This window comes from Mustela nivalis (genome assembly GCF_964662115.1).
Source record: "Mustela nivalis genome assembly, chromosome: 3".
Taxonomy (NCBI): Eukaryota; Metazoa; Chordata; class Mammalia; order Carnivora; family Mustelidae; genus Mustela; species Mustela nivalis.
The window spans coordinates 51,615,399-52,768,831 of record NC_139022.1 but is presented as its reverse complement, the minus strand read 5'-3'; the positions used below and the strand labels follow the sequence as shown (position 1 = coordinate 52,768,831).

Here is a 1,153,433-nt window from a genome sequence, read left to right as displayed (position 1 = left end):
GGTGCCGTCTTATTCTGTGTAACCTAGAGATGAAAGAGTTATCAAGGACACTGATGGTCATTGCCGCATCGATGAAATCCTCATGAATTCAAAAATTGTGGCAATAATCTCTTTCATGGAAATAGATCTAAGGCGTTGTCAAGCAGATGGCATCTGATTTCCTCCTAAATGAAGAAGGCTTGTAAAATACTGTAAGGGCTCCAACGCAGGAGTAGAAACTAGTAGCAATGATCTTACTCCCTTGGTGACCTTCTGGGACTTGGAGGCAGACACAGAATGGGGCAGACACGCTGCTTGTCACTTTCTCATACACTGGATCACTTAGAGCCCATAGCCACCTAATAGAATCGCATTTTTTTCTTTAATTTAAAATGGATGTGGAGCGGCTGGGTGGCTCATTTGGTTAAGACTTGGACTCTTGGTTTTGGCTCAGGTCATGATCTGAGGATCCTGGGATCCGGAGCCCTGTGATGGGCTTCACACTCCATGTGGAGTCTGCTTCTCTGCCTCTTTCTCCTCCCTCTGCATCTCCTCACCCCACCCCTGCCCTATCCACACTTGTGTGCACATTCTTTCTCTGAAATAAACAAATAAATATTTTTTAAAATAAAATGGGTGGAGCTTACACACAAAAAGGTTAAGTGACTTGCTCAAGATCACCAAGTCAACAAATGTCTTTGCAAGGTTCTCACTCAAAACAAAAACAGAAACAAAGAAAAATATCCAAGAAGGAAGAGGCACTTGCCCTAATGCTTCAGACATACACACATACCCCTTCTATAAAATCAACACGTTATCAGGGTTCAAAGTCTGATTACCAGCCCATTCTTCCTACCTGCATACACTTTTTAGGCCATGTGCTGTCCTATTCTGATCTTGCCGTTCTTTCTGTTACTATTCAAGGCTTTCCTAAATGTTGATGTGAACCCAATTTTCTCTTTAGTTGTTCCGCAAAGCTGACTCCTGGCAGTGACTACTAGGTGTGTATGTGTTTTTCATTCTTTTTAACCTTCCCTTCCTTCAGCTTTGCCTTTTCCTTATAAGCACTGCTCCCCCATGCTGATGCAACTAAGTACTGTTAATGAAAATCCAGGAACCCAGCTGACCTGGTCTAATAAATTCTGTATTGTCACACTGTCTTGCTTACAGCAAAGCAACATAACTACTCCTCCCTGACCACAGACGGCTCTCAGATCAATACCTCAGGTCTTGACCCCTCATCCTCTTTCTCATGACGTATTTTGTGCTGTCAACAAAATAACTCTCCTTGGTGACCTGCCAAGATCTAAAACTAATTATGACAAAATTGAACCAGCTTCCTTTCCCTCAAACCCTTGTATCATTTCAGCTTGTCTGCTATAGTCAAGGGGCATTCTTACCCACCTGGGCACCAGGTACAGAACTGTGGAACCCTCTTCAGTCCCTCTTCTCTCACCTGTTCCCAAGGTCCAGCACAAGTTCAACTGGTTCATTCTTGAAAATTTGGAGTTCATGTGTTCACATCTCCACCTCTTTATTTCTCTAGCTAAATGACAACCACCAGCATTAATTCTGGGACCCTACAGACAAACAGATTCTCCTGATCTCAACTACCCATCACACAGGAACAACTGATATTTCTGCATACTAAAATCTTCAACTTGATCAGGAGACCCTTTATTATCTGCTGCTTCACACCTGCTTCAGCCTCAACTCTTATCCCACTTGCCTTCTCATTCACTATCTTTTTTCTTCCTTTCATATCCCCTAACTTGACAGCTCTTTCCACCTCAGAGCCTTTGAACATTCTGTCACTTTTTCTGGATGTTCTTTATCCCACACTAGCCAATACCTCCTGAGCTTCCACCAGCCTCCATTCTCATTAGGCTTCCTTATAACACCCTATACTTCTCTTTCATTGCCCTTAATATGGTTTGTAAGTACTTAGTTCTGAATGAATGAATACTCCCTATTGTGTTTCCAAGTAAAGAGAAGAACTTTTGCAGAAGATCAGAGTAGAGAAAGATGATGGCCCCTTTGTGGCACTGGAAAGAATCCAGTGTAACTGAGATAAGAGAGTGAGAAGTAGCATGGCACTAAGTGAGGGTGAAGAGGCGTGTGAAGCCATTTGTGGAGCAACCTTGTAAGTCCATGCTAAGAAGTTTGGTTATTAACCTACTAATTATGGAAATTATAGAAATGGAAAGTCAGAGAAGAGTCTTAAGCAGAAGAAAAATATGATCAGACTTGGCATTTATAGATCCCTCTGGATAAAAGGTAAAAAATAAACTGTAGGGGACAAAGTAATTACATAAAGACATATTTGGGGGATTTTGCAGGTGGCTTGAATTAGAAACATGGCTATGAGCGTGAAGAAAAATAGATAGTTAAAGGAAGTATTTCTGCATTAAAATTGATAGACTTTACCCACTGATAAGAGAAGTGAGGGAGTAGGTGGTCAAGAATGAGTCATAAATTTATTCCTTAAGCCAACAGTTGGATAGTAATGCCACTCACTGAGAGAGGCTGTATGGAAGAGGACCAAGGAGGAGGCTACTGATGAGTTTCATTTAAAATAGATTGCATTTAGGAGTCTTATCGAGAAGCCAAATATATACGTCAGTAGGCAGTTGGATCTACTGGGTTATAAATGCAAATTTGGGGATATTCAATATATAAGAAGTGCTTGAAATCATGATATAGCCTTAAGATGTAGAAAGGGTATAAAATGAAAAGAGATTGCCTACGACATTCTCCTTGCTTGTGTTGCCCAAAACAATTTTTCTGCCAAGCCTTATCCCTTCAAAACATTCAAACCCTAATTCAAAACTCACATTTTCCATGAAGCCTTCCCAGATTCACATTGCCTTTATCCTATCCTTCTAATAACACTCATTACTCTTGAAAAAGTTATCATTGGCTACATATATGTTTATGGGACTCTCTTCAGGCTAGTGTTATTTTGCAAGCTCCCAGAGGACAGGCTTCCTTGTTTCTTCTTTCATTAAATATATGCCTTACTCATTCAATTGATAGTCTTGATAAGCCAACCCTATACCTGCTACTAATATATACCTATTTGGGTTTTGTAAATTTTGAGCTTCTTATTATCACAGAGCAATTTTAGTAATTTATGTAAATATTTTTGTTTTGGCCAAGTTATGTATGTAACTAAAGCATGTGATTTAGTCAAAATAGAGGGTTGGAATTATAGCTAGCCAACACATTGACCAAAGAAGAATATGAAAGCAAAAAATGCTATTGTAACATAAAGCCAGCCAACATCTTTTAGTACCGTTTTCAGTTCCATTCCATTGATATGGTTAGGTGATTTGAGGTGTCATTTACAACCCGTCTCTGATCCCACACAATTTGGCCTACGCAGATAGTTTCCTGTCCATTTAGGCTTTTCTAAGAATTGACAGCTGTCAAAAAGCATTATCAACAAAGTGATGTTGAACACTCTCATTAGTTGGTTTCTAGAACAGTGCCCACTGATGGCTTGGCAGAAAGAGGATTCTGGGGTCTCTGATGGCAGCCTATTGGGCCAATCTTCCACTGAAGCCATTGAATTCCAGTTTATTTTCTCCAACTTCCCCAGAGCTGGGTTGTCAGAGATAGCAGAAGAAAGGACAGGTACCTCTAAAACATTTTCATAGATTTTCACATCACCCACATTAAGTCGATTAAAATCCTTTCTGACTGGCACATAGCAGGTTTCCAAAAAATATTTCTTGAGTGGTTCAAAAAATAAAATTAATGTGAATTAATTACAAAATACGTGTTTAGGCAATGCATTATGTGTTTAGGCCTTTTTTTTTTTCCCCACCACCAGGATATTTTTTCATCAGGATGCCAAAGATGAGGGAACCAAAATTCCACAAAGTTGATTCATCCACTCAAATCACACTGCTAGTAAGTAACAAAATGAGAATTTGAACACTAACCAAATTTTTTTTTCCATATATGATTTTGGGTTGGCAAGGTGAGGTTATTTGTTGCTTCAACCATTAGGAAAGTATACTGAGTAAGTGATCATCAGTGGTTGGAAAAGTAGAAGACTCTCACGCTCTCATCTTTGAGCGATATAGCATTGATCAGTGCAACAACAGATCATATAAGAAGGGTCTTTGGCAACCCACGTTATAATAAAGACACAATATCTCTAAGTTCCTTTCCCTGAACAGAACAGATGATGTTCCATACAAATATATATGAAGCTATTTGGTTGAATAAAACTGTACAATCAGCCCAGATCACTGAATCAGATTTCAATTTTTCATCTGTTTCAAGTGAGTCACATCCTACAGATTCAGGGTCAACCTTTTGTGTGTGCATAGTAAGCAATTTCATATCCTAGATTGGCTTTAAGAAAATTGCCCTAAAAATATCCTCCCCTTCTACTATTAGTGCTCAGGTATTCTTTCAAATAAAAGTATCTCCTAAGAGTAACTATTACATTAAGTTTCTAACCAATTAAAATGAATGGGTTTTTCAAGTGACTTCCTATGGGTTATAGAAGAGACATAGCAGCATCCACCATGTGGATTATGGTGTCTTAGAAAACAGGTTAGGCCCATTTTGAAGTACCACTCTCTACTGAGTACTAGTGCTGTAGATTTTGCAGGTTACTTACTCTCTGTGAGCCTTTGCTTTCTCACTTGTATAATTAGCAAAAATACTGACATTAGATTCTTGTAAGTCTTAAGTAGCAATTATCATTGTTTCATTACAATTTATGGCTAAATCTATTTAAACTTCCCTCTGTGCACAAGGAAAAATGGAACCCATTTCATAATAATATTTGATGCATTCATTTTAGGGAAGAAAAATCCGTAAAAGTAGGAATCACTGGTATAAAAACATAAAGAAAAATGTAGACATGCCTTCGTCTCAGCAAATAAGTAGTAATTTTTTGTGTGTGGTGATGATAATGAGTATTACAATACAGTGGTGTATATTCTGAATTGGTAGTGTCAGTATTTTACTCATATAACATTTCTAATGACTTTAATGCTGTGACCATCCTCATACTAAAAGGTTGCTGAAAATTTCAAAATGTATCTTCCAGAATGTACAAACCTGTAGTTTCTTCTTTAGATTCTTCACCACTGCATTCGTTTCCTAGGGTTGCCGTAACAAATTACTCTAAAAAGGATGGCTTCAAACAACAGACATTTATTCTCTCACAGTTCTGGAGGCCAGAAGTCCAAAGTCAAGGAAAGGGTCAGCAGGGCCATGCTCCCTGAGGAGGTTCTAGGGGAGAATCCTTCCGTGCCTCTCCCAGTTTCTGGTGGTTGTCAGCGTTCCTGCGACTGTCACTGCATCACTCCAGTCTCTGCCTCCATTTTCACATGGACGTTTCCTCTGGGTGTCTGTGTCTTCTCTTCTGTCTCTTACCAGGACACTTGTCATTGGATTTAGGATCCACTTAGAGAACCCAGCATGATCTCATCTTAAGAATCTCAATTACATTGCAAGAATCCTTTTTCCAATAAAGCCACATTTGTAAGTTCTGGAAATCAGGACATGGACATTCCTCTTTAGGGGCTGCCAGTCTCCCCATTTAACCAAAAACAAATTATATTATAATCTTGTAATTTTGATGATAATAAATGATAAAAACTGAGCTCAGTGGCTTAAGCCTCTGCCTTGGGCTCAGGTCATGATCTCAGGGTCCTGGGATCGAGCCCCGCATCGGGCTCTCTGCTCAGCAGGGAGCCTGATTCCCTCTCTCTCTCTGCCTGCCTTCTGCCTACTTGTGACCTCTCTTTGTCAAATAGAGAAATAAAATCATAAAAAAAAAAAAAAACTAGCCCCTTTTACCTGTTAGTTAAGTCTGTGTTCATTATTTCATCTATTTAATACTGAACAAATGCCTTCTTCGTACAGTATTTTAACCAATAAATGTACCACCGTGAATCAAGCAGCCATGGTCCATGCTGCCTTCCTGGGAGTTACAGACTAGTATGAGGGACATTCAATAAACAAATCTACACACAGCATACTATAGCCATTTAAATGAGAAGAATAAGGTACTATGTGAAGGTTAGCTGTAGGTAGAGTATCCAGGGAAAACTGCTCTTAGTGGAAGATTTAAACTAAGACTTTGGAATTTGAATTACATGCATGCCAAGAATTAGGGAGCAAGGGAACTTGCAGAATAAACAACTTATACAAAAACCTTCAGGCAATAACGAGTGAGGCAGTTTCCAAGAACTAAGACAGCAGTGTTGGAGAGTGAATGAGTCAGTTTAGGAAGAAAGCAAGAGATGTGTTCAGAAGGGTAGACAGGGACCAGAGCGTGCATAGCCTTGTAGACAGTACTAAGGAATCAATTTTTATTCTTAGATAAATTAGAAAATTTGGAGATTTCTTAAGTAGGAACTTGGATTCTTAAAGATGACTTGGTTTGCCAGGTGGAAAACTGGACAGAACAAGAGTGCTATAGTACAGACTAGAAGCTGTGGGGGCTTGGACCAGGGCAGTAGCAGAGGATGAGAAGAGGAAGTAGATTGGAGCACCACTTAAAAATTGAAATACAAAATTGGAAGGGGAGGTGAACCATGAGAGACTATGGACTCTGAAAAACAATCTGAAGGGTTTGAAGTGGCGGGGGGGTGGGAGATTGAGGTACCAGGTGGTGGTTATTATAGAGGGCACGGAGTGCATGGAGCACTGGGTGTGGTGAAAAAATAATGAATACTGTTATGCTGAAAATAAATAAATTTAATTTTAAAAAATTGAAATACATAGAACCTGGTGAAGGATTTGATATAGTAATAAGGGAGAAAACTATCAACTGTAGGTACCTGGCTTGTATAGGTGGAAAAAAGCTAAGAGAATTTAGTGAGATGGGAAAGGCTACAAAAAAGCATAAGATTAGGGAGTAAGGAGTCATTTATTTAGAAATTCGTATACATGCATTTAGTGTGATGGTTAATTTTATGTGTCAGTTTGGCTAGGTTTATAGTGCCCCAATATTTGATCACCACCAGTCTAGATGTTGCTATGAAGGTGTTTTGGGGGGTGGGAGAGATGAAAATGGCATATTAACATTTATTTGATTAATGAGATTGAATATTTTAATACATTTATTATCCTTTTTTATTGTTTAGTGTTTTGCCTGTTGGTTATTGGATAATGTATCTATTAGAGTATTCCTTTTCTTTTTTATATTCATTATTTATTTATTTAATTCCAGTATACTTGACATATAGTGTTATATTAGTTTCAGTTTTACAATATAGTGATTCAACAATTCTGTCTGTTACACAGTGTTCATCACAATAAGCATACTCTGTTAAAAAAATTTTATTTATTTATTTATTTGAGAGAGAGAGCAAGAGTGGGATGGGTAGAGGGAGAGCGAGAAAGAATCTCTCCCTGATGTGGGGCTTGATCTCATGACCCGGAGATCATGACCTGAGCCAAAATCAAGAGTTGGACACTTAACTAACTGTGCCAACTGGATGCCCCACGGTAAGTGTGTTCCCAATCCCCTTTACCTATTTTGCCCATCCCCCACGTGCCTCCCCTCAGTTTGTTCTCTGTACTTAATAGTTTGGTTCTTGGTTTGTCTGTCCCTCTTTCTTTCTTTGCTCATTTGTTCTGTTTCTTAAATTCCACTTATGAGTGAAGTCATGTAGTATTTGCCTTTCTCTGACTAACTTATTTCCTTAGCATTGTACTCTAGATCCATCCATGTTGCAGATGTCAAGATTTCCTTTTTTATGGCTGAGTAAATATATAATATATGTGTGTGTGTGTATATACACACACACACACACACACATATATATATATATGCCATTCTGCTTTATCCATTCGTCTGTGGACCTTGGGGGGCTTCCATAATTTGGCTCTTGTAAATAATGCTGCAGTAAACATAGGGGAGGGGCTCCTGGGTGGCGCAGTTGATTAAGCGCCTTCCTTCAGCTGGGGTCATGATCTCAGGGTCCTGGGATCAAGCCCCACATCAGGCGCTCTGCTTTGTGGATATTCTGCTTCTCCCTCTGTACTCTCTCTGTCTCCCTCTTGCTCAAATAAGTAAATAAATCAAATCTTTAGAAATAGTTTCTATAAATAAACAGAGAGGAGCATATATTTTTCAAATTAGTGTTTTTGTGTTGTTTGGGTAAATACCCAGTAGTAGAATTACTAGATGATATGGTAGTTCTATTCTATTTTTGAGGAACTTTCATACTGTGGCCGTACCAGTTTGCATTCCCACCAACAACGGTGCATAAGGGCTCCTTTTTTCCACATACTCAACAACACTTGTTTCTTGAATTTTTTTATTTTAGCCATTCCGATAGGTGTGAGGTTACGGTACTGCATTATAATTTTGATTTGCATTTTCCTGATGATGAGTGATGTTGAGCATTTGTTCATGGGTCTGTCAATCATCTATCTATATGTCTTCTTGGGAGAAATATCTGTCCATATCTTCTGCCCATTTTTTAATTGGCTTATTTGGTTTTGGGATGTTGAGCTGTATTAGTTCTTTATATATTTTGGATACTAAACCATTACTGGATATGTTCTTTGCAAATATCTTCTCCCATTCAGTAGATTGCTTTTTAGTTTTGTTGTTTCCTTTGTTGAGCAGAAGCTTTTTATTTTGATATAGTCCCAATACTTTATTTTTGCTTTTGTTTTCCTTGCCTCAGGAGATATCTAGAAAAATGTTGGTACTGCTACTATCAGAGAAATTACTGCCTATGCCCTTTTCTAGGAATTTTATAGTTTAAGATTTCACATTTAGGTCCTAAGTCCATTTTGTGTTTACTTTTGTGTGTGGTGTAAGAAAGTGGTTTAGTTTCTTACTTTTGAATGTAGCTGACCAGTTTTCCCAACACCATTTGTTAAAAAGATTGTCCCCACCCCTCATCGAGTATACTTGCTTCCTTTCATGAAAGATGAATTGACCATTATAATCTTGGGTTTATTTCTGGGCTCTCTATTCTGTTCTGTTGATCTATGTGTCTGTTTTTATGCTGGTATCATACTGTTTTGATTATTACAGATTTGAAGTATACCTTGAAGTCTAGAATTGTGAATACTCCAGTTTTGTTTTTCATTTTCAGAACTGCTTTGGCTATTCAGGTTTTTTTAGTGATTCCATACAAATTTTAAGATTGCTCTAGTTCTGTGAAAAATACTGTTGGTGTTTTGATAAGAATTGCATTAAATCGGGACGCCTGGGTGGCTCAGTTGGTTAAGCAGCTGCCTTCGGCTCAGGTCATGATCCCGGCGTCCTGGGATCGAGTCCCACATCAGGCTCCTTGCCCCGCGGGGAGCCTGCTTCTCCCTCTCCCTCCGTCTCTGCCTTCCACTCTGTCTGCCTGTGCTCGCTCTCGCTCTCTCTCTGACATATAAATAAATAAAATCTTTAAAAAAAAAAAAAAAAAAAGAATTGCATTAAATCTATAGATTGTTTTGTGTAGTATGAACATTTTATCAATATTTGTTCTTCCAATTCATGAGCATGGAATATCTTTCCATTTGTTTGCATCATCTTTAGTTTCTTTCATCAGTGCTTTGTAGTTTTCAGAGGACAGGTCTTTCAAATCCTTGGTTAAGTTTATTCCTAAGTATTTTATTATTTCAGGTGCAATTGTAAATAGGATTTTTTAAATTATTTTTTACTACTTCATTATTAGTATATAGAAATGTAACAAATTTCTGTATTTTGATTTTGTATACTGTGACCTTACTGAATTCATTTATCAGTTCTAGGAGTTTTGAGTGGAGTCTTCAGGGTTTGCTGTAATAAAGTATCATCATCTGCAAATAGTGAAAGTTTTACTTCCTCCTTACAAATTTGGATGCCTGTTATTTCTTTTTCTTGTCTGAGTGCTGTGGTTAGGAATTTCAATATTATGTTGAATAAAAGTGGTGAAAATGGATATCCTTTTCTTATTCCTGATCTTAGAGGGAAAGCTCTCAGTTTTTCAGCATTGACTGTGCTGTTAGCTGTGGGTTTTCATATGTGGCCTTTATTATATTGAGGTATGTTTCCTCTAAACCTACTTTGTGGAGGGTTTTCATCATGAATGGATATTATATTTTGTCAAATGCTTTTTTTTACATCTATTGAAATGATCATATGGTTTTATCCTTTCTCTTATTGACGTGATATATCACATTGATTGATTTGTGAATATTAAACCACCCTTGCATTTCAGGAATAAATCCCACATGATTGTGGTGGATGATTTTTTTAATGTATTGTTGGATTTTTTTGTTGTTGCTAATATTTTGTTGAGGACTTTTACATCTATTTTCATCAGAGATATTGGCCTGTGTTTCTTTTTCTTTGGTGTCTTAATCTGTTTTTCATATTAGGATAATGCTGACTTCATAGAATAAATTTGGAAGCTTTCCTTCCTCTCCTATTTCTTAGAATAATTTGGGAATAATGGTATTAACTCTTCATATGTTTTGTAAAATTCACCTGTGAAGCCGTCTCGTCCTGGACTTCTGTTTGTTGGGATTTTTCTGATTACTGATCTAATTTCATTGCTGGTAATGGTCTTTTCAGATTTCTATTTCTTCCGGATTCAATTTTGGGAGGTTACATATTTCTCAGAATTTATCCATTTCTTCTACATCATCCAATTTCTTGTCATATAATTTTTCATAACATTCTCTTATAATCCTTTGTTATTTCTGTGATGTCAATTGTTATTTCTCCTGTTTTGTTTCTGATTTGTTTATTTGAGTCCTCTCTCTCTCTCCCTCTCTCTATTTCTCTCCGTCCTTCTTTCCCTCTTTTATTTATGAGTCTGGCTAAAGTTTTATCAACTTTGTTGATATTTTCAAAGAACTGGCTTCTGGTTTCATTGATCTGGTTTTGTTTGTTTGTTTGTTTTGCTTTGTTTTGGTTTTTTGTTTTGTATTGTTTTTAGTTTCTAATTCATTTATTTCTGCTCTAATCTTTATTATTTTCTTCCTTCTATTAGTTTTGCATTCTGCTTGTTCCTCTTTTTCTAGCTCTTTTAGGTGTAAGGTCACGTTATTTATTTGAGATTTTTCTTGCTTCTTGAAGTAGGCCTGTATTGCTATAACCTTTCCTCTTAGAATAGTTTTTGCTACATCCTGAAGATATTGGACCATTGTGTTTTCATTTTCGTTTTTCTCCATGTGTGTTTGGATTTCCTCTTTGATTTCTTGGTTGAGCCATTCATTATTTAGTAGCATGTTATTTAACCTCCATGTATTTATATTCTTTCCAGATTTTTTTTCTTGTGGTTCATTTCTAATTTCACAGAGTTATGGTTGGAAAAGATGCATGGCATGACTTCATTGATTTTTAATTTGTTGACACTTGTTTTGTGGCCTAAAGTGTGATCTGTTCTGGAGAATGTTCCATATGCACTTGAAAAGAATTTGTACTCTGTTAATTCAGGATGGGATGTTCTGAATATTTCTGTTAGATCCATTTGGTTCAATGTATCATTCAAAGCCCTTGTTTCTTTGCTAATTTTCTCTTTAGATGATCTATCCATTGATGTAAGTGGGGTGTTAAAGTTCTCTACTATTATTGTATTGCTATTGATTATCTTCTTTAAGTTGTCATTAGTTGTTTTATGTATTTCAGTGCTCCCATGTCAGATGCATAAATATTTAAAATTGTTGTATCTTCATGTTGGATTTTTTCCTTTATGATTATGTAGTGTCTTTCTTTGTCTTTATTGTTGTCTTTGTCTTTATTGTTGTCTTTATTTTAAGGTCTATTTTGTCCAATATAAGTATTGCTGCCCTGGCTTTCTTTTCACTTCCATTCACATGATAAATTCTTTTCCACCCCTTGACTTTCAATCTGCTTGTGTCTTTTGATATGAAATGAGTCTCTTGTAGGAAGTATATAGATGGGTCTTGCTTTTTTATCCATTCTGTCATCCTCTGTCTTTTGATTGGAGCACTTAGTCCATTTACATTCAAAGTAATTATTTATAGGTATATACTTATTGCTACTTTGTTACTTGTTTTTTGGTTGCTTTTGCAGTTCTTCTTTGTTCCTTCTCTTGCTCACTTCTCTCACTGTTTGCTCAGTTTCTTTAGTGATATACTTGTATTCATTTCTCTTTATTTTTTCCATATCTATTACTGGTTTTTGATTCATGGTAGGATGTGATAGGTTTATACACAACATCTTATGCATATAGTAGTCCATGTTAAGTTGATGGTTACTTAAGTATCAACCCATTCTTCATTCCTCTCCCCCTCCACGTTTTAGGTGTATGGTGCCATACCTCACATCCTTTTCATTTGTGAGTCCCTTAACTGATTTTTATAGATATTCTTAATTTTTACCTCTTTTGTACTCCTGCTTTTCTCATGGCTGCTTATGGGCTTTTCTTTCCATTTCAAGAGTCCCTTTTAACATTTCTTATAGGGCTCATTTATGGTCATGAATTCCTTTACTTTTGTTTGTCTGGGAAACTCTTTTTCTCTCCTTCTATTCTGAATGATAGTCTTATTGTAAAGAGTATTCTTGGTTGCAAGAGTTTTTCCTTCAGCACTTTGAACATATCATGCCACTGTCTCTGGCCTTCAAGTTTCTGCTGAAAAATCAGCTGTTAGCTTGTTTCTCTTATATGTAACTGTTGTTTTTGGTTTTGGTTTTGGTGGTGTTGGGTTTTTTTGTTTTGTTTTTTTGGTTTTTTCCTTTTTCTGCTTTTAAAATTCTCTCTTTATCACTACTTTTTGCCATTTTAATTACTATGTGTCTTGATGTGTACCTCCTTTGGTTGATTTTGTTGAGAGCTTTCTGTGCATCCTGGACCTGGTTATCTGTTTCCTTCCCCAAATTCAGTAAGCTTTCAAGCTATTAATTCTATAAGTAAATTTTCTGCCTCCTTTTCCCTTTTTTTCCTTCTGACATCTCTATAATGCAAATGTCATTATCCTTCATGGTATCAATGAGATCCCTAAGTCAATCTTTATTTTTCGTTTCTTTTTTTCTCACCTTCAACTTGATTGCTTTCCATTACTCTGTCCTCCAGGTCACTGATCCACTCCTCTGCTTCCTCTAGTCTACTATTTATTCCATTTAGTTTATTTTTAATTTCATTTATTGAATTTTTGATGCCTATTTATTGATTCTTTGTTTTATGTTTTCTATCTCTTTGTTAAGGGTCTCACTGAGGTCCTCCACTCTTTTCTAAAGTCCAGTGTCTTTATGACCATTACTTTAAATTTTCTATCATGCATATTATTTACATCCATTTTATTTAGGTTTCTTGCTGTGATTTGTCCTGCTTTTTTTTTTTTTTTTTTTTTTCATTTGGGAAATATTCTTCTGTCTCCTCATTTTATCTAACTCTCTGTGTTTCTGTGTGTTAGGAAAGTCAGATATATCTCCTGCTTTTGAAAGTAGTGGCCTTATGAAGAAGAGATGCTGTAGTGCCCTGCAGTACAATGTCCCCTGTTCACCAGAATCTGGTGTTTCAGGTGTATCTCCTATGTGTGTTACATATGCCGTGCTGATGTGGCTGAGCTGCTTTTGCCTTCAGTCCAGTTGTCTGAAATGGCTCTCTTTGCCTGTTAGGGGCAGGGCTTGGTCCCTGTGTTATTAGTATGCCAGTCTGGGGCTGCTTTGAGCTTGAGTTGAGTCAGACCAGGCATTTGCTAGAGATGCAGGAACAACATACTGGAGGGTGCTTTCCCTATGTTGTCCCCTAAGAGGCTTTTTTGGTAGGTTGGGCATGCAGTCAAACCCAGATGTCTGTCCCCAAGTCCACTGCTAGGGCTGCAGTCAGACTGGTGTGTGTGTGGTTATCTTCTCCTTTCCCTGGGGCAGGAGTCACTTTGGAGTGATGCTGGGCCCTATCAGATTGCTAGACTTGTCTCACCAATAAGAAATTTTCAGAATTATTCCCTTTGTATATCTCATTTCATTTAAAGCTTATAATAACTCTATAAAATGGGCATTATAAGCCTCAATTTACAGATGTGAATTGAGATCAGAAGTTAATTATTTTGCCTAAAGCCACACAGGTTGTATTCGGATCTCAGAATGACTGACTCCAAAGCCAACTGTCTTACTCATTGTGGTATTATTTTATTTTTCTTTAGCTTTGGATTATTTTATCATGAGTTTTAAGCCCAATTCTAACTTTGTAAGTAAAAGACTTGACAAATAGTTAAGTAAAACAGTAAAATGTTTTTGGAAACCAAATTCTTTTTTTTTTTTTTTAATTTATTCGACAGGGAGAGAGAGAGATCTCAAGTAGGCAGAGAGGTAGGCAGAGAGAGAGGGAGAAGCAGGCTCCCCGCTGAGCAGAGAGCCCGGGGCTCAATTCCAGGACTCTGAAATCATGACCCAAGCCAAAGGCAGAGAGGCTCAACCCACTAAGCCACCCAGGCCCCCCTGGAAACCAAATTCTTAACACATACAAATAGCCTAAGTTACTTTAATGCCATTTGACACCATAATTCCCCTTCTAAAATGTACCCTAAGGAAATAAACAGAGGGAAAGATAAAGATGCTTTGCAAAGGAATGGCCCTTACCAGATTAGTCATAATCTTGGAATCCTGGAATAACCGAAATATCCAAAAGTATGTAAATGGTTAAATAAATTACTATGTATTCACCTAATGTTTATTATGTAGTCATTGAAAAATCATAAATTTAAAAATACTTTAAAACATTAGAAAATGCTTTAATTATTAGGTTAAAAAAATGTACTCATGCACTTAATAATAATATGCTGTAAGAAGTGTATTTGTATATGTGCATGTAAAGAGGATTTGTAGAAAATATACCCAATATTAAGAGTGTTTACCTCTATGTTGTAAAATTGTGGGTAATTTTTATTTTCTTCCTCATATTTTCAAGTACTCTTCAGATTTTTCTGCAATGAATATATATTACTTTGCACTAAGAAAAAAAAAAACTCTTTTGTTTTAATTTTAATAAACGCTGAATTTCAAAATCCAGGAGCTAAAACTGTAATACTACTATTCTCTAGCAAACTAAGTCTTTTAATATGCTAGTTTCAGCTAGCATTTATATTTTTATTAAAAATTTTAATGAGTTTAAAAATACCAATCTTCTAGAGAGTTTTAAGAATTAATGTTTATATTGTGCTTTGGGATCATTGGATAAAAGCTGCTATATACTGGAATGTATTATTATAGTTATTAAAGTAAATTGAAGGCAAAGCATGTAATAAAAATTTCCCTGTGCAAAAAATCTGAGGTCCATATATGGTTCCATGGTGCTTAGATCACATTTAACTGTAAAAGTACCAAGATTAACATGAAAATATTTTTGCTGTAGTCTAGAATCAACAATGAATATGTACTGTGTAGAATTCGGTATTTAATTATATATCATATAGCCTAGTGTATTTTGAAATTATAGACCACAAAATTTTCTATCACATATTAGGTGCCAGAATTACAAAAATGAAAATGTTTTTTATTTCAGAGAACTCACACAGTTAGTTTCACTTGGTAACAGTAATGTTAAGGACATACTGATGGAAATGGAATTTTTAAATCTCAAACCACCATCAAACCTTCCAGGTGTATAATCATATTTTCAGTCATTTCCTAGTTATTCACATTAGAAGTAAGTAAGAGAGCTCATCTGTCAATCAGGTTCTCAGATCTGACTTACAATAATCATGAGATACAAGTAGGGCGAAAAAGGAGGATATCCATAGAGACTCTGTCTATCTAAATAATAGAAAGAATCAGAAAGAGAAGAAAAGATAATCATGTTTCATGGTGATGGAAAGTGGGTTTCAAATTTACGATGTAGGATGTTCAATAACAACTTCAGGGTAGCAAGAGAACTAGAGAATTTAGGAAAGACTTTTTAGAAATGTAATTAAGGAATTCTTTTTGATGTACTGGAATTCATTTTTAGTTGTACTTGTTGACTTTATTTGGAATATGATTCTCTATGGAAATTGTGCCACTTGAGGCTCCAAGATTCATTTGGGTTACAAAGGAATGCAATTGACTAAAAAAGAGATGAGTGATAAGCTTAACCACTCTAATCAAATGTATATATTAAAGATGTTTCCCTTTTGTTACATAAGTCAAAGGAAAGTAGCCCCATGTTTTAAGAGGTTAATTCTAATATTAGTTTAGAAAATCATTTTGGGGGGCTGCTGGATGGCTCAGTCAGTTAAGCATCTGCCCTGCAGCAGGCTCCCCGGTCAGTGGGAGTCTGCTTTTTCTTCTGCCCCTCCCCCACTCATGCTCTCAATCTCTCACTCAAATAAATAAATAAATCTTTTTTTTTAATTTAAAAAAAAAAGAAAACCTCTTTTTACAAATTAAGTTATTAGAATTAGTCGACCTTGGTAAAATACCTATGAAATTATACAGCCTTTTTTCACATGTGAACTGTTCTTTAATATGTAAAAAACCCTAAGTAATGCATTTTTTTCAATGTTTTTCAATTGACTAAATGGCAGTTGACATTTTTTTCATTAGTAAAACAATGTAAATTATATATAAGCCAGAAGCCAATTTCAAAAAATTAAGTGTCTTATTAAATGATGTGGTTAAGACAGTTCTAAACTTTAGTGCATTAGAATCATCTGGACAGTTTATTACAAGTATAGATTTCCAGCATTCAGTACAGCTGTGAAGATTCTGATTTAAAAGGTCTGATGTGGAACCCAATCATCTGACCAAGTGATTCTGAAGCAGAATATTTGAACATCATAGATGGAGAAGCACTGAATTAAGTTGTAATTCCAAATAACTGGAGAAACTTCATGCTGTACAAAACCATGTATGGTATTTTTAGCATTTTTTTGCATACATAATAACCTAAAAATATCACTGATTGCAAATAATATTTTAAATCCACATACACAATTTCAGAACCACGTAAAATTTCCCTGCAAACTTTGGTCAGTTCATTCTTAAACTTGGTTGTGCATTTTTTTTTTAAGATTTTTATTTATTTATTTGACAGGCAGAGATCACAAGTAGGCAGAGAGGCAGGCAGAGAGAGAGGAAGGGAAGCAAGCTTCCCGCTGAGCAGAGAGCCCAATGCCGGCTAGATCCCAGGACTCTGGGATCATGACCTGTGCTGAAGGCAGAGGCTTTAACCCACTGAGCTACCCAGGTGTCCCTGGTTGTGCATTTTTAACTTCGGAAACCAATGTCCATGTAGACTATTTTTATAGCACAAATTTACTACAGTAAACTATTGGCGTAGTGTTGAATAATAAAACTGAGGCTATTAAAAAAAGTAGTTACTTACATTAGAAAAATTGAAACATTATCCTCTGCCTTTTCAACCTTTCTCACTGGTTTTGTCCATTTGCATAAAAAGCAAAACGGAAATTGATTTAAGTATCCTATGAATCTGAGTAATGGACCCTTGAGTCTGAGTAAGAAAATCTAATTTTCCTTGACATCTTTTTCTTCTAATTTGTCTGGGTAATTTCTTTGACTCTCCAATTTACATAACCTAAATATAAAAATTATAGTTATCATTGACTAGACCTGTTACAAAAAAATAATATCAGAATCATAAAGTTCTATCAGAAAAGTTAACTACAACTCATCTATAAATGCATCAAAACAGTTCAGCTGGAATTCCAAAATTCAGATCTTGAAGCACTTAATAAGCATTTTTATAGAAAAGCATTGAATAGGTTGCTCTTTTGTTAATGGGTCCAAATGTTTGGTCATATTTCATTTGGAAAACATAAATATCAAGCTCTGAATACCTCCCAGACTGGAATCTGATTTTATTCACTGCTGTATCTCAGTGCCTAGAATGGTTCTGACAAGTAGAAAGATCTCAATATATATTTGTAACAGAGTGTACATTATTGGTAAATTTTTATAGATCAAGGTCAAAGACTGCACTGTTTGAGAGAGTTAAGTAGATCCATTCTTCTATGTACAAGAAGGTGCCTGTCAGTGGTTTTGAATATAAGGTGGTTAAATCATGTCAGGATGTTATGTAATGTTTATAATCATCAGAGTAATTCCAAGTATGGTTTTATTCACTTACATTTTTCCTTTCATTGTTCAGGTAAACTGGAGCAGGTTGACAACAATTTGAAGTCTTTGCATCACAATAAACTCTCAGCAATTTAGCAGTCATATATATCAATATCTGAACTAGCCCCTTTGTGGATTATTCACAGAGGATATAATAAGCTTTATGTTCTACTGACTTAGTCTACATATAACCTCTGTGGGATTTTAGATCATTTCTCTCTCTTCCTCCTAGGGTCAGACATTGCATAAAACCATGGAAGCCAAAACACATCATTATCTTCCAATATGCTCCTTAAGAAAGATGTGAGTCAGACCATGGACGAGTTTAGAAAGAGATAAGGTGAGCTCCAGATGTTGTGAATCAGTCAGAACCAATCTAGCATCTCTCTTGTGCATGGAGTCCATGTAACAGGAAAGACTTTGGCAAATGATAAAACAGCATGGGAAGCTGGGGAATTTTTCAAATCAGATATTCAGAATGTGTTTTCATCATTTGAATGGAAATGGTATAACTCCCAGCACATCAAACACCTGGATTAAATAGAGTACAGAAAAACAGAGCAAAACAAAATATAAATTATTTGCAATTTACCATTCTCGCATTATCCTTGTCAGTGTTCCCCCCCATTAGCATAAATAATTCAAACTTTCCAAAATGATTTGTGACCCAGTTGTTCAAATTGTATAATAAGTGACTACATTATGCAATGTTTTAAAACTAAGCTATGCTTAAAATTTTTAAATTGCACTACTCTGTATTTAGATAACTGGACATACATTTGGAAGAACACTATTGGATTCAAGTTAATCTTCTATGTTTATTGGTAATCATATTGGTTCGGTAAGATACCTAAATATGCTTCTAACCACAGACTATCAAATGGTTACACTTGCATTTGCAGTGAATGTTTGTTGTCAACAATTTTTATTTTTCTCTTTAAAAAATTAGTTTGGGAACGTCTTTATAACAGTACTATTAAGTCATGCATTGACAATTCTCTGCCATAATCCAAAATTACAAAAATGATATATAAAATGTAATATGAGAAAGATAAAAAATATATATAGCTAAGCTCAAAATAAGGCAATCATTTTTATGGATTGAAGCACAAAGAAGTCGATGGCATAGGAATGGCACTCATGGTCGATTTGTTGAGAAACAGGCAACAACAACCAGGGCTTTGGTACCCACAGAATAATGGAACTAAATCCATTTGGATGTGGGGGTTGAAGCCTGTCTCTTTGCTTGAAAACAAGGCCAATGTGGGTTTCCATGCCTACGAAAGGAAGCTGAAAAGAGCTGAAATTTAATATTTTCTGAGGTTACAGCTGATATAAAATATCATGCCTGTTCTGGGCTGAGTGTTCTCCCAAAATTCATGTGTTGAAGGCCCTAATCCCCTGTACCCTACACTATGTTTAGAGATTGGGTCTTTAAAGGTAATTGGGTTTAAATGAGATCATAATATACCATGACTGTCATCTTTATAAGAAGAGGAGATTAGGACACAGATACAGTCACAGAGGGAAGACCATGTAAAAACATTTCGCCATCTACAAGTCAAGAGGAGAGGCCTTCTGAAGAAACCAACCCTGCTGACAACTTGATTTTGGAATTCTAGCCTCCAGAACTGTGAAGAAATAAATTTCTGTTGTTTAAACAACCTAACCTGCAGTTCTTTTTTGTGGCAGCCCTAGCAAACTAATCCAATGTCTGTGGATGCAGAATGATGCAAAAGCAGCCTCACAGTCCGGCTCCAAGTCAAGCTGTCCATTAGTCAGCCATTGAATCTGTATTACCACAACACGGTATGGACCTGGGTTCTTAGCTGGAGGAAACTGTTCCTAGGAAGCTGGTTGGATACAACCAAAAAATCACTAGACAGGATAGGGATGTCCAGAGAGAAGAGGGTGGGGTGGGGGATGAGAATCCCATTCAAGATGAGCCTGCACATCAGATTTGCAAAACACATAATAAAAAATAATACAAAAAAATGAGACCAACCAAATCACCAATTGGAAGGTGAATTTACTCAATCCCAAATTAAAATAATAGAGCAATCTAAAAATAATTTTTAATTAGGAATGTCTTGGAAACCTTAAAGATGTAAGGAACAGTCTCCTTAATAAAAAAAAGTTATGAAAATGCACAAATGGATATAAAAAGCAGAAGTTCCTAGAAATAAAAATTGTAGTTATTAAAGTAAGAAATTCAGTGGTGTTGTGCTCTGTACTATGAAGTTTAAAAAAAAAAAAAAATTACAAGATATTATTGAGGAATTCACCCAGAATGTGGTAAAGCAAGAAAAAGAGCAGTTAATTTCTGGGGAGCATAAATTGAAAATCTAAACATCATCTGATAGAAATTCCATAGGATAAGAATAGAGAATGTAGTGGAGAAGTAGCATGAAAAGATAGAATAACTGAGACTTTTTCTAAATTAAATCAATCTGGAATCCATTAAAAGCATCAGTCTTAAAAGTTGAAATTATTAGATTTTCTTTCCAAGGACAAAATGCAAGATTTCATGCTTTTTTCAGTGTGGACCTTAAAGACCTTAAAATGTGGAAGCTAAAGTCTATAAAAAGGTATGTACCTTAGGATCTACACTAGTATCAAATAATCATACCTTGGTAAGTAGGAGTTTCCCCTGAAGAACATGGATATACTCACCCTGTCTGTCACCCTGTGTAATGGTAAATCCTAGGGCAGAAAATAGGGCTGGAGGAAGAAGGACTTATTCCTGTTTGGGATTTAGATTACAAAGAATAGAGGCTTAAGAATATTAGTGATGGCAGCAGCAAAAACCTACTTTGTGAATAAAGGCTCCATCTTCAAGGGGTAATATCTAAGTTCTAAGCCCACTAGTATCTTGAACATTATTGAATCTGTATTCTCACCCTAACAACAAAGGGCATGTCAAGAGTAGGCATACCAGGTATCTAATGCTAGAAGCTCTTATGAGTGCCTTATAATATTCTCCTACTTGAAATGAAGTGGCAGGCCCATAGTGGTTGGGTTCTAGTGTTTTCTGCCTAAGGGTAACGTGATACCCATCTTTTTTGCTGAAGGTGCCGTCTGAGTCTTAGTGATTTGGCCAAGATTGGCCATGATCATGAAGGCCTAAAGATATGGGGTGTATTGGTTTTTTAGGGCTGCCATAACCAAGTGCTAAACACTGGGTGGCTTAAACAACAGAAATTTATTTCTTCACAGTTCTGGTGGCTGGAAGTCCAATATGAAGGTGTTAGCAGCATTCATTTCTTCTGGGGCCTCTCTTCTTGAGAGAGATGGCTGTCTTCTCTCTTTGTCTTCACATGGTCTTTGTGTACATCTGTGTCCCAGTCTCCTCTTCTTCTTTTTTCTTTTTTAAATATTTTATTTATTTATTTGACAGACAGAGATCACAAGCAGGCAGAGAGGCAGGCAGAGAGAGAAGAGGAGAAGCAGGCTTCCTACTGAGCAGAGAGCCTGATGTAGGGCTCAACCCCAGGACCCTGGGATTATGACCTAAGCCAAAGGCAGAGGCTTTAACCCACTGAGCCACCCAGGCACCCCCCAGTCTCCTCTTCTTATGTAAGAAAACCAGTCATTGGTTTAGGGTCCACCCGTACAACCTTATTTTACCTTAATTACCACTTCAATGGCCCTTTCTCCAAATATAATTACATTCTGAGGTATTGAGGGTTAGGCCTTCAGCATACAAATTTGGGCACATGCAATCCAGTGTTATGAACTGGGTTTATCTTCAAATATCAGAATCACCCAAGATGAGGTTCAAGCAATAGACAACAGAAATTTTTGTGGTGACAACAGCAAGGAGCTACTGGAGGAGGCAAGCAGAAACAAAGACAGGGCTGTCCAAAATCCAGCCGCCACAGAGACCTGACCCCATGAGTGCATCAAGCTCATTTGGAGGAGTCCTGAGTTACAAGCTTGCTTAAGCTGCTCCTTAGAAAAATTTGGGAAGAAAGTTACTGGATTCTAGACTTTCTGGTTAACTTGAACAAATGAAGGCTCAATTTGGACACCAAAGAAAATGTGACTTGTTTTTATCTCTAGGTGGGTAAGCAAAGCATACAGATCATCATTTCAGAATATGAATAAAACTTTTATTGCTAAAGAAGAAAAAAGTAAGGGGCAGAGAAGCTGAAGCGGCAGCTAAGAAGAATGGAGTTTAAGGGGCACCTGGGTGGCTCAGTGGGTTAAAGCCTCTGCTTTCAGCTCAGGTCATGATCCCAGGGTCCTGGGGTTGAGCCCTACATCAGGCTCTCTGCTCAGCAGGGAGCCTGCTTCCACCTCTCTTTCTCTCTCTCTCTCTCTGCCTACTTGTGACCTCTGCCTGTCAAATACATAAATAAAATCTTAAAAAAAAAAAAAGAAGAAGAAGAAGCATGGAATTTAAGAGACATGGCCCCACTGTCTACTGAAAGATGCTGCTTAGCAGATTCTACAGCAGGTTCTGCTTGGGTCTGAGGGTAACCTACTAAGTTATTAAATATGTGAGAGGAATGTTAAAAACCTGTATTTGCTTTAGTGTAATTCCTACAGCATATTTTCAAAACTCCACGTAACTTTTAGAATTTAAAAGTAAATTTAAGCAAAAGGAACATGGAGAAGATCTATATATGGGTCTTAACTCTTAGATAAATTTAACCACTGGAAGACTACCATTGCTCACAGAGCTTCTCCCTTGATAACTAATCAATACCCTTAAGCCAAGTGTACAAAGGCAGCCAATGAAGAAGAGGCTCAAACTTTTTGTTTATTTTTTCCTTCAGGAAATACCAATAAATATACAATAGCAAATGAGAGAGATGAGGTCCCTAGTCTCACAGTATTTCTGTTTGTGCCAAGTAAGAATAAACTAAGGAAGGTTTAATAGAAGGCTAAGTTACAAAATCATGGGCAGAATGAAGGGAAGCTAGAAGGAATAGAGCAGATTTCTGGGTTCAGTAATATGCAACTATTATTAGATCTTCATAGATCTCAAAGAGTAGGTAAAGGGAAAGACAATAGAACCAAGAACTAGAGTGCCTGATAGAACCACCTTGACAGAAGCTGTGACTTTTAGTCAAGGAGTGCAGTCAGCATAAGGGGATGATCAGAAATAGAACCAGAGGAATAAAAACTCCCACTTTCTCTTCTTCCTCCCTGTGTTTCCTCTGTTGGGACACCCCATTTACCAAATCCAACCTGAGGCCAGATTCCACTCATGGAATCCATGTAGGTCAGTGTCCAAGTCTAAGAGCAGGGTAGACCAGTGGAGACTTGATCTGGTGGGGGAATAGAAGATGTCTGGCCTGGCATCCGTATCTCTGCATTCCATCGACTTCAGTCCAGTGCAAAGAGGAGCTCACCGCCTTTTACATACACCATGTTGGACCCCGCCCCAATAAATGTCCTTTCCAAATATTTGATGTTTTATAGTAATGGCAAAGAACTTCACTCTCAAGGAATTTGGACACTCATAAATGAGATCAACACTTACAAATTTCAAAGCACTTGCTTAAAGTACTCCCAAAGGGTCTCTTAAGAGAGGCTGGGAGTTCTTTCTGGCAGGGATTGGTAATAATAACAGCTTAGTCAAAGGTGGCTCCCCATAGCCTGTGTCTGAATAAGAAGACTTGAGAAACCTAGATTTTGAGTTAAAATTTAGGCTCCCATTAGAAAAGAAACCTTTAAAAATTATAAAGGCCAGTAAAATGAACCAATGTAAAATTTTTTGTGTCACTTCTCCTAATATCTGAAGAAAACACAAGATTCCCTTCACTACCATCCTTCTTCCTTATCACTCCAACACTTTCTGCCCTTGTTTAGAGAAAATTACTGAATATTTTTAAGGTGTGCCCATTCTTTCCCTTTGTTTATTTTACATGTCTTGAATACCCTTTTATCCATGAGTCTCAAAGTATTTCATAAACATTAATTTTCCTAACAAATATGTGAGGTTCAAGTATAATTATCTCTTTCCTCCCAATTGTTTAAATATAAGAAACACAGAAATGATAAGAAACCACACCCCTGGTCTCAGAGCAAATCTATTGCAGAATGGAATTCTATTTCCCTCGTCACTAGCAATCTTTCCAGTTCTTATACCACTGAAAAGAATACGTCAGTGTTTTACTTTTCATTACCCTACCCCAATAATTGAGGATCCTCTTAAGGAAACTAATGATTGTAGAGTGTGTAACATGAGTCAGACACTGTGTTTTCAATCAGCGATTCCCAAACTTCACTGCACATTCCAAGCATCTGGGAAGCTTTAAAAAGTCCTGATGCTCAAGCCACACCCCGTGCCAATTAATCCAAAACTTTGGAGGTAGAGCCCAGATGTCATTGTTTTTTTCAACTTCCTGGATGATTAAAATGTGCTCTCAAATTCAAGAACCAGTGCTTGAAATCTTTACCGCCTAAAGTGTGGTATGCAGACCAACTGTATCAACGTCATCTAGGAGCTTCTTGGACATGCAGAATTGCATGTGCCATCCCAGGCCTACTGAAACAATATTCATTTTACCACGCCCCAGGTGGTTAACATGCATGCCCAAGTTTGGAGAACACTGTTTTAAATAACCAAATAAACAAAAGAGGTCAGTGGCACTATCTTCATTTTATAAATGAAAAAGCATGCTTAGAAAGGTCAAGTAATATGCACAGATTCTGACACAGGACTGATTAACTTAAAAATTATATTTTTCACCACACCAGTTTAAACTGGAGGAGGATAGTCACAGACTTTCAAAAAAGTCACTGAAAACATTGAAACCTCATCCAAGAATTAACAAAAAAGGTTTTTTTTTTATTTGGGTTTTTTTTTTGTTTGGTTGGTTGTTTTTTGGTTTTCTTTTGTTTTTTGTTTTTTGTTGTTTTTTTTTTTTTTTGCTTGCATTTTGAAGGATTTGTCATCCCAGAAGCTCTCCATGCAAATCTACAGAACCAAGGACCACAGGTTGTAAATACCACCACTCCTTTGCATTCCCTACCCCACAGCTCCATGACCTATATGATAAGGATATTTAATTTCTATTCAGTGTAAAAAGAGATCTATAAAGAATACAAGCTATATCTTAGATGGGTAATCACACACACACACACACACACACACTCTCTCTCTCTCTCTCTCTCTCTCTGGGAATTTAACAACCAAGAGTCCTTTTGAAAGGCACATTGACAGAGAGTAACATTGTACATGGTCTCTTCCACACACCTGTTAGCAGTTGAACCTAATTGTTCAGCATCTGGTACTGATTTGGGATTCTTTCACTCTATCTCATTATTCCTTTTCCATAATTTTTTCTGGTTTGGAACTGCTGCTGTTTCTGCACGATGTATATATTTTTAAAACTAAAAAGACATATTTTGAAAGAACTCTGGAGAAAGACATAAAGTTACTTCTTTATAATCCATTTTGCAGTCAAATCTATTTAAACTGACAGTGGTGATTATTAGGTGTGGAAAATCTAAGGGTAAGAAAAAATTTAACTAGTTGGCTATCCTTCATTTTCTACTATCTCTTCCTTACATTTAGGTAGTTTGGCTAAATTCATAAATACCTGATTTGCAGATATTTATGGATTAGAATTACAAGGAATATTGTCATGAGTAAAAAAAGATGCCTTTTCTGGGTTGTAAACCCTTTGAAACAGAAGTACATGTAATATTATGTACATATTATATTAGTTAGATTGCATCTCTAAAGCAAAATGCCCTTGATGGAACATTAGATAAAACAAGACATTTTCAGAAGAAATGAGAGGGAGATGATAAAGTCAAGAGATTTAAAATATATAACATTAAAAAAAAAGTAATGGTTACATATAAAAAAACATACAAACACACATTAAATCACAGATCAAGGATCATTTAAGAGTGTTTATTAACAACTCCAATATGGCTTTTCTTGAGTGTGCTTATACAACATCAAGATCAATGGCTACTTTGAAACCAAAATACCATCTGAGATTGGGCTGTTGGAGGCAAAACACAGACCAAAGCATTAAATAACATGAATCACATCTTGATTATAACATAAACTGGGATTTTTAAATTATTTAAAATCTATAGAGAAAGGAAAATAAGCTATTCAATAATTTTAAAATTCTTAAAAGCAGATAATGAATGAACTTGGTTCTTTAATAAACCTGGAAAATACAGTATATTCTCCTAATTATTGTGACTTGGAAAAAAAAAGTACTAACTCTTTGAGGCCACATAGTTCAACAGAACATGTATTTAGAATAAATACCTCAGGGGTACCTGCATGGCTCAGGTGGTTGAGTGTCTGACTTTGGATTTTGGCCCATGTCATGATCTGAGGGTCATGGAATCGAGCCCCATGTTGGGCTGTGTGCTTAGAGTGGAGTCTATTTGAGATTCTTTCTCCTCCTCCTCTGCCCCTGCCCCCCTTGTGCACTCTCTCTCTCTCTCTCTCCCGCCCTCAATAAATAAATAAAATCTTTAATATACACACCTCAAAACCTGAATATGACAATGGAATTAAAAATCAGGTTTGTGTTCATCTTCATCTAAATGAATTTTCATATTTGAGGATGACAAGCGACTTAATAATGAAGCAATCTTATTTATCATGCAGAACGTTCAAAGAGAGCTATAAAGTAGGGCATTCATAAAAAAATATTTTGAAATGACAGATTTCTTTTTTTTTTAATATTAACATATGTATCACTTGCTTCAGGGGTACAGGTCTGTGAAACCTCAGTCTTAACACAATTCACAGCACTCACCATAGCACATACCCTCTCCAGTGTCCATAACCCAATCACCCTATCCCTCTCCCTGCAATCCTCAGTTTGTTTTCTGAGATTAAGAGTCTTCCTCCCCAGTCCCATCTTGTTTCATTTTATTCCCCTCCCTTCCCCCCACAGTTCCCTGCCCTGCCTTTCAAATTTCTCATATCAGAGAGTGCATAGGATAATTGGCTTTCTCTGATTGATTTATTTCATTTAGCATAATACCCTCTAGTTCCATCCATGTCATTGCAAATGACAAGATTTCATTTTTTGATGGCTGCATAGTTTTTCATTATAAATATATACCACCTCTTCTTTATCCATTCATCTGTTGATAGGCATCTAGGTTCTTTCCATAGTTTTGACTATTGTGGACATTGCTGCTATAAACATTCGGGTGCATGTGCCCCTTCAGATCACTACATTTGTATCTTTAGGGTAAATACCTGGTAGTGCAATTGCTGGGTCATAGGGCAGCTCTATTTTCAGCTTCTTGAGAACCCCCACACTGTTTTCCAGAGTAGCTGCACCAGCTTGCATTCCCACCAACAGTGTAGGAGGGTTCCTCTTATTCTGCATCCTGTCCAACATCTGTCATTTCCTGACTTGTTAATTTTAGCCATTCTGTTAGGTGTGAGGTGGTATCTCACTGTATTTTTTATTTTTATTTCCCTGATGCCTAGTGATGTTGAGCATTTTTTCATGTGTCTGTTGGCCATTTGGATGTCTTCTTTGCAGAAATGTCTGTTCAAGTCTTCTGCCCATTTCTTGGTTGGATTATTTGTTGAGTTTGATAAGTTCTTTATAGATTTTGGATACTAATCCTTTATCTGATATGGAAATGACTTAGATTTCTTAAAGCAGTTCATCATAAACTTCACTAGATATTCAGTGCTGTGATCACAAACTTTTATAGCACAGACTCACACTTACTTCCACTGATACAGACTTCTTCCTTCCTCCAGACGTCTTAATTAGTCATGCTGCCATGATACATTTTTCCAGTTTCTCCATGCCTGAAATGTTTCCCAGTACCATTTTTTTAATCTCCTCACTCTTCACCAAATGATTCATGTTCCTCTGAACTCTGATATTCAGAGTACCACTCGGGCTGATGACAAAGATTATGGGTCAATGGCATTGAAAGTTGTTGGAAAATATTTGAACCAGCTGTCCTTAAATCTCTAGTTGTAGTGTATACTTCTCCAACAATAAGAGCATGTGTGTCACTAGAGGTGTTATGTTTAACCAAAATGAGAATATTCATTTTGTGGATGACAGTGTGCTTTTTGTCATGATGGCAACATATATACCATGTTCTTTTGCACACAAATTTAGAATATGTGGAGGTCTATGTGTATTATAATAGACAACTTGCATGAATATTTGTAACCCTAAGTGTAATAGTAAGAATTGCATTAATTTGCATCAGTGTTGGTGGAGTCAGGTTTGGATTTACCGATTAGCATTCTTATAAATCTCACTAATAGATATAATAGAGGTTCCCCTTAGCAATGTCCCTTCAAGTAATTCTGCAACTATAGCAATAGAAAGCATTAAAGTGTCTTGAGACAATTTTCCTTTAAAATAGTATCTCTGTGGCTAGCCAGATATTTATTGTAATACTGTGTTTTATGTCTTTATCTTTCTTAATGCAGAATTAGCAATGATATTGGCTTCAGAAGGGAATTATTGTATAGAAAGAATGGCCAAATGATGAAGAAAGAACATATTTACTCACTCTTATTAAGGTGAGTGGCATATTTATAGTGAATTAACAGAATAAATACATGCTACCTTAAAGATTATGATCTACCAAAGAATTAGATAAATGTTAACATTAAATTTACAATCAAAGTTGTATATTTGGCTGCCTCGAGCAGTTGCTAGCTTGGAGCATATATTTTGAAAGACTGATTGAAAACAGAAGGCTGATGACACAAACTATAAATCTGAATCCATACTTCCTTCATTTATAAGTTGTATCACATTCTCCTCCCATATCAAACATTTGAGTGATGACAAACCTGACCCCAACAAAGAGACAGTGAAGTGTAGTGGAAAGAGCCTGGGTCAAACTAGATTCTAGTCCTGCCTCGGCCACCATCTAGCTGCATGACCTTGGACAGGAAACTTAGCTTTGGAGGCATTCTGTATCCTCGGTGTAAAATGACTCTGGTAGGACATGATCTTGCCAGTCCTTTCCAGCTCTGTCCTTCAAAGCATAAGCATCTTTGTAAAGCCTTAAGAGAAAAGAACAAGGCCACAGGAAATCTACACCCCTTCTCACCTGGTGTGTTAAAGTAAAGATCATATATGAGGCAATTTGGCAGAATTTTTTGAAATGTAAAATGTATGGAGGAGTGCAAGACAATGAAAGATGAAGGCAGAGGTGATATTCCATAGCTAATTATCTCTACCCATCAGTTTTAAGTCTTTGCCCCTTCTAATCTGGCTCTTTTTTCTGTATGTTATTTATCTTTCATTTATTGACCCACACTCAGAGTCTCAACCTCAACCCAAAGGAGGACACCTTTTTAACATTATAAAGTTTCAAGGGGCAGCACGTGATATTTGTAATTCCTCAACCTGTTGGTTGATAAAATACACTTAATCAACATTTAACCAACGTTCTTTGAGTACCCAGGGACTTGATGGAGTATAAAAACAGAATCATGGAGCCTACATTCTGGTGGGGAAAGACATGTAATAAAATAATCACACAGGCAGAAGTAAAATTCAAGATGATAAAGAGACAATGAATTTAGGAACTTTTACATGGGTTTGTATTTTATTAATCACAACAGCTCCTACATTTACGGAATAGTAGCATATATATGTAAAAGGATATCATTTGTTCAGGCCATACATGGTGTATTACTGCAGGCCCTTTCCAATAAAACTTCTGCCCCAGGTTAGGAGTTTCTACATTGTATGACCATTCTGTGTCATGCTAAAATTTAAGCTGATTGAGGACAAAGATCTTGCTTATTTATTATATATTTGCCAATACGTGTATTAAAGTAAACAACTGTTTGCTCTTACCTCAGACAACCCTCAGGTTTATTTCTCACTTCTGTTATCTTCACAATGCTGAATGCTGATCAGAAGCAGGGTGGAGTGGGATAGAAAATGTGTTACAGAGGTCAAGCTGACAGAGTCTCCTCCATCTTGTACTCTCTGAGATACATACCCTCTAAAATTTCCACACAAGGGCACACAATAGGAGGATGCATTCCAACTTAACTACCTCGGGCCAGAACTGTATCACCATGTGATGTAATTATTCCATGGCAACTTCCCAACCACACTGGCCTGTATCTCCAGCACCCACCATGGTGGCCAGTCAGCGAATTTTCATTGAATGAACCAACGGAACGTGAAAAAGCATGTTCTTTGCAATCCAGCATTACAAAGGGATTTTTGTCCTTTCTACTATGATACAACAGATTCCACAGCTCTGGAAAAAAAAAAAAAAAATGTTTAGTATCAGCCACCACCTGGAAAGATGGCAAACACAATTCAGAACCTCATATCAGTTGTCTACAAAGTGTTCCCATGACTGTCTGGGAATGGGAGATGACTGGTGGCAGTCGGTGGCTGCCGCATCATCATGTGCATTGGACTGAGCCTCGCTAACAAACATCAGTCTTCTTTTCGGTTTTTGAAGGGGTAAGAGAAGCCCGCTCTTTCCACCAGCACTGAGTGTATCTCTTGCCAGTTTCAAAGGCGGGATAACAGAAGTCCCTTCAGTAGAGTAAACTATGAATGCAGACTCCCAACACACACAAAAGGAGGAAGCTTTAATTTCTTTGATAGAAATACTCCATTTTCTGGCGAAAATTCTGGAGTTTTGGAATAAAACGGCCTTATATTTCTAAAGGTCTCTGAGTTTTCAAAGCACTTTTATATTAGTTATCTTATTGATCCTCAGAACACCACCAGGTCATGGAACGATACGAGTTTCATCCATACTTGAGAGGTCAGGAGAGTTTCCGCCAGGTTAGGTGGCCCGCCCATGTCAGAGAGCCATGAAGAGCTAGAGTGAGGGAGAGCACCTCAACTTCCTCTGACTTCACACCAGTGCTCTTTCAACATCACAATTTTTATCTTCAAATGGATGAAGATCCTTTTGACCCTGGGTTGTGGTTTGGGCACAGTCGCTTCCACCTTTGCAATTACTGTCAAACTTTGTTATTGTCTCCAATGCTTGCTACTTAAAATGACCACAGACAGCTAAATCCTAAGAGAGCAGTTAATAAGGAGAGTGCTGAGAAAAGACCTCTCTGTCTTTCCACATTCCCTCCAGTGAAGTCAAGAGCAATTTCAGATAGTCCTCTCACACTATGATACTAAGCTACCTGCAAAATAATTAAATAACTAAACAACCTGATCCGAGTTCTCAGGGAGAATTAACATTTTGGCAGTTTCCTTCTAAATCTCAATTTTCCCAACCTCTTCCCCACCTTGTTCTGAGAATGACCTGAATTCCCACTATTTTTTTTTTTTTTTACAAACACTCAAACTTAACCTGTCCCTCGGTGTACCAAAACATTTACATACAAAAACAAGAAATCTGTAATTCAGTAGAGTATAAAAACAGAAACAGTAAACACATGGAATTCTCCTTATCCTACCTAAAATGACACTCTGTATCTAATAGAACTACAATATTTTGTTTTAACTTCTTCAGTTTTTAGGAAAAGAACTTAAAATGTGTAAATGATTAACAGAAAGTAACCATTTGTGGTTTGCATTTAAATCAGGCTGTTTATGTGAAATGGTTGTATACCAGCTCAGTGACTAGCTAATATAGGTGTTCAATAAATATTTGGTGAACGATTGTGGACATAAATGATGCAATGCCCTGTAAGTACACATTGTCTTTGTTATGCTAGATGACTTTCTGTAGAGAATTAAAGAAGAGAATTATAAAGCACGGATTCAGAATTAGGCCTTTGAAGACAAAGATTCTGGTCATTAGTACTAAATAATGAAATGACTTGGGGTGAGTTTCTTAACAATAGAATGAGTATGGATAAGAATTTAGATCATCTCTAAGGTTACTTCTAATGCTAGTCTTTCCTAATTCGAGACTGAAAAACTATCAGTCAGAGAAAAATATCACTCTCATCAGAAAATAAATATGGAATAAAAAGTAATCTCAGACAAGGTCTCAGCTTTCTAAATTTAAACATGCCCGCGGGTGGTGGGGGAGGCAGGGTCTTAAGAATTACAGAGTCTAATTGAAGACAATAAGGACTTCTCAGAGTCTTACAGAGATTGCTTTTAGCACATCTGTAACAGAGTTTATAAAAAGATTGTAGTAGTAGATGGCATCAGAAGTGGGCTCTGAGGAAAAAGAAAGGGTGCTGAGGAAAGGTAAGGTTTCTCCTTCTTTTTCTTTTTCTAACAAAAAAAAATGAGGGAAAGGAAAAAGTTATTATGAGCTCCTCTGAAATCCCAGAACTTAGGGGAATGACTAATATAAGCCACTAAGAATACAAAAGAGAAGAAATTTAGAGCAAACAGAAATCATGGAAAAAGAATCCAACACTGCGCTGAAGAAACTGGCAGCTAGAACAAGAGCTTCAACCAAACACCAGAGGGCTAGGTCTAGGATCCAAATACGAAAGGACTGTGCTCTGCCAAAGGCCACAAAGAAGATGATGAAGGTTCCTCGGCCTTGGAGGGAGGAGAGGAACAATATGAACAGATTTCTAACAGGACCCCTGGCTATGAGAGTCAGTACCTCAAAGCACAGAGAGTGAGTAATAACCTCCTGGAAGGGACTAAACTGTAAGCGAGCACCAAGTGAGGGAGCTTCATCTGCCTCAGACCCTATAATCCTGATAGTCCAGAACTTTCATCCTGTGTCATACAACACTTGAAACAACCATGCAGCTGTATGTGTGAGAATTCTGTGGGCAGATGTACCACAGGGGAAAGAAGAACTTCTCCTTCTTCTGAAAAGAGAACTTTCTTTCTCCTGAAAGAACCTCTCCTTCTTCCTCCTCCCCCTCCACAGCCCCTCCCCTTTCTCAGTTTCCTCAGGGAAGACAGAGAAAATTTCATGGATACAAAGGCTAAAGACCACTCAGGCCTGCCAAGAAGTCCCTTGCTTTCCCTCTGGGGTAGGTGTTGCTCTAGCTCCTAAAGTTGCCTGTGAAGAAAAGCACAGATCCCACCTGAACCCCCATTCTGCACCCATTATATGTAGGGCTAGGTTTTTTAGGGATAAAAAGATAAGCAAGATGTAGGTCCAAGGAGAGATAACAGGGTCTCCTCTATGTGAGTCTGGAAGGGTCAGATCCATTGAAAACACATTTGCTGTGCTGTGGTACAATTTGTGGGCATCTGTGGTTGGGGAGGCCTTGAAAAAAAAAATAAAGTAAGACGTAAGTACTATATGGCTTCCAGTCCAGTTGGGAAAATAAAACAATGAATAGCTAAGACAAAGTAGAATAAACATGCGCCCTATGTGAGGTTGAAATAAAGACCTAGTGCAGGAAGAGTAAAGATCACTTCCAGTGTGACTGGAAGGGTGGGGTCAAAAGGAAAGTCATCAGAATTGAGCTTGGAAGGAGGGTCTGCAACCATCCTCTTGTAAGTTATACTCTTCTCTTGCCTGGGAACCCTAAATATGCCCAACTTTTGTTCCCAATGCCTCCTATCAATTTTCTTCTTAGGCAGATAGGATGACCTTTTAAAATGCAAGCCTCGGGCACCTGGGTGGCTCAGTGGGTTAAGCCGCTGCCTTCGGCTCAGGTCATGATCTCAGGGTCCTGGGATTGAGTCCCGAATCTGGCACTCTGCTCAGCAGGGAGCCTGCTTCCCCCTCTCTCTCTCTGCCTGCCTCTTTGCCTACTTGTGACCCCCTTCTGTCAAATAAATGAATAAAATCTTAAAAAAATAAAATAAAATAAAATAAAATGCAAGCCTCATGCCACTCTGCTGTTTTCAAACTCTCTAATTATACTTAGCATATAGTTCAAGGTTCTTACCTTGGCTTACAAAGCTTCACCAGTCTGGCCTCTGTCTACCTCTGGGGCCTCATTTTAAACCCCTGTTCCTAGTGAGGTCTTTGTCAGCATTGCTGGTCTTTATTCATTACTTCCCATTTACCTTACTCCCGTCTGCTTTAGGGCATTTACATTTTCCATTTCCTAAGCCTGGAATCATCTCTCTCTCCTTCCTTGCTTAGTTAACTCCTGCACCATCCCCCACCCAGCTCCTCACGTTCCTCTCCTGACATACTCCTCTCTCTCCCATGTCAGGAACTCTCACTAAGTATTCCCGTGGCACACTATGTTTTTCCTTCATAGCGTTTATAATGGTTGACAAATCCGTGTTTATTTGTGGAATTATTCATTGACAGCCAATACCCCCATATACTTTAAGCTCCATGAGAGTAGAAACTATGGCTTTTTTTAATCACTGTTGTATCCACATCACCTAGCTCAGGGCAGGCATAAAGTAGGTGCTTATTATCCTCTCCTTGAATGAATTAATGGACATTAGAGATAATCATCCAGCCCCCTTTTAGAAGAGAGAACTGAGGCTCAGAAAGGCAGATTTGTTCAAAGTCCCAAGTTGCTGAACCAGAAGTACTCTTGTATCCAGACTCTCATTCCATAGTTCTCATCTAATTCTATCACATGGCCCCGAAGCTTGTGCAAGGGCCAAGTCACAGCCTCCAATTTTATTCCTGGGACAAAAGGTGATTGAGAAGAAAGACAAAAGGAATTATTCATTGGGTCATATGAGCAGTTGAACATAAGTGAGAAATTGAGAAATGAAAGACTGAAACTCAAAAGAAAAATGGGTGAGTGGGTGGTGTGGTTAATGTACTGACACACAGATGAGAGATTGATCTGGTTGACCAGCTTGAGATGTCTACACGTATAGGCACAGGGCATGAGGTTCCACAAAGACAGTACATATACCTGGCCAACACCTAATTAAGAAAAAGAACTTTCAGGAGAACATGTGGGTGTGCTGGAAAGTACAACAGGACCAAGTTTTATTCAGTTGATTTTGGATTATGAATTCTTCCCGAGGGATGAGGGAGTGGTGGTAGGGAGAAAAAGGAACAAGGTGGAAAATAGGCAATCTGTTGATGTTGTCATATTTGAGGAATTGTACTTAATAAATAATGAGGATGCTGTTGAATTGAAAAATGCCAAGTCTAAAGAAAAATAACAATGGAAGAATTGGGAGCCAAAGAAATAGCTTATGTCTGATGAAGTGATGGGGGCTGAAGATGAGAGAGGGGCTCCACGCTGGCACCACACCCTTCTGTTCAGCCAGATCACATCTTGGCCATAATCCTTCCTTTCAACCAGTGCCAGTCACAAGGAGGAGGTGTGAACCTGGGGCCAAGGCTGAAGCACAGGTTCATGAGCCACAAAGAGTAAGGCTGCCTCAGCCTCAGCAAAGAAGGCAAGTGCTCTTTCATATTTCTGCTGAAAGAAGTACAATGTTTTAACTCAAAACTGGAGGGTTATTAGTTTCCCAACCAAAAGAAAGAGTCTCCAATGTGGGATTCCACAGAGCAAGGCTGCTTTTGAACTCCCCAGCCCTCCACATCTGTAGCCGTTTCCATTCTTCAGGCGTTGCCAACTTCTGCGTTAAAGACCGATATCTGCATGGACACACGGGTTCTGGCAGCCTCTGTTCAGTGCAACAGGCTGGGGGAAGCAGAGTCAGCAGGGAGAGGGGCATGAGAGTCTTTGTGCGTGGCTCTAAATCTCCATCTATAGAACAACTCCAGATTGCATAAATTTAACGTGCAGGCTCTAAGTGCATTCAGCCTCCCCTTGTGAAAATGCCTCAGACGTACATAAAGCAGAATTAAATAACAGGAATCAAAAATAATAATAAAGTTCTGTGGGATTCGGCAATGTTACTTTCAGATTTTAGAGGAGTAATGATACGTTCTTAAGTTAATTTTTATGCAGAGAAGAATCAGTGTGGTGAAGTAGAAAGAGTACAGACTTGGACTTATACGTAGTTTTGAATCCTGGCTGGGTAACCATAAGGAAATTGTTCGACCTCTCTGAGGCTGAGTTTTCCCAGTTTTCCTGCTGTAAAAGGAGAATCACAGCATTCCTTTGGAAATGTTTGGAAGGATCAGAGATAGTATCTGGAAGCATAGACGCAAAGCCGGTATGTAACAGCCATTAAATGGCAGCTACATTTACACAGAACCGTGAAAGGAAACAAGGCAGTGTTTTTCAGATCACTGATTTTAACAAATCATTAATGAGACTATAAAACTTAGTAAAAATCAACTCAGAACAGGTATGCTGAGTTGGTCACTGGAAAGCCGTTCTTCATATGGTTTCAGATTCCATTTACCAGCTATTTCCCCAATAGCTCTTCATTGATACAGGGGCCCCGAGGCGAGGTTCCATACCCTTAAAAATTCAGGAGGTTGACTCTGGTATGATTTTAGTCATAGCAAAGTCAAGGACTCCCAAGTTCTTGCCTCTTCTACCACAACTTTGCTTTCTTTGCTCGCTTGCTTGCACTTACAATTGCTTAAAAATCTGCCGTAGAAGAGGAATATATTTAGCTTAAGGCTTCAAATCCTGTTTAAGTACCAACACTTACATATTATTAGCTATTGCTTCTCTGAGGAGGAGTCCCCAGACTTCACCTCACTGCTAAGTGCCAGCCACACAGCTTCAGCTTCCCAAAAGATAAATCATTCCAGCCCATTCTGTAGGTTTTTCACCTTGAGCAACTAATGGGATATTATAAAGTGCCTAGGAAGTACACACTTGTACATGGGTAGTGTACACACTGCAGTGTTTCTTTATTAAAGATGGCAGTGCCTTTGCTCCAGTCACAGATTTTCTCATTTTTCAGGAACACACAGTGACCACCCCTCTTTGTGATTCTCCCCACCATCCTCCAATGTAGAACGCCCCCCCCAGCTTTTTTTTTTTTTTACATTTTTATTTATTTATTTGACAGAGATCACAAGTAGGCAGAGAGTCAGGCAGAGAGAGAGGAAGGGAAGCAGGCTCCCCGCTGAGCAGAGAACCCGATGTGGGACTCGATCCCAGGACCTTGAAATCATGACCCGAGCCAAAGGCAGAGGCTTAACCCACTGAGCCACCCAGGTGCCCCCCTGCCCCCAGCTTTATTGAAAACTAATTGACAAATAAAACTGTATGTATTTAAAGTGTACAAAATGGTGATTTGGTATGTGTATACATTGTGAAACGTTGACCACAGTCAACATATTCATCACCTCACATAGTTATCATTCGTGTGTGTATGTGCATGTGCAGAGACGCATGTGATGAGAATGCTTATGAACTACTCTCCTAGCAAATTTCACGTATCCCGTACAGTGTTATTAACCATAGTCACCAGGCTGTACATCAGATCTCCTGAATTTATTCATCTTGTAAACGCAGGTTTAGAAAGCCTTTTTTAAATCCTCTCTCCACCTCCGTTTCCAAGCCTGAAGCAAGTCAGCTTAGCTGTTACATCTGCCTTGGAGACTTCACAGCCATCCTACCCTCAATGACATTTACTTCCTGTGAACTTATTCAAAAGGATTTCTTGAATAACTACAGTGTTCTAGGTCAGCCCACAGTGTTCCCTGGCTGCCACTCTTCCGTGACAGGTAATCATCTGCTTTGGAACACTAATGTCATTACTTTAGTCACTGAAATGGTCACTGTATCTCTTAGAGTCATTAGATAGATTGTCATCATTAGATTTTAAATAAACTGCTGTTCTTCATAATCCCAGCATCATTCAGTGTGGAAAAGAAAAAGAAGATCCTTATTAAAAAGAAGAGCCGATGAACTTCTGCAAGATACTATTTGAAAAAGACACTATTTACTCTTTTGGGCAAATAATAATGGTGCATACTTATTCAATCGGGTTTTCCCTAAGCAGGTGAAAGACCCAGAACCATGGTGGTTGTTGCCAGTTCTCACTCTGATATAGCCAGTGCTAGTTCCTATCTTCTCATCTCCTCAGCCACATGAGGCTCACATTTGTCAGAGATATGCCAAGTTCCTTTCACCTGAGAAATTTTGACTTTTTTTTCTCTACTCTTGCAGGTAATTTAAAGTATATATGCCCCCTACTTATTATTCTGACCTAGAGGTTTTGTGTTACAATTTGAGACTATATATATCATACATATGAATAATAAATAAACAAAAGCTTCTCCATGTAGACAGAGGGGAAACTTGCCTAAGAATGACCGTGAGGTGAACAACACAGACCTACAAGCAACAGGGTTTTGGTATCACAAAGAGAAACAAAATCTGTAAAAGAGGCTCATATAAACATTTTCACATGCTTACGGAGATGAACCAAGAGCCAATTTGCCTCCTCTTCTTTTAAAAAAAAAAAAAAAAGGAGTTTATGAAAAAGGGAGTTGTTTATAGTCATTTAAAACTCCATATCATAAAACAGGATAAGGAATGTCTCAACAGTGTAGATAAAAGTCATTTGGAGAGAGAACACTCCCTTTAAACCAAGGAATGTATGCCGATTAGATGAGGGAGGTGAAAGAGAGAGGTACAACACCTATTATTAATAATAATAAAATGACTTTGAACTTCTCCAGCCCTTTCATCTGGGAATTTCAATTTGCTTATATTAACTAATTAAATCTCACTTCTACTTTATCACCCTTTGTAAGAGAATAAGCCTAACACTTAGAATTCCTCCTTTCTCTTGTAGTTATAAGTACTTTGCCATCATTCATTTGTTGTTCAAGGCTACAACCTACTGAATAAGCTAGTGTAATTATTCCCTCTTATACAGGTGGGGAAACAGAGACAAAAACACAACATCTTGCCAAGACCACACAGTGAGACAGTTGCAGAGCCGTGAAGCCAACTAATACTTGAATCCAGGGCTCCTGGTGGAAAAACTTTATCAGTCCATTTCCCTCACTCTTCCTCCTAAAGAGCTATCGTCGCACATGGATAACCTTAGCAAAGGAACCTCAGAAGTTTTAAAAATCAACCGAAGAAGTAGCCGAATCGTGTAAAATCTTCCAAATACTCTAGCTCGGAGAGACTCAAGAAACTCTAACGAATAAGCCACAATAGAAGGAGAAAAAGAGGATGCGGGCACCATTCATGGTTTTTCCAAAAATGCACCCCGCTCTCAGAATGGAGACCTGAAAGAGATAAACACCACCACCTAACTTGTACCTGACATATACGTTGATGTTATTTGGTCCCAACTCAGATTGCCTTCTCTCCCCACCTACCAAGTACGGGGGAAGGGACTAGCAATATTTTAAATGTATTAGGTTTCGGCTCCTCCCTGAAGTCTCAGTGACAGCATCAGTGACAACTCTTGGAGAGCGAGGAGCATTTTTAGCCCCTTAGAATCTACTCATTGGAAGTTAGTGAACTTCGGAAGAATAACTGCTTTAAATATCATATTTTAAAATTCAAATATTACACGAAAAAAAGCAAATACTTTATCAGGCATTCGTGGTCACTTGACCTTTTCCAAACCTAGAATGTTAGCCTTATTAAAATCCACAGCTTTTCTGCCTCTCTCATCTAACCCCTGGATGAGGATTTTATTTAACTTTAGAGGCAAAAGAAGTATTTTATTTCCTTTGTGAACTTTCCAAGTGCCTTTTGCCCAAGGCAATGAGCAAGGCGCAAATTTAAGAAGTGGTGAAACAAAGTGGCTTGGCTGCTCCCGTCAAAAAATAAAAATCAACAATACATCTAGCCGTGGAGATAAAGACCCTCAGAACTTGCATTCTGTATATGAAGCAGGGTCAGATTAGGCCAGGCCAGGCCATCACTCCCAGTGGTAATAATTGCTAGGGAGGCATCACGTCACATGGAACCAGGTGGGGCCCCTTGCCTCCCCCATCCAAGTTCCCCAAAGCCAGATGGTGCACTTGGGCCACAGTCTTCAGGCTATCTATAGAAACACAAATATAAATAAATCACCCCTTGGTGACTAATCTCGAAGTTCAGGCAGCATACAAATGGGATGGCCGGCAGCACACACTGAACTGCACATTTCTCGGCAGAATACTTGTACCACTCATAACTCATTAACTCATACTTGTCTTAATTTACATATTAACAGAAGTACTAACCTAGGAGCCTCTGGTTTTCTATAAAGTAGGATATGTTCACTCTTCCAATAGCCCACCCTGCAAAACATCAACGATAAAAGACATTCTCCTCCGGATTTTAGAGTTCTGCACAAATATTGTCAGCTTTGCCAGTGATAAAGCCATGATTTCCCCTTCTTAAAAAAAAACAAAAACAAAAACAAAAAAACTGAGAAAAATAACAGTTCAAAATATGACAAGCACACCGCAGGAAGAGTCAGAGCAAGCAGGTTGTAGAAATAAAATTGTTCAGAACTTTGAATTAAGTATCCTTGAAGCATTTAAAACACACACACACACACACTTCCAAATCCAAAGATACACAAAAGGTTCTTTTAAAGAGATATAAACTGGCAAGGGACTGCCTGAGAGAAACACTGCTTTCACACCACTAGCAAAAGTCCTTCACTGGATGCAGAACAGCTAAACTGCGAGTTCAGGGGAGAAACCAGCTCTTTAAATCCTAGTGAGAGGTTAGAAGGCCTTTGCCTGTTGGCTTAGTTTTAAATCTGCCAAACTGGCCTGGGGGGCCTGCTCATTCTTTCTTAATACAAGTCTTCATTCAAAAGCAAAATCGGACCTTACTGTCCCTTGCAATTACATTTCAGTGGCTTAAGCTGGGTGTTTGTGTTTTTTCTAGGTGATTAATAGCGCTCACATTTAAATGGTCACAGTCATCCTCTACAGTCATTAACACCCCATTAAGATGGATGAGAAGAACTTCACACCTTTTGTTTCGGTCTGCTGGGCCATGGACTTAACAAAACAGCCAGGCACTGATTTAGGGAGGGAAGATTATCTGCACAAACAGACAGGCTAAAACTTCCTTTAAAAACAAACAAAATTTTTAGAAGCCCTTCTAAAACTTCATTTTTTGAAATACTCTTCAAATGTCATTGTAAGAATACTAAACCCGGAGTTTCCCTGTACCTGAACTTACACATATATTTGGCATGGTTCCTCAGTAATGTTTACAGAGCTCTGGATTTCTTCTCTACTGTTTCCTTTGCTCTAAGCCTGTAATTATGATTGAGAGCCTTCTGTTTCTAAGGAAAAGCAGTAGTAACATGAATATCTAGTTACCTTTGAGGGAAAATACTTTAGTGGAAGTTCATGCATGACAATCTAAACACTGGCTTGCTTTCTCCCAAATGGTAGTAAAACCTCATGTTTTTGCAAAATTCAAGTAAGGGATGTTTCTATTTAAAGAGAAAATGAAGAAAAAGTTGAGAGCGAGATGCTGCCTGAGACTGTTTAAGCAGTGGAGTGGCCAGTGATAGTGTTTTTCATTTCTCCTCAAAAAGCATTGCCTCAAGAGAGTCCTGTGTGATCACAGCAGTAAACTTCGTAGCGAAACCACTTGTTTATAAACTTGCAAAACCCTGTACTTCATCTTTTTGAGTTGAAGTTCTCCCAGGCAGAGCAAGTCACACTCATCTTATAAAATCAACCCACACTTAGCTGCAAGGGTTGTTCTTATGTGGACGAGAAACTGTCAGGCAATCCACATGGTATCGCCATTGCTATCATTTGACCTCATAGTCAAGAGAGCGACTTTACTGACTCAATGTTCTTTGCTGCTATCATCTTTGTTATTATTATCTTCCACTGAAACAGTTTCCTTTCAAATCATACAGTGAAGTGTAAGTTTTTAATAATGGGAACGTGTATGTCTTTTTTTTTTTTTTTAAAGATTTTATTTATTTACTTGACAAAGATCACAAGTAGGCAGAGAGAGAGGAAGGAAAGCAGGCTCGCCTCTGAGCAGAGAGCCCGATGTGGGGCTTGATCTCAGGGCCCTGAGATCATGACCTGATCCGAAGGCAGAGGCTTAACCCACTGAGTCACCCAGGTGCCCCGGGAACGTGTATGTCTTAACCCAGTCATACCAAAGTTAAGAATCTACAACATCTCACATCTTGTGTACTTGCATGTGCGCACACACATGCATAATCTGATATTCTTTATCATACTTTCATATATTATAAGGAAAGTCTTTCTCCAAGAGCACTTGTAGCAACCCACCTCCAACATTCTGACAAGTTAACTACACCTAATTTTGATAGAAGGCAAAACTTCCTCCCTCTAGCTATTTGTAGATCCCAGTAGTTTTAAAAATTACTAGACCCATATTCATCCCACTTCTAAAATTACCAAGTTAATGATTTTCTCTCTTCACTCTTACTGTATTTGAAGGACTGCTTCGTTGCTAGCAGGAGCCAGTCCCTCTACTAGTATTTTAAAACCTCCCACCCCTTCACCCTCTCTAGGATTTAATACTCCTTTCACTACGTCCTCACTTTCTTCCTTTCTGTTGGCTCCTTCTCATTAGCATGCAAGCACGCTCCAGTTCTGCTTGTGTTTAAAAAAGAAAATTCTCCAAGGACCCCCATTTCCCCTCTACCTGTCGCTCCATTTCTTTGCTCCAGTGTACGATTTTTTTTTTCTGAGAGGAATTCTCACATTCTTATCTCCCATTTATCCCTAGACATTTGTTTTCTGTCCCCACCACTGCACAGATATTGTTATCACAACTACCAGCAACAAGCTCCACATTGTTAATTCTATGAACACTTTTCTGACTTCATCTTAATTGAGTTCTCAGTAGCATTTAATCTGGTTGTCTGTTTCTGTTCCTGAAACATGCTCCCTGCTCTCCACTCTGTAGTGGTTTTCTTCATACCTCCTTGACCAGTCCTTAGACTCCTTTCGTGGTTCCTGGACATTTAGTTGACTTTGGATTTTAGAACACTCTAGAGCTTGGCTTTGTGGTTTTTTGGGTTTTGTTTTTTTTTTTTTTTTTGTCATCTTCTGTTGGGAGCAATAGATAATAATTATGAGGTGAACCAGGGAAGTTGTCCAGGAGAAATGAACCATTCTGTTCATTTTCCATCTTCTTTGCCTGGGGAGCCAGCCAAGGAAGCGAAGACAGCTTAGTGGGGCAGGAAAGAAACCTATAGAGTATGGTATTTAGAAAGCGGAAGTGACCAGCAGTGCTAAATGCAACCAGAAGTTAAGTGAAATGAGGAGTGAAATATATCCACTGGATTTTTTGACAGTAAGGTTATTAATGACCTTAGAGAAAACCAGTTCATTGGACATGGAGATAAAAGCCAGCCGAAAGTAGACTGAGCTATATGAGTGGTATAGGAGCTGAGAAAGAGAGAGGAGAGACAACTATTAGACAGCTAAGTACAAACATACTTTAAAGTTCCTTAGAATAAGTAGTGTGATTTATACGTGTATATAAGTTAACTTTAATCAGACCCCCCAGTGGGAGGTTAGTTAGCACTTAGAAGAATTCACAGTGGAAATTTATTTTACTTTTTTCTATAGTTTCTCTGTTTTCCAGTGCTCAAAATGGAGAAGGTCATTTAATCAGTTTATCTGGTAATTAGATCACTGCCTCCTAGAAAAAAGTATGATGTCCATTACCATATATATTCATCTGTAAAAGGGCATAGTCACTTCTGCTGCCACACCCTACTTTCCAGGGGGGGGGGGGTTGGGAGAGGGTCAATATGAAGAGTATAAATTAATTTCTTTCTTTTTTGCTTTTCTTTTCTTACTGTATTTTCTTAAGCAAAGTAATTTGGGAACAGGGACTGCTTGCATTTATCTGGTTTTGAATTTGTTTCAATCCAGCTTTGGGGTTTTTGTTTGTTTTGCAGCTGTCATTCTAGCTTCTATTATATTCCATTTCAAAACCAACATTTTAAATCATTATCTTTTCGATGACAGTCATATGGGAAAGCACCTGCTATAAATTGCTGGAGAACAAAATTTTTAGTTTCTATACCAACTACTTTTTTTTTTTTTTTAACTTTAAATGGTTTTTGTCTTAACTTTTCAGTCTGTATGAATCTCTAAAACACCAGTGTTTGACAGGGAGGTTATATGCAAAACGCAAAGGTTAGAAAGTACGTGAATTATCCATACATATGGTCTGGGGCTTGGGTATTACTGAGACTTGGAAATCTGGAGTATTTCATCTTGATTATAAAGCCCTGTGGAATGCTTCGGGTGTCTCTCCACATGGTGAAAGAGATGGGAGAAAACTGGCAGAGGTTCTCCCTTCCCACCCAGTTTAACTGATTGAGACAGGGCAATTTTGTTGGAAAAGTCTGCTGGCAATCTGTAGGTCTCAGCTTGCTCCTCTATGCCTTGCTGAGAGAAAGAGCTGTTGGAAGAGAATCAAGGCATGAAACTTTTGCTGCTCTAGTTTAAAGCTTATGAAAGCAAATGATCTCCAGGGCACTAATCCTTTCACCTTGGTAAACATGCAACAAATCTACACAAAAAGAAAGCCGAAAGACATCCCGTTTCTCCTCCTGCAGCAACTCAGACACTACCTGTAGGCTCGAGACTGCTAATAGGTGTCTCATGAGTCTCCACAGGAGAAGAAACATCCGAAGAAGACAAAAAAGACAGAAGTTGGAGGGTAAAAAAAATTCACAAATTCCCGTAAAACCCAAAGTTACTCTGACAAGAAGCCTTGTGTTATTCCTTTGTCTTTACCGTACAGATAAAGACGGTTTGACAGAAATCAACATGGGTTGCTAATAGTCATTTTGCTTTATTTTTAAACTCACAACAGGATGTCAGGTTTTGTGTTGTCTCACTTTTTAATCAACCCCATTCTTTCCTGTTTACTGGCACAAACTCCCTCAGCAACTTGCTGTGTCAGGGAGTGACTTTGAGAGGCAATCTATTAAACTCAAACTGAAAGATTTTTTCCCCTGTAGATCTGTTTACCAATTTTAATTATTGATTGAAAATTGTTTGCAGTGGATAAAAATACATGCCGAAGGTAGGGAATGAAAACATAAACACACACCCAAACCTAAAGATCTTTTTTTTTTTTTTCCCGAGTCATTTTAAAATACTGGAATGGTTTGTCAGTGTATTTGAGGACATTTGGCACTCCGCACCAGTGCTTTCATCTCCGGAAATCTAATATCAGGTCAAACTAGAGGTTTTATCAAGCCCTTATTGGAGCATGAAAAATAGCATTTGATATATAGTCCCCGGAGAAAATGGTGAGGCAACTTGGCACCAAATTACAGGAAAACTCCAATTATGGATGTTGTACTAAGATTTTAATCAATAAAACTGTGACTTTTCCTCACCAGGGACACCTCACTGGGTGAGCTTCCTTTACAAACCAGGCTTCTGGGCAGTAGGGGAAGGGAATGGGAAGGCGGTGAGAGGGTCACTCGTTATCTAATCCCATCATCTTTAAAGAAAGTACAAGAAATTCACTGTGGGAATAAAGCTAGAGAGCCATCAGAATAAAACTGCCCTTCCTGAGCTATGGCGAATGAAGACCTTCCTTCCAACTCAGGATTAAGATTTCACCAGAGTAAAATAGGGTTTTATGTTTTACTTTTCATCCTCTTCCCTCCAGTGTAATGATGAGAAATCCTTTGGAAACTTCAGCTATCACCCACTAGAAACCATTAGCAGGGGTTTGGCAATGACCAGGGATTTTCTGCCATCTACAAATGAGACAAATGTTACTAGAGGACTGAATTTTTCCCCTCGCTTCCCCAGAGACAGATTGGGACACTGGGAGCCCCAGCTTAAGAATGTAATGTAGTCTTGACAGGTTGTCATTTCAAAGTCATGGGAAGAGATCTTTGCATTACCAGAAGGGAAGAAGGTTGGAGGAGGAAGATGGAATCTGAGATCAGGCCAAACATTAAGAATAGAGGGTAGGATTTTCTGATCGAGTGACTCAGGATGGACATATGGACATGTAAAGGACTTGGGCTACCAAGGGACCTAAAGAAAATGAGATCACAAACATTGATACAAGATGACCTCCTTGAAGGACTATGGGAACTATTATACAGCAGCTTCAAATTTTCCCCTACTATGTTGTTGCTACTTTTAGTTTTTATTTTTCTTGTTGTTTGTGTTGTTAATCACTATACAGTACATCATTAGTTTTTGATGTATTGTTCCATGATTCATTGTTTGGGTATAACACCCAGTGCTCCATGCAATCCATGCCCTCCTTAATACCCATCACCAGGCTCACCCATCCCCCACCCCCTCCCTTCTAAAACCCTCAGTTTGTTTCCTGGAGTCTATAGTCTCTCATGGTTTGTCTCCCACTCCGATTTTTCCTCCTTCATTTTTCCCTTCCTTCTCCTAATGTCCTCAATGCTATTTCTTATGTTCCATAAGTAAGTGAAACCATGTGGTAATTGACTTTCTCTGTTTGACTTATTTCACTTAGCATAATCTCCTCCAGTGCCATCCTATTGGTGCAAAAATTGGGTATTCATCCCTTCTGATGGCTGAGTAATATTCTGTTATGTATATGGACCACATCTTCTTTATCCATTCATTTATTGAAGGGCATCTTTGCTCTTTCCACATTTTGGCTCTTGTGAACATTGCTGCTATGAACACTGGGGTGCATAGGTCCTTCTTTTCACTACATCTTTATCTTTGGGGTAAATACCCAGTAGTGCAATTGCTAGGGCATAGGGTAGCTCTATTTTTAATTTTTTTAGGAACCTCCACACTGTTTTCCAATGTGGCTGCACCGATTTGCATTTCCACCAACAGTATAAGAGGACTCCCCTTTCTCCACAACTTCTCCATTTGCTGTTTCTTGCCTTGTCAATTTTTGCCATTCTAACTGGTGTAAGGTGGTATCTCAGTGTGGTTTTGCTTTGAATTTCCCTGATGGCTAATGATGATGCACACTTTTTCATGTGTCTGTTAGCCATTTTTATGTCTTCTTTGAAGAAGTGTTTGCTCATGCCTTCTGCCCATTTTTTGACTTGACTATGTGTTTTTGGGTGTTGAGTTTGGGAAGTTCTTTATAGATCTTGGGTATCAGTCCTTTGTCTATAGTGTCATTTGCAAATATCTTCTCTCATTCTATGGGTTGCCTCTTTGTTTTGTTGACTGTTTCCTTTGCCGTGTTGCTGCTTTTACTTAATTCAGTCTGTCTTTAACATTGGTCACCTCTACTCCTAGTACAGCACTGGTGTGGAATATGAAGGTATGGACAGTGAAGGGATGTGCGGCCTTTCCACAGCCAGACTCTTAGCAAAGAGTAAGGTGTCTGGGGTCTGATTAGTAAGAGTAAGTCACTATGGGGTCTGATTCTAGCAGTTCAAGAGGGTAACCACAACAAAGGAAGTTTTGGTCCATAGAGGAAAGAGAAGTGACAGAGAGGGCCTTTTGGTGCTGAGGAAGACAAAGAAGCCTAAGACAAAAACCATTCTCTTTCCCATTACATGGAAAATTGTGACCCATGAAAGAGAATGGAGGAGAGGTAGATACTTGGATTGCGTACACTATATCTTCTCTGGTTACCTAAAAATCAGAGCTTTCTTCACTGTAACATTTGACAGCATCTTCAAGTTATTTAGTTTCTAGGCAAAATGTTCAGGCAGAAGGCTTCCTAAAACAGTAGTTATCAACCAGTGGTATACGGACCACCAGGTGGAACCCAGAAGGAAGTCTAGAGTTAAACAATACTTCTCCAACCAAGACCTTGATATTACTTACATTCCCTTTCTCTACTCATTCATTTCACAAATATTTATTTATAATGAGACTAGAATGTAGCAAGTTAAATTTTTTGGAATATTTGTGGTTTTCTTCTGAACTCCTGTGACTTTCCCCCTAGTCAGCCAGAGGCAAGCACATAGCCTTGAGGAGAAGTCAATTTTGGATATTTGTTTTTAATTTCTAAAACAGTCTCTAGAGGCTCAGAAGGGAGGGCCTGAGGGAAGTGAATAAGTTCAAGCCATAAAAATAGAACAGGTAAAAGAATAAAAGAATAGAGAAACAGGCAAGATGGAGGTTGAGGGAGGAGAAGCCTAGAGGCCCCAGAAAGGAAGAGGTCCCCATGGACTGTAGAGAGATGTTTTGGCCAGTGCCAGGGACCTCATGGAAACCTGAAGCCCACCTCTCAGGATTCTGGGAACACAGAACAAAAGGTGAGAGGAAGAATTATATGGAATATTCTTTGTGATGTGGTGAAGTGAGGACCTTCATTCAGCACATGCCTGAGCATCCCCATGAACCTTCTGCAAAGGAACCCATCACTCCGCCTCTTCCTAAGCTCATCTGAGCTGACTCGCCTAAACTACCCTCCTCTCTCATTTTTGTTTTTTTAAGATTTTATTTATTTGAGAGAGAGACAGTGAGAGAGAGCATGAGCAAGGAGAAGGCCAGAGGGAGAAGCAGACTCCCCATGGAGCTGGGAGCCCGATGCGGGACTCAATCCCAGGACTCCGGGATCATGACCTGAGCCGAAGGCAGTCGTCCAACCAACTGAGCCACCCAGGCGTCCCCTCTCCTCTCTTTTTGCACAAATCCCAAGCAAGCATAAGCCCTCAACACAGAAATAAAGTGGCCTACAGCCAGACAGCAGTGTTGGCTTCCAAGCATAGAGGGAGACCAAGGAACAAGATGACGGTGGCAGGAGACTCATTACAACCTCACTATGCCTTGAGCTGGTGGGACCAAAAGATCATTAGATGCAGTTATGGCTCTCAAGTAGATGTAAAAGGTCGAAAGGGAAACCAGGGAAGTGGGGGAGGACAATAAATAGATAACTACAAAGAGCAGAAGGAATGTTGTGTTAGCTGTGGGAACATAGAGGAGAATCTCCTCTACCAGAATTGTTGCTTCAGCTGAGTTTTAAACAATTAATAGAATTTAACTACAGGGGAGGTGTATTAGTTTCCTATTGGTACTGTATAAAATGACAGCAAATTTTGTGGGTTAAAATAACAAAAATGTATTACTTTATAATCTGGGGGAAGAAATCTGAAATGGGTCTCCCTAGGCTAAAATCAAGACAGAGCTGTGTCAGCAGAGCTTTGCTGCTTCTGGGGGCCCTAAGAGGAAATCCGTTTCTTGCTTCTAGAAGCTACAGAATTCCTTGGTCCACAGCCTTCTTGTCAATGACCTCACTCTGACCTCTGTTTCCTTCATCACCTTATCCTCTCTGACTCTCCCTCCAGTAAGGAACCTTGTCATTACAGTGGTCCCTTTTGGGTAATCCAGGCTACTCTTTGCATCTCAAAATCCTTGGCTTAATCACATCTGCAAAGTCCATTTTGTCATTTAAGTAACATATTCACAGGTTGCAGGAACCAGGATGAGGATTTGTTTGGAGAACTATTCTCCTGCCTTTCAAGAGAGGTTCCAGGCAAAGGTAATAGCCAAAGAAGAGCCCAGAGGGCACAGAGAAAAGTGTGAGTGAGATCCCATGCTTATCAGGCTAAAACAAATGGGAACAAGGCAGGAGTAAAGAGAGAGGATTCAGTGGGACAGGCAGAGAGTAGGTGAGAAAAGGCTTTGTATGCCATTTAAGGAACTGGAATTTATGAGGACAGCAGCAAGTAGTCATTTGTGAATTTTAAACAGGGGCATAACATCATCAGATTTCCCTTCTAGAAAAGTCATTCTAGTTAAAGTAATACAATTTATTTAAAAACAAAACAAAACACAAACAGGGAAGCTGTGAAGTTGAAGGCAAGGAAACAAAATATTCTCATGAGCCAGGTAAAATTGATTATAACCTGAACTAAGGCTGTATATATAAAGAGGGATGGCAAGTTCAAAAGAAATCACAGTGTGCCTATCCACAGGGTTTGGTGATTGAAACTAATGTGGAAGTGAATAGAGTCAAAGATGATAGCCAAGTTTTTGTCTCATGTGACTGCATATATTGAGATCTTCTTTTAGTGCTTTTTGCTGAGTTTGAAAATGAGGGGAGATGGATCAGACTTAGATGATGCATTTCATTTTGACCCCAATACTCTGATCCTTCATTTCTGCCTTTCAGCTTTCCTCACTCACCTATATAAAGCCCAATTATTGAGATGATTGGAATGCCCAATAGTCTCCCAAATCCAAAGTGCTACTTATATATTATTTTGGCTTCAAACAGTATTATACTTCAAACGGTATTTTTTTTAATCTTATTTCTTCAGATGCTATAAACTATCCTGGGAAAATATGCCTTGTTTGGAATTGATATAATTGATTTTTGGTGTACCACCAAGATTTCCACTTCAAGACTTAGGCTCTTACCCCTCCAGCTATCTGGAGTGTTGCTTGAAGAACTCACAGCTTAGCCCAACTTGTGGAATTGCCCTAAACTGAAGGATACTGCCTTACCTAAGCTTTATGTTCTCTCCACAGTTGCAGTCTGCACCCAATGACTCGTCCACACAAGAATACAAAGGTCCAGACTCTGGCTTCAATCTGATATTCAATATCTATCTAACAAGTTATACTAGCTTTCCAGCTCCCTGTAGAGTCTACTAAAGACTCTCTTGCAACTGAGTCAAAAGTTCAACTCTTCCTGCTGCCCTACCCTATTTTCCATAACTCCTTAGAGGACATCCAGCACTATTGCAACAAAGTCTCTCCCTCATCTCACATCTATGACTGCTTGGGAAGTAGGGTGTCCATTTAGGAGGAAATGGAGGAAAATATCATGGATGGTTCAACTTATTATGTAGAGGCAAACCAAAAATAATCCATTACTTCACTTTATTTTTTTTTAAGATTTTATTTATTTATTTGACAGACAGAGATCACAAGTAGGCAGAGAGGCAGGCAGAGAGAGAGAGAGAGAGGGAAGCAGGCTTCCTGCGGAGCAGGGAGCCCGATGCGGGGCTCGATCCCAGGACCCTGAGATCATGACCCGAGCCAAAGGCAGCGGCTTAACCCACTGAGCCACCCAGGCGCCCCCATTACTTCACTTTAGAGTGGCCCTCATCATCGAGGAGATTCTCACCAATGGAGCTACTCATCCACTTTGTGGGAAAAAATGAAGTGGCCTGAGGCAAGTATATTACCCAAAGTAGCACATGCCTTGACTGGTTGATCAGGAAGGTGGAAGGAAAAAGACTGAGAGATAGGGACAATGAGGCAAAGAGATACGTGGATATAGGAGTGGGCACAAAGTCTGAAGATCTTTGTATCATGTGTTAATGCCCACCAGAGATGACCCATTCCAGAAGAGGAATTGATCAATGAAGTAGAGAAGATGACTTGAGTAGCAGATACTACACAGCCTATGTTATCAGCCACCCCAAAGCTGGAACAATATTTGCATAACTATTTGTAGAGTAGCCATATTGGCAAGGATGGAGGATATGGTGGTCCAAAAAGCATGGACTGCCCACTCACTAAGGCTTATTTAATAACTCTGCCCTGGAGTGGACAATCTGCTGCTAATAAAGAACAAAATCAAGCCCCCCTATGGCATCCACCCTTAGAGAAATAAAACATCACGTGATGGCAAGTCAATTACATTGGACCTCTTCCATCCTGGAACAGGTGGTATAATACAGTTAATTCCAGGATGGAAGAGGTCCAGTGTAATAGCCTTGCCACCAAAAAATATTTTGTTTTCCCAAGGGACTGTATCATATCAAGAGTTCAGTATTGGTCTCATTGCTGACAGCAGTTAATCTTGCCTGGAATTGATCGAAGTAGAATGCTTCCTATAAGTAGAGATAGCAAGATTCCTACCATATTTTAAGCCACTGTCAGTCACTCTGGGCTACTTGAGGCAGGTGACCAGCAAGCAAGGAAAGGAACCACATTCCTCAAAGAGTGGTTAATTTGGAAATAAATAGACAAGTATATTAGCTATGACCCCAGAAGGGCATTGTGACCTCTCTAGAGTTAAGGCCTGAGTCAATCCATCAGGTATACCACCTAGATTAGCAGAGGTGCCTGCTAAACTAAGAGAAATCTAGAAGGGATGGTAGAGAAGGGAGATGATACTGGTTGCAGCCCCAAGGCTATGGTGCTGGCTATAGCTTATCTTACACCTCTTACTGTAGTACGTTTCTGAGGAAAAGAGATCAACTGGAATCCTAGAGGAGTCATTGCCAAATAGGGTGTACCTCTTATGCAAGGCAAATGGATCTGAGTAGCCAAGTGGCGGACTCTAGCACCCCCTTCACAACGGACGCACTCATTTCCCAGCTGTTGCTTGTATTGTCTGATGACAGCCCACAATGAGTCCCTCTTCAGGGATTGTACTCAGCTGCAGGAAGCTGCTTCATCCAAGGTCACACCCACACTAACCAACTAGTCAATGAGCAGGTACAAAATCCAGGACTCCTTGCCTTCATCCAACACATCTCAAAAGAGTCATCTCAGCTTGAGAGTGCCACGTGAGTTTGGCTAAGGGCTCTAGTACAACTACATTGCAATTCAACTTCTCCCTCTACACAATCCAGCCTCACTCTTCCCATTAAAAGTGTCATTCCCCAGACCACTCCCAATAAACCTCTGCACACAAATCTCGATTGCAGAATCAGCTTCCCATTGAACCTGAATTATAATAATTGGCTTCTTTGTTGGTTTGGGGAACAGTTCAATCTATTAAAAACTCTTCTGTACATTTTTTAGCACTATATAAATGAAAGTTCTGGTATCCCTAGTTACATAAGTTTGAATACCTCGTACTTTTGGTATTGTAAACAAGACCAGGTTACTGAGCCTTGGGATTCATTTAGAAGAAGTCTAAAGCTGCTTATACAGTAACAAAATATAATACATCTGCAAGAACTCCAAAGAACGTGGTATATTCTGTCTGGATCACAACCTAACATGTTTTAGAAAGATCTTATTGTGTATTGTATGCTCTTGTGAATATTTGCCAGAATAGAATCTGTTGTATTTTTGCCCGGTTTTCTTTAGTTATTTTGGATTCAGTGCTCGGAATACCCTTTAGTCTGCAGACAATAGCTCAAATACCATTATTACAGAAAGAAATCTTGTCTTCTATAATTTCCTATTACTATGTTACAAACATTTCTTAAAATATATCTTTAAGTGGCACCTGGGTGGCTTAGTCGGTTAAGCAGCTGCCTTCAGCTCAAGTCATGATCCCAGGGTCCTGGGATCGAGTCCCACATTGGACTCCCTGCTCAGCGGAGAGCCTGCTTCTCCCTCTCCCTCTGCCTGCCTCTCTGCCTACTTGTGCTCTCTAGCTCTCTGTCAAATAAATAAATACAATCTTTAAATAAAATCTTATCTTTAAAATGTGCCTTACCATATAATGCCCCAATATAGAGGACCATAATCCTCATTGAACTATTATTAAAGACAAGAATTCAGAGATCAGACATGATGGTTTTCCAGGATCAACTTGCTAGATAATTCTGAGTCTCAATAACCTTAGCTTCTTCATTTCAAACATCCTATATTTTCAAAGGTGACATAAAACTAACATTTTTATGTTATCAGTTTGCTTCATATTGTTTTTGTGACTAATGGGATCTCTATTTAGAGGTGTCAAGGGCTTTTCTCAAGACTCTCATGGTCAAAACAGAAGACTTGACTTCTCCCTGCTGCCAAAAAAAGTTACTCTTTCCCAATCTCAGAAAATAGCATCAACCCATATTGTCAATTAAGTCAATTGTATTTGATTCTTTTTTCCCTACTCCAGAGACAGTCCATAAGCACGTTCTGACACCTCTACCTCCAAAACATCTTGAATCTGTCCAGGGTTACCTGTCATCACTTTTGCTCTCACCTTTGTCGAACTACCATCATCTTTATCATCCAGTAACCTCTAAACTAGTCTCCCACCTCCATTCCTGACCCGTTTAAGACAGACAGAACTATCAAAAAAAAAATGTTTTTCAACGTAAAGCAAAACACACAGTGATTCTGTTAATTCCCCCAATGTTCCCCACTGATCACAGAATAAAATAAACTCTTTCCCAGGGCCTACAAGCCACTCTGCCATCACTACCCCTCCTACCACCCTGAGCTCATATCATATCATGTCTTCCTCTGTCTCTAGCTCCAGACTCCTCAACTATAGGTGTCATTGTAACGGTTGTTTAAATTTACCAATTTCCTTTCCACCTTGGAACTTCTGCTCTGTTTTCTTCCTGCAGTGCTCGGTTACATGTTGCTTGCCACATCTCATCTTCAGGATCTCAGCTCAACGTAACCTTCTCAGAGGTTTCCTCAATCAAAGTAGACTGCTCTTCTTCCCAGAGACTTGTTGACAGGTTATCCTGTTTTAGGGTTTGTGACCTTATCACTATCTTTTACTTTAATTTTATAATTAATGTTTCTCCTTTACTATTTCATCAAAACAGGGACCTTATCTGACTTTCTGAATATTTTTACCACACTTAGTACTTGGCACTCCATAGATATTTGCTGAATGAATGTACAAATGGTAGGAATAAATAATAATATATACTTTATATTTTTATATATTTATGCATATGTTTATATGTATGGATATGCATTTCTGTATAACTATATATATTTTTAGTTATATATAATATAATATATCTAACATTTTTTTTAAAGATTTTATTTATTTATTTGACAGAGAGAAATCACAAGTAGATGGAGAGGCAGGCAGAGAGAGAGGAAGGGAAGCAGGCTCCCTTTTGAGCAGAGAGCCCAATGCGGGACTCGATCCCAGGACCCTGAGATCATGACCTGAGCCGAAGGCAGCGGCTTAACCCACTGAGCCACCCAGGTGCCCTACATTTTTAATACGAAGTCATATATATTTTATAAGTAGCTATACATAAATATATTAAGTATATTATTATACTATATATTCATATTATTAGGTATCTATATGTGTTATATATTCATAACACATATTTTGTAAATAGATATATAGAGATTTAATGCATTATATTTTTAAAATAACATTCAGGGCACCTGGGTGGCTCAGTGGGTTAAGCCGCTGCCTTCGGCTCAGGTGATGATCTCAGGGTCCTGGGATCGAGGCCCGCATTGGGCTCTCTGCTCAGCGGGGAGCCTGCTTCCCTCTCTCTCTCTCTCTGCCTGCCTCTCCATCTACTTGTGATTTCTCTCTGTCAAGTAAATAAATAAAATCTTTAAAAAAAAATAAAAAATAAAATAAAATAACATTCATAGATAGATAGATATCTCAGTATGTAGGGCAAGCAGTTTTAATCTCAGAGAGAGCATGAGCTTTAGACCTAATAGAATATGCATTAAATTAAAGGTATATCCATCAAAAGTACAAAATATATACTTCTGTGTTATTTTCTTGTAATGGCAAGGGGCTATGCTCCAAACCATATTTTCCAAATTCTAAGACAAATGTATTTTCTCATATTTTAAGTTTCTATACATATTATAATCTATGGGATTGCTTAATGAAATAAGGTTTCTTTTACTCCCAATATTAAAGTAATGGTGTACCTTTTCATCATTCATATCTTAAAATTGAGGGAATAAGACAAAGAATTCAATGAATATTGTTGGCTTGAATGTAAGACTGAAGCCCCTACTTTTTAAACAATTGTCCACACACATGGGACAAATAACCAGAATCATGGTAGAGTCAGTGATCACAGAACAGCCTTCTCTTCTTTTTTTTTTTTTTTTATGACTGTATTTATTTATTCGGCAGAGAGAAAGCGAGACAGTGAGAGAGGGAACACAAGCAGGGGGGTGTGAGAGGGAGAAGCAGGCTTCCTGCCAAGCAGGGAGCCCGATGTGGGGCTTGATCCCAGGACCCTGAGATCATGACCTGAGCCAAAGGCAGACGCCCAACAACTGAGCCACCCAGGCGCCCAGAACAGCCTTCTCTTGTGTTGATCTAACTAATTCTGACAGGAAGACAGGGAACTGAACCTTCTGACTATGATCTCATTAACACCAAGCTCCAACCAACCAATTTAAATGATAGCTGGATCAGAAAGCGAAAAATAAATGTGAATGCAGCTTCAGTATTACAAATGAAACCTTACTAAATTGTAAAGAAAATTAAGACTGTCAAATAGTAGTTGTTTCTTCTGTGAATGTTTGCCATAACCTTATGAATTTCTCTGAGATTTTGCATATATACATCATGTATTTTTTTTAAGTGAGAGAAACCAATGGTACTTAATTTTCATATTTAGACAATGTTAACCCCTAAGAAGTGTAGACTGAATTCACATTCACATCTTTTCTGCTGCTTTTAGTCAGGTGAAGAACATTTATTTAAGCAGTGAGATTTAATAATTTCTTATGGTCCTCTTACCTGTGATCTGAGCATACTTCGGCCCCTAAAAAATAAAGTACTTTGATATACTGGGAAAAAATCAGAAATGGCATTCTTTATTTCTCTTATGCCCATCATTCTGAGTGGTCAGTAGGAAACAGGAACAGGTTAAGCCCTTCAGATGAATGTAGAATAGAAACAAACTCCATGATGTATCACTCTTAACAACACATACATTCCCCATACCTTAGGATAGGAACTGGGTTTTGCCTTGCATACTTATTCTTGATTGGCATCATCATCCTGAAACACTGGTTTAAGAGGACTAGCTAATGTCCAGCCAGGCTAAGGAAGAAGGAGTACTGTCATCAATTAACGAATTATGACTATTCAACAATTTACAAATTGTGACTATTTACAGAAACTATAGTCACCAGAACTGGGAAATTCCACACATAAGTAAACCCAATATTTAACCGTGGTGTTATGTGCTTCAGATGTGGAGGAAGTGATAAAGAAAATTAGAAAACCTTACTCTCTAATTCCTATGGTTAACATAATTCAAAAAAAGGATACTTTTAACATTTTTCTCAGTTTTTGAGAGCCAACCATGAGCCACATATTGTTTTAGGCGCTAAGGATTGGTCAATATGCAAAACAGTAAAATCCAGCTCTTATGGAGCTTATATTCTAATGAAAAAATAAAAAATAAAACTATGAAATTTTTATAGTGTTCATTATATTCTGTTCTAAGTGAATTTTTTAACTTACTAGCTCATTTAGTTTTCACAAGAACACTACAAAATGAATGCTATTGTTTCCTAAAGTCATTGAACAATTAGGTGGTAGAACTGGGCTTCTTTCTTTATTTTTAGATTTTATTTATTTACTTGTCAGAGAGAGAGAAAGCACAAGCAGGGGGAGCGGCAGGCAGAAAGACAGAGGTAGAAGCAGGCTCCCCCGCTGAGCAGGGAACCCGATGTTGGGCTTCATCCCAGGATCCTGCGATCAAGACCGGAGCTGAAGACAGACACTGAACAGAGCCATCCTGGCATTCCAGAGAATGAAATCTTGCCCTTTCTTTATTATTTTTTTAAAAGATTTTTTATTTATTTGTTAGAGAGAGAACACAAGCAAGGGAGTGGCGGGCAGAGAGTAGAACTGAGTTTCTAACACAAGTTTTCTAATTCCAGAGCCTGCATATTAACCACTACTCTGTGTTGCCTCCTCTACACTACACTGCTTCTCATTCCTTTAGCTACTTGGCTACAGTGGTGAATAAGCCAGAAGAATTTCCTGTAGTCACATAACTCACATTCTGGTGGAGGGAGACAGACCAAAAACAAATAATGAAATTATTCCTGATAGTGATTAGAGCTATCGGTAAGCCAGAGCGCCGGAAAGAAGGGCAATATCATATAGTACAATCAGGAAGTAGCTCTCTGAGGAGATAAGAATGGAACGATAGCATTGCATGGAAGATATTTGAACAGAGGGAGCAACAAGTGCAAAGGTCCTGAGGCAAGGGATCCACTTAGCGAATCTTTGTAAGGCCAGTGTGCCAGATGCAGAGTGAGAAGAGGGATGAACCAACTGAGATCAGATTAGAGAGAAAGGCCATGGCCAAATCATAGAGAGCCTTGTAGATCATAATAAGGATGAGGAGACGAGGATTTTATTCTCAGAGCAATGAGAAGCTACTAGGGGGTTTAAACCCACAGTTACAAGATCATTTAGGTTTTTTAAAGATTCTAGGTAAAACAAAAAAGGAAACAGAGAAATCTCTAATCCGTGATATTTGGCAATTGTCTTAATTTGCTCATTAATTAATTTTCATTTTCTAATGATTGCATCTTCTAAAATAAGCTTAAAAGTGGGTGGGTTGTTATCATCCTATCCACACATTTTCCGGCATATGCTCATTAGCAGAAATGCTCCACCATGGAACTTAAGAGCAGTTCCTGTAAGTCCTAAGAAGAATTATAAACAGAACCAGTTCCAAAAGTGGAGGCAGAAAAAAATGAGGAAGGACAAAACTACATCACATTTAATACCAAGGCAGTCTTTAAAGAAGCATGAGGATCTGAAAGCCACCTGGTTTTCTCCCAGGCGCCCTTTCCTATGTTGTGACCACTGTCATTGTCCTGAGGTTTTTAGTTTCTGGTCTTCAACTGAAGTGCTGAAATGACATTTCACTAGCTCTTTGTTAAGGTGATACTGGGGAGAGTCAAGAACCAGAAGAACACGGACACCAGCCAATCAGAATAGGTACTGCCCCCGGCACTTGAGAGGCCCTCTGCTCTGCCAGTAATTGCCTCGACTTGCTGTATCCTGGAGAGGACTAGGTAGGGCTCTTGGGTCTAGGGGAAGATGGCCAGGGGTTGTTGGTGAGGAAGGCTACTCAGGACAATGGCTGCTTATCAACCGATACAGAAGTAATTTAATATCTTAACAGCTTCTATGGCCATACTGATACTGCCGTCTGAATTGCCCACTCTGTCAAGCCCTGGGTAACTTAACATTAACAGCATTCTGAAATGGGTGTGTCCAGCAGAAACAGGCAGGAGCTGGTTTCACATAAAGTTATGTCAGTTCTCCCCTTCTAATACTTGCGCTATTCACGCAAGAACAATCGAATGTATTGGCTGGAAAATTCCCCTCACTGTGAGAGAACAAACTGACTCCCACAATACATTTTTGCTTGAGTAGCTAGCTGGGCCAAACCAGCTCTGCTAGGAAAACACCACCCACCTCAGTCTGGTCAGCCTTGAACCAGACTGTTGTCCTCATGCAGACACCAAGTCATATAGTACAATAGAGGATAGTTTGCCAGTGAATGTTAGTGGGTTGGCCAATAATTAAGCAATAAAGGCATTGTATCTGGCATCCTCACAGTTGTTATTCTTGAAGACTAAGCAACACACATCTACCTTGGATGTTATATAAGAACATTTCTTTCTTTCAAGGAGTTTTATAAAAACCTATACCCCAATTTGAAATAATCAGTAACAAAATTTCTGATAACAGTCAAAAACATCTCTACATCTTTAAAATCCTTAAACCATGTAACTTGTCAAGTGTCCTTAAGTGATTATAATTCATATAAATGATCATATAGAAATACAGTGGAATATTTAGCTCTGTAGAACACAAAGTAAACTATTATATTAGTAGATGATTCTCTTGGTTTTGGATGTATTTTTGCTGGAAGTGCCTCATAGATCAATGCAATATCTAGCTTTGTGATTTCTTCAAATATATTTCAATATGTTGCTAGTGTTTTTTCCTTGCAGGGAAGAACTAGGAAAACCAGTTACGTTGGCCTAATTTTAAGGTTCCTCTGTAACATTTTTCCAGCTATCTAATATTTTTACATTAAGGCTTCTTTTTCCTAAAATAAAAGTAATATTGTAAAACCCCTTTGTTTTTAGAATAGTGTGGGAAATTTGGCACTGTATACTCTTCCCTTGTATTCGTTATATTTTATGTAAATGTAATTGTAGTCACTTTTTTAAATTATAGTTTATAAAGTCTTTAGTCACCAAAGTGAGTTTCTATAAAGATTGTAGTCACAAAAATATATGTCTACAGCTTTTGTTTTTATTTAAATCATAGTTATTCCTTTTTATCTGTCAAACCCAGTTTTTAATTCAGTCTAAATGTCTGCTTCCTATTACATTAACACTAAAACACAAATTTAAGGATGAAAACATGTTAAAAGATCAAAGCCAATTTTAGTGTTTAAACCACTTGAAAATAGATTTTAAACATTTCTATTTATCATATTAAAATGAAAAGAACAATTAACAAACTTTAGTTGCTTCTAAGATAGGAAGCAGCCATCTAAATTAGCCTTTCAGTTCTGTGACTAGCTTGAATCCATATTTTTCAATAAAAAAGAATAAAGGTAGTCATAGAACTACTCATTACTTCATCTAAACAACCGAAGCACTAGCTTAGCTACCTTAGCAGAGTTGTATTTGTAATCAATGTACATCGTCTTCTTATACTTACCCAGGATTAAATCTGTGCTTCCATTCTTTTTGGTTTTTTTTTAAGATTTTATTCTTTATTTGTCAGAGAGAGAATGAGCACAAGCACAGGGAGCGGCAAGCAGAGGGAAAGGGAGAAGCAGACTCCCTGCTGAGCAGGGAGCCTGATGCGGGACTCGATCCCAGGACCCTGGGATCATGACCTGAGCTGAAGGCAGATGCTTGACCGACTGAGACACCCAGTCATCCGTCTGTGCTTCCATTCTATAAAATTTTCTTATAATTAGTTCAAGTCCTAGTTATAGCAAGGGCGTTTTAGACAACTGTTTAAAATGTATTGGCCTCCAATGGATGTTTAGCACTTGCTTTGCCAACATCCAGCCTCCCTTCTTCAACAACCCTAAAATTTCATCTGGGCTTCCACCCTATCTTTGGTCTCAGTCTTTAAATCACTGTAAGTCATTCAGCACATCATCCATTCCTGGTCACAGTGATAGGTTGAAGGATAGGATGTGACCAAAAGTACTCTACCAACTTCGCTGCAAAAAGTACTCTGCAACTTCGCTCTCGTGTGGGAACTGCCTGATCGAGTTCTTCTTCTGCTGGGTTTATCCCGAAATGACAAAGACTCTGGAATCCGTGCAGCTCTTTGGCCACAGCAAGAACTGAGAAAGAAGGCAGCAGAGAAGAGGTAAAGCTAAGAGAGGGAGAGAAACCATGGACATTATTTGGGCACTAAATTCAGTCATTTCCCTTTTCTTAAGCTGGTTTCAATTGAATTAATGTCTCACTTAAAATAGAAAATGACCTACCTGACACATAGCTGTTTAAATCATTTCACATTATTGACTAATCAAATGACTATTAACCCTTAAGCTCAACAAGATTCACAAATTAAGGGTGAGATTCCAAGAGTACAAAAAAATTTTTTTGACAGTTTGAATAAAAAATCCATTGTTTCGAAAGCTGATGGCCTTCGGCTCACAACCAACACACGAAGGTTATTTCTTCTCCCATTGCACTCTTCCGTTTGGCTGAGCCAGACCATAGTGCGAAAACCCACAAAAATGATTGGTGGCGTACCTAAGCTTAGCCTTAGCTGGGCCCACAATATTCCTGTCATTTTTTAAAGCAGTCTTTTATTATGGTGTCTTAATCACTCACCACAGTGTCTGTTTTCAACATTTTTTAAAAAACTCTCCTCAAGTCACCACTACACCTCCCTCTTTGTCCAATCCTATGTGAATTTTTTCAGGTTCCATTCTCCACTCCCCACCACCTATATATCTCCAAACTCCATAGCTACCTATATAGACTGTGTGTGTGTTTGTATGTACGTGTGTGTGGGTAGATAGGCTATGTTATATATATAAACTAACATCCTGTTCTTCTGGAACCAATTTCATTGTCTTCTAAGTAGTATATGTTCCAAGCACTTACTGGGGAGAGCTGAATGCCAGAGTTTATGGTAATCATCATCCTCAATTTACATTTATTGGGTGTTTACTACATAACAAGCACTATCCTAGTTGCTTCACGTTGATTTATTAATTTGTGTAATCTTCTTAACAACCTGGGAAGTAAATACTACCATCCTCATTTTACAGACAAGTAAACAGAGACCCTGAGAGATCCAGATCACACCTTAGTAGATCATAGAGCTGAAATTCTGTCCAAATCAGCCTCACTCTGGTCCTTTGCTCATAACTGCTATGTCATAGTGCCTCTTAAAGGCTCCATGAAGACACTGTCCAAAAATAAATTCTTACATTTGTATATATAACATTATAGTGGATAAATGACTCTTATATTAAAATGCCCTATTAAATTAATGGTTAAGTTACTATTATTCTTGTTTTACAAATGCAGAAAAAATTCAAAGATTAATGGGCTTATTTACCAAGGTCATTAAACTAATGAGTGGTGAATCCACATCTCCTTCCACGCAAAGAAAATTTAGATCAGAAAATCATTTTCCCATAGGCTCTTTCTGTGGGGATAAATGTTTGAAACTTTGATGCAAATAGCTGGTGAAACTAATTCTCTGTAACTTTATACCACAAATGGCATCCTCTGGGCTAACTGAGGGACATCAGCATTAATGATCAATTAATATCATTATTATTTTCTTTTTTTTATTTTTCAAATTGGTACTGAAATTCTGTCCTTCCTTAAACACACTTTGATTTTCAAAATCATTGCTGCTGAGTCGGACTCCATAACCGGGTAGGTGAGAATATGAGGAGATTACAGCACAGTGAAGTGAAGATAAAAGGGGGATTTCACCAACTCTTTAACTCACCTCTGTCTTTTCTTATTCAAGTCACAGGTAATAGAGAAATAAACCCAGGCTTGGCTTTTTCTTTTTCTTTTTTTTTTTTTTTTTTCCTTCTTCTTCTTTCTTTCTTTATTTTTTTTAAAACAAGGTCTGGCTTTACATGACTCTTGATTCTGTAAAGATTCACACCCTCACCAAAAAAGCAAAACAAAGTACCCCTTTTTATGGATTGAGTTCTGTCCCCCAAAGAGATATGTGGAAGCCCTAACCCCAGGACCTTAGAATATGACCTATCTGGAAGTAGAATGGTTGCAGATGTAATTAGTCAGGTTAAGATGAGGTTATAGTGGAGTAGGGTGGGCCCTTACTCTAATACCACTGCTATTCTTATAAGAAGAGGAAGAGGAAGATGACTATGTGAAAACCAAAGCAGAGATTAGACCGATGTAGCCAAGCAAAGGAACACCTGGGCCTCTAATGAGTGAGAAGAGGCAAGGTAGGATCTTCCCTGGAGACCTTGGAGACTGTAGAGAGCATAGCCCTACCATCACCTTGACGATGGACTTTAGCTTCCAGAACTGTGAAAGAACAAATCTCTGTTGTTTAAAACCACCCACTTTGTGGTACTTCATTATGGAAGCCCTAGGAACATAGCACACTTTTTTTTTCCTTCACTTTCCTCCTTCTATTTCCATATTCAAAAAATTTCCAGAGTATGTAAATACATATGTAATAAATACATAAGATGTATTATATAACATGTTAAGATATTTATTCATAAATATTTAATAAAACACAGTGTAAGATTTCAAGAAGCAGCTTTGGATTCAGGCATAGAGAAAAACAATGAAAATTTGGAGAAATGGTTATTTATAATTTCACTTTTGACAAAGAATTAACAGAAGCATAAATGTCCATTTAAATTCACACAACTGGGGGTGCCTGGGTGGCTCAGTCAGTTAAGCATCTGCCCTCAGCTCAAGTCATGATCTCAGGGGCTTGGGATTGAGCCCCTCACTGGGAAAATTCCTGCTCAGCGGAGAGCCTGCTTCTCTCTCTCCCTCTGCCATTAACCCCACTTGTGCTCTGGCTCTACCTCTGTGTCAAATAAATAAAAGTCTTTGAAAACATGTTTTTAATTAAAAATAAATAAATTCACACAACTATCTGCACATTTTATGTAGTTGATAGAAGCCAATGACAGTATTCAAGACAGAGTCCTAGATAAATCAGTTTAATGACTTTGAAAGACCACACTTTTTCCCTTATAACTATTTCTACTTTATTCCTGCTGGGGTTTTTTTTCCCTGGAAAATTAGATTCCTTCAGAAGAGCCAACCTTTTTTTTTTTTTTTTTAAAGTTTTATCTATCTATTTTAGAGAAAGAGAGAGAGAGCATGAGCAGGAGGGGTAGAGGGAGAGGAAGAGAAATTCCCAGGCAGACCTCTGTGCTGAACGCGGAGCCGAATGTGGAGCTTGATCTCAGAACCTGAGATCACGACCTGAGCAGAAACCAAGAGTGGAACACTTAATGAGCAGTGCCACCCAGGTGCCCCAGAATAGCCATCTTTTACAAATAGACACTCTATGCATTCGTGATTTCAACTGATTGATCCGTTGAACAGTGCCCTTTGAGCTCTAAGTCAGACTGATTTCTAGCATCATGATTCAGCTTCCAGTATCTTGACCCCCGCCCCTGTAGCTTACCCATCTTTCTTCAGCATGTGGGACAAACAACCCGAGCTTGATATGATCATTAGACGCTGAATGTATATGAGAGACATATGAGCATCATAGCGAGCAGTTGTCTAATTGGAAATTGGTCTACAAGAGTGCTGCATCCTGGCCTCACTGCTTTGATTTTTTTACCTACACAATAGGGAGAGCTATTCAATGAATTAACTGTATTCCCTCCTGCTAGAGCAAACAAGATGCCAAACATCCTTCTTTATGTTAGCCAAACAGTTGAATTTTCTCTGTCGATAAAACAAATAAAGGCCTTAAGCATTGGATTCATCAGTTCATAAAAATCAAAAGGGGCCACTTGGTCTCATTTACATCAAAATTGGTAACATCTGGTAGGCATCCTCTAACGTTTTAAAGACATTTTCAAATAATACCATTCAACAGATTTAGGTATGTTATGTGTATTTTGCAGCTAACTCTTGCTGGCAAGGTTATCAAAATGTAGTTCTGCTTAGAAACTGGACTTTCCACAGGTAGAATAAACATTTTCTGGGTAATTCAAATCCATCATGCTCTGTGATTACATTAGCTAGGCAAATAGCAAGATTGGAAAATATATTGGCCCTACCTTCGAGCATTGTAGCTGCCCATGACTCTGCTAAAGCACACAGTGCTTTCTGAGTGGATGAAAGTGTAAGCTGGACTCTAATAACAGAACAATTGTGCCTCACTCCCATCTATGGGTTTCTGGTTCAGAATTGTATCCTGAAATTGACTATGATCCAGCACTTACTAACGGCCTGCTTAAAGCATCTGAAATTTGAGAGAGACTGCCCAGGGGATTTGAAAGCACTTCCTTTTCTAGATTCCTCCAGCTCTATGCCTGTATTAAGCCAGATCTTCAACAAGTAGAATACTTATACTTTATTACCTGAGCCCCCTTAGGAATGCCTTCATTGAGTAATGGCTTAATATCATATCCTCAGCCTTCAAAAAGGACTGATTCCAGAAGGGTCAGTTTGAACAATGTTTCTGTAAGATGAAGCTAGAGTTGAGGACATTGTTTACTTTATTATTAAAGTTTCCATACAAGGACCCACATAAAAACTTCTCTTTGAATTTACACCCTGAAATAAGTTTTTTTCCCATAGACTAATGTACACCCTTGCTTGTGGATTAGGCAATGAGAGTTAGATAATGAACTTATTTCCCTCTTGCCTTACGTACCAAAAAATTTCAAATCAGTTCAGTACAGTGACCAACTAAAGAATTTGCTTATCTACTATGCCTAGTGACATAGTACCTCTGTTCCTTTCTACATTTGTTTTATATAGCTGTTTATATTTGTCTTATCACATGTTGTGATTCTATTTTACAAAGGTCTTCAGAATATTTTGGATATAGGATGGTAATCAATCTTAAAAACTAGAATGCCTCTCTCTCTATTTTTTTCCTTTAAAAAGGAGTTCAGAAGATCCTCCGGGGGACTACAAGTAATAGTCTCCCTGAAAGTACAGTGATAATGGAAGAACAAAAATTATCACACCACTGTATTATACAGCCAAGTAGCAATGATAACACTCAGTACTATGCCCTTTTTTCTTTAATCTACTTTTTTGGTCTTGGTAATTCCCAGTATACAAAATTCAAAAAGAAACTGAAGATAAATTCATGCTTTTTGCTCCCTTCCACAGAGCATTAATAGCTTTTGGAATTGAAATTGTTTTATTAATTTGATTAGGTTGAAGGAAAATCCAAGGCTTTTATGAATAATTCAAGTTTCTGTCAGATCCTAGAAAGCTTTATGGAAAGTACTGTTATACCTCAAAAATGCCCTCACAGTAGACCATACATTTAATTTTCAATAACATTGATTTATAGTTTTATAAAGAAAAATAATAAATATAATGAATTACCTCCATATTTCCTGATCTCAGTCACTATAAAATAACTGCTGTAGTTTTACATTTCCAGTGTGAAATATTAAATGCATAAATCAAAACAAAATTATTTTTCATCTTAGAGAGAGAGACTGGTTCCTGAGACTGGCAAATTCATTTTATTTTAAAATTAATGTTTTAAGAAAAAAATCTTCATTGAATCCCTACCAGCTTTAAAATGGAAAAAAAAAAAACAAAAGATCTTACAATTTACTCTTTCGCCTATGATATCTTCTACCACAGGCACCGTGTGTAAAAAATCACTGAAGTCCCTAAAACTCCAAAATTATCAGAAGCCACATTATACTTCCTTACGTGAATCATTTTCCTTTCCCACTTCCTTTCTCAGGGCTTTTCCTTTTTCCACAATTGTTTTACCTCAAGTTGCCACCCAGAGATAAGCGTCATGCACAATTCCCTAATGCCGCCAGCCTGGCATTTCTGTAATTCACATACTCCTTTATGGCTACTACTAAGTCATCATGTAATGAGAAGAATCATATCAAATAAGAACAATTCAAGAGAGATGCAGATTTTCCAACATCAGAAACAGATGCATCTACTTTTACATGGTCTCAACATTATCCCCTAAATTTCATTGCGAACAAGAAACAGTATTTTGCATCCTTGATTAAAAAGAGTAAATCTAATTAAAAGAATTCATTTTCACATTTAAATACCTCTCAGCTTTTGTGAGTGTTCAACATTCAACCACAAGAAGCGTTCAGAAGGAGTGATGAAGGCTGAATACTAAAGAGTGCCAAAGCCTTGAATAAATGGCCAACTCTGAACTAATAGTCCGAGAAGAAAAATTAAATCACCTAAGAACCAGGATATCAGAAACCTGGAAACAGCATAAGTGAAATATTGTCTCTAAGTCTCGGTTTACATGCTAAGAACAGATGCATTGAAATCAACTTTGTTTTTTTAAGTTTATCTATGGACTTGCAAGATTCCTAGAACCGTCATATACATTTTTTGGTCAATTATGGATACAGTTCACTCATTGATTATAAAACCATGTAAGCTTATAGACAAATCTTCTCATTTAAAAAAAAATTCTCTTTGTCATGTGGCTAAATACAAAATAACTTCTATGAGAAGAGAATTAATGTGAATGAGACAAGAAATCAATACCTTTATTTTAATCTTTACAATAACTCAGTATAGCTTTAATGTGGTGTGTTTTCTGGGGAAGTTTCATAAAGAATCTCTGGAGTCTTGAAATAACTGTCTGGCAAAGATCTGAACAAGCTTCTCTAAAAATAACAATGGGCTGTGGACTTCATAAACATTTTTAGAAATTAAATAGCTGCTAACTTGTTCCATATGGAAGCAAATTCACAGAGTCCAACATGTTGCTCATTGAGATCATCAGAACACATATACCAAAGGAAGAGGCAAAGTTGTGCAGCCGTTCATGAAAAGCCAGAGGAAACAGATGATCCTGAAACCTCTTAAAAAAACAAAAAATGAAAAGCAAAGGGCTCTGAAAACCACATGATACTCTTGCCCTAAGACTCCCTAGGGTTTCTTAGGGCAGGCAACCTTTGAAGATCTCCAAATAGTTATTATTACGCATTAAATAAGGACACTAAACAAAACTGCTAAAAAAAAAAAAATTTGAGGCCATAGTCATAAGAGCTACACCATACATGAATTTAAATGTCTTTATTCAGATGGAAAGGATCGTATCTCATAAATGTTCTTCTGTAACATGCTGAAAACCTGAAGGGTAGAGATTTAGAGATACTGACAACTCCATCGGTTGCCTACAGAGTTGTTCAGAAGGCCCCATTTGTCTTTTGACTCTGAATTCTAAGTAGACCCGAGTACTCTTCCCAAACCCTCTTTCTGCTTTTATTTGTTTATTGTTTCGTTTTGTTGTTTTGCATGCTCCTCATATAGTAAGAGAGAATGAGGAGGCAGGAAAGGCCCCGGCACACGCTCCCATCTGTTGGTCTGTTTACCAGTGTTTCAGCGCCGGCTCATGTTCGCCGCGGGTTTATTCGCCCCAGCGTTATGTGAGTAAATTGGGAAAATTGGTTTCCTCTGGTAAAAAACACTTACACTTCAAAGTATTTTCCCTACATTCGTACTCCTAATTTTCCCTTTTTGATCTTTACATCTGTTGTCGTACAGATCCAAAAGCCCCAAGATCCTGACTTCCCCTCCAACCATCCCGAACACATGGTTAGTATTTAGCATCCAGAACTTCATTTTCGTTTTTTTACTACTTATAATTTGGAATGAAACTATCACATGAAATGAAATTCAAAGAAAAGATAATATCAAATATGTCTTTAAGACTAAATTTATTCAGGGTTTTATATTCAAATCAAATTGGTTTTTCTATATAAAAGAGGGGTTAAATTTCTGGGGCTGTTGCCTTGGAGAAAAGTAATAGGAAAAATCCATAGGAAAGAAATTTAGGAAGTCTGGTGCAGCTGATTGCATTCACACTGGGGAAACACAGCAGGGCTGTGATATTATTACCTATACGATCGCTATAGCATTTTTGTTCCTGGATACCAGCAGAAGAATAGGAAATACGTCTGAAGAGAAGGGATAAGATAAATATGTAAACCTTTGTTATGAAGATTGAAATTACCCAGAAATTAAAATTTGCTATGAGTTAGTGTGTGGCCGTTTAGCTCAGCAACAAAAAGCTTGAACTATTTTGATCTGATGGTATGGAAATCAAGTGGTTAGTCTTTCATGGGGTGCAGGGTTGAGACAACTTCTCAATGTTTGTTCCTCAATTTCAAGACCATTTTGTAATAGAATCGATGGCCACAACACTGTGGAAGTATGTAATTTGAAGAGAGCCTTCTGTGTCTTAAAATATTTCCCCAACGACTATTGGCACCTGGAATTTTGTCATTAAAGGTGGATTTTATATAAGAGCCTTGTAAAAGTGTTTACTCAGGGGCGCCTGGGTGGCCGTGGGTTAAAGCCTCTGCCTTCAGCTCAGGTCATGATCTCAGGGTCCTGGGATCAAGCCCCATATCGGACTCTCTGCTCAGCAGAGAGCCTGCTTCCCCTCCTCTCTCTCTGCCTGCCTCTCTGCCTGCTTGTGATCTCTGTCTGACAAATAAATAAATAAAATCTTTAGAAAAAAAAAAAAGTGTTTACTTGTAGGAGGTGATATAGAATATATACAAATTCTTCTTGGTTTTTATTATTTTATTTTGAACCACGTGAATGTATTACCATATATTACTTGTTAAAAATAACATTTTTAAATTAAAAAAAAAAAAAGATCTTCTTGAAACTGTGAAAGTCCTCTGGAAGTTCCACTTGAAATGTAAATGCTTCTGGGGAAAAAAGGCACATGTTTGCAAGAAATAGTTGGTTGTGAGCTGGGGATGTGAAGAATCCTTGACCCAGAATGATCCTTCCCTATCTTTGACTTCTTCACTTCCTTGCAGAGCTTGCCCAGCCGGTCTGATTCATCAGAGCAACCCTGGCTAGCTATACTTAGGACTAAGGATGTCATAAACAGCACAGTTTTTAAAGTCAAAAACGAAGGATAGGCAGTGGGCAAAGAAGAAGACGAAGGGGTCACTGCAAGGAGAGGTAGAAAGTAAGCCACCTGCTCTACTCCACTACCTACAGCTGGCTCCATCTGGGTCCTCCTCGTGGATGTAGATACTATGGGCACACACACTCACACACACACACGCACACTCTCAAATACCACGTAAAGCGCTCTAGAATCCAGTGGAGAACCAAAGTCACTTCCAGGCAGAAATGTATTCTATTTTTAGCACCTTCTGGTCTCTTTCATAAGGAATCCCTCCCCTGCTATGTGTTCGCTGATCGCATCATGATCTAGCTGCCTTCTTCCCCATCGAAGCATGTTCGAAACAGGTCTTAGAATGAGAGAAGAATAAATACATTAATATGTATGTCTCTGAGTCTTCAGGAGTTATGCTAGCTCCTATTAAAAAAAAAAAAAAAAGCCCAATTCACAGTTGCTTAACAAAATAAAGGTTTATTGGTTGCTCACATCACAGTCCAAAAAAGCTGGGGAACTTCCTTAGGCAGATCTCCTCTGAGCAGTGGCTCTGGGATAGAAGTTCCTTCCATCTTTGTTAGGCTATCATCTTCTGTTTTCACCGAGGAAAGAGAGAACGTGGACAATGATAGGGGAGATTTTATGGTGGGGCTGAAAGTTGCACACATCATATTTGCCCACATTCCGTGGCCCCTAAATAACCTCAAGGGAGATTAAAAGTGTATTTTTCTTTTGTGCTTAGAGAACAGAACAGGATTGATGAGCGTCTAATCAGTCTGTTACACAGATTCCCTTTCTGTGTAATCAGATATCCATTTCGATCTTCCTCCCATAGTATCTTCTGGTCACCGCATTAAGTGCAGAATCCTGCATCTCTGGCAAGCACAGTCCTTTCCCCAAGGCTGGATATGACCAATCTAGTTGCTGCCACATATGAACTAAAACGACAAGTTCTCTGTTCCTGATATGCACATTCTGTATACAGTGACGGAACAGGGACAGGATCGCCGCAATAAACACTCCCTTTAGAAAGAGGGAGAACGGGAATCAGAGAGTAGTCCTCAGTGGTTCTTTCCAGTCCCAAAGTTCTGCTACACAGATGGGGCAATTCCTTAATTTGGCTTTGATTCTGTTCACTGGGAGAATTTCTTTGTCAGCTGATCTCCAAGGCCCTTGATTCCTTCTTTTGGGAAATCTATTCTTTCTCTTGTCCTTCTTGGGGACATCTGATGAGATGCTCCAGAGCATGGCCTCTTGGGAGACTATAGAACATTTAAAGCCTTGCCTGTTATTCATGGAAGTGGAAATCCGTCTTAATATGTGTTCCCTAAAAATAAGGATTAAGGTGCAAGTTCTTTATCTGAGAGGTGATCTCAAGAAGAACAAAAGACTAGTGGAATAGTAAGACATGGAAGGAAGGAAAGTTAGTAAAAGGAGCCTTTAGGAGTAGGTGGCCACTGGAGAGATTTTCATAGAGAAACTGGAGCTCAAAACCTCTAAGGACCCCCCAAGATTCTGTGGAACATGATTTCCATGAGAGGTGCAGAAACTCCTGCCTGTCATTGATTTAAGATTATTCCTGGGGCATTAATTCCGAAAAGTCTTGCAGACAACAAAGTCCCCCAGAGTAGAGCGATACAGGCGCAGCATATGTTGGCTGTGTCCTGGGATAGGCCAAGGAAAGAAGCTTGGTGCAATGACAGCATCTGCTTGCTACAGGTCCCAAGAGTTACTTAATATTCAGCAAAGGAGTTTTTTAGTGTAGATTCATTGTTTCTTTGGCAATACAATTCCCTCAACAACTTAATAGGCTTCCAATACATTTGCCATGAACAGGTAAATTTTTAACTTTCTTTCTGAAATACAGTTCCTCAATGGGCTTTGTTACTTTGCTTTCTCACCCTCGTTTCTCTCTCCTCCAAATGAATGATGGCTATCTTGGGGCTGTGTGCAACCCGGAGGATGAGGCCATCTTCCTTATCTGTAAACCACCAGCCACAGTTAGTTTGATAGCTAAGGGAGGTACACACTCTTAATCTGATCTGTGCACTAAATTGCTTAATTCAGCTAACAACTTTTTTTAAACCCAATTTTTCCTATTTAGGATTTAGAAGCAGCTTTTCCAACCAAACATTTCTGGACTCCATCTAATCCCTTTCATTTATGCTTATACATCAGACAGTTCTTTCCTGAGCCCACCTCTTTCGGTAGTAACTTGGAAATTACTGCCTGATCTAGCCAGCCCACACTAATGCTCTGATTTAGTTCAGTCATCAACCCTAGAGTTGCAGTCTGAGTTGGGACTCATTCTGACCTCCGATTTATTGACAGTTGTATAAATATTTTGCCACTGTGTCACCAGACAGCCTTCTTCCACCGCTTACCTATCCCATTACCAAGTCAATGCCTAGTTTGGCTTTTTAATGGCAGTACTTCACTTCTGATAGAAATGTCTCTATTAGGATAAACAAACGTAGCTGCTATAATGGGCAGCCTCAGAATCCCCAGGGCTTCACAGTGAGATGCACATTTGTCATCTGCACACGGTCTGATATGAATGGGAAGCTTCCTTGGTTGAGGTCTCAAGCTTCTTGTGGCTGCTCCATTTTGTAATGGCGCCTTCTTCAGTATAACCTTCTCAATCACCAAGGTAGGAAAGAGATCTTGGAAGACTGAGCAAAGTATTTTAGGTCCGGTCCTGAAAATGGTAGACATCCCTTCTACTGACATTACTTTGGTCCACATCTAACTGCAAGCAAGGTTGGAAATGGGGGTTTATATGACCCAGAAAAAAGAAATGGAGGTTTATCTAGCTATACTTCCGTACAACAGAGCAAGACTAACATTAAAAATAAGGAAATTAATATCTATCCGAAAAACTGCATATTGATTATAGACCAAATTTGGGGAATAAGAGATTCCCTGACATCCTCTCAGTTACCCCACCGTCATTTGGTTTCTTATTCAGTATTTAAGTCTGTTCCTTTATAAACTGTCTCTAGTCTCATGGGAAGTAAATAATCAAGAACTGAGCACAGATGCTCACTTATTTGGGTGACCTATCTTAAAGTGATGGCATATGTAGGTTATTTTTTTCTTCTGTTAATCTCCTAAAATGTGGAAACACTGCCAATATCCCTTAAACACAGACGTGGATAAGAGAATTTCTGTTTTTAACTTTCTTAAAACTGCTACTCAACTGGCTATAGTATTAAAAAACGTTGGAAAGCAAAGTAGCCACATGTTACATCACCTTTTCCCTCTTCCCTTTCTCCTGAAAAATTGCATTGGTCTTTCAGTGTCATTCTGCATGAAAAAGTATGAAGACTAAGAAAAAATAATAAAACATGGGGCCCAAAGAATAGAAACAAGCCAAGAGTCTAGCCGTGGTTTTAAGAACCACATAATGGGTGCATTTAACTTAAGTGAATTCAAGTATCCATACTCAAGATTCAGTTTTAAATACTACAAGATGCTGTAAAATTACATTTTGCATGTGTACTATTTTTATATACTATTTCTTTTCCATATATCATAAATATACCATGTAAGGTTGCATATATAAAACCATCTATATTATACCTCATGAGGGGTAGAAGGGATTTTTAAGGGCAGTTTTGACTCTAATTTTTACAAGTGTGGGCTTTAGAATCTAATGCCCTGGTAAAATACAATTCCACAGTAATCTCGTTTCTGCGCATGACCTGCCTCCTGACTCTGCCTCCCTGCACCTTGACCTTGTTACCTCTTTGCTGGTTCAACTTCCATCCTGATCCTGGGCGCATCTCTGACTTAGAAATAAACATCAGTTTTTGGACTAATCTTTTGTTTGATGATCTGTTTTGGGCACTGTGCAAAACGATTTGCCAGCAAAGACTTGAAATTTGTCAAGTGTTTTCCAAGCTAGTCATTTCCTACAGAATGACAAGATCTTGTCTAAAGCAGGCTTGTTGATGGTGCTGTATGCACGTCAGGTGTAGCCCCGGGACTCAAGCAATAGCAGAGATCAGTTCTGGCTCCTGCTGCTGGAAGAGAACCCACTCCCTAGCTGCAGCTGCGGGGGTCCTCGGCTGCTCTGCTCTTGTCCGTTTTGGTCCCCGCCGTACTTTTCGTACTTTTCCGGGCCCTCAGGACGCCTTACCATAAAACCTTCCTTTGCGAGAAGCAGCTTTCGTTTTCCACAGCAAGAATGCTCTCGAACACTGTTTTTCAGCTCCCAGTTCCAGATTTATCTGGGAGTCTGTCGGGTTTTCCCTTTTGAATCAAGAAAAACTCATGATAGTTATAAAAACAGTAGCTCCCACGTGCCGAGTGCTACTATGCGCCAGATACTACATTAAGAGCTTCATGCTTATCAACTCGTTTAATCATCACAACGACCCTGTGGGGGTACACACTGCTATTACTTCCATCTCCTGAAAGAGGACATCAAGGAAAAAGAAGTTCAGTGATTTGTCCAAGGACACAGTGCCTGGAATAGTAGAACTGGGGTTTGAACTCAAACATTCTGCTTCTGAGTCCATGCTATTGCACATTTCTGCCTTCATGGAAGAGCCTAGTTTTATCTGTTTGTTTGTAGTAGCCCTGGGATTCTGTTAGCTGTAACAAAAATAGAAGGAAATTAGCCTTTTACCTGAAAAAAAAAAAAAAAGAAAAAGAAAACCTCCCTTTCAAGATTGATACCTTCTGGATTTTTTAGACCTGAGTAAGTTCGAGGATGTTTTCACATTGATTAACTGAGGGTGATCACTTAGTCCTACATTATTATTTCAAAAATTACTTACAGCTATTTACTCTGGCAGAAAATCAGTAGGAGTTGTCATTATTTAAATCTTGCTGCTGAGGCACTACACTCATGGAGCTATTTCCTGAGTGGGTGCTCAATGAGGAAAGACAGATATTCGATCACCTGGACCCCAGAAAACAGAAGTGAAAAATGCAAAGTTGTGTTAAGACTAGGTCACAGTAGATAAGCAATTAGCGTTGGACATCTATCCCTGGAATTGGGCTGTGTCTATACAGTGGCAGAAAAAAAATCTGTGAATTTCCTCATTCAAATCAGTCAAAAATTCAAAGTATAAAGCTATAGGCAAATAATTTATTTAGTAGCACCTAGGAATAATATAGATAGATAGATGTGTGTATACATGTTTATTCACAAGGTTTTGTCACTGTTTATTTGGCTTTTTGAGAAATTAAAGAAACTTAGAGTATCATTTCTACAGGGGTGTCATGTGTTATCATTACATGTACGGGTACTTTCATGTCATTTGGTGGTAGAAGCACCTCACAGAAAAGGAATTTTGTAAAAAAAAAAAAAAAAAAGTGTCCAATTACGGAGAAAGTAAAATAAATACAGCACAAGGACAGTGAATTCAATTTAAGCTCTTACTCTTCAGGAGGCAATTATCAGAGTGTGCTCTATTTAGGCTCCTGGGTGCTTCTTCCTGTAAGCCTGCCTTTGGGACAGTATTTGAACTCCCACCAACAGGGTTCAAAGATAGGGGACAGTAGGCGGTTAGCTGTGTGATATAACCTGAAAGATATGACAGGTATGTTTGTGCTAAGCTATCTGCCCTCCCTATCACCCACACCCTCCCCATCATGAAATCTCTGCCACTTGCCGTACTTTTTCTGCCAGAGTCATGTCTGAAGATGGACTTAATTCATCCAAATGCATTACTTGTGAGGTATTAAATCTTAACTCAGCAATGGTTGCTTATACAGTGATCCAGCATTTACTTAGCAGACCAGATAACATGTTTCCTGGCAGAGCTCAAGGTTCTGAGGAAACGTGACACCAGGCAGGTTTGTTTGATAGGAAAGGGAGGGAAGAAGGAAGAAAGAGAGCAGTGGGAGCCATCCAGAACATGCAGTACTGAGCTTGGGCATTGCTAAGGGAAAGAACCGTCAGGATCTAGAGGGCAACTCCAAAAAGGGCCAACAGAAGGGTGCCACATAACTCAGCTAAGTGGGGGTGGGGAGAGCAGGGTTTTGCTCCTGTCTGCCGGACACTAGAGGAAGAAAGGAAAAAACATGGACAAAATATATGGTTTGTGACACTCGTTCAAAAGTGTTACTGGGAAAGAGACCAGAATATAATGATTAAAAACATTAAAATTCATTATCTTCAAGTCATCCACATTTTTACCTTCATGAATGTATTCGTTTCTTTAGGCTGCCATAACAAATTACCACAGCCTGGGTGAGTTAAAACAACAGAAATATATTCTCTCACAGTTCTGGAGGCCAGAAGTCTGAAATCAAGAGGCCAGTCAGACCAGCTCTGTCTAAGGCTCTAGAGGAGAATCTGTCTCATGCCTTTCTCTTATCTTTCGGTGTTGCTAGTCTTTGGATCAGGGCCCAGGTTAATTGAAGATGACCTCATCTTAATTACATCTCAAAGACCTTTCTGGCGTATAAGTTCACATTCACAGGTATCCAGGGTTAGGACTACAGCACATCTTTTGGGGGAACACAGTTCAACTCACAACAATGGTCTTTCCCCAAAAAGCAACCGTATTTAAGCATTGGCTGCCGTTTTCCCAAGTTCAGCCTTCCCACAGTTCAGATGGGATCCTTCACCAGAGGAGCAGTGGCCACTTCTCTCAAGAAGGAAAACTATCACTATCATTATGAGATTGAACAGCCCCTAGAAATTTAAGACCATATTCTTATTATGTTCTTCCATTTGGAGCTTTACTGGTGTCAGCACTTCCATAAAGTTTTCTGAGTTTCACCCTTGGCACTAATCCAGCACTTGAGCACAACAGTAAGGCGTTGGCACAGAGGCATAAAGGACCATTGTTAGGGTGAGGAGTGGCAGCCCGGGAATAAGGAAGAAAGAGAAGAGTTAATCTCAGAGACAAAGTAAATTGCACCCTAAATCAGTGATATCCATAATACCAAACAAAGGGAGGCTTAAAAGACAGGTTCTTGTTTTTAAACAAGAAAGACAGATAGGTTTTGAATCGACTGACAGCCTGGGGTAGCCACTGGATATCATTAACATATGAATAAAGTTTTGGTTCTTTAATTTTTCCCTTCTTTAATGTTTTCTGTACATATACCCGGATTGTAAATAATGCAAAGAAACTAATCAATAAATGAGTCTCGAGTAAATGAAACTCGGGTTATCCATGGCATCCACTGAAAATGGGCCAGTGTAGGTGGAGAGTACCACGCTGAGTGAAATGAGTCCGTCAGAGAAAGACAGATATGGAGGATTTCACTCAGGTGTGGAATTTAAAAAAACAAACAGGCAAAGGGGGGGGAAATGAAAGAGAGAGAAAGAGAAAGAGAAGTCAACAAACAGGATGTTAATTACAAACAAACTGATGCCTACCAGAGGGGAGGATAGTGGCAGGATCTTGAAATAGGTGATAGGGATTAAGGAGGGCGCTTGTGGTGACCTACAGAAGCGTTGAATCACTATGATGTACGCCTGAAGCTAATATACCACTGCATGTTAACTAACTGGAATTAAAATAAAAACTTAAAACGAAAGGAAAACATGGGTCGGCCATAATACACATCCACACTGACCACAATCAGCTAAGACAAATCAGTCTGCTGCCCCTTAATGTTAAAGATGTCTAGCCATAAATATTGGAAGTTTCAGAACAACACTCTCGAGTTAAATGGAGGTATTATTAAAATCAGAATTGTTTATTAACAATGCAGTTTCGTCACACCTAAATTAGAAAACCCTGAGAAACTTTAAAGGTCTTTAGGGTAAGAGGCGTCTCTCAACCGGTTTAAAATTGGATAGGAGAAAACTTTAAGATGTGAATCTACACATTAAATGATAATATTGTAAGAACTTAGGCTGATGCCCCAAATTTCAATAAAGCTGACCCTGATGATTTTTAATTTATGAACTCATTCAAGCTAGGCCACTGGGCATTGAGTCTAGAGCTCCTCTCTCTGACCTCCTTGCCAAAAGACCACAAAACTTGAGTACCTATTATGTGCCACACACTGTTGTATAAGCTGCTGATTCAAAAATAAACAAGGCAGAAAGTGTCCTGACTCTGTGAAGATTACATACTAGGGGGTGACCCCAACCAGTATGTCTCATCCCAGAAACAAGTGTCTGATTTGGTGTAAAGAGATTTGGGGGTTTTGGCTTTTTTCCTACTACATAAGTATTTTAATATAAGCTGCTTCTAGTAACTAGAAGTTCATTCTGGACTTGAACAAACTTTTATAGGCACCATAGAAATAAATGTAAAGATGTTACAATGTGTTCCATAAACTATATTGGAAGTCTTGAAAAATAATCTTATAAGGTCAAAAAGTTTGACATGCTTTCATTATTTGGTACCAAGAAAAAAAAAATTAGCAGTTTTTAAAGTGGAAAGAGTCACAAGCCATGAGACAGGCAGACCTGTGTTCTCAGCCTAGATGTCTTCTGTCTTCCCAAGTTCCCTCACTGGGCTTAAATTTCATCATCATGATATTGAGGGTTATTTTGATTCATCATTTTCGAAGACTTTATTCAGATATTCCTCAGAGAAGCTTTGCATTGTGCAAGTTTTTTTATTTAAAAACTTAGTTTTTAAACTAACTTTAAAACTGTTTTTTAAAAATACAGTAAAGCAAATAATACAGTCAAATAACATCTTATGCCAAATTTTAGCCTGTTGGAAACGACCTACCAACATGATAATTTATGCATGCAGGTTAACAGATGTTTGTACAGGCCTCATAATGAGCTCTGTGCATACATTTGAACTTCTTGAAATTGGATTATTGATAAAATAGGTTGTAGCTCTGACCTGGCTTCTCAATAAATTTGTTCCTTCCTATATGCACTTTATGAAAAAGGATTTGAGGAAATACCTACTGTAGCACAGGCTGTCTGTGTTCGGTCGATGCCCGCCCAGACCCATCCAGATCCATCTGGGGTACGTGTGATGTCCGCTCCAGCCACAGCATTAGAGTCAGTTAGGAAGTGATGAAGAAACACGACACATATCCTGTGATACCATAATGTAAGTAATCTTAACATTGTCTTTGTTTATTGCCTTCCTTTTTTGTTCATTATAAAGAATGCTAGTATGTTAGATATCGATAACAATCCAAATTTGTAAAGATAATTAACCATTGCCCCCACTTTCAAGTTTCAAGGTCAGTTTATGGAGGAAAATCCTGAGATTTCAAGGTGAGCTGTTAATATCGCTTACCATTTGCACCTATTTATTGGTGTGAGTCGGGATTTTCTTTTTAATATTGTGCAAGCAATGCAAAATACCAAAGTAAAACTGAAGATAGAGACTGTACCCATCATCTATAACCCAGAGTTCACATTTCTGCGATCATTAAAATAACATCATTTTTCTCTTAATTTGGCTTTATAGTAAGTAAATGTTACAAATATGAACTTTTACTATAATTTTTCAACCATAGCCCTGCTCTCACCTTTTATACATGTAAGGGGCTTTACATGATAATGAGTTAGAAAGAAATGATTCTTTTATGAAAAATGCTTTGTAGCTGTTCCAGTCCCAGGTTGTTGATTTTCAAGAAACAGAAACCTACTCAACCTAGCTCTGGGTAAATAGAAACAATTCTTGGAAAACGCAAGCAATTTCACTTTGCCTGTCCACAGTGTCCTTAGCATGGCATTGAAAGCCAGGCGTACGCCAGGCATACACTCTCACCTACGTCCCTCACTGATCTTGAATTCTGCCAGTTTCCTTCCTCACCCTGCTCCAATCATGCTGACTTTCTTGCTCCTCCCTGCCACCACCTTTGTTTGTGTCCTAACATTTTCTCTGCTCTCTCTGTGGAACTCCCTTTTTCTAGTTATCCTCGCCTATTTTCTCCCTGCCTCCAGCTGTCAAATGTCACCAAAGAAACTCAAAGCTTAGGAGTCGATAAAAACACCATCATCCTCCCATATCTGTCTGGGCCATTGTTTTTCAAAGTACATTTTTCTTCAAAGCAGTTTTAGTTCTTTCTCTTCATATATATATGTAGGTTTTCCTTCATTCTTTTCTTCCCTCCTTCCTGTCTTGCTCTCTCCCTTCTTTCCTTCATCTTTTAGTTCTCACTTCTAAATTATAAGCTGCCTGACAAATGTATGAGCTTTATCTGCTTACCACAATATCTGTAGAACCTAGAACAGTACAACACGGAGCCCCCAAAGAGGTTGCTCAATGATTATTTGTTAAATGAACACATAAGCAAGTGATTTGAATGGGTGACTAGATAAGCAGGACACTCAATCCAGTTATGGAAGGAGCGAAACTAGGAAGTCAGAAACTTAGATGGTTTCTTTCATCTCTTGTACAGTCCCATGTGGTCATCATCACTGGCTTTTTGTTCTTTCTGCTGCTGCTGCTGCTGTTGCTTCCTCTCTCTCTCTCTCCTTTTTTTTTTTCCCTTGATGTTCCTTCTCCAAACTTGCTTTTTCTGACTTTGAACATAGCTGAAAATTATCTCCAGACTCAACATCCCCTGCAGTTCAAGTGTTTGTTGTTCTCTTGTTATAATCCAATCTGTAGTGTATATACTCAAGTGACATAAAACATTTGCTCAGCTTAGCCTCTGGATTGATTCTATCTTTCTCTGGTCCCCAAAAGAGATACGAGGAGCTCAATATCACTTGGAACGAACATAGCCTTCTTTGTCTCCCACTTCAGCTGGTGCCGTCAAGGATATTGGTGGCAATTTAAAAGTAGAGCTTCAGGGCACCTGGGTGGCTCAGTTGGTTGAGCAACTGTCTTTGGCTCAGGTCATGATCCTGGAGTCTCAGGACTGAGTCCCACATCAGGGTCCCTGCCCCACAGGGAGTCTGCTTCTTCCCTCTCACGCTCTCTTTGTTTCTCTCTCTCAAATAAATAAAATCCTTAAAAAATAAATAAAAATAAATAAAAGTAGAGCTTCTGCCGGCCTGAATAGTGTCTGTTAAAACCAACAGCAACGATAAAACGTCAAAGGAGATTACTTCAAATAGTCCCACCTAACTTTAACCCCTTAATGTCACAGTAGGGAAGTGAAATAAATTATCTTTTAAGAAATGTATTGTTTTGTTTCCTTTTCCACTTACTTACTTCTTTAGGATCCTTTCCATTCCAAATTATCGAAGCCCTAATTCAATTGTGTTTAAGAAAAAAAAAAAAAAGATAAAGAAATCTACTCATATAATTGCATTAGAGTAAAAAAAAAAAAAAAAACTAGGAAAAAAAAGTAGAAAAAAAGTAAAAAAAAAGATAAAGAAATCTACTTATATAATTGCATTAGACAAAGGTATTCTGGATTTAAGCAAGAATGCTGCAGACAGAGCTTGGATGGTTTTACCCATGATTGTTTTGTTAGTAGCTTTGTCTTTGCTTTTGTTTTTCACTATTTAACAACTTGATGTTCTCTATGTTGGCTCCATTCTCATGGCTTCAAACTCCTTGCCCAAAGGCCCCCTGGCTACATCCTCATAAGTATTCCAAATATTCCTCAAAATCATAATGGACTGATTTAGGTCACATTTAATTCTAAGTGTTAAAGGAGTGTGATCTGTTGATTAGCTTAGGTTTGGGTCATATGCTCTACTGCTAGAAGTGAGAATGCTGTCAAAACTACCATGTTCCCTTGAGCTAAAATTGGGGGAGAAGAGGTTCTACCAATGTATAACCTGGATGCTAAGCAGCAAAACAACAGAATTTCACCATAGTTGACACAATACTCAATTTCGTTGGATGCCTGGAAATAATTTCATGCAAGACAACAAAATCTTTAATTTTCTGATTTTGCTCTTCCAACCTTACACGAACAGTTATTGACTATCAAAACCAAACCATTTTTTCAATGAGCTGGAGATAAAACATTATACACTTCATATTCATGCTTTAGCCTTTACTTTTGGCTGAATGACTAATTCTACCGATGAACCGTCAGTAAAACACGCACATGACCCTACTCTCTAGACATGTGCATCAGGAGGGAAAGTGAACATTTAATCAATTAATATTTGCTGGCTAATGCTTTGACATTTACAAAGACTGGGCACATCTGCATGAAACTCTAAAATAAAATTAGGAAAGTGATCGAGAATAAGACTTAATGAAAAGAAGCCAATTGAACCAAAAAAATAGATGCATTTCTTAACTATTATGAAATTTCAGATGACACTCACAGTCTCCCGGTTGTGTGAAAACTATCAGTTCATTCCCCCCACCACCAATCAAATAACTCCATTCCGTGGACTCAAGATTAAGTGACTGGGGCAATAGTTTAACGTTCAATAAATTGTCAAAGTATTTTGTGAAACTACTCCTAAACAGACAGAAAATTCCAACCCCAGCTTTTGTGCTATGACCGTTTTTAAAAGAGGCATCGGCCATTTTTATGTAGAGAGGAAATACGCTGTAGAGGTTGAAAGGTTGGGCTCTGGTGTCAGACTGCCTGGGCTCCAATTCTAAATCTGTACTTACTCGTCATGCCTTAATTTCCTCATCAGAAAAAAATGAAGATAATAATAGTAGCTGTTTCATAGGGTTGCTGTGAAGATTGAATGAGTCAATCTACATGAAGCTCTTAGAAGCTGCTGGCAAAAAGGTTGTGCCCAAAGGTTGTTAGCTATGATCTTTTTATTTTTTCCTTTCTCTGTCTCTGTCTCTGCTCCTCTCCCTCCCTTCCTCCCTCCCTTTGTCTCTCTCTGTCTTCATTTTTTCTTCACATCAAGAAGTGCTATTAAATTGTTTTATGAACACCTCACTTCTATACAATGCACACTGCAAACCGGCCCAGCCATAATTGAGATATAATCACCAAAGAGATGCCTTTGACAGAGATGGAGTAGCTGACAAGTTGCTAAACACAGTGTTAAATTGTTTGTTATTGTTGAGGAGTGGGAAGCTTCTCTTTTTAAAGACTCCCAAGTTTAAAGCCCATGTGATTAATATTCACAGCAGACAGACTAGTTTATATAGCCAGAGACACTGAGGTCAGCCTGGATAATGGAAGAGCGTGCTCATTCCTGAGCTTGTAGCGACATATCCTTACATCTCTGTGGAGCCCAGCCATCTCAGGCTTGTCAAGAAAAGGTGTGTCCATAAGGTTGTAAAGATTTGAACCTTACAAATGAGCATCGTGTAGTCACAAGCATCCGGATGAGTCATGGCCTACTTTATGGGTGTAGCTCATCTTCAAAGAAAGATTGAACTGACCATAAACATCAGATCATGGAACATAAGCTTTTCCAAAGGCTCCTCATAAAAAATACAATAAAAATAAATATAGCTATTGCCTAAAATTCAAAGTCTCACACAGATTTATTGTGAATTGGATGCATCATTGCTCATCTTCCCTTTTTGGATATCTATACCACGGAACTGAGTTTTTTAAATGTTGATAAAGCTCTTTGTGTTAATGTACATAATCAGTTATAGGAGACAACCTCAATGCAACATGAGACATGAGAGAATTTGAAAACATTTGCATTTTCATTATGTTTTTCAGTTTTCATCTGTCAGGAATCTTGTTGACATATGTCAGTTCTCAGCCCCTTAACATGTAATCTGACATGACCTCAATAATACCACACTTGAAGTGGCCAAAAATGCCAACTATCTCAAGATAAAAACAAAAATGTATTTATGTAACCTTCTGAGGGTTCTCAAATGTCACAGAAATTAGAAACTTTTTTTTCGCCAAACTTGCATTAGTGCCTTACATTTGCCTCCTTAGATGTTATCCTCAGCTCTCAGAGAAGAATACAGGTATATGGCAAAAATATCCGAAGTTCAAACATACATTTTTTTTTCATTGTGTAGCCCACCCTGAATTTTCTCAAACTAGACATGAAGACCATTTTCATGAGAAATCTAAATGCTGTTTTTGATAGCTGTCAGTAAATATGAAATCAATACATACTGTTTTAACGTACCTATTACTTCCCCAGCACCCTCTAGGTTCTGCAGGAAATCTAGAATAACTATGAGAGGCAATCTCTTCACCCCAGGAGCTTACATTTCTCCGGGAAGATTATACTATGTGCAAACAGCATCAGACATCATAAGGTAGGAGATAATTTAGTGGAGTTTTTCAGTATAAATTATTGTCAAGGTTTAAAGAAGAACAAGGACATAAGTCTGGTAAAATTCAGCAAAATTACATGGAGAAATGTCTTGAACTGAACTAACAGATTCAGAGGAAAGGTGAACAATGGATGAAGTCTCTTGACATGAGATGCCAGTAGGGTTATTTGAGAGGTTGGTCTAAATAACAGTAACATTTTCAAAAGATGAGTAAAGAATAGAGTCAATTCCTAGAAAAATCGTTAGGTTTCCTTGATTTAACAAAAGCTCAAGTCAGGAGTAACTCCAGGATTTCAAACATGGGTAACCTGGAGAAGACCTGTATGAAAGACATGGGGACTTAGAAAACAGAGCTCAAAGACAGAGAAGTTTCACTTAAAAGATATTACATCTGAAGGGTGCCTGGGTAGTACAGTTCGTTTGAGCATCAGACTTTTGGTTTTGTCTCTGGTTGTGATCTCAGGGTCATGAGATCAAGCCCGCCATCAGACTCTGTGCTCAGAGCAGAGAGTCTGCTTGTGTTTCTCTCTCCCTCTGTCCCTCCCACTTGTGTGCTCTCTCTCTCTCTCTCTAAAATAAGTAAATAGATCTTTAAAATAAATTTTTAAAATATATTACAGCTGAGATGACAGCAGGTATCTCATTGTTAATGTCTGGCACACAAAGGGAAGTGATACTGAGGAGAAAAGTTTGGGAGAGAGACCTGGGAATCATAAGGTGAAAATGATAATAAAAACTCTGTCTATGCAACTTACTCAGTAGTTTCCAATATCTTCCCCCATGCCCTGAACAATACTATAATAACTTCTTTTTCAATGAGATGCATCCGAGGCACCTGGGTGGCTCAGTGGGTTAAGCCTCTGCCTTTGGCTCAGGTCATGAGCTCAGGGTCCTGGGATCGAGCCCTGCATCGGGCTCTCTGCTCAGCAAGGAGCCTGCCTCCCCCCTCTCTCTCTGCCTGCCTCTCTGCCTACTTGTGTTCTCTGTCTGTCAAATAAATAAATAAATAAAATGAGATGCATCCTACCACTCTGAAATTATTTACATTTTGTCTACATCAAGAGTTATTTAACTAGGGAATTATAACCAATTGAGTCATATTTTTCCAAATATCCCTCTTGCCCATTACCCAAGGAGTTTTTCAGTATCATGCATTACATATGCCAGATTTTATGTTTTCTATGATGTCAGGCATGTTACTATCAGCTCATCTAGTGTGAGTCTGAAGCATTGATATTTTACATATGCTATTATTTCATGTAAGTATATTAAAGCCCAAGAACATTTCAGTGTTTTTAGTTTTTCTTATTCCCATTTTTTGAGTCTCAGCGGTTATGCTGAAGCCATTTTATAACATCCCTGTTATTAAAATCTAGAACGTATACCCCAAAAATATACAGAGAATTATTTACAACTACATTGTATTTTCCAATCCTGGCCCAGTTACTTGAACTTTCAGTAAGAATCAGAGATGGATGCCCTAGGTGGGTAAGAGCCAAGTAGGAGAATTTTGTGGATAGGAAGACACCATGGACATCATATGTGCAGACCATAAGTAAAGCATTTTGGCAAATAACATTTCTCCACATGCTTTATCATGAAATCTTGGACCTCTGGGTTGAAGGGTACCTTGGAGAGGCTCCAAGGCTCACATTTCTTAGGAGGGATTAGGCCTGGGGCAAATGGACGAGGATTCTCTCAGTGGAATATCTTTCCTGTGCTGTTCTGCTCCCACTTGGGACATAAATTTATGCTTTACATTGGAGTATTATGAAAAGGTAACATTCAAAAATTACCCCAAGGTCCTGATTACTAAGTTTGACCACTCTTTTCCCTAATGAAACTCTAAAGGATTATTAAAAAGAAAGAAATCACAAAAATAGGAACAGAATCACTAAGATTGTTGTTACCTTGTATAGCTGATACTCCTAGAAGGCCCTGGAAGGAACTCTGGCTACAACTGGATAAATGCAGGGCAGCTCTGTCGCTAACTAGCTGCAGGCATAGCCTCTCTAGAACTGTCTCCCTTCTGTTGAGCTAGATGCTCTTAAGTTCATATCTACCACCCACATTCTATAATTCCATGCATATTCTCAGATTGTCTCATGAAACCTGGCAAAAGGTTTAATGATGGAAGATTGCTGATTCACTTTACAGCCAAGGTTACAATTTGGCAATTTTTTGGTCATGTGAATTATTGTCAATTCTTTGATGATAACTTCTGAAACTTAAGAGAAGCTGCTATCCAAAGCACTATTTAACATTTGATTAATTCATAAGCATTGCATAATAATCCAGGAAAACAACGTGAACACTAATACTTCAGAGTGAGAAAAATAAACATAAGAAAAAACTAAGTGTGTCTATTAACCTACAGATGGCAATTTTGACCTATATGCAGCCCTAAGATGGAACTTATTGCATGTATTTTAATTTCACTTTTGGTGAGACAGTTTGCTTCAATATCCAAAACCATGTTGCTAACTATAGCTTGCAGGTTTCCAGGCTATTTGTTGGCATTTAGAAAAACAACAACAATAACAACAAACAAACAAACAAAAACCAAACTGGGGATATATTCAATTACCCAATTCCTAGAAGTTTTGTAACCAAAACCACTGGTTCTGTAATTGTTAAATAAGTCCCCTTCTCCCCTGTGTCTACTAATATATTCTAGGGAAAATTATAGAAACCAGGGATGGTAATCGTCACTAGAGGTTTTTGTTTATTCACTTCATTGCCTTGAAAACCAGATTGCCAAATTAGACCCTTGAAGTGTATTCTTACATGTATCAGAGCAAATAAACATTTGAAAATGAGATTCTGTGTTTCCCTTCCCTCAGTGGTTCCCAATGACAAGGGACCCATCTCCAGTCTTTGAACATTTCACATGTCTGCGGCACTTGCTGGGTAGCAGCTGAGTCTGCGAAAAGGGCCATGAGTCATAAGAGTAAGGGAAGCCCTGTGTCAGCACACGCCGAAAACAGCAGCAGCTGAATTCCTGTCCACACTGGTAGCAAGACAGACTACGCTGGAAAAGTGTTTTACCACACCCTGGTAGTTAGCCCTGCTAACTAAAGGTCAGCTTTTGCCTGCTCATTCTCTAAACAATAAGGCATGCCATGTCCAAAGAGCAGTTTCTCCCTTGGTAATTTCCCTGGGATTCTGGAATGTTTTGCACTACTTCCTCACCAGAACAGGTAGAAAGGCCACCAGCCCTGACCATCCTCTTGAGTTTTTAAGTTAGCTCAGGGGGTCTCTTTCCTCTTTCATACACTTTCCACAATTTTCTGACTGGTCTCTTCTCACTTGGAGCTTTTCAATTACTGCAACCCCTAATCTATCCACACCTTTCTAACTTAGGGAAGGATGGGTTTAAAAGGTGAGCATCTCTCCCAACAAAATCATTACTCTTCAATATTGAGCAAGAACCAATAAAGTAGAAGGCCCATTCAGGCTCAAAACCAATGTCTGACAAGGACAAGCTTGCTCCAGCTCAGCTTGGATGATGATAAACATGGATTTCAACATTTTAAACTCTCGGATCTGGAAAGCAACTCAGCTGAAATTTATATACAGTGTGCAGTGTGAAGCTTGGCTAAAAGCAAAGCGGCCCTTGAAAAAAGATAGACGATTTTAAACAAGGCTAATTTAAAAACCCAAATCAAAGATAAATCAGCTCTCCGAACTTAGAGAGACAGCCTCCAAAGCCGAGGTCCACACAGCCCACCCAGCAGAGGAAGGAGTCTTCCTCCCTCCCCGCCAACAACAGAGGCCTGGGCCGCGGGAGGATTCCTCTGCGAGCTCTCTCTGGATGGGGCGGGGCAGCTCCGGCCTGTGTGAAAGGCATTAATCACATTTGGTTCCTTGTACCTGAGAAAAAATAGCTATCCCTGGGATCTGATTTTTTGTGTTTCAAACTAGAGAAAGCTTTTATGATGTCTCTTGATGAAATATAACCACTCTCTCATTCTAAGCAGCCTCTAAATTCTTAAATGTGTGTAAATGGAAAACACGCTGTGGGTCTTTATTCCACTGAGCAGCAAGAAATAAATCAGAACTCCCCCCTTCTGACACCCCCACTCAGTCTCTCCCCTGATACCTCACAGATGTGCAGCGTTAGAGGGAAGAGCATAAATGCTTTATAAAATTAATATGTGGAAATTGCTTTATTTACCATAAATGCCTAGCCTGGGGCTTTCTCTACAGTGCCCAGTCAAGATATTAAGTAGGGTCCTTGCCTTCTGCGTACCACAAAGTCTGCCTTGGTTTCTGCCAGACAAGGGGGTCTCCATCCTCCACAGAGGAGAGGCAGGGGGTGGCAGTGTGGTGTTCACCGTCGAAGGCGAGGTGGTTGCAAGCGAGGGGTAAACGAAACATTTCAGCCGTGATGTATGAAATGTGTAAATCATTTGAGGATCCTGCTGGGTTCAACACCCTAAATAAATATATAAATAGCCATCGCTACCGTAATTGATAGTAAACTGGATGCCGTGGACTCAACCGATGAATATAAACGCTGGAACTTGCCTCCGCGGTTCATTCATATCTAAAAATACGTAGAAGATATACCACAGAGCTCATGAAAGGCTTTTAACTGATTTTAATCGCAGTCATTACATTAGAAAATGAGACTTCCCCTTGTAACAGAGATGAACTGGGAAGAAACAAAGGAGGAGAGGTAGCTAGTGCAGCGCCCCAGTGCCCTGCCAGGATTCCTGCTCATCATTCTTGCTTTCAGCAGTTAGCCAGCTCCTTTTGTCAGAGACTACCACCATCTAATGAAACAATTAGGGCTTGACAGTTTAAATATGCTATTGTGTTCTTTTCAAGCATAAGTGCCAGCCACGAAGACAAACTATACCCACCACCTTCCTATCAGCAGAGCCATTGTTATCCCAGATAGAATGCCCTAAAAATAAAATCCATTTTGTATGTGAAGCTTCATCAAGTCAGGTCATGTCTGCTCCTCAGGGCAGACTGCAGTGTACTAATTTCATTATGCTATTTTTAAATGTGGCCTCCTTGGATCTTTTAGTATGGCCTACATAGCTCAACAAGGCCCTCCGTTAATGTTCAGGGCTTCTTTGCTAATCACCTCTGCCCACCCTGCCCTCAAACCTAACTGCAACCACTTCCCCAGGCCTGTAGGGTTAACGAGAAATAGGCACACTTGTGATGGGTGTGCTCACACTTAGGTCAACATCACCCGCTGGGCCTTGTCCAACACATGAGCTATGAGACATTTGAATTGGTATCGGTGTCTTTAGTTCATTATTAAAGTTACTCCAACTTTAAAAAAAAAAAAAAAATTGGTTTCTAAGAGGTCATCGTAAGAGATTTTTGAATCTCTGTGTACCTATTTCTGTTTTGCCTCTTGTATCAAGTTTACGTTTCTCAGTTGTAAAATGAACACATTCGTAAATACACGAAAAGTATAGAAGAAGGAAAAATCATTGTTCATGACTCTTCTGGTTTCAACTCATAGAAACGCAACTCAAACTTGTTATACAAGAAAGAGATACATTGTTCGTGTAATCAGAGACGAAAGTGGCTTAAGGCACAACTGGATTCATTCTGGTTCAAATTAATTCCGTAAGGATGAGATTTCTTTCTCCCAGTCTCTCAGCTGTTTTTCCCTGTGTCAGCCTGTATCTCCAGAGGCACTGTTCTCCTGGTGGCCCATGACAGCCCCAGGCTTACATCTTAACAGATGAGAAATGCTGATGAGATGACATCTCCTCCTTCTCAACTGTTCTAGCCCAAGTCAAGAAATTAAGTCTCATTAACATGATTTGGTGTGTCCCCATCCCTGAACCTGTTAGCGTTCAGTATGGCTAGAGAAAACCTCTGATTCAGCAGACTTCTGTCATGTGCACACTCATAAAGTCAGAATTTTAGATCAGCCTCAGATAAACCATATGATCTAAGAAGGAGGGAGGAATGGTTCCCCAAAAGAATACTAGGTATACCATCCTGAGAAGGAGTAGACGCAGAAGAAATAATAACAGACATCTGTGATAGAGACCTGTGTCCTCACAACTTGAAATGAAAGTCACAGATACATATTTAATCCTTAGGAGATGGAAGGTCCAGAACTATTTTTGAAAATGTCAGTGAATTTGTGTGAATTGAAGTAGTAAAATATCTCCCACACAAAGACTCAGAAACTATCAGGAAACAACAGTGTGGTTAATAATGAGGAAATCTTACAGGATATAGAGAGAAAACCAAACATGATGTGAAGTCACTGGAGAATAACGTCTACAGATTTCAGTCTCATATTGCACACTCTCACGTTCAATATGGTGTCCCACTGTGACCTCCATTGTTTCTACTGAACAGCTAGTTATTAATCTTATTGGAGTTCTCTTGTACATGATGAGTAATTTTTTCTCTTACTGATTTTAAGATTTTTCTCTTTATATCTTTGACTTTTGACATTTTGGCTCTGATGTGTTTAGTTATGTACCTCTCTGTGTTTGTAATGGACTTTTCTGTGTTTGTACTACTTGGAGTTTGGAAAGCATAATGGCTGAGAACTTCCAAATTTGATGAAAAATATACTACATTCTAAGAAACTCAACAAATATGCTTTCTGTCAGTTTCTCTCTCTCCTCATTCTTTGGTGCTCCCTTTACACATAGTTGGTATATAAATGATGTTTCTTATGTCTATAAGGCTCTGTTTGCTTTTTTCCATTCTTTTTGCTCTGTGTTCTTCAGATTATATGCTCTGTATTGATCCCAGTTCAAGTTTACTGATTATTTCTTCTGCCAGCTCAAATCTACTTTTGAGTCCTTCTAGTGAATTATTTGTTTAATGTCCTTTTCCACTTTAGGATTTCCATTTGACTCTTTAAAAATTGTCAATCTCTTCATTGATGGTCTCTATTTAATAAGACATTGCCATCATACTTTACCTTAATTCTTTAGACATGGTTTACTTGTGTTCTTTGAACATATTTTTAATAATTCTTTGAAGTCTATCTCTACTAAGTCCAATATCTTGGCCCCTCAAAGGTGGTTGCTGTTGCCTGCTATTTTTCCTGTGTGTATGCATATGTCACACTTTTCTGTTACTCTGTACATCTTGTAATTTTTAGTGAAAACTGGATATTTTAGGTAATATATTGTAGCAACTCTGGATACTAATATCTCCCAGGAGGTAGGTGGTGGTGATTATTTGCTTGGTCATTTATTCATTCAGTGACTTGGTTGAACTAACTCTGTGAAATCTACTTCCCCTGTAATATACAGTCCCCGGTGTCTCTGCTCAGATTATTTTTCCCTTGTTTTTATCTTTTTCCTTAGCTTTCTACAGGTGGCTCTTGAGTCTGCTTCTTGGTCAAAGGTTGTTTTAAACCCCCATGGTCAGTTAGACCTTACCCCATACCACTGGATCTGTGTGTGGTTTGGAGACTGCTATCATAATTCAAGGCTTCTTTTTTTTCTCCACAATCACCCAGGGACTAGTAGCTTGGAAGGTCCCTCTCCACCTGCTCCTGAGATGGTGCAAGTATGGGGTACGCACACAGTCTTCCAAACTATGAGGGACACATGTGATTTCACCTTTAAGCCTGGCTTCCTAGGAGTTGTCCCGGGACCAGAGCAACCTGTTGTTCAGCCATTATTTGGTCAGAGGTTGTGCTTAATCCCCTTGTGCCAGGAGGGCTTCCACGCTGTGTTGATAGGTCTTTGTGCAGCTTGGGGAATGGTTTCAAATCAAGCCTCAACCTCTCCTTTGATGGCTTCTGAGTAAGTATGTGGCATATGGGCACAGCCGTTCTGACCCACAGAGCTGACTGTGATTCCAGGAAAGTTATTCTTGGCTCTTTCTTTGGTTTTCTCTGTAAAACTTCTGGCTGTTCCACTTCTTCTTGCCAGTATCATGGAGCTACCAAACCCTCTTAATTGTTCTGTACCAGTATCTCCATTGTTTTCAATAACACCCTTAGGCCTGGAATTCAGCAGGCTCTGTTCCAAATACAGCCTGTCCTGCCCATAGAGCTGTTTCCAGGCTGCCTCTCACCCTAGCAGAACCTCTACACTGTGGCACAGGAACTGGGAATGAGAGGCAGTGACCTGCCTCTCCCTGAGTGCCACCTTTACTCTACTGAGTGGGTGATGGAGCTGCTTACCAGGCTCCCCCACAACATGGAACCTCCATGCTGTTGGGGCAGGGGAATTTGGGGCCCAGTATTCTTGCCATACAGAGAGTGGAGCTCGTGAGCTATGAGTAACGGCCAGTAGTAGCTGGGCAGGCAGGACTTTCAGCCACACTTACCCTAAATAAAGGTTCCCTGCAGCACAGAGACTTACAGACTGCCCCTCACAAGGTGGAAACACAGCCCAAGACTGGGAGCTGGGGGATGAGGGAGCCGCCTCCTTTCCACTCCTACACATCTTTGTCTTCTTGGCCATACTACCCAGAGTAGAACTCCCAGGAAATTTTTAAACACAGAGCTGAGGGAAAAGAGGTGGAAGCCGTAATTCAAATGCCACGGAGCCCACTGTTCCTACTGAGATTTAGTAGATTTTCTTGAATAAATGTTTCTCCATTTGCTATATGCCCTTAAGATAATTTCCAGAACTTTGTAATGATTATTTTCTTTTTAAATAATTTTCATCAATTAAATGGTGGTTTTCCTAGAAAAATAGTCGACCAGTCTCCTCACTCTGCCATTCTGCTAAGTTCTCCTATACTCACATTTAACTACAGTTGCTGTTAGTTACAAATCCATGAGTCATAAGCCATTCAAGAGCTTAAAAAGTTATCTAGTCTATTCCTTCTGCCTTTGAGCAGGATAATACCTTAGCCAGCCCAGATAGATAAGAATCTATACTAGTTTTGAAAACCTCCGGAGGGGCGTGGAGGGGGGGGAGTGGGGTGGAAAAAACCTCACAGTCTTCCTTAATAACCTCAATCAGTGCTTAACAACCCTCCCTGCCAGGAATTCCTTTCTTGCATATAATCTAAAGCCCACGTGGTACAGTTTAAAGGTCTTTGCTCTTCATCTGTCCTGGAGGAGATAAAGAACAGCTGGTCACCACACAGCACACTTCCTCCTCAGGAGTTGCAGTCTCCAGCCTCCTTAAAAAAAATAAAAAAATTAAAAAATCCTTCTTTGGCCCTGTCATTGGTATAAATAATCTTAATACTTCCTCATACTATTTTTCAATCTGTGGACAACCTCTGTGCCCCCTTCTGAAATCTTTTCGTTCTTGCCATTATCCTCTAGAGACCGGAAATACTTCCAAAGTGAGGTCTGCGCTCACTCAATTCTCTTAGGAGCGTTTGTCAACTATGCAGATTGCCCTGCTCCACTCTAGACCCCGGTGAGTCCTAATCCAGGCTGTGGCTCTGGGAGTCAGCAGGCCCCTCACATTCCCCCGGAGATTCGGAGGCACTGAGGATTCCTTCTCCAGCTACATTGCGGCTTCTTCTCTGCTGTTGGATCACAGGTTGCAACTGTGTCTTTCGTGTCTGCACGAAAGAATCACGTGGGAGCTTTTTAAAAATCCTAATGCCTCAGCTGTACCCCAGTTGAATTAAACCAGCCCCTGGGAGCAGCACCTGGGCCAGCAGTCCTTTTAAAGCTTCCCAGGTGAATTCCAAGTGCAAACCAGGTAGGCAGTTTTACCAAGGTGAGGGCCGGCAGTGTTTGCATCCCAGCACCTACTAAGACAAAGCCTAATACAGAGAAGGTAGCTCTCGGTGTTGTGAAGATCAAGCTTTTTGTTACTGTTTGTCTTGGAGAAGAGTTATTTGAAGAGGAAGAGGACAAGACTTCTAGATGGGAACCGTACATTGACGGGAAACGCTGAGAGATGCCTCTGTGAAGACTGCAGCTAGCAGTTGTGAAGCCAGGAAATGGAGACAGTGAGTGCTAACATCTTCACAGTGAATGATGTTAAGACATTTCATGCTCCGCTTCTGAACACATTTGACCTATCCTGACTCTCCTTCCATCGTCCCACTGGGGGACGACTTGTGCGTTCTACTGGCACCACCAAGCAGTGTGTCACTTTAAGCCCACACCATAAGCCCCTTTCCTCCCACCTGAGGCTCCCCTAATGACCCAGAGATAAGGGATAAGGCAGGTCCCCTTGCCATTCACATCTGAGACCCCGAAGTATGAAAAAGTTAACATTCCAAGTGGCAAATCTTGATAGATAATCGTGTCCCCCTTTCTCCACAGCCTTCCAATCTCCATCATGTAATGAGCTGAAACAAAGGTTATAAGGCCCCTAAATGGTTCTGGAGATCCATCGTCAGACTTAACGTTGGCCAACTCAGTAATACTCCCTTGTATTTCTTCCCCTCCTACCCCGTTTCACTGCCCCCCATCCCTCATTCTTAATCCCAAGGCTCAAGGTCCCTCACAACAGTGGCAGATAAGGCCCAAAAGCCCTTTCCAAGGAACCCAAGTTAAGTAGATAGTATTGAGGTATGGCATTCGTTTTTATATCCTTACCTATAGGAATGCCTGCCACAAGTTTGGTGACCAATAAATATTAACTGACATGGGGCAAAAACTAGACAGAGGAAGGAATGCGCCAGAACTGTCCATCGTGAGAAAGTGTTGTGGTGAGAGCATAAACAAAAGATGGTGACTAAAATTTCCCCTGTGTTAGTTGTGAGGCCATAAATAAACCAGCAACCTTTTGGATATTCAACTTCTTTACTTTATAAAATGGAATTCTGAGTTGTAGCTCAACCTCATGAGAAAATAATGATGGTGGTTTCCTGAAAATGATAAAATGAAAGTGTTAAAGTTATTGCTTTGGTATAATAGGCTTATATGGTAGCTTGTTTCTCCCCTTCAGACATGAGGGCAGTTCCATATGTTAGCAATTAACACACATTAGAAAGAATTTTGAATAGCTGTTTGAGAATGAGATAACCATAATAAAGATGGTGAGTGATTATCTGAAATGCACAATTTCATTTCTGCTTCATGCTATATTTTTTAAAAATACACGATACAGGGCGCCTGGGTGGCTCAGTTGGTTGAGCGACTGCCTTCAGCTCAGGTCATGATCCCAGACTTCCAGGATCGAGTCCCGCATCGGGCTCCCAGCAACTTGGGGAGTCTGCTTCTCCCTCTGACCTTCTCCTCTCTCGTGCTTTCTCTCACTCATTCTCTCTCAAATAAATAAATAAAATCTTTGGGGGGAAAAAATACACAATACAGTACTATGAACTGTAGTCACTATGCTGTACAACCCCAGGATGTAGTAACTTTATAACTGGAAGTTTGTACCTTTTGACCGCCTTTGCCCTATAGCCCACCGTACACTCCCAATCCCTGTGTCTGGCAACCAGCAGGCCGGAGTGGGGTGGGGGAACGCACGCAGCATGGGCAATGGTGTTTGTGCATATGCACACATTTGTGTAGCCATGTGTGGCTTTTGTGTTTTATTTTGTTTGTTTGGTTTTTGTTTTTGTTTTTTTAGATTCCACATAAAAGTGAAATCCTATAGTATATGTCTTTCTGTGATAGACTTCACTTAGCTTAATGCCCAAAAGGTCCATCCATGTTGTCACAAAAGGCAGGATTTCCTTTTCTGTAGCAGAATATATTCCAATTCTATATGTATATATGACACTACTTTATCCACTCATCTAATATGGACAGTATGTTTTTGTATCTTGGCTATTATAAATAATGCTGCAGTGTAAATGGGAGTGTGGCTGTCTTTTTTGAATTAATGTTTTTATCTGTATAAGTACCCAGAACTGGAATTACTGAATCATACTGTTTTCTTCCATGCAGTTTTCCATAGTGGATGCACCAACTTGCATTCCTATCAATGGTACACAGAGTTCCCTTTTCTCTGAAGCCTCATCAACACTTATTCCTTGTCTTTTTGATAGTAGCTATTCTAACCTGTGTGAGGTGAGATCAAATTGTGGTTTTGATTTGCATTTCCCTGTTGGTTAATGATGTCAACAACCTTTTCATGTACTACCTGTTGGCCATCTTTGGAGAAAGGTCTATTCAGATCTGCTCTTTTCTTAATCCTATTATTGTGCTTTGCTATTGACTTTTATGAGATCATTATGTATTTTGGATCTTAACCCTTTATCAGATGCTGATTTGCAAATATTTTCTTCCATTCCATAGGTTGCCCTTTGATTTTGTTGGTTTTCCTGGCAGAAGATTTTTAATTTGAGGTAGTCCTACTTGTTTTTATTTTGTTGCTTTTGCTCTTGATGTCAAATCCAAGAAATGATTGCTTTAACAAATGCCAAGGGGCTTACTGCTTATGATTTTTTTCTAGGCATTTTATGGTTTTAGGTCTTATGTTGAAGTCTTTAATCTGTTTTGAGTTAGTTTTTGTGTATGGTGTAAGAAAGTTGTCCAGTTTCACCTTTTTTGTGGGGTGTCAGTCTTCCCATCACATTTGTGGACGAGATTGTCTTTTCATCAGGTATAGCCTTGGAACTCTATTATAAATTGACCATATATATATGGGTTTAATTCTAGGCTCTCTGTTGTTCCATTGATCATCGTGTCTGTTTTTAATGAAAATGTCATAGTATTTTGATTACTATAGCTTGGAAATATAGTTTGAAATCAGGAAGTGTGACACCTCTGGCTTTCTTCTTTTTGTCAAGATCCCTTTGATTATTCAGGATCTTCTGTGGTTTTAAACAAATAGTAAGATTGCTTGTTCTGTTCATATGCAAAAAAAAATTCCATTGGAATTTTGTATTTTTTTATTTAAATACTTTTATAGTGCCAAGACTCCTATTTTACACATACTGCTTTATTTAGTACATAATTATTATTTTCTTATTTCTTTTTTATTTTTATTTTATTTATTGAAAGCAAAAGAATGCACATGTATGTGGTGGGGAGAGTGAGAGAGAGAGCGAGAGTGAGTGAGCGAGAGAGAGAGAGATTGAAAGAGAGAAAGAGAATATGGAGTGGACTCTCAGTGAGCACAGGGCCCAACAAGGGGCTTGATCCCAGAATCCTGAGATCAGAACCTGAGCCGAAACCAAGACTTAGACAGTCAGCCCACTAAGCCACCCAGGTGCTCCTCTTCATTTTCTTAAAGAGGAAATGGGGACAGAAATATTCCATAGTTTTTCCAGATTCACAAAGTAGATAAACCAGGATTTGAAGCAAGTAGGCTGATTCCAGAGCCCTGAGCCTAAGCTCCACTGCCTCCCACTTTGCATCCTCAGTATTTCTCATTTTGTGATTTTTTTCTTCTTTCTCCTTGCACATTTAGACTCTCAGGACAAAACTTTAGACATGTTAAGATGAGTTCAGTAAAGCTTTTTCTTAATTTGTTTAAGCACTTTAACATTTATTGCTTCTTGGTTTTTGTTTTTTGAGTTTTTAAAATTTTATTGAAGGATGATTGATTTATAGTATTGACATATAATACTGTACTAGTGATTCACTATGTGCATTACAAAATGGTCACCACAATAAGTCTAGATACCATCTGTCACCATACAAAGTTGTAATAATATGACTGACTATATTCCCTATGTTGTACATGATATCCCTGTGCCTTACTTATTTTACAACTAGAAGATAGTAACTCTTAATCTGCTCCACATATTTTGTCTACCCTCTCCACCACATCCCACCCCAGCAACCAATCATTTTATTCTCTGTGTGTATGAGTCCATTTTATTTGTTCATTTGACATATTTTTTAGATTCTAATATAAGTAAAATCATACAGTATTTATCTTTGACCTATTTCACTTAGGATGACACCTTCTGAGTCTATCCATGGCAAGATCTCATTCTTTTTATGACTGAGTAATATTTCAGTATGGTGTGTGTACGTGCATGCCACATCTTCTTGATCCATTCATCTATTGATGAACAGTTAGGTGCTTCCATATCTTAGCTATTGTCAATATTACTACAATAAAGTGTTTTCATTCATTTCCTTCAGATAAATACCCAGAACTGGAATTGGTAGATCAGAAAGTAGTTCTATTTTTAACTTTTTTGAGAAAACTCCATAATGTTTTCCTTTCCTTTCTTTCTTTTCTTTTTTTTTTTTTTTTAAAGATTTTATTTATTTATTTGACAGAGCCAGAGAGTGCAAGCAGGGGGAATGGCAGAGGGAGAAGCAGGCTCCCCGCTGAGCAGGGAGCCTGATGTGGGGCTCAGTCGCAGTACCTGGGACCATGACCTGAGCGAAAGGCAGACACTTAACTGAGCCACCCAGATGTCCCTCCATAATGTTTTCCACCGTGGCTACACAAGCTTACATTCCAACCAAGAGTGCACATGGATTCCCTTTTTTCCACATTTTAGCCAACACTTATTATCTCTTTTTGGATTCTAGCCATTCTGATAGGTGTAAAGTGAAAGCTCATTTTGGTTTTGATTCACATTTCCTTAATGGTTGGTGATGTTGAGTATCTTTTCATACTGCTACTGTTGGCCATCCATGTCTTCTTTGGATTGTTTGTTTGTTTTTTTATATGGAGTTGTATTCTGTATACGTTTTAGGTAATAACTCCTTATTGGATATATATCATTTGCAAATATCTTCTGCAATTTAGTAGGTTGCCTTTTTGCTCATTGGTTTCCTTTGCTGTGTCAAAGCTTTTTAGTTTGCTGTAGTCCCATTTGTTTACTTTTGTTTTCATTGTCTTACATGAGGAGACATCCAAAAAAATGTTGCTAAGACCAATGTCATAGACCTTACTGCCTATATTTTCTTCTAGGAGTTTTGTTTTCATGTATTAAAATGAATCAAAGACTTAAATGTGAGTATGTTTTTGTACATGGTGTAAGTGATGCAGTTTCATTGTTTTGCATATTACCGTCCAGTTTTCCAAATACCATTTATTGAAGACTATCATTTTTCTATTGTATATTCTTGCCTCTTGCTTATAAGCACGAGTTTATTTCTAAGTTCTCTACTGTTTCACTGATGGATGTCCTTTTATGCCATTGATTACTAGTGGGATGTTAAAGTTACCTACTATTATTGTATTATTGCCAGTTTCTCCTTTTGTGTCTGTCAGTATTTGCTTTATATATATTTAAGTGTTTCCATGTTGAGTGCATAAATATTTATAAGTGTTGCATCTTCTCATTGGATTGGTCCCCTTATAATTATGTAATGTCCTTCTTTGTCTCTTATTACAGTCTTTGTTTTAAATTCTCTTTTGTCTGATAAAAGTATAGCTATCCCATCTTTTGACTTCCATTTTCATGGAATATCTTTTTCTATCCCTTCATTTTCAATCTGTAGGTTTTAGTTTTTAGGTGAGTCTCTTGTAGGCAGCATATAGAAGAGTCTTCCTTTTTTTAATCCATTTAGCTATCTTAGATCTTTTTTTTTTTTTAAGATTTTATTTATTTGACAGAGAGAGCGCGCACCAGTGGGGGTGGGGGGCGGGGGAATAGCAGGCAGAAGGAGATGGAGAAGCAAGCTCCCTGCCAAGTAGGGAGCCCAGTGCAGAGCTGGATCCCAGGGTTCTGCAATCATAACCTGAGCCAAAGGCAGATGCCTAACTGAGCCACCCAGTCTCCTGTATTTTACATCTTTTCATTAGAGCATTTTGTTGGTTAACATTTAAAGTAATTATTGGTATGTAGGTATTTATTGCCATTTTGTTAATTATTTCCAGACTGTTTTTGTAGTCCTTCTCTATTTCTTTCTTCTCTTGATCACTTCCCTTGCAATTCGAAGACATTCTTTAGTGTTATGTTTGGATATCTTTCCCTTTATTTTTGATGTATCTCCTATAGGTTTTGGATTTGTGGTTACCATGAGGCACATATATAAAAACTTATGTATAAGTAGTTTATTTTAAGGTGATGGTCACAAGTTCACACAAAAATCTAGTGTTTCAAAAAACACTAGATTTTTACTCCCCCCCCCCGAATTTAGGCATTTGATGTCATATTTTATATCTCTTTATTTTGTGTATTCCTTAGCTCATAACTGTAGATACAGTTGATTTTACTACTTTCATTTTTTGACCTTACTATTAGCTTTTTAAGTGGTTTTTCTACTACCTTTATCATATTTGCCTTTATCGGTGAGATAGTTTTCTTTCATGTATTTTCTTACTTCCAGTTATGAACTGTTCTGCTTAAAGAGTATTTCTTTAGTATTAATATTCTAAAGTCAGATCAGTGGTGATGAACTCCTTTGATGTTTTTTCCTTTTCATGTCTGGGTGTAAATCTTTATCTACCATTCAATTCTGAATAATAACCTTCTGGGAATTCTTGTTTGGAAATTTGGGGGTTTTGTTTTTGTTTTTGTTTTTCAACATAGATGTATTATGCCACTTTGTTCTGACCTGAAAATTTTCTGCTGAAAAATCAGTTGATAGTTTCATGGGAATTCCCTCATACAATTCTAATTGATTTTTCTCTTGCTGCTTTTAAGATTCCCTCTTTGTCTTTAGCTTGTGACAGTTTATTTAAAATTTGTCGTGGCCTGGATCTCTTTGGGTTCATTATACTTGGGATTCTTGGCTCTTGGATTTGGTGTCTGTTTTCTTCACCAGGCTAGGGAAGTTTTCAGCTATTATTTCTTCAAATGTTTTCTTCCCCTTTCCCTCTCTATTCTCTTTCAGGACTCCTGTAATTGAAATGTTTATATAATTGACTTGTCCCTATTGTCAGATTTTTAAACTCTTCCTGTTTTTCCTGTTCATTGTGAATGATTTCCAACATACTGTCCTCTGGGTTGCTGATATAATTCTGCATAATCTAATCTGAGGTTTATTCCTTCTACTGTGTTTTTCATTTGTATTCTTCTATTTTCTATCTCTTGGTTGATGTTTTCAGTGTGCTCATCTATTCATCCATGTCAGCATTTTTTTTGGCTATTGCTTTGAACTCTGATCAGATAGAGTGTTTACATATGTTTCATTCACTTCTTCTTTTAGGTTCTCTTGTTCTTTTGGTTGGAACATATTCCTCTCTCTCTTCATTTGCCTAGCTGTTTGTGTTTGTTTCTATATATTAGGTAGTTCAGCTATGTCTCCAGGTCTTCAGAGAGTGGTCTTATGTATGGGATGTCCTATGGAGCCCAGAATTGCAATCCCCTGTGACCACCAGAGCACAGGTGTTCCCTATGTGGGCTGTGTGCACTCTCCTATTGTGGCAGGGTCATGGGTGCTGCAGGTGCACTGATGGGTGGGGCTGTCTGTGAGCCCTGCCGTTGGATTTTTGGTAGGAATTATATTGAAACTGTAGATTGTTTTGGATACTTTAGAAATTTAGCAATATCATTTCTTCCAATCCATGAGCACAGAATATTTCTACATTTATTTGGGTCTTTTACAGTTTCTTCAGTCATTGTATTAGAGATTTTAGTGTACAAGTTCTTTAATGTACAAGTTTTTCACCTTTTTTTTTTAAATTTTTTAATTTTTATAAACATATATTTTTATCCCCAGGGGTACAGGTCTGTGAATCGCCAGGTTTACACACTTCACAGCACACACCAAAGCACATACCCTCCCCAATGTCCATAACCCCACCCCCCATCTTCCAACCCCGCTCCCCCCAGCAACCCTCAGTTTGTTTTGTGAGATTAAGACTCACTTATGGTTTGTCTCCCTCCCAATCCCATCTTGTTTCATTGATTCTTCTCCTACCCACTTAACCCCCCATGTAGCATCATCACTTCCTCATATCAGGGAGATCATATGATAGTTGTCTTTCTCTGCTTGACTTATTTCGCTAAGCGTGATACGCTCTAGTTCCATCCATGTTGTCGCAAATGGCAAGATTTCATTTCTTTTGATGGCTGCATAGTATTCCATTGTGTATATATACCACATCTTCTTGATCCATTCATCTGTTGATGGACATCTAGGTTCTTTCCATAGTTTGGCTATTGTGGACATTGCTGCTATAAACATTCAGATGCACATGCCCCTTCGGATCACTACGTTTGTATCTTTAGGGTAAATACCCAGTAGTGCAATTGCTGGGTCGTAGGGTATCTCTATTTTCAACATTTTGAGGAACCTCCATGCTGTTTTCCAGAGTGGTTGCACCAGCTTGCATTCCCACCAACAGTGTAGGAGGGTTCCCCTTTCTCCGCATCCTCGCCAGCATCTGTCATTTCCTGACTTGTTCATTTTAGCCATTCTGACTGGTGTGAGGTGATATCTCATTGTGGTTTTGATTTGTATTTCCCTGATGCTGAGTGATATGGAGCACTTTTTCATGTGTCTGTTGGCCATCTGTATGTCTTCTTTGCAGAAATGTCTGTTCATGTCCTCTGCCCATTTCTTGATTGGATTATTTGTTCTTTGGGCATTGAGTTTGCTAAGTTCTTTATAGATTTTGGACACTAGTCCTTTATCTGATATGTCATTTGCAAATATCTTCTCCCATTCTGTCAGTTGTCTTTTGATTTTGTTAACTGTTTCCTTTGCTGTGCAAAAGCTTTTGATCTTGATGAAATCCCTATAGTTCATTTTTGCCCTTGCTTCCCTTGCCTTTGGCAATGTTCCTAGGAAGGTGTTGCTGCGGCTGAGGTCAAAGAGGTTGCTGCCTGTGTTCTCCTCAAGGATTTGGATGGATTCCTTTCTCACATTGAAGTCCTTCATCCATTTTAAGTCTATTTTTGTGTGTGGTGTAAGGAAATGGTCCAGTTTCATTTTTCTGCATGTAGCTGTCCAATTTTCCCAACACCATTTATTGAAGAGGCTGTCTTTTCTCCATTGGACATTCTTTCCTGCTTTGTCAAAGATTAGTTGACCATAGAGTTGAGGGTCTATTTCTGGGCTCTCTATTCTGTTCCATTGATCTATGCGACTCTTTTTGTGCCAGTACCATGCTGTCTTGATGATGACAGCTTTGTAATAGAGCTTGAAGTCCGGAATTGTAATGCCACCAACGTTGGCTTTCTTTTTCAATATCCCTTTGGCTATGCGAGGTCTTTTCTGGTTCCATATAAATTTCAGAATTATTTGTTCCATTTCTTTGAAAAAGATGGATGGTACTTTGATAGGAATTGCATTAAATATGTAGATGGCTTTAGGTAGCATAGACATTTTCACAATATTTATTCTTCCAATCCAGGAGCATGGAACATTTTTCCATTTCTTTGTGTCTTCCTCAATTTCTTTCATGAGTACTTTATAGTTTTCTGAGTAAACATTCTGTGCCTCTATGGTTAGGTTTATTCCTAGGTATCTTATGGTTTTGGGTGCAATTGTAAATGGGATTGACTCCTTAATTTCTCTTTCTTCTGTCTTGTTGTTGGTGTAGAGAAATGCAACTGATTTCTGTGAGTTGATTTTATATCCTGACACTTTACTGAATTCCTGTACAAGTTCTAGCAGTTTTGGAGTGGAGTCTTTTGGGTGTTCCACATATAGTATCATATCTGCGAAGAGTGATAATTTGACTTCTTCTTTGCCGATTTGGATGCCTTTAATTTCCTTTTGTTGTCTGATTGCTGAGGCTAGGACTTCTAGTACTATGTTGAATAGCAGTGGTGGTAATGGACATCCTGCCGTGTTCCTCACCTTAGCAGAAAAGCTTTCAGTTTTTCTCCATTGAGAATGATATTTGCGGTGGGTATTTCATAGATAGCTTTGATGATATTGAGATATGTGCCCTCTATCCCTACACTTTGAAGAGTTTTGATCAGGAAGGGATGCTGTACTTTGTCAAATGCTTTTTCAGCATCTATTGAGAGTATCATATGGTTCTTGTTCTTTCTTTTATTGATGTGTTGTATCACATTGACTGATTTGTGGATGTTGAACCAACCTTGCAGCCCTGGTATAAATCCCATTTGGTCGTGGTGAATAATCCTTTTAATGTTCTGTTAAATCCTATTGGCTAGTATTTTGGTGAGAATTTTCGCATCTTGTGCATCAAGGATATTGGTCTATAGCTCTCTTTTTTGATGGGATCCTAGTCTGGTTTTGGGATCAAGGTGATGCTGGCTTCATAAAATGAGTTTGGAAGTTTTCCTTCCATTTCTATTTTTTGGAACAGTTTCAGGAGAATAGGAATTAGTTCTTCTTTAAATGTTTGGTAGAATTCCCCCGGGAAGCTGTCTGGCCCTGGGCTTTTGTTTGTTTGGAGATTTTTAATGACTGTTTCAATCTCCTTACTGGTTATGGGTCTGTTCAGGCTTTCTATTTCTTCCTGGTTCAGTCGTAGTAGTTTATATGTTTCTAGGAATGCATCCATTTCTTCCAGATTGTCAAATTTGTTGGCATAGAGTTGCTCATAGTATGTTCTTATAATAGTTTTTATTTCTTTGGTGTTAGTTGTGATCTCTCCTCTTTCATTCATGATTTTATTTATTTGGGTCCTTTCTCTTTTCTTTTTGATAAGTCGGGCCAGGGGTTTATCAATTTTATTAATTCTTTCAAAGAACCAGCTCCTAGTTTCGTTGATTTGTTCTATTGTTTTTTTGGTTTCTATTTCATTGATTTCTGCTCTGATCTTTATGATTTCTCTTCTCCTGCTGGGCTTAGGGTTTCTTTCTTGTTCTTTCTCCAGCTCCTTTAGGTGTAGGGTTAGGTTGTGTACCTGAGACCTTTCTTATTTCTTGAGAAAGGCTTGTACTGCTATATATTTTCCTCTCAGGACTGCCTTTGTTGGGTCCCACAGATTTTGAACCGTTGTATTTTCATTATCATTTGTTTCCATGATTTTTTTCAATTCTTCTTTAATTTTCTGGTTGACCCATTCATCCTTTAAAAGGATGCTGTTTAGTCTCTATGTATTTGGGTTCCTTCCAAAATTCCTTTTGTGGTTGAGTTCTAGCTTTAGAGCATTGTGGTCTGAAAATATGCAGGGAATGATCCCAATCTTTTGATACCGGTTGAGTCCTGCTTTAGGACCGAGGATGTGATCTATTCTGGAGAATGTTCCATGTGCACTAGAGAAGAATGTGTATTCTGTTGCTTTGGGATGAAATGTTCTGAATATATCTGTGATGTCCATCTGGTCCAGTGTGTCGTTTAAGGCCTTTATTTCCTTGCTGATCTTTTGCTTGGATGATCTGTCCATCTCAGTGAGGGGAGTGTTAAAGTCCCCTACTATTATTGTATTATTGTTGATGTGTTTCTTTGATTTTGTTATCAATTGGTTTATATAGTTGGCTGCTCCCACGTTGGGGGCATAGATATTTAAAATTGTTAGATCTTCTTGTTGGACAGACCCTTTGAGTATGATATAGTGTCCTTCCTCATCTCTTATTATAGTCTTTGGCTTAAAATCTAATTGATCTGATATAAGGATTGCCACTCCTGCTTTCTTCTGATGTCCATTAGCATGGTAGATTCTTTTCCACCCCCTCACTTTAAATCTGGAGGTGTCTTCGGGCTTAAAATGAGTTTCTTGGAGGCAACATATAGATGGGTTTTGTTTTTTTATCCATTCTGATAGCCTGTGTCTTTTGACAGGGGCATTTAGCCCATTCACATTCAGGGTAACTATTGAGAGATATGAATTTAGTGCCATTCTATTGCCTGTAAGGTGACTGTTACTGTATATGGTCTCTGTTCCTTTCTGATCTACCACTTGTAGGCTCTCTCTTTGCTTACAGGACCCCTTTCAATATTTCCTGTAGAGCTGGTTTGGTGTTTGCAAATTCTTTCAGTTTTTGTTTGTCCTGGAAGCTTTTAATCTCTCCTTCTATTTTCAATGATAGCCTAGCTGGATATAGTATTCTTGGCTGCATGTTTTTCTCGTTTAGTGCTCTGAAAATATCATGCCAGCTGTTTCTGACCTGCCAGGTCTCTGTGGATAAGTCAGCTGCCAATCTAATATTTTTACCATTGTATGTTACAGACTTCTTTTCCTGGGCTGCTTTCAGGATTTTCTCTTTCTCACTAAGACTTGTGAATTTTACTATTAGGTGACGGGGTGTGGGCCTATTCTTATTGATTTTGAGGGGCGTTCTCTGAACCTCCTGAATTTTGATGCTCGTTCCCTTTGCCATATTGGGGAAATTCTCCCCAATAATTCTCTCTAGTATACCTTCTGCTCCCCTCTCTCTTTCTTCTTCTTCTGGAATCCCAATTATTCTAATGTTGTTTCGTCTTATGGTGTCACTTATCTCTCGAATTCTCCCCTCGTGGTCCAGTAGCTGTTTGTCCCTCTTTTGCTCAGCTTCTTTATTCTCTGTCATTGGTCTTCTATATCACTAATTCTTTCTTCTGCCTCATTTATCCTAGCAGTGAGAGCCTCCATTTTTGATTGCACCTCATTAATAGCTTTTTTGATTTCAACTTGGTTAGATTTTAGTTCTTTTATTTCTCCAGAAAGGGCTTTTATATCTCCCGAGAGGGTTTCTCTAATATCTTCCATGCCTTTTTTGAGCCCGGCTAGGACCTTGAGAATTGTCATTCTGAACTCTAGATCTGACATATTACCAATGTCTGTATTGATTAGGTCCCTAGCCTTCGGTACTGCCTCTTGTTCTTTTTTTTGTGGTGAATTTTTCCGCCTTGTCATTTTGTCCAGATAAGAGTATATGAAGGAACAAGTAAAATACTAAAAGGGTGGCAACAACTCCAGGAAAATATGTTTTAACCAAATCAGAAGAGATCCCAAATCGTGAGGGGGGAGAAAGGGGATAAAAAGAGATTCAAAAAGGAAGAAAGAAAAAAAAAAGAAAGAAAAGAATTAAAAAGAAAGAAAACGAATAAAGAAAAATATAAAAAAGAAAAAATATATATATTAGATAAACTAGTTAAAAAACGTTAAAAAAGAAAAGGGTAAAAGTTAAAAAAAAAATTTTACCATTAGGCGAGAAAAAAGACAAAAAATGCAAAAGAAAAAAGTTAAATTAACTGCAAGACTTAAAAAAATCACAGGGAGAAAGCCATGAGTTTTGTGCTTTGCTTTCTCCTCCTCTGTAATTCTGCTGCTCTCCTTGGTATTGAGACCGCACTCCTTGGTAGGTGAACTTGGCCTCGGCTGGATTTCTTGTTGATCTTCTGAGGGAGGGGCCTGGTGTAGTGATTCTCAAGTGTCTTTGCCCCAAGCGGAATTGCACTGCCCTTACCAGGGGCCGGGGTTAGTAATCCGCTCAGGTTTGCTTTCAGGAGCTTTTGTTCCCTGAGCGCTTTCCGTAGAGTTCTGGTGGACGGGAATACAAATGGCGGCCTCCTGGTCTCCGGCCCAGAGGAACTGAGAGCCCGGGGCCCCACTCCTCACTGTGCCCTCAGAGAACAGCGCCCAGTTACTCCCCTCTGCCTGACCTCCGGCCCCGCTCCGAGCTCACCGAGCCTGCGACCGGTTCAAGGTCACCCCAAGCTGCGAGCTTACTGTCAGCTCTGTCTCTGTAGCCGGCTTTCCCGTTCCACTACCCGCAAGTTCTGCGACACTCAGACACCCCCGATCCTTCTGTGACCCTGCAGGACCTGAGGCCACACTGACCCTGGGTGGGCTTCACCTCGGTTTAGCCTCTGGATCGATGTCCCTCAACGGAACAGACTTTTAAAAGTCCTGATTTTGTGCTCCATTGCTCCGCCGCTTGCCGGGAGCCGGCCCCTCCCCCCGGGGTCTATCTTCCCGTCGCTTTGGATTCACTTCTCCGCCGGTCCTACCTTTCAGAAAGTGGTTGTTTTTCTGTTTCCAGAATTGCTGTTCTTCTTCTCTTCGATCTGCCGATGGATTTGCAGGTGTTTGCAATCTTTAGATAAGCTATCTAGCTGATCTCCTGCTAGCTGAAGTAGTCTCAGCCTGCTAGTTCTCCGCCATCTTGACTCCTCCTCAGTTTTTCACCTTCTTGATTAAATTTTCTATGCATTTTATTTCTGAGACAATTGTAAATGGTATTATTTTATTAATTTCTCATTTTGCTAGTTTATTATCAGTGTATAGACAAAACAGTTTTATCTATAGATGTATCCTGCAACATTACTGAACTGTGATTATTTTCAACAGTTTTTTGGTAGAGTCTTAATACAATGGCTTGTAAAAATAGGGATAGTTTTACTTCTTCTTTTCCAATTTAGGTGCTTTTTATTTTTTTACTTTCCTAATTGCTCTGTGTAGGACTTCCAGTACTATGTTCAATAAAAACAGCATGATTGGACATTCTAGTCTTTTTCCTGATTCTCAAGAAAAAGCATTCAGCTTTTCACCGAATATGATGTTATCTGTGGGCTTGTCACATTGGCCTTTATTATGTTGAAGTATGTTCCCTCCCTTATTGAGGGTCTTTGCTTACATGTATGTTAAATTTTGTCAAAGGCCTCTTCTACATCTATTGAGACAATCATATAATTTTTATCCTTCATTTTGTTAAAATGGTATATCACATTGATTCTTACACATGTTGAATCATCCCTGGTCTCTTGAATACCACTTAAATATGGTGTGTGATCCTTTTAATGTATTGCTGATTTTGATATGCTAATATTTTGTCAAGGATTTTTGCATCTATGTTTATCAGGGAGATTGTCCTGTAATTCTCTTTTCTTGCCTGGTTTTGGTATCAGAGTAATGCTGACCTCATGAATGAGTTTGGAAGTATTCCATCCTCTTCCACTTTTTTGGAAGAGTTGAAAAGTATTACTATTCTTTAAATTTTGGGCAGAATTCACCAGTAAGCCATCTGGTCTTAGACTTAAGTTTGTTGAAATGTTTTTGATTACTGATTCAATCTCCTCACTAGTATTGGTCCATTCAGAGGTTTTATTTCTTCATGATTCAGGATTACTACATTGTATGTTTCTAAGAATTTATACATCTTTTTCTAAGTTGTCCAATTTGTTGGGATATAATTATTCATAGTCGTCTCCTATGATCTTTTTGTATATCTGTAATATATCTTGTAACAGCTTCTCTTTTGTTTCTGATTTTTGAGGGTTTTTTTTTCCCCTTAGTAAGTCTAGCATATGGTTTGTCCATTTTGCTTATGTTTTCAAAAGACCACCTCTCTGTTTCATTGATCTCTTCTATTGTTCTTTTAGTCTCTACTTCTGCCTTAATCCTTATTTCTTTTTCTAGTTCATTAAAGTCAAAGGTAGGTTGTTTGAAATCTTGTTTCTTAATGCAGACATTTATATCGCTACGAACTTTCCTCTTAGAACTGATTTTGCAGCATCCCCTAAGTTTGAGTTGTTGTATTTTCATTTCATTTGAGTATGTTGTATTTTCATTTGTCTAAAGACATTTTTTATTTGTTTTGAGAACTTTTTTGAGAATTGTTTTGCCCTATTGGTTGGTCAGTAACACATTGCTAATCTCCACATATGTGTGAATTTTCCAGTTTGATCTTGTAGTGGATTTTAGTTTCATACCACCGTGGTTAGACAAGATGTTTGATAAGACTTTAATCTTAAATTTATTAATATTTAATGAATTTATAAATTTATTAAGACCACTTTGTGCCTGGGGTGCCTGGGTGGCTCAGTAAGTTAAATATTCGACTCTTGGTTTCAGCTCAGGTCATAATCTGTGGGCCCTGGCATCGAGCCCAACATTGGGCTCTGTGCTCACCATGGAGTCAGCTTATCCCTCTCTGTCCTGCTGTGGTCCTCCACCTGCTTGCTCACATGCTCTCTCTCTCTCCCTCAAATAAACAAAATCCTAAAATCTTAAAAAAAAAAAAAAAAAGATTGTTTTGTGCCCTAACTTATCTATCCTGGAGAACATTCCATATGTAATTGAAAAGCATGTGATGTTTTTGCTTTTAAGTGGAATGCTATGTGTATGTCTGTTAAGTTCATCTACTCTAAAGTAACATTTAAGGTCAGTGTTTTCCTACTGATTTCCTATCTGGATGATCTATCCATTGATGAAAGTGGGATGTTAAAGTCCCCTGCTGTTATTGTACTGATGGCTATTTCTCTCTAAATATCTCTATAATTTCTCTATAAATATCTGCTTTTTATATTTACATTGGGTGTGTATGTAATTACAGTGTTGATAAACAGGTCAGTCCAGCAATGGCCTTTGTTTTTTATTACAATTTTTACCCATTTTGTCTGATATAAATATATCTATCCAAGCTTTCTTTTGGTTCAGCATTGAATTGATGAACTATCTTTTTCCATCCCTTTACTTTCTGTCTGTATGTCCTTATATCTGATGTAATCTACTCTAGGTAGCATATGGTAGGGGTCTTATTTTTTATCCATTCAGCCAAACTATGTATATGATTGGAGGATTTAGTCCATTTACATTTAATTATTATATAGGTATGTACTTACTCGCATTTTGTTTTCTTCTTTGTTCTTTGTTCCTTTTCTTGTTCTCTTGTGATTGATTTTCTCTAGTGTTGTGTGTGGATTCCTTTGTTTTTTGTGTATGTACTATAGATTTTTGCTTTGTGGTTACCCTGCAATCTACATAAAACAACTTAAAACTGTCTCTTTTAAGTTAATAACTACTTAAGTCAGAAAACATTCTAGACGTGCCTGGATGGCTCAGTAGAACGGGCAGCCGACTTTGGCTCAGGTCCTGATCTCAGGGTCCTGAGATCAAGCTCTGTGTCTGGCTGCTCCCTCGGTGGGAAGTCTGCTTCTCCCTGTCCCAGCTTGTGCTCCCTCATATGCTGTCTCTCAAATATTTTTTTTAAAGAACAAATTCTAAAGCACTGCACTTTTATTCCATCCACCCTTGTTTTATGTTTTTGCTGTCCAATCTTTTTGTTTTTTCCCCCACTTTTATTGAGATATAATTGACATACAACAGTCTATAAGTTTAAGGTGTACAGAGTTATTATTTGACTCTTTTATTTACTGAAATAATTACCACAGTAAGTTTAGCTAACATTCATCATCTTTTAATGATACAAAAAAAAAATATTTTGTTTTGTTTTGGGTTTCCTTGTGATGAGAACTCCTGGCATATACTCTTCTAACAACTTTCAAATATACCATACAGCAGTATTAACTGTAGTTATCATGATGTACATTCTGTTCTTTGTATTTATTTGTCTTATAGTTAGTTTATACCTTTTACCATCTCTATCCATTTCCCCCTCTCCAACCCCCCACCTCTGATAACCACATATCTAATCTCTTTTTTCAATTACTTTTTAAAAAAATGCTATTTGAAATCCTACAGTATTTGTCTTTCTCTGACTTACTGGACTTAGCATAATGCCTTCAATATCCATCCAGTTTGTTGTAAATGACAGGATTTCCTTTTTATTGGCTATATTATATTCTATTGTAAGTGTGTACCACAAAATCTTTATCCATACATCTGATAGTAGGTATTTTGGCTGTTTCTGTATCTTGGCTCTTATAAATAGTGTAGCAATGAATGTGAGGTACACATATCTGTACAACTTGGTATTTTTATTTTCTTGAGAAAAATAAAAGTGGAATTGCTAGATCAGAGGGTAGTTATATTTTTAATTTTTTGAGCAACCTCCATACTATTTTCCATATGACTGTACCAGTTTACATCTTTACCAGGACTGCATAAGGGTCCCTTTACTCCACATTTACACCAATACTTATTATCTCTTATCTTTTTGAGGATAGCTATTCTAACAGGTGTGCAGTAATACCTTGTGTTTTCGATTTGCATTTTCCTGACAGTGATAATGAGCACCTTTTCATGTAATGGTTGAACATTTGTATGTCTACTTCGAAAAAAGTGTCTATTTAAATTCTCTGCTTGGGGTGCCTGGGTGGCTCAGTGGGTTAAAGCCTCTGCCTTTGGCTCAGGTCATGATCCCAGGGTCCTGGGACCGAGCCCTACATTGGACTCTCTGCTCAGCAGAGAGCCTGCTTCCCCCTTTCTCTCTGCCTGCCTCTCTGTTTGCTTGTGATCTCTGTCAAATAAATAAATAAAATATTTTTTAAAATAATAAATAAATAAATTCTCTGCTCATTTTTAAATCTGATTGTTGGGGTTTTTTGCTGCCTCGTTGTACGAATTCTTTATATATTTTGAATATTAACCTCTTATCAGATATGAATTGCAAATATTTTTCCCATTTGGTAGTTTGCCATGTTATCGATGGTTTTCTTTGCTGTGGAGTTTTTTTATTTGGTGTAAAGAAGTTTATTGCTAATAAGTTTCTCTAGGAGGTTTTAGGCATTGGATTGAAGTCTAATCCGTTTTAAATAAGTTTTTGTCTCTGGTGTAAGATAGTGGTCTTATTTCATCTTTGGCATGTGGCTGTCTAGTTTTCCCAGAACCATTTACTAAAAAGACTATGCTTTCCCCATTGTATATTCTTAGCTACCTTGTCATAAATTAATTGGCCATATATGTAGGTTTATTTCTGGGCTGTCTGTTCCACAACCAATGTATCTGTTTTTCATGCCAATACCATACCGTCTTACTATAGCTTTATAATATAATTTGAAATCAGGAAGCATGATGCCTCCAACTTTGTTCTTAAGATTGCTTTGAAGGGTGCCTGGCTGTAGAGCAATGTGACTCTCAGTAGAGCATGTGACTCTTGATCCTCAGGTTTTGAGTTCAAGTGTAAATCTTAATTAAAAAAAAAAAAAAAAAGATTGCTTTGAATTTTTGTGGTCTTCTGTGATTCTATACAAATTTTAGGATTATTCTCTGAAAAATGCTTTTGGAATCTTAATCTACAGATTCAGTGTAATTCTTACTGTTTTCAATTGTATGAACATACCAAAAATAGTCTTCCAATCTGTGAGACACAATATATTTTCATTTACTTGTGTCTTTTTTTCCACCAATGTCTTAAAGTCTTCAGTATACAGATCCTCTACCTCCTTGGCTAAATTTATTACTAGATATTTTGTTCTTTTTGATGCAAGATTGTGAATTTCCTTTGGTAGTTTGTTACTAGAGTATAAAAATGCAACAGATTTTTAATATTGGTTTTTGTATTCTGTAACTTCAGAATTAATTCTAGCAATGTGATATAGTCTGCACAGTTTCTTATATATAAACAATGTCATCTGTAAATCATGAGTCTTACTTTTCCAATTTATGTTTTTTGATGAGTTATTTCCAATTTTGAATATTGAACCTTATTAGGTACATGGTTTACAAATATTTTTCACCATTTTGTAGATTGTCTTCATTTTCTTGATCATTTGCTTTACCATGCATAAGTTTTTTACTCTGATGTATTCGACCTGTTTATTTTTTTTATTTTGTTTCTTGTGCTTTACATATCCTATCAAAAAGCCATTGCTAAAACCCATATAAGTTTATGGAGTTGGTTCATATGTTTTCTCTTAGGAGATTTTGTGGTGTCTGATCTTAAATTTAAATCTTAATCCATTTTGTCAATTTTTGTGAGTAATATAAGATAGAGGTGTAGTTTCATTCTTTTACATGTGAATATCAAATTTTCCCAGCACCATTTATTTGAGACTATCTTTTCTCCGTTGAATATTCTTGCCTTCCTTGTCAAATAACTAATTTATCTTATTTGCATGATTTTATTCCTGTATTGTCAATTCTGTTCCATTGGTATATGTGTCTGTTTTATGCTAATACCCTACTGTTTTTAATAGCTTTATAATACTGTTTAAAATAGCTTTATAATATAGCTTGATATCAGAAAGTGTGACATCTCTGCCTTCTTCTTCTTCCTCAGGATTTCTTTGGCTATTCAGAGTCTACATAAATGGTGTTTCTATTTCTGTTTCTATTTCTGTTAAAAAAAATGCCATTGGAATTTTCATTAGGACTGCATTGAATCTATAGATGGCTTTGAATACTGTGGACATTTTAACAAAATTAAGTCTTTCAATCCATGAGAGTAAGACACATTTTCATTTGTGTCTTCTTTAATTTCTTTTCTTAATGTCTTGTTTTTAGTGTAAAGATTATTTCACTTCAGTAAAGATACTCTTTTTTTTGAGAGAAGGTGAGAAAGAAAGGGCGGGGGAGGGGCAGAGGGAGAGGGAGAGAGAGAATTTTAAGCCCGCTCCATGCCCAGCATGGAGCTTGACATGGGGCTTGATCTCTTGACCCTGAGATCATGATCTGAGACAAAATTAAAGAGTCCAACATTTAACTGACTAAGCCACCCACATACCCCAAATATTCCTAAGTATTTTATTATTTGTGTTGCTATTGTAACTAAGATCATTTTCCTTACCTCTGTTTCTCCTATTCATGTTAGTGTATAAAAATGCTGCTGATTTTTGTGTGTCAATTTTGTGTCCTGCAATTTTATTTATTAGATCAAACAGGTTTTTTTGGTATAGTCTTTAGGATTTTCTGTATATATTATTTCAACTGCAAATAAAGCCAATTTTACTTCTTCCCTTCCAATTCTGATGCCTTTTATTTCTTTTTCCTTGCTCTGACTAGGACTTCCGGTGGTTGAAAAGGAGTAATGACAGTGGGCACTCATCTTATTTAAAGGAAGAAAAGTATTCAACTTCTCACTGTTGAGTGTGATGTTGGCTGTGGGTTTGTCATATGATGCACTTATTATTTTGAGGTATGTTCTTCTATGTCTAATTTGAGTGCTATCAAGGAGTGGTGAATTTTGTCTGTTTTTCTTGTATCTATTGAGATAATGTGATTTTTTTTTTCTTGCATCCTATTCACGTAATATGTCATTTTGATTTTGTAGATGTTGAAATATTCTTGCTTTCCAGGGATAAATCCCACTTCAACTTGGAGTGGGCTATTGAATTCAGTTTGCTACTATTTTATTGAGAATTTTTACATCTATACTCATCAGAGTTACTGGTCTGTAGTTTTCTTATAGTGTCCTTTACTGACTTTGGTATTACGGTAATGCTGGTCTCCTAAAATGAGTTTCAAAGTGCTCCCACCTCTTCTATGTTTTGGAAGAGTTTGATAAGAATTGGTATTCCTTAAATGTTTGGCAGAATTGACCAATAGGCCCTCTGGTCTTGAACTTTTGTTGAGAGGTTTTCTCTTACTGATTCAGTGTCCTTGTAGTATTCCATCAGTTCAGCTGTTTTATGTCTTCATGATTTAGTCTTGATTGGTTGCATGTTTCTAGAAATTTATCCATTTGTTCTGGATTGTCCAGTTTGTTGGCATAAAATTGTTCATAGTAGTCTCTTACAATCTTTTGTATTTCTGTGGGGATCAGTTGTAACATCTGTTTCATTTCTGAAACTGTTTTTCTCATGGTGAGTCTAGTATGGGTTTGTCAGTTTTGTTCATCTTTTCAAAAAAATAGCTCTTGTTTAAATTACCTTTTTTACTTTCTTTTTGGTTTCTTTCTTTCTTTTTCCATTCTGATCTTTGTTATTTTTTTCCTTCTATCTTTAGGTTATGTTTTTTTCTTACTCTAGCTCCTTGTGGGGTTAAGTTGCTTATTAGAGATCCTTCTTGTTTCTTGATGTATACACATTAACACAATGAATTTCCCTGGTAGGACTGCTTTTGCTGCTCCCCGTGCTTTGGTTTGTTTCCATTTTCATTGTCCAAGATAGTTCTTTATTTATCCTTTAATATCTTTGTTAATCCATTGATTTTTTTTTTTTTTCCCAGAAGAGTGTTGTTTAATTTCCATGTTCTTCTTGAGTTTTCCAGTTTTCTTTCCTGTATGGATTTCTAGTTTCATAGCACTGTGGTCAAAGAAGATACTTGATATGACTCCAGTATTCTTGAATTTGCTAACACAACATATGGTCTCTACTATAAAATATTTCATATGCACTTGAGAAGAATGTGTATTATGCTGTTGGAGGATAGAATGTTCTGTATATGTCTGTTAAATCCATTTGGCCTATGGGGTTATTCAAATCCACAGTTCCTTACTGTTTCTCTGTCTGCATGAACTGAGAATAGAGTTTAAAGTTCCCAATCATTATTGTATTTCTGATAATTTCTCCATATTGCTCTTTCATATTTTCTGTACACATTTAGATGCTCTAATGTTGTGTATATAAATACTTACAAATGTTGCATATTCTTGATGGATTGATCCCTTTATTATTATATAATGGCCTTTTTTGTCTCTTTTTACCATTTCTAGTTTAAAGTCTTTTTTTCTAACTACCCTTGCCTTTTTTTTTTTTTTTTTAACATTTGCTTGAGATATGTTTTTCTATCTTTCACTCACAGTCTGTAAGTCTCTTTGCGGCTAAAATGAATATCTCATAGGCAGCATATCTCTGGATTTTGTTTTTTAATCACTTCAGCCTTTCTATTTCTTTTGATTTAAAAACAATCCATTTATATAAAGTAATTATTGTTAATTACTGTCATTTTTTTTGTTTGTTTCTGGCTCTTTTGTGGATCCTTTGTTCTTATCCCATTGTCTTTTTGCATGTGTGTGTTTTGATGTCTTTTGGTATCAGTATGCTGACTTCTTATTTTTGTGTGTGTAATTACTACAGGTTTTTTCCCTTGTGGTTACCATGAAGCTTACACAAAATATCTTAAAAGTAAAACACCCTATTTTAAACAACTTAACTTTGATAACAGTTCTATACTTTACACTTCTACTCTTCTCCCCTTCATGTATTAGGTTAGTGATGTTACATGTTACACTTTTTTTTTTTTTTTAATATTGTGTGTCTAATATCAGATTGTGATATTTATGGCTATTTTCTGCTACATTTAGTTTTTATCTTTCAAACTGAAGTTATAAGGCAATTACACACCACCATTACTACATTACAGAATCTTAATTTGACTATGTATTTATCATTACCAGTGAGTTCTATGCTAACTTCTTATGTTTTTATGACTTTAGTTCTACTCAAAAAAATCCCTTTGAAAATGTGTGTAAGGGTGTAAAGCAGATCTAGTCTTAATGAACTCCCTCAGCTTTTCTTTGTTTGGTAATCTTTACCTTGCTTTCATTTCTGAATGATGGCTTTGCTGAGTTTAAAATTCTTGGTTAACAGTTGTTTCCTTTCAATATTTTGAATCTGTCTTCCCATTCTTTCCTAGTCTGAAGAGTTTCTGCTGAGAAATTTTTACTTTTATATGAGATGGGAGAGAGGGGTTCCCCATATTTAATTTCTCTTTTCCTTCTTTCAAAATTCTTTGAATTTGACAGTTTGTCATCTGCCTCAACGTAGTCCTATTTGGATCCAACCTATTTGGGGTCCTTTAAGCCTCATGGATCTGGAAAACCATTTTTCCCCCTCAGGCTTGGGACATCTTTAGCCATTATTGCTTTAAATATACTTTCTGTCTCTTTCTGTTTTTCTTCTTTTTTTGTAATTCCATAATATGTGTAGTATTTCTTTCTATTGTGTCCAGCAGTTCCCATCACGTTTCTTCACTCTTTTTTCATTATTTTTTCTTTTTGCTCTTTTGACTGAATACTCTTGGATGTCCTGTCTTCTAGGTCATTGATTCTTTCTTCTGCATGGTTGAATCTTTTTTGAAGCTCTGAGTTCTGCAGTTCAGTCATTGTATTTTTCAGCTCTACTATTTTTGGGTTGTTTTGTTTTGTTTTGATGGTTTCTAGTTCTTTGTTGGACTTCTCATATTCTTTATACATTACTAATTTCATTTTGTTATCTGTATGTTCTTGTTTATATGTTTATAAAACTTTTTAGAAGATTATTCTGAATTCTTTGCTTTTTAATATGTATTCATTAACAACTAGAACTATAGTTCTAACTATATAACCAAAACTATGTAACTATACTTATAGTTATTTTACTATTTTGTCTTTTAACCTTCATACTAGATTTATAAGAGATTAACCCACCACTTAATTTACTTCATTATTTATTCATTTATTTTAAAGACTTATTTATTTGACAGGGTGGGGGAACACAAGCAGGGAGAATGAGAGAGGAAGAAACTGGCCTCCTGCTGAGTAGGAAGCCCAATGTGGGCCTCAGTCCCAGGACCCAGGGATCATGACCTGAGCAGAAGGCAGAGGCTTAATGACTGAGCCAACCCGTGCCTCTAACCCACCACTTTAAAACATCAAATTATGCTGAATTTGACTATAAATTTACCATTACCAATGAGATGTATACTTTCACATATTTTCCTATTATTAATTACACCTTTTTGTTTCAGCTTTAGGAAGTCCCTTTATCATTTCTTGTAAGTCCTATCTGGGGGTGATGAACTCCTTTAACTTTTGCTTGTCTGCAAAACGTTTTTATCTCTTCTTCAAATAAAGGACAGCTTTGCCTGGTAGTGTATTCTTTGTTGACAGTTTTTTCTTGGAGTACTTTTCAAGCCAGAGGGGTGGCGTGATATATTCAAAGTTTCTGCTAAAAAATCTGTACATATTCTTATGTATGTCTCCTTCTATGTAACAAGTTTGTTTTCTCAATGCTCTTACTGTTCTCTCCTTGTCTTTAACTTTTGACACTATAGTCATAACATGTCCTGGTGTGAATTGCTAAATTCATCTTATTTGGAATTCTCTGGCTTCCTGGATCTGGATGTCTGCTTTGTTCCCCAGGTTAGGCAAATTTTCAGCCATTATTTCTCCAAATGTGTTTTCTGCCTCTTTCTTCCTTTCTTCTCTTTCTGGGAGAGGTGAGTTTTGGATTCTCCTTCATCAACATCTTGAGTCGACTCTTCCCCCAACTTTTCTTCTTAGGCAGATAGAAGAAGGGCTTAACAAAAAATATCAAGACATGAAACAGTTTCTCTTTATTCTTTTTAAAAATTTTTAAAAGGATTTATTTATTTGAGAGTGCATAGAGGAGGGGGCAGAGGAGGAGAGGGAGAAAGAATCTCAAGCAGACTCCCTGTTGAACACAGACCCTAACTCAGGGCTCAATCCCATGACCCTGAGATAACGATCTGAGGCAAAAATCACAAGTCAGATGCTTAACTAACTGCGTCACCCTGGGACCCTCTTGATTCTTTTTTAAATTACAATTTTAGGGGCACCTGGGTGACTCAGTGGGTTAAAGCCTCTGCCTTTGGTTCAATTCATGATGTCAGGGTCCTGGGATCGAGCCCTGCATTGGGCTCTCTGCTCAGCAAGGAGCCTGATTCCTCCTCTCTCTCTGCCTGCCTCTCTGCCTACTTGTGATCTCTGTCAATTACATTTAAAAAAAAAAACTTTAAAAAATAAATTACAATTTTAAAACTTTGGGTAATAAATTAAGCCTATAAATGGGACTGAATCTTTGTATTTGTACCTGGTAGCAATATTTGCTTGCCTGCTTTAGTTCATACCTACTACATGTCTATTGAACAAATGAATAACTAGGTTGAGTAATTATGCTATGATTTTTGCTGGCTGTTACAAAATGCTTTTTACAGTCAGGGGCCATTTCATTAAGTAGCAAAACGATGGGAACAAATTTGAGTCAGAAGGATGCAGAAGGGCATAACAGGCATGGCAGAAAACTCTGTGCAGTGTTACCAAAAATTTGGGACCCATATCCCTACTACAATTTAAGATGTTCCTAAGTGGTAGATAGACCTGACATTAAATAACTTTGAATGCCATATAAAGAAATGAATTTCCCTTACTAAGGTCTTTAAGCTTTTAGAAAAACAGATGAGACTGTTTGTCTCTTCCAGACTTGTCAATTTATCTCTCTTTCCTCTCCTTTTCTCTCTCCCTACCCCCTTTCTCTTCCTCCTTCCTATTTTCTTCCCTCCTCCTACTCATTTAACAAATAGTAAAGCTAGGGCTTAGAGCATTTGACAGAAGAACTGCCCAGCTAGAATTTACTAAAATTGGTTTAGTTTCATTATATTTACTTTTATAGTATCTCAAGACAAGTGGTAGTGATTTGTCCCTTTATAGTAGTGACATAAATTTTCCTTTAAAAAATATATCAAAAAATATATGTATCCAGATTTTTGTAACTAGACCATTTAAGGAAAAAATATGCCAATAATACAGATGGTATGTAGATTTTAAAAGTAAAAATATGAAAGTAGTCCAGGACTGAAGTTGAGAATTTTTATGTAGGCCTCAGCAGAGTGCCTATGCTCCCTTGTTCTCTGGCCTAGAAAGTAAATGAATGCAGTCTTCCTTATTTTCTATGGCTGTTTCAAATTTTAATATGAGTAGTAAGAGAAAAATACTTTATTTTTTTTTTTTTTTTTAGTCTTTACAAATACTTAAGTTTTCTTTTCAAGTCAGTCTTAGAGAAGTTTCAGTTAGAGCTTTATGGGATGCAGCTATTAAGGATAGCACCTCAGGGACAGCTGGGTGGCTCAGTCATTAAGTGTCTGCCTTTGGCTCAGGTCATGGTACCAGGGTCTGGGGATTGAGCCCATCATTGGCCTCCTTGCTCACTGGGGAGCCTGCTTCTCCCTCTCCCACTCCCCCTACCTATATTCCTCGCATACTCTCTGTCAAATAAACAAATAAAATCCTTAAAAAAAAAAAAAAAAAGCACCTCATTTATGTGCATCAGAGAAAATTCAGAATAGGAATGCATCTGGCACTCTAGGCTTAATTGAATGAGGATCTCCATCATATTCTCTAACCTACAAGATTGTGTTTATAATATATATATATACCTAAATACATGTTATCATTGTTCTATATCTTCGTCTTCTGATAGTTCATATACAGAGATGTACAGAGGCTAATAAAGAAGTATTAAGAAAAATTTTCAGAAGCTACAAGCTGCTATAGAAAAACATATTAGGGAAAGGGGATTAATTCAAATACATTTTTTCCAGGCCACTAATGAAATAACTGTGTGCAAAACACACATACAAAATATAAACTTGTATGCTAAATCATACATGTATTTATTTATTTTTTTAAAGATAAGCTTTTTAAAAAAAATTTTATTTATTTATTTGACAGAGATCACAAGTAGGCAGAGAGGCAAGCAGAGAAGGCAGGGGGAGCAGGCTACCTGCTGAGCAGAGAACCTGATGCAGGGCTTAATCCCAGGACCCTGGGATCACGACCTGAGCCCAAGGCAGAGGCTTTAACCCACTGAGCCACCCAGGTGCCCCATACATGTATTTATTTATTACCTTAGCCACTTTTTTGTTACTCTCCTTGTTTGAAATTTACATTATTCCTTATGTGTCATGTGTCTTCTGTCTGGTCATTTAAATATGCCAGATGTCCTTAAATAGACCAGAATACATGGCAAATATAGTTAGTCACATAGCAAAGAATTATATAAACAGATTTTTATAAAGTGATAAACTTTATCAGTAAATGTAGACAACTCTGTGAATAAAGAAGCAGTTTAGTCAGGGTTATGAAACACCTTAGAGTTGGCAAGATTAAAGGATAGATGGTTTATTTGGAAAACCAAAGACCTCTAAGAGTCTAAACAAAATAACAGAAAAACTGCCATCACTTAGAAGAGGATGAAGGATGAAGTAGTGAATGAAATATTTGGCCTGATCATTATAACCAGTTATCGATGGTGATCAAATTCACTGAATGAGTGTTGACATCATTTTTCTAATACAGATATAAACACAAGTTCTTATGAAACCATGAGGAGGAAGACCTACATTGAACCAGAATCGACTTGGATGTTTCTACCAGTGCTTTCCATAATCCTCTTTATGACAATTATTGTGGGATTAGCATTTTGAGTTTAAACCCCGATGGGATATAAACTGGAATCACTTATTTAAAATTACAGAATTGTGAAAAAGACCCTAGGAAGTAGTTTTTCTCATTAAGCCAAACCACATTTATACCAGCCTGGAGAGTCCGACAAAGGGCTGCCATGAAATCATAGAATGCAGGTGTGTCAACTAACAAGGTGCTTTTTTCCCATGTGTTTATGCAGCTCCATTTCGCAGCACCCAGTTAGACAAGTGTGGTGTAAGCTGGATTTCAGCCCTCATTTAGTCCTTCCCTTAGCCAGTAACGTGCACAGCTAACTATATGGAGAAGCCCTAAACAGAACCAAAGAATTTTGAACCAGTAAAGAAATACATATTCGTGTGCCTTTTTTTTTGACTGCTTGTTTGAATGTTCAACCACCAATTTTATCAAAAAAGTTTCTTCAGTAGTTAACCAACTACCTTAATAGTCACTTACCTCTTTATATATAATAAAAGACCCTCTCATTTTTTTTTTTTTTTTTTTTTTTTTTTTACGAGGAATCACTGCTGGTCTCTTGTGAAAAAGGGATGCCTTGTTATGGCAATAATCATTGAAATTTTCCTCAAGGAAAGCAATGATTTAGGACTTGAAATGATTTCATCATTGACCCAGTGGCTGGGGAGCGCAAAGCCTCAGATAAGAGCAGAGCTTATGTGGCAATTCAATTTCTATTAGGTGGAATTATACTGTAAGTCCAAAAGACAATAATGGGTAGATCCATTGAATTAACATCTATGACAATAAATATAATAAAAACATCTTTTAATGCAATTTGCTCTACCAACCCAGGATTCAAATGTGATTGATTTTAAACCTAAAAAAATCCTTAAAATTAGATTTTAAGATTAAATTCTACAGTTCCCTAAAAGTAAAATGGGGTAAATTATATTTAAAATATTTTGAACTGGTTTAGATGTCATTGAGCACTGGGTATATTTTTCTTTGTTCCAGATCATTAGGAGTCTCAAACTTTTTTTTCTTAAAAAGGGGAAAAAACAGAATCAGAAAAGGAGGTGACCTTTAATTTAAGAAGGCTAGAATTACCATATCTTGTGGTATATTAAACTTGCAAAAATGCAATGTCCTCATCTGGATGGCTTTGGGGAAACTAGTAATCTATAGATTTGACATTATTTGTATAAAATACATTAAAACAAAAAAATATATAAGCCAAATTGTTATTAAATTTGTGCAAATGCAGTCACTTAAATTTTAAGAGTCAAGCATTATTATGCAAATTGGAGCTAATTTTACAATATCTCTATCTAATTGTTTACAGTGCAGAAGAATTATGGCACTGTTAAGCAGGACAGGATGTTGTGTGAAAGAGTGTGTTTTTAATTTGAACCATTTTTACTTCCTGTGTGTGGGGTTTTGTTTTGTTTTGTTTTGTTTTGTCTTGTTGTTGTTGTTATTGTTGTTATAAATAGGAAGCCTGAAAAAAGGGATTTAGTATGGAGAAAGCCAGGGCAGATGTCTCCTACGTTGTATACTCCAGGACTTACCTAATTAGGATTTTCTATGTACTCTCCATGCAGAGATGGAGATGGGCTCTCTTCAGAGGTGCACAAGCTTCCTCTTTTCAGTCTTTATGAGATGTCAGATGTAACAGTCTACAAAGGCTCACGCCAAGAAATAGTTTTAAGAGATTTGTTTTGAGATGAAGGGCTACTTGAGTGTGCAGCATCCTAAGTGGTCCTAAGCTTCCAGCTGTGTTCCTTAGCAGGAGGGGTTACAGAAGGCTCCAATGTGACAGTACAGAATTACATCTAAAACAGCACTTAAGGAAAGGTTTAGGGAAGAAAGCAAGACCACTTTCCATCCAGTGGAGAAATCACATTGAATAAACAGTCTTAGCGAGAGGTCAGTGAATGCTGCCTCAAAGGAAAGACCCTTCAGCTTCTTAGATAAGCAAAAATCAGTGTCTGGGATTCATTTGTGGAGGGTATTCTGCTTCCTGTTTCCCTTACAAGCCCTATTTTACCCTTCTTATTACTCAGCGATTTCATATAAGCTAAACTGTCAGCATATGAGAAAGCTCTCTGCCAATGAGAGGACTTTTTTTTTTTCCCCCAAAAAGCCTTGCCAAGTTTATGAGCCAAGAAATAGCTGAATTATAATGGCTGGAACTTCAAAGAGAAAGAAGAGTGAAAGGTATTATAATAATTTTGTAAAAATTCCTGACTCTTAAAATCAGCAGGGGTGGATCGATATGAGAATAACATAGTAAATTTTATGGATGGAAAAGGAGGGGTCTTAATATCTGATGATAAGAAGGTGCCCCCAGGTGGAGCCTTCCTGCCTAGTTATTCTAGAGGGGAAAATATATCTAGTTATTTAGAGGGGGAAAAAATGTGACTGTAAAATTCAAGGGAGAAACATGTCAGATGAAGAGGATCGTGCTGCTTTCCTTTTGCTTAGCACGATTTGTCCTCCTGATGTGACCCACATTTTTTTGTTCTGGAATCTTCCAAAAATCTTAATTCATTGTCTCTTGATCACTCCATTTATATTAAAATGAGCCAAAGTATTAATTATCTTTTTAGTTGTTTATTCAGTGTGCTCTCCATGACATCTACAAGTGCCTTTTTTTCTACTCTGAAGACTTTTATCTCTACTTTTGCTCTCCTTTGCAAAACCTGCTATACAGAAATGACCTTCAGCTCAACAGTGTTTCCTCTCCCAGGGGACTTTGCTCTTCGAGAGAGATCAAAGCTTAAGACAAACAAGACTCATTGCCTTCTAAACTTAGACAGCAGTGAGTATTTTATTTCAGATCTCAATTAGGAATTGCATTTGACTGCTAGTAATAGAGATTAGGAATAGCAATGGCTTAAATAAGGGATTTTTCCCTCCCAGAAAGGAAGTCCAGTGATAGGCAGTCTGGTGCTTTGGGTGCCGCCTAGTCCACAGGTGACCTTTCCTGCCTCTTTATCCCGAAAGTATATCTTCCATCTTGAAGTTGACCTCATGGTCTAAGATGGGTGCTGTGTTGATTCCATATCCAGGCAGGAGGGAGTGCAGGGAGGGCGTGGAGCCATAAAGGAGTCTTCCGAAGTTCCCCTGAACAATCTTGCCTTACATCTTACCTACTGTAATGTTTAGCTTTGGAGTATCTCTGCCATAAATAAATACAAGGGTCTTAAAATTAGGAAACAAGGACAATATAATTATTTGAACTAGAAGTTTTTGCTATGCCACTTAAATGCAAACTTCTCGACAGTTACCTACCTACTTCAGTTATGTCCAAATGGAGTCCTCTTTTTTGGCCCAGTTCATCTCTCTCTCTCTCTTTTTCTCTATCTCTCCCCCCCCCCCCAAGTAGTCTCTCTACCCAGCACAGGGGCCCAGTGTGGGGCTTAAACTCCCGACCCGGAGATCAAGACCTGAGTTGACATCAAGAGTTGGACACCTACCTGTCTGAGCTACCCAGGCACCCCCATCTCCTTTTCAAAAGAACTGAATTGTAGTTAATCTATGGGATGAAATACATGATCTCATAATCAAGAATGTGGCTCATTCCTTATTCTGTTATACTGAGAATATTCAGTTGAGCATATGTATTGCTTATTAGTTGTTCATCATTAGGCAACCCTTAATTTTTCACAGTAATGGGATACTAGATTATCATGCATAACAACAAACAAAGGCAGCTGGAGAAATGCCCGAATTAAACACTAATTTTCAGAGTTAAAAAAAAATTTAAATTGTCAGTTGAATTTCACACATATGAAAGCAAATGAAGAAACCAAGCAACCAAATCTCCGATTCTGTGCTGGTAGACAAACCTACACATGGGAAAAAAATTAGTTTGTGAAAATTATAGGTGAAAAAGACAGGAAAATTTGTGTTGTTTAAAGGAAATTAACAGGGGTGCCTGGGTGGCTCAGTGGGTTAGGCCTCTGCCTTCGGCTCAGGTCATGATCTTGGGGTCTTGGGATCGAGCCCCACGTCGGACTCTCTGCACAGTGGCGAGCTTGCTTCCCCCTCTCTCTATGCCTGTTTCTCTGCCTACTTGTGATCTCTGTCTGTCGAATAAATAAAGAAAAATATCTTTAAAAAACAACAAAAAAGGAAATTAAACAAAAACAACAAAAAAGAAAAGTGTCTTAATATTTTAGTGTGCTGATGTGAATTCTGTAGCAGTTAAGGGATAAACAACTAAGGTAATATCTTTTAAGTTTCTCCCTTTTATTTTTCCTGTTTAGCAAAAACAAAACATGGTTAGAGAGGGGCCAAGTGATAAACTCCAAACAAAACCAGAGTCAAAGACTGCCAGGAAGAACATGAGTAATGATAATCCAAAGGAACAATGAAAAGGACTTACTCAAATCTTCTAAGTGTTTCATTAACAGCCACGAAACTCTTGGATTGGCCACAGAGTATTATCCCATCTTCCCCCTTATTCAGTTAAGACCTCTCCAGAAGTCAGCCAGTGACTTTGGCTCAACCCAGTTTGAGTCACCAGGGCCTTTTGGTAGAATCTGGGTCTGTGTTCACACACAGCTGGCTTCAAGTCCTGGCTTTACTCCTTAGGAGACTTTGGGCAAAGAACCCCAAATTTCTGGGTCTCAATTTCTTCACCTTTAAGGTGTTAGGAAGATGAGAGAGACAATGTGATGGAGAGGCTTGGCACATAGTTGTGGCTTGAAAATGAGTTAGGTGTTAGGGAGACAAGAGGAGAATCGGAGGCAATTTGGAGATGTAAAACAAAATCCTATGTTCTTGTGCCTTTTGTGGTTCCCTGGTGGAACATGATGGTCAATCAAACATATGCAATGATTGAAATTAGTTCTATGTACTATACATGAATTACCAACATGAATGATCAGTTTTGAGAGAATTTAGTTATCGTAAAATACAGTTAATACCACAGCTATAATGAGTATCAGGTTAAATTAAGCTACAATTGAAATAGGAGTTTCAGGGGTATAATCTAATGATTTGGTATTGAATGAAATGATCACCGTAAGTCTAATTAACATCCATCACCAAACATAGTTTTTTTCTTACAGTAAAAACTTTTAAGATCTATTAGCAACTTTCAAATACACAATACAGTATTATTAACTATAGTCACCATGCTATACATTATATCCTGGTTACTTATTTTAAAACTGAAAGTTTGCATATTTGGACCACCTTCACCCATTTCACCCACCCCAACCTCACCACCTCTAGCAACCATAAGTCTGTCCTTTGTATCCATGAATTAGGTAGGGGTTTGTTTTGTTTAGGCTTGGTTTTTTTTAGGTTCCGTACATGAGATCATAAGATAGTTGTCTTTGTCAGGCTTATTCCCCTTAGCATTTCCGATTCTTGTGGTCTCAAATGGCAAGATTACATTCTTCTTTATGACTAATATTCCATTGTATGTTTGTATGTATGTGTGCCTATGTGTGTGTATTTCTATATAAACCTCTTTGTCTATTCATCTATCAGTAAACATTTAGGTTGCTTCCACAATATAGCTATTGTAAATAATGTTATAGTGAACATAAGGGCACATAGATCTTTTCAAAATAATTGGTTTTCTTTAAACACCCATAAGAGGAATTGCTGGGTGATATGGTAGTTCTATTTTTCATTTTCTGAGGAATCTCCATACTGGTTTCCATAGTGATTACACCGATTTATCTTCAATCAGCAGTATAAGAGGGTTCCCTTTTCTCTGTATTTTTTTCCAGCACTTGTTATTTGTCTTTTTGGTACTGTCATTCTGATAAGTGTGTGGTAATATTTCATTGTGATTTTTAAATTGTTTTTATTTTTAATTTTTTAAAGATTTTTATTTATTTATTTGACACAGTGAGAGAGACAGCAAGAGAGGGAACACAAACAGGGGGAGCGGGAGATGGAGAACCAGGCATCCCACTGAGCAGGGAGTCCAATGCAGGGCTCAATCCCAGCACCTTGGGACCACGACCCAAGCTGAAGGCAGATGTTTAACGACTCAGCCACCCAGGCGCCCCTCAGCCTTATTTTTAAAAAGATTTTATTTATTTGAGAGAGAAAGATAATGAGCAGGCAGGGGGTGGAGGAGAGGGAGAAGGACAAGCAGACCCCACGCTGGATGCAGAGCCTGACATGGGGCTCAATCCCACAACTCTGAGATCATGACAGGAACCAAAGTCAGGAGTTGGACTCTTAACTGACTGAGTCACCCACGTGCCCTCATTGTAGTTTGGATTTGTATTTCTCTAAGGACCAATGATATGAGTCTTTTCATGTGCCCATTGACCATCTGAAGGTTGTCTTTGGAAAAAAGTCTATTAAGGTCCTTTGCTTATCTCCTTTTTTTTTTCTTTTTTTTACAGTGTAGCAGAGTTTTATACATTATACAGTACTCACCATGGTAAGTGTAGTTACTCTCTGTCACCGTACAGTGTTATTACAGTATCACTGACTATATTCCCTATGCTACACTTTTCATCCCAGTGATTTATTTATAACTGGAGGTTTGTATTTATGAATCTCCTTCGCCTATTTTGCCCATCACCCCACCTCTAGTAGCCACCAGTTTGTTTTCTGTATCTAAGAAGTTTTGTTTTGTTCCTGGTTGGTTGGTTGGTTTGCTTTGTTTGTTTGTTTGTCACTTGGTTGTTTCTGATTTTTAGATCTCGCATATAAATGAAATCATACGATATTTGTTGGTTTTTCTCAGTCTGACTCTGTTAAGCATGATTTTCTCAGTCTGTCCATGATGAAAATAGTGAAATTTCATTCTTCTTTTTGGCTGAGTGATATTTAGTGTGTGTGTGTGTGTATACACATGCCAAATCTTTACCTATTTATCTATCAATGGACACTTAGGTTGGTTCCATGTCTTGACTATTATAAATAATGCTGCAATAAACACAAGGGTGCATTTATCTTTTTGAACTGGTGTTTTTGTTTTCTTTGCATAAATACCCATCAGTGGAATTCACGTACACTTCCTATTTTTTTTTTAAGATTTTATTTATTTATTTGACAGACAGAGATCACAAGTAGGCAGAGAGGCAGGCAGAGAGAGAGGAAAGGAAGCAGGCTCCCTGCCAAGCAGAGAGCCTGACATGAGGCTCGATCCCAGGACCCTGGGATCATGACCTGAGCTGAAGGCAGAGGCTTTAACCCACTGAGCCACCAAGGTGCTCCACACTTTTTTTGTTTCTTTTTATAGATTTTATTTGTTTATTTGACAGACAGAGATTACAAGTAGACAGAGAGGCAGGCAGAGAGAGAGAGGGAAGCAGGCTCCCCGCTGAGCAGGGAGCCCGATGCCGGACTCGATCCCAGGACCCTGGGATCACGACCTGAGCCGAAGGCAGCGGCTTAACCCACTGAGCCACCCAGGTGCCCCCACTTCCCATTTTTAATTGAATTTTTTTATTTTGTTGGTGTTCAGCTATATGAGTACTTAGATATTTTGGATATTAATTTTTATCATATGTATCATGTGCAAATATCTTCTCCTATTCAGCAGTTTGCCTTTTTGTTTTATTAATGCTGTCCTTCACATGCAAAAGCTTTTTAATTTGACATAGTCCCAAGAGTTTATTTAGGTTTTTGTTTCCCTTGCTTGAAGTGGTCTAGAGAAATGTTGCTAGGTCCAATATCAAAGAGATTATTACTATATTGTCATTTAAGAGTTTTAGGGTTGAGATCTTAAACTTAGGTCTTTTATCTGTTTTCAGCTTATTTTTATGTATAGTGTAGGCCAGTGCTCTAGTTTCATTCTTTTCAATGTAGTTATCCAATTTTGCAGACATTATTTATTGAAGAGACTGTCTTTTTCACAATGTATATCCTTAACTCCTTTGTCATACATGAATTGACCATATAAGCATGGGTTTATTCCTGGTCTATGCTGTTCCATTGATCTGTGTTTATTTTGGTGCAAGTATACTGTTTTGATTATTATAGCTTTGGAGCATAGCTTGAAATCTGGAATTGTGATGTCTCCAGCTTTGTTTTTAACGTTTCTTTGGTTGGTGGCCCCTGGGTGGCTGAGTTGGTTAAGCATCTGCCTTTGGCCCAAGTCACAGTCCTTGGGTCCTGGGATCAAGCCCTGTGTTGGGCTTCCTGCTCAGCATGGAGTTTGCTTCTCCCTCTCTCTTCCTCTTCTTCCCTCTGCTCATGTTCTCTCTCTCTCTCTCAAATAAGTAAAATCTTAAAAAAGCAAAAACAAAAAACTCCTTTGCTGTTCAGGGTCATTTGTGGTTCCATACAAATTTTAGAACTATTTGTTCTAGCTCTGTGAAAAATGTTGTTGATATTTTGATAGAGAATGCATTGGGTCTGTAGATTGTTTTGGGTGATATGTACAGTTGAACAATATTAATCCAATCCATGAGCATGGTATATCTTTCCATTGGTTTGTGTCATCTTCAATTTCTTTCAGTGTCTTAGAGTTTTCAGAGTTCAGGTGTTTCACCTCCTTGGTTAAATTTATTTCTAGGTATTTAACTATTTTTTAAACTATTTTGATGCAATTCTAAGTGTCATTGTTCTTTTATTTATTTATTTATTTATTAACATATCATGTTTTAGCCCCAGGGGTACAGGTCTGTGAATCGCCAGGTTTATACACTTCACACCACTCACTGCAATTGTTCTTCTTAACTGCTTTTTTTTTTCTTTTAAGATTTTATTTATTTATTTGACAGAGATTACAAGTAGGAAGAGAGAGAGAAGGAAGCAGGCTCCCCACTAAGCAGAGAGCCTAATGCAGGGCTCAATCCCAGGACCCTGGGATCATGACCCGAGCTGAAGGCAGAGGCTTTAACCCACTGAGCCTCCCAGGCGCTCCTTAACTGCTCTTTCTGATAGCACATTATTATGTACAGAATTGCAACTGACTTTTGCATATTGATCTTTTATCCTGCAACCTGGCTGAATTTGCTTATTCTAACAGTTTTTTATGAACTCTTTTTTTTTAAGTTATAAAAAAAATTTTCATTTTTAAAAATTGTTTTCATTGTTCACAAACAATATTCATTGTTTATCAACCACACCCAGTGCTCCATGCCGTACATGCCCTCCTTAATACCCACCGCCAGGCTCACCCATCTCCCCACACCTTCCCCTCTAAAACCCTCAGTTTGTTTCTCAGAGTCCACAGTCTCTCATGGTTTGTCTTCCTCTCCAATTTCCCCCACTTCACTTTTCCTTTCCTTCCCCTAATGTCCTCCATGTTATTCCCTACGTTCCACAAGTGAGTGAAACCATATGATAATTGACTTTCTCTGCTTGACTTATTTCACTCAGCATAATCTCCTCTAGGCCCGTCCATGTTGATACAAAAGTTGGGTATTCATCCTTTCCAATGGAGGCATAATACTCCATTGTATATATGGACCATATCTTCTTTATCCATTCGTCTGTTGAAGGGCATCTCAGCTCTTTCCACAGTTTGACAATTGTGGACACTGCTGCTACGAACATTGGAGTACATATGGCTCTTCTTTTCACTGCATGTGTATCTTTGGGGTAAATACCCAGTAGTGTAATTGCTGAGTCATAGGGTAGCTCTATTTTTAATTTTTTGAGGAATCCCCACACTGTTTTCCAAAGTGGTTACCAACTTGCATTCCCACCAACAGTGTAAGAGGGTTCCCCTTTCTCCACATCCTCTCCAACACTTATTTCCTGTCCTGTTAATTTTTGCCATTCTAACTGGTATAAGGTGGTTTCTCAGTGTGGTTTTGATTTGAATTTCCTTGATGGCTAATGATAATAAACATTTTTTCATGTATCTGTTAGCCATTTGTATGTCTTCTTTGGAGAAGTGTCTGTTCATATCTTTTGCCCATTTTTTTACATGATTTCCTGGTTTTTGGGTGTTGAGTTTGAGGAGTTCCTTATAGATCTCAGATATCAGGTCTCTGTAGTGTCATTTGCAAATATCTTATCCCATTGCATGTGTTGCCTCTTAGTTTTATTGACTATTTCCTCGGCTGTGCAGAAGCTTTTGATCTTGACGAAGTCCCAAAAGTTCATTTTCGCTTTTGTTTCCTTTGTCTTTGGAGATGTGTCTTGAAGGAAGTTGCTGTGGCCACTGTTGAAGAGGTTATTGCCTATGTTCTTCTCCAGGATTTTTTATGCATTCCTGTCTCACGCTGAGGTCTTTCATCCATTTTGAGTTTATCTTTGTGTGTGGTGTAAGAGAATGGTCAAGTTTCATTCTTCTACACATAGTTGTCCAATTTTCCCAGCACCATTTATTGAAGAGACTATATTTTTTCCACTGTGTATTTTCTCCTGCTTTGTCGAAGATTATTTGACTATAGATTTGAGGGTCCATGTCTGGGCTCTCCACTCTGTTCCATTGGTCTATGTGTCTGTTCCATTGGTCTATGTGTCTGCTCTATTCATTGGTCTATGTGCCAGTATCACGCTGTCTCGGTATTACATTCTTTTCTTGGATTGACCCTTTTATCATTATGTAGTCATATTTATTTCTTATTATATTCTTTATCAAAAAGTCTAATTTGTGGGATGTTAATATAGCAGCCCCAGCTTTCTTTTGGGTTCAATGTTCATGAATTATCATTTTGCATTACTACATGTCCCTACATCTAAAGTGACTCTCTTGTAGGTGGAATATAAATGATCTTGTGTTGTTTTGTTTTTTTCCATTTAACCATGCTCTTTTGATTGGAGAATTTGGTCCATTTACATGAAAATTATTGATAGGTAATGGAGTTAATGCCATTTTTTAATTGCTTTCTGGTTGTTTTGCAATTACTCTGTTTTGGGGGGGGTATTTTTGATTTTTGGTTTTTGGTTTTTTGTGTGTGTTTTGGTAGGGTGGTGGCTTTTTTTGTTTTTGTTTGTTTTTGTTTTTGTGCTCTTGCTCTCCTTATGGTTTGGTGATTTTCTGTAGTGGTATGCTTAAATTCCTTTCTTTTTCTTTTGTGTATGTATTATGGGTTTTTGGCTTATGGTTACAATGAAACTTTCATGAAACAATTTATATTTATAACAGTGCATTTTAAATTGATAACTTAAGTTGGATTACATTCTAAAGCTCTACATTTTTAATTCCCCATGTTTTATGTTTTTGATAGCACATTTTATTTTTTATTGTGTATATTCCTTAACAAATTATTGCAGTTATATTTTTTTATTACTTTGTCTCTTAACCTTCCTACTAGCTTTGTAAGTGATTAATGCACCACCTTTACCACTGGATTATTCAGAATTTCACTATATATTTACCTTTACCAGTAATATTTATATTCTCACTTTGTTGACCAGTCTGGTGATAAGGAACTCCTTTAGTTTAGTTTAGTTTAGTTTTTTTTAAAGATTTTATTCATTTATTTGGCAGAGACACGGTGAACGAGGGAACACAAGCAGGGGGAGTGGGAGAGGGAGAAGCAGGCTTCCTGCTCTTCAGGGAGTCCAATGAGGGGCTCAATCCCAGCATCCTGGGGTGACAACCAAGCCAAAGATAGACACCCAATGACTGAGCCACACTGTTGCCCCAGGAACTCCTTTAATTTTTGTCAGAAAAACTCTTTCTCCTTCAAAAGAAGAACGACTTTGCTGGGTAGATTATCTTTGATTGGCATTTTTTTGTCTTTTAGTTCTTTGAATATATCTTGTCATTCTCTTCTTCCCTCCAAGTTTCTGCTGGGAAATGTGCCCTAGTTTTGTAGGTATTCCCTTATATGTAACAAGTTGTTTTTGATTCTTGCTGCTTTTAAGATTTGTGTCCTTGTCTGTAACTTTTGACAAGTTAGTTATAATGTGTCTTAATGTGAGTGTCTTGAGAACAATTTGGTATGTTTCTTCTTGGGAACTTTCTAGGCTTCCTAGATGTAGATGTCTGTTTCCTTTCCAAGTTTAGGGAGGTTTTTTATCATAATTTCTTCAACTAAGCTTTCTGCCCCTTTCTGTTTCTGGGACTCCTAAAATGTGAATATAGGTCTTTGATGTCATCTCATAGGCCCCTTCAGCTACCTTCATTCTTTTACAGTTTTTCTTTGGCTGCTGTAATTGGAGGTTTCACTGTCCTGTCCTTGAGTTCATTTTTCCATTTGTCTGCTTCAACTATTCTGCTGTTGAAGCCATCTATTGTATTTTTCAGTTTAGTTATTGTATTCCTCAGCTCTGTTACTTCTGTTTGATACTTCCTTCTATTCTCTATCCCTTAATCAAAATTCTGACCTCATCCATTATTCTCATGGGCTAAAGGTGAGCATCTTTATGTCTGTTATTTTGAACTAGTATCAGATAAATCACTTCACTTTGTTTTTACTTCTCTGAACTCTTAGTTGGTTCTTTTTAAAGACACATTCCTGTTGTTTCATTGTCCTTGACTCTTTGTGTTGGTTTCCTTGCATTAGATAAAACAGCCACCACTCAGTCTTGCATCAGTGGCCTGGTATAGGAGCTGAAACTTAGATTCAACCTTGCTGTAGTTCTTGCTTGTCTCTCAAAACTTTGATTGTCTAAGCAGCCTACTTTACATTTAGTGGCTCCCAGTAGTTGAGGGTGAGCCTGCACCTGTCCCAAAGGCAAGGATCTCAGTCAACACCTAGATTCAGGCTATGGGAAGCCAGACCCTGAGATCAGCTTTTAAAGCATGCAAAAATAACTCTTTTAGGGGAGGACTGAGAAATGAGCATTTCTGTCTGTTCCCTCTATACTGTTCCATGGGGTGATCACCAGCTAAGAATGGTTTCTTTGTTACTATTCCAATGAACTCATGAACATTAGGCCCACTGGCCAGGTGTTCAAGGGGATTTTGTGTAGTACACAAAAACCTGGGCACCATATATAAATGGGGCACCAGGTACATATACAATCTCCCTTCTGGGCATTACTGGTGTTCTGGAGCATGGCAGAGGGAGAAAACAGAGATAACACATATCTTCTGTGGTCTCTAGATAGGATTATGGTCAGCCTTTAGGTATGTGATAAACTAAAAGTTTCTCAGGACATAGCTATGAAGATAAGCTGAAGATAAGCTAATAGGACCTTTATTTTATTTATTTGACAGAGATAGAGCGAGAGCACAAGTAGACAGAGCAGTAGGGTGAGGGAAAAGCAGGCTCTCAGCTGACCAGGGAGCCTGACCTGGGGATCATGACCTGAGCCGAAGACAGATGCTTAACTGCCTGAGCCACCCAAGTGCCTCTAATAGGCCCTTTTAATAGAAGGACTGGGTACCTTGGTTTGTTGCCTCTGTGCTGCACCCTTGAGGTAGGAGCTAATAAGAACTTTATCCATTTCTTTATAGCCTTGTCGGACCTGCAAGGGTAAACCCTGCTGGCCCCCAAGCCAAGTGATCTAGAGGTGTCCCCTGGGTGAAAAGGTAAATATTAGGGTGCCAGATGAGGATACTGTTCCTTTCTAGGAAATACAGGCAACGTGGAGCAACACAGAGAGTGTGCAAAGATGGTACCTGCTGTCCTCTGTCTTTGGACGATATTTCAGTAGGTCCCTCACTGTGTGTTACATTAGATGTCTGACACCGAAGCTAATATGTTAAGAGGAGGAAATAAGCCTCTTTCACAGAAGGTCTGGATGCTATTCAGTCAGCCGCCTTTGCTCTTGTTCCTGAGGTGTGAGAGTCCACACATGCAAGTCCTTTCAGAACTATTTCTTGGGTCACTAGAGCCTTATGGGTTTCATGGACATGTTGGCTTTCAAAACTGCAGGTGGGGGGGGGGGGGTCCTGTCAGATGTAGGTTCTAAAAGTTAGCAAGCCAGATGTGCGCTTCAGAGCTTTGACATCTCAGGGAAAAGCTCAATGTCCCGTTCCCTTCTGATTTGGGGTCACAGCGTCCAGAGTGGGGTTTATGGTGAGGTTGTATTTCAGCCTTTCTTACCCACTTTGATATGGGTCTTATTTGCCCAAGGTGTAGGAGTCAATCAGCTTGTTTTTGGATTTTGTTTGCAGAGGAAATTGTTCAGTGTACACTTGTAGATTTAGTGCGTCCATCAGGATCCACCCATGTTGCCATCTTGAACCAGAATCTATATCATTTATCTATTTAGGATGGGTCATAGAGTATATTATCATGTACAACCTTGGGATGACCATGATTATAGGAAATTTTCATTGCACTGCCAAAATACACTGGTTAACAGAGAATTCTGGTTAGTAAGATGCCCTGGAATGGAAGTTTGCTATGTTCTACATGATCTGCCTCCTTGTGCCTTGCAAGTATCATTAACAAGTTTCTAGGCCAAGAGGTTTCCATTAGGCCACAAGTAATTTTGCACAGTACATAAAATGCACATCTTGAGCTGATGAAAATAAGTCAGATCCGTTCCATAGTAAACATTCCTAATTGCTAAATTTTCACACATTTTTCATTACTTGCTGTACTATAGATGTGAGAAACATTGCCATCTCTGGGTGTATCAGGAGTGACTATAAAGTGAGCCCGATGCGGGACTCGATCCCAGGACCCTGAGATCATGACCTGAGCCGAAGGCAGCGGCCTAACCCACTGAGCCACCCAGGCGCCCTAGAAGTTTTTTTAAACAAAGTTAGCAACATGGGCATTATAGCGAGGGCCTCCAGAGAACCATTTTGGAGCAAGAGACTCTAGTTTGGAGGGATAAATTCTGATGGGTGTCTTTTTATGAAGCTCTCATTTCTGTCATACCATCTGTTGAGACTTCCTGATTGTCTCAGGAACATTTTCCTCCATTTTTAGGGAGGATGAGAAGTGATAGAGACCAGAGTAGAATTTGGGAAAGTTACACATTGGCATCTCATGTTAAAGAAAAAAGGAAGGTAGAGAAAATAGGTGAAAACATACACTAAAAGGCCATAGAAGGAAGTAGTTACTATGTTCAGATATTTCAGAGGTATTATTTCATAGGTTCTTGTGAGTGACAGTTATTGAGCATTTACTATGAGCATATGGCCATGCTTATTCCTTGACATGCAATAACTTCTATAACTCTTCTAATAACTACATCTAAAGAAGATGTCCTTACTACTTCTTCATGCATGAAGAGGCAGAGGAATTTTTTTTCTTGTAAGCAAATGGCCTAGACCAGATTAAAACTTATATTTCTGATTCCAAAGTCAGTGATTTCTGCAATTGTACCAAGAATCTAATGGAAACCAGCATCTCACTAATGATTTTTAGGAAGATGGCAAGTTTGGACAGAGCTAAGATGCTCTCTTGGGAGATCAGAACAAACTGTTTGTCACACTGAGCTTATCTCATGTGATTTCAATTGATTCTACCAGGTGCTTGTATTTTGGACTTGGCCCATCTTGTGAGATTTCAAAGCAGATGCTAGAGATCAAGGGAATCACAATCAGGTTGAAACCAGCTTACCATTGTGGTGCTACATGGTAATGTTTTGTTTGATGAACTTTTTTTTTTTTTAAAGACTTATTTATTTGACAGGGAGTGTAAGCACAAGCAGGGGGAGTGGCAGGCAGAGGGAGAAGGAGAAGCAGGCTCCCCACTAAGCAAAGAGCCGGATGCAGGGCCAATCCCAGTACCCTGGAATCATGACATGAGCCAAAAGGCAGAGACTTAGTGCCCCTGGAACTTTGCTTTTAAAACCGCATAAACTTTTTCTACATAGGTTGTTAGTCCATGTCTGTTACTCCCATGACCTTAATACATCTATGCCATGATAGGCTACCATTAGGAATTACCTAAATTAAATGCCTGTCAACTAGAAATAATTAATTAACATAGACTAGCACTAATACTAGGGATTTTAGTGATCATTATTGCCTTGAGTTTTCCATTCTCCTCCCCCACCACCCCATTCCACACCTCCCTCTCCACTCTTCCTTTGAAAACAGATGAACAGAACAAGAAAGCAGGAAATCTTCCTTCTGCTAGACTTAGGACCACAAATAACCACACAAAGAGCTTGTTTTAATTGTCCAGTTTCCTTGAGGCTCTGTAATGGATGCTATTTCTGTGGATTTAGACATCAGGTCCTTGATGGTAGAACTCATGTCCAACTAAGCATTACACATAGCTCTTGACACAATGCAGTGATCTCCAACTGACCAATTGTAACCATGCTACACCTAGCAGAAGCAAAAGCTTGGCCCCAGTTTCTGCTCTTTGTCTTAACATTGTGATGATTTCTTTGGTCCTATCAGCAATTACTGGACAAGGTGGACAAGTATATTGTTGAGGCTCCTGGTCTGTTAGAATCAGATACATTGTAATTAGAATGTACCTACCTAGATCTCAGCTGTTGCTTGCAATTAACCTTTTTGTGTTGTCTGATCAAAAATAGAAGACTGTTAATTTTTCCCTGAGTGACTTGAGTTTTTGCTCTTAGTAAGGTAGCATGGGGAGGGATTTCCTTCGAAAGCTACTTCTTAGTCTCTTTTCTATTAGGGTTTCTTTTCTTTTCTCTCTTCTGCTTATTTCCTTTTAAGCCCTTCCTCTTCTAGCTCTGTTCCAGATCCCCTGGGGAGGCGATACAGGGTCTGTCTATGCTGTGGGAATCCAATTTCCAATGATTTTTTTGCTCTATGAAACACCTATCATCAGTTCCTCAGTTTTTAATATCTAGACAGATGTATGTACTCTATTAAGGGAGAAGTGCTGTGGAATGTGATGTGTGCCAAGACTAATCTTCTATTCCGTAGATGTTGGTACTCAGTTAGTCTTGGTTGACTGGGCAATTCCCATGTAGCTTTTGCTTAATGTCTGAGTAATTGGAGGGAGAAGGACTTTGGTCCATCTTTGTCCTTTTGTGACTTCCTCTTTTTGCACTTTGTTTGAGATTACGAGTGAGTGTGATTTTAGATGAGAAACACTTAACAGTGAGTCAGAGAGATGAAATTTCACTGAGATGCAGAACACAGGAAGAGAAAATGTGTGAAAAATCACGTTGATGGGGTTGTCTTGGTAGCTAGTAAAGCAGAGAAAGGAAATTCCCGCACAGCAGGCTTTAATAAAATTGGCAGGCAGGGATGTTGGACTGTGTGAGAAGACTGGTGAGGAATATAGAGATGGAGAGCAAGTAAAGCAATCATGGGGGCCTATCGGACGTTCTTTCTCTGCACCTAATTTACTCTTTAAATGAGTCTCCAGATAAGTATTGTTTCCCCATAAATTTGCATCAGTAGATTTAAAAGCAGGGCTGTGTACTTCCCAATACAGGGGTAAACCAAATATCAACGAGTATTATGGTTTGGTATTAAAGATTTCCAATCCCAGGGATAGTTTATGAGAAATGGACATTTAGTGTGTAGAAATTCAGATTCCCAAAGGAGCTAAAGAAGGGCATGGTCATCACTTAAGGAAGGGATTCATCATACAATTGTTTCAAAGATGCACACTTATAGAACACTGCCGAAGTGCTTTAAAAAGCATTTGATTTCATGTAACTTTTCTGGAATGTTTATGACATCAAGTAAACCTACTAGCAAGGTAAGCGTAGGGGTGCGTAGGGGGCTTGGCCAGTTAGTTTCAGGCTCGGGTCATGATCTCAGGGTTGTGAGATGGAGCCCCACTTCGGACTCTGTGCTCAGCGGGGAGTTTGCTTGTCCCTCTCCCTCTGCTCCTCCCCAAACTCATGCACGTGCAGGCACTTGCTCTCTGTCTCTCTTTGTCTCAAATAAAATCTTTAAAAAATAAAGTATGGAGGTACTATTTCCTTGTTGCCTGGGTCACGTTAAGGATCCACCATTTATGTATTTGTTTGGCTTATTTTGAATGTTGTCTTTCCCCCTACAAGTGTGTCAAATTCTTGTGAATGGGCCATTGTTTTGTTTTGTTTTTTCTTCCTTCAGAGAAACGCCATACATGCTTAGAACATTTTGTAGCCTATAATAGGTGCTCAGTAAATATTTACTGACTGAGTGAATGATCTTGGGAGATCAGGGAAAGTTTGCCTCACATGAGTACATCACCTAAGCCAAAGGTGGCAGCTAGCCCAGAACTCCTTGATCGAACCCCCCATTATGTCAGCGCTGTCCTTTGAGGCCCTGCCAGGGTTTTCACGGGGAAGGGTGATTTGCTGGCTGGGCAAGCCACAGGGAGACGAGATGCTGAGACATAGAGCGTCCCTACATGCCCGAGCCTGGCCGGCTCACATAGGGTTTTCTTGGCCTTCAACACACGAAATATTGGTGGGGATAACAACTTTAATGTTTACCATTTAGAAACCTCTGCTGAAGGCCCTCCTCAAACTGAGGTTGATAGCTGGTGAGATAGTCTGCAGCCTTCAGAGCCCGCCAGGCAACTTGAGCCTCCACCAACTGCTTTTTAACAAGTAACTGCAAATTCTGGAAAATGCAAAGCGGCAAATTCTGCTTGTGACACAAGGCTGAAATCAATGCCGCCATTAGAAGGGGAAGGTCTGCACCCCCTTTGCCTCCAGGGGAGCCCTACTTTGAGCTTAGGCACAAAGTAGGGATAAAATGCCTATTTTAGCTGATGCTATCTGTTAAAAGAAGGGAGGAAAACAAGCTAACCCTCACGCCCCTGCTTTGCTCTTGGTTCTGGTAGAGGGGGAGGAGAGGCCCTTTGGCTCCTGCTGTTCTCAGTGGGGTCCCTCCAAGAGCCGTTCTTGTATTAACCACTTCACTGTTTTGTCCCCATCTCGTTATCTGTTCTTGTTAGAATCTTTATTATTCATGGATGCAAGAAAAAAAAATCCCATCATTAAACCATCATAAATATTCATAACACTTTGCAATTGTGTGCATTTCATTTAGCCACTTGGCAAAACTTCTCTGAAGTACCAGAGTTTTAAGAAAATCTGGCTAATGAGTCCAGAGCCCAGGAAATGCAGGGTGGCTTTTCTACTTTATGTTGTTTGATTTTAACCTGAAAACAAACGTAAAGTATAAATAATAATTAAAAGAGATAAGCGGGGCAGGCGTTGCCTTGCCACGAAGAGCCACGCATTCCTGGGCTTTGTCTTGATTGTGCTTTTGTGTCAAGCGAAAGATAAGGGTAAACACTGTATTACAAGAGAGGGAATCATGAGGCTGCAATGCTAATGGTTTTATACAGGAGCCTACAAAGGCCAGATAAAGCCCCTGCTTTGGTTAACAGGGACCTCTCTTCTCCTGTTCTGTATAATTACTGACGTCAGGTTGGAGTTGCGATAAGCACTAAGCACGGCCCTTTTCTTGGACTTAGGATGGCAGGCGGCCGTCCCATTTTTAGTGTCTAAGGAAGAATTACAGACATCGCGCGCGCTCTCTCTCTCTCTCTTCTTCTAATCCAGTTTATCTAAACTGTGCACTCTCCACCAGTACGGAGAGCTTTTCACAGGAGTGAAAGAGAACCCAGCAAACTTGGGCCGCCGCGGCCAAGCGGAATTGGAATAATGTGCCTCCCTGCGGCCTCCGCTCCCATTCAGAGCGCACAGCGTTAAACCAGTGGGGGCATTTTTTTTGTTTTGTTTTGTTTTGGACCACAGATTCATGCCTTGAAACGTTGCTTGCCTGTCTTTTCAGCTTGAGGAGTGTCACCACTAAAAAAGGAATTTTTAAATGGTATGAGCTGGTAGAGAGAAAATACTTAGACCGATGCGTTCTGCGGCCCTGGCCGCCGCTTGCTTAGGACCCCTCTGTGCCTCTACTGCCGGGACTGGTGTTTGATAATGAGACGGCTTCCCTGCGTAAGGACTAACAGGTGCTGGAAAATACTGGTAAAGTTCGAGACTGCTCAGCAAGTCCCCCTTTCTCCAAGGAGCTTATGCCAAGTAGAAACAAGTGGCTGCAGATCCAACCATTAGACTAGCTGCTCCCCTACCTCACTTTGTTAGGAAATGTCACATGCTAATGGGGGAGCACTCCAGGTTCCCAAGCAGAGGGCCAATTAAGGAAAGTTTGCCTTGGTCCCTACTCCTGTGGAATTAGACTGAGTCCCGTTTTTCCTCTCTTGATCCTTGAGCTCATTTGTGGTGTGTGGCCTTCATCTCATTGTTGGTCGGCCCATCTCGAATACTCTCTAATTAGAGTCTTATTCTTGTAACTACTCCCTGGGCCCACTGATAGGGGATATCAGCAGGGAGAAGGGGTTCTACTCACCATTTATTTTATATTTGACGCTGTCAAGGAAAAAAAAAAGTCTGCGTCTTCGAGAAAATCAAGTGTGTCATTTTATATAATTCATGGTGTCAATTTAGATGTAGTGACCTTTGAAATATGGCAAATTTCTTCAGTAGTATAACATATTGATATTCAAAATCGGGTTTTTAAATTCTAGCAGTGTTAATTACTCCCTCTGTGCTTCCACTGCACTCTCTTCATAGCCCTCTTATCCCATCATATTTGTTTAATAGACGATTTTGCTTGCAAGGAACTTTGATTCACTCAGGCTAACTCAAATAATGAAGGCTTATTTTCAGGATGCCTATGCCAATAAAGGAGTCAGAATCTCATGAAAACCTTAAAACAGAAGCCGGTTAATGACCAGGCATTATAGTGACTGGAACCGGAAAGTGGTTCTGGGTTCCAGCAAACAGCTCTGTGGAACTGAGCAGGTACAAGTTGGGGCTTTGCTAGGAGAAATAGAACAAGAAGTTTTCTGTGTATCTGTTCCTTTTTTTGTTTATTCCCCCATCTCTTCTGACTCATTCTATTTATATTACCTCTCAAGAGAGACATGCTAATGTCCTGGGTAATTAGGAAACAGCAAGAGCAAAGATACTTCTTCTTGGCCACCACACCTGCAGGACACTGACGAGGCTGTGGATTGGCTGCCTTGAGTCAGGTGCCCAATCCCTGTCCAGTCAGCTGGGATCATGGATGTGATGGCGTGCTGTATTACGGGGCGACCAGGACTGCCTTTCTTCTTTCCCTTAAAAGGGACTGTATATGTGACAAGCTCCTGAACTACAACCCCATAATGACTGGGAGCTTTAACTGGGTGAAACCTGTCTCCTATTAAAAATGCCTATATTATTTAGCACAGGTTCTGACTTATGGTGGATGCTCCGTAAATTATAGCTAAAAGAATAGATGAATCTTGGGATGCCCGGGTGGCTCAGTTGGTTGAGTATCTGCCTTCAGCTCGGGTCATGATTCTGGGTTCCTAGGATCAAGTCCTGCATTGGGCTCCTTGCTGGCGGGGTGGGGGGCTACTTCTCCCCCTCTCTCTGCCCCTCCCTGCCACTTGTGCTCATTCTCTTTTTCTGATAAATGAATTTTGAGATTTTATTTATTTATCTATCTTTCTTTTAAAATCTTCTTTCCTCGGGCTGTGGGTGAAGTGAAGTAGCTTGGAATCTGCATGTGATTTGATATCATTTACTTGCCAACAGCAGGGAATTAGAAGGTTATATATTTGTTTGAAGGCATGGTATATCTTACTTTCCTTCTGTTGTTGGTAGATTTTTCCCCCCTTGATCTCTAAGAATCAAGCCATTGTGGTAGAGTCAGCAAGTCAGTGTTCTATGAGTCTGTCTTAGCTAGAGCTGCTATAACAAATACCATGGACTAGGTGGCTTATACAATAGAAATTTCTTTCTCACAGGTCTAAATCCCAGACTTCCTAGGCTCCAGGTTTCAGAATGGCCAGGTTCTAGTGAGATTTTTCTTCCTGGTTTACAGGTGGCCATCTTCTTGGTGTGTCCTCACACGGCAGAGAGTAGAGGTGTCTATGTCTCTTCTTGCCTCCCATCACAAAGACTCCATCCTTAGGACCGAATTACATCTCAGAGACCCTAACTCTAAATATCATCACTCTAGGGATTAGGGTTTTAACATAGGAATTTTGAAAGGCACCAACATGCAGTCCCTAATAAGGCTCTTGTCTTTTAAGATGAGAAACTAGCTGTGCCTCCAGGGCTAGTCTCTCTAGTCCTCCAGAATCACCTTTTCTAGGGCACTGTAGAATAAAACCACTAGTTTCCATGGAGAAAAGCTGTTTTTAAGAATATAGCTTAGTATTCTGCTTTCAGGTAGGTCTGGGACAATTTCTTGAGAGGGAATCCTGGCGATCTGTCCTCAGAATATGAACTCTTGGGGCACCTGGCTGGCTCAGTGGATTAAAGCCTCTGCCTTCGGCTCAGGTCATGGTCTCGGGGTCCTAGGATAGAGCCCCACATTGAGCTTTCTGCTCAGCAGGGAGCCTGCTTCGTCCCCCCATCTCTCTGCCTGCCTCTCTGCCTACTTGTGATCTCTGTCTGTCAAATAAATAAAATCTTTAAAAAATATATATATAAACTCTTTTCACTAAACTGTGAGTTCCTCAAGGTCATGGACAGACATCACAGATGTTGAGCATCTAGGGGAGGGAAGGAGAAATCTGTCCGGTCCCTCTCCTAGGGATTGCAGGCATAGTGCATGAGTGTTTCCGCGTAGATTTCCCAGTAGGATTGTTTCCGCGTGACAATAGCACCAAGATTCTGTAGCACCAGTAGGAAGTGCAGACATGCAGCACCAAGTACGGGATGATGGTGAACAAGAGCCTCTTCCTGCCTGGGCGTTTCTCTGATCACATAGTCATCATTCAGTTGTTCCTGCCTGTGTATCCATAAACCTGATCAGGGCAGAGAATAGACTTAGAAGCGGAGGAAATATTGTAGCGATTGGAAAACCAGTTTCCCTTTTACACATCTCCCACCAAAAAAGCAAATGTCAGTTCTTCGGACATAGGTTCTTGGTTCTTTACACATTGCTCGAGAGGAGAACTCTTTAGTACTTGGAGGGGCTTCTGAAGGACAGTACATACCTGTTGCATGTTGTAACTGGGTAGCCTGATAACAATTCCTTTTGCTTCTTTATCCACTGCCCTGTTAGCTTCCTTCCAGGGTTTGGGACATTTGTGGTCAGTTTCTCTGGAGATACAGCACTCACCCATGTTTCCTCCTCTTTGTGGAGCTGTCGGAGTTTAGACCAGAGCAGTGTGCTGTGTGAGCCTGCTGTGAACACCTTAGCAAAGGAGGTTGGTGTCCTCCCTAGACAGAGTAGATAATAAGTCTTGTGGGCAGGATCCATGATAAGAGGAGGAGAAAAAAAGCAGAACTAAGAGATGAGGACAGCCAAACGGATTCCAGCTGAAACTGATTCAGCTTGCTAATGAATCCACAAGCTAGTACTGAATTCCTGATACTCTCCTCATTTCTCAAATCAAGTTAAAAAATTGATTCCATGCCAGTTACAAGGGGCAGCGCTGTCACTTACCAGGGAGATTAACTTGCTTTGTTGAATACTGACAGGGACTAGAGAAGGGCAGGACCCACAGAGAATGCAGGGCACTCTGATTTGTGGTAACCTCAAAATCTGAAGTAGAAGTAAATGGAGGGGTTGTAATCTGCACCAGAGGCCAGCCTAAGGTAAACCTTCAGACGGGATTTAAGGAAGTTCCAAACTAACATGAATTTTTGTCATCTCTGTGGTTCCTTGTACCCAGGCTGGCCAGCCCTTGGAAGGTACAGATCCATGTGCTCTAGGGCTCAGAGACTGCGCACGCCCACTTAGCCATCTGTATTGATCAGGAAAGGTTGGGACCCAAACACTAGTGTAACCGGGCTCTTCCCGGTTCTCAAATATTGGGGAACTCTGTGGGAGGGAAAGTCAACTCAGTCGAGGAAGAGACACCAAGGATTCAGAATGCCGAGTGTTGCTGTCCACAGTGTAGACAGTTTTTTGTTGACAGATGGGGCTCTAGGAAATTGTCAACACTGTAGTCACATCTGTGAACACCACAGGGCCTGGCTGGCTGTCCCTTAGCTGGATTTCTATTCACTACCGCATTTCTGCCCTATGGCTTTAGAAATTAATCAGACTGATGTTTAAATGTATCTGAAGTGACCTTCAGTGTCCTTTCAAGTATCACACTGCTGAGCATAGACAATGCCAAGAAAAAAAAGTGCTGTGAATACATCACGTTACAAAGCATGTTTAAGAGTGTGAGTGTGTGGGGGGGGGCAGGGAAAACTGAGAGAACTGGCAATACAAAGTGTTCTTCTCTTAAATTCTGCCTGAGTTTTTAGGTGTGTTTATGTATGCACAGAAACTGGGGCACCCTGAGAAACTACAGAATTAAAGTTACATTTTATAATAAAAACAATGACACACAGACAAAAATTGGGGAAGTTGCCTAGTGCCCCTCTCCCAGCTGGTGTTGCGTTTGAAACTTAAGAAGGGGATAAATTCATCATTTGTTTTCCTGCAGCTGGAGCTCTTAATCACGTTCTTAGGAATGGAGAGGAACAGACTGGAGGCCTCTGTCCAAATCTGGGATCAACTTGACTACAGTTCTTTCCCTGGGCTACCTGCCTTAAGTTGCTTTCTTCTCTGTTTCTCCGGGGAAGAATGGTGACAATCCTCCTTTCCATTTAATTCTTCCCAAGCTTGTTGGAAAGAGCCATTAGTTTATGTTTTATTCTTTAGGCCTGTGAGGTCTTGGGATGAAATACTCTCAATAAACCACAAAGCCTATTACTATTTTAAGTACCTGCATCTTCCAGGAGAAGGAACACACTGGCTCCCTGCAGGAGAAATAAATGGAGTTAGCTTTCTGGCCGGCACACTGTCTTTAGGAAAAAATAAAAAAAGACACAGATCTTCTTGTTCTGTCTACTGCAGAAAACGTGTCCAGATCTGGTAAAGCAAAGCACGCTTTTCAGAGGAGTTACAAGTTCCACATTCTGTGCTACACAAATCGGTTTTTTCTTTGTTTATGTCTTGGTCCAAAAGAACAAGCTTTGAACATGAAAAGGAAAGGGGACTAGGGTGTTGATGAAATGCATTTTCTAGGATGGCTGTAGGAAGAGACATGTTCTTTCTCATTTTAGCGTCTTGTTTGATGGCTATGAAGGAAAGAAAGTGATGTTGGCTATCTCCATCTCAAATGTTCTGTGCCGTTTATAGGAACACCTGGTACTTCTGAACCAAACAGCAGGCAGAAATATTTTGTTCTATTTTCCCATTGTAATAACTCTAAGAGATTTTGTTTTGTTTTGGCCCTTCTCTTTGTGTCTTGTCAAGATTGACAAGCATCCATGTGTTACCAAGTGACATGAAGTTTTTGCTTGAATAATCATGTCTAAAATCCAGGATATTTCAGGGCACCTGGGTGACTCAGTGGGTTAAGCCTCTGCCTTCGGCTCAGGTCATGATCTCAGGGTCCTGGGATCGAGTCCCGCATCGGGCTCTCTGCTCTGCAGGGAGCCTCCTTCCCCCCCACCCCTCTGCCTGCCCTCTGCCTACTTGTGATCTCTGTCTGTCAAATAAATAAATAAAATCTTAAAAAAAAAATCCAGGATATTTCAAAACATGTCATTGACTCAGAGAGACCCCTGCTAGATTGGAGTCTTATGGATTAACTCTGATTGAGAGCATCAGTGGGATAGTACTTGGATCCCAAACTCTCAGGTCATCCCATGTCCCTACTCCAGCTCTGGCGCTGGCATCCTCATCCCCAGGGTGTTATGATATAGGTTGTGTTGCTTGAAAGGTTTCTTTAATGTTGCAGAAAACCGCACTGTTAGGAATTAAACTGAGCCGAAAAGCAGACCACCAGAAGAGGAACTGAAAGGAGGTGGGTGCACGGTCCTGTTGACTTTGCCTCAAGATGGGCTCTCACTAATACCATTGCTGGGTGGAAGATGGCAGAACTCACGGGACACTTGGAATGGAGCTGGGGATGGGTTTTAATAAAAAGTAGTGAAATTGTGTTTTATTCTCAGCATGTACGGAGGTCCTTGGGAGGAGAGTGTGATAGTCTTTGATGGCAATTGTCAAAAGAGTTGTTGCCCCCGGATGTACTGAACGGGAGGCCTTTAGGCCCTTCTCCTCTTCCGCTTACTTCTAAGAGGTGGTTCCAGAAATTATATGTGAGAAAGGCTCAGAAGCTATGTTCATTTTGGGAAGGAGAGGAAGGAAGAGGACTTGCTTAGAAGTAGAATTTGCAGGCCCCCTTTGTTTGCTCAGATGCTATTTTCCACCCCCTTTTTAAAAGAGTAGTTTGGTTAACCACCCTTCCCTCAAAGCAAAGGAACCCTGGGTGATGCCTTTTACCAATTCCGCGGTCAATGTGATTCTCTGCCTTTTTCTTCCTTCCTCCCTGCTTTCCTTCCTTCCCTTTCTTCCTTCCCTGCCCTTTTTCCCTTCCCTGCCTTCCTTCTCTCCCCTTCCTACTTTCTCTCCCTGTATCTCTTTCTTTTTTTACGCTTGCGCATTCATTTATCATCTGAATAAAAAAAGAAACAGTTTTTGCAAATTTCCTGCCCACAGAGTCTATCTGCAGTCACAACTCCATTTTAGTAGTCACACAGAGGGGCGCCTGGGTGGCCTCATTTGGTAGAACATAGGATTCTTGATCTTAGGATTGTGAGTTCGAGACCTACATTGGGTGTGGAGCTTACTTAAAAAAAAAATATTAAAAGAATAAAAAAGGCACACGTATGTATTTAACCAATGAATGATTGGACATAACATAGCAGAATGTGTCAAACTAAAAACTGATGGAGGATATTGGCCTGATTAATTATTTATAATCATTTTCTAAAGCACTTGTTTTCCAGAAGGACTGTGTAAAAATCATAATGTTTCACAACATTTTTGCCAATGCTTTCTTTTTTCTTGTCTGTCTGTCTTTCTTTCTTTCTTTTTAAGATTTTATTTATTTCTTTGGCAGAGAGAGAGACAGAGTAGGAACACAAGCAGGGGGAGTTGAAGAGGGAGAAGCAGGCTTCCCGCTGAGGAGGGAGCCTGAGACAAGAGGCAGGGCTCATCCCAGGACACTTAAGGACTGAGCCACCCAGGTGCCCCCTGAAGAATGCTTCTGTTATCAGAATATGGAAGTAGGTTTTGCAAACGATCACTAAGAAAATGTTTTGCCAACAATTCCTAAGAAAGTAGAACAATCAGTGAACCATCCGTCAGAATCACCTTGAAAATTTTTATGACACCTAGATTTTATACATTCCCACAGTAAGAGAGGTGATTCTAATCATTATCACTGAGATAAGAGATTTAAATACAAATAGGTTTCATTCACTCAAATTCACCCTATAATTTTTTTTTTTAATATAGCACCTCTGATGACTTAAGTATTCTAAATACTTTGTTGCCAAACAAGGTGTGGTTCCTGCAACACTGCTCATAGTCCCACCTCTGGTCCAGCCTGCTTTCCTGTTGGAATGCACAGCACTGTCTGTTGGGAAGTGGCCTCTAATTCAGGGATTCAGTGTCACTTTGAAGTTGTATTAGTCCCCAATGTTGCATATTCTATACTTTCTCTCTTTCCTCTAATTGGAGTATTCTGTAGCCTACCCTTTCGCCGAGGTCCTAGACATCTCAGTCTGGTGTAGATACAGTCTCGAGTTCAGGAGAGCACCTTGAGTGTTAAGGCAGAATCCGAAATTGTCATCTTTTCATCACTTCCCCTTCTCCTTTAGGGCACTAGGGTGATTTCCCTGTACTAGTATCTTCATAATTTGCTTCAGTGACACTTGTTGTCTTGTGTTTTCTCATTTCCACAGTTACCTGTTAGCTACCATGAAACCTTACTGTGTTCTTCACCACAGTAGTTTTTAACTCACCAAGTTTCCTGTCCCGTAAGAAGCTCCTAACCCCATTTTGACTATTTGTAAAGATGATTTGCTTTCACTCTAAGCTTCTTAATCTTAAAATCCCAATCCCCTCTTACTTATGCATAATATAAATGTTTGAATTTTAGATTTCCTCTATAAATAGCACTATGTTATGCTTACACATAATGTCTGCTTTTTATAAACTTTGAAAGTACAAATTGTAAACATTAACTTCATTCTGCACAGCACTGAGCACAATGTTGTGATCACTTAAATGCTTTTGATGATGAAGGTGAAGATGGTAATGACACGTAATGCTGTTCTGGTTTGAAAATAGCACAAAGGTAGTCCAGCACACCCCTTTTTTTTTCTTTCTTTCTTTCTCTTTTTTTTTGGAATATGAGTTGTTCCTCATTTGGTAAAGCTGTCACTCTTCATTAGCAAAAAAGGGTTACAGTAAGTTATAATTAGTGTTTAGTGCCCTGTCAAATAATTAAGTATAATAAAAAGCTTTCAATGAGTTTAATGTTAACATGGTATAATTAAAGCCACGTCTTGAAATGCATTAGGTGTCTATTATGTCAGATATTTGATGCTTTTCCCTTCTGCAGATGAGATTTTCAAATTGTGCTTAGAGTAATGTCATCATCAAAGACAAAAACTCACATGACTCAGATGCCAAATGGGCTTTGTGGTGCTCAGCAAGGGCAATATTCAGAAAACCAAATCGCTTGAATTTACCGATAGGGAAATGGAGTCCCAAAGATACTGTGTGACTTGCCCAAGGTTACACACTGTTAAGTCTTCCTTGAGAGTGAGCACTGACCTTCAGTGTTGTACTGAAGTGATTGTCATTATGGTCATTATTTCTCTCTGAAGTATGCGAGGTTTCTTGGAAAATGCTTATTTTGTCTTTGTCTTGATGGGGTGAAAAATTACACAAAGTAAAAACATGGTTTTGTACATAGTTCTTGGATTTAAGTGGTTTTAGGATGCCATAATGCCCATTTTAAGGCTCAAATACAAAGACAAGGTTTGAATCTCACTATTTTCTCATCAGAGTAACTGGAATGTGCCTAGATACTGGGCCATTTTCTAATCCTGCATTCTTGGAGCTTGTCTCAGGCCTTCTCTTGTACATATCATATTATCTTCTCTATCCACAGATTTGGAAAAATCAACAGAGTGTAAGTAGCCCCTAAAATAAAGGCGTCATTCAAGGAACAAAGAAGTAGAAGGAGGGCTCCAATTAAAATGATGAAAATCTTTAATTTTTATTTAGGTATACTTGTACGGACACGTGTATATACAAATACAGATTGTATGGGTTGGTTTGTGTGTGGGTTCTTTTTTTTTTTTTTTTTTTACATTTTTTTTTCTTAACGTTTATATAATGTCAGCATTTCAAAACAGCACTCGATGAGTAAGTGCAAAGGAACTGCAAAGCAGGGCAGTACAAGCACAAGACCACACGGAGCTGGACTTCACACCCAGACGCACACAACAATGAGTGGCTGCAATGGGGGTGTCAAGAGTAAGCATGGAAAGTGAATTTTGACTCATGGGTAACCTCCAACATGCCAGCATCTATTACTCTGTACAGACAATGGGAGCAAGCCCACTGTAGGGAGATTTATCTCACATCCGAGCAGCTCTTGGGCAAATGCATGGGAAAAACTCAGTGTTGCCAAACCAGAGACAGACCTGCCCATTCACGGTTCTGAGGGAAAATAAAACGTGGGAGGAAGGCAAAAAGACAAAAAAAAAAAAAAAAAAAAAACCAGTAAACATAATAAAGGGGGGGTGGTGGCGGTAGACAAACGGGGGTCTTGGTGGAGGTGGTTTTCAAAAGAAAAATGACTGACCAGAGCTCTGAAAGCAATGAATGGAGGGGAGTTTAAATGGTTTAATTAATTTGGGGGTAAACTCCTAAAAATGGCTGCTGCCGTTGCTAAGGCACCGGAGGAAAACAAAGTTCCTGAAAATCCACAGGTACTGTGCAACTCTTCCTTTCACAATGGCAGAGGGGAACTGCCCCCACTTAACCTTCCTAAATGGCCAGGCTTGAAACCTTTCCCATGCTTGGGCCACGCGTGATACTGGCATCTCTTCCTGAGGAAAAATGAAACGGTCTATGAAAACCACCACAGACAGAAAACCAAAACAAAGTACAGAACTCTGTTACCAAATTCCCTAACCCTTTTTAAACCAACATGCCAGGGGAGGAAAAAAAAAAAAAAAAAACACCACAGGGTTCCCAACATCAGACCTTGAAAACACTGAGGATAAAATATGGATCAAAAATTCATGTTGTTCCTGGTCCCAAGATGGTGGAGTCCTAACGACTGGGAGGGCGATGACCGCACATGAGTCCTGTGTGGAGCACTGCCTCAGCCACTTGTGACTCTTCTCAGCTACATATACAGTGGATGTTTCAAAGCCTCAATGCATGTTTTGTATCCTGAAAGACTATTGTTCTCACTTACAAAAGACATAAGAATCAAATTAATACTTTATTATCAAACACTATATACAACAGAGGTCGCTAATAATACAGAATTTAAAGAACGCAGTTTTGTGTTTTTTTTTTTTTTTTAATGTTTTACTTTTCTTTCCTCTGCCACCCAAGAAAGTACAGTACAAAACAATAGTCTAAACTAACACGAACTGTTACCTGGTCTATTAAAGGATACACGGTATCCACTAAACAGACAGATCCTTATTTCCCTGCTTCATGTTGCAAAGCCCTTGGCAACCAGGGGCAAAGGTTGCTGGGGTTTGACTTACTGGGGCTGAGAGGCAGCTCGGCCACCCTTCAGACTTTTGAGTTGTTGTTTTTAAATTAAAAGCTGCTACAAAATTGCATCGACATCCTCCGAAGCCCCTAGAGGGTTGTAACACCACCATAACAAGGCCACCAGCAATTTCTGGACAAGATGAAAACTGTCTGATACCCATCATTTTCTTGAAAACTCCGTGGCACGCGTTACCTACAATTACATCACTTAAAGGTAGAGAAGCACACTGTCTACTGGTGTGGATAGTCTTGCTTTTTTTTTTTTTTTTTAAACTTAATTTGTAGTGGCATAATGAAGTAAAGGGGTCTAATTTCACTGTGAAAAATGAAAGACAGTGGCAGAGAGGGCCATGAGTAATTATTTTATCATTTGTTAGAGACAAATGCTAGCAAAACCACAGAAGTCACCATTTCTAAAATGAAATTAGCACTGCTAATGTAGTTATGACTAACTGGAATCATTACAGGATCATTTGATTTCCTTGTGGTTATAGAACATGCAGTATTATTTTGGTTCTGACTATTGATCCATTTTAGCAGGTATCTTCCCCCCACCCCCACTCAAATCCCACCGGACCAACAAACCTGTAACTATTAATAAAACGAAGTATTACTGGATATTACTGAGAGTACTGAGCATATAAAGAGTTAAAGGAAAAAAGAATCCAATGCTGTGAACTTTTGTTTCAGTGAAATGGTGGCTGCCTTCTGTGACAAGACTCTGCCACTCCAGAGAAGTTCCTGATGTCTGGGAGAGCAGCACTGATTGTGTCTGGGAGGCTGGCAACCCCACTCCCATGGTTCCAAGTGTGAAGAGACCCGGCAGTAACATCCATTCCAAATGGATCAGGTAAGCCCAGATTACATTTCAACATGTGTACAACTCTCCAGGGTGCAAGTCCCTTTACAGCTGCCTTTCATTCACACATTTTTCTAATTCAGAACTAGTCACAATTCGTAGCAAATTCCCACTCATGAAGTCTGGCCAGAATACGACCCCTCTCTTTTTTCATATAGACATTAAAAAAACAAAAACAAAAACAAAAAAACTCCAACAAATATGTCTATTTTTAAAAAGACTAATTTTGCCGGAATGCTTCCAATTTTTTCATATATTACATAATCATTGGATTTATTTTTCGTTCTGTTCTGAAAGGCATGGCTTCTGTTGACATGTCGTGCACTAGTAAAAAGGCTAGATTTCTTTTCCGTTGGTCTGACTTCCCTGTCTAGGCTTTTGGAGTTCAAAGTTTGTGACAGCCTCACCAGTAGTAACCCCCAAGGCTTGTTCTTCCTGTAATCAACTGGAAATGGCCCTTGTTGGCCATGCTAAGACTCCTCAAACAGGGTCATCTTGCGTTTTTCTCCTTCTGCCCCACCCCCCACAATGAAACAAGATAGCCCCCTATATTTCTAAATGTATCAAGGGATACCACTTTTTTTCTCACAAGTTTAAATAGGACAAGCATATATACTCACTCTCAGCATAAAGTATATCTAAATAATGTATTTTCTATTCTAGTGGATTTTTTTAAAAAAATATTTTGTTAAAGTCTTTGGGACTCCATCTTGTTTATCTCCCACAGATAAACACATGTTCCCCCTATGCTTCAGGCTGTGTCAGAAAGGGAAAGAATATAAAATCAACACTTGAATTTTTTATTCCAAACTTTGGAATTTTTATTCCAAATTTCCCTTTAGCCCTCCCAAGTAGTGCTGACTGACTCTCCTGGTGACAGGGGTGTGTGTCGAGCCCCTGTAGTTGTGGAGTGTGGAGCAAAACATGGGTACTAGGGTGGGAGTCGGGGAAAGGCCACAGCACATTGGCGCTCCAGCAAAGCCAAATCACATCTCCTCTGGCCGCTGACCTCCTTTCCTTGGTACATATTGTCCCCCAGAGGAGTATCCAAAGCTATTCCATTATACACTCATCAACCCTGGCTTGTCAGCCTTGGGGAAGGTCACTTTATTCATAAAAATGCCTCTTTGAGTTTCTTTAAAAAAAAAACAAAAAACTGTAGCACCATGGTGATCTGTATTCCAAGGGAAAAAAAAAAAAAACCTGGTGTGCATTGCCCAGTCACCAAAAAAATTAGAGGCACTCACACATACACACCCCCACCAAACCTAGTTTTCTCTCTTTTCACCCTTGCTCTGTGCTAGCTAGCATTCCCGCACCCGACCTGTTTTCTAGGGGGAAAAAAAAGGCTTCTTTCGTGGAGCACAAGTTTTGCTGTCAAGAGTGCTTTAAGACAGTCATTGTAAAAAATAACCCTAAAAACCAAAACCAAAACAAAACAAAAAACCAGTGTCTCAACCTTTCAGAAGCCTGTTCATTTATATACTCCTAGAGGAAAGGGTATAATATTATATCTGTTCTTAATACCTCCCCTCTGGACTTGACATGGCGACACGATGCCCTGCACGATCATCTTACAGTCCTGAATGAGAAGGCATAAATATTGGATGGGAGAGTAAAACCCTCCCGGGCATTGCCATCACTAGCCGCATCTGCCGCTATTCTTCCTTGTCCGTATACCGCTGTCACAGTACGCTAACGGAGGTGGGCTCTTAGAGGAGAATGCACAGGCGCTGACGACCACTGGTGTCACTATGACAATTTGGCATTTTCATCTGGAGTCCATTTAATTTGGAAGGGATGAGAGAAGTCAAGGGCAAAGGCTGGGGGTTGGGGGCAGGGCAGGGGAGCAGCAACTACTTTAGCCCCTCCTGGCCCGGAGTTGTTGCTTAGAATTCAGGCTGAAAGAAAGAAAACAAAAATCTGACATCTGCCAAAAAAACCAATAACAAGTCCCTTCTTAGGATGAGCAGTTAGGTGGATCTCTGGTGTTCCAAGACCCTAATGCTTTTCTGTGACAGGTGACGGGAGGAGACTGTGCTATAACGTCAAAAGCATCGCCAGGAGGAACAGTAGGATTGCCAAAAGGCGGCTGGGTATCCTTGGTGTTTGTGCTGCGTTCTCACCGCGGGATGGCTCGGCTGACTCATGTACGGTGTCATCTGTTCAAATAGAAAGCACACATTCCAATGAGATTTCACATCCTTAATAACTCTCTTGCAGCAGCCTGCTGTTAACAGACCTCGCCACCCTCTGCAAAGTAGGGTAATGAACCTTGTGCCACCATTGACTTTCATGTCTGCATAATCACTCATTATTTACAGCAAACAAAGGAGAAGCAGAGAAAATTGGACTTTTTCGGCAATATTATTACATTCTTTAAAAACTGAGAGGAAAAATTGTACACATACCGTAGCCTTTGGTATGTGAACTACTTTGGTTTGCTAGCAAACACACCTTGCACGAAGCTGAGATAGCTGAATGTCTCTTGTCAACCCAGGATGCCATGGAGAAGCAAGTGACGTGGGGTGGGGGTGGGGGGTTTAGTTACATTGGCATGTTAGTGGTTGATCAGTGGTTCCTCTTTTCTCCTATTTCATAGGATTAGTATTGAATGCTATGTGGTTGGTTACCTACAAGAATTCTCAAGGAAGAAAAATTAAATGCCAAAACTGCATTACTTATTATTTATTTATTTGCCAGACCGCATTTTCAATTAACTATATGTAATGCCCGCTAGACCTACTAGTTTGCCTACAATTGGGAATCAATGATGGTGCTATGTCCATTACAAACCCTGTATCTCCAGGATTAAATTACTTGAACTTGACTCTTGTTACTTTTCTCAGGCTGAAGCTTGGCACATAAATTATCGGCATGGATGCAAATTTTCCTCTAAATAAAATGGATTAAGTGAGGTAAGCTTCTTTTATTTAGCTATAAAGTGTTCTACTAGGCTGCCTCTGACTCTGGATAGCCTTCCTGATCTGCATGATTAACAGGCTTAACTTGGAAACAGGAACTCCGCAGCAATTAGTACCCCAAGATAGATGAGAGGCTTGCCTACCAGCCAGGCTTTGCTCGAGCGTTGCCTGTCTTCTTCCTTCCTCCTGGCTTAACTTGTCCTTTCCGACTACATGTTCTCTGAACTACGTATTCTTGGGGCCCAGGAGTGGGGCTTGGTGGTAGATCAGGAGACCTTCCTGTAGAAGCCTGGAGACTGTCATCTTGTATTCACTAAACGTCCCATCAGAGAGTGGAGACAAGTGGGACTCGTGATGTTCCTCAGTTTTGTAGACCTCAAAGGATAATCCCTAAGTCTCCCTGCATGACCCACTGAGAACCCCTTCACAGACCGTTGGGTTCAAACTCATTTATATCTTCACACCAAACGTCACAATAAGGACACTTTCTTTTTCACTACGTATTGTCACACTCCCTATTCTTTGTCTGCAATTGACCACTTTTCAGGCACAGGGGCTGGCCCCTACTTCCAATATGCGCAGGTAGGCTGTTTCTGTTCTTGACCTCCGTTCCCAACACGAGCTGAACTATCTACTGCTCTATGTTAAGGCTTCTGCCCTGGAGGGCTCTTATCACTTGAGCCCATCCTCACGTAGAAGCTGCTGCCTTCCTGTGTCAGATTTGCTCTCCTCCCCTGGACCTGAGCTAACCTGCGTAGGGTGGCAGTTGTCTTAAAAAAACTAGAGAAGGTTAGGAAGCAAGAATGCAAAGTTAAACCGATGTAGAGGAGAAACTATAAAGCCCCCCCCCCCCCATGGTGCCAACTACTTGTGGACGCTTTCCTCTGTTCTTCTTCAGCCTGGCAAATGTATTACATCTGTAGTTAACAGGAATTAGACATAAATGCCCTGAATAGCCCTGAAATTAAAATCCTAATCACCTTAAGAGCATCGATACGTTGTCAATCAGGATATTAGAGCACTTCGGGTTTAATTTGTAAAAACCATAAACCCTGAGGCTTACAGATTTCATTTTGAAATACCATTTATATTTATACACCTGAAATTACACCAGCTCTTGGGTTCTTCTCCGTCTTATTTTTACTGCCAAATTACCCAACCCTCTTCCTTGTAAAGTCTAGACGTGTACTGATAAAAGGTACTCTAGTCATCAATAGGTACTCAGGTGAACTGGAGGGAGAGCTGCCCTCTCTGTCCTTCCAGGATGCTCAGCAAGGGCCAACCATTGCTCCTGGCAGCACAAGACAGGGTCAGTGACTTTGGAGGACACTGAAAGGAGGAAAGCTCTTGTTTTTCATACAAGTGAAGCATGAGGTTACATGTCCTTTTCAGTCTTGTAATCATGGATGATTTTGGGAAGTAACCCTTTTCTAAGCAACCAACCCGTAAATATCATTTTACCCTCAAAGGGGGAGATCTGTCCTACTAGGACCACACAGTTCTTCTCTGCTCTCTGTAACATGGTGGTCCTGGCTCAGGATTCTACCAAGCATCCTGTGATTCTAATAGGGCCTCAATGTTGGAAGATTCTACAGCCCCTGAGAAGCAAAATGAGAAACTGGCTGTCACTGGGTAGATCTGAGCAATTTCAGAATTCTAAGCAAATTCTGTTCCAGTGGAAAGGACATCTAACCACCAGAGACTTCCTTAGACTCCTGATGGTAAATGTGGCTTGAAGGAAGAAGATGTTCCTCCTCAGAAACCAAATCGAGTCTTGCCTCCTGCCTCCAGGATTCCACAGGCTGAGGGTTTCTATGGTTAACTGAGAGAACACTAGCGATATTTTGGAACATGTTATGTGGCATATGTCCGCCCTAAGATCATCCTGTATCCCTGATGATAGGAAACTGGCAGGCAGAGTGTGCAAGCAAACAAAAAAGACAAATACATTCCAAAGACAGGTGAGTTAGTACACATTGCCGAGAACATGCAGTGGAATCCTTTCAGGCTTTCCGGATTCATAAAGTCTAGCTCTGTACTCCACCGTCCACCACAGTGGTGTAAAGCCGCATGTCGGACTGGATTTTGTGAGGAATAAGACAAAGTACTCAAATTTATTATTGCCTTCCTAGCTCAACCCTGTCTTACTTTTTAAGTGAAGATGCTCCCAAGAAAGCCCTTAAATACACTCTTGACTGACGGGAGGAGGCTGTACGCCTCCAGATGTGCGCCAGCATTTCCACCCCCCAGCACGCACACACCACATTCTGTCGGACTGCCGCAAACTTCTGTCAGTTCTGTGTGCATCAATTTGGGAGCCATCAAGGACTTTAAATGCTCAGGGAAAAAGAGCCCATTTCCCCCAAAGACCGTGACCTATGCTCGCATTTATGAATGTATCTTAGTATCTTGCATTTTATCATTAATTGAATTCAAAGGTAAATTTTCCTAATGTCAGAATAGTCCTAAGTGTATCTCTTGATGACCAAGAAAAACATGCATTTTGTTGTTTCTAAACAGCCTCTTGTTTGCTTGATAGGCAATGGAATGTACCTGGAGAAAAGATTATTGGAAAGATATGCCCACATTCTACCACAACTTGCATTAAAAAATGGTAATTCAGGATAACATACATTTATAAAATGCCTAACTCTGTCTGGCATTCTACACATGACTTATTAACCTTTCCAATAGAGTGAGGTTTGCTTTATGAAGATCTGCGTGTCTACTATTGGTAAGAGAATCCTCCTTTTCTATTCACGTTGGAATGGGGGTTGAAAATTTTGAATATTAAACCTGGATCAGTCTCTACTACTGAAGAGGCCTGGGCAAGTCTCAGTTATCAAGGGGAGAGTGCAGACTCTGTGGTCCTTAGACGAGAGCCCATCTAACTCAAAGATCCTAGCATGGGTCAAGTCCTCAAGTTTGGGAGGAGTCTGGTACCTTGAAGAGCCCCAGGAATGCTTCCAGATTTTCAGGACTCCATTAAAGTATCTCCAGGTCAGCACTCATTCCTTGCAACTTTCTAAAGCAGCTAACTGATCCCTAGGGAGCCAAGAGGGCCTCTCAGAGCTTTATCGTACACACTTACCATTTGTGCTGGGGTAAGATGCCTGCCTTAGAAAAACAAGAATGCTTGGGGGAAAAAACCCAACTCTTCCTGTCAGTTACAGTGCGAAAGCTATTGTATGTCCTGAGGCACCGCATTTACTCAGGGTAAGTTTCCCTAAGGCTCACTGACTGTGTCCTAGTAACAATACTCAAAAGATAAAGTGGACTTCACAACCCTTTAATTTCTAGGGCCACAAAAAAGAGAAGTGCTGCTACAAATAGATTTTTAAAAAGTCTCTGTTCGCATAAGGTGGGGGGAGGGGGTCACATCTTTCTGTGAAGAAGAAATCATTTTAATTCAATGCATTAAGCTTTGAGATGGTAGCGGGAATTGGATAAGGGAACCAGTAAGATCTCAAGCAGGTAGGGCAAGAGAGGAAACCAGAGGAAGGTAGGTAGACAGAGGCATCAAGGTCCACAGTCCTCAGTGCACAGTGGATAGAGAACTCCTATTCCTCAAAATCCGTCTTGTTGAATTTATATCCAAATGGATAGCATAGCGGACCACTTCACCCACAGTACACTACAGTGTAAATGTTTCGACAAGTGCTTGTGTGGGTTTTAGGTTTCTTCAATGACAGGAAATTCTGGGTGTGTGGGACGTAGCAGTAGGAAAAAAAAAATTCTCCTCAATACTTTTTTTTTTTTGCCTCAGCAGTCAAGGATCACATTCAGCAGAACAGACTACTGATCCATTTGTGGGAGTAACAAGTGTGTGAACCTGTGGTGTCAGGCGACACGACTGTACTTCTCCAGACCAACTGCTATTGATATCAATAGCACAAGTAATATCTGAACTGTAATAAAGGTCTTTAGATCAGTTCAGTGATGCATGTAAACTGCCAGAGAAAATTAAAGATGTTGAATTAGCTGCCGTTTGGGGCAACAGTCTTACTTTTATCCACAGATTTGGACATAATATAAAAAGTTTTTAAGCATATACAGTAGGATTTTTTTCCCTGTCTTCTATGAAAACAGATCCGTTAATATTCACAGTGATCCACCAGCATGCTCAGAGGATATGGTAAAAAGTAGTGAGATTTAGCATTCTGATGGGGCTTCTATATTAGGATACTGCATTCTATCAAACCCATGTCCAAAAAAGAAAGATCATATTTTATCTAACATGCATTAGACAAAGATACTGGAGGAATGAGGGAGAATAGAAGTAAGATTAGCGTCGCTAGCAATGAGCAAAAGCAGAGCAACTCTTACATGCAAACATGCGGAGAGGAAGAAAGGAAAAAAAGTACGGAAGCACCAGAGAGAGATGCATTTGTTAAAAGAGAGTCTCTAAGCATACTAACCTGCTGGTTCTAATGAATTTTCTACTTTGTCGTTAACATCGAAAACACGATCATGAACACCTATAGTTTTCATACAGCTATCTATAACAAAAATAGAGATAACAGCCAAATATGTTAGTGAAGACACCCTTAAACTCCCACTTCTTTCTTTTTTTTTTTCTTTCTCTCTATTGTCTCCTTTAATTTATGTGGAGATTGTTTTACAATCAATGGCATGTATCTAAATGCCAATATTGTTCCCATTTGCTGTGCACGTACAACAGTCTAAGAAACAACAAGTTAGCAACTGCTGTGTACTTCAAAATAAAAGCATCATGAAGAATGATGAGAAAAAATATGATGAAAACGAAAACACGGATGCTGATATACAAAACAGGTACCACACAGGATTTAACAGTAAAAAAAGTTGTACCGCGGTGAACCAGACCACACGATCAAGCATGCGCAGTGAAGCCACCCTCTGAAGCTCATTCTAGTCAACTTACTTGTTGGTCTCACAAAGACTTTGAGCTTTAGACAGGACCTTCTGCCATTATCTGGGATTGCAGAGGCTGTGGAGGAGACAAAAAGAGAGAGAAAGGAGAGAGCAACAGCAGATTATTCTTCATTTTCAAATGCAAATGTTCTACAAGACATTCTTTGCTGAAGAACAGCAGCATACTCTTAATTTCTCCCAGAGGTTAAAACAAAAGCACCCTTCAGATTGACAGACACTGCTAGAACGGGCTCCTTTCCTATCCCCGGCTTTTCTTTTCAATGCAGTAAAACCTCACGCAAGAATGTTGGTATAATCTACAGAAAAATACTTGGGATTTTTATTTCAAAGGCTCTTCCATTCAACTTGATCTGTTATCAATTTTCTCGAAAATAAGAAGATAATGCTTGAGCCCTCCGGCTGTCAGAGAGCTCGCTACTCCCCGTCTCCTACAGGAAAAGGGGCCCAAGGTGAAAGTGCTGGCAAAAACCAGTAACAAATAGTTACAAGGCCAACTTAAACATGACCTATTTTTGCTGGGGAAAGCAAAGCTTTGTCTGTCCTGAAAGTCTGTCAGTGCTTTGCAGGTAATTCAATTAGAGGTTTTACTCAGAACTTGGCTCTGCGTTCTATATGACTAAACCGAGCCCAGCAACTTCCATCATGCTATTATAAGTACAATATGCTATTGAGAAAGCACTATGGTGCAATGGTACATTTATTTTTAAAAATTTGCCACAGAGAAGGATGGAAGTAATAAAGTAGGCTTACCAAAACATGACAACATGTTTCAAGTTATAATTCATTTGAGGAAGAAACTTTTCTTCTCTTCAAGATAATAAGACTGTAAACTTTCTCTGTGCTGGAAAGATTATCTCCCCTCAGTACACACAGCCTAACGTCAAAGGGATTTCGAAGGGCGGTATGACCCTTAATGATCTCATCCGTTTACTCACACTTTCTAGAAATGGCAAAAATGATAAAGGAGTGCTGCATACTTTCGTCCCCGTGTTTGCTTCAAGTGGTTTCTTCAGAAAATGCAGATGACAACAATGAAAACTCACATGGCTTACAGGGAGTTTGATGAGTCCCTCAGTGACCAAGACAGGACCCCTGTTTGGTGCACTTTCTCTCTCCTTTATTTTTATCTTTTATTAGTCCTCATGGGAGCCCAGACAATAAAAATGCTTATTTCTTAGGTGAGGGGATTGGAGATGCAAACTTCAAACTAATTTTACATGAATCTCCTCCGGAAACTCCACGATCCCAGTGCTGGGAAACTTACACATTCACAACCTAAAAGATATCAAGCTGTAAAGGATCCCAAGTCTCACTGCAACACCTGTTGCAACCCCTTAATTCTAAGACTAAAGTATACAGAAAAGAGGTTTTTGTCCCTCCCCTCCCCCTCTCCCCTCTGAAAAGCAGTTAAGAAGTGCTAACAGCTGGCTTTGCTGTAGGCTTTCATTAAATCAAAGTCGGGAAAACTCCCTCTACTGACATTTACAGTAACTAGTGTGTTATTTAGGGCACAATATTTGCACTCTGTGGTTTGATCCAGGAAATGGTGTCCTTCCTGTGGACCCCGACTGCAAATGTGCATGTCACAAACACAGTACACATAGGTGACTCCAATTCATTAGGAAAACCATGGCTCTTGAGATAGTTTATGTCTCATTATTCACAAGAGGTGGTGTGAAAAAGTGACACATGGATATTTACATTGCCATTCTGTGGATTTCTGAGCTGAGATGAGCTCCCTAGGAGCTTGAGCCTCGTGCATGAACTTGATTCGCCACATGCAAGAACGGATTGTACCAAAGATACTGCAAGATTACAGGAGGCTCACGGCAGCATCAAGAATTTAATTGTTTTAGTGGGGGAACTTCTTGGGAGTTTGCCCAGGTCTTTCAGATTTATATGCAGCAGAAATCCTGTAAATCCAGGTCACAAAAATCATTGTAGGGCACACTGGAATAAAATAGCGACAAATGGTAAGCTCTCTTTAGGAAAAACTGCATAGAGTTCTCTCACCAGCTCTAAGGGATGGACAGTTAGCCTCAGCTACAGGCTGCTTACATACTTCTGTAAATTAAGATAATAAAATACATGCATATATTTTATTTTACTTAAATAAACTATCTTCCCTGTCTAACTTCTCCATGACTTCTCCTCGCCTATCACCAGAAAAGCTGTAACAATAACATGACACTTTATACTGTGTGACTATTATACTCGAAATCTTAAAAAAACTGATGAACAAAAAATGAAAACAATCACTGTGAGTACACAGTGCAGATGACATTAAATCAGTCAACTCCACGACCTCTGGGCGAAATCAATTCTTAAGTGGGCAGCCTAGGCCAGGTCAGTATGACTTGGGTTCCTCATTTACTACCCTGAGAAACAGAAGTCAAGCCAAAAAGCATAAAAACTTTTCATGCAAGATTTTAGAAAGTTAGAGTCTGGCTTTGTTCCATGTATGTTCCAGGTTTCTTAACCCCAGACCTCCTGCATGACCAATGTGGGATGCCTTTATACTATGAACAGAATGCTGAGGATTACTAGTTAGTAGTATTTGTAGATATAAAGTAATCTTAAAAGGGCTTTACCAGTCACAAGTAAACAAAAAAGCAGTGGACTGAGCATTAAGAACACCAAATGACAAAGAAATTGAAAAATATAGCAGTGGTACAAGTGAAGTTACAAAGAAAATCCTCTCAGGATCAATTATGAGCAAAAAAAAGAAAAAAAGAAAGAAAGAAAAAAGAAAGAAAGAAAGAATGAGCCACTGATGGACACGAGGGAGTAGAAACTAAAAATATGCCTGGCTTGTCTCAGGAGTGTAGGTAATATTGATCCCTATAGTTCTAGAGCCACACCAGTTTATAAGACCAACATATCTTAGTTAAAACAAGTTTTATAATTTCTTATGCTATTTTCCTTAGAAAATTAATTACTAACCACTTTATCCATCCATTCAAAAGCTTTAAAATTCCTACTATGCGCCAGCTTCCTGGATAGGCACCAGGAATGCAAAAGTGTGTCATACGCACAGTCAGATGCACACGAGGGATCGCGGTGATAACCGAGGTCTATGTGAACTCCCAACAGGGCTTTGGACATGGACTTAGCTGGGTCCGGGAGGGGGAGGATGTCCCAGACATGTCTATCAGAGGGAATTTTATCGAGGCTTTACAGAGCCTGCAGAAGCAACTGGGACAAAAGAATTAGAACATTTCCTCTCTCGGTTCCCACACTGGAGCGTGAGCAACCAAAATGACGCGTGAACCTGCAACAGGTGAAGAAAACCTAGACTTGAACTCTTCCCATAAATATGCATGGATTTTCTAAGAGAAATTGTCAAATTAAAATGTGAAATGCAACTCCTGTCTTAGCCATTTGTCTCATAATCCAAATCCATTTCCCTTTATTCAGTTTACTGCTGAAAATGTACATTAGGAGTCCGGAAGCTGGGAGCAGGGGCACGGGACCATTAACACAAGTACAACCTCCCATTCCATGGTCTTAATAGCAACTTCATAAATCAAACCACAGGGTCCCTTCCCCCTAATGATCCACAAAGTACCAATCAAAACCTTACAACACATAATGAAATACAAGCTGAGGGCTCTCTGGTCTCTGTATTTAGAGTATCATGCTAATAAGGCCATGGGGGCTGCTTATCCTCACTCTGTTCCATGACCTCAGACAGGCGCCCCGACTCCAGCCATTCCTGAAAACCTCTTTCCTTGGTCTCCTGGGGCCCAGGTAAGCTCAGCTCAGCACTTACCAGCCAGTCTGATACATAAAGGGGACCACATTCCATACCCCCCAAATCAGTACTTCCATCAGCTATATTTAGGGTTGTGAATATCCATAATATTCACATCACAGTTCACTACAGGGTTATCAGTAGGATGTGGCAAGCAAATAAAGGCACCATGTTTTTGATAGGTAGCTTCTGACCTGCCTCCCATTACCCTCACTTGAGTGTGGGCTGGACCTAGTTTTTTGCTTCTAATGAGTAGCATACGGCCAATGTGACAGAAGGTCATTTCTGTGAGTAGGCTGCAAAAGACCGGGACTTCTTTCTTTCTTTTTAAAAAGATTTTATTTATTTATTTGTCACAAGTAGGCAGAGAGGCAGGCAGAGAGAGAGGAAGGGAAGCAGGCTCCCTGCTGAGCAGAGAGCCCGATATGGGGCTCGATCCCAGGACCCTGTGACCATGACCTGAGCCGTAGGCAGAGGCTTTAACCCACTGAGCCACCCAGGCGCCCTGGGACTGCTTTCTTGCTAGCGCTTGCTCTCTTGCCTTCTCTTTTGCTCATGGAGCAAGATGCTGTAGCGTGAAACTCTCAGTGCTGGGGGCTCATGGCAAGGGATGGAGGGAGACTTCCAGCCAACCGTAAGCAAGAGACTGGACTGGCTAACAATCTGGTGAGTAAACCAGAAACTGAATGTTTATCCTTTAAGAGATTGTCACTGTTGTGGGAGACTCAGACCCAGAAGACCCAGCTAAACTGCTCTTGGATCCCTGACCCACAGGAACTGTGAATGTTAAATGTCTTAGCCCCACATTCGGGGGTAATTTGTAATCCAACAGCTAAATAACACAATGCTGTACAAAAACACCTCTGTGCCACCAAAGGCTTCCCATGGCCAACGTGAGGCAGACCTAAGAACTAAGGCACTGGGGCATGCTCTCGGAAGGACTGCCAGGCCCTGGTTCCCACGGGGCAGCTCCTTCCTTGGTCCGCCACCATGTCTACACAACTGGATTGCTTGCCAGTTTATTTTTCAAGCTACTGTTCTAAGTCCACTTAAAACAGGGCTTGAAGAGAAGTAATTATAAACTGCTGTTGAAGAAATACTACAAGATGTATCTATTTGTTTTCACTCCTGCACTTGAAAACGGTTTTTCATTTTCCTTCCCATGCCACTTAGTTTGTTTTGGCTAATGCGGCCAACCTGGGCCGCTCTGTGCAATTATCACGATGTTTCACTTTAACTCCAAATTGCTGAGTGAACTTAAATGAGCTTTGATAGAAAATGTAAACTTAAATCGTAAGACAGAATGCCCTTCCTCTAACAGGTGACAGAGAATATTAAGGGGAGCTTTAAAACACGTGAAAGAAAAGGATTTTAATGATAAGTTAAAGCTTCTCTCCATATCAAAAAGCTTGTATCAATTATCTTATACCCAGGCTGTTACATTAAGTATGAATATTTTGAGGTTTTAAGCAACTCAAAAGTAACAAACGCCCTTCTTCATGAAGAACCAGAAGTTTAGCAGGTGGGGTGATACCATTGTATTTTTTCCTCCATATTTTTTTTTTTAAAGATTTTATTTATTTATTTGACAGAGAGAAATCACAAGTAGATGGAGAGGCAGGCAGAGAGAGAGAGAGGGAAGCAGGCTCCCTGCTGAGCAGAGAGCCCGATGCGGGACTCGATCCCAGGACCCTGAGATCATGACCTGAGCCGAAGGCAGCGGCTTAACCCACTGAGCCACCCAGGTGCCCTTTCCTCCATATTTTTAAGCCCAATACCGTACCCGCCAGTCAACCAACTTCAACATCTCCGCCTAACCTTATTCATCCCTATATCTTCATTCCAAAAGCCAAAATCCTTCTCCTTTACTGTGTCCCTTGCCAGTCTGGGTACTCTGATAAGTTTTATTTTTAAGAATAGTCATCCACTTTCTTCTTCCTTTTAAAGAAATGAGTGTGTGTGGGAGCATTAAAAATGCAGTTTGCCATTATGTTTGCCACAGGCAATATTTCTCAATTTGTGCAAGTCAAAGGAAAAGATAGGCTATTAGTTGTTAGCAGAGCCTAGTCTCTTCTCTGTAGGTTTTCATGTAGTTTAACACACAACACAGATACATGCAAATTAGACAGGCGACAGCAGATTTAAGTATTAATAATCCTTTCACAATAAATGCTCAAGAAGTAAAGCCCGTTTAAAGAAATGGTACTACTGAAAATGTCTTCTAGAACACAATGAACCAAAATCCATTTTGTATATGTGGGTGGAGGGTGGGGACAGAAGAAGTGGTGGGTATAGGATAGAGATTAACCAAAGCCATATGGACTGCTTAGAAAATGGTTACCAGACCTACAGGAAAAAGTCTTAAATTTTAGGCCTCTTGTTAGGAAAGAATACCCCAGCAACAGTTGGCAACTGGCTATCTGCCCTTTCTTAAGCAGCAGCACAACACCTAATTTTCATATTAAGAACAAAAACACGAGTTAGGATGGAATATATTTCACCACCCTACCTTTTGAGATTTAAAACTCACATGTTTGAATAACCTGCTCTTGGCCCCAGGTTTCTTTCTTCTTCTTCTTCTTCTTTTTTTTTTTTTTTTAAATTTAAGAATTTATTGATTTGACAGAGAGTGAGAGGAGAGAGAGCTCAAGCAGGGGGAGCAGCAGAGGGAGAGGGGGAAGCAGGCTCCCTGTTCAGCAGGGAACCCGATGTGGGACAGTCCCAGGACCCTGAGCCGAAGGCAGAGGCTTAAGGCACTGAGCCACCCAGGTGTCCCTTGACCCCAGGTTTCTTAAACTTCTGTCCTAAGATCAACCACAGGAGTGGCTATATATGCCCACACATTTCATCTTTCCCAGCCAGCCGTGTCTCAAGACTTAAATCACTGGCAGGTTAAGGTCAAAGTCCCAGATGTAACATTCGGAAAAGAGGCTACCCAGTAAAGGTAGAAGCCTTGAGGAAACTTAAGATATCATGTAAATATTAGATTCTTTTATTGGGCTCTGGGGATTTGCTATTAAAAAAAAAAAAATAGGGAAGGAAGAGGGGTGTTTCCCACCATATAATAAGCTCATGTACTCCATGAGCTAAAACTTGGGTTTCAACACCAGGGAACTGTAACAGGGACAAATAATTAGAGTAAAGTTCAGGGAGAGGGAAGTAAAATTAGTTCCAGCTGTGCAGCCTCAGACAAAAGAGAAAAATAGGAGGTACCACCCATCACACCCATTGCTCCCCCTCTTCAGGCTCTGTACCCCTCAGGCAAAATTCTCACTGCCAATGCTAACTTAAGTATTATTTAAATTCGAGGAGCTAAGCCTCAGTAGATCAATTATTTTTTCTGAGCAACCTCAAATAAATGGCTGAGGACAAGTTTCTTTCCACTGATATGTAGGAAAACAAATAGGACATTATCCTGCTTTTGTACACATTTATTTCAAGTGTGGGCAAATTCTTACTTGCTTTTTAAAGCTCAGGGATAATAAACTTGCTCCTACTGCTTTATTCAAGAAGGTATGGCTTGTCCCTTATACTTTGGTATCTATTAAGGCATGACCAAAAAATATCCTGGGTTTCAGAGAATGCTTTGAAAAACATCCTCTGTATAAGAACATTTTAAAAGTCTTTTTGCGAAAAAAATATGTCAACCTAAATTTATCTCCTGCCATTATGTGACTGGAACAATCCAGTCCACACAGGCACAGAAAGCAAGATAATATTTAGATAGCATTTTAAATGTTAACTGTATTTCCTTGGGTTTAGGGCTTTGTTAAGTTCCTTATTGGATATCTTACATTAAAAAAATAAATAAATAAACCAGTGAACAGTTAGGAAAAGTAAGCTTCCTGTTATAAACTGTGTTAGAATTATTTTTCTGAGACCCCGGCTTGCCTGAGGCCACACTATTGAAATGACTGTGCCCGGTCATTGAGGTCAAATTGTTCTTTCTCTCTTGTTTGTGATAATTTTGCCTGTTGTAACGGATAAGTGTAATGTAGAATAATAAGTATGATGCAGATACGCAGAATGGTTCACTTACAAAAACTCTTCTTCAGCTAGAAGCCATATAATAAAGGTAATAAAAAACCCAAAAACTCAGACAAAAGGTAGGATTCCTAGAATCCCAGAGAAGAGCTATTTATACTAGTCCTTCGCTACAGACTCCTTGTGCCACCTCTGTGGTCTGTTATTGGGGTGTCTGTTAACTCGTAAGCGGTGAAGGCCACAGATCCCTTTACTCATTCATACAGTATTAACAGCAAAAGTGCTGTTATCCTATAGCACTAAAAGAGCAAGACAGTCAATTACTTTTTTTTTTTAAAGATTTTATTTATTTATTTGTCAGACCAAGATCACTAGTAGGCAGAGAGACAGGCAGAGAGAGAGGAGGAAGCAGGCTCCCTGCCGAGTAGAGAGCCCAATGTGGGGCTCGATCCCAGGACCCTGGGATCATGACCTGAGCCGAAAGCAGAGGCTTTAACCTGCTGAGCCACCCAGGCGTCCCAAGACAGTCAATTACTATTAAACCATCGAGTTAATACAATTCACAGGGGCTCCTGGATACAAGCAATTATTTCTTCGAAGCTTTCATAACCACTATCATCCTTATCTTCCCTGGTGAGGGGCCTTGGAAGGGACAGGGTTTAGTGGTTTGAGTACATGCCCAACGATGATCTGAATCTTCTCACTGGTTCACCTACTCTGACGTCTGTGGTGCCTTTCAGTCAGCTGCTAAACCTACCTGAGCCTCTCTTTCCTTGCAGAAAAAAAATTAAGTCTGACGGTGGATTGTTGTATTGTACCTGGAAACTCAGGTGACAGATCCCTTCAGATCTGGAGTTATCACTTCACGTGTCTACACACTGACAGCATGAGCTCTGTCCTTCCTCCGCTCTGTGTGGCGGTCTCCCTTAGCGAGCTGACCCCAGTTCTGAGCACACATTTACAGGGAGAGGAGGGACGGGGTTATGGATGGCGGTGGTCAAGTTCTTCATCGTAAGGAAAGCCAGGGGGACAAGGGTGACCTTTTCTTCGTAGCCTAAATGAGAAAAACTGGATTCGACCACAGCTTTGCGGCGGACGTCGGGGGTGAAGGGGTTTGTGTTGAGGATGTGTGCATGTTGGCGGGGGGGGGGGGGGGTGAGAGTTCAGGGAATTAGAAGGGGCACTGGATGACCTGTTCCTTTTGAAAATCATGCTAAGATTCTGTGAGTTTTGCAGCATATTTGGGTAAATATCTATTTATGCATAGCAATGATTTTTCTTAGCCAATAGGCCCCATCTCCCAAAGTCCGCTATTTCTGGACCTAAGATTAAGTATCTGTGCAGGGTGTGTCTGTTTGGGTAGCAGGCCCCATGGAACCCTAAAGGCGTGTCGAAATTCATGTTCCCGCTTTAGAAAGCTAAGTTCGGGGCGCCTGCCTTAGCTCAGGTCATGATTCCTGCGTCCTGGGATCAAGCCCCTCATGTAGGGCTCCGTGCTTGGTGGGGGGGAGGCTGCTTCTTCCTCGACCTCTGCCTCTCCTCCCCCCGCTAGTGCTCTCTCATGTGCGTTCTAATAAATACAATCTTAAAAAAGAAAAAAAAAAAAAAAAAAAAGAAGCTAAATTCTACCAAAGAGGAAGTCTTTTTAGGTACCAGGACCGGACATTTCATTTCCCACCAGAAATGCTTTCCTCGATGTAGGTTTTAATGTTGACAGAGTGAATAAAATCAAAGTTAATGGATAGGGAGGATCCGAATTCTGGTTTGCTCTCCTCTCTCAGTGACAGGACCGGTTCCAGGAAAATTACTGGCTGTGCGCTGCAGGGCAGAACCCTGCAGACCCAGCGCAGCTGGTCCTTCACTGTCCGCCCCAACTTTTATTTCCTTCTTTAACTCTCCCCCTCTTCCCTGCTTTAATCCACATCAATAGCTAGTCCCAACAACATTCCCTCCCAGAACCTCCCTGTCTCCCTTTTCTCATGCCAGCTTTCCCCTGCCTTTCAAAACCCCAGCTGTCTTGGGCCACTTGAGCTCTTTTCCTGTTCTTCCAACACAAAAACCCCCTTTTGGGGTTCTGACATGGATCTGTTTCTATCAGGTAATAAAGAGCACGTCCCCCATCCTGTTTGGTCTTAAACGTTGCATCTCTGTCAGTGGAACTGAGGGTCCCCTGCAGACGGGAGCACTGCTGGGTTCTCAGTGCCCTGGAGTCCACTGCTTTGTTCAGAACATGTGTTCCATAAAGATTTGGAGAATGAGTCTGGAGGCAACAAAAACCTGTGGAGCCCATGACCAAACGTGAATGAAAACTCAGGATTAGAATAAACAACAAAATGGAGAAGAGGGGTTAAGAGAAAGCAAAGATCCCCTTTCTTGGAAGGTCCCTCCCTCCTCTCTGCTGGCTGTTTCCTATGGAACCATCTCGGAAACTGACCAAAGAGCCAGAACCTGGGGAGACACACAAAATTCAGATAGGTATTATTGCTATATCTGCAAGTGTGTGGTCCAAGAGATAAGATGCCAGTGAAAGGAATGTGGGCATCTTTAGAGCCAAAGAACTGCAGAATCTCATCAAATGATCCGTCTGGGTAGGAGCTGCAGTGCAGGCCTCACCAGGAAACAGGAAAGTAAGGGCAGAGCGATGCGAAAATCCAGTGACCTCAGCCTCCTTTAAGGTTAGAGAAGTGACAGACACGTCGTAATCAGAGGTGAAGACTGAAGCCACCCTGGCTGAAATCCTCTAGTCATTAAGAAGGCTTGGCAGGTTACGGTACCTCAAACACCAAATGAGAACATAATCCCAAAATTGTGTTAAGGGATATGGCTGTACTTTAGGCACAGCTGAGTTTAAAAACGAAGTATCTGCATTTTTTAAGAGCATCAAAATCATACATCTAGTATTTTTTTGTCTGTGAAAAAAGCACCTGAGAATGTGGAGCCTTAATGCTCTCAAACTGTATGACAGCTTTGGCCATTCGGAGCAACTGGTGAGACGTGGAATTCTAATTTAAAATATGTAATGGAACAACTGTTTTAGAGTTTTTGACTAAATGAGATCATACGTTTACATACAATTTTAAAACATCTACCAGAATTAAGACATAGGTTTCATTTTAAATTATGGTAAGAATTACTTAAATACTTGGGAAGGTTTGATAGTCAATTTAAGTACTTAAAAAGGAAAGACTTAATGTGCTGGCCACTGACTAATGTATAGAATTGCTGAGTCATTCTTATTGTATACCTGAACTAATACCTGAACTAATGTTCAAATATAATTACAAATGTTAATTGCATTTGAATTGAAAATAAAAAGCAAAGAGAGTATGTTACATCTTTAGTGGTTAAAGGAGTTTAATGAACCAAGTTTGTAAATGGAGTCAAATACTTAAATTTTCTAGTCTAGGCTACATTTGAAATTTAAAAGATTTTTAAAATTTGCTATTTAATAGGTCAAATATCAAATTTGAAATCCAAACTAACCCTTTAAGTAAGTACCTTTTCCTATGGACATTAACTATCCTCTGCAACCCAAAACTCACACTTGATACTTCCTTTTGGGCTGTGGGTCAAATGCTGCCTCTCAAGGGAGGCCTTCCATGATCACCCGACTGAAAGCTGTCTTCTCTATTTTTCTCTGTCACTGCATCTAGTTCCTTTTATAGGTCCTCGTGTAACTGGCAATTAGAGATTTGTTTGTTTCCTGGCATATCGTCTATCTTCCAATTAAACTGTAAGCTCCAGAAGCAATAACCTTTTTTTTTAATACACCATGGTGTTTCCAAAACCTAATACAGTGCTTGGTCCAAAGCAGGCACACAAAAAGCATTTTTGAAGGAATGAATAAGTGAATGAAGTAAAAACTGAATACGCCAGAAATACTCAGGTCCATAGTTACAAAGGGAACCAAGGTGTTCTAGAAACCCACGATCTTCACAGATTGATTAGCTATGTTTTTCACTATGTGAATATTACTTTTATATTCGCTCTTACTAAAACACAGAGCAATTTCAAAGCTAGGTGAAAACCTTGTCCACTTTATTGCCACAGCAAACTTTTTAAGAGATTTGTTTGCTATTTGATCTGCCAGTAATCCTAGTTTAGCAAGCAGATAATGTACAGATGGTACCAAGATGTATAATAAAATGTTTGATAAATTACAATGATAACTTTAACATAAAGTATATTAAATAAATCAGTGATGTATTTTTTTAGGAGCTTCTTGCATTTGAAGAGTACACAGAATGGAGAAAAGGATTACTATATTTCAAAATATGTTCCTGTTTCTTAAGGAATCTGTGAAGCTATCATATAAATACAAGAATTCTATCCACTAGCTATGATATTAATACCAGTGTGCTATTTAAGTTTTAAGGAATCATTTACATTTTGATGCTGACTCTACATGTCATATAAATAGGAAGGTTTTTTTTGTATAGCTTAGCATTTTGGGCAAAAAATTCATTCTATTTTTCTTCTGCTTAGTGGAAGGAAAATTATGTACTCTTGGGTCAACTTATCTTTTTAATCTAAGAGGTCTCCATTGAAATTGACTTTGAAGTTTGCTAATTACAAAACTCAACAGGGGTTTTTCCTTATTTGGTATAACTCATATTTCTATTCATTAACCCCAGTATTAAAAAGATTAGAAAATCTGAATAGAAACAACTTAAAAGTTTGAAGCATAGCCTCTCCCGGGTGATATTTTTAGATACTTTGAGTGCAAACTTCCCCTCATCCGATGATCTAATTACAAATCTTTTGTGGTTGTGGAATGGGAGGCTCTATTCATGTAATTCTGAGCCTCCTAACGACATAGTGCCGCAGGAAGGTGAGAAATCGGTCAATTTTTTCTCATTCCGTATATTGGGAAAATTTATGTCTCCCTGAGTTACGAGAAAATCGGGGTTCTGACGGGCAATCCTGCTAGCTGCTTTTCGTGGGGCCAAGCCACTGGGTTCAGATGCTTTCATTGTGGTGAAAAGATCATTACCAGGCGGCTCCGGGGAAGTTGGCCCTCCTGTAAGTGCGCTCCTTTGTTATGAATATGGAACAGATGGAGCCAAATCTATCTGCTCCGTAGGAACAAAAACACTTACAACCCAGCTCTCTCTATTAAAGACTCTACTTAGCTCCTTTATACCATTGGCTTTCTGTGCACTGCTGTGAGGTTTTGACTTTATAGAAAAAGGCACTTCATAAAAGCAACAGTTCTTACTCTTAAACCAAAGTGGCCTAAGAACTAAAGAAGATGAATACATGGTTTCACCCACAGGACTCCTTGGAGATATGCAGATATTCAATTAGGGGTGTGTGTGTGTGTGTGTGTGTGCGCGCGCGCGCGTGTGTGTGTGTGTGCGTGTGTGTGTGAGACTGTGTTCAGTTCTGGTAAATGTCTGCTATAAAACAACATGAAAATATAAAGGAGAATGATGAAGATATCACGTTTCTCATTACGAGGATGGCATCTAATTGCTCTAGCATAATAAAATGCCAGGATTTAATTTTGCATATATGACTGTAAGGCTAGCGAGGACTGTCTTGCACAAAAAATATGACTCTGCACAACAAAACCATGCGGGTAAACATAATTAGTAATTAGGACCACACTACAAAACAAAGGCTATATCTGATGCTTCCTCACCATGAAAAATAGTAATAATTACCTTCAGTATCAGGCCAATTTGCTTTTATCATCTGAAAGATGTAAACACTGCAGGTAGGTCCAATGCAGGTGCTTATTTATCATGCCGATGGGCTGAAACACAGCCAAGGGCCATACCTGCGAGGGGCTCTCACCAAGGCCTGTGTGTGTGTTGACAGGTGGGTGGGGAGGCTCGCGGGCTTCTGGGTGTGGGTGTGCACACCCAACTAGATGCGCACCTTCCCTTGACAGCAACAGGGGGAAAGGCGTGTCTGCCTTATTTCGTTACATTTATTATACTGATACATTTAGAGTCTGGCTGCCTCTTCCAAGATAATTGAAAAAAGAAATTCTGTGGCAGGAGGCTTTGATTCTGACTCAATCAAGTCTTCGGGCAAATTTCCTCCTGCCAGTGGAAGCACAGCTTGCCTGAAGTCGTAACCTTTGTTGGAGGAAAGGAACTGGCCTTGAAGCAGATCATGAAGCAGATGTTTTATGCCAAATCAGAGTCTGGGGATACGTAGGCTACTGCAAATAAAACTCTTCTTCTGTCTGTTCAATCATTTCAATTCCCTGCAGTGTGAAATATGAACTTGCCAACAAATGGCCAGCGTGCTGTGCCTCGCAGCAGGGGGGGAAAGTGCCACAGCTGTGCCAGAGACTGGAAAACTCAAGACGCGCATGACATGTTCATTAGTTGTGTACAGCTAGGGTCTGCGCCAGACCAGCTTCCAGAACCCAGACGCGGGGCAGGAGCTGGGACTGCCCAGCACACCAGAGGGTGGAAGACATGATTTCCACCAAAATGAGACACGCAACTTACACTGAGCCCTTGGATGACCCCAGAAGGTTAGTCCTGATAAGATACCAAAGGACACATCTTCTCTGGGTAGGAGCAGATTGAAAAACTAGGTCTGCTTGTGATCACAGCTTTTTTTCCCCCCTGATTTTATTAGCAGCCTGCTCTGTGAGCAATTATAAAAAGAAAGAAAGAAAGAAAGAAAGAATGAAATACACTTCAAGCCTCAAAGCAACTGTGGAAGATTGAAATGGCCCTGTGAAGAATTTATCAACAAGATATCTTGTCTTTATCAGAAAGATGGCATCGTGGAAACCGTCTGGCGTACTTGTTGGCGGCAAATATAATACTAGTTCCTTCTAGTATTCTGCACTGGCCTTCTAGTTCGTCCTACATTACAGGTTCCCAATAGTGAAACAGTTAATTTATCCAAATTAAAGTAAAATGAAAATGTTTCAGTTGGAGGTCCTCTGCAGCATATTGAACATGCATATTCACACATACCCTTATAGCTGTAATCCCAGATTATAAATATCCCATATTCAGTTCTATTGTGAGATTTTTCAAAGGTTATTCACATGCTTTCTAGTGCCACATTCTTTCAAGTTTTAATCATGAGTTCCTTAAATAGAAGTCATTTGCATCTGTAAACATTCCCTTGCAATAGTATTTAGCAGTATATTCTCTTTGTGCAGAGCTATTTTAAAAGGAAAATAACCTTAATATGGAATAACAATCAAGCACAGGCAGAAGAAGATAAATTAGAGGCTTGAGGAGCCTCTGTTACCCCTTTATGCAATTTCTGGAAAAAAAAAAAAAAGAAACAACTTTGAAGTTTCTCAATCTTAAAATAGCCCAGAATCCTAGTTTGTTTTGGATGATGGATTATAGGAGTACGACTCACATAATCCAAAGCATGACCTAAATCATAAGGACATTTTCAAGAGAAGAAATGAGTTTGAAATAATTTATTGTTTTGAAAAGAGGCCAAATAAGTACACATGGTTCAAGCTCAAAAATGATAGACCATTATCACAACTAATGGCCAAGTTCTCATTAGTTTAGCATTTCTAAATGAATGCTGTAGTCAATAAATCTGTCGCAGAATGGTTACAAATGATTGTTATAAGGGATTAATAACAAGACTTATATTTTTATTTTAGGATTCTTTTGGCACCAATTACCCTAGAATATTATTTCTCCATAATATTTCTTTTTCTCTATTTAACTTGACCAAATACAAAATAGAAACATGAAATTATTTCTTAATTGATATGGAGCTTAGTGGGAGGGAACTCCATTTCCCTGCATAATAATATGCATAATAATAATAATTTTATTATTATTATAGCTACAATTTTTCTACTATTTCTACACACCAGGCACTGTGCCAGGTTTATTAAATTTAATCCTCAGAACAGTTCTGCAAGGCAGAATTATTATTCTCATTTAAGAGATGAGGAAACTGAGGCTTACAGGGATCAGGCATTAGCCAATGACATACACAACTGGTGTATGGCACAGCAGATAGTCACATCCACGTCTTTCTAATGCCAGAACTATACAACCTCAGTTTATAGTATAAATCATACTCCTATTTATGGATGCCCTACTTCAAATATTTGTTGCATAATTTCCCAGAAGCTCTTAAAAGTCCTTCCAAAAAAGTCTGGGAGTAGGTTAAAACTTGGTAGAACTTGACTGTGTAATCTTAAGCATTTGCAAGAGGTTTTAGTAAGCAAACCAAGTGGGGTTTTGCTTGCAGAGACATGTCCTACCCACATTTCCCCATCAGGTGCGTGTCTAGAAAAAGCCTTTTAATATTATATTACTGTAACTGATGTACTACTCCTAAGTACCCATATGCACCACTGTAGGAGAAAACATGAAACAAAACATAGTAACCAAATGTTCCAGAAAGAAAACTGAGAAAATTGGCAGCATTCTTAGTACATACTCCCCTGCGAAAGGAGAGATTGCTCAGCCTGGCAGTGCTGTCTCTGACCTCCTGGTATCTCTTGGGATTTGGGTGGCTCCTGCCTGCTTCACCCCTGGCCCCCCTCTCCCATCATGGCCTGGTGGAGAAGCAAATTAGGTGACAATGTTGTGGCACATGAACCCAAATTAACACGGAAAGCAGAAAGTCCTCCTCTCCAAAACCCAACTGAGAGGGCTCCATCTGGGGGAAGGCCCTGCTGAGCCCCAAACCTCCTATTTATATATAGACAGAGTCAATGGCCTTTCTTGATGCCTCAGAAAAAAACCCAAATGCAGCAGAGTCACTAATTCTCACCCTAACTTCAATAAGGATAGGAATTCATTAGTAAGATACATGAAGGGTGACTTTGCATCTTTGTATCTTTTTCATTTTCTCTTGCAGTGTATGTATCTGGTCCACCAATGTCTACTCAACAGCATATGTAACATTTCCTGCACCATCTATTCCAAAAACTCTTCCCCTTTAGTGGACCACATCCAAAGGATCCCATCCAGCCAGAGAAACAAAAGACTCTGCTTCACCCCGGACAGGTGGATAAGAGCTCAGTGCGATTGTGGTAGAACTTAAGTCAGATCATGTTCCATCTCTGCTCAAAACTCTCCAACAGCTCCCATCACACTCTGAAATCCAGGATCATCCACGACCCTACCTCCCAAGCCATCGCACACGCTTCCACACTGTTACAGAGCTCTCCTGGGGTTCATCCTGCTCCTGCCATGCAGGCACACAACTCTGCTCTGCGTTTTCCTGTTCTCTCTACCTGGAACAGTGACACATGGCTTGTGTCCTCACTTCTTTCAGACCCCCTGCTCAAGTGTTAACTATTAGAAAGGGCTGTCCTGATCTACCTCTTTGTATCCCCTACCTACTTCTCTATATCACTCTATATTATGATTATATAGATGGATAAACCTTTTATATATATATATAACATATATATATTTATATATAAAATAGCAATTTCCCTATGCTTATATCCCCTATGCTCCTATTTTATTTTTCCATCATAGCATTGACCAACTACCTGATATATTTCAAATTTATTTGTTTGTTTATTCCCATCCCCAGCCCCTGGCTCCCCAGCAGAGTGTAGGTTCTATTAAAGCAAGGCTTTTGGCTCTTTATTTCTCTACTGTACACAGAGAATCCAAAACACATCTGGCCAGCACTCTAGCACTCAATAATATCTGTTGAATGAAGGCAGGAAAAGAAAGGATAAATGAATGAAAGACAAGGTCACCCCAAGAAAATGCTTGTTTGCTTACTGATCTGCCATAAATGCCCACAAAATCACAAGTTTAGGGGAGAAAAGGAAAATTAAAAAGCCAGTAACTGAGTAGGCATGTGAGTTTCCTGCAATGTAAGTAGGTCCTTAAGCCTGCTATAAATGTGAATGAGTGGCTTATTTTTCAAGATAGAGCGCCCCCCCCATTCAATTAAGATGCACTAAAACATATTTGTATAAAGCAAAATGATTTTAAAGTACTTTTGAAAAAGCTTCTACTAATAACCTGGTGCTTGTTTTCAAGGCATTCCTGTGAAGAGTAAAGGCGAATGACAGCAAAATATCAGCAAAGCATTCAGTCCAAGAAGGAGGTCAGGCTTTTTGGGTGGCCTTTATTTGGAGTAATGCTAAGCAGCTGCAGGCCTGATTAGCCTGAAAATGTAAAAGGGGGTAACTCTGGACCTAGAGACAAATCTCATCACCATCATCTATCACCAGCTGAACACTGAGCACTTTTGCCCCCTTATAACCAACCTGCAAGCTGACGTCACTGAATCACGAAACTCAAGGGCGTGAACCCTGCGAACAATCTAGTTCCGTCTCCTCATTTTACAAGTTTAAAAACCAGAACTTTAGCATTTCAGAGGCACCAAATAACCCATCAAGGTTTATCTTATGGGGGTGGCGGGGGGGTATGTGTCAGGGGGAAAGGATACTGAACAGGCTGATGTGGCCCAGGGACATTCATCACAAGAAAAGTGTTCACTCAAGCTACCATGGACAGAACTAGGGCAAAGAAATCATCCCCAAAGCTCCTCTTAAATACAAAGAACCAAATTATTAGCAATTAAATATTTAATGAATTTATAGTATAACTAGTTCTGCTAAAATTTATGAAATAGTTTAGTTGAACTTTTTATTTGCTGAACATATTCTTTAGAGAGCATGTAAAATCAATGTGTATAATACATTTATATCCTTTTTATAGAAAAGAGTATAATTTTACTATTTTAAATAACCGTGGAAGATTATGGCTACTGCATCTTTGCCATTGACATCGGGTTGGTCATAGTTATGATTTATTTTTTCTCAAATATATGGTCAGAGATACAGTCTCAATTAAGATATTACTCCTGGAGGAAAATGGGAGGCACTTTACAACCCTCGCTTTATGATTCTATTTCCAGAAAGCACAGTGGTGAAAAGTGGGAGCTGTCTATGATACTAATTTGAAAAACTAATGAAGTTATAGAACATTATTTCTCATAAGTAGCTACCAGCCCCTATTCTCTGCACAGTATAATATTGTGTACAACTCCATTGAAGGCCAGAGCTACTGCCACAGCCTGCCCTCAGCAATACAACACTTACATACCCCGCCCCCCCACCCCCTGCCGCCATATTAGTAAGGAAGAACTTTATAAAATTACCTCAATTCTCAGGCACTGAGGATTTCATTGCACTCCCCAAGAAATGTTCTTCCCACTCACCTAAAGCTCTCTTTTCCAAATTTCCAACTACTTTTGCTCCCCTCGCGACCAATTTGATTCTAAAAAGTATACATCAACTAGATTTTTAGAAATCAAATCATTTAAAACATGCTCTAGGGCTATTGAAAAGAATTCTGCTTCTGTAAATGGAATGATCACTCTGTAATTTATCTTTTGTAAAATCCTAATTTTCATATGTCGTGCTTGTTTAAAATGACATAGACCTGTTCAGATTTCCTCAAGGGAATAAAATCAACACCAATTATTTCTTTCTACCCCATTTCAGTTGCAAACTTCCTCTAGAATAGAGAGCAGAAATATAAAAATACTTGGCATTGTCTGCCTTGTCATTTTCTTTAAATATGCATAGATCAAAAATGCCATAAAGCAGGAATCCTCACTGTCAAAATTTTAGTGGTTTCTATTGGAATCCCCTGGATTCTCACAGAGGTAGGTGGGTCCGTCCTTTATCTAATTCCGCTTCCCTTCCTTGTGGTACTTTATTTACAATAAGAAAAAAGAGATACACAGTCTTTGCCTATAGGACCTTACATTTTATTTTTTTTTTTTTAAAGATTCTTAAGTAATCTCTACACCCAACGTGGGGCTCGAACTCACAACCCTGAGATCAAGGGCTATATGCTCCACCAACTGAGCCAGCCAGGTGTCCTGCGATCTTACATTTTATTTTATTTTTTATTTTATTATTTTTAAAATATTTTATTTATTTGACAGAGAGACCCAGCAAGAGAGGGAGCTCAAGCTGGGGGCATGAGAGAGGGAGAAGCAGGCTTCCCGCTGAGCAGGAAGCCCGATACAGGGCTCGATCCGAGGAACCTGGGACCATGACCTGAGCTGAAGGCAGATGCTTAACAACGGAGCCACCAGGAGCCCTGTGATCTTACCTTTTAGAGGGTATGATCCAAAATTTGAAAATTTTTTGAAGGAAGAACCAAGGAGTTTGATAGAAAGAAGCTAGAGACTCTGTATGGGATAGGGGCATTCCATCAATTGTGAACTAAAGGACCTAGCCCAGTGTGCCAAATTCTACATCGGTGCACAAAGACACTGAAAGCCTCCAAAGGGGCAGGTTCATTTTAGGCCTTTTGGCAGTTTGGACACACTTGCTGACCTGACGTACCAGACACAAAGCAGTTAAAAAGCATTTCTTGAATACCCATGCCATGTTCACCCTAGGAACTGTGTGTGTGTGTGTGTGTGTGTGTGTGTTGGGGGGAGGGTAGGGACTATGTCTCACTTGTTTTTAGAGGATTAGTGCAGGAAGCCCCTGTACAGCTTCATCCTTGAGTAGCTTCCAAAGATACCAGTCAACGTTTTGGGGACCCTTTGGGCCCAGCAGATGGAACTTAATGATTCCAAGCACCAGAGGGCACGTCCCACACAGGCCTGCTGGGCAGCAGAAGAACTCAGGAGGGTGCAGGGGGGACAATGTAGTGAAACCAGCCACGTAGGTGGCATGACCCCTTTTACAGAAGAGTAAGACGGCAGATGAAGAGATTATGACGTAATACTGGAAGTGCAGAGCTGCCTAATTATGAGCTGCAAAAACAGAACTAACAGCCCTCGGGACCAATGGCGAAGGCATATTCGGGAGTGCCTCCCTTCCTTTTGTCCCCATCTTAGTCACTTTCAGGGTTATTACTTACTTTTCATCGAGAGACTTGAGATAGGTTCGAGAACAGGTTTGTAAGTGGAATTATTTGAATGGGGAAACTGGTTCTAGAAGCCAACTAGTGAGATGGTACATTAAAGTGGGGTCAAGTTCAATACAATGAAGAACAGAAAAATAGCAGACCCCCAAGCAGCACAGGTGTATCTCAGGAAAAACAAAACCCACTGCAAACTGAACTTGGCCTCAGGCTGGTCTACTTCTTTATCAGATCTGATCAAGTGCTGCCTTCATGCTTTGGATCCACATTTAAAGTAAGACCTAAGAGGGGCACCTGGTGGCTCAGTCCTTGGGCGTTGGCCTTCAGCTCAGGTCACGATCCCAGGGTGCTAGGATCGAGCCCTGCGTCTGGCTCCCCACTCCACGGGAAGCCTGTTCTCCCTCTCCCCCTGCTTGTGTTCCATCTCTCGTTGTGTCTCTCTCTGTCAAATAAATAAAATCTTTTTAAAAAGTGACAAAAGTTATTTAAAACACACACACACACAAAACGACTTTCACGGGAACAGCCAGAACAGTTTAAGTGGCATGATTCACTACAAACATAAGAATCCTGGAAGGAAGAGAAAACTAGCTTGTGTTTTTTTGTTGCTCACCTTAATAGAGGATTAGATGCAAGAATACGGGTTCAACTATACAGAAAGCCTGATATGCTAGCTATAGAGAAAGGGCTTGATGATGAATGGGACTAAAATAGATTTTACATTTTTCGTGATTAGGAGAAGCACATACTTAGCGTATTTTAAAGCTGAATGGGATTTTATAAAGAATCTAACCTTCTTCCATGCAAGCCAGGTCCCTCCAGATGCTGCAAAGAAAAAGAGTGTCCTATGTCTAATAAGTTTGGTGAAGAAAAGAGATCATCTCTCTCTCTCTCTCTTTCTGGAGATCTGCAGTGCATGGCCGTACATTTAAGGGCCCAGGAAGTCTTGCCTTCCCTTCAAAAGAGGGGAAAAGAAGTGACTTTAGCCTAGCATTTGGCAAACTTAAACTTGATGACAGAAATTGTAACACCTTTAATTTCTTGTTCCTTGGGATCTCCAATCTAGGTCAACTCCGTCATTTTACATCTGAAGACAGACTCTGTTACCTGACTGATTTCATATCGGACTAGCACTGGACAGGGCCAGAATGGGGCTTAACTCATTCCACCGTGCATTTCTTATATCCTGCTGATGTTAATGAAAGAAAGCTGTAAATCTGCACGTAAGGATATTTCCCATCATCTGTCTGGAGTTTTTGCTTTTCGCACTGAAAGGAAGAAAAGCAACGGAATGTGAGGGAAATCTTAAGTGAAAAAGATGAGTCACATTCTCCAATTTGCTGGAACATAGTAAAGTATGCAAAAGTACTAGACAAAGATAAATTATTACTGCACAACAAATCAGAAATATAAATGTTAAACTGATGCTCTGCCCCTGTTGCACTTAAAGGATTTGCCACATAGATTTTCTATTATTTTGAACAATCCCACGTATTCCCTGTTCCCGTTTGTTCAACAATGAAATATATATACCCTTGTTTTGGCCAGTGGCCATTTTTGCCTAGTCAGCACCCATGCCTATCTTCTGGAGGCTAAAAACCAAACCACCACCACAAAAACTTGGACGAACTCCTCTTTCCTTATTTCATGTAGTCTTGGTGGGGTTGTCAGTCACGGTGCTCTTTATTCTTTTCCAAGCACAGCTATCTATGCCAATCAAATTCCTTCTCCCGGGAAGTGGAGTCCTTGAGGACAGTGATACAAGGAAGGGAGAAATGTTAAGAGCTGAGAAAGTGGAATGGCTGGGTCTTGACAGGGTGATTCTAATTATCCACTTGTTTCTAGGTTCTGGATCCCCAGCACTGCCTCTGTGACTGTTGATCCTCCCTCTGGTCTTCTGTTAAATGCATCAGTCTCTTCAGTAGGGAGAAAGTTCCTCTATTTTTGTTTAAGTTAGCTAGAACTGACAAATACTGTTTACAAGTTGGGAACCTTAGTGAATATGGTATCCATCTGTGGTGTACTTTGCAAATGGAGGAGGCATTACCAGTCATACTTACTATAAGGGTTACACAGTGTGTAATGAGTTATCCCTGAAAGAGAGAGGACATAAAAAAATTATAAGGGATATTAATGTAGGTGTGATAGGTAAAAATATGGTTACTAAAATACCTGAATTAAGTAGACATTTTTCTTGTTTTATCTATCAACAAGGTGCCAAAATTTAAAAAAAAAAGTACATACATATGGGTTTGGTGATACTAATCTAGGGCTGTGTATTGATTAATCTGTTTCTGATGGTGGAAAGAATCAGACCGTCTTGTGTCTTCACTGTGTAATTCTATCAGGGAAGTGACAAGCCTCGCTTTTCAGAGATGCCTTGAACTGAAGTGGAGTGTACAGTAAAATACAGATTTCCTCAAATGAATTGCCAAAACCATTAATCTTTATCTAAGGAGCCATAATAACAATTTGTTCTCAGTAGCCGGTGGGGGAGGGAGAGAAAATGTCTTCCAGAAAGCACTTTGGCAGTCAATCTGGTTGATAATAAAACTTGATGAAACATCTGTGATTAATATTAATTCTAATTCTCCCTTTAATGGATAATTGTGAAAAAGATGATTTATCCCATTTCATTTAGACTACAGCCGAGTTTTTCAATTTAGGAAAAGAACATTTTTCCATGTTTCTCAGGTATGAGACTCCACGGGGAAGAAAAACAGGTGCATAAAACCTGCCAGTGGCAATGGAGTTTTCCAGTTAGACCTGGAAAATACTCTGTGTGAGTTCGGCTGACCACTGGAGTCTTGGATGCGACCCACAGAATGGTTCTATAAGTGACAGACTATATTTCTGCCTCTCCACCACTGTAGAACATTCTAAATAAACCAAAGTGAACTGACAATATATTTTGATCCTATTTGATTCTGCAAAGGGAGAAAAATGCCCTTGTGAGTAAATGACAGTAAGCTATTTCTGACCACCAGTGTATTTCAAACTAGTTGATGATAGGAACTATTTCTGACACATGCAAATGTATAATTCAAAGTACCCATAAAAATTTGTCATGGAAGCTACCAATAATTTTGACAGAAACTAGGAAAGTAACTAATTGCCTTTCAAATATCAATATTAAGAATACCATTTATTAAACTAGCCCTCTAACTCATTTATAAATGGGAAACTTGAGGTACGGGCTGAAGCCCCCTGTCCAATTAACACACCTAGTAAATAATGAAGTCAAGACCCAGCTCTCCTCATTTTTACCCCCTCTGCTCCTTTATACTTGCTAATATTTAAAATGGAACCTGTTAAACAATGGTCTTGTTTTCTAGGAGTCAGGATATATTATATAGTTAAAAACATGACTGCTGTCTAACCCAATATGTAAGTAGTAAAAGAGTGGTTAATTATACATCACTGTTGACCTTTAATCATAACTGAATCACGGCTCCATTTAGATATACTCCTTTTTTCATCAGACTCTAACTAAACATTGGGGAGAAGAAAACAAACTAACAAGCACGAAAGATCACAGACAATAGGCAGCACCCACTTTTTCAACGTACCTTCCAAAACCCTGTGTCGCAGAATTAGAATGCTATAGGAACTTCTCACTATTCTTTCCTTTTCTCCCAAGTATACATTTTCCTTCCGAACTGTTGGTCCAAAATGAGTATTTCTTATTGCTCGATATTGTGCCTGTTCCCTATTTTTATGTGGCTTTCTGATTCTTATCTGCACTTTGCCACTTTGCAAAAGGAATTCATTTTATAACAAAAATTGTATAACAAAAATTTTTAAAAAATTGTATAAGAAGTACACAATGCCCAAAGGGTCACCTGGTTCTTGTTTGCATCAGCGAGGTAAAACTGAATCTTATTTATGAATGAAGCAAATGCAACTGTTTGTTCAGTGAGGCAGAAGGAAGAAGGACTGGTTATTACGACCATCGTGAATGTGCTGCCTCCCAGACTCTCCGTATCTATCTTAGTCTTTATTCTTCGACCAGCTTGATCTCTTTCCAACCAGAGCTCCCTGGGTTATAAAAACCCTCACACGACAAAGACTGCCTTTCCTCAACACCTTCACTCAAAGCTTCTCGTATCTACTTCTACGTGGTCTTAAATTTAGACCCCTCTACTCCCACTTTAAGCCAATGTTCCCAAAGTGTGGTATGAAGATCACAGCCAGGAGAAACTGCTGGAGAGCTTGTTAAAAATGAAGATCCCTACTGCAACCTCACAAAATTTAATGAATCAGACATTCTGGAAGTAGGTTCCAAGAAGTGAGATTTTTACCCCCCTGTGTCACTAAAATTAGGATAGTGTCTTCAGCCCTAAGACCTGAATTTCACTTTGCCCCTCAAGTCAGCATGTCACGTCTTTAATGTCTTCCGCCTAAAGCCATCCTCTCTCTTTTTTATGGATGGCGTCAATCTCTTAATTTACTTTATTTCTCTTTTTGCTGTTATTTTCATGGATATAGCTTGCTCACATTCAACTGTGAGGTCCTGGATGATTCAGAATACATCGAGTATTTTCTATTGTCCCTTTAAGGTGTCTGCTACTTTGGCCTGATGGCTAAACACAGCTCGGTAAGTACTGATGGGTTGACTGATGAGAAAATAATATATAATGCTGAAGTGTATCCTTCTGTAGCCAGTGTAGATTTTTCTGTAGCCACAAATTTAATGATGTACACGTACCAACAGCCCACGTAGAGTTAAATAAGCGGTGTTATATAGCATTTTTAAAATACAAATATTTCAAGAAATAGCTCAATAAATTTTCTAAAATGGTAAACACATCCTGCCAAAAGGTCAGAAATTCTGCTATTTGATTAAATTAATAATCCAGCAAATGTTACTGATGTAGCAATTCTACTTAATAAAAGCATTCATTACTAAAGCCTATGCAAAAAAAAAAAAAAAGCTGAAGAGACACAGAAGGAGATATGGAAACAATTGAAATTCAAGTAAAGGGTATTAATTTCTCTGAGATTAGAATAATTTCTCCATAAGTACTGGTCCTTTTTATGCAATAAGCTTCCAAACATTACTTGTCATAAACGAAAAAGAGCTAAAAGCACGAATGTTGGAGTCCAAACACCTTTGCTCTACTCTGGGCTCTACCACCCATGGGCAGTAAGCTACTTGGCCTGTCTGTGCCTCAGTTTCCTCATCGGTAAAACGAGAACAGTAACAGTGCCCAACATAGAGCTGTAATAACATATGGATGACTTGGTACCCATAAATGTGTGGAATGGGTAAGTGCTTACTATCGACCAGCTTGGATCCTATAACCAGCCAGCATCTAGCCCTAAGGTAAATTATTTCAAAGTATTTCTAGGATTAGGCCCAAATGAGTGTCCCCTTCAAAAATCTACTACTCCCCATTGCCTTCTAGAGAAGTTCTAAATTTCTCAGAATTAATGGCCTTCCCTAATCTGGCCCAATAGGTAGCTATCCACTGTTATTTTTCAAATGCTTTGCATTCCAGTCAGACTTGTCTTTCCATGGATTCCCAGAATCTGGCTGTTCTGATTTCCTTATCAGGAGAGGGGAGGCAGGTGAGCGGGAAGTCCACGGGAGTGGTATGAAGCTGGTGCTCTGGAGGGCTGCTGGGTGGTCTCCCCAACTCTGGCAGCCGCCCTCATGAGCCAGCCCCATCCACTTCCTGCCCGCCCCCACCCCCCGCCCCGGCTGTGTGAAATCCCGTGGATGCACACAGCTGCTGCAGTTCCTCCCCTTCGTTCTAAAGATGTCATAAATTCTCCACAGGGCCCTTCTCCTCGGGGAATCACTACCCCCTTTCCTCAAATACACAGAAATGTGTTAAAAACCCCAAATCTGTGAAAATGGTGGATTTTAAATGGTAACAACACTAACAGCCACTACGACTAGTAATGGGAATGGAAACGCTACTTGGCTGCTGCCATGCTGCTTACCAACAAGGGAGAGCGATCCCTATCATGTCCTAGTAACAAGCAGACATGTGGGGATGGTGGCTCACCAGGCTTTGCAGTATATTCACCGATGTCTCCACTGGGCTATTGATTCTGTTAATCAGATTTAAAGCTCTGAAAAATGACTCAGGGTACCAAAGAGACATATACTTTCAACAGTCCTGCTAATCATTAAATGTTTACATCACATTCAAAATCGGAAGAGTGAGTGACACATCATTTTAGCCTGTTTTCATGTTCTGACCCCACAAGCCAGTCAATAGTACTCCACTGTGTGAAGCTCAGGGGTAAGCGGACATGACACATCTCTCTGCAGGTACACGAGCCATTTTCAGAACTGGGTTTCCCCTAGGTTCCAGGGTGTAGGTAGGACTTAACATCAAGACTTTCTAAGATAGCTTGAAATCGATCTTATTTTAAATTTTTTTAAATTTATTTACTTCTTAAGATTTATTTCTTTATTGGAGAGAGAGAGAGAGAGTGTGTGTGTGTGTGTATACCCTCGAGCAGGGGGAGGGGCAGAAAGAGAATCTTCAAGCAGGTTCCTTGCTGAGCATGGAGCCTGAGGCAGGGCTCAGTCTCACCACCCATGAAATCCTGACCTGAGCCAAAACCAAGTCAGAAGCCCAACCAACTGAGCCACCGAGGCTCAGTTTTTAACTTCTTTTAAAATATTTATTATTGGGGTGCCTGCGTGGCTCAGTCAGGTGAGCCTCTGCCTTTGGCTCAGGTCATGATCCCAGGGTCCCAGGGTCAAGTCCCGCATCAGGCTCCCTCCATCCATCCCTCCCTCCTGAGCTTCTCCCTCTCCTCCTTGCCTGTGCTCTCTCTCTCTCTTAAATAAATAATCTTAAAAAAATGTTTATTATGAATTACATGAATAAAGAGCTTAGACTTGGAGTCAAAGTACGCAGGTCTGAATCCTGACTCCATTAATCTCAGAGAAGTTACGAAACAGCCTGTTTTCCCATCAATACATTGAGGATAATAATTGTACGTGCCTTACAGAGGAGGAGCCGACCAGGGAAAAAAAGTACAGTGCATGGCACATAGTAAAATTGCAATAAATGTGAAATCATTGTAATTAGGGTCATCAGAACTCATACCTGTCAGTCAAGGTATGAGTAAACCTCCAGCAAAAGGCTGCTCTTACAATGACAATTGATCTGAATTAAATTTCATTTAAATCACTGAAGTATTCACTATATGGTCTCAAAACTGACAGAACTGCCTATATATAAGCAAGACCTTTAAGCAATCTCTTAAAAGTTAAAAAACAAAACAAAACAAACCCGGCCTATTCATCTTTTTTGGTCTTTATTTTACTCTTCTTGTTTAGATTTGTTTCTTAAGAATTAGGTCCGGGGACACCTGGGTGGCTCAGCGGGTTAAGCCTCTGCCTTCAGCTCAGGTCATGATCTCAGAGTCCTGGGATCGAGCCCCGCATAGGACTCTCTGCTCAGCAGGGAGCCTGCTTCCCCCTCTCTCTCTGCCTGCCTCTCTGCCTACTTGTCAACTCTGTCTGTCAAATAAATAAATAAAATCTTTAAAAAAAAAAAAAAAGAATTATGTCTGAAATAAAGCAAAAAGTTTGATGTTCCAGGTTGAGGACCTCCTGAAACTGTTAAAGTAAAACATACATGGAAATTGCGTGGATTTGGATTTAGCCAGAGCCTGTGATAATGTATTAAGGAGAAAATTAACTCGAACAAATTTTTGTTAAAAAAAAAAAATTAGAAAAAACAAATTCACATTGGAAACCAGATACTAGAGCTAATAAAAACTAGTCAAGTTTAAATTAAAAGCAATATATATTCTCTATTAATGACTCAGAGACATTATTTGGTTTTAAAGATTAGGAGTGTAAAAGGGAGTGCTAACTATAAACTAAAAGTCACCTAACATTAACGTAGATCAAACTAGCTGGAAATACTGCACATCTCTGAAAATAGTAAAATGAAAAGACATTATCATTTCAATCTCTAACAATAATAGACTGGCTGGCTATTCTCCAATTTGTGATATTTCACTTCTGGGGCTCAGAATGAATTAATATTTTGTAAAGCTATAAATTTTAAAACCAAACCTGGATCTAGCACATATATTAAAGATCCTAATGTGAATCTTCTCCAAACTGCCTAAAAATATTCAATGGTAAAGGAAGCCTATTGTCGAAGTCCACACATTTCCCCTATTACACAGAGGTAACCCATATCCCCTAGAAACCATATTTCAAGCCCACAGGATACTCATGAACTAAAATAATGAATGATAATGCCTCGCTCCCTGCATTAATATTAAAGAAAAGAGAAAATAGAAAACTTTATAGCCACTATCAGCTCTCTGAACCATAAATCTCAAGTTTTGAGAATTGCTTCCCAAAAGGGTAGGGAGCAGGGATGAGCTGTGAGAGTACTGTGGAGCCTAGAGATATTTTTTTTTAGCAAGCCAGCAAAGCACTGACACAAATTTCTACATATCTCTGGCTGTGAAAAGTCTCATTTGTGGTGATTTATATTTCCTCATAAAGAACTCTGTAGATAATATAAGCCTGCTGTGAGGCTGTATGACAACTTTCAAACCAAGAGTTACACGACCATTCTGTTAAAATAGAGCAAGAGGAGATGAGTGGGAAAATCTGTAGAAATAGTATGTCTTCTGATGAAAGGCCAAAATCTGGCTCGTTCGGCAAGCACCATGTTCAGAGACTCACCTTTCACTCTGTGTGTGTGTGTGTGTGTGTGTGTGTGTGTATCTCTGGGATAATAGTCCAGTCATCCATACGAGAAAGTATAATTTTTTTTTTTTTTCCAAAAGATTGACTAAGCACGTTTGGTGCGTGCGTGCTTGTGTAATTTACAACAAATGACACTTAGACATCATCACACTGGAGTTCAGTTGCCTTAATAAGTTACTAAGGGAAACACAGAGAATAGCATGCTGACAACCCAAAGTCAATGAAGTATAAACACTGTTATTCCAAGTGTCACTGGCGTGTTATTTCCATTTCTCCTGGCATCTGCACTATGTAACACTGCACATACACGCGATGCAGCAGCTCATTAAACTGTTTTCAGTTAACTCTGCAACCAAATTAGTACATTACATGTTTATAAGGCTAAGAAATACTGCTTCCCTGTGAAATTACACAATCAGGTGCCTTATTTCTCTGGGAGATGTGGCTACTTTTGACATTTAGGGATGAAAAGCGAAACCAAAACAAAACAAAAACACACCCCAAAACACCCCACAACCAAAAACCCAATCCTTTCATTTATTTCATTTCAGCATTTAGTCTCAGCGTGGTAAAAGGAACCAAAAGGTGGCATAATTCCTTCCTCCCCTTTAGGAGGTCAGAACGCTACATGTTCCCTCAGTCTCATAATAGCATTTTAAATTCTTAAAAGGAGCCCAAATAAAAATGATTGTTTTTGAACTCCTTATCTGAGTGTCACAGCCTTTGAAAACTTCAAACAATGCAAATAGTACTTATGAGTCTTTAGTTTCATATGGCTTAGACCATGAATTTCCATCAAGCCTCAATTACTCAATAGCTTTTAAGCTCCCTTTGCGAACTTTAAGGCGGCTCCCAAAGTCAAAACCTATTAAGCGGGGATGTTTGTTCCAGTTTCCTTTTTCACAGACCTGGCATTCATTTCTCTGATTGTTTTGAACAGGACCTCATCCTTTAAGCAAGACATTCACGAGGGCATCCATTTCGTTTTTTAAAAATTCTCCCCACCTGACCAAATAAGACTGCCAACTTTTTAAAAATAACAAATTGCTTTAGAATATCCTACGCTCCGATTAATTGCCCCTCCACCTTTGGTTCTGCTCAGACTATCTGAAACGCGGGTCCAGCGTCCACACTCCAAGCATGCCTGAGCCAATGCCAGGCATTCTTGAGCAGAAGGTTAACAGGGTGCCTGGCAATAAACAACCATTTTTGTAAGAGAAACTTACAATTAGCATAGAAAAATATCCTGAAGTCTCAAAATATCCTCTTTTATGTTCTTTCTTTAACCTTCATTTAAGAGCCCTTAAAATCCATTCATGCTTTCCTAAAAGATGGCTAGGGACAATTTGAAACAGACACAATTCTCTAAACTCACTCTTTAAATAAAAAGGTGCGTTCTTAACAGGTTCACTAAAGACCGCTGAGGTACACAAAGGAAACAGAACAACTTTTCGGACAGAAGAAATCTGATGTAATCTAGACAAACTTCCAAAATCCAAATGGAGGAAGACTGTTCCATTGGATATTCAAAACAACCCAAAACTTCAACAAACAAACAAACAAAACAAATAAAAAACCTGAATACATTTGAGTGACTACGCTGATATACTCTGTACCTGAGCAATTACTCTTTGATGCTTGTCCCATAGTCTTTCTTTTCCACTTTGGCAAAGATTAAAATGTGTCCGTTTCCTCACACTTCCCATCAACTCTTTTCTCTATTGATATAAATATGCCTTGCTGAATACTATGTTCTGAGTCTACATATTTAAGAAATTACAGGAGGTGAATAATATTCGACCAGAGTCCCTCTGGAAATTCCAGTTATAAATCCCTTGAATCTCAGCTGAGATACATGCTAGAGCATTTAATGCTAAAATAAGATGCTAGCGATCAAAAACATTTTTTGATAATTAAACCAAAATGCGTGCATAGGTGTGCGCAAGTGTGCGCGCATGCGCGCACACACACACAGACATGGGAGCAAACACTAACTTGTTCATTTTAAGAAAGAACATAGTACTTATAGGTCACCTCCCCAGCAAGAGTAAAAGATTAAGATGAAAAAGATTACCTCCTGCTTTGATAAATGTGCTGTGTTGACACTCTTCTATTTCAATAAGAACCATTCAGAAAAGAGGCAGATTGGTGTGAACTGATAGGACCAAAAGAATTCTTAATGTACATTACTAAGATAAGCTGTTGAAAAACTGGACATGCACAGGGGAATGAAGACTTCCTTAGGCAGATGTAATCCTAGCATAACATTCCTTCAGAATATACGGTACAGACTTAAAATGTAAATCTTTACTAAGCATTTATGAAATTTTTTACTAAAAGTATCAACGAGGGCTATTCAAGGTGCCGTAACTTTTCAAAGGACACAGAAGTTTTGTTTTGTTTTGTTTTTATATTTTTGTTGTTCTTGTCAGAGAGAGAGAAAGAAAGAGCACAAGCAGGCAGAGTGACAGGCAGAGGCAGAGAGAAAAGCAGGCTCCCGGCTGAGCAAGGAGCCTGATGCAGGACTCCATCCTAGAACCCTGGGATCATGACCTGAGCTGAAGGCAGCTGCTTAACCCACTGAGCCACGCAGGCATCCCTTGTTGTTGCTTTTTAAGATTTTATTTACTTATTTGAGAGAGAGCATAAAAAAGCAAATAGAGGGAGAGAGAGAGAAAGAGAGAGAGAGAGAATGAGCAGGCAGAGGGGGAGGTACTCAAGGCTTGATCCCAGGACCCTGAGATCATGACCTAAGCTAAAGGCAGACGCTTAACTGACTGAGACACTCAGGCACCCCTCAAAGGGCACCCATGTTTTTGGATGTGAATTGCTGAAGTCATCTTTTTGATGGTCCAACTGGTCTTTTAATAAAAGTATTTATTTGAGCCTTGAACATAAGAAAGATTGTGACAATAGTCTATTATTATATATCCAATTTATAGATGAAGAAAGTAAGGCTCAGTGAGGCCATGTTACCAACAGTAACATGGCTATGAAGAGTATAAGAAAATTTGAGGGCAAGGCTGCATTCACCAGAGTCTTGCCTTTTTTCTTTTACAGCCGTATTTTACTCTCCGCTTTGATGTAGTGTATCCTCATTATATGATCAAAAAACATTAATAAGAAACCAGGCAATTGCAGTGGTGGGTACAGTAAAAGCTAGGGCTTCCAATTCATCTGCTTTTCTTAAACATCAGCATATAAGGAAAACAATTTAATTGCTTTTTGTTTACTATTATGGCATTTATTGATTCAATAAATATTTATTGGATACCCATTCTCGATGCTATTTTCTATTATTTTTCAATGAAAAGATACAGTTTTAAATCAATATTATGGTTAAGCAGATTCTCCACATTACGGAGAGCTTGCCTGATTTTAGAAACACTTCTATGAGAAACTACACTCTCCGTTCCAAACGACTCACCTGCAAACAAGCTTTTGGAACAGAACCAGCTGGCAAGTGAGGGGCTTTCTTTATGTTAGTATTCTCTGGATTTACTGAATATCCTTATATCTTTTAAAAGGATAGTTAATAACTGTATTATACAATCAAATGATTTTTGAAGCAGATCTTGGTCATTTCAGTAAGTCATCTCCTTAGAAGTCAGGTTACTTATTTTGTAAGTTTTAAGAATTGCACAGTGCATATGAAAAATGCCACATAGCTTAACACTGTAAACTTTTAATTAAAGCACATAAAGCAGAGATTTAGTAGTTAACCACATATATTCGAGTAGTTATATACTACGGAGTTAAGAATGATGCCCATAGTAACATAGACTGTCCTTATGATTTTATTTTTTCTTTTTAAAGATTTTATTTATTTATTTGACAGACAGAGATCACAAGTAAGCAGAGAGGCAGGCAGAGAGAGAGAGGAGGAAGCAGGCTCCCTGCTGAGTAGAGAGCCTGATGCGGAACTCGATCCCAGGACCCTGATATCAGGACCGGAACTGAAGGCAGAGGCTTAACCCACTGAGCCACCCAGGCGCCCCTATGATTTTCTTTTTAATTCTGAAAAATATGTATACTAAAAAGAGTGGAGCAGAAATCTTCAGCTCCCTGATTGTTTTTTCATTGATGTTTTCAAGATTCTAACTTCAAAGAAATGGACATTTCTTCAGCTCTGTACTTCTATAAGAGTGTCAATATTAATACTAAAACAACATGTGTATACAACTTTACTTGCCAGTGAGCTTAGGAAGAGTGTGTTCCCCAATAATCTCTCAGAAAGTCCCAAATTCTGTCTGAGTGCTAGGACTATAAACTTTTACTCTGAGTACCTTCTTTTGAAGAAAACCAACTATACCTTAGATGTGGCAAATGCTAGAAGATTTCTCTCTGCTTTTTTAGTATCAATTTCAGAAAATGACGTTTGTCTTCTTGATTGTCGGTTTCTCATTCCTAAATCAAGTGTGCAATCATGATTCAGTCTAGAGGCTGAATATTCACTGGATTTAAGAATTCCTCTGACCCAAAATCTGGGTCAGAAAGGTTATCGTATGTATTAAAAGGGTCACCCATCTGAGAAGATACAGTTGAAATATCGCTTGGAGATGAATGAGTATTCCTCAGAGAGCTGAAATTGCACACATGTTTTGTTTAAAATCTATCTTGCTACTATCTGAGTTGGGGTTTCTGGCAGAGTTTATAAAGTAATAGTCTCTAAAAAACAGAGCTCATTGTTTTTAACCTTTTTGTTAAAAAGAAAAAAACATAAGCAAAATATAAAATAAGGAATGTTTTCCCCTTTTAAGCACATGAGACTGAGGACTGTATCTCTTCACTTCCTGTTAGTTGTTGGCTCACTTAATTTCCTCTCAGATCGGCCACTTCTTATCTGTGTGAACTTTCCTCTAGTTACTTAACTGTGCGCCTCTGTTTCTTCTCCTATAAAATGGGACATCAGAACAGAACTTCCTCATACTGCTCTGAGAATTGCAGGGGTTTAGAACAGCGCTTGGAATCGAGTGCTGTGTAAATACCGGTGACCTCTACTTACTGAGCATCTACTACGTGCCAAACAATGTAGTACAGGGCATAGAGCAGGCAGGCCTGGGCAAAGCACCATAAAGCACCATAGTGTCAGGGGTGATGAGCGCTTGAAAGAAAATAAAGCAGGGTAAGAATGTTGAGAATCACAGACATATTATCTTTGTACAGGGAGATCAGAATGCCTGTGCGATAAAGACATTTTTTAGAGCCGACCTAAAGAAAGCAAGAGCAAGGGAAGTGGGTGCCTGGAACAATGAGAACCCCAGGCAGAGAGAGAATAAAGTGCCAAGGCCCTCTTGTGGAGTCTGGGGGTGGGCACTAGTCAGGAAGGAGGGCTGGGGGTGTTGCTGGAGGGGAGACAATAAAGGAGAGTGAGAGGACAAGGAGTCCAAGAGGCAAGCTGGAAATTGCAAGGGGATCCACCACGGAGGACCTTGTTGGCTAGATTAGAGACTCAGGATTTTGTCTTGCTCAGACAGGAAGTCACGGGAGGGCTCTGACAGGGCAGTGATCCGCGCAGCGGGGTGATACAGAAAGCCTGCTGCACTAGTCAAGACCACAGATGACAGTGACCGGATGGGGTGGCGGGGCTAGAATGAGTTCGGTCATGCTAAGATGCCTCTCCACTCTGCATTCGCCCTCAGCATACTCCTGTAACTGGCATTTATTGACCTCCTACTAAAGTAAGGTGTTGGGCCTAGACACTTTACCGGTGTTATTTCTTACCATGCCAAGCAGACCTTTAGCTAACACATAGTTAAGATTAGAATATTAAAGCTCCAAGAAATGTGAAAAACCATCTCTCGCAACTACGTCATTTTACAGTTGTGGAATTAGAAATCCAGAGAGATTAAATGATTTACCCAAGATCATACGGTTAGTGAGGCCAAGAGAAGGGGCCAGGCCACAATATTCCTTCCTTTATGAAAGGGGATTTTCAAAATCAGTGTCCGTGTTTTACGGACTCAGAAAAATAACTGGAAGCACTTTCTTTAAGGTATTTCTCTTTGCCTCTTCTGATTTAAAAAGAACAGCAGCAACACTTCTTTCGAACTTGTTCTCATTAGGTTAATATTTATGAGAATCATTTCTAAAATGAGTACTTTTGAAGTTTCTAAAATAACTCTTTGCCTTGGGAAGTCTATATAAATGATTATTGCCATAATCTATTGACTGGCAGTTCTGCAAATCTATCAACCAACTTTCTGTAATTATTTCAGTGTGCCAATCTCTTACCAAAATAACTTCTGTAGATTAAAAACAGTATTTGTCATATTCAAGAAGGGGCTCAGTCTGCCTGCACAGTATCAGTGATTGTAACAATATACTGCCCGTTCCCAAGGAAAGGAAGACATAGCACAGAGTCAGTCTCGGGAACAAATAAAGGATCTAGAACAGTGAAGGACGTTTGGTTTTGAGAGTAAAGAGGAAATTTCACGTATTTGCAGCTACGCTCTGTTCTCTTAACTTTGTATAACTCAAACACATTAAGAAGGAAATAAGCAGAACTGAGGATAAAGCAGAACTTGATAAGAACGTTCTAACTTGTGCCCTCCCTGAGGATGACGATGGGTGGATTTTCTGATACAAAATCCTCCCTTCTCCTTCCCCAAGGCCAAGTTGTGTATTTGAGTTTGGGTTCCCATCACTAGACTCAAGACCCTTCCTCTAGCACCCTAAAACAGGACCGCCAAAGGGCTAGAGTTTTCTCTTGGAAGTCTTGTTAGAGATTTTAAGCCCCCAAGGATCTGAAATACATCCCTGGTCTAGTTAAGCACATTTCATAAAACTGACTGGTGGGCGACTAGTCAAGCCTTGTTCCCCAGATCGGCAACAGAGCTTCGTGTAAGGTAATAAGTGTGAAAAGAGCCATTTCCCAGTCATCTTGTTCATTCCATGCATATTAGGAGAGAGGAAAATTCAACGGAGGGCCAATTCTCCCCTAAGAATCCTTTAGTTTAATTATGACCACAGTATATTAAGCGTCTGCAAGACTTCCACACTAGCTCTGCTGCTCTTGCTCTCAGCAGTGAAAGGAAGAGAGAAAACCCTTTCCCTACTAAAAAGACAGAGAAGGATGCTCTTGTGGTTCTAAACCATGGTTGAAAATTCAATTTAACTGACTACGAGGCCACTGTGCTTCTTATAAATGAACATCTCTTTGCTGCTAATTTTGTGCTATTTTACCTTTCATTAAAAAAAGTAATTCAGGTTAAACTCAGCTGAACAGCAAAAAGCTCTTGATATTTTGAAGCATTTTGGAACAATTACTTTGACAGGAGCCCTTGACAGTTAAATGACTCCGTTAAATGAATGTTATAGAAGACACATAATGATTTTTAGTGAAATATTGAATTTAACCACAAATGAGAAAAAACCAGTCATAAGCACTATGGGTATATTTGAATAATAACATCTTGCTTATGAACCTCAATGGATTCTATAATTTCTAATAATCATGCAATCAACTAGTTAGCTGTATGCTTCCTATCTCAGTGCTCTCAATTCGGTTTTGGTTTTTGCTTTTGTTGTTGTGTTTTATGCTGAAAAATCAATATGTAAATTGTGAAACTAGCAAGGATTTCCTCTTACATCAGTAGGGTATTTTAGAATTAGGCAATTAATGATTGCTGTCCCGCCACTAAAGCCTCCCTCTTTCCTTTTTCCCATTTGCTGAATGAGATTCTTTCACAGGGTAAAAAAATCAGGAAAAGGCAGGAGCCTGCTGCCGGAGAACGTGTGAAGTCAATGTATGTCAGTGTTTCCTCCATCCGTGGGACTCAATATTCCTTTTCTTATTTTATGGATCGAATGTGAGATGGTATCAAGACGCTTACGTGCTTTCTCATGACTAACGTCTAAAATATGTACTGAAATAATAAAACTGGTACTGTTCAATTTCCTTTTCAAATTCAATCTCAATATAAGTGGGAGTGCCCGTGTGATCGCAAAATCCGGCTTAATATAAAATTCTGCTTTCTGGAAGAGAGAAGCGAGATATCCTTGTAGACTTAAAACAAAACAAAACAAAACAAAAACGTAGGTTAGGAGTCAGTGGGGACATTCAGGGTGAGGAAATGAGTCAGAAAAAAAGGAATGTTCTTTATATGGCTTGTCCAGCAAGGAGGGGTGACAAGTCCATGCTAAGCATACCGGGTGGTATGGCTTGGACCGCTCCCCCTGTGCACAGCCAGACTTCCCGATTCTTTCCAGGAGGTGAGGTCCATGTACTCTTGTACCCACTGCTCCCTCCATTTACCTTCCTTTGGCCACTGCCGATTGATGTGCTTCTCCTCCCCACCATATGGTCACTCCTTGAGGACCAGAATGTCTTTGGATTTTGCATCCCCCAACTTTTCTGAGCCAGGAAAAGTTGTTCCATCAATGGACTTCTGAGCAAAGAAGGTTTAGCTCCTTCGGCTGATCGTGAAAATACTTGGAAAAGACCAGACAGTTTAAGTATTCGATCCCAGTGAAGGAGAAGTCCAGATATACAGCAGTAACTGTAACCATCCTAACTCCAAGTGTGGGCCACAGACCAGCAGCAAAAGCGTCCCACGGGAGCTTTGTAAATATGGAACCCCAGGCCCCACAGCAGACCACCTGAGTCAGATGTGCATAACGAGATCCCCAGGTGACTGACGCACAGTGAAGTTTGAGAAGCATTTACCTAGACTGTATGACTAGTAGGACGCCCGAAGCCGTGACGGTGTATGCCACGGACAGGAAACAAGACCACAGCGATATGATTAATACAGGGATCAGCTGAGAACGTTTTAGAGCTCTCTCAGGACAGAGTCACCGGTGGGGAACTCACTTATACCAGTTCCTCTGGAAGGCTTTCTAGATACTTCTTCACACGCTTGCCTGTTTAAAGACACAGCTGCTCTTAATAATGGTCTTTTCTCCTTGGTGCAAAGAGAGTATTTATCGTCAGCATGCTGACATTTGCAGGAGTTCTGGCTTTCTCCACTGCAAGTGTGGATGATTGAAAGGATATTGCTGACACCTGAATAAGAAATCCAATGACTCCAAGCTATGTAAATTTAATTATTTCCTTTAATTTTTTTTTTTTCCAGGAATCTCTTTTTCTTTTCCTCAGCTTTGGAGAAGTCCTAGCAATTTTCATTTAAAAGAAATACAAGTCAGCAGTGGTTCACTGAACAGGCTGACACGCAATTTCATAGGGGGAGAGGAGCTGTGTCTTTAATCTAATTTGTGCTCTCAATTCCCAGCTAATGTATCTAGGGATCGTGATGTATGCATTTACAAGGAGACATCTGTAATGCAGAGTCCAGCTCTCCGCAATTCTCTGAAACATGGGTAAAAAATTAGCCTGGGCGCTTGCAGCTGTCCTACAACCCAATAAATCTCTGTATACTCACAGATGTAGAAATATTCCCGGCCTGGCCTGAATTCAAATCCTAGGGAGAAGGGTGTGAAAAGCTGGAATTTTTCAGAGAACTTGAGCGGTCCGTTTGGAGAGTGGGGCCGGTTACATTCCCATCTCTTGAACCCTTTGGAAGTATGGTCACAGGCACTGTACCCATCAAAGTTCACCATGTAGAGGACATAACGCTCAGTCTTGTCTTCTGGGACCGAGTCCTCATAGTGAGGGCAGAAAACATCCAGGTAGTCATTGATACAGACGTCAATGTGGTAGTCACCTCTCTGGAATCTGTGGGAAGATGAAGAAAAAAATGAGATTATTTGCACAGAAAAGACTTCCTGCTCGGAATCATCAGTGGTAGAATAACTTTAATACTGCAGGTGCTAACAGATTTATCATAGTAAGTTTTTACTGCATCCCATTAGGATGTGGGACATGTTACCATTCCAACTCTCAGGAACAACAATTTTACAGAGGAATTCATTTACCTTTGTTTCAAAATACCCTAAACATGGGACTCCTCACATTCATTTTCAGTCATGAAGAGGCTGACTTGCTATGTTCCTCTCATTCTTAAGATCACATATATTGAGGCGAAGTTTTGGTATTTTGAAACAGCGTTTCATTTCATGAGTGTTTTTGAATAAATGAATAAGTCATTTAAAGAACAAATGAATGACTGAATTGGTCTTGCTATAATTGAGACCATTCTCAATTTCCTATGCAAATGCAGAGAAGCAGAGTCATAAAATTGAGAGAATTAGGATCATAAAATTTAAAGGTTGGAAAGAAAATTCCTAGAACACTTCCACGTTAGAGGGAAAAAAAAAAGCCTAAGGCACAATGATAAAGCAGCGAGTGACGGAGCTGGATCTGGAACGGTGACTTTGGGTCCTAGTCAGCTGTTTCCCTTAGTGAATCTGCTTAAGTCACAAACTCATTTTGGTAGATGTCTTTTGATGCCCCAGCCTTTTCTATATTAAGAAAATTAAAACCAGCTAAGTCCAATGAGCTCCTCCCCTCATTATTTTTTTTTTAAAGATTTTACTTATTCACTTGATAGAGAGAGACACGGTGAGAGCGGGAACACAGCAGGAAGAGAAGAAGAGGGAGAAGCAAGCTCCCCACTGAGCAGGGAGCCTGATGCGGGGCTCAATCTCAGGACCCTGGGATCATGACCTGAGACCAAGGCAGTAACTTCTGAGCCACGCGGAAGCATCCCCTCTCCTCATTTCTTTGTGCTCTAGGGCCAGACTGGACCACTTCCATCCTGAAATAGTTAAATTACACACACACACACACACACACACACACACACACACAAATATACACAAACACCACTGTTTGCATCACACTGTCTGCTTCAATTCCTAACCTCACAAAAGTTTTGCTTATTTGTGTTAACTAATGATACTCTCCCCTTCAGATGAACAGACTTCTCAGGAACTAATGATGTGTGAAACAGGAATTGTTATGTATACGATTTTCTAAAACCAGAACAGAAAACCTTACAAAACCCTCTTTTTTTTAGCTACGGAGGAAAGTCTCTGAGCACTCTGAAAGTTCATCATAAAACTGTTACTGCCAAAATACAAATGCCCATCAAGTCATCTAGTCTTCCAGTCAGCCGGTCTCAGTGTGAACACTTTCCAGGGGGGCAAGTGAGCTGGTTTATTCCAATTTGGGCCATCTCTAAATTTTAGCAAGTTTCTTCTCATATTGAGCACAAATCTGCTTCTGTGTGATTTCCACCCAGTGATCCTGCTCCGGCTGTCTGACATCACAAAGCACAAATCCAATTCCTCTTCCTTCCTCCCCTTTATGGACCAGACAGTCCGTAATAAATATGGAGTTGTCAACTACATCTCTGTATCCTCCTAGCTCCATACTTGAAAGTCCTGATTTTTTTTTTTTTTTTTTTTGTTATTTCTGCTCCCAGGCTTCTCACATTCTAGATTCTCAACTCTCCTCATGTCCTGTAGTTTCCCAGCATTCTCCTTAAAATGCAGCTCTCAGACACAACCAACCTCGCGGACAGGTCACTGTGACCCACGCCCAGCCCGGGAGACCTACTATAAGCTTCACTCTGGATGCTAGGTAGTCATCAACGAAGCTGAGATTCTTTTCTGAAACAGAACATGATACAAGTGGAAACTCCTCATGTTAGTCGGAAGAACTCAATTTAAGGATTGCTGTTGGTTGAGTGGGGGAATCAGAAGCCATTTGAGCGTCAGTTTCCTCAAATGTAAGTGGGAATGATAACAAGGATGTGCCTTGCTAACCTCACATGACTGCTTCAAGTCCCAGATGATGAAATGGATAAAAAGCCATGCAAGTATACAGCATTATTATCAGGATATATTAAAGCACATTAAAATTGGTAACTGACAAAATATTAACTGTACCACCACAGCAGTCAATGTAAACCACAACAATAAAAATAATCCCCATTTCCCTTTTTAAAATTTCCAAAGACAGGAAATCATATCAAAATCCTAAATTCTGTCCTCAACTATCAAATGCTCTGCAGAAACTTCATTTGATCAATGCTTTTAAAAAAAACAGCCTGCTGATTTACATAAGGAGAACAAGCAGAGATGACCAGGTCACTGTTCAGTTAGAGGATCTCAAAATGCATGAAATTTTTGAAAAAGATTTTATTTATTTGAGAGGGAGAGGGAGACAGAGAGAGAGATAGAGAGCAAGCGCACATGCAGGGGGAGCTGCAAGCAGAGGAGGAAGCAGGCTCCCCACTGAGCAGGGAGCCCCATGTGGGACTCAATCTCAGGATCCTGGGATCATGACTTAAGCCAAAGGCAGAGGCTTAACCAACTGAGCCACCCAGGTGCCCCAAAATGCATGAACATTAAAAAACAAAACAACAACAACCCCCCCCAAAACCATGGAAGTATTTATTTCTCTATATTTACAATGATCATGGAACTGGGTTTACTTTTTCTTCATTACCAGCAGACGATGATTTGTCAAGACGCAAGGAAAGCCTGTGTTGCTTTTAAAAGATTTCTGAACATCAAGGTAACATCACTGCCAAAGTACAAAGAAAAGACACTGCAACGTTCAGATAAAAGGGTGCTGGGGTATGAATCATCAGCACTCAGAGTAGCCTGACAGGTCTGGATGGGAGCCAGACAAGAACGGCCGCAGAAGGCAATGCCCAGATGCACTTTATATTATTATATTATTATTATAGATTTTAAAGACATTCAAGGGGGATGTTTTCCCTTTCTCTAAGTGTCACTCATTTTAGCTTCTACGTGCACTTGACACAGCCTAAAAGTGAAAAAAATAAATAAAGAAATAAAAAAGAATTAAAACTACCACTGTCCAGACCCATTCTGCTATTGCTCTAGTCTACAAATTGCCATTGTTTTTGATGCTTTGAACTGAGCTTCCTCTCTCCCACTTTTATCCCCATTAATACTGTGTAAGTTTATTTTTTTTAAAAATTTATTTATTTATTTATTTGACCGAGAGAGATCACAAGTAGGCAGAGAGGCAGGCAGAGAGAGAGGGGAGCAGGCTCCCTGCTGAGCAGAGAGACCGATGTGGGGCTCAATCCCAGGACCCTGGGATCATGACCTGAGCCGAAGGCAGCGGCTTAACCCACTGAGCCACCCAGGCGTCCCAATACTGTGTAAGTTTTAATAGAACAAGCCATGAGCTTGAAGACACCCTTTACATTGGGTTGACCCTATTCCTTTCTGATGACATTTTGCTTTGTGTGGGGTGTTAAATGAATCACCGTGGAGCCTACTTTGAACTTGTGATCACCCCAGTGATTAGTAATCCTGCCCCTCTATCCATATGACAAAGATGATGATTCACCACAGAATCATCTTAACCTGTTTGAGATCTTTCATTTGCACAAGTTGGTGTACTAATACGATTTTTAATACAATTTTAAAAATTTTAAATTTTTAAATATAAACATAAACACAATGACAAACTAGAACTCATAAAAGGCATTCCTGTGACATACTCAAGTATAATCCAAAGAAGAGTTTAGGGTCAGATATTCTAACATGACCCCATATCGTGCTCTTTGGCTACAGAGTAGTACTGAACCATTTTTTTCTGGCCCTACATGTATGTAGGCACACATGTATGGCTAATATAATTGAGTGTTTATTATGTTACATTCAGCACCTTGATTTAATCCCCATCACAGATCCTATGGAACAGACACTATCAGTACAGCCCTTTAAAATGAGGATTTCGAGGCTAATTAGCCAGGCAATGTGCCCAGTGTCACGGAGCTAGTAAAATGGGCGGGCAGAAGTCAAGGCCAAGCCTTCATAACTCAGAACTGAAGTTTTTTACTATTCTACTTCCTGAGAGATAAAATTGCTAAAGTCAAGTTCTTAGGTCTCTTCATCCCACAGAGGGACAATTCTAATTCTTGCTGCTACACACTCGTGCTGCATCTAGGATCTGCCATGGTATGGCTTTACCTACGTTGTCACGGAAATCCTCCTTTGGTAGTTACAAGTTAGTTTCATTTTCCCAGTGAGGAAATGACATTCAAAGACGTTATCATCCTCTGAGTTCATTTTTTCCCACAGGAAACCAGAAGCAGAGTTAGGATTTCAACCCGAGTCTTCTCTGATCCTGAAGCCAATTCTCTTGCCTCCTAAACGCTATGGTTCCAAAGGTTTTACCAATTGTTGTAGTTTCCCTCACCTGAAGGAGCCCTTTTAAGGCTTTTGGTGCCATTAGGTTACCTTATGTTTATACCGACCTTCTAGGAAAGGCAGGTGCAAGGTGTCCTGGCCCTGCTCCTTCCCCATGACACTGGCCTCAAACTCCTAAACTGAAGGGTGTGTCGACATCCAGGATAGGGCTCACACAGCAGGGTTAGCTCCCAACCCTGGCACAAGAGTCTGGTTTTTCGTGGACTCAAGTGCTGTTAGGCTCAGCAGCTGGGCCACAAAAGGATCTCCCCAACCCCGACCCCTCGACAAACGGCTTTCATGAGCTTTCGTTCCTAATCAAAGAGCAAGTTCAAATCTAGGAAGAATGATTCCACATGCCAATCTTTACAAAGGTCACAGGTGGCAAGGCTGGTGTTTTAAACACATTTGCAAATTTCTTGGACATTTTCTTGTAAAGGTCTCCCCCGGACTCCTTATCTTTAATTCCATCCATTGTATTTGTGGTGCTCTACCTCTCTGAAATCATCTCATGTTAAGAACTCGAGGAATTTCTGGCTGCACACCAACAAGCCAGCAATAATTACAGTACGATCTTTACTAAATTATCACAGTGGTTTACAGTGTAAAATCATGCGCCGTTGCCACACTTAGAAAAGTGATTGTGTTTGAGTAATATGATTACCGCCCTGTGTTCTCATTATACAAAAGTCTCAAATGCCAGGAAACATCCTGTATACATGAAAAGATGGTGCTCGCTCTCCACTGACTTGCACCGCTACGAGGGTCCAAGCTCCAACTAACATATAATAGTATCTATAACTCTGTGAACACATGAATACATTGTATACATTTACCAAAATCTGACAGTAGACTGGTTGAGAATCAATGTCATTTATATTATGGAATGGTCATCTTAGTTAATTAAGAGGAAGAAAACTCAGTATGGCAACTAGTTCTTTGTTACCAACTCAATTATCAAGCAAGAGTTATGCACTTTATGGTAGTTCTTAATACCCTAGAAGCTGCCTGGAAGGGTGGATAAAAAGCACATTTCAAGGCTGTTGACAGAGCGAAAGTAACAAACTGCCGTTGGGATTTGAATGAGAGGGTCTCTTTGCAGACATGCGTGTTTGTCTCAGTTTGCCTTCAGTGTTTACCTGAGGACATCCTGCGGCTAACTACAGTTTTGATTATACACTTAAAACTATTCTTACTATCTCTCTCCTTATCTGGCCTGTCTGCAGAAAATGATTTGTGACTTGAAATCAAATGAAATAAAGACCCAGATGAGGTAACCAGTCAACAATTTGCCTTTTCACTTTGTTATCAGTAGGGCCCCAGCTTTCTACCCAGATAGGGACAACACAAGGCTTCCTGACCAGTTAGCAAGGACCAGGAAGACTTCAGTCCATCTAAACCCAGTGACTTATTTTCAAACAGAAACAACGGACAGGCAGGACTCAAATACTCTAGTTCTTGGCCAACCTCAAGGAGAAGTTCTCAACGACCCTGGCCTTGGTTCCTTTTGGGTGTGGCAAGTAGATGTCACCTAGATTTTTCTGCCATTGGATGGCCCTTCATGTCATTGCCCTTACTTCTTCCTCAACCCCATATAGCCTTAGGCTGTGAATGCGGACGGCTGGGAAGACCAGCCCCAAAGGACACACAAGCAGGGGCCCTGGGTTCCAGGCGTTGGAAGAGCAGCATCACAGCCGTCCTTCCCTGAGTTCCTCTTTAGCCACTTCCTCCTGGGTTGCTGCTTCTCTCCTCCCTTCCTCATCTGCTAAAGCCAAAATGCATCTCATTTTAGGAGCTGGAAAAGGAAGGGTATGATGCCTATTTAAAACATTCTAAATTGGCCTTTAGCATATGTCGGTGGCACAGCAGAGAGCCTGCTTCCAGGGAAATGTGTACTGAGGTATTTTATCAAGCAGCTCCTGAGTGAAGTTTCCTCACTCCATAAATATAGAAACAGCATTAGTGAAAGAAGACAGAGTAGGTATGAGAGGTTAGGAAGCTGCGAGACACTTTTATCCCACTCTTTCATGTAGTGTTTTAAAGGATTCAGTAATGAAAATGTTATTTCTCATGAACTGGATAGTTGATTCTTACAGTTTAAATGTATTTTAATCTGTCAAAGAGGTGATTGTTTTAATATTCCTATTTGAACAGAACTACAATGTCACTTCTTTAATTACAAGGCAACTTAATATATTACATTCTGAAATTGAAATGTAAAAGAAGGATATGATTTATGGTCAAAGATTAAGCCAATTTATCAGCTTGGGGTTCCTCCCAAATTTTACATCTAGAGTGAATATATCTTGGCAGCCCTGTCTTCCGCTTCTACCATTATTGATTTAAAGGCTAATTTCAGAGTATGATGTCTCTTTTTAACCAGAAGAATTTCTCCTTTGTCCTGGAAGTCCTCCTGGGCCCACAACAGACCAGGGGTTTGGTCTGTAAATATGTTTCGGGAGGAGACAGGCAGGCCAGCAGTCTCTGTTGCAACACGTCCCTCCTCATCTCCTTCTGTTATTCTCTCAGCACAGAATGCAAGCCTTATGGTTTTCATATCCTAAGTCTGAAGATGCTCTTTTTATTTTGTTTTGTTTTCCTGCAGAGGTTAAAGCATGAAATATAAACAGCAAATCAAACAGGGTAGATAAAGAATAGCATCACTGGGGGCTGAAGCGAGATGTGTTTTGCTGTTTTTTAATGTCTTCCTTCTCTCATGGGCTGAAACATGTCTGTCTTCCAAATGTATTGGTAATTGACTTTCATTTTCAGCTCTGAGATAGAGTCCTGGACAGTTTCACCACGACCAGGCCGCTTGCTAAGGCTAAATGAGGGAAGTCTGAATGAAGTCTGATGACTGCAACCCATCATTTCGGGCAGTCCAATCCAACTCCTCTGGGCTCTAGAACATACCAATCACAGCTAAAGTTCCCACAGAAGTGAAGATTTACAAGTTAAAAAAAATACTCAAGGATGAATTTCAGAGGTGTTTCTTACCTTTATTTTTGCAGTCAAAACACTATATGTTCTAACACATACATTTTTATCCAATGAAGCACAAGATAGTTACAAAATATTTAGAACCCAGGGTTGCTGTTCTAGCCATGAATATCAATTCCAGTAAAGTTCTTATGCATGCATGTTTTGGTAATTACAAATTCTGCAGCGTAAGAGCTTTGCCTTGAATTCAGTAACCGTTGGTGATGGGAATAAGACGTAATCTACTTGGCCAGATATTTAGAATTCATTAGTGGTTTAGTACAGTAACCTGTCAACTTTTCTCTTTCCACGTGTGTAGATGTGTGAGCATGTGTTTTAAAAACAAACGGTCTAAAAATTTCACAATTAACACCAACTACGCATATCAAACAGATGGATTAAAAAGATCAGCAAGCTCTTGTTTTTTGCTTTCCTCTTATCAGTCACATCAGGCTGAATGACTTTGTAAAATTGGTATCTCCCAAGAGTAACACCTGTTTCAAATACAGGGCCCACAAAATCTTCTCTCCTCCAGTGTTTTAACTCATTTGGAGTTTGTTTTATTAGCTTGACTGAGGAGCTCCAAAGGAAACAAAGCATTAAATTGGCAGGGTCTAAACAAGACTTGCCTTCAGGAAGGGACTGGGAGCTTTGGGTGACAGTCTAATTGCTTCTAAGCCCCCAAAGCGGCCTCAGGCATGGAGTAAGAATGTGTCAACATCAACAGGCTAAATCAGCCAAAGAATTAACCAGGCGGAGTGTTACACACCCAACACAGTGCAGATCACTGTAATGGTTTTCAAAAAGGGAGTAAAATAAAATAAAGAATTGGCATCTGGCATCCAGTGTAAGAGGTCATGTCCACAGAGCAAAACAGGCTCTTTCCTGACTCCCGCTGCTCAGGAGCTTCCTGACAAAGCTGCCCTCACACCCCAAGTTCTCCGGAGTTCGACATCATGGCAAGCACACGGAACAGAGCACCTGCCGCCTACACACGGGTCCAAAAGCAGATGCAGGAAATCACCGAACAGGTTATCCAGCCACTGTCCTAGGAGAACAGGATTAAATAAACAGATTCTGTTCGGGGGAATGCAGGAGTCAATCAAACAAATAAGCCACCTGCCCAAACTGCTTACACACTTGGAGCCCTTTTGTATCCTACGGGGATGGAGTTAGCTGGTGGAATTTCAGGCCATTCCCAGTTTTAAGAGTAATAACGATAACCAAAGCGCTATCATAAATGTCGTTTCTCTTAACCGATTCAAGTAATGATTTAGTAGTTTTTAAATACTGGTAATGCAAACCCTGAAATAGACATTTATATTATGGCTTGATCGTAACTTCCTGGGCTTATTACCACCTGAGTCTGAAATCTGGCCCTGACTTCTCAGAAGTTGGCATGGGGTATCCGAAAACCTACATGGCGAGGAACTCATCTCTATTAGTTTATTGTTAAACAAACAAAAAACAAGCTGGTGAGAAGGAAAGGAAATAACAGCTTTCTTCTGTGTTCGATCTCCACACTACAAGGAGAAGCGTGTATTTGGTAATGCTAGGGCAAAACAATAATGATAATAGTGTTTCGCACAAAACTTTAGGATGCAGAGCAAACACTGTTGTCGCTCTGGTGCAAATTGGCACGTGAGAAGTAGTTACTTTTATTTGGTGCGTTTTAACCCTGTGAGCAGGTGGATACAAATATGAAGCCTGAAAAGAACCCAAGGTGAGAGAAAAGAGTTCCGAGGCCATTAGAAATGAGGTGGTGGGTCTGGTCGTCAAAGGCAGTGAATTCATTTGAGGTAAATGCATAGATTCGGAAGGAAAACTGGGGCTGTGCTGAGCAGATCACTGTAACAAAAATAATGATCATTGTCGTATTTTTATGCAGACCTTTTTAAATAGACTTTTCCTTGAAGACAATGCTGGTGTTTACTCATTCCCGTACCCCCAGCACAGAGCACAGCATTTGCACAACTTGATACGTGTCTGAAGAAGGAAACTGCTGCTGACGGACGTGACAGGCAATGCTTAAAAGCAGAACAACTGTGTAAGGTGCCCCACCATCCTTCTGTGTCCTGGGTCCCAGTATCCAGTTCTGAGAAGAGCTAAATAATATTCTAAACAAAGGCCAAGATCAGAAAACAAAATAATGGCCGCCCGCAAAAAGGAAAATTATAATCAGGACTGTTGTTCAAGCAATGCTAGAAAATTATGCCCAGCCGAGTAGACAACTTAAGCACCTAAGGCAGAATGAAAGTTTCTCTCTTGTCATTAAGTCCTCTATTCAATTACCATTTATCGGGGTAATTAAACACTGGAAAGTGATGCCAGGCTAATTGTTAGATTATGATAATTACATGTCTTTGCTATGCTACAGCTGATCAAAATAAGATGTGGTCCCGTGCACTTAGCTAAAGCTGCTCTGTAATCGTCAGACTTTCGTAGAGCGCTAGGCCATTTATTACTAATTCATTACAAATCAGGCGGAGAAGCTTATTATTTGTAATGCTTCTTTTCTCCCCCCACACACAGTCTCCTGGAACAAGCCTCCCAAAAGGTTAAGCACAAACTGTCGCCTCTCATTGGCCCGTTTCCATCCCAATTACACAGCTGAGCAGCATTAGGTGCCTCTGTTTGAGAGGGTTCATCAGCCTGCTTCACAAAATCCTGCAACCGCCCATCACATTGGCAGCAACATCCACCGCTCCCTTTCAGCCTCCGCCAACCACTGTTCTGCTCTGAGCTGTGTCCCAGCAACCACGAGCTGGCAGTCCAGACGGTGTTTTGGGTCTGAGGCTCCCTTCTGCTCGGGTCAGGCCTAGCCCAGGCTGGGATATGCCCAGGGTTTGGTCCAGCCAGCAGGAGGCACGGGGAGTACAGACTGCGCCCCCTCCTGCCGGGACGTCTGGTCTCTGCTCCTCAAGCCAGGGTCAGGAGAAGAGTCGGACCAGAGTCACCTCAAAGTGACCAAATGGGATCCTTGTAGGGGAAAAATGGGACCAATCCATTGTCTGGGGCTTCCCGGGGGGGTTAGAAAGCTGTCCTTCCGTCCCTCTACTAAACGCTCCGGGTCACCGTTAGAAGATGGGAAGGCAAACGGGATTTGAGATTTGAGATTTTCCCCCCTAGTACTTGGGCATGATTATTGACTGAATGTTTGTACCTCCTCCCACCTCCCACCGAAACTCGTAAGTCGAATCTCCAACCTCCAATGTGAGTGACTGTATTTGGAGATAGGGCCTTACCGGGGTAATTAAGGTTATATAAGGTCATAAGGTGGAGCCTTGACCCAATGGGATGATCGTCCTAAAACGAGTGCCTCCTCCCACCTCTCCTCTGCCTCCTTCCCTTTATGTGCCTCTGCAAGCCGGAAGGAGAGCTCTTACCAGAAACCGACCCTTCCAGACCTAGAGCTGAGACTTCCAGCCTCCAGAAGCACGAGAATAAATTTCTGCTGCCAACAACTGCCAACAAGTATCTGGTGTTCTGTTATGGCAGCCTGAGCAAATGAATATGGGTAGTTTAACATTTAATTACTGGAAAAGTTTGGGGTGGGGCGGTATTAAATTATATCATGGGCAGAGACTTCAGAAACAGACACACACGCAAAACTGATGTAGAACAAGGTAACCAGGGCAGGGAAGGGAGGGCACGGGAGAGGGGAGAGAGCAGAAGGGAGCCCGTGCTGGCGCCCCTCACGATACCCTGCGTGTGGGAGACACCCCGTACCCATCTGCCGTTCTGAGCAAATGGCTCGTCTGAGGGAGGAAGGCACCTTATTTTCCTAAGTAAGGATAGTTTCACCTCTTAAATTAACTCATGGCACCATGAAAACGACTGTATTATCACCCAGCAACGGTGTTATCTCACTGTTTCAGCAAGGTTTTCACCCAAAGATAGAATGAAGGGTGTTACAGAGAAGTCACAGGCTCTATTTTACCCTTCCTCGACCCTGAAAATTAAAACAGAATATGCCACCGCCTTTCAAAAATCATATTAAGTGCATTCTGGGGACAAAACAAACCACGAGGTACCTTTGTTAACACCAGAATACATAAAACTGTCATTTTATGCACACATTTACTGGTGGCCTGTGGCTTAAGACAGGGGAGCTGGGGGAACAAAGGTACTTCGGTTCATCACATAAAAATGGTTTTGCACTACTTAGTATTATTATTTCCTCCCACACTCATTAAAAGGATATTCATTCATACAGCTGGATCCTCTATTTACTTTTATAGCCTGGACCACAGAAAGATATATGCAAGAATAATGCAATCATAAAAAATAAGAAACTAATTGCTCTATCCCAAGGAAACATAAGGGGGAGAAAGAAATAAACAATTCACCATTTATTTCTCAGAAATAAATCTCGGCACTTTAGGGGATTCTCAAGAGCTATAATATCTCTGCCTACTTAAATGCTTGTCTATCTCAATGTCAGAGAATATAGTTGTTGTCTCTCCCCTTCCCCTTTCATTTTAATAAGCTCGCTTTCCAAATGTCTACCTTGGAAGAGAACTACAGTTCAAAGCAAACGCGCATGACCCTCCTCTTGAACTTTCAGAATGTTTGGTCCTGCTGTAATCTCTGAATCAGCCGCTCGCGGGGACTGTGAAGTTTCAGAGGGATGGTTAATGCCAAGACACAAAGATGATGAACTAAGAGGGTGATAACGGGCACTTCATGCTGGGTGACAACTCAGCATCGCAAGCCTTGCGAGGACAGGGTCACCACTGGCTTTCTTCAGCACTCTGCAGTACAATCCCAGATCCCCAAGTTCCTTTGACACGCACATTAACATTTTATTGCCCTTCAAACTGTTCAAGTCCAAAAGAGACAGAGAATGTTGAGTTGCGGGTAAGTTACAAACTCGGAGGGAGGAGGAGCGGGTCAGAGAAACAACAAAGCAGGTAGGAAACGCACAGGGGCTCAGAGATGAGCCTGGGACTCAGCCCAGAATCTGTATCTAGTGTGAGGACAAACGGCATGAGGTCTCGCTGCGTAGTCGATTTACAAATCGCAGGACGATTTCATTTATCCATGTTTTAATTCAACGGACACGCACCTACTCTGTGCATGCTAGATATTTAATTAAAATCAGAAGCCATTTTATGTTCTAAAAGGAGCTTCGATTTTTTTTTTTTCCCTTCCCATTCCACAAACACTCGTATACTTTCCAACCCTCTCAGTGGGAAGAAGGGGTGAAGGCAAACCGGGAATTCATGTTGGTACACTCCGCATTTGCTGTCTCAGAACACTCTGTAGCTGAGAAAAGATTGGTAACAGCTAAGACCCACCCAAGGATGGTTTAAGAATCCAGCCATTAAATGAAAAGCCTAAGTCTTGGTCACTGAAAGTGCTGGTTACTATGGTTTTGTGAATACAACTAGAGAAAGGAACATAAAACATACGCCGGCCAAGGGGGCAGCTTAGAAGCATAGTCTTCAAGGCTAATGGAAAGCGCCCCCGACTGTCACAGCTGTTCAGCCCATCCTGAAATTCGAGGTTGGAGGAAGCGGTATGGGGCTGGCTCTCAGGCTGCAGAAATGCCTTTTCCTTCTGCTAGCAGGGGCAGTGAGGCTATGGAGCACTGTGTATACCACACAATTGGGGGACGTCGTCTGAGGCTTACACACACCTCCACAGGGTTTTGAATCTTAAGAAGTTACCAAGGACTCTGAGCCACCGCAGGAAATGAACTGAAAATTAGGGATTATGGGGAAAATAAAAAAATTTCTTAAAAAAATTTTTTTTAGTTTAAATAACGAGTTTCTAGGATATAAGCTGAAGGAATAAACTTATGTATGCCTTGCAGCGCTTCCTAGTAGCATAGTAAACGTAGTTTTGTCTATTTTTTTTAAGTCAGGGTGGTGGCTTCAAGATATAATTGATATCTCAAAAGACACCAGGATGTTTGGAAGTATATGGAAACAAAATACTACCATTCTCTGTTAGACGATTACAATATTTAAAAATTTCTATCACATGAGAGGGAATTGTGTTGGTTCTAAGAACTAGAAAAATTTATAGGGAAACTCAAATTTAGACACATCACTCCTTTTTTTTCCCTAAATGGCATGTTGCAAGCCAGCATCCCCAAGCACTCACGGTATTAAAAAGTGGCATTCTCAGCACTGTATTTGCAACTAAATATTTATGTACACGATTGAATCTATGAACTCCTCTCACATAAAACTTTCTATAATTGGTTTTGACTCAACACCAACCATGATCAGGCTACGAGAGTCAAGAGAGACAAAATCTTAACTCACCACTCCTTAAAAACACCAAGTTTTTTGCCTTTGTATTCCTAGACACTACTCCTATTTACTAGGCTTAACCTATAGTAATCATGAATTCCTTAATTCACAGAGCGCGCATGATGTAGGCTTGTAAGGAGATGGCCTCTGGTTCTCCCTTGGCACACAACAGTCAAAGATAATTTCACAAGAACACTGCTTCTGCATCAAGATGATAGAGATACACACCAGTGGAAGGGACTTTGAGGCACCATCTCTTCTAGCTGTTTCCTTTCAGGACTGTTAATTATCCAGTCTCTTTTTTAAAAAATCTCCAGGGAGAGTTTGAGTCTTAAATAGCAGCTCTTCCTAGGACCTGTAGATGTCATTCAAAATTCAATGCATAAAGAAATTCTCTACTCTGGGGCACCCGGCTTTCCAGTGTTGATCAGAGCATTTTCCTCACCCCTACCTTGTAAGAAGATTTAAAAGAAAAATAGAGGAAATTTAGCTCAAGTTTGCCGAGGAAAGTCAAGCTGATTGTATTATTGACTGCCTACTGCATTAGTAATTTCCAACTGAATTACCAACTGTTTGCCCGCATTATATTGCTATTGTTCGATACCATTTTCATTGCCCTAATGAAACAAAGCTATATAATATAACCATAAAGTACTGATTACAGTTAACCATAATGGAAGAGAGCTAAGGAAAGACCTATTTTTAAAATATGCACAGAAAAAGATAAATGCTGATCCTCAACAGACTTTTTTTTTTTTTTTTTAAACTCTTTTTGGCTTTCTGGATTGAGATCAAAACAACACTGACAAATTAATTCTTCTTTCTTTTCCAACAATACAGATGGTATTTCCCCTAAAATAGAATTTCTAGAAGATTTCCCAAAGAGCGAAAGTTCTCTAGGTGCTAAAAAAAAAAAAAAAAAAAAAAAAAGTAACATCTTGAATTTTACACATATCTTAACAAGTACCTACTTCAAACCAGAGTATTCCCTAATATCACAAAAGAGGTTATCCAAATTTTCCCTGGAGTGCAGATTTTCTCCCCGTCTATAGGTGAGCTCTTCGGAGAAGTGCCATTCTGAAACCAGAAGGGTATTTTTATTCAGCCAGCAACACAGATGATTGGGGTGCAGTGCTGGGCTGAAGCTGCCCGAGTGAGATAGCAAATTCATGGCTGAGATTTCTGCCTTTTAGCAAAGGCACTGAAGGTTACTTGGCAGCCCCTTGCACACCCAGCTCCTTTCCCAAAGACAGAAACAGTAAACCAAGAGTTGGAGGCAACACGAAGAAATGGTAGAGAAAATTCTTGGATGTTGCTGATTATATTATGACTCCAAGCTGTAGTGTCAGACACTTGCTCCCTTCTGATATTTGTGCCAGAGCTACCAAACCCCATACCCCACCCCACCCTACCCCCCGGATGAAGTGTAACTGGTATAATGAGAAAGAGAGCTCACCATTGTCACTCCCTAAGGATTCCTTGACTCCAGCTGGTGACGGTGAATGGAGTTACTCTGTGGTGCTGTAGGGACAGATGATCTGTGACTGTCCAGGTCCCAGACACTCAGGCATTCCACATCTGATTAACCTTTCCCGCCATTTCTCTAGTGGATAGGGTGTAAACGTACACTGGAGTACATTGGAAATGCCTGCCTGTCAGTTTCTTTTTATTTAAGATTTTATTTATTTATTTGACAGAGATCACAAGCAGGCAGAGAAGCAGGCAGAGAGAGGAAGGGAAGCAGGCTCCCCGCTGAGCAGAGAGCCCGATGTGGGGCTCGATCCCAGGACCCTGGGATCATGACCTGAGCTGAAGGCCTCCTGAGCCACCCAGGCGCCCCAGCATGTCAGTTTCTTTACGACAAACCCCGGTCCCGGAACAGACCTTTGTACTTGTGCAACAATGAGCAACAGTGATGACAAGGCCATCCGTGTGGACACACCATGCTGAGTTCTACAGACCGTATTTGATACACTGATATGATTTCTGCAGTTCAGAGTAGCTACCTCAATGTTAAATTTACTTGCGTTTTCGAGTTCTGGCACAGCGGACAAAAAGGTAAAAACCAAGCCAAGGTGATATCTGCGAGACCTCTTTCAATAATGTGCATTGCTTGAAAGATGGAAGAGAACCTGCATTTATCTTTCCCTATTACAGAGCTAATTTATGCAAGTTCATTTGCCTTTTGCGTCTATCGATTGGATTCTTGTCTCATCCCCTGCATCGCTGACTAAACAATAATGCAAAGCCAGACAAAATTTGTACAGATTTTTATATGCTCTTACCTCTACAGCCTATTTAAAAGTTTGCATAAGCCAAACAGTGCAAGTGGAAATTACGGGCGACGTGAAAAAGTTTTTCACTTCCTCGCATCCAAAAGAGAGTTCCGCGACAATGAGAACACTCAGTGGTAGAACTTCTCTTTTCACTTTTAAGCAGTCATGTCTGAACATTTGAAAAGAATCCTGTGCTGTAGGCACGCTCAAGTTAAAATAGAAGCACAATTTGAGATTACAGATTATAAAACCAGTAAGCACAGCTGCTATATGCAGCGCAGGAATGGCTCTCCATATCCGTTTGTGGAAGACAGTCAAACCCCGAAGGAAAATAGCCTTTACTGCAAAAAACGAGCAAAAGGGCTAAATCCCAGGAGGAATGATTTTCAGACATAATCTGCCATCTATCTGCTCCCAGTCTCAAATAATGCTTTTATTTAGTGCTTCATTCTGGAGGGAAAAAAATCTATATATATATTTATATATATTTATATATATATATGTGTGTGTGTATGTATGTCCCTTACGGCATACTTTCCAATATTTTATTATTTAAATGCTTTCTGTTTCTGGGTTCAAGTCAACAAGTCTAATTTTAGTCTTGGGACTAATGATAAAATAGCTTATTTAAATATAAAGTGATCCAAAAGCTGTTGATAAGACAGGAAAGTACAAAAGTTGCCCTTACAAGATACGAGATTTTTAAAACCCGAAGAGTATTTTAATCCAACTTGTACAAAGCACTCATGTGCCCTACTGAAGGATTTCTAACTACTTCCTCTTGTTACCACTTCGCTAATTTACTCATGTCCGAAAAGGGAGAGAGAGAAGGGAAATGTGGAAGTCCAGGGAGAGTCTGCTCTCCTCCTCCTCTGGGGTGATTACTGGCCCGGTGTTCGACAATGGAGAAATCACAAGATGCTTCGACTCTGAACAGGGAAACTCTTCAGCTTATTGAGCATTCTAGAATTGCTCAGGCAGGGATATTTGACAGGGGCAGAGGGACACCTGGCAGGTGTGGAGTTCAGCCACCTAGACCTCTCTAAGGATGGTTGCAAATCGTACAAGATGTCCAGAAACACTAATAGGCATTCTCCGAACCACTTGGGAGGTGTCACTAATAAAAAGTGGAAATCAGAGTGGAAGGAAATTTTCATTTCTAATCCTCCTTGTGGCACCTGGCTTTTTCAGCACATATGGTTTGTAAAGTTTGCTAATGTCTGGTGGTTATCAAGGAAATCAGTGTTGATTAAAGATATTTCAACTTTATCTTCATTTTCCAGACGTTGCAGGTATCTATCTGATAACGGAGAAGAAACAACTATCTTACTGGTGTGGTAGGCAGCACAGGAAAGAAGTCAAGAGAAAGAGGATAGAGAGCCATCTGCCTACCTTCAGATCTGGGCTCTGTTACTACTGAATGTGCAACCTTGGCAAGCAACTTTACCTTTCTATGCCTCAGTTACCTCAACTGTAACATTGGAATAACAATGGACCTCATTCTTAGGACATTACATGAATAAATTATATGAGTAAACCAGGACGGAATGGGAAGCACTTAGTCCTTGACAAATAGTACAGGTAAGAGGAATATGGACAATTATATTATCTCCCTAACTAGTATTTTTTGACTAAAGACAAAGAGGTTTTCTACTTTGAACAATATCTTAAGAACCTCCAAACTCTTTAGAAATAAAAATTCTGATGATCATTGCAACACCTCAAGTAGGTGAAGTGTCGGCATAACAAATTTTCGTGGAAGTAATGAAAAGTGCCTTCTGAAATGTTTATAGAAATGGGGGAAGAGAATATGCTGGCTCTTTGGACAGGCTGCTTCAGAGTATGGAAACGCAGAGAAGGGGCTTTTCTAAGTGTGCTGGGGATATAAATACACTGAGTAAAGGTGGGCAGTTGCCTTTGTAGTATGAGTTCTGGGACACAAAAGCCACCTTTAAACAAAAATGCCTTCCCCAAAGTAAATTTCAGTTCTTAAATCTGTGCAAAGTATTCTTTTGCCTGGAAGGGAACTCATTCTTGCCAGCTAATGCATTAACATACTTTCATTTCCCTGACTCATTAATACTTGTCACCTAGCAGAGTTGAGACCCCTGAGAGATGAAGGCACATGATGGGTAAATTCTGACGAGAAAGAATAAGTGGTCTTCAGGGTCAGGAGAAGAGGCTTCAGGGAAGGGACCCCAGGCAGAACGACTGAAGCGCAAGGTGAGATCCTAGAGAAATACTTGAGAATTCCCAGTTCTGCTGAGGTTCAGCTCTACTGATGAAGTATCATCAAAATGCATTAGAATAAATGACATTTCTCCAGAAGGTCTATTTTAACTTAAATTTGGAAATTACACTTCACTTGAGCAATATGATATTAGACTGACCTTCCATCTTTTCTTAATTTGATTGACTTTTCACATATATATGCCCTGCTTCTTTTAGTTAATTAATTAATTCATCCAATGCATTGATTGCTTCCTGTAACTCAGGTGCTGTACTTGAAGTTAAAGAAACAAAAATGAACCAAGACAGAGTCCCAGGCTACAAAAACTGACAATCTAGCAGGGGAGACAGGCACACAAATAAATCACCACAATAAAATGCGTTCGAAGAGAAATTTTTACCAAATGCTATGGAAAATAGGAAACAGCAACAGACTCTGGAAGAGTTCAGGAAGACCTCATAAGGGAGCCAGGTCTTGGAAGATGAACAGAATTATCCCCAGAGAAGGGGAAGGAATGGGCTTTCCAGGCAAGGGTGATGGCTGAAAGCCAGAAGGCTTGAAAGCAAGGAGCTTGCTGAGAGGGCAAATGAGGCTGTGCAGGGAGGTGAAAACTTTATTTTGAGAATGGAGTTGGGCGGGCAAATGAGAACCAAAGAAGACTTCTAAGGTGTAGAACATAATTGGATTTGCACTTTTATTTATCTTATTTTTTATTTTTATTTTTTTTTTAAATCACTCATCTATGCGAAAGAGAGCGTGTACTGGGGGAGGGGCAAAGGGAGAGAATCCAAGCAGACTCCCTGCTGAGCCCAGAGGCTCAATCCCAGGTCCCATGAGATCATAACCTGAGTTAAAACCAAGAGTCAGATGCTCTCAACCAACTGAACCACCCAGGTGTCCCTGGATTTGTATTTTTTTTTTTAAGATTTTATTCATTTATTTGACAGACAGAGATCACAAGTAGGCAGAGAGGCCAGCAGAGAGAGAGAGGAGGAAGCAGGCTCCCCGTTGAGCAGAGAGTCCGATGCGGAGCTTGATCGCAGGACCCTGAGAGATCATAACCTGAGCCGAAGGCAGAGGCTTTAACCCACTGAGCCACCCAGACGCTCCTGGATTTGTATTTTTTTTTTTAATTTTATTTATTTACTTGAGAGAGAGATAGTGAGAGAGAGCATTAACGAGGAGAAGGTCAGAGAGAGAAGCAGACTCCCCATGGAGCTGGGAGCCTGATGCGGGACTCGATCCCAGGACTCCAGGATCATGACCTGAGCTGAAGGCAGTCGTCCAACCAACTGAGCCACCCAGGTGTCCCTGGATTTGTATTTTTAACTGATGATTTTCTTAGTTCTGGAGGAGACACACTGGGTGGGAAGAAAGCCTAGAGAGAGAAGATCACAAGGACTCTACTGCAACAGACCAGGAAGACATAGGCACAGAGAGGTCAGCCTGCCACTGAGGACTCTCTGTGACAACAAACTTCACCTACTCTCCCATTCAGCCACGATTTGCAGAGACTCTACTCTGCGCAAGGTACTTTGTGTGGAGGAAACTACAAAACAAGTCAGATACAAACCTCTTCACTCCAGCTTCTTATGACTGCCTCGACATGAAGAGCTTGAAGTAGGGCATTTGTGGGATTAAAAAAAATGTCACGAACAAGAGAAAAGTAACAGGCAGAAACATCAGAAGAGGGTTGAAAGCAGTTGTTAACTTTTGTTTGTTGCTTTGGCAATGCTTAGGTGTGACCAAATATGTTAGAAGTTAATGGAGAGGGGCGCCTGGGTGGCTCAGTGGGTTGAGCCTCTGCCTTCAGCTCAAGTCATGATCCTGGGGTCCTGGGATCAAGCCCCGCATCGGATTCTCTGCTCGGTGGGGAGCCTGCTTCCCCCTCTCTCTGAGTGCCTCTCTGCCTACTTGTGATCTCTCTCTCTGTAAAATAAATAATAGGTAAAGTCTTTAAAAAAAAAAAAAAAGTTAATGGAGAGCAGCCAGAAGAACAATGAATGCGAAGTTAAAAGATCTGGGTTTAAATATAGTCTTTGCTTTAAATATGGTGTGACTCGGGCAGGTTACTTAATCTCTTTGTACCTTCACAAGTGGAAAACTAGATGTCCTCAAGGTTCTACAATGCTATTTCAGAATGCAGAAGAGCTGGTATTCGAATTATTTCAGAAACTGAATGCCAAGACTTGGTAGAATGCTAAGATTTCACCCAATTCCACTCTAGGTTTCCATTCATTATACCATTTCAGTGGTGTGAGGAACAGCTTTAACTGCACACTCAAAACTGGTACAGCACGTCGCACCCAGGGACCCAAGGAGGTCATGATGATCGCGTATCCTGTGTCTAGTACGGAAAGTTGCGAAAGACAAGAATATGGCCAAAATCATGAAAAGGATTCCATTCTTCCTACACAGAAAGTGGCAGAACTTGAGATCATCTAGGTGGTAACAAATGATAAAACGTCCCCAATGAAAAAAGCTACAAGAGAGGCTACACTTACGGTTTATCATATGATTATTTTCCCTCCACACCTGCTTTCAACCCTACCAAGGGCCCAAGCTGCACAACAGGAAATGGCAAGCATCGTGACGAGAAAAATCAGTGAAGTCACCATTTAGAAATCCCCTCCACCAGGCATCTTCTGAACTGTTTCGTGGATTCTCATAACATCGAAAGTCCTTGAGGAACTCTCTGGGTTCCAACATCCCGGTTACAGGGATATAAATATATAACGTGCACTTCATCAAAATTGTTTTACACCTGTTCCCTCCTACTAAAAACGATAGAAAAAAAACATGCGTATTACCCTCTCTGGACAGATAAAACTTCTTCTCTTCCAAAGACTTTTGGAAGGTAATTAGGTGCCTTAAGTGCGGGGGTAATTTAAGATTTTGTCTCTCTCCAAAACTGTTGACAATATGTTAAGCAGATGGAGGTCATTTCTTTTATTTCTCTAACTTTCCCTTTTGGCTCTCTGATGAAGGATATGCTGACATAAATGTTTTGTTGTTATGCATGGTAGATAGACCTGCAGGTCCCAGAGGTGAGGCAAATCATGTCCTTTCAAATGATCTGTTATTTTTGGCAATAAATTTGGATTACCTATGACAGAAAGCCTTGAAATACTTTATAGGCCTCAACTTTAGTATGAGGAGGAAGGAGGGGGCTTACGAGAGAGAGGAAGAGATGTGCCAAACAGAAATGGTTTTTGGTCGTTTTGATTCACCAAAACAAAATGGCCCTCAGGCACGCTGGGACCTCTGCGTGTTTGAGTTTAGGATTCCGAAGGCAAAGTTCTTGGCTTCTCTAGATGACAGCAACGTCTTCACTTCCTGAAAACCTGTGCTATCAGCTTAATGGTGACTTGATTTAAATGAAGTCACAGGCCTTGGACTGGGAACTGCCTCCTGCCATTCTCCTGCTCGTCTTCTTCCTAAACTAGTTCTGCTGACTAAGTATTTTCCCCCTGATGTCTTTAAGCATGTTCAAAGTGGTAATTCATACATAATACTCATGACAGCCCATTGCTTGAAAGTCTTGCTCTGTAACTCAAATTTTTTTCGACTTTTGCTCCTTAAATTTTGCTTCTAATTGATAAAAGCATGAAAGACTGAGCCATTAGAGGGCTCAGGGTGAAAACAAGGGTAATGAATGTATGTGGTTCATCTACTAAATCCTCCAACAAAGTACTCATTATTTCACATGAACTGGACTCTGTTTTGTAGGACACACTGGGGATGTTTAGAATTCTAAAATTATATACTTTTGCTGAGGTCAACCAGAGACCATGCAAACCAACCCGGATAAGAGAGTTTTGCTTATATGTAGCAACTCCTAAGTAACATTTAAAAAGCCATGATGCTTTTTCATTTGTTACTTTTCTTAACGGCACAAAGGTAATCTGGAGGCTTTTCACTTTCTTTAGACAACTGCAGGAAACCCAGAGTGGTCTTGGCATTTGATCCCTCGGGGTTAATCCCTGGGGGAGTCAGAGAACTCTCTTCACAGTGTGTAGAGGACCACACTACTCTATCGCATAAAAGCTATAGATCTCACCAACATGGAAAACCTTAGATATAGTTTATTAGACTATTAAAAGTTTATGACATCACCTCTCTACTCTCTGGTGTTCATCAATAACCCCCCATTGATCTCTATAGGAATCTCAATGTAGCCTCTTGTACAGTAATACCTATGTGTTCAAACGTCAAAGACCCATTTACTTCACATGTGTAATTTGCCCACTTATTCCTGCTGAGATAATACTCCTGGTTTAATTGCCCATAGAGCAACTGGATAAATCAGCTACTTTGGTTTGTATTAGCTGTCTCTGCATATGTGTAAAACAAAAAAACCAAATCAAAACAAAGCAAAAAACAAAACAAAACAAAACAAAACAAAACCCACGCAAGATTGTTCAAGCTATAAACTGCAAAAATGAATCACAAGTAAATCCAGCAAGTACGTCTAAATTTTGCAAAATATAAAGAAAAAGGAACCTTAAAAATACATTCAGAGATATCAACTACTGTTTTGGAGGTGCAGAATAAATACATGAATATCATATTGCATATATATAATCAATGTTTATATTTGCAGATTTATTTACATAGGAAGAATGATGGTGAATGAATTAATGAATTCACTTATTCAAATTTCACTTATTTAAAATGAAAGCTTAAATGAATGAATAAATATAGGCATAAAGAAACTATATAAATTACCAAAGCCTGGATCCGTGTAAGAAATGCCAGACTCATGAAGCTGACATTTGCTTGTAAAAATTGCTTCAATTTTTGGGAATCCTCATTTTCATTTAATGATCAGAACTACGATGAAAGAAACATCTCTTCATATAAAACAAATTATCGTCTCCTTATATGTTAAACCCTTAAAGAATCATTTTCTCATTGATCATCCCTGTTAGTCATTACCTAAACATAAGAACTGGAAGGCATACACACGAGATAACGCATGAACACCCAGATATGCACACAAAGACCTAACTCAAAAACATAAAATTAATATTTTAATAAAACCTTAGTCTTTCAAATAGCCAAAAAAAGAATGCTTGCCTGATTTCCCTTTATTCTTTCTTAAAAAATTTACACGAATGTTGTATCCTTATATAAGAATAACAAGTTTCATAATTATTTTTTTTAAATGTTTTAAAAAATTTGTTTGAGAGAGAGAGAGAGAGCAGAGTGAGAGCTAGAGAGCAGGGACAAGCAGAGGGAGTGGCAGGGAGAGGGAGAAGCAGGTCATCCCCTGAGGAGGGAGCCCAAAGTGGGACTCGATCCAAGGACCCTGAGATAATGACCTGAGCCAAAGGCAGGTGCTTGATACACTGAGCCACCCGGGCACCCCAAGTCTCACAAAGTTTTAAAATAAATCTCTACTTCATCTTCTGGCTTCATTCTGAAGATGCTTTACTTCTAAATGATAATATAGCATTTTAAATGATATTGAAATAAATAGTATATATTCAACTATAAAATCTTGCAGCATAGTTGTATTCTGGACTGAGTTCTAAAACTGGCAGAATGCTCAATGAGAAAGATATGGAGGCTACTTTGGACATAGTAGATAATAAAAGAATTGCTAAGAGGTATTGTATTTTTGGGGGGTGATAGTGGACTCAGTTGGTAGAGCGTGCGACTCAATCTCAGGGTAGTAAGTTCAAACCCCACGTTGGGTGTGGAGATCACTTTAAAAAAAATTAAATGAAATCTTTTAAAGAAGAAAAAGACATGGCTCTTCTGATTAAAAAACTTCAAGAATCTAGTAAATTCAGACAATGACCAGGCTAATATAGTCAGCAAATCTTCAGAGAGCCTCAGTCATTCAGTTGGTTAAGCTTCTGTCTTAGGCTCAGGTCATGATCCCAAGGTCCTGGGATGGAGCCCCGTGTCTGCTTCCCACTAGACGCTCAGCAGGGAGTCTGCTTATCCCTCTATCTCTCCCCCCACCACTGCTCATGGTCCCTGTCTCTCTCTCAAATAAATAAATAAAATCTTTAAAAATAATATGAAAATGTATTATGCCAAATGGGTTTTATGTCATTCTTATTTAAGTTAAGGTTTAAAATCTGCTAGGCCTATTACAAGTGGGAGTCTGTCTTATGTACTGCATTGACATGCATTTTACATAGGATACAAACTCTATAAATTGAGTTCCACAAGTGCATAAGTACAGAAACAAATGGAAACCTATTTATAGGTAATTGATTTCATGATTTTTGGAGCTATTGACTAGGGGATTTTAAAATGGCACTAGCAATGAGGGCTGCCAAGTTTCCACTTTTGAAAATTTCAATACCTTGTGGTCTCAATTTAAAATAAACAAGAACTCACAAACTCAAACAATTCCAGAGATGAAAGGCAGACCCTAATGACAGCAGGTAGAGCAGAGCAGGTATTACTGAAAACCTGTTGATATGATTCAAGGGTCTTCAAGGCCATGTGATGCTAAGGGCCCCACACATGAAATCAGGTTAATTGTCTCCCCTGACTGGGACAGTTTTGATTAGAACTATAATCAGCTCTCAGCAGACTGTAGGCAAAAATGCCAGCTGAAGGGTGTGTGTGTGTGTGTGTGTGTGTGTGTGTGTGTGTGTGAGAGAGAGAGAGAGAGAGAGAGAGAGATGGGTGAACAGCTGAATGAAGGCGCAACACCATTAACCCACTCTTCAAACATTAAAGGGGTTCCAATATGAACAAAAGTAATCATTCCCTTCATAATTAGTGCAAACATTTTCCTTCTGTCACTTTGCAATTGCTTTTATACAAACTAAAGCAAATGCCAATATTCAGGCTTGTTAAATGTAAAAATGTATTCAGATTTTGCCACTGAAATTTTGAAGACTGAAAATTGAAGTCATACAATTCCATAACCCACTTTTAAGAGTTACTTTAAGACAGTTTGGGTTAACCTCAATGAAAAATTATTTTAAGATTTATAAATAGAACTTTTTCCTTCTCTGTTTCTACTTCTTTTATCTAAGTATTGATAAAAATATAGCTATATTTTTTAAATTAGACGAAGAATAGACATTTAGTCACCCAAAATGCCATGTTAAAATCAGTTCATCATTTGAAGCTTACTTTGGGATCTTCTGCTTCTTTCAATTTTAAATTAAAATGATTTCAGCCTCCCATTAGTCTTGTGCAAAGAATTTTGTACTTGGAATGGTAATCGACTCCAACTACTATTCTTATGTTAGAAATTTTTAAACCTCAAGATTTAGAAATAGAAAACTTCCAGAAGTTATTACACCCTTAAAAGTAAAAATTTAGAGAAATTTTGTAATATGCAAATACTAACATTTTCAGTGCCCGTAATAAATATAAGGTCATTTTGCTAGAATAAGAATATAAAATGTATTATGTATGTCTTTATTTGCTCACAAGTTTATCATGTTTAGTATCTTTAGAGATAGAATAGGGCAGACAACATTCCGGGGTTGGGGGCGGGGGAGATTGTATACCTGTTTGTAAATGTAATTTTTACTTTTTTAAACTCTCTTCACATTGCGGCTGTAAAAATGAGACAGTGTGAGAAAACTAGAGCGAGTAAGCAAGAAAGAGCTAAAACTAGATTAATTTAAGCTCAGCTGCATGGTCAGGGGTGGTTTTATCTTCAGTTAATTGCTCAAAGGCACGTGATAACATTAAATGCATATTTTCATCTACCTGGTGGTAGACAGAATCTCAAACCCTCAACCGGGAACTCCAAATGTAACTGTCAGTCAGCTGATGTCAAAACCGAATGTCTCTGCCGTGGCCTTACACATCTGGTCCCCGTCAGTGTCACAGGGGTTTGCAGGATGTGGTGCTGTGGCAGGCAAGATGATTTACATGCACAGACCCAAAGCTCTCAGAGCGCATTTAGAGGATGCGTTTCGTCTGGTGTACTTGCCATCAACAAATGATTGACTGAAATTAAACAAAACCTTATATCCTGAAACCTGAGCTGTCTCTGCTCCTCCCCTCGTTCAGATCACGAACACACTTAGCCAAGGAATTCACAAAAGACCCATGTCAACAGTCTATTAGTGAGACGGAAAAAAAAAATGCCCATTAAACACCTCCATGCTTTAGCCTCTGACCTCTGTAAGCTGGAACATTTTTAAAATTCTTTGTGGGATAAGGATTTACTAACCAACCACACTGGGAACTCAGGAGCAGGTGGCCTTCAAAGTGAACCAGCACTTTCCTTGAAAATCTTTAACGGAGAGGAGAATCGTCCTGCCACGTATGTAGCAGGTATTGCTTTTATCAAGTTTATTATTTAAAGTACTGCATCAGGTTAGGATGCAAAGTTCCTTACTCTCTGTCTTTAACCTCTCTGGAACAACACACAGGCTTGTAATGTAAGGCCCCCCAAATGCCTCAGTTTCTCTGTTGCTAAAGCTCGCAGTTGCCATGTGGTGATGGAGAGGGCTCTCCACTTTACTCAGCGTGAATTATTCCTTTTCACAAGCATCACAATCTGGAAAAGGAACACGCTGGTCCAGTTAGCATGAACATCAATTCCGAACAACTTTAACGCACAAACTATCCTGACCGGGTGCGGAAGGATTTTGGAATCCTTCCTGCCGAGAAATGCCATCTGTCGACTGGAAATGCTCCCCACTCTGCTATTGTTTGCCACTAACCCCACTTTAGTTTTGGTAGACATAATATAAAACGAGAGACGTGAACGGTCACTTCACCTTAGAGCCCTTAACTGAAAACGAATTAGGAACCCAGCGACCAGCTACAGGTCTCTAGTCCACACGAGGAGGCCGAGGAAGAGCTCTGGGGCGGGGAGTGTGCGGTTGGGCTCCTAACAGAAGGTGTCCATATTTACAACCTCAAGTTAATTTAACCTCCCCTAACTAGGGTGTGACATCTATTTTTATCCCAGGGCTCTAGGCCATTTCCCACATACTACTTCTCCAACATGCTGAAACTTGTTTAAGCAGTGAAGGAAGGAAGAAGGAAGGAAGCGGTGACTGTTCAGGTCACATCAGGGCAGGGCGCATCAGCTCCTGAAGAAGCCAGCTGTTCCTGCACTGTCATCTCTCCAAGTGGGCTTGTTTGAACAAAGCAGTGGGCCACAGTGCTTTCCGTCTAGGTAGAGAAGTAAAAAGCGGCATGTGTTGCAGCCAGTCCACAGAAGCAAAATCTTTTCAGATCTTGCAAAGCCTCCAGAGAGCTGAAAAATATTCCATTTTAAGACGAGTTGTTCTGACACCACACGCTGCTGCAAGTGTGCCAGGGGCCGGGCTCCTCACCTGTGGCAGGTGAACAAGCTACTCGTGTCCCAGCAAATCAGTCTGGTCTCACTGCTGCTCCAGACATGGGGGTGAAGGTGGGGGTGGGGGTAGGGGTGGAGGGGTGCTGATCCCTCAGGGTCCTCGCTTCCTCACGGCTCACCTTCTATCCACAAGAGCGCCTGTCGGCTCTAGCTTTCCCCAGGTCCGTGCCAGCCCAGCAAGAACTCTGGGGTTTGAAAATCCACTTCCTTTAAAACAAATGCTACCTGTGGCTCGCAGAGCTTCCTAAGAATCTGCATGACCCTGAATGGGCAGTGGCTCGGCCCTCGTATACTGTTTCCTTCACACTCACTGTGGATTTTCAGTTGGGGAGACCCCTCTCAGCAGGTCAAACACTCTGCACTCTTTCCCCTTTGTCCAGGGTCCACAGGGCCCACAGATTCACAGGCCCTCCAGTCAACCTACCAGTGAACAGGTGCAATGACCTATTCAAATGCCCCTCATTTTGTTCTACAACAGACAAATGTGGAAATTTTAAATTCCAAATGGAAAGAAACACATCTTTCATGACTTCCCCTTTTTGACTTTTATTGCTGACTTGTTGTGGTCTAGAGGCGTCTTCTCCCAAAGGAAGCTCATTTGCCACTTGATACTGTAGTCCATTGAGGTGACAAAAACAGCCAAATAGTCTTTAGAGATAAAGTTATTTTACTTGGCTTCTGACCCTATCAATTCCATATTTAACTTAAAATCCCAACAGTTAACTGCTCTAAAGAGTGTAGTCTATTAATTTAAAATAGCAACCAAAAAACCCATAGTGTTCTTCTGGAATATGTCACTCTTGAGCAACAACTATATTTACTTCATGTACATTAATTCATTTACTCCTTAGACAACTTTATAATGTAGCTGTTAACTCCCACTTTGCAGGTGCAGGAAAGGAGAGAAAGAGAGATTCTAGATTTTGTTTAAGGTCACTGTAAATAGTGGAGCTTGGATGCAAATCCCTTTCTCTCTTGCTCCGAGTCTCCTGCCGATCCCTCTAAACGATACTGTTTTCTACTATATTTTGGCCACATTCTATTTATTCTTGGGCTTGGCTGCAAAGCAGCCTACAGCTAAATTTAATGCTTCAAGAGAGTAAGATATTACCTTTGATATATTTTTTTCCCTCACTTCTTTACACTTTAAAAATTATTATTATTATTATTACAGTCTCATGTGATAAGCCTTCAGTTAGTTATTCAGAAGCCTTCACTAAATTTTCCCTACATTAGGCATTATGTTGAATATGAGGTAAAAAGATGAATAAAATAATTCCCTGTGCTCACAGAATTAATCCTAGTCAGGGTGACTTGAAATTATGTTCTGAAATATAAAGATGGGATCCCAAATAGATCCTTAGAGATAAGAAAAGCCTTCCTAGAGGGGCGCCTGGGTGGCTCAGTGGGTTAGAGCCTCTGCCTTCGGCTCAGGTCATGATCCCAGCGTCCTGGGATTGAGCCCCACGTTGGGCTCTCTGCTCAGTGGGGAGCCTGCTTCCCTTCCTCTCTCTCTGCCTGCCTCTCTGCCCACTTGTGTCTACTACTACTGTCTGTCCAATGGATAAATAAAATCTTAAAAAAAAAAAAAAAGAAAGAAAAGAAAAGCCTTCCTAGAGTCAAAGTTGGGACAGGAGTCATCTCGAGTTAGCAGAGGCAATCCGGGCAGGGTGGACAGCACGAGCACAGCAGAGGGCCCAGAGGGGAGAAAAAGGATGCCTGGAACACGGACTCCTTACACCTTTTGGGAAGCAGACAATAAACCATGGTGATAAATAAATACTTTATTATAGCAATTTTGTGATGCAGAAAACAGAGTGCTGGAAAACCTTAGTGCAGGTCAGGATCATGAATTATTTGCAGAAGTCATAAGAGAAACTAAGCACTGAACTCCCTTCTGCTTCAAAACCCCATTTAAAACATTTGTTAAAGTGACCGAGTCTCTCTGTGGAAGCATCTTAGGAAGTTTTGCTTTGTTTTGCCATTTCTGTGTTATAAGCAACAGAAACTTTTATCTTTCCTTCTACCTCATGGGAGAAAGCAACATAATTTTCATTTTTTCTTTGGAAATTTCAGGACATTATGGATATTCCAATACATTCCAGAGCTTCGTTTTCAGAAGTTTGCTTCTCATAGAAGCTCTCTAGGCATAAGTCTTGCTTTTTACCTTGAACTCAAAATACACTTTTTGGTAAATGCTCATCTGAAAAATCTTTGCTCTCTGACTTAGGAAGCATCTCTTTAAGAGCCTCAAGCTCTACCAGCTGAGTGGGCTGGGTACCCCTTGCATCTCTTTCTTTAAATTTACTTCTCAAATTAACAGTGTTTCATTTTAGGTCTTAACTATCCATTAAAACACATAGGATTTTGTTGATTTTATTTTATTTATTTTTTTGCTTATGCATAGGACACAAAAAACCAAAATGTTTCCGGGAACAACAAAAAAGTCTAGAACTACGGGCAAAGGGAAGGTTAAAGTGCAGAAGGCCTTGGGGTCACCCATCCTATTCCCAGTTTACAGCTACACATGTGACACCACCAGAGGTGGAGTCACTGGGGAAGACAACCAGGTTTATTAGCAACTGAGCTCAGAGTAAAGTGTCCTGGATGATGGTGCAGAAATAACTTCCTGGAGGACCGGGAGGGCTGAGGAGGTGAAGGCCCTGTGAGGTGGCTCTCCTCCTCCACAAAAAGATCATAGGTGCACTAGTGTGGGAGAAGAGTGGCCAGAATTGAGCTGTTAAGCAACGCCACAGGGCAGAGAACGTGCGGAGCTCCAAGTGTGACAGGGGAGTTGACCCACTTCCTCAGTGGGAGTGCCCCCCTGGCCTCTCACAGGAGGAGATGTGGGCTGACATGGCGGTCCCTTCTCCAGGGTCCAGGGTAGTGGCCCCCACCCTGCCGGCTGCTCCAACACGCCCCAGAGCCGGCGGGGCACCTGGGCTATGGGTGCTGCCAGGCATTTCCTATGCTTTCTTCTCCTATCTCACAAACTCAAACATCCGTCCTTAGGATTGTTTAGCTACTGAAAAGGTAACAAATCTGAGTACGGGTTTTAGCTTTTCTGGTTTCATGCTGCTTTTTGAATTAGGAAAGACGACTGTGCCCCACAGATGGCTACAAGAGCCAATAAAGAACTGCATGCAGGAATGGTCTGCTCTGTTAATCAGAAGACACAGAGACCCTTTCTGTCCCCTCCTTTAACAATCTGGATTAGAATTAAGGCAGAATGGTTTGTCAAGCTTTGTGAAGTATCTGCTTTTTGATTTTGCGGATGCCATCCTCGCATTGATGACAGAATTAAAAACAAAACAAAACAAAACAAACAAACCCACTCAAAATGAATGTTAAAAATGTACCCAGCACCATGGAGCAAAGGATTATGGGCCCCATCCATTTGGGCTCCTTGTCTTCTATTATTGCCTGCTGACTATGTCTGCTCATAAGGGACCGTGAACCATCCATGAGTGCAAAATGGATACAGCACAAATTGATTCGGTAACATCACACAGACATGTATGAATAATGAGGTTCAGTTGCAGTCTGTCACACAGCAAGCGTATCAGTGTAACTGATTTATCGAAACTTGACTGGATAAAGTCTCATTCTTGGGAGAAGGTATCAACTGTTTCTTTACCTTTTTGGTGAAAAAAAAATTTTTTTTTTGAGCCAACTCAGACCCTTTGTAATGTTAAATGTAGAAAAACCTGAAACTGGCACAGAACTGACCTACTTCCTTTCTCTTAACCAAAAAGAGAGGAGGAGGAGAAAGGGGAGGAGGAGGAGGAAGAGAAATGATACCAACATTACCAAAAAGCTTGAAGGCTCATAAGAGATGCTAATCAGGGGTGCCTGGGTGCTCAGTGGGTTGAGCCTCTGCTTTCTCGGGTCATGGTCTCAGGGTCCTGGGATAGAGCCCCACATAGAGCTCTCTGCTCAGCGGGGAACTGCTTCCCCCTCTCTCTCTGCCTGCCTCTCTGCCAACTTATGATCTCTCTCTCTATCAAATAAATAAATAAAATCTTAAAAAAAAAAAAGAGAGAGAGAGAGAGAGAGAGATGCTAATCAATTTCAGATTCCCTAAGGACAGCAGCCTCTTCAGCTCTATGGGTGTCTCGGACTGTTAGGAGAATATAGCTAAGTCATTAGAACAGGAGAAAATGAGCTTCCCATTAACCCCTCCTTTAGAAATATCCTAGGATATTCAGTGAGAAAAACAAAAAGATACTCTGCATTCATTCCCCATTTGTCATGCAAATACGGTGGGGATAGGTGTCAAAACCCCAAGGGAAGGAACAGTGACCACCTCAGGCACAAGTCCAGTATCTCAGAAAACTTTCCCGGTAATCCCCTGTGTTTTCAGGAGGGAAATTTCAACTTCCCACACCTGCCCATTTAAATGAAAGAGGCAGGAACCAGACTACCCGACTCTCAAGGTTTCTTCCAATGCCCAGGTTCCAGGAGACCTTGAAGTTTAAAAATAAAACCAAGATAGAACAAGGAACGTTAAGGTTTTCTGAAAAGAGAAAGAGACTGAATGTAAAAGCATGGGTTAAAATACCCATAATTACAACATGCAGCCCTATGCAATTGTCAGATGAAGCAAGGACAAAGTATAGAGATGTAGAGATTGAACTTGCCTCCAAGTAGAGAGAAAGCTATTCAATAGAATTCTTTAAGGGTACAAAGGTACCACTTAGCAAGTCACTGAGTTCAAGCCCCAAATAGCATCTTTGTGAAGCCAGTCGATACACCCCTAAAGAGAGGCCCTACGTGCTAGATATTAAATACAGAGAAAAAGACCCTTTCTACAAGTTGTAATCTAGGCAAGAGCGTGTGGGGGAGGAAGGTGAAGAGAGCTCCACAGAAAGGACCTGCAACACCTCACAGATGCAGCATGGCTTCCCCCTGACTGTTGTACAAGGACAACAAAGGATCCTGTTACTATCTCTTTAAACGCAACGTTCTTAAAAAAAATGTGGGGGAAATTAAGCAAATTCAGCAATAACTTGATTAACATATTTAGTCACGTTGGTTCATAAAAAAATCAATTATTTAATATAGGCATTAAGTTAAAAAAAATTTTTTTTTTTTTAAAAAGCATCTGTAATTTATTCACTTGGCCCTAGGGATATCTTTGGAATCAAAGACAGCTTAACTGAGTTCTGAAGTTCTCACCAAATACTTGTACACGTTTTCAAAGGGCCTTGAAAGCAGTTAGACACTTTCTGCTTCAGGCTACACATTAACTAAATTCCAATGTGCCCTGCACAGAGCAACCTCTTGATCAATTATTTCCTGCAACTCTTCAGAATGTTCTTTCTGCGGAGTGTGGTGGTTAGGACCTGGGCTCTGTGTAGAGATCCTGACGATGCCGGGACACACACGCATGCACTAACGGGCGCTCAGAAGCTCCCTGGTCCTGGGACACACGCAGGTGTTATTCTCACAGCAAAGAGTGAACAGTGAGAGAATTCAGAAGACACAAGGAGGACAGAGTGTGTGTGTGTGGGGGGGTAGGTTGCACAAAGAAAAAACCAGAGAGGGAGAAAGACAATGAAAGTAGAAAGTAGGAAAAAAAAAAAAAAAAAAGGAGCACCTTCCGTCTCTATCAACAATTTCTGGATTCGGATCATTATTTTTTGTTGAGAAATCAAGTGAACAAATGGGACAAATGCTATCCCGAGGACGTGCTATCACCATTTCAGATAGAAACTCTGTCCCACAACATACACGCACAATGCAAGAAGCCCCACATTCAAGGCCCCCAAGTGCGCACTATGAACCAGAACTAGAGCTTCACACACAGCTAGTATGTTCTTGAGTCAATAATTTAAGTGACTTAGTGAGTTTAAGTCATTAATTCAATGGAAACACCATCCCTACCCATCTGTGCAACAGTCAAAAAGCAAAGATGACACCTGGCAAAGCATAAAGTTGTGTCCTGCTGGGAGGGACAGAATTACCCCAAATGGCAGCTTCCTATCACTGAGAAGCTCGGCCACCTGTCCAATAAGCAACCAAGTTTGTGTCCCTCTTCCCCCTGCTCCCAAACCCATTGTCTGAATGGTTCATGCCTTCTTTGCACTAAGATTCGAAAGGTTCACGAACGTGAAGTTCGTTCACGGGCAGAAAGTCAAAACCCGTGCAAAGGCCTGTACTGGAGAGAAAACACAGCTGGCTGTAAGGCAGCGGGGTCGGATTCCAGTCCCTATTCTGTCAGTGATTTCCAGTGTGACCTTGCCCATGACCTACACTGTCCAGGGCTCCCTTTCCTTATCTCTGAAGAGAGGGTGCTGAAATGAGATGCGGGAGGGGGCAGTTGAGGGGCTCTAGTCCTACATTTTCTAATTCTAACGGAGCACACTTTTCATTTTGCTCCAAAATAAAATCATAATCTTTCTCAAATGAGTCTGAGAAAGTTTCGTTGGTCATTGCTCTAATTAATATATCACTTAATGAAAAAGCCTGTCATATCACTTAATGAAAAAGCAGATTACAAAAATAAAGTAATTTTGGTCATGTTAGCATACACACATACACCTGTTAGCATACACACATACACATTGAGCCCTAGCTAAGAAAAATCAATACCCTGGATGGTAATATTGGGAATAATTTATTTTTATCAGCATATTCAAAAAATGTGTGTGTGTGTGTGTGTATATATATGTTTTTAAAGATTTTATTTATTTATTTGACAGAAAGAGATCACAAGTAGGCAGAGCAGCAGGCAGAGAGCGAGGGGGAAGCAGGCTCCCTGCTGAGCAGAGAGGCCAAGGCGGAACTCGATCCCAAAACCCTCAGATTGTGACCTGAGCTGAAGGCAGAGGTTTAACCCAGGGAGCGACCCAGGTGCCCCTAAAAATGTATATTTCTAATTTTCTTCAATGATAGTACATTTCTCTTATAATTAGCAAAATGTTAGAATTAAAAAGCTAAGTTACCATGCCTAGCTATTTTTACTATATCTTCCAAGATTTTCCCAACACACACCTGTGACAGACAGGCCACGTATGTGTGAGTGTGTAAAATAAAGCACTGAGATTCAGTGAGGGGAACTGTGACACTTTGGAAAAAATACAAGCGACTTAAACATTTTAGAGGACAAAAAAAATTAAACTTTAAAACCTGGGAGAGGGCTTAGAAGAACTTGGATAATCAGCAGAGTGATAAACTCAGGATACCAAAAGAAAAAAAATAAATAAAAGCATTGCTCGAATTAATTTGGGGAAGCTCCAGCTCTAAGAATTCTCTTTTAATCAACTTACAATTCATTAATATTGGGCTTTTCTAGATCCTTTCATATGCTCCTGTATCTTTTCTTTCCATAAAATCGACACCACTTTGCTTCCCGTGAGGATGAGCAGGATTTGTTGATGCTGATTTCAAAGGCGCCCCTAAAAATGAGGCCACCCCTGGCCACCTGTAGCAAAGCCCCAAACTGTGAGCAGGCTGCGGGTACCACCAACCGCCTCCTACCTGGTCAAGGTTAACTCTGTAGTACAGCAGCAAGGGCAGTGGGTTGAAAGCATTAAGCAAATAATTTTAAAGCTCAGGAGAACCTTGAGTACGTTGCAATGACCATCTTTGAACCAGATGCAATGATTGCAGAGAGCGGACAATAGGAACTCCATCATGTTGAAATAGGAGTCAGGGCCTAACTTAGGCACACCTCCCTGACCTTCTCACCCTTGGAGACTCTGGCCGGCTTCAGTTCAGCCCCAGGGCCAGCTTACCAGCACCTTCGAAAGAAAGCCAAGAAGAGTCTCGGTCCACTCTTGTTTTTTGGGGATGTGTCTCAGCCTGTCCCTACACTCTTCATCACCCCTGCCACCACTCGGGCCCTAGGATGGAGTGGGATGCGAGCTGCCTCCCCCTCAGAAAAGACTAGATCAAGTCTGTGCTCTGGCAAAGGTGGGGGTAAAAACATGGAGGTGAGGCCGCTTCAAAATCTATTGTCTGTACGTCCTCAGGGGATGAGAGGGAGACATTCAGCACATAATTTTCCAGAGAAACAAAGTATCACAGGGGATTCTGGGCCCAGACACTCTCCTTCCCTGCTGCAACTCCTTTCTCTGGGGTGCTAAACAGTTTCATTTCCTGCCTGAGCTTTCTACAGTGAACTCGAATAACTCAGCCCTCTGCCATCCTGACAGTTTAGTTAAACCCACAGAGCAGAATGTTACAAATAGAATCCCAGGCAAGAGGGGAGTCGCCCATAGGCTCAAATTAACTACCAGTCCCCAAGTAGCTAACCTTCACTTATCACACAGAAAGAACTCTGAAGCAAAACCAAATCCATGAGCAAAATTCAACATACTAGGAAAGAGAAGAGGAGAAAATAAACACCTCAAGTCCATAGCTGCGGTTTCCAACTCTCCCTCCTGACTCCAGTCCTGACAGAGACTGTGTTCATAGCCATCCCTCTGCCTGGAGAGGTAAATCTGTTTTTAATGCAAAACTTCTTTCTCTCTCTTCTTCTTCTTCTTCTTTTTTTTTTTTTTTTTTTGTCCTTGAGACCAGCTCTGAGCTCACTGAGGAAGCAAGGCCTAAGGGTTTACACCTGTGACCCAAACTTTCCATTCTGTGTGAGATTTTTTTTTTTTAAAGAAAAACAGTTCAAGGCAAGTTTCTGAACCACTGCTTTTCCTTGGGCCAATGGTTCCAACAGCGACGGCAAAGCTTTTTTTTTTCCTTTTTCCCAAATGTGACCTAAATTATGACTTAAAATACACCAGAAGTCACCTTCACTTCCTTCCAAGTCCCTCCAAAGGCCATCTCTTCTTGCATATCTGGAAGGAGTGAACAGTTAAGCCTCTAGAAATAATGGTCAACAGTTACCTAAAATCACAACTCAAAGTCATTTCCTTCTGTTTCTTAGATATTGCTCTGTCAGAACATATGTAGAATACTAGGAGAACTGATATGGCCAGGGGTGCCTGGGTGGCTCGGTTGGTTGAGCATCCGACTCTTGATTTTGGCTCAGGTCACAATCCCAGGGTTGTGGGATGGAGCCCTGCATCAGGCTCTCCACTGTGCATGGAGCTTTGCTTGGGATTCTCTCTCTCTCCCTCCCCACCACCCTACCTCTCTATCTTAATTAAAAAAAAAATAATAAAGAATTAATATGGCCAGATGAATACTAAAAGTGAGTCGTGGGTGACTCCTACTAGAGTAGAACACCAGGTTCTCTTCTATTCCAAAGATATCACATAAAGATGCGGCTTTCCCTCATAAAGTGTGAGCCAATATGACAGTGAAGCCAGGATGGTGTTCATGAAATTATGGTAATTAGCTGATGGGAACTTAAGCCCAACACAAATGAAAATCAAATGAATAGGTAGCTAAATAATTAGCAGAGATTTTATTCCCAAGCGAATCCATCATAGTGGCATACATAAAAAAATGTAATGAACGATAATAAAGATCTCTTCTTTCCATCTCTGGCTGTTCCAGTTTGTTTGCACAAATGTTGCCTCATTTTAAATGTATTTTCATGGCGTCCATTAGTACATTGGGAAAAAGCGGGGGGGGGGGGGGGGCACTCCCAAAGCTATATACACAATCTCAGCCAAACAGAGCCCAAGATCTTCACGAAAAAAAATACGTGAAAGTGGAATGAGCCAGGTTTCATGACTGCTGGTGTCAGACTGTGCTGTGCTGTGTGCCCCTCAACCATCCTGCCTTCCTGCCAAGTACCCCCAGCAACGCTGGCAGGAAGGACTGCTCCCCCGCTGTCATCTCCAGCTTCCCTGACCAAGTCCGGAGAGCTAGGAGGCTAACTCACATCGAGTCACCAGCTTCTACGTGCAGGACTTCAACCCCAGGTATTTCTACTCCAAAGCACTTTTCGTGGCACCACGACAGTGCCTGAGGTATTTTGAAACGCCTCCCTTTGCTAAAAGAGTTCATCCTTGCACTACCCATGTTTCACTAGGACACCAAAATTCCACTGTGGATTCGGAGACAATGAACAGCTCATAAATTGTGTTAAGCCACAGTCTGTGTCAAAGGAGCAGGTATTAAATGCTGAGTCACTGCTATGCTTTGCAGAGATAATACTTTATCCTCCCCGTCCACATATTCTAGCCAGTCAGCTAGGCTTGGAGAAAAATAACTCAAGCGGAGCTGGGTATCAAAGCCAAAGAGATAGAAACCGTTTCTCCGTCCCAAAAATCCTTTCCCGCCTCCCACAGTAAGCCTCGGTGTCTGCCTATTTTCATGAATCATACACAGGAACACAGCTGATGTCACTGGGCCTAATTTGGGTGAATGGAATGCTACCCTTCCCAGCTGTGTTGCATCAGGAATATTCTTGCAAAATCAACGAAGAAAAATTTGCTTTGTGACACTCGCCTTTCCTAGTTTCTGTCACCGTCAGCGAAGTTAGGTCTCCGGCTCATATATACCACTCCTGGGATGTCTCCTAGAGGAGACAAGGCAAGCTCACAACCAACTACAGCGTGAGATCCATGTGGTTCTGCAAGCAAGAGGGGCAGGGCCATCGACATCTGGGGGCCGAGTATTAGGGAAGGGGCAGAAGTGTTGGCCCTTGAGGCTCGTCTTGTAAAACTGTGGCAGTCGGAACTGGGGGAAACAGACAAGACTTTCCCAGGCCAAGAAAGATACCTAAGAAGAAATTATAGCCCTACGTTCATTGTGAAGGGTGTATGTCTGTCTCCAGTCTTTCTTTTATTCTTGTACGGCCCGGATCTCTGGCCTGCGTCCTTCTTTGGTGGAGCCTTAGTCTTAATAAGGAAAACCAATCTTTAGAAGACTACTAAGAGGTTACAGAGCAATTTACATTTAAATAGGTAATTACGGAACAAAATCGAAATATAAATCTAAAGGAATGATGATAACGGTGGAATCTGAGACAACAGGACAAGTGAGGGGCCCTCTCAGCATCCATCAAATCTGATCACTTGAGGCAGTAGTTTCAAAGTGAATCATCTAGACCTCTAACAGTATTACGAGAACTACAGGTGATACAGAGATATAGCCTTAACAAACAATGAATCATGGAATAAGAAAATGATTCCCGTATGAACCGTCTTTCAAAGTAGTCAAGGAGAAAAATCTCCTTATGGTGCTAACAGACCTTTAACAACTCTCTCACGCTGGCTAATCTCTACTTTTGACAAAGAGAAAACAGGCCTGAGGAGTAGAGTTTCGTCTATTATGACAAGTAATAGTATCCATGGCAAAGGGATGTTTAGGAATATACAATTTCCACAGAAAGCTATCAGGTAAAAAAAGATCAGGGCATATTTAAAAATAGATATAGTAAATCCTGGCAATACACGTGCATAGCAAATGTTCTGCTCATAGTCTGTTCCTAAGGCGGCTTTATCTCTTGGCTTTATTGACCCGGAAGTAAAACCCAAGAGTGAGAACCAGTAGGAAAAGCCAGCACTGAGCATTAATGGCAGTGGGACCCAGAGGCAGGGTCTGGAGATGCCATCATATTGGCTTTGCCAGGCAGAGGCAGGGAAGAGAGCTGTGACTCACTGTCCAAAGTCCTTTCTTTGCACGGCACACCAGAAATCATCAGAAAAGTAACTAACCTATGTATGCACGCATACATCCTGACGTCAACTTCAGGCTTTCGGTTTTTTGCAGTAAATTCATAATCATGTTATAGTCACAGGAATGAAACATTTAAATCCAGATTTTGAGATGCAACACGGCATTTTGTTCCTTTTGTGACCTATTTATGCTTCATTTAATGCTCAACACCACTGACATCTTTGAAGAACTGATTACACGCAAAGCCATATAACTTTCTTTTTTAAAAGCAGCCTTATATAAAATGTGTTTTAAAACATGTGTAAAGAAATGCGAAATCACAATTTTTTAAAAGGGAAGAAATCTCGACTGTCCTTTGTTTTGTCAGAAAGAAAGTTTATCACCCAATAAAAAAGAAATTATACTTACAGCTTTAAATGGGCTAGGCGCACATTGTCAAAATGCACATATTTTGTGGAAAACAGTCTCCCTTAGGCAGGAAAAACAAAATTGCTTTTAATGACAGAACTTTTTAGATTGTACTTGGGAGGGAAGGGTGTTTGTGAGAAATAAAGCTAATGAGTCACAGAGCAAAGCAAAATGCACGGAGTCATTCCTCACTTGTCAGGGCATAACTTGATAAGAAATCAAGCCCTGCCAAGAGGAACGGGTAAAGGTCCATTCCGTCCTGTACCCCTGCCAGGTGACCTCCCTTAGAATGTGCTTTTGAAATCTTCCAGGTCTAAACAATCCCACCTGTAGAAATTAAGGAATGTGCCCCAAGGTGTGTGCTCAAACCTCACCAGTTCTGGTATTCCACCAGATTTAATGGTTCTTTTGGTTGAAATATACATTAAAGCTTCTGAAACTGAACTCTTCATTAATCCACCATATTTCGACATACATTCGTAGCCTACATTGGATACAATAATACCGAATTGAAAAGTAAAAAAAAAAAAAAAAATTAGGTCAAACAGGCTATTTGCCATCATACAAGCATTAGGAAATGTAGCTACTTAACTAAACGACATTTCTTTTTAAAGGAACAAGCCTGGGGTGCCTGGGTGGCTCAGTGGGTTAAGCCACTGCCTTCGGCTCGGGTCATGATCTCAGGGTCCTGGGATTGAGCCCCGAGTCAGGCTCTCTGCTCAGCAGGGAGCCTGCTTCCCCTCCTCTCTCTGCCTGTCTCTCTGCCTACTTTGTGATCTCTGTCAAATAAATAAATAAAATCTTAAAAAAAAAAAAAAAAGGAACAAGCCTGCAATGTTGTCAAACCAGTTCCTGTGCTGGTAAGAGTACAAAATTTAATTACTTATGGGGGGTGGCATTGAAGAGAATCAGGCTTCCAGGAACGCTTGGTGAAACTCAAACCACACTCCCTGTGCTCAGCAGGACCTACACTACACGATTTGTGGGTCCCAGGGCAAAATGAAACACGGGACCCCTTGTCCCAAAATTATGAAGAATTTTAAGAGGGCAGCAGTGTAACATGACGTCAAGCACCAGGCACCGTGGGACTCTGCAGGTCCAACACCCAGGCGGCTTGGGATTCTTCCTTCCAGGCCCTAAAAACGTTCTTTCCAAACCAGAGTCAGAGAGGTGCCCATCCTACGTTCAAATGAAAATACACCATCCAACGCCCCAAACGGTAGTTAACAGATTCGAAGATTGACATAATTCTGGTATTTCCTCTTTCTCTCAGGTCCCCCCCCCCCCCCTCCGCCCCGCTTCGAGCCTGAATAAAGACTTCTCAAAATATTTCCGTTTCCTGCTGCGGAGCGAAGCCAGGGAATCGCGTGGCTGTGAACAACAGGCAGTTCAGTGTATTGTAAAAGAAGATGTTAACAATCATCTGAAAGTCAAGGCCTGCAGCCCACCACTGTCTGCATGACCTTGTCACAGTGGCGTCTTTCTTTTCTTGTTAATGTGTCTTTCAACACGCAAACAGGATGTCAGCTATGAGAGAGAGCGGCTGCCCTTTTCCTCCCACGGACCCCAGAGTCGTTTCCATGCCACACAGGAATCCCCGGTACGTTCCAGGGATCGACTATGCAGGGCCGCTTACCCTCCAAAAGCAGCAGATGCATAATACCTTAAAAGCAAACCAACGCAGGCGCACGCAGACCCCAGAAAGAGAAGTCATTCTACAAATCCTGCCCCCGAATTCTAGCATCTTTTCTTGTTTCTCCATTTAGAAGCTTCAAATTATCCTCTCGGAGTTTAACAACTCTTTCTGGCAATGAAATATGAAGAGGTGATGATTTCCTCCAAATTAGGAGGACATTAACAATTAAGTGTTAATGCGAACACCGTTAACAGTAATGCAATTATAACTGTATTCCACAAAGGGCAATAGGAAATAATTACTCTGATTCTCAAGTGATAGTTCTAGGAGAATGAGATTCTCAGTCTAAAATTCATTAGGAGGGGCTCTGAAACTCAGAAGCGCACCTCCAGCTGGAGGAGCCTCTCCTTCCCGATAAGGATAACCCCATCGGTGCCAATGCAAGCTGTCGCTGTCTCTCTCTCTGTCTCTCTCTCTCTGGCCGTCTGCTTTTGTTCTTGAAAAAAATGGCTGTGGCAGGGGGCCTGGGACCACTAACTTGCTGCTCCTGGGGCTGCCCCACAGTCCCAGACAAGACTTATCTGAATAGCCAGGGATGCCCTTTGAAACCTCCCAGCTGGACCCAAAGCAAAGGACACCCAATCTTGGTTGTATGGCTTCTAAGGACGATGAAGTGTATCCCAGGAAATGACTAATCTCCAATTACCATATGCATGTCAGCATGGAGACTTGACCAGAGAGAGTGATATAAAAGCAGATAAACCATTAATGCCTGTCTCAGTCCTATTTGATTAAAATTGGAGAACTAAACAGAGAAGCTGATAGAATCAGTCAATTGCTAATGTCTTCTCCTAATGATGCATAGACGGAAGTTTAAAATGTGCCTCTCAATTCCGTAACAAACTTCGATTGTAGGAGTCCTTGCTTCCACAATCCATAAATCCTTCTCCGCATTCATCAAAGATTAACATTCCTAGTAATAGATAAAATGTATTTTTTGAAATTTCACTTTTCTATTCCCTACTTTCTGATGGGCTTGTCCACAAGAAGAATCACAAAATGAAATCGGGGGAAAGAGGTCCTATTTACTTATTTATTGGTCTCTTCCCTTCAACACAAGATCATCTGTCAACAAATCCTGAAGATTTACTCCCTCACTGTCTTGCTCAGAGCTATCAAGAGTCCATTCTAACAGGGAAGGTTCATGTAGACCTTGCTGTCACATGCGTGGACAGTGGAGAGGAGTTCTGTCCTCATCTCCCAGTTCATCAGGACTTCCCAGATGGAGAACCCCAACAACTCCCCATTCTGGAAAAGCCACTCTAACCCCTGCTTGGTCCTTCATAGGCTCCATGTGTGAGCACCTTTCCAACCTCAATTCCCAGGACCCCTTGTCATCCCGGTCTTCTTGCCTGACCTGCCGACTCCTACCTTCAGGCCTCTGTTGATTCTATCTTTACCTCCAATTCCCTCATTGTTCCCCTGGGCTTTTTCCAGTGGCTACACTCCTCTATAAAGCTTTCACCACCTTCAGAGTCCACAAAGAACTCTTCCTTTCCGAGAGCCAACAGGACTGAGAACGTTATTACACGGGAAACATGTATTTATAGAGATTATCATTTCTAAATCCGGGGCACGGTCCCAACTACACTTCACATTTCTTGGCATTGGTAAGAATCATGTCTCCATCTTCTCTTTATACTTCATTTTAGGCTATGTAGTCTACACGTTCATGCTGGGCACTGAGGACAGAAATTGCAGTCCTCCAAACTGAACAATTCAACCTGGATAACTGATAATGAACCACTTCTACTATTAGTCCACTTGCAAATTATTGGTAAGGTGAGGTCGTGTCTCTTAGTGGTGCCAGACCATGAATGGTCATGAATCAGGACAGCACACCTTCTATTAAAAGGTGCTGAAAAGATGTACTTAGTGAGTTTTGATATAAATGGTAACCAGTGAAAATAGAATTCAAAAAACCAAAGGATTCAGTATTTTCCTTCACAGCTTCTCATTATATCTATGGGGAATAATGAAGTCATTAATATTACATGAAAAGTCGTTTTTATATATAGAAGATTGCTCTATTGTTTCAACATTTAATAACTGACTTCTTTGTCAGGGTATTTTAGAAGTAACTGCTATAAGATATCCTTGCAGAAAGTCAAAATAAATAGCCCTAACTATAGGCTTATAAACAAAAGTTCTAGAAACTGTACAAAAAGTTATAGCTATTCACAGAAAACATACACACACGCACACACACACGACCAAACCATATACACAAAATATAAAATGATATTTAATAATTTATGACTCCAGAGAAACAAGAATAAATATAGATGTTGAAAGACATAAACACAAATCCCATCTTTACAGTGCTTGGGGCTAGTTTTCACCCATAGTAATTGGACATCTTGCAGATCTCAGAACTAGTCAACCCAGTTACTTCCAAACACTTATTTTATTATGTGTTTTATCACCATCTCACAATAGTCACTGAATGGTCTATGTTTGCAATGAGCTAAGACCATGTTTCTCTCAGCTACTATAAATAATACTATTAGTAGTATTAGTAATTTTAAAAACTGTAATCTTTTGAGTATTAAAACACTAGAAGCTGAAGATCCTTTGAGGTTTTTTTTTTTTTCCCCTCTCAGAACATAAAGGAGAGCATGAGACAATTTTTACGTTCCTGGTTCTCCATTAGCAACCATCAACACTGCACAGTTCTCACATTAAAAGCATGGGCACTTAAAGACCTTAGCCCCTCATAAACTCTACCCAAAGGATATGAGCAAGAAGCAAGCATCAGGTGAAGGGACAGTGCCTCCCAGGACAGGGGGATTTGTCAGACTGTGTAACAGGATCCCAGGGACCTGTCTCAATCAAGTTAATTAGAGACATCTGCAGCACAGAGATCAAGCCAGGCCAGCCCTGGCAGCTTATTTGCACCAAAAAGGTACAACTCACGTGGGAGGTAAGAGGGCTAGAATGACAAGCAGATAGCCATCAGTAACAGGAGCCGGCTCGGTCATCTGACCATGCCCACTGCTGAAATAAAGCTGATAGGACCAAGGGATGCAAATGTCGAGCTGATGAAAGGGCTGAAGGGCATTTAAATAAACCTTTGATATTCTTAGCCCCTGCAGGAATCTCAACACTGTAAACGGAGCCCCCTCCACCCCTACCCCCAGCACCTGCTTGAACTCTTTATTCACCTATGCATTACCTCGCAGGGCTGCTCGCATTCATTCCAAGGGCCCTGACCGCTGTTTTTTCTGCAAACAACTTTGCCCTCTTCCAAGATGCTGTTGCTGATGGAGGCGGATCTAGCTCAGGGACATGCTGTGTTTGAAGCTGTAGCCTTTGTAACGGCTGAAACTTTGAAACTTTGCTTCTAGAACTGACACTCTATGTATCTCAGATGCTGGTTTCAGAAAGCCCCACCATCCCGAACGCTACATTCCAGGCCTGTTTTTTAAGCAGTCTGGCCCCACTGAAGTTAGTAGTTTGAGTCTTTAAAGTATTTCCTTTAATCATCCTCTCTGTTGCTACCATTCTTAAACATTCACCAAAGTGGTAGCTGCCAACTTCTCACAGATTTCACCAGATTCCATTGATTCAGCTTTTCATACATACCCTGAGAAGAGCTAGGAGTCCTCACCTATGACAGGCTCTTTCCCCTTGGTAATACTAGGATGCAGTCTTGTGTTAATGTTAACGACACACAGCATATGAGAGAGGCTGAAAGAACTATGCCCACAGTCAAGAACTGTAGCTAAACAGACCCAATTCTCCAAGCTCCATAAATCTGAAAAGACCATTAGCTTAATCTTCTATAATTTGGTGTGGGATGGATATCATATCCCAACACACTCTTCCAGCTCCAGAACATGTTTTGATTCCATGTTCTAATTTATTAACAATATCTTCATTGGACTTTAACATCTACAGAGTCAACATACCACCATGAAGGCTTACACATGAATCTCCATATAACATTATAAACCATTGGCCTACGGACCAATTTCCGCTCTGCGTGTGGAAGTTCTGGCCAGCACAGGTTTCTTTCGAGTCATCAGAACCAATGTTTAGAAATCCAAAAATTTCATGTAAAAGTATGTATTTCTGCCTTCTTGTGAAAACTTAGATCTCACAGCATCGGTTCCATCTTCTTCATCCATGGAAATATTCTGCAAGAATGGGTGAGCAGTCACCCCTCTTAAGAGGGTCCCTAGTCTATGCTGCCCTTATGGTCCAGTTTAGACACAAGGGCTGTTGGTAGATCCGTGCCTCACTGCAGGAGCCAACCTTCTGCAGGAAGGCTGCATCCCCTGCAAGAAAAAAACCCTTTCTGTCACTTCTCAGAATCTGCCATGTAATCAATAATATTTTACAGACTGTCTTCTACTTTAAGAAATATTCACCAGCATAGAACAGCCGGCATAGAGTTTTCAAGGATCTCAGACAGTCTGAATTCCAATTTTGAATGTAAACATTCCCCAAAGGATCAGCAATCCTCGCCGAGTTTTCCTACAAGCATGACTAATACAATACAGGAAGGTGTTACCATGCAACCAACCGTCTTGGCACGGGCAGCGAGGAGTCCCCCGCTGCAATCCTCCCACTGATACGATACTGTCCCGGGATGGCTTTAACGTGTCGGCAGGCGCATCTCTAGGCCACCGACTGCTATAAGGTGCCAGGCCCTGTTGGTATCCAATGTTGGCTGACAGAGGGACCAGCGCTTTAATCTCATGAAATCTGTTCTGGTGAGTAAATTACAGACATTAGGCCCCTCAGCTCCAGCCAAGAGTCACTCACATCTTAAGACCGAGGGCAGACCATTCCCGAACGGTGCTAGCTGACCCGGCAGTGTGAGGGGACAAGGAGAAGCCATGCCGATCAAAGACAACGTAGTTGTGTGACTATTTAAAGCCACTGTAAGTGGAAGCACAAATAATGGCAACTCATAACTGTCCAGGCTACAAGCGTTCCAGGGCTATTAAATTTCCATAAAAAGCAAGGTCTGTTACAAGAATTCTGCCCCAATGTTAAGGCAGTGATTGCAAAGTGAAGCGACTTCCTGCTTCCATGCTATGACTATGAACTTCTGGGTGAAGATGTTTACTTGAGCGGGAAATGACCGCTAATAAGCTGTTGAAGGACATACCCTCAAGTGACAACCTGTAGCATTTGTATAACACATTCCCTGTCGAACAAAGGTGTCACAGTGGCACGGTGAACCAACAATCCTCTTCTCCTCCTGTAAGCTATCCAGTATTCAATGTTAATAATTAATTTGTCTCTGTGAATTAACACAGACGATCTTTTCCAACAGGTACTGGGGTAACCTCACCCCACTCTTGTGAGGTGGCTAATCATCTCATACACTCCACACTCACCCAGCTCGGTATCGCTGACGTTGGCCAGCTAAGTGTGAAACGGCAGATGGTTTGCAGGGCTCAGTAACGCCCTGTGAAAATTTGGCACAAGAGACAGGTTTTGGGGGAGGATGGTGGCTTATGTGAACTTTCCAAGAAACTCCAGAGAAACAAAATGCCACTCCTGGCTGTGTTAAAGAATTTGGTGAGGATCCTGGGAGACCAATTATCAAGAGATCTCTTTTGGCAGCACAATATTTTCAAGGGGTTTCAGAAGTTTTTTAATCTGCTGTGTTGCTAAAAGGGGAACAGAGCCTGAAAAGCCAGCATAATTTTTAGGGCTGCTCCAGGCTTATGGCAACAACACTACAACCTTGCCAAAGACTTTTTCATCTGAAGATAGATTTGTTTAGGTTATCCACAACCTTATTACGCATTGCTCACGAGAATATCCCACTTAACCACCCCAAAGTAAGAAAGCTCTCTGGATTCTTCTGCTTGAGATTATAGTACTTCTGAGTCTCCAAATGCCCAGGCTGAATGGTTTCTGAAGCAATGGATGTTGTTAATTAGTATCAACACTTCGCAGATACTTTAAAATGTCTAATGTCGAAATATTTTACAAGCGTGAATTTCAAACTGTGTGCGTGGTTTTCACAGCATGGCACCTGTCTGAAATGGTATAGTTTGAAAATCAATAAAACATGAGATGGAAGATATCAGGGTAGCTTGAGAGTTTTTAAGGAACGACACTCTTGAGAGCAAAACAGAGTACATAACTTAGAAGGAAAATATGTAAACCTTCCCAAGTCTCTATTTTCCTAGCTCTCACATGAAGGGATCCAGGGCTGTTTTACTGATAAACAAAGCCATCACTGGCTTGCTCAGGGTTTTAAAACAGGCCCCTCTATTCCTGCTGTTTCTCCCTCTGCTTTAGTTAACTGTAAAATAAATAAAAATGACCAGTTCAAGAAGAATAAGGAGAATATCTGAGTAGAATTTTTTGGAGGGGAAATACTTCATTACCTTTTCATCTAGTCCAATTTTTAGAATCTTCAGTGTCAGGATTTTTTTTTTTTTTTCTGCTCTAACTCCTTAAATAAATACTTTATTCTTAGTCCATTTAGCTGCTTTAAAAAATGTTTATTTTCTCTGTCTGTCTGTCTCTCTCTCTCTCTCTCTCTCACACACACACACACACACACACACGCTGACAAAGAAACATCCAAGCCATGTTGTTACCATGTAACAGAGGCATATTCTTTCCCTATTTATTATTATATCCTGAGTCCTTCACAAAATGATTTGATATAGTTCACAACTTAGAATCAGACCTAATGAAATTGTTAAGCCTTAGACAACTCAAAGATAAAAAGCCAAGTACAAAGAGGACGGCAAATTGTTTATAATAAAAAGGACTTTGAGTCATACGTTTGCTGGCTATTTCTTGAGCAAGTATTACCATGTGCTAGTGCTGCTGGCCTATGGAACAGGAGAAGCTGCGGCAACTGCACACAAAACCTAGCTGAGCTTCCAAGGGGGTGAAACAAGAGGAAACACGATGTATCACACAGTTTCAGAAGGGAGGTTTCTAGCTTCTCAATACAGTTTTTCTTGGTAAGAATGTTGGTAAGAAGAGCAAGTTAATGAATCGGTCAATACATATATGTCACTAAATGTAATAATAATATTAAAACGTAGGTATCTTTGTACCTATCTTAAGGCTTTCTCTTCCTCTAAAACAGATGAGATAATTTGGAATATTTTGAGCTAAGCGATCCACAGAGTAACATCTGGAGAAAACTTTATCTTTCTGGGCTGTCTACAGGTGCAAATCTATACCTAAAATTGCATGTGGGACTAAAACAGCAGAAAGGGCACATGCAGGAAAAGGTCTTTCTTTATTACTAGAAGTAATATTTTATACCTTTCTTTCTCGAGATAGTACTGCTCTAGAAAATGGCCTATATTCTATTTGTAATAGTCAAAGAATCTCTGGCAATTGCATTTCATACATCCCTTTGTTTTTTAGGTGTCTTTGGTGATATACATAATTTTTAAAAAAATGTCTCTATATAATCCTACTTTCTTTTGGGTGGACCTAATAGTAATAACCAAGCCATCAGATGAAAGGTGTCTCTTGGTGTGGCTTAACTATTTTCTACCTTAACTGTCTCCTTCTATCAGGATGGTTCTTATGTGACAAATGTAGGCCACAATATATGAATGGATTTTTTTTTTTTTAAATTTAGGTAAGGGTAAATGTCTCCAGATCTTTAATTATATAGTACTTTATTTGCTAAATTATGCAAATCAATACACCCTAAATCAAACACATACCTACTCGAAAGAGAGTTCCCCTTGGTTTTGAAATTCACTTTAACAACCTATCAATCATCAGCTGATATTTAAAGGTAGCATAACTGATTGGTAGCTGGGGGATTTCTGGCCACTTTTAGTGATAACCACTGCAACACAGGAGCAGGTTTTCAAGCCCTAGGAAGGATAAAGCCTGACAAGAAAAAAACCCTGACAGATATATAATGCCATGATAGAAATACTATTCGTTATCTCATACCTAATAATCCACATGTGCCTCATCACACAGCTGTTTGTTACACCCTGTTGCCAAAGAAATCTCCTTGCTTCTCTTCCTCATCTAGCAATTAATATGCACATCAAGCACAGTGGCCAGACACCCACAGAGAAAGAAGAGGCGGGCAGGGAAATCCACAGGCATAAAGACCTAGGCCAGTAATACTCTCAGCATCATTCAGGAATGTTTAGTTGCTTGCTCAAATTCATCATTAACAAAGGGCCCATTTCCCAAAGGTTTGCACTGTGTAATTAGCAGCAACAAACACTGCCCCTGCTCAGGTCAACCTATGGGATTAGTTACAAAGGTTTTGTAAATTTCAGAAGATATCTACACAGATGTCTGGGAAAAAACACACAAACACACAGAACAGCATAATGGATGCAGCCACAGCCATTAAGTAGTTTAGGATTTGTGAGACTCAGACAACCAATACATTTTATGGGGCAAGTCATAAAAGTCAGACAGGAAAAAATATACAGCATGAAAGTTGCAAACTTCTAGACAGCAAGTAAAAAATGCTGAAAAGTAGCAGGGGCAAAGGAATAAACATACCAACCAGAGCTCATCAGTCTTAATGAATAAGACAGGGTCACCTGAGTTTACTCCTGGAACCAATAGAAGTCCCTTAGTATTTAATTATTTTTGTAAAAGGACTGAACTTTCCTCTGCTCCCATTTACCGTTGCCATTAGATGGGTTCATACTTCATTAGTCTGCTTTCTAAAATGAAACTTTTTCATTTTATGTATGAAGTTTTATACTTCTCTAAGCCTGCTCCAAAAATATAATTAAGCAATGCTCACCTTTCACAAAGGTATACTTACCAAAAGAGATGCAAATACATGTTGACAATTTACATAGATGAGAAGGACTCAAATCATCATACTGTATACTTTAAATATCTTACAATTTTGCCAATTATGCTTCAAAAAGCTGAAAAATGCCTTAAATTAAAGGAAGTAATTTTAATTTCAATTAAAATAATTTGTAAGTGATGGGGTCTGAAATAACATTGTAAATAAAAGTTAAGGCTAATGACCTCATCTTAACAATGAATTAGTCTACTTTGTAGGGATTTGTCTATCCTTCGCAAATAGGACTGCTCATTTTTTATGACGGTTATTAGTATTTAAAACAGGTTGACGACTTTCAATTTAGAAGTCAAAACTATTGTCTTGGTTGCCAACAAAATTAATTAATAAAAAGCCTCTAACCCCAGGGTAAATATGTAAGCAAATGCATGGTAATGGATAATAAAAATAGCACTTCCTTCTACATCTGGTGCTAATTAAAATCCGATCAGAGTAATAATTGAGCAGTGCCCAGGCTACCCTTGATTTTTGTCAGATTTCAACTGTTCGACACAAATGCACTGACCTCAATAAATGAAAACATATTCAAAAAATCCTAAATTATAGCTATCCATATTCAGGAGAAAAAGTGATTCACTGTCACCACAGGGTTTAAAGGCTTCAGGAGACATAAGTTTTCTAGGGGGTCACTCACTGCCACTGTCGTTGATGAACTAGAAAGCCCCAGAATGTCCATGAGACTTCTCTACAGAGGTTTCCTCCACCAAATACATGACTCCCTATGGAGATCCCAATTATAGCAGAAAAATAATATTACCTAACCTGTCCTGGGTGAGTGTGTGCTGGACACTATGCCAAGAGCTTTAAAGGTACTATCTCAAATCTTCATAGCATCCTGAAGTCGGAAGATCATTACTGTCCCCATCTTACAGATAAGGAAAGGAAGTCTCAGATCATCTGATTCCAGAGTCCTCCTTCTTAGGTTGCATACTATCTTAAGTAATGGAAAAAAAAATGCATGCCAATTATTTTGAAACACAAGATAAAGGAAATATGGTTTCCATGGAACTGAACCTGATTTAATTCTACAGTGCGATGACTAAAACCTACAAGTGCTTCCTTATAACAGTCAGTTAAAAAGTTACTAGAAAATATGGAGTAATACATAGACTTCCACGTCCAAAGTGCCATACGGATATGCTTTCATAGACACACGGCTCTAGTGAAATTGGAAAAGCCAACACGATTCCTATTTTGGTTTGATTATTTAATGAAATGTACACTGATGCTCGAATTATTTTTCCATAAATCAACATATTTCTAGAACTGTCTGCATTTTTATCCGCTCAACATTCACTCTTTGTGTTTAAAATTAAATTCAATCCCATTTGTGTGAACCTACTTCTTGCCTTCTGAATGGTACAAAGATGTCTCAGAGATGCTTTGGTTCCTAAGGAGTTTAATGCCACGTATCACATTTCAACTACAATATATGGTACAATATAATAAAAGCTAGAATTTAATTTTTTTTTAAGATTTTATTTATCTATTTGAGATAGAGAGTGTGAGAGAGTGAGAATGAGCATGAGAAGTGGGAGGGCCAGAGGGGGACGCAGACTCCCTGCCGAGCAAGGAGCCCGATATGGGACTCGATCCCGGGACTCCAGGATCATGACCCGAGCCGAAGGCAGTTGCTTAACCAACTGAGCCACCCAGGAGTCCCTTTAATTTTTTTTTCAAATGTGGTGCTCCAGGCTATACATAAAGCAATATCCAAGGTACGGTGTGATGGATACTGAGACTAAGGGACACAGATTCTGCCCTCCAAAGCTTCTGAGTGGGAAAGAGCAGGTGTTTAGTAAACCTGTTATATGAATACCTGGTTCCCTTTGACAAAGAAGGGAAAAGCCCAACAAAGCCTTAACGGAGAGTTTCATAGGGACCTTGTCAGAAGAAGCCACAGTTAGAAGAGAACCCAGCTGCTGGGACTCTGGAAAGACTAGGTCTGAGTGGGAAGAGACAGAGGGTGGAAAAGGAAGTGAGACAAAGAAACAAGGGCCAGACTGAAAGGAGCTTTGGCCGCCATGAATCACAAACCATCCTGACTCTGTTGTGACAGGAGGTAATCTTATGCTTTTCAAAATATTCAGGTTTGTGACTGGGAAAGCAGTTCTGACAGCAGAGTCAGGGAAAGATACCTGGAGTAAGCAGTCCAGGGAAGACCAATTGCTGGTTTGCACGAAGACCTGCTGAGGTTTGAGAGACCATGAGGTAGCCCACCTCCTAGGCTGGGTGACTACTGGGAATTGAGCAGAGAGAACTTGGAAATGACTGAATTCAAAGGAGGTAAGCTGGTCCCAAAGGACAGAACCAAATGAGAAGTCAGTTGGGTAGACAAGAGAAGTAGGTGTGGTGAAAGACTTCTTGAGTCTGAGGAGCTGATGGGGGCCATCCTGGAGAGGCATACACGAATTCATTCAGTATGTATTTACTGAGCTCTTACTACATAGCAGTGCTGTTCTAGAGTCTAGGGATACAACCGTGAACAAAAGAGACCTAAGAGAGGTACCGCAGGCAACAGGGAGTCAGCAGTTCCTGCTGAGAGGCAAAACCAGGAATAAGGACTGAGAAGTGTCCATCTGTAAATAAGGAAACCCTGTGGCTTTCCTGGATTCAGAAGAGTTTCAAAGGGGGGAGAAGATAAGTGTGTTACACACTGAATGACAGAGCGAGGTGCAGGTGACAGCTTGGCTTAAGGAGAGCAGAGATCAATGGATCTGGTAATAAAGATGTTATCAGTTACTACGGAGACAGCCTTCTCCCCAGGGCTGGGCCAGAATCCAGTGAGGAAGACACAGGAGCAGCAAGTGTGCCTTTCAGAAGTTTGATGATAAAATAAAAAGAAAGAGGAGAGTATCTTTATGCATGGTTTTGCTAAAAAAAAAAAAAAAAAAAAAAAGAAAAAGAATACAACAAGCCCCACATGGAGTCACTTGTGCTAAGCCCACATCACCAAGCCAAGGCTTTCACCTAACCTAATTACAGTTTCAACCTCTCCCAGGAATGTGATCTTAAACCCATCCATCTGGAATTTCCAGGTCAGCACCAGTGAAGTAATCCATCTGATGAGACCCCTTCCATCCCCTGAAAAAAGATGAGGCGATGGGTTCCTTTCTTGTCCCTGCCCCCTTCCGCCTAGAAAGGTCTCCCATTTTGTTCAGTTCCTTTGACCTCCTTTCTATTGGCTAAAGGGCAATGCTGCCTGATTCATGAATCATTGAATAAAGCACATTTGATCTTTAAATTTAATCAGTTGAATTTTCGGATTTTACACCCGCTCCTCTGAGAATAGAGAGAAAGTACTGATTCCTTCAAAGAAACCCGGGAACACTTACGGGAGGAAGCAAGGATGCTCCCTGTTTGGGCGCAGGATACATGAGCAGAAAAAAGACGGAGAGAGTTCCAACAAAGTTCACCTACTTTCTTAATAACCTACTTCTAAGTCAAGATACATTTTTGAAAAAAAAAAAAAAGAGTAAAATGTGCCACATTAGAAAAAAAAAAGCTTCCGATTTTAGTCTACATTAAGTAAATATACTTCTCTGTTTTTTGGGCAATAACAACTTATTCCTGGCTGGTTTTCCACCCAGAAAACATGCGACTTTTTAGGACAAGAAAGCAGCAAATCTCTTGTTTGGACGATGGCATTTGAAGTTGAGCAGGGCAGGTGCCCCGCCCCGATTCTGGGTCCTCCTGGTCTGCTTTCAGAAAAGACCCAGCTCCTGGGAAACAAATTAAGGTTGCGTCCACAGAAGTGGGCCTAACCGCGGTGGGAGCGGCAGAACCCTGGGAGCCGCGGCGGGAATTCCTCTGGGCCTTGTCACGACATCATTTGCGTCATGTAGCCTGCGATGGCAGAAAATGAAGCTGGTATTTATACAGGGTATTAGAGGAGGACCCTCCCGCGCCGGGCTTAAGATGACAAAATGTCAGCCTCAATCATCTGACAGGCTTTGGTCTCCCTCTGTAACCTCTTTCTTTCTGGCTGCTCTTTTTTTATATACATATGACACTAACAGAAAAATAAATTGAAAAGAGCACTGAGGCAGAGTGTATTTCACGCACTGGTGCCAATGTTTCATATCTCATGAACCTCGGGAAAACAATTCGTAGAACTAATTAGTTTACAGTGTTTAAGCAGCTTGTTTCTCGTCTTTAATCTTCTTTATGTAATGCTGTGAACAAAGCCATATTATCTTCTGATTTTTTTATACAGTTTAACAAATATAATCTCCCTTTTCTTTCTAGAGATTACTTCATTTAGACATCAAATGATGTTGTTGTTGTTGTTGTTTCCTGGGGAGAAGGGACATAAATAAATGGACATCTATGCACATAGGTCTCAACGGTCTACCAGATCTACCCAAGCCTTAATCCTCTTTGTTGTCATGGAATCCACCTGGCTTAATTATATTTACAGTTTTCCACCACACCTCGTGGCATGCAGGTTTTTCCTGAACCCTGAACATCTTCCTGAATCCTGGCTGTAAGTCACATCCAGGCTGCTGTCTCTTTCTCAGGTCCTGGATGATGATGACAAGGCAATTTGTGCCTTGCCTGAAACGAAGCATCGGGTCCCTTCATGAACAGAGCCCCACTAAACCTCCCCTCAGGTATTTTTACGACCCACTGCAAGAACATGATTTAAGGGCCCTCCTGACCTAAAGCCAGTGAATGGAAATGGATACATGTGTGCACAAATTAGTTGGGGGCGGAAAAAATCAAGGAAGTACAGAAACCTTAACCTGGGAAAGTTTCCTCTTAAAATATGGCTCATCGAGGATGACTTTTAAGAGAAACTAAACCTTTCTGGGCTGTCCCCGTCTAGAAAGCTGTTTAAACACTAAGCTGCCGTGGCTATGATATATTAGTCAGAAACCAGGCAAGTGAAATTCAAATCCCCGGTGAAGGCTAGTGTTGAAATGATCATTCTTCTGGTAGGTGCTGCCCAACTGTGTGCCCGGCCCATCATCTGAAGCAGTGTTATTCTCTGAGAAAGACCCCCCCTTACAAGTGGCAGAAAACCACTCCAGATTTTACTTAGACATTTGAAGCTACATTATTCAAAAATGTTATAGTTTCGCTAAAACACAGTACTCAGTGCAAATTTTTATTTTGCTTGCCTGAGAACTCTTTACCGTCCCATGGTACCGATCTACCTTAAAGTTCACTCTGTCCTTAATTGTCAAGCAGATTCATGGTAACTCCTAATTAGTGCAAAACAGGAAACACAGCTGCGACTTTGCAACCGCTGAACACCTTTAGCATCTCTATCAAGCTGAGCTCAGGAGCTCTCTGTGCTCCCCCACCAAGGTTAATGGTTTTGAGTCTTCGGAGAATTATGGAGTAGGTGCCCATAGTGAGAGGGGATACCTGGTTTTCCAAACTATTGCTTCCACTAATCACCGAGTCAGCAGAAGAAGTTGCCAGGTTTTAGCAACAGTAACACGGGAGAAATTTCTTTCTCACTATGAGGCCTCCCAATCATGTTGAAAATCTGACTCAGAACTGATATGGAAGATTGAAATGAATCAACCCAATGCAACAGACGCCGTGTGTGTAGACTCACTGGTATGTGGAGGAGGGACTTGTCAAAAAGCTCAAGTAGCACCAGATGTTCTCTGGAGAATCCTTCTGAGTTTAAGATACGGGAGCCAATGACGCACACTATGTCACTGTGCCACGATTCTACTCTAAGACCGTTGACACTGGAAGTAAGACCACTAGGAAACCTATCTCCATCCCTTTCCTACTGTATGATCCCAGGCAATATGTAGTTGAATCTCGAACAAGGCAGGTCTGTACAGTATAGGTCCACTAGCACATGGATTTTTTTTTTCTCTGATACGGTACAGTCCTATCAATGTATCTTCTCTCCTTTTTGGTTTTCTTAGTATCATTTTCTTTTCTTCAGCTTACCTTATCATAAGAACATCGTATATATGACACATAACATACAAAATATGTGTTCATCTATTATTTTTGTTATTGGCAAGGCTTCCAGGCAATAGTAGCTATTAGTAAAGATTCTGAGGAGTCACCAGTTCTAGGTGGAGTTTTGGCTGTGTAGGGGGAGGGAGGTCGGCACCCCTAACCACAAGCTGTTCAAGGATCAACTGTAACCAAATAGGACAGTGGTAAAGATTAAAGATGGTGCGTCTAAAGCCCAAGGCAGGGCGCCTGGGTGGCTCAGCCAGTTAAGTGTCTACCTTCAGCTCAGGATAGGATCCTGGGGTCCTGGGATCGAGCCCCAAGCCCCGTGTGGGGCTCCCTGCTGCTCAGAAGGGAGCCTGCTTCTCCCTCTCCCTCTACTGCTCGAGCCCCCACTCATGTTGCTTCTCTTTCTCTCTCGCTCGCTCGCTCGCTCAAATAAATAAATACATAAAATCTTTAAAAAGAAATTTAAAAAATTCTAAAAAGCCCAGGGAAGCCAGGCAGGACACAAGGAAGGTGATGGGCTGTTACTGTCACGACAGTCAGGACTATTCTGCATTGGAGACATTGGTGTGTGGCAGTAACTGCAGTAATGGCCCAGCGGAGGTACAGACAGGAAAGGACAGATCTCTGAAAAATAAAGGTGCCGCGGAGAACGAAAAAGCAGCAAAACGGAAGATGTTGGAAAGAAAGGAACCAAAACTTCAGGAGGAACGGAATGACCAGGTAGGAGGAAAAAAAAAAAGGAAGGAGGGGTGGGAAATATGAGGAGGGTGTGAACTCCTAACCCTGTTTTTTCCCCTTGACCTTCCATTCAAATCCCACTTCTGCATTCCCACTTGGTCTGCACTTTGTGGCTGCTTTGGCCCAGCTTCACCTTGCCGACCTTCCCTCTCCCTAGGCAGAAAGGACTAGAGAAAAGAAGTTTCCCTCTCAGCCCTGAAGAATGAAAAACAGCCAAAGGCGAATTCAGTGTAGAAAAGAAAGCAGGAGACACACATGCTTCAGAGGAGCAAATTCTCAAGCAGACGTGGAGACAGCAAGTAACCCCATCCCCCGAGGTGTGGGGGTCCAATGTAAGTGTTTCACATTTGCAGGATGACACATCAACAGCCAGTCCTGTTACTACCGCATGAATCTCTTTTTTCCCCAGGCAGACAATGTCTGTGGTGGAACTGGTCCTTAAGAATGATCCGTCAGCTTTTTGTGTTGGGCCAGAAATAATTATTGCCCTACCCCTTCCCGTGGATTATGCTCAAAATCTATAGACCCTCACGTCGTCTGTCTTTATTCTATGGAGAACTAATCAGAAGTGAGGTGTGCTTCGCCAACTCTCACTTGTTTTAAAAGTCAGGCTTAGTAGGGAAGAGTCAAAAAGACTGACCAAGAAAGGATGAAATGTGCAGTCCTGGTAAGCAAACACTGTTTCAAATAAAGTGCTCTGTGGGTCTCGACCCCACCTTCTTCCTCACATGAATTCATTTTGCAATATTCCTTTTTCGAAGCAGGATCGCTGTGAGCTTATTTTCAACAGGGGATGGCAATTGATTTGCTTTCTATTGAACTGCGCCGACTGGATGCTGAACAGAGGATGGCATGTTTAGATGCCCTTAAAATTCCAGATTCACCTTTAAAAATGTGCCAAGGCAATGTCACATTTGGGGTAAACGTTGTGCACCTTTGGCTAGGCGGGGAATGAGAAATGAGGGTCCCACGGGTAAAATGACATGAAGGGCTTTAGAGGAAAACAGACTCCAACTGCTATTGATTCATTTAGTTCAAATCAAATTCCAATCATCTGATGGACGTGAAATCCCTAACATAAGGAAAAGCAAATTGGATGATTCCCGAGGGTTTGTAAAAAAGAGCACCTAGGCCCGAACAGAAAGAGTCACACCTGCCAAATTCAACCCAACGTTATTTTCATGAGCATCCACTTGGCTTCCTGGCTGGTCCTGCAGTGTCAGGACCCCTGGGGAAACAGGAAAAGTGAAAGATATAGAAGACCCAACTGTCTCCTTGAGAACTGACAAGGTTCAGGCAGTGAGAGAATGCAGACACACCTGTAGGAAATAACTAGATGATAATTCTAAGGAGAAGCACTATTACATGATAGAGAGTCTATCAGGTAATAGGCAGAAATCCCGAGGATATTAAAAAAGGCAAAAGATAGGGTGCCTGGGTGGCTCACTGGGTTAAAGCCTCTGCCTTCCGCTGGGTCATGGTCTCAGGGTCCTGGGATCAAGCCCCACATAGGGCCCTCTGCTCAGCAGGGAGCCTGCTTCCCTTCCTCTCTCTCTACCTACTTGTGATCTCCCTCTGTCAAATAAATAAATAAAATCTTTTTTTAAAAAAGGCAAAAGATAATAAATGATGGAGCAGTAGGGCTTTGCAGAGTTCACCCCTATCTATGTCCTTCTCCTTCGGAGCATCCTAGCACCTTCTCGAGCTGGGCAGAGCTGTGAGCCAGAGGGAGGCAAGAACACGGAGAACACCTCCGTGTTCTCCTGCCTGCAAGCATGTGTTGGGATGACAAGCCGCAGCCCTGAAGCAGCCTCCCTGAGGCTTGCGATCACGGACTCCCTGCACGGAGAACAGTTACCTGCAGTCAGAAAAAAACTTGGCACCTCCTCTGAGATCCCGGACCGTTCTGTGACCAAGGCGTAGGCTGTCCTGAGCTGAAGGATGTAGGGGTGCCGAGGCAGGGAGGATCCAGGGGAAGTGCTGCCGAAAAGGACTTTAGGATCTCCTTATTGCCTTTTCCCCGTTGGCTGGGAGTAGTCCAGCACTCTTTCCTGCCCCTCTCTCTCACTCAAACCCTCCACACTGCGGCCAGGGCGTCCTAAGACCCACATCCATTCGTATTGTGTTTGAAGTCCCAGGGCGATTTCCCGAACTCAAAAAATAAAGAACAGACTCCCTGGCACAGGAGGCAAGACCCACAATAATCTGGCTCCCCAGATTTTTGCCAATGCGGTTTTTTGGGCCACTAGCGGCCCTGCTCTATTCCTCCCACCAGCATCCTGATGGAGCCACACTGGGCATCGTCTCCATGTGCAACTTCCCACTGTTTCTGTCTGTAATGCTCTCCCCTCCCTCCCTCTCCTCCTTGGTGAGTGCCTAATCAACTCCTGGCAAGGTTCCCTTCCTCCGCCAGGGCTTCACCCCTTCTGTGTCCTCTCAGCACGGGCTGCATTCTGTTACAACGCGACACACCCGTTCCTTAAAAACTCTTCTTGTCTCCGTCTCCTCCCACTAGACGGTGTGTTGCCCTAGGCGGGGACTGATTTCATTTTTGTTTTCCCCAGAGCACAAAGCTTGGTAACTTACAAGCAGTTGGTATTTGCAGAAATAATGAGTGAGTAATGGAAGGAAGGGATATGGGAATGGATGTGCTCAGGACAGTATCAGGCAGAGGGCAGGCACAGAGGGGTCTGCTAGATAATAGTAAAACATAAATTTAAGTAGCTAGCTAGATGGTGTCCAATTAGGAAGACTGGGAATTTTTTTATTTGATTCAAAACGTGATAGGGAGTCATTATAACTTCTCCAACAGAGAAATGATGAAAATTCTGTCCAGCCTCGTAGTACCTTGTGCCTTGAGTGACAGCTATGTTTGTACCACTCTTATTCCCCCTTTGACTATAAAAGCTCCCTGAAAACAGGGGCTGTGCTTTAATCATATTTGTATCCCCTATAGCAACAAGCATAGTGTTTGTATAACAGGTGCCAACAAATATTTGTTGAATTTAATACTAGAAAAATTACTCCCTATGCTGGGAGGTTGGAGAAACCAGCCAGCAGGCTATTGTATTCTATACAAGAACAGACAGGAAATGGATTTAAAGGGGGCAGTGCCCACGGAAATGTGGAAACAGAAATCCAAGAGTTGAAAGTCCAATTGTCCAGTTTCAGGATCTCTAATATATAAATGGATGTTTTGAGCCTGGATTCCTGTAAAAAAAGAAATCGTGGTATATATTTGAAACACAAATGTTGGGAGGAAGATTTGTTTTTCCCCACAGAAAAGCTGAGTTCAGTTGCTGAAGCTGCAGCTTCTAAAGTGGCAGTGGGACAAACAAACAAAAAAAGTGCTATAGCTACAAGCAGCTAGAAATACTAATTGCTGTATGCAAATGTCACCACCCTTCTTGGGATATGGTTCAAGTTTTATTCGTCAATTGATTCATTCATTTGTTCATTCACTTAATATTTACAAGTTACTTACATTGTGCAAGGCCGTGTTGCTTCCAAGGCTTATTCAAAAGTCTATTTGGATTTACCGTCTGTTTCACACTGACCTTTTTTACTTACTCCCCAAAGGCAAGGATGAGGTGTGAGGTAAAAGAATGATGTGCCTATTTCTTCTTTTGTGTTTGGTTTCCCAACTATCCCTGGCTATTCACTATCAGACAAAACTTGCCAGAGCTGCTTGCAGAAACACTTTTTTGAAAGCTATGGCGGTCAACAGCTAGTCCTACAGGCATCTCATTATTTTATGAACCTCAAGTCAAAAATGGAAACCATTCAGAAGCCATATCTGGTTTCACTCACAAGCATATACATGCATGCACACCGATCTAGTGGCATTCTGTCCTTAAAAAACATATTGAGAGCGAAAAACAGACTATTTATCTTAAGAGACTGGCCAATAATTGAATCTGAGGGACTCAGGCTTCAATCTTCCAAAGAAGATAATGTACGGGGAATAAGATTTGAGGTATACATAACATATTATTAATAACTTAAACATTACTATTGTTACTCACACATTCAATATGTCAGTTCTTCTACAGTAAGCCTGTATATTGAACTATATGAAACTAAAGAGTTTACAGATTTGAATGTCACCTAGGTTGATCTGAAGAAAACAGCTGAGGCAGTATTACTCCAATGCAAACTAGAGCTTCTTTCATTGGATCCTGAAGTTTCTGAGCATTTCTTGGTTGATTTGACTCTTACCTTCCACTCACAAGATCCGATTTCAATATTTTCATTCCTCCAAACAAATAGAATCAGTTTTTCAAATAATTTGTTCAAATTATTTGTAACAAATATTTTTCAAATATTTGTTACAAATAATTGTAACCCGTGGTGGAGATCACACCTTCCCAGTGTAGATGTTTTTACCCATCCACTCACACTTTCAATTAAACAATTATTCTTTCTGTAAGAATTGCCTTACACTTTCTAAGATGGAATCACCACATCGAGCATTTCAAAGGAATCCAAGCATTTCCTGCACCATTACTCTGTGGCACTTAGATACCCTCACTGGTTTACCTCACCTGGGGCCTGGGGCTGGCCACAATCTATACTCTGGAGTCCAGCAGACGTGGGGGTTTTCAGGGGCTGGGGGGTGGGGGAAACCACAAACTGCTGACTCACATCTGTCAAGATACAGGTGAAGGAAGCTGATCCAGGTAAAAAAGTCTACACGGGCACACACATGGCCAGTACATTTCAGAGGATGCTCAGATTCATCTTTACTTGCTGGGCCACCATTCACTGAAGACATGAAACCTAGTGTGAATTCCAGTTACCCAAACTCTAAGGTGACATTATCTTAACCATTCTCTGGCAGTGTCATGTGACCTTTCAGAGATGCTATTCATTACACCTTTCAAAACAGAATGAGATTTCAGTGACCCTTTTACTCGCTGATCTCAAAACCCAGCTCCAAGGGAGCAAAAAGGACTATGTGCCTGCTTAAGGCTTAAAAAACACGTTTTACATTTATTCTCATTCATACCATATCTTGACATGATTTATGAATTAGGGAGCACAAGTGTTAACAGAATTCAGTTATCATATATTTAGGGCCTCTTGGCTTCGTCCCCATTGGGTATAGGACACATGCGGGGGCCTGTATGGTCTAGCCAAACTGCCTCCAGGATAGTGGTTAGAGGACAAGGCTCTTCCACTGGGCATATTAAAAACCATGAGGTGGCATGTGCTCCAAGCAACGGGACTGTTTAATTTGAGCATTTTCTCAATGGGAATGCAGAAGACTTCCATTAGTCTCCCCTTTCTCTAGGGGACCAGAATAAGGGAAGTCTGCAATTTTTTATGTCTTTATATATATAACCACAAAACCCATGAACAAAAGTTCCCACTTGAGAGAAGAACTAGACAGCTGGAGAACAGGGTTGGGAAAGAGACTTATTTTTCACTGTGTACCCTTTCATAGCTTTTTAATTTTATATCAGGTCATGTACTATGCACTCGAAAAACAAAAACAATTTAATTTTAAAGGAATAATAGAAACCAAGAACAACAACAAAAACCCTACAAAACTTTCCTAAACTATGTTTAAAGGAAAACACTCTGTCTTATAAAGTTGTACAAATGTTAAAAAAAATTTTTTTTAAAAACAAACTAATACAATATTCACAACTGATTTTGTAAAAATGCTTCAAAGACTTTTTACCTAAAATGCTGCACTTGGGTAGACACTATTAAGAAAGAGTCATATGTCATCCTTTTATTATGATTACTATTCAGCTAGAAAGATCATTACCTACTTCAGTAGTATAAAAGTAAGACGTTTAAAAAAAGAGATAATGTGTTTTAAAAGCAAAGCTTGTTATTTTTCCCTCGAAGGTATTCTTGAAGAATATTCAGCATTTCAAGCAAATACTTATTATTTCCTTTATCTATTGTGATCATCCTATTCTCTTCAGTATGACCCAAGAACCTTCATGAATGTGCTTTACCACATCATTCATTCTCATCCACTAGGATCCCATTAGAGGAAATAGCCACCTGTTTGTGGTCTTCCTAGGCAAAATTAGGCTGGTAAGTCAGGTCCCTCAGTTTCAACCTGAAAGAAAATTAGCCTGAGGCCCATTCTTGTGTTTGATTTTCAGCTGGAGAGCCAAAAAATGCTGAGAAATAATGAAGTCGAGATTTGAAGCCACCAACGAGGGAGAAGTAAATATATCCTATTTTTACTAATGCCCCCCCCCCCATCATTACTTTTATTTACTCATTTTCTGGAGCAGATGCCATAGTTTTGTCTTTATCTTTTACAACTAAACACTTTTTAGTAAACAGGAGACAAAAGACCAATAAAACCTTTGTGATCCCTCCTTTCCAGCCAACCCCTAAGGCCTATTTTATCTCCAGAGTTGTTATCTGAAGTGAATTACTGATAAAGAAAAATTAAAGGACTCGGAAGCTGCCCAGGAGAGGTAATGGCAGAGCGCTTCCCGCACCCTGCATCAGTTCCACCAAGCCCCACCAACACGCCTCACATTCTGACCAGCTTCACATTCTGACCAGCCGGTTGTGCCGGCAATCAAAGAAGTCACCCAAGGAGGATGGCTCCAAGGCCTGCATTCCTTTTCCAAGAAGAAAAACCAGGTAAATACCAAGACTCTGGGAAACCCCAAGTCATACTTAACACCGTACTCATTTGGATTTGCAAACTCCTACGTGGCAGGATCCTATTAACTTGTACTTTTCAGGGACCTTTGTGGGCAAAGACATCAGCGTTCATCATAACCTGCACAATCTCTGCGATGAGTTATTGGCCCTTGATTCCGACTCCCTTCCCCATAACTGCTATTATTTGCCTTCAGAATAATAGCAATAGTGTACGTGCAGGGAACCCAGGCTGAGTTCTAAGCGCTTTGCATGTATCAACTCGTTTGATTTTCACAACAATCCATGGACTTTGGATGATTATGATCTTCAGGTCGCAGATGAAGAAACTGAGGCACAGATACTTAAGTCAGGTCATGTGGCTAGTTGGTGCTGAGACCGAGATCCAGGCAGTTGGGCTCTAGAGTCTGCACTGTAAACACTATTTTGCAGAGTTTAATTCTCTTAAAATGACCAGAATATATATTGTAAAATTATATATTGTTTGTTAATTAAAAAAAAAAAAAATCTTTTTTTTTTTTTTGGTGTTGGACTCAGGCAAGAAACATCCATGGATTCCTTGCATATTAATATTATTCATTTTAGTAAGGATTTATTCAATCTCTAGAACACACAAAGTCTCGTGTCAGATATTTGAGAAGAATATTGAGCAGGCATGACAAACAACGTGTCATCAAGCGTTTAAATGCTTTGGTGCCTCCTCTCCTCTAAAAAGGGCATTAAAAGGGGCGCCTGGGTGGCTCAGTGGGCTAAAGCCTCTGCCTTAGGCTCAGGTCATGATCTCAGGGTCCTGGGATCGAGCCCCACATCAGGCTCTCTGCTCAGCAGGGAGCCTGTTTCCCCCTCTTTCTCTGCCTGCCTCTCTGCCTACTTGTGATCTCTCTCTGTCAAATAAATACATAAAATCTTTTTAAAAAAAGAAAGAAATATTAAAAAACACAGTTCTAGTCATTCTTGGAAGCCAGGTTCTTCTAATACACACAGCCTTTGGTAGAAAATGGCTCCCAGCCTGGTGTTAACTGATTGCTGGGTTAATTTAGGCAGGAGTGAATTCTAGAACACCCTGGCAGGTAGGCTCTGCATGTCGAAGGCAGAAGAAGAGTGCTGCCCTGAGGTGAGACCAGGAAGTCCATCTCCCCACTGGTTGCCCACACCTTTTCTTTCCTTCCTACAACCTCAACATATTCCCCCCAAAATTAATTTTAAAAACAAAACAAACCCAACTAACCCCACAGTTCTTTGCTACAGGTAATACGAGAGGGTCTGGTTCCTATCAGGTTTCTGAGAGGTAAGGCCTTGGTGAGTTTTTCCATTTTAGGCTGTTTGTATTTCAACAGAGGATGGTCATGTAACCATCCTCTTTAAGGGGCTGTAAAGTCCGGATCACAACCCTCCCTACACAACAGTTAGGCCCAACTCTGGTCTTTCTTCCTGCTTTCACAAAAACAGATATATAGCAGAAGAGACAAACACGCCTTTCTTGGAGAAATAGTGCCGACTCCTGCTCCCGACAACGGGTTGGGGCTTGCCAAGGAATAAAATGTACTTCAAGAAAAACGACAACTTCCTACCAATTCCTAGGGAGGAACGTGCTGGAAAAGAAATCTGGGTCAGCAAGCTACGACAAAAACCAAATTGGGGGGGTGGTGAGGGGTAGGACTTTGGCTTCTCCTTCATATCCCAGGCCATAATCTCTCCGGCTAAGATAAAATGGTTTTAGGAAACAATCAAGTAGACAGTCCACATGGTAGGCTTCCAAGAGAGTCATTTCACCTTCAGAGCCCTGGCTTTACGCTAAGCTTTGGGAGACAGCGTCTCCAGAACTCCTGTGGCATGGTTCACTGTATGCCCTCCTAACCAGCTCTCCCACAAACCCAAAGTGGGCACCTGCGGTTTTCTGTCAGCTCCCTAGGAGCGCTTTTATTTACTAACCCTTAGTAAGCTGGTTAGTAAGTTGCCTTGGGTGAGAGGGTATATAGGCTTATGTGACATCTATCATGGGGAAAGCATCAGTCTGGCAGTGTTTCAGTCTGTGGTAGAAGGCACGCGTTTATCCGAAAACTATTGACATTCATGCCGGCAAATAAATCAACACGCCCACATCTCCTAACTCATTTGCAGGAACAAGTACACATTCTGCTGAAATGGAGAAGTCAGGAGATGGTCAGAGGCAGAGGCCCTGGCAGGGAGAGGTATTTTAGAATGCTACTGGGCTGGCAGAAAGAAAATTCCTCCTTTTGGTAACCACATCTAGAAGGTGAAAGGACCCTCGCACATCACTGGTGAAAACAAGAGTCATGAAAAGACACACTGCCCGAACATAAAGTCTGCCCAAGCATCTTTGAACAGGTAGAAACTCTGAAATACGGCAGGCTCTAATTAAACGGGAATCTGTCCGGTCAATCCTTTGCATCAGCTGAGACTCTAAAGAAGGCACAGATGTAGGTCTGTTTGGTGTGTCTGTGTCTCCCTGGCTACCTGGGGAGCATTAGGAGATCTTAGCATCCTCTTCAATTGGACCCAGTTAAATGTGAGACTATAGGCCACCCGACTGGGCCCCACCACAGAATCTGCAGGGCAGGGGACAAATCAAAAAGGCCCCGTGTTCAAAAAGCAGGAAAGACTGCCATTAAGGGCACTAAAATATAAAGCGTATTTCTTTTTTCCACCGTCTGTTTCTCATGATGCTGTTGATTTGCGATTAAATGTTGTTCTAAATATAGAAAAATTAAAATACTGAATTACTAGCATGAATTTCTACCATTCATCTTTACATGGTGTAATGACAGTTTGAAACGTGAAACCTACAAGCATTTAATTTGTCCGTGGAATCATCAGATGTAGTTCACGGAAGCACACCTATTGTGTCCTCCCTACAGCAGTGCCAGCATCTCAGGAAGCTAACTCGGTTTTTACGATTTCATTCCTCGATGCATACATATTCCACCGACACGCTATGGAAATGGGCCGCTTCGATGACAGGCTTGCTTTGGAGACTCCCAGAACTCACATACATCACAGTCTGTGTTTATGGGGCAGTGCGAACGCTATAAGCAAACGGTGCCCCAGGAGGCGAATTTTTTTCATATACCCCTTCACGCATACCCATGCTCCCCTTAAAAAACGCTCAAAGATAAAACAAAGAATTCTGAGATGGCAACAAAAAAGCCTTAGTTAAGCCAAGCTGGGAGGCCTTCCGAACCCTGGGCCCTGTGTGAAGGACTGGTTTCCATGATGCCAGCCCGTGCACCTCAGACCCCCTGGCCGTTACTGTGATCACTGATAACGAGCCTTCCAAAGACCTGGATTTTGTGGCAACAAAAGAGACTGTGGTAGGGCTGCAGGGGACTCACTGTCCATGGCGATTACCCCATAAATTACCTGTTCATAACAGTTTCCCAGGGTTGCCTGCGTGCTTGGACCTATAATTATACAAGGCTGTCTTCCTGAAGGAGGCTCAGAATGTGGCCTAGCCGCTGGCCCAGGAAACAATCCAGATAATTATTTATAGCAGCCAAAGGAATCTGTGATTTCTCTTACTGAGAGCTCTTCTTTCCCATCGGAAACAGGGAAAGCACATACTTTGCCTTCTTCTCTTTGTCTTAATATGCCATCACCAATGACCAAGCACATCGGTTTTGATTATCATCTGACATCAGTAAGGACCCGAAAAGAGTATATAGGAAGATACTGAAGTAACAGAAGGCAAAGGGAGAGGAGTATCTTCACAAATGAGAGGAAAGTAAAACACAACCCAGATACTTCTGTCCCCCAAGAAAGACAACAAGAAAGCCACCCCTGACACAGGCACGACCATGAACACGCTTCCCCTCCCTTCCGGCCTCGCAACAGCAATGGGTTTTAAAGAGTCTGAATTAGGGAGCCGGGCTACATCAGCAGCCAACAGCTGGAATTCAGCAACTGTTGTTAATCCACCTTAATTGCTTATTATTCTATCAATTCTTGTTTGCGCTTTTGTTATTCAAAGTAATTTCCCCTATACACACAGCCAAGCATGGTTTTTGCAAGCTGTGGCCAAAGAACTCTTGTGTTACAATCCTAGCGCCGTTACTCTTCCGTTTTGAAACAAAAACATATGGACAGTGGATTAAACTTTAAAAAGAAGCAAAAACAACCACCACCCAAAGTTAGTGGTGATGCCCACAGATGGGCTATGGTGGGCCTATAGGTACACAGAGATGCAGGTATTAACCACCTCTAAGTAAGAACAAGGCTTCTTTTAGGGTTTTAATTAGAGTCACAGTTAGCATGGTTGCTATTTTCCCTAAACAATTCTTCCCCTCCTCGCTTTAGGGAAGGATTTTCACTCCGCCACTTTATTGCACTAGTGACTAAATGAGATCCCAGGGTTTCAAGAAGAAAAAAAATTACCAATATAAATGCATCAGGTGCAAATTACCAAGGTAAATAGGCCCATGGTGGCTGTAAAGCCGGCAACACCAACTGGAGTATGTGAGAGGGGCCAGCAAGAGAAAGCCCACGGTCACCGGCCCTGTTCTGTGGTGAGCTGCGCAAGTTTCCTCCCGCAGCCGGAGGAAGGAATCCACAGCACAAGGCAGTTGGTACTTGGCATTGACAATGTTCTCACTCAAGCTTCAGTTACAGCTTTTCTCTCTCACTCCTTTTAATTCTCCCCAATGTCACCGTTGGGCAGCATCTCTCAAGATGTCCCCATCCAAGGAGACCACTGCAATCGAGTCTCCATCTAGAAATTGATCCCTAGTCGTAATCTGTATTGTAGGGCTCTATCACCTGTAATGAGGCAAAACTAAGGCACATTTATTAGTAACCTCAATCTGGAGGCCACGAAGGATGATATGTTCTATCTTCCCTACTATTTATATGTTTATCCCCTAAAGAACGCATTTGTGGCTTTGCATTCTCCTCAGCATAGGGCTACAGTGCAAAGTCTTTCTTGTTCTCGAATGATTTCGCCACCATCGGCCCAGTCCCTCTGTAAGCGCAGTACGAAGCCGAGACCTATGACACACTTGTCTCGCCCACAGTGCCTCACAACTGACTGAACTGAATTCAGCTTCCTCCAGACAAGAAGAGACAAGGCTCTCTGTTAGTCCAGTCTTGTGCCTACTTGGCATGGTTGTCACAAGGTGTGGCTGTCTTATGCCCCTTACCTTCTTCTGGGTCTGTCCTGCACGCGTACTTGTTAGTCTTATTTATTTCCCTGTTTGTGCCACTGAATCACGTCCCTGAAAAATTAGGCTGTTCTGCCCTGACTGGAACATGAGACACTGCAGGCAACCAAGCATATGTTCAAATATGATAAAAGAGGTATATTATGAAAAAGGTCTTTAAGGGATATTTGCCTGCCCTTAAATCACCTCGACTCAGTTTCTTCACACGGCAAGAGCCTGAAAAATGTTTCTGGGGGTAAAAAAAAAAAAGTTTCCTAGGAATGTTTTGGCCAGGATTATTCATCCTGGAGCCTACAGGAAGAAACCTATAGACCAGTGGGAGAAGTCACTCTGGAGTCAGCTACAGGTTCCAACTCTTACTATTTATTCATACCTGATGTTGCCTTATTTTAATGCTTCCTGTTTCAGAGCCCGTGCCAGGTTAGGCAAGGAGGTATTTATGCACAATATAAACTAGCTTAAGAGGATTCTTACAAGCCTTCTTCGGCACACCCAACGAGTGTCATTTCCTAAAGACCACAGACCCTTAAAACAATTTATTTGTATAGGTTAAGCCTCATTCGCAGAACATGAATCCACTTGGAGATTCCTAAATGTGTTCTAAAAGTATTCCTTTGCTCATGCAGGATATTTCTTACTGTTTTCATAATATCAGCTCTAGTATCAGCAAAATGTAGCCTTTATCTATAAATTAAGCCTCTTACTCTATTTGTGTAACAATAGTTACGTGGTTTGGTGATGATCTGCATTTTAAATACATTATATCCTATTATATCAGAGATGACATGTAAATGCAAATATTATAGCTTATTAAATCAGCTTCACATTCATCAGTTCAGTTCAGTAGCAATGAATCAAATTGCCCTGATTAGCAAAGAAATTCCCAGAAACGATTTTTTTCTCTTTCAGGATTGGTGATTTTAATCCTTTAAAATATTTCAGTACTTTATTCCAGTACTTGTATATTCACTATTTGTTCAAAAAATTTTAAATTGTCATAATATTTTAATACAGTCACTATTTCCTAAGATTCAAGCTACATACTATAGACTACATTTCTGTTGTGGTATCTTAACCCACTCTTCGTTGGACCTGCAAGGATTTTCATAACATGAATTAAAGAATGCTGATTTTGTACATGAGAGACAGGAGTGGAAAGAAATTTCCCCACTTTAATTTATGGCATTAAAAAAAAAAAAAAAAGAAACCCATTATGTCAAAATGATAGGGCACAACTAGGTGAAAAAAGCAGTGGATTTAGTATCTTATGAGATTTTATGAAATTTAACCTCTTTTGGGAGACAATTCTGACCCCCACCCCTCCAGCACCCCAACCTTAGAAGCCAAACTCAATGAGAAATACCTCACAGGATGGTTTTCTAAGATGACCCTGGGCATCTCCTACTGAAGCCCATTAATGACGCCAACTTTGTGCTTAGCGTGCAGGGATCCCTCCCCTCCCCCAGCATAGGATCCTCTCCCTTCCCTGATCTCCTTGCAGTTTCCAAGCACCCTGGCAATCCGCTGCCTCCCTCCCTCACCTTCCTCCTCCGATCCTTTTGGAAAACGAGATGAAGCTAATTTATGTCCGTTTTATCCATTCCCCCTTATGCCTTGCTGCAACAGGAAGCTGCTGTCTCGGTGGTGTTGAGAGCAGTCTCCTCTTAGCCATGAGCTAACGATACCATCATCATTTAGAAGGAACCCTCATCACAGCGCAGTCAGCATCAAAACTGTTCCTCAACATTCTAAATTTATCTAGCACATCTTCCCCATCTGATGCAAATGAACCGGCAATAATTTCAGTGGGGAAGCAGAGCTTTAAAGAATTGTGAGCTTGACACCGAGGAGGTTTACGCATCGCATTACGGAGCACAGCACAGCTGTATCCTGTTGTTTGGTCTGCAGGGCTTCTGACAGCCCATGACTGTGGCGGCTGAAAAGCATGTACCCAGGGTTGATACACACACACACACACACACACACACACACACTCGGGGCGTGCAAAGGAGAATGTGGCCGTGCTTTAAGTGTATCAAACTATGACTTCTAAATTCCTTTCCATCAAATGCCAGTAGAAGCACTTGATAAATGGCCCCTAGGAGAGCACTTCTCATTGCCTCAGGACGGAATGACTCGCAGGCATAGGACACTCCATCAATATAGAGAGCGGGCAGATTGAAAGGCGGGAAGGACTATCCCTGAGACGGTGCATCTGCTTACTTACTAATAGCAGCGGGTTCCAATCCTCTTCCCATTCATCGCCTACAGAAACCACTCCTCCGAGAGGCAAGCCAGTCAACAGATGGTCTCTGGCTAAGGTGTAATCAGGAGCAGCTTGCTAAATTTACCCAAAACAAATAGAATTACAGGCTTTTGCCCGAGTCTGAAATTGAATTGAGAACTGGGGTGGTGGATAATGGAAACTAAAATGGAAGAGCTCAAAATGTGTCACATCATGTCGGGAAAGGGTCAGCGTGGGGAGAAGTCTCTGCTGCAAACTTCTGTTTCCTGCCGGGTCCCTCTAGTTCTGAAAACCTTGCCTACCACGCGGGATGGTTTGCCCTTACTATCACAGTGCCCGGAATCGGTGCCATCCTCACTAGCTAATGAAGTCGTCTGCTTTTATCAGATGTGTACTGAACAAAATTCCACCTGGTATTTTGAATGTGTTTCGTCCAGTTACAGAGCCTTCACTTTAGCAGCATTGTAAAATGGCAACAGTTTCAACCATTCCTGCCTCAGAAGATAAGGGTCTAAAGGGCTCTGGACAATCTTCATCTAAACACCGGTGCTCTTAAGCCTATCCCCCAAATTGCTCACTGTTTTGAATTATGCACCGCTCAGAATAGTGGCAATATAAAGCCTTAGAAAGTGCCTGGTGGAGGGGGGGAGGGGAAAGCATAAAATTTAGAGTAAAACATTTACTCTGTGTCTGGGTTTCACTACTCTACAGTAGGAACAGCGTCACCCACACATATCCCTCTAGAAGGACAGTGTAAAAGTAAATGAGCCAAAATATGTAAGGACAGTTAAGCTCTAAAGAAATAAGGTCTTAAAAGGTAAGGCCATTTTTAACTCAAACTATCACCAATCACTTTAAAACTAACCTCCTAATCATGGATAGTTATCACTGGAAAAACTTGTTTACCCTTTTAAAAAAAATCTAAAGATTTCAACAACAGCATGCATGAAACTATTTTTAAAACAATAATAAGACAATCTCCTCATTCTTCACGATTTAAAATGTCACATTATGGAAAATTTCATTTTCATACATCAGTCAGGCTAACATTTTCAAACATCAGTTATACGAGAAGTGTCTGAAGAGCTTTCTTGGTTAAGTATTTTTGTTGTAAGGAACTCTGTGCCATGCAGAAAAGGAATCCCAAAAGAAAGGTCTGCCTTGAGGCAGGATGAAAGTATTTGGGGAAGGGAACATTTTAAAAATTATCTGAATAAGAGCTTCATTCTTCAGGCTGGCATTACAGACTAATAACAGTAAAAGTATCTTTTAACATAATTGTTTTAAAAGGTGTCTGTTTTAAAAGGAACTAACTTTTCTGTTAAATGTATCCCATTAATGAATTTGACAAAATATGTCTCTGCTCTCAAGGAGGACATTTTTCTAGTGATATGTAATGAAAAACAAGGGGCTAGACCTTACCTTACTAAAAGATGTACCCTCCATATAGGGAGCTTTATCTGCTATCTTCTCATCTTTCATTGAGATAGAGAACAGATTATGGAAGTACTGACAATATACATGCTTATAGGAGTACACATTTTGAGCAGCAGAATAATCTAATGAACACAACAGGTAACGGTCTCTAATTACTACATAATCCTGGGCAACCATTTAACTGCTCTGTGATTCAGTTTGCCCATCTGTAAAATCAGGGGTACAGGTTCCCTACCTATCCCCCACGTGTCTGGTGAAAACCCAAGACAAAGTATTGAGGAAGCCTATTTAGACAGCAAATCTAAAAGTTCCGGCACATATCTGTGGAAGTACAATTATAATGATTCTCATTGTTATTCTAGTAGACTCTGAATTTTAATCTTTAGAAATAATTCTTACTAGTTTATTTTCAAATGTTTCAAAAATATAGCTATAACAGAAAGACCTACCTTGTAATCAGTAGTAAAATTATGGCTCTATAAAGATTGTCATATTTATTATTCAATTATTGCTCCAATAAGCTACTCTATGTATTTAAAAGTAGCTCTTTGTTTTCTGTATTTTTAATGCAATTTCTTCTGAAAAGCTACTGTGACATTAATCATAAAAGACAAGTCCTGTAAAGAGAAAGTACCTAACAAGGACTTGGCAATAATCTCAGTTTAAGGCAAAAATACTATGAATTTTAAAATGAGCGACCTGTTATATACTAAATAAATATTCATAGTTCATAATTTGTGAAGCAGTAGGCATTGTATATCTGTGAGGGGGAAAGAAACCACTCTTCATTGTACGAATGGCAATTTTAAAATAATACCAAGTGATTTAAGTTGAAATGACTTAAGAGAGGTTCATGGGATCCCCAGTTTATTAATTTCATATACATTTCGTTAAAGAAGAATCAGTCCCACACAAAAGACGGGCCTCTATAAGGTACAGTGTGTCCTGATCTCTATGCAACAAATCTGCAAACACGGCCTATGGCATGCTGTATCAGAAATCTAGGCAGCTGGAAATCGCAGCAGACAAGAAGTTTCAGGTCATTGATCTCAGAATTGAAAAACTTTCCCTAGTGAGCCAAAATGAATCCAGCACATATCACTGACACACACACACATCCCTCCCATGCACTTAGACAAGCAGCATAACACTGAGAGGTCACATCCCTGAGAGGTAGCACTAGAAAATGTAGCCTTCCCTAAAACACAAAGGGTATGAATGTAACTAATTGATTGGTGGCAACGTGCAATCATTCAGTAAATATTCACTGTATACCTTCTATGTACGTGGCACTGTAAGAATCAACGGTGAGAGATAGAACAGTAACAATTATTAAAAACTTTGTATTCTACAGTCTTGACTGATTTTAACTCACCTAAAACCCCCCTCACTCCCTCCTTTTACTCTTTTTCTGGTTTTCCCTAAAGTAAATTTCCATCAGCCTCATACTCCATTTGAGAAGGGAATGGAAGCACCCAATGACTGAACAACATGCTCGGGTTACGGGAGCTAAGTGGCAGAGCCAAGAAGGGCCCTAGACCGTCCCTGTCTGCACAGGCCATCACGACACCATGCCGCTGAGAAGGAGGACCAGGAAGAAGGTACAGGAAGCACCCCAGAATTCTAGCATTCATGCTTTATGAGCTGAGTTCCCATTGCCTTAAACGAGTCCCAGCTTAGAAATCACCAGCCCCATGAACCGTCTTTGACTTCCCTCAGGAACAGTGGTCTACCTGTTCTCTCAAGATACCCCGCACACATTCCAATTTTTGCACTTACCATAGCTATATTATAACTACTTGTTTACCTACATGCCTGTTTTATGTTTGGGGCCTGGCCTCGAATCCAGCATCCAACAGGGGAGTAAATAAAATATGAACCTGTCCTTAGAACACTGCAACTTAATAGGAGAAATGGTCCAAAATCTGCTGGAATAAATGTTTGTGTTTGTTAAAGGCAACATGTGATCTTGACAAATAAGAATAAGGGTTATTTCACCACAGGCTGCTAAATTATGGATTGGGGTGAAGACAGGGCTCGAAACGGATTCTATCTAGCCTTTAAGGAGAGGAATGATCCTGATAATTGGAGGAGAGGAGAGGCAGTCTGGGGGGCAGGAGAAGAGAGGCAAAGGCAGAGAGAAAGGATTGCCTGAGGCATGGCTGGATGGGATGGGCAGACCAATCTGCAATCAGAAATGACTGATTTGTGGGGGACTCCATGTAAGGACAAGTGAGGCAGGCAGGCTGAAGGGCCAGAATGAGCCCAAGCTAAGGAGCCTTAAATACATTCTTTGGGCACCTGAAGAGTTTCAAGCAAGGGGAGGACACGACCAGAAGAGCAAGGTGGAAAAAAACATTTTGAACTGACGGAAAGTTAAAGGTGAGAATGAGGAAAAATATGCACTATCTAGTTTAAGGGTGAAATCCACTGAGAAATTTTTCTTCAGTAAGAAAAAAAGGCAACTGAAACACTCACTACTTGCTGAAATATCCCACTTTTCTCCACCAAGCAAACTAACAGTTTTCAATGTAAGTAAAAATTCATTGAACATTTACTGCTATCTTAGGATCTTTTGTGCAAAGGATACAAAAAACAATGCCATCATCTTCAGGAATAAGAATCTCAATTTTTGAGAATGAACAGAATATGGAATACAAAAGACATTCATAAAAATCATCACAGGTTGTTTGTGCAAAGGTCAGCAAAGGAGAGCTATTATTCTTCTATAATATCATCTGTCAAAAGAAAAAATGCATTTGTTCAAAAACAAATTATACAATCACAATGGGAAAGGACATTAGAGTAACCTAATTCCACAACATTTTATGGATGATTAGATTGAGAGGACCAGAGAAGTTATGCAATCAAGCCTTAAGTCACACAGAAGGTTGCAGTATAATATGGATTATAAACTTAGTCTCCTAAACTGCTTTGCCTCTGCCATCTCTTAGAGCTCTAAATGTGACTACACTATAAAAAGAATTTCTAGTATATTTTGGCAGAAAACAAATTTTAACTCTTTAGTAATAGCTACATGAATTTTAAAAGTTTAAAAGAGTAGAACCAATGAAAATGGAACATTGATTCATTCTTTCATTCAGCAGCCTACCTTACAAACCTAGCTAGGCAATGTGGAGGTAGAGGAGGGTTCAGAAATAAGACAAGAGGCCAAAGCTAGCCCTACTTTCTGGAAGTTCACATCTCTACAGTCTGTTGTAAGTTTAAGACACACACCAGATTTGAAGCCTTATTATAAAAAATATAAAATATTTCATTGATATTTTTTATTTTGATTGATTGGTGAAATGATAATATTTTGAATATTCAGGTTAAATACAAAAATAATTTCATCCTCTTTTTGGCTTTAAGAAATTTAATCTAAGAGCGTGGTGGCTGGGTGGTTCAGCATCTGCCTTCGGCTCAGGTCATGAACCTAGGGTTCTAGGATTGAGCCCCGCATCAGGGTCCCTGCAAAAGGGGAGGCTGTTTCTTCCCTTCCCTCTGCCTGCCACTCCCCCTGCTTGTGCTCTCTCTCAAATAAATTAAAAAACTTTTAAAAAGTTGAACTATGAGAAAACTTAAAATTATATATGTAATTCATTCATATTGTATTTCTACCGGATGGGGCTGCACTGGAATAGGAGCGAGACAGACCAGGCTTTGGCATGCCTAGAAGTCCAGGAAAGGAGAGGAGATGGGATCTAACCAGTATAGGACAAGGATCGTAAAAGGAAAGAAAAAAAAAAAAGACTTGTCTTCAGGGCTTATGTTATCTCACAGGAAAAAATCTGGGGAGTTACCCATGAGAAAGGAATCTCTCCCATCATCTGTGGAACTTCACAGTAGAATGCCTTCGGCCAAATCAGACCTCCTCCCTCCTCCCACTGAACTAAGCGTGCACTTTATCTTTCTGTTCTCTGTGGAACCCTGAGCCAAGTGAAGTGCAGATGGCTGGCTTCTTAGAATATAACTGAAGAAAATGCCAGTCCTTATGTTCAAAAAGCATCCACCTTCAGTGACCACAGTTACCATGTGAACATCCTAGGTTCTCAGGCACAAGGTCACCAGATTACAGAAGCAGCTCTCTGGATATTTCAGTACTTTGTTGTGGGGACCCACACACACACACACACACACTATAGACATCACCGAGTTCAGTACACAGCACTGTTTCCATGCATGTCTCATGCTGCATAGTTTCTTTGGTTGCTTAGTATGTTTTTTCAATATAAGCCATCTATATTATGATAACCTCAAACACAAGAACTGCAGACAAAAGGTCCAGAATTGCTTCATGGTTCTCAAAGGGGTAAGTGCTGAAATATCAAGGTCAATTTTGCCATTTCTTTGTTTCTTTCTTTTATTTTTTTTTTTTAAGATTTTATTTATTTAGTTGACAGAGATCAGAAGTAGGCAGAGAGGCAGGCAGAGAGAGGGGGGAAGCAGGCTCCCCGCTGAGCAGAGAGCCCGATGCAGGACTCGATCCCAGGACCCTGGGACCTTGACCTGAGCTGAAGGCAGAGGCTTTAACCCACTGAGCCACCCAGGCGCCCCAAATTTTGCCATTTCTGATCATCTTTGGCCACTTAGAAACAGCAATAGTCTTAATTAGCAAATTCTTTTTTTTTTCCCCAAGATTTTATTATTTGTTTCCAAGAGGGAAAGAATCTTCGCACACAGTGGGGAGGGGCAGAGGGAGAGGAAGAAGCAGACTCCTTGTTGAGCTAGGAGCCCGACCTGTGACTCATCTCAGGACCCTGTGACCATGACCTGAACCAAAATAAGGAGTCTGATGCTTAACGGAGGACTGAGCAACCAGGTGTCCCTTAATTAGCAAATTCTTTTTTTTTTTAATTTAATTTAATTTTATTTATTTGACAGAGAGAAATCACAAGTAGATGGAGAGGCAGGCAGAGAGAGAGAGAGAGAGAGAAGCAGGCTCCCTGCTGAGCAGAGCCCCAATGCGGGACTCGATCCCAGGACCCTGAGATCATGACCTGAGCCGAAGGCAGCGGCTTAACCCACTAAGCCACCCAGGCGCCCGTAATTAGCAAATTCTTAAAATTTAGGTTTAATAAGCAAGGCAGAGCCAGTACTGTTTTCCAGCAGAAAATAGTATACAAAAAGCCAGTAATAGAAGTATGTGCAATGAAAAAAATCCTGTTTTTTATAATGAGAAAAAAGTTTTACACTTACTTTTACTTAAAGGTGTTTCAATATTTATTTTTAATAACTTAATTTGTTTTCTCATTTCTAGTATCATTAAGGAATTAGGCTTTCCACTACTTAAAACATTTCATTAAATCATTCATGTGTTTAGCTTTTGTAGTACTTCTTTATTGTATGTCATAATTATTCTCATACTTTCTCTCAATTAAATGGATAATTTGAGTATTGTAGTCTGAATTATCTAGGAGCAAACTTCAATTTTTTTAATTGTATTTGAACAAAGTGCTAGTCTTATAAATTTATTTGCTTTTCTCTTGAATTAATCAGAATTTGTGTCACTTACATAACAATGTGGACTAGCACGACATGTTAGTCTTTCATGAAATTTTGCTTATTTTTATATCCCTTTGAAACCTGAGCCTAGATTTCTTTCTATACCCCTTTCAGACTCTTTGATAACTACTAGTTCTTTTCAAAAGAATAAACATGGTGCCAACTTTTTTACATCCATTAAAAAAACACCCATATACATCAGTATGGCTATCAAATGATCTTAAAATGTATTTGAAAACACTGGAATGTGTCTTCACCAGGGCAGAAATTTTTGCCTCTTAGATTCTTTGCTACATCACTAGACCCTAGAAGAGCTCCTGACACACAGTAGATGCTCACTAAATACTTCTGTATTGAATGCCACATACTAGTCAAAATATAAATGGTTAATGACTGAATAATTTATGGTAATGGTGAGGCCATTAGTTATTAACAGTCTGCTACATGATCACCATTTCACTCCATGCTACAATGTGAACACTTTACATGGTAGCTATCAGGAATTATTAAATGTTAATGACAAGTAAGTGCTTAATAAGTTTTCTTGAATAAATGGATGAATAAATAAACTATAAAGACTGGGTCAGGGTTTAGAAAACTGAGTCACTGAGACATCCTGATTTCAAATCTGCATACTTATTTTAAAAAGGCGCAGAAGACCCGAATTACCCAAACTTCACATAAATGTCCCTGGACGCAAGCTTTAACATGGTGTCCCCAAAAAAGCTACAATCAGGTTTGCCAAAATGACATGTAAAGAGGAGAATGACAGGGGCGCCTGGGTGGCTCGGTGGGTTAAGCCGCTGCCTTCGGCTCGGGTCATGATCTCAGGGTCCTGGGATCGAGTCCTGCATTGGGGCTCTCTGCTCAGCAGGGAGCCTGCTTCCCTCTCTCTCTCTGCCTGCCTCTCCATCTACTTGTGATTTCTCTCTGTCAAAAAATACATAAAATCTTAAAAAAAAAAAAAAAGAGGAGAATGACAATGAACCATCCAGTCAGAAATTTTGTCAGGATCAGAAATCTCTTCTTGACCTAGAGTATTCTCACTAACCAAAAATGTTAAACTAATTGGCAAATTCAACTACGTGGGTTACATGGTCATCAGGACGATTGTATACTTATTTCAACGTAACTGCACGCTTAGTTATAATCCTCTCACTCAGTTTGGAAAAATGATGTTGATGTCAAGGATGTTTTGAACTCCTAAAGTAGATGGTTTAATCCATCTTGCAAAATACATCTGCTTTTGATACGTATTTTGCTGTAATGACTTCCTATGCTTGTCCATTTATAAGATGCTATAGCCTTTTATTGACAAGAAAGTACAAAATTCCTTTAATTTAAATTTATATCTGAATTAACCTTAACAGTCTGATGGCATAGCTCTGAATTCATCCTTACCACAACTGCCTACTTAACATCAAATCTGTCCATTAAAAACAAACTCACAAAAATACAGTTACCATCTATTGGTGCGTGCATATATTACCTTCTTCAAAAACCACCATCACCAAATGACTACAACGTGGCTCAGGAACATGTCATGGAGAGCTGTGGTTTTTTTCAAAGGGCAAAGAAGCAATCCGAGCCCTACCCACTCCCAACGCATCTTCCAACATTTTCCTTAGCTTACATCATTGGAAGACTTTACAAAATTTTCACTGGAAAAGACCCGCTTTTCCTTAAGCTCTTGTGCACAACACACCCAAAAGGTGCATTTTGGGGAAATGAAGAAAACGCCACGATGCTATCTATGGTGGTTGCAACACTGGTTTCGCTTCCTTTTGTAAGAAGTAGAAAGTCAAAGGAGATTTTGAATGGGGGGCAGATGTAAAAGGCATTTGGCAGAAAAGACATAAAGCAGCATTCAACAGGGAAGTCCCACCCCACTGAGTCTGTATAAACGCTCACTCCATCTCTGTTGTAGCTGGAGACAGCGGCTGTCAATCCATGCATGCTCTACAGTTCAAGAACCCCACGTAGCCTCCTCAGTAGGGCGTAAATTGCTCCAACAGTCTAGGTAGAAGCAACTGATTTGCAAGCTGAGTGGGGGAAGAACCTGGTTTATTCTTCACATACTCTGAAGTCAACGCTCTTCCCTGTTTTCTACCTTCTCTGGAAGCTTTTAAGGATCTTGCAGGCCCATCAAACAGAAAGCCACAGAAGGCACAAAGCTGAAATCCCTCACTTAGGTGAAGAAGTTGAGGACGTTGTGCAGATTCCTAAGGATGGCTCCATTAAAATCGAGCAGTGAGGTAGAGTTTTGTCAAAGCAACACAAGCATGGAGGTGTTTTCACTCAAGTGTGTACACAACCTTCACGCTAGGGGGACAGGTCCCTCTTATTGTAGTGACCGTCAAGAATGCTGTTCTGAATTCAAAGATAACCTTGCCAACCACTCTTTCTGAAGAGATCACTTAACCTCTTGTACAACTCAAATTGTTGATTCTGAACTACCTCCACATGGGAGGCTTACTAAGTAATATGAATAATTATGAAGCTTTGTGAAGACCTAAAATGGCTATAGGGAAAACCAATTGTGAATTTAGGTCTATGTTTTCTGGTCAAGAAGTCACCAAGTGAGGCTGTTTCCATGAAGGCTCTTCTTTGGGCGGTTTTTGCTGTGAGTGGCTCTGCCTCCTTGCTTTGTGGGCATTTTTGTTTTGTACACAGTAGCCAGGAGCCAAACCAGGACCTGAAGAGAGGACTGGAACCAGGGCTCAGGCTGGGGGCCCTCGCCCACCCAGGATGATGTGTGCTTTCTCTGCTTGTCTTAAGACCCTGTTTCTGGGACCCCTGGGAGGCTCAGTCAGTTACGTGTCTGCCTTCAGCTCAGGTCATGGTCCCGGGGTCCTGCTTCTCCCTCTCCCTGCTGCTCCCCCTGCTTGTTCTCTTGCTCTTTCTTTGTGTCAGATAAATAAATAAAATCTTTTTTTTTTTTTTTTTTTTTTTTTTTAAAGGCCCTGCTTTGTAGCATAATACTTCAACCACGAGCCAGGTCCAGCTGCTGTACTTAGGCACAAATACAAGTCAGAAGTTCCGGGCTGGAAAAGGGAGGAGGCTTTTTTCCAGAGAGGCAGCATAGTACCCTCCTGACCCAAGAGGAGAGAATGTAAAACTCGATCAAAATAAAATGCCTGTTGAGATTCACAAGGAAATGCTTACTTGGGAGCTCAATGAATAATAAAATCTGATGAGCATGTTGGTTCTGTGGGGTTCATTTCCAGGATGCTTTCATATCCTTCACTACCTAACTGCCCCCTTTCCCCCTGTAGAGCATTCCAAAAAACGTACTGTCCCATTGCAGAGATGGGGAAATTAGTCCAAAGTTCCCTATTGTCTAGCAAGTGGAAGCCAGATGTCAGAAGCCGTATGCCGGGCAGATGCTAGAGCTGCAAAATGAGAGCTACCTGAACAGCCCTGGAAGAAAAGGCAGTGTTCTAAAAATAGGACACTGACGCCCCACTGAAATCAACTGTTCATTTATTTATTTTACATGACGGGTGCTGTGGGGCACCCGTTTCTTGCAAGCCTACAAAACTCCACTCATGGATTCATAAGATGCTTCTACAGAGGCAAGGGGTACCTGTCCATTCAAAACAGACCTGCCAGCGAGAGACTGCGCTCCGTATTGTCTCCCTTTAATTCCAAACACTCAGAGGGAGGGACAGAAACGCTGGGTGGACGAGCAGAGAGGAGAGGGAGTAAGTGTCCCATGTAAGCTGATCTTTGAGGTACGGCAAGAGTAGAGGATGTTACAGAGCAGGCCTGGGTGAGTGTCGCACAGGTGCTGGCGCTGGAATTTGTTTCCTGAACATCTGTGCTCAACGCAAAAACAGCCAGGGCTGTTGGGGGGAGGAATAACAAGCCTCACACCGAAAACAACACAAGAGAACACATTCCTGGTTTGTGCTGTGTCTGTCGTGCTAAATGACATCCTCGTCCCCAAGCTTAGCTACTTCTCGTTACCTCATAAAACCCCAGGCCACCTTCCTTTCTCTCCTGGCACCAAGTCGTCAACACCCCTGATCTCTCAGGGCTAAAGAAAACAGCACTGAGACCAAGCCTCCCCACCACCCCCAGCAGGGGGACGTTTCCTTATTCGTCAGGACTGGAGACGAAATACAGATTGGAATATTCACTTGGGAATTCAACAGGGATCCATCATCAGGAAAGTTCCAAATAGACAGTCAGAAACACATTTGTGTGCTTTTCTGCTTCTCGAAGGAAGTGGAGAGAAAGCAAAGTTACTGTTTCATGAGAAGGGATTTCCCCTTTCTCGTGGTGGGCGGAGTTCCCACCGGCCCACCTGGCATGGGAAGCATTTGTGTAATGCCTGTGTTGAATCCAAACTTCTCCCCGACCTGCCTGAAGAGAGACATAAAAGGGGAGACTTCTTCTTCCATAAGAAAGGAACCATCCATGCAGTGGCCAGTGGTAACCCTAAAAAAGCAGGAATGTGTCAACTGTTTTTATTGACGAGTACAACAAAACAAAACAGAACACCCAAACCCATCATTCTTCACAAGGGGGAGAGAAATGCTCAGAGCCCTCCACCGGATCCTGCCTCATATGGAGTGAAAGCCCAAGTCTCCACAGTGGGGCCGGGAGGACCTGCCTGACCTGACTCTCCAAGTCCTCTCCTTTCCCACCTCTGGCAACCTCCTACCTCACCTTCCACCCCCCAACTGCCACCCCCACCCCCTTACTGCAGTCACGCCAGGAACAGGCTCTGGCCCCAGGGCATTTAATTACACCATTCCCTCGGCCTCTGAGTGTCTTTCCGCAGAAATCAGCATGACTGACTGGCTCCTGGCCTACTCTGAGACTCCCCAGATTCCACCTCAACAGAGGAAACTTTCCTGACCATGAAATCAAGATGGCTGTCCCCAGGGCCCTCACTTCGCAGCTGGGCACCCCACACACGTGCTTACTGCTGCACTCCCCACACTTGCCACGGTTCAAGAAGAGGTTGTTTTTGAACGGAAATTTTACTATTTCTTGAAAAGGGCATCTCCCCAAATGTGCTTCTACTTTCCACCTGAGAGCAAGATGTGGGCAGTAGCTTCCGAAGTGCTCTATTTTAATCTACTCAAGGTCTGCACTCCACAAATCAAATCAGAGAATTATAATATAGAACTCTGGGTACTTCCTAATCTCATAACCTGGTCCTACTGGTCCTCATGCCCCAAAGGTATCTATCCATCTATGAGATACATTGTATACAGGAAAACCCAAGACAGGGCAACTGAAAATCATTGCAAAGTAGTTTGAAAATGAGCAAAGCTGATTTCATTATGTAGCTTGTTATATCATCCATTTGTTGAATTACCCTTTATGTTGTGTTACTTATCCTTACGATTCAAATGACCTACAGTCCTAGACATTGTAGAGTCCTGTTTTTTTTAAGCGGTTAGAATATACAGGAATTAAGAGCTATACTTCTCAAAAGTCAAAAAAAGAAAAAGAAACAATGTCCAGCCTGTATCTACACAGTGCCCCCAAAACCTGTTGTTCTGCTAATCTGTTAATTTAACAAGTGTTTTAACTTTTAATATAAGAAATAATGCCTTCAGTTTATCACTTTCACATTGTTAACAGCTTTTGGCCTCTCAGACTGCCTGGTTGATCCAGTACCTACACAGTTGTAAAATGAAAGGATGTCGTAAACAGCATGAAACCTTGATCCAAACCCTTAATTATCTGGGAGGCTTAAGACGATGATGACAGTGATGATGACGATGATCCCCTCAATGGTAAGCTCCCGAGCTCCAGTACGACCTGCTAAACCTGGTGTGATGGCTATAAACCACAGCCTTTAGTAAAACTGGGACCCCTGCACACCCATGGACACCGCTTTAGAAGACATTTGAAAGAGGTCCGAAAATAATGAGATACTTTACCTATGTAAAAGTTCAGTATCTAGGAGCTCAAAAACATTTTGATCAGTGAAAGAAGTCAGACCCAAAACAACGTGTGTTGTGTGGTGTTCCATCAATATGAAATGTGCCAAAAAGTCGAGGAGGTAGAGACAGAACGGAGATCAGAGGTTGCCTGGGGCTACGGTGGGAGTGGGGGGAGGACTGTAAATAGGCACAAAGCTTCTTACCAGGATGATGGAAACATCATGAAGTCAGACTCCGGTGATTAGATTATATGACTGTAATATGCTAAAATATACTGAAAATATATACTAAAATATACTAAATATATTAATATTTATAGTATAATATTCACATAATAAATATATTTATATAATTATATCATTTATAAATAATAATTTGATTATATAATTTATAAATAACAATTTAATTATAAATTTATAATTTATATGATTTATAATATTTATATAATATTTATAGTATATTTAATATACTAAATATACTAAAATATACACATTTAAAACCCTTGAATTTTGTGGTATGTAAATTCATGCCAATAAAGCAGATTTAAGGAAAGAGAGGGGGCAGTCCCGTATCTATAAATGTTTATAATTTATAGTGTGGAGGGAGAGAGGAGAAGAACTGATGTGTCCATGGTACAAATCATGGCGTCTGTTCTTCTCCCCTGTCCCATGTACTCACGATGAGCCAGGAGAGGGTTTGAGAGCTGCTGGGCACAACACAGGTGCAAGCAGAACTCTGGGCCAGATGGCCCGAGTCCAGTCTGGGGAGAACACTCACTGTTTCCTTCTGTGACCTCAACCAGTCACTTGAAGGCACTCCCTATGCTTTCAGTTTCCTCATCAGTAACAAATAACAATAGCCCCTATACCTCACAGAGTTGTTGTAAACAGTTCAGTATCTCAAGACATTTAAAGCCTCAGCCACTTCCCACGTGTGTGCGACTGTCACTGTTTCCTTTCACCTCTTCCAGAGCGTGCTATAAATATTGTAGCTTTCTGTGTGTGCAAAGATGGGAGAAAAGTCGGCAGCCACTGCACACGAATCAGACCGAATCAGCTTCTATGCCGAGTCAAACTGTAAGTGGTACTATTACTCAATGGATGTGATCATCTGTGAGAAAGAAATTAAGGGGGTTGCATAAAAAGGTTTTTCTCAAAACTCAGGAGGTTGGAAGTCACTGAGAAACACATTCCTAAGGATATACCGAACTCACATTTTCATTATAGTCTAGGAAGGGTGAACACTATGGAAGTACTTTGTCTACTCAATTGTCAGGGTCAAAGTACAATTGGGTTGGGTTTATTGGTGTGTCTTTTAAGAATACTGTATTTTTCTCGTGTAATGAAGTGTACCCAGCAGGGATCGAAACTATATATACAGCAACAAAACACGATTAAAAGCTTTTTAATGAAGGCACTGTAAACAGCCTTTTTCTTCTCCTTTAGAATATTTCAAATACAAAATTAGCAAGCCCCAGAGACTGGAATTTCTGCTACAGGAGAGATGAAAGGTTAACTGTCTAAAAAGGAAAGACTATGTTTGACATATTCTATTTAGAAAATAAAAGAGTTCCCTAATAAAAGGAGAGCCCCACTTGATGCTCCTAATGCTCCTTCAGTGTTTGCATACACAACCCAGTAACTAGAAAGCCCCACTCCAAAAGAAAGAAAGAAAAAAAAAAAGGTGAATAAAAAGCCATTGCAGACATGGGTCCCTTATTTACCGGGCTTGCTGGAGGGCCCCGGAGGTCAGGGTGATTGACAGCATTCTGGTGTTGGTAGAAGGTTGATAATGCACACACATCTCTTGAGAGGAGAGCTCCAGAGTCCTGACCAAACCTGATAGAAGGGCAGCTACTACGGAGAACAATGTAACAGGCAAAACCTGGGGGACCAGTGGGCGGAAGGAGGCTCAAGGATTGCAAATGACATTCCCAGTCAATTAGTACCCATTGGGAAGCCGAGCTACACCATGCCAAAAAAAGAGAACTAAAAATTTCTGGGGCAAGGATCTTCCTTTGCCAAAGGCGAGGCACCCTGTAGCCATTTCCATTAGGTCCACTTCAGTAACCCCAACTCCCAAAAGCATCCTTGGGAGCTGCTGAAGCTCCAGACATTTCGGAAAAGCAACACTGGTTTCTCTAACGTTGTGGCAATGTTAATCTCATCAGGCCCGTCTGAAAGGCAAAAAAGCCACAGCCTTAAATCACAAAGCCAACTTTGTCTCCTTGTCATACTTGAATTCCTAGAAACCCAGTGAAAAGTACTTGCTCTATTTCCAGTTACTGAGAGGAATCATGTTAGTTATTCCCAAGGTCCTTACACTTGAAGATCCCAAATCTAGCACAAACACCCAGTCAGTTTCATTTGATATAATGATGTTGGGGATGTGTGGTTACAAGACTAAAACTATTTCCATGATACATTATTAAATTCGTTTAAGGACTGTGACTTTAGCCAAGGAAGAGGTCACTCTTTGAGGTAAACAAGGACAGCTGCCATCAGAAACCCGTGTTTGAGGTCACCTGGGTGGCTCAGTCAGTTAAGCATCTGCCTTCGGCTCAGGTCCCGATCCCAGCTTTCTGGGATGGAGCCCCACATGATGCTCCCTGCTCACTGGGGAGCCTGCTTCTCCCTCTACCCCTGCCTGCCACTCTGCTTGTACCCTCTGGCTCTATCTCTCTGTCAAATAAATAAGTAAAATCTTAAAAAATAAACTTGCGTTTTCTGGTCACTGTGTTAGATCTGTACTTATCAATGAGACCACCTTTCAGCTGCCGCCCACACAAATTTTTAACCATCAAAAAAATCTTCATTTTACCGAAGGTTGATAAGTAGAATCATGGTCCAACTGCTGATTCTGTTTCATAGGATATCAAGTGAAACTATGAGAGTGTATATGCTGGAATATAGATTTTCACAAAAATAGAAATTTTCCTTTTTGTGACTCTTTCACCTGAAAACTCAAGCCATTCCTTGAGGCAAAGGATAAAAATAATCTTGTCTTGACAAGGTCACACCAGATTTTTCCTAACTTAATCCTTTTGGAAAACTTTTCAATCTACTTCATCCTGTAAAAAGCTCTATTCAGAATTTCTATATGATATTAAAACAATAAACAGACATGCAGGGTGTCAAAGATCTAGGGGAAAAACACACAGAGGGTTTTAAAAAGGAGTGTTTTTGTTTCCAAATCCTGGGGGTACCAAGTGATATGTTCCCTTTAAAAAACACGCACTGCATTAAAATATAAAATTACACATCCCGCTGAATGCCATTAAATAAGCTACAAAGCAAGTATTCCAAAATCAACCTGAGTTAAAAAGAATTCAACTTGGCTTACGTGACTTTATTTGAGTATTTTCACTTAAAAAATAATCTGACCCAAAAAAGGGTTGTTTAAGCATTTTCCTTCTGAGACCCCCCCCAAAACTGAAGCCCCTTGAAGGAAAGCTTCCTTTCCCCTTTGAACTGGAGACAAAGCTCAATGACTCATTTTCCCATTCTCTCCTGATCTCTCATTCACTGCTTTGTTTCCCCGTCCTAAAAAGGGGGAAATGACTCTCCATTCATGGGCCACAAGGTCCACAGAGCCATTCGGGGGCTTGCGGGGACAGTGTGTCACCAGGACAACTGAAATAAACACGAAAGACAGATGTGAAGGCCGGAATTCTTCAAAGGCAAGAGGGTTTGACACTTCATAAATCACTGTGTCACTCTGGTCTAACAAAAGCTGTTCTCCTGTACTGTACTCCAGGCTTTCTCCTGCCAGACTTGCTGGTGGAGTCTGTTTGCATACCACATCTGGCTCGTCACTAAAAGCTTTATCCAGGCAGCAAATCGACGCATGCAAGAAAAGGGCAAGGCCTTTGATCCTAATGCAATAAAGCCGCCTTAATAACAAAGAACCTAAGGAACCAGTGACTTCAAAATATCAAAATACTCCACTGTCTCAGGTATGAAATGAAAATACTTTAAAACGGAACACATATTTTAAAAAAAAAAAAAGCCTAGACACACAGTACATTTGAGATGATAGTATTTTCAAGAGGACAGGTACAAAATACTGAGCATCTCTTGGTCCCTGTGTTGGGGCTGGTCCAATCAACTATTCTTTTACCTGGTAGGCAGATGAAAACTCCTACTGAGTTTTTTCAAAGACTCAATAAATGTTTGTCAGATTGAAGTGAATAATTCTGTCATCACAAGATTTTCCTCTGAACAGGTACCATACAAGAAAAGCTGGCCTTCAAACTATCATTAGCAAGTTTTGGGGAATGTGTGAGATCATGTTTCTGCCTGCTAAGTACCATTCAGGTGTGCCCAAAGCACGGTGAATTGATACTAATGACTACAGATCAAAATGTTTCTGCTGTTTCTCTTTAAAAAAATTCTCTTCACAGGGATAGCTCAGGGTAAGTAGTTACTCATATCCTGGTCATACAGTCATACACAATATTGCAAAGAATCCTATTGAATCAAGCACCCTTATTATCTATTTTCTAAGCTTCTACCCTCTTTTATTTCATCCATGAATATTAATTATCAGTTAAGTATAATACGATTTGAATCTAAGGGGAAATAGGAGTGCATGCCATTTTATCATTAGACCTAATATCGGTCTCTGCGCTCTTGTTCTGATAGAAGGGTGAGCCAGTCCCCCTCGCGCGGAATGCGTCTTTCAACAACTACGTTCCAGCACTGGTGCCCCATCTTTTCAAGAATGACAACCCCGACATGAAAGCAGTTGTGTTTCTTTGATCCCGGCACTAAAAAATGCAGAATGACAAAAACTACTCTCAGTGCGCTAACAGTTTTATACGAGATTGTACTTTGTTCATCCCAACAGCATACCTGTTTGCTTCAAGACGATGGTATGTCGTCTATCTTCAAGACACATATGCATATACTTCCCGGTCCACCATCACATTCTGTGGTACATGGGATGTGAAGACCCCTTGCAACATCCACTCATATGTCACTGAGGACTCTGCCCCTGCAAAGCCACACAAACCTGCTTCCTTTAGCTCTGTCTCATGTTTCTGATCTGAATTCAAATAGGACCAGCTCAGAATCATTGTCTCCTCTGACCACCCAAACCATGTTAGTAGCTTTCCTCCACCTCCTGTTCCCTACCACATCTTTGAGTTTTATTTCCTTTATTTCATATTCTTATCACGCCTATATCCAATTCTCTTGTTTGTTCAGTCATCGAAAGATTGTGTGTAGCCCTCCCCCTCCAGCCATCATCCAAACTGAAACTCCATGAGGGGAGGGAGGGACCCTACCTTGTTAGCAAGATAGTCCCAACACCTCTGCAGGACTCACTGAATTTAAGACCATTTATTTTCTAAGGATACAGATTCCAGAAGACAAAGAAAAGGGACAAAATGGCTTACTTTGCCAAGTAAATGTTACTAAGCTCCGTCAATGCCATTTCTTTTTTAAATCAACAATGGGAAATCTTTACACAGCCACAAAGATTGCCCCTTCCTTCATTTACTGATTGACTGATTGATTGATTGGCTTGTTCGTCTGTTGCTTCAGAAACAGTTCACATACCCCAGGCCCTCTGGAAGGGCAGCTGTCTTACGAACATCTAGAGTTAGGAAATGGCCATGTTATCCATCAGCTGAAAACTGGAAATGCGTCCTTCCTTTATTTTTTAGAAATAGTCTCAGATTGTCTATTTGTGTGTCTTCCATTTGTTTAAGTGCAAACCAATCTAAAATGTGTTTAAGACTCTTGCTGTCCCACTGCTTTGCAGAAGGCAAATAGCTCACAAAGTGCCTGGCTCTTTGTGCGAATACCTAAAAGGCTACATCACTCAAAAGCTCTGGTTCACAAGGGGGCCGGCAGGTGGAAAGCGAAAGAATTAGCAATGAGTTCGTGCCTCCCGCCTGCTAAGAAGCAATGAGGTGGCATAAACAGAGCATTATGGTTCCAGGCACAACATCAGTGTGACCGAGAGGTTCCATCATTAACAGAGAATACAGAGATCATATTTAGTACCCAAATTCGACAAGCTTGCTGTAATGCTCAGAAGGTTTAAGTGCACTTATCTGTCATCCCTTCACTCCATTTCTTTATTGAAATAAATCCCTTTCCAGTAACAAAGAGAGTTTCCTTCTCCTTATGCAGACGAGCAATGCATGGGTGCGTTCCCATTTGGTCGGGAGGGAAGAATGACAGGTAGCAGAAGCAGGCTGTGGATTACCACTTGCAATTAACGAGAGCAGATATATCTCCTTTCTTCCAATTCCTTTCACTCTTGTATTAAGAAATAATTAAATCGTGCAGCAACTTACAGTAACAGGTTGGTTTCTGAATATCTTTAAGGGGGCACAAACAGTGATTAAGAGCTGTTTTTAATGCTGGTGGTTTCAGTCTTGGTTTGGGTTCTTCAGTTTTGTAACTCATGCAGTTAATCAACCAAAATAATACTGCTTAACATCTTCCTGCCCATGCCAGCCAGACCTTAGTGTAGGTGAAGTCACTGAGCTGGGCACCCTCTAACTTAAAATTACTGTGAGTGAGTCTAACTGGAAGCTACCCACCTATGTTCCCGACGAACAAAATCCCTGAGCACAAAATTCACTGGCTGTAACCTAAAGGCCGTTCTTGGCATCAGCTGCTCCAGTAGGAACAATTACTCAGTAGGTGCGAAGGGATATTAATAATGGTAAAACACTTTTATGCCAGGTCAGATAGAGGCCCAGGGCCCAGGTGGAGTGAGTCACAGCCAAGCACAAAGCACTTCCAAACAGACAAGCGTCTAAGCATGTTAAAAATGCAACAACAGCTTAAGTACGGTAGGGGAGAACCAAAGGCCATTCTATATCACCTACACATCACCCACTCTTCACGTCATTAATGGAAACTTAACGACAACGCAGTTCTCACAGTCCTGACGATACACTGAAGCTAGAGGCGAACCTGGAAATTATTTGCTTCCCGAAAAGCCAAACCAGAATTCTGTATGTTGGGTAGAGTTGGCCTTCATAATCCGATCTGAGGAGCGGTAACTTCACTCGGCATCCCCTCAGCCCTACAGTGAACCAGCAGAAAACCCACGCGTGCAGAAGAGACTTCTGGGGGACCTATATCCATCTATACTGGCCTGTGCTGATGCCTTGGGACACCTTCCAGAACTCTCTGAACAGCTGCTCCGTACTCACAGGAGGTCACGCGGCCAAGTTCAACTGTCGTAAATTAATTCATATGAAGTAGTAGCTTATAAGCTCCCCGTGTTTGATTACATTCATCCCATGAATGTTGACGAGGCATGTATGTGTGTGTCCTACACGAACGGTGCTTTGAATTGTATTTATTAACCTTCGGGGAAGAAGAGCACAGTGTGAGGGAGGAAAGCACGAGGTTTGGAGTTGGAGATGCTCTGAAGGGATTTTCTTTTGCCTCCGGGAGCTCAGACAGAAAAGCTTAACCTCTCTCAGCCTCTGTTTCTTAGGTAAAAATGAAGAGAGTTACTTCACAATTTGAGAAGGTTATGATATTGGAAGATCAAGGAGGAAATGTGTGGGAGAAAGCACAGTTCTTGGCACGCAGTGGCTATAAGGGCAGAGGACACACAGTGGGTATGAACATGGTGTCTGTGGCACGTTCCATGGATGTCGCTTCATCTCCTTTTTCCCTATTCACATGGTAATGTGGATATTTCAGTTTCAAGGGCTTTTTAGGCCTCGCTTAAATTTGAAGCAATACTAAGTGCTCTGATTTTCCTAAAACCTATTACTAAATTTTCTCTCAACACTTTTGTTTCATTAGCAATCAAATTTATATTGCCCTGCAGAAAATGTTTATAACGGACAAGCAAAAAGACCAGAAACTGCCCCGAAAAGTCAATCAAAAGACACGATACTATACTGCTTATAAACCATCAATACAGGATCACAGAAAACAACAGAAAGTTATTATTTAGTTATCCAGGAAGTTAAGAGGATAAAGAATGTGTATCATCCCAGAATTATTCTAGAACCTAGATTCTCGATTTTAAGAGCAAGACATTGATTTTTTGCAATAACTGTAGATTTCACCCAGAAGACTCAAAGCCTCAGAAGAGAAGCCTGATCTTGGTGGTAGCTCCATGAGTCCACAGCCAGACTTCATGTTATCTCTTCATCAATTCACCTCAACCTAAGGCTTACACGGAAACAGTCTACCTGAAACCAGTGCTGGCCTTCACCGGGGATTTTTTTCTCACTCTGCCAGGACAAAGCAAACAGCCCAGACATGGCTGGATGTGAACATGTGTACCCTATGGCATGGGTTACTTTGCAATACTCCATAAGGCATAAGCTATATGAGTTCTGCCTTTCTAGAAATCATCTTTATGTGTGCTTTTAGAGTCAGTCATGGATTATAAATAGATTCTCTGATTAAATAGCTTCCCAAGTGAAAAGTGCACAGAGAATAATAGAGCAGGATTTATTTCTGAATGTGAAAGTACATTATTTTATTCTAACAACTAAATCAGTGGAGTCGCAAGTTATCCCAAGGAGATCAGGAAAGCAAATTCCTAAATAATAAGGTGTTATGGTAAAAAGAGGAATATGAGGATAAACTGTAAGTACAATGTGAAATTCTAGTTTCTTCAATTATAGTGGTGTAGCTTAGAGTGCCAAGAAAACACTGTCAAGCCATCAGAAAAGTCTACAAGTTATGACAAGTGGTTTAAAGTGAAAAGAAGGAGACTCTACCTATGCTGTTCTTTTAATATAATGAATATAGGTACCACATGTAGTTACACTGTTGATACAGAGTAGCCAACTATATTCACTAGAAAATACCAGCTTTCCATTTTATCTTCCTCTGGGTAAACTAGGAGAAAAGCTTTGGTGCTGAGAAAAATTATCTGTGCCTCTTTTCTCCCCTCCAAGTTTCTGGTCTAAAAAGATGGCCTTACATTTTGTCTAAGAACTAGAAAACCCAAATATCCCATGCTCTTGTGGTTGTTCAGATAAACTATATTTTCTTCTAAAAAGACTATTTAAGATTCTTCTACGTGTGTGTGCGCACGTGTCATGTGCATGGGGAGAGAACAGGAGGAGGAAAACGAGTAACAATTTCAGTATCCTTATATTGATAAAACTAAGTTACCTTTTCAGGGTATTGTCAAGTATGTGATCTTATTCCAGACGCACAACTACCGTCGGTGGTAGGTAGGGAGTTTTCATAATAACCTCATGGAACGGATGTGAAAACTAAGGTGGAGGAATGAGCAGGGTATAAAGAAGGTCAGTCAGGTAAGGACTGACAATGGCCCCATCAGTCAGCCAAGTAGGATTCCGTGCCTTCTCCGCCCCTACGGAACGTGAAAGACAATACAACTTTCACCCCCAGAAGTACATGTGTTCAGAACATTCTTCACAGGTGTTATTTCAGAAACCAGGAAATAAAAGAGCTTTCAGGAAACAAAGCCTGGTGGGTATAGATGGAATACAGGAAACAGTGTTGTCTTATCTCTAAATCGACAGGGAGTTGGTAATTTACAGAAAGGCCAGAGGGATTGTCGGCTTAGTCATCTGTGAGATGGGAACAGTGGGTACCCACCCCGTTCACCTCATACTGTGGCAAGCGACTGAGATGACACAGGAAAACACCCTTCTTCACTTACAGATCTCAATGTTGCAACTAAGCCAGAAACAGGACCTCTGGTCCTTATTCTGTGGACATCAGTTATTAAGCAAAAAATAACAATGGCTTTTACTAAGCTAGAGACATACAGCTTATTCATGATTAAGAACCAGGTCTGGGCATTTCTTTGTGTTTGTTTTATTGTTATCACAATCAACATCAATTTAATCTACTCAGAGCATCTCCTAAGTGCTCTTAAAAGTCCATGTTAAAAAAAAAAAAGGCAAAACTCAGAATTTAATAAGAATGGAAGGATGTAACTTGCGGGACCCCACTCTAACTATGACAGGGTTATGTGTGTAATACAGGTCTGAAGAGATGGTCTCCAAAACAAGGAACCCTCTAGCTAACCTCCATGAACCTCTATCCTTGGCTGCATTAATAGTTCATTAATTTTCTCTCTCCATCTCACAGCTGGAACAGTCTTCCTAAACACAACAATAAAAACCATCTGAAAATTAAGTGGTTAGCATTCCTCTCAATCATGTTATTATGGTCAAAAATGCTGCCAACAAACCTTAAGATTTTTGTTGTATCATCTACAGAAATTTAAGTTTAAAGGGATGATCTTATCATGTCCAATACATTGTTACAGATAGACGAATACGAGAGGTAATGTTTTAGGCTTTTCCAAGCGTGGATCATGACCTATTAGTGGGCAGCAGCTTTTTTTTTTTTTAAAGATTTTATTTATTTATCAGAGAGAGAGAGAAGGGGAGAGAGTGAGCACAGGCAGACAGAACGGCAGGCAGAGGCAGAGGGAGAAGCAGGCTTCCTGCTGAGCAAGGAGACCCATGTGGGACTCGATCCCAGGACGCTGGGATCATGACCCGAGCCGAAGGCGTCCCAGTGGGCAGTAGCTTTTTAAAAAACAGAACTGAATGGCAAACAGTCACACCAAATTTCAAGTGGATTAGGGGGTTTGATTTAACCCTATGTCTGGAAGGTAAGAGAATCAAAGTCTTTGTAAAAAGCCTCAATAACCACTACAGATAATGTATGGCATAAATGATCTCTACTACAGGAATGTTTTGTTCTTGGTCTGTTTTCCATTGGCCTGCAGCGGTTCTGAATGGCCTATGCCAAACAGTGAGGAATATGGGAACTTATGTTAAAAGCACATTAACATAAGCAATTTAACACAGACACCAAGGCAGAAGGAAAAAGCAAGAGAGACTGAGCGAGAGATGTGGGCTTGAATCCCGCTGATGCCACTTCCTAGCCGTCATGGCCTCAGGTAAGTCACTAAATGTCTCTCAGTCTGGTTCCCACACCTATCAAGGGGGCCACGACAATATCCACCTCATACTTTTAAGGATGAGAAATTCCGTGTGTGACTGTACCATGTTGGGACTGGCATGGCACACTGATAAAAGGCAGCTGGCCCCGGTGTTTGTTTACCAAGAGCTGTGCATGGCCTTCCTGGTAAAGAAGCGTCCAGGTGTATTATTTCCTTTTGCCTTATTTATATATTTTACTGGTATAGATGCTTTATAAAGAGAATTTTAAAATTAAATTTGTCAGTGAATCCAATTACAAAAGAGAACAGATTTATGATCAGACAAGATGCTCTAGGATGAAACTTAAAAAAAAAAAAAAAATCCTGCACTCAAGATTCAAAAAAGTCAGCTACTTATGAACCAAAAGGGAGGGGAGTTTCTACCTGAAGTCAAGTTCCAGTGACCTAGTCTGAGGGATTATGGTTAACTGCGAGTGCACCGTGACCCCGTGAGACGGGGCCGTGCCCTAACCTCTAGAGTCTGTATCAGGAGAAACGACCTGCACCTTAAACTTTGTATCAGCAGATCACTGCTACTGCAGGCCTTGGGAATGCCCCCTTGAGACCCTCTACCGACAAACGGAAGGGGCAGACAGGATGGTGGGTCTGCAGGAAGCATGGCAGGTGAGGAATGGCTGACAAAACCGGAGAGGTTTCGGCTGGAAGAGAGACAATGTCAGGAAGCAGGATCCCTTCTCTCCAGTCCCCGAAGGTAGAGAAGATCTCTTTCCGTGCCACTCTAGAGAACAAGAGGAGGGTAAAGAAGGGATAAGAATTACTCCGTGACTGCTGATGAGATCACAGCCATGTAGAGGCCAACTGCTGACCTGCTGAGGACCAGGAAGCACTTCCAAATGGGCAGGAGCTGTAGTTGAGGACATTTAATGTGCTTCCCCCCGGCCCCCCCATGCCCCAACCCTAAGCTTCTATTAGCCTTTGGACGTGATGTCCTTGTTCTAAATAGGCATCCTCTCCTTTCCTTTTTAATAAAGACATTATAAAAATAATAATGTAATGGGCAGGAATTCATTTACACTGCTTATGCTACAGAAATCTTGATTTAGTAGATATCCCTTCAGGTTACCATTTCTGCTGCTGGCTGCAAAATAATAAAGATGCTGACAGTTGTGAATTACTTTACTGAGTTCTACAAATTATCAACTCGAATGGTAAATAGGAGAGAAATAAAAGGTAAAGTAGGTGGCTAGGTCAACGAGGGTGAGGCCTGCCTTTTCCGCATAATTTAAGGCCTCCTGAAAATGATGGCTAAGAGAGGCCTCTTGCTGAGGAAGAAGAGAAAGCATATATGCCTCTAAGTTTCAGGACATAGAGGTTAATGGAAAATGGGAACGGCTTTGTTTTATGGGCCCTACTGAAGACGGATGACTGGGGAGATGGGCAGGAGGAATTATTTCTTATCTGGAAGAAGCTGAGGTTAAGAGATGAGGCAATGGCGTGTGAACGCTGCCCGGGACAATTATTCGTGGAGAGCTCTGACTAAAGGTGAACGGCCTGCTGGGAGAGGGGAGACATCAGATAGGTAAAGTCAGTCCTGCCCTGGGGCCACGACCTCATTAATAGTTAAACAACAGCACTGAAAATTAATGACCCACACCTGACTGCCCCGCGAAACGGCACTCCCCTTCACAACCGTCCGGAAATCCTCGCATGCACATTCCAGCAGGAAGTCTGGCCGCCATGGTTACGGCCATCCCTTTGGGAACTAGCTGGGTTAAATGAGTAAGTGGCAAGACAGATGAAGAAATAGCCTCCATCCGGCCTCCACGATGTAACAGGGGATAGAAGCAGCCTGGGAGTTTCTAAGAAGTGGGGATCGACCATATTGAAGTTATTTAGGAAGGAAAAACCATGAACGCTCCTCTGTCAGAATTGGACGTGTGGACGAATGGCGCTCATCTGAGTGAGGAAGGCTGGGCACCACAGTGACCTCCACCCCATCTGCCATATGGCTGTCTGACAAAAGCAATTCGTCAAGCTTCCTGGTTGCCAAATATGCTGGCTTCAAACTGCCAGGTTGGGGGAGGGGGGGTGGTTAGAACATTTTTAAAAGAGCAATTTAAAAACCCTCACAGTTTTTAAATCGGAAGACTTTTCTCCTCGCAAGATTACCAAAGGTGTTCAGGCCACCCTTAAAGTCTGAGGAAACAAAGACCATCCCCATCCCCACCCCCCAGTCTCCAGGTTGTCTTTCTGCTTTGTGCACAGATTTTTTGAAAATAGAGTACAATAAATTCTATGCACGACAGCTTACTGCAGCTAAAGAGTGAGCTCCTGAGATGCACCTTTTTATTTATTGGGGTTGGGGAAAGGAGGTGGTAATGTTTCCTGTATTGGATGCCTTATACTTTGCAGACCTTTGGGGACTCATCTCTGCTGAATTCTTTAACAGCTGAGATGACAGGGATGTCCATTACCCAAATGGACAGCACTCTCTATTGATCAGGGCTCCACTTAGCAATCTCATTTGTCATCCTATTGTCTCTCATCTTCACTGCTCTCGCTGTGAAGGGGGAATCTTTTCTCAGGTGTGAGAGAGTTAATCTACATTCTAGGCACAGCTGAGCAATTAAAACATATAATGAGCAGGACACTTTCGTGCGTCACCTACAGCGAAGCCTGAATTGGGCTTCTCCCTATCTCCTCCACACAGGCCAAAGGAAGTTAAAGAAGTAATCCACTCCTGGAAAAGCCCAAAAGAATAACGATAATGCTCTCCAAACCTTAGCTGTGTCAAGTGCTTGCTTTACCTCCATTTCTGCTTTCAGAAACTCATTTTAAGAGATAAAAACGAATATTACAGGAAGAAAGCCCAAATCCCAACAAAACAAAGGAAGGTCTACCTAATCTTGCCAGTTAATCATTTGGGGAAAGTCTTGCTCTGCATCTAATTAGATCTATGCAGTTAAACATCCATCAAGAATTCTCCTATATAGAAGATGTTTTATGTAGTTCTCATATGAGGGATTAAATTGGGCATGTGGAGAGCAAAGTTGATCCACTTAATGGACTCCCCCAAAATACACATCAGCATCTGTGTCACGGAGCTAGACAGCTTCTTTATCCTTTCACCAAAACGCAATAACAGAAATAATTAAACATCTCTCAAACCTGAACTGCACAGTCATTAGGCAACAGTCAAGGACTGGAACCGCCACGAGAGCCTGAACCGCACTTCACCCTGGCTTTTCTAGCCATTTCTATTCGGAAAGCTTTCCATGGCCGGATTTCCCCTGAGAACCATTTTATGATGCTATAAAGACTGTCAGCCAGAAGCAGGAGCTCCCCAACACCTGAGCCACACACAGAACTATCAAATAACATTTAATTGCTAGATGACACTCTGTGTCTGGGCTTGAATTCTGATCTCCAAATATTATCCATGCAACTGTCTGCGGAGATAAGGTTGTTGTGATAACAGCAGATAAAACCAATTAAACCTGGGAGCAGCAAATACTCCAAGATCTTGACTTTCCCCATAGAGTCTGAGGATACATAAACCCTAAGAGGTCCGATGCTATCTCCCTTATGTAGGAACATTACTTGAGGCCTCTTTCCTTTCGTGTACGTGGGTGAGGTTTCCGTGTAAACACATGAGCTAAGTGAGCGCAATACATGCAAATTGCATGAGCTATTAATTACTTTTACAGTCAGTCTTGGAAAGCAAATGATGATAAAGAATCTAAATCTAGCTCATTTTTTAATACAGAATACCAGTTGCGGTTTTGCTCATAGACTCAAGCATGTGATCATAAATACACTCAGCTCCATTTTCTCCTTTTCGCATTTCAGAGGCTTTCCTGCTTTTTCGCTGACAAGATTCTAACGTCTCTAGCTGTTTGTATACATATTATGTCTGCTTTGTGATATGTTTGCAGCGCCAAAGCCAAAACACCAGGAGGAAGTGCCAAACCTTAACCCCAAGTTACTTCTGGTAGACCGCAGATAAGGAAAACTGCGCTGAACTGGGGTGACGTGAACACTATATGTGAACTCCCCAGAAAGCTTATCAAAATCTGACAGCTAAACAGGACACTAGGAAACTTATCAACCAAATGATGTTCTGAAGGAAAACAAAATTGATAGAAAGGGGAGTGGTACAGCTTCAAAGGGAGTCTGATTACAGAAAGCGTGAATTTCTTTCATGAAAAATAAATAAATAAAAGTCTAATGGAAGTCTGTCACTAAGGAAAATATTCCATTTTCTTTGTAAAAATGACTTTCCATACTTTTTGCAAAAAAAAAAATCATCTACACTTCTCTATGTATGCTTTTCTGAGAGAAAGGGAAAAGTATTAGAACCTATTTCATTTAGCCGTCTTCTCATACCTGGGGTATAAATAAAGGACAATAATGTGCATTGTCCAAGAGAGGAGGTAACAGCAGAGCAGCCTTCAGTAGCAGTGGGCAGGTGGGCAGACTGAGGACTGCAGACTGAGAAACAAAAAATAAGGTTACATATACCAGTTGAATAATAACTACTTGTAGGTACAGGAGAAAAAGAGACTGGAGGCCTCATGACCACCCCCTGACAAACATCACCAGGGACACTTTACAAAGGAAGTGATTTACTAGTTGTGTCAGATGAAAAACAATACTGAGTAACTTTAATGTGATTGTCTTACAACGTAAGAGCCTGCTTCTGTGCCCTTCAAAAAACTATGATGGTTCTAAAAGAAAAACATAGAATAAATGGAGTCAAGACTAAAATAGGCTGGAAAGGGGTGCCTGGGTGGCTCAGTGGGTTAAAGCCTCTGCCTTCGGCTCAGGTCATGGTCCCAGGGTCCTGGGATCGAGGCCCACATCCGGCTCTCTGCTCAGCAGGGAGCCTGCTTCCTCCTCTCTCTCTGCCTGCCTCTCTGCCTACTTGTGATCTCTCCATCTGTCAAATAAATAAATAAAATCTTAAAAAAAAATAAAATAGGCTAGAAAATATACGTTATGTATTAGTAAAATTATTATAAAATTTGAATAGAAAAAGACTGATCTTCATGACACAGAAATACTGTATAGAAAAGAAAAACCAGACATTCTTAAATTCAGAATGAAATACAGAGTTCTCTCATACCAGCATAAATAATTTTCGCTAGCTGTAAGAACAAAATTCCAGATTTGGAAAAGTCATATGCAAAGAATGTAGTGTCCGGTCCATTCTCTTACTCAATGACAGTTATCTCTTGAAGTTTTGTTTTGGACCGAAGAGCTAGCAATTAATTTTAGTCCTAAAATTATCATTACTCACATTTAGTATTTATGGAACAGCCACTGTGTGCAAAGGGTAGAGCAAATGCTAACGTTGCTTCTTTTGCCAACTGCCAGAATTACTCACCTGATGTCTTGTCTAGCCTCCTTGTCTATCTGGGCAGTTCCTAATTCAACCTCAGAAGCCCTTCCTTGCTCTTTCAAGGCACACAGCACCCCATCTTCTCCTCAGACCCACAGCACCTTGTATCTTCCTCTTCTCACCCAACACTCGTCAACAGCAGAGACCACAAGTCTGCACAGTGAGCACACTGCACCCCATATGGAGGAGGTTTTCCCTGAGCTTCTAGTAAGACTCCAGTGACCCCTTAGAGTTGTCCCACTCCCCCTCTTCGATTCCTTTGCAATATCCATACTGCCAGAGAAGCAGCTAGTTTTTAATAAGACATTAAATGATAGTACGTAGAAATCTTCAATAACCTGTTCATTTCACACTGTTCACCTATGGCAACAAGGGGCTGATTCTCTACACGGAAAAGAAATCCTCATTTAATCGGGGTAAAGCCCAACTATCTGAATTTTAGGGCCACTCAGGTGATTCTAACATATAACGAGGGTATACCACAAGCCACTCAAATGTATCTTTATATTGCTTGTGGTCATGGCTCTTGTTAATAAAAATTATTCTGTATTTTAAACATTTATTCCAGGCACACCTAGGACACTGTCTATAAGCTATCATTTCTAATGGATGGTCAATGTAGCAATCTTGAAATGAAGACAGACAACGTGCCCAAATTCTTAAGTCAGAGAGTATTTCTTATTAAAAATATGTAAAACAGAAGCTCCAAAATCTTCCAATCAGCTTACTAATATGTGATCCAAAACAAAACAAATCAAGACAATCGTTCAGCATTAGATGCCAGGCAGGATTCCCAGTTTGGAGATACAGAGAACACAAAGCGTTCCCTCAAAGAACTTATATTCATTGAGGGGGATAAGAAATATACACACACACACACACACACACACACACACACACACACATATATATATTTTTAAGTTAACAGTTAACAACAGCAATGTTTTTTTCCCTTGGTATACTGGTTTACAATTTTAAAACATTTGCCCATCTTTAATCTTATTTAACACTTGTGATAATTTTGTGAGAGGTTATAATGACAAAGCTTAGGTTCAGAGAAGTAGAGTAACTCGTGCAGGTCACACAGTTCTTAGGTAACATAGCATGTAAACGAACCTTCTCAATGCTTCTCCTAAATCCAGGGACAAACATCATGCTAATTACTGATCTGTATGCAAAAGGATTAAACTCGGTCCTGAGACCTCGAAGGAGGCTGCGATCTAGCTATGGAAGGGAGCCAGACACACACATGATGAGAATATAATACACTGCAGTATTTGCAAACACTAAATAAATGATGGAGGAGAGTCAGCTGTTCTCTAGCATGGCAAAAAAGAAGCTGATTGTGATTAGAAGGAATGGAGAAGCCTTAAAAAAAAAAAAAAAGTGAACCCTGGGCTGAGTCTTAAAGAATGGGTCAAGTTAAATAAGCAGGAAAAGGGGAGGCAGAAGCTCTATAGAATAATGTGTCTCATTACAGTCAATTTTGAAAGTTCAAGCTAAAAATAATTCCACAAAGTATGCATCACCCATTTTCATTTAGCATATAATCTGAAGCCAAGAATATTTCACCACTAGAGCCAAGTTTACTCAATATAGGGGAGCACCTGGATTCTTCTCTCAGAGTTATCCATTCAAATCAATTTTCTTTGAAAAAAAAAAAAAGGAATGAATTAATCATTGAGGTATTTGCTGAGCCTCTACTATGTGCAAGGTAATATGCTTGCCCCTCGGAGGAATACAAAGCAGGTTTTAACCTCTAACAGTTTATAATCTTGTTGAGCACAGACACAAACATGTAGATGCTCAAATTAATGATCACATGACTAAAGAACCTAAGAATGGCTGAAGCAGTGAGCGCAATGACCTTGCAGAGCGAGGGGGTTTAGATGCTCTGGAAAGGGGCCAGCTAACTGCACAGGCTGAGGTGACAAGTATGGGATGAATAACACATATTCAGTAAACTCATCTGACAGACTGAGCAGGGTCTACTTTGAGTAGGAACTGTGGAAGGCAATGGAGATACAAAATCACCAGGGATGTAGAGCAGTATTACAAGATTCAAGAAACTAAATCATTACTCTATGTTGCGTTCGTAATTTTGTATTCCCTCAGTCCTGACTCAGCTGCTGTGACATCCTATGAACGTCTGAGTCTGGGTGGAGGGGTTGGGGGAAGAATGTGGTCCCTTTGAGACACTCAACTTTTCTCTTTTGTTACAGCTGCCTTGCTTGATATGGTTTCTGCAATTCCGGTTTATACAGTTAATTACGGCACACATTGGAACAAAAGCCTTTACCCCAACCTTCACAACCTTCACGGCATAGTACACAGAATTTATACTAGTAAACCAATGAAAAGGCAATCTTTTTTAAAATCCCGTTCCTGCCCAGAAAGATCATGACACACCGACATGTCCTTGAGAGCCTTCTGGAAGACACTGGGATCTTTGAATGTAACCCTGATCATTTTCCCAGAAAGATAATCATGCCTTCCATGCCTGGGCTGTTTTAAGGCCACATGTGCTAATTTAATTTATAGTGTTGAGAAGACCGAAGCCATTTTTGAGGGGAACAGAAAGTGAAAAGCTACTCCCAATTCTGTATCCACAAGGGATTCCCCCGCTCCTTTCAACCCGAGGGAAGGGAGAGCAATGGAGAACACGAACCTTGGTCTGATCGCTGGTAAGGTACTTAATCCAAGACCATCACTGGTGTGGAGACAGTGTTTGGAAGGGAAGTCAGATTTAAAGGAGGAAGAAGGAAATCACGGGATTCTGAAAGCTCTGAAAAGGATTCAAACCAATCCACATACCATGGGGGCAGGAAAGCGGGGTGGGGAGGGAGGGTTATCCCTGGAAGAAGCACTAGCACCAGAACAAGAGGTCATAACAAGCTTTGGGATGTGGCCTTTGAAATCACACCTTAGCCAAATGGCTTCTTGTTGCAGACAACACAGAAGGATTATTAAGGCGGACGTCTGCCTTTCACACAGAAATTCTCATCAGTTTTTCTTTAGCCATGGACTATTTGTTCTGGATGATTCTGGGAGGGTGAGGGAATGCTAACTCCTTAGACAGATGACCAGACAGGTGGACTCAAGGGACGAGAGGATCTATCCTGGAGGAGAGTGGGGGAGGGGCAAGAGTCAAAAAGCAGGTAAGAAAAACACAAAGGGCATGCTACTCGTTTAAGTTTTATGAACATACACAATTCTATCTATAACCAAAATACATCCTCAAGACAAAAGAAGCAAAAGGAGTCATTCTAATGAATAATCTAAAAGCCGATTGAGAATGCATGACAAAACCTGTTTATGTAAGTTTGCTACTATTAAAAAAACCTGTTTATTCTTTCACATATTAAAAAAAGGAAAAAAGACTTATTAAAATGATGTCACCGAAAAAAGTTGATTATCCACAATCTTTTTGCCTTAAGTTTATGAAAACATCATTGGAAAGAATATGAAACTTAAGAACTAATGCAAATGTAGAATACACAAGAAAATACTCCTCCTTAGGTAATCAATGATATGGAAAGTCAATTTTGCTACAAATTATCAAAGCAAGTGAAAGATCACTCAACACTTGCAGATGTTTTAGGACTATACACGTGTAAGAGCTTTATTAAAAGCAATTAGGCAATATACATTCAAAATCTTCAAATATTTATAGATTTTGACCGAGAAAGTCCAATTGCCAGAATCTATCCTAAGGAAAACACCAAAATATGACAAAAGACTTGTTTCAAAGTTGTAATAAAAAAAAAAAAAACTTTTATAAAGATTTCAATGACATGCAAAATATTTATAATTTAAGTGAGAAAAATTAAGACAGAATTATATGCCCAATATGATTACAACCATACAGAAAGAACAACAAAAATCAAATTTTTCATCATATGTTTATGGAAAAAAAAATGAACGTTAATGCACTGAAATACTAACAGCAGTAATCTATGGATTTTTATTTTACTTGTAACTTATTAGAATTTTACAAATAGGTTACAAACGATAAACATTATCATCAGGAAAAACTGTAATCAAAGTCCACAACTCCAAAAATAGCAATAAAAATCAAAGCTACTCCATGAACGATTTATGAAGGAATAACAAAAAAACTGGATCAGAGCAGATACAGTTAATTTTCTCTAATATAACACTGATGTGAAATGGTATTGATAATAGATTACAGAGAGAGGTCTAGGTTATTATGTCTCACTATTTGTTTACACACACATACATACAGAGTAAGGCAGGAAACCCCAAACTCAAGCCTAAAACTCTAATGAGGAAAAAATAATTTTCTAAGTAGCCAGAAGCCAACTCTATAGATTTTGTACTTGCAAAGTGAATAAGGAAAAAATAAGAGTTATCCTTTGGGAACCTGACTGAATTACACATCGGTAATTTTCATGGCTGACCTATGCAAACAGGCCAGCCAACATTTTAATTTTTCTATCTGTTCTACTGATACGTGCAGACCCCTAAATTATTTTTGTATTATACATGTTTGGTAAATAGACTGTACTTTCTTCTTTTAATTGGTGCTGTTATTGGATAGAGTGAGCACCCTTTAAAGTCACATGTTCTCAAGCAGATGAGACAGAAAAAAAATTTAACACTGAAAATTCTTCAGGAAAAATTAACTTTCCAAAAACATACTAACATTCTGTTAAAATCCGATTCCACCCAAACCTTCAATTTCCCATATGTTTAAGGAGCTGAACACACAATGGAGTCCACACTTTAAGGAAAAAAAAAATACTATCATACCAAGTCTTCTTATATCTTGCCTCAGTGAATAGTTCTTGGTATCATACGATTGCTTATAAAAAGTCAGGGTCTTGGGGCGCCTGGGTGGCTCAGAGGGCTAAAGCCTCTGCCTTCGGCTCAGGTCATGATTTTTTTTTAAAGATTTTATTTATTTAGATGACAGACAGAGATCACAAGTAGGCAGAGAGACAGGCAGAGAGAGGGAAGGAAGCAGGCTCCCTGCGCTGAGCAGAGAGCCTTGGGGGGGGGGGCGGTGCGGTGTGCAGGGCTCAATCTCAGAACCCTGGGATCTTGACCTGAGCCAAAGGCAGAGGCTTTAACCCTCTGAGGCACCCAGGCGCCCCCAAAAGTTATGGTCTTGAACAATAAATAAAACCCCCCAACTCCCTAAAATCTTAGAGAAAGAAAACTGCCAAAAAGAATGTAAAGTCAACTTTGATACATTATTTCTAGTCGTGTGGGCACGGTAAGAAACTTGCGTAGAAAGGGACTAGTACAGCTGGTGGCAAATTAGTAAAAGATGCTGATGAGAGAACATAGTTATTTAGGGTCTGTCCTTTGAAAATAAAAATGACGAACTCGGATTTTCAGTACAAGAAGCAGAGTTTGCTGCTTGCATTCAGGCTGCTCAGAACCTACTCATTTTGCTTTACTTTTTCTCTGTGTTACGGCAAAAGCATGGGTGGGTTAGGGTGGCAGATACGGAGGGCCACGCCTTTTCTGTTGGCAAATGTGACTAATGTGTGCATTGGAAGGAGGAAAAAGGCACTCACCTGGTTATCAGCTGGCCTGACTCACACCTCTTGGCATGTGGAACACCAAGTACCGAGAAACTCGAGTTGGTGTTTAGAGAGATGCCTATCAGCTTTCCCAACATCTAGACTCTGAATGCACTTCTAATCACTTGCAATCAATAGCAGTTCAGTTCTTGGAAGTATTTTTAATCACCAAAGAGGAAGTAAACGTGCTTGCCTCACAGCCCAACAGGTAGCATGTTTCAGACTTCATTGTTCCTATCCTGAATCGCTAAGTTCGGATGTTCAGAGGGCAGATGGATGGTTGCAAGTGAAAACAGAGGCAGTAACCTAACACCAGGGGTGTTTCACACTTTTGCTACACAGCCTGGTAGCCCTGAGAAGCCTGTGCACCCAAGAAATGGAAAAGGCCATTAGCAAGTACCCATGAGTCTCCTCCTAGCCCTTCCTGGCTGGGGCCATCCAGCCGTGTGCCACGATTTTGACACAAGAGATGCGCATTCCTGGAGCCTCACCTCTGGTAAAAGCCAAATTTACCTCTCAGTCTCAAAGAACAAAGTAGAACGGAAAAGAAGTTGAGGACTCCAGCTTTAAAAAAAAAAAAAAAAAAAGATTTTCAAAGCAACTTCTTCAAAGGCCCTTTTACGTTTATTTTAAGGAGACATTTGAATTTAAGTGACACTGTCAATCATTTCCTTTTTCAAATATGACAATGCTATTCTACCCCTAAGTCTTTCTCAGGGCTTGATGGAAATGAGGGGGAAGTTATTTTCTTACCTAGAAATTCACACAAAGAACATCTTGGCAGGGGCAAGTAATTCAAATGTTTTATTTTCAGTGTTCTTTTTAATACAGCTTTTTTTTTTTAACATTTACTTATGATTAAATAAACTTTTATAGAGAGAGCGTACAAAATTTTCTGAGGCTATCATCTGGGAATACAACAGACTCAAGGAAATGAAGGACATGGAGGTCAGAGAGCAACAAAGTGCTGAATTCTCCAAAGTATAGGTTTTTTTTTTTTCTTTATAATCTCCAACTTTTCAGAAGCCAATGAAGCCAAACTGCAAACTCCAACTATCATATCCTAAATAGTACCCCCGGTTACGCTATCACTTACGTATTTTAATATTTAATAGGCTTTTAAAATGCGATTAAAAATGCTTTACCATAGACGTACCCCATTCCTTTTGAAAATTAAAACAAAAATCAAAAGGTACAGAGAGCAGCTCTGGGTCCCACCCCATAAGGGGGAAGGAAGCCAGGGTACAGTCCCAGAGACTCTGAGTTCTGGGCAGTACAGGTATTTGAGAGAGAAGCAGCTTGTCAGGTGGGCCCTGGAGGGAAGCCCATTATAACTGTGGGGGTCCTGACATTTGGGGTAATCTAAACCTTGTTACTGTGTGAATCACTCCTGGTGGGAAGGAGATTTAGAATGGATGCCTCCTTACCCAAGCAATTAAAATCATTTAGGAAACAGAGAAAATGGGCAATAAGGATCTCCCTCCTAGAGAGCACTTGCTGGTGTTCAATCAGACAGTTTCAATGACAGCTCGACGGCAGAGATGCAGTGTTTGCTGAATAAGGCACCCGAATAAAGGCTGGGGCTCAGCCCCACAGAGATCTCTGAAATCGCTCTGATAGAGTCCTGCACAGAGCATCAGACAGCTATCACCTTAGGTCTATGGTGTCTCTGAGCACTAGGCAGAACGAGGACTGTTTCCCTAGGAATGAACTCTGGTGGGTATCAAACACACAGCCTGGTCATAGACCCCGAGCAAGCTGGTGCTCAGGCACTGTGTGCTGATAATGAAGACAAAACTCTGAACTCCAAATCACACAAAAGCAGCACTTGGAAAAAAGCAAGTAATAAATCTTTGTAAGCTCTAAAAATTATCTCCAGAGCCTCCACAAACAAGGTGAAATGTTAAGAGCAGCTCAGGGGCTGGTGCCACAGAACTGACCACTCCCTCCTCAGCACTTCTGGAATGTTCCTATTACAGCTCTTCCCCAAGTACCACATTTGTTAATTTATTTGCCATGCTTCCTGAGTGTCTTGAGAGCAGAGGATGTCTTTTTCACAGTTTACTTCCATTGTTCAGCACAATACACAGCACATTTATATTGCTAAATAGACGGTAAAAACAAACAAACAAACAAACAAACCAACCCCCCAAAACCCAAAGAACTTACTCAGGTATGTGATAAATCCTAAAAGGACTACCACCCCTGATTTTTCTTCAACTCCCAAAACATCTACACATCATTTTGGGTGTTACTGTCCACTTCTCCATTTCTGATGGGGTCTTTGAAGCCATATGAGTTGTAAAAATATCACCGAGGTCAAGCATAATGGACAAGTTCTAAACAGGGAATGACAAGTGAAAACACGTGTTTTCTTCTTTCATGCTAAAGCCCTGCCCAGGTCTCAGCTAACCAAGGAAGTCAAAGTCACACATTGAGTCTTTTAGTTTCCTTAATTCATCAAAGTCCCATCTTTCACAAACATCACTTGCCTGCCTCGGTATCAGTGCTCGGCCGAAGGCCTTCATGTTGGTTCAGTATTATAGGCTGTAAGCCAGATGCCTCCAGGGCTACGGGCCACGTTTCCAAGAACACATGCAGTATTTCTGATGGTCTTACACATTGGGTATATTGAGTACAAAATTGTTTTTCTACCAATTTGATGAAAAAGTAATCACCCAAAAGAAAATGTTCACAGAAGGACTACAGGAGTTAAACTGAGGCCACAGAAGCACAGGGAAAAGATGTCAGCTCTACCTGGGTTTGGGCCTGTCAGTCCTCACCCTGTCATGGGCTTCTACACTTGCATCCATTCATTAAGAAAGAGGATGGATTTTCTTTCCTGATGCCCTTGGAGGACGATGTGGCTCCTAGATGGTTAATCACTTCAGGCCAGGGTCAAGAACCTGCAGTTGGAAAGCCACATGGAGCTCCTCAGCAGCTTGTATTAGCCTCTTCAATCTGCTGGCATCAGACAGTAATTTTCAGCAGTACACAAGTGCTAAGGAGTTTTGTTGGCCAGAAGGCCCTTTGATGGCCCTGTAATCAACTCAGCTTCAACAGGCCTTTTGCACGAACCGAAAGCAAGTCAAACCTTCGGAAAGCCATTAGTTCCCTCCAAGTAAAACACTGTCTCTTGCCTCTCCTAATGCTGTCCTTGTGGAAATGACGTCCATGAACCAAAAGAAAATTTTGTTGGTAGCAGTTTGAAAACAGATCATATGACACTTCTGTAATCCTGACATTAGAGTTCTATGTTTAAGTGACGTCAAAAGTCAACGTTAAATAGCGTATTTAATGATCAGGAAATGAGAGAGAGAGAGAAAAAGAGAGCAGACCTTTGGAAAAATGGATTTTCGGTAGAATTAACTACACAGACTGAGGTTGTTTTCCATTTCCGTTAAGCTATCCCAAAGTGGCTAGGTTTTTAAACAAAAGCAAAAAGTAGGAAAAGACAGCTTTGCTTCTTGTCCCACAGTATATAGGAAAGAGCTAGTAGGCAACAGTCTCCAAAGATAACACAATTTGTAGGGGCCGCCCTCTAGCAGGAACGCTGCTGCTCGGCTCATCCTCGCGGATCAATCTGGTCGTCTCCAGCACATCTGCTCGTGCGCTGACAAATGATGAATCCCATCTCTGAATCCGTAAGCAGAAAGAGGCTGCCTGATAAACAACTATGAGCGGAAATGTATGCACCTTTCATAAGCAAGACAAATCACTCATTCTCACCAAACGCTTCCAACAGGAACACTAATTTTGTATTTATTTGCACGGCATATGTACTGCGTCCGAAGTGGTGCATTAAAAAAGATCTCAGGCAGCCAATTGCTTTGATTACATTTATTCATTGCAGTATTACAAGGGCTCCATGACAGAGCAATGAAATAGGAAGCTAGTGAAGACTGAAAACACACCTCATCAATGGCTCGTCAGGGTGGGAGACTTTTCTGGCGCAAAATATACATACACACACACACACGCACTCATCCCTGCTGCAGGGAATTTTTTTTTTTTAAACAAAATACTATAGTCATGCATCTTAAATGTGCCAGACGCCTTTCCTGTCAACCAGCAGTTATTTTTATTAATAACTCCAAGAACACATTGTGGAATCCTTTTTGTTTTCAGATCCGGTCATGTGACTCCTTTGGCACCAGGGAACACTGGGTAAATTGTCATACTCTAACATGCCAATGAATGGTCTCTTTCAAAGTCAAGTTAGTGATGAATTGATATTTGCTAAGGCCTAAGCAAGCACAGGGCACTATATATATACTCCTTCTATGCTATCTGCAATGATGGATGGAAGTAAGAGGTAGAGAAGAAGTCAGAGAGACAAGCTCAAACTGCCAACCAAGCAACTACAAGTAGATTGTTTTAATCAAGTCGCAAAAGAAATAGCTTTTTGTATTACTTACTGTGGCTTCATTCTCCTACTGTACACATAGATCATGGGTATACTGTACCACACTGGCCTGGCTTAAAACTGGAATGCAGAAAAAAAATGCAAGAGAAGATACGGCTTTCTTTAGGGCCCAAGAAGGCGGCTGTTTGGGCAAAGTATTTTCTCAGAGATGCCAGAACTGAAGATCTGACTTTCCAAAAGAGGCTCGAGATGGGTTTGCCATCATCCTTTAATAACGCTGCCTCTTCCCTAAAACAGAAATCCCTGGAACCAGGATACAGGGATGATGGGATCACACAGCATCCTCCAAGCCTTCTAACAACAAAGCGCCCATGGTCAGAGGTTTTCCACTTATAGTTTGAAATGTTAGGGCGAGATATGGACAGTGTTGAAGAAACAGAAGCCTACCTCATGAAACCAATGCACGTTGTGCAAATAAATACAGAATTAGTGTTTAACCTTGGCAGGACATTTTTGGTTGAAGTTAGCTGTAGAACATTAAAAAAGATATTAAATGGATTAGATATTCACATGAAGTCTCCTGTGATTTTTAGCCATTAAAAAAAAAGCATTTTTGATGATGTATACTAATTGTGAATGATTACAAGATGTGACTGTGTAATTGTGGGTTTTTTCCTCCAGAAATTTCATGGTAATATAATTTCGGTAGAATAGTTTGAAAGAATCCGCTATTAAAGTAAGGGCTTTGGCTTAGATGGAATCACTATTTTTTGAACAAACAAACAAAAATCATACTCTAAAACAGCATTCCATTTCAGAGAGAGTGGTTAATTATTTATGTAGTAGGCTACAAGTTCCTAAGACGGTCTCTCTAAAATTCTGCGATGGTTGTCTGAGTGGAGAGCCGCAAAAATCAAGCGGTCTAAACTTTTGATTTTACAACCAGGAAAATGAGGAATAGAAGCAAACTAACCTACCCAAGAAAACATAGCTCGCATAGCTGAAATCAGAGCCAAACTCAAACCTCAAAATGCAATTCATTATTTTAGTTGGGGCAAAAAGCTAGCCATGTTTTCTTTCCTCTTAATTCTTTGAAGTTTAGAACCAACAAACCTTATGAAACAATGGACTTCTAAAACAATCTCTCCTTTTCCCACACTTGGACTGTATGGGAAAACTGGATATCACATATGCGATGCTACCGTCAGCCATCAAAATATTTTTTCCTAGAATTTTGCTTCACACTTAACATGAGAGGATTATTATTTTCTCTTTTTTAAAAATATTTTATTTATTTACTTGACAGATATCACAAGCAGGCAGAGAGGCAGGCAGAGAGAGCGAGGGGGTGAAGCAGGCTCCCCGCTGAGCAGAGAGCCCCATGTGGGGCTCAATCCTGAGACCCTGGTACCATGACCCGAGCCAAAGGCAGAGGCTTCAACCCACTGAGCCACCCAGGCGCCCCGAGGATTATTATTTTCAAAAGGGCAACAATAAAAAATAAAGAAATATTTGGATATACCTTTAGATTTATTTATTTATTTATTTATTTATTTATTTATTATTTTTTTGTAGAGAGAATAAGTTTCTGAAAAGATGAACAGGTAAAACTTGACATTTGGGAAATACTTGCTTTGATTTCTGTTACACCATGGACTCCAAGACACGGTCACATAAATAAACTGGACGATGTGAGAGGGAGCAGGAAGGGTCTCTAGCAGAAGTAAAGACACCAGTGTTGACTGTCTGTTCAATCAGTCCTTTGTTTTAGGTCCAGATACGCAAAATGTGAGCCCGCCTGTCCATCTCCTCGTCTGGAAGAAGCAATCTTTCAGACGTGTGTGGGCTTTCATGGATTGTGGTGGTTAAACTAGTACTCCACCAAGTTCAACAGTGCAAAGTGGAATCAGCCAAAAAGTCCTTGAGAGAATGTGCTTCAGATAAGATAAAAGAAATCTCCAGGCCTGCAGTGGCTGATTTAAGTAAAAGGACATAATTATGTCATAAAATGACACTGAGTGGGAAAACATAACTTGCGCCTAAAGCTTTTTTTTTTTTTTTTTTTTTTTTTTTTGCAGGCTGGTTACTTTTCTATACAATAAACTCAAGGAGTGTAAAAACTTCATTCAAAGCTTGCCAAAAAACCATGTTTCCTAAAATAGTAATACTGATACCTTTTAAAGAAAAGAAAAAATTGAGCTCAAATGCTAATTGGTTCACATGATAGTTTCGGGGATGCTTTTTTTCTTTTTGATGAACAATTGACAATGGTCAAAAGGACGGAGGCTTTCAAATATAGAGGGACTTTAGCAATCTCCATGTGCCCGGTAATTAATCAGGAGAAAATTTCATGCCATAATCCTTCTACTAAGACAGAACAGGCAATTATTTCATTTGATCCTCAAAGTCTTTAAGACAAGGCCAGTCAAGAATTAACCCATATTTTATAGATGAGAACATGGATGGTCCCAGTTGCCAAACTCAGAGCTAATAAGTGGGAGCTTTCTGGGCTCCTAGAGCAGATGGAAAGTAAGAGATAAGCATCTAGTGTCTAAGAGTAAACTGAGGTTTTCATGAACAGATGGGCCTGGACTATCCTATTTCGTGCTCATCCACATTGAGCACCACTTCCTTTAGTGTCTTAGGCAAAATGAGATCTTTTCAGCCATCATCTAAAACATGATGGTTGCCAGGTTTCTCACGGTGGTAAGAGGAACAGGTGGTCCTGTAGAGCCCTTGCCACAGACTAAGGTGTGGCCAGCCTGAGCTCTGTTCTCCCCAGGCATGAGGAACATACAGCCGCCTTCCTAGGCCCCCCTAGACTGTCAAGATTCTCACCATGCACAGGGCTGCCCGCCCCAGGCCGAAACAGTGCCTTTCTCAAATGTAAATAGGGACTGGTTAATTCTTGTGGCATTCTGGAAATGGAAGCCAGTCCTTCGAAGGCATCTGTCGATCTTTCAAAGCTTTTTGACTTCTGTCTCTTACGCACATTCTTCAGATGGCAAGCTGCACTTGAGTAGGGGACTGCCTGTTGCAGGGTCTTCTTAGAGCAGACAAGACATTAGCAAAGAATACTCTACAGTGACTCTCTTCGCAGGCCAAGGGCTCTCACCCGGTTCCACTAAATGCAGAGATGTTTTTAGATGTGCTCTGATTACCGATGGGTACACAAAACTACTGGTCCCTACACGTGAACTCTTGTCAGTGAGCCTCTCAGAAATGTCAAATACCAATTTCACATAGAAATATTTAAGAAACTTCATTCAGAACGTTTATTTTAATATAGCTGAATTCAGGGATACTATGTTACCATTCATATAACCTAGGCATTTCTTCGCATATTGAGGGCAGTGTAAGGATTTGAACACAGGGAACAGGAGTTTATTCCTCGTTCATAGTGCTGTATAGGAGAGTGATGAATGTGTTTGCCATCGACGCTTGAGGCAAATTGGTTCTTCTGTCTGGGCGCCAAATTCTCCCTCCATTTCTCAAATAAGTAATAAAATCCACATACCTTGCAGGACCAGCCCCAGAGCTAAATGATAAAATGTATGGGATGTACCTTAATTGTAAGGCACTTACAATTTTTGTTCCATTTTCTATTTTGCAATAAAATGTATGCCTTTTATCAGACATTGATGCAAACAGAATACCCAACTTTTCCGGTCCCCCCCCCCCCAAACTATACAGCATCTTAAGGGAGACCGGTGTCAGCTAAAGCCACCTCAAATGTCATTAATAATCTGCAATGTGACTTCCACTGCGCAAGAATACTTCTGAGTCATACCAGTATTCTCTCATTCTAGGTGGAACACTATAGTATTCTACAGCAGTATCCCTGCAGGGTACAATGGGAAATAGAATCAGTCTCTGTAACTGTCAATTTAGCCATTTTAAAAGCTTTAGAATGTAAATATCAGATGTTACAGAATTAGAATCTGATAAAAGATGTCACTTAATCCAACAGTCGCCTACCATAGCAAGTACTTTAATAATATCATGTATACAGCCCTTGATAAGTGGCAGGCAAAGGCCCTAAGAGCTTTTTACTTGTATAATTATGTGTATGAACTCATTTCAGCCTTGGCCATCCTAGGACACTGGTATTATCATCATCTTTTTTCACATAAAGAGACAGATACAGAAGGTTAATTCACCAGTCCAAGGGTGTAGGAGATGGCACAGCAAGAATTCAAACCCAGGCCAACTGGCATTAGAGTCCCTGCTGTAGACCAGCACTCAGCCAGGTTTTTTTCCGAAGGGCCACAGAGTAAATACTTCTGGCTTTGTGGTACACACACGCTCTGCCACAAATAATCCATAAAGTGTGGTTTGCCAACGGCTGCTCCAAAGCACAACACTCCAGTGTTGGTAGATTTATGTGCAATCCGTTTGATTCCCACTACAGTCTTCAATAGTCATGACATGTTCTATTGTTTCCCTTTGGTCAGCAAGAAAACTGAAGCCCAATGTCGGTCTCCCTTAGAGCAGCTGCTGCTGTGGCCAACGAGAACAGAGACCACGTGCCTGGACTCTGGATTTAGGGACTCATCCTTACAAGGGCTCCTTCTATCTACTGTCCCAACTCCCTACAAATCTCCATATTCCTCTCCACCAGACAGACAGTCCATTCCTGAAACAGTTACCAAAGTGACCTCGATGATGGTCACATCACTCTTCTACACTGGGGATTCATTCTATCCATCTGTGGTCCCATCAGAAGGACGGGGGGGGGGGGTCTCTGAACATAATTATTTGAAAATTTCCTCACATTCTAATTTGAACACAACATGTAGTGATAAATCTAAGACACGGTTATTCTTTTAACTCTGAAAAGGAACTCAAAGCAAAATATGTAAGTTAAGGGAAAAAAAAAGAAGTCTGCTTGATTTCACAAAGCTGAAAGAATGCCTTATTACTCTCCCCCATGTCCAACACATTCAGCGAAAAGTGTACTTTCCTGACAATCTCTTTAAGTTTTTTTTTTTAATTTTTAATTGAAGTATAGTTGACATACAGTATTATATTAGTCAGGTGTGCAACATAATGATTAGACATTCACACACAGTACAAAATGCTCTCCACCATTATATAGTTATAATATATGGTAGTTACCAGCTGTCACCATACGAAGTTATTCCATTATGACTGATTTTTTTCATTGAAATCCAAACTTTTTTTTTTTATTAATATTACCAAGTATATCTATTATTTAAAAAAAAAAAAAAAGGGACTATTTTTACTCTGGCCCTGACAGAGATATGCAATTCTAGCCCTCTCTCTGTGGCCCAAACCCTGAGCAGTGTTTCCATGGTTTTGGGTAACTTCTGCTGGGAAAAATGAGAAAATGCCCAAGAGGCTTCCACTTCCCAGCTGCACAGTGCGTGACAGTAAGCAGATGTGTGAGGGGACAAAACTGCAGTGATGGTAAGGATACTAAGAGTGATTATAATAAATGTCAATATTAACTGACAGCTGATGACGAGGCAGGCATCGGTCTAGGCATGTGTTAAATCATTTGATCCGTAAGCAACCCAGAAGGGAAGCACTACTACCATCCCCATTTAAGAATAAGAAATGGAGGCGGAGAAAGTTTGGGTAACTCATGAGAGAAGAAAGCTGGGAGAGATCTGACTCAGAGTGCTGGCTCCTAGACCCAAGGTCACCCATTCTTACAGTTCCTTTGATGAAATACTAGCTAGGGTTTACTTAGAACTAGGCACCATTAAAAAGGCTGGCAGCTCAAGTTATAGCAGTCCAAAAATCATTCATATAAATGGGCTTCACACTATCCTGTAACTCTTTTCACAAAGCTTTCTATTTTACAAGGCCAAGGGAATGAAGATTTCAGAAACCCCAAAAAGAAAAGGATTTGCTTGCTCATTTGTGTTGTTTTTTATATTCCACTTACACGTGAAATCGTACAGTATTTGTCTATCTCTGTCTGGCTTATTTCATTTGGCGTAATACCCTCTAAGTCCATCCATGTTGTCACATACGACAAGAGCTCATTCTTTTTTATGACCGTGCCATACTACATACCCATATACAGCACATCATCTTTATCCATTCAGTTACGGATGGACACTCGGGTTGCCTTCCCTCTCTTGACCAGTGTTCTCTTTGGGTAAATACCCAGTAGGGGAATTACTGGATCATATGGTATTTCTATTTTTAGTAAGATATGTTTGGATGTGGTCCATGGGTACCAGGTATGACACATAACCGTCGATGGTATGCTGCAGGGAAAAAGACTAACCCCCAGGTCTTGGAAAAGTTGTTCAGGGTCTAGTTCCCGGCTCTACCTCGTGTAGCAACAATTTCTGTGAACTGTAACATGAGAGTGGTAGTAATTTCCTTCTGAGAGTTAGTCTGGGGTATAAAAGAGACAACGTGTGTGAGGGCACTTTATAAAGTATGAAAGGATGAAGAACCAGTTATTTTACTACTATGCTCTCCTCTCAGGAATTAAGTTTTAGATATAAATATCCCTCCAGAAGGGAAATCCATGAGGCAATACAAGTACTCCAAAAGAGAAGGAGTGGTGGGGGAAAGAAAAGAATCGCCACTGATCCAATTCAATTAAATACCCCAAAACTTAGGAGAGCTACTTGATCACTCTGTGGGCAGGCACAGCCCCTTCTGGGAAGGGGTGAGCACTAACTGCCAGCTCCATAATCCCCAGCGGCCCTTCTGGAGCCTCGGGAAAGAAGAGTACGTGAAACAGGAAGGGGAAAGATGGACGTCGGGAAAGATCTCATCCCTACTCACCAATGCCCTGCCACCTCCTGCTTCCTAAGCTTGATGACTCTCATTGATTCCAAAAGGTCAAGGTCATAGTAACCCGAGAGAAGGCAAACCCATTGATTAGATTTTATATCCCTAAAGGGAGAAACCATCTCCATTTCACATCTCCCCAAGGTATAGTAGTTTTAATGCTCAGAGGAGACCCTGACCTTGAAGAAAAGCTCTTGTTGGTCTAACACAGACTGCCTTCTCCAAGTGGCAGACAATTATCCAGCAGGACCCTATACATTAGGCCATTGCTATTAACATTAATTTATCTTCTTCGATATCTAAGAGAATTCTACAGAATTCACCAAATACATAACAGAGATGGGAAGTTATTTTTTATGGTTTTCCTTCTACTAAGTGAAGCATACTAAATACTAAATTTTTTTCTAAATTATATACACATTATAGTCATTCTGTGGGAGTAATTCTTTATAGCCAGTAAGAACGCATTTTAATGTTTTCGTAAAAAACAAACAAAAATCCTACACCTAAAAGGTTCTTCCACACATTATTATATTTTCTGTCCATCTTTGCAGGGTTTGTTAATGGCTATTCTATCTGGGATATGAAAATACCTCTTCTGATACTTTCTAAGTAAAACCTTAACCCTTAGAGTTCAGAAATAATTCCATTAAAAGGTAGAATGGTTTTATAATAAATTTCATATGCAGAATCAAGTGTTATTTCAAAGAAAGGCAAATTGCAATTGATGTCCAGAAAGCCAGCTGGTCACCCTATAATCTGTTACCATTGTTGAAAGTGGTACGGACAATAACCTCTCATTTACTGAGGCATCTTGGTTTCTCCCCTATATTTCAAGGTTAACAAATTACCAAAGGGAGAAATTAATTACTCCAGAATATAAACATGCATTTTTTTAAAAAGACTATTTATTTATTTGACAGAGAGACAGTGAGAGAGGGAACACAAGCAAGAGGAGGAGGAGAGGGAGAAGCAGGCTTCCCGCTGAGCAGGGAGCCCCATGTGGGCTCCCTCCCAGAATGCTAGGATCATGACCTGAGCCAAGGCAGTTGCTTAACAACTGAGCCACCCAGGCGCCCCTCAACAGTTGTATATTAAAGCATGCATCTCATTTGTATTAGAAAGAAAAAATAATTAAAGCTTTGAGCATCTTTTGAAGAACCCTCCCATTCTGATGTTCTAGTTCAATCTCATACTCAAAATTAAAGAAGTATGACTGCTGGCCATTCTTCTAAGTCACTGATACCAGAACAAAGAATGTTTGCATAATACACGTAAGATCCTAATAAAACAAAAACATACGAATATTAAGTAATTAGGAGGTTTCTCTATTTATCCTCACAAAAACAGTAAGTGGAGTAGGGAGTAACAATTACAAATCATTTCAGAGAAAAGGTGGTGGGAAGAAACTAAACTGACAGGCAAAGAAAAACATCGGGGATGTGCACAGTCCTCGATTTACCTAATCCTTTGATTATACCTCCCAATTATCACATGCCAAATAGTGCAAGATGAGTTTTAGTGCCAACAACCTGAGTGAGGCACTCGGATCCACATGTTGCAGAGAGGAAAATGGGAGTCTCAGAAAAATGACCTATCCTGGCCAAGGTCCAAGTGCTCCCCTTTGCCAGAGCCAAGATTCAAATGCCTCCCCCACACACCTTTGAAGGGACACTTGCCGTGAGATTCTGCAACAGCAGCTCCCATCAGCTGGGAGGTGGGGAGGTCAGCGTGCCGTCTGCCGCAGCTGTGCGTGTCTCTAGCTATGCTCTGGGCACCTGAGAAGGGCTCAGCTCAATCTGGTGCTGGGCCTCAGTCATTCTCTGTCACCTTGGCCCTCTCCTGGGTCCCCCGCCTCTTGTTCTACGCGGGACACGTTGTCTAACATATCCTGCCGAGACAGATGTACAGAGTAGAGCAGCTTAAAAAATAATGAGTCTTGGCAAACTCTTGGCTTATTAGCCCACACACCAGTTCAGGATGACTGGAATTCTCAAATCAGATTACCTGACAGGCAATTTCATTATCTTGCTCTGGTACACCTTCCGAACCTCGAGATATAGCCAGATACACATCACCCATTAATCTGTTTGGTGGGTCAGCGTGCAGCTTTGTAATTCTGTTTGTGCAGTTACCCATGTTCAAGGTTTTCTTAGTGTGCTTGTGTCTCTGGTTATATATGCCGTTCTGTATAGAGAAGGGGAGTGGAGATTTTCTCATATCTTCAACGAATTTAAAGTCATCCCCCCCCCCCAAGGCCATGGAGTCTTAAAGTCATCGATTTAAATTCCTGCCTGTTTTCTTCTCATCTAGTCGTCTTAAACCAAATGTTAAAACACCCTGCCATATAAGGTAAATGCTGACCACACAGGAGTTTAATTAACCTGTGACAGAAGAAAGGAATGCAAAGAATGGCTAAGAGCTTTGAGTTAGATGTGCGATACACACATTCTGTAACGGCAGTACAGACACCTCATCTGATCTTAGGACAACTCTTCACTAAATCTCCAACTGAAAATAATGGACAGGAACTTCTTTATAAGATACCAGCAGAGTACAAAGATCCATTTTTTTTATTTTTAGATTTTATTTATTTATTTGACAGACAGAGATCACAAGTAGGCAGAGAGGCAGAGAGAGAGAGAGAGGAGGAAGCAGGCTCCCTGCAGAGCAGAGAGCCCAACATGGGGCTCGATCCCAGGACCCTGGGATCATGACCTGAGCCGAAGGCAGAGGCTTTAACCCACTGAGCCACCCAGGTGCCCCCAAAGATCCATTTTAAAAAGAGATCAACAAGAGGTTCCTTTCCCGTCTTTCCTCATCTTCCATTCAGGAGGCTGGGAAGGAAGGAAAGCTTCATTTGGAGTAGAGGGTGAATGTTTCCGTTCCTGTTAAGCACCATGCCCCAGCTTACCAGTCAACCCTCCCCATAACCATCCAGGATTCCAGGATATCAAACGGCTTAGTCTTTGCTGCTGGGCATGCTTATTATGCCCTTTCTTTGCCACACCTTTACTCCCCACAAATACTCCCTCCTAAACCCCTACACCACTTACTGCCTATTTGGTAAATAAACCCAGTAGCCCCACTTTGGCCCACGTAGGTCACAAACTGCCCTTTTGGTGGATCAACATCTTGTGTCTGTCGAAACCTGGTGTTCATGGTGTCTTATCCACCCTGGTGTCTCCCACACCAACTAATAGTAACAAGGAGACTAAATCTCACCAGTATTTTCTATACACCAGGCACTGCATAAACTGGGTACATACTTCCTTTTCTTTTTTTTTTTTCTTTCTTCAAGATTTTATTTATTTATTTCACAGAGAGAGAGATCACAAGTAGGCAGAGAGGCAGGCAGAGAGAGAAGAGGAAGCAGGCTCCCCACTGAGTAGAGAGCCCGATGTGGGGCTCAATCCCAGGACCCCGAGATCATGACCTGAGCTGAAGGCAAAGGCTTTAACCCACTGAGCCACCCAGGCGCCCCCATACCTCCTTTCTTAATCATCATCTTAACCAAAAAAATCACACAAAACTCTGCGGTGTGACAGAGTGCAAAGTAAAATTCACAATTTCTGTCCTTCAGCCTAGAATTCTGTTCCCTTCCCCACAAGAGTCTCAAATTTCTCAAACCAGGTGGTCTGCTACAAGAGGCGGTCACCTGAACCAATGAACCAATGCTCTCATGAAGCCAGTTTGTCACTCCACATCCCACTGATGAAAAGCCACGGGAAGACGTTTTCATCAAAATTTTGATCTTATTCAAATCCATTCAGCACATCTCCTCTGCCCTAAATTATCCACTGTGTGGGAGGTGGGTCTCATTAAGGTGGTGACGCAGGAAGAAATTAAATGACTGCTTGAATCTAAACCTCAAGGTGCTGGTCTCAAATCCCCCTCGGTCACCACCTACCTCTCTCCTTCCTTTATCAAGCTCAGTATATCCGGTATCTTATGTTCCTTTGTGTGAGGATTTCCTTAATGTCCACCTTCCTGGTGAATTGTCAGTCACCTTAAGGAGAGCAGGCATGTTTGTTACCTGTCACGTTTTAGCCCTCAACCTTCGCACTGCGACGCATGTGAGGTAGGTGCCCAGTAAATGGTTGTGAGCCGAGAAGGGCTGGGAGAGGGAAGGATGAAGTTCAGGTGGCCGGCATCCTGGCATGAATCTGGACTAAGTGCTATTTCAAGAATTATGCAGCCCAGTGGCTAATGCTGAGGGCTGACGGGAATTCAGAAGCTGTGTTGCCTAGGGCAATAATGGTAAAAATGATTTCGCCTTCTCCTATCTGAATGATGGTATTTGTCAGCTGACACACACAGAAGTAAATGCAGTCCTGGTTAGCTGGGAAATTCTCCTATGTTCTGCCAGGACCTCTCTCTGCACGCGGCGGCTCTCCTCCGCGCTCTAGGGAGAAGGAAAGGAACCTCTTAATATCAAAGATTTTGCTTAATAAAATAATAAATGACCTTCCTCAGAGTTCCTTTAAAAAGAAAATAGTTTATATATTTAAGTTTTGCTACTTCTGGATGCATTTAGAAATGCTTTCACCTTTGAATAACTAAAATATTTGGCTTCATTTAATAATGATGTAGAAACAAGGCCATCGAGCAAGCCCAGTGGTTCCTAAGGCAGATTTCCAGTGAAAGAAGCTTGGATTCCAATATTTACTGAAACGTTAGATCAGTTGAAGGAGGAACTGAGTGTTGCTGGGGAAGCTGAGTGACCAAACATAAGGTGTTTCAAAGGGTGCCTGGCACATGGTAAATGGGAACACTTGCTATGATCATTATTTTGTGGTTCAAAAAAAAAATGTGAGCCCTAAAGAGAGTAAGTTGACTTGCCCAGGTTTACACTGCAAGACGCTATCTAAGATAAGGCTAATACTTAGGTCTCAACCCCACTCTGACTCCATCATACACGGATTATGCGGTTTAAAACAGACCTATCACCAGCCTCTTTTCCTTTTCCCTTTTTCTTTTGCATTTTACACTGAGCAAATAATTTCCTGGCTCTCAGGAAATTGTCATTTTTAAATGCTTACTCCCTGATTATATTCATTAAAGATTTCCAAATAGTCCTGAGTCTAGCAAAGTAGAAATCTTACCATGATTATGTTATTACAGAGCTGAGGGAAGAGAATGGATTTCTCTTCCAAAACTTCTGTGAGTCAATATAATTCCCATTATACTTTCTGTGCTGTTTTATTATCCCTCTCTCTTTATTAGAGGTTTAGATTTGAAGCTGCTCTAAGAAAAAGGATAGGAATGGAAAGAGATTTAAATTGCTCTTTGTCCATATTAAGGCCAAAGCTTTAGCAGATAAGGACAAAGGGAAGGTCAAGTCACAATGGTCATAGGCTGTGACCTAATTATGTCTTGACTAACTTACTTTTTGTCCTTTCATTAAAGAGAATCATCCCATTTAGACTCAGTTATTCTGCAACAATGAAAGCCATATATGTTTAAATGTATAGTTTTCCCTTGATGTAATTACTTTCTAAATGGGAAGTACTTACCGAGAAGAATCTGGGTTATGTCTAAAGGAAGAGAACACCACAAAATTTGTTGATGGGAGGTTTTTTCCTTGTCCATGTTCTGGTACTTTTATGTTTTAACAAAATATTGGGAGTAGCCATGTAGAGAATTCTGCAGCCACATGGGTACTTCCATGGCAGAATGGCAAGAAAAGACATTAGAGATCATCCTACGGTTGAAGGAGTTGACACAGACAAAGGCTGAGTGAATCACAGTGATCATGAATGGCCAAGGTTGGGTCAGATGCCCTAACTCCCCAAGCCATAGGCCGTCTCCCTGGCCCCCTTGGGGCCACTCACCCCTCCTGACACTCCCCACTTTAAGTCATGCTCTGTCCCATAGTCTCCAAAACCCTTCCTCACGGTGACTTCTGCTGTCCGAGAACTTATTTTCTGATCATTTATTGTGACTCTCTTTTTTTCTTTTTTAAGATTTTATTTATTTATTTGACAGACAGAGATCACAAGTAGGCAGAGAGGCAAGCAGAGAGAGAGGAGGAAGCGGGCTCCCTGCTGAGCAGAGAGCCCAATGTGGGGCTCGATCCCAGGACTCTGGGATCATGACCTGAGCCAAAGGCAGAGGCTTTAACCCACTGAGCCACCCAGGTGCCCTATTGTGACTCTTCTTAAATGGTCCAACTCACACGTGTGGGGTAGGCCTATAATGAGCACTGATTATTTCCTGATGGAAGAACACGACGGAATGAATGAGTAGCTCTTGACAATAAGGATGTTTGTATAGAGCCCTCTCTAAATGTTTCCTTCCAACCCCGCCACGTGATTTTTTCTCTCCCACAGTGTAATTTGGGACAGAAGGGTAACTTTTGAAATTTGATCAAGGACCAGATTACATTTGTTTAAGTTCACTTCACTACACAGTAAGTTCTAAGTAATACGCACAAATCCAAAGAATATTTGTATTTTCTCTGAAGGAAAATATGGTCTCAAATCAAGCTGTTCAAAGGTCATTCATTACATCTCTGAAAGGAATCTTCCTATAGACAGCCTGATGTCTGCAATGAACTTACAAAAGAAAATAGAAATGTACCATTCTGCAAAGATAAATATTGAAATTTACATTGATGTCTCTGGAAGAGCTATTATTCTTTAGGGAGTTTATTGGCTTAAAAAAAAAAAAACAGATACTTCTTTCTGAATGCTCCCCCCTTCCAAATCTGAGAACATGAATATACTTTGAAACAAGGATTGTGCATATATATTGCTTTGCTTAATATGTGTTCTGAAATTGACTAAAGGAACAGGCTCGCTGTGAGGATAATATATTCATATTGGATCCTATCTCAAACTTGTTACTGTAAAACACTTTGGTATTCTGAGTATTAGAGTAGTTATATAAAACTAGATACTCTATTTTCTCAAATGCTACAACACTGAAGATTCAAGTGTCTTATGCCGAAAGTTTATTTTTAAAAGATCGCTTTTATATTGCAAAAAGAATGAATTACTTTCGACTTCTAATTTTACATAACGCTTACCAGCCAATATATGAAAGATTTTCAACTTTTATTTAAATATAGTCATTGGCTGTGTTGTTAAAAATAACAGGCCAATAGAAGCTTCTCAAGTAATATCAAGTAGAGAGGGGCAGGGAGAAGAAATGGTTACTGGATTTCCCTAAACAAGATAACTAGTTAACTGATGAAATTTCCTCTTTTAGGTACTGTGTAGTCTCCACCATCGAGAGCAGGTGAATTTGGCTCTTTGTATAAAAACATGTGAAAAATACTCTGTTCTTAGGTTTTGGTTAATCAAATACTCATACTTTTACTATTACCCTCTTATCCTTCTTTCCACTCAACTATCTGAGCCTTTTCCCACCTGCTGTTTTGAAGGTAGCTCAACTTTTGGCTGACAAGTACAAGCCAAGCTATCTACTTTTCTCTCTTTTGGTTTCATATATGCTATGAACTACATGAGTGACATGGATGTGTGGCTTAATGCCCTTGAATACCAGATTCATCATCTGCTAAAATAGGTGCTGGATTAGAATTGGGCTCCTCTCCTTGCCCCGGTCCCCAACCACCGTCCTTTACAATACGTGGTGGTGTGGGGGGCAGCCCTCACCTTTGTTAACAGCTGCTTGCTTAGACAGCTTCTGGAATGAGAATCTTTTTTTTTTTTTTTTTAAAGATTTTTATTTATTCATTTGACAGAGATAGAGATCACAAGTAGGCAGAGAGGCAGGCAGAGAGAGAGAGGGAGAGGGAAGCAGGCTCCCTGCTGAGCAGACAGCCTGATGCGGAACTTGATCCCAGGACCCTGAGATCATGACCCGAGCCGGAGGCAGAGACTTTAACCCACTGAGCCACCCAGGCGCCCCTGGAATGAGAATCTTAAATGTGCAGAAGAGTTAGTCATTACTACGAGGCCTAACCCCCGGGTCTGCAGTTGTGAACAGGAGCGCTACCTCTGTCTCAGGTTTCTAGAGACAATGCTCTTCTTTCTAGCAATGGAGGGTAACTGCTTTAGACCCTATGAGGACTCAACTTCAGTTAACTCCTCCCCTGAAAAACAGGTGAAGCTTTAGATAGTAAACAGATGCAGTTCAAGGGACAGAATCCCTGTTCACTCTTCTAGGTTCCCTAAACTCCATTCCTTCTTGGCCAAATGACCCATTTAAGACCACTTGGACCTTCTCAGCACACTAGAAAACTCCAACCACCTGTTCGCCTGCAAGGTCTTCTCTGAATTACAACTCAAAGCCATGAATTTGGTTTTTAGAGTGTCATTAATAATAAACAGGCGTAAAATACACTTTACAAAACTCTGGCCTACATGGTTTCATTTATGTTAAGAACCATGTGACAAATACCTTTGGTTGTGAGAAAATGACAACTATATAAATGATCAGGTGTCTCTTTTCCCATAGCTACCGGGAAGTTAAAAGTCACCTTCGATGCTTAAATAGACATTCTGGATTCCTCCACTCGATTCCTCCTAAAATATTCTCATCGAACTTTCTGACCTCTTTTACAATCCTTATTTCAACGGACTTTAAAAAGATGCATCTGGGGTGACTGGGTGGCTCAGTGGGTTAAGCCGCTGCCTTCGGCTCAGGTCATGATCTCAGGGTCCTGGGATCGAGTCCCGCATCGGGCTCTCTGCTCAGCAGGGAGCCTGCTTCCCTCTCTCTCTCTGCCTGCCTCTCTGCCTACTTGTGATCTCTCTCTGTCAAATAAATAAATAAATAAAGCTTAAAAAAAAAATAAAATAAAAAAATAAAAAGATGCGTCTACTGCTTCAGGATACACTCGGAAGTAAGTGAAGAGACAGGAATATAGACTCATAGGCAAGCCAGTCCTCTCCCCAGGAGGCGCATGAGCGTCATGAGGCTCAGAACAGTGGCAAGGCCAAGAACCCAAGGCAGTACGAGCCACACAATGTCCCACCCAGGCCGGTGTATCTTGGCCCCCACGGCAGCTATGGCCAGGCCAGCGGTGAGGAAGGCTTCTCCATGTCAGGAAGTAGACCGTGGACTCACTGCTGAATTACATGAACCACGCCGGCCCTCGAGACCACGCTTCACCCAGCGAGCTCTCTTTCAGCTGAGCACCGTTTGTTTCTTGATCCCTTGACAAAATTAATGATGGAGTAATTCATTACTGACAAGGCAAAAAATTTTGCCACAATGTTTACAAGCTCTAATAAATTATGGATAATTTACCAAATTAATACCAGTGAAATGAGGTCCGCGTTTTTAGATTTTCATTTATCATTCCATCGAGTTCTTTCCTGCCACCCTCTCTCTGTGTCTCTATCTCTGCATGTGCGGGTGTGTCTCAGCATGTGTCTCTGTGTCTGCCTTTGTGTGTGTGTGTGTCTTTTTGTGTATGTCTGCGTGTGTGTGCGTGTCTCTGGCTGTGTGTGTATGTGTGTCTCTGTGTCTCTTGCTCTATGTGTATCTAAATGTCTGTCTCCTGCTGTATGTGTGTTGGGGGGGGGTCTCTGTGTGTATCATAGTGTATATGGGTTTGTGTGTGTGCGTGCACACATGTGTGTGTGGATTTCGTGTATGTCGCTGCATGTGTGTGTCACTGGGCATGCGTATCACCATGCATGTGGGTCTATCAGGATATAGTATAATTGGCGTGTTCTACTCTGGTGCCGTAGCTAATAAAATACGAAGTTGACTTAATGAACAGACTCTATAGGAAGCAAATGAGTATCTATATTCGAAAAAAGAAACATTTTCCAAACCCAAACATACTAGACCACAATGAGTACCAACCTCGGCCGAGTACAAACTGTGCAGAAGACTGACTCTTCCTTCAAGACATTTTTAATCTCATACAAGAAAGAAATAAAACTGAAAGAAGAGCTTCCCTTTGTGTTTTTTTTTTTTTTCCTGTTTTGGTTTGGAAAGAGTATACTGGTGTGTGACCTTATAGAGCTGAATTATTCTTAGCATCCAGATAATTTCTTGTGGTAATAATGGGAAATTATACTCATAATGTAATATTTATATTGGAAGAACCAGCATTAAATTACTGGGCTGAGTGTTTGAGTTGTAAAATGTGAGGGGAAAGGCTTCATTTTCAGTGGATTCACAAACCAACAAGAGAGTGGGGGGGATACGAAAATAATCTCCCTCTGGCTCTGCCACCGTGTGATGAGGTCATGAGACAGACGCAGACATGCTCATAAAGATGTACCCAACTCCGCGAAAAAAACAGATTCAAGGCCCTCTGGAGAGGCAGGGCTTCATGAACAGTTCGTTCTCTTTATGGCAAAATCTTTTAAAAAGTGATCTCTCTTATTTTCCATTTTTGATGAATTCCACACTAACACCTCGTCCCCAGCTTTCTGTCTGAAGTCAAGTCTGACTTTCTCCCAACACCCCCATCCCCAGCTCTACCCTTCAAACATGGACGTCACCACCTGCTCCTTTTGTGCCCCCACCTGGGGCAGATGCCTCCTCTTCCAAGTCCTGGGACACCTACTTTCCTCTCCTAAGAACCTGTGTCTATATTCACATGCCTCCATCTTGCACGACTGCAGCGGACTCCTTGGTTGGCTTTTCACATCCAGTCTCTCCCTACAAGATTACACTTTCTCAGGAGCAATTCTCAAAAACAGCAGGTCCTGCCCAGAAGTCAGCAGAGCTCCCCACCCCATTCCTGGTGCAAACAACCCTCAGTCTATTGTCTGAGCACTTCCTCAATGGGCCACTGTTTACCTCCACCGTGCTCTGGTCAGAGCATCTCAAGGGCTGTGTTCCCAAAGGATTACATCTCTGGAGGGGGGTGGGGGGTGGAGAGGGACACTTTGCAGGACCTGCTACTTCCCAGCCTTGAACAGCTGGGACTGTTTACCCAAGTGTCTTGCATAAAGCCCTCGAATATGCTCCAGGCAAACTGGCCTGACAAACTGTGGTTAAAGACCGACCTAGTCTTGTCTCTCTTGGTCTTGGCTCCTAACCTTCCCTCCATTCTGAATTTCAAAATCCTAATATTTCACACCCAACTCTACTAGGAAATCTTTCTTGACCTCCCTATCACATGAGGCTTCTTCTTACTTTGAATCCCAGCAGATGGTATTTGATGGTATTTAACAATATTAGTTCTGCTTTTAATGAATAATAGTCTGCTTGTCCTATTCCCATTATTCGGATATAAACTGTATTGCACTCCCCCAAGGAATACTGTAGGCACCCAGCGAATGTTTGTCAAAAGTCTTGCTATTGAAGCTGGTTAAAAACCACAGCTGAGATACTCTTATTTGATTCTCCATAACTAGTTTTCTGATCTGCTGCTTAGTCTGACTAAGTCTCCTTACAGTACCATTAGAATGACACAGGCAGGAACACCTGGGTGGCTCAGTCGGTCAAGCCTTCAGCTTGAAGCCCTGAGCCTTCAGCTCAGGTCATGATCGGGCTCCTTGCTCAGTGGGGAGGCTGCTTCTCTCTCCACCTTTGCCTGCCACTCTGCCTGCTTGTGCGCACGCGCATGCTCTCTCTCACGAATAAATAAAATCTTAAAAAAAAAAAAATAAGAATGACATAGGCAGGTCCCCGTAGGGCCTCTTGCCCTGATCCTCACCCTCTTCTAGTTTCCTCCAGGGTCCTTTTTCCAGTTTAGCATTATTAATGAGTTAAGGATACATAGTGGTAAGTATCTGGCACTCATTTCCTACCACCATCTGATCTAAGAATCAGATCTTGGGCTGGAGGAGTTCCAAAAATGTTTGCTATTAAGGACTAAACATAAAAAGTCCACACTTGCCACTCCTTGTCATCTTCCCAAGAAACCACACCCCCTACACCCTCCAGCATGTGTGCTTGGCCACATATGTGACCTTTTCAGGGATCTGGTGCTAGAAGATGGAAAACTTGAACTATTCTGGCCAAGGTGAAGACCAATAACACAGTATCAATCCAACAGAAAGCCACAAAGAAAGTCCACACTGGAACTAACTGGCAGCGACCAGGAAGTGTGATATAATACTCTCCCTTCCACTGAAAACTTTCTGTGGTTTCAGGGTGAGGACGAAGAGAATTAAAAAAAAAAATAAACATCATATGAAATTTAAACCACACCAGGAACAAAAAATATGGACTGAAAGACCACAAAGTAGTATTTTTATGGATAACTGTCAATTCTATCAAGACAGAGTCAGGAAAATGGTACATGTAGCTACGTTATGCGACTTAAAAGCCAAATTTTCATTTTGTTTTTACATTAATATTAGGACTTCTCCCATTTCATCTGTTTATGTTTACATAGATTATGTTAGTATCAAATCCAGATCTGGAGCATCTTGGCATAAATACTTGGTTAATTCTTATTAATAAGAATTTTGATTTTCCGTGTTTCTCTGGGAAATACCTGTGTGTATATATATTCAATCCAATCACATTACTACATTGCTACATTAGGTTTTCATCATTTGCACAAAAAAACCTGTTATATCTAATATGTAATTTATGCCCATCTAGACAAAAAGTATTTTTTCCCATTTACAGAAGCATTAGCTAAGTATATTGAACACAAAAGTACCACAAGGAAATTCTCCCTTTATCACATCCTTTTGTAAGTGTTAAAGGAGACGTCTTTTTTTTTTTAATATAATGTAATTGGCTAAATGATTAAAGTTCTGTATATCACACAACAGCTGAGTGACATTAGAAAGTAAGAGCAGAACCGGCCAACTTTCAACGCTAAGAGGAAGGGGGCAAAAAGGTTAATTTTACATGATACTGCATATTTTAATTTAACTGCTGTTTCATTGGGTGTCTAAAAACACTGTTTGGAAATATCCTTTTGTCATATGTACAGAAGGGCTTTGCTATTGTCCCTCAGGAAGGCTGGCAGCTGGCCCTGCACTTTGACCTCCAACCCTGCCTCGGCAAGGGGCTCATTGATACTCCCAGAAGCTTCCCTCAATGGAAGAAGATCATTTAAAAACGAAAACCCCACCTCAGGGCTGGTGGTCCTCCCACGACCACCCTCTGCTCCTGCCCCCCTAAGTGGGGGCAGGCAGGTCTAGTCAAGCCCAACAATCCCAGGGCCTTCATAAACTCACTATTTTTCATGTATATTTGATGGGTCCTTTCCCTCTTATTCAAAGCGGCTTTCACAGCCATGTTAGTGGGTGAGAGCCTTCTATTCTAGACTTCCATTTGATTAATTTGTGGCATTCATGCATCTAATTCTCTACACACAAAGGGAATGAACTAGCTTGGACTCTATCGACAAGCCATTTCTGCCAGGAAGGTTCAAACGTGAAGGAAAAGGCGAGGTCAGTGGAGATGGTTTCCAGCTTGCTAAAAGCAGCTTGGAATAAACACAATAAAATAGTTCAACTTAAAAACAAAACAAAACAAAAAGAGAGCTATACTGTCCAACGCTTTTGCCAATACCTAAATGCTACATTCCTTGTCAAGCCTACGTCCCCGTTCACAAGAGGGAGTGCCAGAAATTACTGCAGCTTTAAGGACAGCACATACGTACCAAAAAAGACTACCAGCTTCCTTTTGAATCCTATCAGTCCACTTTTTATCAACTATATGGGAAGCACAAGATGGTAAACACTACCTGCAGTATCGTTTCACTTTCAAGCTTTGGTTCTCTTCCTGTTAAGTTTACAAAAGTGTCAGAGTATTAAGGAAAAGAATACTTGGGTGCCTGGGTGGCTCAGTGGGTTAAAGCCTCTGCCTTTGGCTCAGGTCATGGTCTCAGGGTCCTGGGATCGAGCCCCGCATCGGGCTCTCTGCACAGTGGAGAGCTTGCTTCCCCTCCACTCTCTGCCTACTTCTCTGCCTACTTGTGACCTCTCTCCGTCGAATAAATAAAATCTTAAAAAAAAAAAAAGAAGAATATTGATCTAATTCCTTATTCCTGCTATGCAATAAAAACTTCCAAGTACATCCTTAAATGCAATCCTTTGTAATTCCCTTAATTAATGTTGGCTATTCCCTCAAGAATGATGGTAGCAAAAAGTTCAGTGTCCACAATAAACTTCTTACTCCAGTCTCCCTTTGTAAGTTCTCATTTGAATTTGATCAGTTAATACTTGCTTTAAAAAAAAAAGAAAGCCATTATTTAATGGTCACTTGAACTTTCAGAAAATGTTTAAAAGAACTTAAAACAAGACCCGTGTTATTTTAAGTAGGCAGGATGAGAAAGGGTTGTCTTATGTATATCACAACTTGCCATGTGTCTTTTAATAAAAAGCAGGACTCTGGTCATTCCATGATGTCACTGATATTCTGTACAAAAAAAGTCCCCACAGACCAAATTCCACTTCCTTTCTTTTATTGCCAAAGATGAAATAAATCTTTAAATTTCAGGGGAGAAAAAAAAATGTGTAATCAATGTTTTTTTTTTTTTTTTAAAGAATATACGGGGGGAACCTGCAGGGAATCATGAAAAAAGAAATACCAAACGTAACAACCCTGGCTTCCATTTCTGCCATTTTACGTCCATGACCTTGAGCTTACCCTGCTGCTCTAAGTGGAATGTAGGTGTTGTACATGGGTGCATACTCATACTCAGGCCCTAGGACCTGAACAGGTGTTCTGCCTATTCTGGAAAGATGAGAGAACACAATGCCAGGTAAAGAGAGTGTGAGACGTAGCACCCCACTCCTGTCCCAGGCTGGGATACCTTAAGCCAAGACACCCAAGGCTCTTAAGAGGCCAAAGGCTAGATACTTCCATAGAGCTCCAGCAGCATTCTCTTTGATCCCACAAGAGTAACAGAACCATTCACCTTAAAAGGCCAATAACCAGGCTCCAGGAAGAGCATGCGAAGGAAAACGTAGTTTGAGGTCTATGTGGAATTTCTAGGCTATACTGGTGGTACTGGGCACTGGAAGGGTGCATTCTTGGCAAAATAGCAAGAGGCTTGGAATGAAGCCTTGGAATGAAGAGTGTGTGTTTCCAACACTGATATTCAAGTTTGCATATATCCCTTTGCATATATATATGTACATACCCGCAATATAATCGATACATCCATCTTCCTACAGGGGAGGGGAAGAAAAGCGCAAGAGATAAAGAAGGAAGATGAAGATCACAGGGAGAGGACAGCCCATGGGAGAGCCAGGAAAGGGAACTGTGAGATGGCTGGGCTGGGGCAGAGCCTGTAAAGTCCCACAGAGGGGAGACACTGAGACCCACAGCAAAGGGGAAGGAATGTCCACAAGCAACGCTGCACGTATACAAAAACTAAATGGTGGAAAACAAAGGGAAGAAGGAAACCACAGGATACCCCACAGCTGCAGTCCTCAACCGCCTCAGTGGAGAGAGGCAATCACTCCTTCCATTGCCCAACCTCAAACTCCAGTCAGGAATGTGCCCAAGTGCCTCTGAGCCAGGTTGCCCTGGATGGAGAACACAGGAATTGTAACACGTGAGAGAATCCCAAACGCCAACATAAAGAAGATAGGAATTTGCAAGCTTGAGGTTTATGATGAAATCAACTACTTGAAACATGTTATTAAAACCTTGATATAAAGTGTATCTTTTCCACAAAATATAACTTCTGTTTTGTAAAACTGTTGCAAGCCCTATGTATTTTTGCAAATCTATCTTGGTTTCTAGATTCAGCCTCAGATCTGAGGACAACTGGTGCTGAGAGTCCTTACTCTCAGCAGGACAATGTCAGGATAGCCAAAAGTAGGACTTTGGTCACTCGTTTCTCCCATGCTGATTCTTTTCCACCTAGAGACCAAGTCCTTTCCCTCACAGTAAATATACCTGTATATATATATATACATACATACATATGCATATAGACACCCATGGTCTGCATGTGTTCCATAGCGGCAAACATCTGTGTGTGTGTGTGTGTGTTACATATATATATTTTATATATATAATTGAGTCTATGCTTAGCATCTTAACCCCAATATGGGCATACAGACACTTACGGTAGTGTTTATACTAGCCATAACAGAAGCCAACTCAAGTGAACTTAAGCAGAAATGCTGTTTCCTATAAGAAAATGGGACTCTCGCAAAAATTCTACTAGAAGTTTAGAGGGAAATGGGCCTAAACCTAAGACAGCAGCCACAGAAGCTTACAATTCTGGCCACTCCTGGACGTTGCTGCGCTGTTGGACTCAAGACTCCACTGCCACGCCTGCCCCCGATTAGCAGACACCGAAGGCTAGTGCCAAGGGAGGGAGCTCTCAGATGTCCACAATTCTCTGTGTCCTTCTCTCTGGACTCCGGGTCCCGGGCACAGACATCACATCGGCAAGGGAAGGCCGTCTGCTTGTACCGCTGGCTGCAGGAGATTCCGGGGAACAAGAATCTGGCTTTTGGAGCCTGCTGTACCTGAGGGGAACCCTCACTTCCTAAGAGTTGTCTCCAAGAGCGGATGTCCCAGACCTCGAGGAACTGCCCTCAGAGATGCTAGGCACTTCCAAACCCCGCCCCCCCCCCACAACCAAAACAAAGAGGTGACAGCTGTACTCTCAGAGACTTACACATTCTGAAGCAATTCATCACTACTGTTTTTCAAGGAAAAAGGGTGGTATTAAACTTATTAAGAGCAAGCATTGCCAACGACCTTTTTTTTTTTTTTTTATAAAGATTTTATTTATTTATTTGACAGAGAGAAATCACAAGTAGATGGAGAGGCAGGCAGAGAGAGAGAGAGGGAAGCAGGCTCCCTGCTGAGCAGAGAGCCCGATGCGGGACTTGATCCCAGGACCCTGAGATCATGACCTGAGCCGAAGGCAGCGGCTTAACCCACTGAGCCACCCAGGCGCCCCTGCCAACGACCTTTTTAAGCGAATACAGTTCTAGAGGAAATGGTCAGCTAGAGAAGGACAATGAACTATTAAATTCCCCTCCCTAACCAAGCATATACTAAATTTCACTTTGAATGTGAACATTAAAAGATCTCAGACAAGGAGAAAAATAGGCCAGAATTACCTGGATTCTTGCCCTACCTCCAGAAACTTGATGCAACACAACTGAGACCTATTTAGAAGCTGGTTGTATCTGTTTAACACAAACTCTGGGCAGAAAGCTACCTCCTGATGGTTAACGAAACTGTTTCCACTTTCTGAGAGGCAAGACCCATAAAGGAAGGACCTCTAATTTCTAGTAATTACCCTGGTACCTTAAAGTCGGTAATTACATGGAGAACTGTGCCCTGAACTGGCCTTCAGTTTGTTCCAAACCCAGTGCATGTAATTAGCCTTGATTAATATCCCACATTTCACATCAACAGAAACAGTGAATCCAAATGATCCCCATATTCTGCTGCCTCAGGAAACCTCACTGTTCAAATTCTGTGCCTTTATCAAGGGAACATGCTGAGCAAATGGGATCAAATGATGCCTTGGCACCTACCTTGGTCTAACTATTCAGAGGGAAGCAGCAATGCCTTTCATGTAATCATCTTAATCCCTTGTATCAACTAATTAATACACAGAGAAAGCTTTTACTTGCATGTGAGCAATTATAGCAAGTTCCTGGTCGGTGTCCAAATGGATTCACAATATAATTCATGAACAATGAGGCGCTCTGGGAAGGAGAGCTTCCAAAGATGACTTTTAAAATGAAAAGGGGTTGGGGGTACAGAAATGAAATGATTTTGTTAGGACTAGGAAGAGAAGACCAAAAAAAAAAAAAAAAAAAAAAAAAAAGATCAGTTTCTTTAAAAAAAAAAAAATTCAGTTTCAGAACCCTGTTTTACATACAACAGGTCAATATATGAGAACAAAGTAAGACCCAATAGATTGTAAGGAGGTTTGATTCTATGTCCTTAGACAGCAAGAATGTTATGGAGTTACTTAAAGAGGCTTGAAAACAAAGAAAACTTGGTGCCATTAAATAACTAGCTTCGGCTAAAAATAAGCCAAAATAGACTCACTGCACACAGACTTTTGAAAGGCAACCAGAATTTGATCTTGGTGATTTCACATTCCTCCCCGGGACGGGGGGAACTTACTGCATGGGCCTCCCATCCAGCCCCTCTCCTTCTCCGACCCCCTCCCCTCCAGTTCAAAAGACAGTACATCCGTATTTGCAGCAGCCTGAGAACTAATCCAAGAATTGGGAACAGGGGGTAGCAAGGTTGGGGGGCAATGAGCAAGCGAGTGGGGAAGACAGCTTAGGCGCCTGCACAAAGGGACATGGAAAGCATCAGCACCTGCTGTAGGGTTTCTGCTCCCTTGTCCTCCCCAGCCGGAGTGGGAATAGCTCCAGCGTTGGGGCAGCTTGTAATCCAACATGGGGCAGAGGGCACAGGAACCTAGTGGCTCAGGCATTCAAGAAAAGGCTCAGTCATGAAGCACCACATTGTGGTAACAAGCCCCGTGTGTATGCGCTGTGAACTTCCCCTGCACAGATGGCTTGCTATCTGGGGAAAGCATTACCCAGCATAGTCCAGTCAACAAGTACACTGAGCCCAGGATTCAAAACACAAAACACTTCCTCAAATCACCCCCGACCACCAGACTACGCAGAAGCTGCTCAAAATCTGCCAGGGTCCTTTTTTAAGACTAAATGCTAATCCCACAGGTTTGGGCTCTCTGAATTAAATACTGTACTGAGCCACCCTGGGAACCAGACGGTATCCTCCCGGCTACAAGGCTAAAGAATGAGCAATCACCAGCCCGTGGAATTTTCATGATGCCGTTTCCCCACCTTCCTGTTGCATACCCACTGGCAGGAACCAAAGGGCTGTCACCCTGATGGGCGAAAACAAAGCTCAGCTACTGCGTTATGAAACAGGTTTTTCCTTTCCCAGAGACATTCCTTTATGGCGAGGTCATGTAAAACAGCAAAATGCTCAATGAACACACTCGGTCCTGTTCCCTGCAGGTGACTGTGCCCTTCAACTTGACCTGAGATACAGGGAGAGGGAAAGAAAACCACTCTCCACTTTCTAAGTAAAAGGTGACCAGACAGCTGCGATAGCAAAGCACACAGCCTACTGTTAACAACAAAAAGAAATTGAAAACAGCGATGTGGACAGCACAGTTATACAGGTGTGGGCCAGGACCTGAGAGGGCAAAATAAAATGCTTCTGGGGTCGATTCCCGGGCCAAATTGACTAAAAAGGCCAGCCTGGCAGAGAACCTGATTTGAGTTGCTCTGGCGCAGAGAAACCTGTTCTTATCTGGCAAGGGCACCCCCTGCTGGCCGCTGCGCTGAACTCCGCCTCCTGGGCCGGCTCCAGACGGCCTGCCGATCACTTTGGAGGAGGCCAGGAAGGGGCAAAGAACTCAGTCTCTTGTAAGGCTCACAAAGGGAGCAAAAGGTCTCGTCATAGCACAGTCACTGCCCAAAGCCTCAATCTTTGTCCAGTCACGGTTCCGTGCAGTCAGATAAATTCCAAGCAGGCTGAAAAGAATGAATACAAACCTGATTGCCGTTTTGCATGTGAGAAGTTTAGAAAGTTGGGGGTGGGGGTGGAGGGACACAAAAGGGCCCATCAAAAGATTCTTCAGTCACTTGCATATACAGTTCTTTTTTCACTGGAGGAAATCTTGACTACCCTTTTAAAGGCAAGAGTTTATCATGACATTCTTAACGGTAATTATTTAAATCCTTGGCCCATGACACCACGGCGCTGGATTAAAATGAATTCAAACATTAAAGGCAGAATTCACTGCCAACAAAATATAAGACAAAAGTCAGTTTTGCATTCCCATCGTTTCTCTTTTACAGGATACGACCGTACACAGCGCAATGTTTACGTTCCTCCCACGTTTTTGCTTCCCTTTTCTTTTCCATTTCTTTTGTTGTTAGGCGCTTACAAAATCACCCTGATGATGTGTTCTATCAGCTCACAGTCCCCTAGAAAGGTTTCCCTCAAAATCAGAGCACCCAAGGTCTTCAGAAAATCCGACGTAACACAGGCTTCTGCGTAAGTTCATTTCCACTGTCATCAATTAGAGACGCTTCTTTAAGGAAAACTGCCAACACGTTCAGCTAGCCTCCATGGGCTAGGACAACCCAAGAGAAACCTGTTTCTAAAGGCCCAAGTGGGTCTCTCCCCTACTGGCACAAATGTCACACTTGAGAATCTTGAGCTCACGTTCTCTGCCCTCAGTCTCAGTGAGTTCACCAGCTCAGGCTGAACTTGGCTTCTCCCTGGGACCTCAATCTCATATCTGTTCCCAGCTCTCAACTTCAAACACAGGGGACAGGGAAGGCAAGGCATCTAAGCGTGAGCAGAGAAATATAATGGGCAAAACAAACATGCTTCATCTCCTTTGGGTCATTTGGTCTGGTTTTCATTTTCTGGTTTACATATGAAACCAGGGGGTTAAGAAGTACCAGTGCAATACAGGCCCCAAGGACAAATGCTCTCATTTCAGAATTTAGAAAGAAATTTCCCCAGGCTGGAAATCTCAGCGCTTGTTGCTTATGGAATCAACATTGTTGGAATTTTTAGGTTTCATTTCTTCACCTTCCTGATGCAAACAAATGACTGTCCAGGTAAAAAGAGAGCTGATAGTCATTCTTTTATTTGTTCAGTGCACACTTTATTGACTGATAGACAGGTTTGTGCCAAAATAGCCTATGTGGACAATATAAAATCCAACAGTGGCTTTTCTTCACCACTTATTTATTTATTTATTTCAAAAAGCTTGTACTCTAAATGTGGATCTGCAGGAATAACATGATTATTTGGGCTTCCATGCTGTGGTTTAGAGAGTTCAACCTTTACCTATAAAAGGTCTGAAAGTGAGCATGCGGGTCTATTTTTATTGATAAGACGGGAGAGCAGAACTGTTTTAGAATGAACAAAATCAATCCATACCAGTTTGGGGAATAAGCCTCTGCTTTGAATGGAGCTGTCAAGGTATTTGCAATCCGTCTGACCCTGTGTCCAAGGAGGCTGAAGGTTTCATAATCAAAACCTAAGGGATTTTTATTCACCACTCCAATAGCAGAAGCTTCATTAGACTTGGTATGATTTTAGCTGTTCTATTATACCCTAAAGCAAAAAAAAGCACACATCTATATTTATACTCACATGCACATGTGTACAAAATAATCTAGAAGAAAAACAGGAATCTCAGGCTCACGACTACTTTATTTCAGGTGTGGGGATAAGCATGATAGCTATCAACTGGCTTTCTTATTGAACTTAAGATATAGTCAAATTTTTCTTAATAAGTTCTAGTAGAAAAAAAATTGTCTGGAAAAAACTCTGAGGATTTTTTTATCACGGCATCAAATCTCACTAAATGCTAAGTGACGTGTAAGTATGAGGGAAAGTCCTTCACGACTTGAAGCTCTTGTTCTGGATACTGTCTTTTTCTCATATTGTAACAATACTAAGACCCCTCCCTTGCAAAAAAAGAAAAAATCGATAAATAAGCTCCGACCGATACCAAACCCCTTTAGATTAAGCTCAATATGCCATTAATATGAAAAGAATTTGACAGTTTACATAAGGGATGTGACCTGGTGCCAACAACCTCTGGCTTCTCCATTCTCCAGATGGTAGCAGATTAGTAGGCAGCCTTTATTCTCATAAGAAGATTTTTTTCCCCCCATGGAAAAACTATAAAGGCCAATTCTGTTCCAAACTTCAAGTCTCCTTCACAAATGTCTACTCAATTCTGGGCCTTCACTAATGCCTATTAAAAGAAGCCCTTGGGCTTGAAGCTGTGGAAGGAGGGGGGAAAGACTAAGGCAAACTTAACTCTAATGCCTGCCTTTAAAAGATCTATTGACAGAAGCAGTGGGGAGAGTTTGAACTAATGTTAACTTAAAGAAAAAGGCTGGGGAGATTCAATTGTGGATGTGAATGCTTGCTTGAGTTTGATCTTGACGGGGCTTAAGATAAGGGAGATAAAAACCTAAGCCTACTTACATATTAAAAAATGCAGTTGTGCTAAATTCACTACATACCACTGTTCTCAATTTGATTTATGCCCATCATCACCAAAGACGTTGAAGGACATCCCTGTCTAATATGGTAAAAAGCCACAGCAGAGGGCACTTGCTCTGCTTTGCTATGCTAACATGAAAAATCATTTCCTACAATGCATGATGTTCTTTCCCATTAATTCTTCAAATGCAACGAAGAATAAAAACAGAATTTTCCTTTGGTCCCGTGCTGGAGGTCTAAATATAACAAGTGTTTAATCAAAAAGATCCAAGGGGTGAAAACCAGCCCTTCATCTGTAAGAAATTCTTCCCCCGGCAGACAGGAAGAGATATTGAAGAATTAGGAAAAATAGCATACTTTATAAACAGACTGACCCCAGTAAAATGTTTAAGAACATTCGGCTGCATTTAAAATGCAGAAAGCTCACTAGATAACACCCCAGAAGGTCTGGCTTGTTCTGAAATCCCCTGGACACACACCGTATTTTTTGAAGGGATGAAAAAAAAAAAAAAACAAACAAAAAACGAACGAGAACAACAACAACAACAACACCCCACTGTGTTCCCAGGAACCTTTTGAACATATGCAGACTTTTTTTTTTACCCATTAGTTCATAAAATGTTAGAGATACTTTGTTAGGTAGAGTTTATTATGTCTATTAATATTTTCATAAGTTGGTGAAATGTGGTAAATTTTGCTGGATTTTTTTTTCCCCCATGCAGGTGAGTCATGATCTCTGAGATCCTGAAAACTATAAAACACTCTATTTTAGACCTACTTTGCACAATGCAAATAAGTAATACAGCACATGGTCCCTACCCTCAAGGACTTCGCAGCCCACCAGGAAAACCGAACCAAAGAAATTAAAAGTTGTAGTAAAAAGTCAACGTAACAGGGAAGGAGAGATCAAAAAGGAAAAAGACAGAGGTCTAGGATTCTGCCTATTTAGCATGACCTACTTCTACCAGTTTCCAAAATCATTTAGTTAAGAGAACATCAGCATTTGCCGATAGCAAATATACTTTGCGGTCTCCAGAAATAAAAGTTTTCGTGGAAATCTCCAAGGCAATAAAAAGAAGAGATTTATTTAATTTCTTTTCTGCGAACTGCCTCATTTCCTTAAGGAAGAAGTGCCAGCCAAACAGTAACTTAAATGATCCTGTTAAACACTCACCCAAGAATACCTGCCTAAAATGAGGACAGCCCAGAACTCATCTCAAACAGACATGTAGTTGTCCAAAGGCATTGCATGGTACAAAATGGGTTGTTTTCCAAGAATATTTTCTAGTCTCCTATTCTTACTACAGTACTCTTAACAGAATGTCCATTTCTACGGTTAGTATCATATTCTTTATGATACTGAGAAAAGTTACATCCAGTAAAGGAACTATCCCTCAGTCCAATAAGTGGGACCATCCCGGCAATCAGATAACAAGTTTAGGAAACGGCTTAAGGAAATGAGCTAATAACTTGACTGCACACAAGCAGATTATCTCTGATTGCTACAAAGAATGCTATTAGGGGGCACTATTTTTTCAAGTGATCATTTTTCCAGCCTGTTACAGAAAGGTTAATCTGCAGCCGTATTCATAAAATCAATTTTGAGTCATGCCAAATACCAAAGAATTACATTAAAAATACATCATCAGGAACTACATGGATATTTCTTTCAATTGTCCTAGAAAAGACTAATTAGATATTGCCCTGATCATAAGCTTACCCATGAAAATAAACAGGCTGTATAGATGACCCTATCAATGAACAATCGGTTTACCTATCAGGTTGGGGTAGAGTTGAGCAGTAGGAAAACAGAACAGTGGATTTCCTAACGGCTCTCATAAAGCTGTTCACCTCCAAGTTCTATGGCTCGCAAAGATGAGGGAAGATGACCAGAGAAATTGCCTTACTGTTATTTAATCCCCAGAACGCTAAGCCTCCCTCCTTCAGAATCTCAGGAGAACTGCCTGGATTGTACAGTACGTACATGGGATGAAACCCTTCCTCTGAAGCCCCATGTGATAGTTCCGTCCCAGGGCACTCAACTTCCTCACTCCATAGGTTCACATTCCAGGGTTATCTCTGGTCCAAAACCCAGAACCCTGTTTCAACCTGCCCGTCTATCTAAGCGTTAGTCAGAGAATTTTATCAGAATACAAGTATGTATATTTCACTCTTAGTTCAAACAGATCTAGTGGCCAGTTGCACCAGTTTTTTTCACCCTTGGCTAGCGGCCGATCACATTGTGAAATGGAAATGAGAGTACCTTTCACCTGCAAAATGACTAACATAAATGCCAATACAGATTCTCTCTGGCCCTGAGGGGGTTTTCAGAGGCACTCGGCCACCTGGTCACTCTGAAGCAAGTCAATTGTGAACGTAAAACTCAAACCTTGCTGGAGAAAGGAGCCTGGGAAAACGGGAAATCTGCCATTCCCAGATGAAGTCAGTTTCTCGGCTGGGCTGTTTTGTCTATGAGCAACATTTCGTAGTTCCTATGAAATCTAAATATCAGCTATTGCTGCGGGCCAAGAAAAGAGGAGCTACGTTCCCCCTTTCAGGGAGAGAAAACCCAGTGAAGTTTTAACGATAAGGGTTAGATCCAAATGGCACACCGCAACGGGGAATTTTAGGATGCCCCACTCCAGCTGGATTACATCCAACACCCACTTATCTGAGATGGAATTAGACCGAATGTCAAGAGGGAAGAATGGACTGGCTTACCCTTTCGTGTATCGGGAAGAGCTGGTCTTAGTGTTGGGCTGACATTTTAAGTATAAAAGGGTCTTATTGTAAACTCTGGACCCCCAGAAGGGCTGTTTCTAGAGAACTCTGAAAGGAGAGATTAGTTGGGAGAGCCTCAGCATCGGATTCCACCCTTCAATCACGTTAGACACAGAGCTTTAGCCACTTTTTCGCTTAAAGTCATGCATGTGGTCAAAAGTTTAATTATATCACCGGCTGCCTCGGCAAGCATATTGTCTGCCATCCGCAGGAGGGATAAAACCTTTTTGGAGTGCTGGGGTTCAGACATGGACGTGGAAGACTTCCCAAAATCTTGGGTTATGCCTGACAGTTGCTATTTCTTCCCTTAACTGATCAAAGAACGTAGCCTGGATCCTGATAAGATTATAAAAGGTCTCCCTCAAATTCTGAACTTTGGAGAGAGAGAATAGGGGCCTTACCCAAAAGGCTGTTTTTTTTAATGGACTGAGTCTAAACACAACCCAACTGGCATCTCTGATATAAGTGACTTGTTCTTTGCCAGCCCCTCATTCCTTCCTTCAGTCAACAAGAATTTATTAAATCCTTAGGTGTTGAGAAGATGCAAAAGAAACCCTCTCCCCAAGAGGTGTGCGATCCAAACCAGCCAAAACACCAAGTCATTAAACTCGTAAGGAGTCAAACTTGTTGTGCGCACAGACTGGGCACAAATCCATAGAGTCTGAAGTAACCGTGAGTTTCTTTCTGAACATTGAGAAATGCTGATTAGAATCAGTTTTTGGTTGTGGATTTGAGCGGTACCAGGCAAGAAGCTGCTGCTCTGGAAACCAGCTTCCAGTCCAGAGAGGACCCAGAGGGGTCCACACGAGGCCAAAACCAGCTGCCAGTTCTAATCAGTGGAGGGAAAAAAAAAAAGTGAGAAACTACTCCAGACCTTTCTATAAATAAGTTTCAGTATGCATACAAGTGGTCTGAAAATTCTAAGATATGTCCAATACCAGAAAAAAATACATGATAAATGGCATAAGCCAGACTAATCAGTCAAGAGCCATCCTTAGAAGCATTCATTGTTGAGAACATCTGTCCAGCTAATGCCAACGATGACAGATTTTCGTTCCCAGCAAATACACACACTCACCCATACACACTTGCGGAGCAGAATTCACATTTCAGGGCACGGGCAGAACAGCAACATGATCCACAAAAGAAAAAGCCATTGGCCTGAGGCTGAGAATCAACCTGTGATGCTATCAGCCGACTTATAATTGGGCACAGTAGGCCCGGTGCCTAGGGCCCACACCATGTTTTAATTTCTTCCAAAATAAAAGAAAAAAATGAATAAAATCCAGCTTTAATTATACTCAAATATACACTCTTTATACCAACACAGTCTTAAGACAGAATTTGTAATTTTTTTTTTTTTTTTTTTTTTTTTTTAAATGAAGGAACGGGCCCATGAAGACTTAAGTGTTTGGGCTCCATAAATCATACTGTGGCTCTGATCACAAGTGCCACTTTCTGGGAGCTTTCTGGATGTCGTGAACTCTACATAACCTCTCTACCCAACAATTCCCCCGATATTAACATCCTTGATATTTTATCTACGCGGATATTGCGCTGCAAAATGCTTCAGTAATCTTGACACAGAAGAAAGAGCATGCATTTTAGAGAACACAGCTGGATTGGAATTCCAGCTCCTCCATTAAGCAACTACAGATACTGAACAAGGTACAACCTTCCCCGGCTAAGAGAATTAGATAAAATGTATGCAAAGAGCCTGACACCGAATAAGTAATAAATAGTGGCTATTACCATAATCATTATTATTGCCCAAGGTTAAATAGCTAGTGGCTGAACCAGCATTCCAACTCAGGTCTACTGCTGAATTCTTTGTTTCTAGGCCACTGTGTCCTCTTAAGACCTGCACCATTTAAAAGACGCCCCCAAGAATGCTATACTATATGTGAGCTGGTCTTATTTAAAAAAAAAAAAAAAAAAAAAAAAAAGGAAAAGAAAAGAAAAAAGCAAAATACCATCCTTAAATAGAATCATTCTATGCAGAATAGAAAAAAATTTAAAAGTCACAAATAATAGTGGCAGTCTCCGCTGCCCCTCCTTAACAGAAATCAGAAATAGGACTTGGTAATTTCAGTTCAAGAAAAAAATGCAGCATAAATTAACTGTTCGGTTAAAGGGCTTTCACCCACCAAAGAGGCTGTGTGTGATTCATCCAGAACTTTCCACATGCTCTGCCTTAACCGCCGAGCTGTGCTTCTGACCTTTGTGTCGTTCAGCGATTTCACTTATTAGTCAATCCAACTCTCCCCGTTGTTACCGTATTTTAACTATAGAAGAGGTAGAATGTTTAATCAGCCACAACTCAGAATATTTATAATAAAACGCTTTACCCATAAATCTCTTAACAGTTTGCCGTTGTCCATAGCATTTCAAGGCTGATTTATAGGCCTTTGATGAGGATTTAACAATAACTCAGCCCCTTAGAAAGGTGTGTTAGAGGACTGCATAATCATACTTCTGAAGGTACTTGACAAGTCTATATAGCTACACAGAAATTACAATTTAAAGAGCGCCTTTCAGTTACCAACTGCCACTGGAATTGAAGACACTTAATTCTACAAGTTATATCTCTGACAAGACCACACGAACACCATGAGGAGTGCTCCATTTCCAGAGAAGTGTGATAATACACCAAATTCTGTATTTGAGTTTAAAAATTAAGGATATTTGCATGAGAGGAGGATCTATACCTTAGACTCATTTTCTTCTGCTATTTGTTTCCCTTGCAGGGATCTTCTGTTTCGTGATTAACTGAAATGATGAAAAATTGGAGTGAGCAACTGTGAGGCACGAAGGCAGACAGGATTCATACCCTTTCCCAGAAAAACAAGGGATAGAGAGACAGACAGACAAGCATACATATATTTTATAACATTCCACTAGCTTTGCACACCCAAAAGCATAGCTGTTTAGGTCAATTTGTTGCCTTCCAAAAAGTAGAAATTTTTCACCTTAAAATCAGTATGTTGGGAAAAAAAGAAAAAGAAAAAGAAAGTCTAGGGAATTTCCTAATCTCAGCATTGAGCTAGTATCTTGAGAATATTTTTACCGTAAATTTGTGCTCTGGGGTGAAACTGGAAAATGACTTCAAACAAGACATTTTTAAGATGGGTGTTTGTGTACAAAATAGATCTTATTACAGTTATAGCAAGATCCAGCTAAAATTGAGCAATTCAGGCTGTGAACAAGAGAGCCAGCCAGCCCATGTAACTCAGGCCCAGCTCCTTCCTCCCCAGCAGGCTCATCTGCCAAAATTCCATTAATCGCTTCCAGGACATCACATTTTTCACCTTGGAACAAATGAACGCAGGGTAAACCATCTCATAGAAAGTACTGAAAGGGACTTTAGAAATAATTTAGTCTACCTCTTTCCCCACCTGCTAAAGTTTCATTCCCCCTGTGATTTGATCCCCAGAGATATTTCATTATCCTGGTCCTTTACCCCTGAGACATACGAAGAAATAACACAGAGCAGCGGAGACACACTGTGCCTTTGGGGATGGTAACAGCCAAAAACAGTAAAACATTCCACTAGTCAAGAGCACCTTGAATATCTGATTAAGCTGCAGGACAGAATTATACTTCAGTTCCAACGAAAACTGTTTAAACTAAGTTCCAAAGCCATCCACATCGGTGACCCGGGGCCACAGGGGTGTCCACCACCAGGCTCAGGGCTGGGATTGAATTTCCCCAGACAGTTCACTACTGCAGACAATAACAGTTGCCACATTCAAGTTTCATATGTTCTAACACCCTGTGATTTAGACTCACGTTCCACTGGTACAGCTGCCTGCCTCCGTGTGTAAATAGGAGCAGAGAGTCAAGTTGAGGTCCCCAGCGCGTGGAAAAACAGATCCTTTTATATCTTAAGAGACAAACTTGTTGTCCCCGGGCCTCATGAGGACCAGGACTCTGGATCATTTCAGTGGCAGAAACATCTTCGCTCGATATTCAGAAAAGGATGTCGGTGGCGTGTGGTGGGTTCTCCTTAGATCACTTCTGTGTGTCAAGTGAAAGAGAATTGGCAATGGAAAGCAACTCAAATTGTAGCTCTTCGAAGAAAGGGAGAGCAAGATTCACTTTCTGCAGGTATCTGGACCACCCTGGTGGCCCTGAAGTCTCACGTGAAGTACGGGAAACATTTATCATTTACAAGTAGAAGAGGAGTGTGGAAAAGATACACCGAAGACTTCTGCAAAGATAGATGGTTGGTAGCTCTCAGAGTCCTAGTGTATCACGTACAGGTCCGTTCTCACTTTTTAATTAGTGTAGTGTTATCTGCCCGTTGACATGCTCAAGCAGCCACGGGGTACCCAGCCTGGCATAGAGCAGATATGGGTGGGTTGAAGAGGTATTCTAGAACCGGTAGTATTTATAAATCCTTCGACACATCTGCACAGGAATTTAAGTTCATCTGGGACTGGGACTATTTTGTTCACTCTAGTGTATGTAAAACAGAATGTTACAGAGAGTAAGTGACTTAATAAATGTTTGGAGAGCAGAATATGCGCCTTCTGAAGACTTCCAGGTATTACATACCTTTCATCAGGTTAGACAGTTAAGCCAAAAATGTTTTGGTGTTGCTCAACCTAGTAATTTTCCACTGAATTCTAGAACTATGGGCTCTAGAGTGTAGTATTTGGGAATATTTAAGTGACTCCCCATTATTGTTCAGATAGTTCTTTGAGCTCATTTTTAAATGTTTTTTTTTAATCTTCTTCTAGCCCCCAAGAATGGATAAATATGAAAGAAACCAAGCATGATTTCTAAGAAATTTACGAAGATCTGACACAAAAAACGTACAAGTGAAAATAAATGACCTCCTTCTCTTTTTCCTCTTTCTGCTGCTGTTTCTTCTCTTCTACTCTCTGCCCAGATCAATGTCAATAAATTCCACATTCCATCCCAAACAACAGATGAATAGAAGATTAGCTTTTCAAGGAAACAGCTGTAAATAACTATAATCTAGTTAGTAGGATTCCTTATGGCTTAAAGGTTAAAATAACAGGAATCCTAAGCTTCCCTGATCAAAAATTTTAATTCCCTCCCTACAGGAAAACAATGGGATACCTAAAGTTTAAAAAGAAAGTCATGTATATATCATTTATATATATGAACTAGTAATAAAGAACCAGGACAAATAAATTTAATCCTTTAAAACTCAGCTAAGCAAAAATCTAAGGGTCTCATAGCTAAATATTTTCTGAGGAAAAAGTGAGAAGCTAGCTTAAGGCGAATGAGTACTCCTTGTCCTAAGAGGGCCCCTCACTCCCAAAACATAGCAGCCTAAGAGAGTGTCCAAATAAATTTGGCTAAGTTCAAAAGAACTCAAAATGAAGTAGAAGTCATTAATTTGGCCCAAAACGCTGATTCATCTTAGGTACCTAAACAGGGAAATACGAAATATCAGGTTTTGATGGAACAATAATTTGGATATAAATATAATAATTGTGCACAACTATGTAGCAGGCATTGGCAAAGCGATGGGAATAGGAGGGATATAATTGCACATTAAAGAGTGAACTCGCTTCTTCAGATGTCTTTCCAATGAACGAGCGCTTTGATGGAAATGCTTGTTGCTTATGAAGAACAGGGAGGGCACGCTGTAGGATGGCCCCTTAAAAGCACCTATTCCCTGAAAGCCAGCATGGGTCATACCAGGGCTGGAAAGCAAAGGCAGAATGGATACAAGTGAGAAAAAGGAACTAAGTGGGACCTTGGCACTGCCACAGAAAATCAGTTTGTACCTTATTTGACAGACACAGAAACTGCCTGTTACCAACAATACCATATTTGGCAGAAGACAGCTCTTCTCTAATTAGAATGAAGTATGTCTTTTATTTGATGACTCAATAAGGCACAGATAAATTGGGTATTTGCATTCCTTTAACCACCCACTCTGGAAGATACAGCAAAGCAGGTGTGATAGATGCGGGTCAAATACAGAATGATCATTGGAGGACTACTGAGTTGCACACTTCATCTCTACCTCGGAAAAGATTTGAAGGCCCGATTCCAGAACAGAGACCACCACGGATCCAGGCAGCCTCAATGTCCATGAGGAGAAACACGTCTCTAGGGAATGACCACATGCAAACATTCCTGAAGGTTCTAATTAGTTCCCAGAGAATACTACAGAGTTCGAGGCTGCTCTGGGAATATTAAGGTTTTCCCCACAGAACCAATCAGGATCCCCTTAGGAAATCTACAAAACAGAACTCTGTCGTTGAGAGACCAATGAATGGGGCCATAAGCCAAGAACATGGCTGGAGTTGTTTTCTGCAGCAACCTCAAACTTTCGAAGTGACTGGAATCCAGGAGTCACCGTGTTCTCCTAAACACATGGCCTCTAAACACCAGGCAGTTGGGCTTACTGAAAATGAACCACTCCCTTTTTTGTTGTCCTTACGGCTAAGCTGGCTGTCTAGAATTCAGTCCTTTCAGGAAAAGGAGCACAGCCAAGGCACAGTCCGCGTGGCTGGCTGCACCATTTTCCCTGAGATTTATACATTCCTTAAATTATTTAAGAATTAGTAACCTCTAAATGCATTAACTGAAGATTTTTATTTCAAATAGAAGGAGTCTATTATCACCTTCTGAGCATTGCCAGTCTCTCCTCCTGTCGTGTGAAACTCAGCCATTTAATGGGCACAATTAAGGTCTGCTTTTTCTTTCCTTCCCAACTGAGAACATTTGCTAATACTTACTGCTGATAAGCAAATTATCAGTTTTCATAGTTGCTCTTGCTTGCTAGCTCCAGGACCCTATGTGAATTTCCCAGTATCTAATTGGTACTCAACATTTATGGAATGGATCAACCAAGTTACCACTAGAATCCTAGGAGGCTCCATATGAACCAATGTAAGGAGGAGTCTGACACGCTGGAGGCCCTCGGTGACTGCGGCAGAACACGGTTGGTATTGGTAATGGTGAGAAGGTGGTCAGAGGGCCCCTCGTAGCAGCAAGTCTTTTCTTATGCTACTGTGGGGGGAAAAAAGCAGATCAAATAAAGAGTTTTCTCTGATTTAGGAGGAAGTCATCCTCCAATGAATGTGGACAAAAACAGGATAGGATTTGAAGAAGAGCTTTACACAAGATCCACGGCAATAGGTAGTGGGTACAATTTCCTGCTTCTCACCTATCATATGAACTACTGAATGGAAATTCTAAGTTAACGTCAATAAAATATGGAAGTCAAGGACTCTCTGACAGGAACCCACGTGGCTGGCTCATTCCCACTGTGCCATACAGAGGGTAGAAATGGTTCTCCTCATACCCCTGATATCTTCCTGTTTCTTTCTTTTTTTGTTCTTTAATTTTATTTATTTATTTGAGTGAGAGAGAGCACAAGCGGGGGGGGGGCAGGTGGGCAGAGGGAGAGGGAGAAGCAGACTCCCCACTATGCAGGGAACCCAACACAGGGCTCGATCCTAAGAAGCTGGGATCATGACTTTGAGCCAAAGGCAGACACTTGACCGACTGAGCCACCCAGGTGCTCGTCTTCTCATTTCTAATAGCGGCAACAACCAGTTCAAGGTAAGTAGGAAAGCAGTTTGGGATCTGGAAATATGAATTCATCCAAAATGATGAACAGTAGTTTAGTCACCCAGTTAGGGTATGGATAAATTCTAAATAGTGTCAGAACATATGTAAAAATAAAAAAATCTGCAAAGAGCATCCTTTTTGTACCTGACAATTGCAAATACAAGACAGTTTCTTAATGAACCTGGGATGAATCGAACAATGGCCCCAGACCTGATACTACATCCACTACCCAAGACAGGTGAAAGAAACTACGAGGGGTGAGGGGGTGGGGGCACAGATTTTACTGAGTTAGTGAATCCTTTAAAATCAAATCAATTCCCCAAAAGTGAAAAAGATCATGCTCTTCTCCGTGAGAGAAGTTGAGACCATGCCCATAGCACAAACTAGCCCTAAATATTTCAGATCAATGGCTCCAAGTTAAGTCGCGTAAGAACATCTGGATAGTGATATATCAGTGAAAACTATTATATGGCATAAAATGAAATTACATTTTGGAGACAGTTTAGTTCACTGGTATGTTTAACGCTTTGGGTAGCATGGTAACGTAAAACTGCTTCAGTTTTCAGAAGACTCCCATGGAAAGCAGATCACTCAAAGAGAAAAATCAGACTGACATCAAAATCCCCATCAAACTAATGCTAGAGTGGGTAGAGGTTTTTTTTTTTTTTTTTTTTTAAATGTGACTTCTAATGCCATTGGACTGAAAAAGTATTATATTTCAGTGTTTCTCTTTGTTTCTGAATTTTTTTGGTTGACTCATGGAATTGCTCGAATTCAGGTATTTTTCTTTTATTCAATCATGCTTAATTAAGAATAGAGCCTGACTAAATAAAACTCACTACATAAAGATCTGCAATTATGGAAATAATCGCTCACAGTAATGGCTTTTAAAGGCACCTCATACCTAGAAATCAGGAAAAGCAAGTTAACCTTTCCTATAAAGAACTAAACAAAAGATGGTAAACAAATACATCTCCAGCCCTAATTAGGGCTATTGAGTAAAATGAAATAGCAGACCTCATAAATCCATCTTTAGAAAGAACAGCTAAAAGCCTAAGACTGAGGAAGGGCTTAGAACCATGAATAAATAGAATGTAAAAATGTAGGACACAGCGCTCTACCCCATGCTTCTAGACCCACGAGAATGTACCTAGTGTGCCTGTATTCCAGGCATTCCTAGAGTGTGGTTAATTGATGACTACTTTTGCTACCCCTCTCCCCCAAACAATTATTAACCATTAATGTATACATCTTAAATGTGTGGAGTGGTTTAAAGGTGGTTTTTCAATTTTACGATCCAGTTCCATGGATGGCCTTGTATTGATAGAACCGCACCAATCTTAAAGGAACACATCGACTATGTAAAGTGAAGCCTCTTGGTTCAAAGAGGGAACCAAGAGCATTCCTTACAAACTTAGGTATCTTAGGGGAAGAATTTATATTAAAAATTAGAGACAATTTTGTCTTTAGACGTTTTTAGCTGCAGAGTCTCTATTTTCGGAAAAATAATTTTAAGAGTTAACAACTGCCTTTTGGAGGCGACTAGGTGTAATCAGACATGGACATAGAAGGACTATTTCTTGCAGAACCAGATTATTTCCTGAAGAACATTTTCAGAGCTATATTGTCAATGTAGATTAAATGGATACACCACATCTCTTAAAGATCACATTTATTTTCACCCGGGTCTTACCAAAAGGTGGAAGGCAGGGGAAAATTAAGGGATGTGGCTTAATTTTCTAAGTAAAATCGTAACAGTATTCAATAGCCACATAAATGATTCACACGTTTGAAACAGACAAATGCTTGATAACATGCTTAACCAAATCATGCACTTGCTTCCTCTTCTCTGCCTGTCCTCATCTCCTCCTTTTGATGGAAAATTAGGGAAGTCGTCAAAGTAGAAGCCTCTTGGCCTCCAAAGAAACCTGAAAGTTATTTCAGGACTCTCAGAAGACTTCTTGACCTAGTTGTGTGCTGCGGGGGGATGTTGGGGGGTAAGGGGAGGGGAGAAAGGTAGCAGAAATAATCCGTAAGGTTTTTAGAGGTAAGGAAATCAAGTATCTACACTTGAAACTGTCTATTAGCAGCGTTTATGTTCTATACCACTCCGACAACGGCCATCTTTTTTCCCCTGGTCTTTGCCACTTACTGCTTTAAGATAGGAGAACTGTGCCTCTCTTTTGGGGCGGCCACGCTCTAACAACCAGAAAGACAATGTAGGCAGCAGGAGATGCTGAGAGAAGACAGTAAACTCATGACCACAGGCGTCGCGGTGCCAGGCATCAGGCTGCAGACCAACGCACGCAAGACCAAGTCAACAGAACTGGACAAACCACAAGGGCCACCTAACACCGGCAATGATGAAGTCCAACACTCCAGTGACCTTCCTCCTTGGTTCATGCAGGAACTCACTGAAAAATACGGGTTGGCAAGAAATTAGTCAAACAATTTCATGCCAATTCCCAAATCTGTCTGGGAAGAGTGTTCAAATTCTACTTGCTGCTTTTGTGGTCACAACGAGCCTTTAAAGCAACCCGATTTTTATTTTCATTAAAAACAAACCAGTGAAGGAGCCACCAGGCCTTCTGGCATGTTGCTCCCCAGCTAAAACAGGGAGTTGAATCCTGATCTTCTCAACTGTTCCCTCATGTCCTGGGAAAGAATCTCCTCATGATTTGTCTTTTCTTCAAAGGATGTTTGTCACCTATCTATCCTGGTCTCTCTGCACTGACACTAATCTGCCTTGAAATTGGCTGATTCCGCTCAAGCCATGTTTACAGGGGAGCGAGTTTCATCAGGCTGTCCTTGTTCATAGACCAGTTTATGCTCTATAGCAGAGAGATTATTAAAACCTATATATTACGTGCATACACTTGAAAATGACTCAATTTGGGGAAGGTAACTGTATCATATCTGCATTTCATTGCTTGGGTTGTAGAAAGAGGCCAGGTAGCATTACAATCCTGAATGGAAATGGTTTCCTAAATATATTATCCTCCTCAAGACACATCTAACAACTGTTAGTGCCCAGGAGACAAAGGCTAACGGGAAAAAAAATATGTGTAATAGGATGTAGAGAGAGATGGGAAGAGAGAGGGAAAAGCCTCATTTAAATTATCAAGCTGAGCATTAACCACAAGGAGAGAAAAACAAATGTTCTATGTTTTGCACAAACATCAATTACGTCTAGTAATTTAGCTGATTCCTCTCACTGAACAGGTGCTCTGGCTGCGGTGCAAAGTGAAAAGCCTGCACACCACTCTGGCTTCTCTGAAAGGTACCAAGGGTCCTCAACTTGCTCTGAGAAAGATTTCCAACAGTCCCTGGCACTGACATTAATGACAGTTTTCGCAAAGCCCCTAGCAAGTAGGTGGCGCGGGAAGGGTAAAACCTAGCCTCAAGACAGCCTCCAGACTTGCTGCTTCAAGAGGCTGCCAATGCGGGGCAGAGAGGGCACCCTCAAAGAATCATCTGCAGATGGTCAGGAGTTGGGGCACACATACCCCAATGAGATGTGTGTGACAAGGAGAGGCAGGACAAATGAACAGAGTCCACAGATAGCCACCAACTTTAAATATATGCAACAGATTTCACTTTCTCATAGACTAAGCCCAAACCTGCTTTAAGAACAAGGAGCTCTCATCTGAGTTCCATTCCCAGATCGCCTTCTACTCAGACTGTAAACAGCAAAGCGACAGAAAGACTTAGAACACGTAGGAGGGGGAAAGATATCATCAAGGGCCCTGCTAATTATATCCAAGTGAGTTAAGCAGCCTCAAAAAAATGAAAAACTATAAAAACATAGACACACACCGGTAAAGAGAATACTCTTTCCCATAGTAAATATTTTTAAATTGTGAAATGAAGCTGAACCACATGGAACTTCTTCAGCAAAGAGGTACAAAGCTACGTAAGTGGAACATATTCCAAATGGGACTTGAAATAAAAAGGAGGCCATAGGCTTGTTTCTTTTCTTTTTTTTTTTTTTTAAGATTATAAAATAACAAAGTCCAAAAGAGATCACCCTTTAACACTCTTTGTTTACTTTCTACCTAAGTAATTAATGTCGATTCCCAAAGAGTGGGGTTTCTTCCGGGAAAGAATTGGCTTAGGTACTAAGGCATCTGCTGGCTTGAACTTTACTCCTTGCAAAGTGACTTGGGTTCTTCCCTCTTTGCTTATAGTTCCTGATTCCTCAATTTCCCCTTTTATAAACTCTGCCAGAAAAGGAATTTCTTCAGTGCTCCTGCCTTCTTTTGATGATGAATTGCTCTATTTCCTTGTCTTACACAAATATATGACCGACCACTATTTATACAAAACCTGGGAATACAGCCATTCATCCTTCCAGACCTGGCTCTTTGGAGTTCACAGCTCTGCACACCCCAGGTTACACACGTCAGCATGGTAGTCTGCTCCAACAGAAGGGAGCTCCAGGTGAGGTGGCCCAGAAATGCTATAAGGATGTTAACTTGGGATCTCCTTGGAGACAGAGCTCTTGGAGAGAGAAATCAGGCTTCCATATCGTGTTTCCTCAGCTGTGCAAGAATGCCTTCTACTAACACAGTTAAGAGGATAAGTGTAAATGACTATGGAAACCTACAAAGACCTTCATAAAAAACGCTAAAAGCAACAGGCCCAACTCCTCTTCTTTTTGGACTGGTAGCCCCTTCCTAGAACTCTAAACTCTACCTACTAAACCACAACCTTAGGAGAATGACATTCTTGAAATGCTTCCAAAGAAGTTCATCCCAAGGGAGGAGAATTTATAGTTCTGTGTCAAACGTCAGTGATCGGAGATCTCCAGTCACTGGTCTGAGACAAGAACCTCACATGTTCCAAGGGCCAGAAGGCTGGGCCCTCCTCACGGCCACCACAACTGCTTTCTGAAATTGTTTTGAGAAATAATGTGACCAGAACTCGTTTAGATAGTCTTTTGGATAGTTTATGTGCCCATATTTATGAGCATTTTCCACACCAGTAATCACAGACGCTTGTAACCAGTTTGGTTCTTAATACAAAAATTTTAACAGTTGTGTGGGTGGGTCAAGAGGGGAGTGTCTGTGTGGAATGAATCTATCATTGTACATATTTTATTACCATCTGTTGTTTCAATGATTTTTAATTACGTAACATGCAATTCTCAGTGTTGAAATTATATCTAAAAGTAAGCTACCCTGTTCAAATAGTTTCCATGTGTTTGAGGTAGAATGAGGAGTAGGGACAGAGCTGCAAAGACCAGAGGTCACAAAAAGTCCTCAGCCTGCATACGTGCTTTACTTGGCTGGCACAGTTATGTTTTTTGTTTTTATTTTTGTTTTTGTTTTTGTTTTTAATTTGCGTTAAGACTTGAAAGTCAGTAGTGAATAACCTAAAAATCTAGATTACTAGTTTCCCATAAAAATATGGTAACATCTGGCAATACTGATTAATATTCATGCCCAGCCGCAGAGCTGAATAGCAGCTGCCCCTTGAGGCAGGGCCTGTCTTCTCCAGATGATGACAGTCCCCATTTCTTTCCACAGAACCCTATCTTCATCACTTCTTTGTATCACCCACTTGGCCTTTATTGGCATTTGAGTTTGAAACACCAGATCGAGATCAAGAAGTTTAACACATGGCAAGTGCTTAATAAAGATCTATTGAATGAACGAGTCAATGAAGAATTAAACTTTAAAAACAGCACCGTAGACCAGCCCAATATACATTCCAGTCTGTTTATCAAAGCAGTTCCTTTTTCCACTTTCAATGTGATGTCAGTATTAAAGTATATTTTCAAAGTGGTCTCCAACGATTAAAAAAGAGTTTCAATAGAAGAAACCTCAGTTCCACTGATGCTCAAACTCCAGTAAACCACAGCACAGATTCAGGACCCAGATTTGACCAAGAAGTCTACTGATGGATGCAAATACAGCCCTTGTTCCTGAGGAAAAGCTAAACCCAGCACTGCCTAGTTATTTGTAACACCGACAGGCTTTAAAGACTCTAGGGATCTCTCATTCTTTTCATCTGCAAAGCTGACCATACCCAAACCCATTTGCTGGTCTAGATGGAGGAGGAAATGAGGCAGACCGACCATATGATTTCTTTCAGATGGCTTTAAACTTCCTCCATGCAATTAAGGAAGCACCAGATCCCCGTCAGAACACGACTACTCAGGAGCTGCAGACACAGGCCCATCCAGAACAGGACCCCATTAGATGGAGAACTCCCCCCGACAAAGATAGGAAGAACCCCTCCAATGTGCAGGAGTCCGCATCGGTGAGCAGTACTCACTGGGGAGCTGTACACAGCAAGGGACGTGAACTGAAATCTGGGACTGTACCCGAACCAACACGCCACCTAACCTCCCCACCGAAATGACAAAACCAGGGGCGCTCTGCCGTTTTTTTCCGCGAACAAGGCCCAACTCAACAGCCATCGCAGAAAACACGAAAAAACCCTCGCTTCTTTGGATTCATTTTTCTGAGAAGCCCTGAGAAAACCTCAAGGAAGTACAATCTGTCAAATTTCATGTTTCACAAAAGCAGCGGCAAAAAATATTAAAAGGGATGGGAGAAACCAACCTGTGGAAGTTGGAGCATGCGATCTCTGTTCACGCTCCTAACTCCTTGTGTGATGCCACTGCTGTCCAAGGAAGTACGTTAGCACCTGTGTTGAAACAGCGCTGGGAGCGGTTGAGGGAACCCAGGGTTGGGAGAAGATACTCATCACTACAGCTACAGGGCCATTACCTGCATTCCGCGCTAGCAGTCGCCCATCCGGGACGGTGAAAACAAGGCCAGGCTGTTTCTAGGAGGCACTGCCTTCTGACCACAGGGCTGGACTTCTTCCTTGAGCCCTTCTGTGGCTGTGCATAAGGAGAACAAATCTGTCCTCTCTGGAAGGAGACAAGAGTTCCAGCCCACCTGTTTGATTACTCTCATTGTGTCAGTAACGCCAAGACCACGATGGGGAGACTGAGTGGCTTTTGACGTCAAGTCCAGCCTACCCCGTGGTTCTTCAGGCCTGCCCTGTTTCGTCAGTGATTTTTAAACCTCCACAGCAGAGGTTCTCAATTCTGGTGGCACATAAGAAACACCTGGGGAGGGGCCCTGAGTGGCTCAGTGGGTCCGAGCCTCTGCCTTCCGCTCAGGTCGTGATCTCGGGGTCCTGGGATCCAGCCCCTCGTCGAGCTCTCTGCTCCGTGGGGAGCCTGCTTCCTCCTCTCTCTCTGCCTGCCTCCCTGCCTGCTTGTGATCTCTCTCCCTCTCTCTGTCAAATAAATAAATAAAATTAAAAAAAATAATAATACAAACACCTGGGGAGCTTTTAAAACCACCAACACTCAGGCTTCACCCGACTCTAATTAAATCAGACTCTCTAAGGGTGGGGACCCAGGCCTGGCTCCCCTCTCCCCAAGGAGGTTCTCAATGTGCAGCTAGACTTGAGAACCACCGATCTTGGACGGCTAAAGTGAAGAAGGCAATAGAATCAGAAAGGAACTGCTAACTCAAAAGAAAAAGAGGAAAACATGGGGTGTTATTAGAAAAGGCCACCCTCGCCACCAAAGTTACAAATCTACCCTACCCTGGGTCTCCCAGGCCAGCTCAGATCAAATTCCTCTCCTGACCCAGCTCTCACCCTCTTTCCACCCGAAACTCCTCTTGTTCTTTATAATCCAGGTTCTTTTAACGTGGCTAAACTAGAATTCTCTCCTGCTTTGTGGAAAATACTTGCTTCTAAGAAAATGTCTATTTGATTAGTAAAAGAGGTAAAACAGAACAAAGTATGCACTGGTCTTCCCATTGCTTTTCCTTACTGGCTCTCTGAAAAATTAAATCTGAGATGGAAAAAAAGAAATCTTTTTTTTTTTTTTCCTCCTTTCAAATAGTTCTGTAAGCTTGGGTCTACTTGCCTCGTTGATACAACCTGCTTCGTCTATCTTGAATATTGGAACATCCATGATGGGTTTGGAAGACTGTGAGGTTTTTATCGGAGACCAGTGCAGAAGGTGAGGTGCACTGCTAAAGATTATGTGTGTGACACATTGGTAATTACCTTCTAAATAATGTTGTAATTGGATGAGTCATCAAAGCAACCCCAGGCTTATAATGAGGGGTAAAAAGAAGGGCTATTGGGTGGTGGTAGAGAAAGGCACGGGGCCAAGAGAGGGAAAGCAGGAAGGCAGGCGGGGAAGGAAGAGAGTTAAAAATGAGCACGGTCCCGGCAGGGTGTGACAGCAAGGGGTTTGGATATCTGTGCCAGCTGCTGTAATCACCACCATCCACAAGCCAAACCCTTCGACATAAGCTCAGAGATTCAACTTTTTACAAAAGTTAATTTTTTAAAGCAAAACCCAAGTTAATAAAATGTTCCAGTAATCCCCTATCATCAAATTTTACTCAATTTGCGGTATGGAACTTCATTTATTCATATTTTTAGCTACAAAGTCAGGGCCTGCTTTCTTCCAACCATTTTCTCATCCTTCCCCTCACACGGCGTTCCACAGACAAGCCCTGTGGCAGGCCTCAGCAAATGGCAGTCCCCATGCTAGGTTGTGGATGCTGAGGCACTTGGCTTGAAATTAGGAAAACAGAAAAGAATGGAATACGATTCATTATTCCCCAATACAGATGACATTTAGGCCTTTTCCACTGCTCATTTTCGTGACCTGGATACTAAAGGAGCCGTTCTGGCCAAAATGGCAGTGAGCGGGTGGGTCACTTCTCTTATTACTGGGCCTCATATCAGTTAGTTTCATTTTGTATAATTTGTGGCATATGGCTGGATGACAAGAAGAAAAAAAATGAAATCAAAGAAAATAGGGAGGAAGAAGGAAGTGGAGTCATTGGTCCCCTGTGTAGTAGCCAAGAAAGTACATTATAAAAACCAAGATTGAACCTTTGGTTTAAATTTTTTTTTTTACTTCGATTACACAGTTGGGTTGGTTTGTGAATATGGTAATAAGTATAACCTTTAGAGTCGAAGGCAGGAGGAGCAGATGGAACCTAATTAATAGTGAAAAATTGTTAATCTGTCTTCCTAAGAGAAAGTAAAGTCAGTCATACTTTACCAAGGAATTTCTCTGTACAGTTTAATAAAGGCACTCACTATATGACTGGGGCCTCATTATGAAATGACTGTGTTTAATAGAAGCCAGTCCCAAACCCCAGTAATTAACACCAACTACCCTATCATATAAAGCTTAAGAATACCATTAACACGAAGCCCAGTTGTTACATATCACACCATGTACTCTTTTTAAATCCATTATTCAATAAATATCCTTTTACAGAAAAAGCAGCAATAACTCACTTTTGGGGAAGCTGAGAAAAGGAGAGATAAACTTAATTTACTTAATTTACTCAAGTTTGTAATTTCTCAGAAATTATAAAACTTGATCACCTCTGGGTGGCCTCCCTCCAAAGCCACAAATAACAGCCACCCCACTTGGTGTCAACACCACAGCGAAGGGATTAAAAGCACAAGATTCTGAATTGGACAAACTGAGATTTCATCGCCAGCTTTGCTGCTGCTTCTGTGTGCAAGATAATTAAGCCTTCCAATCCTCCATTCTCTGATCTCTAAAATGAGGGTCAAATAAGTTCTTCAAAGTGTCTGGAACATGCATATTCAATAAATGATACCTATTGACAGAAAATGATAGGTAAACCTTAAAAAGTAAAAGTGGAAAAAAAGGCACTTGCATTGCTAGGTGGTGATCAACAAAAAGACCTCTATTCCTACCCAGTGATAATCAAAGGCTCCAAATATTTATTTTTCTTCAGTTGTCTAGGAAAAAAATACTTCTTGCTTTCTATCACTGCTTGTCAAAACAAGATAGAGAAATGAAATTCAAGGGTAAAAAGAAAAGCTACAATTTTATTTATAGCTATTGGGTTAGGATAAAATGTAAATTTTTTTAGTCAAAAGTGAAAACAAATGTCTTTCCTTTTTTATTAATTATCAATAATAACTGTGGTGATTTGGAAGAAAGCCCAACTGATCTTTGGCCTCAAAATGTTTGAAAGTTATTCAACTTGTAAATCTGACATTTCTTTATCTCCCAAGCAATAGGAGTCATATGGAATTAGCAGGCTTCGTCCATACTCCTCCAACATTTCTTGTCCAAAGTAGAAAGGGCAAAATACTAGGGATTCTATTTCTGTCACCACTGAGACTTTATTTTCTGGGAAAATCAACAAAAGTAAGTCCTAAAGTGAATTCTCACTGGCAATTCACTAAAAAGACAAAAAAGAAGAAGAAGAAAAAAAAAACAATCAAAAGCTGGATCAGGTAGATCAAAACCCTAGGACTTCAAGACCCAAGATCTAGGTCAGCTACTCATTTAACTGGGTGGCCTTGAATAAATTACTTAACTTCTCTGAGCTTATTTCCTCCCCTATAAATTGGGGTTAATAATACTTCTTTCAAGACAGGTGCAATGATTAAATGAGAGAAGTGAAACAGCCAGGCACACAAAAATTATTTTAGAAAACAGCTCATTGATTTAAATCTAATTTGATTTAATTTAAAAAAAAAAAATCACCAACCAAAAAAAAGAATGCACTGAGAGAAGAAAAAGCTACTATTTTAATCTTTTTAAAACTTAAAATTAACTATCAAAATGAAATTATATCACATACATACACACACACACACACACAACATAAGGTATACATGAGCAGGCAAAGGCAGATAATGTATGTAAGCCTCATCTTGGTCAAATTTGGTTTCTATCAAACAACCTAACAAATTCCAATGTAAGCTTCTACTCAGCCAACATTACTTGGAAATGGATTCATCTCCCGCAAAATTATTTCCTTCCACTGGCACTGACCCATCACCACAAACATCATCTAGTTTTTTCAGAGAACTGAATCGGTAGCTGGATACAAGAGCTGAGGAACATCTTGAAACACAGCCATATTGTATCACACAGAATATAGCTTGGAAAAATATTACTTTTCACAAACAAAAAACTTGGCTAGAGAAGAGGGGAAGAGAAGATTAAAACAAAATATCTCCAAGTTCGAAGTGTAGAAAAGGAATTGAAACAAAAAACACTGAGAATGAAGTGTACTCAAGCCTTGTGCATTGTTGCTGCTTCCAGGAGATGCATTTTGAATATAACAAGATGAATTTCAACAGACCATGAACCAGAGATTTTCAACATGATAAAGGGGAAACGATATATATTCAATTTTTACAACCACTGAGTGAGCAGAAAACCGAAAATTCTTCAGCTGCTGATAATGTGCTGATAGAAGTGCATCCCCCAACAGAATTCCTAATGAACTGCCAGCAAAATGGAGAAGTATTAAACAAACCGCAGAGAACAAATGATTGTTCGTGCTAACCCAGATCTCTAACAACTTCCACAGTCATTTTCCTATTTTTGAATGAGAAAATCATTACAGATCATTCAAATAATTTATTCAACCGTTTACGAGAACCCTTAAGAGTCCTCAAAGACGATAGGAATTCACAAAATAACATATGTAGGAGATAATGGAGAACATCCACCATTTCTACTGTTTAATGAACGCCTAGTGCACGTCGGACATCACGCGAGGTACTTCACAAGCCTCCTCACCACCCACCTCTCAGCAGCATGGAGGAGAGACACAGTGTTAGTTTACATTTTATAGCTGAGGAATCTGAGGATGTAAGGCATTTTCCTCACCTGGAATGCTGCCCAGGGTTCTGCATCATTTTTAACATCTTATCCACAATGACTGGCTCTGATACCAAATGGAGTGGGATAGTAAATATTCCAAAGGGATGGACGATAAACAAGAAATGGAATTCATCACTGAATGATGGAAATTAAATTCTGGGGAAAGACTAGTTTATGCTTTAAATATAGAAAAATCAAGATTCATAATGGACCACAGACTCTCTGTGTAAAACCAGATGTGATGGGAAATACAGGGGAAAAAAAAAAAGAAAGAAAGAAAAACCAGAGGGAAAAAGAAAACAGGAGTTTTTTGAGAAAGTTTGAGAGGTTTACAGTCAGAATTCAGAATCAGAATTATGAACCCTGTCTGACCACTCTACCAATGACATTAATGTGCTGCTCATCCAGTTAAATTCTCAACTCTTAAACTGCAATAGAATATTTTCAGTTTTTTCTTCTTTAAAGTAGTCAACAGTCTAATTAAAATGTTTTAATATTCCCTTGTATGGCAAAATACCACAAAGTTGAACTCCTTAAATACGTCTGAATATGGAATACTTCTGAATTATATTCAGTCTTTTAGCTCAATTCACAGAGTTAAAGATGCCCAAACAGGCCAGAATTAAGCCTCAAATGAAACCACAAGAAGTCTGGATTGGAGGCATCCTACAGTTCAAGACACTGCATCCCTAGTCAGAAAGTATTGTGGATATATTAAAGCAGATAAAAACATTGTGCTTACTCACTTTAACAGTGGCTTACAAGTTCTACAAGGAAACAGGCAAAGAAACAGGATAAAAATCAGTAGGTATATATTTGAAGTGATGTGTGTAGAAGGTTATTCACTACAGCACTATTTATATAGCAAAATACTGCAAATAGCCCAAGGGTCCATCACTAGGGAACACCTAAATAAACTATAGCACATCTACACAACAAAATGATATGAAGTTATAAAGAATAATGAAGAATTTTTCTTAGTACTGATATGGAAAGATCTCCAATTTAAAAAGCAAGGTACAGAACAGAGTATATAATATGCTCTGAATGTAAGATGCTTTGAGGAAGAATGTGGGGATTTTCAAAATAGATATTTGGATGTGCTTGTAGTATTTGTGCAAAAATAGAGTATGTGAAAAACTAATAAAAGAGATCCTCTTTAGGGGATAGTGGGGAACAAGGGAATGAAGACAGCAGTGGAAGGCAAGACTTTTCAATATATATCTTTTTTTTTTTTAGGTCATGTTGATTTTTGAACCTCCTGTATTAACTATTAAAAAGTAAAGTAAAATAGAAGTCCTATAGATAATTAGAAATTGATAATCAAACTATACTTCAATTAAAAAAAAATCTTAAGAAACTGATAGAAAAGTTCTGACAATCTGTAGCAATTGTAAATAGCACAGCAGCCTAGAAGGACTTATCAGATATTTAATGAAAAGTAGCTACCTATGGAGCACGGGATAAGACCTTGGAGATTTGGGGAGGACAGAAGGGTAATTGTCAATGCATGTTTCCAGGAAAAATCTTACTGTAGTGACTTTGCTATAAAGACTCCAGTGAGAGCTCTCATTCGTGGAAACTCATCTCCCAGGGTATGCAACTGCTCAATGGCACCTACCTCTAGGAACATATCTGCAAAAAACCTGAAAAGATCTGCTACCGTCCAAAGTAGCGGCTACCCTTCAGGACTCTCACCAATCTCCTGAATCCCTTCCAAATTCAGTAAAAAGAAATACAAAGTAGACAGACTCAAGAAATAATTACAAGACCCTGAATGACAGAAGAATTTGGATGCTGAAGTCCCCGGTCATCCCAATGATGAGTATGAGCGATCGGTGTCAGTCAGGGTTAATCACAGGCTACTTCCCAGAGGAAGTGAATTTGCGCCAAGGTTTGAAGGTGACAAAAGGGAAATGAACGCCAACTTGACAAGAGACGAATTGCAGTAAGATTTCACTGGGCTATGTGAAGAGACAGAACAGTGGCATGGAGCTGAGATGTGGGCAACCGTAATGGCATGCATTTAAGGGAAATGAATATAAATTACACTTGGAGGACGATCAGTGGGCTACAAGGTGTCAGTTACAGCAGAAGAAAAGGAAGTGCTGACTACTGATGACTATTCACTGAAGATTACAACCCCACATATTGTTGTAGCCCCCAGGCCAACAAAAACCTGAGGGAATCCGCTCAGTCACTAAAACATTTCCTTCTTCAAGTACAAACCTAAAGTACACTTACACTTGGTACTCCATCTCAAATCTGGCTCCTCCCATCCAAAGAGCTGGAGGCAATTCAGAGGAGAGATCTTCTGGTGATCAAGATTGGGAGAGGCCCGCCAAGACAGTCTGCAGGGATGCAAGCTGAGAAAATAGTGATCGAGTTCTTTCTTATTACCTTCGCATCTGGTAACTACGAGAAATTAAAGCAAGCAGTCTTGATAAAGGATGTGGCAAAGTTAGAGAACTCAGCATCCCTCGAGGAGGTTTGGGCTGAATCTGAAATTAACTTCTAAAAAGCTTTCGATTATTTTATGGGAAATACATTCACAATACATTATTCCTAGAAGGAAGGATCGTTTGTAGTATAATCCAAAGGAGGGAATCTTGGTCCACAAGCTTTTGGCCCTGGTGGCAAGCAAAAAACTCACAATGCAATCCTACCCACCTCTATCTCAGCTCTGAGGTCCAGTGGCAGGCTGGACAGAGGGGAAATCTCAAAGGGAAACAGCATAAACCCCAAAGCAGAGCATTAGCGCATCACAAAGTAAATCCCTACCAGTGTCTGCTCACCATTGCTTTGGGCCGCCCCATCTTTTCAGGACTGAAGAACAAAATGCTACTCTGAAAACAATCAAACCAAATGATCAAGTACACAAAAGTTCACATAGTTAGGAAACCCATTATCGTTTAATCTCAAGGCAACTGCAAAAGAACAAGGAAAGCTTCTGCCCTGATTCGGAGGATATGGTAGGGAGCATCTTTTTATTTAAAGAGGAGTCCATAAGACTTAACTATAGAAAAGATTGCCCACAACTGATAGGAAAAGCCTGTCCTAAGGGACGGTGCCTGAACCGTGCACTTCCTTAGTTGCTACACACTGTGCCAGGTACTCTAAGTCCTTTAACGGGACGGTTTCACGTCTTCTCCTTTTACTTTCGGTTAATAGCTTTATAGAAACAAGGAGAAAAAAAATACCGAGATAATGCGTGGGGCTACCCTGGAGTCCTGAGGCTGTGACCTCGTGGAGATAACTCACTGAAGTGATAAACCCTGCATGCCAAAACACTCATTAAACACATTCGATGTTTTCTCAAAAACCTATGTGTGTGGATAGAGTCATTCACAGCTTTCCGGGAACTAATTATTTTTCCCTTTCTAGCCTTAATGCATGTATTTAAATTTCCTTAATTTACTGAATACTTACAATGAGCATTACTCTGAATTTAACACTCCAGTTAATCTTGGGAAAGAGATGTGAGCTCAAAAGAAGCAACGAAGGAATGAGAATTTATGATCACTCAGGAAATGCGCACATTATTAACGGAATTCAAAGCAAAGACATATTCAATATGAGGAGACCTTTCAGTCTGTATTTAATACAGGAGTTAAATTTGGAAAATCGACAGACACTTGACTTAACTATCGAAAATCCGGCCTTTTCTTGAATGTTCATAATTCCAAATACTGTAGAAGGGCTAGTGGGCTGGATTGGGGGCTTCCTTACTTCTATGCCGGCCCGTTAATGTACGGCGGTGCACAGTCCTAATAAATCATCATTCCAAGAAAGAGAAAAGGCCATGAGACTGTCAGGCAAGGACAGAAATTGGAGACTTTTAGAAGGGAAAGTGGAATTGCTTCTTGTTTGGGGGGTCACAATTTAGTCGTGAAACCCAGAACATCAGAAACAAAACAAAGGAACATTTAAACTGAATGAACATGGCCATTACAAAGCTCATGTATTTACCCCTTCCGGGGTGGGGATATGACCAATAATCTGGCTTAATTATATGGTAATTCTTATCTGGTCATTCTTATCGTCAAACTGCTCCCAGATCATAAACCGAGAAAGGAAAGAAAAACCAACCTGGGATTCTGGAAGTAAGAACAAGCTCCTGGTAGTTAAAAGTGGCAGAGGAGAATAGAAATTATCAAAAGGGAGCAAAAAGAAAGAAAAAATTACTAATTAGAAGAGCACAGTGACCGGAGGCTGTGGGCTTTAGGGGTACAGAGCCCTCGACATTGGCAGGAGGCAAGAGAACCAGTCATCTGGGAAAAATCATTAGAAAGTCAGGCTAAACCTACAGACCTCAAAGGCTCCCAAGTGCATTCCAATACTACCAAAGAGTTCAATAACTGGTGTTCTTAATGAGGGTCCTGGTTCATTGAGAAAACTCACCATACTCTACCGGACCACGTCTGGTAATGACTGTGATATTTCAGAACCATTTGCAATGAGAGCAGTTGTAACCATTTCATTGTTTAAAGGATTAAGCAGATTTACGGAGAACTTCTCTTTCCCTAATACTCTAGATGAATCAGTTACTATAAGGAGGGTTGTCGTTCAGGTGTATCTAAGAGTCACTCCTCTTTTTTGGTGGAACCGCAACCCCCACCCACAACCACTCCAATTCCATTTTTAGCTTAGAAGGAAAAGACGACACAGAATTAATTATGATTCTTCAAGAAAACATCAAGGCAATTTTTATCCCTTATATCCACGTAACTTTACAGGCTTTCCGAAGCAACAGGATAAATCACTGCCTATGTTACATGAGGACTTTTACTTAACAGAGATTAATAGGCCAGACCTCGGAGAACAGCGCGCTCATTCTGCACCATACACAAACCAAAGGAAAGGTTCCGTGTCAGCCATTTACTTCCATAAAATGCAAGTTAGTCATATCAATTACTGCCATGACTCACCTACTAACTACTGGCCTCAACAACATCAAAAATATTAAATCACCAAATTTGTCATGAGTGTTTTCAGACACGTTCCCCAGGCTTGGTAAAAGGCAGAGCAATGTTAAAAGGGGAAGCCCACGATCGACCCCGTTCTTGTCGTCCTGCCACTCTGCCCATGCGGAGTTATGACTTAACGCTAGCAGGTGAAAACTGGGAGGCATGAAATTTCTTTTACAAGAGCAACCAAAATGATAGCAGAAATTTACTTCCTACGTCGAGTTTTACAGAGCTGCGGCATGGTTCCTGCTCACGGAACAAAGTGAGCTAATCTACTTTGCAAGAGACAATGACCTTTTAAAGGAAGCCGTGATAGGTTTATTCCTTCCTTTACAAAAAAGACTATCAGTTCTTTAGCAGAAACAGCAGGACAAGGTGATTCCATATGGACTAATTCAGGTACTCCTATTTCAAGGTGAAGTACACACATTTGTCTCATCTCGGAGGACGTGACCCAGTAGCTTTCTGCATATAGGCAATAAAAATTCAGATGATCAATAAATCTTGAGGAAGTCATTATTTGAGAGCTAAATATAAGAGAAGGACTGTTCTCCATCATTAACACTAACTTAAATTTTTTTTAAGAACTGAACTAATTTGGGGGCACCTGGGTGGCTCAGTGGGTTAAAGCCTCTGCCTTCAGCTCAGGTCATGATCCCAGAGTCCTGGGATCAAGCCCCGTATCCGGCTCTCTGCTCAGTGGGGAGCCTGCTTCCTCCTCTTTCTCTCTCTGCCTGCCTCTCTGCCTACTTGTGATCTCTCTCTCTCTGTCAAATAAATAAATAAAATCTTAAAAAAAAAACTAATTTTGTTTTTTAAAAGTCACAAGAAAAAAACCATTGGCTGTGTGAGTTTCATGTCTTACTTCTTAGCAGCCATAAGAAATAAACAGGAGCTGGAAGAGAGAAACAGAACACTAGTTTCAGTGAAGGAAATAACTTAATTCAGTATTCTGCCTGCCCTAGAAGCATCTGTTTTTGGCCTAACTGTATAAAAAAAAAAAAAATAGCATGGGAGAGAGAATGGAAACATGAATAAATTGCACACACACAAAATAATCTAGAACTTTAAAAAATGAATATAATAGTACAAGTTGAAACCCACTCCCCATGAAGACATGTTGGAACACAAATCTGTTTAAGTCTACACTCCTCACTCCCAGGCTTGTTAAAATAGAAGACGAACATAAGGGAACGAGTTGGGCATGTGTGCGAATTTTTTAAACACTCTAGATAATTCGGATATGTCATCCTAGGCCAAAACCACGTATCAACTCAAATGACAGAGGTCCACTCAGTGGCTCATAGTCTAATTTATTTGGCCAACTAATTTCATGGAGTGCTTAATTGGGGGATATTTTGGTAGGTCGACGGGTACCATCATGGGTTCAGACTTTGTTCTAAGTCTCTCCCAATCTACAGATGGGATCTCCTTCCCATTCATGGGCACCTTCAAACCAGCCACCCAATGAGAGTGAACCCAAAACTGGTAGAACTAGTGATTCTTTGTAACGTTTGCTTTTACTCAAAAGGGCAGCAGGGAAAGGGACAGCAGCCGCTCCACTGGGAGGAAAGTCATGTGGGACAAATTAGGTGCCGCTTCGAGATTTAAAAGCGAGGGGGAAAAACAGAGCTAACTAAAGACAGCTGCTAGGATGTGGTTTCTGTGTTTATATTCTTCTCCTTCTACCCTAAAGCCTCTTATGGGTATTAGGAAGGAAAAGCATGTGTATGACCCAACGGAGAGGATCAGCTCTCTTGACTGTACCCTGTCCAGAGGCTGGAGACCATAACTCAGTCTGTTACAGACAAAAGTTACCCGCCAGGAGAAGGAGGTAAATTGCTGTAAACCTTTATTTGATAATTTTTCAAAATCCTCTCTTATCTAAATACAGTAATACAGCAGAAAATTGCACTAGCAGATAGCAATCGTGATAACTAAGAGAAACCCTATAGGAGCAATAAACCTGAGCTAAGGAGAGATTTAGGGCGGACCTACCAGTCTGCAAACAGTACATCCTGTTGCTGTTGTGACCTTTGCAATGCCCACGCATTCCACCTTCAAATTCTCAGCCCCAGATTTCAATATGGCTCAGGGCCAGCACCTTTCTCCTTTCTTGGGTGCAAAAGTGGTTCTGTAGATCCATACATATTTCAAGAGGCTTTGACTTTCAGCTTTAACTGAGAATTAATGTCACATACTATTTAAAATAACACAAAGAATGTATTGTTCTTACAAGAACCTCCCTTTCCCCTGCCTGCCCTGACCTCTCTTCCCTTCAATATTGTCCTCAATAACGGGCTTTCTTCCCTCCTTGTAAAGCCAATATGGGCAACCGAGAGGAAGCAGGGGGAAGGGAAGTATTTCTATTTCTCTTGGCACTGAATGAAAAGGTCTTCTAGGGGATGGAGTATCACTCCCATTTTAATAAAACTCCCGTTTCCTATATAATATCACTCAGGTCACTTCAAGGCGAGAAGGTGATCAAAAACAGAGACAACAGCAGAAGACTACACTTGGGAGTAGTAAACAACACAGCCCACATGCTGCAAATCAACGCAGCATGACAAGCAAGCCCTCTGCCTGATACTTTAGCTACTCAAACACAGCAAATCTAACACTTTCATGTACCAGAGAAACAGCTATTGCAAATGTCTAATGCAACTAAGCCACAACACACTTAAAAAAATAAAAAATATCCTTTTACTTTCCCAAACTCCAGTGTTACTACCTATAACATAACGAACATCCATCAAAATGGACTTTTCTCTGGCTCCTAGGATTCACGTATACGTAAAGCTTTAATGCAGAATAAAGAACAGACTAACACAGCGTTGGTCTTAACTCTCAAAGTAGCTTTCTCTCCCCATTGGGTGAATGAGTAAATGAATCCACTTGATTCACAAAGGGAGACTTTGTGAATTCCTTCTTCCCTCCCTCTCATCCATCCATCTGTCCATCTTCCTGTTTGGTTTTGTTTTTAATTGCTTTGATGCTTCAAGGCCCCTGCTAGTCTACTCTTATCATAGATACACAAATCCATGTACAACACACACACACACACACACAGCTAGTAAGATGGTGTGGCAGAATTTTTTACCTGAATGGCATAGTGGCTATATAACTTTGGCAAGTTACATAGTATCTTCCAAACCTCAGTTTTCTTCTTCCATAAAATCAAGATGATAATTCCTGCATCATAGGGCTACCAAATAGTATCACTGCATAGCAATAGTAGGCACTCTAGAAATATTAGTTCTCACCTTTTTCCCTCCCTCCCAGGCACAGTGTACTTTAATGTCCTTTAAATATAGACTTTACAGATCAATGAATAAGAAATGGTTTCTTCTGGAGTTTGCTGAATGGTGGGGAAAGTCCTAAGCTTTTTCTTTCCATCATCAGTTTCTTATTTAAGTACTTCTTACCTCTTCTTCTGTATTCTCAGGGGATGGATATTTTTGTTTCTCTCATCTTTCTTAAAGGTGAATAAATCTAATATAACTATATTAATTCTAGAGATCAATTTGACCCCAAACCATGAATATAGTTTCCCTGTCACTAGCCCTGAGTTTTAAAGCTATATTTAAAATGTTAAAAATTTCCCACTGCATGAAAGTCAACATAAAGTTATGTCCTAAAAGAGATTATCCACCGGTTCAAAGGAAAACAGCTCTGAACCAGACCACTATGACTAATGGTATATTTTGACACATGAGGATAACGTATGGGAGAGGTCTACAATATTCTTCTACCTGCAGAAGGAAGGTTGCTCACACACACTTAAATACAACAGTGAGTGGGTTAACCTGCTATCTGCTAGGGATGGTATCACATGCATTTCTTCTCTGTCTCCAAACATGTGCAGTAGAGTCGGAGCCCAGTTTATCAATATCTTAAAAAAAAAAAAAAAAAAACTGTTTTAAGACAATACTGTCTATTTTATTTGCTGGCCATAATGTACAAATGTTTAAAAAAACGAATGATTTCTTCCCCCATGGATTTCAGGTTTTACTGACCTACAGTACAAACAATAAGAAAAAAATCTGGTGCTGCATTTTAAATCAATACTCATCCTGACAGAGACTATGATACTGGGTAGCTGAACTTTTATCTTTTCAGCTGAAAATTCAAAGTTTATCTTATTTTTCTTCACCTCTCTACAAAATTGGGGGCAGGGTAAGGACAAGAGCCAGGGTGAGGACACAGGAGAGAAGAAAGTGAAACACAAATAAATCTTCTCTGTCAAAAAAAGCGCCCCACCTTGCTTACCAGGAGGGGCCCACATCTATAAAACGACCTGGAGCAGACCTGCTCCAACCCTCAACGGGGACCCGTCTCCCTAACACTCCTCCACCTAGCCCCCCACCCAAGCTACCACCTTCACAATAAAAGGCAGAGAAGCTGTCAGAGCCTGTGGTCCAAGCCATCTCCAAGCCATCTGCTCACAAATTTCACTGAGTTTTTAAAAATGCAGCACCAGAAGAGGAAAACGGCTTCAGCAAAGCCGAAAAGAACTCAAACCCAGTTCTTGTCTGAAGAGGGCTGGCAACGCCCACCTCACCCAGGCCGCAGATAATTCTAAAGCAGGAGTTGTAATACAGAAATGTGGAACTTTCACTGAAACCAGGGCTTCAAACACTAAATGACCCAGCGGGGCCTCTAGGTGTCTTGGTTGCCACTTCCCAGTTCGGTCCCCAAAGCACTCGGCATTGCCTCACCGGTTCCGTGACTCACACTGTCGCCCCTCCCGAGCAACCATATTAGGAGGCTCAAACTAACCATTGATACAACAAGACAAAGCCAGATTCCCAGGCTGTGGCCCCCCCATTATACACAATTTTAAAATGTTAAGCCTCCTTCACGGTAGAAGTACACCGCTCAAACCCTAGGCTTCCCTCTCGCTCATGCAGACATACTTTTCAATTGTTAGGTCCCATGCATGCAGGTCTTTCTGCCTGACCCTTTCAGCACAGTATGCTCTTTGCCAAATGTTCTCTTTGTGCCCTGCATGTCACCGTGCCAGGAGGCCACGAGCTGTGGGGTCCCCGATTCCCAAGCGAGGGGTTCCCCGAAGCACGAGATGGAGGCTGTCAGGCCCAGCACTGCCTTTCCGCACACACAAAGCATAACACAGGGAGGCAACAACTACAGCCTCCCAGCTGGGCATTACCCGCCTTGCAGGGTGAGACACAGCCACGCCTCCACACGGTCTGGCCCAGCCCCGCACCGGGCAGCCACAGAGCCCGGCGGGGCCACAGCCTTTCTCTCCTCCTCCATGGCGCGAAGGATGGCCATGGGTAGGCCGCTCCGGGCGAGGCTGATTCCAGAAGCTCAACCAAGACTTCAGTTCCTGTCAACGTCCCAATACCCAGCACACTTCACTAGAAGGTGGAGGGCTCGAGGCTTTTTTAAATTAACCCTGACCAGCGCTTTCTAATTGCGCCATGCTCAGTAAATGAGCACTCCAAGTCTGCCGGGCTGCTTTCGGCACACGGTGCATCCTGAGGGTAGTGTTTCTTCCTGGGAAACGTGGATTTCATCCATCCCATAGACATCTATAATATGCAGCTACACTCATTTATAAAAGAAAGAAATCTCAAATAATCAAGTGGCTGTTAAATTAAGTAAGAAGGAAATTGGAAGGCGACCAACAAAAATTACACAGTGTAATTAAAAGGGTGTCCTCTCTAAATTTCTAATAAAATGCATTTGCTTGTCACTGTTTATGGCTGCACACGGTTTTTATGCCAGCATCCGGTATCACACAAAGAAACAAAAACAATGAAAATTTACTATCAATAATTTCCATTCGTTTCGGCAACAACCGAAATCTGTCATTACTAAAATTACCTATAAAACTAGTCATTAAAACTAACTGTCTGCCAGGCCAGCCCAGGCGGCCCTCCTCCTATTTTCCTGGGGCTTGGCCTCCTTTGATCTTTCTCCCCTGGTTATTAACATTAGTGGCAGGAGTAGCAGAGCCACGTCACCATGAGAAAAATAATTCCTAAGCGGGAGACAGCTTACAGCGCAGCCAGCGCCCCAGACGCTGATCCGTGCACGCAGAGGGAAGCAAAGTCACCCCGGGGCCCATCGGGGGCCCAGAGGCCACACCCCATGTCCACCATCCCACCAACAGCGCTGGGCAGAAGGCACGGATCCCCGTTAGAATTCTGTTCCCCCAAATTCACCTACTTCGCAAAGCCACAGGCCTCCAAACAGACAGCCTCCTGCCTTCCCCCCTAGCGCTCCTCCAGCCACGGGGCCCTGCCGGCCGACGATTAAAATGGGATGACTGAGCGGCGCCTCTTGAAAGGTCGCGATAACAAATCCAATTTACGATTCTCAAAGGGACAAAACCAAAAGGTGGGAGAGTCTGAATAAGTGAAAAATTGTATTATCATTTAATTTTATTCATCAACAAGATCACCTCTCCTTTAAGAAGCTAGGCTAGATAGCGATGTTCAATAGAATGGGAAGGGGGAAAACTGCAAGGGGTGGGAGGAATGGGGACAGGAGGGAATCCCACCTGTCCTTCAAAGTATAACCCTGAGTTAAATTCTCTTCTATTATTTCCGTCCTTAAAATAGTCAGATAGCAAGATGTTCAAAGAAACACAAAGCAGCATAGTAGAGCCGCCTTCTTTCAAAGGGCCGGGGCAGCGATTTGAAGAGTTATTCAGGTCACAGAGAAATTACACTTCTTTATGCATCTATAAAGAATTCAGAGTTTTCCATTTTTATTAGCATTATTATAATATTGAAGGTTTTCAGGCATATCATGAGAGGAGCATTTACAGAGAAACGCTGAGCAGACTGGCCTCACGCAGCACTCGCCTCCCTTTATGAGGCTCCACAGCCCGGCAGACATCTTGAAGAGCCTAATAAACACGTAGTACTTCAATTGCAAGATCTTGTTAATTTATATATCCTTATAACAAAACCCTTTGTGTGAAAGAGCAAATGAGTTATTTTTGTCAACCATTAAGACACAACACAATACTTGTCTTCATGAGCACAGATGACTTCGGGTCGTCCTGCCCTCAAAGAATTGTTGTGCGATCATTGTATCGTCACACACACACACTCACACACACACAGGTCTCTTTTTTCCACCCTTTCTTAAACATTGCTACTGAAAAAACTAGAATTTTCTCTTGATTCTTTTTCAATGCTTATGGTGTCCAAGTCCCACGTTTCTGACACAAATTCCATGAATACTGAGAAAAATGAACACAATCGTGTCACCAACTGCTCATTTTATTCCCATCTTTCCTGCCTTCTCCCCAGCCCTCTTTAGGGGAGCCCTCATCCTCCCCCGGCGGCACTGAGACATAGGCACATATTCAAAGGTGAAAAGACCAAAAAGGTCATACAGCAAGCAGAGAATATTCCAGCAACGCAGGTTTCGATCTTTGCTATTTCAGTGTTATTCCCGCTGAGCCTCGCGTGCCAAGAATACCGCCTGGCGCTGTTCAGAGACACTCATGATGACTCAATGGAGAATCAGGAGACCTGGGCACTTAACTATGCGCCTATTCCCAATGATATTCTGTCTCCACTCATTTCCATCCTCATAGAAACATGAAAGTGGGGCAATGACAGATATGAAGCCCAGCATGAACTGCCTGGCAGAACTCTGCCTAGCAACACAGCTTTATCACTCCACCACACAGAGAAGACCAGAGTCCACGGGCAGAAATAATGACATAAAAACCAAGCTGGAAATGCCATAGTTTAAGGAGATGCTACAAAAATTGTATCACAAAAAGGGAGTGTTTAAAATAGTTTTATATTCAATCGGTTAGTACAAATGAAACGTTAGCAGATATCTTAACCCACAATGAACCAAATGCTGTATCAGCATAGGCTTCTTGGCTATGTTAAATCATGCATTACCTACAAAAACCTAAGTGAGTACAAATTCCATAGAAGACAAAATTAAAAAACTTGCTCGACCTTTGACTTATGCTTGGCCCACAATGTAGGAAAAGAAGGTCCAGGTCATATCAATGATCGTTCAAATTTTGTATGTAAACATATTAGGGTTTTTTTTTCTTTCCTTCTTTCTCTCTCCCTTTTTCTTCCTTCCTTTTTCTTTCTTTCTTTCTTTCTTTCTTTCTTTCTCTGTTTTCTTTATTCTATTTCATTGACAGACACATCAAGGCTATTTCCTTGAGTTTGGTTGGTTGGTTGGCTTGCTTTAAGGACTCCAGGTTCTAATTGCAGATATGTAAATACAACAGCTCACAGTGCACGAGCTTACAACTTCCTTATTTTCTTCAAGGAGGATATGGGTTTGTGCTGCTGTAGTCACACTGATTTCCCAACTGGTTCCAAAGATAAATACTGGTGAGTGAGCGGGTCAGGGCTGGGCCAGGCATTTTTAGCCTCAGAAAGGAATTTAGCTAGCTAGTCGATTGTGGCCTGAATCCACATCCTTGACCTGATTAGTAACAAAAAGCACTTTAGCAGCAACCAAGGAATAAATGAACAGGCAAGGTGTAGGTATTTCAAATCACTTTTTTTTTTTAAGATTTTATTTATTTATTTGACACACAGAGACATCACAAGTAGGCAGAAAGGCAAGCAGAGAGAGGAGGGGAAGCAGGCTCCCTGCTCAGCAGAGAGCCTGATGCAGAACTCGATCCCAGGACCCCAAGATTATGACCTGAGCTGAAGGCAGAGGCTTAACCCACTGAGCCACCCAGGTGCCCCTCAAATCATTTTCTCTGCCAAATTTCATTTAAAGAAACTGAATGGGTAACTGCTTCTGTACTAGCTATGCAACGATTTTGACAACATAGTCATGTAACATTTAACGCAAGTTAGGAACTGGGGAGTTAGGGATGATTAACAGGCATCCTTCAAATATATCTACTATTCTCAGAGATTAACAAAGAATTTCAACATAAAATCTGCATTAAGATCACCATTCAATAGGGAACTTCAAGCTATTCTGTGTTATGGCATATGTTATATACAAGCACCTTCATGCAAATATCTCAGGTTATTAGATGACTAGAACTGTATTTCTCTTGATCGTTTCTGACGTTTCTTTGGAAGTAACTTTTATTGGTAAATACAAAACTCATTTAATTGCAGCTTCCATCCCATGTATAATGAGTGGTATTAGAATAGCTTAATGAGATTGTATACAATCAGGAAAATACATGAATCACTGAAGAATGTCTAATAAGGCCATCTTACTATATATATAGACTCTGGTCTCTTACAACCAGGAGAATCTGTATGTCATCAGAACCTGCATTCACCAATACCCCAAGCAAGCAAAAAAGTTGGCCAGGAACATGAAAATTCTCTTTTCAAAATAGACTTTGAAATATAATTAAAAATAAAATCAAATTTCATCTAAAAGATTTACCTTGAGTGGACCTGAAACCTACTTGGTGGCTATTGTAATTCTAATACACACAATTAGTATTAAAAAGTTATCAAGAGGAGCCTGCTCTTGGTTTCATCAGATCGATGCAAAGAGGAGCTCTCAGGGCAATACACAGAGAAGATCTGGAACAAAGCTGTGAGCAGCTCTCCAACAGAAAGGCCCTAGTTGGGATATTCCTGTCAGTCACTTTATTAATACAGGGGAAGCCTACTTAATGAACTGCTGGGAACAGAAGAGAGCCACTACGAGAATACATTTTCTGTTTACCAGAGAGTAAAATCGGCAATAAGATCCCAGAATCCTCTTAGAAGAATAAAAGTTAAAGAAAATAACTTTCCGGACATAGACACTCGGGGGCAAAACAGGGAGCAAAACAAACTGTCCAAATGAAATTTCAGAAAGACTCACTGCTTTGGCAGAAGACACCAAAATCTGCTCCATCATCTCCAGGGATAAAGTCACACAAAAAACGAAAGATCATTTTCCTACAAGACTTGAAACTCTATAACTTCAACCATTTTTCTTTTACAATAAAAAAAAAAAAAGATGAAGGTAAATAAACCCTTGGAAAAGCTGTGATTTTGTTCATCTTGTTAACTGAGTGATGTAAACTTGAATTATATCACTAAGTTTATTTGGTAGTTACTCATTTCTAAGCATCTCACACTAATAAAAATAAAATCTCAAGTGTTTTATAAAAATAACAGGCCTGGAAAAATTGCTGAGGGTATTTTCTAATATCATGTAAGTTTCTTTTATTTTCATGCCTTTGGGGTTGAAGAAATGGCATGCGAGTTATTAACTGTAATGTGGTCACTGTAATTACTACAACCAATTAAAATAAACAATCTTTAAGATGTTTCAGGAAGGAAGAAAACACTGCAAATCCATTATAAATTGGTGATTGGATGGCACAGAATGACCCTTGCTGTATGAACTTCTGTTCTCTCTCCATTTCTTCCTGACAGATCATGCTTCTGCAGTGAAATAAATTAAAAACAATTTTCACCTGATTGATAGCTTTTTAAACACAGTGCACCTTGAATGAAATCATTTACATCAAGTATTTCGAGAGTTACATTGCTAAGTTAAAAATCAAAGTAATGACCCCAATAAAAGATTCCTGAATCACGAAGCAATTTCAAATACATGAAAAGAGAATGAAAGGCATTATCCTCACTGGATGATAGAGTCCTGATTAAAATCTTCTGACAGGAAAGCAGGCCTTGTAGTCCTAACAACTCTTCCTTTCCACTAAGGTCATCACAAAAAAAAAAAAAAAAGATTATCGAATAAAGCCAATCAGAAAAGACCTCCAAATTTTTCAGGGTCTCCAATTCTTTAAGATTTCGAAGGCACCCTGATTGACAGTCGTGTAAAACATAAGGGTAATTAAACTGACATGAAAATCACTACCCTGCATAAATCCTAAAAGCAGTTTATCTAACCTTTTGATCCTTAGAGAACTCATAGTCCTCCTAGCACCTGTTCCTACTGGCCATCCAATGACCTTCATAAAAAGATTAACACCCAACTATCACACCCTGCATAGTTTACACACGTAATCCACATCCCCCACCGCCCCGTTGCTGCGCTAATTATGCAGATAACACTTCTTGCTGGAACAGATTCACAGCAACTTCAATCTCCTTCCTCGGCATGAGATAGCACTGGACAGGTCTTCCAGATGGAAGCTTTGCGATGTTCAGATAAAATAAAAATTTTATTTTCAAACTATAAAATATCGGATATTTAACAAATTAACGTGAAGTGGAGAGTGTTAAAATTTCAAGCAGTTTCACAAAATCAGATAATGTTTGAAAGAAGCGCAAATCCTATAGAAATTATGTACTGTAAAACCTGCCATCATTTTTCAAGTTGCCACTGAAATATACTGATTAAAAAAATAGTCTAGCCGTAAGTGGAAAACCTTACCTTTCACTGGCTTTCTCCTAGGAAGAAAGGTGTTCAGACCATTTATCATGTGTTCATTTATAATTCTGCCTTATTGTAAAGGCAACACACACACACACACACACATACAATCTTTTGAGTACCTGCAGCTGACTCTAGATAAGGATGTTTTCTGTAGTAAAGATCAATGGTTATTTTAGCTTTCAGGAAAGCCATGTAGATACATTCACGTCAGCTTCCTGTAAGATCCCTAATTGTGTGAATATCCTCTCTCAAAAATCCAGAAGCAGCTATTGAATATTTATGTGATACTAAAGCAAGAAAGGCACAAATCCCAGATACATAATCAACAAACCTCATTAGGAAGTTATACTATTATGAACAATATACTTAAATGTTCAAAAAACTCCCTAACAACTTTTTTTTTTAAAAAAGCGATACAAAAAACCAGAATAAAACCTTATGTGAAAAGACAGCTCAGCTTTCATTGCTGCTTTTTTTTCCCCCTACATGGGATTTTTCCTTTATCGTGTTCTGTTTTGAATGAAAACAAATTATTTAAGAGCCCCACTATTTTAACGTTGAAAAATACCTACGTGAACTGCCAAGAGAAAATTAGGTATCTACTGGATTTTCCTGGAAAAAAGCACTGAGAGAAATAGCCAAGTCTTGCTCCTAAAAAATATTACCACTAACCTCTCTTTCTTCCTCTTTCTTTTTTTTTTTTTTTTTTTTAATCTTGAAAATGACAAGGTAATCTCAAGTTTTAAGGGTCACCTGACTGGCTTGTCAGACTAACGTGGCTTATTAACTACACTCATCGTGGCGCCACTGGAGTCTTAGTTTTTACCATTTTGATATCCCCTCCAGGGTTTCAATCTTCCCTCTTGGAGCTCAATCATGCTCTGTGATGCTCTATTCCTACATGAGGATGCGAGAGAACTTCTATTTAAAAATACATTCGGGGGGGGGGGGTGTCAGGCACAACTGATTGAGAAGGCATTCCATGATGATCCCTATTTTCAGTAAAAATGTGCACTTATGGTTTTGGATTTAACACCCCTGCCTTTGCAGTCAGACAGTCATTTAGCTGGAGTCAATCAAGCGTGTGATTAGAAATAATAACTCACAAGCAATGAATTCAAAAAGATTAGATCTTTGCCGAAACGCACAAGTACAGCATGCCATTATGCATCCTTTCCTCTCTGGTTTCTAGAGAGCAGACTGAAAAAAAAAAAAAAAAAATCAACCCCCCAAATTGTCTTGCACTCTAAAAGCTGACTTCCCTTAAAATCCGACTAAAAACTCTTCCATCCTGTGATCAGTAACCTCAGTCTGTTGGAGATATAATCAGCATGGGGAGGAGGGGTGTCTCCATCTATCTTTTCTATGCCCCCCAAAGAGGCCGTAGGCGACATTTTACACCGAATAGGTCGGAAACTAGACACACCTTATCTTAGTTACAGAGAACAAGAAAGACAGAGCGTGGCTAAAGCTCCGAAGATGGTTAATATCCAAAAGAGCAAAAAATACTTTTCCATTTAAAAATCATTCTTCAAATTATCCGTCACTTCCAGATCAAGTATTTCACTTAAGTAAGGAGTTAGAGAAGTAATTAAAGAAACTATGTTTGGATTTAATAAGCATTATATTGAAACCCATAACCCAAGTTCAATCCAACCTTTCCACACAGCATCTTTGATCAAATCAAAGGATTTAATTTCACTAAGAAAGTTTGGAGAATTAAAGTGAATTATAAGATTTCATAATGTGATGTTTTATCTTTAATCACAGCGCATATAATTCATAGTCAACAGTGCTAATAATGGGTAGAATGATCCCAAAGGGAAAAAGATTGACAAAAATGATGAATCTTTTGCCTTAGACTATAATATAGAAGGGATGGGTAGGTTTGCCTTCCCAGCTATGCTTGGTTTAGGCTGTGGTACACTGACAACACTAACATAATTCATACAAATGAGGATGGCAGAGAGCAGCCTGGGATTTGACAAATTTCTGCAGATAATTCCCAAGGCTGAATAAACCACATGTGGGTAACTGGGAGCTAAAGCAGTGTAGGAGATTTAGATGAATAAAGTCCACAAACACCCTCTTAAAAAAAAAAATAAAAATAAAAAAGTGAAAAAGCTTGGAGGCTTCTGTGTATTTTTTTAAAACAGGGAAGAAAGAAAAGAGCCACGTTTCGGTTACAAATGGAAAGTATCTTGCCCATTAAGAAACAGCTGAACATGTTGATCAATCCCTGGTACCAATAATGGCTTCTTTACCTAAAGATCCACTCTATTCATTCCAAGTTGTGGTTCTAGAAAATACCACTAAGAAAACTTTTAGAGGCCGATTCTTTTTATTCAACAAACAAAATTTAAATTAAAAAAAATATATTAACTTGTATGAGTTTAGATATTTTGACTCTGAGCACAGCCAGACAATTTCATTCCTCTCCAGGAGCCAAATAAGGGATCAATCTCTATCCCTTTCCCTGATCTTAACATCCAAGGGTGGAAGGCACATCCTTGGTCCTGTGGAGGAATTTCTGACCCACTAGCAATGTCCTTTTATGGAAGGACCACCAAGAGCCACATCTAAAGGATTTTGCACACTGCATCTCTCCAGCTTTATACATGAGGAAAATTCACCCTAACTCAGCAGATACCACTACTGCCTATCCTACCATATCAATACATTTTAATCCACAAGAAAGTGACTCTCTCTCTCTTTTATTCTCTCTCTTTCTCTCTCTCTCTCATGCACACATACACACACAGAAAATACATTTGGCACAGGGTTCCCTATTCCTTCAAACATCAAGGTTAAGGTTCCATTTAAGAAATATTTGTTTAGGGGCGCCTGGGTGGCTCAGTGGGTTAAAGCCTCTGCCTTCGGCTCAGGTCATGGTCCCAGGGTCCCGGGATAGAGCCCTGCATCGCACTCTCTGCTCAGCGGGGAGCCTGCTTCCCTTCTTCTCTCTCTGACTGCCTCTCTGCCTGCTTGTGATCTCTGTCAAATAAATAAATAAAATCTTTAAAATATATAGATATATTTGTTCAGCACACCAGATGCCAGTCACTGCACCAGAAACTGGGAAAATGCTAAAAATCAGTAAAATGGGTTTTCTGCTTTGGGGAACTTTACCCCCTAATCAGAGAAGCCAGTTCCAGGTCATCTCCCAGCACCACAACTTGCCCAGCTGTGATCTGCCGCTCTGGACCTTATGAGGACAAGAGGCAAAGAAAGTAAAATGGAAAGAAAAAAACTCACTATAAAGGCAAATTTATCCCAAAGACAAGAACTTATGCATTTGTTCCTAAGTAAAGAAGAACTGAACACCACTGCTAAAATTAGTGCCATTCTTCTCTTCTACCATCTCTAGTAGGACTCTGAAACACGTAATGCAGGCGGGGCCCTAAAGAGCTCAGCTGGGGTTTGGAAAAATTCAAATAGAAGTGAAAACAAAATACAGTTGAATTTTCTGCCATAAAGAAAAACATCCATTTAACCTAAGTGTACATATTCAATATTTAGATTAAAAGTCATGCATTTCAAGAAAAAAATACGTATATATTCCCCTACCCACCCTACCCACAATCCTTCCTTCACTCATTAAACAGATTAGCTGACCTCCTACTCTATGCCAACCCCATTTTAGGTACAGTATCTTTATGTGCGTGAAATATATGCAATTCAAAGATTTCATATTTAATCCTGTCAGAAATTTTCCTCTGTCTCTTAAACAAGTAAAAACCACAGAAGGAAAACTTAAAGCTTTCAGTGCTAATTCAAATAAAATCTTGAAGTATTTCAGTTACTTCATATGGGTAAGAAAATGTGTGAGCATGAAATTCATTTTAAACAAAATTCATTATATGAACTTGTGACATTTTCATGCACTGGTTTTTTTTCCCTCCATTTCCAAACACTAATTGACAGCACTTGAACACCGTAATTCAGCTTCCGCACGTCATAAGATCCTGGGGACTCTAGCTATATTCCTCAGGCCAGTAGACTGACAAATCAAAAGATAAGAAGTACCTCTCAGCTTGAATCAACTGAAATGTGTCAGAAAATACATTTGGCATAATCTTCAGAAATGTCAAGTTTGGCGATGACAGGATAGGCACAGTCTTCCTGACAGTTTTAGCACACCAAAGTTTCAGAGTCCAAGTTAGAACCAAGAGGGAAAAAACACTTTTGTCTGCTCTTTTGGAGGAAACTACTACATGCAACAAGAGGAAATGTATGACATGCCACTTGAGTCTCTGACAAAAATGTTATAAAATGCCTGGCTGCCTAATTAATGAAACATACATCTTGGAAAATGCCCACTAAGATGAAAAGGATTAAGGTATCTTTTAGTATGGCTGCTTATGAAAACCATCCTACTGGCTCTTCACGATGGGCCCAGCTTCATTTCTCTCCAGATTCCCAACGTGACTTGCCAATTGGGTACTTTTACAAACGTGTGCCGAATGAGTGAGGGAACCAACAGCACGTAGCGACAATGTTAAGAAACCAAGACTGAGCTGAGTATATTACATGACATGCCTCTACTGGACCTTGCAGGTCCCCTTGCCTTGCCAGGCCTTTGCCTTGGCAAATAAAAATAAATTCTAAAAGGCAGATGAACACACACGCAGGCGAATTCTAATAGACATCAGGCTCCATTATGATTTCTTTTTTTTTTTTTTTAAGATTTATTTATTTATTTGACAGAGATCACAAGTAGGCAGAGAGGCAGACAGAGAGAGGAGGAAGCAGGCTTCCTGCTGAGCAGAGAGCCCTATGTGGGGCTCCATCCCAGGACCCTGGGACCATGACCTGAGCCGAAGGCAGAGGCTTTATCCCACTGAGCCACCCAGGCGCCCCTCCATTATGATTTCTACGTGAGCTGGACTTCCCTCTATCTTTCCTCGCCACCACCATCCCCGCCCCCCAAGATGCACACTTACAAAGTCATATTCTACCAATTGTTGATAAAAGAAGAACAACTTAATCAGTTCTACAGAAGGCACTGCACAGAGCCAAGACCCACGTTTCTACCTCTGGCTATAAAACTCTGACTCCTCCAATTTCCCATTTGTAAAAAGATCTCCAAAAGAAGTCAGCCTGGGGGCACTGCATGGCTGTGGCTGTCTGTAGGAGCACTGTACTCTGACAATCGCAAAGCCCTCTGAGCGTCTCAGATAGGAGGCGCAGAGTGCCTGATTCCCACACATCCCTTCCAAGTAATCTAACAACTCCAGGGCTGTCAACCTGAATCTGATTTTCATTTGTAAATGAAGTTGCACAAATCTGCAATGATAGAGAATATTGACAAAACCTTTACCACTTGGCATCTCTCGTTTTCTAAAAAACAAAAACAAGATTCCCTACTTGGGCAACTCCTAATCGGGCAGGCCATGTTTCATTTACTTTCACCACCAATTCGAAAGCAATCTGTCCATCCTGGCACTGTAAATTACCAAATACTCTAAAATTATTTATTGTAAGCTGATCATATATTTATATATTGATGAATGCTATCTATACACTGAAAAGTTAAAAATCATTTCCTTATTGCCCCTCTATACAATCTCCCAAATGAGAGAGATACCAAGTCAGATAAAAGATATCATAAAAATACACTTTTTTGACTTAATATGTGTCCTGTGTTTCCAGCATGGCTTCACAGTCTTTTTTCTTCTCAAAGGAGCAAAGTCAAATGTACTTTTCACTATACTGGGCAAACATAACATAATGTTACATAACACATCCCGGCAAGTCTCTTATTCCACTATATTCCAAGAGTTAGGTCTTTCAGAATAAATATTCTTCAGTAAATATTTATTGAGCATGAGCTATATGCCCACTACCATGCCTCATTAGGGAAACAGAGTAGGGGAAAACAGACATGGGAAGTCCCTACTATTAACATAGAGGCAAAAAAGAAAAGAAAAAGGCACGTAATTACAATATAAAATAATCAGAACAATAATAATTTTGTCTGTAAAACTTTAAGTGCATAGACATAAGAATAACTAGTACAGCCTGAGACCTAAAGAATAAATAAGAACCCAAAAAAAAAAAAAAAAAAGAAGAATAAATAAGAACCCAATAATGTGGAGAAGAGGAGTAAGAACATTCCAGATTTGGATCACCATGCTTGAAAGGGGATTAACATGAAGAGAAAGGAAAGTAACGTGGAATGTCTAGAAAATAGTGAGTAGGAGGGAATGGTAAAACATCGATACGAGAAGATGGGGTTAAAAGGGAAAGTCATTTTCCAGGAAATGTGGAGCAATCAAATGTTTTGGAGCAAAATAAAGATGCGATCCCCCATGTCCACCACAGCATTTTCTACAGTAGCCAAGACAGCGAACCAACCTAAGTGTCCACTGATGGATGAATGGATAAAGAAAATACGGTGTCCACATACAATGGGGTATTATTCAGCCACAAAACAAAACAAAACAAAACAAAAAAACACAGATCTTGCCATCTAGAACAACACAGATGGACCTAGAAGGCATTATGTTAAGTGAAATGAGTCAGAAAAAGATAAATACCATATGCTCTCATGTATATGAGGCTTCTTAAAAAAAAAAAAAAGCTCATGGATACCTGACAGTTGCGAGAGGCAGGGTGGGGGGTGAGCAAAAGGGGCACAGGGGTTCAAAAGTGCAGGCTTTCAGTAATAAGATAAAGAAGTCCTGGGAATGCAATGTGCAGCCTGCTGACTACAGTTAATGATATGGCAGTATATAATTGAAAGTTGCAAGACTAGAGATTTTTTTTTTAATTTATTTATTTGAAAGAGAGAGAGAGAGCGCATGCACACACAAGTGGGAGCAAGGGCAAAGGGAGAGCATCTTCAAGCAGACGCCCCCTGGAATGCAGAGCCTGAGGCAAGGCTGGTTCTCATGACCCATGAGATCTGGACCTGAATGGAAACTAAAAGTCAGACGTTTAACCAACAGAGCCACCCAAGCACCCTTAGAAGAATAGATTTTAAAAGTTCTCATCACAAGTAAGAGTTTTGAAACGATTTATGGTGATGGATGATAACCAGACTTACGATGGTGATTATTCTGCAATATATACAAATATTGAATCCTTATGTTGTACACCTGAAACTAATGTAATGTTACATGTCAGTTTTACTTCAGTTAAAAACATACACATACACACATGACAACAAAAAGGGAAGAAAGATGTATCAGATTCACGTTTTTGAAAGATAACCAGACAAGTTAAGCCAGATAGCCTGGCAAAAGATAACTTAAGCAGAAAAAAAAATCCAGCAGAAATGTCTTAGAGGGCAGGAATAAAGACAAGAGACATTAAGAGTCTACCTCAAGCGAGGTTCGGTATTGAACTAGCTTCTGCTTCCATCCCTCAAATCACTGGCAAATGTCCTTGCCCTAGGAAGCAGAGTTGGGCTACTCTCTCTCCAGGGGAGGTCACTCCCTCATCACGCTAGGGATGAGTGCCTGAATCAAGGTCAAAAGAAATATTAGTGCCCAAACTTACTACTTCAGTCTTCCCAACCAAAAGAACCCACCTACAACCATGTGGCCTGGCGAAGTCAGGAGTCAACAAAATGTAAAAACTGATTGTGTCTAGAAAGCCAAGGAACACGAAGGTTGAGAACATGTGTGTGGCCCAAACACATGGGCTGGCTGGGCTCCCCTGCCTGACCATGAGGGAGTGACTTCCCATTCTATTTTCTTATCTATCAAGTAGGAGTAACAACTAATTCACTGGAGTAACAACTAATTCACTGGTTTGTTATGAGAGTTAAATGAAGATTAAACTAAAAACACTGTAACGAGCATCATCCTCATTAAATTGGGGATAAGAAAGAGGAAGGAGAAGAGGATGTCACAGGTACTATTTGGGGAGATTTGAGTTGATCTTAATAGAAAAGAAAAAAACAAGGTAATGTGAGTTTGGTTTTCGATGAGCTGTTCTTCGAGGGAGGAGAAGTCTGGTATTGCAGACAGGGGAATTTAGATAGGAGATAATAACCTCCTCTTATACCCGATTTTCCCTTGATTTGATATTGTTTCCAGAATTTCTACTGAATCCCTTTATCTCCCAATTTTTAACTGAATGCATGGCTGCCTGAATAAGAACAAACAAAACCCTTCATCTTAGGCCAGCCCCCGCCCCCTTGCAGATAAATGATTAAGTAATGACCGATGTGACACAGCAGATGTATGCACACGGGACTTTTTAGAGACAGAGAACATGCTCCACTTCATTCTTTTTTCTGTCCTGATACCCAGAGGGTGACTCTGATGACCGGAGCTTTAACAGTCTTTGAGAACCATCACGACTGAAACTTACCGAGTATCTCCAGTATGGCACTGTGGTAAGCAAACCATTTCACATTCATTCTCTAATTCAATCCCTATAACAACAGTTGATATTCTCATTTAATTTTTCCTTCCTGGAAAACTGACGTGTATGGAGTTTGAGTGTATGGACTTAAGAGTCCCACAGGTTAGTAGTTAAGCCCAGCATTGACTAAATCAAGGCAGTTCTAACCAGTGCACAGTCCTGCTAGTATTCAAGCTCAGAACTTTCTAAACCCAAGATGGTTCTCCTAATCACCACATAGTAGTTCCTCTCCAGGTGTGTTTTACTCCCTTTCATTTCATCTAGGAGCACCAGGGAAAGTGCTAACGAGCAGTGAGATAATGGTAGAGGAAAGATGAGTAGGAGGAGGAAGCGGGGGAGGATACTGGTAATATTTAAGATCAGTCTCCTCTGAAGAACCAGTAGTTAACCTTACTTCTTGGGTTCTAAGATTTGTTCAACAATGAGCCTAACTTAAAATCACTTTCCTTTAGTCATTCCGTAAAGCTACTTAGTAAAGGTTTACACTTACTTTCATGTAAACTTCTCTCTGATCTAGATCCAGAACTGTACCAAGTTCAGATTAAATTCCAAAATATGAACAGAAGCACCGAATCCTCACCTATTTTCAGCTTCCTGGTTCAGAAGTATAAATAAATCATGTGAAATGCACAGAAAAACTCAACTCTTTCCCTCCTAACATTTAATGATAATTTATAGCCCTAGAACATTTGTAAATTTAACAGCCCATCAAAGTGTCTGAGAGCACACCAGTTCTAAGGACTCATTAAGTGACATTAAACATAACTTTCCATGAAGTACTGTACAGCCTGAATGGGTGGGCAGGCTGGTGAACAGCCACCACTACAATAATTTATCGTTTGTAATTTTGCCTTATTACTTGCAAAAACATTTGCTAAAGGGAGGGCAGTCACTTACAAAAAAAGTACTTCACTATTTTGTCAATGCTATAAATTACGAAGGCAGGGAAATCCTTTATGATCGTAAGGATGTGCTAATTCTTTCTCTAGCCACCCAAAAATGAAGTTTTCGGTAAAGTCTTACAGGATTTTAAAAATTCATTTTTTTTTTTTTAAATTTTACTTATTTATTTGGCAGACAGAGATGGAAAGTAGGCAGAGAGGCAGGCGGGGTGGGGGGGAGTAGGCTCCCCGCTGAGCAGAGAGACTGATGTGGAACTCGATCCCAGGACCCCGGGTCATGACCTGAGCTGAAGGCAGAGGCTTTAACCCACTGAGCCACCCAGGCGCCCCCAAAATTCATTTCTTTGAAGAGGGTTGTAAGGTTTCCAATGCATCTCCCCCCAATTTTAAAGAACATCAGTAAAATGAAACCAAAAACATGGAGTTTTTTTTTCCCCAGTATGCAAGTGGGAGACTCCTAACTTTATCCAACTCCCATCCTTAGAATGGAATTTCTTTTGCTCCAGAAATATCTAAAGAGATAAAGCCTGTAACAGGCCTTTATCCACTCTAACTGGATTTTACAATACCACAAACAGCTACCATAATTTTTTCAAGGCATTCATCTTACTTTTAATAAAATAGAACAACAAGAAGTGGGAATATTAACTAGAAGCTGACAGTGATCAGAGACTAAATAATAATGACAAAAGCTGGGTCAAAGTTTAGCATTGCCACTTGCGTTAAGAAACACCCTTTACATGTTTTCCTTAGAAGAACCCAACCAGATAACCAGGAACATTATGCAACTTTTATGTTTTCCATTTTTTCACTACTCTATGACTACAGGTTTAACAAAATTCAAAAGAGTTTTAACTATCAGTGCATTAAGCTTAATATAATAATTGTGATGATAGCATAATTTTTACCACTATAAAGTAGATCACTTATCTGGTTAAGCTTAGCTTAAAGAGGAGGTTTTTTTTTTTTTTTCCCCTTACCTTCTAGACACGTGGTCCCCAAGTCCCAACACAACTGTCTGTATTTCTTTGCCAAAGTCTGCCTATCAGTTTCATTAACTTGGTGGACTAAAAAATTCCCTCCACAAATTTCAACAACTTAGTGGTGAATTTCTGCAGCAGAAAGAGTTCTCCTGTATGAAAGTTAAGTCAGGAGATAATTTCAACTCAAAAGGGCCATCATTTTGAAAATGACCCCACCAAAGTCATGAATAATCTTACCTAACTCATTTATAGTGTTCCCAAACATACTGTGACATCTGTGAGATTCCCAGCGAAATTGGTGGCTGCTAAATGCAATGTATTAGTTATTTACCCTTCAAACTTCCTTTCGGAACATCACTACTTAAGGGGAAAAAATATAGCTTTCACAAAGATTATATTTTATACAGAAATATTCACTTGCCAACTACTGAATATAGTCCCAGACAAACAGTTCAGAGGTAATTACAGTGACTTTTATTGGGTTAATTTTAATGTTTCCATAAACTCTCTGTGCTTAGATCTAGAATGCACAAGGCTGGACCTCACACAATCCAAAATGGGAACATCTAAATACAGCCGACAGATTTATCAACTGAGAGAAGAAAAACTCTCACCAAAACAATTTCCAAACTTCCACTGCTTCAACTAATTTTAAAAATTCTACTTAGAGCTAACAAAGAAGGGAGCTATTTTTTTTTCTTTTCTCCCCTGAATAACCAGTTGACTCAATCAAGTGAATCTGGTTGGTTGTTCTGACCATAGGTAGTTTAGCTGACGTATACTCCAACTTGACAGGTGAGGTGTTTTGAGACTGTCTCATGCATTTCCATATCTAGCAACCACCAATAAGTGAGCATGATTGTGAAGCTCACAATTAGACAATTTCTTCCAACCTATACGTACAAAGCAGAACCAAGATAGGTGAAGAAAATAATCTACAGGGCAGCATGCCTTCTTCTTTTCCTGTCATTAACGCAAATTTATATAAACTACATAATGTGATAATTTGAAGCACTTTGTTCACATCTAAAATTATAATTTTAATTCCTTATTAATTGGTGTTAAGTAAGAATTACCAGATTATTCCAAAGCTAATATTCCATAATAGCAAGCAGACACAGGTTGAGCAGTCATCTAAAATTAGCTTATTCACTGTAAAATAAAGATTGAATGTTAAGGTATAAAATTATTCTAAATCCCCAAACACACCAGAACCAATTGTGAAATTAAATGTGACACTTTCCATAATTCAAACTACAGTACTTGATTTTCGTCTTTCTCCTCAGCTACCTCTAAATTAAATTAGTCTTATTGATTATAACTCAGAAATCCCTGCCTTGTTACCATGATTTTTAAATTTTAATAAAATGTACAATTCAGGTGTACATAGCTAAGTTGGTTTTCTTAAATTACAATATAGGAGATTAGGTATAGCCTCAATGAATATCTCAATACTACAGTTTACAAACACAGTGAAAGCCAATCCATGGTTAGCTTAAAACAATTGATAAATTCATACACCACAAGCCTGTTTTTGGTCTACCATGGCAGATGATCACTCATTATTGAAGTAAGATCTTATGAATTGATAGTAGTGTTACATAACTAAGCACTGGCTGCACAGCGGTACTAGAATGAAAAAGTAGTCCGAGTCCAATTTATATATGTTACTGTGCACAAATGATGGTTAGTAACTTTAGTAAAAGCAGAACCACCCAGTTAAAATTCACAGGCTATCCTAAAACAAAACAAAACAAAACAAAAAAAAACAAAAAAGCCAGGAGAGTACACAGTATATTTTCTGTGAATTTGCTAATGAGAAATCTATACCATGAACAGCAGCCTTGTTGCCCACCACCTCCCCCGACCCGCCAAAAGCACATATTGGGTGGCTGGTCCTGATAAAACATTTCTCTGGTGTTTACACACATAATCAACAGCCTCAAAGAACACATTTATTAAACTCAGACAGTTTCAGCATTACTTTCAGTGTACTGGGATTTGGATTTGGTTCTGATTTTTTAACTTCAAAGAAAAATATTTCTTAACAGCATTTCCTAGACAATCATAGTTGATGGACCCCTGAAGCCTGTTCTTTACTAAGAACAGAGAGGATCTGGTAGCCCCTTGCCTCACCTCCAAACCATTCCTCCTACCTCCCCAGGCAAAGCTGTGCACCCATTCTTAAGCCGTCCTTATTTATAAACAGTGCTGAGATGCCTCTCTTCATGGCTAATATTAGATTTTATATAGCATCATCAAATATGCTATAATGGTTCCTGTTAGGACATTAACTGTTGCTTTTTCCATCGAAGAATAGATGTGTACCCTCTTTCCAGTCTTTTTGTCATAGTAATATTTAGGTGACTTACTTCTAGCTTTTATTTTTTTTCTGTTTAACTTTGGTGAAATTAATATTAAAAGAGTCCTAAAGAGGGATATTAGAGTACCTGGATGAATTGATTTGAGCTCTCATCTCTCTTCTTCCAACTAATGGGGATGAGACATTCATTTTCTCCACATAGTTATAATAATAAATGTTATTAGCCCCTTTATCACCTGAGGAATAGTCACCAAGGGAATGTTTAGCATGCAAATGCCTGTATCAGAGCTACCTTCTGCCTCAACAGAATGCAAGCCAAGGCATCCTTAAATAGTGCCTGGTCATTTACAACAAACACCAAAACTAACTGAAGATGCCACATAAGATGAGAACACATTAGCAGCTAAAGAGCATTAAGCCATTGTTTCTGTGTCATAAGTCACCAATTCTCAGCTGTAAATACATTTATACATTTAGGTGTAATGTTTCATTTATCAAATCATGTATTTTACATTATGATGAATTTCAATTTCCATTACCACAATGATGTTTACACAAGCTGCAAACATTTGTTTTTACTACAGAAGAATTTAAGTCCTATTCATTAGCACTGCTCAATGTCAATTTATGAAATACATTTATATTCACCATTGAGCTATACAATACTTAGTTTCAAAATACATGTCATTACTCAATGAGAAGATATTACAGTAAAGCATCAAGATTAACTAGGCTAGATCTACAGTAATCCACCAGTCAAATAATAAAAATGAGTGCTTATTAATTTCTTACAATGTACCACACACGAAACTAAGCACTTCACATACATTAACTCAATGTCATCTGTAAAATAACACTGTGAGGTAAGCACTATTCTCATTCCTGTTTTACAGATAGGAAAAAATGATACACCAAGAAGTTAAAGAACTTGCCTAAGACTCGATTGCTAGTAAGTGGCAGATAATTAGTTCTAGAGTTCTAGAGCTTAAATTCTAAAATAAGCCAGCATGTCATGGTGGTTCTTAAGAAGTCTTATTACTAGAATCAAATGTTGTATATCACCAGCTCCAAGAAAACTTTGATTTTAAAAATATTCTAGTAGGCTTATTAAGTTATACACATTGTAATACTTGAGAAAGTTCATGTTAGGCATAGTCTCCAAAACGTACTACCATAAAAAATCAAACTCAAATCACCAAGTCACTCAAATAAATACTTTGTATAAATTCAGTACCTCTTGCTCCACTTTCCCAAATCCACTCATGATGAAAAGTTGTCACTAGGTATATACAATATTAAAACTATTTCTTTTTGTTTCCTACTTAGGCTACAAGCTATTCATGGTCTGGAAAAGCAGCTAATCTATACATTATTGAAAAATGCCATACCATATTGTACCCAGAGAACCTTTGATAAATACTAAATATTACACTGACAATGAGTAATGGCAACTGAAAACAAAATTGCAATGTAACTCAACGATAAAATATGATGCTAAAATAAAATGGATGTGAGTCCCATTCAAGCTGTCCCTTAATCTTTTGACGTCTGTGAAGAGAGAAGCCCTTACTTAGGACAAAGGAAGACAGTATTTTTGAGGTCTGGAAAAAATAATGACAACACTCCTGATTAATTATACAATACTGAAAAGTGAATCATGTAGGAAATATGTGCAGAAGGAAGGATGGACAAGCTATCTGATATAATTATTTTCTGATATATTTTCTGCGTATATAGAAGAAAGTGCAGAAGGGCTAGATTATCTAAAAATGTGGGTTGTAGGTCTTCCAAATGATTTTCTTCAAGTCTCCCTTATTTGCCTCTACTGAAGGGAACACAGGTGGAAAGGGAAGAGACATTTTCATTCTGGACCTCTGAACTATTTTTGTACTGCTTAAAAATTACTCTGTACAATTATTACCTATTGCTTTAATAAAAATAAAACTTGGGCTGTCAATCTATACTCAATAAAAAAGTGTGATATTTAGCTAATTCTATTACAGTTATTTCTGGAAATTAATAATTAGTAAATAATTCTAAATATTCTGCATCTAAAACAAGAGGCCAGAGGGAAAAGTACAAAATATATATATATATATATATATAATTTTTCTAAAGATTTATTTATTTATTTATTTGACAGAGAGAGATCATAAGCAGGTAGAGAAGAAGGCAGAGAGTGAGGAGGAAGCAGGCTCCCTGCTGAGCAGAGAGTCCAATGCGGGGCTCGATCCCAGGACCCTGAGATCATGACCTGAGCCGAAGGCAGTGGCCTAACCCACTGAGCCACCCAGGCACCCCCAAAAATATATTTTAAAAAATACATAAACGCTATACTTTCCATATGTATAGAGTATATGTAAGCATATACATGAATGCATGTACATAGCTATACATCTGTATGTGTATAAGTACACACATACATATAAATTTTGCCTATGGTAAAATTTTTAAGAGAGTGTAGTTGTAGACATGCAGCTCAGTTTTCCTGGACACCAAAAAATCACTATTTTATGTGAAAATGAAAGAACAATTCTTCCTATAAAATACCAATGAATATGAAATAAGTAATTCCTATCAAATGTTTACTTCGTACCTACTTTTTTATACAAGTGAAGTATAATTTGGTGATGCAGAGATGTACATTTTCTAATTAAAACTGAAGACAAATTTTTATTTACATCCTCTTAAATTATCTCTATAGCACAAAATATTTTAACTATCTTCAATTTAAGAATTGACACAAAGTATTAATTTTCCCCTAGATTTAAAAAAAAAAAAAGGGAGAGGAAAACTAGAGTCATCAGAAAAACTTTCAAAGCTTTAGCTAAGATCAGATTTCACAAAGTAATACGTTTGGATGTTTTGTGTTTATTTGAAATTTCTTTGTATCACTCAGATTTTCTTCCCTAGTTATAATGCGCTGGGGCCCTGTTCCTAAAGGAAGGGGAGGCATTGGCCCCACCACCCAGCCTTCCAGCCACCAGTGCCCAGCATGTGGCCCAAAGAAGGACAGACAGGGGGACGTGAAGCACAGCATGGTACCAACAACTGTCTGTCTCATTCGCTCAGGCCCATCTCTTCTCTCTCTTCTTTTCTTTCTCTCCTTTCAAGGGCCTTGTCTTTTTTCCCATCATCCTGTGGCTCTTCCTGTTTATTCCCGTCTTCCCTTCTCCTCTTGTTCTCATTAGTGAGAACGACTATTTTCACCACTTCCTCCTCCAATGTATTTTTTTTTCTCTCCTATAACGTATTTCCCATAGTTGCAAACCGTGCCCATCCACAAAAACCTTGGCATACTTGCAAAAATGCACAAAATTCAAAATTCTAATATTTGGGGGAAATTCCAGGAGGGAAAATACAGATACAGTACATGAGCAAAAATTAGCAAATATTGGATCTTTCCTCTCTTTTCATTACACTTCCAAGCCCCATCTTGTCAACTATCCACTCTTTCCCTCATTTTTTAAAAAGATTTTAGTTATTTATTTGATAGAGAGAGAGAGTGCGAGCGCACAAGCAGGGGAAGCGGCAAAGGAAAAGGAAGAAGCAGACTCCCCACTGAGCAAGGAGACTCCATCCCAGGACCCTGGGATCATGACCTGAGCCACCCAGGTGCCCCTCCCTCATTTTAAGCACATTATTCTGTATCTTCCTGTTTAGTCCTTCCTTTAGTGTCCTTTCTCCCTGCTCTTTTCTCTCATCATCTTTAATACCCTCATTGGAAAACATCCTTTCACGGTTAGCCAAGTGTTTCACACCCTTCCCCTTCCAATACACACAAAATTTCACCAAATTCTATCCAGAAAACACACTCCTTACCCATCCTTTCCCCCTCTCCTTAGCAAGCTATAGCAGAAAATCCAGAACATGTGTCTCAAATGAACACCCTCCTAGGACAGAAATAACACCACACATATCAAACTTTTTAGCCCACCATAGGAAATCTCCAATATGGGTGTTAAAGGCATCCGCTGAAAATATTTTCCAAGTCTATTCATGGATCCAAAAATATTTTATTTAAATTCAGTTTGAAAATTAACAAGTTAATTTGGCCAAGATTCCATTTTAGAATTCACCTCAAAGTTCAGTATTTTATGTCTCTTTCTTTGCCTTGAAATCTGCACTAAATTCATTCTTGTTACAAGTGCACTTTTAGAATATTTTCCATTTCTTGCTTTCCAATAAATGCACACTGAGGTACGGCAAGAAGGAAAAATCCTTTAACAGTCTCAATTAAATTTATTTTTTATGCAGGCTCTCTTTTTAAAGAATTTCTTCCTGCTTTCATTATTTGTAAGTCATTTGTTAATCTCGGTACCAAACAGGCCAAGACTTGAGGTCCTTTTCTGAAGGGAACTCCTCTTCCAAAAACATCATAAATGTGTTTTTCATGATGAATTACATGTAAACCAGCCAGCTCTACTCGGGAGCCAGGACCAACATGCAATTAGGCTGCACAAATCTGATGTGCTCTTTCCACCTTTCCTGTTCCTCTCTGCATGGAAAAAGCAAGAAAGGGAAAATTCCTGACCAGATGCCAAATGAGCCCCGAACTTGGGAGGTGTCTTGGGTGATGGGCAGCGGCCCCGCTCCCGCTCGGCCCAGCCGGTGCAGCCCCCGCGGCCTCTCGGCACTGCTGCGGCACATTACTTCCGCTTTTCTAACTTTTCCACTTCTGAGCACCATCAATTATGCACTAGAATAACAGAGGCCTGGCAAGGCAGTGTAACATAAAGGCCGATTATGATGATAAATAATTTAAACACCTGCGTGCCATGTTCCTTTCACCACTGACAGGAAGCCAGGGGCATGTGATGCACGCCAAAGATTCGAATGCACCAAATGACCAGTTTGGAGAGAGCAGACCGTTCACTCACCGTGAACCTTCCTGTCCACTGTCCGCTGGGAGGAAAGGGGCAAAATAAACACAGTGTTCACTATGGGACTCACACTTGCAAAAACTGATTAAGAATCAGAAAAGAGGGGCGTCTTGGGTGGCTCAGTGGGTTAAAGCCTCTCTCTGCCTTTGGCTCTGGTCATGATCCCAGGGTCCTGGGATGGAGCCCCGCATCGTGCTCTCTGATCAGCAGGGAGCCTGCTTGCTCCTCTCTCTCTCTCTCTCTGCCTTCTTGTGATCTCTGTCAAATAAATAAATTTGTAAAATCTTTTTTAAAAAAATCGGAAAAGACACAGATCCCAACAAATGACATGTGATGTTGGCACTAGACACAGCCCAGCAAGTTCGGGAAACAATACTGGAGATGTATGTGGCATCCTCCATCTTCCAGAGAAAGGCAAACAATGGCAAATACGAAGATTTTAAGAGAAAGGGCACACTGTTTTCATGTACAGTTACTCAAACTTGAATGAACTCAGACCTGGAGTGCTCTTTTTATACGTTTGATGATAAAGTACAGTTTGGGAGCTGGCAGGAAATTAACAGATGTAGAGATTCCTCATCTGACATCTTTTTTTAAAACTACCCTCACCATCTCTCAACTGTGATTCAGAAGCTCTTCAAGTATCCTTATTATCCTTCCTTATTCTATTTTTTAAATTGTAATTTGCTAATTCGCAGCGGAGAAGAAACTTTCATATGTTCAAAAACTGCAAAAGCAAACACGTTTCCTCTCCGCACTGCCTTTGGAAGCTAAAAACTCAGCAGTGTTGCCAGGATCTGAATGCCAAGAGGACACTGCTCCTTATCCACCACAGGCAAACAAAATTGTAAACTGGGTCTTGAACGGTGTACATCTAAACAGACAAAGCAAATTTCAGTCTGAAAAAAAAAAATCAGATAACTACAATATACTGCAATGTTTTCATGCTTAAAAGGGGTCAGAATAATCACAGTAGTCCATGCAAGAGTACAAGGGAAAGAATAAAACCAGGTTCCAGTGAGGATGTTGATAAATCACAAGCTAACCTTAAAATATATGAAATTCCGGAGAACAGCACTTAAACCATGTCAAATGATACTCAACTTTATTTTTGGAATGAGGCTCCCATTATCTAGAAATATTCCAAAATTAATCCTTGGTCTACATGAGAGCTAATATTATATTTCTAAATGCAAATTGATGAAAACTCTAGGGGGAAAAACCATTTTGAACTGTGGTTTCCAGAAGGCTTCAGGTTTAGTCATGTCAAATTAAAGGGGAGCAAAAGCTTCTTAAAATAACATTCTTCTTAAATCACATCCATATGATTTAGCAAATTGATATGGCCAAAGTCAATAAATCATGACGCAGAGCTTTTATTTTAATGTATGAATGCTTTTATTTTATTTTTTGCTTTGAGCCAACTCCTTATAATTTTTAGCCCAAAGTTGGATGTATATTCCTTGTCTAGGCAAAACAAGATATTGCTCACGTCATGGGTTCCTGCTTCTCAATGTCAACCCACCACCAGTGAAAAAAATTATCCCCCAAAGTTCAGCAGGGCATGGAGTTAGCTGCCTCTGGGGTTGTACCAACATGCAAGCCATTAACTGCCTTCCAGTGGGCAGTATTTGAATTTGTAGATTTTCACCACTTTTCACTGTGTAAGTGCTTCTTTTTTCTTAACCCCAGGGATTTCATTTGTGCTGACACATACCAAAGAAGCAATCTCCATGAAAGTATCCTTTTAAGGCAAGCATTTTGTGCACTCCTTAATGATGGGTGTTTAAGAGAAATGGTAATTATGATAGATTTTGAGCCTTAGGTAACAGACAGCCTCACAGTGAGAGGGTTCACTACATTTAAGACCAAACTCCTCATTAAGAAATGTAGATGTATCAATTCAGTCCTGTGCAGACACACTGACAGCGAAGTCCATGTTAGTAAAAGCCTTCATCCTTACGATGGACGGTCTCATGAGTGAGCCAACACTCCGCAAGGTCATGCTAGTCTGCCCAGATTGTGAGCGAATGAAACTTCCTGGGGACAATTAAACATAAGGGAAACTGGTTGAAAATATTATTAAAAACATCAATGCTTTAAATATCATTCCCCCTTTTCTTATTTTTTCTCCCTATGACTTTAAAACTTTTTTGCTTAACTATGTCATGTGAGCAGCCCCATTATATAATGTGCATGCTATGACTCTAAACATAGTTTCAAAAAAAAGCAATTCACATGGTCTTATCTAATACCAGTGATAAAAATACTACAGAAACACACTATACATACATGTGTATATACTTAGTATATGTGTTTCTAACCTAGATGATTCTCTCAAAATGCATTCCAGGCAAACACGACTGTTAAATGAAGTGGGGGGGGGGGGGCATGTATCCTTGAACCAGGATGTCACAAGCTCAATCCCTTTCCCACCCATGCATGGAAGTAAGTTTTCCTACCCAGCGTGCTTGCAAAGATGGCAAGCAGAATTTAATTTTTCATGGTGTCCAAAGTATAAAGCAGGTTCAAATTCCATACAAAGAAATGCTTCAAGGCGCCTGGGTGGCTCACTGGGTTAAAGCCTCTGCCTTCAGCTCAGGTCGTGATCTCAGGGTCCTGGGATCGAGTTCCGCATCGGGCTCTCTGCTCAACAGGGAGCCTGCTTCCTCCTCTCTCTCTCTCTGCCTGCCTCTCTGCCTATTTATGATCCCTCTCTCTCTCTCTCTGTCAAATTAATAAATAAAAAATTTTTAAAAAAAGAAATGCTTCATCACATCCTTTATAGATTAATAATCTAAAACTCTAAGTAACTTCAGAAAGCCAAGACAAGTTTCAACCAAATGACATGTTAAGTTTCATCCAGCACCCTCAGGCTGTTAATGAAATGGATGATCTGAAATAAGGGATTTACATATCAGTTTACTTCAAGAACCTTGTTTCGAGAAAAGTTTCTATATCAAATTACATTATTTACTACCGTTAAAATGACTTAGAAGCTTATCCAATTCTTGCTCCAGAGGATAAGGTCACGTTCTCTAATAGGGATGGCATAAGCCATGTATCTTGCAAAGCACACCACCTCTATTAGAAAACTTAAAAGCCAAACCCCATGAAGACTACGTAGCAGGGAAAGAGTGAAACATGGGCAAATATGGTCCATAATAATCTGCAGAGAAGTTTATAAGGTTCTGGCAGAGGAGAGGGCATCACGATACTGATACAGGGTAATAATCTATAAACCATCAAAAAAAGAACATGAAAAGTCTTTAGCATTTTATAAATATTTGAGAGCAAAGCAAGCATTTCTGGTTTAAATCAACCAGATTTTAAACTTTCTGGTTTTATAAGAACATCCTACCATAAATCTTTCTAAAATTTGCCTGCTTTTGTTTATTTTATTTCATTCAGGCCAGTAATGACCACGACAAATACCTAAATGCTGAACGAAGCAAAGATTCTATCCCCAAATTTTATGTGGGAGGCTTAAATTTCTTCTATAAAGCCAAGGGCAGTAAATAAGTTCATTATTGGTCACTTTCTTTTTGTTAAACCCAAACCAAAAAAATAAAATCTTTATGGTTCATAAGGGGAATCAAAAGTCTAGAAAAAACTAAAATTATTGCCATATTCTCTCCAATCCTTAATCCACCCCCCCCCATAAAAAAAACTTTCTGGTTAAAATAAGTCTTTTCGATCTGTAATATTTAGAATGACAAGAGAGGTCCTGTGACTCCATCCTGCTTCCAGCATCTGTCAAGAAAATCACAGACCTAACTCTCAATTCATGGGAGAATGCTAACAAGGGATGAATAATGCTTCGGAGGGAGAAAGCATATTATTAGAAAGGTTCAAGACCAAATATTCACAGCGCTGCAAACAAAGCGTTTTTTTGTTCTTGTTTGCTTTACAAGTATGAGTTACAGAATTAAAAAACACATATGTTATTTTTAGTGGACCATCCTCAAAATAGAAGCAAAATAGGAGACTATGTGATAGAGAATGAGATACATACGAATACACGTGTGTATGTAACCAGTTTAAGATTTTAAAAGTCCCGAAGGAGGGAAAAAACTAAGCTAAGAGCTTACTTTTTTAGGTCATGCTTGCATTTCAACAAATTTTAATCACAAGACTGCCATTATTAGCTCCAACTGTCCAATGTATACAACAAATCTTATCAAAGATACTCAGATGCACCAAACTGCAGGGCTACCGCGGAAGGACAGACCCTACACTGCAGGTGTTAAGAAGCCAGCCTTCAGTCGGAAAGGTGTTTCTTTGAAAGCACAACATGCTTCTCTGGGAATTCAACACTTTCGCACTTTGCTCAAGCCCATATATTCTCACGTACAGAACAGCATGTTTAAATAACATGCATAAATTGGGATTTTAAATATGGGATATAGTTTACACTTTCTAGAATATTGCCCCTTTGAAAATGGCAGGGGATGGGCAGCAGTATCTGCTTGGTGAGTTTAATAATAATCTGACATATAGCTGTTTAAATAAACAGTGGGAGCGGAGGCTGCCCGGGAACATAGGAAAAACTACAGTCTGTGGAACTGATCGCCGGAGCTCCTAATCCCAGTTCTGCACTTGCTGACCATGTAACCTCCACCAACAAACCTAATCTAAGTCTTTGTTTCCTCATCTGTAAAATGAAGATAGCAGTCATAGAACTGGCCTCGTGATCCGAATTATATGACTTAACGTATGCACACTGCTTGAAAAAGAGACTGATGCATCGTAAGAGCTGTGGAAATGTTTTTTTATTTCAAGATAGCCGTGCAAACTGTGAACATAGTTCAGGGCTCAGTGAAGGGCCCAATCCAGCACCCATACTAAGCCAGCAGCAACACTTTTTATTCTAAAGGCACAGGTTAATAAGAGCAAGCTTTACAGGTTATTAGTGCCTTTATAAATGGTGAACACATAAATAAATGAGCATCTCCCCTCACTTATTGATAATCAAGAAATGTATATGAAAACAAGGGCTCTTTCTTGTTTATTAAATGAGAGCCTTAAAAATGAGAGCCTTAAAAAAAACCCAGGTTCTGGTAAGAATATAATGAAACTATAAAGCAATCAGACATTATTACCAAGAATTATGCAATGTTTATATTGTTTGACCCAATAATTCTACTACTCTACCCGAGAGAAAAACCAAAACATGAGGAAAGCTTTAAGCCAAAAAATCTGTTTAAGTTATTTATATGTCATTTATATTATGCAAACCCAGGAACAATGAATATGTCTAATAATAAGAAATAATAATTGGGCATTTTTAGGTAGTAAGCAGGTTTGGAATATGCCACATGTAACTAGATTTCTCCATATTGACCTGTCCACGATTACTCATATACTAAAGGCACTGACTCAGACTTAATGTCATTTCTTTAATCCAGCATTTCCCAAACATACTAATAACCAACTGGGGGTGGGGGATAGTTAATACGTACTATTTCTCATTAAACTAGAGTGCCACGGAACAGGATAGAAAAATACTGGTTAAGTAAGTGATGGTTAATCTTCTTGATGAAAATTTATGCAGTCATTAACGAGGGTAGTTTTCAGTACTGTGCAAGCTGCTTCCAGCAATATGAGAAGATACTTATCATATAAGGTTAAGGGGAAAAGGTTTAGACTCAGTCAATTACTTAAAAGCCAAGCATATGAGAAAAGCTCAGATGGAGATATCCCACCACGAGCTGTGAATTATGTGTAAATATTTCTATTATGCGATGCTACTGCTCCACTGAAAACAACTTCATAATAAAAATAAAACCAATGTGAATCAGTGGTATCAAGTCCCATCTTCCTTCCTCCTGGTTCAGAAGTGTAGTTTGTTTGTTTATCTGGTTGTTACTTTAATAAGGCCTGAGGGGAGAATCCTTACTGAAAGTGACCTGTAACAAGAAAGTAGAAAACAAACAGAGCGATCATTCAGCTTCACCAGAGGAATACACGGAAGCAGCCAGCCCTGTCAATTTCAAAGAGGCTAATGAAACATTATCTGCAGGTGAGCGGACTGTCTCGCAGCATTACAACTCTAAGCTACAAATGATTTCCTAACCACAGAGGTAACCACTATCCAGGTACTTTGAAAGACAAATGAGAACGCCGCCACATGCAAGGTCAATCACAAACCTCCCAGACACCCTGGCTGTCCCTCATTCCCCAGAAGAAGATCTGCAGGAGCCGGTGGGCGCCCCTGAGTGAGCGATACCACAGTCACTTTCAAGTGTGCCTGGTGTACATACCTATTTACACTGATGTCTGTCTCCAGACATAAGATGTATGGAAACGAAAGCTCACACACACTTGGAATACTGTGACCTTCATTGTGTTGGAGAAAACGAATAAACAACTTCCAATCCTTGCCATTGTCTGAATGGGGTTAATACTGTTTCGGGCAATGGAACAAATCACGGCAGGCTACGAACTAAGGGGGTAGAAACAAAAACAAAACCAGCTAATCAAGGATGGACAGCTCACGTTTACCTATCTACTTTATTAATATGGCAACCCCCAGTGTTTACTGGGACCATGATTTTATTTGATGCAATACGTCCTATTCAGGGATTTTTTGTTTCCTTTTCTTTTTATGACCTAACGATGCATTTAATTTTTAATTAAATTTTATTTTAAAGTATAGAGTATGTATAAAAGCCAAAGCAAGTGTGCAGCATCTGTTCACTGCATCTGCACTCACTACCACAAAAATTAACCTTAATCTAAAGAGGCACAAATGGGTTTTTATGCCATCAGGAGGCTCAAGTATTTAAAAATCAATGACTGTCCACCCAGACAAAGAGCAGCTGTTTCTTAATATCGCAACTCCTCATTGAGCCCATGTTCAACCCCCAATGACTAGCCTAAAACTGCCCACACTCCTGCTTTCCCCAGCTGAAACTGACAAGAGAAGGACACTATCTAAAAGCCACGAATGGGACTGAATGTACACAAGACGAAGTGGACTGAGCCTAACCAGACGGCATTTTGAGACGCACCTTCTACTATCAGCACTCAATACTTTTAGTAAAAGTCCCAACACATCTTACTTCCTGTGTCCAGAAATCTACCTAAGGTGAAAAGTCACCCACCTGCATTAAAAAGCCCAAGGAATGGTGAGAGCAGACTGATTCCCAACCCTCTAAAACAGGGGTTTTCTCCCTAGAACCCATGGGAATTTAAGGACTGTCTCATAATCGAGCAGCTTTAACATTCTCTGAAAGGGATGTGCTTTTACTTTCCTGAATGTTATGGAGAAAGAAAATTAACATGTGCAAAATACAAACAGTAGACGAGGATGGGGGAGTGGCCACAGTAGTCCACGGCACACTGGGATTTCTAGGATTTCTAGAAATCCTTTCAAGGACCACTTTAAACCCAGAATTCCACAGAATAGAGTAGGAGGGAGAAAAATCTCAGAAATCATAGAAGACAGACCTGAGTTCTGTGACATCTAAAATGTCATTTTGCCTCCTACATAAAACAAAACACTAAATTAGACAATCTTGAAGAACCCATGTGACGCCATCTTTATACAGTTTTCCTGACTGGCTCTAAAAAGACACATAGTGGGATAAATGACTAGGTAATATAAAAAAAACTGGCTCTAAAAAGACACATATTGGGATAAATGACAAGGTAATATAAGAAAACTACTAAGCAGCTTTCAAGAAGAATTAAGGAACAACAACACATCTCTCTTCTAAAGCTGAGGCACTCCATACCACCTGATACCCCATAGGCTCAGTACTTTAAATCATGCCTAAGGAGAGCTAATGAATGAGGTCCTCTTGCCATCTTAGTGTCCCTCTACCCCTCACCACTCGGGTTGATAAGCCTTAGACTGTATGACTTGAATAGTCGCAACGATGGCTGGTCATAGACTCAAATCCTGCGATTTAAGGAACACGAGTCAAGTGCGTTGAGAAATCATGGGAAGTACCCTCTCCTGACTACACAGAAATCCATCCCTCCACTTTCTTCCCAGTCCTTCTTTCGGGGCCCACGACTCCCTACTGCAGTGATCTTCTGGGCCCCTTGCGTCCCGGGGTAACGCCGGGACACAACCATCTGGGCCCTGAAAGGGACCACAGTCCTTAGCCTGAATGGTGATTGTCTCCAGAAGCGTCTTTACTGCATTTCAAGCATCAGGGCTTATTAAAACCCCCGAAGGGAAGTAATCCCTGAATGCCACTAAAAGATCTCCAGCTGCTACCGTTTATGAAGTAGGCTTGACAAGAGAGGAGGGGAGGAAAAAAGGGAGGAACAGGAAGGCCGGGAAGAGAGATGAATTTAGACAAGGGCAAGTTATCCAAACAGAGCCCCCATCAGAAAAGAGTCATGTTTTATCAGCTTAAGCTTTCCTGCCTCCCTCCCCAAAGGTATTTCCACCCCCCCTCAACTCTCATTATTTCTTCTTTATAGCTGTCTGCTTGCTTTAAAAAATAATAATAGTAAAAGCAACACATGGCTAGACAAAGTCCCTAAATGTGTGAAAATTAGAAAGACGAGCTAGATGAATTACCTGGAAACAGGACTGAATACGCCTTCCCTAAAAATCTGGGGAGAAAATGTTTTTTTTTTTTTTTTTCATGGAAAAGCATTAGAGGAGCTCTCAGTATCTGTCTCTCCCTTCTTCATTCTTTTGAAAAGGTCTTTTCATCTCATTAAGTTAAGCTGATTAATAAAAATTCAGCAGTTTGTCCATGGATCCTTTAGAAGTGGTGATACAAGCTGAGAGGTGCAGGCGGAAGGTTTTTGTGCTGGAGACAATAAGGCGGATGACTTCTTAAATCCATCGTTGTCATCCTCCATTAGAGAGAAATGGTCACCTTGGCTCAGATTCGTCAGAAAAACATATTGCTACTTGTTATCTCCAAGTAACCTTCGGAAAAAGTTTAGTGCTTACTGATAAATAAAAGGAAAGAAAAAGAAACATTTAGGGGAAAAGTACAACGAGAATATTTTGCCTCGTTTCCAAAATTAATGAACGAAACACAGCCTGTAGAAAGGGTTCATTAAAGGGAAAAAGCGACATCATCCGAAATTTCACCTGTAAATAGAAACTTGTTTGCTATAAAGCAAAGCAAGCAGATAAATTTGGTTATTTTTCATGAATCACCGTTTATTTTGTCATTCAAAAATACTTTTGTTAATTACCTAGTGAGTACCTAACACAGAGCAGAGTCTCCAGAGTTCATAAATGAATTTCCTCAACATATTTTTCAAAATGGTTTACTTTTAAAGATGAAAAAAAAGTCAATTATATAACGTCATGACCTGCAAACGTTTTCAACTAGGCAAGCATGAGGTAAATTCATCCAGAAAAAAAACAACTATAAAATTATGAAATGTCTATTATGGGACAAGCTCCAGGCAAGGGGATGGAGAGATGAGTAAATCTCTTCCAGAAGACTTGAAGCATTCTCTTCACCACCTTTAACTTGCGTAACATTGAACTGTTTGTCTTTTATCCGAAGCATTTTCCCCAGCTGACTAAATTAAATTTATACTACCACTCACGAAGCTGTGTTTAAATGTCCCCGTAAATGGCATTCACAATTCACATGTTTATGATGCTACCAAATTTCTCTCAAATCTCTGTATACATGGGACCGTGTACTCTGCGCCATCTTAGCCAACCCGCCCACAGTACACCGGACCAAGTTTTATAGTCAGTCTGGTTCTATCATTAAATTTGCCCTAAAATACCAGGCTAAATAAATATTTCTGTCTGAATCTCACTTCAAAAGGATTTGGGGGAAAGTTTTTCTATTTTACTCAGATGATGTGGACATTGCACACACTTAGTCATCAAGTCTTTACAGCATAACCCCCAAATATCTCATAGTGTTGGGCACTTTTAGAGATGTAATTCTTGATTTGAAAACTACTAAAACAAATATAATAAGCACTATAAAGGCTCATCCTGCGTTTTGACCAAATCAGCGATTTAGCTGTTAATGTTTTCTCTACATAAATGTGGAGGATTCAGTACATTAAGAAAACCAAGCTCATCTGACCACACATGCTCTGCGGGCGAAAGCCTGTCCGCTGCTTAGCCATCATCAATCCATCTCCTCAGATATCTAGGAGGCTGAGACCAAAGAATCAGCTGAGAAAAACAAGGACTGAGGATCTATTTACACTTCTTCTACTGTGAAGAATAATCATAGGTTAGCCGTGGCTTACAATTACCAAGTAAAGAATGAATTAACCAAAACCAAGCTCCTTTTTGTGAAAGGAAAGATGAGCTAAATCTCAGCTGATACTACATGCTTACTGGCATCATCTCTCATATTTTAAAAATTCTACAAAGTGCCTACTGTGCGTTAAGCAGTGTGCTGACTGTAATAAACTGTAATAAACTCAGATTAACAGGGTGTGATGTTGACACCAAAGCCATTAGTGAGGTGACAGAGTTATTACCACAGGGTAACAGGGAGAGGACACTAAACATGCTGGTGCTAATTCTTCCTTTTACAAAATCTACTTGAGTTCCTAGGTCTCCCTGAAAACACAGACAGGAAGGGTCACACTCACTCACGTTGTGTATGTCATGTTGAAAGAGGCAGCTGTTGAGAGAACAGGAAAACCACTGCTTTTGATAAATAAAATATTTTCTTGGGGGGAGGGGGAATACCGTTACTGCCAGTGGGTACTGTTACTGAACATGGTTCTTAAGATGGAATTTCCTTGATTCCAAAATGTGAAAAAAAATCTCAGAGAAAAAGCTTCATCACGTAGGATTTGCAGTATATGTATAGATGTTGCCAATCAGTTCTCCAAGTTCCTCCAAACATCATTTTATTATATAAATTCCACTGAAATGGGGACTTTTGAATATTATTACAAGCACACTGTAGGCAGCTAATAAGTATGTTTAAGTTAAATATATATATGATAGTTATAATATGCATAATAAGAACTCATAATAGAAATTGGGTTTTTTCCCCAAAATGGGATCTTTGTTATATTATTATTCTGATAACAATGTGTTAAACACAAGGAAATAATATAGTAGACTAAGATAACTAAGATAAGATGATAAAATGCAGTTTATGTATGTAGTTAAATAAAATTATCTGTTTTGCATATTAACTAATACTGATGCATTTCTAACTTGGGCAATTCTGGACACTTAGGAACCCGACAAACTTTTCAGTGTAAATACACAGCTACTACAAATACGCTTTCTTCATCTCACAATTATGTCAGAGGTACGACTGTCCATAAGGCATTAATAGTCACTCAAAATTCATGAGAAGAAACATAGTTTAAAACCACAGTCCGAAAATTAGCAGTTATTGCAGTAAGCTTTTATTTTAAGAATGTGTTTCAATAAACCTTACTATATCGTTAACTAGGAATAAATATTAGCAAAATAAATCTACATTCTGATCATTGAAAATCAGAGACTTCAAAAGTATAGGCTGATTAAAAAAACCAGATTCTGAAAGTTAAACTTAGATTCTTAACTTTAGTCAGATTGCTCTTATTTGTGAACAAGGAAGTGAAAAACATTAAGTTCATGTCCAACAAATTACTAGATGCAGAAACACACTGGCAAACACACATCCCACTGTCAGTAATGGCAGCTGCTCACAGATCAATCTACTTGGATGAGAAAAAGACCTCACCTCTAAGAGGACACATCTTTGTGCTCTGTGATTGTGATGAGTCCACTGGAAACCCACAGTGCCACAGGAAATGGGGTGAATCCAGTCCAATCTACCCATGAAACTGATTAAGAATAATTTGACTAGAAACTGCTGAGAAAATAGACCCTGAAGTGGGTCAGGCGTTTCCAAATAAATGAGACAATTTTTTCTCTGTAAGCCGGTCTGTCCAATGCAAGGAGGGCACAGAACAGGTGAGTTAGGTCATAATTATTTATTACTATTTATTTACCTATCTCTACATTTACCATCATCTTGATGCAAATGCATTTAATAACTTACTTAAAAATTTAATTGATTTCCTGGCTGAATCATTCTTGCTTGTGTAGTGAACTGGCATCTTAAAACTCATTTTAAAGATTCAGCGTGTCTTGTCCATTTAGGTTTATGATAATGATAAAGTAATTTTTGAAATGTTCACTTCATATTACAGAGTGTATCATGATGATATTAATTTTAATAATCATATATAAAATAAATATACAGGGGCACCTGGGTGGCTCAGTACGTTAAGTGTCTGTCAGGGTCCTGGGATCGAGCCCTCTATCGGGCTCCCTGCTGAGCAGGGAGTCTGCTTCTCCTTCTCCCTCTGCCCCTCCCCTGACCATGCTCATGAGCAATCATTCTCTCTCTCAAATGAATAAATAAAATCTTTTAAAAAATAAATAAACAACATTAGATGAGCATTATCAAAAAAACAGGACTGTGACAGTGGAGTAGTATTTATATAACTTATGATAGAGGTTTATATTGTATAATTGTATGCTGGGTTCTAATAACTATACATTTACCCAATTTTCTAAAGTCTTCCCTATTCTGCTTCCTATCTTTTCCCAAAGACAAAGGAAAAACAAATGAAAACCAAAAAGTTTAAGTATATCCACTATGGTAAATCTTACAGCTGCGAAGTAAAAAAAAAAAAAAAAAACTTTTATACTATGTTACTATGTTCTTTCTCTTCTTATGAAACAGCTTTTTTTTTTTTAAACTCTTCTGAACTTTAGAACCAAACTAAATTGGGAATTTAATCAGATACATTTCAGTCAGATCTCTCTGTGTTAAATTTTAGCATTGGACTCATCCACTTGGATGAGAGTGGCTGTCTAGTTTGGATAGTTGGATACATGTCCTACATTATTTCTCTTACTGATTCACTGTAACTTCAGTGTGGTTTTCCAGATAAGTCCTTAAAATAATGTTTAGAAATAACCCAGAAAAAAAATATTTTAAAAATGTATTTTCAAAAAATGCTTTTAAAGTCATGTTTGAAGGTAAAAAAGCAAAATAATCTGTGTAGATACATATGTATTAGTTCCAGTGTGGTGATAAGAAATGGGGACAGGATGGGGAATAAATTACATATTTTAACTAAGGAATCTGGAGACCAAAATACATCCATGAGAAGCTGAAAATTACCTCCTAAAGGACAACAATCCTCTCGTTTCACAGATGAGGAAACTCAGCTTGACCAAGGTTAAGTAACTTGCCCAAGGTCAAATAGTTAAGTGGTGTCAAAGCCTTGACACATCTCAGATCTTCAGAATCAGAAGCTCTAGCCTAAGAGATCAACTAATTCAATCACCTTGTTATAAAGGTGAAAACCAGAGTCCCAGAGTATTTGGTGATTTGCTTAAGGTCAAACATCTAGTTGGTAGAAAAGAAAAAGTGACATACACACCACCTGACACCAGGCCTTGGTGGGTTTTGTTTTTTTGCTTTTTTGTTTAAGATACCACTTCATCAGTCAAACTGCCAAAATCAGAAAGGAGAATTTTCACACAATTAACATATGAGTTCACTTAGGTTACCAAAGCATTTGGCAATAGACAGGCAAGAAAATGAAATGAGTTAAGGAAACCTATGGGCAGACAGTATGTGTTATAGGTTAATATGCAAATGACTAATCCTCTAAATTAATTAATCAGAACACCAATAATAATGATAATAACACCTAGATTTCACCGAGGGAATATTATGAAGCAGGCATTTTATATATGTTTATATATGTTTACCTCCTCACTGAATCCCCACAAATTATACATCCTCTGTATTTTTATACAAGTGGGAACTGGGGATTAGAGAAAAGAGTTGGCATTTGAACCCAGGTCACCCCAACTCCAAATCAGTCAATGCGCTCTCCCTGATGTACTTCTGTATCATTATAAAATTCTTTGGTACATAAAAAGATAATGAAAAAATATAGAAATTCATTCAAAAACATTACTAGTTAACATTTTACTAATCACATACTCTGTGCCAGGCACCATCCTAATTTAACACCTCATTTAATCATCACAATAAGTCTATCAGATAAGTGCATTATTAGTCTCACTTACAGAGGAGGAAAAGGTTAAGAAACTTCCTCGGGACCTCGAAAGGCATGTAGCAAGTGGAGAAGCTGAGAACATACCCAGAACCCACCTCAGACTGAACCAGAACCATCAGGGGCCAGCTCTTGTGTATAGGGTTTCTGCAGGTACATCTAATCCTTGACCCCAAAAATCCTGTGATGAAGCAAGGGCAACAGAACACACACAAAGCTGCAGAAAGGATACACAAACTACACTATTTTCCACATACCAACATTATTCATACAAGCAACTAAGGTGGAAGAAGGGGTGACAGCTTGCACCACAGAGGCACAAAGGGTTGTACATGAGGGATGGATCATCTAACATGTCCAGGCACAGGTTTCAATTCAAAGAGACCCTGGTTAGTCTAACAAAGCAGATGTCCGTAATGGATAAGGTGCCCAAACTCTTTTTTTCCCCTGCATGTTGTTCTTCTGGAGATTAGGTGGGAATCTGATCCACCCACATCCCATCAGGAGACTTTTGTCTTTGAAACTAATCAGGAATAATTTACTGGCTGTTAAACTACAGGGCAAAAACTCCTGTGATGGAAGGAAGCAACAGGAAGGGAAAGGAGATTTGGGGGGTTGGGGGGATTTGGAACACAAAAGAACACAGAGTCAATTCAAGCATTCATATACTGCTCCCTATAGCTTAAAAAAACACTTCTTGCTGAAGATGTGTTTACTGCGGAAGTAGGCAAAGCTTCATTTAAAATTTTTAAGTAAACTTACATTGTTACTATGCAAACCAAAACTGACTGAAAGAGTAGAAATTTAGATTAAATATAGGCGAAAATATCTTGACCATATGATTGTTAAACTCTGAAAGTTTTATTCAAGGAATATTCAGAATTTCTTGTGAAATTCTTCAGAAATAGCTATCTCCCTTGGCCAGCCATCAGAAATCAAGTATACCTGAATGCTTGAGGAGGAGGGCCAGCTGGTGTGTGAACCGCCTAGCAGTCTGATGATTCTTACCATACAACACACACAGTATATACATGAGGCCTCACCATTAGTTCCAAAAACCCAGTCCACAAAACGTTTAACCTCTAGTTGTACCGATTACTGGTAATTGGTACTGGTGAGTGCAAAGTTGTGGTTTGCGACCTCTCAGGTCATTAAACGCTCAACAAGGAGGAATATAAGTGTGCATTTTTAACCCTCATTTCAGATCAGCATACATACAGTCAGTCCTCCATCATTTTCCTCCACTGCGCTTCCTTGGAAATTCTGCCCCAACATCACCTTTTAACATTTCGCGGAGTTCTGTCAGAAAAAGCATGTCACTCCACACAGCCTGCCTAAGTGGTCAGGGGCCACTGACTGGCCAAGTTTACAGCATGTAAAACTCAGTTTTCTCATCTGTAAACCAACGGTCATTATAATACCTCCCTAATAAACGCTGCTGTCAGGATTGAATAAATGATAATGAATGGGAAGTCTGTAATGGTATACAATAGATGCTCAATAAATGGAAATTATTCAGGAAGGCTTCCATTTCTAGAAGGGCACACAAGGGCTTCTGTGGCCGATAAAAGCAAAAATGAATTCCTCCTACTCACCTCTGAACAGCTACTAAGGTGATGCTTAGGGGATGTGGAAAATCTGATTCAAAGAACCATTTCAGGGTCCTCACAGGCTCTCAGAAGCTTGGGAAGACAGGTGGGCAGAGCACCAAATCCTGAACTTCCCTAAATATAGGCTGATGCTTGTTGGGTGGTTTCTCCTTTTTTTTTTTTCTTTTTGGTTTTACATAATAGGTTTCTACTAATGATTTTCATGACCCTTTTTTTTTTTTTTTTTGGTTAAAAATGAAGTTTGAAAACAACTGCTCAGTCCATAAATCAGTGAAATAATTCAAATTCAGTAGAGCACCCCCAAGTTCTGTCTGGAAATATTAAAACTGTCCTAGTTTTTACCACCTTACCATCTAACCACTTATAAAACAAGCCTAATTTGAAGAACATAAGCTTTTCCAGTATTCAGTACTATTTACAAAGCAATTAAAACGTGACTAAGATACACAACAGGGCAGAACAATTACAATACATCTGAGAACCCTGTTAACTCATCCACTATAAAGAACAATTCATCGGAACAACTCTACCCCTTGATATTAGAAACACAGCCTCACAGTGACACACAGCAACATGGTTAACCCACCTTCCTGCCTCAGACACTTTCACCAGATCCCTTTCCCTCTCAATAAACAACTTTCAGGGTCTCCCCCAAATCCATGCCCATGCTTATAACCAGCAGGTCTTCAATCCCAGTTGCTACGAATCTCTGTAATATTCTTCTATCGCTTCTCCCCATCTCTATTAAAATCAAAACTACCATGCAAAGACTAAATTATTTTTTTAGGAAGTAGTTCCTTTTGCCCCTGAACAGATGAGCTTTCTATGGGTCCACAGCATTCCATGCTTTATTGTGACGTTATTTGTTTTGTTGTTCATTATTAGTAGCCTGAGCGAAGCAGAACATTTTGATCACTGCCTTGACAACTAATGGATTTTTCTAATTGTCTTGGCATTTGCCTGCATGTGGTCTTTAGGACTGACATGTTCACATCAACTATCACAGAAGATCAGGCATTTAGGACGAAGGGGTGCTTACAGTATCAGTCAAAATGAATAACAATTCAAATACACTGCTGGTTTTACTGTATATTTATTAAAAATCACTTTGCAGTCAGGACACATGAGGATTTCTTTTTAAGGATGTTTACTTATCCAGTTAGTAAATGTACTGGGGTGGTTTTCACTAAAACATAAGTCAGCCAGCTGTTTGTTTGGGTTCTTGAATTGAATGGTAAAAATACAGGCAGCTTTTACTCAAAGTACTCCACGTTAAACAAGGGAATCTGTTCCATATTTAAATGATTTAATTTTCCTTTTTCAAAAAAAAAAGTAAAAAATTTTCACGTCATAAGAACATCCCCTCTTTGGAACTTTAGAACTTTCATTTCAGACGGCATATGGTTCTCCCTCACCCATCTGATACCCCGGGGATGCTGAAGCACTTAGGAGACCCAAGAGAGTGTGTAATCTGACATGACAGCTGAAGGAGGAAAGGCTGACAGAAGCCTCAGAACAGGTATCAGGGAGGGAAAAGGATTCTTCTGGAATCCAGGTTTACCCCCTCATCTTTCTTCCAAGTCCACCAGAATGTGACATTTCATTTGCCCTTGAGAAGACAGCATCACTGGCAGGAGGGTTTCACTCAGAGCTGGGATGATGGACCCACCAAGACAAAGAGCTTCACGTACTTTAAACTTCTCCGAAACAGACAAGGCAGAGAGTGTTTCTGCACTTCAGTCTCTCAGATTCTCTGTAACCCAGCATAAGCTCCTGCTGGCTTTGTAGTCGGCTTCCCTTTCCTCCATAGGGCGAGCATTTACGAGTTCAGCTGTGGGCCTGTTTAATTTCCCTCCGCAGCCTTTCTTCTCCTCCTAACACATGCGCACTTGAGCCTGGCTCTGGGGTGCTGACTAAGGAGGAACAATGGGAGGCTTTGAGCAGGCCTCAGCCCCAGACCCAGTCAATATTTACTTCAGTTTGGAGCCACCGTTTTAAAGCTCCTTCCAAGCAGAACTCAACAGTGGGGGGTCCCCGGAGGTTTCTAGATTTTACTTTAACACGGGGGGGAAAGGGGTAGTGCCGTGGGTAGAGACAGAGTAAATAGATTACTGTCCAAACCACTTTCTCAGAGAAAATAAGGGAGGCTGTTCCACAAAACAGGTTAAACTTTCAATACTAATTAGCAATTTATAACAAGAAAAACCAATCGTCTTCCAACACTGATTAACGCGGTCTTAAAACTCCATATCTGGCTGAAGTGCAAATCCACTTAATGTGACCCCTGTATATCTTGTGAGCAGGAGTCTGATCCTATCAACCACCCAAAGCTTGCCAATATTTGCCTACCCTGCCTGGAGTGGTTGTGCAAGGACCCGCGCAGGTTAGTCCATATTCCTTGACTGACTGCCAAACGAGATCTTTTGTATACTACCAATCCAAGTGTGTCCTAAAATGAAGTTGTGGTTCTCAACCGCTATGAACTACAAGTATACATTGGTAGGTACCATATGATATTTACATAGAATAAGTACATGTGTCTGCTATCTGGGCAATATTGGGAATGCTGGTTCTTGGCTTTGAAAACAGTAACTGAAAAAAAAAAAAAAAAAGTCAGTCTCCCCACGAGTGAGAGTGGCTAACTACAGAATGGCCGGTGGGAGATGGGTAGGAGGAGTGGCTATTTGTCTGTGATACTATATCACAATGGAGTTTGCCCGTGGATTTACACTGCCTTTTGTTGAGATAAATGTAGAGACACTCACTTAATTAAAAAAAGAATTATCTAACTGTAAACAGCTTTATATTTGCCTAGTCAACTTAATTAAAAAAAAAAATTCAATTGTAATAAAAGTAACCTAAAGTGATAGTAGGGACATTTTACTAAAATGATTAAGGCCATATAAAATCACTAAATTCCAGTTAGATACCTGAGGAAAGAAATTCATAGTTGTCTGCTCTAACCAATCATAATGCTCATTATTTCATTCAAATAAACAAGTCATCACCATCATCTATAGTCTAAGCATGTAAAATACACTGACATGATTTGGCATTTCACAAAAAGAATAAAGAGAATTCAAATCATCCCTCCTCCAAAAAAATATGAGGTAAAAGGTTAGGTATACTAGGATTGGCTTATTCAATTATGTTTGTCTGAACTCATCAAATGCACTGGAATAAGCTCAGCTCTAATCTTTGCTACATTACATACTGTATTAATAAAAAAACTAAATAATTAAAATGCAACTCAGTTCAATCATTTCAACATCTTAAGGAATTACTGGATTGCTATACACTCAAATGTGATCAATCAGCATGCTCTCGTGGAAAGACTAGACTGAGTCAGCCTAGCTGAGAGGAAGTCTCCGGCTGATATTTTTGAACCAGGATATAAGACTATAAGGAATTAGTTTTTCAATAATACGAAGTGTCAATAAGTAAGTCATCAAAATTTAAACTTCTTGAGTACCCTTTTGCCAAGAAAGGAAGCCTGGAACAGGAGAGGGATTGTAACCATTAATCATTTATCAGACACTGAATCCAAGTAACACAAAATTACAAAGTTTTACACTTGAAATAAACACATAGCAAGCTCATTCCCTTGATAAATCTTAACTTCCTATGTAGGGAGGACAAAAGAAATCCGCTTTTCTATAAAATGATCTGAGAGTAACAAAGGTCAGTCTAGCATTCTAGTGAGCACAGCAATTTTAAATATCAGAACACTGATCTTTAAAGGAAAATCAGTGTGCGCAGTTATCAGTGTTCTTTCAAGTAATTTCTTGTTCAATATCATCACTTTTATTTCTACTTGCCAAGTGCTGCCCTTAGCTGTCACTAAATTTCTGGGTACAGCACATAGGATCATTGATAATTTTCCTTATAAATTATTATTTTCTTGTTTAGGCATAAGTGAGGTTTATACCTTCAGGAGTAAAACAACATTACAAAATAATCGTGTAAGTATATGATTGCAATTTTAAAACAAGTAACAGGCACATTTGCTATTCTCCTAAATAACTATAAACATATGAAGTAAAACCTGTTTTGAATAACCACCAGACAATTCTACAGAAAAGTGGCCCTTTGACAGTAATGGGTTACTCAGGTTTCAATGCATTAAAATATGTGTTCCTTGACAAATTCTGTTTCCTTTCTCAGCTAGATGCTGTTATGATCTATTTATGTTCCTAACATCAATGCGTGTATAATTAATATGTACTAAGTTTAAAAGCAGTCGATAACAGGAGTTTTTTAAGCACAGAGGCGTCAAGAGGCTAAACCCTGTTCTTCTGGCAGCAGGATTCAGAAGAATCCAAGGATCCCAGGGACAGCCGGGCTGCCTGTAAGGAACAGCCCCAGACAGGAATTGATTTGTTTCAACAAGCTCCTCATTGGAAATACAAGCATTCTCCAAGAGGGTGTCGGTATTCATTAATTTCTCCTTTGAGATGGAGATATCTCATTATACCTGTGAAGTCCAAAGCAGAATATTAGGGTTTTAAAACTCAAGAAGAAGCAACATGGAAGAGACAGACAGGAGACGAAGGGGCACTAAAAATAAACTTGACCAACGTTAACAAAGGAGATCCAAAATTCCTTTCTGGGGTAAAAAGGGCCCGGTAGACTTGCCTCTCCCGTGTCATTATTTGCGCATTATTACCTCTGTAGAAATCAGAAGATAAAGCCTAAAACATAAAATACAACTCAACCTATCTTTAAAACGGTCAATTCTTCCCCGACGCGCTGAAATCAAGTTTTTATTTGTGTTTTCTATGCAGCATACAAGAATGCACAGAATTTAAAAGATGAACCAGGACAAAGTGAGCTGACCTCTTCAATCTCTACCTTTCATAACTCCATTTTCAAAGGCCCGTCACAGATGTACTTTCCTTTGAATTTTTACAAATCTGAGGGAGACATTATTTTTATTATGCCCATTTATTTATTACTAGGGTGAGGGAACCAAGGCTTAGTTAGCTTCATCCCTATGAATGGCATTCTGAACAGCCAACTAGAGCTGAAATTTAACCAGATCTAAAGTACAACCAACAAAATGTTTACAAAGACAACTAAAAAAAAAAAAAAAAAATCTATTCTTATGGTAGGTCTTTAAATATCTCACTCTGAGCTCTTGCCTATACACCACCACCCAAACCCATTTAAAGCTCTACTCACAACAGCCGCTATTATAAAACTCAAAAGAAAAAAAGTTTTTATTTTACGCAGCCAGAACAGTCTATAAATGTACATGTATCAGTGTTCCTAAGGACTTGATTACGACCTATTAATCTGATGACAAATCGCTGTTAATAACTTTGAGTTAAATAAAAACTATTTAATGTATTTATTTCCCCCTTTTTTCTTAAATGAAGGTCAACGCACAATAATTAGAACTAGTCAGCATCTTCTACTTCACCTGAGCACAGCGATGAGCACAAATCTTAGGTGGAGCCACTCATTTGGGAAAAAACCATTCTTTAGAGATATGCAAATGACTTTACATTTTAATCAATGAAGATATCCTGTTTCTAAATGTAATAATCTTCTAAGCACTTACTATACTTCACTTTTAGGAACCACATAAGTTCACACATAGTCACAGAAGATTCTCAAATTCCTGTATTGGTGAGAAGCATAAAACTAGAAACTAAGCAGATGCCATCTCAAAGTCATTATCTCAGAATGCTTACCTATAATACACCATGGGGAGCATAAGAATAAACCTACAAAAAAAAAAAAAAACGCAAACAGTAAAACCTTTATTTACTATTCTTACTAAGAATCATAGTTCTTATAAAATGCTACCCAGTGTTTTAATTAAATCCATTTTATCAAGGATTTAAAAATGAAAAGATTTGCTTCTGTTTGATAATTATAAAAAAGTTGGTAAAAACTGTTATAAAAATAAAAGGATACTTGATTTAAGAAGGCTCACCATCCTTTCCCTCTTTTTTTGTTTTGTTTTTATTAAAATATAGCTGATTTACAGTACAAACAGCTCCATCTTTCTTTTTATAATCATTCCAGAAAGGTAATTTTGGTTAAGTAAGTCAACTCAGTGATGCTTTCAAAGACTTTCAAGTTCACTTAGGAGATCAGGAATACTGTATTTATACACACAGAGTGAAGAACAGAAAGGGTAAGGAGGCAGAGTAATCTGAATTTAACTAGTTCCATCCTTTACTTCTTAATACAAGCATCCCATGATATTTGTTCTGCAAATCAAGTGATATATAGACTGTGAAAAAAAGTGGAAGCGTATTTACAGACTTTATATTACCTGGACTGTGGAGGAACAAAGATTTCCCACAAAGGACACTAGAATCAGAGAATTTTAAAGCAGGAATGAAAGTCTTTTATAACTCCATTGGAAGCGTAGGCTCCTGTAAGAGCCACTCACAACCAACCCAGCCAGTGGGAGCAGACACACTATTAGTCATCTTCTCTGCTATATGTAAAATGAACATTTTGGGTTCATTTAAGCATTCCAATTTCAAAGGGAAAGTGTTAAAAATCTGTTTCTAAGGTGTAATTCTGGCATTGCCACATAAAATACATCTGGGGAGGGTTTGCAAATAAATATCTTGAGACATTTATGACAGGACCCTCCTAAAACTTTTTGGACCAAGGCAATATTTTCACCCCAGTAGAATTTGTCTAAGTAAAACTTACAACAAAATCCCTAACCTATTACTTTGGTTCATGGCGGATTTTTAATGACGCATAAACCTCCATAGGAAAAGCTATTTTATCTGAAAGTTGGGGGAAGTGGCTAAAAATGAAGACTACTAGGTCTTAGGACAAATCACTTTCCCTTGTGCAAATACTAAGCCATTTTGGAAACTAAAGAACTGTACAGTAAGTTCTATATAGTAACTTCCTATATATAGGAAGTTCAGGGCAAATATAACCAAGAATCCTAGGTGAGGAGCCTGAAGTAATCTCTCTCCCCACTGACTTATCTGGAAACTTGCTGCCCAAACTGTGGTGCACAGGCCAATTGCCTCATATCACCTGGAGCTTGTTTGAGACGTGCACTCGCGGGGCTCTGCCCCAGATCCACTGAATTAAAATCTGTATTTCAGCAAGACCTCCAGAGGATCTGCATGCAATTAGACTGTGAGAAGCAGTGATCTAGAAATTGCTAACCGAATGCTTCATGCAGGAATGCTGTTTACACTGTTTACTGGGATATCTCTAGTACAAGAACAATACCCGGCCCACAGTGGACACTCAATAAATATTTGCTGAATAAATCCATATGTGAACATTTCTTATAGCACTATCTATTCTGTGTATAAAACTGTTGTAATTGCACAAAACTGCAAGTTCCCTCGGGGTACAGATGCTGTCTTTGTCTCTGAAGCTGCTGTGTGCCTACCAGTGCTTGTACATATCACTCAATTGATATTTTATCAATTATAACTTTTAGATATTCAATACAGGAATATATTACTATACTTAGATATTAGCTATAATAGTGCTTTAATGTGAAAACTTTGGAAAAGTAAGTTAAAATCAATATATAATTTCTAAATTCACCCATTTGGCTTTGGTTTTAAGTATACTACAGAGAATTCACCCAAGGAATCAAGAAAGTAATGGAAAACATTATACAGGGCCAAGTCCTAATTCCACATAGTACCAGAGAACAGGGATGGCACGGATGATTGAAATCCAAAATTGATTCCAAAACCTCATGTTATTCAATAGCCTCAAAGTCTTTTCTTACCAAATCTCACACCAAAGCTGCTCTAAGTTTCAGAGATATCATTTTTTAGTTTTATTTTCTTTCTCAAATCCACCTCCCAATCACATAGGCCCAGAAACAGCGAAATGGCCAAAGCCATCCAAAAGGAAAGACTGTGATAGAGAGATCTACATCATAAACAAACTAGGTAATTAGTTCTCAAATCACCAGATATCAACACAAAAATCTAGAATTAGGAAGTCACAATTTGTAAAAGAGGTACGTATTAAGAAATAATCAGACACATTAACGGCATCTACAGAGGTATCCATAACAAGCCCATTCCAAAGTAAAATTCAAAACAACGAGATATTCAGAGTCAAAATGACTGCTGGTTCTCTCAGTGCATATAATAAAGGGAGAGACCCTAAAGTAAGGACTCCTTCCTCAGTAAAGAATCTCTTTGTTTCTTATTAAGTAACTGAATCAGATGGTTTTTTATGCTTTTTTGTTTTGTTTCCAGGAACCCAGAGTTTCAAGTGAAGTCATCTGATACGTCTGACCCCATACGTATACATTCATATGGAATATCCTATATATTTATACATCCCCCTCCCAACACACACACTTTGTCATGTTTTTGTTTTCCCAAGAGTATAGTTGACAATGGTGATAGCTGAGTGTGTAATTAGTTTTCATTGTTCCCCTGACAGCTATAGTTCCATATAAGACCCTTCTCTTTTTATGTTGTAAATGCTATGGAAAAAATACAATAATAAGAGGCATTTAATTATGGGTCCAGCAACCATAGTGGGAATATTGCCAGAAGAGAAGGAAACCTCTGGGACAGCAAAAACATATATTTGCAGGGAAGGAAAAAAGGTTTGTTCTTCAGTTACAGTAATTCTCAAAATACTGATGACAAGCACATGATGGGAAAATTTTGAATTTTTCCCTGAGTCTCTATTGACAATAAAGTAGGTTTAAAATGCTCTATCAATACTAAAACCAAGAATACTACTGTATCTGTGCTAAAATATTAATAAGAATAAAGGCATTGTTTATTCATAAGGGAAATACTCTTTAGCTTTGTTTTGATATTATCAGTGAAGAGTACAAAGATTCAGTTTCAAATTTTACTTTTTGCTTTGCTTTTCACGGAATTAAATTAGCACTTGTGAAATCAAATATCTGGGTGCTCCACTCCCAGAGGCTTACTTTAATTTGTTTTATACAGTATTTAAAATAAAGCATCCCCCCGAGTTGCTGTCATGGCGGACACCAGATCTGTCACTGAGGTCCTTTCTCGCCTGATTAATTAGTAATTGGGAGACACATTTTGGCAGCTTTCATTTCCCTATTATTTTCTCTAGTTTGACACAAAACCCTGTCAGAAGCCCCACGATTTGAACTGTACCCCTCTTAGTGCTGGGTCACTAAATTTTAATAAATGGAGCCCCCACCAGAAAACTACCGAAATAGGCATAAAAGTTTATTGAAGCAGTAACAGTAAACAAATATATGAAAAAAACACTGAATGCCACAGTATCTAAAACATTAATGGTCTGTTTGAACCCAAGGGTTATTGGCAAGATTGCAGGACGGAAACTAAAAGAAAAGGCCTTTAATAAAACCAGTGCTTTCATCTGTCTTTAAAATATATATATTAGTTAAATAAAGCCGACAAACGCTTTGGTGCAGCAGAGCCATACATCTGAGCCTCCTCCATTATCCCAACCCGACGAATGAATTTATTGGGAGGCAAAGATTGATAGTGGCTACAGGAATACAGAACCCATCCAGAAGTCACAAAAGCTCTGTCTGAGCCAAACAAAGAAACATTTTTCATAAAAGGTAAGGTGAGGAACTTAAAAGTGAAGCTAAAAAGACTGATACTTCAGAGACCTGCAAACAGCTACAGAATCAGTTTCAGGTTCTCCATCTCAAAGTGTCAGTCACTTCAAAAAAGCATCTTGCTACTATGGTGGCTCAGGACACTTGTGTGCCTTGGCAGCGGCCATGCTGTGTGGGTCAGAGGTCACAGCTTCCACATTCCAACATCTGTCTGTATTTTCTTGCCCTGAAATAATAGAAGGGGAACGAGGCTCATTTGCTCCCACTTTGTTTAACCTAATTGTTAAACACAAAGGATCACTTCCCCATATTTAGAATTAGTCTTCCTTTTCTTTCCATTCCCATTTGTTTCCATAAAATTAAGTACAATAAAACACCTAACCAAGAGGTTAAGCCCCTCCCCTACATTATTAAATTTCGGTAAATGTGACAAAGTCGTATGTCCCGCAGGTGTCTGTGGAACACGCAACATCAAGTATCATGTCTACCACCATCAAAATCCAGATCACAATTTGCACTATAATTATCCAGCCAAAAGAGGCCATGCCTTGATTTTATTCAAGCCATAAAAGTGCATTTTAGTATGACAAAATACTTTCCTAAAATGCATTTTCACAATATGAAGCAAGAGCTAGTTGTTAGCTATGGCCTCTACATACATAAATAAGTCACTAATAAGACTCAGGATGGACCCTCTGACAGCTTAGAAGCAATAAGAAAAAGCAAAAGTATTTGTCAGTCCGTTTAAAACAAAAAGGTCACTTTGGACACTCAGTTATTCCAGTCCTCTCCATCAGCCAGTCAAAAAACAAAAAAATGGATGGATGATGGATATCAGAGGGAAGCTCTGCAGTACAAAAACTATCAACTCATACCTGGATTTCAATAAGGACTCTAGGAGATGTATGCCATTCCTTAAAACATGCATTTTATTTATCACCTTTGTATTGCATCAGCAATCACCCAGAATCCTACTTCTAATGAACTGAAGCAATCTGTGACATAAGTAGTTTTCAATCTGTGCCCAGTTTAATCAGGCTGACTGAGTCAGGTTACTTTGAAATTAATCTTAAGGAAGTTCTGTTTTTACTGCAGTTCATGGGAATAATGTTCCCAGGCATCATCAAACAGATGCAGTAGCAAGAAGTTTAGTATAAATTTTTGGTAAACTTTACTAGGCCACATGTTCTTCCAAATGGATCCAAAAATACAAAACGTGGTAGAAAATACAGCAGATTCAGTTGATATATTCTCATAATTTTTAATAACAAATATGAATTCATTGCCAGTATAATTTTCTCTATTTCCTATAAGAACCCACAAGAACGTTTTAGTAATGAGAGAACGAAAGCCTAGATTTCAGGGACAAAAAGGCTCTGATTTCATATAATGTTTCTGAAGGCACCCCAAATGTTTCATTTTTAAAGATACCTATACTTTTATCATCACCTCTGACTAGAGAGGTACCGTTGAGCGATTTGGGGGGAAAAATATTGGTTGACATAAAAAGGGCTGCTTAGAACAATCAAAAAAAGGAAATCAGGATTTGGTGTGTGTAAAGGGGGGTGACCATAGGAGCTATTAACATACTACTTTGAAATTAACAACGTATTATAAGCTACAAAAGAAAAATACGTATGTAAACATGGTATAGCCCAACATTTAACATTAAAATATGCCCAAGTTTAAAATATATTATTATTAATTAAAACATCCTTTTTTTTTCAACCAAATACAAGATGGCATTTTAATGAACTCACAAATAATTTGAGAGAGCTTTAAATATAGAGCCCTGCCTGAATTATTATAAAGTGGTTCAGTCCTTCCTATCGTCCATATTCATTTCCGGACCATTTTCATGAAAGAAATAAAATCGGTCTTAAAACAAGATGGCTGCTTCTAAAAAAAAAAAAAAAAAAACGCTGATTTAACAGAAAGCCAAAAACCTAGCTTTTCTAAATTGGGGAGAAAAACTTAGTCATCTTTCCCCCCCAATCTCCAAGCACGTCTTCACACATTTCCACACGGAAAACTATACATTACACTGTGCAGTTATTAAAAATTATGAATTTTTGAAAAAAGGTCTAATCTTTGTGTGCCAATAATATAATTGTCCAATACGTCAACCTACAGATATCACATGACCAAAATTCCCATGTCATAGCCGAATCATGATCATCACTCATGGAAAACAGGTCACTTGCAAGTAATAACAGGAATACTACTAATGTTCTCTGTATCTCTTAAAGAAAGCCATCATAAAATATCCAGTGATATCCTATTACAAACACAACAACTGTATTGGACTTTTTTTGAAGTAAACAGCCTAGGAACTTAACTGTCAGAGTCTCTCCTTGAATTGCACTTTGCTGACCTTCCCTGAAGCAAATGGCAGATTAATTCTATGACATACATTATAAATATTAAAAGCATTCCCCTACATTTTGAAATAATTTTAAAATAGGTTTTCTTAAAAATCACTCAAAACTATTTTTATTTCTCACTTGACTGGAAAATAAGACCTGACAGTAACATTTTCTTCAACCTGTCAACTGTCAATTGTATAAAGGATGTTTCTAAAGATGACAAAGGTTTATTTCTCCTTATTGAAAATGATAGAATTCTACCTGAATGAAAGCTCAGGTAACCTGTGACTGTGGTACACCACTATCTCTCAGCAACTAGCTACCTTAAGTAGGAGTTTTCACTATTTTAAAGTAATGTTTTTACTGAAATCTATGGCTGTTTGAAAACTATACTCAAAAGCCTCAAAACCAAGAGTTTATATCCACACCCATTTCACATTCCAAAATAGTGAACAGATTTCAGTAGTTTATAATAAATCTTTCCAAGTGGGACAAGGAGTAGAGATTATCAAGAATACTAAGATACAGGGAACTATTTCCATTTATAATCAAACTATGTGTAATAGTTATAGTAACAAAAAACCCACCTTACTTCTTTTGAATTTTAAACTAAGCAGTTCTATTGTTTTTGTGCCCTCTTGTTTACAACTGACTTAAGTTTAAAGACCTAAACGCAGACAGATTTAAGAGGAAATAGACCTCCTGGTTATGAGGAATATCCCATTCAGAAACACTGGAATTTCAAATTAATCACAAGAAACTTTTCTACAAAACAGGTCAGGATATAGGTTCAGAAGCAAACGAAAATATAAATCTAATAATATAAATCAGGCCCTTAAAAGAGACAGTAATTTATTGATGTTTAGCTGTCTAAGACCACCAGCATAAGACAAATCACTAAAAGTGAATATTAATACCTCATTTCTTATACTCCTCTTTGAGGTTTTTATACCTGAATATGAAGGTGTTATCCATCACAAATGATCAAAAGGCAATTTTTTCTCAGTTCGGAAGACTGATCATATCTGAATATCCTGGGTAAGTGGCCAGGGCCTTCCACAAGGTACTTAGGGACACACAGGCTTCCTTTCCAACATGAAGATTCTAATCAGATCTGCTATTTTACCACTTTGTATACTATTTCTAAAAAGAACATTGAGAATATGTTCCCAACCAGCAACATAGACTGGTTCCTTACAAAAAAATAAAATGTAACTTTTAAAATCCTCATTGCTACTGGAAGTAATTCAAAACAAATACAAAAATGAAAAGGGTTGAGTGGCATCTTTTTTAAAGCACTATTAAAGCAAATGATTTATAGTGAGGGAAAACCCACTAAACAATAGATAAATGCTGCCCACATGTAAAATTCTGTTCTTAACATTTTCTTAGTCTTGTTCCACTTTGTATTTTAATGTATTCTCTTCCTTAAAGGTACATTCTTTTAGCATATTCTTCTACCAAGCTTGCGGAAGGCCAGGACTCCTGAAGGACTAATTGTATTCATTCATTTTCTTGGCCCAGCATGAAGCTGGTAGCTTGCTTGGTTCATAGCAACAGGGGAGAAGAGAAGGCGCTCATCTTTATCTGTCCCTACCCAACAGGAAATCAGGCCAGTGGACAGAATGCAATGTAATGCCTTGCTCAGAAGGCATCTTGCAAGATTATATGGCAAGAAATTCACGAGGTTAATTTGCCCCCATATAACTAAGTGTTCCTTCCAAACCTGATCCTCAGCCTTCAAAGGTGGAAGCCTCTCGTGCTATTGATTATCAGCCAGAACACACATGGCAACAAGATATTCCTTCAGTGAACCTATAGTTTAGTTAATACCACTAAAACCAACTAACAGGGAGCCATGAACAACTGAAGGCTCTCTCTGATTCTTTTAATCACAGGGAGTTTATTGACCTTGGTCTCATGCTGGAAATGCCAAATTAGACTGTAGCCATGTGTACCTCAAATAGCACTGATGTTCTAATCACCTAAAAAAAAAAAAAAAAAAAAAAGACAGTTGACTATTTCTGAGAGCTTATTATGAATATATAATGCATAAAATGGATGGAACAAACATCTCAGTAATTCATTTTTCTTTTCAAACTTTTAGGGAAAAGTGGCCCAAAGCAAGAAGTGTTTTTCCCTTATAGCAATTTGTAAAGTAAAAAAAAAGGAAGTGGGGGGGTATGGGAGTGGGCAGGATTGACTTCAGGTCTCCAGCAAATGTATTAGGGTAAAAACAGGAGATATAAATCTCTGGCATACTGCTTTATTTTTATCCGGATGTCTACATAAATTCTGACATAAAGATCAAAATAATAAAATTACCTAATTATATCTAATGCATTACACTGAGGCTCAGAGTTGATAAAGTTAAAAAAAATTCTAAATAATGTTTTTTATTTGAGGAACTTTTAAGTTTCTACCATATAAGATATTATTTAAAACATTTAAAATTTCAAAGATAAATTTATACACATACAAGTTTGGTGATAAAATTAATTCCAAACCAGGTTTAACTTTCCATCTTTCCTCAAAAAAAATTCTTAGATTTAAATCAAACCGATTTCCTTTATTTGTCAGTGGAAAAGGCACAGAGCTAGAATACCAGTATATGCATAATAAAACATTGATGACTCTGATTTTAAAAATAAAACAAGTTTATTTTGAAAGGAAAAAATACCCAAGGAATTATGATCAAGGCAAAAAAAAAAAAAGTTACTGCCTCTCTCTTAGCCATATACACATGATCTGTAAGCCACAAAGGTTTGGGAGTACTGACCTAGAACTCATATCACTTTCACAACTCCAAGATTACATGTTAACAAAACTAAATGGTGTCAATTACCTGCTACTCTAACACGAAATGTTTAATTTACAAGTCCCTACAAGAGTTTTAAAAGTCCAAAAAAAACATATGATCATGTTAAAATTTAGTATATACTCTGGGTGAATTATAGAGACATTTTTTTTTTTCTCATCAGAACATAACACTTTAAATTGGTGATACTCAGAACCTAACAGAAGCAAAGCATTAAGTGAGAACCAATATTCTTAAAGTATGCTGGTGGTATTTGCCTCCGTATTATTTTACTATTCCACCCGTTAATGCCAACTAGTAGGAAACATGTCTAATTATCCCTATCATCATTTTGGCAGCTGGTCAAAAGGAACCAAGAACTTTTCAATATACACACAATATTTAAAAAAATATTCTCATTGGAAGCACCAAACCATTTATAGCACGCTTTAGATTATGAGGCATATTCTTATATTGAGTCATCTCTATCTTTATAAGTGTAGCTGCTATGGGAGAATGTAAATAAAGTTTTATTACAGAAAGTCTCTTTAAAAGTTATTCAAAAGCTTTTTACATTCTTTAAGAAATTAAAGACAAATAACTATATTCTCTTTGACTTAGATATTCATTACTCAAAGTTACTTAGTAATGTGCTGGTTCAGAATTCAGCCTAACATTGAAAGGATCACTCTATTACTATATTTAAGTGAAATCCAGACAACTTTCCAAATTTTTAAAATATGGAAGATGCATTTAGGCAAATGTTATCATATACTTCTATTCAGATTGATATTTCTCGGTTCCTATTTCAGAAATTTGTGCCAATTCAAAACATAAGCACATACCTAGGACGACAGATTCTATCTGATAGCGAATAAATTTAATATTTTTTCCTCTGTTAATCTAGATCTATGGATGCTAATGGTAGAGTCAGTAATGAAAACAATAAACTCCTAGGACTACACAAGTTACAATATAAGGTCTTTAAACCGTGGGATCAAGATATAATACTTAATTCTAATTATATTTAAACAATTTCAAATTCAACTCCATTAGTATAAACTAAAACATATTTACTTCATTTTGACACAGAATCCCTTATTAGGAGCTTAAGTGACCTTATCTTATCTAAGAAAAAAAAAACTTGATCTGTTTAAGTTGCAATGAAAGTTTTCAACTTTTTTCCAAAAGATTAAGTCTTCTGATCTTATTAGTTTAGCAAGTCCTAAAAAAAATAGGATTTATATAAAATCAGAAGGCATGGTTAGCTTACTTTACAAAATGATAATATTATTATTAAAAATAAAATGTAAAACATTGAATTTGTAAAACTTGAAAATTCTCTAAAATGTTTCTTCACTATCTTTTGAGATAAACTGTGTTTATTTCTAAACTAGTTATTTTGCATTGGCTGCTTTTAAATTACATACAAGCTGGGTTTTCTTAATACATCCCCCCCAAAAAATCTTATTCAACATTTCAGAGATAAATCTACCTACCAGTCCCCTACTTCTACAGTTATTTCTTAAAGTAAGTTTTACTGCGACAACATATGAAGATAAATGCACCCACAAACCCCTAAGAATACTAAAGTTAGAACTGAATCTCTTGGGAGAGGGGTACATTATCCTTTCTTCTAAACATAATCAAAATGATAATGATCAAATAAAAAGGTATTTCCACAAGCCTCGAATTAGAATACAGACTTGAGGATACCCTTGGTATTTTAAAATTCTACAGATTAACTTTGTCTGGGCAGGTTCAAAGCCACCATGGCACCCTGAGCAGAGTTTTCTACAGGCAGGGCAAATCTATTAAAAAACATGACCTGTGACAAAAATCAATGTGCTAATCTCAATCCAAACAACAGTATCAAAAGCATAAAACAGAGATAACCTAAGATAACATGTCCTCAAACTAACTCAGACTAGCTTGACAGGTTAAGAAGGAGGGGGGAGTGGGGTGTTGCTGACTCTTTCTGTTTTAACCTAGGATGACTGGAACACCCAAGTATCCAAGTAAATTAAAACTATGAGGAAAAGATCACACTGAGAAGTTTGGAATGGGAAGGAAAAGACGACTAAGCACAAAATGCCCCACATTCAACTAACCAGTTTCACTGTTGTTTTATTTAATAGGGCGCTAAACTTTAGAAACAGAAATTCTCTATTTCGTATATGCTGTTTAATAAAGCCCGGGGGGGGGAATAAAACCAACCAACATAATGAGCCTTGCTTTTAACACCATCACAACTGGAAAGCTTGCTCTATTTGTCTTGTCAGCTTTAATAAAAGGCATCTCCTCTAGCGGGATGGCTTCTCTTTCTTTTCCTAATAGTGGTAAGTGGCATGTCAAAGAAATAGCTTCCCAACCCACCACCCACCTTCAGAAGACAATTTTTTTTTTTTTTTTTAAACCAAACGTTCAGGGATGTCTCCAGTTTTGCCAGGCGGTGCAATTTAAGATTTGGGCTACCTGGGTGTAACCATCTGTCCTGGACTAGCAGGGCAGGGTTGGGGATGGAGGGGCAGGGAGACTTTCCTCTCTCAACCGGTCGACCGCTTGTGGGGAAATCTGCCCATCTTCATCTAGGCTGGCATTACTTCAAGAGGGGAATCCCTCCCAAGCTTGAATTCAGGGGGGACGGAGGGAGGCCGGTGGACACGGCCACCGGAGGTAGGAAGAACTGGAGGCGCCCGCCAGCCCCCTCTCTCCCATACACCCTGGACGCGCAGCCACCAACTATGCCCTCGGCCTCCCGCCTCTCTCCTCCCAACTTCCACTCCAGTCCAGAGAAAAACCTGGGATTTTAGGTATAATCGATGCTGTTTCCCTCTTAGGCAGGCACCAAAACCAGCTAGCATCTGGAAGCTGGCGGAGGTCCCAGAGTGGCAGAGCATTATGGGCCCAGCGGGGCCGACCGCTGCCCACAGGCGGGGGAGAAAGTAGGGCTCGGAGCTGCTCTGGATCCGGAGGGGTTCCGCAGACAAGCTGGACAACCCTCACTTCTCCCCACTTCCAGAATCCCTGAGCAAGGGACGCGTCTGCGGGTGGCCAGAGTCCAGCAGGAGCGCTAGGGCGGCCCCAGGCGCCCATCTCTAGCCTTCCGCGTACCCGGCGGGCTTCGGGGACGCCCACAAAACTGTTCCAGGTAATTGCGCGTGTTCCTCCGGCTTCACACCACCAGGCCGTGGACTAAGGGCTCCCACCTCCCGACTAGGCCAACTCCTGCAGCTCGCTCCGCACACATGACGTAACCCGGCATTAGATCAAACTTTCTGGCACCGTGAGCCCACGGGGGGCAAGGAGGTGGGAGAATCCTCTCCCCTGCCAGGCGCGCCGGGCCGAGACTGGGCCAGGGGCCGGATGATTGCCTCGCAGTTAAAAAGGAAAATAAGAGCCTAAAGCTTCCGCTTCCCAGCCCCCCTCGCTTCCCCCAGCCCGTGCACTCTGAACGCACCGAGAAAAGGGAAGAAAATTTAAAAAAAGAAAAAGAAAACTTTTGGGATGTTTGGCACGTTCTCCCTGCAGTCCCTGCGCACCCACGCTCCAGGCGGGAACTCTTGGTGGCGCGCACCCGGGACTCCCAGTGCCCAAGCGCTACGCTGGGATCGAGATGCTGGCCGGCTTGCCCGGTGAGGAAGCGGATAAGTCTCGACTCCCCAGCTCCCGCCTTTTCAGAGTCTCCCCGCGCTCCGCAGAGGCAGCGGATCTGGGCTGCCCCGGGGACTCCCAGGGACTCCCGGCCTCTCTGAGGCAGCTTAACAAAGAGAGGCGCGACAGGAGCGCTTCCCGTGGGCGCCTCGAAAGCCATCAGCGCCCTCACGACGCAGGCTCCGAGGGTGCGCGCCGCCGGCGGCTGGTGCGCGCTGGTCCCCGCCGCCACTGCCGCTCCTTCCGCAGGGTGCCGAGGCCCGAGTATCCCCGGCTCTCCGCTCCCCCTATTGCCTTACCTGGGGTTGCTGCTGTTCCAGTAGACGGCGTAGCGGTCGGCGACGGCCTTGGAGCCTGGGTCCTGGCTGAACACACACATCCAAAGCACCAGAAACACCAGCGTCAACATCTCCACGTGCAACATCACGCCTGGCCAGCGGCGGAGCCCCCGACAAGCCGCTCCCGGGAAAGAGCAGGGATCCGGAGGGAGGGAGGGAAGGGGAGAAAGAGAGCAGGAGCCAAATAAATATGAATAAATAAGAATGAAGAGTGGCGAGAAAAGAAAGAGGCGCACACCAAGCTGGGGAGGGGAAGGAGAACGAGAAGAGGAGACGGTGGGGGGGGAGGGGGCAAGACAAACTCGCACCCCCACTGGAGGGTTCAGAAGGAAAAAAGGAATCACAAGATGGAGAGAAGCATGCGTGTGTGGTGGCGGCGGCAAGGGCGGGGGAAGGGGTGCCAAGCTGTGTCTCGAACGGCGGCGGCAGGCCGGTCACCCCGGGAGAAGGAGGTGCGCACCGGGCCGGGCGGCGGCACCGCGGGTCGGGGCAGGCGGCGGCGCACGCTGCACAGTCACCGGGAGTTGCGCGCCGCGGCCGCGGGGAGACATACACTGGCCCGCCGGGCCCGGCTCAGCGTCAGCGCCGCTGGCTGCGCACGGCTCCGCCGCCGCCCAGGGCCCTCGCAGTGCGCCCCGCTTCGCTCCAAGTTACTTTAGCGGCCGGTGAGAAACTGCAGGAGGAGGTCTCCGTGTGGATGGAGGGCTTCGCGCCTGTGGCCCCGGAGTGTGAGGACCCCCTTCCCGCGCCTCCTCCGTGCCTTAACCGGGAGACCCCTGGAAATCTCGAAGGAGTCGTAGGTGCTGCGAGTTCGGGGCGGTGTGCCGAGAAGGGTGGGGATCCGGGGCCACAAACCCAGCCCCGCCGGCGTCCTGGAACTGCTTAAGCGGCAGCTCAGCGGGCGAGGAGCGGTCTTGCCTTGCGAACCTCAAAGAAAAGTTTGGCTCTTCGTGTCTTCCGGCAGGTCCCCCGGCGGAGTCGGACTGCGGCGGCCGGAGACGACACCCCGGGCGCTGTCGGAGCCTCGGGGATTTCTCGCGCGTGCTTTTCTTGGCCGGGTGTGGGTGCACCACAGTGAATGAAGAGCAGAGGTTACGAACCAGCCAGCGAGGCGGAGCTGGGATGCCCAAACCTGCAGGACGACGCCAACCCAACTGCTGGGCTGGAGAGCGAGAGGGAAAACAATCACTTTTAAATGAATCCCTCCAACTCCTGGACGGGCTGATGTCAGTCTCCGATCGCCTTTCGGGAGCAACACTGAGCCCCCCAGACGCGGTGCCAAGAGCCTTGGGTGCGCGCTCAGAAGTGTCCCTGCGACTCCAACGGGTCCGGCCCCAAGCCCGGCAACTTGTAGAGATGCATCAATCAGTTTGAAACGGGAAAAGAGGGGGGGAGAAAAGAAGGAGGAGGAGGAGAGCGAGCGAGAGAGCGCAGGAGCGAGTGGCACCTCCCGGATGACTACATCAGAAAACCTTCCTGATCCTCCTGCAGCTGCTCCTCTTTCCCTCCTTGGGCACAGCAGCAACAAGAGGTGAAAAGCACCAACCGAATCCTAAAGCCTTTGCCAGGCGGGAAAATAAACTTGAGTGCAGCGGCAGCAGCAGCAGCACGAGCAGCCCAGGAGGGATTGAAATGACTGGCGAGAAGTGGAAAGAGGTAAAAGTCAGTTTTGCGAAAGAGGTTAAAAAAAAGAGAGAGAGAGAGAGAGAAAATGCTTTATGGGAAAAATCTCCTCGGGCACGCCCCCTCGTTAATGACCTGCGTGTAAAGCCGACAGCAAAGGCGACCCAGCAGCAGCCGCCGCCGCCGCCGCACCGGAGCGCAAGGCCGCGCGCGTGAACGTGGACGTGGGCGGCGCGGGCCGCGGGGGGGGGGGGGCGCCGGGGCGTGTAGCGCAGGGCGCGGGGCAGGCGGGCGGCGCGAGCGCGGGTGTGAGCTCCGGACCTAGCAGGGGGAGGCGCCGCCAGCCCGCGCCCAGCCTGCGCTGCTGCCGCCGCGGCCCGGGTCATGTGGGCTGCTTTTTTTTTTTTTTTTTTTTTTTCCCCCTCCCCATGCCGTTTACTTGGAAAGCGGGGGGTGGGGTGGGTGGCTGGAGCAGCCAGTCAGTGAACGGCCTGCTGTTTGCTTACAGGTCGGGGTTTTTTCCTCTCTCTTCACTCCAACAGGATTGGTTTGTTCCACGAGAAAGAGGCGTTTTCTTAATCTCCTCCCTTCCCCACGCCTCCTACCCCCCCCCCTTCTCGGCCCCACCTTCCAGAAACCTGACTAATTGAATTACTGGGAGTGCCGAGGCGCCCTCTCCTCCGCCCGAACGCAGCAGCCGCACGTAACCCTTTGGATGCTGAATTCCGTCTGGGCTGAGGAGGGATTTGACATCTTTTTACCTGAGAGTGGGGTTTTTCAATTACGCAGGAACCGGTTCCCATCCTGCAGCCAGCAAGCCGAAATCTGTCTCCCAGGCCCTGCAGGTGACTTGAAGTCCCCGCAGACAGGCTGGCAGGGAGCCTCAATGAATACGTGTTCGTGTAAATCTCTGCGCTGTTCCCGACGCGCACTGCCCGGCGCTGGGTTATCTTGGAAACCTGAGCGTCTCTCATGCGCCTTTCAACTCTCCTCTTCCTACCAGGGACTTAGAAGGTGCATGAGCAGGAAGCAAGACGACTCTTTAAAGTGATGCTCCGAAACACATTTTTTTAATTGAGAAAATCACAGTGTAAAGTCATTACAATTCAGCGCGATCCTTCAGCAGGAAGGAAATGAATGCGGCCGAGGAGCCCGTAAGAAATACCTTACACCTTTTACATTTCAGCCAGCCGAGGCTGGTCGGCTGTCCACTCCCCCCAAAGGATAGATGCTTTCAACCAACCCGCTGCGGGAGGAATCGGAGGTCCGGGCAGGACTTCATTTATTCTTTGGAAAGGCCTCGCGTACCCGGACTTCTCGAGCGGGTTGCAGCGCCTTGGCCCCCGGCGGCCACGGAAGCACGATCGCCTGACAGCAAGACGGTCCGAGCGCCTTGGGACGCGTCTCGCGTCCTCCAGCGCCCGGGAAGCTAGCCAGGAGCCCGGCGCTGTGGGGCACCAACCCCTCTGGAGACTCGCCCTTGTGGAGCTCAGAGGGCTCGGGCCTTCATGATATTATTCTCTCCTGCCCTTTAGGGAGGTGGCTGCCCCGGGGGGAAGCGCTGATCCCAAGAAAGAAAGCGGTTTGGTTTTGCTCCCAAACCTTCCCGTTTCCCCTTTACTTATTAGCCCAATAAAATCAAATATCACGTTCTCCCTCCTGCGCTTTAACAGTTTTCTAGCTCAGACTTTTCCAGACGCTTCAGAATTGTTTGGAAGCGTCCAGACGCCCTCCAGTGGTGGGCCTGAAGTCCGCACTCAGCGGGGGTATTGCCTGCATCTCAGCCGGGATTGAGTTCGATGGAGAACCTGGGGTCAAGATCAATAAAGATTTGAGGGAAAGGGAACAGCTCACAAGGGCATGGGATTACCTGGACGTAATGAGCTCTTGCCTAAAAGTTGAGCTGTTCCTCAGTTACAGAAAAATTTCCTGCCTGAAGAGATCCTGAAATTGTCCTAGGAGAGTAACTTCTCTATTTGCGACTAGGTGTAAGTTGCAATCTGTGTAATTACGGACTCCATGACAGACCATCCCAACAAAGCAACCACCTTCCTAATTTAAAAAAAAAAAAAAAAAAGTAAATTCAGAATATTAACACAAATACTTGTCTACCATTTGTATAGTTCACAAAATTCCAGCAGTGAGAAAGTTGGAAAACTTAAGCCAGGGAACTAAAGGATAAGCAGTTATTTTTGAAACTAAATTTTTATTTAAAACTTGATTTACTTTCACCCCCTGATCTGTAATCTTGCTGATGTTCAAGTTCTTGGCCTATTCTAGGGTACATTTGTTTTTTTCCTTTGCAGGATGACGCATTTCTTCCCTCAGCCTTTCTGATAGTAGCTCTAATAAGTGCACAGATGACTGAGGCAGTTTTGCAAGAAATTATTCTGGACTCTTTTAAGGGACATGTATATCTTTAGGAAGAAGAGAATTCACACTCCTGTCTTGGGGGAAATGCTGATCCTCATCAAAAAGTCTTTTCAGTCAGGGAAATATCAGATATCAGGGAGTTAGCAAGCTGGCTTCCTGTGGCGTCAAAGCCAAAGGAATAAAGAAAAAGAAATTATATCCACTTATTTCCTATTTGAAACTCATACTCCAAATGTGAAAATTCAACATATCAAAAGAATATAGATGTCCTAACATTTTCAATATCTCTAATTCGCTTAAAGTCTAATTTGCTTAAAGTTGAATTTTAAGCAGAAAAAAAAATCATACATGGTGATCTTCCTTAAAATGAATCAGGGAGTTGGAATAAGACAGTAGAACTTGCAACTCTTTCAAAACATCATTCAAATGTCTATGTGAAATAATTTATAAACCTAAATCAAATGTGTCCTTCTGGGATGATACACCTAAGTAATGATTGATATTGGAGTAACTAAGCAATATGATAGATACATACTTAGCGAATTTCAAGAGGTATTATTAACCTTTCACCTCACTAGAGAATGTAACATTGTCTCTTCAGGAAAATATTTAAGTGATTTGAGTTTATGCAAATCAGCATTATATAAAATAACTATATTCTGATTACTCCAATGTCACGGAGTCAATGACCCTTAAGCTGGCCATTGTATAAACAGTGTTCTCCTAAGTATAGAATGAGGTTGGTGTCTGAAAGAAAGAAAACAGCAAGCTAAAAACAGGAGTAAAAAGGTAGGGAGTGTTCGAAGGTTCTGAGTTAACAGGATTTGTACAGAGCTGTGGGGAGCTGAGACCTGAGAAGTCCGGTAAGAATGGACTGTAGAAGGGCTTAACTGCTATCTACAAATGTTTGGGTTTAAAGGCAACCAAATGCACTGGTGGTTTTAAAACAAGTGGCAAGTAATAATTGTGCTGCCTCAACGTACAAATAGGGATGGGAGTACTTGTTTGTTTGTTTACTTACTTGTTCATTATTTTGGGGCCTGAACTATCTAGGTTGGTGTTCTAACCTTGGCTACAAATTAGAGTCACCTAGGGAGATTTTTCTTTTTTAATTTATGCATTTTTTAAAGATTTTATCTATTTGAGAGAGAGCATGAGGTGGGGAGGGGCAAAGGGAGAGAGAGAAGACGACTCCCTACGGAGCAGGACCTAGGGATCTTGACCTTGACCTTGATCTTGACCTTGACCAAGGCAGAGACACCCAGGTGCCCTACCTAGGGAGCTATTTTAAAAAGAACAATGCCAGGACCCCACTTCCTGTTTTGGTTTGTTAGGGGCAAAAACCTGGGATCTGTGATTTTTAGAAGCTCCCAGGGAATTCTAAGGAGCATAGAAAACTGAGAATCACTGATCCAGGTGATTTATTTTTACCTTAACTACTTCAATATTTCAGGCAAAAAAGAAAATCCTGTACTTATTTGTCTGAAATGTTTCAACTAACGGTCAAGACAAGAATGTTAATAATAGAGAATGGAACTTTAGGATCCTCTCTATTAAAATGAAGTGATGCTTTAAAAGTAGTTTTCAAATGGCACGAAAGGGCGCCTGGGTGGCTCAGTGGGTTAAGCCGCTGCCTTCGGCTCAGGTCATGATCTCAGGGTCCTGGGATCCAGTCCCGCATCAGGCTCTCTGCTCAGCGGGGAGCCTGCTTCTCTATCTCTCTCTCTCTGCCAGCCTCTCTACCTACCTGTGATCTCTCTCTGTCAAATGAATAAATAAAATCTTTAAAAAAAAAAAATGGCACGAAAAAGAATACCATCTCTGAGATGGGGTGGCAGGGGCAAAGCTCGCTTTCAAATATGGGTTAATCTCTTTTGGACTAGTTTAGACTTTATTTTTGCCTTAGCTGTCTCCGGTTGAAGTAGAGTTCTGCTGTGTCAAGCGTGCAGACAAAGAAATGAAACAAGCTCGTGAATCAAACCCCACCATCCAAAGACCAAGCACTTCTTGTTTAATACAGTAGTTAAATTAGAACTGATAGCCAGGAGAAATAATAAAGGAAATAAACTAAAGAACAAAGATCAAAGAAATAACAATTAGACACAAAACTTTCTAACAGATGACTAGCAAAATGGCATTTCATCTAATCCTGCAATTTATCTTCCTAGAACATTTAGAATTCATTCCAAAGCCCTAAGAAACCTAGGTTCTATCACCAAACTATTTAATAAAGCCTTTGCTCCTCCTCACCCTGTTTATATAACAGGTTTCTCAGAATCTTTAGAAATAACTATTTGCTAGCTTTCCTCTCCTTGGAGACCTAAGGAAATGCTCCTTTTCTATTTCTGATCTAGCTGTCTCTTCTGTGTGCAACCTAAAAGTAAAAAAAAAAAAAAAGAAAAACAAAGAAACTGTCTACTAAATAGAGTGTCACGTCTCTACCTTCTGTCTTGTGACCTTCAACTTCCATCACGATTTTTCCATTTTTGCTCATTCTTTCTTTACTTTCCGGGTGCTTCCTCAAGTTTGTTTCACAGCATCCATTCTCAGAAAGCCCGTGGATAAGTAGGAGATTTATAAGTTGCTGCAATATTCTGAAAAAGGCATTTTTTAAATGTTTTATTTATGAACTGTCTGTTGTTGTTTTGCCCATTGGAAAACAGTTTAAATAAGATCTACAGAGCAAACTTTTTAAACATAGAGAAACTTGGGCAGCTGTTTTGATAAACAACTAAACCATATAATTAGACATATATGAAAATATGTGTTACATTCCTGTGTACTACAAATGACTCTGTGCTTACAGGTAATTTAAAAAGAAGCAAATAAGAACTAGTTGATTCAACCAATTTCCACATCACTTTTCATTATCTAAACTTCATTCTATATACCACAGAGTTATATGACCGGTTTTCAGCTATAACACTGAAATTGGTAGGTGATTTTATCCCCCTAGGAAATTGTCATGTTGTCTTCACTACTTGAACTGAATGTACTTTTCACTGCTCTGTTTCTCCTCTTCAAGTTTTTAAATAAAAATCACCAAATAAAATATATCTGCATTTTGCAAATCTGATCCATCGACTAGCATAAAGTATACTGTCCTAAAATGTTCTTTGTGAATTACTAAATAACACGATGTTCTTTGCTTGTAAAGCATCTAACTCTTGTTTTCAGCTCAGGTCATGATCTCAGGGTCAGGCTCTGTGCTCAGCGGGGTATCTGCTTAAGGATTCTCTCTCTCTCTTTCTCTTCCTGTGTCCCTCCCCTCCCTCCTTGTGCTCCTTTGTGTGCACATGCAGGCTCACTGTCTGTCAAATAAATAAAATTTTTAAAAAAAGATTATACATGGAGATGAATGCATATTACCAAGAAAAGCTTGTACTTTTGTTTTATTACAATGGCAATTATAGACATCTACACTATAACTTTATTTATTTATTTATTTATTTGTTAAGATTTTATTTATTTGATTGAGAGAAAGAGAGAGCACCAGCAGGGGGAGAGGGAGAGGGAGAGAGGAAGACTCCTCATAGAGAAGGGAGCCCGACGTGGAGTTAGATTCCCAGGACCCTGAGATCATGACCTGAGCCAAAGGCAGACACTTAACTGACAGAGTCTCCCAGACACCCCCAATCAATTTTCACCTAAGACTTTCATCAACTTCTGGGAGAATTCTATTTTAAGACAAGTAAAAGATAAAACCCTTATTCAGTGAGCATGATTTCATGAAATAGGAAACATTGTTTCTAAGCCCCTTTTGAGCTTTGGCCTTACTTTTTCCACCCTGATCTAAACTGGCTAAGCAAAGCAAAGTGTAGAATTATGGCAAACTAAGAAAATCTTTCCTCAAATTATGTGACTTTTTTCAGATAAAAGTGGAGAGATTTGAGTCCTACTATTTGGGAATGTGCATTTTTCTTTGTAGTCACCTAATCATTGTCTTTGGGTTTTTTTCCCCGCATTTCTCTTGGCCACAGTAGAGATGATTTTTTTTTAATATGCTATTAATTTGGGGGGAGAATTGTCCTCTTAAAACAATTTTATAACTCTAAGACTTCCACATACTTTATGCCAACATTATAAATTTTATTTTGATGCTGTAAAGTTAGAGTTAAGGTATAATTTTTTAAAAGCAGTTCATCTTGTAGTTTGGGATGATAGTTATAAAGCTGGTCTCTATAGAAACCACTGTAACTTGTGATCTTAGAACACCAGATGATAATGCAGAGGATTACTGGCCAAAACTTCTTTTAAATGAGAACTATTTTACTGAAATAACCCTTCTGAAACTCAGGTGTGGAGAGAAAAGTGTGAGCTTAAGATGTCAGACTTCTAATCAGAAATGCTCACTCGCCATTTCTATTAGTCTACCCCTTTTTTTTTTTTTTTGGACATATGCTGTATATTAAATTAAGTAGGATTTATTGGTTCGGCTAGATTCTGAATTGCTCTTTTTTCCTGTGGATTAGGAGAGTGCGTTTCTTAGCTCTTTTCCTTGAAATCCACCAGGATCTTTTACGTGGACTATCTAGTATTCTGCACACTTCCAATGCTTAATAAATATTACATTACAATATTAGCATAATAATAAATCATCTTAAAGTACTACATGGGCTATTAAGTGAGATCCTATTCAGTTTGAGCCAAGACATCAAAAAGTTTTATTTTCTCTATACGCATACAAAGTAATTTTAAAACTCTCTTTCCATGAAATGTCCTTGCATTCATAAGATGTCTACATATTACAAAGTGAAGTGATGAAGTGTGATCTTCCCTTTATGTATTTCATTTGTTCAATTTATTCTGGGACCTGAATTTGCCATTTTAATAAGAAGAAATTTAAAACTGGGCAGACAAAAACAGATATAGCACCATTTGTCAAGTAAATGCCTTTTCCCAATGGCAACTGTGAAATCTTTGTATAAGATTACTAGGCCAACAGCTAGGTAGTGTTCCTTTCCATTAAGAAATTCTGCTTTGTCTGATTGGTGGTGTCACACATACCCAGACTAACAACCACCAAACACATGAAGATTTTCTCTGCAGTTAAACAAAAATGATGCCAAAAATACTCAATTAACCCAATCTCATCCTGTTTACTTTGAGAGAAGTTCTAGTTTGATACTGCCCTCAAAGCAAAAGATGAGAAGACCTTTCCTTCCAAAGGTATTGTTTAAATATGATACATTTTACCTACCTATCTGTAAAACAAATGGGATACAAATGATGCATCATTGGTGGTAGATAGCAAAATGGCCACTATCCTTACCCTGTTACAGCTTAACTTTGTAGTTCACCCTTCCCATCAATAGATGGAATCTGTTTTTCCACTTCTTGAACATGAGCAGCCCTTGTGACTTGTTCTAGCTAATCAAATGGACGAAATAATGTTATGCCCACTTTGATCCACGCCTCCAGAGGCCCCCAATCTTCCACTCTTCATCTAGGAACCCGGCCTAATGCCATGTGGACAAGCCAAAGCTAGCCTTCTGTTTGATAAGAGACCCATGGTTCCTCTAGCCCCATTGTCCTTACCAACCCCCAGAAACAGAGCTATCTAGCTGCCTGGCAGCTGTCAGCAGATATGTGAGGCTTTCCCAGCCTAGGCTAGAAGAACTGTACAGCTGAGCCCAGCCGAAACCACCAACTCACAGACTCATGCTCTGAATCATTGGTTCCCGTTTTAAGTCAAAAAATTGTGGCATGGTTTGTTATACAGAAATAGATAACAGCTATATCTTCATCTTCTTTTTAAATTCTTGGAAATAAAATTTTGAATGTTATTCAGCCCAAATACATGTTATTCTTTTACGACTTTGATTCCCATTACGGAGTTACTCAGCGTTACATCTCTAATTGGCAATCAGAATTTCCCAAATATTTCTAACAGGAATGTTTGTGTCCACTACTTTATAAACTTCAAGTGGAATTTTATTTTATTTTATCTCTTTTTTGTCACCAAAAACTTAAACACCAGACCCTAAATGAACACAATTAACATTCAGGCCCTTGAGATCCTCTTGGGATTTGGTCATTTGGTTAGAATAGCAAACCTGAGCAGATGATTTACCCAGAAGTAAATCATTCTTCTTCTAAGAACATGGTGCCCAGTAGGAAAAATGAAAAGGTAAAATCAGAGGAAGCTATGTTTAGCTTCATCTCAAATCTCCACATCACTCACGACTATTGATTTAACATCATGGCACCGCCATATTTCAGCGGGAGGTTCTGCCACAAGACAGAAGCTGTAGTGACCCTGTAAGGGTCATCTTGCTGTCAACTTCAAATTACAACATCTCTGCTTTTGGCTGACAGCCATGGCAGAACAAGGAAAGCACAGCTCTCTTTCTGTAGACAGAATAGTTGTGCTTCAAGGAAGCGAGATACAAAGCGAAATTTTATATATGGAGTCTTCTCTTCCTATAATTTCAAGTTCTAACTTGGAGGAGGGTTTTGTCAAAGTCCCTTACATGTGTTTCCTCTAAGTCTGGTGGCCAGCCTGGCTTTATAATGTGTGCCATCTAGCGTGGAGACCGCTCAGCTAGCCCAGAGCTGTCTTTTCAGTCTTCATTGTGTTTCTGTCCTCCACAGGAACTAAACCACTGACCCCGCTTCTTTCTTGAGACTTTCTTATCCTCTGCTGTTTGTTATTCCACATTTTCAGACTCCTCTTTTTTCTTCTCCATCTAGCTTCTTCTGGTTGTCGACTCAGAGTCACAGCCCCGTGCCAGGTACATAGTGAACCCTTCGTATTTAGGGAATGAATATCCATCCTTAGCAATCTCTTCTTTCTCCTTGTTTTCCTTAGCAATCTCTTCTTTCTCCCCTAACATCATCTTTAACAGTCCCTCACACTCCCACCTCTAAGGAGAGTCTCTTTGTGGAAGTCTCCCAAGCCTCCGCTTTAGGATTTATTGTTTTCCATCATCAGACCCACATCCCTAGCCTTCTCATTTACGTTTCTACATGACTCTACTCCCATACCTCCAAACCAGCAAGCTCCCAAAGTGCATCTGATCATTCCACACACACTGACACCCTTTCCTGGGGTGCTCTCTAGCATGACACGAATGGGATAAAGTCCTTCATCCGTTCTCAGATGAGAACTTCTAGCTGATGGACTTGGTAAAACAGAGGACTCAGTATTATGTTTAGAGATGCAAAAATTGGTTTCTGACTTTCTCATTCCTATACCCAGTTGGTTCTTAGCTGGTCTCAGCCATCCATTCTCACCCCTGTCCAATATCTGCTTCATTCTGTTGCTGGAGTGATCTATTCCAGAGGGAAAACAGACGTCACCCTCCACCACTTAAAGGCTTCACATGCCTTGCAAGGGAAAGATAAACTTCTCAACATGGCTATCAAGTCCTGCATAAACTGATCCCTACCTTCCTCTCTGACCTCAGCTCATAGAATCCTCCCCACACTCACTCACTCCAGCCACTCTGACCTTCCCCTGCGTTTTCCCTGTCTCTGGGTTTTTGCTTATGCTGCCCCTTTTGCCTGAAACATTTAGGCTCCCACATGTTTAACTTGTATTCATCCTTCAAATCTCAGCTCAGATGTCACTTCCTTGGGGAAATTTCTTTGGATCACACAGAACAGAGGAGAACTCTTCCAAATAAGCACATGGCACTAATAAGCACTAAATAAGCACATGAGCTCCTTTTCTTCGTACTGCCTTTGTCCTGATTTAAATTGTGTATCTGTGTGGCATTTTGTCTGCTTCCTCTTCTAGTCCAGTTGCTCAGGATCACCTCTTCCAAGCTTAGCATTCTGCACAGCACAGAGTAGACTCTCTGTTAATATGTATGGAATGAATGAATGAAAATACCATACTGGTACTTTACACTGTGTTTTCCCATGTGGTTTCTATGAGGAACCAGATTTCAGAGTTATACAAAGGCATTGGGGTAAGAGGGCAGAAGTCAAGTGCCTCTCATAGATTTGGAAATGAAAGATTTCCCTGGGAAGTTTTAAGCAGAGAAACTACACCCAACAAACCGCCATCAAAAATGTATGAAACCAAGCTTAAAGAAGACTTTGCAACCTAGAGCAAGACCTAACTTAAGGTCTCTCCATTTCTAAAGAAGAAAAGTACCAACCTCAAATTATACATGGCTCCCCGACCTGTCTCAGCACACCACCATTTAGCCCACACCGTGCCCTCCTTGTTCTGAGCCACCAAACTTAAAAGTTTGTCTCCTATGTAGCTTGACATTCATTCATTCATAAATTTATTAAGCATCTAATAATGAACTATGCCTTGAGGATACAGTGGTTAGCAAGACAGAGCTGGTCCCTCTCCTCATAGAGCTTAAAATACAGTCTTTTCAAGTGACAAGAAAGCAATCAAAGTGTTGGGTCCTAGAGCAGATGAATACCGCCTGTTTGCCTAACATTCTTTCTTTGGAGAATCTCTCCTTTCTCATCCTTCTGGTCCTGGTGAAGCTATCACTACCATGTAGCAGATAGCAGGTAGCAGATACTATACCCCCATCACTATTATGGGGTCAATCAAGCAATTAGGTTCTTGCTAGAGTTATAAATGAAGCTGGGATTGAGAAAGGTTCCTTTGGGGATTTTGAATTCTGTGGATACAGGTTCAGGGCTGACAGCAACCATCTTTCCTACTCAGGGAAATAGGATTCCCAAGCTTCAACAAATAAAAATATAGTGGCATCAATCTGGACATTTTTCTGAGAATCCAGGGTAGAGCAGAAACAGAGAGACCATCAGAAAGCCTCATGTAAAAGATGGAGTCTGTTCTCGGACAGTTGCTACTATCCTTAGGTACATTGTATTTACATTAGGTAAATTCTATAAGTCAGGATTTCAGGATTACTATTTACCTTCTTATTTTTAAGTATTTTTTTCTTTCCTTACTGCCGTCTGACTTTGAAGCCCAACACTGTACAGTTTCAGGCGGAGGAAATGGTCACGGAGGTACCTAATATCGATAAAGGATCCTTCTCCCAGGATTTTAGTTTTAGAAGCATCCACAAAACAAGAAGGGAGATTTGAAATATCATCCTTATTCCTTGATGTCATAAGTCAAAAAACAAGCCCTCTGCAGCCCTAGGGCAAGTTTGTTGGTGGTTCCTGTGCAGGTGAATTATGGCTTAAGGAACAACAAAAAATTGTGAATTACTAAATAACTTACATTGAAAAAAACAAGAAGGGAGAAAAGATGCATGAGCTTAGGGAAAGGATTTTATAATGTACCCCAGTCGACTCAATGATAAATGTACATAATTAATCATAGACACCATTTTGGCAAATGATATTTTTAAATGATAGAGGCAATTATCTGTACAATTACATATGCACAGGAATGCATTATTTTCTGACTTTCAACAAGCAGCTTACCTTACAGAATAAGTAAGGAAGAGTCTTACTCACCTAATTTAGCATCCTAATTTGTAACCTCAATTTAAAGAGGACATTTTTGGTGGTTAGAGGAGGTTCAGACGAGGAATATAATGATGGTAACGTCTTGGTTCCACTACTAATATCTTTGTGGGACTATTTAATCACTTAAGGTTTCAAACCACAAAATGCAAATTTTGTGCTCTCTCTCTCCTGCAATCTTTAAAGGAATACAAAATAATTTTCTAAATGCCTTTCCAATAAATGTTAAAACAAATTGAAAACCTTGTGAAAATGAAAGAATATTTGCCACTCTCTACTAAACCACTCTGTCTAGTGAAATCAGAGAGAAAATGTCAACAACTACCATAAGTGATGGTCTTTTTTCTAACTTGATAGAATAAACACAGACTCTGCTATTTCCTTAGCCTGATGGTCTTATCTTAAAAAGGCAGTATGGGATGGTGAAGGATTCAGTCTGGACTCAGACAAACGTAGTTACAAATCTGGCTCTGCAATTCACTATGATTGTAACCTTGAGAAAACTACTAAACATCACTAAGCCTCAATTTCTTTGTAAAAGCGAATCTGATCACTACAATCTCAATAAAATATGCGCTGGGCAGTACACGAGATAATGTGCATCTCGTAACTGGTCTAATGTCAGGGACTCAACACGTTATTAATGTTAAGTCCTCCCCCTCAATGAAGTTCCTTAGTATCTTATCCTTTTAAAATAAATCATAATGTCATCCTATCATTCACTCATTCTACCATGTATACTGAGTACTCTGCATACGTACTAGATTATCAGTAAATAAATAAAAGGCATTTGGGATATAAATAGGGCAAATGTGGATTATTCAGAAAATGGCTAAGAGTGATTGGTTAGTAATTTCTATCTCTAGCTTTGAAGATCTAAGACTGTGTTGTCCAGTACAATAACCATTAGCCACATGTGGCTATTGAGCACTTAAAATGTGCTATTTTAAGTTGAGATACATTAATATGTGAAACATACTCCAGATCTTGAAAGTTCAGTAAAAAGAAAAGAATGCAAAATATCTCATTGAAATTTTTTTGTATCGATTACCCATTGAAATGATGATATTTTGTATCTATTCGGTTATACAAAATACATGATTAAAATGAATTTTATCTGTTTCTCTTTCCTTTTTTAATGTAGCTACTAGGAAATTCAATTTTTGTTGCTCACATTTGTGGATAGCATTATGTTTTATATTGGGCAGCCCTGGTCTGAATATTTACAACAGGAAGGAAGGAAGGAAGAAATGAAGAAAGGGAGGGAGTGATGGTGAGCGGGAGGGACAGAGGAAAGAAGGAAGAAAGAAAAGAAAAAAATCTTCAAGAACCAGAAGATAATAAGCCTTAGGGGTACCTGGATGGCCCAGGCGGCTGAGCATCTGACTTGATTTCGGATCAGGTCATGATCTCAGGGTCCTGAGATGGAGCCCCCCAGGGGTGGGGGTGTCGGGGGTGGGGTGGGATTCTGCAGGCTCAACCCCGGAATCTGCTGGAGATTCTCTCTCCTTCTCCTTCCACTCCTCCCTTCGCTCCTGCTCTTGCTCTCTCTTAATCTGTCTCAAAGAAATAAATCTTTTGGGGCACCTGGGTGGCTCAGAGGGTTATGCCTTCAGCTCAGGTCATGATCTCAGGGTCCTGGGATGGAGCCCCACATCCAACTCTCTGCTCCTCTGCTCAGCAGGGAGCCTGCTTCCCCCCACCTCTCTCTCTGCCTGCCTCTCTGCCTACTGGTGATCTCTGTCAAATAAATAAATAAAATCGTTAAAAAAAATTTTTTTTTTTAAGATATAAGCCTTTAAAGATATTATAGTAGAAAAGTCCTTTTCATGCATAACACCAATGACAGAAAATCTAAGCGCCTGGGATTCTGTATTTAGAGCACAGTGCCTGGCACTTAGCAAATGCTCAGAGCCAGCTTGTATTATTTATAAGTTCAATGATTGCCTCTTTCATTTAGGCCACATACTAGGTGCTAGAGTTACAATGATAAACAAAATAATCCAGAGTAATGAGGTGTATGCAGACTAATATGAAATAGCAACAAGGAAAATGTTGCAAGCTTTTATATTTTGTATTTATGTTATTCTTATGGAACTGTAAGATATTATATTTTAATTTTCTTTCAAAGAATGTGTGCATACCTTCTTCCCACATCTGACCCTTATTAAAATAAGAAAAAATAATTTCTGTTTTGCTATTGTGAAAATTAACAGGAGTGGGATATTCAAAATCAGTTTTCATCCCTTTGGTGAAAATTTCATTTTTAATATACTGGAAATGTGTTCAGTAACAAAAATTAATTTCAAAGCATTCCACTGGCACGTATTTCTAGAGCCTACATATCATTCTTGCACAAAATGATTCCTGAATTCTTCCACAGTATTTCATGACACCTACCTATGGCTCTCCTGTAATTACGCTTGTATGTATGCATATATATATATATATATATATATATATATATATATATATATATTCATCTGCATACAAAGATATAGAGCAAATAAGTTCAATTTTGAGCAGTCCCAGCATTTTCCCCCTCTTCTTCCACCCCCAGGCTCTAAGAGGAAGGAGTCTGGCTGCTCAGACAGCTTCAGGCCTGGCCTTTTGTCGTGCTGATTAGAATCTGAGCTGAGCTGCAGCATTTACATCTTAAAGGAAAAGGAGCCCCAGCCCCAGAAACGGATCCCAGAAAGGAGGAGGAGAGAGAAGAAAAGGCTTCCAAGAGGGAGTTGGGAAGCAGAGTGAGGAGAGCGAGGGCGCGAGAAAGGAAATAGGGAACGGTTACCTTGGTGAGCCACGCTAGGTATTGAGATGTGAGATGAAATTGAAATCCTGGACTATTGATAAAGGATGCGGTACAGAGATTCTGAGAGCGAAGACAGAGGAAGGCGGACTGAAGCCTGGCTGAGGGTTATATAATCCCTCGGTGATTTTCTGAGAGGCTGAAATGAGGATTTAAAATGCTTTTCATTAATTCTTGCCTATCCGCTGGTGTTTCTACCGGCTGTGTCGCCACTGACACGATGGTGAGGGCAGTTCTGGGAAGTTAACTCAACAAAGAGGCCTAACTTAGATGGATCTGGTTCTAAAGCCCCAGCAGCCTACCGAAGCAGCCCAAACCAGGGCAGGAAAGGCCTCCCGGTTGGGAAATCCAAACGCTAAGGACAACCAATCACAAACAGCCAACCAGGCTTTAAGCTAGAGCCAATCAAAGAATTTCCTTTCTTTGCTTCTGCGAACTCTTTATAGGAGTCTTTTGCACGGGTTCCAAGCTCCTGCCACAGAGCGCTCCGAGCATTTTCTGGCTTGGTCCTGCCTCTCTCCCATCAATTTCTGCTCAAACGCTTCTAAAAAAATAAATAATAATAATAATAATGTGCCTCAGTTTACCTTTTAACAGCTCAAAGCAGGCCAGCTCCCTCTGGGCTCCATGAGTTACTTCACTGTCTGGACAGTGAATTCTGTGGGTCCCTCTGGGGCACAGCCACAACCATGGCACCTTTTAGCACCCTGACCCAACATCTGCTCCAGAAATACGGGTGAAATGAGAAATCTTTGTGGTCTGAGGGTAGATTGGATGTTGCCATCTCCAAACACTAAGTAGGCATGGCCACCAATGTAATAGATGTGTCTTTGTGGCTCTAGATAGTAATAAAGCACTAGCCCAAACATGACTTCCTCAGTCTTCAGCTGGGTGATGCCAAGAGCTGTCATACCCCCGGTTAAAGGGTTTTGTTCAGGTTTTGTTCCGTTTCATTTTTTAATATTCAATTGTTCGTGGCAAGAAATACATTCTCAGCTTAAATACACAAGCTCACTTTACTGCCACCCATACCTCCTCCAGCCCCAAAACTGGGTCTGGGGGGTGGGGGTGGGGAAGCAGGGAGGAAACTCGCTGCAGGGCGTGTTCACCATCTTGTCCACATAGACTAACACTGGGGAGAGGGAAGAGCAGGCTATGGTCACCTAGAAGCCTGGGAGAAACTGTCGAGTTCTGGTTAGCTTGCACACTGGGATCACCAGGCAGTTTAAAAACAAACAAACAAATAAACAAACAAAAAAAAAACAAACAATAACAACAACAACAACAAAACCTTTTTTAAGTCCCAATCCAGAATAAGTAAAAGTGAATTCCTGGGCATCTGTAATTTTTTTAAAGTCCTTAGGTGATTCCAAGGCTTGGTGAGAGACGAAGAAGCACTCTCTCCGTCCTCCTAACTGAGCTGGAGTCTCCACTCTCTGCATCATAACACAATAGGTTCAGTCTGAGGCCTCCAGGCCTCTAGGAGGTAGTCAGTAGCCTGGCGCCCTCAAGCTCAAGAGAGGTTCTTTACTTTGTCTTTAACTGGAGACCTGACGCACATTTGCTGGCCAGTCCCAGGTCCTGCCCGGATCTTGGAAAAATTACTAATAGTTTCTTCTTTCGTTCCTGGAAGAGTACAGATTTGGATGGTAAATGATATGGTCTCTCTACACATATTAAACAGGGAAAGCCCAGCTTAGCCTAGGGGAGTATTTTCTGAGATTCCTTCCAGCAACAATTTTAATATTCTTCTACTTTTTTCCTTTCTCAAACTTCTTTCTTTCTAGTCCTTTCTTCATTCTCTTGCATCAGATAAGGCTTAAACACCCTCCAAACAGTTCATTTCCTCATTCTCCTGCCTCCCCACCCCCATAACCCCAAGATTTTTTTCCCTTTGCCTTCACATTTGTAGACCACAGCTGGAGGCTGCAGCTTCAAGATTTTATCTTGTTTGTCTTATTCAGGGGCAGGGAGAGAAGGAAGTAACCTAAAGTTCTGTGTGGTCAGACCACCCCTTGCTTTGCTGCAGACCTTGGATGACTAGAAAAAAGGTCTATGAATCGCCACGTTCACAAAGAAATGGAGACTCACAGACACGTGGACCTCAAACTACTACAGATTAAGAACAAGGAGTTCCATGGGTCTTCTAGATTTGTCCAAATCACAGACTTTGCCCAGAGGAACACAGAGGCCAGAAACTACCATCTACATCTTCCCTATCCTGACCTTTCTTCTGGCTTGACCCCTCCCCTGTGGACCCTAATGCTGTATCTGACACTCCTGGTTTCTACTGGCTTTGCCTTTCCATCTACTTTTGCCTTGTATCATAATTCCAACACATGATCATCCTCCCTCCTTGAACTGACTCCTGGAGCTCTTCCTGGATTCCATTTCTAATTCTGGTGATTCCTCAAGAACGTAGGCCAGGACTGGAAACTACCACTTGGGGCAAAGATGATACGTGAGCCAATTCAGTGGCAGAGAGCCTCTGACGTGGCCATTGATTTTTCCTCCTGTTTACTACCTGACCTGCCTTCTTCTCACCAAAGCTCAGAAGATCTTTGTGCAGTGCTGTTTTGAGGAAGTGAATCTGTTTTCACTTTCCAGCGCAGTTCTTTTCCTGACCTCTCCCTCCTAGTGCATTCACTCACAGCTCAAGCTTTGCATTCCCCTCATCACCTTTCCTACCAACCTTCCAAATTGCCTCAGCTCTCCATCTTTCTTCAAATGAGTTGTTAAATTGGGTTATGAGCCAAAGATTGGGTTCTACTAACTACCAAACATATTTGCACTTGGAAAACTTGGTTGTAATGGAGCAGGGGTTGCAAATCCAAAGGCTGCTGAGGGCAGGATGGAAGTGCCTGAGTGAAGCAGGCTGGGGGGTAGGGGGATAGGTAGGCTGGCATGCATCCACCCGTGGCAAACGTGTCCAGCTCCTCTTGTCTTGCAGGGAACTGCTGCCATGGAGGAATACTGCTCCCAAATGCCAGATCTTTCCATTTTTCAAGAAAAAAAAAAAAGAGAGAGAGAGATATCCAGATTCTTGTGCCAAATCTATTACTTTTTTAAACATTGGCAAATAATTTTTAAAAATTTAAGCTCTCTCCTGACTCAACAAAATGCATCTGTGCCTAGGATCTGGTTCTCTGGCTGCTGGTTGCCTATGGCTTTTCTAGAGTATTCTCAGGTATTCTTATGCAGAATGTGATTTTAAGATGGAAAAATCGTCTGAGGCAACCCGACATGAAATCAAGGGGTGTGAAATTGAAAAGGATATCCTGGAAATCTATTGGTGCTGGTGTTTATACATAAAAACAACAGTAGAAACAATAGGAATTCCTATTAAGTGACAAATGGCCACTTAAGAACATCTTTTAATGAAAGGAGATTTTAAACATCCTGTAAGAGGTCCACTGTGCATGCTTTTGTGCCCGAACACTTCATTTTTCATAAACAAAAAGCCTCTAATTGTCTTCCATTTTAAAACATCTTCGTCAGCAAAGATATTAAGGAGGTAGTTAGAGGGGAAAATAATGACACTATAAAAGTCGGCAGTGGAATCCGTTAATCTCTTATCCCTTATGACAGTTTACATTTTGAGTGACAACTAAGGTTTTCTACTTTACAAACATGGTAGCTTTTTTTCTGAGCAAGGTAATAAAACACACACACACACACACACATTATTTTCCACTATTATTGGGCATTAACTTGAAAAAAATCAGGACCCAATGCCTTGCTATTCCAACAAATGCAATACTTTGAAATGCAAAAATGGCTGAATGACTAAACCTCTAGAGCAGGAACTCAGTACTACTGAGTTCTAGTGTCAGTTGCTCTCCTGACAGGGAAGGCTGTCCTGTGTACCCCAGACTGCTTAGCAGCATCCCTGGCCTCTCTCTACTAGAGGCCAGCAATACCCTCCCCAACCTCTGTTTGGAACAACTGGAAAGTTATCTCCAGACATTATCAAATCTCCTGGGGGCCAAATTTGCCCCTAGTTAAGAACCATTGCTCTGGAGGAAATTCTGTGTATCACAACTTGGATTTTGATGCTTCCAAAAAAGTCTTAAAATGACATTTCACACAAAGGAAAAGATATTGGAAAAAGCATCACTGCTGACTTCATTTAAGTCCTCAGGGCACTGTGGGGGCTGGGGAGGGAAGTCTTTGAGGTAAAAGCCATGAATCTGTACTGACAAGAAAGTGGCCATGGGTCGGGCGGGGGCGGGGCAGATGGGGTTGACCCTAGATGTGAAATTCCATTCCTTTCCTTGACAATGATGCATCAACACGCAGGAACCTGATAGAGATCTATCAGGCCAGGCAGCAACATCCGGTAGATTCCAAACTAAAGACGGGAAACTCCAGCCTTCCTCTGGCTAAGTCTGAGTTGAAATTTCAACATACTGAAAGATGGGTTGATACTGAATGGTTAGACATTTAATAGGGAATTCTTTTTTTTTCTTTTTTTTTTTTTTTGCTCTTTGTTTCCATTTTGGAAAGAAAACATTTTTCCAGAAAAACATGAAAGGTTATAATAGCGGTTTGAAATCAGTAACTTTCAATTTTTCTTTGTGGTTATGGAAGAAGTCGTCGATTCCATTTCTCAATAGAACCTCATAAACACAATAGGCCAAATGCCAGAACAGAAATTAAATGGCTATGTGATCCTCAAGGGAAGACATACTTTAACCATGAAGTATTCACACCAAACCTTGAGAACAGTACACGAAAGAGAATGAGCTAGACTATGTGGTGTTCACATTTGCTGTTTTGACAGCACTGTTTTTCAAAATAACTACAATTTTCAAAGAAAAGACTACTTAATTTTTACTGTATTGCTTTTCCATCTGGTAGGAACTATAAAGAATAAGTTCACTACGTTTTTGGTTGAGTTTGAGTTTATTTGTTTCAGCAGCTAAATATTTCAAAATGGTATCTTCTAGCCTTCTTTTTATATATATATTTTTTTAAAGATTTTATTTATTTATTTGACAGACAGAGATCACAAGTAGGCAGAGAAGCAGGCAGAGAAAGAGGAAGGGAAGCAGGCTGAGCAGAGAGCTCGATGCACGGCTCGATTCCAGGATCCTGGGATCATGACTGAGCCGAAGGCAGAGGCTTTAACCCACTGAGCCACCCAGACACCTCTCTTTTTATTTTTTTTTAACATAAAATCTGTGTTGATGATGCTGCAATGGTGGATACATGTCGTTTTGCTAAAACCTGTCAAAGGTACAATATGAAGAACGAATACAAATGTCAGCTATAGATTTCACCTAACAATAATGTATCAGTATTGACTCATCAATTGTAAAATATGTATCACACCAATGCAAGATGTTCATAATAGGGGAATCTGGGGAGGGCACATAGAGGTCTGTGGGTAGAGGGGTGTATATGGGAGCTTGCTGCTAGCTTTTCCTATAAAACTTAAACTGCTCTAAAAAAAAAATAAAGTCTATTAAATATTAAAAGTTTGTTTTGTAAATTTTATGATAAAAAGCCCAACAATGTTAAAATTTTTTAGGTGTCTTTTAACTAGGCCTTTTGAAAATTGATCCATGCCTTGTTTATTCACTGCTCGAAGATGATTGTTCAAAATGAAGTCGAGAGAGGACAAGGCTTTCTTCCCTGTCCAAGCCTGCCACACCACAGAGTGCTCTCATTCAAACTCGTGGAAAATACTCTTTAAGCATTGTGAATAGTGGGCCTCAAATTGCATTATATTTATGCATTTTCTTCATCTCAGCAATTTCATATGCTTTTATGTTTTCTTCTCACAAAATCACTTCTAAAGTAAAAGTCACTCAGAATGATTTATAATGCATTTCACATGATAGGCCAAATTTGTTTCTAATTAACAGCATATAATATTGGCTAGGGGAACTATAAATAATGATGAATCAGAGAGCTTTTTCTTGGACCTTATCTATGTAATAGCAAACAAGTTGTTGTGCTAAAATATAGAGTAAATATGTTCGCTCAGTGGCAATCTCTTTACGCTGTCATAACAACTAGTGGTCCCAGTTTTAATGGGAGATTTTTCAACATAGAAGCTTCTTGGACGGTTGTGAGAGGCTCTCCAGGCTAACTGCACCCTTACTAGTCATAGGAGGGCTCACATCAGAACTTCATAGTAGGTGCTTTGAGGGGAGAGGGCAATCTAAAGAAAGTTTTAAATGATCCTATATTCAGAAGATACATAGTCTGGTTGAAAGGCAAGAGCTTTCAGTTATGACAAACACTGACAGTTACTGATTTCAAGAATACATCCAACGCAGCTAAGGGTAAGGGCCACTGAACTCGAGAGTAAGCCAGGGCAAAAAGTGCCAAATATTTAGTGTTAGGAGGCACAGAACAAGGTAGCAAACTTGCGGGCTCTGGGGGCTCTGGACTTTTAAAAACCAGGGTTCTATTCCCCAGTGTGGACCCCCAGGGCATGACTTCATCTCTCTGGCTTTCAAATCCTGCATCTGCGGAGCAAAGCAAGGGGAGGCCAGGTCTTTCAAGAGCTAGATTCATGGCAGGTGTGTAATGAGTCTTGGTTTTATCATCATCGTTAGGAGAAGGGATAATGGTAACAATAGTTCAGGATCCTGAAGGAGGTGAATGTTTCCAAGAAGGTGAGACATAGCCCTGTGAAAAGGAAGGAGACTGAATTTCAGGGTAAAATCTTGTATTTCTGAAGCAGTAGGAAGGAATGAGTCACATTTCGAGGTAAGACTAAGAAAGGGAAATTCTTTGGGGGATTTATATGAAATAAAATCAATGCAGTGTTGACATCATTTGGGAAATAATATCTGAAGGTTCAGTGGAGGGGAGAGCAAAAGGTAGAAAGAGAATTGTTCAGGAGTCAGAGTACCTGTGTTCTAGACTAAGCTTCATCTTTAAGTCTTAATTCCTCTCCTGATAGCTCTGTGAGTCCAAGCAGAGCAAATCCTCTCCAGGACTTCCCGTCGTTCACCAGTGAAATTGGATGTGTGGTCTCTGAGGGTCACTCAAGACCTATGGCAAACAAGAGTTTAAGTTCTTGGGCATAAAAGTGGCATGATTAAACCAGGAAAACAGCTGCTTCTCAAGCTCTTTGCAGAATGTATTGGAATGGGAAACAGAGGAGGACTCAGAGAGACAGTTACATTTACAAAGCTATTCTCACAATAGGGCATCAGGAAGGACTGACTCTGTTACCTTGGTGCAGGAATGGATCTTAAGAGGCCCAAGAATTGGGAGAATGAGCATGACATGAAAATTACTGAAATCGAGAGATGGTAATTATTTGTAGAAGAAAAGGAACATAATAAGCTTATTTTTCAAAGAAGTTAAGTGTCAGGACATGGCAGGATATCATTAATATTGACTAATGAGCAATAAATTAGATTTAGTGATTTGATATAAGAATAGATTATATTACACATTTTAATTACCACTTTATCATTTTAAAGATTTTCTAAAAACTGATTATGAAATTCATGTAAGACCACAAAGGTCCAAAGATAGCTAAGACAAATTTGAAGAAAAAAAGTGAAACAGGGATTTGCTCCACTAGCTATCACAATCAATGTACCACTATATCAACTAAAATAATGTGGTGTTAGGGGAAGATCAACCTATCAATGAATGGAAAGAAAGCCAGACCTATCAGTGAATGAAAGCACCTAATCGTTTTTTTTTTTTAAAGATTTATTTATTTATTTATTTGAGAGAGAGGCAGTGAGAGAGAGCATGAGCAAGGAGAAGGTCAGAGGGAGAAGCAGACTCCCCGTGGAGCTAGGAGCCCGATGCGGGACTTGATCCCGGGACTCCGGGATCATGACCTGAGCCGAAAGCAGTTGTCCAACCAACTGAGCCACCCAGGCGTCCCGAAAGCACCTAATCTTATATCAGGCTTTGATGCATGCAGAGGTGACCATAAAAACCACCAGGCATTTGAAGTAGCTTCACCATCCATACGGAAAACAATATAATCAGAACCCTACCTCTCATACTTCCGAAAAAAATGTTCTAAATGAATTCCAGTGGTTTAAAGACATAAATGTGGACATAAAATAAATATCTTTTTATCATTTATAAAGAAGGAAGGAGTTCTTAAACCAAGCTTAGGAAGTAAAATCATAAAGGAAAAGATTGATTAATTTGACTGATCTAGTTGGTGAGATTTAAATTTGGAGAGCAACCTCATTGTATCTAGGAAAGCTGAAGATGCATGTGTCCTAGACGCAGAACCTCCAATTGTTGTTGTAAACTTTAAAGAAACTTGAATATTTGTACACAAGGAGATGTGCTATACAGTCAATTGTAGTGAAAGATTGGAAACAACATAAAGACATATTAGAGGAATGGCTAAAGTAAATAATGATGGGACTCCTGTACCTGTTAAATTTATTTAAACCTTTATCTATGTGCATTGATATGGATCAAACTTAAAAACAAAATATCGAATGAAAGAAGAAAGATCGATGTATAATACCATCATTTATGAACATTTTAAGAACTTACAAAAATACTATCTGTGGACCCACTATGGATTTATAATCAGAGAGTAAAAGTGTAGACAACAGGTGGGCAGAATAGATTCCTACTTCAGGATAGGAGTTATTCCAGTGAAAAACGAAGGGAAATAACACCAGGAAAGGGTTTAGATATACTTCAACTGTATGTGTTTACATTTATTTTTTTTAACAATAAAGAAAATCTGAGTGATGGGTAATGAATATTGTATTACTATTTATATTTTTTCAGTATGTTTGAAATATCAAAATAAAGAATTGGTGTTATTAAGATAAAGTGGGAAAATTGTTATCACTCTGTATTTTGAATATTACCTATATATAACTTTTTGGATGTTAACGAAGTACTGTTCTGACAATGTTTGGAAATTTTACTTCAGATTTTCAGAGTTCTGTTTTTCTCTTCTTTCATTTTTCTTCTCTTTCTTCTTCTTTTTTGTTTTTGTTTTGGTTTTGGTTTTGGTTTTGGTTTTAGTACTCCATTTCAGAAACTGTTGAATAAAAACTACCTGGGAAGCGAGATGCCCATAAAACACTGATACCTGATACACTATATCCCAAAAAGCATTCTTAGCTTATAAAGACACATTGCATGGCTCCACTTCAATTTTGACCATTAATTAAATGATCAGAGGCCACTGCCAGTTGAAAGTAGGAGAGGGTTAACAAAATTCAATTCACTAAAGCGTACTCTCCAATACATTTCAAACATGTATGTGCTGTGTAAAACGAGGTACACCTGTAAATTCCAAAGTGTAACTCAGGCTCCTGGGATTACAGACCCCTTTGATCTTGTCACAAATTGGCTCCTGGAAACCAGAAGGCCTCCTGGACTCAAGTCTCCAGGGACCTTACCCCTGAAGCATCTCAAAACAAATAAAGTGGCTGAGACAGATGCTGGACCCAGACAGAATGGCAACCATTCCACAAAATTAACCCCCAAACGATGTGAACAGACAATTCTCCCCCATGTAATTATGGCTTTTGTTATTTTTTCCCCCCATGAAAGCATTCTGTTGCTTTGGCTTTAATGCCACAGAGAGAGGCATTCAGCCTCGGCTGGCAATATTTCTGATCCATATTTCAATAGATTATCCTGAATTGGCCTCCTGGAAGCGTTTATGCTGACCCGTTTTGAAAACCTCTCTGTCAGCCCTCCCCCTTACCTGCTAACGCCCAGCTCTAATGGATGAAAGCAGAGAGTGATGATAATCACTGTCTGCCCAGCCCGAGTGCAGTGCCTGACTCTGCAAAACAGCCCGTCTGGAGGGGAGAGGAAAAAAAAGAAACAACCAACACGGAAGTAAGGAGTGTAATTCAATGAATACTTGGGAACCAAGTTTGAAGGTTTCTTTTTCCTTCTAAAAGAGGAGTAGGGATACCAGAAGCAGGATTATGAAAAAGAAAGAGTTAGTAAAAATAGGATCTTTGTGAATTAGAATAGCAAGGCCATTTCAAATTGAATTATACGGGATCATGGCAATTAGAATTGAAAAAGATCTCTCAGTCTTTCCCTGTCAAAGCATGATTACTCCCAATGGTATATTCTTCTAAGCTTAGTCTAGTCCAATTTTAAATGATTCAAGTGATGGAGGCTTCTTGGCTTCTCGTGGGATATCACTTCACAGTCTAAAATAGCTAACTACTACGGGAGTCTCCCTATGTATATTTTTTGCCTTCCTTCCACTATTCTATTTTGTATTTCCCCAATCCACCTTAAAATTACTTGAATTTAATTTTGAATGGGTCCAATCTACATTTAAATAATCAAACTCAGCTGAGTCTGGGACTTTTTGTCTAATGTCTGTCTGTCTTTCTCTCTCTCTCTTCCTTCCTTCCAACTCCTCCCACTTAAATATACGTGTATGTATACACACACACACACACACACACACACACACACAAACATACATACCTCATACATGTATGCACATATACACAATTAGAAAATATTACACAACTGCCATATGTTTATGAGAAAACTTAATAAAGATCCCTAGATTTTAGGTCACTAATTGATGAAACAATCATCAATTGTTTTTAACTGATAAAGGAGCAACAAACAATAAACCTAAATGTTATTTCACTTTGTGAATATTATACTTCTTGTGAATGAGTAAAATAATATGATCTTTCACTAGCCTGTTTACTATAGCTTATTCAGTGTAAATAATATGCATACACAATTTGGTACTAATGTCATAAATATGTTTATAGAAATTATTTTTTTCAAAGTTCTTTTGCACTCATTGAAACAATACTAACCCTTTTTTTTTTTTTTTTTTTTTTTTTTTGGTGGATGGACTCATTCTCACACTAAATTTGGTTTGAGCTTTGAGTAAGTTGTAGAGCCTGAGGGAACAGCTTGGGGTGTTCAAGGTTAATGGAGGTTGCTTAAGGGTATTTAAATTTGATCAAGGAATGTATATAGCTTTTCCTGTCCTTGTCAAAGAGCTTCCCTCAAGTGTTTTACACACCTGTCAATCAACCAACCAATATCCAATCAGGTAGGAAGACAGATACCCTGGAAAAAGGAGAAAATATTGTGAACAAATGATCTGAGTTTTCTTTAGAAAGACAGAATTCACCATTTTCATGGGCATGATTTGTTATGTCATCAATTCATAAAAATGTTTAAGCTGGAAGGAATCTTAGAGCTAGAAATCTTTGAACTAGAATCATCTACATGAGTGATTACACAGTCATGGCCTAAAAAATTATAAAGAGAGTCTTTGCAGCAATTTAAATTTTTAAATTTATAGTTGGGTGAATTTTAGTTATGTATGTGGATTGAACATGTTTTTACATCAAATTCCTCCACAGATCTTGTAAAGATTACAACAAACATATTTAAAAGAACAAAGAGAATGTGAAAGAAGACAGAGTAGCTACGGGGACAGGTCTACTCATTTTTTGGAAGATGAAAGCAATTGGAATCATAACTGAATGGGTTGAATAGAGAAAACTAATAATAGCTACTGACTGTTGAGCACTTATCATGTGCTAAGCATTATTATAAAAGCTTCATTTAATTTAATTCAGTTAACTCCCACAACACTGTAAGGTAAGTTGCATTATTCTCTCCATTTAAGAGGAGTGAGACATACCACTGAAATACTAGAAAGAAAAAATTTAGACCACTAGCTCCCTTTTACCATAGCAAGTGCAGTCAAATGCTCTACCATTTACCATAGCAAGTGAAAGGAGATTTTAAACACCCAAGTGGAACTGAAGATTGGAGGATTCTTAACAGCAGAAACTGAATGTCCTTGAAAAAATACAATAACTGACATCATAGTTTCCATTAAAAAGCCAGATAGACACCCAGTATCACACAGGGATGCCTAACTGTCTACAACTGCACCCAGGGACAGAGAACTCGTAGTCAGATCCTAAAGCATCACTCTTCACGTTTGCTTCTGTTGACCGCCTTATCTCTTGCTAATAGGTTGCTTTTCCCTTGATGTGTGTGTGTGTGTGTGTGTGATTTTTGACTGAATGTAGCACGGTATATGCAGGAGACCAATGAAGACTAAAGACAATTTTGTTTGAATACCCATAGGGGGAAAAAAAAATGAATCTTGACTCCTGCTTAACACCACACACACAAAATTAATTAAAGGTAGACCATAGACCCAAATATAAAATATTTAAGCTTTTAGAAGTGATAAGAAAATATATTCATGACTTTATAGTAGCAAAGATTTCTCTCTCTCTCTCTCTCTTTTTTTTTAAGATTTTATTTATTTATTTGACAGAGAGAGAGATGGAGATCACAAGTAGGCAGAGAGAAAGGGGGAAGCAGACTCTCTGCTAAGCAGAGAACCTGATGTGAGGCTTGATCCAGAACGCTGGGATCATGACCTGAGCCGAAGGCAGAGGCTTTTACCCACTGAATCACCCAAGCACCCCAGTAGCAAAGATTTCTTAAAAGACACAAAGGCCCTAATCCTAAAAGAATGGATATATTGGACTTTATTAAAACTAAGGAACTTGGTTCATCAAAAAACACCATGAAGAGAGTGAAAGATAAAGACACACACAGGAAGAATATATTTATAATGCAGATATCTGACAAAATACTTATGAGACCATGCAAAAAACTTCTTCATATAAATAAAAGACAACCTAAAGTAAAAATTAAGTGAAAACTTGAAAACAAACATCACAAAAGAGTACATCCAAATATCCAATAAGCATAGGGAAAAACACTCAACATCACCAGTCACCAATGACAATGGGAAATCACTGTAAAACCACCAAAATGGCTTAAATTAAAAAGACCAAATCAAGTTTTGGTGAGAATTATGAGCAATTTGAACTTACATGTTGTTAATTGACAAAAGTATACCTTGAGGCAACCACTTGGGAAAACCGCTTTTGCAGAACTTACTAAATCTAAATTCACACCTATTCTATGAGTCACCAATTCTACTCCTAGCTGTATACCTCAAAAAAGCGGGTTTTTATGTCTACCAAAATACATGTAAAAGAATATTCATAGATGGATGTATGGGTGGCTCTGGGGGGATTAAGTGTCTGCCTTCAGCTCAGGTCATGATTCCAGGATCCTAGGATCCAGCCCCACATCAGTGGGGAGCCTGCTTCTTCCTCTCCCTCGGCCTACTGCTACTACTACTACTACTGCTACTACTACTCCCTCTCCTGCTTGTGCGCTCTCTTTCTGTCAAATAAATAAATAAAATCTTAAAAAAAATTGAAAATTTATTCACAACTGCCTCAAATTGGAAACAAATACCCATTTTATGAGAAAATGATTAAAAAGGGTAGTACACTGATATGCTAGAACAGTAAACAGTTATTTAAAAGTTTGAAAAAAAGAATAAATTTCTGCTGTATGGAACAACATCGATAAATCTCACAGGCAATATTTTTAGTGAAAGGCAGATACAAAAACATATATATTACATGAGTCAATGTATATGAAGTCAAATATGGGCCGAGGTAGCTATGGTGTTAGTAGTTAGAATAGGGGCGGGAGGGAGAGTCTTATCTCTGGTACTGGAAGTGTTCTATACCATGACTGTGTGTTGGTCATGGGACTTCATGCACGTGTAGAAAGTCATCAGTCGGGGCACCTGGGTGGCTCAGTGGGTTAAAACCTCTGCCTTTGGCTTAGGTCACGATCCCAGGGTCCTGGGATCGAGCCTCACATTGGGCTCTCTGCTCAGTGGGGAGCCCGTTTCCCCCTCTCTCTCTGTCTGTCTCTATGTCTACTGTGATCTTTCTCTCTGTGTCAAGTAAATAAATAAAATCTTAAAAAAAAAAAAAAGAAAGTCATCAATCTGTACATCTAACATCAGTGTACATGACAGAATATACATTATTCTCAATGAAAAATTGTGAAAGTTTTAAAAAAGAGTGTCAGCTAGGATCATGACACATTTGAAGAAAATCTCTAAGAGAGAACAAAATGAAACAAAACAGACTATCATTTTCTCCAGAGAGTCAGGAGAATATACACATCTAGAAGTAGAAAGTGGGAATTAAAAACAAATCAAGCAAAAACAAACAAACAAACAAACAAACAAACAAAAAACACAAAGAACAGGGACCCAGAAATAGTCTCTGAGGGGAAAAAAAAATAGGTAAAATGTAAGAATTATATAGAAAATAAAGTTAAGGAAACTGTCTAGAAACCAGAATAAACAAATGGGAGATAGTCAATAAAAGTTAAAAGATGTTTAAATAGCTTAGTCACTCCAGGTCAGTGTGCTCATTGCAGGCCACAGTGGCCTGTGCCTTCCAGAATTTCAGTCGGAGCCTGGGAGGGACCTGGCATGTTCCGTAACAAGGCTGCTCAGTGACTGCAACACTGTTTTTTGTTTTGTTTTGTTTTGTTTTTTAAATGAGATTATTTATATCAACTCACCTTGGCAACAAGTATTTCCTCATGAAAAGTGATTGGTAACTATAATTTTTTGAAGAAAGTTGAGAAGACACATTAAAGACTTTATTTACTTATTTGAGAGAGGGAGCACGTGAAGGGCAGGGTCAGAGGGAGAAGCAGACTCCCTGCTGAGCGGAGAGCCTGATGCGATCCCAGGATCATGACCTGAGCAAAAGGCAGTCACTTAACCAACCGAGCCACCCAGGCATCCTGAGAAGACACATTAATTAACCTTTACTTAATTTTATTTGGTAGATGAAACTTGTCAAAACATGAAGTATGGGGCACCTGGGTGGCTCAGTGGGTTAAGCCGTTGCCTTCGGCTCAGGTCATGATCCCAGAGTCCTGGGATTGAGCCCGACATTAGGCTCTCTGCTCAGCAGGGAGCCTGCTTCCTCCTCTCTCTCTGCCTGCCTCTCTGCCTACTTGTGATCTCTCTCTGTCAAATAAATAAATAAATAAAATCTTAAAAAAAAAAAATGAAGTCTGTAGGAGAGGAAGAGGGTGTTGTATGTAAGCAATGAATCACTGACATCTCCTGAAGCCAGTCTTGCACTGTATGTTGACCCACTGGCATTTAACTAAAAATTTGAAGAAAAAGAAATTAGAGAGGGAGAGAATAATAGATATGGTCTCTAGTGGTTAAAATACAAAAACAAAACAGTAAGAGAGAGGTGGTAAGGAAGAGGCAGTCTTTTGTAAGTAAGAGACGGGTCTTTTAACATATCATACACTTCTTATCATTTATGCTTCTGTATTATCTACTTTAGAATACTATGTGTGATCACTGCAAAATAATTTCTGCTTTCCTGTTTCATTAGATAAATCATGTACATTGTAGAAAATTTGGGTAGTACTATAAGACACAAATAGAAAAATCAACCATGATTATTCCGCACAAAGATAATCACCATTGATATTTAGTTAAGAATTCTTAAACTCTCAAATCTTTCTCTCTCACCATAAATACATTTTGGGGAACAACATTGGGATCATACTGTATATACATGCTTGAACCTTTTTTTCCCATTTAGTAATGTATTGAAGTCATTTTTCTATATATATAATCATTTTTAATTCATAATATTTCATCATATGGCTGGTCCATGATTTATTTACCATTATCTTATTGTTGGACATTTATTTTGCTTCTATTTAAAAATATTATAAGTGCTATGAATTATGATAACATAAAACATTTGTACATTTTTAAGGCATCTGATTCTTATTGCCAAATTGCCTTTTAGAAATGTTATCTAAATTTACATTCACATTAGGCTCTGAGTGACATGTCTTTTTCAAGGAGCCCAAGCCAAATCTGGAAATGTTCATTTTTATAAAATCTTCAACAATGGAAAAGAAAAAAAATTAACATGGCTTTTTAAGTTTGAATTTCTATGATTATCATATTGTTGAACCTTTCTCCGTGAAATTATTGGCATTTTTGTTTTTTCTTTTTCTGAGTTGCCCATTCGTGAAGCTCTCCCCAAGTTTCAGTTGGGGTTTCCTTCTTTTTCTTATTAATGTGTAAGAGCTTTAATAAATTGAGGTTATTAAGACAAATCATGTCTAAATGCTTTTTCTCTTTTGTGTTGTTTCTCTTTGACAAATTGTGCATGTCTGCATGAAGGAACATTTGTGAACAGAAAGATTAAGTGGAGGAACAGGGCCAAAGGAATTGACAGAAAGCTTACACTATCATAATGTGGCTACATTTGAAAAACATAGCTGAAGATGGCATCAGGAAATCAAGACGGGGAGAAAGTCTGGAAGAAAACGATTCTTGTGGAGAAGTATTTTGGGGAGTTCCCCATATATTTGTATTACGTAAGCAGAGCATTAACAAGATAAAATCTCTCTCAAAAATCTACTCAGAAGTTAATTCTTTGAACCATGATAGAAATCTTTCTTTCGCAGAATGAATAAGTCTTTTGGCTAAACATGGATAAAAGCTTTCGCTCAATGTGGCATAATAACTCTAGGAGGCTCCCAGCAGCAAAAGTCTGCCTCGAAGTGTCTTATTACAATAAAATAAAATTTAACCTCTTAAAGTCAAGACATAAATCACTCACTTTTCTTTTCTTTCACACAATTTGTGAGTGTATTATCATAAATGCTACCTGTCGTAAGACTGATAGCTGTCAGTAGCTCAAAAATATGAATAAAATGGAAAACGCATTTGAATATGAAAACCATGCTAGCATTTTATAGAGAGGCGACAATAATAAGAGGTTATGGCAGACAAGAAAAATCCTCAGAATAGGGAAATCAAGAAAACTTTCTTCGAATTAAATAAGCTGCTAGATCAGTCTCACCAGAGTGGTGTTTCCACCAAACATAACAGTCAGTAAAATGCTCATTGGCCCTTTGTAGTTGGTAGCAATAGCAAATTGAATTCACCTTGTGAATTTTCATATTGAAAGTATGGATCAAGTTGTAGAACATAATTTCAAAACTGCACAATCTGAATTTACATTTCTTTCCAAATGATACCTGAAACCATCACTATTTCTCCAACAATGTAAAAACTAATCTCAACTGAATTTTAAAATACATTTAATCACTAACTAGGATGAATAAGCCCAGATGCGTTCTAAAAGATTCAGGTCAATATATTTCAGATAAAAGAAGTTTTATCCAAATTTCAGAACTCCATGTATATCTTTTTTGTATTTCCTGACTTAAGAAACAGTATTACATGCAACCATTTGGATTTATCTCAAGGGTATTATGCTGAGTGGGGGGAAAAAAGCCAATCTCAAAAGGTTACATTCTTTATGATTCTATTAATAGAACATCCTTGACATGACAAAATACAGAGATGGAGAAAGATTAGTGGTTGTCAGGGGACGGGGTGGAGGTGGGGTGTGACTAATAAAGGGATAGCATAAGGGAGTTTCTTTGTGTTGCTGGGATAGTTCTGTATCTTGATTGTGGTAGTAGTTACAGAAACCTTTACATGGAATAAAATTGCATAGAACAATACACACACACACACATAACTGCACATAAAAACTGGTGAAAACTAAACAACATCTAGAGTCTTGAAGAGTATTGTACACAGGTCAGTCTTCTGGTTTGGATATTGTACTATAGTTAGGTAAGATGTCCCCCCTGGGAGAAATTGGGTTCATGGGACTCTGTGTTTTTATTCTGCCATTTCCTGTGAGTCTAATTATTTAAAAATAAAAAGTGTTTTTTAAAAAATATGACCTACATTTTAACCTTATATGGGCAACTGTCAGAAAGGAAGCAAGTTAGAACTCTTAGCCGGCACATTATGTCAGAAAATTCATGAACTGATAGAGAATTCCGCAGGTTCTCTTTCAGTACCTACTTGTTCTTATTTCAAACACATTTCTTTTCTTTTCTTTTTTTTTTTTAAAGATTTTATTTATTTATTTGACCGAGAGAGCAAGAGAGCAAAAGCAGGCAGGGCAGCAGAGGGAGAGGCAGAAGCAGGCTCCCCACTGAGCAGGGAGCCCCATGAGGGGCTCGATCCCAGGACCCCAAGATCATGACCCAAGCCGAAGGCAGTTGTTTAACCAACCGAGCCATCCAGGTGTCCCAAACACATTTCTAATATACTTGGTCATCTGGTTTCCACAACTACAACAGATTTAATCAGCCATTCATTTATCCATTTATTTACGTTTATCCATTCACAATATCTTGTTGGTTGTACCAAGTAATGTGATACGCATGATGCTGTGATGAATTACATGATTTCTGTCCCCAAGGAGTTTAAGAGCAGTGCTTGGAGCAGTGATTTCCACACAGAGAGGGATGAAGGAATAGATATCAGAAAGTTACAGGCTTTTCAAAATACACACGATCCTATCCCAGAAATTCTTTTTTTTTTTTTTTTTTTTTTAAAGAGATCACAAGTAGGCAGAGAGGCAGGCAGAGAGAGAGAGGAGGAGGAGGAGGAAGCAGGCTCCCTGCTGAGCAGACAACCCAATGCGGGGCTCGATCCCATAACCCTGAGATCATGACCCGTGCTGAAGGCAGAGTCTTAACCCACTGAGCCACCGAGTTGCCCCTATCCCAGAAATTCTTACGTATCTCTTAAGAAGACATCATCCCACTTCCTAGAATAGGGGAAAGATGATAAATGGGAAAAAGAGAGGGGTGAAGATAGATAGGACCAGATCAGGAAGAGACTTATAGGTGGGAGCTTTGGATTTTATCTTTAAGACAAGGGGGTGTTGGGGTGCCTGGGTGGTTCAGTCAGTTAAGAATCTGCATTCAGCTCAGATCATGATCCCAGGGTCCTGGGATTGAGCTCCACATAGGATTCCCTGCTCAGTGGGAAGCCTGCTTCTCCCTCTCCCTCTGTTCCCTACTGCTGGTGCTCCTGTGCTCTCACTCTCTCTCTCTCTAAGAAGTAAATAAATAAAATATTTTTTTAAAAGACAAGGGGGTGTTATTAAAAGGTTTTAGGCAAGGAGGCGGGGTGAGTAATCAAATTTTGGATTTTTTTTTTTTCAAGACTACACAAGCTTCAGTGTGCAAGTTTAGGGGATAGATGACTAGTTAGGAAGCTCTTGCAATAATTTTGAAATGATTGACTAATGGCATGGGGATGAAAAAAAGTAGATAAACTTTCGAATTCATTAGGAGGATGAATCAACAGGACACGGTGAGCAATCATTGCTTGTGTCCACAGAAATGGAGGTAGCCAAAGATGAACCTAAAGTGAGTGGCTTCATGAGGATCTTGAAGCCAGGGGGATTGATTAAATGAATGGCATGCTCATATTACATTTAATGGTACAGTTCAGTAGAAATTGGACATATAGGCTGACGTTCAGGAGAAAGCTCTGGACTGGAGATATATCACTGGGAAGTCCACAGTCTGTGGGTCAGTGGTTGTCAACCCTGGTTTACACATTAGAATCACACGGAAGAGCTTCGAAGAAGACCAATGCTCAGACTCTACCTCAGGCTAAATAAAGCTCTGGGAATGAGGGGTACAAGCAGTGATTTAAAAAGAATGTACAACTGTCCCTGGGGATTTCTAATATGCAGTCACTGCTATAGATGGTAATTAAACCTACCAGGATGAATGAAATCACCCAATGACACGGTATGGTAGAACCTCTCAACCCTGGCTACATAGTAGAATCACCGGCAAAGCTCCAAAAATGATTAGTGTCTAGTTTTCCTCCCCAGAGAATCTGATTTAATTGGTCTGTGGTGCAGCCTGGGAATCAGGATTTGTAAAAAAAAATTCCCTGATGGTTATAATAATGATGAAGGTTGTCAACTGCTAATATACATACAAAAGAGGAAAGAGCCAAGGTCCAAACCTGTAGCTTTGGACTGAATTGTGTGCTCTCCCCAACCCATTCATTTGTTGAAGCCACATATTAAAGTCACACTCCAGTGTGACTGCATTTAAGGATAAGACCTAAAAGAAGGTAATCAAGGTTAAATGAGGCCAGAAGAGTGGGTCCTGATCCAAAGAACAGTGCCCTTATAAAAAGATAACACCACAAATAACACAGTGCTTGGGTCAGCACTCTTTTCATATACAATCTCTTAATCTCTCTCTCTCTCTTTCTCAATCACTCTCTTTTTCCACTCCCCAAAAGGTAGGCTTTTCAAATTTCTTGGATTTCTCCATGATGCGACCATAGAGCTTTTAGGCTGTGAATGTGCACTAGCTTTCAAGTAAGAGAAGAATGACTCAGAAGGCAATTCAGAGATCACATGGCTACCACTCCCACCACAGGCCCAGGGGTGAGGCTGCGGGCTTTCAGTGGACCTAGAAGGTGGGACATGTAGCCAAAGGGGATTATTCTTGACCCTGAACATCTAATGAGTGGAATTTGCCTTGCTAGGTTTGAGGTTTGCTTGGGACTCATCAGCTCGTTCTTCTTTCCTATTTCTTACTTGTGACAGAAGTGAGATCATAAGGTAAATCACTGGCCCCCCAAATAGAGAGACAGACAGGAAGATACAGAGAACCCCAACATATCAGAACAGAAATTCATGACCAGAAACCTCAACAGAACCAGTGCCAGAGTAGGAAAACCAGAACTGTGATTCACGAATTGCTGGAGGCTCAGTGTGGATAAGTCTGAGAGTTAAAAAATTCCAAGAGACCGATTCATAGGTTGTACAACACTTTTGTTTTGTATCTCAAGGAGTTTCACCAGGTCCTAATCGAGAATATCAGAGAAAAGTCCCTTTGTGCTTCTGGCAAGGAAAGGGGAAAGTAATCATTTTTAAATACAACAAAGCATTCTGTTATTCTCAATACAGCCTGCCCTCAAGAGAGACAGTTTTACTAGACCCTAACCTGCTAGGGTATTTTCAGAGCCCAACGTATCTAGGGGAAGGGAAAGTCTGACTCCTGCTCCATCTGGCTATCATGCCCCATGAAGGGGGGAAAGTGAGAGAGAAAGAGAGAGAAATACTGGCGAAGTACACAATCCAGAGAAACAGGCTTACTGAAGGTGAAGACCTAATCATAGGACTATAGAATGTTTCCCCTCCCCCATGCCTTACACTATATTATTAAAGGCTTATTTACTGCAGTTCCTTCCCCAGCACATCACGTCCACCGTTCAACAAAAAATTAGAAGTCATTTAAAAGACAAAAAAGCAAGTCTGAAGAGACTGAACAAGCATCGGAACCAGAGTAAGATAGCAAGAATGCTTAAATTATTGGAAAGGAATTTTTTAAAACTATGAATAACATGTTAACGGCTTTAATGAAAAAAGTAGATAATATGCAAAAAGAGATAGAGAATGTAAGCAAAGAGACAGAAATTCTAAGAAAGAATTTCTAAAATGCTAGAGATAAAAAAACAATGTATCACAAAGGGAGAATATCTTTAATAGGCTCATTAGTAGACTGGACATGGCTGAGGGAAGAATCTTTGCGTTTGAGGATATGAGAGTAGAAAGGTTTTGTATCTGAGAAGCAAAAACAAAAGAGACTGAAGACAATAAAACAGACTATCCAAGGTCTGTAGGACAACTAAAAAAGGCGTAAGATATACATATGGGACTATCAGAGGGAGAAGAAAGAGTAAAAGGAAAAGGAGCAATAATGACTAAGAATTTCCTCAAGTTAATGTCAGATACCAAATCACAGGTCCAGGAAACACAGAGATAGTGAGAAGGATAAATACAAACACGCCCTACACCTACAGATATAATAGTTAAACTAGAAAGTCAAAGGTAAAGAAAAAAATCTTGAAAGAAAGAGAGGAAAAAAACACCTTACTTGTAGAAGATCAAAGATAAGAATTATACCCAACTTCTCAAACCCTATGCAAACAAGAAGATAGTGGAGTAAAATATTAAGTGTTGAGATAGAAAAGAACACCCAACACCCTACAGAAATATCCTTCAAAACTGAAAGAGAGGTAAAGACTTTTTTCAGGAAACAAAAATTAAAGAATTTTTTTTGCCAGTAGTCCAGTCTTGCAAGATATGTTCAAAGAAGTTTTTCAGAGAGAGGAAAAATGATGTAGGTTGGACACTTGGATCTACCTAAAGAAAGGAAGAGCACTGGGGAAAGCATAAGTGAAAGTCAAATAGAAACTTTCATTTTTCTCATTCTTAATGGATCTAATAGATAACAGCTTATTCAAAATAATAATAGCAACAATGTTTGGGGATATATATGCATGTATCAGACTTAATTATGTATATATCATATGTGATTATGTATGCTTATGTATAAGTGAAATGAATGACAACAGTAAAACAAGAGAGTAGAGGGAGATATTAGGAATATTTTGTTATTATAGGGACTCATACAACCCATGAAACAGTACAGTTTTATTTAAAAGTATATTTGGATTAGTTGCAAATATGTATGTAAATTCTAGGGTAACCAGTAAACATTTTTTTTAAAAAGTATAATTGATCTGCTAAGAAAGGAAAGAAATATGGAATCATGTAGAATGCTCAATTAGAACCATAGAAGGCAGAAAAGATGTGGAAAACAAAAGTAGGCACAAAGAACAAAGACAACAAATAGAAAACAATAACAAACATGGTAGATATTACTCCAACCATGATCAATAATCACTTTGAACATCAGGGGTCTAAATACACTAACTAAAAGAAAAAGATTGCCAGAATGAATAAAAAATCTGACCCAGCTTTATGGTATATATATATATATATATATATATATATATATATATTTTTTTTTACAGAGAACCCACTTTAAATATAAAGACACATATGGATTAAAAGTAAAGGGATAGAGAGAGATATACACTAGTCAGAGGAAGGGGGAGTAGCTATATTAAAGTCAGACAGGACAGCCTGTAAGCAAGAGAAGTTATTAGGGATAAAGAGGGGTGCTATAATGACACTGGGAATAATACCTCCAACAAGACATAATAATTCTTAATGGGAATGAACAACAGAGCATCAAAATGCATGAGGTAAAAGTGAAAGAACTGTAAAGAGAAAGAGAGGAGTCCAGTATTTTAGCTGGAGACTAACACCATTCTGATAGAAATGAACAGATCGAGCAGGCAGAAAATCAGTAAGGATATGGTTGAAGTCAACAGCACCATCAATCAGCTGGCTATAATTGACATCTATAGACCACTTTATCCAACAACAGATGATTTCACATTTTTTTGCAAGTTCGCATGGAATATTCACTAAGATAAACCACATGCCGGGCCATAAACTACACCCTAACAATTTTAAAAGAAGAGAAATCATGTAACGTCTGCTCTCAGACCACAATGGAATTAAACTAGAAATCAGTAACAGAACGGTAATTGGAAAATTCAAGGGATTTGGAGATTAAACAACATATGTTACATAGACATCAAAGAAGAAATCTTGAGATAAATTTTAAAATATTTTTAACTAAATATAAATGAAGTATAAGTTATCAAAATTTGTGGGATACAATGAAAGCAGTGTTAAGGGGGAAATCTGGCATCAAATACATGTATTAGAAAGGAAGGTAGATTTGAACCCCACAACCTAAGTTCCCATCTTAGAAACTAGAAAACAGCAAATTAAATCCAAAGTAAGCAAAAGAAAAAAGAATTAGGACAGAAGTCAATGAAATTGAAAACTAAAAATTAGTAGAGAAAATCCACAAAGCCAAAAGCTGGTTCTTGAAAAGATATCAAAATGTATAAGCCTGTAACCATGCTAAGAGGAAAAGAGAGAAGACACAGATAACTAATACCTGAAATGAAAGAGGGGACATCATTATAGATCCTATGGATACTAGAAGGATAATTGGGAAATATTGTGAACAACTCTATGGTCATAAATTTGGCCACTCTATTTCTTGAAAGACACAATCTACCAAAACCAGTACAAACAGAAATAGACTATCTTTTAGATAATTAAGGAAATTGAAAAATTAACCTTTCAAAACAGAAGTCACCAGGATCAGATGCATTTGCTGGTAAATATACTAATTACTTATAATTTCTTCCAAAAGATAAAAATGGACAGAATACTTCCTAACTTATTCTATGAGGCTGGCATTATCCTAATACCAAAATCAGACAAAACTATTCCAAGAGAACTACAGACCAAACTCATGAATATAAATGTAAAAATCTTCAACAAAATACAAGAAAATCAAATTCAATAATGTATAAAAAGAATTATACACCATCCTCAAGTGGGATTAGCATACTAGTATATTAGTATACTAAGTTTCATCCAACATTCAAAAATCAATTGATATAATCATTACATCAACAGGTTAAAGAAGAAAAATCACAGGATCATACTAACAGATGCAGAAAAAAGCATTTGACAAAATCTAATACTCACACATGATAAAAATTCTCAGCAAACTAGGACTAGAGGGGGAACTTCTTCTACTTGGTAAGGAATATCATCTTAAAAATCTACAGCTAACATCATATTTAATGGTGTGAAACTCAAAGCTTTCCCACTAAGATCAGGAACAATTCAAAATAAAATAATGACATACAACTACACACAGAACAGCCAAAATCTGCAACATGGACAGCACCAAATGTTGACAAGGACATGGAAGCAATAGGAAATCACACTCATTGCTGGCAGGAATGCAAAATGGTACAGTCAGTTTGGAAGACAATTTGGTAGTTTCTTACGAAACTAAACATATTTTACCCGTATTACCCAGCAATTACTCTCCTTGGTATTTATCCAAATGAACTGAAAACTTATATTCATGCAAAAACTTGCATGTGAATGTTGATAGCAGCTTTCTTCAGAATCATCAAAACCTGGAAGCATTCATGATATCTGTCAGTAAGCGAAGGAATAAGTAAACTGTGATACATCCAGACAAGTGAATATTAATTATTCACAATAAAAAAAAAATAAGCTATCAACCCACAAGAAGACATGAATGGATCCTAAAAGTCTATTACTAAGTGAAAGATGCCAATCTGGAAAGGCGACCTACTATGTGTCTCAACGATGTGACTGACATTGTGAAAAAGGCAATAAAACCGTGGAGATCAGTAGTTCCAGGGGTTAAGGAGGAGGGAGGATTGAACTGGCCAAGAACAGAGGGTTTTGAGGGCAGTGAAATTACTCTGTATGGTACTACAATGGACCCAAGTCATAATACACTGTATGAATGTACATCACCAAGAATGAACCCTAATGTAAACTATAGGCTTTAGGTAGTACAGTGTAAGTGTCAGTGTAATTCCACCAACTCTGATGAATGTTTTACACTGGCAGAGTACTACAACAGTAGGGGCAGTCTTGTGGCGCGGGGCAGCACGCAGAATGTCTCCTGGAACTCTACTTTCTGCTCAGTTTGCTGTGAACCTAAAACTGCTCTAAAAAAATAAAGTTTATTAATTTAAAAAAGTAGTTTCAGAAAACATACCAATTTTTATACTCACATTTAGCTCTTCCCTACACATTGGACTAACTGTGAAAACTACAAAGAGACGGTTTTATTCAATTGCTTTTGGAATCACGAGGTCTCTTATTTTTTGAGCCTTGAGGCAATAGTTCTTTTCATAGCAGAAATATAAAGAAATTCTCTTCTTATGCTACTTGAGAGTTAATATACCCCCTCTTCCATTATAATTTAAAAGATTTCCATTTCATATTTTTATATAATCCTCCCTGATTTTTAGAGAGAAAAATATTTTATTAACTGTCTTAAAACTAGCTTCTTGTCATTTCTACTGAGGCTCTAAAAAGAATATATGCTAACAATTATTTTATTAATCTCTTCTATTTAGGCTATCATGAGTATAAAACTATATGTAATTTCACTTTAAAGCTAACAAAAAATACATTTTGTTTAGATTGGTTATATAATGAAATCTTTTTTCATGTGAATTTTTAAAAAAATTATCACAGAAGGAGTAATTCAAGTACCAGAAGAAAAACAAAGTATATGTTATCAGGTATATTTTCTGATTATCTTCAGGTGGTAATGTTTATGAAAAACTAGTCAATTTTTTTAAAAGAGTTCATCCCTGAGCAGATCTTTTGCTGTCATCTTGTCTGTGCCCCCTTCTACCCACACCTGCTTTATTCAGAGATCATGTTGCATAATGATATAATTATCTACTTTGGGAGCTTATTGATATGTTATGAGTGAACAATAATGGATCAGTCACTATGTATGATTATAACTTCTAAAAAATGTTATTAATAATATTTGGACAATAAACTCCATGGAGAATGAGTAGAAATCTATTTGCAAGATGTAGGGAGTCCTGAAAACTAGTGAGACAGACACATTTAAAAGGACTTCCCAGGCTCTCCAAGGCAGAATGATCCTACCAACTCACTGAGAATTTTTTCATGTGTGATTTTTTGAAAGTAACTCCCAATAAGTTTATAGAAATGACTATCCGATGTTTCAAGATTCATTCTTCACTAGAGAATATTTCCCTCATATCCAATTCACTGACCTTATTTCCAATTATTTCCAACCTCATTCTTTTCTGATTTTACTTAATTGTGTATCATCTAAAGAATTACCATAAATGGTCCTAATAACTGTCTTTTACTTATCTGCCATGATTTCCAACTACTCTTTTATGCATTACTCTCTTCTCTGGCTCTGTGGGATAATGAGCTCCATGCATTGACTCACCTGCTCAGGCCTCTTGAGGGACGGCTGAATGTCACCATGGTGATGGCGTACCAAGGCAAGGCCCCACTGGGAATGGGATAAGGCTCAAGGGCTGAGGCATATGTCTAGCAGTAGGAGTTGAAGACTTCTTAGTTGGGAGAGTAAGAGGTAGACAGAGGTATACAAAACTATATTCTGATGCTGACAGACTTTGGAAGCCAAATTAAAGGCACAATTTCAAGGACGTAAGTCTTAGATTTGCAACTTATCTCTCTATTCAAATGAAAGGGTGGTCAAAATTCAGTCCCCAGAAATATTGCTGTGTCATCCCTCTGTTAATGAGCCTGGAGGAGGGTGTGTGTGTCTGTAATACTCTCAAATAAACTAGACTTCACAATAGGTTCTGAGTCTTCTATTTGTAATTTGGGAGTAATTAGTGTTAGGGGGATAAATTATTAGCAACCTCGTTATATCAAAGTGGCCTAACATAAGACAAATAATGTAGCCATTTCTTCAAAGACTGATTTTAGATCAATATTATTAAGAGGTTGCCACAAATGCTGAAAATCTACAGAATTCTGCTTCATTAAGAGTCTATAATTAACGATGCAGTAACATTTCACACCTGGGGGCAGGCAGGTAGGAAAAAATTTATCTCAAAATCTTTAATACAGATTTAAATCTAGGTTTTTCATTACAAACTTAGAAAACAAAATTCTAAACAATGTATTTTCTAGAATGTCAAAGCTTTTCCAACAACGTTCTCAAATGACTGCAGAAGGTGGAAAGAAGAGTCGTTTTTTGAGCAAAACCAAGAAAAAAGAAAATCACTGGCTTGAAGATTTACTTATTTATTTATTAGAGTGAGTGCAGGGGCAAAGGGAGAGAGAGTCTTAGGCAGACTCTATCAGGGCTGAGGTGACTGCGGGCTCAATCTCATGACCCTGAGATCAGGACCTGAGCTGAAACCAAGAGTCCAGGGCACTTTTTTTGTTGTTGTTGTTTTTGAGAGTTGGGGGCTTAACTGACTGCACCACCCAGGTGCCCCAGGAGTCTCTGGATTAAAAAGCCCAAGAACAAGAAAGGATTTGAGGTTACACAATGTATTTTGAGTTTCAAAATACATGAAAAACAGACTGTGTAGGTAGTGTTTTGTAATTCTAACTTCAAGGATTTGGTGGGAGAACTGAAATTAACATTCTCTTTTTTAATGCTTCAAATGAAAACTGACCATTTACTAAGCACCCACAGAGTTCCAAGCATTGTGGAGAACATTAAAAGACTTGTTCATACTCTCTTAGAGCAAAATTGCCTATTTTCTTGCACACACTTTTGTATGGCATGGACATTATCGTTCCACTCATAAAGTGACCAGTTCTTCAAGACTTGGTCAAGAAACAAGTTTCTGATCTATAGAAGTAGATCATGAAGGAGGTTTCTCTGTCAACGGTTATACTTCATGTCGTTTCCCTCTGAAACCACCACCTCCACTTCCTCCTCTGAAACCTCCACTTCGATCTTCTCTTTCTACCTCTAAAGCCATCACCTCTGTCACCTCAGCCACCTCCTCCCTCTCCTCCTGCCACCTTCTCTTGGAGGTCACTTCCCACCTGGAGGTTGAGGTAAAAACCTCTGTGATGGTAGCAGTTTCTATGGGTCTATATAAGACTTCTGCAGTTTTTTAAAGGAAAATACCTTCATATTTGCTGACAATTTAATGGAAAAACAAACATCTCTAAGTTGTCCAAATATTTCGCTCACTTTGCTAATTTGTTCTTTGTTCTCTAAATAAACTGCAGCATTGGCGTTTTTGCCTGTAGTACATTTATAAACTATGTCATCTTCACAGGGATACAGGAACTCCCCTAATACAGCTACATGTTCTGGAGGTCCTTGGTCTTGGTCTCTGTTAAAGCCTCTGTGGCCACCTCCTTGTCAAAATCCTCCTCTGTGGCCACCATTGCCTCTGAAATTACCACCTCCATCTCGGAAATGGTAGTTGCTTGGTCACAAATGAAGCTGCTACGTTGATCAAAGCCTCCACTGACCTCCGCCTCAAAAAGGCCTCCTTGTTCTACCAGCCTCAACCCCCAGGTTAGTGCCTCTTCCCCCAGCAGGGAGCAAACTCTTTATGCCCATCCCCTTCTTTTTCTCCCTCCCTCCCCAAGTTGGGTCTAGTATGTTCAGATCCTCCTGCTCCCAACCTCAACTCACCAGGCTGAAACTAACATGCTTTTATATAAGAGAAACCTTATAACCCTGTGTCTTACATAGTTTCCTCCTCACTAATTGGTTCCAAGTGGGTCCCTTTCCATCTAGACCTTCAGTCACTGTTGTCTACCATGGTGCTAGGTATGATAACATTTTCTACATTTGGAACACAAATGTTTAGGGATTAGGGAAATTCAAGGATAGCTGTACTGGAATGTAATTTCCTTGAGAGCTAAAACAGGAGTTCTCAAACTGCAGCTGGCATCAGAATCATCTGGAGGGCTTATTAAAACATAGATTCCTGAACCTAACCCCAGAGTTTTTTGATTCAGTAGGTCTAGTGTGGGACCAAGAACTTGCCTTTCTCATAAGTTCCCAGGTGCTCCTCTGGGGAACCCAGGTTAAAGGTCACCATTCCAGACCAGTGATCTCAACCTGGCCACATGTTATTATCACCTGGAGAGGTTTTTAAACTCTTGATGCCCAGACCAATAACATCAGAATCTATGGCGGTCATGATGAGACTTCTGTATTTTTTAAAGCTCCCCAGCAGATTCCAAGGGGCAGGTGAGGTTAGAAAGCACTCTCAAATCTCATAGTGGTTCTTAGCCCAGATTATCTATTAGAATAATCAAGAAAAGGTTTTTTTTTTTTTTTAATTTTACTGAGGTATGATTTGACATACCATAAAAATGACCCTGCTAAAGTGCACAAGTCAGTGCTTCTTATCCACAAAGTTGCACAATCATCGCCACTATCTAATTACAGAACGCATTCATCACCATCTAGGGAGATTTTAAACAAGGTTCTGATACATGGGTTCTACTCTCAAGAGATTCTTATTTAACTGGTCTACCGGGTAAAGACATCAGTGTTTTTGTAAATTCCTCAGGTGATTCTATTGCCTAGCTAGGGATGGGAACCACAGTTCCTGAGTTTGGTTACAGACCTTCCAACACTGTTTAAGGAGTTAGTAGCTATTTGGGAATTTTCACTGACCCCATCAGGGATGTTGTAAATATAAAGGAACAAGCACACATTCTGTCTAAAGTCCTGCCTGTCCATTAAATGTGCCCAATCACAATGCAAGGGAAATATCATCCCTGATTTCTGGCTCTCAGAGCAGAAAGCTGGGTGGCCTTGCACAGACAGGCTGGGAGGTGATTCTGGTGCCACCAGTCCACTGCCTGCAGCGTTTCCTTGCAAGCCGAAGCCCAGTTTGAGAGACTGCAGGAGCCTCTGGGGGGCTCACTGGGCCCTCAAAATGACTCAGAGCTGCTAGTAAATTTTTAAATATTTGCTTCTGTATTTTTAAGAAGCCCATTTTGTAGAGTCCGTTGGTCTGACGCCGTTTCAGTGATGGCCTTTTGCTGAGTAAGGCGCAGAACCAGAATTTGAGTCTTGGGGCGTACAGTTGTCAATGTCAGACTCTGGTTAAAGCTTCTGAACTACAGTTTCCTCAATATTTGTAATATTTCCTTCCTCCCAGAGACATCCATGGTTGAGGAAAATAGTGTATTGGGCTCATTCACCTCTAGGGAATGAATTCAGTGAACAGAGCATGAGATTTTTATGTCACATGATCTGGATTCAATCCCTGGTTCTGGTTCTTTCCACTAACGTGACTTGGGCAAAATGGGAGTGCTTACAATCTATAAAAGAAGAAACCAATAATAATAATAATAACATCTAACTCACCTTTGATAATACCTTTACATATTTTTGTGAAAATCAAGTGGTATAGTTCCAAAAATGGTATAGTTCACATGAAAATGCTTTATATATTATGGCACCATAAAATGATTATGCTTTAGGATATAACTAGATGGATAGACATATGAAAGGAAGAGAGAATGCATAATTTATAAATTAAGTTGATTTCTTTTGATGTGTAGACAGTTTGAACCTTAGGACCTCAGGAGCAAAAGGCTACTTCCTCCATAGATCATTTAAAAGCAGCTATTGCCTGAATTCTGGATAATGAAACCTCATTTAAATGTCTTACGAAGGAGATCCCAAGTTGGTCTCTTTAAGTAGTTTTTTTCCCCCCACTTTCCCTTTTTTTGGGTCTTTGCCTATACAGAAAGACAAAGAGAGTTAATCATGCTCTTTAGTTCTTAGCATTTAATTGGTCCATGCAAGTCCCTTCCTTTCAATTTATTCTTTTCCTTCATCCTTATCTCTGTTCCCATTTCCTATCCTTTCATAGATCCCCATTCTTTTGTTTGCAATGTGGAAACTTCCTTTCTAATGTTATACCTTTGTTCATGTGTATATATGTGTAGCTGTAAAAATATTATTTGGTATGCATGAAATCATTTTTTAGAAATTTGCACAACTGTTATTTTACTATAAACCTCATTTATTTCACTTATTTTACTATGGTAAGAACATTTATATGAGATCGACCTTCTTAACAAATTAAGTGTTTAATACCATATTGTTAACTATAGGTACAGCATTGTACCTAGATCTCTAAAGTTTACTCATCTTGCTTAACTAAAACTTTATGCCTTTTGGTTAATAGCTCCCCATTTTTCTCTTCCCCCAGTCCCACAACCACCATTCTACTCTTTGATTCTGTGAATCTATTTTAGATATCTCATGTAAGTGGGATCATGCAACATTTGTCTATGACTGGCTTATTTCACTTTGCATAATGTCCTCCAGGTTCATCCATGTTGTCGCATATTGCAGAATCTTCTTTTTTTTTTAAAGGCTGGATAGTACTCCATTGTATGTATATGCCATTGTGAGATCCAGCCATGCTACTATATGAAGATCTAATTCATTTTCTTTTGGTTACTGCATTTTTTTCCTATCTTAGGCAAATGCTCTATCATACTCTTCCCCTAGTGAGGGACATGTAAGTTGCCTCCAACACTTAACACCAAGAACAATCATGCAGTGTCCTCCCTGCATCTCCTTGCATTCCCTATACCTCACTGTACCAGGAGTGGAGTTCCTGAATCACAAGGTATACACATACTTCGTATCACTCAATCCTGCCAAATTGTAATCCAAAATGATCACACCAGCTTAGGCTCCTACCTGGTTTGCAAGAGGGTTCCTATTTCTCCATATTTTTGCTAGTAGGTGATATATTCAATGCTTAAATTTTGTCAATATGAATAGTATCAACTGATAGCTCCTGATAGTCTTAACATTTTTTTTTAAAGATTTTATTTATTTATTTCACAGAAATCACAAGTAGGCAGAGAGGCAGGCAGAGAGAGAGAGAGGAGGAAGCAGGCTCCCTGCAGAGCAGAGAGCCCTATGTGGGGCTCGATCCCAGGACGCTGGGATCATGACCTGAGCCGAAGGCAGAGGCTTTAACCCACTGAGCCACCCAGGCGCCCTATTCTTAACCTTTTTTTTAAAGATGTTATTTATTTACCTGAGAGACAGAGATCACAAGTAGGCAGAGAGGCAGGCAGAGAGAGAGGAGGAAGCAGGCTTTCTGCTGAGCCGAGAGCCCGATGCGGGGCTTGATCCCAGGACACCAGGATCATGACCGGAGCTGAAGGCAAAGGGTTTAACTCACTGAGCCACCCAGGCGCCCCTTAATTAACATTTTTTATTATAAGTGAGATTAAACATCTCTTCAAATTTTTCCTGATTAGATTTTCAGTGAATTACCTATTCATACCTTCTACCCATTTTTCTGTTGGGTTGTCTTTTCCTTGTTGATTGTTAAAAATTCCTTATATATTCTAGAAACTAATGGTTTGTCTGTTAGAGATGTTGTAAAGATCTTTAGAATATGAGTCACTTTTTTTTTTTTTTTTTTTTAAGATTATTTGTTTGACAGAGAGAAACACAGTGAGAGAGGGAACACAAGCAGGGGGAGTGAGAGAGGGAGAAGCAGGTTTTCCACTGAGCAGGGAGCCTAATGCGGGGCTCAATCCCAGGACCCTGGGACCACAACCTGAGCCAAAGGCAGATGCTAAATGACTGACCCACCCAGGTGCCCCTATCAGTCACTTTTTAGTATTGTATATAGTATCCCCTATTCAATAGGAACTTTGAATTGTTTTGATATAGCCAAACTCCATCCTTAATTCTTTTCAGGGATTATACTTTGAGGGTCTAATTTTTTTTTTTTAAAGATTTCATTTATTTTTTGAGAGAGAGAGAGAGGAGAGATAGAGAATGAGAGCATGAGAGGGAAGAGGTCAGAGGGAGAAGCAGACTCCCCACCAAGCAGGGAGCCCAACGTGGGACTCGATCCCAGGATCCTCAAATCATGACCCGAACGAAGGCAGTGGTTTAACCAATGAGCCAACCAGGTGCCCCCTTCAGGGTCTATTTTAAAGCATCTTTTTCTACCCTAAGATCCCAAGGGTTCTCATACAGGGTCTGTTTCATAACTCTGTTATTTATTTGTCATTTTTCCTTTGACCAGAAGTATATTATTTTAATTATTATAGTTCTTCTTAATATCTATAGTATTTCTTAGTATCTGCTAAGGTCAAGCTCCTTATTTGTTCTTCTTTTTCAAAACTGTCTTAGTTGTTTAAGGCCCTTTATTGTTCCATAGTAATTTAAGAAGGAGTTTTATCTAGTTTTCCCAAAATATTCTGCTGAAATATTTATTGTAATTGCATTGAATTTGTAAATCAGTTAGTGGAAATCTATATCTTTAAATTATAAAATCATTTATATGTGTGAGTTTCCATTTCTTCTCTTCTTTTAAATTTAAAATTTTCTCTATAATGACCTTCCTTAGGCCAGCTCATAGTTTTTAGTATTTGAGTTATTGTAAGTAATATTTTATTTTCTAATTGATTATTGCTGGTATAAAACAATGCTATTTGTCTTTGTTTAATGATATTTTTATTTCTCAACCTTGCGGACCTTGAACTCTGTTATTAATTTTCATAATTTGTAACTTCTCTTATATTTTATATAAATTATTATTTAATCTACAAGCAATGGCAATTTTGTCTTCTCCCTTCCAAAATTTTTAAATTTATTCTCTGATTGTACTGGCCCAAACCTGAGTCCCATGTTGATTGTAGCTTTTGAAGAAATTAGCCTTGTCTACTTCCAGACCCAGTCATATTGTGGCACGAAATCTACTATCATATATTCTTGGTTAAGAATGTGGTAGGTTAAGGGGCGCCTGGGTGGCTCAGTCATTAAGCCTCCACATTCAGCTGAGGTCATGGACCCAGGGTCCTGGGATCAAACCCCACATTGGATTTCCCATTCAACAGGAAGCCTGCTTCTCCCTCTCCCACTCTGGCTGCTTGTGTTCCCTTTCTCACTGTGTCTTTCTCTGTCAAATAAATAAATAAAATCTTAAAAAAAAAAGAATGTAGTAGGTTTTAAAAAAATGTGTATATATATATATAGAGAGAGAGAGAGAGAGAGAAAGTAGGTTTTCCCACGAGCCTTTTTATATGCCTGTGGTAGGAAATGGGGAAGTGGCAGGACCTGGCTGAGAAGGAAATATATGAAGAGTCTTAATCATATTTAGAGTGCCAGGGACCCATACCAACAGCTGCGTCATTACGTAAAGATGCATTTTGGTTTTATATGTATTTGAATGGTTACCATAATCCAAATTATGTCCCCTTCCTTCTTTTCTCTCTATTCGTTTACACCTTAAAAGTGCTCCGGAAGAAAAAGTGTGATCTTTAAACACCCCCACACTCTTTCTCAGCATGTGCCTATTGGCTTTCCGGTCTCTCCTTCTCCCTATCCTCCTTGCCTACTTTACTAGGGAGCATAACATATCTCTCAGAGATAAACACCCATCCCTTCCTTTTTGGGAAGGGAAAAAACAGAATATCCAAATAACAAGTAGGAGCAGTAAAAGGGCCATCAGTGTTCCCATTGGTAATTTGAATCCTTTCTGCTTCCCTGATTCAGCACACTGGGGCAGATCATTAGATATTCAGACAGAAGTATTTGCAAAACTTTAGTTCCTTTGGCTCTATATGCTTCTTCCCTACCAGCCTAACCATGATTTGTTCAATATGACATCTGCCTCCATCACTGCTGTGTCCTATTTATGCAATCTAATGTAGCTTTATTTCCTTATTTATTTGTTTAGACAGCTGTATCGCATTGCCGGTCCATTTTGAAATTACACTTAACTAAGCTTCTAGTGTTACCCAGTTATTTGTATAATTAGTTTTTGGATCTAATTCAAAGAGTCTACATTTGTCCTTTTTAAAATGCCATTCTGATGCTCTAGCTTATGAAGAGTTTTAGAGACTTGTCTCTCTTATCCAACATTCTATCTAGTGCCCCAATCATCTTGTCATCTGTAGAATTTGATAGGAAGGCCATCGGTGTGCTCATCCAAACCTTTGATAAATATGTCAAAAAGGACAGGGCCAGGGAAGAACCCCGAGGCACACCAATATAAAATTTCCTTCAGGTTGACATGGAATTAGCATTCTTGGACATGACTCTTCAATTATTGATGAAGTCACCTGACTGTGCTTGCATCCATTCCACATTTCTGCATGTTATCCACAAGGATTTCCTGAGAAACACTGTCAGATTCCTTACTGAAATACTAACACACAGTGTGTGCAGCATTTCCTGGACCTACCTGATTAGTAAACCCATGTATTATTCAGTTCTGCCTCAGTTTCAAGTGCCAGAATTTCAATTTAGACTAGGTTAGGCAAAAGAGATCGTTTAGAGGTTCACCTCACTGTATATTCTATGCCATCAGAGCATTCGTTCTTTCTACCATCCATTGTGTTGGCTTCATTCTTATGCCATCTCTCCATTCCTGAAATCAAGATGGCTACCAGCAGCTAGAGAGTTTTTCTCCCAAAAGCTCCTCTGTCATCTGAGAACTAAGTCTCATTGTCTCTGACAGGATTATAAGCCCATCTCTAAACCAAACCCAGGGATGTGATCATCTCAGTGGCCAGTCCTGGGTCACTTGAAGCTGCTCCATCCAAATTACAGGAACTGAGAAAACCTCAAAGATGATGATGCTATCCAAGGAAGAATAAATGCATATCTCCTATATGTAAGAAAAATGTTTTACTTTCCAGGTTTTACTTTTCAGGTACCTCCTGATCATATTGTTCCAAAAAGTCATCTCCTGAACATACTGTTATCCACAGTTCAAGGATCATTCATATTTTATATATACATTAATATAAGCAGTTACTTTATTTATCTATAACTATATACATATGTATCTCTATATATAATTATTGTGCAGTTATAAGTGATGATCTACTTAGATAAACAATATATCATCAGAAGCTTATTTCTATAGGGCTGAGTAATAAGCGTTCTCCATTCTGCAGCTGGCCAACTGACTTCAACCCCACTCACCACAGAAGTCTGGGCAAGAGAGTCATCTACAGATGAGGGATGGGGATATCATGTATGCATTTTGTGGTGAGCTGTCCTGCTGTGAAGAGATGATTTCTTGGTCCTGATTCATTTGGATGGAAATTGTAATGCACGATCCAGAATATAGTGGTCTTAAAGCAAAACAAAATGCCAGGGTTGAAAGTTATAAGAATAGGAGCTATATTTTGGCTTTAATATAACTGTTAGAATCTATTATTAGATAGATCTACTATTAGATGGATTCTCTAAATGCACTTAATGGTCTAACTGTTTTTTCACCAAGGCACTGTTCTAGGCACTTAATTTTATATGTTCTGAGAACATTCAAATCCACAAAGAAGTCTCACTCACTTAGTACAAACCTGCTAAAGAGAAAATGCCATAGTGAACATCGGAGAAAATGTCCTTCGGAGATATGTTAAGGGCTGATTTTGGAGGAGAAAATTTTGGAAATTTTTGCATCATGGAGTTGATCTAGAATCATTTGTAATCAGACTCAATGGTTAAAGGAGGACATTTCAGGTCTGATTGCCTGATGAGAACAGTTTTCTCACGTCTATGCTGTCAGGACGCCACTTCTCCTGCCTAACTACCTTAAACAATACAGTATGGCCTTGGCCTGAATTGTATACCTCTATCATTTTGGGTAGCATCTGTCCTTTTCCTGTTCTTGCTTTATAGAATGCCCTACTTTTGTGTGAACTCGATGTTATACCAGAGTCCATACACAGACAGTAGCAGAATCATTATATCTTACTCTGAAAGGTAAGAAGGCAAGCAGCAGAGAAATATCAAGAGGATTGCCAGCTGTCAGGAATATATTACACTTTCACTGAATATACTACATGTGAAAATAAAAGCAAAAATTTGTTGGGAATTTCGCTAATATGCTATGCGCAGTAAGACATGAGGGACCACCCTCCGAGAATGGAAGGAAAATAGTGGATATTTCAAGAAACCCAGTGGAGAACAACAACAAGCCACTTTCTCTCGCTCTCTCTCTCTCTTTTTTTTTTTTTTTCTTTTGGACAAGCTAGAGCCAAGTGATATAATCATGGGAATGTTAGGACATCCTAGCACTTTCCAGACTGATCGATAACATTAAACATTGCACTTAAGTCTGACAAAATGAAACTAGCAAGAACATATCAATGATCACAAAGAATCTGATCATTATCACTCCTAGGATGTAAAGAACAACAACAAAATTGCAATTTATCTGAGTGTCTTGCCATTATAAAATAGGGCTGAGTCTTAATTTCCTTTCCCATTTTCACAATAAGAAAGTCAATCCAGTGCTCCAGGCACTATTACATCAAATATTGATATAGCGTCACTGTATAGTAGGTTTTCTTTCTAAGAAATTGATAAATTCTTAATGAAGAGTAGGGAGACGGAGCCCAACATGAATGGATAATTCGTTCAAATACAGTTGACTTTTGTCTTTAGAGTTGTTCTTTTTCCATATTACATAATGAATGCTTTTCTTTGGAATTTAAGTTTTCTGACACTAAAACATACATACTTAATAAATCTTTCTGGATTCTAAATGAACATTCTGGGAAAGTTTTCATTTGATACAAATAAAGATGAACAATAAAGTTCCAACTTAGCAAGGAACTTCCTTAAAATCTCTATTTTTAATGTGAGGCCAAACTATCAAGAGCTCCTCCTTAGGAATAAAAGAAAATATCTGGGTGGCTGTGTGGTACTGGTAAAGCTGCTTTCTGAACCCTTTGAGGCTATCAGTGCTCAGGTGAACGGGAGAAATGGAGATTTTAGAGTTCTGAACCTAACAGGGTCTTGAGATGTCCATCTGTAGCAGAGCTATACACAACCATCCAAATGCAAGCTTGTCCCTTGCAATTTAAAAAATCAGCTCCATGGGGGTGCCTGGGTCGCTGAGTGGGCTGGGGCCTTTCCCTTCAGCTTGGGTCGTGGTCTCGGAGTCCTGGGATCGGGCCCCGTGTCAGGCTCTCTGCTCGGCGAGAAGCCTGCTTCCCTCTCACTCTCTGCCTGCCTCTCTGCCTACTTGTGATCTCTGTCAAATAAATAAATAAACTCTTCAAAAAAAATTCAGCTCCATTCACTTCAGCTACACATGTTTCCACTGAATATTTTAGAATAGAAGTGTAATGAGAAAGCTAGAGACAGGAAAGGAGCAGAAGACACAATTCCTGTCCTCAAGAGGTGTATCACCTAGGAAATACTCAGAGCAAACACGAGAGCTAAATTGTCAAGCTCACCATGTGATATTTATCAAGCTAGACGAAGAGATTCCAAGTGGGTGGAGTTAAGGAAGGAAAATTTTTTTGGAGTTTGAATTGAACCATAAAGAAAATGACAGGATCGGGACGCCTGGGTGGCTCAGTTGGTTGGGCGGCTGTCTTCGGCTCAGGTCATGATCCCAGCGTCCTGGGATCGAGTCCCACATCGGGCTCCTTGCATGGCAGGGAGCCTGCTTCTCCCTCTACCTCTGCCTGCCACTCTGTCTGCCTGTGCTTGCTCTCGCTTCTCTCTCTATGACAAATAAATAAAATCTTTAAAAAAAAAAAAAAAAGAAAAGAAAATGACAGGGTCACATTTTGGCTTCAGCTAACATGCACTCACGTAACATCAGTGAAAGAGCCCTGATTCAGATACATAGTAGGAGCTGTCTTTGGATGAAGAAAAGCACTGGGGAATGCTCTCGAGAAGTTAAAAATATGTGCTTTCTGGAACAGGGTGTGTATTTTTCTAGAGATCCCACCAGAGGGCTGTTCAGAGGATGGCCACTGAGATGTTCCAAACAACTTCCAGATGACCTCTAACCAACTAATTAGCAACGGGAGGGCAGTCCAGAGTGTCCAACAGAAACAGCTGTGGAATGATGAAAAAGATCACTTGGAGAAACATATTGGAAAATTAGGCAACCCCCCAAAAGTGAAAACCTATATTGTATTTAGAAGAAGGAAAGTGAGTATCTTGAGAAATTCTGAAGGGTGTTTTGAAAGAACCACAATGTCAGGATTAAATTTTAAAGAATTAAAACAAATTAAGAAAGGTAGCTAGGAACAATTATACGCTAAGATTAACAAGCATTCCTACTGATCGGTGCCAGACATTCTGGGTGTATCTGAAGAGACATTCAATCCATGCTGTGAAGCAACTGAGTCTTGGATTGGCTTTATGGCTCCAGTTTTGGTATTGTGAATGCCTTTGCTTTTGAGCATTTTTTTTCTCCTGTATCCATCACTGCCTGATGGAAACTATAGCTCTATATTTTAGTTGCACTCATCCATGGAATTTCCTTAGTTACTCATCACTTCACATGTGTAGATTCCTTCAGTATTTAAACCTCCCTCTGGCTGACTCTTCGATCTCATCAGCATCAGGCTGGAGAGCAGGTGGTTGACAGTATGACTTTGGAGTTAGGCTGCTATCTCTACATCACAAGCCCATCATTTATCATTTGTGTTACCTTAGGCAACTTATACAAAGTCTCTGTCCGTCTCTGGATCCCTATCTGCAAAATGAAAGTAATCCAAACTATATTCATACATGAACATGACAGTGGTAATGTAAGCAACACTAAGCATAATACCTGGTCTACAGTAGGCTCGCTTAAGTATTTGCTATTATTACCATTAAAATAAAAATAATTGTATTGAGGTTAATTAACAGGGGCACCTGGGTGGCTTAATCAGTTATACCTCTGCCTTTGGTTGAGGTCATAATCCGAGGGTCCTGGGATCGAGCCCCACATTCGGCTCCCTGCCTCAGTTGGGAGCCTGCTTCTCCCTCGGCCTGCTGCTACCCACCCCCCACCCCGCCATTGTGCTTTCTTTTTTTCTGTCAAATAAATAAATAAATAAAAATCTTTAAAGTTAATTAATTTGGTGAAAAAGTGAATATTATTGTACCACAGCTATAGTTTCTTAATGTCATCATTAAACAGTTCCCTGCCTGATTGACTCAGTTGTGGTTAACAACACATGCCAGGTGAGCCTCCACATTGTTTTTGGTCTTTTCTAAGTATTTTACTTTATTATTATTTTTATGATTTTATTTTTTGAAACACACAGAGAGAGAAAGAGCACAAGCAGAGGGAGTGGCAGGTAGAGAGAGAAGGAGGCTCCGCACTGAGCACAGTCCAATGCAAGACTCCATCTCAGGACCTTGGGATCATGACCTGAGCTGAAGGCAGACACTTAACCAACTAAGTCACCCAGGCATCCCTTTTCTAACTCTTTTAAATGACAAGTGATTAAGATCCTGACCTGACTTTTGAAGACCTATCTGAGTTTGACCTTCATTTCTTCTGAACATTTATTGCTCAAAAACTGACATGGCCTTTGCCCTCATAGAACTTACAGTCTATGGAGTTGACATAATTAATTAAATAATCACTCAAATAAATGTAAAACTACCTTTCCTTAGGAGCACTTAACAAAGTTAACAGATGTTATTAAAAATGTGTTATGAGAGGTGTCTACCAAGATCAGAGGCGTCATGGGAAGGCTTCCTTAAAGAGAAAAGCAGAGGGAAATTGGCTATTTCTTTCACTGTTATGACTTGAGGACACAAAGTGTTCTATTTTGCCTTTGTGTTCTCCTGCTGCCTAAGAAACACAAAGTATATTTTTGTTGAGTGAATGAATGAGGCATGCAGATTTCAGAGCCTTGGATGCAGAATACTGGGTTGACTCTTGTTCTAAATTAGAACCCATTCTGAGCATGCTCTTACCAAGATCACAGGAAAACCCATTTCAGTAATTATTTTGCTGTTTCCCATTCCAGGATCACACCAGAATCTGGGAAGCTTACCTGGATCCTAAAAGAAAGGCATCCAATCTCTTATCTATTCCAGTCTGAAGATGCTGACCATTCTTATTTACTGAACCCATAACAGCCCCTTCAAGTCCTGTGACTCCTTGCTATTTTGGACACAGTGGCTTACAGGAATCTTTACTAAAACTGTGAACATGGTCTCACATCCTAGATAGACCCTAAAGCTACTGCCTTTTTCTTTTTTTTTTTTTTTTAAGATTTTATTTATTCATTTGACAGAGAGAGAGCAGAGGGGGAACCACAGAGGGAGAAGGAGACGTTCCCCACTGAGCGGGGAGCCAATGCAGGGCTTGATCTCAGGACCCTGGAATCAAGACCTGAGCCAAAGGCAGATGCTTAATGACTGAGCTACTTAGGTACCCTAAACCACTGCTTTTGAAGTCTTGCCTCCTATGGGGCCGTTGCCATGGGGGACACATTCTATTCTGTACCTCAGTAACCTTGGAGTCCTTTTCCAAATCTGAAGCAATCACCCTCTCTCTTTTAGCTACCTTCAGTCTTCAGGGAACTCAGGTTTTAAGGAAGTGCCTTATAGGTACCAGTTAATACAAATTTCCCTACTAAGGGAGAAGAGAGCCAAAGGCTGGACTGCCTTTTTGGAATGGGGAGGAAGAAGATGAGTGGGGTAACCTCTGCTAATTAATATCTCAAAGTGTTTTCCTGCCATACCTGGATATTTGGAATTTTCCTTATAGGCAACGTAGTGAAATGATTCTTCTGACAATGGGGTATGTGATGGTTTGGGGAGGAGAAGACATTATTGGAAAATCAGTTAGAAGTGTATTGCCAAAATCTAGACAGGATGTGAGAGACCTTAGTGGCGACAGTGGACATGGGAAGCAGAGCAGACGTTAGAGGCATGTAAAAGAGACTTTTAGGGGGATCTGGGAAGATGGCAGAGTAGAAGGATTCTAACCTCACTTTGTCCCATGCATACCCCTAGACAACAGCTACATTAGTGCAGCTAACCCAGAAAATAAACTGAAAACCGACAAAACAGACTCTCCACAGTTATTGGTAAAGAGGAGGCCACATTAAAAATAGTAGGAAGGACAAAGTCCCAGTTGGGAACCAAACTAACCCAAGAGACTAACGACAAATGGGAAGGACAGCACAAGCATAAAGGAGGGATAGGAGTAGACCCTATACCAGGCGCCCCAGACATGGGGGACCTGCACTGGGAAGCTGAATCCCCATAACATCTGGCTTTAAAAACCAGAGGAACTTAACTTTGTGAGAATTTACAGTCACTGGGGCTTAACAGCGGGAACGTTACAAATCAGCAGACTTAGGTCTGGGAGGGCTGGAGAGTGATAGGAAACATAGTCGTTGCCCTAAAAGAGCCAGCATAACAAACAACCCCTCTGAGATACAACATAGAAACAGCATTTTGAAAAGCACCTTGAGTATATGGGAAGGAGATTTATTTACTGATGTGCACTGGAGGAGCAGGGATCCTTGGGAGACATCTTCAAGAAGAGAGGGGCTGACAGGTGCCATTTTCTCCTTTCTACCCAGCCTAGATACCTGGACACGTGTGGGACAACACCAACCCTCTCAACATACCTTGCCAACACTTCATGCCCTGCCCCTGTGTTCTCCTGTAGATCTACCCCATCAAATCCACCCCATTTGGCAAGAATCCTTCCAAATGGGTGTCTGACATCTCTCATTCTTTAAGAAGCTCCTGCAGTGAACAGCCCCACTCCAAAGTGAACCTTGCCCTGGACAGAGGGAAAGATAAGCAAACACACCAGTTTGACTGCAGTCCCAGCGGTGGGCTAGGGGACAGACATCTGATCTGATTGCACACTCTGCCCACTAACAGAAGCCTCCCAGGGGGACAATGCAGAAAGAATGCCCTAGAGTTCTGTGTAATTACAGGCCTGGCAAACAGACTGAGGGCAGGCATCTGGTCTGACCCAACTACAAGCCCGTAGTGGCCCCAGACTGGCCCCTTAACAACACAGGATCCAAACCTTCCCCACAACAGGCAAAAAGAGTCATTGCAGCTGACTACCCTAAAGGCGAATGCGGTTCCATCACAATAGTAGGATGCATGAAGCACACATAGGAGACACCCTGAAACACCAGGTTTGGGTGAATAGGGGGGACACAGCACTGCAGTGCACTACAGGACCTCTTCTTCATAAGGCCACTACTTTTGAGATCAGGTGATATTGCTGAATTTCTAATACAAAGAATCAAACACAAATAGTTAGACAAAATGAGGAGATAGACAACTCCATCCCAAATGAAAGGACAAAATCACAGCAAAAGAGCTAAATGAAACAGAGATAAGCAATATGCATGATATAAGAATTCAAAGTAATGGTCATAAAGACACTGGACTTGATAAAAAGGTGGAGGATCTTAGTGAGACTTTCAACAAAGAAAATATAAAAAAGAACCTAGCAGAGGCACACTCAAAACTGAAGTTAAAAACCCACTAGAAGGAAGAAGAAGTAGACTAGAGGAAGCAGAAGAAGAGATTAGGGAGCTGGAGACAGAATAATGGAAAGCAACCAAGCTGAATGCAAAAGGATAAAGAATAATAAAAAAATGAGAATAGGTTCTTACACTTGACAGTGTAAAATCATTTGCATTACAGGGATTCCAGAAGGAGAAGAGAGAGAAAAGGGGGCAGAAAATTTATTTGAAGAAATAATAGATGAAAACTACTCTACTCTGGGGAAGGAAACAGATATCCAGGTTCGGGAGGCACAGAGAGTCCCCTCCCCCTGAGAAGCAGCCCACAAAAGTAGTGATAAAAAGAGAATTTAATTTTTTTCCTTATTTTTATTTAAATTCTAGTTAGTTAACATATACTATAATATTGGTTTCCAAAGAGAGAACTTTAAAATCAGCAAGAGAAAAGAAAATTGTTATAAACAAGGGACACCTCCCTAAGGCTATCAATTGATTTTTCAGCAGAAACTTTTGTGGGCCAGAAGAGAGTGACATGATATATTCAAAGTGCTAAAAGGGAAAACACCTGCTGCCAAGGATACTCTATCCAGCAAGGCTACCATTCAGAATAGAAAGAGACATAAATAGTTTCCCAGAAAAACAAAAGTTAAAGTTCATCACCACTAAACTAGGCTTACAAAAAGGGTTAAAGAGGGGCACGTAGGTGACTCGGTGTGTTAAGCGTCTGCCTTCGGCTCAGGTCATGATCCTAGGGTACTGGGATTGAGCCCCACATCAGGATTCCTGCTCAGCAGGGAGTCTGCTTCTCCCTCTCCCTCTGTCTCTCTCCCCCATCCTCCTGCTTGTGCTCTCCCTCTTGCTTGGCTTTCTCTCTTTTTCTCTCAAATAAATAAAATATTAAAAAAGACAAAAGAAAAGAAAAAAATAAGGGATTTTGTAAATGCAAACATAATTAAAGTAGCAGACTGGGGCACCTGGGTGGCTCAGTCATTAAACATCTGCCTTCAGCTCAGGTCATGATCCCAGGGTCCTGGAATGGAGCCCCGCATTGGGGTCTCTGCTAAGCGGGAAGCCTGCTTCTCCCTCTCCCACTCCCCCTGCTCATGTTCTCTCTCTTGCTATGTCTCTCTGTCTAATAAATACATAACATTTTTTTAAATAAATAAATAAATAAAAGTAGCAGATTAATCATTTATAAAAACCAGTACAGAGGTTAAAGCACAAAAGCAGTACAATTATACTTTACATTCTTTATTTTGTGAATCCCTTGACTTATTTTTACAAATATAAAGTATGATATTATATACATACAACATGGAGGGAGAAGTAAAAATTTAGTACTTTTAGATTAGTTTCGAACTTAAGTGACCATCAACGTAATATAGTCTATAATATGCATAGGATTTTATATATAAACCTAATTATGAACACAAATAAAAAACCTGTAATAGATATGCAAAAAAAAAAAAAGAGAGAGAAGGAAATCTGTGTATAACACTAATGAAAGGGAAGATAGCAAGAGAAAAAAGGAACAGAGAAGAGCTACAAAGACAAGCATAAAATAAGTAACAAAATGACAATAAATACATTCCATCGATAATTACTTTGAATATAAATGGACTAAATGCTCTAACCGAAAGACACAGGATGACTAATGGATACAAAAGCAAGATCCATCTTTGCTGCATATAAGTGACTCATTTCAGACCTAAAGACACATGCAGATTGGAAGTGAAGGGATGGAGAAATATTTATTATGCAAATGGAAGGAAAGAAAGCTGTGGTAACAATACTTATATCAGATAAAATAGACTTTAAAATAAAGACTGTAACAAGAGACAAAGAAGGGTACTACATAATCATAAAGGGAACAATTCAACAAAAAGATATAACAATTATAAATATTTATGCATCTAATATACACAGCATCTATTAGCAGACTTAAAAAGAGAAATTGATAGTAATACAGCAATAGTAGGGGATTTTCAATCCCACTTACAGCAATGGGTAGATCATCCATAGAGAAAATCAACAAGGCAACAGTAGCTTTGAATGAACATTAAACCAGATAGAGCTAACAGGAATATTCAGAACAATACATCTTAAAACAGTGGAATATATAGTCTTTTCAAGTGCACGTAGAATATTCTGCTGAAGAGATCACATGTTAGGCCACAAAACAAGTCTCAACAAATAAATCATATCATGCAACTTTTTCAACCAAAAGGTATGAATCTAGAAATCAATCACAGGAAAAAAGAAAAAAAACCTGGACAGGAAACAAATTCATGGAGGTTAAATAATATGTTACTAAATAATGAACGAGTAAACCAGGAAATCAAAGAGGAAATTTTAAAAGTTCATAGAGACAAATGAAAATTAAAACACAATAGTCTAAAACCTTTGGTATACAGCAAAAGCTATTCTCAGAATGAAGATTATAGTAATACAGGCCGACCTCATGAAGCAAGAAAAATCTCAAATAAACTACCTAAAATTAGCCTTTAAAGGAGCAAAGAAAAGAATGAACCCAAACATCAATAAAAAGAAAGAAATAGTAAGTTAGAGGAGAAATGAATGAAATGGAGACTTAAAAAAACCACAACAGATCAATGAAACCAGGAGCTACTTCTGGAATCCCTTGACTTATTTTTACAAATATAAAGTATGATATTATATACATACAACATGGAGGGAGGAGTAAAAATTTAGTACTTTTAGATTAGTTTCAAACTTAAGTGACCATCAACGTAATATAGTCTGCAATATGCATAGGATTTTATATATAAACCTAATTGTGAACACAAATAAAAAACCTGTAATAGATATGCAAAACAAAATAGATATGCAAAAAAAAGATCAGCAAAATTGATAAATATTTAGCCAGATTCATTAAAAAAGTGTGGACTCAAATAAATAAAATCAGGAGTAAAAGAGGAAAAATAACAATCAATACCACAGAAATACAAAGGATTATAAGAGAATAGTATACAAAATTATATGCCAACAAATTGGACAATGTCGAGGAAATGGATAAATTCCTAGAAACATCTTAACTTCCCAAGTCAGGAAGCAATAGAGAATTTGGACAGACAGATCACTAGCAATGAAATTGAATCAATAATCAAAAAATTCCCAACAGACAAAAGGTCAGGACTACGTAGCTTCACAGGTGAATTCCAAACTTTAAAAAGTCAATACCTATTCATCTCAAACTTTTCCAAAAAACAGAAGAGGAAAGAAAGTTTCCAAGTTCATTCTGTGAGGCAAGCAAAACTCTGATACCAAAACCAGACAAAGACAATACAAACAAACAAACAAAAAACTACAGGTCAGTATCTCTGAAGAACATAGGTGCAAAAATCCTCGGCAAAATAGTAGCAAACCAAATTCAACAATACATTTTAAAAAATTGGTCTAATATTCACAATCAATTGATGTAATACATCACATTGTAAAGAGAAAGGATAGGGGCTGCTGGGGGGCTCAGTAAGTTATATATCTGATTCTTGATTTTGGCTAAAGTCCTGATCTCAGGGTGAGATCAAGCCTTATGTAGACTCTGCACTGAATGTGGAGCTTGCTTAAGATTGTCTTTCTCCCTCTCCCTCTGCACCTCTCCCTACTCAGGCTGTGAGTGCATGCACTCTCTCTCTTTCAAAAAAAAAAAAAAAAAAGAAAGAAAGAAAGAAAGAAAAGAAAAAGAAAGAGAGAGAGAGAGAAAGGAAAAAAAGCATATGATCATTTCAATAGATGCAGAAAAACACTTGACAAAGTACAGTACCCATTCATGATAAAAGATCTCAAGAAAGTAGGTTTAAAGAAAATACAACTCAACACAATAAATGTCACATATGAAAAACTCACAGCTAAAATCATATTCAATGATTAAAAAAACTGAGAGAGTTTCCTCTAAGATCAAGAACAAGACAAGGATATTCATTCTCGGTGTGCCTGGGTGGCTCAGTGGGTTAAGCCTCTTGCCTTCAGCTCGGGTCATGATCTCAGGGTCCTGGGAATGAGCCCCACATCAGGCTCTCTGCTCAGCAGGGAGCCTGCTTCCCCCCACCTCTCTCTGCCTACTTGTGATCTCTGTCAAATAAATAAAGTTTTAAAAAAGATTTTATTTATTTATTTGACAGACAAAGATCACAAGTAGGCAGAGAGGCAGGCAGAGAGAGAGAGAGAGAGAGAGAGAAGGAAGCAGGCTCCCTGCTGAGCAGGAAAGCCTGATGTGGGGCTCAATCCCAGGACCCTGAGATCATGACCTGAGCAAAGGCAGAGGCTTTAACCCACTGAGCCACCAGGTGCCACTCTTTTTTTTTTTTTTTTTAAAGGATGTTCTGTCTCACCATTTTTATTCAATGTAACTGGAAGTCCTAGCTACAGCAACCAAACAAGAAAAAGAAATAAGATACATCCAAATTGGTAAGAAAGAAGTAAAACTTTTACTACTTACAGATGACATGAGACTATAAATAGAAAACCCTAAAGCTCCTCCAGAAAACATTAGAACAGATAAATGAGTTCACTAAATTTGCAAGATACAAAATTAATACACAGAAATCTGTTGCATTTTATACACTAATAATGAAGTAGCTGAAACAGAAATTAAGTAAACAGTATCATTTATAATTGTACCAAAATAATAAAATACCTAATAAACTTAACCAAGGAGGTGAAAGACCTATGCTCTAGAAACTATAAAACACTGATGAAAGGAATTGAAGATGGCACAAACACATGGAAAGATATTCCATGCTCATGGTGTGGGAGAGCCAATATTGTTAAAATGTCCATGCGACCCAAAGCAGTCTACAGATTTAAAGCAATCCCTATCAAAATGCCAGCAGCATTTTTCATAGAACTGTAATAACAATCCTAAAATTTGTGTGGAACCACAAAAGACCCCAGATAGCCAAAGGACTCTTGAAAATGAAGTATAAAACTAGAGGTGTCACAATCTCAGACTTCAAAATGTAGCACAAAGCTATAGTAAGGAACACAATATGGTACTGGCACAAAGAGACACAGACATCAGAGAAATAGATTAGAAAGCCCAGAAACAAACCCATGATTATATATTCAATTAATCCATGACAAAGAAGACAAGATATACAAGGGGAAAACAGCAGTCTCTTCAACAAATGGTATTGGGAAAATTGGACAAATACACGCAAAGGAAAGAAACTGGATCATTTTCCTAAACCATATACAAAAGTAAACTCAAAATAGATTAGAGACCTAAATTTGGGACCGGAAACCATAACATTTTCAAAAGAAAACATAGGCAGTAATTTCCTTGACACCAGCCATAGAAATATTTTTCTAGTTCTGTCTCCTCTGGCAAGGGAAACAAAAGCAAAATTCAAGTACTGGGAATGCACCAAAATAAAAAACCTTTTGCATAGTGAAGGAAACCACCAACAAAACATAAAGATAACTTAGTGAATGGAAGAATATATTTGCAAAAAATATAGTCAATAAAGTGTTAATGTCCAAACTATATAACAAACTGATAAATTCAACACCAAAAAACCCAAATAATCCTAAAAAATAGGCAGAGGGCCTGAATAGACATTTTTCCAAAGAAGACATGCAGATGGCCTCCAGACACCTGAAAAGATGCTCAACATCACTCTTCATCAAGGAAATGCAAATCAAAACTATAATGAGATATACCTCATGACAGCAGAATGGTTAAGATAAAAAACACGATAAATAACAAATGTTGACAAAGATGTAGAAAAAAGGAGCCATCATGTGCTGTTGTTGGGAATGTTAAGCTGGTGCAGCCACTGTGGAAAATAGTAGGGAGGTTCCTCAAAAAATTCAAAATAGAATGACCATATATCCAGTAATTACACTACTGGGTATTTACCCAAAGAAAAAGAAAAAACTGATTCAAAAAGATATACGCACCCCTATGTTTACTGCAGCATTATTTACAATAGTCAAGATAGGGAAGTAACCCAAGTTTCCATCAATAGATAAAGGTATAAAGAAGCGGTATACATACACGATGGAATATATTATTCAGCCATAAAACAGAATGAAATCTTGCAATTTGCAGCAATATGGATGGACCTACAGGGTATAATGCTAAGAGAAATAAGTTAGAGAAAGATGAATACCATATTTCACTAATATGTGGAATTTAAGAAACAAATGACGAGAAAGAGAAAAACAAAACCAGACCCTTAACTCTAGAGAACAAACTGATGGTTACTAGAGGAGAGGTGGGAGGGGGATGGGGGATATAGGTGATGGAGATTAAGGAGCACACTTACCTTCATGAACAGTGAGTAATGTATAGAATCACTGAATCACCCTATTGTACACCTGAAACTAACATAACACTTGATGTTAGTTATACTTGAATAAAAATAAAAGATTTAAAATAGAAGACTTCAGTAACTGATGCGATATAGACATTGTGTGGGAAGGAGGAGCCAAAGGCAAATTTGAGCTTCCAAGTCTCTGGTGAGGGAAAACATCGACTCAGATGGATGGGAAGGGGGCACAGGGAACACGATAGGGAAGTGTTAGCAACACAGCCATTGACAGAGGGATCTTCAACTAGATGATCAAGTTGTGCAGTTGAAGCTGTGAAAAAGTGCTAAGGAAGAAAACTTGGGGGTTCACCTGAAAAAGTAAAAATGTGAAAGTTGAAAAATGTGAAAAAGTTGAAAACGTGAAGATAAATGACAACTGAAAGAAAGTGAAAGGAAACCCAACTAGGTGGAGCATTTGGGTTGGATGGTGTTTGGGCACAGACAGCTGTAAATCCAAAGGAGGAAGAGAATCTCTTCAGAGTACTCTCCCAAATCTCCAGGGTCTAGTTGGGGTCTGTGAAACTAGAAGCTTCAGGGAGGGTAGAATAAGAATGGCCAACTCCTGAAGATTATTAGGAAACTGATATTAAAAAGTGATTAGAGGAGTTTTCTTGAATCTTTGTAAGAAAGACCCACTTAGTCATTTAGCGGGAGGACAAATAAGAAGTTGAGGAATAATAGGTGGTGAAGAAAAGGAGATAGGGTTTGTAGACCCACTCTTCAAGAAACTGGGCAATACGAGTATGGTGAAAAATATGACAATAACAAAAGGGCGTTGTAGAATAGAACAAAAGACTGTTTTCCCTTTCTATGTACCTTAAGAAAATTTGTTTTCTGAGGGCAGATGTACCAGATTGGTACTTTAAAGGAAATAACCAGATTTCTGTAACATGTGGCCATTTGTACATAGTCATAGCAAAGGTTGTTTGTCTAGATAATTTGGTTTGGGCTCTTTCATGACTCAGTCAATGTCCATTTTTGTGGCTTTCTGAAAGAGACATTCACCACCATGGCACAGTCAGCAAACAACAATGAATTCTTTATTCTCTGTTGCCATCACGGTCATCAACGTTGACCACTCCTGCCCAGTGGATGTCAGTTCTGCTGCAGAAAGAAAATGAGACATTGGAAAGGAAATGTGTACTTCAGACCCACACAGAGATCTGAAGGGCTGGATCTAGGCTTGTGCTCTTTTCAGAATTTGGATTAGAAAAAAGGCAGAGATGGAGTCTTGGAGAACAGCGCCTCTGGCATTATGACTCACTATTTGAGGATTTCATTAGGAAGTGAAGTAACATGTCCTTCAGTCAGTCATCAGGAAATCATGACTGCCTGCTTATTCCACCAAATCCTGCAGAACTTAGCTGGAGAGGGTGAGTCTGGGGGTGGAAACTTCGACACTGTAATGATTTCCTTACCTAAATCCAATCTTTTCTATTTCAAGTCGTGAAAACACATATTTTTAGATGGATTGATAGACATACACACATACAGAGTGTATGTATATTATCTTTTCATAAACATTTACCTGTCAATGTCTGTAACTTAGGGTGCCTTTAAATAAAATCTCAACTGAATTAACCTAAAATAAAATGTTCTCTGTACGAGTTCCCAAAAGAAGATGAACCCTAAGAAAGACTACTTAAATTCATTCCAGAGAAAATGGGGAATAAATGAGAATACCAGGAAGAGTTAGAGGGTTATTTTGATGAACTGATTTCTATATAATATAAAGGAAGATTAGAGCTCATAGGGTTCTGCATTTTAAAATAAATCACTGCATGGAAGCAGAGGAAATATTATGAAGAATTTTGCTCTGATGCCTGCTTAACACTTTCCTTCCTTTATAGAATTCAAAATTTCAGAAGGAAAGCACAATTTAGACAGTCCTTTTACTCATTCAGCAAAAAGGGCATTGAGGGCCTCCTGCGAGCCAGGCACAATGTTAGGCTCTTGGAGAAGATGGTGAACAAAAAGAGACCTTTCTCACTCACAGAACCGAGAGGCTAGAGGGGATGGGAGAGCAGTCACCAAATCATGGCACTGATGAATGTATAATTACAAACCGAGATAAGTGCTTTAAAAGAAAAGAACGGAGTCCTATAAAAAGTAAAGAACAAAGAAGTCCAGGTGGGGGTGCAGCAAGGGCTCTTTGAGCTGAGATCTAATGAGCAAAGTTGAGTTAAAGCTAACAGAGAAAGGGGGGGAGCCCTCAAGACGCAGGGAAGAGCATACCCAAAGGAGGACCCCACCCCCATGCTCAACCCCCACAGGGGCCTAGCCCAAGCAGCTCCTAGTTAAGGATTTGGTCTTTATTCCAAGAACAGTGGGACGCCATTCAGGGGTTTTCGGGGAGGTTGGCGACATGATCAGATTTGTGTTTTGAAAAGAACACTCTGGCTGCAATGCTGAAAACAAATTGGAAAGACATTGTCTAAAAGCCATTGTTTCACTGAGTAAATGCTAAGGCCTGCAGCTGTCACAATCACTTACCTGTGGTCAGCTGACCCCATGAATATTTTCCTGCACCCCTGTGGACATTTGGAAGCTATTTTAGATGGAGGATTAGGAATTTCTTGATCCTGGATTATTATATGATTATGTCAACATTTGGAAGAAAGGCACAACGCCTTTCTGTCTGCTGAGTTTTGACTATCATAACCATTTTTGTCTGGGATAGCACAGACAGGCCTATCAAACAAACTTCTGCATTTTGCAGTCAGGGGCAGTATCATGTCACCCTCTCTTCCTTCCACTTCTGTCACTGTACATGCTCCTGGTCTTTCCAGTTTCCCTCCTGAGCTTTGACTCTCCATGCGTCAAGGAACCACGTCATTCTCCTCCTGTCTCTGAGAAACCTAGACCGTCCGTTCAGTTACTTCAACAGGATGCCTGAGTGCACAGGGCAGAGAGAACAACAGCAAGAGCAGGGCAGAGCCTCGGATACCAGGCAGGATCCAGTCATCCTGACCAGTTTGTTGCTTTGTCTTAGAAAGGCCTGACTGCAAAGACCCATTTATCAAATTTCAACGAATGGGGACTAAAACCATGAGTGAGAAATGGCCCTCATTAGAACCTGAGTCACCCCAGGCTGCCTTGGGAGCAGTCCCGAAGTCTGAGGCAGTCTCAGCAGAAGTACATGGAGGGAAGCAGGGACAGGAAGCCAGGTGAGTCCTGATGACCCCACCCTGGCCATCACCATACCTGTGGCCAAAATGTTGCTGGAGAGCTGATATGCATAGCGTCCAGCCAAAACTACGCTCTGCCAGGTGTAAAACTCTTTGAGGTTCCCATCAGGTGTCCATCACCTGGTGTCACTAACCTGGCTTTAACTGTTATGTCTTCCTTACATGGAACCTAAGCACACTCTTCTCTTGACTTTCACTAACTTAAGCTAATTGTGGTGTCTGCCACCACACAGAAAGCTACTCCTTCCCTGACAGAATGGCCCGTTAGTACTCTAAGTGTGGCATTATGCTTCCTCAATCCTCTCCAGACTGAAGCTCCTTCTCTCCTTGCAAGGGTGCTTCTCTGGTAAGGTTTTTTAGGGTCCAGTTGTCCTAGCTGTATGTCACCGGATTTGCTAATGGTTTAAGAGATACCGTTTTAAAGACGTGTGTAAGTGATTGAACAAGCTTGCCTCAATTACGTTTATTCTTGTAACCATTTTTCTCAAACCAGTTCTTTTCCATCAGAATACAAAATCTGAAACAGACACCATAGCTTTTCTACTTCGGGAAAGAGTATTAGTTCCTTTGTTTGGGCACCATAAATCTAAGCGCTCTCGAACTCCAGTCTGATCTACCCCAGTTTAGTTAAAATTCCAAATACATGTCTAGAAGAGATTATCCCCTGTTCTTGCTCAGAACTAACTCAGTCTCTGAAGCGTGGAGATGATGGGCAGAGTACAATGGTCTCCTTTTCTGTGTCATAGCTCTTCCTTCTTCATGCTAGCTACTATTTCCAACCATTCCAGGGTTGCAGTGGGGGAGAAAATACCAGGGGAGAACTGGTCAGTGCAGTTAAGTCTGTTGATGACTTCCAGGCATAATGGATATGCAAAGCTTATTCTGTGGTACTTCCACATGTTCCTCTGAGATGCCCTGCTGGTGACATCTAAACTTCTCAAAAGTGTGGTCCAAAATGAGGAAGTTATTATCACCTGAGAACTTTTTAGAAATAACATTTTGGGGCCCCTCCATCCTAAGGAATCAGAAGTCCTAGGAGTATGGCACAGGAATCTATTTTAATAAAGCCCTCTGGGTGATTCTAAGGCAGGCTAAAGTTTGAGAAAGTGGTTTCTCTCCTCTGGCTGGCCACTTATAAGCTTTGTCATGCCCTAGGTTTCTGGGCACATTGCACCTCGAGTTCCGGGTTTTCCTGCTGAGGTGAGCCCACAAATCTCTATAGTCCAGGATACTACTCTTTCTCTACAGCTAGTGACAGTAAAGCTCTCTCCCAACATTATATATTCATCCCTACACCTAAACTGTCCATCTTAGACTCATGGGGAGATGATGTGAGTGTCTCTGTGTGCCAAGCTTTAAAAGATATGTGCTAGGCTCTCAAGGAGTTCTCTTGAAGCCTCCCTCCCTTGGCTTAATCTTTTATCTTCTGTTCAGGTGGGTGATGGGCTCCTGTTGACCAAACTGCATTTATGGTCTCCTAGCATGTCCCACAGAAGGGATTTAGCACATATCTTTAGGATACAGGAGAACTTGATGCCTCTTCTATTATTCATGTCTTTGAGGCCTGTTGCAAAAATCCAAGACAAGAGAAATATTTAATATCATTTGGACATGGCAACCAAAACTCAATCCAGTAGGATGGCTGGGCTTTACTCTCCCTGTTACTTTTAGCAATGCAGTCCATGTTCATATTGGCTACATCACATCAGTGATCTATAAGGGATATATGTCAATTACCTTAAATCATTTAACTTAGGCTCCTGTTAAGTCATGTCTTCCCAGTTTTTTTTCTTAGCTAGGTCTTCGTGTCTGTTTTAAAATAGATTTATGCTTCTCTTCCACATTTACCATGGTTATGTGCCTCTCTGTATTGCTAAGCTCATGGAACTTTCCAGACATTGCTTTGCCTCACATTCAAGCTATCTCTCCAACGATGCTACACACTTTGAGGTGACATAATCACTGTTCCAATGATCAGAATTAAGAAGAGATGACTAATTCCTTGGTCAGTTCCTCTATATATGAGAGACGAACTCATCATCAAAGCAAAAGAAGTATTTATCAGGTGTTTTGTTGTCATTGCATTAAATATCCTATAGATGTTGATTATGCAGAGGTGTTATTCATCCTTCCTGGCTAGGCACTCACTGCTGCTTGGCAATTGATTTCTTACATGTTTTGTAGAGATTGGAGATTACACCAGATCTTTACCCCCTAAAATCCAGTCACCATTTATTCCCATCATCCCCCCCCCAAAAGGGAATTCACCATCCATTTAACTAAAAGTATTAATGTTAGACAATACGAGTTCCCTCAACTTCCCTCTTCTTAACCTCAAAATCTCTCCATATTGATTCTTTTACTCTCTTTGTTGTTACCTCAGAAGATGTCCCTCTTATGCTTGCCAAGATCATGCCTTCATCTTTGTAACATTTTCTCGGCAGCTCTGAAACTTATATTTCTTTTGAGTCTATAATGTGTCTCTCGCTACTAGCCCTATGATATTAGTCAAAAAGTTTAAGTCTCACATCCTACAAACCAACTAACAAGAAAACATCCCTTGACCCTCAAGTCACCATCATGTCATTTTCCTTTGCTTCACTCCTGTCTAGTCTTTTTCTGCCATTCTCCTGATAACTTTCCACTCAAAGTTAGTCAGTGATATCCTAATCATTACATCCAAAGGCCTTTTCTTAGTTTTCATTTTCTTGGAACTGTAGCCTTTTCATATTACACTTTCTATTCCTGTCTCCTGGGCACATGATAAGTCCTCAATATATATCACTCCTATTAGCGTAATAGCGTCAGCTTCAAAACTGTTCTCCCTACTGATAATTTCTCTACTGATCATGTGTTCCATTGCCAGAATTATTTTCCTAAAGGAAACTGAACTTTGCTTAAATGTCTTAAATAATTTAGCTCCAGTATCCACTTCCTGCCTAATATTTCTCGACATACCAACTGAAGTGGACAACTCAAAATGGGGCCATTTCCTCTTTTCCAAAGAATATATTTCATTTCTTCGAGTTTTTGCTTATGCTGCTTTTTTACTTTGAACTTCTCTTCCTCCCAAGTTCTTTATGTCATAGTACTACTTATTCTTTAGGATCCATCACAAATGCTACCTCTGTGAAGCCTTGCGTGGTTCATTTAAATGATAACTTCTTTTCCCTCTAAATTTCCAGTTGACTGGCATCCCTCATGTTATACATTCAGATACATAAATACAAATAATTCCTAAATTTACAGAGCACAATCTCTTTCCAAAATGACTACATTTTTTCTACACAGGAAAAGCAATATAAAGCACCCCACCTTTCTTGTCTCACATTAGTTTAGACAAAACACCATCTGAGAACTGGGAAAACCATAATTTTCTTTAATGTTTTGCCTGCAATTTGTAAAACAACAGAAAATATTCCTGTGGACACGTTTAAAATTTTTCCCAGATGCCATAATTTTAGTACTGTATGGCAATGTCTTCATGACACCCACTGAACATCCAGATGCTGAAAGAGTCTGGAGGACCGGAACAAAAATGATTAGCAATTTTGGAAATAGGCTTTATGTGGAAGTAATTTATATATGAAGGAGGAGGAGGAGGAGGACAAAGAAAACGAGCAGGGCAAATTATCTGACTCAGAAAAGAAAAGGTAGGGGCAGGAAATGTTAGCAATTAGTTTCTGAGTGTCTGAAAAAACTATTATGTGAGTGACAGTGACAGCTGTTTCATGTTCCTACTCAGAGAAGAACAAATGCTTTGGGCTATTGCAACAGAGATTACAAAGACACATTAGGAAGATTATCCAAGACTCTAAAGTTGGGAAAATTGTGGGATATGATAGCATGTTGTCAAGGAAAGGAAGAAGAGACATCTTTTCATGGCTGGAAGAAAAGATACTGGAGATAAAGCTCATTTAGGGTTTTATTTCAATGAGGTCATACATATGGAAAAAGAAATAATTCTATATCACAGTATATGAAAAAGCTCTTTCATAAAATATGTTAGGGATCTAATCTATCCTCAGGGAAGGAAGAAAAGTTCTAAGAATATGACATTGTGGGTAGAGGCACTGTCTTCAAGATGATATTCTGCTTACTCTGATCACTCACTTCCTAGCTTTGTGACCCTGAAAAAGTTGTTCAACTGTTCTAAGAATCCATTTTCTCATCTGCAAAATGGGGATAACAGGTGTGCCTCCCTCACAGAGACATGAGCAGTCACTGAAATGATGTTCAATAAATGTTAATTTTTATTATTTTTTTTTAGATATGTAGAACCTTTTAGATATTATGTTAGGCATATTCCCAATCATCTTCTCTACAGAGCTATCATCCAAACCCCATATAAGATAGGATGATATGATGACTTTTCACCAGAGTTCTGTTCTTTAATTAAAAATGAAAGCCCTAGGTATCAAAGACCAGCCTGCTGAGTTTCCGTACCTTTCCCAACCACGAGACATTTCCCTGATGTCTGCAGCACGTCTTTGACGTTTGGGACAGAAGACCAATTTGCCTCCACCCCCACGTGGCTCCACCTGTCACATTATTATGTGATCTTTATAAAATTAAGCTGAGAATGTACCAACTTTTTTTCATTATGCTTTTAACCAAAGCCATTAAGCTTATGGATATGGTGTCTGTTTAATAAAATGAATGGATACAGGAAAAAAATCTTGTATTTAATTTCATATCTTCAAAAAGAATATTTATATCAACAAATGTATTAATGCTCAATTTGAGCTATAATGTATCTCTCATCACCTGATGAACTTGTGATAGAGGGTCTGTTTGTAGCTAGTGATTAATAGACAAAGTATATTTTCATTTTGGTCATTGTTTCTGTCTTCTTCTACCATTTACCTTCAGATAAAGCCATTTTCTCAAGGATCCCAGTATGTGAATTCTTTAACACTTCTCTGTGGATATCAGATGAAGACATCATCATTCCGATCTTGGCAGTAGTTATTGTATATCAATATAGACACCTGGTAAGATTCCAGTTCACCATTTGAGTGTCAGTTAAAAAGCATAGAATGCTACCTATGTGGTTGTATTAGAGTGTGTGTGTGTGTATACATGAATATTTTCTTTTTTAAGGAAAGTTTGGATTCTCAGGAATAGGGATAATAAGGCATATGTTCCACTCTTAGCAAAACAAAGAGTTCAGTACAAAGCATTATATACAGCTTAATATGAAAATATATTAATGACTATCTGTATGACAACAGTGAAATTAAAAAGTCTAAATGGTAGGATTGAGTTTATATGGCTGAGTCAGAAAGAGACATCATAATTGGAATTTCAGCAACATGTTTGGGTGATAGAAATCAGTGGGGCATGACAAGCTCTACTTTGAGTTATACATAAAGATAGCTGAGGACTGGAATGAGACATACATGATGTATAAAGGAATCCTTCGACACTATGAAAATAGTTTACCACTGTGAAGAGAAAAGGGGAAGGTTAAATTACTTTGGCTCTAAAACCCCATGTAATGCAAAAACCAATTGAACCAACTTTGTTTTCCAGATGTCTTCAGAACTGCATGATTGCCAAAGTTGGAGGAGTATCTGAAGATTTCAGGGTATGCATTATACTTTGCTACAGAAACAGCAGCCATAATGACAAATGTTTTAAATTACCCTCGGATGGACAAAGAAAATACTATTGCATAGATTTAGTAAAGCGTTCTTTTATAGAAGAAACCTAAAATGTCAGTCTTTGGAGAAGGAGGCATTGGAGTTTGAGCCCTAGCACCACCACTTACTCTGCTGGACCCTAAGAAAGTCTTTCAACTCCCTGAGCTTTAGGTTCCTCACCTTTAAAGTGAGCCCAGTAACAAGGCTGACTAAGTGGGGCTGATGTGAGGTTTAAATGAGATACAAATAAAGCTCTTAGCAAAGGTTTGGCGGCACAGGGTAAGGGCATAATGTCAGCTGTGATATTTAATGATGAAAGTGAAAATGATGAAAAAGGGGAGGAGGAAGAGAATGAATTAGAAAATCAGCAAGACCCAAATCTATATCCTTTTAAAAGAGACTCCTGAGATGGGAGTCCTGAGATGGGCACCTACGTGGTTCATTGGTTAAGCATCTGACTCTTGGTTTTGGTTCAGGTCATGATCTCATGGGTCGTGAGATGGAGCCCTATACTCCGTGGAAAGTCTGCTTGAGATTCTCTCCCTCTGCCCCTCTCTCTGCATGTGAGCTCTCTTACTCTAAAATTAATAAATCTTAAAAGAGAGAGAGAGACTCCTGGGAAACAGGTGGTTAAAAAAAATGGGAAAATCATCTTTTACTAAGGTAAAATATAGCACAGCATTTAGGTGCATTGCTTTACCGGTTCTTGTAGAAAAATAGTCACTGTAAAATGGGGCCACATGCATTTTGTCAGAATGGAAAGAGGAATTTTTTTTTTTTTTTTTTTACCTAAAATTAAGAATAAACCTTAATATAAAACTTCTGCCCTGGGGCGCCTGGCTGGCTCAGTGGGTTAAAGCCTCTGTTTTCCACTCAGGTCATGATCCTAGGGTCTTGGGATGGAGCCCCACGTTGGGCTCTCTGCTCAGCAGGGAGCCTGCTTCCTTCTCTCTCTCTGCCTACTTGTGATCTCTGTCAAATAAATAAATAAAATCTTAAAAAAAACCAAAACATTATAGCAGCAATGTCCACAATAGCCAAACTATGGAAAGAACCTAGATGTCCATCAACAGATGAATGGATCAAGAAGAGGTGGTATATATACACAATGGAATACTATGCAGCCATCAAAAGAAATGAAATCTTGCCATTTGCGACAACATGGATGGAACTAGAGCGTATCATGCTTAGCGAAATAAGTCAAGCAGAGAAAGACAACTATCATATGATCTCCCTGATATGAAGAAGTGGTGATGCAACATGGGGGCTTAAGTGGGTAGGAGAAGAATAAATGAAACAAGATGGGATTGGGAGGGAGACAAACCCTAAGTGACTCTTAATCTCACAAAACAAACTGAGGGTTGCTGGGGGGAGGGGGTTTGGGAGAAGGGGGTGGGATTATGGACATTGGGGAGGGTATGTGCTTTGGTGAGTGCTGTGAAGTGTGTAAACCTGGTGATTCACAGACCTGTAACCCTGGGGATAAAAATATATGTTTATAAAAAATAAAAAATCAATTAAAAAAAAAAAGAAAATCCAAAAAACAAAACAAAACAAAACACTTCTGCCCTTTGGCTAAAGCCCTATAGAGCTAAGAGTTTATTAAAGAATACAGTTTCTCCACTCTCTCTAGTCTGTAGGGATAGTGGAGATGGAGTGTAGCACATCAAAAGTTAAGACTCAATGAACAGGCTTTCTTGAAATTGACAAGCTGACCCTAAAATTCATATAGATATGTAAAAGACTTTGAATATTCAGAGCAATTTTGAAAAAGAAGAATAAAGTTGGAGGATTTACATTACCTGAGTTTAGTATTCTGGAAAGCTACAGTCATCAAGACAGTGTGATACTGGCATAAAAATTAACATAGCAATGGAACAGGATATAGGGCACAGTGATAGACTCTCACTTAGGTGGTCATTTGGTTTTCAACAAGATGCCAAAGTCATCCAATAGGAAAAGGAAATTCTTATCCTTTAAGAAATGGTATAATAAATAAAAGGAAATAAGTATCAATAAACTGGATATCCATTTGGAGAAAGGGTCAACCATGGCCCCTCCCTCATATTATACACATAAATTAATTCAAGATGGATACTAGTCCTAAACATAAAAGCTAATACCATAAAATTTTAGAAGATAAATTTTGAAACTGGGTGTGGTACATAAACAATGAATCTTGGAATACTGAAAAAATAAATTTAAAAAATTCCATTCAAAACATTTTTTTAAAAAGATAGGAGATTATCTTCATGACTTGAGGAGTAGGTTAATTTTTTTTTTAAAGACTTTATTTAGGAGCACCTGGGTGGCTTAGTGGGTTAAGCCTCTGCCTTCAGCTCAGGTCATGGTGTCAGGGTCCTGGAATCAAGCCCCAGATTGGGCTCTCTGCTCAGCAGGGAGCCTGCGGTTTCCCCTCTCTCTCTGCCTGCCTCTGTGCCTACCTGTGATCGTTCTCTCTCAAATAAATAAATAAATAATCTTTAAAAAAAAAAGACTTTATCTATTTATTTGACAGAGAGATAGCGGGAGAGGGAACACAAGCAGGGGGAGTGGGAGAGGGAGAAGCAGGCTTCCCACTGAGCAGGGAGCCTGACGTGGGGCCCAATCCCAGGACTCTGGGATCATGACCTGAGCCAAAGGCAGGTGCTTAACTGACTGAATCACTCAGGTTCCCCTAATTTTTTTTTTTTTTTTTTTAAGATTGGCCAAAAAAAAAAAAAAACTAACCATGAAATAAAAAAATTGATAAAGTCAATTTCATCAAATGAAAAGATTCTCTCATCAGAAGACACTGCTAGGAAAATGAATAAGTAAACTGAAGACTGGAGGAAAATATTTGCAAAGCATATATCTGGTGAAAGGCTGGTATCCAGGATATAAAGAACCTCTACAACTCAGTAACATAAAGTCAAATAACTCAATAAGGAGGAGGTTTGAAGACATTTTCCAAAAGAAGATACAGGAATGGCCAAAGTACATGAAAAAATGCTTAATATCAAGTCATCAGAAAAATGCAACTTAAAAATCTAATGAAGTGCCATTATATATCTACAAGGAAAGCTAAAACTGAAAAGACGGTACCAAAAGTTGACAAAGATGTAGAGTGATCAGAACTCTCAGATGGTCTTGTGGGAGGGAAAAAATGGTACAATCTAGAGTAGGTACAAGCTACTTTATGTCTATAGAAATTTTACTCCTAGATATTTACTCCAAGAAATTAAAGCATATGTCCACATGGGGTGCTTGGGTGGCTCAGTGGGTTAAAGCCTCAGGTCATGATCCCAGGGTCCTGGGATTGAACCCCGCATCAGGCTCTCTGCTTGGCAGGGAGCCTGCTTCCTCCTCACTTTCTCTGCCTGCCTCTCTGCCTACTTGTGATCTGTCTCTCTGACAAATAAGTAAATAAAATCTAAAAAAAATTAAGGAAAAAATAATAAAGCATGTGTCCACAAAGGCATCTATGATAATGTTCATAGATTTATTCATAATAGCTAAAAGCTGGAAGTAGGTCATCAGCAGAATACTATAGAAAAGAACTTTGCCCTATTTGTACAATGGAACACTACTAGGAATAAAAAGGGAGAAAACTAAGAGGTGCCAGGGTAGGTCAGTCATCTTAAATGTCCAACTCTTGATTTCAGCTCAGGTCATGATCTCAGGGTCAAGATTGAGTTCCACATTGGGCTCCATACTGGTCATAGAGCCTGCTTAAGATTCTCTCTCCCTCTCCCTCTGCATCCACACCACCCAGGCTCTCTCAGAAAAAAAAAAAAAAAAAAAAAAATCAAATGCTGAGGGAAAGAATCCTTACTCAAAGAAGCGACTTACAGAAATTTTAGAAAAGGCAGAACAAATATATGGTGGAAAATGTCAGGAAAGTGAGTGCTGAGCTAAGCAACAATATACTGGGAATGGGCATTTGGTGACTTTCTGCTTTGTTGATAATATTTTATATTGGGATAGGGGTTTGGGTTAAACAAGTACATGCATTTGTCAGAGAATGTTTATATAAAATTTGTGCATTTCATTATACATAAATTTTGCCTCAAATAAAATCCCTGTAAACAAATACTGAAACTCAGTATGCTAATGATATGAAACTAATGATATGCATGCTGAAATGTTTAGGGAGAAGTATACTGATGTTTGAACTGGCTTTGTAACACATCAACAAATAGGATGGATTGATAGATACCTTGAGGGATGGATAGATGGACTGTTATGTGATAAGCTAGGTATAGTAAAATACTAATGGCATAATCTAAGTGGAGGGTATGGGAGTATTTATCATAAAATTCTTTCAACTTTTCTGTAAGTTTGAACATTTTCTTAATAAAATGTGTGTGTGTGGGGGGGGGTTAAGGCTGAGTGGGTAGCTAAGACCCAGATGAGTGAGTTTGATCCTTCTTCTGTTGAATTATAAAATATGGAGCCGTGAAGGGTCTAAGCAAGGCAGTGCTATAACCAGATTGACATTTTAGAGAGATCTCTCTACCTAAAGTGAACAGGGTGAATTACAGGCATAGGAGTAGGAACTAATTTCAGTCTAAGAGACCTGTTAGGAAACTATTCCAGTGTCTTTGTGAGACATTTAACAAGGTAAGCTCTATAAAATGACAGTAGGTGACAGTTCGATACTGGGGGAGAGGGCAAGGAAGGAGTTCAAGATGGCTCCCAGGTTCCTGGTATTATTCACAGAGTGAATGACAGTGACAGCCTCTGAGAGAAAACAGAGACAAAGCAAAGGAGGGATTGAGTGCAGGGGGTGAGAAAAGATGTTTCATTCCGTATTAGACATGTTGACTTTGAGGTTCACTGTGGTTCTCTCAGGTGAAGTTGTCCAAGTGTCTTTAGTAATAAGGCTCTAGAGCTCAGAGAAGATGTCTAGGTTGAAGATACGGACTTTAAAATCATCAACTAAATGGTGGTAGTTGAAGCCATGCCTGTGAATGAGACTTTTCAGGGACAGAATATAAATGAGAGAGCCCTGAGGTTACGAATACTTTAGGGGGTGGCTGAGGAAGAGGATAAAGCAAATGAGGCCAAGGACGAAAAACGTAGAGAATTATGGTTCACTAAGCCATATGGTTCTCTGTGGTTCTCGAAAGTACAAATGACAAAATTCCTGTAGAGGAGCATACAAATAACTCTGTTATGGCTTATGGGGTAGGAAGGAGGCAGGTCAGGAAAAGTTTTCACTAAGAAATGTCATTTGAACAGAGTAAAGGGTGAGTAGGAGTTTTCCATGCAAACAAGGGAGATAAAAGAAAGGCAAAAGGAGCAATCTGATAGGCCAGAAGTCTGTTTGGAGACTGAACTGTGACATTTTCACCAAAAATGAGATTGCTGGGATATAGTTGTGGGGTTTGGGAGGATCAGCCTTTGTACTTCTGCCTGATTTAAACCAGTCGTTTTCAATTACTGTGCATCAGGAGTCCCCGATGTGCTTGTTAAAACCCAGATCGCAGGGTCCCGCTCCCTGAGTGTCTGATACAGTATGCGTATGTCGACCTGATCTGTATTTTTAGTAAGATCTCAGGTGATGTTGATGCTGCTGGGTCCATGACCACGCTCTGAGGATTATAGGGAAGAAGAGGTGCCACACAGTTTTTCGGAATCATCTTCTCAGGACATATCTTTCCAGTCAGAAGGGACTAGTTATACCAGGATAAGGGACAGTTCCCCCCACATAAGTCTTCAGAACCTTCTCAGAGTTTTGTTTGCTTTGTGGCTTGTTTTTGTTTTTGTATGTTTGTTTTAGACAGATCCTTCTTACCTCATCTTCAATTTATAGGAATTTGGGAAATTTTTGAGGCTGAGTTCTCTTCCACAAAATAGACTCATACTCATGTTAAGTCCCAGGGCCTCCTCTGTCCACATGGCCTGGGGATGCACATAAGAGGAAATGACTGCCGAGCACTTCTCCCCATCACTGGCCGCTCCACAGAACGAATGGCTGGAAGAGATTAGCAGACTGAGCCTACCTGATAACAATATTTGTTGGGGGTTTTGTACATCTTAAAGTACGCGGCTATCAATTCATCATTTTACCTTCCTGATAAGCCAGCACTGTTATTACTGGTAGATTAAAAAAAAAAAAAAAAAAAAGCCAAAAAACCAAACAAGCACGAAGAGATGATGATGTGTCAAAATCTCTACAATAGTTCCTGGTCTAGTGGTGACCCCATTGACACCACAAGCCTCTTTTAGAAAATGGTGACCGTTTTTAATTTCAAATTTATCTCTTCCACGGGTCTGCAACATATCAGCAACACCATCTAATGCAAAATTTCCAAAGTTGATCAGGAATTATATGTGGTCGCAGGGCCATGGCAGTAGACTGATGGATTTCAGCTACCCACCACCTGTGGGCTGGAGAGGTAGTGCAGGGGGACACAGGATTTCAGAACAACCCTAAAGAATTTCTCCTGTGTAACCTCTATTTCCACTTGCAACAGAATCGTGACTACTTCTGTATTCTAAAATGAAAATGTCTTTGTTTGGGCTTTAGCAAAAGCAGTGAAGCTCACTCCCCAAAATACTTCTTCCATTTTAATATCTTTAAAAACTGTCTGTAGATGATACATATATTACCATAGACTAATAAAAGTCAAGTGACCAAAAAGTGAACATTTTGAGTCATGGTAAGTTCAAGGGACACTCATCCAGTCTCTTATTCAATACTTACGAGTACTTCATAGGTCAGGCACTGTGCTAAGCACTACAAATATTGAGATTAATATTAATAAGCTATAGCCCCTATCTTCAAGGAGTTCATAATTTATTCCCATTGGTCAAAAATAAAAAATACACAAGATTAAGAACCACGAGGCAAAATGAAACTAAGCGAAGCCTTTCAATAGTGACTGAGAGTCTGCAATTCTATAATTTTTGGCATGGTATGGTCAGCAGCCGCAGTAGCAACAGCCCCGTGGACAAATTCAGTACAGACAAGAAACCAAAACCAAAACCCACACATAAAAACACTCAGCAGCCTAGAATCAGCCTTGAGGTTGTATAAACATGTTGCATTAAAGGCACTGAAGGTCACTACACTTTTGAAAAGTAAAGTGTAAGGGCAAGAAAGAGTAATCCCCGTGTGATGAAGTGGAGAAATGATTTCTTCAGGGGGAAAAAAAACCAAACCCAACCCAGAAATTCTATAAAATAAAATATAATGTAGGAAATAAAAACCTACCCGGCTCTAATTATAGTTATTGTAGCATTAAGTACATCTATTAAATTCAGATGGGATGGGGTGGATAAGCAGATGGTACAAAAGATAGATTGTTAAGAACCTGTAGTTAAGAAGCTGGGTGAAAAAGTCTCTTGCTGAAGATCAATTTCACAAAGAATATGATACAAAGCTGAGAATTCAAGAGATGAAGTTTCAACAAAAGAAGTTTAAGGTAAAACAAAAATTTCTCCTGCAATCATTTTTCGTAAAATGTTGATGGAGAATAAAATCTTCCAGGAAGTCATTACGTAGCACTTAAGACATGTAAGTGTTTCAACTCTCTGAAGCCAGATGGTATTCATTGTGGGGTCCCGGGAGGCCTTGCATGTGAATGGCCCCAGCATTGGTCAGGACATAAAATACAGCCTCAATGCTGTGTTCTTACCTAAACGTTGGGGTCTGCAGGGAGTTTGGTTTTTTGTTGTTTTTTTTTTTTTCTTGAATAAAGGTTTGAGAATTGGGTCCCATCATCTGTTGGCACAGAGGGATTATTTCTGGAAATTTCAAAGGTGTTTTGTCCTCAGGAGATACAAGAAACATAAAAACTCTGAGCCTCTTGAATTCTAAAACACTTGCTTCAAAGACTAATTGAACCAATATGCAGTTATAATCTTGATATATTCTGAAGCAAACAAATGAAATCAATACTTAATTTAAATTCTTTCTGTGGAAGTACAACAAAATAGGGAGAATATAACTAATCCAACATTACTTTCTAGAAGTGACTTCTATTTTTCTGTTTTTCCCCCAAATTTCCTGTTATGAATATGTATTATTTCTATAACCAGGAAATAACTATGATATGTTGCCAATATTAAAACATTTCTTAAAATATTTACCTTTAAGAGTATAATTAATCATGGTGGCTTTACCCAAAGAGATTTAGGATTAAGGAGGGCACATATTGCATGGAGCACTGGGTGTGGTGCATAAACAATGAATTTTGGAACACACACAAAAAATTAAATAAAATTAAAATTTTTTTTAAAAGAAAATTAAAAAAATAGATTTAGGATAGTCAAGCGTAATAAGAGTTAAGGTAACCTCTCTGGATTAAGACTCCAAATAGAGACTGTAAGATGGATGATCCAATGTACAGTATGAAATTGAGTAATCTAGCATTATTTTATACTAGAATAGAAAGAAATTATTAGAGCCTTTATTGAGCCATTTAAAACCTCAATGAATTCTGAGCAACTCTGCATTTTAACCTGTGTTAAGGAGGAAAAGGGACACTATGAAATTAATAACCAAAAAATTAGTAAAAATGTAAACTACATTACATACATAATTTGAAAACTACATATTGTAGTTAAGAAGCTGGATGAAAACGTCTGTTGCTGAAGATAAATTTCACAAAGAATATAATACACAATTGTTCTATCGATTGTTCTATCAATCTTTTATATGTATCTGAATTTCATTTAATTTTTGTGTGTGTGTGTCCCAAATTTCATTGTTTATGCGCCACACCCAGTGCTCCATGCAATACGTGCCTTCCTTAATCCTTAATCTTTTTGAGTAAAGCCACCACGATTAATTATACTCTTAAAGATAATTGTATTTTTCTCTACAAGTAAAAAAAAAAAGTATATACGTAATCTGAAGCTATCAAAAGCAAGGAGGTATTTGTTAATTACCTTCAAAAGAGTTTCCATTTATTTCCCTTGCTGAGCAATATCACACCTACCCATTGATTATTGCATTATGGGGCCAATGGCCAATTTATTTTGGTATCATTAGACATTGGGTAAGAATGAAAGAGGATACCTGGTCTGGAGACCATATATTTGAACATTTATGGGAGATCCTTATTTTTCTTGCAAGACTTTTTTCTTTAAAAGAAGCTCCTAGTCCTTGGTTGGGAAAGACCAGTATACTTTCCAGGGAGATGAAAGCTCTGTGTAAAATAACCTCTATTAAGTGTGAGATAACATCTGTCTCCAGGTCAAAGAGATGATACAGTGCTGCAGGACACTGGTTCCTTTTTGTTCCCATTGGATTAAGAAAAGTCAGACAGACATGTGGCTTCAAGTGACCGTCTGCACCTATCTTATACCCCAACATTTATCCATGGCCTAGTGTCAATCAACAGTCTGTAGGGCAGAAGCTCTTTCTATGGAACAATAATACTTCATTTTTAACTGATAACTGACAGCCTCCTTAAGAGCTATTTGCACACTGAAAACTTGGAACAATTAACCTTGGTTGGGGGGGGGGCACGGGAATATAAACAATTGTGATTAATGTCTTTGCCAGGGTCAAGGACTACTGTTCTATGGTGCTCATACTCTTAGTTAGTACATAAATTTTCTATTAATTTGCTGATCATGTATGAACTTGAGACAATATACATATTTAAAATTTATAGAAGTTGATTGTATAAAAAAACACTATCCTGTGACAGCTTTAATAGAATTAAAATGCCTAAACAGCCCTGGCAATACAATTCTTCCTTTGCATATCTGACTTCTGAAAAACACACATTCCCTTTGTAGTGTTCAAGCAAGTAGCCTTGAGCTGGAAGCAAGAGTGAAGGTCAAATAAGAAAGGAAATCTCAAATCAGATACATTTCATTTTGCACCAAGCATTTTCCATCACATTTACCTCTATCAAAAATCAGCCTATCTTTACCGTTTACTTTTTACCTGGAGTAAAAATTAGAGTTTACAAATTGTAAATAGAGGCGGGAAAGATAATTTAGCACACTGTTTTATCGCTGTCAACTCTGTGGTTTTCATAACCGAATCTCACATATTTCGAGAATGTCATTACTACTTTTCAGTGTTTATAGAGCAGAGGAGAGCCAAGCCCACCTCCACCAAAGGTCAGAGAGAGAAACCAAATGATCCAGCGAAGCCAGAATGTGACCTATCCGAAATTAAACCTGCTAAAAAAAGATCAATTGAGTCAGGATATCGGCCATAGTGGGAGGGAGGAAATGATGCACATTTAGAGCACAGTCCCATTGCCTGGGCCTTTTAATCTCTCTACCTACCCTGACCATGGCAAGCTTGATAACCGCTCTTTAGGACTGTGGCACAAATGCTCTCTCTCTCTTTAGCACTGTCAGTAATGCCAGGACAAGGTGAGGTCCTTGGGTAGTGATGCTAAGATGCACATCTGTTTTTTCCTCTGTACTTAGAGACAGAAAAAGGCAAGGGGAGTCTACTCTGGGTTTCAACATCTGTCCATATCCCGGTAGAAATTTCCAGCAGCTGAAGTCAATCAGTTTCTGGAAAGTGCTAAGCAGCCATACCAAGTGTTCCCAACTAACATTACCTCCGAATGTGCATGACCAGGCATATTTCAACGTGCTCTGCCAGGCGGTGTTAGTAATGCAAGCAATATGCAGCTCACTTTACTTGCTGACTGGCTTAAAAAGAGAAAATTAAATACATTTCTCATAAGGATATTTTGTGGAATTTTTCCACATCATTAAATAAAATGTAGCCCTGGTTTAGAGGCATTTCCTGAGAGAAAACATTTCTTAACCTAAACTAACTGAACTATGTGAAACAGTCCGCCTGTATACACCATCATATTTTTTTCCTGATTACATGTAATGGCTCTCCTATCATCCTGCAAGCTTACCCATATCATTGAATTGTTTCATGGCCATCTGAAAAAATTGACTGCAAACTTTTTAAAGTGGTTCTCGGGAAATGGGCGGTTATTCGATTTTCTCCTCAGAATTACAAAAGACTGGATGGTATCAGAGATGACATTTCTGAAATAATTAAGAAAAATAACGACACGCTTTCTTCAGCTAGGTACGTACTTCCTTCACAACTTCGACATAACAAGCTATAACATTCTTCCTTATGGCTAGAGTAAGGAAGATAAGCTCAAATGTGACAGAAAGTAGCAACTGCTATAAATAAGTAGAGAGTCAAATGAAAAGCTTTCTTGTTTACCATCAGGATGCATATTTTCACCTTCCTCCCAAGGAAGGGGTTGCACTTCCCTAGGGATGCTTAAATCCATTCAGAGTTTGGTTTTGCAGCGCCCCATTTAATTACCTCAGCTCCCCTGGGAAGTAAGTTGCCATTCCCAGCTTCCTAAGTTCATGGTTCCTGCATAGGGACCGAGGTGCTGTACAGGATTTGCATTTCTTTTTTATTTGCCATTGGAATAGCCACATGAGATGTTCTGATTTTTCAACAGACTCTCTCGGCCTCTCTCTCAGTCAGAAATTCTCTATTAAAAAGAAAGAAAAAGAAAGAAAAAATGAGCCTTACAAGAAGATACCACACATCTTCTGTTTAATCCCAGGAGCCCTCGAGCCAATTTGAAAGTCAACATCAGACAGAGAGGTAATGCTTTTTTGTTTTGTTTCAATCTGAACTCTCACAGTTGTTCAAATTGAATCAAGACGCAAGAGTTCCAAACTAAGTGGGGAGCTAAAATAAAACCGGGAGACATCCGCTTTACAAGGCTGTGTGGGAGAACTGCTGAGTACACCCTGAAAGAAACAGAAAGGGTGGGGGGGGTAGGCTTCCACGAGAGGCTGCAGCCACACCGCAATCCGCAAAGCAACGTGTAGGAAGGGAAGGTACATGCCTCCCGCAGCATAATCCACGTCCCTGTTATGCGGCTTCGTGAAATATTTCTGCACTGGGGTTTTGGAAAGAACTCTGTGAGAGAGATGCCCTCAGAAATAAAAACCAAGTCTGGTTCCAAGAATTTGAGTGATTCTTGTCCCTGTCTGGCAATGCACGCGTGCACACACGCACACACAGTAAATGTACCATAGGGACAAGGGTGCTGTGTCTAAAGAGAAAAATAGAACAACTTTCTCTTCGGGATGCTGGATCAAATTCCCAGTCTCCTAACTAGGTTAGGACTTAGTCCCTGCTCTGGGCATTGCCTTGTGGCGGAGAATAACCTCCTGCTCCACTCCTATTCCCTGAAAAAATAAAACCTTCGACAAGAAAGAATGTCCTATTGTTGGAACAGAATTATTCCTCCAGCTTCTAAAAGAGGAGGTATTTTTGGCATCTGGGAAGAGATTGTGTCCAGAGGGGCTTCTTAGTTTTACAGCTGGGTCCACTCAAACCAGTCCAACAAGCCAGCATTACAGAGAGGAGCCCAGCCAAACACAGGCACTTCAATCACGCTCAATTCACTTGGGTTTTGGTAAATGAAATAAAACCCCAAAGCTTGGCTTTTTATTTTTCTTAGGGCAAAGTCCATTTAGAATTGATATAATCGCTTGCTATGGTTACATATGCCACATTTATTTTTAAATAGCTCCACATCCCAAGGGCTCCTGATTTCCATCTACACGGCAGGTAGGAAGGCTGCAGGAAAATAATTTTCAACACAGTCTACATTTTACCAGGCTCAAGAAAAGCTCATCTGGAGACGCACACCTAGGCTGATAAGGAGCTGGGCTGCTCGACGAACGTACCTCACATTTTGTGTCCTGCAAAAAGGCCCCCAGCCAAAAGCATGGCCGGGGAACGGAAACCATCCTGTCACTTGCTGGCCAAGCCAAGCATTCTGTTGTGGGGCTGCAACTACCTAGACGAGGACGCCTTTGTCCTGCTCTGTGTAAATACGTCATCCACGTGTAACCCTCGCACACACAGTGTTGTGTCCTAAAACACCCGAGAGGCTAGTGTTGGCGCTGACTGAGAACACTCAGAAGAGTCAGGATCTGCTGGAGGAGGTTTCTCTGCTGGGGGAGGGCTCAGGTGCCAGACTTCTCAAGGCCCCGTCAGAAGCCCAAGTTGCTGACAAACTTTGGGATTCCACACGAGCTCTCCCAACTCTGTTTGCTCTACCTCCTGGCTAAACGGTACTTCGTGCTTCTCGTAAAGCAGTTTACCGTGTGTTGCTTAAGCTATCCGTATTTGACGCTTTCCTCTCTTCCTCCTCCATTCCTTGCAACAAGGGACTGGGTCATAGTCATCTTTGAATGCTGTCTTGCTAGTTAAGGTTTCATTGAATTGGGAGATGGCAAACTGTGGCCTGCAGACATGTCCAGCTGCTTGTGTATCATTAGACCAAAGCAGAATTTTACAAATGGCTAATTCAATTCAATGGTTTACGTAGATATTTACATTTGTGAATGGAGAGATTGCATATTAAAATTTGCATTTCTAGTTTCTTTGGCAAAATGGGCAGTGCTGGCAACATTGGGCTCTCTTTCTCTCATGGTAGCGTTAAGCCAGAACAGAAGAGCTACCGCCCCCTTCTCCCTTTTTTTTTTGACCTGGTATGTTCTCTAGGTCATGAGGTGAGCACGGTGCCCTATTCCTCCCTGTGCATTATCTGCCTTGCTCTTCTGGGCATGTGGTTTAGTTGAACAGGAGCCCATCGGAATAAATGATCCAGTAATCTCCCTTATATTCAATTACTGGACCCAGGGCTCTAGCACAGAGCCTGTCAACGGTCTTTCTTCCTGCCCATCCCCAGCAGATGACTTTCACATGTGCAACACACTCTCCAGGGTGCTGTCAGGGTTATTCTAGCTGTAACATTCTAGGAGATAGTTGCTATAGCCTGGAAAACTCTCTTCCTAGAAAAGGAAACCAAATCTTTTGCAAGCTTCAGAAAAGCTATTACGGGTAACAAATTTCTTGTGACATCTCACAACCGATCACGACACACCTGTGTGGAGTGAGCGTGCACTGAGAACAGATCCTGGAGCTGAAAAAGGGAAAGCATAAATGAGTTTGGAGAACTGTGTTTATAAAGCATGACAGAAAAGAAGCATCAACAAGACCTCCAAGTAAATAATTTTAGGTCAGGGTAAATACTAGGTTTACTAACTTCAATTCCATTTCCCACACATATACTTATGGCCGGGGCCAGCCCACTGCATGGGAGAAATTGGCAGCCACCTTCTTCTTGTGATTGGGCTGGTAAGGAATCTCTACTATTAGATTCATTTCTAGGATTTAGGTAAAGACAGGGTACCCTCTCCAGGAGACTCTTGAAGACAGAGGAAGCTAGCAGATTCCTTTGGGCCCTCTCCTAGAACTTGAATTACGATTGGTGTCTTAGATTAGTAGTTTGTATCAAGAGAGTGGCAGGAATCTTGGGTATGTTTCAAGAGGTGGGGGATTCTGGGAGCTCAGCGGCAGAAGGGAGGGAGAAGCAGGAGGTCGGAAGCACAGGGTGATTGAACCAGATGAAGGATTGACAGAGAGCCCCGGGCTGCTGGGAACCGATTTAGGGAAAGAGACCCAGGAGATGAGCTTTTGAGGAAGAAGAATGGAGTTGTGGAGAAATCCATGGGGGTTCATTACTCAGTCAATTCTCTCCAAAGTTGGCTTTCTTAGTTATTTTGAAATCCGCCAGTGCTATACCAGTTCATTTAAAGCATGGTTGATGGATCGCCTAAGAAGCCGGTGTTCGACTGTGGAATAAATGGAAAGTCAGAGGCTAGTCCCTAAAATAGAGTGTGGTTTTTGTCTTGATCACCAATCCGTTTTTCAGGATTTTTCATAGGGTGACTGGCATTTTTGCCTGAGAGCAAAAGATTTTTAGGGTGAAGTTTTGAAAGTGTGATGTTTCTAGGAATTAGACTGTTAACGGGCACAGTAAACAGATCAAGTAGTTCATTTTTCTTTGTAGACCGGATTCTTTACAAGTTGGCCTGAGCAATTTAGGAACCATCTATCGAGAATTAAGTATTTAATACTCTGCCAAAGCTTCTTCAAATTCAGAGGGGAAGATTTTTGAAAGAAAAAGAAGGGATTTCTGAGGCTTCTAAAAAGGTGGTATAGGCTAATGGTTTTGGTCGTAGCTCTTTAAAACTTTTTTTTAACCACCTCTCGGAGGGATTTGAATTTCAGCTGTCTGAGGCTAGCTAATTACTGAGGTAAAGTTAAAAGTTGTTCTGTGCTCAGGGTGAACAGGGGGAATAAAAGCAGTGAACCACAAAACCGTGTCAGGCAAGTTTACTTTTCATGGTCGTTGAATTAACGAAGGAACAAACCAGCTCTGGCCCATCTCTGTCTGTCTTCGCATCACCCTGGGCCTTCCTGTCACAAAGAGAGGGACAGTTGTCAGACCCAAACACCTTTTCCACAGGAGGGGAGCTGGCAACACAGAATGTCCCTGGGTTAGGAAAAAAGGTAGGAAATTTCTAAATCTCCCTCTCCACCCACTTGCTTAAAATGGGAAGGGGTGTCCTTCCATAGACACAAGGATGAGGAGTCAAGGGGCAGAAAACACAATGCCTGCCTTTTTCCCCCTTCTGTCTAAAAGGGGAGTGAGCAGAATGACTTGCAGGTGGCCCTATCTGCAGCAAGAAGGAATGCAAAGATTTTGGAAAAAAAGCTCTACTTTTTTTTCCCCCTAATTGCAAAAAAGAATGAGAAGAAAAAGCTAATAGTCGCTGCTAGAAAATACGCCTGAGAGAATGGCCTTTATCATCTCCTTTTGAAGTAGGGGCTGAGAGAGAGATGAAGCCAGGGAGAGAACCAGGAGGGCTGATGGGGCACGCAGAGCACTGTGGGTACCAGGACACAACGGATACCTGAGGGAGAAACTTTGCTGTAAAGTCATTTCAAACTTGCTCAGTGATTGAATAGAAAAAATTTACGTGGGCTCCTAATGGTATATCCCTGCTTCACTTCCAAACAAGAACGCAAGAGATGTTTATAAAGACCCCAGTCTCTGTTTGGGGATATCTAAATACATTCTGGTAATTAGCTTAACTTTGATCCAATGCAGTGCTTTTTCTAGGTAAAATAAATAAATCAGTGAAAAGTTCTGGAACGCTCTCCCTTTCAACATCTCCGCCCATTAATATCAATGGATATTGTTAAATTTGATGTTAGTTTGTAAAAATCTCAGGTCTGGCTGTCCTGCTGATACATAGTATTTAATATTTATTACTAAGAGTTTGAAATGAAAGACTGATTTATGAGCACAATGCCTATTTTTTTCCTCATCAAACAAAACATAAAAGAGTGTTCTATATAAGACTGGCCACACTTTGGTAGTATTCTTATTGGAAAATGCGTCTCGGTTTCTCACTTTATTGTTAGAAATGCTTAGTCATGTGGCACAGGAAATAAAGATTGAAGACAGAGTTCACCTTCCATACTAATGAATGAATTACATTCAACTCCTTTTGCCATTTTTATGTATCCTTCTTCCCTGAAACCCAGAAGGGAAAGAGTGAGATAAAATTGCCAGTTGGCTAAGAAGTATTATGGGTCAATATATATCAGGTATACAGTCTCCCCTTCTTGTTCCTACTTCATGGCATTCCCTCAATTGTTACTGTGGTCTGTGAAACAGGCTGGCCCATATTTAACTTGGAAATACAAAAGCAAGTATGATTCCTTTTATTGTAGGGGGAGAAACAGATATTTAAGTATTTGACAGGAACGTTGAATTTCACTAATACAGAGCATGGCTTCATTATACTAACAACTGATATCTTTTAAAGAAAGATTTTAGAATGCTATTTCAATTTGTATATGTATAATTATAAGAGTTTCTAGAACAATATTCTCCCATAAAATAACACTGGATCCAAAATAATAATCAAAATATACTTGAAGTAAGAAAATGTTCTTGTATCTTACCACTCAAAGGTAATCACAATAATCACAATTAACGTTGTGAACTATTCCCTTTTCAACCTTTTTCTATGCACATTAAATGCCATTATTCTAAAGTTGGGATCCTGCCATATACACAACATTATATTCTGATTTTTTTATTCAATATTAAACTCCTTCTCCCATGTCATATGTTATTTAAAAATACAATATATTCACTTCTTCTAAATGAAAATTACACCTTTACACGATGGGGAAAAAACATCAATTCACTGCAAACTGCGGTGTGATCAGATGGAATGCTTCTTCCCATGATAGAACTCAGTTTTGCTCCCCAGGGCTAAGTAACCATGTCAACAGTTTCCTGTAGACATCAGCTTTTAGTGACTGGACCACACTTTCTTACTAAATTATCATCACACGAAAGCAACAAGCAAAACATCTCAAGGAATTTTAGTTAATGAAAAAGAGAAGTTCCCATACTACACTTTTTAAGATGATACAAAGACCGATCCATTGTTAGTGTCAGTAGGATTGCTCTATGTGATTGTGCAGGCGAACAACCAAAAAATCTATAGAGGTAAGTGCACACCTCTCTGGAGAGTGTTGATACGGTCAACAAGTCAGGGCAACCAGTAACACCAGCCCCTGACAAAAAGACCATGGCATCCATGAGCAAGGCAAGATTTTGTCTTGGGTAGGATGCCACACCCCACATTTCTTCCCTGGCATGCTCCTGCATCTCAAAGGTCACCATCTCAGGAGCCTAGTGGCCAGGAGAGAGGAGTGTGAGTCCCTCACACTCACACTTCAAGGAGTCACTGAAGTGGGAAGGTGATAGAAGTGAAAAGGCAATGACGGGGGGAACCACAGTGAATGGGAATGAAAGGCACATGCTCTGCGGGGTTGTGCTCCTCAGTCTACTGTTTTATGGAAATGCAGCCTAGTGTTGTTACCTTTTGATTTCTCAATGAGGTATTTTGTTTAAAACCTAAATTTTCATATGCATGTGCCTGCTTTTTAAAGGTTGGCAATTTGTTAACAGATTTAATGACACTGGACTAATGAAACTTGCCTATAAGCTTCCTTAGAGGATGCTCTTATTTTTCTCTCATAAAAATCTCCTAGTAGAGGACAGACACCCATTGCTTTAACTCTACCTCCAAGCCCTGACACGCCCTCCACACCCCTTTCCATCCCAATGAGAAGTCTGTAAGACACAGCTGGTGCGTCACAGCACAAGTGTAAGCATACCCCAGGGCAGAAGATGAGCAGGACCTCAGGGCAAGGGCAGCATGAGGATAGTCTCAATTTTGCCATAGACAGAAAGTGGCATTTTGATCTCCTGATTCTGCTGCTGTGATAATACAAGGGGACCCCCAGAGCTATAGGGCTACGATAGTACCCATTGTCCCAGTGCCTGCCCTGTGCCTCCCTGCTGGAACGTTGGCTCCTTCGACAGGAGCACTCAGGCCAAAGCAGTTGTGGGTGAGAGATCTGAAAATGGTCTCATACTTCTTAAAAAATCCACTTAAGGAGCGCCTGGGTGGCTCAGTGGGTTAAGCCTCTGCCTTCGGCTCAGGTCATGAACCCAGGGTCCTGGGCTCTCTGCTCAGCAGGGAGCCTGCTTCCCCCTCCCTCTCTGCCTACTTGTGATCTCTCTCTCTCTGTGTCAAGTAAATAAATAAAATCTTAAAAAAAAAAAAAAAGAATCCACTTAAGATGGTCTAAAATTCCGCCCCCCCGACCCAATTCTAAAATATTCTTTCCAAAATCCATCCAACTCCCTTGGAGTTAGCAGATTTGCCTTTGAGTGTGCCTGCACTGAGTTTATTTAGTCACCTAAGAGGCAAAAGAAAGCAAATTCAATTTTACATAAGTAGTGAAAGAAAAATACCATCAGGAAGTTTGGGGGAAGCAATTGCAGATGTTTTCCACAAAGGAAATTTGAGAATGTGCTTTGTAAAAATGACAAAATGTTGCTAACCAGAGTCAACAAACCAGTCAGGAAGCTAATGGCCCATTAACACAGTGGTCACTTGGCTGGGAACGGTCACCATAAAGGGCATTGAAACACCGTGTAGACCTCAGGTCCTATCCTTAACACAAGCAGACATCAGTTTACTCAAAATGGTTTACAACTGATGTCCTTGTTCTTGTCCTACTTAAAGGGGTCCCTTACTGCCTAAATATTGAAACATAGAATCAAACAAACCTATCAATCTATTTTTTCTAGTAATTTGCATTTCAAATTGGTGAGATCTTTTAAAATATTCATGTTCTTTGACTTGGTAACACCACTATTCCAAGGAAACAATTCTAAACAATAGCAAAAATAGAAAACAAGTTAAATGTTCAGTAACAGTGGAATGGTTAAGTAAACCACAGTTTATAATCTCATTGCAATGTTTTACAACCATTGCAGTGATTATAAAGATTATGCAATAATGTAGAAAATCCTTATGCTAAAATGTAGTCAAAAAGGCAAGATGCAAAATTCTAAATAAGCGTGATTATGTATGATACAAGCCAGCCAGCCAGCCAGCTCCTCACCCCCCAAAAAGGCGGAAAAAATCCTTTGTAGAGGAAATACAGGATTCAAGAAAAATTTATTGAAAAGCTAAAAGTGGTTATATCTGAATGATAGTACTTTCCCTTCCACTTTTCTTAATTTTCTGCATTTCTTTGAATAAGCATATATTACTTTTATAATTTAAAAAAAAAGGTAAATGTTTAAAATGGGACTAGCCCTGATGCAGTAGAAAATGACAGCTAACACCAAAATGAAACAGCCTCTTCAACAAAGTGGATTTCAGGTTGTCATGAACAGGATTTTTTAAAGCAAAAGATTCATCTAATCAATGACGATCCAAAAGCACTTTGTCTGAGAAAGGAAAATAAATCCAACTGTTCCTCAAGTAACTGCCAACACGATGCACAGAATCAAGTTGATCATTCCAAGGATGGTCTACAACCCAAAGCAAGATATTTTCTAATTTTTTATTATCCTCTCAGCAAAAGCTTGTACGAGTGGCACAATCAGTCAGAGAATTAACCTTATTAATATCCAACTACAATATGAAGTCAGGGATTTCCATGGAAGCAGATTCCGAGGGTTGAATGAATTTGTAGTGTGAAGTGGAGTTTCCTTTCACTTCGTACCCCCTTCCCTCATAAATCTCTGCCCTTCAATTTCATCAAGTGATCCTTTGTTCTGACGTTCTGGGCAGGAAGTATGGAGGGAATTGATCAGTTTTCCTAACGCTTCTCGTGATTTTTGAATATGCACGTGTTTGAATACATCAAACACATCTGCTTCAAGACGGTCCATGCTAAATATTCTCAACATGTGTAATTCGTACATGTTTCCTCTTCTCTCCCCTTCATGCGATACCAGCTCACACACACACACATTAGAGGTTTCCCAGCCTGACTTTTAAAACGAAGGAAAACAAATTTGCAACAAGAATGTGCGAAGAAGTATGTCCAAATAACCACCAAGGGTGAAATAAATCAAACTCAGCAAAGCAAGAGGAGAGATGGGAAGGCAGAGTGGACTTGGGAAAAAGGAGAGAAATTTGGGCTGGAAATCCCATTGTGTGGTTTTTCAAAGGCTTTTCTGAGCTTTCTCTTTTCTATTATCACCTTACAAAAAGCCCATTGAGTAGAAGAGAATTACGGATATTTGTTTTAGGGTGTTTTGCTATCTTTTTTTCTAAAGTTCATGGAGAAAATTTTTAAAGAAGATATTTTATCATTCCCCTATTGTTTTTGCTTTATTCCTTTGTTGTGGCAAAAACACACAAAGTGAAAGCACAAAGCAGCCATTATTGTTGATGCCACATTGGCTTACTTTTTCATCTGGATTTCTTGGTGTCTGTGGCTCAGAAAAATGTACTGAGTGGTTGGCAGTTATTCCCAAGGCCCTTCCATAAGGATGTGTATGAATTAAGTTTGCAGGTTTAAGAATTAAGTTTGAAGTAGACCAAGTTCATATTATCTTTCCCCAGTCGCTACCTCTTCCCTTCCATTTGTCCAAATTAAATACTACATGCTCTGTCCCTGGCCTCTTTCCCAGTTTCCTTGGTTGTTTCTGAAAAGTGTTCAAACTTGCCATGGTTTATCCTTGATGGAACAGAATCACCAACCTTGAACATCTACAACAAGGCTTTAAATTTGGTTCTGAATGTAATCTGGGAGGAATTATTTTCTGTCCTCGGGCTTTAGTTGACTTAATTGAATCTGTTCCAAAAATAAGGATAACTGTACAGAGCTTATTAGAATAGAACTCCTAAGAAGTTAATTTGCACATCACTTATGGAGAACCACACGCAGTCCATCCTTCCATCAGCAACACTCAACTTGGTGAGGATGAACATCTTACCACTACCATGCTGCCTCACAGCCCCTGGTCCTTCCCTTTCCTGACTGCAATTCTATTCACAAAGAGACCTGGTCTTTACTCTATGGTTTCATATTTCCTTTAAAAGTCAGGAAAGAAATTATGGCGGACTTCATTATAATGTCTTAGTAAAGTCTGCCCATTCCTAAAAGCTGACTCTTGTTTCTCAGCTTCTCTCTTCCTCCATTTCCAATGGGACTTGAAAGTTTACTCTAGTTACCCAAGTAACAGTGGAAGTTTCTCATCATTTCCCACAGATTTCTCCGACCAGAGCATGTATCTCAGATAGCAATAGCTTGCAAATTTGAATAAACAATTTCACAAGAGTTCCAAGTGCCCACTAGACTTGGGGTTATCAGGAGGCGTGGAATGACCTCTAAAAGGTTAGGAAACTGGCACACCGGTGTTAAAATTAACCCAGTGTTAAGTGTTCTTTGATGAGTTATTTCTCAGTTAAAAAACAAACAAAAATAGGGTTCCATAGTTACTGTGTTAAGTACATTGTGCATTGTTTATTCAAATCTTGAAAGATTCCCTGGCCTCTGTGAACCTTTCATTTTCCCTTCCGGGTCTCTCCCCAAAGAGGGATCTTGCTATGTGTGACCCTAACAGCCACCCCAAATCTTTCCTGGTCTCAGCTCTTTAGTGATTCCACTGGCATCCAGCTCAAACACTCTGACACTTCCTTTTATAATGACATTGGACAGACCATCTCTTTGTGATTGTCCTAATGAAAATGGAATTCAACTAGCGCGTGCGTGTGCGTGCGCGCGCGCGCGCACACACACACAACACACACACACACACACACACATTCTTCTCTTGCTTCCAAACCCAAATGCTTTTACTTTCCTTTGATTTTCAGCGTGCCTCTTTGGGAGTAAAGAGCTACATTGTTTTAGGCAAGTTTCAGTGAATGGATCTTTTCCCTGCCTTATTTCTGCATTATGAACACACTCATGATAACAATTAATGAGAGGAAGGGTTTTTATGATAGCGTCTAGCATCCGGCTTTCAGCTCTTAAATTCTCTCTATATACTCATGGACCCTATTACCTCTGGGAGAGCTCTTATTAATCTCAGTGTCAGAGCTGTTTCAACAAATCTACTATAATAATGAAAAGTCATCTTATCACACTTTGCTCTCAGTAAATTTACCATTCTTTGATAAGGTTGCAAACAACTGGGAAGTAATTGATCTGTAATTAGTGTGGCAACTGCTGAAGAGAGTCTGCGCTGGGGTTTCATCATTTATCTGCCCAGCGCAGCGCATCCCTGCTCACGAACACTAAATTATTTAGCACTCCTTTCAAATACAAATGGTCTCAATGGGTTCTCCATTATTTTAAGAACTTTCTGAAGAGGAGGCTAACATTTAAAATTTGTGATTATCTGTCACCAGGGCAGGGCTTAAAGGGGTGGACCGGGAAAGGGATCATTTTTCACCCATGACTCGGCCGTGGAAGCCCCCTGCTCCATGAATGAAGAAGGACGCGAGCTCTTTGATCTGACCAAACTTGCCCAATTTATCTTTCACATGCACTGAAGCTTTTGATAAATGTCAATTTGACAATTAAATTCTTCAAGGGCCACAATATATCACCATCACAGTGTCTATTTTTGAGGGGCGGTCAGCCCTAACATCTTTCACCGCACTGCGGCTCGCAGAAGTCGGAGGGGAAACTGATGGCTCTGAGGCCGAGCTCTTTCCACACATGGTATTTTTATCTCTGGCTAAGTAAAAGAGCTGTGATCCTTTTTTCTTCCAGACAGGGTGCGAGGCCAGTGGCAGAGTTTAAGGTCTCTCTTGCTACCCACAGGGACTGTGTTCAAGGTCTGTTCTCTATCATCTCTTGGATAGTTCCGGCTCGAAATGAACGAAACCTCCCCCATCAGGTGCCCCTTTCTGACAGTCTGTTGCTATGTTCATCTCTCTATTTTTCTCCTCACCCAGGTATCTTCCTTTGTGTTTTGCAAGAGAGAATCTGAGGTGAGGCTGTCATTCTCCTGTGTCTCAGAGTTGGTAGGAGGAGTGGAAGTTGTGACTTTGGTTTGATGTTAAGACCCGGTTTATCCTTGGATTACAGAGGTCATGGCTGAAGTCCCAGCCTGGGGAGTGTAGCTGCAGGTCGGAGGGGTGGAGAAACTGATGAAGGTTTAAGGCCAGATTTCACCTTCAAGGCCATTCGGATCGTTTAGGGTACAGGAACAGGAAAGTTATATCATGACAAAGCGTGGATCTTTCTGTGCTTCGTTGAGAACGAAAATAGCTATCCGATCATGGAGAAGGATTGATCTCTGCCTTCTCAGGATTTACGTTCAAAAGCTCTTTTCCCCTTTGCTCTTTTTGCTCCATGAAGATTCAACCCTCTCTGGAAGAATCACAATTGTAACGTGACATTTTGAAATGTTTCACATGAAAGATTATTTCGAACTCCATGGTTACGGAGGAGTTTCTGAAGCACTGACAAAGGAGGATGCTTTGGACACAGCAACAATGCCTCTGTGATCACCTTTCAGGCTCTTCCATCATCATAGATCACGGTCGCCATGGCCCAGCACAGCCCCACCACCTAGGCGTTTGGCAGAGATGTGATGCTATCTTTTGACAAAACCGACATTTCAGGATGATTGTGAAGAAAACTAAAGCTCCCAGATCAGGTGGCTGACCTGCTGAAAATTCAGACATGAGATGCTGCTCTGATGTCTGCGTGATGTCTTTTCTCAAGGACTAAGGAGAATCACTATAATCCTTACTATCTCTAAGAAAAAGTGCAAAAAGAGCCAACTGACTGAGTGTCTGGAGGGCATCTGGCTGTTTCCAACACAGATTAATTTTTTGGATGGGCTATCATGCAGTATTGTCAATCAAACCCTCCTAGAATTGTAATGTGACATTAGCCCTCGATACAGCTGGAGTCATGAGGGCTGAAAGTGAGCTACTAAAAAAAAGAAAGAAGGAAAGAAAGAAGAAAATAAAGAAAGAAAGACCCCAAAATCTGAGGTCACTTCCCTGACCTTCAAAATGTTTGCAGTTTCTGACTTTCATAAAGGACTGAGACTAGCAACTATTTTATAGTTAGGGCTATAAGAGGATTTTGTCATGTGTCTAAAGTTATTTCGTAATGGCAGAACTGGGCACAATGACAGGGGGGAAAAAGTAATTTTGGTGAATGCTGTTTCAGTACAGTTCTAAGTAGCAGCAACAACTCCAGATAAAATTTACCAAGTCATCATTTAGCTTTTCTATGACAGCAATATGATATTGAGGTCTTTGCTCTGTCATACCTCTTAATTTAAGGTACAAACCTATACGTTTTTTTTTTTTCTCCAACTCTATCTTATTGGGTATCCTTAAAAAATAAAAAACAGTGGTTAGGTAAATCTCTATTTACTGATGGATAAACAATCGCCTATTTTAAGTATTGATATTCATACATTCCCATGTATCATGTATATTTTTCTAAGAGGTTGGCAAAGTCCTCTACAACAATATTGCAGGTGTAATGAACTTCTAAAATATCCTCTTCTGTATAAATTGGCTTCTGAAATATCACCACATGAATCATGCACATTAAACATACAGAAATCAGATTTAAAAATTAATCCATAAGTGAGAATTTCACCATTTATTCCAAAATAGCACTTTGTAAGATCTCCTGGTATCTGATGGTCTCTCGTGCTTCCAGAACTGCCCAGAGCTTGGTTCTTTGCACTGTCTTTTGATGTTTCACGTCAAGCATGTAGGATGGGCCCATGCCTAGCGTAGGTGGGGTCTGAGGCCAGAGCACAAACGTAGGCCAACGTATTATATATCTAAATATTGAAAAGTTACACATTATGTCTAAAAAGTTACACTAAAACCAGCACTCTTAATAAAACATCTGCTATTCTCTCCTGATAAATATATGTTCATAATAACAAATTGAGTAATATGTAAAAAGGCATAGTTTTTATAGGACTAAAATCTGCCAAGCATTTAAAAAGTGACATAATTCAGTTCCTTTTGCACATGTCTGGATGTTTTGTTGATTTGCTGCTGATGTTTGGATAAATAATAAAATAAGACATACATAATTCATGAATTATTATATATTTATCCCCTAAAATTTTGTTCTTGCCTTCCTTTCAGCAACATTATGTTGTTTTATTTATTTCTTAAAAATTTCATTTAGGTGAAATCCACATAACATAAAATTAACTATTTTAAAGCAAACAGTTCAGTGGCACTTTGTACGTTCATAACGTTGTGCAACTACCACTCCCATTTTGTTGCAGTGCATTTTTATGACGCCCCAAATGCACCCCACCAAGAACTTACTCCCCATTTCCCACTCCCCAAGCCTCTAGCAACCATGAACAAAAAATTTGACAAAAGATTTTCACATAACTTTTGTTCTATTACCAAGAATGATCTAAAGTATTAAATGTAAAAAGTAATAGAAATCAAATGGGAAATTTTAATACATTCTCAACAAAACCTTAAATTTAACATAAACATTCAGTTTTCATAGATTTCTCAAAGTTGGTTTTCTTCTACAATGTTAAAATTATATATTAAAATTCAAAATTAAAATATAAATTATAATTATGAATATAAGAGTTTTAAGAAAACTTTAAAAAATAGTGCTCACTTTAAAATTTTTCTGAAGTTCTGTTATTTTTACCAAAATTAAAATAGATACAATCCTAACATTCAACTTGAGTAGTAACATCAATTATTTAATATTCCAAAATGTTCCTCAGCTACCATATGAAACTGTTGCGAACACCAGGCTAAGTTGAGGGTACCTCCAGAACAGTGAATAAGGACATAACTAGAAGAAACAAAAATAGATACTTTCTAGCCAGTGGTGTACTGCTAAGCCAGCAGAGGGAGGGTGGGAAGTGCCCTGATGAGCAGTGTTTACCAATTTCTGAGGTGTAAATGCTCGCACAATAGCTAATTTCAGGCTATCAGTGATTTAAAGACTAGCTTGGAAAATTCCTGCCTTTTTAACAATTGGCTCTTGGTAGCAGGTATGAGCTAGCCCCACTATTTTGCAGTTCAGCACCTTGCAAAATGATACGTTATTATGCAGGAATGTGTAACATTCATGTTATCTGAGAGGAAGAACTTGTCTTTTCTTACAGCAAGGCATCCTCATTCTCGTCAACTGTCCCAGAACTCAGAAGCAGTCTCCATCCATTTCTTTATCATGATAAGTCTCTTTTTTGAGCATTTTGGCTCAATTTTCTCTAGTACACTGGATGCCCATTCAATTGATAGAGTTATACATGCTTTTATCATGGTGAAAAAATTGAACTAGATCATCAAATATTTATTTTTCCATTACTGAGTTTATGATTTTTGAATTTTAATTATTTGGCCGGTGGATTTCCCTTGTCTATCTCCTGTATCTATCTCTTCCTATGATTTTTCTTTCCAAATCCTTTTTAACTCTTCCAAAATTTCAAGTTTTTTTCAACCACATTACTAATTTATATTCTCTTATTGTCTTTTCTTCTTTGGAATCCTTCCAATTTTATTTTTATTTTTATGACAATTTTGGTTTTTCTTCTAATTCCTCTTTTAATTCTGCCAAGTATCTTTATCTCTCTGTTGGCTCATGTCTTTCGGTAGTTTTTACATTTCTGTATTGTGATCTCCCTGGAGGCAATTTTTTAATTAAAAATTAGAAAAATATTTTATAACCATATTCATATTCTCTATGGAAAATTATTTTGTGAATGTTTTTCATCTGTGGTGAATCAATTTGCCATTGCTATTGTAACAAAATACCATAGACTAGGTGGCTTAAATAATAGAAATTAATGCCTTACCATTCTAAAGTCTGATGTTCAAGATCAAGTTGTTGACAGTTTTGGTTTCTTCTGAAGCTTCCCTCCCTTCCTTGCACATGGCCTTTCCTCTGGTGGCCTTCTTTTTTTTTTTTTTAAGATTTTATTTATTTAATTGACAGAGAGAGAGATCACAAGTAGGCAGAGAGGCAGGCAGAGAGAGAGGAAGGGAAGCAGGCTTCCTGCTGAGCAGAGAGCCTGATGCAGGGCTCAATCCCAGGACCCCGAGATCATGACCTGAGCCAAAGGCAGAGGCTTTAACCCACTGAGCTACCCAGGCGCCCCTCCTCTGGTGTCTCTTACTTGTCTTACAAGGACGCCAGTCCTATTGGATTAGAGACCCCCAGCCATATTATCTGTTAACCTGAATTACTTCTTTATTTTTATTTTTAAAATTTGTTTCTTTATTTTTTTCCTCACCATAACACATTCCCTACCCAATGACCATCACCCAGCCACACCATCCCTCCGACCCCACTCCCTTCCAGCAACCATCTGTTTGTTTCCTGAAATTAAGAGTCTTTTATGGTTTTTCTCCCTCTCTGGTTTCATCTTGTTTCATTTTTCCCTCCCTTCCCCTATGATCCTCTGTCTTGTTTCTCAAATTCCTCATATCAGTGAGATCATATGGTAATTGTCTTTGTCTGATTGAATTATTTCTCTAAGTGTAATATGTTCTATCTCCATCCATGTCATTGCAAATGTCAAGAATTGGGGCTTTTTGATGGCTGCATAGTATTCCATTATATATATTATTCCATAATAATATATATAATAATAGTATTCCATTATTATGAAATATAGATATATAGATATATCACATCTTCTTTATTCATTCATCTGTTGATGGACATGTAGGCTCTTTCTATAGTTTGGTTATTGTGAACATTGTTGCTATAAACATTTGGGGCACATGCCCCTTCGGATGGCTACATTTGTATCTTTATGTTAACTACTCAGCAGTGCAATTGCTGGGTCATAGGGTAGTTCTATTTTCAACTTTTTGACTGCACCAGCTTGCATTCCCACCAACAGTGTGGGAGGGTTCCCCTTTCTCTGCATCCTCGCCAACACCTGTTGTTTCTTCACTTGTTAATTTTAACCATTCTGACTGGTGTGAGGTAGTATCTCACTGTGGTTTTAAGTTGTATTTCCCTGATGCCGAGTGATGTTGAGCACTTGTTCATGTGTATGTTGGCCATCTGGATGTCTTCTTTGCCAACATGTCTGTTCATGTCTTCTGCCCATTTCTTGATTGGATTATTTGTTCTTTGGGTGTTGAATGTGATACGTTCTTTACAGATTTGGATACTAGCCCTTTATCTGATATGTCATTGGCAAAGATCTTCTCCCATTCTGTCGGTTCTCTTTTGGTTTTGCTGACAATTTCCTTTGCTGTGCAAAAGCTTTTGATCTTGATAAAGTCCCATTAGTTCATTTTTGCCCTTGCTTCTCTTGTCTTTGGCGATGTTTCTAGGAAGAAGTTGATGCAACTGAGGTCGAAGAGGTTGCTGCCTGTGTTCTTCTCAAGGATTTTGATGGATTCCTGTCTCACATTGAGGTCTTTCATCCTTTTTGAGTCTATTTGGGATTTATTCCTGGGCCACAAGTTTGGTTCAACATCCAAAAATGTGATACAATACATTAATAAAAAAAAAATAACAAGAACCATATGATACTCTCAATAGATGCAGAAAAAGCATTTGACAAAGTACTGCATCCTTATTTATTTATTTATTTATTTATTTATTTATTTATTTATTATTAACATAGACTGTGTTATTAGCCCCAGGGGTACAGGTCTGCCAATTGCCAGGTTTACACACTTCATGGCACTCAACATAGCACATACCCTCCCCAAGGTACAGCATTCTTTCTTGATCAAAACACTTCACAGTGTAGGGACAAAGGATACATACCTCAATATCATAAAACCATCTTTGAAAAACCCACAGTGAATATCATTCTCAACAGGGAAAACCTGAGAGGTTTTCCTCTAAGGTCAGAAACATGGCAGGGATGTCCCCTATCACCACTGTTATTCAACATAGTACTAGAAGTCCTAGCCTCAGCAATCAGACAACAACAAGGAAAAAAAAAAAAGGCATCCAAATCAGCAAAGAAGAAGTCAAACTATTACTCTTTGCAGGTGATATGATACTTCATGTAGAAAACCCAAAAGACTCTACTCCAAAACTCTAGAACTCATACAGGCATTCAGTTAGGTGTCAGGATATAAAATCAATGCACAGAAATCAGGTGCATTTCTATCCACCAATAGCAAGAGAGAAGAAAGAGAAATTAAGGAGTAGATCCATTTACAGTTGCACCCAAAACCATAAGATACCTAAAAATAAATCTAACCAAAAAAGCAAAGAATCTATACTCAGACAATTATAGAGTACTCATGAAAGAAATTGAGGAAGACACAAAGAAATGGAAAAATGTCCCATGCTCATGGACTGAAGGAAAAAATATTTTGAAAATGTCTATGCTACCTCGAGCAATCTACACAGTTAATGCAATCCCTATCAAAATACCATCGACATTTTTCAAAGAAATAGAACAAATAACCCTAAAATTTATATGGAACCAGAAAAAGATCCAAAAAACCAGAGGAATGTTGAAAAAGAAAACCAAACTTGGCAGCATCACAATTCCAGACTTCAAGCTCTATTACAAAGCTGCCATCATCAAGACAGCATGGTACTGGCACAAAAACAGACACATAGATCAATGGAACAGAATAGAGAGCAGAGAAATGGACCCTCAACTCTATGGTCAACTAAGTTTAATTACTTCTTTAAAGACCCTATCTCCAAATACTGTCACATGGGGGGTTAGGGCTTCAACACAGGAATTTGGGAGAACATAATTCAGTCTGTTATGGCTGATGCTGCTATTTTCTGCCCTTTAAAAAAATATATATTTGGGGCGCCTGGGTGGTTCAGTAGGTGAAAGCCTCTGCCTTTGGCTCAGGGTTCTGGGATCGAGCCCTGCATCGGGCTCTCTACTCAGCAGAGAACCTGCTTTCCCCCTCTCTCTGCCTGCCTCTCTGCCTACTTGTGATCTCTGTCTGTCAAATAAATAAATACAACCTTAAAAAAATAATAATAATAATAAATAAATAAATAAAACAACGGATAAATAAATAAATAATAAAATAAAATAAGCTTTTTATATTGATGCTGGGCCTATTCTTGTTTCATTACTGAATGAGTTGGATTTTTCTGGATTAGCTATTGTAACCAAGAATATAATTTTTCTGGATTAGCTATTCCCTTGCATAACTTCTTCTTTTTTCTGTGAATCGAAACCAGCCCAGCAGAAAGCTGCACACTGCTCCCATCCATCATTCCAAACAAGGAATTTATAGCTTGTCCTTTTCTGGATGAGTTTTACTTTCAGAAAGTGTATCTAAAACTGAGGTATAATTTACACCCAATGAATGCACAAATCTTAAGTATTCAAGTTGAGGAGTTGACAACTTCTTAGACTTTATATCTTGTAACCCTTACCTCTGTCAGATTATGGGACATTTCCATCACGCCAGAAAGTTTCTTTGAGTTTCTCCCCTGTCAGTCACGACCCTCTCCTACCCCACTTTCTTGTACATCAACCACTGTTCTGATTTTTATCAGCACAGATTGGTTTTGCCAGCCCCATGATTTTGTATAAATGGAATCATCTGCTATATACTTTTTCCATATTTGGCACCTCTCACTCAGCATAAATTGTTTAAGATCCATTCACGGTCCTGGGTAGTAGTTTATTCTTTTCTTGAGAATTAGGGTTGAATACACCACAAGTTGCTTATGTATTATCTTCTTCTTCCTTTTTTAAAAAAATTTTTAAAAGATTTTATTTATTTATTTGACAGAGACAGAGAGATCACAAGTAGGCAGAGAGGCAAGTAGAGAGAGGCAGAAGCAGACCCCCCACTGAGCAGAAAGCCCGATGTGGGGCTCAATCCCAGGACCCTGAGATCATGATCTGAAACAAAGGCAGAGGCCTTACCCCACTGAGCCATCCAGGCACCCTAGGCATTCTCTTCTTAATGGACATTTGGGTCATACCTAGTTTTGACTATTATGACTAAAGCTGGCATGAAAACTCTTATAGAAAAATGTATTCGTTAAGTTGGAGTGGAATTCTGGGTCATATGTATTTTTAACTTTATAAAATAAAGTTTTATATAATTTTATATCCGCACAGGAAATATATGAGAATTCTAGCTGGCCCACACTCTCAATGATACTTAATGGTATCAAGTCATTTTCACTTCATTCATTTTAGTGGACTGTAGTGATATCTGTGGTGCAAATATGCATTTCTCTGATGGCTACTGATTTGAATAATATTTGGTGTACAAATTGACCAATCACATATCTTCCTTGGCAGAAGGTCCTTCACCCTTTATAGTAAAAAAGTCACCAAAGAGAAGTTCTGATAGGAGTGTCTTTGTTTAGGGCAGGGGTTCCAACCTTATGAATAGAGAGTGGTGCTTTGGGGCATGTGGAGTCAGTTCACCTATAGGCTGAGATCAATCATGTGGACAATCAATCAGTCAGTCATGCCTGTGCAATGAAGGCCCAGTCAAAACAATGGATCATAAATTTTAGATGAGCCAAATTGGCAGTAGTCTATGTATATTGTCAAATATCAATGCTGGAAGGGTAACACTGCAATACCCTTGATATCTTGGGGACAACAGAAACCTCACATTTGGAGCTGACCCAGACTCTGTCCTAGCAGGCTTTCTCTGATTTTTTTTTTTTTTCTGTAATGAATTGTAACCAAGAATATAATAGCTTTCAGTTAGTTCTGTGAGTACTTCCAGAGGATTACGCAGCATGAAGGTGGTTTTGGAAACCATCCCCCACCAAGCTTGAAACTGGTGTCAGAAGTGAGAGTGGTTGTGGAAGACTGTGTCCTTAGACCTTGCAGTTTAGCTAACTTTGAGTATGCCCATTTTTTATTGGATTATTTGGTATTTTGTTATTGAGTTAGAGATGTTCTTTACATATTCTGAATACAAGCACTTTGCCAGATATAACTAAAGCAAACATTTTCTCTCTGTGTGTGGTTTGTCTATTTTTTTAAGAGTTTGATTTGATGAGCAGAAATTTTGAATCAGAAGAAGTCTAATTCATTATTTTTTTTCTCTTACTGCTTTCTGTGTTCTGTCTATGAAATCTTTCCTTGTCCTGGTATCATCAAGATATTTTCTATGTTTTGTCTAAAAGCTTTATGCCCCTCATATGTATCCTAGAATTTGTTGATTATATCTGTCTCTTACCTTCTCCCTGAAAATGATGTTCACTGAAATTTTATTTCATTTACTTTTATTTTCATATGGATGAATGGGAGAAAATGCTGACATATACTCTGTTCATATCAGGAGTATACAGCAGTGTCATTTTAATTTAGAAAACCAATCCTAATAGTCCATTAATTTTGTATACTTGAAAGTTGTTCCATTACTAAAAGGCATGACTTTTTAGCTCTTTTGAAAGTAAATTTACTCTAGGAGATTATAGTATCAGCCCCATATAGGATGAGAGTATGATATTGAATGAAGCACTTTACTCCTTCTGAGAAGGATGAGATTAATGGTTTGTGCTTTTGACAACGGAAATGGGGAGACAGAGACCAAATGGCCCATGCTCAGATACCACCAGATAGTGTAGGGGTAAAGGAGGAGCAATGGAAGATATAGGACAAGTCCATGATCAAATTTCCAATGTAGATACTTCCTTTTTTCTTAAAAAATATTTAGAAAAATCTATAATTCCTATCTCTGTAATAAACCCCAAATTCCCTCCTATAGCCCTGGTGACTTTTAGAAATGCCAATCTGGTCCCATCAAAGTTGGATAGAATCCACTCTACACAGAAAAGAAATACTTGGAAAACACAATCTAGAGTAAGACTGGTAAACGGAAGTCATAAATATATACATGCTGCAGTCTAGCTCAACATACCACTAATGAAATGTAAAAGGGCTCAGAATTTCAGTCTTGAAATAGCTTAAGCGATGAGTTAGTAGGGTTAATGGAAAGTCTACGAAAGCAGATTTAGCTATTACTGAGCATTCCAGACGTAGTGGAGATCACATCGGAGTTTACTGCTGTGACCCTGTAATCTAACAGCATTGCTGGGAAACATCTTTCACATACAACTGGCACCTATATACATGGATATAAACATGAACAAAGATTATGTGTAAACATGCACATAGTTTTCCAGTTCACCATTTCTTATCTAATAATCTAGGTCAAGGATACTATCTATGGGGGCTAAGAGGAAGTATTTCTCTATTTAGTCTTAAATAATTTTTATTTATAAGACACATAGATCAATGGAACAGAATAGAAAGCCCAGAAATAGACCCTCAACTCTATGGTCAACTAATCTTCGACAAAGCAGGAAAGAATGTCCAATGGAAAAAAGACAGCCTCTTCAATAAATGGTGCTGGGAAAATTGGACAGCCACATGCAGAAAAATGAAATTGGACCATTTCCTTACACCACACACAAAAATAGACTCAAAATGAATAAAGGACCTCAATGTGCGAAAGGAATCCATCAAAATCCTTGAGGAGAACACAGGCAGCAACCTCTTTGACCTCAGCCGCAGCAACATCTTCCTAGGAACGTCGCCAAAGGCAAGGGAAGCAAGGGCAAAAATGAACTATTGGGATTTTATCAAGATCAAAAGCTTTTGCACAGCAAAGGAAACAGTTAACAAAACCAAAAGACAACTGACAGAATGGGAGCAGATAGTTGCAAACGACATATCAGATAAAGGACTAGTGTCCAAAATCTATAAAGAACTTAGCAAACTCAACACCCAAAGAACAAATAATCCAATCAAGAAATGGGCAGAGGACATGAACAGACATTTCTGCAAAGAAGACATCCAGATGGCCAACAGACACATGAAAAAGTGCTCCATATCACTCGGCATCAGGGAAATACAAATCAAAACCACAATGAGATATTATCTCACACCAGTCAGAATGGCTAAAATGAACAAGTCAGGAAATGACAGATGCTGGAGAGGATGCGGAGAAAGGGGAACCCTCCTACACTGTTGGTGGGAATGCAAGCTGGTGCAACCACTCTGGAAAACAGCATGGAGGTTCCTCAAAATGTTGAAAATAGAACTGCCCTACGACCCAGCAATTGCACTACTGGGTATTTACCCTAAAGATAACAAATGTAGTGATCCGAAGGCGCATGTGCACCCAAATGTTTATAGAAGCAATGTCCACAATAGCCAAACTATGGAAAGAACCTAGATGTCCATCAACAGATGAATGGATCAAGAAGAGGTGGTATATATACACAATGGAATACTATGCAGCCATCAAAAGAAATGAAATCTTGCCATTTGCGACAACATGGATCGAACTAGAGCGTATCATGCTTAGCGAAATAAGTCAAGCAGAGAAAGACAACTATCATATGATCTCCCTGATATGAGGACGTGGTGATCCAACATGGGGCCTTAAGGGGGTAGAAGAAGAATAAATGAAACAAGATGGGATTGGGAGGGAGACAAACCATAAGTGACTCAATCTAACAAAACAAACTGAGGGTTGCTGGGGGAAGGGGGGTTGGGAGAAGGGGGGTGGGGTTATGGACATTGGGGAGGGTATGTGCTTTGGTGAGTGCTGTGAAGTGTGTAAACCTGGGAATTCACAGATCTGTACCCCTGGGGATAAAAATATATTATATGTTTATAAAAAATAAAAAATTAATAAATAAAAAAATTTTATTTATGAAGATTAAATGAATTTTATGTAAATATATAATTTATAATTTTATATAAAAACATAAAAACAAATTTTTAAAAAAATTTTTCCTTTTGAACTTTCCATGGTTAAGGTGGCCTGTTTTAAAACTAGAAATGTTAGGAGCGCCTGGGTGGCTCAGTGGGTTAAGCCTCTGCCTTCGGCTTGGGTCATGGGATTGAGCCCTGCATCAGGCTCTCTGCTTGGCTGGGAGCCTGCTTCTCCCTCTCACCCTGTCTGCCTCTCTGCCTACTTGTGATATCTCTCTGTCAAATAAAAAAATTTTTCCAAAAATCTTAAAAAATAAAATAAAATAGTAAATAATTACTTTAAAAAAAATAAAAAGTAAAACTAGAAATGTTATCTGAGGTTTGTTTCCATTTGCGAGTGTTATGGTATTTAATTCAGACTCTGTATTACAACTCCCTCTTCCTAATAGGACAGTCTGAAAAATTGTTTAAATAGGAAACAGCCTGGAGTTGGCCCTCTTATGATGGCACTGTAGGTGTGTTGTATGATCTCCCTGAGTTTAGAAAGGCAGACTTAATTTTTGTCATTGACTATAAAATAGTCATTTTCTTTCACAGACATCTGCTGAAATCACTATGCCCAACAAAAGAACTTGCAATGGTTTCCTGCTAATGTAAGTTCGTAAAAAATATGAAGCATAACTCCTTGGAAAATAGAAAATGTTCGTTCTTTTTTCTCTGTTTCCCCAAAATGACAAGAGTATCAATGAACTGACAAATGCGCAAAGTACCAATTTTGTTTGAGGATTTCTCTATTTCAGAAATGCAGGTGCAGATTAATATGTCTTTAGATTTATATTTCAAGATGAAATTTTAACACTGCAATACCCTTGATATATAATAAAATATAAATAATATTCAGCTGTTATGTTCCATGCTGAAATTATCCTATCGATGCTCATCATTTATCATTTGCTTCTAACTATAGAAATCTATAACTCTTAAACCGACAAGTTCTAACTCTTTCATTTACTTTGAGACTGCAATTGTGGCAGGATTCATAAATTCATTTCTGCCTCAGTTCAGGGGCCATCTATAATCTCTATTTGACGTATTTTTAATCCCCTCCCTAATTTCAATAAAAAGGTCTTTAGAAATAAAACAAAATAAGTGCATTATATTCACATCCATTGATTGTCTTCCAGAACATTTACCTATTAAAGCTACCACATCATTTGAACTTTAATAGAACTGCATTCTGCAAACCGTGCTTCCCTTTAATCTTGTTTTGTGATGGAAAGGTCTTGTAGCAGTTTTTTCCAAAGTGTTTTCCTTAAAGTATTAGAGTCCTCGAGGTTACAATAGGTCTACGGCCAAAATAAAGGGAGGCATGATTTAATAAGCAAGTGTATTTGGAAAATTCTGGGTTAAAACAAGGTAAGGGGTTTCCATTGTTTATTACAGAATTCTCAGGTTTTGGATATGCTAACGTTATTGTGACTTCCCAAAAAGGCCATTACCTTTAATACTTCTCCCAAATATTGGAGACTGTAAAATCATTCAACAATATATTTTTAAAAAGATGAAAACAGATCTTATCAGGTTAATCTCCAAGTTCCCTTTCTGTTGAGATTCTAGAATCAATCTTAAACATGTGAAGAGAAGAATAACTAAATAAATTACAGAATACAGTTGAAATTGCACAATCATCAGAAATAATTCTTTGAGATCTTTTAACAGCCTGAGGACATGCTAATGATATGATAATGTTGAGTAAAGATAATACATAACTATAGAGAATTTGGCAATAGTACTACAAGTTACTGAAAATTAGAAAATTACTGAAAGGAAATCATAAAAAAATGGCTCATGATTTTATGACTAATTTTTTCTTCCTTGCATTTTCTTAAATTTCATTTTAAAGAAATAAACATGAATGGATTTTATAGTATGAAGAAAGTGACGACTGTATCCTTCACTTTTTTTTTTTAAGATTTTATTTATTTATTTGAGAGATAAGAGAAAGAGAGAGAGCACGCAAGCAGGGGGAGGGGCAGAGGGAGAAGAAGCAGCAGACTCCCCACTGAGCAGGGAGCCCTGATGCAGGACTTGATACCAGGACCCTGAGATCATAACCTGAGCTGAAGGCAGATACTTAACTGACTGAGTCACCCAAGTGCCCTCATTTTGTTTTTTTTACCAACATCAGCTAATTTTTCATCCAAACTATTTTAATTGACTCTAATGTCCTTTTACCTCCAATCAGTTCTTTATATCAGGAGTTAAAAAACAACGGCCAAGATTCACAGACCTGTACCCCTGGGGATAAAAATATATGTTTATAAAAAATAAAAAAATAAAACAACAAAAAAAAAAACAACGGCCAATAGGCCCTGTTGGGATGCTGTCCTTTTTTTTTTAATTAAGATTTTTATTTACTTGTTTTAGAAAGAGAGAGTGAGTGAGCAAGAGAGCAGGGGGTGGGGACTGAGGAAAAAGGAGAGAAAATCTCCAGCAGACTCCCTGCTGAGCCAGGAGCCTGACAGATGGTTTGACCCCATTACCCTGAGATCATGGCCCGAGCCAAAATCAAGAGTAGGACACTAAACCAACTGAGCCACCCAAGTGCCCCAAGGGATGCTGCCTTTTTTTGTAAATAAAGTATTGGAACATGTTCATGCCTACTTGTTTATATATTGTCTATGGTTGTTTTTGCTCTGTGATAACAAAGTTGAGTACTTGTGACTACAACTATCTAACCTGAAAGTCTAAAATATTTACTATGTCACAGGGCTGGGACTAGGGAGGCAAATGAAGCCATCAGAGGGCACTCACTCTCAGGAGAGAAGCACTCACTCTCAGGACAATTATGTGCTCAAAAATGTGTAGTACTGAGCCATCTGGTACATGCTTGCATCAGCTTGGGCCTGTGACGAAGAGATGCAATGGAAGATTTAATTATGCAAGAGATTTATTGGGGGAAATGCCTCTCCAGAGTAAAGGAAAGAAGGAGCAGGAACAGGTGTGTAGGGAGGTCCTCAGACCAATATGCAGGTCTGACCCTTTGACAGGAGAAAGCTCAATTAGGAGCAGCCTCAGAATATAGTACTGTTCTGTGAAAGTCTCAGCCTGGCCAACAGGGAGCCCAAGAGCAAGACTGACATAGAGGAGTTCCTCAGTGAGCAGGAATGACCAGAATCTAATACTCCTGCCTTAGCACAAACACCATGGTGGGTCCACAGGTGCCAAAGCTGGAGGCCATCAACTGAACATATGTCCATAGAAATTTATTTTGAAGAAACATCTGGTGATATCCATGGCCACCACAGGACTTATTAATATTTGCTTATATGAATGGAGGTGTGTGATGATCATTGTGATTTATCCCTACAAATAATTACATATTCTCCCTCTGTCCCCTCTTCCCCCCATCCCCACACTTCTGGCCTGGTAGAGATTGATTCCATTTTGGACTAAGGCAATCAGGGGTATGTCATCCCCAGTGCCATACTGACTGGTGCATGGATGGTTCAATCAGAATGAAGTTTAGAACTTTTCATCATTGGGTACAGTTAGTAGTAGGTTCTCCCTCCTTGGATGTAAAAAAGGAAGCCGGCACATTGGTTGCTGCTGGTGGGCCGTTCTAGTCAAGAATGTTTTCAGTGAAAAGCAACCAAAATAAGTGATTAAAGTTGTTTGCTATTATTAAAAACAACAACAAACAAACACAAAACGAGCACACCAGAGATAAGAGTTTGCTGGCTTATGTTAAATGGTTTTTAGACAACATCTCTATGATTCACTTGGCCTTGTTATTGCAGTACATCTATCCTCATGCATTTGTATTCAGCAGTAGGGGGCAGAGAGGACACAAAGCACCAAGCTTCTTTTCTCCTCACATGCCTTCCTCTCATCAGGATGAAAAAGGGTCATTCTCTAACACCCCTGAAACAAGGACTGGGTTACACACCTACCTATAAACCAGACCCAGAACCATGCTTCCTGAGATAAGGGGATCTCTATTACACACTAAACAAAAGTAGATTTCCACCTGGTGTAGAGGTATGAAGAGGTGGGAAATGGCCTTTGGAAGGCCATTTCAACCACTTGGTTACCTTGGAAGTACAGACAAGGATGAAGCTAACACGGAGAGAGCTGGGAAGACAAAGAGAAATGGAGCCCGAGCCCCCATCATATCACACTTAGGGTTCATTCTACCTCAGGAACTTTCTGTGATGTGAAACAATGAAACTAACTGAGGGTCGAGTAAGCCTGAATTGATTTTCTCTTTCCTGCAACTAAAAAATGCTAGTTGACTGAAGGGAAGAAAATATTCTTTGTCTTTAGAATTTTTAAGACAGTAGCAAAGTCAAGAATCAGCTGAGGGGGTCAGGTTGTGTTAGTTAAGATGTCTTCAGTTGTAAGTTACAAACAGACAAACAAAATCTCTAAGTCAAAGTGATGAAGTAACAATGGAATGAATTATTTTTATAAAAGAAAATCTAAAAGTAGGACAGAATCCAAGAATTTAGTGGTTCAGGAACATCATCAACAACTTAGAATCTTAACAAGCAATTGATTAGTAAAGAAATCAAAGGAGAAATTCAAATGATACCTTGAGATAAATGAAGAAGGATATACAACATTGCAAAATTTATGGGAGATAGCAAGAGCAATTCTAAGAGGAAGGTTCATAGCGATAAATGCCTACCATTAAAAAAAAATCTTAAACAACCTAACTTTATACCTCAAAAAACTCAAAAAAGAAAAATAAATGAAGCCCAGAGTTAGAAGGCAGAAAGTAACAAATATCAGAGTGGAAATAAATAAAATAGAAACCACAAAGACAATAGAAAAGATCAATGAAATGAAGAGCTGGTTCTTTGAAAAGATAAAATTGACAAACCTTTGGCTAGAGTCACAGGAAAGAAAAAAATAAAGGGCTCAGATAATACAATCAGAAATGAAAGAGAAGTTACTACTGATACCATAGAAATACAAAGGATTATAAGAGACTACTACGGACATTTTTATGCCAATAAATTGGACAACCTAGAGAAAAATAGACAAATTCCTAGAAACATACAACCCTCCAAGACTGAATCATGAAGAAACAGAAAATCTGAATAGACAATTTCTAGCAAAAAGATTAAACCAATAATGGGAAAAAAAAAAAAAAGTTCAGGACCAGATGGCTTCACTGATGAATTATGCAAAAAAAAAAAAAAAAAAAAAAAAAAAAAAATCAAAGAATCAATACCGATCCTTCTGAAACTCCTCCAGAAAATGCAATATTGGGAACACTTCCAAGTTCATTTTACAAGGCTAGCATTACCCTGAACCCAAAACAAGGACACCACCAGGAAAAAACTATACAAGCTAATAAAAACAGGCTTGATAAAAACAGATGTAGAAATCCTCAACAAGTTATTAGCAAACCAAATTCAACAGTACATTAAAATAATCATATAGCAAGATCAAGGGATTTATTTGAGGGATGCAAGGATTGTCCAATATCTACATTTACATTAACAAAGTAAAGGATAAAAATCATATGATCACCTCAACAGATATTGAAAAAAAATTTTGACAAAATTCAACATCCATTTACAATAAAAATTCTCAACAAATTGTGTATAGAGGTACCTCAACATAATAAAAACCATATATGACAAGCCCCTAGCTAACATCATACTAAGTGGCAAAAAGGTCAGGAACCAGACAAGGATGCTCACTTTCACCTTTTTTATTCAACATAGTATTAGAAGTCCTCCCCAAGACAATTAACCAAGAAAAAGAAATAAATTGCAAAGGAAGAATTAAAAGTTTCATTATTTACAGATGACATACTTAGAAAACCCAAGAGTTTCCACCAAAAAATTTTTTTTAAAAACCTATTAAAACTAATAAATAAATTTAATAAAATGTGAGATACAAAATCAGTACACTAAAATCAGTTGCATTTCTATGCACTAATAACAAACTATCAAAAGACAGAGAAAACAATTCCATTTACAATTGGATACAAAAATAATAAAATGTTAGGAATAAATTTAAGCAAGGAGGTAAAAGACCTATACACTTCAAATACTGAGACACTGATGAAAGAAATTGAAGACACAAATAAGTGGAAAGATATTCCATGCTCCTGAATTGGAAGAAATAATATTCTTAAAATGTCCATACTACCCAAAGCACCCTACAAATTCAATGGATTCCTATCAATATTCCAATGGCATTTTTCACAGAAATAAAACAGGCAGTCCTAAAATTTATATGGCACCACAACTGTTCCCTAATAGCCAAAGCAATTCTGAGAACCAAGAAAGCTGGAGGCTCATGATATACTCCCTGATTTCAAACCAGTAACCAAAACAGTATGGTCTTGATATAAAAAAAGAGATGAATGAACAAAACGGAGACCCCAGAAGTGAACCCACACATATATGGACTATTAATTTATGACACAGGAGCCAAGGGGAATATGTTTCTTTAATAAATGGTGTTGGGAAAATTTGATAGCCGCATGTAAAAGAATGAAAGAAATGTAAGGCACCATACGCAAAAATTAACTCAAAATGGATTAAAGACTTGCATGTAAGACCTGAAACCATAAAACTCCTAGAAAAAAATATCAGCAGTAAGTTCCTCGACTCATTGCTCTTGGCAATGAGTTTTTGAATCTAACTCCAAAAGCAGAGGCAACTAAAGGAAAAATAAACAGATGGGTCTACATCAAACTAACAAGCTTATGCACACAAAAGGAAACCACCAATGAAATGAAAAGACAACCTACTGAAATGGGAGAAAATATTTGTAAATCATTCATCTGATAAGGGGTTAACATCCAAAATATAAGGATTATTTATTTATTTGACACAGAGAGAGAGAGAGAGAGCGCGTGCGCACGAGAGGTAATACAAGCAGGGGAAGTGGGACAGGAAGTGGGAGAAGCAGGCTTCCCGCTGGTCAGAGAGCCTGATGCAGGGCTTGATCCCAGGACGCAGGGATCATGACCTAAGCCAAAGGCAGAGGCTTAATGACTGAGCCACCCAGGTGCCCCACCCATCCCCCCTTTAAAAAAGATTTTTCATTTATTTATTTGACAGAGAGAGAGAACACAAGCCAGGGAAGTGGGAGAGGGAGAAGTAGGCTTCCCGCCTGGCAGAGAACCTGATGAACATCAAAAATATACAAAGAACTCCTACAACTCAATGACAAAACGTGAACAATTCAATTTAAAAATGTCCAGAAGATCTGAATAGGCGTATTTTCAGTGAAGACATACAGATGGTCAGGAAAATGCAAATCAAAACCCTCATGAGATATCACTTCACAGCTCTTAAAATGGCTATTGTCAAAAAAACAAGAAATAACATGTGCTGGTGAAGATGTGGAGAAAAGGGAACTCTTGTGAAGTGTTGGTCAGAGTGTAAATTTGTATATTCATTATGGAAATTCCTCAAAAAACTAAAATAGAACTACCATATGATCCAGCAATTCCACTTCTGGGTATTCATCCAAAGAAGACTAAACACTAATTTGAAATATATATGCATCTCCTGTTTTGAATATTTTGTAGCATATTTTCAATAGCTAAGATATGGCAACAACCCAAACATCCATTGAGAGATGAGTGGATAAAAAAGATATATATATATATCTTTAATATATAAGATGGGAGTATGTGTATCAGCCATCAGATACATAGCCATAAAAAAGAATGAAATTCTGCCATTTGTGACAACATAGATAGACCTTGACAGCTTATGCTAGGTGAAATATGTCAGACAGAGAAAGACAATACTCATATGATAGCCTCACTTATAGGTAGACTTAAGAAACAGCAACCACGAACCCAGCTCATAAATACAGAGAACAGATTGGCAGTTGCTGGAGATAGAGTGTGGGAGATGGGAAAAATGAATGAAGGTGGTCAAAAGCTACAAATTTCCAGTTACAAAATAATTAAGATAATGGGGATATAGTGTACAGCATGACGATTACAGTTAATAATAATTTGTTACATATTTGAAAGTTGCTAGGAGTAACTTTCTGAAAAGTCCTTAGCTTAAGAAAAAAAAAACATCTTGGGGCACCTGGGTGGCTCAGTGGGTTAAGCCTCTGTCTTTGGCTCAGGTCATGATCTCAGGGTCCTCGGATCAAGTCCCACATCGGGCTCTCTGCTCAGCGGGGAGCCTGCTTCCCCCCTCTCTCTACCTGCTGCTCTGCCTACTTGTGATCTCTGTCTGTCAAATAAATAAATAAAATCTTAAAAAAAAAAAGGCAAAACGTCTTGTAACTGTGTGGTAACAGATGTTAACTAGAATTACTGTGGTGACCATTTTTGCACTATATATAAATATCCTATATATATAAATATCCTATAACTAATGCAATGCTATATATCAATTATATAAAGAAAGAAGGAGGAGGAGAAGTTCTTTCTCTCCCTCCCTCCGCCATGATGGCTGCCTTTAGCAATGGAGGCTACATCTCACCGTGAGAAAGAGCAGAGAACCCAGGTCTTTCTCTCTAGTTTGGTAGGATCAGTCTGGACCAAAACACAGAAAGCAAAGGACTGCGTAGAGGAACAGCAGGGAGGAGATTTAGGAATAGCTGAAATGTATATGTTCGTGCATCTACACACACATAGCTAGTGGCCTGTTTCTTCAGTTTGGAATAAATCTGGTCTCAAGTACTGCTTTCATCATCATAATTACATAAACTAATAACTGCTAAGTGTTTACCATATGCCAGGCACTCTTCCAAATATCTTTACATGCACTATCTCATTATCCTCACAACTGCAACAGCCCTTTGAGGCTGCTTTTATCATCCCTGCTCTACAGAGGAACCAACTGAAGCCACAGAAACATTAAGTAATTTGGATGAAGTCACACAGCTAGGAAGTGGCAGAACTGGTATTTGATTGCAGGCAATCTGGGACAGATTTCAGTCTCCAACACTCCTGGATTTGGATTCTTTCCCCTGTTATTTCCTAGCTGTGCAACTTTGGGCAAGTCACCTCACTTTTCTGAGCTTCAGGTTCCTACTCCATGCAATGGAGTATCATAGATATTCTCCTTACTGAGCTGGAGTTCCCCAAGACCCCCCTCAGATTCAATGATTCGAAGGACTCAGAATACAGAAAAGCTGTTTTACATATGGCTATAGCTTATTATGGTGAACAGATACACATTAAAATCAGGAAAAGGAGTGTAGGACATGTACAAGTTTCCAGTCATCCTCTCTCAGTGGAGTTTATAGACAATGCTTATTTCTCCCAGTAGTAATATGGGACAACCTGTACAGAGTATCGCCAACCAGGGAATCTTATCTAAGCCTTGGTGAAGGGTTTACCATTGGGAATTGGTAATGTGGGGCCTGGACTACCCCACCCCTCAAGTTCAAACTGATACGACATAGCCCCAGGCCCTTGCAATCCATCAGTTCATTAGCATAGACTATCTGGGGTGACCCAAGGACCCAGGTATACAAAGGGCCTCTTATCCAGCAGGATATTCCAAGGATTTAGAAGTTCTGTCCCAGGAGCCAGACAAGGACCAGTTTTTTTCTTTGGAATAGGAAGGGTGTGAACAACCCAGGCCTGCTGGTTAAGCCTTTCCTACCAAATCAGATTACATGAAATTTGTAACATTTCTTGAGTCGGTTTCTTGGGCCCATCTGGGGGTCCTCACTCAGCTCTCCCTCCTTTACCCCTATCCTCACAGCCAGAAAGCAGCATTTAGCAATTCAGGACTTGAGAGGATCCATCAAGTTTAAACTTGCTGATTACCCTTATTCAGAGATTAGTATTTGCTATTTCTGGGCCCATAATTATAAATCTCAATAAACTGCTGTAATTTAGAATTTTAGAACCCACACCTTTAAAAAGGAAGATTTCTCAAAAGCCAAAGCACTTATCGCAGAAAGAAATGCAAACGGTTTGGAGTTACACTGTATAATGAATACATCAAACACATCAGATTGGTTCCTTCTGAAGTCAGATGACCTCTTTTCATTTTATTCAGGAGTTTGTAGACAGATCCAGAGGTCTATTTTTCTGTTTGGACTTTATGTCAGTCATCTCAAAGATTTTTTGATCGCATACACCTTTCTAACATAACTTCTATCTAGCCCCTCTAACTTATGTGTACTAATTTATTTATAAATTATGTACACCTATACTACTTTGCTAATATAATGCATGTATGATAAGTTACACAATAGAAATCTTAAAAAGATGAAATTGAAAAGTAAATGTAAATAGAAGCTCTAATACTGTCTTTCCTTAATTGAGTGGATCATCTTGTGAATCACTTGGGTACACACCTTCTATGTGGGTATCATCATTCTCCACACTGAAACCATACCCCAATTCCTTAATATCACATTGCTGGTTAGCTTGGATCTCTCTGGGGTCCTCACTTCAACATTACCATAACAGCATTATATTATGGAGAATAGGGTTTGGCAAGGTAGAAGGAGTAATATGTATAAAATAGTGCATGGAATGCTCAGCTGTATGGCAAGGAGATGAGGGAGTGAAGACCATTTCTAGATGTTGGATTTATTGGACAAGGATAATCAGGCCGAGTCTGCAAAAGAAGGAGGCATATGGTTGGCTTTTGAGATGAATGGAATTGGGTTGGGAGGCAGAAGCATAAAGTGAGCAAAGACCTGGAGGGAGGGTCACTAATGTGACCAAAACTGGGGGGAATGTGAGACCAGCCCAACTGGAAGACCCAAGCAGGCCAACCTTGAAGCTTCTGACTGCCTCTGCCATTGTGGCCATTAAAGTGATTCAGTCTGGTTCCCTCCCTAACACTCAGGAGCTCCAGAGGCTGAAAGCTGTTTTCTCAGACCTCAAGGTAATGAAGTCCTGTCTTCTGTTCTCACAGGTCAGCTCCCTGCCACCTCCTTTCCCAAACTGTAGAGCCTCTGACTGGCTTTCAGCCACTTTTTCTCAAGCAGTCATCAATCACGGGCTTTCTCTAGTGGGATGAGGTTGGACAGGTGATAGGAGGGCAGTCTCCGTCAGGGCTAGGGCCTCCCTGCGATGGTAAGCATTTCCTATTTTCATGTTAAAAGTCCTGCCAGTAAGCCATGTGTTGTCTTGTGTTTTGTGCAGTTTTTATTCAAAAAGTCTGTAGTGGGCTGAGGTTGGAGTAAGACTCCACCAAGACACCAACTCTCTCAGTGAAGTTCACTTTGGATCATGCCTTGTGAATGTTCCCTCTCCCGAGAGTAGGTCCAAAGGAAGCTCACTGAGAAGAGAGCAGGGATGGTGGTGATGTGGCAGGAAGTAGGTGTTAATGGAGTTAAAAATTAATTGGCACATGTGTGGTAACAGGAAAAACGAAAGGAACAGATGCTGAGGAGAGGCCAGTTGCCAGCTCACAGGGATGAATTGCCTGTCTTTCTGCCGGGGCTCAAACCAAGCTCCTAGGAGAAATGGTTTTGCTACCTCAAGGTCTTAACGGAACATTAGTCAGGACTGTGGGGACTGAGCTTTTGCCAAGGAGATGTCATCCTCAACCAGATTTCAAAGAGGAAGTGCAAGCGTGGGGCTCTGCTCCTCGTACGCCGTTTCAGACCAGCCTCTTCCAGGCTTGTAGGCTCCCATAGCACCTTCACGGAGCAAAACTCAAGGAGCCTGTCGTTTTTCTCTCAGCGCCCATTGTGCATGGTCCTTGACACAGTCAAGAGCCACCGAATTTCTAGATTCAATCCAGCCACACAACAGGCATCAGGCAGCTCCTGTTACTCTTTACAGCATTACGATCTGTGAGGGCACTGGGACTTCTGTGGAGACAGGTTTCCAAGCATAATTCCATCCACTCATTAATTCGCAACAAAGACATAGTGAGTGTTTCGGCTGTACTTTATGCAAGCACTTGGCTATGAACTGGAGATCTGTGAACAAAACAAATACCCTTGCCCTTGTGGAGCTTATATGACAGTGGAAAATGATCATCAGGAAAACAATAGGCAGAACAAATAAGTTATACATTATGATGGAAAGGATGTACACGATAGATAAACAAGAAAAAGCAGAGTAAAGGGGATAGGGAGTGCTGGGGAGGAGTGAATGATAGTCCCAAATCAAGTGATCAGGGCAGGTTTCTACATTAAAGGGAGTATATGGACATTAGGAGGAGGAATATCTAAGTCAGTGGGAACAGCCAGCGCAAAGCCCGAAGTTGGAAGGTGCATAAACAGAAAGAGTGAGTGAGAGAGAGAGAGAGAAAGGTAAGAGTAGGAAATGAAGTCAGAGAAGAAGGGGGCCAGAACACCAAGGACATAGTGGGTGATAATAAGGCCTTTGGCTTTGGGCTTGGATGAAATGGGAACCACTGCAGTGTTTATAGCAGGGGAGAGACATGACCTGACATTTTCTGAACACATCTCTCTGCTTGCAGTAAATTGAGCTAAGGGACAATTAGAGACACATGGAGATGACTTAGGAGATTATTACTGTGACTCAAGCAAGAGATGATGGCAGCTTGGACCAAAGTAGGAAGAAGCAATTGGATTGTACATACAGTTTTGGGGGACTGTACTCTTCTTAAGTTATGCTTGAGTGTCTTGAGGTATAAGCTCCTGCATGGCCTTCTCCACATGCTAGTGATGTGCTCTAGCTTGAGTTTCCCAAACTTATTTTCCTGTAACACTTATTATGATCAATGTTGGGTAGTGGTGTTTTAATGTCTAAGCTTCAGGGAAAATATCAGCTACTGGCCATCCACCTATATCTGGTATAAAATGTTTTTTTTTTTAATTAATTTTTTATTTTTTAAAGATTTTTATTTATTTATTTGATAGACAGAGAGAGATCACAAGTAGGCAGAGAGGCAGGCAGAGAGAGAGGGGGAAGCAGGCTCCCCGCTGAGCAGAGAGCCCGATGTGGGGCTCGATCCCAGGACCCTGAGATCATGACCTTAGCTGAAAGCAGAGGCTTAAACCACTGAGCCACCCAGGCGCCCCAAAATGTTTTTGTTTTTTTAAATGGAGTTAGCATTCTAAGAATGAGAGATATGCATAAAATTTGAATTCCTAGCTTTACTTTAAAAATTGGAGTATCTGGCATTGCATTTTTCTCATGGCAATTATCAGCTAGATCCGAATAGCTATTCCCACTGTACCCTCCAATTCCCCCAAATCCCTCTGTGGTCCTTTTCACTGTTGACATTACATGCCTGGGCCATGTAGGCATTGGGGTTGTGAAACTGCTCTGGGCCAGAAGGAGTTTTGAGGACTGGGAAGGTCAGTGATGTAGAATAAGACCAGAGATGCTACTGGGCTGTTGGACTCTGGGTGGTGGGACATTTAAGCAGAGAAAGAATTTGAAAGCTCATTTGCCTACACATATATCCTCTTTGAATTTTTCTCTAAAAACATTTATCTCCCTCCCTGAGGCCCTGATGCTCATACAGTTGGTATGATGAGACAATGCAGACTTCTTCCGGCTGGTGACAAATACTACCTTCTCTCCCTCTCTCCTTTGTAAAGAGCCCAGTAGGTAGAAGGTGGGTTTCAAGTATAAGAACCCACACAGAGGGTGGCAGAGACCACAAACTCTAGACTTTAGGAAGAACATTGCTGTCTGTTGCTGTTGTATCTATCATTTTCTACCTTTTGTTGCCTTCTGACTAGTAAGATCTGGAGGGCCAACACAACTATGAGGCTTTAAGTGACTGACTTGATCCACAGACTTCAGGGCCAGGGCTCCATGGAGCCCTCTGTGGTCAAATTCCTTAGTCGTGAAATACATGCATTTGCTTAGTTTCCCTTGTGAACCTGGATTGTCTATAAGCAAATGGTCAATGAAATGGTGGCTAGAAGTTCTGGCCATCTCTCTGCATAAGAGATTAGTGGCCCTCAACTGAGAATATGGAGTCAATGAAAAGTATTTCAAAGGTTTTATTTCTTCACTTACTAGAAAAGGACAAGGAAAGACTCATTCTTCTTTCCTTCCCGTCTTGCTGTGGATCTTGAGGATGGAACAACAAGGTCTACCTTACCCGTTGTACAATACAGTGTTGAGCACACTACTGCATGACCCTTACCAAAATCAACCACACACTTGATGAGGCTTAAACAGCCTTCCAACAGTCTTTCATTTCACAACTAAAAGTGATATTTAACATGCAAACCATAGAAGCACCAGTCCTCTGGTAGGGCTGGTCCTATTACGGTCCCAGGTAGCACAGAGAAAGTAGAAGGTGGTAAGACAAAGAATCAAAGTGTGTTTACTGACCACCTTCAGCACAAAATTAGAACCAAACAGTATCTTGGTTCAGTCTGGAGTCAGGAGGAAATATTACAAAAGTTTTGTTTTTTGTTTTTGTTTTGTTTTGTTTTTGCATCTCCTTGACTTTTCCTAATTCCTACACTCCCATCACCATGGCAACCCACATTATAAAGGCAGAAGGAGCGACAGGTGAATCTTAGCTCCTTGACCTTCAGGCCTCTTTAAGTTTTATTCTATCTTTTTGAAGACCAGAAGTTACCTAATTTGTATGTTGCAAGGGAGAGGATTTATATGGAGGGATATGGGAAATAGCATAGAACTTCTAAATGGTTAGGTGGAAACAGCAAGAGAGCCATCACGTTCATGACTGGCCTCTCAAGGCTACTCCAGCAACAGAGGAGGATGTTAGGCCCCTAACTGAGAATGGTTGGGGCAGAGGACTAAAATGTTTATGCATGATCTAAGTTCACTATCAGCCCTGTTTGAAAGTTAGACCTTTTCACCATTGAAACTTACCTCTGCATGCTTAACTTACTGTTACTGATGAATAGCAATATCCAGGAGATGCTATGTACATGTTTAAAATTCTCACTAAGGTAGAAATGACTGACACTTTATCACTCCTGCAGAACAGAGTTTTAAATAGAGGAAGACCAAATCTAAGACCATAGATGAACATAATGGAGCTAAGCAAATCAACTAACTAGAAGTCAGTAGGCAATAGGTACAGAAAATGTTGGAGTCTATCAATTAAACAGTTTACTTTTAGATGTATGAATTAAACTTGGTCACAGAGTGTACTGGAGATGTAGTTTTAGGGTCCCTACCCTCACAAAAGTACTTATGTATGAATTTGGTAGGGTTTTAAATTTTAAAGCATGTCCTTAACTGTAGAGAACAGACTGATGGTTTCCAGAGGGTAGGTGGTTGGGGGGATGGGTGAAATAGGTGATAGGGATTAAGGAGGGCACTTGTGATGAGCACCAGGTGATGAATGGAATTGTACACTTGAAACTAATATAATGCTGTGTGTTAACTATACTGTTATACTGCTTTATAACTACAAGATAAAATTATGTAAAATAGATAAAAAATAATTATTTTAAAAATTATAAAAATGAAAAATATAAAAATTATTTTAAAATTATTAAAAATTATAGACTTTTAAAAATTCATATGGCTGTCCTGATTTGGGGTGAAATAAAGAGCTTAAGTGGGTTTCAGCCCTAAATCATCCCTGCTATGAGGCAGTGTGGTTCCCAGATGCCCTTAACAAGCTCTAATTTGAGCCAGGTGCTCAGGCCTGGTCAATTCCCTATACCTAAGTCCGAGCTATGGCCCAAGTGGCATGTCCAGTTTTCTGAGCCCAAAGAGACAGCAGTCAACACGTTATTTGCAAATGGTAACTAGTGTCCCTGGATGGGTCTGGCGCTGTCTCCCTGCTTTGTGTCACATTCATTACTGACCACAGCTCAAAGAACTAGGTTTTTTTTTTTTTTTTTTTGGCTCACTTGAAATCTGCAGAAGGATGTGGAGCTCAGGATGCAAGTAACAAAATGCACTTTGTACCCTTGTAAATGGCTTGAGCCCCTTAAATTCTTCATGTTCTAGTCACTGACATGAGGACAAAATATCCCAAAAAACAGAGATGTTCTGAGTCCTCCCAGAGTGATTCCTAAGGAAATCCTGCTGTCCTCAAACAATAGCGGCCAAACAGAGAAGCAGGAAAACAAGATCAGCCATCCCGGAAATCAAAAAGAAATTTGGGGGGGGGTCGTTAGGAGGGGTATGAAAGCAAACATATGGAAGAGTTTTCAGTTATGGAGGAAGGAAGTCAAACACAGGGGCCATTATTTCAATTTTCCTCAGTTTTTGACCTTAAGAAATGCCCAGGAAATACTTTATGCTAATTCTCTTTTCTTAAAAAGCTGAAAAATCTTTCAAAACTAGAAAGAAGTCAGTGTGGCTTACAACTGTTTTTTGTTTTTTGTTTTTGTTTTTTTTCCTTTTTTCCACACCCCTCAAATCAAACTGCATTTCTTCCATCCAGGAGTTTTGCTAGTTCAAAGCTGTTGTGTGAGTTACAATTTCACTAAGATAACCAGAAAATATTCACAAGGTAGAATTCACATGAAGTTAAATACTGCCTGGGACAATTTTATACAACACTGGATTCATTCACTTTTAAAAATCCTGGACACATAGAAGATACCTTCTATTAAGAAGAGCACTCTGGGCTTTTATTAATTTCCATGGTGCCTCTTGGCCTATTTTCACCTTTTTGTCAGTAGCATTCTCTGCAGAGAAGCAATTTAGCAGAGAAAAAATAAACAGACCAGAATTTAAAGAACTCTTTTATCTTCGTAAGCCTCACAAGGTTTCTGACTGATATTTCAATAAACACAGTCTAAAATTTTCATGGGGATAAACAACCTTTTGTAATATTTTTCTCACAAAAATTTTCATACTTTTCAGAAATTAATTAATATTCACAGCCATCAGTGTGAAAATTGTACGATTTCTATTATGAAGTCATTTTAATCACTCAAGATACATAAGCTGCTGAGCGTTTCTCGGATTGCAAGACAAGCCAATCAAAATAACAGAGAGCAAAAAATAATCTCAGGTAAACAGGCCCCAGCATCCTTTCATACAAAAGTGCAAATTTGTGAGTGTGTGTGTGGCTGCAGGGTCCATTTTAGAACAAGTCTTAATTCTCTCAAAATGTCACTTTGAAAGCACAGCAAGATTAAAGGTGAAAATCTGAGAAATTTTATCCTAGCTATAGCTCTACCTTTATGTTTAGTCATAGTGCCACCTTTTCATACACAGTGTTGCCTGGAAAAGAATTCTCCTAACAGAGTCTTGATCTCAATATTCATTTATTTAAATTAAAAGTGCACCTATTACTTATCCATTTATCAGGTCACAAAAATCAGTGCATAGTTCGCCACGATCAAGAAACAAACTAACAGGGCGCCTGGGTGGCTCAGTGGGTTAAGCCGCTGCCTTCGGCTCAGGTCATGATCTCAGAGTCCTGGGATCGAGTCCCGCATCGGGCTCTCTGCTCAGCGGAGAGCCTGCTTGCCTCTCTCTCTCTCTCTCTCTGCCTGCCTCTCCATCTACTTGTGATTTCTCTCTGTCAAATAAATAAATAAAATCTTAAAAAAAAAAAAAGAAACAAACTAACATTGTCTAAAGTGGTAAGGAGAATTGGGATACTCACAGGCCCCTGGTTATGAAATCCATTGTGCTTTCCCCAAATCCTTGTAGTGTCGGAGTAAATCCCACTAGAGGCTCTGGAAAAAACCCTGCCAATCCTAGGACCAGAGTCCATAAGGAGTGTGGGTCCGCCCGTGGGCCAGAGTGGGGGGGAGGGGAAGGACACGTGCTGGAAAATCCTCAGAAGTTCTGCCTCCTGTTACAGAATTGGATAACCGGGCCACACAGAGTCCGGGTTCCTACCAGGAAATGTGAGGCTGTACTGGAAGGCTCCTGCCCCCTTTCAACTTGACAGCGCACGGTCTGTCTGCCGAGTCTCATACCTCACCGGTCTCACTCACCTGTTACTTCCTCACACCTGCACGCATTTGAGTTGACTCTGGCCTTCGAGAATACATTACCCAATACCCTTTAGCTTGCAAAATTCCACTTGATCTTATGTGTCCTCTTCTCCTGCAAGCTCTCCCTACTCCTCTGAAGACGGGTCCAGTGTCTGGCCATAGAGTCCCGTACCTGTCTCAGTCACTGCGCTTTATAATGACTTTTTAATGTGTTTACCACCCCGAGGTTTGCACGTAGGACCTGCAGGAATATTAGGATAAGCATATTCCCCAAGCCAGGAAGAGATACACGATGAAATAGGTTAAGGGCCGTATTCACATGCAATTAAGGAGACCACAAAGGACTTGCTAGAGCAACTGACGTCCAAAATACTTTGCGAAGGCATTTGCGGGAAAGAGGAGGCACGGGGTATGTTCCAGATGGAAAGGACAGAAAATGGAGGGCATTCAGGGATCAGTGAGTTGCTAGGATGCTGGAAAGCGGGGGTGGGACTGTCCGTGCAGGTCTGAGAAGTGGGCACTCAGGCAACTAAATCATGAGAGCATTTTGGAGGACTTCGAGCAGCTGAGTGACATAATCAGTGCCTGACCACAGTGGTATGGTAGCAGAAATCAGAGGGGAGAGACACAATGTGAAAAACAAGCATTTGTTGAGTATGCCCAGACTGTGGTGTTTGCTTGATATCTATGATTTCATTTTATCCTCATGGCTCTATGAAGAGGTTGCTAGAATTCTTGTTTTAATGACGGAAGGGAGCGATCACAGTTGGTCAAATAAACAGCTAAGCTCTCTATCTCTGTGTCCTTGACATCTTGTGCAAGATGTCAAGTGTTCATTGCAGGAATGTAGACAAAGATGAACATGTGAATGAACAAATGAATCATAGATGGATGGAGCCCATGCTGAATCAGCTGGGGTATGCTAAGCCAATGTTCTTTACCTTACACTGAACAAAGAGGTTTCCATGGGCAGCAATGGGCTTAGCAAAAGTCTGAACTAAGCTCTGGTCTTAAGAGGAGATGGAGGAGTTGGTGAGCTAGAACCGCATAGCATCAGTGAAGTCCCTTCTAGAAAGACCAACCACCCTGATTTTCCTGGAACCAAGGGGTTTGGAGGTAACATGAAACTTTCAGTGATGTAATTGGGACTGGTGGTTTGCTTATAGGGATCCCAGAGGAAAGAGTGCTACATTACAAGGTGGGGAGGCAGAGGGGCCAGGAAACTTTAGAAAACAAGTAATGGACATAGGGGTCCACAAATGGACAGTGCGGGGGGGATTCTAAAGCAGTATTAGGCATCAGCATCCCTGAAAAGCTTGTTGAGACAGAGTGTTGGACACCACCCCAGAATTTTTTGACTCACTCAATGGTGTGAGGTGGAAGCCAAGAATTTGCATATATTTTTTTGAGAGAGAATGTGTGTGTGAGGGTGGGGGTGGGGGAGGCAGGTAGGGGCAGAGGGAGAGGGAGAGAGAGAATCTTAAGCAAGTTCCATACCCTGCACAGAGGGCAATGCCAGGCTTGATCTCAAGACCCTGAGATCATGACCTGAGCCAAAACGGTGAGTCAGACATTCTCCCAATGGAGCCACCCAGGCACCCAGGTACCCCAAGGATTTGCATTTCTAACCAGCGATGCTGCTGGAATCACAGTTTGATAGACACTGCTTTTCAGTGGTCAAAACTCTTCTGTAGGCCTCAGCTCATTTGTTCTTCCTGATGACCTTGTGGGGAGCTCTGGGACTGTTGGGAAGGTCTGAGGGTAAGTGATGGCTTGTGCACTTGTACCATCTTAGACCAGGGAATAAATAAAAATAGGAGTCAGATTAGACACTGCCTTGGAGTCCAGTCCCTGGGGATTTATCTGTATTTCCTTGCAAGACCAACCCTGATGCTCCAATACCAGATATACCCTTACGCCCCCAGGGAAACTTTATGTACAGTGAATGCTCTCTTCAAGTCCCAGCATTCACGAAGGCAGTCTCATCAAACTAGACAGAATCCTTAAAGTCCTGCCTTTTCCCACCCTCTGTAATGCATTGCTTACCCTGTGATCCTGAGCAAATGGTTTCTACCTCCCCGGAGTGCTCTTCTAGAAGCTGCCCTGTTCCAGTGTATACAGAGTTGCCTGGCTAGAGGAGAGGAGCTATTTATTTGTAACTAACAATTTCCCAAAAGCACCCCTAAGTCTTTGTCTGACAGTTTGTGGATTAAGCCAGAGGTTGCTTGCATTACCTTTTATGCCCAACTATTGAGGATGCCAGTTGGATATAGGCTACCAACTTTTACAAAAGAGATTAGAGGCAAAAAGCTTATTTGTATGTATTCTTTATAGTTTACAAAGTACTTGCACAGGCCATGTCTAGTTAATCCCTATAAAATTCCTCCAGGTATCCTCCACATTTTATAGATGAAGAGGATAAAGCGACATATCCTAGGGTTGTCAGCTAAGAAGCCATGGCATTGAGATCTCTTCTCTTCTACCCATTGTCCATCTGCCAATTGTAAAGGCAGGAAGTCAAAACAGCTGCATTCTTTCACATGGACATGATGTAACATACATTCTTTCAGATGAATGTCAAGCCTGTGAAATATTTAGATATTAGCCAGCCCTTCAATCTCATTATCTCCATAGCAAAAGCCCCCTTCTTTCATGTAGGTCTTTAACCACTTTCATATCATAAATTGCACCTATACCTATGTTCTCCAATTGCATGGTCAGACCCAGCAGATGGACATCTTGCCTTCTCGCCCGGCCCCGACAATGACACTGTGTCTGTAGCCGGAGCTCAGTGAGCACGTGCTGGATGAATATTTGCTGACTAGAACCTGAAAACCCGACCTTTGTGCATTTCTACAAACACCAGACAGAGTGAGACGGCTTTTAGTTTACTACTGCCACTGTCGCACGCATCCACAAACACAGTGATTTAATACAACACCGATGCCTTATCCTACAGTTCTGGAAGGTCTGAAGTTTGAAATGGATTTCATGAGGCTAAATCCAAGGCGCTGGCAGGATTGCCTTCCTTCTGGAGGCTCTAGAAAGAATCCCTTTCCTTGCTATTTGCAGCCACTGGAGCCTGCCTGCCATCCTTGTCCCGTGGCCTTCCTTCCATCTCCAAAGCCAGCAACAGGAGGGTCGAGTCCTCACACGGCATCACTCTGTCTTTCTCGGATGCTGCCCCCTTCCACTTGGAATGACCCTTGTGATCACATTGGGTCCACCTGGACAATCCACCATGAAATCAGCTGATTAACAATCTTAATTCCATCTGCAGCCTTAATTCCCCTTGGCCAAGTAGCCTAACAAATTCGCAGGTTTCAGATTCCATGTTGGGATGGAGACATTTTTTTTTTTTAAGATTTTTTATTTATTTATCAGAGAGAGAGAGAGGGGTAGAGAGCGAGCACAGGCAGAGGCAGAGGGAGAAGCAGGCTCCCTGCTGAGCAAGGAGCCCGATGTGGGACACGATCCCAGGACGCTGGGATCATGACCCGAGCCGAAGGCAGCTGCTTAACCAACTGAGCCACCCAGGCGTCCCAAGGGATAGAGACATTTTGAGAGGGAAAGTGGACCTTCTTCCGCCCGGCACGTGGAGGGAGCCAGAGAGTAAAAGGTGTCCAGAAATTGGTCAAATTCACACAAACATAACTCACTGAAAGCACCTGCTCGCCCTGGCCCCTGTCTGAGCATTGCTTCTAAGGCGCCTGTCTCTGTGCTAAGGGGCCAACGTATATTTTGCACATACATTTAATTCTTACAACCATCTTGTGATATTGGTAGGAGTCCCACTTTTAGATTAGGAAACAGAGGCAAAGAGAAATTATGGAACTTGCTTATGATTCATAGAAGCTCTCGGTATAAGCGTCCTGACACAACTCCACACCCAGCCTCCTGGGGTTCTCCTCAGCTCCGCACTGCGGGCCTCACATAGCCCTGCATTTTCACAGGCCCCCTTTCCATAACTCGCAGCCCAGATCCCGCTCAACTGTACAGGAGATAGGGTAAAAAGAGACCTGGCAAAACCCTCCGGCAGGTAACTCTTAAGGGATTTGTTTTCCCTCTTATTCTTGTTGTTCAAGGAGACAGATGATAATTAAAATGTCAGAGCCCTTCATGCTTCCCTGATCAAGATAACCACTTTACCACAGGTGATAGAAAGAAAAGGAGGAAAACGTCCGCTGTGGGGAGCGGAGGTGATGATTCTGAGAAGGGGGCAAAGCTGGGGAAATGGGAACCACAGTGAATGCTCCCGCTTGAGGTCTGCAGGGGGCTTCCCTCTCAGCCCGCCTCCCAAACTCCCATCCCCACCAGCCTGAAGAAAGCCAATTCCCAGCAGATCCACCCCACGGCTTGCTAATTCTATCCAATCTCTCCAATTCAGTTAATTCCCAGTTTCAGTAACAGAAGCAGCAGCTGTCAAGATCAGCAGCTGTGTTCTTTGTCTCTAGCTCTACCTCTCCGCCTTCTCTCTCCAAGTTAACTGAGTGGATCACACGCAACCTTAGAGGGGGGAAAAGGGAATACAGGTTCTGGATAATATGAGAGAAGAAAGGAGAAATGAACTGGCAGGAGCTTCAAAGGGTGGGGTCGGCTGGTCACAATAGAATTCTTCCCCAACTTCCAGGTCCCACAACCTCCTCAGTGCCCATGTGCTCTCCAGAACAATCAGTTCTCAAATTTACCATACCAAGGAAGCAGCTCTGGACATTCCAGTCTGTTGCAGACCAACGCATGGTTCCACTGCACCTGACCTGTGAGCAAGTTCACACCATGTGTGACTCGCCGAGCAAGGCAATGATGCCTGGACTGGCTTCTACCCTGCTCAAGAGACCATATGCTTGGATGATGTCAGGCCAATGTCAAGTGGCTATAAAGATTCCTCTCAGTTTCTGTCTTTATCTCACCAGTTAAGCCATGCTGTCCTAGAGCCTCATTAAGAAAGTGTGATCTGCTCAAAGACTGGTGAATTTCTGGAGGGAGTTTTAGGGAAAGGAAAGTGCCAGAACAAAGCTGGGAGACAATATGGCTAGAGTTCAATGAGTGAGGGGGAGAATTGAAAGAAGATGAGCTTCTGCACCTGAGAGAGGTAAGAGGTCACATTGGGTCCTGTAGGTTGTTGGAGGATTTTGAATTTTTTTTTTTTATACTCTGAGTGAAATGGTCTGTATTTTAGGAGTTTGAACAAAGGAGTGGCATGATCTAGCTTCAGCGTCAAGGGCAAGGCTAAAGGCGGGGAGCCGGGGTTAGCTGCTGCAATAATTCAAGCAGGCAGTGGTGAAGGCTCAGACCTGGGTGTCAAGGCTGGAGGACTGACAAGAAGCACAAAAGCAGACATATTTTGAAGATAGAGGATGGACAGAGTACCAGAGAATGACAGGAGCCAGGGATGGTGCCTTGGTTTTTAGCCCCCAAAACAGGAGGGATGGAGTTGCTGTCCCTGAGCTATGGAGGGCATTCCTGGATTTGGTGGGAGAGAATCAAGAGGGTAATTTTCAGCATGTTAGGACTGAAATATCCAATACCTCCAAAGAGATGAGAGATGCTGAATAGCAGCTGGATAGACAAGTCTGGGGATAAGCATGGGGAAGTGGAGGTAGGTAGGAAATAGAAATGAGGGAGTTATCAGTATCTCAAGCTGTGGGGCTCGGTGAGATCAGCAAGGGAGTAAACTTAGAGAAGAAGATACTCCAAAATTAAGAGATGAGGAAGAAGAGGAGGAATAGATAAAGGAGGGGCAGGACGGAAACCGAGAGCATATGGAGACCCAGAAGCGGGAGTGACAGGGGGGTGGGAAGTGTTTGAAGCAAGGACTCAGGCAAATTGCTGAGCTGCCCTTTCCACATCTGCTAAATGGGGATAGCAATGCCTCATATGCTGTCATCACGAGTATTATGGGTGAATCCATTTAATAAATTGGGACCAAGTGTAGTTGCTCTTCTCGGGATTCGCTTTGAGTAACAGAATTCCCTACCTCAAATAGGAGGTTACATATGCATGAGACACCCGGTCCAGTGCCTGACCCCAGAAGGTGCTTGATAGATAATGTTACTTCTCTGCTCAGAATAGTAATCGCCTATGTGTGGCCTATGTGGATTCACACTCTCCTCTGCTTCCTGAGACCAATTAAAATTACTTAGTGCTAATTAGTCGGTATGGATAAGCAAGGGCATCTTTCCTTTCTCTACCACTCCAACCATCACAGTCTAAAGCTCTAATACTCCATCAGATACGTGGATTTCTTTCATGGTGAGGGAACAAGAAGAGTCTACTTTGCGAGTTAGCAACAGTCTTGACGTGGGCTGACCCAAGAGCCTTCGGGGCCAGAGGTCACCCCAGGGAGGCTGGCCGCCCAGTCCCACCAGGTGCACAACTCAGCCTCATGCCTCACCTCCCGAACCAAGAAGGAGGTGAAATAAAGCATAGGGAGTTTCCAAAAAAGGAAGGGAATCAAGGCAGGATGTGGTCTGCAGGGCACTGTTTACCCAAAGCCCACGGAGAAGCTATGGAGTGTCTATCGTGTATATGTTCCCAAAAAGTACACATGGGATTATGCAGGTAAGTGAGACTCCTTTATTTCCCCACAAGCCACCTCCTCCGGTCCTCCACTTGGAGTACTCCAGCCGCCTGCAGCCCAGAATGGCGCCTTCTCCTCCCTTCCCTCTCTCCAGCCCTCCTATCTACAGGACGAATCTGACACTGGGACCCCTCTCCCTTGGGCCAGGTTACCAAGGCAGCCAAAAGCCCCCAGAGCCTAGGCAGGCATCCCCGAGGAAGCAGCCACGGTGGGACAGCTCCCCCAGCTGTGTTCTTGCTCCCTTGATGTCATCCTGCCCATCTGGGCTGCTGCTGAGGGCAGCCCCTTGGGGCCTGCTGTTTTCAGTATGACTGGGGGTGACATTGCACCCACGCTCCAGTTTCTCTCACAGCGCCTTTGTTTTGATCTACAGAAGTCTGCTGAGCTTCTTTTGGGCCTTGTCATGTTAACAAAAACAAATGTAATAATATGCACTTGAAAAGGCTCGCATGTCTTGATATTTTAATAAGCTTTTGATTCTACAGGGACCTCTGAGGCTTTTAAAAGTTTAAAGTTAATAAAGAGAGTAAAAGAAAAAAAAATATGAATTGTTTTTAATTATTATGATACAGGATTAACCGAGCCAGTTGTGTATAATTAGACGGTAGCTACCTTGCATTGTAGAGGCAGTAAATAGCCCCACAGGGGGGCTGCCAGAAGGCTGAGGTGTTTACAAGACACCGGAGATGTTTTCACCAAGCACATAATCCCTGTTGCAGTTACTATTGCTTTTCTAATGGATGTGTTCATTACGACCAGAGACTAATACGTGTATCTATCATCTTTCCAGCACAGATGACTCTGAAGTGGGGGACGACAGTGGAGAGTGTACAATGTAATTTGGTGGTGAAATTATTAAGAGAGCCCATTAGCATGCAGCTTTTTGTGTGGCTTTATTTTTGTTACCATTGCGAGAGGGATTTTAAGAAGTTAAATAAACAATTGCCAAAGGAGTGATGATTAAGATATTGCTAAGAAAGTTGTGGGTTTCTTTTTTGTTTGTTTGTTTGCTTGCTTGTTTCTTTTTTGTTTTTGTTTTTGTTTTAAATACCTCCAGCTTTGAAAGCAATGGGCCAGGAGTGCTAGGCCTTTGTTGTGAACCAATCTATGACTTTAGGGAATTCATTCATTAATTTAACATTTACTGAATGCTACCATATGCCAGGCATTGTCTGAAGCGTTGGAGGGAAATAGTGAGTAAGAAACACTGGATCTTTCTACCTAGGTGTTCTCAAACAGGGATGTCCTTCAGAGTTGCTGGAAAAGTTGCAGAACACACTCACTGCGACCCGAACCCAGACCTAATAGAACCGGTAGCATCTCCAGGATAGGACCCAGGCTGCTGCATTTTGAGGAGGTGTTTCAGTTACCTCTGAAGATTTCTGGTTGGAGTGGGAGAGAATATAATTAAACAATAAAATATGATGTGTGCTATGAAAGGAAAAGTGTTTGCTCTCAGCTTCCAGCCCTATGTTTTTATAGTGGCAATAATAACACTTATCCTGTATATATACCTTAGGTCAGGTCTCCGAGAGGGCAGACTCCAAGAAGGAGCATGTAGGAAATTTCTTGAGGAGGGCTCTCAGGAGAAACCTCCGTTGAGAGTGAAACAGACCAGTCCTTGGCTCTTCCTTGGGACGGATGCAACTTGGGGCAAGGTAGCTCAGTCCAGCTCTGGGCCAGTTCCTGATGTGAGTTAGCAGCCGGGGCTCAGTACGACCCACAGCTGGACTGCCGCAGCAGCAGGAATGCGACCCTCAGTCCTGAAGGGGCATCTGGGTGGCACACCGCACAGCATCCCCTAGGGTGTCCTGCAGAAATAGATATTCCAGTGGAGACTGGAAATTTACTTCGGCAGATAAGAAGCTACTCATTTTCTATCATCAACTCTTTAAAAGATTTGCTTTTGAGAGCAACGTGTTTTCAACGTGAGACCGATCTGGCTGTGAGAAAAGTCACCCCGTGATCCCCCACTGCTGATGAGGCTGAACTGGCTGGCGGGGCTAGCACCCTGTTGCTCCCCCAGAGCTTCTCGTATCCTTCTGCAAAAGTTCCCCAACCTGCTCACTTGGGCTCAGAAGGTGCATTTCCCGGGGAGACTAACAAATCAACTAACAGTTGATAAGAGCTGTAAATGGGGCGGAGCTCTCCTGCTGGAGGCTTTACACCAGCTGGTGGGTACCCCTCGGAGTCATACAGCAACTACATCAAAAGTGGTAGTTCTTTCATTTACATCTGTTGAAAATTTTTCCTGCTCAAGGATGCGTTGCTGGAGTTGTTTCATGCATTCAGACAAAGAGCTTAAACCCGGTGTTCCTCCGTTCCAGCATCTAGAAATGCTGGGGCTAATTAAAATGACCTTTAAGATCTCTCTGGCTGGAGCAGTCTCTGATCCCTTCAGTATTTATCGGGGGCTGGGAGAACCGTATTTCCTCCCAGACGAGAGGAGGCAATGTAAGGAGACCTCCACAAAGAAGCCTGGTTTGCTAAAGTGGAAGGATTCTAAAACTCCTCTGATGTAACAAGTCTGCAAGGAGTTTTTTTTTTTTCCCCCCCATCCAGCTTCTCCAGTGCCATCTCTTCTGTGTCCACACTGGAGTTGGAAGGTCAATAAGTAGTTATACACGACGAGGGATGTGATAGGAAGGTAATACCAATAGGAAGAAAACAAGTGATTAAAATTGGGTTCAAAGTGGAAGAAGTCTCCTTCATTGTCTTGGCTGGACATAGATTACACTGAATCCTCAGATCATGTTTACCCATCCCATGGATGCAGTTAAGCAATCAGGATGAGACGTATCAATTTTTAAAACAATTTTACATTTATTTAAAGAGCCAGCTCTCATGAAGCTGCTCCATCTTTCAGCATGGACAAAAATATTTTAAACAACAAAATATGTCTCGTGCAGCTTCCCTGGAGCCTAGAGCCCTCTGTTCTGGGAATTGAGAACCGCAGAGCACTTAGCCAAGGGGAGAGCAAGCCGAACCACAGATGGCAGAGCTCGATGGGTACTTGGAACTCGAGAAGGTGGATGGTCAGCCTAGATGACAAGGTGGAGGAGAGTTTGCCATCTATTCACTTGGGATTTAGGATTTTGAACTGCAGCCACAGGTCACTAGATATCTAAATATGTATCTATCTAAAAACATGTTTGCATAACATTTACATCATTTTCTTGCCTTTGGAAGGGGAACGGGAGGTGAAGCCTTTGGGACAAGCTGCCAGGCCTGGGACCAGGCTACTGTGGGGACCCGAAAAGGAACATAGGAGATGAAGCAGTTACCAGGATTTAGGAACCGGGAAGAAAGAGAAATGATAAAATGGTTTAAGAAAAGATCAAAAAAAATTACTTTGGAGCAGAGTTAGCCAGGAGGGATATTAATGGTCTGCTTGTATTGTGGCGTACAGAAAGAGCGATACGGAGAAGCCACGAAGGGCACTCATCCCCGCGGAATAGCTGTAGGGTGTAAGAGAAGGAATTTGAAAGGAAAAATTTGAGACAGGCATTAGGGAAGAGACAGAAACTTCCATATTCCGAGGGGAAGGTGAGCACACTCAAGGCATTTAAAAATTGAGGTTGAATTAAACTCTCGGAAATATTTTCTATTGTCGGCAACAATTCTGTGCCGGCCCACTGGGATGGAGTACATCATCTAACAAGACGTTTTCATTTCTAATTTCTTTAACTCTATGGGAAAATCCTTCCTGAATTCTCTACAACTCTCTGTGGTGTTTACTAAGTGAAATAACTCAGTGCCCTCCGCAGCCTTCACTCGCGTACTCTCCGCTTGTTCCTCCGAATCAATAATAAACACATTAAATAACATTGGTCCCCAAACGGACCCCAAATGCACCACATTATTAACCTCCCTCCACTCCAGGAAGCCAACTGACACTGTTTCCCGCTGCTTAGCTGATTTTGTAAAAATCTCCAGACTTGGATTGCTCGTGCCCAGCTTGCGGGAGCGTTGAACTCCGCTCCCATTCTTTCCTCACTGGCGCTGCACTAACTGCCAGGCTGGGGGCCTGGAACTCCTGGGTGTGTGTGTGGGGGGGGAGGGGGTTGGGAATAACTCCAGTCAATGTGATGGGAGGCCCAAGAGATTGAGCGAGGAAGGAAAAGAAAATAGAAAAAAAGTTTATTGTTCTTGCTGAAAATTCAATCGCGCCACCATTTTTCAATTCCATTGAGAAATGTCAATGTTCTTTCCCACCGTCTGGCAGGGGCAGATTTGACCAGGTGTCTCTCCACACAGAGTGGGTTCTCACAGTTGGGCTGCGTGTGTGTCATAAAGCTAAATAAGGAGCCAGTTCAGTCCGCTCCTCCCCCTTTGCTTCTGCCGGCCAGACACACTTCCCCATATGACAGTCTTATAAATAGCTGCTAAGCAGCTGGTCCTCCTCTCACCTCCCGACTCCATGAGATTCCCGCACCAGAAGCCCCTGACAGTCATGCAGCTGGGAGGACTCCCTTTTCCTTCTTCTCCCCTCTGCACCCCCCCACCACCTCTGACATGCGGCGGCCACCTCGGCTCGGTCCACTGGAACTACTCAAAGATGGACTTGTGTGGGAGAAGGGCTCAAGGAGGTGGTGGCGGCTGGATTGGACCACAGAGGCAAGCTGTCACCCAATGGAACGAGGGGCTAGAAGGTTGGGAGACACTGCAGGGAGACACCAGACAGCCCATAGTACAGGGGCCAGAGGGCTGACCCAGCAAAAATCCCAGGAATCATTCTGAAGTGAGTCAAACATGATAAGTATCTATGGGACTCGGCTCTGCCTCTATATATGTACATATATGAGGGCAGTTTCGGGACAAAAATAAAAATATAATAAGTGCATTGTTATTAAATCTTACAAAGCACCAAGAATGTATCCTGAGTTCAAATGAAGGTAGGATGTAGGATAAGGAAAATATGTGAAAGCATTAAAGATTTGGAAGCCAATATGTAATGAGGAGAGGATAAAAAAGAAGTGTTTTCTTCTTAACTATCGTTGGCTTTTATAAAAACTCGGGCTCTCCTGGACGTGGTGTCAGAGCGGCAGGGATGGCCAAAGAGAGTATTAAGTCATTTTACAGGAATTAATCAAGTGCTATTCTGTGTCAGGCAGAAAATGTGAAGAGATATCCCCTGGGCTGGCGAGACAGCCAGTGAAGTGAGGGCCAGGAGATGTTGTAGAAGATGGAGTGGTTAATTTTGCTTTTGGGAAAGAGAGTCATGGAGGTCTGCAGAGAAGAGACTGGGCAGTTTAGGCTATATGGACAGCAGGAGGTCAAGTAGAAGAGAATGTGCTGTTCTGCGAGGTTTTACAGACGTTGATTGCCACCTGAAGAATCCATCCATTTTCTTGTTTACCTCACGTAGGTTGACCTGAGTATTTAAATCTCAGAGTTTAAATCTCCAATGAAGGAAGAATCCTGGAACCATGATCCTATCAAGGTTATTTTCCAAAATACCCACACACTTCACTGTAAATGCACAGACATGCTTGTCCCCGAGGGATGGTCCACGCAGTGGACAAAAGATCTAACAGGCTAATGTTGGACCAACACACCCTCCCATGTTAACACACACCTAAAGACTGTTTGCTTCTTTCATGGACAAGATGAAGGCCCAAGGGCAGGTAGGATGGAGACCACTGTGAAGGGGGAAGGCAGACAAATCCCGAAGCACCACAGGGGCCCAGGCAGAAGGGCAGGTAGACATGGCTGGGCAGAAGCTGGCCATGCTTTCTTCGGATGTCAGCCATGTTGCCACATTCTTAAAGAAAGCTTTTTCAGCCCTTTGCTATATATCTTCATCACACCATACATCCTTTCTTCACATCCCCACTGCCCTTGTATGATTCTTTATGGATATGTGTTATATGTGTTCCTTTCCAGAGGAGAGTCAGCAGAGTGGCTTTCTTTTCCACTGAATTTCTTCCTTCCGGCACCTGCCTTGCATACACTAGACACTCAAGAAATAACTGTTTCTTACAGGGTTTTAAGAGCTAGTGTTTATTGTGAAGTTTATATTATACAACTGAAACCTCAACAACCATTTGTGAAACAAATAATATTGGTTGATCCCATCTTATAGGTAAGTAAATGGAGGCTCAAAGGACAAAGTAACTTGCCAATGCTAACAAGTAGTAGAGCTGGGATTGGAACTCTGCTAGTCTGACTCTAGAGTCCATGCGTTACCACCTTGCATGGGCTGGGGATGGCCAGAGGGTGAGCCTGGTGGCTGACTAGGAAAGCAGTGTGGTCTAGAGAGAAGGAGGCAGAGAAAGTGGTGGGTAAAGTGATTGGGAGCAGAGGAGGGGGGAGGTGGAATGGAAATTCTCTCTTCCCTTTAGGCTTAAGTGGTCTAGATTTCTGGCTTCACCACTAGCTTGCCTCCACCTCAGCTGTTGAGAGAGTATTTTAGCCAGGGAATGAGGCCGGTCATCCTTAACAGATGCTGCCCACCCGCTTGGACTGGTCTCCCCAGTCACGCATTGCCGAGTTCAAGCTGTTGAATGTTTCAGCAGGTGTCCCTGCAGCAGCAGGTCCCTCCAGCCCCCCCACAAAGACTTCCCTGCTGTCACCCCTGACCTGGGCCCTGTTCTTGGGAGCTTCCCCACAACAGGTGAGAGGCCAGGTGGCTGGGAGTTCAAGGGTCACAGAGTTCCTGGGAAATACAGAACGTAAAACTCACAAAGATTGTCACCAGGAAGTTAAATCTGCAATGCCCCGTGACCTCTCAGGGCCTGGGATTTAGACTGTCCCCTGTAAGTCTGGTACTTTCTCTACGTCAAAGCCATTTCATTAGCTGTAAGACTTAGTTTGATATCAAGTGAGCAATATTTTGTAATGTCCTGAAAGTCAAGCTAGCTTCATCAGAGTAGTTTTTTACAAGGAACTGAATGCTTAGACCTGAGCTGAGTGTTCTAAGAGTAGGTATCAGTATTTCAGATTTACAGATGAAGAAACCAAGGCTCGGGTTGGGGGGGTTGGTGGTGACAGTATTATGTAATGTCATCAGGGAGTGAATGGCTGTGCTGAGATCAGAACGCAGATTTTGTAAATGGAGAGTTCAAGATCTTAGCAATCAGGTTCAGTCTGGGTTAATAATTCATTATGGCTGCTGGGATACTACATGCACACATTTTTTCCATTTTGGGATCTTGAAAATAAGATTTATTCAATAGTCAGATCCATTACCTATAATAATATAAGGAGTTAATGTGAGGATTTCTTTCTTAATCAATAATTTGATGTTTATTACTTTATTTTTATTATAAATATAAAATATTATTATTTTATTTTTATTTATTGATTTTGTTTTATTAACTTATTATTTTAATGACTTTTTTTAAGATACAAAGAGCCAAACTAAAAATCCTATCTTGATCTGTAGTCCAAACCCTAGGAGACCTAACCTTTATCTTTTTGGAGAAAAATGCCAGGGGAAGAAAATAAGGGTAATATTTTTTGGTGTCATTTGGGGATTTGTGTGTGTGTGTGTGTTCAACTGAACAACAGCTTTTGTCAAAAAAATTAAATGTGACAAGAAATTAATCCACATTGTGATCTAATTATTTTTAGAATTATAAGAAAAATGTAAGGTGTCTCAAGTATTTAATTTTGAAAAGTGTCTGTGGAATTTAACTTTCATTACCTTTCATAAAGATTTTTAGTTTTCTTGCCATCCTTAAATGGCATTTTCAATAGTCACTAATGTTGCTATTGCATGTTACTTAAGATCACTAGCATTTAAGATAGGGTTTCTTACAAGCCTGACTTTAGAGAACATGTGACATATGATGGTCTGGGCTTGTCCAAAATGTAATTTATTAACTCCATGACTCAGAATGTAGCAGGGGATCAGGCACCCAGCCAGTTTTCCAACTTCCTTCACATCTCTGAAGGATCACTGTTAAGTACAACACAAGGAGTTTCCTTAAGGGATATTAAAAGTAATAGCAACCTGACCTTTGAAAATTAGGCTAAGTTTGACCCAACATAATGCAAAAGTGGAAGAGATTTACTTAAGTGAACTAAAAATATTTGAACTGGGAAAAAAGAATTCACAATTGCAGCACTTTTATAACAAATGTTTTAGAATTGCTGAGACCCACCCACCTTTCCCAAAATACGTCTCCCATTTGTAACCTCCAGTAACCTAAATTTGAGTATTGAAGTTGTTCTTTGGAGAAAAGGCACTGGATCCAGAAGACATCAACCAAGCTCAAGAGTGTGATCTGGGATTGAACTTAATGATGTTGTCTATTCTTAGGAAAAGTGGTGTCTATTACACCATTTAGGAGAGAACAAATTGCAGGTTAACTGCCAGTTTTGTACCAGAAGTAGAAATCCCACTATGAGGAGAGAGCGGAGAAAGTAACAGGAAAGGGAGAAAACCTAGGGCCTTCACAAGAGAGGGAGCCACAGTGGTACTAAGTGGAAAGCTCCCACAGCTTCGAGAAGAAAGGGAGCTCCAGACATGGGGAAAGCCAGGAGATGCTAAATCTTACTTCCTGAGCAGTGCAGAGGACCCCTCTGCCATCTGAGATCCCAAGTTCAGTGCTAGCACGTGGTTGGCTATCTGCATTCTTAAATACTGATTCTCCTGAATAAAATCTTTAAGTTCCAGGGAAGCATTTGACCACATGTCAAATGTGTCAAATATGGAAGCATGTGACATGTCAAATGTGTCAAATGTCTTGTGTTAGGTCCTCAAAACAAATGGTGCCATGTCCAAGTGCCATTAAGGTCTACATTCAGGTGGGAGATGGAGGGGATGGATTCTGCCTCAGAATACAAGGAGAATTTCAACAGCAGAAGCTCTTAGGTAAGAGAAAGGGCAAATTAACTTGTCAAATCCGTCCTCTCACAAAGCTTGAATGCAATGGAGTCTTACCTAACAGAGCGTCATTTCCCAGTGGTACCAAGTATCCATTTGCTTGCTTCTCTTCCTACTCCAACTGGGGATTCCAAAGGTACTCACACATTAACACAGCATTTGCAATAGTTACAGGTGGCTGCTGATGTGTGTCAGTCTGAAATTTGTACATAGGCATGGGTCTATATGTAACATGAATGAAGGAGGATACTAATGCTTTACATAGGCAGCTAGGTGGGAATTTAAGAGTAAGCTACACATAGTTTTTTAAAATAAAGCTGCAAATTGTTTTTTAAAAAATGTGATAAGATTTATGTTTAAAAATTAAAATAAAAATAGCCTATAAAAGTTTATTTTATAATTATTAAAATTATAAAGTTTTATAATCTATAATGTGTTTTAATTTTAATAGGTTATTTTGAATATTTCAAAATCACAATGTTTTTATTACTCAAAAAAAATCACATAAAATTGACCATCTTAGGGGCCCTGGGGTGGCTGAGTCCATTAAGCATCTTCCTTTTGGCTCAGGTCATGATTCCAGGGTCCTAGGATAGAACCCTGCCTGACACTGGAGCTCCCTACTCAGTGGGGAGTCTGCTTCTTCCTTTCTCTCTCCCCTACTCGTGCTCTCTCACTCTATCAAATAATTGAAATCTTTTAAAAATTTTGCCATTTTATTTATTTTTAAATGTATGGTAACGTTATTATATGCATCTTGTTGTGCAACAGATCTCTAGAACATTTTCATCTTGCAAAGCTGAATCTCCATACCCTTTGAACAATGACTCCCTTTTTTCTCCTCTTTCCAAGTCCCGCCAACCACCATATTACCTTCTGTTAAAAGAAAAATTATTTTAAAAATATAAAACAATTTTAACTTTTATTTCTAAGCTTTACTTTCATTTGCATTTTTATAAAAATAAATTCAAATTTTTATGTAAACTAATATAATTATATCTTAATATTTTAAGATATTTAGATGTTACTCTTAGCAGAACACAAACAATATGATAATGTTAACTATAATGTCTTAATTAGTGATTTTGTTAAAATGAAGGAAAAAATTTTATGGAATAAATCTATGATAGTTTATGAATTATGTACATCTTTATTTTATTATTCATTTAAACATCTTTAGCTCATCAACAGAACACCCAGACACATGCAACAACAATTAATTCAGTCATTTTTGACATTTTGCCAACTTTAAATCATATAAAGCCTGTAATTTTACTTATGTTTTTCAATTTTGTCTCTACAAAATATATTTGTCAGGGAAATAGAACATATTTTAACAGCTTATTAGCTTTAAACATTTAGGCGTATGGCATGTGGGTTTTTATTGTACTCTCATCTTGGCCCCCAAAATATGAGCTGCCTGATTGCAATTACGTGCCTAATTATCTGTCTTTACCAGGCTACCATAAATTTTGAAGAAGAAATTATGTTTTGTTTATCATTGTATCTCCAGGGTTTGGTATAAACCTGGTGTATAATTGATCCTCCTTGAAATGGGCTGCATTTCATTGAAGTCACCTTCATTGATGACAACTCATTGAGCTATCGAGTGTGGACCAATGTATTAAAAATTCATGGAAGTGCACGGTAAGAGCTACAGATAGTAAGCCTTACTGAATCCCACACTATTTAGAATATGGGGATAATACAGTATCTCCTTCACAGGGTTGTTCTGCAGATTTGAAAAGAAAATTCATGGGAAGCACTTAGCACAGGGTTGGCACAGAATATTCCCCTGATAAATGGTGGCCAGTGGCTATAATACAGATTGTAGTGACTGTGATGTTAGTAGTAGTGGGGGTAGTCCGAGTGGTGGTCACGGGAACAGAGATGGAAGCTTAGTAGTGGACAGTGTCTAATGGCTCAGATGGTCAGAAAAGGCATCATGAAGGAAAAACAGAGGTATAATAGAGTTGAGGGTACTTGAGTGTTCTTTTTGAAAAGATGTATCAAGGAGTCCAGGAGTCTAAGCAGGCTTAAAAACAAAAAATTAAAGAAAGATCAAGTGCAGGAGCCCATAAGTCAGAGCAGCTGGAGAAAGAACAAGGTGCCAGGGCTGTATGGTATCATTCACAACGGAACTGGCACGCAGGGAAGGAAGGGGGGGGCAGTTACAGTCGAGGTGTAGCAGCAGGAAGCAGAGAGCATGGACTCAGCCTTCACGCCAGCCTTGAGGCATACTAGATGGGAGAAAATTAATAGCCAGGTCTTGAAAGGGGCAGGGAATGCAAAAATCCTTGGGGAAGATGCAATTGTCCTTTAAGGGAGAGAGTTAAAGAGAGCACTTTGAGAAAAGAGTATATATCTGTGGGGTTTTTTTTTTTTTTTTTTTGGTTTTGGTTTTGGTTTTTTAATCTGGCAATTCCAGACAGCAAGGTGAAAGTGTTGGTTGAGGGGGAGGACTGGAGAGCTGGGGCAGGAGCAAGGAAGAAAATGGTGATAGAGCAGTTCAGCAGTATGTAAAGATCTGACTTTGGTGAGAATCCATTCACTATGGGGCTTATGCTTGCTGCCTTGACAGATGAAAACAGGGAGGAGAGGTACTGTGAATTTCTTTTTACCAGTTTCCTTCCTTGGAAAGGAATAATATATCATTGCAGTCCTGTCACCAAATGTGTCTGAACTTAGACAAATGGCCCAACTTTCTGTGGCCATCTCTTCATTTAAAATATAAACTCAGTAATACTTGCCTTATGTATCAATGAACATTTAAATATATATTTATATGTTTAAATATATAAACACATAAATTTTTAAATATAATAAAATTTTAATATATATTTAAATATACATTATATATATAGACATATATACACATACACACACACATATATATAAATTTGAAGGCTTGGAAAGGTTTTAAAATGCTTCGAAAATATAAGGTGTGATTATGATACTCTTACATCTGGTCAGATCATGTTCTCGGTTCAGATATTCCAAATATATTAGTGTTGTAAACAGGCAGAGACCCGTGGGACACCTGCTCTAACTACTGCTAGATTTCTGTGAGACACAAATGATTCGGGATGTTGGTACTAACAATAACCTCAACCATCGGCATGTTGCAAGGCAAGCTGAATGAAGAAGTACAGGAAGAAAGAGGAGTAAAGATTAGAAGAAGCTAGGCCAGACGGTTCCATAGATGGTTCCATGGAGCCAAAGAATTAGTCCTGGTGGAGAAGAGCCCTCCATGGAGGAAGCCCTCAGGTACTTCCAACCCGGAGGCAGAGCTGCATCTCATATCATACAGTGCAGCGGTCTTGAATGGGGAAACAACAAATAACAGGATATAAATTAAATTAGCCACATGGAAGGACCCGAGTCATATTTGGGTAGAACAGTGACATTACTTCCTTGGCTCTAGCAATATTTTTTTCCCCAAAGTGTGGCCGTGCACAGCTTTAGTCATACATCTCTCCAGAAAGTTGTAATTCATGTGTTTTCTCACGTGTTAATGTATCACATTGAGTGTTGACAGGCTGGGCATTTAATTATCTGAGGATTGCTGTACTTTCTTTCCTTCTTGAATAATGAACTAGATGCTGTATCGAAGTGTGAAGTACTCGCAACTTTTCTGAGACACCAGGGACTGTTCCTTAAGTTGCAAGGGGACCTAGCTATTCACCTATACCCCAAGGGGGTAAGTGAAGCAATTATCTGGAGATTTCAGGAAAACTACTGACTTGCCTTAATTATCTGGATATAAGTAAAATCCAATTTCAACAAACTTTAAGATACTGTCTAATTGCTTCCAATATTGCATATTGTCTGCAAGAAGTACGTCATCATTTTGGGCATTAGTCTCTTACACTGGCTGTTATCGTTGTAATGGTATCTGTTATAATCAGATTTAATGTGTTTAAACGCTCTAGAAAAATGGCTTTAAATGATCAGTTCTTTTTTTTTTTTTTTTTTTTAAGTATGTAATCCACTTTGAGTAAAGAGAAGCACAAAACACCCTTATCTTTGGCATTTGGGCTTGCAGTCCCTAAACTCTGCCACAGTCTAATCATGGTTCTTGCAAAACAGTTTATTCCGAGTTCACTGAAATGAAGGCAGCAGAGGGTTTGAGCTCTTCATCCTAGTCAGTTTTGTATTCCAGGCTGCTAGCTTAGATCAGCTTGCACCTGCTGGAGTTCAGCTGTATCAGAGCATTGCCTTTCCTTAGCCTGGCCCATCCTATGAGCTGGTTATAGAAGTTGCTTCATGTGCCAAGGTCATCACTCCCAGGGCCTGGCCTTCCCTCTAGCCATGTTTCGGCAATACTACAAGAGGGGTTCTAAGTAGTTTTGCTAGAAGCATCTTTGCCCCAAGCATTTTCGCTGGAAGCATTTTTGCCACATAATTAATTGGCTGTAAGGCAATTTTGCTGTAAAAGGAAATCACAAAAAATAAAAGGCGGACATTCATCTAAAAGGACATGATGAAACATGAAAAATGAATAATGAAATTAAAAGGACTTGATTGCAAAATATAATTATTTGAATACATTTAAAATGTGTGTAGATTCATGGCAATGCAGTGCAAATAACTGATTTTGTTTTGTGAATTCCACCTAAGCACTTGTCTTCTAAGTCCTTCATTCATAAATATTCTTCTTATTTTTTTAAGATTTTGTTTGTTTACTTGAGAGAGAAAAGGAGGGGGCCAAGGGAGGGTGGAGGGGAGCAGAGAGGGAGGGAAAAGTAGACTCCCTCCTGAGCTGGGAGCCTGATGCAGGACTCAGTCTCACAACCCTGAGATCATGACCTGAGCTGAAGGTGGACACGTAACTGACTGAGCCACCCAGGAGCCCCTATTATTATTTCTTGCTTGTTGGTTCATCTCCTTGCTCAGGATGGCACTTTTTCACTTTTTCTTTCTTTCTTTCTTTCTTTCTTTCTTTCTTTCTTTCTTTCTTTCTTTCTTTCTTTTTTTTTTTTTTTTTTTGCTAAAATCTCTTCCTTCGTAAAGAGAGGCATCAGTTTCCAAATATTAGGATGTATTTTTGTAACTGAGCTTTGTGTCACATTGTAAAAATCTTCTTCACGGCTCATTGTGGCTGCCATCTTGACACATGTCTGGTGATAGGTGTTCCAAAGTTTTATGAGGAAGGAACATGGGTTCAAAACTCTGCACCATGGTACAGGCCACCACGAGGGCTAAGATTTATATAAAATAAGAGGACTGTGTCAATGAAACCAAACTGCCAACCGGTTGATCAAACCAAACTGTCAACCAGTTATTTTTTTTTAATCTTTCTGCAGCAAAATTGCCTTATGGCCACTTAGTTATGCGGTGAAAATGTGTGCGGTGAAAATGCTTGCAGCAAAGATGTCTACTGTGAAGATGCTTATGGTGAAAATATGGACCACTTACAGGAGGGTGTGAGGGCTTGCAGCCTCATATTTCCTTGCCATTAAAAAGCCTTTACTTTCTACAAGACCACAAGAGGTTGAGCCCCACTAAGAAACAGAAGAGCAGCACACCAAATTACTAGCATAGCATCTTACACACAGAGGGTGTTTGAGTATTTACTAAGTAAATGAGAATGTTTCTGTGGTATGCCCCACATTCAAACACAGCTGCCATAGAGTTATCTAAAAATAAAAATAAAAATAAAAAAAACGTCAGTTTGTTTTGTGAGATTAAGAGTCACTTATGGTTTGTCTCCCTCCCAATCCCATCTTGTTTCATTTATTCTTCTCCTACCTTTCACACAATTATACTTTGATCCAACTTTCCTTTCCAACTTCAAACCTATATTTTCAACCGCCCAACTGACATCAGCATTTTAAGACCCCCTAAGTGGCTCAAAAATCAACATTTTAAGAAGCTGGTGTGGTAGGCAGCCCCTAAAATAGTTCCCAGTGGTCTCGATCCTGCCTCCTGGTATTCCTGCCCGTTTATAATTCCCTTCCCAGCAGCAGGCTGGACCTGGTGACTTGCTTCGAACAAAGAGAATATAACAAAAGTCACAGGGTATTGATGGTGAAGTTACGTTCCTGTAGGACTGTGGCATTTGTGTCCCTTGCCCTCTCTTGCTCCCTCACCCCATCTCTCCTTTGTTCAAGCTCTCCTTTTCTTAGAGCCCTTGGTCCAGGGGGAAACGAGCTGCCAGGTCGTGAGGAGCTCTGTGGAGAGGCCCATGTGGCAAGAAGTGATACCTTGGCCAGCAACCCAAGAGACCTGAGGCCTGCCGCAGCCACACAAGTGAGCTTGGAGGTGGGTCATCTGAGCCATGTGAGTGAGCCTCGGAAGGATCCTGCCGCAGTCCAGCCTTGGGAAGACTGCAGTCTCAGCTGACCCCTCGACTGCATCCAGTGAGAGCCCCTGAGTCAGAAACCCCCAGAAATCAGTGCCTGGATTCCTGACCCATAAAAACGGTAAAATAATAAATGTTTATTGTTTAAAGCTACCACATTGGGGGATAATTTGTTATACCGCAGAGATAACTAACATAGCCAGTCCTACGTTGCCTAGGTTATTTTTAGCAGTCTAATAAATGGTATTCTTGCCCTACACTCTTGTGTCTTACCGCAAATCCAATCATACCTTCCTAAAAAATATTTTATGGATGCTTATTGCTCCAGAAGAGAAATTCTAAAAATCGAGCATAGAACAACTTGGGTCTTTGTTTATTTGGCATTTACTTGCAGGCTTTCCACCTCTTTTCTATTAGGGCTACCATGACGAAATGTCTCTGCTCCAGTGACACCAAATTACTTGCCATTCCCAAGCATACCACTTATTTTATGTTCCTTTGTTTGGTCTTGGCTGTTCCCTCTGCTTGGAATGCCCTCTCCACCTCATTCCTCAGCCTCTGGGAAAACAGGACCCAGGCCCTGATCTTCCTCTCTGGAAAGCCTTCTCATTTACAGGCAAAGTGCGGCACTCCCCCCTCTGTGGCCCCACAGTTTTCTGCCCCCATCACACCATTCTGTCTCTGACCAGACCATGAGTTTCTCACGGGCAGGAGACTTGATCCCTCGAGCATAACCACTAAAAGCAAAGAACTGGAAGCCAAGCTGACAGCATTCAAAATCCTGACCCTACCTGTGAGCTGTGAGCCTTGGACATGCTTTTAAACCTGAGTCTCAATTTCTAAATCTGTAAAATGAGGATAATAGAACCTACCTAGTGGGTTGCTTCATAGTTAAATGAGATATGTGCAAAGGCGGCCAGCACAGTGTCTGGTGGTACTGAGAGTTCAGTACACGTTATTATTACTTCTGTCTATAACCACAGAGACTAGCACATAGTAAAATTTTAATTAATGTTTCATGATTCTCTGAGGATTATTTGCATTTCCAATGGGGACAAAAGCAGGCAAAGAAATCAATGTTATAACAGTGGAATTCCAGGCATTACAGACACCTCCTCCTAAGGCTGGCCCTATTAATATGAAAACAGCTAATAAATTACCAGGTAAGACACAGAGCAGGGTTCATTTATCCACTGATAACCATTTGTCAAAAGTCTGGAAATGAGAAGATTTTCCCCATTAATGTGATGAAGTGATTGTGGTGTTGAGGATGAAGAAACCATTTCCATTTTTTTTGAAAGAAAAATTGCCAGGGTATCAATTTAAGGGACCCAGCATCTTTGACAAGCTCCTTCAAGCAGTAGGATACAGTAGAAGGGGCATAGGCTGAAGAGTCTGAAGACCTGAGTTCTAGATCTAACTCTGCATCTACTAATACATTTTGGGGGAGGACATACTCATGCCATCTGGAAATGAGGCTTGGTAATACTCATTCTTCCTAATTCATGGCACTGCTGGGAGGAGCAAATGAGACCACGTATGGGAAGAAAATGTTTGAAAGTTTAAGAAAACAGAAATGTATGATGTGTATATTTTTGTAATTTCCTATTTAAATAAGAAATAGTCAAGCACGTGTAAGGACAGCAATGAAAGACATAATTGATTCTGCTTATGTAAATGTGTTTTTTTTTCTTGTATGCTTTCCAAAAAAACTCAAAAGGAAGTCATAAGACTAAAAGTCATTTTAAGGAACTTTTTTTTTTTTTTTTAATTGGAGTAAAAGTGATTTTTCTTTTTTGGAACTAACAGAACACGACTTAAAAAAAAGGAAAAAAGAAACCCTGAGAGATCCAATATTTATCACAAAGGAACGAAAAATGAAGAGCCAAGAAATGGCTTCTTTGCCCTGTACTTGAGTTCTTGCAGATGTCATTGGGCCAGGTAGATGAACTCTTAAATATTAGTAAGTCTATTTCCCAAGGGTATATTTGGAATCTGCCCATAGTTACTTAACAACTTACCTTGAAAGGAACAACTCACCTGATCTTTTTCAAAACCTCTGTAGTAAGTAAATATTTGAAAAAAATCAAATGCAAAAGACAACTCTGGGTAAACTAGATAAACACAATTATCTTTAAAGGGCGATTCATTCCAATTAAAAAAAAAAAACAATGAAAGAAAATGGTAGACAACCAACACGGTTTACATATTAAACAGGGTATTTCAATTCTACAGTTTCTTCTCTGATGATGTCTCAGAGATAAAAATCACTCTTCGCAATTTGAAACAAAAGTAAATGGAAGTTTGCAATGCTAAGAACCCCTGTGGAAATAAGGCGAAATAAGACAAGGCCTTCAGACCTGTGAGAAAAATCAATCTGATGGAAAATTGACAAACCTGTTTAACGTGAGGCACAAGAGCCGAAGGCTGACCTCAGAGACCTCCACTGAGACACCCGTGAAGTTCCCGTCAGTTCTCTTAATCCGTTCAATTACACAACAGCATTGCAAAGGGAACCTTTTTTTTTTTTAACCAAACATCACTTTAAATTAACTTTTTTGCCATTGTGCTTTAAATTCCAATCTCTTTCTCTTCATTCTCTCCTCTATACTAAATTATTAAAATCACCAACTGCTCTAAAATCAAAAATATTTCAGAAAGCAGTGATGCCAAATTTGGATTGACTAAAGTGAAATCAGACAGAAGGAAAGATATTTTGAACATTTCCACGCTTGGTGCATTGTTTAAGGATACGGCAACGAGTAATTAAAATTGACTACTTGGCTTTTCCCCACGAAACCAACACTAAACTCAGTGTTTGGGCCCATTATAGCCTAATTCAGACCAGGGAGTCATCTGAGTGAAATGAAACACACTAATATATTTACAAACAGACCGGCTTTTTTCCTCATCTATAACTTATTCCTTTTTTAATACATATATATTTATAAGCTGTGATAAGATCATAAAATAAGAAAAATTAGATTTTGAATGAAAAGCCAAATTGGAATAAAAAAAACTTTCACAACTAGAGAAAGGAAGAGGTCTTGGTTGTTTTTAACAAACAGATTTTACCCAAAATGTCACTTAAATGGACCTGTAGATGTAGCTAGCCATTGAAATTCCCATCCTCTAACTATATACACATTTATACAAAGAAAAAAGTACATAACCTCACAGAGGGAGAATTGTACTCTGCCTTTACACGCAAATAAGAGACACACCTCCACCGCTGGCCATGTTACCTTCTGATGGGTGATCACTGCTGTCTCCGGGCCAGAAGTCTCTGCTCAACGTTTGTCAGCTGCAGGCCTACCCACTCACTTTACTGTCGCAGTGTCGAGGAAGGCCACGGAAAGACATGACCGCTGGTAGGGCGGGCAATCCGAGGCTGCTCATTCCGCTCTCTACCTGGGGGTTCCGCCTGCCTTTTCCACTCCCAGAGACTGCTCTGAGGACATAGCCTTGAGAGCGTGATGTGGTGTTGAGAACACCTGTGTAGTATACAGGACTGAATCTAGTTAGGGTCTCCATAAATTTTCTGATTTAGCACCTGGGTGGCTCAGTGGGCTAAGCCTCTGCCTTCGGCTCAGGTCATGCTCCCAGGGTCCTGGGGTCAAGCCCCACATTGGGCTCTCTGCTCAGCAGGGAGCCTGCTTCCCCATTCTCTCTCTGCCTGCCTCTCTGCCTACTTGTGATCTCTTTCTCTCTCTCTCTCTCTCTCTGTCAAATAAATAAATAAATAAATTTTTTTTTTCTGATTTGATGGGAGCGTGCAAGGACTTATTCATCTTGCTGCCGCTCACGACAAGCCTTAGTATGTAAGTTCCCTCTGCTTCATAAAATTGTCACCTACCAACCTGGAGAGGCCAGCTACTTTCTTTCATCTCCCACTGCCCTCTGCATGCAGGGGCCAGTTTCAGATTACAAGAGGGTTGCCAAATAATACCTATGCGTCTGTCATCACAATACCATTCTGCTCAACTGCTGAGTTTGACCAACACTCACCAAACATTCTCGGTGCCAAGTACTGTGCTGCATGCTAGACACGCAAAAATGGTCCCTACTGTCAACAGACTCATGGAATAGTGAGTCCCTTACAGTTCCTTCATAGAAGGGCCCTGTACTCCAGGTAGCACGAAGCAGAGAAAAATGGGTGAACCCCCAACTAACCAGCAGGCTTTGTTTAAAAAGGCAAGGGAGGGGGAGGGCCTATGTTTGATTGGAAATTGATTCACCTTTTTTTCAGAGACAAAATGGTGGATACATGTCGAGGCATATGAAAGCTTATTTAACATCTAATGTGGTCGAGATTCTCTGTGATGCAGAGCATTTCATGCAATGAAAGGAAACGGCACTGTTGTAAATGTATATGCCATGCGACCCAAGAGTTTCATCTTTTATAAAAGTCTGTACTATCAGAGTATAGAAAATACTTTCATGTATTACCTTGTTCGACCCCATGAGATCAGAGGCTTATTGATCTCAGGTTTTATGAATTAAGAAATCAGACTCAGGGAGGCCAAGGGACCTGGTAGGAATCATCTGGTTAGGAAGTGGTGGTTCTGGGTTTGGTAACCTCCTGCTGCAAGAATCATGGTTTTCTTTCTACCCGTGGCCATCTCAGGGTGTTTCTGGCATGACAGAAGCTATTGCGTCAATGTGTTGCATTTTATTTAAAATTAGAAATAAAACGATTACCTAGAACTTTTCAGTGTTCCCGGTATATTTGATTTCTTCCTTGTGCCTTCAAAGAGCAAATGCCCTTGGAGAAGGACAAATCTATTCTGAAGCAGTTTTTACCAGCAGGAGATGAGCAGCTGGTTAACCGTACATTACTAGGTTTACTAGTTCTTGGTTCCATTTCTCGATGATGATCATCTTCAAAACATTTTTCTTTCTTAGTGTTCAGGTTTTGAAATCAATATACTGATTAATTTTAAAAGCGAGAAAGAGCTGCTGCTGAAATAGAAATAAAAATAAAAGGAAGCTAGTTCTATTTGATTTGGACAAGGAGCATCTACAGCTTTGTTTCTTAAATGCAAGAGTAAAAAAAAAAAATCTCAAATCAGCCATTAAGACATTAGTTTGTAAAAGGGTTGTATATTTTATTAAGCATCTTATGCAAAAGATTAGATCTTCAAGAAAATCCGACTTAAGTAGATTTTATTTCTTTTGGACGGACCAAAGGTATCATCAAATGAGTGACAATTGTAAAAATGGATTTTAAAAATGAAAACATCGGCATTCCAGTCCTGTGCTGAAGGTAAACAAACAAAGGCATTTGGGCCACAAACTGCTAGACTGAGAGTCGGAAGCGAATCTGTTGTGAGAAATGCAGTATCTCCCACTGGTTCTAAGTTCACAATACACCCTCTGTATGAGGACTAACTCCTGCCCCCTCTGCCCGGGTCCATTTCACTTATAATACACACATAGTTTATTACTGTGCCATGCAATGGTGACATATTACTTTTACTTTGCGAGTAGAATATTGCACTTTCCCATATGTTCCCAAGCTGCAAGCTTTTGTTAGCTCTCGTGGGAAATTTGTGATGGTGTGAAGTGAACTCCTGTCACCACTCAATGGATTGCAAAAATAGTGTAGCTCTTGCTAAAGACCTGGATCGTATCTTGAAAGATTGCACTGATCAAATCAATATCTTCCAACAAGATTTGTTGTAGCCAACCTTGTTTCGATGTGTGAAATGGATATAGTATCAGAACATTCGGTTGGCTATCTCCTTTTATTGTATTCCTTCTAGCTAATCCTTTGGCGTGGATTTCTAGGAGTATAAACACCCAAGGTAGATATACCCAAACATCCATGCTGCCATTCTGTGGGTACTAGACTGACCACAGTTGGGTTTTATCGTGAAAAGAGGATATTGTGGAGTCCCACAGACCGAGATTCAAAGCCAGGCTCTGTTGCTGGGGAGACAAGTAACCTTGGGCAAGCTACCTAAATAGCCTTGGTTTCCTTCTACGCAAAGTGGAAGCAATAATGTCTACACCACAGACTTAAGAAGTACTGGGCATGCAGCACGCACCTCTTATGTGCTAATTCATTCTTTTTCCTCTTCTCATCTTTCTATTATCCCATTCTTGAGTATATCAGTATATTTTTAGGTGTTCTTACAATGGGTGGATTTATGTCTTTATATGCATACCATTGAATGTTGAGCTCAACAGTGATTTTTTCTGCGTTACCTTTAAAAATTTCAAATGAACTTCCTTTTTACGTTACTTAACATAGGTCTTTTAAAAGTGTTTTAATAGTTTTTTTGTTTCCAGTTGGTCCAATCAATAAAAATAAATATTCCTTTTAAAAAGGGATCCTTGATGCCCAAGTATGTAAAAGGGACTTGTAATTTAAAAAGACAGTTTAAATGAGTTCCAATGACTTGGAGCTTTTCTGACAAGAAGCTGAAAAATTAAGCATGTAAAAAAGGTGTGTCTGTTACAAATTTGCTCACATATTAAAGAAAATATTGCATTCAAAATGGGCAAAATGTACAGGAAAATACTTAGAAGACATGTTCGAGAAAAGAGAGAAGAATCTTCCTAAGGGTCACATTTTCATTCTCATATGAATTTTGCCCTCAGGATATAGCAGGAAGAGCAAGGGCAGCAGGGAACAGGACAGAGCATGCTAGATAAAGTCTGAGGTTCATTACCATATTGGCAATTCGGTCTTAGAAAGTGTCTGCAGTCCTTTGCTTAGGCTGGGGCCTTAGAACACAACTATTTCAGAAAGTAGGAACAAACACTAGTCTGCCAAAAAGCAGTCATATTTGAAAAACTAGCACCAAAATTCATTGAGTTTGCCCAGGGCCTTCATCCCGATAAGCTGCCGAGCCACACCCGTGAGCTAGCAGGCATTCCAATCTCCATCAGGGGGACCCTCCAAGAGATTTTTGTTTATTAAGCTATTTTATCCTCGTGGCAGAATAATACTTGTGAAACTTTCATCAATGTATTTTATACCCATTCAAGCAGCTGGGCCACTCTCTGCTCATCGCTTCAAGCGAAGGATGCTACACAAAGTAGAAATCAAAACGACATCCCTGGCTTTTGTCATCCAAAAGCCAGGGCTCTTGAGTATGTCCTGAGGACAGGAAGTGACAAGTTCGAGATCTATGGATTTGAGTGAGAAAATGTAGAAATGTGTTCCTCCCCACCCGTAACTCCTCAGAGTAGAAAAAAATTGCCTAGGCTGGGGAAAATGGAAGAGAGACAGGGAGGAACCCGTGGAATACGGACGGCGGGGATTCCTGGACACAAGGTTCTTTCGGTCCTGTTTCCTGGGCTGAGCCCCATGGAAGCAGGAGAAGCCAAGGTGCTTTCCCAGATCTGAGGCCAGAGGGCACCTGCGCCCTTTCCCTGGGGGGATGAATGGCTTTGCCATGAATGAGGACTCTGACATCAAACATGGCACCAAGCAATGCAGAGAGATATTTAGCTCCAGGCCCTAGGTGAACAGGAACAAAGGACTAAAGATAGATTTCTAAGTAGAGACTGGTGGGGGGGCAGACATTCCAAGGACCAAAAGAGCTTCCCTCCTAACCACTTTCCACCCGTCCCTCTGTACCCTCTGTGACTCTCTGGCCCGTCGATGCCACCCCCTTAGATGAGCGGAGGGTAAATTTCCCCCGCCTCAGCAGAGCCAGGGCTTACTACAAAATTAACATAAAATTAACCAGAGCGAAAGAAAAATACGTTCTGGCACGCCTGACTTGTGATGTGGCATGTCCTCGAAGCCTAATACAAAGTCCCAAGATGAAACCAGATCGCCTGCCGGAGGGAGACTGGCAGGTGGGAGAAGGAGCAGCCGGAACGCGGATGGCGCAAGAACGTCTCCTGCGGACAGAAGCGCATCTCCCCCGCTCTCTTCCCGAGTCTCATTTACAGCTCGAAGTTTTGAAGCTGAGAGAAAAAGAAGGCATGTCAGAGGGAATTGGGGCCTTTAATACTGTGCGCTGCAGTTAGTTCTTGAAGCCGAGGAACTGCCGAGGTGTTTAAAAAAAAAAATGAAGTGCAGTCCTCCACTCTGAGCGCCTCGCGTGCAGGAACTTCAGTGAGCTCCATCCCTTTCACAGTCGTTCCAAAGGCTCCCCTCACTCCTGAGGGTGAAGCTCTGGGTTTTTCAACTGTTCAAATGCAGTGTTTGGAGTCGGGCACAAAGTTTCCCTTCCAAAGCAGTAGCAGTGCCGAGTGGAGCCCGAGGCACATCAAGGCTTCCTTGCCTGCGCCCGGGGCCACGTGGGCGCCCCCAGAAGGCAGCCCCCGAGGAGCTGTGGACTCAGACCCTCCCGCTGGAGCCGCGAGGAGCCCGCGTCCAAAGGCGGAGACCCTCTGCTCCTTAGAACAGCGAACGGCTGAGCCGAAAAGACTCCCTATCCCTAAATCATAATAAAGCAGGCTTTATTTTACAATATGGGATGGGTGTCGGTCACGAATCCTGACGGCAGCTGACAGATGAGCCATCTATATCCCAGGAAGGAAACCGGACTGGCTGAATGTTGAGCAAAAAACCTTGGAACGACAAAAACAAATACGTTAAGGGCTGGCCAAGGGCAAGTCAATAAATAAAAAGGGAAAGACAGACTCCCTGGTGTGCCTGCCAGAGGTTAAGATTGATTACTTTGCATGTGTTGTAAGAGGGGTTGTGTGTAATGCACTTCATATTTTTGCTTCTAATCGTACCACTTCTGGCTTTCAGAGGAGCTCTCTGATCCCGGATGCACGCGGGCAGGCCTGGCAGATAAGGGAAATGCATTCCTTCTGGACAACCTCTCTGCAATTTGTGGTCAGAATGAAATCGCTTACATTGTCTCAGTATTCCTTTCCGAGTATGGGAAGGGAGATGACAAGAGCATCTCCTGGGTTCTGCAGGGTTCTCTTAAGCCCCAAAGCAGGGCCTTAGAAGGTACAGATCTACCCGGAAATATTTCCAGGACACCTGGAAGGCTCCTGCTTCCTTCAGTTGCTCCCAGGTTCTCAAAACTCTTTAAAAAAAAAAATATATACAATCTTTCTTTCCACTGCTAGAAGGAATTTCGTATTAAGGTATAAATGACTAATACCAGATTCTTTTCCTAGGATGGGTTTTGATAAGGGGAAAATAAGAGGGAACACACGGTTATGACTGAAATCTGCACTTAGGCCTTGGGGAGGAAGGGGATGTTTTGTTGGGGAAAATGGTGAAAAGTTGATCATTTCATAATTTTCCACAGGGCCAGTTTTATCCAAAAGTAATGAAATGGCTTTGATAAGCCATGTGGAGGTCATTTAAGCTAATCTATCAGTTGAGAGATCTTATATGTTCCACATTATTAACAACGTCGATGGTGATGGAACTCCTACCAAAACACCTTAAACACACTTGGCCTTCTCCAGTTCTGGTTTTCTGAGTTATTTAATGGTCAGGTAAAACACAATCCTAATACCTGTCCAGCAGATCTCACTGCTGAGCCTGGAGGGCAGTGGTAGAAAACGATCAGGATTCCCTTGAACCTTTTACAAATGAAGGACCCAAAAGGTTCCCGATCAAAAAGTTTCTTCACCATAAATATCTCGGTTCTCCCTAAACCAAGTTATGAATTCAACATGACCTCAGGAAAAGTACTAACAGCTCTTTCCTAGACTTAAATAAGCCAGATGATTTTCAAGTTCATATGGAAAAACAAATAATCAAAATAACCCAGAAACTTCTGAAAAACGACTGGCCAGAGGAGGATTTCTAGAGACCAGCTCTAGTTGATATTAATAAAAAGTCCCAATTTTTAAACATTTTAATCTATTTTGTTTTATTTTGTTCACCCAGCAGGGAGCCGTAAGTGGGGCTTAAACTCACGACCCTGAGATCAAGACCTGAGCTGAGATCAAGCCCCAAAGTCCCAGTTTTTAAACCCTGTGGTGCTGCCATATAAAAAGACAGACTTTTGGAACAGAATAGAAATTATAGAACAATAAAATACATATAGAATTTAGTATAATATAAAGATTGACTTTTTATACTAGACTTGGAACCACTGTACTGAGGGATAAAATTGGATCCATACTTTATACAATTCACCAAGATTAATCACTTACATGTGAAAAATTAAACATAAAAGTACTAGAGGGAAGCATGGGAGAATCCTGGTATAGGAAAGCCCTTTCTAACTATGACTAAAAATTCAGAATCCATAAAGAAGGAGACTGATAAATTCAGCTACATTTAAAAAAAAATTTCTCCATGCAAAAAGTAACACAAAGTCAAAGAGAAAAAATAATTGCAACTCATAGACAAAGTGCTAATTTCTCTATAAAAAGAACCCTTAGAAAAGAAGATAGAATCCAACATAGAATAATTACAAATAACATGAAAAAACTATAGAAAAAGAAACACAAATGCCAAAACATACATTTATCAAGATGATCCATGTCACTCATTACAAGAGAAAAACAAAATAAAAATTTACAGAGATTCCATTTCTTTCCATGAGACAGACAATAATCCAGAAGTCGGACAACACATTCTATTGGAGAGGCAGGGCAAGAGGAAACTGAATATACTCTCTCACTTTAAATAACAATGACAAACAGAAGAAATATTTGAGGCAAAAATGTTTCTCCATTGGACAACAGCATACAGAACAGCTGTGATGGTTTATTTTATGTGTCAATTTGACTGGGCCACAGGATACCCAGATATTTGATCAAACATTACTTTGGGTGTGTCTCTGAGGGCATTTCTGGATGAGATTAATGTATGAAACATATTCAGTAGACTAGATAAAGCAGATTGCCCTCCCTAGTGTGGGTGGGCCTCATTCAATCAGGTGAAGGCCTGACTAGAACCAAGAGGATCCCTTGAAGTAAGAAAGAACACCTTCCTGACTGCCTCAGAGCTGGGACATTATTTTTTCCCTATTTTCAGACTCAAACTGACACATCGGCTCCTCCTGGATCTCGGACTAGAATTACACCATCTGCTTTCCTGGGTCTCCAGCTTGCCGACTGCAAATCTCAGGACTTGTCAGACTCCATAATCACATGGGCCAATTCTGGAGAGACTCTCCTGGTTCCAGCCTGGGGATGGGGGAGTCCCAAATCACCTGCAGCATGGTAAAGTTGAGGAGACAGAGTTCAGATTTCAGGGAGGTTCGACTTCACCGGACAAAGTCCCAGCGACACGAGATCTCACTGAGAGAACACCAGAGATCACAGTGTTCCCTTAAAATCTTTGCCTAAGGACACTCTTGATCTATGAGTTGGTGTCAGTTGTAGCTACCTCTCATGGTGGGAGCATCTTTACAGATTGTGATCCTTGACTTCAAAGACCCAGTTTTCACATAACAGCACCTCCACTCCCCAGCTCTCTGCTTCATTTGGTGCACAACCTGAGAAACAGAGATCTAGCTTGAAGGCAAATGTGTCTGTGTTGGACTCAGTGGAAGACATGTACTTGTTTCCAGCATAGTGCCTTTCTAAGAGATTTCAGAGGTCATTTTGACCACCTGTTATTTTCACCTGCTGTAGACTTTATCTCTGTGCAAAATGCAAATCAAATGAAATGATAAGAGTACTAGATTTTGAGTCATGAGACTTGCTGTAGTCTCCAATCTGTCATAGGACCTTTCTGGGTGTGTTCTCATCTTTACAAAAGAAAGTTGCTTGGCTAGGTGATCTCTAAAGACCCTTGAGTTCTAGAATTCTAAGAAAATTTCTAATAATGCATCACAGTTACAAATTTACAATACTCCAAGATAAGGCATAATTGCACTAGTTCTAAAATATATAGTTATGCTACTTAATTTTACAATGTGACTTAATTAATTCCCCCCACCCCCCGCTGTCAAAAGCCCCCAGGGAATAATTGTCTTTGCAAGCAGTACAGAGATTTGGTGTGCTGATTGGACACTCTGGGTCCCCATTTGCTCTCATAGAAGCAGGAGAAAACCTTGGCAAGCAGCAATACTTTATTCACTGGAGAAAAGGCCAAGGGAAAGCCACCTCTCTCCCTCTTTTTGCAGCCCCAGAAGCCCTTCCCAAAGAGGTCGGGCCAGGTAAATGGTGCCAGGTAAGTGCCATGGGAAGGATTTAATTCCATGGATAAATTTTGTTCTTTCAGCTGCCTAGAACAGGTGAATCCAGCTGAAGCCAATGTTCCAGTGTGCACTTTTTCATATAGCCTTTTTGAAATAATCAGTGCCCCTAGGCCCCAGAGCCACCAGGGAACGTCTGACTTAACCACAGTTTTACTCATCTTTCAGCTGAAGCAGACCTTCAAACATAGACTGGAGTCATCGGGGGCATTGAGTGGATTTGTGACCCTCCTGGAGGCGGTTGGCTCCAAACCCCGAGAATGTGTTATATAAAAAAATAAATGCCTTTTTTTTTAACCATCTGTGAATGAAAAACATTCTTCATATGTTTAACTGTTTTAAATTGCCATATGTCACACACACACACACTCACACACACACACACACACACACATGCACACACACGCACCCCACATGCCTGTTTCGGGGTTGGAATCAAGTTGGTTCTATAGGCTTTAGGCTCTTCTTCCAACCCTCTGCTTTTTCTCTCAAGGAGGCTATATAGGTAAACAACTTCCAGGTTTGGACCTACCCAGAAATAGAGCAATTTTAATCTTAGCAGGGGTGCTACGGCTGACTTTTCTGGAATTTCAACCATCTGCTCTAATTCTCCCCCTCCCCTTCCAACCATTCGCTAAACTGCCCCCATGCTGCCACAGAATCATAAACATCTGAGCCCCAAACCATGGCAAAATAGGGCAAGGACATTTTATGTAGTTTTATTTTATGAGTGGAATAGATGGGTAGAGAGAAAAGGGAGAAGGAAGAAATTAAAAGAACCTTCTGAATTCAACTGTCCCTCATTAACTTTGAGTTTAAAAAAACCTAATTGGCTTCTTTTAAAGACTTTGTTTGGCTGTTTGTTTGAAATCATATTTCTGGAAAAACTAACAAACTAGAGTTTCTCTTACTGTCTGAAGTTTCCTAGTCATCCGTCAGAGCTGTTGGAAAATGAAGCAAAATCCTTAACAGTACCTACTGTGGGATCTCTTTGGGTCTGACCCTGCTCATGGACAATTAAGGAATTGTCCATGAGCAGGGTGCTAACTCATGGAGGCATTATTTTCTAAATCTAGGAGCAAATAAATCCTCTTATGAAGGACCTTTCTGACTCACAGGTATTGCCAAATAATCCCTTTAATAGCAAGAAGTTGGTACTGTTATTTGCCTACCCAGATCAGCCCCCTCCCTGACCCGCTGGCACAAATGTTTCTGAATTGCCCCAGAGGGTTGATAGTGATTCCATTCTGAATAAGGTTTTCATTTGGTCATGACCATGTGACCCAATTCCAGACAAAGAGCTGTAAAAGATTTGGAACTTCCGGGGAAAGTGCTTTCTGGAAGATATAGCTAAAGTTCACTAATATAGGGTTCTCCTTTCCTTCCAAACACATGGCAAACTGTGCTTCCCCATTTCCTTGAAGTGAGGCAGGGCCTTGGTAGAGTTCTGGCCAATGAAATGGAAGAGGAAGTTACATGGGTCACATTAGGCCAAAGGGTTTGACAGCAAGAGCTAGAGTTTTCAACCTTCTCTTCCCGGCCACTGCAAAATCTGAAGCTCTTTTTAAAATGAGAGGCTCGCTCAGCATGGGTCGGTTACAGTGAGCTAGCAAAATGTGCAAGGCATGGAGCGTGAGCAAGCAGTGTACTTTTACCATCTTAGGCCATGAAGATTTAGAGGTTTATTTGTTACTACAATAGAATGTATTTTTTTTAGAAGATTTTATTTATTTATTTGAGAGAGAGAGCATGCACAAGCAGGCGGAGCCGCAGGTAGAGGCCAAGGGAGAAGCAGGCTTCCTGCTGAGCAGGGAGCCTCATGTGGGGCTCGACCCCAGGACCTGAGGATCACGACCTGAGCTGAAGGCAGAGGCTTAGCCGACTGGGCCACCTGGTTGCCCCAGTATAATCTATTTTATCACGACCAATACAGCTTTTCTTGGTCTTGAGAAACAAACATCAGGTGCAAGAAGGCTGAGCCTCCTTTCCTAACCCAGAGGCTGTTCTGTGAGGCTCTGACACTTGGAGCTGCTGCGGCAGTCCTGCAGCCACGAGGGCACAGACTGGATCAGTTCAAGTCGGAGGTGAATACCATGACCAAGAAAGGGGGCCCCTGAGAATGTCATCGAACCCCAAAATTAAACCTAGAAGGGCTTGTGTCCAGAGTTCCTCTTATGTGAGTTAATCAACATCTCATTTTTATGCCACTTTCACCAGGTTTTCTTATTTGCAGCCAAAGACATCTTAACTGATACACTGCCGAGGAGGTCATCGGCCTCTCTCCTGTCTGTATCCATCCATCCGTCCACCCACCCACCCATCCCTGTGACAAACCAATATAACACTTCCTTTTCAGGACATGCCAGCCATGGGAAACAAAACAAAACAAAGAACTCTGTAGTTTCAACTAAAGTTATTTACAGAATTCCTGGAACTCCAAATTTCCTCCAAATCCCCCCCAGTCAGTGATCACTGGCCCTGCTTTGATTACTGACCACCTCACCTCCTCCAGGAGGCCCCACGGAGTCTTCTAAGGCAGTGCTGGAAAGCTGAGGGTCGTCTGAGCTATAGGGCCTCTTCTCTGGCTACTTTCAGTGTTTCCGTTTAGTCCTTCGACAGATCAATCTCCTGGGTATATGCTGGGTGCCGCAGGGGTACGAAGAAGAAATGGGGGGCTGGGCAGGGAGGTGAGACAGACAAATCAACAGGCCACTTGAATACACGGCTTGCCACTGTGATCTGCAATTTCCCTGCAGCTTCTCATCACCTTCTCTTCTGGACCCCACTTTGCCCAGCGTATCTGTGTCCAAAGCTGGCTGCTCATCACAGCAGGGCTGGGCCTGTCTTATAAGCTCTGAACCCTCACAGCCAAGGATTCATCAAGCCCTGAAAGAGGCTTAGCTCTGTGAGGTCTAGACTGATGCCTGGAGGTGGAGCAGAGCTTTTCTTTAACTCTGCACCTGCCATAGTACAGCCCTGCTTTGCCCATGTGTAGCAGGTTGAGTGTTTCAGGACAGTTCCTACCTGCCGGAGGCTTCCAAAGCACCATCACTAGGATTAGGAGGCGGTCTTCACCTCTGTCCCTCTGGCCCCTGCCTCTGGGGCCAAAGAGCCTCTCAGAGTTGGAAATGGAATGAGTAGTCCAGAAGCAGATGCTTATAGATAGAGTTTGGGGTACCAGATTTTCTTTAGGGAATGACAGCTGGGAATGGAAAGCAGAGAAGGTAGGATTAGGCAGAGGAAGAAGTCACACTGTGACGCAGGACCAACAACCCCCCCGCCAACCTAGTGTGAGTACTGCCCTTCAGTGGGGACGCTATCCGTCTGAAATGGCCAGGACTTCACACTGCTCCTCTCACTCAGTCTCCTAATGAGAGGCGCCCTGGAAAAGAGCATGATCCTGAGAAAGACAGCCTCCGCAGCGGAGGCAGGCCACCATGGTAACCTGGTGGCTAGAACTGTGTCTGCTGTCATGGCTGGGCGGCAAGTTCTTCCCTAACGGGAATCTGGGAGGCGCGTCTCAGTGCCCCACCACTCCACATGCCACCTTTGAGCCGCGTGGATTTCCTTCTCCATATGTGTTCCGGGAACAGCATCTCCAGGAATCCCGTGGGCTTCTTTTAGAAAGGGGAAACTAGTGAATAATTACAGCTCCCAGTGTGGTCACCTGAGCAAGGCAAGTGCTTTCAGAGCCCATAGTGAGGTTCATTTTCTCCAGTCACAGGGACCATCTCTGCTAACCTTGGTGGCTAGACCTAGACCATCTTCTCAAAGGATCACCATATCTTTCTTTAATGGTGTTGCTGGTTCTATCTAGTCAGAGTGACAAGTAGGCAAGTCATCTTGTTTCCCATAGTCGGGTTCCACACATAGTCCTCTTTGCTCCCACAGTCTAACAGAAGCCCACCAGCCCCTGGTGATCAGGGTCAGTTACCTCTGTCATTCATCTTGCCAACATCTCCCTGAGTACAGAGATCTTAAAATGCCTAGGCAACAGCATCAGTTAGAATTTAATGGGATCCTTGCTGTGTCCTCTAGAGGAAGTCTGTCCCCTCTGGGGCAATTATGGATTTGCAGGGACATGAAGCACAAATTTCCCCAGTGGGTCATTAGGAGTGGGGTCCATTCCTATTTTTCCTCCTTGGTTCCTGGACACATGAACTCTTCCTATTGAAAGCATAGTGCTGTAGGGACACAGAGCCCTACAAAGGCCTTTGGTTCAATACATGTCTTATATCCTGGGCAGTGTGGAATGTAATATGATCTCAGAGTCACCCCCATGCTATAAAGTGGGTTCCCTGATGGGATACAATGTTACATGGGTTCCTATGCTAATGGATCGAGTATTACTACACCAGGCCTTGGAGAATAGGGCTGACTGTGGCTCTTTTGGTAGGAAAAGTAGTTGTGCCTAGAATATGTGTCTATTTTGTGACAATGAACTGCTTGTTGGCCCTTCTAGGAAGGAAGAGGCTCAGTGTAGTGAACTTACCACTAAGGGACTAGCTGATATCCTTGAGGAATGCCACCATTTTTGGCACTCAGGGTCAGTCACTGTTGCTGGAAGGTGGGACAACAGGCAGAGCTGTAGCTGGACAGCCTTGGTAAGTGGGAGTCCCGGCTCTATGTCCAGCACATAGACCCCAACTCTGTTGCTGCAGTCCTTTGATTCAGGTGCTCATCAGGCCACCACCGAGGTGGCTGATAACCAAGGTTGGTCAAAGTCAACTAGCCTCCTCATTTTATCTATCTGCTCCTGTAGCACTTCTGGAATGGTTGTTCTCTGGTAGGCATTATTGTATTATACAGCGATCTTCACACTTTGTGTGCCCTCCTGTATTCATCTACATGCCTCTGCCCCACACTGCCTTATCCTCAACCTCTGAATCTTTTTCCTATTTTTAAGAAATATTTAATTTATTTATTTAAAACCGAGAGAGAGAGATCACAAGGAGACAGAGCAGCAGGCAGAGAGGGAAGGGGAAGTAGGCTCCCTGCTGAGCAAAGACTCCAGTGCACGGTTCGATCCCAGGACCCTGAGATCATGAACTGAGCCGAAGGCAGAGGCTTAATCCATCCAGGCACCCCTGAATCTTTTTCCTATGAGGCATCTGACCAGCAAGCCAGCATATTTGCTATAGTCCACAATACATATTCTAATCTTGGGTCATTCCTCTTTCTACAATTTGATGGCCAGATACACCATATGAAACTGCCCATTTGGAACATTTTCTCTTGACACTGTCCTTCAAGGGCATTGCTGATGAGGCTATATCAAAGCTGCCTTCCCTTTTTGGTCGAAACCCACATACTGAGCCAGATTCTGGCTCTTCCCTCCATTTTCAGTCAGTCACACAAGATATCCCACACACCCATAAGGAAGAGCTGAGGCAGGGGCACATTCCACAAGAGAAGGTGCCATGGGTCTGGGCTACCTGGTCATGTAGTTTGCTTATGTACTCGGACCTACTTATGCTTGATCCCAAATGGATCACGTCCCTCTTATCATGGATTGTTGCTGGGTCTTTGGAGGTGGTGGCTCTGACAGGAACCAAAACTTAATGGACAGGGCAGGCTTCCTGCACTTGGTGTCCTTGCTTAGGTGACCAAGTTTGCACAGGACTCAGGGATTTCCTGTAACAAGGGACTTTCATTGCTGAAAGTCATGGGCAAAGTACGATGTGTTGGTCATCCTACCCGTGGTCAGGCATTCATATCTAGTAGGGCTCTGTTAGGATGCTGGAGTTGTATTTCAAAAGGTACATAATTCCACAGTGAAGATACCTTGGCTTTGATCCAGAACTTCAAAGCCTGCACTGTTGTTCTCCCACTAGGATTTGCCATACATCCCATTGGATGTTCTCATGTGTCAAGGTCCCAGGTTTCCTAGACAGGACCCTGACCTTGGGTTCACAGGTCTTTCTTGGTTGGCTCATCCACTCTGACTTGAAGACCTGAGCTTGGTCCTTGCAGTGCTGCACTCTCCACCTGGGGAAGAGGAAAGCTTCACTGTGGGTAAATAAGGAGACTGTAGGCTTTTATCTCTGGTTTTCAGTTACTCATTACTTGTCTTCAGCTGTTTGTGATCTTTCCTTAGAATATCAGTGATACTTATCAGTAGCTGTCTAATCCCCCATCTTGATGTCCACATAATCGTGTTTCAGGTGCCTTATATATTGTTGTCACTAGTATTCTCTTCCACCAATATGCTATACCAATCCACCACTGAGGAAAGTTTGTTAAAACTTATAGGACCACCATCCGGTACCAGAAAATGGGCCCTAATGGTGAGCCAAGTGGAGTAATTTGGCATTAAAGCTCCACCTTATCACCCTCCTGCTTTCTCAGACCTCTCTCAGTACCCAAAGGCTGATGATTCTCTAGAGGCAGTTGCTGAGGCAGTTTAGAATGCAAGATATTTATTAAGGATTAATACCCATAAGGGAAGGGGGAAGAGTGGAGGACTGGTCCAAGGAAGAAAGTGATCTGCAGTGCAGGCCTGACAAAGCTCTGGCCAACTGGGCAGAGTGATCTAGAATAAATGTTGACTAGAGTTTCACGCAGGCTGCCTGGGAAGAGTGTAACTGGCCACGTGACTCCTGCAGCTAAGGCTAAGGCTGAAGTTGCTGACAGCTGGAGGCTGGCTGTTTAATTGCACTCACTCTCTATGGCTGGCCGGGAGGACCCTCCATGAACAGGAATCTGCACAGCACATGTCCATGTCTAGCACCCAGTTCCCCTCAGACAACTCAGAGACCTCAAGAGACAGTGTGGAGGCATTGCACAGGGTGGGGGGTGGGGACAGGAACTAAGCCACACTGTGCATGGGTTCTATTAACCCGACCTTTTATTTTCCCATTGTAGAGGAGGGGGAAGATGGCAGGGAGGACCCAAAGAATAACTGTGTATAAGTTAAAAGGTTAAAAGAAAAAAGTACCACAATGATCTTAGGAGAAGAAAACCAAAAGCTTGTCCCTCTCCAAATACTCTCTCATTGTATTTTCTCCCCTACCTTTTTTTTAGTCCAAAACCCAGAATAAGAGCATCTGGACGGGAAACTTCCTTAAAACCTCCAGAAAGAGAACCAGGCATATCTGTGTGGACCTTCCTTCCAAATTTTTGGCAAAAATGTTCACATGGTGGTTGCTCTTCCTTGTAGAGGAGTCCCCCGTTATCTGCAGGGGACATGTTCCAAGCCCTGCAGTGGATGCCTGAAACCGCGGATAAGCACCACATCTTACACATGCATACCTGTGTAAAGTTTAACTTATGAATTAGGCAGAGTAACCACAATACCTAATAATAAAGTAGAAAAATTATAACAGTATTCTGTACTAAAAGTTATGTGAATGTGGCCTCTCTCAAAATACCTTACTATATTGTACTCACCCTTCTTCTTCTTGTGATGATGTGAGACCATAAAATCTCTGCGTGGTGAGATGGGAGGTGAATGATGCAGGTATAGTGAGGTAAATTCAGGCTACTATTGACAGTCAGATGATTCGTCGGAAAAGAGTGATCTGCTCTGGACCCCAGTGGACCATGGGCAACTGAAATTGGAAGGTGGAACTATTGACAAGAGGGGACTACTATATTTGGAAATCCAAATGGAGGAAAGAAAGATCTCTTACTGCATTGCATAAAGGCCGGTTCCAGGAATCCCACCATTGGTCCCATTTCCCACCCTATCCCTAACCATCTTGAACCCTCCACATACTGAGCATCCTGTAGGAAACTGACCAAATGCGTCGTCATTCTGCTATGACCAGCCATGCAAATACAGTGAGGCATTTTCTATAGGTCTACAACATTGCATGTTTAAAAAGTTAAGACCCATTTAAAGTGCAAGTATTACTCTGAAAATGCTCCCTAATTAATAAATGTTCTACATTTTTATGTGGGAATGTTTAATATTTAATTTTTCAATAATTTTATCATTTATAATTTATTAAATTTATTTTGTGGCTTGTATTTATTAAAAATTGATATACTTCCTATTTTTTTCCTCCAACGTTAGATTATTTTCATGCAAAATGAAAAAAACTGGCGCTTTTAAGTCACAGAATTCTTTCTTTTTTTTTTTTTAAGCCTCGATGGCAGCAGATTAAGGTTCCAATATCCTAGGGCTTTCTTATGATATCTCTCTCAATATTTTTTCAATGACTATGGTGTTTCTGTAGGTCATGGGATCAGCAACCCTTTAGAAGTGAGCTAAGATGTTCAGTTTTTGTCTCTAGTGATCTGGGAGCAGAGGTTATTGCAGTGCTAAATTTTCTGGTAAAAGAACAGTAGGACTTAGAGCCACGATGGTCCACAGGTCCCTGAAAATACAGACTGGAGATATATGCAGATGGGTTGAGTTGGGGCTTGGTAGCTCAAGCGTGTGAGTTTGCAGTCAGGTAATATAAAAAGAGGAAGCAGTGGCAGAAAATACTACAAGTGGAGTTGGTGGTAAATGTCTCAACCATTCAAAACCAATGTTTTCAAAGAAACAAAACATGTCTGATGTCTGTGGTCTGGGTCCTGCAAGTTTATAGCCTCTGCAAGGGAAACATCGAGACTTGAAACTGAAGTCTGAATATAGGGCCATATGTCCTCCTAGGTGGAGGAAATGGCATTATTACACATCTTTTCATACTGTGCGTTTGGGGCAGCTCAAATTACGATTAAGGTCAGGAGACCACATGTGTGCTAATGGAGAGGGATACTAGGATAACATTTGGCAAGCACACAGCAGGTCCGGTTCATTCAGCACACACATGTTTATTGAGCATTTACTATGTGAACTGTCCACAGGGTCAGATAAAAAAAGAGGTGTGAACAGCATTTTGGTGAGATTTGGCAGCATAAACAACAGAAGGGAAGCATGAGCTCTGCCTCATTGTTAGTCACCACAATTCTATGAACCAAAGTCCAGTTACTTGGGCTGCAAGGTTTTGGGAGATGCTGGTTTAAAAATATGATATAAAATCACTAATGTCACTGCTCACCACATTTGACATTTTTAATGACAACTCGTGAACATGTTTCCTCATCCCTGTAGGAACGAGGTCAGAGTCCACATCTGTTTTATCTTTATTTCTCAGCATCCTGCGTAGGGTTTGCTCATAGTAACTCCCATAAAGATGGGCCAAATGAATCAATGCTTATACCCAGACCATCTCTAGCTTTTAAGGTACAGGAGACTAGATTGTATTTTTCATCAACATGTCTTGAAAGGAGCCTAGAACAGTTTTTTGCATGGAAGGTGCCGAATGAATGTTGATTCAGTCAGAGAAACCTCTGATACCCAATTCTTTTTCTCATCCAGACCTCCCCCGGTGCCCTTCTCCCAACCTGGCAATGCTGAGTTGGGTCTCCTTCAGTGCCAAGCACTCCTGTAATCTAGCTGCTGAGCGTCTGTAGCATTCTGATATAATGCATTAAAACATTTCCTCAGCCAAGTGTTTTACACAACATAAAATATTTTCCTATGCTAATGTTTCTTTTATTGCGTTTTAAAAAAAAAATTATCACACATTCTACAGATATTCAGCAACACTTACTCAACTGAAACACAAAATAAAATTACGGAAACACCAAATACAGACATTCTCTCAAATTAACCGGAAAGAACTGATTGTTTGTGAGGAATACATGCTACCAGGTAAATTGCAGCATGGCCCTTGCCTAGGGCTCTCTTCCATCAGACATCACAGTTGAGGGCACCTCACGGGAGGGTCAGGGCTACTGTCCCTTTGTCGGCTGACCCAGCCGTCAGGACTGAGCGATTCATGGTTATGTCCTAGGAGATGGTTTACACTGGAGCTCCCGGTTTCACAAAGCAGACAGAGGCTACGCCTTGTAGAACCCTAAAGGAAGGAAATGAGGAAGAGATGTAGACTTGGTAAGAACTACTGAGTTGAGAAGACACTCCCTGCCAGAGGAAAGTAGAAGTGGCGTCACCCTGGGGAAGGACCACTGCCTGGGAAAAGAGGACATGCCGATGTCAGAGGAGAACAGATATTAAAGGGCTGGGCGTGGAGGTGAGATTGTGACAAGGAGGAGGTAGGGAGGGTATCGGGTAGGAAGTCAGTGAAGGATGGTCACGTGGTGGTGCCTCTGTTCTGGGAAGTAAGGCCTGAGCTTGTGTATGGCATGGGGGGAAGAAGTAGAGTGAGCTGACCGTGCAAAGTTCAGCTTTTTATACTTACATCTGCAACTGTGAACCACACCCATTTCGACCCCTGTGGCTCAGAGGCCAAGGGCCAAGGGGCCTGGACCCGGGTCCCAGAAGGGTAGCAGTTGTGCGTACACGTATCAGTTTCTTCAAGTCCCCCAAGCATTTGCCATGAGTGTTTTCACTTCTGCTTGACAGATGAGGAGACCAAGGACCGGGAAGCCGGACTAGCTTGCAGCTGGCAATCTGTTGTATTCCACAGAGAGAGGGAGGCCAGGCTGGATTCGGTTCCTCTGACCACTCACCCACTGGTGTGCTCTCCCACTTCATTTACATCTCTGTTCGTATTTCACTCTTTAGGGGAAGGTTTCTCTGATCACCATTTTTTTAAAAAGATTTATTTATTTTTACAGAGAAAGAGGGAGAGAGAATCTCAAGCAGACTCCATGCTGAGCACAGGGCCCTCCATGGGGCTCCATCTCATGGCCCCGAGATCACGACCTGAGCCGAAACCAAGATTGTGTCATCCAGGCGCCCCCATCACCATTTATAAATAGGAACCCTCCCTCCACATCAACACATATTCCCCCTTTCCCTAACCCCACACCTACGGCCCCAGAAATACTAATACTTACTTGTCTGCTTGTTTATTGATCTTTTTCCTTCCCCCACCACAATGCAAGCAGAATTTGTCTGTTCTATTTACTACTGTATCCGCCCAACTTAGAACTGTGCCTGGCATATCACGCTTGCCTAATCCTATTAAAAATGTGTGGACCAGGACCTCTGAATCCCCTGGGCATCTTGTTCAATTGCAGATTCTGATGCCTGGCATAGGGCTTGGGGTGCTGATGTGCTGATGTGCCTGGTCTGGGGACCACCTCCCATGAAGTTTGATGTATCTTCAGCTCTGACTGGGTGGTTGATGGAGACGGCCAGAGAGGAGGGCAAAGCAGAGATAGAATGGAGGGGTATAATTAAAGCGGGTCTCTTGCAGATAATTTTCTGTGCTTGGCAATTTCTCTTTAATCTCATGAGCATCTTGAGTGTGTGATATTTCTAAATCTAAATTCCATAATACGCTGATCAGCCACCAAGCCTCAGATCCACCAGCCTCCCTCAAGGGGACGTTAGGAGCCGCACTGCAGCTGGAAACCTGGTTCAATTCCAAGCATACCTTAAAAACAGAAAAGCCTCAAAGGCTGCAGCTGAAGGAACCAACTCTCTGAAAACAGGGATTTTCTTTAGGGTCTGTTTGGCAAACACGTATGTTTCTTACTTTGAGGCAGGTCATGTCAGCAGTTTAATTTAAGACATCAAATGAGAAACAATCTGTCTGGTATAACCTTTTGCCGGTGAAATGAACAGCCTCTGAGCCAGCTCCCAGAGAACACTCTCATTATCCTGGTCTTCGTGACATGGGACATATTGTCTCTTTTCTTGACTTGACCTTAACACATCACTGATGCAAAACATATTTCTAGTTTGAAAAATAGTCATCTAGAAAATAAAACCATTTCATCGTCTCAGCCACAGTTCTGAGGCCTCAGCACGGTTGAAAATGTGTTTTATTTGTTTGATTTGTACCACTGACGGGTTCTAGCCTCTTAAAAAATTAGGGAAATCTTCGTGAGCAGAGAGGTCCGCTGCGAAAATGTATCCTTTCCATTCCAAACATAAGGGGAGCAGACTCAGATCAATGGGAATATGGTCATCGAAGTGCCTTAAAAACTGAAGGTTGAAGAGAGTTTTGTTTGGAAGTAAAGGCTTATGATCAAATTAAAGGAAAAAATACCTAAAAGCTCCCAAACTCTTTAAAATTGCAAAAACGTGGTTTATATCATGGCGAGTTTTGGTGGAAGGGGGAAGAAACGTTAGGGACCATTGAACTTAACGAGAGACTTTCACAGATGAGGAAATTGGGGCCTAGAGAGGGACACTTGCTCAAAAATATGTAGCTGCAGTTGGAAGAGGCAGAACTAGAATTCAGGTCTCCTTGTCTGCAGGCTAACGGCCTTTCCACTGCACTTACTGTTCTCCCTGACAAAAGTCCTATACATGGTAGGGTTATGGACATGGGGGAGGGTATGTGCTATGGTGAGTGCCGTGAAGTGTGTAAACCTGGCGATTCACAGACCTGTACCCCTGGGGCTAATAATACATTATATGTTTATAAAAAAATTAAAAAGTTAATTAAAAAAAAAGTCCTATACAATGGGCATACTGGTATTTATTGGTGCATTACTTGTATGAGGGCCTCACTGGACTTACATCACTTAGGGTTAGCCTCAACTACTACCAACAATGGCTGAAATAAGATAAAAATTTATATTTCACTTATTTGAAAGAAGACGGGTTGTAGGCAGTTCTGGCGGAGCAACTCCCCAGAAATTCGGACCTACTCTCCTTTTAACTTTGCGCTACATCTTTCTATTGTCGATTCATGACCCAAGATGGACGCTGAGATCCCAGCCATTATGTCCACACTATATACTGGAAAATGAGAAGAAATAAAGGATAAAGGGTCTTTCTTCTGCTGTCTCTTGCTCTCTTGAGGAGACCTCCATAAATTTCCTTCCAACAATTTCTGCTTACATCTCACCAGCCAGAACTTATATTGCTGGGAGACTGGGAAATGTGACTCCATATCAAACTGGGGCTCTGTTTCTGAGGAAGAAAAAGAACATGGGTGTTGGGAGGCAATGAGCCGTCTCTGCCATGGTATACTGTCGATGTACCACTAAAAGCACTCCTCTGAATGTCTAAATTTGGCCTCTTTCAAGCAATACAGTAGGAGTTATGGTTCTGGGAGTGGTAGAGCAGCTTGTATTAGACTAACCCTCCCACAGGTAACAATTAAACTCTGGGGATGAACACAAAAACAACCTCTTGAAGTTACTGGAGGGCAACCCAAAGTGGGCAGTTAGTAAAGATATTTCAGCCATCTCAAGAAAGGAACCACACTCATTGGGCAAGATCCACATTTGCATGGTTTCCCTTGGGGGCGCTCTCCACTTTACATAGTACCTGAGCAAAAAGGTGCTGTCTGTAGACTTGAAGGATCAGAAGAGTCCAGGAAATTGGAAATTGAATGAGGGAAATCCTGGAAATAAAAGAGACCCCTCAGAAGCTGCATACAAACTCTCTGCCAATTCTTGCCTGACTCCTCCTCTGTGTTTTCATGGGGAAGACTAAAGAACCCAGTAAAAGCAACAGTTGGAAAATTGAAAAGATTAAAAAGGTGTTTCAGCTCTGTCAACACAGACAAGAAAGAGTTGAGAGTTGAAGTCCCCCATAAGTTAAAGGAACTTGGCTATTATTCTTAAAAATATTTTTCTCTCCCGGCTTTTCTTTGTCTGGGATTTCAACTGAACATATATTAGGCCACTTGTACTGCAGGCCCCTGAGGCTTTGTTCTTTTTCTTCCCTATTTTTTTTTTTTTTTTGCTTTCCATTCTTCAGATGACATCATTTCTATTGCTATATTTCACATCCAGTGACTCTTTTGCCAACTCGCATTTGCTCTTAAGCCCATATTCAATGAATTTTCTATTTCAGATATTGTACTTTTCAGTTCTAGAATTTCCATTTTTTAAAATATAGTTTCCATTTCTCTCCTAAGATTCCCCATCTGTTCACTCATTATGATCATTTTTTTTTTTCTCAAAGTACTAGGGCATATTTATAATAGTTTCTTTAAAGTTCTCATCTGCTAATTCCAATATCTGGATCGTATCAGGGCTATTTCAACTGACTGATTTTTTTTCTTGATTATGAGTAAGCTTTTCTTTTTCCTTCACATACCTATTAGTGTACTATTCTGTTGTACACAGGACACTATATAGATCATATGTTGCAGAGATTCTGACTTCTCTTCTCTTCCTTTGTTGATTTTTCGCTTTTTTCCATTAGACAGATTATTGGTTGATGACCTTGAACTAATGAGGGCTTTGTTAGAAAGAAAACACAGGTCACCAATAGCAGGATGGAAAAGGGCTATCATTATAGATCTTACAAACCTTTAAAAAAACTAACAAGGGACTATGAACAATTTTATGCTAATAAATCCTATAGTAAGATTCAATGAAAAAAATCTCTTGTGTTCTTCTGATACAAGAGAAAATTAAAAAATGGAAAACCTTCCCACAGAGAAACTCCAGGCCTATGATTTCATTGGGGAATTCTTTTTTTTTTTTTCTCTTTTAAAAGACTTTGTTTATTTATTTGACAGAGATCACAAGTAGGCAGAGAGGCAGGCAGAGAGAGAGGGGGAAGTAGGCTTCCCACTGAGCAGAGAGCCCGATGCGGGGCTCAATCCCAGGACCCTGGGATCATGACCTGAGCCTTAGGCAGAGGCCCCAACCCACTGAGCCATCCAGGTACCCCCATTGGGGAATTCTTTTAAGAAATAAATATCCCTGGGGCCCCTGGGTGGCACAGTGGGTTGGGGCCTCTGCCTTCAGCTCAGGTTGTCATCCCGGAGTGCTGGGATTGAGCCCCTCTGCTCAGCAGGGAGCCTGCTTCCCCTTCTCTCTCTGCCTGCTACTCTGCCTACATGTGATCTCTGTCTGTCAAATAAATAAATAAAATCTTTAAAAAAAAAAAGAAAGAAATATACCAGTTTTACATAGTCTTTCAGAAAATAAAGAAATATGAGATCATATAATATAGCAGAAAAAAATGAATGTGATAATCTACATGACCATATTAATCAATTTAAAGAAATACTAAAAAGAATTTCTTCAGGATAAAGAAAAATGATATTAGAAGAAACTTACCTAAAATTATATAACTATATAGTTTATATATACTCATAATTACTTATATAAAGATAGGGTAAAGAAAATTATATTTGAAGAAACTTATATAAACTTACATAAATATATAGTATTTATATATTTATAAATATTTATATAAATATAAAATAATGAAGGCTACCAGAAATAATACTGGGTATTATTTAGGGTAGATACTAAAAGATTAAGAAAAACATTTGACAAAATTCACTACACATTTGTGATAAAAACTCTCAGGGGACTAAAAATAGAAGTGAATCTTTACAATCTTATGAAAGCCATCTACAAAACCCTATAGCTAAGAACACACTTAATTGGGAAAGACTAAACGCTTTCTCCCTAAGATCAGGAACAAGGATGTCAGCTCTCACCAAGTCTATTAATATTGTATTGGAGCTTATAAGCCAGTGCAATAGATCAACTACAGGGATTAAAAGGCATAAAGATTAGAAAGAAATAAGCATTATGTTTAATTACTGCAATTTTTTGGTTTAAAAAATTCTAGGAATCTGCAAAATAGCTAAGATGTAATAGTAAGTTTAGCAAGGTTGCTGGATGCAAGACAATGTACAAAAATAAACTGCAATTCTATAACCTAGTAATAAAAGTTTTTAAAAAATTTATATTCTACTTAGAGTAGCATCAAAATACATAAAACACATAGGAGTGATTTTTAATAAAAACAGGGCAAGACTTCTGAAAAATACAAAATATTGAGAGTAACTAAAGTAGACTCTGATAAATTGAGAACTATGTTTATGGACTAGAAGACCCAGTATTGTTGATAAGTCTATTATTCTCAACTTTATCCAGACTTTCAAATAAAACCCCAGTTAAAGTTCTAATGGACCCTCAAAATGGCTAAATTTAAAAGATTGATAACATAAAATGTCAGTCAGATTGTGGAATAATGGGAAATCTCATTCATTGATATTAGTCATAGTAGAAATATGTATAACCAATTTAGAAAACATTTGATAGTACAAGGTCTATGTGTGTATATATATATATATATATATATATATATATTCTATCAGTCAGCAATTCTACTTCTAGGTATTTACCCAAGTAATGTCACTCCTAGGAATATATACCATAAAAAGAGTTGTACAAAATTATTTATAGCTGCATTATATATGGTAGTCAAAAACTGGTACCAACTCAAATATCTATTAACAACAGAATGGAGAGATAAATTGTGATATATTCATACAATGGACTACTACTCAGCAACAATGGATACACACAATAGCATGGATAAATCTCAAAAACAATCACGTGAGGAAAAGACCTCAGACCCAAAGAATACATACTGTATTCTTCCATGTATAAGATATTCAATAAAAGGCAAACACAGTATGTGACAGAAATCAGAACAGTTCTTGTCTGTGGTGGGGTGAGAGTATTGGGGAAATTTCTGGGGTTGTATATACACCTGTGTATACATAGACAGAAACACATATGTATTATATGTATATAGTTTTTAATAAATTGTATATCTTGTTGGCAATGCTTGTTACAAAAGTCTACACCTTTGTCAAAGTGCAGAAATGGTACCTTAATATGTGTGTATTTTATTGTAGGTGAATTACACCTCAAATGAAAAAAACATGAGATCTCATCAGTTGTCTGTTTTGGTGTGAGCAGGCAGAGGAAAAGCCCACTTATCAGCAAAGTCAGGACAGCTAGCTGGCCACTTAATTGAAAAGTTTATTAAAATAATCATTTAAGGGGCGCATTTGGGTGACTCAGTGTGTTGGGACTCTGCCTTCGGCTTGGGTCATGATCTCGGGGTCCTGTGATTGAGCCCCACATAGGGGTCTCTGTTCAGCGGGGAGCCTGCTTCCCCCTCTCTCTTCGTCTGCCTCTCTGCCTGCTTGTGGTCTCTCTCTCTCTGTTAAATAAATAAATAAAATCCTAAAAAAAAAATTTTAAAGTATATATGTTCATATAGTATTTCAATACTTTATTTTAATGTAAAACAAATAAACATATATCTCATATATATACACTTATATTAAGATAAAACACACACACATACGTACATACCTTCACTGGCTAATCTTTTGATATATAGGTAAGGCCATTTTTCTTTGATTTGTGTTCTACTTTGTCATTCTTGTATAAATCATCACCACAACACATCATCTATGATTTCGAGTGTCAATTTCTTTAAAAAGGAATAAGAAATTAAATTCAGTGTTGAAGCAGTCTAAATGCAAACTCCTTCTAGGTTTTTATAATTTTTCCCACATTCTACATCTTGTGAGTCCTGTCACTGACTTAAAGACTTTTTTTTTTTGTGCTGCTCCTTCCATTTCAATTTCCAAATCATTCGACTTTGTTTTCATAACAGAGTGACAATTCTCTTTTTCCATTCTTATTTGATTTGTTTATATCGTATTTAATTTAACTGCATCATCACAATAACCATACAATCTTGCATTAAGGCACTGCTCAGATCCCTGTAACTTCTCATTTAAGCCCAAGATAATGGCCTCCTTCCACATCCATCAAGATGTAGTAAGGTCACAGTCACAATAAAGTCCATGTAATAACAGAAGGTAAAGCTTTGTCTTTTTTTTTTTTTTTAAAGATTTTATTTATTTATTTGACAGAGAGAGATCACAAGTAGGCAGAGAGGCAGGCAGAGAGAGAGGAGGAAGCAGGCTCCCTGCTGAGCAGAGAGCCCGATGGGGGACTTGATCCCAAAACCCTGAGATCATGACCTGAGCCAAAGGCAGCGGCTTAACCCACTGAGCCACCCAGGCGCCCAAGCTTTGTCTTTTTTAATCTATAAAACTCTTCAAGGGTCCCTCACCTTCCTTGCTCTCTTTGCCTACCTTTTGCCCCACCAGCTAAAATTCACAGTGAAACTTGGATACTTGATACTTTCACACCTTTCATGTCTATGTTCTTTCTTTTCTCTGAAATGGAAAGGCAAACATTGTTTAGAGATCTTTACAAGCATTTTTTCCCTAAGTGGCCACTAAATATAATAATATGGTACCCAGCTTTTTTAATATTCTGGAGAATGCAGACTACAATACTGATAAGATACCACTATAGGCCCTTCGGAAGCAAATGAGTGGTCATGAAGAACTTCCATCCTCTGCCGGGGGAAATGTGAACTGGTTCACTCTTTGGAAAATGGTGGAGCATCACCTAATCAAACTGAAGGTACGCAAATACTAGCACTTACTCTTCTAGGTCTGTGTCCGGAGATGTGTGCTCACACCTGTACAAGAATGTTTTTGGCAGCAGGATTTGTAATTGTCCCAAACTGGAAGCAAGCCAGATGCTTTTTCTTTAAAAAAAAAAAAAAATTTTTTTTTTTTAAAGATTTTATTTATTTGGGAGAGAGAAAGTGGAGAGAGGTCAGAGGGAGAAGCAGACTCCCTGCTGAGCAGGGAGCCTGATGTGGAACTCGATCCTGGGATTGCAGGATCATGACCTGAGCCAAAGCCAAAGATGCTTTTCAATAGCAGAATGGATAAATGGTAGCATATCTACACAATAGAATATTATGTAGCAATGAAACGGTATGAACTAGAGGTACACACAACAAAATGGATGGATCCTAGAAACACTATCAAGTAAAGAAAGGAAGGCACAAAACAAAACACAGAGTACGATTCTTTCATATAAAGTTCAAAACCAGGCAAAACCAAATTACAGTTTTCAGGATGCATACAGGTAGTACAACAAAAATAACAAGAAAACTATTTCCATAGAGGCCAGGATAGTGGTTACATTTGAAGGTAGGGTGATGCTTGGGCCAGGGAGGGGGTCCTTGAGGAAAGGACTGCTAGGGTGCCAGTCGTGCCCTATTTCTTAACCTAAGAAGAACTTCCATCACAACCGTATTACAACTTTACAAATATGTACTATATTCCCTGTTGTGTTCACAGCAAAATGTTTAAAAATAGTGAACGTTTAACATAATTCATTTGATTTTTCTTGTCATCATCCTTTTCCATGTTCCCAATTCCATGTTCGGGGATCGGTTTCAAATATATCATTCGTCCTTAGAGGCATGAACAGTGTGATCACTAATTTTCTTAGATTCTTTGGTTAATGATAAGAACGAACTATGGCTAAGAAGAAACAGGAACAGTAACATTCATCAGCAGGAAAAAGAGGGGAGAAGGGGACTATCATTCGTTAGTAGATATTTGAGCAAATTCAGTCATTTAAGTGATCTAATAGAGATATCTAATTTTCACATTAAACCCAATTATTGAAGTTATCTGTAAGTGTGCTTCCTCGTATTTGTCTCTCCACATCCAGTACAGTAATCCAACTTTTGATTTGGAATCAAAGAAACATTAATAAAAGCTTTTATCGAAAGCCAATTATCAAGATGCCTTTTTTTTCACTCAATAAGTGACTCAGTTGCAAGATGTTGCTTATCATTTCTATTAGCAAAACCAGGCTTGCTGAGATATTTCCACTTATTTTGGTATGATTTATAAAAATTACCCTTGTCATCACCACCCAAGACCATCAAGGTTCATCTTTTTTTTTTTTTTTTTTTTTAATAGCCCTTATTTTTAAAAAGCCCCTCTTCAGGCACTAATTTTTCATTTTCCATTATGTTGATTACTAAAAATTTCAAAGAAAGAACAGGAAGTTGGCATTGTTTATGATTGGATTTTACACATGAGCACTCGATCATGTATACACACACACATACATACACACACACGCACACAAGGACTACAGTCACACCACTGGGAGATTTCAGGCTAGGAAAGTGAACTCAGTCAGTGCCCATCAGCCTGTCTAGCTGTACATTCCCAGGCCACTCAATGTTAATGCCTCTCACCTCCAGATCTCTCAAGCAATGCCAAACTGTGGGAAAAGTGCATGAAACCTTTATCCATCAGGAGGTGAATAAAAGAGCCAAAACAAACACTTGCCCTTTGGTTGTTTCTCTTTCCTTGGGCTAATGGAATCCATACATAGCTTTATTAGCCAAGCAGAATCATAAAAAAGGGATGTTATTTGGAGTTCTTAGAGAGATGATTTTAGTTTGCTGAAAAAAAAATTTTTTTTTTTTTTTTTCTGGAGATGGCTGTGTTTCAGGGACCGAAGAAGTTATATTCCTGCATTTGTAACTACAGAATATATCAAGAAACCACAATTAATTTTTGTCAGCATGATGCTCCAAACAAAAAGCAACACAATATCCACAAATGGTAGCATGGGTAAATAAATAAATTACGGTTTATTCATATAGTGAAGCGGATAGACTTGACCCTAACTGTTCATTTCAGCTATAGGTTATCACATTATCAGACAAGTCTCTGTATTACTAAGTGGTTTGAAGCCAGATTTATCTGTGTAATTAAAAATAAAGTGATAATGAAAGGGTCCCCCACTGCTTTACAAAACAGTGTAGAGGTCCTTTGATTCCTGTGGTAATGACATGACAGATATGCCACAAGAATTCTCACAGCTGTCTCAGTGCCACATGGACAGCTGTTCTGCTTAGAATTCCAACGATAGTTGGAGAGAAATCAGGAAATTGCACAATGCTATGCTCCCAGCACAGGAGAGGAGAAGGGTAGGACCAACATGTGCCCCACCGCTGCCACCAGTTTCGACATGGGATTGTGTAAACTCTGCTTCACACAGAGCTAACCTCCACTACTGAACTGGTAGGTTTAGCAACTCTTGATAACCAATTTAAACAAGGTATACTCCCTTTTCTCCTTAAACTTTAAATAAAATCTTTGACACAAAATAATTTTTTACATAAACATACATTCTGAAGCAGATTAATAAAACAAATACTGGCGAAGCCCCTCTTCAACTTATAAAAGAGAACCTACAGATTCAGTAGAAGTCCTTTGCATCAGGGCACCTGGGTGGCTCAGTGGGGTAAAGCCTTTGCCTTCAGCTCAGGTCATGATTTCAGGGTCCTGGGATGGAGCCCTGCATCCGGCTCTCTGTTCAGCAGGGAGCCTGCTTCCCCCCACCCTCTGCCTGCTTCTCTGCCTACTTGTGGTCTCTGTCAAATAAATAAATAAAATCTAAAAAAAAAAAAAAGAAGTCCTTTGTGTGGTCTTGCAATCCTAACTCACTGTCTGCTCCTCACAAAGATTATCACCGCTCTGTGGATTTCCAACTGTTACCTTTTTCTTTTTCCCTTTTTATAAATACATGTGTGTCCCTAAATAATGGCTTACATAATTTTGCTTGTTCTCACTTGATTCTAGGATAGAACACACTTCAGGTTTTCCTCCTACCATTCAGATTATTCCACCTTCATTCCCTTGCTTTTCCAGCCTTGCAAATCTTGGAGCGCCTGAAGACACCATCCTGAGATCTCTTTCTAGCCAACCTAAGGGGTTATGATGATCACAGACAGATTTGTGGTTTTTAATGCCACCTATAAACCTCTCTTCTGAAATCCTCTCTCCTATATCCAACTCCATACACCACCTATTCACTTGAATGTCTAATAAGCCCCTCAAAAGTAACTCTTCCAAAACTGAGCCTTTGATACTCTCCTCCAACATTTTTTTTCTTCTCCACAAACAAATGAAAACTCCATTATCTCTTTAAATATTGCCTGTCTCCTATTCTATTTTTCCATCTGCAAGATTAGATAGATAGGTTGGAAAAGTCTCACACTAGGTCCCATGTGTCTTAACCTCTCAGTCTTCCACCTGAAAATTATCCGCACAAAAGAAAAAAGATATTTTTTTTAACTTCCTTTTTACTTTATTCAGATCTACCTTTCAGTTTATAAATTCTTCCCTTAGCTGATTATCACTACTACTCAAGCCTTCTATTTTAATTTCAATTATTACATTTTTCCTTTCTAAAAATTCTATTTAGTTTTTTAAAAAATATATCTGTTCATTTTTTGATGTTTTTTTCTTATATGTTTTAAATACCGTATCTTTGAATATACCAAACATTTATTTTGTACTGTGTATTTGAAAATTTAATATTGAAGCCTTTGAGGATGGGGGTCTATTGCTTGTTTTTTCTTGCTGACTTGCACTAGTGTTGACTTATTTTCTGTTGTTCTCTGTGATTTTAGCTTGTGAGTTTATATTTACTGCCTCTCTATTTATGGGCCTGGATTAAAGGGTATCTTTCTCAAGGGATGATTTTTTTGTCTGCTTTTCTTAGGCAATGAACCCTTTTAAAAATACAAATAAGCAACACAAAATATGCAAATAGTGTAGATTCAGGTACTAAACCATGTGAATGGTAGCCAGTGGCTATTAATTTTCAAAAAAAAACCTTAAAAAAGAGAACAAAAAAACCCCAAACCCATGAATAACCATGGCTGAAAATGACAATTTTCCTTGCTATTTGTGTCTTCAATTTTTGTTTTATTTTTGTTCACTATTTGTAAAAGGGTATTGCCTTTCAGGATTCTGGCTTTATGTGAGATGAACTCTTGATTTCTTTCCCTGTTATTCACTGACCCGAAGTTTTGTGAACAATAGTCTCCCATATTTTGTTAGTTTCTAGGCTTCTCTAGAGATAGAAGTTTTAGCCTGCATCAGAGTCATCCAGGATGGGAGATTTTCTAAAATACAGACTGCATGCCCTTAGTCACAACCACTCAGTTCTGCTGTTGTAGCATAAAAGCAGCCACGGAGAATACATTAAAAAAATGCGTGCAGTTGTAGTCCAGTAAAACTTTATTTACAAAAAATATGCATCAGGGCATATTTGGCCTGGGGCCAACGTTTGCTGACCCCTTATTTAGACTGATGTTCTTATTCCGTACCTGGTCACAAGGGGTTTCTTTTGCTTTCTTGCAGGCATGTCTAGTCAGTGAAAAGGGCTTAAAAATATGAAATACGAAATATAAAACTGAAAAGTTTTAGACGTTACATAGCAGAAATTCTAGCATATGGACAGAAATAGAAGTCCTGCATTTAAATTTCTACTTGTTGAAAGAATTTAGGGCAAGACATTTTAAGAAATGACCTTTCCTACAAAGTCTCGTCTCTCCAGTGTCGAAGAGGAGTTTATGGTTAGCCCTTGTTTCTCTGTCGAGGCTTTTTCTACCCCCTGCCCCTACAGAATACATACTCTTCTACTTGACTTGGTTGCCTCAAACACCCTGAATTTGCTGTGCTGTCTCATACTCTCATGACTTCGCACACATTTTTCCATCTTCCAGGTTGTTCTCCCTTCCTTCCCACAGCAAGTTTGGTAAATTCTTGCTATTCCTTCAACTCTCATTAAAAGGATCTCTTCTGTGAGGCTCTTCCTTCCCAAAGCTGCTACTGTCTCCTATGCGTTCCCTCTAATTATGCCCACTATTTCACCTATTGTACTCCACTGTTACTGCTAGATTTCAAGAATGTCTCTTTGCTAGGCTATGAGAAACTCGAGGATGGGAATGAGTTTTATTTATCATTAAATGACCAGTGCCCGGCCCATGTTTTTTACTCAATATATTTATTTTATTTGCTTTTGAAAAATTGAATAAATGGCTAAGCAAATGAATGAGTCTTCAGGGAATGGGATTTTAAACAAACCACTTGTTTAAGGTTTTAATCTATCTCAGTAATCACTGACCAAATTAGAACCTCCTAAACCCAGGCTTGTTTATTATTCTGGTTATTCAAACCTACATAAAGTCAGGAGTGAAACACACAAGGACACGGGCCACTGCATGCATCCCACCCAGCCAACACCAGGGAGGCCATTTATTGTCTCTAAAATAAAACAAAAGACACAGTGTTTTGTTTCTCTTTTATTGCAACCCATTGCAAGGTCAAAAGATTCACGGAAATATAGAAACTACAAACTGGGTGAATTTCCTTTATCCACTCAAAAAGACATTAAAGACAAAGGACCAGAATTTTTCACTACAGCAATATATTTCATAGTCTTTATTCTGAAAATACTGTTGACATTTTGGAGAGGATAAAAAGCCCTGCATTAAATGTGTTCACATGTATTTATGACATTCTAAGCAAAACAAGAAACTCTATATTGCCCAGAAATCATTTTAAGCCTCATTTCAAAGCATCTAATGAGAACACATTCAACAACCATCACAGGATCACTCAAGGTGATGCTTTTTTTTTTTTTTTTTTTTCTGGTTGTTTTTTTTGAGATTAATGCTTTGAGGCTGGATATGATATTTCTACAGATTTCTACAAATATACCAAAGCAGTTTTCCAGGTTATGTTGCATCAGGCTTTCTGGATTAGTCAACATCTTAAGGAATAAGTGCAAGTCCCCCACCCTCCCACCCCCCAAGCTAAAGCATGTTATAGTGCTGTATTTTAGATTCAAACAATGCAACATTAAAAAAAAAAATCAATTATACACTTCTGAAACCGTTTGACAACTGAACTGTAACACTCTGAAGATTATTACAACTTTGAACTGAAATGGCACCATACCTATCATCAATGACTCTCCCTTCTTTTGTCTTTTTTAACTATTTAAAATATAGTGTGACATATATAAAAATTAAACTTTTGTTTATTCACTCAAGCTACTATTACTATACATACTGTCTTATAAATTAGTTTTGGATTAAAAACCAGTTAAAATATTGTGAATTAAAATATTTTTTCAGTGGTGGGGAAATGAATATGAAAATGATACCAATTGATGTGCAAGAAGAACTTTTTTATTAATAATAAACAGCTTTTTTTTTTCCTTACACAAATTTTATTCCTTTCAAATTAAATTAGTAACCTATTTAGTGATGGAAAAAATACCCTTGGTGCTTACTAACTAGATTTTCTTAACTGATTGGGATTAAAAGCAAAAAACATGCCACATCACAAACATGTTGACATAATCAAAGGAAACAGTGTTTACAAAAAAGGAGTCATTATAAATAAGTGAATGGTATTTGAATGTAAAGCTATATTTTGTTTCTTATAGCTAGTATCATTTTAACCATATTGGGACTTACCGAAAGTGAAACTCAAACCTGGTATATCTGTTAAAGACCAAAAAACCAGTTATGTCCACATTGGGGAAGAATAAATAGCAAACTCAAAAGGCAGGGTTTTGTGTCTAGCTCTACTATGAAAGATAATCAGTCTTTAGCTTAAAAAGGCTCCCTGCTGTCTTGATTATAAATCTAGACACAGGAAAGTTTACTTGAGCCTGAGTCCCTACTATGAATTAATTATAAAGATGTGTGAAATCAAAACATATATTCATTTACTGATAGACATTGTCTTAACTGAAAGCTGACAATCTTTAAACAAAGAAATCCTTATTTCTGATGAGTGTAAACAAAATCTTAAGGAAAAGATTTTCTTAATTTTTCTCTTAACTCATACATTAACCAGCAATAGATCTTTATAATAGCACAAGAACTATTCAAAAATAACATGCATATATCCAAAAAACCTGTTCTAAAGCCCAAAGCAAAGCAAAAAAAAAAAAAAAAAAGATAAATCAATAGAAAGATTGTCTACTTATATCTCACTCATTAATCTTCTATTCATGTGACCACCTCCAAATCTCAGGAATATATTTTCATAATTACCAAAATTAACAAAAATAATTAAATGATCTGTAGGTTTTTTCTTTTTAAAATAACTGCACACTATTAATTACATTGGTGCCTTTAATGTGGATAATGCTAAGATTAGCTCCAAATATCATTAAAATATATCTGGACCAGTTACTATCCATGAAATAAAACCTAATACAATGTTAACATAAAACTTAAGTAAAATATTCAGGACTCAACAGAACACATTTGCAGAATAATGAATAATTAACTTTTGTGAGCTGGCCAGGGGAATTCAGATTGCTGCCTCCACATAAAAAACTTCACAGAAGGCTTTATTTTCTCTAGTCCCTACCTCACCTATAGACAGCAAGTCAGCTCCTGCAGGTAGACTGAGGCAGAGCCACAGAGGATGACATGTTCCCTCAGGGACCTGGAGGAAGGCCCCTTCTGTCAGAAAACGATGCAGAAAGAAACTGCCCTGGAGTTCATGCACACGTGCTCATGTACACGTAGAGGAGGGGGTGTGAGAACCTATATGTGTGGGTATGCCTACAATTTCGCAAAGTACTGGTTTCCTGGTTTCTAATTAGTGCAACATCACTTCTGGTCTGCTCATCATCAGGAGAAGTGCACGATTCTATCTCATCAAAAGAGAAGGCACATGCCTTCCTGTTGGGGCATCTTTAAGAAGCAGTAATTAGAAGATCAAAATAATAGACCAAAGTTTTTTGGTTTTATGGTAAAAAAAAAAAAATTCCTTTAGAGAAATAAGCCTTTGAACTTAAAAACTAAAGGTTCTGTGGCTTTCGAAATCTTTAATTTTTAAGTAAAATAACTCCTAGCTCACCTGGGAACAAATAGCAGTTGCGCTTATGCTATGCAGTATGCAAACAAGACACAAACACACACACTAGGGTACACCCGTAGACATGGAACAGTTAAAACCTTTCCAAGGGATCACCCACCCCAGATCTCCAATTGCCCTCCACCCTGCTGAATGATCCGAGTGGACGTGCGCATGGACAGGAGTGTTAGGAGGAAGCGGCAGACATGTTGGGGGTCCACCCCATCTGATAGGCTCTCTCCAAGGTCCTCTTGCAGTCCTGCAGCACGGTGCTGAAGGTGATGTGGGGGTACTGCTGTACCAGCTGTTCCACCGTCACTTCGTTGACCTGCAACCACAGAAGAGCTGCCGTCACGCACAAGGACCGCTGAAACCACCAGCTGCCCATGTCCTCGGGCGCTGTCGGTGGCACTGGGAACCCTCACCCTCACCCTCACCCTCAGCAGCATGAGAAAGCGTTTTATAAGTTACGTGTTCCTTTTTGTCTGACCTTCCTGATTTCCTAAGTACTGGCGTTCAGTCACCCTTGGAGATTTGGAGATTTTTGAAAAAGACATGAGATATCAAGAAATCAAGTGTGTTTTCTAGAAGCACAAATGGTGGTGACTTACTGAGAGCTTAACAATACCCATGGAAAAGCTAGTGCTTGGGAGGAGAGGCAGTGGTACCATAGCATTCTTATGTGCGTTTGACTTCATCATCGACCCGACAGCTTCTTTAGGATAAAACTGCAGCTTGGTACAGAAGATCCACAGGATTCTAGATAGAAGTGTTGAGGAAAATGTTTATTTTTCTTTCCTTTAAATGTTAAGGTATTGCAAACTTCAAGTCCCTTTGTGAAAAGGGCTGAAATGTGAGGAATCAATAATTAAAACATACATGGCTGGCAGGTCAGGGATGGCCCCAGTAGACCTTAACCATCAAAGATACCACCTTGATTCTTGATTAGACAAGGCAATCAGACAGGCCTAATTAAAACTAACACCTTTACAATTGCTGTGCTGTGAAGGGATTAATTTGTCAATTATTTTTAAGCTGATTGCAGTTCATATCACAGAAGTAGACAGCTTCCTTCATCCTTTAGATAAATAAATGATTAACCTAAGAACCACAACTTTTAGGTAGCTTTATTTAAAATCTTTATTGAACACTTGGGCATTTTCAAATACATCAATATTTCATTTATCCTGAGTAAGCTGGTCTGAAAGAAGGTGCTTATGATACACAATTTTATGCTCCCTCTCCATGTCTGTCCATTATCGGAAAAGATCAGGACCACCAGGAAAAACCTAAAACAACATCAAACCCTTGCTGTTTGCTTTGAAAGCCTGTTTAGGAGTATGATGACCATGACATTCAGTCATCTGCACTTTTCTGAAATAACATGATGTTTTCTGGGTGATTTGGAAAACTATGTTATATATAATCTTTTTTTTTAAATTGAGAATTGATATTTCAACATTGCATTGATGATAATTAATCTGTCAGAATACCTCTCTATTCAAGACTTGTTTGTATTTAAATCAACTTTCGTTCCAAATTCAATCAAACCATGTAGTTCTTTTTTTGTGATATAGATACAGTGTATAACATTGTTTTCAAAAACAAGAAGAAAATAATCTTAAATAAAAAGGAAAACCTGATATACAAGATAGAGTTGAGAAAATGAACTGAAGGCCTTACGAGGATTTTTAAGCAGTGTTTTTAATTTTTTAATTTAAACTTATGCTCTAAGTCTTGCTTGAGTTGAGGCAGCTTATAACAGTACAGATAAAAGCTCATGTACCATATAGCCCTGCCTATCTCTCTAGCATATTTTTGATACTCCAGTCACCTGACATAATTTCAGATCATCAGAATATCCAAGTTTCTTCTGGTCTCAGGGTCCTTGCACATGTTATTCTCTTTCCCGGAATACTTTTTAATCCACTTTCCCCTAAAAACCCCTTCTTTATGCCTACTTCCTAGTTGTTCTTCAGTTCTCAGCTTCAGTGTCATTGTCCCAGCAGACTCTGACTACTGCCCTATCCTTGCTCCCCTTCTGAAGCTAGGCAAGGATTCCGGATTATTTATTCTTTCGACATTGCCCACTCTGACTTCATAGCACTTACAAAGTTAGTTTATAATTGCTTCATTTAATATCTCTTTCTCCTGCTCCAATGTACAATCCACAAGAGCCAAGATCATTTTTGTGTCCCATAAGTCAGGCCTAGTGATTAGTGAATGAAAGATAAAATAAATACCAAATAATAAAGAAAAAATAGAAACTCAAAGCAAGGCAAAGCCATACACTAATATATTAATCACAAAGACCAATGATTCCCCGGGGAATTCCTATTTGGCTCAGGAATTCCTTTCTTCAGAAGTCTTCCCTAAGCAGGCCTATCTCCCAGAGAGGCTGGGGTAGGTACCCCCTTTCCTGTGCACCTGTGGTGGGCACCTTGCATGGTTTTTCTTGACGTAAGCACTCTCACGTTGCAATCATCTCTTTACTTGCCTGTCCCTTCCACCTGAATATAAGCCTCCAGGGACCAGGGGACTGCCTTTTATCTTTAAGCCTAGCAAGCTGCACTCAACATGGAAAAGAAACATGGCAACTGTGGTTCATACCATGGACTTCAGAGTCAACCAGAAACAGGCTAGAACCCTGGTTTCACTTTATTTCTTCAAGATTTAGTTTCCTCAACTGTATACACAGGAAAAAAGTACTTAAGTAATAGGATTGTTATAAGGATTAAGTATAATGATATGCTTAACATTGTGACTGACTTAAAAAGGTCCTCAAGTGGTAGCTCAATAACCAATTAATTCATGATATGTTAGGGTGACCAATTCTCTATAGTGATGCTCAATATTGTTCAATTTCTGAGATATTTCAGAAATGAGCTCTGATAACAATCGTTGTAATGTTCAAAATAAAATCATCACGGGGCAAGAGGAACCTTTAAAACGTACTTCATATACAAGCAGAATCTATTATATCTTATTATTCTCTGTGAGAGATTCCAGAACTTTCCTTAATAAAACAGTGCAGGCTTTAAATATCTACTTTCGGAAAAATCCTCCCTTTTCTTCACCTGATGCTCCCCATTCTGTTGTTAGTTTACCTTCCTCCCTCCTGCCATCAACAAACCCGTAAGGATGCAGTTCCCATTAAGAAAGAAATGAAGTCACTTGGTCAGAGAGGATGCCCAGAAAATCTACATTGCATCGCAAGGGAAGAAAGTGTGGTCCGAGCCACTTGATATTCAAGGAACAGCTACCTGAAAAGAGACGATGAAGAATGGAGAAGAAAAGACATTTAAACCCACCCTAAAGATGGGGACAGGCTTTGGTGCTGTATCTTTTCTAATCTACACATGGGCCCATATAAAGTCCTCTACCTACGACTGACGGGCAATTGTTTTGGAGATCCAATTTTTAAAAACAGAAAATATCTCTATGGGATAACTGTTTTACAGGGATATAGATACAATTCACCCTAAGCAAACTTGATATGTGATGATATGCACATCGATGAGGGGATAATTGGCCACTTGGTAAAGTCGTCCACGGTGAGGTTAATTTACTTTTTCAGCTCTCCCAACATCTTTTATACATCCTTTGATTTACCAAAATTCATGTTACCTACTTCTTTTGCATTAAGTAATGTCTACCTGTACCTGGGAATACAGAGTATATTAACTCTCTGGCTTTCACAGGCTATGAGCGAGAACAGACAGTAACTTGGCTTCATATGGCTCTATGAAAAGCAGAACAAATAATCCTCTGCGGATATAATATGTCTTCTAAGCAATCTTTTTGCTAACTGTGCTCTGTAAATTCTAGAAAACAAAGCAGAGGGGAAAATGCAAATGTTCCATGTTGGAGCTTTGTTGGGTAGAAGCTATTCAGGGGAAGTACATGTGTTCCCTCTAGGGAGGGTTCTATCTTTTCCTTATAGTGTCTCCTGGCGATAGAGTGTGACAAATTTTATACTAAAGTTATTTTCATTTACTCCTCAGAAGTACAAATTATGCTCACCTCTTTGTATAGAATCCATAAGCACTTTGGTGTCTTAGAGAAAGAGTTCGGTGTAAGACACCAGGAGGGTCCAAATCATTTTAAATCGTTACGCCTACATACGCATTTCTGCAGACATTTTGTCATGCACAAATCTACTGGCTAGAATGAAAAGAACCGTTCTCTGTTCCAACTCACAAAATGTGTGTAATATAAAAAAGGAACGTAGATGAATTTTTTAAAATTTCCCCATGATCCCTGGTTTTCTGTATTCAATTTCTTTTCCTCTTGCTGAAAACTATCAATGGCAACTCCTATATTACACAGAAGATTTGAAAAATGCAGCCTATCTTCCTAAAGAAATATGCACTGGTGTCATTTGAAGAAATTACTGTGATTAAAGGGAAAACAGTGTGTACCACGTTTTTTTTTTTTTAAATATAAGAAAGATTGGATTTTATAGTTCTCTCCAAAGACTGCATAACCATAATTTACATTTTCAAAATTATTATAACTCTTTTCAAGGTAGTAGCAATTTGTCTGGTATTTTAATCTATTTTGAGTTAACATCTATTAGCACTTTTTGAAAATGTGAGGTAAATTGCTATGCTAATTAAGGTAAATCACACCATAGTTTCATTCTACTGCTGCTGCTACTATGGAAGGGTGAAGAGAGAACCTTCAGAGCTTCCGAGATTCAGCTGAACTAATTTATCTAGACCATCACACTGCTGTTTCACCTCCTTATCAAAATTTTCCCCAGAAAGTTCCAGCTATGTGTAAGCCCAAGCCTGAAGTAGCTCCCTAATGATACCTACGGTTCAAAAAAATACTATTTCTGATAAAATTTGCTGAAGAAACCATTTATATTATGTGATTCTTATATCCTCTTTGCTTTATGTTTTTAAAATAGGACATGTTTCTTGTGAGGGAGGAAATATTTGACACCTGAGTATATCAAAATCACACTTATGAATATAATAACCCACCTAAAATCACTTTTTAAAAAATCACTTTTTTCTAAATGGAGAAACTTTCCCTGCAGAAAGTGGCCACTACTGAAAATACCATTACCAATAACATGTATTGTGTTATCTCTAGACTGAAAGTTCCTTCACAGCAAAGAGTATTTGAGTCATCCCTTTGTTTTCAGTCCTATGTACATTGCCCACTGTATTCTTACCCCATTAGATTATGAGCTCAAGAGACAGGAGTTTCCGTTGGTTTTGTTCAATGCCAAATCCCTAGCACCTATCGAATGCCTAGCACCTAGTAACGACTCAATAAATATTTGTTGGCTCAATTAATGCAGCGGTCATTCTATGAATAGGTATTGAGTAAACACAGAAGCACCTGTAAGTACTGCGCCAGACGTTGTGGAGGTAAGCTCACCTTGTTCCCAGACTGTTCCAGCTACAGTGATGGCAGTCTCTAAAGTCTTGACATTATGGCGGCTCCAAACTCCTTTCGTCCTTTGAAGCTCATACCCAAGGTGATTCTTTGTGCTACTCTCCTTTCCATGTGACATCTCGGGGTGCCTCTTTCCAGATACACCCTCCCTGGGGTTTCCAAAAGTTTTACACAGGAGACCAAAGTAGCTCATGATGGTGGTTCAGCCATTTTTGTTGGGTCATGCTGCTGTCAGGCAGTACTCAGGAAATACCCAAGCTGTGCTTCAGTTAAATGATGGTAGCCTTCCTTACTGGAGATTAGTGACACATTATACTGGTTGGATAACACCGAGAAAGATGTTTATGGTCACTAGATATGAGCCGGTTTCCAAAACTTTGCAAAAACCCACATGGTTCAGAAGATTTAATGCTTTTGCTTACGGCATCAGCACCCTGCTTAGCATGGTAGACCCAGGAGGGCCCCACAGAAGAATCTGAAATTCTGTGACATTTAAGGTCCCTTCTCATATCACAGTTATCTGGTGGTGGAAGGGGAACTGTGGGCACATCTCCTGACTCAGAACAATGCTATCTCCTGTAATTTTTTGGGCTTCTGTAATTCTGTCTTCACTGTTACCTGGGGGAAAATGGCAACCTGAGGAACTTTTTATTGTTGTTGATTTTGTCATCATGGTGGTGTTAGGGATTTGTCATTCCAGATAGCACAGAAGTAATACTCAAGCAATCATGAGTGACTCCTGGTAGAGTCTCAGACAAGGAAAAATTCTGTGACCCAAACTGGCCAATGCACTCCACTGAGAAACACTGTGCTCAACAGAATTAAGTACTCATGTGGTAGGGGACAAATCAAACACATTTCTTCTCTTCAGCATGGTTTACTTTGGCAAAATACTTGAACATAACTTGCTCATTTTTCATCCTAATGCCCAATAAAGGCAAAACAAAAGCATGTCCCCATCCTAGCATGGAGGGAACGGGAAAAGCATTCAATGAGCATTTACAATTTTCCAGGCATATAAACATTAATGTTCCTTATTACAGGTGACCTGTGGCTCAGAAAGAACTGGTATTTCACACAGGGTCATGCAGCTGGTAAATAGAGGAGCCAGGATTTGAATCCAGGACCCCTAAACACAAATGTTCTCTGCCTTGTGCCGTGTTGGCCCGGCATACAGATAACAGAGCCTGACTGGGACCTAACCGATCACCTGCCCCAGTAAAACATTCACTGACGTTCAATTTACATCTACATGACAAAAAATGACTTAAATTTACATAAAAATATATTTCAAAGTTCTGTACAATGTTTTCAAAATGGCTGCTCTGTGCAATGTAAATTCTAATGGATCTCACATGGCTTGGGGAATATTCTGTTGTGGACTTGTAGTTGCATAAGACTTTGAAACATGACAGAGACGTAATGATGCTGCAGGACATACAAGGGACCTCCTAGCAGGGCACACAGGCCCATGACATAAACAGGCACTGCTTTCTCTCCAGTCCCCGGCCCATCAAAACATTTTTCTGTGTCCCAGAGGTACAATGACCAACATGACAGATATGGCCCCTGTCCTCTGGGAGCAGGGAAAATTGACAACTACACAGCCACAGCAAAGCCTGAGAAGCCCTTTCTAGGGGAAGTGCAGGTGGCTGTGGACAGAGGCACCCAGCCTTCTCTGGGAGCATGGGAAAAGGCTTTCCGAAAGAAGTGGTATTTAGTTGAACTTCTGAAGGACAAGGAGGCATCAGCCTGTGCACGTATGTGTCAAATTCACACATATTATTCAGGGAAGAAAGGAAACCCATTTGTGCGCCCGGAAAACAACTCCACTCTGTCCCTTACTTTGTAAGCTTTGTTAAGGCAATGTTTCTCCAGCTCACCTAGCAAACTCAAGGGTATAACTGAAGTAGATCTTGTTTCATGTGGCTCTGTTCTGAGGAGAGGAGGGTGAAGAAAATGAACCCCTCAATCTGCAGGGGGAAGTAAGGAACCCACAGCACATCTGTGAAGGGGCTGCAAATAGCACACTCAACTCCTCTCTCCTAATTCAGGGCTCTTGCCCTCACGCTGGTCTGTCATTCTTCACAGACTCCCTGGGCAATGTCACTCACTGCTAACAGCCCCAGCGGCTGACTCCTGGCGGCCCAGAGGCAGAGTGTTGTCTGTCGGGCAATCCACCTCCAGAATCTGCTTCTCTCTGACTTTCTTGGCTCTCTGGGAAACTGTACTGGTTATCTGTGGAACCTGGCATTCACAAGGTGTAGCAAAAGTCATCATGGACAATGCATATTCAAATGAGGCCCAATTGCTCTTTAAGCAAGTGCCCACTGGCCCCAAGACGGGCACTATCAAAATGGATAAATGAGGGTAATGTAAATTCTAGTAATACATCAGATTTCCATGTAAATGAGATGAGTCATCTCAGTGCAGTTTAAAATATTTTAAATAGGATACTAAGAAAAGAATAAAACAGCAGATGATACATTGATTTTCCTGGGACCCTGCACAGCCAACACCATGTGCCAGGCTCTCTTCAGGGATTCCAATTCCTTCCCTTGCAGCAGGACTTGTCATGTCCCTGTTTGGGTGATGTGCTGTGTCCCGCTGATGCTGCTCTATGTTAGAACACAAGGTCCAGAACACCAAAAATTGGGAGTGACTGCACTCTCTCACTTCACCTTTCTCTTCAGCGGCAAAGCCAAGCCTCCCAGAAGTCTGGAGGAGGATACAGCGGTAGCTTGGTAGGCACGAACAGACTGTGGGCAGAGCCCACAATGAAGAGAAAGGGTCTTCCCCAGACTGGTGAGGGCTGTGAAAATCATTCTAGGTGTGAGCCAAAGCACCTCTCCTTGTCTCTACAGGCAACTTCCCATTCTTTTCCTTCCCTCCGCCTCTCTCAGTCAAACCAATGTCCTTCTCCATGAACTCCACAGTAACTCATACATAACAAATGTTTGATATGTGTTTCTGGACTTGGGAGGAGTTAAACTGTGTCTGCAACCACGAACACAAACAAGAATATAGTGGATCTCAGCCCAACTGCTCACTAGAATCACCTGAAGATCTTTTAAAAATCCTGACACTCGGGGCGCCTGGGTGGCTCAGTGGTTTGGGCTGCTGCCTTTGGCTCGGGTCATGATCTCAGGGTCCTGGGATCGAGCCCCGCATCGGGCTCCCTGCTCCGCAGGAAGCCTGCTTCCCTCTCTCTCTCTCTCTGCCTGCCTCTCTGCCTACTTGTGATCTCCGTCTTTCAAATAAATAAATAAAATCTTAAAAAAAAATAAAATAAAATAAAAATCCTGACACTCAGGTCGTATCCCAGACCGACTGTATCTGAATCTTGGGAGAGGGGATCCCACACACCAGTAGTTTTTAAAGCCCTCCCTCGCCTCCTGCAGCACACCCCTATTCCATATTTCAATGTGCGGCTCAAGTTGACATCTACTGGTCTGTAGCTTTCAACTGAAGAGCCTGTAGAGGGGCACAGGTAATTTCTGCTCTTGGGAATCTGAAGGCAAGGTCTAAATAAACTAAGATCACTTAAAGATAACAAGTGCGCCCTTGCCTCCCACACTGCCCTCTGCATTAATGTGAGTCAGGGCTTCTGGAGAAAGAAACTGCCGCTCCTACAGCTTATTAGTCCATCATTTTACAAATACTCATCACTACGTGAAACAAAAGGTATATATTTTTTTAAGATTTTTATTTATTTATTTGACAGACAGAGATCATAAGCAGGCAGAGAGGCAGGCAGAGAGAGAGAAAGGGAAGCAGGCTCCCTGCTGAGCGGAGAGCCCAATGTGGGGCTCGATCCCAGGACCCTGAGATCATGACCTGAGCTGAAGGCAGAGTATTTAACCCACTGAGCCACCCAGGTGCCTCAAAAGGTACATTTTTTTGAATGCGGTAAAAACAGACTAGTTTCCTCTCCTTCAGCATCGATCAGTACTGGGACTCTAGTTGGGCACAGTCAAATAAGGTCACCTTCTCACCTTCCCAACAGCTGATGAAAGGGAAGCCTCCCTTAAACAAAGCTGTCGCATGGGTGTAGGCGGTGCTTCCTCAAGGGACCACCCATGAGGTGGAAGTATGGGGCATACACGACTACATATTTAATAAAATTTTAAGAAGAAAACCAGATAATCTTATTGGAGACTAAAGGCCGTCTGCTGAAGATGGGAGTCAACTGACCGATTATAGGCCACCCACAATGCACTACGCTTCATGCATGAAACTCGTACTACTGACCTGAGGTCTTTAAGGACGTATTTTTTTTTTCTTTACAGAGAGAGGTAAGAAATATCACTCTTGGGTGGCAAAAAACTCATCTGAAAGTCCCAAAGCATAGAAAGAGACAGATACTGAGAGTGCAATGAAGCTGACCGAGGCGGGCTCATAAATTCAGTCAACTTTGTCAAATACGGTCATTCCATTTCAGAATCTGCAATGATTGGAAGTGCTATGCTCTGTCAATATCACAACAGGCCTGGCTTCATGCTGTCTCTTTTTCATGAAATGTGGGTTGCCTGTTAACACTAGCATTGCTTTCTATTCACTTGAATTAGCACAGCGAGAAAGCAGCAAAGAACCTGGGAGGACGAGGATCACAGAAACGCCTGCAGTGTTAAGTTGAGAATCGGGGCTCGCCAACCTGAAGCCTCTAATGAGAGATGAGTGTGACAGGAGTCCGACAACCAGACTGTCAGAGAGAGAAATTAGTGACATTTTCATTCCCTGTTCCACCAAGCAATCTTCCACCAAGGAGGATGTTTCAAGTCAAGTGTAAGCTCTATGTATAGCCTCGTGTCGTCCATTCAGAAGCCACAGACCACTGGCCTTGGAATTGACCTATGACACAAATCTACACTCTTTTCTTGGGTATAGATTTGCACGTGTGGCACAGATGGGAACCAAAGCAGACCTGTGTGGGACATCAGAATGGAGAAGGCCACTTGGGGAGTCATCTGCAAAGCTCTAAATGGTTCAGCGAAAGACTGACTATTTGAGAAACACTGGGCCCTAATAAGATAATTAATGTAGTCACTAACTGAGCAGTAAGTGCAATGTATTTTTAGAACACATCTGGGTGTTTCTAAATTCAACTCTTCAAGTTAAGCTGAAAAACACAATCGAGAAAGAAGACTCTCAGAACTAAAAATGTCTTTTCTTTTATGTTTAATGGGTTTCTTGATTTCAGTTTTTATTTTCTTACATAAAGCCTAGGGCAGTGGTAATCACCGGTGGACACCTAATGAAAAAAAAAATCTTTCTAAAAACGGCTGTTTCCATCAGGTAGAATTGATGGAGGTGACCTGTTTTCCTAAAACAAATTTATTACCAACAAAAATTTATTCTACATAAAAGTGATCTGTAAATCTGTAGATGAGAAAACCTGAAAACAGGTGATATTTTTGGTGCTCAGAAGAGAGACTCTACATAAATCAGAGCATTTTGGGGTTAGGCTCTGAAGGGATCGGAGTCCAATCATACAACAGATGCCTGGACTCCATCTGTGACTCTCCCGAGCCCCAAGGGCTTTTGGCTACACTCGGAATCCCCCAGTTACAAAAACTGGTATTAAATCCAAGGTATCATCTTTCTTAGTCATTTTTTCCCCTCTGTCCAGATAGTTTTTTAAAATGGTTTTATTGATCTATTTGACACAGAGTTGAGAGAGAGAGAGAAAGAGAGAACACAAACAAGGGAAGCAGGAGAGCGAGAGGGAGAAGCAGACTCCCCGCTGAGCAGGGAGCTTGACTGGGGGACTCCATCCCAGAACGCCAGATGACCTGAGCCAAAGGCAGACACTTAACCACTGAGCCACCCAGGTGCCCCTCCAGCTACTCCTTACAATCTATAAAACTATTAGAAGGAAGTGGGAGCTAATGTTTTTCAAACTTGCTTGTAGCTATATAATACCTCGGCAAACCAAAGTAACAAAGAAGCAAACCAAATAAGTAAACTAAATGAATGAACCAATGAAAGTGTTTGAAGTTAGACGTAAGGACCAGGCCCCCTGCTCACTCTGTCATTCCAGAGCCTCCTCAGAACCTTGGAGCTACACAGAATGCAGAAGAGAAACACAGCCCATCCCCCCTGCCCCCACTGCCCCTGATACATGTTTGTTTAGTAACTATTATGTACCAGCCACTGTGGCAGGCTCTGGCAAGACAACCTAGAAGCAGAAATCCATGGATCTTATATTCAAATGAGCAGGAGAGGGATGGGGACGAGGAAGGTAAGCATTCACCGTCACAGCAAATAAGAGCTAATGTTTATTGCTTGCTAAGGAACTTTCCATACATTAACTCATTTAATCCTCTCCATAGTTTACAGGAGAGGTATTATTTTTATTTCCACTTCACAGATGAGGGAAGCAGCCCGGGAGATGGAAATAGAAAAGCCAGGAGCATGGTGACATTGAAGGCAAGAGAAAAGCATTCTCATGAAAGAGGACATGGTTACCACAGTGATGCAGCTGGGATACGAAGCAAACTGTGGACAGAAGAGTGGCCACTGGATGTGGTGATGAGGAAGTGACTGGTGATGCTGGGAAGAGCAGAATCAGCAGAGTGGCGGAAAACAGAACAGCAGAGGACCTCGGCTGAAGGCAGATGCAGGGTCAAAGCAAGGTTCTTTATGCAAAGGAAATATACTTTGGGATACCATTTCTGACAATTAATTTGCAGACTCACAGGACACACTGTAATTGCCTGCTTGCTTGTCTGTTTCCCCCAGGAGGCTGTGGGCTCCATGGGGTAGGGACTGTCTCATTCACTGTTTTTTCAACCTGTCACCTATCACAGTGACTGGAACACAGGAAGCGACTCAGTGGAGATATCTTGAATAAAAGGACAAAATATATGATAACTATTGGGGCAGGGGAGGGAGTTTAGATTTCTTCTTGAAAAACTACTTGCCAAACAAAATTTTCCCTGCAAACCGGCTGCTGAATGGCTGGGTCTCCCATGCAGGCTAAGCCAGTTCCTTCCAGAGGGGCAGTCATCCCCCAGTCTCCTAAGCCACGGCAAGCTGTCCTTGCTTCTACTGTGAAGTCAGGTGCTTAGGAGTTCTGGGATCTAATCTGAGCCTTGTTAAGAAACTGCTGTTACCTTTTCTACTTCTAAATTAGAAAAATAATATAAACCTGAAACCTAATTCTTTCATATAATTACTTAAGCCAAATCAAAGTTCCAAGGAGATTATTTACTACAAAGCAATGACGCTCCTGGGTGCCTTCAGGCAAACTCCAGCATAATATTCTATTCACCCTACAGCATCTGGGGAATAGCAGACCCTCTCCTTCCTTTCTAAAAAAAAAAAAAAAGATTTCACTATACATCAATCCCGTAACAGAAGTGAACAAAATAGAAGCAGTTACTTACAGCACACTCCCTTAAAAGGTTCTAGGGGAGATGTCGATTTTCCTGAAGAAGCAAACCAAACAAGTCTCAGCCTGGACATTGTGTGGCCATCGAACCTGGCAAGTCTTTACTCTGTTCACAAGAAAGGACTGCGACCTACCGGTCTCTGAATTTCTTCTTCCTTTATAAGTATGAGTGCTATTTAATGGGTTTTAAGTATGAAAAAAATAGATTCTACTTGTTCCTGAGAACTGCTACGTCTCGGGGCTTAGTTTTTCTTTGTAAGATATTAGCATGTGAATTTATATTCATGGATACAATCTTATGAACCAGGTAGTTCATGTCATGGTTAAATATCACACACAAGGTTCCAGAACAGATATGTATATGAGAATAAATACGGTAGTAGTCACAGCTGACATTTACTGAGGGCTTACAGCATGTGTGACACTGGGCTGAGCACTCTGTGCCAATAGCTCATTTAATCTCAGAACAACCCTATGGAGTAAATACATTGCAGTTTTTTCAGGCGGTGAAACTGAGGCTTTTAGGGAGTAAGCTGTCCAAAATCCCACAGACAGTAAAGTGAAGTTAGTAGAATCTGAAAACACAGCAGTCTGACACCGGTGCTCACCAGTTTAACTTCTGCCGTAAAGCTTCATGTTGTGCTTCTTGCCTTAATACCGAAACACAGGGAAGGCCTTTTGGGTGAATAGGACGGGAAGAGGCGGCGGTGGGAATGCTTGGCTGCTTTGAGGTTGCGAGGTAACCTCTGAATTCCAGCTGATGTGTTTTTCTGTTTCAATTACCAAGAATAATCAGGAGAGAGTTGTAAAAATGAGTTTTAAAGTGTTCCTATGCGAAAATCACCTGGAGAAACTGTTTTATCAGCAAAAGGAACAAGATGCTGATCCTTCAAGGGAAGGACTGAGGTTCAGATTTTCGAGGCCCAGCCAGGCTCTTTCACCATTTCTCATCTTCCCTCTTCCTCTGAGGACACGACGGTGGGCTGTCCGGGTAATGGTCCTGTCTCCCAGGCCCCGGATGGCACAGTCAAATACAGTCAACACCACTCCTGCCTTATTAGGACAGAATACTTTGTTTTTGTTTTTGTTTTCACTGATAAGGCATAAATTTTCGATTGTCAGTTTTGGCTATGGGCAGTCTGGAAACAGCTGTGCATGCATTGCAGGGGAGCGGGGAGTCCCCGCAGGTACACACTTTGTTTCATGGCTGAATTGCTACCAAAACAGTTCTGGACACAGAGCCCCACAAATTATTTTTCCTTTAAACTGATTTTTCCAGTTAGTTCTGTGTATTAGTTACAGAGTCCTATATTATTTTCCCCATAGGGCTTTCCTGCTCCTGACTCCTAAACAAGCTGATAAAAACTCCCATTTTCTCCACAGAAATATTTAGGTGGTTGAGGCTTTCTCTTACCATAATTACTTCCTGAAAAACGCAGTGGTCAATTTTTCCCTGAATATTTTTACATTAAATGGGGCACACTAAAGTTGGCCCTTGATATTTTAAGGTTGTAAAGTAGATTTCTGGCTTTAAGGAGATGACTGGTTTCTATTACTTGCTTTCTGTGTTGGCTTCTCATTGATTTGATTAAATCTTTCTACCATTTAAATGAGGAACTCTGTGTGAACACAAGAATTTATTATGACCTGAAGAAATCTTTTCTTACTGAAAGAAATAATCTATTTCACTCCTCAACTAAGTACTTCAGGAATTGGAGCAGGTGAGGAGAAACTGGTCTCGGCAATGGCAGTTTGATGAGAAATGAATTAATTCGATTATTTCCATGGTGTGGATCAATAATAGTCAGCCTCACAGAGGCCCCTGGCCTGAAGGCAGCTGGATAATCAATAGGATCACACAGAGGCCTCTCCTCCCCCTGCAGCCTCTCTGATCTTTTCTGGGCGGACTCTTCACGCCTGTGTAATTCTAATTTATGTCAACTAGAAATCAAAGAAATTCCAAGAGGCTTTGGTCATAGGACATTGGGGTGGACCTTTCAAAATCTATTTATGTCTATTCCTTAAGTAATGTGGCCCCCACGACCCTCCCGGCACCTCTAGAGGCCAAAGAGAAGGAGCCTCCTGACAGAAGCTACCTGCTCCAGGCAGAGGAGCAGCATGAGGTAAATCGAGGCACACTTTCTCCTTCCTGTCTATAACTCTGCAGGGACATAAGAACAAATAAGCATTTTTAAGCAAAATGCTTTGCCAAGAGTGGCTCCCTCAATAACGCTCTTTAATGATACCCCAGACGCTGGCATTTTCAAATCAAATGAACAGTGTATAAAATTAGTTCTGCATGAAGTTAAAAAAAGAGAGAAAGAGAGAGAGTGAAAGGGAGCTTTTAAAAGCTCCAGCATTTCTCCATCCAACTGCTTTTCACAAGGGTTTGGCATTTGAGAATTGCTACATTTATGATGTTATTCGCTGCTCATAATTCAGGCCCGCTGTCTCCAAACTTCTGTATTAACACACACTGCAGAGGTTCCCACCACGACATTTTATCACCGAGGTTTTCCACACCAGCCAGGCTGCCTCTGGCGAGGTCTGGTTTCTCAGCCAGTGCCATGCCACTGGGCTCCCTCCCTTCTCATCAACCCTGTTACCCCAAACATTTTTCATTAACCTTGAACACTGCATTTCCATTTGCCCTACAGCTTTCCCATGATTTGTTTTTTGTCCTTTTCAGTTTTGTTCTCCATCCAAACTGCCTTGTAAGAAAGGAAAATATCATATTATTAGAAGAAATGGATCTATAGGGAATCTAGAGTTCTAAAGGATATTTTATTCTGAAGATCTGAAAATGATTTCTATGACCAAAGCCATCGAATGTCTATAATCGTGGAAAGCAGAGTCAACATATCGCTCTTATTAGAGTCCCGTTGATTATACAAGCAGTTTTAACTAAATCACCAAATAAATGTGTGTTAAGTTGATAGGTGATTTCGGGTCAACTCTAATTCCCAAGGTCAAGTAAGCCTTTGAACAGTCTTTAAGAATATAAGTTCACCCCAATTCATCAAAGCCGTCTCACACAGCGTTTTCTTCTCTTGGTTCTTACAATGCACTAAAGTTTAGGAGATTAAGTGGCGTCGGCTTTAAAACTCAAAGTAATGCCTCTAACATGCTTATCCATCCAGCAATCGGAACAGCTTCTCAAACATGGGCTTCTTAATGCACTTCCTAATTTTACAAGTGCTCAGGGAATGCTGCGTTTGAGGAATGGCTGGAGGACTCCACCATGGGAGTCACCAATGTTGTGGCCAGACACACTCACTGCAGTTTAGCTTAGACGTTGTCTGACAATCTAAGCATACGTTGCTTTCACTGTGAAGAATACATTGAATGTTTCTCTTCTGTTCTTTGTTTACCAAATGAAAGAGAGAAAGAGGGAGACAGAGGAAAACACCTTTTCCTACAACAAATGCATTTTGTTACTCTTTCAATATCTCAAAAGCCCAAGTGAGGAAAAAAGCTCAACCTTGGTAAAATACAGCTTCCAAATTAAATATAAGTGGCCCCAAATGAAACTGGCTGCTTGTGAGAGAAAATATTACTTGCCCTCAATATTTCACAGAACCACAGGATCACAGAACTCAAGCCTGGGACACACAGACATCACTGACGCCATCTCTCCCCAAAGCAGGATCCCAGCGACAACATTCCTGACAAGGGGGTTACTTGTGTAGATTGTCAAGGCCTCTTGCCTCTCCTCTGTCACCAGTTGGTGCAGAAAGGGGAAGAACTCAAGTTGGCGAGTTATTAATAGTTAGCAAATTTGGTTAGGTTACAAAGAGAAGGCCGATAGACCCAAACCAGTTGTGTTCTTAATTATTGGTTGGCACAGTTGATCACACTGAGATAGATAATAGGGTCTTTTTCTCCATATCTTGATCATGATGTCTCTGTGTTTTCTATTTCTATTCTTATTTTTCTCCATTATTATTACTTTTTTGTTGTTGTTGTTTCCCTGCTTATTGAATTGTCTTATCTTCAACTCAGCCTCTTTTCCCACTGCAAATCTTTCTTCATCCCTCTGCCCAGGTCTGTAAGTTGGTTCTAAATACAGAATGTTCCGGGAGGTATTAGTTTCCCTTCGTCAAGTGTGTAGAAAATGTAAATATTGACATCTTAGTACAGAAAATAATACTATTAATTTTAAATTTAACAGGAAAAAGTAGAAGGGTAATGTCTTCTCTAATCTCAGTTTATATTTTCTCTCTTTAATTTCTTTTCTTTTAATTTCTTTTCAAAATTGTACAACAGTACAATTTTTTTCTCATTTGGAAATTTCAAATATCAAAACACAGGTTAATATGACATCGATAAGGATAATCAGTAGCACTGAGCATTTTATATACAACAAACATGATTATTCTAAGAATTTGGTATATGTTCACTTATTTAAATGCTCACAACAATGCTACAAAATAGGTACTATCATTATTGTCATTTTACAAATGAGCAAACAGAGGCACAGAGTAGGCAACAACCAAAGATGAAACTACAGAGAGCAGAGGCCAGATTTGAACCCAAACTCTGGCCTCCAAGTTCATGCCCTCAGCTATTTTAACCTCTTTGCTACTCAAGTCTTTCTGAGTCTTGATAAAAATTTAAAATCTGGAGATAGATTGCATAACATAAATTTTGAAAGCTGAGTAGCTACTTAACTCTAGATTTCCAACCAACTAAATCAACAAACAGGCTATTATGTGCAAGGCTTTACTTGCACTTTGTGGGTGGTTTGGAAACTTCTTCCGTCCTCACAGAACCTCTCGTGTCTGGCTCTGAGCTGCATAAACCTAGGGACGCCAGGCAGCAAGGCTGGACCCAGCATGCCTCGGAGCTGGGCTGCTCTGTAGCCGGCTAAGGGCAGAGAGGGTGGTGCTAGAGCCAGCAGCTCATAGAGCAGCTCACGGGTTGGAGAAAGGACTCAGAGGCCGCCTGAGGAAAGGACTACTACAGTGTCAGGGATACCACTAACCAGAACAGCCTTCCCATCTCACTTTGGAGAATTTGCATGTGGGTAGAAAAGGATCTATTCCTTCACTTAAAATAAGCAAGATGCTGGTCAGCAGATATGTCTAGAATAATCTCCAGTACTAACTGGAACATAAACTTCTACAACTCATCTCTGAAGGTGGAGCTGACCTCAACAAATCTAATGAGTGTGGACTAGAAATATGGTAATTTCTAACAATGCTCGTGGATATGCAGATACATTTTGAACACGTACATTTTGGTGCCCTTGGTTGGGAGTACTCAGGTAGTAGTTTCTTCTGGCAGACACTGAGCAAAGCTGTTGTCATTGTTTAGTGTTTCTAGAATACTCTGTCTACTCTTTAACTTGTTTTAAAAAGAAAAAAAAATTTTTTAAAGATTTAATTTTTAAGTTGTCTCCAACGTGGGGCTTGAACTCATGACCCGAAGATCAAGAGTCACATGTTCCACTGACAGAGCCAGCCAGATGCCCCTCAAGGAAGTCATTTTAAAGTGACAGGGTTAGTAGTAGCATCAGGTGAAATTTGACGGAAACTTGCAACCCCTGGGTCTCAGTGCTGTTGCTTAGTAACAAAGTCAGTCAGCTTTTTAGGCTCGGCTGAGAATATATAGTAAATTCTCTCTAAACATAACTAACTGGCAAAGGCCTAGTATAAGTTGGGATTTTAAAGCATTTGGAGACAAGAACTAGGTCAATTAACAAAAATGACATAGCACACAAAGGATTTGGGCCATTCTCCTATTTGCCCCCAAATATGCTACATTTAGAAAATGCATGTCCTTGGAGAGAAATATATATTTAGTTTCACTCTCTTTTGCTAGATTTGTCCCTAATCACCATTTGCAAAAGTAGCACACATGTGTAAATTATTTTAAGATGCTAGCAAGTTCTGAGCAAGTATCTGAGGTGGATCTTCCCCGAGAAAGCCATCTCTGTGCCCAAAGACTGCACCCAGGGTGTGCCATGACCCCCACGCAGATTCCAAAGACCTGGGGTCAGACCTTGGGTAAGTAGCCTCTGGCCAGTGCCTGGTCTTTCTGAGCCTCCATTTTCTCCCCCTTCGCAGTGCAGATATGCGTGGGCTAACCGGCCAGTTCTGCTTCTGTTAAGATTGCTTTGTTTGCTTTGGCGCGGGGTCCCCTGACCCAATCCACTGATGCCAAGTATGCCTGTTCAAACTATCAATCAATCAGCTCAGCCCCACCCGAAACTTGTTTGTATCTGTCTATAAAAATCCTGCACCAACCCAGCTCTGGACCTCTCGGCGTTATCGGCAACGAGCAGCGCAGAGGTCCAGGTTCGAACCTGCAATAAACGACCCTTGCTGATTGGCTTTGACTCACATCTCTGGTGGTCTTTTAAGGTGGGGGTAATACTCTATTGGCATTTCACAGATACACACTTCTAAATTTACAGGGGAGACACGGAAGTAACAGGGGAGAAAGCACCTCTGTAGTGGCTGGTGATCAATACAGATTTTTATCATTTTTCTTCTTAGTCTTCAAAGGGCCCCATGTTAAATGTAGCACAGTTTCCCAAACTCACAGCCACATCTCCTGGCTAGCTCCACACACCTTCAGTGGGACCTTGGGACCATTTCTCATCATGTGCTAAAAGTGGCATCTTAAGTGTGGAAAGGTGCAAATTCCCACATAATATCCCCTCCCTGGCCCTTTCTTGCCCCCAGATGGCTGGAATACATAGATGTTGAACACTGAAATCACACACTTCAAATTGCGAAAAACCAATTTGGCACCATTCTTTCCCCCTTATTCTTGCAGGAAACTTGGAACCCAGAAAAGAATTTTACTGTTAGACCCTGCACATTGCTGTGTGCCATGCAAACATTTTTAATTTTGGTTCGTGGACTTAGGGAGAGGAGGCCAAAATCTAATTTGACTGTGTATGACTGCTTTTCCTTTCTGCCTAAGCACAAAATTCATTTTCAAGCAGAGAAATGCAAAAATAATCTCAGATTCATTTTAAAAATCAGGCATCTTGCGATGAGTAGCTATCATAGTACCTGTATGTACATGTACACATTTGTACATATATATATATATAGAGAGAGAGAGTATGCTAGAAAGCTATTACCTACACTGATATACAGAAAACAGATTTGAGAGATAACTCTTACTTTATCGCATCTCATCAGCCCCAGATATCTCAGGGATTTGCTGCTCTGTGCAATGAGGGTGGCTCCTTGATCTGTAATTTCCTTACACCATCCGACATCCACAGTCTCTATCGTCATGCTATACCGGCCGATGGCTATCAGCGCTGCAAGGGGTACAGAGAGAGAGAGAAAGCAAGCATAAATGTTAGTGGTGAAAGGGGCCTCTATCTTATTATGACTATTCCTCTCATTTCCTCACTGAATTTGTTCCTGAAAGGTTGTGTGTAAACGAGTGTTTTGTAAATGAAATTAAATTTGAAATGCTTTAGGAAAGCTTGCTCTGTGACAAACCCTTGCAAAAAGTGAATAATCATTCCATAATTCCCCTTCATGGGAACAGAGCCTCTTATCAGTTTTACTCATTACAAGGTTACCTGTACTTTCAAACATTCACTTCTGCAGAAGGAATAAATTAAAATGAATTACATATATAAGGTTACAGAAAACCCCAAGTAGAAACTAAATTTCACCCAAGATAACTTGAATAATTTTTTAAAAGAAAAAAATCCACGGAAGCACCATTTTGAGGTATGTTATAGTGCATGTGAATTTCTTTACCGACTGACATAATTTTTTCCATCTGTTCATGATCTGTAAAGTGTAAGACTATATAATATTTTTCACATTAGGCCCTCTTGGCACAGTTAGGAATTAAGAGTACATTATACATACAGTTGAACTTAATTGGTGCCATGCTAGAGTGCAGTAAAGGGAATGCGTTTGTTATGGTAAATTTCCTCACCATTATCAGAAGTCTTCCTTCTATTAACATATAAAATGAAGCCTGTCATCTGCAGACTATCAGTATCTCTAGTCCTCTTGACTGTTTAGCATTGTACCACTAAACTAAAGTGCAAATGCTTATCCCATAATCTACGATATGCACTACTTATCGCTGCTCCATTACCCCTCACCCTGTCAGAGCGACCAATTGGTGAAGGTGGCTCTTTGCTACGGTATCTGATTTGATAGACGTGCACACCTCTACATTTGTTGGGCAGAGAAACAGACTTCAACACCTCCAGCCAGAATAAGTTTATGGTGCATTGGTTTGTAAATGAGAACCCTGAAAACAATGCCACACATATTAAAAAGGAAAGAAATTGTTTGCTAATTATTTCCTCATTCTAAGATAGGATGCGTTGATTTCTGTGACATTAAAGGCGGATGATATTTTCCAATTGACTAGATTGATAAGAGCAGAGCGAATTACTCATGTAAATAAATGTTAACTCTTAGAGCTCACAGAAAAGAACTTGGCAAAATCTCTTTGCTAATTACCTCAGTAATTTTTTTCTTTTAACTAGGAAATTCATGCCCACGCATTCAAGTGTCAAGGCACTTCTAAGTAGCCAGACATTTAAGGTTTACAAAAACAACCATGAGCCCAGTGTTTTCCAGTGAACATGCTACAAAGGACAATTTTTTTTTTTCTCCTAGAAGTTCCTCATGCAATGAATTTGTTCATGCTGTCATCTTTACATGCTACCTCGACATTCGGGTTTCAAGGGAGTGGGAGCGGGATGGAGGGGGTGCTGCCAAAGGTTTGGTTGCTGAATGGTCTGAGTGGTATTTTGTGTGTGGAAGCTGTATTCGAGGTTAATCCCAGCAGTGCCCTTGCCCTAAGAAAACTGTTATATCTGGTATTGTCATAATCTTCACTAGTTATGATATCCCGAGGATCTCCTATAATAAATGAAGTAGAAGATACATAAAAGAAATTTCTTTCAATACAGAGTGCTCAAACTCTGATTTCAAAAGACGACAAAGGACAAGTTGCAGGATGGCCCCAGGTCAGTAGATTGTGTATTTTTATTTAGGTTTGGGGCTAGAACATGAAAGCCCTGCACCAGCCAGAAAAGGATAAAAACAAACCATCTGAGGATTTTTCAGAGGCTGCTTTATAAGCAAATGAAGAGTCAATAGCTATTGATTCTAACTGCTAAAAACTCTGGTGGTTAGTATTTCCCTCCCCCCACCCCTTCTTGTCCAGATGAAAATAAGCAGTAAATAAGACACCTGAAGATAAATCAGGGTATTCGGTCTTTGTTTTGACATAGTTCTATATACTGAAGTAAGAATTACACTTTGTCATTCCTTCGCTCCTTCAGTTGCTCAGCCAACACCTCATGAGTCCTCATACTAGAGCACTTTGGCCAATATCCATTGACCAACCCCGTGTTAGGCACTGGGCTAAAAATTTTAGGCATATTGTCTCATTTAATCCTCTCAGAAACCTTACAAAGTTTTATTATCATTTCCATTTTAAAGGTCAGGAAACTGAGTCACAGAAAGACTGAGTAACTTTCCCAGTCACAAGATACTAAGTGGGAGAGTGGATAATAAGCTGAGAATTGGCTCTCAGCCCTGTCACCTACCAGACGGACTGCGTTAGATGCCTGGGGCCTTCTACCACCATTCAGGACTTAAACATTACAGCTCATAGGTAGCCAAAGATTTACCCTGTGACCATAACCATGGGTCCAAGAGAATCTTTAAATTCCACAATCTATAGAGCAACTGACCTCTTTGTGACTACATCCTACCTTTGGATATTTTCTCATTGTTGTTCACAAGCTAGCTGTGAAACTTGTAATGTGGTCTAGTCTCTAATTCATGTCCAGCCTCACTACTTAGTTGATGTCTGATTCTGGGGTATTTCACTTTTCTGAGTCTCCGCTTCCTCATCTGGACAATGGGGATGTTGACTCTATGTCCTTACTTCTCAGGGTTGGTCTGAAGTTCAAATGACATAATACATGAAGGAACTTTGTCCTATATAAGTGTCATGATCTATGTGATATTTCCCTAAAGCATTCTACAGTGGTGCAGTTGATATGAAATGAAAAGACTCGAAAGGGTTTTGAAAATAAAATGCTCTGGGCAAATGAGAGCATTACAGAGGCACTTAGTCATTATGTCAGTGCTGGTTCCTGAACTGCCCACTCTCTATTGGTGAGCATGAACTCATGGACTGCATTTGGGACGATAGGGTTGTAAGTGTAATGTGTGATTACTACCTTCATTAGGACCTGTTGACACATTACAGTGATATTTACTGAGCCTTGAAGAGAGATAAATTATGCAAGACTAATTCCTAATCTCACTGCAATTTTAATATACTTTTTAATGTGTTAAGTACAGCAAAAAAAAGAAATTCTAAAAAGTTACACAAGTTAAAAAATGTGATTCAGTAACTTATATAGAGATCATGGATATACAGTCACCCACTAGAAGGCATTCCCATAGGCATACAGAGGAACTGAAAGCCATGAGCACATAGGTACTTAATTTTGACTAAGACATTCCATTTCTAGGAATCTGCCCCCAAAATACACTTTGAATAGTACAAAATTACATATATATGTAAGTCTATTCATTGAAGCAACCATTATTATTGCAAAATAATAGAAATGGCCTAAATACTCCCAAATAGGAGAATGGTTAAATGATGCTACACTCACAGAATACTACACAGCTGAAAAAAAAAAATGGACAGGGGAAGATCACTAGGAACTTCTAAATCATTCAGTGAAAAAGGTAAAGTACAAGGATTTATATGGTGTGCTAACACCATATAAAAGAGAATGTAATTAAAAAACACATACAGGGGCGCCTGGGTGGCTCAGTGGGTTAAGCCGCTGCCTTCGGCACAGGTCATGATCTCGGGGTCCTGGGATCGAGTCCCGCATCGAGCTCTCTGCTCAGCAGGGAGCCTGCTTCCCTCTCTCTCTCTCTGCCTGCCTCTCCATCTACTTGTGATTTCTCTCTGTCAAATAAATAAATAAAATCTTTTAAAAAAACCAAACACATACAAATCTGCTCCTTTGTGAAAAAGGAATATGGGAAATATAAACCAGATAATAGGGACTGTTTAACTACAGAGTGTTGTGGGGAAGGGGAGGGAAGAATGGGGCACGGAATGCGGGGGTTCAGGGGTCAGGAGAAAGGGGACACTTCCAGGAAGATCTCTTTGGATATAGCTTGACTGAGCATCACGGTAACATTTTACATACCTCCCAAAATAAAAAAAATTAAAACCAACAAGGATTTGGAGGAAAGAGAAGTAGAATACAAACAGTAACAAATGAAGCTAATTGTATTACAAATGAAGAGCATGACCCAGGCGAATAAAATAACCACACAGAAGGGGATGGGAATTAAGAATTAAGTCACTTTGGAAAACATTATTTCGGCAGGATATTGTAAGGTGAAACCCATAAAGAACTGTCAGCAAATACTGTACTCCAGTTACTAAATCTATTTCTCATAGGGGTATGAGTTAGCAATTCAGTAACTACTTTATGTGTAATCTAGGATTGTAAACAATGAGAGCTGGCCTTTTTACTCTTAGAGAAAGAAGTTATAAATAAGAAAAGAGTAGAGGTTTATAAAGATCCCAGTGTTACCTAATTGGAATCAGAGGTATTAGAATGAATTCGTGGTCATACATACATATGTATATATAACAGATATATGGATATCAATATAACTAATAAATATGATGTATGTGCACACAGGGCTTAGTATACAGACATATATTTCCTATCTTTTTCAGCTAAGAGAGTCTAGGAACAATGATGCTCCAGTAGCAGTGATCTACTAGTACCCAGATCTTGGTTTATAAATAATCATTCTTCAATAAAAAGAATTAGGGCTTCTTACAGAAATGGTTGATTCCTAGACTGGGGCAAAGAAAATACAAGATGAGTCTGAAACATTTTGTGATATCAGAAAAAAAGAAGTGCTTAAAAAAGAATGAGGGTGGGGCACCTGGGTGGCTCAGTGGGTTAAAGCCTCTGCCTTCGGCTCAGGTCATAATCCCAGGGTTCTGGGATGGAGCCCCACATCATGTTCTACGCTCAGCAGGGAGCCTGCTTCCTCCTCTCTCTCTCTCTCTCTCTCTGCTTGCCTCTCTGCCTACTTGTGATCCCTGTCAAATAAATAAATAAAATATTAAAAAAAAAAAAAAGAATGAGGGCATGTCAAAAGGACACAGGATCCAATCAGAAGAAGGTACCAGTGGCCACAGCTGGAACAATTTGAGCATCAAAATAAATAATGAGAGTATTGGGCTATACTTGAGAAAACTGAATAAGCATCTACAAGTCTATATGGTAGAGATACATAGATAGATGGATAGATAGGTAAGCTAGGAAGGACAACTCTTCCTTACAGAAAAATCCCAATTAATAAGTGAGGAGGGAATGGGGGAAATACAAAACAATTGTCAGGCAAAGACCACGGTAATAACTGCTGCAGGCCAAACCCACCAATGGATGCTAAAATCAGAAGAGACCCAGCAGCCACCACCTTAACCAAAAGACCAAGCAAGATTCACATCACCGGCAATAACACATAGAGATACCATGTACCCCCTGAGCACTTCTGCAGTATTCTTGCCAAGATAAATAATCTCCATCAATGCATGAGGAAACACCACACAAACCCAAACTGAGAAATATTCTACAGATCTAAAGGGTAGGGGTAATGGAATGTAAGAAAAGAATGGGCAAGTGTCACAGATAGGAGAAGATTAAGGAGACACCCCAACTGTGAGATCCTGGAATAGACAAAAGAATTAGGGGAAAAAAATTGGTGAAATTCAAATAAGATTTGGAACTTAGTTATCCCACTGTTTTCAATTTCCTGGTTTGATAATTATACTATGGTTATATGAACTGACAACATCAGAGGTAGCTAGGGGAACAGTATATGCGAACTGTCTACTATTTTTGCAACTTTTCTGTAATTCTAAAAGTATTTCATGACACCTGGCTGGCTCAACTGGTGAGGCATGTGACTCTTGATCTCCGAATTGTGAGTTTGAGCCCCATGCTGAATGTAGAGATTACTTAAAAAAAAAAAAAAAGTATTTCAAAACAAAGATTTAAAACACACAGATAAGTTAATAACAGATCACAAGTGAATGAACTAAGGAGAGAACTAAAATTTCCCAAGTGAAAGCAGGTATTACTTTCACAGTGAACAATCTGATATATAAATGTTACCACTAGAAATACATTTTTCTCTTCAGAGGAGGAAGATTAGTCATACGAGTGCATTAACAAGTGACCTGCAGCTGCCATTTTGTCCTTTCCAGTGCTATCCTCCGCTACGAATCTCTGTACCTGAAACACAATCAGAAGAAATGCCCTAGTGCTTGAAAGAACGAGGGTTAAAATTTAACAGTAGGATTAACATCTTTCATGTAATACTTGGATAAAAGCCATTGCAAAGAAATTTCTTGGCATGGGTACAAAGAGATAAATGTGAGAAGTGCTCTTTTTTGTAGAAGCCACAGAAGCTCCCAAAACAAAGACAGGACACTTGGAGACATCTGTTATGGTGTGATGGTCCCAGGGAAGGCTCCCTCCACCCTGCGGGGACCATGGCAGTGGTGCCTAGCCCTGGTGCTTCTGGGGAATCACAAGGGCCTAGAAAAAGTCCAAGTCCCACCCCTGGAGATTCTGATTCAGGAGAAGCGATGAAAGCTCCCTGGATCTTGGTGGGCAGGCAGGGCGGAAAACCCCTAGAACAGCCTCTGACTTGGGCAAAGTCAGTCGACTGAAAACAAAAGAACTCCTTGTTAAGGATCTGCAGAGCTATGTGTTCTGATATTTTAATACAACTTTATCTCTCAAACAGTAGTGACTTCTTGCATAGACTCCAATACTTTTTAATTTCTTTATTTCTAATTTATATCCTTTCCTTCCATTTTTATACATTACCATTATATTCCTCCTATTATTAGGTAGTAACTGGACAGTGACCATATTCTATTTTTAGTAAATATTTTTCTTTACTTCATTGCACTTACTTATATTTCTAATGCAGCACTTAACAGTGTTTGTTTCATATTAGAATTATCAAAATGCCTGTTTTCCTACTAGATTGTAAATTCTTGGAAGCAGCGAACATGGAGAATGCTTTTCTAGGACTTCTAAATCTCTGAAAATCAAGTGTCACTCATTTTTTACAGTTTCAATGAACTTTTTGGAAGTATAGCATGCATGCAGAAAATTGCACAAGTCCTAAGGGAACAATTTGATGGATTCTGACAAAGTTAACCCAGCTGTGAAACAGTATCTAGATTGAGAGACAGGGCAGGACCACACCGCGGAAGCTTGCTCATCCCCAACGCCAGTCACTACTATTCTGCCAAGGATAACCACTATCCTGACTTATAAACACATAGACGAGTATTCCTGTGTTTGAACTCCATATTCATAGAGTTAAACACGGTGCGTTCTCATTTCTGGTTTTTTCAGCTGTCCATCTACATTGTCGTGTGTACTGGTAGTCCGTTCATTCTCAATGCCCTCTAACATTCCATTCTACTGGCTATGAAGTATAATGCTACTGTAAACATGAACATACATGTGTGGACGTATGTTTTCCTTTCATCTAGGCAACTACTGAGGAGAGAGGTGGGATTTATGGGTTGTATGGTTAAATGTATGTTGAACTTCATAAACTGCCAAAATATTTTCCATCCAAAGTGGCTCCATGATTTACACTCCCACCAGTAATGTCTGAAGCTTTCAGGGTCTCTACGTCCTTGCCAATACTTGGTAATATCCGTCTCTCTGACTATAGGCATTCTGGTGTGGGTAAATTGCTACCTTATCGTGGGTCTTAATTTTCATTTTCATAAGCACTAATGATATTGTGCATCTTGTCATGGTGTCATGCATTGTTTTAAAATTCTAGCATAAAATTATGTGCTTTTATCCTTACAAGTACTCAGTAAATACCTATTAAATTAAATTGATAAACAAGGAAAGGCACGTAAGTTTTCTATTATTAAACTATATAGCAAATAATAGCTTTCTAGACAACAGATAATTTTCTACATAATTTGAGGGAAAGTACCAGTAAAATAAACTTAGTCTATCCTCTGGAGACATGAAAAAAAAGTTTCTTAAAATAAGAAAGTAAATTTAAAAGAATTACAGTTATAGAAAGCTTTCCAAATGCTCATTTATTTGTGGAATTTCAAAGACTGTGGAGTATGCTTTATATAGGAACTCTAAATCTCTGAAAATCAAGTGAAAAATAAATATAATACAAAAATTGCCCAACAACGGTGGATAACATTAGAGTGAAAACTTTGAATTATGGCAGGATTTTCAAGACACTGCACGTAGGGGCATTCATTTTACAGAACTCTGTTTACTGAGTTCAGAGTAGCAACAACGCAAGTCGTATCTGACAAAGGGAACAAGCTGGCTGTGGCCCTTGACCTTTCGGGGAGAAGACTCTTGCCCTATACATCCTGAAATGGAAACGCAACATTATTTATAGGCTGCACCTGTTTTCCTTCTTATGAGATAAACAGGTTGGTGGAAAAGTAAGAGTTCAAGTGAAGAATTTTTTTTAAAGGTCTTTAAATTCATCAGAATTTAAATCCTGTGTGATATGTATGTGCATCTTACATATCACAATTCATCCTTAAATTCATCAGAAGCAAGGGTAAGTGTTTTTTACCTTTTATGTTTTTCACATTTTTATTTTAATAGCAGGAAGACACGAATCTGACTGGGTAGGTAGAAACTATCTTTGAGTACATGACTTCTGAAAATGTAATAAACAAAAGGCATATTTAGAACTAACCTCCATGTAACAAGAATCCAATCCACTGCCCTGGTTTTCAGTGGTGCTATGTTTGGTAATAACCAGCCTTCTGAGTGGAATGTTAGGTGATAATCCTTTATTAAACTTTAGAATCCAAGATGAACAAGAAAAAAGCCTTACTACTCAACATTGGCTGAGAACCTTAAAGTTCCTGGTTCAATGATTCTTTTTTATTGTAGCCTACATACATACATATATTACTTATCAAAGAATTATCCATCTTTTTCAAAATACTGACATTATATTAGAGTTCCCCACTTTATGAGAAGTGAATGCCAGGCTTAAATATGTTGGTTCACAGATATGGAAAAGTACATTAGTGTTTCTGTCATATACCCGCCTTGTCCATCTTTCTGAGCTGTATTTTGCAGACCACCCTAAAGACATGGTGTGAGTTTCAAGCGGGCATCAGATACAAATATTTACGTGACCCAGTGCAGGACAGAGCAGGATATGACTGCAGCAACTACCTTCGAGAGGTACCAAGGCTGCTGACAACACGTGTTAATCAGACTGCCCAACCCACACTGTCAAAGTGTCTTGATATTGAAGGGAAGCACACCAAAGTAAGAGGGAAGAACACATGGGGATGTCAACAGAGTGAATATATGATCTCTTTCTTCTTTAAACAAGCACTAATTGAGTACCTACTATGCACCAGCTAGGAATAAAGAGATCAAATCCCTGCCCTTATGGGTCTTGTATTCTGCATACAAATAAGTACTTATTTTACATAATTTGTCAGGTGGTGATGAGGCTTTGGAGAAAAATTAAGCGAGGACCAGGGGTGAGAGTGCTACAATTTTAATTAGGGTGAACAGGGAAGGCCTCATGGAGAAAATGACATTTGAACAAAGATCTGAAGAGGTGGGGGAACAAGCCATACAGACATCTAAGGGAAAGGCATTATTACGTGTACAGAAAACTCAATGTCAAGGCCACGAGATAGGAAGGTTGCTGGCTTGTTTTCGAGTGAGCAAAAGAGCAAGACGGTGAGTGGTGGAGAGGAGACTGGGGAGAGTTAATGGAAAAGGGGGTGGTCAAAATCATCTCACAGATCATTTTAATGACACTGGCTTCCCCTCTAAATTAAATTAGAATCCACTGGAGAATCTGGGGCAGAGGAGTGATATGATCTAACTTAAACTTGCGAAGGACTTCTCTGGCTTCTGGGTTGAAGACAGACTGTAAGGAGGCAAGAGCAGAAACAAGGAGACCAAGAAGGGAGCCACGGCAATGATCTAGACAAGAAGTGATAGTGGCTTGGCCCAGGGCTATGCTATCAAAATGGGGAGGAGGAGTTGAATTAGGACTATTTTAGAGAGGACCAACAATACTGCTGATGGATTAGATGTGGAGTTAGAGAAAGAGAAGAGTCAAGGATGTTAAAAGAAATCTTTTTTTTGGCACTTAGATTTGAAAGAAATTTCCTGTGTAAGATTTCACATAGCTGCTCTCTGTGTCCTTGTGTGTCTCAGTGTCCTTGCGTGTCTCAGTGTCCTTGCATTAGTAGGAATATATTGTTTTCTTCACTGGGATATAAACTCTGAGAGGAGCAAAGACCACCTTTACTCATCTTTATATCATCACTGTGTAGCACAGCACCTTCACTTGTTAGTATTCAATATATGTTCATTTAAATATGTGCATCTTACATATCACAATTAAAAGCACCTAGGGGAAAAAACTCAGAAAGGGCTCTATGATGTCTGCAGGTATCTTTGGGGGGAGATTATAAGCAATAAATATTTTCCCTGTGTATTTCTGCATTTAAAAATTTTCAACACTAGGCATGCTTTGCTTCACAAAGGAAGTAAAAACCAGTTTTTAAAAAGGTGTACTGGACAGATTTCTGTATTTTATCAGAGTGAAGGGAAAAACTTAACATTTCTGACAGTAGGGTTTCTCTCTAACCTTGCTCCTCAAGGCAAACAAACACATTTCCTGGTGCCAAAATTCAATACCTAAAATCACGTGAAATCCTGTGAAAAAAAGCATAAAGCTATTTGGAAACTAAAGCCAAACATAAAAAGGTAACCTCACTTATTCCTCCTTAACTACAACCAGAACAACTGTAACTCAGGGGCTCTTTGCCCCGAGCATGGATTAGCTTAGATACTGGCAATAATTTTTGCTATGGACCTTTCTGCCATAAGAAGAGAAAAGGAAATAAAACCATGAAATTCAAAACATTTCAATTTGAGTTTTTAAAGCTTATTAAAGAACTAGATTCAGATTCAGAGAACACTAAACTTTCTATATTCTTTTTGTTTTCAAGGGAGAAGAAAGAATCCCAGTTCTGGATCTACTCGCCTGCAAGCTTGAACCATGCACACTAGTGCACACAATTACACATGCAGGGGGATGACAGTCACAGACCTGCAGATGTACACACATCATTCTTGGGCCCTAATTCACAGGTAGACTGACCTTGAAGCTACTGAAGGTTAAGCTTCAGGGTCCATCATTTATAGGGACCTTCATAAAGGCCTGGATCACAGAAATGTATTCACGGGGTAATGTATTTTCATAAAATTTGTAAAGAAACAGGATGCTTGTCTCTTCGTTTCTTAAAGAGAGACCTCAAATTGTTTAAACCCCAGGCCGTGAAAAATTCTGAATTTGTCCCTGATCCAACTAAGAATATTCTGATTCAGTGGCTTTGGGGGTGGATACCAGGGGGTTTATATCTTTTTCCTTCTTTCTTTTTTTCATGTCACCAAGTGATTTTGATACACAGCCAGGTTTGGAAATCACTGATGAAGGACCACAGACTGATCAGTTTAATGAGTCCCTGACATCTAGGTAGTATTTCTTTCTGGAGCTCTGCCACCATTGATTGGGACATAAACCATACAACACTATGTAGTTTGGAAAAAGCTGACAATTGGCAACATTCACTTCCACATTGCAGTGATGAATCACATAACCCTCTGTGCCGAGTAATTAACTATCCATTTGTATGTACTGGCTGTAGCGATATAGTTCTTTTCAACGAGGAAGGAAGGGAATTTGGACATAACATTAACAGTTGTTAATACCAAGCAAATAGAGTAAATTGGATTTATTAAAAAGAGTATGTGTGTGGATTTTTTCCCTAGGAGTTGATATAATTTGTCTAGCTTTCTAATTATAGCTGGGACAGAAAATGGCTGAACCCAAAGACCTCTCACGGTATCTAATAAACTTTCACTTACAGGGAGAATATTTCTTGGGTTGGAGAATGACAAATAATTTACTAAGCTTTTCCTGAAAGATAGCTAAAGGTGTTTCACCTATATCTAGCTGATGAATTAGCTTTAGCTAATCACCAGTGTCATGAGACAGGGAAGAAGCAGCCTGTAATTACTTTGAAAGGAATGAAGGAACAGATCTGATAAAGGAACTAAATCCGCTAATTCCTCTAGGGGCATACTGAGTGCGAGAGAAGCTTACCTTACTGCCAGTTTAAAGGGAGGCAAAGATAGAGGGCCTGGGTGGTTTTCACCTGCCCGACTTGCAGCCCCACTTTCTGGTAACAAACCCTTAATTTTCCTTTCTAAAGGTGCAGTAGAGAGGCTGTCATCAAAGGTTCTCTCCCTTCTCCAAGATGTGGGTGGGCATGGGACCCAAGTCCATCTAAGCAAACTCACTCCCCAATATCTGAATTCCGCCCAGAATGATGTCAGAAGAAAAACACTGGAGACAACCACCTGGGGGAGGTTCCCAAAAGAGACTGTCCTTAGTCCCAGCCACCTAGAGATCCCATGTTCTTGTCTTTCTCACAGCCCCATTTATATTTTCATTCTTGGAGTGACCCCATCTTCTTCCAAAAATTTCTTTGCTTTTTTGGGTTTTGTTTTCACTGAAAGTGCCTCAGTTGGTTTCTGTAACTTGCAACCAAAGAATCTTAACTAATAGAGAAAACTACACACACGGTAACTGTTATTTTCTACAAAAACAGAAAGTCCAAATGGATTCTCAACAATGCCCAGCTGAAAGAGTCACACCAGCAGAAAATATAAATATGGTTCAGTAAGTAAATATTTGTTTTGTCAGTGGATGTTCCTGACATACCTGTACTTATTCTTCAACAGTCAAATTAAAATAATTTTATTCAGTTCCATGGTATCTTTTTAAATTTTTCAAATAGTAACTCTATTGACTACATAAAAATGGCACAACTTATTGTAAAAGTTAAATCAATAAAGGAAAGTACAATAAAGCTTTAAAATTATCCCAAATCCCATTGTCCAGAAAAGCCATCACTAATACTTGGTAAGCATTCTTCCAGCACCTTCCACATACAGACAGCACAAAAGAAAGAGAAAAAATAATATTGGAAATCTTGTATATAATTACATGTGTTTTTAAAAAAAGTATTTAACTTGTTTTTACTTGAATTTATCCAAAAAAAGAAAATTGAATTGAAAAAGGATCACAAAACTCAGTTAAGTATTTCTTTCCTAAACAAGGTAGTTTTTCAAAAAGTCTACATAAATTTTAAAAATTTGTGGGGAGGCCTGGATGGCTCATTTGGTTAAGCATCTGACTTTGGCTCAGGTCATGGTTGCAGGGTCCTGGGATGGAGCCCTGCATTGTGATCACACTCACTGGGGAGTCTGCTTCTCCCTCTGCCCTTCCCTCAGCTCAAGCTCTCTCTCTCTCTCTCTCTAAAATAAACAAAATCTTAAAAAGAAAAAAGAAGAAAAATTATGAAAATCTTTAAGAATATGGAATTATCTATACTTTAGCTCAGACAGAATTCACTGACTCCCTTCTAGAAAAATTAAGAAAAAAAAAAAAAGAAGAAGAAAACTGGCAAGCATTTCTCCTTCTTCCTTTCATATTCTTCAGCTATATATTTTTACACTGTCAGGTTTCAATGTTCCCACCTGCTTTTGTAACCACAATTGTCATGGTTGTTTTGCTCTGGTTCTATACTAAGTGGACAAAACACAATGAATTTCTTCATCATTTTTCTTTTTTCATTTCTGAGGTCTTTTTTCAACTAAACTTTTGGAAGGCTAGACACAATCTTTAAGTAGTGTTTTGTTTGTCTGGTTGTTTGTTTGTTTTTGTGTTTGTTTTTAAGGAAAGATTCATCATATATCCCCTAAATTTTGAATGCTAGAGAAAGACTGTTATGCTTATGTTTAAGGAACAACATGGGCTAAATATTAAATTTGGGGTCATACTTATTTTTTATCTTCAGATGCTTCAGTTTTGCTGTGGAGAAACTTAAGTCCAACCCGATTTCTTCCCCTTCATATGTATCTTGCTTTAATATCTGGAAGCTGTATGATTCTTCTTTTATCTCTTAGGATCAATATCTTTATCAGACTAAGTCTTTGTTATTCTGCAGTAATTTACTTTTCTGGAACATGGCAAATGCTTCTGATTGTTGTAGATTCAGAACTCTCTAGATGCAGGATCCATGTGTTTCACTGTTGTTCTGTTGGCCTCACTTCCCCCCACCCCCACCCTTTGCAAATGATGTCTTCAAATAAAATGCTAGGAATAGATGCTGTAAATGATCCTATATTTGTTCTTTTCAAATTCTTCTACTTAAATTAGCCAAGGATGGCTATCTGTTGGGAATATGGGGAGGTGAGTAAAAAGCTGGAGCTAACTGAGAATCATGGTGTCCAGTATCTTCATTACAAGTCTGTTATTTCCTTTATCCTGACACACCTGTTCTCTCAGATTTCTATGTTCAAGACGTTATGTGTTACTAATAACAAAACTGAGCCATTTTGTGCTGAATTCTGGTACCTTCTGCTTCTCTCCCTCTTTTTCCCATTTTGTTTCTGCCAGTCTCCTCAATTCTGAAGGAAGGTGGCAGAGATGGCTCATTAACATGGTTTCTGCTTTCATGACTGACCTCTTCTCCGACATTTTGGAATGTAAAACTGGGACTCTACACGGGCATAGGGATTCGTGGCTCAAATGAAAGAATTGAATTGCTGGCTGTGCACTTCTGAATGGTGATACCTATTTCATGTTAATCGTAAGTATCCCCCAAGATTTTTTTTTAAGATTTATTTTGTTTTGAGAGAGAGAGAGAGACAGAGAGAGTGAGCAGGGGAAGAGGCAAAGGGAGAGAGTGAATCCTCAAGCAGACTCCGTGCTGAGTGTGGAGCCTACAATGGGACTCGATCAGAGGACCCCGAGATCATGACCTGAATTAAAACCTGAACCGCCCAGTGTACCCCTCCCCCCAAGATTTTTTAAAAGAATTATGACATTAGAATTAATAGTGTTGACAAATACCAAATTATGTAGAGAATTCTTGAACTGTCGGCTAATTTGACTAATATTTATTGGAGGCTTACCACATGCAAAATAACGGGGGTAAAAATATGAGTAAAACAAAGTCCTTGTCTTTGTTTTCAATGTGATTAGGGAGAATAAATTAAATAGAAGATATTTATATTATTATGACTATGTAAATACTGTTCATTACTGAGCCAAGTGGCATACTATGACCAAGCTTCATTTCTTAATTTTTATCTTGAGTTTATATTTGCCATATATTTTGTTTACTTTTTGTGTATTATCATTCTTTAAATTTTCCTACAGCTAGTTCAAATCCCTATCCATATTTTTTCAAAAGCTCAAAAAATAAATCAACTGATTAGTTTACATTACCCAACCATATCATCCTGTCTCCGTGCCCCCTCTTCTGAAGTCCTCTAAACTCCTACTTGTGGCTAAGCTGCAGGCTATTAGGGATAAGTACAAAATCATTCTAAGATTTCCCCTTTCAGCTCTCCTGTGGGTCCCATGCCTTCTCCTTACCATTGTTTATTCATTTTTGTGATGAAACACATCTTCTAAAGGGTTAATGGGAGATAAAATTTCAGCCCTTACATGTCTAAAAGCATCTTTATTTTACTCTCATAATTAATTAATAGTAGGGCATTGCATAGAATTCTAGATTGAAAACCATTTCTCCTTAGTTTTGAAGGCACTGCTTCATCATTTTCTAGCTTCCCATATTGATTTTTCCCCAGTGTCATCGAGATTTAATTGATATAGAACATTGTGTAAATTTGAAGTACACAATGTATTGACTTTATATACTTACATATTGTAAAATGATTACTATCCATATTGCTTTTTATTTTTAATTAATTTTTTATTTTTTATAAACATATATTTTTATCCCCAGGGGTACAGGTCTGTGAATCACCAGGTTTACACACTTCACAGCACTCACCCAAGCACATACCCTCCCCAATGTCCATAATCCCACCCCCTTCTCCCAAACCCCCTCCCCCCAGCAACCCTCTTTTTGTTTTGTGAGATTAAGAGTCACTTATGGTTTGTCTCCCTCCCAATCCCATCTTGTTTCATTGATTCTTCTCCTACCCACTTAAGCCCCCATGTTGCATCACCACTTCCTCATATCAGGGAGATCATATGATAGTTGTCTTTCTCTGCTTGACTTATTTCGCTAAGCATGATACGCTCTAGTTCCATCCATGTTGTTGCAAATGGCAAGATTTCATTTCTTTTGATGGCTGCATAGTATTCCATTGTGTATATATACCACATCTTCTTGATCCATTCATCTGTTGATGGACATCTAGGTTCTTTCCATAGTTTGGCTATTGTGGACATTGCTGCTATAAACATTCGGGTGCACGTGCCCCTTTGGATCACTACGTTTGTATCTTTAGGGTAAATACCCAATAGTACAATTGCTGGGTCATAGGGCAGTTCTATTTTCAACATTTTGAGGAACCTCCATGTTGTTTTCCAGAGTGGCTGCACCAGCTTGCATTCCCACCAACAGTGTAGGAGGGTTCCCCTTTCTCCTCATCCTCGCCAGCATCTGTCATTTCCTGACTTGTTCATTTTAGCCATTCTGACTGGTGTGAGGTGATATCTCATTGTGGTTTTGATTTGTATTTCCCTGATGCCGAGTGATATGGAGCACTTTTTCATGTGTCTTTTGGCCATCTGGATGTCTTCTTTGCAGAAATGTCTGCTCATGTCCTCTGCCCATTTCTTGATTGGATTATTTGTTCTCTGGGTGTTGAGTTTGCTAAGTTCTTTATAGATTCTGGACACTAGTCCTTTATCTGATATGTCGTTTGCAAATATCTTCTCCCATTCTGTCAGTTGTCTTTTGATTTTGTTAACTGTTTCCTTTGCTGTGCAAAAGCTTTTGATCTTGATGAAGTCCCAATAGTTCATTTTTTCCCTTGCTTCCCTTGCCTTTTGCGTTGTTCCAAGGAAGATGTTGCTGCGGCAGAGGTCGAAGAGGTTGCTGCCTGTGTTCTCCTCAAGGATTTTGATGGATTCCTTTCGCACATTGAGGTCCTTCATCCATTTTGAGTCTATTTTTGTGTGTGGTGTAAGGAAGTGGTCCAATTTCATTTTTCTGCATGTGGCTGTCCAATTTTCCCAGCACCATATTGCTTTTAAGATATTTGGAATCACCCTATTTTCTGTAGCATGGATCCGATCTTCTTTGTTAGGAAAAATTTAAAATTTTCTTTTCATCCTTCACAATCTAAAATTTCAAGATAGATCATCTTTATTTGCCTTCAGGTAGATCTACTTTCATACAAGGTGCTGGGTATTTGGTGGACCCATTCAATCTGGAAACCCATGTCCTTCTTTCTTTCACAGCAGCCTCTTCTTTTTAAGGATGGAATTTTTTTTTTCTGAAAATAGTACTTACAGTTTTTAATGTTTTCTTCTGCAATCTGCATTGTCACTGTTTCCTCATAACTTGATTTTTCAGTTTGTTTTTTCTTTTATGTTGGATGCTTTTCTCAGAAGGCTTGTCACCTAAGGATCTTTGACCATATCACTTGAGGTTTCTTTATTATTATTATTATTTTATTTTTTATTAACATATAATGTATTATTATCTTTGGGGTACAGGTCTATGTCACTTGAGGTTTCTAGAGTATCTGATGCCTCTGAGGACTAAGACTTGCTGGGGATCTGTAGGCCAATAAACTCACCTGTTATGGAGTCCCTCTCTCAAAGTATGTGGTCTATAAGTTCCTCTGCTTTTGTAAAGATAGTTAGCACTCTTTATGTCTGATTTCTAAAAATGTGTTGACATCTCTCATCCTTTCTTACCTCCTTTCCTATTTTCTTTGCCTTAAAAAAATCCCTTTAACATCATTTTTGCAAGATTTTATGATACGAAAAGATTAATGCATGTGGACTGTTGGCAATTTTAATTGGTGAGAAAGAGCATGGGAAATGCATGGTCTTTCCTAAGTGTTCCCAGTTTTAGGTGTTCATTAAAAATTGCTTCCTTTGAGCTTGAGTGAAATGTATCATTAAAGGAAAGGTCAGTCTCTTTACATATGTATATGTTACAGACCCAGTCTATTAAAGGCAGAGTAAAAGAAGGACATCAAGGGTGACCAGTATACCCTGGAAATGTAAGTAAACTTAATAATTAAATAATATCTTTTTAGTTATTCCTGGCTCCTGAACTATTATTCTCCTCTGTATTTTATATTACTCTCCTCTATATTTAGGCTAATCTATATGGGTAATAGACTGTTACTTGAGATAACAGTCTCTTACCATATTTTATTTTACTTTATTTTATCAAGTAAATACTTTATTTTATCAAGTAGAATACAGTATTTACCATTGAGTTAAACAACATTTGAAATTAAATCCCAGATGCTTGAAAATTCTCCGTATATTCTCAAGGAATAGTTTCTTCATAATAATATATTCTTCATAATATATTTGAAACACTTTTTCTGATTTCATCAATACCTTAATACATGAAATATTTTTATTTTAAGATGTTTGAAAACACACAAGCAAATACCTGGTATTTTATGCAAGAGAATATTTTTAGTAAAGAGACTATTTTTGCTAAAATAAGTGTACTAATACTACTCGCTCAGTGCATCAGCTTGGTTAATTGTAACAAATCCTGTGTTTCCATTTGCTTCATTCGATCATCTATCCATAATATATGTAATAGTCATGAAATTCAATCAACTTTTTTTCAGGTTCAGAGAGACATGTCTTCAAGAAAATAGCCTATGACTGACATCTCCCTCAAATCAGCAATATCATAAATATTTATATATACAGTTATAAACAAACTATTACTAGTTTAAGAAATGCAATTTATGCTCAGTGATAAGAGCTTTGAAAGTTGAAAAGTAGAATTTAAACATTTCGGTTCTCTGGAATTTTATGCTTTCAACAAAAATAAATTGTTCTAACTAAAGAATATCAGATAATATAGTTCTCTATTTACTAATCATTACATTTATTTCCCTTTTTTTGGGTATGCATGCAGAATGTAGTAACTATTACATGGTTAAAAATTATTTGTGTGCACTGAATACATTACTTTAAGAACTGTTCATATGCCAAGATATTAAAGATCTTAAATAAAATTGCATCCCCCAAAGCTTCTGTTTTAAGGTCTTTTCACTTATTGAAGTTTCTTATAAAATCTACTGAATTTCAGGTAATGACCACTTTTTAAGATGAACCTTGTGAATTCAAGCAGAAAGTTGCACCCATAGAGGAGAACCAACAAAGTGCAATGTAGTTAGTTTCTAAAATGTATTTATTAGATGCTAAATAGAGTAAGCATCTCCAGAGAGAGAGTTACATCTCGGGGGATGAGAAGATTTGTAAAGCTATTATTATCTCATAATGAGGGTTTTATCTACACAAAATATTTTCAGTCATTACACTCAGAGTACATTTATCACATCCATGAACATAAGCTATATTTCAGACTATAATCAAGCAAAGTATATATTTCAATTGTTTTTATAAGATTCATATAATATCTGTAACTATTCTTCAGTATATTATGAATTTTATTAACTCAGATAAAGCACTGTCTCATTAATTTGGAATTGCAGGATAGAATGAGTTCCATATAAGTGAAATAAAAAAGTAGCAGACACCACTTTACAACAGATTCATATGAAGTTGCCATTTTTGTGGGTCAAAAATTATTAAATATGGAAATTTTACATAGATCAGTATTTACATACCAAATGATTCTTATTTTGACTATTTTAGAGATAAAGAGTTCTGGAAAGATTTACCTATTTCTTTATTTTTTTTTAAGTAGCATTTAATGTACCCAAACTTCCTTGATTATCATGATTTTATGCTACTCTAACAGGGAGTAGCATAGGGAGTTCAGAACTATAGAAGGGCTCTCGAGTAAGCCCAAATGTCTAATGGGCCATGTAGGTAAAGTAAATGAGCAAAGTTGCTTTCTTATATTATTTTGACATACTTAGTTTGCATATTACATACAGAAAGACTGCTTTCCTATTCCTTGTTTTGATGGAGACTCAGGTGTTAATTTAAACCACACTGTCAAAAAATCTACAACTTCAGTGTTGGTGAGACACTGGGGCTGAGTGGGGACTGTTAATATTGAAATACCCTCCCTAAAAAAGTGGAGGATTGGCAAAGTGGATACCACATGCACTGCAGTCAGTCTGAACTCCCAAGAGCTAATGCCTTTTAGGAGTGTAAATTCAGTGCTCCTAGATCTTCAAGCTTAAAGAGGGGCTTGAAATCAATTTTTTAAAATGTGAATCTGATACTTTAGTGTTAGCACCTGAAAACAAGAAATACTGTGTAGATCAACATAATGGGAGCTAAACAAAACATATCTGAGAGATCAGTATGGCCTATGTGAAATGTGAAATATTTGCTCTAACTGGTCTCACATTATGCTGGGTGGTTTTAAGTTCTTCTATGTATTTCTCTCTTCCTTCTTGTCATGGCTATTTTTAAGTGTCTCCTAAGATTGTTGGATGGCTTGAGAAATCAGATAATCTCACTTGTCACAACTATATACAAAGTTGAGACGAACAGGTTCTATAGAAGTAAAGGACAAGAGGTTTCTTTGAAAATAATTTATTTTTAATTTAATTTATTGATTCCCACATGACATCACAGTATGGGTTTTAACCAAATATTTACTGTTGATGCAGTACTAATACAACTGAAATGTCAGAGAGACAGGCAAGAAGAAGATTAGTTGCCATACATTTTTACCCTATTACAGCATCCCCCCTTTAGGGTAGGAGTTGCAGTTAAAATTGTTAACACTGTAAGTTTTCAAACAGCTAAATTAGGATTATCCTTCCGTACCTAAGCAAAAAACATGGGTAGCTCAGAGTCTATTTTCTTCGTTCCACAATGTAAAAAGCTATCTGAAGATGATGTACTCTTGAAAACCATCTAAAAATATCTTTTCATATTTTCTTCTCATCTGCTTTTATTTATTTTTTAAAAGTTCTTATTATGGAAATTTAAAAACAAAAGTAAGAGATTTTATGCATGTACTTTGTGGTATCTATTTTAATTGCACCGGTTTTTTTTTTTTTTTTTAAATAACTTGCAGGCTTTTGGTTTGTGTTCTAGTTGAAGTTGGTTGATAATTGATCTCCAGACAATTGAAATTTTACTGTAGTTTGTATAATAAAAATCATCATTCATAGCATTGACTAAATAAAAAGTAAAGAGAACAGAAATTTGTGTTTTATCTCAGTAACTTATGAGACCAAAGAACTTTCCTTGTGTATTTCATCAAACTCTCTATATAAAAATGAAAACCATTAAGTCATTTTAATTGTGTCTTTGTAACTGTAACTTGATTTATAATCTAAGTTTAAACAAAAAGATTTAGGCAACATACTTCTGGAAAATATTTCATATTTCACAGACCATATAGTGAGACATTCCTCCAACACTTCAGATTTTCAATTTAAGCAATTTTAGCTTTCCTTGCTATTTATACATTTAAAAAGACTACCATTGAATGCAGTTAATTGAGGTACATTTTTAGTGGTAGTAGTAGTCACATAGTAACTATTGAAAAAATTATTTACTAAGAAACTTCAAGATAGCTTAAACACAGTATCTCATCCTCACTATAAGGTTACACAGTATTAGATTGAACCACATGGAACTGCTGTTTTGGGAGATCAGCAGTTGCAAATGATTCAATCTAATAAGTAATATTAGCATAACCCTTATATTACAGAAAAGAAAACTCAGCAGATAGAGATCGATAGACTTATCCAAAGTCATGTAGCCAGTTAACAGCAAAGGTAGGATTCACACCCAGATCCACATGGTCCCAAAGTCTTTGTTCTTATATTAAGGAACTGTGGTGGGAACATCTGATGATAGGTGAAGATAGAACTAAGCAGGAGAGGTAGAAGACAGTCCCTTAACTCTAAGAGGTTTATAGTTTGCTTGAGGAGAAAACAAATACCCAAATTAACCAGGAAAAATAGAAACCATTATACCACAAAGTGCAAAATGATTGGACATTTGCTTGCACAACACGACTTGGATTTACTGTTACAACTCCAGAAGCATTTTTTCTCTGTTCCTATTCATTCCCCAGAACAAGTCTCCTGAGACGAGCAGGGCATCATGTCATGTGCTGATAGGAGGGAAGCCTTGATCTTACGATCCAAGGACTACAAGGGCAAATTTCTCTAATACATTTATGATCACACATTTATAAGGGTAATATTTTGACATCTGTATCAGTATATTTCACTATAAAAGAAACATTAATGACTCTAAGCCTAAACACATCTCCAGAACTGCACTTAGGCTTTACCTAAATTCTCCAGAGGTACTCAAAAGCAATAGGTCTAAAAACAGTCTCACTACTCTTGACTCCAAACCCATTATTCTTCTTATTTCCTATCAGGTGATGGCACCAATGAGTCACCTGGGTCAGAGTCAGGAGTGTCCCCCTTGTTCTTCCTCTTCCCTGGCCTTCATATACAATCAGTAACTTTCTATTGATTCTGTTTAACAGCTCTTCAGTCCCCCCAATCTCTGCATCCCCAAAGTCTCTGTTCTAATTTGGATCCTCATCATTCCTTGCTGACCAATAACCCAGTCTAACTGGTTTCCCTGCCTTTAGTCTTGCCCCACTTCAATTTAGCCTTCACAGAAAGCAAGCTTTCTGATACATTCATTCTCTAGTTTCTAGACACATCAGGCTATTTAAAGATGATAAACGATCTTCTTTACTTACATATGTTAATCTGTGGCTTGGACCCCAAAGCAAGGACGTGATAAATATTAGATAACTCTATTTTTTGGCAGGTAAGGACCACCCACTGACAACAAGATTGGGCCTATATACTTAGGTTCTTAAGGGAGTATTAATTCATGCCAATAATCAAATATCATTGATTAATAACCAAAAACCAAAGTATATTTTCCCTAAATAAAGTCACCAAAGGATTAAAGGTATAATACAATAACAACAATAACAATTTCAATGCTTATATAAACTTATATAAATATAACTTATGCTGAATTGCTATTATTGTTTGTGTATTTTTATTACTATTGCTGCTGTTTACTTTGGGAGTACCACTCCAGCAAATTGCTAAAGAACGCTAAATTCTGCTGAAGTACCTCCAGATACTTCACCAATTCTAGTGGGAGGGGGCAGAGAAGGAAGAGGGTAATGGAAAGAGGCACAAGGATGAAGAAAGAAGAGAAAAGGGAAACTTCAAGTAAGTTAGATTCCTGGTATCTGCTTCCATCTCAAACAGGGCAACTCAACTTTTTATTTTTGCTAAATATATTGTGGCTCTTCATAAGATTTAATTATAAAAGGGTAATAGTGCTTAAAAGAATTATTTAAAAGTTAATGCTCTATAACCTAAAAATTTAAAGTAGATGAAAAATATTTCAATTAAAGTGTAGTCACTAATTATGTATGTAAAAAACAGCTTTTCGTTAAATAGTTGTTAACACAAAGCCTACCCCCTTTCCATAAATATGAAACTACCCTTTCTGCACCACAGAGGAGAACATAGGCAGTAACCTCTCCGATAACAGCCACAGCAACTTCTTTCAAGATATGTCTCCAAAGGCAAAGGAAACAAAAGTGAAAATGAACTTTTGAGACTTCATCAAGATCAAAAGCTTCTGCACAGCAAAGGAAACAGTCAACAACACAAAGAGGCAACCTATGGAATGGGAGAAGATATTTGCAAATGACACTACAGACAAAAGGCTGATATCCCGGATCTATAAAGAACATCTCAAATACAACACACACAAAACAGATAATCATGTCAAAAAAATGGGCAGAAGACATGAACAGACACTTCTCCAATGAAGACATAGAAATGTCTATCAGACACATGAAAAGATGTTCATCATCATTAGCCATCAGGGAGATTCAAATTAAAACCACATTGAGATACCACCTTACACCAGTTAGAATGGTCAAAATTAGCAAGACAGGAAACAACGTGTGTTGGAGAGGATGTGGAGAAAGGGGAACCCTCTTACACTGTTGGTGGGAATGCAAGTTGGTGCAGCCACTTGGAGAACAGTGTGGGGATTCCTTCAAGAAATTAAAAATTGAGCTTTCCTATGACCCTACAATTGCACTATTTACCCCAAAGATATAGATGTAGTTGAAAGAAGGGCCATCTGTACCCCAATGTTTATAGCAGCAATGGCCACGGTCACCAAACTGTGGAAAGAACCAAGATGCCCTTCAGCGGACGAATGGATAAGGAAGATGTGTTCCATACACACTATGGAGTATTGTGCTTCCATCAGAAAAAATGAATACCCAACTTTTGTGTCAACATGGACGGGACTGGAAGAGATTATGCTGAGTGAAATAAGTCAAGCAGAGAGAGTCAATTATCATATGGTTTCACTTATTTGTGGAGCATAACAAATAACATGGAGGACATGGGAAGATGGAGAGGAGAAGGGAGTTGAGGGAAATTGGAAGGGGAGATGAACCATGAGAGACTATGGACTCTGAAAAACAATCTGAGGGTTTTGAAAGGGCAGGGGTGGGAGGTTCGGGGAGCCAGGTGGTGGGCTTTATGGAAGCCACGTATTGCATGGAGCACTGGGTGTGGTGCATAAACAATGAATTCTGTTACACTGAAAAGAAATTAAATAAAAAAAAATTGAAAAAAAAGGAAAATTCTATCACTGTCAATGAAAAGAAAAAAAAACCCTACCCTTTCTGCATCTTCTTAAAGATTTTCTGTTTACAAAATAATATATTTTTAAAAGGAGTTTATCCCAAACTAAAGACTTTATCCAACATTATTCTGATAAATTCGCTCTGCTACGATTTCTCACACAATCTACTTTTGATTTTTGAACAAGAATACCCATAAAACAGGTGTGTGGAATACTTCCCCAGACTTCTGTGTTAGTATTTGTTTACTATTTGTGGAATAGTATAGAGCTAGTACTTAGTATATACTATGAAAATTAGACCTTCAAATATATCAAATATGGACAATGGCAGACATTTGTAGTTAGATATGGCCAGTGACAGGTAAACCTGAACATACAGTCACAATGTGTGTGTATGTACATATGTTTATATATATATATATATATATATATATATATATATATATATATAGCTCTATAGCTCTTCTCTTTGGATATATAGATGATGTTACAAGTCACTTACACTAATGTTCCACTTTTAGGTCTTTGCCCTTTTGGAATTATTTTCATAATGGAATTTCATATTTTGGGAGTGAAGTCTTACCTTTTAATAAATTATATATGTTTCACATTTTCTCTGTTAATATTAAGCCCAAATGAACTGAAAAGAAAGAGAGGCAGACTACATGCTTATCATGAACTTTTTTCTCGGGAAGTTTAGCAAATCTGGTTAAATTCCATACAGCCAAATGTACATTTTGACCTTTTCTTGGAAACTAGATGACAAGCCAGTCAAAGAGTGAGAATCATTTTTACTAATTCACATTTTTGGAAAGCATGTTTTTTAAACATCTCAAGTATCCAAGATGTGTTCTATTTAGCAGGTGCATGCTAGATGTAAATAAATATATTGGAAATTATTACTTTAAGCTTTACATACTAAAGCAAAGTGGGTAAAAACTATTTTAAATAAAAGTAAAATAAACAATAAAGAAATACAGTATCTGCTGAAGAGACTATGAATAATATAATAATAACAAAAGAAGCAATAGTTTATGACCATGTGTTATCCGGTAAGTGCTTCTAAGTACCTTTACATACATATTTGGTAAGTGCTTTTCTAATTATATTTACCTAATTAATCCTTATCTCATTCTTGTGATATAGATGCTATTTGTATTATATAAATGAGGGGACTGGGCGCCTGAGTGGCTCAGTGGGTTAAGCCTCTGCCTTCAGCTCAGGTCATGATCCCAGGGTCCTGGGATTAAGTCCTGTATCGGGCTTTCTGCTCAGCAGGGGGCCTGCTTCCCCCCCCAACCCCCGTGTGTGTCTCTCTCTCTCTCTCTCTGCCTGCCTCCCTGCTACTTGTACTCTCTCTCTCTCTCTGTCAAATAAATAAATAAATAAGATCTTAAATAAATAAATAAGTAAGTCAGTAAGTAAATAAATGAATGAAGGGACTACATTTCAAATGAGGTTAAATAACTGAAGTGCAACAGTTAATAAGAGGTAGGGCCAGGAGTGGGGCCCAGGTCCATCGACTGTGTCAGACTCCATCCTACCTCATACCACTAAGTAAATAAATATAACCCAGAAAAGAAGGAAGGCAAAAGAATCTGGGTGGCGAGAACATGTCTATAAACAGAGCTAATAAATGTGAATTGTTATAAATAGTAAACTAAAGTAAGCAAAGAGATTAAAAAACAACAAAGCAATGGGATATCCTTTCATTTAAACGTTCAAACAAGACCAAAAAGGTATATAGTCAAACATTATGCAATATTTGGTAGCATATAATACCACTGTTACATTAAACTTAATTTTCTTTCAATCAGGTATATCTCTAAAGTAGTTTTTCCTTCTGCATGGAAAGTAACGTGATGCTACAATGCAAGGGCAGGTATCTCCTAGTCAGACTTAGAAATATAGTCAACTTTTGACTCACAATTAATATCTCAGTAAAATAGATAAAACTCCCATGACATGTACAGTAATTCATTGATAAATGGAGCAAAATATTAATGCTAATTTGCACCTCCCTACCCTCTTGTCCTCTACCTCTCCTTGGCTGTATCATCCATTCACACTTCACACATTTACCTTATAAAGATCTATGAAGTGTGACTACAGTGTAATGAATAAGGAATAATTTCAAAAGATGACTAATTTGAAGGCGATAACAGTGATCTAAATAAAGAAGTTCTAGTATGTTGGTTAAAGATTAGTAACATTACTTTATAGACATTCTTTGTGCACTGTGAGTGAAATTATGTAGTAGCCACAAACTACTGTATGTTCATACATACTCAATACTAAACACCTATATAATCCCAGGTCAAGATGGCTGCAAACTAATCCCTCTTCAAAGCAAAGCAAAACACAGAAAACAAAAAAATGGCACCAACCTAGCAAACAACCCACAGAATTCCATTTGGTATCCCCTATACTTAGTAATATGTTAATAACTAATTCTCCCTATGTTGGTTACTTAGTCATAACTAGATTTCTGCTAATTTCCCCAATATTCAAATATTGTCTTCTGAATGCAGAGAAATCCATTCGTTTACTCAACAAATGATTTTAAGTATCTACTAGGTTCCAGGCAAAGTTCTTAGGCACTAGAATATGAAAGAATGGATTGGATGGGATAGTGTTAAAAACATACAACTTTTTAAGCCAAAATGTCCATATGTTCAAATTTAAAGGAACCTTGAGCCCATTAAAAAAAATGATATATATAAAAACTGAGGAACATGACCAAAAATCTGTACCATTAATTCCCTATAAAGAGCCATGGGTTCAAAGATAGGGAGAATACCATGTGTGCTAGGGTAGTCGGGAAGATTTCAGTAGTAGTGGGCCATAAGCTCAGCTATGAGACCGTGGGCTAAGAAGGGAGGAGAGGGCGCTTAGAAAAGGCGGAGGGGAAGCAAAGGCTCTGGGGAGGGAATGTGCATGGTGGAATGTAGTTCAGCCAGCATATCCATGAACATATGAATCTATGCAGAGAAAGAGTGGGCATCAAGGTAATAAATGCAGGTTGGGTTCTTCCTACAAATGTCTTAAAGTGCTAGTATGGGAAGTTGAACTGTGCTGAAAGCTCCCACCAGCCTTACACTTAAGAGCTTAGAACAGCGATCTCCTTCTGAAATGGTTCTTTTTGCTGGGCCGACCCATGCTTGTGCAGGCTGTACTCTGCCCTGTGTGAATTGTGATTAACCAAACCTGTGACGATCCCACCTGCACATGTAAATGAACATAAACAGATGTTTAGAGCAGCCTATATTGAGATTCTGGTGAGGAAAAAAATAAACAAAATTAAACATAATTCTATACTTAAACCAGTGTAGACTGACTAAAAACACAGAGAAGGAGTATTTCCAGTCAGACCGTTTTGAAGTCTCATTATTAACTCGTTTAAGTGGGTCCTGAGTACTTCAGAACAATTGTGCCAAGTTTCCATGGAAAGAAACACAATTTGTGCACAGTGCTTCAAGACTGTCAAATTAGTTTCAATAATGATACCTACTGTATGTGAACAATGTTTATTGCTCAGTGGCTACACATAACTTGAATATTCTTTAGACTAACAGCACTTTAAACCATAATTAGCTGCCTTGCCTAATGAGCACATGGAACTTTAGGAAGGTGATTGAATGAAATCGTCTTCAAAATCCTTAAGCAACCATGTGAATGATGGAAATACAAAGAACAGCTATTAGGTTTGCAGGCCTTTGAAACATTTTTCTCCTGAACTAAAACATTTCGCCAGCCTATCCTGCATCATAAGCTTAAGTAGCAAAATCTTACTTTTCTCACTAATTAAGGCCTTTTTGCCTCAGGGATTGTTCAGGAAAACACAATACAAATGGCAGCATCCCCTCCACTTCCTTGCCCAATGAATTCTGAGACTTTAAATAAAATATAAAGCTTGAATGTGGAGATAAGAGAGGTAAGGAGGAAGGCTGCATACAAAGATGGGAAGAAAGTTAAAATCAATCTGTATTAATAAAAAGTAATAAAAATGAGCTAATAAACACATAAAAAGTATTCATCTTCATTAATAATCAGGAAAATTCAAATTAAAACATCACTCAGAGGACAAAGAATCCTGGGCAGAATTTGGTAAGCCTCACGCTCTGGGTGCTGGGACCAGACCAGAACTGGCCTCTACTTCAAGAAAGCTTAACCATTTAAAGCATGAAAATTGATCTTGAAGAAGGTAGACAAGTATGCTTATAATTACCTTGTTGTTATTGAGGTTTAATGGCCCAATATATAAAACATATACTGATTGCATTATAAGAATACATCTTCTTTAGAAAAGTCAAGTCACTAAATTATTCTTGGAGAGCTACATACACTGAACTAAAATGACCTCACATAAGCCCCTCAGATAAATGCAGTTTAGAATCTCCAATATCATTTCCTTGTAAAAAAAAAAAAGAGATAATTCAGATGGGATGAATTCTTGGCCATGGGAGACTGAGGGACAAACTACTCAAAGAATTCAGGAAACGGACCATTACAGAAAGAAAAGTAGTCATGGAGTTGGGCCCGATTCTTTTGAAAACTAAGAAAGAAGCAAAAGAAAATTCATTTTAAAATCTTAGACTCCTAAGTGACAAATTACAAGTAAAACTACTAGGACTTCCACTAGGACACAGATGAGGAAGGCCACCATAGTCTTCTCAGGCTAATTGTTTCAGTCTTCAAAAGTACAAAATGAGCAACGAGAGGGTCCTAAGAAAGAGTGTCCCTCTGAAACCCACAGCAAACATCAGACCGGAGGGTGCAATAGTGTAAGTTTCAGCCTGAAACATGCCAGGGATGTCTCTGACATTTGTAGCATCCAGCACATTCATGGCCCTAGAAAATGGTGATAAAACAAGAAAATATAAGAGAAGGAGAGAAAATAATCAGGAGTTTCAAAAATTGTGATTTTAAGAGACTCAAACAAATAAACTATTAAAAATACTAGGAAAGTTTCATATGTAAGCCAGTTACAACATCCACAGATCCAACTGCTTTCTGATGTAGTAATAACAACCAGTTTGAATTTAAGAGAGAAAGAAGATCCCACTGATAATAGTAACAACAACAACAAAAATGTTACGCCAGAGTAAAGCTTACAAAACATGAAATAGCTTTGTAGAGAAAATTGTTAAACTTTATTAGAAGACGTAAAAGAAGACCAGAAATAGAGAGCTATGCCTAATTTATGGATGGGAAAATACAATTCTATACATATGTCCTTTCACTTCAGAAAAATCTATACATTCAATGTAATTCCCCCCAAAACACCAACATAGTTTTTAAATGAAATTTAAGAATTGATTATAAAATTCATATGGAAGGATACTGTATAAGAAGAAGGAAGACAATTTTGAAAAAGAATTAAGGGAGGATAAATCTACCAGATGTCCAGTCAGAATGTGAAGTTATAATAATTAAAACTATAGTACTGGTGATGGAATAGACAAATTGAAGACATCCCAGAAACAGGCCCCAGAATATAAGAAAATGTTGTCTATAAGAGAAGTGCCATAACCAGTCAGAGGGGAAAAGATATCAATAAATGATGTAGAAACAATTCATGATCCTTATATAAAAATAGGTAGGTCCCAACTTCATAAATAAAATGAATTTCAAGTGGATTAAAGACCTAAATGTTAAAAGAAAACTGAAATAAGTACAATACTATAGGAGAGTAACTTCTGTATTTTGGGTTGGGAGAAGACTGACTTAATAATAGAAAACGTATTATGTTGGCTCTGAAGTAGGCACTTTACATGTATTAATTCATATACCTGTGACAATCTATAAAGTAGATACTATTATTATCCTCATTTTACAGCTCAGAAAATGAAAGTAACTAAAGGTTATGTAACTTGTCTAAGACCTCAGGGTCAGTAAGGGGCAGAGCTAGCTCTCCAATCCCAACTATCAAAGCCTAAAGCACAGAAAAGATCGGTATATGCGGCCCTATAAAACTCAGCCTTTTTAAAGACAAAGATACTTAAAGCTAAGGTAAGAGAGAAAACATTTGAGTATGTAAACAACAATTAGTTTTAAAGTTAGTACATTTTTAAAAATGTGGTAAAAGTCTACAAAAATAGAAAAATGTCCTAGGATACAAATAATTTAAAGGAGTAATAAAAATGAGCTAATGAACACATAAAAAGTATTCATCTTCATTAATAATCAGGAAAATTCAAATTAAAACATCACTCAGAGGACATTTCTTATTGGACAGAATAGCAAATAAAACGGTTTGATAATACAATGTCTTAGGAGGAGTTGGGAAAATGAACACTCTCTTATACTGCTCAGGGAATTCTAAATCAATGTGGCCACTTTAAAGAGCAATTTGGAAGGACCGATTAAACTGAAAATGAGTACAATTTAGGATCTAGACATTTATGACACTAACAGCTCACTTTATGGAGCACTTACTATGTACCAAGCCTATAATTCAGCACCTTTCATGCCTAAACTCATCTAATCCTTAAAATAACTCTATGATGAGGAGAATGAAGCTTAGATTGTTTACGTAACTCATCCAAGGTCCCATAGCCAGTAGGGCAAGAGTTGGGATTTAACACACAAAATACATTGCTTCACTACACAAAAGGAGATGCACTGAGGAATTTGTAATAGTGAGAAATAAAAACAGAACTTAATGGCCTTAACAGGGGAACAGACAAATACAACATGGTATATTCATTTCATGGAGTTCACAGAGTAGTTAAAAGGATGAACTAGATCTATATGCATCAATACAGATGAATCCCAAGAGAAAATTGCTGAATGAAGAACGATATTGTTAAAAGATGTTTATGCTAGAATTCATTTGATTAAAAAATAAAAACAATACTATTTTTAAGGAGTGCATACACATATGAATGTGTATAAAAATAGTCTAAAAGAACTACACATGTCTCAGTGGGAAGTAGGGTGGTAGCTAAAAGGAATTTCAGTTTCATCTTGCAACATAATTCATGTTTTTTACAAAGTAGTCATCTGTTATCAGTGTAATTAAAATGTAACAATAAAATTCATAATTTGGTACCTAAAAGGCCTGGGTTCAAATTCTAACTTTGCCACTTACTTCCATATTTGGCCAAGGAATCAAATGTTATAAAGAGGTGTGGCTATAGGACTTAAAGAAGACTTTATGTCTGATGTCTAGGTGAGCCCCAGGCCCCTTTGAGAGAGAGTTTCAGTGGCTTGACAAGGTGGGAAATAGTTCTCATAGGATTGTAAGTGGCTTAAAAGCACACTATATTGTATCTATTTTGTATCTTAACAGTAATTAGATTTTCACACAATAGGCTTACAATAAGTATTCATTGAATTATTAGAGACTTTAGGAGGACATGAGTTTGTGAGGGTGGAAGTGGAGGAAGCTGGTATGGACCATGACTGACTGCAGAGACAGCAGCCATGAAGGAGGAAGAGATGGTGACATTTTTTGTGGGACTGACAGATTGAAAAGAGGTTTATTTTGCTCCTTCATTGCATTCCGAATAGGTTGAGGTGGAGATACAGGAATGGTGTCAAGTCTTAGAGCTGGGCAGAGGACATGAGACATGAGAAGCCTATGTGAAGACTGCTGGGTTAAGGGAAGTCACATTTTCTTCTGAGATAGGAACAAAGGAAAAGAAGAACTATGAAGAGATGGTGGTGATGGTGACGATCATGACAATGAGGATGGTGTCTTCTTGTAGGTTCCCTTGATCCCCTTGGAACTGCACTTGGGCTTAAAGGCGTTGAGCTGCCTTAAGAATTTTTGAACCTTAAGTGAAGGAGGTTGGTAGGGATGAAAGGCCATATTCTAATCCTAGGACTTCCCTTTTCATGTCTAAGGAGAGCATTCAGGGCTTGGCTTCATAAACTCAGCACAGGAGGATGCTATTTGCTGAGGGTTAACTGTATCACTGCTCATTCTGTGAATACCGACAGTGGTAGGTGGAAATCCAAACCCAAATCAGGACCAACGAGGGCAATTTAGGGCTGTTAAAAACATAAAAACATGGGCCATACAGGACTGAAATGGACCTACTTGGATGAGCTTATGCAGAGAAACAGAAAAAAATAAAGGAGAAAAACTTCTGATTGCAGGGTTTTGTTTTGTTTTTGCATAAGAGGCACTCCACACAATGACATGAATGTAAAATGCAACCATGAGTCCATCATAAAAAAGTTCAGCATTCTACAGGAATACATCATTATAGATTTAGTAGAAAATCTAAATGTAAAACCTGTAAAATGTTTCTGTTGAATGAGACTTTTCTCTAAATCCTACAAGTGGTTTATTGAAACCAGAAGAGTGGTTCAAACCAGAGTATAGTAATTGAGGTGGGCTGTTGAGGTACTAGAATCAATGGGGAAGACTCTACTTACTCTGTTGATGACTTTTCTCCTTTGAAAAGTGAATTTGCTTCTAACAGATGTTAAAAGTTAACATTTTGAGATAAGGTTGCACCATCCCTACTGGAAATACCTAAATAACGGGACTGCATTGTCTGCTAAGAGGTAAAAGGGATGATGGGCAGGATAAACGTTCCTAAACCAACTTAAGCCTCGGCAGGTAAGACAGTATCCTTTTTAGGTACAGAGTTGCAGAGAATAGGCACTGGCTTCCTCCTAATTATTTGGTCTCCATCCTCTTTCCCATGTCCTAAAAATACTCGGAGCTTCCTTTAAGAATCAACCTGTCCCCAAATTCCTAACTCTATGAGATGGGACTGCACCCATCTTCAATACTGGGGTTAAGGCTTCGAAGAGCTAAAGCACACCTGTGAATCCTGTCGACCTGGCCATAGTGATTAGTGGACATTAGCCAATTCTACCAGAGTAAACCCCACAGCTTTCTGCTGGGAATGCTGGGACAGATTTTTTCTTTCCTTAGGATGGTAATCATGATGTTATAGGTCCAGAACCACCATGGCCCTTGATGCTATCACAAGGAGAGTTGGCCTAAGGACACCACCAATATATTTAAGGAGGCAAGGGGAAAAGATTGCAGAAATACAGAGCTGGAGGCGGAGAACCTGGAACTGCTGGTCTAAACCTCACATGTAATGACAACTATTTTTTCAGTTCTGTGAGCCAATCAGATTCACCTCTCTTTTTTTTGTTTAGATCAGGTAAGCTGGCATTGTTATTAACTGCAACCAAAAGATTCCTAACCGATAATATTTCATTTACTTGATTAATGGTTTTAAAATATGGATAGAACACTGAAATAATCTTTTAGTCTTTGATGGAGAGGCTAATAAACTGCCTTTTGTGTAGAGGAAAAACTAGTTTCTTACTATAATTGAAAATTTAAAATATATTATTTGCTTAGACCCAAGCATCCCTTCATTATTTTTGGCACTTCCTAAAATTTATTCCATATGGAATATGGAGGGGGATGTTTGAATTCTAAATGAAGAGTCTCAACCATTACAAGCTGCATAAAACATAAGTAAAACATTTTTGCCAAATTTTTTTATTTGTATACCCTATTTTAGATCTGGGAATCTGACACTAAAAATGGTCTCAGATTTAATGTTGATTTGTATTCAATGCCAACAATAAAAAGAAAAAAGAACCCTAGTTAATATGTCTTTGGTGTTTTTATTTTAGAGAACTGCTATTTCATAAGAGCGCTTTCCCAGATTGTGTAGGGGCTGGGGTGGGGGAATGGTTTATTCTTTATATGTTAAGAAAAATTTCCACCAATAGTCTGGAAAAAACATACAACAGTCTTTTCTGCAAGAACTTATGAAAGTAATGAGATTCCCCCCCCCCTTAGCTTCGAAGAAATTTACAGCGAGCCACATTGTTTCTTGCGTCATCTAGTCTTGGGACATATAATTTTAGAATCTGAATGTACCTTTTTGCATGCAAAAATAAAAGTAATTTTGGTACTTATAATAAATCAATAGCTAAACAGGAGAGCTGTGTTTACTCTAGCCTTGTTTGCTGCCTTGTTCAACTGCTAGAACCAAATACCTTAATCCAAACTTGACTTCCCAAACATTTCATCGTTATTGCTGGTCCCTGCTGTCTCCCGTCTGTTTTCAGTCAGGCTGACATCTACTGGTTTGAAGACCTTTACACATCTGCCCGCAGACAAAGAGCGCTTAGTGCCAGATCTTCATGCTTACCAGTAGGCACCTCTGGACTTCCCACCTCACTGTTTTGCAGGTATTTTCTCTCATTATATAAAGTCTCATTTAATACCTTCTTCACTTCGAACAACAGACTTTTCTTCTGGTGATGTGCAGCCTAATAAGAACCTAACCTGCTTGCTTCAATATCTTCTGTGTAGTGCAGACCTCACCTAAGCCCAGCTGGGTAGTGTAGACGGTGCAGGACACACGAAGTCCAGATCCCAGGTATTAGGTCCATATTTATTCAATAAAGACTACCTGGTACAGGACTATAATAATCAATCCCTTGTTTTCACAAGGTTTTATAAAATGTAAGACCACCTAAATGCGTTTAAGGTCATGCTTCTAAAGTCTAAAACAAAATGTACAACAGAGGTTGAGAAGGCTCTTAAGTTGCGGCTGACGTCATTGTAAAGACCCCACCTTATCCACAACCCAGGGGAGCACAGGGCTGGGTAGGGTTACCCCACTTGCCCCAACCTCTTTTCTGATGCTGTGATTTTCCTTGAAGCTGCATCATTTCCTACTTGCCTTTTTAAATGTAGTTTCATGAGATAAAAATGACACGAAATAAAGAGGTTTGGGAATATACAATTCTGACAAGACTGTTCTTTCCTCCAAGAAACTCAGCAGTAAATAGGCATTATGTTTAATCATTTTAAATGAAGTCAAGTCTAAAATTTGCTATTTTTATTCCAAAGCACAGGCTATACAAACATCTTTCTTCTTTTTTATATAAGAAAATAAACTTCTTAAATAAGCTAACCTATTTCCCATGGCTGCTGGGCATAAAATGTGCTATTTAACAGAAGAGTATTTTACCTCTTCCCTTTATCTTGTTCATTTCCCACAAAATAATGTACACACTTCACCTTCAGATAGATCGAATAAGGAAATGCCTTAAACATATGTGGTTAAAGAAGTTTGTTTTCTGAATTAAAAATACTCCGAGTGAGAAACTGTTTTCTCAACATGCTAAAAATTTTGTCTTCGAGCATGATCAAAGGTGTGTTGCTAAGACACAGCAACTTTTGGTCTAAGAATCCTATTTAGGATTTCCTATTTCACAGCCTATCAGGGCATTTCTGTCCTTTCCTAAGGGTACTTCAAAGAAATAAGTAAAAAGTTTCTTGAATATGTAGACCTTAAATATGTTTTACCTTGTTAGCTTGCAAATATTAATAGATCACAACCACCACCACCACCACCATTACTGTTACAAGTTAAATGTTAACTCACTGGAAGAGAACATATACAGGGTGGGGGAGCCTTCCTATTTTCCTGTTCTAATTTCTAAGACTCCTGAGGGTTTAAAGTGATCTTGTGCTGGTAAAACCACAGCTGACAATCCACAGAATGAGCATTCTATAAAGCCCAAGAATCCAATAGTGTCAAAAGCATTAGAAAGCTGTGGATTTTTTTTTTTTTTAAGAAGGTGAAAGATGAAAGGAAAACCTGTACAAGTAGCACACCAAGAAACAGATGGTCTTTTTAAAAAATGAACCAAGAGTGTGCCTTCCACAAGCACGCTTCTTAATTGTAGCATACTGCGTACTTTTATGCAGATTATTTCAATTGCTAAGCGCAGAGCTGAATAAACAGGGTTAGCTCATTGACACTAAATGACATAGTGTACTTTGCAGCTCATCTACTATTTAGTCTGTAAACACCTGATATGCAAAATTGTGTGAAGAAACTAGTGCCAAGACGGTTTAAGATTAACCAATGTTCAGGGAAGACTTAAAAGCTTGGCTTTCATTTTGCTAAAGATGCTCCCTTTCATATTGAATCAATGAACTCAGATCTGTCTCACGAGCTTGATTTAGAAGGTAGGATTTTGTTTTATTTCGGCTTATTTCAAAATAAGTTAAAGAAAGATTATAACTGGGGAGGGGAAGTGTAACTCAAGAACCGATATGAGTTAAAAAGCAACAAAATTTCACAAGAAAAATTAAAAAAACAAAGAGGTTACTGAATTTACCTTCTGCTGGGCAGACTGAGGAATCCTGGTTTGAATGTTTATTTCTGTTCAGCTTAGGAGCAAAGAAACATGAATGATAACCCTCAACTAAGGTCTTCTCCTGCCTTCCTCAGTTTGGTTTGCTGGCTTAGTGGCCCCTCATTGCTTGCTGTCCAAGCCTTTCAGTGAGGGAGAGGCATATCTACTCATGCTTAGGAAAGCAAGCTCTTCCTTGGTTCCCCGGTGAGAGGAGAGTTGGAGCAATGGGGCCTGCTCTGTAGGAAGAGCGGCAGATCTCCCTTGGTGGGCTGAGGGGAGCCCTTTAGGTGACAAAGCCAGAAGTGACTCAGAAAATATGGGCACAACTGTTCTCCGGCTTCCTTGGACAGCTGTTAACATAGCCACCGGCACCTTTCAGAGCTGGCTGGGGACTCCTGAGGCATTTGGGAGAGTTGTTGAGATTATACTACTCATTATTTAATGCACAGAGATTTTTTTTTTTTTTAAAGAAGTCTTGCTCAATATATTCTCATTAATATGGGTATTAAGTTTCCAAACTGAACTTTTTTGTGGCCAAAACAAACATGTTGAGCAGCTTATATGTACCCTTCGTTTACTATTGCTTTTACTGATCATTGTAGCCAAACAAGATCTGAATACTAAAATTTGGAACAAGAATACGAGTAAGTTTGTATTCATATAACTATACTGCTGGCCTACATATACATAAAAAACATACCCTGTAATAGCTACATGAATCTATCTTTCATATATCTATATCTTTATTTGTAAATCCCATTACTGACATATATCTCTGCAAATGATATAAATAAAATCCTAGTTCTACACTGAGTCATGAGAGGCAAATTGCTTTCACTAGACTTCTAGCTCCTCAAGGACAAGAAATATGTCATTTCCCTTTGTTGGTTTCCAGAGCTTAGCCTTGCTGTGAGTGAGTAACTACACCAACCAATCTTTGTTCAGCCTGCCTCTGGATTTTGTCTCCTGATCAAGGGAAGTCATGCATGAGCTCATGTTTTTGTTCCACTTATATTTCAAACTTGACCCTCTCTCTGCTTGCATTGTACGTTGGGGGAAGGGTTGTGTCAGATGGGTTGTGTTTGGTAACATAATTTTCAAGCAGCATCTCTATTTCGTGTTACAGTAGTAAAACTTTGTTTACCTTGCAACAAATACTTCTTGTATCATGTTGTTCTTTTTATAGACAAAGAAACAGATTTTCACTGAGTCAGTAAGAGAAAAAATACACAGGGTCCTGAAAAAACAGAGATTGGATTCCCTGTTTTGGATACTACATAACAAGTCGTTGGAGCTACGAGGCTGGCAGTCTTGACTTCCGTCTTGCTCTCATAGCCATATCTGTTCCATTAGTGAGTCCTGTTTGCTCTGCCTTCCATTGATCTAGAATCCAACTGCTTCTCCCCACCCCCTTCCTTAACTACGCCTTTCTACCCCAGGTTCAAGCCAGTCTCTTCTCCTGCCTCAATTACCAATGATTGCAACAGACTCCTGACTGGTCCCTCCTCATCTGCCTTTGCTCCCCTAAAATTTATTCTCACGAATGGCCAAAGGGATTCTTTTAAAGGGAATCAGCTCAAGTCCCTCCTCTGCACATCAGCCATCTACACGGGCTCTCACCTCACTCAGAGTAATGCCTAAAAGGTTCTACACACTCTGGCTCCAGCCTTCTTCACCTCCTGGTCTTTATCTCTTCCCGTTCCTGCTCTTGCCCTCTCCACTCCAGCCACACTGCCCTCATCACTGTTCTATCAAGAAATGAACCATCCCCCCTCTCATGGCCTTTGCACCTGTTGTTCCCTTTACCTAGATATGCTCCATCCTCCCTCCCACCAGATCCTCCTGGCTCACACTCTCACCTCTTTCATACCTTTCTTTCATAGTTTCCTTCTCCCTAAGGCCTTTTTCTCACTCCCTCTGTTAAGACACTTCTTCCACCACCCCCTATCTGCCCCCCCATCTGCCCTGTTTCATTGGCTGATTCTATTTATTTACTTAAACTAGAATGTAACTCCTCCCCCTCCCCGTAAGGATTTTTGTCTGTTTTTTGTTGTTGTTGTTTTGTTTTTCTTTTTCTTTTTTTCCCACTGCTTTACTTCCAGGACCTAGGACAAATCTGGGGTACAGTGCTCAGTAAGTGCTTAAAGAATAAATGAACAACAGTTAAATAGTTCAGCCCAGCAGACTTTCAAGATCTAGCTTTATGCTATAAGTTGTAAAATGCATATTTGAAACTTAAACCAAAAGAGCAAAGTTATTTAGTGTCCTAACTCTTCAGCCATTAGAATTTTTTTTAGATATTTTTTAATGACATACTACTAGTCCTTTTTGACAAATTTGCAAATTGAGAGCCAAAGTGACTGAGCTTGCTACCTTCATATCTGAACTGTGGATGTGAATCTTAATATATGTCCCATAAGCCTTGGCAGCACTGACTTTGTCACTTTGTCAGCACAATCTGGGGCCAGAAAGAGTTAATGCAATGTTTGGGCAGATAGGAATTACTACAAAGGACTGGGACAGGCTAGCTCTATAGGAATCTGTGAAGAATTTCTAGATGGTCAACTTTAAGGACAATGGTGTGATGCCTGGGATATGAATAAGTCCACACCCCAAATTCTGAAGTGAACTTCTGAGAAAATTGAATGACTTCTGTATAGCACCTTTTATAAATCTAGCAGAAACCAAATTTACATCAATGCCAAAGCAGAGTGAATCTTTCTCCAGGAAGTGCCTAATCCTGCAATAAACCTGTTGAAGAGACAGGTTTAATGTTCACCAAGGCTAAGTGTTTAAGAGGTCTCCACGGTATAATTTATCACGACTACAAGTTTCTCCTTTCTTTTAAAAGCCGTGAAAATTGCTCCACAAGCCCACTAGGAACTAAGCTGCTCATGTCAGGAACAGGTTTACAATTCATTTCTATTTTCATAGCACTTCTTTGTTTATTCCTTGTTGAAAAAATATATGCTATTTTATATACTACAGAGCCACAGGGTATAGTCACATGAAAATTCAGAGGATAAAATATTTAAAAACTAGCACTGCTTGACTATAATAAACTGAGTAAAAACAGTATTATATTGTTTATTTGACATGGCACAACAATTTGAATAGAAGGTTTCAAATTTACATGGGAATGAGGGAGGTGGTCATAGTATTTTTATTTCCAACCTAGTCAAAAAATTATGTATTCACTTGCTTTTAGCACAGTGACTAGATTGTAGTCTGTAAGGCTTATTCAGGAATTCTGTAAGGCTGAACATCCCTGAGTCCTTTTCATCGTACTGGTTGTAAAAGAAAATGTGTACTAAATTTACCAAGAGCAACAGTGTTTGAGATTAGTGTTGCAGAAATATAAAGAGAACTTTTTTTGTATTTACAAGCCAAATACGTAAAAGAATAAATAAAGACACAGTTGGCAAAGACAGTATTTTCCTCTTATTCTGCTTTAAAAACAAACCAATTTTAAAAATTGTGCAAGTCTATATGCACACACATATATATTTGATGTCAGGGTCCATTTCCAGGGAGACATCCATTTACTACAATACTGCTTATTACTAAATAGTCCTTCATAAGAAGCCTGGTAAGGTATGAGGAGCTTTTTATCATTAGTGATAAACTGGAACATTCTCAGATTTCAGTTCAGAACATCCTATGGTAGAGTTTTATGTAAAGTGGTAGGAGGAGATTTGGTGCTAGTTTTTTTTCTTTTTTTAAATTCTGAATATTTACTCCCAACTTTTGATTGACATTTCAGATTTTGGCCTAGAAGGACTCGCTTTAGAAATGAAATTTGCTTCTCATCTCCCTCATCTCTAGTTTATGTACCATATATGATGCAGAGGGCAGTGGCTGGTCACATAGATTCCCACATTCATATACAACACCATATTATTCCACATATTTTCATACATAGTATTAAGATATCAACAATACAAAACTTGGTGTTGATCAGCTCATCTAATGAATTTTTCACAGCTGAAAGCAATGTAATCGAGAAGCAGAAAGCAGTGTGGTAAAGAGCAAGGCATAGCAGGTGGCGTGGCATGAAGGAAAGGGCCAGTTATAGAAGAGAATCAAGAAAATGGAGGCAACCAGCCAAAATTCTCATACTTATTATACAAAACACAACTCCACATAGAAGTTGAGGAATTAAATCTAAGCTGGCTGTCGTGATGGACAATGAAAACTAGGAAGGAGCAGCCAGGACGAACAGACCAACACTTAGGCGTCCCTGGTGAGGGATTAAGTGGACTGGGGTAAACTCCTGTGATCCCAGGAGGGGACCCAGGACCAACATTGCATCACATCCATGATCTTGGCTGGGATGCTGGTTGACTGACAGGTAAGACCAGGAAAGAAGAATCTGATAATAAAAATCAAGAGATTTGGCCAGGGAGAGTCACACTTTAGGATGGGGAGAGACACTCCCCCCCTCAATCTATACATAAAGGAGATGTCTTCTCTATTATTGCGCCTGGGTTGACTGTACCTGAAATCAAAAAAAGACTTGATTTCTCTCTCCTTTTCTGCTATCACTGCTACTCCTTCCCCCATCTCTTGCTTTCCAGGGAAGATACGGTTCACATATCTCAAACCTTATTTGGCTCAGATTTACTAAGTCCTGATTCAATTCAATTTTAATATCTATGAAGCACCTGCTGAATACAAAGCTCACATTTCCTGTAACCACATGAATAGACAGTACTGCTGGGAGTCAGGAGAGTGAAAAACAGATCCTCAAGCCCTTGGCAGAGATCTGGTTAGCACCAAACAGATTCTGAGCACGGATGCCTGCCCTTGGCTTCTCTACACATGGACCAAGGGATGACAGGAAAGCCAGAGAGAGGCCATTAAGACCTTCTTTCCTTTAGTGTATGAAACATTTTATTTCCAAAATGGATTGAGGTCAGGCAGAAATACCACAAGGCATGCTGAATCTCTGAATGTGAAAGGTTTGTGATGTGTGCTGTGGGCATTGGAGTTACTAATATGTATGAAAGTCCATGGGACTATTTCACCATGTAATACATTACAATGTTGGAAAAATCAATGTCCTAGGGCACAAAAAGATGAATACAGAGCTTTTCAATTATCTTTTTTTCCCCTAAAAATGTTTCTCCCCTCAAACAGATTCAAAAGGCAGTATGATAGTGTTTTCATTTTTGTTAAGAAGATGTTGAGTCTATGCAAGGATCTCACCAGTCAATCCCACTGGGTAATGGCCCACTGGGCAGAAGACTGTATAGACCCTGAAAACACAGTAGGTTAATAAAACTCTCCCTGAGAACTCAATGAATGAGGATGAGATATCTTCAGCAATTGACTTGTCTGTTTAACAGTCTAGCTGCACCCAATTGCTTTCAGATTGACATTGTCTTTTTTTTTTTTTTTTAAACCAATGTCTTCTGTCAGTAAGTACATGGATCACGGTATTGTTTTAAAATAAAAATTTCCTGTCATACTCATATCTTGGGAAATAGAACAGAAGCAATCCTAAAATCCTAGCTTCTTCATATTCAGTCAAATAAGAAACCAGAGTCAGTTTATGACAATAGCAGAAGCCTAACTTTCAATCTCAATTACCCAAAAGGCACAGGGTCACTTGCTACCTTTGAAAAAAACAGGCCTATATGTAAATGATGAGGTCCAAAGAATAAGTCTGGAGTCTTTCCAACTTGTTGGGGGGCGGCAAAGAATATTCTAGTGGGACACAAAGCATTCACTCTGTGTTTTGGAATAGATATATTTTACCTAATACCTAAAGCACTCCCTACCAGTGCTAATAAGGTGTGAGGAGAAGGCTTGTTGGTCTTGTTATAGCAGCAAAGCCCTTTCTCCAAACAAAATTTTACACAAAAGGCCAATAAATAATAAAATCAAAAGCAGAGTGTCTTTGTAGCAGTGAGTATGCAAGTGTGCTGGGGGCGGGTGAAAGAAGAGACGAAGGAAGCTGGAGCCAAAATAGTGCTCATGCACAAAGCTGCTTGAGAAATACTTGTTATTAAGAATAAATGGCCTATCATTTCAGGAAAGGACAGACGGGATTGCTCTAAAGTCCCACAGTGCGTTTACCTCAAATAGACTCAGCCTGTCCTTTCCTCTGGTGGCCTATTATGGCATTTTCATCTGCTCTTGGTCTCGGGAAGCAGGCCTGATAACCAGGGAATGCCTGAGGTGCCTGAGCCTTGAAAAGGTGGGGATTTATTGAGCCTTTGATTCTTCCTGTTTCTTAGCTGATTCATGCTGTCTTAAGTCTCAGGTACTCCCAAAATACAGCTCCCCAGCTGCCTGACACACTGAGCACAAGGGTCTGCTTCTGGCCATCCAACCCTTGCATCTACTGTGCCCTTGTCAGAAAATCTGTACTCAACAGCTCAACATTCTACTGAGAAGCTGCCTCTTTTTCAGGTTTTTACATCATTACTGCAGTGAAATAAAATGCATTTTTTTTAAAGCTAGAAAGAGTTAAGGTTCTTCCCTAAAACACTAGGGTACTTGATATGCTACATTTATTTTCAAGGACACAGGATTCTTAATATCCTTTCTTTCATTGATTCATTCAACAAAAATTTATTGAGCGCCTACTCTGTGGGAAGTGCTGTCCTTGACATTGGGGGATAACAATGAATAAGATAAATTCTCTTCCTCCATGGCAGTAACACTCCAGTGGGTAAAGTCAGAAAAACATACAAACAAATAAAGGAACAAGAATAAATAAAGAACACAAGAGAGTTATGAGTGTGCTGAAGAAAATTAAACAGTGAGGTCATGGAGATGAGGGATGGGGATGAGGGTCTATTTTAAACGGAATGGCCAGAGAGGTTCTACCTGAGGCGATAACATGTGGGCTCAGTGAGACTTGACTTTTTGAGTGTGTGTTCCTTTGAGATGTCACTTTGTAGCTTTCACGTGGAAATACCAAAAATATGAAGGAAGCACATAAAATATCCACTAAAAGCTGAGCTTCATGGCAAAGAGCCACATGTATTTCTAATTGGGTACAAGGAGTCTTAGAGAAATATTTATTACATGAAACTGGGTAAAATACTCCAGATGGTATCTGGGCATTTGCATATAGCTTCATGTCAAATTACTAATCATTAATTAAGGTTTAGATTATTCAGAATAAACTGGATTGAACAAAGATAAATAATTGGTCAAGCCAGGGCATCTGGGTGGCTCAGTTGGTTAAGCGACTGCCTGGTCATGATCCTGGAGACCTGGGATCAAGTCCCACATTGGGCTCCCTGCTCAGCAGGGAGTCTGCTTTTCCCTCTGACCCTCCCCCTTCTCATGCTTTCTCTCTCGCGCTCTCTCAAGTAAATAATAAAATCTTAAAAAATAATAATAATAATTGGTCAGGCCAGTACTAACCCCCTGTGAAAATTTCAAGTAGACAAAGTTTGGCCTTGAGGCTGCTCAAACCTCCTTCTAGAATTCTCTTTTTGTCATATTCACCACCAATGCACCCAGAGTCTTCAAACTTTACATTTTAGCAATTCTGGACTTAACCAAGTAATTGAAAGAATCTGCCCTAGAAGAGACCGAGGAACCCTCCTTTTAACCTAAAAGCAATTTCACCAGATGATCTGTTTTAAATTGAGTAAACCATCCATCACAAAATTCTTGAGACCAATTTAAGAATTCAACAAAATTTCTTGTGCCTAATAACACCCTTGCTCAGCTGCAGAGGAAAGTTAAGAAGATAATATGTGAAATAGAGCGATTCTGAAATCTTTGCATTTTCTGATTTGTGTTATGGTATAATACAATGAAAGAATTGCTTTTGACCTGTCAAGTGGAACCTCAAGGACAAAGATTTTATCGTTTCTTTTCCTGGAAAATTGATGTAAAGATTCAATTTACTTTGGAGTGTCCAAGTGCTTCCGCAACTAAGGCAAAAAAAAAAGATTGATTTTTTTTTTCATATAGATGTCATGTAATTAAGTTCTAATTTGATAAAAGAGCTGATCAAAATGTGGTGACCATTCTGAAATGTTCCTTGGTGCCAAACAATCACTTGTAATGCTTTTAGAAAGAAAAACGCCTAGGTATATTTCCTTTATGTAAGTCAGGTGTTGTGTTTCCATACTAATGGTCCCAACCTTATTCTGAGAAAGGAATTGGAAATCCAGTGTTAGTGCACTCCTCTTATGTTTCTATGTATTTTGAGCATGCCACATACAGCCTTATATTGTAGTTTTTGGATGAAGATCTATGTAGCAAATGCTACTGGCGCCCTCTCAGATCCCTTCAAAAGTCATTGTTTCTGAAAAGGCCAAGGGCTTCCTGTTGCAAGCACCTCTGATTGCTGAGAGCATCTCTGGCCCCAGAACATGCCTGGACTGCACATGGTGCTGGATGGAAATGCTACAGAATTAACTCCCCAGAAGCAGCCTGTGGCCAATGATAGAAAGGCAATGGTTGAAAAGTACCCCAGCTTATTTTCCCCTTGGGGATACAACTCAGCAGCCTACTCTAGGTCATTTTCTAGAGACCCCCAAGTGGGATAGAGTCCCAGTTGCCTACTGCTGTGATGTGCTCATTAATGTATCTTGTAATAGCTTTCCTTTCGTGCCCTGTTTTCCATCTCCACTCTCTTACCAGTGCTTCTTGGGATAACCTCTTAAATAAACTACTTGCATTCAAATCTTTGCCTCAGAGTCTCTTGGGAATTACAACCTAAAGTTATCTACATCTTAAATATGCAGAGTCCAGAGTGCTAACCATTACACCATGGGGCTCCCTTGCATATGCACCTCTTTGCATATGCATACTATTAATGCTAAAGAATAGGTCCAAAACAGGACTTTTTTTTTTTTTTTTTTGCATTTCTTAAAACTTAAAGCTTAATGCACGGTCTCTGTACAGAAAATGTGGCACAGATAATGAGGAAGAAAGCATCCAACATCGACTGAACACATCTATGTCATGCGCTGAGCTAAACTTTATATCTGATTTTCTCAACAGCCTGGTAAGGTAGATACTATTAAAGGCACAGACTTCATCCGGTTTGCTGTTGAGCCTCAGCTCCTAGAACAGTAGCTAAAACATACCAGGCATTTAAATACCTGTTGCATAAATTCAATTTTACAGATGACGTAACAGTGACTTGGAAAGGTTAAGTAACTTGCAATGGTTCTGCAGCTATTAACCACAGAGCTGTTGCCACAGTTCAAGCTCTTAAGCCCCACTCTCCTAGAAGATGGCCTAGATGAGGAAGAGAACTAGGAGTCCACTTGGTAAATATTTATTTGCTCTGGGCTTTGCAGAGAGATTAAGCTATTCGTGGGGTTGCTAACACAGCTGTTGTAACACACACATAAAATCTGCACCCCTTGCATCTTCATTTGCTGATTATAGTAGTCCTAATCCTTCTGGCTACCTGTATTCTCTCCTATTTTTTTCCTGGGATCTTCTGAATAAGCAAACCCATGGGTCTGTCCTTACGTATGTATGGTAAGAGTATTTCAACGTTTCATTTGGTGATTAACACGTGTGGTGATCTCTGGCAAATGTCCTACTTGTCTAACAGCAATTTTTCAGGTTAAAAATTAGAAAGTCAGAGTAACTAGCCTGCCTGTGCTACGTAATATGTATTTACATTTTCTTTTATTATTCTTCTCATTCTCATTATTATCTTTAAAAAACACTAATATGGAGGGAAGCAGGAACAAGTGGTAGTAGTGACAATATTTATTTTCTGCCTCAAAATAAATTAGGAACACTTAGTATGTCAAGAAAAAAAATTTTTTTCAGTTACTAGTACACATATTTGAGCTATCTATACCTTACTTATTAACTTACTAAATTTAACAATATTGTTAGCCCATCAACTGGAAACTTCTTGATTTTTGCGGAGTTTTGTTTAAAAACAAAGTACAATAAAATTATGAATTAAACATGTAAAGAAAACAAAACAATAAATGATGTATCTAAAAGCAATTATAAATTGCACAGGCGAATGAGCAATTAAAAAATAAGCTAAACTTAGAGTGATCTACAGAACAGGTCTCAGTAGTTATTAAAATAATGCCCCTAAAGTCCTATGACTTTTAATAAACACACTTCATAGAAAAATAAATGCTAAATCAATTTCTCTTCAAATATTTAAAATGTTAAAGGTTAATCTATTTGGGTGAACTAGCCATGACAGACTGACATACTGTAAATAATAAACGACCTCTAATAATAAGAACTGTAACTACATTACATAATAGCAACATTTAAATAATGGCTCAGAGCCACATTGCATGCTGTAGGCAATTAGCTGCGTGAGGGGAAAAAAAAGCAATGGTGATGCGTACTACAGACTTCTGTTACCCAAGATTTTGTAGAGGAGCAAGCGAGTACTTGAGACTCTTTGGAAAGCTTTAAAGTCTGATTCTTGAAAATCCCATCTGTCCAATAGCTAAGAACAATCACTTCCTTTTATATAAAAGATTATGAACCAAACGTGAGAAACAAAACATCCAGAGAAGAATTTCTCCAGTTAATAAGCTCTCATAAGTCTTTAACTGTAAACACATAAGGATTCTCTAGTAAATAAAACCAGATATAAAAGAGCTTTTTATCTACCACAAGGTTGTATTTTTCACCAACAGAGTAATTTTTTTTCTGAAGAAAAGAATCTTCAACTTCAGATGAGGACTCTTTCATTAGGGGGGAATAACCTTAAATTTTAAAAATTACAGTAAATTGACACCCAACATAAGCAACCTTTTCTTTTGACACTTGCTGATTGGCATTCTACATGTCTTCCAAGAAGTTAAGGAGCAAAAATGAGGGGGGTGCCATGCTGTTCTTGTTCATATCATGTTAGCAATTACTCTTTCAAATTTGCCTGTCCTTACAACTGACCTCATTTGACATTTAGGTATCAAATATCCAAATATTTTCAGGGTGGCAAATGATATTATAAAATGACTAATTCCTACCATTCATCTACAGAGCCTTTAAAAATACTAAGGTTACTGTGAGAAAAGAAATTCTGGGATAGTTCCTCTCAACCATGACAAAGGAAATTCTAAATAATAATTAATATGAGAAAATATGACGGCTCTTCGAGCACTGGAGTAGGGAACGTGGGTATGTCTTAAAGTCTGGTAAAGAGAAGCAGCGTGTAGAAACACATAAAGAGAAAATAGGGCTCCTATGGGGCCTGCTCAAGCTCCAAGGAAAGCTTTTCACTAAGATTAAAGAGGTAGTGGGAGAAAAAAAGCCTTTGACTAGCTTTGCAGGAAAATACATATACAGTAGCAATCCATCACATCCTTAGTTGTGAAACATTTATTCTTTTAAACCTGTATTTACTTAAGTGAGTTTGGCTCTAGGATTGTTCTAAGAGACAAAAAGCTACTTTGATTTTTAAAAGAGCCAGCAAAAATGACCTACCGGAATACTCGCTAGCTGTTTCTTTTTGAATAAGCTACAATTGCATTCAAAAATAAAAACACGTTTTTAATTTTACGTACAGAAACTCAACAATTACTCCTACTTCTAAATGATCTTATATGCTCAGACTTGAGGAAGGCATGTAGTTTGCACATTTCGTTCACTGATCGATAGCTTCAAAATTTTATTTTATGGGAAGGACAGTGTCTGAAGAGAAAGAGGTAGCGGTTTTAACAGGATTAATACCTAACATATTATTACTATGAGAGCAAGAAGGCATGTATCCCTAATCTTCCGAGTAAAGTTCTTTCATCTGCTATTTAGCTGTAGGCTTGCCTATGATTATGCAATCATCACTGGAAGTGCAAGCAGCCGTTTGTGGAAAACGTGCTCTTAAAACAGAAGTTATGTATTTCCTAATTACCTCTCTGGAAGAAGAATCTCTTGCTAAAGCAGATTTTTTTTTTTCCCCCAAACGCACACTGACACCAGAAAAAAAGAAAACAATCTCCCTGTGCAGGAGTGAATCATCTAAGGCTCTCCATCTCGTGCATTGCCATTTTACCATTTACCTTTCTTTACATAGTTCAGTAGAGGGGAAATAACACAAGGCAATGAAAGGTGAAATCTCTCTCCACCTCAAAGGAACTTGCCATATTGGTGGTGAAAAGAAACTCACTGTCAATATTGAAAACTGTGAAGACTAAACAGACACAATAGGGAAAAGTCTTCAGAAAAGAATTCATTTTTAAATGGCTTGTCTTTTATTTCCTTTGGGGTTGGGGGGAGGATATGGCATCAAGTGCTTTTGAAAGTCTAAATCTAATTATTCTGTGGTTTCCGATTTTTCCCGATGCTTCTTTTCCTACTCTAGTCTCATTACTTCAAATGAGCCACATTTGTTTGGCATTATTAAATCTGATAAATTAACCTAAATGCTGTAAAATTACTTTTACTACTACTTAGTGGAGAAACATGAAATTATTATGAAAACAACCTTTAACTATGATAGGTATATAAGTGTGTGTGCTAGTAAAAATGAAAATATTTTACATTTTTTTTTCTGATTTTTAGAGCTTCTAAACACTTCAGCAGACTTTCTTGGATTTTATTCTCAATCTAAAATGTTCGTTCATTCATTAAAAATATGAACACGGCATTAAAAGCAAAATTAGGAGTTGGAATCAGATACCTGTGAAACACAATGGCTCCAAGAAACATTTGCTGATACAATTACAGGACCCATAATGCTTACAGATCCCTGTGGGAGGAATCAAAGAGAGAAAGGCTCACTCTGCCTCCTCCCCCTCTGTGTATGCAAAGGCAAAATGCTTTTGTGATGACCTCCCCAAAGAGGACAAAGCATAGGGTGGAGAAGGCATGGGAGCTAGGAGCTGTGAAATATTTAGTCCCTATAGTCCTTTCATTTCTATACCTATAAAGTCTGGATTTGCATATATTCTCCTGAATATAATACTCTAAAAATGTACGTAAATTCCAGAAGAAAATCCAATCCTTCAGCAAAGTCCACTTATTCTGCCTCCAAAATACAATTTGAATCCCTTCACTTTTGCCCATCTTCATACTTACCATCATCGCTCTTTGGACCACAGCAACAGTCCCCTAACTGGTCATTTTTGCAACCCCTTCCCTCCCCATCTATTCTGTACGCAGTAGCCAAAGAAATGTCATGAACAGTATTTCTGATCACATTGCTTTGCAGAAGCAAATAGCCTCTCACTGTGTTTAAAATAAAAGCCAAGTGCATTGCCACTGCCCATACAGGGTAGTTCCACCTACCTACCTGACTTCCTCTGCATATTCTCCTTGTCAGTTGGGTTGTGTTGCAATTCCATCAGTTCCTTCAACTTGCCAAACTCTCTCCCTCTGCAGGGCTGCTGTGGCTGTTGTCCTCTCAGTTTGTTTATCCAACTCTTCCTATACATGCCTCTTTCTCATCTTTCAGGTTGGGACTTGCATATTACCTTCTAAGAGTGGCCTTCTCTGATAATTCTGTGTCACGTTGCCCCCACCCCCACCCCATTCTTTTGTGTCTCAGAATCCTTAAATTCCCTTCAGAACGATTTCGTTCCTTAGTTTGTTCACACTGGTATGGCCCACTCTCCAACCAGTACACAAACTCCAAGCACTGGGCGTGGTGACGAGTGCTCATTCTAGGCTGCAGCCCAGTGCCAGGGACAGTGCCTGGCCTTGCCACTCAATAAGAATTTGTTAAATGAAGAAACACAAAAGAAGAAAGTGAGGTGAACAGGAGATCTGGCAGCATCCTAGTGTTCCGTATTTCACTGCATTGTGCTGCCTGTGTATATATAAGTATGACCTACAGTCCAAACTGTTACTGCAGGCTTATCTATAAAAGGTGACTGATTTTAGACATTTGTACCTTAAAACTAATAAATACTGGAAAGTTATGTTCTTTTTTTTTTTAAAAGAAGGTTTATTTATACTAGTTTGTCAATATTTTCTACCTTCACATTTCCTATTGATTTTTAAGCGTCTTTTGGACTTTAGCTCTATTTGTCAATTTTTAGTGCTGGGTAAAAAGTAAATACGGGCATTTTTCCTTGGGGCTCTCTGTGTAGCCTATGTGAGTAGTTTTTGTGAGCCACCACTAGTAGTTGAGCAGAGCAGCTGGTTGACCTGAGCAGAACATAAAGGCAAATGATGTATACTTTCAAGACCCAGCTGCACATCTAAACCGATCAGGCAATAGGGCTATCCTCAAGTCGAGCTACTTGATACTGCTTTTGCTACAAATTGGGTAAGAAACCAAGATGTCTTTAGCATTTTGGGGCTATTCATGCTGAAGACAGTGCTTTTAACTGAGTAATTTAAACAGGTACCTTTCTACTTTACTCCATAGTAGATTTATTCTTACTCATTACAAACATGATTTCATTAATGACATTTCCAGTTCAAAACAGAATCTCTAGAACAGTATGTTTAATTAATTTCTATTAAAGTATAAAGGCACCTAAGGCATGGAATTCTAGATAAATGTTTATCTGTGTTGTCATGTCACATGTTCAGATTTTATATCCATTAGAAACATAAATTTAAATCAAGTATTAATCGGGGGTGCCTGGGTGGTCCCAATCGGTTAACTCTCTGTCTTTGGCTTGGGTCTTAGACCCAGGGTCCTGGGATGGAGCACTGCATCAGGCTCCCTGCTCAGCCTGGGTCCTGCTTCTCCCTCTCCCTCCTCCCCTCACTCCCCCTGCTTGTGTTCTCTGTGTTAAATAAATAAATAAAATCCTTAAAAAAATAAATCAAGTATTTCTGAATGCCATTTCTACTAGAATAACTATCACTTAGTGTTACAATAATTTCTTTTTGCATCCATCTTCTTGATATACAGGTGCCCTCAAATTAAGGAGAATCACTGAATAACTTTATTTAGGAGTGCATCTTCCTAGGTCCTACCTGCAGATTATGAATTAGAAGATTATGAATTGGGCTGGCATCCAGGAATCTTCATTTTTAACAAATTCTGCAGGTGACATGGATGCTGATAGAAAGAGGCACACACAGTGAAAGCCCTGGTCTAGCCTTTCTTCCTTTGCAGAAGGATTTTTATCTAGCACTTTTTGATGTCTCCTGTAACACTTTGCACATTACCTGGCATCTCACAGGCATCAGTAAATTTTCACCGAATGAACTGTTCATGAGAATAGAAAGTTTATTATATGACTTCATGAAACATCTAATGGACTATTCTCATTGGTATAATATATCCTTTGAATAGTAATAATAGCTAATACTAGGTTTTTTTTTTTTTAAAGAACTACATTTAAGGAATACATTTATGTTTAAAACTTTCTATGAATACAATGAAATTGGATATTTTAATGACCTCCATGTGACTAGCTGCAGGTGGAATTACTGTGAAGAATACGAAAGCACTCTTTACTACTTGATCTATTTTATGCAATTCCATTAAGCGGTTTGAAATAAAGTGCTGACTGTTGTCTACTGAACTCTCAACCCCAAATATATTTAATAAAACAAATTTGATTTGTTTTAAAAGCATTATCGTATCTCAAATCACTGAACTAAGACCGTCTTTTTTCTCCTTTAGCATATGGCGAAAAGATTTTTAAGAATCAAAGACAATCCTGAAATATTCAAATTAAACATGATTTATTTCAAAATAAGACAGTCTTTTTTCTTCTTTAGCATATGGTGAAAAGATTTTTAAGAATCAAAGACAATCTTAAAATATTTAAATTGAACATGATTTATTTCAAAATAAGAGATATCTGTTAAAATAAGTTTAAAGAGAAACTGGAAAGAACAGCAGTGGGGGGAAGGGACCCCATAAACGATCTCTAAAATGGTTTTTAGAATCCAAATTACTCTAAGCCTGAAAAATCTATCACCACCAAAAGTAAAGAGCCCGTGAAGGAATATGCAGGAAGTCTAGTTCCATGTTTATTCTGGATATACACAGGAGTGCTAGGAGTTGAGGATAAGATTATGGTTATTATGAGAGCACAAATGGAGATAGAAATGGTTTGAGGAGGGATAAGTGAATAGTATCAGAAGACAGGAGGAAGCAAAAGTAAAGAGAGAACAGGATTTTGGATCAGAATATACAAGTTCGAGGTCCAGAAACATGACCTTGTCCAAGTTACTTTAAAAGAAATCTCAGTGTTCTTGAGGTGGGAAGTAGTATGGAACTCAGAATTCTAGGTAACCGTTTTCTGATTGCCATCTAATATGTTACATGAGAATTTTACATCTGTTAAATGAATCTTTTTCTTAATTTCAAAATAGTCATCCCGGCAGAATAAGCAGATGTGATATTATGATATTTTTTAAAAATACTTTTTTTAAATAACAAAGTTATTGAAAATTCAGTTAAGCCTTAAGCCTTTTTCGAAGCAGGATAACTTTACCAAAGGTGTTTTTTCTTTTTGAAACTAAATACATAACTCCCAATGTCAAAGATTGTTTTCTTCCTACTTTGTTTTCTTAATTTCATTGTCTTCTCATTCTTTCACTATGCACTCTTTATCTGCAGAATGACTCTGGTTACCAGATCCAAAATGTGGTCCCTATAGGGGAGAGCTGGAGAGAGGGGTTTCCAGCCATTTCTCTGAGTTCACTTCAGACTGGCCCCTGACAGCAGGAGATGCAAAAGCTGGAATCTCTCACTTTGTATTGTATTTCCTATAAAAGTACAGGAATGCAGCCTGAACTACTGCCCTACTTACACACATTTTATCACATATTTTAATATACTTTGTAAAGTACATAAAGTCATGTTAAAAAGATAGGTGCCAAATGTCACTCTAAAACACAGCACTCTTGTGACTGGAAAGAAAATGTGTTCTGAAAGTGTGGACTTCAAGTCAGGTGGCCTGTGAAATGAGTTGTTCTAAGGAGGTTATTGTCATCTATCTACGGTAAAGGATGGTCGGTAAATCAGCTAGGTGATGTTTTCTGTTTTATAGTACTTTTTATACACAAGGTGCTGTTTAAGTCAAAAGTAGTATTTTTTATGTATGACTTAAATGTCTGTTTCCTTACAGAAGATGCAGAGCAGGCCTAGATGAATCTCTTTGGTTGTTATGTGTGAGTAACTACCTTCAAAAATTAAGGACTCTTAGGAATTGATTTCAAAGTAATTGCTGCCCTTTTTTGCTTTAGCAGGAAGACTGTAGAAAAGGTATATAAATATTACTGACTTGCCTTAACTTTCCCATAAAAACCAAACTAAAGCAAACAAAACAATGCTTTTGATTCCCAAAACAAAAGGCATGGGCACGCACACACACAGACTCCTCTCAAAAGTGTTGTCAGGGGCAGCAGAACACTTTCTATGGTGATTGTTGGGAATCTTTTAAGAAAGAAGGTAACTGTGCTTTCAAAGTTTACCTTAAAAATATTTCACACCGAACTGCTTTAGAAGTTACAATGAAATAAATGCTTTATAAAATAGCACTGCATCCTTTGTTTCTTAGACCGTTTGCAAAATGTAAACATGTTAGCTGGCATATGGGACCACTTTCCATTTACTAAACCAAAAAGGAATGTTAGGTAACACATGTGAATAGAAATGCCCGCACCAGTTTGTCCAAGAGGTTCACAAGATCTCGTTCTACCGATCAGTCTTGGCAGGGGAAGAAGCAAAGGAGGGGAAGCTAAGATATCACCATGGCAACCTGAGAGGGTGGGGAAAGACAGAGAACCACATGCTACCTGCTAATCAATTAGGAGAACTCTTTGCAAGCTCAAGAAACCCTGGAGAATATGAGCAGGGCTGTACTACTATAGTTCAGAGTCAAGTAACACAGATAAACTTAATTGGGCATTCTCTTTTCAACTTTTAACACTCTGTCAATATTGCTAACACCTATATATTAATACTACTGTATTTCATAGCAGCCACGTTGCTGTATGCCATTTGTCCCAAAGAAAACTTATTTCTTTATGTTATTACTGTAAGTATGATAACCATTAATAAAAAGGTTGCATCAATAATTTCCTTTTAGTTTGCATTAAACTGCATTATCAGATGAGTTTGAAAAAGAACTTGATTTTTGTTTTAAGAGATAAGGGGTAGGCAAGAGAGAGAGAGAATCTTAAGCAGACCTCACACCCAGCACAGAGCCCAAAGCAGGGCTCGACAGCATGACCCTGAGATCATGACCCAGTGGAAATCAAGAGTCCAACACTTAACCAGCTGAGCCACCCAGGTGCCCTTGATTTTTTGAACATAGCCTCTCACCAAGGCATCCTGTAATTGTCTATTTTATACTCTTAAATCTGTTCAAATTTAATAAAACAATTTAAAAATTTAAAAAACAAAATTAAAAAAAAATTAAAAAATAAATCTGTTCAAATCTTAATAGCTTAATAAGTTAAGTATAAATTATTCCTAAGATTTGTTTGCTTTGTGTGCCAAGATTATTTAACTTATTGTTGAGTGGGGTCAAAGAAGCTTGCAAGTCACTTAATTTACTTTTTTTTTTTTTTTTTAACTTAATCTCTCAGACTAAGAATCCTCTTAAGTTTGTTACTTTCTTTTGCCTTCTGGCTAACTATTCCTCCTCCCCTTGTGCCATCTTCTACCTTGGCAGATCTAACGAGTGTTCTTTTGTCCTACTTTTCTTGAATTGAAAACTATTGATGACTCTACATTAGAAGGATGACTGATGTGTTACACAAAGGCCCCTATGTAGGTGAAGTCTGGAGATGTGCTAAGAAGCCCATTATTTTTTACAGTACAGTGATCTGCTTGTGGAATTTTCAGAAAACATTTCCAAGAGACAAGACATCAGAGCCTGCATTCCTGTTTTATATTGACTTTTGACCTAACATTGCACCAGTAAATCGCATGTGTAAATATAAGGCTGGGTGGCAAGACTCACTTTCCTAAATATTTATAGTGGTAAATTCCCCAGATTATAGATTACAACAGCAAAAAGATGATCGGCTTTACCCACCATGAACTTGTCTTTAACACTTATTTTTGTGTTATATTAAGCAGGCTAGCAAGAGTTCAACTAGTAGTATAAAGAAACTCAAAGAGGAACAAAAAGTAGTTTAAACAGTTCACTGAAAATAACTATGGATAAGAAAAATGACTGGGGAAAAAACACAACGGCCAAAGTTAGCATAGGAAATGCTTCCTAAATTAAAAGAAGAAGAAGGAGAAGGAGAAAGAGGAGGAGAAGAGGTAGTAGTAGTCATCAAGATAAAACTTGGGTAACAAATAAGTCTTATTATTAAGCAAAAATTCTATATTCTCATTTATAAACACAAAAGGGTGTGAATTAACTTAGTGATAAAAACATATTAAGTGACATATATGAAATATCCAATAATCATCTGAACATAAATAGGCCGAGATGCTCAGTCAGCAGTTGGGGAAGCAGGGATGCAAATCAGCTCCATCTTATTCAACCTATTGTGTGCAGTGATTCTCTGAGCGTAGAATAAAGGGCTCAGAAGCCTGTGTTAGACTGTGATTTTTGTCTTCTGGGAAACACCACTTAATGGCTCTGAATATCATTAAGAGCTTTTGAGATAGTCATTCAAGGGCTGCTGCTGTAGGCTGACGTGGGAGATTCCAAAATGCACACACAGAAAGAGAACTCATGGTTATAGATCTTTTTACAGAAAAAGTCCAGTGGCCAAAATGCTGAAAAGCTTACTCTGACCTCCAGTAGTCCTTTTTTGTCTGTCCCTCCCAATCACAAGATAGACTTTTATCATCACACAATAACACTGTAAGCTCCTTGAAGGTAGAAATTGTGCCTGTATTTCTTTCTATCCTGTGGCACCTTGTATATGTCTCGGTGAATGGCAGGTGTGTAATAAACAGATGCTGAATTGAATTACCGCATGAGATCACGTACTTGTCCCCATCAGCAGAACCCACACACCGCTCACTGCCAATATTGAGATTACAGGGGTCACTGGCAGCACTCTGCCTAATGGTGTGCTGACTGACAGAGTAGAAAATCAAATCAAGAGGGCCAGCATGACCTTTGTGTCAGGCAGACAGGGTGCGCACTCACTGTAGCAACAAGGTCAAGATCAAAGTGATGAATGTCCAACCTTCTAGTACATGGCTAGAGACCTGAACTGACCACATCGGATTATCTGCGCAATTTCATCAGCATCACCTGTGAGTAATATGTTAGCTGATAGTAAGCAATGAGAGAGAAGCACAAATAACACATTCCCAGACTGCAGCAAATTTACCAGCTTGGAGAAGTGCACTTGACAACAGGCTTCTTGTGGATTATGCAAACCTGCCGATTAGACACGAAAACAACTGCTTTGTGGTGACCCGAAATGGGATTAGCGTAAGCTGGATAAGTGTTAGAAATTCTTTAAAGAACCCGGTGAAGTACCATTCAAAATGATACAGCCACATCATTTAAAAAAAAAAAAAAATCCTGGGAAAACAGAGAAGATGAGATGAATCTGGTTATCAGTAATCAAGAAATGGGACAGCTCGTAGTGAGAAACACTGTGGGAAAACATGATTCCGGGCATCAAAGTCACCAGTTTCTATGAATCTAGGGGTGAAAAGGGTTATTAGTCACTTGACTGTCTTTTAGCCACATCAGTCGTCAGAAACGGCAGTCAGAACCAGTAGCATTATCTTTAAACACTAAGGACAAAAATAAATACACTGTATGTAAATAAATGCTTAAACGATTTTTACATTTAAAAATAACTTCACTTTTGGCTATTGAAAAGCTCCTTTAATTCTAAGAGAGATAGTAGGTGACTAAGGCATGGCAATTTACATCTGCTTAGTGGTGATATATTAGTCTAATCTCCAGAGGGTTTCCAACTTGATTTTCTCCATATGTTACCCATATGTTATATTACCATAAACATGTCTTCTGGAAAACAGCCATATGCTTCACTTTTATACCTGAATAATAGTGGCCCTTCTTTATCCTTTGGTTGTATTCTCTTCCGTGGATTTTGAAATATTTACAGGAATTGAATATGAAAGGAATTACTTTAAAATCAGTTGAAAGTAACCCCTATTATTCACAATACTGCATTTCTAGGGCCTACAAGCGTCTTTCTAGAATACTAACATTCTCAAGCTCAAGGATCAAGGTAGTGCTATTGTTTAAATTTGGGTCAAACAGAATTTAGCACAAATTTTAATGTATCATCCCAACCAATGTTACTAAGACTGCACTGGAAGTGGATGGAGGATTTTCTCCTACTGACGAATGAGTCATGGACAATCACCATCAATCATCAGCATCAACCTCATGAGATCAACAACAGTTTATGGTTACTGAGTACAGATGACATGCCAAGTATTGTGCTATGGGACATAATATGTCATTTTTTTAAACCTACAAGTATAATGTAGTAAAAAATGTAGTAATGATGTTTATAGCAACATCATTTAATGTTGAATTAATGTAAATTTTCAGTCATCACAATGGTGATTTTGCATATATCTGACCCTGACAATCCTGATGCTTCTGGGGCATGCAACATGAGAAAGAGCGAATAAATGATCTGATTCTTTGATTACTCTTTTTTCTCCTTCTAACCTTCTAACTACTAGAATCTCCAGACTTAGACCAGGGATCAAGAAGGGCTGTGATGATATGATTTCAATGAATGCCTCTGGGCAGATGACTGTAGCTATAAAATATTAGTGTGTATACAATCTTTTATTTCTGCTCTGGAGGCAGAAATTCACAATCAGTCTCTACCCTAGATAGATTCTCATTATTTCATGTCAGATTTTGGAGGAATTACTCTATTTCCAGTATTTCCTATTTCCAATCACATAAAACTGTATAAAATGATTCTGTTCATATACAATCTCAATTGTTTCACTCTCTTGCTATGGCATATTCTTTAGAAATCCAGGATCCTTTGCTTGTCTTTCAAACTATTCTACAAACGGATTCCCTGCAGCTCTGTCTACTCCTTTCTCCAAGCCAACCAGTAAGGCCTGGGAAGCGGGGCAGGAAGGCTCAGCCAACCCACACCAGATGAATGCAAGCTTCTGACCATGCTTCACCTGCTTCCTGCTCTATCCCTATCACAGATAATCCTTACAGTTACATCCAGTTAGAAATCAATTAGGAGGCAATAAGAACAATACCAGTAGCCAATGCTTGCTACGCACTAGGTACTATCTTATCCACTTTGTGAATACGATCCCATTTAATTCCCATAAGCCCAGGTAGGAAATAGTAGTATTCCCACTTAACGGATAATGAAATTGAGACTCAGAAACATTAAATAACTTGCTCAATGTTGCCACGCTGGTACGTGGCAGAGCCTTCATTTGAACCCAGCCCATCTGACTCTGAAACCCATGCTATTGCTCCCCATCAAATGAATCTTTATAATAAACCTCATTCCTTCATATGTTGGGTCCTCATTATGTGTTGGGTATTGTATAATAATAAAAAGAATGGTAAGGCCTGGACCCAATCCCCAGCTAACCCGGTGTTTTGGAGGAGGGAAACATACAGATCAACAGCGGTAAGTGAGCAACTGAGGGTGATAAGGATACATGGGGCAAAGAGAAGCCAAGGCTGCCTGTGAGAACCAGGACAGTTTTGCTAAGTAAGGGTCCTGTTGCCTAAGGGGCATCTTAAAAAGTGGAAAGACTTCGGTGGGCAAGGAGAAGGTCTCTGCTCCAAAATACATGCTAAAGCATTTGAGATGGAGGTAGGACCGCCTATTTAAGAAAATGGAGTATTACTGTGGTAACCATTTCGCAATATATGCAAGCCAAATCATTATGCTGTACACCTTATACTTATACAGTGTCGTGTGCCAATTACATCTCAACAGAAGTAGAAAAAAGTAGGGGAGTTAACGGGTATGTACACAGAGCAGTCTAACATGGGCTTACCATTCTAGGAAGGATCTTAAACCCTAAGGAGTTAGGCTGTTTTCTGTTCACAAAGGTTACTGAGTGTAGAGGCATACAGTTAGATTTGCATTTTAAAAGGCAGGGGTTCACAAACCTGGCTGCATATTAGAATCATCAGGGGATCTTTTAAAGAACTACTGGAGCCCCAACTCCACTTCCAGAGAATCAAATTCAATTGATCTGAGGGAGGACCTGGGCATCAGTATTTTAAAAAGCTCCCTAGGTGATTCAAAAATGCAGTCCTGGCTGAGAACCAAAGTCTCCTGGCTTCTAGTGTCTCATTTATAAAAAATGTATTTTTACCAAGCATTTGACACACAAAAGCAAAACATTACCACCAAAATCCACAAGATTCCAACTAAGATATAATTCTGAATAATGTCTCAAACAAAATTAATGCTAAATAAAGTGAAAATTCAAAAACAAAACCACTTTTGCCTGTGATTACATGTGAAAGTAAGGGTTTGCTGGCCACATGTGCGTCAGAATGCCGAGGCGTTAAGTGACAGCATGAGACGATGAAGCAGTGTGGAAAAGCCATGACATTTCAAGGGGTAGAAAGGAAATCAACCACTCATCTTAAAAACCTTCTTCTTCTAAAATTCCATGATTCTCTACCAATGTCTCTTGGGTGACAATAGTTAAAAATCATCTCTATCTTCACACGATCCTACAGAACCATGGCTAAGCTCTGCAACACGCTCAGCTGAGTTACATAACGGATGTCTCCGCAGCAGTGAAAGTTATTCCAGCTCTTGGGTAGAATGATAGATGCTCTGCAGTTTCTCCGGACGTGGAGCCACGAGGGACCTGGCTGCAAGCATGCATTTTTATAGACACCTCAGCTAATGTGAAAGTCCTCGTGCAAATGTTAGTGCTTGGGAACATTAAATAGGCTTGGGATGCTTCCCCAGAGAGTTTCAGTTCCATTAACACAAGACTTGGTGGCTGAGGATGGATATAATCCCGATCCCATGTTAGAGATATAGAAAGAGAAACTCTCTACTGTCTTCAACTTAGCACTCACATTTCAAAAGATAAGAACCTTTCACTGTCGACAGGACTAAAGAATTCAAGCAGCACCTAATTTAGCATCTTACACATACCCCCTTCCCCCAGAAGAGCTCAAGTGGCAGAACAGAGCTAAACTATTTCAATCGTTAGAAGAGAGGAAGAGAGATTTTTAGGCCTCATTTCAGTGACTGCTGTGACTGAAAGTTCTGTTACTGAGGTACTGGCCTTTGGTGGTTCTGACTGTTGGCTCTCAAATCCCTAAAGCACTGTGGCTGCATGTGAAGATGTCTGCTGCCAACTCAGAGATGCCATGATGGCTGCTGCCCACAGAAGCCCGCTGTACACATACGTTCTTGTGTAGAGCTTCTATCTCTTTGCACAAGGCTAACGTAGCAACACCAGCAAATCTGCTGAGCTCCCATAATTGGCCTTAAAGTGCCTAACATTCCCTCACTAGGCCTTTCCCCAACACCATGGTCCCTCAAATCACATAAGGCAGGCCCTAAAAAGAATAACAAGACTGTTCTCTTGGAGAGTTCTGAGAAGAGGTGGAGGGGTCTCCATGGACATTTAAGGTTCCCCAGAAGCAGGTCCCACAGCCATTCTTTCCTCACTACCAACCCCCTCCATTCCAGAACACCACCACCCTCCGTTCTGCAGCACTTGCTCAGTCATCCTTTTCCTGTATTCCTCCTTTCACAATTCTGGTTTGGAACTTCATTTTTTTTTTTTTTTTTTTTTTTTAACACCCTATCCAGTCCGGTCATTCTATAGTTGACCCTCCTGTCCCTACTACATCTTCTCCTCAATCTATCCTCTATCCAGTGACTGGTAAGCCATGACCAAAGGCTATCTCCTGCCTTCTGCCTGTTTCTGTACATGAAATTTAATCAGAACAAAGCCACTCCCATTCATTTATGTATTTTCTATGGCTTCCTTCATGCTACAATGGAGAAAGAGACCACAGGGCCCACAAAATCTAAATTACTTACATTCTGGCCCTTCATAGAAAAAAGTTCACCAACTACACTATTGCCAAGATGATTCTGATCAAAAGTATAAATCTGATCACCCTGCTTCCATGCTCAAAAGACTTCCATAGCTACATTTGGCAGCGAAGGACCAAACTGTAGTTGCCAAATGTAGTACTTCTGATCACATTAAATAGACTCCTGCTCTTGAAGACGTCTTGCATACGCATACCTTCTTTATTTCCATAAAACTTTATATATTTTTCTATTTGTATTTATCCCTTGGTATTCCTTCATTCTTCTATCTACATGTCTGGCTGCCTTGCTGAGTTGTAAGGAACTGGCTTAAACTTCCCAGGATTAAACTTTCAAATGAACATAATGAAGATTTTATGCTCCTCTTTATACTGAGGCTACTGTTATTTCAAAATACTTTGTGTCTGCCTTCAGCATGCAAGGAAAGCAATCTTAGCAATTTGCCATTGTATCTCATTTTAAGTTAAATAAAAAGTCACTCTTCAGCTTCATCACCAAGCTTATTCTAAATTAAATCTGACCGTAAGGGAAAAAAAATCTACCAGTGATGGTAGGTATTAAATAGTTTACAGCAGGCTTTAAATGTATTTTATAAAAGAGAAATTTCCAAAGTATTTTAAGTGATGGCATCCATTTTGAAATAAATATTTCTGTTGGGCTATTAACTTTGATGGGAATGTTTTGTGGTCCAGAATGTATTTTTTATTTAATGAAATGACACTGTACAAAGGATGGAATACTCAATACATGGTTAGCCACATTTTAAAAAAATTGGATTCAGGTGGATAATAGACCTAAGTATAAAAACAAACTCAACCTTTTAGAAGAAAATGATCTTTATAAATATTACATGGGGAAAGGTTCTAAAAGGTGAAAGAGAAGAAACAAAAGAAAGCAAATGATGATAAATCCATCCCCATTAAAATGAAAAACTTGTCCGTGAAGATACCAGAAACAAAGTAAAGTCAAACCATAAATTTAAAGAAGGCATTTGCAGAGCATACAACTGACAAAAGATTAACACCCAGATTGTCTAAGAATGACTGCAAATCAGTAAGATAAAAAAGCCATCTCCTAAACAGGGGGGAAAAAAAAGATATGAACAGGCAATCCAAAATAAGATTGGACTTAAGGTCCAATAAACATTCCTAAATATTCCCTACCTCATCATAAATCAAGGAAATAGAAATTAAAGTCATAACGAGATATCATTTCACACCTATCAGTTTGGCAAACATTAAAAAAACTGGCAACACCAAGTGTTGGCTGGGATGCTGAGCAATGAGAAATCTTATACCTGATGGTTGGGAGTGTAAATTAACATAACTTTCAGAGCAAACTGGCAATATCTAATAAAGTTAAAGATGAACTCCTACATTTATTATTAGACACAAAGATACACATACACACACACACACACACACACACACACACACACACACACACACAATATTCACTGCAGCGCTGTTTGTAATAGAAAAGAGAAAAATACCCAAATGTTCTTCAACTGGAGAATGGGAAATTCAGTTGGGATTTTTTACAGAAATAGTTAAGAACAGAATCAAAAATGATTGAGTTAGGACACATATACCAATGAGGATAATCTCAAAAGCATAATGCAGAATAGTAACAAAAAAAGTGAGAAGCATAAAATGTTTATAGTAAAATAGCACTCATGTTAAAATTAAAAAAACCTATAGAGGAATGATCAATTATAATGTTCAGGGATACATGCAAATGATGCAAAAGCACATAGATGTGTGTGAGAATGATAAATACCAAAATCAGGAGAGTAGTTACTTTTGAAGGGGAAAGGCAGGCCTGTAATTAGGGACTTTAATTGTATCAGTAATCATTTGCTTCATTAAGCGAAGGTGTTCTAATGGTTCTATACTATTCTCTGTGCTTTTCTGACTATCTGGAATTTTCACAATTTAAAAAGTCAATCACTTTGAAGACCATTCCTTTTGAAGGAAGCTGCCGTAACATGTACCTCCACATCATGAATCTAACAGCCAGACATATTCCAGTCCCTGACAACAAACTGGTAAGATTTTAAACTACTTAAACAGTGTTTTTCAGTCCTTGAATTAGAATTCACCTTGAAGTTTGGCCAGTCTCACGCTCTCGAATTTACAACGAAGGAAATGGCAGGAGTAACTCTGTGTTGTCAGACTGGCCAGTGGAAGGGCTGGACAGCTGGGTCTGTACCCTCGCTGCTACCACCCGAGACACGGTATAGTTAAATAGGGGCATTCGCAAGCATTCCCAGTATTATTACTTTTGTCGATCTTACTTAAGCTTGAATCACAAACATGTATATTGAAACTTTCATTAAGGGCAGAAGCCCCTAGATACATTCTGGGCTTGAGATGGCTGGGTACTGTGAGTCCTTATAATTATTTATCAGATGAAAATGGAAGGTGCACCACAGTGTGTATAATACAGAATCACTTTTATTTTTTTTTAAATGAAGGGAAACAAGAATATTTTATTTGTTTGGCTTGTGTATGTGGAAAAATACCCATAAAGGATAAATCACCACAGGGGCTAACTGTTAGGAGGAGTGGGCACAGGGCAGAGGTGACATGATTTGGAAGGTAACTTTTCACTATCTTTTTAAGGCTCCTCTATTATGAAAGATACATTATTTTTCTCACGTTCTTCTCTCGGTAAACACTAGTTCCAACTTCTTATCATGCTTACATGACTTTCTTTCATGGACTGACCAGAAAATGATGGCTGATGGTCAGAGTCTGATGGCCATGACTTAAGCATTGCTATGGGCCCCAATGTCAATGTTAAGTCATCTTCTTATGTACTAAGGCTTTGGTTTTAGTTCCAGAGCTGAGATGCTTAATGCCCATTGCCTTTTGCCACTAAGGAAAGCTCTTCAAGCTTGCCTCAGCTGTGAGGTGCTCAGGTTTCTTTTGGTGTCTGGAATCTACTTGCCAGCCCCCCTGGTAAGGCTGTCACCCCTTAAGTCCTAGCTGCCGGTGCTTATTGGCGCTCATTATCCTGTCTCATCTGCCTGACCTTGACCCTGTGCTGCTGACTCTCACTAGGGTAACTGTGCTAAGCTCCTTTCCCTCTCTTCTCATCTGCCTCACCTACTGATCCCTAAAATGTGAAGCTCTTGCTGACATAATTTTCTGCTATGATTACTACCACCAGGTGGAAGCTACTTCTTCCTGAACTCTGATTTTTTTTTTTTTTCTTCTACAGCTCCTTTCTAAAGAGCAGGGTTTTTGAAGAAGGTGTTAAGAAAAGTCATAGCCACTGAGAGATCCTAAGACTGAGGATCTAAGGCTCCCAGGCTGGACAGAAAGAAAAACTTCTCTGGTCCTTACTTCTTCAACTTGAAAATGAGCAGTTTAGTAGACATTATCGGTAAGATTCCTTATAGAGCTGACATTCTATGACTCTCCATTTTTAAAAAGAATTCTCTTCTACTCCTACCCCTTCTGTTCCTTCTTCCACCTTAACATTTCCAACATGCTCTGAACAGAACAGATGTGTTTAGACAGATGTACCCAGGATTTAATCTCATAGAAATCTATCAAAGAAGACTAAAAAGATTGGAAACATAAAGGCACAAGTGGGAATTGTTGCCTGCCAACTTTTCTCATGGGAAAAGACATTCTCTCCTGGACAGAAAAGTCTTTTGAGGTACTATGGCTATAAAAAGGCCTCCGTTTTCTTGTAAGGACATTGTCTTATATAATTTCTCTAAGGATGAGGTAACAGAGAAGTAAACCTTTTGAAAGCAGTCTCTTGGTTTTAGCTTTAAAGTATAGCATCCATGCATGTAGCACCAAGATAGTTTCTAAACACATAATCATCTAAGTAATAAGTTCTCCTTAACCAATTTGTGTTTTTAATCACCACTGTCATCTTATGGCTGAAGCTAGAAATCTGCAAGTCACCTTGGAGTCCTCCTTTTCCTTGACCACGTGTCCAACTAACCACTACACCTACTCAAACTCCAGAAGAGACTTTGAACTTCTCTGCTGCTCTTCTGCCCATGCAGCCATGTCCTGTCTGAATTCTTCAAAAGCCTTGTGGTGGCTTCAGTGCCCTCTGGCCATTCTCTAATTTCCTCTCTGCAGAGGAGCCAGAGCCTCTTTTATTTATTTCTTATTTTTTAATTTTTTAAAAATTAACATATACTGTATTATTTGTTTCAGGGGCACAGGTCTCTGATTCCTCAGTCTTACACAACACACAGAGCTCACCACAACACACACCCTCCCTGAATCCATCACTCAGCCACCCCCTTCCTCTCACCCCTCCCCTTCAGCAATCCCAGAGCAATCTTTTAAACCACAGACCTGACTGTGCCCCTCCCCAGGAATCACTCATCAGTGTCATACCAGTGGCTTTTAAAGCAAACCGACGCTCTTTCCCTAGCCTACAAACATACAGGATTTGGTTCTTGTCTACCTCTCCATCACTAACTAGCTATGTGAGCTTGAGCAAGTTATGAAATCTCTCTTTACATTAGAAATCATATGCTATAAAATGCAGCTCAGGCATAGAACCTATCTGTAAAGTGCTCATATTTCCTGGTACACAACAAGCACCCAATGAGTGTTAACTACCTGAATATTTTACAGTTAACAGACACACAGGACATCTACTCTGTGTAGTACACCAAGCTAGGCACTTCAAAAATCTAGTAAACCCTTTCTAATACCTCTCCCATCATATACCCTTTTCTCATTGCTGTGTCAACAAGGCGATTACTACATTTATCTTAACTATATAAAGACTTACGCTTGGGTTAAAGTATCAGTAGTACCAAAAATGCCTTAGAGTATTTCACAGCTAATGTAAAAAGACCTTGAGAATCTTAGGTTACTGCAAGCAGCTAAGAGAAAAGAACATGGTGGTTTCCACACCATGCACACACAATGGACACACGAAAAATAATCTAAACAAATTCTAGACCGTGATACTACTGAGAACTAAAGCAAGAGAAGTCACATGTTTCACTGGTCAGATAACATTTGGTTTTATTCTAGGCACTACATTTTACTAGCGGGATTCACATGTAAATTAAGGATGAATTTGGGACAATTAGGAAGGGAAGGGGTCTGCAAACAATGTTACATATGAGATAGTCAAGAGAACTGAGGTAATTAGCCTTGGGAAGAAAAGACCTGACAGAGAGGATGGACGAGATGTTTCAAATATTTGAAAAGTCTTTTTATAGAAAACACATTATATATATCTTAATGAGCAGAGCTAGACCCAAAGTATAGAAGTCACAAGGAAGAAGACTTCAATTCTCATCATTGGAACTACTCAGAAATAGGAGGAAATAGGAGAATAACAAATGGATCTTCACAGGGAAAGTTTTAAGTACAGGCTGAATGCGCATCTTCTAAAAACCATGTGGAAAGGATTTCCTTTTTGGATAAGAGCAGGGACTGGATAATAATAGCTAATATTTACTAAGCACTTAATGATGTGCTTAGAGCTTTAGAAAATTACTCATTTAATCCTCACAACAACTCTATGAGATAGATACTATCATTTTGCCGATGAGAAAATTGATATAGGTTAAGTGACGTGCCTACAGTCTAACAGGAAAATTGCTGAAACAGGAGTTGAATACAGGCTGTTTAACGCCAGAATTTGGACTCAGCCTCCTTGCTACAAAACACGTACTAACCGATGTTCTCCACCTGTAATTCCCATGTCTCCATCTCTTACAACTTTCTGCAGTTACTTGTTAACTGGCATCCCATATGCCTACAATTTCCTGTTACTAAGATTTGTTAGGAAAGGAAGGTTTTCTGGAATAGATGATGGTGTAGCATTCTTGGAGATATATAGGAATTCATAGGTCAGAGAGATAGTTGCAGCAGAAGGGAAGCATTAATCTATATAAACCCTCCAAGGGAAAGAAGTCTCTGTAACCGAAAAGGACCCTGTAAGAGATCCCTGTGCTTGGTTAGAAGGAGAATTTCTGAGATGGTTTTAGATATGCAATCATTTAAAAGATACAATACTCAATACTTAACAAAGAGATCCAAGAGAAAAGTCAAAAGGTATTGCAACCTTTACAAATATCTCCTGCTTGATTAAAAAAATGATAATTGCAGATAGTTATTAAGACTGATAATGTTCTGAAAATAGAATCATAATACCATATTCCCCATAAGGAGAGAGTTTATAAAGTAAATTTATCTGGAGTATTTTTGAGGTCCAGATAAAAACAGGGTGGATGTATAATGACAAAGAGCAAAACACCCCACAAAACGCACAGATATACTGCTCTGATAAAAACTTCTGGGTGTATTACTATGCTCAAATGTCTCAGATGGTCTCATCTGGCACAATTTTGCAGTGATAGTAAAAAATACAATTTGCTCATTTAGAACATGTTTTAGAGCTGGGTGAGAAATAATTTCCCTAAATTGAATATTTGGGAACCAATTACAACCCCAAATCTGCTATTAACCTCAGAATAGGTAATTGCAAGTTTGTGTCTAAATCCATTTGTCATAATAGAGCAAATTAAGAATCACGTGATGGACGTGATTAATGTGTGACAGTTATCGTGAGCACCATGAGCCAAACTAATAACAACATCAAAGAGAGATTCCAAATGTGATGCAGCCATGAAGGCAAAACTAATTTTCGAATTATAATAGCAACATCCAAGAAAGCTAATGTTTTCTTTGTGTGATAGTCACGGCTGGGCATCTGGAGATGGCTGTCCACTAATGTCCTAATAAATGGTAGGCACACACTGGAAAGGTTGTCATCGTGGGGTGAGCTGAGCACAGTTGTTGCTGCTCTTGTCATAATGGACCAGTCAGGCAGCGGGTCACAGGGTGCTGGAAAAAAGGAAGTCTCATTACAGGCTCAGCTCAGGCTCTATGTGCCTGTCAGTTCTGACGCACACCACAGAAACTTTCAGTGCATATAAGTAATATTCCTGCTTTATTCTCATGCAACATTTCTTCCCTATTTTCTCTCAACAGACAACACCAGAAAACTCGGTAGTGTTACAGCAAGAGTTGCATGAGGCAATAGTCAGTCACCTTGGAGTTAAGATAGGAAACTTCGTGCAGATTCTGTGAGAACAGGGGCTTGAAGCTGATGTCACCTGATACCTGGGGGTGGGGGCTGGGGGAGACACTCAAAACTAGCATGCACTGGCAGGCCTGGTACTGCCAGGTGAACCACTCAAGGGGAGACATTGACCCTCTTCTACCAGCCTGAGTGCCATGATATCAGAAAGAAAGTCTTTTTCATCTCCACATCCCTGGCACCAAGCATGGGGCCCAGACTAGAAAGCCAAGAATTGAAGGATATATTAAATAAGAGAGTAATAAGCAAATAGCTCTGGAATCCCAGCTCTGCCACTGCCTAACCTCTGTGACCCTGGGCAACTTATTTCAGCTAAGTCTCAATTTTTCTCTGCAAAAATGAAAAACAATTGTGAGGATTAAATTGAATAATGAATAAAGCATTTTGTACACAGTTGCACTAAAAATTGCATCAAATACATTTTAATGATGAGCGCTGCCTAGGAAGTATAAGGTAAGGGAAGACAGAGAAAAAGCCAAGACAGTCATTTTTCACAGATCAAAGGTGGCAACAAAAGTTTCCCACATAGTGCTCCATGAGGTGAATACAAATAACCTATACTTGTCCCAAGTACTTAGAAAAAAATCTTATTGACTTTTTAGCATTTTTCTTGTAATGGTTAAAAATTTTTTCCCCCAAATAGTAAATCTCGTGAGAATAAATACTGATTAGAATTAATATGCCTTGCCTGATTTTAGCTCAACAAACTTCTTAAAATCTTGACTACTTTAACACCTGTAAAACCTCAAGGATAGGAATACACATATATTTAAACAGAACAAAACCTCTTTTTTTACTTTTAGTCATTGGTGTATGTAACAGCGTATCTGCCAATTTAAGTGTTGAAACATAAAATAACTAATGGCTTCTCTGTCTCAAACATTTTTCACATTTAGTCTTTGCATTCTTCTGTAATGACATTTGTGTGGTTTTATCTCTTTTGAAAGGATAAAAATTGGGTTTTTTTTTTTTGCATTGCTAATAATCTTAAAACTAAGGTGTATATTTTAGGTGTTGGCAATTTTCCCCTATCTGCGTCCAATATTACTGAAGCTATCTTAGTATCATGTCTGAGGATAAATAGTATTATTAGTTATTTGTAGACTCTAGTCACAGAGTTCATTAAAAATGACGACTATGTTAACATAGTTCTTTTTCACTGAAAAGTTAAATTTGAAGAAAGGTCTGTTAGGCCTTTGAGGACCTTTATGCATTACAATATTCTGATGTGTATCAAATTTTGGGTTCAAAATGTATTTGTATTATCTACTATATCACCAAATAGCTTAGATAATCAAATGATGTTTTCAGTAGTTCTGTTTAAAATGTTGGCACGTTTCCAAAATATGGACCTAGAATAAGTCATCAGAGATCAAACTGAGGTTATCTGAACTATTTAAATGGCATAAATGGGACATTAAAACATCCACATGTTCTGACTAAACTACATTGGGTATGTGAATATGATTTATCCTAAAGAAGTCCAGCTTTTCTTAGAACAGGCAACATGTTAATTTGACTTTCCTGATGCATTAGATATAAATATTCAATTCGTATAACAAGGTGAAATCCATATATATGTCTTGTGATTTGTGATTATTACCTTCTAAGAAACACTTATCTGGTGCTACAGCACGATGTCCATCTCCTCAGACACAAAGACTGGACAGATAGTCAGGAGCCAGGCACTGTGACTCCTTCAGTGATTCCTCTTACTCTGCTTAAGCTGTCATCTCACATGCAGGTTATCACTTCTCCTTAACACTATCGTCTGACCCTTGTCAACACATTCCCTTCTGCTTTGTTTTCCAATTCAAAAACCACGGTGTTCCTCTAGGCTCAGCCCTCCTCCTTCACTCTCAGTAAGTATCCTCTATTCTCAAAGGTCAATGTCCTTTTATGCATTCAACTACGACTTATCTGTGGGCAAGTCTGAAATGTTTCTTTGTGAAATGTTAAAATGCAAGGCATCTCAGGACTCTCTTATTTTACATGTAAGAAATGGAAGCCGAAGCCATGAAGTCACTTGACTAAACCTACCCACCTGGTTGGCTGGCATCTGGGAGAATAGAGCACAGGTGTCCACAGATTCCAGCTGTCTGCTCTCTATCATGCAATACTGCATCCATTTCTAGTCTCGGTGTCTCATTTTATCTTCTGTATTTCTACCTTCTTACTGGATATCACACTTGAATTGTCCAAAACCAGATTTTTGACCTCCTGTCTCAAGCCAGCTCTCAAGACATCTTTTTCACTAATGGTATCTCATTCTTCAAGTTATCCTAGCATGAAATTTTAAGATCACCATTGACTCCTTCCTTTTATCTTCTAAATATAATTAATAGGAGGTCTTTGATATAGAGATGACATAGTTGTATACCCATCTTTCAAGGACAAGTGTGACTACCAGCTCATCAACCAAGGTTTCCAAGGTCATCATTTATACTGATTTCTCTTTTTTTAAGATTTTATTTATTTGTCAGAGAGAGAGAGCACACAAGGCAGGGGGAGTGGCAGGCAGAGGGAGAAAGAGGCTCCTCGCTGAACAGGAAGCCCCATGTGGGACGTGATCCCAACACCTTGCCATCAGGGCCTGAGCCGAAGGCAGATGCTCAACTGAATGAGCCACCCAGACATCCCTTGATTTCTCTTTCCTCTGAAATCATAGAGCACTGCTTGAGTCTACCCATTATTTTGATACTTAATCATTTACTTTATTGTGTCACTAATTATCAAACTTTATTATTTTTTTTAAAGATTTATTTATTTATTCGACAGACAGAGATCACAATGAGGCAGAAAGGCAGGCAGAGAGAGAGAGAGAGAGAGAGGAAGCAGGTTCCCCGCTGAGCAGAGAGCCAGATGCGGGCTCCATCCCAGGACCCTGAGATCATGACCTGAGCTGAAGGCAGAGGCTTTAACCCACTGAGCCACCTAGGCACCCCTACTAATTACCAAACTTTAATAAACTTTTTTTTTTTTTAATTTCTCGTAAGACCTAGAAAAGTTTATGCACATAACAGGTCCTTGGTAAGTCTTCATTGCTGAATATTTCTTTGTAAATGTTACTGGCTGATATAGCTCTAAAATAAGAGTAAGTGGCTTAAAAATATTTTCTGAGAGTTTTGAATATTAAAACAAAAAATTTAGTTCTAAATAAATATTTCTTTAGGAAAGCATCTTATTTAATATAATATTTTCCAGTGAAGAGAAAGGTAAATAGCAGCTATGCACAAGATAAAATGGATATAAAATAACTCTATCAAGCATTACCAAAATGTTTTTCCTGACACATCTTTGAAACACACAAAAATAATTTAAAATAGCAACAGCTTTAAGAGGTCAGTGCTGTCTTATTAGGAAAGATCAGTTCAGAAAGTAGGCTGAGTCATGCACTGAATAGCAGTCACTGGGCCTGCAGGGCAATGGGGGGTGCACCGTTAGAGCGTGCAGGGGTCCTCCAAAGGAAAACATTCCATTTCAATTTCCCACCTCTAACTTGGGGAATCATTAGCAGGCAAAGACAGCTGATTTTAATTGTTCACACTGGTACACAGGGAAAATGACAATCTCAAAAGTAAAGAATTCTTTTCCCCCTCCTAATTAGTCAAAGAAAGTTGACATACCATGGCATATTCATGAGTCTACAGGAGAGGAAACAGATTTTAAAAGGAGAGATGAATGAAAAGATAGCAGATGGAGAGAAAATGGTTTTGATCACAGATGACTAGAAATGAAGGAAAACTAGGATAAACTAGTATTAGAAAGCTGAAATGGTTAGCACAAAATTAATAAATGTAAACACCATAAAAGAAATGGAAAAAGGTTAATTATAAGAAAACTTTCTCATTTTTATTGTTATCTATAGAATTAGGCTCAAGGAACTAACTATAGATTGTATAATTACTGCTCTGATACAAAATGTGACTTTAAAGCCAGAGACTTACTCCAAAAGTCACCCGGAAAATTTACTCTCATTAATTTACTGACAGACCTTAGATATATTAAGTATGAAACGTGTAATGCATTTTGAAAATTGACTCTAAATTTTATCCAACTTCAAAGAAATAATTTTTTTTTAACTACAAAACTCTCACAAGAAGTAAATCCTGACAACCAGTAAACTATAAGGAATTCAATTTTTTATTATATCTGCTGATATTTGAAAATTATTTCTAATAAACAATACAGTTCTATAAACAAAATAAATTCATTAAGGAGAAGGAAGTAAGGTCCAAAAGAACCACACATTCCATGCATTTCACAAAATCATTCTCCCTTGCACCTGAACAGCATAAGAGAAAAAAAAAATAGAATAAATAATATCAGTAGCATGAGTTTGTGATTTTTTAAAAACAAATAACTTAGAAAGATTACAAAGATGTTTCACTTTTTAAAAACTAATGACTAAGAAAGATCACAGAGATGCTTCACTTTACCACAAACTGATTCTGAAACCGTCTTTAGTGTTGATTTTGCAATCAGGTTAGAGGAGCTCAGAGCTATCGCAGCTCCCTGTGACAGGAGTCTCCAGAGGAGATGAATGAGATCATCCTATTGATAAGGTCGCAATCGATCTGAAGCAGACCTTTTTTAAATTAGCAAAATGTTGCAGCACTTTAGGAAGTGTCACCAACCGCCTTTCTCCATGAAAAATGTACTGGCTTATGGAAAACTAATTTTTTAAATTAAAAATTTGTCTTATAACAACAACCAAAAAAAAGTGTTGCTACACTTATTTTTCCCCAATTCATTATTATTTCAGAGATGCAGGTTCTCAAGATCGCTCACTCTCATATCTGGTTTCAGAAGAACTCACTTCCCCAAACTCTTTTAAAAATAAGTTGTGCCCACTAATTAAAATCAATGTTTGTGGCTAAACATGTCAAAAGAAAGATTCCCCAAAATACTAAGATATCAATCTTAAGTAAAATTCTGATCCCATCAAAATGAAAACATCTTTAGCATTACTTAAAAAGACTTAACTCAAAATCAATGACTCTTGAATTAATCTAGAAAGCAAACCAACAGCTTCGGCTTTCTTGGGAAGAAGAAAGGGGGCAGATAAGGAATACTTAGATTGTGAAGGGGCGGACATTAAAGCCACCAAAATCTTAAATCTTAACCATCGTTTGGCAAGAGAAGTAAAGATAAAGATATACACAGGATGGATAGATGATTAGATAGATAGACACAGATGACTTTATTAATGCCTTTAGAAAAGTGATTCACAATGTAAAAATCTGTTTCAGAATTACCTGGGGTACTTGTTAAAAATTCAAATTCCTAAGGACACCTGGGCGGCTCAGTTGGTTAAGCATCTGACTCTTGATTTTGGCTCAGGTCATGATCTCACAGTTGTGAGAGTCAGCCCTATGTTGGGCTCTGTGCTCAGTGTGGAATCTGCTTAAGATTCTCTCTCTGCCTCTGCCCCTCACCACCACGCTCCCTTTCTCAAATAAATAAAACCCCAGAAAACATTTGGACCCCTAGAATCTGCAAGTAAGGCAAAGGATCTGCAATATTACAGTGTTCCCCATGTGATTATTTTGCACAGTAAGGTCTTGGAACTACTGCCATAGAAGGACTTGGTTAGCCACTTAACTTGTGTACAGCCTGGTACTGGTAATCTCTGGCTTTCTTTCTTTCTTTCTTTCTTTCTTTCTTTCTTTCTTTTTTTTAAAGGTTTTATTTATTTATTTGACAGAGATCACAAGTAGGCAGAGAGGCAGGCAGCGAGAGAGGAAGGGAGCCTGCTGAGCAGAGAACCCGCTGCGGGGCTCCATCCCAGGATCCTGGGATCACGACCTGAGCTGAAGGCAGAGGCCTTAACCCACTGAGCCGCCCAGTCGCCCCTGTGGCTTTCTTTCCGAAGGAATTAGGTGTAGTGATCAGAGGTCACATAGACTGAAGGCTCCAACTCTTCGTTCTTCCCTCCACAATCTAACTTTGGGCAAGTTATTCTGACTCTCTGAAATCTGGGTTCCTCGTTTTGAAAATAAAGCTTTTAATACATCATCGAGGTGCTATGGGGATTAAAGAAAATTTATGTGAGGAGTCTGGCACACAGGAGGCTCTCAAAGATAGAATTATTCGTTCAATCCCCACAGTGACAATTAACTTGTTGTGCAGCTGGTCCACAAAATGTACCTCGAAACAGCAGCCAAGAAAAGAAATGGGCTATTTTGGGGTTGTGTGTTCCTATTCCCCATGACATGGTGATTTGATGAAGGCCTGAGAAGTTTTACTAATACTCCACAAAGTTAATTTTGTGGGGGTGGGAAGAAGAGACACTGTTTCTTGGACAGTTTAGGGGAAAGTCAAGAAAAGCACTGAAAAGAAAGGATTCTAAAACAAAGGTAAATTTTTGCATTTGCTCTGTGCCCAAATCTAGGAATGTATAATGTTGGGAAGGTAGCAAGTGAATTTGCATAGATTTCACATTTAAAATTAGGACATAATTTGTCACCTTCAGGACTGTGAGATTGATTTAATTTTAAAATTTACATGGTTTCACTACTTTGCTTAATATAGTCACATCTTGATTATTCCTTTCTTTGCTCTGTGCTTTCTCAACCTCCTAGTGTCACTGATTAGGAGTCCTTACACCACACATACACAGCCAAGAGGACAAAGGGCATTGGCTTTATAAGTAATCCAGGTGAGGATAATGGAGACAGAGACCCAGGAAGAGCGGGTATAAACAGCATCTGGCTCCACCAACTGTTCCACTACACTCAGCCAATTAGTGTGATCAGGAAGTAACAGGCTAATAGACAGTTCTAACACTGGAAAGGAGAGAAAGGAAACAAGGTATTTTCATTGGTTAGGAAAAAACATGGCTTCAGGCCAAACTATTTTTAAAAAATCACTTAGGAAGAAGAGATTCTTTAATTCCTATTTAGAATATACATTTAGAAACACTTTACTTGAAAAGGACTGTCCTTAAAACTGTTATTTTGGTGAAGACAATGTTAAATGTCCTCTGTTGGAGCTTCATAAAGACTTTAATGCATTCATCATATTTGATTCCTCAAACTGGGGTACGGTCTTTCTCTCCATCTCTCCATCTAACATAGCCACGGAGCTCTCTGCCCATCTCGACTCAGGTACAACCTAAGCGGCTCTGTGTGTCCAAACACGGCACAAAGCACACACTTACGTACACATGTAACAAAAGGAAACAGTTTTGGTCGTATTTTGACTATAGAGCATATAGTTGGTGAATATTTAAAACCCAATTGTGATAGAAACTTCCTAGTGATTCAAGTGGATTGAGAAAAAAACAAAAGGTGTTTAAAAATGAACCTCCATTTCCCGTTTTCAAGGAGCGGGTTGAAGATGATCTACTTGATTCTTTGGGGTGATGTACGTCGACATGTAGAACAGGTCCTGAAACAGCAGTTTCTGGACCAGGCATCCTGCTCACGGTGTGAGGCCCTGTGCCCACGTAATGAATTCTTAACTGCCGATGTGGTGGAGGAAAGATCTGAGGTACAACGGCCATGTAGTACAGGTAGAAAACATAATTATCTCCCTTATGATTGAGTCAACTATGGTACACAGAGATGGAGTGGTTTGAAAAAAAAAGTGAGTCATGAGTAAAAATAGAAGGAGAGAAGATAGCCCAGATTCTTTTTTTTTTTTTTTTTTGTCAGTTGCTCTCAGCGCAGAGATACAGAACTGTTCCTTTATGTCTGTAAGTTTAAATATCGCCTTTCCTCTCATTAGCCATCAATGTTTCCCCTTATTTGGCTTTAAGACTCCAATTGACTAATATAAAATCTTTACTCTGAGAACCAAAGATATACTGGACTGATCTCAGAATGATATGCACTAGCACCAGGCAGCTCAAAATTCGAGAATCTATATCTCACATAGCTTTTCCTACCTCCACTTGCGAAGAAAGAAAAACTTTAATTATTTATTCCTCTGTAGTAATTCCAGCCAAAATTAACTTGTCCTTAAAAAGCACCGAAACACAAATAACTTAGCTGTTTAATGTGGAGATACCTGTTCCATGCTCCTCTGTCCTACGGCCTCACTTTTTTTTTTTTTTAAATCCTCCATTTCCTCTCTAATTTTATTTCAAATTGATGTTACATAACTAGAGTTCAGTAAAAACATGACAAATTAGAATTTACAAGAAGCCACATGTTCTTTATTTTATTTAAAGGTGCAACCTACAGCATGCTTGTGGTTTGTACACTTCAAAAAATACCTTCTGAAGATCTCCTTCCTCATCCCACATGGAGAGTTACTGGAGCCCTCCCCCACACCACATCCTTCAATAGCTGCTCTTTCAAAGACCTCTGCTCATGCCCAAGCTGTGACCTGTTCATCAGCAGTCTACGTGTGACACAAACGTGATGGGGGTCTGGCGATTGTGCAAGCTCTGGCCTAACTTCTCTGAGGAATGGTGCAAGAGCTCCCAGCGTGCCCCTAAATAACCGGCTCTTCCTCTCGTCCTTGTCTCTTCCCACTTAATGGGGCTGCCAGCTAACACCCTGTGAAGTGCTTTCCTTCCATTAGACAGCCCTCTGCTTTCTCAGAGGTATCTAAATTAAAAGGATAACTTTCAAAATTACACACAAAATGATCCTGTCATAAAGCTAAGACATAAGAAAATGAAGGAAAAATTGCATCACGTTTTAAATTTTATAGGTTATTGCACATCTTTCAAAATTTTGCATCTTCAGTTTTATGAATGATGGGCAATCACACATTTTCTTAAAATAAATTCTGTCACATTGTAGTTTAAAATGTCAAGTGTGGTCAAGGTTCTGTGAAAATTAGTGGAGACGTGAAGATCAGGTGCTTTAGCATCAGGAAGTGACTTGAATCATGTGGTCTCCATGGTAACAGCCTTGGTGCTTACATCAAAGGGCCTTCTCTTACATGCACAATACCCCATGATATTTCTGATGAGAGCTTGGGCCACAGGATTGTTCTCCTCATAGGTAGGGGCCCTCTGAATTCAGGGCTGCTCGTTAACCTAAGTCTGGGATACTGATGGGTGAGATTATCAATCACAAGAACCCTGGCTCTAGCAAGAGTACAAAACCCACTTTATGCACAGAGGAATATTCAGGAAACATTTAGAAGAACCTCATGTATTTTCAACTTACTTTTATCCAGGTACACAAAAAATTAAAGTGTTTTGAGCTGTGATCACTACTTAATATGCAGGGCTGTTATATAATTATCACACACACACACACATACACACACCCACGAGCAACTTTCATTATTGAGAAAGGTTTAATTTCCATATACATTTTGTATTGTGCCTCACCTGCCTTTCACCTGGTTCCAATAAACACCTTATACCTCCTTTCATTAGCTCATCAAATTCACTAGCTTGGGGCGCCTGGGTGGCTCAATAGGTTAAGCCTCTGCCTTTAGCTCAGGTCATTATCTCAGGATCCTGGGATCGAGCCCCACATCGGGCTCTCTGCTCAGCAGGGGGCCTGCTTCCCTCTCTCTCTCTGCCTGCCTCTCTGCCTTCTTGTGATCTTTCTGTCAAATAAATAAATAAAATCTTAAAAAAAAAATTCACTAGCTTATTTGCTTGGTCAGACTTCAAAGCTAATCACTCCTCTTCATGTTATATTTTAATAGCAGTTGCTTTTATTATGCAAAAATGTTTACATCCCCAATGTACAAAGTATCAGTTCTTACAACATGGGGACTATGCTGTGTTTTTGTTTTTGTTGTGTTTTTTGTTTGTTTTAAACTAAAAACAGTTTCACATCCCTTCCCATGTGGTCCTGATCGAAGCAGAATAGAGCTTAAAGTGGCTGGCTAAATTTGTGGCTAGAAATGGCCTCTGAGTTCCCTGCTTTTTTTGTTTGTTTGTTTGTTTGTTTGTTTGAATACTTTGTCTTTTTGTCTTTGGAACTAACTTGGTCTCACAAAGGCAAGAGAAGCTCTGGGAGGTTTATTCAGCACTTTGTAACAAAATCCATACTTACTGCAGGGAATGTTTCAGTAGATCTGTTCTCAATGACTAAAATTAATCTGTGCACCTTCCTTCTCACGTAACACACAAGTCCCAGGGCCTTATTCTGTTGTGGAAACCAATATTCAGATTAATCAAGAACAGGAATGATATGGACAGAAGGCAAATTTGGAGAATTTTGTGGTTCCTGTTAGTTTTCAATTCCTTTATATTTTTGTTCCTCTGAATAACTTGCTTTTCAGGTGGGCCAGAGCCCACTCATTTATCCACGGTTCTGGGAATCAACTTGTTCTCACTAAGTCTCCTGACATGCATAGTTGCTCATTCATCTACTTTCTTCCTAAAAGAACCCCCTAACGGTTCCTGATAGACTGAAAATACAAATACAGCAATCCATTGTTCTGGCTGGCTACAATTGGAAAAATTCCAATACTGTAAGATTTATCTAATAACTATTTACCGACTGCCTCCTCTGTGCCATGTACTGTGCCAGGACACAGGGATGCAAACATTTGTAACTCTCAATATCAAGACTCAGGGAGTTCCCAGTCTAGAGGGAAAGCAGGACAGTAAGTATGAGTTCTCAGAGATCTGTAATGCAGGTTACTTGAGTGCCTAAACAGGAAGTTATGGGTATACAGAGGGAAGGAATGTAGGCTGACTGTCAGAGAAGGTTTCCTTGAAAGGTGAAGTCTGAGCTTAGCCCAAAGTGATAGCAAGAGCCAGCCTGTCTGCAAAGAAGTGGGGGTCCAACCAGGGAGGGACACATTAGGTGAAATAAGCAACACATGAAAGAGGCACAGTCATGGGAAACTCAAGCGCAGTCAACTTCAGATAAACCAAGCTATCGAGCAGGGAATGGGCACCAAAAGGATTGGGCAAAGACTGGGGAAAAGTCAGAGGCGATTCAAACTTGTGGTTCAAACAAAATCCAAACGTGGCACAATGTGGATAAAATGGAACTGATATAAAATGTTTGTCTGGATAAATACTTATTTCTTTTTTTTTTTAATGAAAAAAAATTTGTTATAAAAGTAGCACATATTTGTAAAAAAATTCAAAGAAAAGAGAAGTGCATAAAATAGATATTACAAGTGCCCAGTATTCCCTCCCACCCTCGGGAACAGCTACTATGAAGAGTCTGAAGATTCTTCCATTTCTAATAGCCACGTCAGATGGACAGACATAAATAAAATACAGACAGATCTGCCACTTTCCCCCTGGTCTTTTTTCCTTTTTCAGATATTTCTTATTCTGTTTAACATATGAAAAACTGGTGAAACCATTCAGCAAATTAAATACTTATTTCTTAAAATGATACCTGGTCTGAGAATGCTCTCATTGAGATGTGAGAAAGACTCAGTTACACAGCTTTCTCAGCTGAACTTTTTAATTTCAAGTGGCCGAGGGTTGGGGTATACGTATATGGGACTGGGTAGGAAGGAGCAAAGGACAGAAGACGGGTTCTTGGAATTTGGAGAAGAAAAGATCAAGGTCTTCATAATGAGAACTTTTAGTCATTGATCCCTTATAGTAAATGTGACTTATAAGAGAGCAAAATGCCTTTGGGAAAAAAGAGGGAACTCAATAAATGTTCACCATAGATCTGTGAAATACACTTTTGTGGTCTAAGTTCTTAAAAATATAACATATACACAGTTTCTGTTTGGAAAGTTCTATAAATGGGTAGTGATGGTAGCTGCACAACATTGTGAAGGTACTTCACATCATTGAATTGTACACTTAAAAATGATTAAAATAGCAAATTTTTTGTTATACACCTTTTACCAAAAAGTTAAAATACATATAAAGTTATGTATAGTAGTCTCCCTTTATCTATGGGGAATCCATACCAAGACCCCCAGTAAATGCTTGAAACCAACCATGGATAATATCCAAAATATACTATGTTTTTCCTATATACATATGTACCTATGATAAAGTTTAATTTATAAATTAGGCACGATAAGACATTAACAATAATAACTAATAACAAAATATAATAATTATAACAACTTACTGTAATGAAAGTTATGTGAATTGTGTCTCCCCCCCTCTCAAAATATCCTATTTTTCCTGTATCCACCCTTCTGCCTCTTGTGAGGATAGGGCATGATAAATGATGAGATGAATTGAGGTGAATGACAGAGGCACTGTGACATAGCATATAATTATTGACCTTCTGATGATACACCAGAGGAGAATTATCTGTTTCTGGACCACGGTTAACCAAAGATAATAAAAACTGTGGGAGGTAAAACTGCAGATGAGGGTAACTACCATATATATTATATGTTAGCTATAATACATAACATAACTTATGTAAATTAGGATTTATAGTACAAAACTTTTTATGTAGGGTAAAACATCATTGACAACATTAGTTAATAACACATGCCTTCACTGTGGCTATGAACAGTCCGCTCTATAAATAGCTACGCATTATTGACCATCTACTCTGGCAGGCCTCCCACACAACATACAACACTGGTTGTATGTTGATACTGGTATTAATCCCCTTTTACAGATGAGGAATGCATATTATTAGGGTAACAAATGTCATTTACAAGCAAAATTGAAAGACCATCAAGTAGAAGCTATTGCTTTTACCTCGCAATCCAAATGGGATTCTGTCCTTGTTTCTCACACTCATAAATGCACTTTAGAAGTTATCTATGAGCCAGTTTCTTTGAAACTAGTAATAGAGCAAATGTCAGGTTTTTTTCATGAACAGCTTTGTTTTATTTTTTTTAAAATTTGTCTAGCCTAAGCTAATTATTTTCTTCATAAATTAGAACAGAGAAGTGGTTAACAATAAATTTACATAGCTGATGAATTTCTTTTAATGACTTCAGTAATTTCAAGGTCCATAGAAGAGTCCTTATAGATATGTCTGAATTTGGCAAAATGATAACACTTTGTAGGTAAGACAGTTATTTTAAACAATGTATGTTACTCACTCATCTAGTTTTAAAAAGCTATCTGAATAATTTCGTAGTACAAAACCCATCCTCCTTTAAGAAAGCTTTTTTTTATTTGTAACAAGAAGTTATCTATTTGTGATGGAGGAAAAAAACATGTAAAATATTTGGAAGAGGTAATCACAAACTATTGAAAAATAAAGTATTTTCTTATTATTTGTAGGATTCTAGAATCTTGACCTTTTATTAAACTACACATATTTTATAAATACCAGGACTTTACCAGAATACTTACAGAATCAGCTTCAAAGTTAAAAGCTTATGGCTCTGGTACTGGCACACCCATCCACCTATTCCTTAAAGAACTACTGTGGGTCAGACAAAGTTCTTAGGCACTGATGAACATGACTGATTGATTGATTGATCAATTTTTAAAGATTCTATATATTTATTTGGTATATAGACAGAGAGCACAAGCAGGATAGCAGCAGAAGGAGACAGAGATAGAGAGGTGGACATCCTGCTGAGCAGGAGCCCAACATGGGGCTCCACTTGGGACTCTAGGATCATGATCTGAGCCAAAGGCAGATGCTTTACGGAGTGAGCCACCCAGATGCCCCCAAAACTGGATTTTAATCCTGGCTTTTCTAGTTAGTAGTTCTGTTACTTAACAGCTGTGCTACTGAAACTTTCTAAACTTTAATTTTCTAACCTGTAAAATGAAGAGAGCACTTCTTTTTGAGTGTTATTCTAAATGTAAAGTATATAAAGTATATGAAATGCCCAATAAGACCAATGAAATACATAGTAGGTGTCATTATTATCATAATACCTCTGTTTTTTTTATAAAGTACAAAACTGAGCATGAAACACATTAATTCTGGGAGCATGGAAAATCATTTTACTCCTCTATGACAGTCGGTCATCTGTCATTGTAGCATACAGACAGTCCCCAATGTACAGTGGTTCAACTTCCGATTTCTCGACTTTACAATGGTTCAAAAGCAGTATGTATTCAGTAGAAACCGTACTTTCAATTTTGATCTTTTCCTGGGCTAGCCATATGCAGTAAATAGTCTCTCTTGATGCTGGGCAGTGGCAGTGAGGCACAGCTCCAGTCAGCTAGGTGATCACGAGGGTAAACAACCCACACTTCTAACCCCTACAGACCTTTTTTTCACTTTCAGTAGAGTATTCAATAAATTATGCAACACTTTGTTATAAAACAGACTTTGTGTTAGATGATTTTATCCAACTGTAAGCTAATACAAGTGTTCTGAGCAAGTTTAAGATAGGCTAAGCTAAGCTGTGATATTTGGTCTGTAGGGATAGTAAATGTATTTTTGATTTATGGTATTTTTAATGTAGGATGGGTCTGTTGAGACGACCTTATTGTAAGCTGAAAAAGATCTGTATTCAAATTTTGGAGATGCAAAGCAATAATTTAATTATTTGGACACTTGCCCTAGGGTTTATGTAACAGAAAGTAAACTGTGGTAAGTAGATTATTTTCTAGTTAATGAGGTTAATCACCAGATAATTTAGAACTTCTAAAAATTCTGAACAAACACTTAAGTTTGTTTTCTCTTTGCTGGTACAAAAGAGAACTAGCACATTTATCATTGAGGCAAATGTCCAAATGAACAAAGTTTGAGGAATATGAATAAAGTAGAATAATTTTTATATCAGTATGAGCTTTTTAAGATTTATTATAGTCCCAGTCTAACATAGACAGGTGAATTCACTGCACAGCTGCCAATTTTTTATTTCACTTTGTGTAGGGACAACCTGGCATCAAGCAAAGGTTCCCATTTTCTTTATCCAAATGGATAATTTTTGCCCAAAGAGATCACTTTGTCATATGAGCTATCATGTGGTGAGCTGGCAGATTTGTGGCCACCTTATATGATCAAACAACAACAATAAAAATCACAGGGGAGGCAGTGCATGGGCAAAGCACAATTAGAGCCATGAATAATTCTCAGGGATAAAAATTATTACTTGGAGAATAAACACCATGAAATTACTGATTATCTACTCCTTTCATAAAATTACCCAAAGTGAAGAGTACTGAAATGTAATACAAATATCAAACGTAATCCAAATATCCTGACAGGATCCTAACTGCAGGAGATGACAATCCTGAGCCAAGAAGCTGCACCCAAATCACATATTTTAAACAAAGTATCTTAATAAAAATGATAGTTCCATTAAATGTTGTCCCATTATCATTAGCACACAGTTACGACTTCGTATAGAATGGATAACTTTACCTTCAAGGCTATTTATAGGATGCTAATAACCGAGACCCCAAAGACCTCAATTTGCATAAAAAGAAGGCAAGGCTACATTCACTCAGGTATACAAATGGCAACCGTATAGACAAAAGCTCTAAGAACTCATAATCTCTTCTTTTCGGATTTCGTCAGGGATGGCTGGCTAATTGGAGGAACTCATGAAAGTTCCTTACAATCCAATTAGCACTTCAGTGCAATTAAGTGGTAGAGGCTTCCCTATTCTGCAGAGACTGCCTTTGATCTTGCAGTGAAAAGTGTCCTTCCTTAAAGCTCGGGTTTTGATTTTTTTCTCAGTAATTAGTGCTAATTGTAAACCCAAGCCTGACCTGCTATAAACAGAGTGTTTTACCGCATTTGACACTAGGACCTTAAATCAGTGTTCTCTTTTGTCTATATTGTACTTGCTTATTAGAAGTCTGGCTATTTTGCTCATTATTTGATGCACAATGGATAAGTACATACTAAAGTCAGCTGAAACAAATGCCTTGATCTTAAGAGCTTGTGTGGGTATTTTCACTGATGTCTTTTAAGCCCAGTTACCATAAAAGTAGTTGATTGAATTTCATTTAAGGAATATACTGTAGTTTTTCCAAACAAAGAATGACTATTCAAAAGCAATTTCTAAAGAGGTTTAGTGACCCTTGTATGTTTGGAAAATAAAAACAAAAGATGAAAATGGTCTTTTCATGGGAACAAACATAAAGAACTGCATAAATCAACTGCAGTGGTCCGCTGAAAAATACCTATTATAACAATGTCTGCAAAATAAACTCATTTGTTTAGACTCATAAAAATGAATTAAAATGTAAGCCTATTAATGAGTAGACCAATGATGTATCTCTATATGGAGATAAGATACTGCAAAATATAAAATCCCAGACCTTCTCTAAGATAGAGATAAGACCCTTTGAAATCAGCACACATTTTCTATGCAAATGCAAAGCGGCTAGATATTAGATAGGACATTTCTCCCTCAAACATGTTTTTAAACATACCCTATTCCATTACTTAGTAAATGGCTTCCTCAGAAAAAAAATCATAAATGAAACTAGGCCCACTCTGATTATACTATTAGACATTCTGAATTAGGACCAAATTAGTGATCTTAAAGTAGACATAGGCTGATGTACAGACACTAAATTACCAGAGGGGAAAAATACGTATCTAAGTAGAAACATACAGTACACATAAAATATGATGACACCAATTAGCACTCCTTAGAAATAGCTATTTTGGTGAATCTCTTTTCCCTTGTAGAAAAAAGTCAAGAAATCTAGAAACAGTATTTTCTGTAGAGGACAATATGACTGAATATGACTGAAACAAATAAAAGACAAAATGGGCTCTTAGAAATCTTCCCTTGTTTTATGTTTTTTAAATTTGTTTTAATCATTCACAAAATCAAAGTATTACATGCATATAGTTTAGAAATCAAATAATGATAAAAGGCCTGTTAAAAACTTAGGGGGAACTAAAGAGAAACAAAAATCAGACTCTTTTAAATACAGAAAAGAAACTGATGGTTGATGGGAGGGGAGAGGGGTGGGGGAGGGGTGGTAAAATAGATAAAGGGGATCAAGAGTACATTTATTACTGAGCACTGAATCAAGTATGGAATTGTTGAATCATTATATTGTGTACCTGAAACTAATATAACGCTATGTTAATTATATGTCAATAAAAAAAGAAAAAACCCTTAGGATTATTGGTCGCATCCCCTTCTTTGCTTCTCTCCGAAGGAAATGACTACCAACTCTTTCAGTCATTGCTTTGGCTCTGCACCTCCATGTTTTTAAATCAGCTATGACTCCTCTAGTGAGAGAGCACCCAGGGCTAAGTCCTGACTACCTGCATCCTGGGGCTCATCATGGAGAAATATCTCACATTTAATACCAGACTTGCACTTGTGTTTTCTTTATGGTTGCTCACTCTCTTCAGGCCATGTAGTCTCCCTCCGAGTCCTGAGACTCTCTGATTTAGTCTTCCTGAGAGGTTACGCTCAGGCCTGGACAGAAATGAGGTGAGGTCATCTGCCCAGGCACAGTGGAGATGTGGAGGGGGGAAGATCAGGAGGTCTAGTTGCAACTCGTACGCAATTTCAAGCACCCCCTGTTTTCACTATCCTCATCTTTTATTACTATCTGGCCTCCAACTTTGGAGCCTTCTCTGAAGAAGCAGATTGGCTAGCTGTTCTTTGGTACTCCCGACCTGTAAGTGTTTTTGTTTGACCTCTCTTCTCCTTAGTAAATCACTTACTCCTTTTATTTTAATACTTACTGTGGTACAATACATATTAAAAACCTACCATTTTAACTATTTTTTTTATTTTAACTATTTTTAAATGCACAATTCAATGGCAACAGTTATACTTCACATTATTGCACAACCATACCAATATCTATTTCCAAAGCTTTTTCATTATCCCAGTCATTTCTCATTTTTCCATCTACTTTTAGCTTCACAACTGTGTTCTCAGGCTAGAGGGAGCTCCTACTTTCATTGCAATTGAACCTTATGTTTGTGCTTTTTTTTTTTTTTTTCCTAGTTTTAGGGTGATTTTCAAGAGAAGAGTACAGAAATGTTTTTATTCTGTCATCATAAAACCCAAAGTCCCACCACTTTATTTTAAAGATGGGACAACTCTAGCCTGAAAAGATTAAGCAACTTGCTACTAATGATTTGCCTAATTACCTGCCACAGCACTTTCCATCAACTATACCATTCATATCATTACTGGAGTCCCTGTGAATTTAGATCTTTTCTTTCTTTCTTTTCCCTCCTTTCCTTTCTTTCTTTCTAGTACACAATTTTAAATTATGTATACAACAGATATCGAAGATGGTGTTGCTGTAGTAATTATGAGAACAGTGTTGGAGAGTTGACGCTCAGGAAGTTAGATCTTCCTAAATTCCTGTGGTAACATCAACCAAGAAATTGAATAATAAAATTAAACCTCTGGAACTTCTTGGAAGTGCAGTCATGGAGGAACTTGCTGACCAATGTTGACAGCTAAACTTATCACCTTCTCCTAGAGCTGGCAGACTTTATTTTAGAAACTGTGTAATACAAAATGTTCTATACTTTGCTGAGAATGCATCCCAAATCAGATGTAGATAATACTTGAGACATCTAATAATGTAATAGTAAAGTGATAAAATTACATCTTCTATGCTATGATGTGGCTTTTTATGTTATAAAGCCCCACTGCCTATATTCCATATATCACTGTGGCCGCCTATTTCAAAGTGAGAGAAATTATTTTAATCTTAGGGATTATCTCCTTCAATGATGAACTGGAAAGAAAAAGAGCCTCAACAGGATAGTGTAACTTAAATGGCACGTTAAATTTTAAACCTGTTGTTAATGTGAGTGCTGCTGGAGGAAGAGGGGAGGAAAAAGAGAAGAATAAGGGGGAAAACCCCAAAGAAATAGAACCACAATGCTCTCTGATAGGAACCTTTGTCGCCTGTATTTTATAGATGAAAGAGCTAAGGTTCAGAAAAGTCAAGTAACTTGACTAACACCACACAGCTATGATCTGAACCCAGATCCAGTGCTCTCAACAGCTCAGTTCTGTGGGTAGGCTAAAAAGTTCCCAATAACTCAAAAACAAAGTTTGGTTATGTGAATAAAGTAAATTGAGAGTAAGCAGAAAATATTACAGTACACTGATCATGGTGAGGGCAGGGCAATTTCTTCTTGTTTGAAAGGCAATTTAGTCTCTTCTTTTTGAGTAGACACATCTGTTACTCTTGATAACTAGTCATAAATATGGAAAACACCGGACGAGACACACTAAACTATGCCCATGAAAATGTAGTTGAAAAATTTGTTCTTACTTTTAAGCGAATTTGATGTAGAGTTATAAAAACCCATTGAACCACAACAAAATTATTTTAACATAAAACTTATTTTGCACACTAACAATTTGGTCAAGAATCATAAAAATGGCCTCTGAGCAAGCACAAAGAAATGCACCGTGTGCTTTCTCTACTAGAAAGCCCTTGCCTCCCCCGCCCCCGTCTTGGGAGTCCAGTGACTCTTCTTTTAGGGACAATTCTAGTAAGTTAGGTTTTTTCTTATAAACCAAAGCCCATCAAAAGCAATAATGAGAAAGGGAAGAGATACTGCTAAAAGAAGGAACACAAAGAACATCAAACATGACCGTAATAAACTACTAAATTACTCAAGAAGGTGGTAGCTGAGGTCAGAGGTTGTCAAACCACAGCCTACAGGCCAAATTCAACTCCTGTTTGTTTAGTGACAAAGTTTTAATGCAAATCAGCTATGCACAGGGCAACTCGCAGAGCTGAGGAGCAGCAACAGAGACTACATTGCCTGCGAAACTTAAGAATATTAGTATTTGGCCCTTTACAGAAAAAGTTTGTTGACCCTGTGATCTAACTCACTAAAAGCCTGGGTAAACAGTTTCCCATACCTCACTGGGGCCTATGGTCATAGTACATCTAAGTTATCCAGAAATTATCGGCTTATGTTTAGTACACTTCAGTATGCACTAATTAATGAAGCATTGAAGGCCACAACCCATTTTATAAAGGTCTCCGGGAAAAATTATTATTTTTAACTGACACAGAACAAACATTTCAGTTAACCAGGAAACTGCCTCTATAGAACCCCCGAATGAATTATGTTTCTAAAGGAAAATCTAATATTTCAAAAAAAAACCCAAAAAAACCTATTCAGAAGTTAAAATCTTAAAGTTATTTATTGGCACAAGCAGGTCAACAAAATGAAATCATCTCAGATGCCCTTGCTGCAATATTCTGTCCCCTTAAGATCAAAGTTCAAGTTCTAATTTCCTTCAGGTGATCCAGTCTCGGGGCTATAGAAGCCTCGTGTTCCCTAAACTGAGCACATTGGAAACACTGATATCAGACAAGTGAATTGGCATTTTTTGAAGAACTACTGCTGTAATTTAAACTACTCCTTGATCTTCCCCAAAGCATGCTAGAGAACCTAATTTCCATAAAACTTTCTAACCCAATTTGAACAGTATAATGTGGACAGTGGGGAATAAATGGGTTTGATCAATTATGAATTTATATGATATGTTAGTAAGCTATTCAGGCTAAGTCTTACAGTTCAGTATTTTGAACACTAATGCCATGCAACATAATTTTAAAATGGTGCATTTCAGAAAAACCTCACTAGGGCATATTTGCATATTTGGAAATCTAATTAACCCAAGCATATCTTAAAGCTTTCAAGAGAGAACATACAATAACATTTTTGTCAGCTGAATGTTTGCTTGAGGCTATGTAAGGATTTTATCATCTGGTGTAACTTAACCCTTCAGCTCCCAATTTTTATGCAGGGGCTGTCTAACCTGGGAGTGCGGTGTGGGCACACAGAACATTCCCCTCTGTCTGGGCCTGCGATTGGGGGTTTGGCACAAACAAGAGGACTCTGGCCACTTCAAGAACACCACGAAGGGCCCCTGAAGTCTCTGCTACCAAATCCAATTCCCAAACGTCTCTTCTCCTTTATCTTAGATAGTGTAACTAAGAGCTGTTTTTCTTACAGGAACACTTGAATTAGCTGGAAAAAAAAAAATAACCACCACATTACATAGATGAAAATCATCACTCTTACGTTTTTTATGGGGGAAACTATTTCAAAAGGACACACGGGCCTTATAAGGGACACTGGCTGACCCACCCCCACAGGTACCACCTTATCTGGCCCTGAGTATAACTTCCCCCAGTGAGATTCTCCTCTTCCTGTAAGCCTGAATCAATGCCCACTACCAAAAAGGAGAGAGCAGAAAGTAAAGGCCAGTCCTTTGGACCTACTAGCTCCCTACCAAAAGGCAACACTTTGATCCCTATACACATCACTCTCTCCACATGCCTGGTAGTAGAGACTAATCCATGGTCAAAGCCCCAGTCTCCTGAGATCATTCCTTTGTAGTTGTGGCCATTTGCCTTGCCTGTGTGAAACAAACCAACCAACCTGCTGTCCTGTTACTGCATCTTTCCAAGGGTTGCTGTAAACATGGAGGCTCAGACTGCAAGGTACTATTTGCACTCACATGGCCTTCACCTGTTTTGCCAAGTTCCCTGTGGATGCTTCTATTAGAGAAGCCTACAGAAAAATATTGCTCTGGAAGAAATGGAAGTCCCAGCATTAGCATTAGTTAAGTAGAAAACAAAATTTATGAGAAATCCTGATATGCTCAGTAGAATCCAAACACATTATATTTGAAATTTCAGGAGATATAATAAAAAAATTATGTACTTAATTTGCAACAATATATAGTTAGTTCTGCAATAACGCTCCTTTTAAAATTGAAAATTTGTTCCAATAGGACTGATTTATTAGGGAACAATTGAGCATAATGCAAATTTTGCATTTGCTTATTATGGATTTCTTGGTAAGAAATGCTAGGTGAGCACAGAAAACTGTACCCAGCTGAATGGAATTGTGGAGAAATTTACAAAATGCACACAAGCACCCATCTCGAACTTCTCATTTCACTTCTTGTGTTACGACTCAGTTACGAACCACATTTGTGCCCATCTGCTGTCACAACTTTCCATCAGATTTCAAATCACCTCCTTCCACTACACTTCACCCTCTGATTCGGACGTCCACAAGCGTTTTTCATGGTCTTTTTCATGGTACACTGCCATACTTATTGTAGTATCCATGTAATGACTGTAGTATTACTATGTGTTCCTTAACTATTGAACATGCATAAAAACCAGTCCGTTATTTTTCTATAGTTCAGGATATAACCTTGAATTTGTTCCATTTTTTGAAATGTCATTTATGTAATACATTAAGGTCGTTTTGAATTCTAGTTCTAGCTTTCCAAATATTTGTGACTCCTGTTAGCTTAGTGTAATGTCCAAACTTGAAGATTTTGTATGTCACTCATGAAGTTTTTTTATGTTTGTCTCTAACCCCATTTCCCCCTAAGGTATAATTTTCTATGCAGCATGATGAATTTAGAAACATGTATGTCACCTTATAACAAAACTGACTGTAAATCAGATTTCATTAAAGATCAAAGAAAGGGCAGAGGACAGAATCAATAACATTTTCGTTGATAAAATGAAACAAATGTTTTTATGTGTCTTGCTAGCTAGAAATAATCAGTTCACACAGGATAGTCCTCTTGGCATTTTAGAGCACACTAGGCCCCTCTTCCCATAACACCTCGATTCAGCTCAGATGTCATCTCCTCTGGCAAACCCTACCCAACTTCCAGAACCACCCTAATCTGTATTAGAAGCATCCACTACGTCCCATATATTTCAAAGCTGCCTGCTCATTCCTTTGGCCCAGGCCTCATCACATCACACTGCAATCCTGTTTACTCATTATTCTCATTCACTACACTGCAAGCTCTTGAGAGCCGTCTTTGCACATGTATTTGGATTCCGAGCATGTAGCATAGTGTCTAGCACAGGGGAGGTGCCCAGAAAATGTTTGTGAAGGGAGAATAAAGGAACGTCCATTTATTTGTATTACTCACAGCCTTGAGCATAACGCTTTGCACAGAGAGAGCAGGCACTCAATGGACATTGCTGAATACACGACAGAAAACCAAAAACAAGAAGTGTATTTATTTAGACAGGAAAACGGCAAGCAAAGTCATTTCTTGAACGTGTCAAATAAAGCCTTAGTAGACATAATGTATATTTAACTTTAGATGCGTAAGAAAGGAAGAGGACTATGACATTTTACAACCATGAAATAACACTTAAATTCCTTAAGAGGTAATCTGCCTTAGCTCTACTATCAAGCAGGTCAGCTCTTAAGATTTCCAACCAGGAAGGCTGATTCCATTTTAAACACCTTCGAAGATGGTATTGTGTCTCTTGGTAGCCTTAGACGATGCTTAATGATAGTTTATAATCAAGAAATCCCTACCAATGTAAAAGCAAGCTCTCCCTTGCTACTTTAAACTAATATTCTTTGTTTTTTCTTCTGTAGGGATAGAGAACTGGTCAGCATTCTTATTATAAACCTCTGTATACTATAAGACAGATATTAAGTCATCTCTTAGCTTTCTATTTTCCTGGCTAAGCAACGAAACTCCTCTAATCTTCCCCCACATGACCTATTTTACATCCCATTAAGCATTTCCGTTGTTCTTCTACAGACCTTTTCCAATTTTTACAGTTCCTTTTAAAATGTGGAAACTCAAAGTTGACAAAACAGTTTAATAAAAGCTTATACAACACCAAACATAACAAAGGATTATTTCCTAACTCCCTAAATCGCAGTATCGTATGAATTTTATAGCACGCTTTGCTAAAAGCCAACAAGCTCTTACCACCTCTCCTGTGCCTGTCAACCCTCATGCACTCTGTGAACGTGTGGCGTCTGAACGGACAGCTGTTCAATGGTGCCCTGAGCACATGCGACACCCTCTGTGTCTGTTCTCACCAGCTTGTTGAACTAGGGCTTTGGGGTGTGGAGCATGTTCCAAGTGTGCCTCATCCTGATTTTCTATAGTTCAGGCCATGAAGGAGCTAAGCATGTCTTTGGCAGAGTAAAGCTGGCCTTTATCATCTTGCTTTAGGCTGGGCACTACTCTGCTGACTCACCTTGAGCTCACAGCCCTTTTCTTGTCATTTCTGTGCTTGGATAATCTTCTTTCCTCTGCCGAGAGTATTGTTTACTTTCTTCTCTCAGGATATAACCTTGAATTTGTCCCATTTTTTTGAAATGTGATTTATATAATTTATTAAGATCATTTTGAATTCTAGTTCTAGCTTTCCAAATGTTTGTGACCCCTGTTAGCTTAGTGTAATCTCCAAACCTAATCAGTATGCTTTTCATTCTGTCACCTAGGAAATAATGAAATGCAGAATGAAATCTAACATAGGCACCAGGACTGAATCCTGAAGATCTCTAATTAACAGACCCCCATGGCTTATGATAAGGACTTTAGAGGGTGATCTAAAAAAAAAAAAAAAAGCCATGTTTACTTAATTGTGATTTGTGATGGGATCTACTTAGACATAATCTTCTTACTTACTGATAAAGGGTAAAAGGATAGAAGTTTATGGGATGGAATTAAGCATGATCTCAAACAGATCATTACTCCGTCCATTACTTTCCTTTAGCCTGTGTAGGTTAATATTTCACCATAAAAGGAAATTATACCACTTTGGATGATTTCCTATTTGAAAAACAAAAAGATGAAATTATAACCAAGGTTGTATTATTTATTCATTTATTTATTTTTTAAATAGTCTCTATGCCCAATGTGGGGCTCAAACTCACAATCGCAAGATCAAGAGATAGATGCCCTAACTATAATGAGGTTTTGTAATGGTGATCGTTATTGATTATTGTCACTGTGGAGCTTAAAAATAAATCAATACCTAATTAATTAACTATTTAAAATATAAAATATAAAAAGATTTTTAAGTCAATCCAAGAGCTAAACATAGGGACCTGATTAATTTAGATGACTGTGATAATCATATTGTCTTGAGCTCAAGTTGCTGAATGATTCACTAAAATACTTACTATGTAACCGCTCAGAAAGGCAAAAACTAGTGAAAAGAAATGTTAAAGTTAAATACATTCACTAAAAAGATTCTATTACTTTTAAACTTCAAACTAAATAGTTTATACAGTTACAAAAGAGTAAAGCATTTATATCTTAATGGTTGTAAAGGCTTTCTTCGTTTTAAATTAGGGAAGTAAATTTAATTTCCTCTTAAAAATATTTGATACTAGAGCAATTTCCATCAAATAACATTTTTATCATTATTGCAACAATTTCCAAAAGATATAAACAATACACCTAGAGACAATTAACAAAATGCCCTTAAATAACAGTGTTCAGTTACTCAAAAATATTTATTGACTGAAAATTCAGTTGCTACATAGAACCTTTATTTGATTATTTCTTAATTTCTTTTAGTTCCAGGTTCAGTTATTTTGTTATTTTAGGCTGCTAGGTTGTTTTATGCCACTGTTTATTAGAGGTTTTCAAAACTGCACAGAAATGGGTCAAGGGAGAATTACAAAATATTATCTCACCAGACTCAGATTTATGGAATGTTTGATAAAGGGATATCTGCTGTTAACAGAAAAAGGAACATATATCAAAAAGAAGAAAAAAATCTGAGCTGTTTGAAGAGTGAACTGACCTTGGAATTGTATTGTATAAACATATAATTCTCCCCCATTTAGTTTTCTGCTGGCATATACACTCTGTCTGCATATAATGTTAATGCATCATTTATTTATATCAAAAGCCTTCCCTAGACAAGCATCCTAAAAATATAGTAAGATAACTATGTTCTGGAAGTAAAGGAACTTAAGAAAATTCTGATTCTTAAAATATGCTCTTCTGTAAAATCAATTCTCAGATATTCAGCGTCTCATCAATGAGCTGTGGATTGTCTATAAACATGCTCAAATACTTCTCCTCCTCTTCCTTCCTTCTCTTCATGTATTGGCTTTCACTGCTCATTAGCACATCCAGGACAAGATGGGCTAGGTGACGCAAATCTATCAACTTAGAAGCCTTGCCAAAAACTTGTGGAAATTCACTTCCCTTCAGTAATCTTGTTTTTCATTACAGATCTTGAAATATGTTTGATTAACAGGATTAAGTCCAAGGTCAAGTAAACAGGTCATATAAAGGAATGATATCATAAAATATAATTTTAATTCTAACATATCATCAGCTTATATTCTTAGTAAATACTACTTGGTATTTGTTTTTCTTTTAATTTTATATACTTTTTAAGATTAAAAATTTACATAGATCCTTAAAAATTAATGCATGGTTTTTATTTGCTTGGGCACATTCTGTTACATTGAAAAGTACTTGAAAAAATTTGTCATTGTTGGAGATTTGGATACTATTTTATTATAGTGGATTTTTTATTATAATGGCATGAGGATTAGTAGAATTTGACTTATGAATTGAAATGTGCAGGACAAACTTACTGTTTTCTTCAGTAACACACAAAGAATTCTAGACATCAAAAGATAAAAGATGCATGGAATCTGAATCAATCTAGATGTAAATTTGACAGTTCATTTTTATTATGAATGATAATTAGAGTTTTTGAGATAACAGGCTTATAAATAATATCAAAGATTCCATTTGTATGGTTCAGTGAGGAGTCTTACTCATAGTAGATTGTTCTGATATTCCTACTTTAGTTAAATCAGATTTTTCAGAAAAGAAAGTTAAAGATGGTTTACCTATTATAGGTAACAAAGTTTTACAGGGTAAATGTTTAATATTCCAAGATGAAGATAATTATGCCAATAGGGGGCATTTGTAAAATTGTTGTGTAATATCAAAATAAATATAAATAATAGTTTTTCCAGCCCTTTGTTTTATAATACATCTAACAAATGTGGCCATGATAGCAGGAAATTCAACAAAAGTTAGAATGATTATGTTTGTATGTTTGAATTGCTGGAGTGATGAAATTTTTCCCTACAACTTCTGTATCTTTCAAATGTTTGACTAAGAATAGGTATCATTTTTACAGACAGATAAAAAAAAAAAAGGTGTTAAAATAAAAAAGTTTAAAAACTAAATACAATTCTGAGAAGATTGGAAGATTTCTGCTAGCATCCTCCAAGGGATCATAAATCTCCAGATGTTATATATGATGCATGCTGACTTCTCTCAAGGCTGATATACAATCACTTGGAAGAATCATGACTTTATTTTAAAAGTCTATCTTATCTCCACTGGTTACAAGTATAAAGAACATTTTAAGCATTAAGGAAAGAGAAAAATCTAAGATTCTCTATCTGCAATTTTTCTTCTCATTGCTAGATTTCCTCAAACCAATTACTGAAGTTGATGTAAAAATGTCTGAAATACAGGGGGGATAAAAGATATTTAAATTATTCATGCTATTTGAAGCAAATTCATAGTATTTAGTCAACAAAGAGTTATTGGGTTAATTTTAGTCAGCACTAGATGCTGGATAAAAATGAAGGAAAAAAAGACCCTACCCTTTCCCTCTGGGGTCTCATGATGTATGAACTCAAAGTCTAGCTGGTGGTGACAGTGGAGGCAAGGATCTGTGGGCAGAAGGGATCTGCCCGTGATTTCTCACGTTCCTGTAGTGTGGGCTTTCACCCCGTTTAGAGATGCCTCATTCCAGACAGCAGTGAAGAAACAACCACAGGAGATAAGATACAAGTAGAAAATGGAACACAATTCATTTTTTAAAAATGCTTTAATGACATTTTTTTTCTCTCTTTGAGACATTTTATGTTATGGCAAGCAATTGGAGGGGAAAAAGGATAAGACAATAAAAGAGATCCTGGAATAGATTCCAGTATAAATAAATAGTGTTTAAAATGAGGTCTCAAGCTATAACATCTAGAGTTAAAAACAACTGATTCTAGTCTTGTGGCGGCAGGCGGGGGGGTAGTGGGTGGAAAGATGGGATAGTATAAGTACTAGAATGTACTTCTAGTATATTTGCATAGAAGAATAAGACACATTTTAAGTCCACATTCACCTTCACTCTCTTCCCTCTTTCCAATGTCATTATCATTGGGAATTGACTGGAGAAGGGGTTGGAAATTTCAAGGGCGTCTCCTATTTAAGTACAAGTTAAAATTAAAAAATGTGTATCCCCTGCCACTACTATAGGACAAAGAATATATAGTTGGGTGTAGGCAGACAGGGATTAAGTTTTATTTGTGTATTATACTAAATTATTCATTAGACATAATTCTTTCTAGGCAGGTTGACAAAGAATCATAATAAACTGTTTAGTAAAAGCAGGGTTTACCAAACTGTGCATATCCCAAATGCAGTTTTAAAAATGAGAGGCAAGTAGGTTATCTCTGAGTTATCATTTATTTATGGGTTATCATTTATTTTCTTTGTAATTTTCTGTATTTTCCAAATGATAAGGATACACATATATACGTACACACACACACACACACACACACACACACACACACACACAATTTAATGAGTGCCTTACATAATGCCAGGAGCTTTAAATTTATTATTGCTAAATTTTCAATGATTCTACAATATGAATATTATTACCCCTACATTTATAGAGAAAAAAAAAAGGCTCAAAGAAGGTTAGCCCTGCTTAAGTTCACACATAGATAATTAAATACCACAGGTCAGACATTTTTTTTAAGGAAAAATACTAAAGAACAGAGATGAACTGCTTATTGTTGCTATGAGGGGCATTTATGGGTCTTGGATATTACTGTGACAAATCTTTATAGCTACTATCTGAGGGTCTTTACCTAAATCCCAGGGACATCTCATGGACTGGTTCCAGGCAAACATGATTAACAAATTCTACCCGGGCATACATATGTGTCTGGACAGACATATTTGTCTGGGCAAGAGGTTCATAACTTTGATCAGAGGATGATTAAGGTGCTTGTTCATGAGAGAAACCTAGTACACAGTTTGTTCTTCTAATAAACTTAAGCAGTATTCCAGGGTGCCTCGGTGGCTCAGTGGGTTAAAGCCTCTGCCTTCAGCTCAGGTCATGATCCCAGGGTACTTTGTGGAGCCCCACTTCGGGCTCTCTACTCGGCGGGGAGCCTGCTTCCCCCTTTCTCTCTCTCTGCCTGCCTACTTGTGATCTCTCTCTCTCTCTCTCTCTTTCTGTCAAATAAATAAAATAAAAATCTTAAAAAATAAAATAAAATAAAATAAACTTAAGCAGTATTCCTTGTATGGTTGGTTTCATTAAAGATAGCAAAGTGATTAAAGGAAGGATTGGGGGTATGTGGGGTCTAGTGTGTGTGTGTTGGGGGGGCAGTGTGGCACAGAAACCAGAAGGCAGCTGCAGCTGGGACAGATGCAGGCTGGGAAAGCTGGCTGGGAACTTAAGCTTGAGAGAATAATGGAAGGCCGTGATTCTCAAATTTCAGCATCATCAGAATCACCCTGAGGTCTTGTTAAAACACAGGTTGCTGAGCTCCATCCCCAGAGCTCCGGAATCAGTCAGGCTGTAGTGGGGCCTGAGAATCCACATTTCTAACAAGTTTCCAGGTAATGCTGCTGTTGCTGGATAGGGAGTAACACACTGGTTTGAGACAGACTCTGGGACTCAATAGGGTTTAAATCCTTAGTCTACTGCTTACAAGGGTAGGATCAGTAACAAATTACTTAACCTAATTCTACCTCAGTTTTCTAATCTGTAAAGTGGGCATGATTATATCTAAGAAAATTGAATGGGATAACACATGTGAAGGGCTTATTCCAGTGTATAACACACATTAAGAGTGCAGCAGACTTTATGCATAAATCAATAAACTCAATAGCTCAGTAAACATATATATACACATCTAATAAGGTTTTATATATATATATATATATGTATGAACACACACACACACACACACACACACACACACTTGGATTAGAGTTATAAAATAACAAAATAACTCCCATAGAATAGGATAATATACTAAATCAAAGCAAGTTGAATATAGTATGGTTAAGATAGTTTTAATTGTCTTTCAGATAAATAAGCCCCTTTCAAATTATTGAGTCAAGCTAATCATATCATTGCTATTTCCTTAAATCTGCAGCATTTCAATCACGGTAGACCCATCAATGCTAAGAGAATCCATGGTAACCACACAAAGTAAACATCCACCTACCCATTAGTGCCAGCAATTATTTGGCATTTGTTATGTTAGTTAAACTGTGTAATGGTGTGTGAGAAATCAGTTTCTGCTTCCTTGACCCTTTGGAAAGCTGGTTTTCCAACCCAGCATGCCTTGCCGAGACTCCAAAGTGTGACAGCTGTGACTTCAGGCACTGATTCTCTCACTAGCCCCTGCTGGAAATGAGGCAGCAAACATCATGGTCTCTTCCAAAAGAGTAAGAATCTATTATAGGAGCTTGATTATTGATAATGACCATTTCTATTTGGGGGCTAACAGCTAACTAGGACTTACACTGTTCATTTTAACAAGTATTCATCAGGAACCCTAAACTATCTTTCAGAGAATATTAATTTTAGATGCATGTTATACACAAGAACACAATTGAAAAGATTATTTTCATGCTTTTAGATATTAAGAAATATATCCTGTTTACTTGTATTGAAGATGTACAAAGAGATTTAAAAATAGTTAAGGACAGTTTTAAATGTAAAGGCGTCTTTATGCTCTCACAAATCCTTAACCTTAATTTTAGAGATACTAAGGATCTAAAACTACACAGAAATTTTACTCAATATTATTTTTAACTCACCAGATATTTACTATGTCTCCTTAGTAAATCCTCCTGTATCAAATTCTTGGAGAGATACAAAAGTGAATAAGCACTTAACTATTATTAGGGAACTGATCATTCGTAGAGGAGATGAGATGTAATCATGACGGGGAGAGGGAGGGCCTCTGGGGCATGGTCAAAGTCACAGAGACTGGACGGAGGATGAAACATTTACAATACAGTGAGAAGAAGTCCCACCTGGCTTGAGAAGAAATTCGTGTTCTAGAGAAGGAAGAGATACTGTGAAATAAAGGAAGACCTGGGGGTGAAAATGAATTCTAAGGACCTGATCATCCTGTTTACAGCCATATGTTTTGTTAGCCAGAATCCTAATGCCATCATAAGTCCCCCCCCCCCACCCTTTACTGTTTGTGCCACTCATGGATATACCTAGGAAGCTGTTTACAAGGAATGACCCCAGCCATGGGTCAGGCTCTTCTCGGTCTCAACAGGCACCAAGATTTGACTAGGAAAGATTTGGCTAGGCACCAAGATTTGACCTTTGCTAGGAGCAGAACATAAAGGGTAAAGGTGGAAATCTGCTTGGTCACGGCAAGGAATGGTGGGGAAGGGCTAACAAGGTCATCCCCCCTCCCCACCATTAAGCTTCGGGTGTCACACTTGTCTAATGAACACGTGCTCTATTCTGGCCTGAAGACAGTATGTTCTCTTTAAAGAAATCTGGGTTGGCAATGGCAGCTTCTATTTTAAAGCAGAACACAATATGGCACCAGGGCAGGGACATTATACAAGAAAAACATTCTCCTTGACATTCTTGCTGGCATGCGAAGGGGAGAGAAACCAGTGAATAAACATAGTAAGAAAACCAAATATTTATTCTAGAGCCACGCCCAGATGACTTTTTATTCCACGTTTGTTGACCTCGTCTACTTCTTCCCTTCATTGCAGCAGAAAACACAATGCCTCCCTATGGATAGAGTTATGTTTACATGTAATTTTACCAGAGAAATAGGAACAAAGAGATTTGAACTAAGCCTTATTAAGAAAATGTTAAACACTGCAGCTTGTTTACTGTGTAGCATTTCTAATATAATTTTAGAGTAATGCAGAGTGGGGTCCTAACTATAAGGATAAAGAGGAGAGTTTCACATAATATTTGTTAGGTGGAAAAAAAGAGGCAAGAATGAATCCTGAGCACAAAGGTAAATAAAATACATTTGAGAGTACTTACTCTCCACTTAAAGTCAGAGAGATTCTCATCTTTAACTGCAATGCAGATAATATATAAATGAATTTTCTTTCATTTGTAAGCAGAAAAGCTTAAGAGGATATTTGTACATCAGGGCATACTTTACAGGATTACAGTAGTAGGCCATCAATATTGACCTTATCTATACAACGATTTGTATATTGGAATGTCAAGGAAATGTACCAAGTTCATACAAAAACAAGTGCTTCAGCGTTCAGTAACACAGCTGTGAAGTGAGTATTCTGTTCTATAATCCTTTCACTCTGTGCATTGCTGAATATAATACATGGCAATGAACTTGCTATGAAACAACAACTGATATTTCTAAATGAGACTTTCCTCTGCTGAGACGCAGAGGAAGAATGCATCCATTTGCTCAGGGTGCTGCCTGGCTACACTTCATTTATGCAGATTTTAGGTTAATTGATAGGACTCACAGACAAGGGTTCTATAAACCATTTTACTGAGCATACATCCTGATTATAATGTCATGTTAAGAAATGGAGTGCAATCTGTCTTCATGTCATATTTAATAGATTTCTAGTAAATAGCCCACAAGTGCTCCTTCTAACAGGTGATGAATTATATTAATGCCCTGTTGTACTTTCATAATTAAGGGTCTGGCAGGATTTCCATTATAATCAAGACTCATGGTAGGAAACAAAAGGAGTGGTTTTTGTGTTTCCTGGCCCTGACCACAGTGCTCCCCTCATGCCCACAGCCACTTTGGGCCATGGGGAATACACCAATGAGGCTAGATTCAGAAAAAAACCCTGCTGTTTCGGTATTACCAAACTCCATTTTTATTGAAGCATTCCCTTTCTTTTCCTGGCTCACTTGCTCTTTCCATGAGCCTCTGCTCTCCCTTTTTTCACTCAGAAAAGTTGAATTTTCCTTCGTCAGGAGCAGGTCTGGTGGCTCCTCTTTGATGCCATTTCCTTTCCCAGACTTCATTGACCTGCTGTTTCCTCTGGAAGAAACCTGGCTTCCCTGTACCTGACATGCACAGTGGCAGCATTCTTTACCTTTTGAATAACAATGAATGAAGTTCATAAACAAAACCAATATGAAGGTGGCAAAGGGAGAGGTGAATACGATTGATGGGAACACTCTCTACACAAAACAAAGATGAATTTACCAGAAAATTCAGAGGATAGAACTAGAGTCCCTAAGAGCCATTCTAAAGAAGCACTTTTAGCAATAGGAACATCAGAACACCTAAGCCAGAGGGAGGAGGGCAGAGTCCAGATAGGATGGGAAACCGACCCTGTGTCATTTTCCCTCAAGTTCTTTTGGGTGGAGGCACCACACCCCATGTGTGTTAAGACTCATCAGAAATGGAAAGAGAAGGGGTTGGGTAGCATGAAGAATAACAGAAGTGGAAGGAGAGATGGGGAAAAGAGGAAGACACGATGAGAAAAAAGGAGGGGGGCTGTTCAGGATTGGCTTAACCTACTTTGAAGTAAGAGAATCGAGGTCCAAAAGGGAAAAGGGAAAGAATAGAGTTGCCATTCATCCCCTTTCATGGATTAACAATTTTGAAAAATCTTGTTATTTCAATCACAGGCAGACTATGTGGTCTAGTGAGTAAGCCCAACCTTCAGGGTCTGTACAGGTGAGGTCTCTGATCCTTACCTCCACCCCGCCCCCCATGAACCAATTGCATCAAATTAGACAAGTTACATGGGGACAACAATATTAATTTCCCAGAGCTTTTATTTATTTACTTTATTTATTTTATTTTTTATTTAGATATTTAAAATATTTTCAAGGAGTCACAGTCTCACTTCTTTCTCCTTTCATGTCATATAAGTTTCAAGTTATTTAATTTTATAAATTTGTAATCTAAGTTATACTCAAGTCTTAATAGTTCATTACTATTGCTGGTGTGTTAATATTGCTGAGTGACAATATTAACAAAGGTCTAGTCCCTAATAGTGTGAAGTCCACAGAGATGTTCTGGGTCTGTTCCACACTGTAAGAAGCCAGACATACAACTTCAGTTCCCAGATGCCCATGAGTTCCTGTTACCTACTTTCTATAACATACGCTCCAACCTTCTAATGACCTTTCCCTTTGGTCAAACCTGAGCAAATTTTTGCTCTTGCAACCTAAAACAGTTGAATCAAAGTCAGATAAAAATGAAAAAAAAAATGCTTATCATGCCATCTAAATTCCTATTTGTTTTGCATTGGAATTATATGACCGTGAGGTAAAATAATTTGTTATGCTTTTAAGGTAGGTGAGATGTTCAAATATTGAGAGATACTATTCAGAAAACGAGTATCCATTTTATTTAGCACACAATAAGAATATTATGCATAGAAGCCTCATACACGCATTTCTGGGCAAAAGAAAGTATTTTTGTTGCTAAAGTTGTATATACTTTTGTAGAGTAAAACTTTATACTAACCTTTTGTAGAAAATCAGAATGAATTAGTATGGTATATACGATAACCTACTATGTCATCGTGCCAGAAGTTTGACCAATTCCTTTTCATGGAAGTTTGAAAATGTCAAGTTCATTTTTAAACCCATGGCTAGTTTCATCTACTTTAAACCAAAAGTGACAAAATAGGAATTGACTGGGGGGAAAATTCTGCAATCCACTGTTCTTAATATTTGATAATCCATGTGAAGCAGGTTTACCACAAACTGCTGTGACAGAACAAAGATGACAGATAAACTCCTGTGACCAAATTAATTGGAAATAGATGCCTCAGTCTTGTGATCCTATTTCAGTTTTTGAAAGAATTATATGCACCTTCAGAGCATGCCACGTCTAAGGATGATTAGTCCTTGTACTGCTGGCATCAGGCTGATATGGCGTGTTGCCAAGTGTCTCAAGAGAAAGCTAAAAGTTCAGTGGAGGTGGTGCAGACTGTGTAGCTATTCCAGGATTACCTCAGAGAACATTCTGGCTTTTCTGCTGAAAGCTTGTCAGAGTTTGATATCTATTCTCTTTGTGCCTGTGATGTGTGTTTTCAGACTGCCATAAATGGGCTTCCTTAAATTGGTCTCTTGTTTTTTTCACTTTTGCCATATTGCTGAGAAACACAAGGTAACTTCAGGCATTTTATCAGGCCATCTACAGCCACATATCTTTTTCTACCTTTATTAGGATTTATACCTGTCAGAGTGATCTGGTATTAAACCATGGCTACTAATCCCAAAGAGAACTCCTAATGTTTTCCGTTTGGAAACATGATGTTTATTACATAGAGGTAAATGGTCAAGCATCTATAAATCTGCAGCTAGCCAAACTAGACCCAAATATTAAACATAACCAAAAATGCTATTAATTAAATAATGAAATATCCTACAAATGACAAATTATAAACATATCATAATGTCTCTTGTATTTGCTTCAAAATAATTCAGTATGTGGGAAGCGAGTAGGGAAGGTGAGAGTATAGACAGAACCAGTTTAGCTGTCTATTGTAACCGCTGAGGCTGGACACTATGTCCACAGGCTTTCATCATAGTTTTCTGTAGAGACTTATGTTAACATTTGAAATTTTCCACGATAAAAACATTTTAAAACATAAAGCCTAGCAACTATGGAAAGTTATATTATCTAATGTGGTTGAAATAAATTTACTTTTCAGACTAGAAATACAATCTACTGAATCATCAGTATCGAATCTACTTTACACAGTAACCATAATAAATATATGAGATAAAATATATCTGTAGCTAGAGTAAATATTTCAAAGTCTAATATAGATATATGCTTTTTATACTGATAAATCTACTTCTTGCCTTGTCAAACCAACCATAACTAATGTCATATAAGGAAACCTGAAAGAAACAATTATTTTCACAGACACTTTTTTGGGGGCATGTTTAACTTCAAATGACAAAGATGTACATGCTCTCAAATTAACCTTTTGTTAAGGCAAAAGGAAAATTATAAGATTAAACATACACACAAAAAAAAACAGTCTACTCAAATGTTAGAACAACCTACACAAACTTGACACTAATTTTGACATATTTATCCTTTCAGCTGAAATATGAATAAGGCTACAAGAAGTATCTCCATTTATACTAAAAGAACTCGGCTATCCATAAAATATCTTGATAGTCTCTTTTTTTCCCTAAACAAAAGCTTTTTGGGATCTTTATTTGTTTCTATTTAAATTCAATTAGCCAACATATGCTATGTTATTAGTTTTTGATGTGTGTTTATTAATGATAGTTTTTTTTAATGTAATAAGGATATACACTGAAATCAAATAAACTGTTTGAAACAGATCTAATTGCATCACTTAAAATGTTAAGTTTAAGTAGAATAGTCTTTCAAATCATATTAGAGTTATTTTGACAACTTGATAGCTATTCTCATTTAAAAAAATATTACATATTAACCCACTGAGTGTTTTACTTTTTTAAAAAGATTTTATATATGTATTTGAGAGAGAGAGAGAGATCACAAGTAGGCAGAGAGGCAGGCAGAGAGAGGGGGGAAGCAGGCTCCCCGCAGAGCAGGGAGCACGATGTGAGGCTCTATCCCAGGACCCTGCGATCATGACCTGAGCTGGAGGCAGAGGTTTAACCCACTGAGCCACCCAGGCTCCCCTGAGTGTTCTACTTAATAAAGTGACACACTTAATGAATGTGCAGCCTATTTATGACAATTTCAAGAACTATCATTCAAAAATGAAAAATATGTTCCAAAAATCAGTAAATATCTAACTAATAATATAATTTTATTATATGTAAGATCAATTATGGGAAAACTATATTGATGTGGGTGGGCACAGTTTTTTTATTTTAATACTACCAAATTTTCTTAAAAGTCTATACAAATTTAGTGATATCTTAAATTGAAAATTACTAATAAACTCAGCCCCAAAAAGTGACATTATTGAAACTTTAACAAATTTTTGAGTGAGTGCATTTATAAAAGGATGACTGGGGGTGATTTGCTTCTTTGAGAAGAACTAGGGAAACACAGGAGTGGGAATTTATTAGTATATTACAGTTCATATACTTCAGATATTTTGTCTGTATAGTCTTTAATTATTAGGAAAAAAAAGAAAAGGTAGTATTAAGAGAAAAGATATTTTTAAGTGATATAGAAAAGCCTCAAACCACATAAGTAGTGTAGATTTTCAGCTACTCATATCTGTTATTCCTAATGTTTTAGCCAACACTCTGCCTTTCTTAAAAGAAAAAAAATCAAATAAAATAAAACAATAAACCTTTAGATGCAATACGGTCATTTCTCCTAATTGTAAAAACCTATCCTGGAAATATTTTTATTTTAAAAGAGTAACAGCAATTACAGAATGAAACTTTTTATACTAGGTGCTTTGTATAAATTCTCTCATGTCCTCCTTCCTGAACTCTTAAATTATTTTCAGGTTAGGAAAAAGGCTCATGTAAATTCAGCAGCTCAAGACACAATCTAGTAAGAGAGTAGTAGTGCCTGGGCTCAATGCCTGTTCAGTTCTTTGCATATTGTATGTCCAAAAAATAAAACCTGTCCTCAGTGGGTATCTTGTTTATTGTTTTTAAACAATGTTTATAATAAAAACTCAAAGCCAAGAAATTTAGCATAACTTAGCATATATTAAATAGATGCTCTAAACCATGGCTGAGTATGAGAAAATTGAGAAATGGGTTTTAAGTGTCCTTAGGAATGAATAAGAAACTCTGGTCAGGGCAAGCAATGAGTAAATCTATACCTATCTTAATGTTAAAAGATAAGACTTTGGTAGTGTTTAATTCATCATGAATGTATTAGGTGAAACTGAATTAATGCTGATGGCTAAATTATTTTCTAAATTAATTAGATTCTTTTGTATAAATATTGGTACCAAAGAATACCAATAAAACTTTTTTGTGTGATATACATGTGTATATATGTACAAACACACACACACACGCACTGTGTGTGTGTATGTATATGTATATATATATGTATATATATATATATATATATATATATATATATATATATATATGTTTGAAAACAAAAATCTAATAACGAGAATTTAAAATCACCAATACAAATGAATGGTATCACCAGGTATTCTTTAGTGCACCAAAACAATCTTAAAATATTTCTTCTTTTTTTAAAAAGAAAAATAAACTTTCAAAAAATAAGAATGAAATGACAAAAAAAATTCAGAATCTCCTCATAATATATGCTGTATGTAATACAGCTACAAATCCTGAATTCTATGATTAGTCTGAAACCAAGTAATTCTATACCCAGGAGCCTAGCAAGATATCACCTTTCAACTCATTACCACTTTTTTCCTGCCGTAGAAACAGATTAATCTGAGAACTTACTGGCCAAACACTTTTCCTCCACTTTCGCAATTAAAATTTTTTTCAATCATTTTTTCTTGAAGATGTCATACAGGGTGCTAACGTTTTTATAAGCACAATCAACACCTTCAGAGCACTGAAAAATTGATATGAGTTGAACATATAGGGCTGCTACAAATAGTCCCTTTTCTAAGTAGTTCGGTTTTAGTAGTACTCTTGAAGAACCAAACAAATGATTTTATAAAAAGTAGAGCAATACATTTACAGATCATTTACTACATATGAATGAAACCTCAAACACAAATAATCAGTACTACTGAAAATAGACCACACTTGGATGTTTAGTTTCTAAACCTGAACATTTTGCTTAAATTGATTAAAAGAACAAAATTACTCATCTAGATATGGCAACACATTTGAATGTTTTGATCCGTTAGTTTAAAAATGATTCATTAATTAAAGCAGCAAGATAATCTGATCTTTTGTTCAGCCTAATGTAGGTAACCACCCACCTGGAATTTAACCCCAAGCAAAATTTTCTCTTAGACAGCAATGAAATTTGGCAGAGAAAGAATTTTGTGCAAAGGCAATTTTTGACTAGACTTAATAAGTAAGAGGATAATCCCAAATGGCTATTTAACCCATAAAGTGTTATGTCTATTTGCCCATAAAGTGTTCTCATCTGAACATCTAAATAAAAGTCTATTTGATGTATTTGGAGTTTGTAATATTTCTAGATAAATACAAAGACATGCTGTGATTCACTGAATTAAGTTAATTTCTCCACTAGGTTCTCCCTGTTGGAACTGTTTGTGGATCTCTACTCAAAAAGGCCACCACTGCTAGGCTCCAAGAGGGAGGTCTGATGTTCCCTTCTTCTCCTCCCTTAACCTCTCCACATTTCTCTCCATGGGGGAACTATGTGGACCTTAAGTTGAGTAACAAGTTCTAGGGATGAAACTTTCACAAGACACAAGAACTTTTCTTTACCCAGTATGGTGTCACATGCTTCTAGCATCCTTCCATGAGGTCCTACTCAACACGCTCCCCACCATCCCTTTTCCCTCAGGATGGACAGGCAAAAGTGGAGCTACTGCTCCAGACAGAGAAGGTGCAGATGGATGTACCTTTTTGTTTCTGTGCGGTCACCAATTTTAAGGATTGGAGTTTTGGGACAGAAATCCACTTGGTTTTTCCTTGGACAAAAGGAGAACTCCATGTTTTTTTTGTTTGTTTGTTTGTTTGTTTGTTTTAAGAGTTCTGTGTTAGGTTTGGGGCTAAAGATGTTCATTATCACTTATTCATTCAACAGTTGATTATCAGGTGAGTAATAATTCAGGATGCACACTCGAGAGTCTCTGTAATGTGAATTCTAGTCCTATCACTGGAAAACTGCATAACTTTAGCATTAATTTCTTTGTGTCTTAGTTTTCTCATCTGTAACTTGGGAATAGTAATAATAATAACTCCCAAGTCAGGTGGTTGTAAGAATTAATTAAGTTAATAAATGTGGGAACTCTTAAAATAGATCTGATATATAATGAGTGCTCAATAAACATTAGCTACTATTATTGATAATTAATATAATAAATATTAATAATGCCAATCTTGCTTGGCAAGCAGCTAAGCAAAGGAGGACACAAATATGCATGTGAAAGATAACGTCTTTGCCCCCAAGGAAACTGTCTTACAGTACTAAGCATTCATCTTCTTAAGGACTGCTAGGATTTGTCTGAGTCATGATTCCTAAGGTAAAGTACCATCTTAATAATAATCTAAAATTTTATCTTTATAACAAATATCAACTTTCAGAATAAGACCAAGGCCAAATCTGAGGCTCATGGGCTAATGGGCTAAAATCTTCTGTATATTTAAAGAGGCCTAATTTTATACTTCAAGCTTGATTTACTAACAAATGATTTTTAAAAGTGAAAATATTAAATAGGTATGTGAAAGTCAGATGTCATGAGAATGAATTAAAACATATGTGACACAAAGGATGCTAGCCTTTCCTCTCAGCTATTTATGCCTATCTTCAATCATGGGGTCTTGTTTTCTCAAAGCCTCTGGTTTGTCCAACATAACTTCCCAGCTAACACGGCTATGTGTGTGAACAAATGGAGCAGGTAAATAGTTCTTCTGAAAGCAGAGACAAGAGTATAAAGGCTGAGTCCAAGGAGCAAGGCTGAGGCTTCATGGGTTATAGTGCTAGAGGCCTGGGAAGTGTCATCAAAAGCAAACGTCATGCATGTAGAAGATGTATTTTTTTTTAAATTCACCTTGTTTTGATTTAAGAGTGCAGTGTTCTTTGAAGCAGTGAAACCTAAAATATAACCCATTGTAAAACTCACCAAAGAAACACTAAATGGCATTAACAAAATCCACAGAACTCTGCTCACCACCCCTAACCCTCACCCCATCCCCGCCGAGAGTCAGATTTCGTAGGTCTGGTAGAAAAATGGTCATTTGTACCTTCCCCATTTGCAGAGCTACCCAGAATATTTGAAAATATTATCAGGGTTGGAGGCACTCATCTCAATCTGTTCTTCAGAATTATCATCCAGCCCCCAACTTCTTCTTCTTTTTTTTTTTTTAAAGATTTTATTTATTTGACAGATCACAAGTAGTCAGAGAGGCAGGCAGAAAGAGAGAGGGGAGGAAGCAGGCTCCCCACTGAGCAGAGAGCCCGAGGTGGGGCTCCATCCCAGGACCCTCAGACCATGACCTGAGCCAAAGACAGAGGTTTTAACCCACTGATCCACCTAGGTGCCCCAACTTCTACAGAGATTCTGGTTTTACCAGTCTAAGGTGAGACCTAACACTAGTATTTTAATAAGGCACGCCTACTGTTTCTAAGGTGCAGTCAGACCTATGGACTATTGGCTTAGTTCAACACTTTCCTTCTGAGCAGTTTATTACAAAACTGGATGTGATTTCTGTGCTTCAGATCTAAGATATGCCAATGTCATTACCGGCAGAAGTTACATGAGCTCTGCATAACCTAAGGCACCAAGTGAAGATGCAAGAATAACTTGGGGTATACATCCTAACCACTGATGAAGCCAAATTATAGATAAGATTAAAAATTAAATTCTAGGGTGACAGAAGTACCATATAATCTTCATCCACTTCCACAGAAATAACCTGAAGACTGCTCTTTCAGATCTAATTTTCTCTTACTACTTTATCTCTTTCTCTTTTTGGTATTTAGATACTGCTTATACTGGGAGAAAAACAATACTGCACAGTTTATCTGCTTTTTTATAATATCCTTTCATCCGCTTGGAAAAATGAAGAGTCAACATAATTTATTTTCAGGGGTACCCTACATAAAACGCACTTTAACATATCTAAGCATATCATTCCAGTGCTTAGGGAAGGGAGATTTAATCACAGTATTTAGTGAAATAAAAACGAATTACCTAAATCAGAATTTCTTTCAGATGAAGTGAGAGGAGTGATGAAATAGGACTTTATCTATTTTCATCTAAAAATACTGAGATAAAAATTACACATACACACATACATGCATACATACTGACGTTTACGGATATAAAGTTGGGGGCACCTGGGTGGCAAAGTTGGTTAGGCAACTGCCTTTGGTTCAGATCATGATCCAGGACATCTGGGACAGAGCCCCATATCGGATACCCCTGCTCAGTGGGGAATCTGCTTCTCCCTTGCCCCCCCCCCAAAAAATAAAAAAATAAATAAATAATTTTATTTATTATTAAAGAGAAAAAGATATAAAGCTGAGGTACGTATATGACCACCTATAATCTGCATACGACAATAATACCATGTAATGCTGAGATTTTCCTTATAACAAGGACTAGTTAGAACAAGGTACAGATCAGCTCTTTATACAGTTTAATGATCAACAGATTTAATTAGACTCGGAAGGAACTAACTTCCCACTATGGGAATATAGCATACCACAAATATCCTGTATTAACATGAAAAGTACAATTAAATACAGAGAAAAATGAAATTTTCTATTATTGCACATCAGACAAGAACACTTTGTCTCCCTGTGACTGGAACAAAACTTGCAAAACTGCAAATGTATAAATAAGGCTATGACTCTTCCAATTTCTATCATTATTTTTTTAATGTTAAAAAATCTTTCAAATTGAAGAAGACACAAAAAGATGGAAAAACATTCCATGCTCATGGATCGGAAGAATAAACATTGTTAAAATGTCTAAGCTGCCCAGAGCAATCTATACTTGCAACGCCATCCCAATCAAAGTATCACTGGCATTTTTCAAAGGGCTGGAAAAAACAATCCTAAAATTTGTATGGAACCAGAAATGACCCTGAATTGCTAAGAAAATGTTGAAAAAGAAAAACAAAGCTGGGGGCATCACATCGCCTGATTCCAAGCTTTATTACAAAGCTGTGATAGCCAAGACAGCATGGTACTGGCACGGAAACAAACACACAGATCAACAGAACAGAGCAGACAGCCCAGATACAGACCCTCAACTCTATGGTCAATTAATCTTCGACAAGGCAGGAAAAAATATCCAATGGAAAAAAGATAGTCTCTTCAATAAATGGTGCTGAGAAAAATGGACAGCTATATACAGAAGTATGAAACTCAACCATCTCTTATGCCATACACAATGATAAACTCAAAATGGATGAAAGACCTCAGTGTGAGACAGGAATCCATCAAAATCCTAGAGGAGAACATAGGCAGTAACCTCTTCGACATCAGCCACAGCAACTTCTTTCAAGACATGTCTCCAAAGACAAAGAAAACAAAAGCAAAAATGAACTTTTGGGACTTTATCAAGATCAAAAGGTTCTGCACAGCAAAGGAAACAGTCAACAAAACAAAGAGGCAACCCACCAAATGGGAGATGATATCTGCAAATGACACTGCAGACAAACGGCTGATATCCAAGATCTATAAAGAACTTCTCAAACTCAACACCCAAATAACAAACAAATAAGCCATTTTTTGATTTGATTATTTGAAGATGGGGTGCCTGGGTGGCTCAGTGGGTTAAAGCCTCTGCCTTCAGCTCAGGTTATGATTCCGGGGTCCTGGGATTAAGCCCCACATCAGGTCTCTGCTTGGCGGGGAGCTTGCTTCCCTTCTCTCTCTCTGTCTGCCTCTCTGCCTACTTGTGATCTCTGTCTATCAAATAAATAAATAAATAAAATGTTTTTTAAAAAAATGGGCAGAAGACATGAGCAGACACTTCTCCAAAGAAGATACACAAATGTCTAACAGACACCTGAAAAAGTGTTCATCATCATTAGCCATCAGGCTAATCAAAATCAGGCAAATCAAAACCACACTGAGATACCACCTTACACAAGGTAGAACCGCCAAAATTAAAAAGGCAAGAAACAACAAATGTTGGAGAGGATGTGGAGAAAAGGAACCTCTTACACTGTTGGTGGGAATGCAAGTTTGTGCAGCCACTTTGGAAAACAGTGTGGATGTTCCTCAAAAAATTAAAAATAGAGCTACTCTATATCCCAGCAATTGCACTACTGGGTATTTACCCCAAAGATACAGATGTAGTGAAAAGAAGGGCCATGTGCATCCCAATGTTCATAGCAGCAATGTCCACAATAGCCAAACTGTAGAAAGAGCTGAGATGCCCTTCAACAGACAAATGAATAAAGAAGATGTGATCCACATATACAATGGAATATTACTCAACCATCAGAAAGGATGAATACCCAACTTTTGCATCAACATGAATGAGACTGGAGGAGATTATGCTGAGTGAAATAAGTCAAGCAGAGAAAGTCAATTATCCTATGGTTTCACTTATTTGTGGAACATAAGGAATAGCATGGAGGACATTACAAGAAGGAAGGGAAAAATGAAGGGGGGTAATCAGAGGGGGAGATGAACCATGAGAGACTGTGGACTCCGAGAAACAAACAGTATTTTAAAGGGGCATGGGGTAGGGTGATGGGTCAGCTCAGTGATAGGTATTAAGAAGGGCACAGATTACATGGAGCACTGGGTGTTATACGCAAACAATGAATCATGGAACACTACATCAAAAACTAATGATGTACTGTATGATGACTAACATAATAAAAATAATAATAAAAAACCCTTTCTGTTATTAAGCAGATTTTCCTCTTTGTCCTTCTACATGTTGTAAAAGGTAACTGATGGCACCTTGAAACAGAATTATTTACATAAGTTTTAAATGTGCTTTGGGAGACAAAATTTTAAAACTTTTGTCATGAAAAATTTCCAACATACACAGAAGTCGAAACATTAGTACAATGAACTTCCATGTATCCATCACCTAGTTTCAACAATTAACCCACTGGCAACATTAAACCCCCATTCACAAATATGTTCTAAACAAACCTATTAATGTGTGCAGTTTTCCTGATAGTCCAGACATCCTGATAGTCCAGAGCGTTCAGTGTCAGTGCAGCCTATACTTTACCTTCATTTGACTAAGCAATCAATAGTCTATGCAAATGTTTTCATGTATCTAAAAGCCAAGGCCTGAATAAACATGAAAATCTCTTATTTTCCCCTAAGTTTAAAGTTTAATTCAATATATATTTTTCCTAGGGTGTTCCATTTTCACATGTACTGTCTTCTTTTAATATAACATATATGTTGAGAAAGAAGGTATGTGTTATCACTCTTCAGAGACCTTGCTTCAAATCATACTTCTTAGTATCATGATGCTACCCCAAAGAGGTAAGTCATAGCAATGCTAAAACAAAATGTGGTGGTAAATCAAAATTCATATTTGAGAATTCCACAGCCAACTGATTTTTGAATAGACCCCCCCCTACCAGATTAAGTTCACTTCAAATTAACTTCCTTTAGCTGAAGAATAAGCCTTCCTGTAGGTGACTGTGGTGCGGAACTCAAAGAACTAGGAGCGATTCTCAGTATTACATTAAAATCATACTGAAATTATCCTTATGGTTAATTCTACATATTTAAAAACAAATTTTAAAGGTAAAAATTGTGTCTTATTAAAGGAGGCTGACTCATAAATAGAATATACTCTGATTCATAAAGCTGGATTTTTTTCTCTATTTTAAGATTTCAAAATTACTTCCAATAAAGGCTAGTGACATGGTGTCATAAAAATTGTTTTAAAGAAGAAAATCTTCGGGCGCCTGGGTGGCTCAGTGGGTTAAGCCGCTGCCTTCGGCTCAGGTCATGATCTCAGGGTCCTGGGATCGAGTCCCGCATCAGGCTCTCTGCTCAGCGGGGGGCCTGCTTCCTTTCCCCTCTCTCTGCCTTCCTCTCTGCCTACTGTGATTTCTCTCTGTCAAATAAATAAATAAATAAAATCTTTTAAAAAAAAAAAAAAAAGAAAGAGAAAATCTTCCATTTTGATGCCAAATAATTCCAAATGTTAAAAAAAATTTTTTTTAAACTAATGAAATAGTGTGTTTTCTTACTGTTTTCTTTCTTCTACACTGTTTTAAGTCAGAAGAATTGGTGATAGGACAAAATCTTTGTGTGTGTGTGTGTGTGTGTGTGTGTGTGTATACACACATATGCGCAGATTGTTAGCCTTCTTTCCTCCCTTTCAGGTCACAGCTAATTAATTTATAAATAGTTTATCTTCAAGCTGAAGACAGCATTACATTTCATATTTAAAATAAAACATAAAACACAACAACAACAAAACTTTAGATACTACTATAATGCTACATATGTTTAAAGAAAAACATTCTCTAAGCAGAAAAGGAGGCAAAATTAATCTGTGCTATTAGAAGTAACGATACTGATTCCTCTTAGGGTAGCGTGATGACTGGAAAGGGTCAGGAGGGGTGAGGACTATGGGGCAGTGAAAATGTTTCTTGATCTTGATGCTTATTACAGAGTATATTCAGTGTGTCAAGATTCACCGAACTTACGATATATGTGCACTTCTCTTCATATTATGCTTTAAAAGTTTTTAAAGTAGAAAATGAATTAAAATATTAGACCATTTTTAAACTTTCTATATTTGTATATATTAGTAAATAGTTTCACATTAATTTTATTTACATATATATGTAAAATATAGAAGTGGTTCTTTTAATGTCAATGCTGTACAAGACAAATTATTTCCTACCTAACCCGATTTATTTAAAATACATATTCCTATGAGGAACTAGGAATAGTTCTGGATATGACTTAGCCTTCATCAGGAGTAAAGATGGATAAATGAACTCTTTTAGTATAGTATATTTAAACTATCTCCATCAGGTAAACCAAAAGAACCAAAAAACAAGTATATATTCTTCACCAATTTTAACAGGTCTTGTTATAGAGACTACAACATTCCCCTTATTTTTAAGGAAAAAAAAAAACCCTTCACAAGTTCTATAAGTTTGTATCAATGTAACCGAAACCGTGCATCAATGTAACCGAAAGCCTAATGAACTCAAATTTCTGAGGGCTTTTATAAATTATTCAAGACCTTTAAAATAGTTATTTTTGAAAAATGATATGAGATGTATAGTAAGAAATTCAAGTAGTCTGGTCTCACTTAAAGTTTAATTTAATAATATTATCAAATAAAAATAAATAATATTAAATAAATTAAATAAATAAATAGTATTAGGTCAGTGAGCATTTAAATTAATTCTATGAAGTCTAATAAAAGACATAAAGCTATTATCCTAAAAGTAGGTGAAAGTTCTGGACATCGAACATTGAAAATGGAAAAATGCAGACATCAAAGGAGACATTCAGACAGAAACCTAAAATCGGCAGCTGGTGAAGTACATGGGGGTAGCTGATTCTGGAAGAGACCCACTACGACAGATTTCTCTGTTTAGATACATTAAACAGGCAGAAGAAGCTACTTAATTTTATGGTTAGATTATAACCAAAAGCCATTAAATTGAACCATGTCAAAATGCTCAGAATCATTACAGATTCCAAATGTTCTCATATATGCCATGTCTGTTGTCACCTTTGTTTCTGTGATACAGCTCACTGTATTGCCCAGTTTTCCTGTTCAAATCCTTCATTCCTTCTTCCACCGGCCTGACATTGTCATCCTTTCTGAAATCTTCTCTGATCACACCCCAGCTCCCAATATCTTTTTCCTTCTCTGAATCCTCTTAACACTAAGAACTTAAGTCTTATATAAGATGTATTTTATAAATGAAACTCATTTTTTTTTCTGATAGGAAAAGTAAAGAAAGGACAGATTCCATCTACTACTTTTTCTCATTGAATCCTTCCAACAGTCCAATTCATAGATGAAGAAATTAAGAGTCATGGAGAGACTAAATAATTTGCCTGTCTTCATACAAATATTAAGAAGCAAGATTGGGTTTTGAACATGGGCCTGCTTGACTCCAAAATATTAAAGCCTCCAACTGCCTTCAAGAAGATGGTGACTTTGAACGGACAGAGAGAACTGTACTTTACTATGGTATCTCTTCTAGAAAGTGGGTTGCATTACTAACTTCACTACTTACTTTCTCAGGCACCTTGCCTGAGAAAGACTTAGATGTAAAATATTAGAAGATAAGGAATCTGCATATGTTCATATACTCTGTGAATGGCAGGGCAGGGACTAGAACTGTCTCCTAACTTCTCTGCACCATATTCCACTGAACACTCATAGCATAGAGTGTTTAAGGGTAAAAGATTTTATCTAAGCACACAGCATACTGCAGTGGAAAGGATACCAGATTCAGGGCAGAGAAATCTGAGTTTAAATCCTTTCTAGCATTACTTTGTATCCTTAGGCAACATTTGCAAATACACAGCATATCTCCTTAATAGTACAACAATAGTAATGAAGATATTAAAGATCTATAATAAGACTAAGGGATTTGATAAATGTTAAATTACTAACAAAATACTAGTCTTGCCCTGTCCCAACTTACATGTAATAGTGAAATGCTGAACTCTGGTTTTCTACTGACATGTCATCATCTGCAGGGTTTATCATAAAGCACATTCCAGAAATCAGGAACATGTCCTCTACTCTACAAGGCCCCTCCACGTATCCCTACACAAGAATAGTGCTCCCTGCTATTCAATACTCAAGAGTACTCAGGAGATGGCCTCTTGAAAATAATTTCAAGAATTCATTATCATATCAAATAATACAGAGGTCAAGGAGATGGATTCCTTTTTATTTCTGTCCGATTTGTTCCTGTCTATCTTCCAGGATGGCTGCTGAACAGTCGCTTTATTTATAAATTACCCTATAGCCAAGAACAAAAGGATGAGATCATAAAAAGCCTCAGAAAGATGAAGAAGGAGGTAAACTTAAGCTCTACTAACTAGATGGATGAATTTACAACCTGATTCAACAAGGTAATAAAATAAATGAAATCCATGTTCAGTGACTGGTAATATCTTAGCCATAAAAGAAAAAAAAAAAAAAACACAAAAAACAGAAGTCAGACTGACATCCATTTTTCTCATATGTCACTAAATTTAGAAAGAATCCTAGAATGGAGATTTACACTAAAGATGGATAATCTAGAGCTGTGCTCCAATATAGTAGCCACTAGCTACACATGGCTATTGAGCACCTGAAACATGGATAGACAGAACTGAGATGTGCTGTAAATGTAAAATACACACCAGATTTCAAAGACGTACTATATAAAAGATATCTCAGTAGTGATATTTTTACTTGACTACATGCTGAAATGACATTTTAGATATATTTTATTAAATAAAACACATTATTAAAGTGAATTTCACCAGTTTCTTTTCACTTTTTTCAATGCACTTCTAGAAAATCTGAAATTGCTTATGTAGCTCAAATTTGTGGCTTGCATTACATACCTGTTAGCCAGTGTTGGCTTAGAATAAGAATCAAAGATACTGACATTCAAGTAAGTGATCAAACATGAGAAATACTCCCTTTAACTCAAACAAGGGGAGCTGAACTTCATTAAGAATTACATCTACCAACTGTTTCCCAAGTTACAGATGTTCATGTGATAGTATTCAGTAGGTACTTAGCGTGTTACATTGCTACCTGAAACGTTTTTGCTCTTCAATATAGTGATCTACAGAGATAACATTTGGAGAACTCAATTCTAAATATGTATCTTAAGCATAAGTTCTAAATATTTTTAGTGACATAGATGTCACTAGAATTCCAGATTTCAGTGTATTGTGTATATAAATGTATAAATATGTATATGTCTTTGTTTGTTTACTTTGAGGTCAGAAAGTCAAAAGCAAAAGCAAAATCTCCGAGAAACCTGGGATTTGTCATCTCTTTCCTAAACTACTCCAACATCTTCCTTCTTTACTGGTCTCTTCATGATCTCTTCTCATTGCAACCCATCCTCCACACCACTGCTAGAGTTCTGATTTGGAAGATAAATTGGATTTTGTCACTTTCCTCCTCAAACACCTCCGAAAACTCCCAACATTTATAGCATATAGTCTAAATTCTTCAGAGTTAAAGCTTGCCAACATCTCACTCCAAACTTCTTTCCATTCTCATCTCAGAACTCTCTATCACAGGCAAATGCCTTGCTCTTCCCAATTGTGCCAAGCCTGCTCAGAGCTCTGCTTCCCCCATCTCCCTCCCTATGTGCTGGTGATATGTCCTTGCCTTCAGTGATACCCCCAGATGACTTGGGATGGCCTTTTCTCTACTCTTTGGATATCTCGTATATTGATATCATCATATGTCCCATTCATCGCATTATATTGTACAGGGCTATCACTCTACCCAAGATCAGTTTGAGAGGGAGGAGAGGAAGATAATTGCCTTGATATTATGCTTTTGTGTTTCTAGATCTAGTAAAGTGACAGACATGAACTGGGTCTTCAATAAATATTCATTTTTTTCCCCTTCATCTTAGGTATCAGCCATATAAATCTCCCATGGCTTTGAAACATTTAGAGCTATCTTACAACTGTAACCTATATCCCTACTCTTCTACCACAGTTTGGAATGTTTTTTTTTTTTTTTCCTCTCTTAAAAAAATTAAAAGAAGATTTTATTTATTTGAGAGAGAGCAAAAGAGAGAGAGATCACAGAAGGAGAGGGAGAAACAGACTTGCTGCTAAGTGGCAAGTTCGAGGTAGGGTTCAATCCCAGGGCTGAGATCATGACCTTAGCCAAAGGCAGATGGTTAACTAACTGAGCCACCCAATGGAATGTTTTTCTTTTGGAAATTTGTTTCCTTTTGTTTTTACTTTTATCAGAAAAATACATGTAAAGGGTTTGGGGAAAAAAAAGTTAGGGGCACCTGGGTGGCACAGTGTTAAGTGTCTAATGCACTGGGCTCCACACTTGATGTGGAGTCTGCTTGAGATTCCCTCTTCCCTCTCACTCTGCCCCTCCTCCACACTCTTCCTCTCTCTAAAATAAATTTTTAAAAACTACCTTAAAAAAAGTTAAATACCACAACCAGCAGTCTCATGTTGTATGTGTCCTCATTTCTAAGTCCTACTTCCTGAAGTCAAAAAACTTCCAACTTCTTTAGGTGTTTCTTTTTATTCTTCCTTCATTCTTGTATTTTTAAGACCTTGCTCTCAAAGAGCACATAGGCACAAGAAGGCAGGTTTATCGATTCTGCATGCTTCCCAAAATATCTTGTAGAGTACTTTACACATAATAGATACTCAACAAACACTTGTTAATTGATTAAAGAAATGGATAAGTGAATATTCATGCTCTTTGGTGCTTGAGCATAAACTACTCAACAGTCTTAAGAGTGGAGATGCATTCATATACCAGCGTCAAGGCAAAGGAGTAAATTAAAATGGGTACCAGTTAAGAACAAGCAGGAAGGAGATAATGAAAGGCTAGACAAGGAGGGCAGATACCAGGAAAATTCTAAACCAAGAAAGTAGCCTGGGAATAGAGGCTATGTGAACGAGTTTTAAAATCGGATACATTTAGATTTGCCTTCTATCTGAATAACCTTGCGCAAATCACAGAACTTTCCAGGCCTCTCTATTTCCTTATCTACAAATGGGAACAATACTCCCTTCAAGATTTGCTATAAATGAAAGCTGCTTTATTATTATTTTGCATGCATATGCAAACAGTAATAACAATAAAAACAACATCACCCTTGCAACCTTGAAGATGGGCTGACTTCTGGTCTTACCAGAAGTTTCTTGTACATTTACTGCTGAAGCTTCCTCAGGCGAGGGTAGAAACAGAAGGAAGTGGTTATAATCAGTAATGGGAAATACACAGGAAGACATGAGGACAGATTCCTTCCTTCTAAAGCAGAATTCTACTTACATCTATATGTTAATCATCTTTTTTGTTGCTTGTTTGTTTCAGAGAGTCTACCATGAAAAATGTCTCTTTTTAAAATGGCACACTCAAAACACAATAACAGTGTTTTAGAAATGACAACGGATATCTGATTACTGCTAAAATTTAATACATATACTTGATGGAAGAGTATATTTCATAACATCCTATACTAATGTAATCCATACACTGACTAAAAACTCTATCTTCAACTTTCTATTAAGATAGATTTGCCAGAATCTCAAGACAATAAAATCTCACCAGAGAATATCATATACCAGAACCTTAAATTGCTCTCAGCATATCCATGATGATTCAGTGCATTAATGATAAGTGATTGGTTAAAAGCATTTAAATCAACCTTATGATCTTGAAATTTTCCATGAACAAAAACAATATCCGTTTAGAAAGATCTTATAAAAATGATTTTGTTGTAAAGACAAAGAGAAGCACAGCACAATAAATTATTTTAAAGCATTTAGCGATTGAAGTAATGCCATCTCCTAGGTGGAATGTAACACAAGGCCCTGAATCACAAACTGCTTGTGGATGGCAGGTAATCAAAAACACCAGGGCCCACTTCCACCACACAGACACATGAAATTATGAAGTAGCTGATACACAACATCATTGAGCTCACCTGCAAATATAAAACCTCAAAGGGACGAACAATAACAGACTATTGTCCTAACAGCCCTAAATAACCTAAGGGTGGAGGGCAGAAAAATTCTCTTCCCATATGGTAGTAGACTTTGCTAGTTTTGCATATTTTTATATATATAACAACTGTAACTACTTAGCAGTTGTGAATCACTTTAGAGAAAAGAAGACGCCAAAAAGAAAAATAAGGATGGTTTAAATGTGGATATTTTTGTTTTTAATGAAAGTACAGCAAGTCTAAACCAAGTCTCTGAAATGGAATCAATTTCCAATTAAATGACTTTAGCATTACAAATTTTTTAAGTCAATGCTCATTCTAATAACAAAGGTAGAATTTCAGTAATCTGAATTTGGATATTTAAATAAGTTAAAAATTTATTTCTTTCAGCCTTATTCCTAGGTTGAAAAGAAACAGAAGAGAAACTCACTTCTTTGGGGCAGTTCTTTGTGTCCTACAATAAAAACTAAAACAAATGACAAACAAGAATATCTTGTGGTTAATACATTGGACATTCTATTGGTGTTTTCCTCCTGGGATGGTAAGGGCCTTTGATGACTATAATAATCACAAAGAAAAGAGAGAGACACACACACACCCAGGGAAAGAGTGGAGGGAAAGGTATAGGCACGGATATGATCACTATATTGCAAGTGAATATTTTCAAATGACAAAAATTTCAACTCAAATTTCTCTTATTAAATTGTAGATTAAAAACAAAAACAAAAAAACCTCTTTCAAACATTGGTGTGCTCCAGATATACCAAAAAAAAACCTTTAGACTTCAAAATAGCTAGAAATGCTGGATGAAATAGAATAAGCATTCTTCAAAATATACAGCTGACTTTGTAAGAAAGCAAGTAAAAATTTACCATACAACTTGGCAATTCTTCTAAGTATACACTCAAGAGAAATGAAAATGTACCCATATCAAGACTTGCATGAGAGTGTTCATAGTCGTGTTTCATAATAGTAAAAAGGTAGAAACAACCCAAATGTCCATTAACTGATAAACAGATAAAGACAATATGGTATATGCATACAATGGGATACTACAGAGCAGTAAAAAGGGATGAAATATTGAGATATGCTTTAACATAAATGAATCTCAAAAACTTAATGCTAAGTGAAAGAGGCACATGTAGGACTGCACACCTTGTATGATTCTGCCTTTATGAGATGTCCACACAATGGAAATCTATATAACCAGAAACTAGAATAGCAGTTGCCTGGGACTGAATATGGGAATAGAGATTAACTGTTAACAGATAAGAGGATCTCACTGGGGTGGCAGATATTTTCTAAAACTGGATTTTGATGATAGTTGTATAACTCTGTTAATTTATTAAAATAATTAAGTTGTGTGCTTAAAATGCACTTATATATTTTATGATGTATAAATAAATTTCTTTTTGTAAAAAGAAAGTGAAAAAAATTAAGGACCCCCAAATTAAGGAAGAATGTTGCAATTACCTAGGGAAGACTTGCTGATCTTGGTAATCTGAGTTTAATGACCATGTAGGGCTGAGAACGGAAAGCTATCTCATCTGAGAATCAGCCCTATACCATCCCTCACATAAATTTGGACTATGAATTACCCTTTTTTCCTGCTCTTGGAAATCCTTGCCCAAGAAATAAACTCAAACTCATTTGTCCAAACTGGTGGTGCCCCAGAGCTCCTAGTGGAAGTAAACAGATCTTTGAAGGCACATCCATTAGCCCAAGTCCAACTGTAGTTCCACAGATAAAGCTCAGAGGAGCTCACAGTTAAAACAAAAAACAAAACAAAAATAAGAATAAGCCCCAGAGGACTTTAGATTTTAAATTACAAGATTATAAATGTAACAAATGTATATTTATACTATTTGAGAAATAAAAAGGAAATTGAAAACATAAACAAAAAAAAGACTATCTAAAAATGAATCAGAATTTCTAAAAATTAAAACTACCATCATCAATATGCAATAGACAGCTTAAAGAGTAAATTAGATCGAACTGAAGAAAAAATTAATTCACTGGAAGACAGATCTGAAGATAACATCCTTTATAACACAGGGATAGATAATATAAAAGAGATCAATAGAAAAGAAAGTCTAATATGTGACTAACTAAATTAAATTAACTAAGTATCCAGAAGAAAAGCATAGAGATAATGGAAGAAAGGCAATGTTTGAGAACATAATAATTGAAACTTGCCCCAAACTGATTAAAGAACAGAGTCTCAGCTTTAAGATGGTCTGCAAATTCTAAGCATGACAAATAAAAAGAAACAGGTAAGTAAAGCTGTCACAGAAAAACTGCAGAAGAACTAAAAGAAAAAAAACAAAAAAGGTATTACAATAGGGGAAAAAAAATAACTAACAAAGGAATGATTATTGTCAGTTCTCTCAATACAATGGAAGCCAGAAGACAGTGGAACAGTATCTTCAAAATACTGAAAGAAAATAATTGTAATTTTAATATTGTATACATAGCTAAATACCATTCAAGTACTGGGTAAACAAATGGTGATCTTGTATTTTTAAAATACTTCTGTATAAAAGCCCCACACACTTTTCTTCACAAACACAACTTTCCCCATTCTTGAATAAACTGACAAATAACAATATTATCCTATATAATCCAAACTATTAGGTAAAAAATTATATATTATTTTTTAAATTTATGTAAGAAGTTAATAAAGACATTACTGAAATCAACATACTAAAGAAATAATATTCTGTTATAACATGATTTACTTAAATGATAAACATATTTTCTACCCCCTTTCCAATTCTAAGGAAAGGTAGGCCTGAATGGTCTCACAAATAAGCCTGAGGTTAGAAGGTGGGGGAACCAAGGTGATTTGATGGGAGAACAAGGCCCCCAGCCGGGGAAAGAGGACTGGTTCTGGAGCTGGGGGAAACTGAACCTCAGTCTCCTCCACTTTAAAAAGCCGGGGCTTCAAAGAAATCCATATTTCTGATGGCTCCTATAGCTCTCAAGCCTGATAATCTTTTAGCCCAACCCTATAGGATGAAATTTCTGTTTTCCATAATCTCAGAACCTGTAAAAAAAGCTAGCTGGAAATACTTCTAGATGGAATTTGTAGCACATTATATAATACATTCTTGCAATAGTTTCCCACTAATAATTGTATTAGCTAGAAGTTTCCAACTTTGACTTCTCATCCCCCAATCCCAGGAGATTTAAAAATAGAAACACCTGCTTTAAAAGTTGTTTACAAAACTGACAGCTTTTTTCCCAAGAACACTGTGCTGGTTAGGGAATACTAGGTGCCAGTTTACAGGTCTGTCCAACAATAGCAAAGAAAATTGCTACAGTAGTAAATTTTCAATGACTTTTTTTTCCCTGTTTAGTTGTGTCATTTGGGGACTAGACTGATACATTAGGGATGCTTGTGCTAGTCCTAGTGATTTTGCTGCCTCGTGTTAGGTAGGCCTCCTTCCTCATGTAAAAACAAAATGGAAACTCTAAAAGTGCTTGTACTTGCCACTAAGTCTGGACTGTGTGTAAGGTTTCAAGAGTCCCTAGTAAGGCCAGGTAGTCCAGAGTAGTAGTCCAGAGGCAAGGAAAGAAGGGCACAGAGGTAGCAGTGCCATACTGCTGAATGGTTTACTCCTTTTATCTCAGTTTTAGGAGTAAAATGTCTGTTCCTTAAAAAACAAACAAACAAAACAATGCTGCGCAGAAAAAGCAAGAAATATGCTGCCCTCTAATAAATACAAAATAATGTTAAAATTAATGTCAAATCTCAAGCTGATTTAAAGATCCTACAGTGGGTAAAGAGCTAACAAACGTCTCCTTTTCTGAATGAGAAGTTGACCTTTGGTTAACTTTCTAGATCTGTTCCCCTAAAATGGTACATTAACCATGTTACTTTAAAGTAATAATGCTTTAAAGTAACAATGACAGCTAATTGGTAGATAGCAAAGAGCAGTATAAATACCTGATGGGGATACCACTGCTTTGGATTCCTTCAGTGCAGTCATTCTTGTAACCAGCCGTGTAACTTTCAGGGATGCTAGTTGTTACGCCTATTGGTCATTCCATGAGACAGTAGTTCTTGGGAGTTTGATGTTTCTAAGCCAGGGCAGTGCCCATAACCACGCTATGTGGATCTCATCTCCTTGCACTTGAGCTTCATCTGGTGGTAAAAGAAAATGCTTCCCTGACTGCTGGGTGAGCTGTGGCATGGAGTGCTGCAAGGTCTACAGAAGAAGACTGCCTAACACCGTCCTCTGGCAAGCTGAGGTTCCCATCCTCATCATTCTGAATCGACTGTGCCAGTGGTGGTCTATGATGGCTTAATGCTAAATATTTAGTTGCACATAGTAAATCTTATGGTAGGCAAAGCATCTACATGTTTAATTTTTAGTGTTTCTCATGGTTTTAGGTCTATAATCCAGAACAAACAGCATATTGCTAAAGTCATGAACTAATTAACTTTAGTAACATTTTAATTTGTTCCTCCATTCAAGAATTTTTTAAGAAGGTTCATTGGTAGCCGCTCTGTGATAAACAGACTGTAAAGTGAGAAGACAAATAGGAAATACAATGAAGTGGCCAGTGTGGTTATCAGTGGAGTTGGCTCTATTTGAGATCTATTTCAGGGGTAGAGCTGACCTGGCTTATTAATGGATGTGATGAGAGGTATGAAGAAAAGTGAGGCATCGGGGACATCTAAGTTTCGGCTGGGATAACAAGGTGAACAGTGATGCCATTTACTGAGTCAGAGAAGACCAGCAGCAGTTACTAAAGGAGCGGTAGAAATGGGGGTGATGAATAACAGCCCTTCTACTCTGCATTTAGATTAACCCACTGAAAAGTAAGTACTTCCATTCAGCAGTGTGGGGAAATGATGCTTTGAGAAAAGCGATAATACGGATCCAGTTTTATAATCGGCATTATAGACTTAATTCCTTTTATAGGAAGTGGGGATGAATAAAGAAGAAAAGGTAGGAAAGGCAAAACACAGCTTTAAGTGTGCAGCACATCATGTGTTAAATTGAAACAACCCTAAAGTTCAACTTCCTTCACTGTTCAAGGAGAAAATCCTTCACTATGTACTTCAGGATAAAGGATTTGCAACTATATGGTGCTTGAGAAATATGCTATTGCTGTAATTTAACTCACTGTATGTGGGCTTCAAGATGCACAGTGGCATTCCAAACCAACTTTTAAAGAAAATTGCATGGAATTTTCAAGACATCAGGAGCGTTCTTTAAAGTTATGCAGAGAAAACGGATTTTTGATAGTTATGAATTACATTTAGTGCTGCCAGATTGCAGGGAACACTCTTTTTGCCTCGGTATGGTTAGAATTACTGTTGACAAAGTTTTAATTTAAATTTTTAAGGATTTAAATGGAAGAATATAGGTCACTGAATTTTCATTCATTGTGTAAGTATTACTAGTGGCAGAAAGCAAGCTTTGTTAGTGAGGGTCCAATTTTGGCCCGGGAGTCCATCTTTTCTGTAGTAGTTGGGAATTGAGTATGTGTTAGTGAGAATAATTTGGCTCTCAGTCAGTCAATCAGTGGACTGAACACGCACAGTTAGAAACCTGCCTGGCACAGAACAGAAGCTCGGTTCAGAAATACTAAATGCATTTGTGAGACAGACTCAAGTCCACACAAATCATATATTACAATCCCAAGCTGGAAGGGATTCGATCTTTCCTAGCAGGTTGTAGATTTAGATAGATTTGTAATAGTCAGAAAATACCCTACACAGCCCCAAAGTCTAATTCTACAATTTTCAACTGGTTTCCTGAAGTTGAAAAACAGAGGTAAATATTTGTAGAGCCCACTGCATGTAAAAAATGTTTTCGGGAGCCTTGCCATATCCAGGAAACCATAAGAAATTATAGTAGGTGTCTAATTTAAATGTTGTATCTTAAAATAACAAATGTAAAAGTATATGCTGTGTAGGCTATTAAAAATAAAGACCACTTCCTCGAATAGAAATTTAAAAGTTATATTTTTTCATAAATGTGAAAGAGTAGAGTAAGTTTCACAGCAACAATCTAGCAAAAGGATGAAGTATGTGCTGCGTGAGAAAAGCAGCATATTGTAGAAAGGCACAGCCTCTCGTGCCTTTGTGTGTGTAGTTGAGAGGGTCTTCCCTCGGGTCTATGCTGCTTGCTGTCTTATTGTCCTCAAGGGCCACCAGCTCTAGAACCCATGTTTTCCTCCACAGAATGATAAATATGATGCATAACATTGACACGTATGGCACATACTCAGGAGCATTTCCTAAATTACCCCAGCCCCCAAATATTGCTGAAATAAAGAACATGACAGAAATGTGGGGGGAACATGCATATGGAGAAGTGGTGACTGGCTTTCACAATAACACATTTCCCAAGCATGTCAATAATGAATAATACTATATGGGTAAATACCACACACCAAAAGCTGTGACAAGAAAGAACCCACAAATTATGTGCAAATTTCAACATGCTTGCTAAACTCACCCCTCCTGCTGCTCAAGAAAATTCTACCAGAATCCAAGTGACTTTAAGAGAAGAAATTATTGAATTTGTCCTAATTTATAATTCTTCAGAAAGTAAATCATTTCCAAGCCTTGAATGCAAGGTGTGTTGTAATGGCAAAGTTGAAAACGAATGCTTTAAAGGATTTCATGCAATTTCTTATGTAAACTAGAGCAGAAGGTATGATTCTCAGAAAAAGCCAAGATACATTTGCCTCAACATAAAATAGGACTGATTGAATTTCAAAGTCTTCGTTTATTTTGTAGAGCTGAAATGTTAAGTTCCTTATTGCTGTTCAAAATTGGCTTGAATCGTATGCTATTATATATGTGTAATTATAATATATATATTATTCTCATTCATTTAAAAGAAGTTTTGGGTTACTATAGGATGTACATGATGTAAATTTCAAATATATTCTCCTCAAGCACATTCAGAAAGTGTCTTTCTGGATGATTTCAGCTTGGTCATGAGCAGCTTCTTGAACAACTGTCTTGTCCTCAGTACACCAGAGAAGCATCTTTGGACTTCAGATCTCCAAAACGGACTTCCCAAAGCTGACTTCAGAGAGATTCTCAAACAGACAGAGGGCAGGGAAGGGGCTGGAGCCTACTAGGCTATTACTGTGATTTTAAATCTAGAAGAACAGAAGAATCCTTTATGAGAGGAAATAAAACACCTTCAAAGTAAAACTGCTTTCTTGGAGAAGCTCCTAGACATACATATATGTGAAGAAAGAGACAGTAGGAAGGAAAAAACTTTCATCTGAGAAAGAGAGACATGATTAAAAATCATCATTCAATCATCAAACGATACTTAGCTAGTTTTCTATGTAATTTTTTTCTGCTTCTAAGAATTATTTACCATGTAAAAATATCGTGGCAAGCAAATTTTACATTGTATCAGTATGAATGTAGTTCATTTTAATGGATATATACATATGTGTGTGTGTGTATATATATACACACACACACACACATATATATATATATCAACTAGAAAAGTACCATAACTCCCTGAAGATAGACAGAATTTTCTTTTGTTTACTTCTTATTTCTAATTCGTAAAATCTCTTTTTCTGTGCCCACACTCAGTCATTCTTAATGAAAGACAAGTCGCTTTCAGGTGTTCGGCACACACTGCACACAGACACACATAGGCTGGATCAGCCACGTCAACTCAATACAATTGTTTGAAAAGTTGAAAAGTTCAAACTATTTATTTAATGTCATGCAGATAAACCCAAGAAAAGGAACACATTTGACAGATAAATTTTAGGTGACTGAATCTTAAAATCCCAAGGAAACGTATTAGGATAAGGGTTAAAATGAGTAGTTTAATATATAAATTGAAAGTACATTTGATTTACCAAATTAGGAAATTAACAAAACTACCTTTTTTGCCTCTGGAGAAAATTCCATTTAGTATCTGTCTAAGGTGAAATCAATCATCAGGAGAATCTCTTTGCCTCTCTTTCTCCCAAAGATATAAGATGGAAGCACTACTAATCCCTTATTTCACAGATAATAAAAGCAACATGCAGGATTTGATGAGCATGGGAAGGTTGGCACCTTCTACCTCAAGAACAGTGACCATTTTGTATCAAGGAAATCCATCTGTTTTCTACTCTTGAGCAGGTCATTGACTGACAGATGTAGTTCTTATCTATACATTGAAGAAGCTGAATCACAGCAGTTCAACTGCTGGCCATTCTAGTAAGAGATGAAATCAATTTAGTGAGAGTACAACAAGCACTATAAATGCAAAATGCATTTTTCACTGTAGGACAAGAAAGTCTGAAAGCCCCTGAATGAGATTATATAAGACCATACAGTTTGAACAGTTTTCTACTTATTTCCAAATGGATCCAATAGGTCTAATTTTAGTCCTTATTTAAAACAAATGCAGAAAATCAGAGACAAATAAAATCAGAAGGAAATCTCCAAAAAGTTGATGGAGTACCTAAAATGTAAAACTACTTCTCCTTCCTAAATCCCACCTCTAACTTCTCCAAAAGTAAGATTAAGGGAGTGTCGAATATAAGGGACTAGAAGTTTCTAGTATGTAGGAAATCCCTAAATGAAGATGCTTTAAAACTCAAGGACTGATATCGCTGAATTGTGCTGAAATACAGAGTAAGTTTTAAGCTGGAGGAATAAAAGAAAATAGTGATATAAGATTCAGAGTGCAACAGACTTTAAAGGAGGAAGTTCTCTAAATTAAAGAAAAAGGGGGAAAAAGCCTAATTCACTCAAAGAACCAGAGTTCTTTAGAAAAGCAGCTGATGCCATGTCTCTAATATGGAATGCACAAAGTGAGCCTGTTGTATCTTGACATAATCGTTCTGTATCAAAAGCACACAGGTGGGTGCCTGGGGGGCTCAGTGGGTTAAGCCGCTGCCTTCGGCTCAGGTCATGATCTCAGGGTCCTGGGATCGAGTCCCACATCGGGCTCTCTGCTCAGCAGGGAGTCTGCTTCCTCCTCTCTCTCTCTCTGCCTGTCTCTCTGCCTACTTGTGATCTCTCTCTGTCAAATAAATAAATAAAATCTTAAAAAAAAAAAAAAAGCACACAGGAACAAACTTACAGAAGCTTCCAGTACCAAAGGCAGAACAAACTGAGTATCAGTAAGAAAACAACTGCAACGGATTGCTGAGCTTATAATGATAATGCAACAACAATAACTCTTCACAGGTTATGTTTAGAAGATGGAAACCTAACTAATATTTTGAAAGCTGGTCAATAAAGAGAAAAAATAATGTATTATTCATTTCTTTCCTATATTAATTGAACTCAGGTAAACAAAAAAGTCAATAACAGAAAGCTGCTCTTAATATACGGAAGTCATACTAATAAGTGGAAAGAGAAAGACCTGCTGTAAAGCTCAATTACTGTCAGTACTAGTGGATATAATGATGTGAGCCTACCTAGAGACAGACATACAGTAAAATTAATTATTTTCATGTTCGATTTATATTTTAATATGAGCATTACTATCACTTTCTAAGGGGAAACTTAATAAATGTTTGTTTTGTTTTGTTTCAAAATAAGTTAGATGACAAATATCTTAAGTATGCTAATTGACCAGCAAATCATGAAAAAGATTTAGTCAAACATCCGCTGAGGAGGACAAAACCATTTCAAAGAGAGGGTAAAACCCTAAAAAAACACTTGTAAGTGGAGGATATATGGTTTGATGCTTTAGAAGGAAGAGATGCAGCTCTTGGGTTTTCCTCCCTTTCTACTCTTACTTTTCATGATACCTGAGAAAATGAGCTGCTCTAAAATTAAGAGCATAGAGGAGGTGGAGAGCAAAGCCACACCAAAGAGATTCTGTTCTGACTTTTCAGAGAATACTATTGGAAGAGGCTCTCCTTAAGGGATGAAAAGTAACGGGCATCTGAGACAGATACGACACTAAGGAACTTCTGAGCTCAGGTTCACGGTAGATGAACTTAAAGAACAGTTGCTTACAGTTTTGAGAATGGTACAACTGCATATCTCTAGAAATAGCTGTACTTTTAAAAGCTGCTATGAAATGATGTCATTTAATGTTGGCAAAAATTGCTTTCAAAGGACTATTTCAATGAAGAAATTATTTCTATATGAAAAGCAGAGACATTTGAGGAGTTATCTGCACGTAATTCAGTAAATGATTTACAGTAGGAGATTTTAGTTCTAGCTTTGCTTAATTAATTAAAACTGTCTGGGCTCAACTTTATTCTCTATTTTAAAAAAATCAATAATATTTCTGCTTCCTTCAGAAATTTTGGGGGAAAATTTAGAAAGGAGATGTAAGAAAATTTTTTTATTCCTGAAGAATTAAAGACAGTTTTGAAATTATTAAGAAAATATTTGTTGAATACATGAGTACACATTTAACATCAATGAGAGTCTCTACCTTCCGGCTAGGGAATGTTTAATCACAGCATGCAACTGGTATTTGGTGTCGGCATAACAAAGTTATAGTGAATAAGCACGTTAAACCTATTAAGTTCTATAACGATATAATTAGATCTTAACGGGTAGCTGCTTTGTGACATTGTTTTTTATACACAGACGGACAAACATGGTAGCACAGGATTCAGTTATATTTTTTAAGCTCTGAGAACTGGGAAAATCTAACAAGGCTGTCTAGCAATAAATACTTATAAGCACATCACTGACCTATGAGTGATTACGCAAGAGACTTGACGTACTATTGAACCCATACGACATCACTACTCACTAACTATGTGAACCTGAGCCTTTCTAGGCCTCAGTTTCTATATCTGCAGGCCTAAATTTAATAGTACTATCTAAAGTGGGGTGTTAAGGGGATTAAATAAATAATACCCGCAGAAAACATCTAAAAAATATTAACTATCTTATTATTATGATTATTGTCATGAAAGTTTACCATTTGATTTCCTTCAATTGAACTGGATACTTGATTACTTAGAACTCAAAGTAGTGTTTCCTTTTATATATGTTAAGTGAAGTTGTTACCATGGGAATGGTGAATAAGATGGGAAAAGTTGAGATGAAAGTTGGAACTTACCCTGAATTTTCAACTAGAATATTTTCATAAGGTTTCTTCAAAATTTGCCCGTGTGTGCACGTAATCACTTTGGATGATTTCTGTTCTTTCTTTAGATTAACCAACGCATACAAACTCATCCATTCAGACACCTGTTCTTGCTCTGAGCCTTTCCTACGGCTGTACTACCTCAAATGCCCTTCCTTCTCATCTCTGTCCTCCCATGCCTCTTCCACCACAGATAGTTCCCCGACGATTTAAATCTCTGATGATCTGCCCTCCTGAACCTCTATATCTTAGAGGGCCTATTTTTCTATTTGACCTCATCATATTGTTTAATATGTCAGGAAACTTTTCACTGCTTCTGTCTTCTTTCTCAACATAAGAGTGTATACTTTCTATCCATCTCCATATTCTCCATACCCCCCAGGCAGCACTTACGCAGTAAATACCTGCTGAATGAAATAAAACACAAAACCAGTCCAGAATAAATCACAGGATTAGAAAGGAATTTAAACATCATATAGGTCAATTCCTTACTCAGTGTTTCCATCTTTCCATATTATCCTAAAGAGATTATCTCAGCATAAATCACTCTTTTTAAAGATTTTTAAGAAGTAATCTCTACACCCAATGTGGGGCTCGAACTCATGATCCTGAGATCAAAAGTAGTATCCTCCACTGACTGAGCCGGCCAGGTGCCCTCAGCTTGAATAATCCTTGTAATAGAGAATTCACTACTACTCAGGACTTCTATTTTGAAGAAGTTTTTTTTTTTTTTTAAGATTTTATTTATTTATTTGACAGAGAGAGAGAGATTACAAGTAGACAGAGAGGCAGGCAGAGAGAGAAGGGGAAGCAGGCTCCCTGCTGAGCAGACAGCCCGATGTGGGGCTCCATCCCAGGACCCTGAGATCATGACCTGAGCTGAAGGCAGAGGTTTAACCCACTGAGCCACCCAGGCGCCCCTTGAAGAAGTTTTAACATCAGGAAATTGTTACTTGTGTAGAATTTAGGATTATTGCAATTATCTTGGTGTTCATTGCAGTCCCCTTTAGATCTATTAACCACTGGTAATAATCAATAGTAATTCTATTTATAATAAAGCATGGTGCAAGGAAAACAAATGCTTAGTCTGCATACTCGAGAACACAAAGCAATGAGGGTTAAAGATGAAAACTCTGAAAAATGACTATGTGATTTGGGACAAATTTCTTTTACAAGATTAATATTAAAAACAGCTAATTAAAATTAAATACTACATTTTAGAAATGCTAAAAGTGAGAAAAGTTGGAAAGTTAATAATATTTCACTTAATAATTCAGTTAAATATAGAAATTTAGTATTTATTTATAAAAATTTAATAAATTAATTTAGAGCAACAATATATATGCATTTGGAGTTATTAAGAAAATGTAGGGGCAAATAGAAATTGGTCTGTTTGTCTTTTAAATGTAGGTTAAAGGTTTCTTAATTAAAAAAGAAAAAAACTCCATTATAGATAAGCAAGAGTTCATCTTTGAATTGGTTATGGGAGTATCTTCTGGAAGAAATGTCTTTTAAGTCCTTCTCAAAAGATTTGAGATTCTGTGGTCTATGATGGCAAGCCAAAGTGATAAGCATTATTATTGTTCAGCCTTTTATTTCAAGGTTATGTAGCTGTGGTCTTAGGATGACCTAGGAACTGAAGAAGAAAGTCAATAATTTCTTTGCTGCTAAGCAAAGAAAAACATTTAGAAAAAGTTACAATTAAATACTAAATACCAAATTTTTGGTGAGAAATTATGACCATTACTGAGAAGAAAAAAAAGGATATAGTATTTGCTAAGTACATTAGTAGGCATATCAATCTAGTAGTGAGGAACTCCAGGAATAAAAATAGAGAATTAGAAGTGAAAAGAAATAACTTTTAAGATGGACATATAAACAAGGGAAATTTGCAACAATAGAAGATTTAGCAATTTAGTACTATTTTGTTAGAAACAATAAAAGCTATCTATATTTAAATGATAGAAGGAAAAAAAAGCATGAATAATCAACAGTAAACAATAAGATATTCTTTTTGACTTGCAAATGTATTTTCTAAAGTTCTTCTCTGTCACTTTTCAACTATTAGAGTTATTCCTGCTGACAAAAGGAGCTGAATTTTACCCAACAATCTTGGAACAGTTTGAAATACAATTTGAAAATGAAAAAAAATATAAAAGGAAAAACCAGGAATTTAATTTTAAAGGAAACATCATTGTATGTAATGCATACCTAATAATATGAAAAATAACATAATATATATAAAAAGAACAAAATTATTTTTAGTATGAGCCTTTTTCTTGAATAATTTATTAGTGTTGGTTTGATAAGAAAAAATGAAGCACTCTTGATAATAGCATAACCCAGAATGCTTGTTAGAATTTCTTTTTGTTTCTTCGGCATGCTTATTTATTTTAATAATGCATCCAGGATCCTAATTTGGGTTAACTAACAGATGAAGAGATCTGGTTGCCCAAGAAGAGATAGGGAATGTACAACCTATAAATCTTTCAATAACATTAGAAGGTCAACAAGGCTGAGGTGAGGTGTGGGTTACAACAAAGAAAAGATTAATGTCAGCAGGCCACTCCCTGCCATTCTTCTTGTCTGGAGGAAGGAGATGAATTACCCTTTTCTTTTTTTCCTTAAAATGAACAGGTTATCCCCATTCTCTCAATCCCATCCTATTGAAAGCTCCGGGAATACAGAAACTATTTATATCTTGCATCGAGAACAGACCCCAGCACACAGTAGGTGCTGAATCTATCTGCTGACAGAATGAATACGTGTCAAGTCTGTTGCACGGCAGACCAACTGAAATGACATCTCAAATAGATAACCATGGGAATAGTGACATCTTGACTTGGGAGACCTTTTGCTCAGAGCAATCCAAAAGTTTTACTGCAGGAGGCTTGAGTTTAGGTTTAAAAGTCCCAAATCAGACAGCAGACCAGTGGCAAGCAGAGTAAGAGGCAACCAAAGACTGCCCTGGAGCAATAGCCCCAGGGACTGTGGGAGTGAAAGAGAGCCCACGGAGTGGCACAGAGTGAGTCTGTGGGTTGTCAGTGACCTTGTAGGCCACAAATATCAGTCAGCAGTTAAGTATTTACAGTCCTCTTTAATTAAAGTTTATTTGACAACTTGAGAGGTAAATCAAAAGATACCCTCTAGAGTATATTTCTAGGGGGTCTCAGGAGTGGCTGAAGTCAAAGGAAATACGATAACAACCTAGAAGGAAACCTAGGTCCTTTTTACAACTGCTCCCTGACACAGGGTCACACTTGTAAAACTCACTCTGGAGATATCAGGGGAGGCAAGCGCTTTATTCATCCATCCCATTCATTACACTTCCTGCTCTGTGCCATGCAGCCCCAGACAGACTGGCTCTGACCTCCACAGGCTTGAAGGATACATGTCACTTTCTATTCCTTGTCTTCCTTTCAATCCCAAGGATACAATTCTCCAGAAGAGGACTTTCAACAGAAAAGTATTTGAAGGCAAGAAGAGAGGTAGGTTGAAAACTAGCTGACAATTCTTGGAACAAAAGAAGGCACGATGGGAGCGAAGAGAAAATTATCCAAACAAAAATAAAGAGATGCCTCCCCTAAGATGGGGAGGCAAATGAAAGATTTCAGCTTTCTGCCGCATCTTTCCCTTGGCTCCCTACTAATCAGAATCCGGCTTAGATAGCTTAGGTATAGAAGTCAACGAGACAAGTACAGACTAATACAGGCCAAACTTCTAGATCATGATTTGCATAGACAGGAAAGCCACACTTGGAGAGGTTTGAGAGAAGAGGGGGAGGTGGGAGAGGAGGGGGAGGAAAGCCGATTCTTCTTCAGAGAAAGAGACAATTCTATTATATTAAGAACTGCCAATTAATGAGTACCCACTATGCCACGAGGCATGACGCAGATGTTTTAAATTCATATTCACTACCTTTTATGGTACATTTTATTATGTGCTTAACAGATGACAAAACTAGGAGCTTAAATAACTTGCTCAAGGTCATAAAGAAAAGAAGAGGCAAAACTAGATTCTAACCTAACTCTCTGACTCCTAAATTTGAGTTTTCCCCCACAATACTGCCTATATAACATTTATTTGTTCAGTGATAGAAAAGTGACGATATTAGATTTCTCTTCAGGGAGCAATTTCCCAAGACTGTATTTTCTGTTTAGCTGGCTTGAATTATTGATTTGTTTATAATTGCCATCCTTTACCATAAAGATCTATGTTCAGTTTGGGGAATAAGAAGTCTATTAGAATGATAGTTTTCTTCATGACAACTATATCATATGTCAATTAAAATGAACATAACTTCATAACAGCCTGGCCAGGTGTTGCTACGTACTATAATAACACATTCAACATCTGTGAGAATCTTGACAAAAATTACAAATGATATGCCAGGCGAGCTGCTGTTTCTGAATCAATGCATTCTGCAAAAACTTCAGAAATCTCCGTATACTATCATGAAAGCATGTACAATCACAGCACCACAGAGGGAGGAGGTGAGGACAAGACTAACTAGCTCGAATATAACTAAAGCAATAGGAAGCAGAATTCTGGAGTAGTCTCTCAAAGGATGAAACTCCCCCAGTATCAGGTGTACAAAAAATCTTACAACTTTTCAGTAGCCTCAATAATCTAAAAGTTCTACAGAATATATCTTTACTTATCCAGTTAAATAAGAAAACAGGCAACTGTTTTTCTGTTTAAAATTTATAATTAACACAGGGCAAAGGATCACAGCCAGCCTTCCCCAGCAGAGCAGTTACCTCCAATAACATGCCGTTTCTCTGGTTACAAATGAATAATCCTTTTTGCTGTCTTTTTTGACAAAAATTATTCATGTGTTATTGGCATGTTACCAGGGGAAAAGAGCTGAGCTGAGCTGAACTTTCAGTGATTTTTTAAAATTTTATAATCAAATAGCAATTATACTACAATCTCATAAACTATCGACCTTTACCCCTCCTCCTCAATTGTGCCCCAACATTTTGAAGAACAGAATCAATAGATGAACACTGGCTTTCCATGAACCCTCTGAATACCTAAAACCAAAGAAAAGATGGAAGAGAGATGAGGTGAGGCAGAGCGCTTAGAGCTGACACAACTAAGATACCAGAAAAATTGAAATAGATTTCTCATCACCACGGCAAGGAAGTCCCCTATATGGCCATTTCTGGCCCCTTCAAATGGACTGGATCAGTTGTTCTCAACTTTGGTTCATGTAACATCATTTAGGCAGGTTTTACAAAACCTGTGCCCCGGTGCCACCTCACAGAAATTCTGATTTAATTAGTCTTGAATAAAACTCGGGCATCAGTATGCTTTAGAAACTCCCCAGGTGACAATAATGTGCAAAGATCTATCAACCTAAGTGAATAAATGTAAACCATATTGGCAAGGTTTTAACAATGTTTTTGCCTCACCAGGAGAAAAAATCCCCAAATTTCTAAACACCAAAACATGATAATATCAAGAAACAAGAGCAATAAACAATAACTACACAATGGCAACAACAACAACAAAAACCTCTTCCAAAGCCTAGGAAAGGAAAGAGGCTGGAAGAATTTTGTAAAAAATCTTTTCCCCCTCCTGTAGGAAAGCAACATTTACCAACACTAATCATTAGACTTGGTGCTGGGTACATAAATAGGACATCAGACATGTATTCCCCAAATGAGGAAACTGAGCCTCAGAGATGTGAAGGAACTTCCCTAAGGCCAAAGAACAGATAAAGACAAAAAGACTGAACTGGGTCCCAATTGTATCTCAAGTCCAAAGCTTTTGTTCTTCTTCACATCGCCTGGAACATTTCTTTGCACTTGCTAACTTAACAGGTGCTGGGACAGAGTGTAATTTTAGCCACATTTCCACTGTAGGACCTTGAAGAGTTCATTCTAAGGAACTTAATCTGTAGCTCTCTGGGCCATTAGCAATCTGACACTGGCACTGCATAGGGAAAGGGGAGAAATATATAAAATAAGATTGGAGGGGCAGGTAGTCTAATGGTAAAGGAGCTTGAATGCCAAGGAAAGAGTTGGAATGAATGAATGTATTAGCTAATCAACAAATCTACCTGCATGCCCTAGATTGACAGAACTCTCTAAGGGCTAGACAATGGGGAGATAAAATAGGTTTTAGAATTACTGTATCTAAGTGGCAATCTAATATGTGAAACCAGAAAACAAAGTACAAAAAATATCAAAACACTCCTTTTGCATGGTATAAGTAGGAAAAGACCCCAACAACCCAGAAACATGATGAATAAATCCACATAAGACTCATTTTCCATTCTAAAAAATAAACTCGGAAAAAGAAATTAGCATTATTTTAAACCAAATATTTTATGTTATTTTTTATCAGAGCTATAGTAGAATTCTTCTAATGGTTTAATTTAGTAGCTGATAAAATACAGTTCTCCCACCCAGGACAGATGGTCAGCATGACATCCTAGGACTGGAGTCATTTATTAGCATATGTCAGAGTTAACAATTAAAAAAACTTGATGAATTATTAGTTTCCCTCAAGGTAAAAAGCACAGTCTCAAATTTAAACAAACAAATTAAAAAATCAGAAAAGAAAAAAGAAAACCAGTTCAGTCTCCCATAAAGCCAAATATCTGCTTAAAACTCTAGATAAATATATAAATTACTAAGAAAAAATACATAAAGCTGAATAAAAAAGGAAAGGCTAGGTTATTTTCCTTTTTTTACTCCAACAAGATGATTTCACACTTCTCATTTTTTTTTATAAAACAACTTGCTTTTCTCTACTTTAAAGAGATATTGAAAATTAAGATAATTTAAAATCTTGCATACAAATATATACCCTTCGCTTCCTACATACCTAAACGTGGAAGTTTCCAAAGCTTTAAAAAATGTGAAGCATTAAACAGTGTGCCATTTGGAATGTCAGCAGGGAATGTATTTGACATGACATTAAATTAAGCAAATTAACTCTAGTAATAACTTCTTTAGTTATATTTATTATACCAAATATTTAGTTCTCCCAGTATTTATTTTCATTGTATAAGTTTTTTAACCACACATTTTAACCCTATGTGAGTGTGTGTGTGCACACACATGTGTTTAAACTGATATACATGTTCATTTTACTCTGGGTCCTAGTCTTAGGATTTCTTAATTTCTTTTGCTGTGACCATAGTTAGTGCAAATAAAGATTAAGTAGACTCTATGAGATAGTGGCTCGTGATTTCTTTCAAAAAGTTTTCACAGATTTTGTAACTTTTCATTCTAAAAAAAGATTAGGACAATGACTCTTTACATACCATAATCTGTGATTTTACAGGACACCAAATACAGCTCTTTCAGGTTTTGTCCTTCCTTTGCAATGACCTCCACACACCTAAAACACACACACAAAAAAGTGGTGAGTTACACTAATATATTTCAAGTTAAATTAGCAAGAGTTTGGCCATGACTGTAACAGGAAGAGGTCAGCTTTTGATGAATGCCACAGCTCTCTTCTTTCAACAAACTTCTTTCAAGGTGTTTCAGGAAAAAGTGTTATATTCCTTGCTTTAAACTCAAGTGCTCTAATACCCAAATGACTTTAATTAAGTACATTTATGACTAGTGTATATTTTAAAACCAAGTGATGAAAAGTGTTATTTCTATAAGAGTAATGTCACTTTTAGCAATAGACCAGTAAACACAGGTTATACAATGAACATGTCATTTACATAATAATATAAAAGCAATTATAATGAAACTAGAATATAGATGATGGTCATTACAGGTGGACAGTAATATTATTCATGTTTCAGTTATTAATGATGGAGTCTGATAATACTAAAATATATATTTTTGTGTACTTTATTCAATATAAACCAGAAATATTTAAAAATCTAACACTGGTTATAGATTAAAAAAAAAGAAGCCTGCACATGTAAGAACTTTAAGATCTTTTACTTCAAAATTTTTAATTCTTAATATTTTAAGTGAATTGTTGTATAGATATGTAATATAGATATAGATACATAAGATTTATAGTCTTTTCTGGTTTCATTTAAGTTAAAAGGTTTTTGAATGGTGCACTCAGATTTAATAGCCATAGCAGAACATGCAATACAGAACTGAATGAACTTTAAAAATAATGATTAACAACGCCATCCATTTTGTGGCTCAGTCTCCTACAATATCAGAAAAACCTATACAGTCATACTGACACATAGGAATATGCATCCTTCAACGTAGTCGTTGCTTTAATCTTTATAAATAACAGTTAAGTAAAAGGGTAAAAGCAAAAAGAGTCATTAACCTTTCCTAGGAAGTAAGGATCAAGTAATTTGATACCTGTGTGTATAATCCATCAAAAAATTACTGAGTATCCATCTCTGTCTTGCAGATATTTTATTTGCTGTCTGGCTTATTTGTAGGAATCTTCATAAAATGTCAGAAAATTTTATACAATTTTCCTTCACACAATTCATTACTGAAGGTTAAATTAGTTATAAAGAGGACATATTTTTTCCTTTAGAATATTTTTATAGAATATTGTTTTAATGGAATGATAAACATTTCAAAGTTCCTTGGAATAATTGAATAAACATTCTTTTTTGGCTTTTTTTTTTAAAGGATTTATGACAAAAATGGAGAGGTTCTTCCATGGCTACAGCAGAAAACTTAAGACAGTAACACAATGCAATTACCATTGATACAGCTTATTATAAAGGGAAAATTTTAAACCTAATTCCATGTCATTTGACTTTAATGTAATATTTGAATAAACTCATAAAAACGGAAGAACAAAAGCAGATAAGACATTACAGGCAACAACTATGTTTTCTTTACAACTTTAAAAATGAATTTTCATATGCTAAGGATAAAAATAAAGACCCTAGATGATTACAAAATCCTAAATTAAAAAAAAGTCTGACTACTTTCTGCCATATCAAAGATATACTTTTTTTTTTTTTAAGATTTTATTTATTTATTTGACAGAGAGAAATCACAAGTAGATGGAGAGGCTGGCAGAGAGAGAGAGAGGGAAGCAGGCTCTCCGCTGAGCAGGGAGCCCGATGTGGGACTCGATCCCAGGACTCTTGAGATCATGACCTGAGCCGAAGGCAGCGGCTTAACCCACTGAGCCACCCAGGCGCCCTCAAAGATACACTTTTATCCTCCTCTATCACCTACCAAAAGTTTACAGATGCAGCATTCTGTATGACTACCACAAAATGAAATAAATTAGTACAGAAATAATGTTTATGTCGTTTTTTTTTCTCATGCTCTTTCTAAATAGTCCAGAAAGCTGATTTTACATTTGATTGTGAAAAAACTCTAAACAACTGCCATATCCTATCTGCATTCCTGCTACCTGATTCTATGTAAGATACATGACAAGCACATAGAAACATTAAAGGCACACAGAGCCCACTACGAAGAAAAAAATAACACAAATTGATTTCACTGTATAAGCCAGATCAAGTGCTGTTTCATAGGCAACAAGAACCAGTATTCATAGAAAATAAGGTAATCAAACACAGGATGAAAAGTCTCTAAAAACTGATGAAAGGCCATGAGCATCAGGTTTCCCCCCTGTGTGTCAGTGGGAAGTTTTTATGAATAGATATAGTAACTAAATTTATCTTATTCAAGAGGCAATAGCCAAGAGATAACACATTATTAACAAATAAGTAGTAAATACTTTTTAGACAGAAAAAGAGAAAGGAAATATAAGAGAAAAGTACTTTGCTTTCACAAAGGATCACCTAGGATTTTTGCTCTGGTTTTAAAAGTTCGGTTGCACAAGGTTTTCCAACTAGTTTTAATTACCCTGTAATCACAGCCACTGTGCTAGAAGTTACGCATAACATGGAAATATTCCTTGAATAAAGATTCGTGGAGAAAAACACATTCCTTAGAAGATTTGTAGCAAAACTTAATTTCTTTAATGTAAATACCACATCATTCCCAGATGTGGTATTTGAGGAGAGAAACCCCAAGTTCTGTGAATGTGGACTGAAACTCTCAATACACTAATATTAAACAAAATTGAGTGGTTCAAATAAATACCTCAAATAGCTATTGTTTTGAGAGTTGAAAGTGGAAATGGTTTGTATTGTCCTGTTACTGCAAATTGACAGAAATGAAACCCCACATCAACTAGCTAGTGCCTGAAACCTAGTGATTAGTCCAGGTCTCCTCTCCCAGGCAGCCTGCAGTGACAGCACATCTTGACAAGAGGCCTGCACAGTGACTATCCTTTCCTCTTGAAACTTCTAGAGTCCATTATAGTATGTATTTACAAGAAGTACATGAACATAACTCTGGTCTGTGGACTGCATTTATTCTAAATGATTCTCTGTTTTAAAGGAGTCCTGGCTGTAGTCATGACCTTTAGCGTTATTAACGTCAGAGCATTTCCCAGGTCACTGTACAGTAGGTATGCAGGCAACAAACAAGGTGGTAAAGGTCAGTAATTATTGAAACTTTCTGACTATAGGTACTTATTTAAGTTTTTTTTTTTCCTTATGTAAGTTTTTTAAAGGGTATTTTTTAAATGGTACCAATAAAATAGAGAAACGTTTGTAAAGTGATCGAATCTTAAAGAAGGAGAGTAAAGGGCTGCCTGGGTGACTTAGTCAAGTGTCTGACTTGATCTTGGCCCAGGTCTTGATCTCACAGGCATGATTTTGAGGCCCACCCTGGGCTCCATGCTGCATATGAAGAAGAAGAAAGAAAAGAAAAAAGAAAAGAAAAGAAAAGAAAAGGAAAGAAAGAAAGAAAGAAAGAAAGAAAGAAAGAAAGAAAGAAAGAAAGGAAGAAAGAAAGAAAAAGAGAGTAAGAGAATCAAAGATCACATTTAAAACTTTCATTTCTCCATCCTCTCTCCTATTCACAAATAATACATCGGAGAGTATCCATTAATCTCAATAATAAATTATAATTTTGTCCCTAGGGACAAGCCATGAGTCCCTAAACTCAGAATCTAGAATTCAAATTTTTCCCATTCTTCACCCCACCCCCTGTTCCCATTATCCCTGAGGACAAACTTCAAAATATCATGTGATGGACATTCTCCATAAGTCAGTACATTCAAAGATTTCTCATTTCATGCATGACAACATAAAGAATTATAAAACTTGGGAAAAGAACTATATCCTCAGGGAAAGTAACAATCTATAAGATTATTAAGGAGGAATTAATAATGGGAAAATGGCATAGTTGAAAACAGCGGAAAATCCAATATTCTTAGACTAGCCCATGAACATCAAACACAAGCCAACTAAACGATTTTCCCAAATTCTGAGAAACAAAGTGATATGTATCTTAACAAGAAAGAATTTAAAAATCTGGAAAAACCCACCCTATTCTTACCTCCATGAAACCACAGAACCACCTACCTCCTTTGAACCCCCCTACTCTCATTCTCTATAACATGAAGACCTGCACAAAGAGTTTCTCCAAATCAAATGCTCCAGGTTCAATATATTTTAGTTTAATCCTGAATTGCCTCCCCTCAAATTATTTTCTTCTTTGACAGGGTTCAGAAGAAAAAGAAATTGTTGCTGAGAGAAAGAGCAGGGGTGAAGGGAGGGTGCTACATAGGGAGAGAATCTGACTGACTGACTGATTGATTGATTGATTTTAGAGAGGGAGTGGGAGGAGTCAGGGGAGAGGGAGAGTGCTTGCTTCGGCAGCACATATACTAAAAAAAAAGGGGAGAGGGAGAGAGAGAATCTTAAAGCAGGCTCCACGCTCAACACAGAGGCTGAGGCAGGCTTCATCTCACAACCCTGAGATCACGGTCTAAGCCAAAATCAAGAGTCAGATACTTAACCAACTAAGCCATTCACGTGCCTCTGAAGAAAATTTTTAAAATTGCAACCATTGTAAATTCTTAAGTAACAGCTATTGAGTATGTGTGTGTGCGCGTGTGTGTGCGCGTGTGTGTATATATATACACACACGCGCGCTCACACGCGCACACACACACACACTCTTCTAGAACTCCACAAAGCATAAGAAAACCTGCTCCAAAATATCCAGAATTATTATTTATAATAACACAATGTTATGTTCACTTGCTTTTGATAATGTTCTGAAATATCTGATGAAATCTGAAAAGCAACAAAAAGGTTATTTTTGTCAGCTATATAGGAATTTTTTTTTTTTTTTTGAGGCATTTACTTAGTTTCAGTGGAGGGAAAAATCTGTCTCCTTAGCAATAGATTCCTAATCACCTGATTTATGTGAAGGGTAAAGGTTAATGAATTAAGCTGTGTAAGCTTCAAAACTATCAAAGGAATTCAAAAGAGCCTTGAATTATGGAAAACAATGGCTCATTCTACATACATACCAAATTTTTATGTTTTTTGTCTCCTACTCAAAAGCTGGAACATGGCATTAGTGACAATTGAAAAGAACTAATGAGGAAATATGACTACACTGCTTGCAAGAGGAGTGTCCTAGGAGACCTTGTTACTGTTTGTGATGTGCTTCAAACCCAAAAGAAGCTAATTGGAGCTGCCAGACACTGGTTTGCAAATCTCACTTTAAAGGACAGGCTCAATCACCTTAGAGGTGTGGAAAGAAATGTCCCCATTAGAGATGCATTAGTATGGGCTTGGTGAATTTCTAAATAAACTTTAGGATGTTCTTTCCTAAGCCACTTTTATATTTGAATAATAGATATATCTTCAAGCAGAGGAAAAAATGCAACAAGACAAAAACAACCCCACAGATTTAAAACAAAAAGTATGAAAAGGGCTGTAAAGTAATTGGCAAATAAGCACAATGGGGAGCTAGATATCTTTAAGACTGAATAAACATGTAGATCAAACCTTAAAACGTCTGAAATGCAAACACATTGTAAAAGGGATCTATTTAGGGGTTTAAGGAATAGAACTTCATTTTCATCATTTCTTGAAACTAAACAAGCCACCCTGTATTATATAGCTTATAAATGGGTAAAAGCATAAGAAGCTGCAACCCACAGACACATACAAATGAAAAAGGAATAAACAGGATTTAAAAGATCTAAAGAGAGCAAAAAGGGAGCAAACTTGGCCCAGTCCTGTGCAAGGAAACTCATCCTGACTTCAGGTCATTTAAATGATAGCAGAGGTCACCAAAACACAATTTGGCATCATATAGACAGAATAATGATATTTGATTGATTTTTCTAAATCCTCAAATTGAGTTTACTGAAGAATAATTCAATCCCAGTGTAGCAAATGAATTGGCATGATTTACAGGTATATTCTGCTTTCAGAAAATGCCCTATATAAAAGATTTCTATTTACACAAAAAAGGCATATTTACAGGTAAACATGTACAAGATGAATCAATTCAATAATCTATTAATAATAGTACATTTCCCCTTAATGCATAGGACTATAATTGTATCTATAAGCACTCTATTTATAGTTACTTTTTCTAGTAATATAATACCTTAACCTCACAGAAATAATATGCAGTATTATTGCTGTCTTCAACTTAAACAAGTGCACATAATAACAAATGAAAGACACAAGGCATCAGAATGATATGAGGAGTGTCCTTTGTATTTTATAATACACTTTCTTATAAATGTTCTTCTATTCTATCCCATTAACAACACAGTACCAAATATATATATAAGTCAATTTTTCACATAAACGTCCAAAAATATTCTCATAGAAGAGATGTTCATTGCAAGAGAGTTTTTTAAAAGGTTGACTTGCAATGAAAATGCTAAAGCATTTGCTCAAAGCATGTTCTTAATATACCACGGGGCAAAGACTAGCAGTGACACACAAAATGTCACCAGCTCCACCAGTTAACAATAGACATCTTGGGACACTCATTAAGTTCTCACTTACCAAATGTTATTCTCCAGAAAGCCAATACCTGATTAGTGAAATCTAAGATTAACTTCATAATTTGCTACTTAAAACAGTGGAGAACTGATGCCCGTTTTGTCACACAAAGATAGCAAAAGGTTATAAAATGAGAATAGTAGGTGTTTTTTTTTAATGAGATTTTAATAAGTGGCCTACAAATGGATATGTTATTGAAACTTAAGGTCTACCGGTTTCTACCTTTGCCAACAGAGGTGCTACACCTCTGAGGGAGGCAGAGCAGATGCTGTCATCGCTGATTCATTCTGGACCACTCTTTACCTAAGTGTCTCTAACACCAGGTACGTTTCCCAACTAGTGAGTAAGGAGGAGTCAGCACTGATAAAAGGAGTTATACAACAACAATATTTTATAATATATTTAGGAAAGACCATTACAAACTAGCTCTTACAAAAATATTTTGTAAAACAAGTTTTAATTTATTTCTTAAAGTGCTTTAAATATGTTCAGATAGAATGAAGCCTGCGCTATTTTAAAAACACACGTCCTCCTTAAGCTACTAAGAAACAAAATGGTTAAAAGCTCTTCTAAAATGGGTGGGGAGAGGGAGATTAACAAATTTGTGATAAACTTGGCTTTGGCTTTAATATTTCAGATGTATTTATCCAAAAGTCTTACTTTAAATTTTACCCATTATTCCATCTTTTTACCATAATTACACTAAGTCATTATATTACAGCTTGAGCTCACTTCTTCTAAGTATTCCTCAAAATATGCAAGAGGCAAAAAAAGATTCTAAGGTTCTATTTATTTATTTAACTCAACCATGTTCTATTGAGTGTAAATTCTGTGTTAGAAATATTCAAAGATATAATCAGAAGCCCACATTATTATAAAATGATGGCCGTAATGCTTATAATCTTGATAGATCAGCGACTATTAATTTTTGTTATTGTTGATGATAATATTCCCACCTAGGAACAGAAAAATCTTATCCTTGAAAATAGTTATATTTCAGGACTAAAGGAAATGCTAGAAGAGAAAGGGGGAGGGAAATGTAAAGGTAAGACTTCCTAATTCAGCTGTTTATTCGTTCTTCAATGGGGAAAAATGTAGTTACTTTGAAATAGGAAAAGTTAAGAATACTCCTCCTTTTCAGCTTTTTGGGGTTTATGACCAATAACTCTGGGGGAATCCAAGCACTGCGCAGTGTTGATACAGTTAAGATTGGTGCTATCTTTACGGTTTCCTGGCATATTTTAAGACATAGGACAGAAGAGAAGGTTTTTAGTATCCTATATGTTACAAAAATTTATTGTGTAGAAGCAAAAGCCCAGGCCCTTAAAAAACTCAGGAATATAAAGACATATAAAACTATGGTCCAGTTTAGTGCATGATAATTCATCAGGGGCCACTTCTTTTCTGGAAAAAAAGTGAGGCAATACTGTGGCAGCTCTAAACCAAGCCCTACCACCACCACCACCAATAATAAATATCAACTTTAACAGTAAAGCTAGAACTATTTCAAAGAGATTGTTAGGCTTCCAAACAACTAAAATGAAATTTAGGTGGACTATTCAACATATAATTGAAAATAATCTTCCTGCCCATCTCTACCCCATATACTGTGGTTGCTTTAAGTATTGATAAGAAAGTCTCAATTCAAGAGACATCATATACTTTATGCTCACCTTTGGTTTAAAATGGCTACGACTTAAAACTAAATTATTTTAGTGGACTATAAAAACACCCAGAAGATGAGATTCTAGGCATCGTTCAGGAAAGAGTTAAGTACTTCCTTACCAGAAGACGCCACAAGTCGGCTTTGTAGTGACTAATTGCCTCTTTAACCTCTGTACTCTGGGAGCTGGCCTATGCTTCAATACCAGTTTTGTGATAGAGCCAAAGACTGATGTTCAACATAGACCTCCCATGACCTACGTAGCCAAGGAGTTAACTCAGACAAGATGCTGACAAAAGGTTTCCTTCTCACTTGGGAAGGCACACAATCTCTTTTTGGATAAGCCAAATTCTCAGAAGACTATAAAGCACAGTAGGTAAAGACAATTTGTAAAAGTCAAAAGAATAGTTTCACTTTGGCTAACAATGATTCTAAACATCCAAATGTATCATTCAAAATTTTGTCTGAGAGATGGTTTTAGTGATAAGAAAAGAAATAGATTACTTATTTTAAAATGCAATGAAGAGGGCACCTAATTTGATATCTTTGAAAGCTCATAATTAGATAGCAGTAATAAGACACAAAGAAAGGAGGTCAAACATTCTCCATTCCAAATGTTTTCTATACGCTTCAACCATTCATACTCAGGAAGCCTGTACTTTGTCATTAATTTTTAAGTTTAGAAAATTTCTGGCCTGATCAAAAGCCAAATGAATAACTTTTACAGGTGATTTTCAGTAGTGATTACATAAAATGTAAATAAAATGAATTCTGCAATTGGGAGAAAAGCCTAGTGAAGGTTTCTTGTTAGTTTCTAAAAAAGAAGGGATAAGGAAGGAGTTCTGGATTAGGGAGCTGGAAAAGGGTGGGCAGTGGTAATAAAGTAACCCACATAATTCACCACAAAGAAGTAAAAAGAAAGATCACAGGGGCTTGATGAAGGCAGGGACATTACATAAGTTTGACTTTACTAATACTCAGCTAGACTAAACTCTGAACCCTCTGAGGCCTAAGAATCATCACTGCTGAATTCATAAAACCTACTTCCAAAGCCCTGAAACTGCAGCTACTTTATTCTTATTTTCTCCCATATCACTGCATAATTAGCATTCACGTCAGAGGTAAAATAATCTTTGCTCTAACATTTACAGGAAAGAGAGGAAGCAGGTCATGTTTAGTTGTGTTGGTACACTGAATTTACACAGAGAGATAACTTTTTTACTTTAAAAAAAAGAAAGGATTACACTTCTTTTAAAAAAAAAAGTACAAATATTTCTACAAATGACAATAAGGGATATCAACCAAGAATTCTCTTATGAAAAGTATACAGTTTACATTTTCTAAATCCCAACAGGAGGATGCTGGCTGGTTTCAGTTAATTTTTATCTATCTGAAGAATACAACAGAAAAAAGGTCCCCCAAATTTTCTTCTTAAATAACATTTAAGTAAATATAATAGAATGAAATTTAGAAATTCCAGGGAAAGGCTACTGAACATTACTTAGTTTTTCTGGCTACCAGGACAATTCAGTAATTCCTAATATAAAGTCCATTTGCCTGTAAAATATCCATCTCAAGGATTCTTTCTTAACTCTCTCCATCAATGAAAAGACTTGCTCATCAACCATTTAATTTATATATATAAGAGTATTATATATATATATAAGAGTATGTGGTATGTATGTGTGCATACATGTATATACATTTATGAATATAACTCTTAACAAATACATTTTCCCTTACCAACAATGTCATTAAACCAACAAAAATATAATTATTATAAATGCACTTAGTAAAAGAATTTTAGCCGCCTAGCCCCTGAAATGTCACAATCACTAAAATCCAGGTTGCTTTGCTTAGGCCAGTCACCAGTCTATTCTCTATAGGGAAAAACTTCATCTCCTTGTTCCTGGGGAGTGTGGTGGAAAGCTAATGAAACCAGTATGTAAGACTGATAGAAACCATGGAGGGAAGCATTACTCAATTTCCCCTTGCAGAAAGTTGCAAAAGCATGGAGAAGGAAGGAGGTCATTTCACCATTTGTTTCAGACAGTGGGTACCTTTGCAGGCAACATCACATCAGACAGCCAGTAAGAAAAAGCAACACTCCCAAACCCAGTACTCAGCTTTGTGTTATTTTAAACTATAAATCAAAATTTCTCAATGGCATATTTCTCAATGTTCTACTGTTGATTACAGTTACAGTTCTGTCTGCATAAGCAACAAACCATGTAGCAAAATGGAGTAACAATATTAAGATTCCTGCTCTACACACACAAAAAACCACTGCTCTCAAGTACCCAATAAAGGAAACATGCTGCTATTCTGAGGAAAAAGCAAGACTTGGAATTGAGAAGAGAGTTTATTGTTTTTAAAAGTCATTAGTGGAATAAAGAGGCAAGAGCAATGCCAGGCATTTGAAAAAAGGACATCAGGTAAATGTGCTTGTAATTCAACTGCTCAGTTTTGTGCTGCCATGGTCGTGAGAATATCATGAGTTCTGCCCTGATAATGATAGAATTTTATTAAAAAAAAAATTGGAGCACAAATTCCTTTTTGTGATCTTTTACTGAAAGGTAAATGCATAATCATCAGACACACAACACACTCAAGCGCTTTGGCAAAATTGGAGGTTTTGGGGGAAATAATGGCAACTTAATGCCACATCATACTTTTAAAAAGGTGAAAGAAAATATAAGGGCAATAGTATAAGCAAGTCAGCAAATGTGATATAAACTCAGGGATGTATTAGTTGAATTAGTGGCTTGACTTAAGGTTGAGGAAAGAATATTGTAGAGGAAAAAGAAGAAAATAATATATGCTATGTATAACAATAAAAACATATAATATATACAATAATTCTTGTTGCATGTAACATATATTTCATAATGAATATATAACAACACATTCATATATTTTATCATTAGTAAGGGATCTGAATTTATTTTATCTGTTTAATTATATCTGGCCTTATTCCACTAGAAATGCATACAAAATTATAAAAGAAATATTTAAGGCAAGAAAGGTAAGAAATATGGATAGTAAAATAGTGAGTCAGGGGTATACTCACCTTAAAGGGATTCATATGATTAGCCTCTACAAGTGGGTTAAGATTTTGGAAAGGCTTTCAAGGAATCAAAGTAAAGAGAAAAGTATGATTATTTCTTAGATTTGTAATATCAATGACTTAAAAAAAAATCAGATGTTCAAAAGAAGCTACAAAAAGACTAGATATGCTAAATTCTACCTCTGACACTAATACACTATTTGTTAATTAATTGAATTTAAATTAAAAAAAAAGACTAGATATGTTTGAGGCAGTTCTAGGGAAAGGCTAAGGTTTTAAGAAAAGTAACCAAATATTCTGCATCATTTAGAAAATTTCCTTTCATTTCTTAACACCACTATAGACTTAATCCACGAGAAACTGGACATTCAAAAAATTTAAAAATTAAAACTATAGTGCACATGATTAAAAACATAGTGTAATAATATAACATTTAGCTACATCAAGATTTTGCTAAATTTTAATATTGCACACACAAAATCAATCAGTTATGGATAATGGAAATATGTTTCAGATGCTCAGACTGTCAAAGTTGTGTGAGCATGTGTGTATGTGTGTATACACAGTCCCTGTATTGAGAATGTAATTCAACTTTTCTAAATCTTTTCTGTAAAATGGAAATTACAGTATCTACCTCCAAGGATTTTATAAAGGTTACATTTCATAATGTTTGCAAAGGCTCTTTTAGTTATTCAACAAACATTTACTAACCCTTAGAATGCCCCTAACTGTATGGATACAAAGATGGATAAGCCAAGTCTCTTCCCAAGGGGTATTCAAATCTTGTCAACTTTAACATCCTCCACACAAATAAGACAGGGTTATTTAGAACAGAATGTAATTTCCTAACGTACATTTCTCAGAAAGCTAGCACTTTGGTGCTTTAATAGTTGGCATATGCAAGAAAGAAATGTAGGGTTCAATAAGTTCATGTTCAATAACTTTTTTTTTTTCTTAGTAAAAGGAATGTAAAGCACATAGGATAGCACTAGGGACACAGTAAGCAATTAAACATTAATTAATATTATTTAGGCCCAAGCACAGAACTTGGCACATAAAAAAATGTCTGTAGCAAGCTGAAGAACAGCCCTGAAAGATACTAACTCCTGATCCATGGAACCTGTAAATGTTACATTTTATGGGAAAAGTGTCTGAGCAGATGTGATTAAATTAAGGGTTTTGAGATGGGGAAATCATCCTGGTTTATCTGAATAGGCTCTTAAAACAATTCCTAGTGTACTTATAAGATAGCAGCAGATGGAGATTTGACAAAGGAGAGAAAGCAAAATTACTGGAGGCAGAGATAGGAGTGATTTGGCCACAAGCCAAGGAGTGCTGGTAGCCACCAGAAGCTGACAAGAGGACTAAAAGATTCTTCCCCAGGGCGCTTGAGGGGGTGGTGTGGTGGTATGTGAAAACTTGATTTGGACCCAGTGAAACTGATTTGGGATGTTTGGCCTCCACAACTGTGAGAGAATAAATATTTGAGGGTTTGTTGTTGTTGTTGTCAATAATAGAAATGTTTAACTGTACCTGTTTCAAGATGTTTCCTTTTGTGAATTTAAAAAGGAAAGGAGACAAATTTCTCTTTTACAAAATGCAGGATGAGTTGCCTTTTTGTTGTAGATGGCTCCAGAAGAATTTAGTTTTGGTGTTACTGGTCTGGAATTGCTCAGGGTTACTGGATGAAGACTTGAAAGACAAAGCAAAAATCTGACTTGGCCCCTCAATCAGAACAGATCAGAAAGCTGAGGGAGCAATGTAGGCTTCTCTGTAGTCCCTGTGGCAGTACCCCATGACCCTAAGGCTGCCCGGTGACTGCCTGGCACTTGGCTGCGGTCGGCGTTCAACCTGTCACGAACGACTTCTGAGAGCGCCTCACTCGCTCCTCTGCGGGCGGCCGAGTGCTTGCCGAGCCCTAGTGTCCAGGATCCAGACCTTGGGCAAGGCGAGGAAGGACGCCTGCAGGAGACTGTACTCCCGGAAGCGTGAGTGTGTGGGGAGCGGGCTCTAGGCTGCAGCCAGGACCAACGCCATGGGCAAGGCGGAAAAGGGCTCTGGGTTAGATGGGGATCCGATCCTACCAGAACAGCTTTCTCTGTTCTGTCTCACTGACTGTGGTGCTCAGGGAAACCTGATTCACCTGTTTCTTCTTCTCCACAGGATTCCATTAAGCTTCCCAACAACTCTCATTTCTTCCTCATGACTGAAGAATCCAATTTTCTAGGTGGTTGTCTCTGGGTGTTTGAAAATTCCTCTTTCCCAAAATGTGCTTCAGGGAATATACTTTCCACGGGTGGTTCTCTGTTCTTCAGAAACCTACTGCCCCTCCCACTCCATGACAGGGCTTTCCTGGGCTTGTCTCTGGGACATTTTATCTCGGCTGTCCCTGGCAGACTATCCCTCACAGGTCCCCCAGTCAGAATCCGAGTAGGATGAAGCCACCTTCACGAGTGCCACATGGCCCTGAGATTCCAGGGGGTTGGTTGGGCATCTACTGGAGAAGAGCCTGAGCCCACTACCCACATCACCCTTCTTTATCAGGTGTGTGTTACACCCATAGTTTGGTTTCTTTTTAGAAATCTGCTATGAGTGGATGCTATTTTGGTAAGACTTCTACTGAATTTCAAGTTTCTGATTTCTTCCATTTTTGCATTTTCTAAGGAAATATCACTGAAATCACCAAAAATATTCCATGTGGGGAGTCTGGTTTTTCTTATTGAAGCTATTCTGCATAATAGGCACCTTTTAGCTGGAAGGATGTGGTGAAGGGGAAGTAGAGAGTGCTGGAATGTTAACACCTATCTTTGCTCCTACTTGCAGCTGAGGCCAAGAGATGACTCAGCCCAGACCATTCTGTGGGTGAGAGGGAAAGCCTGACTATGAGGCCACTATTCTGGCATCGTTTCAAGCTACCAAGTTTATAGTAATTTGCTATATTGCCAACAGGAAATAAATACAGTGCCCAATAAATGTTATTAAACCAATCACTGGATTATACATGTAGCAACCAAGGAATATGATTTGCAAAGGTAATAAGCTAAATGCCATTAAGATGATAATACTGGAGGAAGCAAGATGGTAGAGGAGTAACAGACTGAAATATCATTAGGTCCCAGGAATTCAGCTAGATAGTTATTAAACCATTCCAAACACCTACAAACTCAAAAGGAGATAGAAGGGAAGAAGAGCAGCAATTCTAGGAACAGAAAATCGATCACTTTCTGGAAGGTAGGCTGTGCAGAGAAGTGAATCTGTAGCAATGGGAAGACAGACCACAGGGGGAGGGGCCGGCTCCTGGCAAGTGAGAGAGCGGTGGAGCACAAAATTGGAACTTTTAGAAGTCGGCTCCACTGAGAGACATCACTCCAGAGGCTAAGCAGGGGGTGAAGCCCTCGCAGGGACAGTGTGGTCTCAGGACCCACGGGATCACAGAAAGACTGGGGGTGTCTGAGTGTGGAAGAAACGCCAGGTATTGGAGAGGGGAAGCTGGCTACAGAGACGGAGACGAGGAGTGAGCTCTCAGTTCAGGGTTACCTTAAACCATGATCTAAGGCACAGTCATGCCACTACTCTTTGAGCAGGAACCCCACAAGTGGCAGATCCGAGGAGACCCCCCTCCTTCCTCCTCTGGGAAGAGCTGTGCGGGAGTGCGCAGTAGGAATCTGTTGGGTTTGGAGACTCCAAACGGCCGTGCACCAGAGACAGAAACTGTCACAGGCTGGGTGAGCAGAGTGTAGCTGGAACCAGGGAGACAGGAGGGATTAACAGTTTTTCTCTGAGGACACACTGAGGAGTGGGGCCCTGAGCTCTCAGTTCCTCTGGGCCGGAGATTGGGAGGCCGCCATTTTCATTCTCTTCCTCCAAAGCTGTACAGAAAGCTTTCAGGGAACAAAAGCTACAGAGAGCATACTGGAGCAGATTATTTAGCCTGGCCCCTGGCAAAGGTGGTGCAATTCTGCCTTGGGTAAAGACACTGGAGAATCACTGCAACAGGCCCCTCCCCCAGAAGATCAGCAAAAACAGCCAGCCAAGACCAAGTTCATAAATCACCAAGAACTGTGGAACTCCAGAGCTAGGGGAAAGCAACACATAGAATTCATGGCTTTCTTCCCATGATCCTTTAGTTTTGCAAAGTGACATTTTTTTAATTTTATTTTTTTCTTATTCTATTTTTTTAACCTGTTCTCTTTCCTCTTTTAACTTTTTAAAACTATTTTTATCTTAACAATGCCTTCTTTTAAAAAATCTTTTAAAATTTTCATTGTTACGGTCATATTTTAACCCTTCATTGTATTTAACCTTACTTTGGGTATACATACAGGTTTTTTTTTTCCTTAAAATTTTGGGATACAACTTCTTCAAAATATACCCTAAATCTACCACATGGCTTTCTTCTAGTCCCCAGCCTGATCACAGTCTCTCCTCCTTTTTATTTTTTTTCCAACCAACATATCTTATCAATTCCTTTCTTAAAATCTTTTTTTAAAATTTTCATCCTTACAATCATATTTCATCCCTTCATTGTATTTACCCTTATTTTTGTATATCTGTAAGTTTTCTTTCTTTAAAATTTAGGGAGGTCATTTCTTCTAAGAGACCAGAATACACCCAAAACAAGTGGGTACCTCTGTTCTATTCACCAGTTTTATACACACACACACACACACACACACACACACATATATATATATATATATATTTCCCCTGCTTCTTATCCTTCTGGTTTCAGGTATCTTCTGATTTGGTTAGCATATATTTATCTGGGGTCATTGCCACCCTTTTCATATATTATTCTCTCACTCATATATTCTTATCTGGATAAAATAACAAGGAGGAAAAACTCTCCTCAAAAAAAAAACCAACAACAAGAACAACAAAAAAAAAAACAAGAGGCAGTACCGACAGCTAAGGACCTAATCAATATGGACATTGGTAATATGTCAGAACTAGAGATCAAAATGAGGATTATCAAGGTGGTTTGAAAAAGGCATGAAAGATATTAGAGAATCCCTATCTGGAGAAATAAAATCTGTCTCTGGAGAAATAAAAGAACTAAAATCTAACCAAGTTGAAATCAAAAAGGTTATTAATGAGGTACAATCAAAAATAGAGGCTCTTACTGCTAGGATAAAGTAGGCAGAAGAGAGAATTAGTGATATAGAAGACCAAATGATGGAGAATAAAGAAGCTGAGCGAAAGAGACAAACAACTACTGGACCATGAGGGGAGAATTCGAGAGATAAGGGATACCATAAGACAAAACAATAATTAAATAATTGGAATCCCAAAGAAGAAGAAAGAAAGAGAGAGAGGAGCAGAGGGTATATTGGAGCAAATTATAGTAGAGAATTTCCCTCATACAGCAAAGGGAACAAACATCAAAATCCAGGAGACACAGAGAACCCCTCCAAAATCAATAAAAATAGGACCACACCCGTCATCTAATAGTAAAACGTAAGAGTCTTGGTGATTAAGAGAAAATCCTGAAAGTGACACGGGACAAGAGGTCTATAATATACAATGGTATAAATATTAGATTGGCAGCAAACTTATCTATAGAGACTTGGCATGATATATTCAGAGCACTAAACGAAAAAAATATGCAGCCAAGAATACTATATCCAGTTAGGCTGTTATTGAAAACTGAAGGAGAGATAAAAAGTTTTCAGGACCAAAAAATAAAAAATAAAAAAAAATTAAAAGACTCTCCAAACACCAAACCAGCCCTACAGGAGATATTGAAAAGGCTCCTCTAAGCAAAGAGAAAGCCTAAAAGTAACAGACCAGAAAGTAACAGAGACAATATACAGTAACAGTCATCTTACAGGCAATACAATGGCACTAAATTCATATCTTTCAATAATTACCCTGAATGTAAATGGGCTAAATGCCCCAATCAAAAGACATAGGGTCTCAGAATGGATTAAAAAAAAACAGGATCCTTTGATATGCTGTCTACAAGAAACTCATTTTAGACCCATAGACACCTCCAGATTGAGAGTGAGGAGGTGGAAAACAATTTACCATGCTAAAGAACATCAAAAGAAAGCTGGGGTGGCAATCCTTATATCAGATCAATTAGATTTTAAGCCAAAGACTATACTATGAGATGAGGAAGGACACTGTATCTTACTTAAAGGGTCTGTCCAACAAGAAGAGCTAACAATTTTAAATAACTATGCCCCTAACATGGGAGCAGCCAATTATATAAACTAATAACAAAATCAAAGAAACACGTTGACAATAATACAATAATAGTAGGGGACTTCAACACCCCCTCACTGAAATGGACAGATTATCTAATCAAAAGATCAACAAGGAAATAAAGTCTTTAAGTGACACGCCAGACCCCATGGACATCACAGATATATTCAGAACATTCCATCCCAAAGCAACAGAATACATATTCTTCTCTAGTGCACATGGAACATTATCCAGAATAGATCGCATCCTGGGTCACAAATCAGGTCTCAACTGGTACCAAAAGACTGGGCTCATTCCCTGCATATTTTCAGACCACAATGCTCTGAAACTGGAACTCAATCACAAGAGGAAAGTTGGAAAGAACTCAAATACATGGAAGCTAAAGAGCATCCTATTGAAGAACGAATGGGTCAAACAGGAAATTAAAGAAGAATTGAAAAAATGCATGGAAACAAATGAAAATGAAAACACAACTGTTCAAAATCATTGGGACACAGCAAAGGCAGTCCTGAGAGGAAAGTATATAGTGATACAAGCCCCTCTCAAGAAACAAGAAAGGTCACAAGTACACAACCTAACCCTATACCTAAAGGAGCTGGAGAAAGAACAGCAAGGAAAGCCTAAACCCATGAGGAGACGAGAAATAATAACGATCAGAGCAGAAATCAGTGCAATAGAAACCAAAAGAACAGGAGAACAGATCAATGAAACTAGGACATGGTTCTTTGAAAGAATTAATAAGATTGATAGACCCCTGGCCAGACTTATCAAAAAAAGAAAGAAAGAGAGAGAGAAAGGACCCAAATGAATAAAATCAGGAAGGAAAGAGGAGAGATCACAATCAACATCAAAGAAATACAAACAATTATAAGAACATATTATGAGCAACTATACACCAGCAAATTTGACAATCTGGAAGAAATGGATGCATTCCTGGAGACACATAAACTACCAAAACTAAATGAGGAAGATATAGAAAACCTGAACAAACCATAACCAGTAAGGAGAAAGAAGCTGTCATAAAAAGATCTCCCAACAAACAAGAACCAGGGCCAAAAGGTTTCCCAGGGGAATTCTACCAAACATTTAAAGAAGAATTAGTTCCTATTCTCCTGAAACTGTTCCAAAAAATAGAAATGGAAGGGAAACTTCCAAACTCATTTGATGAGGCCAGCATTACCCTGATCCCAAAACCTGACAGAGACCCCATCAAAAAGGAGAATTACAGGCCAATACCCTGGATGAACACAGATGCGAAAATTCTCACCAAAATACTAGCCAATAAGGTCCAACAATACATTAAAAGGATTATTCACCATGACCAAGTGGGATTTATCCTGGGCTACAAGGCTAGTTCAACATCTGCAAGTCAATCAACGTGATACAATACATTAATAAAAGAAAGAACAAGAACCATACAATACTCTCAATAAATACTGAAAAAGCATTTGACAAAGTATAGCATCCTTTCATGATCAAAACTCTTCAAAGTGTAGGGACAGAGGGTACATACCTCAAAATCATCAAAGCCATCTATGAAAAACACACAGCGAAATTCATTCTCCATGGGGAAGAACTGAGAGCTTTTCCACTAAGATCAGGAACATGGCAGGGATGTCCACTATCACCACTGCTACTCAACATAGTATTAGAAGTTCTAGCCTCAGCAATCAGACAACAAAAAGAAATAAAAGACATCCAAATCGGCAAAGAAGTCAAACTTTCACTCTTTGCAGATGATACGATACTTTCTGTGGAAAACCCAAAAAGACTCCACTCCAAAACTGTGGAACTCATACAGGAATTCAGTAAAGTGTAAGGATACAAAATCAATGCACAGAATTCAGTTGCATTTTTATACACCAACAGCAAGATAGAAGAAAGAGAAATTAAGGAGTCAATCCCATTTACAAGTGCACCCCAAACATAAAATACCTAGGAATAAGCCTACCTAATGAGGCAAAGAATCTGTACTCAGAAAACTATTAAGTACTCATGAAAGAAATTAAGAAAGACACAAAGAAATGGAAAAAAAACATTCCATGCTTATGGATTGGAAGAACAAATATTGTGAAAATGTCTATGCTACCTGAAGCAATCTACATATTTAATGCAATTCCTATCAAAATACCATCAATTTTTTTCCACAGAGCTGGAACAAATAATCCTAAAATTTATATGGAACCAGAAAAGACCCTGAATAGCCAGAGGAATGTTGAAAAAGAAAGCCGAAGTTGGCGGCATCACAATTCCAGACTTCAAGCTCTATTACAAAGCTGTCATAATCAAGACAGTATGGTACTGGCATAAAAACAGACACATAGATCAACGGAACAGAATAGAGAGCTCAGAAATAGACCCTCAACTCTATGGTCAACTAATCTTTGACAAAGCAGGAAAGAATATCCAATGGAAAAAAGATAGTGTCTTCAACAAACTGTTGGGAAAATTGGACAGCCACATGCAGAAGAATGAAACTGGACCATTTCCTTACACCACACACAGAAATAGACTCAAAATGGATGAAAGGCCTCAATGTGAGACAGGAATCCATCCAAATCCTTGTAGAGAACATAGGCAGTAACCTCTTCCACTTTAGCCATAGCAACTTCTTCCTAGAAATATCGCCAAAGGCAAGGGAAGCAAGGGTAAACATGAACTCTTGGGACTTCATCAAGATCAAATGCTTTTGCACACCAGAGGAAACAGTCAACAAAACCAAAAGATAACTGACAGAATGGGAGAAGATATTTGCAAATGACATATCAGACAAAGGGCTATAAAGAACTTATCAAACTCAACACCCAAAGAAGACATGAACAGACATTTCTGCAAAAAAGACACCCAGATGACCAACAGATGCATGAAAGAGTGCTCAACATCACTCGACATCAGGGAAATACAAATCAAAACACATGAGATACCACCTCACACCAGTCAGAATGGCTAAAATTAACAAGTGGGAAACAACAGATGTTGGCAAGGATGCAGAGAAAGGTAAACACTCTTACACTGTTGTTGGGAATGCAAGCTCGTGCAGCCACTGTGGAAAACAGTATGGAGGTTCCTCAAAAAGCTGAAAATATTGTAAGATTTATCTATATTTCCATAGTTTTTTAAGTGTACACAATATTAAAAGTATATATATGATATAATTTCCTCATTATGAAGACAATGCTTGGTATAAACTTTCTGCAATAGCTATTTTGCCCAGATGCAACATTTTATCTGCTAGGTCTTTGGGAAATCTTCAGGACTAATTCTATTCCTTTAATCATCTTTATTGCAGGCAATTTAACTATCCAACAATAACCAGGTAACTTTAGGAAAGAGGCCTTAGTCCTTTCATATACATTATCTTATATATTGTCTTCCATATTATCTCTCACAAGTCGAACTAGAAACTGGAAACCAATTTAAAATCAGCTCTGAACAATGACTTCCCCTTTAAGCATCAAGCTTTTCATTTCTAGCTGACATGAATATTTGGTGGAAGACATTACATAATGTTGTGACTTACAAGGTAGACTGCTTATTCTATCATCAAGAGCACTGTAAAAAAAAATATGGCTAGAAACTGGATACTGGATTAGGACTCTGGCATTAGTCAGCAAATAGTAAAAGCTGGATACCATGGATCTCTCTGCAGAATTTTCTTCAATTACAGAGGATAAAAATAATGGAATTTTCTTTCTTTTACTGTTTCTAATTATTTAAGTGAATTTCCCAATTTTAAGAAACTTGCAGGGCGCCTGGGTGGCTCAGTGGATTAAGCCGCTGCCTTCAGCTCAGGTAATGATCTCAGGGTCCTGGGATCGAGTCCCGCATCGGGCTCTCTGCTCAGCAGGGGGCCTGCTTCCCTTCCTCTCTCTCTGCCTGCCTCTCTGCCTACTTGTGATCTCTCTCTGTCAAATAAATAAATAAAATCTTTAAAAAAAAAAAAAAAGAAACTTGCAATCTATTGATTTTCATAGCTATATAAAACATATATAAAATAAAAATCTTCACTGAAACATGCTGGAAACCATAGACATTTTCAAATAGATGGTTAGTACTGCTGAAGAGACAAATTAGAGATTCTCTAATCTTAAGTGAACACAGAACAAAAAAAGATCAAAGAGAACTTAACCCAACAGTTTATCTTTTTCACTCCATTGTAAATTTTATTTATGTCTCACATACAGTGATTAACCTATGACCTAGCTGATTTGTGCAAAGCAACCAAACACCAGGTATTTAAAGAACTCTTTGTAAACACAGCTTCCAAATAGGAACAAGGAAAGAAACAGTCATATATCTTTTAAAGTAAAGGTTCAAGATATACAAAAGTTCATGGTAAGCCATGTTATGATGTGTCAAGCACATATTTGAGGATTTCTGCTACATGTGAAAGACCTTTCTCATATATAATAAAAGATAACTTGAAGGCATTAATAACTTTATGCATATTACTGTAAACCCTACATGATCAAAGTCTGGTATTCAGTGAGAGAAAAGATACCATTTTCATAAATATGTAAAAATATGGTAAGAATTCTATGAGTTACTGTATTATTTTTCATAGTATCTATTTAAAAATGAAACCATGGGGAAATAATTGCTAAGTTATTAACTCTATGAAAGCTTTTAAAAGTAATTTTACACATTGAACATACATTATTCAATTATCTCATATAACTTTCAAAACATTCAACCTAATTCTTTTTAAAAAACTTTAAGTACTGATTATAATCAATGTTTACACATCCCTGCAAGGGGGAATGAATACGTGTCTATTGCAAAAATTAATACAGACCACAAATCTGTAAGTTTGGGCATCTCTTTTAATAGCTAGTATAACCAGTATCAAACTTTAATTATAGTCATTCAGAATTATCTGGGGAAGGAAGGAGACTTAATGGCCCCTGGGTTATATATTCATACAAATAGAAAATGGCTGTATTTGTTATTGAGTCTAGCTTCCAACACCCATGCTCAGTCACCCTGAGTCTGGTCTTCAGCCAAACACCTAACTTCTCTATTCTTGGAATCTTAAATTTTATTGCCTTATTCAGGCCACATTAAGATATATAGAGGCCATGTCGTCCTGGGAGAAAAAAATATGGCTCCTCTTCCATCTATAATTGTGTAACAATTTAAAATTCCACTAAACTGTATAATTCCTGAAAGGAAGTCCAAAGTTGTTTTGTTGTTTGTTTGTTTGTTTAATTTGTTGGGTTGTTTCAGATTGTTTATGTTGTCCTTCTGGTGCTAATATCCTAAGCATGCACTTGGTCTGCTTAACAGTAATCAAGCAGAATCCCTGATCTTGTAGCACTGACTGCTACTTCACTGGGAAGACTATCCCCCCATTTTATGGATCAAAATGATTTTGCCGCTTTTTTTTTTTGTTCAAGTTTTGTCCCTCATCTATTTCTTTCAATGTAGACTGAAACACCAGGTACTCACTTTTGGCCCATATATTCTACATAACTGTCTGATTTGGTCCACTGAACACATGTATTGCCTAGATGGTTTCTAAAAACGCTATGCTTTTCATGTATTTAAACTCACCAGAGCCACAAATAGACAGCCCAGCCACATTTTGTATGGCTGAGTCTGTGTTTTAAGCAAATATCTGAATATGATGCCTTTAGATCAGACATGTGCTCTCAGTTGTAACAGTCCCCACCACTCCCTAATGCATACGTTTGATCCACTTTATTCATTTCTATTTGTTGTCTGGTTTTTAATGGACATTTAGGTTTGCAACCCCTGAAAATACCATGTATATTCATCCACATGTGTTTAAAACCCTTAAATCAATGCTGGCCTCTTCTCAGACTGACTGCTGCTCCTAACCTTTAGTTCTCCCTCCTCTCTGTTGTGATCACTGGCTGAAGTGTATGTCATCATCCTGACTTGACTTCTAGTTTTGACCTTATGCAGGGCCCAAGTTTTACTCTTCTTTGATGTGATGCTCAAGGCATGTTTGTTGAATGAATGAGTGAAGGATTGGTGCTGATAAGATGCTGGTAAGACAAGTCGTGCCCTTGTATATACTTAGAATGCTGAATAAAAAGAACAAATGCATCATTTTTATTAAGAATATGTCAACAAAGTAGGGCATTATTTTTAGGCATAAGGACTAGATCGTTTGTAGTTATAAAGAGAAACATCTATGTTAAATTTGGCTAATAAAAAGGATGAAGAGCACATAATAACAAAATATAAAGGGATTTAACAGGAGAAAAACTGTACACGAAGATCCGTAAGGTTCAAGGATAATAATAAGATAAGAACATATAATGGAAACATAAAGTAGGTTCTGCTAAATTTCTTTTAGTAGAAATATCATCTATACTAGATAAGCCAAAATGATTGAGAAGATGCTATAATATTCATTCTTAAGCAAACAAAAGAAGCAACAAAAAATAATAAATTTTTTAAAAATGCTATGGCTACTGAAAATTATAAATTGCTATTAATTTCAAGGAGCTCACCTTATACTTTTTGATATTGGAAAATATTTACCTAAGGGAAGTAAATTCATTTTCCAAGAAAAGTTCCACTTCAGGACAAAGAAAATATCACAATTTGTCAATGTGAGAGTAAATATCAGAGTAAGAAAATAAATGTAGGTTCTACAAGGTATTATTTTCAAAGAAGGTAGATGAGGTAAACAACATGGTTTGAAAGTGCTTTTTTATTTAAAATACATACCCTTTAACACTTATTTGCTTACAGAATTAAGACAGTGTGTTTACTAGAAGGGTCTGGAACACACTTCTTTTTAGTGTAATTTAGAAATGTCAGTGCTTTCAAGAAACAGAATGACAGGCTGCTATGGAGCACAGATTCAGCAGTCGGAGTGCCAGAAAGCAGAACAAATCCAGACTTGGGGACTTGAGCAAGTTACCAAGCCTCCCTGTGCCTTACTTTCCTTAACTGCACAGGGTTGATACGAACATTTACTTCAAAGGCGTTTTGTAAAGATTTAAAGAAATAATATATGTAAAATGTTTAGAATAGTGCCTTGCACATATCAAATGATACATTTGTTAGCTATTGTTACTTTATTTAAAATTTCCATTATCTCTAGACATTATGTGCCTTCTGTTTTAATGAAGAAATATCCAGCATCACCTATCCAGTACGTTGCTGAAACCTAGAAACCCAATTTAATCAACTTCCTATTTACCTATCATAGGCAATATGGGGGGTTGGCAAGGAGCAAGATATTTTATGGCACCATAAGACAATCAGCTAAATCCAGAATGTAAGAAATTTGGCAAGACAAATGATTCATGATTTTCAACAAATAAATGACATGCAAAGGCAGAGGGGTAGGGGGTATAATTCACCAAAAGAAACTTAAGAGATGTATCAACCCAATGCAATATGTGACCTAGTTTGGATCCTAATTTCAAATTAACAAGCCAAAAAAAAAAAAGTTTTAAGAAATTACTGTTATGTTTGTTAGCTGTAGTAATAGTACTGAATATGTACATTAAAAAAATCTTTATCTGTTAGAGATAATTGAAAATTTTAGATACAGGAATTTGTCCAGGATTTAGTTTAAAATACTCCAGGGGGAAAAAAAGTTTGGGGGAAATCAACTGATGAATAAGAATGGCAAAATATTGGTAATTATTAAGTTTGGGTGATGGGAACACAAAAGTTCATTTTTTGATTCTATATTTATGTGTGTTTGAAACGTTCCATGATGAAGTCTAAATTTTACAAAATTTATTGTATGATGGATTTAACACAGGTTTGATCTCAAGTCTCTTTATGCCAGGCATATTTGTTATTCTAATTATGCAATTTAACTAAATGTTTTAATAAATTAAATGTGAAAGCAAAAAAGATATTTTTATAAAACAATGTTGAATGGTTTATATATATTTGATAAGGCAACTCACTAAAAAATGCTTTTGAATTAGGTGTGAGATAATCTAAAAAGTTTAGAGGAAAGTCTATAATATTTAAGGGATTTTACTTATATTGCTTCAAAGTGTTTTAGTGCTCATTCCACTTTAATGTACTGAAAGCTGGAAATCACTGATGATACAGTTGGGGTTTATGAAAAGAATGATTTGAAACTCCCATTGGCGTGCTCTTATACAAATAAAAGGTCTTGGTCCTTTAGCAGAAGACTGGTGAATAAGTAGGCATTTAAAGAATTTTAAATGATGGAAATTGTTTAAATATTTTATTTTACAATTCCCATCCTCCCCCCTTAACTCCTTAAATGAAAAAAATACTAATCCCCATCAGGGCAGAATAAAAAGGTTTCTACTAAGTTGCAAGTTTGTTCTGTTCTTTAATAAACATTTTGGACCCCTTTTTAAGTTAATGAAATCCAAAGATTACTTCTGCTTTAAATCCTGTTCAAAACATTATTTCAACTATTTAAATTAATTGATTGATTCACAACATAGATTCAAGAGGTATAAATTGAAAAAACAATATGATATTTTACAGTTTTAAAATGAAGGTCATATTACCAGAATGATAGCCTCAACAAATCCAGAAGCTGCAGGCCTTCCTAAATTGCAAAAAGCTGTATCTTGCATTTGACCAAAGACAAAATATACAGTAAAATGTATTGAGATCAATTAAACTCAGAAAATGACAAGTTATTTATTTATATTCTGCCTACTTGACGAAAGAATTGACAATAGCTTAAAATGAAAGTAAATGTTCATTTTAACTGATCATTAGACAATGAGATGATGACTTTGAAACTGCTCTAAAAGGAAAAAAATGCTTAAAATAAGCTTCCTTTCCGAAGTCAAGTTATGTAAAACATTCAAAGTCACTATAATAAAGTACCAGAATTTAAATACGCTTTCCTGTTAAAAATTATCAGTTTTCATTTGTACAGTTGAATATCAGCACTAGTATAATTCTGAGTTTTATTCATACACTTTGGGGACAATAATATAATCACAGAAGGCTACCCCAAATCTGAGTCTGCATGTTCTAATAAACTGAGATAGAAAAAAATTGATCTCAGTAAAATATATTTTGTTATAGATTTTATTTAATTATAGCCCCTATCTCAGAGCTGTTGGAAAACATGACAATGCAGCAGATCAGCATAAAATGAATACATAATTAGTGCTTAAGGCCCCATGCCAGAATTCCTCATCATCATAAATTTCAAAATGATATTGTTTGGTGGCTTATTTAAAAATAGTAAAAATGTTGAAATGTTGAAACACATTACTTTATATCTTGGGAAACAAAACAGAAAACTTATAGTTTCTCTAAACTGAACTTTCAAAATTATAAGAAGTTACACAATTAGTTATCATAAAATCTTGAATTTTGAATAAGCACTTAGAAACCCAACACTGCCTTTTAAAACTATAGTGGATATTGTGACTGCTATCTAGGAGCTACCTCAATCACAGCCGCTGCTAAGAGTTTCTGATCATTTGGAGCTTCTACAGAACCTCACTCTAAAAGCAGTTTATTTATATATAAAAAAAAAAAAACCACGAACTTCGTTGTCAGCTTCCATATCTGGCTGTGGGAAGGCTATGGGGAAACAGATACACATGTAGCCAGAACATAAATTATCGAAACCATTCTGGAATATATTCTGGTATTACTCATTCCTTCATTTTATGTACTTATGGACCAACATACATGGCATAGGGATATACTATATCCTAGTGACACAGGATGAACAAAACTCAGAAAAATTTCAGTGACTATGTCCTATGACCCAGAGATTCTAGCACTGTAAACACAAATAGAATAGGTTAACTAAATTATGGTATCCAGATGTAGGCATGTAGTAGGATGATATATCTTTTCCTTGACACGTCAAAATTTCAAGAAATAGTGTTGAAATAAAGTCACAAAGCCAGCATGGATAACACAATCCTTTCTATATGATAGCTTTTTAATACTTCTTATTTTTAAGTTGGTTTGGATTCACTATCTTTTTTTCAAAACAGTGTCATTTGCCAGATGATTTGTAGGAATAAGCAGATAATTTCTGAGGTTTTGTGGGCTTGAGATTTTTACAATGCAAGTTGACCACCAGACATTAAATATGTAAGAATATAAAGGTAGAGTGCAGAGTTGGGCATGTAGGAAAGATTTTGTTTGGATACTTGGGGCAATAAAGCAGCTATTAAAATTGTAATAATGTATTAATAAATATGAAGCATTACAGCACAGGACTTGGAATCAAGAGTTCTAGGTTCTTGGTTCACATCTGGTTTTGTCTTCTGATGTATGACTATGGCCCAGGTTATTTAACCTCTCTGGTGTCTTGCCTTAATAATAAAATGAAGATAATGACTTCATAGGGTTACTGCAAAGATAAAATGGTATAATACATGTATAGTGATTCATATTCATAAATGAATCAATTATTATTTCAATTGGTAGCTATTATTAATACTTGTAATGCTTCCAAATCAGAAAATATATATTTGTAAAATAATTTAGGGTTTTTTTCTTTTGTATTTTATAATTAAATTTAAAGTATTAAAATTATCAACATGGGAATGTTCCTCTTTCCAACAAAGGAGACACATGTTCAATCAAACTTCATGATTCAGTATTAAGTAAAAAAGATTTCTCATGCTATGGTTTTGATACAGTGCTGTGCTCAGAAATTTCAGCATACAGAAACTTATTGACTCACAGGCTCTACAATAAATTCCTATAAAAACATCTGGGAAGCACTCTTTGTCATCATTGATGGCATGAAAATAGACACCTATCCTATGATCTCTACTAATTTAAGCATATCTTAGATGGAACAAAATGTTATCAGTGATTTACATGTTTTGAGATTTTTTTCAACAATTTTAGGACTTTTTCTGTCTGTACACTTCACTCCTACAGGAAATTACAAAATGCCCATATCACTATTGGCACCTGGAAAGCGAATTCTGAATAGATGGCTGCAATAGACAGAATAAACAGCCAAGGCTTTAGAGACATATCCCAGAGTAATCTAGATCTTTCTCCTAAATATCCAGTAAGGAAATGGAAATTTATCAAAAAAGACAGGTAAGGGATCTACCACCCAAAAGCATTTTGCAAGTGCCTTCAAAACCCTCAGTCCTATTCAAAGAGGTCAGATACACAAATGAAGAACTTAGGCAAAAAAGTGTTTGATATAATGTAAGATAAACACATGTGTCAAAATAAATTTTAAAATTTGTTTTTAAAAAAAGACAAGCTTTTTGTACTAAACTATTAAAATTTCACATCAGAAATTAATTTCAAAACAAAATTAATTTCAAAACAAAATGCTTTAAGATAACTTGTACAAAATTTCAAATCCAATAGTATCTTTATGTTGTGAAATCAATGATTTTAATAATGACGTGTATTTAACATAACAGAAGAAATTAACATCATAATTTTCAAGAATTTACCAAGAATTAGTTTCCCATAGTTCTAAAATTAGTTTTAAGTGCCTCAAAAACACATTTTTTAAAACATCTTTCCCATTTAAAGTTCCCAAAGACTTATAAAATTTTAACTCCATCTCTCCAGTCTCTATAAATTCTCTTTTTGGAGCCTTTCTGATGCATGAATTTGATCTCTATACAATTCAGCTAAAAATTAAATGCAAAATCTTCAAAAACTCTAAATCTTTTAGAGTTGTGCTGTTGAAGATGAAAGAACTTGTATACAAATGTTTAAAAGTATATAAACTTTCCTGTGTAAGATGGGAAACAAGAGGCTCAGTACTTTTTCTTAAATCTGTCCAGAGGGATTTTGTTAAAACAGCATGCTCTTTCAGCAATCCCATTACAATAGATATTTCTCTGGAAACAAAAAGGTTCTACTGTCAGAGTAGTAGTCAATAATAATTTTACTGCTACCAAAAAACAGAATTATTAATTGGTCCTTCAAAAATCTTTTGAAATTGGGGTGCCTGGCTGGCTCAGTGGGTGGGGTATGAGACTTGATCTCGGGGTTATGGATTGGAGTCCCAGGTTGGGAGTAAAGATTACTCAAAAAAATAAAATCTTAAAAAAAATCTTTTGAAGTTAATTATGCATCTATTATCTCAGTTTATACTTGAAAACATTGTGTATGATGGCTTTATTTTCATTTGACAATTGAGGGGACTAAGTTATAGAGATCTTAAGTCCTAGGGGCAATAATATTATACGTTGTGATAGTAATGAGTTAGTAATGGAGTGAGACCAGTTTACTGGCTCCTCTATCTAGGACCCCTCTGCTAGACAATGAAACAATGAAGGTAATTAACATTAGTGAGCATTCAGTAACTGGTAATTTGCTAAATATTTACCTATTTAATTCTGTGAAATACTACTCCATTCTACCTAACATTTTACATCTCCATTTTATAAATGCAGAAATAGGAGCTCAGCTGAATTGGTATATCTAGTAAGTGGCAGATTTAAACCGAGGTTGGCATGATTACGATTACAAAGTTTGTGTTTTTCTCTAAGAGAAAAGATCTTAAAGCCAGAAATAATTCCGAAGCTCTGGTATGCACTCCATCCTGACCAGTTACCTATATGGACCCTTACTTACATGACAAAGGAAAGGGGGAAAGGAACTCAAAACACCGGGTAAATATGGATCAGGTCTGTAGCTTCTTACTATTCTGATACTCCTATACTTCTTCCTAAAACTGAATTCCTAGCCTTGAGAGGCATCTATAAAACTTGCCCCTGGAGACTAAAGCAAGCTAGGAGAAGGGAAGACTTTAGGAAGAAAAATACTATATTTGATGATCACTTAGCTGAATACTGAGAACAGCCAAAAACATTGTTTGCCAGGATGTAGAGACTTTATACAGACAAAAAAGACAGACTTCATTCGAAACAGTTGAAAAAACAGATCCGTGGGTCACAGTGCATATAAGCACAGAAAAAGCCCTGAGCAACATTGCAGAACAAAGGCCCATTTCACTTGGCTTGACCAAGTGTTCCCAAGTGTAAGAACTTACACCCAAGTGTAAGTTGTTCTAGGGAACAACTTCTGATACTTCAAACTTGACTCATAAACTACACTGTATTTTTCTCTTACAGTAATTACTACATAGAGGAATCTTTAGCACATTATCCACTAGGTAAAGATCTGTAGTATATTTTCTAAAGGTATAGACAAGGAATAGCCCCAGGGCAGATGAGACTAAATGGCATAATCTCTGGATATTAAATCTGGCAGGGCCTTAAGGATCTTATCATCCCTTCATTTATGTATGAAGAAGCAAGAGCCTAGAGGGATTGAGAACCTACTCCAAGGTCACTGGGCCTTGCAAAGTGGCTGTACTGCTAATGAGTGATGGCCTCTCCTCATCACTTGGCCATGGTTGCCTCAGTAGGCTAACAGGTCAGAGTCTTCTCATCCAGCACTTGCCTGGCATTCTCTGCTGGTCTGGTCCAGAGCCACCAGGCTAACTAAGCAGGAGTAGCTCTGGGCATCATAAAATATTGCTTCAGGATGCTGTTGTTCTGCTTTTGTGCTCTGCTGCTTTGTTCTCCAGAGAGGCGGTCCCAAACATCACAGTCACGTTGCAATTTTGAGCATGAAATGTTTGCGGTGGGAATATCACACAGGTGTCTGACATCTTAGATATTTGTTTCTAGGCTAATATAGCCACAATTTTCCCCCAAGTACTATATTGACAGGCATTTATGACACCCAAGAGTATTTCTAAATTTTATAAGGATAATTTGGGAAAAAGTCAAGCACTTTTCATCATTTCTGCAGAAGGAGTGGTTTTAAAGTGGTTTTCTAAGGGAAATAAATATATATACCTTGGAATTCAGGAGGAAATCATAAGTTCCTATATATGTAGTAATATTTGCTAAATATATATCTACATTTTATCTAAATATCTTTATATCCAAATATGTTTATATAGAGACTCAGCACAGCTAAAAAATACACTGAATGGTATTAGTGAATTCTGTTTCATGCCATTTTTCAGTTAGGTGGAAATTAAAGTTTTTCTTAGAGTTGATTCAGTAATCATATTATTTAAGAAATTAATCTGGTTTGCATTACAAATGGTAAAAGAGGTACAGTGAAATCACATGGACATTCCTCTCCTGTTCAACCAATCCATTATTTGATATACTAAGCTCCCAGCTCTAATAAGTCTATGGGACACACAGCACTTTTTAAAAAATATTATTTATTTAAATTCAATTTAGTTAACATATAGTGTATCATTAGTTACCGGGATAGAATTTAGTGATTCATCATCCAGTGCTCATTCCATCAACTGCCCTCCTTAATGCCCAACACTGAATTACGCTCCCCCCATATCCCCCAGAGCAAGCCTCAGTTTGTTTCCTAGAGCTCAGTGTCTCTTATGGTTTGCCTCCTTCTCTATTTTCATCTTATTTTATTTTTTCTTCCCTTCCTCTATATTCATCTGCTTTGTTTCTTAAATTCCACATATAAGTGTACTTCTACGGCATTTGTCTTTCTCTGACTTACTTTGCTTTACATAGCACTTTTTCACCTATTTTTTTCACCAGTCAGAATGTGTCACATGCCAGCAAGTTCAGTAATCTCTTATGTATTAGTAGGTTAGTCACTAGACTCCCACTATGTAGTTATCCTTCTGAAAATCCTTTTCAGAAAACTATCTTCCCAGAGCTCCATTCAACACTGAAAGCAATGACCTCTGATCTCTATATTTAAATCTCTAAATTCACCCATCACTGTCTCAAAAACATAGCCTTTTTGGTTTTAATTTTTCTCATTCCATCCAGGTCTTTACACCCTATGTCTCCCTTCTAATGTGAGTCAAACTTCCCCACTTTCACCCCCACTCCCACACCGGGATTGAATCAGTCTACATAATAACACCAAAAGTGGACGTGAAAAAAGACCTTTTGAGTCCTCCTAACTTTGATTTTCTACATCCCCAAAGCCCTGCCCCATAGATTAGTGCAAGGAAGTTGAGAATCACAGACCTGAATCCAGACATACTCAAAACAAGATGGTTGTTTACTATTATTTTTTAAAATTCCCTATTCTCTATTAATCTCTTACTCATTACTCTATTCATCTCTTACTCCACATTTGAATTGTACCACTGAGATCATTTATGTCTTTGGGGAAAAAAAAAAAAAAAAGGTAGGGGGAGAAAGGGAAGAATGACAGGAGAGAGAGAGAGAGAGAAAGAGAAGGGAGAGAGAGAAACCACAATTCATTAAATGAGGAAGGGGCTCATTCCAGAGACCAGACCTTTCCTACTGCCCTGAATAGGCCCCATCCATAGACTGTTCTTTCTCTGGCCCACTCAATGCATAGCCATAATAATAAAACTTTAAAAAGTTTGACCCTGTAAAGACTTTCCCCTTCCCTTTGAGTTCTTTTTATAATTTCCATATTTAAAGGCATTAAATGAAAAGTCAAGTTCATGAAGTTATTCTATATTAGAGCTCATTTTCGTTATGACACCACTCCTCCTAACTGGGCTATGACAAGAATGTACTAGTACCAATTTTTACTCCCCATGATTTTGTTTCTCTTTGAGCACAGCATATAAGGTGGTATTCACGGCAAGAAATCCTGAATATTTTCATGCATATATATTTAATTAAAATCACAACTTCCATTGTTGCAGGTGTGGGCTTCCTTCAGTCATTTAAGCACTCTAGACTTCATTTTTCCTACTTTAAAAAAAAAAAAAAGCCAGGGGAAATGCTACTTATGCATAAAACACTTTGAGCTCCCCAGATGAAAGCCCGCATATATAAGTGTGATGCGTGTTTATTGCCTCTTCTCTGATGAAAAGTGGCAGCCTTCTGCTTGAAATGGGATTAGAAATTCTGACTATAACAGAGAAGAGAGAAGCACAAATGAGTAACAAGCAGTCAGAATAAATAAAATTGAAAAGATGGAGAGCACTCCTTTTACAAAAGGAACATCAGTTGTGAAACTTGTGGTTTAATTTGGTATGCTTTCCACTTTTAAAAAATTGGGCTCAACTGCATGTATAATGAGCTACAAGCAGAAGGTACATTCAGTAGTACATGAATAAAAAATGACCTTTTCATTTGCTCTTCCGTAGCTTGGCATTCCTATATTATTAAAATATAATGTATTAAAGATTAAGTAAGCATATTAGCATACAGACATCATGCTTATGTGGCCATAGATACAAGGGCTATCCAACATAAAGCTAGAAATTCAGTTATATAAAATTCATATTTTTAACAGAATAGATATCAAGTAAAAAGAACACAAACTTTCCTAACAACAAAGTTGGCTATTGTGGCAAGAATGGAAAAGAAAGGAATGAGGAGAGAATCTCTAAAGAGAGCCACAAATAATAATCACAAACTATTCAGTAGCTGGGAGTAAGCTGGATTCCATGTTATAGAAAACCTATTAAATAGAAAAACTCTCTAGCCTAATGAACCTAGAGTTCGCAGTCTCAGGTCTCAGTCTCAGGATTTAAAATCCGAAGGCAATTTTCATGCCAACATTTTTTTGGAGAATAAACTGTTTACTAAATATTCTTCTTGTATTTATTTCTTTTATGGCTTATTTTCCTTTCTCGCTTCTTCTTTTTCATAATATAATACCCAAATTTAGAGAATTTTAAGAGTTCACAAAGAAGTAATTACAAAAATACAGCATAAAATTATTAAATTTCCAAAAGACAAGGCTTTCTTTTCACCTCATTATTAGGTAAGCAATACAGGTTCATAAAAGAAAATTTGGGGTTTAGGAAAGTAAAGAGAGAAAAAAGGAAATAATCCTATGAGTCTAATGCAGTCACCGGTCACCTCTTCTGTATTTCCTCTTACTGTTTTTCAATATGTAGCTTTCTGTGTGTATGTATGTGTATGTTTTCTTTCTTGTGTCTCATACACTGTTAGAGACACAATGTTATATCACACTCTTTTCATCAAGAAACAATTTAAACCCAAAGCATGTGTGTTTGTTCTTTATTTAAAGTACATTTTTTCCTTTTAAAAATTGCTTTATCGATCACAATGGAAGGTTGACATTCCCCAGAATTTTGTCATTTGTCCTATAGACTGTTCTCCAATGGCTTGAGAAATGGTCTTATTTAAAACACTGGGAGAAAAGGAGATGCCACCTAGTGAGGCACCATCATTTCTCCTAATCCTATCTAAGGACTTAGCCTCCTGTCTCATTTACAAGAAAGCCTGAGGTGAGGTTCAGTACGAGGCACAGTCATCTTAGCTTGACTTGGCTTTTAAAGACTTAAACTGTCAATATTCCACCCTCACTGCCACCCATCTTACTGTTAACCTGTGGAGAAATAGGAAGTCCCGCCCTTGAACGGCTATCCCTAATCTGGCAGATTCATGAGTGAACGGTCTGATGGGTACCTATAACATAAGCATGATTTGGAGAGAAATTCCTTCATATGTACATTCATTAAGAAGAATAAAATTCTTCCCTAATTTAGGAAATTAGATAAGATGAAAATCAAACAAAGAGGGAAATTAAATTGAAAAGTTGAAGAAGCAAACCTTTCCTTTTAAAATGATGTAAATATGAAACAGGCATTTATAACAGATACGTCTTTCTTGTTTTCTCTGTCGTTCTCTTGGATGAAAAACAACAGTGATTTTTTTTAAAACAGTTTGCTATGAATAAAATTTATCATGTACTGATGCATTATTTCTCACTTTCCTTTTCATATTATCTCTCAGAGATAAATGGCAATAACAAAGACATTAAAATGACACAAAGAACAGCTTTTTATAGTTTTAATTATTTTTTCCTTTTTGGCAATAAAAATGATGTGGTACGCTTGCATGTGTTATATATTGAGAAGCAATAATACTGGTTAAATATTCATAATTGTGGAGATAATTTCTACTTGATATTTTAAATATGAAATAGATTGCTTCTGGTCCCTAATATAATGGCCCTGTTTATTAATATATATTGCAGGCACACCTATATTTATGTCAGTCAATCATTTACTACTGTGCTTTTTATTCTATTCTGAAGTATTCTGTACAGATAACATTCTTTCATGAGTCCATCAAGTTTCACTTTCTGAGAAATAATATCACAATTTCTAATGTAGATAATGAGCACTCACTTTCCCACCTCTCTTGGGATTTAAGCTCATTTTAGTCTGTGAAATAACAACTAAAGAACTGAAACTAAACTCCAAGGCAAGGGAGACCCTGATGAGCGGCAAATGCCACGCGTATCCGGCCCTGTTACAGGCATGGAGCAGACCTGGCATCTCTGGGCGCCGAGTGGAGGTTGGGCAGGCCTCTCGGGGGCAACGCTTCATCTGGTCACCAAAGTAGGGACTGCAGGAATGGTTTTGTGCTTATGGGGAAATTGAGACGCCTAGCTGGGATAAACTCATGAAAACTGAATTCCTATAATGCTGCCTTATTAATTTACAACGACACCTGCCTATAATACAAGCTGGATCTCTGGCCTCGTCAGATTAGGGCATTCTCACCCACACGGGAACTCAGTACAGAGTCTGTGAGACAGCAGTTTAGACGTAAAGGATTTTGTGGTCTTTTCTCAGGGTGCCTGGGCTTAACTGGTTTGGGGCAGTCTTCCTCCCTGTACCTTCCTTCTGTTAAAGGTTCTCACCTGGCCTGTTCCTTTTAGTTTTACTTTTCAACATTCTATTTATTTTTAGATATATATTTTTAGACATTTTACATTTAAATGATACAGCTGTAAGACAGTGAAAATGAAGTCTGCCTCCACTCCTCTTTTATCCCTAAATGCCCCATTTCTCTCCCTGGAGGCTAGCTATCTACCCTGTTATCAATTTCATGAGTAGCCTTCCAGAGATAACTTATGCATTTACAAATATATGCCATATGTGTGTTATATGCCATACATGTGCATGTTATCTATATACATATTCATATAATTTGTATATAATTGTATATATTATAATTTGTCTCCCTATAAATAGCAGTGCATACACGCTGTTTCTGCATTTTGCTTTTATTTTTTTCTTTTTTAAGAGTTGAGTTTCAAGATCATTGGGAGAACTTTTCTTTGGACATTTTACCAGCTTCCTTCTGTTGGATTTTTTTACTGCATCCCCTGCTTGTGCTTTTGTTCCCTAAACTATATCTTAGGTAAATTCAGTTCTTGTTCTACTGGTTTTCACCTGAAAACTTTTCTTGGGCTTTTCTTTATTCTTCTTTTGTCTTTGACAGTTAAATTCTTGGACTTTATCCCCTGAGAAGCATCTACTTATCAAGATAAGTTCTGTAGGAGATATACCCAATTCAACCTCCAATATCAGTGGGACCAGAAAGTCTGATGGCAATTTCCCAGTGATCTTCAAGTTCTATTTTTTTGTAACTTAAAGAATAAGACATACTCATAAATAACTTGCGTAGTTGGACTATATACCTCTCTAGGTATCTTTGATTAGAGAATAATTTCACCTTCTAAGAGGCCTAGACTGTGTTTAAGTACCTGAGATCATTCTTTTATCCCTAATAAAATACTTAACGTCTAAAAGAAAGATGCATTTTACTTTCAAACTTTCCATACACAGAATTTTTTAGTTTTAATATGTACATTGTATTTACAAATACAAATAACACACAAAATAAATATCCTTAAATATTATTTTACACACATGGTTGTTTATCTGTTAGATAAATAGCTCAAAATAGAATTGCAGTCAAAAGGTATGCACATTTTTTATTTAGAAAATATTGCCAAATTTTCCTCATGTTTCATAATGGTAAAAACTTGAAATTCAAAAAACACAACATACCAATTAATCCGTTCCATGTTGTGACTACAGAATGATTTATTACAAATTTTTAGAAGAGGAAGACAATTCAAAATTAATAATTTTTTCTTCTAGTTACCCTCTTAGTTTCTTTTCTTTTTTTTTAATTAAAGATTTTATTTATTTATTTATTTGACAAAGAGAGAGAGGATGAAAAAGAGATCACACGTTGGCAGAGAGGCAGGCAGACAGAGAGAGAGAAGCAGGCTCCCCGCTGGGCAGAGAGCCCAATGAGGGCCTTGATCCCAGGACCCTGGGATCATGACCTGAGCCAAAGGCAGAGGCTTAATCCACTGAGCCACCCAGGTGCCCCAGCCCTTTTACTTTCAAAACTAATAATCAAGGTGTATATTTGATTACAGATCCCTGGACAATGAGCCATCAGTCACAAGGAATACACTACCTGATAGAGAGTAAAACAAGAAAAATACTTGGGATTGAATATGAAAGAAAGGATTTTAAATCTGGGTTTTAAAAGAGTGGCTTTTTCCCAGTAACCTTCAAGTTGCAGGGCTAAATTCCTCTCAAGCAAGAGGTGAAGAGAAAAGATAAAGAAAAAAAAAATGAGAAAAGTGAAATGAAACGACCAGGACTCTTTAAACTAGAAATCCTATGGTTACTGATCGGTCTCATACAAAGAAGGGATGGTAACTGAAGGAAATGTGGACAGTACCTGGGAAAGGAATGGCTTCATTTCTTAACGGGTCAGGGGACTACTGAAGGTCAGGCTTTCGGCAGGGATTTTCACTTACACCTTTCCTGAGGAAAATGTCTTCCAAATGCTAAGAAGGGGAAGGGAGGAAGAGAGACTGGGCAGACCTAGGCTCTGAAACTCAAAATGCCTTTCTTGAGGACAACAGAGATATCATGACACTGATTTTAAGGAAGGTTATGAAATCTTAGTGGCCACTGAGAGTCTGCTAACTACTGCTGTCTGTTATTAACTAAGTCACTATATTGGCCTATGAAAGTAACATTTTAAATCTCCAAGATATAATAACCATTAATGTTAATTTATGTAATATATATGTAAACCAAATATATAGATTGTCTTTTAAATCTTTTTTACTTAAGAAGTGTGGGATATATACTTGGCATTGTCTAATACATGGATATGACCCCATTGCCTTATCATATACTTAAAGTAAAAGCATTGATCATAGTAATTATGCCTTCCATTCTAAAGTGACTTCAAACAACTTGAATAATTCTTGGGAACTATAATACAATCTTTTAAACTTTATACAGGAATTTTCTTTAATAAAAGCAGGATATAAAATAGGTTTCAAGTGTATAATTTGTATCTAAAATTTGAGGACAGCATCAAAATATTAAAGTGTCCTTTTCACTGTGTATCATTTTAGAAGGTGAACAATTACAATTTCCCTCCATTTTCTTATCTGCTTTACACACTTGCATATTGTCACAAAGCTATTACCTATTTTATAATTTTAGTATTTACCTGAAGTAAGATTTAAGAATTTCTCTTTTATTCTCAATTATTCAAAACACAACATATATGCCTTCAGAGTATGATTTTCTGATACTATATGAAAGTAAATGAGATAATTATATCTTAAATTAAATAAAGCATTGGATCTTGAAAATAAGAACTGAGCATTTAAGTGTAAAAGCTAAATAACAGTTTAAAGCAAAAATATATTTCACAAATGGAATTATTTAGTTTGTCTTCTGAAAAATGAATTATTAATTTTCTTCTTATATCTACAAAAGCAAGGTCACGGTATCCTACAACTCTGAATCAACACTATGTTTTAAATAGATGTCCTAAAAGACATAACTAGCCTGTATCTCATAGAATAGATATTCTGAAAGAAATGAGGTGGATATCATTAATAATTTACATAACAGAAAAATTTATTACAAACATGTGGAGTTTTTATGCACTAACTATGTGGTATATCTGACTCCTGTGAAATAGTATCTACCTCATACAATTTTACTGTTATACATGTACTTTTTTTTTTAAAGATTTTATTTATTTATTTGACAGAGATCACAAGTAGGCAGAGAGGCAGGCAGAGAGAGAGAGAGGAGGAAGCAGGCTCCCCACTGAGCAGAGTGCCTGATGTAGGGCTCGATCCCAGGACCCTGGGATCATGACCTGAGCCAAAGGCAGCGGCTTAACACACTGAGCCACCCAGGCACCCCTATACATGTACTTTTTAAAATCTTCTGCCCAAGAACATACATATCATTGTATTCCTATTGGTAGGCACCAAACCTTATAAACAGTGGAAGTTCAGTAAATGATCACAAAATGAATACTGAATGAATGAACTGACTATAACATTTAATTTCCAGCTAAAAGATGCAAAAGCACTCTAAAGTAAGTGGCAAAATAAGAAAAAATACTCTTATACGTGACTAGAAACAAAAACTTAAAGGAATAATTATATTTCCTAGAATATTAGTTTCTGGAATCATGGAGCTTGACGGTCTCTAGATCACACAAGCCCTTAGAAGGCCTGGAAGCAGCCTCGCATTGTATGATCCTCATAATACATTTTCATAAAGTTTTTTTGTATAATATTCTTACTGAGACTACTACATGTTTGGAGTCTAATTTTTTCTTTGTAATTTTGTATTTGATTTCTTAAGGGATGGATGGAAAGTTATAAAAGCAACAGGCTCCACAAACTTGGATCTGCATCTCCATAGTTTCCTAACACCCTGAGGACAACCTAACACAGGAATTGAATTTGGGCAGGTAACAAAGATTTCGTTTACATTCATAAAGATCTGTCATTGTCTGCTGAAAAATCAAAAGAGGGCCAATTCTAAGCTATGGGAGAGCACAGTATTCTGAAATACACTTTATCATCTAACTGATCATGTGGTGAGATTTCAATCATGTATCAGCACATTTTCTCATATCGCAGTTTTCTTTTCTGGTAATTATGCTTGGACATTTATTGACAGTTAACAGCTGCTCTAGTACTTCACTTCTTCTACTTCATGTGTTGACATTTCACATTTCCTCTTATTTTCAGATAGCTTAGAGTACTTGAAGAAAACAGACACTTTGATATTACTTCTTAAATTCTTAAATGTTTCATTCAACATGTGAAAATATCATAAAGTTGTTGATTTCTGCCGCTGTGATCTAACATGTCTCATTTAAAAGTGTACAGTAATTAAACTACACATGTAACATTCACTTTTCAGTTAAATATTTTGACATACTTATTCTACCAAAATATCTAAAGTCAACTATCATGAAAGCATCATGAAATACTTTGAGTCAATGATGTTTTTGTTAAAGCTAGCATACAGAAAAGTTCTCTTTACACCAATAAAATATAAATACTCCTAATTGCTAACAGACTTTTTCTGACAAGTGTTAGCCCAAAATGAATATTTACAGCCTATGCTGAGAATTGAACGGCTGGAAAATAGCATTTACAATGGAAACACTGACACAGTTTTAACCAAAAGCAAAACAAAACAAAACAACACAAAACACAAACTTGAACATTCATGCTAGCTAATGGGGTGACTGGAATACTCTTGGCCTTGGAATAATGTAAGAAAATATTTAAAGAACATCTGATTCCACTGAAAATAAGATCATTAGATTTCTTGTTAAAACAAATGCCTAAAGGTATGTGATATTTTATACACACACACACACACACACACACACACACACACCATGGTCTATAGCAAGAAATATTTTGATCTTTTTCATAGGACATTTTGTTATTCGGAGAGCAGAAGCTAAAAGAAATAAGAAAAACTTACTCTGAGAACATGCCCTAAAATTTACAACTGAATCATATTTACTATAACTATAACATCATTTGACTTTCCTTCTTCCGTCATGCTGTATCTACATTAATAAGTGATTTTGTATTTTAAAAGGGGGATATTAAGAATTTAAGGACTCAATTTAACAGTTGGGCTATTTGGTAATGTATACTTTATTCAAGAAATAGAAACCTTAAGGACATAGTTTTTTAAGGCAAAGAAGATAAGGAATATGAATGATGTCTGTATATAAAGAAATAATAAAGGAAAATCAGTTAAAGGAAAATTTTGTATAATTTCTGTTAATGTGCTTTTGTTTATGCATCATGTCAACAGTATGTATACATTGAAAATAAGAACTCATAGGAGAAAGTCACAAAGAAAATTATTCTCGTTAAAAAGTTAGACTCTATAGCTTTTCAATCAGGATATCACAGACGTAAACTTCCTATTGATCCATGGAGGAAAGGAAGATTATTTTTCCTGCAGCCTCCCCCCTACCTTGGTCTGGTTAGCATTTGTAAAGAAAAGTGTCTTATTTTTCTTGGCTTGAGAGGGTACCATGTCCCACACAGCTGGAGGCAGAAATGAGAGCTGACGACTCCGTTCATATATCTTTCTAATTTCAAAACCTTCTTCATGCAGAGCCTAAAACCAAACTCTATAGTGCTGACAACTGATTTTTTTTTTCATTTCATATTCTAGACCACTAACTATAATTATGTTTCAGCTATTTTGACCATAGTACTCCAGTGGTAAAATAACAAAACTAATCTGTAGAATGTTTCTACAAAGAGAATTACCCGTCTATGTTAGCTGCTTCATTCTTCCTCTGTTGCTGCCCTAAGATATTTCTTTGGACATATGGCATATATTTCAATTTACAATATTATGCATTAGAATGGCAGATGAAGTAGAAGTTCTTTTCCAAATAACAGATTTGTAAATGAATCTACCAATGTGGGAAATCTCAGCATACGTTGATCTGTTCCCCATGACATTCCATGACACCCAGTAAGGTCCTGAAGAGCCAAATTTGGTAAAAGATTCAATAACACACCTAACCTTAAGGCTCTGATCAGGTTAACAGCAGTTTTCGTCAGGACTACATTTGTCTTCCTGAAGTGTGGCTGTCTTTGGAAACAGCTGTTCGGTTCAGAGACAGTAACTTTTAAAGATACTCCTAACATTTCTTCCCTATTACTAAAAATCTTATCTTTCATGCTAGCAAATGCAAAGAGCTTTTCATGATAGCATGAAGAAAGAGAGTGCTGTAAAATGAAAACTGAAAAATTAGACTGTTCTTAAGTCACCGACAGGGCTTATTTCACAGGGGTGTACTTCATCACTACAAATGCTTCGAACCCATCTCACAAGATGCATCTGCTTTCCTGCTGTAGTTTCTACTGCATAAATCAAAACACTACTCATTAGTGTAAACTCATTAGGATAAACCAAATCTCAATTGCAAGGATCTCAGCATTTTTGAAAACATAGATATAAAGATATCCAAATTAATGTCACTTAATTAAAAATATGTAGTTTGCTTTGGACAGTTTTTACTAAACCTGATCCTTATTATCTGGACTAGTGAGATTAAGATAATTTAGGGCTGAATAATTCCAGAGTGCAGCAGAGCATAAAGGCCTTCTAAAATAGAGAGGCCCAAACCCATAATACCCACTACCATGTAACTACCACTGGGAAATGCAATTTTAATTTGCAGCAGGATCCTAAGGAAACACTTTGCTGTAAATAAAAGTGAATCCTTAAAAAAAGAAATTTAGTGATTTTGCAGATGAAGCAGACAAGGCATTGCCATGACACTTTTCTTTTTAAAACCAATCAAATGCAGCTTCTTGATGGAGAAAACACTCTCTGAGTTAATTAGAATCCAAAGCATCTTGAGATAAAATTTCACAAAATGAAAGATGAGTTTGTGAAAATACTGTTACTGAGCTTCCAAACAGCACTACCATCCATAGGTGGCACTACTGGGACAAATTCAACGGTCTCCCTGAAATTCCCAAAGCATAACTTGATGGAGTTGCCAAAACAAACATTTTAACATTCTGTTGTGAAAGTAGAAGTAGAAATGCAGGCACTAGGATTTTCATGATCCTACCATATTCAAATGAAATCTATCTGTGTGATGTTTTCAGGTAAAAGGCAATGGAGCAAAATCTGTAACAGGAATTACCTGCTTTAGGACTCAGAACATCTGAAAAACAAAACTCCATTTGTGGCACATGTCTCACGCATAGACTTGAAGTTAGACCAAGAATTTCACTACTGACATCTCCAGTTGTGAGGCTGACTTCAGCAAAGCACATGGATTCCTTTTGGTCCAGTCTCAGTCTAGGTCCAAACTGACACCCGTCTGATTCCAAGTCACCTTCCTCATCCACAACACCCGTGAGCAGGTGAGTGGTGAGAGTCATTCTGTTCTCCTCGAAACTTGCTTTGATGTCACCGAAGAAGTAGCTCTACTTCTTTCCAAGCCTAATCTCTTTGGTCCCCTGTTGATACTGTGATTTATAATACATAAATACATTTGGTCTTCCTCCTGTTTCTAGCACAGAGCCCCTAAAACCCTTGGAATATCCTAAATGGTAGGGGAGATAAAGGTGCCTTTTGTTACGTTAATGAGGTCAGTTTTGATCCTGCACCCAAGGATGGGGCCTAGGTGCCAGGAGAACCAACACTGTGATTAGAGGGTTGTAACTAACTTCTTGTCATTGGCCCAACCCACCCCTGGGAGGGGAAAGAGGCTGGAAGTTTAATCAATTCCCAGTGGCCAATGGTTTAATCAATCATTGTCTATGTAATGAAGCCTCCATAAAACCCTCAAAGTATGGGGTTTGGAGAGCTTCCAGGTGGGTGAACATATGGAGATTTGGGGAAACTGGCCCATTCAAAGACAGCATGGAAGCTCCTTGTCCTTTCCCCAGACCTCAACCTTCTGCATCTCTTCCATCTGGCTATTATATCCTTTTATATATCCAGAGTTATATCCCTGTATAATAAACCAATAATCAAGTAAATACGATGTTTCTCTGAATTCTATGAGCCACTCTAGCAAATTAATCAAACCCAAGGAAGGGGTTGTTGGAATCTCCAAGTTACAGCTGTTTGGTCAGAAGCGCAGGTTAACAGCTGAGCTTACAACTGGCATCTCAAGTGGAAGGCAGTCTTGTGAGACTGAGTCCCTAATTTATGGGATCAGAGGCTCCCTCTGGGTCAACAGTGTCAGAACTGAGTTGAACTGCAGGATACCCAGCTGGTGTATGGATGGACGGATGGATAAAGAGCACTGGTTGGTATGGGGGAAATTCCCAAACGTTAAAACTGGTGATCAGAACCCTTACCTGCTCCTTTGAGACCCAACCATTTTTTCTCTCTCACTCCTCTCTCCCAATCTCAGTCAGCCTCTCTCTGTCTCTGTGTTTCTCAAATTCTAAAAGGAATGTCCCTTATTTTGCCTATGAAATCATTATCACACATTTTCCCCTTCCCTTCATGATTACAGGCCAAATCATTTAAACTTGCTGTCCTTTCTGTCTCATCTTTCATTGATTCCTTGGCACATGATAATTCACTTTCTATCCCCTACATTTTAGAGTATAGCTCCAGTAAAACTGCCTATCATAGGATTCCCTAAATCAAGAGTCTAGATCAGAATCTCATCTTAACACAACTTCCACAATATCCAGATTTGCCAAATAACCTCGTACATTAAACCATCTCCTCTTGGGCAACATCAGATTGTTTCTTCTCCTATCATCCTGATTGTTCAGAGCTTTCCAACATAATGCTGGAGGTTTCCTCAATTCCCTTGCATGGAGTGACCTCACCTAGTCTAAGCGATGGGTATATCATTCTGCCTGAATGACTCCCAAAGGCATATTAGGTCCAGATCTTTATTATTAATCTTTAGGCCGGCAACACTTGTCTACCCAGACATAAACTGAGATTCAACTTGTCTAAAACCCGCCATCATCTTTTTTCTCCTCATACTTTAACCTAGCTAAAGTTTTAGAGAGTTCACTTAACAAAATGTAATGAGATAAGAACATGAAAAAGCAAATCTTACTAACATCCCCAAATCCTCACAATACATTGTGTACATGAGAGAACTATTACTACAAATTCGAGCATGAGTAACAAGAAGTCACGAACAGTTACACTGTCACGATCTGCAGAAACTCTTCCAGAAAGTATGACAAAGAAGTCCGCAGCCATAGCTTGATTTCAACCACTAACAACACTTTCTAACTCATTCCTCATTAACTCTTCTGCGTTAGAAACACTTCAGATGTCTAAAGGGAAGCTAAGGTGCACTCTGCTCTCTTGACATGAAACATGTTGCTTTTAGTGGAAAGATGTTATGGAGTCAGTAAACAAATAAAAGGACCCCATCTCAAGTGAAAAAGATAAAGGTATACATGATCATGCCAATAAAATTATTGAAATACATATGCTTATTTCATGACAGCCTTTTTTCACTTACAAGTATTTTTGCTTCAGGAAGAACACTTTAAGTCCTATGTCAAGTTACAAAAGTTAGAATGCCAGCAAGCCTATATTTTAATGATATTTCACAGTAATAGCTGGTTAAATGGCAAAGTAAAGAGAACAAAACAAAAAATAAAAAACTCAGTGTGCATACTCTTACAATGAATAATACCAAATCTCGGAGAAACTACACTTAATGCATAAAGACTGAACTGTACTGGTTTTGAAATTTAGACCTAAAGTGGAGACAAGGGGTGAAGAAAACAGTATTTTAAATAGTTATTAACACCAGCTTACTTTCTGTAACATCTATGAAGACTTGAGACAGAAGTAAAATGAAAGAAATGTTACTCATGAATTTAAATACTACAAGTTATAAGGTATTATCTGTAGGGGCCTAAATTGAATTCAAAACCTATCATGAAAAAATATTATACCTGAGGAAATGAAAGATAACCAAAAATGAAAAATAAATAAGTAAGTAACCTGTTCTATCTGGAAGGCTCAGCAGATGACCATGACAAAATGGTAACAAGGCTTTATAGCATAAGCAAGTTTCCCCCTAAATCCAACATGTTAAAGTCCTTATTATGGAAAGCACTCAGTGCTATATTTAGAACGTATCTTCTATACTTAGAATAACATAGATATAAATTCTTACTGAGGATTAGGTCAATCTCGTGAAACCAGTCCCCAGAAGTTAACTATTTTTAGCTAGGAAAGAGGTAAGAAAAAAAGGAGGGTGCTTTATTACAATTTTATGGTAATGGAAATACTATTGGAAAAAATTGGTTACTAAGAAAATTTTTACAGTTTCTATCTGTTTTATAATAAGCAAAATCAAGCAGATTTAAATCTTTTTCTTGCGAAAAAACGAGTAGGACACTGAAAGCTCTATGGCTGCTCATTCATGCACTCTTCATCCAATTTTTACCTGTTAACCCATTAACTGCCAGACTTGATACTAAGTAATAAAGAAGACAGTACCTCTCCTCACACAAACAAACAAATACCATGCAATATGGAGAGTGTCATCACAAAGGTTTTTGTGAAGGTGCTATGGGAGCTTTGGGGAGATGCACCTAACCCAGCAGGTCTCTCTTGTTGAATGTGAAGGAAACTCAATTAGAAGTAGGCCAGATGAGGCTCCCTGCTCCTCCCAGTTCAACAGACAGCTGCATCTTCTGGTGCAGTGCCAGCCACCTCCCTGAGAATGAAGATAAAGGTGAAGGTTGGAATAAACAGATTTGGCCATTTTGGGTGCCAGCCACCAGGGCTGGCAAAGTGGATATTGTCACCATCAATGACCCTTTCATTGACCTGAACTACATGGACTACATGCAAGCATGGCAAATTGCACAGTACAGTAAAAGCTGAGAGTGGGCAACTTATCCTCAATGGAAAGCCCACCTCTATCTTCTAGGAGCGAGATCTCGCCAACATCAAACGGAGTGATGCTGGTGCTGAGTATGTTGTGATGTCGACTGGGGTCTCTACCACCATGGAGATGGCTGGGGCTCATATGAAGGGTGGAGCCAAGAAGGTCATCATCTTTTGCCCCTTTGGCTGATGCCCACATGTTTGTGATGGGCGTGAACCATGATATGTATGACAACTCTCTTAAAATTGTCAGCAATGACTCCTGCACTACCATTTCCTTGGTCCTCTCACCAAAGTCATCCATCACAACTTTGGCATCATGGACCACAGTCCATGCCATTACTGTCACCAAGAAGACCATGGATGTCCTCTCTGGAAAGTTGTGGCATGATGGCCAAGAGGTTGCCCAGAACATCATCTCTGCTTCTACTGGTACTGCCAAGGCTGTAGGCAAGGTCATCCATTAAGCTTAATGGGAAGCTCATTGGCATGGCCTTCCATGTTCCTACCCACAGCGTGTCAGTAATGGATCTGATCTGCTTCCTAGAGGAAGCTGCCAAATACGATGACATCAAGGAGGTGTTGAAGCTGGCATTGAAGGGCCCCCTCAAAGGCATCTTGGGTTACACCAAGGACCAGGTTGTCTTCTGTAACTTTTAGCATTGTTCTCAATGACAACTTGGTCAAGCCCATTTCCTGGTATGACAATGAATTTGGTTACAGCAACAGGATGCTGGACCTATGGTCCACATGGCCTCCAAGGAATAAGAGCCCCCTGAACTACCTGCCCCAGCAAAAGGAAGAGAGGTACCTCAGCTGCCAGGGAGTCCTTGCTACCCACCTCCACATTCATCCACAAAATGTTGAGAATCTCCCAACCTCCACAGTTTTCATTCCAGATCCCTGAAAAAAGGAAGGGGCCTAGGGAGCCCTACCTTGTCATGTATCATCAGTAAAGTATATTGTACTCAGTCAAAAAAAAAAAAAAAAAAAGTAGGTTGAATGAAATGCCAATAAATTGGGTTCCACATAAAAGTAAGGTATATTCAGGAATGACTGGAAGTAGGATTATTAAAGTCCCTTTCTCTGAGTCTCTTTCGACTTCTCTCTCTACACTGGCTTCATTCTCTCATAATCATTTTGGCCACAACTCAGAACCATGGCTAAGAACATTCTGGGCTCACACCCTCCCATCCTTTGCACTGGAGTGGCGAGCTTGAGCTGTATTTACAACTGATCAAGAATAACACTCTCAGGAAAGCTACCTTAGAGATTCAAAGCCAAATACATCTGATTTCTGGGAAGATGGTGGAATGTGAACTTTGCTACATTGAACTTTGCTGTTCACATGGTTAGTGCTGGTTCAGGAGGAATTGTACTTCCTGGACACACTTACTTTTAGAAAGCTGGGTGTTTTCCAAAGAAACTTTTACGGAGTATGGCTACTTAACTGAAAAATAATTTGTACGGTAACAGGGCAAAGTGATCCTGAAACTCTCTCTGTGAGGGTCTTTTGGGAATTTTGGATATATGCCTAAAACAGGAAGTCTCAAGTTATAATCACTATCTCCTGATTGAGAAAATAAAATATAAATAATATATTTTATATTGTTTGATGTGATAAAAGCCACAGGGTAGAGTTTCAATGCTATTGAAGACAAGACATTCTTTACCTGTATTTTAATCCTCTGTATTATACAAGGACCAGAGAAAGTCATTAGAGAAAAATAAAATAACCCCAAACTCAAAAATCCCACTATTATTAACCTCTGCTTGAGAAAGTTAAATGTGTAATTATAGGCTCACTGGGAAAACATAACCAACGTGGTTATAAAAAACTGTATGGTTATTTTGTGGGTGCAAGCAATGAGGTTCTAAGGATTATCTCACAGGGGGGTTAGAAATGGCAAACCTGTGATGTATTTTAGGTTGCATAAAGCAGGCTTGTCTCTTGTTTACTACCCAGCAATTGCAATGGGCCTAATTTACACAACAATTACTTAGAAGTAACTCCTTTGAAATGCATTGTGTGATTAATTGACTTGGCTTCAGGAATGCAATGTTGTTTCTACATTGTTGTTCACTTCAACCTAATGCCCCCTAGAGCACAGATCCAATTAAGAAACAAGGCAGGGAAGCAGATATTAAGTGTAGTATTTCTATATTACACAGCACTTTTGTATAGGATTGAACACCACCCTCTACTGTCTGTAGGCACTTGATTTATTCAGTGCACCCTTGTGACACTGGACGTATGGCTCACGGAAATGAACAGGATTTAAAGTAAATACTTTAGAGAAAAACTGAAACCAGATAAATTTAACTTAATAAGAGATACTTTTAAAAATGAAAGCCTAAAGGAAAACAAAAGCAAAAATAAATAATTGGGACCTCATCAAAATTAAAAGCTTCTGCATAGAGAAGGAAATAATCAACAAAACTAAAAGGCAACCTAGAGAATGGGAGAAGATATTTGCAAATGACATATCTGGAAAGGGGTTAGTATCCGTAATCTATAAAGAACTTACACAACTCAACACTCAAAAGGCAAATAATCTAGTTAAGAAATGAGCAGGGCACATGAATAGACATTTTTCCAAAGAAGACATCTAGTTGGCTAACAGACACATGAAAAGGTGATGTATTTCATCACAGGGAAATACAAATCAAAAATACAATATCACCTCACACCTGTCAGAAAGGCTGAAATTAACAACACGGGTAACAATAGGTGTTGGTGAGGATGCGGAGAAAGGGGAATCTTCTTACAGAGGGAATGTAAATTGGTACAGGTACTGTGGAAAACAGCGTGGAGGTTCCTCAAAAAGTTAAAAATAGAACATCCCTACAGCCCAGCGAATGCACTACTAAGTATTTATACAAAGGATACAAAAATACTGATGGGAAGGGGTACCCCGATGTTGACAGCAGTATTGTCAACAATAGCCAAATTATGGAAAGAGCCCAGATGTCCATCAACTGATGAATGGATAAAGGAGATGTGGCATATAATGTAATGGAATATTATTCATCCATCACAAAGAATGAAATTTTGCCATTTACAATGACATGGATGGAGCTAGAGTAGATTATGCTAAATGAAATAAGTAAGTTGGAGAAAGACAAATACCATATGATTTCACTCATATGTGAAATTTAAGAAACAAAACAGATGAACATAAGGGAAGGGGTTGGGGGGGGGAAGAGAGGGAGTGGAACCAAAAAGACTCCTAACTATAGAGAACAAACTGAGGGATGCTGGAGGGGAGGTAGGTGGGGAATGGGCTAAATGGGTGATGGGGATTAAGGAGGGCACTTGTGATGAGCATGGCTGTTTTATATATAGGTGATGAATCACTAACTGGTATTTAAATAAAACTGGAATTCTACTAACCGGAATTTAAATAAAAACTTGAAAAATAAAATAAAAATAAAAGCCTAACTACAGTTAAAACTTGATTTTCTCACAGAAATAAAAAAAGATAATGGTCTGGCCTGTCTATAGTGACAGTAGAATTTTCTTCTGCCATTAAAAGTCTCTAAACAAATTGGAATCAGGAAACAATTCTTAAATTTCAACAGGGACCTGCATTTCCCATTCTGCTAAGAAGAAATCATCCACTCTGTTAGGAGAGGCAAAATCTGGAATCAGCAGAGTCACAAAGCAAATGCCATGTCACACAACACTTGCATTTTGAGAAGTTAGGGTCCTGCCTGCTAAGTTTACCTCCTCTAAGATAAAAATCATGTGACAGTCACAGGGTCTCCCTATAATTCTGTGTTCAGACAGGACTCAAGCTTTGCCTGGCAAATGATGTCCAAGACATTGCCCCAGACCGTGCTCCATCTGTACCCATCCAACTTCCACTTCCTTTCTTGCCTCTCCAAGTAACTTTCTACTCTACCTGCTTAAACTCCAACACTCTCTGGGCTGTAACTTCCTCAAGAAGAAAAAGCTTAAGGCCAACTCTCAATTCTAGACATACCTTGAGGAAAGAGGCTTCCTAGTACAACAGATCTCCAAAACTGTTACCAGAAGAGAGCCCCAGAGGGTGAGAAAACCTAAAACCAGGAAGCCCACAGTCTCAACTCTATTCCACCTCTATCCCTAACATCTGACCTTGGAAATGATACTCGATGTCTCAGAGCCAGTCCCCTCTGGTATCAAAACACTATTTCTACTGCTGACACGTGGCAAGAACAGTGGTTCCATCCCTTCCTGCAGACTCACACTGCCTGGCTCAAATCTCACCTTGGTCACTTCCTGACAAGTGATGTCTGGTTTCTCAATTCTAGAATAGTGATAAACCACACAACATTGTTGTGAAAATTAAATTACTTAGCATTATCAGTAAGTGTCTAAAATAATGCCTGACACATATTAAGTGCTTGATATATGTTAGTTGTTCTCATTGTTACTCTAGAAATTTCCACCCAAAGACAAGTGCACAGGAGCCACCTGACTATGCTGCCTGTTTCACAGTAGACAAAATTCCACATAGTAGTGATTTCTTCTACTTATTTCAAGTTTTTACTTCCAGATATTTTTAATTTTTAAAAAAATATTTTATTTATTTGAGAGAGAGAGAGCAAGCACAAGCAAGGGGAGGGGCAGAGAGACAGAGGAAGAGAAGCAGACTCCCTGCTCAGCATGGAGACCAACATGGGGCTCAATCTCACAACCCTGAGATCACGACCTGAGCCAAAACCAAGAGTTGACATTTAACCAACTGAGCCACCCAGGCATTCCTCTTCTCTCCAGTTTCGGGCATATTCCTTCACAATCTGCAATGTGCTCTCTGAACATGAACTGCCATGACAGCTCAGAGTGATCTATAAATTCCTATTTGTAAAACATCAGAATAATAGCAATAATGGAAACAAAAAGAGTGTAATGATAGCATCATTGTTTTGTCTCTAGTCTCTTTCGTAAAATTTATTTCCCAGCCTTTGATAAACAGATCAGTTTTATCTTGGCCAAAAGTAATAAGAAAATATTGTGGAACAAAAGTGAAAATAGTTGAATTCTTGCAGAGCCTAGCAGGAGGTAGAGGCTTTCAGGAGTATCTGGATAATAAAAATTGTCATTTAAAGAAATATCGCACTTGTCAGTCAGCTATTTGCATTTGTTCAGGAAGGCAACGTTGCACATCAGTACTGCTGAAATTTTTGGAAGTAATGCATTAATTGGTCTTTGCCTGTGACTGAAGTTGGGAGGCGATGCAAGGAAAAACAATGGAAAACATAATCCCATAATAATGTTTAAGAAGGTATCAAATATGAAAAATCTGTAAATGGTTGCAAATATTCACGTAAGGACTGCAAGAGGAAAATAAAGCAGGAAACACTAGACCCCCTCTCCATAGCGTCTCTCTCACCTTCAGCTCAGAAATCACCCCCTGCACACACACATATTAAGGCAACAGCTATTTTGATCATGCAGATAGGAATAAACATTTTCTATTCCTCCCCCAGTTCCATACATACCCACAAAACATTGCTCTTTAGGATCTTCCCACTTGTGAAACAAAACATCAGTCTCAGAGTTTATGAAACCATTAAACTATGGATAGCTTAAAGCATACTGGAAATGTAAATGTTCTCATAAAATAAGATTACACATAAACAAAAATATGGATGTATGGATGGCATAATTGCACGAAACAAAACAGAGCAGGCGGCCATATGCAGAGACCTGGACCTTGAATCCTGACCAAGCTTCCATAGTTTGGAGACCAGTGCTTAGTATCATCAATATGAAGGATCTGACTGACACCTCAGCTAGGGAAGCGGGGGAAAAGCAACTTTGGAAATGGAAAATAGTTTCAGCCTGATTTTCATAAGAAAGGTAGGAAACTCACTGTGTTTAATCGTTTTTACTTAGTAAAGAATTTATCTTTCATATTCTTATAAAGTGGCTTTCTTCTGTGTTATCAATAAAAACTAACAGTGACCTTCCTCCTGGAAGGTTAAACTTCTAGCTTCTGTTTGAAACGCTAGAGTGCCTTTTCTCAGAAGAAATGCTACATATACGTGCCGCAAGCAATGAGAGAATACACCATCCCTCCGACCCTTCATTAGTCAGAGGATCTTGGCAACAGCAATGCTACTTGTATACGGTCTCTGCATGAAAAACTGTTTTCAAAGGTAACCTTGCCAAGGGCTATGTTCTGTCTTGGCAAAAGGAAGCAAACTTTACTTTTCTACCAATCGGTTCGCTCTGCATGAGAAACAGGTGTTAAGGTATGAAACGGGGCTCGGAGCAGTAGCAAAATAAAACTCACCCAAAATAAGTTTCATCTGGAAAAAAACACAACTCAGATAATAAGCCTGCAGGGCCGACATGTTTTTGCAAAATGCAAATCATGAAAACTGGTTAAGGGATTAAATGCTCTTTTGCAAAAATGACCATGGAGATTATAATCATTAATTAAAATCATGTAAATAATTTTCTGAAAGAACTCTCCCTTTTTATCTCATAGGTTTCAAACAGCCTAATGGTAAAAAGGTTTAGTCTCAGAAGACATTCTCTAATTAAAACCAGAAATCTGGTATAATTAATAAGTGTCAGTCTGCAATCTCAACCACTTAGTAAAGGCAGAGAAATCAAATGCTGGTGTTTTATAAAAACTCCAATAAAATCGCCAAGAAAATGAAATTTTATAGCCTCTACTTCCTATCTATACAATAGGTGTCCCAGATGTGACTGAGAACTTGTTAAGTGGATAAATATTTTAACACTTACAATTCCTATATCCCGGTTTTATTCGTTTTTCTTTGCTCTTTGGCCCCCGCAACAGGCCACGACTAAGTCAGTTAGTCTTCTCTACGGCTCCCCCTGGACTCTGCTCCAGCATATGCTGGTGCTCCAGGCACAGTGGAGCACTCCCAGGACCGGGCCTGAGCTCTCACAGCAGATGCTCCTTCCTGCCCAGGGCAGAGTGGTTTGCAGAGGGGATTTCCCCGGCCTCTTTGCTACTCTGCTACCAGCAGAGGTCAGTCAGAGGGGAAAAGCTTTTGGTGTGCTGAAGATGACAAGGGGAGAATCCCAGAGAGTGGAGCGGAAGCTGCTGGATTAGGGGAACTGGGAAGCCCACCTGACCTCTGGGCCTCTGTTTACATGAGCCAGTGAAGTCCCTGACAGTTTGAACAATGTGAGTGGCTGTAGTTGCTTATAACATAAAGAATTTCAAACCACTATAAACGTAAGCAAAACATTTGATTTAAATATGTAGGTAATTACATGATAGTGATGTTAGAGGTAAGATGTGCTGCTCAGATCCTCCTTCTGGCAAGGGGCTTGCTGCCAAGTTTGGGGTATGGGCAGCGCCAGCCTCAGCTGCTGACCTCTACCACAGGGCTGACCGTCCTGCAGCGCTGCCTGCAATTGTGGCTGAGCAAGGAGGCGACAGAAAGAACCACCCATTCAGCCCTGAACCTGCGAATGCTGGTGACGGAACTCTCTGCAGGGCTGGCCAAGACCGTGCTGTGCCTGCATCACAGTATGAGCTTTGCCTCTGCCCAATCCTTCTTCCTGCCTATGTCCTTTCACGGGAGCTGATCCCTGATAAAAACCTTAGACCCTGACCTCCATCTCAGTGTGTGCTGTCAAAGAACCCCAGAGTGACAGGTACAGTGTCTGTCCAAGTGCACATTGTAACCTATTATAACAAAATAAGAACACATGAGAAAAGCAAATAGAGATGCAAACCATATAAGGAAAATCCTCACCAAAGGTCTATAAACAAAATGCATAACCCGGATTTTCTTCTGTCCCGTCCCAGCCTTCCCATTTTCCAAACTTCCTTTAGTAATACAGTCTCCTTCAGCCACATACAGAAGAAATCTGGGTGAGGGAGGAAGGCGTTTTCTACTAAACTGAACTAATACAATTAAGTTGGCTAGAAATTGACAAGGCCTATGAGCAATGTAGTATTTCCCATGAGTCACCAGTTTTGTTTTTAGTCACTTTGAATGTTACAACAATAACCTTTTTTTCATTATTACCGTTTTTTATTAAAGGGGATTTGATATATAATCTGGGTTAGATTTAAGTAGTGATGGGAAATAGATATTTTCAATCAAAATTTGCTATGAAGCAAATTTCTTTTAAGTGAATGCTATTTTTTAATTAACTGCCATTGTAAAGTTGGAGATCGAATGAATAATAAAAAGATCACACCTGGGAATGAAGGTTTTCTTTAGAACTAATAAAGTTAAAGACATAAATAACTTCAATAAAACAACAATTTAGGGATTCTATTCTCATTGCCTCATCAAAACATTTTTTACTCTAGACACCAAAGACATTCACATCACAACTCCACAGACACTCCTTACTCCCTGTCTCTAGACTTACTTCTCTGAAGCATTATCATTCCTTTGACAATCTTCTTTGACTTCTACCAAACAACAACTCTTGGTTTCACTCTCTCTTCTCCCTGCCCTCCATCCTTTCCAGGCTCTTTCTCTTCCATGCAATCATGAAAAGACATCCCTTCAAGCTTGGTCTGAGGCCCTTTGCCCTTCTCAATCTATAAGCGATTTCTGGTTTCCACACCACATCAGGATTCTAAAGCAGCATCTATCCACAGGTGACTACCACAGACACACACATAATCCACTCATATGCAGACCACTCACAGAATGCTTCAGATAAATGCCTACAGGCAAAACCAATTCCACACGCTGAAGACTGAACTCTTGACAGACCTTCACCCGGATTGCCTAGCTCAGAGAATGGTACTACTCTTCATCCTGAATGAAAAACCCAAACCAAATAGCCTTAGTGACATCTCCTTCTAGTTCACTGTCTCTACATCCAAATTCATCATCAAGTCCTGATGGTTCAGCCTCCAAAATTTTCCCACGATGATAAATTCTTCTTATGATTTATTTTTCCAATGACTGAAAAGGTAAAAGCAACTTCTGGCTTTTGGGCCAGTTTAGCTCATGGGTGGTAAGCTAGATTTGACCTGTGTGCTGCAGTCTGTTGTCCTGGGTCTTATAAGACACACTAGGGGCTTCTCAAAACTGCATACCTTACTCAGTTTGTATTACATGAGGGTTTCTTTCTTTCTTTCTTTCTTTCTTTTTTTTTTTAATATTTTATTTATTTATTTGATAGAGATCACAAGTAGGCAGAGAGGCAGGCTGAGAGAGAGAGGTGGAAGCAGATTCCCAGCTGAGCAGAGAGCCCAATGTGGGTCTCAATACCAGGACCCTGGGATCGTGACCAGAGCCGAAGGCAGAGGCTTTAACCCACTGAGTCACCCAGGCGCCCCTACATGAGGGTTTCTTAAGGGGTTTTCAAATGTTTGGTTCTATTTTGTAGGTTGCTACACATTAACACCACACACACACACACACACTTTTCTTTGTATAGTAAAGAAACCAATGAATAAAACTGTGCCACCAAGTTTTGCTTTTTGCTCCTATTGCAAGGAGGGCTCTGTTTAAAACAATTTCTTCTCTTGCCATCGAGATTTAACTGAAGACTACCATAATGTGATATTAGCAAAGTAAGCAATGAAAACCAAACAAAACCTTCATGTAAAACTACTTAACTGTGAGTCAAGATTTTTCTCTAAAATGTGCAACCTGAACAATATACAAAAATAAGTAGAAAGTTGAGGCTAATGCTGTATTGTAACTGCTACCCAAAGCACAGAATTTAAAACAACAGCAATACCAGGAGTAATTAACATTTCTTGGGTCCTTACTATAGACCAACCCCTTCACTACTTATTTAAATTTTTTGGTTCATTTAAATACCCTTGCTTTTTTAATAACTTCTTGAGTAAACACGTACATCTGAACTTGTATGACAAAATTAGTAGTACAAAAACCCCCACATTCCTCTGTTTTCTATGTTGGCATTTTGCATACAATTTCATTTAGAAAGAAAGTCTGTCTGCCTTTATTTTTCCTTTAATATGCCACCCACTCTGACACTTTATTGCATGTTCTCATTACTTGCTGCTCTGCAGTTTGTTTTATACAAACTTTGCTTCTTCTAGAATCAGGTTGTTCCTGAGGACGGGCACCAGGCTCTATGCTTTTTCTCCCACTCTTCATGCTATATCTCCACTACTTATTCACAAAACGCGTACCCCACGTACTTGCCTAAAGCAGGGCTTAGCACACAGCAGGCCCCCAAGAGATGGACTACCGCTTATAGATGCAAATTTTTAATTAATTTGTGAATTCCTGAAATGTACACTTTGCCTAAATGCACTTCAGTTAAACTGAGGTACATATAAGAATTCTTGTAGATTTTTAATAAACTCTAATCCTTACATTATGTTTTAGATCAGAATAATATGTGGGTAGCAAAATAAATTATTTAATTTTAGTAACAGCAGAAAACAACTACAACAACTTGTTTTCTTTAGTTAATTTATGCGTCAAACTCTTCTGTCCAGAAAACACAATCTCCCTGCTATGTTTATATTATGGCAATAGCTTTGGCACCCTCCAGCAATCTGCTAGGCTGAGAAAAATTGTGACTTCAGACAAAATTAGTTCCATATATTCCTTTACATACTAAAACTTAATTGAATGTCCCAACAAGATGAATCAGCATCTTTTTTTGCCATGAAAGATCAGAGAACATCTCTACAAAGGCCCACCTTGTACACTTGGACCAGTCCATATCTGGACTTTTCCTAATGACTCTCACATGGCAGAGAAAGTTATTCACAATGACAATAGCTACATGAGACCAACAGTTGGCTTTGAAAATCCAAAGCTGGAGTTGAGTGGGTCTATATTTACATAACTATGAAATTTACAGAATTTGGAGTTGTTTTCTTTTCATTGCCAAGAAACATTTAAAGGTCTCATTAAAGGCTTTCTCCTAAATGAGTACACAAACAGGTCTTTTCAATTACATACCTGAGGGATGAACGGTTCCCAAAGGGAAGAAAATGAAAACAAGCAGTAAGTACTGGATTTGTACATACTGTTAAGATGTGTTACATATTATAGAAAATTTGATTATTTTTCTTTTGTTTTAAAGAAAAAAATATGAATTGAGGAACTACAGTAGGCTCTCTTCAATTCTCAAAGTAAATAAGTATATAATAAATCTGTGAGATAATTATGTAGAGAGAATCAGCAATGGAGAGGGGATTAAAACATTTCTAAACCATTTACTTAGACAAATGATAAAATATTTAATAATTTTTAATCTGACACACACAGACCTCTTCACACACACCCTCCTCCCCATACCATGGGTCATGTATACTGGACAGTATACATGACATTCTCCCTAGAAGGGAGAGTCACTTAAAATTCGGTATTTATTATTTGTTAAAAGTGGCAAATATTTCCCCCATTGAAAAAGATCCCTTTTTCTGTATTTTATATCCCAATATCAATTTTTATGATAATAATCTCACTAAAAAGCTTAATCCACTTTAAAAAATAAAAGACGGAAGCTCAGCCCAGACGGTTCTCTTCCTTCCCCTGGAACTACTGCCCCCTTGAGTTGTAAAGGAAAACTTGGTCCTGCACCACGCCCCACGGCGTTTTGCCTATAATTTACTAGGGAAAAGCAAAACTTTACGAGGACACAAAGTTGAATCTACTGATGTGGAGCATTAAAATGATTACTAAAGAAGATTTCTTTTGAATTTCTAATAAGGAACTCATCTTGAAATGTACCCAAAAGCTGAAAAGGCAATTTACACTGCCAGATATTCCCTAGGGGTCACCAATGAAAAAATATTATTTCACACTGTGTTTAGCGTCTTAGCGTCTTAGAATAATTTCCTTTACTCCCATTCAAGTTCACAATCCCACACTGACAGTTTTTAACATCTTCTGATTTGGTAATTTTAGTGCATTTATATTTGCAATGATTATACGCAGACCTGAGAGTTAAGTGGGTGGATCTGTCTAAGGGTAAGGACAATAGAATAAGATTTAAAATCTTTAACTCAGTAGGGTGTCTATGTTTTATTCTAATGCCTAACTTTATTTCAAGATGTAATGTAAATGTATGATAATGTGGAAAGAAACGAGCACGATTTTTAAAAAATCAAAGCCATCAGGTACTTAGAAAGCCACAGATTCAGGACGCTAGAGACAGACTACATCTGCATGTACTATAATCCTTAATTTTAGCTGTCCGTATTCCCCTCTGTAGTTCCTCAATCACTCAGTGTGCCAAACGACAGCATAAAGTCAGTGGTTTAAACAACAAAATGTACGTAGTATGCTGCCTGGGAGCCGTGTGGTCCAGAGTCTTGGGCTCATACACTTACAACAATTACTAGAGTGCAGGTATAAAACACAATCTCTGGCACTTAGCAGCATGTGCTTTTTCAGTCATTATTTTGTGCAAATTAAGCTCCCTGCGACCAGTTAGTTCATCAAGAAGCAAGAGCAAAACACGAGGGAAAAGCTCTTCTACACAAACAAGTTACGAAATCATCTGATAAAATGGTCAAAATTAATTACGTATCTCTGTGTATCTTATAACCAGAAACCTGTCCAAATCCTGGCAAACTCAGTGGTTCTGAGAGAAGCAACTATGATATGCTCATGCTGCCACAATACAAATGCCAGCAGGACAAGTATATAACACTGTGTAAACAGTGTGTGCAATTTGGAGAAAAATCCGGGAAACCTCTCCCTGCTCACTCATTCTCCTTCTCTCCTTGATCTTTAAAGAATACCAAAACGATTTCTAAACTCTGTTTTGCATGTTCCTGTGAACAATAAATATTTAGAATTTTCTCATTCACATATAAAATGGGTCTTGAGGTGAAATAACACAAACAAAAACCATAAACTTGCTCCTGTAACTGGAAATACATTACTTTCAAAATCTGGATGGGTGTTCATATTCTGCTCTGAAGATGTGAAGAGTCACTGTTCTAAACCATTTCTGGGGACTAATTATTATATGATTTGCTATGGTTAGGAACCTATGGAAATTGAAACAAAAATGAAAATGACTTTAAAAGCTTACTTTTGGAAAGGCTCCCATCAAAATCGATAGAAGCAAGGGTACAAGTAAGTAAATCAGTGAGAGGCCTCTTTCGAAAAGTCAACCGAAAGTTCATCTCGGCCTGCCTATTGCTTATGAGTTTTATCGGAGCACTTCAAAATTGATTGGGAAGCAATGCTACCAGTCAACACAGGGAGGAAAAAAAAACTTGCTTCTTTGGCCAAATCTGTTAAGTGATTATATTTAGCTTTTCTATTTTATATATAAGTGAGTCCTTATAGAAAGCAAATGTGTTATTTATGACATTCATTTAAAAATCATAGTATGTTGTATCTTTATACTTGGGGGACAGGAGGATATGTATTTTTTTTTTCCTATTAATAGTGTTATACATGTGCTCAGAATCCTGCTTTATATCTCTAAGTTACTTTTATAAATACCAGCAGATGGCAAAGTTGTTTACCTGTAGTATGAAAATGAAGAAAGAACGGGGAACAGAAATCAGTGAAAACATCAGATGCTTTCTCACTTAATACATGGTATTTGTTTAACCTTTACCATACTGTTATAAAGAGGAGGAGACAGTATTTATGCCCATTATGTGTGAAAACTCAAGCTATGTAAAATATAAATATGTTATTTTCATAAGCTATTAACAAAGAAGTTAGAGAACAGAAGTCTCTTCCAGCCTTAACCCAACATTCTATTTAGAAAAATATCAACTACTCACATTAACAAAATGCTATCTAGTATCCGACTGATTTGATTATCTCCTGACAAATGAGATCCTTTTCCTGTTACTTCAACAAATCTTAATAATATTTGTTGTATTAGGAACATATTATTTGGGGTGCCTGGGTGGCTCAGTCGTTAAGTGTCTATCTTCGGCTCAGGTCATGATCTCAGGGTCCTGGGATCGAGCCCTCCCTAGGGCTCCCTGCTCATCAGGGAGCCTGCTTCTACCACTCCCCCTGCTTGTATTCCCTCTCTCTCTCCCTGTCAAATAAACAAATAAAATCCTTAAAAAGAAAAGGAACATATTATGTGTTGGGAATTTTTATGTATCATTTATCACTGCTAATATTAAGCCAGAGGTAATAAATGGCAAATGTAGTTACATTTTATTCACAATAAGCGCTGATATGATGATAAATGGCATCATTCATAGAGTTTTCACCTTTAAGTCAGATGTCAGAACAAAATGACACAAATTCAATTGTTTGAAAAGAACTTGGGAATTTTATGAAGAGAACTGTCTTCTTAGAAATAAGAAAAACTAATAAATCAATATCCTAGACAGGTAAAATCAATGCTGAACATGGGCATACTGTCTATGGCAAAACATAACTTTAAAAAATATAGATAAAATTGGTTTTTTAAAGTTTAAAATCTTAAGAGCTGAAAAATGTTCTGGGTCTGTTTAAACAGCTTGATTACCATATCAATCTAGTTATCTTCCTCAATATAGACTCAGTATTCTAAAACTGTTAAGCTTGTTAGCAATATCATAAAGTTAAAGGGGTCCAAAGAATGTGATTGATTACCTAAATGCAAAATATCCTATCTGATTTTGCTTTTAAATGTCAGTCATCCTTTTTTATAGGTGCTGAAGCAACAATATATTTAGGCATGGAGATCCCACACATGAAACACTAGCAAAGCAATTTTTCAACTCAGGAAGAAGCCATTAATTCATTATCAATAACATTGCTCCTGCGCAAATGGAAAATACAGTGTTTTTCAGACATGAGCAGGAACAGCACTTAATTTAGACAGTTACCCACACAGAACAACCCTACTATTACAAGGCCCATTATTTCCAGAATGTCTGCAGTGGCAGTCCAAAGTTAACACCAAAGCTGTGGGCACTGTCCCAAAAGACCTCCAGAAAAATGTACTGAGGTTACCCTAAAGGGAGAGAACATGATCATAGCATGGGGGAGTGGAGTGGAAGACAGAGGAGGAGACAGGAGTTAGGCTTTCTTACATCCACATATGGCCCAGATTTGGACTTTAGATTATCCAGAAGTAACCTCTGGAAGAACGAGAGTTTGGCCTCAAGGAGATAGAAGACAACAAGATAGTTCTCCCTTATTTGGGGCATAAGGGTTTAGGCAGCACCTACAACATATCTGGATAGCCAATTAGCATGGAAGAGAACAGGAAATAAGGAGCTGTCTGAGCAACGAGAAGGCAGTATGAAGGTTTGGGGTGAAAGGGCAGGCCTCGCAGCAATGACTGGAAGGCCAAGAGAAGCAAGCCAAACCTAAGTATCCTGCTTTGAGTTTTGTACTGCAAGTTACAGAGCCCTGCAGTATAAGAGAAGGAAAGCCAGCTTACAATATATTAATGAATGACAGACTGGTGTGGATTCAATGCACTTCTCTGGGTTATTTTAAGCACTCCTCTGATTGGTCAAGTAAAATCAAAGTACACATATCATTTGGATAAAACCCCACCACTATGAAAGTGAGGGAGAGTCTTAAGATTTTAGTTTTTAACACAAAGAACTAAGCCAGTCACCTTTGCATGACTGCCTCTTTGTGACATTCAGATCTCGGTTTAAAAATTAAACCTGCATAGATGCCACTCCCTCAAGACCCCATACTTCTATCACATCATGCTACTCTAATTCCCCAAACAACATTTTACACTGTATGATAGGTTTCTTATTTATCTACCCACAACCCCTAAAACAAAAGCTTCGCGAAAGCAGGAAATTTGCCTATCTTATTCACCAATGGTTCTCCTACACACTTAGTAAACTTTTAGTAGGAACTAAACAAATATGAGTTGAAGAGCAGCACCAGATCACAGTCGTCAAAGCCTCATCGTGCTCACGTGAGAGTCACTGGCGTCTCCCTGATGTTTCCTTTGCCTCTGACACCAAATCAACAGCCCTGCTGGAGTAAAGTTTTCATACTGGGAATTCACCAAAATTTGCTTATTCTCCAGTTAGGTAACACTATAAACACAGTATTAAAAAACTGAACTCTAGGGGGCGCCTAGGTGGCTCAGTCAGTTACAAGTCACATCGCCTTCAGCTCAGGTCATGATCCCAGTGTCCCAGGATCGAGTCCCCTTCGGGCTCCCTGCTCAGCGAGGAGCCTGCTTCTCACTCTCCCACCTCCCTTGCTCGTGTTCTCTGTCTATCACTCTGTCAAATAAATACAATCTAAAAAACAAAAACACCTGAACTCTAATGTAGTTGATTAGTGGTCAAACTAAGCCAAACAAAAATGAAGTATAAAATAGTTTATTATGCGATATAGACATCAACACACTTAGTTACTTTCAGCATCTAGACCATCTTTCATTATCTTAACTGAGAGTCAGTTAGCCAAAACTTTCCATGTCCACAATAGTATAAGTCATAACCATAAAAATGCACCATTTTCTTAATTACTTTATGGAGAGCAGATTATGCCTGGTATGGGTTTATTGCTTGTGTTACATTATAATAGTGTTTTTGGAAGATTATTCATCTGTGCATAACCTAAATTAGAGACTAATTGAACTATCCTAATTATGTCAAGGACCCCTGCATTTCAGTTAAGACACTATTTGTAACATGACTTTTATATTCACATCTACACTATCATTCTAAATACAACCACGGAAAGAAAACTTAATTATTTATATATCATAGATATATAAATATATAAATATAAATTATAAATTATAATTATAATATAAATTATATAATTATAAATTATATAAATTATATACATTTTATATATAAATTATATGAATTATATATATAAATTATATAAATTTATATAAATATTTATATATAAAAATATAAATACAAATGCATATCATAAAAATTTTTAAGTTTTTAAAAATGTCTTAGATTTTTGGATTCTTTAGCAAGAAGATATTTCATTCTATGAAACCATTCTGAACCACGAGAAATTATTTTTTAACTTTTATATTATGAAAAATCTCAAACATGTAGAAAAGTAGAGGAAGTAGTATAGTGAACATTCATATATGAATGACCACCAGATCGACACTGACCAACTCATAGTCAATCTCATGTCATTTATATGCTGACCTACTTGTCCCCAACTCCCCTCTCCACTTCAGACTGTTTTTTAAGCAAATCTGAGAAATTGTCTTATATTTTTAAGTATTTCAAAACATATTTCTAATAAATCCTCAGATTTTTAATATTTACACAATGCAGCTTTGCGATGCTCTTACTGAGCTGCTTATACCCTACTAGGAGTCTGGTTTTATAATACAGAACTAAAATATGCTTGAATAGGACTTCTTAGGAAGCTCTTCTTGATAATTTACAAAATCAGCTAAAATAGCTTCTATTCCTGTTTTTTTCAGGTATTTTCTGGCAGGCTCTGATTACAGAATTTTTGTCCTGTTTTTAAGAATAAGTTAGAATGGAAAGGCAAGTTATAATGTCATAGTTTTAATCAATTATCAGGGCTTAATTTTTCTTCCTTTCTTTACTTTCAAGGCAAAAAAAAAAATCAGAAGATCAATTCATTCTTAGAATTTGGATGTACTGAGACAAATTTAGGCATTTCACTACAATTACAGATGGAACTGTAAACATAAAAGATCAGAACATCAGAAATTCCATCGCAAAAATCTGTGGTAAATTACCACAGCTTTCAGACGGAAGACATTTTATGGAGGAGAAAACAGTGAATGTCTACACTGCTCTCTAGTTTAATGAGTTTGTTCTGCAAGTCTTTGATGTGAATTTTGGAGAGCTCCCCAATAAAAGGGTTGGGCTATGTCATTTTTACATCAGCCACTTGTTTCTGCGCCTGCTAGGAAGAGAGGCATTCAAGAACCTCTTCAGAACTTCGCTTTCAAAGTTTAATTATGAATGGAATAGCATAGCAGGAAGACAGAAATTCAATGTGTGTACATAGAACTCTGTCCACAGGCCAAGATTTTATTTCCAAGGGACACAAGGCCTTCTGATCGAACAATGCTCTGGTTAGCTCATCATACTGACACAGGGCTTGTGCCAGGGCATTTAAGTCTTTCGATGTTCCACTATTCATTACTCCCTGATGCTTGCCAAAGACCAGACTAAGCCCATTCAGTATAAACTTAGTGCTGGGCCCAATCAAAAGAGTTCAAGGAAAACATGAACAAGTGTTTTGTATGCAGAATCCAGCCGCTGGCAGTGTCTATTAATGTAACACTGTTCCCAGCTAATTCTTATTTAGAAAATGGCTTTTGAACTAAATTGAGTTACCTCGCTGCTGTTTTTTAACATTAACTGGCACAAAAAGGAGAAAATGTTTATAATTAGTCATTTAAAAATATATTTTGTAATGTGATTTTCCAAGCCATCTTTTCCCACTCTTCCAGAGTCACTTGGGCAGGGAAACTAGACAACAAGTACCGACTTCTAATCATCACCTACACTAATCTGTTGATTTTATTTTAACTAACAAAAATTTTCAAAAACACTAAAAATATAGAGTGGAATGTACAAAAGATGCCACTTCAGCTGGGAGAAAATGCTAAAGATACACTTGCAAAAATTTCAAAATAGATATCACAGAAGCAAAATGCTCTTGAGAAAATGGCATATTTGCCTGAGACCTGTGTGAACAGGTTCACCAGCTCCCGCCGTAGCTGAGCTCCTGAGCAGCTGGGGCTCGAATGAGAGAAGCTAAATCAGTTTGGGCAGCTCATACTCAAGAAATGAGGATTAAACACAGTTCACCTCCCTCCCCAGAAGAGGTGGCTATTGCAACTAAAGGGTTTCTGTCTGCAAAGAGTGAGATTAATGGAAAGGGAGATGGAGAGTATCAGAGATGCTAATCCCCAAATGAAACAAACTCATGGCATATACTATTTTTAAATAGTAAAAGTTTTAGTCCCAAAACAGTTTTCAGATTAGGAAAACAGTTTCCTCAGATTAGGAAAATAATTTATTAAAAGTTTCAATTCCCTTTGACTAAAAGTGGCTTTCTTTTTCTTTTAAGATTTTATTTATTTATTTGAGACAGAGAGAAAGAACATGAGCAGGGTTTGGGATAGAGGGAGAAGGGAAAACAGGCTCCCAACTGAGGAGGGAGCCCAAGGACTTGGGGGCTCCATCCTAGCACCCTGAGATCATGACCTGAAAAGTGGCTTTATTTCTACCAAATATGTAGAACTGAGGAAACAAAATTTTAAGTGTGGTGACTAAAGAGACAAAATTTTGAATCAGACATACCTGAGTTCTATCCCTGATTTCAACACAAACTGGGACCTTGGGCAAATTATTTAATCTTTTTTCACCACAGGTTCCTTATTTGTAAAATGGAAATAACACCTACATTGTTGCTTGGAATTTGGAGTATGTCGTGGTGAGGTTCTTCCCATGTTAGCTTAGTCTATTCCTTTTTTTTTTTTTTTTTAAGATTTTATTTATTTATTTGACAGAGATCACAAGTAGGCAGAGAGGCAGGTGGGGGTGGAGGGGGCGAAGCAGGCTCCCCGCTAAGCAGAGAGCCCAATGTGGGGTTTGATCCCAGGACCCTGAGATCATGACCTGAGATGAAGGCAGAGGCTTCAACCCACTGAGCCACCCAGGTGCCCCGCTTAGTCTATTCTTGATCAGAAATGCTTCAGTCCAAAAGCAACTGTCATACTGTTGACACCCTCATTGGTTTTGCTCTGATTTAAGTTCAGTGGTACACATATGGTGTATCAACAAAGAACATAAAACAAAAAAACTTCCCGAGAAAAGATTTCTGCAAACACAACACAGGCAGAGTTTTCCCAGTATGTCACTAATGCTTAATTGTCTAAACAATTCCTGGCAGAAGAAATATTTAAACTGTACCTTTTACAAGACTGAGAATCTTATGACAAAGCAATTTTCTCATGACATTTTTTTCTGCCAATAACATTTACTATTCTGAACATCTTAAAGTCAGAGTTGAGAGACTGCATAAAAGAGGTGATATTGACTAGTAGGAAATGGTAAATATGTTATAAGCACCACAATGAAGCCAATCAGAGGAGAAAAAGATATTTGCTATCAGAATTACTGGGTGCTTTGCAAATATGTATAACTTTTTGTGAAGCCGTGGAACTATTTCATTTTTCTGTCTTTTAAAGGTTTTATTTTATGTGAGCCAGCTAATCGGTCCTTACTCTGCTTTGAAAAACCATCGGCTGTGAATTCACTTCGATAGAATTTGGAAAGCAATCAGAGCAAAAGCGACCCATTACATCAGCTTTATACAATTATCCAGAAAGTAACCATGTTCAGTAATTCAACTTCTAAAACTTCAGAAGACTTGCTGCCGCACCGGATTTTCAGCTGCAGCCCCTTCACTTTCCAGTGGCATTAAGAACTTTCATATTCCAACAGAGTTCCTTAGAGAAAAGCACTAGGCTGGGCTATTGCCTGTGCTTCAAAAACAGGAGGTTAGTTGTTATTTAAGTGATCACTTGATAGGGGATTCCACCATTGGCACCTTCAGTGTAAACCTTTAGTATAAAATACTACTCATCTAACTGGAGAAAAAGTAAAATAAAACAAGGGTCAACAGATGATTATGAGCATCAAAAGAAAAATTCATGAGAAGACTAATTTTGATCTTTTATGGTACGCCATGTGCTTTATCAAGCAATCTCATATACTTTTGCAGTACAGCTTTCTAGTTTTCAACTGTTTCAGTCCAAATGAGATGTTTTCTCTTTCATTTACCACAAAACTTGTATCTTTTTACTTTGATGGAAAAGGAATTTGGGGAGGCGTTAAGGCTCTTACTTTACAGTTAAAAGGAAAACAGGTCTCTTCCATGGTTTTTGTGTGGACTACCTATTTACTTCTCAAAAAGTTTCCCCTGTCTTTATTTACCTTTTTTTCTCAGCCTACAAGCTGCTCTTGGGCTTTTTGTTGAATTTTCCCTTTCTAGTCCCCTCTGGCTGCGATCCTTTTCCTTCTTCCACAAAGCAAACTGTGCTAGACACCAGGCCTTCTACGGGACCCTCTCAAATTTCTGTCATCAATTTTCTTCTCTCCTCTCAACCAAATATTAATTTTACCACATTTCTAAATCTTTCATTAGAAAGATTACCTACAATGAAAATAAAGAGATTAATCGATCCTCTAAGAATTCTCCTGAATTTACCAAAGATCACACTGAGATACAGACTCAAAATGTCGAACCCAACCAACAATCCTTGGTGAATATCTGCTACAAGACAGACGTAAGAGCATCCCTGATGGGGAAGAGCAAAAACAGAAGATGTAGCCTCTGTCCTCCAAGAAGTTTCTGATTTTAGTCGGAAGAGTAAGACACATGCAAAATCAAATAAAAACAGACATAAAGAGTAAAGGATTCATTCAATGAAGGTCATAAATGATTTATAGTTTTGTGGCAAAGCAAGTGTGGCAAAACAACACGTAGAGGATGTTTCCAATCCTGTTATAAATATATTTGGCTCTACAGTACAGATGACCAGAAGGATACTCATGGACAACCCCGGGGAGCAGAAAGGACTTTCCCTTTGTCTTCACGGACTTTGGCTATGTCCAATCTTCTAAAGTTTTTGTTCTAATAACAAAGAAGAAACAATAAATAAAATGACTCCGATGGGTAAAGAGAAGAGAAGGTAGAACAGGACGGGGCCTTGAAGAATAAGCAGGGGGTGATGGGCCAAGCAGGAGGCAGAGAAAGCGCAAGACACTGTGTAGAAGCGAAGTTTGGGGACTTGCAAATGATTATAATTATGCCAATTTGGTTTCAGAAGATGATTTAGGTAAAACTGTAGCAGAAAAGTCAGGCTGCTGTAAGCTGGTGGCTTTGACATGATTTTGTTATTAAGCCATTAGATCTTACGTATGTTTCTCAAAGTTGCTTTTAGCTACAAAGAGAGTAAAGGAGAAAACATAGTTTTCTTTGGATAACATATCCAAGTTATAAACATAAATAGAGAAAATGCGGGAAAAAAAAACTTAAAATGTTACAAAGGGAGCTACTTCTTCAACTCTTAATTTTCTGTGTCTATAAGATTTACATGATTCATTTCTTATCCTAGACAAATTATAAAATTCTTCCCAAAAGGAAAAGGACAAAAGACAAGCTTTGCTTTCAACATTTTTGCTGACATGAATACTTCTAAAGTTAAGCAATAATAACAATGACAGAAAAGAAACTTAAAGCCTTTTAAGAGTTTACATCTTATTAGAAAAAGGCCATTAAAGCAAAAACACTTACTATCTCCCTGTGTTTACTTAAGAAATAAGTATCAAGCAGAGTAAGAGATGGTGACAGAGAAGGAACAGCAAGAAGAGTCTGATGCAAATTAATTCTACAAACTATTTTATTGCCAGAAAGTGGGGAATTGATCCTATTTGAAATAGTGGAAAACTGAGGTTCTCAGGAGTAAAATAATTGATTTACTCAAGGACTCAAGATGGAAAATAAGTAATAAGCTGGATCTGGAAGCCAGTTCTTCTAAGTTTAGCGTTCTTCCACACCACAGCTAACAACTCCAGCACAGTGATGTAGCGGGAAAATGAAGAGTACAAAATAACCAAGCAAGACAGTTTTCTAGTTCTTGTAAATAAGAAAATCAAAGGAAACAAAATTTTAAAAGACAGACTAACAAATGTTGGCACAAACATGGGAAAATTGGAACCCTTAAATACTGCTGGTAAAATGGTATAGCCACTTTGGAAATGAATGTGGAGTTCCTTTAAAATATTATACATAGGGCACCTGGATGGCTCAGTGGGTTAAAGCCTCTGCCTTTGGCTCAGGTCATGATCCCAGGGTCCTGGGATCCAGCCCAACATCAGGCTTTCGACAGGGAGCCTACTTCCTCCTCTCTCTCTCTCTCTGTCTGCCTCTCTGCATACCTGTGATCTCTGCCTGTCAAATAAATAAATAAAAATCTTTAAAAAACAATTATACATAAAGTTACCATATGACTCAGCCATTCCACTCCTAGATAGACAAATATATATGTATTTGTATAAAAAATCTCCAAGGGAAATGAAAATTTTCATAAAAATTTGTTCACAAATGTTCACAATAGCTTTACTCATGGTAGCTGAAAAATAGAACTCAAGTGTCCAGCAACTAATGAATGGATAGACAGAATGTGGTATATCCATACAATGGAATATTATTTCCAATAAATAGGAATGAAGATAAATGCTACAACAGGGAAGAACATTGAAAAAAAAAAAGTCCTAAGTGAAAGACACCAGACTCAAAATGATACATATTATACTATTCCACTGATAGGAAAAATCCAGAATAAACAAATGTATATAGGTCCAGAAAGTAGCCTGGTGGCCAAGGGCTGGAAAAAGGGAGTAATGAGGAGTGACTGTGGTTACAGGGCTTCCTTTTGAGTTCATGGAAATATCCTAATTTTAGGTATTCCTGATGGTTGCACAACCTGTGAATATAGTAAATGATACAGAATTGCAAACTTTATGATAGTGACTTTTATGGTATGTGATATATATTTATATAAAGGTGCTATTTTAAAAAGAGGTGAAAAAATAAAATAGAAAAATTTTTGAAAATATTACCAAAAAATGTATATCGTTTCTTCCTTAACAAACTTTGAGTTTTAAACACAACTATGGGGGGGTTTTGGTTAATTAAATGACATAATGAAGTGAAAGTTTTTCAACTAGGATTAGGTATTATTTTATAATTCAGTTTCCTTTGCAGTTAAAGACATCATTTCAACATCATTTCCTCCTGTAAGGGAAACCTCATTCTTTTCATTTCACAAGTCTTAATTATATCAGGAAGGTGAATTACAGCATCAAATTATTTTATAAAATATTTCATGACTCCGGGGTGGCTTAGTGGGTTAAGTGTCTGACTCTTGATTTCTGCTCAGGTCATGATCTCAGGGCCGTGAGATTGAGCCCAGAGATGGGATCCAGGCTGGCTGTGGAGCATGTTTATGATTATCTCTCTCCCTCTCCCCCTCTCCACTCCTCTCCGTCTCTCTATCTCTCAATTTAAAAAAATTCATTTGAATGGAAGATGAAGAAAGAGATAAAGTGAAACATATTTTTAAAGGGACATACAATGCATACGTAAAGCAAACACACCTCTTGGGAGCCATAAGGACTTTGACAAGTCAGGATGGGCACCAGTTTCCTTAGGGTTGACTCATGTAAGTCCTTCCTACCTCTTCATTCAGCTCATCACTCTTTGATGTATTGTTCTAATGGATGTCTACCAAACAAACACTCTTATTTTGATTCTGTTTTTACTGAAATTGAATTGATTATATCATAGGCAACATTTTTTTCCCAAGCTTATATTCCTTTTTATTTTTCTGTAACTTGAAAATCTGTACTACGAAATGTAAATAACATTCTCCCTTTTCATTCGATTTAGCACATGTGCTTATTGAGATGTATGATATAGAGGGTAAGGGCAGAAAAGCAGAGCCAGACTCCCTGGGTTCTGATCTTACTCTGCTACTCACGAGCTATAATTCTAAAAACCCAGAGGTCACTTGGCCTCTCTGGGGTCAGCTTCCTCATCTTTAAATGGGAAAACAGTAGAAACTTCCTTGCACACTTGAGTGAGGATTAAATGAGTTCATATATGCGAAGCACTTCGATCAGTACCATGTTCATAATACAACATAAGCAAAGCCTAAGAGTTAGCTCATTTGTTAATAATGAAAACAGGAACAATCACCAGGGTTAGCCTTAACCCAGATGAGCATCTGGACTGACAAAGCACAGGGCAAGCAGCTGGACTGCTAACCTCTGTTCCCTATTCCACCCATTCCCCTGAAACCACTGAATCATCCTTTGCCCAGTGGGCCCATATCAGAGAGAAGGGACATTGGGTCCATAACTACAGAGATAATAATATGTAACAAAGAAAACCTGCACATAAACTCATTTTAATATCCAATGTTCATTTACGCTATCCATTTATTGCCTCCATTTTCTATTCTGTTACTACCCCAGAAGAGTCCTCTTGAAGTATTCCTCTAAAATTATGCACATGGCCGTCAGTCACTCATTGCTATACTACTAAGGAAAGGTTACATGTAACAGAAGGGAGAAAAAAATCTTAAGGAAATTGATCTAGGCTCTTGAGTGTGTGTTTTTTTTTTTTAAATGAAAATTTCTATAATCATTATAGTGAAAAAATACATAACTATTTACTATATTTGTAATGTTGATATCCAGAATATTGCCTCCTAGGCTACATGCAGAATGTTCTTACTTTTCTGAGTAGGAGAAAATGGAAAAAGCAATGGACTAAAAAAAGAGTTTAACATTTTCTTTCAGCTGTAGTCCAGGTTCTGGAACAGAAGGAGGTTTGAGAAAGTACAGTTGACCCTGAACAACATAGGTTTGAATTCTGCGGGTCCACTTATACACAGATTTTTTTTTTTTTTTACAGTACTTTAAATGTATTTCCTCTTCCTTATGGCTTTCTTAATAACATTTCCTTTTCTCTAGAGAGCTTACTTTATTGTAAGAAAACAGTGTACAACACATCTAACATACAAAAATCTGTGTTAATTGACTGTTTATGCTGTCAGTAAGACTTCTGGTCAACAGTAGGGTATTAGTAGTTAAGTTCCAGGGAAGTCAAAAGTTAAAGGCAGATTTTCGACTGTGCAGTGGAATTGGTGCCCCTAACTTGGAGTTATTCAAGGGTGAACTATACTTAGCACCTTGGAAACTCCATTCTCAAGCTGCAGTGTGGAGCAGCAACTTGGGGGTTGATATATGTACCAAGAAAGGTCAAGAGAAGTCATTCTCCACTCTTCTCTTTAATTCCCACATACAATCCAGCAGCAAATACTGTTGGCTCTAGTCTTAAAATAATCACTAAATCTGACTATTTCCCACAATCTCTTCCCTCCACCCCGTCATCCAGGTCTACACCACCATAGCACCCAACTACTTGCTTCCATGCTTTCCTTGCTACTGTGTATTCTCTACCCATCAGCCAGCATGATTCTTTTCTTTTTAAATTTTTTAAAAGATTTAATTTATTTATTTGGCAGACAGAGATCACAAGTAGGCAGAGAGGCAGGCGGGGGTGGGATGGGGGAGCAGGCTCCCCGCTGAACAGAAAGCCCGATGAGGGGCTCGATCCCAGAACCCTGGGATCATGACCTGAGCTGAAGACAAAGGCTTTAACCCACTGAGCTACCCAGGTCCCCAGCCCAGCATGATTCTTTTAAACAATAAGCAAGATCATATCACCCTCTCATTCAAACCTTCCAACAAGTTTCCATCACATCTAAAACTCCAGATCACTTCTGGGGCACCTCTGTGGCTGAGAGGGTTGAGCCTCTGACTCTTGGTCTCAGCTCAGATCATGATTTCACGATTGTGAAACTGAGCCCAGCGTCAGGCTCTGGGCTCAGCGAGTCTACCTGAGATACTCTTCTTCTCCCTTTCCCCCTACTCACATATTCACATCCTCTCTCTAGCTCTAAAATAAATAAATAAATCCTTAAATATAATAGTAAAAAATAAAAATAAAGTTAAAATCCAGACCCATTCACATGACCTATGAGGCCCAATATAATCTCCCTGCTGGCTGGCACTCCAATCTTATTTCCTACCCCTCCCTCCTTCACTGACTTTGCTCTAAGCTGTCCTCCTCTCTGTTTCTCAAACACACAAAGATGGACTTGCTTCAAGTCTCTGCTCCATTAGGAGCTCCCTGATGAGTCATACCCTCATCACCCTATCGAAGACTGCAAACAATAACCCCGAGGCTACTCCTTACATCCACTTAAACTGTTACACTTTTCTTACCACTATCTGATGTAAAAAAAAAAACAAAACATTTTGACTTGTTCATTACCCATTCCTCCTACCAAAATGTACCTCCATGAAGGCAGGGTCTATCTGTTTTGTTCACTGCTGTAACTCCAGTGCCAAGAATAGGGATCTCAGCAAGTATTTGTGGAATAAATGAATAAACAATCAGATGCATCTCAGTGAAAGTGCTTAGAAAACTATGAAGTATTATCAGCTCTCAGACACAGCAATCATCCTTATGCCCCTAGTGCTGAGCATCTAGTAAGTCTGAACGATGGACAGACAGACTCATGAATGAATGAAATTACTATGTTCAAGGATAATCAGGTTAGGATAGAGCTATATATTTGAATAAAGACAGGAGTAGCTATCACTAATTTTTTTTTTTTAATTTTCTTTGGCTTTCCTATTGTTAAAAAAAAAAAAATGGTTCATCTTCTCCATTTTGTTTTCAGCTCTGAGTAGAGCACACCTTACATAACCTGGACATGTGTCCTTACTTAAAACGAGACAAACTAGGAGAACGCACATCCATTAGATCCCCACTGGGCCGAAAGAGTCACACCCTCAGATAAAGACCTATCAAGAAAGTAAAAAGGGGGGGGAGGCACCTGGGTGGCTCAGTGGGTTAAGCTGCTGCCTTCGGCTCAGGTCGTGGTCCTGAGGTCCTGGGCCCGGCATTGGGCTCTCTGCTCAGCGGGGAGCCTGCTTCCTCCTCTCTCTCTGCCTGCCTCTCTGCCTACTTCTGATCTTTGTCTGTCGGGTAAATGGATGGAATCTTTAAAAAAAGTAAAGTAAAAAGGGAAAGCAGGCAGGGAACACCTGGGGTTTCCAAAAGGAAGGATAAAGGGTGATGGAGAGAATGGAATACTGGCCAGAGCTCCATTCCCAAAATTCCCAAGCATGGAGTTTTATGATGTGTATTATTTTATTGCTTAATATAAGCAATATATATCAATACAAGAGCAATATACAACTAAAACATTTTATAATAATTTTTACGGGAATACTACATTTTATCTGATCAATTTTCACACCCCCTCCACACACACACTCACTAGAAGCTGGGGGAGGAGGAGCAAGAGATACATCCATTCTGTTAAAAATCGAAGAAATCATTACTTTTCTGAATGATAAAAGATTTTCTTTTAGAAATGTGTCATATGCACAGCATAAGGTATAGAGAAGCTGAATCACTATGCTGTGTACCTAAAATTAATGTCACATTATGTGTCAAACATACTCAAAAAAACTTTAAGTCTGTCATATGACAAAGTCAAGGCCTTTACTCTCTTCTAGCTTACAAGCCAATAATGCAATGAACATCTTAATTCACAGACACTGAAGTGCAGCTGCTGTTCCTCACACACTCCTGGATGAGACAGGTGTGCCCCCAGCTCACTCTGGCTCCCGGGCCTGCCGAGCAAGGTTCTCTCTGCTCCATGAGCTCTTGTTCTCAACTCACTTTAAAACAGATATAAAAAAACAAAACAAAACAAACAAGCAAAAAAAACCACCAGTGACTCAAGAACAGCCCAGCAGAATATGAAGCATAATTTTGAATTAATCTCTTACAAAATCTTCTCTTTGAGTTCAATTTGAAACAAAATCTTCAGTGAAGGAAGCTATTTATTTATATTAACAAGTGAAATGGACTAAAATACATATAGTTCCAAATACAGGATTTCTAGGATTTAACTGCATATTAATAGAAATAACTACAGTGTATTATAGCTATGCCATTTAAAAAAGAGTAAGAAACAAATGTATTCATATACCGTATCATAAGCAAAAAATGCCACCTGACTGTAGGAACTGGATTTTAATTAGTGGGCCCTTTATCAAGTTCGTAAATAAAATTTAAATAAAGTTTTGTGCTGAAAAATAGTTTCCTATTTAGAGCCCTAATTTCCACACAGAGAAAAAGAAGGCTTTGAATGATTTCAATTTTCAAATGCTGAGTGACAGAGAAATTTTTCGAAGTACTCTTTATTTTATTATTTAAGAATTTGTTATTTTTGATGAGAATAATCACTTGCCAATCCTATTGCGGCTTTCTTTTTAGTACATTGGCAGGCTCTGAAGAAGGGGGGAAATAAAACAGATTTTGCCTGAAAAGTATTACACAGCCATTTGCTATACCTTAATTTTTTTAAAACAAAGAGCCCCACACGTTTTATTTAGGGTGGCATTTTATGTGTTTCCATGATTCTAATTAGTGGTTCAAATACAATATCTTAATAGTTACTAAACCTGGGCTCTAAGCTTCCTTTCCCCTCTCTCCAGTACACTGAAGAGTCCACATTCACCGGCATCAAGCCTCTTTCATGAGGACAATGGCAACAAGAAATCTTCAACAAGTGCTGGCCTGACCCCCTTTCTTTTTCTATGATCCAGCTGAGCAGCAAAAACTGCTTGAAATTCAGCAATCACATTTCTCACTGTTCCAGAATGACCTATTTCGCACTAGAATGAACCAGTGAATTCATACATATAAATAACTATCTGCAGACACTGCTTTTCAAAATACGAACAGGAATAGCCAAAAAAGGGGGGAGCAGTAGTTAAAAACGAAGGTTTGGCTGAATTGGTACTTTTCAACTGTTTGATATGACAATTAGAAACAAAGCAGGTCTACAAAATTTAGATGTCAATGTTATATTTAAAGTCCTTGAAATTACCAATAAATAATATTCAAGATAGTGTAAGCCAAACCAAATTTTTCTTACAACATGCATTATATTCTTATTGTATATTTATTTAAACTGTCTTTATTCTAGAGGACTAAGAAATAAACAAGTTAACATTTCTGAGGAGAATATGCCTATAAATTAGCTGCAGCAACCTTCATCCTCAAGTAATTAGTGAGTGCTATTGTGTGCAACATCTAATTGTATGTTACATCCAGCAAATGCAAAGCGGTCTAAGACCTTCTGCTCTCTCAGGAAGAGTCTTCCCCATTCTCATAATCTTTCAATGTATAAAGCTGTTCGCACCAGCATTCTCCACTAGGCTATGGGATCATGCTTTATTCATTTCCGCATTCTCCATGACTGACAAAATCCTATCACAGAATGAACTCTCGATGAATATTTGCCATATGGATTGATTACTTAGTCCCAGCTTTTGAGGACCTTAAAAAAGGTCAGGCAGTATTCACGGATAATCTACTGCATGGCTCATGTTAGAACTCTGTGTCACAAATTCATAGGGACCTATATCCTATCTTGAACTGACGAAAATTTTTTCTTTTTTCTTTTTTTTTAAGATTTTATTTATTTATTTATTTGTCAGAGAGAGAGAGAGACAGAGATGGAGAGAGCACAAGCAAGGGGAGCAGCAGGCAGAGAGAGAAGCAGACTCCCTGCTAAGCAAGAAGCCTTATTGGGGACTTGATCCAGGACCCCAGGATCATGACCTGAGCCGAAGGCAGACGCTTAACGACGAAGCCACCCAGGTGTCCCTTGAACTAACGAAAATTCTGACTTCAGGCTTCTGATTAGATGATCAAAAATCTTAAGTAAATTAAATTCAGGTTAAAGATTTTTAAATGTTATAACAATAAAGTTTCAGCAGATTCTGGAACTTCTGCTTCTAGCTATGTTGAGAAAAGAAACCATATTTACCCTCTTAACTCAGAAAACCACTAAGTCTGACAACATATATAAAAAACAAAACAGGACTGTTATTCAAACACTGAACAGGCAGTGCAGGACCGTGATCTCTGCTAGAAGGGAGGACAAAACAAGTGAGCCCGACATATAAAACCCCAAGGTGGCCAGAGTCTGCTGGACAGAGCACCAAAAAGGAGGGAGTTGCACAGAAAGAGCAAATGAGCAAGCCCTGGAAACAGGCACAGGAGTCCAATCAAGTTTTTACCTAAATACTGGCCTTATTGTACATAAAAGAAAGTTACTGAGGCTAGAGAAAGAATCATTATTAAGGAGCAAATGGGACAATATCTGGAGCTCACAAAGGGCCAGCGATACTTGAAATTCCCAGGAGCCAGGACAGAAAGCCCTTCTAATCTACAGGCCTCAGAAGGTCAAGGCCTTGCTAGTGTGGATGAATTACCCTCAGCTAACAGTTGCTCTGGACCCACTGAAGAAAACTTAAAACCAAGCCACAAGTGATCAAACTGTGTCCAGATAACTTAACTGCATCTCAAAGCCAAGTCCAGAAATCCAAAAAATATCAGTGCTCAACAAACTCATATTCACAAGGTCTGGCATCCAAACAAAATTACTAGTTGTAATTTTGTCGCAACAAAATATATCCCATAACCAGGAGAAAAATAAATCATTAGAAATAGACACAGAAATGGCATTGCTGATAGAATTAGTAAACAAAGGCATTTAATCAGTATTATAAATATATTGCTGCTCAAAAAGGGAAAGAAAAGCATCAGCATGATCAGGAGAGAACTGTAAGATGGAAAAAGACCCAAGTCAGATTTTGAGAGATGAAATAATGTACTGATATGCTTCAAGGTCAAAATATTCTACATTTAACAAATATCATTATTTTCCTGAAATCCTTAACTTATTCCTTTGATTTCCTCTGATATTTAAACCCTAATATAAGGGTAAAATGGGGGTGAGTAATTATGTCACACTCATTGATTCCAAACTTTCTCTTAAGACTATACTCATAGTCTTCATTTTTTCTAATATTTCTCATCATTCTACCCCCATTTACAATTAAAATTAACTCCTCTAAAATTACACAGCATATAGTGTGAATGTGACTTAGATTTTGTTAATAGATCAGCCTATCTTTCTCATACTTCCACTCTTATCTAGACTTCTATCCTCCATATGCTTTGGTGTTGTAAAGAAGGTGTGGGCAGGACATCAGGAGACGTGAACTCCCATCTGGTCTCTTCCTCTGTCTGAGGACCTCAAGGGCATGTAGTTAACATGGTTGGGTCTCAGTCTCTTTATGTTCTAGAATAAAGAGAAGATAAACTTTAATTTTCAAATTAAGATCTTAATATCATCTTAATCAGCAATTTTTAAATACTTTCCAGCCGCTGAGCCCTTTAAGCCAAATAGAAAAGATAGACACAGGCTATGGTACTTTGGAATGGGTGTGTGTGTATTGAAGGAGAAGCGCAGACGGGATGAAACAGACCCCCTCTCACATATTCCCTCCCCTCTGGTGCTGGGTTTTTAGTTTCAAAACTATGGATTATCTCAACCTGTCACCTCCAACATCAGACTCATTCATTTACAAGTATTCATTGAATATCTGCTCTATGTCAGCTACTGGGTGAGGTACTAGGGACGTAACTGTGGATAAGACAGAATGTCTGCCCTCTAGAAGGTTGTAGATGAATGAGGAAAGATGGGAAGAGTGGAGAGGAATAACATACCATCTTTTATTAGAGTTGGTGTAATTTGGTATTTTGTATTTATTAGTATCAAAATGATTAAGCTGTATCACTCTGATCATCAGAAAAGTATTACTGTGTTGCCTTAATCCAGGTCCCATATATAGGCCAGGTTACTGCTAATATAGTCAGAAGCTTAGCAATGAGTATTTGTTACTAATAGTCACAGTAGTTTTTAAATGACTAAAGTTGGTATCTGTGAATATAAAACAGAGTCACTTACCATTGCAGATAATATAAAATCAGGTGATGGGAAAGTTTTATCTCCTTAAATTTTGCTTTGAGTATGTCAAAGATGGGAAGAAATACAAATGGGGGTAATATATGTGAGTCAAGCCAGTAAATGAGAAATATGGGCCAGTGGAAAGAAAAAAGGACTTCTGAGATGTCAAGACACCATAAAAAATGGATGAGTCTCTGAGAAAGAACCCCTTACAAGTAAACACCCAATTCTAGGGATGCCTATTTTAAAATCCTCCTTTCTTTTTTGTTGAACAGGAAACCACAGGCCCAAAAGGACATCACTTAAGATCCCAAGTCAGCAAACCAAGACCCAATACCTAACTAACTATAGTTTCAACTCCCAAGAAATGTAACCTTTAACCAGTCAACATGGGAATTTCCTGGTCAGCACTAGGAAATTTACTGATAGACCCTTCCTGTTCCCCTTACGAGGGTGACCTTGCCTAAAACAATAGATTCTTTGCTAATAATTTCCCTTTTTCCCCACTCTCTCTACCTTTAAAAACCTTTCCTTTTCTGTAGCCTTTTGGAGCTCCCCTCTACTTGCTAAATGGTACACTGTGCTCTTCATGAATCAATTAGTAAAGCCAGTTAAATCTTTAAAACTTACTCAGTTGAATTTTTGTTATTTAACATTGTGAAACTGGAAAGTCTATCCCCAGAATCTCTTACATAGTACATCCTTCTGTCTTGAAATAACTCCTGCACACTACACCTGAAATAACCATCCCAGGATTGTAGCTGTCTATGCCATTTTTCAGAAAACTGGTTTTTCAAAAGAAAAAAGTACAATAGAATTAAGGCAAAGGTAATTATGAAATACACATTTTAATATCTTCTTCCTTTTTAGAACTTGTGCATATGGAATAAACTAATAATACTTTTGTAAATTATTTAAACAATAATCTTTTGTGTGTCTTTTTCACTTAGAGAAATAGACTTGTGGTGATAACTATTTGGATTACACAGTAGTGCTATATATGAAGATCATAAAGCTAATCTTCGTCATCATTATCTGTAATAAGTAAACTAGGAAAAAAACCCTCCCCTAAGGTGATTATAACCATTTTATGATTAAAACATGTATAGATTTTATATACTCTAACTCCTAAAACTTCATAATTGTTTATGGATTTATTGTGCATGCTAATAATGTGTTTACTCTTAAAATACTTTTGATTTGTTAGTATCTTAGTGAATTCATTTCATTCAATTCCCTATAAGGTGTTGTCTCTGGCTTCCAAATTACTATAAATTCAGCATGACATCAAGCATAAATCATCATTTATATTAATTGAGTGTTATTGTTATTGAAAGACAATTAGGTACACATCACTAAATTTCTGATTGAAACAAATTAGGCAAGAAAATAATTTTATAGCCAATAATGAGAAATAAAGTTGTTGTATGTTCTTTGTTTGTGGTGGTGTAGGATATCAAGTGACTTTCATATTCTTATCTGTGGACATTTGTTTTTCAAACTACATATATCAGAAAGACATTCAAATAGGCAAAATTTACCCTCATACTGAATGGAACACACAAATGCTTGGCACATTGCAAAATGTTTCAAGCTTGGTTGACTTTTAAATGCCTGAAAAGGGAATTAGAGAGAGGCCACTGAATGCTAATCATACCGCTGCATCTACTACATTTAAATTCTTAGCGTGAACATATTTATCATTGACTTGTGATGCTACATCATTTTTTAATATTGCTCTCAAGCTGCTGGATAGAATTTCATGTCCTAAGTCCAGAGAACCAAGGTAAATGACAAACATGTTGCAGATTTCTTTTCTTATCTGGAATATTAATAGACTGCCTCTAATGCTATACACAAATGCAGTCCAAAAAACGGAGCCATTTCAATAGGGTATGCACTCTTTAAAGTGTATACAGGATTACAATCCCCAAGCTATTTTGTAAAAGAATGCATCAATCCCTTGACAATTGGGCAAACTCAAGACATACCAGAAAAAACTGATAAATAATCATTAGGAAATATAGGTGCAAGTGCAATAATCTGGTAGAATATTAGGTACTCCAGTTATGCAAACAAAAATACTTGTCCTTTCCAAGTACCCATCACAAAATCAGAAAGTTCTTACTGGTGAGGAAAGAAACAAACAAAAAACCAAAAAAACAGGAAAAACATACATTTCATTCATTGATTTTTAGACTAAGTCTTTTATATTTGAGAAGGTCATGTATGTATATGTTGAATCTTGTATACAAAAATATATTTATAGTAAATTAAAACAATTTTTTCTTTAAAATGTACAGACTGAAAAAAAAATAAAATGTACATACTGTCATATACATTAATATTAATCCTTAGCTTCTAGACCAGCCCCATTTCTTAGACTGGTTTCTATGTAAACCCCATAGGCTCTCTCCATTGTAAGAAGGGTGTGGTGGGGACTGAGGCAAACAGGCCCATCCCCCCAGAGGTGAAAGCCAATATTCAGCTCAAGCTGCTGGGGGAGAAGTGTGAATACAGACATGGTATTTCGACATCTTCCAATTTTTAGGAAAATAGCAAAACATGAAAATCTCCCAATTTTTAAATTTTTGCAACTAATTCAAAGTTGAAAAAGTTATTTCTCTGAGTAGTTCTATAAAATGACATTTCTCTCTCTATCTATCTATCTATAGGCATGTCAGTGATGAGCAAATGAGCAAGATGAAAAGGATTAAGAATTGGAGCAATCAGAGATGAAAGCAAAGGCCTAAAGTATTTTCTCATCTGGTCGCCTGCGTTCAAGACAGGTAAGGTTGAGCTTAAAAGTTTTAAAAAGCTGATGTGGACAAGGCTCAAAGGGACTAAAAGGAACACAATCACACTGAAATTAAATAACATAACACAGTCTGACCACTTCCCCTGACTGCTTTTTGTTGGTTGATTGGTTGGTTTTTAAGCGAAATAACCATTGGTTTAGAAATTTCACTGACAAGTCCTTGCTTGAAAAAAGTTGAAAAGATAGAACTGAAATTTTGTAATAAAGATGACAGAAACAAAATCTCCTTTGAAGGAATGTAGTAAACTGGAAAGAAAATAGAAATAAGAGAAGTCCTAACGTTAAGGAAGCACACAGTGTGGGAGGCAGGAAGGCTCTCAGCCTCACAGTAGGAAAACGACTGCAGAAAAGAGTTCTGGGAGAAAGACAGGGAAGCAAATTAGGAAGTGAGTGCCAACCAAGCCAAGTCAGGAGAGATTAACAGCAATCCATGGAGGCGTAAAGAATATGATCAATCCAACTGGACAAATAACAAACAGGGGTGCCTGGGTGGCTCAGTGAGTTAAAGCCCCTGCCTTGGGCTCAGGTCATGATCTCAGGGTCCTGGGATCAAGCCCTGCATCAGGCTCTCTGCTCAACAGGGAGCCTGCTTCCTGCCCCCCCTCTCTCTGTGCCTGCCTCTCTGCCTACTTGTGATCTCTGTCTGTCAAATAAATAAATAAAATCTTTAAAAAAACACACACACAAATAACAAATAGTAAAAGAGGTTAAAATAGGGGCACCTGAGTGACTTAGTCAGTTAAGTGACTGACTCCTGATTTCAGCTCAGGTCATGATCTCAGGGTTCTGGGATGGAGCCCCATCAGCCTGCTTGACATTCTCTCTCTCTCTCCTTTTGCTTCTCCCCACTGTGCACGTGCTCTCTCTCTCTAAAAATAAGTAAATCTTTAAAAAAAAAAAAAAAAGAGGTTAAAATAAAGAATAAGGAATGAAGGATGCACACCACGACAATGTTTTCCACAAAAGGCATGGGCATAAAAAAGTCTCATCACTCTTAAAAGCAGGTCAGATAATCCGACTTGGAATGAACACCCAGGTTTTTCCTTCCCAGCCTGGCCAACAATCCTGAATCCTTGGCTTCAGCAAGACTGAGACAGTAATTATCTCACATACTTCGTCATATCTGTGGCTCTGCACCCCCATAAAGGGAATGGATACATACAAAATGAAGGAAGTGGGTCAAAACAACTTTAAAAATCACACTTTTTTTAGGGTCAAGGATGTTTTGTTCTAGATTTAAGGTGTTTGAAACATTTAAGAGGCTTTGACAACTTAGAAAATCAGCCATTTTAGGCTTGTGACTTTTATTTAAATATTTAAAAGAAGTTTAATAATAGTAAACTTGAGATTTTCATTTGAAATATGTAAGGGTAGTTTGACTAAGTTTATTCATAGTGTTTGAAAAACTGATGGGCTGACATACACGTTAAGCTTTCAGTTTATAAATTGTGTTTAAAGGCCAAGGGAGATTTCTGAAATATTTGTAAGGCTGTCTTGCTAGAGGTTTAAAGTGCTTGGGAAAATTAAGTATATTAGAGGTTAAAGTTTGAAATGTTTAAAGGAATTTAATTAATCAAGTTTAAAAATGATGTAAAATGTTTTGAAAATTTGTCAAATTTATAAGCTAATTGATTTTTAATCAAGGAACAAATGAAAGTGTTTAGATATCACTTAAAATTACTAGATTTTATTCTTTTTTTAAGTTGCTTTCAAGTTTTATTTATTTAAGAACTTTCTACACCCAGTGTGGGGCTCAAACTCATAACCCGGAGAGCAACAGTTGCATGATCTTTCAACCAAGCCAGCCAGCTGCCCCTAAAATTACTAGATTTTAAAATGACAAGATTTGTAAGTTGAGCTTAAATTCTTCTAAAATCTCAGCTCTAAGATTTAAAACTTTAAAAAAATGATCACTAAATATGCAAGGAATATGAGTTTTTCTCTCAAATATAAAAGCCTCTCAGGGGCACCTGGGTGGCTTAGTGGGTTAAAGCCTCTGCCTTTGGCTCGGGTCACAATCCCAGGGTCCTGGGATCCAGCCCCACATTGGTCTCTCTGCTCACCAGGGAGCCTGATTCGTCCTCTCTCTCTGCCTGCCTCTCTGCCTACTTGTGATCTCTGTCTGTCAAATAAATAAATAAATAAATCATCTTTAAAACAAAAAAAAAGCCTCTCAAATATTAAAAGCCCAAATGACTATATAAAGACATTAATTTCTTCAATTAGGAGATAAACATCTTTTCCAATACCTTGAGATATCAATAGGTATTCCATGAAGAGAAAGGGTCTGTAGTTTAAAAAAAGAAAAATTCAGGAATCAACTACTAACTGCATCCCTTTCCCCAGAAATTTCTAGTGTACAGAATTTTTGAGAAGTCCTAGAATAAAGTAATGTTTCACTTTTGCTTTTTTGAACATGAAAGTTCACTGAATGCCTTTTAACACTTTGCAGAATTGCAGAAGGTTCTGTGGAACACTGTTTGGGAAACCCTGCAATAGATAGTTGTGAGAAACTCCTTCAAGGATTCTTCTTTGTTAGAATGCTGGCACCATAAGAAATCAAAGAGCATTTATAGGAGATCAGAGTTTCCATGATTTGGTAATATCACACAAGAGATGGTAGGTAGGCTGCCTTCCCATAATCCATACATGATAATTTCTTAAATTTTTAATGTGATACCCATTGTCCCACATGCTGTGACTCCTATTTACCTATTTAGACCCAATCTCATTATGGTCTCCTTACTTAACCTTATGTTCTAGATACTTCCAACTTCTTGAACTTCCTAGCATATGCCATAACCCTTCAAATCTCTGTCTTCCCACGTGCAATTTTCTCTTTTGGAGTGCCCTTACTATTATTTCTTCTTCCAAAAAACTCCTACATCATCCATTAAGACTCCTGTGAAATGTCTCCTCCTCAGGGAGCTTCCTCTACCCTTTGCATACTTCCCAGGTTACACTAATTCACTGCACTTTATTCAAATATGCAAAAGACATTCATTCCAAATTGTGGCAATCATTTGCTTTACAGAGCTTCCTTGCCCACTAAGACTCAGGGGGCATGGATTATTTTCTAGGTATTTAAATTAAAAAAAATATATATCTAGTACAGTTACCTACATTAAGTCAGTATCTCCTAAAATAGGTTTTTAAAATCCTAAGTTTATAATTTTTTTTTCTTAAAGATTTTATTTATTTATTTGACAGAGAGAGATCACAAGTAGGCAGAGAGGCAGGCAGAGAGAGAGAGAGGAGGAAGCAGGCTCCCTGCTGAGCAGAGAGCCCGATGCGGGACTCGATCCCAGGACCCTGAGATCATGACCTGAGCCGAAGGCAGCGGCTTAACCCACTGAGCCACCCAGGCGCCCCTAAGTTTATAATTTAATCATTCCCTTCTTTGCCCTGTTCTAATAATCCTCTCAGAAACTCTAGCAGAAATGGCTATCTCACATCCCCCAACTACTTTTTTTTTCTATTTCTTTTTTTTCCCAGTGTTCCAAGATTCATTTTCAACTGACCTCTCTTTTTTTTTTCTTAAAAAAATTTATTTATTTATTTGAGAGCAAGAGTTTGCATGAGTGGGGGGAGGGGCGGAGGGAGAGGGAAAATCTTAGGCTAACTCTGCACTGAGAGCAGAGCCCCACAGGCTCGATCCCATGACTTGAGCTGAAATCAACCAAATGAGCCACCCAGGCGCTCCTCTTTTCTTTTTATTTTTCCTTTTTTTTCCTTCCTTTCCTTTCCTTTTCTGCTTTTTTCTTCTTGGCCAACAGTAAGTCATAAATGTCTCCTCTTTTCTACAACTAAAGGACAAAATATACTAAAGTTTCAAATATCTTAATTTTAACTTAGGTCTCTATTGGTCACAAAATCCACATACCTCAAGGATATGAGAAACTGGGGGCCTTGGACTAATTCTGCTGAGAGTGCAAAGACACTTCCCTTAAGGAGAAAGTTGATTCAATTAAACAAATTACTGAGAAACCACTGAGAAGTCACTCTTTGAGGAGAGATGTAGTGCCAGCTCAGACAATGCTTTTTTCCCTACCTGCCAAAAACCATTCATGACAGCTAGCTTTCCACTCTTTTGGACTGAAATAATCTAGGGCTTCTAGTACAATTTACTATCTACAAGAGACCTTTCTTAGTCATTTTCTCTCTGCAATTTGTCCTTTGTGTTTAAATATAATTTGGGTATTTGGTTAGACCACAGTATATAAGATTTTATTCATTAATATGTGCCCTTCCATTTGTTTCTCAACTTCTCTATTTCTCTAGGTTTTTTTTGTCTCAGGAACAAAAGCATTGTTTCCTGTTTTATTTTTGTTGTCACACATAGAACCTAGCACAGTGTTCTGCATGCATTATAAGCTAAAAAAAAAAACCCACATGTGTTCTAAAAGGTAATATTCCAGGATTATGATTTTCATGTATCAATATCTTTCATCTAACAACTCACTGGTTAACATCCCTTTTGTAATCAACTTACCATACAGTCAGGCTCAGATAAAAGCAAAAGAGGATGTCAGTACCTTATTAAAAATACAAATACATGAGAAAGAATGTGACATTTCAATAGCCTCTTATCACTCTTGTTAAGTGTTCAGGGTGAGGACTGCGCAGGGTCAGATGGGAAGCTCCCACCTGACCCTGGCATGGATAATCATGTCCTGAGGTTGTGCAAGGGGAATGCCACTAGTCCCAAATCAACAAGCTCATTCTATTCATAGCCTGGAATAAATTAGGCACTTCAGGGAATGGAAACTGCTATTCTCCCCAGGAGGAACCAGGGCTATATGAGCAGGTCAGAGTACCTGCCTTGGGCATGTCAGGTGCCCAGCCAGCTGTGAAGTTCTTCCTAGCCTTGCTCAGTTGGAAGCAGCATAATAGGGCCCATTGTTAACACTGAGAAAAATCAGGAGCCTCAACTTTAGAAAGAATGTATTTTCCATCTTTCCAAAACTCAATGAAGAAAGTTCTGGAATGTAGACCTTAAGGATTAATAAAACTGTAGCATTCATATTTTTGTCAGAAAATTAAGTAAGTATATCTAATACTCTAATGAGGAGTTGGCTGTATAGTCACTTGCTACATGCATTAGGCATTTTGCAGAAGTTTCTGTGTAATGAGAATACAGGCCAGTATGGTCTACTCAGTTTGATATTTATTTAGTCCCTTCCATTGTAACAATAACAGCAAAGCCTGATCATTTCTCTACATTTTCAAATCATTCCAGGGAAGAAGAGCCAATAAAAATTAACCTGTGACTAGATTTCCATGGTACAGAACTCAGGAAATACAGAAGGTGGCCCGGGAATAGTGGGATCTGCTGAGACGCCCGCTGGCTCCAGGGCACTGCTCGATCAGGCCCTGGCATTAGCCTCGCTTCACATCGTGCATCCACCATTAAACTGCCGTCGTGTCAACATATGCTGCTTTGTGCCGTTCACGTTGCCTTTACAATTAACATTCATCTACCCTTCATTCCATTCCAAAAGCAAGGCGCTAGGGAAAGGGAAATTGACTTGAGGGAAGTACCTGATCCGTATCAGGAGGAACACAAATTCCTTGTAGGGATGGGGAAAGGCAGAAAATTCCCCAATCCCAGCTCCATGGCTTTTTGGGACAAAAAGATTGGTCCACGGGCCAAATAAAATGAGTTTAAATCAGGTAGCAACCACCACTTATTATCCAAATTTAATGAAAAAGGTGGCTCATATCAAGATGGAAGCTCTGTGAATAATCCCGTTGTAGTCAATCTCCCCCTTTCCAAGAGACAGTGTTTCAGATTTAACCACTGCATACAAGAACTAAGATAGTTTATGGAAGGGAACAAAAAGCCATTTGAACCCCATGACACAGTAAAGAAGAGCTCAGTGTCCTGAATACGTATCTGGATGGTACTAAAAATCATGACTATGAAAAAAATTTATTAGTTTATTTCTAACTCAAAGGTTTCATTGATGTATCCTTAGGGCCTAAAATAGTTCAAATATTGATTTATTGAATGATTAAATGAGTCTATCCTTACCACCATGTTTATAGTGCTCTCTATATTAGTCAAAAGCCTAAGAGAATAAAAGGGTTTCAGATTTAGTCTATCACTATTAAATAATTTCCAAGTAAATAGGCTACAACATTTAGAAAACTTTAATGTTTTTTGGCAATGGAATACGTAGAGTAATGACAGACAGACACACATGTACACTCCTCCCATACACAAAAGCTTGACAAAAACAGGAGGAAAAGAAATATTTCTAAGTTATATGAATGAGCCTATGCATATTTTCATATATAACTGTGCATTATACAAAAGGAAAAGGCTATATAAATCTAATGCATACAAAACTGCGTTTACAATCTAAATGTCTTCTTCATTTTATTTTTAAAGATATTGAAAAGTAACACTTAATTAATATACTTGGTATTTTTATATTCCAGCCTTAACATTTTAAGTTTATTTGGATAAGTAATATTCTAATTCCATCCACTGTAAAAGCGTGGCATCAAATTTAAATACTAAGAACATCTGTGAAAGGCATCAAAATACTATTTTCTAAATTATAAGCTGAATTTTGACAATATATTGGCCCTTCAGAATGAAAATACCAACAAAAGCAATAGCAAACTCTTATGAAGAGTTTATTATGTACCATTTATAATATATATAGTTTTCCTATGATTTGTATAACATAAAATAAAATACCAAGTTATACATAATACATATATATATACACATGTACTACTCATACACATGTACATACATAAATATATATACATATTTTGTCCTCATAAAAATCCTATGAAGTAAATAGCATCATTTCCTCCATTTTTAACATGAGGAAACAGAGGCACATAGAGGTTAAATAACTTGTTAATAAGTCACAAAGCTAATAAATAACAGAACCATTATTTACATTCAGACAGTCTGGCTCCTGAGTTCATATTTTAAATCCCTATGCTGTATTTTATAGAGAAATAATTTTAATTTTTTGTGAAACTATCATAAATTAAGTATACTGTTAGAAAATATCAAGTTAAATATTTGTAATGCCTTCTAATAAATCCATTTATGAAGTGCCCTTCAGGTGTGGACCTAACTTGTATTACCACAAATAGGAAGTGCATACAGAAGGAAAGACCTCTTATGCAGAAATATACAGAAATAACCTCAAAGGAGAAAGATCTAAAACTAGAAAATCAACATTACAGGAATCTAAAACTACATGCCAATTTTGTCTTCATAAAAAAGACCTTTGCGTAACATATACTCAAAGTCAGTGAGGCAAATGCAAATGACTCTCAACAGTGTCTACTGCATTGACTGTCAGCAAAAGGCTTTACAGAAAATGCCCACGAGGAATAGCTAAGATAGTACTGCCCTGGCTTCTTCCCACGGCATGCTTTAGTCCTACAGCATTTTGGAAAAGCATGTGCAAGGAAACAGCGTGCTTCCACGATTACCTCCTGATTATTGGTGGGGCTATCAAATTCATTAGCCCTACATTTAGTTCACTAGAGCATCTGCTTCTGATCCCACCAACCCATGACCTTAACCTGGGCTGAGGGATACAAGCATTATTATTTCTCATCTCTAGCCTGATTTTTGCTCCTTATTCCTTAGCTGCAGAGAAGATTTCTTACCTCACCATGCTGGATCTTTTAGGAAAAGAGTGTTTTTGTGGCAGTGCTACTTTGCATGTGTATGTGGCTGGTTGTGCTTTTTGCCTTTTTCTTTTTTAATTGCCACCAAATGATTTGGGCAAAATCTGCAGGAAAGTCAGGATTTTATAGGAATTACTCAAATATCTCTATTTTTAATACAGCTTTCTCCAGGGAGAAGTGCATTAGCCTGTTAATTTCCCTCAACCTCACCTCTTTTTTCCCTCTCAACACAGGCAAAGTTCTGAAGAGTAACATCAGATAACATCAAGCCACTCTTAAAGTAATAAAGTAATGAAAGGACGCTACCTAAAGATCAGCAATTAAGTGTGCCAATTCCTAAAGACAAATCTTCAAAATCACTGTAGGCATTGAAACATTCAGCTATCATGTTTACATTTCCATTTGATAACTTTAACTCAAACAAATTACATCCTGGTGTTTTTGTATCATTGAATTTTTAGTAGAGACACATCACTGTATCTTTTCCTTAGAACTTACTTTCCAAATTGAAAGGGGGGGGGGGACAAAACAAAACAAAACAAAAAACCAGGAGTCTGAGTAAGGCAAACTGTAGTTTCATCCTATTTCAGCACACCTCCAACTATCGTCTCATTGTCACCTTGCATTAGCTGATACGCCCTATTTCTGAGTCTCTTCTATACACCAAAAAAGAGAAGGAAAACAAAAAACAAACAAACAAACAAAAACTGCAAAGCATGAGATTTCCTAGTTTCTGCTCTTGGGTAAAGGGGAAGCAAACCAAGAAACTCTGAATCAATATCTTCATATACAAAAGACATCACATTATTATCAGGAGAAGTCACTCACAAAATGAAAAACTGAAGTTCCTTTGTAACCTCAGGCTGTAGGTTCTTCTCCTGAGTCCCAAACACAGAGCACCTACCAACTTGTATTCTTTTTGAAACTATATTATTAAATGATGCACTAAGTGTTAGGGTCAGTGACTGTCAATTTATTTGGGGTAAAAAAATCACTTCACATCCTTTCTGTTGGCATTACTGAACTGCCTTGACAAAGTAAGATAAACACTGGATTTGCTTATGCTTATTTTGGCCGATGGTTTCAAAGTTTTAACCAACTTCAAATAAGTTCTACACATTCATCTAAAACACCGCAAATTTCAGGTCACCTGGAGGTTAGGTTAAGCTGATAAGAAGAAAAGGCATTTATATTTCTGAAATAAACACATGTTATGTGCGGTAATTCATAAGATAGGAAATATGTCTGCAAAGTACCAAAGTAATGGAGGAAAACTTAATTTCAGTTTCACTCATGCGATTTTCTAGGTCTCTGACATTGCCTTGTATTCCTTAGTTCCTTGGACCTCAGCTTCTTCAGAGAGAAGACAGTAAGGGTGGACCAGACAAACTCTATGGTTCCTTAAAATTCTTGCACTCCAAACTTAAACAAATATATCAGAGTTTTAAAGAACAAACATAATTACGGGTATTTAAGCTCTGAAATGACTAAATTGGCCTCTTACAACAGTATGCAATACTACTAAAAACATTTCACTTTGGCTTAAAATGTTATCCTACTTTAATAAGAGTGCTACCCCAGCTAGTAAGCAAATACCTGTACATCGAAAATATTTTTACAGCAAGCATAAACAGTTTGACAGTAATTTGTATCATTCTCACGGGAAAATAACTTCTCCAATCTCATCTTTCTAGTCTGTGTAGCAGTGCCAATTTATAGGCATATAAAATTCGAAATCTCTTCTGTGCATCAATTATAACTTACGCAGCTCCCTGAGCAGCATTTAAAAAGCAAAGAAGTGCAAACAATATTCTGCTTGCTGACATAGTAAAAAATTTAGCTAACATAGCTTTAGAACTTCACAATTTAACTGCAATCAAATATCCTCTTTTCAGGAAAGTAAAACGACTAGGATAATATCCTAAATATAAAACTCGATGTGTAACTAAACCATACCTGAAATTACCTAGCTAATCACCCAACAAAAAGGGCTGTAGGGTAGAAACCTGGCTAATAATATTTTTCCTTGTTATCAAGGTGCTAGAAGTTATAAAATCCTACATTTTATTTTTTAAAAAGGAATGCACTTAAAATCAAGATATAGGGGGACCTGGGTGGCTCAGTCGGTCAAATGGCTGACGCTTAATTTCCGCTCAGGTCATGATCTCAGAGTCCTGGGATAGAGTCCTGGGATAGAGCCCTGTATCTAGGCTCTGTGCTCAGAGCAGAGTCTGACTGAGATTCTCTCCCTCTGCTCCTTCCCCTGCCATACTCTCTCCTCTCTCTCAAATAAATAAATAAAATCTTAAAAAAAAAAAAGTATAGACACATATCTATGTAACATAAAGAAAAAGATCAATGCAACATAAATAAGGGATCATAACCACTGGAGACTTTTCTGCATTGTACTATTTAGAAAGATAAGATAATGTACATTAAAAATAAACGAGACAAACTTGAAAGTTCCAGAAAAATCAAAAAATTAGATCAGGGTCAAAACTGAGCAAAATGAGTAAGACCTAAACATCAATCAGAATATAAGTGAGACAGAAATAAGAACTTTCTGTAGAGATATTCAAAATTTATATCTATGAGTAACTATAGGAGTCTCTGGGAGGTGGGCAACTAATGGAATAATATGAATCCTTTCAAAACTGGCATTAGTTTAGATCAACAATGATTGCTTTGGTAGGCTATGTTAATGGATATGTGGGCAGATACTTGCATATAATTTTATGGTATTACTAGCACTATGTTATGCTTTGTGTAGGGAAGGGAGGGAATGTTTTTTAAGCTAGTTTATGTTATTATCATTTAAATAATATCCAAACCCTAGAAGCAACTAGAAAACTTTCTTTAGCTGTATACATTCTTCTACTTCCCTGAGAAATGTAACCAAGTGAAACACAACACCTGTATATTCTCACAGTCCAAAGGGCCCCAAGAGTCAACAAAAAATTCTGAAAGCCCACAAGTGTGAAAATCCTATTTCTCAACTCTTTAATTTTAGATTGCTCTGATGGAATGGAGCTTTTAAGAATTTTCTCTAGAGCAATCATGTGCAGTTATGAGTGGTGCAGAGGCAAGTACTTTCTGGTCAGCTGTAGACTGGAGATAGTCCTAGGGTTCCCTGCTAATAGCACATGGCTTAACTAAAATAGAGAGCATAATTTAGCTTCTAATTTCATCAGTTTAAAAATCAAGTAGGAAAAAAAATTGGGCCCTAGGCTAGAACCTGGCATTTGAGATACCAGCCCAAGGGCATATTTTCTTAAAAACGATTTTGGAGGTTTTATAGATGAAACTAGATAAGATTTACTTACTTCTCTCTCTTTTCATTTAAGATTCAGTTTCTTTTGTTAAACCATGAAGTATTTTTTTATAAATTGGTCTGCTAAAGTACTAAACTGGAAATTTTCATCTAATTCAAATCAGACTCTTTTCACTTCAGATAAAAAATGATTTTATTAACATTCTAGACAGCTAAGACCCTATGAAAAACTGCTAGTTTATATTTTTTTTCTAAGATTTTATTTATTCATTTGACAGAGAGAGATCACAGGTAGGTACAGAGGCTGGCAGAGAGAGAGAGAGAGAGAGAGAAGCAGGCTCCCTGCTGAGCAGAGAGCCCGATGCGGGACTCGATCCCAGGACCCTGAGATCATGACCTGAGCCGAAGGCAGCGGCTTAACCCACTGAGCCACCCAGGCGCCCCTGCTAGTTTATATTTTTACCAAATATATATATACTTATATATATTTATACACATGCACACTTTATTATACATATATAATATATGTATATTATATATGCCTCTCTGCCTACTTGTGATCTCTGTCTGTCACATATATAATATATGTATAATAAAGTGTGTGTGCATACTTATATAAGTGTGTGTGTGTGTGTGTGTGTGTGTGTGTATCATTAATTCTTAGAGCAAAAGAGCAAACATACAGCATGAGTCAGCTAAAGGCCTATTTTCTAAAAGATGGGTCAGATGAAAATATTTACTGACTTTAAAACTAACAAGACACATTTTAGGTAACCAGGTTTGGTCTATTTAGCTCACTGAAAGACAAATTTGTGGCGAGAAGGGGTCACTGAGAGTCAAAAACTGAGAAGAAAACATCTCTCTGGTCAGTGAAGAGAGTATTACAAACATCATCACACAGATTCTATTTAAAGTCACCCGAAGCTTTTAGGTATCTAAAATCCTCGAGTCGATACAATCTCAGTCTTGTCTTTGCTTCTCTGTATTATGCTCTGTATTATGCTTCGTGGTGGTAGTGGTTGTTTGGCTTGTGCCAACAGAAATAAGAAGGAAGATATCAATATGAAATTTGAAAAGCCATTTTTGTCTAAGAAAGTGATTCCAAATTTGGAAGATTCAGACATGAATGCCTCTGTAGAAGTTGCTTTCAAATTGCCCCACATGCTCCCTATAGTACAAATTGAGGCCACAGTGACAGATTCTGATTCTCAACTACAATGATGACAAATACCAAACTGCTGTCATTGTCCTGTCCAAAACACGACAGGAAGGAGAACAGTGTGAAACAGCTGCACAGCACAAGGGGGTTATGCACCTTGATTCCCTTTTCAAAACTGCCATCGGTGTCCCCTCCACTCTTGTAAGTGAGCCACAGAGTCAGCATATCTAAAAGGGCTCTGAGTTTCAAAGGTTATTGACACACATTTGTTCCCTGGGAGAAAGGGAGGTGCTTCCGGGTTGGAAAGATGATGAGAAAAGAGGTTCTTGAAAATACAAGACACTAGGAAGGGGAAATTCTGTAGCAGGCCATTTTGCCAATTAAAAAAAAAAAAAATCTTTGCGGCGCCTGGGTGGCTCAGTGGGTTAAAGCCTCTGCCTTCGGCTCAGGTCATGATCCCAGGGTCCTGGGGTCGAGCCCCGCATCGGGCTCTCTGCTCAAGCAGGGAGCCTGCTTCCTCCTCTCTCTCTCTCTCTCTCTGCTTGCCTCTCTGCCTACTTGTGATCTCTGTCTGTCAAATAAATAAATAAAATCTTAAAAAAAAAAATCTTTAACAGATTTTTAAAATTCTGCTTTAAAAATCTGTATGTAATATAATAGGAACTAAAGATCAGTTTTTAACATTTTTTTAAAAAACGTCTTCCCTAATGCCAATTTCTTTTAATGAAATCACAATATACTAAAAAACAAGCAAGCATCAATTAAAAGCTGATCTTTAAACATGCTATGTGTAAATGCACTCAAACACTGAGAAATGTTTGAATAATAAGCCCACATGAGGTTTTAAAATTAGAGTTGTTTAAGTTTTTATGAAACAATATTTTTTCCTACTTTTTCTACCTATCAATTATTAAGAATTTCTCCTTAAGCCTCCATTAACCAGAAAATCTAATAATCATCCAATCATAATTATTTGCTTTCACTGGATTTTACCTGTGATGTAAGGTCAATATTTTATGCTCATTTCTGGTATTGTTTCCTCTAATATTAACAGTTAGTTGTACTATTGGGGATTCCTTAGTCAACTAGCTTGCCTCAGCTTTAATACTAAAAACGCTATTACAATAAGAAAGAAGGTTATGAAATAGATGAAAAGGGAAAGAGTTAATATACTGACAATAATTTATCACCTTCCTATGACTAGCCCCGTGGCACACGGAAACCCTATGATAAAAACAACCACCAAGAAAACTTCCTTTAACCCTTCTGATGCCGTGTCAAGATACCTGATTAAAATACCAAAACCAACAAGAGTCTACAAAGCACAGTTAACAATTATGTGAAGATCCGTAGCACAATTTTTTTCAAGCACTTTAAAATTTTAATGAGATATAGATCGCACAACACTAGCTAAAGAAAGCAACCGGGATACACCAGGGAGTATAGCTACCAATGTATAATTTCTGCAGATAATGCCAACTGTAAGGAAAATAAACTTTTCAATGTTATACATAATTTCAGCAGGAACATCTGGATATTTAAAATCTGCAATATAAAAACAAGCTAAACCAAGTTCAATTATTACATTTATGTTCCCAGTATGTAGAAATTCATTTCCCCATCTAGCTATTTAAATGGAATTTTCTGGTTGATGTGATTTTTAAGTAGATGTGATACCAATTGCTACTGAGAATTGCATTCTCAGAGAATTGCATCAAATAGATTGACTTAAAAATGCTCTCAAGTCTTGATTATTGGTAGCAGAAAATCTGAATTTAAGTATTTTTTTCAACTGTAAGCAATCAATCTACCTATATTACATCCTGACGGAGCACCTGAGTTAAGAAAGGGAAAACCAAAGGAAAGACTCTTTTAGCACCATCTTTTCACTAAGTAGGATTTTACCAATTTGTTCTGCAGTTGTATAGGGTGTCAGGTATTATGAAATCAATGCAATGTATTCACTAGTTGTCAGTCACAGGATGACAGTATTGTAAATTAAGGGGATGCATCTTCGAGCAGGGTTGCATACATATTTCCAAGGAATCCATTTGCAGTCTGATTTATGCTCTTAAAATAGACAACCTACCACTATCTGTTGAAAAGTCTCACAGGTATGAAATTGTCTAATTGAATATCATTTTCCTTTATAATCAAAGTAGGCTCCCATTTAGCTTCAATCACTTTGCAGTTTTAACCTTAATATTTTCTAAATAGTGAAAAGGAGTCAAAAGACTTCACGAACAGTTTTGAATAACATTACTGATTTAAATATGTCTCTCCTGAGATGAAAATTACCGAGTAAAAATATGTCATGGTAGTTGCATAACTCCCGAGAATATATCAGATAGCATTCCTTAAAGCAGCAATTCATCACCATCGTAGTTTTTAAATATCTATTCTAAAACCTGATTAGAACAAGGATTTTTTTCACAATAGGTGAAAATAATTATTGGCCAATATACTAAGATCTTTTAAATTTAAAATAATGTTAAATTATCATTTTTTCCAGAGAGGATTTTCAGGAAACTGCTTTGTATTCTTTTATCTAAATAAACTATGTCTTTTAATCCCACAACTTAATAATCTAATAAAATAAAAATGGCCAGGCAATGTAAGAATTTATACAAGTTCTGATAAGTCTATATAAATAATTCTATTTTTTATGACTTTATTTATTAAAATAATATTTTAGCAGGAGATAAATTGTTTTAAAGGGCAGATAACTATACATAAACTATTTGTATTTTTCAGGTTCCCATCCAGACTTTGTCATGCATTTTTATATAATCATAAATATAATAATAAATATAATTAATTTTGACATGTAATTTTTATTAGAGGTGAGAAAACAAATACCAGAAGGTTTCCAGGAAGTCAAAATTATGACTTAGAATAGGAAAGAAATGAGAGGAAGAAAAATTTCTCTTTCTCTCATACATACATGTGAACTTGTCATTCTAACCTAAGAATTGCAAACCTTAAAACTGGCAAAAAATCGTATATCTTACTTAGTAATCAAGCAGCTGTGGGTGGGAGTAGAAAAGTAAAATAGTATTTATAAATATCTGGAAGTAGTCATAGAATTTGGGGAGAGTTCCTTAACATTACAATGAAATCATTATGTATCAATGTAATTATTAGGTCTATGGATGGGATGTCAGGAGCTGATATGCATGTGGATTCAATTTACATGGATAAAGTAAAAAAGGCTATCTGTTCAAGATTTTACTCCAAGTGGCTAAATGTAAAAACCTAGAACAAATTCATTTGTAAAGACTGCTTTCCTTTGTGCTAAAAATTTCCCAAACCAATTCTTTTCTATTCTACCTTATAGGCATATTTATCAACTTCAAAGGTTTAAAGTATTTTTAAAAATCTGCTTTAATATCCCAAAACAGTTTTGTTTTGTTTACTTTACATAGACTATCAATTGTGTTCTAACTTCATAAGATTTATTCACTCAAAGATGGCCAAACGACACCTGCCAGATGTGCTAAGATTAGGATGGGTCTTAATTCAATTAATAGCCCAATATTGTTGTGCCCTAACCTGAAAGCCTGACTTTAGGTTCCAGTTCTCAATTTCCATATAGTTTTCATTTTTTTTTCTGAAAAATGAAGCTAGAACCAATAATTTTTATTATTCCAAATTTTTCAAGTCTTTCTAAACCTTTAAATTTTAGAAAAACAGCAAAACTCAATAGACATACTATCCACATAAATCTCTATGTCATTCTTGACTCTGCTACTGAAATAAATAACATATTTCAAACAGGAATAGCAACAATTTTGCAGGGTTTGATCTACTCCTGTTTTATGTCTCTTCTGACACAAACTTCTTGGCTCAAGTTATTTCTGACACCAGTAAATTATTACTTCCTGGTTACATTAAAAGGTTCCTTCAGCATCTAATGAATCTTAAATAATAAATGTATCTCCTTGACTATTCACCATTGGAAGTTCTGAATTCTATTATAAATAAATCCATGACTGTTTGGTAATAATATTTTGCTGTAAGTGTGATTTATGAAGGATTTGCAAGCAGCCCAAGAAACAGGTACCAAAATCACAAATGAGGAGACCCTCACATCCTCATTAATAGGATGACTATAAATGATTTAAAATTGTAGTGAGGCAGATGCTTCTGTAGAAAGACAACCTACATGGGTGTCATTGGTTTTAATAATGAGAACCCACACCTTTGAAGGAAAATCCTAATAAAACATTCCATTAGGAAAAAAAGTGGGGGGGGGGAGAGATATACTCCTACAAGCTAATCACCACTGTGAATTCTCTTATATTCTCAGAGCAGCAAGAGACTACATTTCCATCAAAATATAAATTCTTACCACAGAGGGAATTTAGAACACAGACTGTTTAGTGAGAAAGAAATAATTATTATAGTATTTGTTATAATTACAAATGTTAATTATTATATAGCTATAGTAATTATGGTTCTATTATAACCTCTAGTTTTCTTTGATAATTTCTAAAATTATCTCAATAAATGTCAAGGCTGAATTTTAGGGATTTTTTTCATAAAATCACTTTAGCCATTTACAGTAACTGGCACACAAATTTACATCATATTCAAGCCAGTATTCTATTAGAAGCATAATCATATGTTTTCCCCAAAGAATTATTTTATATCAACTTTGACTAAAGATAGTCCCTTTTTAAAAATGCCAAAATGTGAACAATTCACACACACCTCTGAAAACTCAAAATTATCTCTTACATACAGATAACAATGACCACATTAGATTGAACCCCCTGAGCTGTTATTAAGTACAGAATAATGGAAAACCCTAATTAGTTAATGCACTAATGTTTACACGTTATTAATGGATATTCGCCAAAGTGAACCTAGGAATATTATTTGGGTGGATGGATCTGTGTTTTTTAAGTAAACTCTACACCCTACATGAGACTTAAACTCATGATCCTGAGATCAAGAGTTTCATGCTCTACTGACTGAGCCAGCTAGGCACACCTATTTGGGTGTGTTTTTTATAAATGAATAAACTTTTTTGCTTTCTATAACATGTTGTGTTTATTACAGATATTCAAAATTTATATAAATAATGTTTTCTCTTTAAGAACTACTAGAAGGACTTTCTGATTTGATTGGCAAGTTTAATAAGTTTACATTTCAGTAGCTTTTCATTCAAGTTAACAGTGATGTACAAAATACCTCTAATTTCATTATTACCTCCTTTTAACAAACACGTCATTTAACTGTTTAATAACAATGGTCTAACAGAACAAAAAGTAATCTGATTCCCCAGACAGTATGAATAAACATAACCACAAACCATTTAAGTTACTTAGCCATATCTCACCAACACTCCATAATCCCAAATATGAATAGAACATCTCCATTTGGATATCTTAGTTTACCTCAAACCCAGCACAGAAACATGGAACCAAAAGAAAGGAATGCTCTCTGCATAGAGAGGTTACCTGCAGTATTACTAGCAGTGGGAAAAAAGTCAAAATAACTTTAATAAATTTTCCCTTCAAAGAGGAAAATGGAAATGCTTAAGTAAACTCTGGCAAATATCCACTCAGAGGCACATTTGGTAGTAATCTAGTCATTAATATGATTGCTCTGAAGATTCTGGAGGGACATGGAAGCAAACATTAGTGAAACTGTACAAGTGCTAGGATTACAATTTAAAAAGCACTACTAATAAAGGGTTGGAAGAAAAAATTTTTTGAAATTTTTAAGGAAAAATTTAAACTTCTCCCATAAAGTATTTCTTCTCTGAACTCTCCTCTTCCAGACTGTCCCTATATTTGGCTCTTTCTTTGAGGGGTCATTAAATGATACTATGCCTGAGGGACGTGGCCACCACTTTGATTTTAGTACACTATATTAAATATTTCCTAATAGTTAATGCATTTGAAATCTATCTGCCAATTTAGTCTTATAGTAATAATAAGCTATTTGGAGTTATGAAAGGAATCTAAAATTTCTATGTTGTTTTCTCCATTCATTCATTTTTTCACTCTTTCGCTCAGAGTACAAATGAGCAGCCAATTCTGGAGACTGAATTTTAAACTCTCTGAGGGCAACCAACACTGATTACTCCTTGCCAACCACAGTGTCAGGAATCCAGACAGTATACAGAAATTTGTTGGAAAAGAGGAGGGGAAAAAATGGAAAGGCAAGAGAAAGGGAAGGAAAGGAAGGTGGGCTGTATGTGGCAAATAAAAAGAAGGGAACAAAAGGTAGAAGAAAAGAGTTAAAAAGGCTTCGGCTTTAGAGTTACACATCTCCGCTTGGACTCTGTACCTAATTCTTACAAGCTGAAAATCTTAATGTATTTAAAATCTTATGTTCCCTTTTTCCTTACCAGTTAAAAGGAGAGTCAAATGAGTTGGCACCTGTAAAACGTTTAGCAGAGGTCCATCCACAGTAGGTGCGCTCAGTAAATACTGGCTGCCCTACTAATACCTCAAATCCTTGGAAGAATTGGTATTTTTAAATCACTTCTAAAATTCAAATATTACAAATTTAAGCACTGCCAGTAAAGTGACACTGAACATTGGCAGTCTTTATTAGCTGTTTTGAAGGATATAACTATTACTTAGAATAGCCCAATGTTCTAACCTCATTTTTTCCAAAAATGGGAAATAACAATAAATAGCAATCCTTAAGACAAGTCCAACGGCAAACAACTTTAGTACTTGTTATATGACCGTAATGGTTTGCTGAGGGAAATTATATGGGAGGAAAAGAAAACCCCTCAAAATTAGCATTAAACACAAATATATGAATATGTATGTGATAACAAAAATAGAACATATATCAGAGGATCCAAAAAGGGGGGAATCCTCTTCTTTAAGAAATCATTTTATAATGAAAATATCCCATTATAACTTTCTCTCATTTTTAGGTTTATAATTAAAGATATCAAGTTTTCTTAAACTGGGACTTACGTATACATCTACTCATGGGTTTTAAAATAACAGACAGATGTAATTTCAGAAAATGACAAATAAAAAATGTAATTATTTTTTTTTTCCTCAAACCACTGAGCTGAACTGTGGCCACTCTTTCTGGGATAATAGCAGAGTTCTCTTTCCAAGGAGTGCCTGACACAGTATAGTGATGAAAAGAAAAGCACACCCACAGAAACAAAGGAGGAAAAAGAGAAGCACCACTGTATCTGCAGAGGCACCCCAGGGGAACCAACACTGCCAACAACAGAGAACACTGGAATCTCTCCACGAAGGAGTCCATCTTAAAATCACACATGTGCAAGATGTGTACTTCATGCACATATCCACTGATTTCCTATTCTGATTCCAACAGCCTCCTGGCTCCCAAAGTCACCCATAGTTTGGCAGGTTCTTCCGCAGAAATCCTCAGATCCTGATTACTTTCCCTTCATTTCTTTTCCACATTAAGCCTGCACTGCATTTCCTTTTCTTTCTCTTCCTTATTGACCAAAAAAAAAAAAAAAAAAAAAAAAAGTTGCTATGAATTTAGTGAAGTGTTCAATTAATTTCTATTTGAATAATCCTGCATCATCCAAATAAATTTTTTCTCATTTTATGTTTAGGTAGAAAGCATTATTGCTATTTCCTATAGTCCAAAATAATGCTCTGTGATCAGAGACTTACCGATTTAAAAAGGTTAGCAACTGGGGCACCTGGGTGGCTCAGTGGGTTAAAGCCTCTGCCTTTAGCTCAGGTCATGATCTCAGGGTCCTGGGATGGAGACCCACATCGGGCTCTCTGCTCAGCAGGGAGCCTGCTTCCCTCACCACCCCCGCCCCCCACCTGCCTCTCTGCCTACTTGTGGTCTCTGTCTGTCAAATAAATAAATAAATAATCTTTAAAAAAAAAAAAAAAAAAGGTTAGCAACCACCTATCTATTATGTCCCACATTTTTAGTGGCAGCTTTAGAATTTCACTGAAGAAGGGGACTGGGGATGTCAATCAGATTGGAGGAGAAGCACCCACAGAAATCATCTTACCAGTGTGTTTACATAACTGCCCCAGAGCTTTTATCTGTTCCTCTGAGATAGTTCTAGAGTTGCAAAGAATAAAGCTGGTAGTGCTTCTGAGAAGAGCTAAGGCTCTCATAAATCACTCCTTGATACAGCTCCTTCATGTTGAAAGGGGATGGTTTCAATGCGGAGTCTGATTGAAGGTAGGAGTCAAGGGAAGCTTACTCACCATGTGCTGTTTTTTGTTCCTTGTAATATTACCCTGATATTCAAAAGGGTAAGGATTAAGCAAGCATCTGGGCCTTGGTGAGAAAATGTCCTTGGCTAACTTCAGACATCCTTGAGACTCAAACAATACTTGTGAGAGATTCAGGGCTCCACTGATGTCTTAACTATTCATCAGTAGTGAAGTGAACAGATCTAGATTCTCCTCTGTCCATTCTCCTTCACAATTCTTTATATTCCCATAAATTTACTTCCAGGTAAACAGTAAGTATTTCCTTAGGCTACACATGAAATTTTGAGAAAACCAAAGACAGAAAGGGGGCTAAAAGAATCCTTACTTTAAAATGTGACCTCTTGGGGGTGCCTGGCTGGGTCAGTCAAACAAGCAAGTGACTCCTGATCTCGGGGTTGTGAATTCAAGCCCCACATTGAATGTAGAGATTGTTTAAAAAGAAAAATTTAAAAAAATAAGTAAATAAATAAGTAATAAATAAAAAAATAAAATGTGATATCTGTATTTGGAATTTCCTTTCTTTTCAAATTTAGATTTGGGGCTTATAGGGCCTAGGGGTAGAAGGATAAGAAAGTTATTTCCTCTCTAATCAAACTATATAAAAAGTTGAACATCTCTGATCTCCCCCAAAAAAGAATTTTTTAGATGAATATTTTAGGAGGCAGCAGGAAAGAGGGAATGAAAGTTCTAAAATATTCACCTCGTCCTCTGACACCATCCAGTTTTCAATACCTCCAACATAGGTCTTTGTAGTCATGGCAAGGATAAGGGGTATTTCAATCATCAATGAGCAACAATGGTTTCTGTTTCAGCATAGAGGAGGAAAAAAGGTAGGATTACTTTTGAAAAAAACATTTTGTTTTCATTTCAAAATATATGTATATATGTGTGTTGTGTGTACGAAAAGGAAAAAAAATTGTAGACAGGTTAAACCTCTTAAATTTAGAAATGGAAAGACCCTCTTTTATCTATTTATAAACTTAACTCTAGAACTAATTCAAACTACTACTGATTAATGTTTCTTAAATCATTCATTTCCTCTGATTAAGTTTCATTCATTCCCACAAAAAGGAAAATGGGCTAATGCACGTTAAGCTTGCTAAATATGAAAAAATTAAGTATTCAAATATCAAATTCAAAACTACTAAGTTATAGTGATATGTTTCTTGGTATGCTGCAATCAAGTTTAAACAATGGAAGTTTTTACTCAAAATGAACTGTGGACCTCAGAGCTAGTTTTTCTTGTCCAATTAAGAAATATGGAGGGGTGTCTGGGTCGCTCAGTGGGTTAAAGCCTCTGCCCTCAGCTCAGGTCATGATCCCAACATCCTGGGATCAAGCCCCACATCGGGCACTCTACTCGGCAGGAGCCTGCCTCCCCCTCTCTCTCTGCTTTGCCTCTCTGCCTACTTCTGATCTCAGTCTGTCAAATAAATAAATAAAATCTTAAAAAAAAAAAAAGAAATATGGAATGAAAGCTTATGGTCAAAAAAGTGGCTATAAGAACTAATAGGGGCGCCTGTGTGGCTCAGTTGGTGGGGCAACTGCCTTCGCCTTGGGTTACAACCCAGAGTCCTGGGATAGAGTCCTGATTCAGGCTCCCAGCTTGGCGGGGAGTCTGCTTTTTTCTCTGACCTTCTCCCCTCTTATGCTCTCTCTCCTCTCTCTAATAAATAGATAAATAAAATCTTTTTTTTAAAAAAAGAACTGCTGTAGCCAATTCATGTAAGCACAAGGTAGTGTTTAGTAGTACTTTACTCACACCAAAAAATATATATACTAGTACATAAAACTGATCCCTCGGGGAAAAAAATTAAAATTATAATAAATTTGCACTGTGAAGAAAGCCCAACCTAGTGAAAATTTAGAAGTTAAGTATAGAATTTTCTAGGAGTGACTATTATTAGGTATGTGGTCTAAACTCAGGGGGAACCTCATGTTTCTAAGTCTGAAAATTTGTTTTGATCATTCTATCTCTTCTTAACACAGCAAAAAAAAAAAAAAAAAAAAAAAAAGAAAAGAAAGAAAGAAAGGTTAAATGAATCCAGGATTGTTGAGACTGAAATCCAGTTTTAGTTTTTTGATTACTTTAAAGGTACAATTTAAAATTATATACAGTTAGAAACATTTACTTTAAGGTCCAAGAAACTCATTTTAATAACCAGATAACATCATCCAGTTTTTTAAACAAACTACAATAAAAGTTTTAAAATAGAGCCATCAGAAATTAGATATTAACCCATAGTGTTATAAAAGTTGCTATTAACTCTAATTCTCTATGAAATAAATACATTTCCTCTATAATGGAAATCAAGTTAATCTCAAAATATGGAAAAATCCTAAGATGTACTTCAGTGTATATTTAGTGTAATCTCTTGAAGTATACTCTACTTCATTCTACCGTGGGAATTGTTTAATTGCACATGATAGATAGCACATTTTGGCAACCTAAGGCTGTGGGGGGAGGGTCTGAGGATCAGACACTGCTCTATCTTTTGCATTACCTGGAAAAGCCCGTTCCCTGCTCTTTGCCTCCACACTGTAACATGTTACTCCTTATCTCCCCACCACCCACATTCACAAAAGCAGGAACACCACTAATAACCTCCGTGTTTTTAAAAATTGGCATGATCACCTGCTAGTAATCATGCATGAGAGTTAAGTGGCATGCCACTTTTGAAAAAGCTGCCATAGATGATAAGTGCACACTGATGAGAGCATTTAATTATTCCAGAGCTTATCACTGCCCGACAATTATCTGCTTCATAAAATGCACTATACTTGTGAATTATCTATTTCTGGTGACAGTCACGAAATCAGTTTGATAACCAGTTTCTGGACAGGTATCTTAGCAGTGCTCCTCTTCCTCATAATCAATATTATAACATGACCACTTATACATTTATTTCATATAATATCTCTTAAAGAGGGGCGCCTGGGTGGCTCAGTGGGTTGAGGCCTCTGCCTTCAGCTCAGGTCATGGTCCCAGAGTCCTGGGATCAAGCCCCGCATCGGGCTCTCTGCTTAGCGGGGAGCCTGCTTCCTCCTCTCTCTCTCTGCCTGCTTCTCCACCTACTTGTGATTTCCGTCTGTCAAATGAATAAATAAAATCTTAAAAAATAAAAAAAAAAATTTAATATCTCTTAAAGAAAGTAAACCTTCAAATATGGGAAAAAGAAGAGCATTTTATTTTTAAATAATCTCTATACCCAATGTGGGGCTCAAACACATAACCCTGAGATCAAGAGTCACATGCTCTACTGACTGAATGTAACATTTCTAAGATAAAAGCCCCACAAGCTATTAAAACTATTTATAACTGTTTCCTACTTGACTTCTAAGTTGCCTTATTTTTCTAGAATCTTTGTGCCTATTTTATGTAACTTCCCATAAAAGTTTTCAAGACTAGGATGTTTCATGATATAAAGATGATTTAAAGATTCTAAATCAAAATGACAATAAGACTATGGCAAGATAATATATTGTTCAGTAATTTTCCAAAGTTATCAAAACAGACCCTAGCTCACTGGGGCACTCTTACTAGCAAAAGTAAAGCAAGGCCAAGCAAAAAGAATATGTTTCAGACTGCAAACCTCAAAGTGACTGACATTTTTTAAAAACCTTTACTTCTTCCCATTTTCTTTTTCTCCCTAATATGGCTGGTTAGTTTTTCATTGGTTTTGCTTGAAACATGCATGACCATAGAACTTAAGCACAGAGAACAAAAGAGAAAATTTAAAACTCTCAATTTTTTTGCCCATCAGTAATTTTGGTAAAAGACTTTGTGTGGGCTTTTGGATTGTATGCAAATTTTATGCTTTTCTCCTATTCCAATGCCTAGAATAATTGGGCATGGTATCAAACAGACAAGTAAACATCCCTTCTTGAATTGGTCAAAGCTAAACCAGATGATACAGCATTGGGGAGAAGAGATGAAAAGAAGTTAGAGTCACAAATAAAGTTTTATTCTTCCTCTCTCTCACTCATGGCTTTTGCACTGAAGAAGTAATGAGTCATTCGTACATTTACTATTATGGTTTTCTTTACATCTTTATTATTTACTTACTGCTGATTCAGTGTCTAATTTGTGCCAGGCAACAAGGAGACAGTGGAATTAAATAGAGAGATGAGTAAGACTCAGCCCCTGCATTCATGGAATGAAAAAATTTACGGATAAAGCATGAAATTCTATGACAACTGCTCTGTGGACAAGAGGCATGGGGACAAGGGCCTCTATGGAAAAGAGGCTATAAGAACAGGCAGGCAGAGGAGATCAGGTTGTCTATCCGAAGGGGGGATAAACCTGGAACAGGTTTTGTGGAGAGAGACATAAGAGCTAGAATCTGAGGTAAGATGTACCTTAGATTTACTAATTCATTTAGGAATAAGCATTTATCTTCCTTCAAGGCACATCATTCATCAAGGAGTAAACTCGTATTCTTACAGGACCAATATAGAAATCTTTAATACTCAGATGAAATGATCTAACTGAAATAAGGAAACTTGCAGGCCTAAAATAGGCAGTGGACTTAGAATTAAGATCACATCACTGTGGGAGGCAGGCATGTGTGGTAATTATGAACAGTGTTTAAGGAACTGAGGATATTCCTGAATAAGAGACATAAATAGGAAACAAATTATGTCCACTTGTGTCTAAAATTTATAATTTTAGAATTCACAGAATTATTCAGTCTACTCTGAAATCTACAAATCTGAATTCATGGAATTTGATAGCTGTCTTATACCATCCTTGGTTCACAGCATCTCCAGATTCAGTTTCAATCAACATTTTTTGAGTTTTCATAACTGGGCTGCTGAGTGCTGCTGGAGGAAATACAACAATCATGTGGACTGGTGCCACTACAAATTTACGGTCTGCAAGCTCTCACAACCACTCAGCAATTCTACATTCTGCTGGTCAGCTCCCTCTGCCACAGCAGTTCTTCCAAATGTTAGCTCCTGTCCCAAGGGGCCTACCCAACTCCTTCCTTGCCTCAGGCTTTTATCTCAGAACTTGTCTGACTTCAAAGAACAATTAGGGGCCATCAAGTTGCACTCTTCCAATTTTTTATACTCCACAAAACCTCCAAGTGTCTTTGGAAAATAGTGTGGAGGTTCCTCAAAAATTAAAAATAGAGCTACTCTATGACCCAGCAATTGCACTACCCCAAAGATACAGATGTAGCGAAAAGAAGGGCCATATGCACCCCAATGTTCATAGCAGCAATGTTCACAATACCCAAACTGTGAAAGAGCCAAGATGCCCTTCAACAGATGAAAGGACAAAGAAGATGTGGTCCATATACACAATGGAATATTACACAGCCATCAGAAAGGATGAATACCCAACTTTTGCATCAACATGGACAGGGCTGGAGGAGATTAGACTAAGTGAAATAAGTCAAGCAGAGAAAGTCAATTATCAAATAGTTTCACTTATTTGTGGCACATAAGGAATAGTACGGAGGAGGTTAGGAGAAGGAAGGAAAAATGAAGGGGGGAAAATCGGAGTTGGAGACAAACCATGAGAGACTATGGATTCCAGGAAACAAACTGAGGGTTTTAGAAGAGAGGGGAGCAGGAGGATGGGTGAACCTGGTGATGGATATTAAGGAGTGCATGAATTACATGGAGCACTGGGTGTCATAGGCAAAAGATGTATCATGGAACACTACATCAAAAACTAGTGATGTACTGTATGGTGACTAACATAATTTAAAAAACCAAACCTACAAGCGTTTAATCAGCACCTACCCTCTATTCTAAGAGGTAGGTGGCATCTCTTCTCTCTTCTCAAGATTAATTCATCTTGATATTCTCTTACTCCTAACCAGGCCCTGTGAATTTCTCTCAGACCTCACTCCACAAATCCCCCCTTCACCTCTATGTCTCTCATTCTCTTATCTCCTCTGCCTCAGGTGCTAAACATATTCAAGTGTCACCTACCTTGAAAAAGTGAATAAAACTCTTTGATCCACTATAATCTGGGTTTTGCTTCCCCTCCCAACATCTTTGCTAAAACAGCTTTTACTAGAATCAGCAAGATCCTCCTAAATACGAAATCCAAAGGTCTTTTCTCAGTCCTCAACTTCTTAACTATATCAGTGAAGAATGTGACACCTCCTTGAAATTTTCTCTTCTTTTGATTCCAAGTTACAATGACTTGCCTATTTTTCCGATTCCCCTTTTTCATTTTCTCTTGCGCTTCAGCTTCCTCTGCCCACTCCTTAACCAATGGTGTTCACTATGGTTATATCTGGAACCTTATACTACAGTAATCTTGAGAGCACATCCAGACCCAAGGCTTTAACGGCCACCAAATACTGACATCTCCTAATACCTAGCTCAGATTTTTTTCCCAAGTTATATTCCCTAAATTCAATAGCCAAGTAGATATAAACTCAAGGATACTCCACCTTATTCACTGAATAAGTGGCACCTTTCAATTACATACACAAGAAACTTGAGTCATCCGTTTTCTCCCTCCTCACACCAAAACAGATGCCAAAATTCATTAATTCCATCTCCTAAATCATTTTTAAATGTATTCCCCTCATACTTTCTCGCTATCCCTGCCTTAAGTCTAGTCATCATCATCTCTTGCCTGGACCACCCAAACTGTCTCCCTATATCAATGACCCCAAATCCTGATCCTATTTGTCCTGACATGGAAATGTGATGATGTCACTCCTCTGCTTAGAGTTTTCTTCAGGGTGGCCCTTGAAGAGTGGTCCTCTTTTATTTTACCTTCTACTCTTTATGCTCTAATATCAGTGAACTATCTCTATTCCTCCACAATAATATTCCCTCCTATGGCCTAACTCTGTCTCCTCAGAATGGCTTATTTACCTGGCAAAATCTCCTTCACAAAATTACACTCAGCTTCTAGGTCTGAGATCCAGTGTAAAACCATCTATGGATTCATCCCCTGACCCACTACACCCACCACGCACATTGACCTTGAAGTTTCTCCCATTCCTTTTCTTTTTGTCAAAACAACTGCTCTGACTATAGACCTCTCCTCACTCCATTCTACTTTGTTGAAATGCCTGTTAGCTGGCTATTCTGTGGGCAAGGCCAGGCAAGGTTTCCTTTGCTCTCTAACTCCAGAGTTTCGTATCATGCTCAGGCTACTGTAGGAACTAATTTTATTTTTCCCAAAGAAAAAGAGGGCACTGATCTTTTCTCTTTCTGAACACTTTTCTCCTTCCATACATCTATGAATTCTATTTCTAAGAGCAGATCCTATCAAGTTACTCCCCTAATTAATCTAAAGGCAATGAGGAATCTTTGAAGGAATCTCCAAATACCTCAGTTTGGCACTCAAGTAACTACATGACCTGCATGATTCTTGTTTGCTTCTCCACAATCACTTTGTACTCCTTCATCCTCAAACCAGACCTTTTAGTGGTATCAGACTGTATGTTGTTTTATGGTTCCAGGCCTGCCCACATGGATCCTGCACTCCCCAGGGGAAATCTCCTTCATCCTTCAAGACATTACACCTCTATGAGCATTTAGTACCTGGGAATCACACCTCTCCTGAAGCATTTCTGACTTCACCATTCCCATCCCTGGCTGAGTTGATTCACCTGCTCTCTGGTATACCTTTCATGTAATTCAGTATTTTCTGTTTCGTTCTTGCACTTTAACTTATTTGTTTAAAAGTTTGTTTCTCCCTCAAGAATGTTAACTCCTCCAGAGTAGAGACTGTTACATTTATCTTTGAATGTCTGGCACATAAAAGCCTATGTTTCAAGTGCTAGCAGGAAGAGCAAGAAGATAAGCATGCGCAAACACAAAAACACAAACACATTATAACTCACTTTAGTTGACATTAATTTGTCTACACTTAAAATATTCTCCCCCTCTATTTGTATCATTTTAGCACTGGCACTTTAGAAATTATAAGAGGCTACACTCTAATTATAATTATTTTGAATTCAATGTTTTGCTTCCCTGGTAATCTTTTTCGCAAACAGTAATTTTTCAAAGACTGTTTAGGGAATTTTTTCCCACTCTACTTCCAGCAAAACTAAGTTCTTAAAAGGTGTTTAATGAGCTAAATCTGTACAGACCCAAAATGATATAGTAAATGGTAAATCAGCTGGGCTTGAATTTCCAGATGCTCCTTATTATTTCCTTAAATCAACTCAAAGCAGCAGTTCTCCAGCATTCGCGAGAGCACCTCTGTCCAAAAAATGCTGTCTGTTTATAAATAAATATCAATTTGTTAACTGATTTTCCACCCTGGAGCCTACATAAGTAATACTAGTCATTGCATTTAAAAACGAACTGGAAAACCAGGAACACCACAGGAAAAACTATTTTGATAAGGAATTAGGGCAAGATTTCTTTTAACTATAAAAAGTCTTTACATGATGAATTTCAGTGCTAAAAGAAGAAATTTTTGGCCTTACTGGTACCACCAAGTAGAATTATTCAGATTTTAAATATATTCCTTAAAAACTGAGACTACCAGTATAGGGTTTTTTTTTTTTTTTCATTTTATTTTATTTCTTTTCAGTGTTCCAAGATTCATTGTTTATGCATCACACCCAGTGCTCCATGCAATACATGCCCTCCTTAATACCCACCACCAGGCTCACCCAAATCCCCACCCCACCTCCCCTCCGAAACTCTCCATTTCTAATGTGTTTGATCAGAAAAAGGGCACTCACATATTCATAAGAAGAACATGATATTAATGTAGTTATTCACTGCTACAGTATTTTATAAAGAAGTTCAAGTGCAATAGCAGGCATCTCTCCATGCCCAGACTTTCCATGACATGCAGTCATTATAGAATACTTGGTCTTCTGACTATACCTTGCTCTCTCCTGCCTCTGCTTTTACTAACATCCGCATCAAAAATCCTTCCATCCTCATTCTTATATGTGAATATTTAAATATATTTTGAAGCCCAAAAGCCCCGACAAAATCACACCCAATAAACTTTCATTGAGCCCCTTAAGTGAAAGTGAAGGTGTTTCTAATGCTCTTTATACCTGTGACCTTACATTTTTCATGAAAACAAAACATGTACAGCTGTCTTCTTAGATGGATACTCATATCCTGCCTGTGGGTGAGCTTCAGCAATTTGTCTCCATGTGAAATCGTGAGGAAACTCCATCTGGCTGGAGAAAATAAAACCTATATTCTTTAATTTTTTAATTTGTGTCTCAGGAAGCTGGTAAAGAGATCTTGATTTTTAAAAAACCCAAGCTAATGGGCAGAACTTATGACTGAAAAATATAGAGAAATGTTGTGAGTCTTTTCATTTTCAGCTTAAAAAAAAAAACAACTGACTAGATGGGTGGCTCAATCAGTTAAGTGCCCAACTTGATTTCAGCTCAGATCATAATCTCAGGGTCGTGGGATCGAGTCCCACATCAGGCTGCCTGCTCAGCGGGGCATCTGCCTCTCCCTCTCCCACTGCTTCTCAGCCCACTTGTGTTTTTTCTCTTTAAAATAAATAAAATATTTTTAAAAAAATCAACTAACAACTCATGTTTCTAAAACGACAGTAGAATCAAGGATATGTGATACCTTTGGAACCCTCTCTCTGGTTTTATAATTCTTTGGTGTTTCTAATACACTTAAACCAAATTGAAAAGAGTTAAGAGTTAAATAAAAGGTATTTTACCTGAGCCATTTCTCAAAAAAGGAAATTGACCACATCATTAGATTAATGTAATCTCAAAAAAGGAAATTGACCACATCATTAGATTAATGTAATCTAGTATATTTGATTATACCCCAATGTCCTCAAAGAGTTAATGCATGTGCTATGAGGGAAGGTGATTCTTAAAAGGTGTTTAATGAGTTAATCCTATATGAACTAAAAAATGATATGATAAACATTAAATTATTTGGCTTAAATTTATGTACTCTCACGGACCAATACAAATACACTGGAATTATTTTTAACACGAAAAATCCCTCATTTAATCATTTGTCAACTGGAGAAAGCAATTTCCCACAGCTAAAAATATTTAAAAATCTGATATGAGAATAAAATTATATTAAAATGGTATAATACATGGATCTGGCAACTTGCCAAGGGTAGATATGGACTTTTGCAGATTTCTCTTTCAAAGATATACCAGGCATTCCAACATTTCTAATCATTTGATAGTCAACTGCTGTAGGCAAAAAACTACCTAGTAATTCTGTACTGCCAATATATTTTAAGCTATTTCATAAATATTGCTCATACAGTATGTCTAATAGATTTTGCATACTTTTTCTTATCAGAAATTTCTTTAACACATATAATCTACAGAAATTCTCAAACTAAATTAAATCATAATAGGAATGAAACTGACAAAATCTTTTAGTTGGCTTATTTTACCTGAAGAAACTAGTAAAATAGGGCTCATGACTGAATCTCCATATATATTAAAAATAAACATGTTTAATATTCAAGTAATTTGGTTAGACTCACAGACTGGTAATTTTGCAAACTTTTCTATATTTAAAAATGCAAATGTGATAGAGAAGCACAGTAACATTTTAGACACATTGTTTTAGAATTACGTACTTTCAGTTCATGCTCACAGAACCAAGATATTAATGGCATTAAATAGACAAAACAGTTGCTTCATTATCAGAGTTTCACAAAGCTTTTTTTTTTTAATGGTAAAACAGGACTCAATTTTCCATATACTTTGATGTATTCTAGTTATGGCACTTGCCATTGATGAATTGAGAAGCATAATTTGTGACTTAAAAAGTATGCATGAAGTTTACTTGACAAATCATTTTCTACTTCTGTCACTGTACATTAAGAAGTACTTGTGGAATAAATACATCAAAAACAAAACAATCAACTGCACAGAAATAAATGAGTAGGGATCATGTGGCAACTGCAAAACTCTATACTTGAAGGACACCAGCATCTCAGATCCCCTCTCTCAGAACTGTTAGTGCGAGACAGAACTTTGAAGTTCGTATAATCCAGTGTCAGATAGGTCAAGACAAATTCCATTTCATCCCCTCAACAAACCAGTCTACTTAAAAATTTCCCTCATTAAGTACATACAACATTAAACACATCCCAACACCAATTTCCTTCTTCTCCAATCACTTTCACTTACTAACACAAATGTTAAAAAGCGTCTTACAATATTTATTTCTGTGGGGAAGTCAAGGATATGAAACAGGTTGTATTTTTAGCTTGAGTTCTGCAAATAAAGAAAGTGAATTATTAAATAAAGAGAATTATTCTAAACAACAGAAAGGTCAGTTTTAAACATATTTGAAATTAGAACTTCAGGTGTCTCATTTAGTTTCCAAATGGCCTTTCTGAAGGATAGAGAAAGAACCCTTACAGAATATAGAGTATAGCACCATATCCCTGTTGCCTAAAAAACAAAACTTTACAATTTAGAGACAATCACTATCAAGACTCATGAAGAAATGCACAAAGATACTATTAGTAAGCATAAGCTATTAAGCCTCTCATCGCCAAAGCAGAACCTTAGAATCTGAATTAAATTGTCACTCTTTAGCATAAAAAATATTTAAATGAGGATTATTTTAATTCATGCTTCTAAATTAACTCGGAAGTTACTTTCGGTTTTATTATCACTGTAGTAGGACATAACAAGAGTTTCTCCCTTCCGGCTCAGGTCCTGATATGCCATGTCTCTTCCTCCCGTCCAAGTGGTTAGGACTGATACACCTCAGGGTCTCAGAGAAGGAATCTTAGGAAAACAAGAATCAAACCCCTCTTTGAGTTTCTTTCTTTCTTTCTTTCTTTCTTTTTTTTTTTTGTTTCAGATTTTATTTATCAGAGAGAGCATAAGCAGGGGGAGCAGCAGGCAGAGAGAGAAGCAGGCTCCCCTCTGAGCAAGGCACCTGAAGTGGGACTCAATCCCAGGACCCAGGATCATGACCTAAGGTGTTGAACTAACAACTAAGCCACCCAGGTGTCCCTTCTTTGAATTTCATAAACCCAGGCTTTTGAGTTGCAATGACCTGGTTTTTAAGCTTCAAAAGCCTTAAGGACTTGAGTTACCTGGTTTATGCCAACAAAGATCTATATAAAATTTCCCCATAAGAGGACAGGATATAAATTCAGAAAAGCAAGGTTCTGAGGTGGGTGCCCTGGTACTATAGGCAAGATACCCCCAAACAGGTTCATACAGAAAAGCATCTGTGAAATCCTAACTAGCAAAGGCCAGAAGAAGAATTAAGAACTCAGAGATCATGGAGCATGAACTGGGAGCAGAATAAGAATGTGCTAATGAAACAACAACCTCCTCTCTCATCCTTAAAAATACTGTGCTTAGAGAAAACTGGCAGGAACATAATTTTGATGACCTTTCTTCACAAGAAAAATAAAATTACATTCTTGTATTTCCAAAATAAAATACATTCATGATTTAAGAAATCCTATTTTTCACTTGCATTTCATGAAGCTTATTTTTTTACAGATACTCTTTTTTGGCATTATTAAACTATTTACATTTTTTGAAGGCTTATTTCTCTCTCTTCTAAATAGTATGCATGTACTTTATATAACTTTTAACAATGTCTAATTATAGTGCTGTTATTTGAAAGTTTTTTTTCTCCCTTTTCAAAGAACTTTCCTTAAAATAAAATCTATGGCCATGGTTCTTATTTCCTTTAAAGGACCTTGTTTTGTTCATTATGTACCTTCTTGAAATTTAATTGAATTTTTAAAGAGAATATCAAATTATTCAGCAACTCAAATTCAACTAAACACAATGGTTTTTAGTTTTAATAAGATGGTTAAGGTTTATTGGTATAATGACAGTGAATCAAATAGATTAATTGTAATATATTTACTTAATAAATACTTAAGTGACTAATTTAATAAATGACTAATTTAAATGACTAAATGATTAATACTAAGAAATTATTTGATATAGAACCACTTCTCTATACAAAAGTCATTGAAGCTTCTGATTAAAAAAAAAGAAACTTCTAATTGATGATGAGAAGAAAAAAGATGGAAAAAAAAATGTATAAAATGCACCTACCTCCAACTGTAGTAGGACTTTAAAAAATAAGAGATTTCTTTTAAACTCACATTAGAAGAATTTGATAAAGATGACAGACAAAAGGTAAAAGATGCAAAAAAAGAACCAAAAAAAGCCCTTGAAGTTAGCCCTGGTCCTAACTATATTTGTTTATATATATCTTAGAAAATAAAAGCACTTAACTTTCTTTTCAAATTAAAAAATGACTTTTGAGGCACCTGAGTGGCTCTGTTGGTTAAGCATATGACTCTAGATTTCAGCTCAAATCATGATCCCAGGGTTGAGAGATTAAGTACCTCATGGAGCCTTCTAAGGATTCTCTCTCTCCTTCCTCTACTGCTTCCACCAACCCCGACTTCTCTCCCTCTCTTAAAAAAAAAAAAGTGACATAGGACATTTCTGTGAAAGCAGAAAATAATTTTAGATACAAAAAATATAAATCTCAACCCACGTAATTATTTATGTAAGAAAAGTGATTTTTAAAAAGATTTTATTTATTAGAGAGAGAGAGTGCTTGCTTTGGCAGCACATATACTAGAGAGAGAGAGAAAAAAAAAAAAAAGCAGGGGTAAGGGCAGAAAGAGAGAGAGAAGCAGACTCCTGAGCAGAGAGCCCAACTCAGAGCTTGATCCCAGGAACCTGAGATGATAACCTGAGCTGAAGGCACAAGTTTAATCAACTGAGCTACCCAGGTACCCCAAAATGTAATTTTTTTTCATTTTTCTATAGACCATATGATTATTCTATGGGAGTAAGTTATGGTGAGAAGAGCAATTTAATTCCCTTTCATGTCTAAAATTTTTATTGAATATAGTACTAAATCTCAAGTACCTTCCCCACAGTTTTTTTTTTTTTTTAATAATTTAGAGACCATCAAAATCAAGACCAAAGTAGTTCAAGATAGATCTGAGGAAATTATCTAGAATGAGCACAGACAAATAAAGAGATGAAAACAAGGATAGGTAAAGTGATATGGACTAGGAGTTAAATAGGAGGAAGCAACACATATATAATCAAAATCCCAGAAGAACACATAGCATATGGGAAAGTGAAAATTTTCAAAGACATAATGGCAAAGGTGTTTGAGAACTGATGAACACTAATCCCACTAATCCCAGAGAGCCCAATGAATTGCAAGCATAATAAAGAGAAATCCAGGGAAGCCTGGGTGGCTCAGTGGGTTAAAGCCTCTGCCTTGGGCTCAGGTCATGATCTCAGGATCCTGGGATCGAGCCATGCATGGGGCTTTCTGCTCAGCAGGGAGCCTGCTTCCCCCTCTCTCTCTGCCTGTCTCTTTGCCTACTTGTGATCTCTGTCAAATAAATAAATAAAATCTTAAAAAAAGAGAGAGAGAAATCCAAACTTCAAAACATCACAAAACCATACTATATGAAAGGCAAGAGATGTCCAAACTTGTCGGAATGTAAAGACTGATCATCTATAAGGTAATATTAATTAGACTTAAAATGACTTCTTAATAGCAATAAAGGATGCCAGAAGGCACCAAAGTAATATCTTTACTAAGATGAAAGAAAATAATTTGTAAACTAGAATTCAACACTCAGCCAAACTATCTCCAAAGGAAAAATGAAAAAAGTAAAGATATATATTCAAAATAACAAAACCTGAAAGAGCTTCTCATCAAAGGAAATTCTCAAGAACACCTTGGAGGAGGAAGGAAAATGATCCCAGAGAGGAGGACAGAAATGCAAGAAAAAAGGGTAATAGAAAATAGTAGTAAAAATATGGGTAAGATTAAATAAATATCAATTGTATAAAATAACTTCTGACATGAGAAGGGAAATGTAAGTTTTACAAAAAAGCACATAATGAAAAAAAAAAGTACATAATGACTGACTTTATACCTTGTTAAGTATGCATATTAAAATAGGCATGGTAGGAGCATTTGGGTGGCTCAATTGGTTGAGTGTTGGACTCTTGGTTTGAGTTCAGGTCAGGATCTTATGGGCCCTGAGACTGAGCCCCATGGTAGGATCTGCACTCATTGGGGAGACTGCTTGAAGATTCTCTCTCTCTGGCTCTCCCTCCACCTACCCCTCTTTGCGTGTGCTCTTTCTTTTCCTCTTTCTCTTTAAAATAAATAAATCTATGAAATAATAAAATAAAATAAAATGGTGATTATTAAAAAATGAACACAGAAAAAACAAATGTCAGTGAATCCAAAAGAAGGGAAATGGAATGGGCAGAAAGGTTGGGAGAGCGAAATAAATAAAAAATATAGTAACTTGGCAAACAAAATTCCAATATTTGGACAGTCCTTGACTTATAATGGTTTAACTTATGATTTTTCAGCTTTATAATGGTGGTAAAGCAACACCCACTTCAGGAACCACACTTCAAATTTGGAATTTTGATCCTTTCCCAGGCTAGTGAGTGGGATATGACACTGTTTCCTGGACAGTGAGCCCCAGCTCCCAGTCAGCCACATGACCACAAGGGTAAACAACCCATACCCTTACAACCACCTTCTACCATACAGCCATTCTTTTTTTTTTTTTTTACTTTCAGTACACTATTCAGTGAATTACATGAAGGGTTCAACACCTTATTATAAAATAGTCCTTTTGTTGGATGATTTTGCCCAACTGTAGGCTAATGTGAATGTTATGAACACATTTAAGACAGGGTAGGCTATGATGTTCAGTGGGTTTGGGTTAGTAAATATATCTTTAAGCCTTCTTTTTTTTAATATTTGTTTATTTTAGAGAGAGAGAGAAAGAGAGAGCACTTGCAAACCGAGGGATGGAAGAGAACGGGAGAGAGAGAATCTCAAGCACACTCTGAGCTGAGCATGGAGCCCAACTCCGTGAGACCCTGAGATCATGACCTGAGCCCAAAACCCAGAGCTGGAGATTTAACCAACTGAGCCACCCAGGGCTCACCAGATGAATTTTCAACTTAGAATAAATTCAACTTAAAATGGCTTTATCAGGATATAACTCCACCGTAAGTTTAAAAAGATCTTTATTAGAATAGTCACACAAATGCAAACAGATGAAACTCAGCAGCTAAAATGAAACTCTTTAAAAGAAAGCCAATGAGCGGTGCACCTGGGTGGCTCAGTGGGTTAAAGCCTCTCTGCCTACTTGTGATTTCTGTCAAATAAATAAATAAAATCTTAAAAAAGAAAGAAAGAAAGCCAATGAGCTCTGTTAATATCAGACAAAAGATTACCTGAAGTCAAAAACATTAATGGATTAAAAAAAAAGAGGGTTATGACAAAACAACAAAATATTCTCAACAGAAAAATATAGAAATTCTAAACTTGTAAAATCCCAATAACAAAGACTAAAACAAAAGAGTTATGTAGCAATAGATAAGAAACACAACTGCCATAATTTACAAATAGTGCAAATGTCTATGTAGAAGACACAAAAGAATTTAGAGATAAATTAATAAAAAAGGATAGTGCAGTTGTCAGATACAAAAATCAGCATCAGAAAGTCCACTGTATTTCTGTATCCCAGTAAGAGAAAACTTAAAAAAAAAAAAAATGCCTTTACAACAGCAATGCCATATCTAGGAATAATTAACAAATACATGCTAGCTCTTGATGAGGAAAATATCAAATCTTATTGTAAGACATAAAAAAAAGACCTAAATAAATTAAAAAGCATGCTATCTAACCCAGAAAATGCAAATTAAACTACAATGAGACTTTTTTTTAAACCTCACTAGTTCCAGCAATGATTAAGAAGCTGGTCTCACAAGCATGTATGAGGATACGAGGCAAAGGGATGCTCATCCACTGCTGCTTTGAGTGTAAATTTATTCAGCCAGCTTATTCAGTTGGAAAACAGTTTGGCATCCCATTGGGAAGTGGGTCATGTACAATCTTATAATCCACCTGTTCTGTTCCTAGTATATGCCCTCAAGAAACTTATGTACATGAGCTTGGGAGATATGCATATGAACATTCACATGAGCAACACTGCTCATGACAGCCAAAAACTGGAAACCACACAAATATACAAAATAAAATGGATAAATAAGTGCACATAGCGACTACACATTAATTTCTCAAGGAGATTTCAAAGGGCACAACAGGTCAAGTGATTTCATCCTCCACATTAACACATGTAATTCTGAGAGCCGCCATCAAGTGGTACTTGGTGCCATAGGTTCTAGAGAAAATAGAGTATGTTGAACCAGGGCCACAGAGATATCATTATTATGAATATTATTATTACTACCTATGAAGTGGTAACTCTGAGTCAGTGACTGTGCTCTGTTAAGACATTATCACTCCTCATTACTCATAAGCAAAGTGGGAGTTTCTCACTTTGCTCATGATAAAACGAAGACTCAGGTCACTTTGTCAAGGTTACACAGTATGCAGCAAATGACAGGATTCTACTTATGTGACTTCAAAGCCTGGTCTCTTAGCACCCTTGTTTTGTGGCATGTATCACAATGCAGCTTTGTAGAACAACCATGATTTGTAAACATACCATATCTCATTCAACAACCTATAACTTCCAAGGGTAGGATCTTTATCTGGATTCATTGTCCTCATAGCCTTCAAAGTAAACATTCAATTTAAAATACCTAAATTATGTATGGAATAAACATTTTACTTTCTCTAGCCTTTTCACACACATGATCCAATCTAAACATTCTAACAGATTCTCTGAGGGAGGTCCATAGAAGACATACTGAAATGAAAGACTGGTGAGTTAGAAGGTCCAGCACCATGCTGAACCTACGTTTGCCTTGGGGCAAGTCATTTAATGATGTACATTCTATAGGCTTTTATGGAGGAGCAGACTTTCAGTAAATACTCAAACTATAACTAAATAAGCAATTAAATATGAATTATCATTGCAAGTAAACATTAAGAGAAACTGGCATTTGAAGTATATCTTAGCTGCAGATTTTTTCCACTTTGAAGTGTGTTAAGCATGTGTTAAGCATAAAAGAGCTGGGCTCTGGTTCTAGCTTCACTTCCTACCCTTGACACATGAGTCTCTGGATAGTCCATGATAGTGGCTGCAGCTTTGCGTTCCAAATACCATCCCACCAGGGTTACTAATAGATCTAATCACAGTCCACACTCTTTGTATCAAGAAGTCACAGCCCTTTCATCTCATACAAAGTCCAAGTTCATTATCCATTAATTTATTATAATGAAAAGAAAAAGCCCTAACTTTAACATATCCCATATTCTCTAAGTGGTTTTTTTTTTTTTCTCATGTACCATATGACTTGTGTCTTCAAAATAATCCTCAATGCTTTATTTTCCTGCTCCTAAGTCCAATGCATAAAAGTCCAATGCAGGGAACTCTTGGGAGATTTCCCCTGATCCCATGACCCTTAACTTGTAATTAGGGATGGTGAGCTTATTTGTTTGATTTTGGCTTTTACTTTTGGAAATTTTCAAATATGCTGAAAAGAAGAATAGAATGTATACTATGAACCTTCCACCTAGATTTGTCAATTGTTAACATATCACCACATTTGTTCTATTGCACTCTCAAAATATATATTTTTCCTCTGCAGAATCACTTATTAAGTAAGTTTGAAGCATCAAAATATTTTGTCTATAGGGGCACCTGTGTGGCTCAGTGGGTTAAAGCCTCTGCTTTCGGCGCAGGTCACGATCTCAGGGTCCTGGGATCAAGCCCCACATCAGACTTTCTGCTCAGCAGGGAGCCTGCTACCCCCTCTTTTTCTGCCTGCCTCTCTGCCTAACTTGTGATCTCAGTCTGTCAAATAAATAAATAAATAAAATCTTTTTTAAAAAAATAATATTTTGTCTTTAAATACTTCAACATATATCTCCTAAGAACTAGGGCATTCTCTTATTAAATAATGATACCTTTTCACACTCAAGAAATTTAACTTTGATATAATCATTTTTTTCTAATACAGCCTATCTCCATTTGTTCCAATCATGTTCTTAAGAGATGTTTTTTCAATCCAGGATCAAATGAAGGATCAGGCATTACATTAAATTGTCATGTTCCTTTAACTTTTACTCTTGCCTTTCATTAAATCAAATGTTTTAAGAATCCATTCAATTGTTTTACAGGATGTCCCATAATTTTGATTTGTCTGATTATGACTTTGTGATTAAATTCAAATTAAGCATTGTTGGCAAGAATACCATAGGAGATGTTGTACTTCTCAAAGGAGCATATCTGAAAGTACAAAATGTCCATTTTCCCCATTATTGGTAGTAATGATTCATCACTTGATTAAGGTAGAATCTGCTGGATTTCACCACTGCAAAGATATCTTTTGCCCTTTACAACTAATAATTTGCCCTTCATAATTAATAATTATAAACTATCTTTTCTCCTACAACTTTCCACACAATGATTTTAACTTTGGTGATGACTATGACAACCTTAATTTTATGTGGGCCCCTCATTCCTTATGGTTGCTATACTAACCAATCAGTCCTTCTCAGAATAACTGCCTAAGTAACATACCATAAGGTTCTTTAGTGAGGCCTATAGTTTTAGTGTAATGGTCTACTGAAGTCCTCAGTATAAAGTGCCTCTCCCTTTTTTCCCTTTCTCAATCTTATTAACTGTCTTTTAATAAAAGCTCCAAAGATAATATTTAAATAGTAGTTGCCTCATTGCTCATATTGGACAAACTATTCTATTTGCTTGCCTTACTTTCTATAAAAAGAAAAAAGTTATCCATACACAAGCAGAACTAAACTAAACCCATCAAACTTGAGCCCATCTGTCTCACTGGTTAATAAAGAAAATTCTCTTTGCTTCATAAAATTACAGGACAATCTGTCAATCAAACTCCTAGCTTGTCTCCTAAAAGATTTGTACCAGTTGTCTGTCATATCTCCAGCGTTCTATATTTGCTGTGGATCTTACTTTATCAGCTCTAATGAAGCAAGCTACATAGGAAGGTGAAATAAGGTTTCTATCAAAACCTTAATTCCCAAATCAGAAGTCAAGAGGGCAATCCTAGGAAGAGCAGAGCCATCTGTAGACACCTAGAAGAAACTTTACTAAGACAGATAATTACAATAGTGGAACTTTTTGAGAAAATAACTATGACCTAGCCTTAAATGTTACCCATAAAAATCAAAACTGATCTTTCTATTATGCAAAATGGAAAGGTGATTTAAATAAGGACACCTATTTTTCCACTTTATATTTTTTCCTCTGTAAAAACCCTGCAGACATTTTAAGTAAGTAATCTAGGGATGAACAATGTGCGTTAACACCTCAATAGTGAACACAATATGTTCCAATGACATTCTTTATTCTCAGAAACTTTAATACCGAAGCTGGAGGAAAAAAAAACAGTTCAACTTAAATTATGTATTCTCCCACAGGAAACTTAAATGGCCAGCAGAAACCACAGTGAACAAGAAACACTAGTCTCAACTCTGCTATGTGATCAGTTTCTTCATCTATGAAAAAGAAGATTGGACTTGATGAGTTTTAAAGATGTTATGTTCAGAGGCATCTATGAACCTAAATGTACCGGTGACTAAGACATGAAAACACAAGTTGATATTCAAATAAAATAACTTTTTGCCTTCCCCCAAAAGATTTAACCAGAAGCACAAGATTTAAAGAGGCACCAAAAATACTCATAATCAAAATAATTAATAGTTTAGTACAATTTTTTTAAAAGTAAAAATAAGGCACAAATCATGACAAACAAAAAACCAAAATGTTAAACAAAGAGAGGCTGTTGTTTATTTGATAATCCTGAGATAACTATGTAACAAGAACAGTCGTTTACCATCAGCTAACAATTCCCAGTCCATGAGGCTACTTCCTGTCAGGAAGTTTTATAAGAGTTGAAAATGGGGTCCAACCCACTGGGCAATATGCCTTTTATATATAGTCAGACTTGTGTTTTATATATATATATATATAGTCAGAGCTTTTATTGACTTTTTCCACTTGATACAGAATATGGGAGGGTTTTTTTTGACAAGTGCATATTAAGTGCACACATTTTTAAAATAATTTTGCTTGAGGCTCTAATATGGCTCAGTAGGGCACTGGATTTAAGGATTCACTCTTTCAACAAGTGAAGCACCAAAATGTTTAGATTCCTCTATTCTGGGAGATTTTAGTCTCAAAGAAATGAAGAGTCATTTTTACAAAAAAGTGAAATGAAATACAAAGTACCATGGAGAGAAAACAAAAATCCTAAAATTCAGAGATTTTTAGAGCTTCCTATTTGGAGGCAGGGGTGGGGTGGGAAGTGGAAGAGAGCCCAGAGTTATTAGCAAATAGAAATACAATCATTATATGAAATACACATTTCTAAAAGATTTTATTTATTTATTTGTCAGAGAGAGAGGAAGAGAGAGAGAGCACAAGCAGGGGGAGCAGCAGGCAGAGAGAGAAGCAGGCTACCCACTGAGCAAGGAGCCCCATGCAGGACTTGAACCCAGGACTCTGGGATCATGACCTGAGCCAAAGGCAGACATTTAGCTGATGGAGCCACCCAGGTGACCCTGCATGAGATATAATTATACTAAAAGGTATTTGTTTTTTGTTTTTTGTTTTTAATCTTAAATCCAATTAAACTGGGCATCCTGTATTTTACTTGGCCATCCTAAAGTGGTGGATAGTATATAACTTCAATTGAGAAATATGGATCTAAATAAGAAATTCCTATTTTACTATTTTGAAACTACTATTCAACAAATAGAAAGCATTATGACACAAGGCACTGAACTGAATTCAAATACAATTCTGGCACCAACTAGGTGGCTAATACTGGTAAGTTACTTCTGTGAATATTGCCCCTCAATATTTTAGTATTATTTACTCTATATATCTTGCAGAGTGGGCAGGCTCAGGAAGCCTAATATTCTTAAAAATGCTTTTTGGGGTATAAGCATTAGTGAAATAAGAATTTAAGTTAAAGCAGGATCTTATTGTGGAAGCCAACATGTATACTGCTGATCTAACCCCATCGTTCCATGGAACAGCACTTAGTCCAAGAACCATGGCATCTGTGACTAAGCGTTAGGAAACTGCACTAAAAATATATCAAGGACCAGCTTGGCTTTTTAAAAACAAAGTTACAGCCTCTTGTTAAAGGGTAAACTTCCCAAGAACACTCCCTTTCACTGTTATTAGGACTATTGATAGATGGCTAATTATTGTGTAAAAATGTGTTTAAAACTTTTTTAAAAGTCCAAATGCTCAAACACCATAACACTGATGTCTGTGTGTACTACACTGTTGTCCAGGGCTCAGTCAACTGATAAAAAGTTGCCCCTTGCAGGCAGTGCTTTCTTCCAGGGCTGGGTAGGGACTCCTACACATTCCAAAGGGCCGGTTGTCAATTCCGCTAACTGGGCCATCAGGTGAATTTGAGAGTGATGTCAGTATCAAGAGACTGACTTGACTGTGCTGCACCCACTACCTGATACCTGAGATATGAACACTTGATTTGGAAGACAAGATTAACTTCAAAATGGAAGGATGGGAGACAGACAAGAGAAAGGTAAAATACACAACTGGAGATGGGTAAATTCAAGAGATGAAAGAAGAAAATGGTGTGAAAAGGATTACAGATAATCTCAAAAATGAACTGAGAGAGCTGGGCCGGGGGCAGAGGGAGGGAAGGAGATATGAAAAAAGAGAGCAAAGGATGATGAAAAAGAACCTGAATAAAAGGGGTCAAAAGAGGTAATGTGGAGATTACCCAGCCATCATCCCTAACCCACCTGCCTAAAGAAACTGGTCAGGACCATAATATTCCCAAACTGAATATTGCTTTGAAAGCAACAAACCAAAGACTGGAGTCAAGAAAGTACTACTAGAGGATTATAAATAAAGAGACTACCTTTTATCAAAAATGGGGCACTGATTAAAACCTATTTTAATTTTATAGAAGAAATTTATATGTAGTTATGATTAGTTATATACAGACTTATCCATCATAAACTATTAAAACTTAGGGTACGTATTTGTTATAACCCTGTAAGGGTTTTTTGTTTTTGATATTTTTCTTCTTGTGATTTCTATTATAATAAGCATCATAGATCTGCCTTTCCCCTTATTGACACCTGTGAGCAACTTAAGACAAGAAACCATACTATTTATTTACCTTTCTGTGCCCAGCACCCAGCACACTGAAGAATAGGTGTCTAATAGGTACTTATTATATATAAATTGGAGTTCATGAAATTAATGGAGAGAACAAAATCCTCCATGGAACATAAGATATAAATATATTCAACCTAGGAACAAAATCTATGTACTTGATATCAATAAATAATTTCTGGAGAAATGGACATTAATGTGGTTCTAGCGAAAAAATCCTACTTGTATACCCTAGACATACTATATTAAAGTATAAAAGAGAAGAGTTGTTTCACAACTTAAGGATTTAAAAATTTCTGTAGTATCAACCTTGCTGATTTTTTTACCATCTTGCTCTAAATCAATCCTGTTTATTTTTCCTTACTTAAAGAAATTATAAATGTGTTGTTACAAAAGCACTTGATACCAACAAGTTTTCATCTATTTTCATATAAACAAGTTTTAGGAATCACTGTATGATTCTGTATAAATGAAGTTTTTCTTAAAATATACTTCTAGCTTTACATACCAAATAAGAAACAAAAATTAAAAATAATAGTAACAATTATTCTTCTGCTCTACTCTGAAGTTCCAAGAATAACAATTGATTCTAATGCATACCTTAGTTCTGTTGCATGGGAGACACCAAAAAAATAAGAAAATTAAAATAGTGAGGATCAGTATTAGTTACACAAAGGGCTAAATTGAAAACCTCTTAAATTATATAGCTTTATTTTTTAATCATTCTTGAAATGATCTATTTATTCAAATTAAAAACAAGAGTTTCAATGACCTACTTTATATAATAAATCAAAGCACGAGTTAGATTTAGCTGTTAGATATGCAAATATCCACCATCTGATAATATGCATCATGTAGTATTCGATTTTTCACTTCATGCACTCCTATGAATGGCACTGAACAAACTGGAAAAAAAGATTAAGCTAAGGACAACATACAAATGTGAAAGAACTGTGGAATATTTTTTAAATAAAGAAATGAAGGGGGAAGGGTTTTTTCCCCCAATTTTTTTTCATTCCAAATAATTCATTTTGTTGTGCAACACAGAGTTATTAAAATACACTCTGTCAACAAATAGTCTGCAAGTCTAAATCACTAGGAAAGTATGTTTTATATACAAATCTAGTCATGGAAATGGCCCAAGATATCTCTTACAGGAAGGTTTCTTTCTTCCTTCCTTTTTTTTTTTTTTTTTTTTTAAGAAAAAATGCAACAAAGTCAATACAACACTTTTTTATTTTAAAAGAGCATGTTTGTTGTGGTCTGTGCAGTTTTAGGAACAGTCTGTGAAGACTCAATAATCAGAAATTCAACTTTGATTTTTCTTAAAAACCTTGAATGTAACCAACTGTGACATATGCAGATTAAGGAGTTGAAGACAATCGCATCTGAGAGCTAAAACTAGAAAAGAAAGCCTTGGTAAATCTATTCAGTCTTACATTTTCTCTTGAGGAATAGAAGACACCAGAAGAGGCAAATACAGCTATGGGAAGCTTCTACAGCCCAAAGGAATATCTTGAACCCTCCTGGAACAAGGAAACAGGAACCAAGATAACAGGAAGATTCCTAACAAGTAAATGGTGGTATTTCAATCAGCAATCCATCTTTTAGATTTATAAAGGTCTCAAAGAATAAAGATCAGAATGCGTTTGGTCTAACATCACAAATAAATACACCAAATAGAGAAATCTACTCTAGAATATCAAGTTGTAGGTATGTTCTCATATCTTTCACAGGTCGAAGCAGACAAACTCAAGTTTCCCATGCCCCTTTTCTTTGCTCAACAAAACACTATGCAACTCAACTCAAAAACTACTAAAGCAAAAGGATTACTTAGGAAGACAACCTTTCAGATTTGTATTAATCTGGTGATATGTGACACATCCTATAAAACATATAAAGATATATTGAGAAGTGTTCAGACTTTTCATAAGGGGTAAAAGTAACACAAATATTTCATTTGCTATGATATTTTCTTAACTTGTACTAAATTCATGATGTCTTGTTAAAAATCCATAAACACTACATGAAGTTATAAAAGTAAAAAGAGCAATGATAAATCAGCTTAGATCCCAGAATTATGTTCTCATTAGGACAGTAAAAGTTTGTACGTTTTCCCTATATATAAAATAAAATATGACTGCAATAAGAATTTTAGTTAAATGGTATATCCCTGAAAAAGTCACTGAAAAAGGTTAGAAAACCTAAATCTTGACAAGGTAATTTACTTCGTCCAATACCTAAAAATAAAAGGGTCAACCAGTGACTTGGAGAGTCTATTCCTACTAATTGTGGTGACCACGTTTTACAAAATTCAGATCCTAAAATCTATGATGAGACACAGTGAAAGGATGCACAATTAATACAAGTTGCTTGCAATAATCTCTTCTCTGCACTACCAAAGGCCTTTAATAGGGTGTGTGTACTATAATACCAAGATTAGATTTATATATCCTAGAAAATGGGTTACACACTGATGAACAGCATTAAATTGACATAATGGCTCTTAGTGGTTATAAATGTAGCTTTTTTCTTACTTTAATTGGCAATGACTACACTGACCTTTTCTCTATAATTGTAACTACAGTACAGTAATTAGACAAACCACTACTTACTTCTGAAATAAAGAGTAGCGGAAGAAAGCTTTCAGTCACTAGCTTTGAGAATGCAGAGTAAAATTGGATTGGCATTCTATGGGGGAAAAAATGAACTATCAATAAGAAAACTAATTTCATAAATTATGCTCTGTGTTTAGCTTCATATCTGAACTAAGGGGGAAAAAAATCCCAGAGGAAAGCCCTTTTTGTGTACAAAAACCTATTCTGGAAACAAGTTTGAAAGTCAAGGGGTACTTGGCTGGCTCAACTGGTGGAACATGCAACTCTTGATCTTGGAGTCATGAATTCAAGCCTCACACTGGGCAGAGACATTACTTTAAAAAAGTTGGGGGGAGTGTACCTGGGTAGCTCAGTTGGTTGAGCGTCCCACTCTTGGTTTCGGCTCAGGTCATGATCTCAGGATCATGGCAAAGAGCCCTGTGTTGGACTCTGAACTCAGCAGGGCGTCTGCTAAAGTTTCCCTGTCCCTCTGATCCTCCCTGTGCCCACTCTCTCTCTCTCTCTCAAAATAAAAATATATCTTAAAAAAAAAAAAAAGCAAGAGAAAAAGTCAAAAACCTGAATTAAGGATATTATTTGAGATAGTCAGAAGAAGGACAGAAATGGAGAGGTTTGCTCCCAGAGATCAAAAATAATAATGATAAAATCCCTAATAGTGGTACTTGCAGGAATGCCTTCCTTGGGCTCACATAATTTCTCGGGAAGGTTAAGAATCACGACTGGGCCCTTGGGGAAAGGTCAGCTGCCAGTCATCCCAGAGGACTCATGACTCAGGCTGTGAACAAAGCTGTTTCTCCCATCTGAGAGAAACCACCCTTTCCTCCACCCTGTTTCTGGCCTCTGGGGAAGGTCAGCTAGCCTTCAACCCTTTAAGCCTCCTCAGTGAGAAACACCATGTCCCTGGAGGAAAGGTGAAGATTTCTTTCTTCACAGCCAAGAGTGTGCATAAGCGATCACCCGTCCAAGTGACCCTGGGGAGAAAATCATGGCATGCTGGAAGAAAAACCAATACAAGCTCCACCAGTGGGTTAGTTCTTATTGCAAGAGGCATCTTAAGGCCTTCACAGAAGTTAGACTCTGTGTTCCAGCTGTGGCAGCTGGCACGTAGTCACACCACCAGGCAATGATTAATCAACTCAAGACTCAGGATTACTTTCTTCTGAGGACAGTAAAACCTTGCTCATTTCCCTGATATGTAAGAAGAAATACATGTATGTAAGAAGAAATTCCTATTAAGGAATTCTAGTTAAACAGCATATCCATATTTGTCACTGAAAATCAGTTAGAAAATCCCAATGAGAGCCAAGGAGCATCTTTTGTCAACTAGAACAATGAAATCTGGTATATGAAAGGCAGTTTAATGAAGTCACTGTACAATGTGTGAAAATCCAGGTTATAGAAAAAGCTCAATGTGCAGTAACTAAAAACTATCCATACATGTGAATTGGAAACCATTTATTTTCCCAATTATAGAAATAGTTAATAAGGCTCAGAGTGTACTCAGTGGAGTTAAAAGGGGTGACTAGAAATGATGAAAATAAAAACTGACAAAAGTATTATATAATTATCCAGAAATCCCTTGACTATATCAGAGGTAAGTATTAATACGCTACAAACTCCATGAAGGCGGGGAACACAAATGTCCTGCTAACTGCCCTACCCCAAATGCCTAGTCCTGGAAGATGCTTACTAAATATCTGATGAATGAATAAATGAAGAGTAAGTGAAATCAGACTCAGTAATTTCCCCTCGCATAGTCTTGGATCACACATATTTCTCAAAATGTTTATGAGACACAAAATAGCCAGATGTGAACAATGCTTCTCTAAAGACTTTACTTGGGATAAAAAACTATATTCTATTGGTGTGACACTGGGCTACTTACTTAATCTCTTGTGCCTTAATTTGCTCCCTTGAAAAATGGCAATAGTAACAGTATGTACCTCGCAGAGTCTTTGGGGATCTAGTATATGGAATGTAGTTAGAACAGTAACTAGCAGAGACGATACTATATAAGTGTTAGTGGTTTCTGCCATTATTCTGTAATAATATTCAGGGAAGTCTTTAAAACCCTTATGGCTATTCACTGGTCTTACTAGTCCCTCTCCTGGCCACCAGGCAGAGACCATTTCTTATTTAACTATGTATTGCCAGGACTAAGCACAATGCCTGGCACATAAAAAATGGTCCAAAAGAAAAAAAGGAATACAAATTGTATTGAATCAAACCCTAATATTACAATGTTCTCATCAGAAAAAAAAAAGTCATCTAGGCCCATTATGATTCAGAACATGAATTTCCTACATAATAAATCCGAATGTGACAAGCATTTTCCTCTAGCATTTGATAATATCTAATTAAGAGACGGTTATAATGAAAGAACTTGAAATATTTCATTTTTGCCAGGCCCATCATACAGTCAACCTCTATTCCTTTATACTTCTCCTTACCATTTATTCATCATGCAAAAACTAAACTTTCAATCCTTTAAATGTATTACTGTGACATCAATGACAAGGATAGCAGATAAGAAGGTTCAACTGACAATCAAACACTGGGAAATGGGCTAAGATGTCAACAAGGCAGGACATTAAAACATTTTTTAAGATCTGTACTGAAGATATGGAGAACTACACGTTACTCCAAATGTAGTTAGCATTACAAGCACACTAGTTTGCAAAATAACATGTTAGAACTCTAAAAAAAGAGTGGTTTTGTTTTGTTTATAATTTAAAAATTTTCCACCTAACTGCTATTATTCACCCTGAAGTATTTCTCCCTTTGGTTTCAGAAAAATAAAATCTCAATTAATATCCTCATATAACATGCTGGATCATCTAAAACCCGGCAATCACATCTTTCCATAGTTTCTTTCCTACTATTTGAAGCAGTACCGGATAGGTGAGAATAAGCTTTCCTCTGAGCACCTAGAAATAAGATTGTCCCTGAAACTGAACCATGAAATGAATCAAAAATAGAACAAATGAGCAATGAGAATAGTCAAAATATCTCCCAGGCCACAGAAGAATTTAACATCACATCATCATCACAATGACATCTACAGAAAGAAGATACCAGTTAGAAACAGGGCAACCATCTAATCGATCATCCAGCCATGACATTGAGCCAGATATAAATCAGGACTGTGTTACACCAATTGAGACAAAAGGTCACCCTACATGACAAGAAGTTTTGGTCCTATTGGAAAATAAGAATATGAAATAGGAGAGCAAACTTTGGTATTGTCTGTCCACGTACCATAAAAGGATCCTGTTTCATGAAGATACCATACATTTGGTAACTCCAATATTTTAGCCCAAGTCTGTTATTATGATGTAGTTTTGTGTTGCTATATGTAGCTTAAGTATGCAACTTTTCATCTACTTCTGCTTTCTCTTCTGGTAATATGGCGAATGTTTTTGTTGACTATGACAATGTCTCATGTATCTTTTCAAATTCCACATTCCGGCATCATGTACTATAAACTGTAGACAGAAATCAACTGCTTACTGGCTGATAGCAATAATAATCATTATTATGGCTGATGTGTATAGAGGTAAAGCTATGTGCCAGAAACTGTTCTGAGTACTTCACATGTTTAAGCACAGTTAAATCATAAAAAAATTTCATAAATAAGTACTATTGGTATCCCAATTTTACAGATAAGAAAATAAGAGTGAGAGATTAAGGAACTTGCCCAGTGACAAGCAGGTACAAAGTGCCAGAGCCACGTATCAGTCCAGACTGTCCAGATACAGGGCCTGTGCTTATAACCACTAGGCTATCCTGCCTCTTGGTGAAAAATACAATTGTGCCTCAATAATTTATTACAAGTTTTTTTCAGCTATTAAACCTTAAAACTGTTTTTAAATTCTCCAAAATAGTTGCGATAATATCCAGAAGCGGAACAGGTATGCAGAAACAGACACTCTTCTGCAGGAATCTAGACATATATTGATATAATATTCTGCAGGAAATTAGGCAAGATGTATAGAAACTTAAATATGTATACATTTCAATGCAGAAATTCCACTTCCAGAATTTAACCTTAAGGAGATGAAAATAAAAGCGTACAAAGAAACAGGAATGAGAATGTTCATTGTACAGTTATTCATAAGAATAAAAATCAGAAATGATGCAATGTCTACCAATAAGAATCTGGTTAAATACAATGTGCTAAAACACTAGCATGGATTCATAAGAAATGGTGACATGGAGCTATAGTTATTGAAACAACAATAAATCCATAATATATTGTTGACTTTCAGACACAGACCGCAAAACAATATGCATAATGAAATTCCAAAAGGAGGTAGGGGGAGTACAAACACATATGCGTCTATCTGCAAAGATGTTCATCAAAATGTAAACAGTAGAAATGTCAGGAGAGCAGGAATTTAGGTAATCTCATTGTTTTAAAAATATTCACTAAAAATCTCCTTGTGTATGTGTTATTTTGTCATTCCCAGGGGCATAAAACAAATATGAGAGCGTACAATCCAGAGACACTCTGTCCATTCTAGGACATGAATGAAAACAAGTGTTGGTGGCAAATAAGTGGCTAGCTAGTAAGAAAGGTGAGCAAGGGACCAAAGCAGCCTCTGAGTCAGGAGGAAGCAGAATTCAGGCTCCACCTTCCCTGCAAGAAAGCTGAACAAACCTGGACAAATTACAGATGATCTCTGAACCTGTTTCAAAACTGCAAAATGAAGGAGCTACACAGGGTATTCTGAGAAGTTCTTTTCATTTCTAATGGTTTCTGGTTAAAATTTTCGTAAAGAACCAGTAGGAAGGAACAGGACAATTCCTCTATCTCTTGCTAGTCACAAGTGGGTTATTGTGCAGTTTATGAGCCTACACTTTAGTCTGTTTGTACAGAATGTGAACTATCAAAGTCCAGAAAATGAGAACAACAGTGGAAACCCACAAACACACTCGGGCAACTTGTTACAGGAAATGTGATTGTTCCTCAGAGAGTGGGGACAGTATGCTCTCCTAAGGAAGAGACCCTCATCATCCCAATAAAAGTTCATTTCCAAAGAGCTGACAGTTTATTTATAACATTTCACTTCTATACAGATAAAAAAAAAAAAAAAGTACATAAGATCCATCTGACACTGTGGTATTTATGTCTACTGACAAAAATCTAAGGAATAGTCAAGGGAGACTTTGATGTTGCATTCCACTGTTATTCAGATATATCAATAATCAAATCTGGAGAGCTGCCAATAAAAACAGAATAAACATCATTAGCATTTTAATAAACCTGCAAGCCACAGGGCTGGAAAAACCAAGCGAGACAGAGCAAAGGGAAATCAGCATGTGCAATGTCTCCCCTCCAGCGGTTTGCCCTTTGGCAGTCCACTATGTCCTCCCTGCTCCACTCCCACAAAATACACACTCCAGTGAGACTTCTCTGTATTTTAAAACCCCTTATAGACTTGCCCAAGCTCTTTAGTTAAGAGGATACCCACAGTTGTTTTTTTTTTTAATCAAGAATAAATAACCTGATTTTTAACATACTTTAAGAAACCGCTGATGTTGTAGTTCTAAGAAGCATTTTGAGCATCATGTAGTCAGACTGTGATTTTATATGTTAACTTAATGGACCCAGATGATAGATGAAGGAAAAAGTGATAAGAAGATGGAAAGAGAGAGAGAGAGAATATATGCAAAAGCCAAAGAATCAGGAGCTTTGACAGAGAAGGCTGAAACTACTTCCAAATCAAATCCTCTGACTCTTGGAATATATCAACTCAGAATTATATGTAAACATTCAAAAGTAAATAGTTAATTTTCTTAATTTGTCATCATTACATTCTCTCAACTGAACTAGAAATTAGAAACTAAAAGCCCTGCTTCCTAGAATATTTTGAATTTCATTTAATTTTTCATTACCCCATTGTGCATGTATGTGTAGGTGTTTAGATAATGTGAAAGTATTTTTGAAAACTGTAATTCATTGGGGAACCTGGGTGGCTCAGTGGGTTAAAGCCTCTGCCTTCAGCTCAGGTCGTGATCCCAGGGTCCTGGGATGGAGCCCCACGTCGGGTTCTCTGCTCAGCAGGGAGCCTGCTTCCTTCTGCCTGCCTCTCTGCCTATTTGTCATCAAATAAATAAATAAAATCTTTAAAAATAAGAAAGAAGAGTCTAATTCATTAAGGTATGTTTGGATAAAAACTGTAAGTGAAAAACATTTCATAAAGGTAATGTAGCTCTATATTAAGGGATTGTATAGCAATATAAATAAGGAACACTGTTGCTGTTTAAATCTCTATTTCTAAATCTGAATGTACTTTGTGCATTTAATCTGAAAACAAAGAGACACTTATGATAATATATAATAATTAGTATACTCTAGTTCTCTTATTTTCTTCAGATAATTGTAAAACTGTGAACACTACAATGTCACTATATAATAAGCAATTAAATAACCTTCAAGAATCGGCTCGTGGCTTGAAGAAGTTTGATTTAAGACGTCCGCTGTCAATTTATGGGAAACCATGAGGCTACAATGGTGATAAAGCATCAGTGATAAACGGTACCACCCAAACCACCATTCTAATAATGAACTAATGATTCATACTCAAGGTGCTTTTGAAACATGATTAAGCTTCCAAACATTCCACTAAGGTAGGTTCTCATAACCCCAATCTTATAAAAGAGAAGTTAAATTAAGTTTACCAAGGTTACACAATGAATAACTCAATGATTAAAGTTTGGAAAACAGCAAAATAAACAACACAAAGGACAAACACAACTCAGACTCCTATCTCCCACTGCAAACCCTATTCATTAGTATTGCAGAGAAGGCTTTCAGAGTAATTTATTTCTAACTGACCTTCTCTGGTGGCTACTGGCAAGTGTTTGCCAAAATGTCACTGACCAAAAAATTCCTTACAATGCCATGTATTATAAAATGAATATGTCAAGAATCAGATGAAAATGTCATCAGTGACACTGACAACAATAAAAAAAAATATTCTACAGATTTAAGAAACGGAAGAAGATCCAAGTTAAAGGGAAAAAAAATTACCTGAGAAAATGTCATCAGTGACTACAGCAACAAAAAGGAAAAGAGACCACAGCTTTAAATAAAAGAAGAAAACACAAATCAAAGGGGAAAAAAGTTACCTAAGAATCCAATGCTCTCTAATGGATCAGAAAGAAGAAAGACTCCTTTAATGGAGGCCTGTGGAAAAATGAGGTTGTTCTCCTTTAGAGATCACTCTATTGTTTCTGGGGGAAGTGGAATAGGGAAATGAAGCAACATGTGTAAGCACCTGTGAGAGTTCTTCAGATCTGAATCCCAAAGTCACTCATTTTCTCATTTGCATGTCAAAATGAATGGCATAATTTGTGAATGTCATAAGGAGTCACAGCGAATTAAATAGAAATTGAACAAAAATTTCCTCCTTGTTGCCCTTAAAATAGAAAGTCAAAAGTTGTTGATTACCCCATTTAGAAGTCTTTGGAAGTTTCACTTTTACAAATACTTAAAGTCAAACAATCCAGTTGGATATGTCTACCTTTATGAAACTTATATAAGTACATGATATATTCATATCATATATATTATATATGTATGTGACTTCACTGAGAAAAATACTTTTACACTAAGACTTCAGATTTTTTCTAATTGGACCTGGCTTTAAAACTTAAAATAAATAAAATAGACCTATCTTCAAATGTGATTACTGAAATCAATGACTGCAGTTCATTACTGATGATCAGAATATATTTTTTGCATATTCTGGAATTTTCATCTGTATGTGATTGGCACTTTTAAATAAAGCTTTAATAGAACATTATAAGATGTTTCAAAATAGCATGTTTATATACTTTCGATTATCTACCTGAGGATAAACTGTTTTTAAGATTAACCACAGTCCAGATTTAATCTTGGGCAGTTTGTTCTAACTAAATGTTTACAGGATACCTATCCTCCTAACAATCAAGGAAAAACAACACTAATAGAGTGTTAATAAAGCAGAGAGAAGTGCACTTTGGGATGTTCTCTCCATACATATCCTCAAGCTCATCAATGGTTCATCACAAATACTAAAAACTTTATCAAATGCAATATGCACATATGAAATTTACCTAGTGGATTGAAATAGAGTGTAAAACTAACAGTGACAAGTTAGGAAAGATAAATGCAACCGTTTAAAATGAACATTAGAAAAATATCAATGGGGGGTCACAAGTAAAATAAATATGCATAGAGTAAGCAACAGGAGTGTAACACAATAAAGTTACTGTAACCTTGTCCCTTTTCAAATAGCTACATTTTCAAAATGGGAGCAGACCATCAAGTGGCAGCAATGTCTTCCTGGATGTCCAAACGTCTGTCAGGGCCTGCCTGGTGATACTTTATGCTTCTCCTCCTCTAACCAGCTTCACTGTTATATTCTACTTGGAGATGGTTGGCTGCCAAAAGCCATCACCGCCCCCAAAAAGCTCCTCTATAACATAATGATGTTTTCATACTGGGAATAAACTTGTGAAATAAAATTCTTGGAACCAAAAAGAAGATGGACATCTTTTAAAGATACAAATTACTAAGCATACCTAATTTTAATAAGACTACAATAACCAAAATATTAACTCTATGGTAAGTAATATATATATTTTCAAAGACAGTTATCCCATAAATGGCTATAAACCTGGAGAAAGGAATGTTACAGAACACAGCTCGTGTCTCTTTTTTTTTTTTTTTTTTTAAATTCATTACTCAGTTTAATGAAGCCAGGGCATTGTCTTGACACAGATTGTCATCCTCTTTCTGAATAAATTGCTGCCATAAGGATATTATGTTTCTCCAGGGTTTTTCCTCCTTTCTTCTTCATTCAGTTTTCTTAATCCAGTAAGGCTAACATGCCGTCAGTTAGACTAACATTGTATCCACAGACCTCACACACAAACTACCACTCTCTATTAGAGAATTCAGTTAGTGCCTCTTTAACTCTTCCATTACATTTACCAAGCGTTTTTAAAGGTTATGTCTATACCCATTAAATGAACTTGATTATTTTGAATGACTTATTCTGACTTGCTTTATTTCTTGACTGACTTGAACTGTTCATTTTTTTTTTTCTCTGTTACCTTGAACACAAGCTTATGGTCTAATCGCTTGTAATCAATCAATACACATATACTGAACTTGTGGTTGGGAACCCACGACTGTGGAAAAGTCACAATTCCCAGATACAGTTTTAATACCTATGCTGCTATCATTGTAACATTCTAAGAAATTTATAAACCATCTGAGTATAAATTAAAACTAACAGACAAAAATATGACTTTTTCTCTCTCTTCTCCCAAACATCAAGTGAGCTTTTCTAGGCATATAGTCATAGAAAGCAAAATATTTGTCTATATATGTGTAATACAATAAAACATCAAAATACTGAAATACACTAGTGATTTATTGATGGAGAAGAAGAGATTAATCAAAACCAAAAATAAGAATTCAGCTTAAAGTCAAGTTAAAAGGAAAACAAATGGAAATTGTATTTCCCAAATGAAACTAGTTCTCAAAATACTACAATAAATCATGAAGGAAATGCTCCCAGGCTTTATTTAATAGGCAATAAGAACCTGAGGCAGGTCCGATTAGTGTGCTGCTATGGTAAATGATAAGATGAGCAATTATATATATATATATATATCTATATATATATATATATTCTGAGATATATATATATCTCAGAATCAACTACTATTATTAACCAGTTTATTGATGTATAGTTATTAAGGTGATAGTTAAAATTTTAAAATAAAACCTTTCAAAAATGAAAAGACCCCCACTTCTATTTGTGGAAATTTGGGGTACATATTAAGTACCACTACTTATACATGCCATAGAAGCTACATCCTTACAAGACTTATTATTGGAAGACATAAATGCTGAAGGTAAGAATATAATGGTGATTAAGCCTCAGCCACAACACTTCTAAGAAAGGGTCTCTTCCCTTCTATTTCTTCCTAATTTGACAATTGAATAAAAAAAGAATATATTATTAAAACTCTAAAACCAGGGTGCCCATATGGCTCAGTTGGTTAAGTGTCTGCCTTTGGCTCAGGTCATGATCCCAGGGTCCTGGGATGGAGACCCGCATCAAGCTCTTTGCTCAGTGGGGAGCCTGCTTCTCCTTCTCCCTCTGCCTGCTGTTTCACCTGCTTGTGCTCAATCTCCCTGTGTCAAATAAACAAAATATTTTTTTAAAAAACCATTAAACGCCTAAAATTGTTTTTAGTACAGTAATTTACCATTTGAACAACACAGATTTGAACTGCACAGGTCCACTTATTCACAGATTATTTTTTATAAATACAATATAGTACTGTAAATGTATTTTCTCTTCATTATGATTTTATAAATAACATTTTCTTTTCTCTAGCTAACTCTATGGTAAGAAGACAGCACATAAAACATGTAACATACAAAATATGTGTTAACTGACTGTTCATATTATCTATAAAGCTTCCAGTCTATGGCAGGCTTTTAGTAGTTACATTTGGGGATGTCAAAAGTTACACACCAATTTTCAAACCTGCAGGGGATTGGTGCTCCTAACCCTACATTGTTCAAGGCTCAACTGTATACATAGAATTGAGGCCTTATATTCACGTATTTTTAAATCTGTATTCACACTATTCCCTTCAGACTCAAAGCTTTTATGAGACCATAAGAGCTATCTTTTTTCCTATGCATTTTTTAGACAAATACTCAAGATTAAGTAGTAACACTAGAAACTGCAAATGGATATTATTTTATTATAATATTTATTTTATTCAATGATATTTATCTTATTATAATGCTGTTTGGCTAGCATTTACATTCGATAGACTCCATTGGTAGATTTAACTGCTTATGGTAACCAACTGTATTTTTAAACTCAGAATAAGCTCTTGGAGTCAGTCTGATAGATGGAATTGAGGTCAGACAAATCTACATTCAATCCTGACTCTGCACTTATTAGCTGTGATCGTCAGCAAAATACTTTACCTTTGTGAGGCTTATTTTAGTTCATCTATTAAAAAGGGCACAGAGTTAACATGATAATTAAATAAGATAATAAATAGAATACTCTTGGCACCTTGCCTAACAATTTACAATTCTCAACAAAAAGTAGCTACAAAGTCTCTGCAATTGATTGCCGTATAGCAAACAAATCAAAACTTAGTAGCTTTAAAAACAAAACAAAACAGAACAAAACCAGCTCTTATTTGCTCACTAATCCATGGGCCAGCAATTTGGACTAGGCTTAGCTGAGAAGTTCTGTGGCTTTCATTCACAGGATTGCAGGAGTCCAAAGTCTTGACTAAAGCCAGGTAGTCTAAGATGACTCACTCACGTATATGACAATTGATCCTAACTCTTGGCCAACCCTCTATCTCCCATGTGATTTATCTTCAGGAAAACTGGTTTGGGCTTCAGGTGGGGGCAGCATTCCAGAAAGGCAAGAACAGAAGTTGCAAGGGCTCTTGAAACCAAAGCTTAGGACTTCCACAACATAAATTAGACTACATACTACTGGTCAGAGAAAGGCTCAAAGCCAGCCTAGACGTGGGAGGATAGTGAAATTGGTGCCACCTGTTGATGGGAGCAAGGCAATGTCACAGTGTGCAAAAGCATGCATACAGGGATGGGGAAAACTTGTGGCTGTAATTTGCAATGTTCTAAAGTCTGCAAAAGAGTGACAAATTTGTATAGCACCTATGCTATCTTTCAACATTAGATAATTGCAGAGTTTAAGTTCTGAAGGCCAAGGAAGTGCTAGTTTGAATTTACCCCAAACAAGAGTAACATCTGTTCTGCTGCTTCAGTGACAGATTTCAAAAAACAAACAACCTGGTCCCAGTGACTCATGCCATAATGTAGGTTTCTTTGGTTGCTTTTCCTGGCTAAGGGTTTTCAACACTTCTCTATTGGCTTAATTCAATAAATTTATTTTCATCTGATTTATCAGTTTATCTTCAACAAGCAGCTTTCTAATTGAAGATTTTACAACAAATAGCAACACCCAGAAATCATGATCAAGTGCAAAGTATTTCTAGAAACTATGTAGTATGTAAAAGAAAATGAAGAAAAATATATCATTGTAAAAAGTATATATAGTTTTGTTCTTCTCCATGAAAACGATCACTAAGGAAAGTTCAGTTTTGTGATGCAATTAATTGGCTAGGCCCAGAGATACATTCATACCAAATTAAGGAAAGATAAAGTAAGAAGAAGTAAATTAAAGAAAATAATCTTTATATCTTCTATGAAACAAAAAGTAGAATGCCAAAACAAAACCTAAAATGCATCTTTAATTTATTGTCAAATCTCATTTTAACAAATATCTTTCTCACTTTCTTATCACAGCCATAGAAAGTCACAAAATGATAATTGCTACCAAGACTTCCTTTAAGATGTATGTCTCCAAAAGATTTATCTTGAGAGCCACAGTCCTTAATACAATAAAATCTGTTTGTTTCAGAGAATTTCATGGAGTAGGATATGCCACTAAACACACTGCATGATAAGAATTGCTCCTTATGGAAGGAGAGAGGTGAAAAAAAGAGCTTCTTGCTGTTTGACAATATGGTGAGCAGAGAAGCAGTTTGGGGAATGGCTAATCCCCCCACTGACATTTCTACATTTTTCCAATGAACAACCGATTCCTTAACTTGTCATTTTTTTCAGCTGAGAATCTGTTATAACATTGCTTCATAGAGAAACAGTTGGAAACTCAAGTAGTTTTCAATTTTAGATAAATTGATGCTGCCAAAATTTTAATACTCAATAATAGAAAAACTTCAATAACATGAAGCTGGTTTTTAAGACCTTTAAAAGTCCTGATTATTTTATGAGAAGCCACATAAGAAGCCAAATACACATTCAGCTAGAGAAATATCACTAGCCGGTACCATCTTTGGTGGCGAAGTTTTGTCTCCTCCTGCGTGAACAAGGCAATTTAGCATGCATATTGAAATTAGATAATTCTAATTGATAATTACAGATTAAAGATAACTCCAGGCTACAGCTCCTGTACAAGTAATCTACTTCGCAATTTATTTTTACAGGAAATCTTGTAAATATCTAAAACACTCTCATTTTGCTTTAATTATTTCAAAGTCCTTCACCAGTGATAGATACACTATACGGGTTCATATGGAATAGTTATCACTTTTGAAAAATAGTGACTATTCTAACATTCTTTAATTATACTGCTTACTAATCTTAATTGCCACGATTTCAAAAGACAGTTCCAAAGTGCATCTTGAACAAACAGAAAAGCAATTAGCCTAAATTAATTGCTTTGCTGATGTGATTTGCAGTAGGTATGCTTGGTGGTTTTGAAACTCCTGCCAGTGCTTTCACAACTTGATGTTCTGATGATTTTTTAGCCTATTTTTGCACCAGAGCAATTAACCAGATAATTGCTCTAATGTGAACCTGGCCTTAATCAGTATGTTTAGGTTCATAGTAGCAATTAACCAAATATTAAACATACTTTAAAGAGCAGCACTTAAAAGTGCTACAGGAAGAGTTAAGGAAAAACTTGCAATTTTTTTTCTCAGACAGCCATACTTTTCTCACCAAGAAGCAGAAAAAAAGCTGTAACTGTCTCCTCTGCTTCTTTTCAATTAACACAAGGTATCATTACATATGAAAGGAAAGTGAAATTGCTGGTTCTTCATTTAGAAGTATTTCAAAGACCCTATTAAAAGGGCAAACCCAATGATTCAATATTAAAATCCGACTTATCATTCAAAAAGGGAGGCTATGGCTTTCAGACAAATAGCATGCAATACATAAAGCAAGCTCTATCTGAAGCCAGACAATGACATTAAATCCTCACCTTATTACATATCAACTTTATTCTGAAATAAATAAATCTGGAATAAAGAGGGCATTTGATCCAATTGCCTGGATTTCAGCCAGAGTTCAAGCCAAATTTAAAAAGTAGATTTATACATCCTACAAAAGCAGCATTTAGAATTCTCTCACCACGCAGGTATTAAATTACTTCTCTGAGCTGGGCCCTATGCGAGGTGCCAGGGGCTGAGATGGGGGTAGGGGGCCCAGGATTAAGACACAGGTCCTCCTTACCAGGAGAAAAACTCCTACACAAAACATTATGCAGCCACAAAATGATAGATGCCACCAGCCGAGTGACTGCTGCGGATTTGGCCAGACAGGAACATGACGCAGCTCTTCATTTTGACAGCCATTATTATTTCATCTTTTCTTTAAAGAAACTCACATACACTTTGAAAGAAATTATCAGTAACGCAACTATAACTGGAACAAGTTTGCTCTTCCAACTCCAGTAAGTGAGGAGTTATTTTATACTACCTTAAGTGAAATATTTTATCAGTTGGGGAGTAACAAACGTAAAAACCTTCCGTTTTCATGAGGCAAAGGGCTCAAGCAGAAAGTACTCTGTCATTCTTCTTGTCTTCACATCTTCATGTCTTCTTTCTTAATTTCTGAAAGGACTGTCACACAGAAAATAACCCAGGCACATATGTGTTAGGTCTGCGATTTTTAATTATTACTAATCAAATTCCAGCAATTGCTCCTCTGGTTAAACATATGTGTACCCATCTTCCAAAATATTTCTTTACGCCACAGTTCATAAAATATTTTAGGCTAAAGCAAATCCCTTGCACTAAATTAATAACTAATCACAGGAGATATTTATCATCTCAAGCCTTTTACAGGAAAATTGTCAGGTTTAATCACCTTTCTCATATTTTCACTATTTACTGGGCTTCATTTATCATACATTCAAAAATTTTGACAACAGCAAGTTATTTTAATTACCATTTCTGGTTGTGGATTAAGAATAAGACAACTCCCAGGGGAACTGGAGAAGGAGGGATGTTCCTAAATTTGTCCAAACAAACAATAAGTTATTACCGTTTTCATCAATAAATGATGATTTTTCTTCACTGTTGCCCATTTTAAAACAGGTTTGAGGTTAGGAAACCTCCAAATCCACGAGTATACAACACTGCATTCATCATCATATAAAACATGTCCCATTCCTCCCATAATTTGATCATGAATTCTGATTTCATACCATGTAAGACATATGAAAAGATTAACATATGTTTACTCACATATATATTGCCTGAAAAACACAAAAGCAACAGCAGCAGAGTAGTATATCGAGAAAAGTTAAACATACGATTCTATAGAAGCTCTATTAATTATCATTTGTAGAAATGTTTACTTGTATATTACTGCTCAATAGGAACCAAAGACAAAGCAGAAATTTAAAATTACCATTCTATGTCAGATCTATCATAAAAATTCACATTATTTTTTTTAAAGATTTCATTTATTTATTTGACAGAGAGAGATCACAAGTAGACAGAGAGGCAGGCAGAGAGAGAGGAAGAAGCAGGCTCCCCGCTGAGCAGAGAGCCCGATGCGGGGCTTGATCCCAGGATCCTGGGATCATGACCTGAGCCGAAGGCAGAGGCTTTAACCCACTGAGCCACTCAGGTGCCCCAAAATTCACATTATTTTTAAGACAATATAATGTGAACATGGAGAACCAAAAAGACAAATTCATCCACATCAAATTCAGCTTCCAATCTTTCTCCAGAATTGGAGTTAAAAATCAAACCAAGCTGAGACTTATACATCTCATACAGATTTTTCTTTCAAGGGATTTTATTAGATTAAATATTCCAGAATATATATCAATTAATATTTCCTTAAAAATGTCACTTAGTTACCAGAAGTACTAAAAGAATCAATAGCCAATATTACTGTGTACCAAATAATGAAAAAGTTCCTTGAATTTGAATGCACTAAAAATTTCATCTAAGGATAGATGCACAAATCATTTTATCAGAGAAACTTTTGTTTTTCACAAAACTGTCATCAGCTATTTGAAAAAAATACATATACTAGGGGAGACTATACCAATTAGTTATAGCAAATATACCTTACCAAAGGTACTGAAATCATCAGTAAAGTTAACTTCCTTCCTTTTAACTCAGTGACAACTTACTCAAAGTATATACCCAGTATTTTCTTTTACTCTGCAATGGTTAAGTATTTGCTACAACTGACAGGGAGCATTTATAGATAATAAAATATTTACAAAAATAAATCTGTGTCAGAAAGACAAATACCATATAATTTCACTCATAGATGAAATTTAAGAAACAAAAATCATGAACACAGGGGAAGGGAAGGAAATATAAAATAAAAGCAGAGAGAGAGGCAAACCATCAGAGAGTCTTAACTAGGGAACAAACTGGGGGTTGCTGGAGGGAAGGTGGGTAAGGGGATGGGGTAATTGGGTGATGGGCATTAAGGAGGGCATTTGTAATGAGCACTGGATGTTCTATGCAACTGATGAATCACTAAATTCTACCCCAGAAACTAATAACACACTATATCTTAACTAACTTGAATTTAAATTTAAAATTATAATTTTAAAAAATGTGTGCCATATGCTTAAATACCTATTCAAAATTCATTTGTGAAATTCTTTTCAACACCGACTATGAACCAGGTGTGGTACAAGACACAAAAATGGGCAAGACTTTCTACTTTACTTCAAGGAACATAGTGAGAAATGAAGAGCATTTACAAATGGGATTGTTGGGGAAGAACTGCTTTTCATTACAAAATTAGCTCTTTCGAAAATCTACAACTCTATGTAAGATATCTAAAACTTGTCACCTCTCAGATATCCCATATAGAAGAGAGAAGGTAACATTCTAATGATGTTTAGAATGATCAAGCATAGTCTAATGCCCCAGGTAGGATGACCACATAATTTATCACCCAAACCAGGATACTTCGGAGCACAGAAGAGAACAGCACAGCACAAACACTAATCCTGACAGAATTTCAACATAACAGTAATGGACCAGAAATGACGTGAGCAAATCAAGACATTAAGTCATTCCAGGTCTGAGGCAGAATAAGGTACTGAGGGAACATGAGACCTCCGTGATTAGACCCCAGACTTTGTAGACATACTAAAATGGATTCCAGTCTTAATTCCACCAGTAACTACTTGTAAGTTACCTAACCTCTCTGAACCTTAATCTTGCATTTGGAAATGGGGTAATTTCTTCCTCAGGATTGTTGTAAAGACTAACTGAAAAAATGTCTATAAACACTTAGCACAATGTATAGCACATATTATAATAAATGATATAGCTTTTATTAGCTATCATTATTATCCTCAATCCAAAACAAAACAAAACAGAGAGAGAGAGAGAGAGAATGCTATACACTCTGACTTTTCTAGCATTACAAGAACAAATTAGGGGTTGGTTGGTTGGTTGGTTTGGTTGTTTACTAAGCTCTATGCCCAACACAGTGCTCGAAGTCACAACCCCAAGATTGAGGGTCACATGCTCTAATGGCTGAGCCAGTCAGATGCTCCTAGAACCAATCATAATTTTAAAGAGAGGGTCCTTCTGTAGAAAGACACAGAAGACATATTTTTACAGATGGTATGAGAACCTTAGTAGTAGTTAGTCTAATACCTGCTATTCTTCCAGGGATGGTCTTAGAAATGATTGTAAATATAAGAGAGTGTCAAAAAATATGCCAAGATTAAACAAGTGCCACTAGTCCAGAAAGACTCCATCCTGTCTCTATAATGCCCTCAGAGCTCAATAAAATATCTCTTATCCTTTTTGCAAAGATACGGATAAATATCATAGAAAGTATAAAATTGTGCAGTAGATTACAAAAATAAGCTAGAATTCAGTTTTACAAAAGCTCCAGCTGACCAGCCCAGCCATTTTATTAGGTACCAAAAGTATGAAGACAGACTGTTCCACGTTCCACACAGGCGGGGACAGAGCTCTATAAACACCAGCACAGAGGTGCTTCAAAAGTCAGTGTTATTTTTGCCACCTCTTTATTTCCAAGTTTTCAGACTTTTATATGAGAAAATTGTTCAAACTCCACAGTCAATATGCCAAGGTGAAAAGTATTCCTCTCCTCCAGACCACTTAACTTTAATAGAAAACAAAATATTCTCAAACTCAAATTCAACTATGCCTGCTGGATTTAATGGATAGGTTTGTCCCCCTTGGGCAATCTTTAAACCTCAGTCTCTAGGAGAATTAAGTAATATTAGGGGATTGAAATGAAATAAAATTCTAAGTCCACTGTGACATGACATTCACAGGAAGATGGCAGATTATCCGCCCAGTCCACGAACACTTATAAATACAATATATAGCATATGTTCACAAAACAATTCTTGGAAATAAAACACAATGGGCACTCAGCAAATAGTTTATATCACCAACACCTGCTCAAATCCTCTCTGAACTTTATTTCTAAATGTCACCGTTTTTTATTGAATCAATGGAAATTTGAAAGAAGAAACAGAATAAACATCCAGAGAAGATCAAGGGAGTTAGAAAAATCTTTATAGAAAGCCTCATTGAGTTTTCCATGAGCCAGGGCACTGTCAGTCTCCCGGAAAGGGGTGTGGAGTAATCTGTCATTCTACCACTTCAATCTAAGTACACCTAAAAGACTAGAAAGGATTATACACAGAAGAAGAAAAAGAGAAAGAACAGTGTTAAGATTTTTCTTAGTGCTATCAACAAAGAAGTCATGAGTCACTGGAATTAAGTTCATTTTAAAATAAATAATTTTAAATCACAGTCTTGAAGTTGGAGGGAATTTTATAAACCAGCTTAGCTCTCTTTGTAATTCAGGAGACTTTTTGATTAGAACTCTTATTTGAACACTAAGTGGAAAGGTGCATTTTGGATGGCAGTGGATGAAAATAAAGTTTTTAACTCATTTAAAGCTGAATTCTTTTTCTTGTTATAACTTCCACACATTGGCCAAAGTTCTGATGTCTAAAATAATGAAGAACTAACATAGGGAGACCAATTAACTATTATCTGTTGATATATTTGATCAGACTCGTTTTAAAGAGAACTACTTGTTTTGAAATAAGAAATATCTAAAAACAAAACAAACAAACAAACAAAAAAACCTCTACATTCTTGATTTTTGATAAAGGAGAGTTTAGTATGTAGACTGGGGATAGTCAGATGATACAGGAGAATGAATCATGCCCGGTAGGAATGGTGAAGGACCAGAGAGAACAGCCTATTCCTCATCCTGGAAAGAATGTCAGTCTAGTGTTGCTAGATCTGCAATTTCTCCAAGATCAAGCCCAACTTCAGAATCTTATGCAAACTATCCCAATTTTTAAAGTGTTGGCAACTGTTCAACTTTTTAAATACACTATAAGCCAAACAAAATGACTTCATGGATGGGATTCAGCCATAGCCCACCAGCTTGCAATTTCAATTGGTCTTATCGAAAAACTTTATTTTAAGAGAAAATATCCGAAGTTATTATTCTAAACACCAGTATATATAAAGTGAAACGGCAGTGTATTATACATGCTATTTTATATTTGAAAGAAACTGGTCACAATAGTCTAAGATTTAAAATTCTCCAAATTTTAGAATGTCCACTGATACAAAGCTCCTTTAACATATATATAATATTCACACGGCAAAATTAACTCTTTAAAGAAAGTGTCCTTAGTTACTGATGTTCAACAAGCTCAATACATTCTTTTTTTTTTTTTTTTAACTGCAAATTCAAAGAATAAATTGCTAGCTAGGGAAGTTCAACTAGTTGGCAACATAACCTATTACAACATCCAGTCTGGTATTTGTTATGTTTTGTAATGTTAGCTGATGGATGCTAGAGAAATTTTCACTTCTCTTACATTATTATCCTGATTCATTAGCAAGCATGGTCAACAGTTAATGAATGGATGAAATATTTGATAATGAGTATATGGATCATGTGATTGAACTTTTCTAATGACTAATATTATTTTTTTTTTAAAGATTTTATTTATTTATTTGACAGAGAGAAATCACAAGTAGTCGGAGAGGCAGGCAGAGAGAGAGAGAGGGAAGCAGGCTCCCTGCTGAGCAGAGAGCCCGATGCGGGACTCGATCCCAGGACCCTGAGACCATGACCTGAGCCGAAGGCAGCGGCTTAACCACTGAGCCACCCAGGCGCCCTCTAATGACTAATATTAAAAACTGAAAATGGGGAGACTAATTTCCTCTTTGATAGCCAATTAAAAATTTTTAAATAGTTTCTGTAAAGATCTGTTAGATTTCATTTAATTCTTCTTAGCAAAAAAGAACAAAAGAACCATTATATGGCTATCACTATAGATGCTAAGAACCATTCAGTTTTTCACATTATCAGCTTGTTACATCCAAAGCAGGCTGCTTTTGGACTCTGTGCCAAACATATAGAAATGGTGAAGACCAAATTGGATGTGAAATAACAAAAGATTTATATCAAATACAAATAAACATTTCAATAAATTTAGAGTCAGAGACAGTAGAAGAGATAGAACAACCAGATGTTTAAATTTAAGTCACTGATAGAAATAGTCAGTGTCCTCTTTTCATAAACCACTTGGATTTTATTTGTACTCAAAAGCAATGGTAAATGTCAAATGACTACTAGACCATCCTTCTGAATACAAGAAAATATCATGCTGTTTAACTCTGTAAACACAAAAAATGTTTTTAGAAAAACAAAGATAAAGAACAGCATGTCTTAGTCATACACATCAGTTGAAGAACCACAAAATGCTAAAAGATATCAAGAGCATAAGTCTAACATCCTTCAATTATTACATATTTTAAAATTTTGAACTTCAAAAGAAAGTTTACAGATAAGAACTTTTAAAGTCCAAGATATATCTTATATCTAAAGATCTATCAAAGTTTATCTTCGTGTAAGGAATCCTATTCAAACCAGCAGCATTAAACACAGATCCTTTTCATATTTGCAATGTATAAAATAACATCAAAAGTTTCGATTATATTTTTATTATGAAAGAAAATAAGTATATTACTTTTAAAATGACTAAGAATTTTACATAAATGTTAGTTATGTGTGATTCCCAACTATGAAACTGAACATTGACACATCAACCACCATTTGCTTTTTCTTCTTTGTCATCACCTGGTTTTTAAAGCAGCAACGATGGAAAAATACATCCGTTGGCAAAGCTGAAGAAAAGTCATACAGATGGTCTACATTTAATAGGAATATTATGACCTTCCACTAAACAAAAAGATGTTGAAAGGATTAAATGATAACACATGTAAAGTGCCTATCGATTACCTGGGCAATAAAGGTTACTTTCTTCCCCTCTATCCTTACAAGGCCCACTATTATCTCACTCATTAAGTCTTATGTCACCTCAAGAGAGCACCTTTGAGAACAGGAAGGACTCACTGCCCGAGAGTTTGACACAGTACCATGTATTTAGTAGGGGGTTAATAAATGCTCCCTGATTTACTAGAGGATAAGAATAATGAACATGTAAAACATGTTAATTGATAGGCTAAATGCATTAGTGCATCCCTGTGCCCTCTATATGAAAGGTGACTAACCCATCTCAGCTAAGTGCTGAAATTATAATTAAGTCTGATGGGAAGTCCTAGATTTATACCAATATAATTACAAATATTACTTAGCTTACTGATAGAGTATGGCAAGAACAATGAGATGAGTAATTTAGATGATACTGCAAAGTGGGTTTTAATGTTTGAAACTTCTATTACAGTACACAGGATAAGTGCAAGTAGTGTAATTAAAACCTAAAAGAGTCTGATTTTTAAAACTCTACCGCTCAGCCTCATTAAAATGCATGTTTCCTCAATTAATCCAAACTTTTCCATTAAAAACATAAAAACACACTTTCATTCCTTGCAAATAAATCTCTACAGTATATATATTTAGGATCAAATATCAAATAACCATCACAGTTAAGTAGGAAAAAATTATTGGAATAGCAAGAGCTTTGAATACATAAAGCATAACAAAGGGAAGGAAAGGCAAAGTGAGGGCTGCCCACGTTCTCATTTGTAAATACTCACTTATGACTAAGCATTTGAAGAGCTAGATTAGAAATCCCTATCTCTATGTAAATGATATAAACCTAAGCAAAATGTTTATTTCTTAAAAGAAAACCCTTCTAATCATATATGGACTGCTTCTTATTTAACCTTGTATTCTTTAATTACTTATTTTTCTACATGTGTCAAGTTCACAGAAAACTGTTGTGTAATAAGAGGCAATCATATTCATTATCATTTTGTTTCAGAAACAGTTTTTTTCCTTTTAATTCAATATATTACTAAGCAGTTAATCTCAATATTAAACTAATGCAAAACACCACAGGATAATGTTTATTTATGTACTTTATCTTATTAGATGCTATGAAAAATATTAAAAGATTATTTCAAGTTGTCATATAATCGACTGTAGAAGAATGCTGATTATAGGGAAGAATTTTATTTTTTAAAATTTTTATCAGTTCTCTATAGATTTTGTAGATGTAGTTCATATGACTATTACTCAAAACCAATAAACACCTTTTATAAATGATGACCACGTGACTAGATTAGAAAGTTTTACTAAGAAAGAGTCAAGTCAAAGGCTATCATATAATCATAAGGGTCATGCGGAGTAAGTTAAGAAAATGTCAGTAGAACTTAACCATAATTGAAGAAAATGGAGTCCATGTAACTTTCATTTTAAGTACAAAAGGAAATTAAGAAAGGAGGGAGAAAGTATTTTAAATTTAAAGCATCATATGACACAAATTTAATAAATCATTGCTCCTATTTATGAAAAAGTTTTAAAATCTAAATGGGTTCTAATTTTAGCTAAAACAGTACTTTCTATTTCAAAAGCAAAATATTTTAGGAGCTTGAGTTCAAAAAAACACATTTTTCCCTAAAAGTCACTGGGCAAGCATCTTATCTCATGCCTGTAGTTCAGAACCCACCTCCATTAATCAACAGTAATGGAACAGTGCTACTCTGTGCTCATTTTCATTAAAAGAAGTCTATTCTCAAGGGTTCTTTCATCTTTTTTTCTTTCATGCAATATTTCAAAGAAAAATGGGTGTATCACTGTTTATAAGAAGAGAACTACACATTTTACACATTTTTACATTATATGTTAAACTCTCCATCACATGACTTCCATTTTCAAAACAAACCACATTAACACAAAGAACAAAATATCATCCTTTAGAAAGGATCTTAATGCATCATGTTTGAAATAGTTTTTCAGAATCATTTTCCTTGACAAATGGATAGCAAATCAACCACAAAGTTGCAAAAATATTAAAGTTACAAATATGCAACATACCTGGATGGGTGGCAAAGAAAAATTCGACAGACTGCTATTGTTATTATTGTTCAGGCAAACATTTGAATCAAAGCACATAAAACCTTGTCAAAAATATGAACAATGGATGGATGAAAAGTATACAGCTAGATGGTTTTCAGATCTTAAACATATCTATTTTAAAAGGCATGGCTACATTAAATTTTCCTTAAAATTGACATGCCTTATCATAATGATAATTAGTATTTGTCAATGGAACACACATTTCCCTCTAGAAAAATGTTTATAAGATGTTATAATGGTTACCTGTCATTTATGATCCAGTTCAGACAGAGATTGAGAGAGCTAAGATTTTTGCACCTCTTGACAATTTCCATCACGGTTTCATTATCCAGTTCAGTGATATGACGTAGGTCCAAGCTGGAAAGATTTCGTAGCTAATGAAATAAATAAAATGAAAGATGAGAAAGGTAAATGCTACATTCATTCTCAAAAATTATATGGATTACTACAAAGTAGAGTATCACCATATAATATTCAAAATAGATGATAGTCCATGCAAACTCATTCATATAATATTTTACATACTAAATTGGAAATGAATGCAGACACCTATGGTAAATATATGAATGGCAATAAATATTAAAATCAAACAGATTTTATTTAATGGATTTTTATTTAACAGATGTTTCATGAAAGTCAGAAGTTAGCAACCTCATAGGTGGGGGAGCTGTTAAACATATTACATTAAGTACCTACATTTGATAAGATTATGCTAACATTGTTTGAGAGGGAGGAGCAAGGTGGTGGAGGAGCAGGAGACTACAATACTATCAGGGCCCAGGAATTCAACTAGATAGTAACCAAACCATCCTGAACACCTACAAACTCAACAGGAGATAGAAGAGAAGAAGAGCAGCAATTCCAGGAACAGAAAATAACTACTTTCTGAAAGGTAGGACATGTGGAGAAGTGAATCCAAAGCGATGGGAAGATAGACCGCGGGGGGAAGGGCTGGCTCCTGGCAAGTGAAAGAGCAGTGAAGCACAAAATTGGAACTTTTAGAAGTCGGCTCCACTGAGGGTCGTCACTCCAGAGACCAAGCAGGGGGTGGAGCCCTGGACAGTGTGGTCTCTGAACCCACAGAGACACAAAAGGACCAGGGATGTCTGAATGTGGCAGAGCTCCCAGGTATCGGAGCAGGGAAGCCGGCTGCAGAGACAGAGCTGAGGAGTGGGGTTTCAACTCAGGTTACTACCTTAAACCATGATCCAAGGCACAGTCGGGCCACTGCTTTATGAGCAGGGACTCCACAAGTGGCAAATCTGGAGAGACCCCATCCTTCCTCCTCTAGGAGGAACAGTGCAGGAGCATGTTGCAGGAATCTGCTGGGTTTGGAGACTCCAAACTTTGGGGAGAAGGGCCAGAAATAGAAACACTCAGTCACAGGCTGGGTTAGCATGACAGTGTGACCAGAGATAAGGGAGACAGGAGGGATCAACTGTTTTTCTCTGAGGATGCACTGAGGAGTGGGACCCTGAGCTCTCAGCTCCTCTGGGCTGGAGATTGGGAGGCTGCCATTTTCATTCCTGTTGTACAAAGGTCAACGGAAAGCATTCAGTGAATAAAATCTCCCAAGACCAAAACCAAGCAGATTACATAGCCTTGAATTGGAAAGGGCAGTGCAATTCTGCCTCAGATACTTGAGACATTTGAGAATCACTGCAACAGACCCTTCCCTGAGAAGATCAGCAAGAACATCCCACCAAGACATAGATCACTGATCAATGAAAACTGCAGAATTCCAGAGCTAGGACACATAGAATTCATGGCTTTTTTCCCATGATTCTTAAGTCATTCAAAGTTAAATTTTTTAATTTTATTTTTTTCTTATTCTATTTTTTTAATTTTTCCTCTTTCCTATTTTAACAGTTTTTAACTATTCAATTTTATCAATATCTTTTTAAAAATCGTTTTAAATTTTCCTTGTTATAGTCTATTTTATCCCTTCATTATATTTAACCTTATTTTTTGTGTACATATAGGGTTTTTTTCTTTAAAAATTTGAGATACAATTTCTTCTAATAGATCAAAATATACTCTAAATTTAGTGCATGGCTTTGTTCTAGTTTCCAGCATGATCAAATTCTTTCCTCTTTTTTTTTTTCTTTTAATTTTCTTCAACCAACTTCTTATCTTATCAATTCCTCTTTTAGAATCTTTCTTAATTTTCATCTTTACAGTCATATTCCATCCCTTCATCAGGTTCACCTTTATTTTTGTATACATACAACTTTTTCTTTTTTTCAAAGTTTTGGGAGGTAGCTTCTTCTAACAGACCAAAATACACCCAAAATCAAGTGTGTGGCTCCCTTCTATTCACCAGTCTAATACACACACACAACACACACACACACACACACACACACACATATATTTACATATTTTTTTTTTCTTTTCTTCACCCTTTCTTCTCTGCCCAGTTTTGGTCTCTTTTGATTTGGATAGTGTTATGTTTTGCTGGGGTTGTTTCTACCCTTTTAGTATTTTGTTCTCTCATTCGTCTTTTCTTATCAGGATAAGATGACAGGCGGAAAAACTCACCACAAAAAGAACAAGAGGCAATACCGTTGCCTGGGTACCTAGTCAACATGGACATTAGTAATATGACAGAACTAGAGTTCAGAATGACAATTATCAAGGTGCTAGCTAGGCTTTAAAAAATCATGGAAGATATTAGAGAATCCTTTTCTGGAGAAATAAAATCCCTTTCTGGAGGAATAAAAGAACTGAAATCTAACCAAGTTGAAATAAAAAAAGGTATTAATGAGGTGCAATCAAAAATGGAGGCTCTTACTGCTAGGATAAAGGAGGCAGAAGAGAGAATTAGTGATATAGAAGACCAAATGATGGAGAATAAAGAAGTTGAGCAAAAGAGAGACAAAAAACTACTGGACCATGAGGGGAGAATTCAAGAGATAAGTGATACTAAAAGACAAAACAATATTAGAATAATCGGGATCCCAGAAGAAGAAGAAAGAGAGATAGGGACAGAAGATATATTGGAGCAAATTATAGTAGAGAATTTCCTTCATATGGCAAAGGGAACAACCATCAAAATCCAGGAAGCACAGAGAACCACCCCCCCAAATCAATTAAAATAGGTCCATACCCTGTCATCTAACAGTAAAACTTACAAGTCTTAGTGACAAAGAGAAAATCCTGAAAGCAGCTTGGACAAGAGGTCTGTAACATACAATGGTAGAAATAGTAGGTTGGTGGCAGATCTATACAGAGACCTGGCAGGACAGAAAGGACTGGAATGATAATATTCAGAGCACTAAATGAGAAAAATATTCAGCCAAGAATACTATATCCAGTTAGGCTGTCACTGAAAATAGAAGGAGAGATAAAAAGCTTCCAGGACAAACAAAAATTAAAAGAATTTGCAACCAACAAACCAATCCTATAGGAAATATTGAAAGGGGTCCCCTAAGCAAAGAGAGAGCTTAAAATTAACAGACCAAAAAGGAACAGAAACAATATACAGTAACAGTCATCTTACAGGCAATAAAATAGCATTAAATTCATATCCTTCAATAGTTATCCTGAATGTAAATGGGCTAAATGCCCCAATCAAAAGACACAGGGTATCAGAATGAATAAAAAGACAAGACCCATCCATATGCTGTCTATAAAAAACTCATTTCAGACCCAAAGACATTTCCAGATTGAGAGTGAGGAGGTGGAAAACAATTCACCATGCTAATGGACATCAAAAGAAAGCTGGGGTGGCAATCCTTATATCTGATCAATTAGGTTTTAAGCCAAAGACTACAATAAGAGATGAGGAAGGACACTATATCATACTTAAAGAGTCTGTCCAACAAGAAGAGCTAACAATTTTAAATAACTATGCCGCTAAAATGGGAGCAGCCAATTATATAAAACAATTAATAACAAAATCAAAGAAACACATCACCAATAATACGATAATAATAGGGGGCTTTAACACCTCTCCTTACTGAAATGGACAGATCATCCAAGCAAAAGATCAACAAGGAAATATAGGCTTTAAATGACACACTGGACGCCATGGATATCACAGATATATTCAGAATATTCCATCCCAAAGCAACAGAATTCACATTCTTCTCTAATGCACAGGAAACATTAAACAAATAGATCTAAACAAATAGATCACATCCTAGGTCACATATCAGGCCTCAACTGCTACCAAAAAACTGGGATCATCCCTGCATAGTTTCAGACCACAGTGCTCTGAAACTAGAACTCGATCACAGAGGAAAGTTGGAAGAACTCAAATACATGGAGGTTAAAGAGCATCCTACTACAGAATGAATGGGTCAACCAGGAAATTAAAGAAGCATTGAAAAAATTGCATGGAAACAAATGAAAATGAAAACACAACTGTTCAACTTCAGGACAAAGCAAAGGCAGTCCTGAAAGGAAGGTATATAGCAATATAAGCATTTCTCAATAAATAAGAAAAGGCTCAAGTACACCCTACACCTAAAGGAGCTGGAGAAAGAACAGCAAAGAAAGCCTAAACCCAGCAGGAGAAGAGAAATAATAAACATCAGAGCAGAAATCAATGAAATAGAAACTAAAAGAACAGTAGAACAGATCAATGAAACTAGGAGCTGATTCTTTGAAAGAATTAATAAGACTGATAATGATAAACCCTTGGGCAGACTTACCAAAAAGAAAAGAGACAGGACCCAAATTAATAAAATCAGGAATGAAAGAGGAGAGATCACGACCAACACCAAAGAAATACAAACAATTATAAAAACATTATCAGCAAGATTATGCCAGAAAATTTGACAACCTGGAAGAAATGGATGCATTCCTGGAGTCATAAACAACCAATACTAAACCATGAAGAAACAAAACCTGAACAGACCCAGAACCAGAAAGAAGATTGAGGCAGTCATCAAAAATCTCCCAAAAAACAAGAACCCAGGGCCAGATAGCTTCCCAGGGGAATTCTATCAAACATTTAAAGAAGAATTAGCTCCTATTCTCCTGAAACTGTTTCAAAAAATAGAAATGGAAGGGAAACATCCAAACTCATTTGATGAAGCCAGCATTACCTTGATCCCCAAACCAGACAGAGAACCCATCAAAAAGGAGAATTACAGACCAATATCCTGGATGAACACAGATGCAAAAATTCTCACCAAAATACTAGCCAACAAAGTCCAACAGTACATTAAAAGGATTATTCACCACGACCAAGTGGGATTTATCCTGGGCTACAAGGCTGGTTCAACATCTGTAAGTCAATCAATGTGATGCAATACATTAATAAAGGAAAGAACAAGAACCATACAAAACTCTCAATAGATACTGAAAAAGCATTTGACAAAGTATAGCATCCTTTCATGATCAAAACTCTTCAAAGTGTAGGGACAGAGAGTACATACATCAATATCATCAAAGCTATCTACAAAAAACCCACAGCAAATATCATTTTCCATGGGGTAGAACTGAGAGCTTTTCCGCTAAGATCAGGAACATGGCAGGGATGTCCACTATCACTGTTGCTATGCAACACAGTACTAGAAGTCCTACCCTCAGCAATCAGACAAAAAGAAATAAAAGACATCCAAATCGGCAAAGAAGAATTCAAACTCTTTGCAGATGATATCAAACATCTTTGCAGATGATATGATACTTCATGTGGAAAACCCAAAAGGCTTGACTCCAAAACTGCTAGAACTCATACAAGATGTAACATCAATGCACAGAAATCCGTTTCATATCTATACACCAACAGCAAGACAGAAGAAAGAGAAATAAAGGAGTCGATCCCATTTACAATTGCACCCAAAACCATAAGATACATAGGAATAAGCCTAACCAAAGAGGTAAAGAATCTGTATTCATAAAACTATAAAGTACTCATGAAAGAAACCGAGGAAGACACAAAGAAATGGAAAAACGTTCCATGCTCATGGATTGAAAGAACAAATATTGTGAAAATGTCTAGGCTACCTAAAGCAATCTATATATTTAATGCAATCCCTATCAAAACACCATCAATTGTTTTAAAGAAATGGAACAAATAATCCTAAAATTTATATGGAACCAGAAAAGACCCCGAATAGCCAGAGGAATATTGTAAAAGAAAACCCAAGTTGGTGGCATCACAATTCCAGACTTCAAGCTCTATTACAAAGCTGTCACCATCAAGATAGTATGGTACTGGCACAAAAACAGACACATAGATCAATGGAACAGAATAGCGAGGCCAGAAATGGACCCTCAACTCTATGGTTGACTAATCTTCAATGAAGTAGGAAAGAATGTCCAATGGAAGAAAGACAGTCTCTTAAACAAATGGTGCTGGGAAAATTGGACAACCACATGCAGAAGAATGAAACTGGACCACTTCCTTACACCACACACAAAAACAGACTCAAAATGGTTAAAAGACCTCAATGTGAGACAGGAATCCATCCAAATCCTTGAGGAGAACACAGGCAGCAACCTCTTCGACCTCAGCCTAGCAACTTCCTTCCTACAAACATCACCAACGGCAAGGAAAGCAAGGGAAAACATGAACTATTGGGACTTCACCAAGATCAAAAGCTTTTGCACAGCAAAGGAAAGAGTCAACAAAACCAAAAGACTACTGACAGAATGGGAGAAGACATTTGCAAATGACACATCAGATAAAAGGCTAGAATCCAAAATCTATAAAGAACTTATCAAACTCAACACCCAAAGAATAAATAATCCAATCAAGAAATGGGCAGAAGGGGGCACCCGGGTAGCTCAGTGGATTAAGCCACTGCCTTCGGCTCAGGTCATGATCTCAGGGTCCTGGGATCGAGCCCCGCATCTGCCTCAGCTGATGAGCAGAGAGCCTGCTTCCCCCTCTCTCTCTGCCTGACTCTCTGTCTACTTGTGATCTCTCTGTCTCTGTCAAATAAATAAATAAAATCTTAAAAAAACAAAAAAGGAAATGGGCAGACATGAACAGACATTTCTGCAAAGAAGACATACAGATGGCCAACAGATACATGAAAAAGTACTCAACATCACTCAGCATTAGGGAAATACAAATCAAAATCACAGTGAGATACCACCTCACACCAGTCAGAATGGCTAAAATCAACAAGTGGGAAACGACAGATGTTGGCAAGGATGTGGAGAAAGGTGAACACTCTTACACAGTTGTTGGGAATGCAAGCTCATCCAGCCACTGTGGAAAACAGTATGGAGGTTCCTCAAAAAGTTGAAAATAGAGCTACCCTACGACCCAGGAACCACAGTACTGGGTATTTACCCTAGAAATACAAATGTAGTGATCCGAAGTGCACCCGAATGTTTATAGCAGCAATTTCCACAAAAGCCAAACTATGGAAAGAACCCAAATGTTAATCAACTTTCAAATGATAATCAACTTTCAGATTAATCATCAACAGATGAATAGATAAAGAAGATGTGGTATATATATACAATATAATATTATACAGCCATCAAAGAAATGCAATCTTGCCATTTGTAATGACGTGGATGGAACTAGAGGGTATTGTGCTGAGCGAATTAAGTCAATCAGAGAAAGACAATTATATGATCTCTCTGATATGAGGAATTTGAGAGGCAGGGTGGGGGGCCATTAGTGTTAGGGAGGGGAAAAAATGAAACAAGGTGGGATCGGGAGGGAGACAAACCATAAGAGACTCTTAATCTCACAAAACAAACTGAGGGTTGCTGGGGGGTAGGGGGCATAGGGATAGTGTGGCTGGGTTATGGACATTGAGGAGGGTATGTGCTATGGTGAGTGCTGTGAAGTGTGTAAGCCTGATGATTCACAAATCTGTACCCCTGGGGCAAATAATACATTGTATGTTAATAAAAAAAATTCACTAGTAGTCTTGGGTTATACAAATCACAGAGGATCTGAATAAACAAAGACTTACAACAGAGATTTCCTGAATGCTTCATTCCAATTTTTAAACATTCAGTCAGAATGTAGACTGAGCTTCATGGTGGGTATTATGGAGGGCACATATTGCATGGAGCCTGGGTATGGTGCATAAACAAAGAACTGAAAAAAAATTTTTAATTTAATTTTAAAAAGAGAATGTAGACTGTAGATAATCAACTTTCAGATTAATTCTTCTTTTATTGAGAAAAAATATTACTTACAACCAATTCAGGTTAAAGACTAAAATTAGTCAATGACTGGTACGGCCATGTATGTACTTAAGTACAAATGTTACCTAAGTACTTAACTAATATGTTACCTAGGAAACAGAGTCTTGAAGGATTATAAAAAGACCTCAAATGACTTCCAAGTTCTCTTAAGACTCTGCAAAAGTCAGGGGGCCTGGGTGGCTCAGTGGGTTAATCCTCTGCCTTCAGCTCAGGTCATGATCTCAGGGTCCTGGGATCGAGCTCTTTGCTCATCAGGGAGCCGGCTTACCCTCTCTCTCTCTGCCCGCCTCTCTGCCTACTTGTGATCTCTTTCTGTCAAATAAATAAATAAAATCTTTTAAAAAAAAAAGACTCTGGAAAAGTAAAACATCAAACAAAATTCTCAGTTGTGCAGATTGACTATGGTGGATGAACCAACATAAGAGAACTCACAGGACCTTGGCAAAGGCAGCAGGGATGTTCCACCATTTCAGGCTAACAAGGGTAACTTACTTAGGTGAAGCTAGTTGGAGGTGATAAGTCTTAAGAAGAGTAAAAACTTCTGCACAGTTAAACATGTTCAAATGCCAACCAGTCCTAAAATTACTTTTTGCCAGCCCCGCAGATGCTGGTTTTATTGGGATTGGGTTTTGAAGCAATCGGTTGTAATCTGCAGGGAGTGAAGTCAAGGGTTAAAACAGGCTGCCTTGCTGATGACAGAGTTACTGGGCCTGTAGATAAGCACCACACACTTATCTGCCAAATACCTGTCAGCTGCCAAGATAGAGATCATGGGAGAGAGCAGAGACCCAGGGAGAAAGAAGGGTCCAAGAAAGGCACTCTTGGGGAGAGTCTCTTATTAAGGACAGGGAGCGAGACACAAGTAATAAAGGAAGGGAGTTGTAGTGCAGGTCTTGTACGGGAAAAACAGGAAAAAAGGGGAAAAATTAAGACTGCTGGGAACAGAAAAGAAAGGAGCAAAGAGGGAATTTCTGTCCCTGAGCACAGGACGGCTTCTCCACCTTGACAGGGTCTGATATCTACATTTATAGAACCTGGTTTGACAAGGGAGAGAATGAAGGGCACCCCTTCAACTCATCACCTCAGTCTGAACCTCAGCTTTATTAAAGCTTGCGTTCAAGTACAGAAATGATAATAAGAGCTAGGTAAGCCAAATTTAGGACACTGGGCAAAATTTTCTCAGCACCTCATAGAACCAAGAACCCCAGGGTAAAACTGAGAGCTTTTAAACAGCCTGAGATCACGGCACAGACAATAAAAATTTCTAATTCTAACCATGAAAAAAGGACCCTAGGGTCTTGGATGCTGTCACATCCACAGTAGCTACTATGTTAATTTTCTGACACCTTCTCTATGTATTCCTTCCAACCACTGCCTTCTTAATCACACTGGGCTGCTGTCTCTTTGCATTATTTCCAAACCCAAGGTCTGTTTCACTCTGCCATTCTCCTACTAGATCTGACACCTTTTGCCATTTTATTCACAACCTGTTTTGCTTTCTAGCACACTTTACTGCACTGCTTCTCAGAGCTGTCCCTTCTAACTCTGCCTTGGCACATTACCAGCCAGATTAATCTTCCTTAAATAACTTTGACCATGTCTCTCACCTTCTCTGAAACTTTTAGGAAACAAAAATATTTCAACTGCAAAAAAAGAATCCCAGAACTTGCCTATCAAAGCCCTTCACTGTCTACCACTGCCATTTCCTGAAATCTGTTCAGCAAGCTGAAATCTCTTTCCCCAAATTTTGAGAGGTTTTTCTCAGTGTACTCAAAGAGCTGTGCTCATTACTTTAAAAAACTAGTCTCACTTCACTCTTTCTTCAGATAACTTGGAAGTGTGTTTTCTTCTCTCCCTGCCATTTATTCAACTGCCTGCTTCCTACTCCATCTTCTCCACAAAGCCTTCTCGATTACTTTGGAGAGAGGGAAAATTTAGTGAGTCTTGGAAATACAATATGCTTGCCTAACACAAATTATTAACCAGACAGTCCCCAAAGTAACCATGCCTTTTAGACAGGATTCATCAATTGGCAGCAACTGCCAAGGGACCAGAAGAACAACCTTCCCTTCTTGCTGCAAGTATGTGGATGTCCCCTCTTTGTCAACTCCTTCACCTTCCCCTTCCTCTCCTCTCCCCCTCCCCAACCAGACCTTCCCAGGCTGTGCTATTCAGGACCAAGCTCTCATCCCAAACACTTGACATCCAACTTAATACTGAAGCTGGTCCAAATCCTGATAATTGCGAATTTTCATTCATTCAACCACACTTATTTATTTAAGTAAGCACCTTATTTATCTAAGCATCTGACTCTAACTTGACTATAAATTAGAAACATGTGGGGAACTTTTTTAAAAATACTGATAAACAGGGACGCCTCGGTGGCTCAGTGGGTTAAGCCGCTGCCTTCGGCTCAGGTCATGATCTCAGGGTCCTGGGATGGAGTCCCACATCGGGCTGTCTGCTCAGCAGGGAGCCTGCTTCCCTCTCTCTCTCTCTGCCTGCCTCTCCATCTACTTGTGATTTCTCTCTGTCAAATAAATAAATAAAATCTTTAAAATGCAAACTATTAAAAAAAATTTTAAAAAAAATACAGCAGTGAATGAAACAGACAAAAGCCCCTGTTCATGGGGTGCTTATACACCTAGTTGGAAACAGGTGAGGGGAACAACAAATAAAATACATAAACAAATTATACAGTATGTTGAAAGTGCTAAGGACTATAGAGAAAAAATAAAGCAAGGCAAGACAGATGGAAAACAGTAGAGAGAAGGCAGATGGGATGCAATTAAATAGGCAGTCAAGGGGCACTTGGGTGGCTCAGTCAGTTAAGCCAGCTTATGATCTCAGGGTCCTGGGATTGAGTCCCACGTCAGGCTCCCTGCTCAGCGGGAAGACTGCTTCTCCTTCTGTCTGCCTCTCCCTCTGGCTTATGCCCATGCTCGTTCTCTCTCTCTCTCTCTCTCGCTTATGCACTCTCTCTCTCAAGTAAATAAATAATATCTTTTTAAAAAGTGAATAGGCAGTCAAGGATGATCTCATTGAAAAGATGATCACAGAGCACAGATCTGAATGAAGGAGGTGAGAGAGCACACAAAACATGGGGATATCTGGGTTAATACTTAGTGAAAAGGCCCTGGGATGGGAAGAGTCGGAGCATTATGGAGGATTAGTGAGGAGTCAGAGGTGCTGTGGCAGAGTGAACAGAAAGAACACTAATAGGGGATGTAGCCAAAGAGGTGAGTGAAGAAGGACAGACTATAAGAAACCTTCTAGAACAAAGTAAGGATTTTAGCTTTTGCTCTGAGGAATTTGGGAAGGCACTGGAGGGGTCTGTCTAGGAGTATAACATAATCTAACATATTTGTTAAAGATCCTCTAGCTTCTGTAGGAGTCTAGAATGGGAGCAAAGGTGGAAACAGAGAGCGGCTACACTGAATTAATCCAGTCAATCAATATCGGTGACTTGTACCACAGTGATAGCAGCAGGAGGTGGTATAAAGATCCAATTTTGGATATATTTTAAAGTAGAATCAACAATATTTTTGACAAATATATCATGGAGCATGAGAGAAAAAGAAGAATCAAGGGTGATGATAAGGTTTTCAGTTTGAACTCCTGGAAGGTATTATTCCAATAACTAACATGGTCTGGTAGCAGGTAGGAAAAGAGTTTGGTTTTGAATATGTTATGTCTACAATGCCCATTAGATAGCCAAGAAAAGATGTCAAGTAAACTTGGAAGTCATCAGCACACAAATGGCATTTATACTTTTAAATTCAACATATAAAAGTATTAATTGTATATAAATATGCTAAATCCTTTTTATAAATTATACATATATTCAATTATATATTTTATAAATACAAAATATAAATTTGTAAAAATATTTAATTATTTATAAATTATATAATTTACTTATTAATTATATATAAATATGTTGAATTCTTTAGGTACGATGAGAGCAGCCTTCTAATTTGCGGTGAGTAAATAAAATAAAATAATTAACTGATTAAGAGGCAGTCAAACATACCTATAGTAATAAATATAATAACATAGTGAGCTAGTCTGACTCTAAAAAGATTTAAAAATGCATCAACAACAATAGTATCCTGAGCCACCTGGGGCAGTCACAGGCTGGCTTCATTCCCTATCAAACCATAATTCAGCCTTAATGGCTCCCATAACGACTCTGTACAATCACCTGGGATGCCCACAGTCAGAGTAAGGGACTGCCCTCTGTACACCCACTGTTATTCCTCGTTCCCCTACCACAGCCTAGAAGAACATCAGTTAGAGACTGTTCTTCCCACTAGAGTCAAAAGCAAGGTACTAGAGGTCAGGTTCATGGCTATTAACCTTTGTGTCACTAGTACCTAACACAGTCCTAGGTGTATCAATCATTTATTAACCGCTTATTGCTAAATGAGCAAATTTGAAATCAGGACCAAAACTTTAAAGATAACTTCATTGATTTAAGTTTCCAGAGATCAGGTGTCTGTCCCTCTAAGCACATCAAATGCACGATCTATAGTTCTAAAACTCCATGTTTTTAAAAGTGATATATTTGAACATAGATTTCACAATATGTGAGAATTAAATAATAAAAAACAATGGTCTCATTCCACACAACTAAAGGTCATTTTAGGACAAGAAGCATAATCAGTTCACTACTTATATGCTGGTTTTTAAAATAAAGAGCAATTTTTTTTTAAGCGCCTATAAATTGTCAACATTTTGATGTCTGTGGCAAGAATTCTGAATAGTTCACCAAAATTTTAATCACTGTCTTCTGCAGCAGAAATGTGAATTTGTTAATTGGATTTCTGCGTGCGAGTGTACCAATTCAGAATGGATGCTCCACGCCTCCTCTCTCACTCTGGCAGGCAGCAGTCTCTAATTGACTTCTTCCTAGGACTTTCCTTTCCACCAAATCCCTCCCTTTTTTTCCACAGAAGACTTTGGGAGCACCGAAAAAACTACAAACAGCACTTAAAGTTAGCAGCACGAAGTAGTGCTGTCACTTTTTTACCCAGCAGGAGCTAAGAGACAGAACTTCTCCTCAATTAAAAAAATAAAATGTTCACACTGTTTCACTTAAATAAGAAAAAAAAAATCAAAGCTTAAATAAAATAAAGGCAAATTAAGTCAAATGTGAATGCAAGCTAGAAGAGATTATTTCATCTCATTGGACTGGCTGTGTAATTCTCTTTCATTTCCTCATACCAAGGTCAGTGATCTGTTATAAAAAAAGACAGCTCATGGAAGTCTGAACCGATTTCAGTCACCAGTATCATATAGCACACTTCAGTGCGTCAAAAGTTTTGGAAGTGCATTCCAAATAATTTTTAAAGTTGTAAAATAAATGAAACTTAACCCAGGACAAACTGAACATTAGCACAGGGCAAAAGCTTGTCATATCCAAGCCAAGTGACCTGTACACTGACCTCTTGATCATAGACTATGAAGGCAAAAATACCACATTATTCCATTCTTTATTTTTAATTGTGTGCAGCTGGAATACAAAGAAAAGACATTCATGCTTTTTAATTAAAAATACTCTGACATATTTTTATTTTCTGGAGTTCCAGAAATATTACAGAAATGTTGTACCTACTCTCTAAAATATCTATTTATTTTCCTTTCTTCCTGGTTTAGAATATGCAACTGGGACTCACCTTCACACTGAAAATCTCTTAGCCTGCCTTACACTCTTGTGTCTAGGCCTCAGCTAAAAGCCACAGCTCAGAGTAAAAAAGTGCCTAAACCTTAATTTCAGAAAAGATTCTTCCTATTCTATGACCAGGTACTGTTTCAGGGAGTGTGAACCAAAAACCCTGGAGCACAGATTAACCACCAGCTGAGCCACTTCCCATCTTTGGGCCTTCCATACCCCTGGAAAAAGATTTTCTGTCACGCGAGGAACACCATGCGGCCTCTGTCAATAGGTCTCTGCAGCTTCTCTCTCTGGTTTGCCCTATAGGTCTGGAGCACCCTGAGTCACCAAGGAGGAAAAGGCTAACCTAGGCACCCATCAGCAGCTTTCTCTCCTCTCAACCTCTAAGCTATTTTTATGAGAAGCAATATTCCAAAACATATATATAACTCTTCTTCCTACTGTCCTCCTTCTAGTCACCAAATAAAACCCCAAATATTCCGTCTAGTTGGAAGACACATCTGATACTAACAATCTAAAAATTAATCAATCACTACTAGTGAGAAAGGAGTCACAGAATCCAACATAAATCAAGATGTAAGATTGGGAAAAGTACTATTTCTTCATTTCTGACATTGTACTTGATTTAATTGTTCATGGCATTATCCAAGTGCCCCCAACCACCTACGACGATGAAAGAATGAACACTTTCCCAGGTAAGAAAAATCTCAGAAGACCCAAACTTTTTAAAGGGCATGTAGGATGTATACTCAAAATCCAAGTCAGTAACTCTCCAAACACTAAATCAGATTTCAATTGTTTTATCTTTGTTCTGTAAGAACCACTCCAAGAAGCAACAGCATTTGGTTTAAAATATATTTAAATTTGGAATTGGTAAGTTTTAGTTCCTGACTCTGCTAATCACACTCAAGAGTTAAAAGTGAATGATCTAAATTCTAGGTTATTATCTATGCTACAGGCAGTGTATCAGTTATCAATAAGAAATGGTAATCAGAAAGAAGCCTTTAGGAAATATTCTCTGATACTAAATAATGTAGATCATGAAATTACATTATCATTAAAACAGATAATACAAATTTTTCCAAAATAAACTGCAAAAATCTTGCAACTTTGATTTATACACTGAAGTACTATTTTCTGATACAAAGAACTATATCCATCTGTAATTCTACCCTCTCAATATATTTTGCCCACCTACTAGTAAAAAGCTTCAACCAAATGAGATGAATTTAAAACAATAGCTGGTGTACATCTAACATATAATTTTAAATATCAAATTATGATTGACCCTAATAATATGTACTGAGTCACTTATACCTTCTCATATCAATGAAAAAAGCATGACCAAGATTTTAAAAATTAAAAAATACACAAGTAGACATGATAGCATGTTATTTTTAAACAGCCAAAACTATCTAAGATATAACTTAAACTAACTAGTAACTGATAACCAATAAGCCAAATAACTAATTCACAACTCCTTACTTAGTCAAATATTTGTCTTTACATTTGCCTCTGGGAACTGACATTACAGATATAGCACCGAGGAAACATTTAAGTTTTGTTTTGTACTAGGAGCATGTACAAAAACTGTCTTTCTTTAATTAAGCATCTAGCCGACTATCCTATTTTGGGGACTCGCCACGACCTTGTAGCTTCCTTATTCTTTACTGTCACATAGCGAGCTGCCCCTGTCTCTCTAGCCATAGCTTGTTGAGATCCATAACAGAAGTATGGCTAGGGATAGTCTGAGGAAGGGTCAAGACTAACCTAAATCTTACATTACGTGCAACTCTCTGCTTTGTGCTTTGATCTCCACTACTACAAGATGCTCTGAGAGGAAATAAATATTGGTTCTATTCTCTTAAGTGGGCTCTCATGTAAGAAACCTGGAATGATGCAGAGAGATATATTAGGGTCTAAACAGGAAAACAGAAACCACTATAAGTATTCATTAAATTACATGTAGGGAATTTCATTAAGGAAATTGGTTATTCCAGTGATGCAGAGGCTGAGAAGAACAACTGGAGAGGCCAGTATAAGCCAGAGATTTCACAACCACAGGAAGACTATACACCCCAAGGCTGGAGGGACAAAAGAAAGTCCGTGTTACTGGAACCGACAAGCTATGGCCATTCAATAGAAGCTGGAGCTGCAGAGGATCCATCCAGGGCTAGAACCATGGGAGAATATAAAGCTGTTGCCAGTAAAGAACCTGAGACAGAAAGGGAGGGAGAGAAATACCCTAGTTTTTCCCTCCCTTCGGCCTGGCTGCCTCCCACTAAATGCAGCCTGGAGAATGAAGCCCCCGACGATGCAGAAATTAGAGAGAAAAAAGGATCTGAGGCTAACAAACCTAGGATCAGAACAAAGCAAACGGAAAGAAGGGGAAAGGGGGATCTGGTTTCCAACAATAAAAAAAACGCAGTCAATCTAATGGGAGTTTTTTATAACAACCCAGAAGTATAATTATGCCAGAGTATTCCTGCAACTTGCCTGAGAAACACAGGGTGCTAACCAGCTTTGTTTTCTTCTTCAAGCCAGATGAAAGCTCTAAGAGTCATCGCTTGCCCTGCTTTCTCAGGCACAGGGGTATTATTTAATTTTTAAAGATCCAAGATTGATAGCCAATTGCTGTTGAAAAAGTACCTCTGATCAAACATAATAACCAAGAATACCCTCTAGTGAATATAACAGAGAAAGTTCCAGTGGGAAGCTTTCTTTTGGAGGAAAAAAAAATGTTGATGGCCAATCATCCCACTAGGATATAATCAATTGAAGGGAAGTCTACAGTAGGGAAGCAGCTATGCTCCAAAAGGTTTTGTAAATACAGTGTGATCAACAGCTTTTGTGTAAATGCCTGTGATACCTCTGGGCTGGAGAGCAAACATGTGAGGAGCTCAACTGCCTTCGGTCAATGGACTCTACTGGCCTCTATTATTGGGCCAGTGTGTCTGGAGAAAAGGGAGCTCAGAACCAAACTTCATTACAAAAGTTATTGTGGAAAATAATGAGTAATACTATGTAAGGCCCAAATTCTGGTTAACTATTGAGGATTCAAGCTAAGATTTCAGAACACACACCCCTACTGTCACATAAATAAATCAGCTTTTGACTAACAGAGAGTTACTATGGAAATGAATTCCCTATTGTCCAAGAATGTGACCACAAGAAAGACACAACATAATTTATCTTCCTTTCAGTATCCAGGAGCCCCTTTAGATCTTCATTACAAACATCGCACAGTGTTACACAAAATTGTAAAGAAAAATCTGACTATTTGGGTTCTGAGTAATGACTAATGATTGACATAGTGTGGGTGTGTACTGTGTTTAAGTGTGTGTGTGAATGAATATAAAATACGTTCATACACAGGCACTTCTCTGGGGCTGACAAGACCTGCCCAGGTGCAGTGAAAACAGTACTTAAGTAGCTAGCTAAATTAATTAAAAATAAGACACTGTTAAACATTGTATAATCATTCAAAACTATTAACTGAATACAACTGTCAATGGTTTTATATAATTGAATATGTCCCTTAAATCAATTTGGATCCTATTTCGCTCTAATTCTCAATAAATATTCATTTTAAATTAATAAATGAAAGCTGCTTACTTTATTTTTTCTCAGTAATATATTTCCTCATTAAATTTCATTATAGTTTATTCTCATTAGTCCCCAAATATATTTTCTCTAATTCGGGAAGTCTGTTCTGTCAGGACCTCATCAGTGTCTACTATCACTATTTATGTATAAGCCACAAGTCTAAGCGAAGTAGACTCACACTGGTCCCTAAATAAAATTTCTCTCACGAATCAGTGTGAACGAATTTGAAAGTCTAAGAAAGCATGAAAGCAACATCTCTTAATCTTTCTTAGATAAAGACTGACCTCATGTGTTAGAGACCAGATAAATAAAGTTGAAATCCTTTTTTATAAGAATATTTGCAGCAAAACCACAATTTAGGAATAATAAGTGTGTGATAAAAGTTCAAGGAGTGAAATGGGGATAATATAAGCAAAGAAAAATAATATTTAAAATATAAAAGCCAAGATCCAAGAAAGGTCCTTTCAAAAAAGACTGCCGACTTTCCTCATTTTATATTATATATTTATATTAAAGCCTGAAGCAACCATTTTATCAAAGGATAGATACAACAGAGAAACTCATTTATTCCTTATACTTGTTAGGACTCTCACAAACTGAATCATTTGGAAGATGAATTCACTCATTTTACTCGTGTCACACTGCTACATCCTGCCGTTGCAGTTGTTGAAATGAAAATGCAGCAGAAACACATATATATTACAACTGGAGTATGAGTAACAGTTATAAAATATAAGAAGAGAAGACTCATTGAACAGGGATTACTGATTTGACAAAATGAAAAACTAAAGGTGATATGTTGCTACAGCTTATGTAGACCTTATACGAATTTAGAAAAGTAAAAATCAAAGTCACTAATTCATGCAGTAATAATAAGGTACACAACAGTATATTCACCCAATTCAGTATATTGCTATAGTAGAAGTTACTTAAAATGATTTTATTAAAAATACTATTTTAGTTGTTCAGTGCATGAACTCAAATCATTAAATAACCCTTAAGGGACTCAGCAGGAAAAGGAAAACAAAACAAAACAACGAAGAGCTGACTCGCAGTCATTAATCTTAAGGTTTAGCACTGGCACTCAGGTAGAAAGAAAGGTCACAAATATTTTAAATAAGATTTATTTTCACAAAAATTATTGTACATTTTTATTTTAATGAAAGAATAGGAGCAAATTAGGACTAAAGAGTTATAGGGGACTTTTGTACACCAAGATGAACATTTTTATTACTTTAGTTATTTTTCAACTACATCCTTAGTAACTTTCTAAGCACTCTTCCTCTACAACCCTAAATGTAGGATGATGCTATTATTTTTATTCTTATTTTATAGATGAGGAAACTGAGGCAAAGAAATTTGGTGATTTGCCCACAGTCATATAATCAGTAGTCATGCCCTTAGCTTTGATGACAGAAATAAGTGGTTACTGTCCATTGCAAAACTTCTAAAAAAAAAAAAAAATCGATTAATGGATCATGCCAGAACTAGATAATCATTGCCTATACTCTCAACATTCAGATTTTGGGCCTAACTCTTAAGCTCTGAACGGCTAAAAGGAACCAAAAGCATGGTCATCCAACAAACACCCCTTCATAATACTCACTGGCTCATACTCGCTATGAAATATTTTAAAGCTGAATGAATTTAAGAACATGTATTTTTTCCAATCTCAAAATAACATTCAAGTACTATAATTACTTAGAAACAAACAAAATTATAATATATGACTAAACACCAATATCACCTCTAAAGTAGCAAAATAATATGTTCTTCCTTTAGAATAAAGCATTCTAAACTGATCAGTTGCTTAGAAATTTAAAAGGCAAGAAAGGTCATCTTTCATTTCTAGTCTCTGGATACATAAGAAAAGGAAGAAAAAAATTGAGTTAGTTGCATGAATGAACATTCTTTCAGTTACTTATGTTAAATTGCCTGAAAAAGAATCAATTTTGTTTTCCTTTAGAAAACATTTCATACTTTCAACCATAAGCACTTTAAAAATATGTGGGGTTTTTTTTAAGTTCTTTAAATATGATTGTGGTCCAAGAAAATATCAGAAGTTTGGGCATTTTGTTTAGTTGTCTGTTACCTTTCCCAAAAAATTCTGTTTAAAAACAGAAACAAACAAACATCAAAAATTTCAACCAAACCCACACGTGACATAGCCTAAAAATTCAGATCATGATTTTAAATTGAATAAAGCAACAATAAGATCTAATGTAGCATCAGAGTTAATATTATTAACTGACTAATGCTTTGTAATATTTCATAGTCTTATTATATTATTCATATTTTAAAATATTATTAACACTCACAACCTTAAAAATATATCAGCAATCTAAAAAAATACATTGACCTCTAAGTTATGGCAAATATGAATTTTTATATGTCACAAAATAAAAATGAACTTTTGATCAAATATTCTTCTCTATCTTTCTTAGTAGTCATTTAAAATAAGATCTAATAAAAGATTAAAATCATTTGGGGGTGGGGTGCTGGGGTGGCTCAGTCCTTAAGCATGTGCCATTGGCTCAGGTCATGACCCCAGGATCCTGGGATGGAGCCCCACATCCGGCTCCCTGCTCAGTAGGAAGCATGTGTCTCTCTGTCAAATACGTAAATAAAATCTTTTTAAAAAATAAATAAATAGGGACGCCTGGGTGGCTCAGTTGGTTAAGCAGCTGCCTTCGGCTCAGGTCATGATCCCAGCGTCCTGGGATCGAGTCCCACATCGGGCTCCTTGTTCAGCGGGGAGCCTGCTTCTCCCTCTGCCTCTGCCTCTGCCTGCCATTCTGTCTGCCTGTGCTCACTCTCTCCCTTTCTCTCTCTCTGATAAATAAATTAAAAAAAAAAAAGATTAAAAAAAATAAAATAAAATAAAAATAAAAAAAATTAAAAAATAAAAATTAAAAAAAAATAAATAAATAAAAATAAATAAAATCATTTGGGGGCACCTGGATGGCTCAGTCTGTTAAGCATCTGCTTTTGGCTTAGGTCAAGATTTCAGGGAGCCTGCTTCTCCCTCTCTCCCTCTACCCCCACCCTCCATGCTTCTGCACTCTCTCTCTCTCAAATAAATAAAATATTTTTTTTAATGATTAAAATCATTTGAACTGATTTGATGTAAACTCACAGTGAATTTGTGGCATTAAATTCATGAACCGACAGCATTTCTGTAGTTTGTGCTCTAACTACAGATGAAAATAAATTGCCACATTGACATTTCAGTTTCCATAAGTCCATTATTCAACTGATTTTTAAATTAATATTATATGTTAATATACATTATTATCTTAAAAATTTCCAATATTATACATTCTTAAAAGTATGATATTGAATAGTGTGATTTTATCATGTAACATTAATATCGACATTTTTAATTTTTTGACCCCTAAAAAGCTATTTTTATCATTATGGAAATTTTCAAATGTAAATAAGGGTAATGAGAATAAGGTAATAAACCCCCATGTCCTATAACCCATTGGAGGGAAGGTTTTTAAATATAAATGTAATTTTTTAAAGAGATATAGGGGTATTCAGGCTATGTACTTCTTCTTGAGTGAGTTTTGGTATCTGTGTCTTTATTTATTTATTTATTTTTGGTGTCTGTGTCTTTCAAACAAATTTTTCATTTCATCTGGTTTTTTTTAATTTCTAGGCATAAACATGTATAATATTCCCTTATCCTTTTTATATCTGTAGAACCCATAGTTCTCTTGTGATATTAGCAAGTCGTGTCTTCTTTTTCTTTCTCTCTCTCTCTCTCTTTTTCCTTTTCTTAATTAGTCTAAATAGAAATTTATCAATTTTATCTATTTTATCATAGAACCAGCTTTTGGTTTTAATAATTTTTTCTTTTATTCTTGTTTTCCATTTCATTGACTTCCCTTCAATCTTTATTACTTCCTTGCCTCTGCTTACTTTGAGTTTAGTTTGCTCTTTTTCCTTAAGTTTCAGAAGGTAGAAGTTCATGAAGTAGAAAGTCACTAATTTGAGATCTCCCCTTTTTCTTATATAGGTGCTAAGTGCTATTAATTTTACATAAAGTGTATTTTAGCAGCATCACATTAAATCGTCACTACTTTGTTTTCATTCTCATTCAGTTCAAAATACTTGCTATTATCTCTTGATTTCTTCACTACTCTTGGGTTATTTAGAATTGGGTGCTCAAAGGAGATCAATCTAAAGACCTCTAGGATTTCCTACATAGTTCTCAATGGACTTCTCTCCACTCCAATACTCTGTTCTCCGAACTTTGGCTGTCTTGGTCTCCTGGACTTTGTTTTGTCTCAACTCAAGAGTGTCTGCTGAGTTTTGTCTGCATTACCCTCCTTGTGCTACAAACCAGAACTTCTTTCTATACATTAGATGGAGGTAGTCATAGGACTGCTCTTGCTTCTCAATATCTCAGGGATCACTGTCCTTAGTTGTCTGAAATCCAGTGTGTTAAAGACTACTGTTTCGGGATGCCTGGGTGGCTCAGTGGGTTAGAGCCTTCGGCTCAGGTCATAATCCCAGGGTCCTGGGATCAAGCCCCGCATTGTGCTCTCTGCTGAGCAGGGAGCCTGCCTCCTCCTCTCTATCTCTCTGTCTACTTGTGATCTCTGTCAAATAAATAAATTTTTTTTTTTAAAGACTACTGTTTCATGTATTTTGTCTAGTTTTGGGGGATGTTTCAGGGAAAAGAGTAAATCTAGTCCCTATTACACCATCTTAGTTGGAAAAAGAAATACAGGGATTTTTTTTAATATATCATTATGAATCCACAATTTTTATACATTTTATTTGCTTTAATCCACTGCAGTCATTTTCCTTCTCAATGCTCAAAGTATGCCAACCTAGCCCAGTGGGAACCACTTCATGTTCGTTTTGGTCTTTTTGACATGTTTCTACTAGTTCCTTTAGTGGCAAATGATACTGAGGCACTACAGTCTAAATATAAGGGGTGATTACATATTTGCATTTGTTGAATCCATTTTTAAAATATAGGAGGGAGACCAAGATAGAAATATTTTTTATTTATAAATAGGTACAACTGCAGTGAAAAAAACAAACACATCTGTTTTGGAGAAGACTCAACTATCACAAATAACAAGTCATAACGTTCTCAACTGTTAAATGGAGACCTTGAAAATTCTTAGTATTGCTTCCTAAACATGGATCTAAAGTTTCCAAACACAATCTAGTGAAACTGACATTATCTTCTCAACTTGGGTGCATTCAATCTTAGCTATTTCTGGACTCTAATTTACAGTCATAGGGGCCTAGGAGGAAGAGTTCTTACTCCAATATTGTTTAATATTAGCAGAATTCCTCTGAAGACTAAAGGTGTGTCATCAGTAAATATTGCATAGTGAATAAGAGTCTAGCCAATGCTGAGCACATCAAAGTAAAATTAGGCCCAAGGAACCATAGTTATAGGATATCAACATTCTTCCACCTATTCCCAATCTTCTGTCTTCTTGCCCTTGGCGTAACAATCTGAGCTGTCACAAATCCCTAATTTTTCTTTCTAAATTACTAAAGACTTGACATTTCTTAGTTTCAGGGAGAGCCCTGCATAGTCCCTTCCAGGTCACTGATTCTTAAATGTGTAGATTCTTCTGGCTACAAGTAACTCTAGAAAGAGATCATCTAATTCAGGCACATCTCTTTATTGACAGGAAACTAAGGCATGGAGATTTTATACCATTTGCCTTTTAGCAAACTGAGAGCCCAAGACTTAGAAAAGTAGTATGTTGGAGAGAATTTCTAAACCATATAAAATTAAACAGCTTTAGACCACTAGCTCTCAATACTCTCTATCTCACATCTCTGTAATCACTTACTTAAAAATAACAAACCATGATGATAATAAGGATAACACAGTTTCCCAGGAGCATTTATATATTAATAAACATTTTGAAAATGTAAATTATATTTTGTGTAATATCGTAGTATGAAAACTATCAGAATGCAAATATTTTAACAAAAAAAGCTTTCATTTTAGTAAATCCTGAGTTCTCCTAGTTTTCAAAAGATGAAACAATTAAAACAGCTTTATAGAAGCTATGCATGCTTAAAATGTTACCTTGCCTTCACTTGATTCCAGGAAACTAAGCAATACTATGCCACAAACCAGTCTTCTCATCAAAGCAAAAGACTTTGTTGAGCAACAAAGATGATTCTCAAAAGTTTGTGGACCAGCTTTGATATTAATCCAGTAGATTCAGACTACTGACAGTCCAAACCACCAGTTCTGGCCTATCATCTTCAGAAGGACATTCTCAGTAATTTGAGCCTTCCAACACAGACATTTGCCATTTGCTATAGCTGCTATTTTGTTACAGGGAGTTATTCTGATCTTTTAAATATCAGTGTACCATAATTTTTGGCCATCTCAGAATGCTCAGGGAAGCACTTACTGATCTAATAAGTCTTGTTTTGTCTTTAATGAGTACAGTTTCAAGTGATCATAAAAATCCCACATATGGTCATTATAACACTTGTTGTGCACAATCTGTTCATCCAAAGGCATTTCTACTCTACACTATAAACAACATTAGATGTGACTAGAAAAACGTCATCCACCAAGATGTTCAGGCCAAGGTTATAGGAAATGACTAAAAATTATGGTTATATATGGTCCTGGTTACACTAAGATATTCTGGAAGAACAATAATTGAGACTAACGTGCTTTTCTTTTCCAGTAGTTTTAGGCTCTGATCCTCAAAATACAATTAAAGCTCATCAATTATCAATCACTAGAGACAAGAAAAATCATAGGATGTTTCAGACACACTAGACCAAAACGGTGATTTGCTATTTTTTCCTCAAATCTTGCTCTGACTTTTCAGCAACTTAGATATCACAAAATGCATTTTAGTACTAGCAGCTAACATTTACTTAGCATTTACTGCAATCTCCATACTGAGGCAAGGACCTTGCATATATTATTTCAATTAATACCCTGAAAAATAATTTCTCCACTTAGTTAATAAGTGCCAGAGCCACGATCCAAACTCAAGCTAACAATAGAGCCCAGGCTCCTAACCACTGTGCCTTACTGCCAGAGTTCATTGTTTTGTTTTGTTTTGTTTTGTCTTTTGGTTTGGGGTGTGTGTGTGTGTGTGTGTGTGTGTGTGTGTGTGTGTGTGTGTTTTGGTTTTTGATTTTGTTTTTTCACCAGAGTCCTAAGTAACTCACAATCATTTGCTCTTTTCCTAGAAAGGAAAGACTAAGATTATCTCCCATTAAACCGTAAGCTTAAAGAGACCTGAAGAGACCAAACCCAAAGAGACCTGGGATCTCACCTGTTTTATTTCAACATTGTGCTATTAACACAGCAGTTGCCTAATAGTAATGAAATGAGGAAAGGGTGAATGAAAAGGTTACTCAGCTATTAAGTATGAATGGCAAGATTCATACCCATTCTCCTAAGTACTATATGGGACAGTTAAAATCTATTCAGTGAAAAATCTCAGATAATACATGGATAAATTTTATAATAGCCAGTTTTCCATTACATTACACACATGTAAGAATTTAGTCCTAATTATTTTAAAGCTCTGGAGTGAAGATGGCACATAAGTGAGAGGTTACAAAGGAACTGGCATTGTCATCATTGCTAAAATGTAAGATTTCATATATTTGGTATAAAAGTGAACTCTTTGAACTAGAAGGTTAATTTCTGACACAGATTTACCTCTCTTTTCACCTTTCATGTTCAGCTTAATCATATGCACTGGCCATATGCACTTCTTAAAAGCCAAATGCTCAGAGGACCCAATTAAGCAATTAAAACCTTAACCAAAATATATTCTAAATGCAATAAGTTAATGTTTAAATAATTTTTAATGCATATATTTCATAGTCATTAGCAATGAAAAAGCAAAAAAGTAAGCTTCTTGTTTAAATGAGTGTCCCATTTAAGAAAAGCTAAGTTTGGTACTGTTGCTTTAAACTGATTTTAACTATTAAACCCTAGTACACTTCTGTAATGGTCTGACTATTCCTCACTCAAGTACATTCAACAATGCTAGGGCACTGATATGAATGAAGGAAACACTAAGGAAGGGGCACCTAGGTGGCTCAGTTGGTTAAGCATCTGCCTTCAGCTCAGGTCAAGATCTCAGGGCCCTAGATTGAGCCCCGCATCATAGGGCTGCCTGTTTAGCCAGCAGTCTGCTTCTACCTCTCCCTCACCTCTGCCCACCCCACCACTCGTGCTCATGCTCTCTCTCTGTCTCTCTCTCAAATAAATAAATAAAATCTCTTTAAAAAAAAAAGAAGAAGAAGAAGAAAGAAAGAAACACTAAGGAGATGGAGCCATGGCACCTACCTTGGTAAGGTGAATGACTCCTTTAGAAGTAACTGAACAACCCATGAAGCCAACGTACTGAAGTTCAGGACAGTGCTCAGCAAATGCTTTCACCGACTGGTCTGTCACCTAGGGAAGAGACGTGAAGAACATTATTTAAGGTGGTGTTCCAGTCAGTTTAAGGATCTGGCTCCTGCAAATTCCCTCTGCCGTACCTTGTATCATTAATATTTCCCTTTCCATTGGAGCATTTGAATCTCTATACAAACATGCAGCAATATCCCCTGTGAGTTTTTTTAAGTTTATGTTTAAGCTCTACACCCAACATGGGACTCAAACTCACAACCTCAAGATCATGAGTCTCATGCTCTTCTGACTGAGCCAGCCAGGGACCCCTCTCCTGCAGTTAAAAAATATTCTTCCTTCGTCTTATGTCCCTTTTTCTCTATCACCCCCCCTTTTTTTTTTACTTCTTCATAGAAAACATCTCAAAGATGCCAATGTCTCTCTCTACTATCACTTCTTCCTATCCAATCTCTCTCAATGTATAGATTTCCTACTGATATATAATTCTCATACTATAAAATTCACCCTTTCAAAAGGTACAGTTCAGTGGTTTGTAGCATATCCACAGGTTATGCAATCATCACCAATGTCTAATTCCAGAACATGCTCATCACCCCCAAAAGAAACCCCATGTCCAATAGTAGACCCTTGCCTCTCCCACCCCTTACCCTCAACCCATGGCAACTTTCAGTCTCTAAGGATTTGCCAAGTCTGAACTTTTTTTTATAATGCAAATTATATAACTGGTCCCTAAAATGCAACAACAGTCTCTTTATAAGTTTTCTCCCTTCAAGTGTTTCTTCCAAGGAATCTGATTTTTGCCCCTCGCTGCTTCAAATTCTTTAAATATGGGTGGTTGGAGGTTAATTCTATATGTCAACTTGACTATACCATGGGGTGCCCAAATATTTGATTAAAGAGTATTCTTGGGTATGTCTGTGAGGATATTTCTGATAAGATGACCATTTGAAATGGTAAACTGAGTAAAGCAGACTGTCCTCCCCAATGTGAGTGGGCCTCATCCAATCCATTTGAGTGAGGTATGAATAGAACAAAAAAATTGAGTAAGGGAGAATTTGCTCGCTCTCTCTCTCTCTCTCTTGCTCTTTCTCTATCTGACTACCTTCAAGCTGAGACATCAGTCTCCTACCTTCAGATTCAAACTTGGACTGGAACTTACACTGTTGGCTCTACTGGTCCTTATGCCTTTAGACCCAGATTAGAACTATATCGTCAACTTTCCTGTGTCTCCAGATTGCGACCTCAGATTTTGGAACTCCTTGGCTTCTATAAATGTTTGAGCCAATTCCTTACAATAATCTCTCTATAGAAACACACACATATACCCTCATACAGATTCTGTTTCTCGAAAGAACCCTGACTAATGTAATGCATATTAGAATCCCCTGAGGAGTTCATTAAAACCTTAGAACCAAAAAGGGTGAGGCTAAAGCTTCTGTATTTTTAAAAAGACTGTAGGTGTTTGAAAGCTTGAGATCCCAGTGTTGCAAAGAAGTTACCTTGACAGCCTTTGACATTTCTGCCTGGCCCTGCTTTAAACAAAGGGCAGAGTGAAATTCCTTTTTTTCCCTACTCCCAACACCACCTCTGGGAAAATTTCAATGTATAAAATTATCTTCGTTAATTATAATAAAATTTTCTTCACTATTCTACAAAGGGTAATTTATAAAAGAAGGTCCAAATATTTTCTACCATAGGCTTAATTTCAGATTCACTTCCTTCACAGTCAAGATGATAGCAACAAGTTAAACACCTTTGTTAGTTTATCAAATAGCAGCGACAATTCTCCTTTGCATTAGCTTTATTATGGGTGCCTCCTTGTATCTTCCTTATCTATTCTGAATAGATATTGAAAAATAAAGGTATGTGGGTAGCATCAATTCTAAAACAATCACAAGAACATTTTCCTAAAATAATGAAACCAACAGCATCCATGGTACATCTGATAAAAGATTAATTCTGCCCTCAAAAGTAAAGTATGCTTTAGCATATTAAGACTAAGGATGCCATTGATAAATTAAAAATGGGCCTTCCTGACACTCAGCCTTCTAAAAACATTATGTTAACAAAGAATGTTTCAGGCACTAAAATTGCCTAAAGCCTCAATGGAAACCAATTTCTATTTTTTTTTTTAAAAGGGGGTGGGGGCTAACAGAGGTTAATACATGCGATCAGTTTGTTAAATACCCTGCACAATTTCAATCTAACCTCTAGCCTTTCCTGTATCCATCTTCAAGGAAGGAAGAGGAACTCCGATAAGGATTAAGGACACAAGAAAGCTCAGGTATAAGGTGTTAAATCTTTCACAGAGAAGAAAAAAGGGTATTACAAATTTGGTTTGCCAGTCTTTCTCATTCAGCTCATGCAATCAGAATAAGGGAGCTCAGAGGAGATTCCAGTATCAACGAAGTCCTAGAAGTCAAGTAAAACTGAGTTAGTTCTTGGGGGTATAGAAACACTAGTAGGCTTGAGTGTGTTTTAAGAGACTAATAAAAGGGCCTCGAAGATTTGGGTGGGGTCTGGTTCCATTCCCAAGGATAGAAGATCAGTTAGAAATGGGAGGCTAAACGTCTGGCAAAAATAAGTATTGATTACAAAATGCAGGTACTGGTGAGTGTCAGCTTCTCTGAGACCCTGCAGCCTGACTGCCTCTTTTCAAATCCCTGGTGGGCTACTTATTAGCTGTGTGCTTTTAAGCAAGTCCTTTCATCACTCTGCACTTTTTTCCTTCTATATGACAGACAAAATAATAGTACCTAGCTCACAGGGTAAAATATGAGGGTAGATAATGCATGTAAAATGTTTTGAACAGTGCAAGGTACATTGTAATTGCCCAATACATCTTAGCTATTATCATCATAACAACCACATGTTCTCCGTTCTTTAGTATTCTAATTCTTAGCCAGGACTAAGGGGTTGTCATGTGTAAGAAAATAATTTAAAAAAAAAAAAGTATGGTCAAAGTATGCTAGCTTACTCTCCTACTTATTCCAAGAAATACTGATCATAATTTGGGGGCTCTAGGTTATGGGCTAAACTGTGGGATCAGAGTGAGGGAAACATAGAAGTTTATTATTGACTCATTATGGTAAAAAGAATCCCATTTTGTTAAGTTTCTCAGCCTGGACTATACATCAGAATCACCTGAAGAGCTTCCCGATTTAATTTCTGGCAGAGAACTGTATCAGTTTTATTCTGAAAGCTCCCCAAGAGAGCCTAATGTGCAGCCTGGGTTATGAAGAAGTTTCAAGGCCTTTCATTCAAAGTGCAGTCCTTAAACCAAGAGCAATGACATCACTTGGGGCTTGTTAAAAATGCAAAATCTCAGGGCGCCTGGGTGGCTCAGTGGGTTAAGCCGCTGCCTTCGGCTCAGGTCATGATCTCAGGGTCCTGGGATCGAGTCCCGCATCGGGCTCTCTGCTCAGCAGGGAGCCTGCTTCCTCCTCTCTCTCTCTCTGCCTGCGTCTCTGCCTACTTGTGATCTCTCTCTGTCAAATAAATAAATAAAATCTTTAAAAAAAAAATGCAAAATCTCAGACCTCATCACAGACCTACTGATTCTTAATCTGCATTCTTACTAAGATCCGCAGATGATTTTTTTTAAAGATTTTATTTATTTATTCGACAGAGAGAGATCACAAGTAGGCAGAGAGGAAGGCAGAGAGAGGAGGAAGCAGGTTCCCTGCTGAGCAGAGAGCCCGATGTGGGACTCGATCCCAGGACCCTGAGATCATGACCTGAGCCGAAGGCAGCGGCTTAACCCACTGAGCCACCCAGGCGCCCCCAGATGATTTTTTTTAATAAGTAATCTCTACACGCAATGTAGGGCTCAAATTTATAACCCTAAGATCAAGAGTCTCATGCTTCACGGACTAAGCTAGCCAGGCACCCCCCAAGGTGATTCATATGCAGCAGAAGCTTGAGAAATACTGCTGAAGAGACAAGGGACTATGTCGTCTTCTTGGGGACATAAGGAAGCAAAAAACTGGGAGCTATCTCATAACCCAAGCACTATGGAGAATTTTTTTAACAGCCTTATTGAATTATAATTTATATACCATAACAATTCACCCATTTGAAGGCATAATTCATTGAATTTTAGTAACTTATATAGCTGTGCAACCATCACCACAATCCAAGTTTAAACTGCTTCCATGGGCGCCTGGGTGGCTCAGTGGGTTAAGCCGCTGCCTTCGGCTCAGGTCATGATCTCAGGGTCCTGGGATCAAGTCCCGCATCGGGCTCTCTGCTCAGCAGGGAGCCTGCTTCCCTCTCTCTCTCTGCCTGCCTCTCCATCTACTTGTGATTTCTCTCTGCCAAATAAATAAATAAAATCTTTAAAAATAAATAAATAAATAAATAAACTGCTTCCATTACACCACTTCCAAAATCCCCTTTATCCTTTTTGCCCATATGCAGTTAATCACAGCTCCCCTCCCAGGCAAAACAGTGACCCGCTTTCTGTCTCTGTATGTTTGCCTTTTCTAGAAATTCCATATGAAAAGAATTATACCATAAGCAGTCTTTTGTTTCTAGCTTCTTTCACTAGCATAGTGTTTTGGAGGTTCATCTTTGGAGGTTCAACATGTATCAGTTGTTGGCTCATTTTATTGCTGAGCAGAATTCCATTATATAGCGACAATACCCTTTGTTTATCTGTTCACCAGACGATAAATATTTGAATTGTCTCCAGTTTGAGCTTTAATAAATAATGCTGCTGTGATCATCCACATGCAATACTTTGTATGGACATATATTTTCATTTCTCTCAGATAAATATCTAGAAGCAGAATTTCTGAGTCATGTAAGTTTCATTTTTTACATGTCCTAAAAACTGGGTTGTCTTCTTAAGTTGTAAGAGCTCTTTATATACTCTGGATACAAAGTCCTTTATCAGATATTTGTTTCATAAATATTTTTTTCCACTCTGTGCCTTGTCTTTTCATTTTCTTAATGGTAGGCTTATTTTAGCTCTAACATTTAGGTCTATGGTCCTCTACGAGTTAATTTTTGTGAGTAGTGCAAAGGTGATATTCTTTTTTTTTTTTTTTTTTTTCAGACAAACATCCAATTGTCCTAGCACCATTTGTTTAAAAAACCGTATCCTATGGAGGAATGTTTAAAAGCTCCAGCTTGGGGAATGCCTGGGTGGCTCGGTCTGTTGAGTCTCACAGTCCTGAGTTCGAGCGGCAAGTTGGTCTCCACCCTAGGCATGGAGCCTCTTAGGGGAAAAAACCAAAACAAAACAAACCCAAACATGAGTATGAGCTGTGTGCAGAGATTGAATACATAGTCCAAAATCACATTTATAAACAGCTACTCTCCAAGGAAAATTAGTGACCCTGTACTGCTCATCTTCTGCTCTTTCTCTTCTAGCCAAGAGTTTTTTAGTCATATATGGCCATCATATATGGCATATAAAAGTCATATATGGTCAAATAAAAACAAAACAAAACTCCAGCCTGGTATGGTTGGCCCTGGAGGATCATATTTGCTCACAGACTGTGGGAAAACCAGGCAGCAGACAATAATTTATAGGCAAACAGAAATGTAGCTCAGGTTTTAGAAAGAAACATCATAAAAGAAGGAAAGAATGAGATCAACTTGCAAAGAAAATTTTGATCTCTTAGTCAAAGTTGTGATGGAAAGAGGAAGATGAGCCTCAAATTCAATAGTGTTATCTCTTTACATGGCAGAGGTACAGAAGGATCATATCCCTAAATTGGCATTCAAAAGCCACACTTTTACATCTGCAAAGGAGGGTGCAGATACATTTAGTGTCACAAAGACAAAAGCATTGGTGGTAAGGAATGTCTGTTGTGTCTTCAAGGTTGAGAGAACCAGTAAAAGCCTAAATCATACAAACATGCACAAAGATTCTAGTAGAGTTTCAGTTTGTGAATCTTAAGGGGGCCTTCTCCAGTGGCTAACGTAGAAGCAAATGAAAACCAATACTGCAGGGGGCAGAAAGGAAGAGGAAGCTATTGTTCACAAACTCCTGGGAGCTGCACTCAATCAGATTATCTTTTTTTATGAAATCTAACATGGGGACAAGAGAGAAACATTTTCAGGAGGTAGAAATAATGATCTATAAAATTCTAATACCGGGGGCGCCTGGGTGGCTCAGTGGGTTAAAGCCTCTGCCTTCGGCTCAGGTCATGATCCCAGGGTCCTGGGATCGAGCCCCGCATCCGGCTCTCTGCTCCTTGGAGAGCCTGCTTCCTCCTGTCTCTCTGCCTGTCTCTCTACCTGCCTCTCTGCCTACTTGTCATCTCTATCAAATAAATAAATAAAAAATCTTTAAAAAAAAAAAATTCTAGTACCGGGGAGAAGTGTAATAGTCACTATGGTGGAGATGGCTATATATGACTAAAAAACTCTTGGCTGGAAGAGAAAGAGCAGAAGATGAGCAGTACAGGGTCACTAATTTGCTTGGAGAGTAGCTGTTTATAAATGTGATTTTGGACTATGTATTCAATCTCTGCACACAGCTCGTACTTGGTAAAGATTTGGGGTACTAGTAGCCAGAGTTGAAGAAGGAGTAGGTGATAAAACAGCTAGGATAAAAATGGCTGTATTTATTAAGGCCTTATCCTACGCCAACCTTAAGTCCTGTCTCTGCATCATTTGGAATCTTCATTACAACTGTAAGAGGCATGGCTATTTCCATTTCATAGGTGACCAACATAACCCTATTAGAGACTGACTTCCCCAAAATTACACAACTAAAAGGTGTCAAAAATGTGGAGCTTAAACTTCATTCTTTAAGGTTTTGAAACTCAAGTTCCTTACCTTATACAACATAGGTTTTGATTTATTTCATGGTGCTAATCTCACTCAAATGCAAGAGCAAATTCAAGGCCTTCCCTTCGGCCCAAAGAAACAGAGTAGCAGGGGTCAAGGAACAATGGCTCTACTTTTCAAAGAGTTTTCTAAGAGAAGTGCTACCCTTGACTACTTATTTCATCTCTGCAGATAAAATAGGTATGGTGCCAACACTGTGATAGTCTTCTATATCCTGAGAACCCTCCCCAAAGAGGGAAGCATAGGAGAACATTGGATAATCGAATTCAGAAGTGTTGAAGAAGCAGGATTAATAGTAGTGAATTATACAGTCACAGAAGTAAAATTGGTAATCCAAGAAAATGCCTTCATCTAGAAAGAATTAAAATTTAAAAAACAAAAACAAAAAAAATAAGGATGGGAGAAGCTTTTATAGAAATTTCAGGATTCTAAATGAAGAGATGCAATCTTATTCTTATTTTAACACTTAAAAGTTTCCTTGGAATATGGGAGAAGAGATCCCTCTTTTTCGGATATCTGGGAATGAAAGGACTTTGTAGTATTAATTCTAAAAAGGTGGAGCAACCTTTGGACATGTCTATACTGCTGGCATTCGAGCATGTACATGAGTGTACTAATATAAAACTATTTCTTGACCTTGCTCAAAAGCTTTTTAAAAAGTTTATTTTTCTTAGACTTCACCTGAAACCTAGTCATCCAGGACCCAGCGATACATACTTTAAATAAGTTTTCTTAATGATTCTTACAGAATCATCCCAGAAACAGTCCTATTTGGGGGGTCTCTTTTTAAAGTTTTTACTTAACATAAAGTATAATATTAGTTTCAGGTGTACAGTTTAGTGATTTAACACTTACCTACATCATCCAGTACTCATCACAAGTGCATTCCTTAATTCCCATCCCCTATTTAACCCATCCTCCCACCATCTTCCCTCCTGCTAACCATCAGTTTGTTCTCTGTAGTTAAGAGTCTGTTTCTTGGTTTTCCTCTCTCTTTTTCCCCCACTATGATCATTGGTTTTGTTTCCTTAAATTCCAGTTGGTCTCCCCATCTATCCCATTTACTACTCTATCCCCACTGTTGGGCACAGAACCTGGCATACCACAGCAGCTCTAAAAATAAAAATGACTGAATAAATGAAGTACTGTTTTGATGCATGTTAATGGCTTCTTAGTTGAGTATTGAAAAACAACAAATCCTTCTAATGCCAAGAAAATGTGAATTGTCCATCTTATTTGTACCAAGAATCAAAGAATAAGATAAATGTTATCATGAAGCTAAGGATGGAGTTTTCAAAGAAAGCGGGAGCAGCCTTCAATTCTGGAGTGGATGGGAAAACTAATGTGGGGGAATTAGCAGCATAGCTAGCAAATCTCACTCGAGACCTCAGAACTCATTCAAGGCCTTCTTTCTACCTCCAGAAAAAAAGAGCAACAGGGATTAAAGACAGTCTACTTCCTAGGACTTTTTCAGAAGGAATGCTAACCTTTGCTCATTTTTTTCATCTCTTATAGCCAAAGTGGTCAGTGGACCTGTGGGGTGCCCTTGTCTTCTGAATGCAAAATAAAGTCAACATAAAGCAATCTGCTTAGATTGGGTTCTAACTGAGCATTATAAACAAAGGGCAAAACATTCCATGTGTTCCAGTTTAGTTAAGATTCACCAGACAAGAAAAGCTATATGGATGCCAGGCAGGAGACAGTTGGAGTCGTTTGGTTGTGTGAGGAACTATTTGGTAGTAACTGTCTGAATGGATTATGGGTTTAAGAAAGCAGAAGGAAAGTGACCCCAGTAGTAAATGACTATCCCTCTACTTAATCAGCACTATCTTTTTAAAATAAACAAAGGAATATTTATAGGGTATTTAATGAAGGGCTTATTTCACTCAAGGTTGCTGAGTTTCCTAAATCCCTTTAAATCAACAAATATTTGAGTACCTACTACAGTCATACTACCTCATGTTAAATACTAAAGCAGTATGAATATAAGATACAGTCCCTACCTCTATGAGCAGAAGCTAAAGGCTGGATAAGAACAGGTCTAGCTCCCACAACACCCAGATTCCTGGGAATATTTCAGTCTGTACATTGCATCCCAGTTTAGTTCAGTTCAGTTTGCCAAAGTCTTCTGACTAGATGTGAAACCCAGGTTGAAGACATAACTAGATCATGAAGGGCCGAAAGCAGGCAGAACAGTTATGACTTGAAAATGAAGGAAACTGTTTTAAAGGTAATATAAGAATTGTGGGGCTAAAACATAATGCAGGCCCATGACTAAGGAGCCATTCATTAAAGGCACTAAGAGAAGGGTGATGAAGGCAAAGTTGTTCTGCAAAGTCCAGCAGCTATACACAGGACCAGCCAAATGGATATTTTGGCCTTAAAGAAGCTGCCCAGAAGGCTATGACCACAACAGAGTCCATGCCCCCTAGGGAACATTAGTATACAACATGGGTTAGCTTGGTTACGTCTAGCCACACATCAGAATCAGTAAGCACTCACACCTGACAACTGACGAACAGTATGTCAAGTACTATGATGATAAAAATCTCAAATGGAATAAATTTTATTTAAATTCCCAGTAAATACACATTATTATACTTATAGGACCTTTGAAAATGGAACACAATAAAAATTTCTCCATTTGTTCATCAAATCTTGAAAATCTACCAAAAAAATCTTTCATTTTCATTTTCTGTATTACATCTTTCCCAATTAGTGGATAAGAAAGCCTTCTTCTGTGAAACAGTATTGCAAACACACACACACACACGCACACACACACACACACACAATGACAATTGTTACATAACAAGAAATACCGAATTATGGAGACCAAACACTCAGTATACTAAGTTTTGCTTTAGAAATCATTTCAGTCAGACCTTCACCACTGTGCTCTTCATTTAATAAAAATTCATACCTTTAATAGAATTTTAAAAGAAATCCAAAGGCAGATTATTTAAACATCATTTTCTTTTAAACCATGATCAGACAATAATACTTACTGAGTCCTTGCTATGTGCCATATACTGTGCACCACTCAATGATTAAGACATACAGACAGCCTTCATGGAATTTACAATTAAGTGAGGAGGACAAATGTTTAACATCTGATGCAAGTGTGATCATTTTATTAATAGAGTCATTGATTTATTACATTCTATATATGCCATACTAATATGGTTCACAGGGAATGAGACCAAAAAATATGACTAAAATTTATACTTAATTATTACAAATAAGATTTTGCCCAAGCATCTGAAGCTAAGTCTTAATTACATGCCTGCTATTTTTCCAGTAGAGAGATATAATAAGTATTGATTTTGTATATCATGAGAAAAACAAGGATTATTCAAGACCTCATATTTACTAATACAACTCTGACTTTAAATTAGCATGATATAGTTGTTTCCTTTAGTAAATCAGAAGCACAAAGCACTGAAATTTAATTTTTTAACTTTTTTTAATTATTGAAGTATAGTTGACATACAATGTTATATCAGTTTCAAGTGTAATACAACACAGTGATTCGACAATTCTATATATGCAAGTCTCACCATGATAAATGTAGTCCTGTCACGTACCACATTAAACAATATAATTACTAAAATCCTTATGCTCTGCTTTTCACCTTCGTGACTTTTATTTTATAACTGGAAGTTTGTATCTTTTAATCCCCTTAATCCCCTTCACCTATTTTACCCATCCCCCTACCCACCTCCCCTCATTCAGCTTACTATAAAATATTTCAAAAATATATAATAAAAGACAAAATAGTAACATAAACCATTTGCCAAATACCTAGTTTCAATAACTGCTAATTCATGGCCAACCTTGTTTCACCAATAGCCCCATCCACTAATGAAACATCACATTTATCAGCAAATATTTTAGTATATCTCTAAAAGATAAGGCTCTTTTTAAAATCATAGCCATAATGCCATTATCATTTCAGCAAAAATGTTCATGTAAGACTTAATATGAACTATGTAGAGTTTTTATGGAGATAATAATCCAACACAATGATTTAAAAATCTCATTAAGATTTTACCATAATTTTATAAAAACTGACCCTTTGTCAACAAGGGCATTGAAATTCATAACTAATCATTTTCTAAAAGTCTAGAATTCCATTAGCGTCCAATGAGAATCTGATCATTTGATTGCTTATTTGACCTTCCCTGATTTTTGCTCATTCTATCTTGCTTAATGTTAGTCTGGGTCTGGAAAAGTCAGATTGGCTGATAAAAAGAGATTTATAAGTTATGCATTAAAAGTATTGTGAAAGGCAAAGACATTGGTCCAGAACTAATGGCAGAGATATTTGTCCCTATTAAAAAGATCTATGATAGGCTGGGTATAACTGAACCACTTTCTTGCAATTTGCTGACCAAGTTTCTTTGACTAATACTGCTTTAGTTTATTGAAATTCAATATTTGGATAATCAAAATAAAACAGAAGAATTAGTCTATTCTGCATTGCTTACCCTTTAATTAACAGAAGGGTGAATCTAAAGGCAATCTACTAATGTAATAACCATAGGTGTATTTAGCAATAATATTTACACAGTATTTTCTAGTACACATACACATTTGTATACTCACTCGGTGAGATAAATGGGCAGGTACGATTTCTTTTTTTATCAAATGAAGAAGTAGATAAGTTAAAGTAATTTGTTCATGGTTACATATGAGCCCCATGCTCTTTTCATTACAACATAATCAATAATGTACTCAAAATAAAACCAAAGAATCTATATGAGCACTAAATTTGGGATTAATTATTAAGTCCATATAATTGAAAACAAAGTTCATAAACACACAATTAATTTCTTGGTCCTATCACCAAAAAAAGTTTCAGTTCTCTGAAAGCAAAGTCTTTCCATTCTGTCAAATTGTATTTCTTTCTTTCTTTCTTTTTTTTTTTTAATTTATTTGACAGACAGAGATCACAAGTAGGCAGAGAGGCAAGCGAGGTGGGGTGGGGTAGGGGTTTAGCAGGCTCCCTGCTGAGCAGAGAGCTCCATGTGGGGCTCCATCCCAGGACCCTGAGATCATGACCTGAGCCAAAGGCAGAGGCTTTAACCCACTGAGCCACCCAGGCGCTCCTGTATTTCATTTCTAAATAAAACCTTGAAATTAACAGATATGGTTAGATTGAGGATTCATTTCAAAGAGCATAAAAGAGAAATTCTAAAGAGTATGACTGAAGTCTAAATTAAATCCATCAGATCACTTATGAAACTTTCATTATGTGTATGTGTATCATGTTATGTAAGAAAATAGGAAAAAATAGAAATTATACATACAACTTGAATTCTGAATCCTCTAGCTTTGCATGAAGTTTCGTCATAAAGGGTGAAATGAAATTAAGTCTCAGAGGGCTAACACACAATGAAGAGTAGAAGAACTCTGAACAGCAGGAAAGCTTGTTAGTATTTCAAAAAGTGTGCTAAAATTCACAAAGCAAGGGGAAAGCCAGCCATAATAAAAGCAATTTTACTAAGATTTCCAAACTTTCTCCAGTTCTTTCTTTACCTGTGTAACTAGGCATCCTCTGCTTCCTTCCCCAACTTCTGACAGAATCCCTCTTTCTCTGCCAAGCCATTTTTTGTCCCCTCCCCTTTCCATTTGTCACCTCACCTCAACTCACCTCCTTTCTCTGAGTCTTCCCTTTCCTTTTCCTCATGTTTCTCCTGAATCTTTTATGTCATACCTTTTCTAAGTGGCTGGTCATAATATGGAATGAAAGCATTTTAAACACAATTTTTAAGAGGATTTTATTTATTTATTTGTCAGAGAGAGAGAGAGAACACAAGCAGGGGGTGCAGCAGGCAGAGGGAGAAGCAGGCTCTTAGCTGATCAGGAAGTCCATGAGGGACTTGATCCCAGAACCCTGGGATCATGACCTGAGCTGAAGGCAGACGCTTAACTGACTGAGCCACCCAGGTGTTACTGCATTAATTTCAAATCAGTGATATTAAACGTTTTATTTATCTCAAATAGAAATCTCAGATTATATGGCTGTCTAAGAAATCATTGAACTCAGACAGCCTGGGTTGCAATTCACCTCCACCTCTTCCTAGCTCGGTCACTTTAAGGAAGTTATTATCTAAAAAGTGTGAAAGTAAAATATGAACCTAATGGAATTCTTGTGAGCATTCCAAGAGAATCTATGTGCTAATCACCTACTATGCAAAGTGCTCAATAAACGTTAGCCACTAATCAGTGTATACATTATCTTTTCCCAATTCCGTGAAGATGGAACATTATTGTACTGTTAATTTTTACTCTTATCCTATACTTGATAAAATATAAATTAACACTTAGTGAAAATCTCTGTTATAATACGTCCCACCTACCACCACCACGTCATTGTAAAGAGAAATAACAATTCATAAACTGTTCTGCTCTATACATGTTCACCAGGCTGAAGTTACATACTGGGGGGAAAAAACACAAGTTAAATGAGACTTTTGCTCAGTAAAATATCAGTAAAAAGTTTAACAAGTACACAACAAGTTCACCAGTATTTTGCAATATATTTTAAATAATAGGTAATAAAAGGAAATAACCCAAGTAATTGTATTTTGTTAGGGTACATTGATTCCATTATTAATGTTCTAATGACAAATTATTCTACTCTAAGCCCTTACATATGTCAGCACATTCCCACTGTTGTTAAAGGCTTTGTAGGGCCCAACAAAGTTGACACACCCCAAATTAGGCTTTGTAATGCTTTAAATATACAAGGTGTTGGGTAATAAGCAGAATAGCTAAGTTTTTTATCTGTAATTATAAGGAAGGTTTCTACAAAGGTATTTTAACCCATGAATATATAAGTGGCTTTGATTTAAATGTATAATATTCTATAGCAACAAAGAACATACCCCTCTCTGGGAGACTAATATATAATATGCAAAAAGAAAATGCACAGTAGCAAGAGCACAACCTTCAAAAAGTCACTTGTGTTTGTGAAAATATTTCAGATTAGGCTTTAATATTTTAACAGGAGAAAATGCTTCCCAGGATGAATAAAATCTAACCAAGGTATAAAGCCCTAACAATCCGTGTTTTAATCATAAATGAAAGACAATAATCACTTGTTAAAAAAAAAAAAAGAGTACAAACATCCTAATGTATGAATATAGAACATTTCTTACATATTCACGTTAACATTCTTTAAACAAGAAAACCTATCATCAAAAAACAAAACCTAAAATTAGGTTATACATTTTTCATCACGTCAGATAAATACATTCATAGCTCACTAAATGTTCTTTCTTACATTTCAAACAGCTTATAAAATCCCACCTCATTTAATAAGGTTCCCACAATAATTGGAAGTAAGATGGCGAGTCCGTCACCCACCCTTGACCTAGTCCACTTGGTACGCACAGTTAACCTTCACAAAAGCAGCTGTGCTAAGTAAAATGAATGCAAAAAAGGCATTTTCTTTGTCCATTCTGGCAGACAAAAGAAAGCATATTGTATAAATCTGTTCCACTTCATTTTTTAAATTAGAAGCTCAGAAAGGGGGAGCTCGTGTTGTACAAGGTCAAGAACAGATTCATTTCTTCAGGTATAGGAGTCAAGGAAGTTTTCAAGTATTTTCATAATGCTTTCCCCAAGTTCAAGTCAACACATACCAGTATCACAGGGCCTGACAGAGAGTAGGTGCTCAATAAATATTTACTCAGTACATGAATGAACGGATAAATGAATAAAAGAAATCCAGGAGGGGCACATGGATAGTTTAGCAGATAGAACGCATGACTTAATTTTGGGGTCATGAGTTTGAGCCCCACTTTGGGTGAAGAGTTTATTTAAAAAAAAAAAAAAAATCCGGGAAAGGCAGGTATTAGAAGAAACCATTATCGCTGAGGATGAAACAACAAATAAAATGCTGAATTTCTATTGTTTAAAAAAAAAGTCAGGGTGCCTGGGTGGCTCAGTTGGTTGAGCTTCAGCTCAGGTCATGATTTCAGACTTACAGGATCAAGTCCCGCATCGGGCTCCCAGCAACTTGGAGAGTGTGCTTCTCCCTCTGACCTTCTCCTCTCTCATGCTCTCTCTCACTCATTCTCTCTCAGATAAATAAATAAAATCTTTTTTTAAAAAGTCAGCTTTTGAGTGCCTGTTTGCCGGGTACTATGCTAGATGATTTCATTTATATTTATTTAAACTACAGTGTAAAATGCTTAAGGATGATTACACATTTTAACACGGGAAGTACACTTCTGGGGACCTCTAGGCAACAGGCTAAGCAGAGCAGCAGACAGGTTTGTGGACTAGAATGCTCACTGCAGCACTATTTATAGTAATGAAAAACTGAAACCTCCGTAATATATTATAGTGGTTGAATGATGTTGTATATATATATTTTAAGATTTTATTATTTATTTGGCAGAAATCACAAGTAGACCGAGAGGCAGGCAGAGAGAGAGGAGGAAGCAGGCTTCTTGCTGAGCAGAGAACCCAATGTGGGGCTCGATCCCAGCACCCTGGGATCATGACCTGAGGCTTTAACCCACTGAGCCACCCAGGCACCCCGATGCTATATATTTTTGATAAAGTGCTATGTGGCCAGGAAAGATCATATTTCTTAAAAACATTTAATAAAGGAGGAAAATACAACATAATTGAAAAAGCAGAATATACAATTATTAAAAGCAAATATATGATTCTATTAAGCATCTATGCAGAAAGAAAAAACTGAGAGATACAATGTTAACTACTTCCTTGTACTGGGATTATATAAACGTGATTTTAATTTTTTTTATGCTTTTCTTATTTTCCAAACTTCTACATCAATATTTTTTTTCATGTAGTCATAGAAGAAAAGTGCCAATGCAGGGGAAAAAACATAGGAGAGGACTTTTTAAACTTTATCGTTTTATTTTAACCTAAAATTTTCATACAATTTGAGAAAAATTAAAGGAAAAAATATACATCTTCTTAAAAATCACAAAAAATAAAATATAAAATTTTTAATATTTTAATATAAAATATTAAATATAAATTAGTACTATATGTCTACCTGGCCTTTATTTTTTTTTTTAAGTAATCTCTACACGGAACATGAAGCTCAAACTCAAACACCCCAATATCAAGAGTTGCTTGCTCTACTGACTGAGCCAACCAGGCACCCCAGTGGCCTTCATTCTTCTAAAATCACTTCTATAAACTATGCTATAAGAAGAAAATGTACTATAAAGCACTATACAGTACATCTAAGTATACTTTGCTTAGGTAGGCCAAAACCAAGTTTTTAAGAATCTGCTTATCGTTTTCCCTATATGTTAAAAAAAAAAAAGGTAAGGGTGCCTGGGTGGCTCAGTGGGTTGAGCCTCTGCCTTCAGCTCCAGTCGTGGTCTCAGGGTCCTGGGATTGAGTTCCAAGTCAGGCTCTCTGCTCGGGAGGGAGACTGCCTCCCCCTCTCTCTCTGCCTGCCTCTTTGCCTACTTGTGATTTCTCTGTGTGTCAAATAAATAAATAAAATCTTTTTTTTTAATTTATTTATTTGACAGACAGAGATCACAAGTAGACAGAGAGGCAGGCAGAGAGAGAGGAGGGGAAAGCAGGCTCCCTGCTGAGCAGAGAGCCCAATGCGGGGCTTGATCCCAGGACCCTGGGATCATGACCCAAGTTGAAGGCAGAGGCTTTAACCCACTGAGCCACCCAGGTGCCCCAATAAATAAAATCTTTAAAAATAATAATAAATAAGGAAAAATTTTTTAAATCATTAAGCAACAAGAAGAATACTGTATAGAGTCAATTCACTAGTTTAAAACCAAAATCCAAATCAGAAATTTTTCCAACATACAGTTAGATTACAAAACAAGATATACCATTAGATCTTAGTATTAAAAGTTACTTTCAATGTATACAATATGAGATGTGTTGTGGAGGGAAGCATTCCAGGAATTCACAAAGCCAACTGTTTCAGCAACATGGTGATAATGTTCTTGTAATTACACAGCTCTCACCTGTATTTTGTCTGAGAATAATATAAATCAAATGTACCCCATACCGCATTCATATGAGACTATAAAACAGGGTCAAATTTGCTTTTAATGACCTAATTAGGGAACTAAAATTCCCCCACTAGCCTGACTGATGAAATTAGCACCTCAAAATTTTCTCCATAGTCATTTCTGAGATGCCCATAGCAATGCCTCACTCCTGCCCCATGCCACTCTCTGTTAGTTGCTATTCCCACAACGTGCTAACTTGTTCTTCTCCTCCTACTCTGGTTCCCGTTGCTCCGTGTCTGTTACAGCAGAGCCACTCAACAGAACTGAATGAGTGTCCTGCCTCTCACCACCACCCAGTGTCACAGTGTAATCTCCTGCAGCTCTTGAGATTTTAACCCTTGGAGTGCCGTAGCACAGCAGAAGCAGATCCAGGGGAATCCATCCTCCCTGACTCTGTGTCTACCCTCCCCACCTGAGTCCCATCTGAGCCCTTCTGTTGGGGCCCACCATCTCACTATGTCTGTCTGTCTCTCATATACAATTTCCAGCCCTCTTCCTCTAACCCAGAAATTAAGACCAAGTACAAGGGGCTGAATGAAGAGAAGACCTACAACCTGCATCATTTCTTAGTCCTTCTACTGCAAATCTCTCCCACTTCTGCATGTTTTCAAAATGTACACATCAGAAAAAAAAAATGTACACATCAGAAACTGGCAAACACTATGTGTAAAAGCATGTATATAAGAAGAAATATGTGACCAGGCATCTCTACAACTTCAGATGGTTAAAACTTGGATCTGGAGTCCCAAAAACTGGATCTGAATCACTCATTTCACTACACACTGGCCACATACTTAATCTCTCTAAATCCCAATATTGTCATTTTAAATAGAGCTACTATATTATTTGCTGCCATCAAATTGTTGTGAGAATTACAAGAGATAATGCATATAAAGGACCCATGTAATACAAGTTCAGTACAATTGTTTTCAGAAGAATCTGTTAATTTGGCAAAATATACAAAAGATTATATGTTAGTTTCAGCTGAAACCTAATTTTCAGAGTTTCATAGAGAAAAAAACCACTAAAGCATCAAAACAAACATACCTTTGCTCAATGAGGTTTTCGGTTTAGTTGAAGAGACTTGGTCTCTTAAAATCTTGGGCAATTTGTACTCACCTAACATGGTATAGTTCATTAGATTCAGAGCATGCAAAGGATCATAATAAAGTGCCTAACTGGGAGTCAGATTTTAATCTGAATTTAGTTCATAAATGTTTACATTCAGCTATGTAAAGGCCCTGTCTAGTATGTATGTGTGTGCAGTGGTAGTAGAGGACAATATACACAAATACCCATAATAACATGAGATAAATGCTAAAATAATTTTGCAAAATTGCTTTGGGATCACAGAAGACAAAGCAATTTGTTCTATAAATTTGTAGAGGGACCAAATGGTATCTTATAAGTTGCAAAAGGAGAGACCTTTAAAAGATTATCACAGTCATGGAGATAAGGTAGGACCGAGACAGAACAAGAGGTGCAAGGGTCCAGAAATGGGAATGTACAAAATATATGGTAAGAATGAAAAAATCCAGGTATCAAATTCTGGCTCTGCCCTAGGCAGGACTGTAGTCAGCTTGGATGCAATACTGAATCTTCTGTACCTCAGGGTCTGTATTCTGTAAAATGGAGATAAGACTATCAGATTGAGGCTTTCTCATAAATAAGTCCATTCTCATAAAAATATAAGATATAACAATTAAATTTGTTTTACTATTAATATCAGATGCCTTCTAACCTCTGATTTGAAATTATTAATATGGCTTTATAAAATTAATATATAAATTTTTGATATTTAATATTGATTTTTTTAAAAAGTTTTGAGAGTATTTTAATTTTTACTCAGGCTGTTTAGCTTTTACTGCCTTCTAAACATCTTCAGGGTATTCATAGCTCTGACAGCTTGTATCACTCATCTACACAAAGCTAGGAAGTAACATGATTCCTACCTGCCAGGTGTCAAGAATTAACATAGACAATCCAGAGAGTTTACCACTGTGTTGTATTCAGATTCCCAGGAAAAGATAATCAAGAAATGCCAATACCAACATGATGTAGATTTTGGAATTATCTGATGAAAAATGTTAAATTGGCCATCATAAAAATGCTTCAGTGAACAATTATATATATTCTTGAAGCAAATAAAAAAGTAGGAAGTATCACTAAAGAAAAAGAAGATATAAAGGAGAACCAAAAGGAAGTTTTAGATCTGAAAAGTAAAATAACCAAAATATTATTGGATATTCTCAACAGCAAAATAAAGACAGGAGAGGAAACAATCAGCAAAATTGAAGACAAAACAATAGAAAGTACCCAATCTGGACAACAAAATGAACATAAACTGAAAAAAAAAAAAAAAAAAGACAAAAGCCTTAGATAGCTGTGTAACTGAATCATAAGACTGAACAGTCATATCATCAGAATTCCAAAGTAAGAGGAGAAAGAATATGAAACTAAAATAGTGCTCAAAGAAATATTGGCAGAAATTTCCCCAAATTTAAAGAAAATAAGCCTACAAATTCAAGAAGATGAGTAAACCTAAACAGGATAACCCCCCCCAAAATACATGCCAAGACATGTCATAATTAAACTCTTAAACACTAAAGACAAAAAAATAAAAAAATCTTGAAAGCAGCAAAATCTCTCCAAACTTAAAATTTGAAAAACAAATAATTATTACAACAGGCTTCTCATCAGAAACCACGGACACCATAGACAAATGGGACAATACTTTTCAAGTGCTGAAAGAAAAGAAGTGTCAATCCAGGATCCTGTAACCAGCAAAAATATCCTTCAGGAATGAATAAAAAACCAAAACATTCACAGATAAAGAAAAACTTAACAAAATTTGCCAGCAGATCTACTCTAAAGTACAAGAAGAAGAAATTCTTAAAATGGAAAGGACACAATATAAGAAATTATCTTGGAATATTAGAAAGTACAGAGGATCAAGAGAAAAAGTCAAAATATACATGAATACACTAGACTTTCCTTCTCCTCTTGAGTTTACTGAATTATATTTGACATAGAAACATTTAAGCAAGAACAGGCCAAGAAAAATGCAAACCAGGATTCAACCCATCATAATCTCCCTTTCCCACCCTTTTCTCTCTCAACCAGTAAATGGACACATAATCTTAATCCACTGGCCAAGAGACCTGACTCATTCCTAATCCTGCATTATAATGAGTAGGCATGCTTTGTCCCTGTTACTTCTTTAAGAAGGAGATTTCAGTCTTTCACCATGCTACAAAAGGATGCAAAAGCCAGGAAGGCTTTTGACTGATACAAAATCTTGAACATGATTTCTAATCATTGCAAAAATAATGAATGATTAAAAGTGAAGACTGATTCTACTTATGATCTGGCCAAACACTACTAAATATACTGCCTTCTTCTATACCAATATGTTGATATGAAAACATATATAATCAATATTACAAACGCCACCACACATATTTTATTATAAATTAGCAGAATCCTACATTTCACTTCTTCAAAGAATGAAGCTGGTTGATCTGCTAGCTTTGTAAGGCCATGAACTTGGATAAGAATGCAACTTACACAGAAACAGAAAGAAAAGGGAACACTGAATCCCTGCATTCAGAAATGCTACCTACTCTGGCCTAAGTTCATAACGCACTAGTCCAAGCAAGATGCCCTGAGAACCAGTGGAGAGCTAAGTACAAAATATATATGACCCATATTTTCCAGATCGTGCTATTAGAGGTCACCTGCCCATAAGACGACATATTCCTATACTAACAAAATATGAGTGCAGGGAAAATTCCACGAGAGCCACCACTAACTCCTCTTTCCTTTACCCAAAAGAAAATCCTGGTGAATGAAGAGATTGTAAAAAATTGTTAGGAAAAACTGACAACTCTCCTCTACATCTAGGAAAACACATTATTTGCATACCAAAAAAAAAAGTGACCTTATTATTCTTTAAGAACTGTTACATATCTAAGCAGCCATATAAATCTCTTCAAAGGTTTTTAAAAGGTTTAAAAGCCAGGAAATTTAGATGTTTCAGCACCATTAATGCTAACCTTGGCACTGTGACTGCTACCAATCAATTTTTTTCCTTTTAGAAAGAATGAATAATTTTGATGAATACTATTGCAAATTACACACTAAAAACATAATTTTTCATATGAATGGGGCCAATGTCTTTTGGCACGCTTGTCACCATCACAATATAACTGCTAATCTTCAAATACAGTTATTAGCAACTTCAGAAAATCATTTAGAAGACCAATTCTCCTTTTTAAGGTCAATGATTACCACAGTTAATGACCAATTGGCTTTAGCTATTACTGTCCTGACCTTTACATCATGTTTTAAACTATCAAGACAATAAATAACTATTAATAATGACCTATTTTGAAGGGTGTTTTTCAGTGACCATCTATGCTCACTGAAAACATAATTGTTTTGTGTTTTATATAACCCCTCAGTCACTTGCTGATTTTTGCTTGTTTTCTTGCTGTAGTTGGTATTATTTTATTAAAGTAAGAATAAGGGTGGAGGGTGAGGAGATAAAAATCAAAGGTAATCTCTACTGCCACTTCAAAAAACAGTAGATAAATATGTCTTACTTTATAAAGTATACTGAACGGCACAAAATGAAAAGTAAAGCCGTCTTTTCTTCACTTTCATTTCCCAAAGGTAATCAATCTTAGGTTTCTTATCATTGCTTATAAAAACTGTTTAATGTATTTGTTTTATAAAATATAGGTACTTGTTTGTTTTTCCTTTTAAATTTCATACAACTGTCTCATACTTGATACATTGCTCTGCAGCTTTGTTTTTTCACTTACAATCTCCTAGAGACCCTTCCATCTCAATATGCATAGGTCTATCTCGATTATTGCGCAGTAAGGGTTGCACAGAGTTCCATTATGTGAAAATGCAAATTAATTTAACCAATCCTATACTGGTGGATATCCAAGTTGTCTCCCCTTGTGTTGTTTGTTTTGTTATTGCAAACGATATTTCAGTGAATATCCTCATAGGTACATTTTGTAGTTATCTGCAGTGATTCCTTAGAATGCCACTGCTGGGTCCAAGAATAAGTGCTTCTTTAATTTTGAGAGATTTTGCTACACTGTCTTTCAATAAACTGCATTGACTGATACCAGCAACTGAAGAGGATGCCCCTTCCTGCACATCCACTACTGGGAATTATCTCACTTCTTACTTTAACCACCCTGCAAAGTAAAGATCTCAATGTTGTTCTCATTTAGAGTTTCTTCATTACAATAAGGATGTAAACCTCATATGTTTATTCAAGAATGGTTGTTTTCAATTATTTTCTTGTTTAATGAGAACAAGAAAATCAAGTCTGATTCCTTTGGTTTGGGGCTTGATACATAAGTTACTCAATAAATGCTTGATCCCTTATCAGATGACTCGAACAACAGTTTAATAGAAATCTTCCTACAGCCAGACTTTATTATTCTGATTCAATCTAATAAATTGTTTTCTAAATTCACAAGATTCCTTGACACTGAGCCAATAGAAGCTGGCAAAACAACATACAGGACAAGCAAGTTACAAACACTAGGACACAGAACAGTAAACACATTATACACCCACTTTCCTATAGCTATAAGCAAAGACAATCTCTACCCCATTATACATAACACACAATTCTCTACATTGTATAAGCCCTTTGTATAAAGCCAAATAATGTTCTACCATCATTTATAAGTGGTGTTTTACAGTTTTACTATTTATATAAATAGGATATTGTACATATCCTTCTACAACTTGCTTTCATTTTTTTCACTCAACATTATATTGCTGAGATACAGTCATAGAGATCTAGTCCACTAATTTAACCATTTCCAACTCTTTAATATACAGTGATTTATTTATCAATTATCTTACTAACTGATATTTAAATCACTATAACGTGGCAACGAAATTCTCACACATCTCTTTGAACACATGTATAACAGCCTCTGTACGACATGTATGTGTATACAAGTTCGCACCTAGCAGTGGAATTGCTGAATCTTAAAAAAGTTCTTGCACAGGGGCGCCTGGGTGGCTCAGTGGGTTAAAGCCTCTGCCTTTAACAGGTCATAGTCTCAGGGTCCTGGGAATGAGCCCCGCATGGGGCTCTCTATTCAGCAGGGAGTCTGCTTCCCTCCTTCCCCTCTGCATGCCTCTCTGCCTACTTGTGATCTGTCTGTCAAATACATAAAATAAAATAAAAGCTCTTGCACAAGTGTGGAAGAGGAGATAAAGAAAAGAGAACTTCCTTTCATTATTGGTGAGAGCATAAAATGGCTTAGGCATTTTGGAGAGGAATCTGGCCATATACTGATAAAGTTTCTTAATCTATAACTATGAATTCGTTTATTCCTAAGATTTGTCGCATTCATAATTTCCTAACTGAGAGGTTTCTTTTGTTATCAGATATAGAACTGGCTCAAGTACTGAGTATTCAGAGCAATTAAGCAGCAATGGGAAACATACTAATATATGATCAAAAAACAGTGCTTGACAGGGTTAAAAACCATCATAAGCACAAAATCAAATCAGCAAGTTTTTTGATAAGACAGAAATACCATGTTGATAACAAATTCTGATAAACCAGAATTCTAAAAGAACATCACTTTCAAACTGCTCTTAAAATTTCTAGAACAAATGAAGTAATTAAAATGAGGTAAAAACAGAGTTATATATTTGGTATGGATTCCAGCTGTCATTTGTTATCTGAAAATTGGCAATGTACATATTCATGACAATTTAATACTTACCTATTTCTACTACATGCAAAAAGATACATGAAAATTTATCAGACTATGCCTTGCTTTGATATGAAGGTAAAAGTCAAAGAAATAATTCTAGGTCCCAAATAAAACTTTATAGATATTAAATTTCCCTGAAAGCCAAAAGATAAACACTATTTTATTCACAAAGCTGGGTAAAAGGTACCGCTACTGTTCTTTATGCTCTAATTAGAAAATTCCCAAATTTTCATTATGCATAATGCATAAATCTGAACCGCTGTCCAGATGAATCTATTACACCTGCAGTCTTAGAAAAGGCATAAGCTCATGTGAAGATGATCTGAGGCCACTGAGTTGAGTCATTGGATCTTTTAAAAGACTTGCTTAGATTCTCTATCAATGATTTACAAGATTACAAAGAACTACAATCATTAAACCAGCTCGTCAAGTAAAAGCAGATCTCAGTATCAATAAAACACTCCCAGAACAAACATTCAAAATTATTACTGCATGATCAGAGCAACTGCTGAAGCTAATGTAGAAAAGCAGAGCTTTCCCAACCTGGATATGAAAATTCCCTTTAAAGACAGGTCACATGATTTTTTTTTTTTTTAAAAGGAGACTTGATTCTAGAAAAAAAAAAGGGTATCTGGTTTTTTTAGGTATATTTTTTCTTCTTCTGTGCCTCAGCAGATTTTCTATAGTGGTAATTCTTATGTTTAAGCATGTAGAATTGTTTCAGTGAAGACTGCCTTCATGGGGCACCTGGGTGGCTCAGAGGGTTAAGCCTCTGTATTCGGCTCGGGTCATGGTCTTGGGGTCCTGGGATTGAGCCCCACATCAGGCTCTCTGCTCGGCGGGGAGTCTGCTTCCCCCTCTCTCTCTTCCTGCCTCTCTGCCTACTTGTGATCTCTCTCTCTGTGTCAAATAAATAAATAAAATCTTAAAAAAAAAAAGTCTGCCTTCAAATGCATCATATTGTTAAATGTATTACTTTAAGTCCTCACTACTATTTCTATATTTGTTAAAGTATAACATAAAGGTCAAAAGTACTACCTTATCATTTAGTGGTTGCTTCAATGTTATAAGGTTTACCAATATCATTCATTAAATTCTATTCCTTTCTATTCCTTTGTTTTCCTTACAAGAGAAAATGATAAAGTATACCAGATCTAGCCACAGGCCAATCTCCCTACTTGGCCCATGCGCCTTGCTCTAACACCTAGCAGTAGGCATAATGGATAATTAGAAGTAGTAATAATTCAAGAAGTAATTATGCAAATAATTTAAAACTTGCAAAGTAGTATCCGCATAAAAGCAATAAATAAATGTGAAATCACCTTTTCCCACAATATAGGTATCCTTAGGCAAATCTGTATTTTGCACTCATGGAAACAATTAAGACATGATTACTTTTCATAAAGTCTAAAACTTCAAATTTAAGGAGTTTCAAATTGCTTTATATTTAAGAAAAACTTACTGGTAATATAGCTCTTAACTAGTAAACTATGCTTCTAAAAAAGAAAGAGGAATAAGATTTTTAAAAAATTGCAACATATTCAAGTCAATTTCCCCAGCTGAGCCTGAATTGGTTAAATGACATATTCTCTTGTGCTTCAGAGGAAACAAGACACCAATTACTAATGCCTAAAATTCTCTGCCTATACATAGCTTCTTCCCTAATTCAATATCCACCTAGAGAGAAAACTCTGTCCCCCATGCTTTCCATTGCTCCACTGTTTAAAAGACTGATGTGACTAAGTTTGATGATCTAGTAAGGATATGAAATAATCATCAAGACATCCTAAAGACATCACTTATTCCCAAAGGATGAATCAAACAATGAGAGAAAATGGAAATCATAAATGCCTCTAATTTCTCAAGCATCAATTCTATAATATTGAAGAGTGACAGATTCCTATTTAGTTACATTCCAAGGAAAGATACAATATGATAATTCATAGAAATAATACTTAATAATTTAAAATAATCCATATTTTCATAAAAATATACTTTTATCCCACAAAGGTGAGCTAAATTATAATGGTGAGACCAGAGAACAAAGGAGAGCCCTACCCTCTCTGCTTTTTCCTCAATTAGAGCTATCAGAGGTACTGCACTATACTCTTCAGAAAACCATTCAGTGTCAGTGTTTAAATTAATCCTAATGTCCTCCTCCTTAAACTGACTACACATATGTTATTCAGCTATTAGATTTATTATAATAGGGCACTGCGCAATCTGCATACGAAATTTGTTGCTTTACACACATATCTATGCTACGTGAGATAATTAATGTGGCTTTTGTGAGTGTGTAAAGAACTTATACAACTTAATAGAAAAGAGTGCTGAGTGTTACCTCCATCAAAGAGATTATGTAATCAATCTTGAAGAAATGTTCATATACATATATCTCAATATACATTCACTCTTTATACTCTGGCAACCTGAAATACATTTTTTCCAAAATCTTAAAAAACATTAAGGCTGACCATAATTGTGGCAGAAGATAATTACTTTACAAATAAGAAGAAGTATGTTCTAGTGTCCTGAAGGTTCAATACGCCGAGCATTTTAATATATATATCCTGTAAAATTGATTTTTTATAAAGATTTTATTTATTTATTTGAGACAGAGAGAGAGTGCAAGCAAGCATTAGTGGGGGTTGGGGGTGGAGGCAAAGGGAGAAAATCTCAAGCAGACTACGCTGAGCGCAGAGCCTGACCCAGGGCTTGATCTCATGACCTGAGATCATAACCTGAGCCAAAACCAAGAGTCAGACACTTAGACTGAGCCACCCAGGGTCCCCCGTAAAATGAATTTTAACTTTTTCATTTGGTTGTTCCTATAATCTTTTCTTTGTAGTATTTTATAAAATCAGAAACTTAGAAAATGATATAATTTTTAATGCTTGCTCGTTAATCACTATACTTAAGCAGATTCAAAGGCAAATTTATAAAAGAGAAAGAATAGGTTTCCAGGGGATGGGGTGTTCTGTTTTATTTTTTAACACAATCTAATAACTGACTTTTAATTCGGTAGAAAAAGATTTTCCAACTTCTATTTTCCCACAATAGGCTTATGGGAATATAACAGACCTAGGTTGGGCTCATATTTAGTCCAACCCCAAGCAGTCCTCTGGCTTCCTGCTCATAGAAAGACTGACCAGTCTCACTACATGATCTAGATCTACCTCCCAGGATGTCATTTCTAACTTGTCAGGCATGTTAATTTATTTCCACACATTAAGTTTGTTTTCACACATTATATTGCTTTAAATTGGCTGTAAACCAAATACCAAGCGTCTTAAAGTCCAAAGTAATGCAAATTTTTCCAAGGATTTGGAAAACAATACATCTTTTTTTTTTTTCTCCTTTAAGCATCTTTCTAGCAAAGCAACCTTAGACAAATCACTTAGGAAAACTCAAATTTGAAGGTGTTGCTAAAAATAGATTCCCCAGGGTTTTTTTAACCTGGTCTTGGGGAAGGCAGAAATAAAACACAGAGATCTTGTGATATATAAAAGTACTTAGCAGGGGCACCTGAGTGGCTCAGTGGGTTAAGCTACTGCCTTCAGCTCAGGTCATGATCTCAGTGTCCTGGGATCGAGCCCCACATCAGGCTCTCTGCTTAGCAGGGAACCTGCTTCCCCCTCTCTCTCTGCCTGCCTCTCTGCCTACTTGTGATCTCTCTGTCAAATAAATAAATAAAATCTTTTTAAAAAATAAATAAATAAAAGTACTTAGCAAAAAATCGGGCACATGATAAGCATTTACAAAAACTTCAAACACTGGCTTCCCTGTTGACTCCAAAAATAACCAGTTCTCTTCCTTTAAATAAGCTATTAAACCTCTCTAAACCTGTTTCCTCATCTGCAATCTCTCAATCCATATTCCTGGGTTCTAACCATTCTGGTTAGAAGAATTTCTGCCTCAAAGGACTGGTCTGGAAGGAAATCTGAGAGAGCATCTTGTTCTTATCCCATATAAATATTGTAACCAAGTTTTCACTACCTTTACCTCTGTCCTATCATAGTTACTCAGAAAACATGTTCACAAATGAGGAAATATTTTTCCTCATATATAAGTTAAATCTGAAATGAAAATGGAGCAACAGAGGAAGACACCCTGCCTACTGGATTTCTCCAACTGAGTGTCTTCCTAGGAAAAGTCCACTCAAAATAAACAAACAAACTAAAACACTGAGAAGCCATGAGAAAAAAGGGTCAAGATAACCAAGACTAGAAATAGATTAAGATCTAGAATGAGGCCAAGTCTGCAAATCATAAGCAAGGCCAATACACTAGAAATATGAGCTGTAAAATTAACCCAAGGCCTGAGGCAAAGCTCAGAGTGAAGGCGGCTCAGGAAACCCTGTTCTCCTGGCAGGTATTTTCTACTATCTTCTATTTAGGTTATTTGCATATATCTCATCTCTGACTAGATCACAACTTTCTTGGAAGCAAGGATTATTGTCTAATTTACATTTATATCCCCTGCTATGCCTAGCACATTGCAGACATTCAGTTAATATTAGGCCAATTAATTATAATATCTTCTAAAGAAAATCAATGCTTATCTTGACATTTAAACAAAACATCAGCTAAGTTAAAGTCAAAATATTTATGATTGGGCAAAAGTTTTTTTTTTTTATTTTTAACTTTCATTTTATTAAAATTATATATGTATCTGACTTGAATAATAACTTCAGAATTTAAAAGAAAAAAAGCAGACTCCTCTCCCCTCACCCTCATTTCTTCCTTCCAAAAAGTAATAAGCATTTTCAGTTTTCTCAGATGATTAGTTTGATGTTCGTTATGTTCATTATTTTGATGTTTATCATAACTATTGTGACCCTTTGGCATTTTTAGGAGCACCACAAATATTTAAATTGTTTTTAACAGTATTTTAGTTATCAACTTTGTGTTTCACTGAATAGGATTCTGTTAGACCTGGATACCAAATTGCCTTTATATGGGTTAGGGATATTTCAAATGTTACCAACTTTACACTATTCATATCATTTAAAAGTGTTGAACTGTTTGGGGGGTGCCTGCATGGCACAGTTGGTTAAGCATCAGATTCTTGGCTTCGGCTCAGTTCATGATCTTGGTATTGTGAGAACCACCCCTGCGTCAGGCTCCATGCTCAGAGTGGAGTCCTCTTGAGATTCTCTCTCCCTCTCCCCCTTCCCCACGCCCCACTCATGTGCTCTCTCTCTAAAATAAATAAATCTTTTTTTTTTAAGTATTGATTTTTTTTTTTTTTTAATGGACTGTAATGGAAACAGCACAAGAGATGGAGGCAGACAGAGCTGTCAGGGCATTCTGGCTCACTATAAGTGAACAAGGGGTCACTCACTTCTTTGAGCCTCAGTTCCTCATCTAGAACATAAAAGTTGTTGGCATATTATAAGTTCATTTCTGAACTCTCTACCCACTGGAATAATTTAAGAATAAAAGAACCTAAATAAAATTGCCCATAATCATTTACCTTTCCACGACATGAAACAGATTTAACTGACATTGACCAACGCCCTAAATGACAAAGGAAGGCATTTTTATGGCTACTACAGGAAGTAAATAAGCTAGACTCATTTGGGCCCAACAGTTAGGAAGAGTAGCAAATAAAGATAATAATCATAATTAACTGAATACTTACTATTTTTCTTTTTTTTTTTTTTTTTAAGATTTTATTCATTTATTTGACACAGTGAGAGAGAGAAAGAGAGGGAACACAATCAGGGAGAGAAAGCAGGCTTCCCGCTGAGGAGGGAGCCTGAGGGAAGGCCCAACCCTAGGACTGTGGGATGATGACCTGAGCCAAAGGCAGCGCCTAATGACTGAGCCACCCAGGGGCCCCTGAATACTTACTATTAAGCAGGCACAGACTCCTTTACTCCTCAGTGTCAGCAGCTTAGAGGTTTAATTCCATTCACCTTACAGATGAGCTGAAGTAGAGTGATAAATACCCTATTCAAGTTCACAGATGCTAAGTGACAGACCCAAGATCCAAATCTGGGAATTCCAACGTCAAAGAACACTCACATGTACATTCAATCATGACCTGATAATGGATTTCATTAAGATTTAAACAGCAATTTAAACAGGTAAAATGATCTTTAAACTGATCATACATACATTATAATTTTTTGAAAGAAAACCCTGCTCATGCCTGAATTAGGGAACTGAGAATAATCCAATGAGGCTGCATGAGATTTTCAAAGGTTGCCTGAGATTTTCAAAGGTTGCAGAAGAAACTGTGCTTGTATCAATCTGTCATCTCCTCAGTCCTTGACTTTGACCCATTAATGATGATGAGGCGGGCATATCAGCAGCTGTAAGGAATGCTAGCACTTCAAACAGTTATGATACACAGAGCATCCTATGAACTGAATTGTGTTCTCCCAAAATTCCTATGTTGAAGTCTTAACCCCCATGTGACTGTATCTAGAGATAGAGTCTTTAGGAATTAATTCATGTTAAAAAGGGTCATAAGGGTGGGGCCTTATGGGTCCAGATTATGGCTTTATATGAATAGAGAGATCTCTTTCTTTCTCTCTCTTCCTCTCTCTTTCTCTATCCCTCTGTCTCTTCCCTTCTCCCTCTCTCAGTCAGGTGAGGACACAGTCTGAAAGCCAGGAAGAGAATGAACTCTGTAAGATTTACATCTTGGACTTTCCAGACTCCAGAACTGTGAGAAAATAAATTTCTACTCTTTAAGTCCCCCAGTTTCTGGTATTTTTGTAGGGCAACCCAAGAAGACTAACAGAGCACATCAATGTAGAAGAGACTTAATAATGTTAGCTCTCTTTTCTTCTTTCTACATTTTCATATGCTGGAGGAAAAAATAAGCAGCTAAGAAGTAGTCAGTTGTTGAAAAGAAAAATAATGTGAGATTCCCACAAGAGAAACAGATTCAAATAAAAAATACAAAATTTCTGTGTACCATTCACTAAGGAGATTAAGTGGTTAGTGTAAAGAACAAGAGTTGTAGTTATAAAACCTGGGCTTTGGGGAGGTGTGGGCCCTAATTTGTGAAATGACTCTGGACAAGTCATTTAATCTTCGATTTGCTCAAACATAATCAAGGAAGTCAGGCTAGATGACCTTTGACCTCTTTTCTGCTAAAACATTTAAGATCCTATAATCTAGGTGGTGGAAAATTAATCAATGAAGAATCTGCTCAAGATATATTCCTATAGTGGTAACAATGAATTTAAAAGAAATTCCAATGACACAAACTAGATCCCAATCATCAAGAGAAAAACTAAATGTATTAAGAAAATAAAATAAACACTCTGAGAGGCTATATCCAGACTACATACTTCCAAGACAGTCTTTAGATCATAATGAAAGCAATTACACAATTTCCACTTAAATAACCAGTTTCTGTGATTCAAAAGTAGCAGGTGCCCACCACCAACAATAAGTCCTTGGCTGCTATCAGCTATTTTCTCAGCATAATCTGAATTGGAGAAAGAAAGCACAAACAACTCTGTTTTCCCAGCTGTGAAAATAGGGAATTGAAGAGATTTGATCTAGGAGAAAACTCAGGTACAAAGCAAGTTATGTTGGTTTAAGAAAAAATACAGCATAATCTTTCAAAAATGCCTAACAATATAGAATATGTGTGTTTGTGAAAATATCTAACTTAAGAGTTTCTAAGCAAAAGGGATGCCTAGGTTGGCTCCGTCAGTTAAATGTCTGCTTTCAGCTCAGGTCCTGATCCCAGGCACTTGGGATGGAGTGCCACATCAGGTTTCTTGCTCAGCAGGGAGCCTGCTTCTCCCTCTACCTGCTGCTCCCCATGTTTGTGCTTGCTCTCTTTCTCTCTGACAAATGAATAGGTAAAATCTTTTTTAAAAAAAAGTTTCTAAGCAGCAAAAAAATGTGAGATTCATTTCACTATAAAAAATAAAGACCAATTTTCAAAGAAATCAGAGTATTCTAATGTGAAAAATTATTCCCAGTGTAGCTATAGTATAGCAGACAGAGCCCTAGAACTGAAACTGGTCCTAGGTTTACATCCTTGGCCTGATATTTACTTGCTGTGTCATTGTATCCAACAAAGTTGACTCCTCTGAGCCTTAGAATCTCCTCCACATAATGTCAGTTATAAATAAATGCAATTAATATATGTAAAAGGGCTCTCTAGAAATGTTGCTAAAAATATGAGCGCTTCTAAGAAGTCCAAGGCATATTCAATTTCCTAATGTCAAAGACATGATAATAGATAAAAAATATAAAGCAAAACAAATAAAAGGCAAAAGGAATTCCCAAAGCAAAGAATCATACAAGGATACAGAGAACTCCAAAAGGAAATTTTTTCAATAACTAGTGAAATCAAAATTTAAATCCTAGAAGGCAATGCAATAAAATACTATTTTTAAATTTACCAATTTGAAACTAATCATTTTTTAACCTAGGGTAAGATAAAACTTACTTTGTGGTTACCTATAAGGTAACATATTTTTATGTTCTTATTAAGATGGTAAACTCCCTTCACTACTGGTTTCCTCCACAAAAATCAATCCTGAAGAAACTACAGCTTGGTAGAGGAAATAGTTATAAGAAACCTAAAAAAGAAAAAGAAAGAAAGAAAGAAAAGAAGAGGGGAAAAAAAAAAAGGAAAGGAAAGAAGAAAAGAAAAGAAAAGAAAAGCTGACCAACCAAAAGAAAACTACGTACATTAGAGTCAGGGTGCTGGAGACTATGCTAGAAAGAAACAGGCTGCTGGAAAACTTTTCAGTGCTACTCCTACCTCTCCTTGAGATAAACAAAGTGTGTAACTTCACCTCACCAAAGAAACTGGGCAGCAGATAGCTGGTTGTTAATGTCAACACGGTAATATGGGGCAGTTTAAAGGTTCTTGTGAGATGGGGATGAAACCCCTAGATAGAGAAGAGGCAATGAGTGATGCATCAACAGGAAGCCAGTGGTGACTGTAGTTCAAGGCCAGATTAACAACCAGAGGCTGGCCTTCAGCACTTCCCAATTCACATTAAAAGACATAGTAACTATGTCCTAGGAACAAGAGTAGACCTAGAAATCTAGATCCCTGGACATCTATGAAGAACATCCATAATTAAATGAATATATAAATATAAACATATAACACCAGATTCCCTTTCTGGTAGGAGTAAGGAAAGAGTAGGAGATAGGAAGTGAAAGGGCAAGCAAAGCCATGTCAAGCAACACCATTCCTAGAAGCAGGTGGGAGAGTGGGTTCCTAAACTCCTCTATTTTTCAAACCCTAATCATTCCAAGCAGACACACAAAATGAAAGACAATTAACTTAAAAGTATAATTGCTGCTGCTGTGCTGGAACTCACAAAAGAAAACTAAATCGTGTCCATGGAAATGTAAGACAGAAGAGGCAGTGGCCGCTAGGGGGCACCAAACCACAGCAAGGACTAGGACGACTTGGGCTCTCAGTCTAAGGCCCAGAAATCCTGGCAGGCAAACTGCAAAGGCTTCCTCCAATCATATCATCAATATCAACATTACATATTTTGGCACCTACACAATTAAAAATCTGAACTCACTTTATAATCTTTTGGAGTTTTATATATCTACTAGAGCAAAATTATTGAAATAGTTGTACCAATAATTTAAAAAAACACAGTATACTAAGGGAATAAAGAAAGATATCAGCAGTGTGAGTCATAAATAAGAAATCATTAAAAAATAAGAGACTCTTAATATTACAAAACAAACTGAGGGTGGCTAGGGGAAGGGGGTAGGGAGAGGGTGGTGGGGTTATGGACATTGGGGAGGGTATGTGCTATGGTAAGTGCTGTGAAGTGCGTAAACCTGGCAATTCACAGACCTGTACCCCTGGGGCTAATAATACATTATATGTTTATAAAAATTTTTTTTAATTTTTTTTTAAGATTTTTATTTATTTACTTGACAGACAGAGATCACAAGTAGGCAGAGAGGCAGGCAGAGAGAGAGGAGGAAGCAGGCTCCCTGCGGAGCAGAGAGCCCGATGTGGGGCTCGATCCCAGGACCCTGGGATCACGACCTGAGCCGAAGGCAGAGGCTTTAACCCACTGAGCCACCTAGGCGCCCCTTAATTATTAAAAAAATAATTAAGTGGTATAAAAACAAAGCAGCTATAATAAAAAATAAAAAAGAGCAAAGAAATAGCAGGACGGATACAGCTAAAGGACGAATTACAGATTTAGAAAATCAGATACGACATTATTCTGAAAAGGCAACACAAAAGGGTAAGATCTAACAACATGAAAGGGAAGGCAACAGATGGAAGCAGAGGTGAACAGACAGAAAACAGGAGTCCCAGGAAAAATGGTGGAGGGAAGTAGAGAGAGACAAAGAAAATCTTCAAAGGAATAATTAAAATAAATGCTTCACAACTAAAGAAAGATGAAATATCTCTGAATGAAAAGGACCTCTAATAGGACAAATAAAGAAGACTTTATTCCATGACACAGTATGGTTAAATTTTAGAGCAAAAAGAAAAAGACAAAATGCCTAAAGCCTCCAGAGAAAAAGGAGATTAACTTTGGAACAACACTAGATATAATACAATATAGTAACATTTTAAAGTGTTGATAGTAAATAATTTTGGCTGTAGGGTTTCATATCAAGTCAAATTATTTCTCAAAGGTGGGGCAGAATAAAAATTGTAGGCATACAAGGGCACAGATGGTTTGTCTCACAAAAACCTAAACTGAGAACATTCTTAGAAAAGGTATTCAAATTAAAAACAAACAGAGGAGCCTGCCTGGCTCAATTAGAAGAACATGCCACTCTTAACCTCAGGGTTCTAAATTCAAGACCCATGTTGGGTGTAGAGATTACTAAAAAGTAAAATAAACTTTCAAAAAACCAATGAAACAAAATAAAATCGGGAAGATAATGTAAGTATACAGAATTATAACAACCCTTTCATCAAAGACAGGTGTGAGGTTGGGTTATAGAACAAAGAAGTAAAATACAGAATGAAAAGGGGGAGTGTTAAATGTTAGATTTTCTTTTTTAAGTAGTATAACAAGTAGAGGCTAATGGTTGAAAATCAAAATAAAATGGATAAATTCCTAGAAAAATATAACACACCAAAATTGGCAGAAGAATCTGAATATAACAAATATCATGATATAATGTAAAATAGTCAAAATTCCCCTCTCAAAAAGCCCAACGCTCAAAAGGAGGATTGCAGTAAGCTTTTCAGAAGCATTCATGACTTTTATAAGTTGTACCAGAAAATAGGAAGTGTGAAAATTCCTAGTTCATTTTCAGAAGTTGATTAATGGAATCTTGATTCTAACATCAGACTTTATAGGAAGAAAAAAATATATGGGTCTATTTCACTTATGAGTTAAATGAAGAGAAAAAATCCAACCTTTAAATAAAATATTAGCTAACTGAATCCATCCACAATTACATTAAAAAATGATAATACATAATGACATAATGAGGTATTCTATAATGCAAAGGTGGTTCAATATCTTATGATTTTATCAATTAATACAGGAAAAGCACTTAATAAATTTGTTAGTCACAATTTTTTAAAAAATGCAAAGGCACTTCCTTAAGTTGGCATGAACGATACAGGGATACTGTCCCATCTGAATTTAGCTGAACATCTGCTGGTCAAACTCAGTAACAAAATCAATTCAAATAAATTTTCAGTTTTCAATCTTCCTCACTATCTTAGTTCTCACCACTTACTATCCAAAATTCATAAACCGTATATAACCAAATAATTGAAATCATCTTTCTCCACCACCAACCAACTCTCTGAATCCAGGCTTCAATCCAGGCTAATCTTGGATAGCAAAGAATACCCGTATAGCCATCAGCTACATGGAGCATTATATTTAATGAAAAACCTTTATTCTTTTTAAGATAAGGAACAAAAGGAGGGAGACTACTAGCATCACCACTCATAAATGAAGTTCTTGAGGTTATGGTCAAAATAAAATAGAAAAGAAAATTTTTCAAGGTTGGAAAGAAAGGGAAAAAATTATTATTTTTAGATGATATAAAAATCCATCTAGAAAAATAAACAAAAATGTTTTTTAAGTTCGAAATAGAAGAGTTCAGGAAAGCTGTCAGACAAATTAAAGGGTTCTTATCATTAAGTCTCCAAACTCTAACGGACCCACACATTTAGATGGAAAAATAAATTACATCTTTATATTCAACTGCCTTTATTTACTTTCCCTAACTTCTATTACATTTTACTTTCACTTTCCTCTATTTAGCACTTACTTCTGTTATAAATATAGGCAACAAAATACAGTGGTTATCACCAACAGAAAATAAAGTTGTTTCCATATCACATTATAGTTGTTGCAGATATCTTGATATAATATTAATTTTTATTATGATTTTAAAATTATCAGTCATTGGCCAATATTATTATTTAATACATTAAAAAGAAATACACATCTATGTATTTTTATACGTCTTTGTATTTTAACATTATCCTGAGAAAGTTTCTAGTCTCTACCAGATTGCCATGGTGTTCATGACATTTAATCAATTCTTCAAAACCCATAATTAAGGAAAAAGAGAAAATTATCTTGACTTGGACACACTACCCACTATGGAAAGAAATGTTCAGTATGTAATTAAAGTGTTTTTTTAAAGAATCTCTACATCCTTTTTCAATTAACACATTCTTTTCAATTAATACATTTGGTCCCAACTGAGAAAGACAGCAGGTACTCTTTGGTCTCTATAATTTAAGAGCACCTAAAACATTCCATGGGTCAGGTGCTCTGTCCCAAATGATCAAAAGATAAGGGGAAAACTAGGGACAGAACTAAAACTATTTAAACTGGTAAAGAGATAGACAAAAATATTCAGTCAAATTTATGAATCATTACACAAAGTAAGGTAACAAGTTGGTCCCTGTCTATGCTAGGTCTTTGTTTCAATGTTTATAAATTTATAGGAATATAGAGGCTTAAAGTAAAAATGAAGTCATTCCAATCCAAAATAAATTAAAATTTTCTGACACTCAAGTGAAATAGGAAGTACTCAAGATTTTCATCTGGAAGCCTTTCTCAACAGATCTTATATTCATTAAAAAAAAAAAAAAAAGTTTCAAGGCTGAGAGAAAAGACAAGATCAGCGCTCTAACCTTTGCCTGTTTTACTGATTCATGACGATAACTTCAGTAGAAGAAATCTAGTAGTATGAAAGTACCAATTATAACTCTTCAAATCTCAATGAAGAAAAAGAAACCAGTCTATTCTTTCCTTAACAAAAAAAAAAAAAAAAAGAGAGAGAGAGAGAGAGAGAGAGAGAGATTTTATTTTTTTTAAGTAATCTCTCCACCCAGCATGGGGCTTGAACTCCATCTCTACAGCCATCCTGGCTCTCAATCTCAGGATCAAGAGTCAAATGCTCTACCACCTGAGCCAGACAGACACACCACCAGTCAATTATTTTCTACTTCCCTAATTTACATTACCTAATGCTATGTAATACTAGTAAACATAAAAAGCTATAAAGAATTATAACAACAGATGAGAAATATGTTTTCAACTTTCACTGACACTGGGATAGTATCAAAGCTATATTTCTTTTCTATGATCCATGGATTAGGTTCTATATACAAAAACTACTAGATGAACTAATACTGTCAAGAACACAAAACTCTTTTAGGAAAAAGCAAAAGAATAATTAAGAATTTTGTTTTAATCAATGATTTGTCTACATTGAAAATCTATTCTCTGCTTTCATGTCTGGACACTTATCATTTCATTGCCCTTTTAGTTGCTTTGATGATATAACTAACCTATGGCAATAGTTCCCTGTTTTCTTGAAATACTGATTTATCATTCTACTTAAATCAGGAAAAAGAACAAAACAAAACTATTGATACTCATCTTCGGGGGGGACTTTCATTTTGACATTTAGAGATTCTAATACAATTCTTAAATCTAGACAAACAACCCAATTAATTTAAATGACAGAAGACAAAAGCCATTATAGCCAAAAGTACTTTTCTTATTCCCATTTACTATACCTAGAGTATGTTCAAACTAACACCACTTTATAAAAATTTAATGAAAAAAATCAGCACACACTGAAAAGATCCTACTTACAATTTCCCAAAGTTCAGTTGCATTTTGTCAATCTCTGTATTATTTACAAGAGAGAACTTAAGCAACCACTATTCTCAGGCCACATATATAGAGTGACATGTTTCCTTCCAACAAGACTTAGGGAATTTGTACTAGTATTAAATATCTTAATAATCTCTGAAAAACCACATTCACTATCCTAAAGTCCAGTCCTGTTTTCATTTTTACTTGACCAATTTCTTCTAAAGCAGAGCATTTCAAACTTTAAGGTGTATATAGTGTATATACATCACATCTTGTTAAAGTGCAGATTCTGAGACAGTTGAGTCTGGTGTGGGGACCTGAGATCCTGTATTTCTTGCAAACTTTAAAGCACGACTGGTTCTTCAAATCATACTTTGAATAGCAAAGTTCAAGATCGCAATTAAATTTAACTTCTACAGCAATGCAATATACTTCATTTCATATAGATACTTAAATATCCTTTGGCTTTATCTGACACAAGTGAAGTAATTCAAATTCCTTCTAGTTTCTAAATGTAAAATGTGATAGATGAGTGAGTGTGGTAGAGTTGAGGCACAGAAAAATAATTTTTTTAAGACTTAAAAATAGGAAGCAAATTTTGCTTGAAATTTCACACTGTAGGTTGAAGTAAGGTGTAATAATTAATAGTAACTACATTACTAACTTAATATTTGAATATTGGGAAATAATTTTTAATAACTCTAATGATTGGGAAATTTAGATTATGTAGCATAACAGATTGCAACTACTTACAGTTCCCACACACACAAAAAAATCCCCTTAAAAAGGTTCTTACTATTAAAGGTATTTAATGTTACATTGGGGAAAATTTTTAACTAGCATTAATATTTTCAGGATTTTCCCATAACAAATATGAGTAAAAACTATATAGGGAATCATTAAAAATCTAGTTGGCATTAGAGAACCAATTTCCCTAAATAAAACTAACAACTTAAGAAAAACTAGTTCTATTATCAATACTTTGTCTTTTGGCATTATGTTACATAATCTATCAAACAACAAAGCATGCTTATATCTAAATACTCTAAGTTTTTGTAGAAAAGGCTGCATTATGTGTACCCCTAATCTTAATTTTCTGGGTTGGTGTTAAACATCACTTGCAAATGCCACCTTAATAATACTTTTAAGTTTGAAAGTGTATATTCTAAAATGTTTACCTAGGGGCGCCTGGGTGGCTCAGTGGATTAAGCCACTGCCTTCAGATCGGGTCGTGATCTCAGTGTCCTGGGATGGAGCCCCGCATCGGGCTCTCTGCTCAGCAGAGAGCCTGCCTCCCCCTCTGTCTCTGCCTGCCTCTCTGCCTACTTGTGATCTCTCTGTCAAATAAAATAAATAAAATCTTTTAAAAAAATAAAATAAAATGTTTACCTATACTGTTAATACAAAGTTTCTAAATTTACACAAACAAATCTGAATGTCTGGGATTAGTTTTTTCAGGAAGCTTCTCAGTTAACATGCTACAGAAAATCTAGCATGTCTGAAACAGCTATGCACAAAATTCTCCAAACATAGAAAAAGCAATATTTCCAAGATATACTTTAGAACACATTAATAAAACAGACCAAATTTTTGCTACTGGAATGAAAATAAAAAAACTCCACTATAGGGGCACCTGGGTGGCTCAGTGGGTTAAGCCTCTGCCTTCAGCTCAGGTCATGATCCCGGGGTCCTGGGATGGAGCCCCACATTGGGCTCTCTGCTCAGCAGGGAGCCTGCTTCCCTTCTTCTCTCTCTGCCTGCCTCTCGGCCTACTTGTGATCTCTCTCTGTCAAATAAATAAATTAAATAAAAAAAAAAAACTCCACTATTAAATGATACATAACCACAAATTATTCAACTTCTAGTTTAGATACAGATTAACAAATTTAAGTGGTTAGAAATTCTTGTTTATGTAAACTGTCAACAGATTGAGGGTGTTACTTAATCCTACCCTTACTAGTAGTAATGTAACCTTGGCAAAGTTATTATCTTTAATTATTAATTTTCTCTATAGGAAGGTAAAAATTGCTTCCTTTGTCTATGGTTTATACACAACAAATATGTTGTGCCTATTCTGAGGCAGGCACTGTGCTAGAGTGAATAAGACCAACTATCCACCACAGCATTTGCAATCTAACACAATATACAGGTAGATGGACAAGCAGATGAATAAAGTATGTCCTATGAAGACAGATATGGTTGGGTAAGAGTAGTGCTGCTTTTTTAGACCGTGTTATATTGGGGAAGGCCTACCTTGAGGAACATTTGAGCAGAGACCTACCCCTAGGATGTTATGAAAAGCTAGTGATCATGTTCTTGGTTTCGAATATATTTTCTAAATTTTATTATTCAAAAAATCAACTTTCATTTATCCCTTAAAATAATAAATAGGGATGGCATAAACAACTATATGCCAAAGATAAATCCCAACTAATTTTGGTTTTTCACTTGATCACTGTTAAGATACAAAGTTGCCTAAATTACTGTGTGTCCCAGGAATGATCCACCCTCGGGCAGAGTTGGTAATGAGAAAAAAAAAAAAAAAGAAAAGAAAACTAGAGGTTTATGAGTAGGGAGCTGATGAGAGAAGAGTAGAATAAAGAGAAATAAAGTGTATGAATGATCCATAAACTGGATAAGCAGCTCATGAAAAAAATCATGAGTAAATGACATTTCTATTTTCATTTTATTCCAAAAAAGCAGCTATTTTAATGGAGTGGAGTGTGTGTATGCACACATGCATATATGTGCCATGGCTTTTATACCTAACTTCATCTAGCACTTTCCTCTTTTTACTTTCAAGGCACTTTATCTCAAAGTATAAGGTTTAAAGGCAAATCTGTAACTATAAAACGGCTCTGGTTCAACCTTATCAGAAAAGGACCAGAACTTTAGATTATATAAATTCTCATGTTTTTCTTCCAAGATGCATCAGCCACTTGGCACAATACTTCAGTCATTTCAGAAAGCCTGATTCTTCACTCCTTCCCTGATAAACTGTTCAATCAGAACTATGTTGAATTTATTTTTAAGTATCAAACTAAAAAGCTAGAATTTCAACCCCTGAAAAAATTGACGAAGGGGAGAAATTCACTTCTTTAAAGATAAATAAACACGACTCTAAAGAGGTTGGTAGCAAGTACTACATGTTATAACGCTTTTTTTATAGGTTTTTAATTCAAGGATTTTAAAATCAACTATATGAATTATCTTGGAATGTATTATTTCCTCCTACTGTTATGAAAGTTTTCAATCTATTGCTTAGATGAGATCCATGATCAGAGCAAAAGTACTAAAATCATTACCTCAAGATAATCCAAGATAAGAATAATCTGAAGACTTTAATAAAAAGAATGTACACAATATGCCTACCTCAATCAAGCTTAGTTATCAGATACAGATAAATGTGTGAACTCCTTCACTTTTTAATGAAGAATTTCTTTTTGGGGGGCACCTGGCTGGCTCAGTGGGTTGTGCATGCAACTCTTGATCTTGGAGTTGTGAGTTCAAGCCCCACAATGGGTGTAGAGATTACTTAAAAATAAAATCTTTTATAAAAAATTTCCTTTACAACGCAGTTTTAGGTTCATAACAAATAGAGGGGAAGGTACAGATATTTCCCAGCTATCCCCTCCCCCGACACATGCATGACCTTCTCCATTAACAACATCCCCACATTTGTTAACAACTGATGAACCTACAATGACCGAAGTGCATAATACTTTACAATATGGTTCATTCTTGGTGTCATACATTTCGTGGGTTTAAACAATGTAAAATGGAGTGTATCCATAATTATGTGTCATTTGGTGTATTTTCACTGCCAAAAATCCTCTGTGCTCTACCTATTTGTGCCTCCTCTCACCAAATCCCATCGTCTTTATTTATTTATTTATTTATTTATTTTAATATGGTTTACTTTATTTTTTTAGTAATCTCCACTCCCAACATGGGGCTCAAACTCATAATGTTGAAATCAAGTTTCATGTTATACTGGTTGAGCTAGCCAAGTGCCTCCATTTTTATTTATTTTTAATATCAGCACAGGCCCCACATGATCATAAAGCTGGTGCACAGAAGAATCTTGACTCTCCACCCTTGTAGCAATCTGAGATGAAACAAGAACATAAAAATATTATTGAATCTCCTCCTCATTCTCTCTACCCACCCACTGTGCCCCAAAGAGTGGACTATGCGGGGCACCTGGGTGGCTCTGTGGGTTAAGCCTCTGCTTTCAATTCAGGTCATGATCCCGGGGTCCTGGGATGGAGCCCCGTGTCAGGCTCTCTGCTCAGCGGGGAGCCTTCTTCCCCCTCTCTCTCTGCCTGCCTCTCTGCCTACTTGTGATCTCTGTCTGTCAAATAAATAAATAAATAAAATCTTTTTTTTTTTAAGTGGACTATGCATTGTTTATCTTTGAATCTGCCACAAAACAGACATTCAAAAGACAATATCAGCTAAAATATTTTAGATGAGGTTTTTCTTCCCAAAGTTAATATATTGCTTAAAATACCAAACAAAACATTGGTACAACCCTGAAATGCATTTCCCCTACTATTACTACAAATATCAGTGTGAAGTAGCATGGCTACAGCCCCCTCAGGAGACTAGGCAGATCTTGACAAAACCAAAAAAAGCAGCAGTAGCAAGTATCCAAAGCTAACAGGTCTCCTCAACAACTTTAAAACTTAAGTTTTCAAACATGTAGATTGAAAGACATTAGAGAAGTAAACAGTCCCCAGTCATTTATAAGACATCTATGGGAGATAAAAAGGAAAAGGAGGCATGTTATCACACAAAGAGTTACATTCTTAAAAACAGTAGAAGCACTTAAGAATGAAAAGGGAGGGGCGCCTGGGTGGCTCAGTGGATTAAGCCGCTGCCTTCGGCTCAGGTCATGATCTCAGGGTCCTGGGATCGAGCCCTGCATGGGGCTCTCTGCTCAGCAGGGAAGCTGCTTCCCTCCTCTCTCTGCCTGCCTCTCTGCCTACTTGTGATCTCTCTCTCTCTCTCTCTCTCTGTCAAATAAATAAATAAATAATCTTGGGGAAAAAAAAGAACGAAAAGGGAGCCTTAAAGATTGAGAAACCCTCAATGTCTGCAGATACCCTAAGAAGAACTGATGCATTTCTCTACACTCCTCTGCAGTGATAGGCTGAAAAGAGGATGCCTCCCTAACATACATACCAAATGCAGTTAAGTCATACACTTAATAGCTTTAGATTCATTGTGTGAAAAACCATGTTCCTAAGGAAATTTATCTATTAAAACGAAAGAGAGTATTCATTAGCCATAAACCTGGAGAATAAATGCCATTTAAAATTTCTTTTCTCAGTATAAAGTTTATATAAAGTTCTATGTTAACAATTTTCTTAAAATATTTCTCTTATATCCCTTTTTAGTATTACAGGAAGGAGGAAAATCACTTAGTAATAAGGAATAATAGATTGCTAAAATTTACTTCCAAAAGTCTAATTCTTGGTAAACATCTGTCTCCTCTCCCTTTCTCCTCATGTGCACATGTATGTCTACCTCTTCCCAATTACATCCAAGTGAACAGTAGAAATGATGGAAGACAAATGATTTGGTGAAAAAAGATGATGTAAAAAAAGAAAAGAATAGCAACAAGAAAGATTATAGTTAATGAAAATCAATACCTAGTAACTAAGCAAATCATGACAGAAATCATGACATCTGAAAAGTCTCACTGTCCCTAGTGAACCACTGAAATAAATCACTACATTGGAGCTTGTTTCCCTTTCTGTCTGCTAAAAGCCTAGCCTCACTAATAATCCTACAAATATCCAAGTCATATCCATGTTGGCAGCTGCTTCGCCTCCCACTCTCTAGCCAGATTGATTTTGGTGAGAAAAGAAATCTATGGGCTCAAGAGAACACTCATTTCACCCATTCATTTATATTTATTCATCACACTTTTATTAAGGGCCTTCTAAATTCCAGGCCCAAGCTCAGCTAAACAAAGGATCATTCCTGAGGAAAAGAAACATTGGAAAGGAAGAGAGTTGCTCCAAACTCAAGACTTACTCCATGAAATGAGTCTGGACTCCCAGGCTTTTTCAGTTCTTCCTCTATCCATTTAGTAATCTGATCGAAGGCAACACACACACACACACACCATGTATGCAAAGTACAAAGCAAGTTAAGATTGCTGCTGAGCCCCCGAACCTGGAAAACCCACAGAAGTTCTCTTTATTCATTACAACATAGATTCAAACTGTGGAGAAAAAATTGGAAGGTGCTACTATGAACACACTGTGAAGATGGGCCTCTACCATGAAGGAAACTATCCTTACAGGCAACTTCATGAGAAAACATTTGTGGACTGGTACATGGTTTGAGTTGGGTATACCTGCCAAGTGATTACAAACTGTAAAAACTATAAAATAATATGCTCAGGAAGACTCAAGTATAAATGAGAGGTTTTGCTATCTATCTATTTGTGACATGTTAGTATTTCTTGAAGCTCTTTTCACCCTGTTGGAAAAAAGCCTTCCAAGCACTTAGTAAGAAAACTAGAAAGGAAACATAGGTAAGAACTCTTCAGAGATCTTGAGAATTGATATGTAACATTACGTTAGTTTCATGTATAGAATATAATGATTCCATATTTTCCATATTTGTATATATTGTGAAATGATCACAAGTCTAGTTAACATCCATCACCACATATATTTACATTTTCTCATGATGCGAACTTTTAAGATCTACTCTCTTAGCAATTTTCAAATGCATAACACAGTATAATCAACAAAAGACTCCATGCTATATGTTGTATCCCATGACTTTTACTTTATAACTGAAGTTTACACCTTGTCATGCCCTCAAAGCCCAGCCATGTTGTCACAACTGTCAAGGTTTCCTTTTCTATGGCTGAATACTAATCCACTATGTGTATATGTTACACACGCACATGCACACAACTGACCCTTGAACAAAATGGCTTTGAACTGCAGAGGTCCACTTAAATGTGGGGTTTTTTTGATAAATACAATATAGCATCATAATGTATTTTCTCTTATGATCTTAACATTTTTTTCTCCAGTTTACTTCAAGAATGCAGTATATAATACATATATTATACAAAATATGTGTCAATCAATTATCATAGGTAAGGCTTCCAGTCAATAATACATGGATTTTTCCACTGCATAGGGGGTTGGTAGGCCTAGCCCCTGCGATTTTCAATGGTCAACTGCATATATGCCACATTTTCTCTGTCCATTCAGCCACTGATGGACACTTAGGTTGCTTCCATGTCTCAGTTATTGCTTTTTTTCATGTCTTAGTTATTGTAAATAATGCTTCATAGAACATGAGGGTTGCATGTACCTTAAAATTAGGATTTTCATTTCCTTCAGATAGATATAAAAAAGTGAAATTGCTCTATCATTTGGCAATTCTATTTTCAACTTTTTGAGAAACTTCACACTGGCTGCACCAATTTACATTCCCACCAACATCCTCAAAAACACCTGTTATCTCTTCTGTTTCTAGAACAGGCATTCTAACAGATGTGATGCAATATCTCATTGTGGTTTTGATTTGCACTTCTCTGGTGACTAACTGCCACTTCCCACAGGGCAGGGGAGAAGAATGAGGCACAAACAAGTTACCTGCAAGAGAATGGGAGCAGGGGATGACAGAAGAAAAGACTGCTGCCCCAAACAACTTCTCAGTCTCATACTTATTAGAAAGTAGGTAACAACCAATAAAGAAGCCAGAGTAGGTTACACATTGACCATGAGTCCTGTAGATAAGTAAGAAGAAAGGCAAAATGTGTCTGGTCACGTAGTACATGACCTATAGTGGGCAAGCCCCAACAAAAGGATTGTCTGACTAACTGCAGGTGCTCTCTGGGGAAGGAGAGATAACAGAAAAATGAAGCAGGCAGTGTTCCACCGTGAGCAAGCCGGGCATTCCCAGCTGCTCAGATTCAATGATGTCTATCATCCTCTCCCCCAGAGGCCTGTTGCCAGTAATGTTTTTCTTAAGCTACATCTAAGCATGCTTGGTAACTAGTTAAATTTCTCATGGATTAAAGCAGTACATTGTTCTGAGGGTCAGTTGCAACTAATGATGTTGATCACCCTTTCATGAAACTGTTGGCCATCTGTTTGTCCTCTTTAGAAAAAATATCTATTCAGATCCTCTGCCCATTTTAAAAGATCTGATTGTTATTTTGCCCTAGAGTTGTATAAGTTCTTTATATATTTTGGATATTAATCCCTTATCAGATACAGGATTTGAAAATATTTTTTCTCATTCAGTAGGCTGTGCTTTCATTTTGTTGATGGTTTCCTTCACTGTACAAAAGTTTTTCAGTTTGATGTAGTCCCCCTTGTTTATTTTTGCTTTTGTTGCCTTTGACTGTTAGTATCAAATTCAAAAAATCATTGCCAAGACTAATGTCAAGGAGCTTACCACCTATGTTTATTTCTAGGAGTTTTATGGTTTCAGGTCATACTTTCAAGTCATTATCCATCTTGAGTTAATTTTTGTGTATGGTGTAAGATAAGGGTCCAATTTCATTCTTTTGCATGTGGCTATTCAATCTTTCCAGTATCACTATTTAAGAAACTGTCCTTTTCCCATTATGTTCTTGGCTCCTTTGTCATATATCAATTGACCATCTATGTGGGTTTGTTTCTGGGTTCTCTATTCTGTTCTATTAACCCATCTGTATGTCTTTATGCCAGTACCACACAGTTTTGATTATTACGGTATTTTCACATAGTTTGAAATCAAGAAGTGTGATCCTCCAGCTTTGTTCTCTTTTTTTCAAGACACATATGTTATCTTAATTAGTTAAAAACAGAAATACAGATTTAGGTACTATTAGTATACTTTTTATTTTTTTAAAGTAGGCTCCACACCACGAGTTGAGCCCAGCATGGGGCTTAAACTCACAATCCTGAGATCAAGATCTGAGCTGAAATCAAGTTAGATGCTTAACCAACTGAGCCACCCAGGTGCCCCAAGTACTCTTAGCATCCTAATTAAGAATATAAGGTAACTAAGAAACAGGGAGATTAAAATCTAAACAAAGGAAGTGACTGACTCACAATTAGAATTCAGGTCTGTGCAACCCCAAAACCAGAGTTTCTCAACTATATGAACACTCTCTCCTCAAATAACTATCAATTCACTCAGAATTCTAGATAGATAGATAGATATGGGGACAAAGAGACAGACAAAAAGAACTTAATGACCTTTAAGATTACTTGCCATGAATGCTGAATGAAATGCAAATGTGTAATTTATAAAGTAGATGACAGGGATAGTTCCTTCAGCATAAAACTACAATGATAGTTCTGATTGACTGAAATAGTACTTATGACACAAGCCTCCAATAAACCATTTGGTCAAATAAATTAAGCCAGGTGTTTTTTTTTGATGGGGGGACGGATGTAGTAAATTAAATCAAAAGAGTTACATAAAATCATTAAAACAATTTTTAAGCCACAATTTTAACCTTCTAATAGTCTTGGCCTGTGATAAGCCTATTGTGACTTGCCCTGAGTATATCTTCATTGGAAAGTAAAATAATAACCATGCCTCCCTTCTACCTACCACTATTGCCATTGAAAAGATCAAATGTTTTGTCTTTGCACTCATAAAGGAGAGGGGGAGAAGAAGAATGAAATTAAACATCTTTGAAGTGCTATTTTGTGTCAAGAACTATAAAACAAAAACTGAGATTAAAATTATGAGATTAATCCTCACAACCACCACATGGGCAAGGTATGATTATTCCCATTCCGCAGAAAAGATTTATTCCTCTTGACTAGAGCACCCATCCAGTAAAAGACAGAGCCTAAATTTGAACCCAAAACTACTTCTAAAGCTTTCTCAACCAGGGAGCAACATATATCCTCACTTTCCTAACCAGTTCGAATCTCCTAAGACAGCAGTCCCTCCTGTGTACAATTCCAGAACTAAATGGATGGGGAATCCTGGATAGAAGGGAATTTATATACTGCATGTAGATTTCCCCTTCAAGATAATCAAAAGAAAACAATATGAAGAGCTGTTAAACATAAAATTTTTAACACTACATCAAAACTTGAAAACAAATAACAAAGTAAAGATGATGCAATACTCAATTATCCTTTATGTATATTCCTTAGCCAGACACTTGAGGAAACTACCACTGGGGAGAAAATAACATTTCTAGTTCCAAGAATAAAATGAAATGCTCAATGAATTAGTTGATTTTTTTCATGTTTCCCAACCTGCTAAAATTTTGTATTTCACTAAGTCAATGTACCACAGAACTTTAGGAATTAGACATAGTAGTTTATTCAAAATACTAGAATTGCTTTGTAAGAATATGAAAACATTACTTTCAGAGAAACTATCAAATGACCTTGATGATCTACACAACATTCATTATAGACTGGTAAACATTTGTGAAAATCCTTGCTGTGATGATTGATTGCATTTTTCCCTGCTTCAGTTACCTCAAACTAAATTGCCTGTCATTAAAATGATGACTTCTGTCAATGTAGTTCCTTAATCCTTCCTCAGTCCTTTCCAGCAATGACAACCTTAGAATAATATACTGTAAGTCTTTATGGATCAATAATGCTCAGTATAAAACACTGCAATCTACCACCAAGATTTTTATCCCCCTATTTATAATGATGTCTGACAAGCTAACTAACAGTAAAATTTCTTACTAAGGGGGGGAAAAAAAAAGACATCTAACAAAAAAGTCAAATACAATACTATAAACAGCATATGCCAATCCAAACAAGTTATAGAATTGTGAGTGAAGCTCAATGTTAGAAAATGCTTTTATCCTAAAGTAGTTAATGACTGAGTTGTCATTTGCAGACTACTCAAGAAAAAAATTATTATTCAGGCCCTTACTTAGACATTTTGAAATGATTTATGGGTGGTTATTTATGAGAAAAGCCTTCTCTGCAATGTCAGAAACAGAAAGCTTCCACTTAAAAACCATAAAAGATAAGGCAACATGCATATTCTGGTTAATTTTTTTCCATAGGCAATTATAAAAGATATTTTTTCCATTTAGCCTATATTTAGATGGTACCTTGGACATCTTTATATGGAAATTAACTTATAATTGCCTTTAAACACTACAATTTAGATGTTTTAATTTAAACCAAGAATTATTTAAAGTAAATGCCATTATATCAATGAAAACAGAGCCATGACACTCTTTATAACTGACATTACCTCTTTAATATGAGGAGTTATATTAACCGTGCTTTCTCTAAATCTCTTTGTGTTTCATCATTTGTTAAATTAAATCTGAAATCTTTGACAGTAGCAAACTGGAGGGGAAAAGTTTCAACAAGCTAAAAGTTCACCATATTTTTATCTCCTAAATTATCTTACTACAGAATAAGAAACAATTCATTTTTACTATTGGGCAGTTTGGAAAAAAAGAGCAGGTTTTATTGTAGTTAAAGAATTAACAACACATCAATTTATCACTTTAAATTATCCACAGGGGCAAAATGTAACCTTCATGCATTCTTTCTCAAAAAACCATCAGAGGAATTAAAACTGAGAATTAAAACAAGAGGGAATAAAGAAAACAGGAAAAATAGGGATCTAACAAAGAAAAGAGACAAAAGAAATCTAAATTGAAGCAAAAGGGCTTAGGGCTCCAGAAGGAATGTCTCTGAGAAAAAATAACAAAAATAACAACAACACTAATTATGTTATTGGTTTCATACTGAAAAGAGTTTATAGTTTGGTCAGAGTTTAAGATAATTAGAAATTGGCACAATGAGGGGCGTCTGGGTGGCTCAGTGGGTTAATTTTAGCCTCTGTCTTCAGCTCACGTCGTGATCCCAGGGTCCTGGGATCAAGCCCCACATCGGGCTTTCTGCTTAGCGGGGAGCCTGCTCCCCTTCCTTCTCTCTTTGCCTGCCTCTCTGCCTACTTGTGATCTCTGTCTGTCAAATAAATAAAATCTTGAAAGAAAGAAAGAGAGAGAGGAGAGAGGCAGGGGGAGGGAGGAATAGAGGGAGGGAGGAAAGAAAAAAACCAAAACAGAGAGAAGAATGTAGGCTTTGTTAGACAAACTGGAACTCCTCTACTTACCAACAGTGACATGGTGGACAATGACTTACCAGCTCTTTGCCTGGGTTTTCTCATGTACAAAAAAAGGGTAACTATAGTATTAATGATTATGATTATTTATTTTGTGAACTAAATGAGATAATGAAAGTGAAGTGCTTGATACACTGTTATTCTTGACTAATATAACAACCCATTATGTTCAAGAAATGAATAAGATGATATGGAGAATACAAAGATGCAAAATACATGGTTTCTACCCTCAAATAGCTCACTGTAATCAGGGTAGGGAAGTAGAGAGGCAGAAATGCAGTGTGATGTGATATGTCATAGCTTTTCAGTCAAGCAGTCTGTGGTTCCAATCCTAGTTCTATAATCTTAAATTCCAAGATCCAGTTTCCAACATAAAAATTTGTGTAACAGTAACTGCCTTGCAGAGCTGCCTAAAGATCAAGATAATATCCTTAGAGTAACTACCACAGGATATCCAGTAGGTGTTCAGTATTTCTTTTTTTTTTAAGAGAAGTTGGCGGGGGGGGGGGGGGGGGGAGGTACAGCAGATTGTGAAAGACAATCCCAAGAAGGATCCATGCCTAGCTCAGAGGCCTCATGGGGCTTGATCTCACAACCCCAAGGTCATGACCTGATCCAAAATCAAGAGTCAGATGCTTAACCAACCCGACAGAGTCAACCAGGCAGCCCACAGTAGGTGCTCAATATTTGTTAACTCTTGGTCCTGTTAGGATTATCATCAAAGAGGCATACATTCAGAAAGAGAATACTGAGAGGAAAAGGTTTTGTATATATCAGTTATAAAATTTTCACAAAAAGATAAGATAAATGCAAATTCTTAGTGACAGAACTTACTTTCAGATAAGAAAAACCAGGGAATATTCTTTCTAGATACCCTGGCATTTTAAATTCCATGTTCCAAAGATCCTAAGACACATGTTTTCATGTTTTAAAATCTATGAAACAGAATATACCCAGCAATGATGATATGTCAGTTTAATTGGCAACTTTTTCTTAGCAGGACATAAAATAATAATGCATCTTAGAATCAGTAAAGTATAGTCTATGGGGATGAAGGGAATTCTGCAGAGAGCAGCAATACCAAAGGCACAATACTACAATTCCCAGCATGATGTTGGCATATACAGTCTGAGTGGGCTAGCACATAGTTGTATACAAAGAGGAGTTAGGCAAAGAGTGAAAGGTAGACTGTTCCATTAGTTTGTTCACCTGTGTCATTATCCACTAGTTAATTTACTATTGTTTTATACCTTAAGGTATAAATTTGATATGAAGTAGGGGGAATCTAACCATAATAGTTCAAAACTGTTTCATTCTTCTTACCCTTACTCTTCTATGTCAATCTTAAAAGCAGACTGTGAAATGCTGTAAAAAATAGGAGTTGAGATTTTGATCAGAATTATATTGAATTTGATGGTGTCACTTTGGGAGAATCTCTATTCTTGTGTTTTCCCACCCAAGAGCATAGTATCTCTCTCCATTTATTTAGTTCTTCCATCTTTCAATAAATTTATTCAATTTTTACCATAGAAGTCTTGCACATCTTTTGTTGAATTTAGTCCCTGGTATTTATTTTTGGGGTTATTATAAATGGTGTTTAAATTATGTTCTGTAAGTTGATGGAATATTCAGCAATCTCAAATATATATGGCAGTACAATATGTTCAACTTTACTTTTCTGTATGTTTACACATATCATAATTTAAAAATTAACAAAAATATTTCCATGATACACAGAATACTACAATTTCAAAAGTCCAAATATAAAATTTTTAACTCATATGCAACTTCATTTAAAATAATTAAAGCACAGATTTAAATTGTCCTGGAAATAACAAAGCATCCAAAACTCACACTCATATATAATGATACATATACATATTATATATGATACATAAGAAATGTTGGGTTATTAAATATTATACCAATTTAATTCTTCGGTCTTGAAATAAATGAGTAGTAATAGCACCAAAACAATTATTTTTGCTCACCGTAGTGATTTTATTTTCAACTCTCAATTTCCCACATCAACTCAAAAAAATGTTGATGCATACAATAAGAAACCCCCACAGATAATGCCCAGGTAAATTGACTATACATTAAAAAGTGGGCATCCCCTAAATTTCTATGTATCCAGAACAGCTTGGTCATTATCTGTTCTCCTTTCCCTTGAGACGACTTCACTGATAACATGAGACAGCTGGTGGCAAAGAATTCAAATTTACTGGCAGTAGAAATAAACCCCAGTTTCCCTGAAATCCAAAATAGACTACACACAGACATTAATTTTTCCAAAATTTCTCTAACCCAATTTTTAAATTCTCCTTACTTTCATTATTTTTACCTTTTTCTTAGAGAGTCATTAACAAACCAAAAAATAAAATTGATGAAATGAGTTTGGGTGCCATATGCTAACTTCAAAATTTCTATCTCCTGGGCTCCAGATCTATAGACATCCAACTGGCAAGCTGGACATTCATTAAGCTACTATTCTCTGACATCTCAGAAATGATGGACAGGTCCAAGAGGAGTAGGAGACCTTAGTTTCGTCTGCTCCCAGGAATTCAGCTAGATAGCTTTCAAATCATTCTGAACACCTGCGAACTCAACTGAAGATCTAAGAAAATAGATACAAATCTACAAATAGAATAGTGACCACTTTCTGCAAGGTAGGAGGTGCACAGAAGTGAATCCGTAGCAGTATATGGGAAGATAAACCTCAGGGAGTAGGGAGTCTCCTTACCCCAGCTACTGGAAAGTGACCTAACAGCAGAGCACAAAATCGGAACTTTTGTTCTGCTCAGGGGAGGGACATCCCTGCCTGAAGGGTGACAAAGTGGGGCAGAACACTAGCAGCGTGGTCTCAGGGTCCTCAGAGTCACAGGAAGACAGAGGGAGCCTCAGTACGGCAGAGTTCCCAGGTGTTAGAGCAGGAAAGCCGGGTGTAATCAGCAAGCCCAGGAGTGGGCTCTCAGCTTGGGGCTGCCATAAACCACAAACTCAGGAAACCACTCACCAGGTGAAGACCCAGCAAGATGCAGAACAAATGGTCTCAGGAGGACCAGGACATTTGCATAACACAGGATTCTGCAATGTTTGGAGACTCGAAGCAGGGTCTTGAGCCTGAGATGGAAACACGAGGTCACAGGTTGGGTGAGCACAGGGTATGAAGGGAGACCAGGGAGATGGGAATGACTGACTACTTTCCCCTGAGGACACACTGAGCAGTGAGGCCTCCAGTTTTTGCCTCTGGGGCTGGAGACTAGGAGGCTGCCATTTTCATTTTCATCCTCTAAAGCTCTGGAGAAAATCTTCAGGAAACAAAAGCCACATAGAGCAATCCACAGCAGATTATTTAGCCTGGCCCCTGGCATCAGAGGAGCAATTCCAACTCGGGCAAAGACACTTGAGAATCAACACAACAGTCCCCTCCCCCAGAAGATCATTAAGAACAACCAGCTAACACCAAATCTACCAATCATAGAGAACTGCAAAACTCCAGCCTAGGGGAAAATAGCATATAGAATTCATGGGGTATTTTCCTATGACTCTTTAATCTTTCAAGTTTAATTTTTTTCTTTTCTTTCTCAACCAATTTATTTTATCAACTTTTCTAAAACTCATTTCTAATTTTCATTTTTACAGTTGTATTCTATCCTTTCATGGTATTTAATTTTATATTTGTATATATGGGTTTTTCCTTCTTTACAATTTTGAAATGCAATTTCTTCCAACAAACAGACCAAATTACACCCAGAATCTAATGAATGGCTATGCTCTCTTCACCTATCTGATCATATTCTCTTTTTTCTTTTTTGTTTTGTTAGTCTTTTTTAATTTTCATCTTTACAATTACATTCTATCCTTTCAATAATTTTTTTTGGTGTGTGTGTGTGTGTGTGTGTGTGTGTGTGTGTGTGTGTATATATATATAGTTTTCCAATTTTGAGATTTTTTTTGCTTCTAACAAACTACATAAAACACACCCAGGATATAGCATATTGCTCTATTCTGTTCACCTGTCTATGTTCCTTTTTGTTCTCTTTTTCATTTTTGTAGTTACAGCCTACCCTTTCATTGTATTTAAATTTATTTCTGGACATATATAAGTTTTTCTTTCTTTATAATTTTGGGATCTAATTTTCTAAGAAGCAAACGAAAATACACAGAAGAGCCAGTGTATTACTCTATGCTGTTTATCTGTTTATAGTCTCTTTCTTTTGTTTTTAATTTTTATTTATTTACTTTTCCACCTTCAGGTCTCTATCTAGTTTATATTTCTCTGAGATCACTGTTGTCTCTGGGGCTGGAGACTAGGAGTATTTTCTTCTCACATTCATCTAATCTGCTCTGGACAGAATGACAAGACGGGAAAACTCACCTCCAAAAAGAGAACAAGAGGCAGTACTGACTGCCAGGGACCTAATGAGTATGAATATAAGTAAGATGTCAGAAACAAAATTCAGAAAAAAATTATTACAAAGCTACTGCCTGGGCTTGCAAAAAGCATATTAGACACTAAAGAATCTCTTTCTGGATATTATTAAAAAAACTAAATATAACCAAGTTAAAATCAAAAAGGCAATTAACAAGATGCAATAAAAAATGAAGGCTCTAAATGCTAGGATATATGAAAAATAGAGCATTAGTGATATAGAAGACAAAATGATGATCAATAAAGAAGCTGAGAAAAAAGAGATTACCCCCAGATCTCAAGGGGAGAATTTGAGAGATTAAGTGATACCACAAAGCAAAACAGTATTAGAATAATTGGGATCCCAGAAGAAGAGGAAAGGGAGGACAGAAGGTATACTGTAACAAGTTATAGCAGAGAACTTCCCTAACCTTGGGAAAGAAACAGGCATTCAAGTTCAGGAAACATAGAGACCCCCCTCAAAATCAATAAAAATAGGTCAACACCCCAACATATAACAGTGAAACTTTCACATCTCAGAGACGAAGAGAAAACCCTGAAAGCAGCTCAGGACAACAGGTCCATAACCAACAAGGGTAGAAATATTAGAATGGCAGCAGACCTAGTCACAGAGACCTGGCAGTCCAGAAAGGACTGGCATGATATATCCATATCCAGGGTGCTAAATTGGAAAAATATGCAGCCAAGAATACCTATTTGAGCTAGGATGTCAGTCAAAATAAAAGGACAAATTGAAAAGCTTCAACAACAAACATAAAATAAGAGAATTTGTGATCACTAAAACAATCCTATAAGAAATACTAAAAGGGATCATTTAAGCAGAGAGAGCCCAAAAATAACATAGACCAGAAAGGAACAGAGACAATATACAGAAACAGTGACTGTACAGGTGATACAATGGCATTAAATTCATATCCTTCAATAGTTACTCTGAATGTAAATGGGCTAACTACTGCAATCAAAAGACAGAGTGTATCAGAATGGATAAAAAAGCAAGATCCATCAATATGCTGTCTGAAGAGACTCATTTTAGACCAAAGACACCTCCAGACTGAGAGTGATGGGGTGGAAAACAATTTACCATGCTAATGGACATCAAAAGAAAGCTGGCATAAAAATCCTTGTATCAGACATATTAGATTTTAATCCAAATACTCTAATAAGAGATGAAGAAGGAAACTATATTTTAATTAAAGGGTCTAACTAACAAGAAGTTCTAACAACTGTAAATATTTATGTCCCTAACAAGAAAGGAAACAATTATATAAACCAATTAAAAATAAATTAAAGAAACACATTGATAATAATAAAATAATATTAGGGTTCTTTAACACCCCACTCAATGCAATGAACAGATCATCTAAGCAGAAGATCAACAAGGAAGCAAGGGCTTTGAATGAAACACTGGAACAGATGGACTTCATAGGTATATTCAGAACATTCCACCCTAAAACAACAGAATACACATTCTTCTTGAGTGCACATGGAACATTCTCCAGAATAGATCACATCCTGGGTCACAAATCAGGTCTCAACCGCTACCAAAATATTGGGATCATTCCCTGCATATTTTCAGACCACAATGCTCTGAAACTAGAACTTGATCACAGAGGAAAGTCAGAAAGAACTCAAATACATGGAGGCTAAAGAGCATCCTACTAAAGAATGAATGGGTCAACCAGGAAATTAAAGAAGCATTGAAAAAAATGCATGGAAACAAATGAAAATGAAAACACAACTGTTCAAAATCATTGGGAGACGGCAAAGGCAGTCCTGAGAGGAAAGTATATAGCCATACAAGCCTTTCTCAAGAAACAAAAAAAGGTCTCAAATACACAACCTAACCTTAACACCTAAAGGAGCTGGAGAAAGAACAGAAAGAAAGCCTAAACCCAGCAGGAGAAGAGAAGTAATAAAAATCAAAAAGCAGAAATCAATGAAATAGAAACTAAAAGAACAGTAGAACAGATCAATGAAACTAGGAGCTCATCCTTTGAAAGAATTAATAATGTTATTAAACCTCTGGCCAGACTTATCAAAAAGAAAAGAGAAAGGACCCAAGTAAATAAAATCAGAAAGGAAAGAGGAGAGATCACAATCAACACCAAAGAAATACAAACAATTATAAGAATATACTATGAGCAACTATACACCAGCAAATTTGACAATCTGCAAGAAATAGATGCATTCCTGGAGACATATAAACTATCAAAACTGAACCAGGAAGAAACAGAAAACCTGAACAGACCCATAACCAGTAAGGAGACTGAAGCAGTCATCAAAAAATCTCCCAAAAACAAGAAGAGCCCAGGGCCAGATGGCTTCCCAGGGGAATTCTATCAAACATTTAAAGAATTAGTTCCTATTCTCCCAAAACTGTTTCAAAAAATAGAAATGGAAGGGAAACTTCCAAACTCATTTGATGAGGCCAGCATTACCTTGATCCCAAAACCAGACAGAGACTCCATCAAAAAAGGAGAATTATAAACCAATATCCTTGATAACCACAGATGCAAAAATTCTCACCAAAATACCAGCCAATAAGATCCAACAGTACATTATAAAGATTATTCACCACAAGCAAGTGAGATTTATTCCTGGGCTTCAAGGTTGGTTCAACATCCATAAATCAATCAATGTGATACAATACATTAATAAAAGAAAGAACAGGAACCATATGATACTCTCAATAGATGCTGAAAAGGCATTTGACAAAGTACAGCATCCTTTCTTAATTAAAACTCCTCACAGTGTAGTGATAGAGGTAAGATACCTCAATACCATAAAAGCCATCTGTGAAAAGCCCACAGCAAATACCATTCTTAATTGGGAAAAACTGAGTGCTTTTCTCCTAAGTCAGGAACATGGCTGGGATGTCCACTATCACCACTGCTGCTCAACAAAGTACTAGAAGTCCTAGCCTCAGCAATCAGAAAACAAGAAATAAAAGGCATCTGAACTGTCAAAGAAGAAGTCAAACTCTCACCCTTTGCAGATGACATGATACTCTACATGGAAAACCCAGAAGACTTCACCCCAAAATTGCTAGAACTCATCGAGGAATTCAGCAAAGTGACAGGATATAAAGTCAATACACAGAAATCAGCTATATTTCTATACACTAACAATGAGACAGAAGAGAAATTAAGCAGTCTATCCCATTTACAATTGCACCAAAAACTGTAAGATACCTATAAATAAACCTAACCAAAGAGGCAAAGAATTTGAACTCAGAAAACTATAGAACACTCAAGAAAGAAATTGAGAAAGACAAAAAGAAACAGAAAAACAGATTGGAAGAACAAACACCGTGTAAAATGTCTATGCTATCTAGGGTAATCCACACATTTAGTGTAATCCCTATCAAAATACCATCAACTTTTTTCACAGAGCTGGAACAAATAATCCTAAACTTTGTAAGGAACCAGAAAAGACCTGAATAGACAAAGGAATGTTGAAAAAGAAAACCAAAGCTAGTAGCTTATTACAAAGCTATAATCATCACAACAGTATAGTACTGGCACAAAACAGACATAAAGATCAATGGAACCCAAAAATGGACCCTCAAACTCTACAGTGAACTAATCTTTGACAAAGCAGGAAAAAAATATCCAATGGAAAAAAGAAAGTCTCTTCAACAAATGGTGTTGGAAAAATGGACAGCCATTTGCAGAAGAATGAAACTGGACCATTTCCTTACACCATACTCAAAATGAATGAGAGACCTAAATGTGAGACAGGTATCCATCAAAATCTTATGGGAGAACAAGCAGCAACCTCTTCAACCTTGGCTGCAACAAACTGTGGCTAGACACAACTCCAAATGCAAGAGGATAAAGGCAAAAATGAACTATTGGGACTTTACCAAGATAAAAAGATTTTGCATAGCAAAGGAAACAGTCATCAAAACCAAAAGACAACTGATAGAATGGGGAAGATATTTGCAAATGTCTTATCAGATAAAGAACTAGTATTTGAAATCTATAAAGGACATATTAAACTCAACATCTAAAGAATAATCCAATCAAGAAATGGGCATAAGAAATGAACAGACATTTCTCCAAAGACACAGATGGCCAACAGGCACATGAAAAAATTCTCAACATCAATTGGCTTCAGGGTAATACAAATCAAAACCACAATGAGATACCACCTCACACCAGTAAGAATGACTAAAATTAGCAAGTCAGGAAATGACAAATGTTGACAAGGATGTGCAGAAAGGGGAACCCTCTTATACGGTTGGTGGGAATGCAAGCTGGTGCAGCCACTCTGGAAAACCATTTGTAGGCTCCTCAAAAAGTTGAAAATAGAGCTACCCTACGACCCAGCAATTGCACTACTGGGTATTTACCCCAAACGTACAAATGCAGTGATCCAAAGGAGTATCTGCACCCTTGTGTTTATAGCACCAATGTCCACAATAGCTAACTATGGAAAGAGCCAAGATGTCTATCAACAGATGCATGATTAAAAAAACATGTGGTATGGGGCACCTGGGTGGCTCAGCTGGTTAAGCAACTGCCTTTGGCTCAGGTCATGATCCCGAAGTCCTGGGATTGAGCCCGACATTGGGCTCCCGGCTCCATGGAGAGTCTGCTTCTCCCTTCTCCTCTTCACACTCTCTCTCACTCTCAAATAAATAAAAGTCTTAAAAAATTAAAAAAATTAAAAAAAAAAGATGTGGTATGCAATGAACTACTACTCATCCATCCAGAAAAAAAAAAAAAAAATGAAATCCTTTACAACCACATGGACAGAACTAGAGGTTATTTTGCTAAGTGAAATAAGTCAATCAGAGAAAGAGAAGTGTCATAAGATCTCACTCATATGTGGAATTTAAGGAAAAAAAAAAACAGGATCATGGGGAAGAGAGGAAAAAATGAAGCAAGATGAATTCAGAGAGGGAGACAAACTGTAAGAGATTCTATATCATAGGAAACATACTGAGGGTTGCTAGAGGGGAGGAATAACTGGGTGATGGACATTAAGAAGGGCACATGACGCAATGAGCACTGGGTGTTATATAAGACTGATAAATCACGGAACTCTACCTCTGAAACTAATAATATGTTATATGTTAATTAATGGAATTTAAATTTTTAAAAAGGACATGTTTACCACTAAAGTCCACCCCTATCCCAAAACTATGCCCTCTTTCCATTAGTCCCTATGTCAATGAGTAGTAGCTCGAACTAGATACCCATCTTGAGTAATCCAAAAAAAAAAACCATTGTAAACCTCAACAACCAATTAATCATCAAGACCTGTGGGACTGACTCTATCTCCTTTAACCTCTCCCTTTCTACTCTCACTGCCACTTAGTTCAGGTACTCTCTTTCTTGTACTGTAGAAATTTCCCTGATTGACTTTTCTACCGTCATCTTCCACAGTATGACCACAATAATCTTACAAAAATGGAAATGGGTACAGGTTCTTCTCCTGCTCAAAATTCTTTAATCCCTCACCAATGCTTACAGAATAATATCCAAAATTATTGCCATAAGACCCAAAAAACTTTTATAGCCTACATTTCCAGTCAGCTTCATGGTCCACAGTGCCCTCTTCGAAGCCCTGCTCTCTAAATGCCTCCACACCTGTGCACATAGTGCTCCCTGAACAACAAACCCCTTCTTTATTTTCTCTTACCACCTAGAAATATTCTTCAATTCCTTATAAATGAACGAAACATCACAATCTCACAAAAACCTGCGAACCTCAAAAAGTCTTAAGCACTGCTCTAAGTTTCTTTCACATCACGTGTTATAGCACATATAACACTGCATTTTACTTTGCTACTAATGTTTTTCTCTTCCTAAATAATATTTAATTAGGAAATAACCAAACTTAAATCATAGTCTCAATACTTTTCAGACACCAAAATACTTGCTGAATAAACACTATATATTTCTCTTAGCTTCTTATTAATCTGAAAATATGGTTATCACTGATACTTTAAAATATCCCTTGGTAGGAATGATTACATCTAACAATGAGAAATTTCTACTAATAAAGCAAAATACTACGTATGAATATGGGTTATATACTGAATATAAAAATATAAAATTGAAATATTTTACACTAACTTTCGTTGGCTTATTCATTTAAGAAATACTGAAAACTTTCAGATTTAAACCAAACTGTGAAATCTGTAAACCCAATAATTAAAAGATATTTTCAAATAAGGAGACATGTAGAATTTTATTGCTAGGAAATAGTTTTAAAATATTTCTGTTTCCCCTAAGTTTTAAAATCTCTGAGTTATCCTGAGCACACATCTCTTACGGAATAATATACAAATTTACTAAACAATAAAATAAAATTCAAGATTATAAGACTCTATATTCATCCTCAAATGTTTAATTAAATCCCCCCAATAAATTACTATATTATGGCATATTTTATAATCATAAGATGAAATAACATAGAGTCAACAGAAAGCCATCTGCAGTTAAATTATTAATTGTAGACTGCAGAAATTATTTAATACTATCAACAGTAAGCGTCTCACTCAGGAGTAATGTATGTCAATCAAAAAAGAAATTCAAAGCAGACACACGTAATATTAAACACAGACTTTCAATGCTATACTTATTTCCAACATAAGCATTCAATCATAGAAAGAAAATGATTAATATCAATGATATTTTTAAGTTATATAATATGTATACTGTTAATGATACTAGATTGCAAAATATAAGATCCAACCCAACAAAGAATCAAATTTCTCTTTACTCTATTGTCTAAAAAAACACCTTTTATAATTCCAAAAAGTTGTAAACTCCTTAAAAATACTTAGCGTTACAATCTAAGCTAATATTAACATTACTCAGTGATTCTCATTCATTATGAATGTTTTTATGAATTTTTGAGAACTGTCTAGATTCAGAGGCCTGTATCCCAATGGATGCTTTTAACCTTCATCTTCCAATGCCATATCATAAATAAAGATTTCTAACTAAAGAAATCAGATTTAACTATAACATATATTATAAAAAAATATTCTGTTGACATTTCCTTATGTATCCCTGTATCCCCCTACCTCCCCTTCAAAACCACTGAAAAAAAGTCAAGGAAATCTTCACTTTGAACTTGACTGAACTGATGAGAAAATTCATCAAGCAAAGAAGGATGGAAGAAAATAAAACAAACAAACAAAACCAGTAAATCTAAGACAGTCAAGTCAAAACCAAATCTGTCTGCCATAAGCCTTATGATAGAATGACTTATTTCAAATATTCTACAGTTGTTGTTTTTTTTTTAAGATTTTATTTATTTATTTGACAGATGGAGATCACAAGTAGTCAGAGAAGCAGGCAGAGAGAGAGGAGGAAGCAAGCTCCCCGCTGAGCAGAGAGCCAGATGCAGGGCTCGATCCCAGGACCCTGGGATCATGACCCGAGCCAAAGGTAGAGGCCTAACCCACTGAGCCACCCAGGTGCCCTTACAGTTGTTTTTTAAAACCTTGTACTAACATAACTATAACCCAGCCTATCTGGAAAACAAAAACAAAACAAACAAACAAAAAAAAACTGTATGCTAGGTCCTCATTTTTTAATTTAAATGTCTACCCTAAAAAATAAGATGCCAATTTTTCATTTATTTTCTTAACACTATTTCTCTTTATCACCAAAAACCATTTTGGTAAATAGTTTAGAGTGAAATTACTTTAACATAATACGGCAACAACTTTAAGACAAGATTAAGCAGTTATTTATGTATGTGTACATATTTTTTAACTCTAAAAGACAAACTTAATAAAACTTTACATAATTCAATTCTCAGTTGCACAGCTTTTAATAAAATAAATAAAATGGTTCTCACATACTCAAGATTTTAAATTAGCTTTAATATGTGATATTTCACTGCTAAAAAAAAAAGTCTTTAAGAACGTTGCTTCAAATTTGTGTACCTTCCCCAATACTGAAATATATTTAAATGGCTTATTTTCTTTTTAAAACAATAACTGTTAACATATATTGAGGCTTTACTACATACCAGTACTGTTCTAAATATATTACATATATAAACACATTTAGGGTCTGAGTATGTAAATCACTCCAGGAGACAAAGTAAACAAACTCTTTACCCTAAGTTTACAACCTTTTGTGTGCCAAGGAATATGCGTGGGACTTAAAATTCAAAATTAAAACAAACAAACCACTGCTTTCAGTCACTGCTTTCAGAGACTTCCTAACTATTTATAATTGCATAAACTTAACAATTGTTCTAGTGATTAGAGACCGTCTAGAAATATGACCAAAGTGCTAGTAGAGCTCAAATCTATATGATTAATTCTTAAAAAGTGACTCTTCACAAAGGAGATAACATTTGGTTTCAAAAGGTGAGAAAGAGAACGGGGGATGTAAGGCTCGAAGAGTAGACTGGAACTGGACCCTAAGGTCCCAGTGAAAAACTTCCAAGTTCTACTGAAGATAGGGTAAAATAGGAAAGAGACCGGAAACAATGAAATTAGTAAGCTACTGAATTAGCCAGAGGGATAAGGAAGACTGAAGTAGTGCAACAGAAGAATGAGGAGTTATTCCCAGTGTTTAGAAACTGAATTTCATGGTGAAAATGAGAGACAGGACTGACTCCGAAGTTTCCAGCTTAACAAAATAAGCAAAAAGTGGTAACATTAAATGGGCATAGAAAAAAGCAACAGAAGTTGAAGGAAACTTGGGTATGATTTTTAATTTGAAACAATCTAATATAGTAGACACTATCAATCTTTAATTTTTTATTTTTTTATAAACATATTGGTGAGTGCTGTGAAGTGTGTAAACCTGGTGATTATCAATCTTAATTTTAATATAAAACATCAGTTACCTTCTGTTATGATACATAAAATATCAATGTAAATAAATTTATCTTTTTGGCTTTATTTGTACTGTTTTCTTGGTAAGAATATATCTAATACTAAGCATGGAACACTAAGCATGGAATTTCTTCTTAGAAAGTATAACCTAAAATAAAAAGATCAACCTCCCTAAAACCCAAAAGGACTGATTTATTTACTGTACATTATTAATGGATGAGGGGTTAAGACTTTGATACAGCTGTAGCACTCACTTTGAAGTCAGTAGTGAAAGAAGTACCATAGCTGCCTTCTGTACCTAGTCTTAATGGAAATACAGTTTTCACATCTCTGAGAGTATCAAATGTCACTTCAGATATGTTTTGCTTTGCTCTGAGCGGTTTGTTTCATTAATATTTGTATTCATATCAATTATTAAAATTAAGATTTTAAAATTAATAATTTGCTTTATTAATGACTACTTTAGTTTTATCTATTTCAAACAAAACATTCAACATAACAAAGTGTAAAATTATATAAAATACTAATAAAAAATAGTAATTGCTGTTTCTAGTATAAAACTTCTTACATTTTTACTTCAGACTGCTATTAAAAATAATTTTTAATTGATTTTTTTCTTAAATATTAAATCTAGCAGCATTCAGATAAGGCATAAATAACACAGGAATCAATCACCAAACTGTTCTTCCTCAATTTGATAATTTCCACATAAGGCAAATAAAATAATCATCTCTCTTAATAACTTAGTAAGTAAACACAAGGTTAAGACCATCCACTTCTTTAAAAAGATAACTTACATATTTCAGTAGAATACAGCAATAAAGTTAGGAAAATTTACATAGTAAAGATGTTAAAGGTGGATCATTTTATAATTTATAATAATTAAGGCATTCTGGTGGATTTTATGAAGTACAGTTTTTAGACATAAATCTATACTGTGACAGAATTATATAAGACCTCAATTGTTAAGAAATGTAATTATTTCACAACAAAATCTTTTTGCTGAAATCACAAATTAAAATACATTTGTTTGACCAACAGGTGGTGCTCAATCTCCACTTATACAGAAAATAAACATTCCCAAAAGCATTTCTAGCAAAATAAAATCATTTTCAGACTATGTGGCAGTTTTAAAAACTCAAATACCAGGAGAAAACCCAATGTATAAATACTATTTTAACTGTTTCTACTGTGCAAAGGAAAATTATTTGGTTACTTTACAAAAGAATTTTAAGACTGACACTGCCCATTCATTTATAGACAACTGCTAAACCAGTTTAAATGTTGCAGAAACATTTCTTTTAAAAGTTAACACTGAATAATGCAAAAAATGTTAAGCAACTCAGAAATATACTTTAAGAAATTACTCCAGTGTTCATTATAAATTAAGAAATAATTAACTTTAGGTCATTTTATACCAATTCATGCTTCAAATTCTTACTAAATATTTAACATTCTACCCTTTGTTACAAGAAAGACAGCTTTAAAAACAAACAAAGGCTAAGAAATTCAGCTAAGCCAGGAATCAGTATGTTTTTGAAAACTCAGGTTTCTATACGACATTATATTTTTTGTTTGTAAAAAAAAAAGTTTAAGACCCAATCATCTGGCTGAATTCTAATTGTACATGCCACTCTCACCTGAAGCAATGTTGTTACTTCTTACCAGAAGAATGCTAAAACAATTTCACTCTTGCACTACCAAAAATATCCAATTAGGGCTTCTACTATACAATTTTAATTTATCTATTAAACAACTAATTCTTTCTTCCTCTAATGGAAGAAACACAAAATACTACAGAAATTCAACAAAATATAGCATTCTATGATAGAAAATACCCCAATGCAGTAATTTTTTCTATTCAAGTTACAGTCTTCTTGCTACTTAATGTGAAGATAAAGCACACAGTATTTGACTTCTGAATGTCAAAAAAAAAAAAAAAAAGGATAGAGGATACTAAAAAAATTACTTTTTTTGCATAAAATCTCTATACAGAAAAAGGTACTGCTAATCTATTAGTCAAAGGGGGAGCTATAAAGCAGGATAGACAAGATTTAAACTAAAATCCAAACAAAACAATTTCAATAGGCTTTAGTTTTACTGGAAACATCTAAAGCCCTAAGTTTTGCTTTACAAAAATTGAATGCCACTGATTACACTAAGTCGACTAATGGTGCTAAGAAGAAATCAGCTCAAACTCAGAGAGATGGGAAACAATGTTGTAATGGTAGAAAATATATAAATGAATTTTTAAAAACAGCAAAGTTCTTAATCAACAAAAACCACAATTCTTCCCTTGATAATACACTATTTTCTCATATAGAATTTTAAAGCATCAGATGTCTAACAACTCCTAATTCATTCTGTTTAATTTTTAGATTCATACTAATTTATTCCCCGTCATTAACTAGCCACGAATCAAAAACTTAATTTAGTTCTTACATGTTTTCAAAGCAACAAAAAATTTAAACTTAATATTTCAGCACTTAAAATATATTTATTCTTGCAGTTAATATTGTGAGTCTTTTCTTCCATATCCACATGAAAATTCTGGCTCAAGGATCTAAATAATATTTAAAATTAACTTTCAGTTTTAGTAAGTGCCAGTATTTCATTAAAACACAATATAGCAATTTTTCCTGTTACCTAACTGCCGAGAGAGATACCTAATTTTAATGGGTACACATCTGAAAAAGTAGGCCCAATTTATTGTTGCTGTTCTAAACCAGTCTGACTTACAATTTCTAGAATTCTTTAGTATTTTTTAAGTCATTTAGTAAAGATTCTACCAAAAATCTTGTTTTTCTTTTAAACTGGTGGCAAAGTTCTATCTTTATGATATACAAGATAAATTCCCAGTTTGCAAGGAGTTTAAACCTCCTTTAAATAAATCCCTCTCTTCTACTTCTTAGTAAACCTGAGGTTCCTACCTCCTAACAAGATACCAGTAAGTTATATTTTTTACATACAGAACAGTTTGTTTGTTTGTTTGTTTGTTTTTCATACCTACACAAGTATGTTTACATTACAGAAATAAGTACTAGAAAACAGATATACTTAGTTTTTAGAAATAGAAAAATGTTTGTTACAATGAAAAGTTATTGAGTATGGAAAAAAAAGCCATCATGTAGGGAGACTCATTTCTACACAATCCTTCCATTTTAGATAAAGACATATATTTCCTACAGAAACTCACTGGCTTTTACTTTCCAATAAATTCCTAAAATGAGTATCTATACTTTAAAATGCAAAGAATTATAAAAATTTAAATTAAAAAAAAAAAAAAAAGCAAGCCAGTCCGCCTCTGTTCACAATTGCCTGCTTGTCCAGTAAGACCTGGGTCCCTAGGTAAGTTATCCACTCTGCACGAGCTGATGGAAGTAGTGCATGTGAAATTCAGAAGGCTCCAGGAGGAACTAAATAGCGTGGAACACAATAACACGATAAAATGTCAGTCGAGAATCTGAAAAAAAAGGTAAATGCCATGGAAAAATCATTAGATATCTCTTCCCAGAACATCTGAAATGATGGGCAAATGAACCTAAATGTGCAAGTTTAGACCTTAAACTTAAAGGTTTTAGAAAATGAATTTCTTAGAGCTCAAAAGGAAGGTATTCATTACAGTTTTGTCTAAAGCTAGAAATAGATGGTTACTTAACAGCTTGAAATTTTTTTTAAATGTTTTTAAACTAATTGTTGGTTCTGCTAATAAATAGATTAAATAGTTTCATTTTTGTATCTCTGACTCAAAAAATTGTAGGGACATAACTAAAATAATTTTAGATACTTTAATATTCAGCTATGTCAAATATCTAAAATAAAGAACTCTTTAAACAGAGACACACAATCTCCTTCTCCTACTTGTTCAAAGCAGCCCAATTTAGAGACAAATAGATCCATGATTTTTTTTTTTCCACAAACAGTTTTTGGAATTGTAGAATAAAAGTCTCCAAAAAGAAGATAATGGTTTTAATTAAATGTGCAGACCAAATTACCTACTGTATTATAGGGTAGTTGTTAAAAATTAATGACTATAAAAGATATGTTTCTTTTATATTACTTAATTATCTCCATATGTAAATTTTTACTGTAAACTAAATATGTTTAACAATGTTCTATATACAGAAGAGATGTATTCATTCTATGGAGTTCTGCTTAGTTTTATTTTCCTATGGTAGCAATTTGGGAAAACCTGGAGGGCAGCTCCTGGCCCTAAAAACTATTCGTTAGTATGAAATAATTCACTTTGCTTCTTTTACACACACAAAAAAGGCAACAAAGAGAAAGCAAAAAAATAAAAACATGTTTATCTGGCCATATTTTTATTACCTAGAATTTGTACAATGAAAGCCTACATGTAATTGTTTTACATACATAAGGGTAGAGTTCTGCTAGCTCCAAAATACTACTGACTCAAAATGATTTATAACTAAAGATCATAGTTAGGAAAAATAAATGTATATTAAAGAATATATATATGTTTAAATATGTTTATAGTTTAAAATAATAGCTTAAAATATGGGTCTATAGTTAGATTATAGAAAGTAAACTATATTAAAGTATATGTACACATGAAAAAGCAAAAGAAATGCCAAAGGTGTTTTCTATGTTCATGGAGTAACCACTGTAGCATTTCAATTGTAGCTTTTCACTGCATTTTTGTCTACTGAATTTAAGAACAGGAGGCATAAGATTCAGGGATCTCTGAATTCTGTTATTTCCACCACTTGTTAATTCTGTAATCTTTGGTTTTATTTTATTGCTAAGTTTTCTATTAACTAGTCTTAAAATGGAGGAGGCACATATTTATATAGATAAATTGATAAAAACCGAAAATGGGTTTTAAAGCTTTAAAAATGCGTATTAATAAAGAGAATTTTAAAAACAAGTCATCTTTTCATGAAGAACTACTGGCATCATTTGAATTGCAAAACAACTGTAAGCCAGTAATTTTCCTAAATTTCTTTCAGCACACAGTTACTACAGTTTACCTACGCTGCAAAATTCTTAAATCTTTCTTACACACCACTTGAAGAGATTTAAATAGCAAAAAGTTAAAAACCTATGTTAACCACCCTCTGAATGTAACGGAAATTAATTGAGGCAAGTTTTGTGTTTCTGTTTTTGTTGCAGTACCGTAGATCTAGTCTTAAGAAAAAGACAAACACTGGAGAAATAACACTTATTCTTGCATCGATTCTAAGTGGCAAAATTTCATTATTCCTGGAAAATTATAGTTATCAGTAAATGGAGTTATCAGAGTCAATTATATCAGTTATAACTTATCAGCATAAATGGAGTAGTTTAATAATTACTTACTAAGAGACATAGTTTTCTATTTAGAGGAACAATCAAAAATTCGGAATCCAAAGAAGTTTGACAATTTAATTCCTAAAATGATAATTTCTACAAATTTATAAATAAACTCTGCTAATAACAAAATCTAAATATTTCTCATTCTTAATGGGAGATGTAAGTATTGATATAATATAACAGGATAACTAATTTTAAGAATACCTCCTAGAAGGACAGGCAATCCAACCATTTCTCATGTCGTGATTGGAATATGACATTTCTGTGCGCCAACCCATCATAAGTCTTTCTGAAAAACATGCCACAAATTTGGACCAATCAATAAAGCAGCTGGTCAAGGCTAATTTAGCTGAAAATACAGATGTCATCAATGTAACTAAATTGACACATCCAAGGAAAAACAAAATTTTACACTACAATAGAGACAAAGATAGTGTAATGGTTATTCCTATATGAATATAAAGTCATCACTAGTCAAAAATACCTCCATGAATTATATCAACACATTGTAATTGAAGAGTAATTTCCCTCAAAAAAGTGAGTGGAGGGTTCATCTGTGATTTTTGGAATAATTACCTCAAAGTAGCAAAAAGAAAATTAGAAATACAGATTGCTTCCTGATTCTATTCAGGTAAGTCTTCTGAAGACTCTCCAAATAAATCTTGAACATCAAGAAATAAGTAATCACTTTCAAATAAGCCCTTTTAAAAAAGTGAGTTAACTCATCATTGCCTAGGCTTAAGAGAAGCTTTGAAAAATTAAGATACAAAATTTTACATACAAAACCTGAAAATTTTCTTCTAACAAAACAACTGTAATTAATATAATAATTTTCCTCATCAAACCCCTAAATCTAATTGGACCATTTAGGAAATATATGCAGTATTTTAATTATATGTGGTATTTACTATATTTAAATAATACTTTAAGGTTATAGATTTATATTTCATGGGATATTTTATATAAAATCTTTTTCAGACATGGGCATTTAGCCCTTATTTAAATAATTTTTTCTATAATGCACCCTATGGAATTCATAGATAGATATATTACACTTTTTAAGAAAAAAACCTATGCTAAAAGAAAAATCAGTGATAATTCACAGTTCAAAATAATTTTTTATTTTATAAAAAGATTCCACAGAATCAGGGCATCTGGCTGGTTCAGTCAATAGAGAATGTGACTCTTGAAACTGGGGTTGTGAGTCTGAGGCCCAGGCTGGGCACAGATTACTTAAAAAGAAAAAAGAAAAGCCACAGAATTTCTTTCAGTCAAAAATGTCACAACTAAATTAACATATAACTCAATGTAAAAGAAAAAGAGAAGGTGATTTGCATTCACTTTCGAAATAGAGTACCTAAATATAAAGCTCCAAATACTACTCACCACTGTATTCAAGTCCCTGGTTCTAATCCAGCTAGGATTAGTAACAACACAAAATACCAAGGTCTTAATATAAAGATTCTCCCTAAGGTTCAGAAAGATCATGAGATTCTCTCATATTGAAGAATGCTTCAAAATATACTCCCTTTTCTAATTATAATCTCTAAGTTACCTGTGATAGCGCTCAAATAACAGCCATAATAGTGAACCGTAATGTATGACTAAAAACAGAAAGCAAACGACCACCATTAGATGAGCCACCCAGACTACATTTCTAGTACCTGGCTCAATTCCATTTGACTAGATCACTTCTCCCAAGCACGTAGACACACCCCACAGTCAATACTACCCCTTTCTTTTTTTTTCCTTCATATTTTCATCTTCCAATCTAAAAGTAAGTACAAACAAAGCCAAGTCAAATTGTTTTCTTTTACTGTGGAAAACAAATGAATTTAAAAGGGATGACTGCTCAACATAATATATACATATTTTGAAGATGGTTAATTTCTTGTTTCTACTAAAATCTTCTCCCATTTGAACAGAAGTATTGTAACTATAGGAGCAGTTTTCAAAGTTTGGTCCAGGGTTTCTCACCTAGGACCTGCTCAGGGTATCTGTAAAATCAAAAACTATTTTGGTTAAATGCCTTTTCTACTCACTTTCAGAATTATATGATCTTGTAATAACATAATCACTCTGATAACTAATGGAATGAATGCTTCTATATTCAAAATTTACTTTTTTAATTTTAAGTACAAAAAAATATCAAAAGATATAAAAACATAAACAAAATCTCTTTGGAGTACTGAATAATTTTTTAAGGGTATAGAGTGGTCCATAGACCAAAGAGTTTGAGAACTACAAACAGAAGAAATTTGGTCCCTATTGCAAGGACTGCTTTAATGGAAGGGAATATCATATATCATGTTCCTCCCTATTTATCTTTCACAACCTAAAGACATGTATCTCCATCCCTCTCAATTTTATTACAGTTTTAAACACAAAACAAATACAATCTATCATGGACGCTAAACACTTTAATACAGTTGTTTTAAATAAATAAGAAGCTAAAATTGCCATGTAAGTTTATATGTACTACCCTAAGCTTCTTTAATTAAATCTGCTTTTCCTCAGATGCTAGCATCTGATAAAAACTATTTTTGTCTTCATTTGAATCACTAATTTTAGTAATCACATTTCAATAGTAATCTATTTTTATTACAATATAGTATTTAGTAGTTCAACCCGATAAAACCTAGATGAGCTAACCAAAGAATATAATCATCCTTTATAACTTCACGAGAAACCATTTTCTAGGTTCCAATCAAATTCATAAATATATCTGTGGAATACAGACACTTTTTGGTGAAGATTTCCTCTACTTAACTGAAACTAAGCTAGCAAATACACACAAATATATACATCTGCTTTAATTTGGCTCTTTAGGTTGCAAAGGATAAAAAAAAGTCAAGTCAAATGAACTCTAAAGACAGAAAATCTCTTACAATTATCAACACAAGAATGAAAAGACCTAGGAACCAAGAGAGCTTTTACCCTCTCTCCCTCACTTGGTGTTTCGACCTCTCACACTCAGTAATTTCTTTTGTTACTTTCTGTCTCTGCCTCATACATACTCTATAAAAAATAATATGAAGACCTCTTTCTGATCTTTATCTATGATAAAATAAAAATAAAACTTTGCCACTGGGAACTGATTCTCTACTGTATGTCTACAGTAAGGTTTTTCTGTGAGGAACTAATTCATTTTCCCAATTTCTAATTCCTAAGAGAGGAATTTGATGAGTTCCTGAGAAGGTTAAACTTTCTAAGCTTTAATTTCCTCTCATCTGAATAATGGAGAGGTAGTAATACCTACCTGTTAAAGCTGTCATAAACCAACAAGTCTTAAAAGATGAGCCTGATGGAAAAGAAGGGAAAGAGAATTTTGGGCAGAAAGAATGAAGTATGAACTGCATGTTCAGAAAACCACACATGGATTCAGCTAGGGCAAAGTGGGTTGTAGAGGCACAGTAGGAGCAAGATTTGCTAAGCAGAAGTCAGGCCAAGAGGAATACTGCCAACCGTTCTAAGGAATGTGGAGTCTCTTACTTTTTATGAGAGGGAAAATAAAAATTGAAGGGTTTTACTCAAGAACAAGAACACAGAAAAAAAGTAAATTGAGAGAAACAGGTACATAAAATTATTAATTCAGTCCAGTCAAGCTGTGAGCATGGCTTAGTTTGAACTAAAAATAAACATTCCAACATAAAGACAATAAGACTAAGAATTATTTGGCATTCTCAGTTTACATGAAGTAGCTGAAATCAAAACTTAAAGAACTGTTAAGTGGCCCTTTTCCAAATATTTCGATCTATCTCCACAAAAAAAAAATCCATACGGTCATCTATTTAGTTCCAAAAATTAAAGTCTGTTAAAACAATATTGACATTTACTGTATAATACATCTGATCACTTCTATTCCTATTAAAAAAATAAAAATAAAAACCAACTTCCAATTTGGGTCTAACAGCAAAACCTGCATCTTCACCAGCAGAGTAACACTGATCTAAGGTACTGCTGTACTCAAAGATTGGTATCTAAGGGCTATTACATTTGAATTTTTAAGTCTTATCCATAATTGTCCATATAAATGGAGAAATACATGAATTTCTATATTTTTAAAGATGTTTTTACTTTAAAGATAAATTTTTATGCATTTTCTTGAAAAATATATAAGCATATTTATTATTAGACATAGGGAAAGTATACTTCCCAATGCCTCAAGTAGTCCTGAAGACTTAATTTGATAATGCTTTGAAATGAATAAGAAAGAAACACTGTTGGTTATACATTTGATATAAATTACTAAAGGATATAAGTCTCCAAGAGGAATTTTTACTTCTTTTCTGCCTAAAACATTAGACCTAATTAGCTCTAATAGAAACAGCACAGAGCCGTGATTAAGAACATGAATTTTAATGACATATTGCCCAGATTTTAAGCTTAGCCCTGAAATTGACTAGCTTTCATCTCTCTGTGCTTCAAGTTTCCTCATCTGAGAAATTAATATAATAACAATACCTACCTCATAGAAATTATCTAAGAATTAAACTAGTTAAAATATATAAAGTGTATCACAGAGTGTTGGATTCAAATGTTAAATATTATTATCATTAACATTGGAATAAGTTATCCAGCCAGACTCGTGCTTCTTTTAAGTAAAAGGGACTCTCACTGTGGTTTTGCCAACTTTTTTATCATTCTCAGTATAGAAAATAAAGTTGCCATTTTTCCCATCATGATGTCCACAGAGCACTAAGTCATAGTATTTTTGCCTATGTGCAACTTGAAGGTCTTACATAAAGAAAAGAAAACTTGAACCTTCATACTTTTCCTCTTCTCTAATTATCACTAGTTAGTATATAAAAAATCCATAACATTGACACGAGTAATTGCCCCATGCCATTAAATGTATTAATTCACTGTCATCATTATGACTTCCTCAATCACTGTCATTTATTGGTTCTTATAATATCTCTTCTCTGTGGTACACATTGTTTTTAGGTATCCATCATGAAACCTAAAAATAATAGTCTAGGACCATCAACTATGAGGTCAAGTCCTCTTATACCTCTCAATTGTCCCTGAATGTATCACTGTATATAGCACAGCATTGTTACTGATATTTATAGTGATGACCCTGAACCAAAAAAGTCTATCTTAATATATTCTCTTTAACAAAATATTTTTTTTAACAAAATATTTTAGAAAGATTGAAAAAGGTTTAAATTTAAATGAATAAACTTTAGTTATTCAGTCTAGGGTGTAAACCTTTCTGTAGATGTTCTACCAAATTATTTGCTGTTACAGGATAATGTTTAAAATATATTAATTAGTGAAGTCATATACAGAATATAACATTTTTTGAAAAATACAAATTTTATTTACATAGAAAAATATGGACAATATTCATTCAGGTATAAACAGTGATTGATTTGTCTTGGGGTGATAGGTTATGGGAAATTATTTCTACCATTTTTTATTTGTATTTTCCAAGCTTTCTTTAGTGACAATGTATCAATTTTATGATTTAAAAAGCAAAATAAAAAAATAAAAGAGTTCTCTACCTCTCCTCACCTGTTTATATTTAAAATAACAAATACTCTATATCCAATACTTCAAGTGAAAACTATTCTATTTAGCCAATCTCACACCTAAAAATCACTAAAAAGTTTTTTTTTAATTCAAAATTTCTATCAAATACAAGTATCATTTTATAAATTAAATATTTAAGGTTTAAGACCGGTGAATTTCTGTGCATGATGGGTTACTTTTAAATAATTATGTTCAAGAATAATTCCAGGTCTTCCTGAGCATCACCAGGACTTTCTGGAATAGCATTTCCTTTAGGAGATCACAGTTCCAGAATCTCAAGGTCTCACAGGACAGGTAAAATTTCTGAGTGGACTACCTTTTTCCATAGCAGCAAAAAGACAGGAGGGTTAAGAAAAAACACTTTCCATACTATCCATTTACTCTGACCAGTAAAATATGAACTAAACACTCCTTTTCTACCCAAGTAGCTCCCTATTACAAAATTTAAAAACTGTTTTACTCTAAGAAATAATTTTTTAAAACAGCCTCTGTCCCAAATTTATCTACCCTGTTTTCATTTAATAATCCTGTTAGGTTATCTCTATCCTAAAATGTTTAATTATGTCAGAAACTGCCCATTTAAACTCTGTAGCTTTAATAAACAACCTAACTGGTTACAATGTATATAATTTGAAATTCTAGTAAGTTACTTATATTTTTTTTAAAATTCCATTAGAACTTTGAGACATTTTTTAAACTGTTTCCAAAAACCACTTTAGAGATATATCTACTGAAGAATCAATGAATTATGTATATTAGAATACTTATTTAATTTTATTGCAGGGACTTCTGCCACTGCTGTATTAAGCAACCATTATTGGGCGCCTGGGTGGCTCAGTGGGTTAAGCCGCTACCTTCTGCTAGGGTCATGATCTCAGGGTCCTAGGATCGAGCCCCACATCAGGCTCTCTGCTCAGCAGGAAGCCTGCTTCCCTTCCTCTCTCTCAGCCTTCCTCTTTGCTTACTTGTGATCTCTCTCTGTCAAATAAATAAATAAAATCTTAAATAAATAAATCCCTTTAAAAAAAATGAACCATCATTATATCATTATTTAATATCAAAGTGTAAATCAAAGGTGTGGAATTTAAGGGTTTTGTTTTAAACAAAAAACAAGTATGTGACTTGCAAACATCCCCTACTTACACATGTCCTATACAGCCCAAGACTGAAAATCACAGATAACTTTCTTTTACTATCTGCTATTGCCAGATAAAGACTTAACCTCCTTTCCTCTCCTAGCCAAATTGTCAGCAAACTTCTTCAGGTAATTCTAACTATCACCACTTTAGCTTCAAACAGGGAACAAATCAAGACCAGGTCAACACAAATTAAATTTGGGACAAAAGGGAAAGGGGAAATAAGTGAAAGGTAAGCACCACTGAAATCATCACAATCTACTTTCAGTTCTTTACTGCAAAAAGTTACTTACCTACCCTTCACTCACATAATTTTTTAAATCCCTAATTCTTTACATGCTCCTGGAAATGTTCCAAGAAGTCTCTCTGATTGTTCTTCCAACACAGAAAATGACTTTTGGTTTATGGATCCCCAAATACCCACCACTGGTATCTTACTCCATAAGAATCTTTTTATTCCTTCTCCAAATTTCTATTATTTCTATAATTCCTATTATTTCTATATACTGTTAGAAAACAGTCACCCCCCAAAAAGATAGATTTGTTCTGATGACAGAAAAAAAGAAGCACATGCTAAGATTTTGTATCTTAAATAAAAGAAAGAAACCTTAGTTACAAAAAGAACAGGTGATAAAAGGCTAGTAACAAACCTATGAAAGAGAAGACAGATGAAAGCCCACTGCCAGGAAACAGTGTGCTCTAGGTATTTTCAATAGAAGAGCTCCAGTCAGATTCTTTAGCTTCTACTCCTGTGCCCCCAGCTAGCTCATTACTAAAGATTCTGTCTGGCCTTTGCAGCCACCATGAGAAGACAGAAGTGTGTCCTCTGGATCTCCTATTCTAGTGCTCTAAAGATATTTTTCTACAGAAACATTCTTACTAAAAGTAGCTATACCTCATAATACCAGCATTATTATAGTTCATATGAAAAGGTATTTATTGTAGATGAGCTTAGAAACACATTATTTAAAATACTCCTAGAAAGAAAGTATTCCTAGTTCCACTCAACTCCTTTAAAAAGCACATCTTTAAAAATTCAACTCTTAAAACATTGCTCATTTGTAGATCATGAACTACCTACACTTCTGATACAACCATAACTAGTGTGGCAAACTTTCCACGTAGAAAAGCAATTTCCTTTATTCCTATTAAAAAAAAAAAAAAAGAAAGAAAGAAAGAAATCTCTGGTTTCTAAACTTAAATATCCTGAGTAGCAGATTGCCTGATTGTAGCAGTCCAAGCCATTGCTGGAAGGCGATCCAACAGTGGGATGAGAGTAATTTCACACGTATCTTCTTTTTAAGCAGTCACACATGTTATGACACTGCCCAAATGCCAAAGTGTGAGCAAAAAAACTAACTTTTATAAACTAAGTTTCAGTTGAAGAGACCTATAAAGCTAAAGGAAAAAAAAGGCTGCAATGCTAATCCTGAATTTGTTACTTCAAAAGTACATTATGGTAAAATTGTTTCTATCCAAAAAAAAAAAAAAAGTTTCTATCCTTAAAAATACAATTATGTAAATTTTTCACTACCCTGAGCAAACACAAATATATGTTATTCTATATAACATATTCACAAAGATATGTCTTTTCCGGCCTCTCTTATTAAAATGCTCTAATACTAACAATTTCTAAGTTAGTACATAGTCACCGTAGTAGCTAACATATTCTTCTTTCATTGCACCATAATAAGCTAGTGGAGTCCTTGACTGTTGTTTTTAGGTCAGACCAAAGTTACTCATATAAAACACAATTTGAATTTAAATGTAATCAATTAACAAACTCCAACTGATCATCTGTCATATTTTTAAACGGAAGTGAACATTCACATAAAGCCAAAAGTCAGTTACTGAAGATCCCACTATCCAATGCTTACACTACTTTTATTTGTCCCTCCAACTTACACTTTCAGTTCTTCTTCACTTCTTACTTCACTGAATAGACAGGAGAAATTTGTTTTTAAAGGTTGCATAAATCAGGGCACCTGGGTGGCTCAGTGGGTTAAGCCTCTGCCTTCGGCTCAGGTCATGATCTCAGGGTCCTGGGATCGAGTCCCGCATCAGGCTCTTTGCTCAGCGGGGAGCCTGCTTCCCTCTCTCTCTCTCTGCCTGCCCCTCTGCCTACTTGTGATCTCTGTCAAATAAAATAAAATAAATCTTTAAATGTTGCATAAATCAGACAATTACAAGTTGTTAAAAAGAAGAATTCACCTCTTCCAACTTTGTTCCGGATAAATAATCCTAACAACACTGATGTATATATAAACTGTTCTATTCAGGTAAGGACCTGGGATCCCAACTCCTCTGGAATTAAATCCTACCAAACACCTACATTTACTTCCAAACTTGGGTACCTGGATGGACTAGATAAACACGCTTTGAGAGCAGGTATTTCAATCTGGAAACAATGAGGAATTTATCTTCAAAAAGTAGAGGCTTACAGCCATTTAATTCTAACTTTAACTTCTGCCACATGGAAGTCCATCACTGTGTTAGCGAGGCAGGAATTAAAGCACAGACCTAGTTCTGTCGTTCATTTACAGCAAGCTAACAATTGCAAAATAAGCCCTTCGTAGCTATACTAAACTATTCTGCTCATTTACATTTCAGAAAGAGCTGGATAGTAGCAAAAGAAGGATGAAACAAAGGCTAGTATTGAGTTTGCTGATTATCTTCAATTATTTATATTTATATGTACCAAATTTCCATTATTTCTCTACCAACTACACTAAGAGCTATCATTTCACTCATCAGCCTCAATGACAATGAACACAACATATTCTGTAAAATATTTAGGTAAATATCACCATTTACAGCTCTATACATTGTAGTTATTTAATGCCTCAGTACCAAACCATATTTAAAAATATTTCTTGAACATCCAAGTTATAGTATTTTTATTTTACTTTATAATAAAAAGTTTACAAAGATTAGGTGAAGAACTTGATGAAAAAAGATCTAAAAATAAAAAATAAAATTCCGAGTACTATGAATACTAACCATCAAGAAAAATACATACTTTCAGAATCAAAATAGAGGATGATGGGAAATACCATATTTGGTGGCAAAATGTCAAAAAAATTAGTAAATCTGGGTAAAGTACATATAAGTTATTTCTACTATTCTGGCAACACTTCTACTTTGAAGTTATTTCAAAATGAAAAAATTTAAACACCTAAAATGAAAGCAAAAAAGACCACATTTAAAACATTTTCTTTAATATTACCAATATTAAATAACTAATTGAACAGGTTTCAATGCTACCATTTTTCCACCTTCTTCTGAAAACAGTTTCCTAAACTGTGGTAAAGAAAAAAATCTATGACTTCCAAAACCCTCTTAAAGATAATCAGGGACTTTGCATTGCCTGCCATTCTTAAAGCTGTATAATCAAAAAGTCTTAAAATCATGTTTGGTAATACTAGATTTATAAGAGAATAATAATTCAGTATGAAACAACAAACTCCTAAGATTTTCTGATAAGTGAATTCACAAAATTAGCACAAAAAGGGAAATAATTTATAATTTACCATTCTATTACAATGACTGGCATACGCTGGGTTCCAAATAACAATTTGATATTTACTTTAATCCTAAATTTTGTTTTTAGTTGAATATTTCTTCTTTCCCATTACAAATTTAATTCAGATTAACATAGTCTTAGAAAGTTAAATGGTCTTTTACTATCTAGAAATTAGGCCAAAAAAAAAAAATTACACTCAGTTTCTGAAATTTCTACTTTTAAGAGTGATGAAATACATTTACTTCATTTCATTATTTTAAAATAAGGCAAGAAAGTCCCTGGAGTTCTAAGAAATAATAGTATCATATTTGTATAACATTTATACCTTATAAAATCCTCAAAAATCTATAACCCTGTCAGTCTATAATCTTATTTTAGTTCTATAATCTTGAATGCTATTTAAGAGAGGTATCATAATACCAATTGAATACGTAAATTTTAAAACCCACTGTAATATTTAAGACCATCTATTGTCTTATTTTCTTATCTAAAAAACTTTTACCATTTTTATTTTTATGAACAAAAAGACAAATGCCATAGTTCACTATGAGATCTCTAAAAATGAAGAATGATAGATGAATTATTTTTTTTTAACTGATCAATTAGCAAGGTTCCAATAATGCAGCTCATTACCTTAGGAAAACAGCATATCAGGTCATATTATTACTGAAGCAAAAAAGATAAACACGTTGCAAAAAATTCTAATATACCTTCTTTAGAATCTATCTAGAATTTATGAGATCTAGAGAGGAAAAGAAGAAACTTTTCTTGAGTAACCTATTTTCAGTTTTACTTGTTTTGAATTTTTGGCTAAAAACAGAAATACCCCTTAGTAAGATCATGAAGAGTCTTTCATTTATAATTTATTATTTTGTGTCTCTGAATGGTGAGGTGAAAATACTTATGTATAATTTTAGTAATGCTGCAGTGAATAAACTGTGGTGTATATACTGTATTTCAAAACATTTTCTTATATATAAAAAATGAAATAATATACTATAAAGCACCCCAAACTTGCATAATTTTAATCAAATCTGAGAACAGTTTTCCTTCAGTATTTTTCTTCCAATACAATACAACCTAAGAGACTTTTTATTTTCTCCCAAAACATGAACATTGTCCAGAAAAAGAAAATCCCTTTAAGCAACCAAGCATCAAGCATATGCTTATTTAATTCAGCATCATTGTCTCATAAAAACTCAAAGAATCTTCAAATACAATTGAAATTATGCTTGTTAATCTTTATCATTTGATAATTCAGTTAGAATATAAATCTAACATCTTCTAAATATTTAAAAGATATATAGAATATTTAAGAACAAATTAACATGTTCTCAACCTACAGAACACTTTAGAATTGATAAATAGGAGACATTTGTCTTTGATATATAGAATAAATCCATTAAGTAAATAGCCCTCATTTTTAATGTCCCAAAATAAGCATAAAATATAACTGAAGTCTGACAACAATGCTGCCCTACACACACCCATACTTTGTTGATGAGGCCATCTTGTGACATCTATTTAACAAGGGTCGTCAGTAATGAAACTTCTTTGAATCAAGTTCCACATATATTTATCCCAAATGGGATATATCATGATTCATAAAAATGACATAATACTAAGCCAATGAGACTACCCATAAGAAAGATTAAGACTTTCATCTTGTGGGGCGCCTGGGTGGCTCAGTGGGTTTAAGCCTCTGCCTTCAGCTCAGGTCATGATCCCAGGGTTCTGGGATCGAGCCCTGCATCAGGCTCTCTGCTCCTCAGGGAGCCTGCTTCCTCCTCTTTCTCTGCCTGCCTCTCTGTCTACTTGTGATCTCTGTCTGTCAAATAAATAAAATCTTAAAAAAAAAAAAAAAAAGACTTTCATCTTGTTTACCTGACCCTCTAAAAACTTATAAGGAGATAAAAAGGTGATCCACTGTTATTAAAATACAACAAATACATTTTTTAAAAGATTACCAACAACCAAAGAATTGTATTAGAAATATAACCCATGTTTCATGACAGTACCAATTTTAAGTTTTAATTTCTCATGAAATAACTCTATAATAACAAATTACTTCTGTCACAGATTACAAATTAAACCTAAAAGACCCTTAATAGATGATTAGTAAAATACTATCTTTCACAACACAAGCACTAGTCATCACTGTGTAGATGGCATTTGCATGGCAGGCAATCAAAAGCTTATACATACATAATAGCTGTCTTTAAATATGAACTGTTTTTAACATTAAAATACCAAAACAAAAAAGTGAGAAACATCTTCAAACTCAGAATACTGATTTCTTGTATTCGATGATCCATACTCATTATTAAACAAACTAGATTCCATATGGTTTAGCCATGCCAATCAAGTCTATTACTTTTTAAACAGTACTATCATGTTCTAAAAACAAATAAACAAATGATGAATTAAATAACAGCATCCCAGAAGAGACCATAAAATAAATAATATATATTGGAAATTACACTATTGACATTTTAGAGATCAGTAATCACTAAATTATACCAAATTATTAAGCTATTAGCAATGTTATAATTTATTGTAAACTCAACTAATTACACAAAATACCAATCTTGACATTGACCCAATATAATTTAGTCCATTTTAGGTTTTTAAAAATTACTTGTGTATTTATCCATCACATTTAAAATTCTTTATAATAATAATTACAAATCATGAAAAATAATCTCAATTTCTAGTTCTGACTTAACGTTTCTATCAAATCCTAACAGGTATTAAGTGGAACAGGTGTCTTGTTAAATGTTAATTTTCTGATTGTAATATCCATGAGTAAGTTTTTAAAAACACATAAAGTTGACATATTAGTTTCAAAAATTAATCCTGTATATATTAATTTATTTTTTACAGTCACACTACCAAACTTTTGGTCATAACTTTTTATTTTTTATTTTTTATTTTTTTTTAAAATTTTATTTATTTATTTGAAAGACGGAGATCACAAGTAGGCAGAGAGGCAGGCAGAGAGAGAGAGAGAGAGGGAAGCAGGCTTCCTGCGGAGCAGGGAGCCCGATGCGGGGCTCGATCCCAGGACCCTGAGATCATGACCCGAGCCAAAGGCAGCAGCCCAAACCACTGAGCCACCCAGGCGCCCCTGGTCATAACTTTTTAAAAAATCAGATACAAAGAGCACTTTCAATGATAACAATGATTTTCCTGCAATTTGCTGAAGAAAATACTCTCAATATTTTTGGTATAAAAATTAAGATTTATTACACTGAAAATTAACCACCTTAATGAAGTACATAAGAAAACATTTCTATACATCTTAATATGCCCAAATTCACAAAAAATTATACCAATATGCACATAACACTTAGTCATATTAAAAATATTACCTTAAAGCAGTATGATTAAATTTCTATCCCAAGATCTATAGGGAATTTCTGTGATCAAATTGAATAGTATAATACCGCATCAAAATATTTGTACCTTACAAATCCAGGGATTTAAATGCAAAAACATTCTATCTATTCATCCTATCAGTCTATGTATCAGCAAATAAACAATCACATAAAACTAAACTGTTTTTATTGGAAGTGTATTTGCCAAAATAAAATCCTTAATAGATCATTAAAATAACAATAAAATTAAATACATGGTTCTAACTTAAAATGACTTTAATGAAACAGTTCACAAAACATTTTAATGCCTATACATATGATAAAATAACATCCTAATAGACAGCTATAGAGCATGTGAATGTTTTCCCTAACAAATGAACGCTGGGTTCTCTAATATAGAGGAAAAGACCCCCACACACAACAACTTAGTAATTTTCAACTAATTTATTTTAAAATAAGAGTAGTGGGTTATAACCACAAATCACACTCAAAAAGAGAACAATACCACATCCAGTAACTTAATGTCTTAGCAGGTTTTCACCCTTCCTACGTCTTAAATGAATCAGTAAGTTTGTACAAATATCAAGCAAAAGTATTTACTAATCTCCTATTATAAACCTTACATGGTGTTAAGTGTTAATATCTTTGCAATCCTTTTTATTTTTATTTTTAAATAAATCCCAAATAATCCAATGTTGCTTTTTTTAAAAAGTATATAGAAAAAAGTGTTCCTCAATAACCAAAATGCAAGAGGCCCTGAAATTTCTGAGGCAAGAACTGAAAACTGGTTTTAAAGATTGATAGCATTTAGTATCTTTTACTGTTTGTATATGATATTTTCAGATACAAGGTATTATTTTAGTTCTTCAACGAAACTGTGTTTAATTCAGCTTTTCTGAGTACTGTATACAACCATAAACAGAAAACAATAGCCCAATATTACAGGCTTGTGAGACTTAGAATTGCAGTACATGTAAACAGCACACAAGATATAATACAATTTCTCTCAGACTGAAATGTTTAACATTTCCACCCACAGCATTAAAATCATAAGCCAAACAAGTAATGGTTACGAAAACAATTGCCTAATGTTCATTATATTTATGATAGGACAGCTACAATTAATTATTAAAAGGTTTTTAACATTACTGCTTTAAAAATCACAGAAGAAATTAAATATCCATTTAAAAAATAAGTTATAGCACAGCCCCAAAACAAGGCCAAACCCAATCATGACTGACTATGCTTGATTTGACACAGCTGGAACATTCTGCTTTGTCTACTCCCCCTAAAAGATACAAGGTAAGAACAAACAGTGCTGCCTTCCAATGGTTTTATTCTACATAGACAACAAAGGAAGTATTTTAAATAAGCTACTCTATTTAAATTTTTCTTCTACATAATTGTGTTAAAGTACATAACCATAACCAATCTTGTTCTTGAAATTGATCATTCTAAGTGCAGAATGGGCAGAGACAGTAACATGGGGGAAAAAATCATCATTCCCATTAAAACATTTTAAAATACATCAATATGTACTTTCTATGAAATTTTCCAAGATAGGAAAATTATCAGTGTTGCATTACTCCTACAGTAAAACAAAATTAGGTATCATGTTTCTTGGATTAAAGCATTCCCAGTTTGATTAGAACAAAAAACTACCATTATGGGAAGGTTGTATGTAATGAATTTTAACTGTGTACTACAATGCAAAAAGTATTAACAATGAGACAGTTTGAATTATTTAATTTTTTTCAACAGAATTTTCTTCTAAGAAATTCAAAATAATATGAACATATCAATGTTTTAATAGCTGTATTACACTGTATTTCTTATATGCAAAATAATTTTGAAAATACTTATGAACGCCCCTAAAATATACTTTAGATAGACAAAAATCAACAATCAAAAATTATTTTAGTTGGATAGAATTATCTCTCAGAAAAACAATATAATTTAAAGTTTTTTATAACTTCCACTTTTTAAATTAGTTATTTGTAAATGTCTAACTATTACCACACAAAGTAGAATAATTACCTCTAGAATCTATGCTAGACACTACCAAAAATTGAACAGCAATATTTTTCCTCAAATAAGTGTTTCTGAAATGTGGGCAATGAAAAATAAGTTTATCAAACATGGCCCAAAATTGTTTTCTAAGATCCAAAAGTGATCTATTGGCCTTGAGTATTATTTATACATCATTTAAAAACAAACATTTTGATATTATATTCTTTAAAAAATATCCATTCTCTTAGCTGAAAAAGAATTTTCTGAGATGATAATGAGATCTTTCTTCATTTAGCACTGTATATTTATCTCCTATTAATTTCAACTTATTTCATCATTTTTAATCCTCAGTGTTCTTCTGTTCCTTTACCTTGAACATTATTCCTTTCCTTACCTTCTCTTACGCCCTTCTTTGTTTTTGTCTTTTCATATTTCATTCTTTCTTTAAGCCAGCAGCATATGAAGCCAAAGTGACCTATGTCACACTAGGTCTGTGATAGCTATAAAAAACAAATTCTTACTATTTTTAAGGGAAGAAAAAGAAGCCAGTTATCATCTGGGAGAGGATGAGGGGTTTTTAACCCACCAGACAAGCCTGTCCAATAAAACTCAGACTCGAATCAAGTGATTATAACTTCTCATGCACACACATAAAGCTCTTGGAAAGCATCCAAAAATTTTTTTTGGCTGCCTCTCTCTTGCTTAGAAAAGAGAACTAAAAACATAATTGAGCTATAACAATTCAATCTCTTTTCACAAGTTTATTGAACACAAAAATGCTGCAAATAAAATCTTTATAAGCTAGGACTCTAAGTGTCTTGACAATTTTTTTAATTTTATTCGATTGTTTTTATTTAAACATCTGAGGGAAGGCTAAACTGTTCTCTGCTTCCCACACATTTTTGCTCCAACTTATTAGAGTATCAATTACTAGATGTGTAATTGCTAGATTATTCAAAAAAGAAAATCCCAGATTTTGCAACTTAAAAAACAAATAACTAAAGTAATTCCCAAAGCCTTTATAAACTTGATTTTCAACATTACGTATTTGAGTTGGCCACTTTCAAATAGTGTTTTTTAAAAAAGATTAACTCTTAAAAACTTATAGAGAATGCTGATTTTTATTTCAGAACAATCATACAAATCTAAAGGAAAAGCACAGTTTAATGCCTATCTGCAAATAAAGCTTTATGTCAAATATCAAAAATTAAATAAATGATCACCAACTAGTTCACCTAGCAGGAGTGTCCCAAGGTTATGTATTCAATAATATATCTAAAGAGAATAATTTTGATGTTGCCTACAACTATTGCTTATAAAAATATTATTATTACTACTACTTATGTATCATATGGCACATATGCATTTGTTGTTTTATGTTTAATTCTATAGCAATACTCACAGTTAAAATCTTTAATTAGTGAATCAGTATTGCACTGAATTATAAGAAATTGCTATGAAGTGACTCCAACTAGAGATATATTCACAAATTTTAAAATATTCATTCTGCTTGTCTTTTGAGGACAGAAGAGTGGAGAAAAAGCCTTCTTTCCAAATGCTGATCGAATTAAGTGTATGTCTTTTATTGGTGCAGATCTGAAAGAATGGGTAGACATCATTTCCACACTTTATCACATTAAAAAACATGGCCTCTGATTTATAGAAATGTAGACTGGTGTTGAATGCTATTATATAAAAGTACATCTGCGTTCTATTGTCCTAAAAATGTTCCAATGCCTCTGCCATACAAGAAGTTGTACAATTTATGTTGCTAATGTCCCTATTACCTGAGGTTATTCCAGTACACTTATAAATGTACTTTATATATATTTATATAATTATATATAATATATATATTATATATCATATAATAACATTATTATATAAATGTACTTTATATATATATGTGTATATATATACTTTATATATAATGTGCTTCTGCCTTTCTAACTACATAACAAACTTCAGAGGCCAAAAAAGGAAAAGGTGATTTAAAAACAACAACAACAACAATAAAAATCTATGCGGCAAAAGTGGGCTACAGCCAAATGAAAACTAGGAAAAAATATTTAGAACTCTAATCACATAAAAAAACCTAGTATCTTGAATAAATAAAAAGTGCCCAAGAACACATAAGAGAAAGATCAGCAACTTGGAAGGAAAATGAGTCATGGATGAATAATTACAGAAAAGGAAATCCCAGTGGTTTTTAAACATGAAAAAAATGTCCAATCAGACTTATAAAGCATGAAGTAAAAATTAAAACTAAGTCAGATACCATTTCTTGCTTATCAAAATGGCAAAAATCTAATATACTGACAACACACTATAGGCAACACTGTGGGAAACAAGCACTCTAAATCCATTTCCATATTTATAGGAATACAAAACAACACAACCCCTAAGGAGAAAAACTTGACAATATCTACCAAAATAAGGTATCACCGACAGGTATCTGTACCCCCTGACCTAACAATCCCACTCTCAGAATCTCTGGACAAATACACTTACATTTTGTACAAAATAATATACATGTAAATAACCTGACAACTCTTGTAATAGCAAGAGTGGATATAACCTAAGTATTCAACAATCATGTGCTGAATGAGTGAATTATGCCACCTCCAAAAATAAACAACTATATCAGTTATAGAAGACAAAAAAAAAAAAAAAAAACCAAGGGAGATATCATGCATCTGTTATGAGAGATCTGTGAAGTAAAGAAAATAAAAGTGCAATACACATACTAACTTTTGTGTAATTAGCATGCTATCCTTTGTATAAATACAATCTACTTTTTGTACAAGAAAAAAATATGAGAATGTATGATTCTACTTTCTCATATTTTCATAAAGAAACACCGGGGAGCAAGATTTATTGGTATGTATTTTTTAAATTAACATATAAGGTATTATTAGCCCCCGGGGTACAGGTTTGGTATGTATTTTTTAAAAGAATTTTATTTTCAAACCAGTAACTATTCCAAAAAGTGCTGATTTTGCCAGATGTGAGTGGAGGAAAAACACTACTTTAGCTATCTTAAGTCATTTGTGTATTACAAATGCCATCAGTTATTTAATAGATGTTTCCAAAGACAGTAATGAAGTAGCAAGGGCCATATCAATGCCTATATAGTCATTACTTGGAATATTAATTGGAAACATACTGTATGCAAACCTCCTGCAAAAATAAAAAGACAAACCCCCAAAACTTAAGTTAATGCCAATATAGCATGATTCATTTATAGCTAGAAAAAAAGTATACTCTATGACTATAACAAGTACTTTTCAATAAAAACTGATAGAATGGGCCCACAGCTAAGATCACATTTGATGTTGAAAGAGTAAAAGCTTTTCTTCTAAGATAAGGAATAAAGCAAGCATGCCACTTCTATTTAATATAGTAGTGGAAGTCAAAACCAGGGCAACTGGGGTGAGGGGAGTATCCAAATGGGAAAGGCAGAAGTAAAATTATCCCTGTTCATAGATTATATGGTCTTATATATAAAATACCCTAAAGATTACACCAAAAAAACTGTTCGAATAAAGGAATTCAACAAAGTTACAGGACACAAAACCAACACACACAAATCAGTTGTATTTCTCTACACTAACAATGAAAAAAATAAGAAAACTATCCCACATACAAAGGCATCTAAAAGAATAAATTATTTAGGAATAAACCTAACCAAGGACATCAAAGACTCATGTACTGGAAATAACAAAACATTGTATAAAAAAATTAATAAATGGTAAGATAGCCCATGTTCATGGATTGAAAGATTCAATACCATTAAAATGTCACTACCACCCAAAGGGATCTAAAAATGTAATATAATCCCTATCAAAATCCAATGGCACATTCTGCAGAGAGTAAAAAAAAAAATCTATCCTAAAATATATTTGAAATCCCAAAGAACCATGAATAGTCAAAACAATCTTGAAAAAGAACAAATTTGAAGGTCTCACACTTCCTGATTCCAACTTATTATAAAGCTACAGTAATCAGGGCGCCTGGGTGGCTCAATGGGTTAAGCCGCTGCCTTCGGCTCAGGTCATGATCTCAGGGTCCTGGGATGGAGCCCCACGTCGGGCTCTCTGCTCAGCGGGGAGCCTGCTTCCCTCTCTCTCTCTCTGCCTGCCTCTCCGTCTACTTGTGATTTCTCTCTGTCAAATAAATAAATGAAATCTTAAAAAAAAAAAAAAAAAAGCTACAGTAATCAAAAATGTGATACTGGCATAAAGACACATAGTCAAACAGAATACAGAGCCCAGAAATAAATCCTTACAAGGGAGATAAGACCATTCAGTGGAGAAATCTTTTTAGCCAATGGTGCTATGAAAACTGGATATTCGTGCAAAAAAAGGAGCTGGATCTTACCTTACACCATATATAAAAATTAACTCAAAATGGATCAAAGATCTAAACATAGAGATAAAACTACAAAAAAGAATTGTAACTGTTTAAAAAAAAATAGGAGAAAAATTTCAGGACAATGGATTTGGCAATAATTTCTTGGAAGTGCCACTAAAAGCATAGGCAGTAAAAGTAAAAAGAGATAAACTGAACTATATCAAAATTTTAAAATGTTTGTGCATTGAAGGATGCAATCAACAAAGTGAAAAGTCAACCTACAGAACAGGAGAAAATATTTGTGAACCATATGTATCTCTAAGAAGGAGTTAATATCCAGAATATATAAAGGAACTCATAGAACTCAACAATAGCAACAAAAATAATCCAATTTAAAAGTGGACAAAGGACTTGAATAGACATTTCTTCAAAGATATACAAATAGCCAGGGCTCAGTGGATAAAGCCGCTGCCTTCGGCTCAGGTCATGATCTCAGGGTCCTGGGATCGAGTCCCGCATCGGGCTCTCTGCTCGACAGGGAGCCTGCTTGCCCCTCTCTCTCTGCCTGCCTCTCTGCCTACTTGTGCTCTCTCTGTGTGTCAAATAAATTAAAAAGTAAATTTTAAAAAAATTTTAAAAAAAAGATATACAAATAGCCAACAAGCACATGAAAATTTGCTAAACATCACTAACCATAAGGAAAATACAAATCAAAATCACAATAAGATGACATTTCATACCCATTAGGGTGGTTACTATCAAAAATAACAATGTTGGCAAGGACACAGGGAAATTGGAATGCTTCTGCGCCGTTGGTAGAAATGAAAATGGGGCAGCCACTGAGGAAAAGAGTATGGCAGTTCCTCAAAAAATTAAAAATAGAATTTACCATACAATCCTGCAATTCTACTTCTGGTTAAATACCCAAAAGAATTGAAAGTAGGGCTCTTGAAGAGATATCTGTATATCCATATTCATAGCAGCACTACTCACAATAACTAAAACATGGAAGCAACCCAGGTATCCATTGATAAATGAATGAATAAACAAAATGAGGTATATAGGCCATTATTCAGCTTTAAAAAGGAAAGAAATTCTAACAACTGCTACAACATGGATGAACTCTGAGGACATTATGGTAAGTTAAAGAAGCCAGTCACAAGAGGGCAAATATTGTATGATTCCACTTATATGAGATATCGAGAGGAAATCAAGCTCATAAAGACATAAAGTAGAATGGTGGTTGCCTGGGGCTTGGGAGAGAAGAAATAAATCTTATTGTTTAATTGGTATAAAGTCTCGGTTTTCCAATGAAAAGAATTCTAGAGATTGGTTGCATAACAATGTGAATGAAGTTAACACTAGTGATCTGCATACTTAAAAATGGTTTAGATGGCAAATTTTATGTTTATATGTATTTTACGACAACTAAAAATAAAATAATTTTTAGAAGAGGTGAAAAACTGATATAAGGGTACTACCTTCCCATTCAATGTGCCACCTTCAAACTCAGTCACGGAGGAAAAGGAGTGATCAACCAAGAAGTAACACCTTGTAATCAAACCTTAAGAAAGAAGCAGAATGCATCAACTGTTATCTCAAGAAAGAAACAATACAGACAGGGAAACATAGAATATTGAGCAATACTCAGCAAGAGGATAGGCAAAAACCTGATCTTAAAAGTAAGTGAAAAGACCTAACGAATACCTGGGATTTATTTTGACAAAAGGGAAAGGGCTAGTATTCCAGGAAAGAGAAGAATAAACAAAGGTTTTTTAAAACTATGAAAAATAAGAACAAAGGGAAAGAGAACTACGAAGATAGCAGCTTCTACACCTTTCCAAAGAAAGTATTATCATTGAGAAACAGAGTAAGTATCTTACCGATTTGTTTGGAACTGATATATAGGTTAAACCCAAGGAGGAATACTGCAATTCACACAAAAACAAAGGGGCTAGGACTAAAGGGTTAGCAGTTGAGACTAGAAAAGCAATGTATCAGTTAAAGGAAACAAGACAGTCTAACCAAGAGTGAAATACAGAAGACAGAAGAGAGTAAAGCATAATAATAAAATTTCCTAGTTTATGAGACCAAAAAAATTCACCAATTCAAAAATTACTTTAGAGCAACTATCATATGCCTGGCACTCTTCTGGGCAGAGGATACAACAGTGAATAATGCAGATAAGCAACGTACTCCTATTGAGTTTATACCCTAGTGGAGCAGCATAGTACACAATAACAGAGAAAAAACTGCTGACACTAGGCAACGAGTTTACACAAGACACAAAGCACTTACCACTGAGGAAAAAATGACAAATCTGACTTCATCAAAATTAAAATCTTCTGCTCTTCAAAAGAAAATGAAAGGAAATGAAAACGAAAGACAGACAAAAAGTAATCACAGTGCATATATCTGACACAATAACTTGTATCCAAAACATATAAAGAACTCTTATAATTCAATAAATAACCAAATTTGTCAACAAAAAAATGGACAAAATATTTGTACAGCTATTTCACAAAAGCAGAGATAGGAATGGCTAAAATGTATAGTAAAATGTGTTCAACATCATCAGACATCAGGGAAAAGCAAATGGAAAATTACAGTAAAGTACCACTACACACTCATCAGAATACCTAAAATTAAAAAGTCCAACATTACCACCTGTTGGTGAGGATATAGTCAAATAAAGCTATCAAACATTATTGGAAGGAGCATAAAACAACAGAACACCACTTTGCTATACAAAATACCAGCTGTACTCTGGCACTGAACTCTGGCAGTTTCTCACAAGGTAAAATTTAAACAAACCCTTACTATGTAATCCAGCTATACCAATCCTAGACATTTACTAAAGACAAATGAAAGTCTTTGTCCACTCAAAGACTTGTTCATGAATGTTCATAATAGGTTTATGTAGAATGTTCATAATAGGTTTATGTAGAACAGTTGAAAAACTGGAAACAACCAGAAAGTCCATTAGCAGGTGAGAGGATAAATCGTTGTTTACAATTAAAAAAAAAAAAAATTTACATTTTATACCAAACATAAAATTGAGTACAACATTCTCAGCAATAAAAAGGAATTAATAATCACACACATAGAAAATGTACTTACGAATTGTTGCAAACAATCTGTGAACTATAAATGAATCCAAGCTGCGATTGAAAACAGCAAAGCAGAAAGCTAAGAGACCAAAAGATCCAATTCCATAAATCAACTGTAAAAGATACTGAATCAAATCAACCCGAAACCCTGAACTACTTCTACAAAGTTCAGTTATGAGTCAATGAACTTATCTTAGCAAGTTAGTGAGGTTTTCTGTTAACTTGCAGTCAAGTGAATCATAGATGGTATGATGTAGCTCATAACAATGAATACAATATTAAATAGTAAGAAAATTTAACTTATAAGAACGAAGATTCATGACAAAGAAAATAATAGGAACCCAAGGAAAAAAAATCAATTAACTAGAATCACAATTGTGTATAAGCTACCAGGAATACAAGATATAAAACCAGTAAAAAGGATAAATAGAGTTTTTAAAAATCAAGCAAACACTAATGGTCAAAGATGACTCTTCCAGAGTTCACCTCAAGACAAAAGGCTCACTGAACTCTAATACATAAAGCAGTTACCTTTCCTCCTTGCCAAGCCATTCAGTAATTAAAGCATTCACTACCAGCAAAGCTTTAGCAATGATTTCCTTCCCAGTTCCTTTGGTTATGAAGAGAAAGAAGAGATATAGCAGTTGGGAAGTTAACATGAAAAAAAGGGAAATTATTATTCATGATGCCAAGATGCTTTTTGGGCAATTTACATATGCTATATCTCAGTCCATTTAATTTTCTCAATGACCAAAACAGATGGTATCATCTCCAATTATAAACAAGGGAATCCAAGCTCCAAAATCTTTGCTTAAGAAGGAATCCACAACTTGAAAACTGGTAATGCCAGAATTCGAAGTCATATCTGTCTGGCACAAAAGCTACCTTTTTGCAAAACTCCTGGTAGGGGTAAACTTCAAGAGTTCTGTCACAATGTCTCCCTTTGGCCTGGCCCAAAGGAAAGCATCAGTTACTTTTCATAAGGAAAATACATTCCCGGGGCACTTGGGTGGCTCAGTGGGTTAAAGCCTCTGCCTTCAGCTTGGGTCATGATGTGGGGGTCCTGGGATCGAGCCCCGAATCAGGCTCTCTGCTCAGCAGGGAGCCTGCTTCCTCCTCTCTCTTCTGCCTGCCTCTCTGCCTACTTGTGATCTCTGTCAAATAAATAAATAAAATCTTAAAAAAAAAAAAAGAAAGAAAGAAAGAAAAATACATTCCCTTATGATATGAATGAGTATAGAGTATTAAATATTTTTTAAAGCACCTAGTTTATTCTTATCTCTACCTCCAGGTGTTGAACTATTTGATGGTCTCAGAAAATGCCAACTGAAGACATAGTCACTATTTAAAAGAAAAAACAAAAGCATTAGGAATGTAAATAACCATATGTAGAGAAGACATGCTTCTTGGTTTAAACAAAATTATCAGCAATGTATCATAAAAAGGGCACACAGTGGGGTACCTGGGTGGCTCAGTTGGTTAAGCATCTGAATCTTGATTTAGGCTCAGTTCATGATCTCTGGGTCATGAGACTGACCCCCAGGTAGGGCTCCACACCTGGCGGGGAGTCTGCTTGAGTTTCTTTCTCCTTCTCCCTCTGTCCCTCTGTCTGCTTGCTCTCTCTTTTTTACACGTGCTCATGCTTAGGTGCACTCTCTTTCAAATACGTAAAAATCTTAAGCGGGGGGAGCACATAGGAAAATAGAAAACCAGTGAAATTTGTGGTTCTATCATTTGTTATGGAAGGAAAAGAAAGACCCTAACTATCCAGCAATAATGTATTATAGAACAGAATATGTAGTATAAATGTATTGTAGAACAGAATATATAGTATAAATTTTTAAAATAAGAACATATGCATACATATTGTCATATGCATTGAAAGTTATCTGTAAATAATTATCAGAAGGATTAGCAAGGTCTTTCACTTTTCATTTTCTACTTTTCTATCTTATTACAACTCCACAACTATGCACATGCATTGTTCTATGACAGTAAGGGGGTTATGTAGGTCTCTTATGTTTCTCAGTGTCTTCTTACTTTATTTAAATTCAATTAATATACAGTGTTTATTAATTTCAGAGGTAGCGATCAGTGATTCATTAGTTGCATACAATACCCCCACTCATTAGATCATATACCCTCCTTAATGTCCATCACCCAGTTATCCCCATCCCCCCACCTCTCCTCCAGCAACCCTCAGAATGTTTCCTATAGTTAAGAGTCTCTTACAGCTTGTCTCCCTCTCTGATTTTGTCTTATTTTATTTTTCCCTATCTTCCCCTATGATCCTCTGTTTTGTTTCTTAAATTCCACCTTGAGTGAAATCATAATTTTCTCCAACTGACTTATTTTGCTTAAATACCCTCTAGTTCATCCGCGTCATTGCAAATCTAAGATTTCAATTTTTTGATGGCTAATATTCCATGATGTGGAGACATATATATATATTTTTTTATATGAGTCAATATAGATATAGATATAGATACATATACCACATCTTTATCCATTCATCTGTTGATGGATATCTGGGTTCTTTCTATAGTTTGGCTATTTGTAGACATTGCTCCTATAAACATTGGGGTACAGATGCCCCTTTGGATCACTACATTTGTATCTTTTGGGTAAATACCCAGTAGTGCAATTGCTGGTTGTAGGGTTATTTCTCAGTATTTTGTAGAATCCTCCCAAATATATATATATATATATATATATATTTTTTTTTTTTTTAAGTAGACTACACATCTAGCATGGAGCTCAGTGAGAGGCCTGAATTCACAACCCTAAGATCAAGACCTGAGCTCAGATCAAATGTCCAATGCTTAACTGACTGAGTCACCCAGGAGGCCCCCAAATATTTTTTAAATTATGGTCAGCTTTTAATATATATATATGTTTTTAAAGATTTTATTTATTTATTTGACAGACAGAGATCACAAGCAGGCAGAGAGGCAGGCAGGGAGAGAGGGGGAAGCAGGCTCCCCGGTGAGCAGAGAGCCCAATGCGGGGCTCAATCCCAGGACCCCGGGATCACGACCCTAGCCGAAGGCAGAGGCTCAACCCACTGAGCCACCCAGGCACCCCAGCTTTTAATATTTAAAAACAACTTGACAGATAAATGGCTAAAGGAAAAATGTTACTGATCACTTAACATGAGACTACTACTCATATATAAGCTACCTAAGGTAATATTTTTATTAATGTTATTAACATGAAAACCACCTCAGAAACACTGGCTCAAGGTTACTCAACAAAGGGATACAGATAATATTTAAACCTTTGTCTTCCTAATTCAAGCTCCAAAGCTTTTCCCATTATATCACAACTGCCTATTCAAAGAAAGTGTTTTCAAGTTAAAATGTGCTTAGGTAAGTATTTTTGGTTGTATTCAGGTATATCCCTCCTCTTCCAAAAAGGAACTGAGGCAGTTCATAGAAACTTAAACCCTACAAGAAAAAAAGTAGAAATGAAAATTAAAGCAAGGGAACATAAGGGTTGAAAACAAAAGTTACTCTATAATAAAAGGACAAAGTCCTGAAATGCTTTGCCCTAGATGAATTACTAATTACTAATTTGTTTCTTGAGTTCTAAGATGCCAAAGTCAAGATGGACAGGAAACCAAAATGTCTTTTATAAAATTCACAGTAATAAAATAATAGAAGAAAACAAATGCTCAGAAGTCTAGTTTTTCCTAGTACTATGACCAGGGGGAATATTTAACTGAAAGCTCTGAGAAGGGAGTATTCTATGTGTACAGTTAACAATGACCTTATAAATATCCCAATAATAATTAAAACACTAACTCAATGGAATAATGCCAAAACCCAATTCACTATATTTAATTCTTGAAGTAGTACAACCCATATACTACCCAAGTACTACTGTGGCTCAATGAAACAAGTCTTTCTTTAAAAGCAAACTCCATCTTGGATACCTTGGTGGCTCAGTATTTTAAGCATCTGCCTTCAGCTCAGGTCATGATCCCAGGGTCCTGGGATGGAGTCCCAGATTGGGCTCCCAGCTCAGTGGGGAGTTTGCTTCTCCCCCTACCCTTCCCCCACTGCTTGTGATCTTTCTCACACACACACTCTTTCTCTCTCAAATAAACAAAATCTTTTAAAAGCAAAATATCTTTACAAACAACTAAAACAAAACTTAAATTTTAAAAAAATTTTAAAGGGGCATCTGGGTGGCTCCGTCAGTTAAGGGTCCCCCGTCAGCTCAAGTCATGATCCCAGGATCCTGGGACAGAGTGCCACAGAGGGCTCTCTGCTCAGCAGGGAATCTTCTTCTCCCTCTACCCTTCCCCAGCCCCCAACTCATGTTCCTGCTCTCTCTCTCTCTCTCTCTCTCTCTCTGAAAGAAATAAAAATCTTTAAAAACGAATAAAATAAAAAATAAATTTTTAAATTAAAATAACTAAAAGAGGGGTGCCTGGTTGGCTCAGTTAAGCATCTGCCTTCAGCTCAGGTTGTGATCCCAGGGTTGCGGGGTATTACTTTACTCTGCAGCAGGCTCTTTAAAAACAATGAAAGATACTAAGAAATTTCTCCTATTACTTAAAAGTTACTATAAAGTAGGCTGGCATGACCCCAAAAACTGGATCTGGAAGCACAGTACTGTGTATGTAATTAGTATTCAAGAAACGCTTAAAAATGAGTGAATGGTAAGATATTGGGCTTATAAAAATTATTTATTTAAAGTTTTCTTCATTTGAGAGAGAGAGTGAGAGAGAGAAAGAGAGAGCACAAGTCGGGGGAGGAGCAGAGGAAGAGGGAGAAGCAGAGTCCTCACTAAGCAGGGAATGCGATGCAGGGCTCAATCCAAGATCATGACCCAAGCTGAAGGCAGACACTTAACTGACTGAGCCACCCAGGTTCCCCAAGGGCTTATAAAAAAAAAAAAAAAAATGTAATTGATCCATGTAGCTAGTAACCATAAAGAAACCAAGGGGAATATATTCTATAGAATTATACCAACTGAAACTAAAGCATCTTTTATTTCCATGCTTTTGTATCATTTTCTAGGGCATAAAATGTCACTCCACTTTCAATCTTCACCTGTAATCTTAGCTTCTATTCTCTCAAATATCATAAATCAATGTATTTAATGACTGCTATAAACCCTGTGATAACTTTTTTCCATTAAATTTTCCAAATGATTGGTATGCATTGAGAAAAAAAAAAAAAAGAAATAATACCATTATATGCTTAGAAATTATTTGATACTTCTTTCAAAAATCAAACAAGGGGGCGCCTGGGTGGCTCAGTGGTTAAGCCGCTGCCTTCGGCTCAGGTCATGATCTCAGGGTCCTGGGATCGAGTCCCGCATCGGGCTCTCTGCTCAGCAGGGAGCCTGCTTCCTCCTCTCTCTCTCTGCCTGCCTCTCTGCTTACTTGTGATCTCTGTCAAATACATAAATAAATAAAATCTTTAAAAAAAAAAATAAAAAAAAAAAAAAAAATCAAACAAGGGTAGTGATCCAAAGGGGCACGTGCACCCGAATGTTTATAGCAGCAATGTCCACAATGGCCAAACTATGGAAAGAACCCAAATGTCAATCAACAGATGAATGGATAAAGAAGATGTGGTATATATAATGGAATACTATGTAGCCATCAAAAGAAAGTTCATAGAAACTTTAACCCTACAAGAAAAAAAGTAGAAATGAAAATTAAAGCAAGGGAACATAAGGGTTGAAAACAAAAGTTACTCTATAATAAAAGGACAAAGTCCTTTTTGTTTGCAACAACATGGATGGAACTAGAGGGTACTATGCTAGGCAAAATAAGTCAATCAGAGAAAGACAATTATATGATCTCTCTGATATGAGGAATTTGAGAGGCAGGGAGAGGGGTCATGGGGTTTACGGAAGGAAAAAATGAAACAAGATGGGATCAGGAGGGAGACAAACCATAAGAGACAATCTCACTAAACAAACTGAGGGTTGTTAGGGAGAGGGGATATAGAGAGGGTGGCTGGGCTATGGACACTGGGGAGGATATGTGCTATGGTGAGTGCTGTGAAATATTTAAGCCTGATGATTCACAGACCTGTACCTTGGGGCAAATAATACATTATATGTTAATTTTTTTTTAATTGAAAAAAAAGCAAACAAGGGAGTACTGCTTTGTTTCTTCAGGTATACCTCATATTACAAAACACTGAATATACCTCAAGGAATGAACTACATGTAGCTTCTCAAACTACAACCCTAAATGCTTTCTGCCAACTGCATTTATTATTCACAAGCAATCTCACCAAGATATATTTTGGAGAGAAAAGATGAATCAACAGTTAATAAATGGACCTCTTGGACTCCTTTGTGGAGCAAACAAAGCATAGTTCATCAGTATAAAAAAAGGGGAAAAAATGATCTCCATTTTAAATTCCAATTACATTAATCTGAAATCACTTCACCAACCTTATTTTATAAATATATATTATTTTATAAATATATATTTATACAAATTTGTTATTATATATTTATTGTTTATATATTATTTATAAATATACTTATACAAATATATGTATGCATGCATACACACACACACACACACACACACACACACACACACACAATATGCATGATTTTTACAGTTGGATTGAAAAATCTCCTAAAAAATGAAGATTGGTACAAAGACTAAATGTATATCCTACATTCATGGGGCACCTGGGTGGCTCAGTGGGTTAAGACTCTGCCTTCGGCTCAGGTCATGATCTCAGCGTCCTAGGATCAAGCCCTGCATGGGGTTCTCTGCTCAGCAGGGAGCCTGCTTCCCCTCTCTCTCCCTCTGCCTCTCTGCCCACTTGTGATCTCTTGTCTGTCAAATAAATAAAAAATCTTTTTAAAAAATGTATATTCTACATTCTTGTAAATGGAATTGATCATAACTTGCTCAAGAGGGAAAAAAAATCTGTTGTAATCAAAATTGGAATGTGCTAATTTGATCTCCAATTGATATTAATTAGCTCATTCAATATACAAATTATTAGCCATTCTGAATATTAACTCTTCTTAGGTATAATCAACCATATTTCCAAAGGATTACCAAGAACATGAAGGCAATATGAATATTTATTTTCATTTTACAAGGACTCCATGTTAAAAAATAGAAACTAGAGAAAAATCCACCTGAGGTCAAGCAGATTTGCCATTTCGTTTGATTTCACCAAAACTTATTTATCAGACCAATACTTACTTACTAACCAATCTAATGAACTACACTGGGGGTAAAAAGATACTTTTCTGTAAATTAGTAGCTCTGAAATCACACAAAGTTTTAAAAATCAACGTAAATATGTAATATAGTTTTTCTCGCCCCCAAAAGCTGTTTTTAAATCAATAGTATATTTAGCAATCAGAGAAATTTAGCTCAATCACTTTATCCCTATGAAAAAAGACAATAGTTGGATTTATTATATTACTAGTGACACATTAAATTGATAAGTAAAACATAAAGGTCATTTGGTAAGCTTAAAACTCACTAACTTCCATACCAGACTCATAATTATTTAGCTATGCTCCTAACTTCTATCACCTAAAAGAGGAACTTTTCTAACCTGTACATCAAGTCACAGAAATTTCTACAATTGCAATAAACCAAAACTAAGAAAAGACTTGCCTCCCTTTATTTATAATTTATAAATGAAAGATGCAAACTGTAAAGGATCAACATATAGATATTGTACATTCAATCTAAGTTCTAAAGATCTAAAATATCTAAAAGATCTAAAATAGATCTAAAATAACATGAAAATACAGCAGAGACTATATCACAAATTGGATGTAAAAAAAAACAAGTTTAAGTTCAGAAACATATTTCCTTATATTGACAAAATTAAATTACACTTAAATAATACATTAATATATTTGAGAAAGCACTGTTTTTACCAGTTCATCAATGACTGCTTCAGAAATTTACCTGATTAAAAATGAATAAAAACTGAACTATCTATTGTTTAGGCACATATACATATGTAAAAAAAAATGGGGAAAACAATAATCATAAAATTCAAGATAGTGGTTACTTGTAGTTACCTGTAAAGGGGAGTCAGAGATGAGAAAGGGAAGGAATACATGGGTAGATGAAAGTTACTGGCAATCTACTAGTTCTTACTTTAAGACAGGGGGCTCTTGAGTAAATGTTAAATAGTTTTTAGATAAATTAACTTTTGTAAGAAAATAAGATCACTCATGGACCAATTATGACAGTATGCCATAAACAATCTTTGATGTTGCTAAGGTCCATTTTGAAAAAACTAACATTTACTTAAAGAAATTTACCTTTCACAAATGTTTCTTCCTAATAGTATTAAAATATCAGCACACTCAAATTCTTTTTGCAAATACTCAGATTGAAGGGGAGACTGGAGAAGTGTTCTGAAAAACCAAGTCCCAAATCAAAATTATTGTCCTCCCTAAATCAGAGTAATATTATCATATTGGCATCAATTTGCAGTCCTTCAGATGCTGTTTAGGGCAAAAATATTAAAAATGTTATATTGCTATACACCTAAAATGTCCATAATTTTAGAAAAAGAAAAAAATGAGTCCACTTGTATTTAAATGTGATACAGCTGTAATAAATTTCTTAAATTTCAAAAAGCTTCAGAACTAGATACAGAAGCCTAATTTATTAGACATTTTATTCCAAATAAGATAAATCAAATAAAAAAATATATCTTACACAATGTCAACATAAAAACTCCTAAGTCAAAGCCCTTAAAAATACAAATATATTCATGATAATTTATAAGCAAAGTTTGTTTAAAGGCCAAATCAGAAATATCAGTAGTTAAAAGTATGCTCAAACATATTATTCTAAAATTTCTCAAGCATAAAATATACTTACAGCCAACAGTAGTCTAGAAGCCAAATATTAATTTAATATGAAGGTAATACAACATAATATATATTTTATATTCTTTTAGAGTTCTAAATGTATAAAAGAAGATGATTTAGGTTACCTAAGAGTATCAAAAACAATTATAATAAGAGTTCATGAAAAGATATAGAGTCAGACAAATTATTAGATTAAAAATCACTTTAAAAGGCTGAGGCACTAAGACTATTCTTCTTATTCAAAAATCAGTAATTCTAAGAAAATCTTATTTCTAGAATTTGAGGACAAAATGACTGTTAACTACTTATGAAATGAATGAAATTCAGCACTATTTAAAATACTGAAAGTTGAGTCTATGAAAACTAGTAGAGATCAAATCTTTGCTAATAATATAAAGGAAAACACCATAATTGAAATTTTTAGAAATATGTCTCAATTGTCAATTTATCAACATAGCAAGCTAATGAAAGATAAAATAGCATCCTTCTTCTAGACATTAGTCATATGCTGTCTAAAGATGAAAGGGCATGGAAAAAGAACCATACATACAAAACCCCAATGAGAGTCTCTTTAAACTTTCTTTCAACTGACTTGATTAGAAAGGACTACCTTAAGAGAAAATATAACAATAAGCACTTGGAGAGAAAAAGTTAATTCAAACTTACTGAAATTACTTAGCAAGGTAACTTCCAAAATTTTATCATGCAGGCACCTACTATGTGCCAAGATGAGTACTCTCCACTTTATAGTCATTATAATAAGTTTATAAATGTTCTGATTAAAGTTATAATTAGATGCTTGAAAGAAGAGTTTGGTGACTTCTAAAGCCTGTTCCATACTGCACTAAAACTTGTTCATTAGTATTATCTCTAAATACATAGTGTTAACAAAGTTAGTATGGGAAAACTTTAATATTTTATTCAACAGAGAATGACTTCTCTAACTTCTACATAATTAAAGTAAAAAATTTAAACATCCAAATTGCCCAAGAACTAGGAAGTAAAAATCTTCTGTACTCCAGTTAAGCTTCCATTCTGACTTCTAATTCACTGTACATCAAAGAAAATCAACTTTCCCTGACACATAAGGACTATTCCCTTCAGTGATCAGGCAGGTGTTGAGGCCAGAAAGAGAGCCTATTTTCCACAGCCCTTTACCTTGTTTGATCACTGGTTACTTTTGATCTGACACTGCCCTCTCTCTAGTAATGACTTCCCCCTCATAGACCCTACCTCACATCTGTCAGAAAGAATAAAGGGCATCAAACTGAGACCTGACAACGCCTATGGGCCATGCGATGGGCTGCCAACTGAATGTTCCCCAGCTCCCACAATTTCCAATTCAGTTTCTTTTGTTCTGGTAGGTACAGGGTTAGGGTACCAATGACAGCAGAAAGGATTATGCAGAAACTGTGAAACCAAGCATTCTTGAATGTGTATCTTTTATCTTTGCTTCTTCATCTTCTTAAATGCTGCAAACTTCATGGTGGTTACTATGAAATACATATTCAACAAGTGCAATAGAAAGTTTGTTTAAATCCTTTTCCAGGAGAAAACAAAGGACACAATGTATTGTAATTCAACTATAAAGCTCTAAGGAAAAAGTTTCAAATCCATGGTGTGAGATTAGTAAAGGCCAGCTGTCAATGAGCATGTTAATAGTAAATGAAACCAAAACAGTTTTACCAGGAGCACTAGTTAGTGGGTATTGCAATGCACCACCAAAAAATGGAAAGATCTCCCAAAACAATGCACACATTCACAAAAGGCAATCATTTCAATTTTTAAATTCTCATACTAATTTGGTGTGAGAAAGTTTCCCTACTCATGTCTAAATAATGTACTGAGTTTATGTAATCTTTTTTTTTTAAGGCATTAATAATCTAAATGCTAGAAAGAAGAAAAATCTGGTCAAATATCATTTTGGCACCATTCTATTAGTAATTTTTCAACTATCATTAAAATACTGCATGAGTTCTTCAGTATTCATCAATAAATAATCCTCTCCATACACATCCACAAGGATGGGTAGCTCATTATTAGGCATGCAATAAAGGGATTTATAGGATGCAGGTTTGGAGGCCTTTAAGATCATTTTCAAGGTTAAGTCATCAGCTTTTTTTTTAAGAAACAGGAATTTTCTTAACTTTTCAAAAGGTCAGAAGAAGGAAGTGCATGATCAATAACATATGCAAGCAAATCTAGTGCACCTTTAATATTATAATGCATAAAAATAAATAAATAATCTTAGATATGTGCAAATACAAAATCGCAAATATGGGAGGTAAGCATTAAGGTGATTACAAGCTGATTATAATAGCTGAAAGAAATCAGTTTCTACAACAGCTGAAGAAAGGTATGTTTTAATAGAAAAGGGAAAGGCACAAACATTTAAAGAATTAACCTGTGACACTAGGCAAATGCATACACTAGAGTGAAAATGATTTACCACTAGAAAAGATTATACACGAATTATCTCCTATTCTTATACTGATCAGCAGTCTGCCCAATTATATTCTTCTAAAAAGCAACAAAAAAATTCTTGACTCTGAGTCTGTAATCAAAAAATATCTAAATGTAAAGAAAATTAGAAAATGTGACTGGTTTAAATACACTTTTATATATTAAAAAGAGATGATTCCTATATGCTTGGACTAACTATACAGCCTAAAACCATCAACATGTACCAGAAAAAGATATGATTTCTAGACTGAAAAAAAATACATCTTAACCCAAGATTAAAATACAGTTGTCTGAGCAAATAATTGCCTAATTTTTTTCCTTAAGTCTTCCAAATGCCACTTCAATTTCCAAGAAAAGGAACATATAAACTGCATTATTCTAGTAAGATGTCTATTTATGCTTCTTTTGGTTATTCTTTCCCCCAATTTTTGACTCTACAAAATCATCAGAACATTTTAAAGAACAAAAAGATAATAATATAAACAGAATCAATTTATGAAATTATGGACTGACTTTTACATAAAATATTTTTGAAAGAATACTTGTCAGAGTCATTTCTGTATAGTGTATTACTCTCTAAGCATGCAACATCAGTATTCTAAGTAAATTTAACACCAGATTTGTGGCGCATTTTGTTGGTACCAAGCAACCAAGATATTTATCAAAAATTATATTTCATCTACCTCTTTCTAATGGCAACAATAAAAGCAAGCTCTTCTAAACAAACTCATCCACAGAAGCAACTTGATAACTTCCATCTTTTCAAGACTCAAGTGATTAAAGTTTTATAAAAGGAAAAAAAAACCCACAATTCTTAGCAGTCTTGGAGAGATTTTTGTTAGAGCTGTCAGAAAGCAGGAAAAAAAAACACACTGGTGGAAGCACTAAAGTCAAATATCCTCAATAGTATGTAAACCAAGAAATGAAATTAACAATAAAAAATTTTTAAAGACACAAATTTCAATGTTCACTTTTACAAAATCATTTCCTGAAAACTACTTAATTCTTGAAGAGTTCAGACTTCTTTGGGATTTTTACTTTCTCAAGCTATCACTGACATTCTTCTGGTATGAACACTAATGAAGAATCACTTGACACTGCTACATAATAAAGCATATTTCACCAATTCATTTGTTAATAAAAACTGAATCTTATGTACTGAAAGCTACATTATATGTATATACCAAAATATAAACAGTCATCTTTAAAGTTTCTGGCATGTGGGGATGCCTGGGTGGCTCATTCGGTTAAGCATCTGCCTTCAGCTCAGGTCCTAGGTTGGATTACCAATTGGGCTCCCTACTCAGTGGGGAGCCTGCTTCTCCCTCTCCCTCTGCCTCTCCCACTGCTTGAGTGGTTGCAGTCTCACATTCTCTGTCAAATAAATAAAAATCTTTTTTTAAAAAGTTATTAAAATTGTCTCATTAAAAATGCTAATTTTTAACAGCTTTCTTCCTTGTCACAAAAGTAATTTTTCCAGAACTAATGGTTCATTTTCATTAACAGTCCTTTTCAAAAACTTTACGATTTTTATGTAGAAACCTTTAATTTTAAGAACTCCTAAAAGCCATTTAAGTAAAACACTGACAGAGTCAGATACTAACCACATGTTGAAAAAAAGACATTATCACTCCATTTACAAGGAGATTATACGTTTAAACTAAAGCCTTGAAACCTACAACAAGGTATCAATGGATTAATAAGATATTATAAAATATAGGAAGAGCTGATAGGATATGGGAAGGTAATAAATGTGGTGGAATTCTTAAAGAAAGTTTGACAAAAATAATATTTAGCTGAGTTTGAACATATCAAACACTTATCAGAAGAAAGCAAGATGATAAGAAAAATGAAGAGTAAATGGACAAGTTGATAATGTAATGAGAAGAGAGACTAGTAACTGGAGCAATCTTTGAAGTTAGCCATTACAGATTTCTGAAATGATGAAAATAGTATTTTATCAAGAGCATTCCTGGATTGTGGATGTGAAAAATAAAAGGTCAACCTTTAGAAATGTCTTAGTACATGACTGAATTCAGTGGAATATATATCTTTATCTTTTGCACTGTTTTGCATTAAGTTCTTCACTCATAGGCTTAAAACAAATGTAATTTATGGAATGTATACAAGATCACATAATAGAACTTCCTACAATTATATATAATGAGAAAAATACTTACCAATATGTCAAGAGTAGAAGGGTACATACATGTGTACAAAATTATGTCCTGCAATACCTTAAAACATATGAAATATCAAGCTACTCAAAATAATATTCAAATATTTAAAGTTAACATTAACCTAGCAAAAAGACATGGAAATTCATTTGACTCACTAGTAAGAAAATCTACAAATCAAAACTTAACCTAATTCTACCATGTTCTCAGATGAGTCAAAATGAAAAGCTAACATATATCATGCAAATAATTTTATAATCTTTAGGCATTCAGATAGGCATTTAAGCAATAATTTTCCTCTTTATTTTCTCAAAGATACAGTCAAAAGGAGAAAAATAAAAGATAATAATCAGCCAAATATAGCTCAACTAGAAGGACTCTGATTTATAAGTATTTTTCTTTGAATTACACATTCTCAATATATCATATTAAAGTGAATGACAAATATTCTAGATTTTATGCTTAAATCAAAAACAGTCCTTGAAAACCTGGTAATAGACACTCTAAATTTTCTACCCCCAAGTACACTCCTAAAGTAATCCACTTCTATATTTTAGAAACCCAAAATAGTGAAGTACAGTAGCTACTAAAGAAAAATACTATATTGATCATTTCTGTGATCTAAATTTGATGTGGCTACACAAGTAAGATGCAATAAGAGAGTTTAAAAACTAAGTACATATCAAAAGAGTACAAACTTCAACTACTAAAAACCAGAAGGTATAGTCCAAGTAAAAGAATTTACCCCAACACTCTCAGGATGATTCAGCCTTCAACTGACCAATAGGTAACTTCATGTTTAGACTTTTAACAAGAACTTCAAGAATACAGCAAAGGAAGATAACCTAGGTATATTATGAATAGGCAAAGTCTGGTAGCAGGAATACGAACAGGACTCACCACACAAGTTACCTAGACAGGAGCACAATCTGTAGACTTTTTACCTGGAGAAAGGATCACTGGTGAAAACCCAAGAGGCATAGCACTTTCACAGCAACTTATCTTTTTGATAGTAACTGTAAAAAAAATTCTAGAAAAGAAGCATCCTATCACCTGGTAGCCAAATTCAACTGTAGTTTACAGAAAGGCAAATCTAAAAATACAAACAAACATACAAAAATAACACCCCAAAATCTACTAATTCTTCTCCCCTTAAGCTTAACCACTAAAATAATAAATGGGATTAAGTCTTAGATATCCTAAAACCCTAGCACCTCATTACTGTGGAAAGCTAAACACAAGCCAACTAGATCCAAACAATGTATCTTACTTGTTGACTGACAGTCTAGAAAGGTAGCTGAAGAACATGTACTCATAACTGACAGGCCTAATGCACTCCCAGAATCCTAATGCCATCCAATGCTAGAAAATTTCTATTTGTTAAGTCTAATGAGTAGGCTTTTTCTCTCAATCCACAATCTCCTGTAACCAACACTTGAGTACAAACCCTAGACAGCACTTTCACACTTGTATCTAAGATAATTTGACTTGCTCCAAATCTTTGATTTTTTAAACATGTGGTGCTAAAAGAAAGTAAACAAAAATTACATCTTCTTAAAAAAAATCTCTAAAGTAAAGAATATGTAAGTGGAAAATAACACCAGCAAAAGAATCCCAACACTAAAAATAACTACCAACTCTAAATTTTAAACCCAAAACAAGTTGGATAATTTTTAGTAATCTAGAATTCCATCCAGAAAAAAAATTTTTTTTAAAGACCAAGTAAATACCATTTGGAGTCTCCTATTTTTAGCCATAATAAATTCTGCATTGTCAAAACTGGACTATCTGTATTGGAACTTGTAATAATAGGTTAGCTTCCTCCAGAGATGCTATTTGCATGTGAGCATCTCATATCATCACTTGATAAGTCCTGAGTTCGTGAACCAATTTTAATTTTATTAAACTAATACAATTAGGCAAGTAAATATGCTAGGTAAAAAACTACTGCATTTTGAATAAAAATTCTTTGGATATTATTCAACTCACTGCCAGCCCTCCATGCCACACTGGTACACAGGAGAGGAAAAGGTTCACACACCAGACACAAAACACACACACAAACATTCACACACACACAAAGTTTTCTCTGCCTTTCAAATGATGGAATACAATTCATTTATGTTCTTACCAAAATACCTAATATAGATACCCAGAGGCATACACTTAAATGATGACAGTAATGTATAGAATAGCTGAGTCACTCTATTGTACATCTGAAACTAATATAACATTGTATGTCAACTACAGTGGAATTAAAATAAAAATCTCAATAAAATTTTTATAATTTGTTTTAAAAAGAGAAAAAGTAATTTTAAAAAAACATTAAAAAAGAATACCCCAGGAGAAAGGTAAGAATAGATTAAAAAGAGATAGGGTAAGCTTTAGCAAAAAATATACAATGAGTAAAAACATATTTATTCTTCAGATTGAAAAATCTGCCAATAATATTTTAACTTTGTTTTTCAAATTATTTTTCTGCCAAATAACTTCTGCTTTTAATTAAAGTGGGTCTTCCGAATACCATTCAACAAAACAAAACTAATTTTGTTAACAGTAAGAATGTATAAGCCCATGTAATTCTGATAAGAATATAAATTATAATCTAGTTGTTCAGAACTGCATATTGTTAAACCATTCTAGAATATACTCCCTCATTAGTGACTTTGGCTAGATACATTTGATAAATAAAGAATGGTATCACTAATATAATATCCAGCACAAAGAAATTTACTTATGTGAGAAGTCAAAAAACTATTGACTCTGAATCTTTAAGCGATTTTTCAAGCTTTTACATACTTAAATCCATCTTCTTTTTAAAGCATATTCCAAAAATACTTGAAAAAATACATTTTAAAAGTATGTTCAATTCAGTAATAATCCCTTTGTCACTAAACCAACATTTATTGAATGTTTATGTGCACAATGATGGGGGATGGATAAAAGAATAACTAGATACTCCCTGCCCTCAAAAAAGTTGACAATTGGGGGCGCCTGGGTGGCTCAGTGGGTTAAAGCCGATGCCTTCGTCTCAGGTCATGATCTCAGGGTCCTGGGATCAAGCCCCGCATCGGGCTCTCTGCACAGCAGGGAACCTGCTTCCTCCTCTCTGCCTGCCTCTCTGCCCACTTGTGATCTCTGTCTGTCAAATAAATAAATAAAATCTTAAAAAAAAAAGTTGACAATCTATCAGGATTGTCAAACCTGACAACCTGATTTCAATTACTCGTGAAGAGCAATTTGGTATGATGTAAGAAAAATGTGAAATATACATATCTTAAAATGTGAAAAATGTGAAAATATACATATCTTAATTATATTTCTAGATGTAGATCCTACAGAAATTCTTAACAGAAAAGTGTGGAGACTTACACAAGGATTTTACAGCAACACTGTCTATAATGGTAAAACACTGGAAGCAATACAAGTGTCCTCCAGTAAGTAAGGAATGGACAGAACACTAACAGTTACAAAGAATGAATTACATATTCATTATGGCTAGATGTCAAAAACAATTTAAGGGCGCCTAGGTGGCTTAGTCTGTTAAGTGTCTGCCTTCAGCTCGGGTCATGATCCCAGGGTCCTGGGATTGAGCCCTGTGTTGGGCTCTCTATTCAGTTGGGAGTCTGCCTCTCCCTATCCCTCCCTATCCCTATGCCTGTTACTCCCCCTGCTTGTGCTCTCACTCTCTCTCTGTCAAATAAATAAATATTTTTTTAAAAAGTAAAAATGCAAACTGTAGGCTGATAAATAATTTGTAAAAACAGATATTTAACAATATAACACCAGGGGTGCCTGGGTGGCTCAGTGGGTTAAGCCGCTGCCTTCGGCTCAGGTCATAATCTCAGGGTCCTGGGATCAAGTCCCGCATCGGGCTCTCTGCTCGGCGGGAAGTCTGCTTCCTCCTCTCTCTATCTCTGCCTGCCTCTCTGCCTACTTGTGATCTCTCTCTGTCAAATAAATAAATAAAATCTTTAAAAAAAAATTTTTTTTAATTAAAAAAATTTAAAAAAAACAATATAACATCAAATAAAAACTATATATATAGTTTACAAACTGTAATTTGTATATATTTTACAAAAACTATAGTTTACAAACTATATATATAGTTATACAAACTAAACAATACTATATTGTTCATGGTGTCTATTATGTATGTTAAAGTTTTCTTTTTAATTTTTAAATTAAATTTTAGGTCATCATAGTAGTTGTTTCTAGGAGATAGTGGAAATGATATGGGGAGCAAGACAATAGAGACTTAAAATTTATTTGCTTTATTAATTCAAAAAGAAGCAAAGTTAACAATATGTTAAACAAGTATCAATGTGTAGACGATGGGCATATAGATGTTGTCACCTTTTGTATTGTTTTTCTTATTTTTTCAAAATTAAAAATATATACATAAGACTCCAAAATTTGATCACATTTCACATTTGCTGAAATCCCATGCTATTTATTTATTTCCCATTACCTAGAGACACACAAATTCCTCAGCATGAAATTCAAAAGTCTTATCCTGATCCCAACCTTCCTTTACTTCCTTCCACTTCTACTTAATTTACTTCCCCCACTGCCCTGCCTATAAAATCTTATTTTAACACCTACAACATATTAAACATTACATATATTTTCACAATGCCTTGTCTTTGTTAGTACTGTTTCCCACAATTGCAAGCACCCCAAAAAATGTTCACCTGCACCATATTCATCACAACACTATATATGTTTCAAGACCCAGTTCAAATGTCAGCTACTATTTACAGGATTTCCTGATTCTTCTCTTATCTCTTATAGAAGTAACTACTTTTGTAATTGGCATTTCCATAGCACTTTTATAACTAGACAGGGATCTCCTCCCTTTAGCAGTATAACTTAATTTCTCAACACTTCTCACAGAGCCTGGCCCATGCTAGGTATTCAAATATTAAATGAACTGAATGAACATCTGAGACAATATTAAGAAACAGAGTAGAAAGTTACCAGTTCATTGATTCATTCACATTTCGTTTAAATCTGGACAAAAATGAAATGGTATTTAGCTTCTGAATACAAATTTCACAAAAAGTATAAAATACTATGCTTTTACAAAGTAAAATATTTTGCATAAAGAATTTAATTCTACTATTAAAGTTAATCATGTTCATATTCATATAGGATTAAGATGAATATTCAGCGCCATCTATGGGGGCACCTGGGTGGCTCAGTGGTTAAGCCTCTGCCTTTGGCTTGGGTCATGATATCAGGATCCCTCTCTCAGCTGGGAGCCTGCTTCCCCCTCCCCCTCTCTGCCTGCCTCTCTGCCTACTTGTGATCTCTCTCTGTCAAATAAATAAATAAAATCTTAAAAAAAAAAAAAAAACCCACCACCTATAAAACTGTTTTCCTTTGATAATTTAGGAATTTTCCAGGAAGAGTTTCAGTAACTCTCCATTGGTACTTCCCCTGAAATCAGTTATCATCCTAGCAAAAAGATATGTCTCTTTTCTGTTTAAGCTAATAATTAACTTCTTCCTTTGACATCTCAAAGCACCTGTCAGTAAGTATTTTAAAGGCAGATAGGGTCTTTTGGAAATTACTGCATGGTTAAAAGGCAAATAGATTAACTCCATCTGATTTCCATGAAAAGGCTTGAGGACAGAAGTTTGGGTATCTAACAGATCTGGGTTACAATGCCAACTTTGACACTTATTTACTGTTACTTAACCTCTTTAGGTCTCAATTTCCTCATCTGTGAAATAGAATAAAAATAGACTGCCTCATATAATGGTTTTGAGGATTAATTATGTAAAACTGCATACTGCCTGGCACATCATACTCAATAAAAAGTAATTACTAAATATTTTTAAATAACAACAAATGACAGCAAAATTCTGAAATGTAGCATTCAATAATAGGATAAAGTTCAGTATCTTTAGGTCGCCTTCTTTAGAGTGCAACATTCATGCACCAGGGTTTACTGGAAATTACCACTCTGGATGTAAGTGAGTAAATGCCTACTCCATTTAGAGAAAAAAGGGCAGTGCCTAGATGGCTCAATCAGTTAAGCTTCCAACTCTTAATTTCAGCTCAGCTTATGATCTCAAGGGTATGAGATCAAGCCCAGCATCAAGCTCCAGGAGGAGAGCATAGAGGCTGCTTAAGATTCTCTCTCTTCCCTCTCTCTTTGCCCCTCCCGCACTTTTCTCCCACTCTAAAAAAGAGAAAAGAAGAAGAAGAAAAAGAGGGTAAATGACAATAAAGGCAAATATCTACCCTAGGAGATTTGGAAGTTAAAATGAATATTTAGAAAAGGGAATCCCTCACAAATGTAAATTATTTAAGTCTGGGATTATAGGTAAATTCACCACACAATCAGTGTTTGAGAAATAAGATAAAAAAAAAAATGCAGTGGGGGAATTGATGGAAAGAGGGGGACTAAATCCCTTAATATAGTAACTCTAAGTTGAAAAGCAATAGAGTCAGGAAACACAAGCCTTAATATAATGCTGAATTAGCTACTGCTATTTAAACTCTGATGCAAATGTTTACTTTACACACTCCAGTTGATGATAACATGACTACCAGGGCATTTACTTAGCTGCAGGAACAACCTCAAATCACATCAAGCAGCAAAGAGGAATGAAACTGTGAAAAGCTTAAGGATGAAATCAGATCACTGTGGGTAATACTGGGCAGTAACAGCCCAATTCAAATTGGTAGACTCCAGAAAGTAAACTCCGGAAGGAAGAGGAAGTGAAGTAACCTTTATTGAAGACTTCTTATTTTGGGGACCGTAAAACACACTTGGTACTTTGCTTCTAAATCTCATTTAGTCTTGATGCTCATAAGAACATGTTTGAGGTAGCATTATGCCCTTTCTGCAAATAAGGAAATGAAAGCACAAAAATTAAGAACTTAACCCAAGTCACATGAGTAAGAAACATTAGGATTGGGGCTCCTGGGTGGCTGAATGTGTTCAGGTCATGATCCCAGGGTCCTGGGATCGACCCCCACATCAGGCTCTCTGCTCAGCAAGGAATCTGCTTCCCTCTCTTTCTCTGCCTGCCTCTCTGCCTACTTGTGATCTCTGTCTGTCAAATAAATAAAATCTTTAAAAAGAGAGAGAGAGAGAGAGAGAGAGAAACATTAGGATCAAGGTATGAACTGAATTTAGTTCAACTTAAATAGGACACTTGCCTCAATCACCCCTCAAAATGCTTACAGCCTCTAAGAAGGCCTGAAGATGTGAATTCATACATGCAAACTTCCAAAAATAAATAAATAGAGAAACAAAAAACATCATAAAAAAATGCCATGGCAATGGGCGCCTGGGTTGCTCAGTGGTTAAGCCGCTGCCTTCGGCTCAGGTCATGATCTCAGGGTCCTGGGATCGAGTCCCGCATCAGGCTCTCTGCTCAGCAGGGAGCCTGCTTCCTCCTCTCTCTCTCTCTGCCTGCCTCTCTGCCTACTTGTGATTTCTCTCTGTCAAATAAATAAATAAAATCTTTAAAAAAAAAAAATGCCATGGCAACCACCAAAGAACTCTATGAGATGTCATATAATTATAAAATTAATAAAGCAAAAATTCATGGAGAGACTGAAAAATAAAAGTTCATAATCAACTTTCAGGACATCAAGTTTTAACCAGGAAACATTTATTACTTCCCTAAAATTTTCTAAAATCTATTCATTCTACATTATGTTTACTAGCATACACACAATACATTACTACTTTCTTGGTTATTCAGGAACCTGTCCTAGTAGTTCACAACTCAATTCTATAGAGTAGAAGGTATAAAAAAAAGAGAGAGACTAAATAAACACAACACATACAGATCTAAACAAAATATAATGACCCTCATAGAAGCTATTTTTGAAATAAATTATAAAATCCTAGTACTTTCAAATGTCAGGTTGTATAATAATTGGCAGATAATCCAATCCATCTGACCCCATCACAACTGAATAAGAAGATAGCCAAAGAACTTCTCTGTCCAAATTTTAGTAAAGGAGCAGAATCTGGAGCAAGAAGAGTAAAGAAGCAAGGAGAATGTACTTAAAAAGGTGTCTAGGTAATCAATAACTGTACATACAAACTAAATATGACTTAAAAATAACTTTGTAGCCAGTACTACAGAGATGTGATATAAAAGCCATCACCAGAAGGAGGAAAATAACTGTATACAATATACAAGTAGCTCAACATAATTGCATTCTTCAAATCTATTTCTAAAGTCTATACAACAGATTCATAGCAAATACAAAATACATCATAGAGGATCATGGTACTTGTCTCACTCAAAAATGAATAAAACATAAATTAATTCTCTGTTGAGGAAGATTTTACATGTACATGCTCTCAATACTTTACCTTAAAATGTAAAGTCATTTTCCTCACTTTCCACCTGAGTAAAACTTCTCCCTCTGACAAACACAGGAATCCTTCCCCTAAATTTTACCTTACTTAAATCAGTGCCATAGAGAATGTTCAAATAGCTTTCTGTTTTGTGTAAAATAGCAAGTTTATATTGTAACGTTACAGATGCAACTAATATTCAAATTTTTTAAAGAAATAGTCACACCAAAACCACCTAAAGGACAAAATTTTAAAATAAACTATAATACCTGTAGAAATTATGTACAAGCATTATATCTTTATAGTTAATATCAAGGACACAAAAGCTATGTCCCTGAAATATACAAAGACAATGCTGCCATCTAAAGGCCAAGATAGAATATGAAGACTACATATACTTAAGTACTGCCAATATATAAAAGCAGAGAATTTGATATTTTAAAGTCAACAAAGTTTACACTTTCAAAGAAACACCATGCTACGATTATATTTAGACTATACAATGAACCTCTAAAACTCTTGAGAAGATACAATATAATAAGAGAATTAGCAAAATAATTTCGTTAATGGTCAGTATCAGTACAAATCAAATTCTGTTGGCATCCTTTTAGACACAGCATTCTCTAAATATCTCTGTTAGTTGTTAACTTAAAAAAAATCTATTTAGTGATGTTTAGTGATATTTCCTGCCTATAATTACATATGCAGTATAATTGTATAAATATATAAAAATATATTAATATTATTTGCCTTTAACCAGACTGCTATTATTTCTACTCACCCCATATAAAATACTTGTTTTTAAAGGACTAATAATAATAGTTCTCAGAATGAAAAAACCTTAACTACTTAAAATTACAGCTTTGTAAGAATTTAAGGATTTCTCATTATTTCATGAATTCTAAAACCACAAAGCAAAGCTCAAATGGGAGGACAGCTATCAATAATTCAATTGCTCAGTGCAAAGAGTTCAAATGATTCTAAGTTTCCCTTTCTAGAACATTAAATTGAAGGAACTTTATTGAACTGAACTTTAAGATTTAAAACTACGTCAAATTTACAATGAAATCAAATGTTTACTGAGTAATACTACATATAAAACTGATTCCCTTAGCATGTTAAGTATATAACATCTTTTTAATGGACCACATTATTAAGGAAAAACAAATGTGGACATAACTAGAAACTTCAAAACATATACAATTAACTCCTTTGGGAAACTGTTGACTAAAAATTTTCATGTATTAAGGAAAATGTTTCTCTGTGTTTACTCAACAAGGAAATAAATAATAACTACTCAACAAATATTCCCATTATGTAAAGAATATAAAAATTTTAAGTTGGGTTTACCATCCTTCAATTTGAGTATAAAGTAGAAACCAAAAGACAACAAATACAGACAGAATGTCATAAAAATGTCATAAAACTAGAATGTCATTCTAGTTTTTTAGTGCCTCCTATGGGTTCAAGTTTATATTACACAATTTAAGGACCTTAATGTCATTTAATTCTCAGAGCTATCTATATACCTGCAAAAACACAAGTATTAATAATCCAGTCTGCAGGGGAGGTTCACAGAGCTTAAGTAACTCCCCCAAAATCACAATACAATTGAGTGAATATCAGTTTTAAAAAATTCAGTATCTCAGGGCACCTGGGTAGCTCAGTCAGTTGAGCGTCTGCCTTCAGCTCAGGTCATGATCCCATGGTTCTGGGACTGAGTCTCACACTGGGCTCCCTGCTCAGCAGGAAGCTTGCTTCTCCCTCTCCCCCTGCTATGCTTGCTCTCTCTCTCCCTCTGTCGAATACATACATAAAATCTTAAAAAAAAAAAAAAATTCACTATCTCTGACACAGAAGACTTCATTCATTCTACAAGTTCATACTATTTTAAAAGAAGTTATTAAATTTGTATTAAATGTAAAGAGAAATATGAAGGATTTTTACCATATAATCTCAGGAGAAAATATAATTCTATTGGCAAATATAATTCTACATAATAAAAGCATTTACTTTTAATTCATAGTGCTTTGATTTTTCTAACTGGAATCTTCTTTTAAAGTAGCATTATTGAGCACCTGGGTGGCTCTGTAGGTTAAGCATCTGCCTCCAGCTGAGGTCAGCATCACAGGGTCCTGGGATAGAGTCCTGCATCTTGCTTCCGGCTCAGAACAGAATCAGTTTCTACCTCTTCCCCTTCTCCAGGTTGTGCAATTTCTCTCACTCTCTCTCTCAAAATAAATAAATAAATAAAAACTTTAAAAAATAATAAAGTAGCATTATCTCAGGGCACTTGGGTTATTCAGTCAGTTAAGTGTCAGACCCTTGATTTTGGCTCAGGTCATGATCTTAGGGTTGAGAGATCAAACTCCACAGCCAGCTCCGTGCTGAGCATGGAGCCTGCTTAAGATTCTCTATCTCCCTCTGCCTCTGCCCCTCTGCCCTCCCCATCCCCACCCTCTCCCAAATAAATAAATAAATAGTAGCATTATCTCATTTGAAGTGCTGACACTTCTAGAGACCCTTCAAAACTTAATTTATCAGATATATTTATCAAATTTTATAAACTAATTCCAAGGAGCAACAGAAAGAGCTCTTTATTTGAGGAATACAATTAAATAGCAGGTCTCCTTTGTAAATATGCAACAACACCTTGTCTACATTTTTAAGTATACTATTGCTCAACATGGAGAATCTACAAGTGCCTCCCTAATGACAACCTTTTCTGTTAACTTATACTATACCTAACATCAAAATCTAAAAGATTTGGAGTATTACTCAACCATTACAAAGATTGAAGCTCTGATACATGCTACTATATTAAAGAACCTTGAAAACATTATGCTAAGTGAAAGAAGTCAGACACAAAATACCAAATACTATGTAAATTCCATTTGTATGAAATGCCTAGAACAGGCAAATCCATAGAGATAGAAAGTAGATTACCAGGTGCCTGGAGCTAAAGGAAGCGGGGAATGGAGAGTTACAACTAACAAGCACAAAGTTTCTTTGGGGATAACAAATCTGTTCCAGAATTAGTGATGACGACTGCACAACTTTGTGAATATACTAAAAACCACTCAGTTGTAACACTTTAAAAGGGTGAATTTGACAGTATATGAATTATATCTCAATAAAAGAAAATTAAATGGTTTTTAAAATGTATCAAACATTAAGTGTGATGAGTTATATATGTTATATATGTATGTGCTGAGAACGTGAAAATCTATATAACTACAAACATTATCTGCCTCAGTTTAATAAATCCCATTTTTCAGCATACTAAATGAAAGGTTCTACTTCACATGTGTACATCTTTCTTAACAGTAAAAAATTCTAACTACCTAAAAGTATTACAATCCTTAGGGAATCAGAAGGAACAACAACCACATACTTATATTCAGCAACTACAAACACTTATTTCCAATTCACCTGAGTTAGTTCACTGTCAGAACATAGACAAAAAGGAATGTTTAACTTTCAAGTATCACATAAAAGCACCTATAGAGTTATAGGATCAATTCATAAAATCGTTTTGAGAGGATTCTTGCTTTAAGTAGTATTTGCCTCTAAAACACCAAAATAAGCAGATAAAAATTTGTAAGCGAAGTTATAAGGAAATGAAAGGTCAGAAACAAAATAAAAAACACAAAGATGATAACAAGTACTTACTAATTTGTTTTCCTGCATATATATTCTTTGTAATTTCAGACAGCCCTTAGCTATGACGATCATGCCTTCATCTGAGATCTTGTAACACTGGCCAAAATGAATATCTTTGAGTTCTCTGCACTTTGAGCCCAGCTGTTAAAAAAAAAAGAGAGAGAGAGAGAGAGAGATTTGATTGAATGCTGATAAAATAACAAAGATAACATATTCCTAGTGGGATACCCATATAATTTTTAAAAATAGCAATACCAAAGTTAAATATTAACTACTTTTAAAATAAAACAATGTAGGCAATCTATAACTTAAAGCAGTATGGTAAGTTTTAGCATCTTCTAAGTACGTCCTTGCATCAACAACCTTATATTATATGCCAACCCAAGGTGCCTAGATTCCTTAACATTGACCTCAGATTCACATTTTTATTTCTCCTGATCATTTATATTATTATATTTGCAGGGCTCAGTTCCAAGGAATAAAACAAAGATCTAAGAAGTGAGGCAAAGGTCTAACAAATGAAAGAATATTTAATTCATTAGATTCTTCCAGTTCTGATTACCCCAATCAATCATTTCTCTCCAAGAGCTCACTTATTCTGTGAAAGAGAAAAAAAGTCTGAATATGCTATAGATTATATTTTAGAGTACTTACTGACACACAGAATTGCATAAACTGAAAACACAAGAACTAAAGATTTCCTGACTGAAATCCCAACTGTACCTTAAAGGGTTACCAAACAGGTAAAATGTTCCCATTAAAACCATTAAGTATCACAAGGAACAAATTACATTCATTTCTTTTCAAAAGCTACAGCTTAGAAGATCAAAGCAAACTATAAATGAATGCTGTTTCATGAGTATTACATATGAATAGTCACTTTAGAGCTAAAATCAGAAATTTATTCAGTAAAACATTTATATCAAAAATTATCTAAAAAATTACATTAAATAAAACTCAGTGTCAGCAAGGATTAGAAAAAAGTATGCAAAATACCACTGGTAAGAGTGCAAACAATCCTAAAAATCTTCCTGGATGGCTACTCAACATAAATAAGAAAATATGACTTAGTTTTACCAAAAAATTAACTACAGAGGGATAGATAACTGGATAGATTATGTGATAAAGTAAGCATACTAAAATGTTAATCGTAGGGTAGAGAGATGGTGATGGGGTTTGAGGAGTGCACTTGTCATGATGAGCACAGAGTGACATATGGAACTGTGGAATTACTACATTATATGTCTGAAACTAACATAAAGCTGTATGTTAACTAACTGCAATTAAAATAAAAATTTAAAAGAAATACAAAAAAAGACATTAAATATAAAATCTAGGTAGTGGGTATATAGGTGTTCATTATAAAATTCTTTCAAAATTTCCATATATATAAGTTTTTTATAATAAACTTGGAATTAAATAGAAGTACTTGACTAAGATTTAACTATAAGAAATTAGCAAAAGGGATATTTTAATCGTAACATATAGAAAAACCACCTAAAGATAACAAATTACAAGGTTTTCAGAAAACTGAATATTATATAGCCATTAAAAATAAAGTACACACTTGAGAAAAATGAAAACTTTACACAAGTTTTAATAATATAATCCAATTTTTACAAATTATGCATATTTAAATATACATGTGCATATCCTTATAGAAAAGAGACTGAAATTACACCAAGGTGTTAACAGTGGGTTTTTTCCTGTTTCGTGCAGTAATGCATTTTTTTCTTTTCTGCCTATCAATCTTCCCACATCTTTTTAAAAATAAATGTTACTTTAATAGCTAAAGAAAACTTTCAAGTTCTGTTTCAAGTAAAACAATGATATGTGAACTCAGTTAATTTTTCCAGGGGTGCTGATATAGTTACACTATGTTATCTTCATCTAGGCCACACTATAACCAATCATATATTCCACTAGAAATGTAAACTCCACAAAGAAAGAAGTTTTGCCTGATAATTAACTGTCCCTGATAATTAACTGTCCCAATGTCTTCTGTTTAACTTAGCTGATACTCAGTAAATAGTTGTTGAAGGAATGAACAGGCTGATCCTGGTTACATGATGTAAAGAGGCCTCTTTGAAAAAGGTATGAATATGGGAAATGGCTGAACTCTAGCTTTTGCTTCACTTATTAATGTAAATGGAAAATCACAGTAGGTTGGCAATACACATGACTTTGTAAACAACAGAAATCGAAGATAATTTTATGTAATATTACTACCATTGCAGAGAGCACGAAATACCATTTTTGTTCACTGGTATTCATTATATTCATTAGATCGACTACCAGATCTAATAATGCATAAAAGCACACATATACTTCAAGAACAAATGTACAATGGCACATCACTCACACCTAAAAAAGCTGACTCCAAAGCCAACAGTGGGTAAAGTGTAAAAGCAACTTGATAATCACTATACTACAAAACTTGAGGCTCACACACATCTGGCATTGAGAGTGCAGCTGGCATTAAAAACACCAGGATTCTTTAAAGTCTATTTAGAGAGTAGCTAACCACTCAGATCCCCTCCCCATCACTGCCAAGTCCACTTTCCCACAATAGCAAAAAGATCAGAGTTCATTGGGGCGAGTAAAATATAGGGTTCTTGGACTGGGGTACACCATGCATAGCTGACAGCAAAAGCATACTGCTGAAAATGTGGGGGTGACGTGAAAGTTTATAAGGCAGAAATGAAGAAATTCAAATGAATAATTCTATAAAATATTCCGGGATGAAAGGTTATGAGCTGAAAGAGCTCACTTACATGTCCAGCACAAATGACAAAAACAGACCCATGGCAAGGCAAATCAACACAAAATGTCAGAATTAAAGAGTACAAAAAAAGATTCTATAGACTTCCAGAGACAAACAGATTTCATACAAAGGATTAGGATAAAAAAGGTATCAAACGTCTTAATGACAATACTGAAAGACGGCAAGAGAGCAATGCCATCAAATGCTGAAGGAGAAGTACTTCAAACCTAGAATCCTATACTCAGGATTCAAACTACGAATTAAGTGGGAGGATAGAACAGAGACATTTTCAGACTGCAAATTCTCAAAAGATTTACCTCCCATATATTCTTTATCAAGAAGCTACTAGAATCTGTCCTCTACAAAACATAAGAACACACCAAGAGAAAGAACCTATGACATCTAATAGGATATCTAAAACAACTACAAGATCAGGAAACGTCAAGGATAATGGTAAAGGTTAAGATACTCAGATGACCATTACTGCAAGAGCACTTGTATGTGAAAAATCCAAAATGGAGCCTTCAGACTATCCCCAGAAAATCTGCTATGAGAAGATATACTTGACTCTGTACATCTCAATATACTAATGCAATTGTGGAAAAACCTTCAGCTCCATTTGTGTTAAGACCTTTAAAAAAAAAGTAAACTAAAGGGGACAAAAAGACATTTATTAATTTCAATAATAACAAAATTTTATAGAGAAAAAAATGTATGTACATAATTGTAAAATGTAAATACCAAATACTTATGTAATCAAAATTATAAAAGAATTATGTTGGGAGGATGAGAAAATAGGAGACAAGGAAGGGTAAGTAAGCTAAATTCCCATCTTCCATAGTAAGGAATCAGCCTAGATAGTCTGAAATGGATAAATCAAGAAAATATAGATGGGCTTGGAAGGGAATTGCTTCTTTTTTCTGAAGAAAGTTTGATTCGCCTAATTCCTTGTCTCTCTGCTGATTAGTTCATGTTTAATGAACTGGACATGTTCAGTTCATTCCCACCCTTCTTCCTCCTGGAAACAAACTGACCACAGCAAATAAGCATCCCTTCTACATTTGTAGGCCCCTCTGCTGGCCTGGCCGGGCTGATTATGAGTGGGTCTGCTGGCCGAACTCCAGAATTAACAAGCCCATTTAACTCTAAACAATACTCTCCAATCTAGCCTTTCTGAGTAACAAAGTTGATTTGATATTTTTCCTCTGTCCCTATTCCCTTCTCTTGTTAATTTGTTCAGATCCTTGGAAGTAAAGAGGCCTCAACACCTTAATGCACCAACCAAGATCACTGAAAAATACAACAGAATCTATATAGCAGGAGTGAATGAGGGGCGCCTGGGTGGTTCACTCAGTTAAGCGTCTGCCTTCAGCTCAGGTCATGATCTCGGGGTTCTGGGATCAAGCCCCCCATTGGGCTCCCTGCTCAGGAATCTGCTTCTCCCTCTGCCCCTCCTCCTGCTCGCGCACCCATCCCTTCTCTCTTAAATGGGGGCGGGGGGGGTACCTGGTAGGATCTTAGACATTAGTTTGTGTAGCTAGGTTGGCAGAGTCGCATGTTAACACATGTAAGTCACACTGCTATAGCAGTTTTAAGCTGATTACCTGGTATTTTGACTTTTTAACAAGTGTCTTTGATGGACTTATATGCAAATAAGTGACTTTCCATATAAGTAGGGGCTACATGGGTAGCCATACACAAATAAGAACAATGTAGATGGCTTCAACAGACATCAGCATTAGGAAAGTCCCAGAAACTTACCAGGAAAGAGTACCTCAGGGGGTAATTACTGTCATTTATTCTCACTGCAGAAACTGATGTTCTAGTCTAGACATCACCAGTGGGCATGAGAGGCAAGACTATATTTCCATGACTGCCTACCTGTACTAATCACATTACCCCAACTATAAATGTCTTAAGGTTCCAGACTATCCAGTCACTGGAGAATCAATCATTTTACCTGGTATATTTTCCAGTTTTGCTAATGTTCAGATCTCTCAATGCTGCAACTGTCTTCATTGTCCATAGGAAAACATTCACGGGGCATTAACCAAGGCTTATATGAATATCCCTGTCAACACGCCCTAAATTTAGTTCAATTACTCCTCTACCTAAAAACCATAGAAGTAGTACAGAACTCTTCTAAATGTGGAATTCTCTATTCAGAAAGGCAGTACTAGAGACATTGATGCTCTGGCCCTACCAAGATGGAGAGCCCTGGCTATCAGATGGGATACAAAAAGGTGGTACTAGAGTAAGAACCAAGCCCCATTATAAGGCCTTTCTAAATTACTCAAATTATAGATACTGTACTTTCCACAAATACACCATATTAAGCATAAAACTGAGTGTAAACAAGATTAGGATTAGATTATCATACAGCAATAGTAATTTTTTTTTTTTAAATCAACCTGTAGGTTCCAGTCCAACATAGGAGGAAGCTTATAAGTTACCACTCCATACTAACAAGTAAAAAGCTGAACAATTGAAAAATCAACAACTCTTCTTAGAGAAGTGAGGTTTCAAGGAAAACCTCTGTCCCCAAAATTGGATAGACAAAAAGATGGACACAGAAAAACAACTTGGCAGAACAGAAACCCACTAGAAGAAACCTCTACAGGAACCAGTGCCAGGGTAGGAATCCCTAAATTATAATCCATCTCCTTCTGTTATCAAGTAAATAGTTTAGTCTCATTAATTCTTATCCCAGCAAAAATTAGTACCTAAAGGCTTTACAAACACCTCAAAATTATCCCCATATTACTTTCTACCTTACCAAAGAACACTCTGACATGTTAACTACTCATCATTAGATAAAAATCCCTATCTGGCTGATGTTGATTAGATGAATATCATCACTTACCTTGGTTGGGTACTGAGAAATTGCTGCCTGAGGGCCCTGCCTGGTAATGGAGATTATCAACCTTGTGGAATTTTAGCTCCAGCCACACCTCTTCACTCTCACCCAGCCTGCCCTTCATTGCTGTTTGTATCTGAGGCATTCATGCCAAGTACAATCCTAAAGATCACTCTTCACCCAAGAAAATGGTCTTATGGACCTAAGACATAGAAACCAGTTTAAGAGGTTCTGAATTTTTATCAACATCGGTTCAGTATCTGGGTACCTGTAACAGGGACAAGTCAGATAAATAGTGATAGAAGACCCCTCTGTAACTCATGAAGAACAATAATGTGTCAAAGGCACCCACCAATCAACCTTGAAGGGAAATGTTCAATGAAAAGGGTGCCAGTGATCACTCCATCACTTAAAAGAATCTACTCCATCCACCCATTAAGCCATAGTTCATTTTCACACGTGACAGCAATCAGAACTACAAATGGACTGAAGTAAATAAATAGAAAATGGATTGTTCTTGATTCATTCTCTTCTTCTTTATGGTAATCATTCAAGGTTATTCAAAAATTTGCTCAAACACACCCAAAGGTATTTTTCAAATTTTTCTGTAAAATGTTGGGAGGTAATTTTCCTACCCATCTCAAATTTTAAGTAAAATACTTACTGAACACTACACTTGTGAATTCATAATAGAGAATCTGTTTTAAGAACCAGCTGTGGGGAGCCTGGGTGGCTCAGTCAGTTAAGCAGCTGCCTCTTTGTTTCAGCTCAGATCATGATCTTAGGGTCATGAGATCAAGCCCCACACAGAGCTCCTTGCTCAGTGGGGAGTCTGCTTGAGATTCTCTCACCTCCTCACCATCCACCCCTCCCGCCACTTGTTCATTCTCTCTCACTTTCTAAAATAAACAAATAAATATTTTTTTTAAAAAGAAAGACATCTATTATCACCACCAGGTAATTTTTATAATAAAACAAAATCTTAGGAAGAGTATACTTCAATGGACAATGAATCTAGACAAATGAAACCACAACAATGTTATGGGATAAAAACAAGATTAGGTTTTCCAATGCCACATGAAAGTTGCTCAAAACCATTATTAAGAAAATATTTTTTAAAATATGCTGCCTTCACTAGATAAGGAAAGTTATTCCTTCTACTTTCCATTCCGAATCTGTCACCACTGTAATTATTATACAAATGCAAATGAGAACAATGAATAAAATTCAATCCATATCTTCTAGCAACTTCACCCATCTATGTTAACTGTTCATATTTATAAAAATCATAAAAATGACAATTTTATAATTTGATTCATTAGTTTCATCATTTGTAGTACAGTGGCACAGACAATGAGATAGGGAAGAAAGCAATGCAAATCTTTCAAAATGCCACTCATCTGACCCACTATAAGAACTCAAATTTGGGGGCGCCTGGGTGGCTCAGTGGGTTAAGCCGCTGCCTTCGGCTCAGGTCATGATCTCAGGGTCCTGGGATCGAGTCCCGCATCGGGCTCTCTGCTCAGCAGGGAGCCTGCTTCCCTCTCTCTCTCTCTCTGCCTGGCTCTCCATCTACTTGTGGTTTCTCTCTGTCAAATAAATAAAATCTTTTAAAAAAAAAAAAAAAAAAAAAAAGAACTCAAATTTGAATCTTTTCCCTACATTTATATTAACTTTGCCTTACTTAAAAAAAAATTCCAGGGGGCACCTGGGTGGTTCAGTGGGTTAAGCCTCTGCCTTCAGCTCAGGTCATGATCTCAGGTTCCTGGGATGGAGTCTCATATCGGGCTTTCTGCTCAGTGGGGAGCCTGCTTCTCTGCCTACTTGTGTTCTCTCACTCTCTGTCAAGTAAATACAATGAAAATATGCCACATAATCTCCCAAAATATGTGCCAATACTAATTTTTAAAAATTTTATCAGCATGGTGTTTTTTTTTAATTTTTTTTTTATAAACATATATTTTTATCCCCAGGGGTACAGGTCTGTGAATCACCAGGTTTACACACTTCACAGCACTCACCAAAGCACATACCCTCCCCAATGTCCATAATCCCACCTCCTTCTCCCAACCCCCCTCCCCCCAGCAACCCTCAGTTTGTTTTGTGGGATTAAGAGTCACTTATTGGGAGGGAGACAAACCATAAGTGACTCTCAGCATGGTGTTTAATTAAAATTCAGAGTAAATGAAAATTCATATATGGAATAATGCATTTAAGCACATATGGAATAATCATTTGATTATAATCTATTACACACTGAAACGATATTTTACTTTTTAGAAAACCAGCAAGAATGCTATTTAGCACCAATTCTCCCAAAACCTCTGTCACTACTGTTTCAACTAAGAAAATATTGAGAACAAAGTTTTTCCAACTTAACTTTAAAAGCACAGAAAGCTATTAAGTGTCCATCAACAGATGAATAGAAAAAATGAAGTTTATACATACAATGGAATATTATTCAGCCACGGAAAGGAATGAAATTGTTATATGCTACAACATACGTGAATCTTGAAAACATGCCAAGTGAAATAAGCCAGACACAAAATAATCAATACTGTACGATTCCACTTATATGGAATAGCTAGAATAGGCATAATATTCATAAAACAGAACTCAAAGCAGAGCTTACTAGAAGATGAGAGAGAAAGGCAATGAAAATACAAAGTAATTGTTTAATTGGTATAGAATTACTCTTGAGAATGATGAAAAAGTTCTAGAAATAGATACTGGTGATAGTTACACAACACTGTATAGGTACTTAATGCCACTGAATCATATGCTTAAAAGTGGTTAAAATGGTAAATTCTATGTATATTTTACCACAATAAAAGATATCAACATACTGAAATAGAAAGTGCCAATAAAAGTGAGGGAAAAAACAGTGCCAAGAAGCAGGGATGTTTGTTCCCAAATCTGTTTTTTCTGATTGTAATTTTTATAACATAATTATATTAATAAATGAATGAACTGACTTAATAAGAAAAAAGACACTTGTTCCTATAAAAACTAGGTTGAATGTTTTGCATTCAATGAAGGTAAGACATAAAAAGCTGCTGCTGAATTAATTTTAGGTAAGACAACCATAAGGGCCCCAACTTAGGATGGTTTGACCTATGATTTCTTTACTTTAAGATGGTACAAAAACAATACACATTCAACAGAAACCATACTTCAAATTTTGAACTTGGTCTTTTTCCAGCCTGGCAATATGAAGATACACTCTCTCGACGCTGGGCAGCAGCAGGGAACCACAGTTCCCAGTCAACCATGTAATCACAAAGGTAAACAACCAGTACACTTAAAATCATTCTAACCCAGACAGCCATTCCATTTTTCACTTTCATGTAATAGTCAATAAATTACATGAGCTAGTCAATACTTTATTATAAGACCAACTTTGTGTTAACACAATTTTGCCCAGCTGTAAGCTAATGTAAGTGTTCTGATCAAGTTTAAAGCCAGCTAGGCTATGATGTTAGGTAGGTTGGGTGTATAGAATACATTTTGAAGGTGAGTGGGTATCTTGGTTAGGTATCCTACTCTTATTTAGGCTTGGGTCTGACCTCAGGGTCAAGAGATCCAGCGCTGGACACTCCATACTGGGCACGGAACCTGATTAAGATTCTCTCTCCCAGGGCACCTGGGTGGCTCATCAGTTAGGGGTCTGCCTTCGGCTCAGGTAATGATCTCAGAGTCCTGGGATGGAGCGGCTGGCTGACTATCTGCTCAGCAGGGAGTCTGCTTCTCTCTCTCCCTGTGCCCCTCTTCACCCCGACCTTGTATTCTCTCTCACTTGCTTTGTGCTCTCTCTCTCTCAAATAAATATATTTTTAAAAGAAAATAAAAATACTCCCTCTCTTCTCCCTTTGCCCCTCCCCCTCCTCTAAAAAAATGTAAATGCATTTTTGACTTGGGGGATTTTCAATTTATGAAAAGTTCACTGAATGTAATCCCATGGTAAACTGAAGAAGATCTGTACTAGAAAAATCATATTCTGAACAAAGCTGCACTCCTATTTCATTAGTAGTTCTAAGTGCCTGTACCATTTCAATGAAAAAACAACTAAAAATCATGGAGGTCACATCATTGTTATAGTTTAAGCATGAAAAGTCCAAGCTCTACCTAGTCATCTCTAACTTTAGAAAAAGGCTTTAACCCTATATCAAAAGACAAAAGACTCACTAATGAATTACATTATATAATTTAATTAAAATGTTTATAATACACATTGATTTTTGTGACTCTATTATTTAACTGATTCTTAGTTAACTGACCAACTTCTAATGTTGGGCCCATCAAGCTTATACAATGCATACTTATAATCACAGAGTTATTGAGATTAAAAAATGAAAATGCACATAGAAATGCTAATTAACATACTGAAAGGCATATAAAAGTGCTTAATACATGTTATGTATCATTATTAATTATTATTAATGGGTAAAAAAAGAAGCTATTAGAAAACTATTCGTTAGGATTCATGTAAAGGGAATGTTTCAGAAATGCCATAAAGATGAATTTCCAGGACAAAAAAAGCCTCTTGGCATTATAATAAAGGTTCTACATTTCTAGTTATAGATGAAAAATACTCTCTAGTCATTGGACTCTCTAGAATTGGACATCCAGCATAAAATCCTAGACACGACACCACATGATATGATTCAGAGATCAAGCAGAATTGAAAAAGAATATTGGCTCCATACTTTCCCAGCTATTTGAACTTGGGCAAATTCCTTAACTTACATGAGATGACATTTTTCACCTTGAAATACAACCTTAGTGCTGTTGTAAAGATTCAATTGTGTAGCATATACAAAAAGCAACCAACATATATTTGTGATGCTCATTTAGAAAGAGAATACTTAAAATATCCTTTAAACATAACAGTTTGATTAAAAAAAGGTTTTTCAAGATCTCTAGTTTTTCAGTCTAATAAACATCCATTATCAGTATAGGGATAAGACATGTGCCATGTCATCTGAAAACTGGAGGGAAGAACTAAGTAGGTTTAGTATGAACTCTAGACGCCCCTGGATAGGAGTGTCAGTCCTAACACTTACTACTTCCTCTCAGATAAATTACTTACAATCTCTCCCTAATTGCTTCCTCATCTATACACAAGGATTAATACCTATCTCATAGAGTAGATGTGAATTAAAAAAAGGAATTAAACATATAAAAATATAGTAAGAACATATGAACAGTGCCTGACACATGGTAGATGCTCAATACCTGCTCATTCTCTAATTGACTGAACATCACTCGGATATATAAAGACAGAACAAATGAGACTCACATTTTCCTTTATCTTATACAAATCTGGAAACTAAAAACAGATATTCCTTTTTCTCCTTTGTGGTAGAATATATAGAACATAAAAATGGCTATTTTACTCATATTTAGGTATTTAATTCAATGACATTAAATATAGTGTTATGCAACCATCACCCATATTTATTTCCAAATCACCCAAACTCTTTACCCATTAAGCAACAACTCCCCACTTCCTAATTCCCCCCAGCCCCTGAAAACCTCTATGTTACATCTCTATTAATTTGTCTATTTTAGATTATTTTATATAAGTAGAATCATACTATGTTTGTTCTTTGTATCTGGCCTATATAACTTTGCATGTTTTCAAGGTTCATTCATGTGGTAACCTATATCAGCATTTCATTCATTATTCGGCTGAAGAATATTCCATTAAACATATATATTTTTTGTTTACTCATTCATCTCTTAATGGACATTTGGGTTGTTTTCACACCTTGACTTTTTTAAATAATGTTGCTATGAAAATTAATATAAGTAAGTACCTATTTCAGTCACTGTTTTCAATTATTTGGGGTATATATTTAGGGTAGAAGTGTTGAGTCATATGGTAATTCTGTGTTGAATCTTTTGAGGAACCACCAAAATGTTTTCCACACCAGGTGTGCCATTTTACATTCCCACCAGCAATGTACAAAATTCTAATTCCTCCAAATCCAAAGCAACAATTTGTTATTTTCTCTTTTTTTGGGTTCGTTTGGACATATTTATATCAGAGCAGGTATAAAGTGGCATCTCACTGTGGTTTTTATTTGCAATTCTCTAATGGCTAATGATGTTGAGCATGTTATCATGTGATTCTTAGCCATTTGTATCTCTTCTTTGGATAAAAGGATATTCAAGTATTTTGCCCATTTTTCAATTGAGTTCTTGGAAGGGGTTTTGTTGATCTTGAGCTGTTAATAATCCTTTAGATATTCTAGATATTAAACCTTTTTCAGATATACGATTTGTAAATATTTTCTCCATTTTGTGGGTTCCCTGTTCATTCTCTTCAGAATATTCACTGAAACACAGGTTTTTAATTTTAATCAAGTCCAGTTTATGGTTCTTACATTGTTGCCTATGCTTTTGGTGTCATATTTAAGAAATTATGACCAAATCCAAGGTCATAAAGATATACACTTACACTTTCTTTAGAATGAGAAATGGAGCCTGATGACTAAAATGCTGCAATCTCATGATAAAACATTAACAGATAAAGGGTTCCTTCTTTTTTTTTTTTTAAGATTTTATTTATTTGACAGAGATCACAAGTAGGCAGAGAGGCAGGCAGCGGAGGGGGTGGGGGCAGACTCCCTGCAGAGCAGAGAGCCTGACACTGGGATCTATCCCAGAACCCTGGGATCATGACCTGAGCCGAAGGCAGAGGCTTAACCCACTGAGCCACCCAGGTGCCCCTAAAGGGTTCCTTCTTATGGATAAGCAAAGAAAGTAGATTCTTTTATAATTTTATTTTTTTAAGATTTTATTTATTTATTTGAAAGAGAGAAAGAGACCCCAAGTAGGGAGAGAGTCAGGCAGAGACAGAGTGGGGGAAGCAGACTCCCTGCTGAGCAGAGCCCGATGCAGGCCTTGATCCCAGGACCTTGGGATCATGACCTGAGCCAAAGGCAGAGGCTTAACCCACTGAGCCACTCAGGCGCCCAGAAAGTAGTTTATAAGATGGAATCTACTCCTAATGAAGATGCTGTGAAACCTGTTGAAATGCCAGAAAAGGATTTAGAACATTACATAAACTTAGCTGATAAAGTAGCAGCAGGGTTTGGGAGGATTGACTTCAATTTTGAAAGAAGTTCTACTGTGGATAAAATGCTATCAAACATCATTGCATGCTACAGTGAAATCATTCAAGAAAGAAAAAGCAACTGATGAAGCAAATTTCACTACAGTCTTATTTTAAGGAACTGCCACAGCCACCCCAAACTTAAGCAACCAATGCCCTGATCAGTGCCAACAACATGGAGACAAGACCCTCCACCAGCAAAAAGATTATGACTCCTTGAAAGCTCAGAAGACAGCTAGCACTCTTCAAAAATAAAGTAGCTTTTAATTACAGTGTATGTACATTATTGTTTTAGACATAATGCTACTGCATACTTAGTAGACTACAATTTGGTATAAGCTTAACATTTATATGCACTGGGAAATCAGATTCATTTGACTTGCTTTACTACAATATTCACTTTACTGTGATGGTCTCAAACCTGCAAAATCTCTGAGGTATACTGCTGTATAAAACCATGTCATCTGCAGACTGAGATAGCCTGACTTCTTCTTTTAAAGCCTTTCATTTCTTTTTCTTGCCTAATTACTCTGGCTGGAATTTCCAGTACAATATCGAAGAGAAATAGCAAAAGTGGGCATCCTGGTTTTGTTCCTGAATTTAGAGGATGTTTTCAATTACCATTGAGTTTTCAATTCACCATTGAGTATTGTATTAACCATAGTTTTGTTATAAATGGGCTTTATTATGTTGAGGAAGTATCCTTCTACTCCTTGTTTATTGAGTGATTTTATCATGGAAATGTATTGGAATCACCAAATGCATTTTTTATACCAATTAAGATGATTATGTTTTTCTTCCTCCATTTTAGTAATGTGGTATATTAAATAGATCAATTTTAATATACTGAGACACACTTGCAATCAAGGAATAAATCACTTTCATATACTGCTGGCTTCTGTTCGCTATTTTGTTGAGAATTTTTGCATTTATACTCATCAAGGATATTGGTCTGTAGCTGTCTTTTCTGATAGTTCCCTGCCTGGCTTCAGAATCAGGGTAATACTGGCCTCATAGAAGTCAGGAAGTACTGTTGCCTCTTAAACATTTTGGAAGAGTTTAAGGAGGAATCATATTAACTCTTTACATGTTTGAGCAAATCCACCGGGGAAGCCATCTGGTGTCTGTCTTTTCTTTGTTGGGACGATTCGCATTACTGGTTCAATCTCCTTACTTATTTAAGTCTATTCAGATTTTCTACGTCTTCTTGGGTTCGTTTTTGTAATTTGTGTATTTCTAGGAATCTTCCCATTTTATTTAGGCTCTCCAGTTTGTTAGTGTATAATTGCTCATCATTTTCTTACAGAATCTTTTTTATTTCTACGAAGTTGGTGGTAATGTTCATGCTTAAATTTCTGAATTAGTAAATTAAGTCTTCCCTCTTTTTTTCTTAGACTACTTAAGTTTGTCATTTTTGTTAATATTTTCAGAAAAACTAGTTTTTCTCTACAGTTCTTTTTTCCGTTTCATTTATTATTGTTCTCATCATTACTGCCTTCCTTCTGCTAACTTTGGATTTAGTTTGCTCTTCTTTTTTAAGTTCCTTCAGGTATACATTTAGATTACTAATTTTAGATTTTTCTTCCTTTGTTTTTTTGGTTACATCAGATTTTTCTTCCTTTGTAATGTAAGCTTTCACAACCATGAATTTCCCTCTGAGCACTGCTTTTGTTACATCTCGTAACTTTGGTATATTGCATCCTAATTTTCATTCACTTCAAGGTATTTTCCAGTTTCTCTTATGATTTCTTATATGACCCACTGATCATATAAGAGTGTTTTGTTTAATTTCCATATATTTAGATGTTTTTGAGTTCTCCTTTTGTGACTGATTCCTAGATTTGTTTCATTGTGATCATAAAAGACACTTGCATGATTTTAATCTTTTTGAACTTACTACAGAAAATAGTCTAATCTTTTAGATTGTTTCACATGCCCTTAAAAATTATATATTTTCTGTTGTACAGTGTATTACATAGGTCTGTTAGGTATAATTGGTTTAGAGCATTGTTCAAGTCCTCTATTTCCTTGTTGATCTTCACTCTGATGGTTCTATTCTTCACTAAAATGAAGTATTAAAACCTCCAATTATTAATGGAGAACTATCTATCACTCCCTTCAAATCTTTCCACTTCTGCTTCATATATTACACTCTTAAGTACATATGTGCTTATAATTGTTCTATTTTCCTGAGGAATTGCATCAATACATAGCGAGCTTCACAGTCTGCTGCAAAACTTTTGACTTAAAATTGATTTTTTTTCTGACAATATAGCTACTCCAATTCTCTTTGGTTTTTAGCATTTGAATGGACTTTTCCACCCTTTTACTTTCAACCTCATTCTGTCTGTATCTAAAAATGAGACTCTTGGGGCACCTGCATGGCTCAGTCCGTTAAGCATCTGCCTTCAGCGCAGGTCATGATAGGAGGTACCGGAATCCAGCCCTGTATCAAGTCCTCACTCAGCAGGAAGTCAGCTTCTCCCTCTCACCCTCCCATGTCTCATGCTCTCTCTCACTCTCTCTCTCAAATATATAAATAAAAATCTTTAAAAAGAAATAAAATAAGGGGTACCTGGGTGGCTCAGTGGGTTAAGCCTCTGCCTTTGGCTCAGGTCATGATCCCAGGGTCCTGGGATCGAGCCCCACATCTGACTCTCTGCTCAGCAGGGAACCTGCTTCCCTCTCTCTCTGTGCCTGCTTGTCTGCCTACTTGTTCTCTCTGTCTGTCAAATAAATAAATAAAATCTTCAAAAAAAAAAAAGAAATAAAGAAATAAAATAAGATGAGACTCTTATAGACATTATATTCATGGTTGATTATTTTTTAATTCATTCTGCCAATCTTTGTCTTTTAGAGTTTAATCTATTTAACTTTTTTTTCTTTAAAGTAGACTCCACACCCATTATGGGGCTTGAACCCATGACCTTGAGATCAAGAACTGAATGCTTGGGGTGCCTAGCTGGCTCATTCAGAAGATCATGTGACTCTTGATCTCAGGGTTGTGAATTTAAGCCCCATGTAGAGTGTACAGATTAGTTAAAAATAAAACTTTTCTTTTTTTTTTTTAAGAATCACAAAGAAAAATAAATAAATATAAAATTTTTTAAAAGTCAGAGAGTGCCTGGCTGGCTCAGTCAGTAGAGCATGTAAATCTTGATCTTAGGGGTTGTTAAGTTCAAAGCCCACGCTGAGGGGCTCAGTGGGTTAAAGCCTCTGCCTTTGGCTCAGATCATGATCACGGGGTCCTGGGATCAAGCCCCGCATCGGTCTCTCTGCTCAGTGGGGAGCCTGCTTCCTCCTCTCTCTCTGCCTGCCTCTCTGCCTACTTGTGATCTCTGTCTGTCAAATAAATAAATAAAAATCTTTTACAAAGCCCATGCTGAGCAGGGAGCCTACTTTAAAAAAGAAAATAGGTCACATGCTTTACCGACTGAGCCAGCCAGGTGCCCTAATTAACAATCTTAACTTAAAGTAACCACTGATAGGGATTTATTTCTGCCATCAAAAAAATATTTGTTTACTGCAGGTCTTCCATGTTTTTTGTTCCTCAATTCCTCCATTACTGCATTTTTTGTATCTTATAAACTTTATGCAGTATACCATTTTATTCTCTTCCCATTACTTTCCTGCACATATTTCAGTTATTTTCTTAATGGTTACCATGGAGACTGCAATTAACATCTTAAACTTATAGTAGCCTAATCTGAATAATATAGTTTCAACAGCATACATTCTGGTCCTGTATGTCTCTACCCCTTCTACTGAAATTGTTACCACAGATTACATTTTTACACATTATATGCTCCTTAACAAAAATTTTTAATTCTTATTCTACACATCTACTTTTTTAATCACGTAAGAAAAAATAAGGAGTTACAAACCAAAAATGAAGTAAAACTGTCTTTTATATTTACTTATGTAGTTATCATGTTCTTTTTTTGTCATTCAGCTTTCAGTTACTAGTTAGTGTCCTTTTATTCGGCCTAAAGGACTCTTAGCATTTCTTGTAGGGCAGGTCTACTAACAATGAATTCCCTTGATTTTTTTTTTTTTTAAATTTATTTGACAGACAGAGATCACAGGTAGGCAGAGAGGCAGGCAGAGAGAAAGAGGAAAGAAAGCAGCCTCCATGCTGAGCAGAGAGCCCGATGTGGGGCTCGATCCCAGGACGCTGGGATCATGACCTGAGCCAAAAGCGAAGGCTTTAACCCACTGAGCCACCCAGGCACCCCGAATTCCCTCAATTTAAAAAAAAAAATTTTTTTTTTAATTTTTAAGTAACCTCTACACCCAGTGTGGGGCCTGAACCTACAATACCGAGATTGAGAATCACATGTCCACTGACTAAGCCAGGCAGGTGCCTCTCCCTCAATTTTTGTTTATCTTATTGTTGCCTTCATTATTGAAGGACAGTTTTGCCAGACACAGAATTCTTGGTTGATATTTCTTCTCTCAGCACTTTAAATACATCAATCCATTACTTTCTGGTACCCATGATTTTGTATGAGAAATCAATTGTTAGTCTTATCAAGGACCCCTTGTATGCTAGGAGTCGCTACTCTTGTTGCTGCTTTCAAGATTTTCTATTTGTCATTGGCTTTTGACAATTAACTATTATGTGTCTCATTGTAGGTCTCTTTGAAATTAAACTACTTGGAGCTCGTTGAGTTTCTTGGATATATAGATTCATATCTTTCACCAAATTTTATACATTTTGGTCATTATTTCTCCAAATATTCTTCCTGCCTCTTCCTTTCTCCCTTCTCCATCTGGGACAACCATAATACAAATCATGTTCTCCTTTATGTTATCTCACAGATCCTTTAGGCTCTATTCACTTTTCTTCACTTTTTTTCTTTCTCTTCTCAGACACAATAAGTCACTTTGTCCAACTCTAGATTCACTGATTCTTTCTTCTGCCTGTCCTCACTTAATGTTGCATTCCTCTAGCATATTTTTTAATATCAGTTATTACACTTTCCAGCTTCAGAATTACTATTAAGTTACCTTCAATAATTGCTAAATCTTTGTTGATATTCTCAGTTTTTTCATACATCACTTTCTAGAATTCTTTGTCTCAGTTGCTAGAACGTGTAGTTGTTTGTCTATGCTTTCCCTTAACTCTTGGAGCATGTTTGTAATAACTGATTTAAAATATTTGCCAACATCTGGACTTCCTCAACAATTGTTTCTATCATTTTTTTTTCTTTGAGTGAACCATTCTTTTTTTTATTTTTTTTAATTTCTTTTCAACATAACAGTATTCATTGTTTTTGCACCACACCCAGTGCTCCATGCAATACGTGCCCTCCCTAATACCCACCACCTTGTTCCCCCAACCTCCCACCCCCCGCCCCTTCAAGACCCTCAGGTTGTTTTTCAGAGTCTATAGTCTCTCATGGTTCACCTCCCCTTCCAATTTCCCTCAACTCCCTTCCCCTCTCCACCTCCCCATGTCCTCCATGTTAATCCTTATGCTCCACAAATAAGTGAAACTATATGAATTGTCTCTCTCTTCTTGACTTATTTCACTCAGCATAATCTCTTCCAGTCCTGTCCATGTTGCTACAAAAGTTGGGTATTCATCCTTTCCGATAGAGGCATAATACTCCATAGTGTATATGGACATCTTCCTTATCCATTCATCTGTTGAAGGGCATCTTGGTTCTTTCCACAGTTTGGCGACCGTGGCCATTGCCGTTATAAACATTAGGGTACAGATGGCCCTTTTTATCACTACATCTGTATCTTTGGGGTAAATACCCAGTAGTGCAATTTCAAGGTCATAAAGTAGCTCTATTTTTAATTTCTTGAGGAATCTGCACACTGTTCTCCAAAGTGGCTGTACCAACTTGCATTCCCACCAACAGCGGAAGAGGGTTCCCCTTTCTCCACATCCTCTCCAACACATGTTGTTTCCTGTCTTGCTAATTTTGGCCATTCTAACTGCTGTAAGGTGGTATCTCAATGTGGTTTTTAATTTGAATCTCCCTGATGGCTAGAGATGATGAACATTTTTCCATGTGTCTGATAGCCATTTGTATGTCTTCATTGGAGAAGTGTCTGTTCATATCTTCTGCCCATTTTTTGATATGATTATCTGTTTTGTGTGTTGAGTTTGAGGAGTTTTTTATAGATCCTGGATATCAACCTTTTGTCTGTACTGTCATTTACAAATATCTTCTCCCATTCCGTGGGTTGCCTCTTTCTTTTGTTGACTGTTTCCTTTGCTGTGCAGAAGCTTTTGATCTTAACAAAGTCCCAAAAGTTCATTTTTGCTTTTGTTTCCTTTGCCTTTGGAGACATATCTTGAAAGAAGTTGCTCAACTCTATGGTCAAATAATCTTCAACAAAACAGGAAAAAATATACAGTGGAAAAAAAGACAGTCTCTTCATAATAAATGGTGCTGGGAAAATTGGACAGCTATATGTAGAAGAATGAAACTCGAACATTCTCTTACACGGTACACAAAGACAAGCTCGAAATGGATAAAAGACCTCAACTTGAGACAGGAATCCATCAGAATCCTACAGGAGAACATAGGCAGTAACCTCTTCAATATTAGCCACAGCAACTTCTTTCCTGTTTCTTTGCATAACCTTGTGTTTTTTGTTGTTGTTTTTGAAACCTGGACATTCAGATATTATATTTTAACATGGTAACTTGTATAATCATTAAAGGTCTAGCTCGTGTTTTCAGCCAGTGTTTTGATTAATATTTCCTTGAACACAAAGAGCTTAAAAACAAAACAAAACAAAATGAAATGAAATGAAACAAAAACTAACATTTCTCCTAGACTTTACAGACTGGTTTTGTGCTGGAGTATTCCTTTAATACTTAGGCATGCCATTTACAACTCAGCCTTGGCTTTCACTTCCTGCAACAAGCCTAGACATGAGCCAGGGAAAGTTTAAGGGTTTCTCAAGGTACTTCTGAGCATGAGTCCTGCCCTGGGCATGCACATGGCTTTCTAAGTTCCCCTGTATAAACTGGCGCTTTGACTGTTCCAATTTCCCAAAGGAATTCTCTACCTGACTTTTCTTCTCAGGTATAAGGCATGACTAGCAATAATCTTTTGCCCCAAGCATCTGCAGGTTTCCATTTGCCTTACAGTGCTTCAGTCAATGCCCACTGCTTCTCGAGCCTCAGTTGGGTGAAACAGATGGAAAAACCTTTCATCAATCCTTCAAGAAGCTCCCAGTCAGGTTAGAATAGGCAAGGATGACAATTTTTTAATAAACCCTGCTTTGCTCCCTCTAGAACCAGGCTGCTATCTTCATGACTGTTGACAAGCTGGAGAGGGTAGGGAACACAAACAAGTAAAAATGCCACAAAGCTTTCCTACCATTTTTTTAACTGCCTTTTCCTTGGTTCAACATTCCTTTGGTTGCTCAAAAGCACAGATGTTTTTCCAGAGTTCTGGCAAAGTTGGTTCTAACAGTCTTCTTGTTTTTTTATGCTTCTGTTGAGTAGTTAAGATTTTAGAACTGCCTACTCTGATACTTTGCATATGTCACTCTAAATATTTATACTTAAAGACCTAAAAACTCATTATAAAGCAAGACTGAAATTTACTAATGCAACATTTATTATTTGGGTACCATTTTAATCTGAGGAGATACCTCTAGTGAATATTTCCAAATTTCTATAGAAATTCATGAATTGTATTAATTGGCTAAAATCAAATACAAGCAGTCACATAAAAGATTAATTTAATGGATATAAATTCTGAGATTTCTTTAAATACTATGGCTATCACTATCTCTTGTTTGCTGGCTGTGTTAGATGGCAATGAAATACTAGAAAAACTCAAAGAGCTTATTATTCTTAATGCTTCTCCCCTCCAAAAATGTTATTGTAGTTTTAAAAGATGTACATGACAGAAATTATATTCCACTGGTAAAATTACTTGGGAGTTATTTTTATGGAAATAAAAATACCACGATTTCAAGGTGGTATTTCACAAAGAACATATTGTTCAGCCAAAAACAGTCTGATATTTAGGTGTTTCACCTAAGTTTAAGAAACATTGTTAAGTAGAATGCAATACTTAAAATATTAAAATTTAGATCCATCAGAACTCCAAATTGAAATACTTTATGTAACTACTTTTATAAACACATAGAACTCAAAAATACATTCATGTATTTGCTAAAGTCAATTAAAATTATAGCTGTTATGACAAAAATATAAAGACATTATCATAAATACATGTATACCACTCTAAAACATTTGTCAATTTTTACTAACAGAAGAGAGGGGAAAAAACCCCAAAACCCTACAACTTTAACTGCAGGATCAACCACTCAATCAAATACTCTATTTGAAAGAGAAAAAAGAAAAAAAAATCCAAGGAAAATCCATCAATCATGAACAGTTCCATTTTAGGTCTTGTGAAACTTTTTATAATATTTCTAAATTGTTAGTTCACTAAAACTATAGCATACTCCATAGCACACCTCATCAAACATCAATGGGACATGAAATAAATTTACTGAGTGGGTGGGTCAAGGCCAACATTAATGTAACAGAATAGTATAGAACAGAAAACATTAATGTGTACTGTACATAATGCTATGTATTGCTTCACAAAACTTTTATTCTACTTTATGTATATATGAAAGCCATTCTCTTTCTACTATACCACAACACTATTCCATCAGAAAAAAAGAAGCTAAAATAAGACACACCCTGCTACAGTACACTGAGCATAGGAAAGTATTATATATAGAAAAGTATACACAAGAAAGTATACTGAAATGAGGTTCCTTTATAGTTCCTTAATGTAATTTAATTACTTAAGAAAGTTACTTATGGATGAAAAAGATTTAGATTTTTTTAATACTTTTATCAGGATTATTACCTCACATATAACTATAAATCAGAAACTATAAAAATCTGAATTAAACATGTAATTTATCATAAATTAGTTGTAGAGAAGATTTAACATAACTAATTTCAAAGTTGTAAAGACAGATAAATTCATGATCCTTGACTGGCATATTTAAGTCTAGCTCCTTAAAGGACTTTTTATTTTCCCTCTATTTCAACCATAACTATGGATCTTATTATCATAGGAATATCCTTAACGGTCTGCTCAACTGGTACCTATTCATATTATATCATATTTAAATATACAACAAATTTAGTCCATTTCTTCATAAATACACACACCTTTAAAAATGTTTCATTGTAAAATATAATTTACTGGGACATTTATATCACAAAAAAGTCATACCATGTCAGTAAAATTTATAATTCCCCCTTAAAGATTATTTTGTACTAATACATTTAAGAACTCAATATTGCAGGGCACTTGGGTGGCTCAGTCGGTTCAATGTCTGCCTTCGGCTCAGGTCATTATCTCAGGGTTCTCAGATCAAGCCCTGCGTTGAGCTCCCTGCTCAGTGGGGAATCTGCTTCTCCCTCTCCCTCACCCCTCCCCACTGCTCATGTACATGCTCTCTCTTTCAAATAAATAAATAAAATCTTAAAAAAAAAAAAAAAAAAAAAAAACTCCATGCTGCTAGTGAGTAATCCTATATATAACAGAAATGGATCAGGACAAATATTAAACCAAATAACACTGCTATTGCCCAATTTCCCTCTGCAGACAAAGCAGACTTCCATATACATTTTAGCATTCTAATATATAAATTAGACTGACACACCCAGTACTATTTAGGACAGAATATTCTCAAATTTCATCTAATACCAAGCTTTCAGTTAATTCATATGTAGTGTTTAAATTAAGGGCTTTTCAATTTATTTCTAAGCTCATCTCAGATCAGATTTAAATCTAGGCCTTTACTGATACTCAGCTTTTATTGGGAAAAGTCAAAAAAGCACCCCAATTCTGAATTTAAACATTAATCCTGACAAAGTTCTTGAATGAAATTATTAATTCTTTCTTCCAAAAATGTCTGCCAAAGGAACGGTAGGTAGAATGGCAAATGTGCATGGCCTCTGCCCTCACAGAGCAGGTCCCTTTATTCAAGGTCTTTCAAAGGAGATCTTTAGTCTAGTGGAGTGGAATACTGGAAAAATGGAAGAGATTTTGAAGAACCCAGGTTTTAAATCCCAACTCCATCATTTGCTAAACATTAGGTAAGTTAATTAAATCTCTCTAAGCCTTAATTTCTTCCTTCACAAAATGACTTTAATACAAACTATTTCACAAAGTTATTTCAGGGGTTAAATGCTAAAATATAGTAAGTGTCTACTATAATAGTGGGAACATTACTAAATATTCATAAATTCAGGGCCTGGCACATGGAATCCATTCAATATTCACTGAATAAATAATCCACTCTGAGACAAGAAATCTTAAATGCCATTTCCAAAAGAAGTGCATCAAAGAAAAAACACAAGTAACAGTATTTTTAATACAATTATTGGTCTAAATATAGATAATCACCACCCTTTACTTCATTTTATACTCTTTAATTTAGACTTCATTTATGCCTTAAAACATATATTTTAAAGCACATAAGCAAATCATCTAGTAACATAAAGGAGGAATTAAAAGTTAATTTTTAAAATGTCATGCTGACCCGAACTGCACACTACTAGTACCTAAAGCAAAATTTGGTATAAAATTTAAGTAACAAAAGAATAAATAAATGGCTTGTCACAGAAGTTCAAGCACTCACTACAAAACACAACAAAGTTAACTTATCAGTTATAACCATGACATTCTAGTTCACTAAAATAAACATTTATGGGTACAAAAAAAAAGATGGCTTATTCTAGTCTCTGCACATTATTTTTAACATAATAATCTTTTAAAGTAAACATTTTTAGTTAATCAGAGTAAAATCATTTTATAGATGCTAAAATTTACCTGTTTGAGTCCTTCATCAGTAAGTTTGTCCTGGTTGCCTACATGAACTTTCTGAAGTAAAGGACAGTGAGAGGCAACCGCAATAATAGAAGTGTCAGAAAGCTGTTTACACCTGTAGGCTGTATATCTAAGAAGTCCAGGACACTTAAATGCTAGAACACATACGCCAGTATCAGACATACTGCGACAATCAGAAATGTTGATTTCAATTATATTCTGACTTCTTGATGCAATTTTTTCCAATAATTCATCAGTGACCTATGAGAGAAAAAAAGCAATAAATTTAAAATTTTGCTACAAAAAACTTACTTTCTATTCTTTTATTAAATTTTCCCTAATAAGTAATATAATAGCATAATCAAAAGAAAACCTGATTTAATATTAAAGCATAACAAGAACTGTGGTATAATACAAAATACATACTTGGTCTTTTTCCCAGTTCCTAGAACAGAGCTCCTAAAACTCTTGGGAGTTTCCTGATTAAGAGGAGTCTCTTTTCTTATTCATAACAAGCCCCTTTTGACCACACAGGAGTTTGTACTAATGAAATGACTTAAGTTGAGGCTCCCCAAAAGCTTCATGTTGGGGTCTGGTCACCAGAAAGACCAAACACCATGTGATTAGAGGGTGGTAACTTTCGGCTCCAAATCCTGACTTCCTAGGAGGGTAGGTGAGCTAGAGATTGGGTTATAAAAACACTTGAACATTGAGATTTGAAGAGCTTCTGGTTAGTGAACACCTTAAAGTACTGGGAGGGTGACATGCCCACAGACCACATGGAAGCACCACATCCTCTCCTCTCCCTCTCCCGCTCCACAACTTATGTTGTCCTATGTATCTTTTCCACCTGGCCAGTCCTGAGTTGTATCCTTTACAATAAACCAGTAAATATAAGTATTTTCCTGAGTTCTGCAAGTCAGTCTAGCAAATTACCAAACCTAAGAAAATGGTCAAGGGAACTCCTGAATTAACAGCTAGTCAGTAAGAAGTACCGGGGGCTCCTGGGACTTGAGACAGGCCTGCGAAGTGGAGACAGTCTTATGGGACTAAGCCAATAACCTGTGAAGCTTTGCACTAACCCCAGGAGTTACTTTCAGAATTGAACTGAATTCTTGGGACACCCAGCTATTGTCAGAGATTTTGTTAGAATGAAAAACTCCACACATTTGGTGTTGGAAGTGCTGTCGAAAACACCAAGCAAGAATATATGTGTTAGTTTTCCTTAAAATCTTAAAGATCTGTCCTTACTAGGAAAGTTACTTTAACTTTCAAACTCACCAAAAACTCCCCATAAATGAAACTGTATTGAGATTTTAAATGTTTTGTCTATTTTTAGCCCAGCATATAGTGTATATCAGTCATCATGCTCTTATGAATTATAATTTATTATACCTAATCAATTAGGAGATACCTGCCACAAAATATAAATTTTAATTTTACTACTTACTTCAGAATACTAACACATATATACTAATTCATAGATAAGAAAACACAACATTTTGTTTTTCAGCACACCAAAGATTACATAAAAATGTCCATATCAAATAGCTCTTATCAGAAAACTCCAAACTAAATACAAGTAACATTAAAATTCATGTGGTTAAAAACTCACATGGTCATCTGAATTTCAAACATAATTTTTAAAAAATCAACCTCTACATATTCCCTACCCAATCACGGAATGAATAAATCACAGGGATGAAAGGTACAGCATAGGGAATACAGTCAATGGTGTGGCAATCACTGTATAGTGATGAGTGCAGCACAACATCCAGAATTGTCAAAGCACTATATTATATACCTGACACCTGACACTAACGTTAACATTGTACATCAGGTAAACTTCAACAAAAAATAAATAAATAAAAATTTAAAAGAAAACAAAGTTAGTATTATTCAAGTTCCTTGAAGACAAATAATGATGAAAGAAAATGCACATGATGAAATTTAGAACAGAAGAAAGAACTGGAGTGTTCAGGAATACTAAGTAAGAGCCAAGTTTGCAACTACCTTTATACTTGGGAAAAGCAAAAAAAAAAAATGTAGACAGTTACCTTCAAAGCTAAAACTCTGGCATACCTCCCCTTCTATTTTTATTGTTTTTCATCTCCAGACCTAACTACCAGTAGGGGTGAAAGGCTATTCTTGGTCTGAGTTTATAACAAATAGCTCAGATATCCAAGACTAATGAAGTAACGAGCCAATGTATTATTTCACATTACTTCTTTCCACTCTTCCTGCCACAATTAGCTAAATACTCACCATTTTCGTAGACACAAATTTCACGGACCCAAGCAGGGAAATAACTAATTCTGTAATTATTTCAACCTCTAACCAATGAGGCAGAAAAATAAATAGGAACTTACATACTCAGGAATTTGCTTATTTTGTTTAAAGTGAATGAGTTATACACACACACACACACACACACACACACACACACGAACTACCAGTGGTATGATGAATTTGGCTTGTACGAACTTACAAGAGCCTGTAACATGTACCTATTTCCAAATCAGTGACATCATTGCATTCAGTGATACCACATTGGTAGCCTGAAATAGGCCATGGTGGGAGCATCTGTACCACAAAAACCAGCAAATACTATAATACACAGCTTTCTATTTGTTTGTTTTGAAAGCTAGTTATTCAACATGTATCAGCACACCACTACCTAAAAATATCATGGAAGGATTTGGAGCAGGTTCAGCACTCCAATAAAATCGTATTCTTTTTGGATATTTTTATGTATTCCTAATACAAAATACTAACAACCAAGTCTAAAAGAAGAATCCAACAAGTACAACAAATTATATGAAATAAACACTACTAATTCTATCTTTTTTCCTAATTTATGCCACCATATAGACACACACTAGGCAGCCAGGCAATAAAGAAGACTGGAAAATTAAAACAAGATACATTAGTCCATTCTGCTTCTAAATCTTCAACTATAAAAACTGTGTAAGAATATTTATACTAGGGGCACTTGGGTAGCTCAGTAGGGTAAGCCTCTGCCTTCGGCTCAGGTCATGATCCCAGAGTCCTGGGATCAAGCCCCACATCGGGCTCTCTGCTCAGCAGGGAGCCTGCTTCCCCCCTCTCTCTCTGCCTGCCTGTCTACTTGTGATCTCTCTGTCAAATAAATAAAATCTTGACAAAAAAATTATACTATTCACCTATAACAATAGTATAAGAATACTATTAATAGTGTAATAATAATATGTTAAAAGGAATAATAATAGTATTAACTCATAACAATGTTAGAAGGATAAAATCCTTTAGTATGTGTAAAGCTCATAGAATAGTACATGGCATGTCAGCAGTACTATATAAACATTTGCCATCATTTTCTACTGTTAAACCCCTCCCCCAAAAAAGGTGAAAAGTTTAATAACTTTCTTTGAAAGTAAAGAAAAAAGGGAGAAGATATAGAGGAAGATTAAGAAGCAACCCAAAATTACCAATCCACATTAAAAAATATCTTCACCACAAAACCTAGCTTTAACATGATTCGCACACAAAAAAATTACTAAACATGTAATTATAAATTACAGTAAATTGAACTATCTTGAAAACTACAACATGAAATAAGTTATTTCTGAAGAGGAATAAAGACATTTTTTGAGGAGGTCAAAGTGAGTTTCTTAGAATTAGATTCCATACCTGCTGACGACTACTAAGATCCAGCTGCTTCCAAAACTGGAAATCTAAACAAAGGTCACGCCAGTACTTGCAAACCAATGAGGCAGAAAGGCAACGCTCATCCAGGGATAAATTGGAAAATATCTGTAAATAAAAAAGGAACCGCATAATATGTACTAATCACTTTAAAGGCACAGGAAAAGATTCTTATTAGTTAGAAAAAATTAACTTTTGAAACAGAAAACCATCTTGAATATAAGGGCCATTATTAGAAAAGTCATTGTTAAGGAGTAGCCTAAAGAGGAAGTACAGTGAAGCTAAGAATATGTGCTAATATCACCTTTCATGTAAAAGGAGGGAGTGGGGAAGCAGAGGGAACAACACAAAGAGAAAGTTTGCCAATATTTAGAAGAAGAAAAAAAAAAAGGATGGGCTGGAGAAGCCAAAAACTAATAAAAATGCTTACTTTTAGGGAAAAGGAGAAAAGATTAGTAAGGGAAGGATGAAAGTGAGACTATTTTAAAGGGATGTAGTTTTACAGTTTTGACCTTGGAACCTGGTGAATTTTCATATAATTTTTTTAAAGAATGATGAAAATAAATCATAAGACATTTTACCTCCATCATATTTTTTTCCAGAAATTCATGACCCCAATCAAAACCTGAGAAAAATATCATATATTCTAACTATGGAACAGCCTAAAAAATACCTGATAAGAACTTCTCAAAAAAATTCAAGGTCAGAAAAACAAGGAAAGATGGAGAAATTATCATAGATCAGGGGAGAATAAGGAGAAATGACAACTAATGCAATCCTGAATTGGAAAAACATCAATAGGAGGACTATACTGATACTGATTTTACAGTTTTGGTCAATGTACCACGGTAAAGTAAGATAATTAAATTAGGGAAAATTGAAAACAGTTAAGGAATATACAGGAAACTATACTATCTTTGCAACTTTTCTAAGATTATTCTGAAATAAAAGGCTTATTTTTAAAAGAGATTTAAAAAGTTAAAATCACAAAAAGATGGATTAGGACCAATATAGAATCTTTATAGTTAAGATATGTACCAACAAATACAATGTGTGGACCATACTGAAATCCTTAACTGAACTGACTATGAGAAGATTGTTCTGAGACAATCAGATAAAACTCAACACAAAATAGATACTAGATGATTTAAAGAAAATTAATCTTCACTTTTTAGGTATTGATTATATAGTGGCTATATCCATACTGTAGTTATATTGTGTTTTAAAAGCTATAATGCATTTTAGTAAATAATGCATTTTAGTTATATACTTAAGAGTCTGTAACTAAAAGCTATCTAGAATTTGCTTTCAGATACTTTATCAAAAACAAAGTTGGTGAAAGAAACAAGAAAGAAATAATATTGAAAACTATTAAAACTGGTTGAATGATACATGGCAGGGGCCATGTCCATTATATTTTCTACTTTGGTCTGTATATGAAAGTTTCCATAATATTAAGTGAAAATTTTAATAAGAACATATGCTCTAACACTAAACTGTCTTATGCTAGATTTAAATCATGGCTCCACCATTTATTATCTATGTAACCTCATGCAAATTACCTAATCTCTCTGTACCTCAATCTCCTTATCTTTACTTTTTGAAGATTTTATTTATTTGAGAGAGACAGAACAAGCAAGCACGAGTGGCGGAGGGGCAAAAAGAGAGGGAGAAGCAGACTCCCCACTAAGCAGGCGGCCAGACACCGGGGCTCAATCCCAGGATGCTGAGATCATGACCTGAGCCAAAATCAGATGCTTAACCAATTCAGTCACCCAGATACCCCAACTTCCTGATCTTTAAAATAGGGATAATATAGTATTGACCTGACAGAGTTACCGCAAGGACCAAACAAGTATAGATAAAGTTTGGGGGGAAAGGTCTGGAACAGAGTTAAGCAGTATATAAATGATTCCTATCACAACTATGATCTAAAATAGAAACCTCCAGGAAACAAAAGTTGTAGACATCTAAGCTTAAAACTCTACTATGCTTAAATCTTTAACCTGGGGAAAATAACTACTTCCTCTTCACAACTATCATTCCTCTTCCAACGGTCTAGTGAGAAATAAAAAATATATTTAAGAATCACAAGGAAAGATGGAGTTAAGCCCACTAAAGCCTCTCACACCCACTCATAACAACACAAAAAGCAATTAACTCAGGACTCTAAAAGGTTAATAACAGATGGACCAGGGAGGTGAGCCAAAACTTACAGAATGACTAATAAAAGTAATGAGTTTCCTGAGGTTTTTTCCTTTTACCTCCCATCATGGAACAGGATGACCCCTATGCAAAAGTGTATGTTAGGCACAATAAAATACAGAGAGAAAGCCATTTTTCTGGACAGAATGTGATCCAGAGATTATGAGAAAAATCCTTGTTTTGGGTTTTCTCTTCTTTCCCTTTTCTCTTTTTCTCTCTGCTGGCCAAGTCCCAAATACAGCCTCAGTCACAGAGCTGCAATGTGGCAGCTATGTAGGCACCTAAAACCCTGAAAGTGAAACCATCTTTCCAGCCAGTAGAACCAGCAAAGAGAACTCTGTGGACCAAAGAGTGTGAAAGGAATCCTCACTACCTTTTTGTTAACATTCCACCATAAAAGTAGCCCCGGGGGCACCTAGGTGGCTCAGCTAGTTAAGCATCTGACTCTTGGTTTCAGCTCAGGTCATGATCTTGGGGTCATGGAAACCAGCCCGCATCACACTACATACTGGGCAGGAAATCTCCTTAGGATTCTCTCTCTCCCTTTCCCTTAGCCCCTCCCCCTATAAAGCAAATAAATTTTTAAAAATTAAAATAAATGTAGCTCCAGTTATACAAAACTGATAGCAGCAGAGGCAGCTCTAACTCTGAAAGAAACTCTATCTTTCCAGTCAGAGAACCAAGAAAAGAGGCCTCTAAGTTAAAGAGTGTGAAGGAAGGATGAGAAAAGAAGACCCTTAAACTCTTAACTCTGTGTATAAAGTGACAAAAATCCCAAGTTAACCACAAAGCTGTATGTGTACAGAAGAAAACCAAAGTAGTACAGCAAAGTCTTTTAAAACTGAGCCAAAACTGTAATTACAGGCCAAGGAAGAGAAATTTCAGTCTAAATGTAACAATGCTGGGGCACCTGGGTGGATTAGTCAATTAAGCATCTGCCTTCAGCTCAGGTCATGATCCTATCAGAGTCCTGGGATTGAGCCACATGTCCAGATCCCTTCTCAGTGGGGAGTCTGCTTCTCCCTCTTCCTCTGCTTCCACCTCTGCCATTTGTGTGGGCTCTTGCTCTCTCTCTCAAATAAGTAAAATCTTTAAAAAATGTTTAAAAATAAATAAAACCAAAAAATTTAAATAAACAAACAAACAAACAAATAAATAAATAAATAAATAAAACAATGCTGAGCCCTGACAAACCTAATGAAAGCCATGGATCTAGACATTCATAAACTCAGTGAACACCAATAAAATTAACTCAAAGACTCTATACCCAGACATATTATAATCAAATTGTCAGAAAACAAAGAGAGAACCCTGGAAGTAGCAAGAGAAAAGTAATTCATTATGTACAAAGGAGTCTCAATAAGGTGAACAACTTATTTCACATCAGAAACTATGTAAGCCAAAAGGCAATGAGATAACATATAGTGCTCAAAGAAAGTACTCTATATATAGCAAAACTATTCTCCAAAAATGATGGAGAAGTTAGAATATATCTAGATAAACAAAAACTGAGGGAGTATGGCCCCTAGCACCCCTTTTATTTTCTACATGACTGAAAAGGCAACTATATAAAATAATAATTATAAATCTCTATGAATGGGCACAAAGCCCACATAAAAGTGTAAGTTGTAACAATAACAACATAAATATAAGAACAAAGTTTTTATATACCATGAAACTATATTGGTATTCGTAGTTTAAGTGTCTGACAATAATTTTCACTTTAGTATGTCTAATATTAAGCTTTTAATTGCCATGACACCCATTTCAAAAAAAAAAACACATCCTGAGTAAACATATTGCCAACTGTATGACATAACTACTAAAAAAACAACAAAAGGAACTAGGTTCTTACCACCCATTAACGTCTTTCAGAAAACTCCAGGTAACTTAGATAACTGACTGCTTGAGTAACCCTGTTTCTCCCTTCTCATGACCTAATTCCTGCTTTTCTGCTTTAAATTAGCCAACAGAGAGTAAACCTGCAAAACCCTTGACATTCCACCCTTGAACTCTAAAAAGGGCAGAGCCGCAAGACTACTCTTTCTCTCCACCCTCAACGTGCCTAGATGATGCCTGGTGTGTAACATATGTTATAATAAGAACCAGAAGACCTGGCCCAGCTATTAATAGGGGCTCTGGTAGCAGAAATGTCTGTTTAACATGCCATAAGTAATGTGTGCCTAGACAAACACTACAGGCATTTCTGACAGGGGGTACTACCATCAGTACGCTCAAGATAAACAGAACAGTATTAATTCAAACTAGAATGTTGTAAATTATGGTGTTAATTATAACCCCACAACAAATATTAAGAAAGTAACTAAAAATATATATAAAATGTGTATTTATGTATATATTCATACACACATACATACACTAGAAAAGAAGGTAATCAAAATAGTACACTAAAAATGTCTAATACAAATGGAGCAATGGAGAAATTGATAAACAAAAAGTATAAGACAAAGAAAAATAAGAAAATGGTGAAAGTCTTTCCTTATCATAATTACATCAAATATAAAAACATCAAACTCTCCAACTTAGAAATAGAGAATGAAGTAATGAAACAAGAAGATGGTCAGGGTCACCTGAGTGGCTCAGTGGGTTAAAGCCTCTGCCTTCAGCTCAGGTCATGATCCCAGGGTCCTGGGATCAAAGAGCCCCTCATTGGGCTCTCTGCTCAGCAGGGAGCCTGCTTCCCCCTCTCTCTCTGCCTGCCTCTCTGCCTACTTGTGATCTCTGTCTGTCAAATAAATAAACAAAATCTTTAAAAAAAGAAAAAGATGATCAAATTACATAGTATCTATAAAAGACTCACTTTAGATCTAAGGACACACATGTGTTAAAAGTAAAAGAATGGAAGAATGTATTCTATCCAAATAGTAAAGAACTGTAGTGTCCACACTTTTGTCAGGCAAAATACACTTAAAAACAAAAATTGTTATGAGACAGAAAATTACAGAATGATAAAAGGATAAATCCACTAAAAAAGATATAATAATTACATATGTATGTGTAACAAAAGAAGTCCAAAATAGGTGATTCAAAACCTGACAGAACTTAAGGGAAAAATAAACAGCTCTACAATACTTAGAGACTTCAACACAACATTTCAATAATGGATAAAACAACCAGACAGAAGATAAATGAGGAAAATGAAAATCTGAACACTTAAACCAAGTAGGCCAACAGATATTTTTATACAACACTCCATCCAACAACAGAATATACATTCTTCTCAAGTGAACATGGATAAACTGTCAGTCACAAATCAAGTCTCAATAAATTTTAAAAGACTGAAATCATAGCAAGTATCTTCTCTGAAACACAATAGTATGAAATCAGAAATCAGTAACAAAAGGAAATCTGGAAATGTCTGGAAATTAAAGAACACACTTGAAAACAACCAATAAGTAAGAAGAAATCAGAGGGAAAAACAAAAAACATTTTAAGATAAATGAAAACAAAAATACAACATCCCAAAATTTATGGAATACAGTTGTAAATAACTGTATTAAAAAGAACAAAAATCTCAAACTAATAACCTAACCTCCCAACTTACAGAACTACAAAGAGGAAACTAAATACAGGCCAAGCAGAAAGAAGAAATTAAAAATCAGAGCAAATAAAAAATATGGACTAAAAAGATAATAGAAACAATGAAAACAGAAGTTAAATCCTTGAAAAGATCAACAAAACTGAAAAACCTTTACCAGACTAAAAAGAGAAAATACTCAAGTTACTAAAATTATGAATGAAAATAGAGATATTATTACCAAATTTACAGAAATAGAATTATATAATACTATGCCAACTAAATAACCTAGATGAAATGGACAAATTCCTAGAAGGCATACAAAGTACCAAAGAACTGACTCAAGAAGAAATAGAAAATCTGAATAGAAATATAAGAAGTAGAAAGATTAAACCAGTAATCAAAAAACTTCCAACAGGGATGCCTGGGTGGCTCAGTTGGTTAAGCAGCTGCCTTCATTCAGCTCAGGTCATGATCCCAGCGTCCTGGGATGGAGTCCCACATCAGGCTCCTTGCTTGGCAGGGAGCCTGCTTCTCCCTCTGCCTCTACCTGCCACTCTGTCTGCCTGTGTTCACTGTTGCTCCTCTCTCTCTGACAAATAAATAAATAAAATCTTAAAAAAAAAAAAAAAACTTCCAACGAAGAAAGCTAAGGAACAGAGGAAATAATTAGTGATACATTTGAAGAGCTAAGACTAATCCTTAAATTCTTCTAACGTGGATGATGAGTAACACTTCCTAACTCATTCTATGAGGTCAGCTTTACCCTGATACTAAAGCCAAACAAAGGCATCACAAGAAAATTATAGACCAATGCCCCTTACGAATACAGATGCAAAAATCTTCAACAAAATATCAGCAAACTGAATCCAGTACATATTAAAGCATTATATACCACGGTGAAGTAGGATTTACCCCAGGAATGCAAAAGTGGTCCAAATGTAGAAATAAACCCATTTAAAACATACCATATTAATAAAATGAAAGGGGTTTTTTGGTATCAGATTTTTATTTTATTACCTATGAATTCCACCCCCTCCTCCAGTAGATCAAGAAGGCAATACAACAGCATTTTTGACAGTTTGCATTCCTTTTGGAATATACAAGTTTCCATCCGTTTCATTGCTTTTCAAACTAAAGCACATCTTTTAGCACTTCTTGTAGCTGAAATGAGTTGATGAACATTTTCTCAGGTTTTGTTCATAACACATTATTTTTTATTTCTTTTTTTCCTTTTTTCCTAAGACAACTGTTGAGTATACACAGAATTGAGTGTATATACAGGTTTTTTGTGGGGTTTTTTCCACTCATCACTGGAAAAATGTTGGTTCAATATTCTCTAAAATCCATTATTTCTGAAGCTATGAATCCTTTGAAATATTGTTCCATTTATATACAGCACTATCTTCCTCTCACTGCTTTTAGATGTTATGAATTGGTTGTGTGTGGTTTTTTTTTTTTTAATGCCATCTCAACAGATGCAGAAAAATCACTCGACAAAATCCAATACCCTTTCTTGATAAAAATACTTAGGAAACCAGAAATAAAAGGAATCTTCCTTAACTTGGTAGACAGCACATCTATTAAAAACACATAGCTAACATTGATGGTGAAGGACAGAACATTTTCCCCTGAGATGAGGAATAAGACAAGGATGTCTGCTCTCTCCATTATATTAGAGATTCCAACCTGGGCAACTATTCAAGAAAAAGAAATGAAAGGCATCCACGAAAGGAAGAATTAGAATGTTCTCTATTCACAAATATCATGATCTTTCTTATATATAAAAAATCCTAAAGAACGCACAAAAAAATTTAGAGCTAATAAGCAAATATTTCCACATATTAACAGTGAATAATTCAAAATGCAATTTAAAAATCATTTCCATTTATAATAACACCAAAAAAATGAAATACTCTTCTTATAGATTCCATTTCTTCATATTGAGATTCACCATTTATTTGTCGAGTCAGTGTCCTATTTTTTGCTATAATTTGAATACTTCCATTTTTTAACATGTTTATAGTTTTGTCCTTTAAATCTAATATCTGAGCCCACTCATAGTTATTTTCTTTACTTTTTTTTTTTTTTTTAGGATTTTATTTATTTACTTGTCAGAGAGAGAGAGAGAGAGAGAGAGACAGCACAAGCGAGCACAGGCAGACAGAGCAGCAGGCAGAGGCAGAGGGAGAAGCAGGCTTCCTGCCAAGCTAGGAGCCCGATGTGGGACTCAATCCCAGGATACTGGGATCATGACCTGAGCCGAAGGCAGCTGCTTAACCAACTGAGCCACCCAGGCGTCCCCATAGTTATTTCCTATTAACATTTTTTTCTTAGTATAGGTCACATTTTTCTGTCTCCTGACATATCTCATAGCTTTTTGTTAAAAACTAGACATTTTAGGATGTCCCTCTCACTTCTCCCTCTCACTCATGCTCTCCCTGTCACTCATGCTCTCTCCTCTCTCTCTCTCTCTCTTCTTCTCTCTAAAGTAAGTAAATAAAATCTTTTTAAAAAATAAATAAATAAAGATATTTTAGGGGCACCCAGGTGGCTCAGTTGGTTAAGCATCCAACTCTTGATTTCAGTTCAGGTCTTGATTTCAGGGTCATGAGCTCAAGCCATGAGTTCAAGCCCAGTCTTGGTCTCAGGGTGATAAGTTCAAGCCCTGTAGTAGGCTCACAACCCTGAGATCAAGAGTCACATGCTCCACCAACTCAGCCAGCCAGCCACCCCCCACCGAATTTTTTTGACATTTTAATTTCCCTGGCCTTAAACTGTGGGATCTATGTCCCCTGCAGTGTTGATATCTCTGCTCAGGTTTTAATACTTACATACTTTTTTACTCTGGCTTCCAATGGAGGTTACCCTGTTTGCATAGCTTAATTGTCTGTGCAAAGGTATGCTCATACATCTCAAACCTGCTCTTCAATCTGTGCCTGGGATGAGAAGAGCACATTCAAGGCTTAGCCAGTTCCCAAGTCTGCCTTGGCCCTTGTCTTTTGCTAAACACTTCAGGTCTCCCCTGTACATGTGCGGGGTTTCACAGTTAACAAGGGATATGCGGAGAGCTTATCCCTTTGTAGTTTTCTCACTTCCAAGGTCTGACCCATCCCAATTGGCACCAAAACCTAAGACTTGCAAATATGTGGGTTTTCACTATTATATTTCCTATCAAGTTCATCACTTCAAGTTGACACATACAGGTTTTTACATGTTGCCACAAGTTGACTTAGCCTCTGGCAACAAGGCTGTTAGTTTCCCAAACTCTGGTTCTTGCCAAAGGAATTGGGGAATGCAAGAATGCTGTAGACATCAATGTTCTTATAAGCACTAGCAATTTTCCTAAGAATAAATGCTTCTCAATTTTTTTCTGCCTTCAATCAATCTCCAAAGCCCAAATAGTTGTAGGCAATTTTGCCCAGTTTTACTTTATTTTTATGGAAAAGATTTGCCACTCTTCCTGCAGCTATAGCTGCATGTCCCTCTTTTGTAGTTATTTTTATGCTCATTCTCCTCATTTTATAAGATGAAAAAATAAAGATTCAGTCAGGGAAAGTAAACCATTTGTTTAAAGTTAAAGAACTTTAACTTTACTGGTTTTAAGGGGTTAATCCACCCCTTATGTAGAATATGGTCACGGAACCAAGAAGCACCTTGTTTAAAATATATGACTTTGGATTGTACTTTCTTTGAACATTAGTTTGCTCTTTTGTGAAAGTGAGAAGATTGTTATAATCCACAGATAACTGACTAAATCTAGGTGGATCTCCATGAGTTTTAGTTATCCAGCTGAAAGGAAATCTTGTAAGTGTGTGAAGGGTAGATAAAACTGTTCAGAAAAGATGGATTAAAAATAAAAAGGCAAAATATTAAACTGATATTCCAATGCATATATAATAGATCTTTGTTTGTGGTAGGCAATCTGCACAATGTTTATTTATACTTATATAATCCTCTCCCTGAGTGTGAACTGGATTTAATGACTGATCACTTCTAATAAACAGAGTATGACAAAACTGCTAGGATGTTACTTCTGAGATTACGTTAAAAAAAAAAAAAACTGTGGCTTCCATTTTTGGGTGTTCTTGGATCTGTTGCTCTGGGAGGAGTGAGCTGCCACGCTGCTGTTAGCCCTATGGAGAAGCCACAGGGCATGGCAAGTAACTTAATTAAGGATGTTAGCCAACAGCAATGAGGACCTGACGCCTGCCAACAATTTCACGAGTAAGTCTGGACAGGAATTCCTCAACCCCAGTTGAATAGCTCCAGTCAACACCTTGAATACAGCCACATAAGAAACCCAGGATCAAATGGGACTCATCTAAATCTCAAAGGGATTATTACCCCACAGAAAATATAAAATAATGGGGCACCTGGGTGGCTCAGTGGGTTAAAGCCTCTCCCTTTGGCTCAGGTCATGATCCCAGGATCCTGGGATTGAGCCCTGCATTGGGCTCTCTGCTCAGCAGGGAGCCTCCTTCCCCTCTCTCTCTCCGCCTGCCTCTCTGCCTGCTTGTCATCTCTGTCTGTCAAATAAATAAATAAAATCTTTAAAAAAAAAAAAAAAGAAAGAAAGAAAGAAAATATAAAATAATAAAATCTGTGGTTTTAAACTGCCAAGTGCTTGGCATAATTTGTTACATAAAAATAGATATCTAACACAATATTTAAATATCCCTGTATTTCTTTCTGTCATTAAAATGCCCTCTCTCCCAAATCTCCCAAATCTTAACTCCTGAGAAAATAACTACTTCTCCTCCAAACTATCTTCTTAACTCATCTAACCAACATTTGTCCACATATACCCAGTTTTCTGTAAGAGACACTATGACTTGAGATGCGTTCACTAGCTTTAAGACTATATAGTCAAGGGATGCCTGGGTGGCTCAGTGGGTTAAGCCGCTGCCTTTGGCTCAGGTCATGATCCCAGGGTCCTGGGATCGAGTCCTCATTGGGCTCCTTGCTCAGCAGGGAGCCTGCCTCTCTCTCCCCACCTCTGCCTGCCTCTCTGCCTGCTTGTGTGCTTTTTCTCTCTCTCTTTCTGACAAATAAACAAAATCTTTAAAAAAAAAAATTATATAGTCAAAGGCATTTCTGAATTTTCTTTGGATAATTTGAGATTCAAGAGAACGTGTACTTCAAAATTGAAGAAAGAGAATGTTGGTCTGTCAAGGACTGACCTGTAACAACATTTTTATTGAATAAAGAAAACTATAAAGGTGAAAAAGGAGCCTAAAGAACATTGGGATGTCACTTGTATCAACCCAGGAAACTGCTTACTTTAACACAGGTGTGTTAGCAATAGTTTGAACATGACAGAAATTCAAACTAAGTAGGTGTAGGCATTCTAAGTATGTAGAAGATCCAGGGAGCTATCATTTTGTACCTTGTTGCTCTGCCATCATTGCCTTCAGCTACTAAGTGGAAGATGGCTTACTCTTATAATCCGGGTGGTCTAGCCCTAAAAAAAGGAAGAAGAAGCAAAGGGCAAGCAGCTGCTTTTATGGTAGGACTAAGAAGTTGTACACATTACTTCCACTCATATTCAATTACCTAACATTTAGTCACAGAGCTACACCTATCTACAAGAAAGGCTGAAAAACAGACTTTAATTAGGTGACCACATGCCAAGTTAGAACATGGTAATTTCCGTTACTAAAAAGAATATGAGGGGAATGGACACTGGGAAACAGCAGTGACTTCTAATCAGGACCTCAGTTGAAAACAAACTTAATATTCTTGATCTTTAGTGCCAGATCTGGAAAACACAACTAAAATATGAATTACCAGAAAATGTACAAATCATATCACAGATATAATCTGAAATAATCACTTCCAGCAACATCCAAATATTCCTGAGCCTTGAAAGATTCTATTTTTGACCAGGGCATCAGTATAAAATTTCAGAAGATAATTCAAACCGAAAAAGCTTCCACAAAACGCATTGTTGTCTAACACTTAGTCAAACCTATCCCACAGAACCTTATAGTATTTGAAAATCAAAAAAGCCAATACCTATATTTGGCCATCTAATTTTGAATAAGGAGATTTTATCTGTTATCAAGTATTATTAAAAAAGTTTATGAGGGACGCCTGGGTGGCTCAGTTGGTTAAGCAGCTGCCTTCGGCTCAGGTCATGATCCCGGCATCCTGGGATCAAGTCCCACATCGGGCTCCTTGCTCGGCAGGGAGCCTGCTTCTCCCTCTGCCTCTGCCTGCCATTCTGTCTGCCTGTGTTCGCTCTCTCCCCTCCCCCTCCCTGATAAATAAATAAAATCTTAAAAAAAAAAAAAAGTTTATGAATAAGCAGATGGCATGCAAGTTATAGAAATAATACTTGAAAAGAACCAAACCTGTGTAGCTATTTTATATTGATTCCTGTTGTGTCAGGGACTATGCTGGGTGTCATGAGAGACACAGAGGTATTCAAGATAAAACACAATATTCTTGGGGCGCCTGGGTAGCTCAGTTGGTTAAGCATCTGCCTTCAGCTCAGGTCATGATCCTGGGGTCCGAGATCAAGCCCTGTGTCAGGCTCCCTCCTGAGCAGGGAGCCTGTTTCTCCCTCTCCCTCTCTCTGTCAAATAAATAAAATCTCAAAAGAAAAAACCCCATAATATTCCTGACTACTTATTGTATGATACCATTTATATGAAATTCCTAGAAAAGGCAAAACTATATAGGCAGAAGGCAAATCAGTAGTTGCCTGGAGATAGGGGTGTGAGCAGAAATTGCAAAGACTTTTGCAGAGTAAGACTGCAAGGAGGCACAAGGAAACTATTTGAGGAGTTCTAAAACTGGATTATAATGATGGTTGTACAGCCCTGACACTTGTTAGAACTCAAACTGTAGGGGTGCCTTAGGTGGCTCATTGGTTAAGCATCTGCCTTCAACTCAAGTCATGATCCCAGCTTCCTGGGATTAAGCCCCTTGTTGGGCTCCCCACTCAACAGAGAGTCTGCTTCTCTCTCTGACCCTCCCCCTGCTCATGCGCGCTCTCTCTCTCTCAAATAAATAAAATCTTTAAAAGAAAAAAAACTCAAATTGTACACTTAAAATGAGCAAATTAAATATCAATATAGCTGTTTTTCTCCCAAAACGTCCACAAAGCTCTGTATTTCTATCATTCTATCATTTTTCTTCCCAGAATCTTTGAATTCCTATTTGAGACAACATAAGTGCACATATGCAAACATCACCTGTTATAATAAATAACTAAGCAGATAATATGCTTAAGATTCAAATAGATTTCCTCTTCACAATCATCTCAGATTTAACTATTTCAACCAAGTTCTACTTTTCTGCCCTTTTTCAACTTTTTTCTATGTATATCATCCCTTGCTTCTTAAATACTCTACTTATATTACCTGCCAAAATCTTGAAAGTAACATGTACTAAACAGTCTCTTGAATAAAGTACTGTTCAGAAAAACCTAAAGTACTGTTCAGAAAAGCGCAAAACCTACTTCTGGTACTTTTCTAACCACATACCCACAGGGAAGTCACATAGAACTATTTCCTAATCTATAATTTAAAATAATTTCTTGCAATTTATTCATTATAATTTAAGGCACAGCGAACTTATAAAATCCAAACTATTACTACAGAGTGCTACTCTAGAGTCAGATACTACGAAATTTACAGAAAAATAAGATTTATGCCAGAGCCAGTCACAGAATTCAAAACACAAAACTTTTTTTTTTTAAGTATTTTAGGAGGAGATACTAAGAAAGGATGTGTCCTTCTGACATATACCCATTATTCTTTGAGCAATTCCTTATGCTCTAGGACAAAATATTCTAGGTTCATCTTGTACTTTCCTGGTACCAGTTCTGTAATCAGCCATTTCTCCAACAACACTGATTCATTTTAGGAGAAAATGGTTTTTAGAGGCTAAGATCTGGATCCTAAGTGCATACACTGTTATTGGGCATTGCTTCTGTAAGGCCCTCTCAAGTGGACAGGACTAGGAAATATATATATATATATATATGCATGTAACCAATCACCCATCACTATTCTAGCTTCTTCCTCCACATAGATGCTCTTAGCACACCACTTTGGCTCCAAACTTGAGCAAGACTCTTGACAAACAAAAATTATATTCAGCCAAAATTAAGCAACTTTTTAGGAAATTATTATGCTAATATTAAATGTTTTCATATATGCCTTCACTTATTATTTTGTTATTATTTAACATTTATACAACCTGGTATTCCATAGCTGGCGGCGGGGGGGGGGGGGGGGGGGCAGGATTATCCCCTTGACAGCTACATTACAAGGCACCAAAACGTACAGAACTCTCAAGATAAGAAACAAATCTCACCTTTTGTGGTCTAAGTTAATCAAGATTACTTGGCATTCTTCAACAAAGAAAAATCTTGAAACTGACTTCCTAACAACATTCCATTTCAGAGCTTACTAAACTCATCCCTAGAATTGCAGAGATATACCTTCTAGAGGTTATCTGGTACTAGAGTAGTAAGTTAAGCATTCATGAAATGCTACAATAACTTCGTTCCTCTTACCCACTAGTAGTTACATTCAAGGCTTTAAAAAGCAGTATTACTTTTTTCTTTGACTCCCATTTCCACTGCTTTCATCCTTATTTTCATATCCTTACAAAAAAAAAAAAAAAGTCAAGTATATAAGCCTTCCCCCAAAGCACATTTCTCTTATAAAATTCTTTCTTGATCACTAGAACAAGCTGCTAACAATAAAGCTGTAAAAAATCAAGACTTAATACCTACCAACATATTATTAGGGGTGCACGCATGATGCAGCAGTTTTCTAATTGTGGTGACAGATTCTAGATCTCTCACCTGGTTTTCTTTGGGGGGAAAAAAAAACCAGGTCGGCTGACAGAGAGCAAGATTCCTAAACAAATGCACACAAAGTCTCTAAATATTAAATACAGATCTTAAAATACCAGTTACTCAAATAGTAACACTGAAAGAAAAGTATTCCACTGCTATCATTTAGTAAAACTGTTGCATAGTGGCTCCACAATTTAAAATTCTAATTGTGATATCACAAGGCAGGATTGTTTTAAGTTATAAATGTAACAGGTGTCAAAGACTGAAGCTACCTCAGTTCATCCAAACCAAGGCATCAACCAGTAAAAGATCAACTGTAACAGGCTAAAGTCCTTAAGAAAATGCTATTCCCACAGATGACCTTTGAAGAGCCATTCCCTACTTCTCAGATTTCTTATATTTAAAGACCACAATTCAACGCTACAGACCCAATTATAAAATTAGCCTGTGACTCATAATAGCTTAGAAGTTGTCTGGTGTAAGCTCCTCCCTGCCAACCCCAATTCAGGAATCTCTTTCATAAAATCTCTAAGAGAAGATTACTGAGACCCTCTTTCATAATATATTGAAAAGCTCGCTAGGCCTGCAAACACGGAGAGGGATTCCAGTCCAGGGACCGACTTCCAATATCTAAAATATCTTGGAAGTCTTCAGGCTTGTTTTTTCACGCGAAAGAAGTGGGGAGTAACCAGATCTCAAATGTCTCTTCAGATTCTGAAGATAAAGCTCACTATTTCAAGAAACAATTCATTGTTTTTACACAGTTCGTACTGGTAGAAAGGATTTTCTAAATTTCTAAATGTACACATTCTTCAACCCTAAAATTCCACCTTCTTGAAATTTACCCAAAAAAAAAAAAAAAAACCTGACTATATATGCACAGAAAACATCTGTTAACATTGTTGATTGTAGCAGTAAGTTGGAACCATTCAATAATAGAAAACTACAGTAGGGTATAACATTGTGGAATACCATGCAGCAGTTAAAAAAGAATGAAGAAAGGAAGAAAGGGGTGCCCGGCTGGCTAAGTCCATAGCTGCTGATTTCAGGTTCGTAAGTTCAAGCCCCAGGCTGGGCGTAAAGATTACTTAAATAAATAAACTTTTTTCTTTTTTTTTAATTTTTCAGAGAGAGAGAGAGTGCAAGCACACAAGCAAGGGGAGCAGCAGGCAAAGGGAGAACAGACTCCCCGCTGAGCAAGGAGCCTGATGTGGGACTCGATCCCAGGGCCCTGGTATCATGACTTTAGTCAAAGGCAGATGCTTAACCAACTGAGCCAACAGGCACCCGTAAATAAACATTTTACCAAAAAAAGAAAGAAAGAAAGAAAGAAAGAAAGAAAGAAAGAAAGAAAGAAAGAAAAAGAAACTATATACATACACTACTTTCTAATAAGGAAAAACTTCCAAACCATACTATCAACAAAACAAAAAAATTCGAAACGTACATTTTGATGCCATTTATGAAAAAAAGCTATGAAGGTTTACACAGGTCTTACTATAAAGACAGAAATGTTCTGGATCTGCACAGTCCAGTACGGTACCAGCCAGTCACACATGACTACTAATCCCTGAAATGTGGCTACTGTGACTGAGACACTGAATTTTAAATTTGATTTAATTTTAACTACTTTAAGCTACTGTACAGAGCAGCTCTGAAAGAACAATCTAAACTGGTAACAGTGGTTAGTTACCACCAGAGGGGAAACTAGATGAGAAATTAGGGGTGACTCTAGACAAACTTTTGTCCTACCTGCATTATTTTAATGTTTTAAGACAAGTTACATAAAAAGAAAAATTTAAAAGAAAATCTTTTGATATTGAACCAAAAATGTGCCCTATGAACTGCCATCCATAAAAAAGAATTTAGGTAGGGTTTTGTTTTTTTTGTTTGTTTGGGGTTTTTGTTTTTTGTTGGTTTTGGGTTTTTTTGGGGTTTTTTTGTTTTGGTTTTTTGTTTTTGTTTGTTTGGGGGAGTTGTTTTGTTTTCTTTTGTTTTGCTTTTTGCCTGAAAAAAAAATTTACCTGGAACAAGTTGGTAGTTTTCATTAAAAACAACCCTTAAATCACATGTCCTTACATTTCTCTTTCAAACTCTCCTTCCTCCACATCCCACCCCCCCCCTTTTTACAACTACAGTAACTTCTGGTACAAAAAATAACAGCAATACCGTCATAAAGGCTACTGATCCATAAGTAGGGACGAAGGGCATGCTCTCTAAGAATTTTTCCAATAGAGGTGATAGATTTGTATCTCTGTATGCAACAGTTCTTCTTGTACTATAACATTGTCATAGGGCACCTGGGTGGCTCAGTCAGTTAAGTGTCTGCCTTCAGCTCTGGTCATGATCTCAGGGTCTGGGGATTGAGTCTGGCTCTCTGCTCAGTGAGGAGACAGTTTCTCCCTCTTCCTCTGCCCCTCCCCCTACTTGTCCCCTCTCTCAAATAAATAAAATCTTTAAAAAATAAATTAAAAAATGAAAACATCATCATCGCTCCCAGAGTCTTCTCTTCTGCAAGAAAAACACCTCCAGTTCTAACCAAAAATTGAGCCAGACCCTTTAACCATCACATGGCTTTTACTGTGGCTCACAAAACAACTCAGGTCCGGATATTAACATTTCTTAGAGGCTTTTCTTAGTGGCATGGCATATTCACCTAGAGTATCAGCCCAGACTTCCTAAACACCTAGCCATTCATTTGTTCATGAATATTTACTCAAACCTACTAAAATACCGGCCACTGCCCTTAGCGGAGTGGATAGAACAATGAAAAAAATCTATGTTGACAGCGCCTCTTCCACCAAAAGCCCTATTCCTAAAAGTTGGAATGCACTGGTAAACACTGAAAAACCTCAATTCAATTCATTCCAATAGCCTAACTCACTTCATGCTGAATACATCTATGACTATAAGACACACACAGAGAATCTTTACTCAAGTTTCTAATACAAGGAAATCTACCTAACATGTGTAAATACTCCAGCACAGAGCCCCTGAGTGGCTCAGTCATTAAGCATCTGCCTGGGGCTCAGGTCATGATCCCAGGGTCCTGGGATGGATCCATGCACTGGACTCCCTGCTCCAGAGGAAGCCTGCTTTTCCATCTCCCACTCCCCGTGCTTGGGTTCCCTCTGTCGCTGTCCTCTGTCAAATAAAAAAATGAAATCTTAAAAAAAAAATGAAACCCCCCCACCTTTAAAATAAATTAATAAACACTCCAGCACAAGAGGGCAAATCCAATGAGTAAAATCCTCAAATGTCCTTCAAACCGTGTTGAACAGTGCACAGAGAAATCTGAAAAAACATTTTTAGCAGATAATCTATTCTAGCGAAACTTATTCTAAACAAATTTTCTTTATTATGGGATCATGTACCCTTTTTAGGGGGGGCATTAAAATGTTCTCTGCCTCCTGAAATGATGAGTTGGGTGGAAAGCAGAAAGTACCTACCTTTTGTTTTGGTTTTTAAACAGTCTTACCTGCCAAATAACAAGACAGCAATCAAACTTCTATACCAAATATCTGATGATATTTGTCATTTGCTGATTTTAAAAACTCAAGAAAATTACTCCTACCTAAAATGCATACCCTGAACACAGAGTAGGCAATTACTCCTCCAGAAAGCACACCTCCATAAGAGTTAAATCATGACATTTTGACTCAAGGAAAAGTTATGCTTTCCCATTCTTTTGCTATATTATTTACAAGAACATCGGTATCACAGTAAAAAAAAGGATCTAAACACACACGCAAAAACTCTAATCAAAAAAGTGTATTTGCAAGAGTAACAATTGTAACTGATGATAGTTACATCAGTAACAGTAAAAGTAGCCAAATTCTTATCTAGGTTATTTTTACCTGGTATTAAATATCTCCCATACTAAAAAAGAAGGTTTATATTTATGAAGTTGGCCGAGGGGGTGGGGGTGGGCAATGAGGAAAAAATAACTTGCTAGTGATAACAACACTAACTTTGTCACTTAATTAAATTTCTCACTAGCATTAAGAAAACTGCAAATTTTACTTAGTTGAAAGTGAGACAAAGCTCCCATAGGACAACCACGTCTTCTCCACTCAGCCATATTCCCAACCAAAAAATACTTTTGTCTCTACCTTCTGACAAACTGCATGGTTCTATATAAGGAATAAAATGTAGGAAGGCAACAAAACGTAACATAAACCAAAGGACTTTCAAGCCCAGCAGACGTAACTTCCCCAGACTGGCCCTTTGTGTGTGTGACCTTGGACAAGTCATTCAACTCTTTAAGCCTCACTAGATTCTAAACTCCAGAGAGCAAAGACCACTTCTGCCTTAGTTATTACTGTAGGCACACAGCGTTGAAATATCTATGTCTTCTTGTATAAAGTGGTGTTGTTAATACCTGTTTCACAGCGTTAAGTGGGTGATTAAGATATTATGTACGCAAAGCTCAGGCACAGTGCATGATCCTGGCAAATGTTCAAGTAAAGATCACAGTTAATGACATTAACTAGCAGCTATCAAATCGGTCAGTACTGTCGGAAGACCTTCAAATACTAACATACAACATCTTTAGTAGTAAATGTATATTGCTCAACTGATTAAAATATTTTCGCGGAAAATCTACAAAGAGTTACTAAACCAGTGGGAATCTAGTAACAGATGAGTCCTGAATTGTGGTAACCCAAGCTATTAAAAGACACTAACCAAACTCCCAAGTTTTTCTACTTCAAAAAACAGGCCATAAGCATCTTCCCCACTAGCTTCTCCCCTTCGGACTTCTCTGGCTCTCAGGGAACCCCCTCCTCCGCGCTTAGGGGGAGGAGAGAGAAAACCTCCGAGGCGGGGGCCGGGGTTGGGGGAAAGCACGCATCCCTGCGCCACTCGCCCAGACCCACCTTGAGCAGGATGGATGGCGGCAGCTGGTTGATGTCTGGGGTTTCAGGGGGTGGATCCCTGTGACAGTCGCAGGGGTTTTCGGGGGGCTCCTGACAGTCCGCGTCGCCGCATTCATGCTGCTGCTGGGCGGGCGAGGGGGCGGTGCCCCCCGCTCGGGCCGCGTCCCCGCCGGCCTCTGTGGGGGCACCTTCGGAAGTGGGAGAGGAGGGCGGGGGGCAGAGCGGCTGCGGCGGCTGCTCGGAGCCCTGGCAGCAGCCGGCGTCGGGGGGCCGCGGCGGCGAGGCGCCTCCCCCCGCAGGCCCTCCGCCGCCGCCGCCGCCGCCGCATCCCCCACCGCCGCAGCGGGGCTGCTTACACGGGGTGCAGGCGGGAACCCCGGCCCCCTTCCGCTTACACACCATTTCTGGGGGCGTAGGGGGCTCGGCCGGCGGCGGCGGCCCCCGGAAGAGTTGCACGGCAGCGGGCGGCCCCAGGAAGCGCACGGGCCCCACGCTGGCCAAGAAGAGGCTCCGGCCCTGCTGCTCCCAGGCGGCGGCCGCGGCCAGCCCCAGCTCTTTGCAGCAGGAGGCAGGCGACGAGGCCGAGGCGGCGGCAGCTGCGGCGGCGGCGGCCGAGGATAGCAGGAAGCGGCGGGCGGCGGCAGCACAGTCCTCGGCAGCCAGGGCCGCGTAGCGCCGCGCCAGGTGCTGCGAGGAGGCGGCCGCGGCGTAGGCCCCGTCCCGCGGCGGCGGCGAGAGCGGCGGCTCCTCCTCTGGGCCGGCGGGGGCGGGCGCGCCGGGGCTGTGCACGATGAAGCAGAGCATGCAGGGCCCGCGGAAGAAGCAGTCCCGGCTCCCGGGCGCCGCCGGCTGGGGGGGCGCCTTGGCCGGGGTCCGGCGGGGCAGCCTGAGGAGAGGGCGGCGGCGGCGGCACCAGCTGCAACAGCGAGGCCTCTTCTGGCTCGGGCGGTTACGCGGCTCCTTCGAGAGAAGGTGGCCCATATAGAAGGCCCCGAGGAGGGGGACCGGGACGGGGAAGTAGGGAGGCCGGAGAGGCGAGCTCCGGCAGCGGGACAGGCCTCTCGCTGGCTCGGCCTCGGGCCCGCGGCGGGGTCGCCCGCCCGGCGCACACACACGCACACACGGGCACACACGCGACGGTGGGGGGTGGGCGTCAGCTGCGGGCCGCCCGGGAGCCCGACGGGGGCTACATGCTTTGCCCCGGGAAGCCGGGAGAACGATGGGCGCGAGCTTTGGGGACGCGACGGAGAGAGCGAGCCCGCCGGCTAGGCAACCAGTCCAAGCCTGACCCGCCGACTCAGTCAGTGCGGCGGCGGGGGGGGAACGCGGGGTCCCGCTCGGACCATTTTAACTGCGGCTCCGCCGGCGGCGCGCGCGCCCGCGACACAGCTCGGAGCCGCAGGAGCGCGCGGCCCGCTCGGGGAGGGGGCGGAGCTCGCTGCGGCGACGCGCTGGGGGCGGGGGCGCGGGCGCCCGGCTGCTCACCGGGGACGGCCGCTAGGCAGGGACTGCTGGGAAGAAGCGGGCCAGCGAGCGCGCGGGGCTCGCGGGGAGAGGCGCACGCCCCTCCCTCCCTCGCCCAAGGTTTCGCGGAGGCCGCTGAGCCCACGCCTCTTTTCTGGGACGGGAGGAGACGCTTCCGAGCCAGCTGTGTGACATCCGTTTGCACAGCCGCGCTGACGTCTGTAGGTGTAAGTTCAAGAACTGCCATTGGCCGGGAGCCGCTGCGCTCTTCCCCTCACCCCCACCCCCAGTCTCGGAGACCGAATCCACGGAGGAGCCGGAAAGGGTTCCGCCGGAAGGCCGCTTTGGGTCCCCGGTGCTGCCTCTCCGGTGCAGCACCAGATGTGTGTGGCCTTTGGGTGGGGTGACCCTGCGTTCTCACGTGAGGAGCTAATGAGTGGTGCCGCATCGTTGTGTATTCCACGTGTTTTTATACTTGTTGCTTGCGGCCGACTGCTGACTCTATAACTTTATTCCAAAGTGAAGCATATATCAAGTCACCTATGCACGCCGAAAAGATAAAACGGTTTCTCAACCGACTGAGTCATCCAGCAACCAGGCTGCAAGATGACTATCATCTGCACTCTCGGAGTCCCATCTCTCCATCCATCCTACACCTGAAAAATGACTGCGCACTGCCTACTGTATGATAAACAGTTCTAGGCGGACTTTGGTGACCCAGATGAGAAAGAGGAAATAGGCTTTGCAGACGACCCTGTATAAGACTTGACCATCGTGAGACCAAAGAAACAGGGCAATGATTAGAGCGGTACCTGGTATTGCGAGACAAATGGAAAGAGGCTTATTAGATGATGGGAATGTATCAGAATAAAAGAGGAGGTAAGGAGAGGAAAGGGGATGACACAACAAGACCCCTGAGATGGTGGAATGGCAGAGTGTCTTAGGAGGATACCGGCTCACTGAGCAGGAGGGATAAGGGAAAGATAAAGAATGGACACAGATATGAAAGTGGAAAAGTTCCTTTTACCGGGTCTCTATTTTACTTTAAGTGGAGCTTGGTTACCTGCTAGAGTGGAAGGAAAGTGGCAGTATTTTTAAAAGCTGCTAAGAATAACTTGAGAGAAATGAGGAAGCAGTATGTCAAGATTCAAGGTCCTTCAGCTTAGAGATGGTTGTTTGAGGCTGTCTGACTTTTCCCACCCCTGTGGCCAGCCTCCCCCTCCCTGCCTTTGCCCAAACATACCATCAAACCTTTGCTAATAATGGCCTGTTTGTCAAGAATGACTTTTATTGGGACACCTGGGTGGCTTAGTTGGTTAAGCAGCTGCCTTTGGCTCAGGTCACGATCCCAGGGCCCTGGGTTCAAGTCCTACATCGGGCTCCTTGCTCACAGGGAGCCTGCTTCTCTCTCTGCCTCTGCCTGCCACTCTGCCTGCTTGTGCTCTCTCTCTCTGAGAAATAAATAAAATCTTTAGGGGGAAAAAAAAAAAAAGAATGACTTTTATTTTAGACCTGCCCACATTCAGGGATCTCTGTTTCTAAGCTTAATCATAGCGCAGTGGAATTCCAAGAAACCTAGAGGCAAAGATGTGTCAAAGGGCTTTACATATTTGTTACTATCAAATGCACTGCCCAAACTACATTTCTACAAATATTATGCACATAGTTCTGGTCCCTCTAGGACTGTGTAGGAATCCTCTAGGGCTGCAGAGCTCTAATACTGAAGTGAAGAGGTTGGTAGAGACAGGAGTTGCCTGAGGCCTTTGCCATCTCTACCAAGCTGCACTTTGAGCAGATGTAGAGGGTGTTCTAAATCTTAGTGCTTCATGTCAAAATTGTGGACGCATTTGTTTCATATTAGTTAAATATACACTAATACCTAGGATTTCCACTTACAGATATTTACTGGAGAAATAGAAAAGAATGTATTTACAAAAAGACTTGCACATAAATACTCATAGTAACTTTATTCACAATTACCAAAACCTATAAACAGCCTAGATGTCCATCAATAAATAAGCTGGTACACTGATTTGATAGAATATTACTCAGCAATTAAAAAGAAAGAAAAGTTTAAAACATGGATAAATGTCAAAAACTTAGGCTGTATCAGACTCTGGAGTTGGGGCCCTAGAATCTCTACCTGATTTTAACAAGCTCCCCATGTGATTACTACACAGCTGGGCACCCCTCAGACCTATCAGAATTATACATATAATCTAACTCTAACTTCTTGCTTTCAGAATATGAAGTATGTAACAGACTTTTGAAATGGTTTTTGAGGGGCGCCTGGGTGGCTCAGTGGGTTAAGCCGCTGCCTTCGGCTCAGGTCATGATCTCGGGGTCCTGGGATCGAGTCCCGCATCGGGCTCTCTGCTCAGCAGGGAGCCTGCTTCCTTCTCTCTCTCTCTCTGCCTGCCTCTCAGTGTACTTGTGATTTCTCTCTGTCAAATAAATAAATAAAATCTTAAAAAAAAAAAAAAAAAAAAAAGATTTAAAAAAAAAAAAAAGAAAGAAATGGTTTTTGAAATTTATAGCACTAGTTCTCCCAATCCAGAGCTGTTCAGTCATAAACAGGTGGCTGTTTTTGAGCACAGCATGTAGCAGAGAATCTTGTGTATTTTAGTAATGATTAAGCTACTGCTGTAGTCACCAGAGCTATGATGAGTTTTAGAACGAATTACCCTAAGTAATAACCCTGATAAATATTCTAAATATTCAGGAAACCAAGTTATGAGTAAGAGTTATAAGTAGCAATTTAGAGACAATTATAGTGCTTGATGTTTTTGTTTTTTTTTTTTTAGTTGGAAAAAGAAAAGCAGCTCCTGAACAACGAGAAGCTGGCCTGGAACTATTAGCTGGGCCTTGGTATTAACGGGCATTCTCAGCTAGGTCTGAGTGCTCTTTTGAACATCAACAATCTCACAAAACATCAACATCAGTCCTGGCTACTCTGTAACCATAAGAGACTAGCCAAAAATAAGACCCTTCTGTAATCATGTCTGAACAAAGCAAATACAAGAACATTCCCCATACCACAAGAATGACCAAGCTTTCAGGCTAGTATACAAGACTTCTGTTTTTTAACCATTATAACTTAGCCTTGCTCTGTTTTTCCTACCTTCTAGAAAAGTTATTAAAATAATCATAGAATTACCTGCTTCCTGACAGCATCCAATTCAGAGCAAAGCCTTGAACTTTCCTAGAATCACCTAGCACAAGTAAGTATATTCTATGTCAGCAAAGAAGAAAGAAGAGGCTTTTCTTTAAACTGGTTTCAACATTTTAAATGTATATACTGGCTTTCAGTGTAAAAGTCCGATCCTTTAATAAGTACCTTTTTTTACTGAGACTCTCCACAGTTCCTCTTGGTGTGCTGTGTCCTTGTGACAAGCCAATAAACCCAACTTGGTTTGACTGTGGATGCATTCCTGCTGGCCTTTTGGCTGAAGGTCATTAATATTTGTTATAATCAAAGGTCACCACCCTACCTAAAATTACTCCTTCCTGATGTATATACCCTGAACTTACATAGCTATATGCCATTTTTATCCTGTTAAAACTGAATTATTCCCTCCTTTATTCTTTCCTCTTATCCTTTTTCTATTTTCTTTATAACTCATTATCACATGTTTCTTTTGACTTTTGTAAACTCCGGGAAGACAGTGTAAATAGACAGTATAAAAGATGAACTAGAGAAGGAAAAGGCTCTTAGCAGGAAGACTAGTTAAGATTGTTCAAAGGGTCAATGGAGAGAACATAAAAGCATGATAAGGCAATTATCCTAAGGAGAATGAAGTAGGGGTAGGACTCAGGATTATTTCTTATGCAGAGTTTTCAGGAATTCATAATATATGAATGAGGTAGAGAAGAGGGGATGATGGGTAGGGAGGAAATGAAGAACACCGAAATAATGGTTTATTCAAATGTTTTTTTTTTTTTCCAATGTGTAGCTAGTTGTGGTGAAATAGTGGGTCTACAATATAAAATATTTTCATATTTCAATAAAATTCAAACTTAGGGTTGACTTGTGTTATGACATAGATTTACACTGAAAGCCAGTATATACATTTAAAATGTTGAAACCAGTTTAAAGAAAAGCCTCTTCTTTCTTCTTTGCTGACATAGAATATACTTACTTTGAAATTCACATTTGTCTTTAAGAAGACACTTAAGTAGAAAAGGTTTTAATGCTTCCACTTGGGTAATGATGGTTGTTATAAACCGCTAAAACATCCTATAGCACCGGTGAAATAAGTAGAACACAAATAACAAGCCACTGATCCCATTGATTGTGGTAGGTGCAACAGATGGCCTAGAAGAACACTCTAGGAGCAGAAGACAATGCGTGGAAAAAGCATGCAGCACCCCAAGTGTTCAATAAATTCAATTCCTTATTGGATTGTGGTTTTGAAATATTCAAAACCAAAATGAATACACAAACCCGCTTTTGAAATATTTTAAAGCCAAATATAATAGAGAAAACAAGCTTTTAGAGAACTCCCTTCAGGAGGACAACCTGTATTCTTGCATAGTTTCAGATACAGTATAAAAATTCACCTGGTGCAGGGGAGCCTGGCTGGCTTAATGGCTAGAGCATGTGACTCTTGATATCAGGGTCATAAATCAAAGTCCCACAATGGGCATAGAGCTTATCATTTAAAAAAAAAAAAAATTTCAGCTGCTGCCTGCACTGTTCTTCCCTCAGCTCATCTCATGACTGATTGATGTTCCTCTTCCGGGTCTCAGCCCAGATATCACCTGTCACAAGAGCTCTGCCCTGGTGGTTCTGTCCCAGTGTGCTTTTCACTTCCCTCTCAACAGCTCCCACAATCGCTGTGTTTGAGAATTGGTTGGCTGTTGCCTACAACGGAATTAAGCCCTACTCTCAAACTGAGCTCTCCCGAATCAATAGCACCTATACTCACTAATCAGTTGCTTTTGTTTTTTTTTAAGATTTTTATTTATTTACTTGATAGAGAGAGATCACAAGTAGGCAGAGAGGCAGGCAGAGAGAGAGGGGGAAGCAGGCTCCCCGCTGAGCAGAGAGCCTGATGTGGGGCTCGATCCCAGAACCCTGAGATCGTGCCCTGAGCCCAAGGCAGAGGCCTAAACCACTGAGCCACCCAGGTGTCCCCAATCAGTTGCATTTTAAAGAGAAATTATCTTGGGTAAACATGATGTTATCAGGTGAGCTCTTTAAAAGAAGATCGAGAAGTCAGAGAGAGTCAAAGCAGCAGCACATGCTTTACTGTTGGCCTTGAAGAACCAAACTCCCATGTTGCAGAGAAATGATGTGGCTGGTGGTCCCTAGGAACTAAGTAGCCCTGGTGAATGGGCAGCAAGAAGGCCAGTCCTCCAACTTATAGAGTTCTAAATCATGTCAGCAAATACATAAACTCCGAAGATGATCCCGAGATGCAGAAGGGAGCACAGGCCCACAGACATCTTGATTTCAGCCTTGTAAGAACCTGAGCAGATAATCCAGTTGACCCCTTGCCAGAACTTCTGATATATGTAATTATGAAATAGTAAATAAGCGTTGTTTTAAATACTACATGTGTGATCATCTGTTGTTGTGGAGATAAGAAATATACTTAGCCAGGAAACACAGCCCTGTGGAAACAAAGACTTAATGTCGCTTATCAGGAGAAAGCAAAACAAGCAATTATCCATACCACTCCAAAGAGTAATTCAAGGTCAAGAAAGGAGACAATCAGGACTTAATGGAGAGAATTCATTGTTCTCCCACTTTTATGTAGATTAATGGGATAATTGAGGCAAAGTTGGGGGGTTAGTTTTCTTTCTTTGGCTTAAGACTCACATGTTTATCTTCTACTTAAATGAAATTAATACAACACAAAGATGTTCTTCCATTTAAAATCTCTCAGTCTGTGTCCAGCTGTACCCTCCATTGCAATTGTTGTTTTTCTCATTTTCCACTGCTAGAACAGGGACTTTAGATAAAAGAATTGAGTTACATGTGTCTCCCTAATAAATTTTATGTTTTTCCTCCGAAGTTTAAAAACATTTGGGTTTCTTACTATATAATTTTAAAATACATATTGCTCGCAATAAGCAAAGAAAAGGGCCAGATAATTAAAATTCCTTTCCAGGGTGGTAAAGAGTCCATCTTGATTTCGGCACATCATGATCTCGGTTGTGAGATCCAGCCCCATGTCTGGATCTGCGCTGCGTGTGGAGCCTGCTTAGGATTCTCTCTCTTCCACTCCCACGGCCCCTCAGCCTGCTAAAAAAATTACTTCTAGTGACTTAGAAAGAGCAAGCCACAATTCTACGTATTGACGATTTGTGGCATCAGTACAGTAATCAACGAATGTCAGAGCTCTAGCTTTGTTTGCCTCACTCCCAGGTCTAATAACTTGTCACAGTTGCCCCTTTCTAGCTAGTTCTCTAGATAAAATGGGTTTTCTCTCCCATTCATAACCAGGATCCACAAACTGAAGGGATTAAAAAAACATTTCAAGGGGCGCCTGGTTGGCTGAGTAAATTAAGCGTCTGCCTGCAGCTCAGGCCATGATCTCCGTGTCCTGAGATCGAGCCCCACATCTTCTGGGCTCCCTGCTTAGTGGGGAGTCTGCTTCTCCCTCTGTCCTTCCCCCAACTCGTTCTCTCCCTCTCCCTCTCAAGTGAAGAAATAAAATCTTTTAAAAAAGAAAAGAACAAAGCCTTTCAAATTACATGTGTAATGCCTCCTGGCATGGGTAGGGGGCAGAGGAAGGGTGGCAGGAGGAGAGATTCAGGAATAAAACCCACCTCTCCTCTGATCCTCTGATATTGTTGGCTTTATTAATCCCTGGATCAGGGGACTTTTTGTCTTATGCTGCCTCCCAGTTAAGTGATGAGGCATTGTTCTTTGCTGCTACTCAGAGATCGGTTAATACTCCCTGGGTATAGAAAGGTGAAAAGGGGGCGCCTGGGTGTCTCAGTGGATTAAAGTCTCTGCCTTAGGCCCAGGTCATGATCCTGGAGTCCTGGGATCCAGCCCTGTAAGGAGCCCTGCATTGAGCCCCAAATCAGGCTCTCTGCTCAGCAGGGAACCTGCTTCCCGCCCCGCTCCCCCCCACCCCCGCCCCATCTGCCTTTCTGCCTGCTTGTAATCTCTGCCTGTCAAATAAATAAATAAAATCTTTAAAAAAAAAAAAAAAAAGGTGCAAAAGTACTTTTATAAAGTTATTTTTCCTCTGTAAAAATAGAAAGTTAGAGTCCTACCCAAGTGTGAAAAGAATGGAAGAGGGGCGCCTGGGTGGCTCAGTGGGTTAAGCCGCTGCCTTCGGCTCAGGTCATGGTCTCAGGGTCCTAGGATCGAGTCCCGCAGCTGGGCTCTCTGATCAGCGGGGAGCCTGCTTCCCTCTTTCTCTCTCTGCCTGCCTCTCTGCCTACTTGTGATCTCTCTCTCTCTGTCAAATAAATAAATAAAATCTTAAAAAAAAGAAAGAAAAGAATGGAAGAAATGATTTGGGAATCAGTTGTCTTTAACCTCTTATGTTACATAAATTCCCTCAACTTTCTGAAAGGACATTTTATCAATATATCGCCTTTATTATCTTCAGAAGCTGTCAATTTCCATTCTGTTTTATTTGATTTTTAATTACACACTACATTTGTTTTATCATTTTAAATTAAGCTCATTGTGTGTTTCTGTCCAGTTATGCTTATAGTATATAATGATGCAAATGCATCAGCCCAGTTTGGGGTCCATTATTTTCTACTAACTACATGTTAAGATCCAAGTACAGGGATTAAAAGTTACACTGTCTTGGGGCGCCTGGATGGCTCAGTGGGTTAAAGCCTCTGCCTTCGGCTCAAGTCATGATCCCAGGGTCCTGGGATGGAGCCCTGCATCCGGCTCTCTGTTCAGCAGGGAGCCTGCTTCCCCCCACCCTCTGCCTGCTTCTCTGCCTACTTGTGGTCTCTGTCAAATAAATAAATAAAATCTAAAAAAAAAAAAAAGAAGTCCTTTGTGTGGTCTTGCAATCCTAACTCACTGTCTGCTCCTCACAAAGATTATCACCGCTCTGTGGATTTCCAACTGTTACCTTTTTCTTTTTCCCTTTTTATAAATACATGTGTGTCCCTAAATAATGGCTTACATAATTTTGCTTGTTCTCACTTGATTCTAGGATAGAACACACTTCGGGTTTTCCTCCTACCATTCAGATTATTCCACCTTCATTCCCTTGCTTTTCCAGCCTTGCAAATCTTGGAGCGCCTGAAGACACCATCCTGAGATCTCTTTCTAGCCAACCTAAGGGGTTATGATGATCACAGACAGATTTGTGGTTTTTAATGCCACCTATAAACCTCTCTTCTGAAATCCTCTCTCCTATATCCAACTCCATACACCACCTATTCACTTGAATGTCTAATAAGCCCCTCAAAAGTAACTCTTCCAAAACTGAGCCTTTGATACTCTCCTCCAACATTTTTTTTCTTCTCCACAAACAAATGGAAACTCCATTATCTCTTTAAATATTGCCTGTCTCCTATTCTATTTTTCCATCTGCAAGATTAGATAGATAGGTTGGAAAAGTCTCACACTAGGTCCCATGTGTCTTAACCTCTCAGTCTTCCACCTGAAAATTATCCGCACAAAAGAAAAAAGACTATTTTTTTTAACTTCCTTTTTACTTTATTCAGATCTACCTTTCAGTTTATAAATTCTTCCCTTAGCTGATTATCACTACTACTCAAGCCTTCTATTTTAATTTCAATTATTACATTTTTCCTTTCTAAAAATTCTATTTAGTTTTTTAAAAAATATATCTGTTCATTTTTTGATGGTTTTTTCTTATATGTTTTAAATACCGTATCTTTGAACATACCAAACATTTATTTTGTACTGTGTATTTGAAAATTTAATATTGAAGCCTTTGAGGATGGGGGTCTATTGCTTGTTTTTTCTTGCTGACTTGCACTAGTGTTGACTTATTTTCTGTTGTTCTCTGTGATTTTAGCTTGTGAGTTTATATTTACTGCCTCTCTATTTATGGGGGTTCTTTTAAGGCCTGGATTAAAGGGTATCTTTCTCAAGGGATGATTTTTTTGTCTGCTTTTCTTAGGCAATGAACCCTTGCTTCCCTTCCTCTCTGCCTGTTTGTGATCTCTGTCTGTCAAATAAATAAAAAATCTTTTAAAAAAAAGTTATACTGTCTTTACTCTAATTGTTAAAGCAAACATAAACCTCTTCTTTAAATTTAGTTGGTCAGTAACACTTATTATTGAATCAACTCTCTTACCCCATCTGAAAAATGGGAATAAGTAAAATATGGATGTCAGGGTCTTTTCTCCCCTCCAAGGGAACTGATACCCAGAGCTTGAGAACCACTGTTCTAAGAAGCATATTGTCCCCTGTGACTTCTTTTCCTTTCCCCACTGCCTCATATATTACTTTCAATCTTATTTTAGGAGAATATGTGTGTGTGCGTGCCTATGTATATTTCTGTGTATTGGAGAGTCAGGGCTTCTTTCCAGTTCCTATTGTTTTGCCAATGATTTTCCCTTACAAATCAATATATTTCCTCAAGAGTTCAAGCCCAATATTGGGTGTAGAGATTACTGAAATAAAAGTTCTTCTGTGTTTGTAACATCCCAAAAGAGTAATGAATTAGGTCTAGGTTGAGTAATTTGAATCTTCTTTTTAAAGATTTTATTTATTGGGGCACCTGGGTGGCTCAGTGGGTTAAATCTTTGCCTTGAGCTCAGGTCATGGTCTCAGCGTCCTGGGATCAAGTCCCATATAGGGCTTTCTCCTTGGTGGGGAGCCTGCTTCCCCTTCTCTCTCTGCCTGCCTCTCTGCCTACTTGTGATCTCTCTCTGTCAAATAAATAAATAAAATATTTTTTTAAAAAATTTTTTAATAGTTTTTATTTATTTATTTGTGAGAAAGAGACACAGCACAAGCAAGGTGAGGGGTAAAGGGAGAAGCAAACTCCCTGCTGAGGGGAGCCCAATGCAGGGCATGATGCTGGGGCCTCCCGGATCATGACCTGAGCTGAAGGCAGACACTCACCCAACTGAGCCACCCAGGCACCCCAGGTAATTTGAATCTTTCTTGGACTACAAATCAAAGGTGTTCACTGCTGGCTTACTGGTAGATAACAAATGCAGGTAATGATAGATGCCATTGTCAAGTGCTAGGATCTGGAGGAATTCTATTTCTAAAATTCATATAGTCATTTTCCATGTCAATTTTGAAAGGATAAATAGTTCCCCAATCACCAACACTCTACATATTCTTATAAATTTAAAAGAAGGAGAAGGAGAAGAAGAAGAAGAAAAAGGAGGAGGAGGAAGAAGCAGAAGAAGAAAAAGAGGAAGAAAAAATTTACTTTAGGGGCGCCTGGGTGGCTCAGTGGGTTAAGCCGCTGCCTTCGGCTCAGGTCATGATCTCAGGGTCCTGGGATCGAGTCCCGCATCAGGCTCTCTGCTCAGCAGGGGCCTGCTTCCCTCTCTCTCTCTCTCTGCCTGCCTCTCCATCTACTTGTGATTTCTCTCTGTCAAATAAATAAATAAAAATCTTAAAAAAAAAAAAATTACTTTAGAAGCCTTAGGGGCACCGAAGTGTATTAGAATCTTCACCAAAGTGGAAAAGTGGAAAGTGACCAGAATCTATAAAGAATTACAAGAAAACCGGTTATTTCAAAAGAAACTTTAATTCTAGAGTTTAATCTAAGACCTAGATTAAATAGTATTGCCTATTTCATATTATTTCATCTACTTTCATTAACAACCAGCCTCTCTTCACTCCTGAAATGTCTCATTTCTAACTATGCCTTTCTATTCCAGATGACACCTCAACAATATTGAGATTTGCTTCATAGCTTCTTCTTAGAGATGTGGTTTGGAGAATAGTCTATGAGGAAAATTAACAATCATTTTCAGGAACATTATAGGAAATATTTGCAAGATCAAGTTGGATAATGATTACACTGAAAAGAAATTTTGAAGAATGGGTTAATGAGGGAATACTAGTTTCTAAAACAAAATATGGGGATATCTGGCTGGCTCAGTCAGGGAAGCACACAACTCTTGATCTCAGGGTCAAGAGTTCAAGCCCTATATTGGGTGTAGAGATTACTAAAATAAATAAAAACTTCAAAAAATTGTTCCAAATAAAATAAAATAGGAACCTGCAACACAATTTCTGGGAAGCTATCGGTTTTTAGATTACATGAGGTATGTGGAAATGTGTATGTATGAAAGACAGAGAGAGAGAAAATTTCTCCTTTTGTATTATGCTACCATTAATAATAATTTTCAAGAAATACCAAACAACTCCTACCTTTAATTCAGTCCCTTACTTTAGTAGAGAAATGCTAATACACACAAGCAAATAAAAATTCTCAGGATTGGGGCCTCCTGGGCAGCTCAGTGGGTTAAGCTTCTGCCTTCGGCTCAGGTCATGATCTCAGGGTCCTGGGATCAAGCCCCACATCAAGCTCTCTGCTCAGCAGGGAGCCTGCTTCCTCCTCTCCCTCTGCCTGCCTCTCTGCCTACTTGTGATATCTATCTATCTCTCTCTGCCAAATAAATAAATAAAAATCTAAATATATATATATATATATATATATATATATATATATATATATATTCTCAGGGCTGGGAAAATTCTGACACCCTTCTGAAAAGACTGAGACAGGCATGGGGCTGGGTTTATAATTTCAGCGAAAAGAGAGAAAGCTTGAAAGGAGAACAACAACAACAACAAAAGACAATAGGGGATGAATTTAATGTTTTGTTAGGGTGGAATCTTTCTAATGGCACACAGTCCAGAGACCACCCTTTCCTGTCCCCAACACATAGACCTCAAAATCCTTAATTTAAATTAAGTGCATAATGAGATATCCCCACACACCTACTAAAATGGCTAAAATTTAAAAGACTGATATAGCAAATGTTGGCAAGGATAGGGAACAACTAAAACTTTCATATACTGATGATGGAAATGCAAAATGGTAGCCAGTTTGGAAAACATGCTGCCAGTTTCTTATTAAATTAAACACATAGTGACCAAATGATCCAGCAATCTCAGTCCTAGGTATTTACCAAAGAGAAAAAGTACATTTAGACAAAAGCCTATATGTAAATATTTATAGCAGCTTTATTTATAGTATGAATATGAGATGCACATAACTCATTTTTCCACTGGTAAGTGGATATAAACTGTGTTATATCCACAACAATGGATAGATCTCAACCACATTACAGTAAGTGGAAAAATCAGACTCAAAAATACTATATTCTGTATGATTACACTTAAATGACCTTCTCCAAAAGGCAAAATTGTAGGGACAGAAAATAGAGCCACGGTTGCTTGAATGGAAGTTTTGGGAGAGTTAGAAGTATTCTATAACTTGATTGTGGGTTACAAGACTAAATTCATTCATCAAAAATCATAAAAATATACACTGAAAAAGTTGAAATTTACACTACATAAAGTATTTTTCCATAAACCTAGCTTTATTTTTCTTTAAAGATTTTATTTATTTATTTGACAGAGAGTGAGAGATTACAAGCAGGCAAACAGAGAGGGGGAAGCAAGCTCCCTGCTGAGCAGAGAGCCTGATGTGGGATTCAATCCCAGGACCCTGAGACTATAACTTGAGCCAAAGACAGAGGCTTAACCCACTGAGCCACCCAGGCATCCCACTGTAAACCTAATTTCAAAAAAAGAAATATAGGACATAAATTTATAAGACATCTAACATAGAATCTTCAAAAATTCAAGGTTATGAAAATAAAAACTAGGATATCTGAACTAGATGTAAATAGACTAAAGAAACAAAAATACTAAATGAAATGTATGAACCTAGAACAGATTCTGGTATAAAATATTGTAACAAAACAACTAAGAGGGGCGCCTGGGTGGCTCAGTGGGTTGAAGCCTCTGCCTCTGGCTCGGGCCATGATCCCACGGTCCTGGGATCAGAGCCCCTCATCGGGCTCTCTGCTCAGCGGGGAGCCTGCTTCTACCTCTCTCTCTCTCTGCCTGCCTCTCTGCCTACTTGTGATCTCTGTCTGTCAAATAAATAAATACATCCTTAAAAAAAAAAACCTAAGAAAATTATCTTTGTACAATAGGGATTTGAATATGGACTGGCTATTGGATGATATTATATAATTATTGTTTATTTTCTACGGCATCAAAAGATTATGATTATATAGAAGAATGTCTTTTTTTGTTAGGAGATTCATACTGAAATATTTAAGATGAAATATCATGATATTTACAATTTACTTTCAAATGGTGCTACCAAAAATGCTGATTTTTTGTTTGTTTGTTTTAGAGAGAGGGAGCAGAGAAGTGCAGAGGGAGAGAGAGAATCTTTTTTTTTTAAGATTTTATTTATTTGACAGAGAGAGAGATCACAGTAGGCAGGCAGAGAGAGAGGGGGAAGCAGGCTCTGCTGAGCAGAGAGCCCAATGTGGGGTTCGATCCCAGGAGCCTGAGATCATGACTGAGCCAAAGGCAGAGGCTTAACCCACTGAGCCACCCAGGTGCCCCGAGAAAAAGAATCTTAAGCAGGCTCTGTGCTCAGTGCAGAGCTGGGGACTCTGTCTCACAACCCTGAGATCGTGACCTGGGCCAAACAGTTGGATGCTTAACAGACTGAGCCACCTAGGTGCCCCCAAATGCTAATCATTTTTAAAACCAGGTCAGGAGTCTGTTGACATGAGTTGAGCTCATTAGAAGAATGTTTTTTTAAGTGTTGTGATAACACTAGAACCTGAGATATTACCGTTTTTATATACCAAATGCCCATAGTGGTTATTATTAAAAGGAAAAATCTAGGAAAATAAGTATTGCATGATTCTAGGTTTTAAATCTTTTTAAGTTCCTAAATAATTTGGTGTTGCTACAGATGATAATGAAGTAGTAGTACTTACTGGTAAATGAGGCGAAGGAGCAAAAATTGGAAAGACCCAAATAGAAGTTTTATTTAAATACTTTAAATACTTATTACACTTTACTTTTTTATTTTTTTAAAGATTTTCTTTATTTAACAGACAGAAATCACAAGTAGGTGGAGAGGCAGGCAGAGAGGAGGAAGCAAGCTCCCTGCTGAGCAGAGAGCCCGATGCGGGACTTGATTCCAGGACCCCAGGATCATGACCTGAGCCAAATGCTGAGGCTAAACCCACTCAGTCATCCAGGTGCCCCTTCATCACACTTTAAAATGTTGAAAGACTTTTGGATGATTTCTACTTTTCTGTGGTAAAAGACTCAAGGTGGAGAGAAGGTAGAAAAGGAGGTCATCTAAAACCTTATTTTTAATGCTTAATTTCCCATCTGTACAATGAGATTAAAATTCTTTCCAAAAGACTTTTGACTCTTTCTAAAACCAAATCCTACTTAAACGAATGAATATCTACACTGAGATATTCATAATAGAACACTTCTACATTTCAAAGCAATCTTACAGAAGAATGTCAAGAAATATTGTCAACAATAACAGCATCATTGGAAAAAGATATGCAATCCATGAATAATAATTAGGCAGAAGCAGTCCAAAATTCATTTGTAAATTATTACTAATCTTGTAGTGATACAAAATTATAAAAGTAGAACCTTTTCCTCTTCTGTTCAAGAAATGTAGAAATGTTACTAATGTTTTTATATAATCACCAAAAGCTGCTTGGAATGCATAACACATTTCTCCCACACAACATTGTTGAACATGTTGGTAAGGCATGAAAGTGCAGATTGGAAAAGTTTATTTAATCCAAATGTGATGGAGCTATAGTAGTAATAGTAAGCCTCAGTAAATATCTGTAGTATGAGAGAGTGAGAGATTGGAGAAGTCAATAGAAAGGACCGGAGTTTCACTAGATTGTGAGCTGTGAGGAAGGAACTATTCTTCCTTACTCATGTTTGTATCCCCAACATTTTGCCACATAGTTGGTTATCAGTAAGTGTTGAATGAATACAATAATCCAAAAACTATCTTCACTTTGCCTGGGTAGGGAACTGGACATTCACAGTAAATTGTCTTAACTCGTTGCTAAAGAATACTTTTTTAAAAAAAGATAGAACCATGAGGGGCACCTGGGTGGCTCAGATGGTTAAGCTTCTGCCTTCAGCTCAGGTCATGATCTCCAGGTCTTGGGATTGAACCCCATGTGGGGTTCCCAGCTCAGCGGGAAATCTTCTTCTCCCTCTCACCCTGCCTTTCCCCTGCTTGTGCTCTGTCTCTCTCTCTTTCTCTCAAATGCATAAATAAAATCTTCAAAAAACTAAATTAAATTAAAAATAAAGATAGAATCATGAGCCTTGTACAAAAATAAAATAAACCTGTGTTAAAGAATGTTTCAACCCAATTATTGAGCCAACTAGAAAAGTGTTAAAAGGCCAGTTCAAGGAGATTGGGAAGATCGGACACACATAGAGGCAATGAGGAGTGCTAAAATAAATTTGTTAGTAAATGAAAAAAAATGGTCAAAATTCACAGGGAAATAATCAATTACATCTTCACCAGCAAAAATCATTTTTGTTGGGGTGCCTGGCTGTCTCAGTCATTGGAACCTATGACTTTTATCTTGGGGTTTTGTGGGTTTGAGCCCCATGTTGGGTGTAGAGATTACTTAAAAAATAAGATCTTAGAAACATCATTTGCATTACCAATAGTAATGCAAACTAACAGACTGAATAAGACTCAGACACAATGAAAGATAAAAATAATGAGAGAGCTGGGCAACACCAGGCCTTTTATAGGACACTCAGTGATATTTTTTCCTTTGTCATTTCAAAGTCTTTCACAATTCTTCTGGACAGTCTCTTCTTGTGAGCATAATAATTTCAAAGATTATTCTTAATTACACCAGAAGACTGATTTTATTAAGTTTGGCTTCATTGTTTTCACAACTGAAGCAAGAACAGGAAGAGTTAGCTCTTACAAAAGAGACGACACCCCCAAAATGGATGCTAAACCAATGTCACCAATCTGAGACTTATAGTAACCTAACTGCAGTTTCAGTCTCTCTCAGGAATGTTATCTTAAACCAGCATATCTGGAATTTCCTGGTCGGCATCAATGAGGCAATCTTCCTGATAGACCTCTTCTGTGTAGCCCAAAGAAAGATGAGTTATTGTGCTATTTCCTTGTCCCTGTCCTTTTCTGCCTATAAAAGTCTTGTTTTGTTCAGCTTTTCAGAGTTTCTTTTTATTTGCTAGAAGGGATGTTTCCTGATTTGTGAATTGTTGAATAAAGTCAATTTAATCTCATTTGTTTTTTGTTTTTTTTTTAAACACAGCAAGCTACAACCTGTGGGCTGATTCCAGGTTTTGTATCTCCTGGAGCTAAAAATACTTTTTACATTTTTAAATGGTTGAAAGAAAAATCAAAAGATAAACAACTTTTTTGTGACACATGAAAATTCTGTGAAAATCAATTTTTGGTCTCCATAATTAAAGGTTTATAGGAATACAGCTAGCTTTTTCACTTATATATTGTTTGTGGCTGCTTTTCAACAATAATGACAGAGCTGAGAAGTTGTCACGGGCTCACAAACCAAGGCCAGAACTAGGGTGAGCAGTTGAGGTACTTACCTTGGGCACAAGGTTTGAGGGGGCACCAAGAACTAAGTAATGAATAGAGGTGCCTGGCTGGCTTTGTAGGAAAAGCATGAAACTCTTGATCTTGGGGTTGTGAGTTTGAGCCACACATTGGTTGTGGAGATAACTGAATAAATAAATAAATAAACTAAAGAAAAAAAAAAAAAACAAAAAACCCCGAGTAATAAATAATGAATGAATTTTACTTTGATGCAATATTTTTAAAAATCAAAAGGAATGAAAAAAAAAACTTAAAGATTTAAACAAACACAGAATGACTATTACTGATTTTTCCATTTGCCTCAGGCTCCAATATAGCTTGGCAAAGCAGTGCTACATCTCACTCACCCTACCCTGCTCCTGGCCTTACTGGAAGCTTAGATTATTTACTACTGGCTTTTGGAGAAATGTTTATGAGCAACAGTATTAACCAATTATATAAGCTACCTTGAGGTTGCTATTCCAACTTAAGCACTCAGCTTCAAGTCCACAAAATAAACTTCTGATTGGGAGATTTAATAAGGAGTCTTGGACTGGAATCTTAAAAGCTTCCATTATTGGCTATCCTAAGGCTAAGAAATCAAGTCCCAAAACATCTCTCCCAAAACCAGACTTCTTCTGCAGTACCAATAATTTCAGAGATTGCCTCATTTTTGAGGTCCTCAAAATGGGCTAAATTTTCTGGCTTGACAGTAAGTGACCTTCTTCTTACTTATTTGTCGACCTCTTGTCGCTGATTTCAAACGTACCACTGTCAAATCATACACTCTAGGCAATTTCTCTAATTATATCCTCGTTTAAAGGTAGATAGATTCTTATTGAACATATGCAACCATATGGTTATGAAAGGCAATGAGACTTAGTAAAGTTTCTGAATTTAGGTGTGTCAGTAAGAATCAAATATTGTGTGAAAAATTTTTTTTAAAGATTTTATTTATTTATTTGACAGACAGAGATCACAAGGAGGCAGAGAGGCAGGCAGAGAGAGAGGAGGAAGCAGGCTCCCTGCTGAGCAGAGAGCCTACTTGGGGCTGGATTCCAGGACCCTGGGATCATGACCTGAGCCAAAGGCAGAGGCTTTAACCCACTGAGCCAGCCAGGTGCCCCTCGTGTGAAAATGTTTTATTTCAGCTTATAAAAGCAGAATACTAAATTGTTATGGTTTATAAGGGCTCCTAACTGGCTCAGTCAGTAGAGCATGTGACTCTGGATCTCACGGTTGTGAGTTCAAGCCCCATGTTGGGCGTGGAGTCTATTTAAAAAAAAAAAAAAAAAAAGGGAAAAGAAAAGAAAAAAAGGGAATACATAAACAAATTGTTCTGGGTTACAGATTGCTTAAGAAGAAAGAAAAAGGGCTTCCTCATATACCTAAAAACAAACAAAATAAAATAATAACACAATAAACATTATTCCAAACGAATAACCACAATAAAATTTCCCTATCACTCCTCTCACTCCTCTGTAATAAACTTTCACTCTGCTAGATCTTGGTTAGTTAGCAGTCTGCTCTCATGAAGACACCAACCTCTGAATGAAAAAGAGTTAGAAAATTCTGACTCAGTTTATTTGTAAGGTCTGAAAGTTATCTAAATGCTCTCAATTCAGAAGCTAGAACAAGAGTCTGTTTTTTGAACTGCCAATAATTGAAAGTACCTATTTTAGTCGTTTTCCACTAGTCTCTAACACTGTCCTTGTTTGTTGAAGACAAACTCTGGCCATAATTATTTTTTTATTTTATTTTTTTCTGGCTGTAGTTTTTAACAGTCCCTAGGCAAGCTTTAGAGTAAACAAAACAAAACAATTTTATCTGTAGATGTCAAAGTCTCAATGGCTATGGTTCATTTATTAATGCACCCAATAATATTAGAGTGGAAGAAAGTAAAATTCTCTATTGGGGTGCACTGCATAACTATTTCCTAAGTTTTATTCTGGTTTCCCCTGGAAGTAAAAATATCATAGACAGCAAATATTTAGGGATGTCCCATAAAGCATGTAAGTTCTGAAAATGTATCTCAGTAACGTTTCTTACAAATCTCTATGCTAGTGAAGAGGAACATCTCTTCTGATCTGACAACTCTTGCCATCCACTTCTCACAATAGAAGCATCTCAAACAAACCGAATTGTTTCTAGCATCTCTCTTTCTTTCTTTTTTTAAAGATTATTTATTTATTTATTTATTTAACAGAGATCACAAGTATGTAGAGAGGCAGGCGGGGGGGAGAGAGAGAGAGAGAAAGAGAGAGACAAGAAGGTTCCCTGCTGAGCAGAAGGCCCGCTGGCTTCGGGGCTCCATCCTAGGACCCTGGGATCCTCTGACCTGAGCCAAAGGCAGAGGCCTCAATCCACTAAGCCACTCAGGTGCCCCATTATCTCTCTTTCTATAATGTGAGAAAGCAAATCTTTTTGACTTTTTCCTGGGGTCCTTTGAAAATCTCAAAGATGCTTATAGGTATAACAGGTATACTGAACTATTTATTTATTTATGAAATTAGGGTTCTGATTTGGAGCAGGCAATTTCAAAAGAGTTGTCAGAGGATGTGTAGACAGTTAAGATAGGATCATGGGTTACTGAGAAACAATGCTTAGTTACTTATTTAATCAAAGTGACAATAAAAGATTTTTAAAGTAAACCTAGAAGATTAATAGGACTGCAAAGAACCTTGGCACTTTCAAAAGTGGGAACACTTTGTTCTTTTTTTTTTTTTTTTTTTCAGAAATAATAAAAAATGCTATAAAATCAACATAAAGCACAAATAGATTTATTCTGATAAGCTACAGAATTTTTGCTATGTAGGCAGATAGCACGAAAGGTTAAGAATGAGCTTTCATCTTGTAAGTGCTAGCTATTAATCAGTGAACCAAGGAAGTAAGCTATTAAAACTAAGTAATCTTTGCTAAAATTTAACATATGTTATAACCTATTGCAGACTGAGGTATTATAAAACCAAAGTAGATAAAATTCCTTTTTTAAGTCTTCTCCATTATATTATTTTATATTCTGGAATAAACTGACCCTTTTCTTAAAGGATTGTTTTAGTTCATTTGGGCTGCTATGATAAGGTACCATGGCCTGGGCAGTTAAAACAACATTTATTTCTCACAGTTCTGCAGGCTAAGAAGTCCAAGATAAAACCACTGGAGATTTAGTGAGAGCCTCCTTCTTGGTTTATAGACAGCTAACCCTTGTGTCATCCAATGGCTGGAAGGGGGTAAGGAAGCTCTCTGTGTCTTTTCTTTGAAAGCCCTAACCTATTCCTGAAAGCTCCACCTTTATGACCTAATCACCTCCAAAAAGCCTCACCTCCTAATGCCGTCACATTGGGGATCAGATTTCAATATACGAATTTTGGAGGGACACAATCAATCTATGGAGAGGACTGAGTGTGGTCTCAGGACCTGTAGGGTCCCAAAAACCCTTTTAGAAGATGTGTAAAGACTACTTTCATAATAATATTAAGATGTCATTTGCCCATTTCTTTCTCATTCTCTTGCAAGTATAAAGTACCAAGTGTAATATCACAACAGATTAAATGCAATAGCAGATACAAGAACCCAACTATTTTCTAGTAAGCCAGACATTTCAGAGATTCCCAACAATGAAAAATGCCATTCTTTTCAAATTTTTTGGTTTTAGAAAATATAGTTATTTTTCATAAAAATGGTATTTATTTTAACATGTGATAGGTTCATATGATATTGCTGTTTTCCAAAGATTCAAAAAAATAAATGTTTTTTACATTTTTTCACATAAAAAAAATCTCTTTGGAGTCCTGAATAATTTTTGATTTTTTGAAAAAAATTTTATTTATTTGACAGAGAAAGAGAGCACAAGCAGGGAGAGTGGAAGAGGGAGAAGCTCCCCTGCTCACCAGGGAGCCTGATGTAGGCCTTGATCCCAGTGATGAAGTTCTAGAACCTAGGTGAGGTTCAGTGGGCTGAGGTCCGGAGCCCATGACCAAGAAAGAATTCTTGAGACATCTTTGGTGCAAAATGGTGGTTTATTAAAGCATGGGGACAGGACCCGTGAGCAGGAAGAGCTGCTGCCCCGGGTTGTGAGGGTGGGCATGTTATATACCCCACGGTTGGTGGGAGGTGGTGAAGGAATGGGAGATTTCGACAGAGTTCTCACATGCTAGGGAGGGCCTACAAGGTGCCGGGGGGAGTCTTTGCCCTTATGGCCTGATCAATGTCGTCTTTAGGTCAGGTACTAACATCAAGATAATGGGGGGATTCTTGGTGGGGCATTATGATCTGGCTATCATTTACATTCCTTTCTACCTCAGTCTCCTCCAGTTTATGGTGGGAGGGAGACATTAGGGCTTCAGGAACCGAGAGTTATTTGCCTCTGGAAATTTGTGCTATTGATAAGGTAACCTTCCTGTTTAGGTCTCTAGGACATCTTGTAGAGCAAGGGAGATTCCTGTTCTGCAGGATTGCAATCCCTGCACGTTAACTATTTATCGTTTTATGGCAGTCAGGGGTGCCTGAGGAATGCTACACATATGGAGGGGAGCGGGTGAAGAGGGGGTGCAAGGCGCCACCTTTTGCTTTGTCCTCAGCCTCCTGCTCCCTCATCACCAGGACTCCAAGATCATGAACTGAGCCGGAGGCAGTCACCAACTGAGCTAGGCAGGAACCCCCTCAATAATTTTTTAAGTGTAAATGAATATGGAAATTTTTTAAAACTACAGTTTTGGGGGGCACCTGGGTGGCTCAGTCGTTAAGGCTTGGGCTCAGGTCATGATCCCAGGGTCCTGGGTGGAGCCTTGCATTGGGCTCCCTGATGCGTGGGAAGACTACTTCTCCCTCTCCCACTCCCCCTGCTTGTGTTCCCTCTCTTACTCTCTCTCTCAAATGGATAAATAAAATCTTATTTAAAAAATTACTTTTGGGGCGCCTGGGTGGCTCAGTGGGTTAAGCCGCTGCCTTCGGCTCAGGTCATGATCTCGGGGTCCTGGGGTCGAGTCCTGCATCAGGCTCTCTGCTCAGCAGGGAGCCTGCTTCCCTCTCTCTCTCTCTCTGCCTGCCTCTTTGTCTACTTGGGTTTTCTCTCTGTCAATAAATAAATAAAATCTTTAAAAAAAAAATTACTTTTGGCGGGTGCCTGGGTGGGTCAGTGGGTTAAGCTTCTGCCTTCAGCTCAGGTCATGATCCCAGGGTCTTGGGATCGAGCCCCACATCGGGCTCTCTGTCCAGTGGGGAGCCTGCTTCCCCTCCTTCTCTCTCTCTGCCTACCTTTCTGCCTACTTGTGATCTCTGTCTGTCAGAGAAATAAATAAAAATTTAATTTTTTTTTTTTTTTTAAGAGAGGGAGAAATGTGGAAGAGGGGCAGAGGGAGAGGAAGAGAGAGAATCTTAGGCAGGCTCCATGCCCAATATAGAACCTGATGCAGGGCTCCATCTCACAATCCTGAGATCATGACCTGAGTGGAAATCAAGAGTAGGATGCTCAACCGACGGAGCCACCCAGAGGCCCCTAAAAACTACATTTTTAAAAAATATTTTATTTATTTATTTGACAGAGAGAGAAACAATGAGAGAGGGAGCACAAGCAGGGGGAGTGGGAGAGGGAGAAGCAAGCTTCCCGCTGAGCAGGAAGCTCAAAGTGGGGCTCGATCCCAGCACCCTGGAATCAAGACCTGAGCGGAAGACAGACGCTTAACAACTGAGCCACCGAGACACCCCCAAAATTACATTTTTTAAAAGATTTTATTTATTTATTTGACAGAGATCACCAGTAGGCAGAGAGGCAGGCAGAGAGAGAGAGAGAGAGAGGAAGGGGAGCAGACTCCCTGCTGAGCAGAGATCCCGATGTGGGGCTTGATCCCAGGACCCTGGGGTCATGACCTGAGCCGAAAGCAGAGGCTTTAACCCACTGACCCACCCAGGCTCCCCTAAAAATTACATTTTTAAGAGAAAAAAAAAAAACCCTACTCTTTTTCTCTGAAAAACAAAAGCACATGCATAATTTTATTTCTGTCACTCTTTCTCTTAGTATGGCCTCAACCACTCCTAGTAATTCTAACTTTATTTTTAGAAATATTTTATTTATTTAATTGATGCAAATCACAAGTTGGTAGAGTCAGGGGGAGGGGTGGGGGCGGGAAGTAAGCTCCCTGCTGAGCAGAAAGCCCCATGTGATGCGGGGCTCCATCCCAGGACCCTGAGATCATGACCATAGCCTAAGGCAGAGGCTTAACCCACTGAGCCACCCAGGTGCCCCTAATTCTATCTTTAAAAAAAGAAATTGGCTTTTATTTCATAGAGAAAATGATGGTGTAGGGGAGAAGTGATTAGAACTATTTTAAACTTAAAACATCTGACCAATGTGCAGTCACAGAAACATCTAAACTGAAGTAAATACTCCCCAAAATGCAGCTGCCATTGACCTCTCTCTGAGAGATTTTCTCATCGGGAAGAAGTTTGGCCCTTAACACCAGGATGTACAAATTCAGCTTCCATTAGCATCATAAAGACCAACAGAAAACAAAATAATAAGGAGCAATGAACCCTTCCAAACTTTCCAACTGAAGCCCTAAACCTATCTGTTTATTAGTTGGTATATAAACCTTTACTTCTGTCTATTCAGTGAGTCATTCATTACTGGTGACTTTTGTGAGCATATCTAAACAAACCTTGTCTTTTCTCCTGTCTCTTGTTAGTTAATTTGCAGGTCCCTAGGAAATGAACATAAGTGGATATAGAAAAATTTTCTCTCTCAACAGGGATGGATTGTTGAACAACTGTTCACTATACACAATCATTTGAGCAAACTAGCATATGAACATATGTAGCATAATTTCTATAATAACATATATCTCATTTATACCTTGTTAAGATGGCAAAAAGGAACACTTCATTAATATGACTGAAGGTTATAGCCTCTTTTAACATATGAACTAGGATGAAAAGTAGGTAAATTTAAAACTTTGCTTCATAATCAATGGTTCAGTATTCTGATTTGTATAGAAATTGTCCTGTATTCTGTGATTATCTATTAATTCAATTTAATAACAGTCCAAGGTTGTCGGGGTTTTTTTAAGATTTTATTTATTTATTTGACAGATCACAAGTAGAGAGAGAAGAAAGCAGGCTCCACGCCAAGCAGAGAGCCTATGCGGGGCTACACCCCAAGACCCTGGGATCATAACCTGAGCTGAAGGCAGAGGCTTTAACCCACTGAGCCACCCAGGCGCCCCACAGTCCAAGGTTTTAAGTTACCTAAAGATCTTGGAAATTATCTTGAAGCCAACATACTAAAAAACAAAATTACTGTTGCAATTACAAGTTTGTCAGAATAATGACTCAATTAGTTGAACAATATTTACATTTAAAAAATTCTGAGCCTGGGTGGCTCAGTGGGTTAAGCCACTGCCTTCCGCTTGGGTCATGATCTCAGTATCCTGGGATCCGGTCCCGCATCCGGCTTTTTGCTCAGCAGGGAGCCTGCTTTCCTCTCTCTCTCTCTCTCTCTCTCTCTCTCTCCCTGCCTGCCTCTCTGTCTACTTGTGATCTCTCTCTGTCAAATAAATAAATAAAACTCTTAAAAAAAAAATTCTAAACATCATGTAGTAGCGATGTCAGCTTATTTGTTAATAAAAGTGAAGCTTAGGGGAAAAAATTCTGAGTAAAATAAAATATACACGAAGGAGTCCAAAACATGACGCCTGCTGTGGTATAAAATTTACTTTGAGCAGAAGGTATTTATGCCCCTGAATTCCCTTATGTACCTAAAAGCAGAAACATTCAGGTTTAACCACTTTTTTAGGTCTTCATTTCCTTATGAAGTCTCCCATGTCAAAATTTCTGGCTTCACAGACAAGTTCACAGCCAAGTTTATATGAGTTACAGGGCTCAGGGGAGTAAAGGTGAGGTCAGTGGTCCTCAGGGGTATATTGGTGAGTCTTTTATAAGTGGCATGTTTAGAAATCTATAATTGTCTGTTCTTTGAAGGGGACAGTAGTCACTAAATAAATGACTAAGATCTGGTTGTTTAAAATCTCTTGTTTATGTAAGTCATCTTGTAGTTACAAAATGCTATGAGGAGTATGGTTCCTCTTTTGTAGAAAATAGAGCTGTTATGAAGTTTTTTATTTAGTTAAAACAAAAGAAAATACTTCAATGTGATGATTTAGAGCACTTCAATTTGGTAATGTCTCCTATTTTTATTAAAATGAGTCAAAATAATTAAATCTTCAATCTTTAATATTATTTTTATTTTCACCTTTTTTCCATCTCCTGGCATTTTTAACATTTCAGAATTTATTGAAACTTACTACATATGTCGATTTTTTTTTTTTAGGGGGAGATGGCCAGAGGCAGGGGAGGAAAAGAATCTTAATCAGGCTCCATGCCTGGCTCAGAGCCTAACACAGGGCTTGATCCCACAACACTGAGATCATGACTTGAGCCAAAATCAAGAGTTGTTTTTTTTTTTTTTTTAAGATTTTATTTATTTATCTGAGAGAGAGAGAAAGAATAAGAGAGAGAGAGAACATGAGAAGGGAGAGTCAGAAGGAGAAGCAGGCTCCTGAGCAGGGAGCCCAAAGCAGGACTCTATCCTGGGACTCCGGGATCACAACATGAGCCTCAGGCAGTGGCTTAACCAACTGAGCCACCCAGGCGTCCCTACATATATTTATTTTTAAACTATTAAAATATTTTCTCTCACTGATTATGATGATGCAGATTCTTTGCTTCACTAAACTTTAGTCAGGATCCTGAAGCTTTTCCTAGGTCCATCCATGCACTTCCTTATAAAATACAGTTTTACCAAGAACTCTGTTAAGTTAGTTTAACCAGAACCCCCTACCCTGCAGATCTGATCACCCCTGATATCTGATCAGGTTCCACATCACCCCACCCCACCCCACCCCATGATGTTTGATCACCCTGTCTTGTTTTTAGCAAGAATCCTGGGGCGCCTGGGTGGCTCAGTGGGTTAAGCCTCTGCCTTAGGCTCAGGTCATGGTCTCAGGGTCCTAGGATCAAGCCCCACATGGGGCTCAGCAGGGAGCCCGCTTCCCTTCCTCTCTCTCTCTCTGCCTGCCTCTCTGCCTACTTGTGATCTCTGTCAAATAAATAAAAATAAAATCTTAAAAAAAAAAAAAAATAGAGAATCCTGTTAGGTTGGTTTAGCCAGAATCACCCTCACCCCTGATATTTCTTGGTAATTTTCCATTCACTGACACCCCCCCCGCCCCCCCCCCCCCCCCCCGGCGTCTTGGCTATAAATGGCCACTGGTCTGTGTTATATTCAGAACAGAACCCAAGCTCTCCCGGAAACCAACTGTAAAATCCCATCACAGTGGCCCCTACACCCAACTTGATGGTCCTGAATAAAGTCTGTCTTACCATCTCTGACAAGTGTCATTGATTTTGATTTTTCTTTAAGGGGCACCTGGGTGGCTCAGTGGGTTAAGCCTCTGCCTTCAGCTCAGGTCATGATCTCAGGGTCCTGGGATCAAGCCCCACAATGGGCTCTCTGCTCAGTAGGGAGCCTGCTTCCCCTCCTCTCTCTGCCTGCCTCTGCCTGCTTGTAATCTCTCTCTCTCTGTCAAATAAATAAATAAATAAAATCTTAAAAAAAAATGGTTTAGGGGTGCCTGGGTGATTCAGTGGGTTAAGCCTCTGCCTTTGGCTCAGGTCATGGTCCCAGGGTCCTGGGATCGAGCCCCGTGTTGGGCTCTCTGCTCAGCAGGGCGCCTGCGTCCCCTCTTTCCCTCTAACTGCCTCTGGGCCTACTTGTGATCTCTCTCTCTCTGTCAAATAAATAAATAAAATCTTTTAAAAAATGGTTTAGAGAAAAACTCTGTAGGGAAAATTATGCATTTGATTTTCATTAATTGAGGAAACACAAGAGAAGAAAGAAGTGTTGACAGATGGTATCTTGAGAAAGATTATTATCCTCATTTTTGAGAAAAAGCAATCTTTTAAGATGAATAGTATTCATCTTGGGGTGCCTGGGTGGCTCAGTTGGTTGGGCCTCTGCCTTCAGCTTGGGTCATGGTCTCAGGGTCCTAGGATTGAGCCCCACATCAGGCTCTCTGCTCAGTGGGGAACCTGCTTCTCCCACTCCCCCACCTGCCTCTCTGCCTACTTGTGATCTCTTTCTCAAATAAATAAATAAACTCTTTAAAAAATTGTATTCATTTTATCATCTCTTCAGACTCTATTTTTATAATCTACTATCTTCAGAAAGCTAGAATTCATTTCTAGCTCTCTTTCCTTTCTTCAAACTGAATTTCTAAAATTATTTTGAATAAGTACCAAATGTATATGTCAAAGCCATAGCATAAAAAATTTTTCTCATTTGCCATCACTTGCCTCTGACAGGAATTAATGACTCACCCTGGCTGGGTTAAAAAGTCAGAAACAATAGACACCATTTCCCAAGTCTTTTAAATATTCCTGAAATCTTGTGAGAAATCAATTGCATCTTAGAAAAACACTAAAATGTTCCCTCTTCGTATACATCTTGTAGAAATCTTTTTTTTTTTTTAAAGATTTTATTTATTTATTTGACAGACAGAGATCGTAAGTAGGCAGAGAGGCAGGCAGAGAGAGAGAGGAGGAAGCAGGCTCCCTGCCGAGCAGAGAGCCCGATGCAGGGCTCGATCCTGACCCGAGCCGAAGGCAGCGGCTTAACCACTGAGCCACCCAGGCGCCCCTACATCTTGTAGAAATCTTAAGGAAATACATAGCAAGCTTTGCAGGTGAATATGGGGGGCACCTGACTGGCTCTGACAGAAGAGCATGTGACTTTAGATCTCAGGGTTGTGAGTTCAAGCCCTACACTGGGTGTAGGATTACTTAAACAAACAAACCGAAGTTGATATGTCAAGATGCCCTCACTTGGAAAACTAATAACAGGGAGGGGACAGGAAAAAGCAATTAGCTAGGAAAGAGACGGAATGAAAGGAATGCTGAGAATGAAGAGTATAGCGAGTCTTTTGGAAGGGAAGAAGGGAAGAAAACAAGGATCATCTAATTCCAGTGAGGGAAGGGGAGAGATCTTTTGAAAAGGCTTCTTCAGAAGAGGGCAGTTGAATTTTTAAAAAATCAATCAATTAATTAATTATTTTACAGACAGAGATCACAAGTAGGCAGAGAGGCAGGCGTGGGTCGGTGGGGTGTGGGGGGCGGGTAGCAGGCTCCCTGCTGAGCAGAGAGCCTGATGCAAGGCTTGATTCCAGGACCCTGGAATCATGACCTGAACTGAAGGCAGAAAGAAGCTTTTTTTTTTTTTTTTTTTTTTAAAGATTTTATTTATTTATTTGACAGACAGAGACCACAAGTAGGCAGAGAGAGAGAGGAGGAAGCAGGCTCCCCGCTGAGCAGAGAGCCCGATGTGGGACTCGATCCCAGTGCCCTGAGATCATGACCTGAGCCGAAAGCAGCGGCTTAACCCACTGAGCCACCCAGGCGTCCCAGAAAGAAGCTTTTTAACCCACTGAGTCACCCAGGTGCCCAGCTGAATTTTTTTTTTTTTTAAAGGATGATACTGACAATGACAACAGTGAAGGTACTAGATGCACTTTGATGCTGCTGCTTGATGGTGGTCTGAGGCTGGTATGAAAGATAATTTGGGGAAGGTAATGGAAACTCAAGTTATGTTAAGTCTGGGATTACACCTAGGGAATCAGCAATAGATAGGCAGTCTTGCAGAACAGATCTTGACTGGCAAAATCTACTGTGGGAGAGTCACTGTTCTCTTCACCTTGGTATTTGTCTGTTCTTCTAAGCTGAGTATTTTAAGCTCTCCCAAATGCTGTAACACAACTATCCCCTCCCCACAGCTTTCTAGTGAGTTTAGTGGCCTTTCAAAAATCCCACTTATGGGGCGCGTGGGTGGCTCATGGTATCAGGTCATGATCTCAGGGTCCTGGGATCAAGCCCTGCATCGGGCTCTCTGCTCAGCAGGGAGCCTGCTTACCCCTCAATCTGCCTGCCTCTCTGCCTACCTGTGATCTCTGTCTCTCTATCAAATAAATAAATAAAATCTTTAAAAAAAAAATCCCATTTATCACAATGAGCAATCATAAAGAATACACAATATTCCAACTATATCAACCCCACACTTTTACATAAAGAGTAGGAAAGGAGATTTTGTTTCTGTGAGTGGTGGTGGTGATGTCAGAATTTCCTAGGAGAGGCTTCAGTTACCTCTTAGAAAGTATTAATTTTTGTAACCCAAAACTCACTCTGGCCCCATGCCTTCCAAAATTTTCCATTTTGATTTTACTTTTAGTCAGTGAGTCAGTACTTCAGTCAGTGGATACTTCTCCCTCTACCCCCAACAGACACACACACACACACACACACACACACACACACTCTTTTGGATGGTAATAGTGCATTTCATTGTTCAATGTCAGCTATTCAAATCCTTCAGGTGGGGGATAGGAGTCATTAACATCCCAATGAAGGTTATCTCTTATCTAAACCTTTCCTGCTATGCAAAGGAAAAGTCTATTTAAACCATTAATTCTCTGTGAGAGCCTTCCCCAGACCATTTATAAAAATGCTAAGTAAGACGGATACTACCACTAATTCTTAAGAAATGCGTCTTTCACATTCTCATTTATCTCCTCCATTCACTTCCTGTCTGCAGGCTGGCTTTCAGTTTTCAACAATTCCCACCAATTTCCCCGTCTAATTTCCATTTTAAATCATTAGGAAATACTATGTCAGCCCTTAGTCCCCTTTATCCACATTTTCTGCTTGGAAGAATTCCAGTAAAGCAAAATTTCATTTTGCAAAACAGCACGCATGTTTTCGCTTGGTAATCCTACCGTTTTTAAATCCACTAGCTTAGGTGCGTAAGAAAGAGAAAGTTAAGGCCAATTCCTTCTCTGGGAGTCAGTTTTCTTATCTGTAAAAAGCTCTGCACCACAGACCTCTTAAATGGTTAATGAGCAATTCTGAGAGGCTCTACCTAACACACAGCCTGTAGGTTCATAATCACCCAGTTCGAAAGAGCCTCTTCCGCACACCACGGATCCTCTGTGACTGGCTTCCGAGGCTCCAAAACTATCAGGTTTATGTAGTTTGGCCAATAGTCATTCAGTTTTATCCTCAAATGTCTTCACAGTTCACAGATGTTTTACTCATTCTTTTGTTTTCTGCCTTAAACCCTTCCATTAACCAAGCAGGGTAGTATACATGTGCGTGCACATTTTTTTTCCCAGTGGAACTTGCAGCATTTTGGTTAAGAATCTCTCTTTGATACGGTAACTCACATATATGCATTGGGGGATCATTGACGCATTCAATCATCGAATAGTTTTGAGCGCCTACTCCGAACCAAACACTTCTAAGACACAGTGCTGAATAAAACCATGAGAATACCTGCTCCTAGTGAACTTAGATTGTAGAATAAAGAGTATATATGTTGGGGGCTGGGAGCTATTTTAAATAAGGTGATTAAGGATAGCCTCTAGGTTTAGTAATACTTGAACAGAGCAAGGAATGCAATATGTAAGTAGGCTACGCTGGTATCTCTAGGAGGGAAGGTAATGGAGGGGTAGGGGCAGTCAATGCAAAGTCTTTGAGGTGCGAATCCCAGAACGGCAAGGAGCCAGTGTAAGTGAACCAGACTGATGGAGGCAGAGTATAGTAGGAGTTACAGTGGCAGGTAAGGGCAATTCAAGAATTCCTTTCTTTACCATAATAATGACTTGGAACTTCATTCTGAATGGCTGGAAAACCACTAGGCACAATTCCATTTCAAGCTGGATTTCTCTGCCTTAAAAAAGGACCAGTGCAGGGGTGCCTGGGTGGCTCAGTGGGTTAAAGCTTTGACCTTTGGCTCAGGTCATGATCTCAGGGTCCTGGGATTGAGCCCCGCATTGGGCTCTCTGCTCAGCAGGAAGCCTGCTTCCCCCTCTTTCTCTGCCTGTTTCTCTGCCTATTTGTAATCTCTGTCTGTCAAATAAATAAATAAAATCTTTAAAAAAAAAAAAAAAAAGGACCAATGCTGAAAATCAACTTAGTCTGTACACCATTTTTTTTTAAGGATGAAATACTTAAAGAAAAAAAAGGCTTATTTATTTCTTTTAGAGAGTGTGTGAGCAAAGGGAGAGAATCCTCAGACTCCCACTGAGCAGGGAGCTCAGCGTGGGGGTGTGATCCCAAGATCTTGAGATCATGAACTGAGCCAAAATCAAGAGCAGGATGTTCAACTGACTGAGCCACTCAGGTGCCCCTCTTTTTTTTTTTTTTTTTTAATAGGCTTCATACTCAACATGGGGCTTGAACTCACAACCCTGAGATTAGGAGGTATACATTCTACCAGCTGAGCCAGCCAGGTGCCCCAGTATGTACACCATTGTGTTTCTACCCTGGAGCATACTCTTAACTGTATGATAATAATGTGATAATAGAGATCAGCAAACATTTTCTGTAAAGGACCAGATTGTAAACATTTTAGACATTTCATTCTGTGTAATTTATGTTGCGAAGACTCGACTTTGCTATTAGGGTGCATAAGCAACCATGGACAAAAGAATATGGAACACCAATAAAACTTTATGGACACTGAAGTTTGAGTTTCATATAATTTTATATCATAAAGTACTGTTTTTCTTCTGATTTTAAATTCCAACCATTTAAAAATGTAGAAACCAGTTCATAGCTCAAAGACCACACAAAAATATGCATTGGGCCAGATTTAGCCCACAGGGCATAGTTTGCCCAGCTCTAACTCAGCCATAACTTGTTACAATAATTAGGTTTTTATTTATAGGCCACTGAAAGAAGAAATGAGAAATTATGGGGCACCTGGGTTGCTCAGTGAGCTGAGGCCTCTGCCTTCGGCTCCGGTCATGATCCCAGGGTCCTGGGATCCAGCCCCACATCGGGCTCTCTGCTCAGCAGGGAGCCTGCTTCCTCCTCTCTCTCTCTCTGCCTGCCTCTCTGCCTACTTGTGATCTGTCAAATAAATAAATAAGATCTTAAAAAAAAAAAAAAGAAATGAGAAATTATGGCAGAAAGAGAAAAACTAATCCCATTTAAAATCTGTCAAGCAGTGCATTTATATATTTTAGACAAACATATACACGAAAATGTAGTGAAATCTTCTTAAGTAATACAAGATTTTTCGTTATGACCAGATTACATATAAAATAGGGAAAAAATAGCTTTTGAAAGTAATCTGAAAAAGACATCTATGTTTTGTTTTTAAAGATTTATTTATTTGACAGACATAGATAATGAGAGAGGGAGCACAAGCAGGGCGAGTAGGAGAGGGAGAAGCAGGCTTCCCGCCGAGCAGTTTGCCCAACAGGGGACTCGATCCCAGGACCCTGGGATCATGACCTGAGCTGAAGGCAGACTGAGCCACCCAGGCACCCCAAAGTCTATGTTTTAATAGCTCCGAAGTAAAACACGAGGTATATTCAGAAATAAACCTTAAATGTGGATTTTTTCTCAAGAACCTAAAGCCAGAGCGGACTTTATTCATAGACTAGATGACAGCCATCACTGAGTAATTTCCAGGGCAGTGGACAAGTTCTAGCACTCTTAGAGAAGACAATTACATTCTAACAGGATACCTAGAAGTCAGCAATGAGGAAGTCATGGCCAGCTATCAGGAAGGTCAGAGGCCTGTCTCGGCAGTACCCTACAAGAGGCCAGATCTAACCAGACAAGCCCAATGATGGTTGCCATGACAGGAAATCCCTGACCAAATTAGGAAGAAAAAGCAAGAAATGCCGTTTCCTCCCCCCAGGTAATAAATATTCTGCCCCCTAGTTAAGAGCTGACAATAAAAAATAGAAACACCCTCCCCCCCCCCCCCCCAGGCAGGGCACACAGCTCTCTCTCCTTGGAGCTCACCAGCACTCATATCTCAAGAGTGTACTTTTGTTTTAATAAACTTTTCCGCTTGTGTTACTCACCCGCTGTGCTGTGTCTGTCCTTAAATTCACTGGTGTGACAAGACCAAGAATCTTTGGCGACTCCTTTGAGTCTGGCTGGATCATGGCCTCAGGGCCGAGGGACTCCCCAGTTCACCCAGCAACAGCACCTTCCCAAATACTTTTCACTACCAGCTTTATGATACCTGAAAGTTTCTTTAAACAGGATTGTAAGGGCCTATTTAGCAGAGCAGCTCCATCCGGTTAAACAGTGATTGTGTTGTTTATGCAGTAAAACTTAAACTGACCCTGCCTGACACCCCTCCCCCCACCCAGGGAACTTACTTAAAAACAAAACAGAGAAAATATTTTAAAAATGATTACTCAAATGATTTGTTCATATCTTTTTGGCTCATTTCCTAATTGAACTGTTTGTCTTCATACTACAAACAGTAAGAGTTCTCTTTTTTTTGTTTTTTAAGATTTTATTTATTTATTCAACAGACAGAGATCGCAAGTAGGCAGAGAGGCAGGTGGGGGGGGTCGGTAGCAGGCTCCCCACTGAGCAGAGAGCCCAGCGTGGGGCTTGATCCCAGGACCCTCAGATCATGGCCCAAGCCAAAGGCAGAGACTTTAACCCACTGAGCCACGAGGTGCCCCTGAAAGACCCGCGGATCCCCTTACCCAAGAATCCAACACTGCCACTGGATGCAATCAGCAAGAGGTTCTTTATTGTTACGCAGGCGCCTGCGGGTGGTCAGCGCGCGCCTGCGGGTGGTCAGCAGCTCCTGCTAGCTGAGCACACCTGGCTGGGGTGGTGCAGGATTTTTATAGACAGGTGCAAACAAGTTTTGGGTGGGGCGCAACTGATTGGTTGACAGTTAGAACTTTTGAAAAAGGCATATGTGGAGTTTGCTGATTGGCTTTGGGGACCCGCTCGGGCGGAAGAGAGAGGCGGGAAGGGGGAACAAGCTGATTGGTTCTGAGGGCCCGCGCGTGGGAGGAGAGAGGCAGGGAGGGGGAACAAGAAGGGGGAAGGTAGGAATGCCATCATGGCGTCTTCTATTAATTCTATAAGCGAAACAGTTACAGAAGGGCAAAAGAGCAATTAGTCACGCAATTAATAACCTAATCTACGCCTAAAAGCCAGCGGTTCACAGAAAAGCAAACAAGCGGTTAGTTATCCTATCTATCTTCCAGGGGAGGGGACTTTCCAGGGCAGGGGTCTTTCACCCCTACAGTAAGAGTTCTTGGTAAATTCTGGATAACAGACCTTCTTCAGTGGTGCTTGGGTGGCTTAGCTGTTAAGTGTCTGCCTTTGGATCAGGTCATGATCCGAGAGTCCAGGGATGGAACCCTGAATCGGGCTCCCTCCTTAGCAGGAAGCCTGCTTCTCCCAAGAACTCTGAGGGAGTAGAAGTAATCCCCTCTCCAAGCAGATAAAGGAAATGAGGTTGAGAGAGATGAAGCAAATCAGTTACAAATACAGCTATTAGGGGGTAGGGACAGAAAACTTGAACTCTGTATTCTGGCTCTAAAATCTATGTTCTTTCATCCATCCCTCAATTTCACAACCACGAGGGTACACCAGGTTGAGTCAGTGCTTCTCATTACATGATGTCGTTCTTCATCAGAGAACACCATCTCATGTCTTAGGGCTTGCAAAAGAACAGGGTATTTGAAGTGGAAAGGAAGGCTACGGCTTCATGAAAAACTTCCTCAATAATTAATTCCCCAGTGTGTTTGAGATTTATTAAAGCAGACTTCTCACAAGAAGCCAGTGACTGTGAAAGGTGAAAAAGAAGTAGTGAGCCCCAGAAAATTTTCATGTTTAAGAAATTCACTCTCACTTTTAAAACTAGGCTACTAGGAGGGGGAAACTCTTCATTAAAAAAAAAACTCTTTCTAGCCCAGAGGAAGGAAAAAAACTTCTATTAAGTAGAAGAGAAGGATGTAGAATTGGGGACAGCCTCCAAAAGTATTCCCCAGGGCCTCCTATGGAGTTTTCAATTTCTCTCAAGAAAGAAAATAGGGAGAAAGAAAGAAAGTTGCTTTGAAGATTCTCTTTTAGAAAAATCTACTAAGTTCTTTAAGAACATAAATTTGGCAAAGAAAGAATAATGTATTTTTCAAATTCTCCTAAATAATTTCCAGAACCCCTAAAACCTTCATGAAGACTCTTTAAAATCTTCAGAGTTCTGTTGTCCAAGAAAGAATTCACTGATGGGGCACCCGGGTGGCTCAGCGGGTTGAGCCTCAGGTCATGATCCCGGGGTTCTGGAATCAAGCCTCGAATCAACTTCCCTGCTCAGTGGGGAGCCTGCTTCTCCCTCTCTTTCTGCCTGCCTCTTTGGCTACTGTGATATCTCTCTGTGTCAAATAAATAAATAAAATCTTAAAAAAAAAAAAAAGAATTCACTGACAATTTAAGCAAATAGACATTTATTTGGGCAATTACAACTGTAATTTGGGAGATAGAAATTCAGGTAGAAACCTGGATCAGGTTCCTGGGGAGACAAAAAGGGAACAGAGTTATAGAGACAAAAGGCTACTAATATAGTTCACATTCAGGCCTACCATGAATAGGGATTGAAACTCCCTATTACCTGGGATTGGTTGGATTAATATGCAAAAGAGAGATCAAGCTTGTTAAAACATTGGCTCCTTTTACATGAAGAATGCAGATGATTCGGGTGTCTTGGTGAGGAGGAAGTTAATTAAGTCCAGGCTGAGGGGCTTACAGCTGGCTAAAAAATCTGTTTTTTGGGGTTTTGTTTTGTTTTGTTTTTATGGTTGGTTTGTTTTTTTAAGTTCATGATTTCCCTGATGAGAACTTGCATAAATTCCTCCTCCCTTATGGCAGCCTGAACCTGTTTTTAAAAAAGTCTCTCTTAGCTAGGCTTGATTGCTTCATTGCAAAATCTCCTTTTATAGCTCAAATTAAGAAAATGGTAGAACTTATTTTTTTTTTTAAAGATTTTATTTATTTATTTGACAGAGAGAGATTACAAGCAGGCAGAGAGGCAGGTAGAGAGAGAGAGGAGGAAGCAGGCTCCCTGCTGAGCAGAGAGCCCGATGCGGGACTCGATCCCAGGACCCTGAGATCATGACCTGAGCCAAAGGCAGCGGCTTAACCCACTGAGCCACCCAGGCACCCTGGTAGAACTTATTTAAAAGCAAACAGTCTTAGGTCTGTAAGAGTATGAGGAAATAAGAATATTTGTGGGGAAACTAGAGAAGCTCCATGAAAACTTTTAAGAAGAAAAAAAAAAGCCCAGATGCAAAACAAAGAGAGAAGAAGACAACACAAAGAGAATATGTTTAGTGGGAAAAAAATGGGTAAATTCACATAAAAATCTTCCAAGATGTTAGATGATATGGATTATACTATCTGACATTTTTAGGCTTGGCTGCTCAATCAACAAGAAGCATCAGAATTGGTTAAAAAGTTCACAGAAGTAATTGTTTTAAATAAATTTTTCAAAAAAAAGGGGGGGGGGAGAAGAAAAAGAAAAATCATTGTACAAGATTTCTGAAATAATTAATTCCCCTGTGCCTTCAATAATTATGATAAACTACTTTGGAGGGGGAAAATATTGGAGAAAGAAAAAAGAGTATTGAAGCAACTGCTTTTGCAATATGGTAGGTTTTCTAAATGTACTGTAGTAATTAAAGCTAAATATTGGGGCACCTGGGTGGCTCAGTGGGTTAAAGCCTCTGCCTTCAGCTCAGGTCATGATCCTGGGGTCCTGGGATAGAGCTGGCATGGGGCTCTCTGCTCAGCAGGGAGCCTGCTTCCTCCTCTCTGCCTTCCTCTCTGCCTACTTGTGATCTCTGTCAAATAAATAAATAAAATCTTAAAAAAAAAAAAAGCTAAATATTTAGATAGAGGTTTTTCAATGTAAATATTTTATAAATAAATCATTTTGGTATTTGGTATTCAAAAACAAACCATCCTAGACTTTATGACTTAGCAAGTACAAAACAGATTTAGTTTCTCTTTTTTTAGCCAACTTTTCAGTTTGGGTAATTGATGATCAACCATAGTCTCATACTAGAATCATATAGGGGAATTTTAAAAAATATATGCATATGCCAGGCTTCATTTTCCAAAGATTTTGATTTAGTTGGTCTGGTATAAAGAATTAGCACTATTAAAAAAAAAAAAATCTTCCCAGGTGATTTTTTCAAGTATATCAAGTTATACTTGTGAATGTAGCAAAGGTAATAAATTAATGGGTGCAAAGTATTGAGGATATGTATCAAGAAACTGTTAAACCCAGAGAAAGACAACTGCCATATGATTTCACTCATATGTGGAATTTAAGATGAACATAGGGGGAAACAGATGAACATAGGGGAAGGGAAGGAAAAATAAAATAAGATGAAAACAGAGTGGGAGGGAAACCATAAGAGACTCTTAACTCTAGGGAAAAAAGCGGAGGGTTGCTGGAGGGGAGGGGGACGAAGGGATGGGGTAACAGGATGCTGGGCATTAAGGTGGGCACATGACGCAATAATCTCTGGGTGTTGTATGTAATTGATGAGTTACCAAACTCTACATCTGAAACTAATGATGTACTATATGTTGGCTAATAGAATTTAAATAAAATTTAAAGGACAAAAACCTGCTAAGGCCAATTTGACAGAATAATTTTATGCTGTTGAATTTAATGGTAAAATATGTTTTTAAAAAAGATTTTATTGGGCGCCTGGGTGGCTCAATGGGTTAAGCCTCTGCCTTCAGCTCAGGTCGTGATCCCAGGGACCCTGCTTCTCTCTCTGCCTGCTGCTCTGCCTACTTGTGATCCCTCTCTGTGTCAAAAAATAAATAAATAAATAAAATCCCCCCAAAAAAGGATTTTATTTATTTATTTGACACAGAGAGAGAGATAGAGAGAGAGAGAGATTGAGCACAAGCAGGGGGAGCAGCGGAGGGAGAGGGAGAAGCAGACTCCCTGCTGAGCTGGAAGCCAGAAGCTGAAGCTGCAAGCAGGGAAGCAGCAGGAGCATTGCTAGATCCCAGGACCCTGGGACCACAGCCAGAGCCAAAGGCCGTTCCTTCCTTAATCAACTGAGCCACCCAGGTGTCCCGATGGTAAAATATTTTGACTCGGATTTTATTTGCTTTTATTTTCATTTTTTTCTAATTAATTGATTTGCAACTTACCAACATATTGGTCTATAATCAAGTGAAATTTTAAAACGGAGAATCATTATTAAAAGGGCTTAAATACCTTCAACATGGATTTTAAAGATTTTTTCTGCAAATATAGAAAAGTCTTTTTCGAGCAGAAGGAGCAAATTATTTTTTATTTCTGATAGAAGTAATAGTTGATGTAGTATCAAAAGGGTCTTAAAAAAATAACTGTACAGAGATGTGTCGACAATAGCATGAGCAAAGGCCCTGCAGTCATACAGACCCCAGAGGAGTTCCAGAGGGCAGGAAGAGAACGTGGTCAGGTTGTTTATTCTTGCCATGTGGAGGTGGGTTAGCTGTGTGCCTCTGTGGAAGGCCCCAGGGTCTGTCAGGCGCCCCCTCCATGCCCTTCCTTCTGCTGGTATTATCTGCTGCTCCCTTTACTTACCTCTCAGGCCAAGGGGTCGCCAACCATTAA

General features: G+C 38.4%; 4 protein-coding genes, 2 long non-coding RNA genes and 2 pseudogenes across 13 annotated transcripts; 3 read left to right on the top strand and 5 right to left on the bottom strand.

The window, feature by feature from the left end:
• Positions 1-149,399: 149,399 nt before the first annotated feature.
• On the bottom strand, positions 149,400-427,330 carry EFNA5 (ephrin A5). 5 transcript variants are annotated; one of them, XM_082723751.1, is made up of 5 exons: positions 427,002-427,330; positions 198,297-198,589; positions 159,634-159,699; positions 159,149-159,229; positions 149,400-153,968 (listed from the first exon to the last, which is right to left on the bottom strand). In XM_082723751.1, the coding sequence occupies exons 1-5, from the start codon at positions 427,124-427,126 to the stop codon at positions 153,847-153,849; spliced, it is 687 nt and encodes a 228-aa protein (XP_082579877.1). In that variant the 5' UTR covers positions 427,127-427,330; the 3' UTR covers positions 149,400-153,846. The 5 variants fall into 5 exon arrangements, with proteins under 5 accessions (XP_082579877.1, XP_082579881.1, XP_082579880.1 ...); XM_082723755.1 differs by lacking the exon at positions 427,002-427,330 and adding an exon at positions 426,163-426,981; XM_082723754.1 differs by lacking the exon at positions 427,002-427,330 and adding an exon at positions 282,746-282,824.
• LOC309860918 (uncharacterized protein) lies at positions 427,245-430,318 on the top strand (the record flags this gene model as incomplete). The annotated part of the gene is made up of 3 exons (XM_082723356.1): positions 427,245-427,251; positions 427,283-428,696; positions 429,667-430,318. The coding sequence occupies 2 exons, from the start codon at positions 427,245-427,247 to the stop codon at positions 427,924-427,926; spliced, it is 651 nt and encodes a 216-aa protein (XP_082579482.1). The 3' UTR covers positions 427,927-428,696; positions 429,667-430,318.
• A 40,872-nt stretch (positions 430,319-471,190) lies between these two features.
• Positions 471,191-484,171, bottom strand: LOC309861911 (H/ACA ribonucleoprotein complex subunit 1 pseudogene; annotated as a pseudogene). The gene is made up of 2 exons: positions 484,092-484,171; positions 471,191-471,742 (listed from the first exon to the last, which is right to left on the bottom strand). The product of its transcript is annotated as an H/ACA ribonucleoprotein complex subunit 1 pseudogene (transcript).
• Positions 484,172-590,651: 106,480 nt separating this feature from the next.
• LOC309860635 lies at positions 590,652-595,573 on the bottom strand. Its single transcript, XR_014309508.1, has 3 exons — positions 595,513-595,573; positions 593,908-594,111; positions 590,652-590,798 (listed from the first exon to the last, which is right to left on the bottom strand). It is a non-coding gene; the product is annotated as an uncharacterized lncRNA (long non-coding RNA).
• Positions 595,574-611,802: 16,229 nt separating this feature from the next.
• On the bottom strand, positions 611,803-1,115,321 carry FBXL17 (F-box and leucine rich repeat protein 17). Of its 2 annotated transcripts, XM_082723749.1 has the most exons (9): positions 1,113,918-1,115,321; positions 1,094,465-1,094,587; positions 1,090,799-1,091,056; positions 1,067,220-1,067,351; positions 950,257-950,364; positions 924,764-924,894; positions 773,203-773,279; positions 634,341-634,483; positions 611,803-614,724 (listed from the first exon to the last, which is right to left on the bottom strand). In XM_082723749.1, the coding sequence occupies exons 1-9, from the start codon at positions 1,114,896-1,114,898 to the stop codon at positions 614,584-614,586; spliced, it is 2,094 nt and encodes a 697-aa protein (XP_082579875.1). In that variant the 5' UTR covers positions 1,114,899-1,115,321; the 3' UTR covers positions 611,803-614,583. The 2 variants fall into 2 exon arrangements, with proteins under 2 accessions (XP_082579875.1, XP_082579876.1); XM_082723750.1 differs by lacking the exon at positions 634,341-634,483.
• LOC309861910 (glyceraldehyde-3-phosphate dehydrogenase pseudogene) lies at positions 819,847-820,854 on the top strand (annotated as a pseudogene). Its single transcript has one exon. The product of its transcript is annotated as a glyceraldehyde-3-phosphate dehydrogenase pseudogene (transcript).
• Positions 1,012,081-1,020,489, bottom strand: LOC309861163. The gene is made up of 3 exons (XR_014309792.1): positions 1,020,346-1,020,489; positions 1,018,886-1,018,970; positions 1,012,081-1,016,831 (listed from the first exon to the last, which is right to left on the bottom strand). It is a non-coding gene; the product is annotated as an uncharacterized lncRNA (long non-coding RNA).
• LOC309861162 (uncharacterized protein) lies at positions 1,115,061-1,119,481 on the top strand. Its single transcript, XM_082723756.1, has 3 exons — positions 1,115,061-1,116,260; positions 1,118,186-1,118,602; positions 1,118,699-1,119,481. The coding sequence occupies exon 1, from the start codon at positions 1,115,108-1,115,110 to the stop codon at positions 1,115,786-1,115,788; it is 681 nt and encodes a 226-aa protein (XP_082579882.1). The 5' UTR covers positions 1,115,061-1,115,107; the 3' UTR covers positions 1,115,789-1,116,260; positions 1,118,186-1,118,602; positions 1,118,699-1,119,481.
• Positions 1,119,482-1,153,433: the final 33,952 nt, after the last annotated feature.

Bases quoted from the DNA above. Each gene is read 5' to 3' on its own strand.
- EFNA5 (XM_082723751.1), bottom strand. From the start codon at position 427,126: ATGTTGCACGTGGAGATGTTGACGCTGGTGTTTCTGGTGCTTTGGATG. The intron at 198,590-427,001 runs GTAAGGCAATAG...ATCTTCCCACAG, and splicing joins TGGAACAGCAGCAACCCCAG to ATTCCAGAGAGGTGACTACC. The intron at 159,700-198,296 runs GTGAGTATACAG...TCTCCTCCACAG, and splicing joins CCGGGAATATTTCTACATCT to CCTCTGCAATCCCAGATAAT.
- FBXL17 (XM_082723749.1), bottom strand. From the start codon at position 1,114,898: ATGGGCCACCTTCTCTCGAAGGAGCCGCGTAACCGCCCGAGCCAGAAG. The intron at 924,895-950,256 runs GTAGGTGCCATG...TTATTTCATTAG, and splicing joins GAGTCATTCACCTTACCAAG to CTACGAAATCTTTCCAGCTT. The intron at 773,280-924,763 runs GTAACCATTATA...TGTGTGTTTTAG, and splicing joins AACTGGATCATAAATGACAG to GTGTGTGGAGGTCATTGCAA.
- LOC309861162 (XM_082723756.1), top strand. From the start codon at position 1,115,108: ATGCTTTGCCCCGGGAAGCCGGGAGAACGATGGGCGCGAGCTTTGGGG.